Source organism: Arvicanthis niloticus, chromosome 3 (assembly GCF_011762505.2).
Source record: "Arvicanthis niloticus isolate mArvNil1 chromosome 3, mArvNil1.pat.X, whole genome shotgun sequence".
Lineage (NCBI taxonomy): Eukaryota > Metazoa > Chordata > Mammalia > Rodentia > Muridae > Arvicanthis > Arvicanthis niloticus.
In genome coordinates, this window is record NC_047660.1 from 73,850,774 (window position 1) to 75,004,206 (window position 1,153,433).

Consider the following 1,153,433-nt stretch of genomic DNA (forward strand, 5'->3'; position numbering starts at 1 on the left):
CGGCGCGGCCGGAAGTTCGGATCAGCTGATGGGGGAGGCGGCGCCGCAGCCGCCTAGAGGCCCTGGCCGCCCAGCGCTTCGTCCCGGCCTCGAGTCTCGCAGACTGGCCACAATCCCCACTCACACCTCGCTGTTGGGTGAGGCCCGGCCCAGTGTCCCTCCCAGGCCCGAGATCCTCGCCCGGCACGGCCGCCCTGAGCGCCCCGGCCACCCCCAGCCCCGGCTCGCCCCTCAGGCCCCGGGCCTCCCCTCAGTCCCCGGCCGGCGGCCCAGGCCCCGGATCCGCGGGGGGAGACCCGGCCCCGGGGGGTGCGGGCCCCATGGAGCTGATGTTCGCGGAGTGGGAGGACGGCGAGCGCTTCTCGTTTGAGGATTCCGACCGCTTTGAGGAGGATTCACTCTGTTCGTTCATTTCCGAGGCCGAGAGCCTTTGCCAGAACTGGCGAGGATGGCGCAAACAGTCAGCGGGGCCCAATTCCCCCACTGGAGGCGGTGGTGGAGGTGGCAGTGGAGGTACCAGAATGCGAGGTGAGGATGAGCCGGGAAGGCTGCGAGGGGGAGGGGAGCAGACTGGTCCCGCTTGGGCCTTTCTTGGGAGCTGTCCGGACCGGGAGCTGTCCCAAGCTTAGAGCACACTTCAGGACTTGCTTCTCTGGCCTTCCAGGGATGGAGTGGCATCTTAATAGCAGAGTTGGTGGGGTGGTGGAGAAAGATAGAGAGAGGAGAAGGGAGGGGGAAAGAGAGAGAGAAAGAGGAGAGAGAGAGAGAGAGAGAGAGAGAGAGAGAGAGAGAGAGAGAGAGAGAGAATGAGAATGAATCCGTTCACTCGCGCGCATTCACACAAGCTTGTGTTGTAGCAAAGAACATCTTGGCTTGGCCAGAAAGATCTTTTGTTATTCCTTTAAGCCTTAGAGACCAAATATGGGAGAATACCCCTTTTCTGTTTTAAGAATGCTTAACAGAATTTGGCCTTTAGTAAACCAAAAGTAGGCAGAAGAGAATGTCAGTTGTGGATTGTGAAAAAGTGACCACTTGAGGTGTGTTAGTCTATGGGATGGTGATTGGTTGCTTTGCTTCCAGGATGCTAATCTCTCCTCATAAGCTGCACCAACAAAGTATTTCACCAAGAGGAAAGTGGAAGTGAACTTGCCTGTGAGAGGAGATGCTGTATTCCATAGGGTTAAACCAGACTCCTGGCATCTAATAGAAGTAAAGGCTGGGAGCCTTGAACTTCCATATCTGAGGTCTGAGGTGGGAGAGCAGTTATCTTGGGGCTCTCCTCATGAAGCACCTTTCCTTTGTGTTTCCTTCATTCTTGGTCTTCCAATGAAGTCATGTATTAGTGCTGTGAAGAATTTTGCTTTTGGAGGGGGGTGGAGAAAGGAGAATAAAGACGAAAGAAGCCTTGCAAGCTTGGGAATCATCACATCTTTCTCCCACTCAGCCCAAGGCAGTTTTTGTCCTGGGCCTCAGTGGAAGCTGGCTTTCTTCAGTAGTTGAAAGGATTAATGTATGTGTTCTAGCTAGGCCATTCCAAAAGACCTGTTCTGCAAGCTGCAGAGATTTCTGGTGTCCCTTTAGGATACAGAGAAATTTGCCTATGCCACTTTCTAGGAGTGGTAGTAGTCAGCTTCTGTTGGAGACAGAGAACTTGTCTTTATGTGTATGCACACATATGTGTGCAGAACTCAAGCAGCTGTAGTGTGAATCTTGTGTGATCCCCTTTTATATGTGAGAATTGATTGTTTCATTTTAGGGGAAGTAACTAAAAGCATGGTGGGAAAGCTTTTCAGCATATTGATGCAGTCGGTCCTGCATAGGTTAAGATCTTTTCCCTCTTCCCTCCCTCCCTGCCTGCTGTCCTCATGAGAGAGGATCTGGCTGTACAGCCTGGAAAGGTCTTGACCCTTCCTCGACAACCTTCACATCTGGCCTGAATACACCATTTCTAGCCCCATGCCCTCCTCAGTCACCTTCAGTTGCTTGCTTGCAAAAAAGGTTGCTGCTGGTTTTAAAAGGTTCTTTTCTATTCTGTGATTTTTAAAATCAATCTTCGAATGTAGCTGTTTGCTATGAGATCTTCAGTCTGTTATATCATTACTGCTTTTTGTTAAAATAGTGTAGAAAAACCTCGAGTGCTAACTCCTTCCTATTCCAGGTGATTTCAGGAGCATCAGCCAGGTGCTCTGGGATAATTAGTTCCCCCTGGCTTCCAGTATGAGAAGTCAGACTGTGGGCCTTGTAGGCTCTTTTGCCTCATGAGGTCCCTAATTATTCTGAGTTCTGGCTCATCTTCTCTCCTTAGTGGGGGGTCCTGCAGTCATTTAGAGAAAAAGTGATAAGTAAAAAGGCAATCAGAGGTGAATGCCAAAGAGACAATGCAGGGTAATCGGAATCTAAATGGAGAATGTGGGAAATTTGGTTCTGAGGCCTGTGAGTAGATCGATCACCTACTTGAGTCCTAGAACACACCTATCTGGCCAGAAGTTTCCTAGAATCTCCCTGGTATCTTCTGTTCTGGGCCAAGGCTGGCTACCTGACTGTGTGTGGCTGGAGAATGCCATCTCCCCTTTCCCAAAAGGAGTTTTCCGGGTCATTACACCCTGAGAGAAGGGGCTAAGAGTGGTTGCAGCCTTTTCATCCAACCTTCATTCAGTTCCCAGCACCCATGTGGGATAACTGACAACCACCTGTAACTCCAGCTCCAGGGGATCTGATACTTTCTTCTGGTCTCCATGGGCTCCTATACTCACATGCACAAATCACACACAGACGCATAATAAAAAATATAAAATTTAAACTTAAAAATATAGCTGGGTGTTGTAGCACCCTAGTGTGTGCCTTTAGTCCTAGCACTTGGGAGGCAGAGGCAGGCTAATCTCTTGAGTTTGAGGCCAGCCTGGTCTACAGAGTGAGTTCTAGGACAACCAGGTATACATAGTTTTTTATGTCTTGAAAAACAAAATCAAAAAAGCAAGCAAACAAACAAAAATATATGATGTGTGTGTGTATTTCCAAGAAAGAGGGTGTGTGTTTGTTTGTGGCACTGGTTCCAAGGAATTATTGCAAAAATAATTCTGGCCCTTTCTCTTCCACCATCCCAATCTGTGTTTTGGAAGATGGATTGGTAATCCCATTGGTGGAGCTGTCAGCAAAGCAAGTGGCATTTCACATCCCATTTGAAGTGGTGGAGAAAGTTTATCCTCCAGTGCCAGAGCAACTCCAACTCCGAATTGCTTTTTGGAGCTTCCCTGAGAATGAAGAGGACATTCGGTGAGTCTAGAGTACTGATAATGGGGTAATGGAGTTCTAAGATCTCACACTGGCTGCGGGGCTTTCTGCAGAACAAAAGAGATACTGTAGTTGGAACTGCTAAGAGGAAGATAAGGAAAGCTGGGAAGTGCCTGGGCTTTCCCCTAAGGAGTACTAACAGAGAGAGTTGCCTAGAGCATGGTGGGCTCTCAGTGTCTGTGGAAGGTTATTTGCTGGGTTGTGGCCATGTCCTCTTCTTCCCCCCAGTCTATATTCATGCCTAGCCAATGGCAGTGCGGATGAGTTCCAGCGAGGGGATCAGCTGTTCCGAATGAGGGCTGTGAAAGATCCACTGCAGATAGGTAAGGGTTCTGGCATGCCTTGTAGTGACCTCTCCTCCCATCACTAGTGTGAAAGATTAAGAACCTTTGCTGCAGGGCATGGTTGTGCATGTCTTTAATCCTAGCACTCAGGAGGCAGAGGCAGGTGGATCTCTTGCTAGTTTGAGGCCAGTCTAGTCTTTACAGGCTGTTCTAAGACAGCCAGGGTTACAGAGACCTATCTTAAAAAAAACAAAACAAAACAAAAAACCATGTGGAGTGAGTTGTATAATTCAGTATGGGTCCAGGGAGGAGGGCAGAGACTGGTCTTAGCAGCTACTTCTGATCTTGCCCTTATTTCTTCCTAGGGTTCCATCTGAGTGCTACAGTGGTGCCACCGCAGATGGTCCCTCCCAAAGGAGCCTACAATGTGGCTGTGATGTTTGACCGCTGCCGGGTCACTTCCTGTAGCTGTACCTGTGGGGCTGGGGCCAAATGGTGCACCCACGTCGTGGCACTCTGTCTCTTCCGTATTCACAACGTGAGGCCCTCCCAATTTATCCTGGCCCTATCTCACGCTCCATTCCCCCCTTCTCTGCTGCATGCCTGGCCACAATGTGAGCCCCTTTACCTCCCCTCTGCCCATCTCTCCTCAGCTTCAGCCTCAAAACCTTTTCTCAGATGGGTCTTTGCTCCTTCAGGCATCTGCAGTCTGCCTGCGGGCTCCAGTCTCAGAGTCCCTGTCTCGGCTACAAAGGGACCAGCTTCAAAAATTTGCTCAGTACCTTATCAGTGAGCTCCCTCAGCAGGTGGGTGAGGTTGGGACATCTTCTCACTGCTGGCTTTCAGCCTTCACCTCAGCCTTTTTGTTACTCCCTGGCCTCTTTGGATTCACCTGTGCCTTGTTGTCTCTGCCTCTGTCCTTCCCTCAGATTCTCCCTACAGCCCAGCGTCTTCTAGATGAACTCCTGTCCTCCCAGTCAACAGCCATCAACACAGTGTGTGGGGCCCCGGGTGAGTGTGCGGAGAAGGAAAGCAAGCAAGCAAGCTGCTGTACAGGGCACCACTTCCTAAAGGCTCCATTTTGTTAGGAGAATCTGGGTCCTTATCAATAGGTGACTGATTGCCTGTCATTCCCAGACCCTACAGCAGGGCCCTCAGCTTCAGACCAGAGCACTTGGTATTTGGATGAGTCAACACTCACTGACAACATAAAGAAGACACTGCACAAGTTCTGTGGCCCCTCCCCTGTGGTCTTCAGGTAAATTGCATACTAAATCTGTGGTGAGTAGGTACCTTCCTTAGGCCACTGGTAATCTTTCCTTCTTTCTTTTTTTTTTTTTTTCAAGACAGGGTTTTTCTGTGTAGCTCTGGCTGTCCTGGAACTCACTCTGTAGACCAGGCTGGCCTCGAACTCAGAAATCCGCCTGCCTCTGCCTCCCAAGTGCTGGGATTAAAGGCGTGCGCCACCACTGCCCAGCCTTTCCTTCCTTCTCATCACTGCACTGGCGTGGTACCTACACCTGGGCATCACCGTGGTTGGCGATGACCTTGTACAGTCAGTGATTTCTATCTGGGTAGAGCCAGAGTTATTTTTCTTCTTTTGGCTGATCATACTGACACAGATGCAGGGAAAGGTGAACAATGGTGTCACAGCTGCCTTTCCTCTCTCCTCTGTATCAGGGTCAGGATCCCTTAGGTCAAAGCCCTGCTGTTTTCACCTCCTTCATTCGGCAGCCCCACCTTAGTTACCTTCTCTGTTCATTTTACAGTGATGTAAACTCTATGTACCTCTCTTCCACGGAACCCCCTGCTGCTGCTGAATGGGCATGTTTGCTGCGCCCTCTGAGGGGTCGCGAGCCGGAGGGTGTCTGGAACCTGCTTAGCATTGTTCGAGAGATGTTCAAGCGAAGGGACAGCAATGCTGCCCCCTTGCTAGAAATACTCACTGATCAGTGCCTCACCTATGAACAGGTAACACCTCAGGACTGGGGAGCTGTGTGGTAGTTCCTTCTTTCCATCCTTCATCTTATTCTCCTCTTTCTGACAGGAACATGGAGGCGGGTAAGGGCTTTTAGATTTTTCTGAGCTTTTGTGTACCTTACATCTCCCTTTGCCATCTCCAGATCACAGGCTGGTGGTATAGTGTGCGCACCTCAGCTTCACACAGCAGTGCCAGCGGCCACACAGGTCGGAGCAATGGGCAGTCAGAGGTAGCAGCTCATGCATGTGCAAGCATGTGTGATGAGATGGTCACCCTCTGGAGGCTGGCTGTGTTGGACCCTGCCCTCAGCCCTCAGCGGTGAGTCTTCCCCAAGGGTTACTATATTCTGACAAGGTCAGCACAGGACAGCCTACACACTGAACAATCTGCTTGAATGTAGGGATTTCTCTCATCTGGGGAAATGGGACGTGCTGAGCACTGGTGTTACTAGAGGTTTGTGAGTCCTGTTTCTAACAGGCTTTCTTCTTCCCTTTCCCTAAATAGGACTCACTTTTCAAAACCCATGACTGTTGGACTGATGATGTCTTATGGTGCTGGCTCAAAAAGAGCAGCCCCTCCCCACTGTGCCCTTTGTTTATGCCTTTCGTTGAGGGTGGATTCCCGTTTTATCTTCTCCTTTCCTCTCTCAGTGCAGACTGCTTGTCATCCCTCTAACAGCCTCCTGCCCTTTGTTTCCACAGCCGCCGGGAACTGTGTGCACAGCTGCGTCAGTGGCAACTGAAGGTGATTGAGAATGTCAAGCGGGGACAGCACAAGAAGACCCTAGAGAGGCTCTTCCCTGGCTTCCGGCCAGCTGTGGAGGCTTGCTACTTTAACTGGGAAGAGGCCTATCCGCTTCCTGGTGTTACCTACAGTGGCACCGACCGGAAGCTAGCCCTGTGCTGGGCCCGGGCCCTGCCCTCTAGGCCAGGAGCCTCTAGATCTGGGGGCCTGGAAGAGTCCCGGCCCCGACCTCTTCCCACTGAGCCAGCTGTGAGGCCCAAGGAACCTGGGGCCAAGCGCAAAGGATTGGGTGAGGGGGTCTCCTCACAGCGGGGTCCCCGCCGCCTCTCTGCTGAAGGAGGAGATAAGGCTCTGCATAAGATGGGTCCAAGTGGGGGCAAAGCCAAGGTACTGGGTGGGACTGGCAGTGGAGGCAAGAGCTCAGCAGGGAGTGGGAGCAAACGCCGGCTAAGCAGTGAAGACAGCTCCCTGGAACCAGATCTGGCAGAGATGAGCCTGGATGACAGCAGCCTGGCCCTGGGTGCAGAGGCCAGCACCTTTGGTGGATTCCCTGAGAGCCCTCCACCCTGCCCTCCCTCGGTTGGCTCCAGAGGACCTTCTACCTTTCTTCCCGAGCCCCCAGATACTTATGAGGAAGATGCTGGTGTATACTTCTCAGAAGGGCCTGAGCCTCCCACAGCCTCTGCAGGCCACCCCGGCCTGCTGTCTGGGGAGGTCTGTACCCGAGATGACCTCCCTTCCACAGACGACAGTGGCAGTGGGCTACACAAAACCAAAGAGGCAGCTCCTGCAGTTGGAGAGGACGATGATGACTACCAAGCATATTACCTGAATGCCCAGGACGGGGCTGGAGGCGAGGAGGAGAAGGCTGAGGGCGGGACTGGGGAGGAGCATGACCTGTTTGCTGGTTTGAAGCCACTGGAACAGGAGAGCCGAATGGAGGTGAGGGGACTGAAGAAGAGAGGGACTGTGGAGTACTCTTTTCAAATGACTAAGAGGGTCCCATGGTTCTGGCTGGAAGTGTCCAGATCATTAGCATGACTTTACGTTCTGCAGGGCATCCTAACCTCCTGGTCTGCAGTCTGCCCTCTGTACTGGTATTTCTCAGATATGTGTCAGTGCGCTACTTGAGAGTCTGCAGTGCTTGCTTGCTGCACATAGAGTAAAAGCGAAGGTCCTTGGCATGGCTGTGGAGCTCCCTCTGTCTGAGCTTTGCCGGCTTCTCCAGTGTGACCTTGTCTTCCATCCTCTGTGCAGTCCACGTACTCCTGGGCCTTGCCGTGCTCCCCCTTGCCTACATGCTTAGGCACAGACTGGCCTTTCTGCCTGGAATAATCTCACCAGGCTTGGTTAGCTCTTGTTCCTCCTTCAGGTTTTAGAGACCTTAAAGTTTGGGGGGGGGGGACGGGGGGGACGACCGCACAAGATTGTTGAACTTAGAATCCCTCCCTGCCGGGTGTGGTAGCAGATGCCTCTTATCCCAGCACTCTGGAGGTTGATGTAGGAGAATCTCAAGTTGGAGGCCAGCTTATGTAACATAGTGAGACCCTGGCTCAAATGAACCAGACCTTGTCTTCTTAGAGGTCTCTCTCTTAGCTCCCCATAGCCTCTGCTGGCTTCCCTAGCCTATTGTACCTGAGATGACCCCCACTTTCACAGATAAGAGTAGCAGTGTTCTTCTGTCCCAAGTCCCTGTGAGCCATCCTATCCATTTGCCCCCTCTTTTGGCCTTTTTCAGCAATACTTGTTATCACGTCATATTGAATGATAGTGTTGTCTGTAAACAGACTGAATTCCTAAGGTGTGCCGGGCTCAGCACGGCTACGTTACCAAGTATAATGTTCTCCAGGTGAAGGCCTTCAGTCTTTCGGTCCTATGTCCTATAGGTGTTATTTGCCTGCGCTGAGGCCCTGCATGCCCATGGCTACAGCAATGAGGCCTCCCGCCTCACTGTGGAGCTTGCCCAGGACCTGCTAGCCAACCCACCTGACCTCAAGGTAGAGCCGCCCCCTGCCAAGGTGAGAGAGACCTCCTTCCTCTACTTTCCAGGCCCCACTTATCCCTGCTCCTATTCCCCACCCCAAGTGAGAGCTTCCTTCTATCTCCACTGAGGTAAATCAGTCTCATATGTCCAACTCTTTGCACTTCCCATTTAGGGCAAGAAAAACAAGGTATCTACAAGCCGTCAGACCTGGGTGGCTACCAACACTCTGACCAAAGCAGCTTTCCTGTTGACAGTGCTTAGTGAGCGCCCCGAGCACCACAACCTGGCCTTCCGAGTCGGCATGTTTGCGTTGGAGCTACAGCGGCCTCCTGCTTCAACCAAGGCCTTGGAGGTCAGAAGTTCATTTGTCTTATCCTTAATCTTTTCAGAGTCCTATACCTTGAGCTCCATTGAGGTATAGGAGGTCTGAGTTCCTTCCTGTACTCTCAGGTAAAGTTGGCATATCAGGAATCTGAGGTAGCTGCTCTGCTTAAGAAGATCCCGCGGGGTCCCAGTGAAATGAGCACCATTCGGTGCCGGGCAGAAGAACTTCGGGAGGGCACGCTGTGTGATTATCGGCCTGTCTTGCCCCTCATGTTGGCCAGTTTCATCTTTGATGTTCTCTGTGCTCCAGGTATAATGCCCTACAGTAAGTGGAGAACTAGGGTGTGGGGGGAGGAGATGGGGTAGGGTAGTTTTGTTTTGTTTTTTTAAGAAAAACTAAAAGTTCTAAGACTCTGTCAGAGTCATCTTGAGGACCCACCAGGCAGCTTCCTGGGTAGGTCTTGAATGATGAGGGTCTTGGATTCCTTTGTATTTTTTTCCTGAGGTACTTTGGTTTGCTTGACATAACCCAATTTTCATCTAGTGGTTTCTCTCACGGGTTCCCGGCCTCCAAGTCGAAACTGGAATAACGAGATGCCTGGAGACGAGGAGCTAGGATTTGAAGCAGCAGTCGCTGCCTTGGGTACGTGTCTTGAGCATGTTCATGAGCGAAGCCTGGTTCAGGCCTGGAGGAGCTGTGATGGGAAAGTCAAGAGGACATGTGGGAATCGACTGGTCATCGCTTATTCCACAGTCAGTAATCTAGAGAGATGAGCAGTTCAAAGCTCTTACTGCTTTTCTAAAGGATTCTGGTTTACTTCCCAGTACCCACATGATGGATAACTATATGTAATTCCATTTTCTAAGAGATGCAATGCCTTCTTTGGCTTCCATGGGCACATCAAGCACATGGTACACACATGCATGTAAGCAAAATACATACATATATACATCATACATACATACATACATACATACATACATACATACATAAAAATAAATAAAACTTAAATGTGTATGTGTGTGTTATATGTGGTGGGTATTTAAAGGACAGCAAACCAAAAATCTAAAGAAAGCCTTCAGGGAGGTGACTGACTATGTAATGTCGGCTAAAAGATCATGGAGCTGTAGACATGAAAGTGTCAGAAATACACTCAGTTCTAAGACCATGTGATGGTTATGCTACAGTCCCAGTACTTGGGAGGTGGAGGCACGAGGGTCAGTTCATTTGCATACTTGGCTCCATAGCAAGTTTGAGGCCAGCCTGTGCTCATCAACAACAACAAAAGCAAGCCAGCAAACAAGAAGTTAGATATGCCTGGGTGTGTAAGACACACCTTTAATTCCAGTAGAGTAGAGCAAGTTACAAGGGTCTTGAAAGCAGATGGAACTAAGGTTGGATGTAAGCAGTGGGGACCTTTTTCTCCTGAACTGGTAGTTGGCCCTGGCTTGTATGGTTTTGGTGTCTTTGGAGCTATAAAAACTAATCCCCAAGAGGCCCTCCTCACAGGCATGAAGACAACAGTGAGTGAGGCAGAACATCCCCTTCTATGTGAAGGCACACGTCGGGAGAAGGGTGACCTGGCCTTAGCACTCATGATCACTTACAAGGACGACCAGGCCAAGCTCAAGAAGGTAAGGGACTGATATACTGGGTTTTTGCCAGGCAGCGAGTGAGCAAAATGTCACAATCTTTCTCAGAAGTTTCCAGTACAATGACCAAAGTACTGGTCTGCGTGTAGGAGGTAAGTAGAGAATTTTGGAGACTTCTCATAAAGAACAAGAGACCAATGGTTCTTATAGGTATGCTTGGGCATGAGGTGGAAGAAGAGAAGCAGAGAGCATAAAGTCAATCATTCATTTATTTCAATATTTATTGAATATCAGTATGTTCAGTCCTCAGGTAAGTGTTATGGAAGATTCCAAGACATGTAAGCTGGGAGGTTATCCTGTAGTTACAACTGGGGAAGACTTCCTGAGGAGGTAGCATTAGGCTGCTTCGAGAAGAAAGGTGGATAACAGGATTCAGGAAATAAAGGACGTCATGTTACTGCTTGTCTCTTCTCCAGATTCTAGACAAACTCTTGGACCGAGAAAGCCAGACACATAAGCCACAGACTCTGAGTTCTTTCTACTCATCTAGCCGTCCAGCCACAGCCAACCAGAGATCTCCTTCAAAGCATGGGGCCCCATCTGCCCCTGGGGCCCTGCAGCCACTGACTTCAAGCTCTGCTGGGCCTGCTCAGCCAGGGACTGTGGCAGGGGCTGGGCCAGGTCCCACTGAGGGCTTCACAGAGAAGAATGTGCCTGGTGAGGTGGAGGAACTGGGTAGGGCTGGTGGGTGGTACAGTCAGGTTGTGCCCTTTCCTAGGCTCATCCCAGTGCTCTTTTTTCTCCCTCAGAAAGCTCCCCACATTCCCCCTGTGAAGGTCTCCCACCTGAGGCAGCTTTGACTCCACGGCCAGAGGGGAAGGTTCCTAGCCGCCTAGCACTTGGCAGTCGTGGAGGCTATAATGGTCGAGGTTGGGGCTCCCCAGGGCGGCCCAAAAAGAAACACACAGGTACAGCAGCCTATGGGATGGCATGGAGGGAAGGCTGGCTCTGAAGGCTGGAGACTGACTTCATTTTGGGGGAACTAGGCATGGCCAGCATTGACAGCAGTGCTCCTGAGACCACATCGGACAGCTCTCCCACCTTAAGCCGAAGGCCACTTCGAGGGGGCTGGGCCCCTACTTCCTGGGGTCGAGGACAAGACAGTGACAGCATTAGCAGCTCTTCCTCAGACTCTCTGGGCTCCTCATCCTCCAGTGGAAGCCGTCGGGCGAGTGCCAGTGGAGGGGCCCGGGCAAAGACAGTTGAAGTTGGCAGGTCAGTAGGGGGAATACCCATCTAGCCCATCCTCAAAACTGTCTTCCTAGTGTGGCCCAACTGTTGTCCCCCAGCAGCCTTGCTGACTCTGGTCCCTCCTAACCTACTTGGACTCCATTCTGAAGAGACTCCAACCCTGTCCATACCCCATTGCTCCATCAGGTGTTATAAAGGCCGCCGCCCTGAGAGTCATGCCCCCCACGTACCCAATCAGCCGTCAGAGGCAGCTGCACACTTCTACTTTGAATTGGCGAAGACAGTTCTGATAAAGGCAGGGGGCAACAGCAGCACCTCCATTTTCACACATCCATCTTCCTCAGGAGGCCACCAGGGTCCTCACCGCAACCTGCACCTTTGCGCCTTTGAGATTGGGCTTTATGCCCTAGGCCTGCATAACTTTGTTTCTCCTAACTGGCTCTCTCGCACCTATTCTTCCCATGTGTCCTGGATTACAGGTAAATCCAATGTCACGATTTGCATACAGGATGGAGGTGACTAGGAAGGGTCTTGTCTTTGTGACATTGCTGATCTGATGAAAGATCTCATCCCCAGAGCTCCAGTGGTGCCCACTTTGCTCCTTGTTCTTCTCCCCAAAGGGCAGGCAATGGAGATTGGCAGTGCAGCCTTGACTATACTGGTAGAATGCTGGGATGGGCACCTGACACCCCCTGAGGTCGCATCGCTGGCTGACAGAGCGTCACGGGCACGAGACTCCAACATGGTGAGGGCAGCGGCAGAGCTGGCTCTAAGCTGCCTGCCTCATGCCCATGCACTGAACCCCAATGAAATTCAGCGAGCCTTGGTGCAGTGCAAGGAACAGGTATTTCCTGCTTTTGCCATCTGGGCATGGGGGAACTTAAGGGACCAACATTTTTCCTCTAAAAAAGTTATTTGTGTGTGTGTACATGATGGGGTGGGGTGTGTGCCACAGTGTGTGTGTAGGTCGGAGGACAGCTTGTCTGAGTTTGTTCTTATACCATGTGGGTTCTAGGAGTCAAACTCAAGATGTCATGCTTGGCAGCCTGCCCTCCTCCTCCTCTTCCTCTCTCCCTCCCAAGAGGTCTAAGTTGCCTATGCTGGGCTTGAACTTAGAATTCTGCTTCAGCTTTCTGAGTAGCTGGGACATGCTATTATTTGGGGTTTAGGGACCCTCTCTTGATTCCCCCATATTCAGAAGTTTATGACGAATCTAATTTTTTTTCTCATTAACATTTTTTCTCATTATAACATTTCACATATTACAGGTTGAGTGTCTGTTAGGTCCAAGATTAGAAGTGTTTTGGATTTTAGGTTTTCAGAGTATTTTCTTAAACCTGAGTAATCTTGGGGATGGGACCCAAAACTAGTTATGAAGTATGTATTTCATATGTTAATTATACATACAGCCTAGAGGTAATCTTGTGTCTCTTAGCCTCTTTCTTAGCCTCTCCTATGTCTGTCTGTCTGTCTGTCTGTCTGCATGCATGCATGCATGCATGCATGTGGAATTGGATTCAAGGACTCATGCAGTCTAGGCAACCAACTGACTTAGAGTCTCCAGCCCTGTTTGTATATAAAAGCATATTTCATGGTATTTTCCTCTTGAGGTATCAACAAGCCTTGTGGTTCAAAAAGTTTCTGATTTTAGTGTTTTCCATTTTCAAATTAGGGATACTCAGCCTAATAATATGAATTCACATTTTCACATTTGTCTTATTATACTTATGTACTATGTGTTATATTCTATTATATATATTTATTCTGTTCTAATCCTGAAGCTAGGATTATTCCCATCAAACACACAAGCAAATAGAGGCTAACTACTTAGGGCACAAGATGATTCCTGAGAGTGGACTCAGAGAAATAATGAGCTTTGGGTGGGTGGGAGGGAACAATTATTTGTTCAGTGACTGTGTCAAGTTCTCACTGCCCTTAAAAGTCAGTGAGTCCGTCAGTGACTCTGACCTCCGATGCCCCCTCAACCAGTCCTCATTCCTGGGTGGGGCCTCTTCCCCCTAACGCTCTGCACTCCTTTCCAGGACAACCTGATGTTGGAGAAGGCCTGCATGGCAGTGGAAGAGGCAGCCAAGGGTGGGGGCGTGTACCCTGAAGTGCTGTTTGAGGTTGCTCATCAGTGGTTCTGGCTTTATGAGGAGACAGCGGGCGGCTCGTCCACAGCCCGTGAAGGGGCTACAAGCTGTAGTGGCAGTGGGATGAGGGCTGCTGGAGAGGCTGGGCGGGGACTCTCTGAGGGTAGGGGTGCCCCAGGGACTGAGCCTGTTACGGTGGCTGCAGCAGCAGTGACAGCAGCAGCCACAGTGGTTCCAGTCATCTCAGTGGGGTCCAGTTTATATCCAGGTCCAGGACTGGGGCATGGTCATTCCCCTGGCCTGCACCCCTACACTGCTCTCCAGCCCCACCTGCCCTGCAGCCCTCAGTACCTCACCCACCCAGCTCACCCTACCCACCCTATGCCTCATATGCCCCGGCCTGCCGTCTTCCCTGTGCCCAGCTCTGCATACCCACAGGTGAGACTGGTGTTTTACTCATGGCGTGGGCATGTGGGAGAACACTAGTTCACAGGGGTTGGAGTAGAGTACTTTGGGTGTGTACTAGGGCTGTCCAGGAGCCTTGGGAAGGTGGTGGGAAATGGGAGACCAAGGCAACTGAGTAAGAAATGTAGGAATGCCCATCTGTTACCTAACAGGACTTGTTATCTGCTCTCCTTTCCCATCTGTCACAGGGTGTGCATCCTGCATTCCTGGGGGCTCAATACCCTTACTCAGTGACTCCTCCCTCGCTTGCTGCCACTGCTGTATCTTTCCCTGTCCCTTCCATGGCTCCCATCACAGTCCATCCTTACCACACAGAGCCAGGGCTCCCACTGCCCACCAGTGTGGCTTGTGAGTTTCGGGGACAGGGAGCAGGTGTCTGGAGGGGAGGTGCACTGGACATGGAGGTAGGGAGGGCATCTCCTCTGCACCTCTTCTCTCACATGGCTTCCAATCTACCCTCAGTGAGCAGTGTCCATCCAGCATCCACATTTCCAGCCATCCAGGGTGCCTCACTGCCTGCTCTGACCACACAGCCCAGCTCTCTGGTAAGCGGAGGTTTTCCACCACCCGAAGAGGAGACGCACAGTCAACCAGTCAATCCACACAGCCTGCACCACCTGCATGCTGCTTACCGTGTTGGTAAGGGGCTCTTCATTTGTTTACTATGGGTCAGGTACCAGGATGGGGGAGAAGGTGAAGGATATATCCGATTGTGTGTGTGCCCATCTGTGTTCCCTTAGGGATGCTGGCACTGGAGATGCTAGGTCGCCGGGCACACAACGATCACCCCAACAACTTCTCCCGATCCCCCCCATACACTGATGATGTCAAATGGTTGCTGGGGCTGGCAGCAAAGCTGGGTAACACCTCCCCTCCCCAGGACCATTGTCCCCCACCCCCCAACCTGCTTCCCTTCCCTTCCTATCCCAGACCTCCTTCCTAGCGCTTGCTCAGAGTTGAGGCCTTGGTCGGGTATGTGTGTGAGCGTGTGGGGTGGAGGGTTATCTCAGCTCCTGGGGTGGAGGGTGGCTCTCTGTCAGGCCAGAGCTGAGATATAGAAGTGGGTCCCTAGGGCAGCGGTGGCCACCCCCGTCTCATGCCCCTCCCCTGCCCCCCAGGAGTGAACTACGTGCACCAGTTCTGTGTGGGGGCAGCCAAGGGGGTGCTGAGCCCGTTTGTGCTGCAGGAGATCGTCATGGAGACGCTGCAGCGGCTGAACCCCATTCATGCCCACAACCATCTTCGAGCCCCGGCCTTCCACCAGCTGGTGCAGCGCTGTCAGCAGGCGTACATGCAGGTGATAACTCAGGAAGTATGAAGAGGGTGGAGCACCTCCTGGGCAGTTGGATCAGAGCCCTCAGCATGTAAGGGAGGTGGGGCCCCAGTTGTGTTGTGTGTGCTTTGTGCTGATTTTCCTCCAACCCTCCAGTACATCCATCACCGCTTAATCCACCTGACCCCTGCCGACTACGACGACTTTGTGAGTGCGATCCGCAGCGCCCGCAGCGCCTTCTGCCTGACACCCATGGGCATGATGCAGTTCAACGACATCCTGCAGAACCTCAAGCGCAGCAAGCAGACCAAGGAGCTGTGGCAGCGGGTCTCTCTGGAGATAACCACCTTCTCTCCCTGAGTCTGGCCCCTGTAGGGCCCTATATAGGGACACAGGCCTGTGGCTATGGGGGACCCTCACACAGAGGGTCACATGACTCTTGGCTGGACAGATCATCCCCACTCAATTCCCTTGTAGCCCAGACTGGCAGCTGCTCTTGGGCTGTAGCTTGGGGCCAAGATGTCTCAGACCTTAGAAGCCTAGGGTTGGGGGAGACAGCCTTGTCTGGGAGAGGGCGTTGGGTGGCCTCTGGTATTTATTTGGCATTTATAAATATATAAACTCCTTTTTTACTCTATTTTCTGGGTCTTTGCCTTCTTCCTTTGTAGAAGAGTTGTGGAAAGACAGCTGATACCTGCTGTAGTCTAGGGTTTTTTTCCCCCACTGCAATGAACCAGACAAAACAGAAAAATAAGGATGTTTATTAAGGACATTTCTAGCCCACATCTAGGGCTCATATATAGCTCTATGAGCAACTGTCTGACCTCATCCCCATTCAATGTGAATGACACTAGAGAGGCCAGGCCACAGGTAGATCCCAAAGTCCTGACTAAAGGGGCCATAGCAAAGGGCCCTCTCATGGATAGGCATTGACAGATAAACTGCTGGGGATGAGGAGGGAAACCACTGAATACATTTCTTCCACCCCTTCTCTGGACCTTCTTTTCCTCACCTCCCAGGTTCATAGGTCAAAGGTATCTATCTAGTACCTAGTACCATGGGGGTACCAAGGGAAGCCCCTTTATCAGGCCCCAAAACTATGGGAAAGCGATGGATGCCCCTCCCTTTTTAGCCATTCCAATACTGGGGGCCACTGAGGTAGAGGGGTAAGGGGCCAGGCCACGTTAATCCCCCTGTGGGTTCTGCTCTAAGACTTGCCCCTCAGTAAAGTTAGCAAGCTTTTTTGCTGGTATGGCAAGACGGGCATTAGCCCACACTGGAATGCTGCAATTCTTCCCGAAGCCACAAGGGGGCTGGCTGTCCAAGCCGACTCAGCAGCTTTGATAGCTCCAAATTATGGTTCCGGAAAAAATCCGTAAGGAAAAGGCGAGACTGATGGGAGAAAAAAGTGAGAGGAGAAACAAACAGTAAAGAGTTCAGCAAAGTCAGACCCTGGAGGTGGAGTGGCAGCTGTAACCCAGGTTCCACTTACCTCCATGTCCATGTCTGGGTACCTCCGGCCTTTGCTTCTCCCTAGACAGCGAGTCTTACCACCTTCAAGCCCCTGGCACCAAAATCCTTTATCTTCATCAAACCTACTCAAAGGGATAGGCCATTAGGTGTCAGGGGGAATGGAAATTCAAGCCCCACAAGTGTACCCTATCTCTCCTAGCCCACAGGGAGAGATGTCTCTTCCAAGCAGAGCCTCCTCCCTTTTCCCCATAAAACCTTCTTTCCCTTAGCTTATGATCTCCTACCTGAGGGTCCTCGTGTAGTTCAGAAAGGGGGTGATACCCAGGAACTTCTGGATGATCTCCATTGAGGCTGCTGGGTTGACACGAAGCTCCTGCCCATCCATAATCAGCAGCTGAAGGGACAGAGATGTGGTTCCCTCTCTATCCTTAAGAAGACTGGGCTGAAGGGGAATAAGGGCTTTTGCGAGACTTTACCTGTCCAGAGGGGTAGTAAGTCAGCCAGCGTTGAAGATGGGTAGAATAGTATCCAGGAACAAGACAACGGCTCTGCAAGGAGCGAAGCAGCAGAGGGGCCTGAGAGGAGGCTGAAATCACTTGGTAGAAGGTGTAGTTCAGAGCAATGGGGTCTCCATGTGCTCGCTGGTGCTGCAGGACAGAGAACAAAAAGGGAGAAGGTTGCTGGTTTGACAATGATTCTGGCCATATTCTTGTCTGGAGACAACAGCATTGCTACCCCTCCTTAAGGGACTAGTTTAGTCCCAACTCTTTCCTTTCTGTGTCTCTGGCAGGAACTACCTTCTCCACCTCTCCCTAAAGGCCTAACGTGTCTGTCGCTTGAAACAAACCTGGTACCAGGAGTAGGCCCTGTCAGCAGGGTTGATGAGCACAGTGATAATCTTGGCTCTTGGCAGAAGGGCAGCCCCCCGCCGTGGTACAACCTCTGAGTCAAAGTAGGTGGCGCTTTTTTCAAACAGGAAGTCAGTGCTGGCATTGGAAGGAACAGGGAAGAAGTCCATATACCTAGAGAGTAGCACAGAAAAGAGATCTCAGTGGCGAGCCCAGACTTTTGTGAGCTGACAGAGGCTGGGACAGCTTATCATATCATTTGGAGAAGGCAGTGCTGCTCTGAGGAACACGCAGGGAACCCATCTCACCAGTCGATACCCTTGTGGTAATTAGGGCCATTGAAGAACTGAATTTCCTCAAAGGTGCTGGGGCTAGGAAAGCTGCTTGTCACAGCTGGGTGCAGGCTCAGGAAGAAGTGAATAGCTGTGGTGCCTGTAGGGAAGGGAAAGACCACTGTTCCAGAAGACAGCCAGCTAAACAGCATGAGCTTGCAGGAAGTAAGAAAATACTCCCTTCAGCCAAAGCAAATCGAGAGAAAGAAAGCGTGAGAGAGGCCCAGGATGGAGTCAGACCGGCTTCATGCCCCACCTTATCAGCCTCCCCTCCCTAGCACTCAGAACGGAGACTAGGCCTTTAAACATGGTAGATGCTCCCATAGAGCTGTGGCCTCCGACCTCTTTGCTTTTCTTTTTTTGAGATTAGGTCTTACTAAATTGCCCAAGCTTTCCTAAATACTCTGTAACAAAGTAAACACTGAAGCTGATATACTCCTGTCTCTGCCTCCCAAACTGCTGGGATTACAAGCTTTTACAACCAAGTCTTGTTATCGAAATGATTTTTGAGACAGGATCTTATGTAGCCTATGCTGGCCTCACTTGCTACACAACCAAGGCTCTGTATAGCAAGTGAGGTCTTCTGCTCCTGCCCGCTCTACTGTATTGGCTTTATGACGAGGCTGGAATTCAGGGCTTTGTACATGATCAGCAAACATCCCAGCCCCTATTTATCTATTTTTTAAACTCTGCAGATGGAGGCAGGTATACAAATGTGGCTTACAAATGTAATTCCAACACTTAGAAAATTGAAGCAGCCGGGCGTTGGTGGCGCACACCTTTAATCCCAGCACTTGGGAGGCAGAGGCAGGCGGATTTCTGAGTTCGAGGCCAGCCTGGTCTACCTGGTCTACCGAGTGAGTTCCAGGACAGCCAGGGCTACACAGAGAAACCCTGTCTTGAAAAACCAAAAAAAAAAAGAAAATTGAAGCAAAGAGATCAGAGGATTTAAGGTTGGCCTGGGTGACAAGACCCTGTCTCAAAAACTAAAATAAAAAACACAAAATTAAAAAAATATTTTGTAATGCACACCTTTAATCCCAGCACTTGGGAGGCAGAGGCTCTGTGAGTTTGAAGACAGCCTGGTCTACAGAGCGAGTTCCAAGATAGCCAAAACTACACAGTAAAATCCAAGAAAACCAAAACCCAAACAAAACAAAACACAGTGAAAATAACTGATGTCCTCAAGCTGTCCTGAGCATGTGTATACACATGCATGCAAGCACACTAAATAAATATAATTAAAAAAAAAAAAACCGAATCCTTTCCTCAAGACACTTGGTTAGTGAGAAGTTAGGATTAGAAGGCAGCATAAGATAAATTGGCTGTGAATAATTTACCTGTCTTCTGTGGTCCCACAATGAGGAACTTGGGGAGTCGATCACAGGTTTTCTCCTTGGACCAGATATCTTTGTGTCTCTTGTCATCACAGGGATTCTGAAGGTTAGGCCACGAATCTGATAAGAACTAATCTTGTAAACCCTGACCCCCATCAGATCAGGTCAGCCTGAGCTCCGTCCTTACCTGCCATAGGGGGCTTCGTTCCTGAGGAAAAAGTTCAAAGTACTTTTGTGCAAGAGGGACAGGAGGAAGGGTCTGCAGACGCAGTCGTGTCCAGCACTGGAGGAAGCGCACCAGGCTCTCAAAGGTGTACAGGCCCAGCCGGTCATTTCCATAGTTTGACAGATGGGTCATAAAGACACTGATCTGCAGGAGGATGCCTGCCTGTGAGACTCAGACAGCCCCTACCCCAGAACCAGCTTTGGTGCACAAAGGCACTGGCTTGACAACAGTTTGGCTTTCTAGTGTTCTGGTTCCCTTTTGGCACCTTACCGGATTAAGCAGCACTGTCAGAAAGAGCTCTCCACCTCGGATGCTCCGATCTAGCTCACGAGAACCTCCAGGATACTCATTATAGAAGATCGTGTGAGTGAAGAGGCCACATGTTTGCCGGGGAAGCACCTGAGAGGAAAAGAAGATACAGGGATAGATGTGAATGGTAAGACGGAGAACAGATAAGAACCAACACCAGGGCGCACTGGAATTCCCTGGATTCAGAGAGAGGCCTGCTTTGAAGTTATAGGAAGAAAATTTACTATATGCAGGGCTGGAGAGATGGCTCAGCAGTTAAGAGCACTGGCTGCTTTTCCAGGGGTCCTGAGTTCAATTCCCAACAACCACATGGTGGCTCACAACCATCTGTAATGGGATCTGATGCCCTCTTCTAGCATGCAGGTGTACATGCAGATAGAGTGCGTGTGCGCGCGCGCGCGCACACGCACGCACGCACATGCACACACACACACACACACCTTTAAAAAATGTTTTACTGTATGTGTTATCACATTTGTAGTGGGAATCCCTCACCATGATGCCATTGTGAATGAAGCCACGGCGGTAGCGAGCAGGGCGCAGATGGGGATACTCCTCGGTGCTGGTCACCTGGATGCCCCATACAGATTTCCAGGCCTCATAGAGCTGTGTGTGGATGGGGTACACGCCAGAGTGGTGGGGGGCCACAGCATAGCCCAGATCCGTAGGAATCCCATGCTCCTGGGAATGGCATAGACTCTCACCAGGACCTGGTGAGGTTTGGGGAGCAGAGGGTAAAGAGGGTGGGGATGCCTCCGAAGAAAGCACACTGGGCAGGGTAGGAACAGGGTACCCATGGTGGGGGAAGGGTGTTAAAAAGAAAACATTATCTCTGGGAGGAAGTCTGGGAAAGAGATCTACGAGTCTCACCAAAGCAAACTGTTTGTTGAGCCTCATCTGGTCGGCGAGTACGGAGCGGTTGTGGAACAGGTGGGGCTGCATGTGGCTCCACATGTGCGGGAACCACCAGAACTCTCTGCGGTGCTTCAGCAACATGTCGTCCCCCGCATCCTCCTCTTCCGTCCCTATGGTCATACACTGACTGTTGGTCACAGCCGGCCAGCCCCTATGCCCTTCGTTTTGTAACAGCTCTGACCATTTTCCATCCTTTGGACATTACTGACTCCTGTCCAGGGCCCGAGGTTTTCTGTTTGCTCCACTGCCTGAGTGTTCTTCAGCCACATATGCCAATCCTGGTCCATCACCAGCTCATCACTGAACTATGTCCCTAAACTTTGTCCCTTTCTCCAACTTGTGTGTCCAGGGTCAATGCTTAAGACAGATCAAACTACAATGGATAAGAACAGGAGAATGCGCTCACCAGTATGATAGAACTTGCCCGAGAAGCCCAGGTTGAAGGTGAAGTTGGGGACTAAGGTCCTGAGTTTGTTCTGGGTGGTCAACAGAGCCTGGAAGAAACAGTAGAGAAGTGCCAACTCAGGAGAAAACAGACTGACTGAGAAATATATAGTAAGTAGCTTTGTTTCCAACTATAAAAAGTAGAGAATGACCATCTCAGAATCAAAGCGGGGAATCTGATAGCCAGAGGTGGTAAATTTTCTAGCAAAATAAAGAGAAGAGAAAAAGAAAAACTAACCTCAACATCAGCCACCTTCATTCGAGTACCTTCTTTGCCCACAAAGATGTCATCAATGTCCACTAAGATGTAGCGGTCGAGGTCCAGGCAGAGGCGCTTCCCAGTGAGGTACGCAACAGCATCGACAAAAACAAGCTTGTGAAGCCAAAAAGACAGGCCATGTCCAAACAGCACCCGCTGTATGCCATCATGAAGCCCCAAGTCCTGCACCACGGTGGGGAGCCGGGCCCGCCGAAGAACTGATCCTGGCACAGGGAGCTCGGCTGGCCGATGGCTGGCAATAAGCACGGGCTCATAGGTGCTGTGATTGGACTGGAAGATGGTCCAGTCATCACCAGGCAGTGGTCCTGGCTCCAAGCGGCTCGGGCGGGTGAGACGCAATAGAGGAGCAGAAGGATTCACTTGGTAGTCCCGGAGCCCCAAGTTTGAGTGTAGGAAAAGGGGAAAGCCCTTAAGTTGGGCACTCAGTAGGCTGTGCTCATGGGCTCGGAAAAAGCCAATGATGCCTACGCCATACTCCACACAGTACCGATCTAGCAGTTCTCGACTCCAGGCATCCAAGTTGACGTACTTTAGAAGGTTCTCGTAGATGACTAAGACATAGCGGCCATGGGTATGATCAGTCAGGGTGGGCATATCCCCTCGGCCAGGTGCTAGCTCAGTGCTATAACGAAAGCGACTAGACTCCAAGATGGCCACAATCTCCTGCCCCAGTTGTGAGTATGCACTCTCCACAAACACAAGGACCACAGGTTCTGTTCGAGTTGTTTCTGGAGGTCTTGGGGGTCGAGGTGGGACTGGTGGTCTTGCAGGGCCAGGGCCAGCTGCCCCACTGCTACTACAGTCTCCCAAGGGCAGAGGCAAGGGTTCCTTGGCTTTGGGGCTGGTGGACACATAGTAAGCCAGGAATCCCATGGAGACAAGACTGAAGCCAATCAGCAGCAGTATAAGGCGGTGCAGTTCCAGTTGCCGAGCAGGGCGTACCACCTTCCACAGCTGGAGCATGGCGAGGAGAAGGGAGGGAGGGATAGGGACCACCTCAGGAGATGGGAAGGATGAGTTCTGTGGGCTGGAACTATCTTGGCAGGGGAAGGAATTCTCTTAGGGTCAGTTCCCTGATGAGATGAACACAAACACTTTCAATACAGGATAGGGAAGGCAGAAGGAGCAACAGGGTGTACTGGACAGAATCCACAGGTCTCAGGTCACCATGGCCCCCTGGCCCATGCCTCAGGCTGAAACTTGAGTTCCCTCCGCCCTGGTGGAGGTTCTTACATCAGAAGTCAGTGAAGTCCACAAGATTGGCCCTTACAATCTGTAAAGCAGAGAAATTGGCAGGTCAACTGAGCGCGCGAGCGCACACGTGCACATACGGATAGAGCCAGAGGCCAATATCAGTGTCTTTCTTTACTGCTCTCATATTTTTGAGACAGTCTTTCGCTGAACCTGAAGCTCTCTGTCCCAGTTAGAATGGCTGGCTAGCAAAGCCCTGGTCTCACGTCTCCGTGCTGAGGATGTGTACCACCACACATCTGGGTTTTTGTGGGTATAAACCCAGATCTTTGTGCTTACACAGCAGGCACCATCCCTACTAAGTTCTCTCCCCAGCCCAGACACTTAGTTCTTTAGAAAAGAGTAAAGCTTATTAGAAGAATACACGTTGGATCCCATACCTTGGCTTCATAGCTTGTTTCTTAAGGAATGTTCAAATTCCCCTGTGTTCACGCTAGGGCAGCAACTCAAGTTATGAAAGAGCCTATCCACAGAGACCAAACAGCCAGGAGGCTGAACAGAGCTCTACTTGGAAAGAAATCCCCATCCTGTGTCCGAGAAGTCTGCCAATGAGCAGGAACTCTGGTGAGCTCTTGATAACAAGTGGATGGCACATCTTAGAAGTCTCATGATCCAACGAAACATCAGATAGGAGAAACCTCCTGAGTCTTAATCTTCTGCATCGATCACACCCATCACCACAGCCAGCAGGACTAACGAACTTGCAGTCATATGCACACTGTGGTGGGGGACTTGAGGAACTGAGGAGAGCTAATCATACTATTAGCTTCTGAGCCCAGAACTTGGAAGGCTTTCCTTTCCACTACTTGTAAAAAAAATTACCCCATACCTTCTGTCTCCACCCACAGCAGAATCAGCAGAGAAGAGAAAACACACACTCAGGGTAGGGCATGTCATCACTACCACTTAGGAAAGCCAGAAAGCTGAATCTAGATTCTTTCCCCTCCCCTTCTTCTTCTCCTTCCTAAGTTAACTGAGGTGTTACTATACCCTCATTCCAGAATAGCACAGGAGCTGCTGGGCAACAGACTGGAAGAATATGGGTGATGGGGTCCAGGGACAGAGAGTGACTTGAGGGTCAGATGACCAGAAAAGAGCTTTAAGGACATCTAACTTGACAGTTTCTTTTTCTCAAGTAAGACTGCTGCAAGTTTACAGTCCCTTTTTATTTTAGCCAATCGCAGAAAGGTTGGTAGCTGTCAAAACCGCTCTACCACCCACTCCAGGGACTGCACTCAGTGGCCTTAGGCAGAGATAACATCCTTCAGAATCCAGAGAGATGATTTATGGTAATTTATATAGACCTCAGCTCTGGCCTGGGTAAAACTAATTGAAACAAGGGAGCTGGGAGACAGAATAAACACTGATGGGGATGGAGAGATGACCCAGTGATTAAGAGCACTGGCTTCTCTTCCAGAGGACCTGTGTTCAATTCCCAGCACCAACATGACAGATCAGAGTTGTCTGTAACTCCAATTCCAGGGGGATCTGACACAGACATACATACAGGCAGAACATAATACACATGAAATAAAAATAAATAAAAAAAAAACCTGTGACGGGGATGGAGCCCCAGTTTAGAGCAAAGCCCACACTTATGACGTGTGAGGCTCTAAATGCAATGGCGGAGAGAGGGAGATGGGGGAGGCAAGAGTAGACAGAGGAGGAAGAGATGTACGTAGATCATGGGAAGAACTGAATTCTTTTGTTTGTTTTTATAGACAGGGTTTCTTTGTGTAACTCTGGCTACTATATAGACCAGGTTAGCCTCGAACTGTGCCTGCCTCTCTGTCTCCTAAGTTCCGGGATTAAAGGCATGCACCACTACTGCCTGGCAAGAACAGCTAAATTCTAACAGGGAAACAGTAGTGAGAATGCATGGAGAACTGGCTATACTTCACATGTATCACCAGTTTAATAACAGCAAATACTGAGTGAGTGCTCACTGTTTGTTGGACCTTCTTTGGAGAGCTTTGTATATACCGATAGACCTGACTTTGATTTATTACTATGTGCAAATGAAGCTGGGCAGTGATGCAAAGGCAGGACAATCTCTGAGTTCGAGGCCAGCCTGGTCTACAGAGCTAGTTCTAGGACAGCCAGGGCTACCCAGAGAAGCACTTTCTTAAAAAAAAAAAAAAAAAAAAAAAAAAAAAAAAAAAAAAAAAAAAGCCGGGCAGTGGTGCCGCACACCTTTAATCCCAGCACTTGGGAGGCAGAGGCAGGTGGATTTCTGAATTCAAGGCCAGCCTGGTCTACAGAGTGAGTTCCAGGACAGCCAGGGCTACACAGAGAAACCCTGTCTCGAAAAACCAAAAAAAAACCAACCAACCAACCAAACAAACAAACAACAACAAAAAAACAAAACCCAAAAACCAAACCACTACCACCACCAAAAATCAATGTGCAAATAATAAACACTTAATATTAAGCATACTTCAGATAGTTTTGGTTTTCAGTGCTGGTGATGGGATACATGGTCTTGTACATGCTAGGCAAATGCTCTACCAGGAGTTACAACCTCAGGCCAGAGAATTTTAATCCTTTCCTAAGGTAGTGGATTTATAGACACAATACTTTTATTTTTTTAGGTTTATTACTTATGTATTTTATGTATATAGGTACTTTGTCTGCATGTACATCTGCACACCAGAAGACAGTATCAGATTGTAAGCTACCATGTGGGTGTTGGGAATTGAACTCAGGACCTTTGGAAGAGCAGCGAGTGCTCTGAACCACTGAGCTACCTTTCTAGCCTCAACAATACATTTCTTGTAATGAGAGACACTAAGTACATACTCAGCCACACAATCAGAAGGTTAAGCAACTGGTGTCCCAGAACAGAGGGCACTGATAAACTCTTGGGGTCAGTAGGTTAGATGTACCATCTGCAATTTAATTTAGGATATCTTAAAAGGTTTATCAGTAAATCAAGACGCACCTGTATTTAATGCTAGCTCTAAGAGTTGTGAAAACACATAACTAATATTAGTTCCATTTTACACACGCATAATCTCAGGCCCAGAGAAGTTTAGTCACTTACCCAAGATTACAAAGCTCCGTTAGCGGATGAACTGGGACTCAAAGGTCAGGCCTGTCAAACTCTTGTGTTGTAGCCACTGCATTTTAGCTTCATATCTAGAGGAAGCCGGTGAGATTTAGAGAGGGGAATCATGTGAGAACTTTTGGTGGGGGAGCAGTAGGATGACTAACGTTGGAGGAAGAACATGTGTGTGGCAGTGGAAAGTTTCTGAGGAAGGAGAAACCCAAGGGTCGTCAGCCAAAGTGGGCAGGCAGCAAACACAGGGTCAGGGTGGGCTGGAGGTGTGGTCCCACCACTGGATAAACTAACAGATAACAGAGCCCATGCTGAGGGAGGAAGAACCTGACCTTGAGGATAGTGAGATCCTCCTGCGGAAACTACGGGCTCGCCAAAGAAATGGGAGCCCACAGGTGGGGGAGCTGGAGGAGAAGGGGCAGGGGTGCGGCCGTGAGTGGACATCTAGACAGGCACCGGCTGAAAGAACCCCATGTGACCTGGGCAGAGTGTTGGAATGAGGCAACTGAGAGGAGGCCAGCGGCTGGGACACGGGGTAGGGGCGTACAGGGCCGGATTGGTGGCCGCTCAGGACAACCCTGCGGGTGGCGACACTCGCGGGAAGTCTGATGGGGAAAACTGAGGGCGACCGTGGACGGGGGCTGCTCTCAAGGATGGCTCACCCGGTGGAGTGGGCGGCGTCCCCGCTGTCCCCGGGCCCCGCCGCGTCCCGGGGCCGCCCAGCTTCCTTGCTCGCGGGGCCTCGGGCCGCGTCGCGGCGGCTCCGCCATCTCCAAGCGAACGCTCCGCAGCAGTCGGGCCCAAGTACAGCTCCCACCAGGGGGAGGTGGCGCGCTGCGGCTCCTGGTGCCCGCTCGGGCCCGCGCGCTCCCCGAGCGTAGCCGCCGCGCGACCGAGATCTGGAATAAGCCAATGGCCCTCCGAGGTGCTCAGCCCAGACGCAGCCTCTTAGGCCTCTGGCCTCGCGTTCGGCCCACAGGAGCGGACCCCGTTCTCCACGCCGGGTGGCACAGTCTGCGGAGCGTCGGGGCGGGCCTAGGGCCCAGGCCTGTCCACTCAGCCCCGCGGAGGAGGAGGGAGCCCGCGTACCAAGGGCGGGGCCACCCCCAGCTGGGGCGGGGCAAAGGCACGGCCTACTGCTTAAGAGGCTACTTCCTCTCTGCCACCCCCAATTCTGCAGCCCAGGCTGAGTTTGAGAAGTTTTCTTCCTTGCTCCCCAAGGGAATGGGGAAAAGATGTTCATTTCCTTGTGAAGCCTTGTCACGCAGGCTGCTAAACTCCAAGTCCATGGCTACAAGCCTCCAACAGCAATAACACAATGGACTGTTTAAAGGTTATTTTATTAAATATCTTCAAGGTTTCATTGTAACAAAGCTATGAAGGGACTACCAACATTCAGAACAAACACTATTTTTTTTTAAATTATTTCTATGTCATCATGCAAAAGTTCTGCATCAAATGCCTTCCATTTCCTGTTTAAAAGGTGGTTCGTTTTTTAAATAGTCTATTAATAGTCTATAGATGCTGACATTAGCCCCAGAAGTGGAGTAAGAACGCTAAGATGTGGGGCTGGAGCAGCCATATGAAGCTATGGGTCTCAATGAGCTCTAAGACCATTTGTTGTCTTCAAGCCAGCAAAACCAAACCCTGTGGTGAAGGTATCTGTTGGCTGACACTGCAGGCTGCAGGGCAGGAAGGGACTAGGGTCCAGGGTCTGAGGCATGCACAAGGTGCTTGAGGAGCCTGGCTAAATTCAAGCACCAGCACCCATGAGTTTGTTCTCTTCTCAGCTGGTTCCAAAGTCTGTAGTTCTGTCTCTTTTCCCAGCTCCTGTGTCTCCTGAAGGTCATCCAAGGAGCTGAAATCTACCCTCCCTCCACCCCCCAGAATGCAGACAATGTGCAGTTGTTTGGTGGGAGGGAACCAAGACTATGACCAATTGCTCCTCCATTATCTTCTCTGTTATCTGCCTAAGGTACAGATCTTTTCTTCCTGGAATGGAACTCCTTGAGCACAGAGAGGGACAATGAATGCAGGAGCCTTGGCTCTGGACCCCTTTTTGGGTACATGCAGGTGAGGGGGTGATGCCCATGCAGATTGTCCAGCAGAAAAGTCTATACTTCAGTTGGTCAGTAAAGAGTCTCTTTAAAGAGAAAACTTCTCACCCAAGCAGTCAGTTCTATCTCAAACCCAGGGAAAGAGATGGACATGCAGCATGGGAAGAAGAAGGGAGGCAGCCCAGAGGGCAGCCAGAATGCATAGTAACAACCACCAACTCTTATCCCGCTGCCTCACTCCTCCCATCCCACTGGGGCACTTGGCAGAGGGCCCAGGCCCAGGTGAGGGTCAGCATGGGGACCACCAGCATAAAAATACAAGACAAGGATGGTCCAGATCAGCACACAAACAGAACTGCCAAAAATGGCAAAAGGAGCCCTGGCCAAAGACGTCTGGATTTCTCCTTGTTACGTTTAGGAAAACCAACAGGAAACAAAGTAGCAATCCCTCCCACTTCCCACCTGCAGAAATCAGGCCTCAGTCTCAGGCCCACGTGCATTGTGCATCCTATAGAAATGGATGAGTAAGTGCATGTCAGACTAACACAAGGTTTCTCATCGGCTTTGTGTCAGACACACTTCTGCAGCACCAATTCTCTTCCCGCCTATACTAACTGGAACGGTACAGCAAAGTCCAGGCCTTCAGTCCTGAGGCCACACCTCACAGCTGCCTCCACAGCAGGCTGGGACAGCAGGCTGGGAGCGCTGCATTCTCTCCCATGTAGGTCCAATAGCCACGGTGTTTGCTTCTTTCTCATACTAGGTGTCAATGCATGTTCTGAAGAAGTCCACTCCTAGAACTGGGGTGATCAGGCCACCTCTGGGGCTGCAACCACACCATGGTTCTGTCCATGACCAAAGCTCTGTCAAGAGTCCTTGCCTGGTCCCCCTGAGTCCATGGGGGCCTGAGGCCAAGCTCACCTCTTCAAAGCTGGCGGGCGAGCCCACTGTTCATGCCTGGATGAGCATCACACAAACTCCGGCCTTCTTGCAAGCCCAAGGGCTATCAGTTGTTTTAAAATGCATCATGGTACGAATTCCATTTTTTTTTAAACAATCTTATTTTCTTTTTTTTTTTTTCTTAAATGTAAAAAACACCTCGGTACAGCAGAGACAGACACGAAGGGCGGGCGGGAGGGCTGCATGCAGGGTCGTGCATTGGCTGCTGCCGCTTTGTAATTGAATTGTTTTAAACCTCAAACGAACAGGACCGCCGCTGTCACTCAGGCCCTCCAGAGTCACTGGCTGTGAAGGTTCAACCTCCAGCTGGAATCTCCTAATGCCCCTGTCAAACAGAACAGGAGGTGGCAACAGAACAGAGGAGGACATTGAGAACACAGGCAAATTCATGGGATTTTGGTACACTACACACTTGGCTAAATCCTTGCATGGGCTGGAACAGGAGAGGCTAATGTTTAAACACAGCACTGTCTCAGATTTGAGTGCCTACTCAATGCTCTCCATACAGTATCTTAATCCTTACAATCCATTCTGGAATGGAGGTAGGAACAATACTCCCTGTCTTTTGATAGCTAAAGAAACTAAGGCTTAGAAGGGGAATGCATGTACCACGTCTGGAGTCTGTCTGATTACCGAGCATAGCTTATCAAAACTAGGTTGCCCAGTCTGTGTCACCCCTCTGGGAGGGCCCATACCTCTTCCTAGAGAGCCACCTTCTGCCCTTCTCTTACTCCTCCCACCTCAGCTATCCAAACTATCCCATTCCCAGTCCCTTCTCCCCGACCAGGAGCACCTGTGGCTGAGCTCACTGCAGTGGTGCGGCAGGGGCCCCTGAGCAGTGATAGTGGACATTGAGCCACTTGCCGTCCCGGCGGTGCCACACCCGGGTCTCCTCTGACTGACTGGTACGAGGCCGACCCTGCCCGTCGATGTATTGAGTGAGCCGGATATAGGCGATGCAAGCTGCGTCCTCCCCAATCACGTGGACATGTGGGTTTAGGATGGTGGTGTGGATAGGCTTGCTGTTCTTGGACAGGACTGCAGGGGGCAGGGCAGGGAAGGGGAGGTAGCAGGCATTAGGCTTGGACACTCACATATTCCTGACAGGCTGCACCTTCTTGACTCTAGCCCCGGCAGCCATTTATAGAATCCCCAAGTATTCCAACATCGCCCCCCAGAGGCCATGATGCTCCATTACAATGGTTTCATCCAAAAGGAAGAGAAATGTGGGTAGCAAGACTAGCGTTAGGTATTATGCTGAGGTTTTACATGCAGAGAGATGGATTTCTTTACTGATATTTTCTTCACTATATGAAGAAAAAAAGGACTCAAATCAAATTAAATATTTAGACTCAAGACCATGTGGCTCTAATAAAAACCTGTTTTTTCTACTTGGTTAGGCTGGTGTTTAAAAGTCCCAAACTTATTTTGCCCCTAGCTAAGGCTAGAAGAGAAAAATCATAAAAGCAATACATTCAAAATCAATTTGTGACTTAAAAAGAAAAGGCACATCCAAGTTTGAAATCCCCAAAGCACACAGCTCAGGATCTCCTCCAAGTTCCCAGGGTTCTCTGGGCTTGGAAAAGTGAAGGGAGCTGGACTGCCACTCTCAGCATATGCCTTGCATATGGCAATGCTTGCATTCAGATCTCTTTTAGTTTAGTTTAGATCACTCCAATACTACAGAGGCTGCAAAAGACCTCCCTTAGAACTAAGATAAACACTGTTCTGGCTACTAGGATTACTTAGATATCTAAAGGATTACGAAGGCAGCATGGGAAGATCACATGCGCAGGGTCAGTGGGGGTCAACAGCTACAACATAAAAACCCAGGGCAGGACAGGAGACACCAAGGATAAAGTGGACAAGAGGAAGGAAAATTGAAGAATCAGGGTTTCAGAAAGAAGAGGTAGAGAAGGAGGTGTGATGATTCAGTTCTGGAACTTCCAGGAGCCTATAGACCTCTCCCCTATCCAGATGCTTGGCTCCCTCGCTGTCCGGGCATCCTCGCCACAGTTTCTGACCCCACAGCTCACCATCACTGCCCTGTTACTTGCTTACACATTCTTGTCCTGTTTGCAATTTTCTTTATTGTGAGCCCTGCAGACAAGACCTTCATTATTACTTGCTGAGATCATCTTGAATTAATCTTGAAGAGTTTATAGTCTGTCTTGGAGACAGGTGCTACTTAAAGGAATACAGTGACCCTAATGGTGATGATCAACAGCGCCTTCATACAGCTGCCAAGTGAATGGGCTCAGCCTTTGAGCAGTGCCAGTTAAAAGCCAGCAGGGCACAAGGAAGCGAGCGAACAGAACAGGATGCAGTGGGAAGGTCAGATAAGGCAGAGAGAGGTAACTAGGGTAAGGGGTGGGTAGGGACAGAGGCAGGGGTAGAGGGGCAAGCAGGAGTTTATCAGCAGCACGAACCCACTCACGATTCTCAAAGTAAAACTTATGGAAATCCATCCCCTCCACGAGGTTACCAAGGGCTTCTGGCTCAAAGGAAGTGAGGCCCGGGTCACAAATCTTCCTGCAGAAAAGAGGGCCAGGGTGGGGTGGAGGGTAAAAACACAGCCTGTCAGGCCTATAGGATTACAGGCCTTGTTCATCAGCTGTGTTTGGCCCACAGCAGGTTAGCTGTGGGCTACAGCTGACAAAACAACACTCCTCAGGGTTTTTCCTTGTACAGCCACTTAGTAGTCCTGCTCTTTCATCCCGAGTCAGGATGACAGGGCAGGCTCAGTTGTGGGGAGTCTACCTAGAAGGAATCCGAGCCTATGGGCTTAAGGTTTGATTCAGACAGGGCTTAAGGTCCAGACTGCACTTTCCACAGGATCAGAGACTTTTTGGGAAAGAGGTGGACTTGGGAGACAATCTGAGGGCAATGAGTCTTTACTCACGTGTAGGCCTCAAAGTCCCCACTGTTGATGGCTTCAATCAGTTGCTCTGTGATCTTAATGATTTCCTGTTTTCGCACTGTTGGGAGGAAAAATCCACCAACTTACCTGTTGGCCAACTTCCCTAGGGGCAAGAGAGCCTTCCTCAGTCCTTCAGGGATCCCTTGTGATCTTTGTCAAAGAAATCCTTCTCCTCTTCTGTCTTTTAGGCCCTGTGCGGGAGGAGTAAGCCCACCCTTCTTTCCACCCCCTTTTGGCATCTGCAGAATTAAGGACTACCTCCTTTCTAAGCCCATCCAGTAGTTACAGATCTGTGACCTTTGCCACCTTTCCATCAACAACCAGGCTGCAGAAAACATCTTTTAACAGCTGAGGAGCCTATAATGTCATTAACCTTCCCTCTAGTCAGAGTCTGTGTATTAGCAGGGTCAGCAACTCTAGATGTGGCTGTTCTGTGTCTCAAACTACTTCTTATACCAGAGAGGGCTCATTCAGGCTGCAGTAACTACTGCACCTGAAGCCCTTAGTCAGTGGTCCAGAGCTTAGTCTGCCTGAGAACAAAATCATACTAGAGACGAAGTTTCAAAAGGATGAACAGAAAGCTAGGTTTGATGCTTTCATCTTTTTACAACACTCATCTCTTCCATGAGGCCTTTCTGGGATAAAAGATCTTGGGACTTGAAAACTTTTAACAGCTTCCCTCATGAGTGATGGTTACACTGCCCTTGAATAAGCTTCAGAAAAACTAGAAACCTATACCAGTTCTCACATCAGGATGTCTTTTTATAGAAAATGAAGACAAGACTGAGAGGCTGGTAGGTTGATACCCTCCTTCCTTACCCAAAGGGCACATGGTGACATTCTGCTTTCAGGGTTAGCTCACTTACAGGTAGAGAGTCACTATTAGCAAGGGGTGTCTCTATAGTAAGGGCGAGCTTGGGCTGAGTTCAGGCTAACCCTAACTATAACTGGAGTCCCAGGCTGGTCCAGGCCACAAGCCTTTCCTCACAGATGCAAGAGGCTGCAAGACAGACAAATGTGAGCATTAGAACAGTACCAGCATGACACAGCTGGGCCTGCACAGCCAAGTATCTGGGCAAGGGTGGTGGTGGTCATTGGGCAGCATAGCTAAAGGTGAAGCCAGAAGGGACCTCCACAGAGAACAGTGACAGGTGGGCAGCCTGAGTGAACAAGCAGGGGCTTAGGGGGATATGCTCTGTCCTTTGTCCAGAGAAGCAAGTAGGTATTTCTTTACAACACTTCCCTACAAGTTCCATCAAATTTATCTGAAGGACCTGACTGGGGTCCTATGGGTGATGATGATTGGATTTAGGATAGACAGTGTGGGGCAAAGAAACTAAGAGAGAAACCAAAAGAAACCACAGACAGAACTATAGACAAAAACATGAATCTCAGGGACCTGGCCACTGTGCTTGAGGTGGGGACCCCCTCACCAGCCCCCACTTAACAGATAAGGAAACCAAAGCTCTTGGAAGCTAAGACACTTCACAGACTTTTGAAGGTAGCATAGCTGGAATTTATGTTTCCTTTTGAGACAGGTCCCATTGTGTAGCTAGACTCGCCTTGAATAAAGTGAAGATCAAGATCCTTCGGCTTCAGCCTCAGCCTCCTGAGTGCTGGGATTGTAATTGTGTATCACCACACTTAGCTAAGTTTCAAAATCAAGTCTGTCTCACTCAGAGCCCATGGTCTTAATATGGCTGACCCACAGAAAACCCTAAACCGCAACACAATTCCTAGGCTGTAACAATGTACCATTGCTCTACTCCCACCTCATGGAACCTGAATTCTCATTGTTCTTCCCGGCTGTTGTCAAAGCAAAGCCTGCTACACAGCCCAGTGCCTTTCTATGCTCCACTTCCACTCTGTGGTTTCCCGCCCACTCTTCTCTTCTCTGGTCTCCAAATTCAGGCCTGCCTGGGACTAGTGCCTCCAGCAGGCCCCCTCCCCTGGCAGACACCATGGCCTTAAAGCTGACTAACAGGCAGCTGGGCTAGGCTGACTGCTCTTGGGGGAATCCCTGAGGGGCTTCAGGAAGAGCCAGGGAGTTGGAAGCCAGAATGTGCCTCCCTCACACTTACTGGCTGAGGAGCAGAGAGAAGGCTGGGGCTGCATGCCTGCAGAGGGGGCTGTTCTGTCCCGGGGGCTCCGTCCTTCAGGCACCAAGCTGCCATTCCCAGTGCGGAGCGGGGCAGCTAGCCAGCCAGGGCAGGGCAGGGCAAGGCAGAGCAGCCAAAACAAACAGAATAAGGCAGGTGAGCGAGCAAGCCAGACAGGACCCAAGCCACTGGCACTGCAGAGCCGGGGCAAGGTGAGGCCTGGGGCTGCTGTGGACACCGGACCACATCCCACTCAGCTGCCTCTGCTAGAGAGGCCTCCCAGCTGGGAACATTACAAAGGTGAGCAGACCTAGGCTTGCAGCTTCCAGAGGAGCCTTAAAACAACTATACAAGGACCCCTGCTCCCAGATAAGACATTCAAGAAGGGCTAGGCCATCAGGCCACCAGTCAGTCCAGCAGTGGAGATGCCTCTTACTGTGTCAGCATCAGACTGATCTGACCTCACTCCCAGCAGCCCTGAAAGCGTGTTTACATATGTATGTGCTTTCTATGCTTTTGGCTCCCGAGGATATGTTGCTGTCCTACATCCTGTCATTTCTGATGGCCTGACAGAAGGTAACGTATTGAAAGCATAGGCAGAAGTTCCAAGGGGCCAACCCCAAGAACAGGAGAACAGACCCCCTGGTCTGGACTCCATGTTCCTCATAGCTCCTGGCATCCTGGGCGGCCCCATGTCTAGGCCAGTGGTCATCCTGGGCCTGCAAAGCCAGCTGAATGCAGCTTCAGACACCAGATCAGTTCTAATCCTAACAATCCTGGCCAGAACTAAATCTGGGGCTGTCCGTGGGTTTTTTTCTTTCCTTCCTTTTTTCTTCTTTTCTTTTTTCTGTCTTTGTCTGTCTTTCTTTCTTTTTTGAGAGGAGAGGTGCACAGCCAGTTAAGTGTTCTACCATTGACTTTACCACAGCCCTTTTTCTTCATTTTAAAACTCAAAAGTTCTACATCCTAAGAATTACCTTGGTCTTGAGAAAACCAGGACCTATTTCTGCAGATGCCTCTGCTCTGGGATGCCACATCATTAACAACAGGAACGGCTCTCTATACTCTGGCCCTGGAAACAGCTAATTCTAGACTTTGGTGAAGGAGGAAAGGCCCTTTTTTGCTTGCACCAGACAGGAATCTCATATCTCAGTGCATGGCAAGTAGCTGTTAGGTTAACCCCTCCTATAGTTTAAGGTACCAATCCCAGTTCCAGGGACAGAGAAGACAGATGCCCCATCAATGCTGAGGTACCCAGGTCAGGTAGGGGTCCCTTCCCCTCCAAGGGCCACACCTACCTTTGAGATCTTCGTCTTCTGTAGTGGTGTTGCAGCTCTCCGTGGAGCCCTGTAGGCAAAGAGAACATACATGTGATCACCCTTGGGAGCTCGCAGGAACAGGAACATGTGAGTTCCTACACGAGCCTCGAGCACTCAGAGCAGCTCCACTCCACCCTTGCTCCTTAGTTAGGAAACTCTTCATGTCCCATGTCCCTTCCCAGGCTTTCTCTCAGGAAATGGCATTGGCTAGGCACTCACGCCAAAGCGTTGGTCATCCCTCATCCTTCTCTTATATCTTCATCAGCCCCAAATTAAATTAAAATTAAATTCCAAATAGCTACAAATTTAAATCCAATTTCTAAAAATTAAAAAATACCTCCCCCAAATTCAGCATTGTGCCTTTAACATAACTCCGGATCTTACTTCTCTTCAGCCTTCAGCTACAGTCTAAGCCACTGACACCTCAGACTAGACTCACTGTATAGCTTCAGCTCTCTTCACCGCCACCCTCTAGAATGTGGTCACAGCGAACTTGTAAAATACAACTGGACTTTCTCTCTCGCTGGATAAAAACTAGCTGCTTTTTGTTGCAGAAATAAATGTAAACCATACTGCCAGGCACAAGCGACGCTCACCTTTAATCCCAACAATCAGGAGGCAGAGGCAGGCGGATCTCTGTCAACTCAAGGTTTAGCTTGGTCTACACAGTGAGTTCTAGGACAGCCAGAGAGCTACATGGGGAGACCCTGTCTTGAAGCAAACACACACCCCTAGACCCCACCCAGGCACAAAGTAAGCCATACTGAAAACCCTGCCTGCTTCTCCAGCTTCTTGCCTTTGGCCCTTGCTCCCTGAGCTCAGATCCACATGGTTCTTTCTGGCATTACCCAGGCCAAGTTTTTGCACTTGCAGTGAGTGTCACCTGCCTGGCAGCCTGCCTGTCTGCCTCCTCCCCACTGATGTTTCATTTCTAGCTCAGATGTTCTCTCCTAAGAGGCCATTCCCTGACCACTTAATTAAAGGCCCACTTCACTCTCTTCACTTTGCACCACTTCCTTTACTTATCACTACTAGATTTTATCTTATTTGATTATTGGTATGTTATTCACTGGGTCTTGCCCTCCAGCCAGTCCCCTCCCTGCCCCCCATGAAAATCTGTTTTGCCCTTTCTATAAGGTAGAGCCATGGTATTAAGTAATGCTTGTAAAAATTTAGGAGTGGGAAGTTATACTAAAGAGAATGCTGCAAGGTCTGGCTATATTCTTGCCTTTTGGGAGTGTGTATATGTGTGTTATGTGTGTGTATGTATGTATGTATGGGCGCGAGAGCACGTATGGTGTGTGGTGTATGTATATGTATGGGTGTGAGTGCATGTATGGTGTGTGGTGTGCATGTATGTATGGGTGTGAGTGCATGTATGGAGGCCAGAGACTGATGTTTGTTTTCTTCAATTGCTTTCCACTCTGGCTACTGAGGCAAGGTCTCTGGTTGAACCCAGAACTTGTTAATTTGGTTAGACTAACCAGCCAGATTATCTGGGAGATCATGTTTCTACCTCCTGTGTGCTAAGACTCTAAGTGGGCCACCATGTGGGTTCTGAGGCTACAAACTCCAGTCTTCATGCTTGCCCAGTAAGTACTTTATTCATCAAGTATCTCCAAGGCCTTTGCCTTCTTTTCCCCTCCTCACATTCCTCCTCACTAAACTTCTTAACTTGTGGAGGTAACTATTACTACCCATAACTTGCAAATAAGAAAGTTGAGGTAGGAAGTGGTTAAGTGACTTGTTCAGAGGTTTGCAGCCAAGGTTCACACCAGATCAATCCAACTGAAAAGCCTAGGTTCAGAGCCAGTAAGCTCTGCCATTCCTCAGAATGGAGTAACTGACAGGCCCTGGACTCCACAAACACCTCCGCCTTGGGGTGCAGCCTGCTTATAACATCCACAGACCTCTCAGACCCTAGAAACTCAGTCTAGTCATTCCTGCTGAGCAAGAAAGTAAAGCAGACTCGGCGGCCATACTCACCTTGATCCCATCTGTGGCATTATGGACCACGGTGGTCTGTGGTTCCTGTGAGAGAAGATAAAATTACCCTCCTGATTTGGGGACTTAAGCTCTCCCTAAGGGATCCCCACACCCTTACACAGTACCCTTACAGACCCTATGATGACCACTGAGGCCTGCCCACCAGCCATCCCTACAAGAAAAATATATCCTGGCTCAACTAGGGTCCTGGAGAGGTAGGAAACCCTGGATTTAGTTGACAGCACTGGCTGGTAAGGAGAAGCTTGGAAGAGGCAGGTTCTCAGGAAGCTGAGAGGACAGGGGCCTCTGTACTTGAAGCTTGTTGGGTCTGAGGGTTCTTCCTAGATTGGAGCCCCATGCGGCAAATATACAAGAAGAGCTGTGGGATTCAGAGCACAGGTCAGGCCCTGCCAACAGTGTTCATCAAGGGGTGCACAGAAGACGGGGACACAGGGAAAGCAGAAAAGATAAAGTCTCCCAGTAAGACCTAGGATGCCCCTTCGGCAAGCTGAGCTCAGGGAGGTGACCGTTTCACCCTCCTTCTGCCTTCCCTAGATGGCCCTATGGCACCACACCATAACAAGAGGGTCCACAGGAAGTAGAAGGCATGGGAAGCATGATCATTTGTCCCCTTCTTCCCTTCCTCATCAGCTAGCCAGCACTAACAGTGAGAGCTCTGTGATATGCAGTACCTGCTGAAGAACCCAGAGAGGACTGAACAGAGGGGCTCTCCAGGACCAGAGAGACATTGGGGAACCTAGTTCTCCCTCCTGTTCTTAACTATGCAAAGGAGAGGCTGAGGCAGGTTCTACAAGTAGGCTTCTAAGACCTAACGATCAGGTACCAAGAGAGCTCCTACCCTGTGCTTTTTAAAGCAACTCACCTCCCTGGACCCCATAGCAGACCCACTAGGGGTCAGGCTTGGGGGTGGGAGGCCTAACTGGCAGCCCTGATCACTCTTTCCCCCAGCAGCAAAAGGAGCAGGAGCGGTGGTTCTGCCATGCAGGATGAACATTGCCAAGCAGGAGAATGAAGGGCAAGGGGCCTGTGGGGCAACACACAGAGCAGTCTGCCCTATGGGAGGAAAATGACAAAAGCTGAGGAGCCCTAGGAAGGTAAAACAAGAGGAGGCAGGAAAGGGGCAGGAGGCAGCCAGGGTCAGAGGCGGAGAAGCCGTAGTCAGAGGTACCATGGCCGTCTGCAAGGGCGCAGGCTCTTGGGCTGGGCTTACGAGACTGTTTTTGTTGTTGCTCTGTGGCTGAGACAAGAAAACAGATGGTTTAGTTCTCCAGAGTCACCAAAATTGCTCAGGTTTGACTCCCAGACCTCCCTTGTCCCCAGTCTGGCGCAGAGGTGCCAGGCCTGAGGTGGCAACCGTAACACTATGTGGATGGGAGCAATAGTTAGAGAGATGGAGAATTTGGGGAGCCCCAGAGACCTAGCTCTGGAGGCATCCTCCCTGTAGGACTGGCCGAAGTCTTATTTTAAAGCATCTCCAGAAATTTCTGCTTACTCCAGGTGCCAAGTCACTACAGAGTCATACCAGATGCAAAGAAATTCAGGATTTTCCTCCCACATCACAGGTGGTTAAGATGGTGACTTAAAGCAGAATAAAAACTGGGAACTCTGGCTCCCGCGTTGCCCTTCCCCCGACACCTGCATTTCCTTCCCCTCTTGACATACCAGCCTGAGGCCTGATATGAAGGAGGAAGGAAATGAGCGAGAACACCTGGCCTTCGGGGTGGAATTCAACTTGGGGGTAAATGTAGCCACAGATCTCCCTGCTCTTCAGCTTCCACCTGGTAAGTCTTAGACTTGATCAGCTGGAAGTGACTTGATCAGCTGGAAGTGAGGGCAGGGCTCCAGGGAAGGGCGGGCAAACCTCAGCGGTGGTTGTGGCTGCAGTCCCAGCACTCAGCTCCCAGGAAAGAACAAGCCACCCAGCAAGTCAATATTCCTAATGGCAACTCGACCACCAGGGATATTCCTTGCCTTTTAAAACATTACAGTGACACAGCCAAGAAAGAGTGTGAGGGGCTGGAGAGAAAGGAAGAAGGCCAATCTCCAGTGCAGGGATCCACATCAGTGCTCTCTGCCTCTTCCGATTCCCTGAGCAGCTCAGCTCAGTCTCAATGGGTCCCAGCGCAGTCACAGCCATCAAAGAGTGGCTTGACAACCTGAGTTCTTCCACAGGCACAGAGACAAACGTAACTTGCCTCTATTCAGAGCGTAAGTGAAGATATGTTGATGGTTAGAATGCATGTCTTCTCTCCACAGAACACATCCAGACTCTTCTACAGCTTGCCTAGAGGCCTCATGGGCCAGATCTATACATATATAACCCCAGCTTGCTGTCAGTGGCTGAGAGCTCCTCAAAACCAGGGCTAGGCATGGAATCTTGAGTCAACATCAAGTACTATAAAGATGCTACTGAATTCTACAGGCTGGAAAGAAGTTCCATGTTAAAAAACAACAACAAAACCCCCATCACCAACAAAACACACCACAGCAATTATCTTCTGTTCCTATCCTGAGACAGAAGAGGGCAGAACTTGATTTCCTGGTTGGGGCTGACTGGAGAAGGGTACCCAGCCTACAAAGCCCGTGGCTGACCTTAAGACCTTTGCATGGGATGAACACTCCATGATGAGACAGGCCTTCTCTGCAGAGTTCACACCCCAGGGGCCACACCTCTGGTTATAATGGATGGCATAATGACTAGGCTGCTGCTTGTACCCTTGTTTTCTCATGGTGTCCTGTGTTCCATGAGAAAAGATACATTTACGGTAGTCTCTCAGTGTAGCTGTCCCCCCCTGAGGGCTGGGTAGGCAGGCTACAACCCTGGACCTAGCAGGAAAATGGGATTTTCACAGGAGAACAAGGTTTAGAGCCACAAGCCGACCATTAGCTCTTCTCATTACACAGCTGCCTACTGAATGTCAGGCCTGAGGAAGCAGCTGCTCATACCTGAAGAATAGGCCTCATCCCCTAAGTGATAGTCTCTCCCTGTGCCTGCTGCCTTTCCCCAAAATCCCTCTCAGCTCTACTCCCTACAGTGGACTGTGGGAGGCTATCCAACCTCCACAGCCAGGAGTGCCATACCACACCTTCCAGTGCCCATTGCTAAGGCCACTGGGCGATCTTGGGCAATGGCCCCACCTGGCAGGAGAGGCTACACCTGCCCACACAGTACAGACATGCAGTGAGGATGAGTGATGCACACGCACATGGCAGAATGGGTCTGCATGGCTGGCAGGCGGGCACAAGCAGCATGAAGTGGGGGGGTAGGGTGGGCAGGCAAGGCTCACCATTAGGTGCACGCTGGAACTCGACTTCCTTTTCTGGACACACCACAGCAAGAGGGAAAGAGAAGGGGAGAGAGGAGGTGAGAAGAGAAGCACAGAGACACTGCAGGTTAGTGCACCAGCTTGGGCTCTGCATCAAGGGAGAGGGAGGAGGAAGAGGAGGAAGAAGAGGATGAAGAAGAGGAGGAGGAGGAGGAATAACCCCAGAGTCCAGCATCAAAGGGGTTAAAACAGTACACAGACCACAGGCACATACATTCTTCCAGCCGCTGGAGAACTCTTCTGTCGGATTCACAAACACAGAAAATTTAGTGTACTCTGAGAAGTCCGTCTTGTTCAGTCACAAGCGTGCGTGTGTGTGTGTGTGTGTGTGTGTGTGTGTGTGTGTGTGTGTGTGTGTGTAATATTTGATTGCTGCAAAATTACAGGTTTGGATTGCTGAGACTGGCACACTAACAAGGGTGTTCTATGGCTAGGTCTGTCTGAAATGTGAGTGGGTAGCTACCAGAGATACAACAAAAGCTACTACAGGATGCTCAGCTTTAATAACTCTTGACTTCTGAACTCAGACCTCAATGAAGCTGTGAGTGCTGTTCAGATAAGTCTGTGGACTCTTCATCTTAAAGTTAAGATTTGACATTCTATTCCCTGTCAGCATGGCCATGCTGGTTTAAAAGATGTGCATGTTCTCTTGCTTTCTGTCATTATTAGAAATAGAAACATAGCAGTGTTTGTAATTAAGACTACAGTGATCAAAGAGATGCAGAGATGGAGAGCCAGGGGGGTGCTGAGCCTGAGCAAGTAACTTCAACCCCCACTAGATGCTCTGACCTCATGTTCCATGTGAGACTAGAGCATCAAAATCAAGACCAAACAGCACATTGAAAATATACCAGAGTAGACTAAGAGGCTAAGGGTAATTATGACTTTTATAATTAGCTCGCTGGGAGACAGAAGTCTCCTCGGAATATGTCTGTTGTTTGACTTTCGTACATTCACTTAACGACATCCAATACTACTTACTGAGGGTTGTTCTGGGCATAATAAACATATCTGAGAAATGGTTTTTGCCCACATGGGACCAACATTCTACTTTAAGAGATGTTTTCTGGAAGGGGGCTACTAATATTTAGAAGAATATTTTAGAGGATAATGGGGTATGTGGGAGTATGTGTACATGTATGAAAATGTCATAATGAAACCCATTACTATGCATAATTTATATGCAAAACATTAAAAAATAAATTTGTCCATAATTTGGATTTGAATGAAAGGAGAAGAAAAACACATTGTGGCTTCCTTTTGCATTAGTTCCTTGCTGTTTTGAGACAGGGTCTTGCTATATAGTCTAAGATGGGGGCCCTAGACTTGCAACCCCTCTGCCTGAGTCTCCTGGGCTGTTGTATCATAGGTGTGCCCCCACACTGGGCTTGTGTAAACCTTGTTTTAGAACAGGGCATCCAGTAGTTCATGCTGTCTTGATCAACTTACATAACCAAGAATTAATTTGAACTCCTGACCCTCCTGCCTTCACCTTCTAGTGTGTTGCCATGCCCAGCTTGCATCAGCTTTTTTTTTCTTCGAGACAGGGTCTTTCTTTCTTTCTTTCTTTCTTTCTTTCTTTTTCTTTTTTCTTTTTTCTTTTTTTTTTTTTTTGTTTGTTTTTTTTCAAGACAGGGTTTCTCTGTGTAGCCCTGGCTGTCCTGGAACTCACTCTGTAGACCAGGCTGGCCTCGAACTCAGAAATCCACCTGCCTCTGCCTCCCAAGTGCTGGGATTAAAGGCGTGCGCCACCACTGCCCGGCTGCAGCAGCCTTTTGAATAGCCTGCTCAAATATGAGATTTTATTTCCAAACTTATCCCTGAAAAGAAGGGCATCGCCTTACACATGTATTGGGCATATTCTCTGTCCAGATAGCTCCCTACTTCTCATCTTCCTACCTACCTAATCATCTCATCCTTTTCTCCAACAGTATTCATGCTTGTTCTTTTTCTCTTGCAATTTTTTTCCTTAGACAGGTACTCACTGTGGCCCACTCTGGCCTTGAACTTGTGGCATTCCTATAGCCTCTCAAGTACTGAGATTCCAGGTGCGAGGCACTGAACTCAGCCAGAGTGTTAAGATGCTGACCAGGTTTGCTGAAGATGGCTTTTCCCTAAGCTAAAACAACACATGTCTCCAGTGTAAACTCTGAGAAGCAGGTCAGGCACTCAGTCACTTAGTTCTGGGATTTTCAGTGGCTGGTTATCAAAAGCCATTGCAGTTGCTTTGTGCTTTGCATTCAAATGGAAACCTCTCTGTCAGCTGCTGCTTTATCTCATGGAAGTGTGTTCCTAGCTTTCTCCTGGCTGGCTCTCTTCTTCCTAAGCTGTCCTACAGGCAAACCAATCCTTCTCTGTTCTGAGGGTGTTTTTCCCAATGGCCATCTTTTAGTTTCTCTGTCCATCTTTTCAGGGCTCTGCCCTCAGCCACACACAGCTGGGCTCTTTCTCAACCAGAACACCACAGCATTGTTTAAATGCCAGATCACTTTCAAAGGACCAGGTCTGACTTCTATTTAAATACTGCACATAAATTTAAAATTTTACACAGTTAAAGGGTTCAGAGCTCGTGTTTTCATACTCAATTAAAACAAATGCTCCAGGAATACTTAACTATAACTTTTGCACTCTCTCTTTCTCTCTCTCTTTCTCTCTTCTTTTTATTAAACAAACAAACAAACTTGGATAGTCACTCTGGCCTGAAACCAGCAGAATGGCACGCTGTCCAGAGGTCTCACAGGATTTGAGCCTTTGTGGTGCTCTTCAGTCCTCTCCTTCACAAGTGGAGCTTGCTTTTCCACAGAGGTCGCAAGCATCAACCTTCTTAAAGACTGAATAGACCTCAAGTTCTCCAGTTCAAAGCCGTGGGACACAGTATCTACTTAAACCAATGTTAGCTGTTGGAAACATCTCACAGAAACATCTGAACAGAGGGAAGGGAACCTTTCTACGGACAGTTAGCTGAAGAAATCAGGAAAAAGCATTGGAAAAGGAAGAGAGATTCTAGAAAAATCCAAATGAGAAAGCTCGGACCTTCTGAGCAACTTCACGGCTTCCCTCATAACTCTGTCCATCAGCTCAAATGTCAAGGGCGCCCACAAAAGTCCAAAGTCCCACATTCTGTCTTCTTTTCTTCCAATCACAAAATAGACTATTTATATTACTGAGTAAGAAAGACTACAATCACATTATAAGCAATTTGAAAAACAAAGGGGAATTCTGGGTGATATTTTTTTTGCCCAAATTCCTGTTGTTTTTCTGTATTTTTTCACATGCAATTAAAAATCAGTATTTTGCCGGGCGGTGGTGGCACATGCCTTTAATCCCAGCACTTGGGAGGCAGAGGCAGGCAGATTTCTGAGTTCGAGGCCAGCCTGGTCTACAGAGTGAGTTCCAGGACAGCCAGGACTACACAGAGAAACCCTGTCTCGAAAAACCAAAAAAAAAAAAAAAAAAAAAAAAAAAAAAAAAAAAAAAACCCAACAACAAACAAACAAACCAAAAACAAAAAAAAAAAAAAAAAAAAAAAAAAAACAAAAAAACCAAAACCCACAGTATTTTGAGTTAAAATTGATTTAAGTTGGCCTTGAACCCACTCTGTTGCTAAGGATAACCTTGATAACTTCATAACCTTAGCAACAAGGGCATCTTAGTAATCTGGACCCTCCTGCCTGTACGTGCTATGACTACAGGCATGTGCCAACCTGTCCATTAGTTTCTTTTTATTTTTAGTAGAAAATAATTTGAATTGCTGATTAGTATTGACACACGGTCCAGGTGAAAAGTACGGAAAGTAGTGAATAAACACCGTAACATAACAATGTTTAGAAAGCTATGATCAAGTACTTCTGAGTTTTCTCTTTTTGTCTTCCTATTGTATGTTGAATAAAAATCTACAGTTATGTTGTATTTTAAAGAATACAATTTAGGGGCCAGAGAGATGACTCAGCAGATGATGCTCTTGCAGAGGATATGGGTTTTGATCCCAGTATCAATATATGGCAACTCACAACTGGCTACTCGGTTCCAGGTCTGCCTGAAAAGACCGAAAGAGGGTCTCAGCTGAGCTGCTGTAACCCCTTAGAGGCAGATGCTGGGGGCTAAACTACAGTATTCTGCAAGCGTTCCAAATTTCTGAACCAACTCAAGTTCAAATTTCTCTCCAACGCAAGATGACTAACTTCCTAATGATCTATTATTATTTAATCATTTATTTCTGGCTGGATTTTGAAACAGTTCAATCTTTTCACAGAATGTCATATAAAACATCTTTCTGCTTTCAGCTTTTCCTACTTTATATACTTTTTTGGAATTCTTAGGAGAAAATGCCCAGAAGAAAAGTTAGGAGCATTTGTATGGCTTTGACACTGATTCTACTACCATCACTAACTTATTAAAGTAATAATAATAAAAACGGCACATTGCCCGACAGAGTTTCTCTACACAGCCCTTGGTTGTCCTGGAACTCGCTCTGTTGACCAGGCTCATTGTTTCAATTGCATTTCATTGGTATTAATAAGGCTAAAAGTTGTTTTCCTGACCTATTTTTCTATCTTCAGGTAGTCAATGGATCTTCTTAGATAATTTTTCTACTTTAAAAAAAAAAGGGGTTGGTACTATATTTGTTCAACACTTTAATAAAAGGATTCCCATGCCACCATACCCGTGACTGTCTATGACCAACCCCCGCCCCACTAAGGGCTGGTCACACTAAGCAAGTGCTCTATGGCTGACTACGGCCCCAAGAGTCACAGCTGGGCTGTTCAGTGGCTAAGCTCCCACACATGCTCTGCCCACAGAGCCTCCTCACCCTACAGTGCTGACTAGCTTTGCTGTGCTTTGTTCTTCAGCATCTGTTCTTTTTCCATTTTCTCTGCTATCTCCTTTTTCAATCTCTTAATAACATATAACTCCTGTTTTTCCCTGTTATCCTTAAGTTTTCAGGTTTTAGACTTCTATAAGGAATGCATTAACATTCAATAGCTGATTGTGTCTCCCACTCAAGGCCTCTGGAGTCTAAATTCCAGGCTACACCTTAAAATCAAGTTTTAAAAGATTTATTTTTGTCTTGTGTGTACAGGCGTTTTGCTTTCATGTATGTCTGCATACCACGTGAATGCAGAAACCACAGGTGCCAGAAAAGGTCATTTGATCATCTGGAAACAGTTACAGACAGTTTTAAGTAGTCACATGAGAGCTGGGAACTGAACCCAGGTCCTCTACAAGAGCAAACTGTGAGCCGTCTCTCTAGTCCAAATCAATTGGTGTGTTTTTGCATGATGTAGGGAATCAAACCTAGAGCCCTGTATATGCTAAGGAAGTATTCTATCACTGAGACTCAACCCTGGCTCTGGAATCTATATAATTATCTTCTTAGAGTAATGTTACATGGTTATACTAGATAGTCATCTTTGAAACTATAATAGTTTTAAAAAGTTTTGAGTCTGTCAGAAACTTGGTTCATAAAGATGTGCATAACAGCATATATCAACACATGGGAGGGAGAGGCAGGAGAGTCAAGGGTTCAAGGCTAGGGATGGACTCTTCCTTGGGTCATAGCATGTGCTTCCCAGGGCCATTAAAAACATCTCAATTGGATATGCCACCTGTCCCTTAATCTCAATGCGATCAAAACATAACTTTCCCCACCTGAATAGACACTTTATTCATAATCACTTTAACAGTCAAGGCTGGAAACCTTGACACTGTCTGATGAATTAATTTATTTTCTTCCTTCCTTCTTTCCTACCTTCCTTTTTTGAGACAGGGTCTCTCTCTGTAGTCCTAGCTGTCGATGGAGACCAAGCCAGTCGCAGACTCACAGAGATCTACTTGCCTCTGCCTCTTTTTTGGGGTGGGTGGGTGTGGGTGTTGGTTTGAAGACAGGGTTTCTCTGTGTAGCTCTGGCTGTCCTGGAACTCTTGCCTTTGCCTCTTGAGTGCTTTAGTTAAAGGTGTTCACCACTATGCCCAGCTAATTATATTTATTTATTTATTTGTGCTATGTGGCTCAGGATAGACATGACCTTTTGTCATGCCTACCACTGGCTCCCCACCACAAAGTTTACAAGACTGTGCCCCAATGCCAACCGATGGATTCTTAAAAAATCACCCATACTCAGGTGTGAGCCTTTTCAGGCACACTTGTCATCACAGCAGGTAACCTCTATGCTGATTTAGTTACAATTTGTGCTGTCATACTGGTCAATAATTTTGAATATTTTCCTTTGATATTTCTGACCATTTTTTCTTCTGAGCTTTCCTTTCATCTCCAAACTGTAACATATTTGACACCTCTGTGCAGTTCTTGCCTTCTTCCAGTCTCCCATGTGCACTCAAACATCTCTTCATTTTCTTGTTTCAGGGATCGAACCCAGGGCCTCGTGCATATGAAGGACATCATTAGCCCTTCCAATCTTTCTTACTATCACTGTTACCATAGCTTCCTCAATCAGGCATGCAGTGTTTCTATAGTCTAACACTCAGACTTCCAAGTCTACTGCTCAGTCAGGTTATTGAGGCTGTTTTGTTTCCTGCACTGCCAAGGAATGCAACCCAGGGCCTAGCTGCTGTCTGCCCCTGAGCTCTAAGGCCCCGTCCTTACAGCCCTGTGCGTGGTTTTGACAACTTTTTCTTCCCTTCTCTGTTAAAAAGATATTTTTTTTTTTTGAGAGGCAGTTTTTCTCTGTCATCTTAAACTGGCTCACTCTCACTACCCTTCGACGACTGTCTCCCGAGTACTCCCATGCGCCGCCATGCCTGTTTATATCTTTCTACTGTATATCTCATACTTTAGTTAGATAGAGAACATCAATATCTTTGACAACTTGCACAAATGCATTTTGCTGTTTTTAGATTACAGGGGTAATGCTCTCTTGTTCTAAAGAAAATGCATTCAAGTGTAAAAGTGAAAAGAAAAAAAGAAGCTGTTTTCCTATCTTCCCTCACCTCCAACTACATACCTTAGAGACAACCACCAAATAGGTTCATCTTCCTATGCCCCTTAAGCTTCTTCCCAGAGCTTCTAGGCCTAGCCCACTTTGCTGACGGCCTCTTCCTGTTTGGCTTGGTCATCTTGCTCGTGTCTAGAACCAGGGGTCTTTCCTAAATGACAGCTGTGTGAGCAGGTGTGAGTGGGTTCTGAGTGCCCCTCCTTGTGGCAGAAGGACACAAAAGCAAACATGCAGTGAGAAAAAGAACAAGAAAGGAGCAGCAGAGGCATGTGTGTATAATAGAACTGTGCACACAAGCTCCTGGGGAAAGGCCCAATGTGTGCTTTTGTTAGAGATTATGGCTTAGATAATTCCTTGTTTGAAGTCCTCTGATGTGTCAGTTGATGGGTCTCAGGACAGGATGAATTCCTATTGAGCATCTTCATCTCGGGACACTTTCTGTCTGCAATATGTGTGTGTGCCCTTTACCCTGTGGGTACCCCCAGCTAACCAGTTTTCATCTGAGCCAGGTCACTACTCCAGGCCCTCTTACGCCCTAACTCACCCAGGAAAAACTCCTCTACCAGATGAACATGAACTGTGACACACCATGTCCCTTCACCTAGAGGCGCTTGAGACTCTAGGTGGCATCTGTCTGTGATCTGGAGGTGGTTTACAGAAAAACACCAGAAAGAGAGTAGTGGCTTCAGGGTCCCAGTATGGTACCCTGCCTGAGTTACTATGGCACACTGGCTTTGATTAAAGATGCTATGCAAAGAGGGACAAGATTAATCAAATGGCTCAAACCAACCAGAAACCTAGAGTCCAGCCCTGGAGATGAGGCTGGTGTACAGAGTCAGGCTCAGAACCAGCTCTAGGAAACTGTAACTAGGATCATTCTCCCAACATCTTTCCCATCTACCCAAGGAGAGGAGACACGTATCCTTTCTTCCCTCTCAGGCCAGTATAACTTGCTGTCCTGAGCAAAAGGCTTAAAACAAAGCAGCAAGGCCAAGGTGCCTATGAAGAATCCTTCAGCAGCTGCCAGGAGAGAAGCCAGTGTCTGGTCAGAGAGCTGGGGACACCTACCTTGACGCCGCCATCTGACTTCTTGTTCAGTAGGCTTTTGGCAGCTGTGAAAACAAAGAGGCAAGTCATGTCCTGCACCACATCCTCTCTGAGCTAGCAAGGGGCCAGGAGCCCCCACAGCTCCTGAGAGAGGGCCATTCATTCCGGTAGCTCCTCTGCAGGAGGCATCTCGAGGTTTCAGAGCCATGGCACACGAGGGCCTCTGCCACGGCTGAGGGCTCAGTAGAAGCAGACGCCCTGCGCTTAGGGAGAGAAACCACATTCGGTACACGAGCTTCCTGGGGCACTGGGAGTGCTGTCCTCAACAGCTTCTCTCCAGGCCTGGAAGCAGTGCCAAAGTGTAAGGGTGAGGGCTCCATTTCTAGACACACGGAAGTCCTCTTGATGGAAGGATGCAAGACATCTCCGGAGTTTTCTCAAGAAAATAGTGTCACAGTTCACAAAGGAGACCAGACGTGAGGACAGACAGTCACAGACACAGAAACTGGGACCACCTACAGGAGGGTTTTGCCAAGGGGCTGAAGCCTTTCGCTGGGCAGTACTTCACCAGTTTACTGGGCTCTAGCTATGGCCCTTTTCCATTCTCTGGATCCACGAGCAGGAAGGATTGGCTAGAATTATGAGCTGCCGAACAGATTCCAGCCAGCCATGGGGTAATACACAGGCTGATGACCTACAGCAGGCATTTGGTGACACCAGAAGGCCACAGAGGTCACTGGAAGGCAGCAGACAGAAGGTGAGAGAGTTCTGGAGGGCACAGGGAAATAGAACCAGCCCAACTCTCTGACCCACCTGACTGCCGTAGATTCCCATCTGGGTTCTACTACTTGCAAGCTGTGTTTGGTGACTGACCGTCATGAGTTATTTAACCACTTCTAGTCTCAGATTCTTTACTTATAGGATAGGATAGGATAGGATGAAACTGCACCTAGGTCACAGGACGGTGGTGGGGATCCAATGGGATGCCTAAAAAGCACTTGGCAGAGTGCTTGGCACATAAGGAGTGATGGCTACCACTTCTGTGACTCCCGACAGTCTCTGTTCTTCAGGCGGCCATTCCTGTCTAAGCCATGTTCTCTTTCGCCAGTGAGAGAAAGAACATAACTTCATCACAACATTTTGGTTCTCAAAAAATGGCCTTGATCTTTTTTCTCCAGCCATTCTGTATGTGGGCAAGTAAAGCTTTAATGTGTCTATAGCAGTAAGCCTGATTTGCCTACTGTTATACTTATCAGCTGCTTTTCAACTCAGGACGACCACTAGAATCACTTGGAAAACTTTTAAAAACACTTGTACTTGTCCCATCCGATAAAGATCCTGACTTTGTTTGGGGTGGGACCTTGGCATCAGTATTTTTTTTAAAAATGAGCTCCCAGGTGGCTGGTGGTCCTGTATAGGCAGAGCTGAGAACCTACAACATACATGTTCTTAGTATCTCTGTGTTCCTTGTAAAGACCATTACAGAGATGAGAGAATCAGGGACAGGAGAGCCGACATGATTTGCTCAGTGTGTGACAGGGCTAGAATTCAAACCAAGGGACCACTGACCCTATAGATTCTGTACTACACAGCCTTTTACACCTGGAGGTCTGTAAACTCCAGGCTCCAAAAATTTTGAGGCTTTCACTGAAGGGTCTTAAATGGTGCTGCAAAAGTCTAGTCTTAGCACCAGACAGCTTCAGGCCATGCCCAGGGTTGTTTGCAGGTCAAGCCCTTGGGCCATCTGGAGGAAAGGCTCCTACTGCCCAACTCCAAGTCCCCAGGCTACTGCCTCCTGAGAGTTGGCAAGCGCCCAGCATGCACGGCTGGTTAGGGGCCTTCATAACATCAATGTGCTTGCAGATGCCAAGTTAGGTGGTCCATATGGCATGCCCATCTCAGCCCGCAAGCATGGGACTCGCCTCCCTGGTGAGTGGGCCTGGCATGCTGGCCCTACTGTTGGGGTGGCAGGGAGCCAAGGCAGGCGGTCAGGGAGGACTCATGCCACGTACCTTGCCCGGCCAGGCCGGCGGCGCTCGCGGCAGGCGAGGCGGGGGCGGAGCTCTGCCTGCCAACTGAGGGGATACAATCTCTCAGTGCACAGAGCTGCCGCAAAGCCACGGGGGCCAGTCAGCAGCGAGCATGCCCCAGCATGAGGCGTAGGAACTGCTGGCTGCCCACGCACAGCAAGGCCCAGGTGGCATGGCCAAGCCAGCCGAGCTGGGGTAGAGGAGGCACCAGGGGACAGACTGAGGAGGCAGGAACAGTCAGCCCTATAGCAGTCTGGGGGCCTGTGAGGCTTGGACAGGCTGAAGAGACTACCATGCCTCTAATTAATGGCAATGGCTTCATTGCTTGTCCCCACAATCACTTTAAGAGCCTGACCTGGTGGAAGGCAGGTACTTTTTCTGAGGAAACCACGCTCAGTTTTAAATGAGCCTGTTATCAGAGTGCCTGGAGCACAGAGCATTTCCCTCATGACATTCCAAGTAAGAGTGGGACTGGGGCATGGTAAAGCTCCCATATGGCCCTTGGGCAGCTACCTTTATGGGTAAGCCCCAGCTCCTTCCTTAGATACAGGTCTCTCTCCCTGTAAGCAGTGAGCAAAGAGAGATTGCTTTCCTCAGTCATATTTCATTGTGCACTGAGGATGAAGATACCCAAGAAGGGCGCCCCAGAGACAAAAGAAAGGCTGTCCAAGTTAGTTAGATGTCAACATCTTTCCAACTACTCGTGTACCCCATGGATCCACTTGGGAAGCAGTCTAGTTTATGCCTAAAGAAACAGGTGACTCTATCCTTCATCACAGCTATAGAAGTTTCTTTCTGTAGCCCTGTCCTCACTCGTCCAAATTCAGGGCAGGAGAAGCCAACATGGAAAGCTTAGAACCCTCTTTCATTTGTGCTGTCCCTTCTGACCGAGGATAAAGTGAGCTCACAGGCCAGAGGCTCTCGAGTCAAAGCTCTTTCCTAATGAGCCTGACTGCCTAAAACCAGGACACTCATGTCCTGGAATGGACAGGGAGACAGACTTGCAGCCCAAGATCACAGGACAGGGCACTTGCTTCTGACTGGCCAGGCTACAGAAGCAGCAGCAGCAGCAGCAGCCTGTCTTCATGTTTCTTTGACTCAGAAGAGAGAGGAAAGATCACTGCACAGGCAGCTCAGAAATGCCTTGAGCATCCTCTCAGAAGGCTCTGAAATCAAGAAAACAAAGCTGCAAGTCCTTACAGGATAGGGAGTACTGTGGGGGGCTGCCACCCTATCTCTGTGGGAGGCAACAAACCACATGCTTTTGCTCTCCCTCTTGGAGGACAGCATGACCTTCTAGTGTGAACTCAACATAGGAGTACGCCTCCAAACCAGGGTTATCCTGGGCTCACTATCCAGTCCTGACATCCTGGAGCCCTGTGGTCCAAGGCTAGAGTCTGTAGAGCACTAGCTCTCCTGCCTGACGCCTCCTCCAACCCAAAACTCTCCAGTTACCCAGAACCAGGTTCCAGCAGGACCTGAGCTCAAAGATGCAAGCCCTGCCCAAAACAGCTACCTACTGTAGCTGCTAGGTGGCTGGCACTCCCTCACAAGCCCCTCTCATGGCGGTGCAGGAAATAAGCCAGGGAAGAGTCTTGTTAGAAGGATGAGAAAGGGGTGGGTCTTCAACCACAACAGCAAGGCTGGGGGTTAGAGGAAGGAAGGACCAAGGGGCAAAGCAAGCTGGGTAGAGACCTCTCTGCCTTCAGTTAAGTCTTGACATCAATCTTTTCCTCACAGAAAAGCCACTGTGCTCCCAACTGAGGGCGAACAGTGAAGGTAAGAACGGGGTAAGAGGACTGGAATGTCTTGCATCTTAAAAAGAAAGTGTGATTTGCAAATCACTGACCCAATTCTCTCAGTATGTCATGCAAATTTACCTGTCCACCACTGGTCTCTTTACTTTTATAGCTAATGTCAGAGAGTACCGTAAGCCTCAGTCAGTGCAAAAGGTTTCAGTACCTCTTCTTGGTACCGCAAGTGAAGTAAGAGATGATCTTAGGTGGGTGTAACTGAGAAGACACTATCTCATCTCTCTTTCCCCCAGCACACTCTCCAATACCCTAGACTGGCTCATATCTTAGAGTATGAAGAATCGTTAAAGAATCACACACAGATGTGATAAGCCGCATGGGAAGCTGGGCAGGCTACTCTTAGGTGGTCTGAAGAAACAGAATTCATAAATTGTGAGCCTCAGAAAAGCCCTTCCCTCCACATCTAAGACACTGGGTAACAGAAACCAGTAGCAGCTGCCCTCATAAGAGGATCCTTGTTCATCCTCAGGTGCTGCCTGCCTGAGACAGCTACGCAGCCTGGACTGACCAGATTCCATTCTTGGCCCACTCACCTCTGCAGAGTAAAAGTGCACAGCTGGGAACACATACCTGAAAAGTTCCTGGAGACAAGCATGGTTGTGAGGATGGCACCCTGTGGGAAAGAGAGTCTGTGAGTTCAGATGGACCTTAGGAAAGGGCAGCTTGGCCTCAGGCAAAGGCAGCTCTTGGCCAGAGCCTAAAGACATGAGTTTTCTGGTACCCCAATATGAACAACCTTCACAGCCCAGTCCCAGCAGGAGGGAGCTTCCCTGTGGGACCAGGCAGGAGCTATACTGTCCAAAGCCCCAGTTCTGAGAGGCCAGTGATTCGGAAGTAAGGCCCACCTTCAGTTTTCTCCGGGCATTGAATTTGCGTAAGCACTCCACTGTCTCTTGGCGATGCATCATGGATGCCACTGTGGACCGTTGCTGAAAGCCAAACAGATATGCCCATGAGATTCCCATCACAGATCCCCTCCCCCTACCTTTGTTCCCCATCTCCTGAGCACTGATGGCTGAGCCAGGATAGGGCCATACACTTTGCTATCCCAGTGCTGACCAGACGAGGCCACGGAAGAGAAAAAGCCTTTAGAACAGAAGTGCCACCACCAACTCAAGGTTATGTAAGGACAATTTGAGCAAGAGAATAACCAATAATTGATGTTACATATGGGTGCCAACAGAGCTTTTCAAAGGCAGCTGAGAAGGAGAGAGTATCTGGTGTGATGTGATCCTGGTCCAGTGACTGCTTTAGCAACTGTTTATGGAGTACTTGCTGTAGTGCAGACTGCACAGGGGAGACAGGCTCCTGCTCTGCAGAGTACCCATGAGGTCTTCAATCAAACTGTGTTCTGAAAAGCTGAGAATTACCTTGAAGCAGAAATTATCTTTGTTTTCTGTGTCATAGCCCCAGGTTGGCCTTGAACTCATGACCTTTGGCCTTAGCCTCTCAAGTCCAAGCATTACAGATGTGCACCACTATGCTCTCTCCTCTTTTCATCATCTTGGAAGGTTTTTTTTTTTTTTTTTTTTTTTTCCCAATGTATTATTTTTTTTCCCTTGCCTCCTTAAACTGAGTCCACTAGATGTGGTTGGCATACCCTTGACATCTCAGGGTCCTAATGTAAACATCATTTGCTATGCAATACTATGATGTAATGATGTCCCTGGGGGCTACAGAGAACTACAGGATTGTAAGTAGCGGGCCATAAAAATGACCTCCAACCATCAGCACTTCTGTGGTTCTTGCGTGCCTAGGTAGGCTGGTTATCACTCTACGACTGCTAACTCAGTCAGCCAGGTTGAAAGTAAATGCTAGGCTTAGGCTCTATGACCTAAAGTGCCCACCACCTTGCCTGGTTCCTAAACTAATTCTCTGCAGCTTCTTTATCTTTCCCCCACTCGTGTGTGTGTGTGTGTGTGTGTGTGTGTGTGTGTGTGTGTGTGTGTGTGTGTGTGTAAAATTCCCCACAGAGAAATAAGAGGCTATCGCACATGCCCTGTTTCTGCTTTAGTACCCACCTCCATACTGATTTTCCCTACCTGCATCCTAACCCAAGTCTCAGGTGTGACTACCTTGCGCCCAGGGTAGACCTCTGGCCTAGGCTCAGAAACCCTGCTCTCCCTTTGCTCTCTGAACTCGTCCTTCTTCAGTCAATCTCTTTCTGCATTAGATTCTCTTTTGTAATCTTTACATTATATTCAAACTTCCAACAAACAAAATCTCAAAAAACAAGAATAACAACAACAATAACAACACCCACTAGAATTGGAGGAAATTGTGTGAAATAAGCCAGATACACATACAGGCAGTACTTACTATTTGTTCCCTCATCTATATGGAAAAAAAAATGTTCATACAGAGGACCCAGTTCAGTTCCCAGAACCCACATGGTGGTTCACAACCATCTGCTAACTTCAGTTCCAAGGGGATCCAATGCCCTCTTATGGCCTCCAAGGCCACCAGGGCCTCATGTGGTGCATCTACATACATGTAGGCAAGACACTCATGCACATAAAAATTTTAAAGTAAAATTTAAAAGTAAAGACAAGTATTAGTGATTCCTGGAGGCTGGAAAGAAGGCGTGTGGGGTGGTGAATAGTGCATGTGCTAATTATCACAATTAACAGTGAACATTTATATGTATAAATATTTATGTGTACAAAGCTTCCTGACCCATGTTCTTCCTCTAAGGAATATCTGACACATGCTCCTTCACTGCCTGGCTTCCCAGCCTTCTCAGCCTCAGTTATCTGGAGACAAGTGAGTTTCTCTCCCCATCCTATTCCGCTATCTCTGTGAAACTATGAAACCATGGCCTCTTGTCGGTCAGAGCTGGAGAGGTTCCTTCCTATTTTAGTCGAGGACTCGTTCAGCATCTGGCTGCTGCTGTTCTCACTAAGGCCCACTTGTTCTTAGTTCCTGTGTCTTCTCTGATTATACAGTCTTCTTCTCAACCTCTGTGCATGGCTCATTTACTCTCCGTGTCCTTAGATGCTGGTATTTAGCAGGCATCTCCTCTCTTGCTGAAGCAACACAAGCTTACGATAGAAATCTGCTCAGCACAAGAACAACTTCATATATTTCCAAATCCTCACTATCACGTATGAAGAAATGACAGGCCACATTTCCAACTTCTCATCTCTACAGCTCCCTCTTTTCCATGTTCCATGCCCTCTTTTTGGTACTGGTATGGGAACCCAGGATTTCATGTATGCCAATAAAGCATTCTACCATTAAACCACATGCCCAGACCATACAGCCACACTTATTGCTCAGGTGCCTCAGGCGCTGGTTCTTTAATGCCACACTCAGTGCCCACAAAACACCATCTAGTTCTTCTGGGTCTGTGAACTGTCTGCCATCTGTTCCTGGCCAATGAAACCAACTGAAAGGCACCCATCGACTTGCCCTCTCCTTCACTCCTTAGGCTCAGACATTAAATCCTTCAGAGTCTCTTGGAATTTGCAGCACCACCTATTACTCCATCCTCCCCCTCAGCTAAGACCTCACCTGGCCTTCCTGAGACAGTTGTGACAGCTTCTTGCCTCTCTGCCTCCAGCCTCAGCAATTCCATTTTCTATAGAGCTTCCAACGTGATGTAAAACGCAAGCAGCATGCTCTCTTTAAAGCTCTACACTTTAGAATATAAACGTCAACTCTTCAGGCAGAAGCTGGTAGGACATACAATCTTTTGGGGTTGGTTTTTCAAGCAGGGTTTCTCTGTATAGCCCTGGCTGTCCTGGAACTTCCTCTGTAGATCAGGCTGGCCTCAAACTCAGAGATCCACCTGCCTCTGCCTCCAAAGTGCTGGGATTAAAAGCATGCACCCCACCCCATTCTTTTTTTTTTTTTTTCCTAATTTTTTTTTTTTGCAATCCCAGTCATGGTAAACCAAACTACTTAACATTCCTTACAGGTGACCATCTCCTGTGGCCTCTCATTTTCTCCATATTAACCTCTGTCTGCAGGGTAACACCTGGATAGATTGCCTTCTCCACAAAACCTTCTGTGACCCTAATGCCTATGAGGGGCAGGAGACACTCCTGAATGTGTCAGATTACAGGCATGGTTGCTTGTTTGAATGTCTGTTCCCTAAATCTTTGGGGCAAAGATCATGGCCCCACTCATCTCCAGGAACTGTCTGGTGACCAGCACAAAAGGACATTTAATAAACATGAGAAATGACAAACACATCATAGTTCAGGATGCTATACTATACCAGACCCTTTCCTTTGTCTGGAAGTAGCTGTTTCTGCTTGATAGAACCGTGAATGGAAGCAGTGTATCAGCCTACACCGATAGCCTAAGAGGCTATCCAAACTCAGCTGAGAGCCTCCCAGCTGCGCTTCAGGGGCGGCTTTAATACTTTAGAAGCCTCTTTTGTTCACTCACTGGGTCCTTGTCAGAGTTGAGGCCAACGTATATCCCAACCTTGGGACTTCACATTGGGGTATCAGCTGTTTTCCAACATCAACTACCTCTTCTAATTCAAGAACAGAGCCAAACAACAAGATGTAGGAGATAGGAGAGATAAGTAAAGACCCACGGGCACTTTTTAACTCCCAAGTCCCCCTGACGACATTTATTGACCTTGGACTCCACTCCCCACTCCCTCTGCCCCCCTCCTGAATCCTTCTGTGAGAAGTGCAAGGAGTACACCAGGGCTGCCACCCTCAATTTCCAAGACCAGGGCCAAGACACTTACACAGACCCATGGGTGCTTGAGAGCCTGGTCAGCCGTGATACGCTTTGCAGGGTTTATGGTCAGCATCTGATTGATCAAGTTCTTAGCTTCAGGAGTGACCGTGTCCCATTCTGGTGATGGGAACTAAGGAGTGGGAACAAGGGAAAGGGAGACAGGAAATTTGTGAGCCTTCTACCCTGAAACATAGTCTGACTTCATTCCAACTCTTATAACTGTGATGCTTTGTGGTACCCAAGAGTTGGATACGCTGTGTCAACTTAAAGACCCAGAAAGGAAGACAGAATAGTAAGTGTTAGCTTGCCAATGTATCCAATCAGTGAAGGAAGGGAACTCTGACATTTTCTGCTTCACCTTTCTTTTTCTACTAAGGAGCAAACAGGCTTTGTAATATGTCCAAGGAACCAAAGCAGTGGAGGAAGCCTCTAAAACCCTCCCTCTAAGCTGTAACACACAGTGTAGTTTCCCTATTCTTTGTGGAAATATACTAAAGGGCTTCACTGAGTTCCTTAATTTTATAACAGGAACATTTTTTTTTTTTTTTTTAAATCTGTTCCCTGTATATAAGGTGGCAAGAATTGAGTCCTGTATGCCCATCCTTGGGTCCTCAAAGTCCCCTGATGCCCTGTTATCAAATGATAATAACACTACTCCCTTGGACAGACCCTTAGGGGCAGGGAATCTGTCCTTCCAGGAGTAACTGCTCAGCTCTCAGAAAACCCATCCTTACATCGTAGGCTCCAGCTTTGATCTGCTGATACAGCTTGTGCTGATCCTCATCCCAGAAGGGAGGGTAGCCCACCAGGAGGATATACAGGATGACCCCTGCGAGACAGAACACACAGGTCACTGGGGTCAGTCACCTACCCCTGAGGAACCAAGAAAGGCCATGCAGGGCTCAGAACCACCCAGAAAGGCAAGGCCGGGCCAGAGTTAAAGGTGGGTGCCAGTCGATAACACTGTACCACTAGTTCCTCCTGCTGTGCCTCACTCCTTATGGCACCAAGCCGTGTCAGAGACTTCTTTAGTCTATCCTCTAAGGTGTGGACAAGTCCTTCTCCAAGGACACAACATAATCCAGGAAGTTACTTGGGAGGAGGGCATGACAGAAACAGTTCTCACAAGGGAAGGAAAGCAAGCACCATGATCTCACACACAGCAGGCACTCAGAAGGAATGAATGTAACGCCTCTTTTCTTGTCATCACAGGAAGCCAGGGGCCCATAACATCAAAGAGCTGAGGGTGTGGAATGGGCTTACCGCAGGCCCAGATATCCACAGGCTTTCCATAGGGATCTTTCCTCAAGACCTCAGGGGACAAGTAACCTGGGGTGCCAGCAAAACCTGTAGCAGAAGAGAGGGCAGAGCCGAACTAAACCCACTTTCTCTCCCAATAAGTCCACATCTGTAATTTCCTCCAAAGCCCTTCTAATGCTGGTTGCTTTTACTATATAAGCTCTCAGCACCCAGGCTGCAAAAGATGACAGGCTGGGCTGCGTGCAGTGCCTGGAATCTAAATCTGAGGACAAGTACTTGTGCCTACCAGGAACTCAAACACCTCCCCAGAGGCAATAAGAATGCAGTGCTGACAGCAGCCAGACACACTGTACTGAGTCATGAGGGCCAGGAGGGACCTCAGTGCCCGCCCCCCCCCCCTTTTCTGAAAGGCCAGGACCATTAAAGGCCTGACTTCTAGTTCTGAAAGAGGAAGGCAGACCAGGAAAAGGAGGAAGGGCGGAGGCTGCATTCTCGGAAGACAGGGTCACCCTTACCAAACCAAGCCTGCTGCTCTCCCTGTACTTCGATGGCCAGGCCAAAATCAGCTAGCTTGACCGCAGCACCCTTGCATTTACTCGCCAGCAGCAAGTTCTCAGGCTGCAGAAGGAACAAGGAGAACCTTATGAGGCATCCATCCTGGAGCCCAAAGGGAGCCTACTCTGGGCTCACGCAGTACCACTACCTAGCACCAGGTGGCGCCAACAAGTCACAAGCAGGAGGCAAAGGCAGTCAGTCTGGTTGAGTACCTTCAGGTCCCGGTGAACAATGTCGTGCTGGTGGATGTGGTTAACACTCTCCAGGATCTGATGTATACAGTGACTGAAAGAGCAGCAAAAGCAATATCAGTGCAGGGCTAAACCACCTCACCAATCACTGCCAGTACGGACCACACTCGCCAAAAAAGAAGCTAGAACCCTGGGCTTCGGATGTTATCCAGATCAACCTATTTTGTTTTTATTTTTTAAACTGAAAAATAGCTATTGACTTCTGATGAACAATGTGATATTCTGTTACAGGTATACCACCATATACCTCACCTCAAATGTTTATTCTTTCTAGTGAGAACATTTAAAATGCTTTTCTGTTCATTTAAAACACTGCCAGGTGTAGGTGGCACACACATTTAATCCTAGCACCCAGGAGACAAAGGCAGGTGGATCTCTGAGTTTAAGGCCAGTCTGATCTACAGAGTGAATTCCAGAACACCCAGGGCTAAATAAAAAAAAAAAATGCTGTCTTGAAAATGCTAAACCAAACCAAACCAACCCAACCAAAACATTACAAAGTATAATCACCTGCTGTGCTTAAGTAAGACGTGGGAGCCCATCCTTCCTATCTGACCACCAACTCTCCTGTCCTCACCCACACCCACCCATTCTGGCTTCTGCTAACCACCATTCCTCTTTACCTCATGAGATCATCCTTTTTTAGATTCCACATGTAAGTAAGACCATGTGGTATTTGTGTTCCTGTGCCTGGCTTGTCTCACTGAACATAACCTCATCTAGGCTCACCTATCCTTCATAAGGGACAGAATTTCTCAGCCTTTTAAGGGCTCAGTAGTATACACTACTCTTTTTTTTTTTTTTAATCCATTCATCTGCTAATGGACACTCAGGTTGTTTCCATATCTTGGTTATTGTGAATAATGCTGCCATGAACGTGGGTGTACAGACATTTCTTTAACATCCTGATTTTAATTTCATTGGGTATTTACCCAGTAGTGGGATTGCTGGATCATATGGTACTTCTATTTTTAATTTTTCTGAGAAACATCCATACTGTTTTCCAAAAATGGCTATACTAATTTACAATACCAACAGTATATAAAGGTTCCTTTTCCGTCCTTCCTTCCTCCCTTCCTCCCTTCCTTCCTTCTTTTCCTGTTTTGAAGGAGAATCTTCCTGCTATGTAGCATAAGCTGGCCTGCAACCTGCTATGTGACCCAGTCTGGCCTTGGATTCATGCTCTTCCTACCTCAGCTTCAGGACGGCTGGGATTACGGATGTGTGCCACAACATTCAAATCTAAGAGCGCTCTTCCCTCCTCAACACTCTCCACAGGGATGGAAAGTGAGGCCCAGGTAAAGTTATGTGGGTTTTCCAGAGTGACAGAGCCTTAGGGATTGAAAGATGCTAAATATCCCTAAGGAAGGTGAGACCCTCCAACCCCTTCCTTCTCTTTCCTCATAAGCAAACTTTTTCTTAGAGAAGCTTATGCTGTAACTTGGGAAGACAGCAGCAGTGGGCACAAGCCTTCACTTGTTCAAACATTGACTGAGTGACTCTTATGGTGTTTTCTTGTACTACCTAAGATATTAAATGCTCTAAAGTTTCTCATCTAGTAGGCAGATAAGAGAAGCACATAGATTCCTTCTAGAAATATATTTAAAAGGGCTCTGAATAGGATGTCTACATAGCATTTCTATGATTCTGCACAGAGAAAGCCAGCCTAGCTCAGAGCCCTATTTTGGTCCTGTTTATTAGAGCAGACTGCCCGCCTTGCTAGTCCTATAGTCTGATTCTGGGCAGCAGGTGTCTCCAGAGCAATAGTTTCCACTCACTTGGAGGGTGAGTGTGCCCTCCGAGAGACATCTGGCAATGTCTGGAAATAATTCTGGTTGGCACAACTTGGAATGGGGGACTCTCCTAGAGCTCTGCTGAGTGGTATGCTTCTAAGTTCTCTTCGTGCATAGGAGAGACCTTCATAACAAAAAAATTATCTGTGCTAAAGGCCAGTACCATTAAGGCTGAAGAATGCTGGTACGTGCCCAGTCAGCAGCCTCCAGCAGGTGTGCAGGGCAGACCTGCAGAAGATCCAGGTGTGCCAGCCTATGTAGCCTGCACTTACAGTTTGTTTCTCTGAAATCTGGTACTGAGGCTCCTATGAGAGTCAAAGGGTCAATGGGTGTCATCAGACCTGGACACTGGGGCTCAGGGCCTCCTACAGCACAGAGCCCAACAGTTTGCCAAAGGATCTTTAAGACTGAGCTTCAGAGGCGAGTCTCCACAGAAATATATAATTAGAACAGAGCCCAGCTAGCAGGGAGAGCCTTCTGGCCAAAAATGGCAAAAGTGCGAAGTGTCCCAGCAGAGCCAGGCCAAGTCCACTGGTACAGTCCTCCCACCCCCAAGCTCCCTGAGCTATCCTGCCTCCTCCCACCCACAGCCTGGTCCTCCCCTGCTGGCACTGGAATTCATCTCTCCACTTGAGAATTTTCCCCCAGGCTGAGGCATCTGAAGTTGATCAGCAAACATCGGCTGTTCAGGGTTGAGAAATTCGTGAGGAAGCGGCACTCCCCCTCTCTCTAGAGGCAGCCTGAGCCAGAGAAGCTGTAGGCAGGATAACAAAAACCAGGCTGTAAAGAGGAAGAGAGAAGGTGGGCAAAGCAGGCCACACTGGCACCTGAGCACCTTGATACAGGTGGACTGTGCTGTCATAGGAGAGCCACTGGCTTTGATAGAGACACGTCCTCATGCTGAGCTGGTCATGGTGGTAAAGTGACAAAGTGAGGGATCATTGGGCATGCTTGTGAGTACATAATAGTGGGGGAAATGGTATGGAGGTAGATAAAGGCAACCTAGAAGAGGCTTTGAAAGAAATTAATCTAGGCATGTTGAATATTTAACATCTGATAATATGCACAGAGTACAGCCCTACAGCATCTTTATAGGCTCTTGTTCAGACAAGAGTCCAAAGACTACTCAAATAACACACACACACACACACACACACACACACACACACACACACACGACAGAGCCAGGACTTATTTCAATCCTAATTCAAAGGGCTTCACTCAAATAACCAAGATTCCTCTTACCTGGCATCAGCTTCACTGTAGTATTCTCTGGCCACAATGTCTTCAAACAACTCCCCTCCGGTAACACTGTAACCAACAGAAGAAATGGTCAGAAGAAGTGGGGCCCATTGGCCAACTCCAGTATCCAGAAGGTAACAGTCATACAGTAAAACAGCTTTTAGAACCATCCCAACTCCCTATGTACTTTGGGAGCCCAGAACATGTTCATCCTTCAATGGCACAGGCGTTCTCCATGGGCTAACATGGGTTCTCCCCTCCTTCCTGACAGTTCTGGTTCCATAACCTAACAGAATCACTAACACTCAGAGAGTGATGAAGATATAAGGGATCCATGAAAAATATTCTAACTACAAAAGTCAGAGCTTTCCGTGAGACCATTCCGGACAGTATCTATGGCAGTGCAAAGGCAGACCTACTGCCAGAGCTGAAGAATAATGAGATCACAGACACAGAAGCTCAACCATGATGACACTCAACAGGGCTTTCCAGGAAGTAAAGAGCCACTCCTAAGACATTAAAGAACAACCAAAGTGGAAGAGAGACAAATGAAACGCAGTTCGTGACTCCTAAAAGCTACTTCCAACTTCCCAGAATTTAAGGACATACAAAGAGTCATTATTTTATTTCTCCAATAAGGGAGACACACCAAGAAACAAGAAACAAACATCGGTACAAGTTATGCACAGAACAGAAAGGAGGGAGTAAGGCCACCCTGGGGCTCAGGCTCTAGGAGACAGTGAGGAACAATGAGACGCTGAGGGGGCGTGGCTTTGGGCAGGCACACTCATCCCCAGAGAAACTTCACCAGTCCTTTCCCTCAAGCTATGGGAAGAAGCCCTTGGCAGAGGTCGAAGGCCTGGTTTAGCTTTTCCCAAGCTTTCATCCTCAGTCAGCTGGAGAGAAAGGTCCCCATACGCTCAGAAAGTGGCACTTACAGGTCAAACACGAGGTAGTGAAACCCTTCTTCAGAAATACTGTCATGGAGACGCACTGTAAGAGAGGAGATGGGAACAGAGATTAGCGGAAAAGAACTCAGAAATCCTATTCTCAGTAGCAACCCCACCCAGCCCCAATCTCGTCAGCCTCACAGGGCTTGCTTCTGAAGATGCTGCAGAGAAAAGTGGCAATGTGCCTAGTACCCCTTGGGCCACGGGTACACAGTCACAGCAAGAGACTAGTGCTTGGTTTCCACTGCAGACTGAGGCAAGGGACTGAAGCTTCGTGGCTCAGAAAATCAGTCAGATGGAGAAAAGCAAGAACCTGTCGTGGGGCTAGTCCCAAGGAAGGCGCACCTAAGACACGATGTGTGGCACAGGAATAGACACAGACAAGATGGGAGAGCCCAGGAGCTCTTCCAGAGGAGCAAGTGGGAGCGGGAGGATGAAAGGGTTTGGGAAAAGGTAGAGCCGTCAGAAAGGCATGTAGAGCAGGCCACACACATACTTAGGCAGCCGATACAGCAACTGCTTTGAGACAAGGTTTGTATATACAACCTCAAACTCAATACGCAGCTGTGGACAACCCTGAACTTGTGATCTTCCTGCCTCTCTCTCAAATGCTAGAATTACACACATATGTCATCACACCTAGTTAATGTGCTGCTGCGTGATCCAGGACTTCACGTATATAGGCAAACACTACCTACTGAGGCACACTTTCTGCTCTGCCATATACCCTATCCCTTTATTTTTGAGACAGAGTCCCACTATATAGCCCTGGCTGGCCTAGAACTCGTGATGAAGACTAGACTGGCCTCAAACTAACTGAGATCTGCCTGCTCCTGCCCTCTCCAGTTTGGGGATTAAAGGGGCAGTATGTCACTATGCCTAGCCCTTATTTTTGAGATAGAATATTGCTATGTAGCCTAGTTGGTCTAGAGCTTATGGCAATCCTTCTGCCTTATTATCTAGAATACTAGGACTATAGGCGTACACCAACATGCCCTGTCATAATAACCATTTATTCAAGGTATACTGTGTGCCAGCATTGGGGTAGATTTATGTCATACACTAGTGATTTTATATGCATATCTTGAACAATACAATGTGCCAGATCCTAGGCTAGGTGATGGCATTTCAGAAGGACAGAGTGTTCAGGAGTTTATTACACTGCCCTGAGATGACTGCTACTTCCATTGTATAGAACAGAACCATAGAGGCTTTGGTTTCTCAGCAAAGGTTAACTAGTTACTAACTGATGGGTCCCAGACTCCAAGAGCTACTCCGCTCGACTGCAGCTATGAGATATGTGGCCAGCCCACATAGGCAAACAGAGCCAATGAGCGAGTATTCACAAATGTGCCTACAACAGTACTATAGATGTGTCCAAGAGGGCAGTGGACAGAGAAGGCAGTTCAGTTCATCAAGTGCAAGGAAAGGCTGGCAAGCACAACCCTTTTCAATGCCTGCCTCTATGGCTCTTGGGCAAAAGACCAACCTGATGTCTTCTGACTCTGACTACAAAGCTAACCCTGGGTTAAATGCCAGCCCTGAGATCACTCTAATACAATCAGGATTTTCGCTGGCTACCTATGTGGGTGTTCTTGTCTCTGCCCTCACCCAAACTCTTCCTAAAGGGAACCTTTGGTTTCAAAGGACTCCCTTTGTGTCTTTGACCTCTGCTCCAGTCCTCACCAGTTACAGGAAAACCTTCCAGAGCATTTCAGGAATGGCCTGACACCAAAGCAACTGGTGAAGTACTTGGGCAGAAAAAAATCATGGTGCCACTTCCTTGGCAAGCCCACACTGCTGCCCGTTCCAGTGCCAAAGCATCCCTAAGGACTGGGGCACTTCCTGTGTCCCCTTCAACCAAGGAAGCAAGAGCAGCCAGAAAGCAAAATACCAACAAGGCTGCCACAAGGTACTGAACATCACCACAACTCCCTTTCTCACAGGAGGAATGAGGACTCAGAGGCCTGCCAGGCCAGATCCAGGGCTAACAACCACATTGCCCATCCTGTAGATCTTATCTGGCTCTGCAAGCCTTCTCACTTCTCTAGCAGGCAAATGACAGGGGAGGGCTCTTAGGATGAAGGAGCCACAGTTAGACCACCTGCTGCCCTTCCAACAGCAGGCTCGGAGCAAGCTCCCCAAAGCCTTCCTCCTTCCCCCTCAGTTCACTTCCCTGGTCTCAGTCAGTGCCTCATCCTGAGTCCTGCTGTGGCTGCTCCATTGCCTCCAAAAGGACTTTCCATTTAATTAAAAAAAATTGCTATTAAAAAGCATTAAAGTGTGTAATACAAATAATCCCCTGGAAATCAGCTGTCCCAGAAGCCAAAGACCAGTTTCATTAGGGAGATGACTAACAGTAACAAGGTGCGAGCTGACAGGACAGCAGGTAGGATGCTAACAACCACTCCCCAAGGGAGCCCAGGTGCCCTGCCCTGCTGGGCTTGGCCTAGAGCTTTGAGGTTGGCCTCACCTGGATAACCTCCTCCCAATGCTCCACCCCCAAGCCTCCCAGCACTGCAGGTCTAGGAGCAGGGCCAGAGGCACAGACACCCAGGCCTTTGCCCTTCTAGAGGAAGGCCACACACTGAGTGCAGGTTGGCGGGGGATTAGCAGAGGAGTGAAAGCTAATCCTTTCAGGCCATCCTGCCCCAAAGGTTCTGCATGCCAAGACAAGGGGGCTCTAAATGACGCTGATATCTTTTTTCTTTTTTAATTTGTAAAGAAAATTAATAGGAACTAAGGACAAGGAAGAGAAAATTAACTGTGCCATGTTAAGCACAGCCGATTCTTGATTAAATTAAAGTGACTACTATTTAATTAAGCTATTCCTATGTGCCAACCACCCTGTTACTTTTTTAAGACAGCATCTCATGTAACCAAGGCAGGCCTTGAACTCACTACGTAGCTGCGGATAACACTGAACTTTTATCCTTTTCTCCTCCTCCTGAGCACTGGGATTATGGGCACGCACAACTACAACTTGTTTATGTAGTGCTAGGGGATCGGACCCAGTGTCTTGTTCATGGGGTTCCCAGCCCACGTGAAGTATTTTATGAGAGGACTTGCTGACTCCCCACTTTTACTCTATCTGACAATTATGTATGACATCCCCACCAAAGGGAGAGGAAACAGGCTAAAAAAAATGTTCAAAGTCACACTACATAGCAGAACTTGAAGCCATGAACTTGGCAAAGTAACATCAAGATGCTTCCTATCACAGAGTGACATTTTGTCCATTTTCTTAGTTAAAGAAGTTCCATTCTGTCCCTGCAGGCTCTGGCCATTCTAATTGGTTCAACATATTCATAGGTTGGCTACCCTGAGGCAGACACTGTTGTATATACAGCTGTGAAGAGAAGAAGCCAGGGCCTGCCACTACGGAGCTCACCCCATGAAGAAGATAGGCTCTAACTAACAATTATACAAGTATGTAACTAGTTACATAAATGGTACCATGGACACATGGAATAATGTCATCAGACACCCAGCCCATTTCATGGTAATTACAAGGCATAAAGGCCAAGATGACCAAACCAAGTCTACAGACAGGAAGATCTTGGAGAAGTGTAAATCACAACTGCAGTTCAGCAATAAACCTAATTACTATACTCTAAATCAGTGAGAAAAGGGACCGACCTACAGAAGGTTTACTCAACATTTTACATTCTCATGGACCAAGAAATCTACAACCCAAATTCTGTGAGTGGCTATTTCCAATTCCTCAAAAATCACCAACAATCTGCCATATTTACTTTAAAAGTCTTTCTCAAAACAATAACAACAACAAACAATACTGAAAAAGCATCTGTTAAAAATGTTTATAACTGGGGCTAGACAGTTGGCTCAGCAGCTGGGAGTGCCAACCGCTCTTGCAGAGGACCCGAGTTTGGTTCTCACAGCCACCCTCGGCAACTTACAACTGCCTACAACTCCTGAAACTCCGTCTTTGGGGAATCCAATGCCTCAAGCCTAGGAGGACACCTGAATTCACACTGCCCTGTATGCACACAAATACAAATTTAAAATTAAAATAAAGTATGCTTTTCAAATGTCCTCAATAATAACCCAGCAGGAATGAGCTGTTACTACAGGGATCTCAGACAGAACTAAGTCTGTCCCCCTAAGGCAGCTGTGGCGGTCTCAGCCTTCCCAAAGCAGAGGAAAGGTGAGGGCGAGCTCAGTCACAAAGTTTCCTTTTTCTTTGCAATTGCTTTTGATACATTTACTATCAGCTGAATGTGTCCTGGGCCCGAGGTTTACTGTGGCCCGGCTAGAATAATTTAACAGCTGAGCTGGGGCAAGTGTGGGGAGCTGGGATTCAGAATCTCTGCCTGAGTGTGTATGCTCTCCATCTCTCAGTACTTCCCTTTTAGAACCTTCTGCTGACTTCACGAAGGGACACAAAGGACAAAGCAGGCAGACATGTAGGGTTAAATAATTTGCTCGAGTGACAGCTTCTAAATAGGAAGTCAGAATCCAAATCCAGTGAACCTGACTGCAAAGTCACAAACTGATGGAGAAGAGATCAAAGCATGAACATCACCTGGGGACCTTGAAGCTGGAAGAAATCTCAACTCCACTCCCTTGCCCCCACCCGCCAAGACCTACTGAATCAGGATCTGAATTCTGACAGGATCCCTGGCTGATTCATAAGCGCATAAAAGTTTGAGAAGTGCTGCTTTAAACCACAAACTGCTGGAACAGCTCAGCATGCAAGAAGACAGAGTCTATTCATTAGAAGAATTTAGAACAGAGAGCAAGCAGATCACAGGTAGCACGCACTCCATTCAGACTTCAGCTCCTCCGCTAACTCCCTATAACTAGCCACTCTCTCACTCAGCATTCTGAGTTCAACAGTGACCCTTACACCCAAACAGCCACTGTTTGCTTATTTTTAATTAATTCTATTTTTTAATATCAATGTTGGGTTCACAGCAAAACTGAACAGAAGGTTCATATACCCCTGACTCCCATGCACAGATTCTCCACTATGAACATCCCATACCAGAATTTGTTATCGCTGATGGACTTACAAGGATACATCATTACCCAGAACCCACAGTTTACATTAGGGTTCATTCTCCCAACAGGTTCTAACTCGGCACAGAATATGTACTGAAGGAAAACTCAGGTTGCCTGGCTTCTTGCACCAAATGCTTATGAATTTCAACACTACCAAGTCTGAGAACAGCCAAGAGACTGAAGATCTGATCTCTGCTGTCGACCTTTTTAATTGTGCAACTACAGGGTAGGATGCATGTCTCCTTTTGCATGGAATGTTAAAGGCCAGAACTAAATGGTCTGAGGACTGAGGACATAGCAGTGGAGAGAGGAACAGTGAATTAAAGGCACAGTCTCCTCTCAGCCACAAGCCAGGTTTGGATCCATGGCAACCCGTGCCTCCTGGACCAAGAGCTCAGCCACATCTCCAAGAGTCCTGGTTCTCACCAGGAGCCAGAGAGTTCAGCCAGACACCGCTCTCAGAACACAGTCCTGGCTCACCCTTCTTTCTGCCTACTCTTAACCCTGGAATCGGTCTTCAGACCAACACATGCCTCAGGACACATGCGCAGCCATAAAATGGAGGAACACTTTCTGGCACTCTAAAAAGTCACCAGAGTGACTTTACCATGCTTTTCCTGGGTGTTACAGCTCACCAATAGTTTAGACACAGGGAATGCATGGCTCCTCCATCTGCTTTTATTCTGAGCTAAAGTGCAGAGGGGAAAAAGTATTAAACCACACAAAGTGAGAGGTCATGGACTATATAAATGTATTTCTCTAAATAATACAAGGAAGGCTAGGCATGTTTTAGGCTAGACCCCTGTCACCCTTCTTGTTGGCTTTTCAGTTGTTATTCTTCTAGCCTCACCTTCTCATGTTCAACCCAGAATGCCCCAGATGAAGCAGAGGTCCTCTCACTCTGACCCCAGCCCCTCTGACCCCCACCACACAATTCATCATTGTTATCTGAGCTGATCCCAAGAAATATAAAGGGAAGTCACTGCCTGAGCTAGTAGGTAGCTTTATGTGGTTTTGGTTCTCTTTTGTTTTGAGACAAAGTCTTACTCTATAGCTCTGCAGGCCTTGGGCTCACTATCCTTTTGTTTTTGTTTTTTTAATTATTATTTTTAAGAGAAATATATTTATGACACCCTGGCCTCAAATTCATAGAGATTTGCTTGCCTCTGTCCCCTAAGTACTGGAATTAAAGGTATATGCTTCCTCTCCCAGTGGTGGGCAGTAGGTAGTTTTAGAGCCAAGCCTTTTCGTTCAACGTGTAAAATTTCATTTTTTAAATATTTGCAAGTAATAAAAATACCACTTTTATATCACTGAACTAGCTAAATTTTGTGACTGAACATGCCTCATTTCTTGACTGTTTTTCTAGTGTTTCTCTCTGGTTGCCTTCTATCCATGGCAGCATACTGATCCCTGCTGTGTTTTTCAAGTGAAAGTCTAACCTTGAAGGCTACCCAGGAGCCCCTGCAGCTCTCAGGCCATCAAACCTCCCTAAGGATGCTGGTGTCGTGAAATGCACCGAAGCAGGTGAAGCAGAGCATTGGTGATGCCAATCAGCTTCAGGTGTAATCCAAGTTACTGACTGTGATCTATAAAGCCTTGCATGGTTGAAGTTCTGGTTACCTCAGGGCTGCTCTTAGTGGGCTGGAGCTCGACCTCAGCTCCTTCGAATAAAGGCTCACACTGAGCCCTGAGAGGCTCTAGAGGCACCACCAAGCTTCTTCAGCTAGTACCCTCTCAGCCCTAGCCACCAAGAGCTAAGCAGGCAGCCTCCAGGGCACTATGGGAGCAGCCTTGATATTCAGGCCATGTCTGAGAACACATGTTGTCTTTTGTGATAATTCAGAGATTTCAGGAAAACCTAGGAGATGCTCCCTGCCTCAAGTCAACACTAGGGTTTCTCCTCAAACACTGCAGTCAGCCCAGATTCTGTCCCTTCTGTAAGGAGCAACAGATCAGGGCCAACACTTTTGGCAAAGACTATTTCAGCTGAACAATGTAAAACTGAGCCAGAGTGGGCTATGGTAGGCGAGTCTCTCAGGCTTCAGAACAACCAACAATGTGCTCTTGTACCCCAGCAGGGGTGGGAGCAGGGAGAGATCCTCTCAAGTTTTTCTCCTTCCTCATCTGAGCAGCCCTTGCCATTCCTTCTCCAGAGAAGCCAAGCAGGCGGGTACTGTGCTTCCCTGGCTCTGAGGAACACAAACAGGAGTGCCATGGAAACCCCCAGAGTGTGCAGGACACTTCGAAAGGGACAAAACTCTTTTAGGTTCAGGAACAAAATCCTGAGCCTTTCATGAAGGCTATGGATGACTCTGGTGGGGGATGCTGGCAGACTGGTAGCCCGGAACCTCACACACTGAGGACTTTGAATGTCAGCCCAAAGACAGAAGGAGAAAGAGTCTGAAACATTCAAAAACCTTACACCCCATCCCCGAGACGGCACCACAGCCAAGGAAGCACCCAGGTCTCTAAACAAAGCCTTAGAATTCTGACACACAGCCACTATCCTACCCAGGCGAAGTTCCATGACCAGAGGTAACTTCACAAACACAAAGCCAACCTCTGTCCTCCCTGCCTTCTATGAAATGCTCAGACTCTGCCAGCCACTCACCAATGTTTGGATGTTTCAGAAGTCGGCATATCCGGGCCTCCCGTTCTAGTTTCTGATGATCTAAACAAGACAAAAGTAAACAAAAGTCATCAACCATCTGTTCTAGCTCTGGCTACCTGGCTATTCATATTCCTTTATTTTTTAGGCACCATCTAAGCATTTCTGGCAACTTGTTAAATTAACACAGCAAGTCATAGGAAATCTGGACACAGTTGTGACTACCCGTTCCTGGTGAAGAAATGTGACTGGGGTCTCTGTGTGTGGAGGATGTTTAAACACCTTAAACCAGTGAATGGCACACTAGAATTTAAATCTAGGTCTTTAGCTAAACCTTGGGCTCCTTCCTCTAGAACAGATATTTCATTGAGTTAGGGTGTTAAGAATTTAGGGGGGAGTGTAGCGCATGCCTTTAATCTCAGCATTCAGGAGACAGAGGCAGGCAGATGTCTGAGTGTAAGGCCAGTCTGGTCTACAAAGTGAGTTGTTCTGAGTAGCAATCGACCTCCCTCATCCAAGAGGGGTATTTGAAGACTCTCAATTGATGTGCCTGAAATTCCAGACAGTACCAAACATTTCACAAAAGCACTGCAAAGGTAGGTATAGTGGCCACGTCTGTAATTCCTGTGATCAGGATCTAAAGACAGGAGGAGTACCAGTTCAAGGCCAGGCTAGGCTACATACTGAGACAGTGTCTCCAAACCCAAGGACTGGGGGGCGGGGGGGGGGGGGATGATACAGTTCATTGTTACAGAATTTGTCTAAGCATGTACAAGATCCTGGGTTCAATCCTTAATATTATAAAAATAAACAAACCCCACAACTGAACAATGTGCTCTTGTACCCCAGCCGGTGTTTGGCACACCTGTAATCCCAGCCCTTCAGAGGAAGAGGCAGAGGATGAAGTAGAAGGAACAGAGAGGGGGAGAAAGCATTGAGGTACCACAACAGCTGATCAATCTGATAACCAAGAAGGCCACTAAGTGACTAACGGGCAAGTAGCGTATGCTGTGTGGATATGCGGATGAGTCACGTCCTGAGTGGGATGGAGCAGGATGGCAAGAAATTTGATAGTGTTACTCAGACAACATGCAATTTAAAATTTATTAGTTGCTTATTTCTGGAATCTTCCAGAAATTTGTATCATAGTTGATCATAGGTAACTGCAACTGGAAAGCCAAACCAAGGCTACAGGGGCTGAGCTGAGGTGCACCGAGTCTGTTCCCCGGCAGTCACCATGCTAGCTTCACACGGGTTCTCTTATGTGGTCCTTGTAACAACCCTAAACACAGTGATGCTGACAGTGATGATGTGGGTGATCAAGGCACTGATGAATTAAAATAATACCAATTATAGGCTCAGCAAGTGGTTCTAAAATTCTTGCCACCAAGCTTGACGACCTGAGGGATCCCTGGACCCCACACGATAGAGGCGAGAACCAGCTCCCACAGTTATTCTCTTATCCACAACCACACACACACATGCTATGGCATAGGCACATATGCACACACAAATAAGTGTAATGAAAATATTTTAAAATAAAACAATAACAGCAGTAGGTATGATTGAAGAAAGGCTCACTGCACACGTGAGGTGTGTCTTCCTTCATCCTTAACTATACAACCACAGGAAACTGGCATGATTGGGACACCCGTTCACAGAAAGAGCAAGGGACACATATTTTGCTCCTCTTTGGGGTACTCTTAGATCTGAGTCTCAAAGCAATGTATAGCCAAGATTACTGTTTCAAGGAAATGGCCAGAATCTATTGAGTCCTCAGATCCAAGTGAGCTGATATCTTCCACAGGAAGCCAGAGCTCCAGGAAGCAAAGAGTAAAGCCCAGAGCAAGGAGGCTCCCCACTCGGCCTCCTATCTCTACCTGCTAGAACTTGGCCAAAGTCACATCTTTCATGAAGCCTTCCCCTATCTCCTTGACAGGATATGATTTCTTCTCTCATAATCATCTCCTCGTTCTCCCACTGCTGTCTCTCAGACTTCTCACATCCTACCTCACAACTGCTATCTTAAGTTCTTCAAAGAGGGTTCATGGTTCTAAGTTGTACTTGCCAGAGTCTTCATGTAAACAGGGCTCCGTAAGAGCTTGACCTTAAGAGCAGCAGTCACAACGCTCACTCGCTAAACTTTACTGAACGCCAGGCAGAGTCAGGGATGCACAACAGTTCATCCTAACAGACACTCTGGGAGGAAGGGATCTGTTTTGCTCCATTACATAAACAAGGAACCTGCCCAAAGTAACGCAGCCAGAAAGCTGATGAAGGTGATGAGGCTTGGATCACTCATTCTCCACTGCTATACCATGACAGGAAGGAGAAAGGTGATGACATCACCTGAAGACTCCCAGGAGTTGGGGAACAGAATCCAGCCTGATCCTGCTCTCCAGGATAAGCAAGTCCTCCCCTCTGCCTGTTTTAAAGGCAGAGCCTTATGTAGTCCAGGGCCGGCCCCAAACTCACTACGCAGCTGAAGATGATGACCTTGAACTCTATTTCATGCCTCTACCTCTTGAGTGCTAAGATTACAGTTTTACACTGTCATGTATGGTTTATGCAGTGCTAGGGATTGAACTCATGGCTCATACAAGCTAGAAAAATTCTACCAACTGAGCTACTGCCCATAGCCCTCTTGCCTTTCTTGATAGTATTTCCTCCTATCCTATCTCTACTCTCTACAGGAAAGTGTCTCCTTAAAGTGTCCTATAACCCACTCAATGGTCCAACCAGGCAGGGGGTATGATTATTCCTTATTTGTTTTTGGTTCTTCAAGACAGGGTTTCTCTGTGTAGCCCTGGTTATCCTGGAACTCTGACCGGGTCAGCCTGGAACTCAGAGGTCAGGTAGCCTCTGCCTCCTGAGTGCTGGAATCAAAGGTATGTATCGCCACACCCAGCTTGATTACTTAAATTTTGTAGATGATAAAACTAAGGCCCGGAGAAGTTAAGTCACTTGAGGTTCAACAGGAGGAGGAGCATCAGATGCCAGCCTGTCACCATGAGAGAATGCGAAGATGACAGAGTGGAAGGACCTCCCTCACAATGTTTTCCAGTCATCCTCAGTTTCATCCTAAACCTTCCTTCCAGCAATAGCTCTGCTTTGTAAAAGAGGTGGGACAGGCAGAGATTATAGGTCCTGCTACGCAGCAGCTAATCCATCCCAGCTGCCCAAGATCTGGGTCAGGCCTTTCTTCCCACCCTCAGGTTCAGCATGGCCAATGACCAGGATTTAGCCAGGAGAACCTTGGATAATTCCCAATTCCCAACATTTCTTGGTATCCCTTGGTGCCAGAGAGAAAGACTCTTTGGCCCCTGGTAGAACAACATGGCTGCAGACTTCCACCAACTCAAACATTCAAGGAAGCAGCAATAAACCTGCTTAATGGGGGTGTATGTGCTCCCCCAAATCAGGACATATGACAGGGCAAACCGCATTTCTCCCAGCCCCAGTCTTGAGACCAAGGCATCAAGCAAGCCAACTGTGCCAGCTGCAGACCCACTCATCCACCCTATCTCTGACCACTCAGCTCACCACCCTTGACCCACAGCTCTTGGGCAGGTGTGGGAGAACAGCATCTTGTAATGCGCGGAGGTGGCAGCTGAGGGAAGGCCCAGAAGATTAATGTTTATCTCTTCTCTTAAGTCTCTTACTGGCTAATGGTTACAGCCCTACAACAGCGGCAGCACTAAAAATAAGGACGGGTGCTATGGCTTTACTAGTGACTCAGAGTAGAGAGAAGACAAGAGGCTCCTGGAGGGGGCTTGCCCAAGGTCCAGAGAACGAATCTTCCCACTTAGTTTGAGCCTAATTCCCAAGGAGCCAAGCCTCACTTTCTTGGCAAGATTCATGGCTTCTTGGAACCCCAGAGCTATGCTTTGGTCTTTGCTCTGGGTCTACGCCACAAGGTAGAGCAATTAACACATTGGGTTTGGAAGGGCTGCCACTCCACCAACTTATTAAATGTGCCTGAGCCCATTCATGCCTTCAGAAAGTAATTACTGAGTCCTTTACCCTGACAGGCACTGCTCTGAAGGCTGGAGAACAATGATGAATAAAGTGGTCAAAAATCCCTACCCTCGTGGAGTCCACATTCTATGGGGCAAGAAATGGCAGTAGGGGATACAGACTCAAGAAACTTTAGACCTGAAGTTAGCGTTATGCAGTCAGAGCTGGGGGAAGAGGGGGAGAAAGGGCTAAGTTTGAGCAAGGTGAAGGGGAAGCCTCAGCAAGATAACATCTGACTAAAACCCAAAGGAGGTAAATGAGCCAGTCACTTACCTTTTGGACGGGATCCATCCATCCATCTGTCCATCCACCCATCCACCCATCTGTCCGTCCGTCCATCCATCCATCCATCATTTATGATGAGATGGTCTGTCCTTAAATTGGTATGTAACCAAAACTGTCCTTAAACTTCTGATTCCTCTGTTCCTGTTAGGTACTGGTGTTATAGGTATCACCACACCACATTTATGTGCCTAGGATCTAATCTACGACCTCATACTTGCTCCATATGCACCCTACCAACTGAGCCACAACCCCAGTCTGTAGTTTCATACTTCTAGAACAGAAACAGCAATTCCTGAAGTTCAGAAGAGGTAATATGGTAGAGTGCTTGGCATACTCTCTTCCAAGGATCTGGTGATAAAAGAGGACAAAGGTCTCTTGAACTGGCATGTGCCCACAGCTTTTATTTTCCCTTTGTCCATTGTGTGTGTGTACCCTAGTGTGTGCATACATGTGGGCATATTATACATTTTTGCATATGAATCATGCATATGAAGGCCTGAGGTTAAGTCACCACAAACACACACACACACAAGCACATGTGCATGAACATGCTGGCCTCCAACTCAGAATTCTGGGATTAAAGGCATGCGCCCCCCACTTCCCCACAGGTTACTCTTTCTTTTTATTTACACTAAGGTAGGATTGATTTCTCGATCAAATCTTCCAAAGCCTGTAGGTTTGGCTAGTGTTGCCAGCTAGCTAGCTTTTTCTGGGGATTCACTATCTCTGCTTCCAAGGCTAGAATTGCAGGTGGGCCACCATGCCAACTCAGCATTTACGTGAATTCCTGGAGATCCGAACTCTTGTCCTCACACATGCTTACATGGCAAAAACTCTATCTAGGGAGCCGTTTCTCCAGCTCATGTGCTCATCCATACTGCCAGTGATCACAAAAGAGTCAAACCTGCTCTCCCCTCCACTTGGGCAGACACTGCATCTGAACACACCAACTGAACCCTCTGACTTCTTAGGATTCCCATGAGATCCCCCATTGCCATCCTGAAGCCTGGGCATGTCTACAATCTGCAGATGAAGGCAAGCAAGAGGGGGGCAATCAGAGAGTGTGCCAGCCTAGGAGTGCTTGACCACAAAATGCCTCCTCTTCCTCAGTCTTGCTGGCTATGGCATCTTGCCATCCCCAAGCTCTCTGTTCAGTGAGCCATGTGGTTTCTGCCTACCACAGTCCTTACACCATGACAGCTTGACCTCTCTATTGGTCACATGTCATCTCTCATCTCTTTCTCCCCATACCTCCTGTTCTACAGTCTCCTCAGGACTGGTGAGAACACAAAGAGTTCTACACTAGCAGGAACAGAAGGTAATTTGTAGAGTACCTTTCCTGACCACAGTATCCTCAACATTAAAAGGGGTGAAGTCATTGAGCTTGCTTAGTCCATGGTGGTGGGACCAGGCCTAGGCTTGGCATATCAAGGTAAGGACAAACCAGCAGGTACTCTAGCCACAAAGCCAGCCTCCTTCCTTTCCTCAATGACTACTTCAGGGTAACTTGGACCTTCTGTAGCTGACCCTTGTCTCACCCACCTTTCTATAAGGCTCCTCCCACCCCACAGCCCAGCCCCCCCTTCCTGTTTGACAACAGCCACTTCCCCCGCTTTGCACAGGGCCACTTCCTGCCCGCCTGTGTGCTATTGCCATGGAGACCCACCCTGCAGGCCTTCAGCATAGCTACAACCACAGACAGCCCTCTTGCGAGGTTTTCCCCCTTAATTGCAGGGGTAGCATTAGGATCAGAAAGCAGAAGCAGCCTTTTTAGGAGCCTGTCCGAGCTTTCCTGGCCTTGCTTGGGCTTTTCCCCAGCAGTAAACCTAGGGCAGAGCCAGGTCCTGGGAAACAGGGATAACTGGAAACACTGCCTCTTCAGCCTTTGCCCATGTACGGCAGGACTTGGTCGACGACACCACAATTTCACAGGTAGGGCAGCAAGGAGTGACCGGATATAGCAAGGGGAGCAGAAATGGTTATCAGAGGTAAGGCAACAGCATGCAGCCAGTGGCATAGAGAACCCTACAACTGTCTCTTCTCTCCTGCCCAAGAGAAGGCCTACTCCAAATACACTGGCCTTCGTTTCTCAAGGATTAAAGGACCAAGAGCACTGGCCACTGATTCTCCATGGCCATGCCAAGGACCTCCACACTCATTTTGAAACATTTCTCTAAAACCACAGAAGCCAGCACTAGCTTCAGATAAGAGGTCTGTTATCACATAAACATACAACCTTCTGCAAGTAGGAAAGGACACATGGCCATATTATGGCTACAAGGACTCTTCTTGAGTTCCAATCTCAATGAGATCTTTCCCTTTCCCTCTGTAATCTGTGCTTGTGGCCTCAACATCAGCTGTGAGAAGCTCCCAGCAGCCCCACCGGTTTCTGATCCCAGGTGGAGGTGGTCTCACCTTGTTGCCCTCCTGAGTGCCCCCAACTTCCCTTCACACACAGCTGAAACCCTGCTCTGACCCCGAACAGAAACAAGGGCAGCACAGGGCTATTGTGTCATAATCCACCTTCCCCTGCTGCTTATCCACGGCATCGCCCTGTGGACACCAACAAGTGAGGATCTCCAGCCACAGGCCCACTGACCTCCCCCTGACACCATGATGTTATAGCCCTTCCTCTCTGAAGGTGCAAAGAATCTCCGATTAAAGCAAAGTCAGTCAACCAAGGAAGCACAGAATCTTCTAATGCCGTCAATGAACATATAACTAGAGCTAGCTGATGGTTATAAATACAGGGGGACAGTACCTGAAATATAACCTTGTTACCCCTCTGGCTCTGTCCCTTACATAGCACACATACAAACGAATACCTTGCCTTCAGCTTTAACTCAAACAGTTCCAATCAGAAAACAGAAAGTCCTGAGCCTCACCATGGCCTCTGGCTCTCAGACAAGAAAAGGCTAACCAAGGAGGGAAAGGCAAGAGGCGCCAAGATGCGCCCTAAAGTTCAAGCTCCAAGCCAGCTTCGCTGGACAAAGTCCCCATGGGGTCACTAGCAAGCCCCAAGAAGGCAAGGTTCTGCCTGTGGACACTCTGGCTACTTTTAAGGGTCAAAACGGGGTCAGCTCCATGCCCCTAGTGGGTGCCCCTAGCCTTTGCCCACTGTTTTGGTGACATTTCCTTCATGGTAACCAGCCCCAAGTAAAACATCCCAGGAAGCAGCCCCTAAAAATAGCTCCTCCCAGGGCAGCAGCAAGGAAGGGGGAGGGGAAAGAGAGGGAGGAGAAAAGAGGGAGCAGATGGGAGTCTGCTGTTGCTGATGGTGATAGGGCCCAGGAAGTAGAAATGATGTATGTGGGGGGGAGTGGCTAGAAATGTCCCCACCAGAGTCCAAAAACAAATGTGGGTACAGAAGACTGAGGCAATAAGGAGAGGCTTATTCTGCTGGGCTTAGAGTTATCTGCGGTGCTGGATGAAGAGCTTGGGGATGACCAAGACTCATCACAGAACAAAGGACTAGAACCTGTGTTTAAAAAGATAAACCCTAGCACCTGGGAGGTGGAGGCAGAAGACCAGGAGTTCAAGGTCATCCCTAAGGATACGTACGGAGTTTGAGACCAGCCTGGGCTCCAAGAGATCTGGAGGGGGTGGGGGGAGGGGTGGTGTGCACTAGCGGGGAGGTTTGAAACCGCTCAAGGGGATTCAAAGACCATATAGTCTAAAGACTCCTAGATCTGAGCATCAGGAAAACTACATATCTAAAGCTCGAAACAAACCCAGAACAAATCTTTCATGCCTCAGTTTCCACAAGGCCACATCTGTCTGGACATGTGCAGGTGACAAAGGGCCTCTACAGAGAGACTCAAGAAGTGCAAAAGTACCCATCTCTTTCTGTCAGCACCCTCTGGCACCCACCCATGGGGTCAGCCCCTGTCCCTGTCAGAAAGTAGCAAGCACAGGATGGGGAGTGGGAGGTGACCACACCAAGTCTCCCTCCCTGCTCCAGCCTCAGCAAAGAGCGGCCGTCACTCCCCTCTAAGGCTTCAGCACAGCTTCTGACAAGGATATGATGACAAGCGACAGGGAAAAAAAAATCAGGGTCCTCTTCTCCGAACAGGATACCTTTTAACCTGCATTCCCACCCAACACAGGACCCCAGTTCCTTCTATGAAGGTGGGTAGGAAGACTAGGTGACAGGTCAGTGTTCTATAACTAAGCTCCACACCTCTCAGCCTGACTGTATGACAGTAGCCAAGCAGAAGCCTTGGCACAGAGGTGGGACCTCCACCCTACTCCCCCATGCACGGCAGGGAAGCCTTCAGAGCTCCATCACTTACATGCAGGAAACCATTTCTTGGTGTCTAAAAATCAGCCTATTTTATCCTCAACTGAAAAGTTTGTTTTCACACAGAACCTCTGAAATCTCCCCTCGAGTCCCAGAGGTACAGGGCACCTTCTAACTGTTCTCTTTCCGTTCCTACCATCCTGGTCTTCTCCTCCCCTCCCCTCACCCAGCTCCTTAACAGGAAAATCTTACTTGGAGATACCACAGGGGACACAAATGTCATGGGGGCTACTCAGGCCAACACCAAGGGGGTGGGGACTTTCAGCTGGCACCATTCAAGGGGATCCCATTTCAGTCCCCAGGGCCAGCTGGACCCAGAAAGGGACAGCCTTTACCCTTCGGGTAGCCAACATGCCACACAACATCAGATACTCAGCCTGCCATGGCCTCAGACACAAAGTGACACCCCAAATGGGGACAGAGAGTGAGGCTCCTAATCACAGATCAGCTCATGTGCACAGATGGCCACATGACAGCTGGGACCACCTGAGATGCCAGTGAAGGCTGGGCAAAGGCATTTGTGGCAAATCCCAGAAGACGCCAAGAGTGACTGATGGTGCTGCTGCTGCTTTGTGATTTTACCTGTTTTGTTTGTTTTGAGGCAGGGTTTTGATATATATCCTAGGCTGGCCTTGAACTTGTGGCACTCATCCTGTCTCAGTCTCTAGAGTACTGGGAATAATAGCCTGTGCCACCACCTACTGATTTCTTAAAAAGTGGCTCATAGGTTACCTGAAGCATGTGTTAAAAATGCAGACACTGGGGACCCCAGACCTCTCAAAGCACAATTTCTGTGGATAGAAGCCAGGGAGCTGCTATTTTAACCAGTACTCAAAGTGAGCTTCATTGGCACTGAAAGTAAAAGTCAACTTAGAGGAGGTCCCAGAAGGGGTCCTAAAAGGCCATTAATGACAAGAAAAGAGGAATCATAAACTAAACTGCTTTATGCCCCAAGCACAAGTCTTTATCTTCTTCTGTTCTCTCCAAAGCAGCCTGGCCACTGAATCAAAATGGGGGAACTCAGGTTAGTCAGGGTCCAAGGTCTCCAGAAACTTGATTCTGAGTTCCCTAGGAGCCAAATCCCAAGACCAACCACAGCCGGTTATCTAGGCCTCTTAATTCATTCATTTTATACTTAATTCATTCATGCTCACTGTGTATCAAGTACTTTGCTAGGTCCTGCCTACACAAAAGCAAAGAAAAAAATAAGGTCTTTCCCCTCACCTCTCAAAGTTCTCATGGAGAGACAGACTTTTCTTATACCTAGTTTCAGCAGAAATTTCTTGACATGAAGTATACAGACAAATGAATAAGCAATACAGCAAGTGCTGTAGCAGATTTCATAACGCAGTTTCTGGTAGCATCCCTCCTAAGGCCAAGGGCGTTACTCCAGTATCAATGTCAGTCAACGGATCTGGAATCCAGATAAATAACCCAAATGCAGAGGTTTCTTATGGTGCCTCCAAGGATAAATCCTAAGCTACATAGAAATCAGAAAGGACCATTTGCTGCCCTTCAACTGGAGAAATATGGAGAAACGCTCTGGATATAAGCAAAGAGAGCAGGATATAAAATGTTATGCTCTACGAGGTGAAAATCTGTATGCATATGAATAAAGATAAGAAGGGAATATGAAGATTTAAAAATAAAAAAAAGACATAAGGGCTCAGGCTCTTTGAGGGGGGTGCTCTTAAATCTTAAAATAACGTCTTATCATTGCCGTCACCTGGCCCACTAGATCCTGCATCCAAGCCTATTTTAAATGCCTCCTTCAGCCTAGTAGAGCTAAGCTTAGAACCATGGGCTCTCCTGTACAAGTCCCAAGTCCCTACCCATCACTGCACTGAAGCAAAAACAATGGTGTTACATAGCGTTCGGTGCCTATGTGGACAGGCCTGCAGATAAAAACCAACACGATGCTCAATACACACTCGTATGAGCAGCCTACATGATAACTCAGCCACCAATGTTGGCCTCAGAGGCCACAATGACAAGAAAGTATAGCCCCCAAGAAAGCTTCCTATGCAGAGCTGACACCCAGAATACTGCGTGGCCTCTCGAGGGCCTCTTGGGCCATCTCATTAGGACAACAAGGAAAAGTAGTTCTCTACCATTTCTTGCCTTTCAGCTTGCAGTAAAGACAAATCTCAAAGAAAGCAAATCCTCAAGGAATCCCAGCGTACACAGCAAGCCTCTTCAGACCTTCACATGGGTGACCCTAGTGGGGCAATGACATTCCCAAACACAGAAACCCAACACCTGCAGAGCCCTAGACAGACAGACAGCAGCAAGTGAAACCCAGTCCCAGCTACAGCACCTTTATAAAATATACAGCGTAAACTGAGAGGCTGCAGAAGCCATGGTTTTCACTCCTGAACCCCATGGGTACCAGCCTGGTGTGGACCCTGACCCAACCCCTATGGTGACACCCCCAGACCAGCATACCATCTCCAATAGTACACCCTCCCTCTCTCCCACCTCCAAACAGCAATGGCACCTCTACATTCCTGACCCCTCTTTTTGGCATCTGAGCAGATCCACAAGCTGCCATGGGCCTCTGTCCCAAAGTTAACCTGGTACACAAGCCAAAGCCTCAGTCTTGGCATAGCCATCTCTCAAGTGGGGGAGTTGCTGCCTGACACACATGATCTTATTCTAGAATTCTCAAGCTGAAAAGAAAAGCAGAGAAATTAAATCTCATCCAGTTTAGGAGAGAAAGAATACCAAGATACCAGTTTGGAAAGGATAAGGCAGAAAGTCTATGAGGAAGAAAACAGGACACTATCCCAGAGGCTTAGGATAGAATATAAAAGCCCAAGGTTGGTAGTTCCAGTCACCATAACCAGCTACCTTCAGATCCCCAGATTTCATTTCTCAGCTTCCTATCCCTCTCTCACTCCTGGACCACAGGGCTCTGGAGAGAAGCAAAGCAGAGTGCTGCACCATCCGCTGGAGACACCTGCTATCAGCCACATTTCTGAGACACCAGGGCTAAGCTGTGTGGGAGATACACAGGGAGATACCCATCTTCACCTCATTCCTGCCTGCCCCTTCCACTCTTAGTCAGAGCATGTCTGCCAGAGAACCCAATTACTGCTGTCCCCCCATCCCAGAGGAGGAGGGCATCTGACCACCCACATATCTCTATGACAACCACTGCCTTGGACTCAAGGTACCCGATGGAAAGAAAACAAGTCAACTTTACAGCCAATGTACATGATCAGTGTGAGACAGAAGATGCAGCCGGTGGGAGGCAACAAAACAAGCCTTGGTAATAGGAACAGGGAGAGACACCCAGGCCAGGAGGCAGACACGGCTCCATGGAACAGGTCCCAGAACAACTGCCAACAGGACAGAAGCCCACTGTCATCTCTCTGGAATTCTAGAGCTTCTGGGTGCTTGGGACATCTATTATCTGGCCCTCGCGATGCCCACGTCACTACTGGCCAAAGACCACATCTTCCCCAGGGCATCTGTCCTGGCTCCTAATATATTTATGGGAGTCCTACTGCCCAGCCCTAATTCCTTTCTGAGTCGTATAACCTTTGTCGCTGTGCTGTACCCTGAAGCTCTCAGGACCTGACCTCTGTATTAACCAGACCAAGTCACCTCACACACTGTTGGGTCTACACCTATCAGATGAGGTAAGTTTGGCGAGCACCCAATACCAGTTTCAGAGATGTACATCTGAAGTGTTAAAGACAGGCCCTGGCTTCTCAGTCTTAGGTACTTAGACTCTCACAAGCAAGGCTCTAGGGCCTACACTGTAGATTCCTCGAACACTGAGGCACTGCAGCTCCTGCTCCATCCAGACCACCGAGATTTAGAGAACATGAGGCATCATCACACTCTGCCCAGGACAGACTGCATCTGCTGCTTCACCATCAAGTTTGTAATTTGATCAAAAAAAGGGATCAAGTTCATCTGGCAGGATTTGTTCCCCAGAAGCCCTCGCCAGTAGCAGCCTCCCCTGATGTTTACAGATTTCCTTCCCTTGGGAGTCTGTTCTGCCGCCTGGTGGGCAGGGGAGGCTAGATTCATCAAAACTGCTCATTTACTGCATTTCCACCCTAAGTTACCACCAGGGCACACGGGCTAGGACAAGCCTGCAGTAGCCAGCACTGGCCTAAAGAGAGGGGCTCTAAGTACCCTAAATTAAGAGCTATTTATTCCATACCAAATACAGCCTCTCGATTCTCCACTGAAAATCTGAACTTCCTCAACCCTTTGGGGACCACTCCAGTTACCCACATCCCTTACTTTTTTTTTTTTCCCTCCCTGAACACTTCTAATTCTCTCACACTCCTTATCTGGCTTCTAAGTCCACCCACCTTGAAATTCCAACTCATCTCCAAGTGCTAAAACACATACTCCCCCACCTCCCAGGAAATCTAATCTCTGGAAGAGATCCTCAAGGCGAGGCCCAGACAGGGCACACTCACCTCTGGCGGACAACTTCTTCGTATTGATGATTTTTGCAGCATATTCCTGTGTAGACGTTTTCTTCACACACCTTCGGACCACTGAGAAGGCACCCCTGGAGGGAGAAGGGAGAAGAACTGGGACATGGAGCCAAGCAAAGTGACACACACACTTCAGACGAGGACAGCCATGCTCCCACCACCAGACCTGTAGTGACAACCAACAGCTAACATAAGAATGGTAAGGCCCCATGGCCTAAACAGATGTGGGTGGAGCACCACCTGGCTCCCAACCTGTCATCTAGTTCCTGGGCAAAGCAACAGCCTCAACCTCAGACTGGTGGGCGACGCTTCAAATACACACCTGCTGCATCTCACTGATTGCCTTGTGGTCCCAGCAAAGGCAACCAGGAGTGAGAAGGAACAGGGAGACCTTGTTCCTTCTCTCAGCAGAAATAATTCAAAGTAGGGAAAGAGGAGATTAAACAGAATGTATGATTTCCTGAGAAATTTCCCTTAAGCCTGGGATAAAGTGAGGGTCAAGATCCGCTAAACTGGCTTAAACCCACAGCATCCCGGCTCAACTGACAGCAGGGAAACAGAGGAAAGATAGCTCTGATTCTGACAGCAGTAACTCCCCTTCCCCGTGCTATTTTCCTCTACGTGACCCGCCAAATGGGCTGCGATCTCGGGCTCTGGAAACATCTAGGGGGGCGGGCAGAGCGGGGGCTGCAGTGGCCAGGCTCTGCACCGCGGGTGGGGGTGGCGAGGACCCGGGCTGCGGCGGCCAGCTTAGTGCGGAGGGGAGGGGGATGCTGCGGCTGCGGCGCACGGCTCCTGGGACCACTGCAGGGATGGGGGGAGGGGCCGGGGGTGCCGCAGCACTGCCCAGCAGCGAGGCTGGGATCCTGGAAGCCGCACTAGCGGGGGGCGGGGCCCGGCACTAAACATCTCCCCACACCCGGGCACCGCAGCGGGGTTGGAACTGCAGAGCTGGGGAGGGTCCTGAGTGCCAGGCGCGTGGCAACTGGGGAGCGGGTGCTGAGTGGGCTCCGGAGCTGGGTGGGGAGGGGGCGGTGGGCAGGCGGGGTCGAGGGAGGGGAGCGTCTGAAGGGTGCAGGAGGGGCGGGGCTGGAAGGCGCCCTGGAGCAGTCCCGGGGCTGCAGTTCCCGCGGCAGCGCCGGGTGCAGCAGCCTGGCAGCTGCTGCAGGACGCGGAGGGGGCTGCGGGACCGGGAACCTAGAGCCACGGGGCCCCGAGGCAGCACGCGGGAAAAGCTGGGGGTGGGGCGGGTCGTGGGGGCGCTGCAGCGGCCGGTGCAGGGCCGGGGGGGCGGGGCGAGAAGCCGCATAGCGCCGGGACGCCTGGACTAGGGTGGGGGGCCGCCGCGCGTGGCGGGTGGGCCGTACTTGCCGAGCTCCTCGAAAAGCTGGTAGTCGTCGGTGAAGCGGGTGCAGGTGGCGGTGGTGGCCATACTGGCGGGCGGGCGGACGCGGCGGTGCAGCCCGCGCCGACGTCGGTGCACAGTCACCGCCGCCCGGCCGAGGGAGCAAGAGGAGGAGACGGGGCTGAGCCCGGCAGCACCGCGAGACTTTACCGGAGAGAGCGAGGGAGGGAGGGACACCCCCGCGCCCGCCCGCCGGCCCCGCCCCCAAGCCCCGCTGGCCCCCGCCCCGCCCCCGGGGAGGGGCCTCCCGCCGTCGGCCCCGCCCCACCCTGGGAGCCGCCCGAACTAGGCCCCCCCGGTGCCCGAGGGCTAGCGACGCGGGGTCCCCTCTCCCGGCCACCCACCGGGAGCGACCCCACTGAAAGACTCCTCCAGCGGGCTCCTCCAGGGCGGACCCTGCAAGAGCTCAGGAACGAATGTGTGAAAGTGGTTTTTGAGTAGTGTTGGGTCTGGACCACCGAGGTCTGGGGAGAGGCCCCACACGTGGGTCCCAAGCCTGCAGCCTGAACCAAGCCGGAAAATGCCAAGGTCAAAGAGCGTGTGTGAGACTGTACACTCGGGAGATGCTCCCCAGACTGCCGAGTTAGCTGCCAGCAGCCTTCCCTCAGGGTGCCGACACTCTAGACTAGTGCAAGAATCAAGGGCATCATTAAGAAAAAAACAAAACCAAAAAACCTTCAGCCGCGGTTTTATCAGGGAAACCAGGACATGGGGCAAGACGTTTGCTTGCTTTTTCTTTCTTTCCATTTATTTATTTCGTATGTGTATGCATGTGGCCCTGTGGTTGCCACAGCGCACGTGTGGAGGTCAGAGGACAACTTGGGGAGTTGGTTCTCTCTTTACACTGGGGGATGGTAGTCAGGCTTAGCGCAAGCACCTTTACTCACTGAGCTGTCTTGCGGGCCTGTGTGATGCTTTCCTGCATTCCAATCTTAGAGATAAATGTTCTCTCTTAGGTCAGTAATAAAAGATAAAAGTGAGAATGTCTTGAAAAGGCTTTGTGCATTGGTGGCTAAAAGCAAAAGATGAAAGCATACTCATTTTCTTGTGGGGCATTCTGTACTTGTATGGCACTTTATCACATTTTGTAATGATACATTCGCAGGTATGAGTGCTAGCACACGTTATTGAGAACTCTCGGATCATACTCCCTAGCTGGATGTCTGGACAACTCAGTGACCTTAGACATTAGGCAATCCATGAAATCTGGGCCTTATTTGAGAACTGGAAATAATAGTACAGTATACTTCATAGGGCTGTGAACATTTACTGGGTTAAATCACATGTAGTGCTTAGAATAATCCTCGGTACCTTATTAAAGCAGTGTTTGCAGCTAGTGTTTAGTATTTTTTCTTCCATTAAACTGTGCAATCAAATGGATACTCAGCTCTAGACTCAGTGTTTATGGAATAGCTCTGTCTCCACTATTACAAGTTCATGGGGGCACAGTCAAGTAAAATTGACTCTGGAGGAGAAACATGCTGGGCAAGTTCCCGACGTGCCCCGGCAGCTGTACCCCAAGTCAGGGGCCATTCCCAACTGTGCAGAGTGGAGTTCAGCCAACTGCTGCCTCTCAGTCTTGATTACAGCAGGATGCCCACTGGGAATCCAGCCTCCTCTGTCAGCAGGCTAGTGCTGCCAGGGGAGGCAGCTGAGAGGTATCCTGGCCTCCCAAGCTTCCCTCTGGAGGGGTGGGAAGAGCAAGATGCTAACAGAGCCCGGGGGGGGGGGTCGATTGGAGAATAGGGAAAAATGGGGACCAAGAAGAAAGCTTTAACTGATTGCCTGAGAGCAGAGAAGAACCAAGGAAGGAGTGGAGAAGACAAGAGCAGTGTGTACTCCACCCTTCCACATGGCAACAGGAAGTTAAGTGGAGGGGACACGGGCCACTTCCTACCTCAAAGCAGCAGGTCCCAAGTCTCAGCCCGGTAGGGTAAGGAGGTTGTAAAATCAGGGATGCCAGTAGGTCTTTAGTTTCTCTCCTCTACCCTTGCGGCAGAAGCAGCTGCTAGTTGTGCTCCAGAAATGGAGGCAGCATATCAGTTTTTCTTCAGTGTGCCCTTCCTGAGTGCTCGAGGCAACTTGGTTCCTGACCTCCAGACGCTGATACTTGAAACTCACACATTCATTAATGTAAGGTGGAATGAGGAGAGAGTCACAAGCACAGACTAGGGATAAAATGGGACCTCTTAGGGATACCCTGGGGGAAATGTCAAACCTGACTGGCCCAACGTGCTTGCGGTGAGCAGTTTGTCATCCCACCTACAGGATCTACACTGGATGCTTCAGGATTACCATCTGAAGCACTGTGAGTCTCTGGGTGAGATGGAAAATGATGTAGGAAAATATTGGGTGAAATCTTGGAAATGACTCATATCACCGTGTAAATGGAGCCACCTAGTTTTCAACAAATGTTCATCAATTACCTCCTGTCTGCTTGCCACAGACTTTCAGTGGAGTGCCCTAATAAAGTGGAGATTTATAATTTATACAGTTTGAAGCCTCCGTTTTTCTTTTACATCTCTACCTTGCTCCTTTCTCCCCTCCTTCATTTATTTCTCCTGATGGCGCAGACCTCTGCCGTGTCCACTCTGGCAGCTTGGAGCCTGGAGACACTTCTGTGTGCTCACACAAACACACCCTCGCATACACCCTTCTTGATCCCCACTGGCGCAGCACCCACACAACCCCCAGCTACCTCACAGCAATTAGAGGGACGATGCACACAAATAATAACCAGCTCGCTAGCTCCCTGCGCATCAGTATCTATGGCAACCTCGTGGGGTCCACAGGCTGCGCTGTTCTGGTTGTAGCCAGTCCCCTGGGCAGCACCAGCTCTCAGGCAGTGCTCAGAGCTCCCAGAACAGTAAACAACACAGGAAATTGATGCCTTGATAATCACCAGAGGTACCCCACTGGGTGGTACCCCTCCCTTGTTCTGATTTTCTTTCGTCTTGAAGCCACTGGAAATTACATATTGCCCCCCTGAATGACATATACTTCCCTCCCTAATTTCGGAATGTGATTTTAGAGCATGTGAGAACACTTACTCTTCCAATCTAAGAAAAACAGAGCAGTTGGAAGGGAGCTATTTAATTGAAAGGGGAGGCAGGTGCGCTGTCACGCACCTGTAATCACAAGATGGTGACTAGTTTGAGAAACAGCCTGGTCTATCTAGTGAGTTCTATGCCAGCCAGGGCTATACAGTAAGACATGCCTCAAAAAAAAAAAAAAAAAAAAAGCCAAATAAATAAACAAATGCAAATGCAAGGGAGATGATACCATTAAAATCAAAGCATAGTTGCTCACATATTGGGAGATGTTGTAAAATCAATGCTAGGAGAATTAAATCAGCCTTGCGTCCATAGGGTACATGGGACTCAGTCCATAGTACTCTAAATACCAAGGATTAGATGGTCATGTTCCCGTTATACACACATATATGTGCACATGTATGTAAATACATTTATAGAGTATGTTTCATCATCATCACCATCATCCCTATTATTACTTGGTTCTTCAAGACAGGGTTCCTCTCTGTAGTCCTGTCTGCCCTAGAACTCATTCTATGGATGAGGCTGGCCTCAGATTCAGAGACCTGGCCTGCCTTTGCGTCCTAAGTGCTGGGATTAAAAGTACCACTACCTGGCTATTATCGTTATTATTATTTTATTTAACGTGTATGGGGTTTTGCCTGCATGTCTATGTACTACATGCATGCCTAGTGTCTTCTGAGGCCAGAAGAGGGAGTCAGAACCTATGAGCCACCATATTGATGCTGGGAACTAAATCTAGTTCTCTGGAAGAGCAGTCAGTGCTCTTTAACAATCGAGCCGTCTCTCCAGTCCTTCTGTGTAACTCTTGGTCAAAAAGAAGTTTAAAATCTGCTGGACCAGTAGCTTCTCTGAGCCCTTCCAACTCTGTAAGAGTCTAGTACTATTTCAGAAGAGGCAATAAGATCATGCATGAATCCTCTTCAAAGAACTCTGAAAGAATTAAGTGGTGATGGAGCATTGGAAAACCGTGACCATGATGTGATATTTGGGATAGGAAAGCCTAAGTAAAAATGAAAACCCTTAAGACAACCCCCAACTCTGGAGTAAGGGGTGTCCTTGTTCCTGGAGGCCACACCAGGAGGGTGGGCTCAGCAGTGCATTCAGTGCCCATGCTCCCAGACAAGTCACTGTTTGGGGTCAGAGTATTTTCCCATCCCTCTATTGACAGCTGGAAAGGGGCTAAGAAATGCAAATGAAACCTACACGCACGTAGAATCTCTTTAAGGGGGAGCTGATATAATTGATGTAAGGGATTGAGTTCCAGAAGATTTGGGTAAAGGGGACTGAGATTTTTGAGAGTGAGAGGCTATTCGAGAGAGAGAGGGAGCCACAGTACGGATATGAGGAACTGACGTGTGAGGTAGAGTCTGAGGCACCAGGTTGAAAGGCTGAGCTCAGAAATTTGATGAGTTAGAAGAACATGTAACATGAGCAACCATGTTTTTGGGATTGCGGAGTCACCCAATGGGAAAGTACTTGGTCAGTGTGTGCAAAGCTCTGAGTTCATCTCCAGGGAGAAATAAGAAAGGATTCCCTTGTACTTTCTAGACAAAAAGATAAGGTAGTGTAGACCTGTTCTTCCCCTCCCCCCAGCTCCTCTGCTTCTTGTCCCCTCTGCCATCCCCTTTTAGACTAGGTATTCACTCAAGGCAGGAAGTATCTATCTTTCTCATTAAATGCTCAGCGCCTGGCATTGGGCAGGCACTCATTAAATATTTGTGAAATGAATAAAGGAAGGAGGTGGGGTGAGGATAAGAAACTTGGAGACGAAGGAGGAGCACAGCGGAGAGGTAATAGCGCCTCATTAGAGGCTAAAGAAAGGTGCTGAGCCACCAATCACTGCCTGCACTAGCCCTGCTGGACAGGAAGAATGGCATGTGCCGCCCCCTGGTGGCTGGATGTGAGGCACACAGGGAGTCACAAGAATAGCTACAGCTGTAAGGATGAGGAGCCATTTGTCTGGCTAAAACTTTCAGGGAGAAGCTGCTTCTTCTGAAGCACACTCACTATGCATTCTGCACATGTTATATTACTTATGCATATCTCACCACTCCCTTGTGAGTACAGAAGCTACCAAGCACTTCATCTTACAGAAGGGGAAGATGAAGCCTGCAAAAGGCTTCCCAACAGGTTGCCCCAGGGCAATAGCTACTGGAGGAACAACCAAGATAGACTGACAGCTGAAAGCCAGTCAATAGAAAGAATGTATGAAAGAGAGCCAGACTTTGGTGGCACACACTGTTAAACCCGGCATTTGAGAGGCAGAGGCAGGCAGAGCTTTGAGTTCCAGGCCAGCCTGGTCTGCAGAGCTAGAAATAGTTTCAGGACGGACAGGGCCACACAAAGAAAGCCAATGGGGATGAATTCATGGGATGTAAATTGAAACTTTAAACTCAATGTGAACTTAGCTTTAATAAAGGCATTGTATCCAGACTTTACTCAGAGGTCGAATCTATCCACCATCCACCCATCCATCCATCCATCCACCCAACTGAACACTTTCCTCTGCTCTTCTCACTTGGAACACAGGAAAGAACAATCGAGCAAAACTGCCCTTGCAGAGTTTACATTTTTATAGGAAGGCAATGAACCCCCCCCCCCCAAAAAAAATTCAAGCTCAGTTCTACTGCTGAGAAAATAAAATGAACTTATGGTGTTAAGGACCTGGGTTTGGTCAGGTACCCACATGGTGGCTCACAACTGCCTGTAACTCTAGTTCCAAGGAGTTCAATGGGCTCTGGCCTCCGAGGATACTGTGAGCACACATTGCACATAAACTCACACAGGCACGCCACGCACGCGTGTGTGTGCCTGCGCACACACACACATACACACTATTTAAAAAAAAAAAACTTTCAGAGTATTTGAGGGGTAGAAAAGAGATTGTGGTGTAGAGTGCAGAGAGGAGGTGGGGAAAGCATCTACAGGCCCTGGTTAAACTGCACTGCCTTTTCACAGCCAACCCTGTGTTCCTTCACAGCCTAAAACGCTGTAGCTCCCAGGGAGTCCACTCAGTAGACTGCTTCCATGCTCATCCACACATGAGAGCTGCATCTCCAGTACAAGGTGAGAAGATTCCTCCACCAAGGACAGACATAAATCTAGGCTGAAGCTGGACATTCTGCTGTTACTTGGCCAGCACAAAGGAGGGTGTTAGATGCTGGTACAGGATAATATTGCAGAGCTTCAGAGTCTCTGAGGGCGATATTCCTCCAGAATGGATAGGCGGTGTCCCCTTAAGTCCACTGTTAATCGCATCTCTGATTTGCCAAGCTTTAGTTCTAACTACCATAGAAGACGGAAAGGTGGCTCAGAAATAGACCCTCCCTTAAAGAAGATTTACTTACCACAAGCAAGAAGAAAGTAACAGACAGGGTACAAGAAAGTAGTTACCACCAGAACCTCTGGGGCTTCGAAAAATGCCTGTCTGAGACGGCTCTATCTACACCACATCCTTTGCTTGTCTTCCAGTTCTCTCTTTCAAGCATTGCTTTCTCCAAGTACTCCAGGGCCCTGACCCTTTGACGGGATCACAGCTCTGTAATTACAGCCCCCAAAGCACCAACCACCGCTTCTTCAAAACACTTGTCCCAAGTACAACTTTACACCTGTGTCTGCGATGCTAGAACTCATGGGGCCAGCATCTGTTTCTGTTCAACCCTATATATAAAAGCTAAGCACTCTGGGATTTTTAATAGCAAGTAATTTGGATGAACAGAAACACTTGAAGTAGGAAGAAATGGAAGAAGGATGTTAGCTGTTAAAGCCGGAGTAGAGGGAACATTGCCAGTAGAAAGGACAGTGTAGATCAGGTGCTGAAATAAACACCGAGGACTTGCAGGTGCTTGGGAAACTGGGTAATCAAGTCGAACCCAGAACCCCTGTGTATATCCCTACTTGGGTTTTTGTCTTTTTGTTGTTGTTGTTGAGATAGGACTTATGTTGCCTTGGCTGGCCTGAAACACACTCAGTAGCCCAGGAATGTCTTGAACTTGAGATCCTTGTGTTTTAGCCTCCTCAGTAGCTAGGATTGTAGACCTGTACCACCAGGCCTTAGCCATCATCTTGTATTGATTAATTTGGATTTAGAGCTGTTGAATTTGAATGGATACAGGACATTTAAGTATAAATGTCTGATAGGCAATACAGTAATCCAGGCCTAGGATCTTGGTGCCTTGGGACCTGTTTTGGAGTTCAGAAACTTGGACACTGCCTTTCTCCCTTGCCTATGAGACTACCAATAGCCTGATACTCTTTACTTTAATTCTTATATTTCTACCCATCACCTCATCATATATTTTTATCTCATATATATATATATATATATATATATTTTTTTTTCTTTATGGGGCTGGAGAAATGGCTTAGTGATGAAGAGCACTTGCTGCTCTTCCAGAGCACCTGGGTTTAATTCACACGCACGCACGCACGCACGCACGCACGCAGTTCACAGCTATCCATGTAGGCAAAATACCCATACACATTAAATAAATGAATAAATAAATAAATAAATAAATAAAGTTTTTAAATTAAAATATTGCTCTTTCTTTCTTTCTTTCTTTCTCTCTCTCTTTCTTTCTTTCTTTCATTTTTGTTTTTCTGTTTGTCCGAGGCAGGGTCTCACTTCAGACTGGCCTTGAACTTGAGGCAATTCTCCGTCTCAGCCTCCTAGAGTTAGGTTTACAGATGCGAGCCATCATGCCCAGTCAATTGTATTTTCAAGGAAGCATTTTAAATTTTATTTATTATTAGTGTGTGGAGGGCATGTGTGTGCCCATGGTGTGTTCATGGGAGTTCACAAGACAACGTCTGTGAAGTTGGTTCTCTCCTCCCCCTTTTACATGGGTTCCGGGGACTGAACTCAGGTCCTTAGAATTTTACAGCAAGCACTTTACCTACTGAGCCATCTCGCTGACCCACAGTGGAGGCTTCTTATTTTTGTTTGTGGAGTTTTTTGTTGTTGTTGTTGGCAGCTTTCAGTATGGAGTTGTTTTCTGTGTGTATATATTTACTTATTTCTCAAATATTACCCTAATCTTTATAGCAACTTGAGAAATTGAATTTTATTATCACCATTTTGAGGGAAGTGAAGCAGGAGGGCAGTGTTTGAGTCTAGCCTTGGCTACAAAGCAACCACAAGACTGAGTCCAGCCTGTGCTACAGAGGCCCTGTCACGAAAAACCAAACCCAACCAGACAAAAATAAAAATAAACAAAAATCCCACATCTTGAAGCACAGAAAGCACTCTTGGGTTTTCTAAACTCAGCCTTTGGAATAGTTGGCAGCTGACAACGAACTCAGTTTATAGTCGTTGGGACAAGGTTTTGATACACACCTGGGGTAGACCTTAAACTCATGATTCTGCTTCAGTTTCTCAAGTGCTAAGAATACAAAAGTGATCCACCATATCTGTTTTGTAAGCTTACTTAAAAACTCTTATAGTTCATTTTATTTTGAGGCCAAATGTGTAGCTCTATTTTTTTAATCCCAGCAGTTGGAAGACCGATTGCTGGAAGATTGCTGAGCGTTTCAGACCGACATTGAGCTACTTAGCAAGTCATCAGCTCAAAGAAATAAAAACTGGAAAAAAAATTTTTTAGCTCTCTCACTGATTATAAGTTCCTTAAGGGCAAGGCTCCCTCACTCCTGGTAGCTTTCAACAGAGCACAATGTACTGTACATGATGCGAGCCTTTGAATAATTGATTTGTTGAATGGATGGCCTATTATTCTGATATGGTTCGCTTATCTTACTGGTGGTATGATTTGACTGCTCTTTATCTCCCGTCCCCCACCCCCCGGGTCCCCCAAACCCCCAAGGACAGAGAGCATAGAGACCCTGCCTCCCTCGACAGAGGTGAAGAAGCTAGACTCCTTTATGAAAGCGCAGTGACTCTGTTGTCCACTAGAGGCCGCTTTATGCCTGATTTTAGAGAGCCAGCGGGACTGCAGACTTAGCTGACCTCCGCCTAAAGAGTCATTTATAAAGCTACTTTCTCCTAGATTCCATGGCCCAGTGATTGTTTATGGATGTCTCCAGCTTCGATTTCTTCCACTCAGATTCTGGAATGGGGTAAAGAACCAAAGTTGCCAATGGCAGCCAGAGTGTACCGGCAACTTCTAGCTGCTCCTCCATCATGCAAAAAAATTCACCAGTGTACAATGTAATGTGCTAGAATCTGAAACTAGCTTGTGAACTATTCAAACTCTCTCTGCACCCCCAAGCCCCGCCGCAGCTCACAGGCTCTAACCGGGAACGCAGGCAACCCTCTACTACATCGCGAGATAAGCGGCTGACACGGTTTCTATTCCACAGTTGGTTCTCACTGGGTCTCATTTCACTGTGAATTATTTTATGGGACATCAGGCTTTGGAGAAACAAAATAAAATCCAGAGGCAAAGAAAAGTATTTGCCCACACTTGAAAAAATCAGTGCAGGGGCATCTGCTGCTCTGGAGGTGGAGTCCCAGGGTCTCCAGGCAGGTCCGAGGATTAAAATGGACTCCGGGGATAAGAAGAGCCAGGCCATCCCAGCATAGCTTCTCTGTTCTCTTTTCTTCAAATGCTTTGGTTGATTTTCTTGGGAAAGGAAGGACATTTCCGAGATTTTGGGGTGTAGCCCAGCCTGACTGGTTTCTTTACTTTTTTTTTTTTTCCTTCCATTTTTTTTATTCACTATTATTTTTTTGTTGCAGTGCTGGCGTTTGAGCCTGGGGCCACATACAGGCAAAGCAAGCATCCTACCACTGAAATACATTCCTAGCTCTTGCTTCCCTCTGACCTTTAATGCTCTTTCCCTCAGATTATCTGTCAACCTATATATCTCTGAGGCATGGTCACCCAGAAGCTTGAGGTCAAGGAAGTCAGAGCAAAGCCAGGGAGATAAGACCGGGAGACACAAACTGCAAAAGTCATTTGCTACAGTTACTGCTAAGGACAGATGTCTGGGGGCTGAAAGGTCCTTCCTTCCTTCCTTCCTTCCTTCCTTCCTTCCTTCCTTCCTTCCTTCCTTCCTTCCTTCTTCCTTGTGGAAACTTCCAACATAAACCTTCAACTCACCCTGTGGTGTTTTCTCTAAGGGGTATTCTCAAGGAGATAAAAGAGGGTAAAAAATCTCTCCCTGCTTAGTGGCCATTCTCTTGAGCTTGAACAAGGGACTCTGAGGACCATGTGCTCAACATTCCTGAGAAGCGCTTCTGAGTCAGAGCCCCAGAAACAGCTGAGGCAGCTTTGGGCTGGAGTCTTGGCTCTCTTTCCTCTCTTTCTGTCCAAAAGCAACTCTCTCCCTAGCTGTTTGGATGTGACCAGAAACCCAAGCAAAGACCTGAGGCAGGAGTGTGGCTCAGCCAAAGTCTATACAATGGATTTGGTCGCTGCATTCCCTCTAGAGGTGCAGCTGTGTGGGGAAAGCATGTCTGTATCCAGGGACAGCTGTAGTAGGAAGTCCAAGAGGTAGGTGGAAACCAACCTAGTGCCCACAGGTCCTAACTCCCAAAGTAGCTATTGTTGGGCTGCCTCTGGGAAGGGGGTCATAATTAAGATTTGGCTTGAGTTAAGACGGCATCATTCCCTGGGAAATCTGCCAGCGCCTCCTCATTGCCTGGGCGTGGGGCCCGGGACATGCCAGGGCAATGCCAGAGAGCTGACTCAGGGGGGAGGCATGGAGGGGAACAGAAAACCTTCCTACCCATCAGCAAAGAGAGGAGACAAGGCATGCTGTGATAGCCCTGTAGTGCCAAACCAGACCACCAACGAACTCTGTGTTGTGTCCACTCTTAAGAACATGAAACTCCATATTGATTGGGGTCACCAGCAGACAGTAAGAGCCTGGCCCTATTCTCTAAATTCCCATCTTCCTGCAAAGACGCACAGTTCTAGGCTACTCATCGATTGATTCAGGCCTGTTCTTACCACTTTTAAAAGACTGTAACCTTGGGCAAGTCACTTACTCTGGTGAGACTAAGATTCTTCATTTTTCAGATGGATGAATAACTGCCTGCCTCATAGGGCTGCAGCAAGAATCCAATGAGGTGCTGTCTACAGAAGTGCCTTGTGTAGTTATAAAGCCCATTTCCAATAAGGTATCATTATTGACATGATTAATCCTGACACAGGGATTATACGCTCTGAACCCTGAATCATGGAGTCCTCTTCTTTGATTTTCTTTTTCAAGAGGCAAGTGTTGAAATCCCAATACAATCTTGGGTCCAGAAGCCCTGACCAAGGCAGCTTCCTGTTGCTGCCATGCACCAAGGGCCTCTCCGAGCTGCTACCCCCAACCCCAGCTCTGCTGAACCGGTTCTTTCCCTTTTAGTCAGACTCCTGCAGTCCAGTTTGCCTGCAGGGATGACAAAGGAACCTAAAATAGCACAGGCTCTGCAAACACTGCTGGAGATTGGGCTTGGGCAGAGCATGTGGCCTGTCACCCATAGGCCTGTCTGGGCATCCCAGCCAGGTGCAGCCCTGCACCCTCAGGGTCTTGTCTGCCTTGCTTTTTGCAGTTCTAGGATGACAATGTCTCCTGTCAGCACTATGGGTGGTGAGCTGGATGACTACCTGGAAAGCTGGCTTGACTAGAAGCGCCATGGAAGGGAGAGTACTGTTCCTTCTACCAGCATGGTCCCCTTGCTCCCTTGGACCCCCTCCTTGTGCCAAGAGGCCAGGTTAGCCTTGCTAAGTGCATGGAGGGCAGCAGTGGTTGTGGCCTTGTTGGAAGTGCTGGCATGAGCACCAGGAAAGTGTGATTCTGAAGATCCAGCAGCCAGCTGGCCCTGGCATGTCACAGTGGCTACAGAACCAGTTTGGCATGCAGCTATTTGGGTGCCTCCCTGTGGGACTTCATATAACTCACCCAGGGAGGAATGGTGTCTGCTGAGGCTAGACTGATAGGAAAAAGCCTGCAGCCAGGGCCACAGGAAGGAACCGCCATTCTGGCAGGCTCACTCTGAGCTCTGCTCTCAGACCCCTTATTCTAGCAGCCATTTCCAGGCAGCATGAGTCTTATCCTCAGGACATTCTCATCCAGAACTTACCCCAGTACACATGGTACACACAGTACACACAGTGCACATGGTGCATATGATACACATGGTGCATGATACACATGGTGCACATGGTGCATATGATACACATGGTGCACATGGTGCATATGATACACATGGTGCACATGGTACATATGATACACATGGTGCACATGGTGCATATGATACACATGGTGCACATGGTGCATATGATACACATGGTGCACATGGTGCATATGGTGCATATGATACACATGGTGCACATGGTGCATATGATACACATGGTGCACATGGTGCATATGGTGCATATGATACACATGGTGCACATGGTGCATATGATACACATGGTACACATGGTGCACATGGTGCATATGATACACATGGTGCACATGGTGCATATGATACACATGGTGCACATGGTGCATATGATACACATGGTGCACATGGTGCATATGATACACATGGTGCACATGGTGCATATGGTGCATATGATACACATGGTGCACATGGTGCATATGGTGCATATGATACACATGGTGCACATGGTGCATATGATACACATGGTGCACATGGTGCATATGGTGCATATGATACACATGGTGCACATGGTGCATATGATACACATGGTACACATGGTGCACATGGTGCATATGATACACATGGTGCACATGGTGCATATGATACACATGGTGCACATGGTGCATATGATACACATGGTGCATATGATACACATGGTGCACATGGTGCACATGGTGCATATGATACACATGGTGCACATGGTGCATATGATACATATGGTGCACATGGTACATATGATACACATGGTGCACATGGTGCACATGGTACACATGGTGCACATGGTGCATATGATACACATGGTGCACATGGTGCATATGATACATATGGTGCACATGGTGCATATGATACACATGGTGCACATGGTGCATATGATACACATGGTGCACATGGTGCATATGATACATATGGTGCACATGGTGCATATGATACACATGGTGCACATGGTGCACATGGTACACATGGTGCACATGGTGCATATGATACACATGGTGCACATGGTGCACATGGTGCATATGATACACATGGTGCACATGGTGCATATGATACACATGGTGCACATGGTGCATATGATACACATGGTGCACATGGTGCATATGATACACATGGTGCACATGGTGCATATGATACACATGGTGCACATGTTCTTTCATGGGAGTAGGGGCAGTGCTGTAAGAAAGACAATGATTTAGTTTAGATTAGAATCCCCAGTGATGGCCCATGGATTGTTTTACTGATGTGCAATTTTCTTTGTGTATAGAGGGTCTCACAATAGGCTAGGCTGTCACAGGACTCACTGTGTTGTCCAGGTAGGCTTGAACTCTGACAGTCCTCTTGTCTTAGCCTCCCTAGTGCTAGGATAATAGGCATGCGAAACATGTGAAGCCATGCCTGGCTGATATAAACTCTCCTTCCTTCTTTCCTCCCTCCCTCCCTCCCTCCCTCCCTCCCTCCCTCCCTTCCTTTCTCCCTCCCTCCCTCCCTCCCTCCCTCCCTTCCTTTCTCCCTCCCTCCCTCCCTCCCTCCCTTCCTTTCTCCCTCCCTCCCTCCCTCCCTCCCTTCCTTCCTTTCTCCCTCCCTCCCTCCCTCCCTCCCTCCCTTCTTTACTTCCTTCCTTCCTTCTTTTTTTGTTTTTGTTTTATTTTTGTTTCTGTTTTTCAAGATAGGGTTTCTCTGTGTAACATCCCTGCCTGTCCTGGAACTTGCTTTGCGGACCAGGCTGGCTTCAAACTCCAAAGTGCTGGGATTAAAGGCATGCACCACCATGCCTGGCAATAACATGAACACTTTTTTTATTGTTTAAAGAATTTGGATTTTTATTTTTAAGATTTATTTATTTATTTTATGTATATGAGTATACTGTAGCTGTCTTCAGACACATCAGAAGAGGGCATCAAATTACACTGTAGATGGTTGTGAGCTACCATGTGGTTGCTGGGAATTGAACTCAGGATCTTTGGAAGAGCAGTCGGTGCTCTTAACCACTGAGCCATCTCTCCAGCCCCATATGAACACTTTTTAACTAGGAAGTTTTAACTAAAAACAAACAAACAAACTCAGATTTCAGTGAGATTGCTTAGTGGGTTAAGACATTCCCACCAAACATCTAAGTTTGATTCCCAGGACCCACAGTGTAATTTTTTAAAATTCAGATTTCAATTTGTATGTTTGTGATGGGGATTGAATCCATGATAGTGAACTCAGTAGATAAGAACTCTATTATTGAGCTACATATAAATCCCTGAATATTTGTTAATGTTTTGCATTCTTAGGTATTTTCCAGAAGTGGACTCTGCACCAAGACTTCAGTGTCAACAAATTGTTTATCTGAGGTAAATCCTAGGAATCCACAGTAAGGGTGTGGGGATCAAGGCTAGGAGGGGAAGGAAGCAAATGATACAGGTTGTAAGAGTCACCAAGAAGTTGCTATCTTATAACTTAAATCTGGGAACTTTGGGATGTGTAGAATATGTTACTCAATGTTATTTCATCCAAAAGACAAAGGCACTTGAGTATTTACCCACCAAACTCATCAGTCATTGCTTGGTGGTTGATCCTGTATAAGAGAGGAAGGGCGACTATTCAACCTGTGATGCAGAAGTAAAGAGTGGTCTCTGGAGGCCAGAGGAAGCTGGTATTCATAGCATCTGGTACAATGTAGAAGACCCAAGCATGGTGGAGCATGTTTATGCCAGCACTTAGGAAGCTGAAGCAGGAGAATTGCATGATTAAGTCTAGCTTGGGCATCTTAGCAAACCTGATGACCAAACCAAACCGCCACCACCACTACTACCACCACTACTACCACCACTACTACCACCACTACTACCACCACTACCACCACCACTACCACCACCACTACTACCACCACCGGTATAAAAGGTCAGGGATATTAGAGGCTAAAGTTAGAGAATTTGCCTGGTATCTGTGAGACCCTGGGCTCAGTTCAACTTGTCAATAAATAGGAGTTGAGTAGAAGTTGCCTCATGAGACAAGTCACCCTCCATTTCCCTGTGCCCTCCCCCACTGCCCTCCCTACATTGTCTGCTTCAGCACTGTGGTGCTTGCAGGTGCAACTGCTGGCTCACATACGCCTGGGCACTTTATAAGACACATGAGTTCTACTTTCAAATATTTTGTTTTTCATTCTGTGTCTCACAGAATAACTAGTCCTATTATTCCAAATAGGATGGACTGATTCTTCCTACTTCTCTAGTCTGATACCCTGAATTCTCGGAGACTCAGATTGCTTTGCCATCATGCTGTTACATTAAATTCAGGTTGTGACATCTCCGGCTGCAGACTCATACTCAAAGTATAAAGAGAAATAAATTTTCCCCTTTGTTTCTGCAGGGACTCACATAACCCAGGTTTGCATGAAACTCTTTATCCTCCTGGCTCAGCCTCCCTACTGTAAGGTCATAGGGATGCATTACCATGTTCGGCGTCCTAGTATTTTAAAAGATTTAAAAATAATTTGGGAAAGGAAAAAAAAAAGGAATAGTTTTCTAATTTTTTGTTATTAGTTTTTGTTTTGCTTTTTGAGTCAAGGTTCCCTGTTTGAAATCTTTCTGTGGCCAAAGATAACCTTGAACCTGATTTTCCTGTTTCCATCTTTCCTGGGCAGGGACTATAGGCATGTGTCGCCATACATGGCTTAATTTCACAACTTTTATCTCAAGCTGATTTTAAAATTTACCATCACTCCCACAAATGCATATAAATACAGCTGGAAACCCGCCTTATTGTCTGTCTGCAGAAGGAAACTCCAAAAGGATAAACAACACTCTTTTTTCTTAGCTGGGGTGACACTATTTTGTAAAGCATGTCCATTCTGGTTGGACTGTGACAGTTACAGAAGCTAAAGCAGTTCCCCAAACCTAGCAAAGTATCAGACATAACAGAGTGCATAGTAATACTTAATGAATATTAAGTACTTGAATGGATAGGTGGATGGATGGTGATGGATGAAGGATGGTTGATGAATATAGCAGGGATGATCAAAGCTATAAGGACCAGATTTGTGCAAGATGCTGACAGCCATCCTAACTTAGTTATCTTCCGGTGTGGGAGGGCAAATGAAGGGGAGGAGGTAATAAAACTGTTCTTTGAAGGCCCTATTCTTTTGAAGATCTCTTAAAAAATGTTAAACTCCACGTTCTCCTTTTCTTCTAACCAAGATCACTGGATTGGCGCCTTCCCTGGAGAAGGGCAGCTGTTTCTGAGTCACTTCATGAAACTGCTCTTTTGCCTCTGGCCTCAGTGCTGCATCTCAGCTTGAGTTTCCACCCCAGAAAACAAAGCCTGACCCCAGCCCCTGCATGACTTTGTTGCTGATAGCCCTCTGTTGACCACCATTCCTGGGACTTGCTTAATAGACTTGGGCTGCCCTTGAACTCAGAGATTTGCCTGCCTCTGCCTCTTTTGTGATGGGAACCATGTCTGGCTTGGTTCCCATCTTGACGTAGCCCTGGCTTAGCTAACCCAGGTACATCCTTGTGTTTGATGCTGAGTATACTCTACTAAGTGTTAGCCAGGGTGACACCATTTTGTAAAGCACCTCCATTTTGGTTGGACAGTGAGAGTTCTGGAGGCTAAGGCAATTTGATTTCCAGAATTAAATTAACGTTTTTCTCTAGATGCTTTGAACCCCAGTGCTGGCCATCCAGGAGAGATGTTATCTATCATCTGGCAGTGTCTAATTTCCACTCCCTGTTAACCTAAAGAAATGACCAAATGAGGGCCAAACCAGAAAGATTTTAACCTCTTTCCCACCCCTCCTTTCCTGTGAAAGATGCAATAAGAGACTGCCTCTCTGTCATGTGTGTCTAGCCTCTCCTCAGGTAACTGCCATGCTACTGTCTGCCTGTCTGTCTGTGGTATCAATAACTCTTCTAATAGATCTCTTAACCCAAAGGAAAAATCTGCCTCAATGTCCGCTTTGAACAACTTGAAAACTTTCACTAATTTGTGTTTGTTTTCTTCTTTCATTTTTTTGGGTTTTTTTTGTGGTTTTTTTTGTTTTGTTTTTTGTTTTTCAAAAGGAGCTCTGGCAAAAAGTTTTATTAAAGGAAAACTTTCTTGTTTATTGCTCACCAGTCTTTTCTGCCATGCTTCTAATAATGTCAAAATCATCTGGGTCAATGATATCCAGTGTGCAGACTCTGTAGTATTTCCCACAAGCTGTGCCCAATTCAATATTATCGCCACTGTAGTGATGGACCACTTTTGGCCAGCATGGCATAGTATCTATTTCAGATTTCCTCAAAGCTGGGCAGTTGTTGGCGAGAATCACCAACCTCGCTTTGCCTTGTCTGATTATCTTCAGAGTCTGTTCGTACCTCAGCACATACTTTCCACTTTTCATAAGAAGCTGGAGCCTAGAGTTGATTGACTCCAGAGACTTTTTCGTCTTCTTTGTAGCTACCATCTTCCTGCCTTAGGTGCAGGACAACCCCCAAGCCGCCAAGATGGCTGGAGAGCAAGGAAGGCCCTTCTTTCATTTATTTAGAGACAGGGACACATGTACGTATTCCACGCTGGCCCCAAACTCACTTACAATGTAGTCAAGGATGCCCCTGAATTTCTAATCCTCCTGCCCTTACCTCCTAAGTGCTGGAATTATGGGCATACATCCTTGTGTTTATGTTGTGATGGCCATTGAACCAGAGGGATTCATGCATGCCAGCTGAGCTCTCTGCTAAAGTACAAAGCAAAGTAAAAAGTTTTATTAAAGGAAAACTTTCCTGTTGACTGCTCACCAGTCTGTTCTGGCATGCTTGTAATAATATCAGGATCATCATTTTCTGAAGTACACCCCCAGCCCAGCTACAGAGCATGTCCATGGGTAACCTCACCACTTAAAAACTATATAATCACCCCATTCTACAAGGGAGATAATAAAACCTATTGTAAAAAATGTCATGCAATTCCAGAGTCTTGGAACTCACCTGGTAGACTAGGCTGGTCTCGAACTCACAGAGATCTGCCTCTGCCTCCGCCTCTGCCTCCGCCTCCGCCTCCGCCTTTGCCTCAGAGTGCTGGGATTAAAGCCATGCATCATCACTGCCCAGCTCTCTTCAACTTTTGCAAGGAAACAGAATGAGGTGACAGGAAGCAGCTAAGGGTCTGGATCTTTTTCCAACTATGTTCCCAGCCAAGCATGTGGCACACACCTATAATTCAAGTACTCAGGTTACAAAGGCAAGGGGATTGCTGCAAGTTTGAGACTAATCCGGTAGCCTGGTTACATAGTGAGATCCTGTCTCCACTTCCCCCACCCTCACCCCATGTGTACATGTCAAACACACACACTGAAATAAGTAAATAAATATGTAAAAATATTAAGAGTGATAAGGCTGAGGACATATCTCAGTTGGCAGAGTTCATGCCCAGCAATCAGGAAATCCATGCTTCTCATATATGGGGTATTGTGACATGTACCTACAATCCAGCACTTGGGAAATGGAGGCAGAATGATCAGAAATGAAAGGTCTTCCTCAGCTACATATAGAGTTTGGGGCCAATTTGGTCAAAGGCACTGTTTTAAAAATAAAAAGGAAATACAGTGGAGTATAGAGAAAGGAAAAGAGGCAGGGCTTGCAGTCTGAGTTACAGGTGAGACTTAAGATAGATATTTTCTTCCAAAGGCATGTGAATTTCCATGCTTAGCCCTCAGAGGACATGTGACGGGACACTTGTAGGATCTTAAGCCACTGCACAGTGGTCAGCCTACAGTTGCCTTCTGAGGCTTCCTGTCTGTCTGTAAAGCTGACAGACACCGCAGTGAGTCAGTCCTACCAACACTTGACTCATTTTTGACCTAAATTTGGTGATCAAACACAATACTCCAGAATTTGGCATTGTGGCTTAAAAGTATGGTGGGAATATGGTTGACGGTTGCGCTCTCTCTCTCTCTCTCTCTCTCTCTCTCTCTCTCTCTCTCTCTCTGTGTGTGTGTGTGTGTGTGTGTGTGTGTGTGTGTGTGTATGTGTGCCTGTGTGTTTGACATGCACATATTTAAGTTAACAAGAGAACTGGGATGTAACTAGCTCAGAAGAGTGTTGCCCAACACCAACTATCCCAATATCTCGTAAACTGGGTGTTGGTTTGTAATCCCAGCACTTTGAAAGTAAAAACAAGAGGAGTTTCAGAACAGCCTCAGCTACACAGCAAGTTACAGGCTAACCTAGCATTCTTGAGATCCTGCCTCTAAATTAACCAACCAATCAACTAATTGTCAGAAAGACTTGGATTTAACTTGGAGTCACCACTTGCTGGCTGTGCAACCTTGGTCAAGTCCCCTGACCTCTACCAGTGCGTGGTTCTGAATCTATAAGTCAGTGCTACAGAATTCCCAAGAACTGTGTGGGATTTGGTAACACATGAAGAACTTAGCATTATAGATGCTCAAGAAAAAGCCTGAAAATTAAAGTTATTTTATTTCTTTTTGTGGTGCTTCCATCTGATCTTAGGGGCTCAAACTCATGAGGCAAGCACTCTGCCACTGGGAAGCACACCACAGCATCTGTTTGGAGGTCAAAGGACCACTTGCAATCTCCTTCTACTGTGTGGGCCATGGGATCAAATTCAGGTCATTATACTTGGTACCTTCACCACTGGCCATCTTGCCAGCCCCTCAGCCTTAGCCCTTCATGTTTGCAGATACTATACTGACTAAGCCATCTTCTCCTTCCCCAGCCCTTTCTTAGAAAATAATGGTCCTTCTAGGGCTAGAGATAGACCTCAGTTAGTGGAAGCTTAGCTACTGTGCACAGGCCCTGGTGTCATTCTTAGCACTGCATAAGCAGGGTGTGATCTCTGGAATAAGAATGGCCCCCATGAGATAAAACGGATTTTATGGATAGACTTGAGGCAGAGTGGGGGATGGGAATGAGAGGATCAGGTGGGGAGGGGACAGGGTTGAGAGAGGGAATGTGGAGACAGCTCGCATTAAGACGCATTTGGGCCGGGCGGTGGTGGCGCACGCCTTTAATCCCAGCACTTGGGAGGCAGAGGCAGGCGGATTTCTGAGTTCGATGCCAGCCTGGTCTACAGAGTGAGTTCCAGGACAGCCCGGGCTACACAGAGAAACCCTGTCTCGAAAAACCAAAAAAAAAAAAAAAAAAAAAAAAAAAAAAAAAAAAAAAAAAAAAAAAAAGACGCATTTGGTGTAGAAACCCAGTGCAGTAGAAACTTTCTAAAAGGCAATCTTCATGAAATCTCCAAATAATATGAAGATGGAGTCCCAACTGGCCATCTTTTGTCACCAAATGAAACTTCCAGTACTGGGGCTTGGTAATATCCAATTAAAGTTGTTGGACAAAGTGGATCCCATGGAAATCCCCAAGCAACCCAGGCTGTTGCCAAGACAATAGATTGCTCTCCAAAACCTGACAGCAAGAACTTACTGCTGAAGACAATATCGCACAGCTCATTGAACACGAAGAGGTCAAGCTGGCACCTACTTAGAACCTTCACCCCTACATTCTAGTATCTTTGGTATGGGAAGGTACTCTGTAGGCTACCAAAAAAAATGTAAACACCAAACTGGCCAAAAAACCTTTATCTATAGTGTTTCTTGGTGACCAAGAAACAGGGACCAGATAGCTTGGAGACCTAACCTAAAATCAAATACTACTGATCAGAAAAAAAAGTAACAATGAAATGTCTCAGCGATGATCTGCTGCACTTGCAGATCACTGCCTCATTGAGCCGCCATCAGAGAAGCTTCTTCCTGCATCAGATGGGAACAAATACAGAAACCCACAGCCACAGAGGCCTTGGAACACACAGCTCTAAATGAGATGTCTCCATCAAATCCCTCCTGTCAGAGCTCAGAAACCCCACAGAAGAAGAGGCAGAAAGACAGTAAGAGCCAGGGAGGGTGGAGAGCACCAGGAGAACAAGGCCCTCTAAATCAGCTGAGCAAGGCTCCTATGAACTCATGAGACTGAAGCAGCAAGCATGGGGACTATATGGGTCTGCACCAGGTCCTCTGTGTATAGCATTCAGTTTAGTATTTTTGCAGAACTCCAGAATGTGTGAATGAGTGGGTCTCTGATTCCTGTGCCTTCTCTTGGGGCTCTTTTCCTTCTGTTGATTTGCCTTGTCTAACTCTGATGTGATTTTTTCTTAACCTTATCATATTTTATTTTATTTTATTTTATTTTATTTTATTTTATTTTATGTTTTGTTGTTATCTCTTAGAAGCCTGTTCTTTTCTAAGGAGAGACAGAAAGGAATAGATTGGATGGGAAGGGAGGTGGGGAAGAACTGGGAGGAGTAAAGAGAGAAAATTGTAGTCAAGATATGTTGTATGAGAAAAGAATTTATTTTCAATAAAAGGGGAAAATGCAAAACTGGGGAAGAAGGGCTTCTATAGGCTCCTGCATTTGAATGCTTAGTCACCAGGGATAGCAGTATTCAAAAGGATTACAAGGATTAGGGGTTCAGCCTTGTTGGAGAAAGTGTGTCACTGGTGGTGGGCATTGAGGTTTCAAAAGCTCATGTCAAGCCCACTGTCTTTCTCTCTGCCTCAGATCAGGATGTAGATCTCAGCTACTTTTCCAGCACCATGTCTGCCTGCTAGGCCTGCAGCCAAGTTCCGAACCATGTTGATAATGGACTAAGCCTCTGAAACTGTAAGCAAACCCTCAATTAAAAGCTTTCTTTCATAAGACTTGCTGTAGTCATGTTGTCTCTTCACAGTAATAGAACAGTGACTAAGGTACAGGATATGGTGGTACAGGCATTCAATCCTTTCACTAGGGAGGTCTGAAGCAGGAAAGTTCAAGGTCTTCCTCAACTACATAGTGAGTTTGAACCAGGTACATCACACACACACACACACACACACACACACACACACACACACACACACACACCACTGCCTTTCTAATTCATGCATGAGCTTTTAAAACATAGTGCACCAGAAGTCTGAGTGTTCTATAGACTCTTCGTCTTCTAGAGACCCCACTGGGCTCCCCCAGCCTTGAGAACTCCCTGGGGCATTGAAACCGCCATAACACCCATGCAGCCAACATGCTCTTCTTCTTCATCTTTTGGTCTGTTTTCCAGGCTTTGAAGAGCAGCCTGTATTAGTTAGGGTTCCTTAGAGTAGCAGAACTTATCTAATCTAATCTAATCTAATCTAATCTAATCTAATCTAGTCTAATCTAATATACATATTATTACATTATATATTTATCTAATATATAATATAAGTAACATAAATATAAATATGTATATAGGAGATTTCTTAGAATGGCTTGCAGGCTGTGAACCAGCCTATGAACTTTCTATGAACAGAAAGTCCAAGAATCCAGAAGTCATTCAGTCCACGAGGTTGAATGTCTCAGCTTGTCTTCAGTAGATGTTGGAATTCCTGAAGAAGCAGGCTCTCATGCCAGTGAAGGCATGGACTTGCTAGCAGGGTGAGGGCAAGCAGGCAAAGAGCAAGAGCGTCCTTCTTCCATGTCCTTATATAGGTTGCAGAAAGTGTGGTCTGAGTAAAGGCATGTGTCTTCCCCTCATCGAGGTCCAGATTAGAAGTTGATCTTCCTACTTCAGATTAAGAAAAAATCCTTCACTGGTTTGCCCTCCAGTTTTTGGATTATGGTTAACTCCAGATGTAGGAGAGTGACAACCCAGAGCAGCCCTTTAGTTATATAGAGTAAAACTTTGGGAAGGATACAGTCAATTTATTTAGGCCAACAATTCTCTGAGCTTCTTTTTTCATGTATTTTTCCAGGCTAGAAGCAACTGTGCTAATTCCACGGGGACCTTCCTGGCTCTGACCTACCACTGACCTCAGAACTAGAATGGCATCCAGAGCCTTGGGCAACATTATTTCTGAGTCCCATCAGAACCCAAGGGAACATGTTCTGTTCCTTTGCTACTGCCCTTGAGCTATTTGAATCAGGCTTCTCTCTAGCCCCTTCCTTTGCTAAGACTCATGTTGGTGGCTTAGGTCTTCAGGATGGATGGACCCTGGGTGTGGTGACTCACCTCCTGCATGATCGTCATGACTCCTCAAGGGGAACTTGGAGACCTGGAATTTTGGTCAGAATTCTCCATTCATATTCCCAGAACCTAGACTCTCTGGAGCAATCTTTGTTTATGTTGTTTAATGCTTACATCTTCTCTGTGGGTTTCTGATGTCAAGAGTAGGGTATGTTAAACTGGTCTCTCATGTACACATGGAACCTGAGACCCCAGGGGCTTCATACATCCGGGGCATTGTACCTTGGGCCTTATTTCTTTGCTTACTGTAGCACACTGGTAGAGAATTTGCCTTATATCACCTGAGGCTCGCCTCCACCACTTCACAAAAAGAAAAGGAACATGGTATACACTACTCTTCCTTTAATCCATCTCTGTTTTCTGCAGAAGCAGGTGGAAAAAAGTTCTTTCTGCATTGCACAAAAAGGAAAATGAAGGGAAGTGACTCAGCTAGGTTCACAGATAGAATCATCTACCATAGAATGGGGTTCTCTTCCTCTCAAAGCACGGCTTTTACCAAGAGAGTCACCCTTCCTTAGAGAAAGCTTCCGCTTATACTCAGCCTCTAGTCTTGAGTGTAGTAGTCCAAGGCGATAGTGAGGGTCTTTACCCTGAGTGGCCTCATTCTAACCCACAGGATACAGACTTCATGATAAAGCCTTTCAAAGGAAACACTTTAAATCAAAACCGGACCTCCCAAGTCTGGAAGAAGCAAGAGCTCCTAACTGTAGGAAGAATGACAGCAACCCCCCTCTTCCCATACATCCCCTCGGATGCAGTATCACCTCAGTTCTCACTGCCAGTGCTAGACCCAGCCCTGCAGCTTCAGTGTCCCCCATTTCTTTCAGTTCCAGCCAACAATCAAGTCATTCTTTTTCTTCCCAACAGGTCAGCTGAGACAAGGAGGATCTTTAGGATTACTAAGATATGGAGACATCTTACTAAGATATGGAGACATCTTTGTGCAGAAACCTATATGCCTCCCTAGAAGTCCAGCTTTTACTCGGTTTTCCTTATACGGCTTCGTTTTCACGGAATAGAAAACAAGCCTTGGGTCTATATGCACTAGGTACATGCTCTACCAGAACTGTATGTCAATCATTATCTGTTTCTAATCACACCTCATCCCACCTACTAATATTTATTTCTCATTACTCCCCAGTGCAAACTGTCCTTAGTCAGGCTAGGCTTCTCAACTGGACACACACACAACATGCGCACGCGCGAGCACACACACACACACATCCAAACACATACCACACACACAGAGACACACACATACACACACACACACACACACATCCAAACACATACCACACACACAGAGACACACACACACACACATCCAAACACATACCACACACACAGAGACACACACACACACACACACACACACACACATCCAAACACATACCACACACACAGAGACACACACACACACACATCCAAACACATACCACACACACACACACACACACACACACACACACATCCAAACACATACCACACACACAGACACACACACACATCCAAACACATACCACACACACACACATCCAAACACATACCACACACACAGACACACACACACACACATCCAAACACATACCACACACACACACATCCAAACACATACCACACACACAGACACACACACACACACATCCAAACACATACCACACACACACACATCCAAACACATACCACACACACAGAGACATACACACACATCCAAACACATACCACACACACACACACACACACACACACACACACACACACACACATCCAAACACATACCACACACATACACACAGAGACACACCACACATACAGACACAGAAACACACACACCACACCCAAACACATACCCTCCCACACACAGACACACCACACGCAGACAGACACAGACACACACACACCATACATATCCAAACACACACACACACACACACACACACACACACACACACCACAGTAAAACACATCCAAGGTTTCTTCTCCATTACACATAATTGGTTTGACATCATTTGTCCAGTAGTCACCTGGGATTTCTTTTTCCCTGCCTACTACCAATTCCAACCCAATGTAGCTTTTTAATTAAAAAATTATTTATGTTTATTTTATGCAAATTGGTGTTCTGCCTGCATGTATGTCTGTATGAGGATATATCTGATCTTGGAGTTACAGACAGTTGTGACCTGCCATGTGAGTGCTAGGAATTGAACCCGGGACCTCTGGAAAAGCAGTCAGTGCTCTTAACCTCTAAGCCACCTCTTCATCCAACAGTGTAGCTTTTAAGATTTGTTCATGTCCAAGAAATCATTACCATTAGTGTCTTGGTTCTCTAAGTTTTACTACATTTAGTCAGACAACTTAATGATTAACAGCTTATAAACATTTTGGCTAAAAATTATACATAGTGCTAGGTATGGTGGGCCATACTCTAATTCCAACTCTCTAGAGGTAAGGGACAGGAAGACCATGAATTCAAGGTCAGCCTGAACCATACAAGGAGGCCTCTATTTCAAAACAAACAAACAAGCAAGCAAACACACATAGTATAAAATTTGCTATCAGCCATTTTTGTCATTCATTCATTAATTCATTATTCATTATTCATTCAGTCATAGGCAGGCAGGCTTGCTGTGTAGCCAAGCTGGTCTCATACTCACTTCCAGGCTGGCCTCTTACAATAATTCTGCCTCAACTTCACCATCATGCCTACATTTTTCTTCTCTTTTTTTCTGAGACAGGATTTCTCTGTGTAGTCCTGGCTGTCCTAGAGTTTGCCCTGTAGACCAGGCTGGCCTCAAACTCAGAGAGAGATCTACCTGCCTCTACCTCTCAAGTGCTGAGATTAAAGGCATATACCACCATGCCTGGTTCATGCCTAAATTTTTTAAAAAACAATTTATTTTTATGTGCATTGGTGTTATACCTGCATGTATGTCCGTGTATGTCTATGTGAGATCTTGGAGTTACAGACAGTTGTGAGCTGTCATGTGGGCACTGGGAATTGAACCAGGATCCTCTGGAAATATAGTCAGTCCCACCAACCTCTGCCATCTCTCCAGCCCCTCATGCCTAGATATATTAACTAATTTTAAATGTACAGCTTAGTAGTAGTGTTAAGTATATTCACATGTTTTGGGGAGCGGGACGGGTGTTATCTAAACCTTCTTCATTTTGCAGAACTGAAGCTTTCTACATGGTAATTCCCCTTTCCCACTTCCCTTAGCCGCTGGCAACCGTTTTGATCTTTTAGTCTCTGAACTTGACTATTCTAGGTATCATTTATAACTGGAATCTTAAGGTATTTGCCTTTTGGTGACTGGTTTGTTTCACTTATAAAATCTTCAATATTTTCCTACTTTGTAGCACGTGGGAAGGGATGACAGGATTTCTTTTCTTTTCTTTTTTTTGAGATGTAATAAAAGTCCTATTTTATTAGCCCTGATTGTGTGTGTGTGTGTGTGTGTGTGTGTGTGAAAGACATTTTATTTATTCATGCATATGTCGATGAATGTTCCATCAACAGTTGCTTCCACTCATGGTCATCATGACTATTGCTACCATGGACATTGGTGTAGTTATCTCCTCAAGACTCTGTTTTCAGTCTTTTTAAAATCAAGGTTTTTTGGATTATGTGCTTGCTCTAATTTTCTGAATCCTGATAATACTGCATGAGAGTTCCAAATTCTTCACCTCGTCAACAAACTTACCTTCTTTTCAAAATAGTCCTCATCTTCCTCAACTGTTTTTAACTATTTCCTGTGAGTTTGTTGTCTTAAATAGATTTCAGAATTTTTTTGTTACTTGAGATAGGCTTTTCATGTATCCCAGGCTGGCCACACACTTAGATATGACCTTGAACTTGATATTTGGTTTATGTTGTATTTTGGATAGAACTTAGGGCTTCACGTGTGTTAGGCAAGTCTTCTACCAAATGAGCCACCTCTATCCTCAGCTCCTGATTTCAACATTTTTCTGAAGAGTCATCTTGTCCTGCTCTTCTGTGGGCCCTCAGAGTGTAATCTGTGTTAGCATCCTCTATATACTTTAAAGTATCTTTGAGTTCAGTAAACAAAAATGGAAAATTTGAGTTGAGTTTTGTTACTTTATTTTTAGAAGTTGGGTGTAGACTTTTCTTTACAAACAGAACATGCTGCTGTGCAGACTTAGCAAACCTCCCGCATGCTGCATCACAGAGCAGAAGATCTGCATAAGGGTAATGTCACTGTTGCTTTCTGTTTGACTAAAGAGATAATATGCTCACCCCACAAGCTGTTAGGTTTATTTTTGCTGGGTGTAGCAAAGGTGCAATGCAATTCAGGTGAAATCAGAAGCCCCTAGACACTGGGCCTGGGGGTATAGCTAAGTTGGTAGAGGTTGATGCCCAGCACAAAACAAAAACAAACAAACAAACAAACAAACAAAACAAAACAAAAACAACCCCTCCTCAAAATGGAGCAGCTCCTGTATGGAGCTGGGCAGATGGCTCAATGGGCAGAGTGCTGATAACAAGCCTGAGTCTGGATCCCAGCCCTCATATAAAAAGGCTAGGTGTCATCCTGCTGGTGTGTAACAGAAGAGTGGGGAGAGCTGGTGGGAAGTCTGATGGAGCTAGCTGACCAGCTAGTCCAGCCAACTAATGAGCTCCAGGTTTGGTGAAGAGATACTGTTCTCAGAACAAGCAAGTAAGCAAGCAAACCAGTAACAGGGCTGAGTGGGATGGCTGGCTCGGTCTGTAACGTGTTTGCTGTAAGCCGGATGACCTGAGCTCACGTATTGGGAGCCACTCGGTAGAAGGAGAGAAGCAATCCTCCAAATTATCCTTTGACCTCCACATGTCCAGAGCGACATGCACACATTATAAATGATATTTCTAATGATTAAAACAATGTAAGTTATTTTAAAAGTTTTAAAAATCAGGAGAGATGGCTTAGTACTTAAGAGCGTGTGCTGCTCTTTAAGAGGAGCTGGGTCAGTTCCCAGCACTCACATCCAGACATTCAAAACCAGCTGTGACTCCAACTCCCTCTCTCTCTCTCTCTCTCTCTCTCTCTCTCTCTCTCTCTCTCACACACACACACACACACACACACACACACACTTAAAAATAATATTAAGGGTCAGGAGTGGTGGTGCATGTCTTTAGTCCCAGCACTTGGGAGGCAGAGGCAGGTGTATCTATGAGTTCAAGGCCAGTCTGGTATGCATAGCAAGGTCCAGGTCAGCTAGGGCTGCATAGAGAAACCCTGTCTCAGGAAAAAAAGAAAGAAAGAGAGAGAGAGAGAGAGAGAGAGAGAGAGAGAGAGAGAGAGAGAGAGAGAGAGGGGAAGAAGAGGAAGAGGAAGAAGAAGAAGAAAAGAAAGAAATGAAGGAAGGAAAAATGAAACAAAACTTGCCACTATGGCACAGCATATAATCCCAGAACTTGTCGGGTAATCTGCAGAGGAATCTGAAACTGAAGGTCTTCCTATACTAAATACTGAGTTTGTGGCTAGCCTGGGTCAGAGAGCCTATCTTAACCAACTAATCAACCAGTCAACAACAACATCAAATATCAATCCTAGAAGTTAAAATGAAATAAATAAGATCTGACCTTAAGAAGCAAAAAGAGATGCGGTATAGGACCGGGAGGACACTGGACATACAGAACAGAACGGGAGGACACTGGGCATACAGAACGGACCGGGAGGACACTGGGCATACAGAACGGAACGGGAGGACACTGGGCATACAGAACGGAACGGGAGGACACTGGACATACAGAATGGAACGGGAGGACACTGGCATACAGAACGGACTCGGGGGACACTGGGCATACAGAACGGAACGGGAGGACACTGGGCATACAGAACGGACCGGGAGGACACTGGGCATACAGAACGGAACGGGAGGACACTGGGCATACAGAACGGACCGGGAGGACACTGGGCATACAGAACGGAACTGGAGGACACTGGACATACAGAACGGAACGGGAGGACACTGGGCATACAGAACGGACTCGGGGGACACTGGGCATACAGAACAGACCGGGAGGACACAGGGCGTACAGAACGGACCGGGAGGACACTGGGCATACAGAACGGAACGGGAGGACACTGGGCATACAGAACGGACCGGGAGGACACTGGGCATACAGAACGGAACGGGAGGACACTGGGCATACAGAACGGAACTGGAGGACACTGGACATACAGAACGGAACGGGAGGACACTGGGCATACAGAACGGACTCGGGGGACACTGGGCATACAGAACGGACTCGGGGGACACTGGGCATACAGAACGGACTCGGGGGACACTGGGCATACAGAACGGACCGGGAGGACACTGGGCATACAGAACGGAACGGGAGGACACTGGGCATACAGAACGGACTCGGGGGACACTGGGCATACAGAACGGACCGGGAGGACACAGGGCGTACAGAACGGAACGGGAGGACACTGGACATACAGAACGGAACTGGAGGACACTGGACATACAGAACGAGCCTGAGAAGTAGACGACTTTCCAGCTCTGCTTTATCCTGACTTATATGTCATTTCTCCAGTTCTCTTGAGGCCACGGGGGAGTCAACGTCTCATCCATGTCTGTGCTTTTTTTCTTCATTTTAATTAATTAATTTAATGGTGAGAGGCACAGAAATGTCATGATCAGAAGACATGGGTCCTCGAAATTTGTCTAAGGTTGTTAGGACTGGCAGCACGGGCCTCTGCTTGCCTGCTCAATTGTGATGACTGATCCCTCAAGCATTTTTTTTTTCTTTTTTGGTCTGTCCATGGAAAAGTCCATTGAGCCATCCACTTGGCACGCTTGTAAAATGAAGTGATCACTGGGAGTCATTTAAAAGGCCTAAGTTCAAAAGTGCTGAAGCCATGAACTTCCTGAAAATAGACTTTTTAGAAAAGTTGCCTTAGGGTGGCTTGGTTACACAGGCTCTGGAGTGTACATCCCCTTCCTTGATTCATCGTATGGAAAGCACTGCTCACAGGTCTGCTGGGCAGCTCTGGCCTCCCCCCATTTATGTGGCCTTCAAACCAAAGGGTGTGGCTTGAATGGAAGTGGCGTTAGATACAAACTCCCGGAGGTGGGGCCGGGTGGGCAAACCCATACAAGTTAAATTCCCTAGATACACATTGGCATATTAAAAAAATACCATTTGTCCAGGGCTTGTTTGGTCCTGAGAATCCCCCCAGAAGCCTACAAAAAATGAAGATACATAGGCATCTATCTGATGAGTTCAAAATTTCAAGATTAAACTGAAAATCTATAGTTTTTAATATATATTTAAATATATATATATAATATATATAGTTTTTAATATATAGTTTCAAGCCAGGTCGTTTTCACGAACAGACCAGATGTATGAACATAGTATTGAGGGATATTCATTATTTTGGTTACCAAGCACTTATCCAACTAGCCTTTTTTTTTTTTGGTTTGGGAAGAGGGGCTAAGAAGTGAGACCATCATAGTAATTATCACGTCAGGCTGTGGGGCTAGAGCTGTATGCTCAGGGGTACATCTCTCTTGCCTAACATAATCAAGCCCCTGGGTTCCATCCTTAGCACTGTAAAAACAAAACACCAACAAACTCCCAGGCTTTCTGGCAAGAAACCTGGGTCTGACCTGCCAGGAACTGACTGCAGGATTTTGAGCAAGTTCTTTAGTCTCTCAGAGCCTCACTTTCATTAACCATGAGTGGAGAAGATACTGTATCTTCCTCACTGAGGATTGAGTCACGCATATAAAACTTAGTCCCTGCCTCATAAACAACAAGAAATGCCCTGTAAATAGGTGCTGTTGATATCCCCACACCGAAGTCCAACTATGTTTGTCCTCAGATATAAATATGGGTAAACAGAGCTTGTTAAAAAGAAAGACAGGGAGAGATGATTCCAGAAATCTACACATATATGTAAGAACAGCCACAAGATCAATGACTAGACACAGAAGACACATCTGTGGCTGGTTAGAGTAAACAAAAGGAAGAATATTTTCATCAAAGTCTGGCTCGAGCTGGATAGCAGGAACCAAAGCAGACAGGGCTCGGACAGCTGGGGCTTTCCTTCGTGCCATCATGGGTTTGAAGTCAAATATGCGTGGGCTAGGCATGCTGCTGAACACCTGTAAGCCTAGCATCTGTGGAGTACATGCAGAATCAGGAGCTCAGGATCGTTCTCAGCTACATAACAAGTTCAAGGCCACAACCCGGCTACATGAGCCGAACAAAAACAAGCAACAAGGAAAAGCGGGACGTTCCCCCATATACGGACAAGCACCTGCCCTTACTCGTCAGACTTACTACAGACTGACGAGGACACTGTCTTAGCGTTTCCCAAACCCTGTAATTAGCCAAGTCTGAATGGAGGCACCAGCTCTATTCTTTATCTGCAGTGTGGGAACTTGTTCTAACTTGTGTTTCTCATTTATATTAACTATAAGATGATCACATTGATAGTATTTTCTTTAAAGAACATTGCTAAGGATTTCTATTGTTGTTTTCTTGTTTTTCTTTCTCTCTCTCTTTTTTTTCAAGACTGGGTTTCTCTGTGTAACCCTGGCTTTCCTGGAACTTACTCTGTGAACCAAGCTGGCCTTGAACTCAGAGTTCTGCCCGCCTCTGCCTCCTGAGCACTTGGACTAAAGGTGTGCACCACCACAGTCCAGCTACACCATTTAAAAGCAGATACCATACAATTAACTTTAGTTATTAGCGATCTTTTACATTTTAATTTTTATGTAATGTTATCCAGGCTGGTGTTGAATTCTTGGGCCACTGCATCAGGCTTTGTTGTTCCTTTAACAGGGATGGATTATAAAATCCCCTTGAAGAACACAGGCCTCCTTTTTTTCTTGTCTCTGCCACACTCCCTCAATCATTGCCCCCAGAGTAAGGAAGGAACAGTCTGCCCATGCAATTATCCACTTCCTGTTCCTCTTAACTGTGCTGCTGTTTGCTATTTCTCCGGCTTCTCTCTCTCTCTCTCTCTCTCTCTCTCTCTCTCTCTCTCTCTGTGTGTGTGTGTGTCCACGTGTGTGCTCTTTCTGTTTGCACAGGTGTCCATGCATTCTTTCAAACCTTCCTCAGAGGCTCATCTGATTGACCTCTGTCATAGCTCGGAAAATAGGAGCATTTTCTGCAGGTGGACAGGACAGACGAAGGCGTTGAGGGTGGATGGGGAGGAAGGAAGGAAGGAGGTGAGGATCCAGAATAAGAGAGAGGGTGGAAATGTGTCATGAGGTTCCTCAAAATCTGTAAGTTATGAATCTCATTTTCAGTGACTGACCTCTGGTGATTCACTTCCTTTTATTAGCTGCTGCTCTCCTCTCTGTTCCATGAAGAGGAGATGCTTACATTTTCTTTAAGTAAATAAGCACATATGGAATCCAGTTTGAGAGTCATGAGAACATACATCATATGGGCTGTAGATGTTGTCTTGCTTCTCTTCAGAACAAGACTGCTTAGCAGTTCAGCTCATAGCTGAACACATTTCACTAAGTAAGACCGACTTCTTGGAATTTTAGCAAACCCAACAGTTTCTCATTTCCTCTCTGAGCCTTTTCTCTAGAGTATGACCTTAGCTTCCTCTTAAACATCCGTTGCTCCCAGTATGGTAACCTGAGTACTAAATAGTAGTTGTGGAACAGGAGACTGGAGAGTCCTTCCCTGGAGAGAGATGCAGCAGCCCAGGTGGTTTGGAAAGTTATAACCAATACCCTTTAAAAATCTTATTAGGGGGCTGGAGAGATGGCTCTTCCAGAGACCCAGGTTCAATTCCCAGCACCCACATGGCAGCTCACAACTGTCTGTAACTCCAGTTTCAGGGGCTCTGACACAAAGATATATGTAGCCAAGACACTAATGTACATAAAATAAAAATAAATTAAAAAGATCTTATTAGATTTATTAATTTTATTTTATGGTGAGTATTTCATCCAAATGTATGTATGTACATAGTGTGCTGGGTATTCTTGGAGGTCAAAAGAGGGCTTTGGATCCCCTGGAATTGGAGCTAGAGCTAGCTGTGAACCACCACGTGGATGCTGGGAAATTGAAGCCAGGTCCTCTTCAAAAGCAACAGTTGCTTTTAACTACTGAACCATCACTGTGGCCCCCCAGTATTCTTGTAGGGTAATAAATTTCTTCCTTACTGTGTTTGAATTAGGGACAAAAGAAATTTGGCCAGGGCTCAAGAATTTCACGCAGAAGTCTGAGATAATTGGTTCGAATATAACTACAAATCGAATCAGAGCCCTGAAAGAACAAAGAAGTTTAGGGAGTCACAGACTGAACATAAACGAGCCAAGTTGACCTGTGCGTTTCTGTGTTATTGACGACATCGTGTAACCTCAGGGTTCAGCCCTTGAGTACTTTGCTTTCCATGAGTAAGGACAAAAATATGTGGCTTCCCTCCACCCCTTTCCACGGGCAGTTAGGGACCCAGCAGCTCCACCACCTCCCCTATCACTACGGCCCAGTCATAGTCGGCTTCACTTTTACCACTAAACACACAGTGGGACAGGGGAGTGGGCCTCAGACTCAAGGATGCAATATAATCAATTTCATGGCTGAGGAGTCTGTTTGCCAACATGTTAGGAAGGAGGTTAAAAAAAGTTTCATGCTGCAAAAAGTCACCGCTGAGGGGGCTGAGTGGGAGTCAGGGGTGTGGGGGCGAGTCGCACATGCAGCTGTCTTTCCCAGCTGCCCAGTTGCTAGGAACTGTGGGCCAAGGACACAGCATCCCCACTTAACTGGAATCCTGAGATGGATTCCAGCATGACCTGGTCTTTTGGACCAAAATGGACAAGCAAAGGAGGGGAAGCACTCTAGATAGAAATTGCAATTTTCAAAATTCATTTTTTTTTTTTTGCACCTGGAACTATATTGGGACACAGTAGCACTTCTGCTACTTAATGTATGTAGCTAATGAATGAATGAATGAGTGAGTGAATGAATGAATGAATGAACACTTTTCACACAAAGGCATGACTTCATCAAATCTCCAAAATAGGCGCAGGTGGGACCAATGCTGTTTCATTTTGCAGATGGGAGAACCAAAGTCAAAAGAGTTAAGTGCCTTGTTTAAATCATTCCACTACAGTACCATACTGCATGTTCTTAGTATAGCAACCCAAGAATATATCCCATGACTCAACATGAGCTTCCTTCTGGACCAAGCTAGTCAGAAAATAGCCTTTAAGGGCTAGGCATGCTAGCACAGGCTTGTAATCCTAGCACTTGGGAAGTGCAGACTAGAGTGAGTTTAAGGCCAGCCTGGGCTATGTAAGGCTCTATCTCAAAATCCCAAACCAATGCTTAGCTGGTTTGGACATGGTGGCACATGCCTTTAATTGGATCTGTGAATCCAAGGCCAGCCTGATCTACATAGAGAGTTCTAGGACATCAAGGGCTACATAAAGAGACCCTGTCTCAAACAAAACAGCCAGCCAGCCATTCAGATGGACAGACCAAAAAAAAAAAAAAACAAAAAAAAAAACCAAAAAAAAAAAAACCCAAAATAAACAAACAAAAAACCTAAACCCAAACAAAAGCTTTCAGAACTTATATCCCTGGATAAAGAAGGCAGGCTAGGTTTAACACTGCTTAGTGTGCACCCGTAGTTCTGCATCTCCTGCCCTTTTATAAATAGAGCCTACAAAAGAGCCCACATTAGTCCACGTTGCCACATCTGATTCAGGAGGTCTGTGCTCCTGAGATACAAAAGCCAGTGTTGGTGACTTCCCGCTTAGAGTCAAGAAAATAATGAAATCATGCATTTGCTTCCTTATTTCTCACGACAGAAACTTCAGGCAGTTTAGACCACAAAGGAAGTTCCTGGAATTCAGGCAAGCAAGTAATATGCATAGCATGTAGCATGGGCATCCTAAAAAAACAAAAACAAAAACAAAAAAAGTGTTTCTGGAAGTAGGTCTCTAGAATAGACAGAACGGCTTGCGGCAAACACCTAGGCTGGAATATTTTATACCACCTACCTGAACATTTTAATTACCTAGCCTCTCTCTTTGCAGCACTCTGCTTTATGGAGACTGTGCGACCCAGAGCACAGGAGAGAGTACCTGGATGCAAGTGCTGCCATCGGCACGCATCAACCATGTGTCATCCTTTCGCTATGTTTTCCTTACGTGCTGCGGAATGACAATATAATTCCAGTGTACATCATAGGGCAGCTCTGAACTGGAAGATGAATTGGAGATATATCTAGAAATGTCTTTAAGTACAAAATAGAAATACCAGACAAAAAAGATATAAGCCTGCACTACCGAGAGAGACAGAGAGACAGACAGACAGACAGACAGAGAGACAGAGAGAGAGAGAGAGAGAGAGAGAGAGAGCTCGCAGTATAACAAACTTACTTGCCTTAGATTTCCCACGTAATCACCTTTTACAACCTAAGCTAATACAGAGCTTGATCTTAAGCTATGTACTCTTCCATGCCCTAACCCAGATAATGCATATCAATCACTTGTTGAAAACAGCAAATAGAAGTTAAATGTAACTTCATAAAATCTACCATAAAGGTTGAGAGAAATTATTTATGGATATTGATTGATAGGCAATAATACTTGTTATCTGGTAGTTGGGATCAGTTGGAACCAGTGACTTAATTCCTTGTAGATAGAACTCTGTTCAAGATTTTGTAAAGTATCCTTCCCCATGTGGTGCTTTCTGTGCTGCTCATATCAAAGCCCATTGTTAGGGACATGCAAACACCACTCACACACAGAGACATATACAACACACATAGACAAAACAGGACAGACACCATCATAATGCAGCTCACACAACAGACAGACACACACAGGGATAGACACAGGGACAAACAAATTCACAAGACAGCCTTCAGGCAGGCACACATGCAGATTCATGCAATAACAGACAGTAGTAAGACTTAGTGATCACAGTAAGAATTCAAATTTAGACTTGCTCGTGGTTAGAAGACTTCAAGGGGAAGTGCTTTTACATTTTTATATTCCTATCTTTCCTTAATGCAACACCAATTTATTATTGGTAACTTGGAGTTAGTAACTAATGTGTATAAAACACACACACACACACAGAAAGAGAGAGAGAGAGAGAGAGAGAGAGAGAGAGAGAGAGAGAGAGAGCCTCAAAGTTCTCTGTTCCTGTCCTCTGTTCTGCATTCACTGATTCACACACACTAAAGCTCCTCTGTGGTTAAGACATGCAGCAAATGATGAGGGAGGGGCGGATATCTAAGATCTATTCTTTGCCCCCAAAGAGTTGAAAGTCTAACACAGATTGCATTAAAAATAGAGATTTCAGAGAGTCTAAAGACAAGCCAGGAGAAAGGCAGTTCTGTGAGGAGTTGGAGGCACAAGGACTGTTCACCCAGGTGAAGGAAGTGACAGAGAGGAAGAGGGCTATCACACTGCATAGCGGTCTCTGTCCAGGAGGAAATGAAGTCATCCAGCTCTCAAAGAATCAGCATGACAGCCTCCAGCCAAGTAATTCGGAGTCATGAGAGCTGTTGGGGGAGCAATGTGAATCACGACAGCTTGCTGGGGATTTCCTAATAACTAAACTGGAGTTTCGGGGTAAATCTTCAGGCTGTAACATCTCTGTTTACATTTTGATCACGTTTGTTTACAATTAGTGGCTTCTTAAACCTAAACATAACAGGCCACAGTCTTCTAAAGGAAGTAGCAAGTTGCCTCTGAGATCTATGGAATCTCTGACTCAGTGGTCCTAAGGGTTGCTGGCAGCTCAGCTGTGCAGCAAAACAAACTAGAATGATGGTCATCTGCCTACCCAAAGCTGGGGAGTTAATGTGTGTTTTCCCTATCCAGAGGTTGGCATTCTGGGCCTCTGGCTGGGGTAAAGTCAGGCAGCCTCCTCCTTCCTACCTCCTGGCATTCTTGTCCAAGGTCCAGGTTGGCAGTAAAATGCTATAGGTGTAGGCTTACGGAATAAAGCAAAGGCACTAATGAATTCTTAGGACTCAGGCACCTCTTCTACGGAAGGAGTATCAAAAGGACCACCAGTCCTTGTCTGTGGGGCACATGTGAAGGTGACTGAACCTTGGAATCCTTCTTGTGCACTTCCTACTATGCCTGAGGAGTGTGTGCATGTGTGCATGTGTGCTCGTGAGAGTGCTTTGTCCTCACGATGTGCAGGGCTCATTTACACATAACTTGTCTTTATGTAAGCCTATTTATTAGATAAATAATTGTTTTCATCATAACATAATAACGTCCTGTGATGATGTAAAATGCTGAATACAAATGCATTTGCAGTGTGGAATTGGCAGCAGGAGAGGTACTCAGCTGTTAAAAGGCTAGACTCACAACCAAAAATAAAATGTGTAATTATTTTTTTTAGAATGGCGAATACGGGGACGTGTTTAAAGTCTTTAAAACAGTGTGAAACGACATTCAGCAAGAAATAAACATTCCTTTTATCTTGTCCTCCAGGCCCACAGACCCTCTACTACAAGGGGAGAGCACACACTCCCACTGAAACCGTGATAGCCCACATTAACGAGGTTTGACTATTCCCTTGCTTTTTCCCCCTATCCTGTTACAATTTACTGTTCACATTAAAAAGATCACTGACTGCTCTTCCAGAGGTCCTGAGTTCAATTTCCAACAACCACATAGTGGCTCACAACCATCTACAATGGGATCTGATACCCTATTGTGGTGTGTCTGAAGAGAGGACATAAAATAAATAAATGAATAAATAAATAAATAAATAAATAAATAAATAAATAAATAAATAAATAAAAAGACTCCTCATCTTGCTTGCTTATTTGTATTTGTGTGCAGCCATAATACTACTGAGATATGCCCTACTCCTGTTCTACGATCTGAGGGTGCTCCTCTGTGTTGGTTGTATTCATTCCCAGACAAATAAATGGATCGTTCATCACAGGCATTTTTCAAAAGGCCCATTGACACTTCAGCTAGCCAATGGCAGCTGGTGTCCCAAGACTTTGTTCCCACAACCCTATCATATAGTAACTTTTATTTTATTTTTTAGTCATAATTATTTTTGAGGATTTCACTAGGTAAATTAGGCTGGGCTTGAACTCACAGAGATCCACCTACCTCTTCCTCCCTAGTGTTTGGAATTAAAGGCATCTGCCATTATATCTGGCCCTTGCCATAAATCCTAAAACCATCTTTCAAAGACCAGCCTTAAACCAAGCAGCAAATCTGAATAAAATCTGACCTTGCCTTTCACTCACTGATGACACTATTACACTCCCTTACTACAAACTTCACTCTTATCTTCTGATTTACCGGTTGTGTTCATGACATTTGGGGACTCAGCATTTGATATGTGGGAACCTATGTTAGTAGGTATTTTTTGTCCTATAGGAACTGCGAATTATACTCCTCTATCAGACATCTGAATCAGTGTCGTAGGCAGGTGGACAGGTTGGAACTGATTAAACCACTAAGGAAGAGAGGCTTGAGATCAGCGAGCCAAAGGTTGGAGCGCCATCATCACGGTACACCCGAACCGCACTAGGTGGAAGAAAGAAGGGAAAAATGTACAAGCCGCCAGATCCCAGCCCAGACTGTGTTAGTTTGCTCTGCTGGAAATCCCGTGACTTCGTCAAAGTTGGGAAGCAAGTGCGGTCCAGTTGCGGTGGGATGCAGGAAAAGGAAAAGAAGAGAGAGAGAGAGAGAGCGCGCGCGAGCCGCCCTCCAGCAAATCTGGGCGGGGCCAGGGCTCGGGCGGGCCCTAATAAGGGCGAGCAGCTCAGTGCAGAGACTGGAGTCCTTGAGCACTGTTGGTCATCCATCAGGTCCCTGCGTGTCTGCCGGCGCCCTTCCGCTGCAGTTACCGGTGAGTGCTGTTGGTCTGAAGCAAGCCTGGCAGGATGAGGCAGTCTGGGCTCCCACATGTCTCCCTTCCCCCTGCCTTGGCTGGCGGAACTGTGGACAAGGTCACCACTCCAGCCTTTTGAGTCCCTCTACAGAGAGGTTCCATGCTGTTGTGCGTGTTCAGAGTCCGCAGAGGGGAGAGACTGTCCGGCGTGGGGAGCTGGGTCACTGTTGGCTTGCCCCGCAGGAGACCTGGAGTGTCTTCCATAGACCTGTAGTAACTCTGCCACTTTCAAGCTGCTCCGCTTCTTGCCCTGACTTCTCCTTCCTTTGCAGAACTGCTGTCCAGAGCCCAGCGGCACTACCATGAGAGTCTGGCTGGCGAGCCTGTTTTTCTGCGCCTTAGTGGTGAAAAACTCTGAAGTGAGTGATCTCATTGTTTGGTAGCATCAGGATGTGGCTTGCAGGACCTCTTAAGCACCATGGGGGTGGGGGTGGGGGTGGGGGTGGGGGAAGAGGGGCTGCACGGAGAGCTTAGGCATCAAAGGCAGGTCCAGGCTTTCCCAGGAAATAGGACAATGTGTCTGTGGAGGGAGGGCCTGGACACCCAAGAGGTTTGCACTATCTGGCAAGGGAAGAAGCCACAGGGAGTGCCTTAGCCCAAGGGTACTTGGTTTGTGTGAAGTTTGCTTGAATCAGTCCAAGTCTGGGTATTGGAAACCCATGGCCTTCGTTTGGAGAACTGGCTAGTAATAAACAGAAAGGGGAGAGACAGACAGTGGAGAGAGAGAGAGAGAGAGAGAGAGAGAGAGAGAGAGAGAGAGAGAGAGAATATGAATATTATGAGTATCAATGGAGGGGAGAATAGATTTTGAGGTCAGGGCCTGTTTATCCTGAACATGGATTCCCTAGAGCATGTCACCTCTGGTGACCCCCACCTTCATCTCTTGCAGGGTGGCAGTGAACTTGGAGCTTCTGATGAATGTGAGTATCTGCTTCTTTGCACAATAGTTGGCTGCACAGACAACCTGGAAAGCCTTAGGAGACACAGCCTCCTTGTCTCTGCTGAGAGGCTGACCCCCACCCATCCTTGCTTACCCCTACTTTGCATTTACTAGCAAACTGTGGCTGTCAGAACGGAGGTGTGTGTGTGTCCTACAAGTACTTCTCCAGCATTCGCCGATGCAGCTGCCCAGAGAAATTCCAAGGGGAGCACTGTGAAATAGGTATGGGAATGTGGACTCATAATGGGGATGTGGGGGAGGACCAGCGATCTCAGAACAGGGAAACATGGGTGGGATGCAGAAGCAGGCAGAAGCTGGGCTTGGTGGTGTAGGTCTGTGAGCCCAGCACTTAGGAGGAAACTGAAGCCTGGGCTACATAGTAAGTCCTTGTCTCAAAAGACGAGTGAGGCGCAGCTAGAGATACGGCTTAGTGATTAAGAACACTGGCTGCTCTTCTAGACGGCCTATAGTTTGATTTTTAGCACCCACAGAGGTAGGCTACAGCCATCTGTACCCCCAGTTCCAGGGGATCTGATGCCTTCTTCTGGCCACTTCCAGCCTCAGTCATGTACATGGCGCACAGACATACATGTAGGAAAAACACTCATACACATAAAATAAGCAAATAAATAAATAAATAAAACAGGCAGGGGAAATTGGGACACGGACACACACACACACGCACACACACAGAGTCTCATGAAACTGTGGCAATACAAGTGTGAAAAAAGGGTGGATCTTCCTAACGTTATTTGACAAGTCCAAAACTATGTCATGTCTGAAATGCCTGACAAACCTCCTCCTTTTTCTAATACGCTGTGCTCCTCAAATCATTTCTAGATGCATCAAAAACCTGCTATCATGGAAATGGCCAATCTTACCGAGGAAAGGCCAACACGGACACCAAAGGCCGACCCTGCCTGGCCTGGAATTCGCCTGCTGTCCTTCAGAAAATCTACAATGCCCACAGACCTGATGCTCTTAGCCTAGGTCTGGGCAAACACAATTACTGCAGGTAGGTGGTGACTGAGTATCAAGAATCCTTCCCAGGGGGGATAGGGAGATAGCTCATCAGTTCAAAGCATAGGCTGCTTTTCCAGAGCACCTAGGTTCGATTCCCAGCATCTACAGGGCAGCTCATGCCGGTCTTTAACACCAGTTCTAGAAGATCTGATGCCCTCTTCTGGCCTCATTGGGCAGGTATGCACTGGCATGAATACAGGAAAACATTTATACACATTAAAAACAACAACATCCCTCCCCCAATCATGGCCTCTTAGAATATGTTACCATCATCCCCTGGTATACTAGGATGGGAATACTGGCACAAGAATTTAGGTCTCTGGTTGAGCTGTTGCTGAAAGGGAGGATGCAGAGAAGACATTCTGGGTTGGGATGACATTCCCTATCTCTTTGTGTTACCAGGAACCCTGACAATCAGAGGCGGCCCTGGTGCTATGTGCAGATTGGCCTAAAGCAGTTTGTCCAAGAATGCATGGTGCATGACTGTAGTGAGTATCACTGACTGCTTATTACAATGGGGTAGAAAGAGACAAACTCATGTTGTCAATACAGGAGGAATGAGAAATGAGGTTTGCCATAGTGGGAGTCTTCATCTTTGCTCTCTCCCCCCAAATATGTATCTCTTTCTTTTCTAGGCAAAAAGCCTTCTTCTGTAGACCAACGAGGCTTCCAGTGTGGCCAGAAGGCTCTAAGGCCCCGCTTTAAGATTGTTGGGGGAGAATTCACTGTTGTGGAGAACCAGCCCTGGTTTGCAGCCATCTACATGAAGAACAAGGGAGGAGGCCCTCTCTCCTTTAAATGTGGTGGGAGCCTCATCAGTGCTTGCTGGGTGGCCAGCGCTACACACTGCTTCATGTACGTACATCCCTGTCCCTTCTCTCTGACTTTTCCACCCCACCCCAAGAATCTCTCTTTCTCCTTCTCTATGGAAGGTTACATTGTCATTCTCCTGCTAAGCTTGTATCCATGCAGCTTGTGGTCTTGGGTACAAGTGATACTTGGAGGCCCCTGGGGTGGGGAGGAGAGAGTGACAGGACTTTGTGAGACCAGGCTGACATGTGTCATTTCTTACAGTAATATCCCAAATAAGGAAGACTATGTTGTCTACCTGGGTCAGTCGAAGCGGAACTCCTATAACCCTGGAGAGATGAAGTTTGAGGTGGAGCAGCTCATCTTGCACGAAGACTATAGAGAAGACACCCTGGCCTACCATAACGATATTGGTGAGCAGAAAGCTTAGTTACCAGAAAGGTGATGACCAGCAAAAGGCTAAAGTCATGGTGGGAATTATTGGGGGACCTTGAAGTCCTGGATTTATATGATGAGATGGATAGGGAAGAGTTCAGAGTGAAATACGAAAAGCTGAGGGGTGTGGGGCTCCTGTGTGGAGAACTTGAGTTTCCCAAACAGATAGATTTTTTTAAGTGAAAAGAATGAATCCTATAGGCATGTGGATTAGCCTGGGAATGCCGTTTGTGCAAAGTAGGGTAGATGCTGCTTCTTTCTACACCAGAGAATAGACTTTGGGAAGCAAAGCCTTGGCTGGGTCCCAGCTCAGCTCCCTCAGCAGAAAACAACCTGCTCAGCTGTATATGGTGGAATTTGTTGCCTGAACATCTGTCATCTGCTGAAATAAGGCATTTGGAGAATGTGGCAGGGGAGGCTTCTGAGTAAGAAGACACCAGCAGATCTCCTTGGATGCTCTATGACTCCTGTGTCATGAGTAGAGATCAGTGCTTGGCATGTGCAGGGGAGAGATGATGACCATCTGACCTGGCGATAATCTTTTCCCTTTGACCTTTCCCTTTCCCAGCCTTGCTGAAGATACGTACCAGCACAGGCCAGTGTGCACAGCCATCCAGGTCCATACAGACCATCTGCCTGCCCCCAAGGTTTGTTGATGCTCCAGTTGGTTCAGACTGTGAGATCACTGGCTTTGGACAAGAGAGTCACAGTAAGTGATAGCTAAAGCTGACTGAGGGGGTCTGGGGGAGTTCTATGGTCCAGAGCAAACAGTGGACTATCAAAGGAAGACTGTGGAGACAGGATTGGGAACATTATGGAGGTCCAGAGATAGAGTAGGGGGAGACGGGCAACCAAGTCAAACAGGATGTGAACAATTATAGTGGAGTAAAAGGCTCAGAGTGGAGAAAAAAAAGAAGAGCTCATAGCTGGGCTATGTTTTTTATCTTCACCCTTGCAGAGAGTCTCATTTATAGACACATCTTAATGCAAACATCTGTTTCTTCCATCTAGCTGACTATCTCTATCCAAAGAACCTGAAAATGTCGGTTGTCAAGCTTATTTCTCACCAAGAGTGTAAGCAGCCTCACTACTATGGCTCTGAAATTAATTATAAAATGCTGTGTGCTGCTGACCCAGAGTGGAAAACAGATTCCTGCATGGTAAGACTTCCAAGCATCTTTATTACCCTCAAACTCCCCAGAGCTCTTGGATTTGATCTGACAGCCCTGGGGAGTCTCTTTCCAGCTGACAATCTAAGAATCAAGGACTTAGGTCTTTGGACACTTGTGCCAATAGGTTCAAACATTTGGCATGAGTCCCTGTGCTATGCACTTTAGACTAAAAGGGACCAAGACCATTAAAAATATAATCCAGACATGGTAGAACACACCTATAACCTTAGCACTCCTAGTACTTTGGAAGCTGAGACAGAAGGATCATGAGTTCAAGGCCGGCCCAAACTACATAGTGAGAATTCAAGGTCTGCGCTACATAGCAAGATTCTTTCTCAAATAGAACAAAATCAAATAAAACAAGGAAAACACAAACCATAAAAACCAAGATAACAACAACAACACAACAAAGGGATGGGTACCTAGCTCAGCGGTATAGTGCTTGCTTGCTATACTCAAAGTCCTGAGTTCAAGTCACAACTCACGGATTGGAGATCATAGGAAAAACTAAGAGTCTGGGGACATGGCTTAGTTGGTAGAGTGCTTACCCAGTATGAATGAAGCCCTGGATCCAATCCCCAGCACTTTGTGTAATGACCACACCTGTAATATCACCCCTTGAGGGGATCAGAATCAGTTTACAAATTCTTCAGCTACATAGTGAGTTCAAAGCCAGCCTGAAATACATGGAATTATGAGACTCTGTCCCAATCTCAAAAACACAACCAACCACCACCAACAAAATACAGATACTATTTACATCACTTCTAGGCCCTTAGCTAAGACAAGTGAAATCAATATAATTCTATAATTCATTCTTCAGGATCATTGTGAATTACAAAAGATCAGGTAGGAAAGGAAAGAGAAGTCTTAACGAGAAATTGGTAAATAAAGAGATGGAACGAAAAAGGAAGAATGTTTCAGTTGGAAAAACCAAAACTGAGACTGAGCATGTTGTGTTCCAAGGCGATGGATGCAGGGTCTGGGAAAGTGTGGAAGAGTGAGAGAGGAAAGCTAAGTAAGACTTTTACTCTTGATAGAAAACAACTCTTGATAGAAAACGGAGAGTTGCAAATGTCTCTGACTCTCGGAACCCCTCTCTCTGTTGTCTCAGACATGGCTGGGTGGTGGCCCTTTCCTCACTTCTTCCAGGGCTTCACCACTTTATCTTTGGCTTCCCAGGGAGATTCTGGAGGACCTCTTATCTGTAACATCAATGACCGCCCAACTCTGAGTGGGATTGTGAGCTGGGGCCGAGGATGTGCAGAGAAAAACAAGCCCGGTGTCTACACGAGGGTCTCATTCTTCCTGAGCTGGATTCATTCCCACATTGGAGAAGAGAATGGCCTAGCCTTCTGATGGCCCCCAGGTAGCTGATGGGTCACTCATTCCCATGCTGACCGTCCTCTCTGCAGCAGGGTCGTCTCCATCAAATGGAGGGAAGAAGCTGAAAAAAAGACGGGCTCTGCATTGATCCGTTGCTTGTGCTGCCCACCAGGGTGGGCACCAATATCATTACCCTCAGACAGAGGCCTGGGTGCTGGCCATCCAGACCGTCCCGACTAGTATGGAAAGTTGGTCCTGACTCAGGATGATATAGACCAGGAGTTGAGTTTTTATGGACTAAAGCCATCTGCAGTTTTAAAAAATCTCCTGTGCAAGTGTAGGAGGAGAGTTGGTTCCCCTAATGGGTCATTCATGAGGTCTGCTGTTGGGAAATAAATGATTTCCCAATTAGGAAGTGTAACAGCTGAGGTATTTTAAGGGTGCTTGTCCAATATGAGGACAGTAGTTTGAGGAGTAGAGACACTAATGGCTTGAGGAAACATCTCTAGCATCCCAGGAATGGATCAGGAAATATTATATATGTGTGCATGTTTGTTCACTGTGCACAGGCTGTGAGTATACACCTGAGCAAAGCTGGTGTATTCCTGTATCTAACTGCAAGTCTAGGTATTTCCCTAACTCCAGACTGTGATGTGGGGCCATTTGGTCTTCCATGTGATGCTCCATGTGAATGTGTCATTCCCGGGCATGACCCATGACTAGCACTAAATGTCTGTTTCACTTTTTACATAGATGTTCATCCACTTCTTGGCCAGTTATCTTTTTTTTTTTTTTTTAACTAATTAGCCTAGTTCATCCAATCCTCACTGGGTGGGGTAAGGACCACTCCTGTATACTTAATATTTAATAATTATATTCTGCTATTTTTATTTATATCTATTTTTATAATTCTGAGTAAAGGTGATCAATAAAATGTGATTTTTTTTTCTGAAGATTCTGGTTTCTCCATGGTTCTTTATGAGAGGGATGAGGGAGGGACATTAAAAAGAAGAAAATAATGAGGGTCACGTGCATCTTAGTATCATTTGGGGTTTGCTTGGACTCTTTTTGGACGACAATGCTTGGATGAGGAATGCTGATCCAAGCCAGGCATGGTAGTCCTGGTCCACCTAAAGCCGAAGTGGAGATCGGTGTAAATTCAAGGTCAGCCTGGACTACATGATGATTTCAAGGGCAGCTAGGTTTCATAGCAAGACATTGTCTTTTAAAAAATTCACAAAGAAAAAATCTGATTCAAACCAAACAGCAGCGTGGGTGCTGAAGACAGGGTCAGGCAATGAAGTACTTGTGTTTGCTGCTCCGGCCGAAGGCTGAGGTTTAGTCCCCTGCTCCTGCTTCAGGTGGCTGAAACTACTTGTAATTCGTCTGGCCTCTGCCACCCATGGACACATGCAGAGGATTAAAAAATAAATCCTACAAAAGAAAACATGAAAATATCAGTGTGAGTGGGAATCGTGTCTCATGCCTATCCCAGCAAGTAGGAGGCTGAGGCAGGAGGACTCCTATGAGTTTGAAACCAATTTTGCTACGGAGTTTTAGTCAAAAAAAAAAAAAAAAAAAAAAACGAACAAAGCAAACACAAAGTTGGGTGGTAGTGGCATACCTTTAATCCCAGCAGAGGCAGAGGTTCGAGGCCTGCCTCGTCTACAGAGTGAGTTCCAGGGGGCTACACAGAGAAACCTTGTCTCAAAGTAACAACAGCAACAATACCAAACCATTGTGAATCTGGAATTCCAGAAAGAGTAAATATAATTTTCCATCATCTCTGTGTAGACTGCTGCTGAGTTTTCTTTGTGTCAATGGAGCATATCTGTAATTACTGTGGCCTTGGGAAGGCACGGTAGGAGAGTCCCAGGGTTGGCCTTCATAACACCTAAGTTACAAAGCAGCTCGTAGACCTATGGCTTGGTACGCAGTGTGCAGGTTGGGCTACAGCTCACGGTTGTTTCCTCCGCTTGGTGCTATTGGGCCATGTGCCTCTTTTATTATTTATTTATTTTCGAGATGGTGGCTCACTGTATAGTCCTGGATGGCTTGGAACTCAATAAGACAAGGCTTAGCTCCACCGCCTGAGACCAGAAATTAAAGGCTGTGTGTCTCTTTTATAGCTGTATACAATGGTCTATTAATAATGATAATAATAATAATAATAATAATAATAATAATAATAATAATAATAATTTTGATACTGAGAATTGAATCTCATATTTTAGGCTACATTCACCATTTTCTTTTATTTTTTAATTTTGAAATAAGGTCTTACTAAATTACAAGCCAGCCCTTAAACTCACTCTGTAGCCCTGGCAGACTTTAACTTTGTGATTCTCCTGCTTCAGCCTCCTGAGTAGCAGCACTGAGAGCCAGGCCTCTTCTACGAGGCTCCACTCATAGTGAGTCTCCAGAGGCTTAGCTGTCCCACATTCTCTTTACTCTGCTCCCCCAAAGTCGTTGGGCTGACTTCAGCCAAGAACATTTGCAGCAGTGAAAACTGCTGATCCCCAACACCATCCTACATATGTGACATCCAGGGGACACAAAATATAATTTCCCCTGATCTGCATGTGGGACTAGTGCTGCATTCTCTTGTGTATTGATGCCACTCATTGCTGTCTGTAAGAGCAAGAACTCACAGTTAAAGCTGGATGATAGCCTAGTGGGGTAACCACATAATATGAATCAAACATCAGGTTCTAAAGAACCAAAGCATACATAGAAGGCAGACTGGAAGATAGAATTAGATGCTAAAATATTGGAATTTCCAAGTCTCATTTATGAGTTTTGGCAGTGTTTCTGAACAGTCACCTGAGAAACTTTAGAAGATATTTACACACCTATGCCCCACCTGTTAGATTATGATTCAGGTCAGGGCTAGTGCCAGGCTTGTGACTTTAGGAAAATGCTCACTAGGTGTTTTTGATACGCACCACTGACTGAGAACCTCAGGCAGCGATCAGAATCCCTGAAGGGCCCAGAAAATACAAGACCTGACCATCATGAGTTCTTTGCATAAACAGTCAGTTTTCTGAGTGGAGTTTTGAGCATATGAAGTCTCCTGGGTGTTCTGCAGATCCCTGAACTTTTAATCCCATGACCTAGCCCTTTTCCCCCCCACACAGTGCAGCTGTGTTTCAGTATGGGTTTTGCAATCAGGTGGCTTGAACTAGAATCCACACTAGCTATGTGGCTTGGAAAAGATCATTAGCCTCTGTGACACTTGCCCATGTCTCCTCCATCTTGAGAGACAGAGAGAGAAAGAGAGAGAGAGAGAGAGAAAGAGAGGCAGAGACAGAGACAGAGACAGAGACAGAGACAGAGACAGAGACAGAGACAGAGACAGAGAGTTCATTGGGCAAAGACGCTAGCTGCTAAGCCTGACAACCCAAGTTTGATCCCAGAACCCATATGGTAAAAAGAAAGAACTGATGCCTGAAGGTTGTCCACTTCAAGTCAGTGTTGTGGCACACGCTCACGCGCACGTGCACACGCGCACACACACACACACACACACACACACACACTGAGCAAGAAAAATGAGAGAAAGAGAGAGCTAGCGAGTGAGCTGTCACAAAGCTTAGTAAATATCTCAGGATTTAATAGAATCCCTTCCTCTCTCCCACCCCAGAATTACACGAGTGTTTGTGGGAGCAGAGATTTGTTGGGAAAGAAAGAACATGGTTAGAATTTAGGGGCCCAGCCCAGGTTGAGCTTTTATTCAGTGTCTTCATTTCTTCCCCAGGGGCCAAGGAAGATCTTGTTCAAACTTGAGCAGCTACAGCATCAGGACTCCCAGATACTGACAACAGGAAGTGATAGCCTCACTGGCTGGTTGAGCAATGAGGCTGCTTGCTAACAGTCTGCAGGTTCTTTCTCGGCTGCCACCTCTACCTTCTGCTATCTTGTCCTGAAGCTGTAGCTACCTCCCCAACAACTGTTTTAGGGCTCTTGATCCTGATTTAACCCTTTCCCTCATTCCAGGAAGAAGGTACTGCACTATCTGTAGCCTTACTTTACAGTAGAAAAAGTAGAGGCACAGAGACCCTGATGAGTCTGTGTGTGGCAAACACAACTCCAAGTACAGTCAGGCTCAAACTCAGGCTCCAGAGTCTGTGGGCCCAATGTAAGAAGGGCACACTCAGTCGCCGGCTTAAAGAACAACTTCACCCTGATAAAGCAACCTCAGCCTTTTCTGCCGAAACCTAGTTTCACTGAGGTGGTTTCCGTTTTCACCAGAATCCTTCCTTTTGAAATAATCTGTGGCCAATTCACTTATCAGAACTCAACTTGATTTCCATACATACCATGTCTTTCCCAAGCCGGCACCCTACAACAGCCACACCCCTGCACACCCATTCCCACTGAGTTCACCTTCCTATCAGGAAACACCTGACCTCTTCCTTGAAGACACAGTGTGAAGTGGTTGAGGAGTGTTTGAATGAACAGCTCTGCGGCGATGCAGTTCACACACTACACAATCCATCCATTTAAAGCACACAACTTGGTGATTTTTTTTTTTTTTTTGGCATATTTACAGAGTTGGGCAGCGTGACAACCAATGCAGCACATTTTCATCATTTCACAGAGAAAACCTAAACCAATGAGTCAACTGCTTCCTTTCCCTTGCTAGGTGCACAGCCCGAGGCAGCCTCTTACCTACTGTCTGTCCCTGTGGGTTTGCCAGTCCTGGCCACTTCACATAAACAGAGCTATACAAAACACAGCGTTGCCTCCTTCCGTGAGCACCATGCTTTTGAGCTTCATCCGTCCTGAAGCATGTGTCAACGTTGCTAAGTCTTAAACAACAAACTGGAAGAAAAGGTGGTTTAGAATCTTTTCTGATCTTGTGGTCACACTGAGAGTCAGCAAACATCTTTCTTCCCTTCCCTCTTCCTTCCTCCTTCTTTTCTTTTCTTCTCCTTCTTCCTTCTTCTCCCCTAGGTCCTGTTCTTCTTTGAGACACAGTCTGGCTATGTGGTTGAGCCTGACTAGAAACTCACGGTGTAGTTCAGGTTGGCTTTCAACTCAGGATCCTTTGCTACTAACTCCTAAGTACTGGGTTTTTCTATAAAATTGTTTTTTTTTTAACTTTTATTTTACATGTGTGAATCTTTTGCCTGCATGCACATAAGTGTACCTACCATGTGCATGATGTACTCATGGAGCCCAGAAAAGTGTCAGCCCCATGAAACTGAAACAGCTGTGAGCTGTCATGTGCATGCTGGAAAACCAAACCTGGGTCCCTTGCAAAAGCATCTCCTAAGTAAGGTACCTCTTCTCCAGTACCAGTGCCTTTCTTCTTCTCCTTCGCCTTCTTCTTTTTCCTCCTCCTTCTTTTTCTTGTTCCTTCCTTTCTCCTCCCTCCCTCCCCCCCTCTCTCTTTCAGTATATATATGTCATGCATTCTTAGATGCTGGGGCTATACGAGCAATCAAGCCAATCCTTGTGGTTAAGGAGCTAGCAACTTGAGAAAGAAAAGAGAGCCCTGATCACAATCTAATGAGATAATAATCACAACAAAAGTATGTTTAAAATGCAAAATACTCGACGATAAGATGACAGAGCTCTTCATTCTGTTTTGGGAGTCAAGAAAGATTTACAGAGCAGGTAATATTTCACTCAGTTCTTTAAAGATGTACAAAATTTGCCAAATAAAGAAGAAAAGAGCCTAGGGAAGACAGTGGAGGCACGAAAAGGCAAGGTGTTCTCAAGAAATGCAAATAGTCTGTAGTGGCAGATCCAAGAATCAGATTAGTGATAGGTAGAGGAAGCAGATGTACGTAAAGGAGCCGGTGGGATCCAGTGGGTGATGGTTTTTATGATGACTGGTGCTCTACAGTGGTGAAGGAGCTGGTGGGATCCAGCGGGTGATGGTTCTTATGATGACTGGTGCTCTACAGTGGTGAAGGAGCTGGTGGGATCCAGTGGGTGATGGTTCTTATGATGACTGGTGCTCTACAGTGGTGAAGGAGCTGGTGGGATCCAGCGGGTGACTGTTCTCTCCAGGACTAGTGCTCTACAGCACACATCATCCCCTCGAGCTTAAATGCAGTAGCTTCTGTCTTAAGGCGTAAGACACCTTCAGGTGGCCCCTCTTCATCTCCCCTCTACCTAATAAACCCACAGTCACAGGGTCATCACCTGTGAGAGCCCACCCTCCTCTAGGAATCTGCCAAAATGTTGGCACTGGGAAGTTCCTAGTTAAACATTTGAGCACCATATCTTGTTTTCAGATACTATTTTTTTCAAAGTCTCTAAAGCTAATTAAGGACCAGGTGCCATAACTTTCTTTTTGTGTTTGCACATGTGTGTGTGTGTGTGTGTGTGTGTGTGTGTGTGTGTGTGTGCTTGTCACAGCCTTCGTGGGAAGTCATAGGACAACTCGTGACAGTCAGTTCTCTTTTCTCCCAATGTGGATACCAGGAATTGAACCCAAGTCTTGGCAAGAGGGTTTTCTACCCACTGAGCCATCCTGCTGGCTCTTAATTTTTATTTACTAAGAATTCCTATTCAGTTGTAAAAAGAACAATACAAGTAATTCCATCAAGTTATACAGTATTCAGTCATGTTAACATCTCTGGCTTGGGGGTTTCCTTGTTAATTTAACCATCTCTACTTGACTTTGAATATTTCACTTCCCAAAGTCAGGCACTAAGTTATCCTTTCTTGTTCCTAACCTAAACTTTCTCTAGAGAATCTTACTCATGCTCAGACTAAAATCACCACCAACAGATGACTCACAATGCGTGCCAGACTTCCAGAGGACAATCCCTCATTCTCTGTTGTCTACTTGGCACCCTGGTTGATGGGCACACATAGCCACCTCAAAACCAGCGTTCATTGTTCTCAGTTCCAACTTAGACTTCTTCCACTAGTCTCCCACATGATAGTCCACAGCCACACAATTATGCAAGCCAGAAATCTTGCTGTCATCTCTCTGCTCCTATCTCCTAATCTTATCTATTACAAAATCCTAGGGATTTTCCCAATAGTTCTTGAAGTTTTCCATTCCTTTTTTGGGGGTGGGGTGGAGTGGGGTAGGGTGGGGCAGGGTCTTATAGTCCAGGCTAGTCTTGAATTCACTGTACAGCTGAACACTCTCTTGCTTCTGCTTCCCGGGTGCTGGGATTATAGACATGTGCCACCATGCCTGGCTTATGAGGTGCTGGGAATCAAAGTGATCTACTTCTCTCCACCTTCACTCCACCATTGGCTGAGGCCAAGCTGCCCTGGGCTCTTGTCTGCTGGATGTCACCGCCTCCCATCCACTTTCCTCCACTGCTCATTAAACAGCGGAAGCACCTGAATGTGCATTACCTTAATGACTACTTTTGCTCTTCATAGCTCCCTACTTCTGACTCAGTACCCTCCCTCCTTCTTAATCCCTGTCCCCTTTCCTTCCCTACTGTCTTATTATCAACCCCCTGCTACCATGGTCCTTGAAATTGAGGCTTCTTCTTTCTGGACATTCTCCCTGACATTCCAATGTTCTTCTTCATACTTCCAAGATTGTTTTTTCTTTCTTTCCCTCCCTTTTTTGGGGGGTGGGTGGGTGGAGTTCAAGACGAGGTTTCTCTGTGTAGCCCTCCTGGAACTTGATCTGTAGACCAGGCTGGCTTAAAACTCACAGAGATCCACCTGCCTCTTCCTCTTGAGCACTGGGACTAAAGGTGTGCACCACCACTGTCCTACATCCAAGATTATTTTTTCTAGGCTACCTATACCTACACAAAACCCTCTTTCTCTGTGTCCATAGTTTTACTGAGCCATGTCTCCTCTCTGATGCTCTAGTCAATGTTTTAATTTTTTATTTGCTATATCATTAGTTGATTAATATGTGTGCTTTTCTCCCACCAAATTATATGATTCATGAGGTCAAGTACACTGCTTCTGACCATCAATGAATATGGCAGACAGCTAATATTTATTGAATAAATGCATTTTGATGTAGATGTTACTTTAAAAAAATAATTGTATTCATTTTCTACACATAATTTTCTTTTTTAAAAAATTATTTTATCAATAGCTGTTTCCTTTAGCACAAGAAATCTCTCCAAGCCAGACTTAGTGGCACACATTTAATTCTAGCACTTGGAAAGCAGAAGCAGGCAGATATCTGTGAGCTTCAGGACAACCTGGTCTACATAGTGAATACCAAGACAGCCAGGGCTATGTAGAGAGACCTTGTCTCAAAACATAAAACAAACAAACAAAAAAAGAAAGATTTGTCCAAGCTGCATATGCACAGCACAGTTGATTATAACACTCATTCAATTTAGCTTTCAGTTTTGAGACACCATAGATAAAGCATGTGGCACTTCTTTGTAAATATCTATGTATGACACAGCATCATTTGCATTTCAAAGGAAATGTGGTTCATTTCTTTCTGGTGCCATCTCCACCCCGCCTTTCTCCTTGCTTTCCACCCTTTTTCCCCCCTTGTTCTGCTTGATGATCTGGTAAGGTCTAAAATAACTCAGTAACTTTAATGTCTTACTATCCAAGGATCTATCTCTCTCTCTCTCTCTCTCTCTCTCTCTCTCTCTCTCTCTCTCTCTCTCTCTCTCTCTCTCTCTCTCTCTCTCTCCCCTTGTGTGTATGTGTGTTGCTAAAAAAAAAGTTCAGATATGATGGCACACACAACTGTAATCTCAGCATTCTTGAAACAAAGCCAAGAAGAAAATCAATAGTTCTAGGCCGTCCCGGATTCTACAAGGCTCTACCTAAAACCAAAACAACCTCTTCTCTAAACAATGATAAAATTCTGCTAAAAGGCAGGCATCCTTAGCCCAAGTTATGATGTGATTATGTTTCTTTCTGGTGCCACCCCCACTTCTGCCTTTCTACTTACTTTCCTTGTTCTTGTTTTTGTTTGTGTTTCTTGTGCCCTTGTTATGCTTGATGATCCGGTAAGGCTTAAAAATTCATTAACTTTAAAGTCTTACTAATTAATCTCTCTCTCTCTCTCTCTCTCTCTCTCTCTCTCTCTCTCTCTTGCTCTCGCTCTCTGTGTGTGTTGCTGAAAAAAAAAAAAAAAGAGCCAAGCATGATGGTTTGGGATCTTAAAGGGGACTAAAAATTTTTGATTAATTGATTTCTCTTTTACCTACTCACTCAACATTTATGGGGGGTTGGTTAAGGGCCAGCACTCTGCTGCATACTGGGTATAGCAATGAACAACTTCACTGAGCTAAAGTTCAGACAAACCACTAAATGGAAGATGTTGAGCACTTCAGCATGAGGAAGACATGCAAGACGGGCACAGAGGGCTGAGAGAACAGATTGGAGGAAGCCACCTGGAATGGAGCACTGAAGGGCAAACACGGGAAGGAGAAATGGCATTCTGAGTCGAGGGAACATTGTGTAGAAAAGGGAAGAAGGAAGCATGGAAGATCCAGAGACTGCAGCTCAGGGGGCGAGGACAGGGAGGCATGGCAGAGGAGGTTGAAGTAAGGAGTAATTAGGATGCCCAGGGCCTAGAGGACTCTGCTACATGAAGGGAGTTGGATTTATTATGACAAGGAGTCCATCGAAGAGCCTGCCTGAAGCAGTCTGATTGTTGGGCCTAGATGAGTCTATGGGCAGGCAAAACCAGTTTGGGGACAATTTCAATTGGCTTCAAGGGAACTGCTGAATAGGTGAATCATCACTGTGGGGCATGGGGGGGGCGGGGCTGGTACAGTACAGAGAAAGGAGATTTGTGAAGATACAGCAGACTTGATACTGACAGGGTGGGAGGAGCTCTGTTAGTTTAGAATTCTGACTTTAGACAGATAAGAACATTATATTATTTTACAAGTGAGAGACTTAGGCTCCACTGTGGGTTGTCTCCTGGAAGTCATATCTAAGTAGGTGGTGGGCCAAAGTAGAGTTATGACTAGTGGAGTTGGGGGGCCAGTCTCTCAGGAAAGCCAACATGGTTAATGATTTCTGACCACCCACCTAATTGGGGAACTTCTCCAACACTATGAACACTAAGCCTGGTGCTACTCAAGCTTGCATGGTCTACGCTTGTCTCAGAAATATCTGGGGTCATTTCAGCCTTATGACTATGGTTCTGACTCTAGGAATTCTTCAGAACCTCCTGGCCTGAGGTTCATTGTCAGGAAATTAGTGGATGAGACTCTGGTATGTATATTGAGATCAGCAGATGTTGGCTCTAGTTGCCTTGTGATTTCCTAAAACTGAGAAGTTAAGCGTGTTTCAGCAGATCACATGTACTTATTAGATAAGCAGATTCTAGCCAGCAGGCTGCAGCAATGCAGCTTGGAGAACTGTAGCTACTGTCTTCTCATCCCATCCTCCAAATCCTTCCTTTGTGCAGTCTCCCAGTTGCCCAAATATCTATCTACCGTTATTCTTCTCTCATATGTTACATTCCAACCACAGTTTCCTGCCTTCCTCTCCTCCTAGTCTCCCATCCTTATCCCCCAATCCATTTCTCCTTTTTCCCTTCAGAAAAAGGCAGACCTCCCAGGGATATCAACCAAATATGAGTTATCAAGTTGCAATAAGACTAGGTACCTCCCTCATATTAAGGCTGGACAAGGCAATCCAGTATGAGGAAAAGGGTCCCCAAAACAGCAAAAGAGACAGCCCTGATTCCCACTTTTATGAGCCCCAAAAGATGACCAAGCTACAAAACCGTATCATATACGCAGAGGACCTAGCTCAGACCCCCACAGGCTTCCCAATTGTTGGTTCAGCCTCTGTGAGCCCCTGTGAAACTAGGTTAGTTAATTCTGTGGCTTTTCTTGAATGTCCTCGATCCCTTCGGCTCCTACAGTCCTTCCCCCCTCCTCTGCAGGACTCCCTGAGCTCTGCCTAATGTGTGGCTGTGGGCCTCTGCATCTGCTCCCATCAGTTGCTGGGTAATCTCCCTGGTCTCTTTGGTGACAGTTCTGCTAGGCTGTGGTCCCAGCACACTCAGCAGGCAGGACAAACCAGAGGTTGAAGCTTTTGTGGCTGAGCTGGTGTCCCAATCTCTCTGCTTGAGGTCTTGCCAGGTTACAGAAAATGGCTGGTTCGGGCCCCATATCCCACATTACTAGGAATCTTTGCTAGGGTTACTCTCAGAAATTCCTTGGAATCCATGCATTAGGATTCCACCTGCGCCCAGATTGCCTCCCAACTCCAGTTGATTCTCCCAGTATTTTTTCCTCTCTCCCCTCCACCTCATTCCTCCTGTTCCCAACATGGCCCCAGTCCACCTTCAAAATCTATTCTATTTCCCCTCCCTGGGAGATCTTTGTGTCCTCCCTTTAAGCCCTCCTTGTTACTTAGCCTCTCTGGGTCTGTGGACTTTAGCATGAAAGTCTTTTACTTTACAGCTAATAGTCACTTGTAAGTGAGTACATAGCATGTTTGTCTGGGTCTGGGTTACCTCACTCAGGATGATTTTTTTTTCTAGTTCCATCTGTTTGCCTGCAATTTTCAAGATGTCATTGGTTTGTTGTTTTTTGAGACAGGATTTCTCTGGATAGCCTTGGGCTGTCTTAGAACTCACTCTGTAGACCAGGCTGGCTTTAAACTCACAGAGATCCACTTGCCTCTGCCTTCCCAGTGCTGGAACTAAAGGTGTGCACCCCCAGTGATGTCATTGTTTTAACAGCTGGATAATTCTCCATTGTATAAATTTACCACATTTTCTTTATCTATTCTTTAGTTGAGGGATATCTAGGTTGTTTCCAGTTTCTGGCTATTATGAATAAAGCTGCTATGAACATATTTGAGCAAGTGTTCTTGTAATAGGATGGAGTGTCCTTTGGTTATACACCCAGGAGTGGTATAGCTGAGTCTTGAGGTAGATTGAGTTCCAATTTCCTGAGAAACTGCAATATTGATTTACAAAGTGGAAGCACAAGTTTATACTCCCACCAGCAGTGGAGGAGTGTTCCCCTTGTTCCACATCCTAGCCATCATGTGCTGTCACTTGTGTTTCTGACAGGTGTGAGATGGAATCTCAAAGTCATTTTGATTTTTATTTCTCTGCTGGCTAAGGATGTTGAATGATTCTTTAAGTGTTTCTTGGCCATTTGAGATTCTTCTGTGAAAATTCTGTGTTTAGATCCATTTTTAACTGGATTATTTCATTTGTTGATGTCAAGTTTCTTGAATTCCTTATTATTAGCCCCCTATCAGATGTAGAATTTGTGAAGATCTTTTTCCATTCTGTACTACAGAGCTGTAGTAATAAAAACCACATGGTATTGGCTTAAAAAACAGACAGGTTGATCAGTGGAAGTGAATGGAAAACCCAGACATAAGTCCACATACCTGTAGATGCCTGATTTTTTTTATGAAGAAGTCATATATATACAATGGAAAAAGAGAAAGCATCTTCAACAAATGGTGCTGCTCTAACTGGGTGCTGGCATGTAGAAGAATGCAAACAGACCCATATGTATAACCCTGCACAAAACTCAAGTCCAAGTGGATCAAAGACCTCAATATAAAACCAGAGACATGAAAATAATAGAAGAGAAAGTGGGAGTAGTTTGAATGCATCGTCACAGGAGACAACTTCTTGAACAAAGCATGCAAAGTACTAAGATCAACAATGAATTTGTGGGACCTCATAAAACTGAAAACCTCTGTAAAGCAAAGGCCAATGTCAACATGGCAAAATGATCACATCCTCACTCTCCATTGGAATGTGGCCACTCTTGCCATTCTGGCTATCCCCAGAAAACCATCAAGAGTGTCCCAGAATGTTCCACGGTAAAAGGCATCAAAAGTTCTCTCAAAGTCTCTTTACGTCGAGACCTTCTTATGTACCTCTCTGAGTCTGCTCTCTCTTTGACTGATGTCTTTCATGGCTGAGAAAACGAGGAGAAACAGCAGAATGGAGACATTTTGACTAGCAGTTATCTAAAGCAGTAGTTCTAGCCATGCATGGTGGTACTATGAGGTTCAGGAATCGCCTCACAAACCATACGAACATCCATTGAGTTTAAGCAATAATACTTTATTGAACGCACAATCCAAGACTGATTAACCAGGACTCAGGAACATAAATGTGGTACCAGTTGGTTCTCAGAGTAGGCTTTTTATATGAAAAATCAGATTCAGAAGTTCAGAAGGCAAGGGTGGAGGCAGTACTGCATTTTGCCTAACTAGACAAAGTGTTATCAGCTAACCTTTAAGCTGATTGGTCATAAGTGAGGTAAGAGGGGTGGTGTACAAGTGGTGAACTGGGGAGCTTCAGAGCACTGAGATCGTAGAGACAAAGTATTGCACCCAGACTGTTATGAACCTTTAGGAGAAATTTTCAGTGTCAGCTATAGATAATTACTTCTGGGAAGTAGAGCCTAAGAACCTGAATTTAATTTCATCTTATGAACAAAATGGAGACCGAATACAAAATGGCTACAGTTATGTTAAAAAGAGCCTCAACAGTGCATGCCTATCATCTCAGCATTTTCAAGGTAGAGGCAGGAGCTCAAGGTCATTGGTTGTATATTGAGTTCAAGGCCAGCTCAAGTTATATGGGATATTCTCAAAAAACAAAAATATCCATGTGTGATGGTGCATGCCTTTAATTCCAAGAATTAAAGTCTTTAATTCCAAGAATTAAAGTACTGAGTAAGACTCTTGGACTTGAATCCTAGGCATCCCTAGCCAGAGTATCCCAGATGTTATGTCATGTTAATGTCAGACACTCACAGAGCAACAGGTATTTATGTGTTTTCAATGTTGCCTGCACATCAGAATTACCAGAGGAGGGCTGTAGAAATGACTCAGTGGTTAAGAGCTCTTGCTGCTCTGGCAGAGGACCCAGGTTTGATTCCCAGCACCCACACGGGAGCTCACAAACAGCTACATAACTCCATTTCTAGGTGATCCAGTGCCCTCTTTTGACCTCCACAGGGTATGCATGTGGTATAGACAAAAATTCAAGTAAAATAATCATACACACAAAATAAACAAATCTGAAGCAGAGAAGAGGAGAGAGGAGGAAGAAGAGGAAGAGAAGGAAAAGGAGGAGGAGGAAGAGGAAGAAGAGGAAGAAGAGGAGGAGAAAGAGGAGGAAGAGGAGGAGGAGGAAAGTAATAATTACCAGAGGAAGAGGAAGCTGGGTATGAAGGTATACATCTTTGATTCCAGCATTCAGGTAGGCTAAGACCAGATTACCATGAGTTTGAAGCCAGTTTCAACTACATGGTAAAACTACATCTCATCAAAAAAACAAACAAATACAAAACAAAAGAATAATACCTTGGGGCTTTTAAACATTACCTAAAATAAGCTACATCTCAAGAAAGTCTAACTTAATAAGGTCTGAGCTGGAGAGTGAATAGTTTTTCAAAATTCCTCCCATGTGATTTTGATGCATAGAGTTTCAAATCATCAACTAAAGGGAGAGACAGGTCTTAGTAGGAATGGGAAGTAGGCAGTAGAAGAGGAAGCAATTAATGGAGGGTTATGGAAGAGGGTAGCCATAGATTTTCCTTTTGGAAGCCCAGGGAGACAGTAAGGTGGAGGGATCAGTGAGATGACTCAGTGGGTAACTGGGGTTTGTTTTGAAGCTCAGTTACCTGAGTGTAATCCCTACGACCCACATGGTGGAAGGAGAGAGCTGACTCCCACAAGGTGGCTTTAACCTCCACTCATGCATGCTACCTGCTCCTAGAACTACACAATAGCATTTACAAACCTAAACCCTGGGGCTGGAGAGACAGATCAGCAGGTAGGAGTTTGTCCTCACTCTTCCAGAAGTCCCAAGTTCAGTTCCCAGAACCCACATTGTGAGTCTTTCAACTACCTGTAACTCCCGTTCCTGAGGATCTGACATCTCTTCTGGATTCCACAGGCACCTGCACTCACATTCACACAAACCCACACACCGACATACATATCATTAAAAAATAAAAAGAAATATTAAATAAAAAACCCTAAACATTACATAAAAGAAAGGTGGAAAGGATCTCTGGTGTAAGCAGGCTGGCTCATGGTATGAGTTAAGGTACTGTAACTATAAACTTAGTGACTTCAAATAACACAAATGTCTTATTTTATAATTCTCAAGGTCAAAAAATTTAACTGGATAACAGTGTTGGGTTCTCTCACAGGAGCTCTTGGGGGAGGATCAATTTCATTCCTTTTTCCAGCTATAGAAACAGCTCTAATTTCTTGGCTCAAGACCCAACAGCACTAATCTTTCCTCTGTTGTTACATCTTTCTCTCACTTTGACATTTCATGCCTTTATTTTTTTTCCGTTTGAGACTATGTCTCAACTTGTAGCTCTGATGCAGCCAGAGTAGTGCAGAATTCTGTATCTTCCTTTCCCATCCCAAGGTTATGGACACTTGCCACCAGGCCTGCTCTTCATTCCCTCTTAAACTTATACATTGTGACTACCTTGGCTCTACTCAAGTAATCTAAAATACTATCTCTATCCTTAAGTCCTTGAGGAGATAGCTTTGTGGCTAAAGTGCTTGCCATTTAAGTGGGAGGATCAGAGTTCATAGTTCGTATTTCTAGAATCCACGTAAATACCAAGTGGGCACAGGAACCTGCTTATACATAATTCCAGAGTTCAGAAGGCTGAGACATGGATTCACCAGACCAAAATGGCTAGCCAGATTAGACATATAGGTGAGTTCTTAGTGTAACTGAGAGACCCTGTTATAATGAATAAGGAGGAAAGCAATTGAGCAAGACTTTTGGGGCCTCTGCATGGATACATGTGCATGCACACTCCCACGCACATTTACACCACACAAATATAAACTCTCTCTTTCCTCAAACACACACACACACACACACACACACACATACACACACACACACACACCACATATAAATATACATGAAAGAGGAAAAAAAAGGAAGAAAAAGCTTAATCACATCTTCAAATTCCTTTTAGTATATAAGCTGACATATTCACAGATTTCAGGGACTCAGAGTTGAGAGTGTGGAGCGGCTTCCCACACTTTGCCCTTTACCTTCCAAAGCTTCACATTTGTTTCTTAGAATGTTTACATCATTCCAGCATCCTCTAAAAGCTCACCCATTACATCAATTCAAGTCCAAAATTTTCACTTAAATCTCACAATTTTGTTTTGTTTTGGGGGTGGAGTGGGAGATGAATGTTTTTGAGACAGAGTTTCTCTGTGTAGCCCTTGGAGTTTGCTCTGTAGACCAGGCTGGCCTCCAACTCAGAGATCCATCTGCCTCTGCCTCCCAAGTACTGGGATTAAAGGCGTGTGGCTCCACTGCATGGCTTAAATCCCCTAATTTCATGATACAAATAATCTAAGTAAGATGTGGGTGAGATGTTTGGGCATCGCCTACTCTAAGGCACCCTTCCTTTCTACCTGTGAACCAGTGCAACTAAAGAAAAAATATCTTCTCTCAGGAACAGATATAGGATAATAGTACAGACATTCCCACTAAAAAGGGGGAAAAATGCAAAGTGAAAGGAAGCCACAGTCATAAGCAACTTACAAGTCCATCTGCGAAAGCTCCTTTGGTTCTCATAGCTGGGAATGAGACCAGCCTCAAGCTCTTGGGCTCAAGGTAAAGCTTTGGAGTATCCAGGACCACAGATGAACACCACTGCACCCATTGTGCAGAGTAAGTTTATCAGACTGTGTGGTGGCTTGAATATGTTTGGCCCAGGGAGTGGCACTATTAGGAGGAGTGGCCTTGTTGGGAGTAGGTGTGGCCTTGTTGGAGGAAGCATGTCATTGTGAGCATGGGCTTGAAGACCCTCATCCTAGCTGCCTGGAAGCCAGTCTTCTCCTGTTTGCCTTTAGAACAGGGTGTAGAACTCTCAGCTCCTCCTACACCATGCCTGCCTGGATGCTGCCATGTCCTCCCTGATGATAATGGACTGAACCTCTGAACCTGTAAGCCAGCCCCAATTAAATGTTGTCTTTATAGAGTTGCCTTAGTCATGGTGTCTGTTCACAGCAGTAAAACCCTAACTAAAATAGACTGTGTCTTGCTACCAACAGAAATGTGACAGCCTTGTTTTCTTTCTTTTCCTTCCTTTCTTTTTGAGATGGGCCTCACTATCTCTTCCAGGCTTGCCTCCAATGATCCTATCTCTTCTCAAATGCTAAAAAATACCCTTATTTTTGCTTCCTTCTGATTTTGTTCCTTTCAGTCCAAGCTGTTGGTGTTTATACTGACTTTAAACATATAGAAATGATTCTCAATATATGGTTCTGGTTGTTCTGGAACTTATTATGTACACATTAAATTCTTAAGACTCTCATGAGACTGGGTTTGGTTGGGCATGCTTGTAATCCATCACTTAGGGGTTTATATAGGAGGCTCCTGAATCTAAAGACTGTATAATAGATAAATGGAGACCATTTCAAACAAAGACTATGGATCATTCCTGCAACAAAAATTCATTCACTTCATTAGCCAAGAGACATCATTATGGGTTTAAAAAAATAATCCCATTGTTGAGATGGCTACGAAGATCCATTAGACATGGCCTCATCTTTTCAAAGATCTCTTTATGTGATTAAACACACTGACCTTATGATTCTTCTAAGGTACTAACAAAAAAAGGCTGTCTAACATACCCCAGCTTCCTGGTTTTGCCCCGCCATCTCTTCCTCATTGATTATAGTTTCTACTTTCCATATAACTGTAAGACACAATACAGCTATTTAGCTCTTTAACAGGACTCTCCATCCCTTTGTTATAGCTTCTGATAAAATATTTCTCACTTCCTTATAAGCCCTAGCCAGAACCATTTTCAATGACCCCATTTGTACCCACATTTTGTTTGTGATGATTTAAATAATGTCCACAGCAGTATAAGTTTCTCGGGATAAGGATGTATCTAAGTTGGCAGAGTGCTTGTCTAGTCGGAATGAAGTTTGATCCCAGCACTGCATAAACTGTTTCTGGAGGTACGTGCCTCTAATCCCAGTAGAGAGGAAAAGGCAGGAGGATCATAAATTCAAGGTCATCCTTGGCTGCATATCCAGTTTGAGGTCATCTTGGGTTATGTTGAGACTGTTTCAAATAACAACAAACTAAATGGGGTGGGGTGAGCTGGCTCAATGGTAAAAGTACTTGCCATAAAACTTGAGCAATCTGAATTTGATCCCTGGAACCCACATAAAAAGCTGGGTATGGTGGACTTCTGTAAATCTCAGTCCTCCTACAGTGAGGCTGAGATGGGTAGCTGAGATACAGTAATCTCATGGAAGCTAGTATAAGCAGCAACATAGCAGAAAAAAGAGAGATCCTGGCTCAAACAAGCTGGAAGGAAAGACTATGTTCCAAACGTTGTTCCCTCTCACCTCCACACAGCATGCTCCTCCTCTCATGCACAGAGACAACAACAGTTATACTAATAGTATTAATAACACTGAATGATACAGGGTTGTCTTCTCTAGTCATTTCTCCATCTCTCACCAGCAGATTGTTTTTTGTTTTGTTTTGTTTGAGACAGAGTTTCTCTGTGAGCCTTGGCTGTCCTGAAACTCTCTGTAGACAGGCTGGCCTTGAACTCAGAGACCCACCTGTCTCTGCATCCTGAGTGTTAGGATTAAAGCTGTACAGACACCATCACTGTCTGGCTCAGCAGTAGATTTTTTTAACATCTATAAGGTTTTTTTTATTTTACCCCTTAAAAACTTTCTATTTACTGTGTATACTGCTATTTCATTTTTAAAAGGAGATTAATTAATTGTGTGTGTGTGTTTGTGTGGAAGAGAGAGAGAGAGACAGAAAGAGAGAGAGAGAAAGAGAGACAGAGACAGAGACAGAGACAGAGAGAGACAGAGGGAGACAGAGACAGAGAGGCAGAGACTGACAGAGAGACAGATGGTCTGGTATGTATACCATGTACATGCAAGTGTCCTCAGAGGTTAGAAGGAGTGCATTGGATCCCCTAGAACCAGTGTTGTTTCTGTTTCGAGCTGCCCAGTGTGGTTCTTTGCAAGAGTAAGTTCTTTTACTAGCTAAGTTCTCTAACCCCACTATTTGCTTTTTTTTTTTTTCAAGACAGGGTTTTTCTGTGTAGCCTTGGCTGTCCTGAAACTCCTTCTGTAAACTAGGGTGGCCTTGAACTCAGGGATTCACTCTGCCTCCAGAGTGCTGGGATTAAAGGCATGTGCCACCACGGCCTGGGCTCCACTATTTGCTTTTAAAAAGATATCTGTTACACAAACACCCTATTCTTGATACCAACATCCACATTAATTTCACATTTTTGCTGTGGTAGGCTGAATGATCCTCAAAAAAATCCACACCCTAAACTCACTGCTTAAACACACACACACACACACACACACACACACACACACACACACACACACACACGTATTACTTTATATTTCTAAGGTCAAAAGTCCAAAATGTGTTAAAAAGGGTTAAAGAAAGACGTTAGGAAGAATCCGTTTCCTTGCTTTTGCTAGCTGTCTGTATTCCCTGGCTCACATTACTCTAATCTCTGATTTTATTATGACATCCCCTTCATTCTAGTCCTCTGTTTTCCTCTTAGAAGGATGCCGGTGACTGCATTGGGGTTACTTAAATAATATAAACTAATGTGCCCTTCCAGTACTCTTAATACTGAAAAATCTTGTTTGCTGTGCAAGGCAATGTGCTCATAGGTCTCAGGGCTTATGACAAAGACGTCTTTGAGGGGACATTATCCAGCCTACCACAGTTAGTGCAGAGCAGCAGAAGTGAACATAGATGCTAGAGGCACTGTGAAAACCCAGCAGACGGGGAGTCCCCAGCTTAAAGTCCAGCTCATCCAGGGTTGGGCTGTTCTGGCCAGCTCCAGGAAGCCCCTGGCATAGCTAAAAGATTTGGTCAGCAGTTGAGACTCCCCTGAGATTCTCTTCTCTTATTGGTGCTTCTTAGGCCCTAGACTTTACTATCAACTGAGAAGATGGGAAATAATAAAACTGTTGTTATTCATATACCTATTAGTCCAGAACTATTAGAGAGTTTACTCAAGTCCTCTTAGGATAATTGAGTAATTTAGTCCACTTTGGTAAAGGGAGACACAGACTGAGACATCTGGTTCTCTGGGAAGGGAAGGAAGGAAGAAGGAAGGAAGAGGCCTGGTCTCGTTTCTCTATTCTGAGGCCTGGGACACCAAAACCTACCTGGGATCAGAGGTTCTTGGCATGCCTTGGAATAGTCCCTGGAACCTCCAACATCTTACCCCTAGGGTGTAATCTCCTTCCTGGACAAGCAATGTGTCATTTTAAACAGCACCTCTCCCTCCTAGGCACCTGCACAGTGACTAAGACTCCCAGGTAGAACCCAACCCAGTGGGAAATGACTAAGCATTGAAGTTTCCTTCCTCTTAAACTTGGTCTGCCTTTCTCTTTGATTTCTCAAGGTAGTAAGGGATAGGGTGAGGACTTGCAGATCCCAGATTCCCTAGGGCATCAGTTCTCAACCTGGGGGCATGGGGGTCAAATGACCTTTTTGCAGGGGTCGCCCAAAACCATCCATTAACACAGATATTTACAATATGATTCATACCAGAAGCAAAATCACAGTTATGAAGTAGCAATGAAAACTATTTTTATGGTTGGGGTCACCACAACATGAAGAACTGTATTAAAGGACCTCAGCATTAGGAAGGTTGAGAACCCCTGCTCTGGGTACATCTCCACTTACTTTGTGCATACATATACTTAGACAGGCTAAGGATTTGAAGGTAACCATGCTGGGATCTACCCAACTCTTCCTTTGCTGTCTGTCATCCCTGTTTCTGCCATTTCCAACCTTTGAGGTATCCATTAAGGACGGTAAGAGTTTGTTTTAGGTTCCAATGAGTCTATGCTAATGACTAAGGAAGAGTTAATTTGGACAACAGGGAAGACTCTTGCTCACTGCCTGAACTGGAATTCTGATAGTAGGATGGCACTTAAGAAAGCCCAGAAACCCAATTACAAAATTCCTTTAAAATGCATAGCTCAGTTGGTAGAGTATTTACATAGCATGATGGAAGTCCAGGTTTGATCCTTAGCACTGCATACACCAGATGTGCTGGTGTACAGCCAGCACTTGGGGAGGTGGGGGCAGGAGGCTAAGTTCAAACACATCATGGGCTACATAGTGAGCTGGAGGTCAGCCTGGGATACATGAGAACTTGTCTCCAAAATAAATCAATATTAATAAAAGGCACAGTTGGCCAAGTATGATAGTGCCAAGAAATAAAATTTTAAAAAAAGTTTAAAAAATGGGCAGTGGACCACCTCTAGAAAATTATATGAGTGAGACCAGTTGCTTTCAGAAGGGAAACTAGGTACCTGGAAGAGTAGGGGGAAACCTATTTTTCTCTATATACTGTTTGATAATTTTGAAATATCATTGAATTTGCAAGTACTACCTATAAGAGAAAAAGTTTCTCTTCATATGAGTGCTAATACATTTGGAAATTCCATCATGGATCAGACAAATATTACGGAGTCTCTGTTGGATGTCCGACCCTGGGTTTAGTTATGGAGACTCAATATTGTGCAAGATTGCATCCTTTGCCTCACAGATCAAAATTCGCAGAGTGATTCAGACATACCGGGCAATGACCACGCTGTGTCAGATGCATGATGATGGGAAGTGTGGACACTGGGGAACTGCAGAAGTGATCCTTTGGTCCAGACCTGGGGAGGGAAAACCTTTCTGGACCTGATGATGCCCGATCTGAGTCCCAGAGGGTGTGGAGGAGTCACTCAAGGGACAGAAGAGAGTTCCCGATGAAGAGAACTACATAATATATTCAGAGACCGCAGGAGCCATAAAAAACTTGGCTGTTCCCCTGAAACTGCAAGCGGCCAACAGTACTGGAGTGTCAAGTTTGGAGTAGAGAAGTAAAGCTAGGGAGGCAAGGTCAGATCACTAAGTATTTTATAAGCTGGCTTAAGGGCAGTTAGTAGCCCCCTTCAAGGCAAGTGTAGAGACCTAGGGGCAAGGATTAAGAATGATCCACCTATTGGAAGGCTCAGGCTGTCATCTTTTCCCAGTGCTCAGAGACTCTTTTTCTCTATGAATGGGAAAACTGGGCCTTGGGGAAGTTAAAACATTCAGCAGGAAATAGTTCAGGGTTATATAAAAAAAGTAGTACAAACGTCTGAACAGAGTCAGCCTACGACATAGCCAGAGCTCTCACATGCTCGGTTTACTGTGTGGCCTCCTGTGGTGGTTTCCAATAGGGGTGGTGAGTTGGGGTTGTCAGAAGTGTGAGTAAGCTACTGGCATCTAGTGGGTAACTAGCACCCTATTATAACGCATCACATCACGGCACAGAGCAAAGGATGACTGATCTCAAAACTAAGGTGTCAAGGGTGAGAAAACATGAGACACAGTGAGTTACAAAGGGCAGACACTCAAGGTAGCCAAATACAGCAAAGTCTGGGATGGACTGCACCCATCCTTGCCAGTGTGCTCCATAAGGTCCTGAGTATCACGGGAGCTCAAAGAAAACAACAAAGAAGCCCGGAATTACCCAGAGCTAATTCTAAAGGGTCCCTTGCCATCTAAGAGTCCCATGGCTATGAAGTCAAGTAAGCCACCTACCTCTTCACACATATGTCCTGAAATCTGAGACATGGCACCCATCCTTGACATTTTTGATCAATGGAGAATTTCAAAGAATTGTAACCTCCAGTAGCACGGAGATCAGAGACATGATAGATATGTTTAAAAGCTCAATTCCTCAACCTGTTATTCTCACAAGTCTCTGTATTATATTGTAACATACTACCTTTGCCTAGGTCAAGCGAGAACATTAGGTCACCCCACACCTAGTTTGCTGGTTTGGCATGCTAGAAGCTTTGGAATGCCAAAACCTTATCTGTAACCCCTGGATGGCTGCAGGCCTTTATTGGAACCATAGGATGGGGCAAAGGGCTGCCTTCATCTCAGGAATTTTTTTGTTACTAAGCACTTGAATTCCTGAGAGATTCAAATCCTGCGGACCTTTGGTTTCAGGTCCTGGGGTCAATTTTTAACCGCTTCCTGTCTGGATCTCTGATTTAACTTCCAGTTGCTACTTTATTTTAATTGTATTTTCAACAGACTGTGGTCCTAGTCCCAGACCATGAAAGCTATGAACATCTTGACTCAGTCATCAGCATTGGAGTTTCCCATCTTGCTCACAGTCTTAACCTTGAGAACAGAGACAAACTGACCCTTGTACCTAACATCTTAGCACTCGTAGAAGCATCCACCCTTCTCCCTACATCTGAAAACACACTGTTAGAGAGCTAAAGTCTTCTAAATATCCTGTTTCTTAAGTGTCCACGGGAGAACTGTGATGGCTAATTTTCATTGCCAACTTTATTGAAATTGAAACGAGAAACACCTAAGAGTTGGTAAAGCCCGCCTCTGGGTTTCTCCAAGATGTATTTTCTGAAAGTATTAACTAAGGGAGGTGAGACTCACCCTGATACAAGGAGCACCATCCCATAGACTAGGGGCTTGAACACAAGGCAGGTGAGGAGAGAGAAACCCTGGAGCACAGGAATTCTCCATCTATTTCCTGGTTGTCTCAGGTGAATGGTCTACTCTGCTCTGCATACTATGGTGGAATGAAGGTGCAAGCCAAAATAAATATAGTCCTCCTTTTAAATTATTTCTCTCAGGCGATTTGCCACTGTAATAAAAAGTCTAACTAATATAAACAATTGGTACCAGAGAAGTAGGGTCAGTGCTGGGACTACCTAACCACACGGCTTCTAAGCCTCTGTGATGGTTAGCAGGAAGGATTTAAAAAGGTTTTGCGATGCAGGCTAAAGAAACCTTAGTATGCTGTATCAGGGCTCAGTGGACAATTCTATGTTTGTGTTGTCTTGGACTGTGTCTCACTCTGTAGCCCAAGCTGATGTTAAACTCACTTGTAGCCCAGCCAGCCCCATCCACAGTGACCATCTTCCCTCCACCTCCTGAGTATTTGGGTTGTGAGTAGGGGACACCAGCCTGGCTTTAATGGGTGATTCTATATGGAAACTCAGAGGATCAGGTTTCTCATATTGGATAGTAAAGACTCCTCAGGAAGTTTCAAATGGGATGTAGGACTTTATTGAAATTGGATTAGAGGTCATTTGTATTATATTGTGTACTACTCTATTATATGATACTATATTATGTGTGTATTATATTGTGTATATATAATATAAATATATATAATATATAATATATTTTATTTTAATTTTATCCATGACTTAAGACTTTGAGTGAGGTTGAATTAAAAAGCAATGGGCTAATTCATCTGAGGAAGAAAATTTCAAAGCAGCACAGCATCAGCCTGGATCATGGACACTGCAGGACACTGTTCAGCCAAGCTTACAGCAATACATTGTGAGCAAGAAACAGAGCAGAATTTTTAAACTATGTAATCTGACCAGCAGTTCTTTGAAAGTAGTGAACAAGGAGAGTGTGTTGCTGAAGACATTAGTACCATAAAAAAGACCCTAGTGTTTTGCATTGAGATAATAGAAAAGAAGCCTTATAGGTATTTCTGGAATCTAGACTTCACCCATTCCTGGTTTAAGGGTATATCTTGTGTAGCCCAAGCTGACCTTGAACTCACTCTATACTCAAGTTGACCCTAAACTTCTGATCTTTTGGCTGGTGCCTACCAAGTGCTGAAACTCATGTATATGCCACACCCTGTTTCTTGGCAGTCCTGAAGATCATATCTAGGGCTTTCTGACGGCTAGATAGGTATTTTATCAAGTGAGTTATACTCTGAGCCCAAGACTGTAAAAGGTTTTGCTTTTATTAAGAACAAGCTCTGGAGACTCCTGCTTACAAAAGACTATCTAGAGAAATCTCCCTCATGTTCAACCATCCTGGCATTCAAGATGTCAAGAGACCTATCGTCCACATGTATAACAACACAAAGAATGGAAGAGTGACAGAGTCATCCAGGAGTCCACCCTGTTTTTAAGCTACAAGCAGAGAGAAGAACCGGCTCAAGAGAGAAGCTATGCAGCTCGCAACCAAGAAGACCAGAGGGGTAGGTAGGGTTGTTCAAGTCCTTGTGAGCTCCAATCACATTGCCAAGGCTCTGGTGGTTGGACATGGAGCTGTGGCATGTAATGCTTGCCCTGTCTCATTCTTATTTTCACCCCATCCTTCCTTCCATTTTTGAAAAAGCAATGCTTATTCTGTGCCACTGTACCTTGGGAGTGGATGGTTCTTTCTGTTTTACTTAAACTCACAGCTAAGAGTTTGCCTTGTCTCAGAGAAAATTTGGACTGGAAATTTGAGCAATGTTGGAACTGTTGAGACTATGTGGGAATCTTAAAAAGACACTAAATACATTTTTCTTGTGAGGTAAAGGTAAGGCTTTAGGGGGCAGGAGGTAGAATGCTGTGGTTTAGGGAGACATGTTTGCATGTTAGGCTGACAATGAGTGGACTTGTGGTGGTCAGTTTGATCGTCAGTTTGATCGTCAGTATTGAAAAGCTACTAGGAAATAGTAAAGTTCGTCTCTGTGAAGGTGTTCCCAGAGGATTCACTAAACAGGGAAGATCTGCTCTGTATATGCTGGCACCATATATAACTATACGTTGGAGACCTAATGGAACAGAAGGGGGTGACAAGGAAGATCTCTGTATGCTGACTCTGATTATCATGAAGTGAGACTCTGCGTCCAACTGTGCTCCTCCTGTGATGGGCTGGAAACTCTGAGGCCAGGGAAACATCCTCTGCTCTCAAGTTGTTTTGCTGAGATTCCTGCTCACATAAAAACCTACCCAGGGCTTCTGTTATACATTAACAAATAGCATGTGGAACAAAGGGGTTTGTGCCAGTTACTCCGGGGGATGTTGTGTGAGGTTGATTTCTTGACTACCACAAAGAATTCTCAGAGTGCTATGGATAGGTTAAATGTCCAGAAGAGGAATTTATATAGCTCACAACTCAGTACTAAAAGTCTCTGCGGCCAGGTGTATTTGGAATTTAGGTTTTCCCAGATCATAAAAGGTAATAGTGAGAATGTACCATGTATTCCATAGCAGTCAGCAGAAGGGAAGGCCCTGTAATCAAACACGTTCTTCTCCAGCAAATACATGGATATTCACCTAAGAAGGTTAACTCAAGAGTCTGAATACACTAGACAGAGATATCAACTTTATTCTGAGCTATAATTACTTTCATTTTTAGACCTGTCTGAAGCTCGACACTGGATACAAGATGGTGAGCTTGCATTGGGTGTTTCTCCAGAAGCATCTAGCAAGACTAATGGACAATTTGCTTTGTTCTTTTGGGGTGCCAGGGGTCTATGCATGCTAGACAAGTGATCTACCATGGAGTTATGTCTAGCCCAAATTTCACAGACCTTTGAGTGTATCTACATCTGCACAGTTAATCCCTCAGTCAAACACTACCCTTTGCCCTCTCCCATCTTGATTAGATGAGGTGAATATACTGGTGGTTGAAGAAATAGGGAAAGGCTGAGTACCTAGATTGTTGAATGGAGTTGCAGATCTGTAGGAGTTACAGAAAAGGCAGCCACCAGGTGAAAAGAAGGGATATAAAGAACAATGTTTTGGAAATGAATACATGTTATTGTTGTTTTCTTATAAATGTTTAAAAAATTTAGACTTATTTATTTTATAGGTATGGGTGTTTAGCCTGCCTGAATATATGTGGAATATGTGTGTGCCTGGTACTCATGGAATTCAGAAGAGGGTATCAGATTGCCTGAAACTGAAGTTAGAGATGATTGTGTTACCATGTGGGTGATGGCAAGAAACCCAGGTCTTCTACAGTAACAGCAAGTGCTCTTAGCCACTGGCCCATCTCTTGCTCCTTATGGCTGATTTCCTCTTTGTACTTGCTCAGTTTTTCAGATACCCTTTAAAAACTACAAACGCCGGGCAGTGGTGGCGCACACTTTTAATCCCAGCACTTAGGAGACAGAGGCAGGCAGATTTCTGAGTTCGAGGCTAGCCTGGTCTACAGAGTGAGTTCCAGGACAGCCAGGGCTACACAGAGAAACCCTGTCTCGAAAAGCAAACAAACAAAAACCAAAACCAAATAAAAACTACAAACTTTGCTGGGCCAGGGTGGCATGTGCCTTTAATACCAGCACTTGGGAGGTGGAGGGAGAGGGAGCTGAGTTCCAGGCCATCTACAGCTATGTAGTTGAGGCCATCTTTAAAAAACAACCAAGAAAAAAAACCCCTCTATTTGTTTTTTACTGTTGTTTTCAACTCTAAGAAGTGGTTGCTCTTCAGGGGAGGCAGGACCAGGGCTGATGGTCATCCTAAGGGCAAGACTTTGGGCTCCTGGGAAAATAACTTCCTGTTGTTTTGGTCCAGAACTGAGGTAGGGTGGGTGGAGTGCTGGCTTAAGGCCAGTGTCTCCCTGGAGGATTTCCAGGAAGACTTTCTGATTTAACAAAAATAATACAAACACAGGGAAAAGCTCTGGAGCCTAAGAGGGGAGATACCTCTGTGATGGAGGCTTGTACAGAGAGTAGCCCCAGGGCAGGGCATTCTCCCTCTCTCTGTCCTGGTGCTTAAAGGAAAAAAAATTGTTATTGCTATTATTTATTAGTTATTTATTTTGAACTTTTCAAGATAGGGTTTTCCTGTGTATCTTTGCCTGTCCTGGAACTCCCTCTGTAGATCAGGCTACCCTTGAACTCAGAGATCCACCTGCCTCTGCCTCTGCCTCCCAAGTGCTGCTATTGAAGACTCAAGGCACCACCACCTATTTTTATTGTTATTTTTAAGTGTATTGGGGGATATGTGCATGTCAGTGCAAGAAATCAGGAGCCTCTCGAGATGGAGCTACAGGGTGTTGTGGGCGGCTTGGACCTTAAGTAGGGTCCTCCAGAAGAACAGCAAGTACTAGTAATTGCTGATCCATCTTTCCAGTCCTTAATCTGTTCTTTTAAGCAGCTTAGATCATTTTCCAAGTCCGTCATAATTGATGCCTATAGTCCCAGATACCCTGGAGAGTAGCTGAGAGAATCACTGAAGTCTAGGAGTGTGAGACCAACCTGTAGAATATAAGAAGAGTCTTAAGAAGCAAAATCCAACCCAAGCAAACAAAAGAGTTACTTTCTTATGATGACAGCTAACTTTTGAATCCTCTTCTTTCCTCTTCCTCATTCTGCAGCTGATATACCATCTCACAGTGGCCTAGGCCATGAGATCCACGTGGTAGTGAAGAATGAGAAATTCACTAGGAAGGCCATTTAACAATCAGCCTTTAAACGGGATAATTCGACCATATATGTGTGAGGTCAAGCCTGGATCACAGAGCTCCACTAAGCTGTACTCAGAGGGATCCACAGAAGATACATATCCTAAACCTAGTCCCATTATCAGCACTATATCGTGTTACAATTTTATATTATTTTCATACAGTTTATAAGTTGCCCTACTATGTTATAAAACAACATATGTGGAGAGACACCCAAGTATATATGTAACTATGTAGGTGTAGTGTGTGTTTGTGTTACAACTTTAATTTGCTAATAATAACAATTAAAATATACTACAACTTTAATAATTTTTGTATGTATGTTTGTCTGTATGTATGGGGAGGCTGTTACAGGACAATTTGCAAGAATCAGTTCTCTCTACTGTGTGGGTACCTGGGGATCAATCTCAGGCCATCAGGTTTCGTGGAAAGATGACACCCCTCCACCCCCCCCCAGTCAACTTCACTCACCTAATTTTAGGATTCTTTTTTGGTACTTAAATGTATCCAGAGCCTTGAATATTAAGATATATATTATATAATATATATTATGTGCTACATATTACAATACTATATATTATAAACAATACATTATATAATGTATAATTTATATAAATTATAACATAATTTATATTAATATCTATTAATAATGCAATACAACTAGTCTGGCCTTGTTTTCTTCTCTGATAAGGGTAAGGGGAGCTTCAAGGAGGAGACCAGAGTGCCTGGCCTAGCTGGACACTTGGACTAAGAACATCTGAAGTTTTGCATGTTCTGCCTGCTCCTGGGTCCTGCTTTTCACAGCTTCTCCCAACGCTGGCTTCATCTGTGTCACGCTAGTGCCCTCTGCTGGGCTGCTGGTGAAATGTGACAATGGATAGGAAGGTGCCTACACCACTAGCTGAAAAAGGAGAGATTGAGTGGAATGGCCTGTGGGCACTGTGAGGGGACCCTAGGAAGAAAGAGACTTGGAGAAGAGATCTGTTTAACTCAAAGCTATGTATGCCACGCTCGGAGTTTAAGAAGTTGTTCTGAGATTGGCACTGAGGGGCAAGACTATTGAGAGAAATGCTTTACTGTTAGAAATCAAGGATTCATTTCTTTCCCTTCTGCTTCCTGACTCCTTACAATGGCTGTGAACTACCTGGCCTCCAGGAGCAGGACAGCCATTGTCCTCCATGAAGTGAGGTAGGTTGTGAATTCTCAGAAGGAGGGGAGGAGGAATTCTAGCTGAGGCCACCTGGCCAAGGTTGAGTTCTCTGGGTCAGCTTTTAGTAAAGAACATTGTTTTGAGGATGTAGGAGTCTTCCTCAGCCATTTAATAAAAACACATCTTCACTGCGAATGTGGGAGTTATCTCTGTGGGGTACACAATAGGATTTAGGCTTCCCAATCCTTCCCTCAACACACAGCTGAGCAAGTGAGTCCCAGTGAACTTCTGAGATAAAAATAACACGTGGGAGCCCATGGCTTAGAGCAGCTGCTGCTGTGGCTAGTGCCTTGACCGAAGCTGGTATCAAGTTATTGAGGAAATAGATCCTTTTAGGTCTTTGAAGGCTCAGATCACCAAGGCAGAAGTTTTAGTCATTACAAGCAAAACAGTTTAAACTGGCACTGCGTTGCCCCTTCACCCAATGTCCTCCAATATTGCAATTTCTTTCATTATTGCAAACGGAATCTCTAAACTGCACATCAAGCAGTTATTTTTCTAGTCTAGAGCTTGCTGAGTCTTAAGCACACTTTAGTTTTATACAGTAAAGAGTACTAGTGTATGAAGCTCTGGGACCCTAAGGTTACTCAGTTTGGGAATAACATGGATAGCTACTTGCTAGTCTTTTTTTTTTTTTTTTATTGGATATTATATTTACATTTCAGATCTTATCCCCCTTACCCCATTCCCACCACCACCCAGGAACCCCCATCCCATCCCCCTCCTCCTGCTTCTATGAGGATGTGCCCTCACCTACCCCCACTCCCACCTCCCCACCCTCGAATTCCCCCTACGCTACTTGCTAGTCTTATCTACCCTCCCCCCTCTCTCTCCCTCCTTTTGTCCTTCCCCTCTTCCCTCCTTCCTTCCTCTCTCCCTCTCTTCCTCCATTCCTTCTTCCTTAGTATTGCTCTGAACCTGTCAGCAATGGTGGCAGAGCTAACATCTTGGGTCCATGAAACAGATTCCAAAGCCCCTGAAATTGTGCCTAAATTAGCCCTAGAAGGTTGACACCACAGGCCCTTGGATGGTTTTGGATCCAATAGGAGTGTGGCTACTTTTATTGATGGATAAGAAAGAGAAAAGGCAGAGTGGAAATAAATAAATAAATAAATAAATAAATAAATAAATAAATGAATGAAAATATCTTTAGAAAGCAGTTTATGTCTAGGAATTAAGTTTGCTTTGGCTGAGGAACAAAGTGGATTTATTTGAAAAATGAATTAGGATCTCGTCATCAGATAAGTAGTAGAAAATTGTCTCTGAGGTACTAGGGAACAAATTTAAGACCTCATGCATGCTGGGCAAGCATTCTATCAATATAGGGTGCATTGGTTAATACATGCTGTAGATCCTGACTACTGTTTTGTGTGTGCATGTGTGTGTGCAGAGGCCACAGCCCAACTTCAGGTATCACTCCTCAGCATCACCCCTGAGAGTCTCCCATTAGAGCATGAGACCTACTGACCAGTAAGTCTGGCCACCAGTGAGTTTCAGGGATCTTCCTGTCTCTGCCTACTCAGCACTGGTATTCAAATTGAACATCACCATTCCTGGCTTTTTCATGCAACTAGAGAGCAGGTCCTTGTGCTTGTACAAAGGCATGTCAATGACTAAACTATCTCCTCAATCTATGTATTTTTATTAAAAAATAAAACAGAAGAGAAAATAAATTAAAAAAAAAACCGATAGCTTAATTTATTATTAGGACAAAAATCACAAAGATTAAAAAATAAATAAATCTTGGCATCATCTCCAGAAAACCCATCAGATATCTTGTGCCACATCATGCCATTGCTCCTCCCACAAAGTACTTGTCTCTTTTGTTTTGTTTTGTTTTGTTTGAGACAGGGTTTCCCTTTGTATCTCTGGCTATCCAGAAACTTGCTTTGTAGACCAGGATGGTCTTGAACTCACATAGATCACTTACCTCTGCTTCCTGAGTGCTGGGACTAAAGGTGTGTGCCACCACACACAGCTATTCTCTGGAGTTTTGTAACAATCAAGATTAATATCTTGAATGTACAAGGAACTCATCCTATACACTGAAAAAAAAAAAAAAGGCCAGAAATCTGATTAAAATTGAGCAACGAATATAGTAGTAAATCACAGAAATCAAAATGGCTGACAAAGCATGCACAAAGCTCTGAGTATGACTCCCAGCCCTGCATAAGCTGGACTTGGTGACATGCCTCTGTAATCCCAGAACTGGGGAAGTAGAAGCAAAAGGATTAGAAATTCAAGATCATCTTCATCTATGTAGTAAACTGAGCCCACCTTAGGATATAAGAGACTCCGCCTCAAAAAAGAAAAGAACGATTAAAAACCAGAGTAATAAGAATAGCTGACAAACATATAGAGAGAGGGACTGGACTGGACATTTCTGGCTGCTTTAACAGCTCAGTTGTGGCACGTTCATGCCCTCTCACAAGACAGCTTCCAGAAGGACAGCACATGGCACAACTGATTTCCACTTCAATGGATGCTCAATCTTAGAGCACTTTAAGCAATGTAAATTAAGTTATGGGGTATCACTCAATAGTAGAATGCATTCTTTTTTTGTTTTGTTTTGTTTTTTTTTTTGTTTTTTGTTTTTTGTTTTTTTTTTTTTTGTTTGTTTGTTTTTCGAGACAGGGTTTCTCTGTTAGCCTTGGCTGTCCTGGAACTCACTCTATAGACCAGGCTGGCCTAGAACTCAGAAATCCGCCTGCCTCTGCTTCCCAAGTGCTGGGATTAAAGGCGTGTGCCACCACCGCCCAGCAGTAGAATGCATTCTTACTATGTGTGAGTCCATGGGTTTAATCTCCAGCACAAAACAATGACAGTAATAACAAAAACAAATTCTTATCACTTGTACCCATAAGGCCAGCAAAAGTAAGACATGTGAGATGGTACCTACCAAGTTTGGAAAGGATGTGAGGGAAAAGCAACTACTAATGGTAGTATAAGCTTGTAAAGCCATTTTGGATGCCATCTGACTACATTTTATGAATTTAAACATATATATATGCCTAACGAGTCAGCAGTTCTCATACACAGCACATAAGCAAGTGTATTCATCAGAGGAGTGGATATGGGAACAAGTTGGTGTTCACCAGAGAAGTAGAAAAGTATCTGAATACATACACATAGCAGTTTCATATAGCACCCAGTCATGAGATAGACTTTGAGCCACATAAACAATCTTTACAAGTATGTGTCATATAAGGAAGAGAGACTTAGGATTTATGGTATAACACCAGTTACAGAGGCTAAAGTCATATCTATTCATTAAACTGCAGTATGTATTTTTTTTGGAGTGCCTATATACCTGAAGAACTTATACATTATATATGTACATATCTTATGGTTGGGGAGAAGGATAAGCAAGCAAGGGCACAAATAGAGGGAAAACCAGAGTGTACCTACTAATGACGTTCATGATGTTACCACAAGCTAAAGAAATTTGTCTCTGTGCTTCAATCCCAGTACTTGAGAGGCAGAGACAGGTGAATCTCTGTCTTCTGGGCCAGCCTGGTCTACATAGGGAGACTCTGTTTTAAGAAACAAGACAAAACAAAACAAAAGGTAAGAAAGAAAGGAAAGGAAGAAGGAAGGAAACTGTGTCTCTGTAGCACAGGAGAAAAACTGTCCTCAAAAATTTCACAGGAGGTGGGCATGGTGGTGTATACCTTTGATCCCAGCACGGGGCGGGGGCGGGGCGGGGGCGGGGGCAGAGGCAGTGTATCTCTGTAAATTCAAGGACAACTTGATCTACATCGTAAGGTTCAGGACAGCCAGGGCTACATAAAGAGCCTCAACACCCCCACCACTGCAAAAAGAACCAAAAAACAAAACAAGAAACAAAACAAACACACAAAAGTTTCACACTCAAGATGGCAAATGGCTCAGTGGGTAAAGGTTCTTGCTGCCAAGCCTGATGACCTGACTTGGATCCCCAGGACACACATGGTGCAAGAAAAGAAACAATTCCTCTAAGATTTTCTCTGGCCTCCAAACATGTTCTATGGCATGCCTCCTCTTAAATAAATAAAACTATAAAAAGTTTCAAACAGACAGTTAATGGCAGGGTCTTCTGAGGTGTCCCTTAGCAATTAGAGTAAGTAGTGGCTATGTAACATTTGGATCCATATTTCTTTTTCTTTTTTTAAAGATTTATTTATTTATTTAATCTATATGAGTGCTCTCTCTGCATGTACACATGCATGCCAGAAGAGGGATTCAGATTTCCCTATAGTTGGTTGTGAGCCACCACATGGGTGCTGGGAATTGAACTCAGGACCTCTGGAAGAACAGCCAGTACTCTGAACCACTGAGCCATCTTTCCACGGATCCGTATTTCAAAGCACCACAAACACCGTCACAACTGCTTCATGCCTCTTTAGGGCATTTTAAGGAAGCACAAAACTGTGTGGGTGAAAAAGTCAGCTTCCAAGTGTTCAGGGGAGGCATGTGCAGTGTTCCTGTTGGCCGGCGAGCTATGAGCAGGTTGCATATTAGCCTGTGTCTATGTATATATTTGAATACACAGAATGGACTGTAAAAATAATGTCTTGGCTTTTCTCCTCCTCCTCTTCTTTTTCCCTTCCTCTTCCTCCTCCCCCTCTTCTTCCTCCCCATCTTCCTCCTCCCCCTCTTCCTCCTCCCCTCTTCTTCATCATCATTACCATCATCATCCTTTTCTTTATCTACAGGGTCTCACTCTGTATCCCTGGCTATCTTACAATAATGTTGACCAGCCTGGCCTTAAACTTACAGATAATTGCCTATCTGCTTCTACCTCTCAAGAGCTGGGCTAAAGGTATGTAGCAGCATGCCTGGTTTTTTCCTTTTTTCTTGATCTTTAGTATTTTTTGTTTGTTTTGTTTTTTTATTTATTTGTTCTGGAGGTTTGGGAGAGGAGGTATTTGAGTCAGGTTCTTTTGTGTATCTCAGGCTGCCCTTGAACTCACAATCCTCCTGCCATGGCCTTTCAAGTACTGGGGTAATAGGCATGTGCCACTGTGATGGTTAATCTCAACTGTCAACTTGATGAGACCGAGAATCACCTGGGAGAGGGACTTATGGCCACACTGGTGTGGAATCATCAGAACTGAGGTAGGAAGACCTACCCAAGGCAGGCGGGGCTTTTTTCTGGGCTGGAATCCCAGACTGTGTAAAGGGGAGAAAGTGAACTGAACATATCCATTTATTATTCTCTGCTCCCTGACATGGATGCAATATGAACAGCTCCAACAAGCTCCTGGTCTGTGACTCCCCCACCATGATAAACTGTATCCTGGGACTTTGAGCTGAACTGAATCAAACCATTTCCTTAAGTTCCTATTGTCAGGGTATTTTATCATATTAACCGAAAGGTAACTAAGACAGCCACCATGTCCGGTACCCCTTTTCTTTCTGCCTTGGTCCTGAAGATTGAACCCAGGGTATCATGCATGTTTGACAGCATGTACTACCCCTGAGAAATAACACCAGTTCCTTTAGTGCTTTTTAATTATAAAAGTAACATGTACTGTAGGCAATTCAGAAAGCACATCAATGTAAAATAAATAATTAGAACCCTGCATATGGCTTGTAGGCTTTTTAGAAATAGACTTCAAATTTTAAAGCCTCTTTAAGTTCAGAATAAAACTAAGTTGCAAGTACAAGAGTCTCAGACCATGCCTGATGGTGCAAGCCTGTAATTCCTCGTACCTGGGAGGCTGAAACAGGAGGATTATACATCAAAGAAAGTCTGGGCAGCTTAGTGAGACACTTTTTCAAAACAAAACAGACAAAATAGACTGTTCATAACAAAATGACTATTGCGATGGCTCAGTGGGATCCCATGTCAAAATGGAGAGAGAAAACCAACTCCACAAAGATGTCCTCTGGCCTGCACATGTGTGTTGTAGCATTCACAGGGGCTTTCCAGGTGTACAGCCTCTCATTTATAAGAAATACTTTTCTTTTGTTTTTTTTTTTTTTTTCAGACAGGGTTTCTCTGTGTAGCCTTGGCTGTTCTGAAACTCACTCTGTAGACCAAATTGACCTCAAACTCAGAGACCTACCTGCCTCTACCTCCCAAGTGCTAAATAAATATTTTCCTCAGTAAAACCAAGGTTGAGTCTATAACTCTTTAGTAAAGCAGTTGCCTAGCATTGCCAGACTCTCAATTTTTCTGTGCTTCAAACCTGTTTTTCCCCTCATGTACGTCCATAGTTATGGCTTCCTTCATTATCAATGTCCCTAACTAAACTGATATATTTATTATAATTGATGAACCTTCATTAACACAGCATTATCACCTCAAACACATAATCTGCATCAGGAGTCACTGTTGGTGACCTTGAATTCTTGATCTTTGAAGCCTCAGCCTCCTGAGTGCTGGGATTACCAGCCTAAGCCACCATATCAAGCATGACATAAGTTTGCTATTATAATCTACAGTCTTTTCACTGGTCTAAAAATTCCTTCAAGCTCTGTCTTAATCTCTCCTTCCACATTTTTATGCCACCATACTATATCATTATTTTTGATGGTTACATAGTATTCCATTGACGAATGTACCATACTGTAGACTTATTCAAAGCTTCTGCTAATAGAGGTACTACATTAACCAACATACATACATGCCCTGACATCTTAGACTAATGTGTACTTTTCTACAGGACAGATTGTTTAATTTGGATGATTGAGCCACACCATAATGCATTTGCAATTTTGACAAAGATCACTCTTTAAAAACATGCACTTACTGAATGTTTAATGGATATCTATTTCATGTCAGACCTTTATAAGGCTTTAGGAATTCAGCCATGATTAAATACACACACTTCCTAGTGGGGGGGTATCATCACTTCAATCAGTAATCACAAAAATCAATGTGTTATTGTAATTATGGTAACTGCTCTAAAGACAAAAAAAAATCACAAACAAACAAACAAGACAGGTTGTCACAGAATATAGATAGAGGAAACTTACACTGAATATTTGGGGACATCTTCCATTATGCTGAGGATGAAAGTATGGAAGGAATAGTTGAATCGTAGAAACCTGGGAGATTAGGGAGGGGGAAAGCATCTTCCAGACAAAGGCGGTATGTGTGCAAGCTCTGAGTGTAACCAAATCAGCTAGGCAGGAAACCTTCAGGGCCATGTGGGCAGAAACCAGAAAGCCAGCTGGAAGAGGAGGTCAGGCCATGCCTGCTATATTCTCCCTCAGCATGCAAAGGGACCTGTTCCCTGCATCTTTGAGAACAGTCATATTTACAAGTATTTTCTTCCCTGGTCTATTACTGTGTGAGCATTCTTGATTCTCACTAAAAGGCTTTCTGGGAAGTGCATAATTGTCAGATTCAAAATGCACATAAAAGTTACTTCACAGCGCTAGCCAAATTCCCCAAATCCCTCTGCATCCAGCATATTTCTTCTATTTTCAGACTTAAAATACGAGAGAAATTTCCTGTTTCTGCAAAACCAATTTGTTCATGTAAAGCAAATTGCTTCCTATATTCAGTTTATGTTCCTGGATACTTCTTTTGGGGATCCAGGATCCCTCTGTGTTCCAGCCAATGAAATGTGAACCTTGGTGGGAGGAAGAGTGATGGCATTCTCTAGAGGGCATTTATGCCTTCCAATTTTGTCCCTGGGGGTACATGGGCTATCAAAAAGTTTTTTAGTTTGTATTTTTCTAGGATCCACAGCATCTTTCCTGTGATGAACATGTCATCTCAAGTCCCAAACTGTCACTTAACTTTTCTTATGGGGGCTCTGTGTTTATTAAAGAATATGCTATATTAGCACAGGCTTAGGAAGCATCTAACTTATAGTGCACTATTCAGTGCAATACCATGTGGCCATTAAAAAGAAGGGGACACACACACATATATATTATATATAATACATATTATATATAAATATTATTTTATAAAAAGATGTTCATGAGCTAAATAAAAAAGGAGTGTACAGAACACAATCACATAGCACAGTATTGTCTTTTAAATAGTTATATATATCTATATACTCATAAGAAATATTTATCTTTATATTTATGTGTTTCTGTACTGTCTGAATTGGTTACAGTGTACATGTATTAAACTTTCATAATTAAAATGAATGAATGTTGTTTAGGAGTCTGAAGTAGGTGATTCCTTGATGAGCTTCAGGCCTATCTGGGCTACTTCCAGGCCAGTTTGAGCTATAGTGTAACAGCTATATTTCTCTCCTTTGACTTACATATGAATGCTAATATACAGAAAACATATGTACTACCAGCCCTCAGACTGGAGCAGGGGCATAGCTGTGAGTTAAAGGCTACATAATGAAACACTGTTTCAAGAAATAAACAAACAAAAAAAGGAAAGTAAAACACTACTTGACTATCTCATAGAATGTATACCTGCATATATTTTTACTTTGAGGGATGATAGTGTTTTAATTTTTATGTTTTTAATGTTCCATTGTTTCATTTTCATTTAAGATTATTTCCTTTATTCATTCAATCATAAATTTACTCACTCAGTCAATAGGTGTTTACTGAGAACCTGCTATGCACCTAACACACACTCTGTAATTCAGTCTGGTGCACCTAACACACACTCTGTAAATTCAGTCTGGTGAGAAAACAGTGTAGAGTCCGGAGGTGTATAATACAATGTATAAGTTCATCCATCTTTTAGCAGAACAAAGGAATAACTAGAGAAAGTTTCACAGCAAATGTATTGCTTGAGTTGAGTTTTGAGGGATGAGGAGTCTGCCAGATTAACTGGCAAAGAGGACATCCACTGGGGAGCATATTTTCCATGGGGACACTTTTTATAACATGAGAAGTTATCCTGCTCATGAAAACTGAGTAGGTCAGCATGGTGGAAATGAAGCATGGGGAGAAAGTTTACTGGGGCAGCAGGCACCCTAGAAACAGTATTGAGCCTGGAGAGACCTATGTGGCATTTAATACAGGCAGACATTTTGCACCAATTCAATAGTAAGAAATGAGAGTTGTCCAGTGACTTAGGGAGAGGGCCAGACTGGAGTAGAGTCAGAAGGTTTTTACACTTTGCACCACAGTGCCTCCTGGGACAGGCCCATCCTTGATGGTCCTTTGATGTTCTGGCCTGAACCACTTCAAGCTCTTAGGAATGAACAGGGCTGACTTTACAGTAGGTTCTAACCACACTGGCCACACACTTGGCATGCCTTTGTACCAGAAGCCACAAGAGAGCTTTCTCCAGCAGTGATGTTCCTAGAAAATGGCACGTTGCACCCAATCGAGTAATGATAGAGGAGGCACCCGCTGCCTTAAGTAGCCCCTTTCCGTTCCTTCCGCCAGGAGTGCATCTCTCTGTTCTCTCATTCCCCTCCACAACAGAGAGCCATGGATACAGCAGGAGCCCACCCCAGTATTTTATAATGCTACATAGGTTCTGGGATCAGAATGATCAAATTCTCACACTTACTATAATGGCGGAGATGAACAGAACAATAATTTTATGTTGTCAAGAGTGTGAAAGAACTAGAACTCTGGTCTGGGAGTATGGAATGGCCCCCCTTTCTCTGACAATAATACTTAAAGTTAATAAAACTTTAAATATCCCTAAGAAGAATGTTCATGGCAATGCTACTCAAAATAACCTAAAACTTGGGGGAGGGGATCCAAACCCACCAACCAGACCCTAGATAAATAAATTGAGTTGTAAATTCACAAAATGAAATGCTTCTTGCTAGTAAAACTGGAGCAATATGTTGGTACATACAGTATGCATACATCTCAGATAGACTTTGCGAAGAAAATTAAGCTGGATACAAGAATACTGGTCTGAAGTTCAAGAATGGGTAAAAACCAACATTGGAGGACAGAAACTAAAGACTTTGGTTATTATTTTCCACCAGGTGGTAGTGGCACACACACGGCACTTGGGAGGCAGGGGGCAGTCAGATCTCTGAGTTTGAAGCCAGCCTGCTTTACTGATGAGTTCGAGGATAACCAGGACTACACAGAGAAACTCTGTCTCGTTAAAAAAAAAAAAAAGTGCATCTGGGGATCAGAGCAACAACTATTTTCTGGAAAGGGGTATGAATGACAGAACACCGAGAAATGATAGAAATATGTGTAAATTAGAAAGAGGGGGGAAAGGAGAGAGAGGTTGAGGAAGAAGAAAGGATGGAAGAAGGAAGGAAGAAAAGGAGGGACAGAGGAGGGAGGGAATAGAAAAGTCCCATTCTGGTTCCCAGTTGTAGCACTGTGACGACTGGACATTACTTTCTCATAAGGTGGTTTTGAGAATCAACCAGGGTAATACACAGAAATCTCTTAGCTCAAGAGCCTGACAAATGCTGTAAACTTAGTAAACTTAACCCTTGCTATTGGTCCCTTATCCACCATCCTCTCTTTTAAGAATGAGATCCCAGGGCTTGGGGTGTGGCTCAGCTGATAGGGTGTTTGCCTAACTTGTAGGAAGTCCTTATTCTATCCTTAGCACAGCATATACTGGCCATGGTGGTGCACACCTGTAATTCTAGCACTCAAGAGGTGGATATAGGAGGAACAGAAGTTCAAGGCCATCCTTGGCGCATATCGAGTCTGAATCCAGCTTGACCTACATAAGACCATGCCTCAAAAACAAAGCAAAACAAACAGAAAACAAATGAGGACTGACTCGGGAAGCTTTATCCACCCTCCACCCACAAAAGACCCAATTCCCACCTCTGGGCTACGCCAGATCCCCAGGCAGAACTCTGAAACCCTACAGCACTCACGCTCACAGTATCCACAAGGCTCAGTGACTAGAAAGTTTCATCGAATTCTGAACAGGAAGCAGCAGTGCAGCTGATAATCTGTGACCTGAATATAGCTATCCATTATCTCACTGTGGTTTCTTGTTTCCCTGACAGAGGAAACGCCCACGACTTTCTTGAAGTTATTCTAAACACTCAGTTCCTTGTTCAGCTCTGGCAGGATAATGTTACCCCTGGGTGCCCCGGTGTTTTGAGTTGCTGCCTCCCTGCCAGCCCGAGGCTCAAGCTCAACGGTCAACCTGTGGGGCCAACTGTCCCCTCCATGGAGGAGACAGTGACAGAAGTGGATCAAAAATAGACCATGAGTATCTGCAGCCATTGGAAGAAAAAAGAAAACAAAGCAAAAAACCAAAAACCTCCTCAGACATGTAATATCTACTTTTTGTTTCTCTTCAGGAAGGCAGAACTGACACACAAGGAGGGTGTGTACCACCAGCTTCTCATCACAGCTAGCGTCTAAGTTACACTCCACCCTCAGTTACTCCTCTATGATTCTCTTCTCTTGAAAGAGGTAAATCTGCTCTCCGAGGGTATGTCCACTCTCCAAATGAGGAGCAGAGTCAAGCTCAAGACTAATCAGAATTGTCCTGTTACCTCATGTTCTTACAAAACCCAATAGTCGAACATGAGCATGGTGGTACAAACCTTTAACCCTAGGACTTGAGAGACAGAGGCACATGGATCTCTAAGAGTTTGAGGCCAGTCTGATCTACACAGTGAGTTTGAGGCTAGTCAGAGCTATACAGTGAGACTCTGTTTCAAAATAAATATATAAACAAAGAACTAACCTACCCCTCAGTGTCCAGGAGACTCAACTAAGTTACAAAGTAGGTAAAGTTTGTCTCTGGCTTCTCTTTTCCTGGGCCATACTTTCTGCCTCATCCTCTATCAAAGCTTTTAGTTTTTGTTTCAAGATAGGGTCTTGCTATGAAGCTCAGACTGGCTTTAAACTTATGTTCTTCTCCCTGAGCCTCCCATGCGCTGGTATTACTGATGAGATCACCATGTCTAGTTCTATCCAAGCATTTATGACAGCATATACCTTACCACTGTATCTGGGAGGTCAGTCGTTCTGTGGAACACATCTCTACTTTTGACAAAGAAGCCTGGAGATAGTAATCCTGGACTCCAGTTCTAACTCACATCTGGGAAACTGCTCCCTGAACAGAGAGGGCCCTTGGGCTCGCTCTGGCCCCCTGGTGGTTACCACTTTTGCAGTTAGTGCTCTAAGAATAGACATAGCATGAGTCTGGTTTAAAAGCGTTTTTTGTTTGTTTGTTTGTTTTGTTTTTTTCCTGAATATGTGTAATCTGTAAATTAGTGTAGCTCAAACTAGGGAAGTTGTAAAAGTAGTTGGCTTGAAGGGCCAGGAAAATACATATTGAGCTGTTTTGAGCTGGCTGTGGTGCACACACCTGCAATCTTAGCACTTGGGAAAGCATCCTTTGCTATATGGAAGTCTGAGACCAGCCCAGGACACATAAGATCCCATATTAAAAAAATGAAAGAAAGAACAGGAGGGAAAAAAAGCAAAGCAGAACAAAAAAACCCCACAAAACAAAACACCAAATCAGAAAAGTGGTTTTTACATGCTGCAGAGCTGAAAGCAAGAAAGTCCTCTAGGAAGGTCAGAGCAGTGATGGATCATTCAGGGATTCTGAAGCTAAGAGTAATTCCCAGCTGGCAGACTAGCCTTCAGTAGTCGCTTAGCCTGCTTGGGCTTGTCAGAAAGAATACATGCTAAGCAGGAGATTGCTTAGGAGTTAAGAGCACTGGCTTAACTGGGTTTGATTCCCAGCACCCACATAGTGGCTCACAATTGTCTTGAATTTCAGTTCCAGGTAATCCAATGCCCTCTTCTGGCCTCCACAGGCACTGGGCACAAATGTAGTGCACAGGCAAAATACCCATACACATAAAATAAAATAATAATAATCTTAAAAAGTTTTTAAAACGAATACATGCCAAGAGATTGACAATGGTCCTTGCTAGAGGTTATTTCTAAAAAGCATTATTTTGTCTTCTTTTCTTTCTTTTTCTCCCATCCTTCCTCCTTTCTTTAAAAAACATTTATTTTGTTATTTTAAATTATGTGAATATATATAAATCTGTGTGTGAATATATGCACATGGGTGTATGTGCCCATAGAAGCTAGAAACATCAGAACCCATGAAGCTTGAATTATAGTCAATTATAACTCACTTAAAATGGGTGCTGGGAACTAAACTCTGGTCTCTGAAAGAGCAGTGTACACTTCTAGCCACTGAGCCATCTTCCAGCCCTGTCTTTCTTTCTTTCAAGACAAGTTGTCATTTTGTAGGCCAGATAGTCTAGTATTTACATGTGACCCAGTCTGGCCTCCAGCTCTTGGCAACCTCCTGTCTCAGTCTCCCCAGTGCTGGGTTTACTGGGATCAGTCTCCATACCCATCCAGTTTTCCTCTTAGTGCTTGACACTAGTTGCGTTTAATCAGGAAAGCAGAACTATTGGGAACAGCACAGTTAGAGGTTCATCTAAGGGTTTGATCTTAGGCAACTGGGGGAATAGGTTCAACAGTCTGCATAAATCTATTGCCTCTACTTCTACTGCTGGTCCAAGTCAAGAGAAAAAATAACTGTGTGGCAGATCAGAGATAAGTGAGAACTTGAACAAGAATGAGCCACACCTATCTCCTAATGTCTCTAAACCCTACCTCAGTAATGCAGTGGCTTGTAGACATTTCTGAGTTCTTTATGGAGCTAGACACACACCTGGCTCAGGAGCTGGAGGAGCTGGAGGAGCTGGGGGAGCTGGGGAAGCTGAGGAGCTGGGGGAAGCTGGGGGAGCTGAGGAGCTGGGGGAAGCTGGGGGAGCTGGGGGAGCTGGGGGAGCTGAGGAGCTGGGGGAGCTGGGGGAGCTGGAGGAGCTGGGGAGCTGGGGGAGCTGGGGGAGCTGGAGGAGCTGGGGGAGCTGAGGAGCTGGGGGAAGCTGGGGGAGCTGGGGGAGCTGGGGGAGCTGGGGGAGCTGGGGGAGCTGGGGGAGCTGGGGGAGCTGGGGGAGCTGGGGGAGCTGGGGGAGCCATGGGCCCCATTACTATTTTATGGTAACAAAATGAGTCAGTGGCTCTGAGACACAGAGCCATAACAATATGGGATCTATCAACCTCCTGACCACAACTGTAGCTGCTTCACTCACATGTACCTTCCTAATCTTGTACAGATTTGCTAGTGGCTAACCTTAGCTCACTGTACACAGTAAGGAATGCTGAAAAAAACAAACAGATAAACAACAAACATAATTCAAGTTTAGCTACCTCAGCATAGTACAAAGTTGCTATGATTTGTTTCTTTTTGTCAAATCTTTAGTATGCACAATATATCTCTGTCCCTGTGCACCCTCTGCCCTTGAGACCTCCCCCCAAAAAGAAAATAAAAGACAAGAATTCAAACCAAAACAAAGCACAGGGAACATCTCATTGTGGAAGCTGCAGTGTGTCACAGTGTACTGTTTGTCCACACATCTTTACCTGCAAATGTTCACTGCAATGAGTTATTGGTCTAATTTGAGTCGTCTGTCTTCTGTTACACCATTAATATTGGAGCCTCACCAGGACTCCTCCCGGATATCCTGTTGTTGTCCTGTGTGGAGATCCTGCAGCTTTGGATCTGCAGGACCGGCCCCTTCACACACTCCAGCAGTTCAAAGATGAATTAGATTTTGGGGTGGGTCAATTTAAAGCTCTGCATCTGGGCCTGGTTGGTAGCTGAACCAGTCAGCCCACCAGCTCTCCGGGACTGCACCACAAGGGCAAGCTCTCCAGCACCACCCTGCTAGCTCGCCCAGTGCCACAGTGGGCAGGGGACAGAGTTAGCTCTCTGCTTCTTGTACCTTTGGGGTTGGCTCACCCACAACACAGGAGCCAGCTCTACTATACTGCCCGATCAAGGTGCAGGGGCCCACACTCCCAAGTGCTGCAGCCAGTAAAGAACTGGGTTAGCTCTCCTCGCTCTCACACCCTTAGGGCATGCTCACCTGTGTCTTCACCCTTAGGGTCAACTCCACTGTGTTGCCCGGGTAAGGGACAGGGCCTGCTCTCCCAAATGCTGAAGCAGGTGAAGGACAGAACCAGCAAATGTAATGAAGTATGAGTTCCCTTTAAATCTCAGCTTTGCTATGCTCTCCCTATGTGACTCTGGGCAACGACTGCACCTTTTTATGGTCTTTGCTTTTCTCACCTATAAATGACCTTGTGTGGTAACATACCTACTTCATCATAGGAACATTGTAAAGTCTGAACAAGTGGATGTGTATTAAGTACTTTAGAGCAGTGTCATATGCAAAGAAACACTTCAAAAGATGGCTGTTGTTACAGTCCTATATATATTGTTTGTTTTTTCAATGAACATATATGTTAAAAATAAATATTCTTAAGTAAGCTCTTGAAAGGTAGAGGCCTGTGAGCAGGAAAGTGATTCAGCACTAGGGGGTGGGGTTCAAGTGGACTATGAGCCTTCAGCTGAGAGGATATCCTTCAGCACTGGGATCCAGGGCCGTTACCTCAGGACAGCTCATCCTTCCAGAGAATGCTAAGGCATAAAGGGTTTCTTACATGACCTGGGATAAGGGTGACCCAAAGAGCCCAGGACAAGGCTCATATCATCCCATCTCTGGTTCCAATATGCTATGTCTATGAGCATTGCTGGATGAATGTTTTAAAGGTTGGTCCCTCTGTAGTTTCTGATGCTGATACTATGCTTCACTTTCAGTACAATCACTTCCATGACATCATCCGGATAGCTCTAGAAAAATGATATGGTCATTTGGAGTGTCAGCCTCCCTCCCTTTTCTTGTGGTCGTTTCTTCTCCTTTAAGTGGCTGATGGCTCTGCCCCTCCTTGCTTGGCACTCTACACACTGTGGATTTTGCCTTTTGTCATACTGAGCATGCCTCCTGCAACTGTAGCTGGGGCACACATTCTCCCATATTTGGGAGTAAGCTGGGGACTCAACAGCATGTGGGTTTCTGTTTAAAATTCCAAAGCCAGCGGGGCGTACATTATCCATTTCCTCAAATCCAACATGCAATAAAGCATGAGTCAGAGTCGGATAAGCTTCTTCCCAGGGGAAGTTGTGTCAGATGGTTAGTGAATGTAATTAAACAAGGAGAATGTTCACTGGCATTAGCTGCAGATTAATGCAGAAGAAAACAAAACTCCATCTTGAGTTTACACTATTCTGGCCAAGATAATGCAGCTTCTCCAGATCAGAGACAGCAGTCTGACCTTTATATAGGCTGGGGGACATGGAAAACCTGTCCATCAACACTATCCTCCTAAATTTGTATTAGGACCTTTAAAGGGGAAGCATGTGTTCTGATTATTTTTAAGTACTTTTGAGAATCAGGTATACTCAGACTTAAGTGTTTTTGTAGCCCAGTTGATAAAGTACTTGTCTAGCATGCACATAGCTCTGGGCTCCATCCCGATCACTGGGCATGATGATGCACACCCATAACCACAACATTCAAAAAGTGCAGGTAGGAGCATCAGAAATTTAAGGTTATTCTTGGGTACACAGAGAATTTGAAGGCAGCAGAGGACTGTCTTCAGGAGACAGACCCTGACTCAAAAGCAAACAAAAAGGCATTCTGTGAGGATGTTTACGTGACTGAGATTCAAAGTTTCCTGCTAATGAGAACATCCTCTGTAGTTAAAGGGAATGGAGATTCATGAATGTCCTCTTACTCTCTGATGAAGCATTCTTTTCCCTTACCACCTTCCTCCTGAAGCAAAGTAGTTAGAAAGAGACTTTAAAAAAAAAAAAATGTTTCTCTGTTTTGGTGATTGCAAGTGCCCTTTCTGATGTAGGTCAAGACATTTTGTTTCTCTTTAATGAGAGATTATAGACTTCCTGCCCAAATATGACAGGGAAAATTTTCCAAATAAGGAAGTTTTGATGCAGTGTGTGGCCCTGCCAGCAGCAGTTGCTGGAGTCCTAACTTAGTCAAGTATAGAAGCCCTTTTGCTAAGCCAGTTGCACTAGGGAGGCAGCCACACTCTGCACAGATGATCACTAGGTGCTGGCTAGCCAAGCGCTTATGACAACTGATCCTGTGAAAATCTACTCTGGGGAAGATGTTTGGTCTTGACATGTAGCCAGTTCCCTCCATTCCCTCCCATACTCCCAGAGTTGTGGTACTGTTTCTTTTCTTGGTAAGTTCCAGGCAAGTGAAAGACCATGTCTCTAAAGAAAAAAAGTGGACTGAGAAAAGACATTCAGTTAAATTTGGGTTAAAATATCAACTCTCCACACATAATCTGTTAAGTAACCTTTTGTAAGCTAATGGACTTTTAAACACCTTTTTCTTCTCCTTCTTAAGGTGAAGAAATTGTGTCTATCTCACAGATCTGCTACAAAAGCAAATGACCTAATGAGTGCATTGCATGTCATGTGTTCTACATCATCTTGCTAAGACTCTAAAATCACTCATTTTCCATCCTTTTTTTTTAGATTCCCCCAATACTATCAGAACACCTTAGTTTGAGCCAACCATCTTTATACCAAGGGTTAGAAAGAAAGCATGACTGTAAAACTAGTTTGTGCTAAGGTGTGAATAACTTAAAGAAAAAAAAAAGATTAGCCTACATGAACTTCTAACTGTGCGATGACGGGATGCCTGTGTGTATGTAAGTGCAATGAAAATTCCCTTTTTGGTATGGAGATGATCTATACTAAACACTGTATCCTAGGGAGCAGCAGCCCTTAAGATAATATTTTGAGTTATGGGTGGTGATGTGATTGTGATGAGATCATAAAGGCAGGGCTCTCCAGATGAGGTTTGTGCCAGAGGAGGAGGAAGAGAGAGTGAGGATGAGGGCAGAACAGGAGGCAGAGGAGGGATGGATCTCTGTCAGTAAAGGGTTTGGTTTGCAAGCACAGGACCTGAGTTTAAGTCCCCAGAATACATGTAGGGAAAAACAAAACCACAAAATTAAAAAAAAAAAAAAAAAAAAAAAAGAAAAGAAAAGAAAAAGAAAGACAAGGTGGTGCACACAAGTATATCTCAGTCCAGTTCTGGGAAAGCATAGGTAGAGTCCATATAAGATGTTAGGGAAAAGAGAGACATATGCAAGCTGGAAAGAAAGCCCAGGAGCAAAACTTACCAGCACCTTTCCATTGGAGTTCCAAGATTAAAAAAAATTGAAAAGTAATTTCTATTTCTTAATTTTTTACATTTATTTATTTTATGTGTATGAATGCTTCATGTGTATATATATGTGCCTGATGTTTAACGAGGTCAAAGAGGATATTGGATTCCCCAGAAGCTGGAGTTATAGTTATGAGCTACCATGTGGGTGATGAAGATCAAATCTTTTTTTTTTTTTTTTTTTTTTTTTTGGTTTTTCGAGACAGGGTTTCTCTGTGTAGCCCTGGCTGTCCTGGAACTCACTCTGTAGACCAGGCTGGCCTCGAACTCAGAAATCTGCCTGCCTCTGCCTCCCAAGTGCTGGGATTAAAGGCGTGCGCCACCACCGCCCGGCGAAGATCAAATCTTGATCCTCTGGAAGAGCAGTAAGCGCCTTAAACCACTGAGCTATCTCTTCAGCTACAATTCCTACTATTTAAGATGCCCAATATATGGTGTTTTGGCATGGCAGCTGGATGGATGAAATCCCCTTTAATTGATAACACTGTCTTGCTCCATCTACTTCTGTTCAGTCTGTTAGGGTGAGAGGGTACATGCTCCCTAAGAGGCTGTATCATTTAGAACTTGGGTAAGCAGAACCCTTTTTTTCTCAAGAAAGAAGAACATTAACTATCTTACTTTAAAACTGTGTTGAAAAACACAGACTCTTTGAAAGTGCCCAATTCAGATCATTATGCAAACAGAATGTTTAACAGAGGTTTCTTACCTGAACAACAAAAGTCTATTTCCAAGACTATGACTAAATTAAATATCAGTGAAGTCTGGATAAAGCAGATCTTACGAATAGCCTTAATGTAAAGTGGTATAGCCACTTTAGAAAATAGTCTGGAAGTTCTTCTAAAGGTTAAATATACCAGGTAGAGTATTTGTCTAATTTGTCTAGAAGGACAAGGTCCTGGAATCAACCCCCAGCACCACCGAAAGGAAAAAACAAACAAACATAAACTCAAGGTTACTGTAACTCAGTTATTTATTTATTTGAGACAGGGTTTCTCTGTATAGCCCTAGCTGTCCTGGAACTTGCTCTGTAGAGCAAGAACTTGATCTCAGAAATCAACCTGTCTGTGACTCCCAGGATTAAAGGCTTGTGCCACTACCATCTGGCTATAATGCAGCAATTCTACTCCTATTTATATACCCAAGAGAAATTAAAACACGTCCTTAAAAAACACACATAAGAATGCTCCTTCCAGAATTATTCACAATAGACAGAAAATGTAAACAACCAAATGCCTAGTACAGTGGTTCTCACCTGTGGGTCCTGACTCCCTTGAAACGACAAGGGTCACATATCAGATATCCAGCATATCAGATATTTACATTATGATTCATAACAGTAGCAAAATTACAGTTATAAAGTAGCGACAAAATAATTTTATGATTGGGGGATCACCACAACATGAGGAACTGTATTAAAGGGTCGCAGCATTAGGAAGGTTGACAACCACCATTGATGAATAGCTATCGAATACTCAAACAATACCCATATATAGGCTATTATATAGACATATAAAGAAATGAAGTATTGGTTATATGCTATAAGATGAATAGATGATGATAATATTATACTAAGGGAAAGAAACATGACACAAAATACCATGTATTATATGATGTCTTTTAAATAGGAAATGTCCAGAATAAACACATTCATAGAGATAGAAGTAGATTAGTGGTTGTCAAAGGTTGGTGACCAAAAAAGGATTAACTGTTAATAAGAATAGGGGCAGAGGCAGGTCAATCTCTGAGCTTGAGGCTAGCCTGGTCTACACAGTGAGTTCTAGGACATCCAGGGCTACACAGAGAAACCCTGTTTTGAAAAACCATTAAAAAAAAAAAGAGTTTTCATTTGGGAAGATCTTTATGAGTTTGAGACCACCCAAGTCTATAAAGCAAGTTTCAAGATAGCTAGGGCTGTTACACAAAGAAACTGTCTTAAAGGCCACCCCACCAAATCATAATGCCCCTCCCCCAAATAGGACTTCTATTTGAAGTGATGAAAATCATTTTAAATTTTTATTAACAGTGCACTAAATGTAAATGCCCTAAAAATCAGTGAGTTGTATGTTTGTATAAAAAAGTTTATACTCACAGTTTGGGAAGTTGAAAGTTCCAAATCAGGAAAATCGGGTAGTGCAATGACATTGCTTGAGCTATGGCTAAGGCCTCATGGCAGATGGCACCACAATGGTAGGAACCTATATAGAACATAGGTAAGACAGAAAACATGTGTGAAGTGGGTAAATTGTGTATGGTATTAATCACACAGTTTCACACACACACACACACACACACACACGCACTCACGCACGCACGCACGCACGCACGCACGCACTGGGGGGGAGGAGGATAGGGGAAGGGTGCAACAGAGAAAGAGAGAGAGAGAGGTAGGTTTGTATTTTCTTCAATACTCAAGATTGAACTTAGGGCCATTAGCATGCAAGGCAAGTGGTACTACTGAGCTGTATATCTAGACACAAAGATACTCTGAAACTCAATATGTGTTACCTTGTAGGTGTTTACAAGCTGATTGGATAAGAGGCTATAGATTTCTTGAGGTCTGGCAAATTGCCCCAGTGTCCTAGTAAGTGGCTACCTGATAAACATGAGGATAAGTAGAAGAGCTGCTGTGAAAAACAAACAAATAAACAACAACAACAACAACAACAACAAAAGAATATATGGGAAAAGCCTGAGCAAGGGCCTCACAAGCTCATCATTCTTTACCCCTTCTCATCTGACCAAAAAATGTATATACCAAGAAAAGAACAGGCCAGAAAATGCTTAGAGTGCACTTTAACAGTTAATTCCAGCATTTCTGCTGTTTTTTCTTAAAAATCAAATTTCTCTTGAAGGCTTATAAATAGAACAAGCCTTAGTAGACAAATGTTATTATTTAAGATAAGAGTCATCAGATAAGACATATAATAATGAATTACATAGACAAGGAAATAAAATGCATTGCCAAATAGGGAGAAAGAAGACAAAATCTTTGATAAAATGTGAGATTAACAGTTTGTTTTTTGCACTAGAATAAGGAGAAGTAAAGGTAAAAAAAGCAACAAAGAATTGATTTGCTTCAAATACCAGTGGAAAAGTACAAGCAATTCTTTGGGCTGCTGGGCATAGCTCAGTGGTAGAATATTTGCCTAGCATGAATAATGCCTTGAATTGGGGCCCCTATGTGGGAGAGATCACAGTTTCTAAATTGTAAATTTCAATATTACTTCAGATTCTCTTTTCACAATGGTTAAATTTACATCTTGATAAAGATCATAAATTGAGAATTTAAAAAAAGCCAAGGATACATTTAGTACACTTAACTGAACAAACACCATCGATAAACAACATGGTTCACTACAGATGGCTCTTTCATGGGGTGTGACTTATTAATATCTGTGGCTTTGTTTTAGGCCACAGGCCTAACAACACAGAATGATATCATATCTTATATCCTTACTCCAGGAAAAGATCCAAATGCAAAGGATGGTTTTTACTAAGCACTTACTACTGTCATACCAGTCTAAAGTAAAACCAAAACAAAACATCAATCAAATGATTATAAATCAGGAACAGTATACTCCAGGATCAAATTCAATAAGAATAGTAGCACTATTTAATGATTTGTGTGTGTATGTATGTGTGTGTGTGTATGCATGTGTGCACACATAGGGAGGTCAAAGGCTGACCTATCTCAATCATCAATTTATTTATTTAGTGTGTAGGTGAATGTGTCGTGGTGTGAGTTTGCACCATGGTGCACCTGTGGAGGTCAGAGGACAACTTGCAGGAGTCTACTCTTTCCTTCTACCATGTAGCTCCTGGGGATAGAATTCAGGTCAGCAGGCTTGGTGGTGGCAAGCACCTTTGCCTGCTCAGCCATCCCACTGGACCTCCATCTTTTTGTTTGTTGTTTTGCTTTCCAAGATATGGTTTCCCTGTGCAACAAAGCCCTGGCTGTTCTGGTCTTACTTTGTAGACCAGTCTGGCCTTGAAGTTAGAGATCCACCTGCCTCAGCCTCTCAAGTGCTGGGATTAAAGGTATTTGCCACTACACCCCGCTCTCCATCTTCTTTGCTGAGAAAGCATCCCTCATTGAATGTAGAGCTCCTATTTTTGTCTAGACTGAATGAGCAGTATGAGTCCCAGCAACTTGCTGTCTTTGCCTCCCCAGTGTGGTTACAGGCACATCAGACTTTTATTTGGATGCTTAGGATCCGAACTCAGGTCTTTACGATTGTGCAGCAGGTACATTACCCATGTGTTATCTGCACACCTGCTATCGTGAATCTGTATGCTCAATAAATTTTCCCTCTTGATTTGTAAAGTTGAAAAATACTACCAAAGCACAATGCAAGACTTCAGTGAGCAATCTCTATGTCCTCAGCTAATCTAAAGAAGATAGCCAGGAAGCAAGTTCAAATGGCATCTTTCAGTCTAAGGCAACATTGGTAACAGAAGAATGCATTCAGCTGAACTTGGGGTCCAAGCCTAAAATTCTAACCCTTATAAAGCTGAAGTAGTAGGATTTGGAAAAGCAATGCATGTTTATTATAAAAGCACAACAGCATAGAAGTTATTTAAAATAATTACTACTAATAATGGACATTTACAATGTAGTTGACACTGAGCTTACAGCTATTTGTTTAATCCTTACAACAACTTTATATTTTTATATATTTTTTCATTATATAGTTGAGGAAACAGAAACTCAAAATTAAATTAATTGCCTTAGGCAAACCCAGCTTGAAGTATAGAAACCATGTAGGCTCTTAAATCCCTGTGTTTACATTTGAGTGTAACCTTCACTTCTTTAATTCTCATCCCCATTTAATAGTTATTTATAATTTTCTATATATCAGACAGATAAAATTTACCTCTTAGAAAATAATCAGTGACTTTTCATCCATTCATAGACCCATGAATTGAAAACACACATTTATATAAAAAATGTACATGAGTGTTCATCACAAAATTATTCATAAGACCCTAGAGCCTACTACCTGGGGATTGATAGAGAAAATGTGATGCAGTCACATAATAGGATATTATTTGCCATAAAACAAATACAGTACAGATATGCCTACAACATGGATAAACCTTGAAAACATCTGCTAAGTAAAAAAAAGCACAAATATGTGATTTTATTTATAAAGATTATCCAGAATAGGCAAGTATATAAAGGCAAAAACTATAGGGCTGGGGATATAGCTCACTAATAGAATGCTGGCCTAGTATGCACAGAGCCGTGTATCAGAAAGAAGACAGAAACTAAAGGAGAAAAATCTATGAGGAAGGGAAGAGTTGGCGGTGTCTAGGATGGGGTGTGGAGGGGATGGGATAGGAAGCATGGCAGATGTGGGGGAGTTTTCTCTTTTGGGTTATGGAATATTCTAAACATGAATGTGGTAATAGTCACAAGAGTCCTGTAAACATAAGTCACCGACTGTAAAATAAAGGAAGTGTGCATACTTCAGGCATGTGATTTTATAGAATGTAAATTATATATGGATGAGTTGCTAAGATTTTATAGTTCATGACAGTGAAGGTGCATATTCAAAGTTCATTTGATTATTTTTGCCAATTCTTTAAATCTAAGAACTTAAAAACATCATCAAGAACACTTTCATAAATGAGGGTAGGTAATCAGATGTGACAAGGTTAGAATGAAGAAACAGATTTTTTAAAACCTTGGCAACTCAGGTGCAGTGGTGTGTGTCTAGAGTTAAGGCCCCTTTTGCTCAGGCCAGGAATGGCTAGAGCCCAAGAATTAGATTACAATCTGGAAACCAAGAGCAAGATTCTATTTTAAAAAGAAGTAAAGAAACACCTACCCTCCACCAAGACACAACTTCAAAGTTATGTATTGGCCTAATAAAAAAGAAAAATAATAGTCAGTCTCTCTCTCTCTCTCTCTCTCTCTCTCTCTCTCTCTCTCTCTCCCTCCCTCCCTCCCTCCCTCCTTCCCTCCCTCCCTCCATCCAGCCGTCCCTCTTGTCCTCTCTTGATTCACCATATAGCCCTGGCTGATCTGAAGTCACTATGTAGACCAGGCTGGCTTTGAACTCTCAAAGATCTACTTGCCTCTGCCTCTGGGATTAAAGACACATTTCTCTCTTTTGTTTTGAGGCAGAGTCTCATGTAGCCCAGGCTGGAATGGAACTTACTATGTAGCTAAGCTCTTTTTAAACTTTTGATCTTTCTTCTTACATGTGGAAAGTGCTGGGATTTACAGCTGTGTGCTACAATGTCTGGTTGTAAGCACATCTCTAAAAACACTTTTAGGCTGGGTGAGATGGTTCACACTGGAATCCTAGCACTTGAGAGGCAGAGGTAAGAGGATTATTGAAAGTTTAATGGTCCACAGCCATTTCTAGGACAACCAGGGCAACAGAATAAGACCCTGTTTTAGGGCTGGGTGGTGGTAGCACATGCCTTTACAGATGCAGGCGTATCTTTGTGAGTAGAGACCAGCCTGGTCTACAGAGTTCCAGAATAGCCAGGGATACACACAGAGAAACACTGTCACAGTGGCAGAGAGGAGTATTAGGAAGCAAAGAACTCCAGGGTCTAGGGGAGAGTATAGGGTTCAAGAAAGGGAGTGCTAAGGGTTAGCTTAGACCCTGTCTTAAACATCAACATGTAAAATAAAAACAAAAAATTAAAACAAAATGTAAAAGCTTTGGATTATCTTGTTCAGTGCATATTTAGCCTTTAAAGACTATTTTCTGGGTTTGGTGCTATAGTTGATAGAGTACTTGCCTGGCATGAACAAGACCTTAGGGTCAATCCCTAGTACTGAAATAATATGAACGGATGGGGAAAGAATGAATAAACATGTCATTTAACACATATTTCTGGCAAGAGACAGGTAACTAAGTTGTAAAATGTGGTAGTTGATGTCCAAAAATGGCTTCCATCACTGATATTTCTTGCATTATTCATGCTTTTGTGTAATTCTCTCCCACACAGACTCTGATCCTGTGACTCATTCTTAAAATGACTGATCATTGTTCTTTCTATTTTCTTGAAGTGTCTGGTAGCAAGTCAGGGCCCTGAGCATGTCACTGACTTATAACCAGTTAAGAAAGGCCCCACAAATTTCTGAAGCTGGATGACTGGGTACATGAGCTCTTATACATTTTCACGTGCTTAAGAATCTCCACGTACTTGCTCTGTTGTATTTTACTAAGAGAGAGAAAGGATGCTGTGCCATTCCTATAACTCTATAACTAAGCTTTCCCTGACGATTTTGGCTTTTGCACTTTTGAACACTTCAGAAACTGCCAGTTAAGACATTTGGCCACTATGCTGAGATTATACAGAGAATTGATGTGGAGAAGCCAAGTAGAATGGAGATGTCCTGTGACTGCATGGAGAAAAAAGTTCAGCCACAACAGTATCCCTGCTGAGTGAGCAAGGCCTTCAGCCATCCTCACCCAGAATGAGACATGTCCTTCCTACATCATCACTAAAATCTAAGCAAACCAGTAGAATTTCTGAGAGTGTTGGAAAGATGCGAGGTTGTGAGCTAATTTTATTTTTAAACATAGTGTAGTGATGTCGGATAAATTTCCTAATTCTCTGAAATGTAGTTTTCTACTTAGGAATGTATGAATTAATAAATGGCATTATTGTTCTCAGGGTTGAAACAATGTCTGAGCAATGAATTGTTGGGATCTTGAGACAGTTAAAGTAGAATAAATTGTCATTAAAAAGTTACAAGTTGTTCCTGCCTGCTAAAAAGCAAATTTTGGGGGAAGGAAGAGATAGCTCAGAGGTTAAGACGTGCTGCTCTTGCAGAGGACCTGAGTTCTTTCCCCAGCACTCAGGTTGGCTCACAACTGTAACTCCATTCCAGGAGTTACAGGGTCTACAATTGCCTAGCCTCTGGGGTACTGCACTCTTATGCATATACCCCCAAACTCACACACACACACACACACACACACACACACACACACACACACACACACACAGAGAGAGAGAGAGAGAGAGAGAGAGAGAGAGAGAGAGAGAGAGAGAGAGAGAGACACTTTAGTTAGGGTTTTACTTATGTGAACAGACACTATGACCACAGTAGCTCATATAATGACAACATTTAACTGGGGCTGGCTTACAGGTTCAGAGGTTCAGTCCATTATCATCAAGGCGGGAGCATGGCAGCATCCAGGCAGGAATGGTGTAGGAGGAGCTAAGAGTTCTATATCTTGTTCCAAAGGCAAACAGAAGACTGACTTCCAGGCAATTAGGATGAGGGTCTTGAAGCCCATGCCCACAGTGGCACACCTATTCCAACAAGGCCACAGGTACTCCAACAAGGGCACACCTCCAAATAGTGCCACTCCCTGGGCCAAACACATTCAAACCACCACAGTATGCAATTAAAATTTTAAAAATCAAACAAATTTTTTTTTAAAGTGAAGTTTTGGATACATGTTGAAGGTGGAGTGTTCTCTATAGTGGGAAAACAATCAGTTTTAAATTATGCAAATATATGCTTAAGTACTGGCCCTGTGTTCTTGGGGAAAAAATGAACACAGTAAACAAAATCAAATATAGTTGTTTTGTATTTTAAAATGTGTTAATATAAGTTGGGTATAATTTTTAGCCATCTTGGAAGGAAACCTGCTTTTTTCCTCTGTATTTAGGCTATGTAACGTGAATAAATTATGTCTGCCGTTGTAGAGGTGAATTTTGTTCTATTTATATTCGTCATTTATAAAAGAACTCTGAAGCCTATAAGAAGAGTTACAGGTGTGAGCTTCATTTTATTTTGGGGGAGACTACACAGTCATCACTTTGGGCTGTTTCCCTTTAAATATGTTTTTTTTTTTTTTTTTTTCTTTTTAGAGAAATGGTCTCTGGCCAGGCAGTGGTGGCGCACACTTTTAATCCCAGCACTTGGGAGGCAGAGGCAAGCAGATTTCTGAGTTCGAGGCCAGCCTGGTCTACAGAGTGAGTTCCAGGACAGCCAGGGCTACACAGAGAAACCCTGTCTTGAAAAACAAACAAACAAACAAACAAACAAACTAAACTAAAAAAAAATGGTCTCTGTAGCTCAGGCTGAGCTTTTTTTTAACACACTTTGTAAAGTCCAGACTGGCCTTAATTCACAGCAATCCTACCTAAACTTCTCAGCTCCTGGCATTGTAAGCATAAACAACCATGTTTACATCTGGTTCAACTTTTTTGTTTTTGTTTTGAGACATGTCTCTTTATGCAGCCTTGGCCCTTAATTCTAAGGGATCCACCTGCTCCTACCTGTGAGCGCTTGGATTGAAGGTATGTGCCACCACATCTGGTCCCTCCATTTTTTAAGACTAAGTAATTTAGAATCTACTGATGCTAGATATGTTAGTCTGGGTTCTCTGAAATCAGAAGCCAATTTATGTGGCAGATAAACTACACTTCTAACTCCAGCACTTGGGAAATGGGAGCAGAAGTACCAGGCGTCCAAGGACAGTCTCAGCTATATAGTTAGTGGGAGACTAGTCTTGTCTGTAAAAGAGACCCTTTATCAAAAACAACAAAACAAAAAAAAGGATAGTTTCATGCTTGTTATGATATGTGCCTGTAATTCTAGTTCGAAAGGAGGCTAAGGCAGGAGGATTTCAAGTTTGATATTAACTTGGGCTGCATAGTGAGATAGATCCTTTCTTTTTTAAAAAAAAAAAAAAAAGGAGAGGAAAAAGAAAGTACAAAATGAATAAGAAATGCATTAGTCAACACAACTAATAAGATGAGGAAGACACCTTGTTAACTGGGAGTGTCATGTTTAAGCTGAAGATTGATAGTTCTCAACCTTCCTAATGCTCTGACACTTTATCCTCATATTGTGGCGACCTCCAACCATAAAATTACTTCACTGCTACTTTATAACTATAATTTTGCTACTGTTATGAATTGTAGTGTAAACATATGGTATGTAGGAGATCTGATATGTGGCCCCAAAATGGGTCTCAATCCACAGAACTACTGCTGTGGATGAAAAGGTAAAGAAAACCAAATCACTGAAGAAGAATGGAACAGGTGTCCACAAGGCCAAGAACCTTCAGAAGAAAATGCCAACACAGAATTTATTTATCTCCGTGTTTGACCATTCCTAATTATTTTTGGTTCATTTATTTTATGTGTATGAGTGTTTTGTGTATATATGTATGTTTGTACACCATGTGAAAGCCTGGTGCCACAGAAGGTCAGAAGAAGGTATCAGATCTCCTGTAATTGGAGCTACAGATGGCAGTGAGCCTACATGTGGGTGATGGGTCTCAAACCTGGGTTCTCAGTCCTCTGGAAAAGCAGCAAGTGCTCCTAACTGCTGAGTCCTCTCTCTAGACCCTTGTTCTGTTTCCTATAAAACTAAGTTGCAATCCCTGTCCTTGTAATCTGAGATAATCTTCTTTGTGCCATACTTGGCATTTTGTTACAAGTTGACTTCACTCAAACCACAGCATGTAGGGCAGAGAATCTAAGGGGGAAAAGAACATGTTTCTTGCTATTAGAGCATTGAATCGAACTGGGAAGAACTAGGGTAAGACCCTGGTGTCCTCTGCACTGGGAAGATCTCTGAGGAGGCTAGAACAGTAGTATTACATACTTGTTTCATGGAAAGACAGCCTTCCCATCAGGTTGCACTGAGAGATGATTTTTGGCAATTAAAGGACCTAGTGTGTTTTATTTAAAAAGAGAGCCAGGATATGTTTGATAGAGCCAAGTATGGTGAGGTGGGGGAAGTGCCTTGGCAGGCCCATGCTAAGCACCCCTTCCCCATGAAGTACCAGTCACACAACAGGTATAGTATAGAATATTTAGGGACATGGGAAGGAGAGTTGAGAAGGGAGTAGAGACAGAGAAGGACAGAGAGAGAGAGAGAGAGAAGGAGAGAAAGAGAAGAGACCAATCAGGAACACGTGGAGAGAGAGGAGGAAGGGGAAAGGGGAGAGAAAATAGGCAGAGGCAGAGAGAGTAAGAGGGTCAAACAGCCCCTTTTATAGGAAGTCAGGCCTACCTGGATATTGCCAGGTAACTGCTGGGCAGAGTGTAGAAGGAATGCCAACGACTAGCATTGAGAATTTGTTTTAGTATTCGTGGGAATGTGGCCAAAATTTGTAGTTCTAGGTTAGTAAGGTTTAGGCATTTGTGTTACTTGGGTGAAATTTTAATTTCACAACAGGCCTGAAGTTGATATAATCTTTTACCCATTTTTCAGGGTTGCTTCACTTTTGAGCACATATATAGCATGCAAAAGGAGTTTCAGAGGCTGGAGAGATGGCCTAGTGGTTAAGAGCTCTTGCTGGTCTGTTAGGAGGACTATCATTCAGGTCCCAGCACCCATGTCAGATAGCTTACCATCCTGTAACTCCAGCTCCAGAGGATCCTGTCCCTTCTTCTGACCTCCAGGGGCACATGTATTCATGTGCATGTACCAACACAGACACACAATTAAAAGTAAAAATTAGGCAGATGGTGGTGTTGCATACCTTTAATTCTAGGACTTGGGAGGCAGACTCAGGTAAATCTCTCAGTCTGAGGCCAGCCCAGTCTACACAGTGAGTTCCAGGACAGTCAGGCTACACAGAGAAACCCTGTCTTGAAAAACAAAACAAACCATACAAGCAAACAAACAAACAAAAAAACAATACCCAAAGTTGCATTTTAGAATTTTGCTACATGTTTTATATTCTTTAATCAACTTTCATTGGAAACTACTGGATTGGAGACTCTAAAATCCTCTAATTATAGATGCTTTTAGAGTAATATAAAATAAAAATAAAATCTCTTTTTGTAAGGCAAGGTAGATCATATACTGGGAGGGAGATGAGAACTCTCTTAGAGCTGGTTCTGGTGGTGCAGGCTGGTAGGATTTGCTGAAGGAGGCAGAGGCAGGAGGATCTGAAGAACTCTCTTAGAAAATACAATAAGTACTCCAAATGATAATACTGTTTCACTTTCAAAACTAGATCTCTCTCTGTGTCTGTCTCTCTCTCTCTCTCTCTCTCTCTCTCTCTCTCTCTCTGTCTCTCTCTGTCTCTCTCTGTCTCTCTGTCTCTCTCTCTCTCTCTCTCTCTCTCTCTCTCTCTCTCTCTCTCTCTCTCTGTGTGTGTGTGTGTGTGTGTGTGTCTGTGAGTGTCTGTGTGTGTGTGCCCTGCTTTTCTCAGTGGTTTGACTTTATTTTTATTTTTTTCTTACCCCAGACAAACCTCTGGAGAAAATGGCTCTAATTCCAATTTCATATCTTTCAAGCTTACCACTTCCAACAGAAAATTCATCTGTTAGTACTCGTACTTGAATTTCAGAAAAGGATTCTGATTGGCTCTGTTAGTGTTACACATTGAATGTCCTCTTGAATGGCTGTTTCCAAGGAGGTAGGATATGATGATTGGCTAGTTCTGATTGGTTAGTTCTGGGTCATATTCCTTGCTATTTGGTAATGAAGGGGAAAGACAGTTACAGAGAATAGATTGCTGTAATTAAGAGACTCCCAGGGAGATGAATTCCCTCAAATACATCCCCAAATGGGTATATGTGTTGACAGAAGCAATAGAGGAGACATAGAAACATGGTGAGAATTGATTGCTAATGAGGTAATGCAGAGCTCGACATAGAATTTTCTACCTTTGGTTTTTCTCCCTTAGTTTCTTAGCCTAATAACTACAATTTGTTTAAGCTAATGAGACTTTTTTGTGAGCCTCAAATCACATAATAGTATATTTCTTTCTCCTTTTGATGGCATTCAAATGTATCATTCTCTCTCTAAACCATTTGCTCAGTAGTAATTACACAAATATTATATTTATGCATGGCCCTTGCTGGTACAGGAATAGAAATGTTTAAAGATAAGGTTTATATCTTAGTCCATTTTCTGTTGCCAGAACAAATTCTCAAGACTGGGTAGTTTAATAAGGGAGGTGTATTCAGCTCACAGTTTTGAAGGCTAAATATCCAAGTTGGGTGGCCCTATCACCAAGGGTATCTATCACAAGGGTACTCTTGTAAAGGCCTTGTGGCTCCTCTTAACAGGGCAGATAGCAATTATAGTAAGATCACATAAGACAGACAAAACAGCAGAGGAAGTTACTCTTTATAACAACCTCATTCACATGGACACAAATCTACTCCTAAGAGAGCAAACATATTCCTTACGATTAGCATTAACAAGGGAAGCCAGGACCAACCCCCTTCACTACGTCCTACTTCTCAAAGGCTCTGAGATCTCTTCATACCACTACAAACTTCAATATTAGTTTTTTCTGGAGACAAATCACATAAAACAAAGTAACCCCTTTCCTTTCCTTATTTATTTATTTATTTATTTATTTATTTATTTATTTATTTTTTGAGACAGGTTTCTCTATGTAGCCCTGGTTGTCCTGAAACTCTCTGTGTAGACTAGGTTGGTCTTGAACTGATAGAGATCCTTGGGCCTTTGCCTCATGTGAGGACTAAAGTTGTATCCCACTATGCCAGACTTCATAGTAGGCTCTTTGAAGCAACAAATACAAGGACAAAGCTCCTACTGGGCAGGGTAAAAACTAGAACCTTTGATGACTGAGCAACTGGGTTAAGGTCATCCACTGCTCACCTCCAACTTTTTTGTAATATAATGAAACTGCATTTTTATTAGCTTACACTACTCCACAGTTACTATTTATAGTATTCTTTAATTGTTTATTAATTATTTCTCTGTCTCTGTGTATATATGCAGTATGATAAAGTGTATGTGTGGAGGTCAGAGGTCAGCCTTTGGGAGTTAGCTCTTTCCTTCCACTATGTAAGTTGTAGGGACAAACTCAGGTCATCATGCTTAGCTGTTCTTTCCCACTTAGCCATTGCACCCTGTTCTCAGTATTTATTTTACTTGATGGCATTTTTGTGTACGAGTGTTCCACATACATGCAACTCCCATGGAGGTCAGAAAAGTGTTCAGATACCCTGCAGCTGGAGTTACACGTGGTTCTGAGCCACCATATGGGTACTGGGGACCAAACTCAGGTCATTTGGAAAAGCAACAAGTGCTCCAGTCCCATTTTACAGTGTTTACTTTTTATTTTAAAATTTGGTCTGCACGTGCACCACATGTGTGCCTGCAGAGATCAGAAAAAGGCACCTGATCTCATGGATGGAACTGGAGTTATAGAGTGTTGTAAACTGCCATACAGGTTCTGAGAATCAAACCCAGGTCCTCGGAACAGCAGGCAACACTGTTCATTGCTGAGTGATCTCTCCAGTCTGTTTGTAGTATTTTTTATTCCTTTGTGTAGATATAATTTTCCTTCTTTCTGAAGAACTTAACTTTTCTTATGATATATCTCTATTACTGACAAAATTTTTTACCTTTCTATGTTTTAAAGTTTTAATTTTGCCTTTCTTTTTAAAGACAGGATTTTGATATTAGGCTTTACTGTCTTGTAACACATTTGTAGGTCAGGTTGGTCTTGAATTAGCAGAGATGCTATTGCCTCTGGCTCCTGAGTGCTGGGATTAATGACGTATGCCTCCATACTGGCTTCTTCTTTTCTAAAAATAAATAATTAAATAATATTATGACTATTATTTGGTTATTTTGAAACAGGGTTTCTCTGTGTAGCCCTGGCTGTTCTGTAATTTGTTCTCTAGACCATGTGGGTCTATGAACTCAGAGATCTGCCTGCCTCTGTCTCCTGAGTGCTGGGATTTGAGGTGTATGCTGCCACCATCCAACCAAGCTTTTTTTTTTTTTTTAAGGTGGTTCTTTATCCCCCTGAGAGCTTTGGATAGCTGATCTAAAAACCTCAAGTCAATCCCCTGATAATCTTCAGAGTTTTCTTCCTATGACGCTTTGTCCTTTCTGAGACTCTTTACTTTGAAGTTTGTCTTCCCAGCCTCCAGCTACTGCCAGGAACATCTCACATCAAAGACTTGGACTCTGGGTTCTTCCTCCTTGAACTGTCCTTAAAGCTTACTTCACTTATCCTCTTCCCTGAGGTATCACTGTCATGTACTACTATTGCTGCTAATGTTTAAAAATGATTGTTTCAAATCTTTGTTTGAATTTTTACATATAAAAATATTCAGTGTCTCACACAACCTACTTAAGCTCTCTACCACCAGAATAGTCCCCTACTATATTTCTGTGTAACAGTTTCCTAGGAGACTGACCTTTCTACCCTGCAGTGAAGCTCCTTGAGAAGTCAACAAATAAGACAGCTTCAGGAAGTTCCACAAACTGACCAGACTTGCCAGGCTCTTCCCCGCCAGAGTGAACAATAAAAGCTGAGTCCCTCTCAGAAGTTAAAAGGCTGAGTGCAAAGAAGACCTAGACAAGTTGAACTAGAAGAAACAGAAACCAGTCGAGCTTCCTGGAAGAAGTTTATACCAGTTGAAGCACTTAGAAAGGACACTCTCCAACCTGTTGCACTGTATGCAGGCTGTGCAATGTGCTCCAGGTTCCCAGCTTTGTGAGCTGTCACTCATGCTGAGGTAGGCCTTGGTAGAGCAACTGTCTTTGCATCATTTCTGCCTGTAAGTAACCCCTTATCTATATTTCTGTAAGTAACCCCACTGGTTCACTAAGTAACACTTTGGTGGTATCTGTACTTTGGTCTGTTGTGTGTTCCCTATCTAGGGTAAGAAGATGTGTGTTGCATCTCCACAGGAAAAGTTTTGTTACACAACATATGTGACTATCTAGGTAACTCCATGAATTTAATCTGTTATTCTTACCTGTTTTGTCAACACTGGAAGTAAAATTACTATTTTGTGTTGTTTACAGCTAAAAGTACTGCTATTTTTTTTTTAAAAAAAATATCTATTTGTGTGTATATGCCTGTGCATCTATGGTATACATGATAAACATGTGGACACTCTAAGTTTTACAACTCTAAGGGGAAAAGTTTCTCCAAAGCAAGTGTTGCAGATCCGAAGGGAAAGCTATCCTATCAGTCTGGAGCCAAGGAACACCACAAAGTTCCACTGCACAAAAACCTCACACAGGATTTATTGGAAAAGACACAAGAGGGTGGCTGCCTCTACTCAGGGGAGATGCAGGAGAAAACTAAGTGGGAGACAGCATAATATAGGGTTTCCTAGAGGAAGAGTTTTTCAGGGTGGAGATTTCCAAGGCGGGGATTGGTGGAATTTCAAGTCCGGAGCTTGGGATGATCCCAGGGATTGGTATTCTAGGTCAGCAATTGGTGAGGTTTCAAAATCTGGAAGTGAGTGCTGACGTTTTTACATTTCTCCCTTTTCTGTTTATTATTAGTAATCAGGGGGTCAGTCAGCAAAGGTGGCAATGTAACCATTAAGCTACTTCCTGCTGCATGGGGGCACGGAATTCTATGAGGCAAGCTTGATTTTCACTGTCAGAACATAATTAGGAGTCATAATCCTGTAATAGCAACTAATGAAAAGTCTAGTTAGAAATCTTTTGGATCTGCTGTTGAAGAAATTTAGACAAGAAGTTCATTAGTAGGGTGCAATTAGTAGGATTAGGAAAAGCAGCATTCATCTAGTCCTGCAGATGTGCTGGAGGTGTGTGATACCCAAGGAAGCTTCCCCTTCTCAGAAGAGAAGGGGACGGGAGAATTGGGGGAGGATTTGTGTGAGTAAGTATGAAGAGGAGGAGGTGGGCTCTGATATTGGTATGTAAAGTGAATAAAGGTTCAAGCTTCAACCTAAAAGTAGAATGCATTTCTGAATATGCATCATGTCTCCTACAGGACCAACAAGGGCAGCCTCTAAAAGTCTCTGGCCAACATTGAAGGTAATCTCTAGTTTGATCACGGAGAAAGCAAGCATAGAGACCAGGTGTTTAGAAGTCAATTTAGGTTTTATAGGTATAAGTGTTTCCTTTTGCAGCCTGCTAGTGAGCAGTCTCCAGACCCCACCATGTGAGTGGTCTGGTTGGACCACTGAGTCTTGATTTCCTGAACCTTTGACCTTTTAATATAACAATAGTATAGAGGGGTAAGAAATCTGAAACTTTTTCATTACCTTAAACCACTTTCTTAGACCTTCAGAGCTTTCTTAAGCTTTCAGATCTTCAGAACTTTATACATTTTCTTAGACTCATTGCAACTGGGCTGTTTTCACTGGGCTCTCTTTAGGAATTTGAGATCTGCCACACAGTGCCAAATCCCAGCTGTTCTCCATGACCCAGCCCTTCATGTCTTTCTTAAAAAGTCAAAAATAAAAAAAAACCAAAAAACTAATACCATTTAGCTAAGTCTTATAGTACAAAGTTTGTCTACCACCACAAGTTACATTCTTGTATATGAGGACATAAAGGTGGAGCTTTAATACCTTATTAAACAAGCACTGTTTCTTAAATCCTATCTTTCATAAACCATGTTTTTATGATTTTTGTTTTCAGGACATGAATTATCATGCAAACTGGACAAAACAGGCATGGGGGCGAAGTAAGCTCCAGTGAAGGACAGATGGATGAAAGAGTTACAGGGAACTGAATTGGCCTTTGATGGCCTGATACAGAGCAATTTCCCTATCATATTAGGACAGGCTATAGGTTAAAGGGGAGGATCTCTCAGATAATAAACATCTATATGTAAGAGCTACTCCAGATAGGTATAGATAGGAGGAAAAGAGGAGGAGAGAACACATTTAGATCTAAATTTTTTAGAATTGTTTGTGCAGTGGCAGAAGTTGCCATCATTGAAAATTGAGCATGCCAGTTTAGGGAATTGAACTGTACTGAAGCCAAGCTGTTTTTAGTAATAGAACAAGGCTTTAATAAAATCTGAGTCTGTGGAGGAAGGGTCGCAAAATGAACTCCACCAAAGGAAGTTTTATAAGTTCCAAGTGGGAGCTGAGAGACAAGAAAGCAGCCCAGAAGAGCATAAGGAAGTTGTGAGACTTGTAAGAGGGAGCTGAAGGGCAGGAGAGATAGGTCACAGAGCCAAATAAATGTGGCTGTCCTAGAACCCCTGGGATAGGGTAGTCCACATGGGTTGGGTAGAAAGGTTGGTGACTTGGTCAGTCCAAGTAAAGACATTTTCTTTTTTTGACTGGGTTCGAGAGGAATTGAAAGAAGGCATACTTGAGGTCTAAGAGAAAAATGATAGGTTTTTGAGGGGATGGTAGAGAGGAGAGTATAGGGGTTGGGTACTATTGGGTGGTTTAAGAACTCAGAGATCCTGAACAAAGTGGTAGGTTCCATAAGGTTTTTAAAACCATGAGTATGGGCATATAGGGAGAAGAAGTGAGGCACAAACGATTCTTTATAAAGAGGTCAAATGTCAGAGGCTTATATCCCCTGAGGCTTTTTAGAGAGGGTGGATATTGAGTGGTGATGCAAGGCTGATTTGCGTGGCCTATTACTGAGGAGAGAGAAAGAAAGACCCAAGAAGCCAGAAAGGAGGAGAAAAGGAGAAGGGGAGAAGAGGAGACAGGATAGTGGGTTGAAGTTGATAAGGGGGATGCTCATAACAGTGGAGGAATCATCTGGTTTGAGCTTCATAGCTAGGAGGAGTTGCTTTTTTCTTGGTTGGGTTATAACACATGGCCACATTTAATCCTGATAGGAATGAAGTCACATGGCAAAATCCATTATTTCCAACCCTAACAAAGATGGCTGTCAGCCATGTAGCTGCCTCCATCCTGACAGTAGCTAAGATGGCATCAAGCCACATGTTTAAGATTACCTATGTATAGAATTTTAATTATCAACCCTGGTGTTATGAATTTTACTTATTTTAATAACACAAGAGTAAATTTTACAGTTTGTAGGCATAACATTATGCCTACATCCCCCTTTTTGTCTAATAAAAAAGGCTCTTTTTATTACAATAATAAACAACATACAGTAGGAACAATTATGAAAAGTATTAGTTAAGAGTTACTCTCATAATGTTCAGTCTATTTGTTTTTGGCAACTTAGATAGTATTCTAAAGTCTATCCCACCTTGATGAATTCAGAGTTTTGTATCTAAATTACTTTATGTTAACTTATACCATCCTAAAAAACATCTCTTTAGACCCAGAACATCTTAAATCCTAAACAACTTAAGCTTATAGTAAAACTATGACTATATACTCTTCAACCTCATCAGAACCTGAGTAGAAATAAATATTACCTGAGTATGCAGGAAGTGCAGGGATGTAGCTTTCAAAATTATAGAATTGACAGAGACAGCTGACTGCCTGGAGGTCTTTGATCCACTTGGGCTTGAATATTGGGCCAAGTGATAGATTTGGATCTATTTGCATTTCTACATGCAGACATCCAGTTAGACCAGCACCATTTTTTGAAGGTGCTTTCTTCTTTTTCCATTGTATAATTTTGTCTTGTCAGGTATCTATAGCTGCTTTCTTCCCCCCCCCCCCCCATTGTATGGTTTTGCCTTGTCAAGTGTCCATAGGTATGTGGGTTTATTTCAGGTCTTTAATTCCATTGATCAACCTGTCTGTTCCTATACCAATACCATGCAGTTTTTATTACTATTGCGCTGTAGTTCAGCTTGAGGTCAGGACTAGCTGTAGAATTAATATTTACTAATAAATCCTGGCGCAGGGTTGTTACCTGCCTCAATGGTTAATGTTCCTGAATGAAAGACAAACACACATACATACACACACACACACACACACACACACACACACACACTTTATATTTTAATATGTCCTAAGCAGCACAATAGCTGGGTTACTGCCTAACCTCCATGCTGCTAGAACCTACCTCCCACCGATAATTCCGAGTTACTACTTACTGATTTCTATGTTCCATCTTGGCTCTTAACTCTAACTAGTCATCTGTCTGGTCCACATTTTCTTGGCCCAGAGCCTGGGGCACTCTTCTTGCTTCTCTACCCCATGGCAGCCTCTGTGTTTCTTCTCTCTCTACACTTTCCTAAAGCATGGTGGATCTCTTTTCTCTTCCTCCTGGTTCCAAGCCTAGGAAATCCTAAAATCCTACCTTTGTCTGTCTTTCCCAGCCATTGGCTGCTGGCATCTTTATTTACCAATCAGAACCAACTGGGGGCAGGGGACCCAGAAGCCAAGTGGAAACCCTCTCAAGCAAACAGCTTTGTGGTGAATATAATTAGCATTCTTAATACAAACAGCTACAGAAGGGAATACTTCCAGAAATTCTTTTATTGTTCAGAATTGTTTTTAGCTATTCTTGGTTTTTTTTTGTTTTTCCATATGATAACATGTCTTTTTACATATTCATTTATTAGATCCTTTGAAAGTTATAAATTCATCCTATATTAGCATAACTAACATAGACAATTAGAACTTGACAATTGCTCTGTCAAGTTCTGTAAAGAATTGTATTTGAATTTTGATGGGAATTGCATTGAATCAGTAAATTGCTTTAGGTGAGATGGACATTTTCACTATGTTAATCCATGAGCATTAGAGATTTTTCCATCTACTGATATCTTCCTCAATTTCTTTCTTCAGCAACTTGAAGTTCTTGTCATATAGGTCTAACTTGCTTGGTTAGAGTCATGCCAAGATATTTTATATTATTCATGGCTATTGTAAAGGGTGTTGTTTCCCTAATTTAGTTCTTGGCCTGTTTATTATTTGTATAAAGGAGAGCTACTGATTTCTTTGAGTTAATTTTGTATCCAGCCACTTTGCTGAAGGTGTTTATCAGCAGTAGGAGTTCTCTCACAGAATTTTTGGTGTCACTTAGGTGTCCATAATATCTTACACAGATAGCCATACTTTGACTTCTTCCTTTCTAATTTGTATCCCCATGGTCTCCTTTAGTTGTCTCATTGTTCTAGCTAGAACTTCAAGTAACATGTTGAATAGAAGGGGGAAAGCCTTGTCTTGTCCTTGATTTTAGTGGAATTGCTTTAAATTTCTCTCCATTTAATTTGATGGGGGTTATTGGCTTGTATATTGCTTTTATTATGTTTAGGTATGTGTCTTGTATTCCCAACCTCTCTAAGACTTTTAACATGAAGGGGTATTGGATTTTATCAAAGGTTTTTCCAAAATCTAATGAGATAATCATGTGATTTTTTCTTTCAGTTTGTCATGGAAAAAGAACCAAATCAAATAGACTGAAACCATGGAAAGGCTGTATTTGCTTGGTGAACTGGTTAATTTTGTGTCAGTTAGGCTGGGCTATGGGGTACCCCAGACATTTGGTCAAACATTCTGGTTATTTCTGTGAAGGTGATCTTGGATTAGATTAACATATAAATTGATAGGTTCTGTAAAGATTGTCCTCCCTAATTTTCAGTGAGCTTCTGCCAATCGGAGACCTGACTGTAACAAAAAGGGTGGTCCTCCCCTGAGTAATGAAGTATTTCCTCTGGCCAGCTTTCAGAGTAGTCTTTTTTCCCCTGGCTTCAGACTTGAATAGAAATATCAATTGTTCCTTGCCTTTGGCCCACTGACCTTGAGGTTGGAATTAACTAGTGATTTTCTGGGTCACCAGCTTGCCAATTTACCCTTCAGATGTTGAGACTAAGCTGTCTCCATAATTATATGCGCAAATATTTTTACGAGTATTTTTATCTATAGGGGATCTTTTCAGAGCCACAGTGGAAGCGTCATACCACTCAATCTTACACATAATGTGTTCTTTTCTATAAACTGTATACATAACCTGTAAAGTAGGTACAGTTAAGAGATGAATAATTGCGGGGCGGTGGTGGCGCACGCCTTTAATCCCAGCACTTGGGAGGCAGAGGCAGGAGGATTTCTGAGTTCGAGGCCAGCCTAGTCTACAGAGTGAGTTCCAGGACAGCCAGAACTACACAGAGAAACCCTGTCTTGAAAAACAAAAAAAAAAAAAAAAAAAAAGAAAGAGAGAGAGAGATGAATAATTACTACTAATCAAATGGGATGATCAATATACTGTAATTAAAGCCATGTGAACACATTCTCTCTGGTGTAATTTTGGCTTGTCTGTATTTGAGTGTGTTGGTTCCTTATTTGCACACATTACTCTGCATTTAATCATTTGTGATGCAGTACTGCCACAAAGTACCAGAAATTATCTGCCTTTCCATGTTTTGAGACCAGGTGCCTCCTTTGCAACTAAATGTAGGCACCATTGGGCATCTTCTATTGGAGCCATCTTACCTCAGCAGAAGTCATGTTAGGGTGTTATCCCTTCTTTTAACCAACTTCTTCAACTTCTAGAAATGTGGCAGCAGTTTAATAATTGGCTAGGATAAATTTATTTTTCTTCATAATTTCACTGGTCAAAGATTAGTTCTTACTGCATACAGTAATTTAGCAACCTCAGTATATCATTTTTTCCCTTCTCTTATTAAGTCAGCACTTTTTACTTTTCCACAGGTGGTACATTACAGTTGTCTTTGGCATATCTGAATTACCAGAATGACTTCTTTTGTGTGTTAAATAAAATAGAGGTTATCTGAACACATGCAATGTGGGTTGATTTGATAACTGAGATGAATAAGTGAATAACAGATGGATATCATTTATAGTGTGGATCCAGTGGACAAAGGGATGCAGGCAGAGCAGGAGGATACAAGATTTTATCATAATACTCAGAAGAACACACAGCTTCAAACTTGTAAATCATTTCTGGAATTTTCTACTTAATACCTGTGGACTATAATTGGCTTTGAATAACTAAAACAGCTGACAGCATAACCACAGGTAGGAGTAGACTCATGTGCCTCCCCATCTCTTATCTCTAATGTATATGTCCAGGACTTGGTAACTTTTTTCTCTTCATTCAGAACACAGGTATATTAAAATATGTATACAGATACAAACAGTTACTGATAATAAATACACATATTTTTAAGATATCTCAGTTGGAGCTTCTATGCTGTGATAAAACCATGACCATTAGAACTTGGGGAGGAAAGGGTTTATTTTGCTTATACTTCCACATCACAGCAGCCCATCATTGAAGGAAATCAGGACAGGAACTCAAGGCAGGAACTGAAGCAGAAGATATGGTGGAACACTGACTTACTGGCTTGCTCCTCATGGCTTGCTCAGCCTACTTTCTTATAGCATCCAGGACCACCAGCCCAGAGGTGGCAGCCAATCATCAGTCAAGAAAATGCTCCACAGGCTTGTTTACAGGTCATTTTGGTGGGGATATTTTTTTCAGTTGAGGTTTCCTTTCCCAAATGACTAGTTTGTGTCAAGTTTACATAACACTGGCCATCACAAAGACAATGCTCTAATATACATAAAATTTGACTATTTATTAAAGTTGAAAGCAAATCTGTATGTTAATGATATATATTAATTAACAAATATATATATTTGTTAATATATAATATATTATTATATATAATATATTATTATATATAACATATATATAATTATATATAATATATTATTATATATAATATATTATTATATATATAAACATATATAATACATATGTTAATATATATAATAACAAATATACATATTTGTTAATTTTTCATAAAAAACAAATATTGGCCAAAATATTTGATACTACAAAACATGAAGGATCAGTTTTTGTCAGAGTTGGCTGACATTTTGATTTTGTTTACTAATTTATTTGTCAGTGTTTATGTGACTATATTTTGTTGTCATTTACTCCCTTTCCACTGTCTGCCCCCATTCCTCCTGCCCCAGCATTTGAAAAATCTCTCCTTACCTTTCTCCCTGCCCTCAAGTGTAAGTTCCTTATGGTGTTTCACTAAACTCTAGGCATTCCATCACAAATACTAAATGGAGATGCTCTCAAACTTTTTTTTCTTCTCTGACAGTGTTTCTCTATAGTCCTGGCTGTCCTGGAAGTCTCTCTGTAGACCAAGCTGGCATTGAAGTCAAAGATCTAGGTTCTGTCCATTCTAACACCTTACACTGAAGAGAAAGAAAACACGTCAAGTTCTGTTCTGAGAATCAGCAAGTACCTATACTAGGAAAGCTAAAGCTTTGCTTAGCTTTGGTCTTAGCTTATTTGGGTAGAATTTGTCACTTGGCCACCTTGCTTGCAGAGGAACCTGAGTACTTTAGTATACTTTGCCAGGTTTTAAAAAAGAAGAACGAAAACTGTTGAGGGCATATCTAGTAGTGTGCTTAGATGCATTAATTCATTCATTAGAGTGGGGCTGGGGTCTGCTCTTCCACTTTTTAAAGTATATTTGCTTCCTGCTACATGTTGTCCTTTCAAAATACTTTTCTTATGATGTGGAATTAATACTTTCTCATCAAGAGTGGGGGTATATGTTTCCTCTTCTGGAATTTGGAACGGACATATGACTCAGCCTTGCAACATTTTTCTAGAAAAGGTGATGTAGCATTTGTCTAGCTCTTGATCTATATGGAGATATGGTTTTGGAGATTTGAGCCCCATATTAGAAACCTGACTTGCTATGAGTCCCTGTGCTTCTGGCTATGTAGAGGGACCACATAGAAATAGAGAAAGCATGGACTGAAGAGGTGGATCAATGGTTAAGAGCACATACTGCCCCTTCAGAGGACCTGAGTTCAGTTCCCAGCTACTGTATCAGATGGCTCACAACTGCTTGTGTCTCTATGTCCAGGCCAGAGCTTCTGTGGGTACCCCTACTCATATGCACATATACACATAATTAAGAATAATAAATAAATATTAAAAACATTAGAGAAAGTTTCCATTTGTTCAGGCTTTCAGCTCTTCTAGTTTTCCCAGGCCAGGTATAAGAAATATAAGTGGAAAAGCATTGGAGATTACTCTGAGGCAGGGTAGAAAGAGAGGGAATTATGGCAGTAAGATGAGAAAAGGCTGGAGGAGGGTCTTGATCAACTTTACTGTTGAGAAAGGCAGAACACTTCAGACTCCACTGATAAGGACCTACTAGCCCACAGAATCAAGGCATATTTTTCAAAAGACATCTTGTCCAAGGCAATAAACAAATTGTGCTTACATAGGGCCATACGATGTATTCCCAAAGACAGCTTTAATTAAGGACACCAAGGACAGTAATTAGGCTGTGCTTTCTTAGAGTAAGATGATGTATAACTTTATGCTCCTAGCACTCATTTTTCCAAGATTTATGAGAGATGTTCCTCATAAATCCACCTTATAACTTTGTTTACTAAGAAAAATTCTCTGCTCACTAAGAAAAAGTCTTAAAATATTTATGAATTATACCCCTTGGCAATGTTCAGAAGAGAAGCTAGAGAGATGGGTTAGGTGCTTGCTGCTTTTGCAGAGGATATGGGTTCAGTTCCCAGCACTTACATGGCAGCTCACAACCATCATTCACTTCAGTTCCAGGGGAGCCTTCTGGCCTCTAAAGGCACCAGGCATACACATGCTGCACATACATAAAGTCAGAGAAATACATATATATGTAGGATATGAATAAATATTTTGGCACAGGTGTAGTGATGCATGCCTTTAATCGAAGCAGTTATGAGGCAGAAGAAATAAGATCTCTCTGTTTTTTAAGGCCAGCCTGCTCTACACAGCAAGTTCCAGGGCAACTAGGATATAGTGATACTTTGCCTCAAAAGTAAAGGTGGTGGTGGGGATCCTGGTGAAATGGCTCAATAGGTTGTTACTCTTGCAGAGGGGCTGGGTTCAGTTGCCAATACCCACCTACACCAGGAGGCTCGCAACTACCTATAACTTCAGTTACAGGGGATCTGAAACTTTCCAGCCTCCAAGAACATGTGCATACATGTGATACACATATCCTCATAGAGACAAACACATATACACATGATTTTAAAATTTTTTTTAAAGTTTTAAAAGTAAAAGAGTAGTTTATTAAAAAAGAATTGTTAGAGATATAACTTGAGGGTCTCCTAAAATCACATATATATCCACTGTACGGAAACCTTATTGGTAGACTCTCATAGAGAAGTCTGCATTGTTCTATTAGGTGTGCTTTGTGATCTCTTGAAGTGGCTTCATATCCACTTTTAGTAAACTCAACTTTGCTTTGTATCTGCCTTGCTCTGAAATTAGTTTCTCAGTCAAAGCCACAAATCTCACTTTTGCCTAGGTGGTGGTCTCTGAAAAGAATTCAGGCAGCTCTGGTGTGGTATGGAGCTGTGCTCCTGTCATTGGTGATAGACAGATACCATTTAAGTGCAATATCATGACAGGTTCTAAGGACTACCCAGTCAATCCATTTGCAAATTCATTAAGTACAGGAATTATTAAAAAATTCCTGTTTGGGACTGATTTTTATACACAAAACAAACAACTAATACACTTCTAAACAATACTGGATACTATAAAGCAAAGATCAAACAGAGAATTTCTACTGAGAAGACAGCCAACACAGTTTGTCCCTCTCACAATAGCAATAAATATGTTAACTAACACTTCTAAACCTTTAAAAATAAAAATTTACATTTAAGAATGTATAAGGGTGTTTCGCCTGCATATATATCTATGTACCAGATGTGTGCCTGATTCCTGTGGATGCCAGAGAAAGGCATCAGATTCTAGAAACAGAGTTATAGGAGGTTGTGAGTCACCATTAGGTGCTGGGAATTGAACCTGGGCTTTCTGTAAGAGCAGCAGCCAATGCTCTTAACTATTGATCCATCTCTCCAGGCCAAACTTTAAATATTTTTAAGAATATTATTTAGGGGGGCTGGAGAGATGGCTCAGTGGTTAAAAGCACTGATTGCTCTTTCAGAGGTCCTGAGTTCAATCCCAGCAATCATTGGTGGCTCACAACCATCTGTAATGGGATCTGATACCTTCTTCTGGATATGTCTGAAGACAGCTACAGTGTACTCATATACATTAAATAAGTAAATAAATAAATCTAAAAAAAATAAAAATAAAAATAAAAAAATAAAAAAGAATATTATTTAGAATAGTAGAAGGCTAGAGCCAATCAAAATGTCCAGCGGTAGGTAAATAGTTAAATAATTTTATATACTTTGAATGTTATATGGTTATAAAAGTATCAAGTTTTTAAATTAAATGTGTTAGTGCTTTCCTGTAATTTCAGCACTCAATAGGTAGATGTAGAAATTAAGAAATTCAAGGTCATCCCCAACTGTATATTGATGATGTGGCCAACCTGCTTTACATGAATCCCTGTCTCAAAAAAATGTATGGGGATATGTGGCAGGGAATCAGCTGTAGGGAGAGAAGGGGAAAGAGAATGGAAATCAGTGGTGGGCAGGTGGGGGCATCTTTAGGACATCCCAGAGACCTGGGACAGGGGAAAGCCCCAGGCAGTCTGTGAGGGTGACTTTAGCTGAGATTCCTAGTAGTGGGGGATATGGATCTGGAGGTGGCCACTGCCTGTAGCCAGACAGGATTCCCTGTGGAGGGATGAGGACAACCTATCAAAAAACCTTTGACACAAAATGTGTCCTACCTACAAGATGTACAGGGAGAAAATGAAGCGAAGACTGGAGGAATGGCAACCAATGACTGGCCCAACTGGAGACCCATCCCATGGGCAAGAACCAATCCATGACACTATTAATGATACTCTGCTATGCTTGCAGACAGGATGCTAGCATATCTGTCCTCTGAGAGGCTCTACCCAATGGCCGACCAAAACATATGCAGAGATCCACAGCCAAACATTAGATGGAACTTGGGGAGTCTTATGGAAGAGTTGGGGGAAGGATTGAGGGATCTGAAGAGGGCAGGGACTCCATAAGAAGACCAATAGACTCATCTAAACTGAACCGTTGGGGGCTCCCAGGGACTGAATCACCAACTAAGTAGCAAGCATGAGCTGGACCTTCACCCTCCCACATATGTAGCAGATGTGAATCTTCATGTGGGTCCCTCAACAACTGGAGTGAGGGCTGTCTCTGAACCTGTTGCCTGCCTGTGGATCTCATTCCCCTAACTAGGCCACTTTGAATGGCATCAGTGGGAGAGAATGTGTCTAGTCCTGCGATGACTTCATGTACCAGGGTGGGGCGATACTCAGGGGGTCCTCACCCTTCTCAGAGGAGAAGGGGAGGAGTAAATCAGGGGAGAAGCTGTGGGGGAGGGACTGGCAGGAGGGAGTGGATATTGGGATGTAAAGTAAATACATAAACGAAATAAAACATGATTATATGGTGATCTGAAAACTATTCAATATTATGGATTGTTCTTGATACCACAATGTTAAGACGAAGACAGCAGGAATGAAAATTGAACATTATACATTTAAGGACTAGATTTTATGGTATATAGATCATTTCAGTGAAAAAATATATAAGATAAAAATTTGAGCATAGAAGAATAAACAGAAGAATGACTGAAGAGGATATACTAAAATGTCAATAGCAGTTGGTTCTAGGAACTGGATTTTTACATTATATGAATTGACTTCTTTATAGTTTTCTCATGCAATATATATCATTGACGTATAGAAGTTGGGGAGATGACTCAGAGGTTAAGAGCATGTACTGATCTTTCAGAAGATAACAATTTGGTTTCCAACACCCAAATCTGCCAGCTTATAACCACCTGTAACTTCAGCTCGAGGGGAATCTAATCACCTCTTCTGAATGATATGGTCACTTACACTCATGCGTATAACCATATACAGGTACAGGTATATGCACACACACAATAATAAAAATGAGTCTTAAAAAATAAAACTGAAGTACAATTAAAAGGTGTGAAAATTGTAAAACATAAAATTGAAAATGATTTAAATGCACATCTAATTTTAAAAAAAAATGGTCAAGAAAAGAAAAAGCCACATTGTTTTCAAAGCAATGGGGGAAGTTTGTGGTTTGGGTGGGGATGGAGGGCGGGCATACTGTATGAGTCAACATTTAGGAAGGGAAAGAAAAGCTACTAACCAAGCCACTAGTGGTTTGGTGTAGGGACATGTGGGGAAAGGGTTTGGTAAGATGGGGTGGTCTAGATGGAGAAAGGAGGTTCATCTGAGGTAAGGTGGGAATTACAGTCAGTATATATATGCATGTTTATGTGTTAAATTTTACACTGACTTATTTGTGTGCAAACTATATTATTCTATTGAAAGCATCTAAGTATAAGCCTTAGACATATAGTTGACATAGAACAGTCCAAAATCTAATCTCGAGCTAAGTACAAAAAACTTAAAAACTGAATGTCTTGACTAAATATAGAATCTAGCCTTGACCAAAATTTCCACAAACTGTGTTCACAACTGATACTTGCTATGTCTCAACTTCTCAACCTTAATAAGAAAGAGAGTTACACTTCCTGTTTTCTACCTTCCTCACAATTGTTATGGACTTCAAAGGACAGAATGTTTCTAACGCCACAGAGAGGTATATAATAAATAATTGCTGCCGTCAAAAATTTTCCTAATTATCTATAACTTAAAATTGATAAAATTTAGCATATCTGACACTGTTCCCCATCATTAGTGGTCTTCAGATTAATCATATAGTAGAAAGTCAGTTGAGCTAGCCACAATTAAGAGCAGATGCCGCACAGTCTTTAATGTCTGAAGGTTATAATCTTGTGGAAATTTACTTCTGCATCTTTATCTTTGAATTGCATGAACACTTACTTCAGTCTGACTAACTTTAAGCACTAGCCTGAAATATGGCCCTCCTTCAGATTTGCTCATTCTGGAATGTCTGCTCTTCAGCCTGCCTAAGCAAACATTATTCATTCCACTGTCCCACAGATTCTTTCTTATCCATAGGTTGATGGTGATCTCCTACCTGGAATTTGAGCAGCATACATCTTTTGGACCAGCTAGGGAAAACTGCTTTATTCTTGGGGATGGGACGTATTTTCAAATTTTGTTTACTATAATTCACAAGATTTCTATCAAAATAGAAAGCTCTAGGTGAAAATGTTGGGACAAAACTCTCAACGAAAGACACTACCAGGAAGTTTTGGAGTCTGTGGATATTATGCATATTTGTCATTGCTCCAGTAATAATAGTAGCTTTCTTTTTATGGACTTTTTGATGTTTATTTTTAGACAGTATCTTATGTTCTCAGGCTGGCCTTGAACTCACTATATTGTAGAAGATGACCCTGAATTTCTGATCCTCCTACTGCCATCTCCAGCATTCTGGGATTACAGGTATGGACTACCATACGTGGTTCATGTGGTATTCTAGGTCAAACTCAGGATCTCATGTATGCTAGGCAAGCACTCTGCCAACGGAGACACATCTCTGCCCTCCCGGGTTCTTTACATACATTCTTTCACTGATTCTTACATAAAGTCTATAAAGGTTACGGCATTATCTTATTTATACTTCAGAGAGAAGAAAAGTCATTTATGAGATCTGTATCTTGGTCAAACTGTAAAGCTAGGATTACTTTGAGTAGCAACGATTCTAAGTTTTTGTTCTTTGTGCTATTTAACCTATCTGTATGTATGTGTAATTTAGGAGGTAGAAAGTAGTTATGCTGGTCTGGGTCCAGACTCTGGAAGGCATCAATGTTAACATGTATTAACAAGTATCAAGAAAGATGCTAGAGGATGCATGTGAAGGTAGAGAGATATCTCAGATGAGGATGGCAGGAGTTGGCTACCTCCCTGCTTCTAACCTGATGTCATAAAGTTGCCTCTCCCACCATCAACTCTAGTAAGAACTTATTACCTTGACAGTTATCAGACTTTACTCCTTGTTTGACCTTAAAAGGTCTCCTCATTCTGTACCTTGTAGATAAAGCATCTTCCAACACCCCTGTTCTGGCCATACATATGTTGCCCCAGAGACTCTGGCCACCTCCCCAGAGGCATAAATACCTCCTTCTCCCCCAATAAATGAATCAGTTCTTTGAAGCTGTGTTTATTAACCTCAACTTATCACTGACCAAGATCCTGCACAGTACCCATCTGTGCCTGGTTAAGCACCCCTCCTTCCAGCCCAGTGGACAATGGGCTTGGCTACCTGGAGGGAGAAGCAGACAGGGCTTGGGGACTGAGAAAACACTAACTGGGAGTGGCAAAGACTTTTGAAACCTTAAAGCCAGTGACACACCTTTTCCAACAAGGCCATATCTGCTAATCCTTCCCAAACAGTTCCATCAACTGGGGACTCATTATTCAAATATAGGAGCTTACAAGGTGGTCTTCTCATTCAAACCACTACAGTATGTTATAGAACTGGACAAAGTTTTTTACATTTGTGTTTTTTAAATTTATTTTTTACTTTATTGTTTTATGTATATGAGTGTTTTGACATATACCATTTGCATGCAGTATACATACTACTTGCATGCAATGCCTACAGAAACCGAAGTGGACATTGGAGCCCCTGGAACTGGAGTTATGTATGACAATGAGCTGCTAGGTGGGTGCTGGGTCCTTGGGAAGAACAGTTAGTGCCTTTAATCATTTAGCTATCTGTCTAGCCCCTTTATATTAGTTTTGATGAATTTCTATAAGGAGGGAGTGTTTCTTGGGAGCTATTGACTTTTATTTATTTATTTATTTATTTTGAGACAGAGTTTCTCTGTGTAGCCTTAGCTGTCATGGAACTTGATCTGTAGACTAGGCTGGCCTTGAACTCACAGAGTTCTACCTGCTTCTGCCTCCGAAGTGCTGAGATCAAAGGTGTGCACCATCACTACCAGGCTCACTATTGTCTTATTAAAGAGCCAGTAATGGTCAGACTATTACCACGTATGCAACCCAGCTTGACAATTTGGTATGCAAACAGTGAAGATGCACAAGTTCCTGTATTCAGAAGCATGAATGGTGGTGCTTGCTGTTTTTATTTTAAGTATTTTCTTCTAGTCTGTCATAGAGAAAAAGAATTCAATGAGACAATTGAGCTTTCTGTCATGAGTGTTGGTAGGTTTTCAGTTGCTGTTTTTTTTGTTTGTTTTTTGTTTTTTTTGTTTTTTTTTTTTTTCCTGCTGAGTCTCCTTTTCCCTGCTTTGGCCCAGTCATTATTGCCATCTTTCCTATCTTGGTCTAAGTTCAGGGTGTATTTCCTCTAGTGTCTGGGGATGTCACAGCATGTTTGAGGATGAAGTCAATGGGGGTAAGTTTTTGAAGATCACTTGTTTGCTATGGGCTTAAGGAAGGAGGCCTATGGGAAATGGGAAATGCCTGCCTTGGATTCTTTCTTCCTAGTAGCTAAGAATTATGGTTAGTGGAGTGGAGGGGTTCCCAGGCTCTGGGAAGATTTGTAGTTAACCCAAAGATCCCTCTGTCCAGGAGATAGGTCATTAAGTAATAAGTAAAACACAAAGATGAACTGAGAGACTCCAGAGAAAGAAGCCTGATGTTGAATGGCCCAGGAAGTTCTTATCAAACGGCAGATAGAAATGAGCTCCCTCGTGTACAGAGTGTACTCGGTTCAGTAGGAGGCAGAGCCTTTTCAAGTGTGGATGAACCGCTGTGCAGTCTTATATATTAAGGTGATTTTGTTTGTTTTGTTTTTGAGCCAGGGTCTTAAGCAGCCCAGACTGTCATCAAACTTGCTAGGTAGCTGAGGAATACCTTGAACTTCTTCTAATCTTCTTGCCTCAGTCTCCTGGGTGACACCAACACCATGTCCTTGTTTATGTGATGCTAGGGAATGACCCAAAGCTCTGTGATGGTAGGCAAGTACTCTCTCCCAACTGAGATCACCCTCAACTCAAGAGAACATTCAAGACTTAGCAACACACAGCAGAAACAGGGTATGTACTGCTAGACAAACATAACTTTAAAAGCTGGGTAAGACAACCTGTGGCTTGGCCTTCTGCAAAATGTGAGATCCTGAGAAATATTTTTTCTTTGACTTGAGGATCTTTCATTTGAAGGCATTAGTGGACCTGTTTCCTCTCAGAATGAGGAAGCTTGTGCAAGAGAATTTGAGGTTAGGAGACATGCAGATGTCTTAAATGTGGTGAGGGGATTGGGCAATTTGGCCCTACTTACCGACTTGTTAAAAAGCATACACTTTTGAATTTTCATTTCACTTTTTTTTTTTTTTTTTTTTTTGAGGTCGGGGTCTTGTCATGTTGCTCAGACTGGCTTGGGATTCCTTCCTCAAATGATCCTCCTAACCTTGTCTCAGGAGTGCTGATTAACTACAGATAGATAGATGCTCATCATAATCCACAAAAGGACTGACACCCCCCCCTCCTCCAGGCTGGCCTCAAACGTTTTCTGTAGCCTTGAACCCCTGATCCACTTCCCTAGTGCCGGTGGTATACTGGCCACTCTATCAAGTCTGATTTTGTGTAGTGCTGGGAATCAAACCTAGGGTTTCTTATCTGCTAGGCAAACACTTTAGCAACAGAACCAAATCTAAGTTGATTTGCAAGTATGGGATACCAGTCACTTAAAACAGAACGTGGCAGACTTCTATTTACAAAAAACGAAAGACTATCAGGTAAGTTTCATTAAATCTCTAGTTCTACGGAAAAGTTCCTACGTATTTAGAAAACACGTATTTGCAAGTGAACGTGTACATAGAGGTCTAGAAAGTGCTACACCAAACTTAACTGTGACTATCAGAGGGCACACAGTGTAAATCAATGGGCACTCACGTTTCTTAGTGTGTTTTTGTTGTCGGGGTCTTTTTACCTTCTTGTGAGTTACTGGGAGGAGACGGAACAGTGTTTTGACTACGTCCGCTGACAGGAAAAGGGGAGCACCCCGCGGGGAGAACGGGGGAAGCCCGGGTGTCTTCTCTCCTTCACCGCCAGAGGTGAGGATATCCCGCCCTACTGAGGTGATCCTGCGGAGGGGCGGAGCTCCGCCACTCTGAAGCCGGAGGCGGCCGCTGGGGGCGGGGCCAGTCCAGTGCAGTCGCACGCTCCTCTCCCACTATGCCCTTATAAGGAGCGCCCCGCGAGAGGGTTCGGGAATCCAGTCGCAATCCCTGCGGCGCAGCCCCAATCCCAGGCCCCTCCCTTGGGAATGGGGGCGGAGCGAGACCTTGGCGGTGCGGCTTTGGGGGCGGAGCTTCTTGAAGGAGGACCAATAGGAGTCACAGTCCGGTTCTGAGCTGCGTTTTCATTGGGCGCGGCGACGTGAGAGGGCGGGGCGCCCGTGGGGCTGGTTACGCCGAGGGAAGCCCGGACTCTAGTCGCCGCTCCGAGTCAGTCTCTCGCCGCCAGCTCCCGGCCCTTCCGATCCCAGTTTTCAGTTGCCCGCGGTTCGCCGCCCCGCTAGCCGCCGCGATGCCGGTGTTTCACACGCGCACGATCGAGAGCATCCTGGAGCCGGTGGCGCAGCAGATCTCGCACCTGGTGATTATGCACGAGGAGGGCGAGGTGGACGGCAAAGCCATTCCTGACCTCACCGCGCCCGTGGCCGCCGTGCAGGCGGCCGTCAGCAACCTCGTCCGGGTGAGCGCGCGGGGCCTGGGACTGGAGCGCGGGCGGGAGACGTCCCCAGGGTCCCGGTCAGCCTCTCTGCTTGCATTCGCAGGCGCTTGGAGCGCCGGGTGGGCTTCTGGGCAGGTGCCGTGGTTTCGGATGCTGATTTCTCTGGGCTGTGACCTTGAGCAAGCCACTGAGTCTTTCGGGGACCTCAGTTTCCTCATCTATAAAATGGGGGCACTCGTGAGAAATACTGCCTTGGGGCTGTGGTGTGAAGAGTCAGTGAGGTTTTAGTTGTAAAGTGCCTAGCGTGTGTGTGCCCATAGCAGGCGCCCAAGAAATGATAGTTGTTAGGTTGTCTCACGGTCCCTCCCCTGGGCAGGCTCAAGTCCCTTGCGTTGACTACCTTGCGCTTAGCTCCTTTTTAGGCCTCTCCTGTCCAGCCTGTGGGTGGGTTCTCTTACGAGCTCCCTGCCTTTACTTCAAGGATTCTTACTTGCATCCAGCTGCTCGCCTTTCTAATACTTCTGTCTCCTGAGACCCACCTACCCAGCCCTCCCCAGGGATCCTTGTGTCTGTCGCTTTTACCCAACTACTTGGCTTCCTCCTCTCTCGGTCGCCGCCTCCTTTCCTTCGGGGCGTTTTGTTCACACCTCCAGGACTCTTAACACCTTTATTCAGTAATTCATAACCAGGAGCCCTGCTTTTCTTCTGCCTGACCCCATAGTCATTCATTTTATTCCTTCCGTGAAGCTTTCCACCCAGCTTTACCTGCTGTCAAACGGTTTTCTTTCACTGGGGCCTTTCCAGATTCGGGGGACCTCCTCTTCTGCCCCTCCTTCTGGCAGGAAGCAAGATGGAGCTGCTGTGAGAGGCCTGTGGAATCTGGAATCTGCAGCCCCTGCCTGAGGGGAAGGCCGGGCCGTTCCTTCCCGTCCACACTTTCCTGCCTGCCCCTGACTCTCCACTGATCTTTGTAGCCCACTTCTGAAATGGGAAGAGATATAGAGACTAGTCCCCTAACTGTAACCTGGCTAATGTCACACTTGCTCGAGGCTGGGTGTGACTCAGACTGCTGTTGCCTGTGAAGAACAACTCAGGAAAAAGTTCATACTGCTTTCAAACCAAGCTGTGTAAATGGTGTGCCAGGGTAGTTGATAGATAACTGTTAGTCGGGTGGGGCTTAGTGTTATTTATCTGATTATAGGACTTTAGTGCACGCAATGTCTTCCTGGGTCTTCAGGGGCCCTGGACTGTCTCAAGCATTTTAGGAGACTGTGTGTGGGGGGGGAGGGGTAGGTGGGAAGGAGGGCAGGACTAGGGACGGAAATTTCTGTTCTTCGATACTGATTAAGTAAGAAACTATTGAGTAGGAGCAGTGTACTCATTCAGACTATCTAGTTCTTGTTCTCTTTGTAGCTAATTTTAATCTCAGACTCCAGAGTACATTCTTATGTAGTGTTGTCTGACATGGCTGCATTCCAGGCCTCTGGTTTTTCAACAAATGGGAAACAATGTAAAGAGACAAGGTAGTGGTGTCCCTCCATGTAGTACTTGAGGAAATGAAATCTTAAAACCACATGTTGCACTTGGAACACAGCTGGTGTAGTCAAGGGGTTGGTTGATATCTGGTTAGGCTATTTAGAGACAAGTTATTTATGAGCTTCCATGCCATGAATTAACAAGCACTGACTGTGTGTTGTGTAAAGAGCATTGTAATAAATCAGTGGCCCTCAGCGTGTGCATGAGAATCACTAGTGGGGCTTTGTAGATACGACTGTTTCCGGTTCCCATCCCAGACTTACTGAGGGCTCTCCAGGAGTAAAGGTTTTCTGTTTTTTAAAGTAGCTGCATAGGTGGTTATAATGGTCATAATTAGGAGACATACAAAAGAAACAAGGGTGGATAAAAGATGAAAAAAAAATACATGTAGTCATGTACTTCCTAACACCTATACAAGGTATTTGAAGTTGAGTCAGTAGACAGGATTGGGCTGATAAATAGTCATAAACAAAGGTGCTACCAGGTTTCACTAAGTAGATTGTCTCAATTGCAGGCTGGGAAGCCAGTTAAAGAGAAATCGAACTGGAAGCCAGTGAATGGCACATGGGTAGTTTAGCAGAAGGTCTTAATCAACAAGATGCACAAATTGGGTGGGAGAGTGAGGGGGAGAGTGGTGTGTGAGGAAGAACATACTGGCTCTAGGAAGACCAGAGGATCCATCAACTGTTTTTCATAAGTGTGTGGATCCTGTACACATCTCAAGTTCCTAACTCCTGTCAGGAAAACACAATGTAAGTGGAACCTTTTTTCCCCTCTTCCCCAGTTCCAGTCTTCAGCGTTGACACAGATAGTTCAATGAATAGTGGGTTAAAGAAGAGGAACCATGTGAAGAGTTAGGCTAGGAGGCTCATAAGGCTTGAAGAAATTGAGGCCTAAGCTTCAGATTCTGCATGAAGAATAGAAAGGAATTAACTTTAAAATCAGTAGAGAAATAATAGTAACTGGATAATAAAACTCTAGAGTTGCAAAACTCAATTTGTTTCTATAAAACAATGAAACTAAGTTTTGAGTAAATATTTCAGAATCCATATAATCAGAATGTTTCTTGCAGATTCCTTTGGGAGGTTGTATCCTTGTTCCAGTGCTTCTTTTCTGGAATTTCTCTCAAATGATTTATATATGTATGCCAAATTAGTCTTACTTTGGTCAAGAAAATGTATATTTTGAATGAAATTAAACCCATCTACTTGGCATAGCATCTGTGGTCTAAGACATAGCTTCTTAAGCTATTTCTACTTGTGACTCCTTTTGGCTTGAGAAATTTTTACTCAACCTTAGTTATATAGATACATAGAATAGGCATATATAACAGTCATTGATAAATAATAAGTTTATTTTAAAACATTTCTTTGGTATAGATAGAATTTTACCATTAATAAAAGATGCAAGTAAATTTGCCTAGTATAATATAGATGTGCTTGTTTACTTTGTTTATTTATTATTATTCAACTCGGCTGACTATTTGGTACTTCAGTGATACAGACCATCTTTAGTGCTTTTCAGAGTTGATGTGTATTTTGATTTTATAATCTGCAATTCTGAGAACTTAGCTTCATATAAATATGTAGCACAAAGTGGCAGAACTGTATATAAGGGCCATTTCAGAAATTGTTGGAAATCCTGTCCTTCTCCCAAACCAAAATACCATGTAATGATTTTTTTATGCAACTTGTCAGCAACTTAGACACCATCTTAAAAAAAATCAATCATCTAAATATAATACAACCTAAGGACATTCTAATTTGATACTTACATGTTCGGGAATGATGGTAAGAAAATAATAGATGTCTTTGCTTTTCTGTAATTAAACTTTTATACTTCTAGAAGTGTGGACACAGTAAAAACACTGCAGTTTTTTTCTGAATCTGAGTGGAGGTGTTTCAGGTAGGGCCATCCACAGTGAACATATGTCGTATGTTCAGGCCCAAAGTTATGATGAAGGTGTTCCATGCAGCATGGACGAAGGTAGCCAGAAACAGTTTCGATTTATGATATGGTTCAGGAGCCTTTTACTGGTGGCCACATATTTTATCCTTCCCACATTTCAGGTTGTGACCCTATGAGATCATCACCCACCATTTAAGAAGCTGGTGTCTAAATGACTTCTGGGTATTTCCAAAGTTACATTTATTGGAGGAAGATGAAACTCACTTGCTGAACATGGTCATTCACTTATAAGCAGAAATTCATTGAGATCCTTCTTGAATGCTAACGCAGTAAAAGTGATACTGAACAGAGTAATCGTTCTATCAGCTTGAAAGTTAGAGGTGGCATTCGGGAAGCAACACTGCAAGTTCAGAGGAAGGAGAGATGGTTTGAGAGAATTGGAGAAGGCTTCATGGAAGGTATAACGTGTGAGCTGATCATTTGAGACAAAGGGTTGGAACATTTAAAGTTGTGAGAATAAATGCCTTACAAATGGAAGGAACTACTCAGGCAAAGGTGCAGAATTTTTAAGCATCCAAAAAGCAAGTTCCAATTTGAACTGCTTTGGGGGAGCAGGACTCATTTGGATTTGGAGTTTCTGTATCTTATTTTTGGACAGGGTCTTACTATGCAGCCCTACCTGGCCTGGAAGCTGGCTCCTCTAGCCAGCTTGCTTCTTAGAGGAGCACCTGTTTCCTGCTTTCCAGTGCTGGAATTACAGGCAGGCTGCCACACGCCACACCCATCTAGCATTTATATGGGTTCAGTGGGTCTGAATTACTGAGCCTCCTATGGTCCACTTAAAACTTTTTTTTTTTTTTTTTTTTTTGGTGAGTCAGAGATTCACCGTAGAGCTCTAGATGACTTAGAAGTTTCTCTGTATCTCTGGTTAGACTTGAATTTACACTCTTCTTGCCTTTGCCTCCCAAGTGCTGTGATTACTGGTATATACTACTGTTCCTGGCTATGTCTTGTCTCTGACTAGGATCCTGAATAAGACCATGTTTTTGAATAGTTTTATTGAGATATAATTTCCACATGATACAGTTCATTCATTTAATGTATATAGTTGTTTTTTGTAATATTATTGTTGTACAGCTATTACTACAACCTAATTTTAGAACAATTTATTTAAGATTTCTATTATATTCTACATAATAATGGGCTTTATTATACTTTATATGGGTATATATTTTGATCATATTCACCTCTGTTATAATCTTTTTTGTCCCCTACACTCCCATTTATCCCCTTTTAGAACAGTTTTGACTACTCAGAAAGAACTCAGATGCCCATTTGCATTGGTTTCGCATTGATTCCTGTATCTTTTACCTCCATGACCCCTTTCCTATCCTTTGCTAGCTCCTGGGTTTGCCTCTTCTGGACATTTCATATAAATGGAGTACAGTATGTGGCTTCTGTGTCTGGCTTCTTTTCACTTTGCATGTTATTTTCAGGGTTCATCCATAGTGTAGCATGTCTCAGAACTTTATTCCCTCCCTCCTTCCCTCCCTCCCTCCCTCCCTCCCTCCCTCCCTCCCTCCCTCCCTCCATCCCTCCCTTATTGTTGTTGCTAAGCCATCTCTCCAGCCCCTGAGTTGTATGGAAACCATTTAAAATACAAAAAGCAAGTTCAGTGCATTAGTAAAGCAAAGGAGAGGAGGTAGAACAGGGAAGGGTGGGAAATAGGAACAAAGAGGAGGGACACAAGTTCTCAGAAGGGTGTGATTTAGTAAGCAGTGTGGAAAGTCAGACGCCTAGGCTGCCCATCTCACAGCATCATATGCAAATTTTTCTTTTTCTTTTCTCACTGAAGTTACCTATAGTGAGTTGTCAGTCTTTGATGTGACCTTTATAGCCATGTTGGTTTTATTAATGGTTTTATTATTATTTATTATTATTCATATACTTCATCTCTCCTTGCGTCTGAGGTCATGTGTTGAAACTATTACTTTGATTCATGAAATATTTATTTATTTATTTATTTATTTATTTATTTATTTTTTGTGGCCTTGACTTTTATGTGTCTCACTCATATATCATATATCACTCATATATCATAGACAGTAGCATTGTCTTCTCTTTAGGTGGATAGATGGGAAAATCTGCTTTGCTCTTTAAAAGAAACCAGTAATTAATTTTGTCACTTGTAGTTCTCTGTATTAACATCTGAACTTAGTTTTGCCGTAGTTTGTTTTGGTTTGTGTTAGGTTTATCTCAGTTTAGGCAGCAACAACATCTGAGTGACAGGCCTGTGGATGATTTCTTTTTTAAAATGTTTTTGTATTTCCTAATTTTAAAAACAAACCAGAACTGTTAATAAAGAAAATAAGGATATTTGTATAGCTGTTTATACCTCATACAATATTTGTTTTTTTTTTCTGTATGTGTGTGGTGTATGTGTGTGTGCATTTGCATAAGCCTGTGTTTGTACATGTATGTGTTCTTTACCTGTGTGTATTTTTTTGGAGGCCAGAGGTTGAGGCTGGCATGCCCTTCTCAGCTGCTTTTCCACTTTCATTTTTGACAGAGTTTCTCATTGACCCGGAGCTTACAGGTTCATCCTAGGGTTACTGATGGACAGTTCCAGGTACAACTTTGTACATGAATAGTGGAGATCTGAGATCAGTTCTTCATGCTTGCTCAGACAACACTACCCACTGGGCCATGTCTCTAGTGCCTATGAAATACTTTCATGTTTGGGATTCCTCAACAATCCTGTAGATGTTGTGAGGCCCTTATTTTGTAGATAAGGAAAGTATGGTTTAGAGAAATTAAATTGCTTCCCTATAGCTAGTTAGCTGGACTCAGACCCTTGCTCTCTTATTCCCGATCCTCTGGACTGACCCTTCCACTGTTCTTCATCTGCTTAGCTCAGGGTTGTTAGGTATCAGTGGAAAAGTTCCACCTGGAACTAGAAGCAACAAGAATGGTGTTAATCACACGTTTCCATTTGTCCTGGGCCTGGCGGCAGTGGCTGCAGAGTCTGGCTTTGGTGTGGCCATGATGGCAGTTCTACATAGAGAGTGACTTGATATGGGTTGCAGTTTCACCCTCAGTCTCCCCCTTCCTTCTTCCCTTTCTTTTCTTTCTCAGGAAATAAAGAGTAGGTGCAGATCAGCCTCTCAATACCTTTTAAAGTAAATATATAAAGTATTTATACAAATATTTTATTAAAGTATTTAAAATAGATAAAGACTTTAGAAAAGTCATATGTGTGATTGCTTAGCTTGAACCCTGTTAAAACTAAGTAATATTTGAAATGAATTTGTACATATTCTTTGGGAGATCATGAAATTTCCTTTAAACTTTGTCCCAGATCAAAAGGTATTTAATGGGACTGATGTGAACCTTATTCTGATAATATTAGCACTCCGGTATCTGAGAGAACAGAAGGTTTCTGGAAATTGTGTATATTTCTGCAACTATGTTTGTAATTTTAATGGAGCCCAACTTACATGTTTGTTTATATCTACAAAGCAGGACGTTGGCTGTTACATAAATAGCATTGATCTGATTCTAAACAGGCCCAGCAAGAGTCAACAGTAGTAGCTTGGGTTTGACCCCTCCCCACCCTCATTATTGTTATGAAGAGAGGTGACATTAGGGAAAACACCTTTATGGAGATAGGGCTCACTTGGGTGTTAATACAGTATTTCTTCTCTGTTCGCTTAAAGATAAAGAAGCACAGGACCTGGAGGGATGGCTCAGTGGCTCCAGCTACTTGTTGTACTCAGAGAAGACTTGGGTTTGGTTTCCAGCACCCATGTGGTGGTCATTCATAACTCCAGTTCCAGGGATCTGACACCTTCTTCTTACCTCCATGAATATTCGGTCCATGACCTCCAGGCACACATTTGGTACATGTACATACATGTAGTCAAAACACTCATATAAAATAAATAAAAATAGAGCAGCCTGTTTATTTTATGTATTTAAGCCATTGCTTATCCATGTATGTGTGTGTGTGTGTGTGTGTGTGTATGTATGTATGTATGTATGTATGTATGTATGTATGTATGAATGAGGGGCAATCACTTAAAAGCCAAGGGCCAGCAAGATGGCTTAGCAAGTAAAGGTACTTATTGCCAAACCTGACAAGTTTGATCCTTGGAATGTACATTGTGGAAGGAGAGAACTGACTCCTACGAGCTGTTTTCTGGCTGCCACATGCACTACCCCACTGTACGAAAAATAAAAAAGGAAAGTGCAGATGTTAAACAAAAGCCTTTTGACAGGTTCTTAGTAATGTACACCTTTTGGGAAGGGTAAGTGGGAATAGCCACATTATCTACGTACTGCAATGGATCATGTGTATGCTCTGGTGAAATACTCATCTTAGTTAAGGTGTTTCTTTTCTCTGGTAGCTTATAGGGCTGTCTGTTCTGGTCATAGACTTACAGTACACATTTTAAAGTTTAAATGAGTCTGCATAGCATTCATTTTAATGTATACAACATTAGGAACCAATGTACAGTTGGTACTTCTAGTCTCTAACTTTCAAACATCCTGTATAGCCAAGTTTAAAGCCTCACCAAATTTATAATGGTCTTTGGCTAATACAGGTCAAATATGTACTAAGGGAGGAGTGGATGGCTAAATGCCCATTGTTGGAGATAACAAAAGTGTTCAGGCTATTTTGAGTTGTGGTTTCTCTGTTTAGGAGTCATTTCAGCTATGCAGGCCACTTACTAAATTCATAGCTCAAGACTCTGCCTCCTATCTGGAAGAGGCATGGGATTTTGCATTCTCTTTTTGGGAGTGCCTTTAAAAAATTTAACAATTTAGACCAGGTGTTCCTTTATTATTTGGATCCCTGCTGGTTACAGTGCAGCCTCATACTATGAGTCATGAATTCCACATTAAAGAGCTGTATTTCTTTGAACCATATGGCAGGAGACAAAGATTTCAAGTTGATCTGCTGTTTTGCTTTCTGGCTGATTCAAATCCAACCTCTTTTATTAAGGTCATCATGAGTCTACCCCCCCCCCCCCCCCCCCCCAGTCTATACACACACACTTTATCTCAGCTTACTCAGCTTTGTATTTTGTACTTCAAGATTTCAACAAGCCTGCCAGACAGGAAGTAGAAAGACAAATGAAAGCTTTTAAAGAGAAGTCCTTCCCTTAACACACCAATTTCTTGTGTGTTTCAGGAACTAGAACTAGCACTTGGTGCTACCAAAAGAAGTAAGAATCTTTAAATAGGAAGTGTCAGAGAGAAGCTGATCTTATAGGTGTCTTTGGACTGAAGCTGTGTGTTGAGGACTTCAGATGAGAAGAGTATTCTGTCAGATAATCGTTCCTCTCAGATAACTCCAACCTTTTTCTAACTTTAAGCCTTCCTATAGGTGTTAAATATAGGACTAGAAGAAGAAAACAATGTTTCCTTGACCTCTATATTCCCCAACACTGTTCTTTTAAACATTGTTTTTTTTTTGTTTGTTTGTTTGTTTTGTTTTTTTGTGACTTAGGCTTTCTTGAACTGGAACTGGCTGTGTAGCTCAGGCTGGCCTTGAACTTAAGATCTTTTCTCTTGTCTCAGGCTCATATAGCTTGGCCTAGTTTCAAACTTGACCTTGAACTGAGTCAAGTTACCACCCATAAGTTGTGGGAGAATATTTGTATGCGAGGACACTTAGCTAAAACTTTTCTTGTTGTAAATTATATGTATGTGTATGCGTATGTCTATGTGTATGTCTGTGTATATATATTTGGAGACAGGGTTTTACTACGTAGCCCAGGCTGTCGGGGACTCAAAATCCTCTCGACTCTGTCACCTTAAATGCTGGAATTACAGGAATATACCACCATGCCTGGTATAAATTGTATTTTCATTATTAAAAGTTAGCAGATTTTATATTTCTCGATGTTTCACACACACACACACACACACACACACACACTCCCCATTTTTGTCATTTTTTACCATTAATAAAAAATGCGAACAAAACCAAGAACCACCCCTAATGCACTATCCTGTTTATAAATTTGCAATGAAAGCCGACTGTATGATATAGACCTTTAATTCTAGCACATAGCAGGCAAAGGCTGGCCTGATCAACATAGAGGGTTCCAAGTCAGCCAGAGCTATGTAGTGAGACTATGTGTTTAAAATAAAAATTACAAAGAAAAGGGAGGAGACTCAATCACTTTAATATGCTGTCTAGGAAGCTAGGCTGTAGTTACCTTACCTTGGCTTCATTTCCAGCAAGTGCAGAAGGAAAAGACTTCAGAGTTAGCAGCTGGATCCTCAGAGACCTTGTATACTGACATGTTTTTCAAGACATACTGTCAAAGACTCATTGATTAAATTTGTTTAAATGTGTGTATTACATGCAGAGATGATATGTCGGTGACAGGTTCCTGAGTGAAAGGGAACTTTCACAACTAGACATAGGAAATGGAGGGTACATTGGCTTCTTTCCCTTGGTAAGACTTCGTAAATTTTGTACTTCATATGCTAGGCCATCAGTCCTGGATGCTTGATTTGACTGAAGTTTTTCTTCTGCTTCCCCACTTCTCCAGGGTGTGTCTCCCTTTAGATTTTTGGTTTCTTGAAGACAGGGACTTTGTAGTCCCTCCTTAAGTGTGTTGTTCTCTGATACTTGGTATTTCTGGTGTCCTGTTAGGCTATTTCATGAGGAGGAGGATAGCTTTCTATTGGAAGGCTTGGTGGTTCTCTTGTCCTGTCCCCACATATCACTCTATTCTACGTGCCTGTACTAACACAAAGAGAGGGATTAATAAAGAACTATATTATACTGGATACATGTTTTGGATTTGAAAAAAATTTGTTTTTTTTTTCTATAAGAAGTCAGGCTTTCCTTGGGTTGGCGTGAGCGTGGGCTGTGTATATGTGTGCATATAGAGAGCTGAAAATTAGAACTAATAGTATTTGGAGACTCATCGGGGTGCAGAAAATAGAGTCATTGGCCCTTAGAGAACTTCCCACTGATAAAATTTCCAGCTGAGTGACTTCTAAGAGGAAAGTGGCTGTGTTTGCGGCAGTTCTTAGCACAGCTGGCCACCATCCAGGTTAAAGTCATGCCTTCTTTTGAATGCAGCTTAAATTATTCCCACAAGTAAGCTTTCTGTAAAGAAAGAAAAATGGCATGCCTGTTCTTAGAGTTGAAAGTTGATGGCTCTCTGTTATCTACCTTCCCAACGTTTTTAGCCTTCTTTGAGTTCCCACCCTAGAATACTCATTGTTTACCAGGTGGAAAGTACAGTTTTATTCATATAGTTAAGATAAGGGGTTGGGAGAAGCTGGGCATGGTGGTACACATCTTTCATTCCAGTTCTCTGGAGGCAGAGACACAATTATCTCTCAGGTAAGGCTAGCCTAGTCTATATAGAGAGTTCCAGGCCAGCCAGGGCTATGTATTAAGACCCTATCTCAATAAAATGATTAAGATAAGTTGGATAAGTGGGTGAATGGATTTTGCAGAAAAGAAAATCTATACTAACAATGCTTAAACTTCACATTATATAATTTTTTTTTCAAATATTAACACTATATACTAAACTGTAACTGTGTGCATTATTGGGTATTGTGATCAATGCTAGGATATTTAATATATAGAAATCATGGCATGCAATGCAGCCATCTAATTCATGTTGAATAAACCAGGCACAATCCCAGTGTGCATATGGGGACAATCTTGTGACTGTCTTCTGGATTCTGCAGGCACCTGTACTGCTGTGCACCTCCCTTCACCTATATACATAATGAAAAGTAAAATAAGCCTTAATCCTCCCTACCATTGGCTATTTGGTGATAGGTACCATTGGAGAAATTATTTAGTTCCTAGTTCCTCTTCTGTAAAACAGATAAAGATAAGGTGTGCCTTTCAGTGTTGTTTGTATTAAATGAGTCCACAAATAATATTTAAAACTATTATTGACAAATAGTTAAGAGCTCAGTATGTATTAGATTTTATCACTAATATTCTTTCCCACGATTTTTAGTCACATTTTAAATGTTAATCTATTGAAGAGACTGATGATTTAAAAGAAATGCCTAAGCATAGCTCTTTTTATTCAACAAGGCGAAATGCCAATGAAAGCTTTCAGTAGAATTCCATATGTTGTGGAATATACAGTTCTACCAACTGTGGGAAAAATATCACAGCTTTAGGTAGTTGAACCTTTGATTTCCAGTTTCCCATGATTAAAGACAATCTCTGTCTTTTCCTTTTGGTTTTGGAGGTTGGGTGGGTGATTAAATTGATTAAACCCAAGGCTGTATACCTGCTAGGCAAAAGCTGTACCACTGAACTACACCCATTTATACTAACCATTTATTCCCCCCACCCAACTCCCTTCCTTCTTCTTTCCTTCTGTGTCTGAGATAGGGTTTTGCTATGTTGCCCAAGCTGGTCTTAAATTCCTAAATTCAAACAATCCTTTTAGCTTTCCAAGTAGCAAGATTACAAAAATGGACCTGGCTTAATTTTTCTCATCAGTGGGGAGAGTGGGCGGTTCAAGACAGTATTTCTCTGTGTAGCCCTGGCTATCCTGGAACTCACTCTGTAGACCAGGCTGGCCTCAAAGTCCAAGATCTGCCTGTTTTTGCCTCCCAAGTGTTGGGATTAAAGGCATGTGCCACCACTGCCTGGCTCCTGGCTTAAATATTTATTTGTTTGTTTATATATTTTGGTTTTTCCAGACAGGGTTTCTCAATGTAACAGAGCCCTAGCTGTCCTGGACTTTTGTAGACCAGGCTGGTCTCAAACTCACAGAGATACACCTATCTCTGCCTCCTGAGTGCTGGAATAAAAGGCGTGCGCCTTGCTCTGGTTCTGCTTTTTAATTGCTGTCTTTTGATTGGAATAATAGCAAGGAAAAAGTTTGTTTCTACTCCTGATTTAAAGCAAGAGTTGAGGTTTAGGATTTGAGCAGTTAGCTTAAGTATTATCTTACCTGTCTTCCTTCCCTCCTTTCCCTCATTTAAAAATGATTTATTTACTTATGTGTATGTATGTGTGTGTGAATTAGGTGCACTTGAATGCTGGTGCCCTGGGGCTGGTTGTATGTTACTAGATATGAGGGCTAGGAATCAAACTTTGGTCCTCTGTCAGAATAATATATGTTTTTAGCCTCTAAGGCATCTGCCCAGCACCTTTTTTATTCATTTATTTTGAGGCAGGGTCTCTTGTGCTTCAAGTTGATTTTGAACTTATGTAGCCTAGGGTGGCTTTGTACTCCAGGACCTCTTGCCCCTGTGTCTCAAGTACTAGGATTACAGGTGGGTGCCACCATATTTGGGGTTATTGTCTTATTTTATTAACAAAGAAGCAAACAAACTGTCTGGAGAAGTAGTTTAGCATTTAAGAGCACTTCATGCATTTCCAGAGGACCCAAGTTCAGTCCCCAGCACCTTCTTCAGACAGCTCACAATTAACTGCCTTTGACTCCAGCTCCAGGGAACCTACTGCTCCTTCTGGCCTCAGAGGGTACCTGCACACAGTGCATACATTTACACAGACACATATACCTAAGTAAGAATAAAAAAATAAATCTTATTAACAAATAACAACTGAAGAGTAGCCAGGCTACCCAGTGAAATAATATGACATCAGCCCTCCAGGCAGAGCTAAATATGTTGCATTTATGAAAAGTAGAATTCATCAGTTTAGTACTGTGCTACATATTGAATGAATATATATATATATTTTTAAAGGGACAATCCCCATCAAAGGCCCTATCAATTGGAAGAGTAACAGACTTCAAATGTGATTCTGGAGATAGCAACTGCCACATGTGAGACTGGTGCCTGTGAGGCCAGAAGAGGGTGTGGAATCCACTGGAACTGTTGTTACACATGGTTGTGAGCTGCCCTGTGGGTTCTGGGAACCAAACCTAGGACCTTTGCAAGAGTAATTAAATGCTTCAGTTTTGACTCTTGTTCTTTAATCATATTTTAAATACTAATAATGATAATGTTGTTTTAATCAGAAGCATCTCGAAGTACAGAAACCTCTAGGACTTACTACTATATTTGTAAAATCCGCAATGTCAGGATAATAGTTTGTCTTGAGAGTGTAGAAATCTTTGTTCTCTCCACGGCCTGCCTTTCTTTGTGTGTGTGTGTGTGTGTGTGTGTGTGTGTGTGTGTGTGTGTGTTAGGTGATTTCTTTAACCATCCTCCACTTTACTTTTGAAGACATGATCTTTCAGTGGACATGGAGCTTTTGGATTCAGTTAAAATGGCTGGCCAGCAACTTCTAGGGATCCTCCAGTATGCACTTCCCCAACTCTGGGGTTTCAGGTGAGGGTTGCCACACCTAGCTTTTTTATGTGGGTCCTGGGATCCAAACTCAGGTTTTCATGCTTCTGTGACAACTGCTTTACTGAGTGAGCTTTCTGAGCTATCTCCTCAGCCTCATCTTTGGTTTTAAAAATGTTTATTCTGTTGTGGTAAAATATGCTTAATATTTTACCATTGTACATACATAGTTTTGTGGTATTAAATACATTCACCTTGTGTACACCTGTTACCATAGCATGCCTCTCTCAACTGAGACCACACACCTCTTTCCCAGCTACTTGCATATGCCAGTACTTTTTGTTTTAGTGAATTTGACTATTTTTGGTACCTTTGGAATTATACAGTATTGTCTTTTTAATTTTTCAGCGCTGTGGATTGAATCTAGAGCTTTGTATGTATCCTAGGCAAGCATTCTACCGACAGAACTATATCCTGAGCCCCACAATATTTATGCTTTAGTGTCTGGTGTCTCCAGGGCTCTTTTTAGCAATTGTTAGAATTTTGTTTATTTTGAAGACTGAATTATATCTTGTTTTGAATACTTATATTTAAATATTTTAAGCTACATTGTGTGGGTGTGTGTGCACATGAGCATGTATGCCTTCATGCATGTAGAGATCAGAAGACATCTTTGTAGTGTTAAATCTCTCTCTACCATGTGATTCTCAGGTCATCAAGCTTGGTGGCAAGCACCTTTACCCCACTGAACCATCTTTTGGGGCCTTAGTTTAATACATTCTGCCACATTTAGCTTCGTTGCTCATCTCTTGATAGACTTTTGGATTGTGTGTGTCTATGGATATTAAACATAATGCTGCTATTTCATCATAGTTTTAATGCCTTGAGAAATTTGGACTCTGTTCCTGATGGGTATAAAGTTCTGGTGGACTTGGGCCGGGACTGTGACCTAGCCTCAGAGGCCGGAGAGTACACATGCAATCAAAAGTAGGCCAAAGGCTGTTTTGGGGAATGTGATGGGAAGACAAGAAGGGAAGTTTGTTTTATTTTACAGAGGCTATTTTTGAAATATGAGGGCATTAGCCTGAGAAGATGGGAAAATCTATTGTAAGTGAGCATAGAGAAGCCTGTGAATGTGTAGTTAGGCGTGGGGAAGGGTTAACAATGAGACCACTTAGGCAAATCAGGTCTGCTAGGGAAGGAACTTTTTTTTTTTTTGCCATATACACTAGTCACAAAGAAAGAAAAGAAAAGCTGATTTATGAATACGTAAAATAGCCTTCTAATTTAAAACTTAAAATTGAATTCCAGCTACCTGGGTTCTCTTAGGAAAGTAAGACTATAAGGAAACAGTGTCTTTGGCGTGCTTGGAGTTTAGGTACATGTCAGATATGTAGTCCCCTTTTATACAGTTGTGACTTGTCATACTGTCTTAGTCCAATTTTTCAATAGTCATATTTTGTAGAATATTTATTAGTACTTAGAACTCTATGAGTTTGAGGCCAGCCTGGTCTTATGTCAAGTTCCAGGTCAGGGAGGGCCGTGTAAAAAGATACTTGTCTTGAAAAAAGAAAGATAGGCCAGTATTTTCCCCACCTTTTAGTACTCTCATGGCCTGGATTACTCTTCCTGTCTTGTTAGGATGAGCCCAGCATCCATACTGCTCTATGAAGTTTGTCAATTACTCTGTTGAAGTTAATCTCTCTCAGTGTTTCTGTAAGACTTGGCTCTGGTTCTTATCAAACCATCTTACAAATTAGAACTCCTGTGTTCACGTGTTTCTGTCCCTTCTTCTGACCCCTGGCATCCAGCTTTGAGTTCTAGAAGGGGTCTAGTACTCTTCATTGAGTGGGATATTAATACTTTGATTCAGCTGATTGTATTTTCGGCACTACTGAATTAGTTTGTTTTCCCTCCCTCCTTCCTTCCTTCGTTCTTCTTTCCCCCTCTTATCATCAGAGCAAGAAGATATATATGTGTGTATATATATATACATATATATATACACATATACATATACATACACATACACACACATATATATATTACAAGATCTATCTATCTTGTATACTGTATGGGTGTGTGTATATTCTGAGCCATACTAGCAGGATGATTTAATAATGCTGAAGGCAATGATGTGTCATTATATGTGTGCTAAATGTTATTTCCTAATTTGAGATGTCTCCTGTGTGAAGAAGCTATAAGTCAGTGAACATTATCTCTGCTGAATCTCCAAAACCAACATTTTAATGTTACATTTTACTTGACACGTACAGAAGACTGAATGGAAGCTCCAGCCTGGCTGTCTACAGCTTCTGTCACAAGGCACATTCCTTCATTTCCTGAGTCATGCTACTCCAGGAAGGAAAAAGAGAAACGGCTCTTTTCTCACATTTCTTGCCTGGAAACGGACCCTTTAAACTTATGCTTAACAATGAAATAAATAAACTTTTCATTTTTTTTCAATGACATTTGGCCAATCCTTTTTTCTGATTTTCTTTTCTATCCTCAAAGCTATTAGTCTGTATTAGGCTAATTGGCTCTTTGTCTCTCCCTCAAGTAAATCCTTTTACGTGTAATCCTGATCTCAATATCGTCCTGCTGAGAAATCTGCTAAGCTTCTTCCACAGTGCCTTCTAGCTTAATATAAAATAATTTTTTTTTAGTTTCTTAAATTTTATTTTATGTTTATGAGTATTTTGTGTGATGAATGTACAATACATGTGTGTCTAGTACCCAGACAAGTCAGAAGATGGTGTCCAGACCTCTGGAACTGGAGTTACAGACTGAGCCACTGTGTTGGTACTGGGAATTGAACCCCAGTCCTCTGTAAGAACAAGGGCTGCTAACCACTGAGCCATCTCTCAGGCCCTCCTCTAGCTGTTGAGGAGGGTTACTACAATCCCTTTCTGCTCTTATGTCTTGTTGAGAACAAGGTTCAGCAAACTATAACCTTTGCCAAATTTTTGTTGTCTAGGGGCTAGCAATATTTACATTTCTGGCTAACCTTGAACTCTAGGTTGTCCACCTGCCTCAGCTTTCTGGGTACTTATTCCATGCATCCTGAGTTGCATGTTACAGATGTGCAACTCCAGCTCAGTATTTATAATTTTAATCTTTTGGAAAAATAAAAAGAATATTTTATATCATGTGAAATGATAAAAGAAATTTAAAGTTTAGTGTTCATAAGGAAAAAAACAAAATTGGAATATAGCCATGCCTGTTAATTTACAGATTTTGTATGGCTGCTTTCACACTTAAAAATGACAGTTGAAAAATTGTGACAGAGATCATATGGCTCACAAAGTCTAAAATATTTACTGTATGTCCTCTTTAAAACAAACAAACAAACAAACAAACAAACAACCTCAAAGTAGATTTAGAGACTTGTAAATAGACTCAGAGAGGTTCTAATGCAATGGTCTTGATTTAAGAGCAAGAAAATGTATTCTTTGTTTCAGTTTGTATGAAATGTTCAGTGTATATAAATAAAGCTCTGGCCGAGGAGAAGCCAACATCAGACTCTAGTGCTGCTCTACCCTGTGCCTCCTCTGTGAAATCTAGACTGTAAATCCATGAAATCTAGGCTGCAATGAGACTTTGCATGTTTACCTGTGAACTATATGCGTGCATTGTGCCCAGCGTGCATTGGGCCCCGAGGAGGCCAGAGGAGGTGTCACATCCCCTGGATCTGCATGGGGTTATAGATAGTTGTGAGTCTCCTTGTGGGTGCTGGGTATTTGAACCTGAGTCCTCTGAAAGAGCAGCCAGAGCTCTTAATGGCTGAGTTATCTCTCCAGCCCTGTGATAGCTTTTTTTTTTTTTTTTTTTAAAACAACAAAGTAATGGACTGTTTATTCTCTCAGTTCTTCCTAATTCAGTCTTCACTTTGCCCTCAGGGAACAGTCATTTGAGATAGTGGAGTTAGAGCATCCTAATGGTTCAGTTACCTCTGACAAATGTTCAATATCTAGATTGCGGTATTGATATTTTGTACTGTAAGCAAAGGAAACAAGCTTAATATTCCTACAAGTCTTTCTCTTGGCTAGCCCAGTGCTCTGTTAATGTCATATGAGAAGCAAGGATGAGATATTCATCCGTAGAAGGCACAAACTCAAGCAGCATTGCTGGGGATGGCTGTAGCTTTCTTCTGTCAGTACATCTTGGCTAGTTTGGTCCTGAGGTACAGTGCTGTTCTCCTATTTCACTTTTCAGTGTGTTTACAACTGAGGCTGTGCTCAGCCTGTACGGATTCACACTGGATTGTGTTTGCATTTGTTGAAAAGATAAAAATATCTAAGAAGAGGGTGGGCAAGAGAGCTTAGTGGGTAAAAGTACTTGTAAAGTCTGATGATCTGAGTTCAATTCCCAGAACCCACATTAAGGTGGAAGGAGAGAAGCAAGTCTATCCTGTAAGTTGTCTTCTGATCCCCTTCCTTCTAGTTAAACAACACAGAAGAAGAAAGGCTTTTGAAGGTACAAGGTTGGCCAATTATCTAGTGTAGTTATCCTGAGAGTCTCTCTTTTTCTGGCATTTTAATTGGTAGCCTTGTCATTTGATTCCTGTACTTTACAGACAAGAGTTTTGAGCTCTGGCTGTTTATGAGAAATTGAGGCTTGAGTACTGCTTGTCCACTAACAAAGAAATAGTGAAATGTTGCTTTTGGCCCTCATTTAATGGGTCAGAGTGTTTATTATGGCCTGGAGCCAAACTCAATTATTGTATTGTAAAAGGACTCTGAATAATCTCCAATTAGCAAGCATAATGGCTCTTAGCATTAATAAAAACATTTAAACACTTTTGCCACTGGGTTACTATTTCAGATTTTGGCACCAGTAATCAATTAAAAGGAAAAAAAGGCCTACGTTGTAGGTTAGTCCTGGTTCAACTCTAACAGCTAGTTTTAGCCAGGTTAACTGTGTTTGTACACGCACACGTGCACACTCGCACATGCGTATTCTGGTGCTATACACCTGGGCTGCAGGTGGAAGCCAGAGGTTGATGTTGGATATTTTCCTTAGTACTTGACACCTTACTTTTTGGTGCAGGATCTTTTTGCTAAATTTGGAGCTCACTGATTGCCTAGATGGTTGACCAGGGTACCCTGGGATACCTTCTGTCTTTGTAAGACATGTGCTGCTGCTATCAGCTTTAATGTGAATGCCAGGGACCCTTAGCCTTCTACTGAATTGGTATTTCCTAAGTGAATAACAGTTAAGGAGACCAAACCCAAATGAACCTGACTGACATTGCCAAAGGAAAGAAACCAGGACAGTTGTCTATCAGTTAGACTGCGTCCTGAGATCCTATATTCTATTAACTCATTGTTAACCTCAAGTTTTCCTGTTCTTGCCATGCCATAGATTTTTATAGACTTATAGGGTCATGAGAGATACCTTCAGGAAGTGTCAGACATTATTGGAACCCACTTTGTCATGTAGCGAGACAGTAATAGAGAGCAGCTTCTATTCTTTCTGCTGGGATTCTTCCAGTTAGGATTAGAGCATGTAAATGAATGCCACAATCTGAGGGACTTTTGGCAAATCAATTAACCCCTTGAAAAATGAGAAAGTATGTTGTATCTACCTTCTCTAGCTGTTACAAAGATTTAAACTTAAAGCATATGCTATATTAAAGTTTTATGTATTCATTCATTCATTCATTCATTCATTCATTCATTCATTCATATTTTCTTTCCTTTTTTTTCCCCATGAGACGCGGGAGAAGACAAACGGGATTCGAACGCGGGGGTAGAGAGAGAGCGCGCTAAGAGGGCCCTACGCCCTCTGCAGGCCGGCGCCTTACGCACTGCGCCACCGCCGGTTCCATTCAGATTTTCAAGACAAGTTTCTCTGTGTGGTCCTGGCTGTTCTTGAACTCAGTCAGGCTGGCCTTGAATTTAGGTATCCGCCTGCTTCTGCCTCCCAAGTGCTGGGATTAAAGAAATGTACCACCACTGCCTGGCAAAATTTATTTATTTATATTTTTGTGCGTGCCTTGTAACCCTAGGAGTAAAGAGGTTGAGGCAGAAAAATATCCACAAATGTGATGGCCAACATAGCCAGTTTTTGGTCAGCTAGGGCTTCATTGCAAGACCCTGTCTCAAAACAAACATCCCCCCTCCAAAAAAAAAAGCGCACGCACACACACACACACACACACACACACACACACACACACACACACTCATACACACATGTTTTAAAGGAAAAAGCCCTGAAATCACCAATGAGTAGTGTAAGGATAGAAAGAAAAACACAGGGACTAAACAGTGGTGTCTGTTACCCACCAGGCCTAGTCAGCCTCTTGGCACTGGGTTACTATTTCAGATTTTGGCACCAGTAATTATTAAAGGAAAAAAAAAGCCTACATTGTAGGTAGTCCTGGTTCAACTTTAAAAGCTAGTTGAAACCAGGTTAACTCTGTGTGTGTATGTGTGTGTGTGTGTGTGTGTGTGTGTGTGTGTATACTTGCACACTCAGACATGTACACACACATATGTATATTTCTGTGTTGTTTACCCTAGGCAAAGAGAGAGCTTATTTTTCCCATTTATTGAGATGGAGACTGAGACTTAAAGACAAGCCTAGGACACAGAATTAGAAAACACAGTGAAGTAAGGTTTGACTCTGTCACTCCAAAGCCAGAGTTGTCTTCTACTCCACAGTACCTTCCAGGATGGGTGTAGAACGTAGTCTTTCTAATGTGGAAATAGATTGTTTCAAAATTCTCTTACAAATGGCTGTTTGGAGTTATTTTTCTACACAGAAAAAAATGTTTTGGTGGTAGTTACAGGTCTAGGCTCATTTATGAAGGCTACAATGTTATTTAAATTCTGCATATTTGTGAACTTAAAACTGTTAAGGAAAAATGTGTTTGTAATTCTAGCTAATAAAACAGAAAAAACCCCACACATTTTAAGTTTTGTGGAAGACTTTTGAGAAAAGTAGGTTTGATTAGAAGTCGGCAGTGAGGAAAGTAGAGATTGGATTTTGGTGTGGTCTCTGGGCAGTTTAAAGGCCTTAGGCATGAATGGCATGTTCACACCTATTACTTCCCTCTCCTTGATCATGCTTACGACATGACAGATGATGATGTCACCCTAACTTCTTCCAGCAATGTTTAACTTTTCTACTTTCATATTCTTATTGTTTTTTAGTGGCATGTGGGACCCTAACTGGTCATCTTAATACAGTTGTAGACTGTTAGAGTTTCTAGGTCTATTGAAGAAGAAATGAAAATAAAAGAAAGTTTTTCTTGTACAGAAATCAGGAGTAGTGAAGGAATTAGAGAGTAAGTGTGGGCAGATAAGACGTTAGTAGAGTTAAATACTAACAGGCTCAGCTCCTGGCTTTAATTTTGTTCCTGTTTCAGTGAGCAGTTTTTTTTTTTTTTTTCTGAGTTCTTATTCTATGCCAGTCACTGTGTCATGGCTATGAAGGAAAAACCATTCTTAGACCTGAACTCACAGTTTTTCTAAGGAATTTGCACCATACTTGATACATTTATTAAAAAATAGCATTCAGGTCATCCAAAGATCTTTCCTTCCTCATCAGTATTTATGAGTATGCAATAATCACTTAATTATATGGGGATGCTTCTGAGTTCGCCTTATTTAAGTAGTCTTTTTAATACCAAAAACCAAACCAAACCAACCCCCTGACCCCCCAAAAAAACTTTTTTAAATTTTCCTATAGATAGTGCTTGATTTATTATCATTAGAGGTAGGACTAAGCTTGGGACTTGGGGATCTAAAATTCACCTAGGTATGTGTGTTTGAAATCAGCATGAAAACCACTTTAGTATTTGGTTGGCCTCTAACTTTCTTAAGAGAAATTATCATTGCAAATCTCATTGCTCTTCCTTTCTTCCCTTCCTTTCTCCCTTTCTCCCTTTCTCCCTCCCTCCCTCTCTCCCTCCCTTTCTCTCTTCCTCCCTCCCTTCCTCTCTCTTTCCCTCCCTCTCCCTCTTTTTCTTCTGGGAATTGAATGCATGGTCTTGCACATGCTAGGCAGGTACTCCACCACCAAGCTATATCTCCAGATCCAGAGCTTCATTTCTAAAATGAGATATCTGGAATAGACTGCTGTATTCTTCCTCATCCTACAATTCCCAATTCATGAAGTGGAAGGGGGCCTAGTTTGTATTTCTTTGAGGGATTTGGGAAGAAAGTGGGTGGTGAGGAAGATACAGGCATGTACTTATGGTCTATTTTCCTGTTAAGTTGGTGGCTGTCTAGAAGACAGCTGTAAGTGGTTGTAAAGCCTATGGAAGAATTTTGAGTTGAGAGGGAGGATGAAGTACTTGCACATGGAAGGAAGCCTTTGCACTTTGGAAGCCTATTCAGTGTCTTCTTAAATAGGGTCTAGTGAACCAGGCTCCTCTGCTAACATTTATCCAGCCTTAATCAACGCATGCAATCTCAGTTGTTGGCTAGAACAAACAGCTGCTGCCCAGCTACAGGAAGCTATGGTGCTGGATGAGCTTGCTTGATGTTAGAAGTTGCTATTAACATGGTTCACCTGCCATTTGGCTCACATGAGTGTGTTCTTATTTGTGCACATATACATTAGTTTATTGAAATTTGTTACAAGTGGAAACTTTGAGCACTAACAGTTTCTTACAATTTTTAAGTTGTTATGTGCCAAAGTATGGTATTCCAGCCTGGATTTAGACCTACAATCCTCTTGTCTTAACTTCCCTTGTACTAAGATTATAGGCATGTACCATCATGCCTGGCTAGCACTTTGGAATTTCCTAATTATGAAGGCAATACATATTCTTGATCCCTTCCCCCTATCGGAATGTACCAAAAAGAATTAATAAGGAAATAAGTCATCTGAAATTCTGTTTTTCATGATCTGTCTTTGTCTAACCAGTTTTCTTTTTTTCTGTTTAGATACATAATTGGGGGACAATAGAAGGTTTCATCATTGGGGAAATAGGCATTTTGAATAAAGTCCATGCTATTAGGGAACTAGTCTAATTCACTGTACTAATTAACATTTAATCATTAGAAAACACAACTGCTGCCTGCTGCAGCCGTGTGGTCAGTGAGTGAATCACGACAGCTATAGGACACTAAGGAGTTAAGAGGCCTGGGGTAAGTAATGTAGGCCTAACAAGTTACTGCGATCTCCAGTTTATTGTCATGTGGAAATATGACTTAACATAATCAGATTTTCACAGTTTTCAAGGAAGCCTGCAGGTCTGAATTACTTGTTAATGTGAAAAATTTCCCATTGTTTAGAGGCTATTTCAGCCCATAGTATTGTGTACAGGACTTTTTATGACGTGGCTTTTTGGTGGTTTTGTAATTTCCTAACCTTTTCACATTTCTTCTCTGCTCAGTACCCCATGTTTCTACCATGTAGATCTGTGCTTTCTATACTGGCTATGGTTTCATGTATGATACCCCGGTGACTGGAAAACCCTCTTTTCTGTTTTCCTGGAGAATGGTCAGTTGGCCTGAACTCCTTTTCTCTCTGCTGTTTTAATAAGTCATGGAAACCTGCATGTAACCCTAGTGGAGCACAGTTTTTGCTTAAGCATTTGTGTTGTCTAAGAAGGTCATGGGTAGATTCACTTAACTTGTATCCCATGGCGACGGACACAGTGCTTATCTTATAGGAAGTGCTTAGTAAGTGCTTGATTCAATGAATGACTAAGTTGGAGAGCATAGTGAATTACAGTCCTAGTTTTTCTGGATGTATGACTTTTAAACACCTGATGGGCTTACCAGTTAGGAATGATTGTCAAAGGTTATCAGTGAAGGCTTTGGGTGAAAAGCAAATCTATCTTCATTATAACAGTGCTGATGGTAGGTCACAAATGTTATTATCAAAAGGCCTGAGCCTGGCCTTGGGTACATTAATGTTACGATGACTTTTCTGTATAGTGGGTTGCTCAGGCTAACAATGCCGTTAAAGTCTGATCTTAATTGGTTAATCATAAATGGTTACCCTTGTAGACTGTGGCAGTGTAAAGGCATAGATTCAGATCCTATTGTCTAGCTGAGTGTGATGGTGCACACCCTTAATCCTAGCACTCCAAAGGTAGAGGGCGGGGCATCCCTGTGATATCAAGATCATGCTGGTCTCAAGGCTACTCAAATCTATTTAGAGATGTCTAGGCCAGCCAGAACTACTTAGTGAGACCTTGTATTTAAAAGAAAGGAAGGAAGGAAGGAAGGAAGGAAGGAAGGAAGGAAGAAAAGAAAAAGAAAGAAAACTTATTGTTTAAACATGGTCTCACTTTACAGCCTGGCCTGGATTTTACCTCACAGTCCTCCTGCCTCGTTAAAGACAATGAGCGTTACAGCATGCACCACCATGTCTGCCACCTTGCCACCTTTTGTAAAGCCCTGTTGCCACCACTTATACTATACAAACGTGATACAAATCCTCTCTGCTGTGTTTTGTCTTAACCATTTTCTTACATTTAGTGTGGCTAAGGGAGACATCTATTAACATATTTTTTAGTCTAGGTAGTAACTTGGCTAGCGCCTCCCCCACTCCCCTTTTCCCCTGGAAAGAAAACAATCATTCTACATTTTTGAACTTGAGTAGTTGTGATGAAAAGATTAATAATAGCAATAGCAGAAGACAAAAGCCTTCTTATATAGAATTTTTGATTTGAAAGTCACTGTATTGAACAAAAGATATTTAAATTAACTACAGAGCAAAGAGCCTTCAGAAGAAACAAGGCTTCCTGCCAAGTCCCCTGAAGCCGCCCCAAGGGCTGTTTCTCATTCACTGCCACTATTTCAGTTTATATGACCAAGGATGTGTTCTTTCTTTTTCTCTTCCTACCACCTAGGTGACACATAGTTGGCAGGGAGCACTTGATTATTGGATTGAATATAAATCAGGTCTTAAGAGCAATGGCTAGTAGTGAACAAATCTGAATACTACAGAGCAATTGAATTGAAATTTAGCAATGATAAATGATTTAAAACAGTGACCAGACAACTTGCTCAGAACCTCATGTAATTAAGGACCATTTGTTAATATTTTCTTTGTTTTTAAATTTTAAAAATTATTTTTAATTGTAGGTATGTGTCTGTATGTGGATAAGTGCACACAAGTGCAGGTGTGCATAGAGGCCAGATGTGTCGGAAGCTCCTGGAGCTGGAGTTAGAAATGGTTGTGAGCCACTGGATACGGCTACTGAGAATTGAACTCAGGTCTTCTGAAAGAACAGCAATTTTATACTTAACTGCTGTGCCATCTTTCAAGATCCTGAATTTGTTTTTCAATAGAAAATTTCTGTTTATTTGCTTTCATGTATAAGAATTACAGTAGTATTGCTATAATTTATTGTAATATATTTGGTTAATTACATTGCAGTCCAAAAATAATTCATTCACTTTAATATTTTTTGTTTGTTATTAATGTTATTAGAGTTCATCAAAAGTTTACCGACTTTATTGCAACATTTTAACACTTTAATTAAAGTCTTTTTATTATTATTGTGTGTGTGTGTGTATGTGAGCTAGAGGCCAGAAGAGGGAATTGGAGCCTCTGAACTGGAATCATAGGTAGCTGTGAAACTGTTGATAAACATACTGGAATGTGGACTTGGGTCCTTTGGATGAGCAGACGGCACTCTTAATCACTGAGCCATCACCTCATCCCTCATCACTCTTCTAAAGTAGTTAGATAACGTATCGCATCTGAGGTCACAGCTGTTTATTAGCTAACCTGGAACAACAAATGCAGTACCAGATTCTATCATGTATCAGCCGTCAGCTTTACAGGCCAGGTGTTTTGGTGATGTGGTGCTGCACAGGTGTAAGACACATTACTGACCTATTGGGAATAGTAAACCTTCTAACACTGAACTTATAACACTGAACATTAATCTTCTAAAACAGCTTATCTCCCGACCCTTTCTATTAACTCATTCTTCGGCTACTCATCAACCTTTTTTTTTTTTTTTTTTTTTTAAATGTCTTTACTAAATGACTTCTTCACAAGAGAAAGAGCTAGACCTGGAACTTAGTGTTGTAGGTGGAGAAGCAAAGGATTACATAGCTCAGTCAGAAAAAGTGAGCACAGGAAAGGGCTCAGGCTGATGGGTTTGAGTATATGCTTTGCTGAATCAGAAGCACAGGCTGCAGTGGCTTCAGCTAAGGAAATGGTCTAGAAAGGACAGTTAGGCTACCTTGACCTGCAGGTCTGCTGAAGGGCTGTCATCCTCTGTTGTACTTATGGACAGTTCAGTGTTTATTGCTTAAGTGTCATAGCATCCAGAGTGTCCACAGAAGCCAGTTTCTAAGGGTATAAAGGACCAGAGTGATTTCTACTGGTTTGTAAACAACTGATAAAGTGCAGGCAAACCAGAGACAAAACTTTAGGTTTTGAAGCCACCAAGCAAGAGATGACAAGAAATACATTTCCTCAAGTCTCCCCATGACCATAGAGAGTAGAGAGTGTCTATAGTACTTATGTTTTATAAATGAAAATACAACAAAACAAACAAGGAGACTAGTTCATTAGATCCTGTGTTAACTGATAGGAGTCTGCAGTAGTTTATAGGTAGAATAGGTTTATGTTTTTGACCCAGGATCTCACTGTGTTATTCAGGGTGGCCTAGAACTTGCAATCTGGTCTCCTGAGTAGCATGGTCACTAGGCTTGGATCTTCAGGGCTAGAGTTTTCTCCTTGGCTTCAAAGTCTTGGCTCTAGTATTATTTCTTTAGAACAAAGTGTTTTGTCTGCTTTTATTTATTTATTTTTAAAATTTCACCTTATGTTTATGAGTGTTTTGCCTGTGTGTGTACACCTGTGTGCCATGCCTCTGCCTCCTGAGTGTTCCACCACTCCTGGGTTATGCCATGCTGAGGATCAAACCTGGGGCTTCCCACATGCTTGGCCAGCGCTCTGCCTTCCTGCATGCTAAGCAAGCACTCTACCAACTGAGCCTCAGCTTCAGCTCTTTCTGTGCAACCTTACTAGAATATAGTTTCCATAGTGGCAGGAAACTTACTATTTGCTTCATCTTTAGTACCTAGAGGAGTGTCTGACATGTGGGTCAAAACACTGAACAACCAACCATCCCTTTCTAAAGGAGATTTGAGAGGAACTTATTTCTTCCTCCTTTGTTTCTTGTTTCTCCATCCCCCTGCTCCCTATGTATACTTTAAAGGACTCTTCCTGTTTCTTAATTGTGAATATTCTTTTAAGTCCATTGTTCTTAGTATGAACTGGTGACTTCATGCCTGAACTTCGTCCTTTACTTCATGAAATCATGGCCCACATCTTTTTGAATGGTTGGTTTCAGCCAGCAAACATAGTGAACAATACATCTGGAAATATTCTGTCATATTTTATCTGAGAAACTCTTAAAGCAGCTGCTGATTTGAAAGGCTTTTATTATGCTACAGACAGTCTATTGTCTGTGGAAGTGCTGGCTCTTACACAGCGCTGTGTGTTGCTCTTTCTGAGCTATTAACTTGATAAAAAAAAACTTGTCTTCAGTAATTTATGCGTGGCTTGCATTGCCTAAGAATATTGTAGCTTTTTCTTTAGCTGATTTATTGTGCATTTAGGGATTTTTCTTGCTCACCTTTTTCTTTAAACCCAAATCAAAAGTTAAATGGCTAAGTAGGATTAAGATGCTACCTAACCTGAGCTTAAGAACTTTTACATTTCTGCTTCGTAAAGTGGTTTAACCCCATGACTGAGCTAACCTAAGTAGATTTATACTGATAAAGTGGGTGAATTTCACTGCTTACAGTGTTGCCTCTTGAAGTCGTTTCTCAGCTTTTGGTAATATCAGGTGTATAGTTCATCTCTTTGGCATATTAGATAGTTAGGATACAAGGGGATAATAATGGACATCTAACCCTTGCCCAGGAATGATTTTTGAAAAGAATGAGGAAGATTATAATTTGTGGTATAATAAATATACAAGTACTTATACCATCCAGTTAGTATGACTTAATATTTTTCCGTTTATTTATTTATTCACTTTACTTCTTGATCACAGCCCCCCTCTCCTCCCAATATCTTTCTCACCCAGCCCCTTTCCTCCTCCCTACCCCCCTTCTCTTCTGAGAAGGGGAAGCCCCCCTGGTTAACAACCCACCCTGGCATATCAACTCACTGCAGGGCTGGGGACATCTCTCACTAAAGCCAGACAAGGCAGCCCAGTTAGAAGAACAAGATCCACAGGTAGGCAACAGAATCAGGTATAGTTATCCCCCTGTCCCCTGACTGCCCCAGTTGGCGGACCTACATGAACATCAAGCTGCACATCTGCTACACGTGTGTGTGTGTGTGTGTGTGTGTGTGTGTGTGTGTGTGTGTAGGGGGTGGGTGACTAGGTCCAGACCATATTTTGACAATTTTAGGGATGCTGGGGATGATAAGTTTTATTTACTTATTCGAGTCTTATGTATTATTAGTTACTATTTGTGATGTGTGTGCGTGTGCATGCACATATGCATGTGCATGCATGTGGAGGCCAGAGGTCATGTCTGGTGGTGTTCTCAAGGAGCTGTCTACCTTATTTTTTGATCCATGGTCTCTCATTGGGATTGGAAGTTTCCCAGTTATTCTAGACTAGCGGCCTGTCTCCACATTCCCAGCACTGGGATCATAAGCATGTGCTACCACACCTGGCTTTTTCACATGGGTCCTAGAACTCAAAGTCTGGTTCTCGTGTGTTCAGGTCAAGTACCAACTAAGCTAGCTCTCCAGTCATAGTTTTGTTTTTCTGCATGATGTGTTTTTTGTTTTTTAGATAAAGTTTCACTCTGTAGCTCTCTCCAGTCAGTTTTGTTTTTATGTATCATGTGTTTTGTCTTTTTAGATAGTTTTACTCTGTAGCTCTGGCTTTCCTAGAGTTCAGTGTATAGCCCAGGATGGCTTCAAATCCATGGTGATTTTCTCTCAGCCTCCTAAATGCCAAAATCATATGTGTGAGCCAGCACACTTGGCTTAGTGTTAACAACCTAAATTTATACTTTATAAATTTATATTTTATTTTAAATATTTTTGGGGAGAGCTGGGAATTGAACCCAAGGCCTTGTGTGCACCAGGCCAGTGGAACAGTGAGCTTATAGCTCCAGATCTGTTTTGTGATTTTTAAACTGGTCTGGAGCTCACTCTGTAGCCTGGGTTTTGTATTCCTGTCATCTTCCTGCCTTTGCTTCCTGGTGCTGAGATTGTAGATATGAGCTATCACATCTAGCTATCATTCTTCTAAGTGAAATAATAAGGTCAGAAGACAGCATTGAGTCTTTATAATCATATTGGCCTTCCATTGAATTAAGATGTGCCTTAATTTGCTTAACTGTTTCTGTTAGGTATTTTAAAAGTACTTTGGTTGTTATGAATAACATGGTAGGGAACACTTTTGTGAATATTGTAATTATCACATTTGGTGATACTGCTTGTAAGATCTGGAAAAGTAGGTTATTTTCACATTTACATATATATATACACGTATATACACACACATACATACATGTATATATAAATGTCATACTAAGGCTTCATGTTTTATTGTTTGATTTCTAGTATCAGAGTCAGAATTTCATTAGATATTTTCTTTATCTTTCTACTTCCCCCTGTCCCCACATATATATTTGTGTGCATAATATTTTATATATTCATTTTACTCTAATTAAGTTGTTGAGAGATTTTTTTTTCAGTGTAGCATATGCACATGTATTTTCAATAGGTTTCTCTATTTTTTCACTTTTCTCAGTGACGCCTCCAAGTTCCTTTGAAGAATGTTAACAGCACTGTGTTTTGACTTCATGTTGTTTTCTAATTATTTTGTGAAAACATGATATGGGAACAATTCTTTTTTTTTTTCTTTTTCCTTTTGAGACAAGTTCTCAGGCCTCCTCTGCTGGCTTTGACGTCACTCTGTAAATAAGGAGGACTGCTTCCTTCTCCTAAGGATTGAGGTTACAGCTGTGTGCCGCCATGCCTGGTTTGAGTGATCTTAATAATTGAAATATCCCTCACTTTTCTTTCTAAACTAGATTGTGGAGGGGTTTTGTTTGTTGTTGTTTTGACCAGTACTATATGGGTAATCTATGCTGACTTCAAACTGGTAACAGTCTTGGCTCAGCCTCTTGAGTGATGGGATTGTGGGTATATGCTACCATGCCTGGATTCATTATGTCTTAAACTATGTTTCAGACATGCTTAAATAAAGGTTAGTAACAGTCTGAGAATTTATGTTTGACTCATGCCTTCCTGTTGTAGGTTGGAAAAGAGACCGTTCAGACCACTGAGGATCAGATTTTGAAGAGAGATATGCCACCAGCATTTATTAAGTGAGTAACTAACGGTTTATTACAAAATAGAATGGTATTCTTTATAAAAAGAAAAAGTAAGTAATCCCAAGAGTTACTTCTCTGTGTGTGTGTGTCTTCATATGTATGTGGAGGTCGAAAATAAAATAAATCCTAAAACAAAGAGGACTCCCCCCCCCCCGCCCCCAAACACACACACACACACACACACTTAGATGACTCTTGGTGGTAACTAGGGTAGCAATCCTTTACTCTGGAAACTGGAAATGAAAAAATAATTAAGCTTTTTCTTGCTATTCTTGTAAAAAGTTTATTTCAGAGTAATTTTGTAGCCCTATTTGATGAGGAGAATGTGAACCTGTAAATATGGAAGGAATGATCGAATTAGAAAGTCATCATTGTATATATTTCACTGGAATATTACTCATGGGACAAAAAACTTGGTCTCCATGAGAACATGGGAAAACCAGTGTGTTATGATGAACTGAAAAATACTGAACATTTTATTTAAAAAGTGTATAACTTATTATAATTAACTCCATCGAAATCTTACTGTAGCTTAAAGCCCAAACTAGATGAATGTGGCTGTCAGCTCTGGAGGCAAGGAAATTCTCTACAATTTGAAACACAATGGTTATGTTTTTCTTTCTTTTCTTTAGGTTGTAAGGAAGCAGAAAATAGATGTCTTGGCTGTGAAGGGGAAGGGACTGAGGGAACAGATGGAAGCAATTAATTACATCCTTGGAATTGTTGAGTAGGACATTCTTTGGGGCTATTTGGTTGATGTTTGGATGTTTCCAGGGCATTACTGACCTTCGCTTCCTCTGAAGTCTGTGTTACATGGCTCTGAATAGTGACTGCTTCTTAGGCGGCACAAGAAGGAAATAAGTTTTAGAAACTTACTGTTAGGTTTGCTGACTGTGAGAATGACAAGGCTACAGAAAACAGAAGACTTTTGGCCCATGGGTAGGTTCATATTAAAATCATCTTGTATATATTTAAAGAGCTTTCAGGGAAGGATATGCTATTTCAGGGTATGGAGTAGTCTCAAAGTCAAATTACAGGCTTACTTGTATGACTGGCAATTCAGGGACTATTGAAAAGTGGGTTTAATATTAGTTAAAAGTGACACACAGGTTGAACATTCTTGAACCCCTGGTCCCCCCCCAAAACACTTCAAATCAGAACTATTTCTGATATTAAGCATTTTAGATATGAAATATTCAAACTGAGTTTATATTGTAATTGCCACTGAAGGACTTGCAGTACTCAGGATGTTCCTTCTTAAAGGCTGGGCCCACGACAGGCATCTCTAATCTCAGCATTCAGGAGGCAGAGACAGGCAGGCAGATATCTGTGAGTTCCAGGCTGGCTTGGCCTACAGAGTGAGTTCTTAAACAGCCAGGGTTACATAGTGAGACTCTTGATTCAAAACAAAAAACAAACAAACAAAAACCCAAAACAAAACCAGAGCAAACTCAAAACAATGACATTTTAATACAGAACAAGATTTCCAGGACACAGCAAGGCTTTCTTTTTGTGGGTGGAACAAGTTATCTGGTCTCTGACTGCACTGGAAAATGAGTTCACAATTCACTAAGTTTACCCCAAGATTTGAATCATAGCCACACTGCTTGACAGTTGCCATAGAAACTGATCCTCATAAACTTTAGGAGAGCAGTCGCCATGATGGGCTATTAAAATATTAGACTTACTTCCAGAGAAGTGATTTGTCCTTTAGAAATTGTTAGCAGGTATGGCGGCTCTGTCATTCCGTGTTTACATTTTTATTTTCATCAATCATCATCAGTTAGCTGAGCATTAACTAATATTTATATGTAATTGATTGATGAATGGCCTAGACACACTCAGTGGTTAATTATTTATTGCTCTATTTGTCTAGCATGCTCATTGCTACATAGCAGTTAACAGTATATAGTGAAAAATAGGCTGTGAAAGGTATTATACATAGTTTATTAATAGTAATAAACTACAAAATTTACTAATACTTTACTTTTAAAGAAACTGAGGGCTGAGGAGATGGCTTAGAGCATGGCTGCTCTCCTAAAGGACCTGAATTTGGTTCCCAGAACCCACACTGTAGCACACAGCCATCTATACATCCACTTCAGGGCATTAGAGCCTCTTCTGGCCCCCACAGGTACCAGGCAGCGTATGCATACACTGCACAGACTACATGCTGACAAAACACCCACACATGTAAGATTAAGGGAAAAAAATTAAAGTAAATGCACTAAAACTGACCAAGAGGTAGGAGCGGGTGTTGTTGGAAAGATAAAAATGGAGACTATTCTGTCACACATCCCTCATCACTGCTTACTGTTGTTGTTTTTCTTATCCTTCACTGTAGTGTAGTAGAGTATTTTGCTTTTTATTATATTTGTTTTTGTTTTTACTAGAAGAGGAATGAGTGGAATTATAGCTATTATGCCTGGGAATTGCACATAGTTCCAGACACACACACGGGGCGTGTTGGGGTATGTCATATATAGGAACTGTCTTTGTCTTTCTTTTCAAACAGCAGCCTCACACTCAGTCAGCTCATCTGACTTCAAACTCAAGACCCTTTGCCTGCGCTTCCTGCGCTTGTTGGATTACAGGTTTCTTTTCCTATGTATCCCAGAGAAACAAAAGGTGGAGATATTTTGAGAAGTGTCAAGTTCAGGAGCTGTGATACAAATGGACTTTATAAGAGCTGTCAGAGTAGGCGTGAAGCGTAGAAGGGGGTGTCATGTTCAGTGTGCAACTTGGGAGAATAGAGGAGAGAAGGCTACACTGGATGTAATAAGAGGTGGATATAAGTCATGGAGGTGCATGAGGAGAGGGCTGGTAATGGAGGAGGTGGCAGGAAAGTAAGCCTAGTGCGGTAGGGTAGTTTGGGCCCAGGGATGAAAGTCCTTGAAAGCCTGGCTGGGGAATTTTGAGCTGGCAGGAAAGAAGTTTTATAGTTTTTGAGCCACGGGATGACAGCATGAAAGTGCTTTTTCAGCAAGGCTCATAACCAGATTCAGAATGGATAATATGTGTCAATGCTAAAATGAAGAGTAAGTTGTGTGTCAAACTGGCCAGCTTCATTTTCTGTCAGTGTAGACTTTGATTCCTTTGATTCATATTGATTCTTTTCAGGGGAGAAATGTTTTTGATGAATTGTTTGAATTTTTCTTGGGAAAAAATTGCCTTTGTAGTATACTGTGGAACCTCATTCTTTTTTTTTTTAGTTGCTGCTGCCTCCTCCTCCCCTCCCTCCCTCCCTCCCTCCCTCCCTCCCTCCATCCCTCCCTCCCTCCCTTCTTTCCTTCCTTCCTTCCTTCTTCTCCTTCCTCCTTCTTCTTCTTTCTTCTTCTTTTTAGACAGGGTTTCCCTTTGTAGCCTTGGCTGTCCTGAACTCCTTTTGTAGATCACGCTGGCCTCACACAGAGATCCACCTGCCTCTGCCTCTGGAGTGGGAAGTGCATTCTTATTTCTTGGCCCCATCTAAGGCTGTTTAGTGCCCCCCAGGGTTCTCAGGCTATTGCTTGTCCTGTGCATGAATTCCCAGTAAGGAGCAGAATGCGTGTTTTCAGCTGGCAGGCAAATGCTGTTGCACAAGGACTGGAACGCGTTACCTTTTGCCTCATTGCTGCTCTCAACAGCTTGCTGGGAGCTGTCAAAGCTCTGGTTGATTTGCCAGCTTGGATTGTTTCTGAAGCATGTTGGGCTATCTAGGCCTGCTGAATAAAACAATGTTCTGAGAGTGCCGTGTGAGAGAGAGCTCTGTGTTCCACCCATTCATTGTTTCCCTGGGGAAGCACCTTGTTCTCACCCTTGTTAAATGCTCTCAGTTAAGCATCATTTTGGCACATACCTGTACGATTTTAACATAGTTTATATTAATGTATAACAAAAACATTTTAAAGGTATTAAAAATACTTAGATCTAATTTAGGTCTTTTTGGCCTAAGGTAAATAGTGTTTTATTTTATATTATCAGCACTTATAATTAGCTTTTGTATTCTTTTGATCTTAAGCACACAAACAATTGTCTTGTGATTTGTATTTTGTTTGTTTGTTTGTTTGTTTTTTGTTTTTTTGAGACAGGGTTTCTCTGTATAGTCCTGGCTGTCCTGGAACTCACTCTGTAGACCAGGCTGGCCTCAAACTCAGAAATCTGCCTGCCTCTGCCTCCCAAGTGCTGGGATTAAAGGCATGTGCCACCACTGTCCGGCGTGATTTGTATTTTTAAACCTACTTGTTGCTTAACGTGCATAGAATTTTTGATTTTTAGAATTTTTTTTAAAAAATTATATCATAAAATGCCATTTGTTTGCCTGGGGCTAAATGTATGTTTTTGATGTTTCAGGGTGGCTTGTTTTATTTTTTGTTGTTGTTTTGTTTGGTTTTTAACTTGAGATTTTTGTGATTTTTGTGATCTTTTCCATTGCTATTTTAAGAAGACTTTTGTCTCTTCAGCGGATGGCCAAGTTTTGTGAGATAATGCTGCCTCACTGCATTTTTGACCCAGAGCAAGCACTCTTGATTTTAAATAGCTCCCCTTTGGACTTGTCCCCTTTGGACAGTATATGGTATGGCTGTATACTGCTGTTTTGGATTGACATCTTTTAAAATGAGTTGAGTCTTCTCAGTAATTAGTGGAGTCAGCTTATTAATTTGCAGATGGGGTCTAAATAGACTGACGGGTTAAATCTGGCTTACTTTATGTACCCTACATAATTGAGAAATGAACAAATAAAACACTAGACTTGTGTCACTTGTGTTCCATTGTCTACAGAATAATTACAAGATTGAGAAGAACTCAGAGGGCCCAGGGAGATCACATATATGTTACTGGGATGTATATACATATATTATTACCATGTATGCTGGCTAGTCTTATATCAACTTGACACATAAACTATAGTTTCTGAAAGAAGGAAACTTATTGAGAATGCTTTCATAATATCTGGCTGTAAGGCATTTTCTTAATTAGTAATTGATGGGAGAGGGCCCAGCCCATTGTTGATAGTGTCTCCTTGGGCTGGTGGTCCTGGGTTCTATAAGAAAGCAGGCTGAGCAAGCCATGAGAGCAAGCCAAAAAGGATGCACCCTCTATAGCTTCTTCAACTTTTGCCTGTTCCTGTCCTGATTTCCTTCAGCAATGAGCAACAATGTGGATTTGTCCTCCACAACTTGCTATTTAGTCATGGTTTTTGTAGCAGCAATAAAACCCTGACTAAGACACCATGTAATTCTGAGAATGTCAATGTTAAGATTCTGCCCATTTAAAATAAACCCTTGCTTTTGAGGCAGAGTCTCACGTGGCCTAAGTTAACTTTGAGCTGCATATGTAGCCAAAGCTGGCCTAAAATTCTGATCCCAAGATTGCAGGTGTGTACCACCAGTAATAAACTCATTGTATAGATAAAAAGACTATTCCTTGACTCACTCAAGATCACCCTGTTACTTTCTTATTGTGGATTTCATGGTTTCTAAAGGCATATCTTATTTTATAGTCTGATTTTCCAGAAAGAAGTGTGACCCACCATTTACTTTTGGACTGTAATAACTTGTTTTGCTTTGAGAGACGGTCTCACTATGTAGACCAGGCTGCCTTTAAATTTAAATTCACCTGCCTCTGGCTCCTGAAATGAGGGATTAAAGTTATGTACTGCTTTTAGAAGATAACAGTTTAGTGTCAAGTCTTGGGGCCTCCCCTGGGCCTGTTGTTGGACCTTCTTTTCCTTAGGCTTCTCTACATTTCTATCCCTGTAGTTTTTTTCAGACAGGAACAATTATGGGTCAGAGTTTTGACTGTGGGCTGTCAACCCCATCCCTCACTTGATGCCCTGTCTTCCTGCTGGAGATGGGCTCTACAAGTTCCCTCTCCCCAATGTAGGGCATTTCATTTAAGGTCTTTCCCTTTGAGTCCTGAGAGTCTTTCACCTCTCAGGTCTCTGGTACAGTCTGGAGGGTTCCCCCAGCCTCTTATCTCCCTAGGTTACCTGTTTCCATTCTTTCTGCTGGCCCTTAGGAATTTCAGTCCTTTTCTCCCACCCAATACCAGATCATGTTCCCCTCTCTGCCCCCCACCCCTTTTCCTTGGCTTCCCCCCACCCCACCCCACCCCCCCGCACGCCTTGTGGTTTTCTGAGGCTTCTGAAGTGCTCACAAAAAGGGACCTATCTTGACTGCCCTCCAAAAGACTCAACGAGCAGCTGAAAGAGTCAGAAGCAGATACTTGCACCCAATCAATGGACAGAAGCTGCTGATCCCATGGTTGAATTAGGGGAAAGCTGGAAGAAGCTGAGGAGGATGGCAACCCTGTAGGAGGACCAGCATTCTCAATTAATCCAGACCCCCAAGATCTCTCAGACACTGGAACACCAACCAGGCAGCATACTACACCAGATGATAATGAGGCCCCCAATACACATACAGCAGAGGACTGCCAGGTCTGGGTTTAGTCAGAGAAGATGCACCTAACCCTCAGGAGACTGGAGGCACCAGGGAATTTAGAGATCTGGTGGGGTGGGGACATTCTCGTGGAGACAGGGGTGCTGGGGAGGAGGTATGGAATGTGGAACAGTCCAAGGGTGGGCTGGGAGGGTAATGAAATCTGGAGTTTAAAATAAATAAATAGGTAAATAAGATTTTTTTTAAAAAAAAGGTAACAGTTTATTCTTTCCCTAAGTGTTTCAAAAAAAAAAAAAAAAAAAAAAAACAGAAAAGTACAGATATAATTTGTGATGTATTTCACTGTCTTAATAATTCTTGTTTATTTATTATGTGTCTGTGTATGTGGTTGAGGTATATGTGAGGGTACAGGCATGTGCTTGCTGTGATGTGGGTGTGAAGTCAGAGGATAACTTCCAGGACTTGGTTTTCTCTGCTATTCAGGCAGGGTCTCCTTTTGTTTCTGTCCTGCTGCTGCTCTTGTGAGCTTTGGGTGATTCTTCTGATGCAAGCTGCACCTCATCTAGCTCTTGCAGGTTCCAAGGCTATAGCTCAGGCTGCTAGGCTTGCATAGCAAGTACTGTACTGCACTAAGCCACCCCCTTGGCTCCTTTGTCCTCAAACTCTCAAACTGTAAAGAGTGAAAGTACTAAGCTTTTAAGGATTGAGGATCACATATACTATTGACTAAGTGACTCATCTCATAGATATATAGAGACTGTGACTGCCTCAGCTTTTTCCTGGAGAAACAGGCCTGGAGAGATGACTCACTGGAGGAAGAGCCTGTTGTGTAAGCATGGGGACCTGAGTTTGGATCCCTAGCACTTACATAGAAGGCTGAGTATAGTGTTATGTACTTGGAATCCCAACATTGGGGGTGTGTGTAAAGTGGAGTCTGGAGAGTCCTGGTGGCTTACTAGCTGGGTAGCCAGTCTAGTTGAATTTGACTGAGGAGGATACTCAGACAGTGAGCTATGGCTTTCCTGTGTACACATGTAGAGTGAAAAATTATAAAGGCCATTTTATGAAATGTATAGATTTTTCCGCCTTACAGAACTCGGAACTGAAAATAAGATTTCAGGCCTTCACATTCCAGGTGAAGGACACTTGCTGGATTACATTCCCCAAGCCTCGCCCAAGGCAGGAAGGCATTCCTGACTACAGATAAAGATGCTATCACCTAGGTGGGGCCATAGCCCTATAGCCGGAAAAAGTAAAGATAGTAATCTGAAATGGCAGAATAGGACACAATAGCATGGTGAAAACCACATTTTTGAGAAGAATGAGTGTGCAGAGTGATCTCACATGACTCTAGATCATTTGGGCTAGATTCTCTGAAATGTTCCACTGTTCTTGGTTACCCCTCCCTTGGTCTTCCCAGTGCTATGTTCAAAATTTGTAAAACAACCAATCATGTGTAAGCGCGCGAAAATGCCTTCCTCCCCCCACCCCATGCTATAAAAGACCCTTTATCCCACCACACGTGGCCAAAAACCCTGCTCTTGGAGCTAAAGAGCTTGTCGTTTTTGACCGCCGGCTCCTCCCCTAATAAACCTCTGCTGATTGCATCCAGGTATGGTTTCTTGTGATTTTTGGGTGGTCGCGATTCCGGAGGCTTGAGGAAGGGTCTCCCGAGTATGGGGGTCTTCACACATGAATACACATGTTCTCTCTCTCTCTCTCTCTCTCTCTCTCTCTCTCTCTCTCTCTCTCTGTCTCTCTGTCTCTCATCACCCCCACCCTCAAACATACACTTACACACACATACAGAGATGCACACATGTATGAATAAGTTAAACAAAACAGGCAAATAGAAACACTAAAACCAGTCAGGTATATGTATTCCTTTATTTTACCCTGACTTTTCCAATATAGGTCTAGTCTCAGATGAAGAAATGCATTATTAAAGTGTAAAGTTTATATGTTATTTTCCCTTAAATTGTTTAAAATCTTTATTGTTCTTCCCATAGTAGAGCCAAAGGAACGCCATGAAACAGCTTTATTTCTTAAATTCCACGTGTGGACTGGTTGTTATTTAATCCACTTCATTTTGTTCACGAGGCAGCAGAGGCTCAGAAGCTCAGTAACTTATTGAAAGTAACTGAGCCCGGGGTGGCAGAAGATCCTAACCCAGGGCTGTCTGACTGTTAGGCTTGTGCTAAGACACACCCTCCCTGTGCTTTGTGAGAATGCTGTCTAGACTAGTTTCTGTGAGGCACCCATGAATGATAATAGAGGTAGAACTATCCGGAGGTGAGGAGCGGTTGGGTGATGGTCCGCCCTGCCTCGCAAGCTTTTTTTTTGAATTGTTTTCTTAAATAAACCCAACTGCTTTAAAAACTTTATGATAGCTATTTTTTCATTCAATCTATGTTTTCTGTTCATAGTAAGATTTACTTTGTTGTGCTGGGGATCATACACAGGGTCTTATGATGTTAGACAATCATCCTGCTTTATTAAATCCTTTAGTCTTTATTACTTGAAAACACACACACACACACACACACACACACACACACACACACACACACACAGAGGTAGCTTATATTTGTTTGTTTTTTTCAGTATTCATTCCGACAATCATACAGTTTTTTCCTTTACTGTATTATGATAGCCAGTAGTCTACTACATGAATGTAAAATTTCTGACAGTGAACCATACTTGCATTTTTTGGGGTGGATAAATTGTATTTGCTTGTGATTTTAAAAAGCATCAACAGAGAGTTGGGGTATACTTAGAGGGCTTGAAGCTGGACACTTGCTAGTTTGAGGCCACCCTTAGTTACATGAGCTACATAGTGAGATCTTCTCACTAAACCAAACAGCAGTGCTGAGTTGAATTAGAGTGGTGCTCTCCACCCCATTTTAAGACAGAATCTCACCATATGGTCCTGGCTGACCTCAGATTCCCTCTACTGTTCCTCCTGCTTCAGTTGTCTGAGTGCTGGGGTTACAGCTGTAAGCCATCATACCAGATTTAATTGTCTGACATTTAATTTTTGTACATGTATTTCATTGTGTGTGTATGTGTATGGATGTCAGAAGCTAGATAGACCCTGCAAGAATCAGTTCTTCCCTTTCTACCAAGTGGGTTCTAGGCTTGGTGACAAGCACCTATCAGCTGAGCCATCTCTGGCCCTAAGTAGCTGAAACATTACAAGGTCTTTGCTTCTTTGTTCATGAAGAACCTTGTACAATTTTCTTGTTCTGTTCTTGAACAGCTTTATATCAATGTTATTTTATTTCCATAAAATAAGTTCTTTTCCTGGTCTTTTAAATGGTTTACATAAGGTAAAGATTTTTTGCTGTTGAAAGTTTGACAGAATGTGTCTAAAGCTCTCCGTGTCCACTGGCCTGGGGACAAGTATTGGTCACTTATTTTTACTACTACTCATACTTTTTCTTTTTGTGGTGCTGGGGTCCAACTCAGAGCTGTATTTATTGCTTGTCTGTTGGAACTGTTGGTTTATGACTGAAATATGTTAAGATCTCCAATGCTAATTTTCTACTTAGTTTTAGGTGTAAGCTTTCTATATTTCGAAATGATACTGTTAAGCTGGTTTTAAAGTTTGTGGTTCTCCTAGATTCTAAATTATATTGGTGATGTGTTGTTTATTACATGCTTTTGAATTAGTGCTGTGATGTTAGCCATGCAGTTCCAGACTTTGTTCTTTTTTAAAGTCCAGATGACAGTTACATGTGGCTGTTTTTTTTTTTTTTTTTTAAAGTGAAAGTATTCCCTCATTGTTTTTGCCCCATTTTATTTTGTGTTTAGGCAATTTAAGGTTCTATATCATTGATTACATTATGTTGTAGAATAGTGACTATCAAATTTTTCCATAGGTCCTTCAGATAATAATAATAATAATAATAATAATAATAATAATAATAATAATAGTAGTGAGACTTTACTATTAGTTAATTAAAAGAATGTATTGGAACAAGAAACCAAAAAGAATTTAGTAATGTTTAAAAATTATTTTTCATCACATAGCACTAGCATACATGTGAAATCTCTGGGTGCTTGTAAAATACATTTGTTTATATGTTCATTCTGTCTCTACTCTAACCCTGACTTGAGAGAGAAAAGGACAGTAGAGTCCATGACTTGTGTGTCACAGTTTTTCATAGAACCTTGCAAGGTTTAGAATCTCTTCTCTGTGTACTAGTGCCAGATTTGAAAAGGGGTGGAGGAAGGGGAGAGAGGGACTGGGAGAGAGAATATGACATGCTGAGGAGTCAAAGGTATGACTTACATGATTTCAAGTTAGCTGTTTACCAGCTCTTGGACACACAGCCTGGATGGCTGGGAGGTTTATAATAGTCCCATTCTCAGCATACCACTTCCTTTTGTGTTATCTCCTTGGGGAAGCCAAAACTGTCTGCAGGGTTAGCTGATCTCATCGGAAATAAAAGAAATTAAGGAGCTGAGCTGTGTGTGTTTGTGTGTGTGTGTGTGTGTGTGTGTGTGTGTGTGTGTTGGTGGGGAATTGATTTAGCTTTGTTTACACATACTCTATTAGAGAAGGGTTCATTTGCTATTGCTTTTAAAAACATTTTTGATAGTTTTTAATATTCTTACTACTCTTCCAGAGGACCCAAATTGAGTTCTCAGTCCCAATGTTAGGTGGCTGTCTTATAACTCTGGATCTAAAGGCTATGACACCTGCTCTGATCTTCACAAGTTCCATATACATGTGGTATTTAGTAATCACATAGATGCAGACACATACTCACAAATGAACTAAAACTAAGGTAAACCCACGTCATCCCTTAGCTTTATTGTGGTCTAAGTGACAAAAGTTTTCATTTTGGGTGTGCACATGAGTTTTGGTCTTGCTGAGAATGATAAGGGGCTTAGAGGTTAGGAGTATGCACTGCTCTAGTTGGTTTTCAGTACCATGTCAGGCAGCTCACAATCACCTGCAGCTCCAGTTCCAGTGGATTTTACTCCATCCCCCCTTCCCCATATATACATACTTAAATCTTTAAAGAATGAGAAAGCTCATTGTGTTGTGTTGTACTTGAGAAATTGGTACAGGGAAAGGAGGAGTTTATGGGTTTCATGGATGAAGACTGTAAAAGCTTGCAATTAAAGCACAGGGTTGGAACAACATTGCCATGCAGCATGTGATAGGGTGGGTTAGGGCTGTGCACTTGCTACTCAAACCAGATTTAAAGTGTGTCTCTTTTTGTACTCTGTGTTCCCTACTCCTTTCTAAAAACTGCTACTGTGCCTGTGGCCTTCACTCAGGTTTCTAGATGACTAATGGCTGAGGAGCCTTGACCTTTTAGAATGGCAGCCCCAGGATGCAGTGCATATTAGCTATTATCGGGAGGCTACACAAGAATCAGTCTATTCCTGTTGTTTTAAAATAAAGTTGGAAGTCAAGCCTGTGCCACACACCTGTAATCCCAGCCCTCTGGAGGCTAAGGAAGAAGGGCGTTCAAGAGAGAGCTACTCGAAAAGGAACTCAAAGAGACACTGGAGAGACTGGCCCTTGTGACTCGTGCTGAGTGGAGGAGTGAGTGATAAGATGAATGTCTGATACCTAGCATGCATTATCGAAAAAAAGTGAAGCTCCAAACAGCTTGATTAGAGATAATTAAAATCACTGAGAACTGAGGAACTTAGAACCCTTCTTTTATATTATTTTACATGGGAAGGGAGGATTGTTCAGAATTACATGAAACTGTCATTGGTCTGTTTGATCTAAATCGCAAGCACTGGTCCTTGAGGTTGAAGACTTAAAGGCAGAGAAGTCTCAGTTTGCACTAGTTGAGTGGTTTAAGTTTTCGAAATGAATATTATTAGGACATAGTCAAGTTATAAGATTATTTAGGTCTTATTCTTAGTCATTCTGTAGAATTTAGGTTTCTATTTTAAAATGGAAGATCACTTTAAGAGGCAGGCAGACAGAATGTTTAAATAAAAATAACATTTTCTCCTGACATGATGGGCTCCTCCTGTTTCTGATTTCTGGTTAATCACAGTGGGATTTGTTTGGCTTTTATGAATGTGGTTAAATTTTAATGTACTGACCAGATAATCTTACTGTAGTAAAAAAAAAAAAAATGGCACAGTGTCTATTCTGCCTATCATTTTATCACACAAGAGAACCATTAGTGGGGAATCAATTTGATTCTTGGCAAGCCTTTTCTGTTTTATTTTCCTGTCCTGCTAGGTTTTCTCTCCGTAAGTTATTCCTGGCATTTAAACGTCTTTTTTCAAGTTTAAAAACCTGTATACAGTAACTGGATCTTTGAGTAGATGTCGCTCAGGAATTGCATTTTATGGTGCTTGTTTATTTTCTATAATTTCATCCAGGATCAAGTTCCTTTGAGGTAAAATCAAGTTTGGGCCTTTTTAATGATTTTCTGCTAGACATGGTCATACATGCCTGCAGTCCCATCACAGAGGAGACTGAGACCAAAGAATCATGAATTTCAGGCCAACCTACACTACAAGTCCAAGGCTAGCTTGGACTACATGGGAAAACTCTGTTTCAAAAAATGCAAAACAAATAAGTATAATGATTTTCTCTGCTCAGATGATTTTCGTTTCCTTCATGTAGTAAAATGTATTCATCAAAGAGTTACTGAGCATTTTTTATTTGTTGGGTGTTATGTTCTGTGAGTACATTAATTTTTAAGGTGAATGAGATGTTTACGTTGCCATGCTGAATTTATAGTGCTATGAGAGAAAGCTGAGAAAGGATGGAACACAAGACCCCTATAGATTGTGGAGACTAGTATGATTCCCTGAAGGAAGAGACATTTAAAACAGCATGAGAAGGGAAGGCCAATCTAGTAAAGGAAGGTGGGAAACAGCACCTGAGGTATCAGAAAGGGACATGTAAGCAGTCTTTGACTCGTGGTCTTCAATGAACAGTTGACTATTCTTACAGTGCTTTTGAAATCATTCTTTTTAGTGTATTTGAGTTTTCTTTTAAATACTTTATTTCAAACAGTTTACTCATTTTTGTGGGTGGGAATGTGGAGATCAGAGGACAGCTTTGGAGAGTTGTTTTTTCACTTCCACCAAATGGGTCCTAGTTTGGTATCAAGGGCCTTATTAAGCCATCTCACCAGCCCATGACCTTAACCAACTAATTAATTAATTACTTAACTTTGAGACAGGGTCTTAGTATATAGCTTTGGCTGGTCTGAGGTTTGCCAAGTAGACCGGGCTGGGATTAAAGGTGTGTGCTACTACATCCAGCAAGTGTTTGTTTGTTTGTTTGTTTGTTTTTGGGAAGGATCTCTTTCTCAGCCTGGAGTTGACTGATTTTATTAGGTTGGTTGGCCAGTGGGATCCAGAGGCCCTATGTCTGCTTCCCTAGTGCTGGGTTTAGAGATCTACACCATTGTGCCTGGCCCTTATATGGTCTATAGGCATCTGAACTCAGGTCCTTGTGCTTGCTTGAATGGCAAGCTCTCTACCGAGTCATCTCTCCAGTCCTTCAGTGATGGTATATGCCTTTAATACCAGAGGCAGGAGGATCACTATTTGTTTGAGGCCAGCTTGGTCTATAGAATGATTACCAGGACAGCCAAGGCTACACACTCTCCCTCTTCTGTCTTGGAACAAACAAAGTGTTATTATGGGTTTTAAGTAACTTTACTGTGATTTCTTTAGTGTAGTTTTATGCTTCTTTAAGTTTTAATTTATTTTTAATTTTATCTTTTACATGTTTGTTTATTGTTCACAATGTAAATACTGTTCTGTCCTCTTATCCATTGTGGTGAAAATGAGTTCATATGACTTTTACAGGTGGCACTATGGCTACATATTAAAATTACAGCACCCACCCCTTTGACTGAGCATCTAGTGGATACACTTATAATGAGCTTTCAAGGCAGTTTATTGTAGTAGGCTAATAAATGGGAATTATTATATAGCTGTATAAAAGAATGAAGTAGTTCTTTATGTATCTTTAAAATTATTTTTAGATGGTATGTTTTACCTGCATGTATGTGTGTTCCTGGTGCTCTTGGAGATCAGAAGAGGGTGTGTAATTCCTTGGAAAGAAATTATAGCCAGTTGTGAACTACCTGATGTGGGTGCTGGGAACTGAACCTCTGTCTTCTTCAGTAGTAACAAGTGCTCTTAACTGCTGAGCCATCTCTCCAGGTCCAGGCCTGAAGTTATTAAGACTTATCAACAGCCACATCAAATCATTTTTGGTGGTGTGTGCCTATAATCCTAACATTGCTTGGAAGTTGGAGGCTGAGGAACACAAGTTCAAAACCAACCAGGGCTATAGTGAGTTCAAGACTAGCCTGAAGTACATAGTGAGATCCTGTCTTAAAAGATGGCTCAGCAGTTAAGAGCACTGACTGCTCTTCCAGAGGTCCTGAGTCCAATTCCCAGCAACCACATGGTAGCTCACAAGCATTTGTAATGGGATCCAATGCCCTCTTCTGGTGTGTCTGAAGACAGCTGGCTACAGTGAACTCATATACATAAAATACAAAATAAAACAAACCTCTTTCCTTCCCCCAGAAGGAAAGATAGAAAAGAGTAGAAAGCTGGGGTGGGGTGGTGGATGGGTGGGTAGAGGGGTTAAGGTAGGGCAGGCATGCATAGTAAGTAGGTCTTTGTTTCTCACTAGAATTATTAGGTAATGCTTTGTGGTACCAGTGTTTATGTCTTAGTTTAGTAAAGTATGTTTTTGGAATTATAATATTTTTTGCATCTTTCATAGCCTAGTTCTTTTATATGTTGAAATTTTTATATTGGTTTAATTCTTCCTGTTAGCAGTAACACTTCTTTATACTTGTGGGAATTTTGCATTGTTTCATTTGATCCACAAAAGAATGCTATGAATAGGGCTTTTTTTCAAATGAGAATGTGTAATGTTGGCAAATTATTTTATTTTTAAGTAATTTGTTTCTTATCTCTTTAAGTCACTCAGTGAAAACAGTGGGTCTGTTGAAATGAGGTTAGAGGAGATAATGCATTCCCTCTTTTTATGAATGAGTAATTGAGTGAATGACTATGTTTTAGTAAGTAGGGTCAATGAATATACTTGCTTTATGCATCCGCCCCACCTCCACCACCAAATCTGTGGCTGACTTGGTGGTCTACATTAAACTGTATTGGTAGTAAACTGCTAATTATTGATTCACTTATTAATGCCATTGATCTTTTAACTAACAACATCGTTTTATAGAACTGCTTAACCCAAATCCACTTAGCAAGATGAGTATAAAATAAGCATATTATTTATCCTTTCTCCTTTTACCCCTATTTCTTTGTATTGTCTGATTATATAAAGCCTAGCACTTGAAGGCAGAGGCAGCTGGAGCTTTGATTTCCAAGTGAATCTTGTCTGCATAGTGATCTCCACGCTGCCACCTGGGGTCATAGAATGAGACTCAAAAAATAAAAATAAAAAGTAAAAAATAAAAAAAAAAATCACTACATAATACTTTGGGGCTTATTTCCAGATGTTAAATCTGAAGGTACTATAGGTGTTTTTCAGTTCTTTATGTGATGTCAGTTGTGGAATGGAGAGGAGTAAGGAAACAAAAGAATTCCAAAAGAGTTACAGAGATGCAGCCACATAAAGTAAAGGTGCCAAATGTGCTCTTGTTTTATTGCCAATAAATAACAAAGAGCAAGTTGCTACCATTAGCTGCAAATTTTGAGATTTCAAAGATCAAGTCCTGTTATAAATTGGCCTTGGCCATCTACCGTACAGAAAAATAAACTCAAATGTATATATTCTTTTGTATTTGCATACCATGGTCTTCTATTTGCTTTTATTAAGGAGTTAACCCATATTCTTCCCCCTAGGGTTGAAAATGCTTGCACCAAGCTTGTTCAGGCAGCCCAGATGCTTCAGTCAGACCCATACTCGGTTCCTGCACGGGATTACCTCATTGACGGCTCTAGGGGAATCCTCTCTGGCACATCTGACCTTCTGCTTACCTTTGATGAGGCTGAGGTAGGCAATCGAGGCCCACAAAGACATCCCATAGACAAAAGCCTAGTTTTAGATTTATTTGTGTGTGTGTATATGTGTGTATGTGTGTGTGTATGTGAGTTGTGAGCCACCTGACATGGGTGCCAAGAACCAAACTGGGGTCCTCTGGAAGTACATCGTGAGTTCTTGACCTCTGAGTTATCTCCCCAGCCCCTAAAGTGTCATTTTAAAGGTTATAATAGGAGCTAGACATGGTAGCACACACCTTTAATCCCAGCACTCAGGAGGTGGAGGGAGGGTCTCTGAGAGTTCGAGGCCAGCCTGGTCTACAGAGTGAGTTCCAGGACAGCCAGGGCTACACAGAGAAACCCCATATCCAAAAACCAAAATAAGAAAGAAAGAAAAAAAGAAAGGAAGGAAGAAAGTAAATAAAAAAGTAAACAAATAAACAAAAAACCCTTTAAAAAAAGGCCATGCAATGCAATACTGGATGGTTGTTTTAGAATGCTAATATATTAAAAAGCTTCATATCTCTAGTGCCATTTTCTATGTATTACTCACTATTTTGATTGAGTCCTTAAATATATTTTTCAGGTTCGTAAAATTATTAGAGTTTGCAAAGGAATTTTGGAATATCTTACAGTGGCAGAGGTAGTAGAGACTATGGAAGACTTGGTCACTTACACAAAGAATCTTGGGCCAGGTGAGCAAAATCCAAATTTTATATTAAAAGTTCTATGAATTGTTCGTGTTGATTGATAGGAAAGGTTACTCTTTCCTTATTTGCAGAAAACAGGGGTTGGAGTTGACGATGGGTTACTGCTGAGGATATGTTAGTGTCTCTGAAGTCTATTATCAACTTTCTACAAGTCCCAGCCCTGTCAAAAACATTAAACCAGATTTGTGAATGTCGATGAGGGAGATGAAGGAAATACTTTTCTACTACTGTAATGCTGAAGGCCACCCTCAGTCCTGACCTCCCATCCCACAGTACACAACATTCCTTCACTGTCTGCCAGCTGGCTGCTACCTCTTTATGACTTCTTAGCTTGCTAATTAGCTGCCTACTATTATGGACTTATGCCATAGCCCAAGGCTGCAGAGATATGATCAGGCCTCAAAGGAGAGAGGAGTGATTGTAGTTAATCATTTTGAAATGATTATTTAGGTATCTGAGTATTGAGCATTCAAAATACACAGATGCCAGCATTTGATCTTATAACATGTCCTCAAGAGTCCATAAAGTATGAATAAGGTTAATGAAAAGGCTTAATAGGTGTTTAGCTTGATGTTTATTGCCCTGTGGATTATATTTTAATTGAAATTTTGATGTTTATTTAACAATGTCTTTCCGAGGGTCCAGTGTAGTTGTTCCTTGAACTTACCCATTTTCTGAGTTGAGGGTCACCTGGAAATGGCCTTTTCTCATGGCTGTGGAGAAGTGCTAGGGGTTGGCCAGGGGATGTGTAGAGGTGTGCTGGGATATGTTTGGGAGTGTTGGAGAATTACCCAGGCTTAGTGCATGGTAGGCAAGTGGTATACCCCTGGCCAAGACCAGTATTCTCGTAACACTGAAAAAAAGGTCTATGTTTTCTTCATGTACCTTTATGCAAAATCTAACAAAACTAAAGATACTCTGGGTGAAGTAGAAGCAGCCCACTTTTCTGCCTCTCCTTGGATTTGATGGTCTATAAAACTACTTATGAAATCCTAGGGGTAATTTGAAAATCAAAGCTTAAAACAAAAATTATATAGCTAGCCAATGAGATGATAAAAGCACTTGAATCCAAGTCTACTGACCTGAGTTCTATCCCAGGAGCCACATGGTAGGAGAGAACTGACCCTTAAGTTGTCCACTGACCTCTACATGTACACTGTGGCACACATGTATGTCCTCACATTACACATAAGCTGTCAATAAATGAGTGCAATTCAAAAGTTACTTAGCACTTCTGAATAATAACCAAAGTAGACAAAGTGCTAACAGATTGATTCCAAAACAGCAGATGCCTAAAAAGCTGTACTTTTTTTTAATATTTCTATTTTGATTCTAATTTTAATATTATTTTGGATCAACTTGAAAATTCAAAAACGTATCACCAAGGTAAAGGCTCACTAGGTAAAGATTCTTGCTGAGTTCCATTCCCAGGACCAACATGGTAGAAGGAGAGAAGCAACTCCTGCAGCTATCCTCCTTGGATATCCAACCTTATCCAGAGCTGCACCTTGTCACATGTGTATTTTCCCAGTTTACAAAATAAATGAATGTCAAACAAACAACAAACAAACAAACAACCCCCCCCAAAAATCCAACCCAACCCAACCCACTGTTGTTCTTAGAATGCTTTCCCTGAGATTCTTGTGTAACACAGCACAACAGTCAGATATACAATATGAGTCTGTATGTATGCAATATGAAAATGATTATATTTAGGATTTTCCCTTAATAAATTACTGTCACTGAAAACTATAATATTGCATAAATGCTAGTTTGTTAACAATGTTTGTCTTTAGATAGACAGTCGGTTAGGATATTTGTAGTAATTCACAATGGATTTAGGCTGAAAAGCCCAGATTTGGGTTTGTTTCACACTCATCCTGCATAATTGCTTCTTTGTTCCCCAGGAATGACTAAGATGGCCAAAATGATTGATGAAAGACAGCAGGAGTTGACTCACCAGGAACACCGAGTGATGCTGGTGAACGCAATGAACACTGTCAAAGAGCTGCTTCCTGTTCTCATTTCAGGTACTTCCTGCTTTATTTATAGGAAGGGGGAGTTAGGAGTCCTGGTTCAGAAGACCGTTCACCTTTGCTGCTCTGGTGATGAGGTTTAGTTGAATGTTAAATGTTACCCTATAGTCACCATCTTGAATGTTCCTTCTTTCTGCTTTAACAGACAAAAGGAATTTGTGCTTACTGAATGTCAGTATGTGCCTCATTGTTTATGCATATATCTTAGTCAGGTTGTGTGTTATTTAGTTTAAGTCTCAGAAGATGACTCTATTTAAATGTCCATGAAGTATGTTATTGTCATACTCCAGTACCTTCAGATCCAGGGCCCCAATACCCTCTTCTGGTCTCTAGGGGCATCTGTACATACTTGGCACACAGTCACACATACATACACATAAATAAGAAAATTATTTTTTAATTAAAAACCCTTTTTCTTATTTATTTATTTATTTATTTATTTATTTATTTATTTATTTATTTATTGTGAGTAGTGGGGAGGATTGTTTTTTGATACATGGTCTCTTTTATGTAGCTCTAGATGTTCTGGAACTCACTATGTAGACCAGGATGGCCTCAAACTCACAGAAATCTGTCTCCTGAATGTTGAGATTAAAGGTGTGTGCCACAGTTCCCTGCTTTAAAAAACCTAAAAACCTTTAAAAAATCCTAAAAACAAGAAAGAGAGAGAGAGGGAGAGAGAGAAAGAGAGAGAGAGAGAGAGAGAGAGAGAGAGAGAGAGAGAGAGAGAGAGAGAGAGAGAAAGGGAGAAAGGGAGAAAGGGAGAAAGGGAGAAAGGGAGAAAGGGAGAAAGGGAGGAAGAAAGAAAGAGAAGTCACTGAAGTCACTGGTGTCTACTGAGAATTCCTGGAAGACATACTGATGACTTTGGGGCCTTGGACCACGGTGTTGGGGAAGCGGGCTACTCCCACTTTTATCGGTGTTTTAATTCGGTCCTGTTAGGTTTGCCATGGCTAGAGGCTATGCTGTACTCATGCTGCTGATTAAGAAGGATGCTAAGCACTTTGTGATTGTAGATCATCTGTATGTGTTAAACTAGTTCCCTACTGACATGTGGTGCTCTCTTTGTATTTTCAATTTGCTTTACAATGAAAGTTGCTGATACTGGAACTTGATCATCAGATTTGCTAGGATTGTTTTATATATTCTTTTTAAGACATTAGAAGACCAAAATATATGTTGAAAGTATAGAACATCATCTGTGAATAGTATTAAGCAACAAGATTAAATGGCCCATTCTGCTTTGGGGCCTACCCAGATGGTCAGTGAAGAGAAATGACCCCTACCTCCTGCCTCTGACTTCCACATCAATTTTCAAAAGATCAAATTATGATCATTTGTTTATTTTTATAGCTATGAAGATTTTTGTTACAACCAAAAATTCAAAAAACCAAGGAATAGAAGAAGCTTTGAAAAATCGAAATTTTACTGTAGAAAAGATGAGTGCTGAAATTAACGAGATCATTCGTGTATTACAACTCACTTCCTGGGATGAAGACGCCTGGGCCAGCAAGGTAAGTCTTACTAGAGGAGAAATCATTAAAAATATCAAATTCTGATCTCCTGGGAGATTTTGATTATTATCTGTCTTGAGTATTATTTTGTAAAAATTCATAGATATTATGGACGTAATTTCTTGCTCACTTATTTGATCAATTGCCTGTCACCATTATACATTTCCTTTGTTCCAAGGGGGACTGAATAGGCACTAGGATGAATACTGGTAGAAGGCTGAGGTGTCTAGCCTCCCTTCAGGCTTAATTCTCATTGGTTGGGCTGGTAGAGGATTTGGTATATTTCCCTGGGTGGGCTCCTTGCTTTTTACATGGGTGATTGCTGCCAGGTAACTTAAGAAAGACAGCAAACATGCCTATAACCATGTACTTTATGCAAGGCTTACCCTAAGCCAACCTTTGATTAAGAGGAGTAAACAGAAGAAACTCTAGAATTTTTAGATGTGTTACTTGATTTCTGTTTTTTTTTTTCTTAAGGAAAGTATAATTAAAATATTGGTCTTCGTATTTGTTGGTTACTTTGCCACCCTTTGCCTTCTCTAGAAACTTAGATTGCAAAGGAAGTCCATTAATGTGGATTCCTTTTAGAGTCTCTTGGTAGTGGTTTGGAGTTGTTGCCGCTCTGGTCTACTTATTCCTATGCAATGGCAAAGCTTCCAGGTCTGGGGAAGCCAAGACATTTTGGTTTATACTTGCCTTAGAGAAGTGCAGGATATAAGCAGTCATGGGAAATGCCCTGACTCCAGGGTTAAATGCTGTCATCAAGGTCACCCAGCTGGTTGTGAAACAATGACTTTATAATTTGACTTCGTTTGGGTGCTCATTAGGGCTGCTTTTTCTTTACTTGAGGACCTCAGAGAAGGTAAGGTCAAACCTGGGGCTTAATATCACTAGTTCTCCTGCTGTTCAGAAAGCTAATTTAACTGGATATAATTAGTCTACTTTTAAGTATAGTATAGATTCATTTACAGAGGTATTTCCTCATTAGTAGTATGTTATCCAATGGGTTGTAAAATTATATTTGAAGTTTTTATGATAAAATCATCTTAAGTTCTTGATACTTGATTTTGCTTTTGTGTGGTAACTTTACTTCCCAATGACTTCTTTGTGCATCTTCTTTTTGTTGTTGTTCTCTTGTTTGTTTTATTCTTTTTCTCGAGCTTAGAAGGTAAGCTTTCTCTTGCCCTTTAGTTCCTTTTTTGCTTAAAAAGAGAAAAAGCATGTCTGTGAGGCTTTCTTGTGCCGTGTGCCATGCCTTATTTCGTGTGCCGGTGTGTAACACTGTGCTCGGATATGTGTCAGAATCTGACTGAATGTGGAAATCTGGGCTGTGTTGGGCAGACTGACTTTGTGTCTTACTGAGTTGGTGTTTTTGGGTGGGTGGGACAAGAAAGGAAAGATTGCTATGGCATATCAGACTTTCTATATTAGGTCAGTGCTTTTGTCTCTTTGAGCAGGGCCCCGAAGAATATTTTTTTTTCTCCCATTCATCCCCAGTGGCCTCATTAGAAGGGCACATTTTCCTAGGTAGCTGGGCCAGTTACTTGTGGACCCAGCTCTCGGCAAAGAAGAATTGAGGTGATGTGTCTCTGTGCCTCTCCTAACAGCCATCTCTGTGGGACTTGACATTTTTCTTTTGGAGATGTATTGTTGAAGATTTTGCTGGCAACAAAAATGGGTGGGCTAAAGAGCTATCCTGCTTCTACTACCAAAGCCCAAGAGGACAGGAAGTAAAGAATAGTGGGTTTTTTTTTTTTCCCCCTACCTTGAGTTGGTGGCTTTCTGCATGTTCTGTTGCCTAAGCTGTGAGTAGCCATAATTCAGTGATTTCATGTTCCCCTAACCAAATCTCTTTCCTTTGCTTCTAGTGGATGAGAAACTAGTAAGGAAGAACAGGCATTTAATTGTAACCTTTCTCTGATTTGGGGGAAAAAGTAATCTCTCAGTTTAAAGTGAATACACATTCCTGAGTTTATTTTGTGCAACTGCCATCAAGAAATGCTTCTTAAAGAACAAGCAAGCAAAAACCAGATGAGTTTAGTTGCTTTTCAGTAATAGGATCATGGACTGGGCAGGATGGACAAGGGAAATAGACCTGGTCCTTACCAGCTATCTTGTAGCTGTCCCATATTCATTTGCCCTGGAAGAAGCTGGCTAATTAGGATAAAACAAAACTAACTTCCTCAAGAGTGAGAATAAATGAAGTGTGCTCAGCCAAAAGAAGCTCAAATACATAGCGTTTGAATGAACAAGAGGAACTTATTAACCTGCCTGTTTTTGTTATACACTTACTTGATTCAAAAATCAAAATAGTATAAAAAGATACACATGACGAGCCACTCCAAGCCCTGCTGACTTCCCAGTTTACCTCTATTTAACCTTATGTGCAAACTCTTTAGTAGTTATAAGAATATTAGAAAAAGAAGTTTTACCCTGAAAATGGACAGTAGTAGCTAGGGTATTGCCCTTTTTTTTTTTAAATTAAAAAAACTTATTTTATTTTTTAAGTAGGATTCCAAATCTTTCTTTTCTGAACTGTAAACAGTAAAGTAGTCCGATCTGGGGTCTGTCTGTTTTTATCAGGTTCCCATTCTGTTCTTCATCTTCAGTCTTTCACCACCTCCTGTCCCTACCAATAAGTAATTAACGTTGTCTTCCCATACTTGTTTCATGCTTCCCCATTGGTGCAGTATTCTTCTGGAAAGTGAAGGTTCCTCTAGAAAAGTGGGGAAGAAAGTAAGTGGAACAAATTCTTGGTAAAAATACGTCTTCTGAATAAGTTCAGATTTTGACGAGGCAATGCATAGCTGAATAGTGTACCTACATCCAATTTGCAGATTCACACATTTAATAGTAACTTTATGTACTTCATTTCTATTGAAAGTTAAAAACTATCCCTTAAATCAAGAGTCAGTTACAGTGATCATTAAAGAGAAGCCAGCATTTTTTTCCTGGGACAACATCATGAACCAAAAGAACTTGAGTTAAATACAACTCTTACTTTACTCTGCAAATCTATACTTAAGTCTTTTAAAAATTATTTGTATTACTTGTATCTTATACATGTTGGGAGACGAGAGACAAATAAAAGCATTTTATTGCTCAGGTTGTTTTGACCCTTTCAGAGGTAGCTTTTCATGTTGAGCCAGCAGACACTGTGACTCACAGTTGGTTATTGTGATGGGTCTCCTGCTGGGGTCTAGGCTGTTGATGGACAGTAGTGACTGACTAGTATGCCTCCCCTACGAGATTATTGTTCAGAAGGAAATACTGTTAGGTTGTGCTGTCCTGTGACATCCTTACTGATTTAAGGGATAACCATTGGGATTTAAGGGTTGAATTTAATTTTGATTACTTTTAAAAAGATCAGGTTATATATAAGCTTATGTTTTTGTTCGTAAGTTTTGTTTTAGCTGTCAATAAATAAGACATTTATCTATAGGAATTTGGCTAAGTAGTTAACTCAGGCATCTGTGATGTTTAACTCTCAAGGAGGAAATCCTCAATTGCTAAAGGAATTTGTGTTTCCCATCTGGTCTAGGTCATCCATCTGTGAATGTGCTCATAACTTGCGGAGGTATTTAGAACTGTGAAGCTTTCATCAGAGAGGAGAAACCAAGGGTAGAGAAGGCAACTAACTTTCTAAAATCATAGGACTAGGCAACTTTCTCATTGGTCAGTTCTCTCCTGAAACATCTTTGTTCAAAACATTGGAGTGGTGCTTGTAGAAATGGAATCAAAAATGAGGAGGAATGGGGAGATAAGTGTTAGTTGAAGAAAGAGAGAGGGCTGGGCAAGAGGTTCCATATTTAAAATTCTTAACTTAAAAGTACTAGCATTGTAGGACTCTGCTTTTCTTTCTAAATTTATCATTGTTATTACTATTATTATTATTGACAGGGTCCTGGCTGGTTGTCCTGGAACTTTCTATATAGACCAGGTGGGCTGAGAACTTACAGAAATCCTCCTGCTTCTGCCTCTAGAGTATTAAACTCTACTTTTCTAACTGTGGTTACTCTTGATTGCCTTCAGGGAGAATCTCAGTAATCTCACAGGTATTCTTGAGGCCTGAATGTGTATTAAATTTTAAGAGTCTGTGAGTTCTTTGTTTGCCAAAATGTTCTTTGTTTTTGTTTTGGATGTTCTTCCACCTTTAGTATATGGTAGAGACTGCTAGGACACTGAAGTTTTGATCTTGAGCAACACACACACTCTCTGTCTCTCTCTGTCTCTCTCTCTGTCTCTCTCTCTGTCTCTCTGTCTCTCTCTCTCTCTCTCTGTCTCTCTCTCTCTCTCTCTCTCTCACACACACACACACACACACACACACACACACACACACACACACACAAATTAAAAACAATTTGGGGCCTGGCATGGTGGCAAATAATTGTAACTCCAAGCATTCAGGAGACAAAGGTAGGAGGATCTTAAGTTTGAGGTCAGCCTGGTCTGCATAGTGAGTTCTAGTCCAGCCTGGGCTACTTGATAGACATTATCTCAGTAAAATAGAAACAAAATAAATAAATAACCCCAAAGTACAACAATAAAAACCACAGTGGAAATTAATGTTGACTTTTTTCTTTTCCCAAATTTGAATTTTTATGAAGAAGAATAAAGGTACAGTATTTTCTTTCCTTTTCCAAATACTTATATGACAGGGCTTAACAAAATGCTTTGTGGGACACAGTATGGCTGACTACAGATTGTAATTATTTTTAACATACACACACACACACACACACACACACACGTATTTCTTCAAACTGACTTTTAGTCTTAGTGCCTGTGGAATCTGTTTATATTGTGTCTGCTGCTAATACATTTTCATTGCTCGAGACAGATTGCCCTTTAAAAATATATGTGAGATTCTTTGGAGACAAAAAGTATGTGTCTATAAATGCATTTGTTTTTAATAGCAATGACTAAACTGTAATGTGTTTAAGTAATTATTAGCAGCTCTGCCCAAAAAAGAATTTAAGGTCTTTTAAGTAACTGTTTTAAATTTTTATAACTGTGTAAATCACATGCTTTAAAAATCAGAGGGATAGAAAGATGACTCAGAGGGTGAATGCATGTGTCTGCTGGTCTGATGATCTAAGTTTGATCCCTGGAACCCACATTGTCAGAGAGCATTGACTCCAGTGAACTGTCCTCCGACCTTCATAGGTATGCTGTGATACATTGTCACACACTCACATACACAAGTAATAATATGGAAGAATATAACAGCAGCAGCAGCAACAAACAAAACCAACCTAGAAACTAACTGAAATTCCCAGGTTTTTAAATGCAGCTTCAGGACTGGAGAGATGGCCCAGTGGTTCAGAACATTGTCTACTCTTCCTGAAGACCCTTGTTCAATTCCCAGCATCCACATGGCAGCTCAGCACTGTTTGTAACTCCAGTACCAGGAGATCTGATGCCCTCTTCTGGTCTCCATAGGCACCAGACACGCACACAGTGCATAAACATATGTGCAGGGAAAACATCCAAATACATTAAAAAAAATTGCAGTTTCCTTCCATATTTGCCCCTGGTTCAGTGTAGGGGAAACAAGCATCTGCTAATTTTAATTTCCTGGTGTTGTCAGAGCTACTCAGAAGAAAATTACCCTCTTCCTGAGAATCACAGTCTTTCTTCATCGTGAAGTGGCTGTTGAGTTTACTAGAAAAAAAAGAAATGATTTTTGAGGATGCTGATTAGAGCAAAGCTTGTTTTTGCATTGTGTTTCAAACCATTTAGGGACGTTGGAGAATAAAAGCAGTCATTTATGTCAGTGCAGATTGTAAGTTTGAGTTCTAGAGCTTCTCTTTACAGAAGTGTTAGCCAGAGCTCATAATACTAACAAGGTGGAGATCTGCTGACTGGTGTTCAAAGTTTGGCAACTTTCTTTGGAAAAAAAGAAAAAGAAATTGAGTTTCATGTGATATAAAATAAAAGGCTGGATTCAGCAAGCCTAAGGTCAAATGGTCCTAAGTCCTTGTTTCTTAATTTGTAAGACAAAATTACATTTCAGCTTGAGATTCAATAAAGTAATTGAAGGGGAAAGTGGGTAAGGCATTATGTACCATGTAGGGAATTGACTGCCTTCCTAACTAGTAGTCATTACTGCTAGATTAGTGCTGAAATATGTCTGATTTTCTGAGAATATGTTCTGTTCTTTGGAATTTAGATTTTGAAATATTAGTATCTATTAGCTTTCTCACCAGAAATAAAAGTATTACAGAGATGTTTATTAACCGAGTTTTAAATTTTACACTGACACAATTTCTCCTTTCCAAGGTAGGCACATATTTCTCAAGAAAAAGCTTATGTTATTATAAACAAACACACTTTTAGACAAATTGTAAAATCTTATAACTTATGGTAGGTAAATACTGAAAGCTATCCAGTTTTTTGATGTTAGGAGTTACCTGAGAGTCTTAAGATATCCATTTAGGCCTTTCTCATTTGGAATTGAGCTCTGGGGGCAATTTTTTTTTTTTTTTTTTTGTATAAATTATTGTACAACAAAGTAACATAGTAGAGGAAAGAAACAGATTTAAGCAATATTATCAAGTGTAGTTATGAGTGGACTTTGGACTAGGTTTTCCTGATGCTGCCTAACAGTGGTAGCTATCATAATTCATATAACTTGGTAACTTTTCACCCCATCCCGCCACTCAGTAACATCGTTCATTTTTTTGTTGCTGTGGGTGAGAATAAAGTTAGGATGAGAGCACACTCTCTATCTTTTTAGACGAGAGAATGGGGAGTCCTAAAGCAGAGAGTTCATCATTCAAGTGGATATTTCGGAAGCATTAGGGTTCAGCTGCTGCTGAGTCTTCAGCCTGGGAATGCTGCCTGTTCTTTTTGTGTTATGGTGATGACTCTGACTTGGAAGTAGGGAGGTGCTCGGTGCCCCCTTGTGGAAGCTTGCTGGCACAACCCCTGTAGGACTGGTAATTGAAGAAAGTTTAGGGATAAGGGCATATGTAGAATTTTAGAGGTTAACATTATGTTTTGATGGGTTGACTCTCTCAGAGTTAGTCCTCCGGTGCAAAAAAGAAGATAGACTGTTTTTTAAGATGCTAAATAGAGATGGCCAGTCTAGGGCCAGATGTAGCACATACCCTTTATCCCAGAAGTTGTGTGAGGCAGAAGCAGAGGCAGGTAGATCACTGGAAAGCCAGCCTGGTCTATGTGATGAGTTCCAGGGAACTAGGGCTACACAGTTATACCCTTGTGGGTGGGAGAATGAGAAGAACTGGGTGGGAGAAAGGGGGGAGTGAGGAAACAGTGACACAGACAGACAGACAGACAGACACACACACACACACACACAGAGACAGAGAGAGAGACAGAGAGAGAGAGAGAGACAGAGAGAAAAACTGTACAATCTACCAATCTACCACTTCTAAAGATTGGCACATGGATATTTGTTTTATTATTATTATTTTTTTTATATATTATAAATTAAGCTGGGAGTCATGGCACGGACTTTTAATCAGACAATTTTTATGTCAACAAGGCCAGCCTACGTAAAGAGACCCTGTCTCAATTTTTTTTTCTTTTAATTGATTGTTATCTAGTGACATCCTAGTAGATTCTATTTTATGCTTATCACCATGAGTCCTGGTTATAAGCAATACATTGAGATCAATTTATTAGGGTGTCGAGGATGAGAAGTGAGCAGGGAAGGCCAGCAGTATGCTTTCTTCTTGTAAAACTTTTAGTGGTTTATTTTGAGAACTAAAACAAAATGGTTACATTAATACAGTTCATTTTTTCCAATGAGTAACTCCAAGTTTCTTGATTTATTAAATATAATGAAATACCATCCAGTGCTTGTGTGTGCATTTCAAAATACGAGATAAAAGAACTGTGCTTTGTGGCCCCACACTCTAGTAAGGCTTGCCTAAAGCAGGGAGGGCTCTGGCAAGGCTTCCACTTGATGTTGAGGCTCTACAAGGTTTTTCACTAGATGTTGACCAGCGGGAAGGCTGATAATGAATAATGAGGCAGCAGGACTTTTCTTGCTGAAGACATTAGACTTGGTTTTTTTTTTTTTTTTGGCTTGAGCAGTTTTTTAAAGCTTTTGCAGTTTTAGCAATGGAGAAACCAGGAGGCAGAATAGAATTAACTGAAGATTTGCATGCAAGATGTTGCATTTTTGACAGACACAAGACTTGTGGTGTGATGAGATTATTCAAAGCTGTTGCAGAACTACCTGAGCTGTTGTGTGTTAGTGATGTAACTACTTCTCTGTAAAGATCGAGAGTCCATGATACAAAACAAACAAGAACTGTGGCATTTCTCTTCCAAAGGACACTGAAGCCATGAAGAGAGCGCTGGCGTCCATAGATTCCAAATTGAACCAGGCCAAAGGTTGGCTCCGTGACCCCAATGCCTCCCCAGGTAACTTTGCAGTTATTTTCTGAACAATAAACAGTAAAAATACAAGCAAATGAAGGAATGGAGGGAATCCCTCCATAATCTCACCATTCTGAGGTAACTGTAGCATCCTACCATAGTTCTGAGAAATTGAAACATCCCTGGTCTTAAAGGATGAAGGCACAGAACTTATCTCTCATCTCTCACTGTGAATAAATAAACTGAGCTAAGCTGATGTTCTTTGAAAAGTTACTGCTTCACCCATTCTCTGAATCAGAAAGGTTATTATTCTGAATAAACACTCTTTTGCTAGTTCCAGTTGGGCATACTACCATTTATGTCAGCAAAGTATTTAATTAAATAGATTGTATAGTGATATTAAGAATGTAAGATGTAGGGCTGGAGAGAGGGCTCAGTGGTTAAGAGCACTGTTTGCTCTTCCAGAGGTCCTGAGTTCAATTCCCAGCAACCACATGGTGGCTCACAACCATCTGTAATGAGATCTGATGCCCTCTTCTGGTGTGTCTGAAGACAGCGTCAGGGTACTCACATACATAAAATAAATAAAATCTTTAAAAAAAAAAAAAAAAAGAATGTAAGATGTAGCCAGGCAATGGTGGTACACGCCTTTAATCCCAGCACTTGGGAGTCAGAGGCAGGCCGATTTCTGAGTTTGAGGCCAGCCTGGTCTACAGAGTGAGTTCCAGGATAGCCAGGGATATACAGAGAAATCCTGTCTCGGGGGGGGGGGGGGGGGAGAGAGAAAAGAAAAAAAAATGTAAGATGGAAAGTTGAATATATAAAGGTAAGACCCAACAAGGTCTTTGGCATATGGCTTTTCTAATTTAATATTTATTTCACTTTAGATTGTTTGAACAAATGTGAAAAGCCTAGTGGAAGTTGGAGGTCCTAAGTCCTGTTGAATTATGAGGCTATTTTTCATTGTCCACGTACATATGACAAAGCCACTTCATATCTCCAAGCAGATATGGTGTAACATACCTTCCTTCTCTGGGTCTGTGGTTAAACCTCACCTTATGGTTGTGAGGCATTGTGTGGCTGTAGCTGTCAGGTCATGTATTCCTTCATGAATGGAATGACTTGTGAAGGGATCTCTCTGGATAACTGATATGCTCACAGTGTAGATAATGACTCTCTCACTATTTTAGGGGATGCTGGTGAGCAGGCCATCAGGCAGATCTTAGATGAAGCTGGAAAAGTTGGTGAACTTTGTGCAGGCAAGGAACGCAGGGAGATCCTAGGAACCTGCAAAATGCTAGGGCAGATGACTGACCAAGTGGCTGACCTCCGAGCCAGGTAAGGTTCCTCTACTTTTTTCAAACCAGTCCCGAACAGCTGACTCCCGATGAGGCGATTCAGGACGCAGGTCCACGCAGATTTTATTGAACTGTCTTTTGCTGATAATAGAGCTTTAAAATATTTGAAGTCTAATAAAGTTAGAGATTATTATATAATTATTTTTTGTTTTTTTGTATGATGACTATGGGGCAGAGTTGAACTCTGACAAAATTAGTTATCTTTTATAAAAGAAGGATGGGTAGATAGAAAACTCCAGTAGGGCTGGAGATGTAGCCCAGTTGAGAGAATTCTTGCTTCATATATATGCAGCTCTGGGCTTAGTTCCTGGAACCCATTAACCAGCGAGGAGAGGGTGCCTTGAATTCCTAGAACTCAGGAGGTGGAGGTGGGAGGACCAGATTTTAGTGTCATCCTTAGATGTCTGTTAAATTGAAGGCCTGAGGTATATGTGTAGCAATATTTTTTTATATATAAATCCTGGTGGCACGTTCCTGCCACCTGCCCCAATGTTTTATGTTCCTAAATGAAAGTCACACACTCAGCCTTTATATTTTGATATTTTGTTGCCTTAAACAGGGCAACAGCTGGGCCACTTCCTAACCCCCATGTGGTTAATTTACCACTGGCCAATAAGCCTGAGTTATTACTTTTTAAATTCTATATTCCACGTTGGCTGCGCTGGACCCGGAGGGCTGCCCAACTGTGCTGCGCTCTCCCAGCTCCTTCACATGCTGTCTATGCCTCCCTGTCCTCCACTCTTCACAGGCATGGCGGCTCTCCTCGCCTTCTTAACCCAGCATGGTGGATCTCATTCCTCCTTCCTCTCTGTCCCAAGCCTGGGAATCCTAAAAGTCCCACCCCTTTCTGCTATGCCTAGCCATTGGTCACTGGCATCTTTATTTACCAATCAGAAACAACTGGGGGCAGGGTCCCTCAGTGTCTTCTATGAAGACACTCCTGTAACCAGTTTTGGGGACCAAAATTAACATTATAATACAAGCAGCATTAGGCCCAACCCACTACCACATGAGATACTGTTTTTTTATTTTGTGTTAACATTTTTAAAATTGTTAATATTTTATTATTAACGATTATTATTGTGTGTACATCTGTACTCTGAGCCATCTCACAGGCCCTTATAATTTGTTTTAACCTTCCTTTTACCCTTCTCAAATCTTTGTTTCCAGAACACCTACCCCTAAATAAGTACACTTAGTTTGCTGTTGAAAAAACACAGTATAATGTAAATTAAAAAATACTCATCTGTGGAGTTAATGAATATATTTATAGACATTGAGAGGACTGAATTGTGCTGAAGTGCCTACAATAGATGAGATTTGCTTTTGCTCTCCTTGATCATCGGGGTACACAGCATACCATATAGTTCAGGGTACAGAAACAAACCTCAGCATGTTACGTGATCTGAAGAGTGTATGGATTATAAAAGTACTTTTTTTTTGGCTCACATGAAATTTTTATTCTTATGAAACCATTCGTCTCTACCTAAAACAATGCAGGTACCTTTATAATATTAGGGATTCTTTTGTGGAGTTATAGATGTGTTGAACCCATAGAAGTTCCATGGCCTTCCTTCCAAGCGTGTGTCTCACTGGGAGAGGGAACAGCTTCATGCAGTCTCATGGGGCTCACTGAGCCTGTTTCCTACTGGAGAGCAGCCTTCCTTGTCGGAAGCATGGCAAGAACTTTGTAGAAGGGACAAAAAAAGTTTTGTTCCCATCTGGAAAAATGCCAATGCAGTTTGACAAGATTCTTGGCTCTTCTAATTTTTCATTGTTGGCTCTTTGGTTCTGCATCCCTTTCACAGTGTGGCAGGCAATTTTCACTTGGAATTCTCAAAAACACAGCTGTGAATATAAGCAAAAGAATGAGGTAGTTGTATGGGAGAGACCATTAATCTGTTAAGAGTAAAGGCTGGAACAGGGATGAGTAACTGGTCCTGCCTCACATGGGAGCCTGCATTATCCTTTCATGATAAAAGATTAGAAAGCTGTCTTCCCACTGTTTGTTTCTTTTAAATGTGCTCAGCTAGTTGTTTTATCATTTTGATGGCTAAAGCACAGTAATGCTTCTTCATTGGTATTCAAGCTTCTAGATTTCATGAATACATTTTTAATCTTGTAAGACTCAATACAATTTTTTTGTTCTATTTTTTTTTTTTTTTTTTGTTATTGTTGTTTAGTTTGGTTTTTTGAGACAGGGTTTCTCTGTGTAGTCTTGGATGTCCTGGAACTCACTTTGTAGACCAGACTGACCTCAAACCCATAGAGATCCACCTGCCTCTGCCTCCTGAGTGGCAGGATCAAAGTCATGCACCAACACTGCCTCGCTGGCCTCAATAAACTTTTTGGTTTGAATTTAGCTCATATATATTTTTACCTTTTCACAGTTAGATTCTTATATCAGAAATATTCCTCATGATTAATTTAAAGAAACCATGGACAATGTTTCCTCAGTCTTCATTCCATTTTCTTGTTAGGTTGTTGGAAGACTTCAAGTATGAGACAACTGGCAGTATGTTTATGGATCTTATTACCTAGTGTTGGCATGGATGGATTTATAAAAGAGGGCAAAAGGGTTAGGTACATTGTTCAACCGGTAAAGTACTTGCCAAATAAGTGTGGAGATCTTTAGAATCTGTTAAGAAATCAGACCTCATGACATTCTGGGGTCTGTAATTCCAGTCCAAGGAGGTAGAGACAGTCATATTCCTGGGATTCACTGTCCAGCCAGCCTTAGTCTAATCAGCAAGTTCTAGACTGCCAAGAGACCCAGTCTCATTAAACAAGGTGGATGACAGCTGAGAAACAACACCCAGACACTGGCATATACACATGGACACAAACATGCACGTGTACACATACACACAGAAAAAAAAATACACATGGGGCTCAGTTGGGTAAGAGCACTGGCTGCTCTTCCAGAGGACCTGGGTTCAGTTCCTTAGCACCCATATGGTAGCTTCCAACTATTGGTAGCTCTAGTTCCAGAAGATTTGATGCCCTCTGCAGACACTGCATGTATATAGTGCACAGACATACATATGGGCAAAATACCTATACACATCAAGTAAGAATAAATGCCATCTGAAAAAAAAATTTAAGATAGGTAATAATAGACTCATTTTACTATTATGGGGAGCAAGGATGTTTTGGAGTTATCCTAAACTTACACACTCATTCAATCATGCCATTCTGTAAAAGGATGAAATTGTCACACCTGTAATTAAACTTATTAATCTAGGTGGCTAAAAATAATCCAAGTTTGTAAAAAGATGCCAAGTCTTACTTTCTGGCCTGGAAAGTCTGTTCAGGGAATCAAGTGTCTACTAAGTCCTACCATTTTTTGCAGTAGCAGGATACTGTTTCTGAGTGAGGGCAATGTATGAGTCTTTGAAGACTTCATGGGAACCAGTGTGCTCTTTTAATCCCCCAAACTAACCTGCATTGCCGTTTGCAGGTAATGGATGATACATGTCAAGATTATCATTAGGTTCATCATAGCAGTGATGATAGTTTAGTTATATTAGTAGTTTATAAACTTGTATTCTCAACATATTTTCAGGTATATTTTCTCTTTTTTTTCTTTCCTATATTTTCCTTTCCTTTCTGTTCCCCACTCCCAACCCCTTTGTGCTGAGGATTGAACTTTGGACCTCACAAATTCAGGCAAGCTGTCTACAACTGAGAACCATACTTCAGCCCTGTCTTCCCAGTGCTGGCCATCAAACTCTTATGCAGTCTAGGCAAACAGTCTAATACTGAACTAAGAGCATATGTCCAAGTATATTTTCTTGATACTTTTAATCACTCTGTTAAATAATAAATAACTAATACAGGGCAAATGCTGTATTGCTATTAACCTTTCACTTTATATCACCTTAATCTTATAAATAAGAAAGAGAAGCTGTGAGGTGTGGTGGCACACTCCTTGAACTTCTGTACTTGGGAGGCACAGACAGGTGGATATTTTAGAGTTTGAAACCAGACTGGCCCAAATAATGAATTCTAGGCCAGCCAGTTCTACATAGGCAGATTTTTGTCTCCAACACACACACACACAGACACACACAGACACACACAGACACACACACACACACACACACACACACACACACACACCCCAACCAAATCCCCTAAACCAAACAAACTCTGAAGCCCAAGAATGTTAAACATTAGAACAAACATTCCAAAGGGGCCAAAAGTCAAGAGTTATAAAAATAGATCTAATTGGTTTCAATGTGGTATATACTCTCTCATACTATATACACTATGTTCTCAAGTAATTTCAGTGTATGATTCCCCATAAATATGACAAGGTAACAGGCTACTCATTTCTAAAAAACACATTACTATAGTAGCAAAGTCCTCTATTATAGTAAGATCTCTATAAAAATTTCCCACTGAAGTTTATGTTTGGTTATATAATCAAGAATAATTATCATCAAAATTTGCTGGCCTGGCTTCCAAGTGGTTAAATAGTTCTTGAAGCTAATGTGAGTTGGACACAGTGGTGCAGGTTTATAATTCTAGCACTTGAGAAAAGAAGCTGGAAGATGTGGCATTCAGAGCCAGCTACAGTTAGATAAGACCTGGTCTTTATAAAACAAAATAAAATAAAACTGTGTTTTTTTTTTTTCAAAGCAAAAGAAAAAGTATGTGGTTTGGATGTTTTCCTTTTTTCTGTTTTCTTGTGCTGTCTGAGCTTATTGGGGAAATAAGACACACATGTTAATAAAAATGACACGTAAATGAATATTTTTAGTAAGTATTTAAGAGGATGTAATAACTATATCTGTTGTTCGGAGTAGAGGACAAGGAGCCTCACCAGTGGCTATGCAGAAGGCCCAGCAAGTGTCTCAGGGGCTCGACGTGCTTACTGCGAAAGTGGAAAATGCAGCTCGGAAGCTGGAAGCCATGACGAACTCAAAGCAGAGTATTGCAAAGAAGATTGATGCTGCCCAGGTAAGGGGGGGGGGGTTCTTATATATCCTCAATCTCTTCTGCACTGACTTTGTCATCCTCGACTGTGGGCAGATAATGGGTGCTCCTCTTCTTATAGTGACCCAGCAGTGTCCTGTGCTATTCCTCCCATACCATCATAGGTGTAGACTCACGTTTGTCTGTATTTTGAACTAAAGATCTTAATTTTCTGTACTTCTAGTAGTTAAAAGATCTGAGTATGACAGAATCCTAGATTTTGAAACAGGTCCCTGTCATAGAATTCACTACTATATGTAGTAAGAAATATTAAAAATCCTAGCCCAGGGCTTCAACCACGCCTTTGGTTATTGAGTTACTGGGTAAAAAACACACAGAGTCGTTATATTTTTAATAAGCCTGATGCAGCAGCACATTAGCTGGGCAGCTGCCAAGTCTCCATGCTGTTAGACTCTACTTTTCTATTGATAACCCGAGTTATTACTTATGATTTACTCTGTTCCATCTGGGCTATTCGTAACTCTAATTGGGAAGCCCTAGAGTCACACTCTCTTGAGTGTGACTTATCACATAGTGGCTTTCTTTCTCCTCTCCTGTACATTTTTCTTCTACTTCATAGCAGCTCCTTTCTCCTTCTCCTAGTGGTCCTCCTTCCCCAAGCCCACAAAACCTCAACCTATGTCTCTTCTGCCCAGCTATTGGCTGTTGTCATCTTAATTTACCAATCATAGTTAACTAGGGGCAGGATCACTAGCATCTATGTGCAGACTCCAGGTCTTGGGGGTCTGCACTTAGCATTATAATAGACAGTAAAAGACAGAACCTCAACAACTATATTAGGTCATAGTGGCATTCAAATTTCAGATTCTTTCTATACTAAACATCTTTTAAGCATTTAACAAATACAAATACTTGAAAAACTTGGGAAAAAATGTCTCATTAATTCAAAGATGGGATAAAACTTCGAAGATATTTTATTCCTTTTTGTTGTTATTTACCTTTTCTCTTTCAGTTTGGGTATCAAATTCAGGGCCTTGTGCATGTTGGTCAAGCACTGTACTATTAAGATAAAACCCCAGCCTGGGAACTTTATTTTAATGGAAATCAACATGGCTGGAAGTATAGATCAGTGGTAAGAGTATATGGCTAGGTTTGATCCTTAGTATTTGGGGTGCTGGGGGAATATGACGTGATGGTACCTAGGAAAAAAAAGAGTTACTTGATCTTACCTGAGCTAAGAACCTTCATAAAATGATTAGAATAGCACTCTTAAAAAACCAAATGCCAGTATGCAGTGTGACTACTTTAGAGACATTTCTGATGGCTAGGTTTACATGTGGTTCCTGGGTAGATTACATTGTCTATTTTGATGTATAGAATTGGCTGGCAGATCCAAATGGTGGACCTGAAGGAGAAGAACAGATTCGAGGGGCTTTGGCTGAAGCTCGGAAGATTGCAGAATTATGTGATGATCCTAAGGAGAGAGATGACATCCTCCGCTCCCTTGGAGAGATAGCTGCTCTGACCTCTAAATTAGGAGACTTGCGAAGACAGTACGTATCTGATGTCTTAGTCTCATGCTAGTGTCTTCATTTCATGGCCCACTCCCTCTCCCTCTCTTATTTTACTCTAGGAGCATGGAGAGTTAACTCCCCATAGGTTAAATGCATGCATATCTAATCCCCAACATGTACACCTTTAGACCTTACCTCAGACATAATGCATATTAAATGCATAGCTACATACATAGGTTTGTGACATGGCTAGGTCACATGTTGCCTCTGTAATATCTGATGTACACATGTACAGTGTATAGTAATGTAATTGAATTTTACTGATTTGTTGCTGATCAAATGGTTTTAAATGAATATATTTAGCCTTCTGAGAACTTATGTTTAAACTCTATTTTTATAATTTTTAATGTACGATTTTCCTTGCTATATTCTGTTTGTTACATGTCTGTCCTCGACACAAGGAAAATGATTTTTTAGTTAGCTGTAAAAAGACTTCTCTGTGTGTGAGACAGGAATTGTAAGAAGGCACTTTCTCCCTTCCCAGCAGTGTTATTTCTTGAGTAGCAATTACATAAAGGATTCTTAAATCACATTTCCTGGATGATTGTTTTTATAATAACATCCTTGCCACAGCTTCCTCTCTTAAAGACTTTCATCACACCTACTTTGATTATATAGAAAAGAGTTATTCCTTTGTTCTGACAAATATATTGCTCTCTTTAAAATAACAGAAACAACAGCACCATGGGCTGGGGATATAGCTTAATCCGTAGAGTTCTTGTGTAGGGGATGAGTTTGGTCACCAGCATTTCATAAAACAAGATGTGGTGGAAGATATCTATATATAATCCCAGAAATTGGGAGGTAGAGAGAAGATCAGAAATTCAAGTTCTCCTGTGGGTCCATCATGAATTTTATGTGAGACCATAAATTCAAATTTTATTTGAACAAACCAAACCAAACCAAACCAAACCAAACCAAACCAAACCAAACCAAACCAAAGCAAAGCAGCACCATTTCCTAAAACGTTCTACAGTAGGATGTGAGGAGGGTGGTCTGGCCAGCCCATCTGATGTCTGACTGAGGTGGGTGCCCTTGTCTTCCTTCACTGCTCCGTGTGTATCTCTCCAGAATGATTACTTTGTCCATGAGGAAGGCCTTCTGAGAGCTAGAGGAGGACTGATCTTGGTCAGGGGAGTAGTAGAATGGCTGCACTTGCCTTGCCAGACCCTCTCAACCTGCCCTCACCAAAGTTCCAGAGGGAATGATGGGAAAGAAATGGCTCTTTTCTACCCAAGTCCTGCAGCACCGTTTTCCAAGGATAACCAAAGTCACACATCTGGGAATATTCCATTTCTTCCACTTAACTTAGATGTTCTATTTCTGTTCTTCTGTGAGAAAAATGCCTATTTTTATCCTCCCAAAGTAAGAGATTCATTAGAATCCTGACAACGAGGACATTTCTGGCTAAGAAAGCAAAAAGGCAGAGACTGTGAATTCCTATGATCTAACACAGTGTATTACATAGATACTTGGAATGTTTTTTAGATGACCAAGAGATAACTACTGGTAATGGTGGTAACAGTAGACCTTCATGTGTGGCCTCATGCTTACCATTGTAACATAAACTGCTGGGTGGGCAGCAGCCCTAGTCTTTTGAAAACCGCAGTAAACATGGTGTGTCTAACTTTGTAAGAAGGAGGTTAGAGAAATTTAAAATAATAAGGACATTTTTAAAATGAGTCATTTTACTAGATGGGTTAATTTTTTTTTCTCTCTCCTCTGAGATAAAGTTTCTCTGTGTAACAAACAGTCCTGGTTGTCCTGGAACTCTCCGCAGACCCGGGTGACCTCAGACTCAGAGATCTGCTGCCTCTGCCTCCCAAGTGCTAGGATTAAAGGTGTGCGCCACTACCATCCAGCACTGTATTTTCATCTTTATAGATAAGCCAGATGAAGGTACTTTTCTGTGACTGAGTGATCTCAAGGTTTACATTTGACCGCATTTTTGTATTTTCTTTTTCTTTCTTAAATTGTTACTTACTTTATGTTGTATGGGTGTTTGGTCATCACATGCATGTCTGGTGCTTACAGAAGTCAGTAGAAGGCATAGAATCCCCTGGAATTGGGTTACAGACAGTTGGGAGCCACCATGTAGATGCTAGGAATCGATCCTGAGCCCTCTGAAAGAGCAGCCAGTGCTCGTAACTGCTGAGCCATCTCAGCCCCATCTTTTTCCTTTTCTTAATGGTCACAGTCACATTTCTGGAATTAGTTCTTTTGGGACAGTTTCTATTCTTGAGACTAATATGGTTTTTGTTTTTGTTGTTTTGTTTTGTTTTTATTTCTGTGTCAGTACACTTGTTCAGGATCTTAGGCTGCAAGGAACTGGATCAAGTACTAAGTAACAAGTTATTGAAAATATATAGAGGCAACTAATGGAAGGCCAGCCTGAACTGTGGCCAAGTCTAGAAGTCACTAGTCACTCTCATGTCTTTTCAGTGTCTTAGTTGACAAATGGGTCCTGTATGTCTGTTCACTCTTTTTGTTTACTTTGCTTGGGGGTGCTTCCTTTGGTTTGACCTACCAGGTCCCAGGTCTAACATGATTTTCCAGTCCTGGATCCTCTGCTAGTTGACTGAAAATTGTTCTGAAGTATATATGGACCAAAGATTATCTGCAAATTTTGTTTAAAATGTGGACTGTTACCTCATCCTAGACATAATTTATCAGGGTCTCTTTTGATGATTTAACTAACTATCTGAATCTAAAAATAAAGTCCCAGGTACCTTTTATTCACACTGTACTTTAGGAAACACTAGACTCTAATTAAGTGTAATTTGTGACTGCAGGTGTGTTGTTTTTTAATAGAAAACCACCCAGTTCAATCAGTTATGGCAGAGAAGGGGGGTTATATGATACTTCCATATGGTAATATAGGTGGTAGTCTGAAAGTGAGCATTCTAAGCTGGGTGGCCATATACACCTTTAATCTCAGCTCTTGGGAAGCAGAGATAGGTAGGACTCTGTGAGTTGGGGGTCAGCTTGGTTTACAGAGCAAGTTCCAGGATGGCCAGGACTATACAGAGAAACCCTGTCTCAATCAAAATCAAATAGAAAAGTGAGCTTTCTAAACTAAGAGGGCCGGATTTGAACCCTGACTCCATTGAATTAAATAATGGGATCTTATTCACCTTTGTGCGTCGGTTTCATGTTTTGGTTAATACTGTTCTTTACCTCATAGGGTTGATGTGAGGATTAAATGATGAAAAGGGAGAGCTTGTAGCATACCTGGAAAAATTAGGACGCAAATACAGCATCATTACTAGTTGTGTTATTACTGATACTGCTTCTACTGCTAACATGGTTGTCTAGGCACACCTAGTTCCACAGGGTGTTTGTGAGTTTACAAATGGCAGGGTGAGAGTGCAGGCAATCTAGTGGTGAGTGAGTGAGCTCAGCTAACGTAACCTGGTATAATTGTAAAGACTGACTCAAGCTAGGAGAAAATAATGTGAATTTAAACTGTTTTCATATTTATGGACTAAATAAAACATTCATTTCAAATTAATTTGGTAATCATTAGCAATTTTCATTCTTATTAACTTGTTATTAACAGTTAAATTATTTCAATGTAAATCGTGTCTACAATGTAAATTATAGCTGGGTGGTCATCTTTACTTTTTTAGGGGGAAAGGAGACTCCCCAGAGGCTCGAGCCTTGGCTAAACAAGTGGCAACGGCGTTACAGAACCTGCAGACCAAAACCAACAGGGCCGTGGCTAACAGCAGACCTGCCAAGGCAGCTGTCCATCTCGAGGGCAAGATTGAACAGGCACAGCGATGGATTGACAATCCTACAGTAGATGACCGTGGAGTTGGTAAGGCCTGGTCTCAGTGCAGATGTTCAGTCGCCACAGTTAGTTACTGATTGGCAACAAGGTGCTGAAAGGGTTCTCCAGCCACCAGGAAGTCACTTTTCAGTATGGTTCCATTTCCAGATGTGGCCTGTAAGAACTCTATGATTTAATTGAGAAGTATTAGAGAGTAAATAACGTTGCTATGGATAAACAGAAAGAGCTTCATAATTGAACTAATTATTATCAATCCTATATATATTTTCATTCTGTAGTATTTCTGTTTTTATAGTCCTTACCAAGTACCCAATTAAGCATGAATATATATATATATATATATATATATATATATATATTTTTTTTAAATGACAGTAAAAGGTATAGAATGTCCTCACAGCATCCTGTAAAAGTTTAAATATTTTTGATGTTGTTGTTTTGTTTGTTTTTTTTTGAGACATGGTCTCTGTGTAGCTCTGGGTATCCTAGAACTCACTATCTAGGCCAGGTTAGCCCTGAACTCACAGAGTTCATCTGCCTCTGCCTCCTGAGTACTGGGATTAAAGGAGTGCACCACAGTGTCTAGCTGAAAGTTGAAAATTGTATAACCTAAAAGTCTGATTTTAAGAAGACCGACAAAAATGTATATAATTTGTTGTATGATTGCCTAGCACATTTGCCAAGGCTGAAAGATAATGCTCTCCTTTCCTACGTTCACTGGGTAAGATGAGCGTTTAAATTAGTGATGTCTGGTGTCAGTGAGGGACTAGAGAACTGGGCAGATGCATAACTGGGTAGAGGAAGGAAATGACACAAACACTGAATCTCGTGTTCTGTGCACAGTGCTGTTAAAATCTTTATACCTATTGGGTCTACAGTTTGGTTTTTAGGAGTGTTTTTTTTTTCTGTTAATTCATTTCTAAGTTACTATCAGAATGTATGTAAACAATATGAATATTCAATAATACTTAGCAAGCAGTCACATAGTCATGGTTAATGTAATAAAATGTAACTGGCTAGAGAGATGGCTCGGCGGTTAAGAGAGCTGGGCTGCTCTTCCAGAGGATCCAGGTTCAGTGTGCAGCACCTACATGGCAGCTCACAGCTGTCTATTAACTCCAGTTCCAGGGGATCTGTCATCCTCACACGGATATACATGCAGGCAAAATACTAATGTACATAAAATAAAATAAAGATAAAATAAAGTAAAAAATATATAACCTATATTTTTAGGCTATATTTTTGTTTTTGTTGCTTTTATAGTGCTAGGCAAGTAGTTTGCCATTATGTTACACTTCCTATCCCTAGGCCGTGCTTTAAAAAGATATTTAGTAAATGGATACTGCTCATTGAAAAGAATAGGAGTCAAGGAATAAAAATTAGGCTTGGGTGTAGGTCAGTATTAGATTTATGTGAGGCTCTGGGTCCAATCCCAGAGGTTCCCCCCAACCCCCCAAAAAATTTAATGCATAGTGTGTTCTCTTTAAACTTTTCTGTATTTCCAACGAGTTATATTTTGTCAGGGAACCCTGTACCCCTATTAAATGCTATCTAAAATCATCTGGAGTGGCGACACTGTTGTCTCCCTGGGTCTGTGCAAAACTTCAGTGTTTTTCTTTTTGGTTTAGGTCAGGCTGCCATCCGTGGCCTTGTGGCTGAAGGGCATCGGCTGGCCAATGTCATGATGGGACCTTATCGCCAAGATCTTCTTGCCAAGTGTGACCGTGTAGACCAGCTGACAGCTCAGCTGGCTGACCTGGCTGCCCGAGGGGAGGGGGAGAGTCCCCAGGCAAGAGCACTTGCATCTCAGCTTCAGGACTCCCTAAAGGTAGACCCTCCCTTGGTATACTTTCTGATTTCTTAGTGTTGAAAAACAACAGACAAAAGAGACTTTTGTGCAGTGTGTGTGCATGCATGCCGAGGTCAGGATAACTCAGGTATCAGGCACCATCAACCCTTATGTTTTGAGACAGGGCATCTCATTGTTCTGGGACTTGCAGAATAGGGTAGCCTCGGCAGCCAGTGAGCCCCAGGGATCTGCCTGTCAGCACCTCTCCAGTGCCAGCATTGTTAATGGGAGTTTTGGAGTTCACATACAGGTTCTCATGTGGCAAGGCAAGCACTTTACTGACTGAGCTGCCTCTCCTTGGCCTGAGACTTGAGATTCTTGTGTTTAGGGAAAATTAAAACGAGACAAGTATAATAGAAAATCAGAGTTGATTAGGAGAAAGCCAAGTGGCAACAATTAATGTTTTTCTAACTCACATTTAATTAAGAGATCTGTCATGATTTTGCTCTATGCAGATATTATTTTACTGTTATTTAGTCAGTGTTTGTTTAGATAGGGTATCTCACTCTGTAGCCCAGGCTGGCCTTGAACTCTTGTCAATCTTCATGGCACAACTTTCTCACTGCAGCAATTATACACATGTAGCTGGAGGGTATTGAATTTCTCTATAAATGTTACTCCCATTTTTTATTTTTTTAAGATAATAAACTACTTAGAAATTTGGTAATGAGCTTTCTAAGTCGTTAACACAGTCATCACCTGGCTAAAACTGGGAATGGTGAGGAACTCTGTTTCACCTTAGAGCCTGCTCTGTGCTCAGCCCTGAGGTCCTGTTGTTTCATAGTGTCCATTGAGAAAGGAGTCAGATCTGTGCTTTGTACACATTTGATATTTAAGAAATAGTTATGAAGTGAATGAGTGAAAGAATGAATTAATGGGTCAGTGGAATAGGGTATGATAGCAGGTGTCCCTTGTGGGTGTTGCTATACATTTTCATTTGTAAACAATATTTTTAAGGATCTTAAAGCCCAGATGCAGGAAGCTATGACTCAAGAGGTGTCTGATGTTTTCAGTGATACTACAACTCCCATCAAGCTGTTGGCAGTGGCGGCCACTGCTCCTCCTGATGCGCCCAATAGGGAAGAGGTAGGTATCTGAAGTACAGAGGATGCTTGTGGACAAAAGATGGAAGTGCAAAACAGGGGAGCTGTCTTTAAGTGAATGTTGTAGTCTGTGTGGCCATTAGATTAAAGCAAGTGGAGCTGCTTTTCGGTACATAGCAAGAAGCACGACATGGAAGTGTCTTTGGTGTTTGTTCAAAAAACTGGCCTCTCAGTGCTTTTCTTGGTTGTTGTTCTCTTGGGAAGGCATCACTGTAGTCAGGAAGAAATGAGGGGTGAGGGTTACTCCAGCCACAGCTTTCTGAACCGTACTGTAGACTCAACACAAGTCAGGACAATTCTTTAAACTCATTTGATGTAATAATTCTGTGTAAACTCTTTTGGTGACTCTTCCTTGTCCCTGAGTGAAGCCAGAATCATTTCAGTGAATAGCAGGCCAGTGATGTGCTGGTAAGCTAACTCTTCAGGATAGAACCCAAAAGGCCTGATTTGTAAATAAATGTTGCTTGGATTTTTATTATGTAGATACTCTCAATGTGTTATATTGTATTTTTTTGTTGTTGTTGTTTTTCTGAGACAAGGTCTTATTTATGTATCCCAGGCTGGCCTTGAACTTGTTATACTCCTCCCGTCTCCATCTCCCAATATTGTGATTATAGATGTTCACCACTATACCAAGCTACTATAGCTGTTTTAATGTAAAGCTGTTGAAAGCAAAACTGCAAAGAGATGGGACGTATTTGACTCCTGTAAATTAGTATAGATCTATACAAGTGGCTTTACTTCTGAAGTCTGGTCCCTATCTGCCTCCTCGACCTCATAATGACACTATTCATCCTCTTCATATCCCCTATTCACATTGATCTTAAATACCAGTGGTGTTCCTTGAATGTGTGTATGTTCTACTCTCAAGCCCTTGACACTTGTTTTTCTTTTCACAAATTATATTTATTCCCTTTTTTTACCTTTCTATTGAAATCTCACTCTTGTGTGACTATACATAAAAACTCCCACTCCTCATCCCTGGGAGTTCTTAACATCCTTATTCTACTTTTCTTCTTAGAAGTTGTTGATGTTTGATGGGCTGGGGCTATAGCTCACTTTGTCAAGTACTTGCTTATCATGCACAAAGACTCCAGCCCTGCAAAACCTGGTGTCTGGGAATCCCATCGCTCAGGAGGTGGGGACAGAAGATTAGAAATTCAAGGTCATGCTTGACTACACAGCTAGCCTAGGCTGTGTGAGGTCTTATTCCAAACAGAACACACACACACACACACACACACACACACACACACACACACACACAGCATTGGTTCTGTTGGTCTGTCTGGCTCATGTTATCATGAAAGTTCCATGTGGGCAGGGCTTTGCTTTGTCAGTAATTGAGGCCCAGTTCCCTAAGTAGTGTCAGTCACAATTGGGGCTGAGTGGAGCTCTTGGAGAGAATGTCACAGTGTTTTGATGTCTAGACTCTTGTCACACAGCATCTGAAAGAACCTAGGACAGGAAGTGTGTGCTTTTGTAGCCTTTAATTAGTAGCAGAGGAGAAAAGTTTGAAGGGCCACCCAGGGTGTAAAATTTTGGGTAAATGTTGTTTTCTTGCTTCTTAGTGACTCTCCTTTCTCTTTCTGGCAGAGGTTTGGAGGTGGTTCAGTTCAGAGTCTCCTTACACTAGCATGATTTGCTACTCTTTCATCCCAGGCTTCTGACTTTCAGACTCCTAAATTTCCGCTATCTGCTTGTCCTGTCCATTTAGAATCCAGATTGTAGGTGCTTTATATGTTCCTAAGCATATGATGAGTTTCTCTTTGAAATTATTTCCAATGTCTTTTCCCAGCCCTTTACATCAACAGATAATTGAGGCATAGTAACTTTATATCATAAATCACTTTGAATTTTATCATATCGCCAGTTTAAAATCCTATTCTTGTTCTCTACTCCCTAAATGGTTGCTTAGCTCTGCTGTCTTTGAATCATTCAATAAACCACCAACTGTGGAAGAGGGGAAGTTCATCCGACCCTGATCCTATCAGTGGGCATCAGAATAAAGCTGGAGCTTTGTGATAGGCTTTTTTGTAAAGTTTGTTTGTTGTCATGTACCCCAGGCTAACCTTGGAGTCTGAGGATAGCCTTGAGCTCCTGATCAGACTCAGGGCTGGACTAATAGATTGTGCCATAACAGCTGGCTTGTGGGATTTGGGGATCAGATCCAGGACTTCATGCCTGCTAGGCAAGCACTCTGCCAATGAGATCTGTCCCCAGCCCTGTGGTCTGGCTTTTATTATTCTTTGTATGTTGGTTTTATATAGGTTGCTGTCTCTTAGTCCATGCTTCTGCAGTAGCTGGTTGTGTATAATGTCTTGAATACTTGGCCCTTCTGTGTCCTTGCTTCCTCCCTCTTTCTAGTTACTTTTAGCTTCTTTTCTGCCTGGTTCCTCTTCCTTCTTTATTGTGTTCTTTGCTTTCTAGTTAGGTGCCTCTCCTTTTACAACATAAGATTGCTGTGCACCTCTGCTGTTTCACATACTGACACCCTTATTACTAAAACCTGTTTCTGGGTTTCCCAGAAAGGGAATCTCTTTAGATACTATTTATATTCTCCATTTTTTGTCTTTCATTTCCTCTTCTGTCTTTTTCCTTCGTTTTTGTTTTTATCAAAACACAATTTCTCTGTGTAACAGCCCTGGCTGTTCTAGAACTCACTTTGTAGACTAGTCTGACCTCAAACTCAGAGATCTGCGTGCTTCTGTCTCCCAAGTGCTGGGATTAATGGCATTTGTCAACACTGCCTGGCTAGGAAGCTGAGTCAAAACAAAAGGTCAGGATGGATCAAGGGACCTCAGATGGTGGATGTAGAACATTGGAACAAGAATGGAGCTTGCTGTCCAACTATAAAATCTGAGTCAGAGTTGGATACCAAGTATGGAAGTGGTACTCTCAAATGTTATCAATAGGAATTAAAAAAAAAAAAAAAAAAAAAAGGGAAATATTCTGCCAGGCTCCTGGCAGGCTCTGTATGTAGCATAAACCTGATCCAGTGCTGTCTGGTATGGCTTGTTTTCCAGATATCAATCCTAATGTCACCCAAACAAATAGAAATCTTTTTGTCATTTTAAGTTAGTTTTTTTTTTTTTTTTTTGGGGGGGGGGGCGCTAATGTACAGTTTCTCATCCATGAGGGAAGGAAAAGTTAACTTTTAAAATGATTCAGAGAACCAACTAAACAGTTAAGTAGATGGTTTTGCATTTAGAACTAATAAAGTCACCCATTCTTTCCTCTATGTTCTGTCTGGTATGAGTACGAGCTATCGTTTTTCCCATTGAGGTCAAGGGCAGAGTTTTTACAACATTAATGGTAACAGAATACATGAGAGGAGGCTGAAGCCAGGTAAGGACTCTGTGGATACTCAGGAATTGTAATGCACCCACTTGTCTGTCCTCTGCAAAGTAAGACCACCTTTGGGGAATGAAATTATTTAGTCTTCACATTTGGTGAACTTGTTGCAAAGTATATAGTCCTGTGTGTATTCTTGATAAGTAGGTTTAAATGAAGATTCGGGGAGGTGCCTCTTTGTGTGTGTGTGATGCTTAAAGCTGGACCCCTGAGGAAATACATAAAGGTCAAGTTTGCCATTTGACTATTGTTTTATTAATAAGATCTTTGAGCAGTTGCAGAATCAGATTAAAAAGACCTTTCCTCAGGTTTCTCAATGTATTATATGAAGATATATTTCCTTGATGTCTTTATTTATTTATTTTTCTCTAGGTATTTGACGAGAGGGCAGCCAACTTTGAGAACCATTCAGGAAGGCTTGGAGCCACAGCAGAGAAGGCAGCTGCTGTTGGTACTGCCAATAAATCAACAGTGGAAGGCATTCAGGCATCTGTGAAGACAGCCCGAGAACTCACTCCCCAGGTTAACTTTTGCTCACTCTTACTTTCAGTATTGTAAATGAAATCAATTATAGATGCTTTTTTAAGATCATATATAAAAAAGAAAGAAGATCAAAGAAAGAAAGAAAGAAAGAAAGAGAGAAAGAAAGAGAGAAAGGAAGGGTAGGCCGAGGGATGGGATGTAGGACGGCTCCTAACTGCTGAGCCCTTAAAGGCTCTTCCAGAGGACTGCACTTTGGTTTCTAGCACTCATGTCATTTGGATCATAAGTGTCTATAATTCTGTCTCCAGGGGATCTGATGCCTCTGATCTTCATGGGCACCTGCACTCATGTGTACATACCCACATACAACACACATAATTACAAAAAATAAAAATAGATCTTAAAAAATGCATGTGGAGCTAGGTAAATAGCTCAGCAGAGAAAGCACTTGCCACATAATTATGTGGACTTGAGCTTGAATCCCCAGATTCCATGTGAAAGCCAGTCATAGTAGGATATGTCTGTCATACAGTGCTCCTCGGGGGAGAGGGTGGGTAGAGACAGGAGAATCTCTGGGATTCTCAGGCCAGTGAGGCTAGCATATGGAGTCATAAATAACAAAGGGTCCCTTGTCTCCACTGGGTTGAAGCAAGGACCAACACTAAGGTTGTCCTTTGACTTCCACATACATTTGTGGCACAAATGTACCCAATCACACATACAAATGTTTGTATGTGCACCTACATCATATATGCACACTACACACACACACACACACAAGTGCGTATGCATGGATATTTACATATTCATTGGGTCAAACCTGGTGACTGCTAAGCTTTTAGAGGAGTTTGAACTTTATACCTTTTTGCCTTGTTTGAATTTTTAAATAATGGCCAGAATTATTTCAAAAGCAAAAGACAAGCAGTAAAGCAGCTTTCTTTCCTATCACACATGTTTAGTTAAGAAAATATTTGGATAATATTAAGAGAAAGTTTATTTAATTTCTGTCTTTCCACAGCATCTCTTTGCAGAGATTGAAAAAAAAAAAATAGCTGTTTCCGTTGCTTCTTTCTTTCTTCTATCTAATTGCATAACTGAGGTATCTAATTATGGAGCCAAAGTATAGCCAGGAAGTTAGGGAACAAAAGACTGGAAATGAGAGAAAACAAATTGGAAAGAAAGTTCTGATAAATCAGCCAGCCTCCCCTTCCCACCCTAACCCTTGTTTTTTGAGGTAGGCTTTTGATTTGTAGCCTAAGCTGGACTAAAACTATCTAGTGCTAGGACTATAGGTACACAAAACCACACCTAGCTAGCTTTCTTAGATTAGCTCAGCATTTAGTGTGAGGTTTTACAGGCTTACATTCCCTTTCTATTAATACAGAGAAATCATATTGGGAGTTCTGCTTGGCTGTATAAGTCTGCGATTCTAGCTTTTGTTGAACTTGTCTAGGGAGGGGAGGGAAATGGTCTATGTGTGTGCCCATGTTGCCTGCTTCTGTTTTTTTTTTTCCCTTTCTCTTTCCCATCATTAGGAATGGAGCCCAGGGCTGGATACATACAAGGCAGATACCTCCCACCATGCTGGGGCATGTAGCTCCATGTAGAAAAGTCACATTCATTTAATTAAAAAAAAAAAAAAAGTGTTTTAAAAACTGGATCTTGTTATGAAGCCCAGGCTGGCCTTGAACTCACACCAGTTCCTCAAATGGTGGGATAGAAGCTTGTACCTCTATGCTGGCTTTATCCAGCCTTTTCAGAAAATTTTATAAAATTTGAACTTTCTTTTTCTGTTTTCAGCATCTGTTAGCATAAAATACATGCAAACACATATGCAGTACCCTCTGGCTGAGGGGCACAGGAGAGAACATAACTTTACAGTTCGGCATCAGTTTAAGGTTGTAAAAGCTGATTACCTGGAAAATCCAAAGCAAGTAAAGTATTTATTACATTGTTCAAACGTTCTTTTTTTCTATTAAAGAGATTTTTAAAAAACAATATTTATTTATTTATTTAATGTATATGAGTACACTGTAGCTGTCTTCAGACATACCAGAAGAGGGCATTGAATCCTATTACAGATGGTTATGAGCCACCATGTGGTTGCTGGGAATTGAACTCAGACCTCTGGAAGAACAGTCAGTGCTCTTAACCGCTGAGCTCCAAACCAGAAAAACAAACAATAACAACAACAAAAACACAACAACAACAACAACAAAACAACGAAACCCCAGAAAAGCAGAAGCTTATGGGCTACAGCCATTAGAGGCATAGTAAGTCTCCTGCTTTTCTGAATTATTCAGAAAACCCAACTTTTTCTTTACCTCTATTTAAGTTTTTTTTTTAACACTTTGGGCTTTCCCCCCAATATTTTGGTTTTGCTTTTTTTCTAAAGCATCTCTCCTTCCCATGTGGCTGCTTGTCTTCCATGTGTCTGACCTTTTATGCCAGCTTAAATGGCTTTTGTCTTCTTTGTTCAACTCCCCCAGGCAGGCTTGCCTGTGCTGTGGTTTTTCTTTTAAACTATATCACAATTGTCCATGTGCTTCCAAAAACAAAAAACAATGCAGAAAACTAGACTTAAAACTCCAGTCTTGGAAAGAATGAGGACTTTAGACACAGATCTGGGCTCAAATGTTTCCTAGCTTTCTCATTCACTGAAGCTTATTCCTTCACAGTGCACTGTTTTGAGGAATAAACACATACATGCATGCACTGTGCACTACCAGGCACTTAGTACTTCTTCCCCAAACACCAACACTGCCTGCCTGGGAACGTCTTGGGTGTCTTGATTTTTGCAGCTTGGAAGTGAAGGCGTTACCTACTCAGCCTCTCATGGGATTGTTGTAAAGATTCAGTGTGTAATAGATGTTGAGAGCAGTTTGTTGATTGAACAGGAATTTTAGTTAATATTATTCTAAAAGAATTTTGAGTAATTGGTTAATTGTGAACATGTATTTTAAGCACTATTATTCATTAATCAAATTTGAATAGTGTTTTGTCACTCTCAAATATTCTACTTTCTAGACAGGGTTTACTATGAAGCCTCGATGGCCTGGACCTCAGTGTGTAGGATGGATTGCTCTTAACTCAGAGTTCTGCCTGTCTGCCCAGTGCTAGGATTAAAAACATGTCTACATCAATCAATCAATCAATCAGTCAATCAATCAATCTCTCTCTCTCTCTCTCTGTCTTTCTCTCTTTTCCTCCCTCCCTCCCTCCTTCCCTTTCTTTGTCTCTCTCCTTCTCTCTCTGTCTCTCCCTCCTTCCTTCCCTCCCTCTCTCCTTCTCCCCCTCTCTCCATCTCTCTCTTAGCATGGGTCTTGGTATGTAGATCGTCCAGGCTTGCATGTCAGTGTGGAGTGGAGTCCTGCCTGCTTCATCTCTGAGTGCTAACATTTAGGGAATTATACCACCACATTCGGTTGTTGTTTTTAACACAATATTTTGCCTAGGCTGATTTTGAACTTGTAAATCTCCTGCCTCAGAATTGAATTACTTTGCCTAACTACATTTTTAGTTTTCTTTTGGTTCTTTTTAAGATGAAAAGTTGATACCAAGATATCGACTATTAAATATATGTCCGTTTTATTGTTCTTCTGAGATAGTAAATGAATGCTCACTTACTTTGATACCTTAATTTTTTCTTAAAACTAGGCTGTGACTCTATCTAAGCCTTTGTGTGAAGGGCCCACTCTGGGGTATGTTTATGGCATCAAACTTAATTCATTTAGCCTGAAGAGGCTTGCCAATTGTGGTTTTCTGGTGCCATCTATAGGTAGAATGGAGAAAAGCTTCACTCTGCATTTGTATTTGGAATGTGCTGGTGCCCTGGTATTTGAAAATTGCTTTGTTATCGACAGGTCATCTCAGCTGCTCGAATCTTACTGAGGAACCCTGGTAATCAAGCTGCTTATGAACATTTTGAGACCATGAAGAACCAGTGGATTGATAATGTTGAAAAAATGACAGGTAGAGTTTTGTAGAATGCCTTTGGTCAGATGCATGAGTTCTGAGGACCTCAAGCAGGACCGGTTATATCAGCTGTAATTGGATAGAGGGACAGTCAGGGGCTCAGCAGCATGCTGGGCCCTGATTAGGCTGCTGAGCAGAGGCGGCTTCTCATTCAAGCTTTGCTACTTTGTCGGACGAGAGGCTGTTTGAGCTTCTTTTATTTTAGACCCGCCCTCCGTGTGATGGTCATCGTTATAGCTGCTATCTTCTCTTTGAATAGTGGCTTTGCTCCCTCCCAGCTAGAGTTTGGTTTCAGAGGCTGGAAGGCAGTGTTTGCGGATACAGTAAGTGTCCCTGTCATTTTCAGAGGGTTCACATTTCAAGGAACCACAATAGCTACCATTTAACCCAGCTTGTCTCAGACTTTCCTCCAACTTATCAACTACATGGTTCTGGAAAAAAAAAAAAAAGAGAGAGAGAGACACTTGCAGAAGCGCCTCTGAGTTCTCTGTAAAGGGGCAGGACAGAAAGGCAGAAATGAGGAGTGTAGGCTCTTTGCTGCTGTCGGGTCTATAGCAGCCAGAGATGAAAGCGGAGCTCCCAAAGTGTCTAAAGCGAGGTAACAGAAATAAGAAACAGGCTGTTAGGGTTACTGGAGTCCTCCGTGTGGCTCACCTTAGGCACTTCAAGCTGCCAACAATCAACAGGTGGTGGAGAGTGAGCCGGGAAGGGAGAGAATGTTATTAGCAGATACTGTGGTGGCAATACGGTGAAGGTTTCAGACTCAGTCCGGTTCTTCCTGATGTCTTTGCGTGTCTGGTTGTCTGTGGTGGATTTAAGAGGACCAGTGACCACGGTCAGTATAAATCCTGGGGCCAAATGACCTTCTGGGCTGTGCTGCTTACATTTCAGTTTTTTTTTAAGCTATTTTGTTCACTTGAAAGCTTTCAATTTTGTAGGAAGAGCTTTGAACCGAGAAGAGAATTCTGAGTGTTGTACTTTCTCATGAGATTCAAACAGACAACAGTGTTTTCGAATCTTTGTTCTCCTAAAAGCAAATTCAGTTCCATTTCTGTTCTGACAGGGCTGGTGGACGAGGCTATTGATACCAAATCTCTCTTGGATGCTTCTGAAGAAGCAATTAAAAAAGACCTGGACAAGTGTAAGGTAGCCATGGCCAATATTCAGCCTCAGATGCTGGTCGCTGGAGCAACCAGTATTGCCCGCCGGGCCAACCGGATTCTGCTGGTTGCTAAGAGGGAGGTAGAGAACTCTGAGGATCCAAAGTTCCGAGAGGCTGTGAAAGCTGCCTCTGATGAACTGAGCAAAACAATCTCCCCCATGGTGATGGATGCCAAGGCTGTGGCTGGAAACATCTCTGACCCTGGTAAGCAAGAGTGCACTGTGTCTTTCATTCTAATTGCTAGGCTAACTTGGTAGAGATGGGAAAAGAGTAGTTATTCACAACCACCGCATATAAAATCTGGGAGGCAATGTATGGACACTGACTGGTTTGGTGCTCTCTCCTGTAATTTCCACACCCAGGAGGCTGAGGCAGAAGGATAACTGTCAGTTTGAGGTCAGTCAGGGCAGAGTTACAAAATAAGTTACAGACTGTCTCAGAAAACCCAAGTGGGGACAGTAGACATTTAGCTTTCCTTCTGTTCATTTTTTTTGCAGTATTGTCAGGCCTGTCAGTTTTTGGATCAGGTTCTTTACCCTTTCCTAATGTTATCTGGCTTGCTCTCCCTGTTGATAGTCATAATTTTGGAAACTTTAAAATAAATGCTAATTATCTGCCACCCATTTAGTTCATGAAGGTGGTGTGTCTTTTCTTTTACTCTTCTTGCATACAACGACCTTTCTCTGTAGAGAATTTTGTTTTTGTCAAATCTGGAGGGTTCAAGTAACTTTGGTCTCTTAGGCCCTACATGAGAGAATTTGAATTTTCTCCAGCTACATTTTGATCAGTATTTCAGTACCACCAAAGGAGCTAATAACTTCAGCCACTTGATGGGTTGCAAATCATGTATATTCTTTTCTCTTTGGAAACTAACTTTTCCCATCTCTTCAGTGAGAATCTAGGCTGCTGACTCATTTCTGGCCTCTGCAGCCTCTTTCTCAAATTCCCAGTTCTCCATCTCTGTGGATTTAGTTGGTCTCCTAAGTGGAGTTTCTCATAGTTTAGCACTTCAAGATAAGGGTTAACACGATGAACGCCAACTAGAGCACAGACTCAGAGAGAAATTTGAGATGGACACTGGGGAGTGAGGAAGCTAATCTGAAACTGCCATCTCCCACTCCGCAGACCTATCTCTTGACCGCTTCATCATAAGAGAAGTGATGGGAGCTGCCCAACCCTAGTATTCACACCCAGCATTCTCCAAGAACTTGTTACTTGTATAGTGGGAAGGCATCCTCACCACTGTAGGAGCAGCTGACCTCTGACACTTCCTCAGGGCCTCTGACTTGTCCTCCTTCCCTTCCCCGTGCCCATGATTCCCCTGGCAGCCTTGTTAATGGGAACCAGTTCTTCTGCTGGACAGGCAGTGCTCTGGGCACCGACCTACCCATCTGAAAATGAGTGTCTTGTGTTTAGGCCTGCAAAAGAGCTTCCTGGACTCAGGATATCGGATCCTGGGAGCTGTGGCCAAGGTCAGAGAAGCCTTCCAACCTCAGGAGCCTGACTTCCCGCCTCCTCCACCAGACCTTGAACAGCTCCGAGTAAGTCAATGCAGAGAGATGGGAAGAATTGAGCAGCAAGGGGCAGCCTGTGTGGGAGGCAGGTCTGCTTTACAGTCCTCATTTTCAGGTGGCTTCTGTAGCTTTTATGTGACTAAATTAGAGGCAGGTCTTGATTTTCATTCCTGAGTTGAGTGGAATCATAAGCCAGCACTTGTGCGCGTACTTACATGGAATTAGCCTGTGTGACAGACAGGCTGAGAATGGAGGAGAGGTAAGTGCAGTTGGGATGATGAAATGATGAGATGTGACTTGTAGTAAAATAGTTTGTACACGCGTGGTGAGACTTGCTAAGGAGAAAATTGCGGAATTAGAACCTGGCTAGGTTCTTGCCTTTCTCTCTGTTAGTAACAAAAGTAGTATTTTCTCTTAAAAATTATTAAAATGTGTGTGTGTGCATGAGTGCACAGGTACTTTTTTTTTTTTTTTTTTTTTTTTTTTTTGTGGAAGACAGAGGTCAACTTTGTCCCTCAGGAGTCATCCACATTAGTTTTGGAGCCAAGATGTCTCACTGGGATGCAGGGCTTACTGTTTTGGCTAGGTTAGCTGGCCAGTGAGGCCAGGAGATTCTCTTGTCTCTGCCTTCCCAGGGCTGAGATTATAAGCACATACTGCCATGCTGAGCTGCTGTTCTATTTTCTTTTGTTTTTTGAGTCAGGGTTTCTCTACATAGTCCTGGTTGTCCTGGAACTTAAGTATGTAGATCAGGCTGGCCTTGAACTCACAGAGATCCACCTGCCTCTACCTCCTGAGTGCTGGGATTAAAGGTGTTCAACACCATTGCTGGCCCATGGTGAATGTTTTACTTGAGTACTAGGGACCAAACTAGGGTCTTCATGCTTGCATGGCAAGTACTCTACCATCATCTCCTCAGACCACAGGATGTTTGTTTTTAAATTAGATTCTAATTTCAAATCTTTAAAATAGTTTTTTATGTGTATGGGTGTTCTACACTGCTTGCATGCCTAGTGCCCTCAGAACCCAGAAGAGGGTGTTAGATCCTCTGGAACCTGAGTTCTAGATGGTCGTGAGCAGCCATGTGGGTCCTGGGAATTTGAGCCCATATTTTCTGGTGGAGCAACAAGTGCTCTTAACTGCTGAGCCATCTCCCGAGCCCTCAAATCTTTTTGTCATTCTTTTCCATCAAGTACCATGAGTATATTTTCCCATGAGTAAAGAATAAGCTAGCCTGGGGAGTATCTTTCAGTTACAAATCCTAGACACAAAAATAGTAATGTCCTATATATGGATATGTACTCCAAGTGGTAGTTTAGAAATATGTTGATTTGAAGAATAGCATATCAAGACAATAATTATATTTACTTCCTTTGGTATGTTTTCTTATTTAATGTCAGTAAAAGAAGTCAGGTTGGCTAATGACCCAACTGGGTCACTATACATAAGTAGGACTGGTGGTTGCCCAGTTTTCAACATTTGTTTATACTTTCCATTGGGGCTCTTGATGATGAGATTCCTGTTAAGTGGCTTCTTTGAGTCATGACATTTAGAATTAGGGACATTGAGATCACATGGCAGATGTAGAACCTGAGGCTCTAGTGGGAGGTTACTGACTCTCATCAGCCCTTTGACAACCAGAACCGGAACCAGAACCAGAACCAGGTCTAACATCTTCTATGGGGATGGCTTTGGGAATTGTTGCTCTGGTAATGCAATGTATGCCTCCCATGGGATAATGACCAACACATAGCTGCTGGTTTCCTATAGAAAGAGAAGGAAAATGTTTTTATTGATACTGCACAGATGCCCTCATGGTTTAGTGTGGGTGGTCTTACATGGTGTCAATGTGGGCAGATTTTTTAGATTGTTTTCTGGTGGTAGCTCCCAAGGTTTACTTATAGTCTGGTTTATTTACAACTGTAGCTAACTGATGAGCTGGCTCCTCCTAAACCACCTCTGCCTGAGGGTGAAGTCCCTCCACCCAGGCCCCCACCACCAGAAGAGAAGGATGAAGAGTTCCCTGAGCAGAAAGCTGGGGAGGTGATTAACCAGCCAATGATGATGGCCGCCAGGCAGCTCCATGATGAAGCTCGGAAATGGTCTAGCAAGGTAAGCCTAGACTTTCCTTGTTGGGGATGTGTGCCTTTTCAGAAAGGATGGTGAACATCTCAGGAAGAAGTCTGTGTGACCACCTTCCCGCTTGCTCAGTTCTCTCGTTTCAGGTAGTATGCTCTTTTTACCAGTGACTAGTGAGAAGTCTCTAGTGTTTGATGGCTTGCCTTTCCTGGGCGAAAGTAAAAGCTGGGATGTCTGTGGCTAAAGAAGAGAGTTTCTTCCCTCTGTCTAGTAGAGTGTCAGCTGTACTGACTCCTGACATCTGGGGTCTTTTTAGAAACTGTTTATCTTTATTGGATAAACTTCAATTGTGAAAATATCTTTTGTGGGTTTTGCAAGATGAAATGTGTGCAGTTCCTTTACTGCTTGCATTTAAGAAGCAGGTAGATTGGTGCTCAGAAGCACTGTGCTTTGTGCTTTCTCAGAATCATGGTGTGCTCCTTCTCTACATAGGACAGTTCCAGGTTATGTTCATCTCTACTAGTTTAAAAGTCTCAATATTCCTGTGGCTGAGATCTGGGTGTAATCCAGTCCTACTTCATGTCTATATCCCACCTGTTTCCCAGCACTGGAAACAGGTAGTTGCTTTTCTTGCTTAGTGCAAACTCCTCTTGCTAATCTGCCAGTGAGGATGTGCTTCTTAGCTCTAGACTGCTTGTAAGTCGTCAGAACTCTAGCTCTTCATTCCCATTCTATTCCTTCATTTTATATCCTCAACTGAATATACTTCCGGGAGGAACTGCCTGCAGTTAATCTTGTGTTGTTGTTGGTTTTTGTCTTCAGGCTGAGAAACTGACCTTGGTTTGTTCTTTGTTTTTCCTTTGTTTGTTTCTTGTTTTTTTTTTTTTTTTTTTTTTTTTCCCAAGACATGGTTTCTCTGTGTAGCTCTGGCTGTCCTAGAACTCAATCTGTACATTAGGCTGGCCTGGAACTCAAGAGATCTGCCTGCCTCTTTTTCTGAGTGCTGGGATTAAAGGCAAGTGCCACCATTGCCAGTGTTTACAACTGTTACCTGGGAGCCTGGGTTTCTAGGAGTGGCAACCTTGTTGGTGCTGGATCTGACCAGTGGAATTCTTTATAATGGTTTCTCTCCAACACTCCCAGGATCATGTAGCACAATCCTACTGTGAATGGAGAATGGGTGACAATAGAGTTGATTTCCCCCAAAGAAAATGTAAAGGTAATTGTAATAAGCCTGCACATATTATGAAAATATATGTGTAATAGAGTGTCAGACAGGACTGGCCCATATATTCGCCCCACTATGCTCAGTGTGTTCACAAGTCCTGGCCAGAAGTTCTGATTTCATGAGTTCACTGACTTTTGAGTTGTACAAAGCTAGGAACTATATGAACTATATATGGGTTGGGAAGCTATGTATATGTATATGTATATGCATATGTACATTTGTCTCTGTTGCTCTGATTTTGTACAGCTTGTTACTCTGAACCTTAGCAGCAGTCAGCTGGTCTTTCCTGTAAGGAATGGGGAGGAGCCTTGGTTGAGACAGTTTAGGTGAAAGGATAGGTGGTTATCTCACCCCTTGTTGGCCCTGTGTCTTCCAACTTCATTGGCACTTTTTTGAGTGCCAATGGGCTTTTTTTTGAGGTAGGCTTTGTGTTTAGGGTAAAAAACTTTTGTTGTTGAGATTTATTTTTATTTTGCTTTTTGAGGTTTTACTTTATGAGTGTTTTGCCTGCATGTATGTCTGTGTACCACATGTGTGCAATGCCCATGGAAGCCAGAAGGTGTCAGATCCCCTGGAATTGGAGTTAGAGATGGTTGTGAACCACCATGGGGGTGCTGGGAACTGAATCCAGGTCCTGGGGAAGAGTAGTCCATGCTCTTAACCACTGCACGATCTTTCTAGATCCCAGAGTTTCTGTTGTTAAGTTTTCCTGTTTCTTGAGACAGTCTCATGACTCACTGCTCTGCCCCTGGAGTACTGTTAGGATAAGACTTTTAGGAACCTTAAATAAAATTCCATATAAACACTCATTTCCTCCTGGTCACAGATTCTTGGTGTAAACAACCTTTCTTCACCAGTCTTTTATAAATGGCTCAGCTTCATTAGAGCAATTCCTTTTTTTTTTTTCCACTCCAGCTTGTTTTTAGCATCTGTTCTATTTTCTTAACCCCTTAGAACTCCTGTCTTTGGTATTAAACTCTTTCCTTCTTGGTTCCTGTTCTTTTATAAGCAACCACTTGGGTTCATATGAGGCTCTTCTGAGCTTAGCCTCATTTAGTTGCCAAGTCCATGTGTTACCTGATCTGTGTGCTAGTAAGCTGAGTTTGGGGTGAGAAGCTGTTTTCAACAATGGAGAGACTTAGGCTGAACTCACAAGGTGGCGCTTTCAGTTGCTGCAGTAAGATTCTCTGGAAGCTTTGTCCCTGAAGACATTTTTAAGGAGGAAGACTGTCTGATATGCAGGGTTTTCACTGCTATAGGAACTAGATGAGTGTCTTCCTGGGGCCTGTTAGAGCTAGCTGAGTGGTTATAGGGTATTTGGTAAACTCTTCATTTCTGTCTCTTGGTTTGCTACCTGTTACCTTTGACATACCATTTCTAATCTGGAACTTCTAATCCCTGAAGGAAATAATGAGTCTGCTAGCTGCAGAGCTGTGTGTTCCTGGGTGATGGAATAGTATCTGATCTAGGAGAATGCTCAGTTTTTCCCTTCAAACAGCTTACATGACTGTGTTTACTTTTCTCCTCTAGATTCTTTTTAAAGGTAATGGCTACTGGGTTGTTTGGCTCTCCAAGCATGTGATTCTGGTCAGGGTTAACTTCAGCAGCAAGTGTATAGCACCTGCCCTCTGTGGAAACCTTTTGCTGGAGCAAATTTCTCCACTTATCTCAAGGAGACTTCTGAGTTCCTGTCTTTGAATCTTGGTTCCCATGGCTCCTGGAGACAGTGCCATTTTCTTTCCCATCCCAGGCAAGCTTTGGTAACTAAACCAGCTGAAGCTCCATTTCCTGAGTCCTGTTGTTCTTACTAACACTATCCCTGTTTCTCACCCTTCCCACCATCGACAAAGCCGGGGATCCCAGCCGCTCAGGTGGGTATAGGAGTTGTAGCTGAGGCAGATGCGGCTGATGCTGTTGGGTTCCCTTTCCCCTCTGACATGGAAGACGATTACGAACCTGAGCTGCTGTTAATGCCATCTAATCAGCCGGTCAACCAGCCCATTCTGGCCGCGGCTCAGTCCTTGCACCGTGAAGCTACCAAGTGGTCTAGTAAGGTACTGATTGGTACCCCCAGTTGGGGACTGCTCCAAATGCATCCGGCCATGTGCAGCCTTGACACCTTGCATCACTCATTATCTGTGCGGGTCCTGTGAGTCTGAGCCGGGCGGGCAACTGTCTGTCTGCACCTTGTTGTTAGGACTGGCTTCACAAGTTTGATAGGTTTGCTAATGCCCGACTGACTTGCATTTATATTTGTGGAATAGAGAGAAATGGGGTCACTTTCCAAAGAAATCATTTTCTTCCCTTTTTTTTTTTTTTTTTTTTTTTTTTTTTTTTTTTTGTGGCCATTATTGGGGCTATAAACTCCTTGGGAAGCTGTAGCTGCATCTCTTGGTGACTTCTAGGTCAGGAGCCATTGGGACCACTAAAAGTTCCCCTAGCTTGACCACTGAGCTTTGCTTGGCTCCCACTGACCTCTTACTGATGGCTCAGCAGAGTTGATCAGGATAAGCAGCAGCTTTATGTGGCAGCGTCAGGAGGACTGCTTGCTGCCCTGCACCTGGCTGTGTGACAGATGCTGACTCTCATGGGAGCCCACAGGGAAGGGGTTTCACTGACTGCTTTTTCAGGTGTCTCAGAGGCATTGGAAGTGGTCACAGGGAAAGCTCAAGGCCATCAGCTAGGTGACAGAGCTTTGGCTTCATTTAGAGAGTTAAAATATAGAAGTGATCACTTTTTCTTTCCTCTTTGAAGATGGCATGTTGCAAGAAAAAGCCTGAAGATGGTGGGTAATAACTAACTCTGGCACTGTGCTGTCTTCTAACCAATGTCATGGAATCCTAAATTACCTCAGGTCTACACTGGAAGTTTGTCCAGAGGGCTTCATCTAACACATGCCTCTCTCCCAAACCTGTGTTCTCTGGCCTCAGTTTATTTCCTGAGACATTATGTACCTTCAAAGCACTAATGATGAGCCAGTTCATGGAGCCCATGGAGCTCTTGCAAGAGTACCCGAGTGGCATGGTTTGTGTGTGCCTCACTGCACTGTATAAAAGTTGAAAAGCATGAGGGGAAAAATGAGTGGGGCCTGGCCATTCAGGTAGTTTTAAATACTGTAGTCGCTACAATTTTAGGTTGTTTTAGGATATAAATTGCTTAAATATTTCCTTATTCATAATCCATAAGAGTTTTAAGTGAACCAAATGCCAGATCTCAGAAAAACTGCCATAATTGAGAGAGGAGGTTCCATTTACAGCCTAACTCAGGCTTATTTGATTCTTTCCTCAGCATCCTCCTAGGTGAACATTCCTTAATTGGAGGCTTCATGTAGCTGATGGGACAGAACAATTGATTTGTAACCTTTTAAAATGTGGAATGATTAAAATAGTATGCTCTTTCAGGCTGACCAGGTCAAGAGGCAGTAGAGGGCAGAGTAGTCTAGGTGAGAAAATATCCAGTTCTCTTGTGTTTCTCACTTAGGTTGAGAATCATTACCTGGGGTTTAAGTTCCAGTGAAGTTGCACAAGTACTTGACTGCTGTTTATATGAGCAAAGATGAAGAGGATGCTTTCAGCATCTGGAAAGCCTCCTCTCTGTTCTCCCTCTCTGGCTGCCTCCCCTGCTTTCTCCCGTTAGAGATGTGAAAATGCCTTGTGTGAGCGGCTCCTTGGCTCTGGCCCTATGTTATTGACACAATTAACCTGGAGATGCTCAAGTGCTTGTCCAGTGCTGCACCTGGGGCACCCACGTCGCCCTTCCAGACTAATATCTGGGTCTTGTTTTCATTCAGGATATTCTCTCACTGAGTGCTGGGGCAAGTGTCCTGTCTCTCTTCTGTTTCCCTAGTGCTATTACTCCAAACAGCACTCTCCCCCTTTCCTAGCCTTCCAGAGGGCTGCTAGAGCAGCAGGCTTCCTCCTGTTTTTCTACTTTCCTTAACTTGGCTGGTGTGTGGGCAGAGCTCATGCTGTATCTTTGCTTCTCTCTAGGGCAATGACATCATTGCAGCAGCCAAGCGCATGGCTCTGCTGATGGCAGAGATGTCTCGGTTGGTAAGAGGGGGCAGTGGTACCAAGCGGGCACTTATTCAATGTGCCAAGGATATTGCCAAGGCCTCTGATGAGGTGACGAGGTTGGCCAAGGAGGTTGCCAAGCAGTGCACAGATAAGCGGATTAGAACCAATCTCTTACAGGTACTTGGGAAAATATGCTGTGTGTGAGTGTGTGTATATGGGGGGTGGGGTGGGGAAGGGATGAGGAGAGAATGAGAGTGGGGAGGGAATGAACAAGAGAGATAGCACCTAAGTGGGAAACACGAATGGTAAAATGTGAGAGAAGCAGCAGAGGAAAGTGGGTTAATAGAAGAGGCACTCAAGAAGAAAAAGCAACAGCAGCAAGAGCAGTCTGTGAATACAAAGTTTTATTTCCTAATCCAGTAGAATTTGAACCAATTGGTCAGGACTGATGCTGGGATAAAATCGAGTACTTTCTGCATGCCATCAACTAGAAATGGAGTTGGGTATGTCTGCCTCCAAGGAACTGTGGGCAAGAGAGCCAACAAACATCAAATGGAACTTTCTCTTTAGGTCTGTGAGCGAATCCCAACTATAAGCACCCAGCTCAAAATCCTGTCTACAGTGAAGGCTACCATGCTGGGCCGGACCAACATCAGTGATGAGGAGTCTGAGCAGGTATGTGCCACTGTCCTGGGTTCTTTGCTGTTTAATTTCAGCTTTAGGACAAACTTACCTCTGAATTGAGAATTCAGCAGCCCTTTCTTTCCTTATTTTCTCTCAGATGGGCCCTACTGAGTCACACTCCTGATCATATGGTAGAGAGCACATCGTGGTAGCACTGCCTTCAGAGGACCCATCATTATTTTAAAAGTTAAAATGAGGGAGACAATCAGTCCCTACTAGGTAGACCAACTGCTCTGCCCTACAGAGGCTATGGGTACCACTGAGGAAACAGGGAAGATAAGCTTCGTGCTCCAGACACTGCTGCTTACACTACCATTGCTTTAATCCAGTAGCTCCCATCTTCACGGCCACGAGAGCTTCATCAAAATCCCTAACTTCCATATACTGCAAGCAGAGTTGGGTACTGGGTTGCTTTCCTTTGTGGGCTGTCTTGTGCCTAGATAGAAGTTGGGAAATGAAGGGCAAGACTGAGATTCATGCTAAATCACATCAGGTTGATTATTTAACAAAATGTGTGTTGGGACTCTGTGTCCATTAAATTTAAAGTAGAAACAGTGGTAGACTCGAACAGACACAGGATACAAGTGAAGTCTTAAGCTGGACCCTGACTCTGTTGCGTGAGTTTGGCTGGCAAGGATATAAGCCATTCCAGGCCGGAGACCCTTCCTAAGAAGGAAGAGGACCAATATTTGGAATTTAGATTGTAGGTACTTCACAGAGCCCTCTGAACTTTATGCATACATTTCACTCATGTGACACCCCCCACCCCCAGGAAACCCTATAGCCTTCTTAAATCCTCAAAAGATATGACTTTTAGCTAGTTCTCTCAGAGCCCTCTGAACTTTATGCATACATTTCACTCATGTGACACCTCCCCTCACCCCCCCGCCCCCCGGGGAAACCCTATGGTCTTCTTAAATCCTCAAAAGATCTATGACTTACAGCTAGTTTGCTGCCCTAAAGGATGATGTAGTTGGGCTGGAGAGATGGCTCAATGGTTAAGAGCAGTGGTTGTTCTTCCATAGGTCCTGAGTTCAATTCCCAGCAACCACATGGTGGCTCAAAAAGCATCCATAATTAGATCTTGTGCCCCCTTCTGGCCTGTAGGCATACTCTATAATAAATTAATCTTTTTTAAAAAAATGATTGAATTGTCTGAGTGTGAGTAGACAGCCAACTAGATCCCCATCCTCTAGTTGGTGTTTTAAAAAATAATGTACTTACATTTTTAAGGGTTGATTAGTTTGCTTGTTTTCATTCACTGCTTATGAAATGCCTCCTGTACTAAATACTGGAGAGCAATGAAAAAAAAAACCAACAAAAATCTCTGCCCTATGGAACTTAATACAGATAAATGAAACCAAACTAATCCTCCCAAAAACACCAAACCCAAATGCCAACTAAGAAAACAAAACTTACCCTTAAGCAACCTAGGTATAATATATAGCATAAAATTAATAATGGATTTTATGAAGAAAAATACTATCTTCAAGTAAAGAATGCTAGGAGTTTTAAGTGGTATGTTATTTAATGTATGGTTCCCTAGGATCTGAAAGACACTGGAGGGGGAGCCTGCATACTTGGAAGAAAAGTTGCAGGTAGAGGACATAGCACGAGTCTTGAAAGAACACTGCCTTTGAAAACCACATATGAGTGCATGCTGTCAGCCATGCAAAGACACAGTGCAGTCATTGATATACAAGTCAAATTATATAAACACTGTCCTGTTTATATAGTTAACCAACAGTGATGCAGGGAGTCCAGTGCAGGGGGTTAACTGTAGCCCACCCTTGGCAGTGAGCGCTGCGTTAGGGACTATAGTAACAGGGCTCTTCTATTGCAGGCCACAGAGATGCTGGTTCACAATGCCCAGAACCTCATGCAGTCTGTGAAGGAGACTGTTCGAGAAGCAGAAGCTGCTTCAATCAAAATTCGAACAGATGCTGGATTTACCCTGCGCTGGGTCAGAAAGACTCCCTGGTACCAGTAGGCGCCTTGTCAAACCTGGCTGGTACATAAACCTCTGCTAAAGAGAAGATATCCATCTTGAGTTCCAGAAGCCATTGAGAGTTACCAGGAGTGGAAAAATCAATCCCTGGTTTCACACAGCAGAAAGGAATGGGGCCTCTTCACATAGAAAACATTTATACTCTTGTCATTGACACTTTGAAATGTGTCTCTCTATAAACCCTGTACTTTCACAGTTACTATGTGCACACTCTCCCATGGATTTTACATAAGCTCAGAATAAGTGTGAACACTAGCAGGAAGCCCTGCTCTGCCCGGGGGACATTTCTCTCTGTTTACAGCTCACCCGACTCCCTTTTCCCCCTTTAGGCTCTCAAGACCTAGAGCAAGTCTGTAAATCATTGCTGAAGGAAAAGGTGGTCTCTGGGGAGTTCCAGCTCGTATGGCCTGGATTCATTTCCTGCTTTCTCCCCATGTAATCCTAGTTCCTCACAATGGAAAACCAACTTTCACTTTTGGGAGGAAATCACTATTCTGTCTTTATCATGCCCCTGACTAATATGTGTTATGGAAACTTCCTGTCTCACATCCTGCCTTGCTTGGTTGCTAAGGTAACCATCCTGTAAACACACTGGTGCTCTCTGCCACTAGAGGGGCAGAGTAGCTGGGGTGTGATCCTGCCCATCCTCCCAGTGGGGCCACTCCCAGGTTTTTTATGCTTTGTCACTGCCAGTAGAGGTCTGTGCTGAGGCCTTAGCATTCATTCTTGGCTCATTTTCTTTTTTAATTTCTGAGCTGAAATGCATTTACTTTTAACCAAATCATCCTAGGCTTTGGCGGTCTTCCTCTATATGCTTCTTAAACAAGAATTTAAAGATACATAGGTATGTGTTTGTCTGTAATCCCTCCATTCCCCACTTTTTCTTTTTTTAAATTTCGAGACTGTGTCTCTTTATGTTGTCCAGGCTAGTCTTGAGCTTCTGGATTCAAGTGTGTCAGCCTGTTAGCTCCTACCACCACACTTGACTTTGCTTGTAACTTTGAGAAGTCCATTCAAAATTAAGTCCTAAGAATTTGGGCTTGCTCCTTAAGAGACTTGAATGGAAAGGCAATCTTGTCTGAAAGGTATTTCTTGTGTAAGGGAGAATAGCATTTGCAGATTATACTTCTGGTGCTGCTAGGAAAAAAATCAGTAGAACAATTATAGTTCCCAGTTGCTTTTAACCAATTACAACCAAGCCTTTTTCATCCTTGCATAAATACAAAGTATTCAAGAATAATAAGTATGGTATCTACTATCAGAAAGGCATGTTTCCTATTGGGCACAGCTAGTGAAAAAGTGACTTTCCTTTTTTGCGTTTATCCTGGCAATAAAAGCATTTCCCAGCACACGAATGCTTCTTTCAGAAGTCAAGAACCAGATGAATACAGGAGTGAGACCACCTTGCTGGATGTTCTTCCCACATCTAGTATGTTCTATCCCAACACTGAACTTGTAAATCTTAAGTTGACCCTGAATACTCAGGCTTCCCCTATTTCCTTTCAGCTGATAAAAGATTCTTTTCAAAGCTCTCAGCAGATCTGTATAGTTGCTTACCTGATATAAATGCGTATCAATGCCTTTAAAGTATGAATCTATGCCAAAGATCATCTTTTGTTTTACTAAAGATTACTTAGAGGAACTAAGAAAAATCATGTTTGCTCTCCAAGTTCTTCCAATTCTGGAGACACATGTCCACCGGATGTGCTTTTCTTGAGTGTCAGTGCTTACAGTACAAGGAGGCAAAAGGAAACAGTCCCTGAATGATGTGTTAGAGATGCCACCGCTAAAAACTACATTTATAAGCTAGGACTTATATGCAAATGTTTTCTGCCTCTTCTTTTGTTCTGTTTAAAATAATAAAGTACATTTATATGAATAATGCTCTAAATGAGGTTATTTTACTAACAACTTTAGGTCAGACTTTTGTTTTGAAGCTAATCTCAAGGCCTGAAAACTAACGACTTTATTGAATCCATAAAGCATAAAGGAGTTATATAATAGTGTAGTTACATAAGAGAGTATGTGTGATAAAGGACAATCTTGGCAACAATTCTAGCTAATGTATTCTAATACATCTGAAGGAGAAGAAATCACAAGTTACCAGTGGGCAAAGCAGCCACATGCAGGTCACCTCTGGCTAGAGTGGCCCTCATTTTAGAAGATTTTTACTAGAGACCACCACTGTCCCTTAACATGCTGAAGTGTGAAATGTGAGGGACACTTTTGTTTGTTCCCAACCCCAGTACATAGCTAGCTATGGCTGTGAGGCAGAACTAGCTCTGAGGACACAGTCCTTCTACTATTTGAGGAAACACTGACTAAAACAAAAAACATGCTTATTGCCTAATTTTCTAGAACTGAAGAAGAAAAGGTTAAATAATACTGCAGGGTAAACTTATCATTGCATTTACTTACAGAACGGACAGCAGCCTGTATCCACAGCTGCTGAGTGGACTCAGAAGCCTCTGACTCCTCCTCCATTTGCTGCTTACTTTGTTTACCAACACCACAATTGTTGTTTTTTTTAACCAACTGCTTTTAAGGACAACACCCTTAGGAAATGAAGCTGCCAGTTGAATTCCAATGGGGGGCGTGGTGGTGGTGGTAAATGGGTGGTGCTACCACACACAGAAAATAAGTATCTGTTTTATTTACTCTTGGATTATGGTTTCTTAAGAACAACAACAAAAAAAGGAGAATATGCTGGATTAACCAGAACTCCATGTTTGAAAAATCTTACTACTAGGTATTTTGGGGTCTATACTGAAGTGGAAAGGAATGTAGCTTTGATCATTTTTATCACATGGTCTGTGACCAGAAGATGAATGACTGTGAATATACTCTATTCAGGAAGAGGCCTCCTGAATGTTCGTCAAGCAAGAAGCTGATCCAGTGCAGCCAGCATTAATAGAGCCTGAATATAAGATCATTCCATCAACAATCAAACTTAAAAATCAGTTGGTTGCTCTCATACATTTATTGACATTATAGCCAGAACTAGAGAAAGGGCTTATTGGGTTCTGTCAAATTAATAAATACAACAATTTAACAGTAAAAGAATGCAGTCTGCTTAGCTATTTTAGCAGAAATTCTTGGAGAGAAGAGACTTGGTATATGCTCTACTTTGATAGCCAAGAAGACTGCACAGGAGGGAAGCTGTGCGGTCTAGGTATGGTTGTGAGATAAAGGACTGTGAAGAACTAAAACTGGTGTGATTCCTTTTGAGGTAAAAGAACAAGATATTAAAACTAGAACTAGATAACCAATCTTAGTCAAAGGGACTAGATATTTTGTGTTTTGACCTAAATAAAATTGCCAATCTGAGATTGGTTATTCAAGAAATGTATACTTGAAGTTTTGCAAGTTGGCCTTCTTATTAGATGGGGGCTGCAGCCGCATTGCTACCGCATCGTCAGCCTACCAACACGGAGTGAGCCTAGGACATGACCTAGCATGGTAAGGAAGGACAAAGGAGGACAAGGGGGCTAGGAAGGGCAAGCACTTTTGTCTTCCTCCATTTTCTTTTGTCACTGCACAAGGATTTCTAAGCGAAGGATGCAGAATGGACTGAGTCACAGACTGGCTTTCCAAGCGTAAATATCAATTAGGATAAATCATAACTGAGGACTTTGTCCTTCAGTGTAAAGTTCTTCCATGTACACAGCACAGCAAAGACACTCGAGTGCTTCATTTGCATTTGACAGTAGTTTGGAGAAGGTGTCTATCACACAATGGCCTTGAGATGTACATAGTATGAAAAGGTGCTCCCCCAAATACAGGGCACACAGACAATTTCAACTACTTAAGCACAAAAAGATCAAAGATTGAAAAGAATAACATAGTGAAATGCATGTTTTCCTCCTTTTGCTAAACTAGGATTTCAAGCTAACTAGGTTGGTGGCATTAAATAAAACTTTAATAAAACATGAGGATGGCAAATGTTTTTGCTTGATTTTTCTTTTTTACTACTTTAATTTGTTTAAAAGCACAAATACTTGTGCCTGCAATAACTCCCTAACAGCAGAAGTAGTGTTCCCTTTCATTTTCTTAATAAAGTATTTGCCCTTTTGATGCAAATGATTTGACTGTGCTATCTGACAGCTGAACTGGTGGCACAAGATTGATGGAATATTTACTGCAGCAAGGTCTTTGTAAATCAAAATCTGAGCTTTACATAAAAATCTTATTTATAAAAAATATAATACCAAGTACAGTGAGAATGGAGCACGGAGCTGCGGTGCTCCCTGCCAGGGCCATGTGCAAGTGGCTTTTGCTACAGTGCTTGCTTAATGGCACAAGTGAAAAGCTGAGTAAGGCAAACACTTGAAGAGGCAGTTTTCTGTAAACTTCTTGGGGTGGGGCAATTTCCTCTCTTGAGATAGACACTGATTGAGATGGCTAAGATCAGAAGGTGTGACACTTGGCTGCACCTGACACATCACAGACTGAGACAGTTCCTGCTGGTAGATGAGACCAGTTCGCTTGCTTTAGGAGAGAGGTTATCACTGTAGCCTTCTGCCTTGACTGTTACAATGTGCAGCATTCAGCTGGTAGCCCCCATTGAAGAAATCCTCTAAACCTTTTCCTAAGTGAAAAGATACAAAATAAGCTAAGTCTTTAGAAAACTTTCCTTAGCTTGAAGCTCCTTAAGAACCCTACATCAATTACTAAGCAACTTTGTTAGCAGGGTAGCTTGACACAAATGCTGTATATTATTCCCACCCACTTGGTACCTAATAGTAATAAATTGCAATGACACTTGAAAAACAAACTGTTCTTGAGTAAGTCTGGCCTCTTCTCATGTCCTCACTTGGAACTTCCCAGCCTTTGTGACGTATTTGACTCCTTTAAATGGCTTATACTTCTCGCCATACATGTCCAAGCGGTTTACTTTTAAGCCTGTGTCAAAAAGAATGAAACGAATCATTATTACCCAAGTAATAATGCAATACTTGTTTAGCAATGAACACTGTGCCCTAGATGTGCCACGGCACAGTGTTCCATTCATCACTTTGGAAACAACATCCCTTCTCTATCACCCACTCCAGGGAGCATGGCCTTAGTTAAAATGCCCCTCTGGCCAGAAACATGCTCATGAACCTAGCTAATTCTATTTTCTGTGGCCACAAATGACAGCTTCTCTGGCTCTTAAATGAAGGTGAGGTAAGATGTGTGATGGAAGAGCATGAGATAAGCTGCGCTCTCAAATGGCTGCTGCCTGGAGGCCAGCTACACAGGAGACAATCCGGAGCTGCTGCTCCCAGGGTAGAGCTGTTAGTATTCTTCCAAACTCCTAGCCCCTATTTCCCCTAAATGCACAGCAAATATACCGTTACCTGAAATAGCAAGCTGCTGGATCTTAAACTGTATGTTGAGGTTTGGATTCTCTTCTGGCTTGGGTGCTCCTGACTGTAAATTTACTAGTCCTTTAAGACCTGGGAGTTTTTGTGGAGTAATTTTCCCTACATCCCATGCTAGTACCTGAACAATGCAAGAGAAAAAATTTGAACTATGTTAAAGACAGGCTCAGAGGTCAACAGATGCTGTAAACTACACAAAATAAAGCAGTGTCTTAGAAAACAGGAGAAGCCTGGAATAGACAATTGGCTTATGTTCTAATCACTAAATGTTCAGTTATAGAATCCATTTTTCAAGCAAAATTGCCTATGTGGGACTGAGTAATAGATGTAAGGATGGCTGCAGTTCAGATGGAGGGCTGAGGAAGTGGACTCACCTGCTCACACTTAGAGGGTCCCTGGGAAAGGCTCTTTGAATTCTTAAGATGTTACATGTTCTTTTTTAGAAATTATTTTTATTTATATGTATGTGTGTGTCTATATGAGTTTGTATGGGTGAGTACAGACCTCACAGAGGCCAGTAGAGGGTGTCAGATTCCCTGCAGCTGGAGTTAATGGCAGTTGTATACCTCCAACGTGGTTGTTGGGAACCAAACTTGAGTGTTCTACAATAGTAGTGTGTATGTTCTTAGACACTGAGCTATCTTTCTAACCCCAAGGTTAGAGGATCTTTTAAGGCTCTATGTGTAGGCCTATGCCTTTATCTTAGGCACCCTGAAAGTAGAGGCAGTAGTATCTGTGAGTTCCAGGCCAGCCTGGTCTACAGAGCAAATTCCAGGGCAGCCAGTACTACATCAAGAAACTGTCTCACAAAAACAAAATAAAACCCAAAAAACAACCACCTTAAAAAAAAAAAAATCACGCCTTCTCAGCTAAGAGCTGGGGGCACATGCTTTTAACTAAGCATAAAGCAAAGGCAAGTGGCTCTGAGCCAGCCTGGGCTACAGGTAAGATCTCCCATTTCAAACAAACAAACAAACAAACACAAAAACCAAACTGCACCTTCTCATTTATCAAGTACTCTATTCTGCTAAAAAACTTACATTTCCTGCATAAGGAAGCAAGAGAGCTGAAAGAAAATGATCTTTTCTAGGTCTCTGAAAACCTTTAGTTAGAGTCTTGGGTAAGCAAGGCAAGGACCCTGCTTCCTAAACTACCATGATTTCTATCCACAACCATAAAACAGACTGCAGAACACTTGCTCATTCTTGATTCGAAGTGCCTGTACCTTGGTGACTGGATCAAATGTATAGCTGCCTTGCGTTGGTGTCAGGTTCATATTCAGCACAACTTTTGGCATGTGAACAGTCACTGTTATTCCTTCAATCGTTTTTCCCATATTCTGTTTTGGTCCAATTGTGATATCAAATCTGCCACAGGAGCTGTTTTCCTTAAAGCTGATACTGTGTTTTACATACACTGGTATTGCCACTAGACTAAGAAAGACAGAGAGAAAGATCCAAAGTACATTATGAAAGGTATGGGGCAACTCCAGATGTAGTGTTTGTCCCATGATGTCTGTAATTGTGCAACAGGGCCGTATACCTAGCAAAGGAGGCCTATGCACTAGGGTTGTTGAGGACAGCAAAGTTCTGGTACCATGTGCTAGAACTGTATGGGTTGGTGACAAATACATAAACCCAAACAGAAATCTCCTTTAAATACTATATAAACAACTGGGATAAAGAGATATAGTTTAAAAAAGATAAAGAGCCCATTGAAAAAATTTAAAGCACTAAGAAATATTTTCTCAGAAAAGTTTCAGTTTTGTCTTATTACCCAAATGTTTTCTGAAATTTTAAGGGACAAGTTAGCTACAGCTGACAATGTTAAACTGTTTAAGACTCAATGCAAGTTGAATGTAGTGGCACATATTAATAATTCTAGCACCTAGGAAGCTGAGGCAGGAGGATCCAGAGTTTGCGGCTAGCCTGGGTAACAAATAAGACACCTTTAAAAAGAAAAACCACTTCAACCCCCCAAACTCAATGTAGAGAACAGTGACTTGAAGCAGGTAGTTTAGGGGATGTCTTAGGGTATCCTGTCTTGTTAGTTTATAGACTATAGCAGACTAAAGCATTGAGTTCATGGTTTGCCCAGGTCACGCACAGTCCAAAGGTTTGGTCTTAGTGAAAGATTTTTAATTTACTCTCTCACTACTTTTCTACACTTCCAGGTTCAGAAACACTAATTGTTTTGGGTACATATCCATTACCAGTTTTCACTTGGTCTCCAGGTGAGCCAGAGCTAAAGAAAGCATTGATAAACTCAAGAACTAACTATAAAGATGAAACAAGAATTGGGAGTTCTATTCAGATTGTCTGTTTGCAAATTCTGGCTGATATATCAATTTACTTTTGTGAGCTGACACGATACGATATGAGTCGGAAATTTCCATCTGGAGGAATGAATGACAAAACTCTTTCAGACTCCCAGCGTTTGAACCGGATGCATGGGTGGAAGCTGACATCATCTAGGAGCCTTGGGTTCTGTCAGGAAAAGAAAAAGCCGTATGCACAGAGTATAAGGAGTCTGACAACAGTAGTTACATATTATGAATTAATATACTACCTAAGCCATTATAAAAGCTGTGCAATTTATTATGACAACATCAAAATCACCTTATAGCTCTGTAAACGTTTACAGTTTGCAAACGTTTTATACACATTACTTGAGGTTATAAACTATGGGGAGGAAAGTCAGCGGCACTCTCTGTGTCTTAAAGATGGGCCTGGCAGTGGTGGCGCAGGCCTTTAATCCCAGCGCTTGGGAGGCAGAGGCAGGCAGATTTCTGAGTTCGAGGCCAGCCTGGTCATAAAGATGAAAACTGAGCCTCAAGAGAGTCAAGAGATACTGGGAACAGAGACGGAACCAGGACACATTTCTCTTTGCTGTTTGTAGTAGTGTGTCATGTTGAATCTGAAATGATGCAAACTATCAATGGCCCTTTACACAAGCAAAGCAAATAGTGAAAAAAAGCAAAAAAAGCAAAAAAAAAAAAAAAAAAAAAAGCAGACAGTGAATCTTAAGCTACTTCTAGCACATTTTAGGTAAAGATTTCTCTTTGACTTTTCCATCAAGGCCATGTTCAACATGTCAGCTACTGTCTGGTAAGCTGTGCTTGGACTATTTCTGAGATAATCCTTTGTAACCTAATATATACACTCCAGGGCTGGAGAGATGACTTAGTGGGTAGAGTGTGCTTGCTACCAAGCTGGAGGACCTGAGTTTGATCTCGAGAATCCACATGGTGGAAGGAGACCATCAATTCCTGGAAGTTGTCCTCTGATCTCCACATGTCTACCCTGGCATATGCATGCCAAGTCAAACATATACAAATACAACATAAGTAAAAATTTATATACCAATTTTATTTCTGCAATCATATCATTTAGCATTTCAAATGCATACAAGGGACTATAGAACAGATCAAAACTTACCATGAAAGAGAGAGAGAGATCAGGCATTCCAGATAGCTTAATGCAAGCATCAATGACCCCTTGAATTTCTGCAAAGACTGTAGAGCCTAAGGAAAGAAATAAAAAGCTGATAGCCTTAGTGGAATCTGGGTCTTCTCTAGAGCTATCATTAGATGCTGAGTAATGGAAACATACTCTGGTTGTCAGAATCACAGGCTTTGCACCTTGCTGACAGGTGAGAGGACAAAGGATCTCTTGGATCAATTATACTAGTTTCAACAGCGTTTCTCACTGGCTATACCTAACTAACTAAAGTATAATTCTAAGAAAGATCAAATCTTCAGCGAGTCAATCTTGTAAGGATTATTTGGACAGAAGTTTAAAATATTTTAATAGAATTTAAAGATGAAGCAGATTTCACATAATATGGACTAAGCTGCAGGCTTAGGTTATAGTGGAAAGAAGACAAGATAATACCTGTTATACATAGTGTCACCTGTCCCCATATACCAACTATCTGTATGATGCTAAGCGGTTACACAGTTCTGAATCTCAGCTGCTTTATGTATAAATCGTGAGGATGCAATGAAATGTTTTCAAAAATAAAAATTTATGAGTCTAATATTACCACCAATGTTTTCTCTGGTTAAAACCAACCAGAAGAGGCCTTTAGCAGAAGCACTGTACAGAGTGGAGAAGCACGGGTACTGCAGATATGTGTGTAATATCTGTCAGATGAGTAATTGCGAGAGGGGCTTACAAACATCTGGAAATATCTCAACTAGTGGTTGTGACAATTATATGTAACCTTTGGTCAGAACAAAAAGATTTATACATCATTAGAAAATGAATGTTTCTCTGCTGAAAACCCCCTGACAAGGGATTTCAGTTTTCATTTCAACTTGTATTGACTGAAGTTTTTTTCCCCATAAGACCACATACATGTACATAATTACCTGATTTATCTATAATTGCATCTATCTCTTCAACTACATCAAAATAGGCTTCATTGTTTGTGTACTTTACTCCTGCTCGACGCCATGGGATGTTGGACAGCTGCCCAGTGGGGAGTGTATCCCCAACATTACTACTGCCTAGAAATTAGAGAAGAAGGCAAAGTGGGTGTGTGCAATGGTTATTAGAAAAGTTATTATGAAAAGGAAAAAAGAATGCTTTAGCTTCTGCTGTAATGTTTGGATTTCCCTTCACAGCAGTTGTGATGAGCTCTAGAATTGCTGGAGACATATACTCCACACAAGAGGCCGGAGATAGGCCATAGCCTCTCTGTCAACCTGTTAGACCAAGATAACCGCATTCACTTATCTTTTATTTTCTGTTTATTAGTAGTAACCTAATCTAATTCCAGTGGCTCAACAAGAGACCTGTCCTGTTGCCAGCAATGAAAAGGAGGCTGGTTACTTCACAGTCCTGCTGGCAAGAAGACTCCAGAACCTGGCTCTTGGGTACTCAAGGGAATTCTACATGAGGGACTGCCATTCTCTGTGAAGTTCCTAGTCAAAGAAGATATTTTTGTTTATTCCCACTTTAACATTGTAGACTATTGAGAATGCAGTTCTATAGCACAGCATTTGCTTAGCACGGGCAAGGTTCTATTCAATTTCCAGCATAGCAAAAACAAAGCAAAGCAAAACCAATCAACCAACCAACCAACCAACGAACCAACCAACCAACCCCCAAAACCCTAACACCTTTCTTAAGGTAAGTATAAAATTTTTTGCTGAATTATTACTAATGTTCAATATCTGACTAGTTTCTTGGCAAACTATGTATGCATGATTATCCAAACAGAAACCCTTCCACTGTGATTTACTAAACAGTTTGTTTAGTTTACATTTTAATTCAAAAGTATCACATGTTGAACAACAGTAAAAGGCAGTTAATTTATAAAACAACAACAACAAAAATCTGTTTACTATTACTAACATCAACTACCACTAGCATTTAAGCAAGTTTAAATATTTCTCCATAAGTAGCATTTACCAATGTTTCTATTTTGGTAATTCTGTTTTCTTTAGTTGTAAAGCTGGGCATAGGACTTGAAATTGTAATCCCAGCATTTCAGAGACAGAGTAAGAGGACAAGAACAAGTCTAAGGCCAGCCTGATCTATACAGTGAGCTCCAGGCTGGTCAGGGCTACACAGTAAGACCCTGTCTTCATAAAGCAGTAAATAAAAAATTTAAACAGGATGCAAGACAGGTATCACATTCCTATAATTCCAATATTCAGGAGCTTAAAGTAGGAAGACTGCTAGTTTAAAGCCAGCCTGAACTGCTTAGGAGGGCTGTCTCCAAAAACAAAACACAATACATACAAAAGCACCCCAAATATAAAATACGGTTTCAGGGCTGGGGACATAACAGGCAGAGTACTTGTCTACTATGCATAAAGCCTTTTGTTCAATGTCCAGCACTGAATGGTAGAGCCTGTACTTTAACCCCAGCAGTTGTGAGGAAGTGGAGGCAGGAGGATTGCAAATTTAGTCATTCTTGGCTGCACAGCAACACAATGCATTGCAATCTAGATTAGTTTTTAAAGACAAGGAATGTGTGCAGTCCAGGATGGCTTAGAACTGGGGATGCTCCGTTATTAGCTTCCCAAATGCTAGGATCATGGGTGTGTCACTCAATGTAGCTAACAAAGCTAACATTAATTTTATAGACTATTTATTGCTGGTGTTCCTGTCTCCAACCTGTTACTTTTCAAGTGTTTTAGAACTGCTTTAATCATGATTTCCCTGATAGAAACCTTGAGTGCTCCCCTCTTGCTTTCTGATAAAAGTTAATTGTTTTGCTCAGCTCTAGCACAAGTGTTCTCCCATCTCAGCTCCCTGTCCTGCTGGACTAGAGGCTCGGCCATCACATCAGCCCAATCTCACCTTTTTCATGTGTTCCTCAGTGTTCAATTATGAATAGCTCTACTCAGCTAAAGGGGCTAACACAGCTCTGTCTCCCATTTTACGAGTATTTTTCTCATAAATGTTCTTATTTCTCTATCTTATTCCACAATTTCCTGATTCTTCTGGGTCCTGTGCTAGGGCCACTTGGTAGTTCAAGAAAGATTGCTTCAACTTTTGAACCATTCTTTGGTAATGTGTACATAGGTGTGGTACAAGGAAACAGAATGAGGGCCTTAGCTTAATAAGCAAGACTCCTCTGTACCTGTGAACTCAAAAGTGTTCTCCTTTAGCTGCTCTAGCAGCTGGGATTACAGGTGTGCACCACCACATCCAGCCTCAACCTTTCTCTTCTATGTCATCAACCCATGCTATAGTTTTACATTACACATTACTATGTTTTTCCTATCAAATACATTTTTTTTTCTTAAAAGTTAAAAAGTATGAAATGGGCTGGAGAGACGGCTCAGCGGATAAAAGTGCTTGCTATGCAAACATGAGGACCTGCCAGATCCCAGCACCCACATAAAAAGATGGGTGTGGCCATGTACACATCTGTGATCCTAGCACTGTGGGGGTTGAGACAGGATGAATGGCTAGGGCTTGCTGGCCGCTGACCTAGCTCCAGGTTCAGAGGGACCTTGTCTCAAAAAAGGACTCGCGTGGGAGCAACAGAGCATGACACCTAATGTTCTCCGTGTTCATGCACACACATTCATAATACATAATTTAAAATGTATAAGGCAAAAATAAGAATGGCTTCTTAGGTAAAGATAGTCAATGCAAACATTTTAGCATGTTTCTCCTTGCAAATATATATATATATAAAATTAAACTATTGAGTCTGTGCTGTTTGCCCCACCAAACACTTAGTATTGTGAGAGATTGACAGTGCCTCATGACAATGTCTGTGAAATATCAAAGTGCTCTTTAAAATGTTTAGATATTTCAACTATTTTTCCCAGTGTGTAATTCCCTGATGTTAAAAGGACAACTAGAGATGTGGCTGGAGTGGTATACAGCGTTCCATAAGAATTCCTTTAGAAGACTTTTTTCTTTTGGATGGAGTCTCATTAGGTAGCTGTGGCTGGCCTAGAACTCAGTCTGTAGAGCAAGCTGGCCTCAAATTCAGAAACTCATCTGCCTTTATCTCCTGAATGCTGGGATTGTGCCACCAAGCCCACTTTTTGTAGACTTTTAATTAAAGAATGATATGAATATGCTGAATTTCTAGGTATGGCCTAGAATCAAACCTAATTGAAAGCTTATTTTTAAAAAAGCATAAAGCCCAATATGCATGAGGTCTACTAATGAACTATTTTTCTACTTATTTTATTCGTTTTTCTTTCTTTGAAGTATTGTGCATTGAACCTAGTAATAGGAAAGTAAGCTATACCCTAACCCTAAAAGTCTTTTGTCCTTCAAGACTGAGCTTCTTTCAATAACCAAACCAAACCAAACCAAACCAAAGCAAAATATATTTCTCAGTCTATATACCAAATTGTCCTTGAACTTAGCAATTCCCTGGTTAGCTTCCTAAGTGATATGATTACACATGTGAGCTATACCTGACCTCATATTTTGTTATTGTTCTCCACCCCTCCAAAAGCAAAGGGGTCCTGGCCAGATGGGTCAGTAGGTAAAGGCATTTGCTGCCATGCCGGAGGAACTGATTCAATCTCTAGATTCCACATGGTAGGAGAGAACCAACTCTCACAAACTGTCTTCTGGCTTCTATGCCTGTCATGCTATGGTATGTGTGCAGGCATGCATTCATGTGCACACACATACACATATCGAGAGAAAGAGAGATAGGGAAAAAGAAAAAAAATATATCCATTTAAACATTGTTGATAACTTTAATTTTGGCCAAATTGGACTACCCTAATAGTCTGTCATATGAGCAAATGAGCTATTCATATAGTTTCAATGGATCAGTTCCTAGCAGTGTTTTCATTTTTCATACCTGTAATAGAATTGACGACAGAACGTAGAATTGTTGGTGGTTTAATCAGTTCTTTCAAAATGTTAGATTCAGTAGCCAGTGGGAATCCATTGTCTAACATTTCTTCCAAGAGCTCATACACTATGACCACATTATCCTTAATTGCAGCCTCTGAACACTCACCAAAGTAGTCCTAACAAAATATTCATGATATTGAACAAGAGAAAGCAGGAAGGAAGGCTTGCTTTTATATTAATACCCTTTGTTCTAAAGAGTAAACTAATAGTAGCTTAACTCATGGTTTAAGATGCTAGAAATATATAGACATAAAAAAATTCTCTATGGAAGTCCTAACATTTCTCTTCAATATTTCTTATTGTATTTATATTGAGCTGATTCCTATTATATATCATGCCAGAAAGTACTGAGACATTAATCTGGAAAGTGAACTATAAACTTCATTTGCCCTGATTAACCCACACCCAAACACATACAAAGCTTTAAGCTATTTGGTTTATTTATCAAAACAATAGAAAATAGAAAACAGAACTATAAAGGAGCTCATGATCAATAACAACCTTGCAATGATCCAGAGAATGCTTAGTGGAGGGCACTCCTGTTTCTTCATGATGGAATTTGCCATACATAAAAAACAATGAGCAGAGGAGCAATGGACGCTACACTCTCTGCAAGTGTTTATGAGATTATGTTTAGTTACAAAGAGAAGTCAGAAAGTACACATCAGAAACTCAAGTAACGAGAGAGAGAGAGAGAGAGAGAGAGAGAGAGAGAGAGAGAGAGAATGAGTGAGTGACAGAGTGTTTGTCTGTCTCCTTGAACTATCTTTGGTGATTTAGTTACAACAGTTTGATGGATCCAAACCTGAAAAGTGTCAGCAACTCGATGCAGAAACTCAATTACAAAGAGAGGCGGCACTTCAGTCTGTATCACAGACACAAAGAAGAGCTTATCCCGGTAGATACTAATGAGGTAGTGGTGAGGTGTTGAAATGACAGGTGGTACATTTTCAACATCAGCAGCTTTCTCCTGCGCTTCAAAGAAATAGTCACACACAGACTGGCTTACAACGCTCTTCCAGTGTTTTTCTAGAAATATGTCGCCAGAGCAGTTGATGAGAAATAGACTGTGGATCATTTTCTGTGGAGAAAAAAAAAGGGGAGGGTGTTATACTTACTGTATAATGAAAATGCACAGTTGCAACAGATGGTAATTAATGCAGAGATTCACAACTGGACAATGTATACTGAGTAAAAGACTTTGTAGCACTCAGCCTTAAATGGGAGGTCTTTATCATATCCCTCCCCTCAAGACTCAGGGAACTATGTAGAAGAGATAGAAAGAGTCCAAGAACCAGAAGTGGTGGACAACTCCAAGGAAAGAACCAGCATCTTCCAGGCACGACAGAGATGATATGCATATGAACTTGTAGAGACTCTTGACACTACACAAAGACCTCCACAAGTTCAAACCAGACGGAATCCCAGGGTAGAGAAAGGGACACAGACGCCAATTCCTATCCTGAACCAAGAAGCTGTTTGCAACTGATACATGCTAGGAAAGGGAACATTTCTTTTCTCCAATAGAAGAGAAACACTGGGTAGGGCAGGCATCATCCATGGTAGTTGGCCAACATGAGGATGACTCTGTGTCTATGTGTGTACACACATATTTTGTCTTACTGTGTTTTTTATTTGTTTGATTTTCTTTCTTCTTTTTCTTTTCTTTTTGGAAGGAGAGAACATAAAGTTGGGTAGGTAGGGAGGAGGGAAGAACCTGGATAGGGGGAGGAGAAAAAATATAATCAAAATATATTGTATGAAAAAAAGTCCTTGTCATATTGCCCTGACATAAAAATCAGACAAAGGCAATGTAAATAGCAGATTAATATCACTTAAGAACACAGATGGAAAGTTCTTAATTCTAGAAAACTAAATTCAGCAACAAATTTTTAAAAATATGATTTATTCCAAGAATGCAAGTTCATTTAACATAGGCTAGTTAGTCAGTGTAATACACAATATATGCTGGTTAGTTCTGTTAAATCGACACAACTTAGGTAAATCTGGAGGAAAAAAGTCTAATTGAGGAATTGCCTTCATTAGACTGTTCTGTGGGCATATGTGTTGGCCATTTTCTTGATTAATGATTAATGTAGGACCCAGCCCACCAAGGGTAATGCAACCCTTAGGCTCCTGAGTGATGCGAGAAACTAAGCAACGCACTAAGCGGTGTTCCTCTGTTCCTCCATGGTTCTTGCCTCTGTACTTCCTTCATTTCTTGACCTGACTTCCCTCGATGAGCAACTGTGACCAGGATGTGTAAGCCAAATAAATCCTTTCTTCCACAAGTTGCTTTTGGCCATGGTATTTATGTCCTGACATCTGGTGATGATGTCACTGTAGATAGATACTATAGTCAATGTGCTGCTCTGGCCTGACTTATGAGGAAGAGTTGAAGGATATGCTCCATATAGAAACCATGCTCTTGTTTTCATGAGGAGAAAGTTTAACTGATCAGAGTGGAAACAAAGGAAGTGACATAGGTTATGTCAAACCACTAGCCTCCTGGAACACAGTGGTACTCCATTATCACAACACTCTCTAAGACAGTTGCTTATTTTGACTGGTTTCTGTATTTTACGGCTAGATTTCCACTCACTTTCTTAATCTGGTAAAAAATTCTTTCCAGGAAAGTTTCCACCAAAGTTGTTTTTATTGGCAGCTGTTCAGGTTTCAGAATACCATGTAGTCAAGCCGGCCGCTGGATTTACTGTTGTTATCCTTTGTGCTGAGATGAGGGCATAACACTTCCAGCACTCAACAGCATTTGGCTTTAAAACCTACCTTAACCTCCTATAAGAAGCAAAGAGACCTTAATTTTTTTTTTCCATATTATGACCAATTGCCTAATGTATATAAAGAGCAACACACAACTCATAAAGCAGAAAAAAAAATCAGCCTATTTCTTCAGGCACTTTAGCTTTTAGTAGCTGCAGTTATGTTGTTCCTTACTTTATTGAATTCTCTTAGAAAACTACACAGGGACCACCACTACAAACTGTATGTGGTATGTGTGTGTGACTTCTGAATTGCAAAACACCCATCAGTTTTGACTGTAGTGTAAGTGCGTCATGAATCCTCTTTATGTGTGCATTCCTCCTGACAATTATAATAGTCAAAATATCCTTGGAAGGCAAGTGTGTCTTTTTCTTTTTGGATAGTCTTATGTTGACAAATTCATGGCCTTAAGCTACCCCTTGCCACAGCACCTTAAGCAACAGGCACTACAGTCATTTACCACACCGGAGGTTACTTCTGCACAGAGCATAAAGGAGGCACAGAAAGGCCTATATACACAGTGAGAGAATGGGGGATGGGAAGATGGTCAGGTCAGTAAAGAGCCTGCCATGTAAGCATGAGAACCTGAATCCCCAGCACCATCTCAAAACAGGAGGTGGTGGTTCCTTTAAGGGGTAGGAGACTGGGGAGCGGAGACAGGCTTTCTGGCTAGCTATTCTAGCCAGTCAGTGAGGCCAAGGTTCAATGAGGCTACCTCAGGAAACAAGGTAGAGACCCACAGAGAAAGACACCCAACTTTCACACACAAATGGGGACCACTGCAGTTGCATGCACTTACACAAACACATAGACACACACGCACACACAAATATGAAACAATACCCAAGAGGAATTTAGCTTCTCTGATTCCCAAACAGAATCTGGACCATTTTTCCCCATTCAACAAACTGTCCTATATTTTATATATTAAGCACTTGGGGATATGATGATGAACTAAAAATTTCTATACTTTTATTCAGTTGCAAAAATAAATACAGTAAGAAGCAATTCCTATGATAGGAGAAATACAGTGAACTATTGGAATCTTCAAGGTTTACACGTACAAAGAGAATACATGAAAGAAATCCAGAACAAATTTTGCAACTTTTAAGGTTGAAGAAATGCTGGGAAGAAAGGTAAGGATACAAAATAGGCACTGGTCATGGGGCATGGCTTGCCTTGTTTATTGTTCTCAGTGTAATGTAAAGTAATTTCCCACATTTTATTTACTTTTTTATTTTGAGGGCAAATACGCAAATCTGATTTACATTTCTAGAAAGATTATACTAATTACAATATGGAAATTGGGTAAGAAAGCACCAAATTATGTGACATTAGTTAAGAGATGAGTGATAGATCAGAGCTGGAGAGATGGCTCAGCAGGTTAGAGGACAAGGCTTGACATCCAGTGCCCTTAAAACTGTCTGTAACTCTAGTCCCAGGGGGGCCAGTGCCCTCTTCTGGACTTTTCAAGCACTGCCCTATTTGGAGCCTGGGCTCCAAGGTTAACAAGAGAATGAACAATGAGATTTGGACAGGCTTTGAGAAAAAATGTATTTAAGTCTGGGTATGTTATGCAGAAATAAGATGAAAGCTGAAATAGTCCTGGCTATACATAATTTGACCCAATTCCTAATACATTTGACTCAACTGAGTACATTCAATCACTGTATTCAGGTCTAGTGCGTCAAAGAGACTGATATGTTAATGGGTATTATAAAGAGTTATCTCCAAAGAAATTCTGAACATAGCAAGAAACATATATGAAAGAAAAAACAGTATTTTTTAGCAAGGAAATGGAACTTAAAAAAAAAGCCTAAGATGGAGATGAAACAGAATTTTAAAAATGGGGAAGACTTGTGGGAGAGTCTTAGTATCTAAAGTTTGTTAACGTATATCTAGGAGAATGCCACAAAGAAGTCAGGCTGTGAGGATTTAAAAGATGAATAGAAGTGTTGTTCTTCAGACTGGAGATGGTTCAGTGGTTAAGAGCATGTACAACACCTTCCTACAGAATGCCCAGATTATGCTGGGCTTGGTGTTGAATACCTTGTACTTCAAGGGAAGAGACAGGGAGATATCTGTGAGTTTGAGCTTAGCCTGGTCTACAAAGCGAATTCTGGGACAGCCAGGGTGGTTACACAGAGAAACCTTGTCTTGAAAAACCAAATAACAACAACAACAACAACAACAAAACACCAAACAAAATACTCCGCAAACAAAACAAAAAAACCCACAACCCTCCAACCCAACAAACAAACAAACTCAGATTCAATCCTAGCACCTATGTCAGGCAGATCATCAATTCAGTTCCAGGGAATCTATATTGCCCTGTTTCCATGGGCACGGCACTTATGTGCACACACCCACATACAAACACACACAATAATACAAATAATACAAATAAATCCCAAATAATACATAAAATAATAAAAATAAATCTCAAAAAATGTTTTACAATTTCCCTTTATTTTTTCTTCTTAAAATAGGGTTTTTCTGTGTAATCTTGGCTGTCCTGGAATTCATTCAAGACCAGGCTAGCCTCCAACTCAAGAGTCTACTTGCCTCTGCCATCCAAGTGCTGGGAATAAAGGCATATGCCATGACTGCTGGCTACCAATGATCTTTTCAAGTCTTTTATTTCTCAGCCAGTCATACCATTCCCTACAGATTGTTTGATAAGACTTTTCCCAATACTTTAAATTTCTATTATGTGTATTTGATGTGGTTTGTGCATGTAAATGCAGACCCATGAAGGCCAGGAGCAGGCAGTGGATCTCCTGAAACTGGAGATACAGGGGTGGGATTAAAAGCATTGTGCACTGCTTAAGCAGAGGACCAGAGTTTCCTCCCCAGCACTCATCTCAGGTGGCTCACAACCCAATTTTTTTTTAAGCTTTAATTTTGTATGTATTTCTGTGAGTATATGCCATGTGAGTACAGGTACTTGCAGAGGCCAGAAGAGTGTATCGGATTCCCTGGGGTTACAGGTTGTTAAGTGACACCCAGTGTGGGTGCTGGGACCTGAACCTGGGTTCTCTGCAAGAGCAGCAAGTGCTCTTGACTATTAAGCATTATCTCCCACCCACTGCCACACAAACTAGAAAAAAAAAAAAAAAGAATACCATATGCCTATTTAAAGTATATCTATTTTGGAAGGCATTCTTTTCAGAACCACCTAAGGCAGGCTCAGTCTTGTTTATGAAATAAAAAAAAAAAAAGAAAAGGGAGAAGCAGAGAGCTTTTGGGGCTGCTTGGCAAAAATCTGACATGGGCTAAGGACAAGGAAGTGGGCTTCAGGCAGGAATCTGACTTTAGGCTAGAACAAAGAAGTAATTTCAGGCAGGAATCTAAATCTTATGCTAGAACAAGGAAGTAGGCTTCAGACATGAAAATGACTTTGGGCTAGAGCAGGGAAGTAGGCGCAGATATTCTGGTCATTCTGATGAGCCCTTAGAAATAGTGATCACAGGAGCGATCATGGGAGTGTTCATGGAACTTTGTTTATTACCCTGCTTGTTCTTTGACTATTTAAGTCAAATATTTAAGTCTTGCTTGTTCCTTGACTATTTGCATCTATTTATTGTACTGCTAGTTCCTCAACATAGAACTGACCTTAATACTGGCATATAATTAAAATGGTATAAAAGCAAAAAGGAGGATGAGGGGTGGGATAGGGGTTTTATAGGGGAAATGGGGAAAAGGGATGGCATCTAAAATGTAAATAAATAAAATATCCAAAAAAAAAGGTTTATCTATTTCTTATGCATTTAAAAAGGATTTAACTTTTGTTGCCTCACAAGTAGTTTTTTCTTTACGTTTCTATTTTATTTGTATGGGTGCTCTGTCTGCATGTATACCTGCATTGTGTGTGCAGAGCCTAAGAAGGCCAGAAGGAGTAAGATCCCCATGGGACTGGAGTAACAGACAGTTATTAGCCACTGCGTGAGGGCTAGAATTGAACCTGTGTCCTCCAAAGTACACCTAGTGCTCTTAACTGACAAGTCATCTCTCCAGCTCAATAACATTTTTAAAAAACCCATACTGAGAATATATGATTAACATATTTGATGTCAAGTGGCCATCTGCAATCTTGGTTAAAGTAATTTTAGTAATTACTCAGTAGAATGTTGGAAACGACATTGCATTGTGGTTCTTAGCTAGAAGCAGCAAGTAGGTAAAACAAAGATAAGGAGACTGAGGTGGCTCATCAAAAAAAAAGTGTCTGCTACCAAGCCCAAGGACCTGAGTTTGATTGCTAAGATCCTCATGGTGAGAGAATTGTGGCCCATAACTTGTCCTCTGACTTCTATATGTGTATTGTAGTATGCAATACATATACAATAACAAGTAAATGCAAAAAAAAAGTTTAAAAAACAGAAGACAGTGAGAAAAAAAAAAGCAGTGGGAAGGTAGATAAAAGGTCCTGTCCTCTCTAAAAAAGGGGGCACATTTTCTTCTTTCAATACAAAGGTAGAAGATTTACATATTTGCCTGCAAAAAATTCCAAGTTTCCAAGTCAAAACCCCAAATGCCACACACACACAAAATCTTTTCCTGTGCGAATGCGGGATTTTTACAGTGACCCAACTTCTCAACCAGGAGTTAAAGCTTCAGTATCAAACAAATCCATGAAATCCAATCAGCCCATCCCTCATCACGTTTTCATACTCCAGGCCATCTTTTCCGTTTACAGCCCGGTCATCTGTCTGGTGAGAAGCTACAACACCCTCCTCACTGTTTCCCTATTCCAGGCTAGCTCATCCAGGCACCACCCTATAAAGAGAGCGCTCTCTTAGCTTCATCAGGTGATTTGCCCTCCAAGGCCAAACCTGGGGGCTGACAAATTCAAGCCGTCGGTACTCCACCTCACTGTAGAAGACATTTCCCGCGCCTAGGGTCCAGGGTCCGGGAACACTACGTGGCAGGTGCACCGCTCCCTTCCGGCCCAGCTAGCTAGAAAGCCGGGGCGTGCGGGGGAGGTGCGGCCCTGGTGCACAGCAGCAGGGACGCTCCTGGAGGCCAGGCTAGAGTTCCGAGCCGGAGCTATGCGGTCTATTCCCTGGGTTTTGAGACGTCTCCAGCCCGGAGACTCCCCGCCCTCACACTCACCCCGACACCTGGGCGAGTCAGTGATTCGGTGCCGGGTCCTCTCTGAACCGAAGCTGAAGCAGCAGAGAAAGCTGTGAGGACCCCGCGCTTGGAGTGCCCAATAGATTGCCTGACTAGCAGCCTCAGAGGCGCCAAGGAGGTCAGCAGGACTAGAAAGACACAACCAGCGAAAAGGCATTCAGGGAGAGACACCGTGTCTACAGAGGTTGAGGATCTGAATCTTCCACATTACTTAGGGTCTGGAGGAACAGGGAAATTGGCATTCTCTGAACGCAGGCGCTCACCCGCAGCCTAACTCCATTTGGGGTCCCTTACCGTAGTAATCGAGGTCCTAGAGAGACCCGCGTAGAGCCAATGGTTATGGACTAGAGTCACGATTGGGCGGAGTTCGGAGAGGCGGGGCTTAGTGGAAAGGGGGCGGTGACGAGATGAGGGGCGGGGCCACCGGGCTGAGGGGCGGGACGCGCGGCAGAGCCAAACTACGCTGAGAGTGTGAAGATGGCAGCTGCCGACGAGCCGAAGCCGAAAAAGCTCAAGGTGGAAGCGCCACAAGCGCTGAGGTGAGAGCTGCCCTATGTGAGGGAGGAGGGAGACGTCACTTGCAGCGAGCCAAGGCCCACGTGGGCTGGCGCAGCTGGATGGTGTCTGCATTCGTGGGGTCTACGCGCAAGAGCTGCAGCTCGGGGAGTTGCCCGCGTGGCTGCTGTTTCCCTCAGTGTCCTCTTGTTCTGGACTCTGCTCAGGTGCATTCTCGGCCCTGGCAGCCATTGGCCAATGAGAGCTGCTGGCCCGGGGGCCGAGCCTTCCTCTGGCGCCACGTGCTAGTCCTCGCGGGCCATGCTAGCGCGACCCCAAAGGACCTATCTGGAGCTGCATCCTTTCCTAGGGTATTTAGCGGGAAGGCGCCCAGCGCCTCCTGGACCTTAGTAAAAGATAACATTCTTGGAATTTTTCAGAAGGCGTTGCAGAGCGTTTTGACTTTTTCCGTCAGTTCCCTGAAATCGTCTTTGGAGACACCCTACCAGGGACCCCAAGTCACTCAGGCTTTTGCATTTGGCTAATTGGTTAGGAAAGTTCTTTTTTTTCTCTGCGTATTTGGCAGGAGCTCGCTCCCCCAACACCTGACGCACAAGTAACTAATGTTGCAGCTTTCACTTATAAGAAGCCGTTTGTGAAAATTTTTTTCCTAAGTATAAAGTTCAGCGCACTAAGTGTCTGATGACTTTGAAGTGCTCATTGGAAGTCAGTGATTTTTGCTACCTAAAAATAGACGCATCAAACTGATTTAAAACCGTGGGGCTATTACTAATTATATAAGACAAATTCCATTTATTTCAACATATCTTTTCCATGTTCATAAGGAGAATTAATTCACAGCGGAAAAGGAAATGTTAGTTGGGGGCCCCAAATCATGTTCTTGATGGAATGGGTGATGACCAAATCCCTTCCAGTGGCTTTAGTGTATGGCTATTCTTAAAAGGTTATTGTGCATGTCTAATACTACAAATGTAGAACATTTTAAAAAAAACAACTGAGGATGTTTTATTTTAAATTTTAGATTATCTGGGCCGGTGGGATGGCTCAGCAGATAAAGGCATTTGCTGCCAAGTCGGATGACCTGAGTTCAGTCAGACTCCAGGACCCACGTGGTGGACGGAGTGGAACCAATTCTTCTGTTATCCTGTGGCCCCCGTCCCACTAAATAAACAGATACTGTTTCCTTAGATTTTCTTTTAATAAAAACAATATATATGAATGATCCATTTTAACAGTGCTTACCATCTGAAGTAATGGTATAAAGAAGTCTATGAAAGAAAGGCAGGGATTAATCATATTTTACAGGTGAGGATATTGAAAGTCAAATAAAACATTTAAGGAAGGAAAATTCAAACCCAGGGCATCATGATTCAAGTTTATTATTTGGTTCTAGTGTCTTTACTCATCTAAAACATGCTTCTGTTTGCTTATGTATCTTTAGAAATGATTCATGCTAATGTTTAACTCTTAGATATGTATATGCCAGGTGCTGCCCAGGAAGTGATTTTCTGCATTCTATATATTTTAATTCAATACATAACAATCCGATAAGACCATTTCTATAATTATCTCAATTTTACCAAAAATGAAACAGCCGCATATCTATTTAGAATTGTAAATAATTTAGACGAATAAAACTCACTTCCCAGAGCTAGAGAGATGGCTCAGCGGTTAAGAGCACTGACTGCTCTTCCAGAGGTCCTGAGTTCAATTCCCAGCAACCACATGGTGGTTTACAGCTATCTGTCATGATATCCAATGCCCTCTTCTGGCTTGTCTGAAGACAGTTATAACGTACTCAAATAAATAAATAAATAAATTGTACTCATATAAATAAATAAATAAATCTTAAAAAAAATTGGGGCCTACTGTTTAAAAAGAAAACAACCACTTCCCATAATGCTAACCTACTGCTTTCTGCAGAGGTGAAGTTAAAAGATTAGTTATTTTTGACTATGGGGATAAAGTTCTTTAATTTTATGCAGAGACCTTTGAATTGACTGTTTCTCCTTTTGTTAGTTTACCTTTCAATATCATTGAATGATAATGCATTTAGACTGAATTACTCTATGATTTTCCTGTCAGTTAAAAGATTCCTACCAACTTTGTTTAACTGTTAATGAAAACAGCATAAATTGTAAGCACAGTTTAATGTGTAGAATCAGTCAGTGGGGAACAAGTAAATTAATAAAAAGCATTTATAGATGTTAGGAAAAGAATTTAGGAATTTGTGAGAAGCTGTCAGTTATCTTTAGGGAAATAGTTCTTATTTTTAATTTATGTATATATGTGTGTGTTTGTGTGATTGTGTGTCACTTTTTGCCAGAAGAGGGCTTTGGATGCCCTGGATCTACAGTTAAAAGATAGTTGTGAGCTATCTGATGTGGGTGCTAGGAACCAAATTCAGCTCTTCTAGAAGAGCAGTTTGCTCTTAACAATTGAGCCATCCTTCCTGCCCAGGAAGTGATTTTTTAACTAGGGGGAATTTTATCTTAGAAGAAACATTTGGCAGAACTTGGTGATCATTTTGGTGGAGTAGGGCAGTAAGGTTAAAGGATGCTGCTAGGGAGCTGCTGAGACGGCTCCTAGAGTGACCGTGCTTGCTGCCAAGCCTAGTGACCTGTGTTAATCCAGGGCCTGTGGTGTTTGAATAGGAATGGCCCACATAGACTTGTGTGTTTGAATGCTTGGCCCATAGTGAGTGGTGCTATTATGAGGTATGGCCTTGTTGGAGTAGGTGTGGCTTTGTTGGAGGAAGTTTGTCACTGTGGGGGTGGGTTTTCAGGTCTCATATATGCCCTAGCTAGGCGTAGTGCAGTAGTATTCTTTTGTCACCTATTGATCAAGAATAGAACTCTTAGCTTCTTCAGCACCATGCCTGCCTGTACACCAACATGCTTTCCACCATGATGATAATGGACTAAACCTCTGAAAGCCAGCCCCAATGAAATGTTTTTCTTTATAAGAGTTGCCATAGTCATGGTGTCTCTTCACAGCAATCAAACCCTTACTAAGACAGCCCATTTGGTATGCATTCATGCACGTACACAGACAATAAACAAACAACTAAATGTAATTTAAAACAAGCAAAACACTGGCATGGTGGCCCAGGTCTTTAATCCCTGCAGTCTGGAGGCAGAGATAGGTTCAGGTCAACCAAGGTTATGTAGTGAGTCCCTTTGTAAACAAACCACAACATCTGACAGCTGTAGAAATCTCCTTGTTTTGTCCCCCATCATGAAGCTCCCATTAATGTATAATGGTGTTTCTAGGCATCTTAACAGTACAAAAGACATCCCCCTGTGAGAGAGACTGTCAAGCTAAAATTATCAGTATTGTTGAGAGTGAGAAACTGCTTTGGGGGGCCCATCTGACAAGAGTTTCCTCCTTTCTTATTCTTTACCTTTTGTTAGGTTGATTGCTTTTCAGGACCTGGAAGTTACTAAGATTTCAAAGAATCAGACTGTAACATATTTTCAGGTGGATTTGAGGAGAAAGAAACTGAGTATCAGACATTAACACAAAGACTACTCAATTTTCTTTTCTCTCCGTTGGAAATCTTATCCAAGCTCACTGCCTCAGCGGTCACCTCTAAGAAGACACAGCACCTTCCAAGTAGTGTTGAACACATGCCCAGTCTGTTCTTTCCGTCTGTCTTTCAAGTATGTGCTATTTTAGGCATGGTGCTAGGAACTGGGTATGGAGAAAAAGGTAAGATCCAGGTGATATTCTCCTCCTTCAAAGTAAGTCGAACTTGTGAAAAATGAAACCTGAGCATTAGTAAGCTGACTAGGAGTTAACCAGGTGGGAAGTAAGGAATCTGCCTTTACAGGGAAAGCATTCTGAAGGCAAGTCCTCTGTTGGTGATGGGAGATGAGATGACCCGGCCTGACTGGAGTAGAAGGTAGTAAGTGTCTAGGCTTCATTTGGGGTATTTTCAGTGTGAGACTTCTGTCTGTATTCTCAGGTCTCACAATCTCATGTATCCCAGGCTGGCCTTGACCTTGATTTGGAACCAAGGATGACTTTTGGTCTTCCTGCTTTCACCTCACCAGTGCTGGGATTTACAGGCTGCCATCACATGCAGTCTTCAGAAGCTAGTTTTAACTGTTGAGTATCTTCTCTAAGTGACTTGCTGATCTTTAAGATCACATATATGTAAGCAAATCCAACTCTTGTCCTAAATCGTGGCCTTCTCCTGTGGTCCCCCCATCAGTTAGTAGCACTACTAACCTCCTTTTGTCTGAAATTTAGACTTTACCTTGGCTTAGATTTCTTCTTAGTATTCTAAGTAGATTCTATGTCTCCAATTTCAAGTTCTGCTTTACCTACTGTAGCACAGCTCTACTTAATCATTAGAGTAAATATTTGTAAGCTATGAACTTGGTATTAGGAAAGATTGAATCCTAAAAGCCAGTTATCATAATTCCTTCTGACGTAAAGGATATGGGGAAGGATGGATCAGTTGGTAAAACATTTACCTTGTAAGCGGGGGCATCTGGGTTTGATGCCCAGAACACATAAAAAAAAATGCCAAGGGTAGTGATGTACTTCTACTCGAAAGCAGCACTGGGAAGACACAGATTCTATAGGCTGATTGGCAAGCTGTAGGCTAATGAGAGACAGTGTGTCAAAGGAGGTTTACTACATTCCCAAGGATGAAACCTAAGGTTGTCTTCTGGCCTCTATAGGTACAGTGAACTCTCTCTCTCTCTCTCTCTCTCTCTCTCTCTCTCTCTCTCTCTCAAAAAGATTAAGGGCCATATCTTTTAGTATTACTTAAAAGGAAATAAACCAAAATTTCTAAACAGCAAATAAATACTGACTTTTCCCAAATACTGGTTCCTAAGCATTTCACTCATACACTCCCATTTTTCTTTTCCTCAGTCTCCCATATCACAGTACATCCTGGGTCTTAAAATTGCATTGTAACCCAAAACAAGTCACAGGTAATCAGAGAAGAAATTTAGTGATATCTTATAAAATACATTTCTCTGGGAAACTCTCTAAAAGAATACAAGAGCACATGGTTCCTATAGTGGTCTGTAAAGAGGATTAAATGAAGAAAATACATCCAGAACAAAAAAGTCTCTAGTGTATTGCGCAATGTCTGGTCATTATAGCCAGTCAATTAAAGTCTTGTTGCACGGAGTAGGACTGGTAGGTACCCTTTACCCTTTTAAACCCTTCCAAACCCTATACCTTTATCAATGTGGCCTAAAGTCAAGCTTGTCAATTCTAGCTATAAACTTTTCTTTTATATTTATAGTTTAATCCTTTAGGCTCTGAAGGAATAGAAAACAAATTCTTCCAGAGACAGTTTGCATAAGGTCCTTTTCTGGGCTTTATGTACTAGGGTGCAGTAAATGTAGGAGTGAGGGAAGGATTGAGAGAGGGAGAGACAGACTAGTTGTGTGACTAGTCCTAGGTATCCAGGGATAGGCCTGGAAATTCTTGAGCTCAAGGAACATGGAAAGGGCTCTAGCAAAAGACTGGCATTAAAGCTGGTAAGCTTGAACTATCCTGGAACAAGGCTCCATTTTTCTTTTTTTATTAAAATCCTGTCTGTGTGCAGAATGCTCACAATCGGTGTGTGTGTGTGTGTGTGTGTGAAGGAAACAGTTACAAAGAGTGTTCTTCTAGTCAGGGTGGAAGGCAATGGTGGGTAAGGTTGTGGTTTCTGGAATCCAGACATTTGGTGAGATTCCTGCTCCTAATAGATGATCATCTTGGGAAGATTGTTTACTTGCTTTGTGCATCTCTTTCCTCATTTCTAAATGGATTTAGTAAGAGTATCCACTTCATAAGATTATTAGGTATTAATAAATATAAAACAGAGTAAATGTTGAGTAAGTCTATAACAAATGTTGAACAGCTGCTAGTATCATGGTGATGATATCATGATTATCTTGAGATGATGTCCTACTCAACTCCAAATTCTTCACCAGTAGATTTGAAAAAGAAACAGAAATAGCAAGAGGTAGGCTTGGTGGTATATACAAGTCATAACAGCATGAGAGAGTCTGAGGCAGGAGGATTATAAGTCTGGGCCAGCCTAGGCAATTTAGTAAATTTGGTCAGAGGAACCCTTAAATGACAAACAGGCCCCCTAAATTAAGAAAGGTAAACATCTCCCATGAATAACGACAGGAATGAAATGTAGAATTATACTGTGGGTGTAGGAACTGGTGGAAGTAATGTGGTCGGGGAGCTGGAGCCAGATACCCCTGGTGAAACAAGGACCTGGGTTGTGGTTGTCTGAGAGAAGGCTGAGCTCATCTGCTCTCCACTGTTACTTTAAAAAGCTGTAGGTCTGAAGTGAAGACAGAAGTGGCCCCACTGCCAGATGGCTCAGCATCAGGAACTGTAAATTCCCTACTGTCACCTAGTATAAGAGCACTGAGCTTGGAGGTCATAGGCTCTGTAACTATGGTCAGAGCCTATGTAACTCTGCCTTAAAATTACTAGGTAAAGAAGGAGAAAGTCTGAAATAGTGTAAAGAAGGAAGGCCCTTAGAAGACAGGTACAGCCATCGGGAGATAAATTCACTGAAAATCTAATGAGAATATAAGAGTCACTTCAAAATGACTATCTTAAAGATCCATCAAGACAGAAGTGGTCATCAAAAACCAAGCAAGATGTTACGAATAAGAAATGTGTAAACATGAAATAGATGGGTTTAGAGATGAAGTTCTTAGAATTAAAAAACACATGAAAAACAGATTCAGAAGGGATGGTTTTGAAAGGAACATGAATGAACTGGAGCACAGTATTATAGTTGTTATATTTTAAAGTTGCATGTCTTAGTTAGGCTTATCATTGCTGTAATAGAACATCTGGATAAGGAAAGAGTTTATTTGGGTTATGCTTCTACATCACTGTTCATTATTGAAGGAAGTCAGGTCAGGAACTCAAACCTGGCGGGGACCTGGAGACTGGAGCTGATAACAGAGGCCATGGGGGAGTGATATTTACTGACTTGTTCTCATGGCTTGCTCAGCCTGCTTTCTTTACAGGACCCAGGACCACCAGCTCAGGGGTGGCACCACCCACAATGGTTCAGACCCTACCCTCTCAGTTGATAATTAAGAAAATGCCCACAGACTTGTCCACGGCTTGATGTTATGGAGGCATTTTCCTAAGTGAGCTTCTCCTTCCTGATGACTTCAGCTTGTGTTAAGTTGACGTTAAAGTAGCCAGCACATTAGAAAGGAAACATTTTAGCAGCGAAACAAACTAACACAAAGCTTTCTGTAGTAGCTGTCTGAGGCAATTGTGTACTTTTTGTTTTGTAACTGTCAAAAGTATCTGTTAAATGGCACACTACATGAATCCCTCTAGGGCATTTTATAAAATTTGTTAGTGTCAGCCTTCCTAAGATCTGTAACATTCTGAATTCTAAACACACATGGTTTTCTGGATTTAAGAAAGGAAGAGTGAGTAGTCAGTTGTGGAGTGTTTGAATTTCTGCAGATTCAATGATTTTCTAATAAGTTAGTTGCTATTTTGTTTCCTGTAGCCAAAGCTGGCTTTGAACTTACTATGTAGCCAAGGATGAGATCTTTAAAATTTGATTCATGTCATGGCAAGATGGCTTCCTCCACCTGAATACATAGAAGTGTACACTTCATGAAAGGAAACTAGACCTGAGAAAATCTCCAAAGTAGTTTGGGAGGAACAAAAAGAAATACCACTGATTAGCAAACCAGAACACCATTAACAATTTATAGGAAATAGCAAACACCCTTTCTGTAATCATTTTAAATATAATGGAAACAGCCTCATCTTACCATTAAAAAGATGTAGATTAATGGATTGGATTAAAAAGAAGGAACCAAATATGTGTTGTCTTCCAGAGAAAAGAAAGCTAGCAAAGATCTCAAAATACTAAATATCAAAGAATGGAAAAAAAAAACCCAACAAGCAAATGGAAGCTGTAAAGAAGCAGACATAGCTGCCCTGACATTTGCTGAAGTAATCTTTAAGCCAAACTAGTTAGATAAAGGGGGGCACTGCATATTAACAAAGGCAATGCTTTATCAAGAAGATATAACACTTGTAAATATTTGGTGATCCTTGGATACACTCTTACTTCCTCCCACAGACCATCTGGGTGGATGTGGGAATTAGTGGTGCTAGTGTATGTGGGGAGCCAGTCAGTGGAGGTGGTGTTCATAGATGCAGAGGAAGCAGGGGTTAGTCTTGAGGGAGCCAGTATAGTCACTGCTACCAGGTCCTTGAAGAGAATAGAGTGAGGTGGTGTGATCCTCATAGCAAGAGAAAAACTTCATGTAGTATAGCACATAAAGAAAATACTTAAGCTGCAGGTCAATCAATCCAACAAAAAAGCGCCTCATTTTTCAAGGTCCAGTATCTATAACTTTCCTACTCAGCTTGCACAGGGCTCCTCTGGTATTTACATTTGTACCATGCTTTATTGCTGTGTGTTCTGTGTGTTTTATTTCACCCAGTGTGGATTGAAGTCCGCAAACTAGATGGGCAGCCTTTAGCCCTCCTAATTGCTCTTTTCGCTGCAGTTTAACTAGATGTGGTTTTTGTTGAATTAATGAATTCTTAAAACATTTTTAATCCCCCCCCCCCTTCCAGGCTGTAGATGTCAGAGGACAAGTTTTAGGAATTGATTCTATTATGTTGATTGCAGTTACTGAGTTCAGGGTTAGCCAGGGCTACGTACTGATAACCTATAAACAAATAGATAATTAAATAAAAACAGTATTTAAGCTTTTGTTTGTAGCATTTGGAGACAGAGAATGGATTTTTGTATTAGTTTCAAATTCTTACCTCTTTGGCAGTAGATAGAACCTGAAAATACTTCATGGTTCCATGACCTTTTACCTCCTTTGCTACATGGAATAAACTAATGTACAAAATCAATCTGATACTAGAAGGCATTGTGGCTAAGAAATTCATTTCTAGATTGAATTCCTGGTTTGTTTTGAGACCAATGAGCTGTTGATTGCATTTGTCTATAGAGAAAGTTCCCTCCACACATACCTAGGTCTCCTATATAGACAGTAACTTTATTAAAGCCTAATGGTTAGTGTTTTCTTTTTTTAATACACTAGAGTTGCTTGTTTGGTAGAGGAGTGGACTTTCTGATAGAGGGACTTTACATACAATGTTTTAGTTATCTATTGAAATGGTGAATCTTTTCCCCTGGGTTAGCAGGTCCTTAGTTAGTGAGGCTGTTTGCAGACTCTCATTAGAGTTTGAAAGCTGCGAAGTTCAGTGACACAGCCCTAGATTTCCAGGGTGCTGTGTAATGCAGTATGCCGTGCAACCAGGGAGCAATGCCATGGTTGGCCTTAAGCATTTTAATTAAAAAAAAAAAAATGTTTGAGTCTAATAACTCACCCAGAAGGCGTCACTTGTAAATAGAATATTGTAGTGGGATTAATACAGATGTCTAAAGTTTTCTCAAAATTTTTTAAGCTTGATAAATATAGCAAAATAAACATTCCTTGAGCTCCAGAGTTGGGCTAAACAACCATTGCATTGAAATACAAGAAAATTATCTCTTTGACAAATAAACAGTGCTCATGTGCTGTCTTTGAAGTTAACCACATTAGAGATTTGAACACATTCTTGGCTTAGAGCCATGATTAAAGAAGTCTTAAGTCCTTTTAAAACAGTTTTCAAGATTGTTTTTCCTCAGCACAGCTGAGATCTTATCAATTTTAGTTCTTAGTATGGTTGAAGTTTAAGCTGTTATGCCATAAAGGTAAGGCAGCCTTCTACTTGTGACTAAGTCTCTATTTTGACACACTCACAATGAACTGGTTAGTGTATAGTTTGGGATAGCATGTGAAGGCCCATTAAAGCATACATTAATAAATTCCACTTGGACTTGTCTGCTGCTTAACCCTCATGTAAATGTATATAATTGGACTGTTTAGATTTGAGCTGCTATCATAAAGCACAAGTTTATTATTACATCCAGTAAGTACTAAATGTTTAGAATCAAATAGTACTTTAAATAGCACAAAGGAAATGATTTGTCTTTTTTTAATGGGTGGATAGGGGAATAGGTTTTGTAGATGATACAATGAATGAATTTGGATGAGTTCATTCCTATGTCCTAAGGATTTCCTTTCTCTTTCTAATTAAGTTTTAGAGAGAGAGAGAGAGAGAGAGAGAGAGAGAGAGAGAGAGAGACAGACAGACAGACACACACACACACACACACACACACACACACACACAGGCAGGCAGGCAGTGGTGGCGCATGCCTTTAATCCCAGCACTTGGGAGGCAGAGGCAGGCAAATTTCTGAGTTCGAGGCTAGCCTGGTCTACAGAGTAAGTTCCAGGACAGCCAGGGCTATACAGAGACACTCTGTCTTGAATAACCAAAAAAAAAAAAGTGTGTGTATAAGGTCGCTTGTAGGCACATGTGTAGTGTAGGAATCAGTTCTCTCCTATTGTATGAGTCCTGGGATTGGGCTCCACCTGCTTTTTGATTTTGTTTTTTGAGACAGGGTCTTCCCAGGTAGCCCAGGGTAGTCTTGAGCTCCCAGTGTGGCCCAGGAATTTGCAGGGATACTCCTTCCTCAGCCTCCCAGGTGCTGGATGTCAGGGGTATACCACCACCCTAGCTGAAGGATGCTTTGTAGAGAAGTAGATTTCTGTACTTACGGACAAGGATCTGTGTGCCCGCATTCCCTTTCCTGACTGCAGCATCCCTTCACACACACCTGACCCCTTTGACTATAGTTCTTGTGAAGCTTGCCTGCATTATGGAGAAGACTTGGTGGCATCTTGTAAATAGCAAGTCAGATGCAGAGGTATTTAACTGTTTCCCTGTTGGCCATTATCTTGTCTTTTTAAAAATTCTCATTCAGACAAGAGTCCTTAAGTTCTTAGGAGACCAGTCTGGTCTTGAATTTACAGAGTTCCTCTAATACTGCCTCCCACGTGCTGGGAAGAAATGACATGCCTTTCTTTGGGCATGAGGTTGCTTCTTTAAATTAGATTAATACAGATTCTCTCCGCCTTATTCCCCAAGGGCTGATTGGAAAGGCTGGAGGGAATGGGATTTAGGAGAAGGGTAGGGAGAGGTCTGAGTGCAAATCCTATGGCGGTCGTAAGTGTTCTCTCCTACAGCTGGTATTTCCTGCAGATCTTGGCTGTGGTTGTGAAAGCAATCACAGACCTCAGGATGAGCCAGATAAGTTTGGAAATGGTGATTCAGAATTGCATATAGTTTTATTGGAAACTCACCAGACATGGTTTAGACTCCAGATTGTTAGTGCTTGGTGAAGAAGATAGAGTGTAGTATTTTTTTCACACTGTTGTGAGAATTGAAGTCCAAAAAGGTTAATTTATTTCTTTAGGGAAAAACAGCTAGTTTACTAGTTATTAAATATCAGAGGTGAGATTTGATCCCACAACTTTAACTTATAATTATACTCTAAAGCATTATAATATACTCTGAAACAAATGAAGCATTGATTTTTTCCTTTGGATTTTGTTTTATATGAAAATAACATGTTTAAAGAAAATGATAATGACTTTCTTTTTACATTTTCTCATTGATACTTCTGACATCATCTAAACTGCCCTTAGCTGAGGAATAAATCCAAAGGTCAAGTGTCCCTCCATGCAAGCGTGGTCTCCAGATTGAGTTCCAGGACAGTGAAGGCTACACAGAGAAACTATCTGGAATCCCTCCAAAACAAGCAAACACAACCCAAACAAACAGACAAACAAAAAAGAGTTCATAGTGGGGGCTCATGTCACACTCAGGGTCTCTGACCCATCCTTCTTTGCTGTTTATATTACAGTACAAAACTATAAATTGGAAGCTCTTAAAGTGAATTCTGTACACAGTAGGTACACACTATTTAAAGATGTGATTTGTAATCAGGTTCAAACTTTTGACTTTCCAGTTTTCTCTTACACATGAAGCTTAAATTTTACTGATTTGTTTTTGTTTTACATTTAAATATGTGTACCCCTCTGTGCCACATTTCATTTTTTGCTGAGGTCAAAGGACAACTTGATGGAAATTGGTTATCCTACCTTCTGGGTCCTGGGGATTGAATCCAGTTAGGATGCTTGGCACATGCCTTCATCTGCTGAGCCATCTCAGCTCCGCAGATGTAGTGTTTCCACCCAGGAATAAATATTCTCTGTGGCATACACTTAGTGGTGTGTTTTACCGATGCCTTAGTTCACTGAGTTTGAATTTTGAGCATCTTGTATTTTCTAATTAATAACTTGGAAAAGCCCATGTTGCTTGTGCTTTCTAGTTAAAACGTCCCAGTAAGAGAGTACTTTTTGATGAGTTTACCTTTGTTTCAGAGATTTTGTTCTTTTTTCTTGATTCTAATAATTTGAGTATTATCTTTTTAGTATTATTAGTTATTAAAGTAAGGTAGAATGGAGGCTGGAGAGATGGCTCAGCAGTCACGAAAGCTTACTCTTCTTTCAGAGGACCCTAGTTTGGTTGCCAGCACCTGCACCAGGTGCCTCTTGTAGCCTCCCTGGGCATCAGCAAATACATATCTATACATGTTGTATGCTTGTGCAAACGCACACATAAAACATAAAAAGAAAGTCTTTACAGGATAAAAATGCAGAAACTCCGGTTCAAAGAGTTTAAACCTTGTGCCTATACTCATACATTAAGTTTCAGGACTAGAACTTAATTAACCTGCACTATGTCTTTATTCTAATATTTTTTATCAATTATCCACAATTTTTAGATCTAAAACAACAATCAACAGTGATGTATAGGATTAAAACATTAAATAGGCTTTTGCTTTAGCCAGTATTCCTGTCTTACACAAGGAACAATTACTAGTAATCTTCTAAGATGTTGATAATCTGTTAATACTGTTAATAATTTAAAATCCTATCAAAACAGCAGAGAGGAAAAATCTTTTTGCTTTAGAAATGACCCACTGTAACAAATAGCCTTGAGCCATGAGCAATTAAAAGAAAAAAAGCCCAAACTTTCAGCTTCAGTATTGGTGAATCCCTAGCACTAAGCAAGCTGAGGCAGGAGAATTAAATTTTTAAATCAACATGGGCTACCCAGCAACACCTGTCTTAAAAACAAATGAACAGGACTAGTGACATGGCTTAGCAGGTAAAGGTGCTTGTCACTAAGCTTGATGACCTGAGTTCATTCTCTAGGACCCACATGGTGTACAGAGAACACCTGTGAATTCATACACATGATACATGCAAAAAAAAAAAAAATGAAAATAACAACAACCAAAAAATAGTGCCAGCAGTCAGGGCACAGAGGCAAGTAGATCTTTATGACCTGAAACCATCCTGAATAGTGAGTGCGAGGCTAGTTAAGGCTACATAGTGAGACACTGTTTCAAATATCATAAAACAACAAAAAAACAAATAAAAAGTAACCTCTATAAAGAATTGTTAAAATTTCAGGTAGCTTATTTAAAACTTTTTTTTTATGTATGAGTGTTTTGCCTGTATGCATTTCTGCATGCTTCTTGTGGGTATTAGTGCTCACAGAGGCCAGAAGAAAGCATTGGGTACCCCAGAACTGGAGTTTCAGATGTGAGCCACAGTGTGGGTGTGGGAATTGGACCTAGGTCCTCTGGAAGAACAGCTAGTGCTCTTAAATGCTGAGCCATCTCTTCAGCTTTTCCTCAGGTAGCTTATTTTTTAAGTATGCTTGTAAAATTTCTTTAAATAGTATTTAAAATATCCTAAAATTTCATTTTTATCCTTCTTCATAAACATAGGAAAAAACAAATAGAAGGGGGAAATAGATTTGTGAATGAGGAAGGGAAAAAGAAAACAAGATACAGTTGAAAAAGAGAAACATTCTTAGTTCTTTCAGCTGTTCCTGATTCCTCTATGACCTCCTTATAGCTTTTCAGTTTTTCACATATTCTGAGATATGTGAGTTCTGGATATAAATTGTAATACATTTGGGCTGTTAGTATGGTACAAGGAAAAGAACTTTGGGTTAGGAATCAGGATATCAAGGTCTTAAAGGGTTTTGTTCTGGGTTTGTGTGTCCACCTGTGAAGAGAGTACAGACTGAAATATTTTTCAGACCAAATTGTGACTCAGTAGTTTATAAAAGAGAAGCAGAAACCTATTTGGTGGCAAATTCTTATAATTTTTAGCACTAAGGAAGCTGAGCGGGGGCACACTGGGTTTGAGGCCAGACTGATATAACCTAATGAGGAGTCCTTTCCCTGGAGGAGGGGCAGAAGGGGAAGAAGAAGAGGGTAGAAAGTGACTACAATGTGAAATGTAGTCTTTGCAGAGAATGTGCTTTCCTATTTCAAAGTTAGGGGCTTTTGTTAAACTACAAGAGTTGGTGGGTCAGAAATTCAGAGTGGGACTGAAGTATGTATCCAATATTTTTTTTTAATCTAAGATTTTAATTCTGTTATTCTTTGAGTTATGTCAAATATTCTATGACAGGCATGGTAGCACATGCCTTTAGTCTCAGCACAGAGCCAGTGGATCTCTGAGTCTGAGGCCAGCCTGCAGTACAAAGTGAGTTCCAGGATAGCCAGGAGTACACTGAGATATGGTGTCTGGAAAAGCAAAAGCAAAAGCAGATTCTGAGACAGAATCTTAATATATGTCCTAAGCTTACAACCTTCCTGCTCCAGTCTCCCAAGTGCTAGGATCCCTGGAATGGGCTGCCACTCTAAGGTAACTTTTAATTAATCAATCAACTTTGTGTTTTGAGACAGTGTGTGTCTCCATAGCCCAGGCTTGCTTTGATCTCAGTCCTGCCTCTGCTGCCCATGTGCTGAGGAATCCTTTTTATTCATTTATTTTTATTTATCTTGAAATTTTACCTTATTTTAATTTATTTGTAAAGTGTGTGGGTTTTTACACATGTGGGTGCACGTGTCCTCAGTCCAGAAGAGGGCATCAGATTCTCTGGAGCTGGAGTTTCAGGCCTTTGAGAATTATCTAACATAGGTGTGTATTTAACCACTGAACCATTTCTCTTGAGAAAGATTTTTAAATTAAAATTATGATGATGATGATGTATGGGCATTTATGCTTGCATGCATGCCTGGAGACCTTGGAGGCCAGAAGAAATTGTTGGATCCTATGGGACTGGAATTACAAATAGTTGTAAGCCTCCATGTGGGCACTGGCCCTTGAACATAGGTCCTCAGGAAGAGTAGCCAGTGCACTTAACTACTGAGCTATCTCTCTAGCTCCATCATTTCAGAACCAACAAGGTACATGTGGTTGTTTTTCAGAACATTTTTCATCAATGCATTTCATCAGAGCCCACACTCAACTTTCCTCTCCTGTGGAAAATTGTAAGCAGCAGGAGTTAGCAAAGGACACACCTGGCTGGTATTTTAAGAAATTGTAACAGTGGAACCCTTGTGAACATTTATAGTCACTTCTGAGGCTCCTAAACTCTTAGTATGAAATGATTTTACTGATGTTTAAATTGATTTGTACAACAAGCTAAATGTCTGGAATAAGTTATTTAGCTTAATAGTAAATTGGCTATTCTTCCCTCACCCCTCCTTTTTTGAAGCAGTCTTTTTCTGTGTACTCCAGGCTGGCCTCAAACTTTGTGTGCTTTGCCTCCGTTTCCCCATGGCTGGGATTATATATGAATGCTGTCACACTCTGTTGACTCCTAAATTTTTGGAGGGTGGGAAAGAAAAGTTTGTTTTGTTTTGATTTAAAAAAAAAAGTCATTCTGACAGAAATGAGACTGGTCGAAAATTCAAAACCTGAGATCTAAGAAAAGCAATAAACATAGTTTGTACGAAGCTGTAGCTACTTAGAAAGCTGTGTGTGACTGGATTTCTGCATCATGGGTAAAATTGTGTGAGACTTGGGTATTTATAAAAGTCTCAGACTTGTCAGAACACCTTGAGTTTACACCAGTAAGAACACTGTTTTCCATCCTGTATGTAATTAGCCCCAGTTCAGAAGTCAGTCTGCCATGGCTTGCATTTCTGGTCTATGAAGTATGACAAGAGGTAAATAAATAATTTGACCACTTTGAGCTTCTGATTTTTTCCTCTATAAAATGTAAAATATGATAGTAAGGTATTTCCTGCCAGGGCTGCTGTAATTCCACTGGGAAAGAACTTGCAACAAACACAGCATTGTGTGTAGTATAAATTAAGACAGCAAGTTTTACACACCTGAGGCTGCGAGAAGATGCTCAAGTAGACTTGTTCCCCTTTAGGCTGGTGTTTCAGGGAAGCTGCAGACAGAAGCCAAAGAACATATTTTTATTTAACTGGTAGAGAACAGAAAATAGGGCTGGAGAGATGGCTCAATAGTTAAGAGCACTTGCTGACCTAGTAGAGCACCTGACTTTAAGCCACCTACAGGGTGGCTTATGATAGGCTGTAGCTACAGTTCCAGGGATTCTCAGGCCCTCTTCTGGCCTCCACAGGCACTGCATACACGTAGTACGGTTACATACCTGTGGGCAAAATACTTAAAATCTTTAAAATACTTTAAAAATCTTAAAACAGCAACAACAACAGAAGGCATTATGGTTCAAGACAGACTAGAAAATAAATTGTGTTTTCTCGATCTCTGTCCCTGGCTTTGACTCTAGTCTCCCAAGTTCCCAGTGTCTTTATCATTGAGTTATAGCTCCATCCTCCATGTCCTCCAAATGACTCCAGATCCATCTGCTTCACATCCCTTCCTGTCTTTGTGCTTCAGAGCACTTGCATGCATCCCCTGGTTTGCTGAACCCAGTTCCTGCTCTTGCTTTCCTGCTTCTCTTCTCCACTCGACACATATAAAGTTCAGGCAACTGTTGTAAGATCAGTTTTCCATTGTTTAAATGACAGTGGCTTCCTGTCATGTTTCTAGGCTCATTGTATCTCATAGATCTGTGGCCAGATGATGTCCTTTTTATTTGTTTTTCTTTACAGTGGTGGTTGAGATCTTTTAGGTTTGCCCTGTGTGGAATGGGCTTCCCCACCTAGCTCTTGTCACTGAGTTCTCCCTTGGAAGAGAAAGAACTTCCTTGAGGATCCAATGCAGAGACATTCCCTGCATTGATGTCTTGGTTGTAATTCTCTGAATACCACCAGGGCCAGCAGAGTGACAGTCTGTGAGAGGTAGGAAGGCAGTTCAGTTCAGCACAACTAAGTAGCCTGTGCTGGTTCAAATTCAGGAGTCTGACTTGGAGTGGCTTATTTTAGGCATATTTAAGCATAGCATAATTTGGTGAAAACTTGTAGATTGACTGTATGTGACACTCTCCATAAAGATGGTTTATATAGATTGACTACATGTGACACCTTCCATAGAGATAGGTCCTATATATTGACAAGCTCATGATAAGTGTCTGGGGGCGAGTCCAATGTGGTCTTGGCCACACAGATAGTGCAGGGGTCACCAGGCCGTTAACCAGATCCACTTTCAGTCTCTAGATGGATAACAAGTTATACATCTCTTCCTTTGAAGGAACAGCCTCATGCGTTTAACATGTCTAGTTCCCCTAATGCTTATCTGTGGCACAAGACCCTATGTACCTCCCATATAGCAATTTTGATCATTTGTGGTTCTTGTTTATTACTTGGTTATTCATCTGTAACACTTTAGACTGAATGTAAATTCCGCAAAAGGAGAATTGCTTATCTTTGCTGGATATCTAGTGTCTGGCACAGAGGAGGAAATGATACATACACTATATATGTATGTATGTATGTATGTATGTATGTATATACATATATAGTGTATGTATGTATGTATGTATGTATGTATTATGTGTGTATGTGTATTAAGGTACATATGTAGAGTGTATACTTGTATTAGACAAGATTTCACTGTGTAGTCCTGACTGGCCTGAAACTTGCTACATAGACAAGGCTGGTCTTGAACTCGGAGATCTACCTGCCTCTGCCTCCCTGGTGCTGGGATTAAAGGTGTGTACCATACTCAGTAAATATTTGATGAATTAATGAATGCTTGGGAAGCAGTGTTGTGTACTTTTAAATAGTTTTCATTGAGCACTAGTTCACTGAAAATTAAACACTTGTGTGGATATGCCTGAGAGAATTTTGCTAAAAATTTTTACTAAAGTTCAGTCACTCAAGTGTTATTGTACACTTCAAAATCTCCAATGAATTGTCAGGCTCCATTTAAAGATTGTTTGAAAATGGAACATTAAATTGAAATATAACCTAAGAATATGCAGATAATCTAATAGTCAACTTCTTGTAACATGTCTTGAGATAGCTATATATTCCAGTATTTATTTGAATGAGCCTTTCTAACTAAAACTAATGTTAATTGGTTCTTTAAAAAGACAACTCAGGAGCCGGATGTGGTGGTGCATGCTTTTAGTCTTATCACTCAGGAGGCAGAGGCAAGTGGATATCTGTGAGTTTGAGATCTGTCCTGGTCTACAGGACAGCCAGGACTGTTACAGACAACTCAGTTTGTATTGGGATGGAAGTTCACAGTTCTTTCTTTAGTAAGAACTGGAGTGAATCTGATATGTCACATAGAGTGAACTCCTTTGCATTTCAGATAAGGAAGCTGATGATCAAACATGTTGAAGGTTAGAAAGTGTTTGGCAGGCCCACAATTAACATCTCCTTGGTGCTGAAAGGGTGGCTCAGTGGTTAAGACTGTATTCTGATATAGGTAGGTAGTAGAGCACCTATTGGTCCTCAGCTCCAAGTCAGGTTATTCACAACTGCCTGTAACTCCAACTCCAGAACAGTCTTTGTCTTCTGGCCTCCTCTGCACTCAACATGCACATACCCCTACCCCAACACACATAGACCTCATTAAAAAAACAATACAAATAAATCATTAAAAAAAAAAGAATTCCCACTCCCACATTTCTATCTGCCCTCTCCCCCCCTTATTTTTGGTACCTTTTACTATGGTATGCCTTCGTTTGTTTTGAGACAGGGTCTCACTGTAACTCTGGATGGACTGTAATTCACTATAGAGACCAGGTCGCCTCTGCCTCCTGTGGTAAATCATTTTATTCAGGGACACAAGTTGTAAGATGTTTTCCCTTGTGAGTAAGATAAAAATTGCTTTAAAAATACAATCTTTTTAATATTTACTAAGGGGATGTATAGGGGCTGTCTGCTGCATTTTTAAGTATCATGTGGGCAATAGTCCATGTCCACATGAGGACAACTGGGCTATTCAAGAAAAGCTCCAAAGGAGTGTTTTTACTTTTAATTATTGTGGAATTGTGATAAAACAATTAACCAAGAAAATCATAGATATTTTATTATTAATCCTGTCTTTAAAAGTTCATGTATAGGCTAGAGAGATGGCTCAGAGGTTAAGAGCACTCACTGCTCTTCCAGAGGTCTTGAGTTCAATTCCCAGCAACCACATGGTGGCTCATGGTTAACAATCTGTAATGGGATCCGATGCCCCCTTCTGGTGTGTCTGAAGCCAGTGGCAGTGTACTCACATCAAATAAATAAATAATCTTAGTAAAAAGTTCATGTATATGAGAAATGAGACATTTACAAAAAAATCCAGATCCTCTAAAAATACGGATAGTTTTGTTATTTGTATTCTTAAGATTATAGAATTTTTTTAAAGAGCAGGGATGTTTTACCTTTTTAAGCCATTTTAAGATGACAAAATACTGGGGATCTAGGTAGGTAGTAGAATATTAGTTTAGCATCACAGATTATATTCTGTATTTTTGCTTTTTTAATTTTATACTATGTCTTTGAGCATTTTCCCATTTCTTTGAAAAAATATGGAAACATTTCATAATTGCCCTATAATTTTTTATTATTGAAATATTACATTGCTACTGGTTTACAGTATATAATACATTTTTGGTATTGTTAATGATCAAGTTCGTAACTGGATATAGAATATTTGTTCATCTTGGTCGACTTTTTAATAAATAGTTGCTTCAAAAAATGAAATTTCCGTTATGCATTGGCAAAGGCTTTCCCAAAATGTGCTCATTCATCTTCCCACTGAAAATGTTCTGGAGTGCTTTTTCATTTTATTGTACTCTTAAAAACAGAGCATTACTGTTATTTCTGGGCCTGGAGTGTCTGTTGAAAAGATTAGTAGGTGGGTCCACTCCTTTGTTCTGCTATCTAAAGTCAGTTAGCTACTTGGGGCTTGCTGTCTGTCTGCTTTATAGCAGCCTCCCAACCAAGATTAGATAAAGTGGACAGAAGAGCAGTTGAGAGGATCAGTGCAGGGGGCTTTGCCCTCTGCTCACCCCTCAGCCTCTTCAGTCTGTCTTACTCGACTGACTCTGAAGGGCCAATCACATCTAAGTCCAGTTTGTTGACATAATATTTTTGTGTTTAAGTTTCTCAAGTGACTGGCATCTAAATATATTTTTCTGAGCTTCAAGAAAAATCACATTGCTTCACTTTTAACATTAAAGTTAGGTCCATTATATTTACTTGGTGCCTTCAAAATTTTTGTTTATTTGTGTGTGTGAATGTGTGCCACATGTTCCAGGGAGTCCGGATTCCCTGGAGGTGGAGTTATAGGGTGTTGTGAGCCACCTAATGTGGGTGCTGGGACCTGGACGTAGGTCTGGGAAGAGCAGCAAGTGCCCTTTTCACTGAGATATTCCTTCAGCTCCCAAGTACACAGTATGACACTCTACCCATCCTCCCTTTTTGAAGCTCAAGGACAGTTTATTAGTGTTCAAGAGGAAAACCTTAAGGTAGACAAGCTGTAAATCTTTAAACTGTCTGGAAGGGAGGAGGAGACTTGTAACAGAAAGCCATGCTGCTTAAGATAAGGGGATGTGAAGGTCAGTCACCTAACAGCAGGCACCCATTTAAAAATGAAAAAAAAAAGTTTGTTGGGGTGGAGACGTTCTTCATGGTTTATATGTATCTGGATGTCAGGGGATGGGCAACAATACATGCCTCCGTCAAGTGGGTTCTGGGACTAGAACAGAGGTCCTAGCCTTGGTAGTAGTCTTTAACTACTGAACTATCTTCCTCCCTTCCCCTCCTCTTCTTAGCGACCCTGAGGATTGAACTGAGGTCCTCATACTCACAAGACAAGCACTTTTACTGCTGAGCCATGCCTTCAGTCCCTCTCTCCCATCTATTCCTTGATAGTGTTGGACTTGTTTCTGATATATGCCAGACCAAGGAAATTGATCACCATTGTATGTGCTCAGTAAATGAGTGCCGCTGGATGTTGTCCTCAGCTAACATAAATATTATTACACAGAGAATAAAGAAGGAATAAACAAAAGCTATTTGGGGCATAAAGCATTTACTGATTCCACCCCCTGTGTTTTCCCGCTCACTGTAGCTCACTATAAACTTTAATATCAATCTTTGCGGTAGCTTTAAATGCTTGTTTCACAGCTCAGGTATTTGGGAAAGTGAGGCAATCTAACATGCATGGCATTTGCATTGGGTAATTTGGTATAAACTTTAGTGCATACGTTGATCACCTGGGTACACACTAAAAATACCGGTTGTCCGGACCTCACCTCACTTAGATTCTGATTCACCGTTTAATGAACCCTAAATACATTTATATTAGATAACTGTTAGTGTTTCTGAAGTTCAAGAACGTTTGGGATCATCATCTGCAACTGATTCCCCGAGGCTGCAGCTTGGAATTCAGCGCGCCTTGCAGCTGTTGCCACGCTTTTAGTTTTCTCCAGCCTGAGGTTTCCCAGGTGGCTGCAGATGATGTTTTGCTGTTAAACCACGTCCATGATTTGTCCTGACAGCGTCTCTTTCCCCAGACTGTTAAAGGGACCTGAGCTCTTCGAGGTAGAGCATGCCCATGTGACTGCGAACCCGGTTGCCAGCGGCGCGGCCATTTTTGAGGCGGGCACTCAACCTTGTTGCCCTGTGGGGCCGGGAGGGCAACAGGGGAGGTGGTTACCCGGAGTCAAGATGGCCACCGTGCCCGCTAGCCAGCCCTCTGGCTGGTCAGCTAGCCCGCGTGGCAGCGAGCCTGACCGAGCCCCGCGGGCAACGAGCCTTGGCGCTCAACCCTGGGGGCGGGGCTGCAGCGGACCGACGGGGGCGGAGAGTCCGCCCTCCTCTGGCCGCAGCCAATCAGCGCGTGGGGCCAGCTCGCCCCGGGCCGCCCGCGCGCGGGGTGTGTGAGGACGCGCTCTCCGTCGCTGAGTGCCAGAGCTGGGGAGCAGTTGCTGTGGTACCTACTGCTACCCGGGTAGACGCTGAGCATCGGACATCGGACGCGGGGTGCTGCGGTGCGGGACGGGTAGGTGAAGTCATGACGTCCACCAGGTAAGCAGAGGGCGGCCGCTTCAGCTATGTCCCGGCTGGGCGTGAGCTTGCAGATTCAGGGACAACTATTTCCCCTTCCCTAGGTCTAGAGCCTCGCTTTACTGCTGGCCCCTCTTCTGTCCGATGTTCCCCTCACACTTCTCACTGATACATTTCTGGTTTCTTCTGAAGTTTTTTGGATCTGTAGCACAAGGCGCTGCCCTATTTGTCACTTACTTGATGTGACCCTTGCTCAGATTTCAGGGTCTGTGGCTTACTTGTGTGTGTAATGAATTTCTTATGAAAAACTGCCTACTGCCCCCATCGACCCACTGTGTGGTGACCCCGGCCCCAAGGGAATGTGCTGTGTACAGTGTGTGCCCATTCCTCTGTGTCATGCCTTCTGACAGAACTTCATGGTTAGCCATGAGCAGATCTGTAAAGTTGGCACCTCTCACGTAGATTGTTCCCAAGTTGTGAAATTGTGTGTCTCTAAAATATTTGCCTATGACTGGAATTAGTACTTTAGTTCTCGAAGGTACCATATGTTTGTCTACTTTTATATTAGTGTCACAAGTGAAATAGATATTGATAAATGAAAGCAGACTCACCCAATCACAAGTCCAGGGTTTTGAATACTCCTCTTTTTTTGGTTGTGGTGGTGGTGGGGAGCAAATGGTTATACCTGAGTGGGCTTGCCCACTTTATTTAGCTTATACTGAATGCTTATGTAAATGTGACTGTTTATAAAAAAAAAAAAAAAAAGTAAGTTTCCTCATTCACCCAGTGTTTTGGAATGCTTTTTAAAAGTAAATCTTGGCCTTTATTTTCCAAAAGAAAGGGAGGCCCCAGCACAAATTTGAAGAGAAGTAATTTGGGGCCATGAGCTTTAAAAGGGCCTAAGTCCTAGTAATTTAATGGCTTTTTGGTGGTAATTTTGTTACTTCTTTAGAACCTTTTCCTCAGGCATGATAGGATACAGTGGTGCTGATCTAGGATGCTGCCTTTTATCTTAAATTTATAATTATGTAGTAAGGTGGACAAAGAGTACTGGTCATTCATTATGCAGGAGAAAGCCACGTGTGGAGACCCATGTGGCCTCCTTGGTAAATGGCGATGCAACATATAAGTCTCTTAAAGTTAGGGCATTTTACTGTAAATTAGGATAGTGCTGTATGGCAGCGGCTAATTTCCCTTCTTCTCATCCCTATGTCCCTTCCCATCCCTACAGGCTTAGGTGTGCTGGCCAAAAATGCTTTCTAAAGACTCTCTCTCTCTCTTTTTTTAATGTCTTGGGAATTAAACTCAGGGCCTTGTTCCCAATAAGCACATCCTCCCTGTGGTTTTAATTGCCCATTTTACTCCAGGACACTCCTCACTGGCGAAATGTCCAAATGGGTAGGACGGAGATGTGTTTGTAGTGTAGGATGTAGTAGTTGTTTTCAAGTCTGAGTTAACACCAGCCTTGGACATATTTTGAAAAGGCAGATAAGTGACTTTTTTTTTTTTTTTTTTGTCTGCTTCTTCAGGGTCCAGCTAAAGTCCTGTCCTGAGTTACTATGACATGGCTTGGAAAAAAAAAAAAAAATCACACTTTGCTGTAGGAACTAAGCTGGAAAAAAGTTGAGTGCCTAGCACACAATCTGTAAGTTCACAAAGTTAGGAAGTGAATCTAGATCTTGATACCTTTGTAGAAACAGTACACTACATTTTCTGAAAAAAATTACAAAGTATACAGAGCTGAGACGTCTGTAGGAACCCTTTTGCTTTCCTTTCTGGTAGCTTGGTTCCTACCGAGCATCTGCAGGGAGGATGATGAAGGCGGAGTGGCACTATATATGAAGGGTTTGAAAGTACCCAGTGAAGACTGCAGCCACTGCAGTTATATCAGTCAGTATGTCAGGCGTGTTCCCCTTCACCGCCCAGCCTAACAGTAATGCAAAAGCTAAGTCTTAATACCCTCTTCTGGTGATCCCAAATTATCAAGATCTGACCTCATGTCCTGTGTTCTTGCTTTTACCCCACACTTAAAATAATTGTTGCTAAATATAGCAGCGTGTGACTTTGCAATGGCTATCAAAGAATATAGGATTAGAAACCAGACATACTTAGAATCTAAGTGAGGCTCTTTTCTAATTCTTTCTACTGTGGGCATTTGTTTAATCAGATACCTCAATGTTGTGATACCAATCTGTATCCTACAGTGTTACAGGGAATTGTACTTTAAAACTTTGTTTTGATTTTGATATTTTGAGACAGGGTCTCACCATTATACTGGGCTAGCTTAGAACTTGCTACAGTAGCTCTCCATAGCTGTCCTCAAAATTGGTATCTTTTGCTTTGATCTCTTGAGTGCTGAGATGATAGGTGTGCCCCACTATCTGTACAATGCTTTTAAATTTCAGGACATTTTATGAGTGTAATATAGTTTTTAATCTTAAAAGCCTTTCCCCTCTAGGAAATGATGTCACTTGAAAAGGCATGTTTAAAGCTTCACTTTATAAACAGGAAACAAACTTACCTATGTAATTGCCTCATTTTACAGTTGAAGACAGTAAAGATCAGAGATAGTATAATTCATTCAGGTTCATGTAAATTGTTACATATTTTTAACCAGATCCTAGATTTCGAGATTTATCACTTAAGCCCTGCTATGCCATTTGTATTGCACCAGTCAGTTCTTAGGAATTTCTAATTATTTTATTTTTTCAAGCTTAAGGTCTTGAGTGATTTGGCTAGAGGTAGTTGGACATTCATAATTTGTATTTTATTCTACTCGTTGTTAGTGATGAAGAAGCTAAATTTTTGGCTTACAAAATTGCTTATCCTTGGAGAACAACTTTTATCCTTTGTTATGTGTACCAGTTTCTAAGTGGTCTTCATTTGGGCCATGTGAGAGCATAGTTGGTAAACTAATGCTTTGGTCACTCTTAATTGTTCCAGTAAGAGAGTTAAGTAAGTGAAGTTTAGGAGACTTAGACAGTATTTGAATTTTTTTTCTTTCTTTCTGTTGGGATTGTTTTTCAATTTGAAGTGATATATTCTTATTAGTCATGAGTAGAGTCTGAGACTATGTAGATCATTCACTGCTACTTTGTGTACTTTTTATTGAATAACACTTTAAAAATTTCTCTGTTAAAACATTGCCTTGTCTTCATAACTTTGTGTGGTCTGGTTTGGGGTTGTTTACAACTCCCATGTTGTGCCAGTGACTACTGGGAACCCCCCTGGGAACCCCGCTGGGAGTCGTGAGGGTATTTGCTGTGCAGTCTGTATGGCCAGGCTTGGCTGAGACTATTTTGGGACTCTTGTCTGACTGTCTTCACCATCGTCATGCTGGAGTTGCTAGTGTGGGTTAAGCCCACACTGGAAACTTGTTGTGGGCTGTGGGTGGGCTCCTGAGGTATTTTTCTTTTTAAGACTCAGGACTTTTGAGGTGCATCCAATAGAAGCCTCCAAACCACTCAGACAGAAAACATTATATGGAGACAAAAGTAGGGTTAAGATGGAATTTTGTTGAGCTGGGTTCTTTGAAGCATTTAAGCAGAATTTTCAAACTCATTTTAGGACCTGTGAGCTTTGCTTTGCTTTGCTTTGCTTTGCTTTGCTTTGCTCTTTTCTTTTCTTTTCTTTTCTTTTCTTTTCTTTTCTTTTCTTTTCTTTTCTTCCTTCCCTTCCCCCTTCCTCCTCTTCTTCCTCTTCTTCCTCCTCCTCCTTCTAGAATTTAATAATTTAACTTGCTACATAAACTTTTATGTTGTGAGATTTCTTGGTGGGCTAGATAAGATTTTAAGACACACTGAAACTATTTGATCTATGAACTGCCTTGGAAAACTGAAATAGGAACCTTTTTCTTTGTGCAGTGTTGTCAGCTGTTAATGCTCATATTTATAAATAGGTCATCTTTGTTTGAGAAAACACACAAGGTTTTCTAACTCCAAATCATGCCAGCCAGAGAATTGCTACATTAAGCAGAACTGTCAACGATAAAACTGGAACCAAATGATGGTCGACTCTCCAGATGCTAACCCTTTCCTGCTGCATTTGTCTGACAGCCATGTCTGTCTTTATTTCTGGTTGTTGCTTTTTTTAAAAACACTGCAGTAAAACATAAATAAAGCTGTCTTATAAACTAGGTGACCACATACCCCAGTTTGCCCAGAGCAAGTGTTGGATGGTGCCTATTAGCTTGACATAATTATCCATATATTTGTTTTATTATTTATCAGCTTTTTTTTTTAACTTATCCATTTAGATAGTGAATTATTTGGTCACCTCTTGTACACAGTGTAATCATATTGTCATAGGAGTTTCAGTTGTTGAAATGTTATTTGAAATAAGGCCATGGATAATGGCTATACCCCTATTTCATCTATATCTGGATGCTTCTCTGTGACCAAACATTTTTATATTAAAAGAGTATCTCAGTGTATTATATTGAAAAAAAAAGCATATTATATGAAGTTTAGAATCATTTATTTGCTGACTGATTTTTGGGAGATTATGTAATCTTGCTGAATTTTTTTCCCTAGGAATTCTTTCCTAGTCTGTTAAACAAAGATAATAATAATAACGCCTCCCCTATTATTGTTACTTTGTGAAGATTTAAAGAGGAGCTCACATGGTGGAAGGAGAGAGCCTATTTCTGTGTGTTGTCCTCTGACACCCACACAAGTAGCACGTACGCATGCACACACGCACACACAGAATAAATAATAAATGTACAAAACAGTTTTATACAGTTCAGAGGAACTGGCTGTTTAGTGGAGCATTTACTTCTTTTTAGATCTGTTTTATTGTGAGGAGAGCAGGGAAAAATAGAGAAGTCAGGAATACATGCTGGAATGAAGATTTTGGGAGCCAGGAGTTGAAATTTCAACCAGTTAGTATGTTGAAAAGAATTTCCTAATAGGAAATTTAAAAAAGCAGATAATGCTGGTCAGAGATAATTCTAGAATATGCAACCAGAGATAGGAATTAGTATACAAATGGAAAGTTTATATAGCCAAAGTTTGTATTTTTTATGCCAAATGTATATATACTGTAAAACCATAGATTCTTCATTTAACATTTTTTTTCAATGTTAGAGACTGAACCTCTTATCACATATGCTACACCAGTGAGCTACCTTCCTTTGTAGCTGAGTGTTGACAGTATAGTTACTTGCTCAACAATACTCAGCTTTAGATATAGGACAATTTTTGGGAAGTTCCCTTTCACCTCCTTTCAATTAATCCTGTTTCCCGCACCACCCAGACAGCTACTTTCATTCTTCTATTAACAGTAATTAATTTGCCTATTTTGTAACTTCATATGAAGAGTCTTGTACACTAAGTTCTACTTGGGTTTTGTTTATCATGATGATTTTGAGGTTCACCCATTTTGTTTCTGAGTGATATTCTATCATTTGTAGGTAGCAAATGATACTGTTGCTAGTCTTTGTGCTGTTTCCAGTTTTTGGCTATGATGAATAAAATTACCATGAACATTCTGTCTTGCTTCTGTCTTCCTTTCTGTCCTGCTAAGGAGAGTACCCAGGATTTGCACATTTAGGCAGTGGGTCTACCACCTTTCTCTAGTCTTAGTTCAGAACACTGTTTTATGTCTTTGTGTGAATTTGGCAATGTATTAGTCAGGCCTTTCTAGAGGAATAAAACTGATGTTGAAAATTGAAGGGGATTTATTATGACTGGCTTGCAGGTTGTGGTCTGTGTGGATAGTCAACAACAGCTATCTCCCCGTGGAAAGCCCCAAGATCTGCTAGTTGAGTTATACAAGGCTGGGTGTCTCAGCTGGTCTTGGGTCTCTGTTAGACTCTTGAAGTGGGTACAAATACCAGTGAAGTAATGCCTCAGGATAGAATGGATGAACTTGCCAGGGAAAGTGAGGGCAAACAGGCAAAAAGTCCTGTATTCATGTCCTGAAGGTGTGGCCCAGATTTATAGCCAATTAAGAAAATCTCTCATAGGAGTGCTCAGATACTTAGGTTTTAGGTGACTCCAGATATAGTTGACAACCAAGTGTACGCCTTGTCAACTTGATATACAATCACATCTCCTTATGTAATGCTTCATTTTCAAATGAAAACAGTAGGCTGGTCATAGTTCACCTAACATGATATAACAGTTCCACGTACAACTGAAAATGCACTATATATTTTAGAACTGGTGGCACTATCCTTTAAGGAATGCTTAGTCTTGTAGTGTTTCACAAATGTGATAACCACTAATATTTCAATTGGTGTTACATTATAAAGAAATAAAGCAATGTAAATATTGCATAATATGTGTATACATACATATGCAGACACATTCTTAATGAAATAGGACAGACATATTCATGACATTTACATTCCACATTTCTGTAACTGGTCACATGACCTCAACTGGTATTTATAACTTCCTTTCTTTACTACCCATTCTATATTTCTCCACCCTCAGAAAGCACTCAGCAGGTCTTGGTTCTTTTCCTGGAGGAGTGACCCATACCTTCATTCCTGAAGGGTCTGTGCACTTTGTCATCCTGCCTGGACAGGCATGCTAGTACCAAGAGATATACTCCCTAAAGGATCTCCTGCTCTCCACTTCTTATCTGATTGTGGAGAAGCAATCCTGTTTTTCCTTGGTAATCTGGATCAATCACCCCCTCCTGACACTGTTTTTCCTTTTTTAGCCTTTTGGCTGAAGGGTATCAGAAGCCCAAAGTGGCCAGGAAAAGTCTGAGCTTTCACTGATGGAATGTTTTTTTTTTTTTTTTTTTTTTTTTTTTTTTTTTTTTTTTAAATGTCTTTAGGGAGAATAAATCCCCATTCTGGAACCAAAATTTCTCAGCCTCCAGAATTTAAGGTTGCAGGACTGGAAGCAAACAATTTCCTAGTGAGTCATTAGGGCTCACAGTTAGTGGAATCATTCCCTTCTCACCCCTTGATTACTGAACCTGTGTTAGTCACATTGATTCAAAGTATATACTGCCTTCTGGAGAACACTGCACCATCATTCCAGGGTATTGTTACTCAATTGCACTGTAACTGTGTCTTCAACCATTCCACCGTTCTGTCTGGTCAGATGCTTCAGGATGGAAGCAATGTGGCCAGACCAATGGATTCCATGAGTATGGGTACACTGTCACACTTCTTTGGCTAAAAAGTGAATTCCTAAGTCAGAAGCAATCTGTGTGAAATACTATGACTGCAGAAAAGGCATTCTGTAAGCCCATGGATGGTAGGTTTTGGAGAAGCATTACATTGCAAGAAGGCAAATCCTTAGACAGAATAAATATCTATTTAAATAAGGACAAATTGTGTCTTTTTCATGAAGGAAGTGGTCCAAGTGGCTAGTCACCCTGGGGAAGTGGAAGTGTGTAAAGTAGGGACCTCAGTGTTGGTCTCTGTTGCTGGCAGATCTGGCACTCGGCAGCTAACTTCCTCTATTGATATACTGTATTTGTTCAAATAACTGTACAGTTTATACTGATTTTTCTGCTCATGATAAGGTTATCAGTTAGTTTCTTTTTCTTTCTTCTTTTTTTTTTTTTTTTGCAGTGATGGGCATTGAACTTTGAGCAGTGTGCATGGTAGACCAGTGCTTTATCACGGAACTTTATCCCAATCTCTTTTATTTTGAGATAAAGTGTCACTTAGTTTCCCATGTTGGCCACAAACTCACTCTGTAGCTCATACAAGCCTTGAACTTGCTATTCTAATGCTTAGTTTCCTGAGTAAGTGAGATTATGGGCCTGTGTTGCCACATCTGACATGATATAACCCCCACCCTCCACCCCCTTATTTTTCTTTATGGTATGAGGAATCAAACCTGGGGCCTTCAAAAGTTATCTTTCACTAAACTGTGTCTCCAGTGCCAACTTTCATGTATAGTTTCTCAGGTAGTCTCAGTACATAATCCCTACTGGCCTAATAAAGCTTGCTATGTAGAGTAGTTTTAAACTTGGAGTTATCTTCCTGCCTCTGCCTTTTAATTAAGTCTTAATATTTAAGAATATTTTTATTTTCTGTTATTTCAACAGAATTTAAAGAATTTATTTTCTGTTAAATTTTTATTTTATTTTTTTTCTGCATGGGTGTTTTGCTTGCATGTATGTCTGTGCACAGAATGTGTGCTTAAGGCCAGAAAAGGGTGTCAGATCCCTTTGAAGTGGAATTACAAATAGTTATAAGCTGCCATGTGGGTGCTGGGAACCAAACTTAGGTCCTCTGGACATAGGTGCTCCTAACTGCTGACCCATCTCCAGGCCCCTCATTATTTTCAATCTCTCTTCCTCTGTCCCTGCCCTTCTGTCTCTGTCTCACTGTCTCTCTCTCTCTTTCTCTCTCTGTCTCATTCGTTTGAGACTGTGCATGTGTGTATTTTTGTATATAGCACCAACTAGTCTGAGACTTGCTATGGTAGTCCAAGTCTGGCTCACAATTTGAGAACCTCTTGTCTCACAGCCCTTTTGAGTGCTGGAACTATAGTTGTGCGACACAATATTGTATTTATTTGTGTGTGTGTGTGTTTGATTGTGTAGGTGTATGGTGTGTGTATCCCACATTGTGGGTGGAAGTTAGAGGACAATTTGCAAGATTTGCTTCTCTCCTTCACCATGTGGGTCTCTGGGATGAAATTTAGGTCGGCAGGCTTAACTGCAAAGTCTTTACCTGCTGAGCCATCTCCCCAGTCCTTCACGTTTTTGGTGGTGTGTGTATGATTACTTTGATTCATGATTTTACTGTGTGACCTCGGCTAGAATTACAATTTTGTCTCATTATATTATCATTTCAGTCCTTTGAGTCCTTTGGTGTCTACAAAGACTAGCTTTATGGCCTGGACTGTGATCTGTTTTGATGAAGAAGAATACATTTGATTTGGAACTCTTTTCTTTTTGTTTGTTTGTTTGTTTTTATTTGTTTTTCCAGACAGGGTTTCTCTGTGTAGTCCTGGCTGTCCTGGAACTCACTCTGTAGACCAGGCTGGCCTTGAACTCAGAAATCTGCCCGCCTCCGCCTCCGCCTCCGCCTCCGCCTCCGCCTCCGCCTCCGCCTCCGCCTCCGCCTCCGCCTCCGCCTCCGCCTCCGCCTCCGCCTCCGCCTCCGCCTCCGCCTCCGCCTCCCAAGTGCTGGTATTAAAGGCATTCACCACCGCTGCCAGGCTAAATGTCATTTTCTATCTCTCTCCATCTAATCCTTTTGAAACAGGGTCCCTCACTGAACCTGCAGCTTATTTTGAGTAGATCATGTCTCTGTCTCCCAGCATTGAGAATCCATAGGTGGGCCACAACAACCCAGCTTTTATGTGGTTTCCCTCCTCGGCTTAAACCTTTATGTACTAATGTGTGTGTCTCTCTCTCTTTATGTAAACACATGTACCATGGTTAGAATATAGAGTTGGTTCAGTCCTTTTACCATCGGAATTCTGGATGTTGAACTTAGGTTGTCAGGCTTAGAAGTGAGGGCCTTAACCAACTGAACCATTGTGCCAGCCCTTTTGGTTCTGAGAATTCAGGTCCTCATACTTGTGTAGCATGCATACACTTAACCAACCAACTCATCTCCCTTGCTCATTCAATAATATTATGAGTGGGAGCCTCATGCTGCAGTTTTTGAATTTAGCATTTGGTAAACACCAATTATGTCCATTTGTTTAAATTGTATTAAAGATTTGAGTCATATAGTATAAACTAATTCTAAAGCAGTCAGATCAGTTTACACTCACAGGTTGAACAGATACCACTGCAGAATAATTTTAAAACATTTTTTTATCAATTTAAAAATGAAACATTGTAGCTATTAGCAGTCACTCACTTTCTACATATTGTACATCACCAACCATCCTTTGGAAACTAGGAAATCTACTTTTTTGCCTCTGAATTCTTTTTTTAAATTTGTTTTGTTTTCAGGACAGAGCTCTGTGTAGCACTTGCTGTCCTTATACTAGCTCTGTAGACCAGGCTGTCCTCGACTCAGAGATCACTCTGCCTCTGCCTCCTGAGTGCTGGGATTAAATGTTTGTGCTGCCACAGCCTGGCACCTCTGTGAATTTTTATTCTGTTGTGTCATGGGCACAATCATGTAATTTTAGTCCTTTGCGAACCTTAATTCTTTCAGAGTAAAATGTTTTTCCGTGTCATATCAATTTATCAGTATTTTATTCCTTCTTATGGTTGGATACATTTTGGTGTGTAGATATATTTTGTTTGCCCAGTTATATGGACTATTTTCAGTCTGGCTGTTGTGAATAATAGTACTGTGAGCATCCCTGTGTAAGTTTTTGTGTTGCCATATGTTTGTTTCTCTTAGGAAAGGATACAGCTTCATAGGATAATTTTATGTTACTTTGTGAACAAAAATTCCTGGAAAGAAGCTGACAAAGGCTGACTGACTCAATTAGAACTTTAATGATGTGGAAATGATGGAATGTTGCCAAGCCAAATTATCTTGGGCTATCTTTACCACACTTAATAAGCATTTATTACCTTCCTCTCCATGTGACCTAATATTTTTGTGACCGTTAAGTAAATCTTTTGGAATGTACAAACAGACCCCTTCAGATAATATCTGAGGCCTGTAGTTTGATTTCTCAGCTTTTCTGATGTTTCTAATGATGTATTCAGAAAGGGTCTTGATTTATGATTTTCTTCCGTTACTATAAAATTTCATTAAACTGTTACAGCATTGGAACATGGCATTTGGGGAAACTATTTCTGGGTATAATCACTCACATTTGGCCTCAGAAAAAATCATTTCTTTTTTGTTCCTTTGAGGTAAAAGCCCCCATTTTTCTGTCTTCTTCTTTCTCTGTCTCTTCTTTCTTCTTTAGAAAGTACAACCTGTTGACTAATGTGGCTGCATCATTTTACATTTCCAACAGTGTCTGAGGATTCCAGTTTCTTCACATTCCTGTTAATACTTGCTATTGTTTCCCAGTCTGCTTAGAGAAACTGGGTGCCTGTTGAGGCCCATCCTAAACACTCAGCCAAGCTTACAGCTGTAAAGTGTAGTCTGTGCTTGTTCGGTCTTCTACCCAGGCAGATGTGAGTGCTTTAGACCTTCCTTCCCTTGTCTTCCTTGAGCATGCCCACTGCAATTTCAGGAACATTCTGGATGTTCCTTCTGTGGACAGTTTTTTCTTACACTTTCCCTTTTATGTTTTTGGTTAACTTGTTTGTTCCAACTGCTTCAAGCAGCTGGAATGTTAAACAATTGCAGCTGGTTGTTTTTGACAGATACTCTTTGGGGAAACTTTTAGTACAAGGGCAAGCTCAGGATCTGGTCAGACAATGGGAAAGCTTGAGCTTTTGAAGGAACTGTCAATAAGCTGGAATGATTGCAGTTCTCTGAAATAGAGGTTTGATAGTGCGCCAACACATTTCTCACCTCTTCAGGGGCTGCCTAGCATCTGGGTTCAGTGTGTGAGGTTTGTTTCTTTTCAGAATTACTCTGAGACTGGGGAGAGGCAGAGAGGAATCTCTATTGCTGTGATAAAACTGTAAAAGCAACTCAGAGAGGATAGGGTTTATTTCTGTGTACAATCCCAGATCCCCGTCCATCATCAAAGGAAGACAGCACAAGAACTCAAGCAGGGCAGGCCTCTGGGGAACCTAAGCATGGCTATGAAGCAATACTGCTTAGTGGCCCTCTCCTTTTGCCTTGTTTAATTTGCTTTCTTATACAACCTAGGACTGCCTGCTCAGGGTGCACTTCAACCCCCATGGGCCTTTCACATCAATCATTAATCAAGAAAATGGCCTGCCAACTTGCCTGCAGGTGTTTTCTCAATTGAGTTTCTTTTTTCAAGATAACTCTAACTAGTGTCAGGTTGATAAAAATCTAACCAGGAGCATTAAGTAAAAAACCACTAGTAAGCTAGCTGCCCTTCATGCATTTCAGCCACTCTTCCATAGCTGTTTATGTATTTTCTTCACATTTGGAGATTTATGATTTAATTGTATAAAGATGAGTCAGTTTTGCAGTTTGAAGATTATTTATTTATTAAGACATTAAGCTGGGTGGGGTGGCCCATGTCTGTAATCCTTGTTCTCCAGAGGACTGACCATGAATCACAGAGCAGCTTAGGCTACGTAGCAAGAGCCTATCTCAAGCATACAAATGTGACAAACATGTCAGTATTTCAGTATTAGGTATAAAAAAGATATTGAGACAAACGTTCATTTGTGGAGTTGCTTTGTCAGTCAGGCCAGACCCTGTAAGGAAATTCCTAGCATGGCCCCCCATTCATTTGTGAGGAAATAGTGCAATGCTTTAGATACACACGTCACTTTTCTTCTATCCAGCATCTTCAGCCTTCTACTTTTTTGGTAATTTCTTTCTGCAATAAATGTGTATGTTTAGGGGTTGGAGAGATGATGGTGCAAGGGTTAAGAGCTCTTACTGATCCCCAGATGAGTTCAGTTCCTAGACCCACGCTAGCCCTGTAACTCCAGCTCCAGGAGATCTGGAGCCCTATCCTGGCTTTGGAGGGCACTTGAACATATGTGGGTGTGCACACACCCTCTCTCACTGTGAATAAGAAGAAAATAAAATTATATATATATGTGTTTAGATTTCAGCTTCTTGGGGCCAACTTTTACCTTCCTCACACACCAGATGTTGTAGAATTACTCAGGCCATCTAGGTGATTGGATTGACTTTGCCCTTCTGTGGGAGGGTTTCCTGATATCCTGATAGCTATCTTCCACCATCGGATCTAGAATGGAGATGAGCTTCCATATGTTCTCCTACATTTGGATGAAACAGTTTGATACATAAAACCACAAACTTTGCTATTTATTCCCCAGAAGAGTCTGTTGTCCAAGACAATCTTGGAGGGGACTGACTGGTCTGGCCACTCATTCTCAGAGACAATTAAAATAGCCAGACCTAAAATGGAAAGCAGGAAGAGGAGATTTATTCAGTGTGGCTGCTTGGAAAGAGGGACAGAGAGATCCAGCCCTGCCCCCAGTCTTCAGGATCCTTGAGTGAGATTAAAGTTTAAATAGAAGGCCAGGGATTTGCACATGTGTGTGGTAACAATCAAGGTATCTGCTCTTCACTCCTGTCCTGTTAGATGATCTGACAAGCTGTTGGAGCTGTGTGAAATCTTTCTTGGAGACAAATTCTTTCTTTATCTAGCACCTTTCCTTCTCACAGCGTGAGATTCCTGGAGAAATTCCCATCTCTTTGGATTTCATTGTTTCAATAGTTTTGAGAGTCAGATTGAGAGATGCCAGTGTCCCTTTAGAATATCTTTATTTTGCCAGTCCTGTGCAGCTAAAGACGGCCTATCACTCCTTAAACTCTTGCCTCTTATCTCTCAAGTGTAGTGGTAGGATAATAGGTGTGGGTAGTCATGCCTGCTCTTACCCATTTTTAAAAATAATTATCGTTGCTAAGCATGGTGGTATACACCTTTAATCCAGCACTCCAGAGGCAGAGGCAGAGAGAGAACTTCTCTGTGTTTGAGCTCTGCCTGGTTTAAAGAGTGAGTTGTAGGACAGTTAGGGTTACACAGAGAAACACTGTCTTTATCTTCTTCCCTATCCACAGCCTCCCCTCCCCAAAAAAGTGACTTGATTTGTGGCCTTTGTTTCATTACTATCAAACCTTCCAGAAGCTTGCTTCCATGTTGCACATGGAACTTGGCGTAGCCTAAATCAATGTTCCTGATTTGCTCTCTCCTATTTGGCTCCAGAATAAACCTTTGAAGAACCTGTCTACTTCCATTTTAGGCTTAAAAACCATCTTGTAGTAAAGACAAGCTAGGTTCATTTCTGTTTATGATTAAACCTGTGTTTCTCAAGGACTGGGTTATGTCCTATCTGTAGCCTTAACTACAAAATGTTCTGTACTGCCTGTTCAGGAATTGCAGTCATATCTTTATTTTAAAAAGTTGTTTACACATCTTGCTTTTGCAACTAACTTTGTTTCACAGGCCACCAATGACTATCTTGTTATGCTCACCTTGCAACCAGGTCTTTGTTTCAGGAAGAACTAACTTATGTTTTGCTCCTGTAACTCTGCCTATTTTGCCCACCAAATCCCCTATTTGGAACCCCCCTACCTCTGAGCTATATAAAAGCCTTGTCTTCTTCACATCCTATGCTGATATTTTGAACCCTACCTTAGGGGGAGGCAGCTCATGTACACAAATAAAAAAAACTTTGTAATTAATTTGGCCCTGACGATTTGGGTCAGTGGTCTTTCTCATCCCATCTTTGGGATTAACACCATCTCTTCTCCTTCTTGAGCTGAGAGTTGGTTTTTATGAAAAATGGCATCTCCCTACATATTTTGTTTTTGTTGGTGATTACATTAGTTACTTTTCTGTTGCTCATATAAAGCATCATGACCGCAAACAACTTATGAGACAAAGTTTACTTCAGCTTACAATTCCAGAGGCAGAGTACATTCTGTTGGGGGAGGCATTGTTGCAGGCTGCCAGAGCAGGAAACTGAGAGATCACATGATGAAGCCTAGGGGGGAACTGAAGTCGGGTGAGGCTATAAATTCTCTCTGCCTGCTCCCAGTGAACTTCTTCCCTCAAGGTTCTGCCTCCTAAAGATTCCATAGCTTTCTCGAACAGCACTACCAACTAGGAACTGCAGCTTCAAATACTGGAGCCTATGTGGGACATTTCTCATTCAAACCACCACAATTTTCCTCTACCCGACCCCTCCCTGCCTCCTGCTGGCTACCCACCTCTATCTAGGAGTCTTTTTGTTTTCATGTCTCAAGAATCCAGTTCTCTTCATTTCCCCTTACACTCCCCTTTCAACCTCTTTCCTCTTTTATGGTCCCTGTTTTAGTTTTATGATTTATGCCACCCCCAATACATACACATATGAAAATTAAAATCTACAGTCTCTATATGAGGGGGAAACATGCAGTATTTTTTTTTTTCTGATTCTCAGTTACTTTGCATAATATAGTTTCCAGCTATATCCTTTCTGTAAATATTATGATGTACATAATAGAACTTTAAAAATGTTTATTTATTTTATGTGTATTGGTGTTTAGCTTGCATGTATATCTGTGCAGCATATTATGAGTAGCCTTGGTTGTGAGCCACCATGTGGGGCTGGGAACCCAGGTCCTCTGGAAGAACAGTCAGTACTCTGCTAAGCTATCTCTCCAGCCCCTATGCAGTGGAATTTTATTGTTTTAAATGTTTTATGGCTTTTAAGAAATTGCAAAAGAAAAGAGTGGCCAGAACATGAGTCATTTATCTGTTGCCAACGATGCATTTTTGCATAACCATGCTAATTTGCAAATCTAGGAAATCAATGTTAGTATAGTACTCCAAATTTGACTGTGGGATTTCTACCAGATTTTGTCCATGCTTTCTTTCTTTTAAATTTAGCTTGTAGTGATGTATACTAGCATAGAGTTTTATCATGTCCAAGTTTGTCTGTTACCACAATTGGTACTAAACTTGGTTCACTACAAGGAAGCATTATTGTGCTCACCCTTTTTGGTCATGCTGTACCCTAAACTCAACCGTGGCACTTAACAATCTGTTTTGTAACTACAAGGTTTTTTGTTTTGTTTTGTTTTTGCTTCGGAGTCAGTTAAGTGGAATCATTAGATATCCCGTAAATAAAACTTTGTGTTGCTAAGTTAGTTACCTGTGTTTTTGTTCTTTGCTATTACACATAAGTCTGTTATTGTCAGTGGTCAGAAGACCTCTGAGGAGTTCCCATAATCGGGCAACTTCAACTCAGGCAAACTGAGATTTCAAGCTTCATCATGGAAAAGAACTGGCTAGTTGGAGCTTAATAAAAGATAATTTAATATAAACTTAAACATGAGGATGAAGGGAAAGAGAGGCCCTCAGAAGAAAGCAAGACATATCCAAGTGTGGATATGTGCTCCCTAAAGGGTAGCAGGGGCAAGTAAGATACCCACGTGTAGGTACGGCTTCTCAACAGAGAGGCAAAATTAATCGTCTCAACGTTAGCTGTGTCTACGGATTTCACGGCTGTTATGTTATCTCTCAAGAGACTGTTTGGAAACCTTCCCTCTCAGCCATCTTCTGATAAGTGAGATAAGGGAGAATCCAGAGATGCCTTGGATGGAATTATAGTCTGATAAGGTTACCCAGGAGCCACTAGGGTTGCACAGTGGAGTGTTGTAATTTCCCCCCTGTGAATACAGTTTCCAATGAGATTCCTGAGAAATTTCAGCCTTGCGGCAGGGATGGGAGAAGAATCGTGAGTGGTTGGTTGTGCTGTGTGAAAATCTTGTTTCTCAGCTGGCAGGAGGCTTTACCTGGATTCCAGGGTGAGAGGCTCCCTTTCCTCTCAAGTTCTTCTTGCCTTTCTATCCTGCTTCATTATGAACAGAAACATTTATGTGTAGGTTTATGTGTAAAGATTTCATTTCTCTAGGGTGAGTATTCAGTTGTGCAATTCTTCTGTTTGTACCTGCCTGTTTTTGTCAACTGCGGAAAGAGAGGTGTTAAAATCAAATAGGATTGTGTGTTTAGGGTCGGGATATAGTTCAGTGATAGGCTCCGTACTTAGTATATGCAAAGTCTTGAGCTCCTTGGTGCTATAGGGGTTGGAGAAACTGTGCTATTTACACCCCCCAAGTGTTTTGAGCTATTTTATTTGGTGCATATATACTTGGTATTGTTAAGTTTCTTGATGAAATGACGTATTAGGTTTTATATCTGGTATCTCTTATCTGTAGATCTCTATATTTTAAAGTGAACTTTGTCTACTATTAAGCACTGCAAGTCACATTTCTAATGACTAGTGATTTGATGGCATATCTTTCTTTCCCCCAACCATGTCACACTTTCTATGTTCTTATATAAAATATATCTTAACTACACTTATATTTAAAGTGTATTTCTAAAGTGAATATATAGTTTAAATTTATATATTAAAGTATATCTCTACATTTGAATAGTTAATATAATACTTAATATAACCATCTTTGCCTTTTTTTCAGAAAGGGTGTCACTGTGTAGCTCTGGCCACATAGAGAACTCTCTATGTAGACCAGGCTGACCTTGAACTCACAGAGACCCTCCTGTTTGACTGTGGGTATTATCATGTTTTGCTGATCAGGATTGCTTTTCTTAAGTGGATATAGATAACTTTTAAAGGTTTAGACATACAGGATTCGTTATATCTGATAGAACAAGATGAGAATAAATGCTTTCTTCTATAGCATTTTTATTATTTAAGATGTTATCTGAATTAGTGTTTGTCTTGGGGGTTTCTGTTTCTGTGGTAAAATACCACAACCACAAACAACTTGGGGAGGAAAGGGTTTATTTCATCTTACGTGTCCCGGTCACAGTCACTGAAGTAACTTGGTGCAGGAACTAATGAGAAGCTGTGGAGGGGTGCAGCTTACTGGCTTGCTCCTTTTGACTACCAGCGCAGGGGGTGGCACAGCCCACAGTGAACTGGGCCCCTCCCACATCAATCATCACTCAGAACATTTTAGTTAAGAGTGCTTCCCAAATGACTCTAGCTTCTATCAATTTCACATAAAAATTTTGGTAATTTATGTTATGACAATAATAACAATATCATTTCCCTCTTTTGTTATGCTTCAATTTTATTTCATCTATTTTAAGAATCTCTTTTACTGTGTGCTTGATGTTTGGCTGCATGGATACACCATGTGCATGCAGTACCTATAGGCGGCAGTAGAGGATGTTGGATTCCCAGGAACTGGAGTTTCAGGTGGTTGGGATCCACTGTGTGGATGCTGGAAACAAAACCCAGGTCCTTTGCAGGAACAACATGTGCTTTTAACCACTGAGCCATCTCACCAGCCCAGTAATAGCTTTGTATTATCTCTAAAATACTGACTTATGTACAGTTGGCAAATCAGAGGTTTAATCAAACTAGCATGGTAGGCTTATGTTCAAATAAAGATATATTTATTTTCATATTTGCATTTTCTAACTAACTTTTTTTTCTTTTTCTTTTTTTTAGTGAAAATGTACTGTTTGGAATGGGAAATCCTCTTCTTGACATCTCTGCTGTTGTAGACAAAGATTTCCTTGATAAGTAAGTATTAAATGTTTTATATATACAACATTGGACATCCCTGAAGAGAGAGGTGATTAAACTATGGGATTGCGCTGGTAGGATGGCTCAGTGGGTAAGGACACTCCCCACCTAGGCTGATAATCCAAGTTTAATCTTTGAGATCTACATGGTGGAAGGAGAAAAGTAATCTCTGCAAGTTGTCCTCTGACTTTCACACACACACAAGTATGACATGTGTACATGCACATGCACATACTCGTATACACACACAATAAACGAGTAGATAATGCAAAAACACCCTATCAATAACAAAACATCTCTGACAGTAAAATTCACCATATATCACCCTCAGTAGGAGGGAAACTCAGGAAATTGGATTTTTTTTTAGTTAACTATTATTATTGAGTAATAAATTACCACATTATCCTTTTGAAAATATATTTTTGTTTATTCCTAATACTTTTGTCAGTTAATATTTATTATATAATAGGTACAGAGTATGTGCCTGTAATCCAGGCACTCAGAAGACAGGGTCAGGAGGATCATTGCAAGTCTGAGGCTACAAAATAGGTTTGAGTTACATGAGAAAATGTCCAGAAACAGACAAACAAGAAGAAGTAACACAAAACAAAATAGTGCTCAGATAAGTGCATTTCACACGTAAGAGCGTGATGCTGAGCTCTTACTTCATACTGCATAGAAAAATTAACTCAAAATGGAGCAAAACCCCAAACTTAAGTGCTAAAACTGTAAAAACCTTAGAAAAATACCAGGTGTAAATCATTGTCTAGGTGTTATGATTATTAAATTCAGTATTAGTAAAAGCACAAGTAATAAGAGAAAAAAAATAAGATGGGCCTTATGAAAATAGGAAACTTTTTTGCATCAGAGGACACTGTGTAGAATTGAGGTCTGGGGACATAGCTTTGTAGAAGGATGCTTGCCTAGCATGTATAAGTGTCTGGGTTCAGTGCCAGCACACATAAATCTGTGTGTGCATGTGCGCACGTGCACGGGTGGACACAGACACACACACACACACACACACACACACACACACACACACACACAAAATCAAGCCAACCCTCAGGATGGGAGCAAGTCATATAACAGTTTGACATCTAGTATTTGGGACAGTGGTTCTCAACCTTCCTAATGTCGTGATCCTTTAATACAGTTCCTCATGTTATGGGGACTCCCAGCCATAAGTTTGACACTGTCATGAATTACAATGTAAATGTCTGATATATGCATGATATTTGATAGGTAGCTCCGAAGGGGTTGAGACCTACAGGTTGAGTACCGCTGATTTTGAAGCTTTAAAAAGTTTTTTAAATAGTTTAAAATAGTTTTTTAAAAAGTTTTTTAAAAAGTTTTTTTATAGTTAAAAAGCAAAACCAGTGTCAGTGAGATGGATCGTCACCCATTTGTCATCAAGCTTGACATTGTGAGTTCAGTCCCTGGACTCTACATGATAAAGGGAGAAAACGCACTCTTCCACTTTGTCTTCTCGTCTCCCTGTCTCTGTCTCTGGCTTGTCCCTGGTGGAGGCAATTTCTCAGTAGAGGGTTCCTCTTTCCAGGCAACTCCAGTTTGTATCAAGCTGACAAAAACTAACCAGCACATTGCTCTATTCCTTTTCATCCAAGTATAAACAGAATATAGGTTAGAAAAATACATGTATTTGCTTCAAAACTTGTTCATTTTCAAATTACTGTATTGTATTGATAGATTTTTAAAAAGAAAATTTTCTTCTTGATTAGGTTTTCAAATTTTCAGGTGTCAAAAAACTATTTTGTGTGTATGTATGTGATGGCCAAGGTTCACAGTGGGCATCTTTCTATTGCTCTCCATTGACTCTGCTCAGTTTCACTGAATCGGGCACTTCCATTTTAGGTAGCTGTGTCAGCTAGCAAGTCCCTAGAAGCCACCTCTCCCTTCCTCCCTGTGGTGTTCTTATAGATGTGCACCTCTGTGCTTGGCTTTTATGTGGGTGTTGGGATCTGAACTTAGGTTCTCAAAGCAAGTGCTTACCCACTGAGCATCTTCTCAGCTCTTGAACTGGAAAGTTGCTAGTTTGCCTAAAATTAACATGGTTTCGGAGTACAGCAAACATTGTTGTAGTTTAAAAATATAATTAAAAAGATAAATGGAATAGTTACCTACTTTCATTAAAGTTTTTTGAAATATCCTCATTGTTTATTATTATAAAGGTAGTTTTTCTCTGAAGTAAGAACAAAATAAGGATCTTTAACTGGAAATAAGAACAGAATTAAGTTAATCAGCTCTGATACATCCAATTTGGCAAAATATCAGAGCTGAAAGTTTGTGATTTAAAAAGAAAAAAAATAGGCTCCTGGAAAGATCTTCTGTGCCATACAGAAGAGACAGCATGCTCATGCGGGGAACCGTGGAATACGTGCATACCTTGGGATGAGCACTGGTCTCATGGAGGGTAAAGGAGAGGATGTATTGATGCATGGGAAGGGGAAGGATTACATAAGGTATATATAGTAGGTAAAAGTCACAGAAGAGGAAGGAGGGAACTATTGGAATGGGCATTGGGAAAAAGCGACATAATTAATTAGAAGTGAAAATACTCTGTTTTAGTTAGACTAGTTGAAGAATTATATATTTTTTCACAGATGTAAATCTTTTGACTGGGAAGTTGGTTGGTAGAGAAAGTATGCATGAGATTTGTTTTTTAGTGTTCATTTAAAGTTGATTATAAATTTCACTACAAAATCAATATAAATTATTCATAAATGAATCATTTGTATGAATAAAAAATACATTATAAATGAGTATATGGTAAGTTTGAGGGTGAATAAAAATTTGAATGTCAAGTGAGATTTTTGCTTTTAAAACTGCCAATCTAAGGTCTCATACTAGCCAAATGCTTCACCATTAAGTTCTATCTCCAGTCAGGCAGTGGAGGCACACATCTTTAATCCCAGCACTAGAGAGGTAGAGGCAGGTAGATATCTGTGAGTTCGAGGACGGACAGCCTGGTCTACAGAGCTAGTACCAGGACAGCCAGGGATACACAAAGAAACCCTGTTTTGAAAAACCAAATTAAAAAAAAAAAAAAAAAAAAAAGGGAAAGAAAGAAAGAAAAGATTAACATTTTCAGACCTTTCTCTGTCTTGTCTTGTATCGTCTTTTCTGGTCGTCTGTCTGTCTGTCTCTTTCTGATAAATCTTGATATATATTCTTGGCTGACCTAAAAGTTGGTTGGCCTTGGGCTTTTGAGAATATAACTTCTGTAGGGCTTGGATTTTTATTGTAACTATGCCACTCTCCTTGGCTTAGTTAATTATTTTCTTTTCCAAGGCAGGGTCTTATCTCTGCCCTAGGCAGAACTGGAAATTGCTCTGTAGCTCAGGCTCACCTCCAAACTCTTGGCCATCTCCCTACATCAGCCTTCTGAGTGCTGGGGTTGCAGACACACTACTGTGCTTGGTTTGTTTAGGACTTTGGATAAAATTGAGGTATTCGTTCATGTTATTAACCAAGCCACACCCCAGATGACAGCTTAGATGCTATTACAAAATTGTATGCTTTCCTTCATGGGTGTATACTTTCTGTAAGATTTATTTTGTGGTACTGATTGTAGTCACAAAGGACAACTCTGAAATCCTAAAAGATCAAATTTTTTTAAATTTTGTTTTTGTTTTTTGAGACATAGCCTCTCTATAAGGCTGCCCTCAAACTCATAGAGACCTATTTACCTGCCTTTGCCTCTTGAATGCTGGGATTAAAGGCATGTGACACCTTGTCTAGTGATCAAAGTTCTCAGTCTAAAAAATTCCTGAAGTCTAAAAATTCCCCAGAGGACAGTTCTAAAAGATTAAAATCTCAAAGTTTTAAATCTGCAGAGATGGAATCTCGGAAGTGTGATTTTCACTGGGAGGTTGGTCTGGGGGTCTGACAAGCTGTGTGAGCAGCAGAAGTAGTTTTTCAGTTTGTTGTACACTAATTGAATCTGGATAGGTGAAACAAACTGAATATCCAGAAAAACTTCATTTGACGTGTTTCCAGAGATTATTGTGTAAGTCTGAATGGACTGGATAAGTAAGATCTGTCTGTCATTGTGGCCCATCACCCCAGATCAGCCTGAGTTTGCAGTATTCTTCTGGTTTCTTATATATCAGAACTCCAAGTTTCCAGGCCTTTGGATTCCAGAATTTACTTTAACACCCTTTGCCCCCTCCCTGGGTCCTTTGTTTTTGACACAGTTATCTTCACTGCATCATAGTGTCTACCTGGCAGGTAACCTCTTGTAGAACTAAACTATTCCTGCAGGAAATCCTCTCTCATCTATCTGTATATGAATATACATATATGCTTTGTTGGTTCAAATTTTTTGGGAATCCATTACTTGTATACATTAGGTTTTAGGAGAGCCAAATATAATGCCTTCTTACTGTGTTACTTAAGAATATAATGGGAGATACTTATTGTTATCTTGTGAATTGTTCTCTTGCAAAAAAAGCTGTGATAATGTAATGGTGTGCACCTTTAATTACAGCCCTCCATGGGGCTAAGTGAATCCTTGAAGCGTAGTGACAAACTGTTATCAAGGCAGAAGGACCCTGAGTTCAAGGTTAGCCTGGGACATAGTGCGAAAGTCCTCTCTCAAAACCAGAAAAAAAGTCTGTGATAGGTTATGAAGATATTTAATGGTAGGGAGGGGAAAGCTAGTTATTACTAGCACTTGAAAAATAAAATCTCAACTGTAATGGCAAGCTGATAGCCATCCTTTCAAGTATATGAGATACTTATAAAATTTGCAGAGCATAGCCAGTCCTCAAACACAAGTGCTGGGATTTAAAGATCCCAAAAATGGAAACATGTGAAAAATACAAGAAGGTATGGTGGGATATGCTTATAATTTCAGTACTTTGGTCAGGAATACTAAAAGGAGTCCTAATTTAAGGCCAGCCTCATCTACATTGGGAGAAACTAGAACAAGTCAGCTAAACAAACAAACCCCCCCAATAAAACCCAATAAATCTCTCCTTACAAATTACTTATTCATGTCCTACATCTATGCCTTAACTCATAGTGTGATGCAAACATCCATTACAAAATAAGACTTGAACAAGACCAGCATTCTGAAGAACCAGTGAAAGGTACTTGCTAATACAGAGATGCCTTCAAGGTTACAAAACATCAATGGAAAAATTATTAGAGATTGGAGTATTAGAGATGATAGCCTTAATTTTGTACTAGTCAGTGTTGAACCCAGAGCCTTCACATGGCAGGCAAGTGCTCTACTGCTGAGACACACACACACAAAGCTCTGGAGGCAGAGGCATCTCTGAGTTCAAGGCTAGCCAGGTCTACAAAACAAGTTCCAGGACAGTCAGGGCTACACAGCGACACCTTGTCTAAAAAAAAAAAAAAGGCATTTTATTTATTTGTTATTTATTTACTGTGTGTGTGTCTCTGTTTGCTTGTGTACGTGTTATAGAGTGCACACGGAGATCAGAGGACAACTTGTGGAATGGGTTCCTTTTACCTGTGAGTCTTTTGGATCGAGTTCATGTCATCTGGCTTGTTGACACATGACCTGATCACAGAGCCATGTGCTACCTTCTCCTCATAGACTCTTATATACCTTCTGCTTATGTCAGAAAAACTAGATGATTCACTTTGTCTGTTGGTTGTCAACTTCAAAACCGTTCTCTGCTGTTTGTTTTTTAAAATGTGGACAGTCTTGCTCTAGGTAGATCTGAAAATTGTAGGAAGTTTTTGCATGTTTATCTGTTCATGACTTTCTGGAAAAGTCAGGGCATTTGGTAAAGTTTCATTTGAAGATTTAGTACACTTAAGAAGTTTGAAATAGACTCCAGTATGGGAAAAGAATCCATTTTCAATGAAAGGAAAAATACGGGGGTGGGGGGTGGGGGGGTTGGTCATTTCCGTCCCTGCTGGACAGCTCATCTTTCCATTTTTCTCCGCCTCCTAATGAGCTGCTTTCCTTCCTTGGCATTTTGTTCTGATTTAGCTTTTCGAGTGGCAGGTGGTGTTTTAGTCCCCGTGCTGTCCACCCACTCCCTCAGGAAGTGCCTTTCCGTGGTGTGCACAATGCACGGGAGGATCTTAGACATGCTTTGCTGATGGTCTAGAGCTTATTCACTTCTAGGGAATGTAGGAATACGGGTTTGGTCCATTATCCAGAGATGGAGATAAGGCTGAGCAGGACCAGGCAGGCACTGACTCAGCGTGGCTACAGAGAACTGTTGCCCACTAGTTTAAATTGTTGGCTTTACTTTTCTTAAATTCAGTGTGCAGTACATTCATCTTCATATCATTTCCAGCACTAGAATCAAGTTACAAAAGAGCTTTAGAGATTTATAATTTGTTATTTGCAGTTTTTGCAAATTCTACTCTAGAAGTGTCATGTCACAGCATTCACTTTACATGTAAGCATGTGCAGGTGTGTAAAACTACCAAGACTTTCTCAGTGAAGGAGGAGATAGATGTCTTGTTTGTACATCTGCATTTGTAAGAGATAACATTTCTCCAGATCTCAGTTCTTTGGGTTCTTGTATATGAAGTGATAACACATCAAGACGATAATGTTGTGGTTGAGACTAGGTCTCATTAAATTGTTCAGGCTGGCCTCGATGAGTGATCTTCCTGCCTCAGCTTTCTGAGTGTTGAGATGACAGGTATGTGCCACCATGCTAGCTCATGAATTTCGTGTGTGTGTGTGTGTGTGTGTGTGTGTGTGTGTGTGTGTGTGAGAGAGAGAGAGAGAGAGAGAGAGAGAGAGAGAGAGAGAGAGAGAGAGAGAGAGAGAGACACACGGGGGAAGGAGAAGGCTGTGCACAATTTTCAGGAGTTGATTCTTTCCCTTTGCCATGTGGGCTCCCAGCCTTGAACTCAGGTCTTCAGGCTGGTGGCAAGTGACTTAACCTGCTGAGCCATCTTGTGTCTACCCTTCTATCCCATAGAGATTTTGATATATACCATCAGAGTCTTAGATTGTCTTTCATAATATTTCAATTTACTTAAGTTACAATAAGCCCAGTCTATACAATTATTAACCTTACTGGTAGGTGCTCTTGACCTATTTACTTATGAATGTGGTTTATTGCTCACTGTTCTGACTTTACTGTCATTGTTGGTATACTTAGGATGCTTTTGCTGCAGACACCCATGCCATTATTGCTATTTTACTTATAAGTTAGCCTGTGAAGTGTTCTTTCATGGTTTTGTTTCTCAAATCCACCTTCAAAAATTTAAATAAATGTCTTCTAAAAAACAAGACTCACCAAAATCAGTTATAGAAGGAGTCTAAATAAGGAGAAATACTGAGCTTATTAGCAGGAGATGGGAATGCAGTCCCAAGAGATGTATGAATTTATGACAAGAGCTTGTTATTTATACCAGACGCATTAGAAACGTAGTGAAATAAGCCTAACAGAGTTCATTTTATTTGATAGTAGAATGCCACTGGTGACCCCAGCTAGGTAATCACAGTGGAGTGGTGGGGAGAGGAGCCAGAACAAACCACTGTTAGAAAAGAGATGGGAAGCATAAAGGGCCAGTTTGTAGATGTGGCCAAGAGCCCAGCAGGGACACATTCTTAAATTTCCTGTCATAATAGAAAGGGTTAAGATCATGAAGAATATAGTTCTGTTTTATATATTCAGGCTTAAAATCTAGTTGAACTCTGTTCTTCAGATTATCTAATTCTATTTCATATCTGCTTTGCTGGTGAGAAGCTAAAACACTGTTTTCACAAATCCTTTTGGCTGTTGTTTTCATCTTAACTATGTGATTTTTCTCTTATTCTGTTCCTTTATAAGCCTCCTGAATGTCGGCTGAGCAGCAGTCTGCAGATTGTTGTGATGGTTAACACTTTTGCCCTCCCTCCGTTCTAATCTCTCCCTCCCTTCCTCCCTTGCCCTCTCCTCCACCTCCACATGTACATGCGTACATATATGTACGGAATGTGTGCTCAGGTAAACTTGTTACAGTTTAGGATTATGCCATACCCATATACCTATACTGTCTACATGATTGTCTGCAGGTACATGGGCCTTGTTGGAAATACATGCATTAGTTCTTCCCCTCCCCTCCCCTCCCCTCCCCTCCCCTCCCCTCCCCTCCCCTCCCCTCCCCTCCCCTCCCCTCCCCTCTCCTCTCTCTTCCTTTCCCTTCCTCCCTCCCTCCCCTTCTTCCTTCCTTCCTTCCTTCCTTCCTTCCTTTCTTTCTTTCTTTGTTTGTTTCTTTCTTTCTTTCTTTCTTTCTTTCTTTCTTTTGAAATTTCACTTGCTCAGTCCTTTGTAGTCTTCCTGTCTGTAGATGTGTTTAAACTGTCCTGTTATACACAGTTATATTCTGTCATTATCAGCATGAGGGCCTGGCACCTCCTGTGGGCTCTTTCTACGTCATCCACAGTCTCTTAAGGAACTTGCGGGTTTTAATTTCTATGTCATTGTAGTCATCTGAGAAAGAGCATAAGTAAATAAAAAGTTTGTTTCAGTCTTTACTCATAAAAGTTATATGTGTTTTAAATTGCCTCACCCTGAGCTAGCTGAAACTTTGCAGAGATAGAAGCCTTCCAAAAAGTGGGGAGGGGTATGTATTACATAGGATGGGCTTGGATATTCTTACCCTATGGCATGGATAGTTTTGTCCTTATCAGAGAAATTAAGTGTTTCTGCTCAGTTTAAAAGTTAACTGCTGTAAGAAATAAGCCTGATTTGGATCTTTGACTTTAATCTCATTTGGAAGGGTTTTTGTGTGGGTTAGAGGCAAGCTAACCCCTCACTTTCCCATCTTTTGCTTACTGCTCTACATCCTGTTTTCTTTTGCTAAGTTGAAGGAGGAAAAAATGTTGAAATCCTCATCTACCATTTTGCTGTCTGTAGTTTTAGAGAGTTATACTTGTGTTTCAATTTCAGAAATGGTTATAGACTTTTTTTTTAAAATTTTTGAAACAGGTTCTTCCTATGTAGACCAGGCTGACCTCAAACCTAACAGATCTGCCTGCCTCTGCCTTCCTAGTGCAGGAATCAAAGGTGTGCACTACCACACCCCATGTGATACTTTTCTAGATCATGTCTTTGGCATGATACAGAGAACAAGTTGTTCTTTGCTTCATTCTCAGAAGAATGCAGTTGGAAGTTGAGTTGGGACTTTACTAAGTTGGAGTTTTTTTCTCGTAGGTTTGTTAATGTGAAACACTGAGGGTCATGCAGGGGGATGGCTCACACTGAGAAGGTGCTTGCTCTGTACACCTGATAGCCTGAGTTTGGTCCCTGAAAACCACCCTAGAAAGAGAACTGACTCTCAGAATTATCCTCTGATTCCAGCTCTTGTGCTTTACATAACATTTTATCCCTATATTAACACACACACACATACACACACACACACACACACACACACACACACACACACACACACTCCCCTGTAGATATACACACATAAGTGAATAAGAAAAAAAAACTGAGGAAAACCAGGTGTGGCACATGGCCTATAATTCCAGTACTCGGGAGACAAAGGTAAACGGGTGAACATTTAAGGCTAGCTACCCTGAGCTGAGTAATGAGTAATAGGTCAACTTGAACCACATAGCAAGTTTCAGGGCAGCCTAAGTGACACAGCAAAACTGCTAAAACAACTACCTTTTCCAGAAAACAAAGTAAAGCAAAGCAAAACCAAACAAAACACAAAACCCTAAGGGTTCCTGGGTATGGTTCAGTGGCAGAGCACACATTTATTAACATGGGTTCTAACACCAGTTTTAGGGGCTAAATCCCAACAAGCAACAACAAAATGGAATATTCAGAGACTAAATACAGTCTATAGTGTTGATGACATCATTCCCTTTGGTTCATATTTATAATTTATAGTTTACCGATTTTGAAAATGAATTAAAAATGATGATTTTAACTTGTAAAATAAACCTTAGTTACAGGTATATATTGATTTTTTTTGTGTGTGTTTTTAAAAGGTATTTTGTGAAATAATGTGAAAAAATTTTCCTCATTGTAAATGGTTATAAAGAGTTTAACTTTGCGCTTTGAAATGTGTTTAAATTGCCTAGGCAAGCAAGTCACTACTCTTAATGACTTCCTCTTTGATTTGCAAACAAAAGAGTACTATAGCCTTAAAAGTTACAATATTCTTTTAAGCAACAAGTATAATAATTTGTGGGCACAGGCTATTTTGATCTTATGTGTAATAGTTAGTTATCTAACTACAACTAGATAAAGTTGATATTTATGATAGATACTTCAGTGAAAAAACATAGCTCACATATACAGATACATAAGCATCTGTGTATTGCTACACATACATAAACAAATAAACATGTAAAAAGTCATAGGAAGAAAAAGTGTTTGGTGTGACCCAATCAGAGATCTAACTTCTTCCCTCTGGGTAGTCATTTACATCATCATACTTGACAGACGTGTATTCACCTTCTTGTTTAGTGAACGGACTGTCCCCACACAGGTGTTAGAGAGTAGGACTAGTAGGAAAGACAGACATGTCATGGAGTGTGGGAGCTTGTGGGGGCGTAGGGCCTTCTGCTTGTAGTCCAGGTGACTTCAGTTCAATTGTGTGAGCAGCGCATCATGGCTGTGTAAAGTCACCTCAATAAAACCTCTGCCTGCTGAAACTCTGAAGATCTCTCATGTCACATTGTGACATATGGATATTGAGAGTGTAAAATGGCCCAGCTCCTTGGGGAGGGAACATTGAGAGCCTCAGGTTTGGAACTCCTCAGACACTACCCTATATATTTTTTTCTTGTGGCTTATTTTAACCCATAACCTTTTATTTTATGTCAGAATTTGAATATAGTAGTTTACAGTGAATCTCATGAGTGCTTGTTGTAAATTATTTAATCTAAATATGGCTTCCAAGTTTGGAGTTGGTGTCAGAATTGAGGGTGTGTGTGTCTTATGTTTTACGTAAACTACAGACAGAATACATTACCAGACAGTCTCCTAGGAAGCAGCATGAAGTGTCATGTTATAGAAGAAAGATAAAATTAAGCAAAATCAGGCAAGATGAGGAAGGAAAAAGTTTTCAGATCTGTTAGAAACATTACCTGGTTTGGAACAGGTAGGAACCAGGCCAGAGAAGGGAACACAGTGGAGAGATTGCTGTAAAGCACAGTCACGTGGTGTTTCCCACTCAGTGGTGAGGACCTGTGCGTCTCAGCACTTAGCAGATCAAAATCAGACAACTTTCTGCCTGCTGCTTGTCCAGTGCGGGTCCGTTTTTCTGACCCCCTTTGGTTCCTTTCATGCTCGCTCTTTGACAGTTTAGAAGAGAATGTTGTTTTGAGGAAAGAGCCAAGAGGTGAGATGAGAAGGGGGGACAAGGCAGTAGAGGAACAGATAAAAACTGCTTTTTTCCCAGTCATATAAGGAAGAAACAGTATTTACTTTCATGCCACTGCCAATGTTATATATCATACAACTTAACTTTTCTTTTTGTTTGCTGAATTGTGAGACCTAAAAGACAAGAAACTTTCTCTCTTAGCCGGGTACAGAAGCAAAGAGGCATTACCTAATACCTCTTGTATAATGTATCATCTATTCTGTGAATGTCCCACGTAGCTACTTCAAACTTTTAGATGTTTATATTTCATAAACATGAATTGATAAACATACGCTTTCATGTACATTAATATTTATGATTTTTGTAACTGAATTAAACTGATGAATCACTTTTTATGTGAATTCTAATTACCATGGTGAATCCATATAACAAGCTTTACAAAAATACGCAAGCTCCTTTTCCTTCCTAAAGCTTTGTATTCCTTTTGCTTTTAAATCATGTTGTACTTTTATCTTTGTGTAATTCATTCTGTATTTTAACATATTTCATGAATATTGATCACCCTATGTTTCTGCAGTAAAAATATATATGTAAATTTAATTCTATGCTTCTCATAGTCATTAGATTATGTTCCCCACATGGTAAAGCACACCAGTGCATTAAAGTGTGAATAATTAAACAAAGAAATATGATGATCAGGAATACATCCTTTAAATGAGATGGTGAAACTATTTCTAAGCTTCTGTTCAGTTGCTTTACTCTTGTGTGGATAAATAATATTCATTGCCTCAGTGAGGCGGTATTCTGGTTTGCCATGTGTATATGTGGTACTAGGGGTTGAGTTCAGGATTTTGCCAACTCTAGGGAAGTGTTCAAGCCTAACCTTTCTCCTCAAAAATTTTTAAGACGGCATCTTGTTAACCTTGCACACTTAGCCTTGCTTCTGCCTTATTGCTAAGATTGCAAGTGTTCACAAGACGTTACCTTTTCCCTACAGTTGTGCTAGCTGAGCAGCGTGTCCACATTGCTTGTTGGATTGTAACAGAATTTTAGCAGTGCCAGTTATTTGAACACTATCATCAAAAGTTACATGTTAGCAAATTATTTGATTAAGCTCTTTGGTATTATTAGAAGTAAAACTTAGAACGCATCAGGCTAGCTGATTACAGTCGGCAGAGACATGGAATTCTGGGAGGTATACTGTGAAAAGCTACTTAAGGCTCTTGCCTTCCACCTTCCTTAACTTTCAATGCTGGGCATCAAACCTAGGGCTTCCTGCAAGTTAGGTGTGATCCCTTATATTAATCTGGGTTATGAGGGAGTTGAGTGAGATGTCCCAACCTGAATGTGGTGGTAGCATCCCATGGTTTGAGGACCTGTACTACATAAAAAGGAGGGAGCTAGCTGAACATAAGCATTCATCACTCTCTGCTTCCTGTCTGGATGCAGTGTCACCAGCAGCCTCTCACTCCTGGGCCGTGTTGTCCTCAGCTTGGTGAACTTCCTCACATTGTGAACCAGGACGAACTTTTCCTTAGGTTGCTCTGGACAAGTATTTTTGCCACAGCAAAGAGGAAAGTAACATGCTGAAAAGGGTTTATTAAGTAGCTAGTTTATACTCACTATTGTTTTCTTTTCTCAGAGACATCATGTTTACATGAGTAGTAACAATTGACACTGTTAGTTTCAGCAAGGCTGTGTCAAACAGTTCTTCTTGATAAATTTTTATAAGCAGTTATGAATAAATATTCCAAAATACTCATTTTAAGGATGTTGTTTGGTTTCCACCCTTTCTGGCAAAGCTGGTGGTGTTTGGTCAATTAAGTCATAGACATGTAATAGTATTGTTGTGCTCATTTGAAAGAACTCAACAGGCTGTACACTTCAGTTTGACTGGAGTACCTACAATCAAATGTCTAATTGAGGCAAGGATGTTTGCATGCTTATCTCACCAGTGCATTGCTTATGTGTTACAGGTATTCTCTGAAACCAAATGACCAGATCTTGGCTGAAGACAAGCACAAGGAATTGTAAGTTCATTAGACCCCACTTGTATACACTTCACTATATGAAGCAGATGTTATTCAAGCAACTTGAAGTAAAAATTTTATATTTTTTATATATAATTAATATATATGCAACACTATGGCTGTAATTATAGCAGGATTAGGATAATTTGCACTATATAGTTTGTGCTGTATCAAATGAACCCCAGGGGTAATTTTCTGTGATACCCACTGAAACATGTCCCATTTGATTTTCGAGATTACATGTATGTTTGTAAACACATTCTTTCCTTCCTTCCTTCCTTCCTTCCTTCCTTCCTTCCTTCCTTCCTTCCTTCCTTCCTTCCTTTCTTTTTGCCTCTGGAAAAAACAAGAGATTCATGATTAATTTTGTAGTTTTATTCAGGTGCTTTTTCTAGCACTTGCTAAAGATGAAGAAACATGGTTTCCTGTCTTTTATAGCTTTATACAAAAGCAAGCACCTACCTTTTGTTTAGTATAAAATAAAATACTTCAAACATGAAGCTTAAAATGTGAATGCTTTTGAATTTTTTAATGTACTTCTTTTAGAGATCTATTTTTTACCTTTGTGAAGTACTTACGGGATACTGGAACATCTTTGACATTTTTCTCTTGGAAGGTAGTAATTGAAAGATTGCCATCTGACAAGGACTGTCAGTGTTTTAGTTACAAATGATAGGCTTGGGAAGTTTGAAACTTGTAAGTATTTTAGGATTATCTAAAGAGGGAAACTTTAAAATTTTTATGCTTCTATTTTTTTTAAACTGGTTCACTTATTCCTCATTTTTCAGTAAGGAAATTGCTAGTAATGTTGAATATTATATAAACAGCCAACATCAAAACTATAAAAGGAAGAATTGGAGGACTTTAATTCTAATTATATCCATAGGTTTCAACACGCTACTTTGCATATTAATTAGGTTTCTATCACCTTTATAAGTATACTGATTTTCCAAAGTTCCTTGTACTAGATACACTTTAATAATAAAGACACTTTATTTAATTATTTTGGGAAAAAATTTTTACTTTGTTGATCAGGCTGGCAAAGTATAACTATGTGCCCAGGCTGGTTTAGAGATCAAAGTAATCCTCTGCTTGCAAGTGCTGGGATTATGGGTTATAGAAGAGAGCCACAACACTCTGTAGCCATTTTATTTTTTATATCTAACTCAGATATTTCTTGATTTACTCAATTTGGTTTTTATTTGCACATGCAAGCACATGTGCACTATGTACTGTTTGCTATGTAACAGTTTAATCATTTGCCATTTCAGTTTGTTTTAATGTTTATTTAAAAGTCTGTTAGCTGTCCAAGACACAGTCACCTCTGTGTTTAGAGCTTGACTAATGATTTTTTTTCCTTGTAATTTATTATGGAAAAATGTTTCTAACAACTAATCTTACCTAACACATAAAAATATAACTATGGAAAAATTAAACATACTATACATTCACCCACATCCATCATCTGGATTTTATATTTTACTGTACTTACCTATCACTTTCAGATTTTGTCTCCAATCCATTCATTAATTTGTTTGTTTGTTTGTTTGTTTGTTTGTTTTTGGATTCATTTCAAAGTAAGTTTCAGATGTTAGAATACTTTCCCCTAAATTACTAGGGTTTAGTTGGGTTTTTGTTGTTTTAATCTGCTTATGCTAGAATTTTGACTAAGTCAAATCATATGTGTGATTTAGTTTTTTTTTAGATAAGACCTCTTTTATTTTTTCTTCCTCTTCTTCCTTCTTCCTCCTGCTCTTCTTCCTCCTATTCCTCTCCTCTTCTTTTTCTTCTTCTTCCTGTTCTTCATTTCTTCTTCTTCTCCCCGACCTCCTATTTTGGCATACACTTTCACTATGTGATCCTGGCTAGCTTGGAACTCCCTTTGCATACCATACTGGCCTAGAACTCACAGAGGTCTGCTTCTGCCTCTTGAGTGCTGGGACTATAGCCATGTGCTACTATGCTTGGCTATTTGGTTTGTTTTGACATGATCAATAGTTTTGACTATTGTTGCATGTATCATTTAATTTCTTTTTTATTGCTGATTAGTATGGTATTTTGTTTGTTTGTTTGGTTGGTTGGTTTGGGTTTTTTTTTTTGTTTTGTTTTGTTTTGTTTTTGAGACAGGGTTTCTTTGTGTAACATTCCTGGCTGACTAAGAACTGGCTTTGTAGACCTGACCAGCCCCAAACTGACAAGAGATCCACCTGCCTCTACCTCCCAAGTTCTGGAATCAAAGGTGTGCACCACCATGTCCAGTCTTGGTATGGCATTTTTATCTGAATAACTTATCTGTTCTTTATTGGTGAGTATTGGCAGTTAGGTCACTTTACTTTGCCTGGTTTCTGCCATGTACTTTTTTTTTTTTTTTTTTTTTTTTTACCTCTACACTAGTGAAAACTCCCAATTAAGTATGAATAGAATCTTAAATTAAAAATTCATCAACAGCTCTTCATGAAATATGATTATAAATAATGTCATTTTTGTCTCTGACATTTAAATAGCTAAAATTCTCACAGAGAAAGTAGAAACGCTATTCACCTTCGTTTGATTGGTACACATTGTATGCATGTATTGAGGTGTTAAATCTTACTATGCCCTATAAATACAAACAAATATTTTATGTCTACTAAAAAGAGTAACCAAAACAAAAAGCCCTAAAATGTAATTATCTAATTAATAAGGCATGCATTATTCTCATAAAACACTATTATTGATTCTTATATTCAAAATAACCTTGACACATCATGATATTATAAAAAAAAGTCTGGATACTATCACATTAGCTAACTTATCTATAATTTTTTTGATTCAGTGAGTACAAGAACATCTAGTATAGTGATGGTTGATATTGCTTTATGTGGAATAATTATGTTTTTATTAAAGATAGTCTTAGTTTCTAAAATCTGATGAGTCAGATTCCATAAACAGTTACTCATGCTTCATGGACATTCTCCCCAACCACTCCCTGGAAAACCCACTTGGCACACAGGGAAAAATTTGGTCAGCAGTGACATTTGTTTCTCTAAGCAGGATTTTGCTTGTTTCTATACACTGAATACTCTGCTCTAGGGGATGATTTTTAGGTTAGTCTAGTGGAACATTTACAGTTTTGATGTGATTAATTCAAAACTGTGGGGCTCATGCTTGGCTCTGTGAGTAATCCCATAATGAAACTGGTTATTAGTTTTCTGTGGATTTGTTTTTACCCCATTGCAATCATAGTTTTATAAATGGAATAGCTTAAAATAAGAAAAATGCCACTTTGATTCACTGATTTTTTTTTTCCCTTGTGGTAGTTTCTGTGTTTGAACATAACACATCTGTGAAAAAAGTGTCCTGAGAGCCAATTTAAAGGGTTTATTTTGGCTCAGAGACCCAGAGACTTCGGTCAGTCTGGGGTGGCTGACATCATCACTGTGGGACTGTGGCAAGACTGTGTGATGGCAGGGTGTTGTTCTGGGAAGCCAACAAGCACAGACACACAGAGAAAGATTTAGAGGGAGAGAGATGAAAGAGAGGGAATGAGAAAGATGAGAGAGTTATGAGCTAATTCCTTTTAAGATCACACCACCTCCAGGAAGGCCTCACATCTTTCTACTTTGTGTTCCTCTCAATTTAACACGGTTAAATTCTCAATCCATTAGCAGGGTATAGTACAGATTAAGACAGAGATTCCAGGATTCTTTCATTATCCAAAAGTCTCCCTTTTGAACATTGCATTAAGGGCGAAGCCTTTAACAAGTGCCGGGACCAGGAACTTGCATTTTATATCCAAGCTATATTATCATCAAAGATTCTTTATAGTTTTATGTATCATATCTCAATAAAGTTATCAAAAAAGTGAAAGATATTAACTTCATTTGTTTTGTTTTGTTTTTTTGTTTTTTTTTTTTTTTTTTTTTTTTTTTTTTTGTTTTGTTTTGTTTTGTTTTGTTTTGTTTTTTGAGACAGGGTTTCTCTGTGTAGTCCCGGCTGTCTTGGAACTCACTCTGTAGACCAGGCTAGCCTCGAAGTCAGAAATCCGCCTGCCTCTGCCTCCCGAGTGCTGGGATTAAAGGCGTGCGCCACCACTGCCCGGCTAACTTCATTTGTAAATAGAGACTTAAGAATAAGTTTCTTATCCTTGGACATACCTGCAATGGTAAAAGATAGAACCATTTTATACACATATTCAATTATAAACATATACATTTTGCATTACTTAGAATATGAATAGTGTATTGAGATATGATCAGGAAGATTCATGTAAGAAAAGTTAATAGTACCTAAAGTTATTAACGAAAAGTTTTCCATACTACTGCACAGAGATAGCCTAAACTGGATAGTTGATTTTCTTCCCACTCAGCTAAACTCTACAAAGCAGGAGGAGAAAAATAATCTGTTTTCAAGGGACTTAGGTTTATTTGCTTGACTTAGAAAGACTAAGGATACTAAGGCAAAGCCCAATACCTATTTTGTCATGCATAGGGTGAGAGACATAGGAATAAAGTGACCTGTTACAGGTTAACACCCATTTATCACAGTGCTGGACCAGAAACTGGTCTTCTGGTTCCCACTTACCCCCCCCCCCCCCCCTTATTTCTTTGGTTCTACCAAAAAGTTCCATAAGCATACAGTAGTTTTATTGTATTTATTTATGCTTAAAGATGATTTTACTTTGTGTTTTGCTGGCATGTACATGTGTGCATGGTCCCGGTGGACCTGCACTTACAGATGGTTAGGAGATGCCACGTGGGTGCTGGGAACAAATCCCCTATCCTCTGCAAGAGCCTCAAGTGTCCTTATGTGCTGAGTCAACTCTCCATGCCCTTAGCACAGTCATTTTAAAAGAAGGTTAATGTTTGGTTTAGTAACTGAGAAAAATGAACACAGTATCTTGCTGCCTAAATTAATATCACAGGGCCAATTTGTGATTCTAGAAATCACCTTAGACATACAAATGAATGGGTTGCTGAAAACTGATTAGGTATTGTGTATATCTGACTTTCCTTTAAAATTCTTCCAAGGTCGAGATAAAAATTCAAAGGTTTATGTCAGATTAATACAGAAAGCTTTTATGCTTAGGAAATGTCAGACTTATAATTTAATTGAGTTATAGTCTGAATGTTGTATATTATATCATATAATATTGAGCCTATTTTGTATTTTTCATTTCCTTGAGCGTTTTACTTAGAATCCTCATCATTGGTATCCTTGTTTGCCTTGGGTCTCCTCTGGAACATACCCAACTTCTTCCATCTTAGTTTTTTGATTCTATGGATATAACTTCCATTGGGAAATTTAAGCTAAGGTACCAGTCTCCCTCATGTAGGAAACATTTATTTATACATTGTGTTTGTTTTATATGTTTGCTTGCAGTGGTGGGAACCGATCCTGGCCTGATCCAGGCAAGCACACTTATCACTGAACTATATCCCAGCAGGCCCCAGAATCATTATTTAAAACTGTTTTCCTATGTAGTCTTAATCTTTACAAGGTAACTTCACTATATAACTTAAGGAAAAATTCCTTAAGGATGTCCACTAGTTGTTTCTTACGGAGCTGCTACTCTGGGAATAAGTATTTAACCTGTGGTTGATTCCTTTGGTCCTTTCTTTCTGATTTCATCAGATGCCCTCCTTAGGAACCCAGACTAACATCCAGTGAGGTCATTCCAGTCTTAACCATATCCCATGAATGATATGTTCAAACTTTAAATGTTAGTTTAGTGGTAGAATCTAAAAAGCTATACCCAAAGGGATTACTAAATATATGAAGATAGGGGTAAGAATAGCAAATTATTAATTAAAGCCAAAGTGATATTTTAGAGACAGCTTTTTAAAGAGTAGAAGTCTGTGTAAAAGGTTGTTATCAGTGTTTTGGGATCCAAGGCAGGGGGATTGTGTGTCCCAGGTCATCCTAGGTTTCATAAACTTATAAACCAAGGAAGATGTTATGAACATTACCATGCACACAAACCTACAAGTATACTTTTATGCATTTGTATATATTTGAATTTTTCATGTGCACAGTTTATTCTTGGCTTCACTAAAATCCTTTAAAAGAAGATTTACTTGTGTTTTTATATGTCTGAGTTTTTCCTCCATTTGTATGTATACCACGTGCATGCAATACTTGCAGAGGCCAGTAGAAGGTGTCAGATTCCCCCTGGAACTCAAGTTAAAGGTTGTGAGCTATTTGGATAAACTGGGAACAGAACCCATGTCTTCTTGTAAGAACAACCAGTACTCTTATCTGTGGAGCCTTCTCTCCACCCCACCCCTAACAGATAAAGCATAATTATTAGTATTTTATAAAGAATAAACTAAGCGCAGAAGGCAAAACAGTTAACTCAAGTTCTCAACTGTCAAGCACAGGTGTGTCATCAGTACCTCACAAGCCTCAGAGGAGGAAGGTTCAAATCCCTAACAACACACTGACTGTATTTACTGGTTAGGTCAGCTGCTAGGCATGCCTATTCACTTCTTTCAAAGATCTGACTCATTAACTTACACAGGACTGCTTAGTCCTCTTCTCTATACCTTGGACCTTTATCTTCCTTAGTTTCTCAAATTTCAAGAAGCTGATGCAGGAGGATTCTTAGTTTATGATCATTCTGATAGCATGATCTCCTCAAAAAGCAAAACAAAAGTTAATCTCCATCAAGAAGCCTAACCAACTTACCTAATTTTTTCCCTGACAATAGAATAGGTTTAAACAGTGGTGTTGGGTCCTGATGGATCAGAGTTAAATTTTATGGCAGAATTGATTCATACATAAACTGTATGTGTGATTATGCCCTCTATGCAGAATGCAATAAATGCATACAAAGTCTTCTATTTTATCCCAAGTAGAAGGAACACATGTTAGTACCAGTAGCATAAAATCATTCTTTTAGTTAAAAAAAAATTAGGTATTTATTTTGTGTATTGCTGTTTTGCCTCCATATATGTCTGTATACCACATATATGCCTGGTGCTTGTGGAGGCCAGAAGAGGGCATCAGACCCCCTGGAAACTGGTGTTACTGATGGTTGTGTACCACCATGTGAGTGCTGGGAACTGAACCCAGATCTATTGGAAGAGCAGTCAGTCCTCTTAACTGCTAAACCATTTCTGCAATCATACAATTAACTTTGTATGAGAAATTTTCAATTACTGTAACTGATTTTTCTTCAAGTAGCATGCTATCTATCTAGGGTAAGAAACCAAGTGCATTTCTTTTCTCAGGGAATATTGTGGCTGAACTAATGATCATATAGTCTTTATTTACACAAAAATTATCATTAATATAACAAACTAAGCTTCTGATGAAATTCAAAATATCTATGTGCTAGAAATCTTACCCGACATTCCCTTGAGATCAGTGGGCACTTGTTCCATATTAAGACATAAATTACTCCTCATCCTTTTCCTAGGGACCTTTGAGTATACTGTTGCTTGGATGTCTTATTTTTGAGACTGAAGCTAGGTTATGTGGATTTGTTCTCCAAAAAAATCAAGAGATGATGTCTTCTAAAGGGGCATCTTTTTAAGTAATTGAGAAACAAAACTGAACAAAACCACTACTAGTTGTAAACGTAGCTAGTGAATTTGTAGTTTGTATCTTCTTGGAAATGGAGTGTTACCACATGCATCCTGTCTGCGTTATTTTGCTTCAGTTGATCTTTGAGGTGTACCATCATAGGATAATCTGAGCTCATACCATGGTCTGGAAACCCATAACTTGCAGCAGACTGTGACTGGAAGTTTGCTTTCTCATCACTTTATTCTTTGCTGCTGGCTCCCTCTGCGGAACTCCATTAAGACTGCAGCATGATTTTCCAGTAATGTAACAAAGGAATCAAGATTTTATGTAGAAGGGGTTAGGACCTTCCTTTGAAGTTTTAGTTTACACCCAATCACTTCCCTGTGACATTTTGGACCATGGAACCACCTCTCTTAATTCCTTTTTAAAAAAATGTTTGAATATGTGAAAACATTCCTCACAGAAAAGTTCCCCCCAGTACAGCATGTAATAATGTATGAATTTGTATTATTCATGAAATTGTTTTGTGTTAGAAATTCTTTTAATAAGAAGTGTAAAATATTGCGTAAGTGAATGAAATGCTTGCTGCACTTAGGTCTACCTAAATGTGCTCCTTTATACTTTCTTAGCAGAGTGCAAAAGATGTGACTTTCCCCAATATTTGAATCTAATTTGTTTCTAAGTGCTCCTAATTTTAGCAAGTATTTCATGTTGGTAATCAAGTTTACACAGTTACTGTAACTGCTCTTTTGGTTTCAGCTTTTTAAAAACAGTTTTAGTTTTCAATAATCAGGTGTTTGTCTGTTGTTTTCTGTTTTGTACATTGCTCTGGGCTTTGAATATGGCTCAGTGATTGAGTGCTTGCCGTGTGTGTGTGTGTGTGTGTGTGTGTGTGTGTGTGTGTGTGTGTGTGTGTGTGTGTAGTAGATGAGAACATTAACTTTTAGATACTTATTTTCTTAAAAGTGATGACATTTGCTCAACTCCTGTCAGCGAACTTCCTCCTGCATTAAATGGGCGTTAACACGGAGATCCATAGACAGACAGTAATAAAGAGGGAGAGACTGCAGCACTCAGTGATAAATGGGATGTCTTCACCAAACCCTCCCCTCAAGGATCAGGAATCTGTGCTGAGGAGGAGGCAGAAAGACACCAGAGTCATTGCCCAGGAGTAGTTGTTCAACACAAAATAAACTAAAAATATAAATATAAAAATAGACTTTTGTTTCACTTTGTTTTATTTTGGTACTTTTTTTTGGTCCTATTATTCTTTTGCTTTTTGTTTTTGTGTTGGGTGGGAGGTCAAGGTGGGGAGGAGCTAAGAGAAGTTGGGGGAAGGGAAACCATCATGAAAATATATTGAGTGAAAAAATATTTTTCAGTTTAAAAAAGTTTTAAAAAGTTATATATACTCTTATGAAGCTTTTGCTTGCAAGTAACTTACAGTCTTAGGTGTAGATAGTTTTGAGTTTATCATCTCTGGTGTTCTGGTAGGCTGAGAACCCTTCATGGTGACGAATAGCTATTGCAATTCTAGAGTTAAGTTAGAGTTGAGAATTTATTGACAATAAGCAAATATTTCTTTTAAAAAGTTACTCAGACAGACTTTCTAATGCGATTGGCCTCTGTCTCACAGGTCCTGTCTAAGTCAGTTGCTTGCAGGGACGACAAATGGGTGGGGCTTTGTCTCAGTGGGTAGAGGGCTTGTGTAGCATGTTTGAGCCCCAATGCCCGATCCCAGAACCTTATACACCAGGGCATGGTAAATGTTGGAGTTGCAGATGGGTCACCACACCCACGTGACATTTACACGCGTTGAGGACATCTACACATGTCCTCATGCTTCAGCAGCACGTGCTGTGTCTCCTGAACCTTCTCCCTGGCCTTGATATACTTAATGGTGTAAAAACTAGTAATTAAATTATGCATCAGGTACTGTTTAATGCCTAATTTAAACCTCCCCATTTTCATTATTGTAGTGAAGATAGGCCTCACATTTCTGCCTATTTTCAAGTAAAAACAGTGTTAAGTACCATACTTTGATTTTACTGATGACTCTCCTGAGGCATAACAATCATAATTAAGAGGACGGTTCTGCCTTGGTGCCAGGGGTCCCACCCAGTGCCTCAGTCCAGTGCCTTGCGCGTGCTAGACGTGTGCCTTCCTACTTCCTACCTGCCTTTCTCACTGTGCTCACTGCCTTTGCCATTTTACCTAACGTTAGTCATTGCTCAGTATGTGTACTGTGAAAACATTTGAACCTTAAGTTTGCCCTTTTGGTGAAGGAACATTGTTCTTTATTTTCTGATGATAAGCTTTCAGTTTGAATCCAGGTTTACAAAGCACTTGTGAGGTAGACTACCCAGTGCTTTAGCAGTATGATCCTTTCTGTGGTGACCACTTCCCAGTGGTGTTTCCTCCTTCCATGCAAGCCCCCCAGGCATGGGTTCTCATGGGCATTGTGAGTCATTCCTGCATTGAGGGCAGTTGCGGATCTCCTGCTTAGCTCTTTCATCATCTTTGCTTTGTACTCTCATCTTAAAGAAATGTGTCAGTTGTTAACTGGTTCTCATATTCATTACTGGTATTTGGCCTGTTAGAGTATCATAGTGATTCCTTTAGGGTTTTTAATTTCTGTTTTTAGTTTTAAGATTCTTTAGCTGGATGGTAGTGGCCCACCCCATTGATCCCAGTGCTCAGGAGACAGAGAGGCAGGTGAGTGAGTTCCAGGACAGCCAGAATACACAGGATCTACACAGTGAGATCCTGTCTTCAAGACAAAACAAACAGAAAGATTCAGAGATGTTCCTGCAAATTTTGTTTTTTGAAATAGGGTCTCACTGTGTATCCTTCGCTGACCTGGAACCCACAAAGGTATGCCCATCTCTCAACCTCCACAGTCTAGAATTTAAGGTAAAGGCATGCTGCACCACACCCATCCCAGAAGGTTTCTTCATTACCCCCCGCCCCCCAATCTGGTTTCTGACCAGATTTTACATTAGAAGAGCTAGGTTGTCTTGTAATTCTGTCTTCTTCCATCTGTAGTTCAGAAGCCAGCCGAAGGTAAAATTACTTTTGTCTTTGTACCTTTAGGGCTTGGCAATTTGCTTATTTTTATGCCTCTTACTTATGTATTGGTGATCGGGTCTCAGGGTATGTCCTTCTAGCAGGCCTGGGACTTGGAAAATAGGCAAAATTGTCAACCACCTTCCCCGAGCTGAGATTAAAGCTGTTCACTAGCATGTCTGGCTCAGTATGTATTTTAGTGAATAAATATTTTACCAGAATGTCTTTGACTCCAACTCTACCCATTTTTCATTCTTTGATGATTCCCCCTGAGATGTTACAGTAGGACTAGGGTTTCCTCCAGTCCCACATCTCTGTTATTCTGCTTACTAAGTAACCTTTTGTGCACTTTGTCCTTTTCCCCTTTTAATTGTTCACATCTATAAAATATGAATTTGTCCCACAGTTGACTATAATATAAGATACTTGAAGAGATGGGTTTGGCTCATCATGCCTAGCTCATTTGTGAGGCCAAGGCAGGAGGATTGTCTTGAGTTTGACGAAAGCCTAAGACAAACAGACACTACTAAATAAAAGTACTCTAGTGGTTCTGTATTGTCCAATGTCAAGCATGGTCTAACTGGGACCTTGCCTTCTCCTTCAGTTATAGCCTGTGGAGTCAGCTTTCTTCTGTCCTTCCCCAACCCCCTCCTCCCCCCCCCTTTTTTTTTAAACTGAAAAATTTAGCCACTTCTATCTGAAAGCTCACCAATTCAGCCCTAATCAATTTGTTTCTACAGTACTGTAATTTTTCTGGGAGTCTCTAATATTAGACTGAGTTTCTTAATGACTTGTGACTAATTACATCCTGCTATGCTGGCTACCCTGCGTAGTTTTGTGCATTGCATTTTGTTGGTTAAATTCTTCAATTCCCATGGATTGTGGAATAAATATTACTTGAAATGAAAGTTCAGTTTTAAGAAAACTATGTCCTATCATTTATGGGAATTTTAGAATTTTTTTTTAAAATCTTAAAGTATAATCTATATAAAAGGATACTATACACACATATACATATATTTCTACTATCTATATAAATATGTATAAATATATCTGTCTGCATTTATAAGTAGATTTGTTCAGACAATATAATTCTAATCTTTTTATAGTAAAGAATGTAAAAAATAGTGATTTTGATGCACAATCTAATCATCTAAAACTAGTCATTAAGAGCTGGGGTGTTGCTCAGCAGTGTAACACTTGGTGGTGGTGAGGCTGAGAAGAGGAGTAAATGGTACATCTTTACAGCATAATTTTATTTTTTACATAATCATATACACACATATGTACGCATGTGTGTACATGTGCATGTATTTATTTGTAGCTCTAGGGTATACTGATAACAGATTAAGAAATGAAAATAAAGAAACTTTCTGTTGGTCCAGTTTGACAAAGAGCAAGCACAAATTTGTTTTCTCTGCTGATGTTTTCCATCTGACCCTGAAGAAGGACTTTGTTCTGTATTTATTGAACAGCACAGAAAACATGAGGTGGGTGGGAAAGAGATGGGGAAAGGATTGACTTTTCACAGAAACTTTTAAGGGAGTTTCACCAGGGAAGAATTCACTGATCCCAGTAGATCCAGAACAGCATTTAGAACCACACACATGTTATCAGCATTCTGCCTCCAACAGTTATGGGACATTTGTCATTTAAGGTTGTTTTCAACCTTAATGGTCTCAACCTTAAAGGTGGCTGCTTTCTGTAGCTGATTACCAAGACATATTTACATATACACATAATTCTGGGAGTGTGGAACAGTATGTAATTCAAGATTAAAGGATAGGTTGTAAATGTTGTTTAGGTGGGAAATTTAAGGCATTGTAAGGTTGGTAACACTGCTTTTCTTAAAAGCAGGTTAAACTGCAGAAAGCAGGTTAAGTAGTCTCAAGTCTTAAGTAATCTCAAGGCATTTTATTAGCTTGGCTGCAAGTTTGGGGTCAAGAGATAAACTTTCAGAAAAATATATCACCATACTAGGGAGTACTGTACCCCTGGGCTGTCACAGGGTCCAGGTTAGTTGTCTCTGTTGGTCTTCCTGAGGAGTTCATATCCCTTTTGGGGCCTGAAATCCTTACCCCTATTCTTCCATAAAAGTCCCCAAGCTCCATCTACAGTTTGGCTGTGGGTGTCTGTATCTGTCTGAATCAACTGCTGGTTGGAGTGTCTCAGAGGACAGCCATGCTAAACTCCTGTCTGCAAGCACAACAGAGTATTATTAATAGTGTCAGGGACTGGTGTTTGCCCATGGGATGGGTCTCAAGTTGGGCTTGTTATTGGTTGGCTATTCTTTCAGTCTCAGCTCCATTCCCTGTCCTGCATTTCTCGAAGACAGGATAAATTTTGGGTTAAAGTTTTGTGGGCGGGTTGGTATCCCTGTTGCTCCACTGGGGTTTCTGCCTGGCTACAGGAGGTAGTCTCTTCAGGATCTATATCCCCAATGCTATGAATCACAGCTAAGGTCACCCCCTATTCTGGAGGTTACTTATTTATCTTTTCCCTTCCTGTTTCCCCTTATCCTTCTATTTTGAAAGCTACTGTATAAAATCATGGTTCTTTGTAACATCCCAACTGTTTGATTTATGTCTTTCTTACTGGTATGTGATGCCGAGGAGACCAGAGCTGGACATTGGTTAAACCAGAAAAACTGGGGCTAGAGAGGTGCCTTAGTGGTTAAGAGCGTTTGCTCCTCTTACAGAGAACCCAGGTTCAGTTTCCAGAATCTGCCTGGTGACTTGAGAATGTCTGTAATTACCATTCCAGGGGATGCTGAACCCTCTTCTGGCATCAGGTGCACATGCTTACATGTAAACAAAATGTACATATAAAATAAAAATAAATATTTTTTTTAAAAAAAAAAAAAAACTGACATTATTCTGGGGTCATTCTATATTTTGCATAACTGAATATTTACAAAAGACTAGATACTGGATTAAAGATGGAAACTACATTTTAGACTGTGTAGTCTGCTACTGGCATCTAAAGGATTTGTAATTATATTATTGGTGATAAATTGAGTCTGGTGGTTACTGGGATACTGAGGGTCACCCTGCCAGATATGACAGTGCATGGGCTAGAAGAATCTAGATCTCTTTTCATAGGCTGGCGTGTTCTTTCTGCTAGTGGTTGCACTTGATCTTATTATCATCTTGTTAGTCTCAGAAAGTCTCATTTGGCCAGAACATAAAAGAGGCTGTATGAAAGACATAAAAAAAATCTTCTCTAAAATGCTTATTTTCATTCAGAATTGACTTTTGAAAAGGTATAGAGAATAAAATCCAATTCTCTCCATCAGTCTTCAAAAAGAAACTATAACTCTCTAAATAGTGTGGAGTATTGCTTTGTAACCTTTTGTTGGTGCTGATTTTTGAACAGGTCTCACTGTTTATCTCTGGCTGCTTAAAACTTGCTATGTGGACCAGGCTAGTTTCACATGCAGAGAGCTGGGATTAAAGGTGTGTTCTACCAGGTCCAGCCTTAAAAATAGTATAAATGGCATCCTATCCATGAGTTTCTACAGCATTGTTTATTTGTTTGTTTTTAACACTTGTGCCATCTCCATGTGTATGTACTTGTGTAGGGTTTCCTATGATTGTGCCATGGTGTACTCAGTCTGCAGGTCTAACTCATTTCTAATTCCCCATTGCCTTCTTTTAATTTTGCTGAAAACAAACTTTCCTCATGTTCTTTTCTTGGTTCTTGTCCATCTGAGTTCATATATGTCTTTATGTATGTATGCACGTGTGCTGTAGTTTCTGGAGATTCATTCAGATCCTGCAGTAAGACACAGAGAAACCGACTGATTCAGTCACTTGTGTACGGGCCAAGCGTACCACTGGAAAGCCTCTGGAGAATGACTGCTGTAGCCCCAGAAGGCAGCATCTATGGGTTTTTGTTTTCTCAGGTAGGATTTTCCAGTAGTATACCAGCAGAGGCTAAGACTTGGCTATCAGCATGCCAAGGGTTAAGTTAGCTTCAGGAGGAAATGCTAATGAGATAGGATTTTACTTACATTTTTTTAAAATTAGAAGTAAGAGTTCCCTGTTTTTTCTTCCCTGGCCCCCCTTTGAATCTTCCAATAAATCAGATTTATTGCTTTTTACTGTGTCTTCTCTCAGGTTCATATTTCTCTCAGGTTCTTTATTTTCTTTCCCTGTAAGCTTTGGTTTTTAGATTTGCTCTAATGTGCTTGTTTAATTATCATTGTTTATTTTGCTTTAAAGTTTTGATTTACTGGCTGGGTGGTGGTGGCGCACGCCTTTAATCCCAGCACTTGGGAGGCAGAGGCAGGCGGATTTCTGAGTTCGAGGCCAGCCTGGTCTACAGACTGATTTCCAGGACAGCCAGGATTACACAGAGAAACCCTATCTCGAACCCCCCCCCCCAAAAAAAAAGTTTTTAATGACAATTTCTATTTATTTATTTATTTTGCAAAAAATATTCTCTCAAATTTATTCACATTTTAGTACAAGGAAGAGAGATCATTTATTTTAATCTTTTGTGTTAAGGTAAAAGTCAGTGATCAGAATTTTAAAAATTTATAAAATACAAATTGAGATGTTTATTTCTTTCACATTAGGAGAAAGGGAAAATTAAAAAGAAAATTGCACTGTCTGGAAGGCTCTCAGTAAAAAATAAAACAACTATAATATATCTTATTAAACCAATATTTATTAAACCAATAGTTGTTGGAAATGTTTAATTTTACATAATTAAAAGTCTAATTACTGAGCCATGGCTCAGTGGTATGGTGCAAGCATGCAGCCCTCAGAATGAGTCCCTAACACCTATGTGAAAGCCAGGGGCATGCATGGCTAACCCCAGCACTGGTGCAAGTCGGGTGGAGACAGGAGGATGTTGACACTTATGCACACCCACATAGAACATTCACAGAGTTATACAGGAAAATAAAGTAAGGCTAGGGAATGCTTTGGGGTTTGATCCTGCTTTCTTATTACCCTTAAAAAGCATATAACATTACCAAATTAAGTAAATGGTTTTTCTTTTGTTTCTAATTCCCTCATATTCCTTTCTGTAGGCTGTTCATGTCTATTTTAGTTCATGACCTGATTTGTGTTCTGGCCATTACCCAGCACACTGTTAGTATTCAGAAAGCTTTTCCTGTTAGTGAAGCTTCAGATCAGCCTTAAAACATTCAGTGACTTATTTAGTCATACTATTTTATATATGTGTGTATATATAAAAACAATTTATACATATATTTATAAATATAATTGCTATATAATATATAAATATACATATGAAACTTAAGCAAGTAATCTGTATTGCTGTCTTTTGTGAAAAGGATTGCTCATATTTCATTCTCTTCATTAAATTGTATAAATTTAATTTTTATATTAAAGTTGGTACTTGAAAACTATTGAAGACCACAGGCTAAGTTCTAAGATGATTTTTTAGTCCTAATGGCATCCTAATAGTGCCATTTAACTTTTCAGCAGTTAAAACAATGCCACAATCTTGATTCAATTTTCAAGTGTCGTTTTGCTTGCTAACTTGATTACATTTCATTATTCTTTTGTAGTAATATTTTATTATTTCCTACTGTTGCACAGTTTTAAGAAATATTTATTAGGTTAAATGTGGAAGGTTATGTTAAAACAAAAGTGATAGCCACCAGATGGCGTTGTTTCACCTCTTTTCTCTATGACATGATTAGTAAGTATATAGTTTTAAAGTGTAGAAGATCTAGAATCATTTGGACATACTATTTGAGGCTATAGATGAATTGTTTAGAAGGAAGTATTCAAATATCATACACTTGAGTTCATTTCTATGTTAAACAGTAATGCTATAGTTAACCTGTTAGAGAATCTCCTTGTTTAAAACACAGTTTCTGATACTTTGTTTTGACTGTACAAACAAAACTTAAGCTCTCTCTCTCGCTCTCTCTCTCTCTCGCTCTCTCTCTCTCTCTCTCTGTGTGTGTGTGTGTGTGTGTGTGTGTGTGTGTGTGTGTGTGTGAGTGAGTATGCATGAACAGAGATATACAGGGTCTCAGTGTTGGCTTTAAACTCTCTTCTCTTCTTACTTCATGTTCTTCAGTGCTTACATCATGAACGTTGCTGTCCAGAGACACTTTTGTTTTGAGGAGCTGGAGGTTAAATCTCAGGTTGCCAAACTCTGAGCTCTACCTCTAGTCCTGAAAAACAACTTCCCCCTTTTCTCTTTTTCTAAAATAAATTTTGATTTTTTTTTTTTTATGGGTGTTTTGCATGCATGTATGTCTGCACCACATATGAGTCTGGTGTCTGAGGAGACTAGAAAAACAGTTCTCCTTCTTTATTCCAAGTGTGGGCCATTATGTCTGATTAGGAAATTACACTTGGTTGCCAGTGAGTTCTTTAGTTTTATAAAGTCAAAAGACAATGTTTGTGAATGTTCATATATGTTAGGAACAAAATAACTATGTGGTATAATAATTATGGAGATAGAATAGTTGAATGACCATCATAGTCACAATGGCTACCTGATGAAATATACTTCTCCTTGAACATAGATAGTCTGGCCATAGGATATGGTTTAAGGATTTAAACTATGTATGGTAGTACATGTCTGTAAGCCTTGTGTAAAGCAGGTGGTTTGTTTCCAGTGAAAAGATGGGGAAAGTGAGGAGGGAGTAACAATGAAAATATGAAAATTGTTTTTAACATTTTATAACTATTGTGTGTGTGCATGCATCACAGTGTTTGCCCACATGTGCAGAGCACCAAAGAGAACATTTAATGTTTTCTGTCACTCTTCATCCTATTCCCACAATGCATTACTTTTCATTGAACCTGGAGCTAGGCTGGCAGCCAGAAAGCCTCAGTGATCCTCTGTTTCTCTCTTCCCGTCCCTCAATCTCTAGGATTACAGGCCTAGGCAGTCACACTTGACTGTTTACGCTGAGGATTCAAACTCAGCTTTCTCGCACTTGTGCAGAGAGCACACTTACTCACTGAACCGCCTTCCTAGCCCTGATTTAAACATTCTCATGCCCCCATCAATATATATTTGTTTCTGGCCATGGGAATGAAACATAAATGTGGGTACCATTGGAAGTATTTACCAATATCACTGTTGTGTGGAATCAAACTTTCTTACATTCCAGTTGAAGTCAGTAATTTTTTTTTTCTTTTTTTGTATTCTTTAACTTTGTCTTTGAATACCAATGGTATGACTGAATCTTTGTCTCTACCAATGAGGTGAAGTACTACTGTAATGTTTGATTTGGACTTTTTTTTTTTTTTAAACCTTTTGGTCTCTCCTAGAAGAATATAAATTTCATGCTTTCTTTCCTTGTCAACACTGTACTGCACATTCAGTAGAAGACTTGCATATATTTCTCATTGTAATAACTGAATAGTTATGTTAAGTGTAATGGTAAAAGGGAAATTGATGAACTTTTCCCTTTGGTTGATGTGATGGTCTGAAATTGGTTGGTCCAGGGAGTGGCATTATTCGATGTGGCCTTGTTGGAATAGGTGTGGCCTTGTTGGAGGAAGTGCATCACTGTGGCAATGGGTTTTGAGATCCTCCTCCTAACCACGTGAGAGCCAGTCTTCTAGTGTGCTGCTATAATATTTTAAAATATTTTCTTGGGCTGACTATCTAAGCAGCAGAGGCTCTGCTTAGCTCTGTCGCCATGTTCCGAGGCCAGTGGCCACATGCTCAGCTAGAAACGTCCAGCCAGAAACACCGGCCCTTCCACCCACAAGATGCCAGCATGGGAGATGACTCTGCCAATCTTCCATGCTGTCTCCACAAGGCTGGGCTGAGCCCAGAGCATCCTGCCATCCATGCGGTACCCGGTAGAAAATGAGACTCTATTATTTAATGATTATCCAAAGGCTCTATATGTTTGGTAATGCTTCTCAATAAACAAGATGCTCACATAATTAGAGGTGTTCCCAATTAACTAACCTAGATATAACGTGTTTTCCAGGACTGCTCCTGATACAAGCATGGTTCTCCATCCTCCTCCATCTCTGTCTCTCCCTCCTCCTCTTCCCCTTCCTCCTCTTCATCCTCTTCCTCTTCTTCCTCCTCCTCCTCCTCCTCCTTCTTTTCTTCTTCTTCCTCCTTCTCCTTACTCCTCCCACCTTAGCTCCTTCCAACTTTTGGGGAAAATTTCCCTGCTACATAGTGTCCTTCAGATGAAGATGTAGAACTCTCAGCTTCTCCTGTACCATGTCTGCCTAGACACTGCCATGCTCTCACCATGATGATAATGGGCTGAACCTCTGAACCTGTAAGCCAGCCTCAATTAAATGTTGGCCTTATAAGAGCTGCCTTGGTCATGGTGTTTGTTCACAACAGTAAAGCCCTAAGACAGTTGAGATTTATATAGTGACATGTAGCCTGTACTTTTAAATCTGCTTTTTTGAAATTTATTAATATTATTATGTGTAGTGCTTGGGGTGGAAGCTGGGCCTTTTTTGTGCCAGACAAGTACTCTACCACAGAGATGCATTCCCTGCTTCCAAAAGTACATCATATAGATAACTTTGAAGGATTATGTTACTGGAATTTTTGAAATCAAAGTAATGCTAATAAATTCACTTTCTCAGGTTTTAAGTGTCAACCAGACTATTGATTCTTATTAGAAGTGTTGGTAAATGGATAAATCAAGGAGTTGTGACTAGTTGGCTGTATGCCCTTCAAAATTCTCTTGATATATGTTTGGCTAAATTGTTGAAAATAAATTTTTACTGTGATTTTTTAAAAGGTAATTTGGTTTAGCTCATTGCTAAACCAAATTACCTTTTAAATTTTTTCTGTTTTCTTGTTTTAATTATCCTGGAAAGAGATCACTTTTTGTTCCTGCTATTACTGGATTTCTTTTGTTGTTTGTTTGGTTTTGGTTTTTTTGAGACAGAGTTTCTCTGTGTAGCCCTGGCTGCCTTATAACTTAGTCTGTAGACCAGGGTGGCCTTGAACTCAGACCCACCTACTGCCTCCCAAATGTTGATTAAAGACATGTGCCACCATGACCTGGTTGCTATTACTGGCCATTTAAAGAGATAAAGATTGGTAGATAATTGGGAGAGATGGATAAACATGATCACACATATTTTGTGCCTTTTAAAGATTTATTTATTTTATGTTATATATATTATAAGTGTTTTGCTTGCATTATATCTGTGTACCACTTGTGTGCCTGGTACAGTAGAGGACATCAGATCCCCTGGAATTGGAGTTCATGGATACTTGTGAGCCATCATATCGTGATGGAAATGGAACCCAGGCCCTCTGCAAGAGCAGCCAATTAGAGAAGAACCATTTCTTCAGTCCTAAATTTGTGTTTCTTGTTACTGTTCCGCGCGCCTCTCGTGTCCCCTTCCCCCGCGAAAAAGGACACAGAGGCAGTGATCGGGTATTACTACAGATGAGGTTTTACTTCTAACAGCAGAAGCGGAAAGACGAAAAGACAGGAAGAGGCACAGCTTAAATACACCCTAGAGTGACGTGTTCACTTCTGATTGGCTGTTCACTCATCACCCCATATTACGCCCCAGGATGGGCAGTGACTTTGGCGTGCTTTCTGCCTTTGCACCTGCGCAGTTAATTGTTTACTAGTAGGGAGGACATGATGTCCGCGCCATCTTGGAATGGCGGATATATCACCGCTGACCAAGGCTTCCTACATGTTACTACTCTTTTCCTGTCTACTTATTTTCCATGTCTTCCAATAAAGCAAACTATGCCATAGGCAATATTTGTATGACTTATCCTTCCTTTTTGTTATCTTTATTAGTAGAAGCATTCTTTGCCATATAATAGGTAAAACGATAACGCATTAAAACATTTACATCTTAATTTGTGGAGGCAAGGTAATGATTTGGATTTTCTTACTATCTTTAACTTATTTTAGCATGCTAGCAGAAAAGGCATGGACTTACTATTAATTTACTCATTTTAATAAAGACTATACAGTGGGTATGCCCAAACACTAGACATGCATGGATTTTAACAGCATGAGCCTTAATTTCATCTGAGCATTAGTGTGTCAGTGTTTGTTCATGTATCTTCTTCTCTCTTGCTCTTCCTCATTCCTTGTTTTCATCACATATGCCTCTGAATTCTATTGTGCCACTGTCTATTTATTTCATTATGTAATGGTTACACCTGAAGTGCAAATGTACACCCAAATACAAAAAAAAAAAAAAAAAAAAAAAAAAAAGATAACTGGACATCTTCAGCCCATCTGTTTTTGTAGATGAGCAGTAATTTAATTAGCCGTCATGGAATTTAGTAACTACTGTAATAGAATTATATATAATATTCTAAGAGCAGTACATTTTCCTTCATCTGTGAAGGATACAAGGAGGTAGATTTTGAGGGACAATTAATAATCACTGATTGTAAGAGGACCAATATGAACCATAGAGTTATTCTGGTAGTCTATGTAGAAGGATATTTGTGAATATGGAGGCTCCTGTATGTCAAGGTCTTGGAGAAGACTGAGCATGTATAGTTGGATAAAATACATTGTATGCTGTGATGTGAGGAATGAGAAACTAAAGAAATAAGTTTGGGGGTCTTAGTGCGGCAGAGTTTTACACACAAGCTAAAAGTGTTGTGTTTTTATGATAGGTAGTTGGGACATGTGGAACATTTTTAAGCTGCAAACATACATAGTTTGTATTTTATGTACTCAGTCAATAGGATACAGTGAAGCAGAATTGAGGGTAGAGGCCAGTGAACTAGTTTGAAAGATTTCATAAGACACATAACTATACTAATAATAGGGCATATCATAAGGTAGTAGCAGTAGGAACTCCAGACCAGGATTGAAAATACATTCAGTTTAGTGGGGTAGTGCACACGTGTAATTCTAGTGAGGGAGGTTTGTCAAAAGTTTGAGGCTAATGTGGACTAAGAATAATTCTAGGCCATTTTAGGCTACAAAGTGAAAGTTGTCTCTAAAAAGAACCAACCATCCAAACAAACACAGCAAAACCAACTAGGAACTACACCACAGCTAAGTTCAGCAGCAGAATTGACAGGATATAATTACAAATGAAGCGAGCATATAAAGGGAGATCTTGACATTTCTATGGAGAGAAACTGAAGCTTCAAAAGGAAAAGCAACAGTATTTGAGGGAAAGCATTTGGGTTTGCAGTGTTTGGTTTGCAGTTACAAAGCTAATGGAGTATTGGATACATTAAGTTGTACATGGAAGAAAATTACCTGTGAAAGAAAAGAAAAGCTGGAAGGGTATAGTTAATCATTTTTTCTTTTTTCATTTGAAAACCTAAATGTTATAAGTATCACAATGTTTCAATCCTTAGAATTTAAGTATTCTTAGAGGCTAATACTAGTATTTATTTACAACTTGCTACAAAAGTTAGGTTAAATGCCAGACATTTACTTTTATTATTTCACTTATTTCTCAAAGTAGCATGAGTTAAAAAAATATTCCTATCTGGAGTTTAAGGAGAGGATATATTAACCAAGATCATATAAGTAAGTGATGGATATTTATTTAAACTTCAGTCAAACTAAGTTTAAAACCTAGGCTTTTAGCCATTATGCTATTTGCTTGTCTTGTGGAATGCAAGGGCTGTAATGGATCTAAATACCACATCTAGCCTTGCTCTATAATCAAATATATGCCATAGCTAAAAATATATAATTAATGTCAAGATTAGCTATCTAATTTCCTTAATAAAAAGCTTAACCAAAAGAACCATTTATTACTGTGTCCTTGTGGTAGAGTCTTTTTAAAAATGTGTATACGTGTATGTGTGTGTATATGTGTGTAAATACTTACCTCACCATCACATGACTTTAGTAAATTCTCATTAGTCTAGACCAATCATAATTACTCATTTTCCTTTCTAGTCATATTATAGTATATATATGACTATATTATATAGTGTATATATATATCATATTATAGTATATATATGATATATATATGTATATATATATATATATATATATATATACACATTATATATATATATCTCATTTCCTTTCTAGTCCAGTTATACCAATAACTGTTACATGGCTGGTTTGATAAAGGATGAACTTTGATGAACGGTCCTGGAAATTTCCACTCCCAGTTTAGGTATACCCAGTTTGAGGAGTGTTTATAGTTAGGGGTCCTGTTTTGTAAGGTTTTTGTGAATTGTTCCAGATAAAAGGAGCTGTTGATAGCAGTGTAAATGAGAGGATGGAGAGGTCTTACATCCCTAAGTGATCTGCTGTCCTGGCTAATTATCATATCTGAAAGCTCTTCTGCCTCAGGACCACCTGGATCTTACATGACATTAAAGGATTTAGCTCAGTGGAATAGGGCTTGCCTAGCATCTACATGGTCCTTGGAAAGATACTTTCATCATTTTTTTTTTTTTTTTTTTGTGGATTACATGTATCATTTATACCCTAATTCTGATAGTGATAACAGTAAACTAATTTCAGATGAATATAATTTGAGTACTAAATTAAATCTTTGATAAAATGTTAGCAAAAGACTGAAGTCACATTAAGAAAATAATATGCTGTGGTCATGTAGATATATATAATAACAAGAGTTTAAAAATGTCTTAGTAATGAAAATATTTTAACCAATTTACTTTCTTAATAGACCCAAGGTGGGAGATCAAATAGACATCTTAGCTGATGAGGGTGGTTCTGACAGACCTATTCTAACCACAGCAACTTTTTAAAGAATAGCTAGAAGCCACAGGATACTTCTTAATGCGATAACATGCATTTAACTTGTGCTGAGGAGATTACTCAGTGGGCGAGCACTTGCTTTGCAAGACTGAGGACCTGAGAGAGAACTCCCAGCACCCACATAAGCCAAACATGGCTCCATGTATCTGTAACCCCAGCACTGGGCGATGGGCTGGTTGTGAGAGTTCACTGGCCAACTCAACTGGCCCAAACTGCAAGCTTTCCTGTTCAGTGAGAGACTGTCTCAAGACAACAGAACAAAATGTAGAAGAAAACCCCTCATGTTCTGTCCTGGCTGCACACTTCGCTCTAGTCTCCACATGTTCCATCAAGGTGCATACACCAGACACCACATGTATTTATTCACTCATTTGTTTACCTGCTTCAGCCCTAAAGCCAGCAGCTCACTTATGAGGAACCACTGATACAGTCTCCTAAGGTCAATAATACAGATGTATAGTTTACACAGTATATAATATTGCTACAGGTTAGACGCAATGGGATTTGGTGAAATAAGTAAAAACAAAACTGCAGATGACATAATCATGTATTCGTAAACTTGACAGAATCAAAACTACCATTAACATAAGAATTCAGCAAAAATACATATACAATGTAAGTATTTGTGTATTTGAACTCTTGGAAACCATATTTACAAAGTGAGAAAGAGTAGATAAAATGCTTAATACCAGCGATTATTTAAAGGCTAATAGAAGAAAAAAAAACCATAAAAATAGGCATAAAAGACAGATTTGAACAAAAGAATAGATGTGGTTACAGTCTCTGATCATAATATTTTAAAAGTTATGATAGAATCTTCTTTCACTTAATTACAGATTTTATTACTTTTTATCAGGAGGTTTTTTAGAATTGGCCATTTAGGCTTTATTGTAAAATGCAGTGATTCTAAGCTGTTCTTTGTTTGGGTAATATTCTAATTTTGAAATGTTAATCCGCAAATGTTTCCTGGCTTTTTAGAATTCCGTGTTTCACCATGACATTTGCATAAGTGCATTTTCTTTTTTTCCTCTCCTTTCCAAGTGTTTTCTTCCTCTTCTTTATTAATTAATAAATGTATGCATTTATATATTTAGTAGTATTGGGGAAGGAAACTAGGGCCTTAGACAGGGTAAGTAAGTACTTAACTACTAATCCATATCCCCACCCCTCTTTTTGCATCTTGTTTGAGACAGTGTCTCACTAAGTTACCAAGACTAATAAACTCTCTATAGCTTAGGCAGGTAGTAAATATGCACTCTTCCTGCCTCAGTTTCTTATGATGATGACAGGCTTGTGCCACAGGCCCAGATTTACTAGTTTCCCTTTCTATTTACATTTCACAAATTACACATGCTTTCTTTTTTTTAAAAAAAAATCTAAATTCTATGTATAAGAGAAAATGTAGTACTTGTCTTTCTAAATCTGGCTTACTTCACTTAGCTTGATCATCTCCAGTTCTATCCATTTTCCTGTAAATGATAAGACTTCTTTTTCATGGCTGAGTGACACTCCAGTGAGTGCATATGCTCTCTTTTATCTTTGAGCACTCACTTGCTGATAACCATCAAGGCTGATTCCCTGCATTGTCTCACCATGCATAGTCTTGCAGTAAACAGTGATGCCTTGCTATCTCTAGGATATGCTGACTTAGATTCTTCTTAGCATCTACCAAGTAGAATAGCGAGATTCTATGGAGTTTTTTGGGGGAACCTCCATACTGATTTTATCAATGACTATACTAATTATATTGTTATGCATACCAACAGTGCATAAGCCTCACCCTCTCCTTAACTGGTTGATGATAGCTGAAATGGGTCAGAATCTTATGTAGTTTTGATTTGTATTTCCCTGGTGTCTAAGGATAGTGAACATTTTTTTGCACTCATTGGCTTTTTTTACTTCTTGTGAAAATTCTGTTCAACATAATTTGTTGGACCATTTACTACCTCTATGATTTGGGGTTTTGGGTGTTTAGGTTTTTGAATTCTTAATTTTTTAAAGATGAATTGCCTATCCACTGAATGCCATGGCATTTTATTACTAGTACAGATCATCTGGGACATTCTTTCCGTCTGCTGAGAGGACTGACAGAATTTGAGATGGTGGTTGCTCCATCACCTTGGGTCCTGAAGTGAGAAGACGGGAGTTGAGTCCTCAGCTGACCCGTTATTGGAAGCTGCTGACAAATTGAGGATCTGATTAGATAAATGTTACAAGAAGCCATTATGACTCCTCTTTATTGACACAACTTTTCTGTCAGGGCAGTTTTTTTTTTTTTTTTTTTTTTTTTTTTTTTTTTTTTTTTTTCTTAACTGTCAAATGCTTTTATTTATTTATTTATTTATATTGGTTATTTTATTTACATTTCAGATGCCATCCCCTTTCCCCATTTCCCCTCCCTCCCCAGTAAACCCCTATCCCATCCCCCCTCCTCCTTTTTGCTTTTATACAATTTGTTTTTAATGTTGATCAAAGGCTTTATAAATTTGGTAATGCTCAATAACAAGATGCCCATACAATCAGAAATGTAGACCAATACCCAACCTAGATATACCAACTATCTTTGACTGGTGGAGACACACAAACATCTGCCTCCATGTTCCTCTCTCTCTCTCTCTCTCTCTCTCTCTCTCTCTCTCTCTCTCTCTCTCTCTCTCTGTCGATCTCTCTTTCTCCTCCTAGCTCCTCCTCTCCTCCTCTTCTCCTTACTCCTCCTTCCTCTCCTTACTCCTCCCACATTAGCTCCTCCTACATATAACTCTTCCCGTTAAAGAAGACTTTTCTTTCAAAATACAATTAGAGCACAACTATATCAATTTGTGTCAGTGAGGTACAGGATAGACCTAATACCTAGTCCATCATTTTGTTGACTAACCACAACCTCTGTCATCTCTCCTAACTAAAAGACTTAGTTCTGAACCTGGCTTTTTTTCTTGGCTTTAGAATGAATGTCAGCTGAAAATCATCCTCTCAAATCTTTCCTCTAAAAGTAAATAGCTGGGATTGGCTATGAGACTACAACTCTTCAACCCCATCAGAAATCCAGAATGACTGAGTTAACTGAAATTATAGGAAGCACAAAGCATAGCTTCTAAAACCCAGCCAATTTATAGAGACCTCTGAACACCTGCACAGTCTCTATACTACAAAATGTTGGAGCATCCGATCTTCAGCCTTCTGGCCCAGGATCATCTGACAGACCTAGTGATGCAGAATTATTAAGGACTGATTACTCTGTCTTGACAGTTATAATCAGTCGACTATTCCGCAAGTGTGTCCTTTTCTGGACAGTGATTTGTCTGTAGATGAAAAGAGGCAATTCTTGCCTAGTGGTTGTCTCACCACAACTGGAGTAACTCCAAAGATGCTCAATTTCTTCTTAGAATCCACGACAGGAAGCTGTCAGGAGCAGACAGGTCTCTAATCAAAATGAACATTAATACAGAAATGTTTGTAACATCAATTCTGTGGATTTCTGATGTTTTGAAAACCAACTAATCGTGTAAGGCTATCTGGACTATTGTCTGTTAACTCCTCTCAGCTACTTCTAAATAAAATATAGAAAATACCCTAGCAATAAACTCAGAGCCATGAATTTGCTATAGGCCCTTAACTCACAGGCTGACCATCTCAAATCAGTTAAAAAAGTTAAAGAAGGACTGGGTCTAAGCCTTGTATTCCTAAATGTGTTATATAGGCACAATGCCTATGAGAGTAACAACATTCATCTCACTTTTATATCAATAAGAAACTTGTACCAATGAAAACCTTAAAATCAAAGTAAGTTTTGTACCATTTAAGAGATTATAACGTCATCTTAATAACAATTATACAGATTTCTAATAGGTTATGACTATACAATAAATCCTAGCTATTCCTCCCTGTTCCAACAAAACCATTACTTTTCCCTAGAAAGACAGCCCAATATTAACCACCTCAGTCCCCAAGCCCAGGGAATAGGGTGCCAACTCTTTATTAACTTCTTCAAGCTGATTATGGGTGTTGAGGTATTAGAAGAGGGGCGGGGGTGGGGGGGGAGAGTAAATTGATAAGCCTCTGATGCTGTGTCTTCACTGCATCCAGCTGGAATTCCAGGACATCAGAGGTTCGAGCAGGTCTGCTCAGCTTGCTTGATGAGTAGGTACACCAAGGCTGTGTATTCTAAGATACTGCCCAGGTTAGAGTTCCTGGGAGGCCTGCTTCCTCTGGGTTCTGTGAGATTGGTGGCAGAGTGGCCGCCCGGGATCTGCTTGCCTGAGATTTGCCCAGAGCAGTTTTAATTTGTAAACAAAATTAATTCAGCAGAGATCTCTGTGAGAGTACCAAAGATATTACAACCTTTTTTTGCTATTTGATTTAGAGAAATTAACGTCAGCCCAATTCAGGAAAACATTAACTTAAGAATTTTCATAATTTATGTAAACTCTAAAATGCGTTTTTGCAACTCTTAAACTCATTTTCAAAGACATTAAAACAACCATGTCTTTTGTTTGTTAATGTAACTGCAGCAACTCTGACATTTAAATCCATTATAAAACTGGGTAAAATTTTTAATTTAATAATCATATGAGGAATCTTAGAGATTCCTTTGTATTTTAATATTCCAAAATTCCAAGTTGTCCTTATGTAAATTTCAAAATTAGCACAATGCTGTTACTTAAAAAAAAAAAAAATCAGCTGCGCAGTTGTGGCGCACGCCTTTAATCCCAGCACTTGGGAGGCAGAGGCAGGCAGATTTTTGAGTTCGAGGCCAGCCTGGTCTACAGAGTGCGTTCCAGGACAGCCAGGCCTACACAAAGAAACCCTGTCTCAAAAAAACAAAAAACAAACAAAGAAAATCAGTTACTAAAGCATCTTTTACTTTGACATTAATCCAGTGTATATTTTTAAATTTAATTCGGAAACCTTTATTTTTCTACAGGCTTTTGTATGATAGTTTGATATCATAACTGAAAATGAGCAAAATTTATTACATAAATATACAGACCAATATATTATTAAGGTTATTGCTTACTGATAGTAAATTAGATTTCCACACTAAATGATTCCTGTTTATCTAGGCGATAAAATTAAACTATTAAATTCAGTGCAACTTGTACTGTAAATAAACTATTAGCAACGAGCATAAGTGTGAGAGCTGGTTATATGAATTATTCACTGCAAACTTCTTATCTGTGTCATTAGCATGTAAGATAATGAACCTAATTACCATGGCTTTAAACTCAGGGGAGTTAGCAATTTATGTGTAGAACTTTCAGGGTTGTGGCTACACCCACAAGAATATTTAGAGAAGTGCAGACCGATCTTCTGTTTCTCACTTGATTTTTTTTTTTTTTTGGATTAGAGTTATAGCATTTTTCTCTGTCCTTTTAAATAATAATGTTTGTGTGTATGTGTGTATGCGCACGTGTTCGTGCTAGGGGCATGTGTGCACAGGGTAGAGGTGACTTTGATGAGATCTTTCTTCCTTCTTCAATTATAATTTATATGCAGCATAAGTTGCACTGATTTTAATAGTTCCCAGGATTGAACTCAAGTTGAGAGGCTTCTATTTTAACTGTCTTTACCTTCTGAGCCATCCCTCTCTCCCACTGGTGAATACCTTCTTAAAGGTGTTATGAAAAATATTAAAGTAAATTGCTCATGTCTTTTGGGCTCATTTAGTGTGGTAGGTAAACAAGGGATTAAGGTATATATACCTTCTTTCACACAAGTTAGCATTACCTGTATTTCCATAAATAGTGTAATTACTTGAAACCTCTAGGCTAAAAGGTTAATAATCAATTTTCTCCTCTAAAAGGATTTAGATTAAAATGATTTACTTTCATAGAACTTGGTATTAGCATATAGTTCTTTCTAAGCTTTAAATTTATATTTCTGATCTTAATTTGAGGTTTTGATGAACTCTGTGTGTCTATTTTCTCTTATATTATAGTATAAATTATCTGTAATAAGCTCTCCTAATTAAAGTTGATAAATCTACAACTGCCTCAATTATACACTAATCAATTATACACTAATTTAATTCTACTTAGCAGGATACAGTACATCATTAATCGGTTTCAGACTTAATACAACAGATTTAGAAGTAATCAAAATTTGAAGTATGCTATTAGCAGGGAAAAATGAAGCATTGTAAGCTCTAGTAATTCACATGTTGGTCCTTATAAACTAAGATTACTCATTTAAAAGGTGAAAGTATATTGCTGCTGTTTATCTAACTGTTCAGTGCCAAGGATAAAAGTGGTGATTATTCAATCTAAGCACTAATAATGTATTACAAGTTTTTTGGGTAAACGAGTTTTTGGCTTTTTTTTTTTTTCTTTTTAAAGCTTTTGTCTTTTTTAAAAAAACCATTATTTTATTATTTTATCTGTATGAGTACTTTGCCTGCATATATGTGTATGTACCACTGTGGTCTGAAGAGGGTATCAGTTACATCACCTGGCACTAGAGTTATGAATGGTTGTGAGCCACCATGTCGGTACTGGGAATTCAACCAGGGTCTTCTGTAAGAAGCATCAAGTAACTTCACCCCCAGCTCTCCAGCCCCAGCATTTGGATCTATTTTTAGTCAGGTGCATGTGTGTCCGGATGTGCACATGGGCTAAGGTGACCTCCTAAGAACATCAAATTCTTCTTGAGCTCGAGTGATAGGCAGGTGTGAGCTGCATGCTGTAGATGCAGCTGCCCTCTTGGCATTTTAAAGAATGAGTCTGTATATAGTCCAGGCTGGGCTTCACTATGTAGCTCAGGTTGGCCTCAAATTCATTATTATTCTGCTTCACCTTCAGAAAGCTTGTGTCACCATTCCCAAACACCTGAGGAGTATAGTCTACATCTTTTCCTTGCTCCATTGTTTCTCTTCTTTCTCATCTTCCTCCTCTTCCTCCTCTTCCTCTTCCTTATCTTCCTTATCTTCCTCCTCTTCCTTCTTCCTCATCTTCCTCCTCTTCTTCATGTTCTCTTTCTAGAGTTCTATCTCTTCTTCCTCTTCCTCATCTTCCTTCCTCTTTTTTTCCTCTTCTTCCTTCTCCTCTGCTCCTCCTCCTCTTCTTCTTTTGTTAAATCTTTAAAAGAAAAAATTGGACTGGCTGGAGAGATGGCTTGGTATTAAAGAATAGTTATTGCTCTTACAGAGGACCGGGTTTGGTTCCCAGCAACCAGATTACATGGCTCACAACCACCTGCAACTTGAGTTCCAGGCGATGCCCTCTAGTTTCCTATGGCTATAGTACTCTGGTGATACATATAAACTCATGCAGGCATATATACATTCATATAAATAAAAATACACAAATCTTAGCTGTTTTGGATGGTGCATACTTTAATCCTCACATGCAGAGGCAGGCATGGGAGAGTATCTTTTGAGGCTGAGTTGCAGACCAGCTACTGTTATGTAGTGAGACCCCATCTTTTTTGTTTTTGTTTTGTTTTTTTGAGACCCTTTTACATAAGTAAATGAAAGTTTGAGACAATGTTTCATACAGTTGCTGTTGGCCTCAAATTCACTATGTAGGATCATGAACTTGATCCTTCTGCTTCTACCTGCACCACCATTTCCAGTTCCTCCCACATACCTACTCTACTGAGTCGTATCTCTAACCCATCCCATTTGCTTACATTTTCATCTTTAATTTCTTTTCTTTTCCTTTTCTTTCCTCTTCTTTCTTTCCATTCCTTTTCTTTCCTGTTTTTCTTTCTTTTTCGAGACAGGGTTTTTCTGTGTAATAGCCATAGCTCTCCTGGCGTGCTTTGTGGATCAGATAAGACTGGCCACAAACTCAGAGAGCTCCATCTACCTGCCTCTGCCTCCCAAGTGCGGGGATTAAAGGGCTGCACCACACACGCAGCCTCATCATTAAGTTCTCCCGTTATTAAATGATTTTCTATTAAGTGGTTGTTTATTATGCATACTATCACCTATGTATCTGAAATTATTTTTATAGCAGTTATAAAGGTTTTCAACACATAATTTATTGTTTTAAAAACTTTTTTTTAATCATAGCATGTTTGGAACTGAGTTCAGAATCTTTTGCATTTGAATATTACACATTTTGAACATCTGTATTGATTTATTTTATTTAAGACTTGGATTGAAGAAGTGGTGACCGTCTTTATTTTACTGATCCTAGCTCTTTTCCTTTTTTCCCCGGTATGCAGGGACGTAAGTTACTTGAGCACACTTAGTTACACACTTGCTGTAGTACTTTTATTATTCTCCTCATTGAACTCATTTCTTCAACTGGAGTTTCTTTCCTCATTCTTTGTAAACACTCATATTGTTAGTAATTCTCTTAACTAGTCTTGTTTCTAATACATTAGTGTTTCTCAGTTCCCCTAGTTTGTATGTTTTTGCAAGAATGTTCGAAGGGGGAATGTTTTGGTTTTGGAGACTACTTGGTTTATTATTCATTTTTGAGGAAATTAGTTTTGGTACCAGTTTTCTGGGAAACCTGTGAGTGCTTGATCCATTATAGCTCAGGGCAACCCTTCAAATTGTGATGGGAATGTTTGCTTATAGTTAAAACCTAAGGACCAGAGACGACTTTCCCCTGAAAACGAGCAATCCTGCCCATAGCCACCGGCTCCCACAGAGCAGCCACTCATAAGCAATTCTGTCCTGAGTACTTACGACTGTCTCATCTGTGAAACTATGTGTTACTTCTTGCTACTCCTGCCTTCCTATGGTCTGTGGGTAAACAAGCCGGACTCACAGCACTCTCTCACCTCTCCACTTACCTATACCTTCCCTGGCTTTAATCACTGTTTGTGTTCCTAAATTCTTTGCTGTTTGATTTCAAGTAATACAAAGAAACGTATTTCATGCTTTATTAGTTGTGTTCCTTGCCTCATGTTTCTCATTTTCTATTAATTTCAGTATCATGAAGCTCCATAATGTTAAGAGCTGTTTTTACGTGAAGCGTTTTTTACAACTGAATAAAAGTTAGTTCATAGCACAAAAGGTTTACAATGCGTTTTTCAGCTATCCTGAGTTTCAGAACCTTAGTAATGATTTTTTTCTATACATCTCTTACTTTTATTTTTGTTCTGCTTTAACAAAACTTTGTTTATGGTTGATTTTTAAGACTCCTCTTTGTTTTCTGTTGAATAATTTGCTTACTTTTCTTATTTATTCATACTTTTTAGTTAATTCTAACATCAGAGGTAGAAGTGGGAGGATCTAGAATTCAGGATTACCTTTGGCTAACTACAGTCAAGACTATCCTGGGCTACACAAGATCCTGTTTCAGCCTTTCTCCCTGAAAAAAGACTTTATATTGCCTTCACAGTAGCTTAGTATTTCATTTGGGTATGGAATTTGAGGATGAGATAGTTTTCTCAGCAATCTCAAGGCTGTCTTATTTTATGGGATGCCATAATGATTTCTTTTATTGAGAATTATTTTTGTTTGAACTCTTAAAAATCTTCTCTTTCTGTCGACTATTCTGTAATTTCTTTTAAATTAAATTTTATTATATTTATATATAATATATATATATTATGTATATATTATATATGAATATTTTTTCTTCATGTATGCCTATGTTACCACATGCATGCCTAGTGAGTCACATCTCTTGGACCTGGAGTTACAAATGGTTCTCAGCTGCCACCTGGGTGCTGTGAGACAAACCTGGGTCCTCTAGAATAGCCAGTGTTCGTAACCTCTGAGTCCTCTCTCCAGCCTCAAGCATTCTGTATTTCTTGATGTGATTTTTTTTTTTATCCCACCACAAATTTCTTTTCATTGTGCTGAGCATGTAATAGGGCCATTATGACAGGCTTAAAATGTCCTTTCTGACATTTTTTTGTTATACAGTTTTTGGTAATTTCTTTCTATCATGTTCTCTAGAGCTCTGAATTACTTTGTAGTTTTCTGGTACTTAGAGGTTTTCTGAGTCTTCTACTATAAAAATACATTTCTAATATTTGATTGTGTATATTTTTACAAAAATTTGCCATCTTTTCAATAACATGAAGCTCAGTGACCTAGCATTTAAATTTCAGTTGTAAGCTGTCTTGTGAAAGTTGTATTAACTACTTGTTATAGATAGCTATAGTAATTTTGTGTGTGTGCGCACACATGTACACATGCACACATGCACTGACTCATATTTGCCTATATATGTACATCTGGAGGCCAGAAGCTGATATTTTTAAAGCTTTGTTTTTATTGTTTTTAATTATATGCAAATGTGTGTATACATATGGGTCTGTGTACTTGAAAGCAGTGACTGTGGAGGTTACTGGCATCTGACCTGTTCTGCCTCATTTGATGAGGGACCTCAGTACTGATCTGCCTTCCTCTCAAGAACAGCAAGAGCTTATGATGGCTGAAACATCTTTCTAGCCCCCAAAGATACATATTTTAAAGTTTCATTTATCCCGTGTGACTCTGCCTGAGTCTCATGGGGAAAAAGAAAAAAAAAAAAAAAAAAAAAGTAAAGTTTCATTTAGTGTAGGAGTGCCCAGATTACAGACGTATACTATGGCATCCAGCTTTGCATGGAGTTCCAGGGACTCATGTCAGACTCCCCTGTCTAGCATTTTTACCCACTCAGCCATCTTCCTGGCCCTCCACCTTACATCTGTAGACAGCCTCCCTCACAGAAATAGCTCACTGTTTTATGTAGATTGACTGACCAGCAAGCATGTAGGATCCAGCTACCTCCTCACCCCATCACTACTGGACACCTGAGGTTTTTGAGTACTGACCAGATCTCACTGATTTGGGTAACCGCTCTCTCCTGTGTTCTTACACAGGCACTGGGCATCTGAATTCAGGTCATTGTGCTTGCATAGCACCTACTTTACCAGCTGAGCCATTTCTGATCCTCTGAGTGCCAGACCTGTTTTAAAAGATTGATCTTATTTTTCCTTAGACTGTTTTCACTGGATATATGTACATGTTTGTACTACCTGTGTTTAATCCCCTGCACCCAAGTCAGGCAACTCACAACTCACAACTGTCTGTAACTGTTGCACCTGGAGATTCACACCCTCTCTGACTTCTCAAGAAACCCATGAAGACAGACATAACACATAGAAAAATAAATAAATAAATCTCAACAATAATTTTAATGGAGAAAACTTCTAAACTCACGAAGCAATTGTTAATAAAAGCATGAATGAAAGAGACCTGGGATGCCACTCACCAGTAGATCTGAAATAGAATCAAATGCCTTTTGGAAAAATTACTGAAGACAAAGCAACAATGGGAGGAGACTAGCCTGTATTCTTCATCAGCAAAAGGAATTTGAAAATGGTATAGTAGTGGTTAGTGCAGGTCACTAGGTGGCGCCATTAGCTTGCACTCTTGCTTTGAAGGCTGCTGAATAGAGAATCTTAAGTGAATCATCCTTTTTTGAGTGTATTTTAAGATAATATTGTAGTTCTTGTTTTTTCTCCTTCAGTGATGATTTTGAACGTTTTTGCTGATATTTTTGTTTTAAAGCAGTTTGTCTCACAAATGAAATATATTGTAAGAGTCACAATCAGTTCTTTTGTAGTTTTTAAATGAAAGACTATGTGAACTGTGTTTCTGGTTAGAATCATTTCAAGCAGATTTTGAAGTGATTTAGTCATGTGGAACAAACTACTCTGCAGACATACTGGCACATGCTTGTAATCCCAGCACTAGGTTATCCCATCTCACCTTATTCTAAGTAGTGTAGAATTACATTTTTTCTAATCCCAGGTAAGTATATAATTTCATTTATCTTTTTTGAAATACAATAGATATTTCCCTGGCTCTGTCTTCTATTTTAAAATTCCAGATTTGGAATGATTAAATGTTTTAATTTCTGAAGTTGATTTGTACTATTAAATTTTTATTGATGGTGTATTATGCAAGTGACAAAAACCATAGCTCAAAGTTGTTAAACCAGTGGAAATGTAGCAAAATGATCCTGGTATGGCTTTAGGGAAAATGTGACTTAGTGGGGCAAATAGTATTTAGAGTCATTTCAACTATTTGTTTTCCTTGGTGTTGGTTCTTTTTGCAAAAGAGGATGACTGCCATCAGCTGATGGGTTTATATTCTTGTTTTTCTGCATCTGTCCTAGTGGCTCCAAACTCAATGTGGTTGTTATGTCATAGTGTGTCTGCTTTTACTGGCTTAGGTCCCAGACCTATTCCCACAGTCAAAGATGGAGTTTGTGTCAGAAAGTTACTGATGAAGAATGTTTAGGTGAACTCTGCAGGCACAGTGCTACATGATTGTAATGTAATCCCAGCACCAGTTTATTTGGGGCAGAGGATCAAGAGTCCATGTTCAACCTGGCCTACAGAGCAAAACTTTATAAATAATAATAAAATAGAATGTTAGAGTGATGGAATGTGCCAGGCAAACTTGGATATTGTTAGGAGAATAAAGACTGTTTAGAGAGTTGGAGAGATGGCTCAGCAGTTAAGAGCAACTGGCTATTCTTCCATAGCACCTAGGTGCATTCTCAGCACTCAAATGGTGGCCCACAACAACCTGCAACTCTAGTTCAAGGATATCTGACATCCACTTCTGACCTTAGAGGAAAGCAGGCAAGCAAGTGGTACCCAGGCATACATGCATGTAAAATACCAAACACATCAGTGGGGGTGGGGTGGGGAGAATGTTTGGAATATTTACACTTGTTTCTTAAAAGAGCAACCTTAAAGCTGTCTTCATTTCATCAGTTCTCCTTCTCTAGAATTACTTATCTAAACCTCGTCTCTGTTACACCTAGTTATGACATCTTTCAGACCAGGTTTTCATTGAAAGAAAGAGGGCTGTAACACTGTTGATACAGTTACTGTAAAGATAAAATAATGCAGAAAACCAGGTGACCCAAGCCTAGTATTTCAGATATTTTATAAGTAAGGTTATGAGTCATGTGCATTAGGATTTTGTCAGCCCTTGTAATACATTTCAGATTAGTTTATGTGTCTTGAATATTATAAATGTAAATTTATAATGGATAGTCTTAATTGGATTTAACTTACTGATAACTGTGTTCACTGTCTAAGAAGACAGTTGATACATCCTGTCCTTTTCATGGCTTGCCTTCATTTGTATGCTGAGATGCATAAGTTTCTGCAAGGGTTTTGTAATTAATTTACGTTGGAAAATATAAATTATCTTTAAAGACTAGCAATAAATATAGTGAAATGATGATAAATGATTTTATTGTTTGGGGAAATAATATAAACTGCTTTATGTGTTTGAAGAATACAAGTTGGCAGCAAGGGAGGGAAATGAGTGATTAAATATTGCTTAAAGTTGTTTTTTAATTAAAGTTTCATTGCTCTGTACAGTATTCAGAAATGCATTTTAAATGTAACATTAATTTTTCACTTACCATTCATCTTTATTATAATATATTGCTTATATTTATCATAATTTTTTCCCCACTGAATGTAAGGCATTTGTGATTCATTTGGGTTAACTGCTGTGTAGTATTAAGAGCTTCCACGATGGCTTTTAAAGCGTTTCAACATTATAGATTTAGTAATACACAATTTCAATATCTAACAATATAGTGAAACTCTCGACAGTGATGGAGAATGTTTTCTTTAAAACCATATATTGGAACCTCATTTTTCACCTTACAGCATAGTTTAGTTATTTATAAGTTATGTTATACTTGTATCATTCATTCAGAACCCAAACATGTCAGTTCAAAACATTATTTCACTAATTTTTGCCATATAACATTTTTTAGACACAAATAGGTCCACATAAGTCCAAATGTTATAAACAGACATGGCTGCACATTTTTATTGTTTATTATTCAGTGTGGTATATATTCTAGTTGTAATTCATTTTTGATTGTTTTGTTACATAGGTAAGGAACTGTACTATATGAAATACCAATAAGGAGATATATCATTCCCTAGTAATTAAAAGTAGAGAAGATGCTTTAATTATTAAAAGTGAAAATTGATTTTGTATTTTTAATACAAAAATGTTTAAACACATGAAAATCAGTATTCCCGGTTTTAAATAAGGCATTACTTAGTGAGTTATAGCTATTGACACTTATATCAGAAATTAAAAGAAGGTGGTCATTATAGCACGTACACTTGAAAATAGCTGTAATAAACTCACTTTATGCAAGTATAAGAATGTACTTGTGAAAACTTTTTAAAAAGTAATATTGCTGTAATATCAGTGCAAATGTCTTCAATGTCTGACAATAGAGGTCAGCTAGATTCTCATCTGCTTATGAATTCAATCTGTGACTTATTGTTTCTTTTGAAGTGTATGAATGAAATAGAGCTTCAGTAAGTTATGTCTCAATCAACGCTAACAAGAGCATGTAGAGTAGATGTACTGAGAACAACCTGAATGAAATGCTGGTCTGGATCTGGGTGTCATTGACAGGTTTTTACTGGGTGTAATGATGCATGTCTGAAATCCTAGGGAGACTGAGGAGGATTGTGACTGCAAAGCTCCCTGGGCCAGAGAGTAAGACCCTAAACTTAAAAGAAGGGGTTGGGAGGTAACACAGAAGCATGCATGGGTCTGAGTGTTAAAGGCTACATCAACATGGAGAATCCGATGATCAAGCTTGTCAAGGAGGAAGGTAGAACTTGAGGCTTAAGTCCCTTTAAATGAGGTCATGTCCATAATAGTGGGCATGAAACAGCTATATAGACTATAACTTCCCAATTAACATTTTCTAAAGGCACCGGTGCAGAGATCTGCTACAAGGCAGTTATTTCTTTTTAAGCGTAGAAAAACTGGAGTATTTTAGGAGACAAGGCCCATGGCATATGTGAGGCAGGAGCAGGGATAACAGCATAGTCTTCTGTTTTGCAGTGATATACAGAGGAACAGGGACTGAACTTTCTTAGGAGCAGAGGCTTTTACATACTGAGATTTTCCATTTGTGTGTCATTTACTTATCTTAGTATCAACTTGTAGGGGTTTTGATATCTCCAAATTGGCAGGTTTTTTTTTTTTTTTTTAAGGAGGCCTGGAAGCAGAACAGAACTTGGATAGTATTTGGCAGTAATTCAGTGTTAGAAATTTTATTTCTAACACTATTGATTAAGCACTTAATCCATTTATGTTTTCATGCTTTGAAATTCAAAGCATATCTATTCCACATTTTTATTTCTAGATATTATAAGACGAGTTTTGTTTTTAAATACATAATTTTCTCTAGTAGTGTTTATCAAAATTACAATTATTTAGTATGAGAAAGCACTCTTTGTTTTTATATTAGCTTGAACTTCCCTTTGATAACAAGCAAATAAATACTTGTTTTCTGAATGAAAACCAACTGCATTCTAAATTCATTGATTCTGAATCATTTGCAGGGATTTAACATGTTGAGAAACCTTAATTATTCTGAATGTACTTATGTTATGATGTGAAGATGATTTGTTTACTGTCTTTAATGTGACTAAGTCAAAATATAAGTAGTTATTTGCATAAAGGGGAAATGTTGCTAATATTTTTTGCTTTGCTGAGTGTTACATATAAAATTAATTTTCCTACTAGGAGATATGAGGATGTTTTCACTCATTTCTATAGCATTATAAAGGTTTAATTTTATGGTCTCTCTAGTGGTGATATTTTACTGCTCCTTTTGTGATAGTTAAAGTCTTATGTATTTGTTTTCTGTTCGTTTGATGTAAAGTCTTCTTACTTCATTTGCTGTTTGATTTTCTTGCCAGTTGTCATGCACACACTTGCTTACTTCACGTACAGTCTGGTTCTCAGTTTACAAAAACCTTTGGTCAGTTCACTTGGTCTTTGGAGAAAAGAAATGTTACTGTGAAAAGTATAGCACAGACCTTTACAGTCCTGAACAATGACTTCAAAGTCAGGAAATAGACTCAAGTATTGGGAAATGTTCACTATAGAGAGGGTGCTCTGGTTCACTGTCTATAACCAAGTGTGAAGGAAAGCGAGCGAGCTCCCTGGACGTACTCTCAGGAGCGTTAGTCAGACTGCGTAGCAGACTCAGAAGTGTGCTTTGTCACCACAAGAAAGTAAAGCCCTTGGAATGCTGCACATTTTGTCCCATGTACAAGTCAGTGGTTTTCGTAATCTTGACTCTACTGACCTTGGCTGACATGACACATGTTTGTTACAACCATTTTTTAAAATAGGAGCAGGGGAGGCAGAGACCTTGAATTTTTGGTCCTCCTGCCTCAGCTTTATGAATGGTGGCTTTATGGGCACACACTTCTGTATCTGGTTTATGCTGTTCTCAGATCAACTCCAGGGTCTTGAGAAAGCACCCTGCAAACTGTTCTTCACCCCTATATCACAAGAAATTTAAAATAGGAAAATGCTTATGAAATAAGGTCAGAAGGAAATAAAACATTTTATATACAGCAGTACGGTACATTTTGTGTCTTAAGTTATTACAAAGGAGAAAATTAAGTATAAAGTTGATAGTAATCTAAATGCAATTAAAAGAATAAATTAGACTGGGAAGGTGGCTCATCAGGAGGTAAGGCATTGCCACAAAGCCTGATGACCTGAGTTCAATTACAGGGGCTCACATAGCAGAAGCAGAGAGCCATATTCCACAGGCTGCCTTCTGATTGCCATCCTTGTGTTGTGATATTTGCATGCCCACACATGGGCAAACATGTATACACAATTAAAAACAAAAGAATGGCTTTTGTAACATAGTGGACTGTGTTTAGCAGTTCTAAAACACAGTTATTTCTCACACCACTGTCTCTCCCAGAGTAACTTCCAGTGTTACATGTTCCATTGGTGGGGAGGGCACCATTTTTTGTATTGCATTTTTATTGTACCTTTTCTACAAATACCTACAGTTGTGTTATAGTTGCCCACAGTATTCAATAGTATAAGATGTTACACATGATTATAGCCTGGGAGCAGATAGCCATTTCATGCACCTAGATTTGTAGCAGGCCGTTTCTTCTGGTTTGTATAAGCACACTCTAATGTTGCACAATGACAAAATCTCCTTATATGTTTTTCTGAATACATCCCCATCATTAAGCGGCACATGAGTCCTCTGAACCTCTAATTTTTGGTTAACATCAAAGCCAAAGCTTTGTTAACATGGGAACATTCTTCAGTACCACAGCAATTAACACCCTGGCAAAAGCTCTCAAGCTGCTTCAAATCTACCACTGCACTGGCTCTTGGAGACTTGGGCAAAATTGTTGCCCATTTTAACTATAGAGATGGCAGCTGCATGGCGTTTAATGGAGCAAGAGATCAAAGGATTAGAGAAGAGGAGTATCCTGAATCACAGAGAAGCTCTGTGATGTCTTGTCCTGTAGGTTGGATTTGATGGCATAGGATCTGTATCAATCTGTATCAATCTGGTCTCCTTAGTGTAGCATTGGCTTGAAATGTAAATGCTAGGGGGCAGCACTTCACTAAGCTAGCAAGGGAGACTGTATTAGTTTCCTGTTGCAGCCATGACAAGTCCCCATGATTGAAAGCTCTATTTTATGAACCCTTTAAAGCTCTGTCTTCTCATGAACCCACAGTTCCTTCGTTCAGAAGTTTAATACAGTTTCTCTCTGAGCTGGTTTCTGCACTAGGTTGCTTCTTTTCCTCCCAGCCCCACTCTGGCAAAGGAGACTCATTTGCTCACAATTGCCTCGAACTTGCCATTCTCCCAGCTGTGTTGGGAGGTGCATGCTACTGCTCCACGTTTCATTGGCTGCAATCAAGATGTTAGAACTATGGCCCTGTCTTGGCACTCCAGGGACTAGTGCTTCCAGGCTTCTTCAAGATGATGACTGACTTCATTTACTTTGAATTAATCTTCTCTTACTTTTTTCCCCCCCAACATTCTTTATTATTCATATTCAAAGTATGTGGCTTGGCAAATGTCTCAGCAAGTAAAGTTTCATGCTTTCAAGCTTGAAGTTCTGAGTTGATCCTTCAGATCTCACACAGTGGAAGGAAAGAATTTACTTCCACCTCTATAAGGTACATGCATGCACACAAGCATGCATGCAATAATTGAATAATAGGATTTTAAAAGATTTAGAGAGTGAGGAAGATTTTTTTAAAAAAAAAAAAACAACAACTTTATTTTCCCCCTTAATTTTAAACTAGAATTGGTTCTTGTCCCACGAATGCAGTACTTATCTGCATTTCTCTGAGAATGCTTTTTTTCTCATTTGTTCTATAGTATATGTTATTTTTCTCCAATTTTCCATTATTTTTATTTTTAAATTTAATTTTCTCTTTCTCAACAGTTTTATTCAAATATATGGTGATCTTGACCTTGTTTGTTTAATTGAGAGACATTAAATGACATTGATTGCATGGGTTAGGTCTTGTCAACTCGGTCACTATTAAATGTTTTGTAGTGGTGTTTCTTCATGTTGATGTTTGATTGTTTCTTTGATCACATTGGATCTAGGAAGATATTGTTCCTTGCCATCTAGGATCCTAGAAGGAGAATAAAATTAGAAGTTCTAGTTTAGTTTCCCAAGTCTGTGTTAGCCTTTCTGCTATTGAAACATTTTTCTATTGTCAATTTATCTTCTGTAGATAACAGCACTACAGTTGGCAGGATGGGAAAGATGGAGAGCCACTGTACTGCACACAAATGTTAGAAGGGAGTCTCAGAGTTTAGCTGCTTTTTAAATGTTGATAGTCTGTCCGCCTTCACTCTCTTCTGTTCGTTTGTTTTGATTTTGATTCGATCTCTTTATGTAGCGTTGGTTGTCCTGGAACTCATACATGCTGTGCTTGCCTTTGCCTCCTGAGCACTGGGACTCAAGGTGCTCCCCTGTGTCTGACATTACTCTGTTGTTAAAGATCCCAATGCCACCTACCTGTGTGAGTTTATTTGCATTCTGGATTTCTTCTGGGTTTCTCTAGTCAGATGTAGAGCTCAGGGTTCTAGAATCTAATGAATTAAGAACTGCTGTTCTGTTTTCCACTGTCCAGTGTCGCCATTACGTTCTTGCTGTTAAGTTTAACCTCGAGAGTAGTTCTAGTGATGATTTAGGAGCAATCAAAGAACTGAATATGAATTGAATTCTTTGCTTTAACTGCCCATGTCCAAACAGTTTTCATTTTTCTTGAACACTTGCAAATTGGGTTTTTATAGAGTCAGGTAATCTCATTGACATACTAAGGGTTGTGAAAAGCATGTGTAGATTTCATTTGTAGCAGGTAAAGAAAATAATAGCTGGTGAATGGTTGTTTAGTGTGCGAGGACAGTGTTGATTGGCAGCTCTAGCTTTCCTGTGTCAGATATGCTCATCCTTTATGAACTGCTGTGCAGCTCTTTTCCTTCAGGTACTAAATTTGAATTAATATCAGTCGTGACTATTTTATTCTCTTTATAAGGTATTTGAATGATGACTTGTCAATAAGCTGTATGAAATTCATTGAGAACATTTTGAGAGTGTATTGGGGTAAAAAAAGCACAAGAAAGTAAAAGACATTTTTTTCCTCTAATCTTTGGACAGTAAGTAAAGACATACTTTTAACTAGTGTAGCTGTTCTGAAACTGTTAGACCAAAGGCATCACAGAAAGGAAGAAACTTAGGTTTGTGAGGATAGCACTGAGCATCAGGTTAGCCATGGAGCCCCTCTACCTTCTAGCACTGAGCTTTTAGAACATGAAAGAATTCCTCTGATTGACTTAGGACAACGATCAAAATAATTATTGATACTATTATCCAAAAGAAGTCTCAAATAAACAATCATTGTAAGGCTCAATTTATATATCTGTAAAAATCAAAAATACAAGTTTTGAAACATTAGTAACTATTGTTTTTACTGAAGTTAGCTAACTTGGAAATTTATATCATATCATTCTATTATTTATGGTTTTGTCCATAACTGTTTTGGACCTGATTTTTTGTTTGTTTATTTGTTTGTTTGGTAAAGTTGGTCATTTTTTTTTTGTTTTAATTTGTTTTGACCTGACATTTTGACAAATCTGGCTCCTTGCACTGATTAAAAAAGCATTTTACTTGGTGAACTATATGTATTTTCTTCACAAAGTTGCTTTTCTTTTTTATTCATGACTTATGTTGCCAAATCCTCTAAAGCACATGTTTTTGATCCTGGCGTCAACATTTTTAATTAATATTTTAGATGCTAAAGGTGACAGTGTGAAAGATTGCTTTGTTAGTGAATGATCCTTAAAAGTAAGTGGCATTTGGTTTTATTTTACAATAGAATTTAATCTTATATGTTTTTTGTTAAAGTAATGTTACCCAAAAATTTCTTATTGAACTATTTGTGGTGAGCTTTTTAAGGATGTTTAAGATTTCACATGCAGTTTAACTGATCACAGATGAAGTTGTAAATTAATACCTCCTGAGCATGTTTGACTGCAGGGCATTGCCTGTGAATCAGACCTGCTTTGTTCCTATAAACTGTGAAAGGGTCTTAAGCATATGGATTAAAATTGCACGGTGATACCAGAGTGCTTATGAAAAGACACTGTAGTTGGATCATTTAGAATGTACTAAAATATTATGAATAGCCGTAAAATGTAATAATTCCCTTAAGCTTTTAAGAGTTATAAGAGTTTTTATTCCTTTGTTGAATTTAACCACCTTAATAAAGAAGTTGTTTTGCTGCTTTAAAGCTAGGCTGGTATTAAGAAGAACTGACCCAGCATGATAAGTACAGATGACATTGCCCAGGAAATGTGCATGGATCTTTGCACAAATGTTGTATTTCATTTCATTTCATCCATTCTTTTTATAGAACCTTTATGGTAAAAATTGTTTATTGTTGTCTGTGTGGTTATATGTGTATGTGTCCACAGTGTTCTTAGAGTCAAGAAGAGTGTTTCAGATCCTCTGGAGCTGGAATCACAGGAGGTTATGAGCTGTCTAACATAGATCCTGGGAACTGAACTCATGTCCTCTCCAAAAGCAGCAGGCACAGTGTACCCACAGTGGGGCATAAGCAATTCTCATTTGGAGATAGGAAAAGATGAAATGTATGACATCATAATATACCTGAAAATCCATATCTCCCTTTAACCATCTGGAAAGTCACTTCATTCTTTCTTATCATAATATTTTGCATGCGTTTAGGATTCATAGTTTGAAGAGACAGGAAGTGTAACTAGAGTAATCTTGTCTACAAATGGAATTCAGTAATGTTTCCAAACTGGACTCACATAGAATAGGAGCTTGATTGGGCCTTAGGGGGTCCTAAACTCAAGGACTAGGGTTGTCAGAAGTTGTTTGTTCTCTCCCTGTTTCTCAGCTTCACCATGTCAGTCTCTAATTGAAGGCAGTTCCTGTCCTACTCAGGAGTCACCTGTCTGTAGTGGGCTCATGCTGGCTTTTCTTACTGCTCACTTGAAACACTATCAGTACTTCTGACTGTCAGTTTTGGATGCTACATTTTATATTTAAGATATGCATCTAGAAAAAAATAACACTTTTGTAAGATTTACTAAGTATTTTACTATTCTTTTGAAGGGTAACTTCTAGTGATGTTGTTGTGACTGTATTTCACTTGTGTAATGGCCAAAAACTTCAAGTTTACACTTTGGATGGCTTTGTAAATTTTGGTATTTTTGACAAGTTTACGTATGGCATTAGCAATTTGTCTAATGAGGAGAAAATGCCAACTTTTTTGTTTGTTTTTATGACTTGTGAAGATTTTGCATTTTTTTCTGAATTTTTTAAAAAGAAACCTTCATAAAGGCTCAGTTTTTTTTCTTCTTCTTCTTATTGTTGGTGATCACCTCAGGAGCTTCCTGTGCTTTGTGAGGGTGACCCTTCACGATCGCTTTTAGACTAAAGAGACCAAGTTTTCTAATGTTGTGTAGAAGGTTATATTTAACTGTTGGTATTTCAAGTTGGAACACTTCATTCGGCTGTGCCTTTAGTCAATGAGTCATCTGGAGAAAATGGGCTGCTCTTGCTTTTAGGAAGAGTCTGTAGCAAATAATAATAAGTTAAGCTCTGTGGGAGATTTTATGCCAAATAACAAGCTTAAAATGGAAAATGTTTTGTAATACATTTTATTGCCCATATGCAAAATATATACTAAAGGATATAGAAGCATTTGCCTCATTTTTGTCTTCCCCTGGTTTAAAAATATAGTTGTCCTGATGTCATGGATTTTCTACAAAGCATTGTGTGGATTTTCTTTTTTTTTTTTAAGTTGTAGACAAGTCGAAAGCCAGCATAAGCTCTATGGAATTATTTTATTTATACAGTAAACAGCACTGGCTAAAGCTTGATGGTAATTGTCCATATTGTGGTTGCTGAAATGTTTTCAAATCACATTTGTTAAAAGAAATGCCCTTATCACTTCATATTTCCTTTAGTTTGGGAAGTTTTTATTAGTCAGGATTCTTTAAGGTGATGTGGGAGATGCAGGTTCTAATTTTGTATACCTTTATATTACATCTATCACACTGTTTGCATACTTCAGTGTTCCCATCTGCACAAGGTCTGGTCCTAATGACTTTTCTTGCAGCAGGTAGCATGGAACAAAGTGACATATGTAATACTAGAGATTCGGAAATCTTAAGGTCCTACGATCTAGATTTTTAAATCTGAACTATCTTTTCTGGAGTCAACTTTGCAGACTCTGTGAGCTACAGGATGACTGCAGCACCAGAGCCATGAATTGTGACCGCACTCTTCTCTCTTCCCCTAAGAATTACTAATTTAACATAGGACTGTCCATACATTATTGCCATACCACGACTGCCTCTCTATCCAGTGTTTCTTCATGGATGATGAAATATTCTGTAGTGGAAACTGGACTTTTGGGGTTGCCTTAGAAGAGGTTACACTTTGTTTCTCTATATTTGTTGCTCTCTGTGTATAGCCAGTTTTCTGCCAGAACACATTATGGTTTTTTGCATGAAAACCTTTGCAGCAGAGTGAGTGCTATGGGAGGATTCGGGGTCCTTAATCATAGCAATAGAAAGTCAGTCATGTTTGAGATGCCAGCTGGCCTGTTCCTTTAACAGTCAATGACAGTGGCTGTGTTTCATACCCTAAATCTACAGTCTCCAAAGCTTAAGTACCTGCCCTCCAGCCAGCCCTACCTGCAGTCTTCTTTATCTACTGTCAATCAATAGTTCTGTCTAGCTGTAGGGCAAACATCTTAAAAATCATTCTTGAACTGATGAGGTGATCCAGAAGACGTGAATGCTTCCAGTTTCAGCATGAAGATCTGAGTTTGAATCCACAGTATCTGAGTCAATAGCTATGTGTGAGTTGTATGTGCCTGTAATCCTAGCATTGGGGAATGGATACAGGTAGCTAGATCCCAGGAAGTTGCTAACCAGCTAGCTTACTAAGACTGAAAGGGTAAGCTTCCAGTGAGAGGCTTTGTCTCAAGGCAATAGGGTGGAGACCAATGGAGGAAATGATCCCAAGTTTCTGCATGCATGTACATGGCCATGTGCTTCTGTACACTCACGTACATAGACCACAGACATATAGACAGACAGGAAGACACAAACACACATGAACAAGCACTCTCACACATTTCTCTCATTCATGTTTTGTCTTTCAGGAAATCTTACTGACACCGCTGATAAATATAGCCTAAAATCTAGTCACTTCTACCATCTGTACCAATAAAGTCACCTGACCTACCCTAGCTCCTCTTTAGCACCTCCTTCATCATTTACTTCAATCATGGCAGAAGCCTCATAATCAGTTGCTCACTTTCCACCATTACTGCTTTTATATTCTCAGCTAGTGAACAGTTTGGCTATTTAGAGACCTCTAGGTTAGACTCAGATAAAAAATGACTGAGATTGGGAAATGCTAATGAAAGGAAATATTATTTACAGTGTTGTTAAACTGACTACAGTTTCATAAAACCAATATCAACCTGAGAGGTCAGGGAGATTTCTCAGCAGAGAGAGGCAGGTGAAGGTTGCTAAGTAAACCTAGTGACCAGAGTTTACTCCCTAGAACCCATGAAATTGTACGAGAAAAAACTATCTCCACAAAGCTTTCATCTGCCCTCAGTATGTTGGCCAGGAATGTACATCACAAGTCATGCACAAACACCAAGAATCAACTGAAAAATGATTGAAAACAAATATATTAGTGGCTGATGATTGTGTAGTTAATAACCCAAATGTTTTAATACTTTTCTGTATACCAAGCCATAATTTATAGATATCCACAATAAACATATATTGAGGCTATAATAGATTTATTTCAGAATGAAAAATTTTTAAATTATGATATCTGCTAATGTAACTTATTTGTTTGTTTTGTTTTGAGATAGGGTTTCTCTGTGTAGCCTTGACTGTCTTGGAACTAGCTCTGTAGACTAGGCTGGCCTCAAACTTTGATCTGCCTGCCTCTGCTCTCAAATGCTTGGACTAAAAGTGTGGGCCACCACCTGACTTTCTTACATGTTTCCTAAGGGCAGCTATTTGCTCAGGAAGTCTAAATAGGTGAACCAGTGCTTCTCTGCTGCCTTCAGGAGTGGAGCTTCTCCAGTGAAATCGGATCTTTTATTCCAATGTGGACTCCTGTCATCTCTAGGATACCATATGGAGCTTACTTATAGATCATGGTTAATCTCATAAAGCAGTTATTGATGCTTTAGGTTAAATTCCTCTTTATTTTGTAGGTTGTTTTTTTTTTTTTTTTTTTTTTTTTTTTTTTGTCCTAGACTGATGCCCTGTATTAACAGACTACTGGGGAATTTTTAAGATTGTTTTCATAGGTAATAGAAAAGCACTTGGCACAATTCAATATACACTCTTCTTGTTAACTTTTTATGAACTACAGTACAACGCATAGAAGAGTATACAAATGACAAGTTTTTAACTGAATGAATTACCTCAAATAAACATACCTGTTCACAGCCATCCAGTCCTAGAAATAGAACTTGGCAAGCAGATCAGAAGCACCTGGTCCCCCTTTTTTCCCCAAAGATGTCTTTTAATACCAGAGATGAGCTTTGCTGTTTAGTGTTTTATAAATAGAATCATGTAATGTATACTTTTGGATCTCTGGCTTCTTTGTCTTGTCACTGTGACAGTGGCTAAGCACTAATGCACGGAACAATTCTGTCTTCATTTTCTTTTTGGTCCATGCTCATTGAGTCCATCTCAGATTGGTTTCAGTTTTCCTGATGGATATCCAGGTGGTTTCTAGTTTGGCTATATTAGCAATATTGTTGACATATGAACTTTCTATATGGCTCATCTCTATATATATATCTCATATTTCTATATGGCTTATCTCTCTTGGGATTAGGATTGGATACACTGTCTCAATCTTAAATTTTAAAGATGCTTACAATTTTAGTTTTCCAAAATGTTAAATTCCCAGGAGCTTTCCACTCTTTCCACTGTTTTCAAAATGCAAGCCAGGGCTGTAGCTGTGGATCCTAGGTAGATAAAACACCTCGCATACACAAGACCCTAAGGTCCACACCCATTATCACAAAACACATAAGAAGGATCCAAGTCATACTGGTGGATAAAGGGTTATCTTATTGTAGTTTGATTAGGTTTCATTGTTCTTTGTTTTAATTTTTTAATTTTTATTTTATGTTTGGGTATGTTGCTTGTGTGTAAGTTTATGTCTTTGGAGACATTGGATCTTCTGTAACTGGAGTTACAAATGGTTGTGAACTGCTACATAGGTAATGGAATCAAGCTCTGATACTTGCAAAATCAGCAAGAACACTCAACTGCCTAGCCATCTCTTCAGACCCTAGTTTATTTTTTGAGATAGCCAAGGATGGACTTGAACTCACTATATAGCCTATAGTGACCTTTCTCTTTGACCTCCTGAGTGCTGGGACTGCTGCCCTACACCACCATCTTCACTTTATATGGTGATGCAGATTGAACATACATATGACACATAGGTGAATAAATGATGGGTAGAAAAGTTAATATTGATAACATTAAGGTGTATGAGTGGATATAAGATTGTTTATCCTTGCCTAAGACGTTTTATTGACAGGTTCCTTAAATTTCAGTAATACATAAAATTAGGAAGGACACAGAAAATGGGTATCTTCATATACCATAATGAGATTATAAATTACCTTTGAGGATGTAAAGAGGATATGTAAACTTCTTTGAAGTTCGAGTTTATATTATAAAAAATGTAAGTCCCTTTTGGATTACAAATTGTTTTTATGGATAAAGAAGTTTGTTGTGATAAGAGAAACACAGTGTAGATTGATCCTACTCCAAATCAATCCTTGCTAAAGTATAAACATGTCTTATTAAAGATTAGTTTGTAGCTATGTATTGGAAAATTAAGAATCCACTTTAAAAGAATGGGACTAGGTAAATCAAACCTGTGTTTGTTAGAGTGAAATGTCCCTGGCAGTTGCATGGCCACTAGAATGGGATCGCTGGGAAGGATTAAGAGGCATGGCCTTGTTCGAAGTGTTGTGTCAGCTGGCTCAGAGTTTAACCAGCCTTTACTGCCTATAGAACACTCTGTGCCTCCTACTTGTGATCTGAGACATTAGCTCTCAACTGTTCCTGCTGCCCAACAAAACACATTTTTTGTAAGTCCTTTGGTCACATGGTGTTTTATCACATCATTTAAAAAGTAGCTGATACATAACCTCAGGAATTGTTGCTTGCAGAAATATAAATTTTATTATATTTGTGGGGGACGTGTTTGAGTTAACCATGCATAGTAAATTTCTGAAGTGCTTCATTTTGTTAAAGTTTGATCCTTTTTGTATTATGTTTGTGTAACTCAACTGCTACTATCCAAGGTTACTAATTCAGAAGAAAGTATTCAGAATTACTTTATTTTTATTATATGACTTTTAAGCTAGTAAAGGGTATATACTATGTTTTATGTTTTATTATCTGCTGCACACTGCCTAGGATAGTACATTGCATGAATAGAATCATTTCCTGAATGCAAAACAGAACTTCTTAAATCTTTGTTTACTTTTTAATTTTATTTTATGTATACATTTTGCCAGAATGTATGTTTATGCACCACAAATGCTCCTGGTGCCTTGAGTATGTCAGGACAGGGCATTTGATCCCCTAGAACTGGAGTTGTGAACCACCATGTGGACGCTGGAAACAGAACCAGAACAGCAGTTGCTTCTTACTGCTGATGCAACTCTCTAATCCTAAAATGAAATCAGTTTTCTTTGAGAGTTTTTTTTTTTGTTGTTGTTGTTTCATTTTTGTTTTTTTGAGGGAGAAAGTTTGGTTGCCTGCCTGTCTATCTGACCGTCTGTCTCTCCCTGCGATTGAACTGAAGTCATCATTCTTGGCTATAAGCACCCTTATATTGTGAACCTTTTCCCAGCCCAAAGCAGAAATGTTCACAGGAACAAATAAGATTGATTTTAAAACAAATAATTTCTTTCAATGTGTTCAGTTATTGTCCTCTTTATCAAATTGGTAAAGCAAACATTTTACTTGTTCACTGCAGAAGAATGATCTGTATTAAAATCAAAAAGCTATTTACATGAAGTAGAGGTTGTCAAACTAAGACATGGGACCAAATCACTCCACTTGACCATTATGACCTTGGAAGTAAAGAAAAGTTTTTCTGTTTTTAATAGTTTTTAATAGTGTCATGTGCCTAGCAATGGTGCCGCATGCCTTTAATCCCAGCACTTGGGAGGCAGAGGCAGGTGGATTTCTGAGTTCGAGGCCAGCCTGGTCTACAGAGTGAGTTCCAGGACAGCCAGGGCTATACAGAGAAACCCTGTCTTGAAAAACCAAAGGGGGAAGAAAACAACAACAACAACAACAAAAAAAAATAGTGTCATGTGAATGATATTTGAAAGTAAAACTTCAGCACTTGGAGAGACAGACCAGCCTCTTCAAACTTCATGACTATTTTACCATCACTGTTGCAGAGTTGAGTAGGTACAGCACACATTTTACGAAAGATCCTTGTTACCTCACACTGCAGCTTGGCACAATGTAGATTTCAGTGATGCAGTTCTAATTCCACAGTGTTTATGCTCCACATGTGTGGTTGTGCTGTTACTGTTTCTATTTAAAATTATTTGGGTGTATGCGTATTTTACTTGGGTGAATGTCTTGGCACCACATGTGTGCAGTGTCCCTAGAAGCCAGAGATGGTGTTGGATCTCCTAGGACTGGAGTTACAGCCAATTGTGACCTACCCATGGGTGCTGGCCATCCAGCCCATCACCTCTGGAAGAGCAGCTGGTGCTCTTTACTCCTGAGGTACCACTCCAGCTAAACCTTACTTCTGTATGACTTGCATGTCAAAACAAGAAAGGATACTCATGGTTTTAAGGGACAGTGGACCATAGATGGGTTTTCTTCATTCTACTAAAGGATTAGTATACATACTGCCGTGACCAGATTAAGAACCTGAAGTATACCAAATTCACAGGAGGGCATCGCTTTTTCAATTGTTTTTAAACACATTGTCTCTAAATTCACGATTACAGGCATACAAGCTTGCACATAGACCCACAAAGTGAAAATAAGACCACACACAAAGCATGTTTATAAATGGCTCATTAGCCAAGCAACAGCCACTTACTAATGACAAATTAATCAAATTCTACTTTATTGTCTCAACCAAGAAATTCATTTAGAAAACTAAATTTGTTCAAGGATCCTAGCTTTTGATGACAATAATTCCTTTAAGAATTGAGGCTCAACTCAAGATTCAACCAAAGAAGGTAATTTCATGTGGTTTTCTTTGGCTTACTTTTGTTTAATTCTTTCTCCTCTCTCTCTCTCCCTCCCTCTCCCACTTCTTCCTTGCCCTCTCTTTTTCTTCTCCCCTCCCCTCCCTTCTCTTTCCCCTTCTGTGCTTATTTGAACTCTCTTAATTGCCCAGGGCATTCTTAAACTTGGAATCCTTCTGACTGTGCTTCCTGGTGCTTCCTCCACAGGGCATGTGCCACCACATTTAACTTTCTAAAGGTCTTTATGAACCAAGAGAGATTGGTCACTTATTCAAGGAACATTACTGAATTTGACATGACTGAAGAATTCAGTAGTTTCCACTAAAAGTCTGTGTGGAGCATCTGTAGACAGCGCTATTTTTAAAAAGATTTGAGAAAAACATTAATTATATTCTGAGATGAAGTTTATTAAGGTACAGCTGGTAGGGGTAAAAAAAAAAAATCTAGGAGTGTAAAAAGCTCAGTGCAGTGTCTTGAACACCCATAGCTTCAGGGCTGTAAGAGGGGCAGGGATGAGACAGCCTAGTTCCTGGTTCAGTGGGAGACTCAGTCTCAAGGGAATAAAATAGAGACCTATAGAATGAGCACTCCATGTCCTCCTGGACTCCCTGAGTGCTTTGCACAAAGTCACCTCATTTGTTGTGCATGAGTGCGGGTAGAGAAATGGTCCAACTGAAGGAATTTTAGAAGAATATAAAAATAAATTTTTTAAAAGTCTATTTGTATTCTCTGTGTTATTAGATATCTGTTTACCCTCATGAAGAAACAATCCTACAGTTGTTTTGTTAACTTGTTCTTGTGGTATGAGACATTTATTTTATTTCACATTATACTAGTTTGTTCACTCAAATATTTTGATCTCCTGGACAGAGCTCAGTTTTTTCTAAAAACTACAGGTTTCTTCAGCTCCTGTTATTGAACATTAGATGACTTGAAAATTAACTTTTGCTGCAGATTTTTATATCGTTTCTTAAAATATTTAAGGATTTATTTATTTTATTATTTTATGTGTTTTAGTGCTTTATTTGTGTGTATGTTTGTGCACCATGCTGGTGCTTGGTGCCCATGATCAGATATGGGATTCAGATCCGCTGAGACTGCAGTTTCAGTGTCAAGCCGCCACATGGGTTCTAGGAATCAAACCCATGTCTTCTGCAGGAGCAAGTGGTCCTAACCACCACCTATCTCTCAATCCCATCTGTTAATCTGATGTTTGTTCTAAATAGCAAGCAAATAGTGCTGTGTGCAAAGCTTATGACAAAGTCATTTGCCAGCAACTATTATAACTTGACTCAGTAGTAAACGCCTCAGTACACATTTCACTTCTTTTTCAAAAGTTCAAAGTAGAAATGGTATTCTCATCCTCTCGTGCACTCTGAAATTTGTAGCAGATAGTTTGTGTTAAGATTGTAGTTTTTTAAAGACCTTCATACAGTGACACAGGTACCCTTCTTATTTCAAAGTCCACTCTGTGCTATAGTGACTTTCTGTCTGGTGTTGGATTGGAAGTGCTGCTTAAACTGTAGTAACATGCTAAAATACAAATATCAAAGTCTCATTCTAATGGAATCATGTAAGTATGTTCTTATAAATATTATGCTTTTTTTATTTATGCCAGTATTTGGTAATAGTTATTTGAAAAGACATTTTGAAAGCTGAAATAGAGTTTATTATAGATTGTGTTGATAAACCAAAATTTGCCATCTGTTTTGTTTATATCTGCCCACCCTGTTTGTGTGTCTGTGTGTGTGTATCTGTGTCTGTGTGTATATGTTTCTGTGTCTGTCTGTCTTTCTGTGTCTGTGTGTTTCTGTTTGTGGGTCAGAGGACAACCTCCAAGCAGGAGCCCCATTTCCTCCTTCCATAACCACATGGGTTCTAGGAAATAGACTCAGTTGTTCAGTTTGGTGGCAAGCACCTTTACCTGATGAACCATTTTCCTAGTCTTTGTCATTAGTCTTGATGAACATAATTAACCTCTTTATCTCTGATAGCAACCTCTGAGAGTATATTATTATCAATTGAAGTTTATAGCTGTAAACATGTTTCACACATGAAGCACAGGAATCAAAGTGGGCACTTGGGGGGTACTCTCCACCAGCGTGTCCCAGTAGTTACTAAAGAACCTTTGACTGTTCACTTTCTGGTTCCGGATATTGCTGTAAAGATGGTGCATTCTCATTCTTACCTCATACTGAGCTTTAGGCTTTATTTTTAAAGTTTCCTTTCATGGAATACTTTCTTCTAAGGCATTTTGTGTCTTAATTATAGTACCCTCTCCTTTAAGGGGGAGAAAAACCTGTTTATATTCAGTGGGATTCAAAACACACTTCCCGTTTTAGTGCAGATTTATCATCACCCTTCAGGCTGTTCTTTAATATAGAGCTCTTTAGAAAGAATATCTTAAGCTGCTCCCCAGATGTTTTAACTTCAGCAAACTTGTGGTTTTCTTTATTGGCATCTTTGTTTGTAGTATTTGGAAGATGAAAGAAACTATCGTCTGAGCATCTAAACACGTTTCATATTGGGTTTTGAATGTCTTTTGCTGCCAGGGCTTGACTGGGATAATACTTAACTGATAAATTTTCATAATCTTTGCTTTTAAAAAGTAATATCAGAACTGTAATTCTGTTAACCGTAATGTAAAAATGGTGTCTTTTGTATGTGGTTTTGAGTTTCCATTGCTATGCTATTCATGTCTGTTAACATTTAGTTAATTGTTTAATAGCTTTTACTCTCCATGATTCAGACAGTAAGGATTGAGAATGCTTTGTGACCAGTATCTTTTCAAACAAGCAGAAGTTTGAACTTAAAACATTAAAGATGACAATTGGCCCTTCTTTAGATTTTTCTGTGATTGAAAATTCTCTGTGAAATCACCAACTCAGTTTCCCCTCCACAATTATAAAGATAGTTGATAAAATCTATTTCGTGTTTAACATGTTAAAGGTAATGAAATGGAAGAGTGAAGTCATGTGTCTGAACACACAGTGCTGTCCCTGGCACTGTTCGCTGAGTGGGAGGAGGCTGAAGAACTTCATTTGATCTCTGTTGCTTTAAAGCATTTGGTTTGTCTTCGTAGTGGTTGCCATGGTCCTTTCCTGCTCCCTTCTTCTTCTGTCTTCCTCTTAGTGCTAGACCAGATACTCTTCAGTAGTGTTTTCTACTCCCGACTTATTCTCTTCACCTGACATTCAGAGGACATGAGTCTAGTACTTTTATTATAATCTCATTAGGTTTGTTAAATTATTCTGCATATGCTTCTCCAATTCCTTTCTAATTTCCTCTTGTCATAACTTGCGGTTGAGGGTTAGATGCTATTTGAATAGTCTTCCATCTTTAGCTTCTATCAGATGTCTTTTCTGTGACTCTAATGTGGAGCAGGAAGGCAGTCTGAACACAGTAATAAAATCCAGGATGAGGCTCAGGTCTCACTAATGTTCAGTTGTCCTCGTTCAGTCTACCTTGTTTGCCTCCTTTCCTCAGGCCTGAGCTTTCAAACGAGTTCAGTGAATTTTTGCCTCATGAACTGTGGAATAGTGTACTGAACAAGGGGGCCAAATTGTTCTAAGAGTCTCAGTTGAACAACTTATCCTGCTGCCCCCACACCCTGGAAATTTGGCACATCTCAAAATGCAAAACTGGCTTTTTGTTGTAGGTCCTCACTTTAGTCTAGTGTAATTGTTAGTGCCTATCCCTTGCCTGCCATCCCATCCTTCTACTAAGTCTCATAGGTATTTTCATTGTCTAGACATAACCCATGTTGCTATGCACTTCCCCAGAAAGAAATGGTGACCTAGTTTAATCTTTGATTTATTAAGATGGTCGAATCTTCAAACCCTCTTCTTCCACCAACCTCCTAGAGAAAAGGAAGAACAATATGGCAGGAGGTGCAGTCTGCAAGATCTACAGTTACTTATCATTTTATTGTCCACTCTTGCTGCTTTCCTCTTCTTGCCCAATATGGTTTACTTCCCCTTTTCCTGTGTGGTTTTTTTTGTTTTTGTTTTTGTTTTTGGTGTTTGTTTGTTTGTAAAGTACCACCCAAGAGAACTATTTTTTTTTTGAGTTGATTTTTTTTAGCCTCCTTAGCTTGCCACTCAGTTTGGGAATTCAGCAGATGTGTGACTGGGCACAGCTATGTGAGGATGGGTAGATGTCAGGCAGCTTCTTTCTAGCTTCCTGTTACCAGCTACAGGTGAGTGTGGATGTGCGAGAGTGCTGCTGGGTAGAGCCTGTTTTTGCAGTAGTTCTCCTTTCTATAGAACCGAGCCAACATTCCTCTTTAGTGCCTTTATTTATACGACTTCATATTTATATGGCTTTTCTAGTTGTTGTCAGCAGGAATGTTGGCTGTGACACATTATTATTTACTTGGAATCGGAAGTTCAGTATGATATATTTTGATGGGTTTTTAAATGTCTGCCTGAGTGTTTCTGATGAGTGATTTGTTTTTAAAGTTTGACAGAGAAAAGTGATTAGCTGTTGCTCAACCGTTTTCCATTTCTATTGCATAGATTTCTAGAACTTGTCTGTGATCGGGGAAACCCTGTCCCACTTAAACCGTGGGCTTTAATAAAAGCAAGAGCAGAAAGGAAACCAATAAAGAAAGACGAGAAGAGCGTGTAATTTGTGTTTTGGAGTTACCCGTGGATAGGATGTCATTTGTGCTTACCCTGAGACTCCACATGTCATTTCAAGGATCACTTTCCTACAGTATTTTTTTCTTTTTCTTGCATGGCTTAAAAGTAAATGTCAAACAATTTACTATTTAATGAAAATTGTAAATGGGTTTAGTGGAATTTAGTTATATGTTTTTATGATAGGTTGAAACCTAATGCACATGTCATTTATGTAAATTGAGGAGCAATCATTTTAATCATCTATACTTAGAAAGTACTTTTCAACAGTATATTTGATTATCTCACATGCTAAAAAAAAAACCCTCCATCTCCAGAGTTTTAAATGGGAATAATTAAACCTTAAAAAATTTTAGACTTTAGTAGAGTAACGGCTTATCTAAGCAGCACGTGCTTAAAACCAACTTTTTATCAAAGAGAATAACATTAGAAGGTAGAGAAATGCCTCTAATTACAATCCTCATGAACTAATAGCTTAACTTTAACTTTGAACGACTGTTACTTTTTCCATCCTTTTCAAATACCCTTAAATATAAGCACATGTGGGAACACTCTTTGGCTTTTATCAGTCTGACATTGGAGTGATTTTTTTTTTTTAACCTCACTTGAACATTTGTGGTAAAAGATTTCAAAGCTTTGAATCTTACAGTTTGCTTATTAATCCCTCCCCTGCGTTATTCTATTAACATTTGGTCTTAATAAGTATAACCTGTTTGGAATTACTGATGTTTTACATTTATTATTTGTTTAGATGAGAAGTTTAGGAAAGAAAATTGAAAATCCCACTTGGCATTTATGAATGCTTTCTCAAGGAAGCTAACTTCTTTGAGTTTTCCCATGTAGATTTTAATTAAGTGTCTTATCCGTCCTCATATGTCTTACCTTCCTGAATTGTTTTAAATTATCGATGTTTGCTTCTGTGCTGTGGTAGTTAATACAAGGTGAAATCTTCTCTCTTCAGCTGTATGTTGAGTGTGCATGCATCTCCCTTTCTCTGCACACCAGAATCTTTCTTTCCCTACTTCTGTATAGCACCGTGACTTTAGTTTCATTGAAAATGGAATGGCCTGGCTCTTCGTGTGCTTTCCTGTTCATAACTCTTATTTTCCCCCATAGAGAATAATTGGTGATATAGCTTCCATTATCATCACAGTATCCTGAATTTCAAGTAGAAGTTGCTTGATGTCACACCGATTAGGAAATTTGCTAATTAAGAATTAATTAAAGCCAGGCATTGTGGCATATACCTTATTCCCAGCATTCAGGAAGCAGAGGCAGGCGGATCTCTGTGAGTTCCATGCCAACCGGAACTATATAAGGAGACCCTGTCTCGAAAAAAAAAAAAAAAAAAAAAGTTAACTTTTTTTTTTTTACTGAATTTAAATTAAAATTTACTGGAAAACTCTAAATGTTAGCTTCCTTGAGCAACTATACTGGAGTGCCAATTTTCTCTGCATCTTTCTTCTGTTTTGTGACTTCAATCAACAGGAACTCTGTTTCATTTGCTGTTTTAGTTGATAATGAAGGTAATAAAAAGTTTCTGTCAAGAATAGGCATGTTCACCTGTTAAATGAATAACTCTGCTCCTGGCAGCAGACCTTCGTTTTGGATCAGGGCTTGTAGGGCAGTGTAGGGCAGGTCCCCTTTCCAGTGCTCCATCACTGATCCATCCTGTTTAGGAAATTGTCAAATATGGGAAATGGCATTTTGTCCTGGACCACAGAATTAGGCTTCTTACTGATGGATTTCTCCTTCCACTCCGTCAATGCACTGGATTGGAGTTGGACATAACCCTTTGAACCAAAGCATTTAAGTGATCTAGAGACACACACTTCATCTTCTTAGGAAGTTTCCACTCTTCTGTATTATAAATGATAGAAGTCCAAAATATCTGCAGCCTAGGGTTCAGAAAAGCTACACATTTAATTCTCTGTTGAGAGACGGTAAGATGAAAAATGCCAAGCACTGGTGAGTTTCTGACTGTTGGTTTTAAGGTTTTCCATTCTTTTCTACACACACAGAAATGATTTTAGAAGTCCACATAAAAGACAAACCAAGAAAACTTTGGTTTATTAGTGGAAAATAGGAAAAAAAGTGGATAGTGATAAGGATTTTATGTATCTTCTAAAGTTCAGTAACATACACTCAAGTATACTGTTATGTAACAAATTAACTCCTCATTTATAACATTTTAAATTCTGTTATCTGTACTATGCAACCATCATCAAAAATGTTGATGGCAACTGATCTTAACCCCTTTGTCGTATCCAGAAAGCCAGAAACAAGAATAGTTTTGTATGCTCGTTATTGCGTCTGGCTTCTTTGGAAAACACATAGCTTACAGTGTTTTCTGAGAGTAACCCATAACATTAGTTGTTCATTTTTCTTATTATATTAACAGTTTCCTTCCTATGGACATATCAATTAGTTTAGTTACAGATTCGTTTTTGAAATAATAAGGGTTCAGTCACTTCTGAGATGTCTGAATTATAATAGTAATCATGTGTTTAAATTTTTCCAAGGAATCACCAAACACCTTTTTTTTTTCTGAGTTCTACCAGCAGGTGTCCCTTTACATGCATTGCATCTTGTCAGTTGTTGGTATTTTCATTGCTTATTGTTTTCATAATTTTCAAGTCTTTACTGAAAAAAAAAAGCATCATATTGTAGTTTCAATGTGAATTTTCCTGTAAGTAATAATGTTGATAGTTACACTCACTACTGATTGGCTGACCAGGGTTTCACTGCCAGCACAGAAAGTTATGGCGGAAGTGGGAGAGGGGAGGGAGGGTGTTTCTCAGGAATTAATTTTGTGTAATGTGAAGTATACTATCATAGTCAGTTATGGCTTTGTTATTGTAGTTACTCAGGAATACCAGAAAAGAATGTGTTCCTAAAGTTTCTTATTAACCTTCCCATGTGACTTGCTAGTTTACAAATTTATTTTGGAAGCCATACCTTAAAAGCAAGTAAAACACATCTTTAATCCCCGGACTTGCCAGGCAGTGGTGGTGCACACCTTTAATCCCAGCACTTGGGAGGCAGAGGCAGGTGGATTTCTGAGTTCTAGGCCAGCCTGGTCTACAGAGTGAGTTCCAGGACAGCCAGGGCTACACAGAGAAACCCTGTCTCAAAAAAAAAAAAAAAAAAAAAAAAAAAAAAAAAAAAAATCCCTGGACTTGGGAGGCAGAGGCAGATTAACCTCTTGAGTTTTTAAGGACAGTTTGTCTGGTTTACAGAGTGAGTTTCAGGACAGCAAGGGCTTCACAGAAAAACCTTGCCTTGAAAGACAAAACAAAAAAGGAGAGAGAGAAAGAAAAGAATAGAAACAAATGATATCACAGCATGTTCACTTTCAGATTATTAGGAGCAGAATTTATTTTCTGTTACTATCAAAACCTATAGACTTAAAAGAGTCTCCTGATGGGTTTTCTAAGTTATAGAGAATATTTATAGGAGACTCCCCTCAAATATTTTTCTTTTTAGATTTAATTTTATTACTTTTGTTTGTGTGCACATGCACACAAAAATGTAGAATTCAAATAATGACTTTTAGGAGTTAGTCCTCTCCTTCCATGTTAGGTTCCAGGGATGAGACTCAAATAGTCAGCCTTTCTGGCCAGTGCTCACAGCTGCTGAGCCCAAAGGTGTTACCCAGACTGGCATTGGACTATCCCTACCTCTCTAGAGTATCTTAATGGTATGGGCAATTACAAGTAGCTGTTGTTCTTTCTTTTTTAATTTTGTGTGTAGGACTGTTTTGTTTGAACGCATGTAAGAATGCGGTGCACCTGTCTCCTCTAAAGCCTATAAATAGTCTGTCAGACTCTAGAACTGGGGTTATAGATGGTTATGAGCAGGCTATGCAAGTATTGGAAGCCAAACCTGGGTCATCTGGAAGCCCAGAGAGTGCTCTTAGTCACAAAGCCAACTCTCTAGGCCCATTCTTTAATCTTGAGTGCTAACTTTTCTGACTTAAGTTGGTATATCACAAAGCATGTATTATTTAATTCTGCAGATTTCTATTGTCAATTAAAACTTATTGAAAATTGTTTACTATTCTTCACGCTACGTCTATAAATTGGAAACTGGGAATCTTATGAAATGACCAGTTTGATTTTATTTTTTTGTTTTTTAATGCGAGCAAGCAAAAGCTAGTTACTGTGCCTTGCTATTACATCATTCTCATCTGTTAAATTGTTGTATCGCTGACCTTCACATAACCTGCCTTGAATAATAACAATAAATATAATGCTTTCCAAGAGGTGAATTTTTCTGTAGTATACTTTCCTGCATTTATTTCCCTTAGTACTTGTGCCTCGATTTCAATGGCAAAGGACTTTTATTCTGAATGATGTTGTTAGTCTGTATTTACTGGGTCATTTAGTAGCTGCCAAGCAGTCCCACAGTTAGCCCATTGCTGATTATGGCTGGATGCTGGGGATCCATCAGTTTTAGTCTTGTTTTTTTCACCAGAAGTCAGTGCTATCATTGTTGTAGAATGTACTGTTTCTGCATTTGAACATTGTACTTGATAACCTTACGTGTTTTTATGTGTAACACAATCTCAGGATATTTATTAGCAAGCAGCCAGTGTATTGATTGCTGCTTCACATATTACTCATTGGTTTTCGATCCTCTCTTCTCCCTTGTACTGCACTTGCTTTCCTCAAAAGCGAAGCAGATGTAAAACAATGACGTTAAATGTCCAGGAATTGTTTTTCATGAAGGAGCTTGTGATGTGACAGTTGAAAGCTTTACTTAGAACGTCTCTCCTACATACAAGGATTTTATAGAAGCCAGGCTTTGGGTCTCACTGACCTTTAATCTCAGTGCTTGGAAGACAGAGTCAAGTGAATTTCTATGAGTTCTAGGCCAGCCTGGTCTACAAAGTGAGTTCCAGGCTAGCTGGGGTTATAAAGTGAGACTGTATCTCAAATATCAACAAACAACTTTAGAAAGATAAGATGTCCTTTCTTTTTCATATAATGTAAATTTTCTGAAATTCTACCCTGAATTTCAGTGGCATGAATCAAAGCATTCTCATATAAAAATAATTAAATGTATCCATGATGGAACACAGAAAAGGTTGGTATAAAAGATGCACTATGAGAGTTAATATTTTTCTTCCTGGTTATTTTCTACTAATTATAAATAAGAAACTCTAATGTTGAGTGGAACATTCTGATAATTATATTGAAAGATAAATATAAACTATCCCAAATTATATTAGTGTTTTATAACAAAAAATTTTCATGCTTTACATTTTTTCTTCTTTTGACTTTATGTTTATTGTCTTCATACTTTTGACACATCTCACTGTATCTTTGACTGGCCTGGGTTTCAGAGATCTCCCTGACACCGTCAAGAGATCAATGTAGGGATCAAATGATGAGTCACATACCACACCTACTTTTAATGCCATTGTTGCATACTTGTCTATTATAGTTGGCTGTTAGCTGTAAGTCGTAACTACACACAGTACTATAATTCTGTCCTGTAATGCAGCCTGTGGATAATTATAGTTGCACAGAATCTCTTCCACTATTCTGACTCATTTAGCGGATTTGGGGTATTCATGTTGTTTATATTTTTACTGACTATCATGGTAGAATAAGCAGCCTTGTACATGGAGCTTTTTATGTTTCGCAGTTTTCTCTGGGAAAGTGCTCCTGAGAGAGAATTTTATAATAGCTAGATTGGGGAGGGAGGTAGAATGAGAAGGATAAACTGATTGATTAATTGATCAATTGGTTGATTGGTTGGTTGGTTCGGGGTATATATTGTCAAATTACTTTTTGAAAGGTTTCTGTCACTGATACTGTCATTTGTTAACATTTTCAGATTTCTGTTAATGCTGAGTATAGGTTATACAGTTAATTACGTGTTAAGTTGAGAAAACTCTATATAAGTATTTTATACTTATATACTTATATACATAGTAATCTTAATACTTAAGATTACTATGGAGGGATGCATTGATTACTAGCAAGGGACTCATTGCTTTTCAGCATTTATCATTTTTTTTCTATTCATTGTATGCTTGTTGGATCTTCATGTTTTTGTGAGGTAGAATTGATGAATATTAAGGTTTTATTTTTATTAATGTTAGACTTTTTGTTTTATGTAGGAAAACTTCACTTTTATATAATAAAAATTATTTATTTTTCTATGTTGTGTCAGTTTTCTGGAAGCTAATAAATACTTACCTGGATAGATAATGAAATTTCCCCACCTTCTCCATTGTCTTCTAACATCCTTTATTTTATAAGAAATTGGTGTTACTTTAATTCTTTTTCCTTTCTAGATCATCATTTTTTTTTAAGCTCTTGCATTTTTATTCTATATATGTTTAGAGAAGGCTTAGGGAAGTCTAGGTTGTGTTTTTCTTCTTAGCTGAAAACTTCGGTTTATCTTTTTATTTTATGGTAAGATGAATTGCTTTTTACAGGGAACTTTTTTTTCTTTTTGCAGTTTTCTGTGGGAAAGTACTCCTGAAATAGAATTTTATAATAATTAAGTGGGAGAGGGAGGTAGAAGCAAATAAAGGAACCCTTTAGTATTACTCTTTTCTTTTCTGATATTGTTTGTAATTATTTGTAGTCACCTAAGTAGATCTTTTTATTTGCCTTTCATATTTTATGCCATATTTGTGATCTGCTTTTTTTATAGTTTCCTTCTTAATGATATCCCTTTACTGCTTGTCCAACTAGTTGTCTTCTTAGAAAAGTACTGTTCTGTTTTGGCTCTTTGCACATAGTTAGACAATCAAGGTTTCCTAAGTAGGTAATTCCTCAGAAAATAAAACATACAGAAAATCCTTCAAATCAAGAGGATTACACATACAAAATAACAATGAAGGTGTGTCTAGAATACATGTGCATGCATTCATAGTAGGAAAATAAAGAAGCAATTTAAGTATTCATTGACAGATACAATCATCCATAAATGTGGTATAATAAATACTACTACAGATATAAGTCTTCTCTTAGGCAGTGTTCTGTTGCTGTGAAGAGACAGCTAACCACTGCAACTCTTATAAAGGAAAGCATTTAATTGGGGGTGTGCTTGTAGTTTCAGAGATTTAATCTATAACTGTCATGGTGGGGAACATGGCGTTTATGCATGGCAATTATGGTGTTGGAGGAATTGAGAGTTCTACATGTAGATACTCAGGCAGCAGAGAGTGAGGGAGAGCCACTGGGCCTGGCTTGAGCTTTTGCAACCCCAAATTACACTTCCTCCAACAAGTCCACATTTACTAATCCTTTCAAGAGTTCCATTTCCCAGGCATTGAAGTTCATGAGCCTTGGGGCCATTCACGTTCCAACTACCACAAGCCTGGAAAGTATTCTTAATACCCATTCTACCAAAAGCAATCTACAGATTAAATGAAATCCCCATCAAAACTCCCAACACAGTTCTTCACAGACACAGAAAGAGCCATTTTCAACTTCATATGGAAAAACAAAAAATTCAGGATACACGAACATGAAAAGTTGTGGTGTATTTCAAGTGAGTGAATGGTTGTGTGTAGTACACTCTGTATTAGTGCGTGCATGTGTGCCTGCGTGTGTGTGTGTGTGTGTGTGTGTGTGTGTTGTTTGCTTTGTTTGCAGTGTTGGCTATTGACATTAGGGTCTCACATGTGCTCTCTGCTTAACACATTATAACTTAAAACTGTTAGGAGAAAAGGAAGGCGGGAAGGAAGGAAATACGAAAAATAGGAAGACTGAGGAAACGAAAGAAGTAGAACAAACTAATTCTTATTTTTATGTAGTCTGTGAATCTTTACATTGTTTTTATAAGAGCGTTCATATGGCAGATCAAACTAAATTTAATTCTGAGCTTAAGGTGGAAATAGTTTTACAAATACATTGCTTAAAAACCATATTTTACTGTGTTTTCTGTTACTAGCTGTTTCTTATATTTGATTTTTGTTTGAAAATGTTATTTTGTTGTACCTTTGAAATTCTGTTCTAATTTTCAAAAATTTTAATGAATTTTTGAAACTCAGCAAGATGTGGAATTAGAAATAAAGACATCCTTCCTCATCAATTTTGAAATATAAAGGTACAATTTTTAGGTCTTTCATAATGACTGCAAGGGCATTTCTTTTTCCTGTAAAAAAAAACTTCTGTGTGCATAAGAAAAGTATACTCATTTTTAAATTTCATAGAATTCTCAGATGAAGCTTTTTTCTCTTGTTTTGTTTTGCTTTTGAGACAGGGTGTCCTGCAGCCCAGGCTGCCCTTGATCTTGGCATGTCACCTGAATGACCTTTGGTTTCTGACCTCATGTCTTTATTCCCTGGGATCGCAGGCCTACACCATCCCATCCACAGGATTCTGGCTTTGAATAGCCAATATGACATATGCAACCTTCATTTGACAAATTTACTGTCCATTTAGTATAATGGCTAAGTTCAGACAATATATATTCTAGATTCTTAAATTTATGTATTTACAGAAGAAATTAATTTCTTGAATAAAAATATATGATTTTAAGATCTCACTAATTACATTTATTTAGAAGAATTTGCAGGTTGTGAAAACTGACATGCTAACTTACCGTCTACTGTGATTTTATTGTAGGTTTGATGAACTTGTAAAAAAATTCAAAGTTGAATATCATGCTGGTGGCTCTACGCAGAATTCAATGAAAGTGGCTCAGGTTAGTTAATTATTTTAAAATTTAAAATGAAAATTATCAAAATAATTCTAAATTTTTGGTTATTTTACATAATCTTTTCCAATTTTATTGGTACAAATGTGTTTTGTTTGTTTTTATTTAAGTCTTTAACAGAACATCTAATAAGAATTATTTTAACTTGCCTTTATTGATAAGCTTGGAAATAATTCATATGTTTATTTATTACTATTATTTTTTGTGTTATTGTTTAGTAGAACTTCTTATTTTGTGGATAACCCTAATTTCTATATTATAAGTGAAATGTCTTTTTTGTTTACTTATAATGTCAATTACTTTGCCAGATTCATTCCTTCATCCTTCAGTGGCTCGATGCCCCCTTCTGTTATCTGAAAGCAGAGTCTTGCTCTGTAGACTTAGATGGTCTAGAACTCACTATGTGAACTAGTTGGGCCTCAGATTTCTGCCAGTCTTACTACTTTTGCCTCTGGAGCAATAGAATGACAAACACTAAGTTAGTTAATATAATAAAATGTTTTCATTTTATAGAAGTGATTACATCCACTGTAATTTGAGGCATTTTCATGACTTATACATGTTAAGAGCATCATGGATGTGAGGCTAGTCTGGAAACCACAATGTGACCCCATTTCTCAACATGACAGAGCTCTATGAATTTTGTATTCTATATGATATAGAGAAACGATATTGCCACAACATATTAGCATTCTTCATTATGTAAATACATGGATTAAATATGTATCTCTTGTTTGTTTTGTTTTGTTTTTATATTAGATAGGGTCTCACTATGTAGCTCTGACTGAAATTTGCCATGTAAACTAGGCTGGCTTCAAATTCAGTGATCTTCCTGCTTCAACCTCTTGAGGGTTGAAATTAAAAGCATGAACCATCAAAACTAGCCAATCTGTTTATATGTCAACATCTAAGTTTGTTTTATGTATTAATAAATATGTATATATGTTTATTTGCATATGAATCTACATATTTTTAAAATATCCAAGGCATTCAGTAAATATTAAAATAAACACATTTTAAAAATATAATCTGAATCAACAGCTAATTCAATGTTAAGAGTTAATGTTAGTTTTCAAGCTCCAAGGGTATGAAAAGGCTAATTGCTATGCTACAATTTGAAAGTTAACTTAGTATCTTACTCTTTGTAGTCATAGTTCAATTTTCATGGACGAAGGACATTCTTGTTTGTTTGTTGACTAATGCTTTCTCTTTGAATTCTAATTAGCTTCAAGGACCGGAGAAACGTAAAACAGAGAAATAAAATTCAGAGCGTTGTCTTTCTCCTTTCCTTCTTTCTTTCATTTTTATTAACTCTTAGTTGATTTAAATGTATATTTTAATTACTCTGCCAACAAAGCTGTAAATATTAACTTTAAATATGGTTTCTATTATGAAATGGCTTAAGACTGTCTTTGTCAATTTATTTCTATTGTGAGCTCAGATTAATTGGAGATAAAACAACAAAAAGAGCAAAAGGAGTAAAATCCAGTGTAAGTGGCTCAGGCTAGCAATACAAGCTGCTTAGACAAGCCAGAAGAAACAAGCTGAATGCATGCCTGGGGTACATGGTGAATTTGAGGCTAGCTCAAGAAACTTGGCAAAAATCTTATCTTAAAATTAAGATTCTAAAAACACTGTTGCAAGTTGTAAGGTGGGTAGCTCATTCTTTCAATGTCAGCACCCAGGAATCAGAAACATGCAAAGCTGAAGTTCAGAGTCAGCTATGGCCATAATGGGAGATTCTCCTTACCGTTTCTTTAATGGTTGATGAGATACTTAAGAGGATGAAGGCACTCTTTCCCGCCTGACAACCTGAGTTCTGTCCCTTGAATTCACATGGTGGAATGGGACAATCTGTTCCTGAAAGTTCCTATTGGATTCTGCACCTATACAATACACACAACACAGAAAATAAAGTGTTATTTGTTCTTAAAAATCAAATACATAGAAAAATGCCTTGGGCTCAGGGATAGTATGCTTGCTTAGCATGCACAAGGCCCTGAGTTCTGTCCCAAGAACCATATACATAAAAGAATGACTTACATTTTTGATTTTGGATATTATATTAATTTGTTGTGGCGACCATGTCAGAATATACAGACTGAAAGAATTAAATAACAGAAGTTTATTTCTCAGATGTCTGGAGGCTAGAAGTTCATGGTCAGAGCACTGTCAGGGCTGTCTTTATGTAAACACTTTCTTCCTCTCATACATCACTGCCCTCTTTTGATGTATGCTAATTGTCTCTTTCTCTGGTATTTTTTTTTGATAGAACTTAGATTCTTTATGCCCACACCCTCATGACTTCCTTTCATTGATTGCTTTATAAAGTCTAAGGATTAGAGCTTCACCATGAATTGAAGCAGAGAGTACAAAGGGATGGTGTCCTTCCTTACCTCTCTGCTCCTCTTCACTTTTTGCTCTTACTAGATATTAGAAGCTCTTAACAGTGACTGACAAATTCTCTTATTTCTTGGGACTCTTTAATATTTCATGTTAAACTATTAGTATAGTTTTGTTGTTATTGTTTTTTTAACATTTATATTGCCTACTCTACCTATTAAGAAGTCTACTATCGAAACAGACAAATGAAGTATGGAAAATTAAAAGTCATCAGCAAAGATGTGGGCAGTTGGAGACCTTATGACCTGAGGATGAGAGTATTTATAGTATCACTGCAGTTGAAAATGGGATGCTGGTTCTTCAGTGAATTAAAGCTGGTATTAACCTCATGACCCAGGAGTTTCACATATATTGATTTGTTTATGTCATCTTAATATGCATAGTTTGAAGCACAAATTCTCCTATGTAATTCTCCTATGTGGAAATGCACCCTTTGATGTAGTAACTGTAGATAATGTCCTGTAGGTTAACCCTGAAGAGTGGGTCGGTGTTCTTATAAAAGGTCCCTAGGGTGTTTCTATTGCATTAAGTGAAGTCACACTGTTACATACTTTATGTCTCTACTTATATGTGGTATCTGTTGTGGTATGACTCATACAGAATGTTAAGTGGTCATTTTCAAAGACCAGGAGGAGGACAATTAGGGAGTTGTTGGTTACTCCGTACAGAGTTTCTTTTTTGCAAGATGAAAAGTATTCTGGAGCTGGATGGCAGTGTCATTTGCACAAAAACCCATGAATGTGCTTAATGCTGGTGACCTTATATGCTGTCATGTGCTTCATAGCAGTGTTTAGGGGTCTCATGTACCTCAGTGATTAGATTGTATAGACATAGCCTGTGATATTCTTGTCCCAGTGAAATGCCTCATAATGAGTCTCAAAAGACAACCATTGCTAAGTAAAAGCACAGCTTTAATGTGATTAAAAGAGTAAATTTTATTTTCTAGATAATTTATTGTAATTGATTATTTATAAAAGGTCTTACTCATATATTTAATAATGAAATAACATTCGCAAGTCAAGAATATGGACTTGGGTGGTAGTGTCACATGCCTTTAATTTTAGGGCTCAGGAGGCAAAGCTAGGTGGATCTCTGAGTTGAAGGCTAGTCTGGTGTATATAGTGAGTTCCAAGATAGTCAGGACAAAACAGAGAAATCCTGTCTTGAAAACCATGGAGTCAGAGAAGGCACTTGTTCTTGGGAACTTGGGAATATATTAGAAATAGGGTTAAGTTGAAGTTTTTCATTTTGTTTTGTTTATTATTTGGATGTCTTTTTCAGCTAGAGGAATTTATTCATTTTGGGGGGTGTGTAGACATCTTTATCTGAAGGTGAGAGTAAGTCCTACTTTGGATAGAAATTGTAAGAGTTAAACTAGATACTGAATTTTAGAATTGTACTACTTTTAAATGATAACTTAAAAGGTACTAGGGCTAAACACATTAACTTACTTCTTTAAGAATTTTCTTAATCTAATGGTTGGGGAAATGGCTTAGCATTTAAAAGCATTGGCTACTCTTAGAGAGGATCTGAGCTCAGTTTCCAGCATCCAAAAAGTGGCTCACAACCATTTCCTGGGCATCTGAACCCCTTTCCCGGCCTCTGTGCTCAGTGCATGCATGCAGACAGCTTTTTAATATTCATAAAAAGATAAAAACAAAGGACTTTCTTGATTTTTGCTATTTAATTTTGTTTAGTTATTCATGAAGAGTGCTACCAGATTAGAACTGCCATCTCCTTCCGTGATTCTAACTTTCAGTAAAGTTGAATATCTTCTTTGGATTTTTACTTTTCTAGTATTTCTGGATATTTTTTTTTCTTTCTGATTGGTGAGCTAAGTACATTTTCAAAGTGTAATTTGTAACGAGGATGGGATAAGCATATAGCTTCAAAAATTGTATTCCCATGAACTTTGTTATAAGAAGTTGGTCATGCTTTCCTGCAGGTATTGATAGCAGGAACTGTTTTCACTGTCAGTAGCTGTTGGTAGACTGTCATCATCTGTGTCAGTCATCATCTTAGGGAGGAAACAGTCACCTAAGATACCTGTCTCCTCATAAAATATGGTCTGGAAAAATATATTTAGAGTCTTGGAGTCTTCAATCTTGATGTAGTATTGGTATAACCCTTGACTTGAATAAATGAGAAAACTGAAGTTCGTCTTAAATCTTTCTGGAAGTCAAGGCATGTAGTGTTTGTCATTAATTTATGGACTTTGTATTGATAGTTGATTGTCTTTTAACATTTTTAATACTGTTATCATTTTGTGTATAAGTTTAAGTTATAAAAATAAGCATAACAGTCTCAACATAACCAACATCCAAGTGTTAACAAAAAATGCAGCTTACATGACTATAAGTGTTGTAATGGTAGCACACAAATAACTGGAATAACAGAAACCAGTGAAACAGGGTTACAGTATAACAGAAAGAATTGCGGGTTGGACATGGTACCAAAAAGATTGTAAAAGTAGACATGTAGAATAAATGACAGCTGTTTCTCAGTCAGCAGTGTGTTGAAAATGAACTGATACTTACTTAACTTAGTAATTAGCTTAGTCATTGCATAGGCATTAGCAACAGAAACCACATTCAGGAACCAGAAGGTTTTACACTAATGGCTCTGAGACAACCAAGGGAACATTTTGTCAGGCAAGCTCTTCTTCTGTAAAGCTTCACATTTGTGATTCTTCTCAATCAGACTCCAGAGGGTTGGGAACGTTTTTGATAATGAATGTCTTGACTTGTTTACAATGTAGATTTCATTCTGTCTGATATTACCAGTAATCATATTTTTTTTATATTTTAAGTGATTTAACAGATTATGTCAAAAGAATGTTCCCAAAGCCCCTATGTATTTTGATTTACTTAACTACCCTGAAGATGTTAATGAAGCCACAACTATATATAAACATATATTTGTCAATGTTTGATCTGTTCAAATATAAATCTAGTCTCATGTATATTTGACAGGCAGTAAAAGTACTGGCAGTAAAAACACTTCTTTGTTACTATACTTTTGTGTGTTTTTGGAGACAGGGTCTCACTTTGCAGCTCTTTGTGTAACTGTGAACTCAGAGAGTTCTGCCCACAAGCTTCTACTTCCTGAGTACTGCCTTAAAGATGTATTCCACTAACTGTCACTGAGATTTATTTCTTTGCATAGGTTTCTATGCGTGAGCCTGCCCTCTTCCCTCACACACTCCCAACCCCCAGTTTGGGTTCTGGGAACCAAACCCAGAGCTCTTAAGAGTAGCTAATGCTCATATCTGCTGAGCCATCTTTCCAGCCCCTCTTCACAGTCCTTATTTGTCAAAAAGCAACATTCTGTGTCTGTCCTACATAGAACATGTGAAAAGGAAATGTGATTTTGCTTACCTGTGATATTAATGGTTTCCTAAAACATATTTTCACATACCAAAATTAACAGATGCAACTTCACCAGGCCTTCCAATTTCAGTGTGTGGTTTTCCTTATTTGCTAGGTTTTTTTTTCTTAATAAAATGAGGTTCATTTAAACATTTCTATTCACCTTTCAACTCTTTCAAGTGATATCTATTATAATTTTCAACATGAAAGACACAAAAGAAGGCCGTCATGCATGTGAACCTAAAAGATGCCTTTGGTCTTAGTTTATGGCTCAGTGGCTTAATGGAAGGGTATTTGTCCAGCATGTGCAAGGCCCTAGGTCATTGTCTACAAACAGACAGAAACACAGAAATACCAGTTGTTAAATACAACAAAAACTTGGAGGCTAAGGCAGAAGGAGTACAAGTTTAATGTCAGCCAGCATGGACTACACAGCAAGACCCCCATTTCTAAAGAGTTAATTATATGGGACAAAAAAAAAGTGTGCATTGACAATATACTAAGCAGTAGAAAGAAAAGAATTATGTAGTAGCAGAAATTCAGATGCAGTTTTTTCCAGAAGTGTTTGATGATATTTGAGCATGCTATAAAGAAGCTGGCAGAAGCTCATACAGTAAAATATTGGCTTCATTTTTATGTGATAAAAGTGCTTCAAACCTATAGATTAAAATTTTTTTCCAGAAAAGTACACTGAAATTCAATAGAATTTTATTAGCCCCTTTACTAGAACTTTATTTCAATTCTGGTTTTAACATCACCAATTTGGATTAACTTTGCTTTAAAATATTCTTAATCTTTTAGAATGAAAATTTTACACAACAGCCACTTGACTTCAAAGTGTTCTAATTGATAGACATTTTAGTCATAGGTAATTCATTTCAAAGGTTTCTCACTGGTTTATAATGTAATAAAGATTTTTATACATGCATATAATGTAAGTTGATCATAGACACTTTGCCTGCCCTCACTGATTTCTCTTCCGTACTAATTCCTTTTTAATTCTTATTTTTTTTTTCCCTCCTGGAAGGACCGCCCATCTTGAGCCTTTTCCTTTATCATGGAATTTTGGCAGACTAGGATCATGTCTATTGGGGTAGTCAGAGCTGTTGTGAGCCTATGAGTAGATCAGCTGTGTCATGCCTGGAAGATAGCATTCCACTTCTTCCTCCTACAGTGTCTTCTGAAGAGATCTTTTGGGGAGCTGGGCAGAGTAGATCCCCAGTGTGTGCGCATTCATCTGCCATTTATGCTCAGCACTATATGCAGATATGAGTCTCTACAGTGACTGCCACATGTAGGTGGAAATAACTCTATATGATCTGTAACTGTGAAGAACATGGTTGGGAAACACTAGGATTAATAAAACAAGCATTTAGACTCAAAATATATGTGCTGTGCCCTGAGTTCAAATTGTATACCATCACCTAATAGGATTTATTTTCTAGCAAGTAGTTTTCCTATAGAAATGCAAACTAATCTCTCTAGTATGTCTGCTCATTAGTAAATCTTTAATAATCCACCATCACCCTTTTTTGTTTATTATCATAATAGAGCGATACTAAAATATCTTCAGTTGTACTTACACTCTTAAAACATTTTTTTTTTTTTTTTTACCCCATAAGACTCGGGCAGAGTCACATGGGAACACGGGATTCGAACTGGGGGAGTCATGCGCAGGGGCACAGTCCGCCCTCTGGCACCGAAGCCGTGCGCCACCACACGCTGGCTAAACATTTTCAATTATATATTTTAAGTATATATAATATGGTATATAAAATTTAATTATCAATAGTTAAATGTATGTATTTTAACAAAAGAAGCCTAAGGTTATTTTATCATAGTCTCATATGCTAGTTCAGGACTCGTCTTGTCCCACAGGTTCCTACTATGTTGCTGCTCGATGACCCGGCTGTCACTGTGCATGCTTATGTCCTGGGTTTCTTTAGGTACTAATGTCAGATTGGATTATGACCCACCATAATAGCCTCATTAATGTAACTACCTTGTTAAAGGCTTGTCTTCATATACAGCCAGTTTCTGTATTGTTGGAAATTAGTGCTTCAGTACACTTCCAGTCCCAGCATATGACAGACAACCAGACACATGGCGCTTTGGAAGGAAAGAAAGATGGACATGTTAGAAGCAGAGTGCTGTCAGGCTATTGAGGGGACCTATTTACAGATCTGTGAGTTAAGTTAAAGGAAGGTGGCTTATGTAGCAAGCAGGGCAAAATCTACTTCATCTGAGTGGGAAAGTATCTGGTTTATATCAAGATAATTTCAAAGATATCAGCACATTCTTGGCTTTGATGGGACCAGGCTTCAGCCATAAAACTCCACATACCATTCAAATTGTTTGGTTTATTTATACTGTACTGGGGAAACATACCAGAGTTGCTTACTGAGTAGGATTTGAGTAGTCACTTCTCAAAATGGCTACAGTCATGGCAAGCTGGATGACTATTTGTAATACATGTAAATTCACAGGGGTAGAGGAGATACCAAAACTTAGTCATTAACAAGTACCACTTTTTAACAGTCCTTATGTGTAATGGAATAGTGTTAGTATATTATTTGGGCTCCCTTCTTCCTTTTTTTTTCCTGTGTCATTTAATTAGAATTAACCTTTTAAACTTATAACAACCTAATCTGAATATCTAGGAATATGTAGTATACAAACACTTTTTCTTTTACATCTCTAGCTTATCCTCTTAGATACTGCTGCTGATTATATCTTTATATATTGTGTTCACATTAATATAGCTTTGTAATGATTATCTCCTACATTTCCCTTTAAGCCATTTATAAATATAAAAGTAATAATAGTGAAAGGAAGTTGTACTAGGAAGAACTTTACACTCTTGTATTTATCACAACACAATAGCCAGAATGTTGAATAAACCCAAATATCCTTCAGGGGATGACTGGATATATTTTCACAATGGAGTACTATTCATTTCTAAAAAGGAATGAAACCCTGTCATTTTGAAGCAGCATTATGTTAAGTGAAACAAGCCAGACACAAAGACAAATATACCACATGTCCTCATTCATTTGTGGAAACCAAGATATCAGCTTTATAGAAGAATGGACAGGAATAAAATGATCCCCAGAGCCTGAGAGGGGCAGTGGACAGGAAGGACTGAAGTTCATTAAGGGATGCTGAAAACAATGGAGTAATTGTTTCAGGATTTTCTTTAGACAGTAGGCTTTAAACAGTTTTTATGTATCTTGAAATGTAACATCAGCACTGAGGAGGTTGAGGCAGGTGGATCATGGGTTCAAGGTCAGCCTGGGCTTTATATATATTAAGACTCTACCTCAGCACTCTTCTCCCACTACGTGTAAATATATCTGTGAGCAATTGCATTCCAAAAATTCAATAATACTGGAATTCATATTTACTTATGTAACTGCCTGTACCAATCCCTACATTTTGCTTCTGTAGTATGTAGACCAACTAGGACCCTAGACTTGACCCATGCTCTCCCAATAAGTCAATGATACTTCCACTCCTCGCACCTTCCTTTTTCCTTTTGAGACAGGCTCTTAACCTGGTATCTTGACTGGCTTGGAACTCAGTATATAGTCAAAGTTGACCTTGAACTTGGATTGATACCTAGCCTCTGCCTCTGAAATGCTGGGATCCCAAACCTGAATTATTCTTCCATCTAGGTTATTTTCTATGCTTTAAGGAAAAATGATTTTCCTTTATGCTTTGGTTCCTTTTGCCTGCTTGTTGATGGTAAGGTATCTGGGTTTTCACATAAGTTCACATCTTTTTAACTTTCCTTGAGTTGATTTGTGACTTTTTTTTTTTTTATCTTAAGTGTTGTTTCTGTGTGCAGTTTGGGTATTTCATTAAGTATTTTAACTGCCTTCTTATTCTTTGTAAAGTACACTATAATCTGTGTATAATCATTGAAATTAATCTTCTCTCTAAACTTTCAATGTTGAGGCTATATGGATTTTTATGAGTATTTAGTATTAAAGAATAAGAATTTTCATGTAATTTCAGTGACTACCACCTTTCTTAATGTAGTAAAAAAAATTTCTCAAGCATAGGTCTTTAGGTAAAATTATATTTCTATCTTTCCTATGATGCAAATCATTTCATCTGAACTACTAACTAAATGTGTGTGAGTTGCTGTCAGGTGGCCCCCACATCACAACTTTTCTTTGGTACTAGAAATGAACAGTATGTCCCTAAGTACAGCTTACATTTCATAAGCACATATTTACAACTGCCAGTGGTGGATCTGAATTTTCTTCACATAAGATTAAACACTTAGATCAGTCTCTCAAGCCTGTCTTATGATTTCAGATTTAATCTTCTCTACCTTAGCCAAGAGGTGAAGGAATGATGAGACTTGCTTTTATAGTTACAAACTTTTTGAACTTCCACTTTCTTATCTCTCAGATAAGCCTCCATATTTATATTTAATCTATAATAAATTTCTATTACTTTTTTGTTTTGTCTTTAATTAAATTTTGAGAGAAATGCCTGTTGTTGAATACAGAATATCATCTAACATTCCAGTTTCAGAATTTTAATTATTTAAGCCATATATGCACTAGTTTTCTAAAACATTACATTTTCAAGATTATATTTGAATACAATGGAAACATTGACCTAAAATTCATAGGATTATCATGTTATTTAGCCTTTCCCTTTGAGTAACTGCATTTAGAAGCTAAAATATGTCTGATTGTCTACCTTTTTTTTCCCCCCTATTTCACCTAGTAAAACTGTTTAGAGTCTAAGAGGGTTTTTATGCTACATCTCTGGGAATTTCGATCAGTCTAGACTACTCACATTTTAGAAGAAGAAATGGCTCTGGAGTGATCAAAGAGAATTCTCTGTTCTAATGCCTTACACCTGGAGCAATTGTTAGCATCAGCAGCATGGCTGTATTTATAAATATCAGAGCAGGATGTGGCAGATGGTGATGCAACAGAGACTCTTGTTAGAGGAGTCTCTTGTCAGGGAGGAGGAGGTGCCTGTCAATGCCAAATCAAGGAGTAATGAGTTTTAAGTAGCATGAATCCTACTAAGTATATAACTGACTGTTCCAATTGTGAATTCTCCTTGTAGTCATAAATTTCTCAGAATGAACTAACACTTCGTTCTTCAATGACCCTTTCCTTGTTGAAGTGGATTATTAAATTTTAGTAGTTAAAATCATAAAAACAGTTGTTCTTTCTCAGATTTTCGTTTAGAAAAATGCATTTTCCTCTGTGTCAGATTTAATCTATAATAACTCTAGTATTTCATCTCCTTTCTCCACTTGGCCCCTGATGTAACCCCTAGACCTGATTTTGAGAAACCATCACTGAATACATATCTTGGAACCTGTCATCTCACAGCAGTGTTTCTACTATAAAGTTTTCTGGTGTAGAACTGCATGTCACAGTCAGTCGACACAGAAAGGCACGCATCTACCTTTAATGGGCTTTAAGGTCATAGTACCCCAACATGTGACATATATGAATACCATTTCAGTGTGTATCCCTGCTACCTCAGTTTAAAGCCGACAGCTTTAGAAAGGAGTAATAGAAGTGACATAATGTGTGTCACCAGTGAATCTTACATTTTGTCATTCTGTTTTGCAATTTTAATTCAGATGCTTTAAAGGAAAAAACAAGAAAACAGAACTTTGGATTATATGTCCATTTATTTAAAAAGAAAATTAAACTCATTTTATTCCCTGACAAGTTTCATTTGTCAGTTGGTCAAGCAAGAATAGTCTTTGCCAATTCAGTCTTGAAGTATAGTTGTTACCTGCACTGTTTATAATGAAGAACTTTTCTTTATAAAAACAAATAAATAAAAGGTCTCACTTAAGTCAGGGAAGCAGGCAAGCTAACTAAAGATCTTCACCTACTGTTTCTTTTCTCCAAATCCATTCCCCAGTCTCATCCCTAGCTCTGCAGCAGACTCCCTCCTGCATCTTCTTCCCCCTCAACCCCTCACTCTGATCTCCTCCTAACTTTCCTTCATTCCAACTCCTAGACCCCAACTCCAGCTGGCAGTTCCTGAGAATTCACAGGCTACTGCAGCCAGCAAATCAGGTAGGCTAACTGCAGATCTTCACTTCTTCTGACACAAAGAATCAAGAATCCAGGAAATCTGGGACACTATGAAAAGATCAAAAAGAAGAGTAATAGGAAAAGAGGGAGGAGAAGAAACTCAGCTCAAGCACAGAATATATTTTCAACAAAATCACAGCAGAAAATTTTCTTAAGCTTAAAGAAGAAGATGGCTATTAAAGTGCAAGAAGTATATAGAACGCTGAATAGACTGGGCAAGAAAGAAAGTTCCCTTGACACATAGTAATCAAGACACTGAATGTAAAGAATGAAGAAAATACTAAAGCTGCAAGGGGGAAAACAAAGTAATATGTAAAGGCAGACTGATTGGAATAATACTTGACTTCTCAATGGATACTCTAAAGGCCGGGAAGAGCCTGAGCAGATGTTTACCAGCATAAACTCCTATACCCAGCAGACCTATCAATCACAATAGATGGAGAAAATAAGACATTCAATGAAAAAATAAAATTTAAGCATTATCCGTCTACAAATCCAATCCTACAGCTAGAAGGAAAACTCCAACCTAAAGAGGTTAACCACACCCAAGAAAACATAGTGAATAAATTACGCGTGCGCACACACACACACACACACACACACACACACAAACATGAACACCTATAACAAAATAACAGAAATCAACACATACTCCTCACTCATCTCTCAATAACCGTGGTCTCATTTCCTCAATAAAAAGAATGGATTCAAAAAGAGTATACCATTTCTCTGTCACATCTAAGAATCACCTCTTATCATCAAAGATACACATCACCTGTGAAAAGATGGAAGAAGATATTACAAACAAATGGACCTAAACAAGCAAGCTGCTATAACCATTTCAGTATCTTACAAAATAGACTTAAAACTAGTCAAAAGAGACAGGGAAGGATATCATAGTCATCCGAGAAAAGAATACCCAATAAGAATACATTGTAATTCTTAACAACTATGTATCTAAAAAATCCATGAAAATCCAGAAAAGAAGCATTATCACAGCTTAAATCCCATATTAACTCTCACACACTGATAGTGGGAGACTAAAATAGACTGGTCATCTAGTCAAGAACTAAACAGAGAATTGTTGGAGCTAACTAATGATAGAAACCAAACAGACCTTACAGATATTTGCAGAACATTTGGCTCAAACAGAAAACATTATATCTTCTCCTCAGCATCTCATGGGACTTTTTCCAAAACTGCTCACATACTCAGACACAATGTATCTTTTTAACAGATACAAGAAATAGCACCTTAAGTCTGACAACCACAATTTAAAACTAGATATCAACAACAGAAAAGACTTTGTAAGAATTAAATGAAATGAAATAGATAACACACCAAACCTTGGGAGGTAGTATTGAAACCTAATGCAATAGAAGCTTCCTGTACTGTATACATACCTGAGATCTAAATGAAATCTCCAGATAATGGCAAAACAGTCCCAAATAGCAATCTCTTATCACCAAATGAAGCTTGCAGTACCATGGTTAGGTTACATCTAATTGAGTTGCAGGCCAAAGGGGTGCCATGGCAATCCCCAAATACCCCAAGCTCTTCTCAAGACACTACATTGCTTTCCACAATCCGATGGTAGGGCCCTGTTGCTGAAGGTAACACCTACATAACTCATTTAGTATGGAGAAGTTGAGCTGGTGCCCACATAGAGCCTTCACGCCTATGTTTGGTACAGGAAATACTGTGAATGCCACCAGAAGAGAAACAAACACCAGGCCCAATACAATCCTTTGGATCTACAGTAATTTCCTGTCTGCAAGATACACTAGGGCAATATTGGCACAAAGACTGTGGGAGTAACCACCAATGTCTGGTTGGTTGATTTGACTTAAGGACCCTGCATGAGATGGGATCCATAACCTGTATTGCTTGAGTATCCAAGAACCTAGACAGCCCAAGGACCTAGGGTAAAACCAAATACTACTATTTAATAATAATGTTTAATTTAAAAAGAAGAATAAAACCCAGCAATAAATGACTCCTATTGACATTCTGCTATACTTATAGATCAATATCATGCTCAGCCATCATCAGAACAGCTTTCTCCTGTAGCAGATGGAACAAATACAGAAACCCAGTTGGACATTATACAGAAAATGAGATAACTTGGAACACTTAGATCTAAGGAGGATAGCTCTATCAAATCCCTTTCTCTCTATAAAGACCCTAGGAACCCTGCAAAAAAGGAGACAGAAAGCATTAAGAGCTAGAGAGGATGAAGGACAGCAAGAAAACAAGGCCATCTAAATTCAAGTAATCGAAGCACACATGAACTCACAGAGACTGGGGAAACACGTACAGTGTCTGCATTGGTCCGCACCAGGTCATCTGTGTACATATTATGCCATCCTTAGTGTGGAACAAGTGGGTTTCTGATACCGTGCCTTTTCTTAGGCTCTTTTCCTTCAAATTGATTGTTTTGTCCAATTACTATATTTTATTTCACTATTTTCCCTTAGAAGCCTTTTTTTCTATGGGAGCCATAAAGGGAATGGTTTCAAATGTTCTTTCTGTTTATCAAAATTTAAATGCTCATCTGGAGACTAAATGATGTTATTAGTACTGAGAAGCACACGGATTGTAATGTAGCTCAACAATAGCCAAAGCTGTGAGCCTCATAGAATCAGACCACCTAGAGAAGACCATTCTAAACAGTGACTGTGTGTTCTTAGTTGTCACCACCACAGCTTGTTGTTTGTTGTTGTTAATTTCAAAATCTTTCCATTGTTTTACATTGTTCTTAAACAATGTCTTAACTTTATATGGTGTGTTCTTAGAATTAAATGACATAATTATGAACGGTACACCTAGTCCAGTGCTCAAACATAAGAGTTCAGCAAACTGTAGGTGTTATCATTACATAGAAAAAGGTATCTGACACTTGCTCAACCTTAATTGAATGTTAAATCTGGCAATTTGTGATGATGTGTATATTCAAGTGGTAAGAACAGACATGACACTACGTTTGATCTTAGTCAAAAGGTTTAATGCAGTGATGGTGTTTACTCCAGACTTTAAAAAAAAAATTTAAACAACTATTTATCTCAAAAAAAATCTTTCAAAATGTAAAAATGGGAAACTCATCCCGTAAAGTGTTGTATTATAATTATTTGAGCATTAAAAGTTAAATAATTATAATTCTGAACTCTGGAATATTTAATTCTTTTAAGTTATAATCATGTTGTAGACAGTGGCGTGGAAATATGCTGCTGTCTGTTACTGCTGGAATAGTTATTGATTAGTCACCAAGAGTTGGTCCCTGATAGAAACTACTTAAAGGCAAAAAAACACCAAAACAAAAAAAACTTGATTCTAGGTGTGTTGGGTATTTTTCATGCAAAGCTGTAGGTTATTCATGTTACATAGTACTTGTAGTGCTTATGTACAAATTGTTTTCAAATCCAGTATCCTTAAAAATTAGTTTTGATTTATGGAACATTATATTTCCTTTTGAAAACAAAACCAATAATTTTGTAAGGAGGTAATGCCATATCCCTAGTAATTATGTGGAAAGCAGTTTAGTGTTCATCTTCTGTAATACAGTTTTAATTCCAGAGTATGTGTTCAGTAGTTTTTGTTACATTTCTTATATTTTCTAATCAGCAATTAAGCTAAGCAAGCATCATAGAAAGCCCTGGGCATGTTGTCAAAAACGGGAAGCTTGCCTTTCAAGGATAGCCTTACTGTACAGCAAAAGACTTTCTCAGATTTCAAATTCCAAGAATAACAAACACTGCATGATCAAGAGAAAGGATTTCAATAAATTTAGCTTAACGATTTTGGTTGTCTTGTCTGTTTATACACAGTCTTGCCAGGTGTCCTGGCATCCTAGTTACTTTTTGAAGGCAATGATAGAACACCCTGACCAAGAACACTTACAGAAGAAAGCATTGAATTTGCTCTTCCAAGTCCAGTGGGACAGAATCCATCACTATCATGGCAGGAAGCATAGCAGCCTCTCATATCCTGACCCAGACAAGTAACAGAGAGCCTCTAAGGATGATGGGAGGTTGTTAAAGCTTCAAAGGTGCCTGGTGAAACACCTCCAATTAGGTCGTACTTCCTAATTATTCCCAAACAGTTTCACCCTTGGGGACCAAATGTACATACATGCCCTTGGTGACCATACTGATTCAGAGAATAACTGGCTGTCTTAAAACAATGATTTATCTCCCAAGTAGTTAACACATATCTTGGTAAGCTATTATGCTGACTAGTTTTATGTTAACCTGATATAAGCTATAGTCAGCGTTAGGTTAAGGTGGTTTTTTTTTTTTTTTTTTTTTTTTTTTTTTTTTTTGATGAAATGCCTTCACAAGATCAGGCTGTGAGGGCAAACCGTAGAGCTTTTTCTTAATTAGTGGTTGATGTGGGAAGGTCCAGTCCTTTGTGGGTGATGCTATCCCTTGGCTGACAATGCTGGATTCTATGAGAAACCAGGTTGAACAAGTCAGTAAGCAGCCCTCATCTGTGGCCTCTGTATCAGCTCCTGGATACAGGTTCCTCACTAATCTGAGTTCCTGTTGTTATTGTGATAGTGCTTCACTATGTTGCCTTGGCTGGTCATTCACTATACAGTCCAGGATGGCCTCATACAAAGACACTTCTGCTTTTGAAAGAGCAGCCAGCCCTCTAGATAAATAAGCTGTTTTTGCTGTTGGGCTCCTCTACAGTTTATTCACCATGACACCTAAGAAGTTGAAGATGGCATAAACTTCAGTCCCACATACCAGTATTTGTGGTATTCCTTAAAAATTTTTAGACAATTTTAATAGTTATAGCAAATCTGCTATAAAATCATAAATAAAATTACAATTATCTATTGTTTGAGTTTCTGTTGTATTTGAGTTTGTGATTGCATAGATCCTTGTATTTTAAATATGTTTTAAAGGAAGATATTTTTGCATTGTTTTATAATAAGTCTGTGTCATGTAGTTTATTAAATCCAACCTCTGGAAAATAATGAGGAATTTTTCAAATCATGGAACATGAAGGGAGAACAGTCATCTTGCTGGATTTTGTACCATATTCTGAAACCATCTCTTTAGAGGTGTTAGGAAAGATCTTACTCCCTTCACATGTGTCATTTGCTTGCTTTTCTTGCATGTTAGTTATGTGTGTGTTTTTTTTATTGTAAAGTGACGTGAAGATATTCATTCTGTGTAATTGTACCTTAAGTATGTCCTATGGACATATTGTTAGGAAAGATGTTGGATTTCATCACTACCTTCACAATTTGTTTGTAGTCAAAGCTGTGTGTGTGTGTGTGTGTGTGTGTGTGTGTCTGTCTGTCTGTCTGTCTGTCTGTCTACACATGTATATATATAGTTCTACATGTAGATGTATATCTACATGTAGATATATTTTATATTTTTATATTTTAAGTTTATATAATGTATATAATAAATATATAATGTAATAAATATATTTAACTTACTTAGTATATTGGTGATACACTTTGAATTGATCAGGAGAGAGCTAGTTTTAAAGTAGCTCTACATTGATAAGTCCAGGTCTTCCCAGACTTATTTTATCCAGGAATGGTAGCTCACTCATGTAATCTCAGTATGTCAGGAAAATCACTTTGTGTTTTAGACTGGCCTCAACTATACAGTGAATCCCAGACCTTCCTGGTCTAAGATTGAGACTCTGTTTTAAAAAACCCAAACTGTTAACAAATAATTTAATAACAAATACCCAAGATAAAATTCAAAGACATCATGAAGCTCAAGAAGAAGAAAGACCAAAGTGTGGGTGTTTCTGTCCTTCTTAGAATGGGGAACAAAATGAAATTTTACTCACAGGATGAAATACATAGACAAAGTGTGGAGTATAGACTGAAGGATAGGCCATCGAAAGACTGTCCTACCTGGGGATCCATCCCATATACAGTCACTAAACTACCCTTTAATAAGTTTCTTATTTTTCCTTCCGAAATGGATTATCTATTATTTGGGTATTTATTAGCATTCTTTATTTACAGTTTGTTCACTTTTTTTCCCTAGCTAAATAATGTGTTTTGGATATTGTTTCATATCAAAACAGATCTGATTCTTTGCAGTGATTTAAGAACCTGTTCTGTGACGAGATGATAATTTGTTTTTTATTTGTCCTAATGTCTTGCACTTAAATGGTTTATATAGATAAAGTGTCTTAATATCTATGCCATTTTTCATCTGTGAAAGTCTGTCTTTATAATCCTGTAGTTTCATTTCTTTAGAATTAACTAATCATTTTGTTCTAGTGAGTACTTAGCAATTCAAAGAATATTCAGTGTGCTCTTTATCAGTGTGATCCATAAAATGTAATATCCTATTAAACATTTATATTTGCATTTTTCTGTGTGAAATGAAATGATTACTTAGAGCAGGCTATTTTGTAGGAGCAATAAATTACCAAGCATCACTCTAATAACAGATTGGAGTTTTAATGGCGTGATGCCTCTATGAGAGTTCCACCCGGTTATAAAAGTGTGTCCTCTCTACTACAGGACTGTTAGTGCTAACTTTGCTCTGGGAAAACAGGCCAGATTTTTAAATGTGTAATTCCAAAGTATGTCCAAACTATTATGTAAACCACATTGGAAGTTTAGTACAAAGCATCTAGGTTTTTTGTTTGATTGCTTGTTTACTTATTTTCCTGCATGTGTGTGTGTGAAGCTGTTCTCACATTGATACCATGACCTACAAAGAACATAAAGTATGAAGTTGAAAGAAAACTGTAGAATAATAGTTATTTTTGTCATTAATTCTCGACAGTAACTTAGTTGAATTCATTGTGAAAGTGCAAAGATGGTTTGGTATAGGGTTTTCAAATATAAAGAAAATATGTTTTTGGGGTCTGGGATACAGGTCAAAGATGGCGTACTAGCTTATCAAGTGTGAATCTGTACATTTGATTCCTCACTTCTAAAGGAGAAATGTTTATTCATAATAGTAGCTGTATACTTGCTTTACCTACAAGAATTCCCCAGATGCTGTTGTCTTGCTTTAGACATAGTGTATTAGAACGTTCTAATTGAAATTAAAACTTAGGCAAATGTTTTCTTTACTTTTACTAGTAGTAAGCATTGGTTAAGAGATGCATGCAGCTATGAGGATGCTAACATTGTTTGTCTTTTAGTTTAGGCTTCACTCAGTTTCTTTCCCCAGTATTTTAATGGCACAGTACAGAGTACTGCATTGTGATGGGTAGGCTCTAAACAGGTAAATTTATGAGCAGTTTTCTGACCTGCTCAGGAATTTATTGCTACCAGGTCCCTTCTGAGGCTATTATAATTATTAATGGAAGTATTTTAAACTTTTTTTTTTAAAAGCAAAGTTTATGTATGGTAGAAACAAAAAGATACCAGTAGCTGAACCATATGTGGTTTTCTTGGAGTCAGACAATGGAAAGAAACAAGACCATATTGAAGAGATTCCTGAGTAGTGATGTGATTTGTCTCTCTCTCGTCAGGGTCCATTCATATTGAGTAGAATATTGCTTAGCTATGAAAGCTGAAGATAGAGAAGATTCACTGTCTTCATGGGATATACTGTTTGTCTTCATAGCAGTAGGGTATACAGTGGTATCAGATACATTTAGGAATAAATCTCAGAAACAAAATAAAGAATATGTGTCATATTTTGAAGACTTAAAAGTGAGGATAGACCTGTTAAAGAAATTGTAGAGTCAGATGTTCGCGTAATGTAAATCAGTCATTTTAAATAATTTTAAGTGCAAGGTGGACTCTCTTAAAAAGTTGAAGTAGTTTGTAATGTTTCTCAAGCTCAGACTGTTTTTATAGTAAGAATATTACAAAGCAAGTTTTTAGTCCCAGCTTTACATTCTAAGTTATTTGAAAAAGAGTCTATTAAAAATGAGATGACAATTAGAAAAAAATGAGGTCTTCCATTTTATTCAGCTGTTCTAAAAGAAAAATGCCTAGTGAACTGGGAATATAAAGGAAATTTAAATTTGTGATTGAGAGTAAGAAATGTTTTGTGGTTTTAAAAAAGAAATACCAGCATGTCACATTAAAATTATGGTATCTACAGTTCTGTACAGTTAACAGAAAAACGTATTACATCAGGGGATATGATGTACTTCAGAGAGCTCGTGTAGGGCCACGAGAGAAAAGCAAATACCATCAGAGGCTTGCACATTAATAATCAAGTCAGCAGAAGAATTTTCCTGTCTCCCATGTAACATAAACCAGATGTTCCATTCTATTAAAACCTTCTTACTAACGTGAACATTTAGATCACTGGTCACTAGGAGAAAAATGAACAATAGCAATCTAATACTTTTGTGGGTTTATCCTGTTTATGAGTTAATGTTGGTAGTTAGGAGTGTGGAAGGTTTCCTGCCAAATGGTACTAAATCTTATCATTCTGTCTTTATCTGTTGTGTTTTGTAAATTTGATCTATTTTCTTTAAAAAAGAAAAACTGTTGTCTAAGACCAAAGATTTAGTGATTGGGGGTCTGATTTTCTGTTTGAATACTACATGAAAAATATATTTGACAGTCAAGTGTAAAAGCTGGTGTGAAGCTCGCAGCTTCACATTGCCTATTTTACTGTAGATGAGATGTCTAGACTTGAGTCTGGTTAGTTTTGAGGTGTGGTTTTATTGTGGTGGTGTTGTTTTGTTTGTTATCTTAAACAATATCTTTCTGTGTGTAGTCCTGGCTGTCCTGAAACTTGTTCTGTAGACCAGGTTGGCTTGGAATTCACAGAGATCCACCTGCCTCTTTGCCTCCTGAGTGCAGGAATTAAAGGTGTGCTCCACCACCACCTGGCTGGTACATCATGTTTTTAATTTCCAAGTTTTTAAATGTTATTTAATTATAAAATTGTTTTGGTACTTAGGTTTGTGCTGGGTTTGTACTTCATACAACCACTATGACAATTAGATATAAAATAATCGCATCATTGTAGAAATTTTTCTACATTGTCTCATACTCATCTCTGGCTTTGATAGTTCTTGCTTGGGTTGCCAGCAGTATATGTCTCTCCCTAACAATATCTCTCCCTAGAAAAGGAGAAAGCCTGTTGCTATAAAATGGGCGAATCTACTAAGCTCTGTGTTCCTCACCTGCCAACAAGACCCACACTGCATACCATGCATCTGAGACATTTTATGTCACCATGTAGGGGTTGTGAACTGGTGTAAATATATTGATGTTTTTGTACTTTTCCCTCATTTATCATTTTTTTGTTTGACACAGGGACCTCTTCTATAGGCCTTCTAGAATTAGTAGTAGACCTTCTTTTTGTTACCCTCTGGGTGAAATGAAGTCTATTCCCTCCTAATTTTTTATTCATATGATTTTGTCATTTCTAGTGTTTCATAGTATGTGTGTATGTGTGTGTTTCTGTGTTTGTCTACATGATCATGTGTACAATGTATACAGAGGCCAGAGGACAACCTTGAGTATCATTCATTAAGAGCCGGTACCCTTGTTTTCTCAAACTGCCAGTACCCTTGTTTTCTCAAACTGGATATCTTATTGATTTGGGCTTCTTAATTCAGCTAGAATGAATTAGCTGGATGGAAGGCTCCAGGCATCTGCTCATTTCTGCCTTCCCAGTGTTGACATTACAAACCCATACCACCATGTCCAACATTTTTAGGAAAGTTCAGGTCCCGGCACTTACACAGTCTTCTAGTTGTTGGTTTTATGTTTGTATGTCAACATGGCAAAAGCTGGAGTTATCTGAGAAGAAGGAACCAAATTAAAAAAAAAAAAAAAAAAAAAAAAGGCCTCAGTAAGATTTGCATGTAGACATTTTCTTAATTAGTGGTTGATGTCAGTGGAACCAGCCCACTGTGGATGGTGCAGTCCATGGGGTATACAAGAAAGCCGCCTGAGCAAGGGCAGGGACTGCAAGCTAATAAGCACTGTCCTAACTTTGTTTGTTCCTGCCAGGTTTCTGCCCTGACCTTTTGTTGTAATAGAGTTTTAAGCTGTAATAAACCCCTTTATTTAGGATTTTAGATTTAGTTTTTGTCATGGTGTTTTATTACCACAATAGAAACCCTAATCAAGACACACAGCAAACACTTTGCCAACTGAGCCATCACCATACCCTGTGCATGTTTTTTTTTTTTTTCTTTAATCTCCATCATACACAGTTAAATTTCACCTGGGAGGGTTCAAGGATACATAGTCCTATCTGTGTCACATTTGGTGCACATGTGTTTCCTAACAGTTGCTAAAGAAGTAGGTGATAGTCGAGGACTCAGACATGCTTTTACACATAGCACAGTTCCAGGCACTGGCAAGTTCAGCTGAACACCTGTTTATCCTGGAGCTTTTGGCAATACCTTCCTCACATACCTCTCTCATGGCTTTACCCATGGACAGAAGGAAAGGAAGCTGGGAGACACTTTTCTTCATTTTTGACTTTGATTTTTTTCTTCTCAAAATTCTCATCTTTTCAGTCTTTACCTGACTGGTAGGTCCCGAAAGCAACAGGAGTCCTGTTGCACACCTGCACCAGTAGACCTCACCCCCTCCCTGTTTGTAGGTGCACTTGAGCCTTGAGCAGGGTGCCATTCTACGAAGGGTTGGCACGAGATGGAACGGAGAGCAATCAGGAACTTTACTATGACACTGAGCAATGAAAGACTTAACTCTTCCTCTCATTTTGGATTTCTGTCATTATTTCCTCCTCTAAAACATGCCAGCTCGGTTCTCTCCAGCCTGAGTTCCCAGCACACACTAACTTCGAATCATGCATTCATGGTCTTTGAATATGGCTTCCTGCCTGTGACAGAAATGTACCTCACATTCATGCATTTTGTCGTATGTAAGTAGACAAAGCTGTGCTTTGTTTGGTTTTACAGCTGAGTGGTTTTCCATTATCGTGATGTATAGTATACTGTGTCTCCATCTACTCTAGAGGAGTATTTGGATTGTTTCCAATTTAGAACAATTATGGAAAAAGCTGCTATAAACATTTGTTTATGCATCTTTGTGTTAACATAAAATTCCATTTCACTTGGAGTGTGATTTCTGAATCAACTGTAGAATATATGGTTAATTTCATTAAAATCAAACCACCTTATTTTTTCAAAAGTTGTTTTAGATTTGTTTCAGTCAGGTTTTGATTGCCATGCTTATATATACCTGAGATAATCATCTCAAAAGGAGGAAGATTTATCGCAGTTCATCATTTCAGAGCAGTCATTGTTCTCATAGTTTTATTCTTTCAGTGAAGCTGACTTTCATGTTCCCTGAGCCTTATTGGGAATGGTATGAATTTTTTATTTTTAACTGAACTCCCAGACATCTTTTATTATCAACACTCACTTTGAAAAGTTTAAGCTTCTGTCTTCTCTGCTATTCTCTGATTAGGTCTTTGGCTGTAAACAGGCATTTAGAAAGTAGCTGGACACTATGTCAGTTTAGCTAAGCAATCAGTAATTTACCTCTTAGGGCCTATGACTTCCTAGCTAAATGTTTCCCCAATTTGGTGTGTGTGTGTGTGTGTGTGTGTGTGTGTGTGTGTGTGTGTGTGTTACTCTGTGTTTGTGTGTGCATGTGTGTGACTGTGTGTGTATGTATGTGACTCCGTATGTGCATGTGGGTGGGTGTGTCTTTTTGTATACACGTGCACACATGTGACCATGAGTGCCATTGAATACATGTGGAGGTCAGAGGACAACATTGGAGTGTTGCTATTTCTGGATAGTCTTGTGATGAATCTAGAAGTTCACTGAAGTTCAGGCAATCTCCTGTCTCCCTCCTCCTCCTAAATGTTAGCATATTACTGCCACATCTGCATGAGTACAGGGAATCCCCACTCAGGTCCTCAGGTTTGTCTATCAGGTATGGTTTCAAGATAACTTTGCTTCAAATGTGAGAGAGTTCAGTTTATTTTCTCCTTTTATTTTTTTTTTTCTCAAGTGTCCTGTTTGTTCACCTGGTGTTATGATGCATATAGTAGCTATAGCAGCTTAGAGAGGGTAGTTCCTCTAAGGGCAGATCCATAGGTCCTCAGGATATGGAAGAGATCTTGACAATGTTATTTGTGCCTACAAATTTTTTACCTGTCAAGTCCTCATAATAAATTGCTTTACTCAAATCATCCCATTAATGGCATCTTCTTCGTAAATTAAAGTTTCTGTACTTAACACTTGTCTTTACTTTTTTACTTCCTTAGCTTCTTACTTTGTTTTGTTTGTTTGTTTTGTTTTTTCAAGACAGGGTTTCTCTGTGTAGCCTTGGCTGTCCTGGAACTCACTCTGTAGACCAGGCTGGCCTAGAACTCAGAAATCCGCCTGCCTCTGCCTCCCAAGTGCTGGGATTAAAGGCGTGCACCACCACTGCCCAGCAGCTTCTTACATATTTACTCCTACTGTTATACTATGTAATTATCGGAAAAAGAAAAACTTACCGTGTTTTTGGGGATAGGACCCCAGGGCTGTGGGATTCAGCTGAAGGGAATCACTAAATTGGGTGTATAGGAGATGGAGCAGGTAAGCTCTGTCCATACTCCAGCCTAGGGATTTTTCAGGGTGCATACCCTATCTTCCAAGGCTTGATTTCTTCATTCCTTTTTCTATATATTCCATTTTCAGATAATAGTCTTAAGACTGATTGATTGGTTGATTGATTGATTTTACATATAAGAGTACAATGTGTCTATCTTCAGACATAACAGAAGATGGCTTCAAACCCCATTACAGATAGTTGTGAGCCACCATCTGTTGGGAATTGAACTCAGGACCTCTGGAAGAGTAGTTGGTGCTCTTAACTGCTGAGCCGCCTTTCCAGCTCAGATAATGGATTTAAAAGTGTTCATTGATAAGAGATATATAAGATGACTTATAACACTGAAGACATTTCTTCTGTTAATAGTTACAAATGTACAAATTAAAACTGTAATCAGGCCGGGCAGTGGTGGCACACGCCTATAATCCCAGCACTTGGGAGGCAGAGGCAGGTGGATTTCTGAGTTCAAGGCCAGCCTGGTCTACAGAGTGAGTTCCAGGACAGCCAGGACTACACAGAGAAACCCTGTCTCGGAAAACAAACAAACAAACAAACAAACAAACAAACAAACCCAAAAAACTGTAGTCAGATATTACTAAATGAATATTAAATATCTCTAAAATAAAACTTCCCACCAGATTTCTCTGGGGTTGGTCGTGTCTATAATTCTAGTACTCAGACATCTGAGGCAAAAGATTGCTATGGATTTGAGTTTACTTAGATTATACAGTAAGTTCCAGGCCAGCCTGGGCTACAGTGTGACATCTTGTCTGAAAAAAATAAATCAAACATAAAAATCTTTATTAATTATTACAGTAAATGCTAGAGAGGATGTAGACCATTTCTCATAAATTGATGGTGGGAATGTAAAATGACAGAACCCCTCTGCAAAACAGTTTGTTTATTATAAAACTAAACATTTTCAATGTGATTTAGCAATTATGTCCCTGGATATTCGTTTACCATAGAAATGGAAATTTATGTTCATGTAAAAAACCTGTTATACAAATATTTATGACATTTTTATTTTTATTCTCCACACACTGGAAACAATCCAGAAAAACTTGAGCAGGTGAATAACCAGACTTTGCTAGCTCTATACAGTGCGATACTGCAGAGGTTTATAGAGTCGGAAGCCCGGTACAGACCACACTTCCCAGGAATCTCCCAGCAGAGTATGGAATAGAAGAGTTCTAGAGTGGCTTTTAAAAATAGTGTCTTTCAAATACACCAGAGCTGGGGAAAATTGGCGCATGGAATGGCTGAGTCTACAGAGGTTAAAATATCATGGGACTTTACTCATACACAAATAAGAATGTACATGAAATGTAGTGAGTTTTGTATAGCTCTGTAGTTAGTACTGAGATGATTCTGACATCCTAGAATTTTATAGTGTACTGTAGACATTGTATATATAATCACCAGCTTAAGTTGAATAAAGGCACTTCTGGAACCTCTGCACTGTGTTTGGAACTTGTGTGGATATGAAAATATTATTTGATAATTAAGCCATATCTATTTATATATTTTGTGTCATTTAATTCTTTATTTTTGGTAGGATAACTCCACAGTACATAGTTTTAAGAGTTTTTTTTAAATAAGACCTTTTAAAACAACAAAATTAATTGGATGAAAATACATTCTGTGAATTCTTTTCTTTTTTTTCTACATTTTTCAACCTCTTCATAGACAACTGTGTTCATACCCAACAAATTCAGTGGTCATTTGGATTCTATTCTGGACCCTGTATCTACTTGGGAAACATTTTACCACTGAATTAATCCCTAGCCTGCATTCTAGAATTGCAAATAGAAGTAAAATTGATTTTGTTCCCACAGTAACTCATTTATGTGATAAATTGCAGGTACTAATTTCTTCAGCATTCTTCACTGCTAATTGAAATCTTTGTTATCACCAAATTCATTAGCAAACTTTAGTCTTGCCAGCCTGTGCTTTTCTCTCTCTTCCCTAACTGAGTTCTATGAATTTTCCTCATCTCATTTTGAGCATTGCCTTCTCACTGAGGTGTCAACAATCTTGGGTGCTGCTTGTATAATGACCCCACAACAAGCTGGACTCACTTAATAGATAGACAAGATGACTAAATAAAGGACAAGTCAACTGCCCACTGAAATTATAGCCCTCAGTGTGAAATTTAAAGGTAAACCTAAATCCTAAATGTACAAATAAATTACTCAGCTTGTGAGACCACCCAGCCTATTCCACGATATTCCACAATGATGTATTTGTAACTAGTGGAAGAAACACTCCCTGGGCTCAAGATCAATGGCCGTTCATTTTATTCACCTAGAGATAAATCGCTTTCATGGATTTTTGCAGGCAACTTCTTTTCCTGAAAAAGTGATTTATTAAAGAAGGGCTTCTTTACTGTCTCTCTTCCCTCTGTAATACTTCTGCACTGAAGGAGGCCACAAGATAGGAGTCTTGTCTGTGCGGCCCTTTTATTTCACTGTTATTTTTAAACCAGTTGATAAAATTCCCTTCCATTTTGAAGGGCCATTTCTCACCTAGATATTAAACAACTTTAAGTATTTGAGTTAATAGTAATGTGTTGAAATTATAAATTGTTTTTATCTTGATTTAAAATGAGACTATGTTCATTTAATATAATTATAGTTTTCAGCTCTGTTGATAAGAAAAATAGCCTTTTGTGTGGTTGTGTGAAGTGAAGAGAGGAAAAGGTGGGAAGTACCAGCTAAACAAATCACTGAGCATGGTGGCACATGCCTGATATCCTAGCACTTGGGTGGTGGGAGCAGGGGATCAGAAGTTGAAGGCCATCCTCAGCTACGGAGGGATTCAGAGTCAGCCTTATCTGAAAAGAACAACAGCAATCTAAAAGTCTAAGGAGTCATGTCCCTGTGTCTGTATTTTCCATTGTTTCTGTATTTTTAAATAACCTTGGATAGATTAAGTGCTATGACACTGGTTTCTGTGTATTGTTACTTTTCATTTTTAAAAAGTGTTTCCTGTTGCTGACAATGAAGCTCATTTGGGAAATGATTTAATCCCTAGCATCAAATAAACATGGTTTCATCACACATACTTGTAACCCCAACACTAGAGAAGTGGAGACAAGGAGATAAGAATTTCAAGATTTGGTTGAGCCATTTGCTCAGCGTCTAAAACTGTTTGTTGCCAAGCCTGGTGTCCTGAGTATGACTCCCCAGGACCCACATCGCTGGAGACTTTTGCAAATTGTCCTTTGATTTTGCACATGATGCATTCTGACATACTCATGAACACACACATACACCAAACTAGGTTTGATTTGAGAAATCCTATTTTTTTATTTGGTAACTTTGAATGTCACTAATTTTAAACTGTTAGAAAATAATCATAAGGCACATGTAGTATTTATTTACTTTGATAAAGAGAATGCAAATAATTCTGTAAAGTCTAAGGTACATGCCTCTCAAGGTGTATCTATTATCTGTGTATAAAAATTGACCGATTAGGCAATCAGGATGCAGTCAAGAAAGCCATAAAAATAGAAATGGAAATTCAGTAGGCACACATGTGAAACTGTCAGGCTGTGCAGACCAGCCAAGGAGTCTCTGCTGCTTGTCAGAGACTTGCTTACAGTCTACTACTGTCATAAAAATCTATACAACATGTTCATTGCTAATCTAACATCTAAATACTTAAAATGGCTGTCAGATTCATGCAGAGCATGCTTACTTAACCAATGCTGTTGCCTCTTTCCCTAGATATTGAGTAGTACAATTATGCACAACATTTGAATGTTGACTCAGAAATACTTCTTTAAAAAAAAAAAATTGAGGAATTCAAATTGAGTTTCAACCAGAGCTACATTATCTCAAACAAACAAGCATGCAAAATAAACCATCAATTTCAGGAAGCACTTCCATAAATAAATTTCTTAGTGACTGTAATATTAATTCAGTTCATCAAAAATAAAGATATCTAATTATCTTTATTTTTGTATTGGTTAGGAGTTCTACTGCTGTGATACAGACCACAACCACAAACAACTCAGGGAGGAAATGGTTTATTGCCGCTTACAACTCAGATCACAGTCCTTCATTGAAGGAAATCAGGGAAGGAACACAGGGTGGGAACTGAAGCAGAGGCTTCTGCTCACTGTCTTCTTTTCCTGACTTGCTTAGGCTGCTTCCTTATAGCACCAGGGCCACCATTCCCAGAGGTGGCAGGGCCTACAGCCTGCTGGGTCCTCCTCCATCAATTGCCAGTCAAGAAAATGCACCACAGGCTTGCCTACAGGCTGAGGGTAGGGGATGCATTTTCTCAACTGAGATTTCCTCTTCCCAAATGCCTCTAACCTGTATCATGCTGACATAGCAATCAGCCAATACAATGTCACATATTCTGAGTGAATATGTAACTACAATATGACTCACACTTATCCTGTTTCACTATGGTATCGTACAGAATTAAAGTTATTTTTTTCGATGCGGTGTGTTGATTATATAGGTAACATAATGACTTAGGTTTCCTACACGTTTAGATTGTAGTTTTACAGTTCTTATCCCAATGCTGGTGTACTTGGTGTATTGCATTGTATACACTAAGATGACTTTTAGTTTTTATTTTTTTACTGCCATTTTTAAATGTGTTCTTTTGCTGTTCACATTGGATTTTACAAGTTTTCTATTATGTCTGGATATCCCATTCATTGTACATTGTCCTTCTAGGCTCCTCCTCATGTAAGGAACAGTTCTGTGCTTTTATGTGTATTTGCTTGGCTGCATTTTCTTAAAAATTGCTTTGAGAATTGTTAGGTTATTTCATCCCGTCATTCAAAGATATGTAATTTATGACTGGCACACTTGACTCAATTGCTGCTGTATATATATTTTCAAATTTAAACAAGAAGAATAACAAAACATAGGCTTAGCATGAAGTGACATTACTCTCTGGTATATTTTGGTGAGTCTTCCTCACCTAAATGAAAGGAAATGGTCTTTAATTTTGTTTACATTCTAAATTTTAAGAAATTGACCCAATATAGAAATAGCAGACACCCCATATTCCATTCAAAAGTTGTAATTCCATACCATTTGCTATTATACATGTGAACAAACATCACCATTGTAAACTTGTAGAAGTTTTATCACCTCCAAAAGAAATCCCAAGGCTTAAAAGATGGGTTAGTCAGGAAACTCCTTACTGTGGAAGCATGGGGAACTGAGTTCAATGGCCAGCACTGACATAAAAGCATAAGAGCCAGGTGCTGTTATGTCAGCTATGATGAGGATTAGACAGGATGGACCCCTTGGGCTTTCTAAGTAGTCAGTCCATTGACTCACCCAGCTCCAGATTCTATGGCTACTATGTCTCCAAAGATAGCATGAAGGGTAGTTAATACTGATTTGAGGCTTTTACAGATGTGCCCAGGACTTGCATACAGGTGTAAATTCGTAGGAATCTACTAATTTACATATACTTTACCTCCCATACACTTTAGCTGTTGCTCACTGCCTGCCTTGTTCTTTCTTCTTCATGAATCTTTTGAGATTATACATGTGATTTAGAGTCCCGTTGCCAACTTATCCAAAGACTATATCTGAGCTTTTGTAGGAATTGTGCTGGGTCTATAGATGACCAGACCCTGTGAAAGGGTAATTTGACCCATAAACTGGTTGCGACCCACAGATGGATAACCACTTTCTTGAGGGCTGAAGAGTTACTCAGGTTGCTCTGAGGGTTTTTTTGTTTGTTTGTTTGTTTGTTTGTTTGTTTTTGTTCATGTTAATTGACAGTCTAAATACAGTCTAAGGACTGCTATCTTTTTTTATTGTTGCCATATGTTTGGGGTTTGTTGTTTGTTTTGTGAGAGGGAATCTCTTTATCTTAGGCTAAAAATCTACATCCTAGGGGTTCTGTGTCTGTAATCCCATGGATTCAAGTAAATACACCATAACTCCCAGTTTCAAATTAGGTTATTTAACAGCCTTCCTAACTGTGTATGTGAGGTATTTTTCCATTTTTAGACAAGCTTGAATTTATATCAACAATATTTCATGATTTATAGAGTTTAACTGTTATAGGAGAATTTACTTCTAAATATTATTGTATTGGAGCTGTGGTAAATAGAATGTTTTCTTTACTCTTTTATTTGGTTATTTCTTTTTTATTTTCATTCTTTTGGTGTTTTTTTTTTTTCTTATTTTTACACACAAGCCCTGCCCCTGTATGTGTTGTTGTTGCTGCTGCTGCTTATGTTTAGGCAGCTTGCTCTCTCGCTCTGTCTCTGTTCATTCTCATTCGCTGTGTCTCTCTGTCTCTCGCTCTGTCTGGCTCTCTCTCTCTCTCTCTCTCTCTCTTTTATAGCCTAGGTTGGCCTTTAATTGACTATATAACCAAGACTGAACTTGAACTCCATATCCTACCTCAACTCCCAAGTTCTGGTATTTCTGTAATACCTAGCTGTTGGTCTTAACTTAATGTTCCCAGTGTTCATCTTATTGAGATATGGTTGTATTTTTAAAATGATTGGCCTGTATTTTGCAGCTTTTTTGAATTTCCTTTTGTGTACTCCTTATGTGTCCCTATATACAGATCCATGTCACCTGTTACTCAACATTCTTTTTCTCTTTACAGTGTAGAAATTTTTTAATGCGTTTTTTTTTTCTTAATTGCTCTGGCATTCACATTTAGTATAATGCTGACTAAAAGTGGGATGAACAGTTACTCTTGTTCTTCATAAAAGCATTTAGCTCACTATTACGAATGGCGATGATTCTGGTTTTTAGAAATGTATTAGATTAAAGAAATCCCCTTCTGTTCCTAGGATTTTGAGTGGTTTTATTCTGAATTAGTTTTGTATTTTACTAGAGGCTTTTTTAAATACCTGATTTTGTGCATGTGTGCATGTCTGTATCTCTCTCTCTCTCTCTCTCTCTCTCTCTCTCTCTCTCTCTCTGTGTGTGTGTGTGTGTGTGTGTGTGTGTGTGTATCTTATTGATGTGGCTTATTGCATAATTGATTTTCAGTTCTTTTATTTATTATTTTATGTGAATGGATATTTTTAATGCATGTATGTCTGTGCACCACCTGTGTTCCTGGTCCATGAGGAAGCCAAAAGAGGAGCTCAGGTCTCCTCACACTATAATTCCAGAAGATTGTGAACCACCATATGGGAGCTTAGGATTTAAGTGAGGTCTTCTGAAAGACCAACTAAAACAGGTCTCCAGCCCTTGATGTTCAGATCTTAAGCCAACCTTGCATTCCTCGAATACATCTCATTTCAGCATGCCTTAATTATTTTCATATATTGCTGAATTTGTTTTGTTAATATTTTGTTGATAATTTTTCTATGTTGTATATAGGTTAAATTGTTCTATTGTTTCTTCTTTTCCTTAATGACTTTTTTTGGGGTCTGATTCTGATAGCACAGTGATACTGGCTTCATAAAATGAGTTGATATATTCCCATTTCTGATATTTGGAGCTCCTTCTGGGAATTTTTAAATTTTTCTTAAAGTATTTTTTGAAATGTAATAATGAAGTTATTTGGTCTGGATTTTCTTTGTTTATAATTTTTTTATTATAGATTTAAGTCTCTTCTCTAACGTGATAGATTACCTATTTTTTCCTGATTTACTTTCAGTAGTTTCTACCTAAGAATTTTTCTATTTCATTTAATATCTAGCTTATTTCAATATTTTTATAGTATTTATTAAGCTTTCTCATCTTTCTTCTGTTCTTTCCATAATGTGTCCTTTTCTCCCTCTTTATTTAAATCTTCTTAAAGCTTTAAATCTCAAATGCATCTTAGTATTTCTTTGTTGTTTTATTGCCATTTAAATGTCTGCCCTGCTTGTAATCTTGTATTTTTCAATTTTAAGAAATTACAGCACAGATACATTTCAATTTATAATCAATTTGAAAGTATTTCATAAAACATATTATGGCACTGGGTATCACAATCTTAACCAAATTAGACAAAATATGTCTTGAGGAAAAGAAGGAATTACAGGTCAATTTATCCTAAAAACAGAATAAAACACTTTTCAATAAAATACTAACAAAACAAAATCATCAATATATGAAAACAGTTGCTGGCATGCTGAAGTTGTTTTTTGCAGGAATGGATGGTTGGTTTAAGTCCCGAAAACTGGTGAAATGAATGCATTCTGTTCAAAATTTTCCTCATCAGTTTCTAATCTATTTTGAATAAAATTCTTACATTTTGTTATGTTTCTATGAAATAAATTTTTTTAAAGCTAGAAAGATAACACTAAAACTATTTAAATGCAATGTTTTAAGGTTTTGCTAATGTAAAGAGAAAACAATCTTCATTTTAAAATGTTCAGATTATGTGATAATATGCAAAGTTCCTTGTTGATGATGTGATTTTTCTTCTTGAGCTATAAAAAAAATCCCAAAGTAGAAATTAGGTTTAAATTTTTCAAAATTCTTAATTAATTAAAAAAATATAAATTATCGTTCTGGATGTGGTGGCAAAAGGCAGGTGAATCTCTGTGAGTTTAAGGGCAGCCTGGTATTTATTGCAAGTTCCAGGCCACCCAGTGCTACATAGTGAGACCCTGTCAAACAACAACTAAGCAAAAACAAAGAAACAACCCCCCACCCCCCCCCAAAAAAAGATGATTGCAGGTGTTGAATAGAAGCTGCATATGAGAAGAGGTGAGAAGAGGTGAAAGCTTGGCATCTGGAAGAAGTTCTTTTTTTTTTTTTTCTTATTTTATTTTATTTACATTTAAGATGCCATCCACTTTCCCCATTTCCCCTCCCTAGAAAACCCCTGTCCCATGCCCCCCCTTCCCTTTTTGCTTTTATACAATTTTTTTAAAATGTTAATCAAAGGATTTATAAGTTTGGTAATGCTCAATCAGAAGCGTAAACCAATACCCAACCTAGATATAAAAACTATCTTTGACTGGTGGAGACCTGTGAATATCTGCCTCCATGCCCCCCCCCCATCACCTAGCTTCTCCTCTCCTTCATCTTCTCTCCTTACTCCATCTCTTCCTCTCAATACTCCTTCCCACTTAGCTCCTCCTACATATCACTCTTCCTGTTAAAGTAAAACTTTTCTCTCAAAATACAGTTAGAGCATACTTATTCCTAATTGTACCAGTGAGGTACAAGATAGTCCTAATACCCAGTCCATCATTCTGTTGACTAACCAGAACCTCTGTCATCTCTTCTAACTAAAACACTTACTTTTGATCCTGGCTTTTTTTTTTTTTTTTTTTTTTTTTTTTTTGGCTTTAGAATGAATGTCAGCTGAAAACTATCTACTCAGATCTTTTCTCTCAAAGTAAATAGCCAGGATTAGCTATGAGACTATGGGTCTTCAACCCCGTCAGAAATCCGGAATGGCTGAGTTAACTGAAGTTATGGGAAGCACTAAACGTAGCTTCTAAAACTTAGCCAATTTATAGAGACTGTTGAACACCTGAAAAGCCCCTATACTACCGAACATTCGAGCATCAAATCTTCAGCCTTCTGGCCCAGAGTCATCTGACAGACCTTAGTGATGCAGGATTATTAAGGGCTGATTACTCTGTCTAGGCAGATATAATCAGTCGACTATTCTGCATGTGTGTCCTCTTCTGGACAGTAATTTGTCTGTAGATGGAAAGAGGCAATTCTTGCCTAGTGGCTGTCACCACACAACTGGCATAACTCCAAGGATGCTCAATTTCTTCTTAGAATCCACAATAGGAAGCTGTCAGGAGCAGACAGGTCTCTAATCAGAATGGACATTAATATATAAATTTTTGTAGCATCAATTCTATGGACTTCTGACGTTTTGAAAACCAACTATCCATGTAAGGTCACCTGGACTGTTGTCTGTACACTCCTCTCAGCTATTTCTAAATAAAATATGGGAAACCTCCTAACAATAAACTCAAAGCCATAAATTTGCTATAGTCCCTTAACTCATAGGTTAACCAGCCCAAATCAGTTAAAAAAGTTAAGGAAGGACTGGGTCTAGGCCTTTTATTCCTAAATGTGTTATACAGGCACATTGCCCATGAGAGTGTCAATATTCATCTCACTTTTATATTAATAAGAAGCTCGTACCAATGAAAATCTTAAATTTGAAATAAAAGTAAATTTTGTACCATTTAAGAAATTATAACTTCATCTTGATAATAATTATACAGATTTCTACCAATAGGATATGGCTATGCAATAAGTCCTAGCTAATTCTCCCTGTTCCAATAAAACCACTACTTTTCCCTAGAAAGACAGACCATTATTAACCACATTAGTCCCCAAGCCCAGGGAATAGGGGCGCTGACTCTTCTTTAACTTCTTCAAGCTGATTACGGGCGTTGAGATATTAGAAGAGGGGTGGGGGGAAGAGTAAGTTGATAAGCCTCTGATGCTATGTCTTCACTGAATCCAGATGGAATTCCAGGACATCGGAGGTTTGGGCAGGTCTGCTCAGTATGCTTGATGAGTAGATACACCAAGGCTGTGCATTCTGCAATATACAATTCTCAGAACAAGTTTTAGTATCAAGAAAGAAAAAAAAAATCCCCCCCCCCAGGGGGCTGACTTTTTTTTTTTAAGATGTTTGTTCTAACAACTTTTCTTTTTCCCCCCTTTTTAAAATTGGTTGTAATATTTACATTTCAGATTTTATCCCCTAACCCCATTTCCTCCCACCACCCAGAAACCTCCCATCCCCCTCCTCATGTTTCTATGAGGCAGTGACCGCACCTACCCCCTCCCCACTATCCCCTCTCCACCCTCACGTTCCCCCCCACTCTGTGTTTATTTTTTTATGGGACCAAGAAACTCCTCTTCCACCTATGCCCCACAAGGCCATCCTCCCCTACATATACCGCTGGAGTCTTGGCTCCCTCCCTATGTGTTCCCAGGCTGGTGGTTTAGACCCTGGGGGGCTCTGGTTGTTTGGTATTTTTGCTTTCCTCCTGGGGTCGCAAACCGTTTCTGCTCCTTCAGTCCTCTCTCTAAGTTATCTATTGGGAAACCCCTGATCATATCAGTGATTAACTGTGAGCATCGTCCTCTGAGTGTGTTAGTCTTTGGCAGACCTCTAAGGAGACAGCTATATCATGTTCCTCAGATTATGCACTGGAAGAAGTTCTTGCCAGATGCATGACAATAATTTCTTAGCAGCACAGGAGTCCTTTGTTGCCCTGATAAGACTCATCTGCATGGCCTCACTGACTATTCCAGATATATTCCAGGGTGTCTTTAAATGTGTTTGCCATAAACATTGGATGTTATCTCTGTTGATTTCATCATAAATGATAGAAACTTAGATGGGGCTTTGGTTCAGTAGACCAGTATTTTCCTAACATACTACTCCTGAAAACTAAGACTAATTCTACATGTTTGTAATCGTACCACCTGGGAGGCAGTAGCATCGGGAGAATTAAGACTTCGATGCCAAACTCAGCAGCATAGGCAGAACCAGTCTGAAACCCAGATTTAGCCTGAGTATTGTGTGGGTGAATGTGATCTAGTATTGTGGACATGGAAGTAGCAGGGTCAGTGTTCGCCTTAAAGTATAGCTAGCCTGAGACACAAAACCCTATATCCAGAAAGACAGATACATAGTTGGAGGGAGTGGTGCATAGTTAGGTGTAGAAATATCAGACATGTCTACCATCCTTATATTCTTTCATAATTGTGTATGAACTTATAGAATAGATGCTAAAAGGGTGGCTGTGTGAATGTATTCTCTGAGGCAGTAGTCAGGGAAAAGTGTGGCAACTTCAACCCGTTCAGGCTTACTTCAATGAATATGTATATTGTTACATCTCATTAAAAACTTTTTTAACATCATGGAAGACAGAAACAGTCATAGCATGTGGCTGCCCGGCATCACAAGAGCTCATGAATATGATCCAGAAAAATTGACGAAAATTCTCCTCAGAACAACTAAACGATCTACAGCAAGTGATTTAACATTTGTACCTGTTTCATGACTGTTTTTGTTTGGTTCCTAAAGGTTTTTATAGTTCTAAAGTCTCATTGCATCTCCATTGTAATTGCCTTTTTTTATTATTCACGTTAAGAAACCATTGACTCTTAAATGCAGTTACACTGGATAGATATCTCGATGTACTTTGTACTTGTTCTCAGAACCATATGCATTATGTGTTATGTCCAAGTAATGGATTTGGTTGGTTGATCTAGTGTTTTGACTTTATCTACCTGTTACCATTCTGTCTAAACTCCACCCATACAGTTACCTGGCAATAGCCAGGTATGCTCCTCCCCACAGTTACCTGGCAAAAGCCAGGTAGGCCTGGCCCACTATAAAAGGGGCTACTTGCCCCCTCCTCTCTCTCTTGATCTTCTGCTTTCCTGTCTTTTTTCTCCCCCTCTGTCCCCTCGCCCTTTCCCTTCCCACTCTCTCCATGTGCTCATGGGCCAGCCTCTACTTCTCTACTTCACTTCTCTTCTCTTCTCTCCTCCTCATCCTCTTCCTCCTCTACCTCCTCTTCTTCTTCATCTTCTTGTCTCTCTCTCTCTGTCTCTCTCTCTGTCTCTCTCTCTGTCTCTCTCTCTCTCTGCCTCTACTACCTTCTTAACGCCCCTCGCCATGCCCTGAATAAAAAACTCTATTCTATACTATACTGTCCTGTGGCTGGTCCATGGGCCTGCTGAGACATCCCCTTCCCCCATACTTGACTATACCCACACAGAATGTGCTTCCTATCTCTATCATTTTATAAACAAGTCATTTGGAGTGGGTCCTCAATTGTATATATCCTTAATTTTAATTGATAAAATAATTATTAGTGTAAAAGCATTCACTTAGTTGTCTTAGTTGCATTTCCTATTGTTGTAGTAAAATACTCTGACAACAACATCTTAAGGGGAAATGTTTAACTCACAGTTCAGGGTTTGTTCATCATGGCAGAGAAGAAAAGCAAGAGCGTGAAGCTGGTGCTCACATCACATCCACATCAGCAAACAGTAGTGATGAATGTCTGCTCCTGCTCTGCTTCCTTTCTTGACTATAAGGACCAGGGAGTGGTGCTGGCCATGCTGAGTGGCATTTCCACAGCATTTGATGAAATCAAGATGATCCACCACAGGCACACACACACAGACCTCTTTCTAATGTTATTCTAGGTTTGGTCAAGTTGACTGTTCAATACCCATCATAGTAACATGTAATATTTCCTATAAGTGATATATAGTAATGTTCAAGAGAAATTATTGTTGGACATTTTTCCCAATATTTAACATTGTAATGCAAGATAAAATATTGGGCTTAATTCACAATGTATTTATAATCAAAATTTCAAAAACAAATTTTATATACCATAATGGATATAAAATTAGAGCATCTCTTTATTATTGCTATGTAATTGCTTTATATCCATAAGTTCTTTTTTGAAGTGACTCCTTATGCGATTGTTGAACATTTATGAGAAAGTCCTTATCTGTTCATTAATATAGACTTTTAATGCTGCAATTTAAAAACAGTTTATTTCAAGTTATCTGAACCTAGTTCAAAAGTACAGTTTATTCATTTCAAGGACTGTTGTCAAACATATAGAGATTATATGAAGAGGTTTGTGCTCAGAAAAGTGTAGTTGAATGTTTTGAAAATATAGATATACTTTATGCAAAACCATGGATTTCTTTGTCAGGGATATACTTGTGTGGTAGAAACTTTCCATATACACATAGCAAATATCCTCTTGTGATAGTAGATGGGAAACTGTTCGGTTCCTCTGTCTGCTTTGCATACTGTCATATTCTTCATTACAGGAGCAAACTGTCTTCTATTCTGAAACTTTCATTCTGAAACAGCCCTCAATCATCCGTTCAGGAGAAAAAATGACTGAGATAATCAAAAGAAGAAAAAATTGGTGTCCTAGGTTTACAAGATTTCTGTCTGTGGCATGGTCACACAGTATCTCATGGCTTGAACTTGGTTGGGAAGAGAAAGCAGAGAGGAAAGGCCGGAAAGTATAGAGAGTGGTGTGGGCCAGACCCTTTAATTACCTTACCTTTTACAGCTCCAGCCACCTCACAATAGTGCCACAAGCTGGCGACCAAGTCTTTGACAAATGTGCCTGTCCTTGTCCATAAAAACCTTGTCCTCAACCTCCATATTTTCTTCAGAATTTACTATCGTAATTTATTCCTGCTTAGATTTCTATTTCTCTCATGGGAGACAACTTTTTTTTCCTTTTTAAAATTTTTTTATTGGATATTTTATTTACATTTCAGATGTAATCCCCTCCCCCCCCCCACCCAGCAGTCGCCTATTCCATCCCCCCTCCTCCTGCTTCTATGAGGATGTGCCCTTCCACTCCCGACTCCCCACCCATGATTTCCCCCACATTGGGGCATTCAGCCTTCACTGGACCAAGGACTTCTTCACCCACCTATGCCAGACAAGGCCATCCTCCCCTACATATACTGCCAGTATATACTACATATACATATACTACATATACATGGGTCCCTCCCTATGTGCTCCCAGGCTGGTGGTTTAGACCCTGGGAGCTCTGGTTGGTTGATATTGTTGCTTTCCTCATGAGACCCTAAGCCCTTTCACCTCTTTCAGTCTTCTCTCTCACTCCTCCATTGGGAACCCCATAATCACCTCAATGGTTAGCTGTATGCATCCGCTTCTGTATATTTCAGGCTCTGGCAGAACTCTAAGGAGACAGCTATATCAGGCTCTTGTCAGCATGCACTTTCTGGCATCCATGTCAGTGTCTGCCTTTGGTGACTGCACAAGGGATGGATACCCAGGTGGAGCAGTCTCTGAACAACGGCCCCTCCTTCAGTTTCTGTCCCACACTTTGGGGAGACAACTTTTTTGATTTCTCTTTGTAAGCATTGAGTTGAGACAAATGATGTATAATAAGTAGTCACACTTAGTCCTGTTCACACTTGGATTTTGTTGCTCCTGTCCGGGATTTCTGGGATAGACAGCTTCCTTAGTATGTGAACCGTCATCTGCAATTTCTCATGATATAACTCCTCTCAGCTTTGTTCTCTCCCTTACAGTCACTATCTTACTATAAATATGTTTTCAAATCACTGTAAACCAAGAAGGCACCTCTCTTGCATCTCCTCATCCTTCTTTCCCTTCCTGATGAACTTCTTGAAAATGTGAATCCACCCTTCCTGTATACCCCACTGCTCTTACCCCTTGTCTGAAACCCACCTTGACTCCTGATCTGTCTCCAGTCTTGCCCCGTCTGGCTTATCTGCAAAATCAGTGAGTGTGGACCTTACTGCCATCTTAAAGCCTCTTCTCTTGATCTCCTCTGTGCTACCTCTCCCTCTGGGGTTTTCTCCTTTCCTGGCTCATCTTTGTCCTTTTCCATGGCTGGCTGTCCCTGCGGTTCCAGCTCTGGCAGCATTTCACTTCCTCCTCCTTACATCGTCATTGCATCTGAGATCTTACTAAAAGATATCCAACTTTTTCTGCTAAATTCTGTTATATAGCTGGAATGCCACAGGCGGGATTTGTGATAATCTTCTGCTTCTCCAACAGTCATGTAAAAATCTACCCTGGGATCACCATTTCTAACAACCCTTCTTGACATCCTTTTCTCCCTTGCTGCAATTTATCCACTTATGTTGTTACTGGACACTTTTCCTTTGTATTTCCAACAGCTACTCTAACTGTCCTACAGTCAGTGCTGAGATTCTCACACAAATTTTGTTATATTACTCTTTGAACTCTTCTAGATAGTATGGAATGCATGCTAGACTAAAAGCAACCTTGGCTTTCTTTTATATATTGTTTAATTTATATAAAACTCATTACACATGAAATACATCATTGTGATGGACACTATATTCCCAGTCCTGCTTAGATGGTAATCCTGTGTCACTCTACCACACTCTGGACTTTCCAATGGAAATCCACATGCCTGTGTAGACATTCTTTCGCCATTTCTCTTCTCCCTTCAGACTTGACATCCAGTAGTCAGTTTTCTGTTTCTGGATAACTGGTTATTACAGATGGAGGTAAATGAATTCAGAGCTTCAAATGTGTTAACTACCTCTCATGCCACTGAGGTATACTCCCAGCACAAACTCGCAAAGTTAAACTCTGTAATTCATGGACTTGATTGGAAAGGACTTTAGGATATCCATAAATGCACTCAAAGAATAGGGTTGTTACTTGTTCCTCCAATGAAATGCCTTTGAACCTTTACATGGGTTTTTGTCAAAGGCCGTGTTTGTATGTATGTGTGTGTGTATTCTCACTTTGTAAGTTGACTTACTCATTAACATTGTTGTAAATCTAGTACTCAAGAGTGGTTTTTGCAATGATTTACAAACCTTCATCGCAACAGAAAATTTTAGTTGTTTTACTTCTATGCACTCTGCCTGCCTGTTTGAGCTACCATAAGAAATGGTTAACCTTGAGTTCTATGGATTATATCATAGGTATTCTATACTTCTTTGGCTAATATCCATTTATTAACAAAAATAGTTAACAAATGGTTAACAAAAATAGTTGTCTTAACTCCCTGTGTCAATGCTATTGCAGAAGCAGTGGTGCTAGCAATTACTGGAATTAAAGCTGTTATACCAGCAGTAATCAGGCCCACTACCCTCTTGCTTCTGCTTAAAGCCTAACTCACTTCTTCCAGCACTTTCAAGCTTTTTTCAGTGAATCAAGATTTTCTAATACTCAGGGCAGTAAGAGGAAAGCTGGTTGATAGATCCCCATAACAGACATGCCAGGTTTCAACACACCAACACCATTAGAAATTATGCAGTTAATGCAACTTACAGTAAATACTGTAGAAGAGACAAATACCAATTTTAGCTTGACAATTAAAAGAGCCTAAAAACATGTACTAACCCTTGTTTGAAATCCAGATCCTGTCCCAACATTATCTCTTGCTATTATAACATCATAGTGAGCTATAGCTAACTTCCAAATATATCTCTGACAATGTCCGGATCCAGTCTTCCAAAAGTAGACTGTTATTTCCCATATTGGATTGATTTCTAGACTAGTACATGATTGAGTCTTAATAGCTGGTCATCTTTAAGAAGAATACAAGAGACATAATTTCTCTTTCCAATTCTCTAACCCACAAGGTCTAAAAAATTGAAGCAAGGCAGCTTATCCCATCTGGGATATAGTTGAACAAAGGTGGGTCAGGAACATATGTCTAATACAGCTCCCCAGTTACCCTTGTCAGGGAACTCAGCAAGCTCACAGGTCAGCATCATTCTTTTCTCAGCAACAGTATGTCTCACCAATCTTTTTAAAGTTCCATGGGCCTCTTCCACAATGCCTTGTCCTTGAGGATTATACGAAATCCCCACAATAAATCGTTGGCAAAAAGTTTCAACTGCTAGACTACAATTGCCAGAACCATTATCTGTTTATTTTTATTGGATACTTTATTTATTTACCTTTCAATGTTTTCTCCTCTCCCATTTCCCCGAAAGCCCCTTATTCCATTTCCCCTCCTACTTCTATGAGGCTGTACCCCCACCATCCACTCATTCTCACCTCCCTGTTCTCGAATTCTCCAACACTAGGGAATCCAAACTTTGAGGAACCAAGGCCCTCCTCTTCCACTGATGCCTGTCAAGGCCATCTTCAACTACCTATACAGGTGGAGCCATGAGTCACACACTTTGTGTTCCCAGGCTGGAGGTTTAGATTTTGGAAGCTCTAGTTGAGTATTTTGATACTCCTTCTAAGAAAGACCAAAGCTCCTTTGTCAAAGATCAACTGACCATAGGTGTGAGGGTTCACTTCTGGGTGTTCTATTTTATTCCACTGATCTTCCTGCCTGTCTCTGTACCAATACTATGCAGTTTTTATCACTATTGCTTTGTAGTATAGCTTGAAGTCAGGGTTGGTAATTCCCCAGAAGTTCTTTTATTGTTGAGAATAGTTTTCTCTATCCTGTTTTTTTTTTTTTTTTCTCCAAATGAATTTGAGAATTGCTCTTTCTATCTCTGTGAAGAAGTGAGTGGGAATTTTGATGGGGATTGCATTAAATCTGTAGATTGCTTTCAGCAAGATAACCATTTTTACTATATTAATCCTTCCAATCCATGAGCATGAGAGATCTTTCTAACTTCTGAGATCTACTTCGATTTCTTTCTTCGGGGACTCGTAGTTCTTGTCATACAGATGTTTCACTTCCTTGGTTAGATTTACAGCAAGGTATTTTATATTATTTGTGACTATTGTGAAAGGTGTCGTTTCCCTAATTTCTTTCTCAGCCTGTTATCCTTCGAGTAGAGGAAGGCTGCTGATTTGTTTGAGTTAATTTTATATCCAGCCACTTTGCTAAAGTTGTTTATCAGGTTTAGTTCTCTGGTGGAAGTTTTGGGATCATTTAAGTATACTATCATATCATCTGCAAATAGTGAAATTTTGACTTCTTCCTTTCCAATTTGTATCCCTTTGACCTCCTTTTATTGCCTAATTGCTCTGGCTAGGACTTCCACTACTATATTGAATAGGTAGGGAGAGAGTGGGCAGCCTTGTCTAGTCCCTGATTTTAGTGGAACTGCTTCAAGTTTCTGTCTTAGTTTGATGTTTGCCACTGGCTTGCTGTATATTGCTTTTACTATGTTTAGGTATGGTCCTTGGATTCCTGATCTTTCCAAACTTTTATCATGAAGGGGTGTTGAATTTTGTCAAATGCTTTCTCAGCATCTAGTGAGATGATCTTGTGGTTTGTTTATTTAGTGGATTACATTGATGGATTTCCATATATTGAACCATCCTTGCATTCTTGGGATAAAGCCTACTTGATCATGATAGATAATTGTTTTGATGTGTTCTTGGATTCAGTATGAAAGAATTTTGAGTATTTTTGCATCAATATTTATAAGGAAGATTGGTCTGAAATTCTCTTTCTTTGTTGGGTCTTTGTGTAGTTTAGGTATGAGTGTAATTGTGGCGTCATAGAATGAATTGGGTAGTGTTTCTTCTGTTTTTATTTTGTGAAACAGTTTATAGAGAATTGGTATTAAGTCTTCTTTGAAGGTCTGATAAAACTCTGCACCAAAACCGTCTGGTCTTGGACTTTCTTTGGTGGGGAGACTTTTAAGGACTACTGCTATTTCTTTAGGGGTTGTGGGACTGTTTAGATGGTTTATCTGTGCCTGATTTAACTTTGGTAACTGGTATTTGTCTAGAAAATTATCCATTTCATCCAGATTTTTAAATTTTGTTGAGTATACGCTTTTGTAGTAGGATGTGATGATTTTTTGAATTTTCTAGGTTTCTGTTCTTATGTCACCCTTTTCAGTTCTGATTTTAGTAATTTAGATACTGTCTCTCTGCCCTCTGGTTAGTCTGGCTAAGGGTTTATCTATCTTGTTGATTCTCTCAAAGAACCAGCTCCTGGTTTTATTGATTCTTTGTATAGTTCTTTTTGTTTCTACTTGGTTGGTTTCAGCCCTGAGTTTGATTATTTTCTTCCTTCTACTCCTCTTTGGTGTATTTGCTTCTTTTTGTTCTAGAGCTTTCAGGTGTGTTGTAAAGCTGCTAGTGTATGCTTTCTCCAGTTTCTTTTTGTAAGCACTTAGAGCTATGAGTTTTCCTCTTAGCACTGCTTTCATTGTGTCCCATAATTTTGGTATAATGTGTCTCATTTTCATTAAATTCTAAAAAATCTTTGATTTCTCTCTTTATTTCTTTTCTGACCACATTATCATTGAGTAGAGTGTTGTTCAGTTTCCACGTGACTGTGGGCTTTCTTTTGTTTTTGTCATTATTGAAGACCATCCTTAGTCCATGGTGATCTGATAGGATGCATGAAATTATTTCAGTTTTTTTGTGTCTGTTGAGGCCTGTTTAGTGACCAGTTATATGGTCTATTTTAGAGAAGGTACCATTTGGTGCTGAGAAAAAGGTATATTCTTTTGTTCCTTTGTTTTGTAGGATGAAATGTTCTATAGATTAGAAATCTGTTAAATCCATTTGTTTCATAACTTCTGTTAGTTTCACTGTATCTCTGTATAGTTTCTGATTCCATGATCTGTCCATTGCTGAGAGTTGGGTGTTGAAGTCTTCCACTATTATTGTGTAAGGTGCAGTGTGTGCTTTGAGCTTTAGTAAATTTTCTTTAATGAGAGTGGCTGCTCTTGCATTTGGTGCATATATGTTCAGAATTGAGAGTTCATGTTCTTTAACTTTTTCTTTGACGAGTATGAAGTGTCCTTCCTTAACTTTTTTGATAGCTTTAAGTTGAAAGTCGATTTTATTCGCTATTAGAATGGCTATTCCAGTTTGTTTCTTAGGACCATTTGCTTGAAAAATTGTTTTCCAGCCTTTCACTCTAAGGTAGAGTCTGTCTTTGTCACTGAGGTGGGTTTCCTATATGCAACAAAATGCTGGGTCCTGCTTACATATCCAGTTTGTTAGCCTATGCCTTTTTATTGAGGAATTGAGTTCATTGGTGTTAAGAGATATTAAGGAGAGGAGATTTTTGCTTCTTGTTATTTTTGTTATTAGCGGTGGCACTGTTTGTGTGGCTATCTTCTTTTGGATTTGTTGGAAGAAGATTACTTTCTTGCTCTTTCTAGGGTATAATTTCCCTTCTCCTATTGGAGCTTTTCCTCTATTATCCTTTTTCGTGCTGGTTTTGTGGAAAGATATTGAGTAATTTGGTTTTGTCATGGAAAATCTTGGTTTTTCCATCTATAGTGATTGGGAGTTTTGCTGGGTATAGTAGTCTGAGCTGAATTGATGTTTTGATTATTATGTGATGGGAGGTATTTTCTTTTCTGGTCTAGTCTATTTGGCATTATGTAGGCTTCTTGTATGTTTATGGGCATCTCGTTCTTTAGGTTAGGGAAGTTTTCTATAATTTTGTTGAAGATATTTATTGGCCCTTTAAGTTGGGAATCTTCACTCTCTTCTATACCTATTATTTTTTAGGTTTGGTCTTCTCATTGTGTCCTGGATGTTTTGGGTTTGCATTTTGCGTTTTCTTTGACAGTTGTGTCAATATTTTCTATGGTGTCTTCTGCACATGAGATTCTCTTTTCTATTTCTTGTATTCTGTTGGTGATGCTTGTGTCTATGACTCCTGATTTCTTTCCTAGTTTTTCTATCTTCAGGGTAGTCTCCCTTCATGATTTCTTTATTGTTTCTACTTCCATTTTTATGTCCTGGATGGTTTTGTTCAATTCCTTCACCTGTTTGGTTGTGTTTTCTTATAATTCTTTAAGGGATTTTTGTGTTTCCTCTTTAAGGGCTGCTACCTGTTTACCTGTGTTCTCCTCAATTTCTTTGAGAGTGTTATTTATGTCCTTCTTAAAGTCCTCTATCATCATCATCATTAGAAGCGATTTTAAATCTGACTCTTGCTTTCCTGGTGAAATGGGGAATTCAGGACTTTCTATTGTGGGAAAACTAGATTCTAATGACACCAAGTACCCTCGGTTGCTGATGCTTATGTTCTTGCGCTTGCCTTTCACCATCTGGATCTCCTTAGTGCTACCTGTGTTGTCTCTGTCTGGAGCCTGTCTTTCCTATTATCTTGGTTGTGTCTGAACTGTTTGGGGTGGGTGTCGCTGCTGGGGTTAGATCTGAGGCCCAAGATCTGCTCAGTACTTGGGCGCATACCGGAAGGACGATGAATTTTTTAAAAGTACATGCAAATGACATGTTATAAATGTGTATTATTAAGACTTTGAAGATAAACATATATTATGTGTTACATATACGTGTTGTCAACATCTGTGTGGCATCAGGAGTGATGGGGATACTGGGGAGAAACTGAAACTGCTCGTGGGCTTTCCTCTTAGAGTGCTGATGGTTGGACAATTATGAGTCTACCTAAAGTCTTCTAACTGTATGCTTTAACTGAATAAACAAAAATATCTAGATTGGGGAAACATGTGCTTCAAAAGCTTATGCTGTTAAAAGTTACTAGAATGAATAAGTAAATTGACCTAATTTTCAGGTTTAACTCCAAGAATAGAAAAATCTATTGAACTATGGTAGAGTCAGTTAAAAGGAAAAATATGAAATTATGAGTGAACTCCTTTAAAATAGTCTTAAAAGGAAGAAAGTACTAATAAGTTTACCAAAAGAACTGTAAATTTTATGTGTTGTGAAACTGAACATTACTGAGAGAAAATAGATCAACTTAAATGGAAAGACATCGCTTGTTCGTGTTTTAAAAGATTAAATTTTTTTTATGAAGACTATTCTCTCATCATCTTTCTGTCAAAAATCTCAACTAATTTCTTAGAAGAGTTTGACATACTGCTCCTAAAATTCATATAGATACCAAGAGTTGTGATACAGCCAAAAAAAAAAAAAAAAAAAAAAAAAAAAAAAAAAAAAAAAAAAAAAAAAAAAAAAAAACCATTTGAAAAAGACTCCCACTTCCTGATTTATCAACCAATACTAATAAATACATTATGGTATTGGCATCATGATATAAACTCTGACAAGTTGTTTAATTTGGAAGACCAGAAATAAGTTGTCCTACTTATGGCAAACTGACTTTTGACAAAAGGTCCATATTATTTACTGGTCTTTTTGCTTTGACAAAGTACTAAGAACTTGTGTGACTTTCCAGTGGAAATCATATATCATGGCTGAACAAGCATTATGAAGCAGCTTCTTCTAGGGTAGTAGGAACTTGTCACTAGTACTTCCCAGATTTGGGTGAGCATGCAGCTGTGTCAGGGTAGCTCCTCCCTCAAAGACTCTGTGTAGCCTACATTTTTTATTCCAATTCTATGTAACAAAGGCTCCAGTCTCCTAAAACAGTTCCACTAGCTGAAGATATAGTTAGTATTCAAGTTTGAGTCCCTGGGAGACATGTTAAACCATTACAGGCACTATGGGAGAGGAAAATAGTCTTTTCAACTAAAGGTCCTGGGACACCGGTCTGTGAAGCTGGATCCTTAAGTCATGTGTGCAATTAACTCAAAATAGATGAAATACTTACTTCTCTGAAGATATTTAGAATAGCTTGAGTTTAGCAAAAAGATACTTAATATAATGTTAAAGAAAATAAAAGAAAAAACAGCACAGAAAAGTTTTGTGCTTGAAAGGATTGTCACCTTCTTGTACTCTGATTATAGCTGTGTATTAGATAATTTGCCTAATAGGCAGGAAGCTCTGAGTTCAATCTCCAGGAGCCTCCCCACCCACACACCCACATAAAAAGATAACTTAAATTTTAAATGTTTTCTCCTATCTGATTTAATTGAATATATAACTATTAGAATTCATTGAAAAGACCACTCAATTTGAAAACAGGCAAAGATTCTGAATAGGTTTGTCTACTTAAGAAGTTATAGCAGTAAGCTCATAGAAGGATTGGTAACATCACAGGCTATCAGGGGATCTGAAATCAGTGGTGATAAGATAGCTTTGTGTATCTGTTTAGAAAGCCTGCTATCAGAATGACAGCAATTTGGAATAGCTTGTGCCTAAATGGATGCACCAATAGACACTGCTCACGAGAATGTTTATTACAAGGTATAGCTTCTTTGGAAACAACTTTGGTAGTGCTTAAACACAGAGTTGCCAACTTATCTAGCATAAATACACTTAAAAATAAAAAGTTAAAAAAATGTGCAGAACTTAATTTTTTTTAAATTTTCACATAGTATATTTTGACCATAATTCCTCTACCAGGTGAAAATTTTCCTCTCTTTCCCTAATCCCCTCAATTACTAGTCTCTGTCTCTCTCAAAACAAAACAAAAACCTACCAAACCTAAATAACAACATCACACACACACACATAATGTGTAGAACATTTTACATTGGCAGACTACTGAGCATGAGGCCAGCTTTGCAGTGTGGTTAATATAACCCACTGATACTTCATTGGAGAAAGCTTATTTTGCCTTCTTCTCATGTATTTTTTGTATAGAGCTTCTTGGGTAGGAGTGGGACTTTGTGCCTATTTCTCCTTCTCTGCCTGTACACATTTTTATAGCAGCACTATTTGTAATAGGTCAATGACAGAACCAACTCATGTATCCCTCAGCTATTTAATGAATACAAAACTCATGGTATTCATACAAAGGAAGGACTGATACATGCTGTGTCCGTGAGTTTTGAAATTATACTAAAGCAAAGAAGCCAGTTACAAGGTATATGTTCTATATGTTGATTTTTTTTTTTTTTATTTAGAAGAATCATGTTTTTAGGGACAGAAAATAGGTGTTTTACTACGTCTTGTAAATTGTTTGGACTGTGGTCATTAAGACCTGAGGGTTTTGGGTTCTTTTTGGTCTTTATTTTAGTGTTTTCTCTCATTTTTTTAACAACATTTTATAATATCTAAATTTTATTTGATTTTTGCACAACTCTGGCTAATTGAAACACTATTGAATTGTTCACTTTCAATGAGTATGTAAATTATCTCAGAAAAGCTGTATATGGTCTAATGCATATAATTTGATTTTATATTTTTGTGATTTTTTTTTACCATAATACATTGTTCCTTTGTAAATTTTTTATTTATTTCATTATGTATATCTTGATGATATTCCAAAATATTCCCTTTGTCAATACCACTACCAATCCCAAGTAAACAGTCTTTAAGTAGTGAGATTCTCATTGTGGTTGTTGTGGCTTTTACATGGCTATCATTTTTAAATGAAAGCTTCAGTTTTATTATTAGCAATAAACCTTGACAGCATTTTTTTAAGTAAAAGGCGTACTTTTTCCTTTTCCAAGAAAATGTCTGCCAAATGTCTGAGTCTGAATAACGATCATTTGCCTGCCAGTCATAATTTCAAATAGAAATAGTTTTCTCCGGGAGGGCAGCTCCCCATCTAGAAACTCAGCCCAGAGAGTGTTTTTCCTTAGGAGGCTATTGTCCTTCATCCCCAGTTCCTGTTTTCTACTCTGAATGTGTATTTGAGGATCAATATTTAGTAAACCTCCATGATTTTTACTGCCTCTTCCAAAATTAATGACTTAATGTGCGTACATGGTTGTAAAGAATCTCATGAGTTTTAGTACGTCTCCATCCTGTCGCCCTCATTTTTTCTAAGCACCAACATCAATTTTTGCTATGAAAACCAGTGCATCTGTATTGACAAAGTCCACAACATCTTAGTATTGTGCAAACTGAGTTTTCCTTGGATTCTCCTGACAAGTTGTCCACCTGAACTACAGAGCCCCCTTTGAGATTTACTATTACCCTGTGGGTTGTTTTGTTCCCTCTGACTTTTGTCTGGCTCTACGAACTCCAGTTCTCTTGCAGCTATATCTGCATAAGTACCCTTATAATTCTATTCATTTGAACACATCTCACCTTTCTCTGGATTTTCACAGTGTCCTGCTCCTCTGTTCTTACAGTATCTTTCCTTACACGTGCAGACCTGTATTAGAGACATTAAAGTTGCACTCAGACTTTCCCTACCTCAATGACTCCACCCCAGAACTTGTCAGTTCTGCCTCCATAAACAGTTTTCTTTCCTGTTTCCTGCTTTCATGGGTTCCATGGCAGTTGGAATCCTTTTTCCTTCTATAATACCAACTAGCCTGAAATTGTTCTTTCTCTTCTGACCTTTACCAGTACTGTATGCCTATGATGCACACATACACATAAATTTTAAAAATCATATTTTTTTTAAAAAATAGACAATTTCATTGGAGTCCTTATGGTGATTGAGTTATTTTTTGTATTGTTCATATTGTTTATATCTTTAGTATTCCTTTGTCTCTCAGTGACTGTGACATTCTGCATTTACTCTTTTAATAGTTTAATACCTTCCCTTGCCTTAGACTTGCATAGGTCTCAATGCTGTTAGACAGTGGGAGTGACACCATGGAATGTCCAGTAATGTAAACATTAATATTTAGCATAATATTTCATTTTTGTGTAATAAAATCCCATTTTAGCCACAGTGATAGATATTATCAAATTAAGTTTGTGTTTTCTGTTTAAACATTTATAATTCCTCATTTTTAGTGTTTCAAGCAGTATTGTTCCTCACATAATAACAATTTTCCGTGGGATGAAAGCTAAAACACATTAGTAAATAAAAACAAGTTGTTAATTTCATGAACCTCCTCGAAAAACCAAAAAAAAAAAAAAATTCATGAACCTCAGATTTTTGATAGGGGAGAAATGATATAATGGTTATAAACATAAATAAATTAGAAGGTTGATACTGAGGGCCAGTGAGATGGAAGGACTCAACAGATAGAAACCATGGGAATATTGAGTTTAAAGGCACATTTTACAGCATAAATATTCAGATGGTGTGATCTGATAAAGAGTTTAGAGAAGCCTAAGTCAGGCACAGTACTCAGTGATTCTATCCAGTCAAGAGTCAGCGCTTGCTACGGAAGAGCTTACTTGCCCAGCTTTAAAATCCTTGCAGGTCTATGCAGTCGGAGCTGAATATCATCATCATCATCACCATCAGGAGGAGGAAGAGAAGGAGGGGCTGAGGCGGAGACACAGTCCTGGTGGCTTAGAACTCTGGAAGAGGGTCCTTGGCTCCTGTGGTTCTTGCCTCTGGCTGAATGGCAACACTGCAGAGCTTTTTAAAGGGTAGGGATATCAGGATGTACCTAGTTGACAGCAAGGGGGAGTGGAAACTGTTATAAAAGTGTTGACAAGATAGGGTAGCATGGATGGATAGTAACAATGGAGTTAAGATAAAGCAGTCAAGATCTAGAGACAATTTAAGGATAAAGCTCAGATGCTTTTCTATTGGACTGGATGTGAAATGTGACTAACACCCTCCCTTCCTCTGTAATCCTATTACATGGAATAGCAAAACAACTTATGTTTGATAAGTTGGTGTTGTATAAAATCATTCACTGGCAGCCTATTACAGTCCAAATAAATTTTACCATACCATCAAGGCCCACATACCTAGGACCTTCTGGGTTTGGGTTTTTTGTTTTTTTTTTTTTTTCTAGTTTATTTTTGTATTTTATTAGCTCTGCTGGTTTTCAGTTATTTTAATGGAAAATTGTTGTTTAACTTTGAAGAAAAAAAGAACACTGTCCCTTCTTTTGGTTCAGGAAGTTCCTTAAACTTATTCTTTGCATGATTCTCTTTTTTACATATTTCCATATTTTATGACTACCTTACTTTTCTTGGCCTGCCTCCTGCATAAGCCTTAGCAATGTTTTCATATTGGTATTCTTACACATTCTTGGGATTGGATTGATAATGTTTGGTTTGGTTTTGTTTGTTTTTTTGAGTGTGTGTGTGTGTGTGTGTGTGTGTGTGTGTTTACTTTCATGTCACACTACATGTGGAAGTTAGATGGCAACTTGCAGGAATGAGTTTTCTACATTCATTTGGGTCTCAATTCCTCAAGTTTAGCTGACTGCTGCTTTATCTGCTCAGACATTTCTCATGCCCTTTGGTCATACTGTGAGATAAGGTAAGGCTATGTTAGCCAAGCTGGCCTTGAATTGGCAGCAGTCATAGTGCCTCAGCCTCCTAATTGGTTTGGCTATCAGAGACGCATCACCATGCCTGGCTCTTGTTTCTTTGTTTATTTGTATCTTTGCTTTGTCTAGTATTTAGAATGTCCATGACATAAGGAAGCGCCTTCATAGTGTATGTTCCTATGACAACACTGTGCCTAACCTAGAACACATTCTATAAACGTCGACAGATTGAATTGGCTGACTAAGTTAATGATCAAATGAACAAACAAAATATTTACATTACATGCTGAATTGCAGTCCAGAACTCTCTAACTTGGATGTCAGTTAAACCTTGACATTTTGATATTTTCTTTCCTCAACTAGTCATTTCATATTAGTATTGTCAGATGGTCATGAGTGACACTCACCATGAGAGTATTTATTCATTCAAATCCCCTCCATTGTTAATGGCTAGAGAGACAAATCCCTAAGTTTTAGAAAATAACTGCCCTTACACAGTCGTGCTGCAAAGAAACATGTCAAGGAAATGTGACGCAGAAGCTTTGGATGTGCCCCATCCCCAGCACAGTTCTCTCTTGAAGCTGTAATCCCAGAGGAAGGGAAGAAAAGAGAGAAATCTACAGTGCGAGTTCAGGTTTGCTACTAGAAGTGTTCAAGAAAGGACTCTGTTACCATGGCAACAAATGCATGAATTTCAAGTGGAAAATTTTCAGCATATGTGACTGATAAAATTGTAGCATCCTGATTCTTTTGAGTATAGGATTGTTCCTTATCAGCTGAAAATATTCTAAATACCCCTAATGAAATTATAACTAAAAAAATTTTTTTTTCACATTTCTGTGTTTTGTCACCTTTGTGCCATTTATGTAAGGATGTCAGAGGATATCTTGCAGCACATTGATCCTCCATGATGTGAATTCAGGTATCAAACTCAGATCATCAGGCTTGATGCTAAGGTACTTTGCAGTCTGAGCCATGCATTGTCCCTAAAATAAATGTAAATTTATATGGTACTGGTTTTTATGTTATTTTTTATACTCAAAAATTATATTCAAGAATACCCTCATAAATATACTCTGCCCAAAGTCAAATATTTGGATTGATTTCTATTGCTGGGGAGATGGCTCAGTGGTGACGTGATTTTTGTGGAAGCCCAGGACTGCCATAAAAGCAGGCAGCATGCATCTCCAACCCTGTGGAGACTGAGGGACTTGGAACAAGTGACACCCAATGGCTCACATCTCATTTTAGCTGAATGTCAAGCTCCAGGACCAGTGAGAGACTCTGTCTCAAAAAAGGAAGGTGACAACCAATAAATAGAGCAGGATACTCTGTCAAGTTCTAGCCTCCAAACGTGCACACATGCATGGACAACCCATCCACATACACATGTTCTCACATGCATACTGCACAGACACAATTTAAAAAATACACAAAATTTACTAATCTATACTAGATGCTTGCTAAATAAGATGATAAATGCTTTAATGTCTCTGGTCTTCTTGGTCATAGAAAACGACTTGGCACTCTATAGATTCTCTTGTCGTAAATGCTTTCTCACCCCAGTTCAGGAAAGCTGTTAAGCTTTAAGTGCTCTGTCATATTTACAGCCTTTTATAGTGGAAGAGAACAGCAGTCGGCAATGATGAGGGAAAACGATGGCAGGTAGACTTAAAACACCATAAAGCACAGGCGATTGTGTGCAATGCCTTGAATTGAATCCTTTCTGAATGAAATGATCAGCCATATGTGCCACTCTTGTGGACCCTGTAAGAAGAGGAGAAATGTGCCCTAATGCTAACTGTGCATGAAATTGCAGTGTTAGGAGATATTGACCAGATGTTTCAATCTCGACAAATAGCTTGTTATGTGACTGAGTGAAAATATCTTTTGCTGCTTTGATCACATACACCTTTAAGGAAGGGGTAATTTAATAGAGACTGTCATAGTTCATCATCGTCAATAAACTTTGACTTGACCTTTGCCTTATGTTTTTGATGTTGTTGCTGATAGGTGTTGATGAGCAGATGTTTACTGCTTTGGGGTTTTTGCTTTTTATATCGTGTGTGCTAGAAATAGTAAAGGAGAAGGATGTCTTGGTTCTTTTTTTCCTCTCTCCTTGGTTGCTAGTTACCTGCTTCCTTGTATATTGCAGGATTCTAGGCAGATCCTCTTAGAGACATATCCACTAATTTTTCTCTAACCATTTCTTCATGTCCTGTCCTAGCTGACATAGTTTCCGTTTGCCGTCATCGATTTTTATGGCTATTTATCTTACATAAAGGATACCTTTCTGCATTTGGTATAGCTGTAAGTGATAGATCCCTAGAACAGCATTGTGATTTCCTAGGGCATATGGTTAAGGCCTGTGATTTCTAGAGAGTGAGTTACCTGCACAATGTCATCTGGTGACTCCCTCCCAAACCTGTTGGACACTCCAGGACCTACACCACTCCTTACAGGGTGCTTTTTTTCCCCTTAAATGTGTTAAACTTCTATTTTTAATAGTGAAAAGAGGTCTGTGCACAGGAGTGCAGGTGCCTCTAGAGGCGAGTAGTGCCAGATCCCCTGCACCAGGAGTTACAGGTGGTTGTAAGCTGAGGTGGGTGCTGGACACCTAACATGTGTGCTCTGCAGTAGCAGTATGTGCTCCTAACTGCCCCACGATGTTTTTACTCACACTCACTCAACTCTTTATGAAGGGTGAGGAGTATCTGGACACTTTCTAAAGTCAGTCATGCCTGCTCACTATCTTCCCCTTTCTAAGTATTTACTTATTAACACAGTATAATACTGGGGACCTTATGTTTAGTGTTCAGGTTCAGTTACCTAAGAGAATGCTTGAAACACCATCATGACACACAGCACATACTAAGTATTTAAACTTCGAATTTTGTGATTCTGGCCATTGACCTGCAGGCCTGATGCAGATTAAGAAATGGTTTCCCACAAACATACAGCCCCTTCCAAATACTCAGTAATTTGACTCACAATTATTGTTGTTGCATGCAATTTTTGGCAAAACATAGTATTCTTAGGAAAGCCTTTAATATTTCATTTACCCCAATTTTTCTTAAGTTATCTGAAAAAATATTTAAATATTTAAATATTTATTAAAATATCATTTTAGGGCTGGATTGTACGACACATAAGGGATACCCTATAAAACGAACAAAAAAGCCAAATTTTCTCTATAGTACAAGATTTAACTATGTGAAGGGACTTAGCAATTTTAGGTAGCTTGTGGAAAATATTGTTCTGAATTCTGATTCTAAAGAAAACAATACATGCCTTAGGCAATCTCTATTTAATTCATCTTAACAAAAGCAAACTTCATTATGTACAAGCAAGAAACTAATGTCAAAAAATAGTGGTAGGGATCATTTTTTAAATCTTGTTGGGATAGATGTATTGCCCACTTGGTAGAAATCTTGACGCTTCAAGGATTCTGGTGAAAGTGGGATTTAATAAAACTTGCAGCTGATAGGTCCTCCCCACCACTTCAGGGGATGACGGCTACTAGCCCATGAACACAAAGGAAACGTAGTTGAAAAACATGGATGGTTTGGAGGGCCCATAAGTATGACAGAAATGATAGACTTCCAGGATCAGCGTCAGAGAGGCAGATAGACTTTATTTAGGGTGAATCAAAGGCTGTATCATTTTTGGGAAGGAGGTAGGGATTTCCAGAGTGGGCTTCTATCATTGGCTTAGGGTAACAAAGAATGCCTCCTTTACATGGAGAGGCTTTCTGGAAATTCTAAGTGCTTGCTGAACAGGTTATTTAGAGAAAGAAAGTTAAATCTGTAATCTCGCCAAGGCTAACTGACATTCCCTAGGTATAGGGTGTGGTCAGTTCAGGCTCTCCAGACAATGTCAGCAAATAGGAAGCCCTGCTGGTAAAGGGAGTCCTCCATTTTGTGCCAAGCTCAGAGGAGCTATCTAGACATGGTAGATTGGGACTTTGATTAGCAGGGTTTTCCTGCACAGCTATACCAGATGGTGTACTTTTGTTGTTACAGGTTTGGTTTGGGTTTGTTTTGTTTTGTTTTTTGGCTTTTTTCAACATTATATGTTGGGGATAAATCCTGGCTGCCTATTTCTGTTTATCTGTCTTTTAATAATTCAGTGAAAGTTTTAGATGATATAAGCTGTTGTTGACAGTCATAATTTAGGGTCTTGGGAGATGGCTCATTAGTTAAAAGTGCTTACTGCTCTTGCAGAATTGAGTTCCCAGCACACAGATGGGCTGTTCACAAACACAGGTAACTCCTGCTCCAGGTGACCAGATGCCCTCACTGGACCTAAAGAGCAATCTGCACTCACTTTCACATAACCTTGCACAGACACACTAGTATATACATATTTAAAAATAGATCATTTACACAGTATTTTTAAATGAGATTAAACTTCTTTCGGTTAAAAAAAATATTTTCCTTGTTAATTTTTGCAGTCCTGTGACCTTGTTTGTTTTGTTTGAACAGAAGTCATCCTTCCTGGTGTTTCTGTATTCTTTCTATATTCCCTCTGTCCATGCTCCTCCTGTCAATAGCTGTTCCCTGTAGTAATTTCATGGATTTTCTAAACCCTCTCCTGAGAAACACACCGAAGTTAGATGCCAAGTGTCTGGGTAAGACGTAATCGAGTGGGTAACGGTGTTTACCATACAAATCTATTGACATGAGTTCAGAACCTGCTTAATGATCAGAGATAAGCTAATGCCTAAAGTTGTACTCTGACCTCCACATGTGTGCATGTACAAACACACAAGCTCACCATGCATCTCCAAAATAGTAACCTTTAAAGTAAAAAAGAAATAGTGGTGATGTTAGTGATACAGATAGTGTAATTGAAACAGTAGTAATTATAATAATTAAAATGTCTTCTGTCACTTTTATTGACAGATTCTATACTGAACCTGAATCCACATAAGTAGTTATATTATCAATCACTTCTCTATAAATAGAGCATTCAGTATACTTTGTGTTCTGTAGCAAACTAAAAAAGTAAGCCAAAACTGGTCTTTAAAAAGACAGAGAAATACTGTGTGTGTGTGTGTGTGTGTGTGTGTGTGTGTGTGTGTGTGTGTGTGTGTGTTGCTTGTGTTAGAGGCCTGCTCTATTGAGGAGAAAACATTTAGGAAGCTCTCTCAATATAAAGTAGATTGAGGGATATCAAAGCTGAAGGCAGGGGAATACCTAAAACATACTTGGTTGTGTTTCCTCTAGAAGATGAGAGTTGAAGAACTGTTAATGGGTACATTGACAGGACATGTTTTTGAGAAGCTGGAAATGTCCTGGAGTTTGACAGTCGAGATGATCATATATCTTCTCATACACAGGGGAAATGTTATGGTATATATGAATATGTTTCCAGTCTACGTGAAAGAAGCCTGTGTTCTGTTGGATGGAGCACATCTACCCACTGAGCTGCCCTGCCCACCTTGCTCTCAGCCTTAGCTGCTGTCCATCATGTGATGGATGCTTACTGCTCTTTGCCAGTTTTGACATTTCATTCTTTTCAGCTTTGCTTTTCGGCTTTCCTGAAGTGACTCCTGGTTTTTCTGTCATAAAATTTCTTGTGTCTGGCTTATCACTCAACTATTTTAGTGTCTGTGTGTCATTCTTCATCATTTCATTATGAATTAAATTAAAGCGTATGGCATTATCTTAAAAGTGACTGGCTTTCAGGCGTCGTCGGCAGTTATAGTTCCCTAAATATTGCAGTTAGGTGAAGATAGAATTCATCTGAAAGATGAAGTTAATATTAATAGAAATCTTTGAATGTGTTGTTAAAGACTCTTAATGTGAAGCTCAGTGTGTCATTTATTCAGCACCTACTTAAGGTTGGTGGTAAATTTACTCTGTCTGGTTCCTTGTGTTAATAAGGGATGGACTTTTATACTCCCATTCATTTGCTGAGAAACCTCCATGTGCTTTATTACACCTACAAGATGATGCCTACTCTTTGTATTAGTGATATTTAATTATCTGGCCTAGGCCGATATTTCTCGCTATATTTTTCCTTCCTAAACAGTAGCTCCATTGTTACACCTCATATTCCTTTATTTATGTTTTTTATTAATTTTTGTTAACACACATCCTCGCTTTCCAAGCTGTGCTCCTGTAGACCCAGTACGATCCTGTAGCAAACTTAAACAAAATCCCCTGAATGTTTTGTGAGACTGACATGCAACCTGCTAAACTAACAAGGCTTATTCCTCCACAGGATAGTTCAGTTTTTCAAGGGCAGCACAATGACATCTGCGTGACACAGAAGAACCACTCCTTCAGAACTTTCCCATTTAATATTAAACCAGTACATTGCTTTCAGTGTCTTCATAAGTACTTTACAGAACCGCATGTGTTTGTTTCTGTGATTAAAAGGCCATACTTAAAGGTCAAGGTGATGTGCTGAGCGAACATGCAGATGAACAGTCTAGGCATCAGGCTGTGGGGTTTGCAGTGCCCATGAGATAACTGTTAGAAAAATTGAATTTTTTTGTTGGAACTAGGAACACCATAATAAGTTTCATAAAATACACGGTATGCCATGCTATATGCCTCTCTTTGAAGTTTAGCACCCATTCCAAAGACTCAGGCAGGACTTTTAAAGACAATTGATGATATCACATGTTTGGATACTTTTTGTTATCCCTTCATTGCAATTAATATCCTTCCTGGTTCTTTTGTAGTACTATCTTGGTGTTTCTATTTAAGTTCCATTAAACTAATTCATGTATTTATACCAATAACAACTACATTTTCTGTTAGGCCATTCTGATTCTTAAAGTATTCACAAGATTATATATTTTATAATTTAATAATTTAGGCTTTAGCAGCATTGATATCTGTCAGAATGATACACATCCTAGCTTTTGCACATCTAACTCCTATTTTGCATTTCATCAATTATGGAATCAGCTTCTTCATTCCTTTAGGTATCCTATAGAGGCATTGGTTAGAAGTGCATTGAAACTACATATCATTATTGTGCTACCTTCCTTTGGAGTTATAAACAAACATCTATTCTTGCCAGATAGGATACCTGCGGACAACAACAGATCAAAATGATGATTCCATCAGAGTACCACTAGACAAACCAAGAGTTCATAGGGCTTACTTATAGGAGCATGGGACAGAGTTACTTCTGGAAGTGTCACTGAAATGCCCCATTCACGGTAGATGACAGACTCCCAAAAGCTATGTATTTGGAGAAATTAATCTTCCACATTCTCTATCCTCTACAACAGTGATTCTCAACCCTTCAATATAGTTCTTCATGATGTGGTGACGTTCCCCCATAATAAAATTATTTTTGTCACTACATCATAACTGTAATTTCACTACTATTATGAACCATAATGTAAGTATTTGATATAAAGGATATCTGATGTGTGACCCCAGTGAATAGGTCATTTGACCTCCAAAGGGGTCACGACCCACATGTTGATAAATGCTGCTTTAGCACCTCTAGAAACTATATTTTGCCAAAGATCACTATGCAGCCCAAGAAGATCCTAAGCTCCAGATGTTCCTCCATTTCAAGTGCTGGGATTACAAACATGTACCACCATGCTTACTATTATGTTTTTTAATTCAAGAGTATTCATGTAGATTCCTTAGTATTCCTTGAATTGCTAAAGTGTACATAGGTAGTAGGTTCTATGTAACCAGAATTTTAAGAGTTACTATAATTTTAACTTACTGTTCTCTGAAGTAAGTTTTCACAATTTATTCTCCTGTGTTTCTTTCAGTGCATATTGATCTGTACTAATTTCGCTGAGGAAGCAGTTAGACATTTGCCTCCTGGTAGTACATATGATGTCAAGGTCCCATCAGGGTCCCCTCTGTCAGAGGCCCTGTTTATTATCTAGTATCCATGACTCTTGTGTGTATATCTTTATGGTTTTGTTTTTTAGCTGTCCACAGCACACAGGTACTTTCTCCACATCCTCACCAACACTTATTATTTTCTCCTCTTTTCATAGTGTCATGATTACTGTTAAATGACATCTAATTAGGCTTTTGATTTATTTGTTTGTTTGTTTGTTTGTTTTCCAGATGGTTTTTTAGTACTGTTGAGCATCTTCATGTGCTCATTCGCCATTTGGGTAATTAGAAACACACCTATTCAACATTTGGGTAATTAGAAACACACCTATTCAACATTTGGCCATATTTCATTTGAGTTATTTGTTTCATTGTGGTGTTGTAGAAGTTTGTTAGTATTCTGGATATTAACCTCTCATCAGATACATAACTTCCCTTTTGCTTTATTGATCATTCCTTTTGCTGTTCAATAGGTCTCATTTGTTGTTATAGTTATTTACTTTTGCTTTATTTGACTTCCTTTTTTTTCCTTGAGTTTTTTTAGAAAATATTGACAAATTCCATGTCTGGAAGCTTTCCTGTGATGTTTTTATTCTTGAGTTTCCTCTTTTATAACTTTTCTATCTTCACGAGATGTGCTAGAGAATTGTCTACACACATGGATCTTTTTTGTTTTGTTGTTGCTATTGTTTTAGGGCTTGTTGCTGAGGTGGAGTTTGAAACCTTTGTCCAAATACATGCCTAAGCTTTATCTATATCCCTTGGTTTTGAAGACTGGTTTTCTTGTGGAATTTAGGCTGATCTTGAACTCATCCCATTGCCCCAGACAGACTCCAACTCTCCACTCTCTTGCCTTTTCATCCAAGGCTAGAGTTACTTAGATGGATTGTCTCTTCACCTTTTCCTTGGTTTGTGTGTTAATGTGGGTTCCTATCAAACAAGTTCATCCAGTTTAGTGGGCAAGTCTTCTGTACACAGACTTTGTTGATTGTAGCATTATTTCATGTAAAATAGAAATAAATAATTGCATCTGTATTGCTGTATGTGCATTTTGAGGACATACCTCTAGAAAAAGTACTCCTTGTCATCGGGCGGTCACTTCTGCAGGTTCTGTTACCACTTTGCTTATCTCTATTCCTTTATCTCTAAATGTATTCCTGTACATTATACATGTATGTTTGTATAGATAGATACATAGATACATACTCAGTAGTTGTATACCTATTTGTATATGTAACTAATATACTCAGTATTTGAATATATTTGTTGTTTTTTATTTATTGACATTTTATATGTATGAGTGTTTTACCTTCATATGTATTTGTACACTACAAGCATGTAATACCCATGGAGGTCAGAAGAAGGCATTGGATACATTGGTACTAAAATTATAGACAGTTGTGAACTGCAATATAGGTGTTGAGAATTGAACCTGGGTCCACAGCAATTGATCTTAACCACTAAGCTATCTCCCCAGCCTCCTGTGTTGGTACTTTTTTTAGTTCATATACAGAGAATTTTTAACAACTTTATTTGAAACAAAAAGAGATGTCCTCTTTAGAATCACTAATAAAGAATGAGAGGCCTCAGGGACATGAGCTACTTTAAAGAGTTCAAATCAATGAAAACCATGCATATTATAAGAAATCCATCCTTCCAGTCTGGGCCCCAGCACTGAGTAGATCCTGGGTGACAGCTCTGCACCCAATCTCACAGAACCCAGAGGAACCGCACCTCCCAGGAGCTCTAACCTGGGCAGTATCTTAGAATTGTATATTGCACAATACACAGCCTTGGTGTATCTACTCATCAAGCAAGCTGAGCAGACCTGCTCGAACCTCTGATGTCCTGGAATTCCAGCTGGATGCAGTGAAGACACAGCTCAGAGGCTTATCAATTTACTCTCCCCCCCCCGCCCCCTGCCCCTCTTCTAATATCTCAATGCCCATAATCAACTTGAAGAAGTTAATAAAGAGTTGGCACCCTATTCCCTGGGCTTAGGGACTGAGGTGGTTAATATTGGGCTGTCTTTCTAGGGGAAAGTAGTGGTTTTGTTGGAACAGGGAGGAATAGCTAGGATTTATTGCATAGTCATAACCTATTAGTAGAAATCTGTATAATTATTATTAAGATGAAGTTATAATTTCTTAAATGGTACGAAATTTACTTTGATTTAAAATTTAAGGTTTTCATTGGTACGAGTTTCTTATTGATATAAAAGTGAGATGAATATTGTTACTCTCATAGGCATTGTGCCTATATAACACATTTAGGAATACAAGGCTTAGACCCAGTCCTTCTTTAACTTTTTTAATTGATTTGAGATGGTTAGCCTGGTGAGTTAATGGCCTATAGCAAATTCATGGCTCTGAGTTTATTGCTAGGGTATTTTCTATATTTTATTTAGAAATAGCTGAGCGGAGTTAACCGACACAAGTCCAGATTGCCTTACATGGATAGTTGGTTTTCAAAACATCAGAAGTCCACAGAATTGACGTTACAAACATTTCTGTATTAATGTTCATTTTGATTAGAGACCTGTCTGCTCCTGACAGCTTCCTGTCGTGGATTCTAAGAAGAAATTGAGCATCTTTGGAGTTACCCCAGTTGTGGTGAGACAGCCACTAGGCAAGAATTGCCTCTTTTCATCTACAGACAAATTACTGTCCAGAAAAGGACACACTTGCAGAATAGTCGACTGATTATATCTGCCAAGACAGAGTAATCAGCCCTCAATAATTCTGCATCACTAGGTCTGTCAGATGATCCTGGGCCAGAAGGCTGAAGATTGGATCCGCCAAGATTTTATAGTATAGGGACTGTGCAGGTGTTCAGAGGTCTCTATAAATTGACTAAGTTTTAGAAGCTATGCTTTGTGCTTCCCATAATTTCAGTTAACTCAGTCATTCTGGATTTCTGGTGGGGTTGAAGACTTATAGTTTCATAGCCATCTCGGCTATTTACTTTGAGAGAAAAGATTTGAGAGGATGATTATCAGCTGACATTCATTCTAAAGCCAAGAAAAAAAAGCCAGGTTCAGAACTAAGTGTTTTAGTTAGGAGAGATGACAGAGGTTCTGGTTAGTCAACAAAATGACGGACTAGGTATTAGGTCTATCTTGTACCTTACTGATACAAATAGGCATAATTATGCTCTAATTGTATTTTGGGAGAAAAGTTTTATTTTAACAGGAAGGGTGATGTGTAGGAGGAGCTAAGGTGGGGGAGTAAGGAGAGGAAGACAAGGGGTAATGAGAGAATGAGGAGAAGGAGAGGAGGAGCTAGGAGAGAGAGAGAGAGAGAGAGAGAGAGAGAGAGAGAGAGAGAGAGAGAGAGAGAGAGAGAGAAAGAAAAATGGAGGCAGATGTTTGCGTGTCTCTGCCAGTCAAAGATATTTGGTATATCTAGGTTTGGTTATTGGGTTACACTTCTGATTGCATGGGCATCTTGTTATTGAGCATTACCAAACTTATAAAACCTTTGATTAACATTTTTTTAAAGTTACTATTAAAAAAAAAAAAACAGAACCTATTAGAGATACTAGAAAAAGAAGGGAGAGAAGCCAAATTAAGTGTTTTTCATAGGCAATTTAGAACTTACAAAACTACTTTACTGAATATAGAACAGCAATATACAAGAAATAATGATAAAATTAATGCACAAAAGGTGATTGTTATTTTATTGTGCTAAAATAATTTATCTAATTGCTTATTAAATCAAAATAAATTATTTTTAAAAATTAAAAAAAGAAATCATAATGAATCATTTACAAGAAAAATATTAATGTTTATAAAAATCACATTAATGACATGAGATATTTGTAGTTAGAATTTTAACACATATATGTTTACAAAATTTTAATATTCATATATGTATATAATGTTTTGCAGCAAATATTCCCCAGTTCTTTCCTTACCTCCCCCTACCACTTTTTGTTCTTCATGTGCCTTCTTTCTCTTTTGTCTGTACATGTGTAGGTGTAGGACCATCTATCTACTAGAGCATAGGTAGCCTCTCAGAGAGCATCCCCAAAGAAAGCTAACTTTTCCACCCCAGCAGTAATTAATTGCCAGTGGTTCTTCAGATAGTGGAGCTGCTTAAGCCCCTCACCAGTACTGTGATTCTGGCAGTAGTGAGCTCCTGGGGGTCGTCCTCACTCAGCAATAGCCATAGTGAATGTGTGCAACAGCCTGCCATATGTAAATACTGCTGGTTCACTGCCTGCTCTTTGTGGATGATTCCTGAGTTGTGGGATAGGGTGTCTCCTTTTTGAGATATGCATTCCACAGTATCTTATTCTCTGTCCTGTGCCTTAGCTAACTGCCATCTACTTCCTGTGATCGGGCTTAGAAATCCACCTTCTGTCCAGTTCTGAACACTTCTCTTTCTTTTTTGGAGTTGAGAGAGAGGGTTTCTTTTTAAGATAGTCTCATTTAGAACCAAGGCAGTTTGGAAGTTTGAACATTTAACTCCTAGCTCTCCTGCCTCCATCTTCCAGGTGTTAGAATTTCAGGTGTGCAGGACCATGCTCAGGTACCATTTTGGATTTTAATTAAGCATTATCATGTTTTAGCATAATTTATGTATGAATTATTTCATGAAGTATAAAAATATTTATTACCACAGCTTTTAAGTGTTGCTTATTTTAATGCCGGGCGGTGGTGGCATACGCCTTTAATCCCAGCACTTGGGAGGCAGAGGTAGGCAGATTTCTGAGTTCGCGGCCAGCCTGGTCTACAGAGTGAGTTCCAGGACAGCCAGAGGTATACAGAGAAACCCTGTCTCGAAAAACCAAAAAAAAAAAAAAAAAAAAGAAAAAGAAAAAAAGGTGTTGCTTATTTTATCTTGGATACTATGCTTAGCTTTTCATATGCACTTATTATATTATTTCAGTAAATCTTCACCTACCCTATAAAGCATGTTTTTGTCATTTCCCCATTTTACATATTAGAATAATAAGCTGTAGAAAAGTTAAGTGATGCCAAGATGGTGGTTCATCTGTAATCCCAGAATATAGGAGCCTGAGACAGGAGCACAGCTGTGAGATTTAGCCTGTGTCCTAAAGTACATTGGCACTTAACTTTGATATCCCTATAAATAGCCAGCATTTGATTTAACTTCTGAGTTCTAAAGACCTGTTCTCTATGTCTATCCACTGAAGTGGTCCACTCTGTGTCTATCCCTCGTGTAGTAGAGTAAGACATGTACGGCTGTTTTGTCAAGTTTGGTACTCTAAGCGGTAGTATGCATATTGAAGTTCCATTCATCATCATTACAAAGCATGCCTTTCATGTCAGCACCCATGACAGAGTCCTGAGTTATCCATTCGGTTTCTGACCCATTCAGTCATTTATGTTCCTGTTTTTCAGTGGATGATCCAGGAGCCACACAAAGCAGCAACATTCTTCGGATGCATTGGGATAGATAAGTTTGGGGAGATCCTGAAGCGTAAAGCTGCTGACGCTCATGTGGATGCTCATTACTATGAGCAGAACGAGCAGCCAACGGGAACGTGTGCTGCGTGCATCACTGGTGGCAACAGGTCAGTCATTACCAACCTGGAGCACCCTCCCACAGCTGTGTAGACACCGACGAAACAGTTTGAACCTCACATTACTTTAATAACCATTTTTAATGTTCAGTAAACCCTTCTTCCTTTCATCTTTCTTACCTTGTATTTAATTAACTTTTGTACTATTTAAGAATTTCATGCATGTATGTAATGTGTTCTCTACAGGCCACTCCCCTATTCTTCTCCAGCCCCTCCCTTCCCCTGCTGCCTTGTGCAGTTTCAGAAATTTAGATTTTTGGAAAGTATGTGTATGAGAGTTTTGCGTATTTGTGTATATGTGCACCATATATGTACTTGGTACCCATATTGGTCAGAAGAGAGTGTCAGATTTCTTGGAACTGGAATTATAATTGGTTGAGAAGTATTTTGTGTGTGATAGGAACTGACTCCTAGGTCCCCTCTGTAAGTGCAACAAGTTTTCTTACCTGTTGAGCCGTCTTTTCAGCCCACTAGTTCTTCTGTATACCCGTGAAAACCACTCAGTGCCACCTGTATGTGCACAGAATGGGAGTAGCTACTTCGAGACAAATTATCAGGGACTACATCCCTGAAGAACACTGACTCTTCCTACCCCAACTGCCATCAGTTGCCAGAGGCTTCTCAGCCAAGACTGAAACTTTATGAACCTCTCCCCAGCCCATTCTTGAACTGTGGCTGAGTTGATCTTGTGCAGGTCACATGCGTACAGTTATAACCACTGTGAGTTCAAATGTGTAACAACTTCGTCATGTCCAGCAGATAGTATTTTTCTATAGACATCTGTTGCCTCTGGCTTTTAAGATCTTTCCACCTCCTTTCTTGATGATTCCTGAGCCTTTGGCAAGGTGAGATAAATCTATTTAAACTCGTTTATATATGTACACATATTTTTGGGAACTTCTGTACTAGTAGGTTTCCACATGGCTTTTCCAAAGGTATTTAATATTAGTTATCCATCCCTGTACTCCCTCCTCTACTAAGCTCTCCCATGCTCCACCCTAACCCTTTCTGTTCCATTTATTTCACTCAGAATGATTATTTCCAACTTTGTCCTTTTACCCATGAATTTCATTTTTTTCCTCTTTCTTTACATCTAAAAAATATAGCACATTTTCATTTTCCACTTACCAAAGGATGGATACTAAGCGATTTCTACTTACAGGGTCTTGTGACTAGATCAGTAATGAACATGGATGAGCAAGTATCTGTGTAGTAGGATATGGAGTCCTTTACGAGTGTGTGTGTGGTATAGGGAGATCGTGTGGTGGATCTGCTTCTAGCTCTTTGAAGAACCTCCCCACTGATTTCCATAGTAGCCATACCAACAGTAAATTAGTATTCCCTTTTCTCCACATCCACACCAGCATTTCTTGCCTGGTTTTGTTGTTGTTATTTTGTTTGTTTTGGGTATTGTTGTTTTGTTTTAATCTTAGCTTTGTCACTGGAGTGGGATGTGATTATTTTATCTATTTTTAGTTTCGGTTTATGTGAGACAGTATCTTACACTACATGCCAGGCTATCCTGACTCTGTCAGTCTTTCCACCATCACCATCCAGGGATTGGTGTTACAGGAGGGAGCCTTCAGGACAGCTTCCTTTTTTGTTGCTTTTGTTTTATAGCAAGATTTTGTTTATGTATCATAATGATGTGTTTGTATGGTATGTGTACATGCTGTCACACAAGTATGGAGCCAGTGGACAGCTTTGTAAAGCTGACTTTTCTACTGCCTTTATTTGGCTGACTAGCATTGAAGTCAAGTGATCAGGTTTCCATCATCAGGCAGGCTCCTTTTAACTGCTGGGAACCTCACAGGTCCACCTTTTGTGTTTTTGTTTTTTAGTTAGACCTGCTTTTGAATTCATGAGTTATATTGCGGCAAAAGCTTGAGATTATTTAATCTAGTCTCTACCTTGAATAATTAGGCTTAGGAAAAGAAAATGTTGTGTTTGGGATTTTACATCATGTAATTTGCTGAACTCGAATCAGAAAAGAAAGAATGATCTTGTTAGCATAACCTGATAACAGAATATGAGAATCTGGTATAGAAGCGTGTGTGCCACAAGACTTCCACTGCTGTTCAGCAACACCAGTCTTGTAATGCACCACTCAGTCAGCAACCATGCCAAGTGCCTCAGAATGCTCACACCTGTGCAATTACAGCATTTAAGAGGCAGAGACAGGAGAATCACATGCTTTATATCCAGGATGAGCTACAAAATCAAAGCCTGCGTGTGGGGCTGAGAACAGAGGAAGAAACACCCACACACAAACACCTTTTTTATTACATTTCAGAAGTCCTTTTATTGTTCAGATGGCAAAGTGGCATCACTCTACAGTAATAGTACCTCCCAGGGTTATGGTAGAATAGGGGGTCATCGGTGCTACTCTTCTTGTAATCAAGAGAAAACAAAAGACACTCAGAAAAAAGAGACAGGGTCAAACAACAAGAGTAGGTGCCAGAGATTCAGAGTGACTATGACATTTTCACCGTCAAATATGCTATATTAAAATGAATCAGATTTCCTGATGCTACATGCCAGGTGGGGGACTTTCCAGGCAAACAAAGAACTGAAATGACTAGATCTTCACCTTGCAGTGAGCTTCTTTCTGACCCTTTCCATTGCCTAAATCCAAACACGCCCCAAACACTGGAGCATGGACCCTAGTGGGAAAGTGACCCAGTATGGGCCACAAAGCAGGAAAATCTATAGTGGTGGCAGCTGGTATTGTTAGTCCCAGTCCTTCTGTCTACAAATTTTACTTAGTAGTTCTTCATATCAGTCTCCATTTCTCTCAGGGCTTTCCACGCATTGTTTTTCCTTTCTGCTTCTAGCTGTGCAGTAATCCTGCATTTCTCACATTATTAGCACCATACTCTGGAGCCTTCCTTCATCTTTGCATGGGAAAAAGAAAATCGCCATTTTTCTTACTGTTTTATTAAAATCCTGAGAAATTACCTACTTTAAATTTTAATCCACTCCAATATTTGCCTTCTTTGTACTTGCCTTGGTTTGTTTGATTTTTGAGACAGGGTCTGCAGATGCAGTCCTGGCTAGCCTGGAATTTGCTACATAAATCAAACCAACATCAAACTTGTATCTATCCTTATACTTCTACCTCCCACAGTGTCAAGATTATAGGTGTACCATGCCTGGCTGGGTCCTCTATACTTATAAGTATGTCATTAATCCTTCATTCTTTGTGCTGTTTTTCTATCCTGACCCATCCCTCTTTTGGTAAGATTGTTCAGTTTAACATAATATTGAGTCAGTTGGTAAGAAGAGAACCTCAGCTGAGAAACTGCCTCCTTCAGATTACCCTATAGGCCTGACCATGGGTCATTTTCTTGATTAACCATTGATGTGAGAGGACCCAGCCCACAGTGAGTAGTGCCACCCTGGGCAAGTGGTCCTGAGTTATATAGAAATATAGCTTTCAGAAGTAAACCAGGAAGCAGTGTTCCTCCATGGTCTCTGCTTCAGTTCCTGCTTCCAGGTTCCTGTTTGTGTTCCTGCCCTGACTTCTCTCAGTGATGGATGGTGACCTGGAAGTGTAAGCCACATAAACCCTTTCCTCTTAAAATAGAAAGTTAGGACAGTTCCCTTTCTCACCTTCTTTAATTTGGCTTCCAGCTTGCTCACAGTAGAATCATAGTAGGAAGACCAATGTGGGCAATAGTTACATAATAACATAGAACTTTTGAGAATAATTAGGGGACCAATGTAATTTTCATATCTTTCTTTTAATGTGGTTTCTTGGTGGTGGTGGTGGTGGTGGTGGTAGTGATGGGTCTGTGTGTGTGTGTGTAAAGAGAGTTCAAGCCAAGGTCTCTATATATTCACTATCCACTACTCAAATGTTCATGTTTAGAGTTTTGCCTCTTGCAGCTTTCATAAAAGAAATTTTATTCTTCAAATGTGATTTTTTCCCATTAATAATAATTGGCTCAAGTTGTCCTTCTGATATCACAAAGGCTAGAATAAAATTGTTAAATTGTCATTATATGCTAAATTGCTATTTGAACAATTATTAGGTCTTAAAGATGTCAAAATCTTAATTTGCCCACCAGTATTATGGCTTTGGTAACCTGTGTTGTTCAGATGGGATTGGGGACTGGGGATTTAGGAAAATCGGTAGAGCACCAACCTGGTATACACAATCCCAGGCTTCTATTCCTAGTACCACATAAACATGATGTGGTACCCCTATCTGTAATCCTAGCAGCCTACCCAGGAGGTAGAAGCAGAAGGATGAGAAGTTCACTGCCATCCTTTACTATGTTGTGCATGCAAGCTCAGCCTGGGATATATGAGACCTAGTCTGGATTATAAGAAAAAAAGATGTAAGAACTCTTGGTGGGGGATGGGTATGGGCAGGGCATTTTATATTATAAATGCTGGAATGTGACAGAATTAGTAAATTTGTCCTTCTGCCAGCTTCTGATGATTAAAACTTAGAACTCAAATATTGTTTTGCAATTAAAAGGAAAGTTAGCAAGAATGTGTTTTTAATGAAAAATTCCTACATTACTATTAGGTTGTTTATTTATAAATTAGGAGTGGATTTGATCCCTGACACCAAATGAAAGGAATAGTACTGATTTTATATATATATATATATTTGGGTTCAAATGATTCATATTTGAGTGTGTTATTGAGGTTTCTCATAGTTTCTTATTTTTATTTCAATATAAACAGATTCTATATTCAGGAATAAGGATGATTGGAAAATTGTTTGGAAGAGAAACATTTCTTTTAGACAGAGGAACTAAGTTTCCTAGGTCTCACATGATGAGGTCTTTTTTCTGTAGAGCATAATTCTTACTGTTTTAATTTTTAGTAATAGTGAAAAATGCTAAATAATTTTATAAATCAGATCTGAAAGAAGAAGGATTTTTATGTATGTGAAATGTAAATGATTCTACCTCGTTAAGTTGAAATGTTGGGTTAAAATTAAGCAGTTTCAGTGGCACTTACTAGCCAGATTTTAAATCTAGTTTGCTGGTTAAAATTTCCAGGTATAAAATAACCCTGCCTAAGAGTTTTTAGCTATAGAAAATTGTTCTAATTGATTCCTGTCCTTAAAATGTAATAGTTGCAAATTTATTCCTCACAGTAATATGATCTATATTTATACTTTTATTTTATGAAATTAATCCCATATTGGGCTCTTAAAAGCATTTAATTAGTCAATTATAGTTTATCATATTTTTATAAAGATTTCTCTAACATAAAAAATGAAAGTTTGGTTTATATAGATTTTCTATTATAGAATGACCTAGTCTATTTATTAACTGCATTTGAACTGTATTAATATATTAAAAGTAGACCTTATTTTGGAGTTAAGAAATTCATATGCCAGCCTTATAATTTGAGGTAATGCTGGTTACCATGTCTCTTGTCTTCAGGGCAAACACATCTCAGTCTTCACCATTAGCAATATCAGCGTTTGAAGAATTTGTTCCTTTCTGTATAAAAACACCTGAAGGTTTTTCATCTTTTATGAGTAACATGCATTTTCTTTTTCTTGGGTTTTTAGGTCCCTTGTTGCTAACCTTGCTGCCGCCAATTGTTATAAGAAAGAAAAGCACCTTGATCTGGAGAGGAACTGGATGCTGGTAGAAAAAGCCAGAGTTTACTACATAGCTGTAAGTGCCAGCTCACCTGTGAAGTCTGTTAGCATGCTAGACTGTAGCTCTTGCTGATACATGTTCATTTTTAAGGCCCTTTACATAACACTAGCATACCTTTCTCAAGCATATGCTTGATTTATTATTATAATTATGCAATATAAATATATTCATTCTGGATATGAATTTGTGTTACCACCTTCAAGTCTACTGCTTTAGAAATATTATAAATAACTGCTCAGTCGCACAGAATTTTGTGCTGTTAAATCCCTTTCATAAGATCTTTTGAAGTAGTTCTACAAACATATTTTTGGCAATTTAGTATAAATGATATGAGCATTGTGGAAAACAGTAGTAATAGAAGTATGCACTGCTAACAGTTTGAGCTTATTTGCTTAAAAAGAATCATAATTGCTATTTATTCCATAGTAATTAGCATGACACCTTTTAGTTTAATATTTCAGAAACATTGATTGTGACAAATCTCTTAAATCTGGAATAGGGCAGCATATAATTTGAGTTAAATTCTCTGACATAAAAATAATTGGTTAAGAATTAATTTTCTGATGTTGGAAGTACACTAAAATTTCTCTTGAATTAATCAGCCTACGATTATCTAGTTGTAATATGAGTTAAACTTGGCTGCTCACACAGGAGTATAAGTTGTTACTTGGTAGTAGGACCTCATGTCATACACAGCTTGGAAGAATAGCTGCTAACATTCTGCTATCTGAGTTGTCTGAAACAGCTGGGAAGGCATGTTTGAAATCAGTTGTCTTGTATAAATATGTGTTTATTGAAGATATGATTATTTATTTCAGTCTAGTGTCAGTGTCCCTGACAGCATGTTTATGTGCATTGCTGAAGATTTTACATTATGGTATTTAAATGCTTACATGGGATTATGCAATAGAAATCAATTATTGGTGTCATGGTATACCTGTTCTTTTCTTTCACTCTTGACTTACATACACTTAGAGTGCCTATCTTGTGGAAAACAGATAGTTGGGTCTTATTTTGGCCCAACCTGACATTGTCTTCCTTTGAATTGGAACCTATATACTATTTCTATTCAATGTGAACATTGACATAATTGAGTTTAAGTTTGTCTTTGAATTTATTCTTGTTATTCTTTATTATTTTTTACTTTCCTATCCTTTTATGATAATTGAATATTTTTATCTCTGATGTATTCTTTCTCTTCTGTCTCTGTCTTACTATTTCTTTCTTCCTGTTATTTTAGAGTTTATTAGCACACATCATTCACACACCTAACTGATATGATATGACTCTTACATTGTGAGGACCCTGAAATACTGTATCTCCCTCTTGTCTCATCTAGTCTTATGTAGCCACAGTTAGATTCTAACTTTCTGGTAATTTTAATTGTTTTGTTTTTATATAGATTTTTAAGTATGTAATCTACAAAACATACAATACACGTTTTACTTATATAGTTACAAACACTTTAATATTTTATATAATTATAATAATATATAATAGTTATATTATTTTAAAATAATCAAATAATGTGAAATAAACCATACTATGTATATGTATGCCATTCCCAATGTTCTTTGTTTCCTTTCCTTAGTTTCAGGTTTCCATCCAGCATCATTCCCCCTTCCTGAGAATGCGTTCTTGAACCGTTCTTGTATTTAGATTTGTTAGTCATAAATGCTTTTAGCTTTCAGTTTGAAGACATGTTTGTTTTATATTTAGATGTGAGTAGTATTTTTGCTACACTTGTTTTGCCCTGCCAACTTCATTTTTCTTTCATTCTGTGAATGCCACTGCCCACTCTCTTCTTCTTTGAATTATTCTGGATAAGACACCTGTCATCCTTACTTTGGTTGCTCCCTATGAAACATCTCCCACCTCCCCTCTACCTCTTTCTCTTGATGTTTTTTTCACTTGTTACTGGTTTGGCTGGCTTTATGATGACATCTTAGTATATCCTTCATGTGTCTTGACTTGGAGTTTGCTTAAGGTCCTTGAACTGCAGCATTAGAATTGTATCATCTGGGTTGTTTTCAGCCCTTGGTTCTTTAGATTTTCTTTTCTGCCTTCACACCATTAGATAGTGTTTCACATAGTTCACTCCTGTTCCTTGCTTCTTTGAATTTTTTTCTCTTTGTCTTTTACTTTAGCTACTTTGTTGTGTGGCACTTCCATGTTCACTAGAATTTTTTTTTTTTTTTTTGAGAATCTAAATGCTCGTTAGTTTATCAAATATATTTTAAATATCAGTGTTGAATTCATATCTGAAAACTGAGTTGAGACATAATTATTGCTTGTCTCTGTCTAACTTTTAGAATATGTACAGCAGTAGGTCAGGAACCTTTTGGGGGTTGCTTATCAGATATTTACTATTCATAACAGTAGCTAAATTAGAGTTACAAAGTAGGAACAAAGATAATTTTATAGTTGGGTTCAAAACAACATGAGAAACTATTTTAAAGGGACACAGCAATATCAAGGTTGAAAACCACTGATATTAAAATATATTTTATTTTATATTATATAATATATTAATATTATATGATATGATATTTTATATTAACTTAAGCCCATAAATCATTTCTAGGGCAGTTTCAATGCTTTATCCCTCCTTCTGAGTAGTTGTATTTGTCTGTGTCACATTTGTGTACTAACTGTTACCTAGCTGTAGTGTTATTGTAAATCTCAAGATTTAATCTGTGATACAGTTATTTGTAACAGGTATTGTGCTTTGGAATCTTGTTCTTGTGATTTTTTTCTTTCTTTTTTAGATCTATAAGAATAGTACCTATTTATGACATCGGTTCTTGACCAGTGGAAAATTTTCTCCCTTGGGGACATTCTATAACATCTGAAGACAGCCTTTTTTTTTTTATGATGACCTGGTAGTTCCTACAGGACAGGGCAGTTACTTACCGTCTTATAATCATGAAACAACATGCTGCAGTATGTTCCATTTTTAAATATCAGTGAATCCATTGTTAAGAAAACTTGTGGGGCTGGAGAGATGGCTTGGCAGTTAAGATCACTGGCTTCTCTTCCAGAAGACCCGAGTTCAATTCCTAGCTGCCACATTGCTCACAACGATCTATATTTATAGTCCCAAGGTATCAGGTACCGTATTATATGCATACATACATGGAGATGAAACACCCAAATATATAAGTAATTTTTAAAAGAAAACTTGTAGCAGTAGGGATATAGCTGATTGTTAGAGCACATTGCTATTTATACGTAAGATATTCGGTCAGTCCAGAACATGTAAAGGACTGTCTACAAAGCTACTCTAGATTTTTCTGTGGAACTTCTGATGCCTCTCCGATTCTGTGCTTTGTAACCTATAATTTCTGGGTTCTCAGACTGCCAGCCGTTTTTTCTCTGGTTTTGTTGATAGATATTGGGGTTGAAGGTGTTTAGTTCCCTGTTTTTTGCTTTGTTTTGATAGTGCTGATAGGGATAGCAATGGTGGTGGTGGTGATATTGTTTTGTTTTTTGAGACACAGAGTCTCTACATAACTGAGATGGGCTTTGAACTTCAAGTTATTAAAGTTATTTACATGCCTTGTCTACTTATTCTGCTGTCTCAATGTTTTGTTATTCTTAACATGTAGATTCCTACATTGATTCTGGTTTTTTCTCTTTTTACGATTTACTTTTCCTACAAGATTACCTAGATGTTGTTTTTCCTGAATTTGCCCTGTTACTAACTGAACCGTGCATCATCTCCATGTGCATTCTGTACTGACTTTTTCTGGAATGTGGTATTCCTCTTCAGCTGCAGATTTATATTCTGTTGCTTCTTTTCTTTTCATTATCTCTAGACTATTTTTCTTTTACCTGTGAGAGTGTCAGAAAAGGATAAAACCACCATTGGTAAATAAATGAGACAAAGTCTTCTGTTGGAAACAGAACTGAAAATATGTGATAAGAAAATAGCCTTTGAATTATGCTGAAGTTGCTTCAGTCTCTGCAATCTTGCCAAAATAGTCTAGATTCTAGAAAACCCCTTTATAATTTTAAAATAAATCTGAAATCTTTTTGCTAAGATTATTGTGCATATATACATAATTACTAATGTCATGCTTTTGTCAATGTCAGTACAGTATGATTTCATTGAGAAATCTATGCATTATTTGTAATAAACTGTTTTTTCTGGAGAAGTTTGCATGTTTAAAATATACTGTAAAGAACTAATCAGAGGACTGGAGAGGTGACTCACTCTTAAAGACTCTTGCTTATGTGTAGGACTCAAGTTTAGTTCCCAGCTGCTACATGGCTGCTCATGACTCTCTTCCACTCTAGTTCCTTGGCATCTGGTGTATCCAAAAGCATTGCATCCCTGGGGTGCCCATTTGTACATTCAGACAAAACACTCATAGATTCACATAAAATCAAATAATCTTTAACAAAAAGCTGATTATCAAATCTCAAGCTTAACTTTTTTGGGGGGGGGGAGAGTTTTATACTTTTAGGGACAACCAGGTGCAGTGGTGGATGTTTAAAAGTCAACCACTCAAAGGCTGAGGCAGGAGATTCACAAGTTAAATACTAGACTGGGCAATGTGGTAACGTCCTGTAAATAAGTAGGCTGATTTCTGTTTGGCTCATATTTAAAGAAAATCTTAGATATTAAAAGATACTAACAGTAGGTGGAGATCAAGCAATTGGTAGAATGTTTGTCTGCTAGCACAAATGTAGTTATGCTCACTTACAGGAACATCAGAAGTTCAAAGTCATTTGTAACTATGGAGTGAGTTCGAGGCCATCCTGGAATATAGAAGACAGGGTCCATAATTTGGCCTGCCAACATTGGATAAAGCGTTAGAATGTATATGTAATGAAGTGGACAGTTGCTATTTTTTAGGACTTATCTTTTTGCAATGTGTTCTGGTATGTATTTAAACAGAAGCATGGTTATAAATGCAACCATCCTCTTGATTATGTTCCAGTCTAAAGTGTACTACCTGGTGCTCTCTCTGTTAAGGAGGAGCAGCTGCTGTGAAAACAAATGGATCTGTCCTGTCTTGAGTAAGAGAAACTGAGAAATGTAAAGAGATACATTTAACATAAATAGTGCTTACTGTATATTGAGATTTGCTTCCCTTCTCTTCAAAATCCAGCAAAGCTTTACTAATTTAGAGACTCTTATTTCAATTTATTGCTTTAACCTTGTTAGACAGTAAAAAAAGTTTTTTAATACCATCTTTTGAAAACTATACTCATCATAATATACTTTGGCAGAAAAGGTGAACTAATGGATCTTTTTTAAAACTTTAAGATATCCTGTGAAAGATAATTGATTAAATAATAGGTCATACTTCTCTATAAAACACTTAAATAGAATTTAAAGTGCTTCTTGAAATTTAGTAATGAATCTTTGCAATATTCTTCTGAGATTATTAAAGAGGTGGGACAGTTGAACTACACTTGACCTTTTATCTGAAATGTCAGGTTTTGAACTTTTATCTGTTGAAGTTTCCATTGTATTGGTCAAGTAGGTATTTACTATATAAATTCATTCCTGGTTTGGTTTGGTTTTGTTTTTTAACTCTCTTCTTTTTTCCAAGTGTCCTGTTCTAGATTGCTTTTTTGCCTTCTTAGGGCTTAACTGATTGTATTGGGCCTTTATCTGAAAATGGCCTTGCGTGTAACCTTAAGGTGCATTACATTTAAACAATTAGAATAGTAAGTCAGGCATAAAGGTGTATGCCTATACTCTGTGGCCTCTGGAGTCTGAGATGTACTGTTTTTTTTTTTTTTTTTTTTTTTTTTTTTTTTTTTTTTTGTCAACTTGACACAGCTAGAATAATCTAGTAAGAGGGAATTTCCTCTAGTAGATTTGCCTGAGGGCAGGTCTGTAGAACAGTTTTGATTAATGATTGATTTACAAGGGTCTAGCCTACTGTGGGCAGCCTTGAGCAGGGGTCCTGAATAGTATTTAAAAAAAAAAAAAAAAAAAACAGTACGCAGCATTCCCCATTAGCATTAGTCTTTGCTCTAGGCTTCTACTTGGGTTCCTGCTCTGCCTTCCCTCTGTAATTTATTGTGAAGGGGAGGTGTAAGTCAAATACACCTTTTCCTCCTACCCACGCTGCTTATGCTCATGTTTTTTATCACAGACATAGAAACCAAACTAAGACAAAAGATCACATTAACTCAAGGTGTCAAGAGGTCAACCTGGGCAACACAGTATTCTCTTATTCCAAATAAAATGTGAGTAAATAAAAAAGGAGTAAAACACTGAAATTAAAAAGATGGGTTGTTTGTTTGACTGGAGCTTTTCATGTTAGTGTACACCCATCAGTACAAATGCATCTCTGTACAAAAATGTAAGTACAGGAATCTCTTTAAGTAATGGCCCAAACAGTGGAGTGTAAAATGAATGTAACAGTAGATAATGTGAAAAAGTTAATGATTTCTCTTCTCAGTCACACACACACACACACACACACACACACACACACACACACACATTTTGAGACAAGGTCTTACTTGTAGCCCAGGCTCACCTCAAATTTGCAGCCATTCTCCTGTCTCAGCCTCTCCAATGCTGGGATTACAGGCATGTACCACCAGATTCAGCTATCATTTTTTTAATTGTCATAGTTTCTTGAGAATATTTTCAGCAAGTTAAATTCTCCCCCTCCCCAAGTATGGCCTCTACCTCCCATTGGCTTTGTTTGTAAGCTTATACCACCATGACCAGTTTTTGAACGGGAACCAAACAAAAGGCTCCATGGATACAATACAAGTCTCTCCACAACTTTTTAGCCATCTAAATCCCATTCATATAATTTTCTTAGAGAAATACCTGGTGATCTCTTTAATAGATACAGATTTTCAAGTTAGATAAAAAAATTTTATGCTACCACAAAGGAAAAGAAATTTGTGCTAATATCAATGTCAATATTCAGTTAACAGAATAATCTTTTTACCTATTTAAAAGAAGTAAGTTAGTCTTGATTGTAAAAGCATAGACTCTAAAGATAGGTTGGAAGCTTTGGATTTATGGGCTTACTGTAATATAACGAGAGTTTAGAATTTCATGTGAGATTGGAAATCATGCCGTATCCTGGTCTCATTTATACAAAAATAAGCACATGTGTACACGTAGCGCCCCAAATTAATTAGTAAATCATTGACTCAAGTATTTTTGCTTTTATTTACTTTCAGTATTACAGAGCAGCAAGCAATAGCTTGAGAAAATTAACTTTACTGAATATAATAAATATGAACAAGAGAAAATATATAAACATTATAACAATAGCATATTTTATGGTGGTGTTTGTTTGTCTTTGAAAACGTATAGAAATTGGAAAAAAAAAAACATAGCCCTGAATATTGACAGGCTGTATCCTACCATATTTACTGAACATATTATAAAATTTTTATAGTTCGGTTTGATTTAATCAATAACTTGTGTTGTCTCTGTCCATCAGACAAATGGGATTGAATCAATTTTTACAGCTTTATTGCGGTATCTCTGTACCATTGTGTCCACCACTTAATATACACAGTTCAGTGGATATTCATGTATTTATAGAATTCTGCCTCCATCACCATAATCTAATTGTAGAACATTTATATCATCACTAACAGACATCTCGTGTCCATTAGCAATGCCCCTAATGGAGTTTGTCTTCTGCTCACTCGCTTCTCATTATAGCACCCGAGTGTCATACTATAAAAACTTCCATTGTTTCTAGTCAGACAACTAGAATGCTTTCCTTTGTTGGCAAGTATAATGGGAGTGATATGTCCTTTGTTTTTGCCTATTTTTCTACTGCAGGTCTTCAAGAGAAGATCCTTTGGCTTTTATTTCTTCAGTGTATGCCTGTTTTAGAGTTGGTTCTTAAAATGCCAATTGTTTTTCTGATTTGTGTAAAGATTTGATAAATGGAGTTTTGTGTGGGTTTTGTTTGTTTTTATTTTGTTTTGGGCGGGAGAAATAGGATGGAACAAAGTGAACAGCCCTCTTCCTTCCAGTCCTTACTCTGGAAGACATTTTTACATGTATTCATATAATCCATCGGTCATTCTCAGAACAACATGGGTTTCACATCTGTGTAGATGGGTATCTTCTGAGTCCAGGCTCTTAAGTGCACTATGGTCTTTCGTTGTTTGCCCTCCTTGCTTACAGATCCTTAAATCTCTAGACTTCTAAAACTTTCTCATAATCTCTTTTTCACTAATATTTCTTTGCTGTCACTAAAGATCAGAAAATTCTAATTCATTGAAGATTTCTGAAAGACAGAAAGCTTCTCTTCAAACTTGTGCCCCTCTTGTCTTATACAAGTGCTTCTGACAGTGTAGTCCACCCTTGATCGCTTTTCTCTGTAACTCCACTTCTCCTGGACCACTTGATTCCCACATTACACTCCACCCAGCCTCCCTAGCAGCCTTTAAGTGACCTCATCTTTTAAAGTATTAACTTCTGCTTTAATTAACTCTGTGATAAATCCAGCCCATTTTAAAAATGGTATGTCTGAATTAGCAATTAAATATCAAGAACAATAACCCACCAATGTTTTTAGTTATCTTTTTCAGAGTGACATACATATTATGAAGTTAACAAACAACCTTCATTTAAGCCCTCAAATATGCTTTTCCCATTTTGTGTGGCTTCTAGGTTTAATGTATCTTTAATTTGAAATTGGTAATAAACTGAATATAGACTCTAAAATATTTTCCCTATAAACATCAACTAGCATATATTCCTATATATGCTAGTATATATATATATATATAACTATATATAACTATATTCCTCATTTTGATATGGTTGTGTAGTAATTATCAAAATTTTCTAAATTTGGAGTTCTGTTTCTAAAACTGGTGTGTGTGTGTGTGTGTGTGTGTGTGTGTGTGTTTCCTTTGTTGAGTCAACCAAGAATTAGTTTTTGTAAAAATATACTAAGTTAATTGGGTCAGACTTAATTGAAACAATGTTGGTTATTATCAACAATAAGCAGATACTTTAAAATCAGATGTCTGATTTATTTACTTTTTTAAAGCATGCACATATTTTACTCTCTAGATAATATCAGTGGCTTTTTTTTAATAATTATTGCTCTGCTGTAGAGCCTCTGTAATTTCATTTTATTTAATCTGTCAAGGGTAGTGATTGTGATGTTTTTAAGGTACCCTCTAGCCTTTTCACTTCCTCAGATGAGCTGAATTGCGACTACTTTGTAGTAAGTTTGTTACACAGTATGTAGACACTGGTGAGAATCAGTATGTCCACTGGCTTATTAGTTTCACAGATGCTTCCATAATACTTAGTGCACTCTTGGGTATATTAAATTATCATATCCTGACAGCAGTCCTGAAACATGCCAGTCTTATAAAGCCGTATTTCTGAGAGTTAAAGCCAGGCTTCAGTGAACCATAGCTGACATGCCATGTTAATTTCCATAACTATCATTACTGGGGGTGGCAGTATTTCTAATACATGGAAAATCTTAATAAATCTACCCAGTAAAAAACAAAAAATTACATTATGATATCTTCTCACAGGGTTTTTAATCACAAGGCCTGATTTTCTTCAGTCCCAATTGAATCATTTCACAAATAATGATAGGCATCTTTACTCTTATCATGGGTTATTAAATATTTACTTAAGTGTATGATATACCAAAACATGATATTTTGAATGTTCTGTTTTCTCAGTATGTACTGTTCATGCTGTGAATGAAAACCTCTTACCATCTTATATAGCATGTTTACATATACAAATGATTTTGCCTTAAGTAGGAAAGACACAGCTGACAGATACATAGGTTAATTTGCTTTCTTAAATTGCAGCAAACTGTTCTGTGATTCTTTTGTGTGTTTGGGGCTATGTTGTAGAGAAAGAAATCATCAAGCAACATTTAAAGGACATTGGCCTTTTGTATCTGATCCTTAATAAACTTATATACCTCAAAATAGAATATTTCTTTGTAAATTTTTACTTTCAAATTATTAATAATGGAAGGAATGCATTTTTAATCCTGTAGCCCCCTCCCCCCAGCACAGCTTTTAGATTGTAGATAAACTTCCCAGCTCAGTAATTAACTGAGCTCAGTCATCGCACCCTGTATCATGTGATTTTTTTTTCCAGTGGAATACATTATTAGAGCACTTACACAGCCAGTCTAGCTGCAGCAGCCCAGGCGGCAACAGCAGTGCCATTTTTCACAAAGAAAATGTTGAACAGGAGCCAAATGTTTGGTGGCAGTCTGTTGCTAGGAAATCAAGGTCCTGAGGCGATTAATGACAAAGCAAGCAATAACAAGAAGGCAGAATTACAGATTTAAAAGAGAAAAAAGTGGTTGGTGTTATAATTACCCAAAGAAATCCGCACTCATTAAATTGGCTGTTTTTATGATTGACTTTAATTGGAGGTTAGCTCAGATATTTAGCTCCTTTCCCACCCCTTTAAACACACACAGGCACATAATCTGTAGAACTGCAGACTTGTTTTTCTAAGCATTGAGAGGAGCTTGCCCTGTAATTTGATCCCCACTGACAGATGCATTTTCTATGCTGCCATTTTGAATTAACCTATTGTAGAACAATTTTCTTCAGCCCTGTTGAATAAAACATCCAGTCTGATTACCTCCGATGGATTTGATAGAGTAAAAGAATGTACTTCGCATTGAAGTAGATTGTTTGCGTGGACTCTACTGATTTTGAACTCTGCCAATAAGCACAATCATTTGTAATAAATTTTCAAAGAAATTTCTGGTGAAAAGGTAATGAGAGTCACCCTTTTATAATTTAATGTTTTGTACCCTGCAGCAAAATAATATTATTCTTGTATGGCAGTGTTTTATTTCTAGTATGCTTCATGTGAGTTCAGGAAAGAAAATATTTTATATTTAATATTTTAGGAATGTAGTATTATTTTTGTATACTCTAAAATGATCGTTCTTCCTCCTCCACAAACAATATTTTAATATTTAAGTTCAACATAATTCAAAGCACTTCATTTCAAGAAATAATTTTTATACATCGTATGCTTAACCATAGTGATTTTTAAATTGGCATATTTCATTCTTTGTAATACCGTACTTGAAAGCCTTTATTTAAATTGTCTAGCATTTGATAATGCACATTACTAAGAAAGCACCTAATCAATTTTCAAGGTGTAGGTACAGAGGAAGATTCAGAACTTATTTACTTATGAGAAGCCTGAAGAATAAAGTTCCAGTGCTCTCCAGGCTTCTAATCCAACCCTGGAACAGAAGAGCCAAGCACATTCTGTCTGACAATGCACACGCTGCTAATCAGACGCCAGTGCCAAGCTGTCTGCTTTGTTAAATACTCAGCTTCCTAGAGGCAGGAAGACAGCTGCTATAAGGATGATGAAATTTGGTAGTTCAATCTATTTTTGCTACCCTTAGGCTACTAAGATATTGTTAATTTAGACCACCCCAATTGGTACACTTTAGGGAGTTTTTTTAAAGAGTTTGTAATTAAAATGATAAAACATCATTATTACATTGAAGACCTTCTGTAAGTTTTACATTTGGCAGATACCTACTGAGATAACCCCAGCATGTAATTTACAATGATGTAATGGGTGTAATTGCATTGTGGGAAAAAAAAAAAAGAAAGAAAGAGAGATGGGGGGGGGAGCTATAGGAGGTGAGTGCTTCCATTAGAAGAGTTTTGAGATTTGCTTCTATTTCATTTAAATCTACTTTATCCCAAAATTGCCTACCAATAATTGAATGTAGTGGCTGTAAACCTTAAGATACTATGCTGGGGGATGGGCGTGGAGGGGGGTGTTGTTTTTGTTCTTTAAATAGATAACAACCTAGATACTACCACCAGGGGGAGAAGCTAAAAACTTCAAAGTCCTCAGCTGATTATGATACTGGCAGCAAGATTATACCTCTTAGATGCACATAATTAATCACATCACCCAAATGATTCTGCCTCTGGGACATGATTCTGAAATTTTCTGTGAAGCTCATAAACCTAACATACTACTAAATGTAACTAAAACTGCAACTGTGTGCTCTGGTGATTTATGGAAAGGGTCTGGGAGGAAGGACAAGCGGCAGCGTGACTGCTAGCTAGCTATTACTTCTATCTGTTGGTCTAGTTGAGGAAATGTCCTTCCGACACTGAGAGCTAGATGTGTGAAACTGAGCTGCTGCTAGCAGAATTTATCTGAATAACTAGAACCAAGTCGAGTGGTATCTAAAGTAGTCATCTATTATTTTGTCAACATAGTATGGTTTCATTTTTAATATTCCCTCTAGAAAATAATCTAATCCCAGATTTTTTTTAAGCAAACTTATCATTTTTTTGCCTTGGAAAAAGTAGCTGCAAAAACTGGTTGCTTGTCATGCTGCATGGAATGGAAGATCACTGAAAAACAGCAGCTAACTAAGGGACTTCGATGCCTCTCCTTCTGCCTGAGGCTACACATTTATATATTATAAACCCAAAATGCTAATTAGTTTTTTAAACAGTAATTTTCCTCAGTTTAGCATATAAGGAATCTCTCTCTTATAGCTTTAAGTTTAACTCAGCAGAGAGTCTTTTTTTTTTTTTTTTTTTGTATTTTTGTATTTATTTCAGATTTTACAATGACAAATAATGGAAATTGTTTGACAATGGCAGGCAGCTGTTGAAGTGAACATAGTGTTCTGTATGATGCTGCATAAGTGGGCACATGATTTTCTGAAGTTCCTAGAGCGGCAGAACTTCAGCATCACAGAGACCTGAAATCTGATGTGTGCACCTCAGGGTAGCCTACAGATGGTGTTGAACATACCTAATTATGTTGCAAATGTTCTCATTCAAGAGTAGTACAAAAGGAACTGCCCTAAGTAACTTTAAAAAAAAAAAAAATGTGTGTGGGGGGGGTTGTGGACTAGAAAAAAGCTAAATGAGAAAAAACAATGTATAAACAGTGTATTATAGTTAGTAAATTTGTTTCTCATTGAGTTGGGATTTAGTAATTCCTAACTGCTCTGGTTATGTGCTGGGCTGAAGTATAAGGATGATGGAGGGTGAAAGCTAAGTTTCATGCTATCAAAAAAAGACTATAAATCACAGGTAAGTATGTACTTGGGATAGCTGGGATGATCCATAGGCTATTAACCCATGTTTCCTTTAATGTGTGAAGATGGGTAAACAAAAAAACTCAGAAATGTGCCTGCACATGGATTAATGTGCATTCATGTTTCCTAGTTATGCCCTTTTGAGAGGCCCTGGGAACAGTGGTTCTCCGTGGCAACAAACAATCCAATACTCAGTTCTAGTTTTATCAACCTCAGTATCCAGTGAAGGGATCTAGAGCTACTTGAAAAAAATAACTGGCTTTGGGTTCTGCTAAGGAAAATACAAGAGGGTCGTAAAGTTACCCAACATAGGGAATGATTGGTAAAAGTGGAAGAAGCCAGCCAGCCTTCCAAAAGTGAGGTCAAACTCGCCAGTGTGGAGTTTTGATGTGAGGAGGAGGCTGAAACCTGGCTTCTTTGATGTTCTTCTTCCAGCCTTGTATTTGAGCAAAATCTCAGACAAATCCAAACTGGTGGCTATTCTGGACATGTAAATTCTTGACATTAGATAATAGTAATTCAGTAACACTGTGCCTTAAACAGAAGACATGTAAGGTGATAGTAGAAAGTGCAGAGGCTGGCACGGAAAATTTGAGATTCTGTACCATTCTGAATCACACGGCACCATCACTCAAATGAAGTATTAATCAGTATCTTTTCATCTTTCTGTATCCTTCATTATCCCGTGTATCCCTCCACCCCAAAGGTAACCATTATCCGGAATGTCATGGTTATTACCCTATGCTTTATAATACACATATTGTTCACTTGCTTATGTCCCTAATTGTTCTACCACACTTCTTGGCATGCCTTTTCCATTTTTGTTATGTTCTGAATAATTTCTTTTTATCTGCTTCTATTGTTGCAATTTTGTCTTCAATAATTTCTATTCTTAAACTATCCATTGAGTTATTTTGTCTGTTGCTTTCATTTTCTCCTATCAAAATGGTTTCTTTGTTCTTTTTGCTATACTCCCATTTATTTTAAAATCCTTTTTTTTTGCTTCCTTAAATTAATTAAACTTATTTCCTAATTGCAACTAGTTTGATATTTAGAGCCTTCATTTTTTATTAACAGTTTTTCTGCTTCTGTTTGTCCAAGCTGCCTTATTTTCCAATGTTTTGTTTGACGTGTATTCATCATTTCTGGTAACTTCTTAGGCTTTGATGAAGATATATTTCCGAAGAGAAGGTGTTTGTATTTACAATTTACAAAAAGCCTGGGGTACCATCAACTTGGAGACATAGGCTAATAAATTCTGGGCATAAAGTTTTGTAGGTTTTATGTGTAACATAAGTTCCAGATTCATAAACTTCCATAAGAGTTATAGTTAAGGTTTCAGAGAAAATATACCTTTACCCAACATGGAGGTTAAAACTCTTTGCTCGCTCTTTCTATGGGGTGGGGTTAATTCTGTTTTAGTTGCACTAAGCATGTAACCTGTTCTTGTCCTGTTTTTATGTGGGACATAAAGTGGAGATGTCTTCAGTGGAGGAATCCTCATCTTCAGGACACCTGGAGTTTATCTCCTTCGCCTTGGGCTCAGTGGTATGGTGGTAAATACTTTCAAATGGCCAGTGGGTGTCAAGCCTTCATTTAACAAGGGTTTAGCTTCCCATTGTGGCTGATTTCAGACTATGTGAAGTCACTGAATTTCAAGATAGAAGAGATGAGTGAGGACAGTTCTCTTTGCCATCCTGTCTCTGGCTCTCAGCTGACGATTTGTGCGTGTCTGTGAAAACTGCAGTTCAGCCGACAGGGTTGGCTTCCCCCAGTGAGAGGTGCTTGCGTGTGTTTCCTCACTGCATGCGTTTCTATTTTTACTTTGTTCACCTTCCGAATATAATCTATTACCCAGCAATATATTCTGAAGAAAGATTCTGTCTTCCTATTGCTGTACATCTTCTTTTCTTGTTTTGAGCAACAAGGCTATGTCAGAGCACCGAGTCAGCTATATTACCAGAAATAGAAGTCCTTCTTGTTCACTAATACATTGGTGTTTTGTTTTAGTTTTGACAAACAGAAAATGCATGGAATGTTAAAGTTAACCAGACTCCTTATCACACATCTTTATTTTATAATAGGTATTATTATGTAATTGATCTCATTCTACCTAGTATTCCATATGGTGGTTTTTTTTTTTTACTGTTTAATGAATGTTTACTCATGTCCTTGTATAATATCTCTGCCCAACTACTTATGAGTATAAATGTAAAAATCTCTCAACATGGGTAATAACACATAGCCAAAAAGAAAGAAAGAAAGAAACGTTCCTATCCTCATGACATTTGGAAGTAATCCTACCTCATTTATTCATTGTAGCATTAGCAGCAACTGCAAAACATTGGGAACTTTTTTGTAAATAAAGTACTTTTTAAATTTTATTTATTTATTTTACACTCCAGATTTTATTCTCCTCCCAGTCCACCCTCTGACTGTTTCACATCTCATACCTCCTCCCTGCCCCCTGTCTCCAAGAAGATGCCCCCACCCCACCAGACCTCTAAACTCCCTGGGGCCTCCAGTCTCTTGAGGGTTAGGTGCATCTCTGACTGAACCCAGAACCACAGTGCTCTGCTGTATATGTGTTGGGGACCTCATATCAGCTGGTGTATGCTGCCTGGTTGGTGATCCAGTTGGTGATTTGAGAGATCTCTGGGTCCAGGTTAATTGAGAATGCTGGTTCTCCTACAGGATCGCCCTCCTCCTCAGCTTCTTTCAGCTTTTCCCTAATTCAACCACACGGGTCAGCAACTTCCGTCCGTTGGTTGAGTATAAATATCCACATCTGACTCTTTCAACTGCTTGTTGGATCTTTCATAGGGCAGTCATGATAGGTCCCTTTTTTTGTGAGTACTCCATAGCCTTCGTAATAGTGTCAGGCCTTGGGGCCTCCCCTTGTGCTGCATCCCACTTTGTGTCTGTCGCTGGACCTTCTTTTCCTCAGGCTCTTCTCCCTTTGCATCCCTGCAGTTCTTTCAGACAGGAACAATTATGAGTCAGAGTTTTGACTGTAAGATGGCAACCCCATCCCTCACTTGATGCCCTGTCTTTCTGTTGGAAGTGGGCTCTACAAGTTCCCTCTCCCCACTGTAGGGCATTTCATCTAGGGTCCCTCCCTTTGAGTCCTGAAAGTCTCTCACCTCCCAGGTCTCTGGTATATTCTAGAATGTCTCCCCAACCTCCTACCTCCCGAGGTTGCCTGTTTCATTCTTTCTGCTGTCCATTAGGGCTTTAATTCTTTTCTCCCACCCAATACCAGACCATGTTCCCTTCTCCCCACTTCCTCATCTCCCTTCCCTCCCTCCCCCGCTTGTGGTTGCTTTCTTTCACTCCCAAGTGGGACTGAGGTGTCCTCATTTGGGCCCTTCAGCTTGTTGACCTTTTTGAGTTCTGTAGGCTGTATCTTGGGTATTCTATACTTTTTTTTTTTTTTGTCAAATATCCACTAATTAGTGAGTATGTATCATGCATGTTTTGGGTCTGAGTTACCTCACTCAGGATGAAATTTTTTAATTCCAATAAACTAAAGTAGGTAGAAGGGAGGGTGGGAGGCCATGGGCTGTTAATAACATGGGAGTGTAGCATTTCAATTTTGAACACCTCGTGTCTTCAAGAGATTAAGTGGACAGATTAGGTCTGAATTATCTGTATAAATATTTGCACTTTTTTATGCTTTGTTTTTGCTTTGTTCTTTGAATTACTATAACCCAGGCAAGGCTTGAATTTCAGCTGGCATCAAATTCGGTCTTCCTGCTTCCACTTCCCTGATGTTGTGATTATGGATATAGGCTACCAGGCCTAGCAGAAATAAGGAATTTATGAGTTCATTACCATCTGTGGATCGATGGAAAAGAAAGATGTTTTGCTTACCGTAGATATCTGAAGTTGTCTGGCAAACATGGAGAGTGTACTAGGGTTGGGGCATGAGCCCTCGTGATGATAGAGTCACCATGATAAAATTCAGGAGAAATCATCAATAGTTATAGCATCTAAGCAAACACAGTCCTATAGAACAGGACATTTGCATAATCTTACAATCAGTACACCATGACAGTTCTATGCAGTGATCTTATAACTTTCAACAAACGACCCCATTTTTCTAATTCTGAGCATCTCTACATGTGAAAAAGATTATTAAAATTCTCTTCAGACATATACAACATTTTCTGCCACTTTACTGAAGTTTTCTTTTCACCATCTTTCATGTGTGTAATTGGTGTAGTAAAGTAGGAAAGTAAAATTTATTTATTTATTGGGTCTTTCAATTAAGTTGGGATAATTAATAAATTTTGAGCCAAAAAGAGTTAACAAAAATCAAGAACTATTTAAGAATAGTTCGTAGACAATGAGAGATTTTGGAGTATATGGCCCTAAATAGCATGTTTTTGCCATACCCCTCCTCTCAAGGCTTGGGAATCTATGCAAAAGAATAAGAAATGTTCTAAAATCCAGAGATGGTCGAACAACGTTTTTCAGATTCAACAAGCGTAATGCACACATGAACTCACAGAGACTGTGCCCCCCATGTACAAAACCTGTGCAAAATCCCAGCATGGAGAAGGGAAGGTGGACAGAGTGTCCTACCCCTAGCTAAGAAGCTACTGGGAGAGAGAAAATCTGTTTCCCTCAATGGCATGACACTGGATATACCCACCATACTCTAGGACAAGCCCCATACTCAGGAGGAGTTTGCCAACCCGATTAGACTCTGGATTGCTCTGTTTGCACTTTGTTTGGTTTGGTTTTATAAGAAAGAACATGAAGTTGAGTGAGTAGGGTTGGCAACATTGTAAAATGGTTACAGACTTTTCCCCTTTAGATAACATTAGCACTGCTGTTACTGTTACTGAAACTCGGGTTATTGATTTACCATTTTCTCAAAGGGGACAGAAGTAGACCCCTTAAATTTTAATCCATAAATTAGAGTTTTAGCTCTACGGGAGTATTTTAAAATCATGATCTGTTTTCATGAATTCTTTAAAAGTGTTATAATTCTGTTTTCATAACTTGGGGTTGTGTACAGTGTTTGTAATTAATTGGATTTTTCTATGGGCCTCTTCGTGTTTTTGCATGTATTTAAGTTATTTCAAAGTAATGTGTATTTGTGTGATTGTATACTTTCTTATGTGCTGTGAGTAGAACCTCTGGTCTTCAAATGCTTCAAAACAGCTTTGCCACTTTCTGGAGCTGGTATAATATCATACTTCAGCACCTTTCTCCAGAAAAATATCAAAGGTTGAACCCAAGCTTTCATGTATTATAGGCCAGCCCTCTACTACTAAGCCTAATTTTCAGCCTTGATCTCTGCCTGTCTGGTTACTCTCAATTTCATAGGATGTGAAAGGAAAAGATGGTTCACAAGGTAAATACACTGGGGATTCAGTATTTGAACACATGACTGCTCTGGAACATTTTTGTTCCCTTTATTTCTCTTTTGCATTTGCATTTGTGGGGGTCTCCTGTCACTACATACAGTGCATTACTTCACAAGGTAGCTCAGCAGTAGCTCTGGGTATCTTTTAGTTAGAAATTCTTTTGGCTATATGCAAGCAAACACTGCCCATTAATTAGCAACCCAGCATAGAATCATCTGTTGATGATAAAATTACCAAAATGGATCATCCATAAGTGTTTATACTGCAAACAGTGCATCAGAATGTCATAATCTCATTTCATTAAGGAATTTACATACACACCAGATTTTAGAGTGCTCGTTCATGATGAACATCTACTTCCACACTGTTTGTGTTTGGAAACACTCAATAGCCAATCTTGAATTTAAAAATTTAATTGAATGCTTAAAGAATTACAAGTGTTCCTTTCCCTAGCTCTAATGCTAACCAAGTGCTTTTCTAAACTGCTAAGAATGGACTGAAGATTCTGCTGAGGGCCTTAGATACTTATCTGCCTAATTGAGCCATCGTTTGTTGACATGTGGAAAACCATGTGACCTGCTTTAATGCCTTTCTCAATAACAGCAGGGGGTCTAGAATGTGGCTCTTCCAAGAGTAAAACCAGCCACATCCATGTCATCAGGCATGGGAAAGTAGCATTGGTTGTAAAGTAGTGTAAGGATAAGACTGTGAGTGTAATCATGATTGAGACATTAGAGACATTCTTCTTCAATTTGTAATTGTGATGTTTTAATCACTTAAGTATTCACTTAATAAGTATTTATTGGTGCTTACTGTTGCTAGGTACTTTAAGGGAATTGTTGACTTGTGAAATTGATTGATGCAAGAGTACCAGATGGTGGTAAAATTAAAATTAGTATCGATCACTAAAGTAATGAAGAAATCCGGAAGGTTTTTGAGTAGATGGGGAGTGTGCTGAAACCTGTGCTGTATACATTAATCTGGCCTGGGTGTCTTAAACTAAAGATAAGACAGATTATTAACTATATAGGGTCATTGATCTAGAATTAGTTCTTAATTTAATCTTTACTAAGATAAACATGAGAGTAGAAAAGGTATATTTGTGTGTAGCTGCATAAAACAAATTGAATGTTACTAACTTGGAGATCATAGCTCCTGTTGTCAGCTCAGAGGCAGAAATAATCATCTGTGTATATGAGTTTGACTGCAGGAAGATGAACGCTAACCACACAGCATCTATGTTGTGTTTTAAATGGTGAAAGAAGAAATTGAAAACAACTGAAGAGATTGAGAGGCATCATTCTGAACGATGGTTCCTCACTGATTAAAATGACTAATGCACTTTGATGTGGCCCATACAGTACCACAGCCAGCAAGGGGGCACAACCAGGTAGAGATAGATCCTGGGTTCAATCCACAGCACCAGAGACAAAATAAAGGAAGGAAAAGGGAAGAGGAGGGAGGATATACCACATGATATACCACATGATAGCCTAAATGCATTAAGAAGAAATGAAAAAAGCTATACTAATAAATCAAATGTTTATGTAGCAATCTATATACATACAGATTATGTATATAGATTATATATATATATATAGATTATAATATATACATGCCTGTTTATGTAATAATGTAATATCTATGTAATAATAAGTATATTGCTGATGTTATAACATGTATATATAATTCTGTATGTATATCACACAGAGGGCCAGAAATCAGATGTATTAAGGAATAATTCTATATCATTGGAATTAAGTTTGCATTACTCTGAAGTAGATATAAGTTATATATCATAAAGCTTAAGGACACAACAGTCAATAAAAAATTACAGTTTCAAGTGAAGGATATTTTTCAATTTTTTTCTGTAATAGTTCTCTATCAGTAGATTAAAAAAAAGAAAAATGAACCTTGTCCTAAACTTCATACCTGAAAGTCACATGAATCATTCCTTAAATGTAAAACTATAAAGAAGAAAACTGTCAAGAAAAAAAAACATGGAGGAAATTGTCTGGAACTGACTGGAGCTTATCAAATCTTTATTTAAAATTACGTCAGCTAAATATTCAACAAAACTAAGGGCACACTAGTTAGAAAAGAATCAGAAAGACTACTATTTTGCACATAATGTAATTTTCACTAAGGAACCATTAAATTGTTTTAAAAGAGAGGGATGTGGTAAGTTTTTTAAAAATGTGCAAAATGAAAAGCAAGTGCCAAGATCTAAAGCCTGATGAATAAGCCTGGCACAGTACAGGTGAGGTTAGCAAAGTAACAAATGACAGGCCAAACAGCCAACCATACGGTAGGCTGCAGACAGTCTGGTAAGTATTCTAGGAAGATGTTGGTCTAATAAATTTAAATTTCAACGTAATTTGAATTTTTTCTGATTTATTCATGTGTTCATTTTGCATTTACACATTGTTCTCATGGCCCAATTGTCCCAGCCATGATCTGTGGCTGTAGGTATCAATCCTACGATGACAGACACATAGCTCTGTACTATGTGCGTCTTTTCTTGTCTGTGAAACTAATAGTGATAACTGGATTCTTTGCAGATAGAACCCTTGCTCTAGAGGGTCTACCCTTTTCCATCCATGCATCTCCAGTAGTATGTCTCTGTGAAACCACCACAGCTTTTAGCTGACACTCTCTGGCTGAACTGTCTTTTTCTTTCAGGAAGACTGTATTTTAAAAGTATGTTCTGTTATCTTATTTGTTCTTCCTTTGTCAGCAATGACTCTGTTATATTCATCTGTTTCCTCACTACTAACTATTCTCCTTATTTTTACTTTTTAACCTCCTTCCACCATTTTCTATGGAACAGGTAGAATCATCGTTTTGGTTGGTTCCTTTGTTTCATGGTGCTTGGAATCATACCCATATTTATCGTTGGCTTAGGCACTTGTTTTATCACTGAGCTGTCCCCTCAGTCCTAGTCCTAGAGTGACCTTTACAAACATAATTTATCAAAATACACTTTTATATTTAAATCTCCATGATTGCCACTGCATACACTTCAAATTCTTGTGGAATACAAACTTTTTTTTAATTATGGATGTGAGAGTGTTCTGGCTGTGATATATGTCACCCTAGTGATCGCCAAGGTTGATTCATCTGATCTGGCAGATGTCGCCTTCCTTCCTCACCACTCCATATGCATCCCTCCCTAAGCTGTGCGCTCAGTTGAAGAAGATGACCTTCCCCAAATAGAGGAGGACCAGTCTTCAGTCAAGAGTAGCTACTCTCCCCTGCTAGAACCTCCAAACAAGCTCTCAAGAAATACAAAGTTCTTAATGCTTTCCGTGGCTTTCTCCTACCACTCTAGTATCTTCTTACTGTTTCTTCTCTCAGCCTTCCTAAATCCCCTGAACAGGTTTTCTAAGAACTACCTCATTCATAACTATCAGCTTTCTACTTATTTATCCTCTTGATGATCTTTTTCTAACCAGATATCTAAACCTTCCTGTCCTGCTTCTCCATGAGCTATTGTCTCTTCCCTTCCATGCCTAAGCCCTGTAAGTGTATACACTGCACTAGCCTCAGATTCTCTCCTAGAATGCTAACTAGGAGGCGGGAGTAAACACTTTGCCTATATTAAACACATTATGGCTGGCAGTTAGCATAGTATCTATTGTTCAGTGTCTACTCAATGTGCAAATACTGAATCTGTTATTTCCAGCCTATACTGATGAACACATTACAAGCACACAGGTATTAAAACTGTTGTGTTTCCCCATGTTTTTTTTTTCATTCTCTGTTTTCATAGTGAGCCCCTTTCTGATGGTATCCTGTTTGGAGTGTTTTTTATTGTATTTGTTTTCAGTTGAATATGATCATGTTCAAATGCATACATATAACTAGTATTATTCTCCATGTAAGTGTTTCTCTTACATACTATCTTTAGTATTGTATCATGACCACTGTTTTTAAAACTTTTAATATATTTTGGGTAATTCCTCATTTCTTCATGTTAGATTACACTGATCAGCTTAATAAGGTATTGACTGGATTTGCTTCCTTTGATTCACATTTTGAACCAAGTTTTAATTCTAGTGTGTATGATCAAAATCTTTCTAAATGTTATAATGTGTTATAAAATGTTATATATAAAATAATGGCAACTTTGTATGTACTGAGAAAACTGAGAAAGTTATTACTTGAGCTTTCACCAAGAAGAGTTAAAGAAAGTTTATCAAAAGGGATTTTAGAAAGAACGGATTTATAGCAACTGTCTGATACATGCCCAGAATCCCCATGTTCAGCTAAAACAGACTTGCCCTGGGCTTTCTAGAGCATAATGCCCTCAGCAAGTAGCTTTCAGCAGCATTTTCAGAAAGCAATATTTTCCTTCAGTAAAGGGGTCACCATACTGTTTTTCTTTTTTCTTCTCCTGTCTTATCTTTTGAGTTCAGGAAGTACTTTAAATTTACAGGCAGCTTTGAAGGCATGAAGCAAGTTCAGCCCCAGAAATATTTCCTGTTAAAGCATTAATCTAATTCCATGAAAGTAGAACTGATTTTTCATCTGTAAAGTAGATAAAGTGGCTGGAGCAGGCAACCATTATTTCGGGTTATCATGATAAAGAAGCTTAGTTTTGACACGAAAGAGTTTATCAGCCCAACCAGTAGAAGATTTCATCTTTTTTGTTGAAAGATATATTAATGGATTATAATCTGTCTTGTCTTTCAAAAAAAAGTTCACCTTCATATTGAAAATGCCTTCCTTAATCGGCAAGTCTGTGTTCATATTTATAGAGTATGTACGGTAAGCCAAACAATACTGAGGTAGCACATGAAATTAAATATGTAACATACACCATTCCATGTTTGTTTTAATGTTCAAATAATTGTCCCAATCTGAAATAATAACAGATTTGCTCCACTAACCAGTCTGATGTAATTCTAAAATAGATATGAGTAGTTTCCTGTGAGCATGTGTGTTTGATATCAAGAGTTCATGTTAATAGGTCATAGAATTTCTATTAACTCATAGAACTCATTTCCTTATAACAACATCTTAATAATCAGTGAGGAAACTTGTTGGGGCCTATTTTGTTGCTTTATTGTAAAAATATATATTGCAGATTTACAAATCTTTTTTCTAGTCTTCCACTTTGTCTTCCTTCTCTTAGTTCCCTACCCAACCAAAATGTTTACATAAACTCCAGTGGCTTACCGTTATTTTATTTGAAAGTTGAATCTACATTGGGCATATTTACAGTGCTTCCCTGAACAATAGTAGCAGTTTTACATATATGCCTACTTGCCTGTTGCGTATTTAGTCTTCTCAGTACACTTCTGAGGGTTTCTATTCATTTGAAAAAGCAGGAAACCAAACCTCAGAAAGGCTAAATCAGTAGTTCAACTTCACCTAACTTATAAAATGAGCTATTTGAACTAGACCTCGGCTCGTCAGGTACCAGAGCTCCTACGTGTGGCCTACACTGTATGTTCATAGTAATAAGGCTATATCCCATTTCTGCCTCTTATTCTTTGCAGCAACATAGACTTCACCATCATTAAACCTTGTTTTAGCATTAATCAGTTGTTTTGGTTTTAATAAATCTAATTATTTGTATTATTTAAAGTATGCAAAAACCATGCATAGTCATAGATGATTTTTATTATGGATATTTACCTTGAAAAACTTAGGTCATTTAGTCACTTGTCAGGACCTATAACACAGTACTCAAGAGGCAGAGATAGGAGTTCAAGAACTTTTCCAGGTACATAGCAAGTTCAAGACCAGACTGAAAACCCTTTTCTCTACAGACACGCGCATGCACGCGCGCGCACACACACACACCCTTTTTTTTTTTTTTTTTTTTTTTTTTTATAAAAATTGAATTAGCTAGACATGAAAAAAGACTCTGAAAAGTAAACATACATTTAGGGAATAGTAAGTTTTTTAATGGCCCCACTGATTCAGTTTTCAAAAGAGGATTGTGTTTGGTGTGGTAGTGCAAACCTTTAATACCAGTACTCCAGAGACAGAGGCTGATAGATTCCTCTGAGTTTGATACCAGCCTCTACCTAAAGAGTTCCAAACTGACCAAGGATACATGCATAATGACACCTTGTCTTTAAAAAAATAAAACAGAATTTAATACAATCAGTACACTATTACTGTGTATTGGGAAGATATGGGTCTGGATGTTATATATATTCAACCATCATTCATTGAATCTCTTTACCATGTGTATCTTGTGAAGCACTCTTATATACACAGAGATGTAGAAAGCGTTCTTTTTATTGAACTAATTTTCTAGGAAGAGTAAGATTTACACTATGTAAATCTTATTACACTGTAAGTTAACAAGATGAGAACTTAGTACATGTGTGTCCCCTCAGCTGTATATTCATAACTAATAGATTAACTGTAATAATTTTGGCTTTGAAACTCAAGATTTCACCTCCACCTCATGAAAAATACACACAACGATTTAAGAAGGGATACATATGTAAAGGACTGTGTAAGATACTAGGTTCCATCTCCAGCAGCCTTCAACATAAACACATGGAAAGATGCTAAACATTTGCATAAAAGTCATACAGATTAAAGCCTGTAAGGTTCAACATTATACCCACTAGATACTTGAATGGCTATAAATAAGACATGGATAGTGTCAAGGGTTAGTGAGGACATGAGCAAACTGAAACCCTGTTTACTGTTGGTAGGATATTGGCAGTGCCTTATTTGGCTGACCACACATCTTTAATTTTTGACCCAGTTATTCTACTTCTAGGCAGATACCAAAGAAAAATAAAAAACTATGTTTACACAAAATTTTATACCTGAATATTTGTAACAGCATTATTGAGAATAGCTCAAAAGTCTAAATAATCAACTATTGGTTGATGAATTCATAATTAAGTTATATTGTATCCAAACCGGATGTTACCATGCAGAGGAGAAAAAATGGAAGACGAGAAGTTCTTCCTTTAGATATTGAGTATGTATCTTTACACACACACACACACTATTCCCTCTAAATATCATGTGTCCTCCCCAGGCTCAGTCTTAGCAAAAGTCCACATGAGGCTGTATCAGCTGACATCACTCTGCTAGTCAGCCTGAGTATGTGGAAGCAGCAAGAAGCTGACAAAACACCACCATGAGTTTTTTGATGTGTTTCTTTCTATGGAGTAATGACAAACGGAGCTCAGCTACACAATTTAAAGTGAACCGATACATATGTGTTCTTAGCAAAGAATCCTTCATTGCAAGTCCTTTCTCATGCTTACTTTAGCAAAGCATTTTTTCACCTGTATCTGCTTCAGGAAAACACTCCTTCACATGTTTACCCCCAGCAAAACACCATTGGACACAGCTAACTTTCCAAAGCAACAATAAGTTTCCACTTCACAGGACATCCAATGAAACCTGTTGTCATCTAAACGAAACAGCTAAATGCAGAGTCATCCAAAGATGGGAGCATACATTTATGAAATGATAAGTAGGTAAGTATCAACATTTGCAATGAACTCAATACAATAATCAATTTAAGAGTGATCCAAAGCCTAAATAGACATTTTTCTAAAGAAGATATCTTAGCTGACCAAGAATATGCAACTGTTATTGTATGCACATATGTATTGTATATTCATACATATTTTTAATATGTATGAATGTTTATATATAAGATACATACATGTAACTGGTATAGTTACCATGGTGAACTGAGTGTGTACCAGTCAGAAAACATGCAAATCACAACCAGAGTAAGTCTAGCTTCTGCTTGTATAGGCAGCTGTTACTAAAATGTTGAGGCTGAGGAAATGCCATCATCCCTAAAGTGCTTGAGTGAATCCCTGGAGCTAACTGGCCAGCCAGTTTAGCCAAATTAGTACACTCCAGGTTCAGTGAGGGACCCTAACTCTCAAAGCCCATGAAGTTTCAACTCTGCAAAGATAACTACAGGCAACTGAGTAAAGCTAGAAGAGAGATGGCCCTCCCCCTTTTGGTTTCTAGTACCAGATGGTCTACCCTGAAAACATACAAGCAACATTGTATGGACTCAACAGTAATATTTGGGATATATGAATATACAAATACACATATACATGCAATAACAATTGATGAAAAAAGAGACCACAAATTTGAAGGAGTCTGGGGAGGGCTATATGACAGGGTTTGGAGGTGAGGAATAGAAGACAGAAATGTAATTAAAATACAACCTTAAAAATATTATATGTGATAGCATAGAATATGTTGTAGTAAGTATATTAAACAACATTGTATTTTTCGAATTTATTATAGCATGTTATATTTTAATTGTTACACTAATATGATATGTTATAGTACAGTGAAAATAAAAGGGTACTGACAAAAAAAATAATAAAAAATTCAGGTAGGAAACAACTGAGATTGATAAGCTATGGCATATACACACCCATCACAACAACTTATGTACACTTGACATAAACATGTACTCACACACACAAACAGAAACTCGCATAGAGAGATGGAAAAGCTGTATACTGTTGGTATAATTACCATGATAAACCAGAAGTTTCTCAAAAACAGATGACCCAGCAATTCCATATTTGAATTTGCTTGGAGAAAAAAATGACATCAGTATATCTAAGGAATATCTGTGTTCATTTCATTTTAGCATCATTCTTAGTAGAAAAATATGCAAGAACAACTTAAAGTTTATATCAACAAATGAACAGAGAAAAGATCTGCTATATGTTATATACACACAATACAATGTTATTTAATATTTTAAAATGAACAATGCTATGCTAGCCAGGTATGCTGGTTGCATATGCTTGTTTGTAATCCTAGGACTCAGTAGGTAAGAGAATCACAAGCTTGGAGGCAACTTGTACTTTAGTAACTACATTAAGCCGTTGTTTAAAAAATTTAATGAAACAAGGAAATCCTGCCATTTACAGTAACTCTTGAAGAAATAAGCTAGGCACAGAAAGGTGGATGCTCTACTGTACCCTAGAAACAGAGGTGGTGATTGCCAGAGGAAAGCTGGGAAGAAGAGAAGATGCTGGTCTAAAGGTGCAAACTTTCCATTACATGATGAGTACATTCTTGAGGCCTAACTTAAGCCATAGTAATTATCTTTACAGTTATACATTGTAAACTTGAAATTTGCTGAGAAACTCAACTATTGTTACTATACAAATAGCTTATGAGACCATGGCTATGTTAATTATTTTGGTTATGGTAATCATTTCACATGGTACATATCTCAAGAAACTTCATTTTGTCCTTAGAATATGTATAATTTCTGTCTATTATCCTTCAAAACAAAATGTGGAAAATAAACATGAGATTAGAATATATAATCATTAAATGGTAAATATTTACATTTTTAAGAATATTTTGAAAGAAAAAATAATTACAAAGTAAAATATAGGAAAGAAAGAAAAATATATCTACACTGGAATATTGTTTAGTATTGAAAATGGTAACAGTAAATACTCATGCATGCTTTGACATGTAGAAATCCTGAAACTATTTTGCTAAGTGAAAGAAGCCATTGATAAGGTTCATGTGTATATTGATGGTTACAGTCATGGGGAAAGTCCAGGATCGGTCAATCAATAATGATAGGAGGTACATTTGGTGATTGTCTTAGGCTAAGAAGCTTTGTAAGGAAATGGTTAGAGAGTATTCACTGATAAATGTTTTCTCCGGGGATTAGAAAGATATTTGTTATTGGATATTTTATTTATTTGCAATACAGATGTCATCCCCTTTCCCCATTTCTCCTCCCTAGAACCCTCTATCCTATACTCCCTCTTCCTTTATGCTTTTATACCATTTTGATTACATGCATGTATTAAGGTCAGTTCTACGTTGAGGGACTAGCAATATAATAGTTGCAAACAGTCAAGGAACAAGTAATACAATAAACACAAATAGTCAAAGAAAAAGCAAGGCATTAAACACAGTTCCGTGAGCACTCCTGTGTCCCGTGAGCACTGTTTCTAAAGACCTATCAGGATGACCAAAGTATCTGAGCCTACTTCCCTATCCTAGCCCAAGGTCATTTTCATGTCTGAAGCCCACTTCCTTGTTCTAGCCTAAAATTTAGACTTCCGTCTGAAATTACTTCTTTATTCTGGCCTAATATTTAGATTCCTCCCTGAGATTACTTCTTTGTTATAGGCTAAGATTTAGATTCCTACCTGGAATTACTTCTTTGTTCTAGTCTAATGTCAGGTTCCTACTTCCTTGTCCTGGCCAATGTCATATTCCTGCCAAGCAGCCCATTTTCTTGTCCTTGGCCCATGGCAGCTTCTTGCTAAGCAGCCCCAAAGGCTCTCCACCTCTCCCCCTTTTTTTATTTTCTTAACAAGACTAAGCCTGTCTTAGGTCATTCTGATGAGAATGCCTTTATTACCCGTCATGGAATATGCATTATCAAAAGCAATGCACTTCTGTCTTAGGTTGGTAAGTTGATGTGCAGAATCTTACCTGTCCTTGGCTTGCCATCCTGTTAATTTAATAACTCTGTCTGGGAGTCCATTTTCAGGTTCAAGCCATGTACTTTGGCTGCCAACATGTTGATGTTGTTAAAGATAAACTTTAACAGGATGGGCAGGAATAAAAGTATTCTTAGGACAAGAAGGGCTAGCCTGATCAAGCTATATATGCCATTCCTGAGGTTTGACCAAAATGGAAATACTGACCTCAGACCATGGATAATTTTATCAGCATTATCTGTGGCATCAAAGCTCAACAGAGCAGCATTCTTTAAATTCATAATCTCACTATGCAAAGTTAACACACCCAGAGAGGTGTTAGGATTATGTCAAATATCCTACAGATTTCTTTAAACATTTTTCTAATTATAATGAGCATAATTGTGAATTTCAAAAGTAACAATACTCCAATAATATTTGTCATGACACTTGGAATGGCTCCTAACTCTTGACCCCTGAACCTCCTTTGGATAATTTGAATGGGTTATAGAGCATCGTTCTTTGTTCCAGATACCTATATAAATACTTCTGAATACTCAATACATTAGTAACATTTTTTTGCTAGATGGTTAACAAAAATAGTTGTCTCAACTCCTTGTGTCAATGCTATTGCAGAAGCAGTGGTGCTAGCAATTAATTTAATTAAAGCTGTTATACCAGCAATAATCAGGCCCACTACCCTCTTGCTTCTGCTTAAAGCCTAACTCACTTCTTCCAGCACTTTCAAGCTTTTTTCAGCGAATCAAGATTTTCTAATACTTAGGGCAGTAAGACGAAAGGTGTTTGATAGACCCCTGTAACAGACATGCCAGGTTTCAACACACTAACATAATTGGAAATTATACAGTCAATGCAGCTTACAATAAATACTGTAGAAGAGACAAAACCAATTTTAGCTTGACAATTAAAAGAGCCTTGAAACATGTACTAACCCTAGTTTGAAATCGAGATCCTGTCCCAACTTTATCTCTTGCTATTGTAACATAGCAAGCTACAGCTAGCTTCCATCAGGGAAATGCAATTAAAACAACCCTCAGATTCCACCTCACACCAGTCAGAATGGCTAAGATCAAAAACTCAGGTAACAGCAGATGCTGGAAAGGATGTGGAGAAAGAGGAACACTCCTCCATTGTTAGTGGGATTGTAAGCTCATACAACCACTATGGGAAGCCGTCTGGCAGTTTCTCAGAAAATTCAACATAGTATTATCTGATGACCCAGCTATACCACTCCTGGGCATATACCCAAAAGATGTTTCAACATACAACAGGGACACATGCTCCACTATGTTCATAGCAGCCTTAGTTATAATAGCCAGAAGTTGGAAAGAACCCAGATGTCCTTCAACAGAGGAATGGATACAGAAAATGTGGTACATCTATACAATGGAGTACTACTCAGCTATTAAAAACAATGAGTTCATGAAATTCTTAAGCAAATGGATGGAACTAGAAAATGTCATCCTGAGTGAGGTAACCCAATCACAAAAGAACACACATGGCATGCACTCACTGATAAGTGGATATTAGCCAAAAAGCTCACAATATCTAAGATACAACACTTAGACCACATGAAGGTCAAGAAGAAGAAGAAGAAGGAAGACCAAAGTGTGGGTGTTTTGGTCCTTCTTAGAAGGAGTATCAAAATACTTAACCAGAGCTCCCAGGGTTTAAACCTCCAGCCTGAGAACACAAAGGGAAGGACTCATGGCTCCACCTATATAGGTAGTTGAGTGTGGCCTTGTCAGGCATCAGTGGAAGTGGAGGGCCTTATTCCCTGAAATTTTGGGTTCCCTAGTATTGGGGTATTCGAGAGCAGGGAGGCGGGAATGGGAGGGTGGTGGAAGCACACCCTCATAGAAATAGGAGGAGGGGGATGGTGTAAGGGGTTTTGGGGGGGAATGGGAGAGGAGATAACATTGAAACATAAATAAATAAAATACCCAATTTTAAAAAAAAAGCAGATAATGGTTCTGGCAATTGTAGTCTAGCAGTCAAGACTTTTTGTCAACAATTTATTATGGGGATTTCATATAATCCTCAAGGACAAGGTATTGTGGAAGAAGCTGATGGAACTTTAAAAAGATTGGTGAGACATACTGTTGCTGAGACAAAGAATGATGCTGACCTGTGAGCTTGCTGAGTGCCCTAACAAGGGTGACTAGGGAGCTGTATTGGACATATGTTCCTGACCCACCTTTGCTTGACTATATCCCAGATGGGACAAGCTGCCTTGCCTCAAGTTTTTAGACCTTGTGGGATAGAGAATCAAAAAAAGAAATTATGTCTCTTGTATTCTTCTTAAAGATGACCAGCTATTAGGACTCAATCATGTACTGGTCTAGAAATCAATCCAATATGGGAAATAACAGTCTATTTTTGGAAGACTGGATCTAGAAAGATATTCTAAAATGATAAAGATGGCTTCATGTTTCTGTTAGCATACTGAAATTGACTGAATGTGGAAGGCAGAAGCAAGCTGATTGTATGGTTTCCTAGGCAGCCAGGGCTATGCAATCAGACCCTGTCTGAAATTTTTTTTTATTAAATTGTATTTTATAAACATATTGTTGTACATGTGTGTTGTATAATATGAGCATCTGATAGTGTTGGTGGAACTTTTTTTCTACCCTGTACATAGAGATGTGCTAGGCAGACACTTCTCTACTAAGGTACATGCCTAATCCAAAAGATATTTGGTTTTCTTTTAATTATGTGTTTATCTTTCATTTTTATCTGAGCTAGCTTTCAAACTCAGAGAGTTATTTGTGCTGGGTAAGCACTGTCTATGTAAGCTAGGCCCCTAGCCGTTTAGGACTCTTGCATTACTTAGAACAGTTGGTATGTCTAAGAACAAACCATGCAAAGAGATTAGTGTTTTAGGCATATTTATAGTATTAAAGACATAAATGTAGAGGATGTGAGGAGTCTTAACACACTGAAGCATATCATGTAAAAATGGTGTCCTTGATATTTTATTTCTTCTATTTATTTTTTTCATTACCAGCTTGCTCCAAAGATCCCCCCTCTAAAAACACCGCTTCCCAAGGGTTCGAATTACAGCCAGGCCCTCACACTATTTCTGTTGCACTGGGTAATCAGATTCTGGTCCACACATATGTTTGGCATGGGCTTTAACCACTGAGCCATCTACTCAGCTTTTTTTTTTTTTTTTTTCTATTTTCATCCAACCAACACTGTGTTAGAATTAGATTACTCACTGAATTGTCCCTGTTGGGTAAGCACATTATACTATTTGTAATGAAGCTTACATGCTGATAAGCCAGTGAGGAAGAATCAATACCAGAACTTTATAGGTCACCAATTCTGTGACCTGCCTCTTCATTTCACGGATACACAGCTGACCTGCTTGTAAGATGATTAACTCTATGGGACTTCATGAGCCCTTTACCTTGTATGCAATGTGTCCCTAAATGAACAAAATGCTCCGTTTATTTGTAATTTAGTCATTTGGCTGAAAATGCATTTTGTCACTTAAATTAATTCCTTGTATAGATACTACTTAATTTCCCATGTTATTCCACAAATGCTCAACACTTAATGAAGCTAAGTGGAAGCAGTCGTTAGGTAAAAAGTTCAATGCCAACAGTGAATGTGAAAGCTGTTGTCTCATTTCCTAAGGGTCCTAGGTTTTGTGGTTTGAATGGGGCAGCATTGTCTGTTTTGAGATGAGTCTATGCTTTGGACTCTGGGGACTCACGTGTCCCCTGCACAACCCCAGTTTGGTCCTGCTCCTTTGACTAATTTAAACTCCATTTAAGAGTAGATGTCTTTAAATTGTTTCCTAGACTTTTCTTTGGTAGGTGAAGTGTTTCTTATTTTCTTGAGTATTTTGAAGTGTTCATTCAAAGAACTGAGAAGGATAGCCACTACTCTGTAGCACTGTTAGGGAGTGTGCTCTAAGGCAGCCTTTCCTTTTGCTTACATCGCTTTCCGTTGACTAGATAAATACATAATTTATGTTATGGAAACATGGTTTTGGCCTTTTAAAGAAGCCATTCCTTTTTATTCCAGTGATAAGGGATTTAAATTCTTCTTCTTCAGCATCCAGCAGTGAGTTCAGAGGTGATGATCATTAATATCTTGATCCATTGCTTTTCAGAAAAGATAAGGCTTTTTTCCCATAATGGTTCATTTGTCTGCTTGCTTTATTTCCCACCAGGAGTCACAAAATCCATTTCCTGTGACAATATAATAATTTTCTCAACATCTGATTATAGTGGCACATACACGTGGGTTAGAAAAGAGGAGGAAGACGCTAAGAATAAACACAGTGATGGAAACTATTTTTATATTTGTATTGACTAAGTTAGAAGAACAAATATAAATACTGGATTGCAAAATGCTCTTCAGTATTTTTCTTAAAAATGCCTCCCAGGGACTTCAGCAATAGCTTGGGTTGTAGCAGTACCTGTAACCTCAGCCGTGGGGGGGATAGAGAAAGTCAAGGCTTGTTGGCCAGTAAATATAGCCAGAACAGTATAGCTCCAGTGTGGTAAGAGACCCTATGTCAGTAAGGAAGAGAGCAAGAGGAGACACCCTTAACCTGCTCTGACCTCTGCATGCCTGTCCATGGCTCACATTTACATACTCATGTTCTTGCAAAACATATGGTTACAGTTTGATTACATAGACTCTTTACCTATTTGCCTATACCCTCTTTTTCTCTTCTGGTTCAGAAATAACATGGGTGGGTGTTACATGTATTCTATGCTAAACAAAAACAGAGCAAACAAATTTCTAAAATCAGCTGCTCCTAACCTGGCACATTTTGAGGTTTTAGTAAATGACTTGTTGATAACAATTTAAATGCCATTCATGTATTTTAAATCGGGAGCCCACTTGCTGGCTCAGCAGGTAAGGCTGTGTGCTAAAACTAGGCCACCTGAGTTTGCTCTCCCAACCTATGTAAAGGTGAACAGAGAAAGCTGATTCCCACAAGTCGCCCTGTGACCTCCACATGCGCTCTCTTGCACTCACACCCACAGAAATACACACACTATATTAAAAAAAATAAATATTTTATGATATATATAAATTTGAATATCAGGACTTGTGTTTCTTATTTGTTTCTAAACTGATTCTCTAGTATAAGCTACATAGCTATTCTTATTATGCTGAAAGTGGCTGCAGTGGAGAAGAAGCAACTTGTAGAGTTTGTTCGCACCTGTTCAGAGGAAAGGTGAATTAGTTCCTGAGAGCCCCACCGCTACATAGCCAGTTCCATCTCTGCTCTGCTCTGAGCCATGTAACCTCTCTTAACCTGGGTTTCCTTATTTAGAGGAAGTGCCTGTTGAGCCTTACCTAAATCATAAAGTGAGTGCCAGTAATTGTTTACTGAGAATTCTAGGAAAGGCTAATGGAAGCCGTCAAGTATAAATGAAAGAGTTATAACTGCTTTCCCCTCTCAAGAATTCCAGTTCACACACTGAACCTCTGTTATGAATCTGCCTTTCAAAAAGGGGCTATTTAAATACAGGCACTCAGATTAATCTATAAGATTTTTGATAAGGCTAATTTCAATAGTGAATTAGATTAAGTGATTAGAAGTAAGTTCATAGCCTAAACATTTTTATTGCATCTAAATAGTTAGAAACAAACAGCCTGTTAATCAAAATATAATACACAAATTCTTAATAAATTCAGCCAGGTGACTGCAGAAATGAATGATGTGTACTTTAAAGGGCCTTACCTTTTTTTTTTTTTTTTTTTTTATTACTGATTTAGGACCAACCATTTGTCTAGTCCTCATTCAAACTACTAGGCCTTCTTTACAGCAGAGGGAGAACCATCCTGCAGCTCTTTCTCAGGAGCCCTTCCAGGCAGTCTCACTCTTAAATACTCGTTTTAAATTTCCAAGAGGGAGATATAAGGTACAGCTTTGAACACTCTATTGTAAGTCAATCCATTTTTCAAAGAGAACTTACTAAGCTTGCCAGTAGATCAAATTGTGATATACTAAGGGTGGCTGCATGCGGGAAAATGCCGGGAGATGAGGGTGGTAAAGTCTATAGGGGTCAGAAGGACTTTATATCCCATGCCTCAGAATATAAACTCTATATTCCAAATAGTTGGGAGCCATAAAAATCCTTTTAAGAAGTAGTGAGATCTAAGGCTGTGTTTGGGAGTTCTTATTCCTTTATGGTGATGAATCCAGGTCCATACTGTAAGGATAATTATTAGACAAATATCTCCAGCTAGTCTTTAGTTTCTTACTACATTTAGTTTGGAAATATATTGAAAGACATGTAAATTAGTGACTTTCTCATTTCTATTCTGTGCAATTCAGATTTTCTTGGTGACTTTATTTTGTTTTTATTTATTGTGTATTTTAGTTATATTCTTCTCAGGCAGAAAGGCTGGCCTCAAACTTGCTACCATTTGCCACAGCCTCCCAAGGAACTAGGATAGCTAGGCATATGTAGTTAGTATTTATAGCTTTATGTATTCCTTATTGCTTTTCACAGAAGCAGCTTTGGAGTTCTCCCTTCCCACCCAGCCCACCCCAACCCTGTGCCAAACAACAACTCAAATTTGCTCTCGCTTTACACTTCGCTAATAATTCCTGCCAAAGTCTGAGTTGTTGTTCAGTATTGAAGCAGATGAATTTTGAGCATGCGTTAGGTTGCTTGCACCAAAAAATAACAATTATTTCTATAAAGCATATATTACTGATTGTGTGACTCACTAATAGTGTGTGTTTAGCATGTGCAAATCCCTAGGTTCAATCCCCATTGTCTCACACACACACACACACACACACACACACACACACACACACACACATTATACATGCTCCATATATGCTGGGTTTTGTTTTGTTTGTTGAAACAGGGTTTCTCTGTGTAGCCTTGGCTGTCCTGGAACTCACTCCCATAGACCAGGCTGGCCTCGAACACAGAGCTCCACCTGCCTCTGCTGGGAGTAAAGGTGTGTGCCACCACTGCCCACCCATGCTGATGGTTAAATTTGTAACGGTGCTGTTTGCCATAGTTACTTGAATATCCCATCATAACCGCATGTGTTGTAGAAGCGATAAAGCTGCTATCATAAAGGAAGAAAACCTTCTTCATAGACTTTCTTAAGTTCATTAATTGGGATTTGAATAAGTTGTTAGTTTTTGAGAAGAGACTATCAATAGATAAATATTGGGGAAAGACTGGACAAAAAATATTGGGGCTTTTGGCAAGAGGGATAAATAATAGGACTGTGAGTGGTTTACCAGGAAATGCCTGGGGATGTAAGACTAATTGAAAAGGTTTAACCCCAGATTTAAGCAGAAAAGTTCTCTTCCTGGTACTGAAAGTGAGGACCATTCTCTACTTTGCTGAGGCTGGGATGCAGAGTCTTGAGCCTCAAGGATGCTATCTATGTTTTACCACAAGTTAAGTCACTAGCCCAAGAGCCTTCCTTGTAAGTAGAGAAGTTCCATTCTGAAAGAGTTTATGCCCTGCTTTTTGACAGAAGAAAAATGGGAAATTCTTCTATTTGTTGTTCCTTCATTCTCTTCAACTCAAAAATAATCCAATGTCAAAATGACATGCTCTAGTTTTCTTGGTTATGGATTTTTCCCTTGATAACCATAGTGATAAATTGAAATGATTTTGAAATTGTGGTTGATACTCTATTGTTGTGTTTCTCACCTTAGATTTTACCTCTGTAAAGTAGAAATCATGAAAGCACTTACTTCAAAAGACAATTAACAAATCAATAAAAAATATACAATAGTTCTTAATTAATTGATCTGGCACACAGTAAATGTTTAATGAATAATTTATGCACTCTTAGAGAATCATTTCCCCTAAGAGTATATGTTATAGGGTAGACAGATAGCTTAGTAAAGTACTTAAGGACTTCAATCTGATCCTTGAAATCCACATAAAAAAGCCAGGCATGATAGTGCACACTTGTAATCCCAGAGCTGGGGAGGCAGAGACGGGATCCCTGGGGTTCATTTGCCAGACTAGCCTTAAGAAGGATGGGAAAGGCTGGAGGAAAGATGGATTCATTTCAAGGAACTGACCTGTATCCCTATGGAGACTGGCTAAGCCATCCAAGAACAGTAGGTACCCCAGAGAGGTAAGGGCTGGAGTACTGGCAGACTGTAGGTCTAGGTAGAAGCTGTCTTCCAGACATTGGATTTCTTTTTCTCAAGGAAAGAGTGCTTCCAGATTATCCAGATTACTCGCTTACTAGACATCACCTGATTAGGTGCAGTAATTACATCTGAAAAACGCCTACATGCTTTTGCTAGTGGTAAAAACTGAGATCTTAGCCATAGAGAGAACTGAGTGGATTTTGTTGTTTTGACATGAAGTCTTGTGTATCCTGGGCTAACCTCCTGTGAAGGTGAGGCCATGTCCTGGTCTCATACCACTATGTTGCTGAGGCAGAATAAAAGTGACCTTCCAGACCAGCCTGGAAACAGAGTGCTCTGCTACAGGTGATCAAACAAGGGTGTCATCAAGAGTGCATGTGGTGACTGAAAGTTGTTGGCAGTGACAGCACCATATGGCTTCTGAACACCTGTTTCCCATGACCTCACACAGTACCTCAAAGTGTCTGACAATTGTTAAATAATGATCAAAAGCACAACCGGAAATCAATCCCTTGTATTCATTTGGCATGGTAGTACTTGCAGTCTGAAGCACCATGTCTAACATTCAATACAGTCTGCTCTCCTTAGTGGGCCCTTCTTCCTTTGTAGGAAACTCTTTGAGAGTGAGAGTTTTGCCCTTTTTGATGCTTCGGGGCTTCATAGTGTTGCATTGATTAAACAGTTAATAAATATTGCTTGGTCTAATCATTTAAAGGAATACAAAAGCCATAGAGAAAACTGAGAAAAAAAATCCATCCAAATTTTATCTAATAATCCATGTGTGCTTAGAGGAGCAACCAATGTATTTGAAATGTGTTATATAATTGGATAAAGTGAACTACTTTCTCAGTGCCCTTGATTTTGTGTATTGAAGTTAAAGTTAGTTTTCTGTTGAAACTTTGTAAAGTTTCTCTGCATGGGTATCCATCAACCAACAAGACTTGTTAATGTCTTTTCTGTGGAACATGGCAAAAACTGTTAAGTGAAAAGGAACAGATGCAGTTTTATTCCACCAAGCAATTAAAGTGCATTAGATATTTGTGCTGCTTTTTTATTAATTAATTTATTCACTTTACATTCCCCAACTGTAGCCCCTCATCTTCTCCAAAAATGGGGCACCCCCCCCCGGGTACCAACTCACCCTGGTAAATCAAGTCACTGCAGAACTAGGCATATCCTCTCTCACTGTGGCCATACAAGGCAGCCCACCTAGGGAACAGGATCCACAGGTAAGCAACAGAGTCAGGGACAGCTCCTGCTCCAGTTGTTGGGGGACTCACATGAAGAGCAAGCTACAGATCTGCTACATATGTGTGAGGGACCTAGGTACAGCTTGTGCTTCCTCTTTGGTTGGTGGTTCAGTCTCTGAGAGCCCCAAGGGTCCAGGTTAGTTGACTCTGTTGGTCTTCCTGTGGAGTTCCTATCTGCTCAGCGTCCCTCAGTCTTTCTTCCTAATCTTCCATAAGAGTCCCCAAGCTTTGTCCACTGTTTGGCTGTGGGTGTCTGAATCTGTTTTGATCAGCTGCTGGGTGGAGCCTCTCAGAGGACAGTTATGTTATACTCCTGTCTGCAGATATAACAGAGTATCATTAACAGTGTCAGGGATTGGTTCTTGCCCATGTCAAGTTGGGCTGGTCACTGGTTGGATACTCCCTCAGTCTTTGCCCCATCTTTGTCCCTGCACTTCTTGAGGCAGGACAAATTTGGGTGGAAGGTTTTGTGGGTGTTTTGGTGGTCTTATCCCTTCACTGTGACTCTAGCTCAGACTCCTAGCAGTTAGGGATATGGAGCTTGAAGTGGCCACCTCCCACTTGTTCTGGTTTATGGTATATGTGTGTGTGTATATATGTGTGTGTACATACATACACATATAACATTTTGACATATCTGTTAGGTCAGTGCTCTCCAATATATAGAAATTGCCTTATTTTTTATTCTCTTTCACTTCTAATTAAATGTTAGAAAAATGTCAAAGGAATAACAACAGGATTTGATGTTATACCTCTAAAATTTGTAACAATTGTGACTCTACTTTTTATCTTTTACAGGGTTAAATGAATTTTTACTTGCATTTCTTTAAAAAAAGTCAATTGATAACTTTCTAATGTTTTTTTTCTTTAGTGTATCCTGATTGTGTAACACTTAACCAGTCAGTGATGAGCACATATTTTTTTGTTTAAAGAAAGAGCAAAACCTACCACCCTGAGTAGTCATAGACCTTGTAAATAGGCAGCCTTTGCGGATAGTGCCAAATTAGATAAGGACAAGTGAATCATAGGCAGAGTCATAGTGACATGACCCCTGAACCTTCACCCAGCTGATAACCTGTTCTGAAAGATATCTGTACTCCCCCTGAATACCTATGCTCCTGTGTCATCCCCTTCCCCACATCCTGCATTTTCGTGCTTATAACCCCTGTGTTAAAAAGTAAAAATTATGATTTGATAATAATAAGAATAAAAAAAGAAAAAAGAAAGAAATAACACACAGTGTCCCCCTGGCTCTACTGACTTAGCTTCTAACACTCCATTTTCTTCTTCTCAGAAATACTTTGAATTATAAAACGTTATTGTGGTTTTTGTTAGTATGCTGGGTAAAATAATTTTTTATTGATTTCATTTTAAACTTCAAAGTTTGTAGTGAATTAAAGTGTCCTTCAACATAATTATAGGTCATATTTATTTTCATATTGTAAAATGCTAGTTAATCTGTTGAACATTTTAAAATACTGAATTCCTTTTTTCTGAATTTCATATATGAAAACTGTATTTACATAATTTTTCCCTTTCTCTCCTTCCTCCCACTCTTCCCAACCCCCCATACTTTTTCAATTACATCTTATTATTTAATTATTGTTCATATATGTATGTATATATGTATACTTGTATAAGTATGTATGTATATACAAATACTGATAAATAAAGTATTTTGAGAGAAAAAAAAGAGCAAAACATATTCCATCCCAGTACCTTTATAGTGATTTCATTCCTAGAAAGCTAAACACTAACTTATTGTTTATTTTAGCCAGCAAAATTATCTACAAACCCGATAACTGCATGCAAAGTAGTTTGCTTGCTTTCTGCTATTCCCCATGGAGACTAAAAAGCAGAGCGCCAGTGTGTGGTTTGCTAACTGTTCTTTCCTGGGGAGCACTGACAGCCTCTATTGAATGGTTGTAGGTAAAATGACAATTGCTAACAATGAAAGATGAGTCGTTTCTGTTCTCTGAAATATGAGTAAGAAATTATAAATGAAGCCCTTTCCTGAGGTGACATCCAGCTTTGACATTAATTTTTATCCAATGACCTGATCCATTTTGGTCAACAAATCAGGAAGAGAGGTGGGCGGAGAGATGAGTATGTAGCCAGCCTACTAGAATGACTGACTACATAGGTATTTTATTCCATTTGTCAGAAATTAAAATTTAGTAGTACTGGGCATAAATTAATGCTCCTAAATTAGATAGGAACAGGATTCATATAAGTGGATATAATTAATTCTTTGTAAAGAAGTAAATGTCAGAATAGTTAACTTAGCATCAAAAATAGTGATTACAATAATGACCTTTTTTTTACATTTCTAATTTTTTTGTTGTAATTATTTGAGGGGCATATGCATATGCTGTGGAACAGTTTCAGAAGTCATAAGATAGTTTGTAGGATGTGATTCTCTCTTTCTACGCTGTGTACCCCAAGGATGGGGCTCAGATCATCATACTTAGTTATAGATATCTTTACCTAATGAGCCATCTTGCCCCTACACCACCTTTTTCTTCCTTCCTTCCTTCCTTCCTTCCTTCCTTCCTCCCTCCCTCCCTCCCTCCCTCCCTTCCTTCCTTTCTTCCTTCCTTTCCTATTGATTGATTGATTGATTGATGATTTTGCTATAGACAGTTTAAAATTCAGGGGACTGGAGATATAGCTCAAAGTTTAAGGGCCTTTGGTGCTCTTGTAGAAGATGCAAGTTTGGTTCCCAGAGTATATATTAGCTCACATCTGCTTACTGTTGTTACTGTTAATCTGGCTCCAGGAAAGACAAGGCCTCTATGACCCACTCACACAGACATACATTTACATAAATAAAAATAAATCTATTTTTTAAAACTTTATAGAAGGAGAATTCAAAAGAACAAGATCCATTACATTGATTAAACATTTCACTTTCCTATTTTAGTTGCCCATATTGGACAACAGTATACATGTGATGTGTTAAAAAATTAAGAAAATACCAGCTACCAACTCTGACAAAGTGAGTTTGGTCCGTGGGTCCTACATGATTGAAGCAGTTGTTCTTGGATCCTCACACATGCTCTGAAGTTCACACACACACACACACACACTCACTCACTCACTCACACTCACAGACACACACAAACACATTCACAATTCACACACACATTCACATACACTCACACACACTCACACAAGACAAAGAAAATAAGAATACAAGGTTATGAGCTCACCCCTTTCATTTGGTTCAGTCTAAACTGTTTGTAGATGTATATTTTGGTTTTATGTTCAGAATAACATCCCACTGTGTAGCTCAAGCTGGTTCAAACTGAAGAACTTGTGGTCTTAGCCAGTTCTGGGATTGTAGGAGCAGGTAAAAAACAATTAAGAAAAATAATATAGTTTACCTTGAGAAAATATAGTTTCAGTAAATTTGCAGTAAAAGAAATAGACTGTTAGCAAGAAACCAAGAATGGTCTATTTTAGATGACACGAATGCAGGTACTTACTCTTTCTGTAGATCCACTGCTTCTGTTGGCCGTGTTGGTGCTGGTCACAAGCTTCGCTGCCTTCGGAGTTCTCAATGATTTCCTCTTTGTCACGGAACTTTGAAGTCAGTGGCTAATCAACACATGGGAATATAATGGGAAGAAGTGAAACTAGCTATGCAAGCCTTCTTTTTTATTTTGGCAGTATAAAATCATGAATTTGTAAACATAAAAACAATCCTTGAGATGTATGTCAGGAACTTCATAAATGAGAAACCTCATTTAGTTACAGAAGTAGTAAAAATAAAAATTAATTTGTTTTGAGAAATAATTATGAATAGAAAGTTGTAGGTGAATGAATGCTTACATATTCTGCTCCTGGGAATTTAGTGTTATAAATGAAATACTGTGATTTATTGTGACATGATTGAACCCGACTTCAATCCCAAACCTACATATAGGTAGGTAGAGGGAAATTGACACCACAGAGTTGTCCTCTGACCTCCATTTGTGCACTGTAGCACATTGGTCTATCTAATCCAATTACCAATAATAATAAATAAAACAATATTTTTAAAGCTGATTATAAGTGATCTATAGACAAATTTTTGATTTGTTTCTTGTCTTAGACCACTAAAATTTTTTGGCTTTAGTGTTACTTTAATCTCTAAAATTATAAACTATTATTAGTAGTAATAATAATGAAAAATGAAATGAAAGGCTTTGGTTATAAAAAGAATAGAATAATTTCTGGAAACCTCAGACCTTATAGTCACTCAGTGAGATGTTTTAAATTGCTCCTATTCAGTAGTAACCTTATGTTCTGCTTATTTAAGCAAACCATCATTTAATATATAGGTTTACAATAAAGCGTCATTTCTTAAAGATCCAAGGAACAACTGCTTATGTCCAGATATTTTATTGAAATCTTTTAGAGGAAATCCAGCTAACAAATGTCCAATTTGCTCACATTTATGACAAAAGTTGACACTTGAGAAAGGCCAAGACCTCATGTCCCACCTTCTGACAATGTCTGCAATTACTTCAGCTTGGACTGATCAATATTTGATCTTTTTCCCTGTCATGCAAACATGCTACCTTGACTCTACCTCTCTCCCTTCCTTTTGGATAATTTACAACCATGTGAGAATGGTTCAATTTGTTTGTTCTCTTTGGCCTGAAGCCAGGGGTCTCTTATTAGTATAATGAAGTTCATTGATGTGAATTTGTTGATCTCCTGGGTAGCTTTTCACAAATTTAAGGCAATTAAATCTTTATATGACATTTCACTTGGCGTGATTAGTAGTCTTTGAGTGAGTTTGGCTTTTATAAATTACTTCATCATTTTAGGATTATTTCCTTCCCTGTTTTCTTGCTTCTTCTAACCTTTAAAGTTTCATTTAAAAAAAATAAAAGTTGGATATGACCATTTCATTAGTCATTTTTATAAAATATAACAATTCATAAACTTGTAATTCACTAGCTAGTCATATTTTAATTAACACGGTTTTAAAGAACTAATTAATTTTTTGATTTTATGTGTTAAGAGTTGTTTGTCTTAAGGTTGTCTTCTTCCAGATAGAAGCCCTACTGAATTTAGGAAGTAATGACAATGTGGAGACTTGAATTTAAACATTATTAATTTTTTTTAAGTAAACCTTTAAAAGATAGATTTTATTTTGTTGCATAGAATCATAGTAATCTCAATATCTTCTCACTGCTAACATGTTCTATTTGGGGTCCTGTCACAGTTCTCTAGCACATTAGAAGAAAAATTGTCTAAGAAATGTCACCCCTGTCTAAAATGCAGTACTTCCAAATTAATAAGATAAAGACCTTTACTCAACTTGGGTGTGTTTATTGGAAATCATTGCTACCATTTATTTTATTCTACTTTTCGTATGTTACAAACATGATTACAAGTACACCACATGAACATAGACCTTCAAGAGCTCCCTGGGACTAGAGTAACAGGAGGAGAGTGAGCCTCCAAGTGGATGCTGGGAATTGAACCCAGGTCCTCTGGATGAGCAGTCAATAAAACACACAGGGTCACTTCTTACGTAAATATTATCTCTCTAAGGTCTTTCTGAACAAGGAATAAACAGACAGAATTTACTCAATTCAACTTAACTATAAGTATTCAAGTATACTTGTGGAGGAAAAAAAACAAAGAAACCTGAATCAAGCAATATAACTGAATCTATGGCACTGACAAACTAAGAACAACTGAAACAACATTTAAGGGGGAATAAAGAAATGGTATTGAGGCTGGAGAGATGGCTCAGCAGTTAAGAGTGTTTTTTAAGAGTGTTGGAAGGTGCCAGGCTTTTTGTGGAAAAAGTCTGTAAAGAAGAGCTTATGCCAAAGAGAAACTGAGGCAAGAAATCAGATATATGTCTTAGGTTCTGAAATGTAGGATCATCCTTAACTACATAGTAGGCTCTGGTCTGTCCTGTGATAAATGAGACTGTGTCTCAGAACAAACAGAAAATAATAATCAAAAAATTTTTGTTGGAATACTCACTTTTCCTTTCCCTCCTTAGCATATGGTGAGATGTGATTCCCCCCACCCCCCCAAGTTATATTACATGACAAAAAGTTTTGTTTCCAGACAGTTTGGAAATACAAGGATAGATCAAATTGAACAGGTCTCTTTTCTTCACTCTGAAACAAAACCATTATTTATGAGCCATTTTTTTTTTCATTCCAGGAGACATGAGTTGAAGTAGACACAGTTTGGAAACTATTAGTACTGAAAATAAAAATCAATTCTCTGCAGTGAGGGACAAACATTTTTGGTAAACCTGGGCCCTTTCCCTCCTTGCTTCATTGCCCTCCCAACCTCTGCTGTTACGTTGCCTCTGGTGACTTGAAGAGAAAAGGTCATTTCACACCTACCTTCTCACTTCTGCTCTTGTACCATCACCTTTTTAATCTTCCACCAGGAATATTTTTGACATGTTAAACCCCTTTCTTAAATAGATGCCACTCTATTTTATTTTCAAATTTCAAATAAAAGAGGGACTTGAATTTGCAGGTTTGTTTCTGTCTCTGACTGTTCCTCTGCTCCAAAGAGAAACCTACAAGGGCATCTGTCATAGAGCACGTTTCAACCTGCATCTTTAAGTTTCCTATAAAAACAAAAAAACAAAAACTCCTTGTTGTATACCTTTATATACTAAAAGATCCTCTGGGCAAACTATGTGCACTAACCACACAGAGACACGCAGACCCTCCCCTGTACACACGTGAACTAGGTGGAACTTGGGGAGATTGTGATTGAGGACACTGAGTTCTGAAAATGTAGTTAGTTTTAAGTTCAGGACAAGTAGTTTAATGTGTCTGCCAGATTTTACCTTGCTGCTTACTGTGTACCATTTAGACACTGTGCAGGGACAAAGGAGAACTGCCCCTAACAAATATGGAATCTCCGAAGTTCTTATTTCTGCTTTTCCTTTTTGATACTCTGAGATGACAGGACCTGATGTGGACATGCTAATAAGATGTTCCTTTCCATGAATTACAAACAGCTTGAGAAAATATTTAAAGGAGAACTGTAGTGATTCGTCCTGGTAATCTTCTTTTTACTGAGAATGTCTTTGTCAGAAATTATGTCATCACAATGGCCTGTTAGCCAGGAAGTTCTGTCTAGCAGATGAATGGATGTGAAGTACTGGGTTTCTAATAAAAGACACTATTGTAATGCTGAAATACTATTTCCAAGGCTTGCCAATTTTCTGTCTTTAAATTTATAGGACAGTTCTGTGTTTAAGGCATACTTAAGAGTAACTCCTTAGAGTAAAACAACTAGAAACTTGAGAAACCAGAAATAGAAAATGACATTTCCTTTCATGGTGCCATTTAAATTCCCAATTTCTCCAGGTTCAGCTGCTATATACTTGTTCCTTTGTCTCAAAAATAGTAGCAGTTTTTTTAATATGAGCATATTTCTTTCTGTACCATTTAGCATCTGTTTTTATCTACTCATAGATGCTGTTTTAACATTCTTACCTTCCTGGTTGTACAGCTTCCATAACCCATGGATGAATGGTCAGAACAAAAGATTTGATCATTCTTGTGAGGAGAAAGCTCTGACAGTATTAATTACATTTCAGTTAATTCATTCACTGTGGCTCAAATGTGGCATATTTTAGCTATCTGACCTTTTCCTTCTGTGACACTAGGTCTGGTTTTATTTCCAATGAATAGCTTACATATATTCCCTTACGATAGCTTTACACATAGTAGGTATTCCGTATAACTGATCATGGGCTAAGGATATCTCTCCTGCTGTTCCATCTGCTTCCTGAAGTAGATTTGTTTTAATGGACACCAGACTATACAATTAATAGTGACCTCAGCGTGCATATGCAATATATAAAAACACTGAAAACTTTGAAAGACCATTTTGCAATGCTACTCCCCAAATCTAACAAATAATAAAATATCTTATCTGTACTAGGGTTTTATTATACAATGACAGCTTTTTCATGTGCTGTATTATAGCCTGTTAACTAAAAATAAATGGGTATTTAAAATGGAAAATGAAATTACACTGTTGCCTGAAATATCTTAACTCAGGTTTTATTACAGGTTACATATGGTATCTGTTAGATCTTTGAGTCTGTGTTGGTTGTTGAATTATTATGTGGATTAACTGTTGCATTTGAAAGTTCTTGACTTTAAAAGCATATGTCTGTTTTAAATCTTACACAAATTCCTTGCAGGTTTTGTGAATGGTCTAATCCCTTTTTTGTATTTCCTTTTTTGTTTGTTGATTTGTTTTTTATACCAGAGCACAAAGTCCTCAGCAACAGCAAATACAGTGCACTACTTTGGATAAATATCATTAGTAGAGTGTTTTAATTACAAGAGCCTCTAAGCTGTTGACCTAGTATAGAATATAGAAACAGTTATATGGAGAGATTAAGAAATAGTTTATAGACTATCAGGAAAAAATATTTTCTCCCCATCCTCCTAGGAGAGCTAAAACTGGCCTTGAGAGTGTTTCCTAACCACTTCTCTAAACTCCTAAAATCAGTCTATAGAGGAAGAGGGAAAGAAAGAAAAACAGTTTGATCCATAATCAGATTTTCTTATAAAACTTACTACTGAAGTTTCTGGAAATGATTGAATAAGTAGTTAACATTTTCTATTTGATTTTTTTTTAATCTAGATATTTTTGCATGAGAGTCTTAACAGTTTAGTCACAGTGAACTCACTCAACTTCAGAAAGAGCTGAATGAGCCAGCCTGTGGCAATCACACAATCAGCATTCACATTTCAACTCAGCCTTGCTCTGGTCTTGGGTTGTAGATTTAGTCAGCTGTCTGGGATTAAAAGTGATGTGGTTTTGTAGGGCTCCGTAGCTTGTCGCACATTGAGCTCTCCCTGCAGACATGAATTTCTGTGAATGAGGGGAATAAGCTACAGGAAGGACAGAATATTGATTGTTACATATACACGTAGGAGAAAGGTGACTCTTGAATAATATTTAGAATAAAGCAGAAGTTTAACTTCTCTATGAGTCAGAGATTTGTGGATTTGTACAGATCTCAATATCCTCTTCTAGAATTCTGAAATAGTGATGCCAAGTTTATTTAATTAGCACAGAAAAGTAAAAGTCTTGAGAAATTTCTAAGCGATTATTTTATCTTTGAATGTTTTGGTTTTGTTATTTTAATATTGAACTCTACCTGCCATTTTCCAGACTCACTAACGGTCTGTTAGGGGTAAGTGGCCTCTACTGCTGCTTCTGCTTCCTAGTAGCTGTTGAGGACCAAACACAAATCTGTGTGGTGTTTGTTGGCAAGCATACAGCTTGCTTTGTTTTCTTCCTTACAGTAGGGCCAGACTCGGGGCTCTATGTGATTTATTAAGAGTCTATAATTAATGTTAGGTAAGAAGACAGTGAATTAGCTTACTGTATGCTTGTTGTTCTTGTGCCATGAAAGAACATTGCCCAAAGGTTTAGTCATATTTTCACTAACTATACACATAAGGTGTTATCTGTCTCCTTACATTTAAAGTGTGCATGAAGTTAAATATTTCATATGGGTAATTCAGTTACTATATATTGTAACTTCATTAGCTACTAAAAATATTCTCTTAACTAAAACAAATGGAAACTATCACCTTCAAGGTTTTTTTTTTTTTTTCAGAAATACTGCCTTAAAAATACATACTATACTAGATAGTTATAGGATCTATAGAGACAAATTAAACAGAAAAGCAGAGTTAAAACATTCTCAGGCCTAGAGAACAAATGATTCAGTTTCAGATAGAAAAATATGTTACAAGAAGGTGGTGCCTAAATTGAAATTTCAAGAAAGAAGTCATGCACATATTAGAGAGAACAACTATCTGGACATGAATAAATAGCACGCAGCCACTGTGCCAGGAGCTTGGGAACATGTTCAAAAACAACATGGAGGTTAATATGGCGAGGGCAGAATGAGCAGTGAGAAGGTATAATTGTAATCAGAGACACCAAAGGTTAAGGGAAATGTTAAATAATACTTTATAGACCATTGAAAAGCTGTGTGTGTGTGTGTGTGTGTGTGTGTGTGTGTGTTTCATTCCCAATGACATTAAAAATCATTAAGAGGGGTTTTCACATTCTATGTAGACAGACAACTGAGTAGGGCACAGGTTAATAGTAGGAATGAACTTGGAGGTTATGGCAGCAGCCCAGGAAAGGGTCTGATGGACTGAGAAATGGCAGTGGTTGCAAGGAAGAGCAACCAGATTCTGGGAACCTCTTACAAATACATGCAATAAGCTGACTACTAGATTGGATGTGGCTCGTGAGAGGAAGGAGCGGAGTGAAGGATGAAACTTCCATTAACTTAGAAGGGGCAAATGGGAATAATTTGGTTTGGTTTTACATAAATTGTGGGAAGATTTATTCTTATATCCTAGTGTCCCCTAGCTAGTATTTTTCCCATTTTCCCTGTAATACATAAGATATGGGTATTATTGACTAATTTAAAGATGTGTTTTTGTCCCAGACTTAATTTAGATTTAAAATTAAGCCACACCTATAATAAATGAGTTTCAAGTTCACTCATTTTCTTATTCATCTACTTAATAATGAATTATGGAGCACACCAGTGGAAACAAGGTTCTTTTCTTAACTTTTTACAAAAACATCTATAATGTTTTCTGTCCTGCTAACATATTTGTGTCCCCTCCCCCCTACTTGGCAAGCCTGTTTGAAAGTGTAGTGTTACGTGTTATGTCATGGGTATACTGGAGCACATGTGTTCAATACAGTTCATAAATGGAAGCAGCTGGTTTCCTGTGCTGTTAGGAGAAGGTATGCACACAGCTGAGACCCTCAAACTTTAAAACTCTCTGGGTTCCTTTTCTACCTTATATAAACTCATGCTGTGGTTTCAATTAGTTCAAACGTGTAACCAACTACCTTAATGGCTTAAAAAATTATTTTGTTTCAATTCTTAAACAGCCAAGTGCAGTTCATTTTCTTTCTCCTGCCCACAGTCCCTAACTCCCCAGCATACCTCTACCAAAAGAACATGACACCTTTGGTCTTAGTTTTCTAGTCGGATCTGAAAAGGCCCTGGCAATGAGGGGAAAAGTTAGCATCTCAGAGGGGAAAGCTGAATTCATACACAGGAACTGCAGGATTACTTTGGCGTTTTACTAGTCCCCTGTAACACTAGCAAGTCCCATAAATACCTAATGGAAAAACAGCAGAAAATGAGATCTGCAGCAGCCTTTGGAGATCGAATTTATGTTGCTGAACATTTTTTTGAGGTTGAGTGTAAAGGTCAGAAGAAAGTGGATAGATTAAAGTTGCTGATTTTTGCAAACTTAAGGCCACTTTTAAAGGTTTCTCTTTCTGTAGCATGAATGTTTCAAGATAAATGGCTTTGCTTCATTAGCTGAAATGTCATGTCTTCATTTAATGTCTGTTACCTGGGACATTTGATGATTTCATAGTATTTATATACAGTAAGTAAAATCCTCAATTCATTTTAACAAATGTAGACATATTTATGAAATAATTAATCTTCCCAATAACATAAATTTGATGAATGAATAAACATACATATTTGTATTGATATAATCTATGAATTTGAAATTACTCATTTTAGAATTTAGAACTTATATAGAATGAAATAAAGCTAAAAATGTCTCTTTTACAAGCATAGGTTCTTGGTTTGGCAATGTGATTGTAACCTTTTCCCCAATTATCTTGTCTATTACACTTTGACACCAAAGGTGAGTAACCATAAAAAAGAATAGTGGCATCCTGTGTCATTGAAACATGGCTCATGAATGCTTTTACTGGCTTCTTTGCCTTCTGAACAATTTTTGAACACACTATAATTATCCTGAGGCTTGTATGGAAGCTGTGAGTTACCACACTACTTGATAGTGGTAGGAAACAATAACTCACATTTCTAAGCATCTATCATGAAATGATAGTAACAGTGAACCAAAAATGTATTCATCCAAGTCTGTGTTACATGTGTATCTTCAGAACATTTTTCCTTACTTTGATTTCATAGTACAGACTGGAACGTGAACTTAAGACCTAGAATACACAAAACATTAGATGCAACTGTGACTTCCATGTTTGCTGCTATACAATATTTTCTTGGAAATTAAACGTGATTTTATAGTAAAGTGAGGATGTGTAGAATAGTGTCCTTTTATGATGGTTAATAATTATCATTAAATCTGTTTTTCTCTCTAGAAAATGATGTTACTAGTAACTCATCTGTAATTCCTGTTTTTCTTTCTAAATTCTTTTAGAAAAAGATTTATGAATAAAGTATTAATTTTCAATTTCTTTTGTACTTAAAATGATACATTAAGCTGAGCATGATAGCACACATCTTTAAACCAGCACTCAGGAGGCAAGGCCAGCCTGTTCGACAAAGCATGTTCTAGGACAGTGAAGACTGTGACACAGAAAAACTCTGTCTTGAAAAAACAGTGTGTGTGTGTGTGTGTGTGTGTGTGTGTGTTTAATGTTTAATATATATTAAATGTTTAACATATATCAAATGACCATTGACCTTTGAATTGTATAATCACAATAAATTTATTAATTTTCTATTGTAGTTGATACTTTAGGTCCATCTCTGTTAATTCTGCCAACCATAATGTTTGCAAAAATCTGCAGAGTTGTGGGGATAGAGAGCTTGCCTAACATGTAGGCTATGGGTTCAATCCCCAGCACATATACACTTATCCATCATGTAAGCACACAACACATGTGCACACATGGTAAAGAAATCTTATTTCTCTTTAGTGCCAGCTTTTGAGCATACCAGGTTATTTTGAATTTCACCCATATTCTGCAATTCCTTATTCTCACTACAATTTATTGCAGTGATTCTCAACCTTCATGATACTGTGACCCTTTAATACAGTTCCTCATGCTGTGGTGGCCACTAACCATAGAAGTATTTTGTTGCTACTTCTTAGCTGTAATTTTTTGTACTGTTATGAATCATATTGTAAATACAGGATATAGAAATATACAGGCTATCTGATATGTGATCCCCATAGGGGTCACGAATCCCAGATTGAGAACCCTGATTTATCGGTAGTTTCCTCCTTTTGGCATATTGTCTTTTATTACACTGTTAAATACAACTATACTTTTCCTTTAAAGTGCCCTTTCCAATTCAGTCCTGTTTCTAATCAAGGGTCTCTTGTGGGCAGTGATCCTGATTGGGAAAGAGGGAGAAGATGTATTGTAGTTAGTACTATTAAAAGGCCCATAGGAAGGGACAGGGATGAGAACCTTAGGTCTCCTGGAGGGTCTTCCTCCTGCCTCCCTCACAAAAAGATCTTTGCTCATTTTATGGGCTACTTTTACTTTTGTCTCAAGGTTTGGATTTGGGAGGTTTTGTTTTTTGAGATTGGCACACATTTTGTAGCCCAGGGTAGCCTCCAGCTCATGAAGGAGTAGCCCCAAAACTCCTTTATAGTTTTAACAGGTTTGCAACCTCCAAACATTTAATTGTTAATGAGTTATTGTGAAATATTTAGATAGCTGTTAAAATGTATTATTTATCTTCTTTGTCCATTGATTGGAGGCTATTTACCTTGGTTTTGATATAGCTTCAAGTGTATGTATATACATACACATTTACATGTTTACATTTGTGATGGTACACCAGCATATTATGTATTCATACACGCACAGGTCAGATGTTGGTGTCAGATATCTTCCTCAACTGCTGTCCACAATGTTTTTTAAGATCACCAATTTGGCCAGACTAACTGGCTAGCATGTACAAAAAAAAAAAAACTTTTGTTTCTTCTGACTCCCACAACATTGGGATTACAGGTCTGAACTGCCACACCCAGCTTTTTTACATGGATGCTGGGGATTGATGTCAGGTCTTCGTGCTCATGCAACAAGCACTTTGTGGACTGAGCCATTTTTCTTGAGTAGATTGGGTATTTTCATTTATTTTTGTATTTTTTTAATTTCCTTTTTGAGATAGGGTCTCATTTTACAGTCAATCTAGGGTGGTCTTTAACTTATACTGTAGTACAGGCTGACCTCTGCCTCACAGGGATCCTACTGCTTCAGCCTCTCATGGGATTATATGTATGAAGTACTATGCCCAGCTCAGTAAAAATAGTTTTAGAATGAATGCTTTTGTTATGTTTTGGTGCTGGAACAAGGGTTACATGACAAATAGTTTTCCTCTTATAAAAATGAAAGGTAAGAAGCTGGAGAGATGGCTCAGCGGTTAAGAGCATGGCAGTTCTTCTAGAAGACCTGAGTTCAGTTCCCAGTACCCACACTGAACAGTGCACAGATATCTGTGGACTCTGTGGGATCTGACACCCTCCCCCTCCATGGGCATATACATGGCATATGCACAGAGACATAAATAAGAAGACATTAATAAGATTGTCACTAATGTCCACTGTAGCTCTGAAATTGTATGTCTATGATTTTTAATATTTTAATATGGAAATATTTTAATAATACATAAAAATTCAATATGATTGCAGAGTAAACTCATGAGCCTATTACCTCTCTTAACATATTATCAATGTTAATATTGTAATCACTTATCATTTTATAATTTAGACTAGGTATAGCAGCATATACATGTAATATATTTTTGTTCTAAAAGATAGTAAGAAATGCATAATCAGATTACTATCCTGGTCATTTAAAATAGAAAATTGAGTATGACAAATCTCTTGCAATTCAAAGATCTTTCAATTATTCTGTATCTGTTTTTAATATTTCCCTATTGGCCCCCATCCTCTCATGGGTGAGGAGAAGGAGAAGAAAGGACTCTGAGGGGGATCTAGAGGAGGGCAGTGTTTGGGACATTACTTAATTAATTAATTAACTGATTCAATATCTCCCTCTTGGTTCCATCACACAGCTCCCTGCATCCACTATTCTTCCTAGTCTTTCATTCTATGAATTTGATTATTTTAGATATCTCATGTGGAGAGAGTCAAATTTATCCTTTAAGATATGGCTTATTTCACTTATAATGTCATCAGGATTGTCTGTGTTGTGATGTACGATGAGACTTCTTTTGTTCCCCACTTTAAGGTATTGAGGAATGGGTCTACTGCTTTGCACACACCAGACAAGTACACTGCTGCTGCATGATGTTCCCAGTCTGTTTTTCACTATGAAAAAGAGTCTCACTAAGTTGCTGCCCTTGAAGTCACTCTATAACCCATGGCAGCCTTTGCATGTGGGCTCCTTCTGCTGCTTCAACCTCAAGAACAAGACATGGCCTGGAACCTCCTACTTTTCCTTATGAACATTATTTCACTGTTTCTACATAGTTCACTTTCTTTATCCCTTTGTTGGTACAACATTTAGATTTCTATTCCCCATCTTAGCCATTTTGAATAATCTTGCAGTGAGTACCCACATGCAGATAGCTCTTTAACATCTTACTTTGTTTTGAATATATGAGATTGCCAGACCACATGGGAGAATGTTTAAGCAAATCTTTGTGCCCCCCCCAATCTTATTATTTGTTTGAGTGTTATTGTTCTTAGATTTGAGCTGCCTTGTTTTTGTATGAAGTATTAGTTCTAGTTTATGAGTTACCTTTTCCCTCAGTTGGTCATGTCTAGTGTCAAACCGAAGCTTGATGCACTTCCATTTGACTTATGTTTGCTTCTCATCTACTTCTAGTTGCTTTCAACACTATTTTTTGGTATACATTTTATTCTGCTCCTGGGTTACCACATTTATCCCAAGTATGTTCTTCATTTTTATGACTATGCATTTGGTTTTTGATTTTGTACACATACTCCTGTGGAGGTCAGAAGGAGAGTGTTTCATCACTTGTAGCTGGAAACCATCAGCTAGATGGGAGCCAAACTCAGGTCTTCTACAAGGGTAATGTATATTCTCTGAGCCATCTCTTCAGCCCTTATTCCATTCCTTTCGATGCTATTATGAATACAGTTTTCCCCCTTATTTTTCCTTTGTTTCTTTTTCCTGTTCTTTCTCTGGTGTTTTAAAAGTCCCACTATCTTGCTCAGGCTGGCAAATGGTCCTCCTATCTCAGCCTCCTCTGCAGCTAGGACAACAAGCATACAACATTATGCATCTTTGAATGTTTTTAGGGTCAGTTTATATACTATAATTTTACTGAATTCATATATTTGTTCCAACAAGCTTTTATGTGTGTATTCAGTTGAATTTTCCACAAGATGATGCCATCACTTCTCAACCTTTTTATTTGGATACTTTCCTTCCCTCCTCCCATTTTTTTTTTTTGTTTGTTTGTTTGTTTCTTCTCTTCTTTTCTCTTGTTTGGCCAATTCCTTTTGGCATTGTCTTCTAGGCTGTGGTGAATACCAGTGGGAATCCTTGCCTTCCTTTTTCCAGATCTTAGAGGGAAAGGCTTTCAGCTTTCTTTGAGTGTGCTACCTGGGCTTTTGTGATGATGAGAAAGTTTGCTTTGATGTCAACATTTTTAAGGAATGCATTTTTATGGGCTTGAAATATTTCTTTATATAGCCCAGGTTGTACTTCACATTTCATTCCCCAAGCTCTAGGATTACAATTGTGCACCATTTTGTCTATGTATCTTAAAATAATTCATTTAAAAATTAAATTATTCCTCCATAGTAGCTATATACCAAGTGTTCAGTACACATTTATGGCTAATAGCTACGACCCTGGACAATAACAGGAGCATTTCTATCGTTGTCAAAAGTACTCTGATGTCAGAAGAACAACACCTGACAGTCTTTTTCTGTATCCTGTTTTGTCATCAGTATCCTGACTCAGTCAATACCACTTGTAGAGATATTACAAAGAAGTCATCTGGGTTCTTCAGCCAGCTTTTCCTGCTGTTCACGTCTTCCATAACTGTGGAGCCTCTTCCAAACTACAGTGACATTGATCATTAGTGTTTAAATAATGTCCCTTTTCTGTTCCAGTATCCATTCAAGGATGCCACTTGGCATTTAGTTGACATGTTGCTATGGCTTTTCTCTTTAACAACCTTGACATGTATGGAAAATAGTTTGTAGACCATCCATCAGTTTGAGTTTGTTGTCTCTTGTGATTAGACTGACCACGTGGACCTGATGATGAAGTTCCATGGAGTGATGTTTCCTACTGGGAATACAGACTCCAGGCTTGTCATTATTGATGTTAATCTTGATCATCTCTTGAAGATGGGATCTGTCGGTTTACAGGGAACACTATAAAATTCCCTTTTTAGTACAGTATTCATTAGAAACATCTGTTAGGGAAACGGGGCCTAAGATCCTTTCATTTACAGCCTTCCATTTGCCAAAGGAACTGCCATAATCCCTTCAGTTGTTCAAATACCTAATAGCTTTCCCCTAGGCTTGCCTCACCCCTAAAATATATACATCGCCTCCCAAGGTCACCAAGTTAAGCTCCCAACTCCAAACATGTAAATCTTAGGGGAACAAACGGTCCACAAATTATAGCACACTATACATACAAACGTCACTTTTAAGAAGATCATAGGACTAATTGAAAATGAGATTAATAGGGGTTCTAAATTATAACTTTGGGGTTTCTTCTCAACCTTTTGACTAAGATTAAATGCATGTAACTTTGGATAATATTTCTCGAGCTGGATACAAAAAAAGTGTAATGGCAGAGACTAATTAATTGTAAGACAGACAATGCCCTTCGAAGATCAGAAGCCATGCCACTGAGTAGAAGATGAGTGTAACAGGACTAACCAGGAAAGAATTAGTGTACATAAGATGCAAAGAAGTTCCAGAAGTCAGTATGAAAAAGAGAACACAGAATATAATTAGTCCCAGGACAGCACCAGAAATTATACATTAGAAGCTAATATCTATTAAACTAATGAGCTGTTCTGCTCTATCAGAGAAATGCAAATGAAATCAGCAGTGAGGTGCCATTTATAACAATTAGTTGATAAAAATTGTAAATGTTGTCCAATATTAGAAGTAATAACCCTTACATACTTTGGAAAACACGTTGATAATTGTTTATTAAAACTAGATTTTTTATTTCCCACTGTCTAGAAAATTTTGTTGCCTTTGGGATTTATATTTAATATCTAGAACTTAATCTAATAAACTATGAACAAGGCTTCTGCACAGGAAATCATAAACATAATTGAGATAAGTGGGAACTGAAATAGAGATGAATTTTTAAGATGGCTCTTGATTAGAAGCCTCAATATTATAATGACTCAAATTTGTCAGCTTTCAAATTAATCTGTAGACTCAGTGCAATTCTAATTAAAAACCTAATAAGTGGTATGTTGAGAAACTAATTCTTAGATGCTCTTGGAAACTCAGAGGCTTGACAGTAGCCAAGACCGTCTTAAAGAAATACATGATATAAGGAATTCCTTTACTATACATTGACTGTTCCTAAAATTGTAATAATGACATTGTAACATCAAGACCATAAAAATAGTGGAACCAAATAAAGAACTTAGAAACAACAGACAGCTTCAGTTTTGAATAATATATTAAATGTGCAACCTCAATAAATGTTTAAACTATGAATGATATTCTAGAATTAAGAATTCTATTCAAGAATGTGTTATATGCTTTCATTCAAATCTTACTTTCTTAGAAGCCAGAGCATTACCATTTGTAAGGTCAGTTGTCAGTTCAGAGTCCTCAAATGTTTGTCTCACAGGGTTCTTCAACCATGAAGGCTCTTGGGTATCTATAAAACTACTTCCCAAGGTCATGGTGAAGGCTAGAAATACTAGGTGTAATCCTGCATGTACATGCTGTTCCTTTGACAGTGGGAATCTCTTATATGTTTCTTGGAAACACAAAATGGAATTTGATTCTTGGACATTTTGTGATTCAGATCTGTGTGCACTCTGTATTATGCTTATCATTTAAGCATTTATTAGCATAGTTGCCATTGAGTTTTTAGGTTCATCTCCTTATTCCAAGAACCTCCTCAATGATGATTTTTTTGGTGTGGGTTTTGTAAAGTCCCTGTGTTCATAAGTGTTCTTCTGAACACTAATTATCATAGCATTATAAAAACTAAAGCCTTTGAGTCATTGATATTCTAACAAGACCTGTTATAATTAATTACAGAAAGTGATTAGAAGATTCTGCTCTTGTGCTGATTGATTTTTCACTTCAGGATGAATGCTTGACAAAAATAGTCAAATACAAATAACGATAGCTGTCTCCATCCAAGGATTCAACCATCTGAGGATCAAAAGTAATTTTTTAACTTTGTCTGTACTAAGCAAGAACAGTATATCATTTTGTATCATTCTCTAAACATAGTGTAACTACTTTTTATATAGCATTTGTTTGAGTTTTTTTTTTAATGTGATGTGTAATCTGTGTATCACATACATACTAATATCACCAGGGGCTTGAAGGGGGTATCTTATCTCCTAGTACTGGATACAGGTAATGGCCAGGTTCAGTTCCCAGCACCCACATGCACAGCTCACAACCACATGTAACACAGGCTCTGGGGGTCCAGCATCCTCTTCTGGCATCTCTGGACACTGGAAAATATGTCCACATACCAACAAACAAGCATACACACATACATATGATTAAAATAAGATAAATATTTTGTTCAAAAATCATTTCAGCTAAGCAGTGCTTATAATGACTAACTACATTTTTCTTTTACAAAGGGAATGTGATTGATCAACAGTCACTGACTCAATATAGTGTTCTAATAAAGACAATATGACTCCAGATTACATACAAGGAGAAGTAACAAGTGTTGCCCATTCGCATTCTTTCCCAAAATCCTTAGCATGGATTTGATCATAAGGAAAGCTTCAGACGATCTGCACTTAGGAGTATTTCTACAAGAAAGTGGCCACCTTGGACATGCTGCTCTGCAGAAGATGTTGTCAATAGAAGGCATACAGGCAAGGAGGATACTCGGTCTTTGATTTGAACTACATCCAAAGATTTCAAACAGAAGAGACTATCTGCAGAGGACATTTTTTAAATGATTGGAAAGAATTTCAATAAAACTGTACTGTATAATTATAGCACTACTGTAGTGATTTGTATTTATTTAGGGAAATTAATGTAGTATTTGGAGAAATGCATCAACTAGATGTCTGCAACTAATTTTCTAATGTCTTGAGGGTAAAATGTCCACATACGCAGGTGCATGCTGTTGCATAAAATGTGTGACAGTTAATTGGCCAAGTAAATTGCCAAGGTAAATTGCCAAGTGTTCAAATATTTTATTTTCTATAGGCTTGGTGTTTTTCAAAATACAAAATTACAGAGAGAAACACATTTTTAAATATAGCCGTAGTGGATTAATAACATTAAATTTGTTTTTCATTCCTTCTGTGGGTTTTCATAGACAGCAGGCATTTTTTTTCCTGCCCTTAAAATTAATTTTCTAAATTTCAAATGCAGGAAAAAGAGGTATCTAAGTAGGATTTTTCTTCTTTTTTTCTTTCTATATATGTATGTATGTATGTATGTATGTATTTTTGGGTTTTTTTTTTTTTTTTTTTTTTTTTTTTTTATTTGAGACTACATTTCTCTGTGTAATAGTGTTGGCTGTCCTGTACTCACTTTGTTGACCAGGCTGGCCTTGAACTCGCAGAGATCTACCTGCCTCTGCCTCTGGAGTACTGGTATTAAAGGTGTGCACCACCATAGCCAGCCTCATTTTATTTCTCAATGCCTGCAAATCTCAACTTTCAATACATGAAAGACAGTTGATGGAGCCAGGCATAGTGGGTCTTCCCTGTATTCTCAGCATTCTGGAGACTGATGTAGGAAAATTGCTGCAAGTTTGAGGTCAATGTGTTCAACAGAGTCAGACCATGCTTTAAGCAAATAAAAGCCAGGAAGGAAGAAGAGGAAACAGAGTGGGATGGTATTCAATCCATCTGCCAGGGATTCTGTTTGTAGCTTTGCTCATCATCCAGCACAGGAGCTGATCGAAAACAACCCTTTTTAAAGGTTGTCTAATGAGAGTGTCCAGGCTGAAACCCTGGTGCCATCTTTTCCTAGCCTGTGATCTTTAAGAAGCCATTTGTCTTACGTGTCATGTGTCAGTGTCCTTAGTATCTAATGGGATTAAAATGGTGCCTTTCCCACAAGGTTTTAGTTTTAGTTAAGTGGATAAATATACTTGGAAGACTTAGGAAAGAGCCAAGCACACGATGATAACTGTCAAGATTATAGCTGAGGGGACTGGAGAGATGGCTCAGTGGTTAAGAGCACTGGATGCTCTTCCAGAGGTCCTGAGTTCAATTCCCAGCAACCACATGGTGGCTCACAACCATCTGTAATGGGATCTGATGCCCTCTTCTGGTGTGTCTGAAGACAGTTACAGTGCACTCATATACATAAAATAAATAAAATTTTAAAAAAAGATTATAGCTGATAGTGTGATACCATTATTAATATATTACTTGGGCAGCCATTGAGCAGTTCATAGTGTAACAGTATGACACACAGGCATGGTATCCAGTACATTTTTTACTGAAAGAAATTTCATATACATTACTTCTCATCAATTCAAGATAGAAATGAATGTATTTAGCAGAGAATTTATGTGAAAAGTATGAAGAAAATCCTGCTCAGAGAAAATCATCAGATTTGGTTTAATAAAAGAGCAATGTGTTCTGGTTAGAATATAGAAAAATAAGAATGAGAGACTCATCTCCAATTGAGATAATGGCTTCATTATTTGAGCAGGACTTCAGATATGCATTTATATGTGTATTTGTATATATGAAAATTTTTGACACATTTACATTTAGCTTAAATTTTGATTTTTTTAAGAATTCATCATGGTAAGTATGCTGAATTTTTACCAAAACAGAATTCAGTTCCCAGCAGCCACTGTGGTTCATACCTGTAAATGCTTTGAAAACATTAAGCGTTTTACCCACTTTTATGAAACTGAATCCAAACAATGATCTAAATCTGTTTTCTTTAAAATTTCTTCTCTTGATGGGGAGGGAACAGGTTGGGTAGTGTTACTTAAGGAATTGTCAAGGAATAAATAAAAGATTTTAAAAATTCTTCTCTTCATTATTTCCAAATGGGTAACATCCTAATTTCAATATGGGAACCTAGAACTTTTTAAAATATAGATTTTTCAAATTACATTTTTTAAAAATGCCAAAGAAATAAGAACTTTAAGCTTTTGCTACAATATTGATTTTATCAATATCATGCTGTTAATGTACCTATGTTACTACTAACCAGGATAGGTTTAACATATGGCATGTGTTATGTAATTAAAGATAGTGTAGAACTATGTGAACCCGCAAAATTTTGCCAGGAATTTACCAACAACCACAAGCTTAATTATACAGGAGAAAGACGTAGTTTTAAATGCAGTGACTTTTGTCCTTTTGAGTTCTCTCTATATATCTAGCGAGTATCGGGTATGCTGTGTTTCTTATGCAGTTTGTGTTCCCCTGAAATCCATTGCCACAATTATCTCAGCATTTTGGACTATAGCATAAGCTTTACTTGTTATTCCCATAGTTAGAGTAAATGGGGGTTTTGTTGTTATTTTTCTTTGTTTTGGTTTTAGTCCATGGACCAGTCATGTGGTCTTTGTCTTGTAGTTCTCCTGGTAGAACTGAACAAGAGAATGAAGATGTTCCCATGTAGTCCTTTAGTGTCACTTAATCCAAGCTTCTTTGTCCTTATAACATTATCTTAGAGAATACAGGGATTTATTTTGTTCTTTGAGTTGGTCTTATGTTTCTGCATGATTAAATTACATTACACACCTTGTATGGAACACCAGTGGTGGTCCTTCATGTCTCTTGGAAGCAGTCTATATCTGATTCTGCCCTTATTTTGACTTTGATTATCTTTTTGTCTGGGCATGGTGACACATACCTAGAAGCCCAGCCCTCTAGGAACAGAGGCAGGAAGAACAGGGTGTCTCCTTATCTGGAGAGAAATAAAAGGAAACAAAAAAACCATTGGGCTGGGAAGACGCCCCTTGTCAGTCCCTGGAACCCAAGTAAAAAGCTAGTGTCCTAGCAAACGTCTGTGAGCCCAGCATTCTCATGGAGATATGTAGAGTGGAGAAAGAAGGGTCATCCAGAAGCACATGGGTGAGCCAGCCTGGAGTGGGAAGTGCAACAACCAAAATGAGACACTGTGCCTCCACAGCTGAAAGAGAAGAATCCACTTTCTAAAGTTGTTCTCTGACCTCCACACTTACACCATGGCCCGTGCACCTGCATGTCTACAAACAAAACCGAAAAGCAAAAATAAACCCAGTGGTGTTGGCTCACACCTTGAATCGAAGCTCTTGGAGGCAGAGACAGGGAATGTCTGTCAAGACCCACCTGGTCTACGGTGTGAGTTCCAGGATGGCCAGACCTACACAGGTCAACTTTATCATAGGTCCATACTTTTTTCTTCATAATGAAATGTAGTTTAGATGATGTAAACATACTGTTTCTTATATATTCATTCTTGTATTAACTTCAGAATCCTTTTGGTGAGAGAAAGATGGAGTCTCTCTATGTAGTCATGGATGTCCTGGAACTCACTCTGTAGAAACAGGCTCTTCTCAAACTCATAAAGACCTGTGTGCCTCCCAACTGCTGGGATTAAAGAAGAGTGCCATCATGCCTGGCTGCTATTGATTATTTTTGGAAAATTTTTAGTATCAATATTGCCAAATAGTGAATTTTTTATTCCCTAATTTTTTCTTGTTTCAGTATATATTTGTAAGATGAATCTAATTAATGTAAAATTGTTATAATATCTTACTAATATATGTAAAATATGATACTGACTTAATGAAATTCTCAAAAATATTTGATAATTTTTATGGCCAAAGTATTTATATGACAGGTCAAAAAGTAGATAGTTTTCAAGATCTTGGAAAGGTCATAAGGAATCTTAAAAAAATCATTTTATGTATCCACCATGTTTTATTTCATTTATATTGAAGTCAGAATCGAGATGATCTAATAAATGCCACATGTTTATTATTTTATTTACTGAGACAATCTTTGGTTAGTTAATTTGAAAAAATATTCACAGTGTAGTTCATATGATATTCAGTACTTAAAATTCTTGTTATAATGTGTTCATTAAATAAGAGAGAGATGTAGCACATTAAGTTTTCATTCACTGCATTGAATTATGAAATAGAATTATTTATGGTTATTTTAGTTCTTTAAAATTTATTAAGTTAAAATTTAAATTACATATGTACACAGTTAACTCATTTTGTGCTTAAGGGTTTACAGTGGAAAGGGGAATATGTCTCAATCCATTTTGTATTAAGAAATTTGCTGTCTTTTCACTTAATTGCCACTGTAGTTTTAAACACGTCCTAGCCCGTCCATTTCCACTCCTTACTGCTTACTTAGTGCTGGACATTTGGCTCTCCTATACACATACATCCTGGACTCTGCCCCTCACTAATTCTACAGCTCTTGGTTAAGTCCAGTTTATTCAACTTCATTGTACCTGGATGGATGGATGGATGGATGGATGGATGGATGGATGGATGGGTAGATACATACATACATAGGTCAACAGAGATTGATCGATTTGTACTTTAGGAGTTATACTTGTTTTATACTCTCATGATTTTATTCCAGTGTTTTGAAATCCTTCATCTTCCTGCTTCCTTCGCTACTCTGTGTTTGTGGTGACTTATATACATGTGTCTTCTCACAACTCTAATTACTTTGTACAGTGTAAATGGTCAGCCACCCATCAAACCTTTTACTAGCATTTTGTACTGTTTGTCTCGAAGACCTTGCTTTTGAGGCTCTATATTCTTCTGCCCTAAGAAGTGACTAAGGACTTGTCCTCCTCAAAGTTCTAAATCCCATTCGTGTCATATCTGTGCTAAATGTTCCATTGCAGGACTCCCACATATTCTCCTCATTTAAATGTGTTGGTTTTTGGTTTTCGTAGCTTGCATCCTCCCTCCCTTTTCCCCCTTTCCTTCTGAGAAAGAATACTGGGAGAAAGAGTCTGAAACCTAGTGTGTCTTAACATTTCTCTTCCTCATTTATGTGGTGGTCTAGGAAAAGATACATCTCCTTTGGAGTCTTGAGATCATTGCTCTATCGTATTCTAACAATGACTACGTTTGGGAAATCTAATTTCTTTCTCCCTCTTTCTTAGTCTTTGTAGTTACTCTGCCTTTCCCCTAGAATCTGTGTGGTTTTCTAAGGAATTCATAACTGACAATGATGTAGGAGTCGTTTTCCTCGTTATGTTTTTTGTTTATCAGTCCCTATAAATTTATTGTTATTCTGAAATTTTCTTTTCATGAAATTTAAGTTTCTTCGGTTAATCTTTGTCCCATTTTTCTCTTGTACTTTTATTATCCTCTCCACACCCCTCTCAAGACAAGAAGGTCATTGAGGATGGTGCTTTTACTCTCTCCACTCTTGTGGTTAGTATTCTTTAACTTTCATCTGTTGCTTGAAGGGTGGGTGATTGGATGGACAGACAGATGGATAGATGGGTGGATAAATGTGGATGTACGGACATATGAACACTGCCCACTCAGATAGTGAATGAATTAGAAGGTAGCCATTGTGCTAATTATCTGGATTCCCTCAACCTAACCTTACTTTTTTTTTTTTTTTTAATAACTTTAAGCACTGTTTTACCCCATTTTACTCTGAAAAGACTTATTTTTAAAAAGTATTCAGTGATTACTGGGCATGGTGGCACATGCCTTTATTCCCAGCATTCAAAAGGCAGAGGCAGGCAGTTCAAGGCCACCCTGGTCTACATATAGAGTTCTAGTTCAGCTATAGCTACACTGAGAGAGATCCTACCTTTAAAAAATAAAAAGTAGGGTAGAAGCAATGGTCCAGAGGTTAAGATCACTGGCTGCTTTTCTAGAAGGCCCAGGTTTGGGTCCCAACATCCACATGGCAGCTCACAGACTTTAGTTCCAGGGGCTCTGACACCACACAGACAAATGTGCAGGCAAAACATCATTGCACATGAAATAGAAATAAATGGAAAAAGAAGAGGGAGAGGAGAAATAGGAAGAGGAGGAGAAAACGTGTCCGGTGAGTACCCTGCTGGACTTAGAGGAAACTGCACTCACATGCACAGGAACACATATGCAAATAAATGAGAATTGTAAATGAGGTAAAGTCAGATAAAAATAAAGTTGGGCAATTTTTAGTGTTGCCCACAATTCTTTAAGGAGTTTTATTTGAGCAAATTTCTTATAGTACAGTAATATATAACTCCTTATATTAGAATTATAAATTATAAAAGTTTATGACTAATCAAGAATTCATGAGAAATGTATTGATTCATTTTAAAACCTAAGTCCAGTGGAATCCATGGCGAATCGTCCTCAGATTATCTACTGTTAATATGTGTTGAAACAAGGTCATTTGAGTTCTGTTATAAATACTATATTTAATGAATCGTGAGGCACTACCTATGTCATCTTACCGTGCTGCATTGCTTTCAGAGTTGCTGGTTTATGTCTTCCATGATCATTTTTTCCCTAGCTATCTCATTGATTGTAGAATAATGGCAGAGGTCTTTGTGAACAATCGGACAGTCAGTGGATTGGTACTCAGTCCCTCCTTAAACCATTAGTTATGTGACCTTACACAAGTTGAGTAACTTTTTCTGAGTTCTAATTTGACTTGCAAATGACAAGGTCAATATACCACAGTGTTTTTAGCTATGGATCACTGTTTCAAAGGGAAGTAATTTGGAAACCGAAGGCATGCCCCCAAATAACAGTAGAACTGCTACGGTTGGACTGAGGCCACTGGTGCAAGAAAATGTAGTCTCATATTTGATCCAGAAAATCTGATATATAGGATTTTCTTTTAGAGCAAGCAGCACCGTGGACTCCTAGGCAGCCACTGTAACCCCACCCATGTCCACTGCTGCCGCCAGGTTGATATATCCCAGGAGGATTGTTCTGCCATCTTTATGAAGATTATTATGTCTTGGCAATGGAGAATGGACAGATTTGTTTGAACCTTTTTTTTAACCATTTGTTTTCTGTAAAAAAAAAAAAAACCACCTAGTGGAAATGCAGGCTTCTGTGTGCTGCCATACAAGTTTAAATTTCATTTGGCCACATAGCTCATTTTTAAAATGACATCAAATCTTATAATTTAGCAGTGTCTATATCTAGGTAATACATTTTCTGAAAAATATTTAATTGGCCTACAAAACTTTCAGTGTCGTGAAGTGGAAAGCTGGTTTGGTAGGTTTCCTGTCAAATGTCAAGAGCTGAGTGTGCTGGCTTTCTGTGCTACTGTCGTGAGTGGGCTGAGACTAATGCAGCCACAGTCAGCAGTAGAAAGAGTACTCACGTCCAAGAACACCTTCTCTTTATGACATTCTGGCAGTACCTAAGAGGAAAATGTCAGGGTCAAAGTAAGTACATTTACTGACAGTCTTGTTCTTTCCTATGTTCCTGAAAGTGATATAAAATCTGCCTTTTACCAAAAGTAAAAACTCTGGTCACTCACAATGGTAAAACAATAGCTTTTGGGTTAGTCATTTTCCATTTATAACGTGATACTTTCATTGAAAAAAAAAAAGAAAGAAAGAAAAGACAAACTTCAAAGAGCCAAGGCAGTTATCCAGAATTTTTGCCATTTTTAAGCTTAGATTCTAAACAACCATGGGGCCAGCAAGCAAGACCACTCACTGATAAAGGGCATTTGCCACTGAGCCTGGCAACCTGAGCTCAGCCTGACCCCATAGTAGAAGCTGAGGCCTAACTACCACAGGTTGTCCTCTGACCTCCATAAGCCCACTGTGACAGATGTGAGCTCACGCATATGCATACTGTCTTAGTCAGGGTTTCTATTGCTGCAGCAAAAACACCATGACCCAAAGTAAGTTGAGGAGGAAACGGCTTACACTTCCTGATCATAGTCTATCGTTGGAAAAAGTCAGGGCAGGAGCTCAAGCAGAGCTTTGACAGGAGCCGATGCAGAGGCCATGGAGGGTGCTGTTTAGCTGCTCACTGGCTTGCTCAACATGGCTTGCTCAGCCTGCTTTCTTATAGAACGCAGGACTACTAGACCAGAGATGACAACGTGTGTCAGTCAAGTGGGCATGCACACACTAAATATTTTTTAAAACCTGTAGAGTCATAACTCGGGATAAGTCATTATTTTATGTTTTAGGAAGTAAAACTACTTATCACCTCAATGAAATAGTCATTTCTCTGCGGTTAAGGACATTGTGTTCTCTGTTCACGTCTTCTTTTGCTTTCTAAGACTGGGTCTTACCCTAGAGCCCAGGCTAGCTTCAAATTTGTCCTAATCCTCCTGTCTCAGCCTCCTGAGTATTTGGATTACAGCTATAAGTGACCTTGACAGCCTCCGTTACTTAAAGAGTTTCTTATACTTTCTCATCACATGTAGAATTTCCTAATTTTGTATTTTCTACTAAAATTTCAAATTTTCAATTTCAATATTCTATGAACCAAACTTAAAACTAGTTTCACTTCTGGCTCATTGAGATTTGTACCTTTATGGATTCCCTCTTCAGAATCCCTAACCTTTCTCAATATTTGCTTTTTTTTTTTTTTTTTTTTTTTTTTTTTTTTTTTTTTTTTTTTTTGTGTTTTTTGCAACAGAGACCAGGCTGGCCTCAGACTCAGAAATCTGCCTGTCTCTGCCTCCTAAGTGCTGGGATTAAAGACGTGCGCCACTACTGCCTGGCCCTAAGCTTTCTCAAAAAGCGCAACTTGTATATTATTTATTGGTTCTAAAAATGAGATTTTTTTAAAAAATCAGCTGTGGAAACAGTGTAAATGTTCATAAGCAGAAACACATTATGATATAGTCATACAATAGCACAGTGTTTGTATGGGGGGAGGGCAAAGAAAGTCCTGATATATGTTATATTGTGAATGAACCTCTGACTCATTGTTTAAGTAAAAGAAGCCAGACCCAGAGCATCTTATTTCGGGCCATTTATTGAAACATCCAGAATAACTACATCCATTGAAGCAGAAAGGAGAAAAGAGTGGTTGTTGAAGTGAGGATGTTTGTTCTTGTTTTATTATGGTTTTGTTTGTTTGTTTTTACGGTGCTAAGTTGTATATGCTAGGCAAGTGCTCCACCAGAGCACGCTCAGTTGTGCATGTTAGGCAAGTGCTCCACCAATGAGCACTCTCAGTTGTGCATATTAGGCAAGTGCTCCACCAATGAGCACTCTCAGCCCCTTAGGAATAGCATTTTAAGAATGGGGAAATGAATGATGATTATATAGCATTGTGGAAATGAGGTTATATTGCATGAATTACTTACACAACATTTACCTGCATCTCATAAAGACCTAATTGCATTTAAAACTGAACTAAACTTAAGAAAATTTGAAATGGAAGTTTCGGGGGTTCTCTAGTCCAGTCTCCTGCCTTTAAAAAAAAAAAAAAAAAAAAAAAAAAACTGATGTTTATGAAGATTGAATATATTTCTTGTGTAAAGTAGCTAGCAGACCAGAATTTGAGTATTAATATCTCTAGCCTGTAGGCTTTGAGGGATAGGAACTAGGTCACTTTCTGTTTTATTATGTGTTGGGTCTTTTTTATTTGCTTGTTTTGTTTGAGACAGGGTATTGCTATAGAACTCAGCTGGCCTACAAGCTGCTATTTAGACCAGAATTGAATTTGCATTAGTTCACTGTCTCTGCCTCCAGAGTGCTAGAATTACAGACTTGAACCACCTTGACCAAATATTATATATTTTTAAAAACTAAAGACAAAATTTAGGGGACTATATTGCTGCAAGTTTTACTTTTAAATAAAGACAAGGATATGGAGACCGCTTCATTGGTAAGTTCTTACTGTCCAAGCCTGAGAGCCTGAGTGTAAGCCCCAGAACCCACATAAAAGAGTTGAATGTGGTGACAACAACCTCATTAGGCCAGCCCTGGGGAGGGAGAGACAGAAGGTTCCCTGGGGTTCTGTGGCTGGTCACCAGCACAGCCTACTTGGCAAGCATAAAAGGTGTTTAGTGCAGTAATTTGCCATAAAATAAGCCAGAGCTGGAACTAAAAGTGTAACACCTTGGCAACCAAAGGCTGTGGGGAAGGAGTACTGGAGGTGCAGATTAAAGCTAGGGCCTTATATGTGTTAGCAGTCGCTCTACAGGTGTGTTATCCCTCAAGCATTGGCACTCTATATTTAAATCTAGTCCACATGGACCAGGTTTGTGAAACCTAAGTTTATACCTCAGGGTTGATTCTTTCATTTGGCGTAGCATCACACAGTTCAGCCTACATCACTCTTAGGCCTATGGTTTTCTTCTCCATCCTCCTGAATGCTGGGGTTACAAAAGCTTTGTCCACTATGTCTGGCTCTTGGTATTTTGTTTTTCTTTTTTAACTAAATGTCTCTTTTTGTTTTCCTCACACAGGGTGTTATCCTATAACCCAGACTAGCTTCAAATTTGCCCTGATCTTTCTGTCTTAGCTTCCTGAATATTTGGATTACAGGCATAAGTGACTATACCGGCCTCTGTTTGTTTCTTGACAGTTTTTCTGACCCAAGTATGGAAAAGCCCACTCTGAGTGGATAAGTAGAGAGTAAAGGGCCCTGCCCTCTGTGTGAAGCTCTGGAGGGTCTACTTTAAAGTTGTTTTGGTTTTGCTTTTGTTTGAGACCAAGTCTAATTCTGGCTACGCTACCCTCAGACTTCCTGTGTAAGCTGAGGAGGGCCTTGAACTTCTGATCTTCCTTCCACCTCCCATATGCCTGGATTATAAACTTGCATTATCATATTCATTCAAAAGGTCTGTTTTAAATAAAGTTAAGCATTGAATCAAGTAGAAGACTGAGGTGGCAGATAGCAACAACACAATCAGATTAAGTACAGGAGATGTCACTCAGTAGGCAAAGTGTCCATTGTCTAGCTAGCACCACAGACTGAAGAGAGGAAAAAAAGACAAGTTACCCTTTGGAAATAAAACACTCAATTGTAAGGAACTGTGTACAGCAGATGTCACTCAGTAGGCAAAGTGTCCATTGTCTAGCTAGCACCACAGACTGAAGAGAGGAAAAAAAGACAAGTTACCCTTTGGAGTAAAGTGTTACACTCAATTGTAAGGAACTGTGTAGATTTAGTGCTAGCTTATTGTTCTCACTTCAAAATAAGATGTTGGAAAATGTAAAATTCTCTCTCTGCCTCCCTCTCAGTTTATTTCAGGTGGTTCAGTGGTTAAGAGCACTGGCTGCTCTTTCAGAGGACCTGGGTTCAATTCCCACCACCTACATGGTAGCTCACACCTGTCTGTAACTCCAGTTTCAGCATTTCTGACACCCTCACACACACACATATATGCATGCAGACAAAATACCAGTGAAAATGAAATGAAATAAGTCATTCAAAAATATATGAGTTTTTAAAATTGTCTATTTTTATTTTATATGTGAGCATTTTTCCTGTGTGTATGTCTTTGTACCACATACATGCAGTGACTACAGAGGCCAGAAACATGTTTCATGTCCTGTGGAACTGAGTTACAGATGATTGTTTGCTGCAGTGTGAGTGCTAGGAAGTGAACCCTTGTGAGCTCTCTGTGAGGGAAACAAGGACTCTTATCACCTGAGCCGTCTCTACAGCCCTTAATTTTCAATTTTTTAATGTTCTTTACTATAAAGAGAAAGGTGTGCCCTTTTTGTCCTGGGAATACTTTTATTCCTGCCCATCTTTAACAACATCAGTATGTTGGCAGCCAAAGTACATGGCTTGAACCTGAAAATGGACCCCAGACAGAGTTATTAAGTTAATAGGCTGGCAAGCCAAGCATGGGTAAGATTTTGCACAGAGCCTTACCAACCTAAGATGGAAGTGCATTGCTTTTGATAATGCATATTCCATGACGGGTAAAGAAGGCATTCCTTGGCAGAACGACCTAAAAAGCTTGTTTATGAAATAAAAAAGGGGGAGAGGCGGAGAGCCTTTGGGGCTGCTTGGCAAGAAGCTGCCATGGGCCAAGGACAAGGAAATGGGCTGCTTGGCAGGAATGTGACATTGGCCAAAGACAAGGAAGTAGGCTTCAGACATGAAAATGACTTTGGGCTAGGACAGGGAATTTGGCTCAGATATTTTGGTCATCCTGATAAGCCCTTAGAAACAGTGATCATGGAAGTGTTAATGGAATTTTGTTTATTGCCTTGCTTGTTTTTTGACTGTTTGTATTTATTGTCTTGCTTGTTCCTTGACTATTTGCATCTATTGTATTCCTAGTTCCTCAGCCTAGAACTGACCTTAATACTTGCATATAATTAAAATTGTATAAAAGCAAAAGGAGGAGGTAGGATGAGATAGGAGGTTTCTAGGGAGGGGAAATGAGGAAAGGGGATGGCATCTGAAATGTAAATAAATAAAATATCCAATTTAAAAAAAAAAAGAAGTTTCTCAACATAATTGTAATCTAAGTTGTCTTCAACAAGAGTGACTCTGTTATTGTGAATAAACTTTTATTCTGTCTCAAGCATACTGGTTATTTTAAGTATTGTAGATTGTTACCTTTTACTAACAGGCAAATAGTTTTAACAGGAATCATAAAGCTTGCAAAGCTAAATATTTATTGAGCCCTTTGCAAGAACAGACTGTAGTATGTATAAATACAGTATCGCCAACACATGAGAGGGTGTTAGCAGCCCAGGTTTTGTTCATGGGTTAGCTAGGAGCCCATAGTGCTGATTCTGAGTTAATCAGTATGGATGAATGTAGATTATATTGGAAAGTAGAAGGATGCCTAATGTTTGGTTATCAATTTTGCATTTCAGGTAAGTAGTAAAAAGTTTGTGTGGAACATTTTAGTTAGTAGAGAAAAATTGCAGTAATCTATAAGGTAAATAATTAAGACTGTTGTCAAGTGTCCACTTTGCTGAAGGCTTCCGTCAGCACAAGCAGGTGTTGGCACATGCCTGCTGTCTGCTTCTCAGGGCCATCTCTTCATAGAATGCCCTCATGCTGCTCTGCAGAATGCCACCAAATGTACCAGTTTACTTGTGTGGCTTCATACATTGAAAATTATTTCTTTTTCCTAAATGCTCTGAACTATGGCCATGAATGGCTTCAGCTTTCTCAAGTAAAAATAGTTTACATTAATTTTCTTCGAGTAACTTTTAAGTGCCCAAACTATGCACAAGGCATCCCAAAGAAAACTCCCAAGATTGCTCCAGGATTTTTTTTTTTTCCATCAGTTTCAACATCAGATTGACCTAAATTCCTCTGGGATGATGTCATAATTAGGGAATGATTAATGTGATTCCTTTAGAAGGTACTACTTTCTGAAAGTCACTTCAGAAAGGAGAAAAGCAGTGTTTGGTTGGAATGAGAGGCTGGAAGGGTTATGCAAGGCTCTGCAAGTTTACATTTCCAAGTAGTGGTGACTTCAGTGATTTTCCTTCAATTTATATGTAATTTTTTTTCTCAAACATGCATCAAATTGTTAAGATGGTACTCGTTAAGTTGTTTGGACCTACTTGCTACAAAACAGAACTGTCAGGCGTTTGCTAGGATACCATGAAAAAATAACAAACTGTAAAGGTTCTGTGAACTGAGGAAATTTCAGATCCTACGAACTAGAAGGAATTGCCTAACTCTAAAATGGATACACTCTTCCATAAGTATGTAAAAATACAGCAGTCTTTAATTTTCATTGTTTTCAAAATAGCACTTCAGTGACAAAGGAATTCATTTAAAGTCTCACAAAAAAAAAAAAAAAAAAAAAAAAAAAAAAAAAAAAAAAAAAAAAAAAAAAAAAAAAAACCTAAACCTCACTTGCACTGTGCTCTGTGCTCCAGGAAGCAAAATGGATGTGCTCCCCCTTTAAAGATGGTGAGACAGATGTTTAGACCCATATGTTATTAAGTACGTATAGTCATATTCAGCTCATATTGCCCATTTGGGAAGTTCAAAGGACAATAAGTAGATCTCTTTGTGGGGTGAAGGAAAGCTGAAGACCTGGAGGTAGCAGTCCAATTCTAGGAGGTCAAGTAATGGACATTTCAAATGGAGCAGTATAAAGACGCTGAAGATTTATTTTTGGGGGAGACAGATCATTTTGTGTGATTGAAGTATGGACATATGCTGTGGAAACATGGAGGTTGCAGCTGGTTGGCTAAGTAAGTTGGAGGGAGCGCTGTTGTGGAGAGTTTGAGTGCTGGGGTGTGAGGCATTTGGATCTAATTTACTAGGAAAAGAAGAATGATTAGGGTGATTAATCTGTCAGCAGGACATGGGATGATTAAATCAAGGAGAGAGAAGAGGCATGGCAAGCTTTTGGAACGGGAATGATGGGGTTTGTTTTATGTATTTATATTTCAAAGGGGCTCAGCTAAAGAGCACATTTTTGTTTAGCATTTTAACTGACGGCTGTAAAAAGAACTTGTCATTCCTAAGGGAGGGGCAGTTTTTAATACTTGGTATTTCTATGGTAAGATATTAATACAGTGTAAATATGCTTAAATTCGTCGTCTGATGTATTGCACTGTATTGTGTTCTGATTTAATTCTTTGAAGTCTTATTATTCCCAGCCCAAAGATGAGAACAATAAGGTCTTGAGATGTTAAACTGCCCAAAGCCCACGGTTAGTAAGGGACAGATTGGCAAAACTTAAAAGTAAGCATACTAGGAGTTCTAGGAGTTACTTCCACCCACAAATTCAAGACCAGTGAAAGAGAAGGAAGGGAGGGAGGGAAGGAAAGCTGGAGTCCTTAGTTTCAATCACAGGAAATGGAGTTAATCTATCTCCTGCAGTCTCACTGGGCTGCAGTCACTTGACCTGGTTACAGCTCCATTTATATTATTTCTCCATACCATTCCTGATCCCTAACACTAACTTTTGAAAGCTGTTGGATTATTGTTGATTTTCTTATATAAAAAATTTTAAGAGTATTTGTATGTTTGATGTGTGCACATAAGTTCAGGCACCTGTGGAGGCGAGTCATTCGATCCCATGGAGCTAACCTTACAGACAAGTGGATGCAAGCTCAGTGTTGGTGCTGGGAACTGAGCTCGTGTCCACTGCGAGTGCTCTTAGGTGCTGAGCCATCTTCCCAGACTGTGTGGCCTGTTTTTAGTGTGTTTACATTATACATAGTGTTCCAAGGTGTGTTTCAGTTTGGTGTATAGTTTCCTTATATTTCCCCCTCAAACAGACTTCTAAGATCCTCTGTATTCCCTCTGCCAGCAAAATGAACTTAAATATTCACATATGTTGCCCTCCTAAAATCCATATTCCTTTGACAACACCTTTCTGCCTCTTGCTTTATGCCTTTGTTTTGGTTATTTGAGTGTTTATGTGTTTATATTTGAGGAACTTAAACATGTGATCAAAGAAAACTGGCTTCTTCATTGGTGGTAAGTATGGTCCACTTAAAGTTGCCGGTATTTTAATCCTTGTAAAGATTTAGATATTTGAGAAATGGGTAGTTGTGTTCATGCTGTTTATGGTCTGCAGAGGCAGAAATAAGGAGGGGAATGGTTCCCTTCTGTTCCTGTGACCATCACATTCCGACTGCTGTGGCAAACCTTGCAGCCTTCACTGGTGTGTTTCTCGTAGTTACTTCTTTTAGCAGTTCAGCTGCTGCCATTCATATGAAGTACTGCATATCACAGTGTTGTAACTGCAAATGGTTTATGCATTATCTTAATGGTTGTCAAAGCCAGTGTTGCCCTTACAGCAGCAATGAACTATAGGTTGTCATAATTTATATTTGATCTCTCCCACTCCTAAAAGGAAATGTATTTTACTCTCTGGGAGATTCACAAAACATGTCGAAGCCACTAAGAGGAGAAAAACATGTTATCTGAGTGTTGGGTTGGTTATTTTTGACTTTAATTTATTCACTCTCACAACCCTGTTCTCCAACTGATGTTACTATGGCACCTTAGTTACAGCATTGAAAACAGGCTAATTATATTCTTTAAAACAGACAACAGTGGTACATCTTGAGACAGGCATCTGGCACTCCGCCTTCTTCCCTCCATAGCGCTAGTCTAGGCTTCCTGGGACTCTGTTGTTCTTTTTTCTTTTCTTTTTTTAAGTATACATTTTTTTCTCGTTCCCTTCTGTTTCTGTAAATAGTGATTTATATTTACTAAAGTCACTAATTGCACATTTAGCTTGTTCCTTTTTAAGCCTTATGCAAGAAGAAATATACAGTTAATCCTCAGACATTTATCTGTACTTACTCTTGCTTATTGAATTAATATTCTCAGTACTTATAAATATCTTCTGATTGTGTAGATATTCGTTTTAGTAGAACAAACTAATTCTATTTTTAACTATCTTTATCTCAAGCATGGTTAACCATGTCACTAATTTTTAAAATAAATTAGTTGCAACATATAAATTGGCATACCCAGGCTTTATCATTTCTTCTCTTTCTCCCCTCTCATCTTTTGTTTTGTTTTGTTTTGTTTTTTAATACAGGGTTTTATTTTACTGTATAGCACTGCTTGCCCTGGAACTTACTCTGTAGACCAAGCTGGCCTCGAATGCACAGAGATCTTCCTACCTCTGCCTCCCAACTGCTGAAATTAATGGCATGAGCCACGATTGCCAGCTTTTTTTTTTTTATGTTACCATTGATCTAATACAGTTTCTATCACACTAACAGTACTTATACTGCTTTTGTCCTGTGTTTTATTAAACAAGTATAAACCATAACAATGTTCCCTTTCCTACTTAGTTTTCATCTTCTGTAATGTCTACAAATTATTCCCTATAACAGCCCTTTTCTCTAGAGATGTTATAAACTATATATGTAATTTAAATATAAATAGCAACAGTCAAACAGTTTTAAAAGGCAGGATAATAATTTATTTTATTTTACCTTAAAATTACCCAGTTAAAGGTGGTCTGTTTTTTAGGTTTTTGCTTTGGGTTTGCTTTGGGTTTGTTTTTGGTTTCTTAGGTTTGTTTTTGTTTGGGGGGGTTGTTTGTTTGTTTGGTTGGTTGGTTTTGGCCTGGTTTGTTTTGACTACTCAGAAACCCACAAGATGAAAGCACGGGCCAGAATATAGTAGGTGTACCTTTCAAATGCCTGTCCTTGCTGACCTCTCTGCCAGGCAGGCCTATGTCTAACATGTAATAGCACCTCCAGGAGGAAATGACATGTCCAAAGTCATGAGTCTATGGGGAGGTATTTCAAATCCAACACATAAGCAAGTTGTCAGAAGAATAATTGAATCAAGAGTATGTGTTTGTTGAGTATTTCCTGTGTGTGTTTTTCCGGATTATTCCTAAGACTGTCAGTTGCTCTCTTCAGTAGTTTTGTTTGTGTTTGCTTCAGGCTAGGACTGCTGCTCACTGATAGAACGCTGGTCTAGATGTGTTAGGCCTTGAGCTTGATCTCAGCTCCATCTTTCACCATCTTAAACATTTCTTTGATTGTTAGAAAAGAGCCTTTGGTGCTCGCTTTGGCAGCACATATACTAAAACTGGAAAGATACAGAGAAGATTAGCATGGCCCCTACGCAAGGATAACACGCAAATTCATGAAGCATTTCATATTTTTGTTACACTTCTGATTGAGCATTACCAAACTTATAAAGCCTTTGATTAACATTTTTTAAAAATTGTATAAAAGCAAAAAGGAAAAGGGGGCATGGGATAGGGGTTTTCTAGGGAGGGGAATTGGGGAAAGGGGATGGCATCTGAAATGTAAATAAAATATCCAATAAAAAAAAAAGGAAAAGAAAAGAGCCTTTGTCTGCATAGGACTTTACTAGGAATTTCTTTTACTTGAGATGAGTCAGACTGGCCTGGATATAGCCTAGGATGACCTCAGACTCACACTAGAATATCCTGTTCAGCTATTTTTCTGGTTCTTTACAGAGTTTGATGTATTGATTTACCCTTTGTCACTTTTCCCAGTTTTCTGTTTGAGTGAACAAGGATTTTAATATTTTTTAATCACATTTTTGTCCTGGCCTTAGAAATAATTTCATACTTCACAAGTATGATATTTAGTTTTCTTTTGTTATAAAGTCTTTATATATTTTAAAAAAAAAAAAAAAACTTCTAATCAAACTAGAATTCATAATGTGTCTGGTGGTGGGGATAAACTACAAGTTCTTAAAATTCAGCAAAACTGAGTGTTTACTTGATCTTTATATGTGAACTGCAGAAGGATGCTGAGCCACTCAACTACCACTGCATGATTTTTAATGCCTGTATGTATTTGCTTTAGGACTAGGTAGACACAAACAAGTCTCAGTATTATAAATGATATGACATCGTTTGCTTCTGCCCTCTTAGGATACCCTGATCAGAGTATCTTATGATAACACAGGCAAAGGTCTCCCTTCCCACCCCAGTTTGTCTTAGTGTGTCTATTTAGTTAGTCATTGTTACTTCTATGTTTTGTTTCTAGCAAGGTCTTGTTTAGCCCAGGCTGACCTTGAAGCTTCTGTGAACACAATAGCAGATTTGTGTGGAGGCCCCTGCTTGAGCCTATTGAATGCTGGTATTGCAGGGATGCACCAATACTCCCACTGTTCTATTTTCTTTTGAATCAATAAAAACTTATACTTACATAGGTGTCTGTGCAGACACACATATAAGTTTCATACCTCAAATAACTGTTAATAGATGTCATTCCAGAGCTTACATTCTTAGATAAAGACACTTAAAAAGAATACTAAATAATGACTCTGAATTGAATGAAGTAAATATTGAGGAAGGAAAAAAACATCGCTTTCCTTTGTCTTTGTATATTTCTTTAAAAACAAAAACAAACAAACAAACAAAAAAAACTATGTTTAAAACACCCTGAGAAATCCTTTAGAATAGTTAAGATTTCCAGGCAGTAAGTCAAGCTTTGCTGAAGTGGTCTTTTATACTGATCTTCCTCGTTTTTTGTTTGTAATGAATGAAGATATCCCCCTGTGTTTTTAATTCTGATAAGCATTTTTCCATCTGTAAATAAATAAACTATCTTTTGAGTTGTTTACAAGGAGAGACATACAAAGCTAACTGTGTAAACTAACATCCCTAACTACAAAATCCCAAGACTTTGCTGGATATATAGAGTGTTTTTTTAAAGCACACACATATAGACTTCTGACTTACTTTTATTACAAACCTGATATGAAGAGAATGATTCTTTTTTGTAGCAGTAATGTTTGACTCTGGGTCATGAGGTAGGCTGGAGTATGTGCCTTAGCAAAGGTTATAAATCTGGGAAGAAAAGTTATGGTTGGCATACATTTTAACAATCTTTGCCATCTTACAGCACAGATCTCAACTTGTTTAAATTGTGAATATTTACTTTACAAAGTAAGAGATTATTTTAAAATATAATTAGGTTGTACGTGTACTACTTATGTAGAAGCTAATGTTCTTTGCCTATTTATAAGATTCACAAAAATCAAATATATACTATCCATATTACAATACTATTATGTTATATTTTAAAGTAAAGCACATATAACACACATAAATTTGGAATCAGGCCAAATTTAGGCTCTAGAGGCATACTGTTCTGTGACTTAAATTACAATCATATGTATTTGAGCACAGATCAAATTTTCAGTCTGAAGTTGCTGAGAAGCCTAATTATTTGACCAGGTTACTATTTATGTAGACCATTCTATGGCTGTCTGTACTTGATCCACGGCTGGCAGAATTCTAGCTCTGGGGGGTTTCTATTTCATGCTGTAACAGTTTGGAGAAAAATGAGAGGGAAGCTTTAAAACTCTTCTCATTAAATGAAAGACTGAAAAAGCAAGTATATATATACTACTACAGAGACAGATACTTATAAAGTGCTTCATTTAATTTGCTTAGCAACTGAAAGAGCAAGGACCGAAGCTGGGGTGCTGGTGCTTCTCAAGTGGCATGTGTGTAAAGAAAAACGCTGGTAATAGTTTTAAGCAGTGTTTCAAACATTACCTTTTAGAATAATTGAATCATGGTTAAGAATCGTGGTTAGTGGCATGGAGTTTCTAAATGAAAAAACATTTTATTATAGTAGGAAACATCATCTGTGCTGGCCATTGCAAGGATCATGGCTAACACTCATATGACACAAGATAACAGCACTACATATCTATTTGGCAGACTTTCAAGGGGACATAGGAGTGTTTAGAATTATGTCTCACAGCGTTGGGAAAACTATTTTGTGTAAAATTCTGAAGAAATAATCTTTTACAGAATCAAGATTAGGCAAAGAAGATAGGATGTAATATCTAATGGTAACAAATGACAGGTGAGGAAATAGCATTGAGTAGACCTTTTCTTTCCAGCTTCTTCCTGATCTCCAGGACGGGACAGATCTCTAGAATAAGGCTCTTGAAGCCTCCTTCCATGTGAAATGGTAACTCTCACACAGAAGTACTTTTCTCCTATTTCCAGGGTACCATATCTTGGTGTACAGTGTCCTGAGCCCCAACACAGTTGCAGCTTAAAAAGTCTCTCTTAATTTTTCTGAATGCATAAGGGTGGCATATATAGATCCTAATAACACAAATAGATCCTAATACAAGTGACTGCTACCACAAAATTTATCCTTTTAGAATGTTGTGATCAACCTGACTTATGAAATTAATTGGGGAAAGGTTCTATTTTTCTTTCTTTCTTTCTTTCTTCAAAGTTCTTTATCCTATAATGTAAGTGACTAGCCTTTCAATTACAAGTTGATACTTCATAACACTTTGTAACTTTAGTTTGTTTGTTGGGACAGGTAATTAGTTTGTTTCTTGAGGTAAACAGGGTCTCCCTTATATTGCCTAGGCTGGCTTTGAACTCTGCAATCTTCCAGGATTGGTCTACCAAGTGCTGGAAGTACAGGTGTGCAAGAGCGTGCCTGGGATTTGCACAGTCCTTTAAAGGCATTTCGTACATGTTGTCATTATTTTCTTTTCTTTCTGCCTAGTTTAAAACAAGCACCTTCCCTGGTTCTTCGCTCTGATTGTCCTCCATTGGTTCTTTCCTTCTGTTTCTTCACTGGCTTTCTTTGTAAAGAAGGAATGGTCAAAATATATGCTTAATATCTGTCCTCTAAAGCTAGACCTGGGTGCTTTGTGCCTGTTACCCAGCACTTGGGGGAGAAGAGTATAGGATCTGGACTCCAAAACCAGCCTGACCTGCATGACAGACCCTGTGTCAAACAGACCAATCCCTGGAAAAGAATCGTCCTCTCATTCCCTCTTTCATCAAAATCAAGTTCCTCTGTTTTGATTTCAGAATTATTTACAAAATGAGAGTGATGAAAATATGCATGACATGCGTTTCATAATAGTCACAAAATTGAAAGGTGTTAGTCCAGTGCCTGCTACACCAGAACTAATCAGTAGATTTCAGATGGTTGTATCAACAGTCATTTATTATCTCTGGGTTTGATTGATATTTGTTACCCTCATTCTTTCCCCAGTTCTTCAACCCCTCTATAGTTTACTCTCACAGCAAGTGCCTTTATCTAGTCATCACATCGTGTGTCTGTGCTGTGCCTCCATTTCTCCCTCACCATAACCGTGAACACATTAGCATCTTCTTTGAATCCCCTGTCAGATTTCTCTGCCATATTTCTCCTTGCTTGCCTTCCACCTTTCTCTCCTTTTCTGTCTTGCTTTCATCTGTTCTCTTATTGGTCCATATTCCTTCCCTTAATAATCAGAGCCACAACCTTCTTCTAACATACTTCTCATGATTCAAACGTTTTCATGGAAATGTTGAATAGATGCTCTATTTACAATGTGACTCTAGTCTTATTCTGGACTTTTCTATTCAACAATAAAACCATATTTTTAAAAAACTATTTAAACATTACCTTTGAAGTCTACTCTTTGGCTTCTACATCTTAAACAGTCTCTAGGTTTCATACTTAGAACTCCCGTGTGGCTTTCTCTTACACAGCCAAAGACAGGGTGTTGTTAGTTGTTGATAGACTGTTGCTGTCCAGTGTGGCTTTCTTGCCTTTGTCTCTAATCAGATGCCTTCTCCCCACTCTGCAGTAACACAGCCTCACAGTCTGTGCCTAGACTTGTCTCCTCTGTTCCTTCCTAACCACCTTCCTTCACATCTGCCTATATGTCCCGATGTCTCCATCTAGAAAGCATTAATATATGCTAAGAAGAAATGTTTATCATAAGAAATGTAAATAAATAGTATTTTCAAATATGGCTTTCCTGGCATGAAACTAATTTTAGGTTATATCCCTGGATTATTTTCTTATTATTTAAAAATTCTAACTAAAAATATGTATTAAAAAATTCAGACACTGTGACACACACCTGTAATCTCCAGAATTCTAAAACTCGCCAGGCCATCATTGGTTATAAGGGACACTTTCTCAAGACAAGAAAATAAAATCAAATAATTTAGTTAAGATATTTTTAAGGTAATAAATAAACTATTCATTTTATAAATATTATGTCTAAATCACTGAAAAGATGATGATGATTATAAGAAACTAGAATTCCATTTACCTCCATTTGTATTTCTCAAATTTGAATGTACTTTCTTTTGAGTATTTTTGTTTTATAGGTTCCAAGTGTTCTTGGTAGTGCATATATAAAATCTAATATGAAATATGTTTCTTTGCAGTAATAGAATTATCAAATATATATTGTTCATATGAAAAATGTTTTTCTAGTTAAATACAGCCATTTCTGGCATGGATTTTAAAATTAAATTTGTACAGGCATTGGTATTTGAGTGAATCTTGTGCAATTATCAAGCATACTTACCCCAAATTTAACGTTTTATTTAGGCATTCCTAAACATACACACAGTTCCTCTTATTCTCACTAAAACTAACTCTGCAGAAGTGACCCTACTAATTTCATCTTCTTTTTTCTTTGTCCAGGGCTTCTTTCTCACGGTCTCCCCAGAGTCGGTATTGAAAGTGGCTCGCTACGCTGCTGAGAACAACAGGATCTTCACTTTGAACCTGTCCGCACCGTTCATTAGCCAGTTCTTCAAGGATGCCTTGATGGATGTCATGCCCTATGTTGACATCCTCTTTGGAAATGAGACGGTGAGTTGCCTTAGAAAATCAAAACAAAATAATCTAAGGTGTAGTAGTTCACTACATTAATCCTAGTATCCAGGAGGCAAAGGCAGGCAGTCCTCTATGAGCTGAGATCCTATCTCCAAAAAACAAAACTAAACTAAATATAGTTTGTCTGTTCTGGGACTCTGTTTGTTTAGGAATGCATAAATACAATTTTAGGGATAATATAAATACAAAATAAATAAATTTTGCTAAGCATCCTTAATAATTGTTCAAAATTCACTCAATGTAAATTTCTCTAGCACTGTATTTTTCATATTTCCTAAAGAATAACTTCTTAGTAAAAAATATTTTTTAAAGATTCAATCATTGGGATTAAATTATATATAGTAAAATTCACCCATCTTGCTCTACATTTTTTCACCTCTGCAAATGCATATATGACTTACAACTATGACCACCCAAAACTTAAACAAAAACAAAAAAAAATCTTTTCTGACTTTTAAAATCTTCTGTCTGAATCTATTTAAGGTTCATAAATTATGAGTAAATATTGATATTAAAAATCTGCATTTTATTTACTACTGAGATCATTTTGGAACTGTTTGTATATCATAGTTGAAAATGTTACAATAGAATTTTACTTGAAGTATTACAGCTTCTTATTTAAACAGCAATGTATTTTTCTCCCATTAAAAATCAAGGGAAACTTTAAAAATCTATGAAATAGAATAGACGAAGTTTTGACTGAGCCTTCATGTGATATTAGCCATATCAGGGAACTTTTATGAATGTTGGAAGTTTTCTGTTACATTGATTACCCTGAAAATCCTTTCTGAGTCTAATTTTCTGGTCCTAATATTTAAATATATTAATTGATTTCATATGTCAGTAAGAAATATACAGTCTGCTTAAAGAAACTTACAAACTGACCTGGAAGTGATTTGAGATTTCACCTGAGTGAAGACTAACAGGATTTATCCTGTAGAAAAAATATGAACCATGGAAATATATAAAGGCTATTGCCATCGACAGGAAACACCACCTTCTTCACACATTAATTACATTTGTTACTTTTCTTATTCTGCAAGCAGGTACCAGACAACAAACAGCTTAAGACGGGGAAGATAGATTTTAGCTGCCAGTAGATCAAGTCTGTCATGGCAGGGAGGCAGAGCTCAAGGCAATGAGGGTAGGTGAGCAAGATGCCATCTCACCAAATTAGGAAACAGAATGGGAAGTGGCATGACATTACAAACCTCAGGGTCCAGCTCTTCCAGTTCAGTCTTACCTCCTACAGGCTCAGGAAATTCCCAAAACAACTCAACCAAAGGGACCAAACATCAGAGCAAATGAGCCTGTGGGGGACATTAAGACAATGGCAAGAAGTAGTGTGAAAAGCTTGAAGATGTATACGTAGCTGCTAGACTCTTCTTGAATAAAATCTGCCTTTTCCTTACATGGCTGGGGATTTTGTTTTGTTTTTAATACAATTGTTTTTTTAATTTATTATTCATCTTTTATTTTTATGTGTATGAGTATTTTGCGTGCATTTGCATCATATGTGCCTGTGGAGACCAGAAGAGGAAGTTGGATCCCCTGGGACTGGAGTTACAGAAAGTTGTGAGGTGCCGTGTGGGTGCTGGGAACTGAATTTAGGTCTTCTAGAAAAGTACAAGTGCTCTTAACCACTGAACCAAGCCTTTGGCCCTCATGTTGTTTCCTAAAAGGTCAATGACATGAGTAGGAGATGTGCTATTTTAGCCCTCTAGATAAGGGGAATGTGTCACCAGGATAGCATTCTAAGAATTACTATTGGGAAATTGACATTCACCCTGTATGGCTGAAGAAGATTAGGTAGCACATAAGTAAGTACTCTAGACTCGGAAGACAACTAGAGAAATGCTTAAAAGATAGGTGAGATTCCAGAGTGGGACTTTAGGAGAGAAAAGTGAATGCTACCAAATTTGAAAGTGGAACTTGATAGACACAGATAACCTTAGTTAGGAAGGCAATGAGAGTGTAGCCTTTGAAAAAAATTGCAGATGACACAAACAACTCTTTAGTAGACATCCAAATTGTAAATACATGAGTTGGGGTAGGGGAGAAAAGAGCTAGAAAAATGGTTCCATAGGCACCAAAGCTGGTTACCTGAGTGTAATACCCAAACTCAACAAAGCAGAAGGAAAGAACTGACTACTGCCAAGAGTTGTCCTCTGATCTCCACATGTGAAGCCTGGTGTATACATGCAATGGATAGTCAAATAAATAATGCAAATTTTAAAGGACTAAATTTATATGTAAAGGCATTAATCGTTTAATGCTAAAAACTTGGCAGAGAAGAGATTTAGGGAAACAGAAAAGAATAGTCCCCCAAAGTAACATTTATGTTTCCACATAATGTTGATAATTTCAAAATCATCTTCACTTTAAAAAAAAAAAAATGTGTAAAGCAAAGCAACAGTCAAAAATGAAGAGTTAATTAGAAGTAATCAAAAATTAAATACTTTTATGGCCAAGAAGAACCGAACACACCTGTAACAAATCACTATGCAGGAGGATAGCATGTCTAAGGCTAGGTTAGACTACAAAGAGAGACTTTAAATGACCCCCCCCAAAAAAAAAATGGATGTTTGCTTCAAAGAATAAGCTCCAGAATGCAGAACAGCACCCACACAATAGAAAAGAATAGTTATTAATGTCCAGATATATAACTCGATGACAACAAGAAAACTGACAAGCAAATTTAAACTATGGTCATGGGGATGCATCCTGTCACTCTGGAAGTTGAAGCAGAGGATCAAAAACTGAGGCCAGCATGGGCTGTGTACAGGGAGACTGTCTTAAAACACATTTATACATTTGCACACACACAGTGGTCAAAGAACTTAAGTAAATGATTCTCAGAAAAAATATCCACTTTACAGATGGTCAGTAAACACATGAAAAGATAGTCAACATCTCTGATCATTAGAGAAACACAGAGGGACCTAAAATGAGACACGACTTCACACCTATAAGCTTGGTAGAGAAACTGAGTCCCTGTGTATTGCTGGCTGGAATGTGAAATTATAAAACTAGTATTGGAAAATCGTTTAGTTAATTGATAAAAAAAAATTAAACATATAGAATTATTAACATAACTCAGCAATTCCACTTCTTAGTCTGTCCAATAACTAAAAGCAAAGACTCAAGGGCTTACACACTAGTGCATTTCACTGTTACTCACAATAGCCAGTGGTCTAGGCAAAGCGATTATGTTGATGTTGTTGATTGTTTGGTTGGCTTGGTTTGGTTTTTTAAACAATTTCTTTGTATCCTTGCTGATCTGGAACTCACTCTTTAAACCAGGCTGGCTTTGAACTCACAGAGATCTGCCTGCCTCTGCCTCCTGAGTGCTGGGGTTAAAGGTATGGGCCACTACTCTCAGCTGCAAATCAAATTTTTAATGAGAAAACTTTCTAATATATATAGAGAGAGATAGAATGTTATTAAATATCAAAGAAAAGGCACTTCCATACATATGCTTTATGAACATTTTTAAAACATTCTGTAAAGCTTAAAAAGCCAGATGTAGCAAACAACCATTGGATTTCTCTATAGGCATGGAAGTGCAGCTAAGAGTAGAATGACTGTTTACTACCAGAAGTTCCATACATTCAAACCCAACACCATGGTGGGGGTTTAAGTAAATTCACAGACAATAGAACAGTGGATTCCAGTGGCACAGGGCAGGCATGAACAGTGGTGATGGCTACACACAACTGTGAATGTGCTTAACACTGAACTGAGCACTTAAAATGGTAAGGTTTATCTTACACATAGTTAACAATTTTATAAAGATTGATTCTAATTGGGTTAGGTCTTAGCATAGATGATTAAATAATATTTTCATACCTAGAAGACAAAACTGTAAGCTGCTACGTGGCTACATGTCATGTTGAACAACTTCTCTTTTGTTTGTGAATCCTGTTCTTTTACATTTATTTCAACAAATATTCATGTAGTAAAGCCTGTTACAGTTAAATCAATATCTAATAGAAGCCAAGTACCCTTGTAAGATCTGTCATGATATGGACTATAGGATAAGATGCCTTCAGGGTAATCCGATGTGTTTGGTATTTTACTGAAGCAGTCCTTAAAGGACTTCTGATAAATAAGTAGCTACCTGGTGCAATACTCAATGTTTGCTCTGCGCTTTAATGTGAGGTTGGATGGAACTACATTTGCATAAAAGACAAAGTCAAATATTTCAACACCTTAATGATACCAAGTAAGTTGGAAGTCAAAATCGGATGTTTTAAAGATTAATAGGCTAGAAACATCAGCTAAGGTGATGCAGTTTAATAGAGATAATAAAGATGATATTGTAGTTGATTACAATGTGCAAGTAGATTAATGTTTTAGCTTTTGAACATACTACCATTGTTCTCCTTGAATTCTTTAGTAATAAGGATAAATTATCTTCAGTTCTTAAAGAAAGAAAACATTTTTGTTGTAAAAATACACTGCAATGTAAAATGTAGTTAACAAGAAATATATTATGTGTGGGTGTGTTTACATGATTATTTTCTATTTCCTCTTTTCCCTTCCTAGCCTCCCCAATCTACTTAATATTTGATTTTCAAGAATGATGATAATCAGCTTCTATCAAACACACTTAGCTTTTATTTGTACCTGGTTGTCCCTTTACTTTTCTGTAAAGGTTTGGACACTATCATTGATGACTTTCTAGTAGTCTTAGTTAAAAATGAAATGCTTTAGCAAGTCAGGCCTAGCAGTGCCTGACTACAGACTGAAGCACTTCTGAGGCAGAAGCAAGATGACTATATGATCTATGCTAGCCTGGAATGCTTGCACCATTGTCTCAATGTACCACTTTCAGTGGTTCTCTGCCTTCCTAATGCAGTGACCCTTTAATACAGCTCCTAATGTTGTAACCCCAACCATAAATTATTTTTGTTGATACTTAATCACTGTAATTTTGCTGTTGTTATGCAATGTAATGTAAATATCTGTGTTTTCCAATGGTCTTAGGTGACCCTTGTGAAAAGAGTCTTCTGACCTCCCAAAGGGGTCACGACCCATAGATTGAGAACCACTGAGGCTGTAGCCTTAAGAATTAAGCCAAGTATCCATACAGTATATCTGAACCCAGGGAACTGAGTTGGAACTTTGGGGGTTCTGAAAAGCTAATGTTTGCGAGCGAAAAGTGGCAGAAAGGAAGCTGTGTGTGATGTCACATGCCTGCAACCCAGTACTTGTATGGAAAAAGGCAGATTTGTTTCAGATAAGCCAGGGCTTCACAGAAAGTTCAAACCAGCCTGGGTTACTTATTGCAACTCTTGTCTCAAAAAAAAAAAATTTATAAACTAGGTAAACCGATGATAGGGAACAAGTTCCTGCATTTGAAAGAGTTTCGAATCTTGTAGTTACTCTTCTCTTCAGACTGAAAGTAGAATTCATAAGCTAATGAAGGAAGGGGGTGAGCTTGTGTGTCTAGGAATTGGAAGGCAGAAGCAGGAGGATCAAAAGTTTGAAGCCAACCCAGTCAGCATGAGTTCCTGTTTCAAAGGCAAGAATAATGAGTGTTTGAAAATAATTAGATACATCTAAGAAAAATAGGACCATCGTTGATCCAGTATTCTGATGTAGACAAAGTGTGTTATGAAGTGTCTTACTTACTCTCTTTGTATTGTAGTAAGAAATACTTGATAGAAACTCCAAACACAACTCAGCTAGTGGAATGCTGGCCTGGCTACAGCCCCATAAGCCTGTACTCCGGGTATTTGGCAGGTAGAAGCAAAATCAGCAGTTCCTGGTCAGCCTGGGCTATACATTCCTGTCTAGAAAGACAGACAGCATAAAAGGCAGGAAGGAGAAAAGCTGAGCATTCCAACAATTTTCCAGCATGCAGTTCACTATTAGTGTATCCGCAGTGCTGCACACCCCTTCCCACGGTCCATTTGCAGAATTTTTCCTTCATCCCAAGCAGAAGCTCTGTGCATATTACATAATAGCTCCACCCATATTCTATCTTCCCAGCCTTGGTTGTCGCTTTTTGCATATCATCACACGTTTCCGAATCCTAAGTACCTCATACAGTTAGCTTCATTTGATAATTATCTGACATCCTCGGCTTATTTCACAGTTTGTCCATGTTATAGCATATCTTAGAAGTATATTGTCTTCTAAAGTTGAATAATCTTTCTCTTTCTCCCCTAAGACACTTCCAACCCACTTTTTCTAGGGTTCAGACACAGTCATTAGTGTTCTAAGCAAGTAGTCCACCACTTGTCTGTCCCACAGCCTTCCCTGAAATTCAGAAATGCACTGAAATATGTTCTTTTCTCAGATATGATTGTTTAGTAAGACAGCCTCATGGCTGATAAGGCTGAAGCAGAAGGATTGCCAAGAGTTCAAGGCCAGCTTAGACTATAGATTCAGACCCTGCCTTGAACAAAAGCAAGAAAATAAATAAATGAATGATTAAATAAAGAAACAAAATCTTTGGTTAACCCTATTACATTGTATTTTCGACTTTTAAATGAAATGCCTGAATTCATAGGTCATGTTGACTCAGTAGCTTTGCTTCCTCTCTAGTATATAAACTCTTTAAATATTATATTTTTAATTAATTTTTTAACATCTTCAAATTTTAAACATTTTCTTTTACCAACATCATTTTTCAACTGAACTCACATGCAGTCAGCTTAATAAAGGCCATTCTACATGCAGGTAATTATAAATTATATCTATTGATGCCAGCTCATGCTAGCTGCTTTATATAGTCATTGTCTACCTGTACATGATTAAAGAATTGGATTGTTCTTGTTTTTCATTATTATTAAATTAAGAAGTTTTTGAATAGAGTCATTTTGAAAATGGTTCTTAAGAGTAATACCTTTTAAGGTTCCCTAATGACTAGATAATTAACCTGCCAGGATTAAGTACACTCAACTTTGCCTCAGGATGCTCCGCTCTCCAGTAAGGTCAATTATCTCCTGATAATGACTACTTTGTCAAGAGTCACCACTTAATTCCACAGCGACACGTCACATCACCCATACAGTGCACTTTAAGATATTTAAGGTAGTAAGATACAGCTTGAAATTGGCCAGAAGAGCTCTGTTGAATTATTTCATATGTACTGAGAATAACATATTGCTTATTAGCCTCCCCCTTTTGTGCATAGTATTTTGACTCTGACAAATGACTTAATCTTATAAAGATATTCCATAGCTGTGCTTCATCAAATACTTCTCAGGTGATTTTACTGCATTCCCATTTCTTTACAGGGAGTCTTGGGTTAAAGCTTTTGACTTCACAGAGTATAGAGCAGGAAAGCTGAGATTACTTTCTCGCCTATGTAGTCATTTAACATGTGCTGCTTCTGTTGTTAGGACAGGGTTTCACTCCATAGGACAGGTTTCACTAGTTGGCCTTGAAATGGAGATATTCCAGCCTCAGCATCCACAGTGCTCGTATTACAGGTACCACTGTGCCTAACTGTTCGTTCCCCTTGCTCCCTTTTCCTTTTCTCTCTCCCTCTCTCCCTTCCTTTCCCACCCTGCTTTCCTCCCTCTGTTTCTCTCATATATCTCATATATCCCTTTCTCTTGTTGCTCTCTGAGTGGTTTAGTAATAAATGAATTAGAAATCAGTGGAGAAAAGTCTGCTGCTTGCTGGTGTGGTTGTTCAGTGACTGAGAGGTTGTGAGTAGTTTTGGGTAGTAATGAAGCTGAATGACCAAACACACAAGTATTACCTGAGACATCAGAACATATTGAAAAAAGTAAAATTGGATTTAGGTATTTGATCTCCTGAACCTAAATGATAGCTTTAAGACAGGGCATCATGATAGCCCAGGCTAGCCTTGGGCTTATATCAGTCATTCTGCCTCAGCCTTCAGTCATCCTTTTATGAAAACAAGTAGGAATGTGTGAGCCTCTCCTCCATTTTGTATTATGTGATGCTGGGAGTGGGCAAAGACTTCATTGATTTTTGCTTGTTTGTTTTACACTGCTGAACTTTTAAATTTTTAAACAGTTTCTTAAATCATCACTAATTTGTTTAAGTAGAATGGGAAGGGAACTCAGTCAGTAAGGCCTTGTAAGCACACGGACTGAGTTTGATCCCCAGGACCTTGCCTAACTGGCCAGTTCTGAGTTGAATGAGATAGCCTGTCTCAAAAAGAAAAGGTGAGCAGCGTTCCTAAAGAGCGTCAGGCAGGTCATCCCCAGCTCTGCAGCAGATGTGTATGTAGTCACACACACACATCTTCAGTCACAGACGGTCTTTTGTAAAGATATAATTAATAAGTTTTAGAAACTCCATCAAACCATATATATTTTATACTTAGGGGTATTTTATTCATATGTCTTTTTGTTGAGTGTAATTCTTTAAGGTATATGGTATCCAAGAATTTGCAGGCACTCAAATACTATTACCTAGATGCATATTCTAACTGTAGAACAAACTTTTTTCCTTTTACCAAACCACTTTCAACCTGAATATGAGGAATGGAGCTATATCTAATGATGGACCGAAGTTGTCTTTCCAAGCCTGTTCATAGAAAGCTCTGCACTCCTGTGGGGAGCCTATGATGCAGACAAATCTGAGGTTGCTATAAGTGAGTGTAGCCAAGAAAATAGGAACCCCTTAGTGTTTGAAACTTAGAGTGATTTATAGAATTTTGGCACATTTAGCTTTTCTGAATGAAAATGAAATTTTGATTAGCACAGAACATAGTATCTCGTATGACTGCCACTTAGCTCCTAATTCTTTCCTCCAAGTCTTTCTAATATGTTCTACCTGTTCACTCCCTCTCACTGTTTCTCCTGGGGGCCTTGCTCTGAGTGGTTCTATGGAGAGACCCATAGGACAAAGGATTAATGTCTTCAATTTGTAGATGAGGACTTGAGGTCCATGTCAGCCTCATGAGTGCTCCCTCAAGTGTGAGGTGACCACCAGACTGGTGCATGTACTTTTGTGGCAGCCTTGCAAGAAACCTTGAGTCAGAGGCACCCCACTTGGTTTTAGTTGGTTGTTTTTGTTGTCATTGTTTACATTAGTCTTAGGATATATTGTCAAAATAATGTTTTGGTTACATAAATTGTTTCTTTCTTATTCCTGACTACTTTAGTTTTCAGTGCACAAACCATTTCTGTGGTTCCTATGGATGCAGAAGGTCTAATCAGAAGCATCACACCATCATCCCTCACTTCCCTTTTCTACATTTTCTCAAAGTTCAAACCTGCTTTGTGTTGATTGATTGGTTCTCCCATAATCCAGCTGGTCTCAAATTCACCCTGTAACTGAAGACAACCTTGATCCTTCTGCCTATACCCACCACTTTATATAGTGCTGGGCATTGACCCCACAGCTTCATACGATTGGGCAGGCCCTCTGTCAACTAGGCCCCAGCTCTAAACATATTTCTAAATCTCAGTTATTTCTGGCTTGTATTCATGTGTTTCTTTAAACAGAGCTCTTTGTTTCATAGAATATAGGCCTGCTTTGTACATGGCTGTTTTTTCAACAAGTATGTCTTGATCCTTCCACAACATCTCTTGTTTTTTAGAGCCAAATGGTTCTATGAACACACTATGTGAGCTCTTAAGGCAGCCCCAGAATTTCACAGTAAAAACAAGCCTTTCACTAAATAACTGTTGGTCTGTATTTCTGTATTATTAGAGGTACTTCTTCAGGGTGAATTCCTAGAAGTGGGAATAATGACTCAAAGGAACAGTACTTACACAGTTTTGTAGATAGTTCCAAATTCCTCTCCTAATGAATTGTATATATTTTCAGACTTCAACAGCAATGTCTGTTTCTGATTCTTTTGTTTTTTGGTTTTGCAATGCTGGAGATCAAAGGCAAACCCTTTCGAATGCTAGGCAAGCGCTCTGTCAAAGCTACGCTCTTAGCTCCTCTTATGATGTTGTTTGAATTGTTTTATTATAAACTGCTTATAAAACATTGCCATCAAATAGAATTCATTAGAATAGTAAAAATATCACTTTATTTCCAAAATATTGGTTGCTTTTGTGAAAATTAAACTGAATTAAAATGAATTTTCTGTTCTTCCCAACTAATTCATTTCTATAATATGATGAAAATAATGCCAGATGCCAGACAGTAGTGGCACACACCTTTAATCACACCACTCAGGAAGCAGAGGCTGGCAGATCTCTGAGTTTGAGGCCAGACTGGTCTACAGAGCAAGTTCCAAAGCGAAACCTTGTCTTGAAGAACCAATTATAATAATTATTATTTATTTTATAGTAATATTATATATTACTTATAAGATGACATGTTATAATCAACATATTAAATGTATTAGTTACATTTTATATGTGAATTAAATAATTAAAATAATATAACTATGTTAATATCATATAATATATATGATATGTATAATATAAATATTATTGTTGTTGTTATTATTATACCAGAGATTAAAAATGATCATTCTTTACAGCATATGACTCATTCATCTCATATTTGCTTATTTTACTAAAACATTGCATGAATATGAAAAGAGGCACTACTGTATACTTGTTTAACATTCTGGCCCCATAGTTCATGTGCAGTCATTATCCCTATCCTGAACCCTCTCAGCTTTACCTGGCAGAAGCTTTCCTTCCTCTGCTGTTAGGTCAGTTTTGAATGTAATTGCTTTATGTGTCGTTATAATGCTTATACTGTTCTATACTTACTTTTACAATGGTAATTGCCTGGTCATCTGCTTTCTATTATACTGGACTGTGTTCATCCATAACACTGAGTTTCATACTTCACTGTACTCCCACTGTTTAAAAAGTAATAATGATTACTGAACATTTGAAGAATGAAGGAATTTGCTTTTCCTTTTTCAGAAGATTTTAAACCTTTGCAAATTTTAGAAAACATTTGTTTTTTACAAATATAATTTCATTTAGTTACTACTTTGTTTGTTTGTTTTTGAGACTTGTTTCTTTTTATAGCCCTGGCTATCCTGAAACTATCTCTGTAGACCAGGTTAGCTGAAAACTCAGAGATCCACCTGCCTCTACCTAATCTTAAAAGTATTTATGATCTTAGGATTACTTTTTTTTATACCAATGATTTTATGTTTTGTTTTGTATTTTGCTTTTAAATGTTTTTAAAGTGTGTATGTGTGCGTGTGTATGTGTGTACACCAAAGTATGCATGTGAAAGTTAAAGTACAATTTTTGGGAATTGGTTCTTTTTTTTCCCCCATTGATTTCAAAGGTGGAACTCAGTTTCTCTAAATGTATTGCTGCTTTAGACTGAAAAAAAAAAAAAAAAAAAAAAAAGACCTGAAAATAATTTAGATACTAAAATACCAATTCTTATTTTGACTGCTTTATACATTCTATGTAACAAAATTAAGTTACATAGGCTTTGGATATTTATTCACTATAAATTTACGCCTCCTTTTTCCTTTCATAAAATAGATATACATTAGATAGGTGTTTGGGTGGCTTCTTGAATTTGAGACAACCCAAAATTAACTTCAGAATAGTGGGGCCTTCTATAGGTAAAATCAAATAGGAAAATATGCATCTCTGTCATTTTTGAAGATTAAAAAAATAAAAATGAACACACTACTCTTCAGACCTCTATACTGTATTATTAGATAATAATATGTACAAAGTAGACTTGTGGGCTTTTGTGGGGGCAGGGGGACCTTGCTTTTACGTGCTAGACAAGTGCTCTGTGACTAAGATATATCTCATCCCCTTGCTTTTTCTTGTTCATTACTTATCGCTGTTTTTGAGTTGTTTCCATCTAGCTGTGTAGACTATAGTTTATTTCTGACAATCACTAGTAGAGGTGACATAAAACGCTAAGGTGTGGGTGGATTGAATGAGAAGGGGCCCCATAGGATCATCATATATTTGAATACTTGGTCCCAAGTTGGTGGAACTATTTGGGAAGGCTTAGTTAGGATCTGTGACCTTGCTGAAGGAGGTGTGTCACACCAAGTGGGGAGTGAAGTTTCAAACAGTGCGCACCATTCCCAGTTATCCCTGACTTTTTGTCTGGTGTTTGTGGAACCATCTACAGCCCTCCGCTACTGCTCCAGAGCCATGCCTCCCTGCCACCATGCTCCTTCCCAGTGATACTCAGTGGACTCTAATCTTCTGGGACTGTGAGGCATCAAAATAAATGCTTCCTTTTATAAGTTGCCTTGGTCATGGTGTTTTATCCTGGCAATAGATAACAGGTTTAAAAACTCAATCCTCCATAGGTCTGCCCCTACTTAAGAGTCCAGGCAAACTTTGGAAAGCCCCAGTCCACCTACATTTCTAACTAAATACAAGTCTAAGGACTCCCAAGATCCTCTGCTTCCAGTAATTTGCTAGAATGTCTCACAGAGTCAGGAAGGCACTTCCTTAGAATTACAGCTTTATTGTGATGGACCCAACTTGGGAATAGCTAAGTGAAGAGATGAGTAAGACTAGAGCATATGGTTTGTGTGTCTTCTCTTTGTGGAATAGAGCACATCACCTTCCCAGGAAAACAATGTAATCCCCAGCCAAGGGAGTCCCACCAAGATGCAGTGCTCAGGGTTCTTACAGGATGGGATTTCATCACCTAGGCATAACTGTGAATAAACAGCACCGTAATCATGTATAATTATTATCGTTAGAGAAACCTGTTTTGCCACTACATTCCAACATTATACATTTGGCTACAGTGTCACTATACAATAGGGATTTTCGGACCCATTATTATCTTTTGTTTTATTTCATCTTTGTTAAGGATTAGCTATGACCCTAAGGCCTTCATGGTGTGCAGCATATTCTCCACTGCTGAGCTACACCCAGAGCTCTCTGTTTGCTTTTTTAATTAGTCTCTCACTAGATTGCCTGTGCTGACCACCACTCACTCTATAGTCCAAGAAGGCCTTGAAATCCTCCTGCCTCAGACTGCCAAAAAGCTAGGGTTCCAGGTTCCCACCAGCCATCAAGCCTGATGTCAGTACTGTTCTGATGTTCATTTTGTTTTATTTGACTTTGACTTTCTAAAGCAATGTGCTTCCCTCGGGGAAAGGATCTTGAGATCAATATTTTTTGAGGTCTCCCAGGTTGGTTACAATTTGTAATTTTAACATTTGAAGCTCAGTTTTGCTGAATATGAAAAGCTTGCCTCCTGTTTTTTCTCCCCCTTGGATATTTTTAAACTATTGCTTCCATTTCTTTGCTCTCAAAATTTAATCAAAGTCCAATTCTTTTTCTTATGCATCATTTGTAGAGATCAGATCAGGAGTGTCTTTGTTTTAGTTTTTGTGAGTTTTCTTTTTTTTTTTTTTTTTTTTTGGTTTTTCGAGACAGGGTTTCTCTGTGTGATCCTGGCAGTCCTGGAACTCACTCTGTAGACCAGGCTGGCCTCAGATTTATTTTTAATTACAAATATGTATACATAACTATGAATTTATATGTACTTGTGTGTTTACAGAGGGCCTCACGCTTTATCCCAGGTTGTCATGGAGCTCAGTACATCTACTTAGTTTCTTCTCTGTTGCTGTGATAAAACAATAGACCCAGTGTAACTTAGAGAAGGAGTTCATTTATTTGGGGCTTACAGTTCTTGAGAGTCAGAATCCAGGATGGATTCCTATTGAAATTACAAGTATGAGCCACTAGTTATCTTGTACAGGTGTGGGTGTGTGCATGTGTGTGCTTATGTATGTTACATTTATTTACTTAATGTGCCTAATTATTTTGACCACAGTTTATTAATTTCATAGTCTGTGCTATGTACAAGGCACTCAGATGTCCTTGACAATACTAACATTGCTGAGAATGCAGACATGCCTGAGCAGTTAGGTGCTTACTGCGCTTTCTAAGGATCTAGAACTCACAAACTTTCTGTGACTCACACTCCAAGAAATCTGATGCCCTCTAGAAGACAATCACTTATTTATCGCAATACTTTTTAAATAGAAGTCTTCCCTATAATCCACAATGCAGAACTCAACTCAGGCTCAGTGGGGCCAAGAAATGTTAATTTTAAGAACCTCATTTCACAGCACCCTAAACTAAACCTAGGGATTCTGGTTTTTACCAAAAAGCATTTAATCAACTCTATCCATCTCTGCTTTCAATAACTAGCATACTCTATCCCTACAGCACAAATATAAGAATCAGAAGATTTATAAATTTACCAGTTGTTCCTATATTCAGTGGTCAGTTGTCTCTTGTTTTATTTGTTTTGCAATGCTGAGTATTAGCTCAGGGGCTCTGGCACAATGGATTCTTCTCTTGTGTTTCCTTAGAAGGATGTTTAAATTTTCATTCGGAAATGCAACTTCCTTTGGGGTTTTTATTGTCTGCTTTCAAGGCCACATAGATACCGTCTTTCTATTGTCATTGTTTGGGTATTAAAATGCTACCTTTTTTATTATTAGTAGTAGTATTTTGAGTAAGGCTCCTGCTAAGTAGTCCAGGCTGGTCTAGAGTGCACGATCCTCCTCCTGAAGTCTCCCGAGTAGCACCGCTGTTCTTCCACTGTTACCTTCAATGAGGAATTCATTTTGAGAAGGAATATTCGGTTTCAGTCATTAACCTGAATAAAAATTAATATTAAATTTTCAGTGGCTTATTTGTAGGTATAAGTAAGAGAGGTATTCTTAATTTAATTAATAAATCTAACTTAGAGTGATAGTTTACAGAAAAAGAATTTCCTACATGAGGTAAAACAGGCTTGCTTTCTCTTGAGTATGCCATTAATAGAAAAAATGACCCCTCTGTTTCCTGCCACCTTCCAGGAGTGAAATGCTGTCAGGAGTGAATTGAATTTACTCCTTGGTAATCAGAGTTCACATCTGGCAAGCTGGAGTCAGAGTTTATCCCTCATGTTATGTGGAACTTAGAGCTGGGCTACAAGGAGTACTGCAGAATAAACTAGAGTAATGTGTGCTTGTTGCAGAGAAGATCCAGGTGACTGTGAATAGGAAAAAAAAAAAGATACAGTTACTAAACAACGTTATCCCAGCTAAGCGGCAGTTAGTATTATTTTTTAAACAACAAATGGAAAAAGCAAGGTTTATAAGACCTGGTCGACTTCTAAAATGTGATGTTGATGTTAATAGTTAGAGGCAAACCCTGGCTAGAAATTGTCTCATCTCTTTTTCTGTAGTTGCTCTCAGACTTGTATTAACTCGGTTTTCATTTTTCTCCTTAAATATGTGTAAGTGTTTTGCCTGTGTGTCGTTTATCTGTGTGCCACTTGTGTTCCTGGTGCTCATGCAGGCTAGGGAAGGGTTTTAAAACCCTTAAAACAGGAGTTGCAGGTGTTCTGTGAGCTGCCATGTGGGTGCTGGAGATCTAATCCAGGTCCTCTGGAAAAGCAGTCAGTGCACTTAACCCCTAAACTATGTCTCAAGCATAGTTACATTAAACTTTAAGATGCCCATATGCAGCTCTGGGTGGTTGGCTATGCTTCTAGAATCACGCATGATTTTTTTTTTCTTATTGACTGGAACAATTAGAGAAGTGTAGGTTACCAACAAGGTATGCTTGTTACAATTGCACTCTTACTGTGCCACACTGGCGATTGTTGTGGTCCATAGGTATCATAGCTGGGTAGGACTGTTTGTTGCTTCCTTCCCTTGGAGCTTTCATAGCATCTTCTGGCACCATGAAAGCCAATCCTCAGGGAGGAGCCAACATATTTTTGGACTTGTGGCCTTGCACTGAAGCATGGTAGACTTGCTAGAGAGCACACCCTTAGAGAAAACTGGCTCCCCTCTTCCAGCAGCTACCAATCACCAATAAGTCATGGGCTAGAGGTGGGACTTTGTGTCCACCTCTCTTGCCCATTGTGGAATTTAATCTGGCTTGAGCTCACACAAGTCTTGTTCATGCTACCATAACTGCTCTGAGTTTATATGGGCAGTTGCTCTGCTGTGTCCAGAAAGTACTATTTCCCTGTAGTCATCCACTGCCTCTGGTTCTTATGATTTTTCCACAGCCTGTTCTGCGCTGATACCTGAGCCTTAGGAGGAGGGAATGTGATATGGATGTCTCACTTAAGGCTGAGCATTCCAGTCTCTTATTCTCTGTACCTTGGCCCATTGTGGGTCTCTGCTGGTCCTCATCTACTGCAAATAAAAACTTCTGGAATAAAGTAAAGAGATACATTAATATATGAATGTAATGGTATATCATTAGGAGTAGGTTTAGTGTATATAGCAGAATAGTAGTAGTATGTTCTCCCTAGACCTATGGTTTGTCTCACTATATATCCATTACTGGGTATGGGTTTCTTCTTGTGAAGCAGGACTTAAATCCAAATTGGTAGGGTACTTTATGGAGTGGGTTACTCTATCTTCCCAGGCCAGTCATTATGGTGGTTTGCAGGTACCCAGATGGGTAAGACGGATGATTTTCCTCCTGTAGTAGCATGCATAGCACCTTTCAGCACTTTGAAACCTGCTCAGTAGGGATGAAGCTTCCAGATCAGTTCCAGCCAAATTTTTCCATGTTCCGTGACTCAAATACATGGTGTCTTCAGCAATAGGGCCTTGCCATCAGTTTCTGTAGGATAGCCAATAACACTGACAATAACCTGTAGTAATGTGTGTGGCCAACAACTCCCAACGAGGTAACCCATTTCTGGCACTGTGCTTTTTATTTCTTAGCTTTAGTGTGTTGCAGGGTACTGTCACTCCACCATCGCCCAACTCCATTTTAGCTCTTTTTTAGGTATATGTGTGTACAGATGTGTATTCAGGAGGCTTCTATAGCAGTAGAATGTAGCTTTCCATTTGACTTATTTTGAAAAGTCTTCCTGTTATTAATCACTCTCTGTATTCCTTCCTCTACTCTGCCCTCCCCCTCCCCAACTCCTCCAATTCCATTTTCCCTCCTTTAACCCCTTATACTACTGTTTTGTCTCCCCTCCCTTGGAAGTCCATTTTCCCTGAAGCTTCATCACTTCACAACATCCCTTCATTAATTGCTGGTCTTAATGCTAGCTCTATAAGGGTCCTAGTCAAAAAGTTCTTTCCTGTGCCAGCGAGTTAGTTCAAGCATATTCCTCTCTATCAGCTTATGGGCATCATAACTTAAGTGGAAGCCCATCATTCTTCTACGTGCAGATCTCTAGTTTAACCAGCCAGTGCGTGATGTTGGCTGTAGGTGTGTGGGCACCTGTGTGGATCCTAGTTCAGATGCATCAAGCAGTGAGTCCATGGTTATGTTTGGCAATGTCTTTAATGTTTTGGTCTTTTCAAGTCTTTTATTGCTGAACATTTTACTGTTTCTGCTTTATAGTTTTACACATACAGCTGGGTAAGAAAATCTTTGTAAATAGATCTTCATTGTAATTCTAATATTTGAATCCATCTACCAAGTATTTAAATGCTTAAAACAGAGCAACAAAACAAAAACCATACAGAAGAAGATAATTAAATGTTAATCTCTATGATTCTAAATATAATTAAAATGGAAATCTGGAAAAGTAGGAAATCGCTGGATAATGAGGTTACCAGACTTAGTAAACAGAAGTACAGGGGTCCATTTAAATTTGAATTAAATTTGAAGATAGGACACAAAATATTTGATATATACTTGTACAAAAACATTGTTTCATATCTGAAATTCAGATTTAACTTCACCTCTTATGTGATGAATGGGTGTGCTGGAAATGGTGTGGGAGAGCCGATGACAAGTGTAAAGAAGGCACCGTGCACAGACCGAATGGCTGGAGCATGCCGTGGATGCTGATGTGAAACACACACTGAAGAATAAGACTATCTCAGGCTTTCAGAGAAAAACCATTTACTGTGGAAGCCTTACAACCTGAAGGAATCCAGGAATCCAGAGTTGGCCTCTTACCTACACCCTTAAGATCTCTTCCTCCTGTCTGCCTCCCATAGTCTTCCTCCCTTTGGTAACACCAATGAGATGGAATCTCAAGGCAGATTTAATTCTCACTTCCCTGATAGCTAAGGATGTTGGATCATTTTTTTTTTTTTGAAATTTTTATTGGCTGTTTGTATTTTTTGTTGTTGTTCTGACACAGGGTACCCCAGATTGGCTTCAAACTTTCTCTGTAGGAAGAATGACTTTGAACTCCTGATTTTCCTGCTGCCTCCCAAGCACTAAGGTTACAAGCACATGCTACCACACCTTTTTTTTTTTTCAGTTCTTTATATTTTCTAGTATCTAGATATAAATTCCTTGATGTATTATTGAAACTTTTGTTGTTGTTGTTGTTGTTGTTGTTGTTGTTGTTGTTGTTGTTTTTGTTTTTCTGTTCTATCGGCTGTCTCTTCCTTACTTTTGTAATTATTTATTTTGCTATGTCAAACATTTTACAAGTTTTTTATCACATTTATTTAGTGGGGGAGGGGTGTACAGCATGCCATGTGTTCGAGGCCAGAGGACAACTTGTTGGACTCAGTTCTTTCCTTCTACCATGAGGGTCCCAGGGTCTGAGTTTAGGTCATCAGGCTTGGAATCAAGTGCCTTTACCCGCTGATCCATCTCACTTTCCCTGAAGTGTTTTAATTTTATGTAATCCCATTTGTCAGTTTTTGAAATTACCTTCTATGCTATTGGAATCTTTTTCAGATAGTCCCTGCCTATACCTATATCTTCAAGTATTTTGCCTATGTTTTCCTGTACCCGTTTCAGAGTTTCAGATCTTGAGTTAAGGTCTTTGATCCATTTTTAATACTGTGCTGCGGGAGTCTTTGAGCATCTTAAAGTTTATGATGCCTCGCCACATTTCCAGATGTATGGCAATTTTATTGTGAAGATAGACATACAGCATTCTGCAGCCAGGTGACTCTGATAATCATTGCCTTAGAGTAACTGAAATCAGAACAATCCCTTCTGACTCTCCCACAATGTCATTGCTTTACCTGGGAAATGTGCAGAGAGACACTTACCACAAATAGGGTACTAACAGACCAAAGAAGTGATTGCATACAAGTCAGGTTGGTGAGCCAATGTGGGTATTGGGATTGCTCAGCAGAGGCTGGGTAACTGAAGCAACTGCATTGTGAAAAACTCCACCTCAGCATGGGTGCATTTCTGAGTACCCATGCTAGTCAACCTTCCACTCCAGTGTACTCTAGCACCTGTGGCATTACCCTGCAGCTGAATGAAGCAGAAGAGAGTGAAGGCCGGTATCTCCGTGGAGCCTCTAATGACCCTTCTCCCTCCTGCTTCAAGTCGATGTTAATAGACACAGTCTCCTAGGTGGGGTCTCCTATGGGTGATCACAGCTGCTCTGATTTAAAACAGCAATTGTCCTGCTGTTCCCAGAGGATATTTCTGTTATAAATAGGCAGGCACTGCTTACCTACGTTTTGTTCAGTAGTAGTCCTCTGGACTAGAGGGAAAGTGACAATCGTCATCTGGTGACTGCCCAGCCATCGTAGTGTAGTGAAACATATTGTTCACTTGTTTATGAAGATGCTCATGCAAATAAGCCTACTAGGCATTAAGAAGTATGGCGGTTTTCTTGTGTCTAGTCCATATCTTGATGATTATGTCACCGTCTTGTGTATTTGCTGTACTGTACTTTAGTAATGACTTTAGAACTGGGCATATACTTATTTAAAAGTTTATTACAATACGTGAATGTGTTACTCAGCAGAAGTTTTATGTATCTTATATTTACTGCGTCTCTCTTTTTTTTTTTTTTCTTTTGTGGTGCTGGGGATTAAACCCAGGGCCTTTTGCATGCTAGCCAAGCACTTTACCTCTGAGCTGCGTCCTCAGCTTCTTACTCTGTCTGTTGATTGCATCGGGTGATTGGCCTGTACCTTCAGGTTTGTGTAAGTACACGCTGTGATGCCCACACCATGCCAGAATCACCTCAGGATGCATTTCTCAGGCCATACCCCATCACTGAGCTATGCATGATGCAATTCTAACAGTTCCATCCACACCATCCGGACTGTTCCACTGTAGTTGTCATACCATTGTCCCCTGCCTGTTTTAATGTAGTAGCTTCTTAATGTCTTGCCTTTTTCATGGTCTTGGGGAGTGGGGAGGTTTCAGACAGGGTTTCTCTATATGTACCTCTGGCTGTCCTAGAACTCACTCTGCAGACCAGGCTGGCCTCAAACTCAGAATGCTGGGATTAAAGCTGTACAACACTACCACTATTTATTTATTTATTTAATGTGTATGAGTATACTTCTTCATGCACACAAGAAGAGTGCATTGGATCTCATTACAGATGGTTGTGAGCCACCATGTGGATGCTGGGAATTGAACTCAGAACCTCTGGAAGAGCAGTCAGTGGTCTTAGCCCCTGAGCCATCTCTCCTGCCCCCTTTTTATTTTTTATGTAGATTTCCTTGTATAGGAACAGTTTGGTGTATTTATGTAGAAATGTGATTGGATATAAAGGATAGACTTTGATGGTAATGAACGAAGTGGAGGAGTTCCACAAGGCCTGTCTGCTCAGATTTTCCTGGTGTCTATGTGCAGAGATCAGGAACTCTATGAATCTGGTGTTCTGTAATCTGTCAAATTTTTTATGGCTAAGTCTGACAGAAGCAGACAATATTAGCCTACCTTGAGGAAAGAGTTCTGAGCCACAGATCAAAGAGCAAAGTGTATATAGCATCTCACATAGACCCACACATGGGATCACTTTATACCAGGTGGAGCATTATAAAGAGGATACTGCCCATGTCAATTGGACATTCATATGGGAAAACTTCACCCTTACCTCATACAGTATACAAAAATTGATTCTGTATGAATTGTGCATCACTATGAAGCAATAAATTCTTGCAAAATCATGGGAAAATATCAATATTGTTATTATGAGCCAAAAAAAAAGCCTATTAACAGAAAATATTAACAAAAAATTAAGTCCTTAGTTTTAGTTTTCTTGTTAACAATCAAGAAAACTTGTTTTTTTTTTTAAATTTTGTTGTTATTATGTATTTGTATGCATGCACAAACACACATGCACATCCTGGCATGTATGTAGAGGTCAGAGGACAACTAGTGGGAGTCAGTTCTCTCTACCATGTGAGCTCCAGGGATGAAACGCAGGTCACCAGGCTTACATAGCAAGCACCATCTCATCAGCCACTAAAATTAAAGCCTTCTTTCCATCAACAGACATTGTTATGGAAGTAAAACAGATAAGGGGGAAAAAAGGAATTAAGGGTTATGTGACATTCTAGGCTGTATAAAGAAATATGGTTATACATAATTTTTCTCCTACACCATAACCAATACTAAACAGAGATTCCTACATTTAAACTACAGGCAGAAACATTTTCAGATCATATTCGTTCTGATTTAATGCCATTTGCTCTGTAAAGGTACATACTTCAGAGTAACTGATCCATGCATAAAACATACACATATTTCCACGTTCACTTACTGGATAGGAGGCTTTGTTTTTCCTCAGCTGATCCTGTTAAATCCCACTTAGCTGTAAAATATGTCACATATCTGTTAAATAAATCACGAACAGGTACTCTCACTTGTACCTGGGGGGGTCCATGTGCCTTCACTCCCCAGTACTGAAGTTACAATCATGGCCACAGCCAACTCTTTACATGGGTACTGGAAATGGAACTGAGGTCATAAGGTCATAGCAAGCACTTCACCACCTATATCCTCAGAGAAGTAAAGATTTGAAAGTTAAGTAACAGTGGCGGACAAACCTAACCAAAATTGTTTTCTTGGCCCCCATAATCACTGTTTAGTTGAGATTTGAAAATGTCTTGTTTCTTTGATTTTTATGTTGTAATTTTGCTTTTTGAAAGGAGTCCATTGAATCCCAAGACTTCACATACTTGTCACAGTTGGAATAGTACAGTAGGAGCAAAAGGGACTTGACTGTCAGCAGGTATCGGGTACCTTTAGGGGGTCATGGAAGTCTTTTCTAAGATTGTGGTGAGGTTTAGACAGTACTTACACATAAACTCCACTGGAAGGTGAAACTTTTATATGAAAGTACAGTTGTTTTGTTTCATAAAGACACTATAAAGAGAATGGTCAGGATAGCCACAAAACAATAAAAACATGGCTAGGCAGTGGTGGCCCAAGTCTTTAATCCCAGCACATGGAAGGCAGATGAATCTTTGTAAGTTCGAGACCAGCCTAGTCTACAGAGTGAGTCCCAGGACTGTGTAGACCAGAGCTACACAGAGAAATTCTGTCATATATATATATATATATATATATATATATATATATATATATATATGTAATATATAAAATATATATATTATATTATATATATACATATATATTATATACACACATATGTATATAAACAAAAACATGCATTCACTCCAACTAGATTTACAACTAGAAATGGTATCTATCACCAAGATAATTTTTCTGCATATTATGGGGTGTACATTCAGTATTACTAGGCATATATGCCTGTGGTCTAAGCATTGGGAAAACTGAATCAGGGTATTGTGAATTTGAAGTTATCCTGCGCTACATAATGAGGCCCAGGCAGGACTGCATAACAAGACTTTGTATCCAAGACAAAAAGTCCACTACTAAACAATAAAAGATCAGCTCCTGGGACTGGGAGATGGCTTGACCATTAAGAGTGTGTCTGTTAGAGAGGACCAGGCCAGGATTACAGCCACCTATATAACTCCAGCTCCAGGAGGCTCATCACCCTCTTCTGGCCTCTATAGGCACCTGTACTCACGTGTACACACCTACACACAGAGACACATATACTCATAATTTTAAAATACAATTTTTCCACATACTTTAAAAGAACTCCTACTACCCCAGCTAAATAAGTTAAACTCTGGAGTCCTGGCTTGAACAAGAAGAGTCAGTAGTAAGCAACTGTTTGTATGCCACTTTGGGGGAGGGCCAGTGAGACAGTTTCACTCCACAGAGCAAACTACTCACAGCAGTTTTCCCCCATTAGTCTCTCTGGAGCTGGGATTACAGGTGTGAGCACCATGCCTGCCTTAACTATACCATTTAAAAAGACAAAAACAGTCTGCAAACAGAAAGCAGGAAATAAGATCTCTTCTTTCTGAGTGTAAGAATTGATTGGTAAAAAGAAAATGTGAGAACTTTTGGGAGATGTTAGATATAATTTTTAAAAATACAAAATGCCATCAATTCCAAGCCAACTGAGCATTCCTGATTGTCATTTTTTTTCTTTTTTCTTAAATTTAGTTTGATTGACTTAGAGTTATTTGTTTGTCACAGGTCTCACTGTATAGGGCAGGCTAGACCCCAACTCATGATCACCCATGCCTCCTCAGTGCCAGCTAGACAGGCAAGTACTGTCAAGTCCAACCTCACCCGGTTTTTGTTTTGTTTTGTTTTGTTTTGCTTTCTCTAGAAACAAGTTCTTAACATGTGACTCTGGCTGGCCTAGAACTCACAGACATCCCCCTGCCTCTGGCCTCACCATTTTTTTCTTTTTCTTTTTTCTTTTTTTTTCTTTTTTGCAAAACAAATCCTGCTTTTGTTTCTAGAATAAGTTGTTAGAATTACAGCTAATACTATTTAACATGTGCATATATACAGCATACAAGCTAAAAAGGTTATCTACACAAATTGTCTAGAGAGCCTCAGGGAGAAAATAGTGGGTATTTTGATTTCTTCTGTATGGTTTTTCTTGTCTTTTCTTTGTTGTTTGAGAATAGGTCTCATGTTTTCTGGCTGATCTCAAAATGACTATGTAGCCAAAGATGACCTTGAACACTGGGGTGTGCCATCTGTCCTGGCTTATACATTGATAGAGGTGGAACCCAGGGCTTCATGCATGCTAGCTGAGCTACCTCCAAGTCCTGCATAAGCTTTTGTATCGAAAACAAAGGAGACTTCCTGTGATAGCTGCTTGTACTGTGTTCTTTATTGTTTCTCATGGTAAAATGGGGTCTGTGATGTTCTGCCCTTGAAAGGGTAATTATGCATTGTTGTCCTCTGTTCTTTTTTCTCTTGTCATTTTTCTTTTATTATGAAATATTTAATATCTTTCAAAGAATATGTGTAACATATGTACCTTACAAAGCACATGTTTCTGCCTCTGTTATATAAAGCTCTTGCCAGCCCTCTCCTGAATTGATGCCTATTCTGACTTCTGTGTTTTCGTTTTCTAGAGATACACACACATACACACAGACACACAGACTCTCTCTCACTCACACAAACACACACACACACACACACACACACAAACACTTCCCTAAGATACAGGTACGTATATATACGTGAGTATATGTATACGTATACATCCTTATATATTGCTAATTTTTGTTTTTTTTTTAAACTTTACTGACATGCTGAAGTACAGTAGAGAGTCTCTTAAATCTTGCCTTCTTCATTACTGCATTTCCTTGATTAATCCATATTGTTTATTTATCAGAAGTCCCTATCACTGTGTGAAGTTCTATCTTTAACACCTGCCCATGCAGGTTTGGTTTTGTTTTTCCCTTGTCCTCTTTTCGGTCCTCTCCTTAACCCTACAGGAGTTAGATTTGAGAAAGAGATTAGCAGGCTGGGAGTGGTGATGCACACGTTACCCCAGCCCTTGGGAAGCAAAGACAAGTGAACCCCTGAATTGGAGACCAGTCTAGGCTATGTGATGAGACCTTGGAAAGAGAACAGGGGCTTCCCTTGTGTGGGATGCTTCTAACAAAGAGTTGAAATGACTCAGAAATATGGATACCATTAAATTTTGCTTCTGTTTCTATAAGCAGTGTAAGCTATATGATTTGCATTTTTATAGTAGGGCATGAGTTATATAGTTATAATGACAGCTGCAGGATAGAAAGTTTTAACACACTAAAATGAAATGTATCTTGGAGACATTCTTGGTTTCTGAAGATCAGCAGGCTCCATATGGTGCCACTGAACCAGTAAGTTTGAAGAAAATATTCCTGTTGCTGAAACACCCAAGAGTATAAGTTTCTTTTTAAATATACCAATTTACAGTCTTTTCATCTTACTTCTCCATGAACAGTTACATGTTTAAGGTATGCTGATTTTCAGTATAGCCTCCATTGGTTGATACATAGTTTCAAAATGATAGGAAAATTTCTAAACTAGGAAGTTACTATATTGAGAGACTTTTCATATCAGTTAATAATACCCACTACAGAGCAATAGTGATAAAAGCTGCATGGTATTGGTACAGAGACATGCAGGAAGATCAATGGAATAGAATTGAAGACCCAAAAATGAACCAACACACCTATGGTCACTTAATCTTTGACAAAGGAGCAAAAGCTGTCCAGTGGAAAAAGGACAGCATTTTCAACAAATGGTGCTAGATCAACTAGAGGTCAGCATGTAGAAGAATGCAAATTGATCCATTCTTATCTCCTTGTACAAAGCTCAAGTCCAAGTGGATCAAGGACCTCTACATAAAACTAGATACAGTGAAACTAATGGAGGAGAAAGTGGGGAAGAGCCTCGAATACTTGGGCATAGGGGGAAAATTCCTGAACAGAACACCAATGGCTTATGTTCTAATATCAAATATTGACAAATGGGACCTCATAAAATTGCAAAGCTTCTGTAAAGCAAAGGACACTGTTAAGAGGACAAAATGGCAACCAACAGATTGGGAAAAGATCTTTACCAATCCTACATCCGATAGAGAGCTAATATCCAATATATACAAAGAACTCAAGAAATTAGACTCCAGACAACCAAATAACTCTATTTTAAAAACAAAGAATTCTCAACTGAGGAAACTCAAATGGCCGAGAAGCACCTAAAGAAGTGTTCAAAACCCTTAGTCATCAGGGAAATACAAATCAAAACAGCCCTGGGATTCTACCACAGACCAGTCAGAATGGCTAAGATCAAAAACTCAGGTGATAGCAGATGCTGGCGAGGATGTGGAGAAAGAGGAACCCTCCACCATTGTTGGTGGGATTGCAAGCTGGTACAACCACTCTGGAAATCAGTCTGACAGTTCCTCAGAAAATTGGACATTGTATTACCTGAGGACCCAGCTATACCACTCCTGGGTATATACTCAGAAGATGGTCCAACATATAACAAGGACACATGCTCCACTATGCTCATAGCAACCTTATTTGTAATAGCCAGAAGCTAGAAAGAACCCAGATATCCTTCAGCAGAGGAATGGATATAGAAAATGTGGTACATTTACACAATGGAATATTACTCAGCTATTAAAAACAATGAATTCATGAAATTCTTAGGCAAATGGATGGAACTAGAAAATATCCTGAGTGAGGTAACCCAGTCACAAAAGAACACTCATGGTATGTACTCACTGATAAGTGGATATTAGCCCAAAAGCTCACAGTACCCAACATACAACTCACAGACCACATGAAGCTCAAGAAGAAGGAAGACCAAAATGTGGGTGCTTTGGTCCTTCTTAGAAGGAGTAACAAAATACTCATGGGAGCAAATATAGAGACAAAGTATGGAACAGAAACTGAAGGAGGGGCCGTCTGGAGACTGCTCCACATGGGTATCCATCCCATGTGCAGTCACCAAAGGCAGACACTGTTGTGGATGTCAGGAAGTATATGCAAACAGGAGCCTGATATAGCTGTCTCCTTTGAGGCTCTGCCAGAGCCTGACATATACAGAGGCAGATGGTTGGATGCCCTAAGCTAACCATTGAACTGATCATGGGGTTCCCAATGAAGGAGTTAGAGAGAAGACTGAAGGAGCTGAAGGGGTTTGCAGCCCCATGGGGAGAGCAACAATACCAACCAACCAGAGCTCCCAGGGTCTAAATCACCAGCCTGAGACCACACAGGGAGGGACCCATGGCTCCAGCTGTATGTGTAAAGGAGGATGGCCTTGTTGGGCATAGGTGGGAGAGGAGGTCCTTGGTCTTGTGAAGGCTGCATGCCCCAGTGTGGGGAAATTTAAGGGTGAGGAGGTGGTAGAGGGTGGGTGGGAGCATATTCTCATAGAAACAGGAGGAAGGAAGATGGAATAGAGGGGTATCTGGGGAGATGGGGAAAGAGGATAACATCTGAAATGTTAATAAATAAAATATCCAATTAAAAAGAAAAAAAGAATAGTAGATTCCCCCAGTAATCCTCTGGTACTAATATTTAGTTTACTCGAACAGTATTTGTCTCCTACAGAACATAATCTTAGAAAAGAACCTTGGAGTACCAGACATGGTGGGGCATGCCTTTTGTAACAGCAGATGTGTGATTTTGAAGCCAACATGGTCTGGAAAGTTCCAGAATAGCCAAGGCTACACAGAAATCCTACTCATTCATTCATTCATACATACATACATAATACAAAACATGGTGTCTATATACTGATTTAATTTATTTTAAATATATCCACTGTTTAATTATATGTGACCATGGGTTTAAGACAGTATGAGGTTTTATATAAATTTTAAATTTTTTTTACAATTTAACTTTTATTACTTTTACCTATATATGTGTCTGAAAGTGCACAGGAGTGTTGGTGCCCTTGGAGGACACCTCACGTGGGTGCTGGAGACCAAACTCGGGTCTCCTTGAAGATCATTATGTGCTCCAAACCACTGAGCCATCTCTCCAGCCCCTGAGTTTTAATTCATAAGAAATAATTTAACTTAGCCACTGAATATGATGCACACATGTAATGCCAGCATTTAGAACACTGTCATGGATCATCTCAAGGGCAGTCGGAACTTCAAAAGGTGAGTTCCAGGCTAGCCTGGGCTGTGTGGCATGATCCTATAGCGAAAGGCAGGAGGGTGAAAGTTCATCATTCCCTGTGTGATTCCTTTTGATATCAGATGTAGATAACCATCCATAGGCCAGAACTGGGAATCAAAAGGGAGAGAGAATGCAAGAATTTTCAGAAATTTGTTAAGGTTTCTGTCATAGGCAGAAAGTTAAGCCATGATTGGTAGAGATATGTCAGTAAGACAGTGGATAGCCAGAGCTTAATAATGAAAAGGGAATTCAGCACAATCAAGTCTTAGTAGGACCTTGTTCGTTTGCTTTGTTCCTCTAACCTGGCTATTAAGGTCATTGTAATATGGAATCACAGATCTCCCTTCTGTAACAATCTCTAAGTTAGACTCAGGTAAGTCTCAAGCCCTTACAGAAGAGTACACAGGACATATTTTCTACTAACCAAGGCTGAGGCCCTGTTCATCCTTATGATGTACAGTATGGCACAGCTTGTCTGTGGGGCAGTCATGGTCTTTGTAGGAAGCCACTGAAGTAGTGGGAATTAAAAACTAATCATTTGGGTTTTTGAATGGGGAAAGCATTAAAGAAAGTGGAGGCTTATTAACATCATTGAAAAAATAATAGGTAGATTTTTATTCTGAGAAGTCATGCATCAGTGAAACTTAAGTTACTGCAGCTCCAGGGCAGCAATTACTTACATATTGACAACTTATACATGTTTTACATGCCTGTTTGCTCTCTGCTCCCTACTGAAATGTAGTTACCATAGCAATGAACACATCACGTGGTTCCCGTGCCAGTTCTAAAATAGAGAACAGCAATACACCATATGAGCTCCACTTACTTTTTACAAGGACTGCATATACAACTTGAGGCCATTCCATACCCTTCAGATAGCTTATCATTGATTTGAAAGTTTTTAAAGCATTAAAAAAAAAATAAAAGACAGTTGGCAGGAGTGTATTCCAGCCTCTCTTGCACTAGATTATGGTTAGCTCCTTGACACTGAGCTGAAAGAATAACTCCAATAGAGCTGGCTGGCCAGGACTCTGTTGTTGTATATTTAACTAAATATTTTCTGTGAAAAATCAGTGCTACTTCAAGATTTGGGGGGGGGGAGCACATTAATTTATGGAAACATTTTCTCAGTCTTACTGTTTAATTCTTAACCAGTTTTAGTTTGAGGTTGTTTTGTTTTGTTTATTTTTCTCTAAAGAAAGAGCTCATTAATATAATCCTACCTCTAAAGATAAAGTGATCCTAAAATACACAAGAGTTTGGTTTAGAATTCTGGGAGAGAAAGGTGCTAAGCTCAGCTGAAAGCATGCTACTAGTTTCCCTGTAGGGCCATTATTTCTCTACACAATGCAAGCATAGGTTGCACACTCTATCTATCAAAAGGGACCTCAGTTCTCTATGCTCAGTGCTGTCAGGTTCCCATTCAGGTCCCACTCTTGAATTCTCTGAGCATGTAGCTGGGTAGGATATCAGAGCTCAAGGATGCAAAGCAGCACACCCCATACTGAGGCGTCTCTTGGCTCTTGTCTGGAGCAGTGCAAGCGCCATAGCATATTACAGGATGTGTTACTATGTGACTTTTCTGACTATGTATAAACCAAAGTCTATTTGAATTCAAGCTGCTGGCCATACTACTCTGCTGTCTCTATAACTACTAATTAAAATTCTTAATGTCATTTTTTTTGGTAGGGACTGGCCTTGAATTTCTTCTGTTCAGGCTTCTGCCTCAGCCCGCTGGGTTTATAGGTACATTCTACAACATTTAACACCCTTTCCCCCGAAAGATGTTGGTTTTTTAAAATTTTTTATTAAAAGTACTAAGAAAAAATATGCCATTCTTTATTTTTATTTTATTACACCCTTGACTGAAACTTGGAATAGGAAACTTGGGTCCTAGCACACAGATTAGTAAATTTATGAAGCTAAATGGGTTTTCTCTTTGGCTACGACTGACAGGACATAGGTTGATTGTATAATACTTGTGGCTTTCCTCTCGTTTCAGTTGTAATTGAAAACCACATGCCTGTATTATGTAAACAATGTGGATAGTTCTATATCCACACAGCACTAAAATAGAACAAACTATTGATTTTATTGTAATCTTGTACTAGAGAAAAATTTATGAGAGCTGTATTATTAGTGAAATGCATCAACAAGCATCTGTAATCTCAGTACTAAAGTATTATATGAATCCACTATGGTTTGTTCTGCTTAGGGCTTTGGGGTGGTTTTCCTTATCGTGAATAGCACGATATGTATGTCCTATGTACTTTTTAATAAATATTTCCATATGCTCTCAATCTCTAGACCTGAACTGCTGGTTTTTTCACTTGTAGAGAATTATAAAAGTACCTTCTGGAAACTTTTAAAGAAAATACCCCCCTGGGGCCTTGGAGATTGCTCTTTTAGGAAAATCCTTTGACACAGTAGAAAGATCTGCATTTGGATCCCCAGCACAAATATAAAAAGATGCACATAATGACACGGCAGCCTCAACCCAGAACTGGGGGCCAGAGACAGGAAGAGCTCTTGTGCTTGCTGGCTCACTAGCCAAGTCAGTGTGCTCTAAGTTCAGTGCTCAAACAGAAAAGGTGGTAGTGTCTTCAGCTGGGAGATAGACACACTTGGCTCCAAAACTGATGACCTCACTTTGAATTGAGATCCTTGAGGACCTACCTGGTGGCTAGAAGAACCAATTCATATAAGTTATTCTCAGTTCTCCACAGTTATACCATGGCTTACACACGTAAGCATTCACACGCCCACACATAAATCAACAAATGTAAAGGGGTAGAGAGCAATGAAGAAGGCACCCAGGAATGATCTTTGGCATCTGCAACCATCTGTACACACAAACATGTGTACATGTACCATGCACACAATCATGTTCCCAGCTAAGCAAATTTTAAAAGAACATTTTGTTTTTAAATTTTGCATTTCTAGGTTTAAATTTGAATTTCTTCAAGATTTTTTTGTTGCTGTTTTTTGGGTGTTTTGCTTTTGATATTTTAGAGCATTTATGTTTTTCTCTTCTGTCAATGTCTTGTTTGCCCATACTTCTTTTTGTTTTAACTTGTTCAGATTTATTTTTCTATTTCATTATTGGCTTTTTGTTTTACTTCATTTAAAAGATTGAGCCCAAGTTGATTTGTAAACATTTATCTCCCTGTTTGTCTTTTGACTTAATTTAGTATTCTGTTCTCAAGATAAAGTACAGTGACCAAGGAAACTTAGAAGGTGAAAGGTTTCTTCAGACTTATGGTTTCAGAGGAATAAGAGTCTATCAACATCACTACAGGGAAATACTGCAGGTAGAACAGCCGGAAGCTCACATCTAGAACCAAAAGCAGGGAGCAGAGAACAAAAAGACAAGGGTCTGTGGCTTTGGAACCTGCAAGCCTGAGCCCATTAGCAAAACTACATTGGCATCCCAAATGTATGGGAACCAGTATGCCAACACTGGGGCTTACATAGGCATTTATATGTATAACTGTTAGCATTGTAGCTAGTATATATCTGTCTTTCCAAGTCAGGGCATTAGCCCAAAAGGAATAGCAACAAGTATTTCACACCTAGTGGAAAACTTCTTTTAGATAAAGCCACACTGTTCTCCATACTGTTCTGCAAAACTACCAAATTCAAAAAGTATCCATGTATTTAGTAGCAGTACTGTTTGTTAAGGGAAAGTATTACCATTTGGAAAGCCTCAGCTGAAGTCATTTCTAGAATGTAAAATGAAAAAAAAAAAAACATCAAGAATTCTGAACATGCCCAGAATCATAAGTAGAATAAGTAGTTATCTGTAAGTTTGCCAATTCAGGTCTACCAGAAGATGCTTCTTTTCTTAATACTCCTAGGATACGTAGGATATAAAGCTAAAAATATGAACATTGAATTAACTTTTAGAGATGGCTTTAGAAACTAAGTTTGACTCTCTTTACAAGATTCAAAATATGTTGGAAGGCATTCAATAATAACTAATTGAGGGGCTGGAAAGATGGTGCAGTGGTTAGGAGCCCTGCCTTTTCTCCAGAGGATTCAGATTCAATAACCAGCACCCACACCATTGGTTACAACCACCTGTAATGTTAGTCCCAGGGCATCATCGGCACCCTCTTCTGCCCTCCACAGGCACTGCACACGTGTGGTTTATGGCATACAAACAGGTAAAATACACATGAAATACATACATAGAACATTTAAAACAGAAATAAATTGTGACAGATTTGGTGCCTCTGGCCTATCATCCCAGTACCTGGGAGGCTAAAGCAGGATTGCCACACCATGAATTTGAGGTTGACTTGAACTGTGTAAGTTCCAGTTCAGGGCTGGGGAAATGGGTCAGCAGTTACGAGTACTGGCTATTCTGCCAGTTTACCCAGATCCAATTCCCAGCACCTATGTGGCAGCTCTAGCTCCATGTAACTTTAGTTCCAGGAGATCTGATACCCTCAACAGACATACGTGCAGGGAAAACCCAAATGCACATAATGTAAGAGTAAGTAAATTGTTAACAAGTGTTTTCTTTGTTTTTTGTTTTTGTTTTTGTTTTTCCAAGTTCCAGGTCAGGATGAGATGAGTGTGAAAAGGAGTTGGGGTGGGAAATGACTTTGATTCAGGTAGTGGAGCAATTCCTGATTATCAGCATCCTCAGATCATTCGTAATGTTTTTGAGTTGGTGAATAGTCACAGTGTGCAGGAAAGCCTGACATACTGTACTATCTCGGTTACCTAGAATGGAGAATGTGTGCACTAGGACCTATGACATGTCCCATTGATTTTCTTGTAAACTGATGACCTTGCTCTGCTGTTTGCCTTTTGTGTTTTTGTTTCCGGTAATCCACATAATTTTTTTAAATCTAAATTTAAAAAACGAGGTTATCTGTGGATGAGTGGCACATTGTCACCACTTCCTCTTGCCTGGCTCCCCTGAATCTGTCTTGTGGTTGTTCTTGATGAATTCTCTTGGAACTTTACCTTTGATGGTGTTATAGTCTAAGAGGAACTTACATATGAGGTTGTAGTGTGCTTGCCTATTTCTGTCTGATGCTTTTGAGACCATTACAATACCTCCACCTTCCTTAGGTTCTCCCAAAACATGTCTTAGTTAAATGAATATTTAAATCCTGCAGTGAGCCTGTCACATCTCTATGCAGTGATGAGCAATCTAGTGTTTTGTTTTTTTTAAATAGTGAGCTAGGGGAGCAGCAGTCCTGGTGGTCTGCAGTACTGTTCCAGGGAAGCCTAAGCAGTCCTGGTGTCTGCAGTACCGTTCCAGGGATGTCTAAGGGAGTGCTGCAGGTCCTTTACTTAATGGTAAATTCACTGCCTGATACAGTGATGTTTAGTGAGTGGTTTTCAAATAAATAAGGCCCAGGACATGTTAAAGGGACTAAGAGCCTCCTTTTATCCCCTTTTCTAATATTTACATAGAGCACTTAATACAGAAGTAGGACATTAATGCCAGCTAGTAGAAAACATTGGTGGTTCTGGCTCAGGAATGGGTTCAAAAGCTTGAATACAACACAGTACTTGCAAACACACTCTCACTGATTAGCAGTTTGTCTGGTTTCCCTTAGTTGCCCTTGCCCTTGACCTCTAACTTCTTCATTTTACATTAGTGGCCCAGCTTGAGCTAATCGGGATTATTAATATCCATGTAGATGTGACATACTATTAAAGAACAGGGGAAAATCAAGTTCTTATTGTGTTGCTGCATCACAAATCTCAGCTTCCAGCTAAATGCCAGAATATAAATTAGATCTCTTATCAAATCTGGTGCATAAAACTTTAGGATCCTTTTTAATATAGTGCATATGCTTTCAATAAATGTCTGTTTTGGCAAGAAATCGAATGGATGTCTTTTGTGTCAAGTACACTTGCATTATATTTTCTACTCCATAACATTAAAATGGCCCTTGTAAACTAGGTCAAGGGCAAAGTAAATGTGGTTTCTGTATTTACTTTACATTCATTGAATATTTTTTCTTTTCTTCTGTTGCATTACGGGTATTTATTTTAGTTTCGTCTTTCTGATTTTTGTCTTATTTTTCATGTGGAATAAAATTCAGTGTCTATAATACACCAGCTACTCTCCAGCCACTGTGCCTTTTTCTCCTCTCTCCAAGGGCCCTTTGTACATGCTCTCACTTCTGCTCTGACTCTTTTTCCTGTCAATTCAGTACTACTAACCTAACTAATGTATTCTTTAGGTTTCCATCATTGTCAGATATTCCTTGTTCCTCTGCATCACTAAACCTGCACAATCCTCCTTAATGTCTACCAGATCACTCTCCTCACAGTCCCCTCCTCATATATGGTCAATGCTTGATGGGTGAAAGGATGGAGTACCAGAGCAAGTCTGCCGTGAGGTCAGTGCAAGGTGTCATCAAACAGCTTTCTTGAGTCTGAGTTCCAAATTGCAGTTTTGTAAATAGTCTTAGTTTTATTTCAGAAGATAAGGTATTTTTGATGAAAATAAGAAATATGCACGCACGTACACACACACAGGCGTGCGTGCATACATGGAACAAAGTGACCCTTTACTGTGGTTGCTGTTGGGATCCTTGAAGCATACCACACTACTTTGCTGAGTACTGTTGTATAATCGTTTCTTGAGAATCGTCTAGAAATTAGCTGTTGTGCTTACCAGTTTTCCCGATCTCTGCCTGCATCCATGCCTTCTCACAGTTTTTCTTAGAATCATACCCAAAATCTCAGAAATCTCCCAAAAGAATATTATCTAAAAAAGATAGCATGGCACTGTGTTCTGCCCATGTCTTCAGATCTGAAAACCTCCTCAAGCCAAGGAAAACCAACAGTGCTTCATGTATTCTCCTTGATGATTCATGAGCCCTGGTCCAGGATTCTCTTTTACATCCTCAGACACATTTTGCTTTGCGCTTTTATTCTTTTTCTTCCCAATGGGGAAATCTTTGTTTTTCAACAAGCTATTTCCAACTAACTTTCTTTTTTTTTTTTTCTCATAATGTTGGTATCATCTCCCAATATCCATACAATGTGCTAAACTCTTGGTCATATGTGTATCATTTTGAATTGTACAGAACCCTTTCTGTTTGTTTTGTCCTTAATTTCACATATGTCTTTAAAAATTTATTTTAACCTTATTTTCTTTGAATGAAACATTTTCATTCCTGCTAAGTTAATTAAGAAAGCACCGTATTTAGGGTTTTATTTCAGAAGATAAGGTATTTTTGATGAAAATAAGCAATATGCACACGCGCGCGCGCACACACACACACACACACACACACACACACACACACACACACGGAGCAAAGTGACCATTCCACTGAAGATCTCACACAAAGCATTGAATGAATTACTACCCACTCTTCCCTGTGCTCTACCCATACTGGCTGTACTAAGGTTTCCATTGTTAAACCATGTCAGCTCTTAACATCAGGGCTCAGCTACTTCCTAAGACAAGAGCCATCTTGGCCTCAGTTGGACACTTGAGTGGCTTCCTATTCTAGATATTTTCTGTCAACCCCTCCTAATGAGCTTCTTACTCTTTTGTTCTTCCCTGTCTGTACCTAGGAGCCCTGAAAAAAAATAAATGCTAAGTATTAGTAACATGGAGAAAAAAATGGACATTGATCTGTGGGACTCTAAATTATTTAAAGGATAGTTCTAAAAAGCCCCAGGTACTAGGATGTTGGGTGAAAGTAAAACACATTCAGAAAAGGTAAGACATGGGGAGTCAAATCACCTTCTTAGAGTACAGCCTGCTGGGTACCACAGCATGTCTACATTCTCCTGGAGTAGTATATTCTTAGCATCTGCCTTTAGCATTTGCCTGCAAACGGCATTTGCATAACTGTTCCTTAACAGCTAAGTAAGCAACACACAGATTCCAATGGTTTGAGATTGCTGCCTGTGGTCCTGGTGACTTTTAAAGAGTTCCTATCTGCAAAAGCGCATGAGCCTGGCTCTCAGGATGTATAGCAATGCATGTAATGAGACCCCACTTGCGGTTCTGTTTCTCAGATTAATGGATATGATTAAAATTAAGATGGAATAAAACTTTTAAACGACAGTTAAATAAAATCCAAATTGATTTTAGAATAAAGGGCAAATTGTAACTTGCAGTCATGTAGCGCCAAGTTCCATATGTTTTAAAATTCCTCGAGAACTGGCACAAAGTTCTCCTGTAATAATTTCTGCCTCTTAAATGACAGGTGCCTCATCTTTTATTGTAGCACTGAGAGTCCCATCAAATAAGAAATGCACAATGTAGAATTTATGAACACTTGCCTCCTGACTTGAGCCATGGAAACACTGCCACAGTGTACCCCCTCAGCCTTTTCCTGTGTCCCTCCCCACCCCCATTGTCCTCTGCCCTCCTGGGTCTTTATTTGACCTCCATTTCTTGTCACCTAAGTCATCCCTCCAGCACATGGCTCTCCTTTTTACTTCTGACTACATCTAAATGCCATCTGTGAAGTTAAAGATTCTTACGGAGCTTGTGTTTAAACCTCATGGGAGTCAGCACATCGTTTCAAACTGCAACCTAATTATTAAACATAAGTTTGAAGACCAGTGATGATTCATATTTCCCAACATCTATACTTTGCAGTTTGTTTTTCTTGGCAAGAGTTTGTTTCAAGTATTCGTGAATGAAGAGGAAGGTTTCTTATGTTTTGATTGCTAGAAGTAATGAGCCATTTCCTGCCATCTTTTAAAAATATTATTTTACCTTTTACAGATACCAGTGTTTAAATCTGTTCATTAATATTATATGCCAGTTATTTCTTAATCTTATAGGCCAGTTATTTCTTAATCTATAGACTTTTCCTTAGGGTACTCTTGTGGGAGGAGATAAGGTGGGAGGAGTAAGGAGAGGAAGAGGAAAAGGAAGAGGAGGAGCTAAGGAGAAAGAGAGGTAGGAGGATGAAGAGCCATGCAGGTATGGAGAGCAGTCCCAGGTAACAACTTATATTTAGGTTTGCTAATTGGGAAACACCTTTATTGTATGGGCATATTGTTATTGAGCATTACCAAACATATAAAGCTTTTGATTAATCTTTAAGCATTAGAGTTTCAGTCTTACTGGGCCCACCTGGATAGCGGGTGGTCTGGGCCCAGCCCAGCTTTGTGGAGACATAGTGGAAGATTAGCAGAGCCATTTTCCATGCTGGCATCTCATGGGTGGCAGGGCCAGTGTCTTTGGCCACCTGAGCCTGTGGACTGAGCTGAGCAGCAATGATATGCCGCCTCTGCTCGTGGCTGCAGGCCTAGGCTAGTTGGGAACATGGCAGCTGATTAAGAAAAGCCAGATTGAATGCCACCGATTTAAATATGTCCTGAAACAGACCCTCCTTAATTATCTATGACTGTTAAAGCCCTCCCCCCCCAAATCTATTTTATGGTCACTGAATTTTAGAATTAGAAAAGATTTTCACCTGAATGCGATTATTTATATCATGAAAATTGGTGGTTTTATGTTTCATTGTTTAAAATGGTTTGTGTTTGTTATGTTCTCTGGTCTTTTGTTGAAGAATTTTCACTCTTCCCTCCACGTAGACCCTACCTATCATGTTTACCTTACTTAGATTTGAGTCCTACAGTGCATGTGTACCCTCACATCACTTACATCAAATTCAACTTCTTCCTCTGTTGTTTTCCTTTAAATTACAAAGTTCAATACCCCTACTTTTACTTTTTATATTTATTTTCTTTGTCTTATTTAATCGAAGAAACCCATAAGTTTTATAACTAGAAATAAATGATATCTTATATGTTTGTCCATTGCTAAAATTCATAAAGAACATGAAAGATAATTACTGCTATGCTCCTTTATTCTTACCACAGATACTGCAAGAAAATAAACCACCTGATCATCATAGCCAAGAGAGTCTATGTAATACCTAACCCACACCTGTGGAGCGCCACATAAGGGCTAGACTGTCTCAGTGATGGCATAGATTAGGCTACTCAGCAAAAGTCCAACGCTAGCTTTAAGTATAACACATTCAGTAAATAGTATGAGTGTGATGTATTTTATTTTGTGGATATTAATGAGAGTTTATACTGCATTCCACAACTTCTCAGAAAGTTTTCTTTAGTAACACTCAGTAATTTGGAATGCTTTTGAAAATCCTAGATAGAACAGATCTTGAGGCTTAGTGTTCACTACCTAAACTGATTATCATTTTCTAGACTAGTGTGTTACTGCTAAGCTGCATTACCAACTTTAGTTTATCATTTTCATTTCAATAATATATTTTTGCTTTGTTGTGACTTCTTTCTTTGCCATCTTTTCAAAATAAATGTAGGTCACTATCATCTGTTAGCAGTGGGTGATGTGAGGTCATCACTGAGAAAGAGAATTTATTGGTAACTCAGTCTCCACAGTAGTGGTGAGAAGATGCCTCTATCTGTAAAGGGCTTCCTGTATAAGCCTGAGGAACTGAGTTCAGATCTCTATTTTAAAAGCCAAGCATATCAGCAAGTTCTTATTAAATAGGAAGATCCCTGGAGCTTTCTGGCCAGCCAGTCAAGCTGAATCTAAGGGTCCAGTCCACTGAAAGACTATCTCAAACATAAGGTGTAGGGCAAAAGAAAAAGAAATAATGTTACCCTCTGGCCTCCACACATGCACATACACATACACACACAAAGTAAAATGCTTTTACAAAGCCATCTTGTCTTAGTCACTATTCTGTTGCTCTGAACAGACACCATGACCTAGGCAGATTAAACAGGAAAGCATTTAAATATGTGCTTGCTTAAAGTTTCTGAGGGTGAGTCCCTGATCTTTATGGCAGGGAGTGTGGTGGCAGGCATGACACTGGAGCAGTAGGTGAGAGTTTCTATCTTATCCACAAGCAAGAGGCAGGATGAATGAGATTGGGTGGCCTGGCTTGAGTTTTTCAAGCCTCCAAACCCACCCTCAGTGACACACCCCCTCCAACAAAGTCATTGATTCTTCCAAAACAGTTCTACCAAGTATGGACTAAGCATTCAAATATGTGAGCCTATGGGGCCATTCTTGTTCAAACCAACACACCAAGCTCAGTAAGTCGTTACATTTTGCTACTTCTGTTAACAAACCTTTATCCTTATTCTTCTGTGCTGTTCTCTTTGGTGTTCACGGCCTGCCCAAAATTTCTAGCCTGCATTATAACCTTGAAAATGTAATTCTTATAATGCAGATTCAGAGTTTAACATTCTTATGGGAAAATCTATTCCTCTGATTTTATACTTGGAAGTAAAACATACCTTAATTCCTCAGGATGGCTTTCAAGAGCAGGACACCTGTAGGTATGGCAGGAAATATGGGTTATAGAAATACCCTCACAAAACACAGCAACCCAGCAATTGCACAAGTTTCTAAGACATGGTTATAAAAGTCAAATGACCATTTACTTTTTTAGCAAAGACATTAGATTTGCCAGCTAAACTCATTCTAATGCACATTTTTCTGGTTTGCACTGTGCGTTCTCAACAAACTTACCTGTTTATTCATTTAGAAAAAATAAAACTGTAAGCCTATGACTTGAAAAGCAAAGACAGGATTGTGATCAAGTCTAGGCTAGCCCAAGCTACATAGTGAAACCCTGTCCTTTAAAAAAGACAAAAAAAAAAAAAAAAGAAGAAGAAGAATCATGAAATAAAAAGGCATTAAAAAAAACACAAGAAATCATGGCAATATAATGTGGCAGTTTAGAGACTTGTCTTTGCTTTCCTTATCATTTGGGAAGTCAACAGGGGTTCATTATCTATTTTATGCAAATGGGAAAAAGAGTTTCTGCACTAAGGACTTATAGTCCAGTAAGAAAGATAAGCTATCTATACAAATAACTATGCTTGCATGGTTGCCAGTCTGAGAAGCTTTTACAACTTAAGCAGAATCCTTATTCACTGCAAGAAGCCACTCATGAAGAATTCAGGAAGGCTTTCCATTTAGAGAAAGATGGCTGAACTTAACCCTGGGGGGATGGGTAGGAGTTTGACAAGAATGGTTGAAGGTATTCTAATTCATTTAGTGCCTACACATGCAAGGTAGCATGGAAGAGGAAAAAGCCTAGGGCATGGTAGAGACTAACAAGCATTCTAGTTTGACTGGCACAAGGTACATATGTAAGGGAATAGTGGAAAATCTGACTGGAAAATCTGTATGCAAAGACAAACTTTACAGTTGTGTACAAGGATACATTCTGACCTGTTAAGATTCATACTAGTACCTCTATAGTAGACTATAGCACTCACTGCTTGTAAGAATAAGTACAGGCATGACCTAGTCATGAGGCAGAAGGATTGGAAACATGAGTCTTGCAAGTTTAGATTGGATGTGGCAAATTTGGGACTTGTCAATGGGACTCAGAAAGTACAGCAGGATATCTGGTAATGGTATCATACAAACAGGGTATGAGAAATCTACCTCCTACCTGTGCCCATCCCTCTGGATGGAAAGGGGGAACTGATTAAAAGGTTGAGAGCTAAGTTACTTTTCTTTAGGCCACTAAGCAAATGCAGACAAGCAGAAGAAACAGAATAGAGGAAGTGAAGGAAGATGTAAAGTGAAGTCCAAGTCCAAGAAGGTTTCCTAGGGAAGGGTGAATTCAGTACAAAACTCTCAGACATCAGCAAAGTCTCACTTTCACCTATTATCCCAGAAGCTACCTCTGACATATGCCATGGCATGCCCCACCCCTCACACCCCATATGCATGCACACGTGTCCTCCTGCATGCAGACCAATAATGCATCTTGTCAGCCACAAATCTAGATGCCATCCTTCATACTTACTTCCTCTGTAGTCTCAGGCATACTCTAATCTCTTCAAATCTTTACATTCCTGTGTGTAAAATGAAAGCAACTTGTTATTAGAACTTGAGACAAAGAAAAAGGTTGGCATTTATTGAGTAAACAGATTACTCAAGCCTTTGCAATGAGGCCCACACTGTCCTTTAAATAAGATGAAATACCTTATACTTCCATGAGGCTTTTCTTTGGCTGTCCTCTCCTCATTCTCTTTAAAGATTTGTTTATTTTTATTTTATATGTATGAATATTTATCTGCATGTATGTGTATGTGCCATGTCTGAGCCTGACTCCTGAAGAGGCCAGAAAAGAGGATCAAAACCCCCAGGACTAGAGTTGCAAGTGCTTGTGAGCCACACTGTAGGTGCTGGAAACTGAACCCAAGTCCTCTAGACAGCCATCTTAGTCAAACTGATGAGTTCAGTGAGAGTCTGCCTATGTCTTAAAAAGTTGGTGGGGAGAGTCTTCAAGGAAAGACACCCAACATCAAACTATGGCTCCTATACCCGTACATGCACATGTAAACATACCCACACTCACAAGCACATTTACCATACATAGCCAAACACTTACATTGAGTAAAAGCTTACATTGTTCTAAAAGTTACTGTTGGTAGACAATCAGGCTTAAATTGTGGTGAAATTCTTATTAACTTCACTTGCCACCATTAAATGTGTTTAAAGGTAAAAATGAACTATTCTTTCTTCTAAAAGAGTGGAATCAGCTAACTAATAAACCACTTTGTGAAAGGGTTAAGGCTCATGAACTAAGGCCCATTTTTTGGCTTGTGTTTTGTCTCTTAAAATGTTTTTTTTTTAGTTTCATTAATAGAGGCATAATTTATATACTGACTATCTAGTTTTTATTATATACTATTGGACAGAGGCCATGTCTGTCTTTATAGTTACACATTGGCCCACAGAATTTTTGGCACTCAATAAATGTTAAATAATATTTCAATTCAGCATTCTGCAGACAGGAAGCATATGGTAATAAATGTCAGAGCACAGGTTGGAAATCTCCAAAAAGTTATACATTATATTCCTTGAAAAAGCCAGTTCAGACATTTTTGTGAATGAAATTTCTTTTTAAGAGTAGTTCCCAGGCTCAAATGCTACTTAGTAGTTTTCCAGCCTTTACTTCTTATATATTAAAACTTTTCTTCATTGTTAATAATAAAATTTTTTGAAGTATTAGCACTAATGCAATTGCATGTGAAAACATAAGTGATTTTTATAGATAGCATGAAGAAAATGTAGTTCATCATCAGAAGAACAGCATAAGAAAACATTCAGAAGCTAAAACAGTATGTCTTTATATTCTGCCACATGTGATATGTAAGAGAAACAACAGGTATTTATCATTAAATTTAGTATGAGTTGGAGGTGCATCTCTGCCAAAGCTGTTAAAGACCTCACAGTGATATTAGACTTTAACTCAATATTTTTCTCACCTGAGTATTCCAGCACTACTTAAAATCTTACTGCAGTCTCAGTGAGCGTGCCATTGCCTAGAATAACATATGACATGGAAATTGAAAAACCTGATGCCGAGAGAGAGAGAGAGAGAGAGAGAGAGAGAGAGAGAGAGAGAGAGAGAGAGAGAGAGAGAGAATATTCTTTGTACAGGGCATTTCCCAGTTAGAAAGAAATAGTTAATCTTACTGAGCTATCCAGAGTGTTCTAAAAACATGTATCTAAAGTTTCTTTCCATAATTTGCTTACTCTGTAAATGATCTTCAGACCACATTGTGATATTGCTTGAAGTTTTGGTACCTGTGATTAAGGGTCTGTCACAGGACTAATTAGAATGTAACCCAAGATTTTGGCCACCTTGCTTTCCTGTCTGTTCTAAAAACTCTGATACTCACTGGGTGATGGCCATTTTCCTCTACACGAGGGTCCTTAGAGTCTGGAATTTCGTAGATAGAGTAAGATAAACAGAAAAGAAATGAGCTAAAGAGGATGAACAAAACACTCCATCTCTTTGGTCATTTGTTAGAAGCAAGTTTCTAGCTGTAGCCCATATTCTAGGAAAGATTGTCTAAGGATCTGGGTACCAGAGTCAGAGATCCCTGAAGCCCTCTGCTGCAACACATGACTTTCAGATAAGTTAGGCTGTTGAATGTATTCTAGTCTTCTAATTTTTAAGAACTATCCAAGAACTTGCATTCAGTAGGCAAAATGTCCTTGCAGTATTCTGTGAAATGTTTCCATTTTATTAGTATAATCCAATAAGTATTAGCCCAAAGTGAGCAAAATTTAATCAATCAGTAGATGAACCGATATACCAAGTGACTTGCTCCACAGCAAAGTGGCTGTAAAACTGGATTGTGGTGTCTTTTCCTTCAAGCCCTATACTCTTCCCATGCTGCCTGTTCCTGCAGAGAAAGCTGTTCAGAAAGAGCATCATGCCTCCGAATAAAGAGAGGTCTGAATCTTCTGTTTGTATATTTAAAAAAAAAAATGTTATAAGTAGGTTCTAGTTAGAAAAATAGACAAGTGGTGTTATCATACCTTAGACTCATCCATTTTACCCTAGTTAGGACTTAGAGTGGTATTTTTTCATCTCTTATCATTTTAAGATCTGCAACAGCTGGAGCCCTTTGTCTTAACAGATGCTCTTAGTCTAAATCCATGCTTAGGAGTAAATATTTCTCTGATAAAGGTGAACAATGTAAAAAAGAAGCATTGGTCTAGTGCCCTGTTCTCCCTGGGTATCTTTCTCTCAACTCCCAGGACTGGGGTAAGGATAGTGGAGGTTCCAGTGAGAGCCACACTGCCAAACCCTTGAGTCCTCTGCTGTCCGTGACAATAAAGCAGTGTTATTAGTGATATTAGACTAGTGTTTTAGATGAGTGGGCTGCTATCTGAGGGTCTAACCTGAACCTTCCTTCCACTTTCTGTTTCAGCCTATACCCAGGACCCCTCATGCCTAAAATGCAGGTACAGGACTGTAACAAACAGATGATAGCTCTGACTTGAGCCCATTGTCTTGAAGTGCAGCACTGGATGTAGGAGGGTCAAGGTCATAAGCTATGATAGTAATACAGGGTAATAGTCATACCAATCTATGGAGGAAACCCTAGGTAACCACACAAAAAAAAAAAAAAAAAAAAGGAAAACCTTCCCTATAATAACTGGGTTTGGAAAAATTCTAATGATTTCAGGCCAATATGCAGAAATTGTATTTCTATAATAACTGTTTTAAAATGACTGAAATGAGCATGAACAAATTGCAGTTTTAGAGAGATATCAATTTCATTAATTCTGCTTTATTTAAGTAAGAACTTGTGTACAATAGACAAAATAAAAGGAGTTTTCTCATCAGTTGATGATAAAAGAAATCATTGTCTTTTGTGCACACCAACATCTTGCTTCTCTCTCAGATAATCTGAGGATTGTCCTTGGGGGGGGGGTTAGGTTAGGGGTTTTGGCTTGGTTTGTTTTGGTTGGGTTTTTGAAACAAGGTTTCTTCTTGAAGCCAGGTTGCCCTGGCTGTTCTTGAACTCACTTTGTAGACCAGACTGGCTTCAAACTCACAGAGCTCTGCCTGCTTCTGCTTCTGCCTCTGCCTCTGCCTCTGCCTCTGCCTCTGCCTCTGCCTCTGCCTCTGCCTCTGCCTCTGCCTCTGCCTCTGCCTCTGCCTCTGCCTCTGCCTCTGCCTCTGCCTCTGCCTCTGCCTCTGCCTCTGCCTCTGCCTCTGCCTCTGCCTCTGCCTCTGCCTCTGCCTCTGCCTCTGCCTCTGCCTCTGCCTCTGCCTCTGCCTCTGCCTCTGCCTCTGCCTCTGCCTCTGCCTCTGCCTCTGCCTCTGCCTCTGCCTCTGCCTCTGCCTCCTGAGTGCTGGGATTAAAGGTGTGTGTGTCACCACACCTGGCCTAGGATGGTACTTCTTTAATAACTTGATAGTGTTTTTTAAACTTCACTTCAAAATCTATATCTGGTGCTTTTTGATCATTATGCTTCAAGCCTGGGTGGTGAACCCATGAGCCTCTGGCAGCTCCTAAGCGGCTTGGTGTGGACAACAGGAAGATGCTAATTATGTATCATTTCATTGACAACACTCATTCCCAGAAGGAAAAAAAAAATGACTCTGTTACTGCAAAAGACACATTATATGAATTTCCTTCATTGTAAAGGACAAATGATGCTGTGTTATAGCACATCCAACAATGGGATTCTGAAAACATGACCTGTCTCAGAAATAGCACAATGGTGGAAGTGATCAAGACAGAAGCAAGTGTCAACGTGAAGTGCAGGCTGATCAGAAAGTCTTCTCAGACCTGGGTAGTTTTGCTTGTGTTGCTCACCATGCCTGAATGGAAATGCTGTACTGGGAGGAGCAGGAAAACCTCTGTATCGGTATTCTATCTCCTTAATCCCTCATCCTTTGTGATTTTTTTAATGTCAGATCTAAAATGGAAAGCCTGTAAATACAATAATTATCACATGGATAATCACCTGCATCAGGAACCACCCTGCCTCTCTAGTCTAGCCCTAGCTGCCCCCACATGTCACAGCCACTTGGTGGCTGGATTTTTAACCTGACTGCTTCATTAGATTTGTGAAACTCAGTAGAGGCGCCCTGGGGCAGCACAGATGGGGACTTGCTTGTTTTCTTTTCTCACTTTCATGGCAATGGCACACTAACAAGTCCTTTTCAATTTAGTGTGATCAGTTCACTTGGAATCACTACTGATATTTGGAACCCACCTTACTTTTCTGCCCACCATTCATGCTCACTCCTTCTTCCCTGTTTTCTGACCTAATACCTTTTCTCTCTGCTCCTTCATGCGGTGAATCTGAGAGCAAAAATTCTGCTTAAAATTCTTCCTGGGTCAAACTGTTCCCCTCTGTTGTTTTGTTTGTTTTACTTAGAGGGAAAAAAATAAATGCCTTTCCATCATTGTATCTACCAACACCTTCAGATCGGAGGTTAGCGCAACAGAGTCCACAGCAATGTGAGACAGCTGCCAGCTCTAATGGTGTGACTTGGGGCTCCAGTCCAAGATCAAATGAAGGTGAGGAGCACCAGAAGATAAGATCATTTTAAGGCACAAACAAGGGCTTCGCTGTTCTGATAATAGGGCACAGCTTGGCAAGCCTGTGTGAAGAGGCACAAAGATAGAAAATTGAGTTGGCTTTTCCTAAGTATGTCCATCCTTAGTCAGAAATGTGCGGGTGCTTAGAACTGTTTACATCTGTGGAAATGTCCTGAGGCATGCTTTCCTTACAAGTTGATGATTTAAAGCCAAGCACAGTGGCACAGCCTAAAATCCCAGTACTTGAGAGATGGAGTAAGGAACAGAGATAGGTCAAAACCAGCTCAGAAGACATACCAAGATTCAGACCAACTTAGGTTATATAGTGAGCTGCTGTCTAAAAGAAAATATATAGATAAGTATGTTTTATATATTCTTGCCATTCTGTAATTTACCCAGTTATAGTTATTAGTATATGAGCAAAAAAAGCTGGCATTAAAAAAAATAAAACAATATAGCCAGGCATGGTGACACACTTCTATGATCCCGCACTCATAGGCAGGAGGATTAAAGAGTTCAAATCCATCCTGTGCTACCTAAGAACCTTTTCCATACAAATAGTTTTCCAGATATGGGATTTAACTTGGTAATGTGGCATTTCTAGCACCTTGAGGCCCTGAGTTCAGTCCCCGGTACTGCTCCTTGCCTCAGTTTAACTACTACATGGACTTTTACTCTCTCTGTCATGGTACAATTTTAATTCTACAGATTCCTTTTCTTTTAATGACCCTGAAGCCCCCTCACTTTCACCCTATGTCCTGCAACTCACTGTAGCCCAGGCTGGACATGAAAAGTAGTTCTTAGGGGCTGGGGAGATGGATTACTTGTTCAGAGTACTTGTTGCTCTTATAAAGGATCCAGGTTTGGTTCCCAGGACCCACACAGTAGCTCACAACCATTGGTAACTCCAGTTCCAGGGGATCTGATGCCCTCTCCTGGCCTCTGCAGGTACCAGCTATGCACATGGTACACAAATATACATGGAGACCGAACACTCATACACAAAACCAATAAATCCAAAATAATAGTAAGTATAGTAGTAGTTCTCACCAGAAGTATTCAGTTGCATTATTCGTTTCAGAATTCATGTACTTAATTATGATGGTTTAGAAAGCAATACATTGATATCTTTTCAACCTTATTATTTGCCTTGATATCTCAGCCAGCAAATATTATTAACTTTGTGAACTACAAACATTGTTTTATAAGGAAATTGAAAAGAGAGTAACCTTGCTTGTTTGAACCATTCGTCAAGGGTGTGTGTATGTGTGTGTTTGTCAACTGTGGCTCACTAGTCAGCCTGCTATTTCTCTAGTGAGTGAGATTCTACACTCAGCTTAAGATGTCCTGTTAACTCCACTGTTCAAGTATAGTCATGTATTTTGACCTCTCCACACCTCAAAAGTGTAGGTTCTCTAAATCTTTGTAATTAATATAGTGGACCATAAGTACATGCATGCATTTCTTAATGAGTATTTCCCTCAACATGGAGGAACCATCCATATTTATTTTAAAGGCACTGACTGTACTTTCTGCCTTACATGGTTTGGTGCAGCATTCGTTCTAGTTGAGTTGGATCTGCTTCCCACTTGGGCTCAGATCCCATCCTTCTATTAATATCTCTTGGCACAGATAATTTTGGAGGAATGTAAGTTAAGATGTAGAGACTCTTGACAGTTGTCTGCAATTTTTTTTCACTTTCAAGAGGGAAGTAGAAATGAAAAGTAACATTGCCTCCATGTTCTATCATTCCTAAAATTAAAGTGTATGCACAAGCTGAACAGTAAAAGCGTAAAGATTTAGTTACATAGATATGGGTATTTTTGTGGTTGGGGGTGGTTTGTTTGCTCTGTCTTTCAGTAGCCTGTTAGAGAAGCATTAGAGTATGTCACAATGTTCATTAAATTGTGCTCATATATATATAAAGGCTAGAAGAACTTTGTGTATTAAAATTTTTAAACATTCTTTTAAGTGTTAAGTTTTGTAACCTTTTCCTCTTAGACAAAAGCCAGGCATGGTGACCCAAACCTTTAATCTCAGCACTTGGGAGCCAGAAGCAGATGGATCTAGAAGTTTGTGGCTAGTCTTGCCTGAATAACATTTCCTGGCCACCCAGGGCTATATAGCAAGACCCCACGACAGTCGGGGTGAGGTGTATATAGAGTATAAGTTTTCAACCCATATATCATGTACCTGGGTTTCATAGTGTTGTCAAATTTTCTTTCTTTTGTTCCCCCAAAGTATTCCAAGTTACAAATTTTGTGTGTAACATTTTACCCTTAAATACTTCTGGACACAGCTCTAAAAGTTAACTACATTTTCTTTCTTTGTCACACTGATCATTCCTAATATGAAACTGATGATTCCTTATGTCTTCTGATTTTCAAATTACCTCTGTTCAAATGCTTTTCATGGCTGGTTTGTTTAAAATAAGATGCAGTTATATCCTGGTTTTGTTCATTTCTCCTCCCAGTCTATCTTTGAGGTTACCATTAGTTAAAGAAACAGTACTAGTTGCCTTATAAATATACCCATCTTACAGATTTGTTCACTGTCTCCTTTAATTTGTTCCTCTCTTTTTCTCATAAATACAAGTTACTGGACTAAAGTTTTGGTTAATTGGTGTGAAGATATTTTGGCCAAAATACTTCCTGGTTGATACCATGAACTCCATTCCCCATCGTAATGGGCACAGAACATTTGGTGATCCCACTATAAGGGATGCTAACCGGTAGGATTGATCACAGGGTTACAATGATGACAGCTTGATCCCTTCCATTATAAAGTTGCACTTGCTCCCTGGGACCAGCATATCATCTGTGCTGCTTTGATTCCATGAGAAGTACCGGTTCTCTGCCATCCTCACCCAATGACTCTAACAACCACTGGTGATCCCTCTCTCTATAAATCTCATCATGGGATTTTGAGATAATTGTTTTCAGCATCTATACATCTATTAGCAGGCATTCACGTCTCCAGAAGAGCTTTCTGAGAGACACTGTTTTAATTACAAATGTCATCACCAGCATGATCCTTGGGTTTCAAGTGAATGTCTTTCCTTTCCGAGTGAGGTCAGAACACCTGAACTCACTGGCAGCCACTGTAAAAACGCATGCCGCATCTCCCCTGCTCTGGCTTATGAAGTGTGTTGACACCAGGTGGCCCATTGTTTTTCATGCCAAGACAAAAAGGAAATATTTCTAGGGTAAATATAAAAATTAATCTATGTGAGTATATTGAGATAATTGTGTAAAAAGAAGACTGAATGAGTTTTAAAATAAATTATTTCTTCATTATCTAGCACTTTATAATTAACTGTCCTTTTTTTTTTTTTTTTAATTCTAGGAAGCTGCCACTTTTGCTAGAGAGCAAGGCTTTGAGGTGAGTTAACCCACAATTGCACACTAAACAGATCCTAAAGGTTTTTTCTAGCTGATAATGAAGTTCTTTTGGACAGTGATTGATGTGCTATTATACTCTCAGAGCCTCGCTGCAGTTGCCATGGAAACTTGGCAGTCGTCATGGTTTCTTTGTTCTGCCAGCACAGTGTTATGACGCACTCTGCTAGGTCTGCACCCAACATCGCCTACAGATGTTATTTATTGAATTTTGAAAAGCCTCTTGGGAAGCCAAGAGGTTGGGCACAGTTTCAAGCTGCCTCTGCAGATATGGGCCCTGTCAGTTTGTTCAGTTAAAAAGCTACCTCATTAGCTGCATTACATTTCATAAGAATTCAGTGCTGAAGTAGTGGTGGGGCAAGACAGAATAGTGAGCTAGAATGTCACTTAAATAAGTTCAGCCCTATCACACGTAAATTACCGTTATGCAAATTAATTTCCAAAGGTTGTACTTACCAGTTGTTAGGGGCTGATTAATTTCAATCCTGATTATGAGCTTCTTATTTGAGTCTTGTCTCCCTTTCATTTTTTAAAAAATAGCATAGGATAATTTTTTATAAGGAAAATATTGATAATTAGCCTTAATTTTCTAGTCTCAATTCTGTTTACCTAATAGAAGGATGATCTTGTCAAGATTCAAAACTCCATGCGGTCGTTGTTGGCAAAATCAAGATACAGTCAAGACCATGTTTCTGTCTGCAGAATATCCATCTTCTAATTGACTATTAGAAAACACTAACTTCAGTATGAACCCAGGTTAATTGACAGATAATTAGCTGAGTTTATGAATCTTTGATGGCTATGATAGTGAGCCAGAACAATGTCAAATGCTCTGTTTTATACATCAACTTGTAATATTATATGACTAGAGTAACTATTTAAAATTACGTTATTTATTTGGTAGGAGGGCACTTGCCTGCCACGGCATGTGTGTGGAGCTCTGAGGAGAACTTCCTGGAATTAGGTCTATCCTTCCACCATGTGGGTGTGGGTATTGAACTCAGGTCATCTGGTTTGGCAGCAAGAACCCTTATCAGCTGAGCCATCCCACTCATGTAACTTATAAATGTATGTAATTGAGATTTAGGAACTCTGCCCTCATTTGCATACTCAGTAATGTCTACCACATACAGAAACTGTTGATTGAACAATACTGAGTAAGCTTTAAACTCCTTAAAGAAATGTGAATTTGCTATACAGCTATTAATAAAATGCATTAAAAGCAGATTCATCATTAAGAAACAAATAATATACATGTATGGTGACTGTATAAACCAGACATAGTTCCTCTTCATCATAGAGGAAGACAGTGAGCATGCCTCTAAGAATTCTCTCAGTCGTTTGAAACAAAGGAAAATGACATAATCGTTGCCTTCTTAGAAGTTTGCTTTCATTGTTTCAACACATTTGAGTCATTGTAGAAGTAGTGTAGGAAAAGATTTCCAAAGTTGCTTGTCTTTTTATTTAATTTCCCAAACTGACAACTGCTGTATAAGACCAGATGGAGCCATGAGAGTGTTCACAAATACAATGTGGGGCCACCAAGTGCCTCAGTGGATAAAGGTGCCATAACCTCTGACCTCCACACTAGAGCTTTGAGACATGTGTGAACACATACACTAAACTAATATAATTTTTTTAATGTGAGGCTAGGGAGTTAGCACTCATGTATACACACACAGACATCTAAAACAAGGGTTTTGATTGTGAGAATATATGTAAATGCTTTCAGTCATTTTTAAAGTTTTACCCCCAGGCATGGTTGTGTACATCCCTGTAATTCCTATACTCTAGAGACAGAGGCAAGCAGATCTCTCTGAGTTCAAAGCCAGCCAGGGATACATGGTGAGACCCTGTCTCAAATCATAAAGTTTTAACTCTGCTAAGTTTTTATACTAAAATCTAATATTCTCAAATATTGCAAATCCAAATGCTTCATAGATAAGAGGTTTTAGGATATAAATTTGTACCTGTCAGTTAACTGTGTTATCATTTAAACAAAAGTATTTTGAGTTCCATGACTGTTTTTGCAGAAAGGCATATAACATGCATACAGGAAAAATCTCAGTTTTGTAGTGCTCCTGTGGTTTTTGGGGGGAGTTAGTAAGCCTAGTACAGGCAGACCTTATTTCTTCTTGAGTTCTTTGCTCTAAGTATACCTGGTTTACATTCAGTCTTAGCAACAAATTGTATTCTCTATTTCCTGCTAACCAGCACTATATATTAACCTTTCATTAGTTCCTATTTACTGATTTAAAAATTGTTTCCCTTTGTCGTAGTCTGCCATAATGGATTAGAGCGTGTAAGCAATGTGATGATTATCATAATCACCTACCCCATTACCTTCTGACATACAAACAGCTCCACCAGTGATGTTGCCAGTGATGTGTTAGATTCACTAAAGCACACAGTGTCTTGATATGTCCCTCTGTGGATCCCCAAAAGCATTAGAAGTATTGCAGAATATATACAAGCCATGAATAGAGTAGCCTCAAATCAGCATTGTTAATAAAAATACAACCCATGTGTGGAATGCTGTCTGAGAAATCCAGTGATTTTTTTATAATGTTATTAAAGGTTTCTTACTTCATTAGAGAAAAATACGAAAGCATAGGTGTAGAGTGAACTACTCTTGTATAAAGCAAGACTAAATCACTTTATCTTAGCAATTTTCTGACTATGGAAGTGTTCTGATGTTTCCAAGTCTAATGTAACAAACCAGACCAAAAAAAAAAAAATTGTATTTTCTCTTTCCTGCCTTAATATTGGCTCTGAATTTGGGGCACCTTTTAAAAGAAAAAGAAAGAAAAAAAAACAAGTGAAGTGATGGAAAGAACAGAATAGCAAGCATCCTTCCTTCCTACAGCACCCCTTCCCTCCATTATTTTCTGTTATTAATCCCAATCCTTTTCCAAAACCACAGAGTGTTGGCCATCAGTGATCTGACTGGCAGCCTGACACCTCTAAAAGTAACCTGTGTTTATTCATCAGGAAGGCCCTCAGCAGCATTGATTATGATGCCCTGGTGGGCTTCTCTGCAAATTCTAGATAATCTTTTATTGTTTTTTTAAACATCTTTAATCTTTAAAATGAATTGGGCATTTTTTAAGTGAAAAGCAGCAGTTTAGGAGAGCACTGGAGAAGGAGATAAAGGCTGGAGGTAGGCAGAGCAAAAGGCAGGAGAGTGGGTTTCTCTATGTAGGTGATGGAAAATTGCATAGCGCCTGATTTAAATGACAGACCTGCTAAGAATTTAAAAATGACAATTCTTGGTAAAGAGTTTTGTGGGATCTTTTATTATTCTGGAAAAACAGCCCAGACTGCAGTGTGCTGTTAAGTCTTCCTTTTCTTGGGCTGAACTGATTAAAGGTTTACATTGTTACAATCTAAATAAAAACAAGGTACTTAAAAGCAGCCTTCATTATAAAGCCTTTTTAAAACTGTTATAAACTGATATGAATTAAATAAAATGAAGAAAATACCTCCAAAACCTAAATTTAGTTATCCTCCATATTTTCATTGTGTCTGAAACAGAAATCTGTGCCAATTTTTTTTAAAGGAATTCAAACCATTGAGTCATTTATTCTGCATGACTCCAAGCAAAGATTGTTCTTCTCTTGTAGGTGTCTAAGGCATAATGCTCTCTCCACATGGAGAACAAAGTGATCTTATTCCCCTTCTCTTCTTCCTCTGCCTCTGACTACCCAGAACATCCAAGCACCACAGCCTTTCTCTGACCAGGGAGATTCAATCACCTTGTAACACTGAATGACAAATTACAGAATTGCACGGTCCAATGATCACACTTGGCTGCTCAAGTTAAGATTATTTAACATTACATCAAATTTAAAATTCAAGGCCAAGTGTACCTGCAGCTCTGTAGTACCAACTACCCTGAATGCTAAGGCACGAGGATGGCTGGAGCCCATGGGTTTGAGACCAGTCTAAAACACGGTGAAACTATCTTTAAAAACAAAACAAAATGCACTTACCCTGTCTCTCCTGTACACACTTCTCATATCCCACAGCCTGTGGGCATGATGGCTATTTTATTAGTGCAGACAGCATCATCTCAAAAGGTTCCATTGATCAGCAGTATAGAGAATCTACACAGCATAATCAGGAAGCAATGGTTCCCTGGGATCTCTCTCAAGTGACACTTAAGTTCTTGGGCACAAGTTTTAGGATTGCAGAGAACTGTCACAGTCTCTGAAAATAAGACCTAAGTCAGGTCCTGCTGGAGAAAGGGGTACACTGGTGCTTTCCAGGGTGTCTGGGTCCCAAAGGAGCACAATTTTTTAAATGGACTAGGAGACACAGATCAGATAGTTTTCTAATACTGTTCCCAGAACCCAGAAAAAAAGATAGAAGGAAAGAACCAATTCTGCGAAGCCACTGCACATGTGTTATGGAAGACATGTGTCCCCAACCCCCACAGTATTAATTTTTTAAAGAATGAGAAGAAAGTTAAAATCTGACAAATAGAACTATCTAACAATGACAGAAGAAGAAAAAAAAAGCCAGTTGAGCAGTCAGCCAAGAAGACACACTTGGAACAGGAAACAAGGCCTCCAAACAAGAAAGAACACAGTGGTAACACAATGTACTTACTGTATATTCCACAAGGCCAGCATCTCTGGGTTGAGTCAAGTGAGGAAGGTAGCTTGAGACTTGACTGGAGATCAGCAGGTCACAGAAGATGGTATAGCTGAGTGAGCAGTGCATGGGAATGCTGGGACAGACAGGGACAGTGTTCAAACATTTGTATCACCTGCTTGGTGAAAATGAAATGAAAACAAGAGAGTGGAAGGAAGAAAATGTGTTCTTTTTAAAAAGAAACTGTTGACTTATTTATTGAGTGGCATGTACCACAGTGCAGGTATGAAGGTTGGAGGGCATGTGGAAATCAGTCCTCTCCTTTCACTGTTTAGGTCCCAGGGATCAAACCCTGGTCATCGCACTTGACACTGAGTCTTTACCCACCAAAACATTTTGCTGATGGAAGAAAATATAGTCTTTAAAATAAAAGAAGATGATACTATACTAAACCAGAGTTGATAAAAGCACAACTGTACGTGTTATAAAATGCTACTGTTTAAAAGTCTTTCCAGTGTGTCACCAGTACATTTAATACTTCCAGAAACCTTGAGAGAAAGATAGTCAGGTCAACAGATGAAACCCAGGCTATATGACCTGTTGCAGACTGCACAGCTCACGGATATTGCCAGGATAAGCAGAGTTCAACTCTCCAAGTCTGGTCCCCTTCCTTACAGACGTCATGTTTTCCTCCACCACATTCTAGCATACTTGAAGAGGAAGTTGGGCTTCAGGATGGGCTTGACGAATGTCAAGTATCTAAACACCTAAACATTGGAATTTATGATATAAACACAACTAGGAAAAAGCACCTTTAAATAAAGATATAAAGATCAGGACTAACTTGTGAATGTGCAGAAAAGATGACTGGGGAAGGGCAGTCTATACTTTTGTGATAATAACAAAAGGCACATCACAGAGTTCATAGAGCAGCAGACTCTGGAACACGTCTCAGTGTTCGGTTCCAGAGAACACTGAGAATCCTAAGGGCAGACTTGGGGTTGGCAATCTTGGCTGCACTGCTTCTGTTTATAACCTTAACCTTAAGTCTTCGAGTCAGTCTCTTCATCTGCAGGATGAGATGTACTAAGAGACCTACTGCCTAGGGTAGGAAAGGCCCAGTGAATATTTTCGAGTAAGTTAGAGGAAATTGTAGTGTCTACTCTATAGAGAAATTAACATTAGGGACCCCTTTAAGCCCTGTAATGGTTTATAGCTCAACTCTGAAAGTTCATCTCTTGCCCCTACCCCCTGGGAATCTTTTTCCTCCTTATTAGATATATAGTTGACTTTTAAGTACTCAGTAACTTTTAGGCCCTTTCTAGGGATTAGAGGAACATCTTACAGAATTGAAAGTTTTAGGGAGAATTAAAATGAGAATCTTTAAGAGGTACAAAATTAGGACTGTATTAGCAGACAGTAAGAGCTTACATTAAGCTCTTTCAACTGACCTGCTTTCATCTCCACAACTTCTCCTTCTTTGGTTTTGTTTATTTTCATTTTATGTGTGTGACAAGTTGCCCCTGTGTATCTATGTGCACCACATGTGTGCTACCACTGGCAGAGGCCGGATCCCCCTAGAACTGGAGGTACAGGCAGTTGTGAGCAGCCCCATGCTGCCGCTAGGAATCAAACCTGAGTCCTCTGCAAGACCAGCAAGTGGTCTTCACCCCTGAGTCACCTCTCCAACCCTGCCTTCTTTCTTTTTTGAAACAAGATCTCATTCCCCATAGCCCAGGCTAGGCTTAAATTCACTATGGATCCCCGTGACCTAAAACTCCTGTTGATCCTCATTGCTCACCCTCCTATATCCTGAGATTATAGGAGTGGCCATGGAACAGGAATTTTTCTTTTTAAGATAAGGTCTCCCTATGTGGCCCTGATTGTCCTCAAACTCAGGATTCTTCTGCATTGCTTTTCTCTAATGCTAGTTTTACAGACATGTATGCCATGCCTAGCTTCACCTTTTTACAGTAAAAATAACTTTAGTTTTCGAAAATTACATAAACACTTACATTTCACCTACCTTTCCCTACTGTTAACATCTTAAATAACAGAAGTTTAATACCAAAATCAGAAAATTAACATACATCCTATGCAAACTGTAAACAAGGTATATTCCATTCTCACTAGTGATTCTGCTTGTTCCATTTTCTGTGGGGGTATTCACACATGCATATGGAGGTCAGAGTCATTTCTTTCCTTCCACCCATGTATGTTCTGAGGATAGAACTCGTTAGTTTGGCATCAAGTGCCCTTACCCACTGAACACTCTCTCCTGCAGTTTTCCTTTTTCTGTTGGAGAGTCTAACATAGAATCTCCCATATGACATTTGTGTCATGAGTTGTTAGCAGCTTCCAGTCCTTGGCAGTTTTTTGGTCTTTCCTCATTGTCTGTGACCTTGAGGAAGTCATAGTTATTCATTTTGTAAAATGGCTCTCTTTATTTGAGTATGTCTGGTGTTTTCTTATGAGTGGATTGAAGTTGTACATTTTGAACAGAAAAACCACAGAGTGATGTGCCCTTCTGAAAGCATCATATCAGGGAGGTTAAATGATGTCACAAAGTCTTATTGCTGGTGATGTTAACCTTAATCACTGGGCTAAGGTGTTATAGATTAGTTTATTCTCTGTAGCTTACTCCTTTCTATTGGAGTGGATAAATAGTTTGGAGGAGATTGGGACTATATAAATATGCTCTTTTGTTCAGAAAATTTAATATAAGTTGCTTATTGAAGTAATATTTATCAATTTTCTTCACTTTACAATTACTTCTTTTTCCTTTTACAGTAACTATCTTAGGGAGATTTGGTCTCAGAAATTGAAATGAAGGACTTTGCACATGCCAAACATGCACTCCACCACCGAGTTACACCCCAGCCCCATGATCTGCACTCCACCACTGAGTTACACCGCAGCCCCAAGGTCTTTTAGCTGAGAATTTTCTTAATTTTATCAGTAAATGGAGCCTCGGGGACGTTTACTAACATATTCAAGGTCATACCAGTGAGTCTAGGTTTACAGTGTGGTAAAGCTCTTCCGTGTGAGGGAGAAAGACGGAAGGAGATGAAGAGGGAGATACTGTGGACTTAGAAATCTATAGTGTGAAGATAAAAATTGAGGTTTTGTGAAAGGATTTACACTACATGAAGTCATCTCTTGTAAGCAGTTGATCCTAAATACACAGTGAGATCTGGGATTAGGTGTGTACTCACAGGGGTCCCAGAGCGAGCAATGAAAAGATTTCACTTAAACTGTGTCTTTGGATGCAACAAGAAAAGGTGTTGGGTGCATTTAGAACAGTTTCTGGTTTGTATATGAAAAGTTTATATCAGTCTTAAATGACCACTTTTATGACATTAAATTTGAGACAAGTTTCTTTTATTAAATTACAAAACTCTGACAGTAAGCTGTGACTTTCCAAAGAGTTAGCAAAAAGAAATCATGGAATCTTACCATTAACTTATTCTTTACACCATTTTAAAACTTCACTTTTTTTTTTTTTTTTTTTACTTGTGTCCAGTGGCATGTACCTGGAGTCTCAGGTTCTCCGAAGGCTGAAACAAGATGACGAATTGAGACCTGCTTAATCAGCATTGCAAGAATTGCAATTCATAAACTGAAAACTGAGGCAAGGCGAGTCAGTAGGCATTCCTGCCAGGCCTGACAGCCTAAGCTTGATGCCCAGAATCCACACGGTAGAACTGAACCAATTCCTTCAAGTTGTCCTCTGACCCCCACATGCATGCCACAGGACATACCTCCACACGTGCACACAAATAAAAATATTATTTTATTTTTTATGTATATGGGTGTTCTACCTGCATGTATGCCTGCCTGACAGAAGAGGGCATCAGATCCCATTACAGATGGTTGTGAGCCAACATGTGGTTGCTAGGAACTGAACTCAGGACCTCTGGAAGAGCAACCAGTGCTCTTAACTTCTGAGCCATCTCTCCAGCCCCCACACACAAATAAAACTTTAAAATATTTTTTAAAAAAGCACATATACTACATAAAACTATGCTCTCAAGATAGTAGAGTAAACCTCTGCCTTTTATTAACTATGAGCCATATGTAATCATACAAATCTTTTAGTAGTAAAATATATTCGTACTAAAGTTGTTTCTAATAGCCTAGCTCCAATTTTTAATGAATTATTAACTTATGTATTCATTCATATTTTCTTATCAAAGATCACACTTGTTCTCCTTTAAGATGAGCACAGAAAAGTGAGCTAGTCCAGGCTAGTTTCACACTCACCATCCTCCTGCCTTCACTTCTAACCCACGTGCTAAGATCATAGGCATGTGCCAGTATGCCTGACTGTCCATACTTCCTGAAATATCAAAGTTTTTGTGTTCTCTGTAATGGTTGTACACTATTATGACTCCTGCTTTGCTGACCTAAATTTTTCCCTTTGTAAAGGTTTTCTCCCTGTATTTCCCTCATTTAGAGAGTTGAACATTTCTCTAGTCTATGTCTCTTTCTCTATAAACATGTGAAACTTTGCACAGTGATAAAGTGAACTGCTAAAAAAGCCCAGTCTGCGGAGAGCATTAGAAGTGCTTGGAACAAAGTCCTGAGTTTTCTCTAAAACACTAGAGAAGATGTTCAGGGATCTAGCGCAGTCAGTAGAGAGCACACTTAGAATGTGTGAGGCCCTGGGTTCCATTCCAGAGCTACATATACTGGGCAGAGTAGTACATGCATCACAGCTGTCACCTGTAAACCCAGTGCTTGAGAAGTGGGGATGGGAGAGTAGGAGTTCAGAACCCACTATAGCTATAGAGAGAGTTTGAGGACACCCTAGGTATGTGAGACCTTGTCTCAAAAATACATAATTATTAATGAAATTGTTGAAAACATGACTTTTAAAACTAGTGCCTCTTTTTTAATTTCTTCTTTGTCTTTCTTTCCTCCTCCCCCATTTACCCCTCTGTCATAGTCCAAGCTGGCCTTGAACTTGCTGTTCTCCTGCCTCAACCTCCAGAGTACTAGAATTGCAGGTGTGGGGCTCTACACATAGCCCTATAATTTGTCTTTCAAGTTAAAATATTCATCATATAAAGCAGTGGTTTTCAACCTTCCTAATGCTATGACTTTTTACTGTAACTACCATGTTGTGGTGACCCCCCCAACCATAAAATCATTTTATTGCCACTTCATAACTGTGATTTTGCTAGTTAAGAATTGTGTTATAATTATCTGATATGTAGGACATCTAATCTGTGACCCCTGTGAAAGAGCCATTTGACTCCCCCTGAGGGGATGGCAACCCATAGGTCAAGAAACACTGATCTAAAACTTCATAGTCTGTATGATATGGAAAACAGGATGGAGCTGAGCATGGTGGCACACACCTTTAATCCCAGCACTTTGGAGGCAGAGTCAGGTGGATCCCTTGTGAGTTGAAGAACAGCCAGGGCTACATGGAGGGACCCTGTCTGTCTTTGAGAGACAGGGATGGGGAGAAGGAGACAGGGGGAGAGAGAGAGAATATCAAGAAAATAGTATCAAGGTTTTGAGAAATAACTTTTAATTTTTAAAAACTATTTCTTTTTTTTTTTTCTTGTTCCTTTGGTTGGTTGGTTGGTTGGTTGGTTGGTTGGTTGGTTGGTTGGTTGGTTCGTTGGTTCGTTGGTTCGTTGGTTCGTTGGTTCGTTGGTTCGTTGGTTCGTTGGTTCGTTGGTTCGTTGGTCGGTCTGGTCTGATTGGTTTCTGTTATCCAGGCCAACCAATTTATAATCAGAAATCTGATTATAAATGTTGACAGTGATACAGAGGCAAAAAAAAACATTAGTCACTGCCAGAGGGGGTGCAAATTAGCCCATCAATTATGCATATCAATTTGGAGGTTTCTCAAAAAATAAAAAATTAGAATAGAGCTACCATATAACATGGCTATTTTACTTCTGCTATGTACTCAGAGAACTCCATACCTTACCATAGAGATATTTCCACCTCCATATTGATTGCTGCTTGAACTGCAAGGAAATGCAACAGGTCTCATGCCTATCACCAGATTGATGGATAATGAAAATCTGGTATATATTTAAAGTATTTTTCAGCTCTAAATGAAAATAAAGTCATAAACTTTGCAGGAAAAAAATGGATAGACTCGGAGGGTATAATATTAAATGTCACCCAATCTAGAAAGAAAAACATGAATATCTTAATGTTAAGTGCATATACATGTAAACAAATGTATATGTGATTATAGTAGAGCCTTTAGAAGAATGAACACAAAAGAGCTGTATTAGGTGATGGAAGATGATGAAGTCCAGATTACTGATACTACATCATGAATGTTAGGCTCATTTTTTAATTTTTTTTCCCTTTAACTGTCATGTTTTTTTTAATGCCCTTTCCTATGAGAAATTAAGTCTTTACAGAATAAAGTAAGGTTATCATTTCTTTTTCTCTGCCAGATTTTTGAAAAATTGGCATTGTCTTCATTTTATTATTTCCAAGCCAGTATAATCATATTCTGTAAACATCTAAAATAATAATTAAAACATTTTAAAAAAAAAGAAAAGCTCTTTTTATTTGGATAGAAGGGCACACAGTTGTAGTTCAGCCTGTGGAGGCAGATACAGGAGAATCACAAACTCCAGGCCAGCCTAGACTACACAGGAAGATTCCATCTCAACAACAGATGAGGAATTCTTCTTTAAAACTCTATTTTAATTTGAAATTTGACTCGATACTTATTTTCTGATGGTAAGGACTTTTTTCTGGTAGTGGGGGCTAGTGCTGGGGCTTTGTACTGGCCAGGCAGTCACTCTACCAGTGGACATGGTCTCCACCCAAAAACGCTCTGCTGAGCTACTGGCCAGGCAGTCACTCTGCCGATGGACACAGTCTCCACCCAAAAACGCTCTGCTGAGCAGCAGGAGGTTTAAGGTAATTTGGATTTGTTTTTGTACTGGGAACTGAACCTGGGTCTTTTCATAAGACAGGCAAAATGTTTTCATGTATATCCTGATTATGTGCTGTTTTAGTCGTTACCTTTCAGAGATAATATGTTAACACGTTTGTAGATTAAATTATAAAGTGCCTGAGGTTTGCTTTGAAATAAAATGAATAGCAGGTATCGAAGGTGAAGATGAAATAAGACCCTGTCATAAATGTCAAGTTTGGGCAGACTAATCCCCAGAAGCTCTTGGGGATAAATAAATAAAGCTGTTCTCTTTATTTTGTATGGTTAAAAATCTCTTTTCAAATGTGCCATAGTAAATACTAAGGTCCTATCAGAAGCTGAATTGTTAGCAAACTAATAAAATTTTCCCTTACCCTACTGATCATAAATTTTTCCCTCTTATTAATAGACTAAAGACATTAAAGAAATAGCCAAAAAGGCTCAGGCTCTTCCAAAGGTGAACTCGAAGAGGCAGAGGACCGTGATCTTCACACAAGGGAGAGATGACACCATCGTGGCTGCAGGTACTGTGCGAGCTGTGTGATAAATCCAGTGTTAGAGAGATGAATTGCAACAAAGTTGTATGTCCCTTCTACAGTGAGCTTTCCTCAGTCATGTGCCTTCTACAGTGTGACTTCCATATTCCTCCCCTCTACCCCTGCGGACATGATTTTCCTTTCAAGGTTATAATTTATGAATAGTCAATTGATGAAACTTGTTTCCTTTTGCAATTTGGGAGAATTTTCTCAGTCCAGAAATCTCTTTCTTTTCAAAAACAATAACTTTTGCATATAAACACTTCCATTAGTATAAAATACATTTATTCGATTATGAATAAGTCAAATCCAGAACTGTTTCTTCTGAATCTTTTCTGTCACTGTTGATTTGTTTTTGCAATACTGGGAATTTTATTTTTGACCGTCTGTGTATTCCTGGCTATCCTGGAACTCACCTGCCTCTGACTCATGGCCAACCCAATACTAGAAATCTTATTTAGGGCTTTTGCATGCTAAACAAGTGCTCTATCATTGGGCTCTATCCCTGGCCCATGTTTTATACTTTATTTTATATAACAGTATATTTTAAGAGAATGTCCCACTGAATACCCTATACTAGCCTTGAATTCCTTGTGTAACCCAGACTGACCTTGACCAATCTTGAATTTGTGATCCCCCTGCCTCAGCTTCCCAAAGAGATTGGTTGCTCGTTACAACCTTGGATTTTCTTTCAAGAAGACAAATCACATGTATGTTTCTATACCATCCATAGCAATTCAATAGAAATTTCATCTAGCAATCAAATATATTATGTTAATTAATATTTTCAATATGAGGCTACTTTATATTTTAGCTATTCAGTAGCTAAAATATAAGCTAAATATAAGTCTGTTAATTCTTTCTGAATGGTTCATCTTTAATCCAATCAGTTAGTTAATGATTTTTATAAATGTTAATATAATTAAGCCAATGTATTTGTTCAGCTGAACACTGAATATAACATAATATTTAAGGATCTGCACAATAAAATCAATTTATATAAAGTATTGAATATAGTCTAAATATTTTTTTTAAATTTTTGATATAGGTTCTCATTCTGTAGACCAGGCTCACCTTGTAATCTCTGTGTACCCAGGCTGGCCTCAAAACTTAGAGCAATTCTCTTGGCTCAGCCTTCCAAGTGCTGACTGGGATAACAAGTGTCCACCACCACGCCTACTGAAGTAACTTTTTTAACAAAATGGGTTGCAGAGAGACACAAGAAATAATTTACTCAAATTCCTTGTTTGTAGACTTACCAAAAGACAAAAATCAAAATTTGATTCAAACGGAGTCAGTGAATAGCAGAGTTAAATGAAATCCATGAACTGAAACTTGTCAGGAGTTGATTGTCAAGGTTGAGTATTGGATACAAGGGGAATTATGGTGCTGTTATACCTACTTATGTATATATACTTGAAAGCTGTTGAAAAACTAAAACAAATTTTCAAACACATTCTAGCTACATTAAATGACTTTCCCCAAAAAACAAATAGCCTTGCTAAGCCTTGAATTCTAACAGGGATATAAGGGGCAGTCCAGTTAAGGAGGCTCATATGAGCAGAGGCACCAGGTTCTGTACAGTCCTTCACTGATGTGGCAGGAAAGGGCATGCTGTTAATTTTTGTAGAGAAAACAAATAACCAAGGAAAGGGTATCTGTACATGACACAGACAAGATCACTATCTTGTTAGTGTGTGGACCAGTTCTGACTCAAATCATGTAGGCTTCTTATAGAAAATGTAATCCTACCTCCAGGTTCATAAGACGCTACTGGGATGCTCTTTGTGGAGATGTACGTTTTAAGTCTCTCTATATCCTGGATCATGTCTCATATAAGCCTCTTCCTCATTCTCAATTTGCATAATTTTCACCAGACTGATATTTGGTCTCCCTATCTTATAACTGGATTTTTTTTGTGAACTTACTGTATGCTTATTAAATTTATTAAACTACTCTTAAGAATGCTTCTAATCAGAAATTTATTTGATGCAAGACATAGCTAATCTTGCTGTTCCTACCATATGAAAATGAACTTAGAGGATGCAGTATATTGCAATGCATGATAAATACAAGATGGATAGAGAATCTGTTCAGTGGTGTCAGCTACAAAAGCAAACATGATAAATGTTAATGCAGTTTTGAGCCCTGGGATAAGCTATTCAGTGCACAAGCGTAGCTGAATCTCTTTGCTGTGTTGTTATTCATGGCAGCCAAATAAATGTCAATAATAAAAGAGAATTAAAGATTTTCATTTCCCAGAGGCAGTCCTCTAATACAGCTTGATCTTTCATTTCATTTGTAATTCTTTCTCATGTCAGGATGCAATCATTCGCCAGGCTCTGGGTGTCATGTTAAGTCATTTAATAATGATTAAGAACATAAAAATGCTTGGCCTGTGGGGCAATTCACAGAAGAGATGCCAATTTGTTATTGTTTTCCCTCCTTTTCTACTGAATATGGATCAGCCTTTTCCCACCTCCTAGCATTAAAATACTAATGGAAGATAGGGAGGGAAAGTGTCCCTTAATTTACCATAAGTGACATTCCAAAATGGTACAAGGCAGTGTTAACACACTTATTAAAGCACTAATTAGGACTCATTGTGCCTTAAACCTCACACTGTGGAGTATTTTCATATGATCACACTGTTAAGGCATTTAGTAATAATGTTAACAAAAATCAATTCCCTTGCCATTGTTTTCTAGAGACCCATCTCCTTTTGACATATGATCTTTATAAACCATTTTTTCCTCATAGAGGCTCATAACTGAAAGGCTGGTGCTGTCATATGCAAATAAATCATCTAGTGAATTTTGAAAAACTGTAGAGCTCCCCTTTTAAAGTATTGTCCAGGCTCTGACAATCCCACTGACAAGCAACATTAGGCCGGGCATCCTCGGCAAGTGTGCGAGGATGTCAGTGGACGGATCTGGAGGAGAGCTGTGTATTTCTAAGAAGTTTTCCCTCAGGTGATAGAGCTGTTCTGCCTGTTCTTATCTCTTACTTTGAGAATCATTCAATTAAGTAGTTTGACTCAAGGGCCACGTTTTATGAGTCTGTGGAATGATGGAAGCAGAATAGCCAAACATCCTCAACAAGTCGACCGTAATAGATGCTTCTTTCTCTTTGTTCCAAACAAAAATACCAAGGACTAGGGGCTAAAGAAATGGCTCAGTGCTTAAGAGTATGTGCTGCTCTTCCGGAGGGCCCTAGTCCAATTCCTAGCATCCGTGTTTTGGATAGTCACCTGAAACTCCAGCTCCAAGGAACCCAATGTTCTTAAACCTCTGATCATCTCTCCAGCCCCACTGGTGAAAATTGGTGGTGAAGGTAAGGTAGGGGCATAGTAATGCATGCCTGCCATGGCATAAGTGTAGAAATAGGAGGACAGCTTACAGGAGTTGGATCATTCCTTCCACCATTTAGGTCCCTGGGATTGAACTCAGGTCAACAGGTTTGGTAACAAATGCCTTTACCCTCTAAGCCACCTTGCTAGACCCTCCCCCTTCATCTGGTGAGATTTTAATAAATAGTCCTTACCTTGTGAACAAGTGAGTTGTTCCTGAAGAGGTTTGTTATTAACCAAGAAGTCAAAAGTATTTTGGAACCAGGAATGGTAGCTCATGCCTATAATGCTAGCATTCAGGCTGCTGAGGCAAGAACTCCTCTCATTCACATCAGTCTGGGCTGCAGGGTGTTTTAAGGTCAGCCTGTGCTACAAAGTGAGACCCTGTCTTTTAAAAAGCAAAATAAAGCAAAAGTAATTTAGAATATCATGTGGGATACTTAGAATGTCCTGACAAAATTATATGTTTGTGCATGGTTTATATAGTTTATTGATCTCAGTCCTGAAAAAAATACAACTTCCCCCAGCTGCCATGTTTCTATCAAACAGGACCCTGCTGCAATGTGAAAGAGCCCATACTGAGCAAGTAGTGTTGATTTCTACAAGGATGTGTTAAGGCAGATTAGTGCAGTACAAACTACATATATTAAAACTTACACATACTTTCCTTTAAAATGTAATGAATACCACAAAGTGTATTGAACTCTAATATGCAGACTTGGTACAACATTTTATTATTAACTCACATTAATGTAACTGCAACCACATAAAGAAACACAGCCCCATGACTGTAACAGGAGGATTGTGAGTTAGTTTGATGATAGGATCACTTGGGGTGGGGGTGAGGAGAAAGGCACAGTACTATTGCCCTTCAGAAATCCCTCTCATGCCCCCCATCAAGTCTGCCCCACTACTAGAAACCATTGTCTTACCTTCTCTTGGTAGGTGTTAGTTCCGGTTTTGAAATGTAATCACTAGTATGCAGAATTTTGTCTGACTCTGCTTCTATCCTTATTTGCGCACTTCCTGGTTTTTTTTTTTTTTTTTTAAACAATAAAGACTACCCCCCAGGAATGAGATGCATTTTCTCTGTTGCTTCCTGGATGTTTTCCAAGGAACTCAGTTTGCCTTCACCAGATAAGGGTATTCAGAAACCCGAATCTGAACTCCCTGAGCCTCTAGGCCTTTGGAGCAGAGCATGGCAACAGATGATGCGTTGTAATAAGCTGTGCATGTGTGTGAGGCTCGTTCCAGCCTTTGCCCTTTCCTTATTTATAACTTTCCCTCTCGCCTTAGATTCTAAAATGCATTGCTTGCTTATCCCATCATGAAGTTGTTTTGGATTATTTACTGATACCCTTGTGAGCACCTGTTGTACTTACAGTAGGTGTCTGTCATCTGGAGCCACTTGAGCTGCTTCTTCCACATTCACAAGGTTACAGTATACATTTGTAATACAGGTACTGTCTTTGGCTGGTATGTATATTCTATCTTGGTTTTCTTTTGTATCCTGATTAATTTTTTCAATAAATAAAATTCATCCTTTGTAATGTGTAATTCTACAGGTAGTAAAGATTTTCATCTTTCAGTCCCACATTTCCAAAGGATTTTACCAGCCTCTACTCTCACCAGTATATGGCAGTCTTAATGGTTACAGTGCTCTGCTACCATTTGTCTTTTGAATCTTAGCCATTCTAGTGAGGGCATAATGGTATCTCAATATGATTTGGCTGGAATTTTCCTGGTATATAGTAAGTGTGCCTGTTTGCAACTAGGTAACTTGTAGGATATTTCTTTTGAAGTCTGCCTTCCAAACTGGGTTGTCTTTTCAATTTGTAATTCTTTATTTGTAGCTTGCATTTGCTATCATTTATGTGAGATAAGACCTTATTATGTAGCCCAGGCTGGCCTCAAACTTGTAATCCTCCTGCTTCACCCACAACCAAGTACTAAGAGTATAGTCATTAATGCTTCCTTATTTGGATATGTTGGCCCTATTCCCCCTCCCTCACTTAGAAATTTTTCCACATTTCATTGAATAGTTTTCTGTGCCTTTATTCTGTATCTTAGTTATCTCTAATAATAACTAATACTTTATTTCTTTTCTTTTTTGTGATAAAACAACCAAAAGCAACTTAAGGAAGGAAAGAGTTTATTTTCCACCTACAGGTCATAGTCTATCACTGAACATAGGCAGGGCAAGAACCTGAAGCAGTTGCCTGGTGGCTTGTCATAAAGTTCATGCTTAGCTAACCTCCTTATATAGCCCAGGACCATCTGCCCAGGCGGGTTGGGCTGGGCCCTATGACATTAAGTAATAATTGAGAAAATTCCCCACAGACATGCCCATAAGCTAGTTCATTTGGGTAACACCTCAATTGAGACTCCCTTCTCAGATAACACTAGGCTGTGTCAGGTTGACAGTAAAGCTGACCAGGGCACTCTTCCAGATCATAGCTTTGATCTCTTTCTCTTAACCATGTTCCCAAAGGATTTTATTCGGAATTTATTTCTTTTTGGATGATTGCATGTCAACCATCCCATCTTCCCATTTTTTCTCTTGACCCTTGGGAACCTTTGGAGATGTTGCTGTGCCTTGCTCTCTCACACCGGTGTCACTAAGAGTGGGCAAGGAAAGTGAAGCATGATGAAATACAGAGAAGAGAATATGAGCAAGGGGAAAAGATAGAACAAGTCCAATTATTAAATAGATTTGACGATGTGTAAATAACATTAGGTAAATGAGAATAGAAATGAAAAGCATAAAGGTTTTTAAAGTAAAGATCAAACAGTAATTTTTTTAATGTAAAGAAGGAATAGAGAAAGTTCATTTTGTAAAATAAGGCAAAGAAAGAGCGTGAGAAGGGCACTGGATAAGGGCACTTGCAGTCACACCCGACAACCTGAGTTCCATCCAAAAAGTCTACTGGTGGGCTTTGTGTTTTGTTTTGTTCTTAAGAAGACAAAAAATTAAAGAGGCCTCTTTCTGAGTCTCCCAGTCTCGGAATCAGTCTGGGGTGGGGCTGGCTTGCTGGATTGTACTGGTAGCTCCTTTGTGTTGCAGTGGTTTCTGCTGCTGTCCTGTGCCAGCTGAGAACTGGTCTAGCCACAGGTAGATATAATGTCAGTGTTAAAGTCTGTGTTCACGTTACAAACTTCCCTTCTTTCTTTGTGTGCCTGGAGACTGTGCTAGCCCACAAACCTTGTATTCTGTAGATCAAGAAGGTTACTACTCTTTCCAGAGCAGACCACCCCCACCCCATTCTGCCTTGAACATACAGGGGCATCAGAGTTCCTGGGCAAGAAGTGATAGATAGCTCTCAGTACATGAAGACTTAAAATTGGAAAAGACCTGGATGGGGAAGAAAGGGCAATGGGCACCCTTCCTCTCACCGAGAATTTTCAGGCCCTGCATGTCAGTAAACTATGGGGAAGAGGAATGTGATTGCCACTCTGGTCATCCACTCAGCCAGGGTTGGAGATGAAGGCTGTTTCCTACTTCCCTCTTCACTGGCTTTATTTTTCTCCCTGCTTTTAACTCTCCTGTCACCAACTTGATCACCCATGCACTTCCTGTTTCTGTCCTCACCAACTTGATCACCCATGCACTTCCTGTTTCTGTCCTCAGAAGTAGTCTCTATTACCCTGACTCTTCTCACTCACAGTTACGTGAAGAAAATGTCCAACTCACCCTGGGCCTCCCACCCTTGATCTACATAGATGGATCAACATCAGAGAAACCGTTCCACTTCCCAGCGTAAATCCTCTCCATTGAATTCTCTATGCAATTCGTTCCTTCTGTGTTTTCATGAAGGGATTATTTCACGGTGTTATTTCCTCTGGATATGGTTTAAACATGTAGCGCTTAGGAAGATAGCAGAAGGATCAGTGGGTGGAGAACTGGAGAACAAAGGCCCTGGAAGTTTTGTGGACCCTTCACAGGGTTCCTTTATCTGCCTGTGCTGCTGTTGTATCTCAGTGCCCAGTAACTTCTGAAACAAACCATGACCTTGACTTTCTGTGCTAGGAGATTGGATTTGCCATTTTATTTCTGCCATAAATTAGAGAGCATTACAAGGTTGCTGTGAAGGATCAACTTTGCAATTTGTTATGATCAAATCAACACTGTGTTTACAGTTAGCTAGTCTGGGATCTGTTAAGCATTTAAACCTTAAGCCTTCAAAACAAATCTGTAAATATTAACGATATTCAGCCTTAACTCTAGGAACTTTTGGAACTTGGATCATGGAGAAGTCAGGATAGGTTTGGAAATGGACTCATGTTTCTTGGTTTCTATCATAACATTACTTTGTATATTCAAATTTATCTTGTTAGATTTTTTTCAAGTACAAAGATCTGTTGGGAGGAAAGGAGAATATCATGTGTTTTAATTTAATTTCCTTTTGAGATCTTACTTTTATTCTGTGTGCAGGAACGTTTGTCTGAATGCATATCTGTACAACATGTGCTTGCAATGCCTGCAGAGGACAAAAGATAAAGTCAGATCCCCTGGGGCTGGAGTTGCAGATACCGTAAGCCTCCACGTGGGTGCTGTGAATCAAACTTGGGTCCTCTGGAAGAGCCACCAGGGCTCTTAATAGCTAGCCACCTCTCCAGCCCTAAATCATATTTTTTAAGAACAGTTGGCTAGAGTTAGCCTTTAGCTGTCTCCTTGTGGGTATTTGAGCATATGAAGCAGATCGTAATCGGGGAATCATTAGATTTCTTTAACTGCTGGCAATAAGAGTCCAACTCAGCTGCTACTTGTTAATCTATCTACAAAGCATGGTCACATTTGTCACTGTTGACATTGACAATTGTTGACATGACAATTGGTCTGGGTTCTGTGTGCCACTTATGTGTAGTACTGTGTATTAAGAAATCTCAACTCAGCTTCAAACATTGCCAGCTTTTCCCCATCGTTAGTCTGTGTTTACTTAATAGCAAAATAGAAATACCTGTTTACTGTTGGGGTGGTGGGTTTTCTTTAGGTAAATTGTACTAATTGTGGTTTTTGAGGTTTTACCTCTTAATTTAGTGGTTAAAAAATTAAAAGTTAAGATAGATTAGAGATACAAGAAGAAGATGTAGTGGTTCAGTTAAATAGAAGAGAAAAGTAATAATATACATACAAAACTATGTATCTTTTTCTCAAGGAGCATTTATTTATATATGGCTGATAAAATATACAGTGGTATTTTTTTTTAAATATCATGTGTATTTTACCCAAAGCTGTGCTATAGAAATAATGCAAGTGTGAGTCTTGTCACACTAATAATCAAAAAAACAAATGGGCCTGGTAGATAGTGTTACAGTGAGATTTAAGTACTTAGCTAGAGAGCTAGATCTTAGGTGAAAAGAGTTCAGAGCAGAAGATGTTCAGAATGGAACGTTCGGAGATTGGAGTCCATGCTAGTGTCTAGATCAGATTGGAGCAGCCCAAAGATGTAACCAGGATACTGATTTGAAAATAGAAATACAGACTCTGACTCTCCCATTTCTGCACTGTGGCAGGCACACACACACACACACACACACACACACATTGCTTACATATACATTATACACACACATAACAGTAGTAGATATAAGTCTTAAAAGAAGAAAATCACCTGAGTGTTCTTTTCTATCTCAGAAGAAACGCCTTCAACTACACATAGCATTACAAAAAAGAAACTAAATGGTTATAAGTATTACAAAGGCTTGGATCTAAATAATTGAATTAATTCCTCTTTCATTTGTTTTAAAATACTGCTGTTTAAGGAACGACCAGCCGTTGAGAAGTGCATGAAGTCTATAATTCTGCATTCATATAAGATGGACCTATCAGCCTTCCCAGAGGACTGGTACTAACCAGAATGCTTAAAGCTGCTGTTGTCTGCCCAGTGATTCTGCAGCTCAGAAAGTACCCTACAAAGCAGTCTCTGTCAAGTTAATGTCTGTTTCTGGGGGAAAAGCCAGCATATAGCAGTTTTGCCCACATCATTGGAGGATGAGTGATTACAGAACCAAGACAAATGTTGATGCTGCAAGTCTGACTACAGACTTGCCCTGGAGAAAACCCTGCTTAGTACTAAGAAACTTAACTTAGTAAGACGTACATGTATAGTAGACCCACTTGTAATCTCCATACTTTGGAGGCAGGGACTGTGGGATCATGAGTTCAAGGTTATCCTGGGGTACATACTGAGGCCGGTTTATGCTACATGAGACCTTGACTCAAAAATAAAGAAGCACACAAAAGCTTCTAGAACTGATGACTTCATGAATGTATACATATTCAAATTTGCCACACTACACACTTTAGTTATGTACAGCTTAATTTAAGTCAGTCATGCCTTGGTATAAATATTAATAAAAAAATAAATTTTATCTTAAAATAGTCAGAATCTTTTGTATCTTATACCATTATCCACAAAAAAGAAAGAGTTGGCTGCCAGGTCTGGTGACACACCTACAGACTCAGCTATTGAGGAGGCTAAGGAGGGAACGTCACTTGAGCCCAGGGAGTTTGTGGCCATAATAGGCAGCATATCAGCACTTTGCCTCAAAAAAAGGAGAGGTGCAGGTGGACCTATCTTTAAATATATGTTTACGACTTGAGGCAGTCTAGGCAGCCTGAGCTCTGAGGAATTGAGTGCCATAATTTTTAACTAGAGCACTGAAGCATCCTTTGTTAAGGTAAAAGGTGTATGTATGTGTGTTTGTAAGATTGTGCTAATTCGACATAATTATTTTTCTTGTTGATTACTATGGGCTAGATATCAAACTCAATGTTAGGCAGGCTTTGTAATGTATCAATAACAATAATTAGATGTTTGGGGGCTGGATATTAAACTATATGTTAGGCAGGCTTTGATATATCAATAACAATAGTTAGATGTTTTTATTTCTGAGAGATGCAGAAAGATCAATGTCTCAGGTGCCCAGTATCATAATAGATACCTTTAATAAAACATTCTTAGTCTTTGTACAGTTTTACTTTTATTAATGAGCTTCCTGTTAGAGACTACTAATGACTTTCTGGTAATGTCATCCTGGTTGTGACTGAGACCAATGTGAACTCTTGTTATTGAAGATTCATTCTGTAGGCTGAACATAAATATATTAGAAAATGTAGGTGCCTGAGGAAAATGAAACTGGAATGTGTGTGATAAGACTTTCTTAAATGAATCACTATTTGATACTCCAAGTGCGATCGGTCAGTTGTTCCTATAATATTGCTAGGGTCTGAAGCAGTCAAAAGATGTTTATGTCCTAGTACTATTGAGCAGTGTAAGAACATCTACATATGGAGGCATTTATGTCATTTTTGTGTAATGGGAAAAATGACTATAAGTAAAATGTGGGGTGTGTGTGGGTGTGTAGGTTTGTGTGTGTGTGGTACCTCATTGAAGTCAGGATGCTACAGCACCTAGAGACGGAGCTCATTAATAGAACTTTTGCTAGCATGCTGAGGGTCCTAGGTTCCATTGTAGGGGCTAGAGGTTGATGCAGCAACTTGATACTCCTTTATGTAGTATTTTAAATGACAAGCTTAACCAACATAGTGAGTTTGTTTGCTTTGTGAAACTGCTTCACTTAAGATTTGAGGACTTTTCAGTAAGCATAAACAAATCAAAACAGAAAAATTGCCTGCCATTACAATCAAAGTAACAAGAATGATTGTGGGGATGGGGGAGTAAGGTGATAAATGTGATGTATTTTTTTATATCTTATTTTCTTTGTCTTAAAATACATGTCAGTTGCTTCTAAGAGAACCGTCTTTTAATGCAAATGTACAAATGTAGCTTCCACAAAGTCACATGAACTGGTACTGGCTGAAGCTCTGGGGTTTCATTATACAGTGATGACTCAATTAACAAATCCTCTATGAACAAAACCTTTTTACCCAAGGCTGGCCTTGGTGCAGCAGGCATGGGGGAAGGATCAATTTTCTCTGAGCTAGATTGGTGGCAGCAGGGACTAATGAGGCAGGGCCTTGAAAGTGGCTCTTTCTCAGATCTAACTCCTCAGGGGTTGGCTAGAGCTGATGCTGAGGGCACTGCTGCCCTCCTGGGACTGCCACAGCCTGGTTACCCAGGTGTTGAAAAAACAATTTCTGTGCCAAGACCATATGTGACTTTTAAGAGACTCGGCAGGACTCTTGCTTTAGGCAGAGTGTTCCTTGTCTGTGATGAGAGTGTACAGAAGCAGCAGAGGGAGTCCCATGTGCTCCAAGGCTTGCTCTTGTCCTCCCTGCACTCCATGTATTGCTTTTTCAATTTTGTGAGTCGTTTTACTCAACTATAAAATGAACAAACTGCCAAGAAATGCTCTAATGCATCTTTCGAGTCTCCTAGATATTATGTCTGTGTTAAGAAGGCAAACTCTCTGTAAAGGGCCAAGTAGTAAATATTTTCTGTTTTGTAGGACACCTGATCTCTATCACAAAGGTTTTATCTATGCCTCTGTGGTGTAGAAATAACCATATTTAACAATGTGTAAACAAATAGATGTGTCTATGTTCCAGTAAAACTTCACAAAATTGGCAGCTAGTCAGGTTTGGCCCACAGACTATAACTTACCAACCCCCATTGTATTAGTTTAATGAGACCATCGTATTAAAAGTATTTGAGTGCAGGGTATAAAGGTCTCTAGAATGCTAAGCATATCAGTGTGTGACACAATGCCTGGTTCTCTTCAACACTATGTTCTGTTAAGTCTTCATTTTTTCTGCCTAGTTTCTGCCTAACTTCAAGGTTATGTTCATTATCTTTCTGGTTAAATTATGCCTTTCATAGGATAGTGTGGGTTCTGAATCTTTGTCCTTTTTTGATGGTTTGGGGGGTCTTTAGAAAGGACAACTGCCAAGCTTAGCACAAGAATTCTCAAGTCTCCATGTATCTGCATTTTCATGTGGAGATCAGTTTGTCTTCTCTTTCAAGGCCTTTGGTAGTTTCTCCAGCAAGATGTGCTTGTCTCCTTTGTCAAGTCCCTTTATAGCAACAACTTTACTACTATTTCCAAGTGAAAAAGCAGTTAGTGATTGGAATAATTAACCCAGGCCTGTTCTTCTTACAACAATCAGTCCAATGATTACTTTATCTGCCTGGAGTAAGTGAGAAACAGGTGGTGTATGGTGGTTCATGCCTGTAACCCTAGCACTCAGCAGGCAGAGACAAAGGGATTGCTGGACTTAGTTGAAAGAACCTTTTTTTTTTTTTTCCTTTTTAAGGTTTTATGTTTTATTACTGGACAAACCGTACCCCCAATTTAAACATGACCATGACCACAAAAATGTTGAACTCCATCTAATAGGATCTATTACTGTGATTCTGTATATATATACAAAACCTCGGTTTCACCATTGTGTGAATCCTTAAAGACTCAGTGTCATTCTCCTCCAGTGTCTTCTCTCGGAGTTGTATCTGATTTTGTTACCAGTTGTGATGTTTTGTATATGCTTGGCTCAGGAAGTGTCCCTATTAGGAGGTATGGCCTTTTTGGAAGAATTGTGTCATTGTGGGCTTGACACTCTTCCTAGCTGCCTTCACAACAAGAGGTGGAACTCTCAGCTCCTTCAGCCCCACATCTGCCTGGATGCTGCTATGCTCCCACCTTGATGATAATGGACTGAACCTCTGAACCTGTAAGCCAGCCTCAATTAAATGTCATCCATATAAGAGTTGCCTTGGTCATGGTTTCTCTTCATAGCAGCAAAACCCTCACCAAGACCACAGTTTTCGTCTGACTCTTGAGGAATAGGACTATTTTGCTTTTGTTTCTTGGCTGGGAATCTCTTTATTCTAGATGTCTTGTAAGAGAGAAGCTGAGTCAGGAGTATGGAAGGGGCAGGGGAACTCTATTTAAAAAAAAAAAAAAAAAAAAACTGAGCTTGTAACACAAACTTATACCACCATTTTGAGAAGATGAAACAGAAGGTTCACAAGTTCAGTCCAACTTGGGTAATTTGGAACTGGAGTTCAGATCCCCAGAATCAGCATAAAAACCTGGCACATCAGGCCTGTGATCCCAACGCTCAGGAGATAGGCAGGGGTCTCTAAAACAAGCTGGCTAGCTAGACTAACTGGGATTGGAGCACTCTGTATTTAGAAAGAGACCCTGCCTCAATAAATAGAGTGGGGATCTGCCAAGGAAGATACCCAATATCAGCCTCTGACTTGAACACACACACACACACACACACACACACACACACACACACACACGTTCTTCATAGCTGCATTGTTTTCATCTCAGCACTCTTTGGGATCTTCCTTTTCTAAGTTATAGGAACATGAGTTTCCTCCTGGCTGATGGCACTAGCAGCAGCTATAAGCACATCAGATCAGTGTCCTAGGAATCACAGCTTGTCCGCATAAGCAGGATCACCATTCTAGCATGTGAGTATAGGCTCCACCACACCTCTCAAAGAGTCTCTTCTGTGAAGTCAAAACTATAGCACCATACATCCTCCTGAGAACCTGAAACAGAAGGATTACAAGTTTGATGCAAACCTAGATAGCATAACAAAACCCCATCTCAAATGAGCAACAGCAAGTCTATCATAGTGTTGCATGCCTGTTATCCCAGAGAGACCACTCATGCCTGGCTACATAGTAAGTAGGCCAGCCTGGGCTATAAAAGACCTTATCTTTTTAAAAAATATAAATGAACAAAGGTGTGTCTGTGTGTACTTCACAATAATTAAAATATATATATTATTAGAGCTGGGTATAGTAGCACACACTTTTAATATCAGCACTTAGAAGGCAAAGACAGTTGGATCTCTGAATTTGAGGCCAGTCTGGTCTGCAGAGTAAGTTCCAGAACAACCAGGGCTACACAGATAAATTCTTTCTTGGAAAAAATTATAATAATAAAATAAATAAATAAAAATATTATTTGCCTTTTGTAACTCTGAATTGCAGTAGTGTTTTCCAGAGCATATGTGATATGGCAACAAACTATATAATAAAGATAAGAGAATCTAGCTGTTTTCTCTTAAACCAGACATTTAAGAAATTAGCAAAAATATAAATCCCGGGCCAGGAGATAACTCAGTAAACCCTTTTCCATGAAAGTATGAAGATCCAAGTTAGATGCTCAGCACCCATATTAAAGGGTAGACATAGCAGTAACTCTGTAACCTTAGCAGTACAAATGGACTTGAGAGGATCCCTGGGCTTGCTGGCCAGCTAGTCTAGCCAAATCAGCAAGGTTTAGTAAGGGACCCAGCCTTAAAATAATAAAGTGGGAAGCCATTGAGGAAAACACTGGATGTTCATCTTTCACCTCTGTACGCACATGTGTACACATACACCCCCACAAATGAACACACATGGATGTATATACACAAAATGTAAATTATGAATAATATTTTGTTGGAAAAATATTTTCTTTTAGAAAAGCATCAAAATAGGTATAGTAATAGTTTTAAGTTACCATTTGCATTTCTGATACAATATTTTATAGGGTTGGTTTATTTGGTGGTAGTAGTGGTAGTGGTGGTATTTTGGTGTTTGAGACAAGGTCTTCCCTATAGTTCAGACTGACCTTCAATTCCCTGAACTTCTCTCTTTGACCTCTCAAATGTTGGAGTTACAGTCACAAGCCACCACACCCAGCTAAGTTAAAGTATTACAGGAACTGAAGCCAAAAAGTTTGAGCAGCCCTACCCTAATGCAATAGCAGGGCAGTGATCTCATGCTTACTGATTTCCCCAGCACAGTTCCTTACGTAAAATAGCTCACATCCCTCCAGAGAGAACAAATGTTAACAATTTAGTGGTTATCCTTCCAGACATCTTTCTTACATGCATACATACTGCATAATTTCATAAATCTAGGATCACTCTGTGTTCTTCGAAACTTTTTCTCCTGAGACATTTCTGCTTAATTTTTCTCCCTGTTCACTCTCTGAATCCATATAAAATCCTCACACTTTAACATTTGAAAGGGTTTAGGGACCATTTCTCTCTCCCTAACTCAATTCAGAAATCGTCTCTAAAACACTCAGAACCTAGTGATCTGTTTGCCTCCGGTTTTAAACCCTAGTTAGAAGCCCTTTCTGTTGGGCAGAAATTGTCCCTCATAAGATGTATCAAGTAGCTGATCTCAGCTTCTGAGAGCCTTGCAGAATCTGTCAGCCATCTGTGGTAAGACGTACTTCCCTGCGCTTGACCTGATCCTGCCTGTTTCTTCTAATCTGTTGAATCAGAGTGTCTGTTAACCCCATCTGATGTGTTGCCTACATCAGTTTTCATTCCTATAGTTTCCAGCACCCTCTCGAAGTTCTGTGTTTAAAAATATTTTTTATTATATGTGTATATGTATCTCTGCATGTATGTCTGTGCATCATGTGAACACAATGCCCACTAAGGCCAGAAGAGGGCATTAGATCCCTTGGAACTGAAGACAGGTATGTGTCTCCTTGTTGGTGCTGGGAACCATCCCTGAGTCCTCTGCATGGAGTGTCCTGTGCTCTTGCCCACAGAGCTATCTCTCTGGCTGTTGTTGCTTTGTTTATGACTCTTGGCCAGTAAGTGTGTTCTTTCAAAGTTTGTTTGGTGGACTCATCATCTGCAACAGCTTTAAGCTAATTTCTCTTGTGTAATCTAACTATGATGCTTTATTTGCACAATTGTTTGGAGAAATGACTTAAAACCTAGGGCAATACATGTATGCATGGAAGCATGGGAGCACTGGCCCACTGGAGACATCTTAATTTGAAATTAGGAATTTCATTGGTTGGAACGTCTATAACAGTCTCTTGCCATGGTCTTCCTGTGTCTTGCTCACCACCCTTAATTCTAAACTCTTCTCCAAGCGTGAAACACCAAGCTCACCTCCCTAGTTACTGCCTAAAGTCTGGCAATTCTTCATTCTTTGATTAAACATTCAAACAGATTTGTTTGTCTATCTGTCTGCCTGCCTGCCTGCCTGTCTGTCTGTCTCTCTGTCTATTATGTGATGCTGGGGATAGCACCTGGGGCCTTGCACATGCCAGGGAAGTGCTCTACTACTGAGCTGCATCCCTAGCCTAAATTTTTAGTGTATGTATATTTTGGGAGGATGGCAGGATCCTGTGTAACCCAGCCTGCCTTAGACTTGCTCTGTAGAAGACGACTGTAAGCTCCTGGCCCTTTTGCCTTTGCCTCCCATGTGATAGGATTATAACTGTATACTACCACATCCAGTTTTATGACTGCTAGGATTGAACTGAGAGCTTCATGCATGGCAGGCAAAGGCTCTACCAACTGAAGAACATCCTCAGTCCTAAAAAGTATATTGTGTCTAAGTATTGTTGATAAGACAGTTGTTCTGAATCCTACACACTACTACTGTTGTTACAAGTTTCTGAAGCCTACTGAAATTTATATCAGTATTTTTTTGTTCTCCTGGGTTGGTTTATGATATGTAGCCAAGAATAAACTTTGAACTCCTACTCCTTTGGCATCCATCTCACACGTGCTGCAGACATGAGTGTGCCACCTCACTTCATCCTAATATTCAAAGGTTTCTCTTGGATATTTACTATGATATCCTTGTTTAGATCAGATAAGTTAAAGGCATCTTCAAGTGCACAGTCATTCTATGCCTTATGCTCAGAATTATTATGTTATTTTAGGATTAAAAAAATTTTTTTCAGGCCAGAGATTCCTAGGCAGGTAAAGGCACTTGTCGTGCAAACCTGCCGTCCTACTTCCTTTTCTAACGCTGTGAGAAAACACCTGACCAAGGCAGCTTATAAAGAACACATTTAATCTGAGGCGTATAGCTTCAGAGAGTTAGAATCCATGCTGGTGGAGCAAAGGCACAGCAGCAGGAACAGTGAGAGCTCACATTTCGATCCACAAATCGGAAGCAGAAAGACTAAAAGGGCTGGAGTCTTCTAAAACCTCAAGACCACCCCCAGTGACCTCCTCTGATAAAGCTGCACCTCCTAATCCTTCCCAAACAGTTCCACTAACTGTAGTCTAAGTATTCAAATATTAGACCATTATTCAAACCACCACACCTGCTGACAGCAGTTTGATCTCTGGAGCCCACATAAAGGTAAAAAGTAGAGAACCAACTCTATAAAGTTCCCCTATAGACTGTGTATGTAAGCTATGGCACATTTCCCCAACACACACACATATGCACACATATACTCAATTATAATAAAATAAAGTTTTATTCAGTGCTACCTTTATTAATCAAAATAGGTTAAAGTTGCCAGCATCCCTGATATGTTTTTTCTCAGCCACTGAAATGAGCCAGTTCAAGCCAAATTAGGTTATATTAAAGGCAGATTTATTGGGAAGCTGTTCTCCAGCAAGTTCACTGGTCCCAAGGACTGAAGCTAAGGGAGTCACCATGGTGGGGACAGAGGAGAAAGGATGTGTGCAGAGAGAGAAAAAAAGGAGGTGAGAGAAAGAGAGAGAGCACAAAATGTCTGGATTATATGGGGAAAAGCCTCTGGGGTAAAAGCAGCCCAGCTCCTGGGCTGGAAAATTTAGGGTTGGGGGCAGGGTATGCCTGGTAGGGACTGAAGGATGCTGGGAGAACTTGGAGGCCAGGTCTGCTTTGATATGTAAAATATGCACCTCAGACCCTTATCCCAGGGTCCAGAAACAAAACATCTCAGTCTTTTATTGATTTTAAATGAGTAAGAGGTGCCCTAATCATCCATAACTACTTCCTGCTGACATTAGGGTAAGGGCAAAAACTGGACATTAGGGTAAGGGCAAAAACTGGACCATTGGCCAAATCCAGGAACAGCTGGTTGTTTCATTGTTGTCCAGGTTATGGGACCATCTGGGGGTAGGAGTGTGTAGGCTCAGTTGCAGCAGTCTGGTGCTGGGCCAGAGCACCTGTTGGTAACTGTTTTGGAGCTGTCGTGGATGCAGATTCAGAGAGAACACCTGGATGTTAGGGGCAGAAGATAAAAGTTTAGGGAGAAAACCTTTTTCTTGGGTATGCATTTGAAATTCTTAGGCCCATGGTTTTAGTAGTTGGAGAAGGGATTGGGGAGCCCCAGGGAAAGGGAACTAGAACCCATCCTGAGGAATGGGCAGGTGGGGGTGAAAACAGTCTGTTAATTAGCAGTCCTTCTCTGGAATCCATTTGACCTGTGAGAGGTGGGTTCAAGTGGACTTCCTGAAACTTACAGGGATCTCTTTACATTTACAAAAAGATAAATTCTTCATAACTTGCATTTACCCACCTCGGAACATCTTCCTTGACATTTAAACACTTTCTTAGACCCTTACTTTTTTGGAAGCTTTCACATCCTCAGACTTTGCAATCCTGAAAGCTTTCACAGTAGACGCCCTTCTCTTCCATGCTTGCCTACCACAGGTTAGCTAAGGCACTGACTGCATCATTGTCTCTTCCTTCTGAGAATGACATGGCAGGGCAGCTCCTATTAGGAATTCGCTAGATGTATCTTAGTTAAACAGCCCTTCGTGAAGTTCCTGTTTCCCTGCCATTCACATTTCATTAGTGGAAGGAAGTCGTGAGGCCCAGCTGAGAGTAATTGGGTAGAAAATACAGTCCTTATGAGCAGATTGCAGCTCTCCCACAGGGACAGGCCCAGTGGAGAGGGACAATGGATGCAACACACAATGGCCCCATTTCCCTTCAGATTTTGGCTCTACTCTTCCTATAATAAAACTGATCTTTAACACGAAAGGTCTTAATTTAATATGCTATTTAAACAACTAAAACCAAAAAGGCCAAGGAGCTGAAAAGAAATGTCATTTTAAAAACCAATCATAAATCTGACATAACAGCTCATACCTTTAATCCCAGTATAAGGGAGGCAGAGGCTGGTGAGTCTATGTGAGTTTGAGGCCAGCCTGGTCTACATAGCAAGCTCCAGGCCAGCTACATAGAGATAGCCTATCAAAACAGCAAAAAGACTGTGGTGCCTTTGAACTCATTAATCCCATGTTTGCACCATTTCTTTTACTTGACACTTTGCTGAATTATTTTATATTCTCATTCTCATATCACAATTTATAGCTCAGGCTAGCCTCTAAGTCTCTTTAGCCCAGACTAACTATGAACTCACAGCAATCTTCCTGCCTTAAATTCCTGAGTATTGGGATTATAGAATGCACTACCACAACCACCATATCCTATTTCTTAACCAACTTGTCATATGGAACTCTACTCTTCACAGAGTTAAGTATTTACGTATTGGTCTCCAGGTGGGTAATACAGGGCATCTCACTTGTGTTTCCTGTTTTGTATTGTATCTTCATTAGGATGAAAGTTTCTCTATTAGCTCTTCTAGGATTTTTTATTCAGATTTGTTAATCTCTTTTCATTGTTCTTCTTAACATTTTAATTATCCATTCCCCTCTGCGTCCATGTACCTCCTCTTCCTTTTCTATTCATCACCCATGCCTCCAAGATTTCTAGTTCTCATCTATATCTAATGTATCTTTTTAGTTGTTCTCATATTTCTGTTAAGGGAACTTTTACAGTTTTCTTCAGTGTTAGTCGTACCCCATTTTGACATGCATCATCGCAACTCCCACCATTCTTATATGAGCTTTGATTATTTTATTTATTTTTATTATGGATTTTGCGTGGAGGTGGGGGTGAAGGTGTGCTATATGTACATGGTAAGGGGATAAAGAAAACACAGAAGTTGAATGACTTCTTGGATCAACTTCTATTTTATCCTTTGAGACAGGGTCTCTCGATAGACCTAGAACTCACCAGTTGTCTGGCCTAGCTGGCCAGAGAGCTCTGGCAATCTGCCCATCTCTCTTTCCCAGCACCAGTGCTGGGGCTTTAGCCAGGTCCAGCATTGTACATGGGTTCTGGGGATCAAACTCAGGTCCTCATGCTTACACAGCAGGCATTTACTTCCTGAGCCAGCTGCCCAGCCCTCTGTTGTGTCTCTCAGATACCTTCTGTTTTTCCACCTATGGATAAAATGCCATATTGAATAGCATTGGCAACTTTAGTATTTCTTAACCTAAAATAGGAAAGTGTTTACTAGAGATGGGAATGTGGGTGTTTTGAAGGAAAGCGGTGTTGTCTCTTGGATGCAGGTCAAAGCTGCCAGTGCTGTATCTCTGTAACTTCTGAACAACTGCTGCTGTCTCTATACTTGCTCTAACCGCAATTGAACCCCAAAGAAATCACCAAATTCCCGATTGTTAGCTTTATAAATGTACTGATGAGTACCTTGTTTGGTAGGATAAAAGCTTCGGTAAGTGATGTTCCCACCTGTGTGGTTCATTTCAAAATATTGTTTGTCTAACGCATTGTTGTTGTTGACAACCGAACAAGAACTTTTAGGAGCACTTGGCTATCCAATAATGGCAAATTTCAAGGCTATGCAAATTGTGCCAGTTCAGCACCCCCCTCCCCTCCTTTCTCTATTATCATATCAATTGAGTCAGTTCATAGTAGACAAAGCAAGGTTATGGGAACCACCTAGAGTATCATGCACCATTTAACATCAATGCAACATACACGAACATCTGCAACTCCAGTCTTATTAAGAGGATGGAATAGAAGGCAATAAACAGCTTTCTTCACCATTTAATTGCAAAATAGTATTTCCTAATGTTTGCATTGTTTATCAACAGGAACTTCATCAATAATTGTATAATTACAGTTGTCTGGATTACAGTGCTCTCGTGCATCTTGTCATTTATTACAGAGTAGTCTGAGTTTAATCTGAATTTGAGCACATTATTCAAGGCTAATAATATAAACCCCTTCAAATGTGAATTGCACAATGCAGATATCTTGTGTAGTGGGAGAATGGTGTTTTATAATTCTTCAGCTGCTGTGAGGATTAAGCTAACACGGGGGAAAAGGAAGGCTGAAAGGCAGGGAAGCTGAGGAAAGCCACTAGTTAGATCAAACCTAGATCCTTTAAACAGGAGCATAGGTTATGTTCTTTAGAATTAATCACAAGTAATTAGATGTTTGCTTTAAGCCAAAATTGGGCTGAATTAAAACAGGTTTATTATTCTGTAGTCTTCCCTTTAGGCAGTATTTAAAGGGAGAAAATGGTGAAAATTACAAATATACACAGAGAAAAAAGGTACCGTGGTCAGTTTAAAATGCCAAATGCAGAAGAAAGTCTTCAAGTATGGAAATCTCATTCAAAGGCTGGAGAAAAGGCTCTGAGGAAGTGCTCTGGCTCTTCTTCCAGAAGACCTGGGTTCAGCTCCTAGCACCCATGTCAGCTCACAAGTGTCTCTATGGGTCTCCAACACCCTTGCATAGACACACATGCAGACAAAACACCAGTGCACATAAAATTAAATTATAAGAAAAGAAAATCATTTTTTCTTTTTTTTAAAATCATTTTTTTCTTAAATCTAGTTTATACCTAAGGAACAAGTCTGAGGCTTGCTCATAAAGTTGTATTTTAAATGTTTTAATTTGTGCTTATAGTTCCTCTCTCTCCCTCCTCCAAATTAAAATATATTAACTTATATATTGGATGAGCCTTGTTTGTTATTAGCTATTCTCAATTAATCAATAGTCTTGATTTTTATTTTCATTTATTTATTTTGAAACAGGATCTCATGAATCCTAAGCTGGCTGTGAACTCACTACGTAGCTGAAGATGCCCTTGAACTTTTGCTCTTCCTGCCTTTCCCTCCTGAGTGCTGGGGTTGAGTACAAGTGTGTACTACCACAGACACAACAGAGTGCTGGAGATTAAAGCACACGCAAGGCAAACATAACAACTTAGCTACACTGACAACTCAAGGTTTCCTTTCTTCCTTTGTTTCCTGTCTTTATTTCCGGTTTTAAATGGCGGGACAGAATTATCATAGTAAAGTATCCACAAAATAAAACTCCTATTTTCTTGGCTATAGTAAACATAGCACATTTTCCTGGTGTGCTAATCTATCATTTCATCCTTCCAAATGAAGCTAAGAATGAGCTTGGTAGAATAGTCTGACCTGTAGTTACTTAACATTAAAGAATCTTTTTAAGATACTGAATCAGCTTCTACTGTGATGCCTCTAACTGAATACCTTAGCAAGAACATTTTCTGTACTGGACTTTGCAATAAGTGGATGTACTCAATCAATTGAGACCCAAGTATATACCTTTCCTTTGAAGAACTTCTATACAGACATTATTTAGGGATGGTTTTTGGAGATGTGTATCAAAACTGCTATAATAATAGCTTTGTCCTAATGAGCCCCAGGCTCTGTTTAGGGAATAATCGATAAAGTTCAAATTAATGTTCCATAATTCACATTACAATGTGCATGTAATTATTCTGAGATGAGGCAAACCCTATGCATTTAATTTACAGCTGTAATTAAGTAAACTCGTTTAATACTAATTAGGTGAGCCTAAAAGGATCATAGGTTTGTGTATTTAATTACCAAAGTACAATTAGCAACTGATTTCTGCAAAGCTCTCTTATCTTGAGCTCAACACTTATCTCTACATTACTGTTTTATCCTCATGGACCATCACTAAAGCATCACACACTGTAGAGAACCTACCTTTAGTTTGCTGTCTGCCAGAATGGCCTTAAGAATAGAGAAATTAGCCAGTCATGGTGGCACATCCCTATAATCTTAGCATTGGAGAAGCAGAGACAGGCTGATCGCTGCATGTGAGGCCAGCCAGGGCTGTGAAGTGATACTTTGCTCTACACACACTTCCCTGCTGCCAAAAAGAAAAAAAGGAAGGGAAGGAAGGAAGGAAGGAAGGAAGGAAGGAAGGAAGGAAGGAAGGAGAGAGAAAGAGAGAGAGAGAGAGAGAGAGAGAGAGAGAGAGAGAGAGACTGAATATGTAGAATTGGGTCTGAAGTGATGCCTCCGCAGTTATGAGCACACATGACTTTGCAGAGGACTCTGGTTTAGCTCCAAGCACCCATGGTGGGCAGCTCACAACCATTTGTAGCTCCAGCTCCAAGACATAGTATGTCCTCTTCTCTCTACCCCTACATCCAAACTTTTTAAGGATGTGAATATTAAGTTATCAAGAAAATAAATTTGATTCTTATTTTTAAAATCTCTTAGATTCTGTCAATCAACATTTATTAGGTACCTAGACTACTGGGCTTCTTGCTGTGTTTAAACTATTATTCTTATTTTTTTCTGCTATCATATATATATATATATATATATATATATATATATATATATATATATACTGTCATTCTCTTTAGACACACCAGAGGAGGGCATCAGATCTCATTACAGATGGTTGTGAAGCCACCATGTGGTTGCTGGGAATTGAAGTCAGGACCTCTGTAAAAGTAGTCAGTGCTCTTAACCACTGAGCCATCTCTCCAGCCCCTGTTCTGCTATCCTTTATGTATATAAACATGGAAGAGTTATCTGTTACCTATGAGGACTTCTTTAATAATCTTGGAATGTGCTAGATTAAATTACATGTGCTCCACTTTCTGAATCCAATATAAGCTTTAAAAGGTGTGAAGGCTTGTGCCTATAATTATCCTGAAGTTCTCACTGTGTCTTTGTCTTACCTTTGAGGAGTAGAAACCACCTAATGTACAGTGTGTGCCCTCTATTTCCCACAGTATGCAGGGGTGGCATTGTTGTCAGGAAATGTGGGCCTCCCCCTAACAACACTCAGATTGAACTATCCAACCTCCTGTTCAGCAGCCACTGTAGGTAAGTGGATAGTAATGGCTGACATTTATATCATGACTTACAGCTCACATAACACTTACTCATACTGTGTACAAGTAGACAAACAGAAGCACAAAGCAGGCCAGGTAATGGAGGCCTATACGTTCATATTCAGGAGGCCAAAGCAAGAGAGGTCTCATGTTCAAGGCCAGCATGGGCTGAGTAGTAAAGCCTGTCCCCAAAAAGAAGAGAGAGAAAATAGAGAACAAACTAACACCCATACTGGGAAGCTGTCCCTTTGTTACTTGGGCTTACCCCTGGCTTAGGTCATTAGTAAACTGAATTTTTTTATTGTTTGTTTGTTTGTTTGTTTGTGTCTAGATATAGGAATGACAAAAATTACCACACAATTGTGAACAACAGCCTTACAGTACTGACTGTGATAGCCAGCCAGTTTGCACATGCTTTCTGGGTCATCTAAAGAAAGTGTTAGGGTTTATCAACAGGCCACATCTATCAGTGCCATTTGCATAGACGAGAGTATAAATAGTGTTCTCTGGTACTAGATGACAGTGTTCCTAAAATGGATTATCTCCCATCTTCCTCCAGCCTCAGAAACAAAGATACTGATTTTTTTTATCACTTGATGAAAAATTAATAGTTTGGTATAACTAGCAAACTAAAGGATTGGTACCTAAAAAGCTCCTGTTTTCTTGATGAAATAATTGTGGTTTAAGAAGAGCAGTGGTGACAAGTGCCTTTAAGCCCAGCACTTGAGAGGCAGAGGCAAACTCTGTGAGTTCGAGGCCTGCTTGATCTACAGAGCAAGCTCCTGAACAGCCAGAGCTGCCTAGAGAAAGCCCATCTCAAAAAACAAACAAACAAAACAGTAGGAATTAAATTAAATCTTTTCATTGGTTTTTTGTTTTTGTTTTTGTTTTTGTTTTGTTTTGAGGCTGGGGAGCATGCTGTAGTATGCATCTGAATGAGTTTGCAGGAGTCAGTTCTCTCCTTCCTGGGGATTTAGGTCTTCAAGTCTTCCTTTACCCACTGAGCCATCACACTGGCCTAAAAGTGGTAGATGTTGAGAATGATATGTGAGGAAGGAGATAGAGGCACTAAGCTAGAAGAATCTGGTTCTTGGAGGAAATGCCAGCAACTGGATTTCAAATACCAGCTTACTTCTATGCAGAGTCATCATCTTCTTTCACATTCTGTTGTTCTTCCTAACCTCATGGGAGACACTAGTAAGCCAGAATTATGGAGGGACATCATTTTCTTTTGCTCTTGTTTTTCAGTTTGTGAGACAAGTCTCAGTCTATAGCCTGGACTGGCATTGGAGTGACCAGAAAGCCCAAGTTGTCCTCAAACTCACCGGAGTCCTCCTGCCTCAGACTCCAGGTATTGGGATGACAGGCGTGCATCTCCACACCTGGCTTATTGGAGGGTCTGCTGTCTGGGGTACCCATGCTCTCCTGGAGGAGGAGGTCCCTCTTCTTTAACATTTATTGATGACATCTTGAAGGAGGTGAAGACATAACACATGAGAAATTCCAGGAAGGAGATCTTACACTGGCTTTGAAAACTGCCTCTTTCAGTCAGGTGTTGTGCCGAGAGGAAACATAAATGGGCGTTACTACATGGCTAGATTTTTTTTCTAGTGAATAATAACTAGATCTTCCTGCCATTTCTTACAAATGAATTCTAGTGCTACAAACCTCCTATCTCTCTGCTTCTATCATTGTGGATGAAGGCATTTCTTTGACAGGATCAGTAGTATTTTGGTAAATGTCTCATGACGCACAGCCAGAAAGAGATTGTAGATCTTTCGCAGCTGCCATTGGTATAAATACTCTCTCCATGCTGCCCAGGGCGGCAACACGTACCTCTGCGAAGTCAGGAGTGTCTGTTTATTTTTAACAAAGGGTCTTTTTCAATAACCTAGGCTGGCCTCAAACTCAGTCCATATTTCGGTCTTTTCTACACCAAACAATCCTCCTGCCCTTGAGTTCAGTGTGTCAGTGCATGCCTATAATCCTAACTTTTAGGAGGCTGAGGCAAAAGAATTTTTGTGAATTCAAGGCCAGCCTGAGGTATATAGTGAATTTCAGACCAACAGAGGTATGTAGTAAGATACTACCTAAAAAAGAAAAAAAAAAGGTGGGAGACTTTAGTTGTAACCACCTAAAACAATAGCAAGAAGCAAACATTGTGGGCTACATGTGTACTCATAGCACTCAGGAGGCTGAGGCAGGAGGCTCACATATTTGAGGCAGTGTGTACTACATAGCAAGACTCTGTCCAAGAGAAAAAAAAATTTTTTTCAAAATTGGGGCTGGAGAGATGGCCAGTGCTTAGGAATACTTACTGCTCTTGTAGAGGACCCAAGTCACAAATTTGTCCCAGCACTTCCAACTCCATAAGGATTCTGATTCCTCTGATTTCCATAGCTACATGCACATGAACACATGTGTACACAGAGAGAGAGAGAGAGTTTAAAAATAAAAATTGAGGGCTGGGGAGATAGCTCAGCAGTTAAGAGCACTGACTGTTCTTCCAGGGTCCTCAGTTCAATTCCCAGCAACCACATGGTGGCTCACAACCATCTGTAATGGGTATCTGCTGCCCTCTTCTGGTGTGTCTGAAAACAGTTACAGTATACTCCCATACAATAAAATAGATAAATCTTTAAAAATAAAATAGAATTTGAAAAGTAGTTGATAATGGGGTAATCTCAGAACTTCATAGGTATAGGAAGGAGAATCAGAAACTTGGGTCATCCTTGACTTCATAGCAAGTTCAAGACTCTTCAGGACCATCAGAGATCCTATCTCACAAAGAAATTGTTTTAATAAAATGAAAAATGAAGTTGAACACATGCTTGTAATCCCAGCATGTAAGAGGTAGAGGCAGGAGGATCAGCAGTTGAAGGTCACTCTCGGCTGTGTACCAAGCTCCATACTAACCTGAGTTCCATAAGACCATGCCTCAAAAAACAAACAAGAAAAATGTTAAGAAAAGATGAGCAGCACCTTCAGTAATAGGAACAAAGAAGCGGTTTCTATAGCCCTTGTTTCCATAAACTCCAGCCCCGTTTGCCAAAGCTCATAAATAGAAATGAGAGAGTGTGGTATAGCATCTAACAGGGACAAGCCTAGTGTCTCAGAGCAATGGCCTTCTCTCTGGGTGGTGGGGGAGCTGATTCAAGAGCATCTAGACTGGCTCTCTTTATATCACAGAGCCTTCTGTTTCAAAATTCCCAAATCAAGTATAGTTCATTTGTGAGAACTGGACAATAAGGGAAGGTGAGCAGATTTCCTTTTGAGCCGACATTGCAAAGCAGTCGTGATTGTTTTGGGGGACAGAAATATTGAGGCAGCATCATTATAACACATTTTTTTAGTCATTCCTCGGGACAAATAAGAAATACCAATTTAAAGGCTTGAGATGTAGCTCAGTGTGGATGCTTGCCCAGCATGCACATAGTCCTAGGTTTGATTCCCAGCACTGCATACATTCAGACCTAGTGGTGCACATCTATAAGCTCCTCACGTGGGAGGTGGAGAACCAGGAGTTTAGTCATCCTTGGTTTCCTGAGACCCTGTCTCCAAAAATAAAATAAGTAAAAATAAAAATAATTAAGCTAGTCGAATAGTAAGTTCTTAATGTACTATACTACTGTACCTCATTGTTGAGATCATTCAGAAAACTTTTTGCAGTGTACTATATTATAAGAGATAATCAAACGTGAAACACAACCCACCCCAGGCTCTAGGAGTTTAAATTCTAGCACAAACAAATATTCTAATAAATGTAAACTGAGTATCATAGGAGATATAGAAATAAGGGCCAGGAGTAAGATTAATTCTTGATTCCTAACCACAGGAGCTTAGATTTTACTCAGAAAAAAAAAATACTTAGAATAAATAACTCTGGATACACTTCATGCTTTCATAGATGAATATGAAGGTTACAAATGACCACATAAATAGGAAGGAATTGATTCTGCTTGAAGATCAGAGACTTAGAATGAAGAGACTATCTAAACAATAGATTCGATATGTATACATGACATATTTGGGGAAATCACAAGTATGACCAAGGAGCAGCCACAGCACAGAGAAACAGCAAGAGATGAAGTTTCAACAGTAGGCTGAATTCATATGCTGGAGAGGCATTCAAGACAAGCTGCCTGTCATCTTCCCAGCACTGAGGCCTATACGGAAGATTGTGAGTTTGAAGCCAGCAGGGCCTTATAACAAGACTTATCCCAAAACAGAGACAAGCAGCAACAAAAACAGGAAGCCTGTAGAGAACCATTAAAGGGCTTTTCAAAGGGGAATAAAGCAGTCAGATTTGTATTCAAGAAAAGCTCCTGTGTTTGTTCAGCAAACATCTACTAAGCATCTGCAGTCTTACAGTGTATATGCTAAGCAGACTTCTGGATGCTAGGAACCACCAGAGAGTCTCTTGCCTTTTCTCTTTCTTAGGCAGCCAGATTTTGTGCCATAGGGCAGCCTGGTCTCTTGGCTGAATAAGTGAGGGTTGGGTACCTCACCAAACTTGAACAACTTATAGAGGGCCAGTGACCCATATGGGCTAAGCTAATAGAGAAGACAAGTCCTATGGATAAGACAGTGGAGTGGAATATATATAAAAAAGGAATACATTTTTTTTAAATCAAGTTGAATTGAGCTGGTACATAGTGAGATTAAAGTCATGTGGTTTGTTTAATAAACCTTAAAATTAAAAGTATCAAAAACTTCCTTAAAAGGAAAAAAATGGTACCCGGGTCTGAGAGATGGTTCAGCAGATAAGAGGACCCAAGTTTGGTTTGGGCAGCCATATCAAGAGGCTCACAACATCCTTCACTCCAGTCCCAGGATCCACATCTTCTGCATTCTGTGGACACTTACATGCATGTGCTATCCATAAACTCACAAGTATACATGGATGCATACATGCATGCATATATATACACATATATGTACATGCATACATACATATATATATACACATATATGTACATGCATACATACATATATACATACATCTTTTTAAAAATACACACCAAGCACAGAGTCAAATAAGATTTGAGAGCACTGATTCCAACTCTTGCTATGTTGTTTTTATCATTTTTACTGCAAACTTCTTTTTTAGGCAGTAGTGAGTAGCAATGAGACCCAGGGCCTCCCACATGCCTAACCACTGAACTATATCCCTTGCCCTTGCAAAACTATCTCATATTCAAAGTAACCCATTTATTCTCTTACCTACCTACATCCAGCACTGAAAATTCACATTAACTAGAAGGAAATGTGAATAGAGAATTTGCTGCAAACAGTAATATATAGTTAGTTGTTCTGGAAGTAAAGCCCATACCATTGGAAACAGTAATTTGCTTTGTTCACTCCTTGAGAAAGAGCCTTGAAAAGTTACCTTCAGTTTGAAATCCTCTCACTGTCGTCTCCTGAGTGCTGGAATTACAGCTGTGCACCTCTATGTCTAAGTGAGAAACAGCCATGTTAACTGAGACCTGGATCCCCTATGTCTCTGTCTCAATTTAAAATAAGTAATGCCTTTTTTCGTGCATTCAAAGAGACTGTGACTGTTTGCTGTGTGCCAGCCTTTCCTCTTGCTACTTTATACATTCTGATTAATGCACAGATGCACACATACAAATACTTGAAATGGAAGTATTATTGTCTCTCTTTTAAAAAAATAAAAACATTTGCATTTACTATTTTTTCCTGTGCACACAGTATCTGTGGTGGTCAGAGGGCCAATGAAGACAGCCATGAGCATCTGTTCTCTGCTGTAAAGGTTTAGGGACTGGAACTCAGGACATCAGGCTTGACAGCAAGCCCCTCTATCCATCAAGCCATCTCATCGGCCTCAGTTGCCTTGTTTTTAAACCTCAAGAAATCAGAGAGAATTTAGTTTGATTTACCAGAAAGCACAGACAAAGCTGTATGGATTATAATCCTACAGAGCCTGGCTCGTCCTCATGATAATAATGTTATACTACCTTTCTTATCTATGGGGTTTTATCAGTCAATTCAGTCAAACTTAGTTATCAGTACCAGGCTTAAGGGAATTTCAGTTTCCGTTAACTGCTTTATACGCTTAATCAAGCCCTGTTTGCCGTGATCACACAAACAGCGCATTAGTGCATAAGCAGCTACCTACTTCTCTCTTGCTCATTTTGTCCCAAAGACCTGCTGTTCCCATGAGCCCCTAGGCACTTGATACCCTGTGAGCCTCAGTGTATCTGTTTATAAAATCAGTTGACAGTACCCAAAGTGTGGGACTGGGAATGGCCTGAAGTGGCATGTACAGCCCTTAGTGCAGTGGGATTCCACCAAGAGACCATCGCTGCCTCCCATCTTCTGATACATCAAACCCAAACCTCTGACTTTCAGAGTCTCTAGAAATTGCTAGACTATCTTACAGACAGAAACTCTGTTCTCTATATATTCCTCTCAGGCATCTGCATTTTTCTCTTCCACATCCTCAGAACTAGCTTAAGTCTCTTCTGAAGCCATCTGAGCTGGCTAAGTTCATCTTGTTCCTCCCTCCCTCCAGCTCCCACTGTGGTACAATGGGTGTTATGCCATCTGATAGTTTAGAGATTCCACACAGGCCAGGTACATGCTTTTAAGCACTCTGAAAAGACAGATTGTTTTTGAGTATTTCTCCTGTGTCTCATCTTCTCCAAAGAACTTAGCAGAGTGTAAAAAGCTTATAGCTGTTGTCCAGTATTTGTTGCCTGGAGAAAGTAGCTCTGACCTTATAAAATCATATATTAGATTTTTTTTCTCTTTAGTACAGTGTTTCATAAAACAAATGTTTTATTTGTATGTATGTACATATATAAATATATATGATAAATATATAATGACTATAGAAAATAAGTGTCTTCTTTCAAACTTGTACCATTTTAAGCTGGGTATGGTAGCTAGACCCTGCAAGTTTAAGGCAACCTGGGCTACATAGCAAGAACCTGGCTCAAGAGGGGAAAATGGCAGTGGCTTCCATCCATAGTCACATACTTTCATAAGTCTGCTCACTTTCAGTATTAAGAAAAATTTTAATTTATTATTGTCTAAGCATAATCTCCCTAACAGTTTGGGTTTCCCTAAGATTTTCTGTGTAGTTGTAGCTGTCCTGAAACTCATTCTGTAGACCAGGCTGGCCTTGAACTCGGAGATCCTCCTGCTTCTATTGGCCAAGTGCTGGGATTAAAAGCTTGCACCACCACACCTAGCTGGCGTTCCCAGGGTTTGGGACTTGGGTGTTCTTTCTACTTGCCATGGGCTGATTGTTAACCATGTACCTGACCCCATGCCAGCATCAACTGGCATCATTCTTTCTCCCCTCTCTGTTCTCCAGGCAGATTTAAGTCCTACAGATTGCCTGACATGGGGTTTTTCAAATTCTAGTAAAATTGTCCTTGAGCTTCAAAAACAAACCAAAAAAAAAAAAAAAATACCAATAAAACCAGACACTTGTACTCTGTACTCCAGTTATACTTTACATTTAACTCAGCTAGCCCATCAAGCTTGTTTCTGGCCTGCAGCCTCCACACTTACATGTTTTAGCCTGGGATTGTCACATGGCTTGCTCCTCCTTGTCACTCAGATATCATCTCCTCAGCTAGACTCAAGCATCATGTCCTAAACTAGCTCTTCACTCTGTTCTGCTGGTCCTGGAGTACTGTTTCACTTTCTCTGTGTCGTCTACTGATAACTTGGTCTGTTCATTCCTTTGTTCCTTGAATAGCTTCTGGAACAGGCCCCATAAAAGCCAGAGTTTTGTCTGCCCCATTGACATGGCCATGTTCAGTCTCTAATGCAGTCCCTAACATGAGACAAGGTTTTAATAATCATGTATTAAATGAAGAAGCTGAGCCCTAACCAAACCTAAACCATGGTTGGTTTTAGATTTTAATGCAAACATTCTCACCATTCCATTGAGCATGCTTCTGAAAGACATACCTTGAGAACTACAGTAACAATTAATGCTCAAGATAATGATATTCAGATGTGCTGTAAGATTCTCTATTCTCAGAAAAAAATTCATTGAGTTCCATAAATTAATTAAAGCAGGGATGTCATGGTATATTAATATATTATGTTAATACATTTAGAAAAATTTCCAACTAAAAAGACTTTCTGCTTTTTCTTTAGTTAACCAGAAAATTAAATTAACTCAGAGCTCCTCATTCCCTAAAGTCCTTGTTAATTAGGATTGTTCTATAAATCTCTATTATTAGGAGAGTTTGTCATCTGTTTCATTAGCCTGTTTATTAGGGCAGTCTGAGCAGGGTGTCTTTGCTCATCTCCTGATGCTTGTGTCCTAGTGAAAAGAAACGTTTCCTGCGTTCTCATTTCTCCCTATCCGTTAAGATGCATTTCATGCTATTAGTCTAACAACATGGTTTATTTGTGTCGGTTCCCTGTGTCAAGTAGGAATGATATCGCTGATTTGGCTATTAAATATAATAATTAGATTCAAATGGTATAAAAGATAAAAGCTTGAATGCTTTGCAGCACTGTGTGTGATAAGGGAGATTGGAGGTAGCCTGCATGTCCATCAGTGGTGATCTGGGAAGTAAATGAGAGCACTTCCTTGCAGTGGACTGTAGGACAACAGCAAAGCACAGGGGCATTCTGTTGAGCAGTTCAGGAAGAGTGTCATGTGCGCAGAGCAGCCTGATATTTTTATGTTTTCTTTAATACCCTCAATGTGATAAGTCATACCCTACAACTCACTTGTTTCAAGTATACATTCCAAGAGTTGCTCTTACATTGTCTCAAAAAGAGACACTCCATGAACAGTCATTCCCAACTTTCCAGCCTCATATCACACACTACTTATCCTCTCACCCCAGTCCTAATAATCTCTGCTTGCTTGCTTGCTTGCTTGCTTGCTTGCTTGCTTGCTTGCTTGCTTGCTTGCAACAGTCTCAGTGTAACCATGCCTGGTTAGCTGTGTACACTAGCCTAGCTTTGAACACACAGATATCCACCTGCCTCTGCCTTCCAAGTGCTGTGGTTAAAAACATGTGCTACCATGCCTGGCCTTGTAAGCTCTTAAGTATAAGTATTTGATCAGAACATAGAACATGGCTCATGTTCGGAAGTCAGAGAGCAACTTGCATGAGTCAGCCTTCTTCTATCCTGCAAGCCACAGGGGATTCAGGTCACCGGGCTTGGCAGCTAGCTCTTTCACCATCTGAAACATCTTGTTGGCCCAGTCTTTGGGTGTGTGTGTGTGTGTGTGTGTGTGTGTGTGTGTGTGTACGTGCATATGTGTATATGTATGTACATGTTTATGTATATGGAGCCCAGGAGTCCACCTTAGGCCGTATTCTTCAGGAACTATCTACTGTGTGTGTGTGTGTGTGTGTGTGTGTGTGTGTGTGTGTGTGTGTGTACATGTGTGTGCTTATAGAACCTAGGAGTCCCCCTTAGGCTGTATTCTTTAGGAACCATCTACTTTTTGTGTGTATGTCAGATATTTATTTTGGTCTTGACCACTTAAAAGTAACTTTATTTCAGCCTGGTGCCAGCCTATGTCAAAATATCAAAAAGTATTTCTTACCTCCTATTCTGCTGCACGCCTTTAATCTTGGGACTTAGGAAGCAGAGACAGGAGGATCACTGAGTTCAAGACCAGCCAAGTCAACAAGGGCTACCCAGAGAGATTCTGTCTCACATACATACATACATACATACATACATACATACATACATACATATGTTCATACATGTACACATGCATACATATATGCTTTTTGGTTCTATTGTGCATTTTTGTTGTGTTTTATTTCTGGCCGAATTTAATTAGGATTCCTTGCATGAGCATAAGTATAGAGTTATTCACTAGAGTATGGGTAACATATCAGCAACTATCCCACAGAAGAAAATGAATCTCTCCCCACAGTAACTAGTAATACCAGTAGCTCTTCAGAGAGGAGGGTGGAACCTCTAATCCCTTCTCCCCTTCCCTACTTTGTTTTTGTGGGAGTTTGTTTGTTTGTTTGTTTGTTTGTATGGAGAGGGTTTGAGGCTGGATCTTACCACATAGCCTTGTTTGGGCTGGAACTCAAAGACATTCTCCTGCCTCTGCCTCCCAAATGCTGAGATTCAAGGCATGCTTTGTATTGGGTTTTTTTTTTTTTTTTTTTTTTTTTTTTTTTTTTCATTTTTGTGGATTTTGTCTGTCTCTCAGGGATGGGTATGTGGTTGTTGGTATGTGCATGCGTGCTCATGCACAGGTACACATGCAGAAGTCAGACAGTGTGTCTCTTATTTTTGCCCCCTGGCCCATAAGCTTCTGCCTTCCATTTCCCAGTAGAAGTGCTGGCTTTTCATGGGTTTCCGAGATCAAATGCAGGCTTCATGTTTGCTAGACAAGCACTTTAGCAACTGAGCCATCTCCCTAGCCCCCAATTCTACAATTTATTGTTACCTAAACTATTTTATGGGCATGTCCAATTATTATATAATGTAATCCCATTGTTAACAGTAACTCGTTAACTTCACTCATACTCTTCGGACCCATTTGTTCTAGGTTCATTCCCTATATAGTGTGACTTATACTTGAAAGTAATAAAACTAGATTCCTCTATAAATATTTATGGTGTAGACCTTTCCCTAAATCAGACTGCAGCTCTTTCCCAGTTCTTTATAATAAAGTCTGCCTGCATCTCTTTTTTTTCTGCTTGTATACATATGTACCTCATGTTCCTTAGAAACACTAATCCTCTAGATTTGTACATAACATCCAATTAATTACAATCCTTTACTTCCATGTAGGCTCTAGAGTCACAAAGTGTGGAAAGTTTAATTGCTTCAAAACTTTTGTTTTCTGAAACAAGGTTTTATTGTGTCCCCAGACTGGTCTTAAACTCACTGCACAGCCCACGCTGGCCTCTGTGATCCTCCTGATTCAGCATTCAAAGTGTTGAGATTACATTCATGAGTCATCTAACCATTGTTAATTAGAATTGAATAGATGATTCTGGGTTTTTAACATCCAGAGTTAGCCAACCTTTTGACACTGCCATTCAACTTTGTCATCTGCAAATCTGCTAGGCCACCTAGCTGCCCTGAGACATATGAAATATGACACACATGCGGCCACAGGCTAGTCCTGCTTGACAATGTGCTCACTGGCTTGCTAAGTAGACCATTTGTCTTCCTGAATACCAGCGATGCTGAGAAGATTGATTTTGTTGGGTTTTTGTTTGGTTTTATGAGATAAAAGTCTCACTTTGTAGCCTAGGCCAGCCTCCAACCCAAGATCCTCCTGCCTTTAATCACTGCAGTGCTGTGATTACTGGTAAGTGTCACAACACAGCACTGCAGGGTCATTTTCTCTTTAGCATGTCTGTGTCTGTTGTTGAGTATCCCTTCAAGCTGGGAATGGTGCTGAGCACCTGTATCCCAGACCCTAGAGGAAGGGATGCCCAGAAACGAAAAACGACCCCTTGTCATTGGCCAGCCTACAGAAAATGGATAAGCCTGGGGTATAGAGCACACCCTTGGCCTGGTAAAACTAAAGTTTCTTCTCCCCGCAACCTCCCTGTGCATATGTGTGTTTCTAGAAACAGTCCCATCATAGGAAAGGCTGGCCCCAAATTACTAATACTAACTTCTGCTCCCCACCCCCACCCCCGAGTCCCCGAGTGCCAGGATTGCAGTCATATGCTGCACACATTCATGCACCAAAGTTCTTCAGACTTTTACTCGGTAAGATCTGCCTTAAGGTTCCTAAGATCTTCTACTTCCTCTTTGCTCTGAGGTAAGATTGAAGTTTGCAAGTCATAGCCAAGTCTGTCTTTATAGGATGCAAATTTGTCACTTCAGAGGTCCAGCTCCCAGTCAGAAAATGCTATGCAATCATTCACACATGTCTCCTGGGCCAGATTTCATCAAGGTATCCAGAGCTGTCATGTGACGAGCTTGGAGTATTGTCCGAAATTACTCTGTAGGGAGAAAGGCAAACCCTCCTCCAGATAGACCACACTGCCCCTGCTGCATTCTGTGGTAGCTGTGCCTTTTGTTAGTTGATGGCCAGTTGGCCAAGGGTAACCAAATCAGCTTATCTATAATAAACCAACTAAAGTCAATAATCCTTGACATGGACCTTAAGTATTGTTGCAGAATAATAGTAAAATTTCTATTTTGCCATTGTGATTTTTTTTTCTGTAGAAAGGCACTCAACACTATTATTTACATTTAAATTTTGTAGCTCTTTTAGTAGATCCAAAATTTCACCCCAGCAGGCTTGAAGATTTGTTAGGACTCATGATCCAGTCCACAGAAGTAGTTTCTGTTCAGTTGCATGAACTGTCCAAAAAAAGAGCAATTTATAGTCACTCCCCAGAAACAGAAACATGAGCTACCTGGGTATGGTTCTCATAAGACACACACACACACACACACACAATCTTAATGTTGAAAATTAGAAGTGTTGCTTTGCACCTTGGTTCCCAACCCCCTCTGGTACAGAATGCAAGGCTAATTCCTCCGAGCAACAGGTAAGGACAGCAACAGGTAAACAAGAAGTGTCGTATTTTGCTGGGTGGTCTTAAGAATTAAGCATTACAAAGAGAAGTTAGTCTGCCTTTCTTTGCTTTCATTACAGAAAATGATGTCACTGCTTTTCCTGTCTTGGATCAAAACCAGGAAGAGATCATTGACACCAATGGAGCTGGAGACGCATTTGTTGGAGGTACAGGCTCACTTACTTCATGTTTGCTTCTAAGTCAAACATTTCAGCCCTGGGCTCCACCCAGTAGCCAAGACTTTCTAATTTAACAACCTTTTGTTCTTTTTTTTTCCCCATAATTAACCCCCAGTGCTCTCTCCTTCTGCTCCTATCATTGTATCTTGAGATTTTACTACAGGAATGATATGTGTTTGGCAAAGATCGTCTGCTGCTATGTTCTGCCTCTGTTGTTTTTACAAAAGTAATTGTGTCAGAATATTGCATAAACAGGCCATAGCAAGTATAGTAGACAGTCGAGTCAAGCCTAAGTGTCACAGAGTTTGTGCATGAGAGTGGACAGACGGGACACTTAGAGGGGGTTAAAGTTTTTACTAATGTAGGCTTAATTCAGTCGGAAGGAACAAAATTGATTAGGATAACATAACCTGGGGAGTGAATATTCAATAATGATACAGGGACAATTAGGTTTTAAAGTCTAAATTACTCAAAGTTCAGTATACTTAAACCAGGCTATGTCTCCAGAAAACTTTAGACAAGACAAGGCTAAGAAGCTTTAAGCCCCAGTGCAGATGACTGTGACCACCTTCTCCTGAAGGGCGACATGACTCACGGGAAACGCTTTCATGTGTACAATGATTGCAATGTAGTATTTCTTTGAAAGTATTATTTCATTTTAGGCATCTTTTCACCAACAAAATTGTTTCATTTTTTTTCTCTGAATTTATTAGACCCAGGCTCAAGGGCATAAAACAGGAACCCCACACACACACCTCATTTCCTCTTTCTTTTTTCCAGTGAGTCTTTTGTTCTTTGTTATTACATTTGTTTATTTATTATATGTGTACATGTGTTGTACTCACACAAACACGCATGCCACTGTTTGCATGTGAAGGTCAGAGGACAACCTTTGGGAGCCAGTTCTGTTTCCCAGGTTCAGGTAGCAGTGATCCAGCTAGTATTCTCAGGTGTGGCAGGAAGCCCCATCTCACTGGCTCTGTATTCTTTAGAAAAGCCTGTACAATAGACAGTATCCATTCCATGCTTGGTTTTGGTGTCCTTGCACAGAAAGGCCTCATCAGTGATGATATTAGAGTAATCTAGAGCTAATTTTCCTATTCCATCCTCTTCGGAGCTATAAATCTTTGTAAGCTAAAAATATTTTATTCAGAAATAAGCCATACTGCATAATGCATTATGGAAACAGTAGTGATTTTCTGATTGGAAATTAAACCAGGAATCTTAGTCCAGGAGCCTGTATATTTGTATCCTATGAGCAGATTATTCAAGTAGTTTGACTCTTCAGAGCAATATGTGTTCCATTTATCTGACATTTAGTAGGAAGTATAATGAAGCTATCATGGGTACGAGGGTGACCTAATTACTACAGCTGGCCCTGCACCAACAGATTACACGACAGATAGCTTGCTGCCTGCAGGGCTACCGATACTTGTGAGAATGGAGAGACTGTGATGGGAAGGAGCTGTTCTTAGGAACCAAGCTAGAACTAGCTGTTCAGACTGTGGTGAGTGTGATGTATTAACTATACCAGAAAGGTTAGCACCTCTGTTAGAAGATGCAAAGCCTGGCATTGTTGCTGTTGTTCTAAACGTTTGTCATAGGAAATGGGCATACTTGTGCCACAGATCATGTGCAGAAATCAGAAAAATACTCATTGGAACTGGTTCTATCAAACTCAGACCCTCAGGCTTAGATGCAAGCACCTTTACCCACGGAGCTGCCTCAGTAGACCTTAAGCCTCTTTTCATAGCCTTGGACATATTTATTCTGGGGCTCTTGTCAGGTAAATATAAAGGAAAGAGGTCTTTAGGGGCTCTGGTTTGTTTCTTTTGTCTTATTTTGAGACAGTATCAAGTATCCCATACTGGCCTTGAACTCATTATGTAGTTTGAAGTACTGATACCCCTGTGTCTCCCTCCTGAGTACTGAGATTACAGGCTTATGCCACCATGCCTGCTTTATGGGTTGCCCAGAGTCAAGCATAGAGCTCTCTGCAAGCCGGGCAAGCAGTATGCCAACTGAGCCTGCACACAGAGACTCTTTAATGATAGGCCAGAGAGTGGATAGGTTAAATCTTATAAATTATATACTGGCTATACATTAAAAAAAAAAAAAAAAAAAAGAGTAACAACACTCACTCTAAAACTGTAAAATAATAATAGTAATAATAACTGTTCTGTAGCTCTCCAGATGAAAAGAGATGCCCTGCCCAATTCACCTCGGAGGCTACATTCTGCTCACCCCTGTGTGCAAGAATGGCTTTCTCACCTTATTTCTGGCTCCTAGTGCTGGCTTTCACAATACAGTGCTAAAATAAAAGCAGAGAAAGTAAGGTAGGTGCAGAGCCACACACCTGTAAGCTCAGCACTCAGGACACTGAGGCCGGAGTTTTGCGAGTCCAGGGCCAACCTAGGCTACATAGTAAAGTCCTATATAAAAGAAACCAAAGTAAGGGATTGAAGAGATGGCCAAACAATGAATACTACTTGCTGCTCCTCCAGAGCATCTGGGTTCAGTTCCCAGTGCCCATGCTGTTCCGCTTACTGCCTGATCTGGAACTCCCAACTCTAGGGGACCCAACTTCTTCTCACCTCCAAGCTTGTCTTCACACATCTTCACGGTACACATCCATCCAAATAAAATAAAGTGCAGGAGGACTAGAAAGCAGGCTGAAGTTAACTATATGTCATTGGTGATCCCTGAATTAGTAACTGTTTTTTCATACTATAAACCTACTCTGGGGCTTGGGATATAGCCCAGTTGGTAGAGCACTCACCTTGCATGCATGAAGCCCCTTGGCATAAAATGGTGACTATGTATGCCCAGAGCACCAACACATGGGGGCAGGAAGGAGTCCAGCAGCTCAGGGCCCCATCAGGGCAGCTTGATACAATGTGCTTTAAAAAAAAAAAAAAAAAAAAACAAAATAAACAAAATAAAAAAACTATTCTGATGAGTTCCCAGGACAATCATATGTTGAAACACAAGGTCATAAAATAACAACCTAATGTCATCTATCAGTGGAATATGTATGTTGGCATAATCAGCTCATTCTATAACAGTAATAGTAGATAACCTTTATATTCTACCTTAACTAACTGGGGGGTAGAGGGTAGTGGTTGTAGTGTTTTGTGAAGGGCCTTGTGAAAACTAAATAGTACTCTACAGCTGAGCTACATCGGGAGACCTTATTTTTGTTTTGATTTTTTACATTCACTTAGTTTCTGTTTCTATGTTTGTGTATGGGCAACAACATATCATGGCACACTGTGGAAATCAGAGGGCAGCTCACAGGAGCTGGGGTTTATTTCCACCGTGTGGGCTCCAGGCAAACTCATGTTATTGAGCTTGGCACCAAGCTCTTTTACCCGCTGGTCCATCTCACTAGCCCCCAGACCTTTGTGATTTTGAAACAGTCTTGATCTGTAAATCAGACTGGGCTTGAACTCACTGTGCAGCTCAAGCTGGATTCAATCTTGCAGTTCTCCAAGACTGGTTATTTTTATTTAGCCTGTTTTATTAATGAGAAAAGTAAGGCAGAGAGAATGTAGGGAACATGCCTATAGCCTGGTGGCTGTTCAGGTTCCAACCCCCTGCAGCCTGTGTTTAGAGTCAACGCTCTGACAATGCAGTCATTTCACTGTATACTTCCGGAAACAGCATTTGAGAGGGGAAAGGGAGGGGGGAGGGGGAGAGAGAGAGAGAGAGAGAGAGAGAGAGAGAGAGAGAGAGAGAGCGCGAGCCAGCCACAGGCCAGCCTTTCTAACAAGCACTGGTTTGCTAAAGAGAATCTGAATGAAATGACTGAAGAGGGACTTTTGTTACCTCATAGGGTGGATGCGGAGGGCTCCAGGTAAGTTTGTTGCACCAAAGGAAACAAACAGAAAGTGTAGAATGGAAGGGCTGCATGGTGAGGCTGAGCCAAGAGCTTCTTTCAGTAGTCAACAGCAGCAGGAGATAGGCAAAGCCAGCTCATAAACCTACTTGGTAATTATGAAGTCCAAATAGGAGCTGTATGAAGAAGCTGTTTAATTGCACCAAGATAAGCTACCTGACAAATCTGCCTTAAAACAGAAATGGTTTTACATCTTGAAAATAAATAAATAAACCCATTGGCTGAAACCCCAGGTTCCCATCTCTCTATCAGCAAGAGCCTTCCTCCTGGGATTAGAAATAACCAGCTGCTAAGCTCCTATCTTTGACATAAATGGAGACAGTGGCAACTTTTACATTACTAAGTAGATTCCTTTTCTTTGCCTCATTGCCTGATTAACATATCTCCTTTCTGATTGACATATTCTATCTTTAGACAGATAAAATATTCATCCTGTTACTTTCAAGTTTTGCTGGCCTAAGAGTATTTCTGTCTTGTGTGACTTTGCATATCTCTATTCCGGTCTACAGTGTTATGGTGATTTAACTCTCTGAAGCACAATCATTTTCTTCTCATAAATTTCAAGGTTTTTTGCTAAAGCATCACTCTAGCTACCTTGTGCTAATTAGATAACTCAATATGGCTATGTGTTCCATTTAGCCAGCTAAAAGATACAAGCTTATGTCATGGGCTCTTATCTGTAATTTGTAAACGAGTACCCCTGATTGTACATGAATTAAATTCCTATTTCCATCTCAAGGGCTTAGTGTGTGTGTGTCAGATCCCTCTGGCCTTGACAAGCATAGCTCCTTGTTCTATGTGGAGATCTTAAATGCTCTGTAACCTTTGCTCTTTTATTTCTTCATGATGAAACTACTGCTTTCACATTCTTCCTTAGAAGCACTGGTGTCAGGATGGTACCTTTTGAAACAGAGAAAGTCTATAGTCTCTAACTATGATTTCCTAATTTCCCAGGTCAGGAGAAAATTTCTTGTTGTCCTGCTGTGCTTTGTCACAGCAGGTCTGCCTTTTCATTTGGAACCCTCTTTGTCACTGCCATAGTAACAAATGGAAACATTGAGAACATTTTGTGACAGGCACTGTCATTGTTCCCAGTGAAAGTCTCTTCCCAGTAAATGAAGCTGAGAAGAAAAATCATAAGAAATGATTATGAAAGGGGAGCTAACCGACATGCTCCCACTGGGCATCAGTGCCAGCCTGTATTAATATAATAGGATTTAGTCACATGGTTTGTAGGAACTGTGTGTGGACCAAACCTACACATCATCTTTAGACTGAAAGGGACACACCCGTGACAGATGATCTTCAGGCACCCCTCTGATAAAAGACTAGGGGCCTCTCTCAAGGACCAGCACTCTTAGGTTGACACAAGGAATGGTCAAGAGCCATTTATAGTTTAGAACATTGTATTTTGAGAGCTAAAAACCTGTGCTGCCTCTGAATACTTTTGATGCTTAAAATTCTCATCATAGCTTTGACTGAGGAAATGTATTGCCTAACAGGGTGCCTGTTTAATATATAAAAGACTCTCACAGCCATTTAGTGGCCACAGTATAAATATAGTAAACTATTATGTTTTTCATCTAATAAAATTCCACTGTCTAATTTGTACTTAGAAAATAATTTTGTTTCGTTTTGTTTTGTTTATTATTTCCAGTCCCGGGTTTAGTGCAGGCAGTCACTTGACCTGGGCACTGTACTCAGGTCATAGGCTTAGATGCCAAGTACCTTTACTGTAGCACCATCTTCATGCTCTGTCCTTAATTACTGCTTTATAGTGTTATACAGAGAAATGATGCACAGTTCTTGTGGTTTGTGGTTTTTTTGTTGGATTTGGTTCTGTTTTGGTTTGGTTATGTAGCCACCGCTACCTTGTTCCTGCTCTGAATCTACATTGACCCTTACTCATGTACTCATCCGTAGTTAAACTTTGTGGGCCTCCCACCCCCCACCTAAGAGAAAGTAAAAGAAACTATGGATGCACAAGGGAGGCTGGTTGGGAAGAGGCAGGGGATCAGCAAGAGTGCGAAGGGATATGAGTGGGTGGAGAGCAAATATGATCAGAATACATTATGTACGTGTATGGAATTGTCAAAAAACAATTTATAAGAGGGGAAAATTAAATTCCTACAGTTATTTTTTGTGTGCCACCACATTCCTTTGCTTTTCTATTTAGACAACTAGAAAGCAACATGATGGACATTCAGTATAGTGTTTTCTCTAAACCTGTAAGCAAGCCCCAATTAAATGCTTTCCTTTATGAGAGTTACCATGGTCATAGTGTCTCTACACAGCAATAGAACACTGAGTCTGACAGTGTATGCCACCCTTGTATGATAATGGCTCATACCATTTTAAACAAATTCCCAGATCATTATCATCATGGCGGGGAGCATGGTGGCATGCAGACAGACATGGTGCTGTAGAAGTAGCTGAGAGTTCTACCTCCAATTCTCCAGGCAGCACAAAGACAGAGATGCTGGGTCTGTCTTGAGCTTTTGAAACCCCAAAGCCCACTCCCAGTAACACACTTCCTCCAACCAGGCCATACCACCTAATCCCTCTCAAGTATTGTCACTCTCTGATGAGCAAACATTCAAAGCTATGAGCCTGCCAGGCAGTGGTGGCACATGCCTTTAATCCCAGGACTCAGGAGGCAAAAGCAGGCAGATCTCTGTGAGTTCAAAGCCAGCCTGGTCTACAGAGCCAGTTCCCGGACAGCCAGGGCTACACAGAGAAACCTTGCTTCAAAAAACAACAAAACAAATCAAAAATCTGTGAACCTATGGGAACTATTCTCATTCAAACCACCAAATACACGAAAGCTCAAATTTTATGAGGCTTAGTTCTCCTAGATTTGAAGACAGTCAAGAGAGTTTATTCCAAGAAAAGTAATGGTGTTATAAATAGGCTTTATTTAGTGGTAGATGACCAGAGGTAACTTCCTAATTAAAATGACTAAGGTTCATTGTCTTTACAGTTACGACATAACATAATGTTCATCTGTTATTGTAGTATCAGTGGACTAGAACTGGATTGAATCTTAAAATGAACACTTCAGCTGCTATCACATGAATCTAGTCAAATTTGTTATAATCTACCTGATCCATACATCTATAATAGTTAGGTTCTGATGCATGTCTATCTCTACAACTTAGTGAACTGAAACAAAAAATCCACTTATTTAGATAAAGCTGGAAACTGGGCCTAACCTCTGCTAGACAGTTTCTCCAGCCTTAGAGTCTGGTGAGATTAAGTAATATATCCAGTCAAAGCCAGTATTTAAACTCAAAACGTGGCCTACAAGTCGCTGTGCTACTTCCTATTACTAGATCATGTCACGTCTTCCTTCTTAGTAAGGAGAAATAGCCAGAGTGGTTTCGTGAGAACTGGCCTAAAGACTACTACCAGCCTTAAATGTAACAGAGTGGTTGGTTTGTTGGTTGGTTGGGTGGTTGGGTGGTTGGTTGATTGGTGGTTTTGTTTTTCTCTTTTTAAAAATAAGTCCTCATTTAGCACAAGCTCTCCAAGGATTCCCTGTGTAACTGAGGATGACTTTGAACTCCTGATCTTCCTTTGACCACCCAGAGGCTAAGATTACAGGCCTGTGCCAGCACACCCACTTCATGTTGCTCGGGATCAAGCCCAGGGCTTTCCAAATCTCCAGCCCACAACGAAGGGGATTTATTGCTGTCATTGTTTTGGTTGGTTTGAGGTTTTGTCTTTCCTTCCTTCCTTCCTTCCTTCCTTCCTTCCTTCCTTCCTTCCTTCCTTTGTTCCATCCTTCCTTACTTCCTTACTTCCATCCGTTAAAACCAGAACTTGCTGATGAGGCACGTATTGCTAGCCACATTGCTCCGGGGTCCTCTCATCCATGCCTCATGTGGCTGGAGTTACAGGTGGGCTGCATGCACACCCAGAATTTGGGGGGGTTCTGGGATATGAACCCTTGCTTGTACAGCAAGCACTTTAACCACTAAGCCTTTTTCCCAGCTTTGTGACAGAGCACTTAACTCAGTAGCTATCCATATAGATAGGGACAAATTAATAAGTTTATAAAGATAAATGTATTCAGTTTTAATTGGGAAAAGTTACCATGTGGTCCTCTTCTCCAGCTCCCTGTCAGGCATAAGTCTCGTCCTTTCTGCTGTGGAGGAGTTAAACTACCTTTTGCTCGTTTGGGTGTGTTAGTAATTATATGAGCCTAATAAGTGTTTTAGCAGTAAGAGCATGTCCTACTTTCAAAGAGAACTAGAGTTTGAGTCCCAGCATCCATATCAGGATGCTCACAACTGCCTATAATTCCAACTCCAAGGACTCTGATGCCCTCTTCTGGTCTCTTCAGAAACCTATATGAATGTGTGTGTGTGAGAGAGAGAGAGACAGAGACAGAGACAGAGATATCAGCAGAGGTCTGAATCAACCTTATCCCCAAAATAGCATATAAGAAGCTTCTCTTACTTCAGATATATAAGATGTATAAATACCCCGACTTGGGGTATGAACACAGGCTCTCTATGTTTAAGTTAATTAGGCAGTTAACTTTTTTTTTTTTTGAGACAGTCTTATTATATATACATCCTGTCTGCCTGAAACTCACAAATATCTAGTTGCCTCTGCTTCCCAAATACTGGGGTTTAAGGTGAGTTCTAGCAGGTCCCACTAACATTAAGATTTTATAAAGTTCAGAACTATGTGTTTTTATTTCTGGCTCACTACTTGGCAAAATAAAAAATTGTCATTTACTACTTTTAAGTATTTTGGATCACCTTGCTAGGAGAAATCATCAGGCATAAGTACTACAAGGTATAAAGTGTTATAATGAGCTACTGTGCAGCCAAGTAGTAGCTTGAACTCCTGGTCTTCCTGCCTCAACTTCTCCAGTGCTTGGATTACAGGTGCGCCACCATAGTTTATGGAATACAGGGGATCCAACCCTGGGCCCTGTTCATTCTGACAATCTCTCACATCCCCAGGGCCAGGGATTTGTTTTTATTTCAGATACCCCACACAACAGGTGAGAGAACTAAACTGGTGTCCACTTACAGTCACAATGAAGAGGAGATAAGCCTCATGGAGACACTGATATCCAGTGTAGACACTGAATCGTAAAGCTTCATAGCTAATGTAAACACCATGTGTATAGCATACCCTTACCTCTCACTGTACACCTTGTGATGAGCACGTGCGTTATGCTGGGCTATCATAACAGGACATCTACTCTCAGTCCACTTCCCGCACAGGTTAGCCCTTGCACCAATACTCACCAGTTAAAGACTTCAGTTTTCAGTGTATAAGTACCTGCTATGCCAGACCGAACCTTGGCAGACTCCATAGCTTTTTGTGTTAATTGAACACTCAGTGTTTGTTGATTTCTTTTCCCTGAAAAGTTTGTCTTATAATATGCAGACAGGTTACACAAATTCATACCTAGTTGGTAGTTGAGTTGTAGAACAAAATTTTACTGACTAGACTGCAAAGGAACTGGATGAGGAAGGTTTCCATGTGAGTGAGTACTCCTCACACCAAGGAAACCATTATTTTCACATCTGGATAGTCTGAGCTAGCCAAATGGAAGTAGGAATTTCCTGCCAGATGTTAGTTCCTTGAACAACCTGTAGCCGTGGCAGTGAGGGGATCTGAGTCCTGGTTTGCTAAAGCCATACTCATGATGCAAGCTCGCTCCTAATGGGTAGCAGACGGTGCATCTATGCTGCCGCTGAAGCCAAGCATGTTTGCTAGTATGAAGCGCAGGAACATCCAAGGCCTAATTTTCAAGGCACAACATCAGTCTCATGGAAACTATTTCAAAAGTGAACATTCTATTGAAATTGCAAAATGTAAATGATGACAGTTTCATTAATAAGAAGGTGAGACTGTATTGCCACAAGTATTCCAAATGACTTGAATAAGGTCATTTAATAATATTAATAAAAGATAGAAATATTTCTTTAAAGAAGCAAACTGAAATGTTACTTTTAAAAAGTATATTTATGTCAATTTCCTATTCCAAGTTAACAGGAGAATTAGGAAGTAAAATATCATTCAGAGAAGCTGTGCACAAAAAGTAGAGACACTTTATCCAGTTGAAACAAGAAGCATTGTTGGGAGGAAGAAGACTGCACATGATCTCCTGCTCTGTCCGCCTCCGTAAGGGGAAATATTGACATTTACCAGGCTGTTTGCTCCAGCTTTCTGATCTCCTGCAGTTTATTTTATAACAACCTTATCGATGGGCCTCTTACCCAGCTCTCTAGGTTTAGCTGAGTTGAGTCGATTTGTTACCACGGCTTCAAGTAGCTGTTACAGAACAAGCAAGACATCCTAATAAAGCTGTAAACGTGTTTACTCAAACAGAGTATTGATTTTGCTTGGAGAGGGAGAAGCTGACGCTGAGCACAGTGTCAGGGTGGGTGGATTTTACTGCAGTTTTTCCTTGTCATCTGTCATGGTTCTGAGACACCAAGGAAAGCCATCAGAGGACAATTATAAGGAGCAGAAATTTAACCCCTAAAAATCAGTTAACCACCGGTGGCGGGTCTGTAGCTAATTAGCTTCTATTGAAAGTTTCCTCTATAATAATAACTTGGAACTTTGAATGATATTTTCAGGTAGAACAGCATCCCAAGGTTGTGACTTGTTAAATGCATGAATGTAATGGTGACCAGTACCTTTGACTCTTCTCATTATGGTAATTAGACCCATCAGAGCCAAAGCCTGGGTGAGGACAGAAAGCTGTATGTTGATTTCCCTGAAAAGTCAGCATTAAGGAATTGGTAAGACATTCAGATATAATTAAGACATGGCTCTGAGGAAGATAGACTACATACACCAACTTCTGGAGGGCTCTCACGTGTTTTGTCCTGTACCATGACCATGCGTATGAAAACACCCATACCATGTTCTGTTTCTGAACACATTTTCTTTTTTGTTTGGAACTAGGGGGACTTGTTTTTTGTTTCTGTGTGGGGTTTTTGGTTGTTTTAGATGGTCTCATTTTATGTCCTAGGCTAATCTGGAACTACCACACTTAACTAAATAATTTAATTAAAATAGATTCTAAGATAATTCTGTTTCTTTTTCATGTGTGTGGGGGTGTGTACATGTGTACCACAGTGTTCATGTAGAGGTCATAAGACAGCCTTGTACAGTCATTTCCTCCTTCCACTTTTATGTGGGGTCCCCATGTTGAACTCGGGTCAGCAGGTTTTAGTGGCAAGTGCTTTTACCCTACAAGCCATCTCTGGGGCCTTTTTTTTCTAATCTTAATGGTTAATGCACCTCAAACCAAAGCTGAGCCATAGTAAAGGAACTGCATAGCTTCAGACATCATGAAAGGCTTCTGTGTAAACATACCACCTGCCATCTTGCAAACAGCTAGAAATCATTACAGTTGGGAAGGGGCACAAGCACACACGTAGAACAATGAACATAAAATGAAAATGTATTAAAAATAAGCTTGATCGTTCAGTGTGTCTGTCTTCCCACAGCTCCACTAATTTGTTCAGTGTTTTACAGTAAACTTCTCGTGCCTCCTTGCATTGCTCCTGCCTACGTGACTGGCGTAGATTAGGAGATCTAGTGGATGGAGTTCTAAGGTCTGGAGTAACAGACTATCAAAGGGCAGTGAGAAGATGTGTGGGTTCTTTGAACTGGTGCTGTGTGTTTATTTGTGCATGTAGTGTTCCGTACCAGATACTGCCCTAAGTTAAACCTTTAAGCCACCGAGTAGCATGTTGTTAGTTTTTGTTATATTAAAGGAGACCATGAGGGCTCACACTGTTTATACGTCAGAAGGTAGAGAAGGAGATTGGCTTTTGACACTTATGTTTAGCTCTCTTCCTCTAAGTTAAAGTGTTTGATGACAGAGGGAAAAGGAAGATGAGGATTTATGACTAAGAAGATGTTATTTTATATGTGCATTTCAGAATCCCTGTACCACCAAAGCTTACTCTGCCTTCTAGAAAATGAGCACAGTGTAAGGAAGCCGTGAGCCTTGTGAGCATGCAGAGGGGCTCACAAATGAGGGGCAAGGTGCAGCGGGGCTGGCACATGTTAGCTTCAGGGACCTTTACTCTTTCTGTCCAGCTTTGTCAAAATAACAGCAGTCCATTTCAAGTCAAGAAATTCTGAGGAAGATAAGGAAGCTAGCTCATGGCATAAAGACTCTATAATTTAGAGATTAAAACAGTAGCTAGAGGCTGGAGAGTTAGCTCAGTGGTTAGGAGCATTTGCCATTCTTCCAGAGAAGCCAGATTCACTTCCCAGCACCTATTCATAACTTTCTGTAACCCCAGCTTCAGAAGGTACTATGACCTCTTTTGGCTCCAAGGGCACCAGGTATGTATGTGGTACAGACATGCATGCAGGCAAAACACCCATTAATGTTTAAAAAAATCAAATGAATTAATATAGTTTTTAAAAGCAATAACTAAACAAATGTTTGATTTTTTTTTTCAGCCCCACCAATAACTCTTTGAGAAACGTTCCCATTTGAAATTTTCCCTCCAAAATACAAATGTCGCCAGTACAATGATATTAAGAGGTTGGGGCTTATTGGCTGAATAGATAGATCATTGATGGGGTTAAGGAGGGTGAGGGGCTGTAGGTGTAGCTTATACAGTGTCTTCCAAGCATGTGGAAGGTTCTGAGTTCAGTCTCCAAGGCATCATCATCATCATAATCATCATAATCGTAATGGATTTTAAAAAGGCTTTAGCAAAGCTGTCATACTCTCTTCTCCCCTCTACCTTCCTCCTGTGAAATAGGAGAAGACCTGTACCCAACCAACTGGCAGGAGCCTGATCTGGGATCCCCATTTCTACTAGTAAACAAAGTGGCTATTCTGCATCAATAATCTCATCTCAGGCATTCATGTTTCATAATACAAACAGGCAAAACCAAGAGTCTATGGGTAATTTAACATCACTAAGCCCCACATTCTCAACTATAGAGAGAAAGATGAATATCTACCTGTTTGTGTTTTCTGAAAGTCAAATGAAGTGATGTTTACAAAGCATGATGCCTGACCCACAGGGAGCATTATCTGTTAGAACTGTTAACCTGTTACAAGAGGAATCTCAAACAAGAGCCCAAACTGGAGGTCTTCACTGACTGGAACCAGGTGGTAACTGCAGACCTGGCCCAGCATCAGCCTGCCATGAGCACATCTCCCTTAGATAAAGCTACTGGGTGGGCTGTTTGCATATCTGCTTCCAGTCTCGTAGCCAGCCTCCTGGACGACTCTGCATCCATCCTGGGTTCTAGAAGAGCACTGTGTTATCCACCTGGTTCTTAGGCACTGCTGGCATAAGATCTGTGTGGACCATAAGTGCTTGGTCTAATAGGTAATTTAAGTTGACTGGCCTGCAGAGAATGTCTCAGCTGACCTCCCATGGTGGTGCTAGGAAGGGAGGCTCTGTAAACACATGCATTTGCAGACTTCATCTTGCCCTCTCATCTGTGTGGTTTTCAAGCACTCTCTAGAATATGATGCATGTTTTCCCTGTGTGCCACTTCCTGACTGATCCATGTTCACTCTGTCCTATACTCCACTCCATTTTCTTATACCCAAACTAATAATTTTAGGAAGAAGTTCAGTTGTTTCTCTCTTATGGTTCTATTGACAGTGGCTCCGTGTTGGATTGACACAATGGTCTAATAGAACTCTGTGACCTTCTGTCCCTCTCTCTTTCCCTCATCTTAGCTGCAAGCTCTGTGTATGCTGCTCTTCTTTCTGGCCTTAAATACTTTGTACAATTGAACTATAAACTGGAACTCAGAATAAGTCTGCAGTGGGCTTGTGTGATAGAGAAGCCACTGTTCCACAGCACTCTGAGAAGCATCCTAGGATGTTCCAGGGGTCTCTGCTGAGTCTCACTGATAACATTCTCTCTACTTCTGCCAGAATTACCTGACTGGAGGTGCTGACATCAAAGCTCAGTTGTATGAGTCCCACCTTCTCTCACAGACCTTCAGATGCTCTCCATGTTGCTTCCCTCACCATGCCGTCAATACCACTGATCTTTTCTTGTTCTCCAACATGGATTGTGCTCTAAGGCATCCTTATTTTCTTCTGTATACATGTCCATCTCTCACAGCACCCAGCAAGACTCTGTTCATGACACCTTCTCCAGGAAGCATTTTTTGATTTCTTTAAATACACATTTTTTTTTTCTCCCAAAGCAGAAAAATCTAAGACACTCTATATTATCTATCTTTGAATTCTTTGGTATGAAGCCCAATACCTATTTAGACATACAACCTTTACAAAAACAGAGCCTTTGAGTTACAGCCTCACCTGCTGTGTGGCATCTTGGATCTGGTGTCTACTGGTGCAGGAGAGGAGAAGGTTAAGCAGGTGGATTAAGAAAGCACCAAAGTTGACAATAAATGGCAGGCAGCTTTGATTTTTGGTTCATTTGGTTTGGTTTAGTTGTTTGTATTGTTTATTTGTTTTAAGACAAATTCCCCAGGCATGTTAATTCTAACACCAAAACTGGGTGGTTCTCTGAGATCAGGACTACCACTACTATATAGGGTAGACAGACAGACAGACAGACAGACAGATAGATAGATAGATAGATAGATAGGAAGGAAAGACAGACTGGAACTCATTATGTAATACTTAGCTACCACACGCAGCTTCTAAAGGGCAGATGTCTTTTTTTTAAAGCAAAATAAAGAACTGGAAAACTAAATTGATCCAGAAATGACAGAAAGCAGTGTGTGTGCGCACACATGTAGACAGGCTATTGCTTGCTAAAATATCATATTGGGTTTGCTTTAATTGCATGGTAAAGCCTTTAAGAACAAAGGTAATTACATGATAACTTGTGTTAGTGCTCCCACATTATCTCTTAATAACTATGTAATTAACTTGTCACTACTGTACAGTGTGAAGTTTGATATTACTTACATTTAAAGAGAAAGCATGGATAACTTCGGTGAACAAGCTAGAGTAAGGCCAGGGACAAAGGCAGTGTGGAAATCACCACAGCAGAGCAGTCAGGAAAGCAAATGATTAATTAGATCGGTGTGCCTGTCCAGAGGACTGAAACCAAAGCCACAGCCAACAGCTGCAGAGCTGGGGTTGAGTCATGTGACTGTCTGAAGATAAAGAGCATGCAGTAGAGGATGCTGAGAAAGTTGAGGAACTGCTGGGGTAAGGTATAACACAGAGTCTCTGCTGTTTAGAAGAGTTTCTTTTGAAGTAAACATGGATGGAGCTTGTTTGGTTGTTGAGGCAGGATCTTACTATGTCTTCTAAGCTAGATTGGAACTGACTTCTCCCTGCCTCATTCTCCTGGTGCCTAGGATCACAAGCAGACACCACTATGCCTGGGTCACCATTGAAAACATTAAAAACAGTTATAATGGAAAAACCAGCTCAATGAGGAGGCAGGCACCTGTAAGCCCCTGAGAAGACTATCGATCCAAAGCTGTCTCAGAGAGGGGGAGGAGGGAGGGAGAAAGGGAGGAAGGGAGAGACAAGGGGGGGGGGGAGGAGACAGGAGAGAGAGACAGCACTTAGGGCCAGGAAGACATTTTTCATCTTGTTTCACCAACATCTTGAGTTTGTATGTTTGGCGTGTGTGGCAAAGATGTGCATCACCAGCAACTCTGATTCACTGCTGGTAAAAATGAAAACTAGGATGGCCACTTGGGAATACAGTCTGGCAGCTCCTTACACACCACACATATGCTTACCTTATGATCCAGCAATTGTGTTCCTTGGCTGCCCAAATGAGTTGAAAACTTATGTCTGCACAAAAACCTGTACACAGATGTATATAGCAGTTTTACCAATAGATGACAAGACTAAGAAGCAACCAGCATGCTCTTCAGCCTGTAGGCAAATGAGTACACAAGCCATGGCATGTGCTACTAAATACAAGTAAGCCAATAAGAGGTGAGCTGGGGCTGCGGTGATGGCTCACTGGTTAAGAGCACTGGACACTCCTGCAGAGGACCCAGGTTGGATGGCAGTTCACAACCCTCCATGATTCCAGCCTCCAAGGGCACCAGGCACATGGCACACAAGTATACACACAGACAACAACACTCATACACATAAAAATAAAGTTTAAAGAAAGAAGAAATGAATGAACAGGGTTGACAGAATGGCTCACTGTGTACAGGGGCCTGCTGTGGAACCTAAGGACCTGAGTTCAATACCCAGATCCCACGTTGTCCACAGAGAAAACTGACTCCAGCCAATCGTGCTCTAACCTCCACATGCGTGTCATTGCACATCACACTGACCCTGCATTCACACTTACTGAATAAATGTAAGAAGTCAGTGATGGTAAAGTCGTCACATTACGTAATTTCACATTACACATATTTTTCAAGGTACAGAGCATCTTAGCTCGGTATGGTGGCATATGCCTTCAGACCCAGCACTGGGACGTAGAAATAGGTGGATCACTTTGAGTTGGAGGCCTGCTCTACATAGATTGTTCAAACCAGCCAGAGCTGCACAGTAAGACCCTATCTGAAGGGGGAGGGGGGACGGGGACGGCGAAGGGGAGGGTTAGGCTGTTTATTCATTCACATAAAGGAATTCCCTCTCATTTTAAAAATATAAACATGCACATTAAGTAAATTTTTACACTCTTTATGATTAATAAAGACTACTTTTTGAAGGCCCCACTTATAATTGATTATGTACTATCTGTAGTTCATCTTTGCTGGTTTTTAAAAATAGATTATTGAAAAGCTGATACTTTCCAGGGGCCAAAGGTCTTCACTTTTGTCAGCATCCAGGTTTTCCTTGTCAGAGTAAATGAACCTTCCAAGCACTGCAGCGCACTCATCAGCCAGGTCCGCTCTCAAGAGGAGGGTGCCGGCACTCAGCCTCACAGAATGTTCCACAACATAAGCTTTTCTCACAAAGATCATGGCAGGGAGAATGAGGAAACAGATGTTGCTCGTAAGGGTTCTAATAGACGTGTTTCCATTGTAAGCTGATCCCACTCGGAACCTGGCGTCTGTCCTGTTCGCTGTGTGGGCCAAACATTTCAGTCTGAGTTTGGCAGAAAGTTTATACTGACCTTTGCCTGTTACCTGAAAACCATGATAAAAAATACTCTTGAGAGAATGAGTTCACATTCTTCCAAAGACATCATTCTATTAGCCAAATTAATTCTCTTCTGTAATTGGGCAAACATTTTATCAAATGCGGACCATTTCCCAGGCCTGGCCTGAAAAAGAGGAAGGACATAAATCTGCTGTGATCTCTACAGGTCATTGTAGCGCAGCTTCAGATTAACCTCCAGCTCCACCCAGCTCCCTGGGCTGCCGGGGCCTCTGGGAAGGCCCGGAAGTCGGCTTGCAGAACAGTTTCTCATTATCCTGTCCTGAGCATTTGAGCCCAGACACAGCTCAGGTTGCCCAGGGGCAGTAGCACAGGTTTTTCTGGTTTTGATCCTATTAGTAACTACACCTTTTTTTCCTTTCTTCCTTCCTTCCTTCCTTCCTTCCTTCCTTCCTTCCTTCCTTCCCTTCCTTTCCCTCCCCTCTCCTCCCTCCCTTCCTTCTTCTCTTTCCTCTCCTTCCTTTCTTCTATGTTAAAGTGCAGTTTTATAAACTTTGATATGCAGTGTGCCCTTTGCTGTGCGCATAACCTCCATTCCCATTCCCATGCCTGTCCATAATCCTTCCCTGCCCGTCACATCCACTTGGAAGCTGTCACAGTAGAGCTGCTGTGAGCGTCAGTTCACTTCCAAGTCCACACTGTCTCATTCGTTTACCTTGAGCAAACAGCTAGAAATAAAATGACTGCATCATATAGTACGTAAATTTAACTTTTCAAACAATATTTGGTTTTATTTTATGTGTATGAGTGCATGCCTTCATGTATGGCTGTGCACCACATATGTGCCTGGTGCCCTAGAAGAGGGCATTGGATTCCCTGGAACTAGAGTTAACAAACAGTTGCAAGTTCCATGTGGGTGCTGGGAATGGAACCATGGTTTTCTAGAAGAACAACTTGGGTTTTAACCACCAAACCATCTCTCCAGCCCCAAAGTTAACTTTTTCAAGCACTGATAAATTGTTTTCCAAAATGATCTTATCACTTTACATTCCCAGGGCTGGTAAGACGGCGGCTCACTGGGTAAAAGTACTTGCTGAACAAGCCTGGCAACCTGAGCTCAGTCCCTGAACTCACGTAAAGATGGAAGAGAAGAAGACTTCACAAGTTGTCCTCTGAGGCACATGTGCCCACACATGTCATATACTCAGGCAATAATAATGAATGAAGTTTCCTTTACACTCCCTAAGCTGGTGTGCTTAGGGTGGATGTGCACAGGCTTCATGCAGACAGTCTTGCTGATTTGTCGTTTTAGTAAGTCTGCAGTGACATTACTGCAAGTCTGAGCTACATACCTTTCACGGATAATGGTGCTACATTATCCATGAATTTGGCATCTGTTTCTCTTTGTGGGTTTTGTTTGTTTTTATTTTGTTTTTTATTGAGTTGTCTTGCACAAAGTGATTTTGATGAAATTCAAATTATTCTGTCTTCTGTAAAAGACTTGCACTTGGGGGGTTGGGGGGGTCGTCACAGTGGCAGAGAACTTCTGAAGTTAATGTTTCTCAGATGCCATAGTCTTATTTTTTGTTTTGTTTTGGGGTTGATTGGTTAGTTGGTTTTTGTGTTTGCAGTGCTGGAGAATTGAACATAGGCCTCTCACAGGCTAGCCACACTCTGCCACTGGGCTGTATACCCAGTCCTCCACCCCGGTTCATTTTCTTTTCTTTTTTTCTTTTCTTTTGGTTTTTGAGGAAGAGTCTTCCAATAATGCCCAGACAGACCTTGGGTGTAAGTAGCTGGACTTACATCCGAGTTTTAAAGGCGTCTTGTCAGCTCTTGGTTGAGTCAGTAAGCAGTCTCAACCGGCTAGCACTTGCTCTCCTGTGTATCCAGGTTTCTCTTCTTGTCCTTGCTGCCTTGGCATTTCCAGTGGCTGGTCCTACGCAGCTTTCTCAGATATGTTCCTGGGTATTTCACTATGAGTATTTACTATGAGTAAACAGCATCTTGAATATGACTTTTCACCTGCTCACTAGGAGACATAACTGCTCCGTGTGTGTGCTAGTGTCGTCCTTCAATCCTCCAGCTTTACTAAGTTGTACTAGTGACAGCTTCCTAATTCCATAGGTCTCTTAGACTCATTTGCATATGTACAGGGTTTTTGTTAGTGTTATTGTTTCAGTTTTTGAGGCAGTCTTCTGTCCCCTAAGCAGGCCTCAAACTTCACTCAGTGGCTGAGGATGACCTTGAACTCTGTACCTTCTTACCTCCAGCTCCGAAGTGCTAGGATTAAAAGATGTGCTGCCCTGCTGTGCCAAAATAGGCTAGGAATTCTGGCTGTTGGCAGTATTGATACTGTAGAGTGCTTATCTGCATCCCTGCTCAACCCACCAGATGAACATGACACTTTCCAACTCTTTCTCAGGGGCGTGGTGAGATAGGTTCTCACTGTGTAGCCCTAGTTGTCTAGAACTCCCTATGTAGACCAGGCTGGCCTCAAACTCACAGAGGACCACCTGCCTCTGCTTCCTGGCTGCTGGTCTTAACAGTGCGCACCACCACTCTTGGCCTGGCCTGTTTTGAGTCACATGGACAGTCTTGCCTCCTTCGGATACTGACAGGGACTCCTCCTCAGCAGCTCACTCTGCTCCAGTAAAGTCTCCATGAGCGTGCTAAGAGCACATGGGCTGGGCAGGTGGTGCTAACCTTGGATTCTAGCATCTAGAAGGATGAGGCAGGAAGAGGCAGAGTTGGTGAGCGAGGTCACCCTGAGCTACATCAGAAGCCTGCCAGAAAGGGGCTGCAGACAAACATTCTTGCTTCATGTTTAGTCTTAAAGAAAAAGTGAAATATTCATCATTGACCTTACAATATTAGCAGTAAAGTTTTATAAATGTCTTTCTCAGGTGGAAAAATTCCCTTCTCTTCCTATTAAGATTAGGAATAGATATGAAATGCTGCCAAATGTTTTTTCTGTATGTATTAGAATGGTCTCAGGTCTTCATACTTGGTTTAACACAGTATGTCAATATCCAAAAATAGTAATCCAACCTTGAGAGCTTGAGATAACACTACTTTATCATCGGGGTGTGTGTGTGTGTGTGTGTGTGTGTGTGCGTGCGCGCATGCGAGTGCGCACGCCTGTATGCCATGGCACTTGTATGAATGTTATAGAACAACTTTCTGGAGTTAGTTCTACTTTTCCATAATGGGGTCAGAGAATTGAACTCGGATTATCCAGTATGCATGGCAAGCACTTTTATTTGAGAAGCCATCTGATTGGCTCGTATTATCTTGTTAGGAGTTAGGACAGATTCTCACTATGAAGCCATTTGTTAGCCTGGAGCTCACTATGCAGACCAGGCTGTCCTCAAACTCAAAAATTCCATCTGCTCCTCATTCCTGAGTGCTGGGATAAGGTGTACCCCACCACACCAAGCTTCTACTTTTTATTTTTATTGTTTTTTGTTTGTTTGTTTGTTTGTTTGTTTCGTTTTGTTTTGTTTTTATGCATTTGAATGTTTTGCCTACCTGTATGCAAGTGCATCACACAGTGGCCAGAAGAGGGTGCCAAATTCTCTGGAACTGGAGTTGCAAGGTTTGTGTAGGTGCTGGGAACTGAACTCAAGGACTTTGCAAGACCATCAAGTACGCTAAAACCTCAAAGCTACCTCTCCCTCTGGCCCCCTGTTGTGTTTTTTAATATGCTGTTTGATTTGATTTTCTCAGATTTCCTTCAGAACGTTTTCATCTTTTCTGAATACTGTCCCTGTATGAAGGAGCATTATTTGTCAGAGTAAGGCTGGTGTGAGGATTAATGTACAAAGTTTTTCCTTCTTTTGGTTTTCTGGAGAATCTCTCCAGCATTGGTATTGTTCTTCTTAACCATTCAGTGGAGTTCACCAGAGACACCATCTGACCATGGCCTTTGGTAAGAAGCAGTGCACATCTGAACACTGACAGTAAGAACTGAAGGAAGTTTGGGGCTGAGGCACACCTAAGGAGAGCCTGGGCTCATCCACAGGAAGAATGCTCTGAGATCCTCTCTGTAAGAAGCTCTTTCCAAGACAGGGTCTTGTTATATAGTTCTGCTGCCCTGGACATCATAGACCTGCCTACCTCTGCCTGGGGTCACAGGTGCCCCACCCCAGCCATGGCTTTTACTTACAGTGGCCACCATCTGGCCAAGTGAGCTCTGGCAACCTGTGTACTCAGAAAAGTGCCTGGTTCATCTGATGTGGCAGGCCTGAGGTCTGAGGCTTGCATTGTTCATAGTGCTTTTGAATTATGCCCTCACATATACAACATCCATGGCTACATGGCCACTCTTCCCTGATTTATACTGTCCTCCTCTGTCTCCATCTAGCTTGTCAGTCTATCTAGAAGTGTATTTGTTTCAACTCTCTCATACTCATACCCGCTATCTTCTCAGCTCTGTGACGGCAGACAGGCCTGGGCTGTCCACCTTGTGTGTGACTTGATAACCACGCATAGCCAAGTGGAGTCATTTCTATTTCTCCTCATTTGTTCCTCCCCTTGTGGCTGATGTATAATATTTGAAGAGTTTGGTTTCATATCATTTGTCTTCATTTCAACTGTTTCTAGAAGGAGAACAAACCTGACTCCTTTTATTCTATTCTAGAGAGAAGCTGTCTGCAGTAGTTTCTGCATTTAGCTTTATGTTAGTATCAGACTGATCTGCAGCGCCCAGTGTGAAGTTAATGCAACTCAGAACTACCTCTGGAAAGAACGCCTTCTGTATGTGTCTGTCTCTGTCTATATCTGTCTGTCTCTCCCCCACCCTCACCCCCACCCCACGATTTTGTTGGTTTTTTAAACAGACTCTCCCATAACTCAGGCAGGCCTGGATTCTCTGTGGTGCCTAGGATGCCTGAAATCCTGACTCTCCTGTCTCTGCCTCCAAATTCTGAGATTGCTGGTGTCCACTGGCTCACCAGCAACATGCTGCATCTCTCTGAGGAGATGGTAGGGTTCTCTTTGAATAACATTGTACTGGGAATAACAACATAGAAGCAATCCACAAGGAAGGGGAGAGTTAAACCATAACTTTATCAACAAGCACTCCACCTCCACGTGTTACGTTTCAGTGGTGCTTGCTTTAGGATCTCCCTGTGAGTGTGTGAGATGTGTGTCTCAGACTTCATTACTTGGACACTGTGCCTGACACAGAGCTTCAGTGAGGATGGGTTTGTTTCTCACACTTACATAGGTAGCAGGAGACCAGAGCAGCTCACAGACGGCAGCTGGGAAGCAGAGAGGATGTCAGCACTGCCCAGTTCTCTTCCATGTATCATTCACTCAGGCCCAGCTGCCTCCTAGGTGGTGCCGCCCACAGGCAGGGCAAGTGTTGCTCCCATGGTTACCAACACACTTATGGCCAACCCAAAGACAAACTGCTGGTGCCCCAGGAGAATCTCTGTCCGTCAGGTTGACAGTCAAGATTAACCATTGTGGTGACACTTAGATCAGAGTCACTGGCGGCAGCTGAGCCATGGACATTGCTAAGCTTTTCTACAGCGCTCATGCTCGTTCTTTGTCTGTTCCAGGGTTTCTGTCTCAACTGGTCTCTGACAAGCCTCTGACTGAATGCATCCGCGCCGGCCACTATGCAGCAAGCGTCATAATTAGACGAACTGGCTGTACTTTTCCCGAGAAGCCAGACTTCCACTAATGGAAGAAAGAAAACTCAGGCTATGGAGTGGAGACTGCAGTGCTCGTGTCCTGAGCGTTCCTGCCATAAGAAAGAATAAAATTATCTTCTGTCTTTGCCCACCATGATTCTCATTATTAACTTAGAGGGTTCAGTGCTACTCCAAGAACCTTTAGTCTGTCTGAAATCTGGGAGAAAATGTTTATTTCCATAGTCTGTTAGTGCCTCTTAAATGTCAAACAGGAATAACATTTCAGTAGAACCTTTAATTTCATTTTCAATTGTTTGTAAATTCATCAGTATTTAGTAAATTGATCATTTTTTTTATATTTCTGCTTCCAATGCAGGTGCAATTTAATATAATAGACTTTTTAAAGAAATTAATGCTGACATCATTCTTGAGCTTTTTATATAAATATATTTAATTTGGAAGCGTGTATACATACACGTCATATATATATATATATACCTGATAATTGTCAAATAAGGTACAGAAATGTTTATCACACCAAATTACTCCTCCTAAGCTCTTTGTGTGCTTCAGACATCTGATGGACTTGAGACAACCGGTTAATCAACAACGTTTGCATCATGTTCAGACTGTATCCTGCTTATTGATGTCACTCTGTAATTTGATACAAATAAATAAAATTGCCATATAGGGATTGTTTTTCCTGTCTCGCTTGTGCTCAATAAAACAAGGAAGAAAGCGTGTTATTTAGTACTGGACCCTATGTGATCTTATTGATGGAATGAAGTAAAAATATAGAGCATTATATATAAATGTATATAATATATACATACACATACAGTAACATAAGGGACCAGTAAGCACTTTTTGTGTGTATGTTTTCATTTCTCTCAGGTAGACAAGTAGGAATAGAATTACTAGATCATATGTAAACTTTTTTGTTTGTCTGAGATAAGATCTCACTGTGTAGGTCAGGGTAGCCTCCCACTTGCAAAGATCCACCTGCCTCTGCCCCATTACCCCTGATCATTTGTAATCTTTACAAGGAACTAAAAAGAAATTCCAAAACAGCTCCATCCCTCTGGCTGTGGTATAATCCGAGCACTTAGAAAACTGAGGCAGGTGATGACCAGGACAGCCTGGGCTACTTCACAAAACAAAAGCATATTTGTGCACTGCCTTCAGAGTGTGTTACAGTTCCAGCTTCACAGCCTTAATTCAGCACTCATCACTGCCTGTCTCCATGGTCACAGACAGACTACTGAACGGACATCTTTGGGGGTCCGTGGGTTTGCCTGTGTGTGGGTGTGGGTGTCAGTGTGAGTGTGCATGTGTTGGTGCAAATATGCATGTAAATTCAGGTGCAAGTATATGTCTGTGGAGGCCAGCAGTCAACCTCAGATGCCCTTCATGTAGTGTCCACCTTGTTTGGTGAAGCAGGGTTTCTTCTCAGCCTGGAACTTGATTAGACCAAGCTAGGCAATAAGTCCCAAGATCTACCTGTCCCTCCTCTGCCTCCTCTGCCTCCTCTGCCTCCTCTGCCTCCTCTGCCTCCTCTGCCTCCTCTGCCTCCTCTGCCTCCTCTGCCTCCTCTGCCTCCTCTGCCTCCTCTGCCTCCTCTGCCTCCTCTGCCTCCTCTGCCTCCTCTGCCTCCTCTGCCTCCTCTGCCTCCTCTGCCTCTGCCTCTGCCTCTGCCTCTGCCTCTGCCTCTGCAGCACTGGGGTTAAAAGCATACACCACTGTCCCTGGCTTTTATAAGACACTCCATATCTCTGCTGCCTTTCTGAGGACCAAACCTCCAGCAGGTGAACAAGACAGAGAGACCATGGTATGGTTGCAGGGCATCGGTAATTCTGACTTCTTGAGGCGCCCGAACTGTTTTCTGTAATAAAACAGTTTATTTTATTACACCCCCTGAGGTTCCTACTAGCAGCACACACGGTTTGCAGTGTCCCCACATCCTCATCTGCTGACACTTGTTACTCTACATTGTTTGCGCCTGCTCTAGTGGGTCTACTGGTTCTGACTTACCTCCCTGATTGTCCATCGGTGGTGGCCTCTTCATACGCTGCCGGCTCTGGGTGTTACTCATCTGGTTTGTTGTGTTTTCAGATCCTTTCTGATATGTAAGTGGACAATTTATCTCAAGAAGTTGTATTTTCGATATATTCCTGTATGAAATTCTACCATATGAAGTACTAATACTTTCTCCCATCACATAGATTGTCTTTTCTGTTTCTAGAGGCGTTCTGTCCAGTTTTGGGGGTGTTTTGTTTTGTTGTTGCTTGTGGCATTGGTATCCTGTCTAAGAAGCCAGTGCTGAACCTAAGTGAGAACGTTTACTTCTGCATTTTATCCTAAGGGTTAAGAGCACTGGCTGCTCTTCCAGAGGACTCAGTTTCAATTCCCAGCACACACATGGTGTCTCACAGCTGTCTGTAACTGCAGTCCCAGAGAGCCAATGTCCTTCTCCAGCCTCCATGGATTGATACTGCCCACATAGACTGCACAGACACATGTGCAGACAAAACACACATACACATAAAATGAAACAATATATTTTTAAAAGAACAGTTTGGGGGAGCTTAAGTATTTGGTTATGGTTATCATTTCTCTTCAGAGATCCTGGCTTGGTGCAAAAACAAGCCTGGTCTACATAATGAGTTCTAGGCCAGCCAGGAGTATATAATGAGATCCTGTCTTATCTATAGATATTATGTAGATATGGCTATTATATATGTGTGAGGGTAAATATATTATTAAATGTAAATACATACATATATTTACCTTTGCTAGGTAACACTGAAATTCTATAAAGTTGCTCCCATATCCCAAGGACTTCCAAGCCTCAGTGGCTTCTCCTTGAGGACCTTCCTGTGACTACCAGGCTCCTGCTTCCTGCTCTGTCCATGTGCATCTCGGATTCCATTCTGTCTGATCGAGAGCATACACACAAAGCCAGCTTCCTAAGTAAGTGCCACTTACTGGTGTAACCCGTCTCAAGTCCTAAATCTGGCAGATGACTGTAACTGACTCTGATACTAGCATCACAGTTTATGGTTGTCCATCTAAGTTTGGACTGTAATGGTGTCTGCAATTTATTTTCTTCAAAAAGATAAGACTGTCTCTCAGTCTCCACTACAGGAAAGAGTGATGTGGGACGGTCCTGTAGTTTTGAAAGGCTTATTAGTTCCACAGGGATGCCTGGGCCCCAATCCCTGTAGCCTTTGAGTGTGACATAGCTACAAGCACACTACAGATGCACTGAAGGTTCAGCCTTAAGATAAGATTCTGTTGGGATATCTAGGAAGCCCTGGTCTAGTCACAGGAGCCTATGAAAGCAGAGAGCTTTCTGTAGCTGGAAGCAATGGAGGAGGGCAGGAGAGGTCCCAGGAATCTGAAGCTCAAGAAGAACCCAAGGTCCCACTGATGAGAGGGTCAGGCCAACAGTCAAAAAGGAAAGGGACCTCCAGTCCTCCCACTGCAAGAAACTGTGACTCTTACTGTGAAACAGTTTGTTAGGAAGTCTTTCCCCCAGAGCCTCTTAATGAGCAGACCCTCACTGAGGGCTGGGGACAGCTTTCTGAAATCCCCATACACTATACTGGTGGCCATCTGCCACCAACAACAGAAAAGCCACAGGTGATCTCTTAGAAAGTAAAGACCAGAAACCCCATGTGGTGGCACAGACCTGTGATCCCAGCAGGAGGCTCTCAAATTCAAGGTTAGTTTGGGTTACACATACAGACTATGGAGGGAGGGAGGGATGGAGGGGGGGATGGGGAAGAGGACAGAGGAAGGGAGAGAGAGAGTTTTATATTTATTCTGTCTCACCTGGCTAGCCTGGAACTCAGTGTACACCAGGGTAGTTTAGAACTCAGAGATCTGCCTGTCTCCCCAGTGCTGGAATTAAGGGCATATGCCACCAAGTCTGGTGTATTTTAATTTTATGTGTGTGTATGTGGGGTGCGAGTTTGACACAGCATGCACATGGAGATCAGAGGACAACTTGTGGGATGCCTCTTCTGCTTTCTGCGTGTACCAGTCATGAATGTGGTACATAGACATTCACACACATAAAATAATGTGGAGAGGGCTGAGGAGACGGCTCAACAGTCTAAGAGAGTGTTCTGAGTTAAGGTCCTAGGAAGTGTTTTAAGTTTCTACAGCATCTCTCCTGTCCTAATTAATAAAACAGAATAAAATAAAGTGAAAATGAAGCCAAGTGTGCTAGTGCACATCTTTAATCCCCGCCCTCAAGAGGCAGAGGTAGGTAGAGCTCAGTGAGTTCTAGGCCAGCCAGGAATACACAGTGAGATCACATCTCAAAAACAAAACAAAAATATAAAGCTATCCCCATTTGCTTGTTTAAAACAAGGTCACATGTAGCCTAGGCTGGCCTTGAACTCCTGATCAGTCTCTACCTCTCTCCGAGTGCTGAGATTAAGATGTGTAGCACCACATCCAGTCTCACTGATGCTGGCAGTTGAACCCAGGGCTCTGTGCATGCTAGGCAAGCATGCTAGAAGCATAGCCATATCCTGAGCCCACCGTGTGTGTGTGTGTGTGTGTGTGTGTGTGTGTGTGTGTGTGTGTGTGTGTGTGTTATGAGGCTCACTTTGTAGCCCAGGTTGGCGTGGAAGTTACAAGCAATCCTCCTGCTTCAGTCACCTAGTGCTAGGATTGATTACAGGCAGGAGCCACCATGTCCAAAATATTCATTGTTTTCTATACCATAACTTCATAGCCACCCCCTGTATGATCCACATCCTCAAGGCAGTCCCTCCAATCAACACATACTTTCTGAGTAGCTCACATGCTCAGCAGCACCATGGCCTCTCAGGCTTTGTCTTCATGGAGCCAATGTCATAGACATGGGTAGTGTTTGGGTGACAGTCTCACTTCCCTGTGAGAACCTAAAGAAACATACCTATACTTTACAAAGAATGGCTTTCAGACACAATACACCTTGGTCATTTTTCTATTATTATGAAGGGGCACCAGGACCACAGCAACTCTTTTATTATAAAAGAAAGCATTTAATTGGGGCTTGCTTATATTCAGAGGTTTATTCCCTCATCATGGTGGGGAGCATGGCAGGATGCAGGCAGACATGGTAGTGAAGAAGACACTGAGAGTTCTGCATGTGTATCCATAGACAGCAGGAGAGACAAACTCTGGGACTGGATTTGGCTTTTGAAAGCCCAGAGACTACCCCAGTGACATGGTTCCTCTAACAAGACCACACATACCCCAACCTAGCCACACCTCCTAATCCTTTCAAATAGTGCCACCTTCTAAGCAATCAAATATATGAGCCTATGGGGCCATTCTTATTCAAGCCACCACACTCTGGAAAAACATGGGCTTATCCTAGGAGAGTAAGACGGTTGTGGGTACTGTCTCCCACCTACTCAACTGCATCATTTGGGCCTCACACTGAGTATCTTTGCTTTTTGAGAAAGGCTATTATACAGCCCAAGTTGGTCTCATACTCATTGTGTAATAAAGAAAGACCGTGGCATCTAATCCTCCTGCCTCCACCTCCTAAGCACTGAGATCACGCGCGTGTCACTATGCCCAGTCTATGAAATAGGCCATCATGTACGTGCACACTAGGCAAGCACCTGACCAGCTGTACTACCCCCAGCCCAGTTCCATTTTCTGCCTCTATTAAGAGTGTATAAACTAGATTTTTGGATTTTTATTTTCTTCATGACTAGAAGGAAAACAGTTGTGACCTAGTTCACAGAGAGGGGTAGACATACTCACCCCTTAGTGAATTTTCTAACAGAAAAGTCCCAGCATACAGCGGAAGTACTGGTTGTTGGTGACTTAGCCTTCCTGAGTGGCCAGCAAACAACTTCATTTTCCAGCCTCTGTTAAAAGAAGCTCCTGGCTTCAAGGAATATTGGTGTTCCTCTGTCTCTGGAATTTTGGTTTGTGACCAGTCAATTCCATTCAATAATTTTATGGTTTGAATATAAAATGTCCCACACAGGCTCATGTGTCCTCACCTAATGTTACCATTTTGGAAGTTTCTGGAAATTTTAGGAGGTAAAGCCTACATGGAGAAGGTAGGCAACAGTGAGGCCATGTTCTTATATTCTCACCCCTGAACTTCCCTTCTGCTGCTAGCTGAACAGCCTGCCCTCCACAGGCCTCTCCCACCATCATATTCAGGCTTGCTGTGGCCCTGGATTCACTGGAGCCAAAGACCATGGACTGACACCTCAAAAAAAAAAAAAAAATTACCATCAAAACAACCCCTTCCACTTCTAAGGAGCAACTGATACCTAATCAACCACACACTAATCTATGGTCAGGCACTTTCTGGCTGAAGGTGTGTAAGGACCTACCGTCTCTGTGCCAGCCAGTAAGAAGACAGCATGTGTGTGCCTGTGTGAAGATCCTCAGTGAACAGCCATGTCCTCTGACCATTGATCTGGGCCTTCACCAGTTTTCTAACCCGGTAAATGGATGATGAACAGGTCACCCAATACAGAATCACCACATTTTTTGTCCTGAGGGAGTTGGGTTGCTCCAGAGAGAGGGCATCTTGCTATAAGAACAAAAGCTGCATGTTATGAAAGACAAATGCAGAAACAAAGTCTAACCAGTTGCCAAGTTCCTCACGTGACTAAGAGCTAAATACTGTTGTCTCCCAGGCCTTGTTTATCCACTGTGTGAATTTTTTGCTTTCATTGGTGAAGAGCCGGCTAAGTCAATGTCATGCAAAGTCTAATGCTATCAAACTGCTGCCTTGTCTACCTGATCGCCTGTCATAAGATGTTGTTGGGGGCAGAGGTCCTGGAGAGGTTCTGTGGGAAAGAGCAAATGACATACAAACAGAAGACCTGAGTTCAAACCCCGACCATCCATGGTAGAGAACTGAGAGCTGCCTCAGCAGTCAAGAGTGTAGATTGCTCTTATAGGGTTCTAGTCTCAGTACTCACATCAGGGGGTGTTGATAACCCTGTCTTATGCAGACACCTGCACTTAAATGCACACACCCCAACACACATATACATAATTAAAAGTAGAAATAAATTTTAAAATGAAAATGTTGGTCCACTACACATATCTATGACCTCCTCACTGGGGCATGGATAGAGACAGGTGACTGTCAGTGCTTTCTGCCATCAGCCTAGGTCCAGATGCCGTGAGAGACCCTGCATCAAGCCATAAAGTGGAGAGTGATGGAACAGGATGCCCACTGTCCTCCTCTGCCTCAGCACACAGGCACACACACACACACACACACAAATGATGTTGTTAATGTTCCCAGCTCAAAAGCTCCCCTGCCCACCGAGGCCAAGTCAATACCAGTGCAGACAAGCCCTCCAGTCTGGTGGGTTTGTTCCTAATGCCAAGCACAGGTTTGCAGTGCAGGTTTCGCCAGCATGCAAACTGCTGGTAAGTAACTGCTCCAATAGGACCAGGCCTTAAGGGCCAAAGGAATAAACACGATCGTATGAACAGAACACAAGGGCTATGTACAGTTGAGACATTAAGAGTTTCCTGTGGGCAGCACAGGCTGGAGACTTTCCCCCTGAGTGTGAACACTGTGAAAGCCCATCTGAACAACAGTGCTCACAGCTATGCAGGGCCAGACAATTGCACCATTGAAAAGACAAGGCTGTGAGTGCTGCAGCTTCCCGGGATTGTTGTGCGTCTTAGAAGTAGGGTGTTTTGTCCGGCTCCCCTTTATGTAAGTAAATACCTTTTCTTCCAGGAGCCCCTGCTCCTGCCCTAGGCCTCTCACTGCTTAACCCTATCAGCAGCTGGGAAACCAAGGCAGAGAGACTACCTACATACAGATGGGCATCATCCAGGAGGGTATGTCTTCTCTCTAGAACGTGCTATTTGGTCCCAAGACCCTCCCTCACTCAGTAAACTCAGGATAGTTGAGCCTACAGTTTCTCTGTAAAGCAATAAATCCATCTAAAACACAACTCTAGGGCTGGGGATATAATTCAGTTGGTAGTGTTTGCCCAGCCACACAAAGCTCCACTTTTGGTTTGACCTTCAGCACCACACAAGGCTGGCACATTGTGTGTACCTGTTAATTGCAGTCCTTGCAGAAGATGGAAGCAGAGGGTCAGAAATTCAAAATTATCCTTGGATACACAATGAGTTCTAGACCAGCCTAAAACTCATGTGACCTTTCCTCGGGGGAAAAAGGATTTGGAAAGAAATGACGTTTGGTAGATTTCTGTTGATCACTATCAGTCTTCTTCCCTTTCTGGTTGCTGTGACGGAATACCCTGACCAGGCAGCTTGTGGAAGAAGCAGGTTACTTTTAGTTTATACTTGTGGGTCAAAGTCCGTTATGGTGAGGAAGGAAAGGCAGCAAGAACTTAAAGCAGCAATAACATGATATCCACAGTCAAGCAGAGAGAAACGAGTGCACACAGGCCTGTGCTCAGCTCTCTCTGCTCTTACACAAAGCCAGGGAATTGTGCCCCCCATGGTGGGCAGGGTTTTCCCTTCAATTAATATCATCAAGAAAGTCCCAGAAAGACTGGTCAACCTGATCTAAGACTCTTTCTAGGTGAGTCTAGATGGTCAAGTTGAGAATGAACGCCATCACCATCCCCTCACACTTCATAAACACTCTCTTCTACAGTGAGCTTGTCCTCGATTGACACAGCATCAAGTGAGCTCCAGGAACATTAAGCAAATCCATTAAGCAAATCGCTTTAGTCTACACAGTTCCGGGAAGCCAGGAAATAGAGTCCTGTCTTTCCTTGTCTACTGGGGAATGTCACCTCCTGTGTAACTTGATTACAGACTCCAAGACTGGGGAAGCCTTGCTAACCCAGCAGTGACAGATCCCTGCAGGGCACAGAATTCCAGGCCTGCTGTGAGTCCCTGTAGCTGATAGACTGTTTGTATACGCTGATTGTCGGGCATATCCTCAAAACCCATGGTGCAAGGTCAACCACACCATGACCTTGGAGTCTAAACAGAATGTCATTTCAGACTGCGGATCATAGTGGCCCCCTGATGAGAGAGATCCTCTGCATTCCTTTAGACAGTGCTCACCTTTAGACAGTGCTTTCTCTAAGGCTTCTAGAACTGGAGTCAGGGGGTGGAAGGGTCCAAAGAGCCCTGAAATCCCTTCTATGCTCACGAGTTCTCTGCCTCTTTGCCAAGTCATCCTGTCCAGGCTTGTTCATCCCAAAGTCCCGGATTCCTCCTTTACCTCCCTGGAAGATGTTCCTTTAGGGACAATTCTGGGCAACTTCCTCCCACTGTTGCAATCTTTCCTCTCAGTCTCTTGCCTGCGGGATTAAGCACTCTGCTTCCGGGAAGGCTACACAGTACACCTGCAATCCTCAACATGGGGGCCATTGAGACTTCTACTAGTGTAGCCTACAGCCAGAGCAGATTGGTTTGGATTTTGTCCGTTGGTTTGTTTTGTGAATCCTACTAAGTAGCTCAGGCTGGACTTGAACTCACTGTGTAATCCAGATTAGCCTCAAATTCAGCGTAATCCCCCTACCTCAGCCTCCTCGGTGCTGGGATGACAGGCAAGTCCCATCATGCACCGTGTTTTGGCTGGTTCTTTTCCAGTGCTAGAAAACCAGCACACAGGGCCTCGGGTAGTCAGGCAAGCTTACTACCACTGAGCTCCAGCCTCAGCCTGACACAGGTTTGTTGTTATGGTTTTTCTTTGTTTGGACGTTTATATATTATTGGAGTCAAGCACAGTGGTGTACACCTACCAGCATGCAGGAGGCTGAGTCAGGGGGATTGCTACTAGTTTGTGGGAAAACAAGACTCTACCTCAAAAAAAAAAAAAAAAAAAAAAAAAACTATACATAAACTCATACCTATCACACTATAGATACATATCAAGGTTTTATTGGTTGAAATGTCAGTGTTGATTTTTGATTTTTGAGATGTCATCGTCCCACATATGAGGTTGAGTTCACACTCATTATGTCTTCCTTTTCTCCTCCTTTCCCTTCCCTCCTTCGCCCCTTGTTTCCTCTCTACTCACTGCTGTCATGTCATGTCTGTGTGCATTAGTGAGCAGCTACAAAACCTTCTAGTAAGGTGGTCAGTTCAAAAGCCCCACTGCCCACTGAGGCCGAATGAATGCCATGCAGAGAAACCCTCCATTCTGGGAGGGTTCTTTCCTAATGCCAGGCACAGCTTTGCAGCATGCAAACTGCTGGCAAGTAATTGTTTCATCAGGACCAGGCCAAAGGAGTAAACACAATCGTCCATGTGAACAAAACACAAGGGCTGTGTACAGACCAGACATTAAGAGCTTCCTGCTGGATGCTCACCAGATGTCCGTCTGTGACTCCAGCTTTCAGGATGCTGTTGATCCATCTTCTGGCCACCCTTTCACATTTCCCACACCTGTGATTGTTCAGGAAGGCAGCTATTAAGCAAGGCCTCAAAAGCAAATACTGATAGAAGCCAAGGAGGAAACAGAAACAGAAGGACAGGACGTCCCACAGCTGGGAACAAGGCACAGGGACCATCAGCCAAGGGGGCCAGTGCTTCTCCTATGTGGTTCTTACAGGAATAACACAGTTACAGCCAAATCACCAAATGGCCTGTCTCTCTGAGGAGATCTGCAATTTCTTATATTTTCTTACTTGTGGGGCTGTTGGGGCTGACAAGATGACCTAGTCACATGCTAACCATAGGGAGCATTATCCCTAGCAGCCACAGAAAACATCTGGCATGTGCAGGGCATGGTGGCATGTACTTTGTACTTTTAATCCCAGCACTTTAATCCTAGGCAGAGGCAGGCAGATTTCTGTGAGTTCAAGACCAGCCCTGTCTACAGAATGAGTACCAGAACAGCCAGGGCTACACAGAGAAGCCCTATCTCAAAAAGCAAACATACAAACAAACAAAAGTCTGGTATGGTGGGGCAGGCTCTTGGGATCCTAGCAATGTGGAGAAAGGCCTGGAATTTCTACTACTCACTAACCAGACAGCCTAGCTTAACAGGTGATTGATTCCCCAGGCCAGTGAGAGACAAAACAAGTTGGAGGGCCAGAGGTGGGAGGGGAGAGACAGCCACACATTAGGTCTCAACCCCTCCCCCAAAAAAGGCCAAGATGCCTATTAACATATCAGAGTGAACCTGGCCACCAGGTTCTCCCAGCACCTTTCAGTTCCTTCCAGTTACAGGGCATGGCTGGCACACCCTGCCACCTGCTCTCAACTCTCCAGCCCAGAGGCAGCCCTGCCCTGCAGCTCTTCCCTATGTGACCCAGACATTTTGGCTATACTGGTCCTTTTATCTTTTTTTTTTTTTTTTTTTTTTTTTTCCCTTTTCCCCTTTTGGCTTCTTGGTCTCCGGTCTTCCTCCCCATTCTTAAACATGGCCCAGCTTAGTGTGCTGGTCGTGTGCACTCAAAACCTCCCAGATCCCACTGTCTCTGCCAATGGCTACGCTCTCCCTTTTATCTACAATAAACTTTCTCCTCCACCAGAAGCAGTCACATCCTTCTGTTTTATATCTCTCTTTTATTGATCTGGTGCTAAAACCTCAAGATCAGCACAGGTGAGTTCCCTTCCAAGGGACTGGGCTTCTCTGAATCACGCTGCTGAGCCGACTCTCCACAGGTATGCACAGAGCTTTGGTTTCTCTGGCTCCTTGACTCTGTCCTCTCAGCTCCTTACCCTCTCCACGTGCTTTAACCATTCTTCTTCCTGTCTGTACCGTGTCTCTTTGGCTTCTAGAGCCTTCTACACCCTCCCAAGGCACCCATCTCCTGGCCCTGGCATGTTACACCCACCTGGGTATCTCCATAAAGACACTAACCATCTCCCTTTTCCCTGCTCCTCCCCTCATCTCTACGTATTACCCCAGCTTTTCCTACTGTTACTACAAAACCACACTGGTGTGTCAGGAAGCTCCTCATACCCCAACTAGGCCCCGGTCACACGAACAAGGCATGTCTCTCCTCTGTGATTTGGAACATATTTCTGTTTGACAAGTTTCCCATTCCACTGGGGATACCCCAGATGAAAATTCTTGTCACAATGACGCTTTATCCACCTCAGCTACTGTCTCGATAAGAACCTGCAGCCCCACAACTATTATCTCTCCGGCTCCTGCCCACAGGCCCTCCTAAAGTTTCCTTGGTCCCTGTTTGCCCTCGGGCACAGCTCCTCCTGAAGTTTCTCTAAGTCCACTTAGGCCACTGTGTGTTCTCTTCTCTCTTCTCACTCTCTCCTCCCTCCTCTCTCCTCCTCTCTCCTCCTCTCTCCTCCTCTCTCTTCTCTCTCTCCTCCCTCTCTCCTCCTCTCTCCTCCTCTCCCATCCTCTCCCCTCCTCTCCCATCCTCTCTCCTCTCCCCTCCCCTCCCCTCCCCTCCCCTCTCCCCTCCTCTCCCCTCCTCTCTCCTCTCTCTCTCTCTCTCTCTCTCTCTCTCTCTCTCTCTCTCTCTCTCTCTTCCTCTCTCTCTTCCTCTCCCACTACCCCTCTCCCTCTCTCTTTCTCTCAGAGCTTATAGGAATCCCCTCTCTCTCCTCCTCAGACTACAGACCACTTGGCCTCAGTATGACCCATGGCTGCAGACTGGCTTGCTGGCTTTTCAGATTCTTTCCCATGGTAGCAGCTCCTGATGCTGCAAGAACGATCCCCAAATCCTTCTGTCTAAACTGGCTCTGCTCTATGCTTCCAAGTCTCTCATCTCCAAGGATTCTCTACTTTCCTCTCTTAAAAATCTTCTATGATTTCTCTGTGCTCCACTCTCAAAATACTCTCATAAGACTATGCTATAAACTTTATCTCATGACTTCTAAGTTCATTGGTTATGGTTTTAAAAAAAAAAATTGCCGGGCGGTGGTGGCACACGCCTTTAATCCCAGCACTTGGGAGGCAGAGGCAGGTGGATTTCTGAGTTTGAGGCCAGCCTGGTCTATGGTCTACAGAGTGAGTTCCAGGACAGCCAGGGCTACACAGAGAAACCCTGTCTCGGTAAAAAAAAAAAAAAAAAAAAAAAAGACAAACAAACAAAAAAAACAAACAAACAAAAAAACCTATAAAATCTGTAACAAAGGGCTGGAGAAATGGCTCAGTGGTTAAGAGCACAGATTGTTCTTCCAAAGGTCCTGAGTTCAATTCCCAGCAACCACATGGTGGCTCATAATTCTAAAAAAAAAAAAAAAAAATCTGTAACAAAATTTAACAAAATTTTTAACAAAAGGTTGATACTAAAAAATCTCTATGTGGATAATCTCGGTTTTGTTTTCTGTTTGTTTGTTTGTTTGTTTGTTTCTCTGTGTAGATCCTGGCTGTCCTGAAACTCCCTCTGTAGACCAGGCTGGCCTCAAACTCAGAGATACCCCCCTGCCTCTGCCTCCCCAGCACTGGATTGCAGGGGTGCACCACCACTGTTGGCATCAGGAACTGGCTTTAAAGTCAGGAACTGGCTTTACACTCACAGGTCACCTCGGAATCCAGTCATGATGGTGATCACAGGGTGATAGGGACCCATGTATCTGTTGTCATGGCAACCGCCATACATTCCCAGTGTTCACCAGTGCCCATGGTAAGCACAGTTATATCACAGCCCAAATAAAAGGCAGACCCCTCCTGACCTTCTCCCTCTTTCCCTCTTCATCTTCTTCATCCCCTTTTGTCCTTCTCCCACAGTAAACCACTCTCCTGCGGAACTGTGCTGGCTGGGTGTGATCTGTCCAGACAAGCCATGATTCTAACACAACTACCACTACCTGGCTTTGGATTTATTGGTTTTATGAACAGCTTCTTGCATGTATGCCTGTTCACCCTGTGTGTGGAGAGCCACACCGACACCGCGCGCCCTAAAGATGGCGCCTGTCGGATGCGCGCCAGAGCTGTACAACTCCTGGCTGGGCGGAGAGATGGGAGGACTTAGCAATCGCCTGACCTGACGTTTCTGGGCCCGAGCCTATGGCTTGCAGTGGCGTGATGTGGCGTGCTGGGACATCATTTCAGGGATATAAGGCTCACCCTAGGAGGAGGAGGGAGCCATCAGATCGCCCCGGGGCTCACCCATTTCTTTCAAGGCCTGAGTAAATTGCTGTTGGAAGGAACTGTTGTGCGTGTCTTTCTTCCCGCTGGTCGGGAGCTCGGCACGTCACACCTGTGTATTCCTGGCTCCCACAGAAGCTGGAAGAGGGCACTGGACCCTTTGGAACTGCAGTTACAAATGGTTGTGTGCCATCATGTGGGTGCTGAGAATTGAACCAGTGTCCTCTGGAAGACACTTTGGACTCTTCCAGATGGTTCTGCCTCTGTATCTAGCTCTGCTCTCTCTCTTATCTACAATAAACTTTCACCATCACCAGACCTAGGAGCATCAAGTCATTCTTTTTATTTATTTATTTTTATTTACCAAGGTTGTCTTCTGGCTTTCACACACATTTACACACATATATATGAACCCCCAACTACACACAGGGCCAGACAGACAGACAGATATATTCTCTCTCTCTCTCTCTCTCTCTCTCTCTCTCTCTCTCTCTCTCTGACAGGATCTTGCTATGTATGTACTAGCCTCAAACTCATGACAATTCTCCTGCCTCAGCCTCTCAAGAGCTGGGATGTGAGGCATCCACCACTAAGTCGGCTAATTTTGAATTTTAAATAAAATTGCTCAATTTTTAACATTGATTCTGTTTTTTTGTTAAAATAATTATTTGGGGGGCATTTGAAACAGGGTGTCATGGAGCCCAAGCTGGTCTCAAGGGTCTCAAGTTCACTCTCCTAGCCAAGGCTAACTTCCTTCCTCTACCTCTGAGAGCTGGGTTATAAGTGTGCTCCACCACACCTGGATTGTATCTACTATCCAGTGGTTCCCACATTGTTCTTCCTCCCATTGCTTGGCTGGCAAACTATAGAGGAACCAGGCCTGGGTCTTCTCTTTTGCTTCTCTCTTCTAAACACACACATGCGCAGACACAACCCAGCACCAGCTCCTAGCACAAGGCTGAAAACACTGAAAATACCCAATAAAGAAGCATTTTAGCATAGACAGAGAGTCTAAAGGGCTGTTCCTTTAAACAGTTATGGCCCAATAAATTATACTGGCCTTGCCTCCTGGAGGGATAGGCCACACCAAGGCCCCCACAGATGGGGATTGCTGCAGTGCAGATACAGGGCAACCTTGGCCCTCTTTGGCTGTCTACCTGGATCTGGGTTTAACAACTTGGCCTGCGGTTTTATAGCCTGAATCACCAGGTTCAGCACAACAGTGTGAGTTCTTTGTGCACACACCACTGCCAGGTGTTGAGAGAATTGGCTGTGAGGGTTACACAGCTCTGGGAGCCTTACAAACAGGGAGGGGTGTCTGCACCCCAGACTGTGAGCCCAGGGAACTTGTCTGCAAAAGGAGTCCTGTCTAGACCCTGAACAAAGAGATAGAAGTGGCCAGGTCTGGTGGTGCATGCCTGTATAGTTTCAGCTACCTGGAAGGCTGAGGCAGGGATTCACTTGAACCTAGAGCTGGAGGCCAGGATGGGGACTCAGCAAGACTATATCTTACAGTACACATATGAAATATAAATAAAGATTTCATATGTATGCATATACATATGAAATAAAACATAGAAAGAGATGGGTGTGTGGCTCAGTTGGTAGAGTGTTTGCCTGGCATGCATGAAGCCCTGAGCGGGATCCCCAGTGCAATGTAAACTATGCATGGTTTCGCACACATGGAATCTGACACTTGGGAAAGGAGGCAGGAAAATCACAGGTTCAAGGTCATCTTTGGCTACAGAGTGAATTCCTGGAACTGTAGAAAAAGGAAGTTAGTCAGTTAGTTAGTTAGTTTAGTTAGTTGTGTAAAGCCCCACTGCTAGATGTAACAGGAAGATGTGCTAGAATAGAGATTGAAGTGGGAAATGAGATCATAGAGTGACCCCTATGGTTGTGTCTGAGCTGTACAAAGCTGGGAGGAAGGACCTAGATTTGATTTCCACAGCTCTAAGTGCTGTGTGGTCCTAGGAAGCATGCAAGAATCCATCAAATTTAAGGCTTGAGTTGGGGGCTACATAACTTCAAAGCCTAAGAAATGTAGTATCCAAACAAGTAACAGACGGTCGGAGGCTTCTGCATGGGGTTAGAAGGGTCCCTGGCTTTCTGAGTGTTCATTCCCTTTTTGGGTTATGAAGTCATTGGTGCAGCAACTACAAACTCATGGCAGGGGTATTGGCTATGGCTTTCAGGACCATTCTAGTGGGGGTTCACTGCTAACCGTATCTGTAGACTTCTGTGTTGTAAATATACCAGTAATCACTGATTCCAAACTACCCAGAATGTAGGCCCTGAGTGCAAGTCTGGGAGACCACTGTCCAACAGCCAGTGTGAGTCAATCCAGTCTCTGCACTCTGGGTTTTCTGGACTTGTTTTTGTAGCTGGTGATGGAGCCCAAGCTTACACGTGAGCACTGTACCAAATGAACTACATGGCTAGGCCCTAAGGCTTCCATCTCTTGTTACATTGTTTAGGGTGATGTTTGCTTATGTGTTGTCTACATGTATGTACATGTACATGACATGTACATGTCACATGTATGTACATGTGACCAGAAGTCAACACCAGGTGTCTTCTGCACTCTCCATGTATTTTTATGTTTTTTACATTTTTCTTTTTGGTTTACTAATTTTGTGTGTCTGTCTTTATCCCCTTGTGCTCACTTGAATGCCATAACACACAGTGGACATCAGAAGACACCTTCCATGTTCTCCCACTCTACCATACAGGACCTGGGGACCCTTAGTTAGGGCTTCACAGCAAGCACTTTTACTCACTGAGCCATTTCACAATATGACCAAGGCAACTTGAAGAACAAAGAGTTTATCAGGGCTTGCAGTTTCAGAGGGTGAGCTCATGACCATGATGGTAGGTGGCTGCACCCTGGAGCAGTAACTGAGAGCTGTCATCTGATCCTCAAGTAGGAGACAGAGAGTTAACTGTGAATGATTGTGTGGGCTTTTGAAACCCCAAATCCCACACCCCCTGTTAGTTGTTAGAAGTCCGACCGCAGTTCAGAACAGACCATGCCAGACCACATGGTTCCAAGGGGGGGAGAGGTTTATTCAGGAGATAGGGCAAAGGTGAGAGAAGAAGGTGGAAGGATAAGAGAGCGAGTCAGGGGGTCCTGCCTGTTTTATATGGGCGGTGACATAGTATCTTCCAGGTAAAGGTGAGGTAGCCAGGTGGATTCTGGGAGCGTACGGCTGTTGCCTTGGCAACAATGTGGGGGTCACCTAGATGTGATGTCACTGGGTTTGGAGCCTGATACCAACACCCCCAGTGACACACCTCCTCCAACAAGGCCACATCTCCTTAATCCTTCCCAAATAGTTCCACCAATTGGGAACCAAGTATTCAAACATATGAGCCTATGGCAGCCATCTTTATTCCAACTACCACATTCTACTTCCTGGCTCCCATAGACTAGTGACCATATCATAATGCAAAATTCACTTAGTTCAACTTCAAAAATCCCTATAGTCTTTCACAGTCTCAAAACAGTTTCAAAGTCCAACACTCTTCTGAGTCTTGAAAATCAAATTACATACTTCCAATAATGGCCCAGAATAGATATTACCATTCCAAAAGGAAGCAATGGGGAATTGTGAGGAAATATGGGACCAAAAGCAAGACTGAAACCCAGCAGGGAAACTGCTAAACTCTGTAGCTCTGTTCCAAAGTCAAAGAGCTTACATGGCTCTGCCCTTCCAGCTGTGCTGACTGCAGCAAGTTTCTCTCTGCCTCTGTCTCTGTCTCTGTCTCTGTCTCTGTCTCTGTCTCTGTCTATCTCTTGAACAGCTCCACTCTCTATTCAGTCTCCCTGGCAAGTGTCTCAATATTTTGGGGGTCTCCAATGCAATTCAGACCTCACTTTCACAGCTGCATGCAATGGCCTCTCTGGGGCCTCCAGGCAAGAGCTCCCCTGCCACAAGCCTGGCCTCAGTGGCTTCCCTTCACCTTCACCTTCACCATAGAGGAAGATTTCACAACCCCTTTTATGCCTGTATCTTTCAGAACTTTAAAACCAGAATCATGTGGCTAATGCTTTCAAGTCCTGCTGCCTGTTTGGTATGGATTCTAGAATTCTCCTTAAATTACATATACATAAGTTTTACTTTGTTGCTACTCTTTATGGACAGATAATTCCTTAGGCCTTTTCTTTTCAGTCACAGTATTTGCTGGGTGAGGTCTGACCTCAGGGCAGCAGCCCCTTTCCTGTTTCTCCTCATCTCTTTCAGCCCAGGCCTTGGTACCAACATTACATTTTCCAGTCCCCTTTGGCTCTCCAACTATTGTTTGCTTTTCTTTTTGTCCCACTTGCTTTTTTTTCTCTGTAGACCAGCCTGAGTGGTTACTAATTACACATGACACAGTCAACCTGAGACTGTCTTCAAATCTCCTCTGCCAACAGATTTTGGTCCAAAACTTAGCCTCAGACAGATTCTTAGGACAAGGGCAAAAAGCAGCCACATTATTTGCCAAAATGTTACAAGAATGGCCTGTATCCGAGTTGCTAGTGTTGTTCCCTCTTGAGCTGGGCCTCCATGGTCCACATTGCTCTCCGTGCTTCTGTCTTCCAAGCTTCTGACACAATGGTCCATTAAGCCCCACTTACAGCATTCAACTACTTTCCTAGTCCATAGTCCCAAAGTCTTCCACATTCCTCCAAAAAACCAGCATGGCCAGCCTTATCACAATGACCTGGTGCCTGGTACCAACTTCTGTCTCAGTTACTTTTTCTATTGCTTTGACAAAACATCATGACCAAGGCAACTTACAGAAGGAAGTATTTGATGGAGACTTGCAGTTTCAGGGGATGAGTCCAAGTCCACTATGGCAGGGAGCATAGCAGCAGGCAGAGATAGATGACCCTTCTGATCCACAAGCATGAGTCAGAAGGAGGTAGAGATAGTGTCTTAGTTAGGGTTTCTATTGCTGTGAAGAGACTCCATGACCATGGCAACTCTTATTTATAAAGGAAAACATTTAATTGGGGCTGGCTTACAGTTCAGAGGTTTAGTCCATCATCATCATGGCAGAAAGCATGGCAGTGTGCGGGCAGAGACGGTGCTGGAGAGGTACCTGAGAATTTTACAGTTGGGTTGTAAGGCAACAGAAAGAGACACTAGGCCTGGCTTGAGCTTCTGAAACCCCAAAGCTCATCTCCCAGTAACATGCTTCCTCCAATGAGGCCACACCTCCAATAATGTCATTCCTTATGGTTCTATGGAGGCTATTTTCATTCAAACTACCACAGATAGAAGACTAACTGGGAATAGCATGGACTTTTGAAACCTCAAATCATGCCCATTCACATCTTCTCCAACAAGGCCACACTACCCAATCCTTCACAAACAGTTTCACCAAATGAGATCCAAGCATTCAAATCTATGTGCCCATGGAGGCCATTCTTGTTCACACCACTACAACCATTATGCTTGAGTTTCATTTCTTCTTCGAGCCCCACTCATGTTAGCCCAGTGCTCTACCAGTGAAATACATCTCTAGCCAGCCCAGTATGCTTAACACTGAGTGTACCAACTTGAAACACTCAGAGCTGCAGTGTAGCTTGCCAGCACAAGACTCTCGGTTTAATTCTTTGCTTTGATGAAATACCCTGACAAAAGCAATTTAAGAGACCAAGGGGTTTTCAGGTGGTGGTGGCTCATGCCTTTATTCTCAGCACTTGAGTGGCAGAGGCAGGCAGATCTAAGTTCAAGGCCAGCCTGGTCCACTGAGTGAGTTACAGGACAGCCAGGGCTACACAGAGAAACCCTGTCTCAGAACAAAAGAAAAGTAAAAGAGGGCAAGGATTTATTCCAGGCTATAATCCATTATTGTGTGAAAGCAGGATCCTGAGACAGCTGGTCACATTACATCACAATCAAGAAGAAGAAAGCAATGAACATCTCTGCTCAGCTCACTGTCTCCATTTATCAAGTAGGAACAGAATCTAGGGGATGGTGCTGCTCACTGTGGACGTTAGCGTTAGCATCTCAGTTAACCTACTCAAGATAATCCCTCACAGGTGTGTCTGGAGGTTTGTCTCCAAGGTCATTCCAGATCCTGTCAAGTTAACAAAAATAATCACTACAATTCCCAACACCATACACACACCAAAAACCCAAACCAAAACAAACAAAACAGAACACAAAACACTTAATGTTTAAGGTTTAGTGTGTGTGTGTGCGCGCGTGTACACCTATGGAGGCCAGAGAGAGTATCACACTTGCTGGAGCTATAGTTATTATGTACAATTGTGAGCTGCCTGACAAGAACAGAACGTGGGTCCTCTGAAAGAGCAGCAATTACTCTTAACCGCTGAGCCATCTCTCTAGCACAGAAATAACTTAAAAGAAGGTCCAAGTTGGGCTTGGTGACACAACCTTGGATCCCAGCAATTGGAAGGCATTGGCAGGAGGATGTCTGTGAGTTAAAGCCAGCCTGAACTACATAAAGAGACCTTGTCTCCAAAGGAAGAAATAAAAAGGAGGAAGGAAGGAAGCCCAAAGCATTGATGTTTTTTCATTGTTGTTGTTGAGTTATTGGAACATTAAATATGTATGATACTTCAAAGAATCTGCCTGTTGTACAGCATCTCAGCCCTGTGGCATCTACCAAATATGCAGTGACACTTGCCCTCCAGCTCTCCCTTTCTCTTTCCTTGTCGGTCATCCTGAAAGTTATAAGGCAACTGCTGTGGTTCAGGAGTGTCCTCCAAAGGCCCGTGTGTGGAAGACTCAGTGCTCATGAGAGGCAGTGCACACTTTTCAGGGGTGGGCCTAGTGGAAGGAAGTTCTATCTCTGGTGGGTATGCCTTTAAAGAAGATACTATGTTCCTGCCTGATTTTTGCCTCTCTGATTCCCAGCTGGCTGTGCAGTGAATTTGCATTCTCCATCTTGTGCTCCAGCCATGATGTGCTGGGCGACCACAGGCCCAAAGCAGACCAAGTGACCATAGACTAAAACCAAGATACAAAAAACACCTTTCCTCTTTAGGTTGTTTCATCCCCAGCTCTACCAAGGGGAGAAAAATCAAAACAAAACCAAGAGCATGAGAAGGAGAAATGACAGCACCAATTCTATAATCTGCCAAGGTGCATTACTTGAGTCTAATCATAAAGGAATATGTTCCAAAATAATAGGCTGTAAAATATTAATTACTTTAGTTAATATTTTACAAATATCAAGGCTGAAGAACTATTCCACATAGAGAATAAAAGAGACTCGGCAATGGAGGCAGTCAGCAATTCTGAACTGGACCTGTGTGTTGTAGGGAACACAGGTAAGACCATGGCAGGGTGTGGGCGGGGCTTGGGAACCTGATGGTACTACCACATCAGTGTGTCTCCTGGTCTGAGAGGCTGTTCTGTGGTTGTGCACGTAATGTCCCTGTATGTAGGAAAAGACAAGGGGAACACCCAGAGGCGAGTGAGCATCAGTCAGCAACCTACTGTCAGATAAAAACAGCTTTCTATTATATTTTTTTTTCTTTTTTGGAGACAGGATCTCATATAGGCTAAGCTAGCCTCAAATACTCTATGTATCCAAGGATAACCTTTAAATTGTGATCCTCCTACGTCTATATCTCACCGGGATTAAGGGCATACTACACTGTGTCCAGTTTATTTGTGCTGGGAACCAAACCCAAGGCTTCCCACATGCTAGGCAAACAGTGGACCATGATCAGCCCATGTGTAATACCAATTTTTCTGTAAATTTATGCATCAAAATCCAGAGTTCCCCCTACACATATGTAGTAGATATACAGCTTGGTCTTCATGTGGATCCCCATAATTGGATGAGGACCATCTATGACTTTGTTGCCTGCCTTTGAGTCCCTTTCCCCAAGCTGGACTGCCTTGTTTGGCCTCAGTGGGAGAGGATGTGTTTAGTCCTGGTGAGACTTGATGTGACAGAGAGGGTTGTACCCAGAGATGCGGTGCCTCCCCTTCTCTGAGAGGAGGGGCAAATGGGAGAAGGGGGATAGGAGGGTGGGACTGGAAGGAGAGGAGGGAGGGTGCTTCAGCTGGAATGTAAAGTGAATCAATAAATGAATTGATGAAAAAAAAAAAACAGCCAAGCAATCTATTTAGATTTGTGATCTTTCCATTAAAATCTTTCTAAGTTTATAAATACTTGAAACATGTAAGGATAATTAGGTTTCCCATGTTTACATGTTTAATTTGTTAGATTTACAAAAGGTGCTTAGATGCTGGGAGAGTCTGATGCACGACTGGAGTTGTCTTAAAGGCAACAGACTCTGGCAGTTATGAATCAGACTGCCAGGTTGGAAGTGTTTAGCTAACTATAAATGAAACTAAATTATTTTTTTTTAACTTACAAGTAATTGCAAAAATTATTTAGACTTAGAAATGGCATCATTTTCTGTCTAATTTAAAACTATACTGACTGTTGACTTTTTTTTTGACTGCTGACTTTTTAATACCAGAGGAAAATTGTTTTCTTTTGCTATGTAACAGATTCCACAAGTGACTAGCATTGCTGGAGCATGATTTTTGAACTTAGAGAGAAGAAAAATTGAAGTATAAAACACAATCTCTGACTAGGTTATCAATGACAGAACATAACATACAGGAAGCAACATCAAAACAGGGCCGATGCCCAGCATGGAGACCGCTCAGCACAGGAGGAAACATAGGAGGCACAGTAATATTTGGCTTTAATGGGACAAGGCAGTCAACTGACCAGGCAGCTCAGTGGTAGAATGTTAACTTGTCATGCATAAGGCCCAAGCCCATAACATCTGTGCACAGGCCAGCAATGTGCCTCAGCAGGAAACAGTGCTAGCAGGCAAGCCTGAAGACCTAAGGACAACCCTCAGGAACCAAAAGGTAACAAGAGAGGACTAACAGGAGAGAAGTGTCCACTGGAGGCACTTCTCACTTGACACACAGGTGACAGGTTGGCATAGAGATGAAAACCAAAGACCAATCAGAGCGGGTAACTTCAACAAATCACCAACCACAAAGACAAAGAACTCGAGCAGCCACCAAGTCTAGAGGTGGCTGAAGCATGTCCAGGTGCAGACACACGCAGCTGGCAGGGAAAGCAAACGGACAGGAACTATGGCTTCTTTTTTTTTTTTTTTTTTTTTTTGGTTTTGTTTTTTTTCGAGACAGGGTTTCTCTGTGTAGCCCTGGCTGTCCTGGAACTCACTCTGTAGACCAGGCTGGCCTCGAACTCAGAAATCTGCCTGCCTCTGCCTCCCAAGTGCTGGGATTAAAGGCGTGCACCACCACTGCCCGGCGAATTATGGCTTCTTAAGGAAGCCTAGCTTCCCGACTCAGTAAGTATGGACCACACAGGCTAGGTCTGTGCTAAGCAGGCAAGGGAAGAAGCGAGAGCAAGCATCTATTTTCAACCATTGTTAAAAGAGAAGTCCACTGCTTTTAGGCACTTTGTTTCCAAAATCCTGGAAACAGCCATGTAGTACACTTTCCCCACGGGAACTTGAAATGTAAACTGCTCTGAGGTGAGCTTCAGGCTGAGCTGTGGTTGGTTTCTCACTGTGTGTCAGAGTTGGCTGGGGTTGCTGTGACACTGCTCATTATTACGGGGCCCAGGCTGGGGAGGTAGCTGTCATTGAAAACACAGCCAGTCCCCATGACAAAGGGAAGGAGACCTTGGAAGCTTCTTGCTAGCACATGGAAATGCTTCAGCATGGACACAGACACTACAGCTGTCCTCAAGTGACAGTGGAGATCTGACTCCAGGACTCCCATGGGTGCTCACTACATGGAACTCTTGAGCCTCCTCCCTACACTTCAGAGCATTCAAAGCATTTCATTACCTTTGTGTTTACTTATGTGCACACGTGTGGAAGCCAGAGGACAACTTGCAAGAGTCAGTTCTCTCTTTTTACTATGTGGGTCCCAGGGATCAAACTCAGGTTGTTGGCTTGGGGACCAGGCATCTCTCCAGCCCTGGTCACCTTTTAGATCACCTCAGTGTCAGTAGTTGTACTTCATTGTCTAGGGATAAACAGAAAGATAAATCCAAACACAGTTAATAGAGACACATTTGGGTTTCAATTTTTTTTTCTCCTCTCAAGCTAGTTGAATCTTGACTGTAGAAGTCTGTGGGTACAAAGGGCCACCTTACTACTCTGAACTCCCTGGCCAGCATGAGTGACACGCACAAGAAGACCAAACCTGGGTTTTCTAACACTGACCAGGAAGGCAGAGAGTGAAGGAAAAACCACTTCTGACAATACCCTTAGCTTCGGGAGCTCACTGCCTGAAGACAACGGCAAACAAACCAGCCAAAACCAGCCAATCAGAACTCAGCACACAGCATGCCCATACTATTGTCACGCTGTCCCTGAGAAGTAATGGACTTTCTGGTACAGCATGGTAGACACAGCTACCTACAAATGGGGAGACACAATAAAGCAGTATGCTCGAGCCTGCTACAAAGATGCCTCTAAGTGGGAGAGACATGACAAAGGCAGATGGTCCAGTTGTAAAGAGACAAAAGCGTAGCAGCTGCCTTCTAGTGTACTCAGGAGAAACTCTCTGGCACACAACCTGAGACTTCCCCACTGCCAGGATGGGCAAGAGGGCAGGAATCCTGAAAGCTGGGAGGTAATAGCTCTAAGAGAGGGCACAGGCCTGGAGGGTACACAGTAGATTTGTCTGTCCATGCAGAGGGTGCACCCAGCACTCAAAGCTAAGACTCACCTGCCTTAAAAGCCCCCCCCCCTTAAAAAGCAACAGTAGGCCCTGAGTTAGTCTGGACACAGCCAACCCATCTCAATCACTAAGAACTATGGCCATCTTGGCATCTCAGACTGTGTTTTGTCCATCAGGCACCCCTTGGTGCCCAGTCCAGTACCTAAAACTTGAGAAGTACTCCATAATTGTTCACTGATTCAAAGGAGAGAGGTTAGAAATGCAGCCCAGTTAGGGGAATTTGTGCTTAGCAAGCATGAGGTCCTGGGTTCCATCCTTAGCACTGGACAACCTGGACAGGGCAGGTGGAGGAGGGGCAGAAATCAAGAGGGTCAGAAGTTCAAGGTCAGCCTCATCTATATAGTAAATTCCAGGCAAAGATAGTTGGGTGTGGTGGCACATGATTTACTTTCCATCTCTAGGAAGGCATAGGCAGGAGGATTTCTGTGAGTTAGAGGCCACATTGGTCTACATAAAGAGTTCCAGGCTGTCTACATAAAGAAAAGCTGTCAAGAAGAAAAAGAAGAAAAAAGGAAAGAAGGAGAAGGAGGAAGAGGAAGAGATGAAGGAGGAGAAAAAGAGGGAGAGAGAGAAAAAAAAAGCCAAGCAAAGATGAATAAAATTTCTCCAAAACCAAAAACACACTTAGTACTCTAGAGGCACAGAGGGTAGAAGATGACACAAGTCCTTTTATTCAAGGTTCCTGAAGCCTAGGAAGAGATGTGCTAAGCCACCCAAGCTCCTTCTGTCACCAAATCAGGGTTATTCTCAGAGAAAGGCACAAAAAGTGCCGTAGATATTTAAAGCTCAGAACGAAGGCAAGGTAGCATAGGGTACCTGCCCTAGGAAACAGGAATGCCATCTGGGTGGTGAATAAGAATAAGGAGAGGGTCCGCCCCCCACAGGAATTTGCAACCATCTAGCACCTAGAACTTGAAATCTGGGGTGTGAGGAAGGCAGAGATAGCCCTGTGTGGACAGCAGCGTGATCCTTCCTTCTCCTTTAGAATCTGTTTTGTTTTGTTTTGTTTTGTTTTGTTTTGTTTGTTTTTCGAGACAGGATTTCTCTGTGTAGCTCTGGCTGTCCTGGAACTCACTCTGTAGACCAGGCTGGCCTCGAACTCAGTAATCCACCTGCCTCTGCCTCCCATGGGCTGGGATTAAAGGTATGCACCACCACTGCCCGGCCATCAGAATCTTAACTGTGTGAACTTGTGGAAATGACTCAGACACAGGGCAGAACCACTGCCACCCCTGGCACAGTCATGGAGCTGCTGTCACCAAGCAACAGAAATGTTCAAAAGGATAAATGCAAGCAAAAGACGTAAAGGGGTGGGGGCAGAAAACCACCTTATCCCTGACTTCTCTGGACCTAGAGAGAAACTTCTAATATTCTTTCAGAGTCTGGAGGAATTTTCAATATCTAGCCTTCAAAATAGTGACTGGCAAGCCGGGCTCTGGTGATACGTGCCTTTAATCCCAGTACTGGAGAAGTAGAGGCAAGAGGCTCTCTGTGAACTGGAGGCCAGCCTGTTCTATATAGTGAGTTCCAGGACAGCCAGGGCTACATAGTGAGACCCTGTCTCAAACAAAAACCAAAACCAAAGTAACAATATCAACTGGAGAGTTGGAGATGCAGCTCAGTGGTTAAGAACATTTACTGCTCTTGCAGAGGATCTAGGTTTGGTTTCAAACACCCTCATCAGGTGGCTCAAAGGCACCTCTAATTCCAATTCCAGGGAGTCCAACACCCTCTTTTGGCCTCCAAGAGCAGTGCACATAAGTGGCTTATATACAGACAAGCAGACACACATAAATATGAATAAAACTAAATGAAAATTTAAAATCATAGAGACTGGAAAGATTTTCTTAACAGGGTCTTTAATATCCCAGGATGATCTGGAACTCACTATGTAGCCAAGCATGACTTTGAATTTCTGTTTTTTAGCCCTTCAACTTCAGAGTGATGAGGTTGCAGATACGTACCACCACATCTGGTTTATATAGTCCTGGGAATTGAATCCAGGACTTCACGCATGTTAGGCAATCATTCTAACAACTAGGTCATAATTCCAAGCTCTCTCTCATCTCTCTCTCTCTCTCTCTCTCTCTCTCTCTCTCTCTCTCTCTCTCTCTCTCTCTGTGTGTGTGTGTTATTAGAATTCACATGCAAAGCCAGAAGGTAGTAGTGCACGCCTTTAATCCCAATACTCAGAAGGCAGTGGCAGATGGATCTCTGTCAGTTCAGGGCCAGCCTGATCTACAGAATGAGTTCCAGGGCAGCCCAGGCTACACAGAGAAACCCTGTTTCTAGAAAGAAAAAAAAAAAATCCACACACAGGTTCTTGAGACTGTATGTTCTTCAAAATGATTTATTTATGTATTCATTAATTTTATGTGTATGGGTGATGTTTCAATTACTTTTTTGCCATAACAAGACACCACGGTCAAGGCAACTTATGAAAGAAAATATTTAGTTGGGAGCTCCAGACAGTTAAAGTAGTCCAAGGTCATTATGGCAGGGAACTTGGCAGCAGGTAGGCAGGCATGGCGTTGGAGGAGCAGCTAAGAGCTTACATTCTGACCCAAAAGTTGGAAGTAGAAAGAGCTAACTGGCAATGATGTAGGCTTTTGAAATTTCAAAGCCCATCACAGTGACAATCTCCTCCACAAAAAAAAAAAAAAAAAAAAAAAAGGCCATACCTCCAAACCAAGTAGTTTTACCAACTGAGGATCAAGCATTCAAATATATGACCCTATGGGGACCATTCTCATTTAAATCACCACAGGCGTTTTGCCTGAATGAATGTCTGTGCACCACTGCACGCAGTACCTAGACAGTCGAGAAGAGTGCTGGGTACTCTGGAACTGAAGTTACAGATGGTTGTGAGCTGCCATGTGGGTTCTGGGAACTGAACTTGGGTCCTCCAGAAGAGCAGTCAGTGGCATTACCATTAATTCATCTCCCCAGACTCCCAAGGCTATCTTATTTGCTCACTTATCAACTTGAGGGACACAGGTAAAATTAACAGCAACTCAGATTGGCCAGACAGTCTGATTGCAGACAAAGGTCTAGAATATTTATCTATTCAAATCTTACAGAACAACAGATATGAGCATCTGGAGGGTGTTTGGCCCTGATATCCAGGTCTACTGGCACTATGGCCGACTCATTGGAAAGCTGAACTATTGTGAGAGGTCAGGGAGCTATGAGGAAATAGAGCAGGCCTTGACTTCTCAGGCTATTGAAGGTTAACAGGCTGCTGGCCGCTGTGGCCTGGCCTTTCTGACCTTAGTGTGCAGAAGCAGCTTCCAGTTTTCACCAGTGCTCATCTACAGGATGGAAGGTCCAATTCCTAGGCTCCTCCCAGATCAGCCATCTATAACTGTGGGAAGTCGCTGGACCTGAAAGTATGTGTACCCTCTCAAAAACCCAGACCCCAAGTCCATCTAAATAAAGTGACTTAACAAGCTCCCCTTCTTTTATAAAGGTTTCTCGTCCAACTCAGCTGCTTACCTGCCCAAAGCATGCTTGATGGCAGCTAAGCAGTTATGATGCTCTCTGCAACCTTGTGTATAATGAAAATTACACACCAGCTACAGTGATGTAATTATGAAGTGTATTTTATAGGGAAAAATACACTGCCTGCCAGTGCTTGTTTGTTTGTGGTTTTCAAGACAGGGTTTCTCTGTGTAGCCCTGGCTGTCCTGGAATTCACTCTATAAACCAGGCTGGCCTCCAATTCAGAGATCTGTCCGCCTCTGCATCCCAAGTGGTAGGATTGAAGAGTTGTGCCACCACCACCTGGCCATCTGCTAGCATATTTAGACAAACTTCAGATTCCATGGCATAAAACGCCAATCCTGGGCTACATGGAAACAGTTATATTGCATAGAATAATGCCATATTTCCCATTCACTGGGCCCTTGTCCTCGTCTCTCTGGGTAATTAGATTCATCAAAGTCATAATTCCTAATGTCTTAAGTTCACAAGTAAGTGGCCTCCACCTGGGGTGGGCACCAAAGGAATTCAATGACGTAGGAGCAACCTCAGGCCAGGCCCTGAGGAGCAGGGGGCAAGCCTGGACACCAGAGCTTGAGCTGGCCATCTTGTGTTGGCTCCAGAGAAATTCCCACTAAGTGAAAACCCTAGATTCAATTTTCCAAGGGATTCATTTTAACCCTTAGGAAGAGAGGGACACCAGAAATTAGAGATTCCAGCGTGCTGACAAGAAGAGTGCTGAGTGGGAAACACTTAGGGAGTCGCTTGCCATGAAGCTGTTTGGTGTTTACACAGAACAGTGATGCTTCTATTTAGATACTGAGGCAGAGTTCCACAGGGTCCCACCCAAGCTGGCTGGGAACTCACTGTGTAGCCAAAGCTGGCCCCACACTCACGGTGATCTTCCTGCACCAGCTTCTTCGGTGCCAGGATTAAAAGCATAACACAGATAGTTACTACACCAACCTCTAAGAATGAAGAGCAGCCTTCCCAGTTGGGGTAGTGACATAAAGTTTACTCCTTAGTGCACTGAAGTAAAATAGTAAGGCCATCTCAGTAAACTTTCCCTAGCTTTACTCAACTCATGTTATCCTCTTAAATTCTCTCTCTCTCTCTCTCTCTCTCTCTCTCTCTCTCTCTCTCTGTGTGTGTGTTTGTGTGTGTTGCTCACTCACTCTCTCTCAATCTCAATCTCTCAATCTCTCTCTCATTTTTGGGTGTTTTATTTTTAAGATGAAATTATTTTTAATTTTTATTTTATGTGTCTAGGTGGTTTTTGTCTGTATGCATGTGTGTGTATCACCTTGTGCCCAAGGAAGCCAGAGAGCTGCCATGTGGGGCTGGGAACAGAACCCAGGTACTCTGGAAGAGTGCTCTTAACGTGGGAGCCATGTCTCCAGCCCTTTTGTGTCATTTGTGAGATATCTTGCTTTGTAATTCTGGCTGGCTCAGAACTCACTATGTAGCCCAGGCTGACCTGGAACCCACAGCAGTACTTCTGCCTCAGTTTCCTAAACTCTAGAATTATATGCATGAACCTCCATTTTGTTTTGTTTTTGGTTTTGCTTTATTTTTTCTTAAATTTTTCATTCATTCAATATTTATTTTATATGTATGAATGTTTTGCCTGTATATGTGTATGTGTAACATATGTGTGCCTGCAAATATCAGAAAAGGAGGTTCAGATCCCCGAAACTGGAGTTATGGAGAGTGTGAGCCACTTTGTGGGTGCTGGGAACTGAACTCAGGTCATCTACAAGAGCAGCCATTGCTCTTAAGCTCTGAGCCATTTCTGTATCCCTATCCCTACTATCTGGTGCCAAGATTACAGTTATGAACTGTCATATCTGGCTTACGTGATGCTTGAGGTCAATCAAGCCCAGGGCTTCCTGCATTCCAGGCAGACCCACTACTAGCTGAGCTGTATCTCCAACCTTGCTTTATTTTGTTTGAGGCAGGTCTGATTTTATAACCCAAACTGGCCTCAAACATGCAGTGATCCTCCTGCCCCAGCTTACAGAGTTCTGTGATTAGGTGTGTGATACCACACACAGTTGAAGACTTACCTTTGATGTGCTGTTGACAGGTGTGGGACGAGTGGGAGGTGGGGACAAGCAGAGCCCGAGACCAAGATTATTCTTAGCCACACAAGCTTGTGACCAGCCTGGGCTACATGAGACTCCCATCTCAAAACAATTATCTATTTTACAGATAAACAAGCTGCCATTTGAGATTTAAACTCAGGTGTTCTTAGTGCCAAAACCTTAGCCTTTGCCTATCCGCTAGGTCATGTTACCTATGAGAGCAGATGTTGGAAGAGAGAGGAAGAGGGGAGATGAGGAAAATTAAGGGGATAGAGAGAAAGAATGGGGGAGTAGACAGCAGGTGTGAAGAGGCCAGTGTTTCTGAGATGGGTCCTGCTGAAAGATAACCTACCCTGTTTAAGTGCATGTGGGCTGGCACACACCCACACACTGGAAACATGGAATTGTTCATCGTAGGAAAATATAAAGAGAAAAAGAATTGTGGGCTTTTGCTGCTACAGAATTTTCGTAACTAGAGAGTGACTGCCAGATTATTAGTGTGGGTTTATTTTTCAACAATGAAGGTATTGTAGAGTTGGACATGGAGATGCATGCCTATAATTCCAGCACATGGGATGCTGAAGCAGAAGAATGAGGTGTATAAGTCCAGCATTAGGTACACAGGAGTTCAAGGCCAGCCTGAGAGTCTGTCTTACCACCCACATAAACAAACAATACACATATGCATATAAACAATATAATAAGTAAATAAATGGAACTATATGATATCTATCCAAGAACCAAAGACACAAATAGGCAAAAAGAGATGAAACGACAGGCCATATACCAGGTAGTACTAACACACACCTTTAACCCCAGCACTTTAACCCAGGCAGAGGCAGGCAGAACTCTATGAATTTGAGGTTAGCATGGACTAGAGAGTGAGTCCAGAACAGCCAGGGCTACACAGAGAAATCCTGTCTCAAAAAAACAAAAACAAAAACCCACCCCACCACCCCCCAAAGAAAAAGAAAAAAAGGAAAAAATACCATATAAACAGTAACCAAAAGAGAACAGAAATGCCTACCTAAGTACCAGGCATAGCAGTAATGATGATTTCATAGCTGTAAATATCTGAGGAAATTTTCCTCGGTACTGAACAAATGCAGACTTTTAAAAGTCATTATTTCTAGGGTATGGAGAGATGTCAGTGGCTAAGATGTGCACTCTGAGGTGTGGGGAGATGTCAGTGGTTAAGATGTGCTCTGTTCTGGAGCCTGAACTCTGTTCTAGCACTCAAATCAGATAACTCCCAACTGGCTGTAACTCCAGATCCAAGAGATCCAATACCTTCCTGGCCTCCATAGACACCTAGACATGTGCAGTTACCTAGACATAACATAGCGTTTAAACCATTACTCCCTAGGTAATGCAATAGTTACAGTCAGCATGGAGCTTCACTTTTGCTGTGTGTTAGAAGTGATGTCCAAGTACCTATGGGATGCAGGAGAGCCCAGGAATGACAGCTCATGCTGAGTACTAGGCTGAGGTAGGAAAATGGCCACAAGTGTGAGATTAGCCTGGGATAGAGTGGAACCACATTCAAAAGAAACAAAGATAATCCACTCCACTCTGCTGCCCTCTGACTAGTTGCCTGCTGCCCCTTGGCTGTCCAGCCTGTAGTTGAACAACACGGCTTCCCTTCTTTCTTCTATTCTCCTCCTCCAGGCAGATGCTCAGACCTACAGCTTGCTTGCCCTGTGTTTTTGTTTCCTTTTTCTTCTAAACTCTAATAAAATTGTCCTAGAGTTTCTGAATAGAAAGTAAAGCAAATAAAGAAAGAGGCTGAGGTGCAGCTTAGTTGATATGACTGCAAACATGAAGCCCTGGGCTCATCCCCCATAGTGCCTGTAATCCCAGCACTCAGAAGGTAGAGGCAGAGGATCAGAAGTTCGAGGTCATCCTAGATTTTATAATGATTTTAAGAACAGTCTGGGCTGCATGAGACTATCTCAAGAAAAGATATAAAGAGGCAAGGAGGTGGTGTGGAGACAAAAGCTGGGTGGGATAGCACCTTTGATCCCAGCACTCATGAGGTAGGTGGATCCCTGTGAGTTTGAAACCAACTAGAGCTACATAGTGAGACACTATTTTGAAAAAGAAAGAGAGAAAAAAATAAGAAAGAAAGGGAGGGAGAAAAGGAAGAATGCACACAGGAGGATGTGCATGCTTTATATATACATGATACCATTTTATATAAGGGACTTGGGTATCTCATGTGTGAGAGTGAGAAGGGTACCGACCAATACATGAAATGGAACAGAGTGAAAGGAGAACTAGAGAATCCATCCTCCCAGCCACAGAGGTCCAGGTCCTCTCCCTTTTGATGGCAAGAATGATGGTGTAGGAGATCCAATCCATAATGGCTAGAATGCAGCAGCACTACAGACACCTGGGCACACAGGACACTGAGGCAGGAGGATTGGGAAATTGGGCTGGTGAGTCCTTCTGTCTCTTTCCATCTCTCAACTCTCTCAAAAAACAACACCATTATAAAGCAACGAATAAGCATCTAGTGGGTACTCTCACAAAAGCAGGATGCCCTCACCTCTCCAGTGTAGGTGGGACGCGATGCAGGATACATCCTACACTTGCCATAAAAAGGGTTTTCAATACATTTATAAGGACTGAAATCATACAATCTGCCTCTGATCACAATAAAATGAATGTTGTGTTCTATAGCAGAAGGAAATCAGAAATATGTGGAAATTATACAGCCAGAGGGTCAAAGACATCACCAGAGAAATTGGAAAACACTTTCAGATGAATAAAGTGAAAAATCCAACAAGCCATGCCTCCTCCCTCGGAACAGAGTAAGAGTGGTGCCCTGGGGAGAATGTGCCCTCTAAGAGCCTGCATGAAAAAGAGTTCAAACTAGTAACCTGACTTTTCACCTTAAGAAACCAGTAAAGGGCAGGAGAGATAGCTCAGGGGTTAAGAGCATTCACTGCTCTGGCAAAGCACTTGAACTTGGCTCAGGAAAGCAGAGGACTGAGATTCAGTTTCCAGCACCCACACCATGGTTCACTTTCAATCATCTGCTTAACTCCAGGTCTAGGGCATCTGGTGCCCTCTTCTGGCTTCTGTGGGTGCCAGGCACATATATAATACAAAACACTAGGACACATGAAAGTAAATACACAGATCTTTAGGGAAAGGAGTGGGAAAGGCAGCTCAGTAGTTCAGAGCACATGCTCCTTCCTGAGGATTCAAGGTCAGTCCCCAGTGTCAGTATGGCACAGTTTACTACCGCCTCTAACTGGAACTCCAGGGATATAACACTGGCTCTGGCCTGTGAGGGCCCGTCACTCACAAGCACACTCAGACACAAATGCACATGCAAAAATAATTCTTAAAAACAAAAGACAGAGTCCAGTAAAAACCAAAGGATGGCAACTTCTTCTATTTGTAAACCTGGTCCTTGAGAGGTAGAGTATCAGGAGGTCAAGGTCACTGTCAGCTTCTCGGGGAATCTGAGGCAAGCCCAGTCTCTCTTAACAGAACCAATCAAACCAAAAGAACTACAAGAATCTAAGCAAATCTGTAACCAGAGAGGGACTCAGCCCTCAGGCCCTTCCCAAGAGCAACTCAGCAGTTAGGGGCACTTGCTGCACTTCCCGGAGACTCAGATTTGGCTCCTGGCAGCCTGTAACTCCAGCTCCGGGTGATCCAATGTCTTCTTCCACCTCTGAGGGCAATGTGTGTATGTGGCACACATTTGTTCACAGAAAATAAGTGCACAAAGAAATATCAAAAACAGAAAAAGAAGCTCCCCAAAACCTGGTATGATAGTTCATACCTGTAATCCCTCAGAACTAGAGGAATTGAGGCTGGAGAAGGATTGTATCAGGCTAGACTAAGCTATGAAAACCTTATCTAAAAAAAAAAAAAAAAGACTGGGACTTAGCTTAGTGGGCGAGTATTTGCCTAGCTTGTGTGAGGCCCTAAGTTCAATTCTCAAAGGTACTAGAAAACTAAATCAACCAAACAAACCTGAAAGGGTTGTAGATCTACATCAATGGTAGTTGCCTTGCCCCCCCGCCCCCCAAATCAGTTTAAAACTGTACCAAAAGACTGTGTAAAGCAGAAAATAGGCAAATGGATAAACCAAAAAACTGGGCAAGATAATTTCAGTACTGAAAAGGCTTGGCAGGAGGATCATGTGTTCAAGGTTAGCCCCAGTGGCTAGGTGAGGCAACAAGGGAGAGGAAGCTGGAGGAGGAACGGAAGGACAGAGAGGGAGAGGCAGAGAACAAAGAACTACAAAAGATCTTTAAGAGATGAGTAACCTGAGCTGGCAAGATGGCTGTGCTAGTTTGAATAAAACCTCTCCCATAAGCCTGTAGGTAAAGGAGGTGTGGCTTTGTTGGAGTAGGTATGGTCTCCTTGGAGGAAGTGAGTCATTTCATTTCCGGGTACTTTCGGATCCAGATATAGCTCCTTCTCCTGCACCTTGTCTGCCTGCACACCGACACGCTTCCCACCAAGATGGTAATGGACTAAACCTCTGAAACTGTAAGCTAGCCCCAATTAAATGTTTTCTTTGTAAGAGTTGCTGTGGTCACGGTGTCTCTTCACAGCAGAAGAAACCCAAACTAAGGCAGAAATTGGTACCAGGGACTGGGGTATTGCTGTAATAGGCCTGGCCATGCTTTTGTTTGGAAGAATGTGGACTTTGGAATTGTCTTAGGCATGCTCCATAACGCCCAGGTTTTTTTTTTTTTGGTTTGTTTGTTTGCTTGTTTGTTTTAATACAGGTAAACAAGAATAGAGTCAGAAATAAGAGTCATTCTGACCAGCCTTGGATACTTAATGAGTTACAGGCCAATCTGGGCTACAGTGTGAGACCTCTTTCAAAAACTAAACAAAATCAACAAAAATAAAAGGGACTGGAGATACAGCGCATAGCTCAGTGATAGAGCCCTGCCTGCTTCCCTAGTATGCCCAAGGCTCCAGGCTTAAGCCCTAGTATTGAAAATTAAACTTCTACGCCATTGAGATCTGGTGTGACTAAATCATAAAACATGTACTTAGCATGTGTAAAGTCCTTGGTCCACCCCAATTCTAAATTAACAGAGCACAGCCAGGAGGTGGTGATGCACACCTCTCAGCACTCAAGAGTAAATAGTAGATTTTTGTTGACCTGAAAAGTCCCAGGCTCCCTAGGCTAAATTTTTCTCTGATCATTTTCCCCATCATGCACTGGCCATGGAATTCCCTAGAGTCTCAATAGTATCCCCTGAAAATTGGTATTAATGCCAAGTTTTATATAGCCTTAGATTTATGCCTCTGTTTGGAAGGGTGGAAAACAGCATAGGAATGCCCAGTGCTCAGCAGGTGGGGTAGCTGCAGGGCCTGTATCAGAGAAGCTGCCATACTTCCTCAATTCTGAAGAAGGAAACTTGACATTCAAGTTTTCCCTAGAAAACCATAGCTCCAGGGGCAGCTGGGGCCACTTCCTATGTCTCCTTCCTAAAGTGAGCCTGAACTGCAGGCTTTCAGTGAAGCTTCTATAAACTGGTTCTCGTGTTCTGTGAATGCGCTCAACAAACTCACTGTGGGCAAACCTTCCCTCCTCTGCCTCCCCTTCTCTTCTTATTGGTGACACACATGCCAGAGTGAACACGTAGAGGTCAGAGGACAGTTTTATGGAGTTGGCTCTCTTCTTCCACCTTTAAGTAAGTGGGGAATTGAGCATGGGTCAGCAGTCTTTTGTGGCAAACACCTTTTCTTGTTCTAAGTAATTCATGCTGTGGGGGATGAGAAGAGAGCTTAGTCTGTAAAGTGCTTGTTTTGCAAGCATACAGGCCTGAGTTGATGCGGAGAACACAATCTGACTTTGTGATTTAATCTTGTAACAAGAGTGTGCCCAGGAGATGGGAGGATCCCAGCAGAACCAATTGGGTGCACTCCATTGAGAGGCCTTGTCTCAAACAAAATCCAGGTGGGTGGCACCTGAGGAAGGACACTGGGGGTTGACCTGGATTCCACAAGCACTCCCCACACATAAACATGTATACCCTCATCCCACACAATTAACACTGTAAGGGTAGGGATGTAACTAAGCTGGTAAAATTCTTGCCCTGGCATGCAGGAAGCTATGGCTTCAATCTCCAACACTAAATCTCACTGGGATGGTGGGGCATGCTTGTAATCGTAAGCACTTGAAAGAAGAAGAGTTTAAGGCTATCCTCGACTGCATATCCTTTGAACCCAGCCTAAGCTTCCTGAGACCTTGTTTCAAAACACTCTCTCTCTCTCTGTTTCTCTTTCTCTCTCTCTCTCTCTTTCCTCCCCTCTCTCTCTGCCCCCCCCACACACACACTCACTCTGAAGAGGATGGTATTTGATTTAAGGGTCCTCTGGATCTGTGTAGTGGGACTAGTTTTCCAGTGTCCTGTCTCTTAATACTGACACATTCCCACTTTTAAACTAGAAAATCATATATTCTTAAGCAATATCAGTTGTAAATAAAAGAATGTTATATTTAAAAACCCACTCAGGCCAGGTATGGTGGTGCACACCTTTCATCCAGCACTTGGGAGGCAGAGGTTGGAGGATCTCTGTAAGATAAGATGGTTCTAGTCTACACAGTGAGTTCCAGACAGTCAGAGTGATGTAATGAGACCCTTTCTTGAAACAAAAAAGGAAAATGGTAAATTTTATGGAACATGTGGTTTTTTTTCTTAATTAAAATCAACAAAAGTGCGGGGCACACTAAAGATTTAAATCCCACATTTAAATCCCAGTACTCAGGAGGCAGAGGGCAGACAGATTTCTGAGTTTGAGGCCAGCCTGGTCTACAGGTTGAGTTCTAGGTCGGGGTACACAACGAAACCCTGTCTGTTATACCCAAATCAACTCCATCCAAACCAACCCAAAAAGCCAACAAAAGTAATTTATTAAAAGGAGACAGAACAAAAGCAAGTGAGGACAGCTAGAGCTGAGCAGTCGTGAGGGGTGGGGTGCAGTGCCGTGGGTTGAGGGAGCAGAAGTCTGGTTTTCCTGAGGTCACAGAAACAAAACCTAAACACCCTGAACCTTATCTGAGGCAACACTGGTCAAATCCAAAGAAAGCAGGTCTCTAAAATCCTTACAAAAATAAGGGAAAGGCTGAGGCGCTGGTCTGCACTGGAGAGACAATTAAATCAGATCTAGGCTTGGCTTCTGGTCTAAGGAAGAAACAGCTATAAAAGCCTTTATTGGGACACTTAGTGATATTTGAATATGAATTCCAGGTTAGATAACAGCAATTTAACAATGTTAAATTTTCTGAATTTGATAATTATATGATCATTTAAGAGGATGTCCTTGATGTTAGTGAAAGCCAGACCTATTTAAGGGGTAAGTCTTCAATCTCGTCTCAATTACAGAGCATTACAGAGATATTAGTATATGCAGTAGGGGGTAATACCAAGAATGGGGTGTGGGAGTGTTGTTGAGAAGCATAGGAGTTTGTTTAAGTGAATTTGCAGCTGCCCTTTGTCCTTTATATCACAAGAGTTCTGATGAAAAATTGAAAGGCCTTGTGTTTTATGATGTTTTTGAATCAGGGTCTCATGCAGTCTAAAACTCATGATAAGCTGAAGGTGTGCTTGACGGAGTGACTGCCTCAGGCTCTGAGGATAAGGTTAGTCATGCAAGTAAAGCAAGTACAGCCCTCCTTGCCACATACCGAGTCCCCTTGCTCTTGGAAGTCCTGATGTTCTGATGTTCTTAGCTTATAGAATGTGTCTCTTACATCATGGTACCTATGGCTAAGAGCCAAAATGAACTCAGTCTGAGGTAACAAAGTTCACTTTGTACTTCTGCCCATGGACAATGAGCAATATATATACCCCAGGCAGCATGTGCAGGAGTGTGGGGATAGGCACTGTACAGCGGGTGGGATAGGGGTAAGGTCCACAGCATAGGAGGTGGAACCAGGCCACATGGGGTAGGAGCAGCATAGGAGTTCAGCTGGCCTGCTCCAGTGTTGCATTCCTCTCCACCTTCTCATTACTCGATTCTTCCAGGTACAGACAGGGACGCTTCCAAGGGTCCTTGGATTAGAGTTAATGACTTTTATAACACAGTCTACGTCACCCATTTCTTATTGTCCTCCCTAGTCTCTTGGAAGACTAGAGGCTTCTGGAGCTGCTCTGATCCAGGGGATGTTGGAAGTCAGTGAGTGTGTGACTCTGAAGACACCCTGGGGTGGCAAGTGGGTTTATGGGCAGAGGCTGGGATGCACCTGTTTGTATTTATTTGTTCCTGACTGCAGATACTGCTGCCTGAGCTGGGGTAATGTCTTGGAAATCTCATTTTGTCACAGTTGAACAAGGCTGGTAGAGCTCCAGCGAGCTTTCTCCTTTTGGACCCCTTAGAAGGAGTCACCTGTCTATTTGCCACTTAAGTAGAGCCGTAGCCCTGAAAGTTATCTCTTGGCTACCTATATGGGATTCAGATGGTGAACTGGACAGTCATAGTCCTGGCCTTCTAGGAGCCTAGGAAAATATGATTTAATGGATTTTAACAGTACAGTGTGTCATATCAACAGAAAGCAATTGCAGAGCACCCAGGCAGTATGTATTTTTAATTTTTTGGGGGGGGAGGTGGGGGGGGAAACAAAGCCTTGTGTTGCCCAGGCTAGTTTCAAACATGCTAGCGAACCTTGATCTGACCTTGAATTTAGTTTTATTTTAAAATTAATTATGTGTGTGTGTGTATGAGTATATACACAAGTGTGTATAGCTACCCAAGAAGGTCAGCAGTGTTAGCTAGCCTGGAGTTGGAGTTCCAGGTGGTTTTTGAGGTCCCTGGGATGGGTGCTGGGAACTCAACTCCTCTATGGGAGTTGATCTTAACTGCTGAGCCATCTGTCTGGCCCCTGACCTTTTCCTCTTGACTTTTCTACTTCTTCCTAAGTGCTGTTATAGACATGAGCCACTTTACCTGACCTAACATTTTCTTTAATTAAAAAACTCTAATGGCAGCCAGGTACCCTTAATCCCAACATAGACATGTGGATCTCTGTGATCAACATAGAGAGTTCTAGGCCAGCCAGTACTGTCTCAAACTAGTGGAGGCTCAAGCCTTTAATCCTAGAATTTGGGAGGTAGAAGAAAGCAGGTGGATCTCTGTGAGTTTGAGGCCAGCCTGGTCTACAGAGTGAGTTTCAGGACAACCAGAGCTACATAGAGAAACTCTGTCTCAAAACAAAACAAAATATAATAATAATATACAAAAAGAAAAATGAAGTCAGAAGACCAGAGGAAAACATCTGCCTATTTGTTCACTGAAAGACTCAGTTGGAGTAAAAACAAAACAGAAACTTTGAGAATGAAGGCCGAGGGTACTGTTGTACAGGGTTCAAAGGAAAGGAAATGCCTTTTTAACATATGAAAAGGAACACCCAAGTCAAAGAAATGCAAATTGAATTTTGATGGGATATCTCCTGTTAGGTAGCTAAGAACCTATGGCTGATAGCTGGGGCAACCCTGGAAACTTCCTCTCTGAAGGAAGTCTAGAACCATGAGGTGACCCTAATTTTAAAATTCAAAACAGTAAAGCCAGTTGGGTGCTACAAGTTTCTGGTATTAGCCCTCTGCAGTTTGAGGCAGATGGGATGAGAGAGTTCAAGTACAGCATGGACTTTAATAGCTGGCCCATACAGCAAAATACGTTTTTAAAAATATGTAATTTATTTTATTCTCATTGGTGTTTTGCCTGCAAGTGTGCCTATGTGAGGGTGTCAGAAGCCCTGGAAATGGAGTTGCAGAAAGCTGTGAACTGCCATGTGGGTGCTGGGAATTGAACTCAGGTCCTCTCAACTGCTCAACCATCAATCTAGTCATCCAACTACATTTTCAGAAGACACACTGATAGCAGAGTGATTGTAATTCAACGATACTCATTGCTGAAGATAAATGTATTTTTTAAAAAAGCATTGACAATATTTTTAATGTTTACTAATTTAGAAAGGAAAAAGTCTCATGATTACCGTTAACTTAATACCTAGTCATTCCAAACACTATGTAGGTATATTAGCTATTACTACTTTTGTGAATTGCTCATGTTGAACTGTGTGTTCAGCTGGATTTAAATATTTATTTTGAGAGGGGGGAGGGTCTCACTATATATGTTACCCAGGCTGGGCTTGAACTTGGGTACCCAAGTGATCTTCCTCTTCAGCCTCCCAGCTGCTGGGACTACAAAGGTGCTTTGATCCCTGTTGAATCCTTGGGACTCACATGGTAGCCAGAAATCAAGCCCTGCATTGTCCTGACCTACACTTGCCACTATGGTATCCATGACCAAGTATTCTCGAGCTCCTGCATACAGACAAATATCACATAAGACACAAATATATATTTTAAAGTGGCATATGCCTGTAATCTGATTGAGGCAGGAAGATCAGAGGTTTAGGGTTACTCTAAGGAGCATGCCAAGTTCAAGGCTTACCTGGGCTATATGAAACCTTGTTTCAAAAACAAATAAACAAAAAATGTCAGTTCTTCCATTCATAGTTTGTCTCACAAAGATATAGACTGCTGTGAATAAAGGCATTGGTGAAGCACTGAAAGGTGCTGGAGCTCCCAGGGCCTCCCTCAGCTTCCCCCAGCACACTGCAGTTGAGAGCCCTGGGTGCCTTGTGCACAGCATCAAGGAGGGCCGAAAGTGATGCTCAGAGAAAAGCAGCACTTCTGCAGTTTCTGCAAGAGTACTGATGGTCTAGGGTCACCATCCTTGGAGTGATTCTTGAGCTCCACAGCCTATTCATTCTCAAGCTGGTATGGTAATAATGCTGGCCTGCCAGCTAGGATTCTTGTCAGAAGCAAGTCTATCAGTTTGTAGAAACCTTCGCCTTGTCTGCCTCTTCCTGCAGGTCTTTGCTCTGGGGTCTGCCTGGCCAGGAGGCAGGCTTGGTGAGGGATCCTGGGAAGGCAGGCTGATTACTGCCTGGGAGGGTGAGCAAGAGGCTGGAGCAAAGCCTGTTTCACTTGAGTTTTGTGTGCCTGACAGCCACCCTTTAGCTAGGTGAATTCTTTCAGTAAGGCTCTCATTCATATGCTGCCAAGACATCCGCCACTTATTCTTGAGTTCACACAAAAAATTAAAAGAAAAACAACAGTACTGCTAATTTAGCAACTTGGGAGATGCAGCTGGTACTCTCTGGGCACCAGAAAGGCTGACCTTCAGCCTTCCGGCCTCAGCCTGACGGAGGTCTCCCAGGAGTTATTTTGTATCCTGCAGCTCAAGGCCTCATTGTGACAACTGAGTGACTTAGCTGGCACTGTGAGATAGAGGATGATAAAGGTACAGAGAACAGGCAGCTTGGTAGTTCGGGATGGCACTGGATGGTGGGGGAGGGTACATGGTTGGCTTTGCCTAGGCCTCCTGTGAGCCCCTACTTAAGCAGCTGCTGCTACTCAGGGCACAGCATTTCTGGCCTTGCTCACTCCACCTCAATGTGAAACAATCCTCATATTAATTAAGTGCAAGGCTTTTGTTGTCCAAAGAAAGTGGTAATTCCCATGTGTGCATGCACCTGCCTGTCGTCTATATCTCTAGACATATCCATGCCTGGCATATGACAGTTGTCTTGGTGACTATCAATAACACCTTTTTCATGCATTATGTTTCAGGACTCCTTCTTTCTATCCCTAGTGTCACCTCATCCTCCCTGGGCTCTGATCTCTGATTTCCTGGTGCCAGCTTCCTCTCCCACTGATGGCCTGTGGTATGGTGATGTCACGGGCTCATCAGATCTGTATCTGTCAATAATGCTGCTCTCAAAAGTGCAGTCCTGAGTTCCTGAATACCCAGACAAGGCCACTCTTATGGAGGAATGGCTTCAGCAAGCCTGGTCTTGTAGTTCAGCCTCCTAGAGGGGCAAGCAGAAAGTAATGGTAAAAAAACCTGGCTGGGAATACTGACCTCCCACCAAGTACTCAGCACCTCAGGGTCACAGTTTCCTTGTCTGTAGAACAGGGGATAACAGCAGTATTTAAACTAGATTGTTGTGAGGATCAAATGAGCCAATTCAGGGAAATCACTTAGCTTTGTAAGTGCTCCATGAGTGTTAGCTATTATTAACAACATTGTTACAACAGACACTTTAAAGCCATGTTCAGCAAATGTGCTCCTGGAGTCCACTTCAGCAGCCTAAGTTCTTACACTGTTTATCCGCCGAGGTTTTGAGTGGAGCCACAGAATTGCACAACACCATGCCAACGTCATTCCCCCAACTCCTTTAATTGACAAGAATAAATTGTGCTTCTCTTAGCTGTCATGTAAATCAGCTCCTAGGTCATTAGCCATTTCTTAGCGCTCCAAGACTAGACCTAGAAGCTGCCAAGAGAGTTTTGAACAGATTCAAGGCAGAATTTACTTCTCTCTCCCTTGAGATGCAGACCTATTCCCAAGCTACATCCATATTTCCAAAAGCTCCACTCACAGCGATGAGAAAATGAGTTATTTTGAAGTCAGGAAGCCAGTTTCTATGATAGTTCATTTTACACTGCTATGGCAGATATCTGGGACTAAGCTGAGTGGAGTGGCATACCCGAGAGTCGGAGGCTGGTTTGAGACTAGCCTGGAATACATAACAAGAACATGTGTCAAAACAAAAATAAAAACTGGTACCGTGATCTGTAAGGAATAAACATTTAGGTATGGAAGGGCAAAAAGGTGTCTTTAAAAATGGTTTGGAAACCTCAAGTTGGTGACACCTTTAATCTCAACATTTGGGAGGCAGAGGCAGGCAAATCTCTGAGTTTGAGGCCAGCTTGGTCTGTAGAGCCAGTTCCAGGACAGTCATGGCTATACAGAGAAACTTTATCTCAAGAAAAAAACCAAACCAGCCAACCAACCAAACAAAACATATTTGTATTGCTTCTCATTGTTTTAGCTAAGGTCAGAGATAGAGATGTGCTTGTGAAGGATTACATTCAGGAGTATGTGTGAACACCACCACCTGCTTGCTATATTAGATAAACTTCATTTTCTATTTAGCTTAATGCAGCAAAGTTTATTCTTCTTATAGCAAGTCAGAGCTGTAGAAGGAAGCACCTGTATTCAGTTACTCGGGAGTCCAATCAAAACAGAGTTAGTCTAACTCGTTGCTCATCCTGTGGAGCCCATGGCTTCTGAGATGCTACTGAAGATAAGAGAAGAGATGGAGAATGGGTCACTCTAATTCTTTCTTTTCTGTGTGAACCTCTGTGATCGATCTATGTGTAGTGTATGTATGTGCAGTGTGTACCCTTGGAGGCCAGGGGAAGACACTGAGTGTCTTGCTCTATCACTACTCTCTACCTTCATCCTTGGAAACAAGGTCTCTCACTGGACTGGGAGCTAGGCTGGTGGCCAGCAAGCCCCAGGGATGCCCCTGCCTCCTCCCCAGCAGTGCTGTGGCTCAGGTGCCTACTGTCATGCCATGCTTACTTATTTTCACAGGGGTGTTGGATTCTCTTGTTTGCACAGTAAGCACTTTTATCCACTGAGCCATCTCCCCAGTCCCACATTTTCTCACTATGTAACCAGCCTGGCCTCCAATTTACAACCCTCCTGTTTCAGCCTTAAGTGCTGGGATTATAGGTATGTGTTACCATACCTTCGTTTTAAAACTCTTGACTCCAAAAATAAGATGCATTGCTTCATGAGAAGCATGAAAATGATTTCATCACCAGTAGGGATTGGTCCCATGTCCTGACCTAGTGAAAAGGAAAGCATTGATTCACGAGGGAACACAGAGAATAACTGGGGAACAGTAGTCTTCCTGTCACAAAGATGGCTATACTGTGGACTACAGGTAATCTGGATTTGGTGTTGTTGGTCCAAGTCACCAGTGCTGATTCAGGAAGCAAACTCTAGGGATTATTATAGACTCTTTACTAAGAGCAATCACTGGATATGTAGCAGAAGAATGGGAAGGAACAAGAGCTCAGTCCCAATGACTAGGTTTACCAAATTCTATCAACCACCAAGGCAGGCACATGAAGCAGATTAATAGGCAGCAAACTCCAGAAGTGGCAACTGGAATGACTGTAGTAGATAGATAGGAGCTACTCAAGATGTGTGACTTTGGCTCTCTCAAAGGGAAAAGCTGAGATGGCTGCTGGATACATTCATGCCATAGAAGAAAAGTAGCAATAATCATATATACTATATGTAATGTTTAGATATTAGTGTCCTTTTAGTTATGAGCCTTAGCCATCAGTTGGCTGAGCCACATTTCTCCAGGCTCTGGAGGACCAGGAACTCAATATGTACATCGGACTAGTCTCAGATTTACAGAGATCTGTGGCCTACCAAATGCCGAGATGACAGGCATGAGTCTCAGCTAAGCCTGGTGGGACAAGACTGTAATCTCAGTTACGTTGGGGTGCTGAGGCAGAAGGACCACAATTCCAAGACCTACCTAGGCCTTGTCTCAAAAAGAATGACACTGATAATAAAACCAAAGAGCTTGGAAGAGTTTGATAGTAAGACACCCATTTGCTAGCATAGATGAGGGCCTGCTTTCAATTTCCAGTACCACTAAAAGTGAAAACAAAAACACACGCATGGGTTGGAGAAATGGCTCTGTGGTTAAGCATGTGTTGTGTATTGCTCTTATGGAAGACCAGAATTCCCAGCACCAAAGTGGGTGGCTCACAACCACCTGTCATCCAACTCCAGAGGATCAGATTCCTTCTGGCCTCCAAGCACCTGTACTCTCATGCACAGACTCAATTCCCACATACACATAATTAAAAATAAAATACATGTTTAAAAAACAATAACAATAATTGAGGGCTAGAAAGACAAACCTTGGTTAAATGCACTTGCCGCTTTTGCAGAGGTCTGAGTTTAGTTCCTGGCACCCATGTGGTGGCTTACAACCATCTGTAGCTACAGTTTCAGGGAATTCAGTGCCTCATCTGGTCTCTCAGGCACCATGCATGAATTCAGCACATAACATAAATTTAGACAAAACACCCTTACTTATAAAATAAAAATAAATCTTAAAAATCAAACAGCCAACCCTCATTTTCTGTGAGGCAGTAAGTCCTATGTGAACAGGAATATACCCAGAGATTGGCGCAGTTCCTAGTGTACGGCAGAAGATGCTTGATAAGTATTTACTAAATAAATGAGTAAATTCAAGAAAGTGTTTTTAAATAGGTGTTGGTAACTCATGTTTATAATTCCTAAATTGGGACCCTTAAGGCAAGAAGATTGCCTTGTGTTAGAGACCAGTCTGGGCTATAGTATAAATACCAATCTAAAAAAGCAAGAAACAAAACAACTGATTTTTATAAGTTCTTTACACATAAAATCTAGATACTAATAGTCTGTTGTCTACATAATTGTTGAGTTAGAGGCCAGCCTTCTCAGACAGTGTGCATGTGTCCTAATCACTCTATATCTGGAAATGTCCCATTTTCTCAACAGAGTTGACACAGGCTTTAAGTTTTCCTTCTCAGTCATATAATACCTGTACAGCCAACTATCACTTTGATATCAGCAACTTCTACACTGAACCTCATGTTGCAAGTTCACCTTTCAAGTTCCATCCCAAGGAAAGCCAATGAGACAACTCTGTTGAGTCATCCTGCTAACTCAAAAACTCTTGTAGAAAGACATACTTGAGCTTTCATATATCAGGCTCAGAGACAGAATTCCACAGGGAGTGGAGCTATGGCTCAGCTGATAGAGTATTCACCTAGCATACAAAAGGTCTTAGCTTCAATCCCCAGGACCACACCAAAAGATAAGAATAAAAAAATTACAAATGCCTTCAAGGATCTTTTCCTTTAGTACAAGCTGGCCTGGATTCACCCAGACTGCCTAGAACTGCCCTCAGTTTTGCCTGATATAATAATCTCAGCCTTGTGAGTGCTGGAATTATAGGAGAGCCATTACAACTGGCCAGCTTGGTTGGTTAAATAAAGATCTGTTAATTTAAAAGCTATCTTTTGAATACATATTAGACAGCAAACTTCATAAGCCTGAAGATTTCCTATACAGAGTGTTATGTAAGTATGTAAGTTTGTACATGATGTTTCGAAAAGACGCTGATGAGGACTGGAGACTTAGTATGATATGGTAAAGTACTTGCCTAGCAAGTCTGAAACCTGGGTCCCTTCTCCCAGCACTAAATAAACAAACTTGGGGTGGAGATGCACACTTTTCCTCAGCACTTAGAAGGTGAGAGTAGAAGGCTCAGAAATTAAACTGAAGGGCAGCAAGCTTTTGGCCAGCCTGGGTTATGTAAGGCCCAGTCTTATTTACATAAAAATTAGGTTTTAGTGTGAATGTATGTATATGTAAGTATATCACATGCACACAGGTACCCACAAAGGCCAGAAAAGAGAGTTGGATTATCTGGGACTGGAGTTAAAGGTGCCTAATGTGGATGCTAGGAACTGAACCTGAGTTTTCTGCAAGAACAAATTCTTTTAACTACTGAACCATCTTTCCAGCTCCAATCCTCCCTTATTAAAAACAAGAGAAAATGAGGAAAAACCCAAACAAATAAGTAACAGACCCTGCCTCCAGGTTTAATTAGCCTCAAGTGAGACCTAGGGCAAATGTTGGGCTAACACCCCTCAGATGATTCTAAATATGGCGTGAACAAGAATTCCGTATGAATTGCTTCAGGACAGCTCCGGATGAGGGCAGTTATTCGGATGAGCAGGCTGGTGGTCTGTACAGTAGAAAGATTAATTAGGAAAAACTGTTATCACAGGATTGGGTAAATGCTTTTATTTATTTGGTCCTTCAACAAATACTAAGCTTTATCCAGACCAGGGCTACAGTAGGGATCAGAGCCCTGTGGGCTCCTGCATTGGGCAGGAAAACTTGACAGAGGAAGCAGCAGCTTGGTCTAGAAAGAAGTCAAGAGTCCTTCAAGGTCTCTGTCAGGTAAAGTAGGGAGTGAGGGCACTGCCCAGAGAGAACAAGGGAGCTGGCCACCAGTCAGAGAGGAGTAGTGTTGGGTGTAGTCCTCCATTGGCTCACTGGTTTCAGACTTGATCCAGAATGAATTTAAAGTATTCGAAAACTTTTTAAGGTAAGGAGATGAAGCTCACATCTCAGCTCCTCGAGGCTGAGGCAGGGAGATTTTGGAATTGGAGGTCAGCCAGAGAGAGATGCAGTGAGTTCCACACTAGCCCATTTCAACAAAACAAAAGCAACCAACCAATCAATCACAAAGCAGGAAGGCACTTATGAGGTGTGGGGTGATATCATCTGAGGTTAACTTAGGTTGTTCCTTTACAGAGCTTGAGTTTATTAAATCATTTAACGATTGACTGATGACCTCTTCTGTCCATGACTATTGAAATCAGATGTTGGAACTCTGTGGGTACCCATTCCTAATTAGCCTTGGCAGTTTGAAGGGGTCCATAGGATAATGCTTTTTTTTTTTATATTTATTTTATTTCATGCATGTTGATCATTTGCTTGCATGTGAGGGTGTTGAATCCCCTGGACCTGTTGTTAAAGATAGTTGTAAGCTGCTATGTGTGCTAGGAATTGGACTTGGGTCCTCTAAAGAGCAGACAGTACTCTCTTAACAATTAAGCTGTTTCTGTAGTCCTAGGCTAACTTTCTAAGCCCCTAACTAAAGGTACGCAGAATTCATCATGGGCTAGGTCCTGGATAAGTTAGTTCAAGGTCTTTCTGTCTGCTGCTTCCTAACCCACTTTCCCCCAATTCAGAGTGTGTGTGTATGTGGTACTTCTTATGTAGCTGTCTGACTTGTCTCAGAGCAAGTAAACAAGCCCCAAAGATCAAAACCCCTGTGGTTCCCTGAGACTCCTTCCCCACCTACTCTGCACTTTTTTTTTCTTTTTTGTTAAAGCTCAAGGACACATGGGTCACACACCCTGGAATCACTGCAGTCCTAATTCTGGCTAAGAAAGTCATGGAATCATTTCTGTTGACTGGGAAGAATTCAGCCTAGGCTAGCAGTTCTCAAATTCAAAAACTGGGAATTTCAATACAAGTCTTGAGCTAACAGTGTAGATCTGGGAACCCATTCCAGAGCCACTGAATCAGAACGTGGGCTGGGCCAAGGATGGTATCTGGGAAGCATCCCAGATGATTCTGATTTCAGTGGACTGCACTAACAGCACAAATAGCTGTCAATAGTTCTGGCAGAGGATAGCTGTTTTCCAGTGGTGGGGGATAGGTGAGATAAGATGCTAGTTTATATGGTGCAGAATGTGTGTTATGCTTGGTTTTCAATTCTAGCCGTTCCTAGGTTAACTTAATTGAGCTATTTCACTCAGCAGAAACTTGAGATACCACAGATAAGAAAGAGGTTTAAGAGTGAGCAGTGAGTATCTTTGGCTGCGTCTCTGTTATCCTCTCAGTCCTACTTATCTGAAGAGGCAGATTTATCAAAGAACAAGTAACCCTCCCGGGGAATAGCAGTGGGAAAACTGTGTTCCCTTTTCTTGCCACACCCGTTGGATAATTTTGTTAGGAAAAGAAAGTACACTATATTTCTATTTTCTGAGTTTGCTAGCTCCTGGAGCTACAGCAGCAGGGACTTAGGCAAACATCGACCTATTTTTTTGTTGTCTCTCTTGCTCTCAGAGTGGCTGGGGCTTGAACCATAAGCATTAAGCAAGTTCTTTAAACAATCTGTTTACTGTGATGCTCTGGAAATCCTTGTGCACAATGAGCCCAAGGGCCTGGGTTTCATCCTTAGCACTATGACAGCTTTAAGTGTTAGGGCTTCCTTTTGGGTGGCAATGGGAACCAGTGAAGGCTGGCAAATGTAGACTTGGGTTTTTGCTGGTTTTAGTTGCATCTTTAACATACTTGGTTCGAATATAGAGATGTAGAGTTTTAAACCTTGTTTTTAAGACATGGTTTATTTTATTGCTTCAGATAAAATGCAGTCAGAGGGTTTGGTGTGGTGGTTTGCTATCTGTAATTCTATCATTTGGGAGACTGGGTAGGAGGACTGCTGTGAGCTTGAGGCCAACTGGTCTACAGAGCAAGACCTTGTCTTGTCTTGAGAAAATAAATGTCATCCCAAGGGACAAAGATGTAACTTAAAAAAATAAAGTGCATCTGGGCAGAGTATCAGAAATGCAACACATCAAAACAGAAGGGCTAATGAGTCAGCCAGTATCTTTAAATTTACTTTGTAACTTCTTGGAGAATAAAATTCCTAGCACTTGTATTATAGGAAAAAAGCACACCTTATAAATGCCCTCTCTTTGAAACCATCTAAATGAACAGGACTGGGTTATGGACTAATGGCTTGTAACAACTCTCCTTGAGTAAGTTATTGAAGATCCTAAATGAAACAGACAGAAGATACATAGAAAATCCAACCCCTGGTTTGCTTCATCAGAAATGTAACTCAGAAGTTGCCAAGCCAGTTAGTGGCTGAGTTTACCTTGTGTTTTGTTTCTCTGAGCTCAGCCTGCGAGTGCCCAGATTTAATCTAAAGAGGTTTGTGTTTTAAAAACTAACAACCGAGCAATAAAACACCTATAAAAGAGGTTTATAATGGAACTGGTGACAGTTCTGAGTGTAGTGTTACAACTCTTCTGCCCCCCCCCCCTTTTAAAAAAAATCTTTCATTCACCTCTGCCCTTTGTCTTGGCTTCTTCCTCACCTTGCTGCCAAGCTCAGAAGCAGGGGAAGCTCGGCACACCAGAGTAGCCTTTGTGTATTTCTGTCTGCTTGTGACAGGGATGCTGCTGCTGTGTCTGAGATAAGAGATTATTGGTTCTAACAACGTACCTACATAGTTGAACAGTAGTTGCTAATGGGGAGTTGAACACTGCTGCAGTAGTGTCAGTGTCAAGAAGATGTGAGTCATTCAGGGCAGGGAGACTGAAATTCCTACTCCTTGACATCTCCTCACCAAGAACATCCTGATTCAAGGACAGAGCTTAAGGCAACAGGTGGTTTTTCCACCCCGGCCACCACACGGGGAAACTTGGCTTTCCTAGGGACATAGGTTTGCTTCCCACTGGTCTGGGAAGACAAACTGTTCAAACTGTAGAAGGAGCCTTTTCTCAAGTCTACCTTTCTCATACTCTCAAGTATCTCTTACTAGCATCCCACCCAACTCTGGGAAGAGCAGGGATGTTTTCTCCAGAGTCCGGAGGGTGCTGCAAGGCATGTGGGCAGCTTTTAGAGTAGCCTTGCCTGGGCGGCCCAGAGGATCCCCTTAGCCTCCCTCGTACGGGCCTCAGGAACTCCGGGGGCCCAGGGGAAGCCTGGAAAACCGAACTTCGCCATCAGCTTTCCTTACAGCCCTGGTTGGAGACTAGGGAAGGGCCCCCCAGCGGTCGCCCCCCGCCCAACCCCCTGCCCCTCTGCCATCCAGCTGCATAGTTCAGGAAGCACCCTGAACGCAGCTCCGAGCTCGCCGGCCTCCCACAGGCCGGGAGAGGGCATCCTGAGGGGCAGCTTCCCTCTCCAGCCTGCGTCTGACATCCCCACTCCCACCCGAGGATGCCTGTCCGCAGTCGCTGAATGTCACTGCTCCCTCTTCCTCCTGATCAGGGTAGAGACAGCTCCTGAGGCATCCCCCACCCCAAAACTGCCGCGGTCGCTCGAGGGTACAAGGCCTGGGAGAAGGACGAAGTTTGGGGCCCACGGCAGCGGGAGGGGGGGCGCGTTTAAGAAGACGGCACCTCAGTCCCAGACCTGGCGGACACACTCTCCGCCCCAAAACAGCCCAGGCGTCCCCATCCTCTCGGACACCGGCATCCCCGCCCTCCCCTGAGGGCGGTGAGCGGAGCCCCCCGGGGCGGAGGCAGGTACCCCCGGGGCGGAGACTGGGGCGGGCGGGGTCCGGGCTGCGCCCCCGGCCGGGCCAGGCGGGCTAGCGGGCGGCGCGGGGGGAGCGGGGCTGGGCGGCGCTGCCTCGGGCTCTGTGCGCTGCAGCCCGGAGCCGAGGAGGAGGAGGCGGAGGAGGAGAAGGAGGCGGCGGCGGTGGGTCCCGGGCGGGGGGAGCGCGGCGCTGCGGACCCGGGCGCCTGGCAAAGGACGAGGCGGAGGCTGAGGAAGGCAGCGGGGAGACCCAGTCTGCAGCAACAAAGGGCAGCAAGCTATTGGCCGGGCTGCAGGCGAGGTTAGCCGGGAACCGGGGTGGCCGGAGGCAGCGGCAAATGGTGCACGTGCTTGCAGACACGGGCGAGTGCGGAGTCGGGGGTGCACGCCCGGCGGCAAGGGGGCTTGCTCCCCCTCCGTATGGGATGGCGAAGAGGCTGCAGCGAGATCGTTCCTCCTGCACCCGGCCAGAGGCTGGCAGGGTAGGGGGTATGTGAAGGGGGTAGGATGCGAGCCAGGGGGCGGGCGAGTAGTCGCCCGGGACGGGACAGGAGAGCGGGTGGAGGAGGGGGCTGGATGGAACGCTCCGGGCGGCGCGCCCGTCCGCGCGTTCCTCGGCGGGAGCAGGCGACTGAGAACCTCGAATTTTAACTTCGCGTGCCCGCCCGCGCGCGCCCGCCTGCGCCCACCCCTAAATCCTGCGGCCGCCGCCAGCGATCAGCTCTCACACAAACTTTAGCTGCGGGCTAGGGGCTTTGGGGTTGAGTGGGGGAGGGGAGAGGAAAAAAGGCTTCTGATTGGCGTTGTGTACAGCCAATAAGGCCAAGCGCCTCTGCTGTGCCTAGATCCAATCCATTTCTAGAGGTAGAGGGGGCGGGTAGGTGGAAGTAGAGGTGGCGCGGTGTCTGTGAGAGAGAAAAAGGGCTGGACCAATAGGTGCCCGGAAAAGGCGGGCCCCGCGGTCTCTTGATTGGTACTGGCAGTCGACCCTCCCTCGGGGTGGTGCCGGAGGTGGGGGGGAAAATGATGGGTCGAGAGGTGTGTCTATGTGGAGGCGAGATGACCGGCAGGAACTTGCCCCAATGGGGGGCAGAGTGTTTAGTGAGCGGGTGACGGACAGACCCGCAGGCCAACGGTTGGCCTCAAGTGTTCGTGGTCTCCTCCAATGGAACGGCGCCGGGGCGGAGCCGCGGCTCGGGTTTAATGAGACTCCATTGGGCTGTAATCAGTGTCATGTCGGATTCATGTCAACGACAACAACAGGGGGACACAAAATGGCGGCGGCTTAGCTCCTACCCCTGGCGGCGGCGGCAGCGGTGGCGGGCGCTACGGCACCTCCTCCAGGCGGCAGCCGTGGCTTCTTTCTCAGGCAGCTTCAGCGCCCCCGGCAGGCGCGGTGGTGGTGGCGCGCGGCCAGGTCTGTCACCCACCCCGCGCGTTCCCAGGGGGAGGAGACTAGGCGGGCGGGGGACCGACGGGGGGTTGCCAGGGACCCTCGACGCCCCTCCCACAGGCCTCTGCGCGAGGGTCACGGTGGGGCCGCTCGGGGTCAGGCTGCCCCTGAGCGTGACGGTAGGGGGCGGGGGAGAGGAGGGAGGAAGAACAAGCTCCGCCCCTGGCCGAGCCTACGGGGCAGGGGGCGGGGCTCAGGAGTGGGAGGGCGGGGCAAAGCCAGGCTGGGCGGGGCAGAGGGATCCTAAGGCATGGGCTGGGAGGGGATTTCTGTACAAGAGTGAACTGGTAGGATGGATGGAGGGGTCGGACGAGGGCTTGGGCAAGATTAAAGAACGGAAGATGAGATGGGAAACGGGAGATGTAGAAACAGGTGTAGGAGGGGTTGTGGGGAGGGGCGAGGTTTTGGTGGAGTGACAAGGGGACCTAGGGCTATGTGAGGGTTGGTGAAGCGCTGCAGACCGGCGAGATTGCAGTTAACTGGGGACACACTAAGGATGAATTTGGGTGTGGTGGATGAGTTGAGAGAGCATTGCTGATTGGGTATTGATTTGTCTTAGGGATGGATTCATGAGGCAGGTACAATTTCTTTGATGGGATAGAAGAATCAGGTTGAATCTTAATGTTGGCTGAGATTTCCAGCGGTTTGCTGGCTCCATGGTAAATGAAACTAACAAAAACAGGAGGAACGACGGGTTAGTTAAGTTTGGGAGACTTTCTAAGGTAGCAGAAAAGACTTTTATGGGGAGGGAATAGGTGAGAGGCTGTAATTTGCAAAAGTATATTAGAACATCTCATGGGGACAGGTGATTCAGAGTTAGGCGAAGGCTGCGGCTCTGAAAGTGGGCAGCACTGGGCAATTAGTTCTGGGTGCTATAATTTGATGGACTGTGCCCTCAGTCTTCATTAAGCCAAGAAAGATGTTTTTGGAGACTTTAATTTTGATAGGCTGGGGTTGTTTCGAATAAACTTGAGCCAAGTCTTGAAGGTGTGGCAGGAACAGGGAGAGCACAGAGTGTCCCTAGGAAGAGACATGGAGACAAGGACATTGTTGTTTTTTTTTTTTTTTTTTTTTTTTTTTTTTTAATTTGTTGCACTTTGTTTTGGGCACGGTTCAGGGAGTGATGGGAACTGGCAGGGTAAAGCCAGAAGAAGGGCACATTCATGACCATGGAGGAGTTTGGACACTTGCAATTGGGAGGGAACGTTTGTGTGAGAGTAGTGTAAGTTTTGAAGGGGCAGTAATAAAGAATTACAGTTGTCAGAAATAGCTAAAGAGACCCAGTGAACCAAGTACACTTGGGGTGGAGATACCAGGAAATTCAAGGTAAAGAGTATGCGCAGAATTGTATGTCTAGGAGGTAGGAGTAGCAAATGGGACTTAGTTGTGTTAATTCTTTGTATTCCAGTAGTGTGTGTGTGTATGTGTGCGTACACACACACACACACACACACACACACACGTGCGCGCAAATGTATGCAAACACATTTTGTGCATGGGATGCATACAAGTGTGCACACATCCAGAGACCATGGCAGGACAGAATGTCTTCCTCTATCCCTCACTGCTTTATTACCTTGACATAAAGTCTCTTAGGAAGTGGAAGCTGGCCATTTTTGCTAGGCTGGCCGGTCTGCCATCGAGCTCCTGGAGGCTGCTTGTCTTCACCTGCCATTGCTGGGATTACAGGTGATCTAAACCACACTCAGCTCTTTACATGGGTACTGGGGATATGAACTCAGGTCCTCATGCTTTCCGTGCTGTGCACACTAAACCATCTTCCCAGCTCCAATAAAGTGTATTTTTAGGAAGTACATCCTTCCTCATACTAGTATACCCTTAATTTTCTGATGTAACTCTAAAATAAAACATTTGATTGCTTGCTTATTAGAAATTAATTATACACGTAGCAAAATGAATGTGAGCTGTTTTGTTCTTAAGAAGTAATGGATAAGGAGCCTGTAATCTTTGGTCATCTTTGCTTTTGAGGTCAGCATAGGTAGTAGGTAAAACCCTGTGTTTACGCAAATCAATAAAAAAGGAAGGAAAGTTTTAACTTAAGGAATTTAGGTGACAGGATCAGCTGAACTTTTTTACCTTTTGGCTGCACCTGGGCCTCTGGGTGGCTGTTCAATGATTGTGTTTTGCCTTAAGGACTACTGAACTACTTGTGAAAACAGGTGGAAGCCATCAGTGGTAAGACATTATGTGAATGGAAAGTAAGCAAGGCAGGTAGAGCAAATTTGACACTTTATTTATTTATTTAACATATTTATTTAGAGACAGGGCTTCTCTGTGTAACCTTACTATCCTGAACAGCCTGACTAATTCACAGAGATTGATTGCCTCTGCTTCCTAAATGCTAGGATTAAAGGTGTGTGCCACCCCCGCTGGACACTGACAAATGATTTTAATGTGCTTTACAACCTTATTTTTTTTTTTAACAGTTATTGAGTATATGTGTGTGTATGTGTATACTCTTGTGTATATGCTCATGTGCGTGCTTGGGTTTACCAGTAAACGCCTTTTCCTACGTGAGCCCTGTCACTGACCCTGTTTTGGACACTTTATTTCCCTGTTAGAACAGTTTTAACCAAGTGTCTGGCTTGTAGTTTCTAAGCTAGTTTTGTGAGTAATAGGCCTTGGGTTTCCACACGCATAGGGATAGCTGCATTTGTATCTAAGAAGACAATTGTTTGGGGAAGGTAGGAACGTGAATTGTAGTGATGTTGTTTCTTATAGAATAGTGGTAAACTTTCGATAGGAGATTTAGGGCAGAGGGACATAATTTTCATCTTCTCTATTCTGTTGTTGCTGACTATTTTAGTTGTTGTTGGTTTGCTTGAAGCATCTTAGCATACATCTCGTGGTGCACATGTGTGCACGTCTCTTGAAGGTAGAGTTCCAAGAGTTGCATTGTTGTAATATAGGCAGGGCAGCCTCATACCCTGCTTAGTATCTGTTGTCTCAGCACAGTCCACCGTTTTGGCCTTGGATGAAGAGCTGTGTGGCTGCCCTGGCTAGAACATGCATTTGTCTTACTGCTTACTGGTTAAACTGTGTCCCAAGAACGCTCGCTCCTATTGCTTCTCTCTCCTTTCCAACTCTCAGACTTGGTAACTTAAAATTTTAGCCAGTCTAAATTTTGAGTAGTAAGCAGGTGGAACAACTTTTCACTTATTAGTCATTTGGCTTTCCTCATTTGTAAAGTTCCCCCTCTGTCCCATCTTTTAATTTGGAACTGAGTCTTTTATTACTATTTAGAAGTTCTTTTCTTAAATTGTTGTTCTTTAACTATTTACATTTATTTGTGTGTGTGTGTGCGCGCGCGTGCGCGCGCATGTGGGTCCACAACGTGTGTGAAGCTCAAAGGACAGCTTGAGAGTCAGTTCTTTCCTTCCCCAGTATAGGTCTCTGGGATGGAACTCAAGTCAAGTGTAGCAGATTTGATGGCAAGTACCTTTATGCTTTGCAATCGTGTTGACCTGGAAGTTCTTTATTTGCTGTGAATACAAGTCCTCTGTCCTGTGTGTGTGTTGCAAGTATATTTTCTACCTTCTGGCTTTCCTTTTTTTCATTCTCTTTATGATGTCTTTCAATGAACTGAAGTTCTTAATTTTAATGGAGTCAGATTCATTGGTCTTTTCTTTATGGGCAGTGCCTTTTGTGTCTTATTTTAAAGACTATTTCTCCACCCTCAGGTCAAAAAGTTGGATCCTCTATGGAAAGATCCTGAAAGCTTTCTTGACTTTGTAAGATGTGTAACTGAGTGTCCCACACTCTTCCTGACCCCAGCCTTGCCACTAACAACTGTGCTTGCTTTTCTTCATGTTTTTCTGTTCTCTGTCTTGGATTTTTCCTTGTCTACAGCTACAGCTAAGGGCCAGGTGCTGCCTTCCCTGGTCTCTTAGAAGTGGTCATACAGACAGAAGCTCAGCCAGATTAGATTTTACAGGCCTCCAGCTGACTGTATTACCCTTTTCCTTTTACGAGCTAGCATTTTTATTGTGTGCCTGCCCTGGCTCTGCCACCATCCTTGCTTCCTTCATATCTCTTATCTCAGTGATTCCTCTTAATAGTTCTGTAAAACAGGCTTGTATTCTCATTTTTACGAAAGAGAACTTGAGACTTAAATTGATTTACTAACTAACATGCCCAGTGTCCCACAGTTTAGGTAGTTAGCAAAGTGGAAACTGGACCACAAACTTTCTATTATACTCCTTTTTTTAAAAAAAAAAAAAACTTTTTGTTTTATATTTTTTGTTTTGTTTTGAGACAGGGTTTCTCTGTGTAGCCCTGGCTGTCCTGGAACTCACTCTGTAGACCAGGCTGGCCTGGAACTCAGAAATCCACCTGCCTCTGCCTCCCAAGTGCTGGGATTAAAGGTGTGTGCCACCACCACCCGGCAAGGCCAGGCTGGTTTTGAGGTCATACATCCGCCTGTCTTTGCTCCCAAGTATTTAATTTTGTTTTTGATGGTGGTGAGTCCTTCAGAGCCTCTTACATGCCAGGTAAATATTCGATTACTGAGTTACATCCTCATTCCTAACCAACTTACAGGAGTGCACCATCATGCCTGACTCCCAGCTTCTGTACTCTTAGTGTAATATGTCCTAGCTAAGGTTCACAGAAATGTACATTGTGAACCTGTATAAATTGCATCTTTATATGTCAAAGTAGGCAGCAGGCCTTTTGTGGCTCATGGATGAGTTAGACACTGGCATACTGATTCCACCTTGAGAGGCTGAGGCAGGAGGATCCAGGTATGTTTCAGCTGTGTCTGTAATAGGGTACTCCCTCGTGCCTGCCTCCCCCCCCCCCCCCCCATCTCTACTTTTCCATCTCCTTTTTGAGAATATGGTCTAACTGTGTACCCTTGACTGGCCTGGAATTCAGAGAGATCTACCTGTGTTTGCTCCCTAAGTGCTGCGTCAGAGAGTGTACATGTATTACCATGGCCAGCTATTTATTTGTAGAAATTGATTGATTGATTGATTGTGTGTGTGTGTGTGTGTGTGTGTGTGTGTGTGAGAGAGAGAGAGAGAGAGAGAGAGAGAGAGAGAGAGAGAGAGAGAGAGAGATTGAGAGAGATTTATTTTTGACATGCTTGTGGGATTTTCTTCTCTACACTGTGTGGGTTCTAGGGATCGAATTAAGGTGGCAAGCACCCTCACCTCCTAAACTGTCTTGCAGGCCCAATTTTCTTAAGGGGGACCCTTTTGTCTAGGTATCCCAGGTGTCCGTGCTGAGGGAAGTAGCACAGTGTCTTGAAGTAACCTGCCCTTTCAGAATAACTTTTTTTTTTTTGAGAGAGAGGGTTTCGCTATGTAGCCCTCACTGTCCTGAAACTCACTCCATAGACCAGGCTGGTCTTGAACTTAGATCCACCTGCCTCTGCCTCCAAGTGCATCACCACTACCTGGCTGATGAGAATAACCTCTTTCTCTTGGAGTGTGTCTGCATGTGTGTGGATACACATGTGTTTATCATTGGGAGAGGCCTGGTATTGACAGCGTGGTGGTTTCCTGGGTCATTCTCTACCTTATATATTGAGGTAGGGTCTCTTAACTCAGAGCTCACTGGTAAGGCTATGGGCCACTATTCTTACCTGCCTTTTGTGTGGACTCTGAGGCATGGGACAAGTGCTTTACCTGATCTCCTCAGCCTTCAGAATCATCTTTAAAATTCAGATGACTTCATTTTTAGAGACAGGCTCTCATGTATCTCAGCTGGCCTTGAACTGATGCTTGTGCCTTCCACCTCCCAAGTGCTGGGATCACAGGCTTGCAAAACACCCAGCAAATTATTTCTTAATACATTGTTCTCTGTCATTAAAAACCATATAAAGCTGACTTGCAATTAGAGAGAAACTTGGGTTTGAATAGAAAAATGTTAATGCTAAAAACACTCTAAATGTAGTTGATTATTTTTTAAGTAGGAATGCTTAGTTATTGTAATTACTAATCAGCGCTGGCTTCAAAGGCCCACCCGACTTGAGCTGACTTCTCATCTTGCCTCAAATCCTCCCTTTTGCAAGGGATCAGATTTCCTGTGATGTTCCTCACAGTGCGATTAAATTTTAGAGACTGAAACTATTGAACACTTAGATGCAGGAATGACTGTGCAAACCTAATTCACGGCCTCAACCCGGAGGTTTGGGACCCGTCCCTACTAATTTATGATGATGATGTTGAAACTAATCTTTGCTAGGGATTATGGAAGCCGTAATAGTTTATTGATGGTTCAGTTATTGTTTGTTGAAGCAGATTTACACAATTATAGTTTAATGACATAACAAGGGTATTGTCAACTAGGAGAGCATGACATGAAAACTTAAACTTACAATTCATATAATATGTATTAGTTGAAATGATCATTTTCATGGTGATTTAGCCTCTTAGAAATCCTTAGAAAACATTATTAGCTTATGAATTGAAAATTCTATGTTAATGAGTAGTGGGAAAGAACTTAGTATTCCTCTAAAAAGATTGGGAATTAGAAATTCAGTCCAGCTAGCGTCCATTGACTGCATTAGACTCATAAATTTAATCTAAACTAGATTGATGTTTGGAAGGATGAAATATTGCTTGCTCTGATTCCTTTGTCACTCACTCCTCCATTGTAGTGGCTAGACATTGCCAAACATTTAACAGGATTGTGTGAGTGTGTGTGTACACACTACAGCACAGTATATGTGCACTTTGGTTTTGGTGTCATGTGTTCCTGTCTTACCTATTTGATACATCACATTTAGATGCCACTGTCAAACTTAGTCACAGCTAACTTTTTCTCTTCTCTCTCTCTTTGTCTTTCACACCCCCCCACCCCCCACCCCCGGGTTGTTTTGTCTTTGCTGTGTAGCTCAACTGGACTCAACCTGAGATACCCTGTCTCTGCCTCCTAGTTCCTTGTGTCGTCTAGGCCTGCCTTGAAGCTGAGATGCTCTTCTTGTCTTAGCCTCCAAATGCTGGGATTATAGGTGTCAGCCACCACACCATGAGTTCAAGACCAGCCTATATAGTAGGCTGAATAGTGAGTTCCTCTACATCCTAGGCTGTAGTGGTGTCAGACACTGTCAAAAAAAAAAAAAAACAAAAAACAAAAAACAAAAAACAAATAAAGAAACCCCAAGTAGGCATCGTATCCCTCTTTTGATCCAGAAAGTGGAACACAAGGAAACGAATCAAACGTGAGTTATGGTTCTGTGGCAGTTTGAATGAGAATGGCCCTCATAGGCCCATATGTTTAAGTGTGTGGTCCCCCATTGGCAGAACAGGTTGGGAAGGATTAGGAGGTGTGGTCTTGTTGGAGGAGGTGTGTCACTGGGAGCAGGCTTCAGAAACCCACCTTATTATCAGGCAGTTCTCTCTGCCACTTGCTTGCTGATAAGGATGTAAGCTCTTAGCTACTGCCTCAGTGCCATACTCCTTTACAAGATGAACCATGAGCCCCACATGAAATGTGTTCTTTTTTTCTTTTTGTTCCTATTTTCTTTCTTTCCTTTTTTAGGGGGTGGGTTTCCAGACAGAGTTTCTCTGTGTAGCACTGGTTGTACTGGTACTCACTCTGTAGACCAGGCTGGCCCCATACTCAGAAATCCGCCTGCCTCTGCCTCCTGAGTGTTGTAGTTAAAGGCATGCTCTTCCACCATCCAGCTATCTTCCTTTCTTCCTTTCTTTCTTTCTTTCTTTCTTTCTTTTTTCTTTTTCATTCATTCATTCATTCATTCATAGATAGGTTTTTACTGTGTATTTCTGGCTGTCTTGGAAGTTTCCATGGTCTGGGCTGATAGAGATCTGACTGCTTCTGTCTCTCATATGCTGTGATCAAAGGTGTGTACCACAGCACCAACATAGATGTCTTCTTTTATAAGTTGCTTAGGGCATGGTGTTTTAGTCACAACAATTAAATAAAAGTAATTAAGACAGTTCCTAAGAATTATATAATTGGTCAGTGCCAAATGAGCATAATATAAAAAGGACATGAATTTCAAAATGGTTAGAAAGCAGTATGAAAGCTAGAAGTGTCCAGCTAGACAGAGGTGTGTAGCATTTGTCAGAGGGGTGGGTGTTGGCTGCACTGATCCATTAAAAATTTGACTTGGCAGCTATCTAGGTTCTGTATTGTTTTCTATTTACTTATTTTCCATTCAAGACAGACTCTTGCTATGTAGCTCATGCTGGCTTAGAACTTTCAATCTTTCTGGTTCCCTGGGCTCTAGGCTTGATTATAAGCATGTCAGAAGATCAACACTGTCTTTTAACCTAACATGTCTGTGCACCCTGCACAGAGGGTGTCCCACCTTGGGTTCCAGCAAGGCTCAGTTGCTGTAGACTGGTCTCTAATCAGAGGAACATGTTGCTTGCAGAAGCTTTTGTGGAGAAGCCCGATGGGCAGGTTGCTGGAGTGGAAGCACTGACATTATCAAGGCATGTGCTGTCATGCCTGGTTTGTGTGATCTGAGGCAAGATTGCATGGAACCGAGGTTGACCTTAAGCTTCTGTGTAGCCAAGGATGACCTTAAACTTTTGGTTGTTCTGTCTCTTGAGTGCTAGGATTACAGGTTTGTGTTAGCAAGCCTGGCTTTATGTAGTGCTGGGAATTGAACTCAGGGCTTTGTGCATGCCAGGGAAATGCTCTACCAATGATGCTACGTTTACTAGTCTCTAGTTCTTTTTAGTTTTGGGGGTGGTAGTGTTTTGTTTTGTTGTATTTAGTGACAGGGTCTCACTATATAGCTCTGGCTGTCCTGGAACTCACTATGTAGATCAGGCTGGCCTCAAACTCACAGATCTTCCTGCCTCTGCCTCCCAAGTATTGGGAGTAAAGGCGTGTGTCACTATACCTGGTTTTGTTTTAGTTTCTAAAAATATTGTTAATAATTTATGAATTTAAAATTCATGTAATTCATGTCGTTTTTGAGGTAAGGTCTCTCTGTAGCTCAGGCTGCCCTGAAACTCATTGTACAGTCCAGGCTGGTCTTGAACTCTTGACCAAATGCTAGGGTTTTGGGTGTGAATCACCATCTTGATGATGAATTATTTTAAAGTGACTAACTCAGTTGTAGTTAGTACATTCACATTGTTGTTTGACCTCACCTCTTTCTATATTGAAGACATTCTCACTGATTCAAAATAAAGTCTCTTATAAAACATTCTCTACACCTAGGTCCTAGCAGTGCATGCTGTGTTTATGAATTATATACGGATGTTTTGTATAAATGCAGTTATGGGATATCTGACCTTTTGTGTCTAGTTTTTTTCTACAGTGTTTCAGTATTCATTCATACTGTAGTGTGTATATATCAGTCCTTAATATTCTCTCTCTCTCTCTCTCTCTCTCTCTCTCTCTCTCTCTCTGTGTGTGTGTGTGTGTGTGTGTGTGTGTGTGTGTGAGATCTGTTTTACCTCATTTTATCTGTTTTACTGCAAGTGGATATTTGGGCTGTTTGCACCTTTGGTTATTGTGAACAGTGCTGTTATGAACATGTTTTGTCTGTATCTGTTGGAGAAGCTATTCCCAGTTTTTTCAGGGGTATAACATGAAGTAGACCTGTGGGATCATGGTAATTTTATATTTAGCTTTTTGAGGCCTCACCAAGCAGTACTTGATTACTTCTTAGTTGATTCTTGCATGTTCTGGTTCTTGCTCTGCTTTGCCTTTCCTATGGCATGTGCCATAAGACTGGGTATAGGGCAGGGACTTTGTATCACTAAGTAGTTATTCATTTTCTTTGACTATTATTTCTAACCTCAACTCCCAGTGTACACATATTGGACGCATGTTTTTCAAGGAAATAGATGCATTAAGGTCTTGTAAGATACCAAGCATCACCATGTAAATGATATTTGATGTCAGACAGTATATGGTTGTAAATCAAGGATGCTATTTTAAGCCATTGTGCCATTTGGGTGTGGTGGGTGGTAATGGAGGAAAGAAGTCATGGTTTCTTCCAGTGTGTGTTGTATTGTGGAAGATATTGTTAGCATTTGTTGATGCTCACTCAGTTTATACAATGATCTTTGGAAAAAAAAAGTCCTGGAGCTTATAAAAGTAAGGGAGCTAAAAATAGCAAGTCAAACCCAGGATGATAAGCGAAAACACTCTATTATTAACCTTTTTTTTTTTTTTTTAAACCAGTGTTTTTGGCACATCTGTAATCTCATGGCTCGAATGTTGTGACACTAGTTTTGAGAGGACACAGATTTTACTGCAAGCTTAAGGAGGCCTCTCATGATAATTCTGAGTGGAATATTTAGACTCTCCTTATGCTGCCCTGAATATTTCTGATAAATGTTGATATTTATGTAATGCCAGTGAAGCTTAAAGTTCAGTGTTAGACCAAGGGTTCCCCTAGATGTGTGTAGAATAGCTTGTAAGGAGTGCTGCAAATGGGGTTCTAAGGCTGCAAGATACACCTGTGTAATTTGCCTTGTTTTTTTAAGCCAAAGATAAAATGTTTCACAACCATAGGCAACAGAATGGTTTAGTTTGATACAGTATGAATCTTCTGAATTAATTTGAGGTGACTTACTCCTTTTGGTAGCCTTTAACTGTTAAGTTTTTAATATGAAAAAATGGCAAGAGAATAATGATTTTAGAGTTTAGTCTTGACTGGATACCCTGTCCACATATCCAGCAAGTGGACTCTGCAAAAGAGAAGTGGTGTGGGTGGGGACCGGGGAATCCTTTTTTATGTGGCTTTTGAATGAATTATGTATTTTTTCCCTGTAGATCTGTCTCGATACTGCTTGGGGCAAAATGAAACTGGTTCTCTTAGCTTGTACCAATTTAAGGTGGGGCCATGGGATGTCAGACAAATCAGCCCCAGATTAAAAAAAATTGCAGTGGATAATGTACAAAGTAGATATTGTGCATGTATTTATCTGAGAATTTGCTACAGGTAAGAGACTTCTGATTTCCCTCCTTTCCTAGCTGTATATATTTTTTAAACATTTGATTCAGCTTGTAGCAGAGAACTGCTAAATTACATCAGCTTCTGCCTAATTAACTCTGTTGGATGGTGTCGGATGGGAGCTCATTTTGAGATTAAATTGAGGAGAGATTTGTGCTGTTGGCTTCGGGAGGGGAGAAGAATCTAAGGTTGTCTGGTCATTTTGTGTAAGATTAAGATACAGATATTTATGACTTTTCTTTTTTCCTTTTGGTCTTTGAAGTGAAAATGACCAGTGTGCCCTAAATTGAGGCTTGTGTTGATATTGTGCAGAACTACTGTGCCTTTCTCTTACGCAAAGCTGGTAGCCCAGGAACTGCAATAACTTACCTGTATGTCAGTGCTAGAAGGCCTTTGGGACAAACAGTGATTGCGCCCAGGAAAGTTAGTACTCAGGACTAGTCAGTTGTTGAGTCATGAGAGTATTCTTTTTAAGAGGCTGTCACAAACCTAGTTTTAAATTTGGAGACTGCGCTTTCTTGGACAGCACATATACCAGAGCCAGAGAGACTTGGAGATAAGCGTGGCTTCTGAGCCGTCCTTGTGCATTCACATACTTAAAGTTTTCTTCCTTTACTAAAATTATTGGTGTGGATGTGTGCTACAGACCACATTCTGGGGTCTAAGGACAACTTTGAAGGGTAGTTCTCTCCTTCCACTTCATTGTGGCCTTCACATTGCTAGGCTTGGTGGCAAGAGCCTTTATCTGCTGAGCCTGCTCACCAGCTCACAATGCAGACAGGGTTTCTCTGTGTAGTCCTGGCTGTCCTGGAACTCACTCTGTAGACCAGGCTGGCCTCAAATTCACAGAGATCCACTTGCCTCTGCCACCCGAGTGCTGGAATCAAAGGTGTGTGCCATCATTGCCCAGCCTGCAGAGATTTTTTTAAAAAAGGATTATTTATTTATTGTATATATGTGAGTACACTGTAGCGGTCTTCAGACACCAGAAGAGGGCATTGGATCCCATTGCAGATGGTTGTGGTCGCTGGGAATTGAACTCAGGACCACTGAAAGAGCAGTCAATGCTCTTAACTGTTGAGCCATTTCTCCAGCCCTGTGCAGATAATCTGTGGAAAAAATTAGAAAGAGTCGTTGTTTAAAAGAAAGTGAAATGTACTTTATCCACTTTCCTGAGATGGTTGCTGATTTTTGGGTCTTTATGCCCAAATAAACATAATGGGGGGGGGGGACATATTTGCCCGGAGACCTGGACAGTCTTCATTTTCTGTCATGGATTGTTAAACATTTGAAGTTTGAATTTTGATATTTCCTCTTATTACCAGTCTTGCTGAGCTATGTCAGTCTTGCTGAGCTATGTTGGTAATGGCTATAGATGGTTATTTTGGTGGTGGATACTGATTGTGGTAAAAGCTTGTTAGGAATGTATATTTTGGGTGTGTATTACTTGAGAAATATATTTTGCTTTACTGGTGCTCTTTTGCTTATGTATCTGAAATACCTAAAAGCGACTTTGCGTTACTGGGCACTTTGCCTGGCCGTGACATCTCATCAGCTTCCCTTAGGTGTGTTTCGTACAGTCAGATCAAGGTAGTCGTGGTTTCTCTTGAATAAGTGACAAAAGATGAGATAATTACTTGGATACAGTGAAATATCTTCTGATGAAGTTTTGCTGTAAATGATTTTACTTTAAAAAGATGTGTCACCTGTTGTACATGTCTGCAGGGGGGGATGCTTCAGCGGTTTATCCCAAGCACAGTGCTCCAGCTCTAAGGTCTGTCAGTGATTTATGTGATGGCACAAGACAGAGAACTTAGTAGATTTGCAGATGACAGTCAAGATTCAGACAGTCTTTGGCAGGTTAGAAGATACTTCAAATTAGCTTTGAATACCATTATTTAAAAAGCTAAGGATGGTGGTGCTTGCCTGTGAACTCAGCATTTGGGAAGCTGATGCAGAAGGTTTGCTGTGAGTTCAAGGTTAGCTTGAGCTACCTAATGAGTATCCAGCTAGAAAGACCTTGTGTTAAAAAAACAAACAGCAAAAGGAAATCAGCAACAAGAATAACAATAAAAATCCAGCATTTTAGTTTTTTAAGGAAGGGCTTGAAAGGTTTAGTTGGACAACATTTTTTGAAGAAAGATCTGGGCATTATTTGGTTGGGCTACATGCTCAGCATGGCTAGCTAGTATGAGCATGACGTGGCTATTGAGGTGGTTCCTGTGACTTTGAGTTACCCTTTGAACTGAGTGACCCCTGGACTGGGGACTTTGAAGGTGGACGTTAGCAGGAGTGAGCAGCCGGTAGATGGCTGTGCTTACGGACTAGAATGTGTAAAAGTTGAAGGAGCTAGGGTGGAAGGGAGGTGTAGAGAGGTGGGGGTGGCTGATAGTAGCTTTTAAAAGATACTTATTTTCAAGTATCTGAGGGCCCATCATATTAAAGAAATAGTAAAATGCCTTGGGATTGTTCCTGGGGAACTCAACTTGAGTGTCAGAATCATAGGGAGGTGGAGAATTGCTTCTGTGAGTAAGAAATGTATGATGGCTCCAGCTTCCTCTCAGGGCATTGAGCTACCTCCAAAGATTTGGTGGGCTGTTAGAGTGATTGGACAAAGATCGTGTGCTGGGCAGCTGCGAAGTGGACTGGATGACCCGTAAGTCTCATCAGCTCCCCATTTCTGAATCTCAGGGAAACATGGGGAGCTGACTGTGCTGATTTGCAGAGAAGTCCCTTTCAGGCTGTTGGGTCAGGAGCTGAGTGGGTCACTCTCACAGGAACTCCAGACTCTGAGTACAAATGTTGTATTCTTTAGTATCTATCTAAAGAATTTGAAATTTCTCTCTTTAGGTAAATATAAGTAAATCAACAACCATAAAACTTTGGTTTTGTGCTTTGTGAGACCCCCTTCAAGGTCTGTAGACATTGAACTTAGTAGACATATATAATAATAGATGGATCTGTGTTCCCAATGGTAAGTGCCATTCTTAACTAGGTTTCAGTTACCAGCAGTTAACCCCACAAAACATGAAAAATGAACAGTATTTTTTCCTTTGTAACTTTTAAATTACCTTTATTATGGTGTATTGTCAGGATTTTTTATTGCTGTTCATTTCTATTGTACCTGATTTGTAAATTAAAGTCTATTGTTATTGTGTATGTACAGGAAAAAACTAAAGCAAGGCAGTACAGTCAGGTACAGTAGCTCTGTCCTAGGGCTCCAATGGGGACTTGGAAAGTGTCCCCATTGGTAAGTGGGAATACTGTATGTGTGCTGCCTGAAGGGAAAGCGACCCAGGCTTAGGTCTCTTTAATTTTGTACTTCTCCACAAGGCAGTACTAAGCTGGGGGCCAGAGCCATATCTGTCTCTGCCGAGGCAGGTGGCTGTGGCCCAGGTGAGAACTGAATTGGGCTCAGATTCTGAAACTGCCCCTTGAGCTGCAGTGTGCTGTTCACTGTTGCATCCTGAGGCCATTCACATTTACGATTACGCTGGCGATTACACGATCGCTGTGATTTTGGCTGATTGTTGTTTATTTGGATAAAAAGACAGTTTTATGTAGCTGAGACTGGTCTCAAACTCTCAGCCTTATTGCAACCTCTTAAATGCTAAGATCCCAGGCTTGTGCCATCATATCACACCTAGCAAAATGATGCTATGTGTGAACACGCTGTCATCTGGATAGAGTGGGCTGGGATGTAGCCGTTACTGGAGAGCAGTAGGTCTGGCCCAGTTCCTGGGCCAGGGTTGTACTCAGTACCAGATTGGAGAGCAGAAGTCTGAGTGCACTGCTGCTCTGGCCAGCTGGAGTCAGATTGTAGGGATTGTCTTTCGTTGAGGTGTGGGATGAGCTGGGACAGGTGTTAAGATAAGTAGAATACTGCATTATTAAAGGGTGAAGGGGTGTTACTGTATTCGTTTTAGTTTGCCAGCCTGGGCCATAGATGCTCTCACACACAGATGCTGGCAGAGCAGAGCACCAGAATGTCCTGATTCCATACAGATGGCTAGGTTGTGTATGACCTAGCTCAGCTCAGCTTTACTCTGTCTTAAGTTTTTGTTTCTTTGGAGACAGTTTCACTATGTAGCTCTTGGCTGGCTTGAGACTCTCTTGTAGACCAGGCAGTCTTCTTCAAAGATCTGCCTGTCTCAGTCTTCTGGGTGCTGGAATTAAAGGCGTGTACTAACTATCATTCCTTTTTGGTATTTATTTTATATCTGTGGTAGACATGTACCTTAGACCGCTTTCACAAGGTTATTAATTTTGATAACATGAGTCAAATTTTCCACATGTTAAATTGATTTATTTTGTACTTGAGGGATTTGGGGCAGCATATACTACAAGCGTGTGCGTAGAGGTCAGAGGACAAGTTTGGGGAGGGAGGCCTTGTTCTCACCTTGTGGGTCCTAGGGACTGAACTCAGGTCGTCAGTGCTAAGGCAGTACCTTTACCTGCTGAGCCATCTCAAGGGTGTTACTTAAGTTATTTGCACCTGATAAAGAATAATACTGAGAAATCTTTATTTTTAAAAGTTCTATTATTAAGAGCCTTTTCTCTCCTTTTTTATCCTTTAAGGTCTTGATTTCCTAAAGATGTCTTTCACTTGAAGAGTACAGACTTTCCCATTGGCGAAATAAGACGACCGTCAACATTGCCTCTTTCGACTCTCCTAAGGATGGTTGTCCCTTAGCTGTTGCCTGACATGGGCTGGGATCCTCTGCTCGTGTATTGAATTGTGACTTTCGAATGTGCAGGTTGTGTTAAGTACAAGGTGAACCTCTATGGGTAACGTCTGTGTTGGAGAAGCCATTTGTCAACCATGGTAAAACTTGCAAACCCACTTTACACAGAGTGGATTCTTGAAGCAGTGCAGAAAATCAAGAAGCAGAAGCAGCGGCCCTCTGAAGAGAGAATCTGCCATGCAGTCAGCACGTCCCATGGGTTGGATAAGAAAACAGTCTCGGAACAGCTGGAACTCAGTGTTCAGGATGGCTCCGTTCTCAAAGTCACCAACAAAGGCCTTGCTTCATATAAGGACCCGGACAATCCTGGGCGTTTTTCATCAGTTAAACCAGGCACTTTCCCCAAGCCAACCAAGGGGTCTAAAGGACCACCATGTAATGATCTACGCAATGTAGATTGGAATAAACTTTTAAAGAGAGCAATCGAAGGCCTTGAGGAGCCAAATGGCTCCTCCTTGAAGAACATCGAGAAGTATCTGAGAAGCCAGAGTGATCTTACAGGCACCACTAACCACCCAGCCTTTCAGCAGAGGTTGCGACTAGGGGCCAAGCGGGCTGTGAACAATGGGAGGTTACTGAAGGAAGGACCACAGTACAGGGTCAATAATGGGAGCTCAGATGGCAAAGGGGCGCCCCAGTACTCCAGTGCTTTTCCGTCCTCACTCCCTCCAGTCAGTCTTCTACCCCATGAGAAAGACCAGGTGAGTGAGCCCTGCGGTACTGATGCACAGGAGATACTACTGTCTTAGCTTCTGATTCCACTTAGGCCCTTCTCAGTCTATGGCCTGACCCTTTCAGCAAACATCTGTTTCCCAAAATATTTACATTACGGTTCATAACAGTAGCAAAATTATAGTTACGAAGTAGCAACAAAAATAATTTTATAGTTGCCTATATTAAAGGGTCACAGCATCAGGAAGGCTGAGAACCACCAATGTGGACGGAAGGTCTGAGTGGAGTTTGAAAAGATCAGTTGTTTCTGACTTGAAGCTGGCTTTTATATTTTTATATTAGGGTGTTTCTTAGCATGATTGTTTAAACATCATTTTATCATGTATTGAGGGTTTCTTCAGTGGCTAAGAGTTAACATAATATGCACATGACTTGTTTTATGTTGTAACTGCCTGGTAAGCTTGAATCTACCTTCTTCAAGCCCAAGAAAGGAGAGTGTGGGGTTTTCCTTCCCTTAATTGTAGAGAGAAAAACCTCCATACTTATTTTAATACTGATAATCGTTGCATATTGTGTAACCTAAATCCCTTCTGTTTAAAGCCATTTATTGTCAGTGGTCAGTGGGTGTGTAGGTGAATGTTTATTTTGCCTTGTTTGGTGTTTTTGTATATTTTTGTGTATGTGTGCACACATGCCTGCAAGCCACAGTGTACACGTGGAGATCTGGGGACAATTGCAGGTGTTTTTCCTTCCACTAGGTAGGTCCTGGAGATCAAACTCAGGTTGATAGGCTGGCAGCAAGCAACCACTGAGCTGGTTTGCTGGCCCAAGGCTTTATGTTATTTTTATAGCATTGAATGTATACAACAGAGTTTTGTTTTTTGCTGAGATTTTTAAGTCTTCAGTTGGGTATGATTTTCTTGGTTTTATTTTAAGCTTACTGAATTAATTCCCCAAAGTCATGCTGCAGTAGGACAGCAGATTGCAAATCAAGCCCTCCGGGTTCTGCATTCTTTCCCCATCTTCTGGTTAAGTGCACTCATTGGTAGCAGTTAACTTTACGTTATTGAACAGTGACATTGACCATTGTTAATAGTAAGCAATTGTACCTGTAAATTGCGTATTGAGAAGTATTGAGAGCCAGGTATTAGGCTCTGTGGGAAAGTGTCTGCCTGCTCCCACGACGAGGCCTGGATTTTGTCTCAGCTCCTATGAGAACCAAGTATTAGCAAAGCTGGTTTGCTTAGTGTTCTTCTGGTACAACAAGCTCATGAAATGGGCCCTGGTTTCCTTTTTGCTTTATTCCTCTGAAGCTGAGGAAGACCAGGTCTTCACACAGGTATTTGAAGTCTAGAATGGATTTCTTAACTGTGTTCATATCTTTTTGGTCTTCCACAACATTTATTTATTCATTGATTGTGGATGTATCAAAAATGAAGTAAACTATGAAATTTTCTTCATGACTCTCTTTAAAAAATTACAGAAAATGACTTATTTGAATTCCTGAACACAGCCATTTAGACACCTGTTTCTCCTTGAAAATTTTTTATTTTTTTAAATTAAAAAAAGTTTAAATTTTATTTAGAGACAGAGCTTCACTGTGAAGTTCTGGCTGTTCTGGGGCTCTATGTTTAGCGCAGACTGGTCTCAAACAGAGACTTGCCTGGTTTTGCTTGTGAGTGCTGAGGTGGAATTCTTGAAGGGAATCCAGAGCCATTTCTTCATAAGTTTGGTTATCTTTGTTTTTTATCCTCAGCCATGACAGAGTTGCATAATTATTAGGCGCATGGTCTCCTTTCAGGCACTGTGGCCAGTTTCATATCTTCATGAATAATTGTGTCCTCTGCAGGGAGGCATTTTCCGAGTCTGGAGAGGGCAAGACAGGTTCTCCAAAGCTCCTCTCCTTCTCTGCAACCTTGCTCATCATTTCTTGCTAGCCTTTTTTCTTCAGGCAGCATCTGTACAGAACTATTTTTAGTCTAAAGGAAAAATTCATGTTTAAAAGTGTCTAGGATCGAGAACTGAGACATTTATTGCTTAGCATGCAATTGCTGTTGCTTTTTCTAGGATGTAGATCTTTCAGCTTAGCACCATTATTTAGCAAGGAAAGCTGAGAAAACATGCTCCAGAATATTTAGTTGATAAAATTTGGGGATTAATTGTATCAAGTAATCATAAAAAGATTTTGCTGGTATTTTATCAGTGAGCAATCTAGCCTCAACCTAATATTAATATGTGCAACACACATATACATACAAACAAACGTTATTATTATTATTATTATTATTATTATTTTTTTTTTAGATAAAAATCTCAATATGTATGTAGCCCAGACTGTCTTGGAACTCACTAGCTAGCAGAGAGGCTTTTTTTTTTTTTTTTTTTTTTTTTTTTTGAGACAGGGTCTTACCCTATAGCAGCAGTGGCTGGCCTAGAACACTATTTATGTAGCTCAGGATGGCCTCAAACTTGCAGAAATCTGGGATTAAAGGTGTGATCACCATACCTGGCTTTCTTTTTAAATATTGGATGTCTTCCTCTATTGCTCGCAATAAAGTAATTTTTGAGACAGATCTTTTTCACTGGACTTGGAGCTCACTGATTTATTTGGCTATCTGGACTGCCCAGAGCTCCAGGGATCCTCCTTTCTCTCTGCCTTCTCAGAGCTAGGATTGCAAATGTGCATCCACTGTAGCCAGCCTTGTTTTACTAGAGTGCTGGGGATCTGAACTCAGATCCTTGTGCCTGTGAGGTGAGTACTTTACCCACTACACCATCTCTCCATTCCTAATTTCTTAAAAAAATATTAGGACAAGGTTTCACTTAGCTTCCCAGGCTGGCTTTGAATTTTGTCCCTTCTACCTTAGCCTCTGTAGTAGCTGGAATTTCAGGTATGTCTCCATGCTTGGCAGAATTTAGGATATGAATGGAGACTATTCCAGGATGATGCAGTCTTAACAACTATAGTTTGGTGGAATAGTCTTTTAAAGAAGCTGTTATTGTAATTACTTTTAAGAAGTTGAATGTCATTGTAAAAGAGAAAATAAAAATAGCAGCTAATGTATTGTAAGCGTAAATGCTGGCCTTTTCCAAGTAGTTCACACTTAGCTCCTGACTCATAGTTACTGGAAGGGAGGTAGATTAGTGTCCTACTTTTTGCAGATGGAAAACTGAGGAACAAAGCTTAAGCTTTTTGTTCAAGTTCAGTAGAACTGGTGAACAGTCAGGCTGAGAGTCCACTCCGATAGTTTTGAGTCCAGGGCTTGTTTGTTCTGGGCAGTGTCCTAGTCAGTCCCGGGGCTACTTTCTTCTTGTAGTTCCTCAGTCAGTCAGAAACAGTTTTCCCCCAGCAAATAGACTTCCAGCATTGGAAATTTGGTAGTCAGGATGAGCTTCTTACTTTTTTTTTTTCAAGCCAGTGCAATTTACAATATCATCAGACTTGAAATGCAGCGGGGAAGTGTGTGCCTCATTAGATTTACCGTCATCATCACTCCTGTGCGTGCTGTAGCGGGGAGCACAATGAAGGTTAGCACAGGAGGCCTCCTGCTTCCTGGAATGTAATTGCAGCACTTGTGAAACTCTGGAATTCAAATTGGGGATCACCATTCTCCCTTCTTAACACGTAATACTTGGTATTTATTTAAGAAAGCTTTCTCTGCTGAGATGATAGGGAAATGAATTAAACCACTGAAGATAAAACTTTATCTTTGACTCAGTGTGGGAACTCCTAAAGGATAGTATTAATGCTTCTCATTAAATCTGTAAAGCTCAATTAGGTCAGATTATGAGGACTTTGGAAAGTCAAATATTCTGAGAGACTTCAGTTATCACACTTTGTAGCAGTAAGATTCCATTTGCACATATGGGCTTTAGTATTTTTATACAATCAGTTTAGTCCAATTTTAAGCAGATTCCTTAGTATTTCACTTTATTGAGAGTATCATCCTAAATTATTGAATGTCAAATCTCGGTGTAAAGTAGGGGAACTCCAAATACATTATGTAGCCCAGGCTGGCCGAATTCTTCTGCCTCAGCCTCCCAAGTGCTAAGATCATGTGGTACTGCCATACCTGCCCCTCACTCTCCTTTTTGAAAGGTATGTGTTTGGGGCCGCTCTGGGCAGGGTTGTGTGTCAGTGTGAAGGATTCCCATGCATAGACACATTCCCATTCTATGTCAGATTCATTCACCAGACCACAAATGAGGACATTTTATTTTTAAATTGTCTTTACTGTTTTCTCTTCTCTAACCCCCTTATCCCTGTCATAACAGGACACCCTCCTCATCTTGTCTCTGGGAAGTTTTTAGTTGTTGGTACTTTGTGAAGGATTTCAATTAGAGTCCTGATATCTTATGTTGACTTCAGTCGATATCCTTTGTATTAAAGATTTCTTGTTTTCAAAGAATATTTAGCTATATGTATTCAACTGGAAGTTGGATAAACTTAAATATTATGAAATATGCTTTCCAAAATTCTCTGAATTTTGGCATTGACATGGAGAAAAGTCAGTTTTAGAATGGTGAAATCTGTTACAGCGTGAAAGATCAGGTGGATCAATGCTCACGTTTCCAAGGTCAGGGAAGCAAGCTTGTGGATCCTGTTGTTCCTGTAATTAAGCTCCAGAAGCTCTTCAGAAGGTTGCAGTGCTCCGGGGCAGCCTTTGCTGTTGGGCAGTACCAGTCCAGCCACCAACTCTGCACCAGAGCCCTCAGACTGCTCCAACTAGGCAGCCAGGTCAAGCAGAAGATGAAGTGAGTGACTGGGTCTTTCTATTGCACTTGAAGCATGACAGCTTGTTCTGCTTTTGAACTGTTATCAAGATAGAACTTGTCTAGGCTTCTCATGGTAGAGGAACAGCATCATGTCAGAAGGTTTGATTGTAAAGGGTGCGGTGAACATTCCTTGTAACTCTTTAGATCTTAGGTGTGTGTGATGCTTTTGATACCTTTCCCACAACACTAATTCTATCCTGAATGAGCACCAACTTTGAAGAATTTATACTTATATTCCCTATACTATACCTACATGACTTTTTAATGTCACACGCGCGCATGCACGCGCACACACACACACACACTCACATGTGTGTGCGTGTGCCTGTGTGTGTGTTGCTGTAATAGAAGACTAGAATAGAAGACCTTATGTTCATTAGGCAAATAATTCCTACTGAGCCATTTTCCTACTCTGTGATACTTTTAGTACCAAGAAAGTCAGTATTTTTAGCATTGAGGTTATTTTAACAGTTATGTGTTGTTTGCTGATTTATTCTGATTTTATCCTGAATGGCAAAGATTTTATTTTTTCTCCAGACTTCAGCAGATGATACACTTTAGATGTTCTCAAAATGGAAGTCTGAGTTGTTGTGTGGTTGTTTTTAAATCTATTTTATCTTTGTTATCGCCAACACATAGGAGATGTAATTGTTTTATCATTGAAGTGACAATTTTGCTTGTAAAAATCCATGATTTTGTTGTGTTTTTATACTTCATTTTTTAAAGTCTTGAACATTAAACTAGAGGAGATTTGGTAAAATTGTTTTCCAGTCACACAAAGATTTAAAATGTGAATCTGAAATCTTCTCAGGCCTTTCATCTCTCCTATCCATTAATATTTCACATAAACAGCAATTAGCTTACCAAATTAGAGTTAGCAAATGAGTCAGCCATGTAATTTGCTGATGACATTTTGTTAGCAGGGCCATGAGGAAAGTGTGTGTTTGTTTGCATGTGGGTGCTCTTGCTGCTTTCAGGTGGTGACAGGAAGTTAGTACATGGGCCTCAGAGAGAGAAGGATGGCCACACGGTGCACTGGTGCTTCTGCTCGGATGTGAGCCACTTTGCTGAGAAGTTGCCAGGGGTGGAAAACCGCCTGTTATTGTTGATCTTTATAGAAGTAAACATCATAGTTATTAGGCTATAGTGTAGTGCACAGTGTACATTTTTATTTTGTTTATGAAAGGTTGTGTTTTTGAGAGTGTGGAACGAGACAGACGAAAGTACTAGATGAAACGATGTTGAATTAAACCGAAGCTGGTCTCTACAAAGGTGCAGGGTAAACCCTAATCAGTGCTCCAAGGGAATCCGGGAAGGATCTGTGTTAATTTGACAAGTGGGTTTAAAATTCTTGAGCCGCTATTCTTCAGAAACCATCTTTGTTCATACATCCCTTTGCTAATTTGCTCCACTTTTGATCTTTGATAAACCAGCTGCAGTATTGTTTCATTAACAGACTTGACTGGTTAACAGATGTTTGATCTGGCTTGATTGTGTCCTCCCTATTAAAAACAGCATAGGCACTCACAGAAACCATGCTGGGCCTTTTTCTGTCCAGCTAGACTGGCAGTTCAAAAGAGCAACCTAATTTCATTTACAAGTTCAGTTTTTATTCCTTGGTGTTATTCTGGAAGGCATGTGACATTTAGCTCGTGTTCTCCCTCATCAGGAAGGCCTGCTGGTAGTCCTCCTTGGTGCTGCATCTCTTCTGTGCAGCCCTCACTTGGGGTTCTGTTGCTAAGCATCGTGCAGTCTTAGCATGCAGGGAAAGAGGGGTTGCGGAAGAGCTGATTGAGACATCATGGACTCTTGCACATTTCAAGGGAAGGAGTGGGAACAGTCTGGAGAATGTAGAGAATCTCTCCCACCTTCTTTGATGTCAGACAGCTGCCATATGGAGTGCAGGGAGAAGGAGGAGAGCCTGGGTCCAGGCTGCCTGTGATCTTCCCAGTGACTTGGGCTGGGAGCCAAAGGCTGTGGTTTCTGTAGTAGTTCCTGATGCGACCAGTCTTGTTTTTTTGTTCAGTTTCCTGCCGTGCTTGTGGCCTCTCCAGGCATAAATAGGAAGGATGAAGTTCAAAATAAGAGTGTTAAGCTTCTGGGGAACAAGAGAGACAGCAGAACAGAAGAAGGCACAAACTAAACCCAGTAACAAGGTTATCAAAGATGGCTCTGTCCTCATGGTTGACCTGTTTCTATGGAATTTTACTGTCATGTGTTTCTCTCTTATAACAAAACCAAACTTAGCTATTGAGCTTGAATTGTGAGTAAAACTGCAGCAAATATTACATGCTCGTGGAAGTGTGGAGGCTATCTGACGAACACCAGCTGGTCATCACATCCCAGGCAGTATGTGAGGGACCTGGGAAAGGGGGGCAGTGGAGGGGGAGCCAGGGCAGACCTTCTCCCTTACCTTTTTAAAATTAAAAAATTTTAATAATACAAATTTTAATAGCACAAATTTAAAAAATTGTGCTATCCGAATAATAAATGCCACATTCTTTCAACAACTGTTAGTACTGTACCTGTTTATTCTTTCTCTTCTACAGAGAAAGAGAAAATGAGTAAATGAATGTGCATGTGTATAATTTTTGAGCTTGCTGTGGTAGCTCAAGCCATTAATTCCGGCACTTGAGAGGCAGCGGAGGGTGGATCTGCATTCAAGTCCAGCCTGGTCTACAGAAGTGAGTTCAGGACTGCCTGGGCTTTATAGAGAATGACCCTGTTTCAAAACAAAACAAACCACAATAAAGAAACCAAACAAGCCGGGGGGGGGGGGGGGGGGGTGGTGGTGGTGGTGGCGCACGCCTTTAATCCCAGCACTTGGGAGGCAGAGGCAGGCGGATTTCTGAGTTCGAGGCCAGCCTGGTCTACAGAGTGAGTTCCAGGACAGCCAGGGCTACACAGAGAAACCCTGTCTCGAAAAACCAAAGAAAGAAAGAAAGAAAGAAAGAAAGAAAGAAAGAAAGAAAGAAAGGAAGAAAGAAAGGAAGGAAGGGGGAGGAGAGAGAAAGAGAGAGAGAGAGAGAGAGAGAGAGAGAGAGAGAGAGAGAGAGACCAAACAGAAAATAAGTTTCAATGAATTATTGGAACATAAATGGCAGACGGCATTATGTTACCTCCTTACACATTTAGTGAGGAGTGAAAACGGCCTCCTGTGTATGTAGATCAGTGCTGTCACTCACAAAAACACTTCAGAGGTGAAGCAGAGAGTTCGCCCGTAGTTGTATTTTCTCAAACGAGTCTTAATGTTATTTATTACTTGATTTAGGACTCGGCAAAGTTCACAAGTGGCATTTGGTCATCATGGCTCTTAGCAGAGAACAGCTTTTTTGCCAGTTTTCAAGGGTTGTCTTGTAGGATGTCTTGAGCTGATACTTTCACTGGAGATTTGAACACAGGGCCTCCCGAATGCTACACAAGCCCTGCACCACAGAGGCACATTTTCAGCTTCCAGATCTTCCGTTGTAGCAGCCCGCCTCCCCTTTTGCGATTAGTTAAGTGCTCAGTGCAGGCTTGAGGCCATGTGCCTAACCTTTCGCTCAGTGTGTTTGAATTTTCCATTGCTGCTTTGCTCACATAAACTTAGAGTTTGAAGCTTTGCAGCCTGTCATTCTTTTGTTGTGTGGTTGGGAAGTCTAACATGGTCAGATGGTTAAAGGATGACAGCAGCATAGCCTTCTAGCAGAGTCTTGTTTCCTCACTTTTGTTCCCAGCTCCTAGGCTGTTTATTTGGTTTGACTCATGGTTTCTGTCCTGTCTTTAATATCAGCAATGTGGTATCTCTGACCATTCCTCTATAGGTGCCTGGCTTTAAAGGATGCATGGGATTACGTTGGATGTAGCTGGTCAATACTGGCTAATTTTTCACACCAGCCTCCTTAGCTGGGAATGGTGGGGCATGACCATAATCCCAGCTGTCAAGAGGCCAAAGCCTGATTTATTCAAATCCAGGGCCAGCTTGGGCACTGTACTGAGACCCTGTCTCAAGCAAAGCAAAACAATAAATAGATAAAACCCACTCCTTTTAAAATTAAAAACCGAAGTGAAGTACTTAAGTCCTTTTTCCTATCTTCCAGGTCACCACGTAGACAAAGATGAAAGAGGCCCTGGGCCTTAAGTATGAGTGCGGTGGTGTGGCCATTGTGTGTCACCTGGTGCACAGTGCTTTACCTAACAGAATTTATAGCATGTCAGAGTATGCTTACATCAGGTCTGGAACTCCCAGAGATCCACCTGCCTCTCTCTCCAGAGTGCTGGGATCAGAGGTTCGGTGCTTTACGAGACTAAGCAATTTCAGAAGCATTTTATGTGTGTTTCAACCTCAAGCCCTCAGTTGAGGACCCTGAACAACTGTGTCTATGTTTCTTTTTGTTGTTGTTCTTGAGAAAAATTCAGAGATGTAAACAGCAAATAAAGGTGGATGTTGGGGAGGGGGCTCTAGACTTTGTGAAGGCTTTTCCTTCACAATGTAGCTGCATCTCCCCATTGTTGCCCTTAGCTGAAGTGCTTTGGAAATACCAAATGTTGCCAGTTGGCGAGGAATAACAACTATTTACTTATCAGCCTATCAGTGTGTGCTTTCCAGAGTTGATAAAAGCTGCGATCTTTCCATCTGATGAGGCCTGACCTTCTGAAACCTTCCAGTTTATCTCATTTTCCACAGCTACTGAGTAGAACACGATACCAACAATTACATCCACCTACCCCAAAGCGTTTATGCCAACTTATAAAATCACCTCGGTATTGGAAAATTGTATAGTATCTTGATTTCAATTTAGCATGGTATGTTGGTTAGCAATAAATCTTGCTAATGTATGAACACAAGCCTGCAGGCAGCTTGGAAAACACTGATCAGGTGCAAATTGTATGTATTTTGCAAGCATTTCAGAAATTCAGAGCAAAATGAAATAAATAGTTATAACTGAGAGCACCACTTTTTTTTCCTACTCTCGTGTATATCCTGTGAGAAAATTCTCAGTTCTCCCAAAGCTCATGGTTTGTGTGGGAAACCATTTTTAATTTTCCTATCTAGTCTGTGGCATTCAATGAAAGCAAACAGGCATGATTGAAAACAATGTGCAAATAATGCATACATGCTTGGTAGTTTACGTTGTGTTTGAAGATCATAGAAAACCATACAAGAAGATACTCATTTAAACACATTGTAATGTTCTTATGATTGAAAATAGATCTGGGTATAATAGCACACGTCTTTAATGCCGGTACTGGAGAGGCAGAGGCAGGCAGATCTCTTAAGTTTCAGCCCAGTCTGGCCTCCATAGCAAGTTCCAGGACAGCAAGGGCTACAAGGAAAAACAAACAAACAAGAAAGAAAGCTTACAAAGTAATTTTACCTTAACCCCAGTGGCTGTGAGAGCTGCTAAGTGGGTACATCTTACAGAAAAACAAACAGGCCAAAGAAGCCGGCCGACCTACCCCTGGGCATTGCTGGAGCAGGCACACTCTGGGTACTCAGACTGCCTGTGGTGCCTTTCCCACATTTTGCCTTAACCTCTTCATTTAGGTAAAATCAACAGAGGTCTGTCATCATAATGTGCACAGCACTGTGCCATGCCCTGTGGGAATTACAAAGAGAAGCCATTTTGGAATGGTAATTTAAACAGCTAGTTGAAACCTGTCAAGATGCACAGCAGGGACCCCTTCTCACGTGACTAATATGTTATGCTTCATTTTCAGAGTGATTGAAATTTTTTTATTTTCAATTTTTATCCATTAGTGTTCTGTATGTAGGTGATGTATGTGCCAGTACATGCATGCTACAGTACATTCATAGAGGTCAGAGTACAACTTTTAGGGGTTTAGTCCTCTCCACTGTAGGTTCTGGGCCTCAAACTCAGGCCATTTAGGTTTGCATGGCAAGTACTCTTTATCTGCTGAGCCATCTTGTTAGCTTTATTTTTAAATTTACTTTATTTTGATTTTAAGTCTATGAATGTTTTGTTTGTATATGTAAGTGTTCCACGCGCTTGCCCATAGAGGCTGAAAGAGAGAAGCATCAGATCCATGGAACTGGAATTACAGATGTTTGTGATCTGCCTTGTGGTGTTAGGAACTGATTCCAGGACCTCTACAAGAGTAGTGTGTGTTCTGAACTGCTGAATCATCTTCCCCCTGGATCCCTTGAGCTGGAATTACAAGCAGTTGTGAGCCTCCTGATACCAGGGTGCTGGGAACTGAATTTGGGTTTTCTGAAAGAGCAGCAAGCATTCTTAAGTGCTGAGTCTTCTCTCCAGTCCATGCTTAGAATTATTATTAATTAGGGATAGGTGTTGTTTAAAACCAATATAGACTTCCTGCAACGGCATCTGTGGATTGGTGGGTACACTGTAAACAGAAGAAGAGAGCTGAGGCCCAGGTTCATGGAGGCTAAGTGTCACTTTCATTGTATCTTAAGGAGGTGATGGATAAGACTGTCTATCTGCTGGCTCTAAATTTTTGTGGTTGTAATACCATGTAGAGGGAGGTAGAGGCAGGATGATAAGGCCAGTATCTCTTTTACAGAGGGCTTAAGGCTAGCCTGGGCTAAATGAAACCTTGTTAAAATAAAAATAAGAGACCCAGTAAGCTTGGCCTTATTGGCTTCAGAATCCTGTTTTAAGGATCTGAGTTACAATGAGCTGGAGTGGGGACTCAGTACTTGTTGCTCTTGTGGAAGACTTGGATTTGGTTTTCTAGCACCTGTTTGGTGGCTGACACCTGTAATTCCAGTTCCAGGGGATCTGACGCTCTCTTCCAACCTCTGAAGGCACCAGGTAAACATGTGGCATACAAACATATATACAGGCAAAACATTTATATACAAAAAATAAATTTATTAAAAAAAAATGAGTTACAGTTGTGTCATGTGGTATAGGCCTGATGTTTCAGCTACTTACGGGCCAGAGGCAGGGGATGTAAAGTTCAAATCTTATTGAGATCCCTCCCCCAAAAAGGTTAATTATAATGTGTGTGTGTGTGTAGATACCCACAGGATTATCCTCATGAGGTGTTGGATCCTCATGGAGGTGTATAATGGAGGTGATTACGAACCACACACTATGGATGCCTGGGAACTGAACTTTGAAAGGTCAGGAAGTGCTCTTAAACAGTAAACCATTTCTCTAGCCTGAGATTTTGTTAAGAGCTGTGTGTGTGTGTGTGTGTGTGTGTGTGTGTGTGTGTATAAAATCAATCATGGGGTACTATCACTCTCTACCCCCTAAAAACAGGAAAGAAATAGGGATTTAGAAAGTTTATAATTCAGTGCTTATAATTCAAAACAATGTTAGAATTGGAATGTTTAGCAAAGTTTAACACTTTCATTGTTTTTTTTTTTCCTATTATTATTTGTAGTATTATTTTGTTTTTTTGAGACAGGCTCTAATGCTGCCCAGGCTAACTTCATATAGCTGAGACTGACCTTGAATTCCTGGTTCTGTCTACCTCCTAAGTTCTGGGGACACGGGTGTACAACATCACACCCAACTCGTTTTTTTTTCATTCTTTAAAACTAGTTGATGCTTCCATTTTTTCTTCTGAGGGACTGAGTATAAATAGCTTGGTTACGGTAGAAAGCATCCTTAGCATGCACGGAACCTTCGGTGGGTTTTTTTGTGGGGGGGGGGTATTTTTTGTTTGTTTGTTTTTGAGACAGAGTTTCTCTGTGTAGCCTGGCTGTCCTGGAACTCATTCTGTAGTCCAGGCTGGCCTCGAACTCAGAAATCCACCTGCCTCTGCCTTCCAAGTGCTGGGATCAAAGGCGTGTGCCACCACTGCCCGGCAAAACCTTGGGTTTTACTTCTTCCCTTCATGACATACACCTTCCCACCAACCAATGCATTTTAAGAACTACCAATGGAAGCCAGATGGTGGTGACTTTAATCCCAGCAGTCAGGAAGCAGAGGCAGGTAAATCTCTGAGTTTGAGGCCAGCCTGGTCTACAGAACAAGTTTCAGGACAGGCAGGATTACTCAGAGAGTCTCTGGTAAAAACGAAAATCTCCACTAACTGTTAGTGACTGATGAATAAATGAATACTAAGAAGTAAGCACCTTAGTCTCATAGACGGCCAGTCATTTTCCCCAGAGGCAACAAATATTAACAATCCCTTATTTGATATTTTCTAAAGATACTCTGTACACATGTGGTTTTCCTTAAAAAAAAAAAAAAGACAGCTTTTCATGCATGTTTAATGGAGCAGGTGCTACTAGAGGTCAGAATAGAACCATATAAAGCAATGTGTGTTCTTTTTAATCAATAATATGCTCCTAGTGGATTGATGCCTCCCTCTGTCATTTTGTGAATGTTGGTGAATCCTTCATACACCCTGATGTGTAGGATGCATCCCTGAATTTAGTGGCCAGGTTAGAGGGCGTACAGTTTAAATTTAATTTTGTCTTTCTGCTGAGAAACAATCCCAACTCTTTTATGGCCTCCAAAGTTCATTTTGTACATAGTCCTGTTTTTCTGCAAGATAACGAGAAAAACAAATTCCACGTATTTTCCTCCAATGTTTTTCTGTTTTCACTTTTTATTATTGAGCTTTTGATCCATCTGGAGTTTATTTTACTCTAAGGAATGAGGTAGGAATCCAATTTTACTTTATTATCTTTTCAGATGGCAGCCCAGCTGTCCCATTACCATTCGTTGAATAATCTCTTTATTCTTCTGTATATGAAATTCCATCTTTATCCTAAACATGTGTGTTTGAGTGTTTTTAGACTCTGGGTTTAGTTCTTTGAATTGTCAGTGCATGTACCTGTACCACAGGGTTTTAGATACTGTAGCTTCATAATATGTTTTATTACCTGATAAGTAAGCCAGGCTTCTTTATTATTTTTTTTTCACAGTCTTCATGAATAATTACTTGTTTATTTTTCCCTGCCACTCCAAAAGGTCTTACTGATAATGTTAGTGTTTGACTGGTGAGCAAGTGCAATGTTGAAAGAGGGGGTATCTTTCCACTTTCTCTTTTCAATTATGGTATTCTTCCTGTAAGAAAGACCTTTTATTCTTGAGTCAGCATCAGGCGAGGTGTTGACCCTTGTCAAGGGTAAAGAGCAGCTCCTGAGTACCATGGCTTCAGTTCCTACTCTTACTGCATTATTTTGGAGCAAAACCCACACAGTGTTGTCATCTTGCCCATGTATTTAAGCGATAACCATTGTCATCATCCTTGTGGTCTTGAGTCTGAGAATGGAGCTATGTGGGTGGTATGTACTGACACGGACTTAACAAGTGCTGCTAAACAAATTCCTAGGTTTGAGTGTTTTCTTAGATAAGTCAGATCTTCCATTTCCTTTTCTTCCCCTCACCCCCATTCTTCTAATGGCTTTAAATTTTTATTTTTTTCAATTATTTAAGTTTTTGAGATAAGGTCTTACTATGTATCCCTGGATGACCTGGAACCATGCTCATAGAGATCCTTCTGCTTGCCTTCCAAATGCTGGGAATAAAGGCATGTGTAGCCTTTATTTGGTTTTAATTAAGTATGTTTGTGTGTGTATAGGCTATGTGTATTTTGAGTAATAGTGCCTGCAAAGACCAGAGGCATAGGATCCCATAGAGCTAGGGTTATAGGCACTGTTCCATGGGCACTGGTGACTGAGCTGGGGTAGCTTACACATGCACCCTTAACAACTGAGCCATGGATATAAAAAGCATAAACAACATTTAGGTAATAAATGTGTACAGGGGAACTTGGGCCAGAAACTAAGTTGATGGCATCAATGATAGTGTTCTTCAGTGTGGTGATGACATTTGTCATGTGGGTCTTTATCCCTGTGAGTTAGAAGAGGCCTCAAAGGGTTTCATACTGAAGTGCTAGGGTGTCTGAAGACTGTCAGGTGGTTCAGCAAACATCACAACATGAATAAATAATGGGTGTGAGCATAAGAAGTAAAGGTTTAACGATAAGAGGCAGAAATGTGAATAACTGATCCTAGTGAAGGTATATAGTGTCTCCTATGTATACTGCAACTAGGTTCTATAGCATTGGCAGTTTTTCTGCGCACTGGAAAGCAGGCGTAACTAGAATATGTGGCAGCTGATATGGCTCAGCAGGTAAAGAGGCACTCACTACCAAGCTTGGAGAAGAGTTTAGTACCTGGGATTCATATGATAAGAGAAGGGCAGAACTGACTCCTGTGAGTTAGCTTCCAACCTCTACACATGTTGAGGGTGCATGTGCGTGCACACATGCGCGTGTGCACACACACATACACACACACACACACACACACACACACACACACACACACACACTGAAAGAATTAAATTGTCTCACTGTCTTTACCTACAGAAAGATAAGTCTATATTGCTTTTATAATTACAATTCTTTATCCTAAATTGAAGGTAATTATATATGTTATTATTTAAGATATAGTATTGAATTACAATTGAGTATTGTTTGCCAAGGCTCTGAGCCTAAGGCCTACTCTCACAGATTATCAAGCAGCAAAGAGATGTTGAAGACACACTAACACCAGATTGAGGCTTTCACTGGGCAGTTGAGATTAGCTCACTTCATCTCGAGTTTCAGAGTATGTGGGACTCCACCAGGGATAAAGTCCCATACTTGGGGACACACTGCACGTCTAAGTCAGTAATGTTAGGAAAGGAAACTTCTATACCAAATGCAGTTTGTAGTGCCACTTTATCGCTTTGGTCTACATTGGATTGTTGTCATTGTTTGGAAATTTTGGTAACTATGGATAGATTATGTTTAGCTGAGTGCTGTCTTGATATGGAGATGTCATGTTGCAGCCTAAATTGATACTGGTCTCTTGCTTTGAAGTTGCTCTTGTGATTAGGTCTTTGATTATCTATCTTTCTAACACACACACACACTCGCAGACACACATACAAACTCCTATGCACACACTAAGTTCCTGCTGTTACTTGGAAGGCTCTTAAACAAAGACAAGATCCAGATCATGTCTGCCTTGAGCTTTGTTATCCTCATACAAGATGTAATTGAATAAAACATATTACCCATCTGGCCAGTAAACCTCAGTGGCAGTCAGAATAAATTACAAGTTTTTGGATCATGATAGCTTGAAATTTCTCGTCTGTCTGCCTGTCCGTCTGTCTTTCTTTCTTTCTCTCTCTCTCTCTCTCTCTCTCTCTCTCTCTCTCTCTCTCTCTCTCTGGTTCAGTTTCTTTTTAGCTGTTGCTAAGAGAAGTTTCATTGACACGAGGGACATGAGGACATGTCTGCATGCTGCCAGTTGTTTTATAGGCATTTGGCTCTGCCGCCTTGCAGATGGTAAGACTCTGGGTGGTGGGGAAATGTGTGCTGATTATCTTATTGAATTAAGGTAACCTTTTGTTGTCCACTGAATTCTACAGGCCAATTGGTCAGTGAGCAGCTGCTCGGGGTGGCTTGGTTTGGGGATTTGAGGAACACAAAGACCGTCTTAAAGGGTGGCCTTTCTAATCCAGGTATCCAACAAAGCAATGCTGAAAGCTTTCTTCTTCTGACACTGTTGATGTTCCCATGGAAGGGAGTGAGCAGCAACAATTTATTTTTTTAACTTTTGCTCAATTATACCGAATGATTAAAACTGACTTATTATTTTGACAAGTTCTAGAAAACTACTTTTTACCTAATGCAAGACAATGTGCTTTCATAATATTTGATGCCAGAAGCATCCTAATTTTGTGGCAGTCTGTGTCTGAAGATCATGGTGAAATAATGGGATTGTTTTTATTTTGAGTTTATTATCAACTATTCTAGAAACTCAAAGCTTGCTTTACTGTTGCCATCTGTCTCCAAATCCTAGCTGTATAACTTTGGGCTTGCGTTGTTTTGGTTTCAGTCTGTCACTTCTATATGGAGTCTGCTCAATCTGAAAACCATTGCAGGAGGCAGTGGCTGCTGCTGCTGCTGCTGCTGCTGCTGCTGCTGCTGCTGCTGCTGCTGCTGCTGCTCCTGCTCCTCCTCCTCCTCCTCCTCCTCCTCCTCCTCCTCCTCCTCCTCCGCCTCCTGCTTCTCCTCCGCCTCCTCCTCTTCTTTCTTCCTTTTTGAAACAAGGTCTTGCTTTATGGACCACACTGGCCTCAAACTGGAGATTCTCCTGTTTCAGCCTCCTAATGTTTGGGAAACCTCACTTTTTATGTAAAGGGATGTTGGTGTTACGGAATTGTATGGCTTACTTTCCTTCTAGGAGAATGTTTTTCAGATGGATCCTTTTGGTTCTTTAGAGCTCAGCATAGGTGACCGCACAGGAAATGAGATGGCCTGGTTGTTATCAGAGAGAAATCATTCTGTGGTGTTTGAGGACGAACATCCATCTATCACAGTTTGACCATTTCTTGTGCCTTAGGATGGTCCTCTGAATTGGAAGTCCACTTCATCCTTCAGATGTATCTGCTACTAGTGATCCTGTCTGCACATAGTTATTAAGCACACACTTTTCTGGGCTATGGATTTGGCCTCTTTTGTATATGCTTTTTTATTTTATTCTCATAACTTTGAGATAGGTCTTATTAGCTCTGTGTTAAAGACAAGAAAACATCTCCCTAGGGTGGTTCAGAAGCTGCCCGATATCACATGCTAATTAGGGCTGGGCATCTGGAGTCCAGGGCGTGCTCTCAGTGCAAGGCTTGTATGTCACACTGCCCTGCTGCTGGGTTAACATCAGCCTCGTTACCAGACCACATTGTTGGACTCAAACTAAGCTCTCCTTTAGAACTTCAGAATCTGCATCCATGCTAATCTTATTGATGGTGAAAACAATATCACATATAAGTGTGTGCGCACGCATGTGTGTGCATGCATGCAAGGTGGGCATACAGAGGTCAGAGGCAGTCTCAGGTGTTGGTCTTCGCCTTCCGATTTTTTTAAGACAATCTTTTGTGTTAATTGCTTTGTATGCCAGGCTCCCTAGCCAACAGGCCCTGGGTAGTCTTGAATCTCTTCCTTCCATCTCACCTCACTGTAGGAGCCTGGAGGTGACAGCCATGTGCTAAGCACTACCATACCTGCTCTACATGGGGTTTGGAGGACCCAAATGCTTGGACTACAAATCTTTTACCCAGTGAGCCATTTCCAAAGCCCTGAAGAATTCTTTTTTATCCCAAATATTTTTATTTTTGTCTATTCTTTTACATATTTTCCTATACACATGTTCTTTGCATAACTACTTACAGCCAGAGAATACATGAGCTAATGAGCATGATGTGTTTTGTGCAAAAATTACCATGGTGGGCTGGAGAGATGGCTTAATGGTTGAGAGCATTGACTGCTCTGTCAGAGGTCCTGAGTTCAATTCCCAGCAACCACATGGTGGCTCACAACCATCTGTGACAGGATCTGATGCCCTCTTCTGGTGTGTCTGAAGACAGCTAGAGTATACTCATATAAATAAAAGAAAAGAAAAAATAAATTTCCATGGCCTTTTATAACCATTTTCTATTTTCTTTTTCTTTTTTCTTTCTTTCTTTCTTTCTTTCTTTCTTTCTTTCTTTCTTTCTTTTTTCTTTTCTTTTTTTTTTTTTTTTTTTTGTGGTTTTTCGAGACAGGGTTTTGCTGTGTAGCCCTGGCTGTCCTGGAACTCACTCTGTAGACCAGGCTGGCCTCGAACTCAGAAATCCACCTGCTTCTGCCTCCCAAGTGCTGGGATTAAAGTCGTGTGCCACCACCGCCCGGCCCATTTTCTATTCTCAATGTCACTTTTGGGGGGTGGAGAAATGGCTCAGTGGTTGAGAGAACTGGATGCTCTTCCAGAGGCCCTGGGTTGGATTCCTAGCACCCATGTGGAGGTTCACAAGTATCTTGTAACTACAGTTCCAGGGTCTCTGATGCTCTCTTCTAGCTGCCACTGCCACCAGACACACATATGGTGAACAGATACACATGCTGGCAAACAATCTACTGACATAAAATAAACATTTTTTTAAAAAGTCATTTTTCTTGTTTTCGGATGTAGCTTCTCATGTAGCCCATTCTAACCTTGAATTCTTGAAACTCCTGGTTCTTTTAGCCACATCTGAGAATACAGAGGAGTTCTCTAAAGGGCATCAGGTTCTGTTAATAAGGCCAGTAACATACTATATAGTCTGCCCTTACATACCCATGTGTCTGATTATTTTGCCATTTAAACCTCTTCTTCCATGAAGAAAAGAACTTGGCCACCTCTCTTGCACGAATGCAAGTTGTTGTGTTACTTGCTGGCTTATTTAGAAACAGCTTGACACATTTTTGTCAAACTTGAATGGTTTTTGGAGGTTGTATTTAGGGTGATCAGAAGACGTATGTCATGTTTTCTGATATGCTGTCAGAGTTAATGTACAGAGATTTTAAACATGAGGCCTGAAATTGAAATTACCAAGGGCTGACTTTGGTTTGCATGTTAGAATTGGTAATGTTTCAATTTGTCTCCTCTATGTCTTAATTAGGATGAGTGGCAGAGTCTTCAGAGCTCAGTGGTGCCTCTCCATCTGATAACAGCCACTTGTAAATTGATCCATTTAATAGTTTTCATTTTGTTTAAGATCAATTGTTTGTTGAAAGTGATACTTTCAGTTGCTGTTGTCTTTTCTCTTTTGCTGGGAATGGAACCATACACGCTAGGTAGCCGTTCTATTCTGAGTCCTCATTCCCCAGCCCTCAAAGTGGTTGTTTTGAACTTGAGAGGAAAGTTGAGCTTTTGAGCTCACAAACAAGTGGATGTCAGGGGTGATTGTCTTTCAGTCCTGCTCCTGTTCACCTGTGCAGGCTTGCTCTGTGCGCAGTCCTCCCGTGCTCCTTCTGAGGGCCTCACCTTTCCCTTCACTCAGAGCCTCTCATCCTTCCCCTGCGTGTACTATTCCTGTAATGCTCCATACAGCAGAGTAAACGTTTGCAAGGAACTCCATGTTCTGGAACCTGTGCTGTACGGAAGTAATTAAGCCATGCTGCAGGTGCCAATAAATGGCCCTCACCAAACACACTGTTGTAGAGAAGCTGACACTAAAGTTAGCTAGGGCCGCAGTCCTCAGGCAGCCACACAGCACATGGCCTTTGTGTCCTAGCAAAACTTTGGATGCCATCTTTGGAAGTCTCCAAGCCTCCAGTAATTTCAGCTTCTCTGAGCAGCTGTAGCATCATGTTCTTTATGGTGTATATTGCTCATTGGTCCAGTTTAGTGGGCCTTGACTTTCTAGGCTGGTTGTGAACTCCATGGCACTAGAAACTCTGTGACTGATCTTTTTTTTTTTTTTTTTAAATCTGTTATCCACATTGCTTACCAGTATGCTTTGTGGGTACATAAGACATATTTAATTAGATTTTTTTTTTTTTTAAAAAAGTTTCATTTTATCTTGTGTATGAGTGTTTTGCCCACATACATATATTCATATACATATAAATATATCCACACATGCATACACACACACACACACACACACACATATATATATATATATATATATATATATATATATATATATTTTTATACACATATACATACACCACATATGTACCTGGTGCCCAATGATGTCAGAAGAAGGTATCTAAGGTATCTGATCTCTTGAAGCTGGTGTTATAGGCCATCTTTAGCCTTTAAGGTGGGTGTTGGCAACTGGAACTCTGGCCTTTTTAAATAAAGAACAACAAGTGCTCCTAACTGCTGAGTCATCTCTCCAGCTCCTGTTTCATTTAGTGTTTAAAAGTAACTTGCAGAGTTGAAAAGGCCTACTAGGTCGGGTGTTAAGTCTGTGTTTTGTGAGGAATTCCCACAACTGGCCTTGTAGCCTGTGTTCCTAACTCTAGGGTGGAGCTCCTGTGCCCCCAAAGCAGCACATGTTGTCTTTAGAGACAACTAGGGTGTTGATTTGAGTCTACAGTAGCTGATAGAGAATGGGAAGGGGGCCCAATCTGGACTTGTCACTTGGTTGGTGTTACAGAAGACTATTTCCTGATGCTTATCTGAGCACCTGGTTCACTTCCTCCTTACATCCACATAGATTCAAGAGCCCGTTGTCCTTTCTTGCTAAAAGAACTGCCACCCACTGACTGTTAGGACATCCTGTCCTCTCAAATGAGCCAAGGTGGGGGGTGGATTGGCATTATCCCCACTGGCCTAAAAGGAAATTGAGTCCTGGAGGCAGTCAAGGCCACACACACACACACACACACATGTGGGTCAGAGTCAGATTGTGTTTCTGACACCAGATCTAGCCTTTCTGTTTAACTCTAGGCTTTCTCTTTAGGGTTGAGGCTCTCTCTCTTTTCCCAGCATTTTGAAGTTCTTTATTATAGCATGCTAAGAAACCGATTCTTATTAATCTTGGCATCTCCCATAGCATTTACTTGAGGGTGAGCGTTAGACTTGATGTATGACCATACTGTCTTGTCCTGTGGAAAAGGGAGTTCACCGACTCCACCTGCCAGTGTTGAATCTGTAACATGAAGTCATTTCAGTGGCCATCCCCACTCCCTGCCCCTTCATTTTATTCTTCCTCATTTAGGCATGATGAGCTTCTATTCTGAACCATGTGGATTTCATAGAATTGACATTCAGGATGTGACTGATGACATGAAGGAAATCAGTGGGGTGAGAAATGCTTCAAAATCTCAAACTGAACTGGTAGGATATATACAAATATTCCAACCCCCTCTCCAAACAAACAAACAAACAAACAAACAAAAACTATTAAGTTTGAAAACTCCTGGGCCCATGCATTTTCTCTGCAGCAGCAAGTACTCACTCTGTAATGGGGAAATTGCAAAATTTTGGAATATTAGATAATGTATTTCATTTATGGAATGGATATTTGATGCCCAGAGCTTGATGATCCATTTTTTTAACTTTCGTTTTTATTTTTTTTGAGATTATATTTTAATTACAACATTTATTCCTTTCCTTCCTCTGAATCTTCCCACACAACTTTACCTCTCTCCTTTAAATTTATGGCCTCTTTTCATTGGTTGATAGTGTGCATCGGTATATGTATTTATATATACATATATCCCCAAATATAACCTGTTAAATCCATATAATGTTACTTGTATGTATATTTCTAGGGTTGTTTGGTACTAGACAACTAATTGGTATCTGACCATCTTTTTAAGAGGGATTAATTAAGACATTAGTCTTTGCAACTTAATCTCAAATGGAAGGCAGGACAGAGGATGGGAGAAAGGTAGAAGGGAAAAGCCAGAAGCATAGATGATTGTCATGGTAGACTTGCAACTTTTTACATTTCAACTTTTTCCTAAATAAAGCTTTTTGCTATTTTTGAGCTAGGCTTTGACTGCAAACTTAGAGTCCTCTTGTTTTGCTCTTTCTTAACTTCCATAATCATGGAATTACAGCCATGTACTACCAAACCTTGTTTGTGGGGTACTTTGTATCAAACAAACCCAAGATGTCATGTATGCTAGGTGAACACTCTCCCGAGTGAGTTGCATCCTCTTTAAGTTGCCTTCTAAAATTGGAAAGCCACATACAGGTTTATCATAGAAGAAATCTCTATTGTCATATCCTGCAGTCCTGGAAGTAAATGACAAGCTAGATGGGGTGGGTGACTGCTGTTGACTGTAATGTGTTGTCTTTCTTCAGTGATTTTTCTCAATTGTGTTCCAGTCCATGTTGGTTTTATTATCAGCAAGTACAGAATAGCAGATGGGGAGAGTTACTGAAGTTATCTTGAGAGGTTACTTCTCTGTGCAAAACATATATTGTTTGTGCATGATTTTATTTTAAGTCAATCTTGTTTGTATAGAGTAGTATTCAGGTTTATTAAAATTTATTAGAAGGGACAGAGATTTCCCATACCCATCAAATGTACTGCCTCCCTTAATTGGTTTGTTACTGGTAAGCCAAAATGGAGACCTCATTACTGCCTGAAGTCCATAGTTGCCATTAGTCTTCGGTTTGGTGCTGTATGTTCTGTAGGTAGGAGTTAACATTTTTGTAGTTATTTAAAACTTTGTATGTTAAATTGTAAATAGCAGTATTTATTTCACAGAGATACATGTTGGATAAACAAATATAACACAAGCTGCATTTGCTGACACACATCTGTAATCTGATCTCTCAAGAGGCTGAGGTAGTAAGATAGAGTTTGAGGTCATCATGGCCAAACAATGTGACCTTGTGTCACCATCAAGGAGACCTCTGCTTTGTGAACCTCCCTGGTGTACAGCAAGAGTTTGGTGGTACTGTAACAAGGAATCAGTCAGACCCAGGCTGTAGATTCCCAGTCAGTACAGAAGTAGCTAGCACAGCCCGTTGGCCATCAACTTTGTTTAGCTAGTTCCAGGATGGCATATCAAAACAGCCCGGAGCAGTGAGAGGACCTTTACTTAAGTAAATTACCATGGTGGTGCAAAGTGACTCTAAACTAAATCTCCTTGGCCATTTGACTTGCTGTTTCTTGCTCGGTATTCTCTTTCCTTTTGGGGTGGGAACATGGTACTGTACTGCTGCATCTTCACACAGATGCTTCCCTGAAAGGCTACATCTAACAAATGAAATCCTTTTATTCCCAAGAGGAACTTGTCAGACCAAAGCAACCAAGTTCAGATCTCTAATTCCTATTCTTTTCTAGTGTGCACCGTTTTATTCATGTAGAATAAACACACAGCCTCAAACATCTTACAAGGCAAATAGACTCGTTTTTTAATTAGCAGTTCTATATACAGAATTTTATCATCATGAAATTTATAAGCCAAAAAAGGAACAAATATTTACCCTGGTAGTTTCATGTCAACATTACCCACTATTAGAAATGCTCAGAAAATGTCAATGAGCCTGCTTCCAGCCTTAAATCTGGTGGTAGGAAATTAGGCTCCAGCCTCACACTATCCTGGGCCTGTAAGTGTGCCTATAACCTCAGAGGTGGGGATCTTGCTGACTGCTAACCTAGCAGGGGAAATGTCATCCAGGAGAGACCCTGCCTCAAAGAAATGAGGCAGAGAGTGATAGAAGAGGGCATCTCACATCCATCGCTGGCTTCTGTATATATGAAAAAGTGTGCACACTCACATGGACACAGTGTGTAGGGATACTCTGTGTGTGTGTGTGTGAAGAGGTGTGTACACTCACATGAACACAGTATACATCGTGTTTTCATGCACACAGACACATAAAAGTATCTCTGTGAGTTTCTATGGCTATACAAAGCTAGACCCTGTCCCAGCAAAACAAAACAAAAATCTGGGCGTGATGATTCATGAATGTTGTCTTGAGACTTGGAAGATTAGAGTCAAAAAGGCGTTGACAGCTTCATGTCATCTATGTGAAGAGCTTGAGGCCAGCCTGGCTTGTGTGAAACCCTGTCTTCATACCCCTCCTTACCTACCAAGGGGGGAAATGGTGAGCGAAAAGTCCCAGCTGGTTCCAGAAAAAGTTTGCTTAAATCTATTGGGATGATTGAAGCGAGGGTGGGCGTAGGGGTGGGGAAGGAGACTTGTGTTTCCCAAATCCCGAAGCTGTGTGATTGTGCAGGCTTCCTGTACATTCTGCTGCCGCAGGAGGCACCTCTGCTTATTTTCATTCGCTGTAGATGGTGATGGTGCTGTGCATGCAGCTCCAAAATGACTTTAGGTTGCTTGGGTTATTAAAATATGTTTAATAAGCTAATCTTTCTCAAAGCCTCAAAAATAATTAAGATGCAAGAACAGATAAGCCCTATGTGTAGAATGAATAATTAATTTGTAAACATTCTAGATGCTGAGGAGGAAGGAAGATGGTGGCTTGTACAATTTCTGTTGTTTGGTCAGGATGCAGAGAAGGTGAAGCTGAGAGAATTGTTTCCTTTTTCTTTTTTATCTGAATTTAGGGCCTGTTTTGGATTCTGATCCTGTATAGTTAGCACTGGGTGGTGCCATTATAGCCTTTCCTCCCACGCTGCTCTTTGCTTCCAATTAAAGGGACATACCAATTATATATAATATATATATTATATATATATAATAAAACATGGTGGTACTACTGTAAAAGGAACATTGTAAACAAGTTAGAAAAGCGAGTACTGAAATCAAGTCTTGAATGCTAATAGAACCCCTGAGTAGATGCCTCTCATGCTTTATCCCTTTGAAATCACAGCCCCATAGAAACATTTCTGTAAGGAGCTATGGTGATACTGAGTTTAGCAAGCATTGGGCACCTCAGATTTGTCTGTAGTAGGTATATAACAGGCATTCTTGTTTAAGAACCTCAGAGAATAATGGGGTTATCTGATTCACTCAGTGCCTCTTCAAGAAGTGCATATGTTTTCAGTTCGGATTAGGATGAAGGCATAGCTCAGTGGAGTGGTCGAATGTTTGCCTCACGTATGACGCTCAGGGCTTGATTACATGTAACAATTCACTGATTGGCATGCTATAGTACATAGTGGTCAACCAGTAAGACTCATATGTACACAGCTGATGTTAGTGCTATACAGAACACCTTGGAGTGCAAAGGAAGGAGGAGAATTTGTTTTTTATGGAAAGCTTTACAGAGAAAGGTAACTTATGGGTAAGGTTCCAGGTAGAGGAAATAGGAAGATCAGAGACCAGGAGGCCCGCCCGGGATGCATGTTTGGGTGATGATAAGTAGTACTTGACTAGAGTGCGGATGACTTTGTGCAGGGGAGGTCTGATAGTAAACGAAGCTGCCGAGCCATATTCTGTGGTGACCCAGGTATGGTACATGCCTATAGTCTCAGTCCTCAGGAGACTGAGGCAGGAGGATGGAGAATTTGAGATTAGTCTGTGTTGTACAGAGCTATGTGTTTCAAAAATAAAGTGTGAGTTTGTGCAGGCTTTAGCCAGGAGAGAGAAGATGTGTTGCGTTTCACCACTGGAATGTTGGCCTTAGGGAAGAGACAGAAGGCAGTCTGCTGATTGAGGGAATCGCCTGGGCCTCTGGTACTGAATAGTGTGGATAAGTTGATGATATACTAAAGTAACCCACTAAGTGATGTGGGTTGAGGGATGATGGCAGCAAAGGAGAGGAGATTCTTAGCAGATAAAACTTAAAAATGTCTTTTTACATACAAACTTATACTACTTACTATCTAAAACAAAAAAAATTCTTTGTCTTTTTGTTGGTTGGTTGGTTTGGCTTAATTTTCTTCACACTTATTTATCATCGTGTACATATATGTGTGCACACTGAGTAACACAGTGCAAGTGTGGAATCAAACAGCAGCCCGCAGGAGTTCGATCTGGTCTCTGAACTCTGATCATTGGTCTGGGCGGCAGGTAGCTTTACCTGGGTGCTGGATCTGCATGTGTGCCATTACGCCTGGCTTTTGTTTCTAAGTTATATGTGTGCGCCATCGTGTGAGCCTTCCCTTGCCCTTTACCTAGTTATGGAGAGGGCCACATCTGTTGAGCTGCTTGTTGCTTCTCCACATCCCTGAGGTAGAGGCAGAATGTGCCAATGGGCTTCACCTTGGTTTGGATACTGGCTCCTTCTTTCTAACTCTGAACATCTAGTTCTTCCACATCATCTCTGGGCCTCAGTCTTCTCAAATCTGTTGTGCAGTCTGATGTTTGTGGAAACCTTGAGGAAAAACATTTTGTTGGTTCAAAATATGATATCTGAGAAAATGAACCATACTGAACCTGCTGTTCTTAAAAGTACAAGACTAATGTACCATTTGAACTGTTTTTCATAACTACTTTCAATCTTGAGTGACTGAAGGCTCTTTCTTAGGAAGCTTCTCAGATGCTTTAGTTAGACATGTTTTCAACTCCGCTTTTTCAATGGGCTATTAGATAAGTAGGTGTTGAGGCCCACACTCTGCCTCAACACTTTTCCTCAACACTTTTGGGGCTAAGTGCTCTGGTCAAGAGAGAGTGTGGCTCTTGGGGCAAGAGATGCGAAGAATGGAGACAAGACAGGGTGTGATCAAGTCTCTTCTATTTTCTCAAGTCTCCCTTATTGAAGATAATTCTGAGGTATTTATATACACAAGCAGGAGAACACAGGTGAAAACACTTTACCACATGCACCATACAGCTGAGGTCACTAAACAGCAAAACAAGCTATGTGGGATAAACAATATATTTATCAGAGTGTGCTTCAGCTGTTATAGGCTTTTGACAACCAAGTCTTTCATCAGGGTATATGGTTCCAGATGGCTGCAAAGTTGATCTAGCCGCTTTCTACTATAGTCGGCTCCCAACAAGTAGGGATTCTTTGTCCCTCAGAGGCAGCAGTTGCAGACAGGAGCCTACTGCTGTTACACCCAGCTGTCCACAGTGGTTTCATCCCTTTGAGAGCCAGCATCTCTGCAGCTTATTGCTTCACTGTCTTTTGCAGAGACATTTCCCTCATACCACTTCTCACAGAGTAGCATCTTCATGCACAGGCTCTGCCTTTCTGTTCCCATAGAAAAAAGGTGAGACGGTCCAAGGGTAACAGAGTGAGTTGTGTTCTCAAGAAATGATGCTCTCCCCAGGGGCTGCTGCTTTTGTGTTTCATTGGCTTGAGCTGGATCGTGTGGCATCCCTGGCATGAGGTGGGGCTTGGCCAGTGTCTCTGTGTCAGGAATCTGGCTTCTCAGTCTCTGGTTAAGAAACAAAGGGTGCTGGGGATGGGTGTGTGTCATTCAAAATGCACCTCAGTTGAAACTACAGCATTATCATGGTGCAGTTACCAAGTTCCTAGTCTTATCTAGGGGGACACTTTTTGCCTAGGGCTGTGGTGTTTCTGTAGCTGAACAATTCTAAGAAAACCAGCATGGTTTGGCATTCAGTCTGTTCCCTGATATCCTCCATGTCCTTAAAATATAGAAAGATGTTATCTTTTAAGGCAGGAACAACCCTGATTTTAAACAAACAAACAAACAAACAAAAAGACTGAAGAGTAGATAAATCATTTGCTATGAGAATTAAGTGGACAGGGAGAAAGCCTGAGGCAGGACTCTGTAGGAATTTCTTCGTGCACAGGAGATTCTGATAAGAGATCTGAGGGCTACCTTGTCCCCAAATTCAGGGACTCTTTCTGTCAGCAGTCTGAGTTGCAGGCCACTCACAGGAACCCTTCTAATGGGATGAAACTGTGTTCCTCTATGAAGGAGTGGAGTCCACTGGACATTCTCTGCCGTGCCCCTCTCCCGGCTCTCCCTGCCATGTTCTCTACACTCCTATGGATTTGCAGCGTATATTTTCATTGTTGTTGCTGAGGTATAATTCACATCATGAATTTATGCTTTCAGTGTTCAATTCAGTGGTTTCGTATACCCACAGAATCATGTAACCATCACCATTTTCTAATTCCAGAACACTGATTACCCCAGAGTGAAACCCCATACTCATTAGCAGTCACTGCCCATTCCCTGCTTCCCTCAGCCCCTGGCAACCACTAATCTACTTTGTGTCTCTATGGATTTGCTTATTATAGACATTTAACATAAAGAGTCATGTAGTAACTGGCCTTTTGTGGCTGGCATCTTTCACTAAGCATACTGTTTTCAAGTTCATCTGGATCATAGCACGGATCAGTACTTCATCCCTCTTTACTGTACAGTGATCCCACATTTTGTTTATCCATTCACTGCTTGAAAGGTTTTTAGCTATTTATGAACAGTGCTGCTGTGAATATTCTTTACAACTAGGGTAGCCCAGTGAGTGTCTCAAACTTGTGACCCTTCCAGCTCAGCCTCCTGAGCGTTAGGATTGCAGATGTGTCCCGCTGTTCCTTATACTCTGCAATCTTCTCTGTGAACATACACTTTCCTTTCTCCTTCATGTGAACCAAGAGTAGAATTGTTGGATCTTCGGGCACATCACACTGTGCCTCCCATTTCTAGGTTAGGGAGTCTAGGGATATCCCTAACCCAGAGGAATAGCTTTGATATTCCTTATTAGTTTTATAGTTTGAATCTTACTTGAGTAAATCATTTCTCCAAGATCTGAGGCTTAGAGACATCAGAGTTGTCCCTAGTTGATTCTCTCCACCTCTGCTGCTGGGATACTGTGTGCCCAACTGAGATGATTATGTAGCGAGCTGATGCTGTGGCTCCAAGCCTCTTGCTTTTGGCTGCTGTCAACATCCAGTACCTTCTCTGCACCACCATTTAATCCTCACCCTGTCAAAATACAAGGGTCTAATCTCTTACTCACAGATACTTTCACGTTTGTTTGGACTTTTAAAAGGTGGTTTAGCTACATAGTCCACTGGCTTCAGATCAGATCTTCCCGTTCTTGCTTCTGAGTGCTAGAGCCACTGCCATGGGCTCATTTCACTGAAGTTTTCATCACACTGAAAACAGTTGTGTATCATCTATCCATTGTAAAATGACATGTTAAACCCTGTTCCAAGGGTACAACCAGGACATACACACATGCGATTGTGGCATTTCAGACTCCAGGGTTTTTCTTTCATACCCAGCTGGCTTGTGATTGAGCTTGAGACCAGCTCATACATCATACATCAGTCTCTGGTGGATGACACAGGCTGGGGAGATAGGGTCTCAAAGGATATGACTCCCTCTGCTTCTCTACCTGAAGCTGAGGCCTGTAGGGGCCGTGTCTGCCCAGGCTGCAGGGATTCCATCTTTTCAACCCCTTTGGCCTTCTTCAGGATGGCCTCTGTTTCCCATCCTCCTGCTCAAATTCCTCTTTATTTTATTTTTTTCTCTTTTTGCTGTTTTTAGTCTGTCTTACTACCTCTTCCTTAACATCATCCTAAGTGTCTGATACATATTTGCCTTTTTGGCTAATGTTTGACATTAATTTCATTCTTCTCTTATCTGATAATTCTGGAACTCAGGTCTGTGCTTCTCAATTCTAGCCTCTTGTAATTAAGTTTTGTGAAAAAGAAGTGTGACATTCAGATATATTCTCTTATTAGCAAAGGTATTACTCGGCATGCGACTAGAACTGTGCATCTGTAATGAGTTGGTCCACTCAGAATACTAATGCAACTTAGAAGAAGCCTTTCTTTGTTAAGGACTTTTCCTGCGCGGGCCACATATTTCCAGGCCTATTTCATGGTTAGTCATTTGTGGTTTTTGAGGTATGTCAGTGGAGATGTTCCAGCCAGCACACCCAGATCCTGTTAGATATACATGTGAGATTGCTTACTTTTAAAAAATTATCTTTGTTTAAAAGTTAATTTTAGTCTCTAATGCCAGAGTAAAGACATTCTTTAGTATGTAAGAGACCTGAAAATACTAGCTAAAACATTTTGTTTTGCCTCCTAGGCATCTTTTCTAATGCTTGCTTGGCTCACATACTTTTTCTGAATTTTAAGAAATTCACATCAGATTTAGTAATGTGCCTGTTGTACACTCTTGGTGACCATATGGGTTTTCTTTATTAAGACCAGCTAAAGGAAGTGTATGTGAATGATGCACACACGTGAGCATGTACTTTTCATATTGTGTTCTGGGTTTTTTGGGAGTGTGAGTCATGTAGTGTTTTTCTCTTGCGCTCCCGAGAGTTTACAAAGAAATTGCAGTGGGGTAAGCAGTGCATGTGTGAGATGGAAGGTGGCGCTTCTCCTCCATCTGTTCTCCTTAGACCAAGGTCAACACTGAACTCCCTGGACAGTTCTGTGCTATGTCCTCAGGAGTTCAGTCTTCTTAGGACCCCAGGCCCCTGAGGTTGAGGGACAAAGCAGCCAGCCCTAAGATCCCTTATATTATTTCTTGTTTTGTCACAGAGCATAGATCCTCCCAAAGGCAAAAGTACTTTTCAGGATGCTCAAAGACAAATAGTGTCAAGTACAAAGCATTATCAGTTTTCGGACTAAGAGATTTGAAAGAGGGGGAAAGGGCAACCTGATTCCAGCCTTGACTCCCCAGGATCTCCCTGCCCTCCTGGTAGTATTTTAGGGATATATTTCCTTTGACTGCTTCTTAACAGAAGTCAGCAGTCTCCAGATCTTGCAGAAGGACTGTATAGGCCCTCATGAATAGTTCAGATAGAGCACACCCCATTAAGAAGCTGTGCATGATCTCAGATTTCAACTCTGCTATGGTGTAATGCTATGACCAACCCAATGGGACCATCACAAAACACCTCAGTGAACTGCAAAATGAGACTGGGTTGGTATTTTTTATCTTGAGACTAGTCAATCATTTATTGTTTCTTCTAATACTCATATGCCTATCATCCAATTCTGTTCTGTAAAAATTGTCTTGATGTTGAGGATTGTTTCTAATGTTTTGTCTTATTTGGTTCCGAAAAAGCCATACTTCCAGTCCTGAGGGTCCCTGCCCTAACCTGGCTTCGATTGCTAAGAAAGAATTGCCATACAGACAGTGTCTGGGCAGAAGGGCAGAGGCGAGACTTAGATTTTGAGGGCAAGGGCCCCGGTAGAATCGCCATGACAGGGAAGGAGAAAGGTGAAACTTATAGGCCCACTGGCATATAAGAATACAGGAGAGTAGGGGCCACTTTCTCTGTTGAGACTGGGGTAGCAAAGATGAAATACAGATTTTAAAAGATGTCAACACAGGAATACCAGAGGTGGGTGTTTGAAATTTAGAAGTGCCCTGTCATTGAGCTAGTCAAAGCATATCAAAATTAGCTCTCTCTCTCTCTCTCTCTCTCTCTCTCTCTCTCTGTGTGTGTGTGTGTGTGTGTGTGTGTGTGTGTGTGATTCAAGAATCCAGAGAGCTCTTGGGCTGATGCACACTTAAGGCCTGCCAGGAGCCAAAGGCTTGACTAATTCATTGCTACAGTTTACTACCTCTCTCATTGCTTCACTATAAATAGGAAAGTTCTTATATTGAGGTGTCACCACCTGGAAATTTTTTGCCCTTGTTGAATGAGTCATTGTGTTTCTATGTCTATGTACAGAGTACATGGTTTCTTTTGTGTGTTTGGTTTGAAAAGGGAAAGGTAAAGTAATAAAGTTGACATCACTGAGATCCCAGATTTTGGCTCTAGCCCTGGCTGTCCTGGAATGAAGACACAGACACACACAGACACACAGACACACACAGACACAGACAGACACACACACACACACACACACACACACACACACACACACACACACACAGGGGTGGCCTCCAACTCACAGACATCCTCTTGCCTCTGTCTCCCAAGTGCAGGGATTAAAGGCATGTACCACCATAACCATCCCATCTTTTTTCTTTTGGCAAATGTTTTTATTATATGTGTTTATTTTGTGTGTATGTGTGTGTGTGTGTGGGGGGGGGTGGGTAGACATAGGTTGGAGAATCACTTGGGGAGTAGTTCTTTCCTTCTACCATGTTAGTTCAGGTATGGAACTCAGATGGTAGTCAGGCTTGGCAGGCACCTTTACCTGCCGAGCCATCTTGCTAGCACCTACTCTCTCTAAGTTTCTTATTTATGTATTTTATCTGTTAAAGAATGTTAGTAGTAAATGGATAGAAGAGACAGCATCCTACAGAGATTTTGGTTTTGTTCTGTTCTACTTTACATTTCTTTCTCTTTTTAAAAATTATTATATTTTTACCCGTGGGCGTTTTACCTACATGTATGTCTGTGTACCACGTGCATGCTTGCTGTCATATCCTTAAGGTGAAGTCAGAAGAAGGCACCAGATCCCATACAGCTAGAGTTAACAGATAGTTGTGAACCACTGTTTGGGCACTGGGAATCAAATGCAGGCCCTCTGGAAAAGAAAGCAATATGCACTCCTAACCACTGAGCCATCTTTCTTTCCAGCCCCTGCATTTTTACATAACATATTCTTGGCTACTTTTTGCTTAGCATCAAATTCTCTAATCTTAGAAGAGCTGCATATTTTGGCTTATATGTACACTAAAACCCGGAGATAGACATTTTTTCTAGGAGTTTGCATATTATGCTTAATCCAAGATATTAAGAATTATATAGATTAGTTTTTTTAAATGACCATTAACTAGACATTTTATCTGTCAGGAGAGAGGATTCATGCAACTCCAAGAATGCATTGCCCTCTGCATACCATATTACTTTTGGCAGCTCAGAGATAAATGAACTTGAGCTGTGCTCCACTTTTTCATTGTGAGGAGACATATATTATCATAAAAGCTCTTCTCACCAGGAAGAGTGTTTCTTTCTGTTCTTTTAATTAAACGAACGGTTTAAAAATTAATTATGACACTTTGATGATCTGATACTGGCTGCAAGTAAGGATTCTTTCTCAAGATTTATGATGCATCTAGAACAATTGTTCAAAGGAACTCTGACAATGCAATTGTTCTCTCTGTGTTTCTGCATCCCTCAATTTAGTAGCCACCAAGTGTAATGACTTGTGAAACCAAGAGACTAATGTTTAGTTTTTGTTAAAATATCTGTTAGTCTCATGGTCAATAGACAGGACAAATATAGAATAATGATGTACTGAGGCTCTCAGTTTTATTTATTTTTTATTTTATTTTTGAGGGGGTATATTGAAAGTTTAGGTTGGTTAAGAATGAATAGTATTGGTTAAACAATGAATAGTATTGTTGTGAGATACAAGAACTTTTTAAAAAGATGATGCAGGTAGAGCTGGAGAGATAGTTCAGTTGGTAAAGTGTTTGCCTGGCAAGCATGAGAACCTTAGTTAAGAGTTCCATAATGTTAAGTTGAACTACAGTTAAGAGACCGTATTTCAACAAAATATGGCATCGAGCCATCGATGAGGCTGACACCGAGCATGCATGCACACGCCACACCCCCCCATACCCATGTCAGGGATGCAGTTCTGAAGGACATATATGACATCTGAATATGAGAAAGTAGCACACTTCCAATAGCGGATCATAGTGATGCTGGTTTGGAAATTTAGCCATGGCTGGTAAAGTTCCATCTTTTAGTTTTTGGTATGAACCTAGTGTTTGTTAGGCTGACCAGGTTGACACATGTAAGTAACTTGCTTCTGCCCAAGACATTTAGAAGGGAACTGAATCTGGCCATACCTTCCTGAAACAGTGCCGTCCAGTACTAGTTCTTTTCAGAGATAGGTTCAGGGTAGCTGTGTACAAGGTATTGGCTGGCCAGAAATCAGAAGAATTTGTAAAGAATAGGCTTTATATGAGAAGAGTATTTCTACCTCTATGGAAACAATCTTGGTATAGATAATATGAATAAATTTTCTTGAAGGTTTGAAATGTCTGTCACCAAGGACATCACCATATAAAGACAATAACCTAGAAGCCACTGGTTATTCATAGAAGACATGGTAAATATGAAAAATGTAAAGAACCTTTTGCAAATAGGATTTAAATGGGTAAATACTATTTAGATGGATAAAACTGCAAATAGCAGTAACTATTTAAATGGGTAAAACTGATAAAAATGCATTTTGTGGAAAAAATTCGACCAGCCAGTAATTACCAAGAGATGTTTATCTTATTAGTGGTGGGGATCATACATTAAAGCAATCAGATGTTTTCTTTGCCATGAGATTGACAGAAATGAAAAGGAATAATAATTCTCTATTGGCATCAGTGATTGAGAAATGAAGACATTGTATAGTGTGGGCATGTAAATTGCTCAGACCTTTCAGGCAGTGCAGGAGTAGCTGTGTAAGTAACACCACATACCTTGATTTTTATTTATTTTTTGTTCATTTTAGTATAACATAATGGCTGATAATTATACTGGGATGATGACTATACAGTGGTACAGCTAGCACATGGAATGTTATGTAGCTCCTAAAAAGTGTGAGAGAACTTTATGTGGAAACTCATAAATTTTTAGTGGGGCAAAATTATAAAAGGGTCATATTTATGCAAAGTAAATTTCATAAAATTAGATCTAGTTATAAATGTATCTTATTTTATAGATGCCATTGTAAATGTATACTTCATTCAGATTCTGTTATACCATGTTAGAAAAGAATCTTCTCAGTGTAGCACAGAGAAGCGCATAAAGTGAAAATACCTCAGCAAAGCAATTTTCTTTTGCAGAGGGAGCAGGAGGAGTCTGCTGAGCAAGCACAGTGGGGCCGGAAGTGCAGGTGGAGACTGGGCCTCACCTCATTGGTGAGAGCTCTCCAGTCATGTGACAGAAGTCTCAGGAATGTCTGGTAGGGAAGCCAGAGAGAGTTAGGCATACACCAGATGCTAGAGTTTTACAAGGAGGAAGAGATTTATGGAATGCCAGCCCTTGGCCATCTAGTCATCTCTGAAAGGAAAGACTGTTTCTCATGATCAGATTTCATGGATTCTAATACAAGCTTTTTAGAATTAGTGAAGTCCCAGCACCTAACAATTGCTGGTACATAGTCGAAGCTCTCTGTTGGTTTGGGTGAAGCATAATGTACATGAGAAGTGACGAGCTTGATTTGATGAAAGGTAAAATGTAAATACACTGATAACAGGCGAAGGAAGGGACAAGGTGAGTCTGAGGAGGTGTCCACAGAGGCTTGGCTTCATCTGCATTATCTGTATTTAAATTCTTACAGTGCAAATATATTCAATAATTACATAATGAAAAATGTGAAGTACATTTCTGTTAGAAGATAACTCTTGCCTGGATGCCTGTGTCTCCTGAGCCATTTGTGCTTTGGCAGCTAGACCTGATACTTAGTTTCCCTCAGAGAACTTTTCAGGCCCAGATGCTGCTCTCAGCCAAGAGAATTTTCAGCTCCATTAAGTTAAGTAACTGAAGATTCAGGTAGAGAACCGAACACTGACTTCCAAGACTAGGGAGAAGTAGACTCTAGAGCCAGGGCTAATGGCTGCATGGAACCTTCTTTATCCAAGGCATAACTAATCAGGTGGGTTTCCACTGTTGGGCTAGGGAATTATATGGTGAGGCAGTAACCTTAGTTACTTGGTGCCATTTTTCTGGCTAGAGCTAAGTCCTAATGGGAAAGAACCGACTGACTCAATGGTGTTTTAACTCTGAGAAGGTCATTCAAGTATAGGCTTGACCACAACCAGGGTCTCAGTGGTCTATACAGGAGATGAGTCTAGAGTCAAAGATGACTAGAAAGGCTCTGGTGAGCCACCCAGGGCTGTGGGAGACAGAGGAAGGACTGAGTCTGCCAGGGAAATCAGGGGAAGCCTGACCAAGAGGTTATTTGTGTTGTTACTGGCAGAAAGGCAGAGACTGATTTCCAAGGAAGGACTCAGAATGGAAGGTGGACTCAGTGCTGCTCATAGGCACAAAGGAGGTGATGGGGAGCTGTGAGGAGGACGGCTACTGTAGAGAAGTGTACAGGCGAGGCAGCAGGGCAGGCAGCTGACAGAGGGAGGTTAGGCAGGCAGTACCAGATGGTGAAGAGCTGAGGACGCAGGCGCTGACTCATTCGTTCTGTTTAATCTTTAGGCTATCATATATTTTTGTACCACCATTTAAAAATGTCACTCCCCACTTACTTTATAAGAGCTTTTTAAGCCCAATGTTAAAAGTGCAGGCATGGATGCCTGCTTGATTTGTACATCCGCATATAAATGGTTGGATTTCAAAGTTAGTTTATGACACAAACTTTGTTTTCACTCTCTGCCTCACAGCCCCTGCAAACAGCCACCTTGCTTTCAGAGGTCATCCTTGTGTTATTCCATTCTCTAAAAAGCACAGAATCGAACGTTTTATGAAGAAGTGAAATTGAATGTGAAGGTTTCCAGCACGGCTAGTTGAGAAGAACATAGGTGAGCTCCCAGTGGGAGCTCTGAGCCATCCCCCACTATAGTGCAGTTTGGAACTACTGTGCTTTCCCTGGCCCTCTTGTCCCTGGTTCTTGCTGGTCTTACTGTTCAGCGCTGCCCTGCCCATGGTAAGAAGCCTCTAACTTCCTGCATTCTGGTTTGGGCTCTGCTGGTGCCTTGCTGAGCTGAGCTGACCTTAGGAATCTGAACCTTGAGGAGTCAGAGGGAAATGTGGCAGCTCTTTCGATTGTTTTTGCCATTACTGTAAATGATGAGATCTTGGTTTGTTCCCCCCGCCCCCCAAGTAGTACAAGGGGTTACTCATTTATGTCTGTGATGCTTTAAAAATAGCAATTTCATAAGTGTCACAGCATGTATTTGTCACTTTAGTAAATGGTTATTTTAATAGGCAGTAATTTGCAAATTCAAACATAGACAACATGGTTTGACATTAAAAAATTAGAGAATTTCCTGCCATCTTTGCCATCAACCTTGCATGAATGATTCTAGCCCTCTGGAGCTTTCATTTCTGCTGACTGTGACTGATAGTCCCACACTATTATTGGCATATACTGTGAACTGACAGAAACAGCCTTGTTTATCATCACCAGTGGTATTTGGTGTATGTATGTGTTTCGAGTTCTTTAAGGAAGAAGCTAAGGACTGCCTATGGATAGTTACTGTTCATCTTTAGTGCTCACTGGTGAGCTATGGTAGCATTTGCTGTTCTCGCCTCCTGGGTGCTGTTGAGAGTTATACTGGAGTTTGAACCTATATAGTATCAGGACAGCATCAGTAGGATTACTTACTGAAATAGTCAAGATTTGTTTTCTTATAGCATACACAAGTATGACTGCAGGTAAAGTTGGCTTTCATTTATGTGCTTGTGTATACTGATACCTTGAACTACCATGTGTGCTTCTAATGAAAACCCTGAGCACTGTTCAAACTCAACTGTCCTCCAGGAGCCTGAGTCAACAGGATTGATACTGTTCCTGTGCAGCAGTGCTGGATTGTATGGTGACTTGGACATTTAATGGCATTGGCTTTCATTCAGACTGAACCTCTGTGGAGTCTTAGACTTGGTGGAGGTTCCTTTAGTTAGTTCCTTTAGTGTCTGCTAGCCCAGTATCTCAGTTTGGGCATTAGCAGGATACTGTCTAGTTATTTTATTTGTCTGCCTTGTCACCATAGAAACACATGTGACAGGATGCTAGACCTCTAAAGTGCATTTTTCTCAAATTTTGGTCTCAAATTTTGGACCCAGGTCCTAAAGCTACAGATAGTAGGAGCTAAATAGCCACACTATTTAAAAAGACATTCTAGAAGCACTTGTTGTAGGACTTCTCAAGTGGCCAGATGCACACTGAAGCTATACCTCAGCTCATCCATAACCCAGTCCTTGTAAGAGAATCCTAGAGGTGGAGTCTGTGCATGTAACTCTAGGAGTAGAGAATTATTATTCTTTGGGACTTTCCCCTTTCTCTATCGTCTCTCCATTCAGAGGGCCTTAAGAGTGTGACGGTAGAATTTGTCTTACCAGCTGTGGGGTTAATTACCAGGTAGTTGACACTCGGAGATTAGAATGGAATTTCCAGAAAGTTTTTAGGAGAGCGAGGTTGGCCTGGGGATGTGAATTCCAAGGCTGGTGTCTTCCTCCTGTCTGAAAGTGGCAGTGTGACTGGGGCCATGTGTAAAGAGGGTAGTGCTAATGCCTGACAGACCAGGTGGTCTGTACAGAGGGCAGTTGGCTGTCTGTCAGGTGTATCGCCCCCACCAGGAAGGAGGCTATGAGTATAGAAGCAGAATGGAGGCAGAGAATACAGTTGCCTGTACCAGACGCCTGGAAGTCCTGCCAAGGTGCTCTCATTAGATAGGACTAGCACGTAGGTTTATTTAACAAGACCTTTATGGGGCAGTGCCATAACGTAGTGGATTGATGTTCTTTTCCTCACTGCTAGTTTCAGAGAAGGAACTCAACATTGGATTACATCACAATTAATTCCACTACAGACTAGATTGGACATTTTAATACCCAAAGTTTGGCTTTGTTTACATAGGAGACTATTTTCTTTTTAAAAGGATGACTAGAAGTTGGTAGTTGTGATAAGTTACTGAACCCTGAAATGCTGGCAAAGCCAGTCTCAGCACTGCACACGGGAGCTGGCTTTTGTAAGTTACTGCACTTTCACCTGCTTTTATGCCCTGTGGATTTTAAGCTTATAGCGTACTAGCAGTTTCTGTGATAGCAGTGAAATTTTGAATTTCACAATAACCTGAGCACTGTAAATTTACTAACTTAGTAGACAGATAATATTAAAGTTTGTAACCTCATGTAGGCATTAGGGACCCCTTAGAAATTAGTTGGAAACTCGCCATCTTTAATTGTATTTCTTTTGAGATTGTTAGTTTTGGGTTCATTTGTTTGTTTATCATGATAGAACTGTAAAACAAAGTCTACTGTGCTGGGAATGTAACCTATTGGTAGAATGTTTGCAAGTCCTGGGTTTAGTCTCCAGCCCTGCATTATACTTCACAGTGGCCACATTTTAATCCATCAGTACTGCACAGGCTCTGCAATTTCTGCTCATAGTTGTCACCTTGTACTACTCTCTGATGACATGTGCACACAAGTGTGTAGAGATAGGACTTTAGTGCAGGCTGGCCTTGAACTCTTACCCCTCTTGCCTCAGCTTCTCTAATGCTTGGATTTCAGGTGTGCATCATTGTGTCCAGTTGTGTGTATTGTATTTATTCTTATTTTATGTGTGTGAGTTTTTTGCCTGTATGTAAGTATAACCGCACACATTCAGTGCCTGTGGAGGCTAGAAGAGGACGTAGGAACCATGGAGTTAACAGGCAGATGTGAGCTGCCACACAGGTGCTGGGAACTCAATCCAAGACCCCTTCTAAGAACAGCAGCCATCTCTCCATTTCCCATCTCCCTCTATTTGTTTTTTACATCGAAATTGGGTTGTTTTGACATTACATTGTAGTTCTTTCTGTATCCTGGATAGTAATTTCCTCTTCTTAGCTGTCCACTGTGTGTGTGTGTGTTTGTGTGTGTGTGTGTGCGCGCACGCGCGCACGCTTGCACAGATTCTGTCTGTGTAGCTTAGATAGTTCAAGCTCACTGTTTTCTTGCTTCTTCCTCCCCACCACCGGGATTACAGGTTAGTGTCACCACATGTAGCTTCATAGGTTACCTTTTTGCTCTAATTATATTTTTGTAGTTGAAATATTAATTCAGTTCTGAATGCTGAAAAGTTCACTAGACCATAGCTGTCCTCCCAGTATCTGCAGAAAGCAGAAAACTCGTAACAGTGGAGCTATTCTTCCAAGCCTGTTTTCTTCCATAGACTTGGATCTCACCAACCTTCCAGCTTTGATGTCCCCCAACATCATTTCCCTCGTGGTCCTCCCTCTCCTGTTGAAGGCTTTGTGAAAGTGTACATGCTGAGCTTTTGGTCCCTTTCATGAGGCTGTGCTTGCAAGATGGAATGGTATCCTTTCCCTCTTGCCTTTTTTTTTTTTTTTTTTTTTTTTTTTTTTAAATACTTCTCTTTCTCCAAAGACAGTGCAGACATGAAGACTTTCCAGTCAGCCAGCCAGCTGCTTTCTTCTACAGTGTCATATGTACAGCCCTGGCTAGAACCCTTGTCTGGAAGTATTGCAAGGCGTTTTATAACCTTCCCTCACCACACCCCAGCACTGTGAGCTCCTGGAGTACCCAGCTTAGTTTCTCTTTCTTTTCTCAGCTCACTGCCCTGCCCTAAGGTCTAGCCCATATTATCTGACATTTCCAGTGACTGTATGTAGAGACAGAGCGGTGCCCTTTAGGGAGAGGTAGAAGTAACAGGACTTTTTACCAGCTGTGCTTCCAAAAATGTGTCTCATCTAATCTTATCTGGCAAGACTTTGGCAGCTAACTGTATATTTTCTGGACTTAACGTTGGGCTGTCTTCGTCTTGTGTTACAAAAGCAATAATTAGAGGAAACGATCCTTTTGAGAGGTTGTTTAATGAATTCCACTCTTGCTTCAAGTAAGCTGATACACGCACTGTCTCACTGTAGCTCAGTACTGAACCAGAGCATCACGATTAATTTCCTTCTGTTATGTTCCTTTTAGTCTTTTCATTGGTGTGTCTGTGGGTCAACAATCTAAAAAGGATTTATTGACTTTACATTTAGCATGGTTTACTCTACTTGATTATATCATTCAACTGTGCGTATGTGTGTGCAGTAGGAGACTGCTATATTGGAATTCTGTTTTCTGTTAAACACACTGCTGTTTTATTAACTACTGATGTTTAGATGTAATGCTTAAAAATTTTGAAATGTCTCATTTTTAAGTGTATTTAAAAGCATTTTTTATAATTTCTTATAATCTTGAGCCTAAATTAGCTTCCCCAAATCCTTTTCTGCCCAGACAAGCAAAAGCAGAATCCCAGGAAGTGTTGTTTTCTGACTGGGGAAGGCTCACCCATGCATCCAGGACAGTGGTCCAGGTCCTAGCCCCTCTCTTTGCAGCCCTGCCCTGGGCTCCAGTCCCACTCTGCTTAGGTGATTACCTGCAGCATCTCTTTCCCACCCTCCCTCATTCCTTCCACTGCCTCCTAGAAACACACATGTTCTTTGTGTTCTACAGACCATGAAAAAATGGGGTCAGCATCTATGTTGTGTCTTAGGTAAGCAGTGGACTTCATCCAAGCTGGACATGATTTCAGTTTTCAGCTTGTATTATGCCTTAAAATTCTAGTTAGTAAAAGTGTAATCATCAGAACATAAGTCCTGGGGACCTGTTGCTCTTTTGCTCTGGCAATTGAAAGTATAGAGACAGTTATGTTTCTGAGAATTTAAAAACCCCACCAGGAAATTACAGTTTTACCTGTTTTTGCCATATAAATTTAGAGATTTTCAAAACCATAGCAGAGATAGCAGACAACAAAACTCTATAGGCTATACCTTTTCTTTGTGGGCACTGAGTCTTTATGTTTAGTAAAAAAGGAACAACAAAGTACTTATGCAACTTTTATGTGTGTGATGGGGTATAGGGAGGAGTGGGATTAGATTGTCAGCCGTGGTTTTATCCTCCACTTTAAAAAATATGTTTGGAAGACAGTATTCAGGCTTAGGTTCTCTCCTGCCAACACGTGGGGATTGGAGATTACTCTTGCCATCAGGCCTGGTAACCAGTGCCACTATCCCCTGAGCCATCTTGCCAACACTCCACTTTCATTTAGAGAATGGTCTTCTCCCTGAACCTGGGTGGCTAGCATGCTCTTTGTGCTGCTCTTCTTCCCTCCCCTCTTCCTGTAAGTGCTAGGATCACAGACAAGGAACTGCTGCCCAGCTTTTTATCTGTGCTGGGGACTGGAGGACAGGCACTTTACTAGCTAAGTTATCTCCCTAACCCCTAAAATTCTGTCTTTTTAACAAGTCAGAAATGACTGACCTGGCTCTCCGGGCTGATTTTGTGCAAGTTAGATCTGACCTCTTGGAGCATTTGTGTTTTTGTGTATGGGTATGTGCATGTGTAAGTGCAGGTGCCCACAGAGTTCTGTAGGAGGCTCTCGGGTCTTCTGGAGCCTGAAATACAGGTAGCTATGTCCCACCTAACATGGGTGCTCCGGCACAAACTCAGGTTCTCCGCAAGAGAAATGCAGCTCTCATCTGCTGAGCTATCTCTCCAGGCTTTCCTACTCCTATTAATTTTTGGAGATAGGTCCTTACTGTGTAGCCTTGGCTGGCCTGGAGCTCTCTATGTAAAACAGACTAGTCTGGAACTCAGAAATTTGCCTGCCTCAGCCAAGGTTAAAGTCATGAGTCACCATACCTGTTTTTTTTTTTTTTTTTGGGGGGGGGTTGTTTTTTTGTTTTTGTTTTGTTATTTGTTTTTTGGCTTTTTGTTGTTGTTGTTTGTTTTTTTTGTTTTTTGGTAAGCATGGCCTCTCCCCCTTTAAGTTACCTCAGTGACTCTTCCAGCCTTCTTCTGTGGTGTAGTGACATGCAATGTTCCAGTGGACACCTGAGAAAGCAGGTGTTTTGTCTCTCTTGTCATCACAAGGTCAGATAGTGTAAGAATGCCAGCCTGGCTCTCCTGGATCTATGTCCCCACAAGAATGCCGTTGAGCGCTGTGCTATGACAGGAAAAAAAAAAAAAATACAGCAGTTCTCTGCTCCTAGTCAGCATTTTCAAATATAGTTGTATCTTAAAGTTTGAAACAAGTTGAATCTTTGATTTTTCACCTCCCAAATCCTATATGTAGTTGGTAAATCCTAAGGAAGAATGGAAGAATTGCTCTTTCTATAAAAAAATAAATTTGCAATCCTAGATGAGTTTTTAGAAGTTCATTACCCAACAATTGGTTCTTTTGTTTTTGATACATGGTCTTATATAATCTAGGCTGACCTTAAAACTTGCTAAGTAGCTAGGCATGACCTTGAACATCTGGACCTCCTGCCTCTACCTGGCTGGATAGCAGGCATGTGCTACGATGACAGCAAATGATTCTTGGATGTTTTTTCATTAGTCTGTGAGTGCTTAAGTTGAAGTGTGAAGGTTTTACCACTTTGGGTTTGGGGAGTATAATTACCCTTTTTTGGGTGGAGAGCTTGACCTATAATCCTAAATAAGTGACCATCTCTTCTCTTAAAAAGCAGCAATGCATAACCTGGAGAGGTGGCTCGGTAGTTGAGAACACGTACTGCTCTTCCAGAGAACCCCAGTTCAGTTCTCAGCTCCCATGGCAGGCTGCTTACAACTGCCTGTGACTCCAGCTTCAGGGGATTTAGTATACATTCGCACAGGTACACACACACATACACACACACACACACACACACACACACATGCACTCACGCACGCATGCACACGTGCATGCACACAAAAAATTTTTTTTAAGATAAAAAAAATATCTAGTCAAGGTGGCCACAAATTTCTTTAATCCTAGCACTTGAGAGGCAGAGGCAGGCAAATCTTTGTGAGTTTGAAGCCAGCCTGGTCAACATGAAGAGTTCAAGGCTAGCCACAGCTACATAGTGAACCCCTAAAAAACAAATAATAAAAAAGCAGTATTACAGAGAAGCACATTCTGCAAGTATCAGTATTGGCATTATTGTCTTCAGTTACATGCTAGAGCTAAGATTTGTCATCTTAGTGGATATTGAAGTAATTAAAATGTTTTACCCTTAGGTAGCTTGTTTAAGGTACATTCCTTTAATATATAGCAAACAGATTATGAAATTAAGGCATATGAAACAGTAACAGTGCAAGATGTAAATCTCTGAGTAGTGGTATGTAGGGTCCAAAGTTTTGAAGAACTTAAGAAAAGAGAGAGACCGGTGGGATTCTTTGGTTTTTCAAGACAGGGTTTCTCCATGTAGCCCTGGCTGTCCTGGAACTCACTCTGTAGATGGCCTGGAACTCAAGAGATCCATCTGCCTCTGCCTCCCCAAGTGCTAGGATTAAAGGCGTGCGCCACCACTGCATAGTAACCAAGGGGATTCTTTAAAGAAAATGTGGACAATGTTCTACTTCGATAGAGTAGGTGTTCTTTTAATTGCTTTATGGCTAATATTTAACATAGACAATTTGCACAGACCTAATGGCAGACATCTAAAGACAGCCAGTATTCCTAACACTGCAGAGCTTTAGCCCTGGCTGCTCAGGGATGTGTATGCAGGCTGCATCTCTGCCTCTTGGGCTTTGCTTCCTCTGCGTAGCAGCACCTTTTGCATTTTAGTTCTGCCTCTGAGAACAGGAAAATGACTGCCATTTGTCTTGCCAAGAGATCAGTCACAAAGACTCTCTTCTCCCAACTAGAGAACAGCTTGCTCAGGCAGGTCCTGCCCTGGCGCTATCCACCATCAACAGAGGCACAGGGACTGTGGTTTGGAGGATGCATCCACCCAAGTGGCTAGGGTGCGAAGGCTGAACAGCTGTCAACAACCAGTCGGTTCCCCGGCTGAAAGTGGGCTCCATGTACCAGAAGAGGGAAGGGATAGGAGACAGGCACAGGAGCCCTGACTGGCAGTTATCATAGTCACCAGCACGCCATCACCCCTGCAGTGGAAGGGTGGGTGTCAGGTGTTGAACATGAAATAGGATGAGTCTCTGAGATGTTTGTTAGGTATAGTTCTGACATGAAGTCTATAAGACAGCAGATCTTGACCTGTTTTTACCTAGTCCTATTGCAGGGTATATGTTCAGGGTTACTCTTGCTTCAAATGCTTTGAAATGTTTATATGGACCTCTTGTATTTCATATTTATACTTTTCTCATTGTTTAGCCTTTTTTTTTTTTTTTTTTTAAAAAAAAACAGTGTTTCTTTTTGTTACAGCTCTAGAACTCACTCTGTGTGGACTAGGCTGGTCTTGAACTCACAGAGTTCTGCTTATCTGCCCCCTGGGTGCCAGATTAAAGGCATGTATTCCCTACTCGCCATCATGCCTAATTTGCTCTTTTCCAAGTTGAAGAATGAGATTTCTGTGGCTGACTATGAATGCAACAACCCTCCATTTTATAAAGTAATTACTGTTGAATCAAAATGTTTGCTCGGTGTGAGCTATCAAGTTACGTATCTAAGCCAGCCGAGTGAGTGATTAGAAGGTTCAGATCAAAAGCAACTGGCTTATCTTCGTGGTGTTTTTCATCCTTTAATTTAAAATGTGTCTGTCTAACTGATTATCTCACATTTTATAAAGAAATATTGACGTCCAATAAAGTATTGAGTGACCTCACTCTGGCTGTGTGGGCAGTCTCACGGCAGGCCTCTGAAGTGTTGATATTCTTGTAACCTTTGAGCAAGATGTGTGTGTGTGTGGTGTATTAATGAGCTGGTTGAAGTGATGTACAGTAATTTCATCCTTGGGTAAAAACAGATGTGAAAGATTCTGTTTTAATATTTAATCAGGCTCAAAGCCTCTGTTGGCTTGTTTAAGTTGACCTGACAGCATTATACCTGGAAACACTTTGAATTAAACTCTGAGGGCTTGACCTTGTTCAAACAGTTGTAATTTAATAAGGCTGCTGTCTTGGTGGAGATAGTGTAGCTAATGGGCAAATCCTTTCTGCCTGGGATTGTTCTGTGTGGGCGCTGGGGTGGGGAAGCTTGCAGCTTTGGCTGGGTCCTGGGGTTTGAAGAAGTTGTGTGTGTGTGTATGTGGGGGGTGGGGGTGGGCTATAGTAAGACTTTGTGTTTTAAAAGATCTTTTAAAAACTTGTTTTTATTTTGTTGGAAGTATTTAATGTTTTAAGCTTTAAATGAAACCTCAGTTGGCCTCATTTTGGTTGAAAAGAGTGGAAAATTACTGGTTTTTAAAAGGAAAATGGAATGTTCTTGGATATCAAAATACCAGAGGAAGAGGTGGAGGGTCAGATGTTTTGGTTATCATGTCCTTCTGTCTGTCCTTCCACCTGTCTGCCCACCACCTCCCCTCTGGTCTCTGCTTTTGCCTTTTCTATGCACAGCCTGCCCTGGTCTCTCCCTCCCATATGCCTTTATTAGTTTGAATTCTGGTATCTTCCAGCTATAGTCATTGCTATTAGCAAGTTTGCCTGTTCAGATTCTTCAAAAGGGGCGTGTTCTCTCTCTCTCTCTCTCTCTCTCTCTCTCTCTCTCTCTCTCTCCCCCCTCCCTCCTTCCCTCTGTCTCTCTCTCACCCTCCCTCCCTTCTTTCCCTCTCCCTCTGTTCTCCCTCCCCCCCATCATATCCAAATCCTCTGTGCTTTAAAATAGTTTGTGTTTTCTAGATAATGAAACCTAACAGGAAGTTTGAATTTAAAAGAAAAATTAATTGGGTCAGGTATCCTGAGTTGCCCAAGTATATTTGGGAAAAATGATGTACTGGTTATTGTTGTTTGTTTGTTTTTGTTGTTGTTGTTTGTCAGCTTGACACAAATGAAAATCTGTTTGGTAAGAGGGAAGCTTAGTTGAAAGAAGGCCTCCACGAAATAAGCCTCAGGCTGGCTAGTCTGTAGGGCACTGTCTTGATTAACATGGATGGGAGGGCCTAGCTGATTATGGATAATACCTTCCTGGGGTTGTCATTCTTGGGTTGTATAAAGAAAGCAGGCTGAGCAAAACCATTAAGCAGTGTTCCTCCATGGCCTGGTCCTGCCTCCAGGTTCCTGCCCTGACTTCCCTCAGAGATGTTTTCTAGAAGTGTAAGATGAAATAAACCCTTTCAAGTTACCTGTGGTATTAGTGTTTTATCTTAGCAATAGAAACTCTAATTAAGACAAAATGATTGATTAATCAATTAAAAATAATTTTACAAAAATATCTAATTATAAACACTGTTGAACATTTCCTGTAATACCACTCTTGAGACAGACAGGTAACCACCTTGGTGTTTTTCTTGTAACACATGTTTTTCCTGTTAATTCATTAGAATCATGTTGGGTGGTGGCGATACATGCCTTTAATCCCAGCACTAAGTATCTGGCTTTACCAAGCATAGTATGTGGATAAAATATCCCAAGATAAAATGCAACTTTTAAACAGCCTGCCAGAGTTCTGATTTATGGTTTCTGTATCAGTGTCTCTACACCCTAGCCACTTTAAAGCTGTCTCTAAAATTGACAGATCAAATTTTTTAACTTATCAGAAATTGTGATACTTTCAGAGTTAAGAAATAGCAAACACTGCCAGCAGTGATGCCACACACCTTTAATTCTTGGGAGGCAGAGGCAGGAGGATCTCTTGAGTTTGGGGCCAGCCTGATCTATAGAGTGAGTTCCAGGACAGCCAGAGCTACACAGTGAAACTTTGCCTTGAAAAACTAACCAAACCCCCAAAACTCTGTATGGTTAAATATGAGTGTTGTATTAATTATTTGCTTTTAAAACTAATACTGTTTAGCACTAATGATAATTGTATATTATCTTTGTTTTGTCTTACACTACTTACCAGTCCTTTTGAAAGGAGCTAAGTATTTCTGTCTTTCAAGGTACTTAACACTGACTCATGGATAATTAGTTAACTTTTTAAATGTATTTTTACTAGTTTTGAAGAAACTCAGTTTCTGGGACTGTGTGTAATGCATTGAGTAGGTTCAAGTTCAGAGGAAGTAAAATGGCAAAACTATAGCACCTAGGACACTGGGGAGGGCTAAGAAACTACCTTGATTGCTGCAAAGTAGCTGCAGTGATGCACAGGTGGTGTGTGAGGGCTTCCGGGGTTTTCCAGTCATCCCCTTGCTGAATTTCTCATGGTTCAGTGTGCTTGGCAGAATTCTGACGCAGCCCCAAAGCTCTTTGTTTGTATAATGCCTCCTCCTTGAGTTTAGGTAGAAGCTGCAGATGTGTTACCACCCCATGATTTTATTACCCTGTTTGGCAAAGGAGAGGTTTTTCTAGGGGATTAAGGTAAACACACAGGTACACTGTAGTCCTAACTCCAGCCCACTTTGTTTTTATGACAAGGTCTGGATCCCAGACCGGCTTTGAACTTGCAGCAGTAGACTTGCATGCATAGATTGCAGCTCAATAAATTGTTACTGTCTGAAGATGGAGCAGGAGCAGCTTCTAAAAACTGCATGTGGCCTCCAGCTGACAGCCAGTGAAGAAGTGAAGTTCCCAATCCTGTAACTGCTAGAAACTGAAACTGCCAACAACCTAAATGAACCCAAAAGTGTGCGTTCTTCCCAGGAGCTTCCAGCTAGCAGAATAGCCTGACATTCACCTTGACTGTGGCTGAGACATCAGGCAGAGAGACAGAAGAAGCTGCCTAGATTTCTGACGTGTGGAACCACAGGCTGATAAGTGGGGTTTTTGATTTGTTTTATTTTTTAACTTCCTATTTTATGTGTACAAGTGTGTTGCTTGCATGTATGTGAATCAAATGTGTCATACGTGCAGTGCTTACAGGGGTCAGAAGAGGGTATCAGAATCCCTGGAAATGGAGTTACAGATGGTTGATAGTCACCATGCGGGTGCTGGGAGTTGAACCTGGGTCCTCTTGAAGAGCTCTAGTGTTCTTAACAACCAAATCATCTCTCCAGCCCTGAGTAGATTTTTGTCATTTGTTTGTTTGTTTGTTTGATCCACTGCCCGTGTCAGTAGAAAAGCAATGCAGCATTAGGATTGGCTAATTCTTAGCTTTGTTCAGTTTCAGTCTAATTTTGTCTGAATATGCAGGGCAGAGTTCTTGCTAAGGCACAGGCTTTTGCTGGCCTCGCTAGAGAATCTGGCATCTGGGTCAGGAGTTAAGTGCATTTTGGTTTTAGTACTGGGGAAGTTTTTGTTCCAGGCACTCGGATACTTAGTTAGCATGGATGGTTAGCATGTATCCAGACATGGCAGAACTGTGTGGAAGTCAGGCCTATTAGTGATCTTGGCATCCAAAAAGAGTGAGAAGAACAGCTTTTATTTTTCACTGTGTACTTGTCTTAGTTAGGGTTTCCATTGCTGTGAAGAGACACCATGACCAAGACAGTTGTTATAAAGGACATTTAATTGGTGCTGGCTTACAGTTTTAGAGGTTCAGTCCTTTATCATCCTGATGGGGAGTATGGCAGCATGCAGGCTGACATGGTGCTATAGGAGCCAAGAGTCCTATGTCTTGATCCACAGGCAGCCAGAAGACTGTTTCTGTTGAAATCAGAATATAAGCTAGAACTGTAGTCTCATTGGAAGTTCAAGGTCCAAGCTCATTGACAATTGACAATTGACACAATTCAGTGGTGTATTACTATAGAACTGTGGGCCTCTGCTCCTAGGGGACCTCTTTACAACTAGGCATTTTGCCTTCTCAAGAACTGCAACTTTCTGCCTTTAATTCCAGCACTTGGGAGGCAGAGGCAGGCGGATTTCTGAGTTTGAGGCCAGCCTGGTCTACAGAATGAGTTCCAGGACAGCCAAGGCTACTCAGAGTAACCCTGTCTTGAAAAACCAAAAAAAAAAAAAAAAAAAAAAAAAAAAGAAAGAAAGAAAGAAAAGAAAAAAGAACTGCAACTTTCAAGAACTTACAACCTTTATGAGTTGTAATAAATGAGTCAATCTCTAACCACCCTCCCCTTAAAATATTTTTGAAATTGCATTTCATTATTTTGTATGTGAAAATTGATAGGTCAGAGAACAACTTGTCAAAGTTCTCTCACCTTCTCTTTAAAGACAGTCTTACTATGTAGCTGAGGCTGGCCTGGTACTCACAGAGATCCACCTTCCTTTGTCTCCCTCCATCCACTACTGTTTAAGCCTTACACCACCACACCTGCTCAGGTTCTCTCTGTCTGCTGTGTGGATTCCTGAGGTCTCAGGTCATTCAGGTTTGTTGGCAGTTACCTTTACCCACTGAGCCACAGTCTTCTGACTCTGAAAGCCTGAGCCTGCTCATGCTGGGGAGAGGGGTTGACCAAGGTCAGTATACCAGGTTCAAGACTTCTGGCTTCCCTGCCTTACTCTGGGCGTCCCTTGCTTACTGCCTGCCTTGCTGTGTGACTCTTCAGTTTTGCCAGCATGTCTGCCAGGATATCCAGTCTTGGAAAGCCCAGGCCTAGACAAGTTTTCCATCTCAAAGGAAACAGAGCTGTGCACCTCTGTCCCTGTCCTCCTCCCCCCCAGTGTGTTAACTTTGTGGGCTTAATTTTATTCTGTTAATCTTTTCTCTTTTCAGAGGTGGGGATTTGATCAAAGGAAATGACTTCGCTCTAGTCCCCAAGTACCTCATAACCAGGCTTTCTGTTTAGACGTTTGCAGTCTGAGAGTTGTATATTATTAGAGGAATGCTGCCCTCACCAGAGTTTGAAGGTTGTGACTTAAAATTTTACTTACTACATGGAGACACTGGGGAGAGGAAATAAGATTTGCACAGTTAAAATATTAGCAAATGAAGCAATGTATTCTTTCTTCGTTACATTCTGCATTTTCTCAGTATGGTGGCTTCCAGTAAAAAGCTTTGCTAACCTAAAATTAAAGCAATTAAGAAAAATAAAATGTTCCATCATGGAAATTTTGACAGTACATAAAGACAAAGATGTCCTTGCCCATTAAAATGAACACCAAGACTCCAAACTGTTTTCATGAGCTGCATTTTCACAGTTCCCATCCGCTGTGAGAGATGATCGCCTCAGGCCACAGTGACTGTCTGTGTGACAGAGTTAACCTGCCTGCACTCTAGGGAAACTGTCAAGAAATAGGCCTTAAATTAGTAATGTAAAAGAATGTTCTTAGAGCTATAGTCAGTCAGGTGTTGATTGACTGATGGAGAATGTAAGAAAGTAGGCTAATGGAAGATGACATCCCAGCTCAGCTGGTGACTTTCAGCTCGGAGTCCCAGGGCCGCTCCTGCCTTCTGCTTACTTTCCTTGAGAAGGTGTGACTTGTAGGATAAACATATAGACTTGGGAATCAGATACCAAGAATAGACCACCATTTCTCCATTCAACTCAATCTCTCCAAGCCTCTGTCTGCTTCCTGTTGTAGTGAGTGTTATAAGCACTGAGCAATAGTGGTGGGCCATGGACACCCCATCTTATATTCCAGCTGTCAGCCCCAGAAGCAGGAGTCATAATGGTTGAGAACTGCAGGTGTAGGATAGTTATAAAAAGCAGATACTTCGTTGTTACTATTTTAAAATCCCCTTCAGACAATCCTCCTGAATCGCCTGCATCCTGGGTAGATCACTTCTCCCCACACCTCAGTCTTTTTTACATACACTCCGCTGTTGCCCTTCTCACATTGGAGCAGAGGGGTTTTCTTTATAGAGAGAATGCCACGTTGATGTTATCTAACAGTGTTGTGGTAGAGGACCACGGTGAAAGCTTAGTTTTAAAGAAACTAATGAAACATTTTTTAGTGTGGGTTATAATCCATTAGAGAAATTGTAACAAGACCTGGTCTAAGAAGTAGAAAAGATGAAGTAACAACAGACTAAACTCAGAATATATGTATATGTTTTCCAGGGGGTCTGGGTATGATATTTCAGACATGTCCCCAATGTTCCCATTTGGTCTAAGCTAAATGGTAGTTCTGGTTGGTACTGCCTCTAGTGTATAAGTGGAGAGTGGAGAAGACAGGCTAGTGAGGTAGGAAGAAGGAAGAGAGGAGAAATTGAGAGTTAGGAGAGTGACCGCCCTGCCTCCTGCCGCCCCTCACCTACTTTGCCATTCCCAGTGTCCTTCACCTTACCTCTATCCTTTAGCTTTCCTGTGAACACTCCCAGGTGAGCTGAGCTCAGTGGTCACAGTGCTTCCTCCTTCACAGCCCCCCTTTCCTCACTCACTGTGGCCCAGCCTCTGGAGTTTCTATGCATTGCTACCCCAACTTGCCTACTCTTAGCCACTGGTACAGCCTGGTGCAGCCTGTGTTAGCTGCTTCTCTGAAGGCTTCCCCTGCAGTTTGTCAGAGGTGCAGTTAATGCTTCAGCCCTGCTGCAGCACATGGAACCGGGCAGTTGCTTGCAGGGCTCCATATTCCTGTTGTTGCCTTCCTGAATTTGTCTAACCCTGTCCTCTTTCAGAACAGACTCCATTCACATCTGCCCTGTCTTCTCTATTATGACAGACAAAACCAGTCCTCAGAACATGCTTTGACTCAGTGGACAAGAACTTATAGAACATTTTGGAAAGGAATCTCTTTGAAGGGGCATCTGTACAGCTCCACCCCCACTGCGACTGTCCTGTTTGGCACAGTATATCCTTGGGTTGACACTGAACAACCTTGTTTCTTCTGGTACTTTCCAGTGCAGTCGCACAGAGTCATCTGCTTCAGGATGGCTTTCTTAATATGAAATATGCTACCTTAGTTACTTATTTGCACTTTGTAAACTTACTGATATTTGACTTATTTTATTTTGACCATAAAAATGGCAGCTTCAGTGCAGACTTCGTATATCTTTCCTGATCCTCTCCTTTTCTAGCCTAGATATTCTTGTGGTTTATCACTTAAATCTATCTAATGTAAGTTCTGAGTTTTCTTTGTCCTATACATAAATATATATGCACTATGAATCATCCTCAACTCCAAAGTGTGTTGTTGTTTCCTCTCCCCATTCCCCCCAAGCAAGACAGGTTTCTTTGCATAGCCCTGGCTATGATAGAACTCATTAAGTAAACCAGACTGGCCTTGAACACAAAGATCCACCTGCCTCTGCTTCTCAAGAGCGGGTTTAAAGGTGTACGCCACAGTTGCCAGGCTCACAGTTTCTTAATTACAAGAGTCTTTAGGTCAAGAGTCTGGGAGGAAAGTAAGCAATGGGGACAGAGGACATCTGAGAAGCAGGGTCAGGAGATGGCACCCTGGCCTTATTAGCATGTACATAGGACCAGGCCCATTTTCTGCCACCTTTTCCCAGTCTATGTAAAACCTACAACTCTCATCTCAAAGGGAAGAAGAGATAGATTTTTCTGGAACAGTTTTTAGTGACATAGCCTGGAAACATGAGGTTAGGTGCCCCAGATTCCATATTTCAACATGGAAGCAGTTTCCTGGAGTTCCATAGGTTTACAGAACAAAGAAGTCATAAATCAAGACAAGTTTAAAATAAATTGGTGGGTACATCAGAGAGGCAGGGTGGGGGATGCTTTCCCTTAGGCCCAGGAGGCTATCTGATGGCACTCCTAGCTTTTGCATTGGTGGAAGCTAGTAGTCTATTAATTTAATAGATTCTAAAAGGCTTTTATATCTTTTATATATTAGTCACAAGATGTTATTCCAGACCCAGGGGTGGCCAAGGAGTGGCTGGCTGTTCACCTCTCCACAGTCCTGCAGTTCTTATTAGTCAGTTTTTGTAGATACAACTCCTTCCCAGGACTTCAATCCACACTCCTCAGTTACACAGAACTGCTCCCTGCCCAGCTTCTCACAGATATAGTAGGTGGGAGGACTCAGCTTTGAGTAGCGCTGTGATAACTAGGCTCTTGGATCGTCTTCCTGGTCGGTGCTCCCTACCCATCTCCTCTAGCCCTGTCTGTGCAGGGCTTTCCCTTCACTCTTGGTTCTGCCTGGATGTTGGCTTTCTGGATTAGAGTCCGCTGCTCTACTGACTGATTCTTTCTACAGCAAGCCTCAGTTTTTTGCTCTAGGCTTTTTGTGACTAAACAGCACACTCTGATCTTTGCAGGACATTTCGTAGAGAGTTGTAGTGTTTCTAGGGCCTTCAGTGCCCAGCTTCTGAGCCCCCCCCCCTTTTTTTTTTTTTTTTTTTTTAGCTCCTAGAGCTCTTGAAGGGCTCTTTTCCAAGCATTTGAAGTCTTTTCTGCATTGAGGCCAAGCACACACTGAATAGGCTGTGGCACAGGAAGGACCTCTTGCTGCCGTTGCTGTTACCAGTCTGCTCTGATAGGCTGTACCCAGCTGTCTTTAAGCTAATTTATTTGTTTATGTAATTATAGCACGAAAAGAGGTAAATCAATCAATCAACCCTGGTTGTCCATCATCCATCAGACCATCCGTCTGTCCCTATCATTAGTCTTCATTGGTGTTTTGAGACAGGTTCTCCCTGTGTCGGTCTGGCTGGCCTTTAACCTGTGGTCCTGTTGTGTGCCTGCTGAGTGCTGAGATTACAAGGGTATGGCACTACACGGGGGCTTTGTTATCTCTGTCTCCTCCAGCTTGTCCGTGTGGATGATTTTATCAGAAGAAATGATCATAACTTTGGAGGTGTAGTAACAGCATTCTGCCTTTTGAAGCTTGCTTACCACTTCTGAGTCCTCAAGCAATGGGAGCTATTAAAGGTCTGATCAAACAAGCATAGTATTTTTATATTAATTTTTAAGATTTTTTTTTTGTTTTGCTTTTCTACTTCCTTTTTTAAATCCACTGAGCCATCTAGCTAGCCCTCTGCCTCCTGTTTGTTTTGTTTTGTTTTGTTTTGTTTTAATGGAGGGTTTTACCTATATTCACTCCCCTGGCCTCTCTTTCTTTCTCTCTATCCTCCCTTGAGTTTGAGAGGAAGTCTGTCTAGGCTTGTAAACTTGATCGTCCACAGAACTGGAGTCACTGTCCTGTGAGGTGACGTGGGGTGCACATTCAGGAGCTGTGTGCTCCCAAGGTTCCTTTTTGATCCCGAACTGGACATGCTTGTCTGGTCATTGCCACTTTCAAGATCCCTTTCATTAACTCATGGGGATGCCACATGGGATTTTCCTTCTAGAAACTGTGTGTGTGTGTTTATTTACTGCTGCTGTGCTGGGGATCAAACTCCAGGTTTTGTGTGTGTGTAAGGTAACCATACCACCATTGAGCTGACACCTCCAACAAACATTATTTTTTGTTGTGTATTGAGACAGGGTCTCACTCTGTAGCAGAAGCAGACCTAGAACTTGTGGCCTCCTGCATCAGCCTCCTGAGTGCTGAGAGTATAGGCATGCACTACCATGCCCAACTTTTAAATCAACTGACTTACTAATTTATCATTTCTTGTGACTGTGGACATTAAACCCAGGGCTTTGGTGGGCTCCATCTATCATTGAATCATATGGCCAACATAATTCTAACTCTGCACTGGCTCTTGGTTTTATCACAGATGCTATTTTTCTAGCATGATGCTAATTATTACTTGAAAATGTTGTAGTACTTCAACTCATCTCTGTTTCTGCTTACTTCTTCTTCTTTTGTTTTTTGAGACAGGATTTCTCTGTGTAGCCCTGGCTGTCCTGGAACTCACTCGTAGACCAGGCTGGCCTTGAACTCAGAAATCTGCCTGCCTCTGCCTCCCAAGTGCTAGGATTAAAGGCACCACCACTGCCCTGCTCTGCTTACCTCTTTTAAAAGAGTATTTTGGTACATTTTTCTAGAATGACTAAGCGTTGCTCATATTCTGGATCAGAGAGAATGCAGTGACTGTGGCTGTGTTATAAAACAGACTCTGTGGTTTAGTGCTGTTTCTTTAGTTTGTGTCACAAGAGTTATTTATTATGTGAGAATTTTGCTTCTTGTCTCCCCTTTCCCTTTAACATCACTTAGAACAGCTGAGAATGCAGTCAGGACTAGAAGCACCACATCTGATTTGAGATGGTGCATGGACCTGTGTTCTGTACAAGTACTGCGCACATTTCTCCATTTCTTACTTTGTGGAACTATTTCATTACAATCAAGTTCAGCTAATGGCCCATGTAGACTTTGTTTTGTAGTCACTGTCCCTGTGATGGAGGGGACTGATTGCGCTGGCCTGGTAAGCACTCTCTGACCTGGTTCTCCCAACATCAGCCCCAGGGGAGCCAGCAGCTTAGAGCATTTGTTGATATCTGAAAGTAGAGTGTCCTTGCTGCTATAGATGAGATTGTTCAGTCAGTTGTGGACAAAAAGTGAATCTAACTTTAATGATAGTTATGAAAATCTTAGAGACAAACAAGTGTCAAATGAAGTATTGAATTTGGGGGTTGAAAAGTAGGAGAGGTTTAGTGTAACCAGCTCTTCAGGATAGCTAATGTATAGTTAGGTAGCTGTGCATGTCTTTCCTTAGAGGTGTTTGAAGTTACACATTTTCCTGGTAAAGTTTGGACTTAAAATCCAACCTGTGTTAACTGCTTTTTATAAGCATTGAGTTAGACTTGGATCTTGTGGTATCCAAGTTCTTGATCCAGTTCTCCAGCAGCAACTGTTGCTGCCTTCTATGGAGCGTGCACATGACTTGAAGAAAGCTTATATGCTCGAGGCCCATGTATCAGCATGTTTCTGTTAGAATAATAAAATGCTATAACTTAGAAACTCGTGAAGATAAGTTGGCTTGCAGTTTGGGTTAAGCAGTGATGTGTTTAACCTCTGGTAAGAGTCTCTAATAGTGGATGGTATCACAACTGGAGCTTTTTAAAGAGGGAGCTGCCACATGGTGAGACAGAGGGGGTTGGAGAAAAACTAGGGTATGATAGACCAACACAACTCTTCCCCAAAGTCAGCACCTCCGGGATGGCCTACCTCTTAAAGGCTGTGAGTTTGTAACATCACCAAGGGGGGGGGGGATCTTATAACACAGGAGTCCCTGCAGGACATTCTTAAAAACCACATCCAAATCACACTGGGCTTCTAGAGATAGGAAGCAAGTTGAATGGGAAAGTAGTGCCTAGCGATAGATAGCTCTCTCTGTAGTGTCGGATCAACCGTGTTTCCCATTCGTAACAGGGCACTGCACTTGTCTGTGCTCAAGTCTAGAACCAGGGTTATTTGTCCACACAGTGTGATAGTGTTTTATTGCTGTTTCAAAATGTAATTAGTTAATCCAGAAATTAAAAGTCCTGTGACAGAAGCAGATGCTATTCTTATGGAATGTAAAATAAAGTTTAACTTTATTTATTATTTAAATGAATTATTTTTAAATTGAAAATTTATGTGGGTAGCTTTCAACATAATTTTTCAATATGAGCTGCTTAGAACTAATTTAGGTTTAGTTAGCTCAGTATTTATCACATTAGATTATTTATTGTAGGGGTTAAAAGCCATTATTTTTCTTGGAAAATCTTAGGGACTTATGGATTGGGGACTTGAGCCAAAATTGATGACTTTCTGAGCAGCTAGTTCAAGAATTTAGGGGCTTTTGTATTAATGAGCATCTTCACTTCCCTCTTAATTTAACAGTTTAAAAAGCCTGTGTGGTTAGAATATGATTCTAGTATACAAACTATACAGACGGGGTGTTTTGTTTTGGCACACTCTGCTTTGTTTTATTTATTTATTTATTCATTTATTTATTATTTTTGTTTCTTATTTTTATTTCTTTTTATTTTTATTTTATGGGTTATTATATTTATTTACATTTCAAATGTTACCCACCTCCCAGTTAACCCCCTATTTCTTCCCCTGTTCCCTCTGCTTCTATGAGGATGCTCCCCCACCCACCCATGCCTTTCTACCTCAACACCCTAGCATTCCCCTACACTGGGTCATTGAGGCTCCATAGGACCAAGGGGCTCCCCTGTCATTGATGCTCTGCTACATATGCAGCTGAAGCCATGGGTCCCTCTGTGTATGATCTTTGTTTTGGTGGTTTAGTCCTAGGAGCTCTGGGGATTCTCGTTGGTTGATATTGTTGTTCTTTCTGTGGGGTTGATAACCCCTTTGACTCCTTCAGTCCTTCCCCTAACTCCTCCATTGGGGTCCTCTTGCATGCAGCCAATCATTGGATGTTTCTTATTTTTAAATCTTTGTGGTTTTATAAAATGTTGCTAATGTGCTCCCCAGAGTCTGGTTCTTACATATGCTTGTCTGATTCAGTCTTAAGTCAGCTTGAATCTCTTATCATCTCTAGACTTAGTATTTACTGGCTAGTCTAATATTTTCAATCTTCAGTATTATCTTTTCAATATTAATATACAACTAGGGGAACTTTTGTGTCCCTGTGTTCATTCAACCCATTATTTATCCTCAACACTGGCCTGGTTTGTAGTACTGGCTGAATGTTTTTTATTTATTTATTTTTTTTGAAAGGTAAGTATCTATTTTATTAGATATTTTATTTACACTTCAGATGGCATCCCCTATCCCCATTCCCCCCACCCCCCTTAGGAAACCCCTATCCCATGCCCCCTTTTCCTTTTTGCATTTATATATTTTTTTAAAATAATGTTAATCATAGGCTTTATAAGTTTGGAATTGTTCAATCAGAGGTGTAACCCACTGACCAACCTAGATATAACAACTATCTTTGACTGGTGGAGATACATGAATATCTGCCTCCCTGTCACCCCCCTCTTTCTCTCTTTCATCACCTAGCTTCTCCTCTCCTTCTTCTTCTCTTCTTACTCCTTTTCTTCCTCTCAGTACTCCTCCTACCTTAGCTCCTCCTACACATCACCCTTCCTGTTAAAATGGAACTTTTCTCTCAAAATACAATTAGAGCATAATTATGCCAATTTGTACCAGTGAGGTACAAGATAGTCCTAATACCCAGTCCATCCTTTTGTTGACTAACCAGCTCCTCTGTCATCTATTCTAACTAAAACATTTAGTTCTGAACCTGGTTTTAGAATGAATGTCAGCTGACGACCATCCACTCAAATCTTTTCTTTTAAGGTCAATAGCTATATGTTTTCAACCCCATCAGAAATCCAGAATGACTGAGTTAACTATAATTGTGGGAAGCACAAATCATAGTTTCTAAAACTTAGCCAATTTATAGAGACCTCTGAACACCTGGACACTCGCTCTACTTCAAAACATTGGAGCATCTGTTCTTCTGCCTTCTGGCCCAGGATCATCTGACAGACCTTAGTGCTGCAGAATTATTAATGGCTGATTACTCTGTCTAGGCAGATATAATCAGTCGACTATTCTGCAAGTGTGTCCTTTTCTGGACAGTAATTTGTCTGTAGAAGGGAAGTGGCAATTCTTGCTTAGTGGCTGTCTCACCACAACTGGAGTAACTCCAAGGATGCTCAATTTCTTCTTAGAATTCAATATAGGAAGCTGTCCGGAGCAGACAGGTCACTAATGAAAATAAACATTAATACTGAAATGTTTGTCATGTCAATTCTAAGGATTTCTGATGTTTTGAAAACCAGCTATCCATGTAAGGTAATCTGGGCTGTTGCCTGTTAACTCCACTCAGCTATTTCTAAATAAAACATAGAGAACACCCTTATAATAAACTCCAAGTCATGAATTTGCTATAGTCCCTTAACTCACAGGCTGACCATCTCAAATCAGTTAAAAAAGTTAAAGAAGGACTGGGTCTAAGCTTTGTATTCCTAAATGTGTTATACTGGTACAATGCCTATGAGAGTAACAATATTCATCTCACTCTTATATCACTAAGAAGCTCATGCCAATGAAAACCTTAAAATTTGTAAACAAAGTAAATTGGTGCCATTTAAGAATTTATATCTTCATCTTGATATTAATTATACAGATTTCTACTAATAGGTTATGGCTATGCAATAAACCCTAGCTAATCCTCTCTATTCCGACAAAACCACTACTTTTCCCTAGAGAGACAGCCCAACATTTACCACCTTAGTCCCCATGCCCAGGGAATAGGGGCAATTACTCATCATTAGCTTCTTCAAGCTGATTATGGGCGTTGAGATATTAGAAGAGGAGTGGGGGGGGGGAGAGCAAATTGACAATCCTCTGATGCTGTGTCTTCGCTGCCTCCAGATGGAATTCCTGGACGTCAGAGGTTTGAGCAGGTCTGCCCAGCTTGCTTGTTGAGTAGATACACCAAGGCTGATCATTCTGCAATATACAATTCTCAAAACAAATTTTAGTATCAAGATAGTTTTTTTTTTTAAAGAGGGCTGACATTTTATTAAGAATGTTGGTTCTAACCACTTTTCTATTTTTCCCCCTCTTTTATTGGATATAATATTTACATTTCAAATTTTATCCCCTTATCATATTTCCCCCACAACCCAGGAACCCCTTATCCCATCCCCCCTCCTCCTGCCTCTATGAAGGTGTTTACCCACCTACTCCCAGCCCCCCTCACCACCCTCAGATTCCCCCCCTCAGTGCTCAGCCTTCAGGGTACCAATGATCTTGTCTCCCACCTATGCCCAACAAGGCCATTATCCGCTACATATACAGCTGGAGTCATGTGTCTCTCCCTATGTGCTCCTAGGCTGGTGATTTAGACCCTGGGGAGCTCTAGCTGGTTGGTATTGTTGCCCTCCTCACGGGGCCACCAGCCCTTACTGTTCACGGTTCCTTCAATTTACTCTCTAACTCCTCCATTGGGAACCTTTGATCAGATTAATGGATAGCTGTGGGTATCTGTCTCTGGGTATGTCTGAATCTGGGGGACCTCTAAGGAGACAGCCTTATCAGGCTACTGTCAGCTTTCCCGTCCTGACATCCCTATCATCGTCTATTTTTGGTGACTGCCCATGGAATGGATACCCAGATGGAATGGTCTCCCTACAACCACCCCTTCAGTTTCTGTCCCCCACTTTGTCTCCATATTTGCTCCCTTGGGTATTTAGTTACTCCTTCTAAGAAAGACCTAGGCATCCTCACTTGTTCTTTCTTCTTCATGAGCTTCATGTCGTCTGGTAGTTGAATCTTTGTTGTTTCAGATTTTTGGGCTAATCTCTGCTTATCAGTGAGTAAATACCATGTGTGTTCTTTTGTGATTGGGTTACCTCACTCAGGATGATATTTTCTAGTTCCATCCATTTACCTAAGAATTTTCCAAATTCATTATTTTTAATAGCTGAGTAATATTCCATTGTGTAAATGTACCACATTTTTTGTATCCATTCCTCTGTTGAAGGGCATCTGGGTTCTTTCCAGCTTCTGGCTATTATAAATAAGGCTGCTATGAACATAGTGGAGCATATGTCTTTGTTATTTGTTGGGGCATTTTCTGGGTATATGCCCAGGAGTGGTAGAGCTGGGTCCTCCGGTAGTGCTGTGTCCAATTTTCTGAGGAACCGCCAGACTGACTTCCAAAGTGGTTGTACCAGTTTGCAACCCCACCAACAATGCAGGAGTGCTCCTTTTTCTTCACATCCTCCCCAGCATCTACTATCACCTGAGTTTTTGATCTTAGCCATTCTGACTGGTGTGAGGTGGTATCTCAGTGTTGTTTTGATTTGCATTTCCCTGATGACTAAGGATGTTGAGCATTTCTTAAGGTGCTTCTCTGCCATTCGAGTTTCCTCAGTTGAGAATTCTTTGTTTAGCTCTGTACCCCATTTTTAATGGGGTTATTTTGTTGTTTGGCGTCTAATTTCTTGAGTTCTTTATAAATATTCGATATTAGCCACCTATCGGATGTAGGATTGGTAATGATCTTTTCCCAATCTGTTGGTTGCTGTTTTGTCATGTTGACAGTGTCCTTTGCCTTACAGAAGCTTTGCAATTTGATGAGGTCCCATTTGTCGATTCTTGATCTTAGAGCATAAGCCATTGGTGTTCTGTTCAGGAACTTTTCCCCTGTGCCTAGGTATTCGAGGGTCTTCCCCAACTTCTCTTCTAATAGCTTCAGTGTATCTGGCTTTATGTGAAGATCCTTTATCCACTTGGAGTTGAGCTTTGGGCAAGGGGATAAGAATGGATTAATTTGCATTCTTCTACATGTTGACCTCCAGTTGAGCCAGCACCACTTGTTGAAAATGCTGTCCTTTTTCCACTGGATGGATTTAGCTCCCTTGTCAAAGACCAAGTGACCATAGGTGTACGGGTTCATTTCTGGGTCTTCAATTCTATTTCATTGATCATCCTGTCTGTCTCTGTACCAATACCATGCAGTTTTTATCACTACTGCTCTGTAGTACAGTTTGAGGTCCGGAATGGTGATTCCCCCAGAGGTTCCTTTATTGTTGGGAATAGTTCTAGCTATCCTATGTTTTTTGTTATTCCAAATGAATTTGTAAATTGCTCTTTCTAACTCTATGAAGAATTGATTTGGAATTTTGATGGGTATTGCACTGAATCTGTAGATTGCTTTTGGCAGGATAGCCATTTTTACTAAGTTAATCCTGCCAATCCAGGAGCATGGGAGATCTTTCCATCTTCTGAGATCTTCTTCAATTTCTTTCTTCAGAGACTTGAAGTTCTTGTCATACGGATCTTTCACTTGCTTGGTTAGATTCACTCCAAGATAGTTTATTTTATTTGTGGCTATTGTGAAGGGTGTCATTTCCCTAATTTCTTTCTCTGCCTGTTTATCCTTTGAATAGAGGAAGGCTACTGATTTGTTTGAGTTGATTTTATATCCAGCCACATTGCTAAAGTTGTTTATCAGGTTTAGGAGTTCTCTGGTGGAAGTTTTAGGTTCACTTAAGTATACTATCATATCATCTGCAAATAGTGAAATTTTGACTTCTTCCTTTCCTATCTGTATCCCTTTGACTTCCTTTTGTTGTCTAATTGCTCTAGCTAAGACTTCCAGTACTATATTGAATAGGTAAGGTGAGAGTGGGCAGCCTTGCCTAGTCCCTGTTCTTGGTGGTATTGCTTCAAGTTTCTCTCCATTTAGTTTGATGTTGGCTACTGGCTTGCTGTATATTGCTTTTACTATGTTTAGATATGGGCCTTGAATTCCTGATCTTTCCAAGACTTTTAACATGAAGGGATGTTGAATTTTGTCAAATGCTTTCTCAGCGTCTAGTGAGATGACCATGTGGTTTTTCTCTTTGAGTTTATTTATGTAGTGGATTACATTGATGGATTTCCGAATATTGAACCATCCCTGCATTCCTGGGATAAAGCCTACTTGATCTTGATGGATAATTGTTTTGATGTGTTGTTGGATTCGGTTTGCGAGAATTTTATTGAGTATTTTTGCATCAATATTCATAAGAGAGATTGGTCTGTAGTTCTCTTTCTTTGTTGGGTCTTTCTGTGGTTTAGGTATGAGTGTAATGGTAGCTTCATAGAATGAATTGGGTAGTGTTCCTTCTGTTTCTATTCGATGGAATAGCTTGAAGAGGATTGTTATTAGGTCTTCCTTGAAGGTCTGAAAGAATTCTGCACTGAAACCATCTGGCCCTGGACATTTTTTGGTGGGAAGATTTTTAATGACTGTGTCTATTTCTTTAGGCGTTATGGGACTGTTTAGATGGTTTATCTGCTCCTCGTTTAACTTTGGTACCTGGTATCTATCTAGAAAATTGTCCATTTCCTCCAGATTTTGCTTTCTTTTAAAAAATGACTTTTACATTGTTTCTCTGTGTAGCCCCCGGCTGTTCTGGAACTCTCTTTGAAGACCAGGCTTACCCTGAAATCCTAGGGATCCTCCTGAGCACTGAGATTAAAAGTGTATGGCACCACTGCTTGTCTCAAAGACGACTTTTTACAAAGTATCAATCTGCGTAGCTCAGGAGAACTAGTGGTTCCGAGCGTCCATGTGCGTGTGTTTCCCCGCCATGCTGGTGTCTGAGGAGTGCTTAGAGTCAATGTGCTTCCTCCTCCACTGCACACTCGGGTGCTGAGTTTTCTTTACTGTCTTGCATGTGTCCTAGCCCAGGTTCTTGGAGGTGTTACATTGAGAAGATTCCTCCCCCAGCCATACCCAGCAAAGGCACCCTAGCTTCAGAGTCTCTGTTGGCTTCTCATTGTAATCCCCAGCAAGACAGGAATAGATAAGTTGTCTGCTTTGTTTTAAATTGAAACATTTTCAAAAGGTTACCTATACTTGTGGATCTATTTGGATTATTGATCTAATATTGCTGCCACTGTTCAGGTGTCCTGAAAATGCTGTAAAATTCACCCTACCTGTGACATAATTAAAACCTATATTTTTCCATGCATGTTACCTTCGATGTGACCCTGAGGTACTATGATGCCTTACTTACTAATAACATCATGCATGCAGCCTTGGTGCTTTTGGCTATATCCATAGTCCTAAATGTTTGGAGTGATGTCTTGTGATGATTCACGTTCTGTTTGTATTTTGTGTATGTGAATATTTTGCCTGTAAGTACATTTATGTTTCATGTGTATACCTAGTGCCAGCAGAGGCCACCTGAGGGCTTTGGACCCTTGCCTGGATTACAGACAGTTGTGATCTGACTTGTGAGTGCTGGGAATGGCACCCAGGTCCTGTGCAAGAGCAGCAAATGATCTTAACTGCTGAACCATTTTTCCTGCCACAGTATTCACATTTGAAGCTGACTCCCCACATTTGTTTTTTTGGTCCGTGGTATTCTGCTATACTTTATAGAGTTTGGTTTCACTGAGTCGGTGTTACCCAGAGAATACTTTACAGTGCTGGCCAGAAGTCAGCTCTTTTTGATTGCACCAGCTACAGAACTGTTTGCAGGTTTATTACATTGGCTTTGTATTTCTTACATTTATTTACTCGGCTTTTTCTTAATTATACTTGACATGTGTGCATGTGAATTCATTCCTGGTCAAATCTCAAAGATGTGGCAATGAATCATTTCACCTCTTCCTAGCTGATTTGTCATATTACCTGGAAACTTAGTATGGAAAACGAACATTTGTTGTGATGTTTCTGTAATTTGGCACAAGGATTTAAGCCTTCAAATAAATATTTTAAAAGAAAACATTTTGAAATATTTTTAAATTATTGGAAAGTTACAAAAATAGCATTGTGCTTATGTTTTTTTTTTTTTTTTGACACAGGCTGACCTGAACTCTATATCTAAGGATGGTTTTGAACCTTCTGATCTGCCTCCACATTGAACGTAGTGGTTGTGTATGGCCTTTTAGAACTTTCCTCTGATGTTAACTCATGTATAAACTGCAGTACAAGTTCCAAAACATTACTGGGAATGTTTTTGGTACAATACTATTAACTAAACTACAACTGTTGGGGGATTTTGTTTGTTTTATTTATCGATTTTAATTTGTGTATTGTTCAGGGTACAACTTGTAGGAGCTGTGGGAATTAGTTCCCCTTTTCTCATGTTGGTTCCAGAGAGTGATCTAGACATCAGACAGCAAACCCCTTTACTCCTGAGCGATGTCCCAAGTCCCTCCTGTTTGTCTTTTCATCTGCTGCTTCAAGGTCCAATCCAGGGTCCTGTCTCTTTAGTCAGCTTTCTTTTTGCTCTCTCCCTATTTGGGATAGTTCCTTTTTATTTATTTTTCTCAGTCTTAGCAAACAGTTTGGATCCTCACTATGAATAGTCATTAAGAGAGTTTTTAAGGGTAGGGAGATCAAAGAATACATAAAATAAGACCATCATTTGACCATTACCTAGTGAAATTAGACCCACTGTGCATAGGCAAGGTGTGTGAACACACCAATGCCTTCTATGGAAGGCTTTTGCACTCTCTGAGTAGAGAAGAATGTAAGTAACTAGGTAATAATAGTGTTGAGATAGCCTTTTCAGAAGAGATAGCATTGGAAAGATGAGAAGGGCTTTTTTTTTTTTTAATAGACTTATTTATTTTTATGTGCAGTGATGTTTTGCCTGCATGTACATCTGCACAAGGGTGTTGGATTTTCTTGAATTGGAGTTAACAGGCAGTTCTGAGCTGGGAATCGAACCTGGGACCCCTGAAGAGCAACAGGTAGTGCTCTCAACCACTGACCCATCTCTCCAACCTGGAAGAGAAGAGCATTATGGTTAGAAGTGACAGTATGCTATGACCATGAAGATTGGTGTAAACTGGCAGTGCTTCCTGGCTGGGAGCAGAGCAGAGTGTGTGGGGATCTTCCAGAGATATAAAGATGCCAGCTACCCTCTTTACCCCCATTGCTATAACAATAAATGTGGCTCCATACCTGTGGAGTATATTTTAGAAAAGTTTTCATATCCCAGTTATGCTGTACTTATAAGCATTTATTTGTAGTTACTGCCTCTAGTTTTAGAATGTACAACATTTAGATCTTTATTGTCCTCTTGGAGAAACAAAGGGAACAAATAACTATGTTCATCTATTACAGCTGGGATAGCATCTAGTATTTTGAAAACTGTTGATCATATGAATTCATTTCATGTTCTCTCTTAGGCCTCCACATAAGACAGCACTGTTTAAGTGCAGGAGATTGAAAGCAAAACAGCACAAAATTCTGCTCTTGCTCCAATGTTTTCTAAGTAAAATATATTTGATCTACCATTGTAGTGGCCTGCCAGCATTTGTTAACTGCTTAGTACAGGCACTTTGTAGTATCAGTCAAGGTGGTTTAGGATACGTAAAGGAAGAGGAGAATTTTATTGTAGAAGATAACTAAGCTGTAGAGAGGTTTAGTAAACAACAAAGAAGAACTTCTTCTACAGACAGTTTGGAGAAGAATAGGTAAGAGGCAAACAGAGTTTGGAACTCCACCACTGTTTGTTTGCTTGTCTGTTTGTTTTGTTTGTTTGTTTGTTTGTTTTGGACAGGGTTTCTTTGTGCAACAGCCCTGGTTTTCCTGACTTGCTTTGTAGACCAGGCTGGCCTTGAACTCACAGAGATCAGTCTGTCTCTGCCTCCTGGGTGCTGGGATTACTGACATTTGCACAGCACCCCTGACATTCTCTCCTTGATTTTTAAAGGTTACTTTGCTAGGTTCTGAACTCTTGGTGGTTATTTTCTTTGAACACATTAAAGATACTACTTCATTATCTGTGACTTCAGTTGTCAGTCTAATGTAACTGCCTGTTTTCTAAATACTTTGATACTCCTCCCCCGCTTTTGAAAATTATCTATCATATGCCCTCAATATAGATTTTAGCTTATTCTGCTACTGTTCTGGGGGAAAACTGATTTATTTCTTCAGTTATTTTTTCCTTTATTACTCTTTGTGTAACTGTTTTTTGGGGGGAGGGGTGTCTAGTTAAAATGTGGTAGAGAGCCAGGTATGGTGGTGCATGTCTTTAATCCCAGCCCTCAGGAGGAAAAGGCAGGCAGATCTCTTTGAGTTCAAGTTCAGCCTGGTCTATACAGCAAGGCCAGGCTGGTCTATAAGCCAGTCCAGGACAATCAGGGCTGTACAAAGACACCTTGTCTCAAATAAATAAATAAAATCTGGTAGAGTTTAACACTCTGTACTCTATGCCTCATACTGGCTCTTCTCCAAACTGTCCTTAAACTAAGTTTTCAGTTGTAGTTTATTAAACCTCTCTGCAGCTTTGTTATCTTCCATTAAACTAAGTAAGAGGCTCCTAACTTAAGCTGTTGTGTAATTTGATTAAAGAGTTTGGAATTTTCAGATTTGTCACAGTTTGCTGCTTCTTTGTTTCCTTTGGTGGTACTTGGCATCAAACCCATGCTTGCTCACCAATACCACTGAGCTGCATCCTCAGCCCAGAGCATGTGTTCACACTTGGTTTTATATTTTTGAATATAATATATCTCTTTGGTCTGCTACAGTACCCTGTTAATTCTAACTCTTTGTGAGTGTGATGGTTTGTATATACTTGAGCCAGGTAGTGGGCACTATTAGAAGGCGTGGCTTTGTTGGAGTAGGCGTGTTACTGAGTGTGGCTTTAATACACAATTCTAGCTGCCTGGAAGTGAGTATTCTGCTATCAGCCTTCAGGTGAAGATATAGAACTCTCACCTCCTCCTGCACCATGCCTGCTTGGACACTGCCATGATGGACTAAACCTCTGAACCTGTAAGCCAGCCCCAATTAAATGCTGTTCTTATAGGAATTACCTTGGTCATGGTGTCTGTTCACAGCAGTAAAACCCGAACTAAGGCAGTAAGTTCATAACTTATCTCTTCCTGTCCTTTATTGTATGCAGGGTGCTGTGTTTAAGTGTTTGTGGAATTAGTCTAAATTGTGTTTTTGTGTTCTGCTTAAACCTAGCTTCTGAAAGCCAGCCCAGTATTAAGGTACAAGTTGAGCTGTAGATTCTCATGTAGCAGAACGGTCGCTTTGTATCTCATATCCCCGGGTATAGTGCAACTTCCTCAGGAATGGGCTTATAAGGGATCCCATTTTCTTGGACCCCAGAGAGCCAGTGTAATTTTACTGAACTTTTTCCTCCTGGGTCAAAATAGCTTTCAGTCAAAGTACCCAAGTATTAGGCTCATTATCCTTGACATTCTGTCTTTGACTGGGGATTCAGCCTGTCTCACTGGCCCTTTGGTACAGTTATGGACATATGCTTAAATGCATTTTTAACTTCCAAAATGGGTAGCAGCAGGAGGAAATAGTCTAGTGTTTCTTCCACAATCTGGGGGCGGGGGAGTACCATGGTTGGATGGGATGACGATGACGATGACGATGATGATTGTCATCATCGTCATCATTGACACATCACTATGTTCTCCACAGTGACTTGAAATTAATTCACTATGTGTCCCAAGCTGCTATCAAACTTGATCTCCCCCTACTTCTACAGACATGCCCTACTAAGCCCATAATTAAACATTTGCTGATTGTGTATTTTAAATGCTTAAAACATTGCATGTTAGGTCGTATAGTTCTTATCCATAGGAAAATGTATTCTCTACAGCCTTTGGTCAGTTGATCAGACTGTATAGCCTTTGGTCAGTTGATCAGACTGTGCTTTCTCCTCTCTGTTGGCAAGACTGCTTTTGTCCCTCAAAGAGTGATTTGATGTCATTTGAAACATGGCATGGCAGTTTTTCTCCTTTTTTCTTTTCTGTTCTACACCAGGCTGGGCCAATCCAAATTAACTTTCAATTCCTGGGCATGAAAGGATATTTAAGGGGCTGGAGAGGTGGTCAGCACTGGCTTCTCCTCGGGATCCAGATTTGGTTCCCAGCACCCACGTGACAGCTTACAGTAATCTATTCCAGTCCTGGAGATCTCGTGGCCCCTCCTGGCCTCCCGGGCACCAGGCATGCACATGGTACATAGACATACATGCACATGCATGCACATGGTACATAGACATACATGCACATACATGGTACATAGACATACATGCACATACATGGTACATAGACATACATGCACATGCATGCACATGGTACATAGACATACATGCACATAAAACTCCTCTATACATTTTAGTTTTATAAAGGAATATTTAGGGCGCTTTGCTCATTGCTGTGTATTCCAAAATGGAAGATGATTTGGATTGTTGTATCAGACAGATACGGTGTGTGTGCCTCTAATTCTAACACTTAGACAGTAGATTCAAAAGGCCTGATTAGTAGTCCGAGGCCATCCTCAGTCACACGGTGACTCCAAGGTTATCATGATGTACATGAAATGTTTAAAAAGAAGATTGATATAAAAATTTGGGGTCTAATTTACCTTAGATTTTTAATTCCCTTTATTATGCCTTGGTGCCAAATGGATTCTTAATATACATGGATTGCTGGAATAAATATTTTTGGAGTATAAGGTTTTTTACTTGCAATTTCTAAGAAAAATTGTCCCTCATTTTTATGCATTTTTGGAGGTAGATCTAATCCTGGAGTAACAGTGTTGTCACTCGAGTGGCAGTCTGTGTGCCCCTTTAACTTTTGTGTTTGCCTTCAGTGAACATGCATTAAATACCTGATGTGCTAGAGGTAGGTGTGTCTCCTGCATTCTCATCTCTGAGATATAGAGCACACTGAACTCTGCTTTGTTTGAGTGGACACCCCAGAAACCTGTCCAGCAGGTTCCTCAGAACTCTTGTACACTATTGGCTCTCGGGTGCTTTTGGCAATCCTCTAGGAGTGCTTTGAACAGTTGGTTGTCCAACTGACTGGATTCATTTCACTCATAAACAAAATGCTTAAGCCAGTATTGTTTTTTGTGGCTGCTCTGTTGCTTAGAGTGAGGTGCTAATGAGGTCATAGGTCGGACCTCTGCTTATGCTTTCCCCTGGCCCATGGCCACAGAGCCAGATTTCCCTTGCCAGCTGTCCTGCACATTTGTGCTGTGGCTCATTATGGGGACTGAGCAGGAGGATGAAGATAAGAACAGCAAAGATTGCTCCTACTGGTGGGTCAGTAACCTCTTCATTGGAAGAGCAGCACGGAAGTGTTATTGTCTATAGCTGTGTGGGAGTGAGGGCTCCTTAACTTGTGATTGCATGGGTTGTCTGAGGGAAGTTTAGAATGCAGCTCATATCTTATAGCACGTGTCAATGTAAAGATGGCTTTTAGTTTGTAGTAAAACATTGTTTCTATCAGTCCATATTTTTATATCAGTTTCTTTTCCTTCCTTCCTTCCTTCCTTCCTTCCTTCCTTCCTTCCTTTCCTTCCCTTCCTTCCCTTCCCTTCCTTCCTTCCTTCCTTCCTTCCTTCCTTCCTTCCTTCCTTTTCTCTCTCTTCCTTTCTTTCCTTTCTTTTTCCTTTCTTTCTTCCTTCCTTTCTTTCTTCCTTTCTTCCTTTCTTTCTTTCTTTGTTTCTTTCTTTCTTTCTTTCTTTCTCTTTCTCTTCCTTTCTCTCTCTCTCTCTCTCTCTCTCTCTCTCTTTCTTTCTTTCTTTCTCTTTCCTTCTCTTTCTTTCCTTCCTTCCCTCTCTCTCTTTCTCTCTTTCTCTTTCCCTCTTTCTCTCTTTCCCTCTTTCCCTCTCTCTCTCTTTCTTTTCTTTTCTTTCTCTCTTTCTTTCTCTCTCTCTTTTCTTTTCTTTTTTTTCTTTGCCAGACATCAGACCTCTTGGAGCTGGACTGAAAATTATGTGCTTCCCCATATGGGTGCTGAGAACTAAACTCATGTCCTCTGGAAGAGAAGTACCCGATCTGATCCTAACCACTCACCAGTCTGTCTCCCAGCTCTTAGAAGTTAGAACTGAGAAAGCCTAAGTGGAGGGTGGGCCACCTGCAGAGCGTGGACTATGAAGAAGCCCAGCCAAGTTTGGGAAATAACTTCCAGTCCCCCCCTTTCCCAACCAGTCCCAGCCAACCGACTTTTAAGAAGAGTGTGTGTTTGTGTGATTTTTTTTTTTTTTTTTTTTTAGAAAACCATACAAGCATTTTATTTATGAAAGCATCTTTTGTAATAATTTAGAAAGCATCATTTGCAATAATTTACAAAGGACTCAACAGATCTGATCAAATGTATTTCTTCATTTCAATTTTGATCACCTAAATCTGACCAGAAACTGAGCCATCTCTTCATGATGTCTTTCAAGCTGGTAAATATTCTGATTCTTTTGTGACTTGGCGTGGGGGGAGAGGGTATGAGTCTTCGTCTTTACCCAGACATTCCAGATAGAACTCACAGCAGTCCTCCTGCCTCTCAAGTGCTAAAATTACAGGTATGAGTTACCATGTCTGATATGACTTGCATTGTTAATTTTTTCATGGCTAGAAAAGGGGGGGGGGAGAGAGAGAGAGAGAGAGAGAGAGAGATATCTTAAAGATATGTCATGCCCCCTGCAATCTCTCTGGACTAACAGTGAACCTCAGGATGTTGTGTATGCCACACTGGGGTTGGCCCCTTTTGTGCATAGTTACGCTATGTTGGTGTATACTAGGAGAGAAGTATTACTGTCTTAACCTTTTGATTTCAACCATAATAGTTTTCTTTAATATTTACTTTTTAAAAAAGATTTATTTCATTTTATATGTGTGAGTGTTTTGTCTGTGTGCATTTTTTTTTTTTTTTGCACTACATGTGTGAAGTGCCCATGGAGGCCAGAAAAGGGTGCCATCCTCTTAAAACAGGAGTTACAGATGGTTCTTGTGAGCTACCAGGTGGGTTGTAGGAAGCCAACTCAGGTCTGTAGGAAGAAGTGCTGAGCCATCCCCCAGTTGAGGCCATGTTCCTTTTTTTTTTTTTTGGAGGGGAGAGGTTGGAGACAAGGTCTCTGTTTCCAGTGTCAGGCAGTTTTAGACATTGGGGGATTGATCAAAGAGCAGAATACACAAATCTGTGCCCTCCTGAAATTCATTTACATCCAAATGAGACGAGACAGATAATAACAAGTAATTATATCATATATCAGCTGGCAATAACTGCTGTGGAAAAAAGCAGTGGAAGAGAGGTATGGAGTGGCAGGGGCGGCGGGAAGGCAGCTTTTCTATTTTAAGTAGTTTGATTAAATGCCATTTACTCCAACTTGTAAAGGACGTGAGTGTGTCATTCTGGATGCTGGGAATAGCGCATGCAAGGGCCCTTACGTAGAGTGTGCTGTGAGTCTTATAAATATAGGAGGCTAGGCATCTGGCTGGGAGTGAGAGCAGGAAGGAAGATATGACTGCAGAGACCTGGGCACAAGCATTCTGATCTCGAGCCATCATAAGGCCCTTGCTGACACTGTGTGGAGAACCTTCTGAGCAGAGGGAAAATGAGATTTGGCTGATTCTTACACCCCACACCTGAACCCTATTCTGGGTGCCTCATTCATCTTAGGGAGAAAGACTTAGACATTGTAATAACATAACATGTTTCAGCTGCCATGCTACAAGCTACAAGGTGGCACTTAGGAGGCAGCCAGGGAACTATTGCTGTAAATAAAGCAGGTGATACAAAGACAAAGAGTTTTGGGTGGTGAGTAGAGACCGTATTGTTTATCTCTTCCAGAAGCTCAGATGAGCAGTATTTGGACAGACTTGATGAAAGTGTTAGGAAAACTAAAGGTTTCAAGGTTGTTGGCTTGAATAACTAGGAGAGTGCAGTTGTTTATTGAAAGGAACAAAAACTAGTATGTGAAGAGGATGGAGCACTTCCTAAAACTGCAAACTTGTTACTAGGAATAAATGCTACTTGGGCTCTATGCACCCAAGACCTGATACTTGATCTTACTTTGAATTTTTTACTGTAGATATATGTTTTATAGAATACTTCTGTTGTAACTATAAATAAAATGGTCATAATATATTAAGCTCATTTGGTTCAGGGTTTTTGTTTGTTTATTTTGCTTTGTTTTTAACTTCCTTCATGAGCCATTGGCTTCCAGATAGCAGTATAGGCTGCCAGTTTGACTAGTTGGGTTAGAAGTTTATATTTGGGTTATAAGCCACACAGACTTTTAAACAGCCATGGGAGTGGTGTACCCAGATGAGAGCTATGTCAGGCAAAGATTCAAAGAATGAGATGACTAAATGCCACGATATTAAAAGCCATGTGAATACTAAAGAGCTTGACATGGGAGGAGGGAACATCATATGCTAGCTGAATGCTCTACCACTGAGCTACTGCTTTAAGTTTCTACTTTCAAACAGGGTCTACTAAACTGCCCAGGCTGGCCTTACTCTGCAGTCTGGCCTCAGCCTCATAAATGTTTGCATTTTAGGGCTTCATCATTAGGCACAGCTCAAAAACATTATTCATTATTATTTTATTTCTCTTCATAGTGAATTACTTGATAAGTGTTTTTATTCTCGGAGAATTATTTTACTGTTTTTGCACTTACATATGGGGGTAGAATGTGGGAGTGGTTGCACTTTGAGGTTGTATACACCAATGAAAGTTGGTTCTTTCCTATAGTGTGGGTTAAACTCAGCTTGTCCAGCTTGGTGCCAAATACCTTTACCTAGTGAACAAGTTTTCTAATCCCATGTATGGTTTTTTGGACAGAGTTTTTAGGTAGCCCAGACTGGCCTCATGTGTGCTGTATATCCAAAGATGACCTTTAACTTAACTTCTGAATCTCTCCTATGTTCTGACTGATGGACTGTGCAGTGTTGGGGTGCCTTGTGCATGCTAGGCAAGCCCTCTGCCAATGAGATGTATCTCAGCTCCTAAAGCATCATGTTTAAAATGTGAAGCTTTTAAGACTTGAAAGTTTTGTGGCTTGCTTCTAACATGTTGACCGGGCATTCTTCTGTTCATCAAACGAGGAAAGCTTGGTTTTGTAACTTCTAGCCAAGAAAAGCCCTTTTATCCCCCTATGGGCCACTTAAAGACTACTTGGTGCTCTGTGATGAGCTCAGATGGTGGAACCAGCCAGTTTGCTCTATTGAATTTTTCTTTTTAAAAACTTTATTCTAATTGCCCTTTAGAGAATTAACTATTTCTTAACATTTGAAAGCTCAAATATTGGAATTTATGGAATGGTTGGAGAGATTCCATGGCCAGACTAAAATAAAGACTGTTTTTACTGTGGGAGTAGCTACCAGATAGATCCCCCTCCCTCTGCTGTACCTCCCCAGTCTCTACCCAGCTTAATTAAAGAAGCGTGGTCTCCTAACCTTTCTTCATAGTAACATTTCCTTCCATAGTCCCCAAAGGACAGACAATAAAACATTTTGTGAAAGGTACCTGGAAATGGAGTCACTTCTGTTAAGGTTTTCCTCACAAACACAGGTTCTGTTGGAGCAATGTTTGTTTTAAAAGCAAGTTAATAAGAGGTAGAAACTGTCCACCAAAGGCTGATGTGCTAGAAGATATGTGAACAAGATTATTTCCTTTTCCTGCATTTTCTAAGCCTTGTATAGAAATCAATACAACATTCGTTACAAGGTACCAGTGTTAACTTTAGGGACCATTCTGCTGGGCACAGTGCCTTCAAAGAATGAATCAGAGGCTCTATATCTGGCATATAGAGTGGGCAGGAGCCAGAGCAGTAGGCAGAACAGGTTCCATTTGTGTGGCTGTACTTATAGCCCTTGCTACTGGAGGGTAAGGAAACCGGGAAGCAAATATAAGCAAATAATCACAATCACGCTTCAGACAGGTAGAGGGCATTCTAAATGCATCCTGTGTTGACATAGATAAGGATCTACACTGTTTGTATTAATGTGTATGTTAGAATAGTCAGTAAATAATTATTGAATTGAGCTTTGAAACCAGATAGACATTAGCTTTAGACTAGTAAAAACCAGCTATTGTACCTACATTGCTTTCAGCAGAAAATGCAAGATGCTTATTTTAATTACCCTATCCTGTCAGTGTAGGGAGCAGACCTGCAGTCTTACACGTGCCAAGAAAGCAATCCTTCTTCTATCTATTAAGTGCTGGAATTACTGGCTTGTGTAAACATACCGGATGGACTGACTGGCTTTTAAAGATTTATTTATTTTCATTTTATGAGTATCACTTTTGCCTGTGTGTGTAAACATGCATGTGTGCATGCAGTGTCCATAGAGGCCAGAAGAGGGCGTCAGAGTCCCTGGAACTAGAGTTTCACATTGTCATTACCCACTATATTGGTAAGGGGAACTGAACCCAGGTCCTCTCCAAGAGCAACAAATGTTTTTAACTGCTGAGTTTTCTCTCCAGCCCATAGCTGATATTTAATAACTTAACGTAGATTCTTTCTTAGTTCAGTCTCACTGCTCATGAGCTTTCTGAGTAATGCATGCCCAACTTTTAGGACCAGCCCAAAGTGCCATCGCATTATTGCTGTTATGATCTCAGTGGGGTACAGAACATGCTATATACATAGAACTTGTGGAATGGGACAGTGTGTCTTTACTGAATGAATGCATCGGTTAGTTTCTTGCTCAGTAGATGCCAGAGGCGTTCCCAGGAACCAGTGACTTTTAGTCAAGTTAGTTCTGTATCCAGTTCCTCCATTTTGCATTACTTATCTTGGGATCAGCTGAGGTAAGACTGAAGTATATTCAGTAAGTGCAAGGCAGTGGAGTCAAGGCAGGCAGCACTATGCTACTGTTGCTGTGCTGCTGAGAATACCTTCTCCCAAATCGAAGTGCAGACTCTGAGACTGCCAGAGTTCTAGGTTGACCTTCATGTTGATGTAATGAAAGGTTCTCTGGTAATTCACATGTTGACCCAAGAACAGGTGCTTGACAAACTTACTCTCCCCACTCCATAGTAAAGGCTGCCAATAAATTAGGACTCTTAGCAGTCAACTGGTGAAGGACCAGCTCAGGCAGATCCCTGTGGAGTGAGACTTGCCTTTTGTGTGGCTGTAGGAAACCTTTCCTGGAAGGAATAATCCAGACAACCTAACTACGGACAGCCACAGCTCAGCCGGAAGCCTCTCTATAAAACCCACCACTCACATACTGGGAAAATTAGAAATCTAAGAAAGAAGGGGGCAGGGAGAAAAACCCAGATAATTTATAAATTCTTTTCCGACCCAGTCTCAGTGAGTAGCAGAGCAGCAGTGGGTGGGCTGTTGATGGGGCAGGGAGAGAAGCCTCCCCTATTGGCAAAGCACTTTATCCTGGCCTTACCCCTTCTCTCTCTTTTTTAATTGGATATTTTATTTATTTACATTTCATATGTCTTCCCCATTTCCCTTCCCTAGAACCCCCCATCCCATCCCCCCTCCTCCTTTTTACTTTTATACCATTTTAATTTCCTGCAAGTATTAAGGTCGGTTCTAGTTTGAGCAACTTGCAAGTAGTCAAGGAACAAGCAAGGCAATAAACACAGTCCTGTGATTACTGTGATTAGCTGTCCCATCACTCCAGAGCATGGAGTCAGCCACCTGAGTTACCAGCAGAAAAGGAGCCTATCTCTTGGCACAAGGAATGGGGCAGGGTTTCCTTGACTCTTAATTTCATAAATTCCTCTGCTTTATCAAGAACAACAGTAATTAGTAAATAATATAAAATTCAATAAAATATAGCATTTTGTATAGATGAGTTCAGTTTTTTTTAACCTTGCTCTTAATGTTCTAGATTGATAATCGACCTATAAATGTCTCAGTAAGACAGCGTAGGACAAATAGAAAAAGAGTTTATAGTTTCTTTACCCAGGTAAATGGTCACGTACAGAAAATTAATTAAAAAAAAATGTTCTAACTAGGTGCTCCATTAGACTCGCTATACACGAGAGTATAAATGTGTATGACAACAAAGGCCCTTCTCTTAAATACTGAGCCCTGTGATTGGAGATTTCATATAAAACAATGCTGGATATTGTGAGTGAGTGAGTGTGTGTGTGTGTGTGTGTGTGTGTGCACTCATCCTGAATGTGAAGTCTAGAGCAGAACTTCGTAGTGTGTTTTTCTTCTAACATATGGGTCCCAGGGATCAAACTCCAGTAATCATGCATGGTAGTTAAGTGCCATCTTGATGCCCAGTAGGTATTTTAGATAGTAGTCAAAGACAATATAATTTAAGGGGCTTTGGTCTATTGGTCTCAAGATGTGTGCTCTCTCTGTAGTTCGTTGAGGCTGTCCTAGAACATAACATGGAGCCCAGACTGCCCTCGAACCCATGACAATCTTGCTGTAGTTCCAGCCATACCTGGCTCTGATTGTTTGTTTGGTTGTTGTTTTGTCCCTAAAGATTAATTTTTTTATAGCTGTTTTGGTTTGGTTTAGCTTGGTTTTTAGAGACAGTCTATATATCCCTGGCTGTCCTGGAGCTCACTAGATCACTAGATGTAGATCAGGCTGGTCTGGAACTCACATATATCCTACTGCCTCTGCCTCCCAACTGGCAGGATCAAAGGTGTGCGCTATGTACTCAGTTCTGTACCTTAAAATTCTTTGCTTGTTTATATCATTTACTGTGTGACTGTAACTTTTTGAGAAAAGGGATTTTGTTTTACATGCCCATTAAAACATTAAAAGTTTTACAACCCTTTCCTGAAAAATTAAAATATCAAGCCAGTAAATATTTATGACATGTACATTCTTTAGCCTTTAGACAATAGTAAAATGACCCTGGATTAATGTCTGTGTGGATGGCTTTGATAAGTACAAGATGGTGAGCAAGCTTGTAGCCAAGAACTTTTATTTTCCTGAATTGAGTATTTCTCACTGTTGTAAGAGGTAGAACTTAGAGCTGATACTCAGACTGTTTCTTGTCTGGAGTTGTTTGGTGGATCATTAATCACATAAAGATTTGCAGAGCTTTCTGGGCTCTAGCCTGGGAAATGTTGCAAATACTCAGAGGGAGTGGCTTGGGCCTTAGTACTTACATATTTTTCATGCCAGTATGCCTCGATTTACCAGAGATTATTTTCTTCTTCATAAGTAAGAAAGTAGCCATTTATCTTGAGTGAAATTAAGTTTCTTCTACTTATGCTTGGGCTTTAGTTTTCTAACCAAAATGTCTGATCCCCTTTATGTATCTGCCAAGAACATATTTATATATATGATCTGCCTGTGTTCTGGCTAATGTTTCCAGACACACTGTTTTGAAAACATTCCGTTTCCACACTGGGTTGCATATGCTTTTCTATACAGTAACATGCTCTGATAAACATTTTCAGTTGATAGAAAGTATTTAAAAATATGAGTGGCAGTATTATTGTCATACATTGACTGAATGCTGCCAGGGTATGTATCATCATATATAGGATATACTCTAACACAGTCCTGATGCTGCCAGGGAATGTATCCTCATGTGTAGGACACACTCTAGCATGGTCCTGATGCTGCCAGGGAATGTATCATCATGTGTAGGATACACTTTAGCATGGTCCTGATGCTGCCAGGGAATGTATCATCATGTGTAGGATACATTCTAGCATGGTCCTAATGCTGCCAGGGAATGTATTATCATGTATGGGATACATTCTAACACAGTCCAGGCCGGTTCCACTGTCTAATTATCTATGATTTGGTCATGTCAAAACAAAACCAGGGGATTCTCAGTAGAGGAAATTGTTTGCAATTGTGATTAATAACCCGCTGTGGAGACTGGGCATAGTGACCCATGCCTTCATCCCTACCCTAGGTAGACAAGTGAAAATTTTTTTTTTTTAATTCAGTTAATGTTTTTAAGAGAGAGAGGGCTTGTATGTTAGGTGTGGCCCAGGCTATCATTGAACTTACTATGGAGTGGAGACTAGCCTTAAACTGCTAAGCATCTTGCTTGTCTCTTTATTTTTTTTTTTGAGAAAAGATCTCAGTTATCCCAGGTTGATCTCACTCTCACTGAATAACCAAGCATGACCTCAAACCTCTGGTCCTTTAGTCTCTGTCTCCCAACATGGATGATACGGATGTGCTACCTTGCCCAATTTTGTGGGATGCTGTGACTATGAGAGGACAGAACTCAGGACTTGGTGTGTGCATGCTAGGCAAGCATTCCAGCAGCTGACCATATCCCATGTAACTTGGCAACTTTTCACAGACTGTTGTGTTTTAAAACAAGGAATATGATATGGGGATTATATTAAGTTCTTTAATTGTGTGTCTGGTCTCTCTGTGTCATTTGTGAATTCTGCAAAGCATAGGTCGCATGTTCTTACTCTTTGACTCTTTCATACCATACCAGATAGAAAGGCCATACTCTTTTTCCTACTGTGCATATTTGAGTAGTTACCAAAGGCTATGTATGACTTAAATATACATGTAGCATATAGGGTTGTGTTTAGGTGCATGATTTGTGGGACACATGCGTGCCTGCGCACACATAACACACACATTTCTGATCCCTGTGATTGTTACATTTTACAGATGTAGAAACAAAAAGTTAAAAGTAGTCAAATCCTTGAATACAGCCAGTGTCTTTTCATTCCTTTACCAGGCTGTGGGCCAGTGATCTTTTAGAGTCTTTCAATAAGTCTTTCAATCTGCACTTTCCTTTAGCCAACACAAGTGTATTTTCAACATAGTCTTTCAATAGAGTGGATGGGGGCCTCGGGCAGGCCTCATTGGAAAGTGAGAGAGAATGAGAGCATAGAGTGTCTTTTCACATACGTGCTGCCTGAGGGTGGTGCATTCTTTGAGCCCTCACATCTCATTGCTGGGTGACATCAGGGAACTCCCTTTTTAGAATGGCTGTCCATCTGTTCTCTCCCAAGAACCGGTGGATCCATGCCACTGCCACTTGGCTGCTGGCTTCATGGCCTGAATCAGTGAGTTGCTCACACCAGGGAGAACAAGGAGGCTCTTCTCAAAGTGTCTATAATCACCATCAAGTGACCATAACTAGAACCACCACCTTCTTGTACAGTCTGCAGCTCTCGTGGATAGATTTCTGCTTACCCACCATTTTTTCCTGAGGAAGTGTGAGTGGTCAGCGGACCCAGTTGTTGACTGTTGACTAGAGGTTGGAAAGGCACAGTATCCTCACACTCCACGTTTGCTGTAATTCCTGGTTTATGGCATTAGAGGATACAGCTGGATCCAGCCACACAAGACATGTCATTTGGGAAGACCCTAGTGCTAGCTTATGGTCCTTTCCAGAAAGAGATAGCATAGACATAAAAAACTCATGTGTCGAGACAGACATAAAAAACTCATGTGTCGAGACTTCCAGTTACTTTCAGTTTTAGCCCTTGAGGGCAAGTTGGACTTTCTTGTTGTTACAGGTGATAACATTGTTTCACAGTGTTCAGAGATGTAGGTCAATGTAAGATTTTGCCTGATGGTTTTGAGTTTGAGCAGATGTTGATTAATTCATGAACCCCAACTGCAAGGTAGATGTTCTGTATTGATTAGGCACATGCCCTGGTTGTATGCAGTTAAAAAGGACTCTGTTGTGAAATACTCCTAAAGCTAAATCAATAAACTGCTAAAGTTGGCTTTACCTATAAATCTTGGTATTTTATTCCTTTTTCAAAATGAGAAAGGCTGTTAAGAATTTCTATGATCTGCACTGTTAAGAAAACTAGCTATGTCTTTAGGACAATTCATGTGTTAACCATCTAGGTAACTATAAATTATTTATATGTACGGAAGAAAACTGTGGCTTAGTGGAGATGATGACAGGATTTCTTTGGAAAATTATCATCATTATTCTGATGACATAGGTAGAGAACTTTGCTTAAAACCTATCTAAATACTAATAAAAATTTCAAGAGATAGATCCCCCCAGTAAAAATGTAAAATGTCTACAGTCTCTGTGGTGATCATGGCCAGCAATTACTGAGCTATTCTCTGCACTGAAGTCACAAGCAAGCTTCCTATCAGGTTACTTTATCTCTCTAAGTGACTGTCCTCCTCAACAATACAGACTTCCCCTGGATAATATCACTCTCTAGGAATCCTAGACGTTCCCAGGCTCTGTAGCTTCTGGGACCAGGCCTCCCAGCTTTGCCTGTTGCCTGCCTTCTTTAAGCTCCTACAAGAACTCTCCTTAGGCCCTACCTCAACCCTTCCAAGTAGCTTCTGTTCCTCTCTTCACCTCATCTCCCTGTCTTCCTGTGCGAGAGGTTGTTACCAGCCACCCCTGGCTCCTCTCATTTCCATCACCTGTACAGACTCTGCCTTCTCTCTCTACAGTTATATTCTGAGTTTTCCCAACACACCATCCTTTTCTTAAGCCCTGTCTACTATATTAAGCAGAGAATTGATGGCCTCCTCCAAATCTTCTGCCGGTCAAGATTCCATGCCTTTAGTTTCTTCCCCTGATAAGCTGCTTTCCACTTCCAGAATGTTTGTTGTTGATCAACTAGATGCATCACATCCCCTAAACCTCTTCTGGCTCCTACCCTTGTTACTTGCAGCCATGCTTGAGGGCCCACTGCTTAACCCTCCTGTGCCCCAAGGCTCTCTTCAGAAAGACTAAGGCTATAGCAACATCTACCACAGTTGTATTTTTTAAATAGTTTAACCTCCTAATGCCACAGCATGAACATGCAATAAACATTAGATATTATTGTTGGGGGAGAGAACAAAGTATGGCCCCCCACATTATGGTTAATATATATGCATATGAGTTACATATATATGCATTTACAATTCTCTGTGGTTATCATCCAGAATTTATAATATACCTTTTTTTTTAGAAAATGAGAAAAATACATATATTCAAATATGAAACACAAAATAAATGTGAGCAAAGCACTTGCCTTCAAGGCTAGGGTTTGCCCAAAAGTAGTGAAGCAGTTGTTTCTTTCTGCCTACTACTCCTGTCTAGTGTCCATGGTCTGATCTTTTAAAAAACACAAGAATGCCATCTGCAAGTGCATGGGCACTTGCATGCTTTGGAATGGTGGTGGTAATATATTTAACTTGGAAATTTCAAAAGCAGCCATTCATACAGCCAGTTTCAAGTAAGTTGAAGAGAAATTTATTTTTAAAAGAAGTATACCCTAAAAATGACTGTGGAGTGGGTCTACAAACAAGAGTGCTAGGAGTTTATACATACCCCTTTGGAATCTCATAGCTTCAGCTTTTCTTGAAATGGCTTATTACATTTGTTTTCTTATTTTTATTGCTTATAAGTATCCTGTTGCATGTTTTTACTGAAGGCAATCTAAACCTATTCATTATTAAAATATTATAACAGGCTGGTGTTTGTTACTTGTATTTGAAAATGTTAAATGTAGATATTGTTGAATTAATTTTAAATAAATTACTTCTCTTTTACCAGGATTATATCAGCTAAGTGTTTTGTGTAAAACAAAATTTAAGATTTATTTTTGTTTATTTACATATATAATGTGTGTATGTGTACATGCCCATGTGTGTTTCTCTGTACCCACAGTGGCCAGAGGAGGGCAGCAGATCCCCTTGGAGCTGCAGTTGTAAGGCAACAAATCTGAATGCTGGGAACCAGACGCAGGTCTCTTAACTGTCAAGTCATCTTTTGGCCACAACAAACAAGTTTTAGATTAGGAGACTCTTTTAAAAACAGTAATAAATGCCGGGCGGTGGTGGCGCACGCCTTTAATCCCAGCACTTGGGAGGCAGAGACAGGCGGATTTCTGAGTTCGAGGCCAGCCTGGTCTACAGAGTGAGTTCCAGGACAGCCAGGACTACACAGAGAAACCCTGTCTCGAAAAACAAAAAACAAAAAACAAAAAAAAAAAAAACAAAAACAAAAAACAAAACAAAACAAAAATGTAATAAATAAACTGCAGATGAAGGCACATACCCTGATTCTAGCCCTTGTGGGGCAGAGGAAGGAGGAGATGGAGGGAGGCAGGAGGATCTAGACTTAAAAAACAGTTTTGGCTGTATAGCAAGTTTGAGGCCCCAAGTTAAAAAGATACTTTAAAAAATAGGAGTATGGTTTAGAAAGTACATCAGTGCTGAGATAGAGAGGGATTAAGTATGACTTGGTCATGTCTCAGAGGCTGCCACCCTTCTTGTGGGCATAAACATTTGGATTTACCTCATTTTCTCTTGGCTCATATGATTCTACAGCTCATGTCATTCTAGGCTGTGGCACTAATGTTGCTTTTTAAAAAATAAATTTATTAACAGCATACAGGAGGTTGGCATGAAAGAGATGGCCAAGTTTTGCTGTCTCATGTTTGTAACTTTCATCTCTCATCAAGTGTAGATTTATTCCTAGTGATGCAAATAGCTGTTTTCTTTGGCAGGCACCAGAAGCAAGTCTATGTGAAATTATGTAATGTCTGAAAAGTTATATTCATGAGTAATTGGCCTAGCCTAGGATGTGTGTGGAAAAAGGCAATCATGCTTTTTATTTGGCTGTGGGTTAAAGTACCCCTGCTCAGATCGGATTACTCACAGGGCCTTTTGACTGAGAAATGTATGTTTAGCTTGGTCTCTTAAAAAACAGAAAACGTTGCTTCCAAGCCAAGTGTGCTGGAATTCATATTGTAACCAAGGTCAGCCTTAGCCTAACTTCAAAAGCAATCAGTTCCAGTCTGTCACACCTTAGTTAACAAATAAAGCCAAGAGCTCCAAACATCCTGATCATCATCCTGATAGCTTCCGAGAGCACTGCCCATCTAGATTGTGCAAGGGTAGGTTGTCAGAACTGTCTGTCAAGTGCTAGTCCTGACCTTGACCTTAACTGAACGGTTACACCGCTCTATTTGTTTGCTTAACTGGACTTTACAAGAGCTAGCAAAGAAGGGCGTCACCCTGAGAAACACATTCACTTCTAACAGTGCAGTTGGTTTTTTTTGTATCTGTGGATTCCACATTTCCAATCGACCACCTACATTGCGTCTGAACTGAGTTTGCAGAGAGCTCATGCCCCTGTCATTATTCCTAACCACGTGGCATGTATGCTCCTGGGTACTGTAAGTACTGGAGATAACATACTGTGCATCCTACTATGCAGTATCTCCTCCCAGTATGTATTGGCCATTTCCCCCTTTCTAGTCACTCATGTGAGTCATTTCTGGTATGTTTAAACCTTTATCTACCCTATAACCTAGCAGTTCCAGATTTTGCAGATTAAATAATATGTAAAAATGAAAATACATTTTTATATGATGTATAAAAGTGCACATGCACATGAATCCCAGCATTCAAGAGACCAAGGCAGGAGGATTATGGCTTCTAGGCCAGTCTCAGCTACATAGTGATACCTTGTCTGCTGATAATAAAAAAAATAACCTTAGAAGGATGACAAGGCTGTGGCAGCACACACCTTTCCCAGCACTTAGGAGGCAGAGGCCTGTGAAACTCGATCAGTTTGCCTAGTCTACAAAGTGAGTTCCAGGACAGCCAGGTTTACACACAGAGGGACCCTGTCTCAAAAAAACAACAACAAAACGGAAGAGGAGGAAGAGGAATTGTTAACTAAAAAGAAATGCCAATCAACTTTGGAGTGAATAAGTCACCTCTGTGAGACTGACACACTGCCTTTACCCTAAGGAAGATTCAGTAACCCTCACCAATAAATGCTACTCAGTGGTGGAATAATTACTGCAGTCTGTGAGAATCTCAAAAACAGAAGCAGAAAGGAACCCTATACACAGCAGTCCTCACTGCCAGGCTCCATTATGCAAAATGTACCAAATTAATAGATGCTGAGGAGTAAGACCATGGGGTGGGAAGCAGGAAGCCTCAGTGTTCTGCATTTCAAGGGGAAATGGGTAATGAACCTTCATTGATGCAAATTTTGTGTGTGCAGCAGTATGAGCATCACAAGTGCCAGGCACATGTGAGCTTAAAGTACTTATGTGCCTTGGAGGGCATAGCAGTCCCCTGCTATAATCCTGGGGGACATAGAGTGTACTAAGCATTGATCTTATTACAGAATGTCAGAAATTTTACTTATTTTTTCCTGTTGTTTTGGTGGCCTTGTATACTCTGCAGGAAATTGAGCTTGGAAAATCCCTGACCTAGCAGGGAAGCTTGTCCTGTGTGGTCTGTCACTTCCTCGGCCAGTCTAGCCTAACTGGTGAGTGCCAAACCAATGAATGTCTGTTTCAAGGGAAGTGGACAGCATTTCTGAGGATGACAGCTAGCCCTGCTGTGGCTTCGTAGAGGAGGGTGAGGGGCTTGTGTGGCTCCCCCGACTCCTGGCAGTGATGCTTTGGTCCCATAACTGTGTGTAGCCCAAAGCATTAGTGGATTTAGAACTTGCCACCACAACAGTGACCTAGGGTCTGAAGCTGCTGCACACACGAACAAGGTCCGAGCTCTTGACATTTGGGTAGTAATTATCCGAGCAACTGTGGTCTCCCAGCTTATGAATACTGGAATTGAAAGGGCAAAGGAAACAAGGAAAATAACCACAGAATAGGCAGGGTCTTAGAAACACCGTTTGCTGGATGGTTTGTATGCACAGAGGGCGATTGAGATCTAAGTATGGTGATAGAATTATGCTATTCTTAGTTCTCCCGGGAGGACAAACCCTTAAAGCACCAGCTCTACTCTGCCAGGTGGATCAGTAGTAATACTCAAGTAGTGTACACTATCTCCCTGATTCCAGGTCTCTGAATGTGAAGAACTGTTGAGGATGACATTGTTATAAGAGAATGTCTAATGCGTGGCTTTTCTAGATTGTTATTGGCCTACCTGCCTCACCTCTGTATTCTGTTTCCAGCTTTGGGTATTATTTATTGGGTACAAGTAATATTGCCTATGCCAACCTCTAGCAGTTGGTTCACGTTTTTTCTTTGCAAAAGAGCACACTTTGCAAGGTTGAGGACCATACTTCCATTGAAGTGGATGCCTCAGGGCAGTTTAGAGCAAGCGCAGAAGCCGTTCGTTTCTCTGGCAGATAGGCAACCCCACAAAGTAGTAACCATGGCGTACTTTTCTGATGCACAGTTACATCTGTCCTTTATTTCCTCCATTACTACCATGTGAGGGCCTTGCTTAGGAATAGTTTTCAAAAGTTAGTACGCCATCTTTTTAGTGAGTGGGGTGAGAGAGAGAGGAGAGGAGAGGAGAGGAGAGAGAGAGAGAGAGAGAGAGAGAAAGAGAGAGAGAGAAAGTATATGTGTGTGAGAGAGTATGTGTGTGCGTGCGCATGTGCATATGCACTAGGGGATAACCTTAGGTGTTATCCTCAGAAGTGTTATCCACTTCCTTCGAAACAGTCTTTCACTGGCGCTAGTGAATTAGGCTAGACTGGCTGACCAGCCACTCCAGGATTGTCTCCACTTCCCCAGCCCTGGGATTATAAGCTAAGGCAACCATAACCCTCTTCATTTTTATGAGGTTGCTGTGAATTAAATTTGTTCTTGCACTGTGCTTTACTGATAATCCCCCCCCCCCCCCCAATTCTCTCATGCCATCTTTAAGATAGGATTTCTTTTCATTTTTTTGGATGTTTTTGTTTGATTTGAGATTGGCTCTCACTCTTAGCCCAGTCTGGACGCAGACTCTTGGAGGTACTCCTAATGCTGGGGTGGCAGGTGGGAGTCACCAGGCCCCACCTCCTCTCAGTTCTTTCTATTTTTAAAGAAACAATGGTTTTAAAGTCTGGACTTTGCTTTTGCCAGTCTCCTTAACCACTGGGAGGCTGGGAATCACTTGGGTGACACAAGCTTAATTTTTTTTTTCTTAGCAAAAACTAAAGATTTGTGATACTTGATTGTAAGTTTATTTGAACTTTCTATTTTTATAAATCTCAAATCATAGTACTAATATGATATAAATGTGGAGTTTATAGTTCTAATATTGTGACGTGCCAGCCAACGAGAACCATTTGTAAGTCCTCAACAGTCTTCATGTAACCATGTGTCGAATTTCCAGCTGTGTTGAATCAGACTTTGATCCCTCTTAGGAAGATAAATGCAATATCTGCAGTTTCTAATGGCAGGGGTGGAAGAGAGCTGTTCAGATGCAATCTTAAAAGCCAAGGCCCTGTCCAGATAAGAAATTGAAGGCCCTGAGGAAACTAATTATTTCCTTGTCATTTTTTCAAAATGTGTCGGCTTCATCTTAGCAGTGAAAGGGTTTTGTTAAGCTCAGTGTGCAGGATTAGATTTGTTTTCTTCCAGTAGAGTCACTCTCCTTAATCAGCATGCTTATAAATGGTGCACCTGCCTAATTAGAACAAGTTCTAGACTCCAGGATACAGTGCGAGCATTTCAATTAGCACCACACAATTGGTAAGTGGGCTGATGTTCTTAGAATGTCCCCTTCTCACTTGTTTGTGGCTGAGCTTTTATTGTTTCTTGCTTCTGAAGCCTCTCTTCATCCACGGTATTTCTCAGTAGTATGTGGCCACTGATACGGGTTTACTTTTAAATGAAGGGGAAGGGGTAATATTTTATGCATATTTGCAGAAATACTTCAAATATTTGTTTTATTAGGCTTAGGCCTTTTTTTTTAAATTGTTACTTTTTTTAAATACTGAGAATGCTCATCACTGTGGCAAGGGGCTAAAATACAGCCATCACATTCAAGATCTCCATGCATTACCAACAATAAATCCTTGTGTTTAGGGTGATGAAGAAACCCAATCCACAGAGCTGGTGGGGATGATACACTGCTCCCTCACAGAACCAATTACCCACCGAGAAGCATAATGAGCAAGAGAGATGAGACAGTGGAAATCCATAGAGCGAGAGTAAAATTAAGATAAAGCTGTTGCCCGTGGAACATCTTGTAGTAAGTGTATCTCCAATTACCTCCCGGGAAAAATTACTTAGCATCTACTCAGGTCCAAATTCATGAATCTTGAGGAAAGACTTGCACTTTAACAAAGGGTATATGAACACAGAGAAAATGGCGATACATATGCTATGAGCAGAGTTCTGTTCTGCCCAGAGGGTTTGAAGTAGACCGTGCTGCCTTAATGGGTACTGAGCTCCAGACCTGTTGCTGAGCGGGGGCTGCACTAACCACAGTGCTGACCCATGGCAGCATGAACAGCCCAGAAGAAAGAAGATGCTTTAGTTCATCACAGGAAGTCCTGACTTGTAGAGTTTGCATGTTCCCAGAGACCATGTTAGACATATTACTTCAAAGGGAAGTCCCAAGTGTGCATAATCTGTGTCCTAATCAAGACTGGGCTCAATCTATTATAACAGACATAGAGGTTGAGTGAGTGGTTAAGTGACAAGAAATGAAGTTTAGTTCTTTATTAGATAAATGTCACATTGGGTACTGAAGTGGCAGAAAAAGATGTCAGTAAGTTACTTTAAACAAGAGGAGCATTGTCAACCTGTGTTGTCACTGTGCTGTCAGGTATACAGTTTTGACAGTAACACATTATCAATCACAAAGCACTGATGTACATAAAGTGCTTTGAAAATATGTATATAAAGTACTTTTAAAATAGATTGAGCCAGTGGCTACATCTTTAATCCCAGTGCTTGGGAGGCAGAGGCAGACCTATCTCTGAGTTCCAGGCCAGCCTGGTCTACACAGTGAGACCCTGTCTCACTAAATAAATAAATTGATTGATTGATTGATTGATTGATATAATTCTAGCAGTCAGAGGATAAGAAGATGAAGGCCAGCCTAAGATATAACGTGTGACCTCAAAAACAGAAGACGACGGAGGGATTGCACTCTAGAGTCCGCTGCTGACACTGTGTGCTTCTGTCTCACTCAGTCTCTGCTTTTCTCCTTACTTGTCCTCATGTTGGAGGAGGAAAGGGAGTGTGGAGAGGGCTGCTTCACCACTGTATGGTTTTCATTGCATGTACGCAATGTATCGTGATCATATTCACCCCATTCCCTCTGGGTCTCCCCAATACTCCCCATGTCCAAATTGACATAATATAAAAATGGTGCCAGGTTATAATTGGATAAGCCCTAAAAGTTAGTATTTATGATAGTAAGAGAGCATTTTCTTCAGGTGGCTTTACAACCTTAGGCCTTGTCTTGTCTTGTCTTGGGAAATATATGGCAAACATAAGTATCATTTATTACATGTACGGTGATACATAAACACCCTCAAGAAATGATGAACCCACCTCACCACTGCTGCTTGCCTTACTCTCAAAGTGTTTGTAGTCATTAAAGATATCTATATATATCTATATACATCTACACACACACACACACACACACACTAGTGGTCAGTATCCTGAGAAAAAGGAACAGTTCCCAATCTTGCATATGTGTTCACTCATTGATTCACCAAACACACCCTGTGGCCAGGGTAGCCCCTCTCATGAAGAAGCTTAAGCTTTAGGAATAGAAGCAGAATAGATGTGTCACTGCCTGGAGACGAGTGCTCAGCAGTAGAGTAAAGCAAGGTGAGGAAGGTTCTAGACCAGGCCAGTGAGCAGTGTTAGAGACAGCAGGCAATGCAGGCAGTCTGACACTGTGACACCAAATCAAACTCCAAATGCTACATAGGACAGACCCTGTCAGGGAGGGCTTGGAGCTGTCTGGCCAGAATCCTTGGGCAATAATTTCCATGTGACAGGGGCCTGGGAAAGAGGCCTTGAATTTCCCCGGGAAACAGACTGAGCATGGGTTGAGTACCAGAGATGCACTTGAGCAGAGCTTTATGGTAAGCAGTAAAACAGGACCCAAGCTCCAGATTTCAGGGCAGTCGGAGCAAAGGGTACAGATAAAGCATTATGGAAGTGCCTTCCATGAACAGGGCACAATTTAGAGAACCAATTGAATCATCTGGGCTTAAGTACAGACACTCATCCAATTATAAATTGTTCTCCCATTTAGTGGCCATGAAAAGGTGCTTGGGTTAAGTGGTTTTCATTTAAGATTGTAAGTTGGTTCATATATTCCTTGTATTTGTTTCCTTCTGCTAGTATTTTTTTTCTTTTGAGTTTTCCTTTATTAGTTTTTAGAATGTCCTTGTGTTTTGGTTGAGGTGCCTTCTACCTTGTTCCTATGGTTACTGGTTAGTTGATTCTTTTAAAAGAAGTCCTGTAAAATTAATATTCATCACAGGGACTGAGAGAATCAAATTCTTTCCTAGAATAATTTAAAATTTTATAGCAATTGATTTGTGCTAATACTGATAAAGGTCTTGAAGTTGTTAAGTCTTTATAGCCAGAGTGAATTGGGCAATAATTAAGACAATATTTGAGTCAGACTCAGTACTTTCCATATGAAGTTACCTTTGAGCCATCCTAGAACTGACAACATGGACACATTGTATACTTTTACAGGGGAGGAAACTCAGAGGCTCAAGGAACATGAACCTCAAGTCTTTCCAGTCATGCAAGTCTCAGTAAATACACACAGAGTGTGGGACTGTTCATTTGTAAGATGGATCACCAAGATTGTTTTCTAGTAGTTTAAAGGACATTAGAGAAGGCTCAGATTTATACGGCTTACAGAAAGAGATCCCCTAACATATATCCCTGATTGTGTACAGAGGCTATCGAAATAGCTTGTAACACAAACACACACAAACACACACACACACACACACACACACACACACACAGCCTTGTTTGTCATTGTCAGGAAGAGGATGTGAGCCTGGGGTGGCTCTGCTCTAGTGTACAGTCTTGGATTTATTTTTGTCCAGTACCTTAAACTAACAAGAGTAATAAACATGTAGTTTCCGTCAGGGCAGGAACAAAAGCAATCATGAATGAAAATAAAGCATCTTACATGCGTGATCCTGTATTTAAAGAGTGTTTCCTCAGAAAAGAGCGATTTTATTTTTAGCTCAGAGGGCCCAAAAATGTTCAAATGCCTTGAGTATGATAGTCTGAAAAAAATAAAAATAAAAAATTGCAGAGGAGAAAGGCTCAGTGGTCATCCGTAGGGGCTCGAAGGGGATAGGAATTTCACAGGAAGACCAACAGAGTCAACTAACCTGGACACTTGGGGCTGGCAGCTCAGTTGTTTCCCCACAACTGAAGCAAGGACTGTCCCTAAAACTGTTGCCTGTCTGTGAAATCTGTTCCTCTAACAGTCTGGGCCTCAATGAGAAAGGATGTGCCTAGACCCACAGACTTGATAATCTAGGGAGGGGAGACCCCAGGAGTGGGGGAACTGTGTGTGGGGAGGGGAGTTAGGAAGGGGGCAGAGAGTTTGATATAATGTGAATAAATAAATAAATGGGAATAAAGATGAAAGAAGAAAAAATGTAGGAAAATTGGGTAAAGCATATTAATAAAGTTAGAAATAAATAAAAAAATATAGTAGTGGAAAAAAAGGAATATAACAGTTTCTTTGAGTGTGTAGAGTATCAGTTTGGTAAGATGGAAAATATTATACAAATAGATGTGATGATGTTTCTACAAATTATGACTATTGCCAATGAGGGCAGCTTAAAATTGGTTAAACTGATAAATTTTATGTTATGCATATAGTTGAGTATGTATTTATCTTTGTGTGTATATATATACATGTGCATGCAGTGAGCACAAGCCACAGGCTGCATGTGCCAGAGGATAGTCTTGGATGTTAGTCATACATTATCACTCTGTGGGGGCTGTGTGTGTGTGTGTGTGTGTGTGTGTGTGTGCGGCTGTCTGTCTGTCTGTTTCTGTGTATGTCTGTGTGTATGTGTACAGCTGTGTGCCATGATGGGTGTATAGAAGTCAGAGAACAACTTGTAGCAGTCAGTTCTATCTACCATGTGGCTTTCTAGGACTGCATGGAGTGCTTTTACCTGTTGGGCTAGCTCACTGACTAGAAAGGTTCTCTCTGATGTGTAAGCTGTGAATGTCAGGCCAAGTGGTCTGTAAGCTTTTAAGGATTCTCCTCTTTTTTTTTTTTTTTTTTTTTTTTTTTTTAAGGATTCTCCTCATACCAAGGACTGACAACATCTTGGTTTTACATGGACTCTAGGGATTTAGACTGGGATGTGCACAAGTGCACAGCAAGCAGTTTACCCACTGAGCTGTTTCCTCAGCCCTTATGTTACTTTTTCTGTACCATAATCTGAAGAAGTGTGTTAACGATGGGGGTAGCAATTCTAGGTCTTTTTTGCTAGAGAACACATTTTTTTTATTCTGCTTCTATTGGTCTGTGCTTTGTGCCCGGGAGCCCCTGAGCCTAGTCTTCCATATGCATGAAAATACCCAGCTTGCCACCTCCCAAAGGTAGAGTATACACCTCAGTTCCTTCCCTGGTTGTCCTGAAACTTCATATGTAGAACAGGCTGGCCTTGAACTCACAGAGATCCAACCTTGTCTATGCTTCCTTAATGCTGGGATTAAATCATTACACACCACCATACCCTGCTAATTTTTGCAAACATTCTTACAGTTAAGGTCATGATCAAGAGAAAGGCATAAGGTCAGATATAAGTGGTACATATATGTAGCACTCAGGAGGGCAAGGCAGGAGAATAGTTTGGTGCCAGCTATATACAGAGTTTAAAGACAGTCTGACATATGGAGCTTACACAGTACAGTTGCCTGGTTTTCCTTTCAGTCTTCTAAGCTCCACATCTTGCTCACCTGCTCTGTCTGCCTCCCTATTAATTTAATTTTGAAGAAAGTGGATCATTTGTCCACTGTGATTTTGTTACCAACATCTTCTTTCTCTGTAGATGAGTGTGTTTGCCTGTCCTCAACATTTCCTGTGAACCGGTGATTGGATAGATGTAGTACTCTATTCTCTGATGCTTATAACCCATCTGTTTAATACTTTGCAATGGACTTATTTTGAGAGTGGAGTGCCTCCACCCCTATACTTAGACTGGAAGATGTTGGAAATGGCAGGAAATGGGCAGAATGATGTGAATGTGTGTGCCTTTCATGTTGGTGGCCAGCTGAGCACTCTGATGCATAGCTACCTTACTGAATTTAGGTGTGGTGGTGTTTTCAGAGACATTTGAGAGTTGGACATGCCATGACACTTTAAGGATTTGCTCATATCTCTGAAACTGTGCTTGTTGGCCATGGCCCAGCATAATCATAGTATGTTCACTTAAGTTGATATCTGGTTTATGTATTACTTGTTATTTAGTGGACATTCCCTAATTACCCCAGAAAAATCCTTTATTCTGACTCAAGAAATAAGGTGCTAGATAAATGCCTCACAGCTAGGAGCACTTATAGAGGGCTCAGGTTTGGTAGTCAGTAGTAATGTGCTGGCTCACAACTTTCTGTAACTCTGGTTGTAGGGCACACACATGTTGCACATACATACATTCAGGCAAACACTTTTATACATAAATCAATCAATCATTTAAAAAAAACCCACTAATCCAACCAAGGATCATGGATTATATTTAGTTTCCATGTATTCTCCATCACATATGACTGACATTCTTTGAAGAGACCAGGGAAGTTGTTTAATAAAGAATTTTTCAATTTAATTTTGCCTAATTGTTTCTCTTACTTGTAGATTCACCAAGAATGACATGGCAGTGCCATGCGCTTCATGGAGACACTTGGAGGCACTTGGTCTTAGTCCCATATTGATTACAGAAGTATCTGCCAGATTATCCTTTGTACCTTTTCCCTTTGTGACTAGTAACAGTGTAGCATTATAGTGGTATTCTTTTAAGTACTTTCAAAACATCCTATTGGTGGAAGAGTGCTGAACGCATCACTAAATGTGTTGCTCTTGATGGAAAGATAGTTTTGAATCATCTGTTTTTCTGAGAGAGGAGTGGAAGGAGATGTGAATTTGAGTACTGGGCTCTAGAGACACAGATGTGTAGTAATCCAAATCTCTACTTGAACATGTGCAAGTTTAGAGAATTTTCCTTAATACGCAGACCCTCAGGTTCCTCAGTAAAGTAGGGATAATGCCACATACCTTGCCTAGTGAAGGTGAGTAACTGAGGTAGTGTGGGAGGAGCGGTTTCCCTGCTGCCTGGGTACCATTGCTTGGCCAAGGCAGGAGAGGGGCTTACAGAACAGAGTCAGCTAATTACTTATCGTCACCCCTCCCTGAGTGTTGTTCTTAGGTTTAACATTACTTTAACAGAACCAGACATTATAGAAAATTTGACCAACAGGTTAGATGCCTTTATGAGATTTCTTTTGCTTTTTCCTTTCAGATATTTATTTATTATTGTATTGTTCACGCACACTAGAGGTCAAAAGACTTCTTTTTGAGTCAGTTTCCCTTTCAGTCTATTTGTGAATGTTTCCAGGACTGAACTCAGGTCATTTTGCTGTGTAGCCACTTTCCCCTCCAAGGTGGCTATGCTGCTTCCACACACACACACACACACCCCAGGTATCAAAGAAAGGAATTAGGAATTTCCAAATAAGGTTGGGGATTTTAGATTTGGATTTGATTTTCTTTTAAGGGGACTATTGAGTGTATTTTACTGTGTAGCCTTGAAACCCATACTAGCTTTGAAGTCGTTTCAGTCTTTCTACCTCTGATTACTAAGTGGTAGGATTACAGGTGTATGCCGCCATGATCACCTTGGGCTTCTGTTTTCCAAGTTCTTAAATACCACTTGTCTTTAATAGATTTGTGTGGAATCAAATTGCTATTTAACCAGACCTCATTCTGACTGGAATCCATTTTACTTTAAGGGATTATTTAAAAAAAAAAAAAAAAACAGTTTATATGTCATCTGAACATAGTGAATCAAAATAATTCTGTGACCCATTTACATGCATTACTGTACAAGTTTCATTTCATACAAGTGACAATTTTTTAAAGTTAATTAGACTCGGCTACACTGAGGTTAGCAAAAAGTGCTTTGAATTATCAATAATTCAGCAGGGCAGACATTTCTGTATAATGCAGTGGTTTTATAGAGTATTGTGAGATAGTTATCCTTAAAATAAATGGTTGTGAGCATACATCAGCATGGTGGGGTTCACTTGAATGTGGCATGAAGTGATAGCATCTCTGCTTCTATTATTGGGCAGAGTGGGGGACATCAGTCTTTCTGGCCATGAACTACTAGCAACCTTTGTCCTTTGTGTTACCTTTGGTTAAAAAACGGAAAAGGAGCTTGAATGCTGGCTGATGGCCATGTCTCCTTTCAGCTAAAAAACCATCTGGGAAGGAAAAATGGAGCTGCAGATTTGGATTTATTTCATTGCGTGAATGATATGTGACATTTTGTAAATTATTTATCACTGAAAGGGCGGCGGCAGAGGCTTGAACATTGTTCTATCAAATGAAAGCATGGATCCCATTAGTACAAAGACTGTGCTTTAGCCAGAATCTATCAGGGGAACGTTGTCGCTTTAAAACCAGATTGTTCTTTTAATTGCTATTTAAAGGAACAAAAGTGTTCCCAAGGTACCGCAGCCAAGCAGTCGCAAGTAATAACTGTGGATCCATAATTACGCATCGCTGATGATCTGGCGTTTCAGACACTGTGGCTGGAGTCACTGACCAGTTTGTTGTAGCTTGTCCTCTTTTCTTTTCTTGGTTTTTCTGGTACAGAATTTCATACTGAGCTTTTTTTTTAAACAGAGCTACAAGAATACATTTGTAAAGCTACCTCAGAAAGTAAAGCGTGTACATATTAATAGAACAAGTTAAGCTGAAAATAAGGGCAGGATAATGAACACTCACATTGTGAGATAAAAGTCTCAGTCATATTAACAAGTTTGTGAATGCTAGGTCATAAGATGAATTCTTGACTCTCGAGGCATGTTGTTAGAGGGAACCGGGACATTTGTTGAATCATTGTAACCATCCAAAATATTATCTTACAGAAGTGGTTGATTTTTCTTTTTAACTGGCAGTTGCTTCTATATTTATTCAACCAGTAAACATATTTTGAGAGCCTAACTGTGAACCAGGCTATGTATTAGGCATTTGGGATTGAATAGTTGCCCAAATGAGGTTTATTCTGTGCTGCTGTAGACTTAGAGAATTAGATCTAACACAATCTTGTTTGTGATTTACATATAAAAACATTTGTGATTGCGTTGAGTTTTCTTGCCCTGAATTTTTGATTCATGACATTCCATATAAAGGCTTCAGAGAACTAGCAGACAACATGTGTGAAGGCTTGGAATGTGCAATAAAATTTTAGTTTTTATACAGTTTTGGCTGTTGAAAATAATGTAGATCTGTAGGCACAGTGAACTGCATTCATATGGATGGAAATGTCTGCCCTGCTGGCAGTAGTAATCAGCAAAGGAGACACAGAATGTATGTAGATTTACACATTGTTAAAAGCAATTGCCATAGAGAGTTAAAGGGTGCCAGGGGGTAGACAAATGTTTTGTTGTTTCTTTTATAAAGTGTGAATGTCAGAGATGGAGGGTTTATCTCCACTGTGTGCCCTGGTTTCCCTTTGAAGCCCTTGGTGCCAGAGAGGCCTTGTTAATAGTCTTTTGATCTTCTCAAGTCCGACAGAATTTTAGTTCCTGCTTGTTCTCTGTTCATGGGCCATCTGAAGCATACATTTCATGTCCGGTATTTAATAGGTGAATAATCACAACACTTGATAAAGCTGAGTTAAATAATCTCACTAATTAACAAGATGGTATCCATGGTCTTTATTGCTGAGTAGACGAATCAGTTTATTGTACATACAGATTATGGGAACACTTGGGATCACAGATGAATCCTTAATGTTCCTTCTGAAGGCCCTGTGATATTTAAAGATCTTAGGTTTCACTGAATTCATAAAAGTTACTTCTGGATCTAATGATTGCATTTAAATGTATTCAGATACTGCTTTGCTACCACATAATTTATGATGATTTTTATTAGAAAATGTTGATTTTTCTGAATGCTTAATTCATCAGGATTTTCTTAAGAAATATGTAAGAAGCTTTGAATTTAATAATTTGTTTTAGATTTTGAAAGGAAGGGTAACGATATGTTTTTATTTTTTTATTTTTCTCTTTCTCATAGCCCCGTGCTGATCCCATTCCAATATGTAGCTTCTGTTTGGGGACTAAAGAGTCAAATCGTGAAAAGAAACCAGAAGAACTCCTATCTTGTGCAGATTGTGGCAGTAGTGGTGAGTTCTGTTTGTGTGTTTTCTACATTGGCTTCCACTGTCTGAGCGTCATGCTCTCGATCTCTAGTAGAACCTCACAGGATGTGTTGTTTAAAGAAATCATTTGGTGATAGAATAGGTTTGAAATGTAAGAACATGATACAGGTCAAGGGTGAAATATGAGTGTATCATGTACCAACCTATGTTTATATAATTCTGTTTAGTAGTATTGAAGAGCCCCATACTCGGGAGACCCTTCCTCAAGCCTCCGGAATCGCGACCCCCCCAAAATCACAAGAAACCATACCTGGATGCAATCAGCAGAGGTTTATTAGGGGAGGAGCCGGCGGTCAAAAACGACATGCTCTTTAGCTCCAAGAGCAGGGTTTTTGGCCACGTGTGGTGGGTTAAAGGGTCTTTTATAGCATGGGGTGGGGGGAGGAAGGCATTTTCGCGCGCTTACACATGATTGGATATTTCAAACATCAGCAACTTGCAGAACTGGCAGAACTTGTAGAAACTCGGACCTCCCAGAAAAGGGAGGGAGAGAGAAGTAAACACCAGATAGCCCATTACTCAGTTGGGCTTGTTTGGACTTGTCTGGGCACGCCCTTGCATGCCTTTATTTTTTTGTCACCCTGCCCCTGCAGGAGCTTAATATTTTTATTATGACTATATTTAACAAATTGTTGGTGGTCTTTGCTGACCATGAATTTTTGTTATTGTTACAATGCTGCTTTCAAATTTTGTTCTCACATTCCCTACTCCTTTAGTTTGGAATAACTTTAATCTTAAAGTTAACGATCAGTATCTTCTATCTTGTCTCTTATAATCTCATCTCTTTGTCTTAACATCATTAATTGAACAGTATCTATTTTAGTTTTAACAAAAGCTAGCAATCTATTTATGACACATGGGCCTAAACCTAAAAGTAAAAAAATAATTATTATCAAGAGACCGGCCACAACAGAGAGTAGGGTCATCAACCTCAAGGGCACTTATTGAACTAACTTTGTTGTGTCTCTCTATCTGTCTCTGGTCTAATCTTTCTCTAAGTCTCTGCATTGAGTCTTAGACTACCCCAGTGTGATCAGCATAAAAACAACAATCTTCTTTGAGGGCTGCATATAGTCCTCTATCTTTAAGAAACAGCAAGTCTAATCTTTTTCTGTTCTGCAGAACAATATCTGAAAGGGAAGTACTGATTGTTCTAAGGCTCTCAAATCTATATCAATGGCAGCTCTTAGCTATTGGAAATAACAGGGTGTCTGTATTAGTGTAGTAGTACCTGTTTTTATTTCTGCGGCCACTCCAAGTCTCAGTATGATAGCTAGGGTCAAAGAAATAGGCTCTCTGCAGAAGTGTCTAGGGCGTATCTCAAACTCACATTTAAAAATGTCTTCAGGGTGGTAATAAACCTAGGAGACTAGCTAGACAAGTACACAATAATCTTTGACCTCATCAAAGACAGAAGTAGATATATAAAGGGTTAATCTTGGACTGTAAACTCACCATTTATCATTTTTAGGCACTAAGTATCTGTTATCAGGACTCCTTGGGCTCTATTTTACTGACTAGGGGTCTCAAAACACCTTTTTTTTTCTTTGTAACACACTTTTAAAGTTGTCTTCTGACTTTTCCACATTTTGTGGCACATAGCTGTCTATATATATATAAAATCACATATATAATAAAGAGAAATTGCAAAAGGAATAAATCTATATAACTCTAGATTCACATTTCAACTTCAATCTTGTAATCACAAGCTGTCATTTAACCTTGGGTGTACACACACTAAGTCCCACCCTCCAAGGCAGGATTTTCCCTGTGCCTCTGGGGTGGTCTCAGGAGTCAAGGCCTGCTGCTTCTTTAGCCTTGTAGAATAGCAGAAGACCTGGAGCTAAAGAGTAGGGGGTTGTTCAGGCATCTGGATCTTCTCCAGTTGGCATCAGTCACAGGTGGTGATGGTGAACTTTAAGGAGGTCGGATGGTCCACAGCACCAGGAACAGTCTTTTAGTACCCTGAAAAATCATTTCTCACACAAATGGGCATTCTGGGTATGGAGCAAGGACAAGGGACACTCTAGCCAGCGCCAGTTCCCAAGGGTAGTTTAATTTTAGGGTCCTGTATATTCTCTCTACCTGTCCTGAGCTTTGGAGACAATATAAACAGTGGATCTATAATTCCTGTCTTATCTTAAAACTGCTCTCTGATGAAGAGCCCCATACTCGGGAGACCCTTCCTCAAGCCTCCGGAATCGCGACCCCCCCAAAATCACAAGAAACCATACCTGGATGCAATCAGCAGAGGTTTATTAGGGGAGGAGCCGGCGGTCAAAAACGACATGCTCTTTAGCTCCAAGAGCAGGGTTTTTGGCCACGTGTGGTGGGTTAAAGGGTCTTTTATAGCATGGGGTGGGGGGAGGAAGGCATTTTCGCGCGCTTACACATGATTGGATATTTCAAACATCAGCAACTTGCAGAACTGGCAGAACTTGTAGAAACTCGGACCTCCCAGAAAAGGGAGGGAGAGAGAAGTAAACACCAGATAGCCCATTACTCAGTTGGGCTTGTTTGGACTTGTCTGGGCACGCCCTTGCATGCCTTTATTTTTTTGTCACCCTGCCCCTGCAGGAGCTTAATATTTTTATTATGACTATATTTAACAAATTGTTGGTGGTCTTTGCTGACCATGAATTTTTGTTATTGTTACAATGCTGCTTTCAAATTTTGTTCTCACAGTATTTGTAACCAAGCTCCATTTCCTATCTATGTGGCTAATTCAGTGTGGAGACTGCAGTTCAGTAAGTAAATTCACAGTAGAGATTTTGTTTGTTTGACTGCTTCTTGAGCTCCCTCTCCTTGTAGCCCAGGCTGACCTCAAACTCCTTTTACTTGTCTCATGCCTAGCCTTTTGAAATGCTCAGTATGTTGCCTGGACCAAACTCTTAAATCCTGATCTCAGTCAGTCTCCTGCCTCACCTTCACAAATCCAACCATTGCCACGCTTAGCACACAGCAAAACAGTGTCCCTTCTGTTCTCCCCAGTCTCAGAGAGACTCCTGTGAAGTCTGTGTTGTTTCAGATTATGACACCTACTGGTGAAATGTAGTAATTCCGTCCAGCTCTATGTTCACTCAAGGAAAGAGACAGACCATAAGAACCAGTTACAGTGCCCCAAATGCTCCCAAGGAGCATTTAAGATTATGCCTCCAGTTTTATTCAGAAATATAAAGTCAAATTGTGTTTATGTTTTTAAAGGTTTTTTTTGTTTTTTGTTTTTACTGGTTATTCTTTTTGATTCATAAAATTTTTGTACATAAAATTCATCCAGGTTATATGTACATACACACACTTTCCTGCACATGAAATGGTAATACTAGGTCTCCCCTATGCATACTTTTTTTTGTTGATTTTTTATTTTTTTATTTTTTTCTGGAGATCAAACTGAAGGCCTGATCCATGCTAAGCAAACACTGCTGCTGAGTTACCCCCAAGCCCGAGGTTTTAAAAAGTTAATCTTTCTGTGTTGGTCTTCTGGTTTTCTCCCAGTTACTGAAGTATTTTTTCCCTCAAAACGTTAGTTTAAAGCAGCTGGAGTTGTAGCTCTTGCCTAAGACCCTAGGTTTAATCCCAGCACCGCGAGCAAACAGAAGGAAGGAAGAAAAACATCCCTGCAGAACCTGTAGCACGCTCTTGTACAGAGGCAGCAACAGCCCAGACCCTTGACTTCCAGTTAGTCACCTGATCATTCTACAAGGCACTGTCATTAGTAATGGTAGCGCTTACCTCTAGACTTCAAGGAACTAAACAGCCCAGTTCATTGACTGCATGGGCTACCCCGATAGTGCCGGAAGTGGTGCCTGTTCTTACAGGTCCCCACACCTCATGCAGTCGCCCTTGGTTGCTGTGAGTAATTTAAAATTTTGTCACCACATAGGACAGCTGCTTGATGGTTGGATAGAGGAAACATTCCATACTGAGGAATTTACTGTGTTGTGAAATAATTCTTAGTCAGTTATTCAGAGATTCAACTTGATAGGCCATTTGTGGGTCTGCAGCCTCCAGGACCTAACTCGGTGGAAAGAGCCTTCAAAATAGATTTCAAGCACTACCTGAAAAATACATTCTGACTATCTTTTTTATTGGGCTGTATGGGTTCATTAGCATTCTCTGACTTGGTCATGGTATCCTGGCTAGCTACAGAAGAGCACAGAAACATTGTCTGTGTGTTCAGGTTAATATATTTCATTCAACCTACGGTCCCCTGCTCCACTGGGTAGGCAGTGCCTCACTCATCGTTCTGACTCTACTTACCTTGTAGGTCTTCTCACAAGGCTCATTTCAAATGAATTATTTTTGTGTGTGTCACTGCCTGATCAGTTCTGTGGTGACCACATATCTGGTGTTTATCTTTAAATTTTAAGCTGTATGTTAAAAATGCCCTCTGCCATCTCATTTTAGTATCTGCTCATCTGAGCACCTAAATAGTACTGAATTGCAGGAAGAAAAATTCTCTCCATGTATTTCTCACTGCTGATGACACACTCCGCCCTGCCCAGTTGCTAAGAATCTAGGATTTTATTATAACTTCAAGGCCGCCCTTACAGGGCATCAAGGTGTAATTCTACCAAGGTAGACTTTCTGATACCATCAAGCTCCCCTAGTATTCCCAGGTTGAAGACCCAGCAGAGGGAGGTCTGACTCCCTCTGCACAAAAGGGGCTGCAATGTCTCTTCTCTGAAGCTTCCTACTTCTCCATCCTTAGTTCCCAGGGCTGGGCTGATAGGTGCGCTGGGTCCTTCTACCCTCAAAGGACCCTTTCTTTTCTGGCAAGCAGAGAGGGGTGAGGTTCTCTGTCCCTGGATCAGGTCTACCTCTGTTACTGGCAGAAACCCAAGCCATGGGGCATAATGTGTCTCTAGAACACAGAGGATGCCTGAAGGTCCCTCTCTGGGCTCAAAAGTAGAGCAGTGCTGTGGCCGTTCCTTAACCGAGAGTCTATCAGCTTGCATTTGACTACTTCAGGGGCTGGGAGAAGATACCAACTGTGGAATACTATGTAGACAAGCACACCCTTTGGTCAATTAGAAAAAAGCTATGTTCTTTTTTCTCTTAAAAATGAAGCATCAAGGAGCTGAAGAGGTTAAGAATACTGACCGCTCTTCCAGAGGACCTGGGTTCAATTCCTAGGACCAGTATGGCAGCTCACAGCTCACAGCTCACAAGTGTTACTCCAGTTTCAGGGGATCTGACACCTTTAGTCACTTCAGGCAAAACACCAGTGCACACAAAATAAAAATAAATTATTATATTTTTAAAAAATGAAGCATCAAAGTAAAATGTGGTTAATCTTAGGAGGCATTGGGGTACATATGGCTTCAGCTTTTTTTTTTTTTTTTTTTTTTTAACACCTTGGTATTTATGAGGAAGACCATGATGGACCACATGCTTCTGCAATGGCCAGTCAGGGTGGGAGCTATGCTGGCACCGTTCAGTCCTGCAGCTCCAATGGGACTAAAGGTCGGTCCTCCAGGTGACCTTGTAGAGACTACTGCCTTCCCATACGCAGAAGGACCCATAGGTTCCAGGATGGAATTGAGACTGTTTGTAAGGATCAAAGGGATTCTGAACATAAGATATTTTTGTTAAAAAAGAAAAATGTCCATGAGTAATATATAACCAGAAGAAGGAAGTCCAGATGCAGCCATAAGGAAGAAGATGATTATTCAATGTGCTTCCCATATGTGCTCAACACTCTTAGTCACCTCTCTGTGAAGCCCCATTTCTGTGATGACAATTGTACAACACTGAGCTTTCACAGACATGAGTGTAACTGTTTCCTTCTACTTCCACCGTGAAGTGAGATCATTGACTGGGCTCTCCTCTCCTTTTAAGATGACTGTATAACAAATGGTCAGAAAAAAACCTGCTCAAGGCCATGTGCAGTAAAGATATGAAGTGAAGTACATAGAGCTGCCCCAAATGTAGTGTCCCCAATCCTGTGTCCCAGGTCCCTTCCTGCTGGCTGCAACTGAAGTTTTCTTATTCTGTACAATGTAAAGAATAGTAACTCTGTCCCCTGAACCCACAGGGCTGGCATGAGGGTAGTAAAACAGTCCTGTGAAAATAGCTGACCACATGAAATACATCCAGAGATTGTCCTAGCCACTCATAAATCTGGGAACTGTGAGACAGTCCTCAGGTCTAAGGAAATGCCGAGACTGGGGAGTGATTTTACTTGACTTTCATGGATCAGCCTACTTTGAAATTAACACTGTTATATTCTCCTTGCCTCATTAAGGCCAAATTATCTTTAATTAGCTTCACATAAGTATTAGATATTATACCAAATGAAATTTTGTGTCTGCTGCTCAGATTGCCGGGTGGTTAAATCTTACTTACAGATGAGTTGTGTGCATGTGTGTTTTCAAATTAGCAAATCTAAGCTAAGTGTACAGTTCAAAATTACAGCATCGTACTAAGTGGAAGCTCATTGACACAGGAGGCAAAAGAGAGGCTGCTGTGGAGCAGCTGGGAGACGGAGACCCCTCTGTAGAACATGAGCAGGATCTGTGGGCAGAATGCCACCCTCCGTCGGGAGCCCTGGCACCCACCCTCGGCTCATCTCTACCCCAGTGTCAGTTGTCAGTCATGAGAAACATGTGCTGAGGAAGTTGGGAAGGAAAGGTGCAGCCTTTGGCTGTATGGTTTTTAGGTTTGGGGTTTTTTGGTTTTGGGTTTTTTTTTTTTTTTTTTTTTTTTTTTTTTTTTTTTTTTTTTTTTTTGCTTTTTTAGCACTGGTTTCTTAGGGTTGTTGTATATAAATGCCTCAGGGAGCAGTTGGTTAGTCATCTAGTTTCACAGTGACTAGACACAGATTAGATCATTGGGTTGGAAAGCAGAGTCCTTGACTAGAAGGAATTCCAAGAGGAATACATAGAAGGACAAGGGATGAGAGCCCCACCTCAAAGGAGGAGTAAATAGGAAGGAAGGGGAGCCCCGCACCCCAAGAAGCCACAGTATCACTGAGTCATCACAGTGAAAGGCAAGTCTATTTTGGACCATAGTCTGAAAGGTTTTAGTCTGTGGTCAGCTAGCTCCAGGCCTGAGGTGAGGCTGAACAACATCAGAAGCCTGTTTACCTGGTGATGGTATCAAGAACAAGAACAGTGCATGCTGTGGCCCCTGAGCTTGGAAAGTAGAAAGGGTCTCCATTTATGTGTTTGTTTGCTTGCTTATTTTTTTTTTTTCCCAAGACAGGTTCTCTCTGTAACCCAGGCTGTCCTGGAACTCGATCTGTCTGTAGACCAGGTTGGCCTTGAACTCAGAGATCCTCTTGTCTCTGCCTCTTGAGTGCTGGGATTAAAGGCTCATGCCACCACTGCCTAGTTGAGAAGGGCCTTCTTAACCAAAGTGGGAGTCCATGGGATAGATCCAGGAGGGCAGGCTGAGGAAGGTGGAGTACACAGAGGTGGAGATGAACTAACTCCATGGACTTAGGGAGAACCAGTCCGAATCAGTGCAGAGCACAGAGGATTGTGATTTGGGATGGAGTCAACTGGGGTCCAATTTGGATGGGTTTTGCAACCTGTATGAGAGAATTTACATTTTTCCCCTAAGTCAGTTTGGTAGCCACAGAAAAATTACATGATCAGATTTAGAACTTACAAAGGTAGCTTAGGCTGCCATAGGTAAATTGATGAGAAGTTAGGTCAAGATGAGCTTTAGGTTATTATAATAGCAAATTGTGTGTGGAATGGAGATGCGTGGATCAGCTTAGTATGCAGGCTTTGGGTTAGCCATGCTGTGAGACTCGACACTGGATGCCTTCTCTTTCTGTAACCCATTGAGTGCCGTGGTATAGCACTTGCTCCAAGAGCAGGAAAGTATTCCTGTGTTGAGATGTATTGCTGGTGTCTTTGATAGCCCTTTAATTTGTGGTGCTGAGGATTGAACTCAAGGCATGATTGACAAGCATTGTCGCAAGTAAGGTTTTGCAATGTAGCCCAGGCTGGTCTTGAACGTTCAGTTCTTCTGTCTCTGCTTCTGGAGTACATTAATACTTGTCTTTCTGCTACATCACATGACCTGAAAGGGTACGAACCATGTCTCTTTCTACTATTTCTAATGCTAATTAAATGTCATTTGAAGAAAGAGTATTTACACATACCAATAGCTAAATAATCAGCCTGAGGGACCTAACTCCTGATTTCTCTGCTTTCTTCCGCCTTCATTTGATTCCAGAGCCCCATGCATGCTAGGTAGGAACTCCACTATGATGCTACACCCCTGGCCCTTTGTTATCTTTCTATTGATGCCACAAATTTAGTAGTTTAAGACAGAAGTTGTTTTTTATTTTTTTAACAGCTGTAGGACAGAAGTCCAATTGTAGGACTCAGCAGATTACAGTCAAGGTGTCAGCAGGTTTGGGGTGCTGTCTGGGAAGCACAAGGGAGAGAAGATCCACCTCCTTGTTTATTGGTTATAATAGGATTTGCTTACTTATTTGCTAAGCCCTTGCCTTGCTGTCAGGTGAATCCCCTTCCCAGAGGGAACCCTAGTGTTTGGCTTCCTGCTTTCCTTCCTCCATCTTCGGAATCTGCTGTAACAAGTAGAGACTCTTGCAAGCTCCCAGCATCTCCTCCTTTCTCCTCATGAAGTCCGTCCCTCAGTCAGACCCATGCCTGTAGAGTTGCTTTGTCTACGTGGAGTGAGAATTGGGGTATAGACATCTTTTAGGACCATTATTGTATTTACTGTACATGGATTTTCTTCCCAGGGACTTCCGAGTTTGAGGCTTCTTTGGTGCTTACCTAATTTTAAGCCATTTTTCTTCAGTTTTACTAGATAAGACTATTGTAAACTATGAATACTTCTGTGCTTGACTAACAATGAATGAGTGAATGAAGACTTAATGGGGCTCTCAAAATCCGATACATTGCAAACCAGAGTAATAAAACCACTTCCAGAAAAACAAATCCTCTTGAATTCTCTCAGCATAGAGACTGAGAACTTTAAAGAAATGCCTGAGTTTATGGAGTGGCTCAGTAGGAGGTAAGGGATTATATTATCAATACCATCAATTCCTAGTATCTCATTACTATAGAGTGTACAGCAATACATCAAGACGCAGTTACAATCTTTTGTTTTATTTTTTTGTAAAGTTAATATGAGGAAGGAAAATGGAAATGTCTTTCCATTGCTCAGCATCTTTTACAGAACCAGATAAATGTCAAGCTGGAGGGACCTATAACCATTTCTTTAAAGCTAAGTAAAAGGAAGATTGCTTCCTTTAAAAAAAAAAAATGGGCTGAAGATTTTGGAATTTGGTAGGGCAGCTTAAATAGTAGTAGTCAGAGATACTGTTGCTTAAAGTGGAAGAAAGCATTAAGAGGGAAAATGTTCCTTGCTTTTGATTGAAAATGGCCAGAGTCTATTACTTTTAAAAAATGCAAAATTATTAAAAAGTCTCTATTGTGGGATATCTGCAGGAATAAATAGTAAGCTCTAATACGATATGAATTACCTTAGTTACTGAAGACTAAGCTACAAAGCACAAAAGGAGAGTCTAAGGTAGAGAAATATTCAGTGCATGAAATTGAGGTTCTCTGTGTTGGTGATGTATGACTTACAGGAAGTAATAAAGGAGGAAGGAGTAAATGGTATATTTTTAAGCTTATAGGATCCATTTTAAAGGTGGAATTTAAATTGTTCTTCTTTAAAAGTTGAGTCTTTAGTCCTCTCAACACGGGAGAGGGCGAGCTGATCAAAGTAGCCTCCAGCCTCTCCCTCGCAAGCATAGTCTTCCAGCTAACAAGTGAGCTGTGCTTGTTTGCTGGTTCTGAGGTGGCTGATTGGTGCCCTTTTTATATGCTGAACCTTCTTTTCTTCTCCCTTTCATTTATATGAGAAGCCCTTAGAAGAGACCGGGAGTCAGAGGTTAGCTGCGTCTGCCTGGGTCTCCAAGCCTGAGGCTCTAACCATTTGGCAGCATTTGATTTTTTTTTTCCAACATCTTAAATACAGATGTTTTGATTTTTTTTTTTTAAGAGTAGGGAATTGTGTACTTTTATTAATGGTATTGATGATTGATATTGAATGTTCTTACTTCAAAAACCAAATCTCCTGGTGAGTAGAATTTTATGAAGCACCTGTTAAGCTTTAGGGAGGAGAACCTTTTTGGCAGGAACCCAAAATACATATTTAAACAATGAAGCTGCCAAAGTCAGGAAATTATAAAACAGTTTTGAAATTACAGAATCTGCTTTTTTTTATTACCCCTCAGGCTTCCCTTTGCAGCTTGGTTATAAGTTCTCTCACATGGGATTTTCTAATGTTCTTGCTATTTAAAGACCAGATTTTAAAAAAAGAAATAATAATCAAGTTTTGAGATCTCCTTGGGGTTGTTTGAGAAAGGGCCATTAGTTTTGAAATGGAGCTGCTTTCCAGAGCCTCGGCTCACACTGTTCCCTCACGCATGGAATCCTGGTCTTGTTCCTCTGGGGCTTTCTGCAGGCTGGACATGTAGAATGTTGCTGGGTAAAAAAAAGTGCCCAGGGGTGTGTGGAGCCACACAGTGCTCAAGAAAGCAGAGGAAACCTGCTGAGGGTGGCTTCTTAACTTCCTCTGTCTGAGTCTGTCTTCTTCAGCTCCCAGATTCCATGCTTGTTCCCCTACTTTTAGAGTTGAATCTCAGTGAACCAGGAACTGGGTGGCAGTAGGATGTTCTTGGTCTGTCCTAGCAGTAGATGTTCTTTGTGTACTATGTAATGAGTGAATGCATCAAGCCACTTGGAGTTGTAGCATTCCAAACAGACAGGATCTTGCTTTGTACTGGCGAGACCCTGAATCATGTTATTACAGGTGTGTATCACCACCATACTAAACTTGACCATGTTTAGCCATCTTTTTTTATTTTATATGATTTCACCACAAAGAGATCAGTTGTTTGAACCTGAGTACCAATATTCAGCACAGCATCCTCAAGAGCTATGGGCATGTGGAGGTTGGTGACAGCAAAAGGGCGAGCTACTAACACACACACACACACACACACACACACACTGCCTTCAAGTCCTGTAAGACTGATAGTTGGAACTGGGATAAGCTTCAGGTTTATCTCAGGGAAAGTATCATTCAGTCATTTCATACATGCAGGGAAAGAAGGCAGAGACAAAGAAGAGAAAGATAGTCTGTATAGCTAAAGTCTCTGGCCTGTTTTGTTTTCAAATTCCTGAGGCTCACTGGTCAGCATCAGTGGCCATCCACTGAATGAAGAGAATGAGAGTTTTACAAACTCTCATTTATTTAAGGTACTATTTACTGACATACAGCAATCACTTTTTATTGCAGGACACCCATCCTGTTTGAAATTTTGTCCTGAATTAACCGAAAATGTGAAGGCCTTGAGGTGGCAGTGTATCGAGTGCAAGACGTGCAGCGCTTGCCGAGTCCAGGGCAAAAATGCAGTGAGTACGCCAGGTCCCAGCGCACTTCCTTCGACACAGTGTTGCAATGTGTAAACATTGGTAATGGTGCACCACACTGGGAAACTGTGGCTCCTTTATTACATCTTAAGGTTAACCTGGTAACTTCGGTGTCGATATTCTGCAATTGATCTCAGTCTCAACTAGTCTCTAATCTGTTGTATTACAGGATAATATGCTTTTTTGTGATTCCTGTGATAGAGGATTCCATATGGAGTGCTGTGACCCACCACTTTCCAGAATGCCAAAAGGTGAACTTTCCAACCATATTAAAAATGGGCTGGGACTACAGGTGCATGGTGGAGCACTTGCCTAGCGTGTGTGAGGTCTGATGGAATTCCCAACTCTGAAACAAACAAACAAGCAAAGTAGTTCAGTACTTACCTGCTAACCTGATTCTGATATCTGGATTCCCTCTCCCCACCCAATGTTGTTGCAGGTTTCCATAGAAGAGTATTATAAAGTCATTTGGTTTGGGGTAACAGATACAACACAGTAATTCAGACTTAGGGATGAAGAAGACTCTCTTGTCAAGAGTTTATAACCCTGTCTGTATTATCCAATAAAGGAAGTGAATTTTGTATTTATAAAATTTATGATGATAGTGATGACTTCAGAGTACTGAAACAGGAAGCCATCACCAGGGTTTGGCTGTTGGCTGATGTTTAAGTGCATGAACATCTGAATTCTCTGTATCTGGTATATTAGGAGTTTTCTTCTCTGTTCATTTGCGTAAGTCAGCCATGTCCCTGCCCTCATGTTTGCAATGTTTTAAACATTTAAAAATGAGCTTGCCCTTTTATTAATAGTATGCATATGTTGACATCGCAGAAGGTATAGAGAATACAAACATGAGAGAAACACAAAGGGGGAAAAAACCAATTACCAATATGTTCCCTGCTTCTTCATGCCATTTTCAAGGGAGCGTTCTGCACATGTGTGTGTAACTTTGAGTTTCCCCTTCTCAGTAGTACATGGTAAGCAGCCTCATACCATTGCTCGCTCTCCCAAACATGATTTTATTAGGGTCATGTTGAGCACCATAACATGGAGCAGGGGTTCCAGACCTGCTTGTGGGCCATAAATAAGCTTTGTTGGCACTATACTTTTCAATCTTACCTTGAGTTGTCTCAATGGGGCATGCATGCTTTGATTTGCCACCCTGTCACTGCTCCCTATTGTCACGTGTTCTAATTTGCTTTAGTCATATGCAGTCAAGGTGCTTCCTGAAGGTATTTGATTTGGCAGCCTCATGTATAAATGAACCATAATTGATTTAATTAACCAATTCTCTATGGTAGATACTTCAAATGCTGCAAGTGTTTCCCTCACTCCTGAAGATAAATTCGTAGAGAGGAATTCTCTAATTAGAGGCCACTTACTTGAAAGGCTGTCAGTTTTTGTGCTGACCACCAGTGTGTGAGGAGTTACCCTCGTGGCAATGCCAATAGAACCACTGAGCCAAAGACATACTTCCTTTTTTACCTTTTAACATCTTTAAAATAATTTTTATGTTATGAGTAGTAATCTCTTAGATTTGATTAAACTATAGTCTTAACATTTTAAATCAGTTTGATAGTAAGGAAAAAAATCATGACTTTTCCCCCTTTTCTTTGAGGAGACCCTGAACTCTGTATTTGATTATTGACTGTCATCATTGTAAAGTACCTGTTTTATGCTTTAATCATTTTCCCATTGAGGTTCAAGTACTTACAGCTTCAGTTTTACATAAATATTAATCAGATTTAGCTTCCTGGTATTTGCCACATCTTATTTTTCACATAGGATTGTTTGCCTCAGTTTATGTGATTTCTATCCCCACCCCATGGAAATTATGTTTCAGTAGAGAGATGTTTGTGCACTGAATTATTTTTTTAATTTCTTTTCTACTTAGTGTGTAAATGTTTGTAACAGGTTGTAATAGCTCACACCTGTGATCCCAGCACTTGGGAGACTGAGGCAGGAGGATCTGGAGTTTAAGCCCAGCCTGGGCTACTTGAGACCTTATCTAATGAAGAGGGAAAGGGAGAGGGCTGAACCATTCTTGTGAAGAATAGGAAGTAGCTCTTCTCCTTCCAGAGAGTTCAGCGAATTGTTTCCTCCTCTCCTCACTGATTTGAATTGGGGCTTCTTGATATACTAAACTTGTCTATAATATTCACATCTCCTGTTTTTTTTTTAATATGCTAGACATGTAATTTCATTATTATAATGCCAGAGTACTTAAAATAGTTAAGTTTTAATTTTAAAATACTTAAACTCAACCATTTTAGTATTGGAAATTTCCAAAAGCGATTGATAAACAAACAAATCTTTTTTCCCTATGTGAGTTCAAAAGACTGATTGATTTAAAAACTTTCTCCCAAGTGATAAGAAAGAAATAAAAGATAAATAACTTAAGACTTTGGCTGAAGGGATGGCTTCGTGGTTAGGAACATTTGCTGCTTTCCCAGAGGACCAGGCAGTCCACAAGTGCCTATAACTAGTTCCAGGGGATCCAGTGCCTTCTCTGACCTTCTTGGGCATGTATACATGGCATACATTCACACACAGGCAGACAGACAGACAGACGTTCACACACACACACACTTCCCTGGGTGAGTATGGGGTGGTGGGTGGCTTAATGGGGAACAGCTTTAGGGAAGAGAGGTTAAAGCAGGGCTAGCCTCCCTCTGCTCTCACCACCTTGACCTGGGTGGGTCTTTGACCTTCAGCAGTGTCTTTTCGAGAGAGCAACAAGGAGTGACCCACTTTTCTAGACAGAGATCTGCATACAGGCGTCCTTGGTCAGATTACGACTACAGGTTTATATTTAATATCTTCAACTTAAGTGAAACATTAAATTTTTTTTTCATATATATATTAATTCAGGGATGTGGATTTGCCAAGTCTGCAGACCAAAGAAAAAGGGAAGAAAACTACTTCATGAGAAAGCTGCACAAATAAAACGGCGATATGCAAAACCCATTGGACGACCGAAAAATAAATTAAAGCAACGATTGTTGTAGGTTGAGATCTTATTAAAAGAAATCTTTTATGTTGTGCTTTTAAAGATGTAGGTAATTGTAATCCCCTCGAATTTTGTCAGATTTTTTAGCATAATTTTTCTAAACTCAATAAGGAGTATTTTCCTTTTGCATAAGCTGTGGGATTTTCCCCTCAAAAATAGCATTTGTGACTACACTTGGTATTTTGGGGTCTTCTTCTCTTGGCAGTAGCTATGATACCGAGTGACATATTTCAAGCAGCAAGATGGAAGTGTTGTAAGAACTGCAAACTTCCTCAGCGTTTTTTATTGGCTGAGCATTAAAACAGCTTAATTTTCTAAGTATTTTCACAAAAATTTTTTTAACAAAAAGTATTTTATGTCTTTAGAGAGTTTTGTTATCGTTCCAGATGACATTAAAAAGATAAATAACTCTCCCTTCTGATGCTAATGTAATATTACCACTTTTCAGATTTCTTCTCCAAAATAGTAGCTTCTGAGAAACCTATAACTGACTGTCCTGTAAAAACGTTAGATCGATCCATCGGCAGGTACAGGTGTGTACAGAAATACAGATAACATTTTTTGCAGTCAACCCCAAGTCTACTATGATAGCCCCATTTCCAACTTCTTTTTGTTGCCTAATTGGCATTAAAGGCTAGCTTTAAAAAAAAATTTAAAAAAAGATGCAGAGAATGCATTTTTAACCTCTATAGAATATAGATTCAACTGTCAGTGTTAAGAAACACATACACAGGGCTGAGTGTGGTAGCACATGCCTTTAATCCCAGCACCTGAGAAGCAAAGAGTTTGAGGCCAGCCTGGTCTACAGAGTGAGTTCCTGGACAGCTCAGGCTGTCTTGGGGGCTTAAGGACAGAGGCCTGTGCTTTATATATGGAAAGGTATTCTACCCGCCTTGAGAAAACACTGAATCTTACTTGCATATTCTTTTTCCCCTTTATTTCACCTGAAGAAGTTCACTGTATTGATGCTCATCTGCACTTTGCCTTCCAAAGGAGAAGTAGAAAGTGCAAGCTCCTTCCTAGAGGCTTTTTGGGTTTTTGATTTTGTTGTTGTTGTTGTTATTGTTTTGTTTAGTGAAAATTAATAAAAGCCCTTTAACTGGAATGGTAGACATTTTTAAATGGATTTTTAGTTGTTAATTTCTAAAAACAAGTTTAAAACATTTATGAATAAAATCTTTCATTTTAGTGTTATTTGAAGTAGAAATTATGGTTTCTTTTTTCATTTTTTTCTCTGTAGGCATTGTTCTTGAAATGGGACCATATCCTCAAGGTCCATTTATAAAATCCAAATTAGAATATAAACTTTCTAAACAAAGGACACAGCTGAAAATTGCACCTGGCACCAATCCTAACTTCTTGTTTGTCCAAAATTGTCCTTTGAGCTCAGGAATTTTTAAGACAGTCTGGGGAGATTTTCTTTTACATGCTTTATAAGCCTATTATCCTTTCTGGCCAATCTACTCCAGATCCAGTCCAGATGCAGCATTATAATGCAGACATTTTAGCCTGGATGAGTTGTCACTAACCCTCACTGTGTCTTCTAGTGACACCAGAGATCTCCAGTGTTCACCTGATTTGGCTGAAATAGTGGTACCAGGCAAACTTCCTGGCAGTTGAGCCACCTCAGATGAACCTTACAGAAATTGGTTCATTAAATCTTTGTGTACAAGATAGGCACTAAAACATGTTCTATTTGTAATTATTTAAGGTGTTCTGGTAATTTGTTCATACCATTCTCAGGCTTCCATTTCTCCATTAGCTTTCAGCTAAATGAATAACTCTGAGCCTCAGCATTGTCATGATCATATGCAAATGGTTCTGTTGCATAAATTTCTCCTGCAACATGAATAGCTTCCCAAGTCCTGCCCAAGGGAGGTGCGGTCAGCTGCCATTCATGTCGGCAGCTGTGTTTGTAGAGTGACCTCCTACAGCAATACGGCCAGAACCCAACATCACACGAAGTGAAATGTCAGTCAGAGTAGGAGGCAGCGGTCCTTGCGCCCAGTGTCTGGTACTGACCATGGTCAATGTGCTGCTTCTCCACCAGACTGCCCGTGCCATGTTCCACCTGCCGCAGCTTCTCTTTAATCATTTCTGCAGTTTTTTGTTTTTGTTTTTGTTTTTTTGCAATTGTCCTTTTTTCAGCGATATTTTATGCTGTAGTTGTCTTTTCTCCTAGTATTATTGGCTGTTTATCATGCATAGCATAAACTAGAGGAGTCTACCTTTATTCTTATTTTTTAGTACAAATTTATAGACATACCCAAAGTGTCCCTATATAGTTTTTCAAACTAAGTGAGAAATCACTTCTACCTAGAATTGAGGGTACTCTTCTACTCTGGATCACACGTGTGACCTACTTCCCCTACGACTTCTTAAAGGACACTTCAGGAAATCATAATTACTTGTAACGACACTGGGGATGACTTATTTTTTGTCTAATTATACCGAAAGCATTGGGTGTTTTTAGGATCTGCAAAATTCTTCTTCCTTGTACTGTACTTGGGTCCACATGGATTCTCCTGGTACCTGTCAGACAGGCCCTTGGAGAACCCTGACACACAAGTAGGATCTATTATCTTTTCCAGCCAAGCAACACATAGGTGGTGGCACCCACAAAACCCATTCTTAAGGTTGCAGTGAATCTTCTCAAGTTCAAGTACATTGACTATGACCTAGTTTCTATAGGTTTGTTATTAGATGCCTTTATAGTTCTGTTATTTAATGCTGATACTATTCTCTAAATTCTTGCCTAGGTCTGTAACCAGTGATGAAGGATCCATGAATGCATTCACAGGAAGGGGGTCACCTGGTAGGGGTCAAAAGACTAAAGTCTGTACCACACCTTCATCTGGTCATGCTGCGTCTGGGAAGGACTCAAGCAGCAGATTGGCTGTTACAGACCCCACCCGGCCTGGTGCCACCACCAAAACCACCACCTCCTCCACCTACATTTCTGCCTCTACACTTAAAGTTAACAAGAAAACCAAAGGGCTCATTGATGGCCTTACTAAGTTTTTTACACCATCACCTGATGGTCGCAGATCCCGAGGTGAAATAATAGACTTTTCAAAGCACTATCGTCCAAGGAAAAAGGTCTCTCAGAAACAGTCATGCACTTCTCATGTGTTGGCTACAGGTACCACACAAAAGCTAAAACCTCCACCTTCTGCACTTCCGCCCCCCGCCCCCATCTCTGGTCAGAGCCCCAGTTCACAAAAGTCCAGCACTTCCACCTCCTCTACCTCTACCCAGAGCTCTTCCAGCCAGTCCAGTGAGCCCTCCTTTAGCAGTCTTACTAACAACAGCCAGCTGAAGGCACTCTTTGATGGACTTTCTCATATCTATACCACTCAGGGACAGTCTCGCAAAAAGGGACACCCAAGTTATGCACCACCCAAACGCATGCGTCGTAAAACTGAATTCTCTTCCACGGCAAAAGCTAAAGCCCGTTTCTTTGGAAAAAGAGATTTTAGGAGCAGGTTTCTCTCTCGCTCCTCCTGTAGCTGGGGGATGACTAGAGGACATATTTTTAAAGCCATTGCTCACTTCAAGCGAACAACTTTTCTTAAAAAGCACAGGATGCTAGGCAGATTAAAATATAAAGTGACCCCTCAGATGGGGACCCCGTCACCAGGGAAGGGGAGCTTGGCAGACGGAAGGATTAACCCTGATCAGGATAATGGTAAGCAAAAGGTGAAAGCTCCAGCCCAACCTGCGCCCGCCCTCCCCCAACCCCAGAGAGCTGAGAAACCAACTCCTGTCCATGACCTAGGCTCTAGCTCTTCTCTGTCCTCCTCACTTTGACACACATGCAGTAAGACTTTGACCTTTTCCTAATGCTGACTAAACCTCCAAAAGTGTTCTTCCAACTAATAACTCTCTGGCCTTCTGTTAGTTATTTCCATTCCTAGTGGCACTAGGCACTCCCCCTCCAGATACCTTCATAGCGTTGCTCCTGGCTTTGTAGTCCGCATGAATAGCCACTGCCATGCTTCTGCCGTTCTCTCTCCCATGCTGCCTCTCATAGCCAGTGTCGCCTTGGTGTGTCCTGGCGATGCTTCCAGCCAGGTGTCAGCTCTGCCTCTCCCTCTCTGCTCCATTGCTTTCTCATGACAAAGTTCATCCTGCTTCCGTCTCAACAGAGCCTGATCCGTGATTCTGTGGAGTGTGCATTGGATTTGAGTGTGATTGCATGTGTACCCATCCACCTTAGGGAGGAAACCGATTTCAAACGTTCAGTGAACAAATTGGCCCATTACATTTGTTACCCTTTATCCAAGAAAAAGCCAAAATATGTCATTTGGAAATTGGTAGATTTTATGAGCTCAAAACTAATGATGGTAATGTTATAACTAGTCATCACTTCTTATCTTGGTTGGAAAAAATGTTTTGTTTTGTATTGTTCTTACTTTCCCTCATTTGTTATAGAAAGGCAACAGTGATATATATACATATACATGTATATGTATGTATATATATATATATATATATATATATATATGTATGTATATGTATATATATGGGAACGAGCTACTGCTGGGTCTGTGAGCAAGGCTTAGCTATATAAGCTTATACTGCTCAATGCAAAAAGAGATCCCATTGCCCACTGTGCTAATTCAGTACCATTTTTGGTAATATGCACTGGTCACCCATGCTTCAAATCAGTGAACACAGTTTCTGCTGGTTTTAAATGACAGATACTGAAATTAAAATAAGCATCAAACAAGAAAGTACAGATGTAAATGTGATGGGAAACAAGGATATCGTGACTGAAGAAGATCTGGACGTTTTTAAGCAGGCCCAGGAACTGTCTTGGGAGGTAAGGCCCAGATCCCACATAGCAGTAATGAGAGTCGGTTCCTAACCTTTGCAGTGAGGCTATAGGGTCCTTTGTGTCTGTAATGTCCTTTTCGACTTGTTAATGCTTATGCCCCTCCCCCCTTTTTTTTAGCTATAGCAATAAATGTAGAATTAGCTCTTCTTTTCAAAATAGGAGAAGACTCAACTGAGCTCACAAAACAGACCAAAGCAGTACTAGTTATACAGATAGAATAATAATTAACTGACCATGGTGGCACACGCCTTTAATCCCAGCATTTCAGAGGCAGAGGCAGGCATATCTCTGAATTCAAGGCCAGCCTGGTCTACAGATTGAGTTTTAGGGCAGCTGGGGCTACATAGAGGAAAAAAAAAAAAAAACAATAATAGTGGCAGCCAGATGGCTTGGTGGGTAAAGGCATTTGCTGTGCAAACTTGACAGCCAAGCTCAATCCCAGAAACTCGTGTTGGGAAGAGAGAGCCAGCTTCCAAAAGTTGTTCTCTGACCCACACAGAAGCACATCGCAGTGTTTGGGTGCACACATGCATGCATGCTCAAACACAGAATAAAGGATAAGACAGAGGTTTAAAAAAGGTTTCTAGTAATTTCTGTCCACATTTGGAAAATAACAATTTCAAATTATAACCAAAAAGCACATCCCTTCTCAGTTTACCATAGTCCTAACGCAGACGGCCAGCCATATGAAAATGTGTCCATTTTTAACTTTCTGGCATTGATGAGCGAAGTGTTGTCTTTTATAATCAATTGAAGTCATCTTCATTTTTACTGTCTACTAATTTCTCTAAATGGTTCCACTTAACATGTCAGCTCGACTTGGTTACTGCCAGCAGACAGTAAGAAGTAAGGTTCTAGACTTCTCAAAGACATACAAGTAATTACAGTGTTTTACTGTCAGTAGGCAGTAGTGTGTGGCCAGCCATCCCCTATTCCCTTTAGGTCATGCTATCTGCTGTGGGCTTCTAGCTTTGTTTTTAAGCAGCATCCATTCATGCTGAAGACTGGTGCCTTTGAGCTGAAGAACTCATGGATTGTCATTCCTTATGCTGCTCCTGACAGAACACTTCATGTTTGTTCTCCTTCAGTTAAAGCAAATGCCAGATTTCTCTCTTTCTAAATTTTCTTTGTGTATGGAGTGAGGATATTCCTACACAAAAGTAAGGGACAGTAGTCACAGTCTGAAACATAATGCAACTCTAAAGCCCTTTATAACATGACAAAGCTTATTTTTTTTAATTGAATTAATCTCTTTGACAGGGGAGAGGGGGCCCACATACCAGTGCCATGGTACAGGCATGGAGGTCAGAGGACAGTTTACAGGAATTAATTCTCTCTCTTTCATGTGGGTTCTAGAGATCAGATCATCAGTCTTGGCAGCAAATACCTCACCTAAGCATCTTGCCAGCCCCAAAGCTAGGGGTTTTGTTCAAGAAATATGTTCTTTTATATGTCAGACAGCATAGAAGACACTGAGGCCACTGCAGTGACTGTGCAGGCTCATGTAGCTTGCTTCCTGGGAGAAGGGGAAGAAACAGGACTTCTCCACTTCACACAGCACAAGTGATAACTCACAGCAGCTGACATACAACTTCCTGTAGGAGCAGGGACCTGCAAGGGTATGGAGCAGCAGCTGTGCCATCTCCTAATTGCAGTTCAGATGCATTGCAGTATGTTGTATAGACTTTGGGATTTACTTGCATCACACTTATTACCCATTTGGCATATTTGTTAGGATATTATTTTGCATGCATATGAATTATTTACAAAGATGCTTAATGTTTTCTGTTTTAACAACATGAAGATTCATAATTAAGATCAATGGCATGTTTGGGTAGCTTCAGATGAAAAAGGAGAAACAATGTAAATGAAATAACTCTCTCTTCTTGGAACTTGTATTTTATCATAATTTGTTGCTGTTGTTGTTTATCAGAAAATAGAGTGTGAAAGTGGAGTGGAAGACTGTGGTCGGTACCCTTCAGTAATAGAGTTCGGAAAATACGAAATCCAAACCTGGTACTCCTCGCCTTACCCACAGGAATATGCAAGGTACGGACTGAGCCTGGCAGGCTGTGTGGGGAAGGAAAGCTCGGTTCTACAGCAGGAATGGAGTCCACTTGGGTTCCAAGGATGCCTCTCAGCTGGGAGAGGCCTGCTGAGTATGCTGAGGCCCGGGTTTCATCACCTAGTACCACATGAAACAGGTCATGGTGTGCACACCTTGCACTTGAGCACCTCAGAATGGAGGCAGGCAGATCAGAGGTTGAAGGCCATCTTTGTCAGTACATATTCTATTGATAGCCATGAACTTGTCTCCAAAAAAATAATGAATGAATGAATAAACAAACATAAATTTTGGTAGTCAGTCAGAAGTGTTTGCCATCAGCTTACATTTGTAGTGTGTTTTTGTACTGTTAGAACCACATGTATTATAAATTTTTCTTTGAGCCAGGAAGTAGTGGCACACACCTTTAATCCCAGTATTCAGGGAGGCAGAGGTAGACAGATCTCTGAGTTCAAGGACAGCCTGGTCTACAGAGCTAGTTCCAGGACAGCCGAGACTACACAGAAAAACCCTGTCTTAAAAAACAAACAAACAAGATAAATAAACTTTTTTTGACTCTCAAGGCCATCTTATTTTGTTTGGTTAATAGGACAGTTGCTAGATTGATATAGAACCAAATCAGAAAAAAACAATAGTCATTTAGAGGTGCTTGATAGATTTCCTATACTGGCTTTCTTTTACTTAAAGGATATAGATTTTTTTGTCGATAATTTCTCATACCTCAGTTTTTCATGGTTCGACCAGAAATTTAGCAAAATAGAAAAATAGGAGGAAGGGCTGGAGACATAGGTCAGTGGTTAAGAGCATTGACTGCTCTTCTAGAGGTCCTGAGAGTTCAATTCCCAGCAACCACATGAGGGCTCACAACCATCTGTAATGGGATCTGATGCCCTCTTCTGGTGTGTCTGAAGACAGCAATAGTGTACTTACATACATAAAATAAATAAATAATTCTTTAAAAAAAAATCTAATATTAAAAATCAAAAAAGAAAAAAATAAGAGGAAGTAGTAGGCAGCAAGAACTTTTAGACTCTTCCCAAATCACTTAAAGCCATTTGCAGCCAACATTTTAAAAAGAAGAGAAAATGTTGAGCTAAGATTAACTCTAAAAGTGTCTTTCTAACCGATCGTATCACCCAACATTTCTTCTCTTCTGGTGCTCACATCAAGTCATGTGGTGTTAGTAGAATCTTGGGTTTTTTACCCGCCCAGACAAGACTACAAAGTGAGGTCACATCTCAAAAAATGGTTATGTTTAAAAAAAAAAAAAAAAAGAAGAAGAAGAAGATTCTAAGGTTCAGTGGAGCTGAGCTGAGATTTCATGAATAATGATGAGGTCAATAGGAGACAGAGTGAGGTCTGTGTCTGCCTAACTCATGTACATATTGCATAGCACTTGATACCACGTATTTACATGAACATGTGTGTGCATAATTTGTGTAATATGTGCATATAGCTTAAAGTGTCTGGAAAGACTTAATGGCCGGATCACTGAAGTAGATGTCTATAGCATTACCTCAGTCCTTTGTTGGTGCTATGTACCGTTACTTTCAGAAAATTAAAGAATGTGCGAGCGAACCAGCGGTGGTGCAGTGGCTAAGGCAGCTGCCTGCAGAGGGCATGGGCCCTCTGCTCTCTCGCTGCCTCCGCATGTTCGAATCCTGTATGTGTCCCGTGCAGCTCTGCCCAAGTCTCATGGGGGGAAAAAAAAAGAATGTGTGATTAGTAATTCTGCATCACTGCGTGCAAATAACTAAGTTAAGAATATAAAACTGCAGACAGAAACCCAAATCACTTTTTAATTTAAAGATTAGACCAGCAGTAGAATTGGTAGAAAACAAATGTGATCTTTTGACTGTTGGCCTTACATCAACTACTTTAGACTATTACATTTTACACACACACACACACACACACACACACACACACACACACTGTGCCCTTTTAGAGACAGATTCTTACTATGTAGCTCTGACTGATGATCTGGAATTAGAAATTAGATGTGTAGACCAGGTTAACCTAAAGCTCATAGAGACCCTCTCCCTCCCGCCTCTGACACCCACTGTTGGGGTTAAGAGTGTATGCCACTATACCTGGCTTCTTTTTCCTTTTTAAAAATGTTATCAAAAGATTTTATAGCCATTTTATGTCTTAGAGAACACTGAACAATGTTTAGCTTTTCTCTCTTGAACAATACAGTCACTCTGATAGCCTCTCTGATTTTTAAACTTTGACAGATTACCAAAGCTTTACCTGTGTGAATTCTGTCTTAAATATATGAAGAGTAAAAACATTTTGCTAAGACACTCAAAAAAGTGTGGATGGTTTCATCCTCCAGCAAATGAAATTTACCGAAGGAAAGACCTTTCAGTATTTGAGGTAAGCATGTATAAACAAAAACATCATCTTTTTGAACCCTAATATTCCTAACTGTTGACTGTGTACTTAGATGGTTTGTGTATAGATAGTACAGTGTGTGTTCAGTCTTGGCATTAGAATCCACACTGTTCTTTAAAATAGCTCCATGGTTTGGAATATCTATCTAATCACATTAAGCAACCATTTAGACTGATGAAGAATTCTTACTCCATCACATCAACTTTTTTGGCTTTTTCTAGTCCCTTTCTACGGCACAATATTCACCAGTGACTTAGTGATCTCCTTGGCTCTTTGTAAATTCCACATTCTTTGGCAGGAGAAATTAGCTTTGTTTAGCAGCTCCAGCCAGCGTCTGGCAGGTACTCCCTCTTCCAGGGAATTGAGCAGCTGTACATATCTGCTTAGCACACAAACACCTGTGCTTCCATCCAGTTCTTGCCAGGGTGGATAAATCCTCAGGGCGAGATCCCAGCAGATGTAGGGACTCTTCCCCCATCTCTGTGGACAGCTACCCCAGAGAACCCTCCTATTCACAGGAAGCCCTTGTGTTCACGTAGATGTCATTGTGGGTTTCTTGAAGACATTTTGTATTCTCAGAATTGATGTAGTAGCAGTAAGACTTTGCTTTATTTTTATTGTTCAGCCAGGCTTCTGCCAGGCTTGGGGATCCAGTATAGCTGATCAGTTGTATACTGAGGGCTCCAAGCTTTCCTCTCTTGGTCCCGTCTGTTCATAGGATTACTTTCTGTTCTCACCGTTATCCTCCTTCCTCACTGTAGCTGCATTGTGCCTGGCTGTATTGTCGTCTTTTTTACCATCTTGGTGTGTTGTTTACACTTCAGGGTCTTGGATCAAGCCTTCCTTCTACAGCAGACATGATATCTTCTTTTTCTGAGACCCAGTGTCCTTTGGTATCTCTCTCAGAATGCCCATGTTCCAATGTGTCTGCTTTCTTCTCTGAACTGCAGTGTCTCTCCATTGTAACAAAGGGAAGGTCATCAGTTTCTCATGTGACTAAGAGCCTTCTCAGACAGTTTTTTTTCCCCCTCTCAAGACTGGTCAGGTAACTACGGCTATGGTATTTTTTAAAAGCACCTTTCTGCTCTTTCTAGTGAAAAATGGAATTGTTTGTGAGGCTGCACTGTTACTTCTTATTAAAGGCCAAACGCAGGCTTCTCAGCCCAAGTACTAGTGACATTTCAAGCTGAATAATATATTGTGTAGAGACTGTAGTATACATTTTAAGGTGTTTAGCACCATCCTGCCATCTACCTCCGGGTTGCTGGTGGTGCTGCCACTCCATTTGTGACAACCAAAAATGCCTCTCTCTAGTCACAGCCACATATCCATGAGCAGAAAGAGGGTGGGAAGTGGGGACCGGTTCCTAGTGAGTATTCCTGGTGTGAAGAATAGCCAAGTGTAGGTTACCCGGCTTGATATACCGTTAGGATGCCACTCCAGTGGCCCCGAGGAGGCAAGGTGGCAAGGTACAGAGTTGTTCTCAGGGAACCTTTGTGTTGTGTCAGCTTTACCATTTGCTCCTTTCCTGAAGCCTTGGCTGCCTTCCCTCTAACCAAAAGAAAATTGAAATGACTGTTCATCTTTTCCCAGACAGCAAAACACACTGTTTGCCTTAAGTAATTATTGAATAAATCATCATGAGGAAGCCAGTGTGTGGACGCTCTAATCTATCAGGAAGTCATCTGGGCAGGGTAATCAGTCTTGTCAGCCATGTGTTTGGAAAGCACAGAGATGAAAGTGCCCCACAAGTAGTTCAATCCTGCACTGAGGGTGAGGAGGATGCCTCAGGGCCCTAGTCTAGCTTCTTGATGGAAGGTACCAGTTATGGAAGGGAAACTTGTAGATCTTTCCTGTGACTTAAAAACAAGTAAACAGAGTAAACAGTAATCACAGAATACAGGTTTCGTGAGTTTCTTCTGTATCTGTCCTTTTCTTAGACTTTTCTGAATTGATGAGAGATTGTTTCAGCATTTTCATTTCTGTTTCTGATGCACAGATGCACATTGATGTTATTTCGTATGTACAACACTGTTTCCAAAAGGACCATACTCCCAAATACATCAAAACCTCCTTTAATTAAAGAGAGAATTGTATCCTCAGCGCCAGTTGCCTATATTTGATTATGTTGCTATGTGTGGGACTAAGGTTCTGTCCAAGGGAAATAGTTATATGAAATCTAAAAATAATTTGTGCAGTATAAGAACCAGTATGGTCCACAGGAGACCCAGGAATGGTCAAGTTCATTGTTAAAGAGCTCGGGTTAGCAAAACTTGTCTCCCCTAAGAAGAGCGCAGGGTCTGCTTGGCTCTGTTTCAGCAAGTCACTACATTTGATCAAAGACATTGGTGTCTGTGCTTTAGCTCCTGTGGAGGCCTCAATGTCCCAGCTTGAGTCTTTTATTTTGAAGAGAAGTAGACTGTAATCATGATACTTACTATAGGTTTAAATTCACCTGACTCTCTCTGCAAGTATTCCCAACACAGAGATTGTATCTTCTCCAGTTATATTAAAATGATACTTGGGATAAAACCAAAATGGATGCCTCTGCTATTAATCCACACTTGTGAAGAATCAGAATAACGCAGGCAGTTCATTTTTTTATTCTTATTTGAAGTCCTTTTGAAAATAACAGAAATTTAACATGCATGATGAAATTTTTATTTGTTTATTTAATTTTCAGATTTACTTGGCTCCAATTTAAAAGTAAGAGGGCATGCCTGATAAATTTTAACTCATAATAAATTGCAAGCGAAAGTGACTTTGCTAGCGTTGCTGTTTCCTGAAGGAGCTTAAGGAGACGTTAGCTGTCTTGAATTTACCTTAACAAGAGGAAAGATGGAATTCTGACTCTGCAAGTAACAGCTGTTCCCTGGTTAACACTGTCTTTGTTTAATGGAGTATTTTAATCTTAAAGTGTAGGATTTAGAAATAAAATTACATACTTTTTAAAATGATATACAGAAGAAGAAAGTTTATGTTCTAATGATACTTTTATGTTAAATAATGTTGTCTGTTTCTCTTTTGCTAGGTTGATGGGAATATGAGCAAAATTTATTGCCAAAACCTTTGCTTGTTAGCCAAGCTCTTCCTGGACCACAAAACATTGTATTATGATGTCGAGCCATTCCTTTTTTATGTCCTTACAAAAAATGATGAAAAAGGCTGTCATCTGGTTGGATACTTCTCTAAGGTAAACCGAGAGCCAGCATGACCTTCATTCTCTCTTGCAAATGTTTTTATTGGAGCTCAGTTCTTTGAACAGGGTTGGTTTGTTGTTGTTGTTTTGGTTTGGGTTTTTTTTTTTTTTTTTTATGACAATAATTTGAGTAAGTGGTTCATGCTTCTGATAAACTCAGCTTTTTGTTTAAAGCCAGTTTGAAGAGAAAAAAAAAAAAAAAAAACCAAAACAAACAACAACAAAATGGTGCCTAAGAAGTATGTAAAGGACCCTAGCACCATATGCTAACATCGACCATGTGACATTTAATTACCCCCTTCTGACTGCTTAGCAGCTTTGATTTCCAAATGTTAAGCTTCTTTCTCCTTTTAAATGAGGCTTTCTGTGATGTAGCACTTTTGACTTCAGACTCTCTGGCTCATTCCTACTCTCAGAGGTCAGCGGTATCCAGTATGTTAGAGCATTGGTGGGGCTGGGGGCTGCTGAAGATGGCTAGTGAGAAAGAGCCAGGACCAGCTTGGTAGGAAAGAACTGACTCCCAGAAGTTGTCCACATGCACCGTGGCATGCATGCATCCCCACCCTGCCTCCCACTCACACCCCATGGAATAAATGTAATTTAAAAAAAAATGAAAATACCACCGGCAATTGATAGCCAAGCTGATAAATGACTGGTTTTCCACTGTTGCATCTCATGATCTGTGCTGTACTTTTTATGTTCTAAGGGAGTCTTGCCTATAGGAAACCTGCCTGTCTCTAGCTGTCAACATGGGGAGGGTCTTGCATACTAAGGTGCAGTGGCTCATCTCTCACTGGTTCAGAGCTCTTCCTTCACCTTCTGCTCAGAAACTGCTATTGATAACTCATGCAAGTTGAAAGAGAGCTGTTTTTGAACATGTTTGCTAGGTGTTAAACTTTTCCTAGGGTGTGCACTGAAGAATGGTTACATAAACAGAGACAGTAATTATCCAGATACCCCGCAGATGAGTGACTTTTATTGAATCTGCTTTTTTTTTTTTCCTTTTTCTTTTTTTTTTTTTTTTTTTTTTTTTTTTTTGGTTTTTCAAAACAGGGTTTCTCTGTATATATAGCCCTGGCTATCCTGGAACTCACTCTGTAGACCAGGCTGACCTAGAACTCAGAAATCTGCCTGTCTCTGCCTCCCAAGTGCTGGGATTAGTGGCGTGCGCCACCACTGCCCAGCTGGATCTGCTTTTCTTTAATGTTCATGAAACACTCCATACAAGTGCTGTTTTCACAGGAGATAAGAAGCTAGACTATCTGCCCGGTGTGGTGGCATATGCCTCTAATCTAAATGCTCAGAAGGCTAAGACAAGGGGATCAGAAGTCTGTGGTCAGCCTAGACTGCATGGCAAGACTGTCCCATTATATATCCCTCAATGCCCCCCTGCACCCAGATGCATACACCATCCAAAGGTCCTCCTGTCTCATCCCTGGGAGTATAATTATGCAGCTATTTTCCCTGCCTGCCCACCTGCCTTCCTTCCTTTCTTGTTTGGTTCATTGATTTTTGTTTGTTTTTGTTTTTTTGAGACAAGATCTTACTCTTTAGCTCTAGCTATGCTAGAATTCACAGAGATCCACTTGTCTCTGCCTCCTGAGTGCTGAGATTAAAGGCTGCACCACCACATCCTCTCCCCACCCACTCCAGACAGTTTCTCTGTGCAGCAGCCCTGGCTTTACTGGAACTCTCTTTGTAGACCAGGCTAGCCTGGAACTTACCAAGAAACGCCTTCCTCTGCCTCCTGAGTGCTGGGATCCCACCGCCTGACTCACCTTCTTTTGAATGTGGTTCTAAGCCTCACACTCTCGCAGGCCCACACTGGCACAGCAGGCACTTATCTACTGGGCTAGCTCCCCAGCCCAGGAACATCTATTAAGAAAGGGAAGCAGATTGCTGTTGGATTATATTTCAGTGAACTCTCAGGGGTGAGAGCAGTTCTGGACAGAGAAAAGACTGTCATCAAGGATATAAATTCTCTTTGCCCAGAGTACATCTCTTTTTATATCGAGTGACCCATTTATCTTACTTTGCACAGTAAAATTAATTATTTGAGCCTTTACTATTGGTGTGCACGTTCAGTGATGGGCAATTTATCTTCCAGAGACAACGCACTCTGGTTACTTCCTCGAGTTTTAGAGATGCCACAGACAAGTACACAAAAGTGGGGCTCATCTTCTTTCATCCTGCCCTTTAGACTTTTTTCCACAGTTGTTTCCTGTGGTCTTTGAAACCAGTTCATTAAAGATCTGAGTGTTCTGAAGTGAGCCTCTGATGTGGTTCTATTTGTGAGCAGCCTCATTTGTGGTTTATATTTGGCCACTCATGGCCTTAGAAGCCTTTTCCAGATCTTTGCTGTGTAGGTTTTGGTAGTATCTGTATACTGTGACTACAATATTGCAATTGTGAACTCTTTAGCTCTCAGAGCTATCCCTCTACCTAGACTCCCTCCTGGTTTTAGGCTGTTGGTAGGATTCCCATCGCACTATTGTTCAGAGGCTTTGAGGTTTGTTGGTGTCTTTTTTGTTGTTTGATTTTCTCGGTTTGAGATGCAGACTAATTATTTCTCTAGCTTTTTACTTGGCCTTCTGATTCCCAGGAGACACATTTGTGTGTATATCCACTTACACGTCCCCTATTCTGGTGCCACTGGGGCATTTGCTCAGAGGCAGAGGACAACTTACCATTGTGGAATTGTAGGTTATCATTTAGCAGGGCTGCCCACCAAAGCCTAGCTTACTCCACTGGATGGACTGGGTGGAGTGTGTGGTGTTTTCTCCCTCTCTCCAGTTGTGTGAGTAAAGAGAGCAGTCGTTTTCTACTGTGGGTGTTCTTTCACCCTGCACACATTTCCTAGATTTCCTATTTGCAGTTTATGTTCCTAACTTTGTAGAATAAAGGATACAGTTGAGAAGCATAGCCAGAGTGGATGGTTCGTTGTTACTTGATAATCTGATTTAGCATGGTAGGATTACTCTGGTTGGTCCTGACCCAAGCCACTGTCTGACCTCAGTGGATAGTTTTACAAGGACAGCGGCAGGTGCTTGGAATCGCCCACTGCAGCAGAGCTATGACATGCTTGCTCTGCTTCTTTTTCCCATAGGAAAAGCTCTGCCAGCAGAAGTATAATGTGTCCTGCATAATGATCATGCCCCAGCACCAAAGGCAAGGATTCGGACGCTTTCTCATTGATTTCAGTAAGTACTTGGCTTTTTTGATAGTAGCTGATAGCTGTTACAGGAAACTGTACCACATAAAGTCTTATTTAACCCGCTGTGTTGTTGCTTTGTAATCAGTACATAATGGGTCTTCTATGTATATTCACATGAGTTAGAAGATCTTCCTCACGTGACAGTTTTCCTGCCACTTACACTCTGAGAAAATGAGACTAGATCTCGCCACAGTGCCCTTGGCTCAGAAAGCCGTTACCTGGAATGAGCTGGTAGAGTTCTGTGGCGCTGTGCTCATTAGTGCGTTAGGTAGTTATTGGTGATTAAAGCACAAGCAATTGTTAGTTACAAATTGTTTTAGCTTTCTCGAATTTTGTCAAATAATCTTTGTGGAGCAAAAGAGACCAGGGATAAACAGAGCCTGTTCACCTAAAGGAAGGAAGCGCTGTTACTTTCCCTTTTGATGTTACAGAAGTTGTTTGTAACAAGAAGTTTCTCAGGAAATGCTTGATTTATATGCACTTGTATCTTCTGAGCCTCTTGGGTTAAAGCTAGATGCTTGCAATACGCAGTGACTGTGCTTCTTAATCAGTTACCTTTTTCATCTTGCTTTGTTATATTGAGTAAGTAAATGTCAAGCACCCTGTGATGATAGTAGTTTCTAGCATTATGACAGTCTGTCACTTAGAATCCTGTGCACATGGATTTGTAGATTATTAGCTGGATAAAGGAAATTTGAGTATATGTACAGGAAATACAAGACCTTCCATGTAAATATGCTGTGAGGGTCCATAAGGAAGTATGTTGGTTCTGAATCTGCATCATTAGAGTCTGAAGTGTTGAAGTCTGCAGATAAAATAATAAAAATTTAGACTGATTTTGTATAATTTACTGACATAGAAATATAAAATTAAAAAAATATTTTGGGTTGTTTATTTTTATACCTTCAGATAGTATTTCCAATTATTAGTTTATTTTCCTAGTCTTACTGTTCTGGCCTTGTTATCCAGGAGACTAATTATATCAAGAAGGATGGTGTACTGGCTCACTATTTTCCCTTTACAGACTCCTAGCTATAATCAACTTCTTTTTCCTTTTTATTTTTCCATGTTTTAAATCATCGTTCTTTGGTGCCTTCATACTTGTACATAATACACTGATTGCTCCTCTCCTGCCCTCTCTCATCTCTCCCTCTCCCTTGTCCAGCCCCCTTGCCTGCTACTTAATCTCTTTCCTGCATTCATGTCTTTTTACCTGTGTTCCTCTGGGTTTGAACAGGGCCATCTGTGTGGCTTTAGTGCTTGGTGGTATACAAGTGGGTATACATCCAAAGACCGTCATTACATAAGTTTTAAAGCATAGCTTTTTTTTTTTCCTCCTTGCTTATATTGGATAAATAAATGTAAGGTTGAGGATACATTTGGAGAGTTAATTCCAGTTATCTAGAGATAGTAACATGCAAGTTAAATACCTGCTACAGCTATTTGGAAAGGCAGAATTACCTGTCTTGTTATAGAGTATTTTACAGTCACTATCCATGAGACAGAAGCTCATCTATAACTACACTTTCTGGGAAGCATCACAGTCATACAGGCCTAAGACTGGTGACAGTGTTCTTGTGTCTCTAGACTAAAGGGATTTTGCAGCATACAATTCCGGGCCACCTTTCAAGCTTTTTGACTCAGTAGTTTGCTTCTCTTTCTTATTTTTCTGTGCATGGCCTTTCCTGTCATGGCCCCTTCTTCTTGCCTGTTCCAAATCATGCCCATTTGGTAACAACGCCAGAACCTCTTCTCTGTGATGCTGTCTTTGTAAGTTCTATCTTATACTGTCTCAGCCATGTTCTATACAAGCATGAGTAGACCATGTTTGTCCTTTTGTATACATTAGTATACCATGCTTCTGACTTACCATGACCTCCTTGGATACTTTTTTGGGTCAGCATAGTTCCCATGACAATCTGTATTAAATGTGGTTTTGCTAATATGAACTGATTTGACGATATCTAAAGTGATGCCTAAATTATAAAGGAACTGGTAACACCAGGTAAAAAAGACAAGCTCTAAATACAGTAATATAATTACAGGGGACATAATCTGGCCTCCTGGCCTTGTACATGTATGAATAACCCAGGTAAAAAGCATTCCCTTTAAGTGCCAAAACTATCTTAAAAGTTCAGTGTAAGATATGAAAAAAACAAGGTGGACTTGAACTTTTCTTTCCTTTGAGACTGGGTCTCACTTTATACTTCTGGCTGGCTTGGAATTCACTATGCAGACGAGGCTGGTCTTCATCTCTCAGAGATCTGCCTGCCTCTGCCTCCCATGTGCTAAGATTCGAGGTGTGCACGACCATTCCAAATCACTACCCTGTTATTTCAAACATGAAATATAGAACACAATAGAATATTTTCTGGGATATTTGAGGCCATTGTTATGAGTGCCACATACTAGATGTGACTAGGCTTAGTGTTCTAGAACCCTTGGCCTTGTCTCTCCACTGGAGTGCTTAAGCATTGTGATGAAAGATTTTTAGTATAGTTGAAAGGGAGGCTGGGGATGTGGCTCAGTGGTAGAGCTCTTGCCTAACAAGCATTAGGCTCTGGAATCAATCCCTATTGGCACTGAAAGGGATAGGGGTGGGGAGTAGTTCAAAGGGAATTGGTATTGTTCCCTCAGAGTTTTACAGTACTCACAAGAAAACAAGGGAACGGGTGTAAGCCCAATAAAAATTCACTTTAAAACCAGAATTATTCCTTGGCTGACCATTGTAAAGACAGGATATGCTGTTGAAAAATTAATAGCTTCTCCTTGGGAGTCACTTAAAATAATGGTAGATAAATATCTTTCCAGAACCATTGGATCCAGGCTTTCCAGAGGGAGGGGAAGGAACACATGACCTCTCATCAATTTTGCCTCATAGTTCAGTACTTTGGGCAAGAAAGATAAGCAGGGGTTGGAAGGTTTCTAAAATATGTTCTGTTCCATTAAAGGGACCTCTTAATGGTTTGGGCTCAGTTGTTTAACACTGGGACCTTTTGATCAACGTTGTATTTTCAGTGAGTCAGATCAACTGTAAAGTAGGGAAGTCCTGATGATTGTAATTTAGCAAACGGAAACAACATATGGGAGAGGAAGCTATGACTGCTCACCTGCACCTGGACTTTAGATATGGTCCGTGTGCGTGTGCATGTGTGTCTGTCTGTGTCTGTCTGTGTCTGTCTGTGTCTGTGTCTGTGTCTGTGTCTGTGTCTGTGTCTGTGTCTGTGTCTGTGTCTGTGTCTGTGTCTGTGTGTCTGTGAGTCTGAAGAATGCAGGCACAATACTTTGGTGCCAGTACAGTAAGAGAACTAATGAGGTTGTCTACAGGCCCAAATGCTACCCTTCCAAGAAGTTGTCTCTTATTTCTGGGATAGCTTGTCTGGGGTTTGTCAGTGTGTAAAAGGTACCAGTACCCAGCCTGCTCATAGACTAACTCAGGGTTCGTGAAGGCCCAAGAGTGATAGACACCGGCTAGAGGTGATATCACATCCTTTTTTTTTCCTCCTGGATTCTGAGATTTCCTCTCCCTTAGTCAAAAACTTTAAAGCCCTCCTACACACACGCAGACAAACTCTCCACCCTCACCAGACATGTCAAGACTTCAAAGAAGCCCACTTCCCACAAAACTTCTGCTACTTTTTGCCTCCCACAGACAAGAAAAATAGCTGTTCTTCCCACGGGAACAACTAGGCACTGGGATCGAGAATGTTCCTTCCTGAGCCGTGGCCTGCTCCTGCTGTTGGAACTGCCCAGCAATGCCTTATATATTTCACTGTTTCCCTCTTTATTTTGAAAGAAAATTCAGACTTGAGAGAAAAGTTACAAAATTGTGTCTAGAATTTCCATGAATTCTTTACCTGGATCCCCTGAGTACTGGCATTTGTCGTGTCTGTTCTCTTATTCTCAGTCTTCTCTCTCGTATGTTTGTTTCCTGACTTGTGATGAGGATGAACCACATGTTAGTCCATTTTTAAAGGTGCTCTATTCCGAGCCCCACACACTGTCAAAACCAAAACATCCCTGTTGGCTCGGCACTCTGCATCAGTGAGCCTGCTTGGTTTTGATTTTGTCTTGCCAGTGTTTCCTGCTGTCCTTTCTGAGGGAAACACCTCAGTGTGGGTTCCCATGTTACATATGAGAACATCTCTCACCATAATCATTCACTGGGTGTCTTAAATTTCCCAAGATCTGCAGCTATCAATGGTTTTGTTTTGGTTTTGTTCCTTGGACATTGTAAAGTGTAAGGGACATGCTCTGTATAGCACTTTCCTTTCTGTTGGGACTTCTCTGACATTTCATCGTTATTAGATTTGGATGATAAGCTTTGGGGAGAAGTACCATGGTAAGCTAAGGTGCTTACCACGTTCCAGAGTAGTACCTGCCAAGTCATTGTAATTAGTGTCTGGTAAGAAGATGCCTTGAGATTTTGCAAATACCATTTCTCCCATTTTTTCCTCCTAATTTCATTCATGTAATTTTTTTTTTAATTCAGTGTTTGGAGACAGGGCCTCATATAACCTTGACTGTCCTTTGATTCACTGTGACCCTCCTTTCCCTACTTCCTGAGTTTAGAATAACAGGTGTGTACTTTCCCAATTCCATTCATAATTCTTACCTAAAAATTGAATTTCACAGGGGCTGGAGAGATGAGCTAGCAGTGAAGAGCACTGACTGCTGCTGACAAAAGATTCCAGAACCCACACACTGTCTCACAACTGTGTGACTCCAGTTCCACAGGGATCTGGGCCCTCTTCTGGCTTCTGTGGGCACCAAGTACTTCCATGATACACAGACAGATACACATGCAGGCATAACAGCCATCCACATAAAAATGATAGATAGATAGATAGATAGATAGATAGATAGATAGATAGATAGACAGACAGACAGACAGACAGCAGAGTGGTGTCCTCCCTTCCCCATAGGTCACTGGCTACACTCATCTCTAGGTTCTCCCTACTCTCTTTTTTGTACTAATGAGCATGTAGGTGTGCGCTTTCTTACCTATTTTTTGCATAAAACATATAACATTATAGCTTTTTGGATTCTGTTCTTTTGCATTTTTTAGTCTGTATCAGGAATCACTTGATGTACAGAAAGACTCTCTTGATACACATCCTGTGGATATACACGGTTGATTCCCTGTGTACATAATGAATTGTCTCTAGTATTCTGCTCTCCTCACACACGAGTGTGTGTACACATAGATGCATAAATATCACATACCTAGCACATGTGGAGGCCAGAGACCTTAAGATTTATTTTCTTTTTATTACATGTATGTGTGTACATGTAAATATGGGATCCCTCAGAGGTACCCCCCAGAGCTGGTATGACAGGCAGTTGTGAGCCTGCCACATGGGTCCTGGAAACTGAATTTGGGTCCTTTGGAAGTAAACTAAAGTAAGCATTCTTAAAACCCTGAGCTATGCTTGGCCCACTCACCATTTCAAGCCTTAATGATGGGGGGTGCCTGAGGTACACTCCACTGAATACCTAAATACTGGTGACTTATGTTAAAAACTCTGGCTGGTGTCCATGTTGACTTGTCAGCCAACAGTGGCTGTATACAGCATATCTGTGTAGCCTGTATTCAGAGTTCATAAGAAAGTCACATGCTAACAAGCCAGGCTGAACATTGAACTCCAAGCTTAGGGAACTGACATGCCCCAGAGCATGACTACATGAGCATGCATGTTAGATGTTGTGGCCACTGCAGACAGATTAAAGACTCGTGGAGTCCTGTGCTCAGCGCGGGGTCTGCATTACAAAAAAGCTAGTAGAAGTTACTGGGCATGCAGTGCTACTCGCTAAAGAACAGCTGGAGTAAGGGCAGCCAAGGGGTGCTGTGTAGGGAAATGAGGCTGGGACCAGGGACTTTGAGGCTACAGAAGACAAAAGAGACAAGTGTTTTCAGCGCTTATCCTAGCACAGCTGAGATTTGTGAAACACTTCCTGTGTGTCACCTGAATTGCACATATGAGCTCAATTCTCACAGGAAACTATGAGGAAAGTGACACACAGAGACACCAAAAAACTGTCATAGATCCTCACTGTCCCAAAGGAAAAGATATAAGAAGTATACCTGGAGGACTGTAACTTAAATGGAATTAAAAAAAAGAACAAAATGAGTCCAGGGCTAGGAGTAAAAGTGATTGTTGTACAAACCTGACAGCCTGAGTCTGATTCCGTGAATGGAGGGAGTCATGGTGGAAAGGGAGATCTGAGTCCAGAAAGGGTCCCCTAACTTTCCTCTACACACACACACACACACAGAGAGAGAGAGAGAGAGAGAGAGAGAGAGAGAGAGAGAGAGAGAGAGAGAGAGAACACAAAGGAAATTTTAAAAAGTAGTGAATTTACCCAAGAATGCTGGCCCGTGTCTGTTATTCTAGGCTGAGACAGAGGATTGCCATGGGCTCTGGGCCTGCTTGCATTACAGAATGAGACCTTGTCTCAAAAAAACACAGAGCAGGGAGAAGGGTGGTTCAGAAAGCTTGCCTTTCCATCCAATCTGGGGGGCAACATGACTGTGGGGTTGTTTTTTAAACTGTAAAGACTAGGACACTCTGTGTGTGTGTGTGTGTGTGTGTGTGTGTGTGTGTGTGTGTGTGTGTGTGTGTGTGTGTGTGTGCATACATATGTGTTAGGGAACACTGATGAGAAAGATTGAAGTGAAAACAAAAAATACCCAGGTGCAGTTTTTATTACAAAGTCATAAAAGACATTTAGTGAAATCAGTTACACTTTCCTAGCTAAAAGACTAAAAGCCCACTAACTAGAATTATAGATTCTAGAGTCAGCAAGATAACTAGCTCAGTTGGTTTGAGTGCTTGCTGTGTGACCCTGATGACCTGAGCTCACTCCCAGGAACCCAGAGGGTCAAGGAGGGAACCAGACCCTGAAAGTTACCTTCTGACCTACATATATACTCGAGCACCTGCATGAAGATAGTGGTAACGAACAGTTTTAATTAGAAGTATTTTGTTTATAAATGGCCTGCTTCAAGGCTGCTGAGATCAATCAGTGGTTATTAGCACATTTTCTCTTTCAGAAGACCAGGTTCAGTTCTCAGCATCCACATGGCCTCTTAACAACCTTCTATAACTCCAGTTCCAAGACACCAACACCCTCTTTGGCCTCTGTGGATACTGGGCATCTACATGGTGAATAGACATACATGCAAGCCAAACACTCACACACACACACAATAATGCAGGAGGCAAAAAAAAAAGTTGCTTGCTGAGTCTGGTACCTGTCTTTACTTTAATCCAATACTCAGAAGGGAGAAGCAGTAAGATCATTGAGGATCTGAGGCCAGCCTGGTTTATATGTCAAGTTCCTGGAAAGCTAGGCTACACAATAAGACCCTGTCTCAGACAAAAAAGCAAAATAGAATAGGCTGCTGTTCTTAAAAGAGCTTCCACATAGTTATAGTAGAACTTAAATGCTTAACCAGAAATTGCACATGATTTCAATCTGCAAGAAACTGATTTTTTTTTTTTTCAAATAATGTTTGATGTTGGCTTGTCTCTTGTAAGAAGTAGCTTGGATTCCATTGGCAAGCATCTGTCTGTTGCAGCAGAGCTGTGCGGAGCCACCAGCCTGTCTCATAGGACAAGTGAGTGCAGCATTGTGACACACCGAGTTTCGCTCAGAACTGTCCTTGCCATACTGGGCCATGCTGAGAGATCACATTTCTCCAGCGAGGGGCTCTGGGCATCTTTGCTTATGTGGGTGACTCAGGGTGGTACTCATAGGTAACCCAAGAATGGGTCCAGGTGGATAGAAGTAGTTGCTTATCTTTCCCTTACTCTTATCAGATAGTTCATTTCTTGGCACATTTATTTTAGAAGGAGTATTCCAGTGTTAGTAGTCAGAAACTATCAAGTCAGCGCTATCTGCTCCTCTTCTCTGCCACTCTTCCCCCAGTCAGTGCAATAAAACAATCCTTAAAGAGAATTCACCTTGTGAAGTGGTGTTGGGGTCCTTCCAGATTCGGATAGGGACCTCTCCCTTGACACTTGGAAGATCGTGGGCCAGCCACTGTCATTGGAAGACTTGTTTTAATCTGTGCAATTAAATGTAATGATGACATTTTAATAGAGTCTAGTCTGTAATATAATAAGGAAGGTGAGCATCTTTCCTTATTTTCTCATTGTAATAAGTTTCTCTAAAAGCCTTTGCCAGGACTGTTTTAGTACATAGAGCTGATCTGTGATACACTTTAATATGCTAAAGATAATATCGAAGTTGAAAATTGAGTTTGTGGTGATTTATTCAGAGGTTGACTGTTACTGATGTATTGAAATGTGTTGCATGAGGTGGTGTACCCAGTGGATTATGTATCTTTTTTCAAAGAAACTAAGCTTATCATAAATAAGAACAAATAAATAGTTTGTATAGAATGAAAACATTGTGAAAATGAAACATATGGTCTGCCATCTCATTTTTTTCTGAACACCACTGCTTTGCATTACATAGCTCAGACTTTTTCAGGTTTTGGCATGCAGGTGGATGTTGTTGCTGTGTGATCTTTGTTCAGATTGCTAACTAGTGGGCATTTGCAGTGAGTCATGTTGGAACTCACTACTGGGCTAATTCCATTCAGATCATCAGTAAGCATCAGTTGGCAGTGGCATCCTGAAGAGAGGGACTTTTGCAGGGTTGAATGCTCAGCCATAAGCATGGTGCTTGTCACATAATGGGCATGTAATAAAGATCTGTTAAGGGAATAAATGAGTGTCTGATTCTGCTCTTTGTACCGCTGGGAGCACCTCCAAGTATACCCAGACAACTTCTGACAGAATTAGCTCTTGATCTGAGATTTTCTCGTAGCCTTCTGTCTTGTCATATATATACCTTTATCCTTCCTTCTGCAAACATGTTTTGGCCAGACTTTGCCCAGGGTGGCCTCAGATGCAGCCAGGAGCGTACATGATCCAGTCCTTGCCGTGGCGTGTCAGGCACAGGGTTCATGACTCAGCTCTGCAGTGCTAGGTGTGAGGGGTATCCTGAGGCTTCACAGTGGGAAGTGCTTCCAACTCCCTACACTGGCCCAGTTAAGATATTTATAAGGCAAAACAAGATCACACAAGCTTTGTTCTTAGTGGTTAAAATTAGTGCTCTCCTGATTTTGGTTCCAAGGTAACTGCTACCCTTAAATGTTTTCAAGCTAATAAAAGAACCAATGGGCTTAATGGTTTTTTTTTTTTTTAAATATTAAAAAAAAAACAATCTACTATAAAAGTTTGCTTACCTCTTCAGGATAATTTTAGTAATGCAGATGACTTGGTCAGAATGTGGTCAGAATGTGGTCAGAAGGTGGTTTTATTTTCTTACTTGCTCCTTTAAAAAAAAATACATGTGTGTTTTGGGAGAAAGTTTTTCTTTATTTGCTTAGAGTTATGTTAGAGAAATAGAAATACAGTTTAACATAGTTTTATACTACATCATATTACACTGTTGTGTTTAACAACATAAAAACTTAAGGTTGTTAATTATTTATGTTGCATCTTTATATTAACATTAAAGAATACCCTTTCTTCAACAAAATTGTGTTAAATTAATATTCTCAAAGTATATAAGTTATTGAGTAGATTAAATACCTTAATTATTTATGTAACAATATGTTGTCTATATTTAAACAAGTGTGCAACACAGTTATACTGTAGCAGGAACTAAAGATAATGTTGCTAAAACTGGGAGAAAATGTAATATGGCATACCTGGGAACTAGGTAGGGTTCTTTATATAAAAAAAAAGAGTGTTCTGGAATAGGGGGGTGGACCAGTTGATTAAAGTACTGATTAACAAGCATGAGGACCTGAGTTTACATTTCTAGCATTCCCATAAAAGCTCAGTGCAGTGGTACACACCTATAACCTCAGTGCTAGGGGAAGTGAGGAGCAAGGAGAGACAGATAGACGCCTGGAGCTCTCTGGCTGGCCAGTCAGATTCAGCAAGTCCCTGTCTCCAAAAATAAGGTAGAAAATAGATCTAGGAAGACCATCCAGAGTTGACCTGTGACTGATGCCTAACACACACACACAGACACACACACACACACACATTCTTGTCATTCTGGGAAGTAAGGAAGTAAAAAATTAATAGGAGCATATGAGAAGAACCCAAGAATTACCTTAAAGGCCTCACTGGCAGTTTGTTAATAAAGATAATTATAACTGATTGAAACTTGTCAGATGTTTAAATTCAGAAGTTTATAATGATACTGAGAACTAATCTAAACAATGAAAAGAGCCAGTTCATTGTCTTGAAGCTGGTAAATGAAGTGTTTATCCTGTCTCCCCTCTAAGAGCTATACCACTAGGTGACCAAGTGGTGCTTGAAGAAAGCAATCTCTTCCCATGAGTTAATGGATCCATACATTGAACACCATAGTTGTAGATTGCACAAAGAGGAGCAAACAGAGCATGATCAAGCTTCCACCCTGTTTTGCTGGAAATGACATAGAAGAACATGCTGAACAATAATAAAATGCCACAGGAAAGCCCCAAGATCAAGAACAGATAGGAAAGAAATGGGGTAGAGGGAGGAATCCACATATTAAAAGAAAATTAAGGTTTTTTTTTTTTAATGGACATAACTACATTAGCACCTGGATATTTTGGTAGTAAAGGTATAACAACAATGATAATAATACAGACCAGAAAGATATGTCAGTCAGTGGTTAATAGTGCTGGCTACTCTTCCAGAGGACACAGGTTCAATTCCCAGCATCCATGTTGCAAGAACTATTAAAAAAGTGAGCCAGCACATTCCCACGCTTGAGCCAGCTAATGTCTAACAATGGACTGACAGGCTTCCTGCACTAGTGCCGAAACTCTCTGCTCTGGCCGTGGCCACCTCTTTCTCTAGCTAGCCCCCGCAGCAACCACTCAACATATCCCAGCTCCCAGATCCAGTTCGCTTGTCTCTGGAGCCACTAGTTCCTTCTCAGCTGTAACCCCCTTAGTTGGCAGTCCCACATTCCAGTAACCCTCTAGTGGGGTGTTCTCATTTTGGCAGCCTTTCTGGCCTGCACACCCCCCAGATGTCTCCACCCAACTTGCTTATTTCCCTTGGTGGGGTCGCTGCCATGCCAGCCCCATGCAATGACTACCTACCTTGTGGATTGATATGGTATTGGCCCAGTAACCCGGTAAAATCAAAACTCTTGAAGCTTATAATTAACCAGTCAGATTTATATAACAATAAATTCTCAACTCGATGCCCACACAATAATTTCAGGGCCAATTGATAATGATACAAGCTGCCCACCTAGATTAGACAAGTTAACCCAATTATTCTGTCCGATTCATAACTACCTGTAGCTGTTTAAAACCACATGGGATCAGGATCTTCCTGTCCATCCTCTGTCTTGCTCCTTCCCTCTCTCCAGACACTCTCCCTCTCTTCAACTCTTAGCTCCTCCTCCCTTTTCCCTGTCCAATCACAGGCCTCCTGCTGTACTAATATTTTAATGTAATTAGACAAGAAAAATCCTGCCATACATCCATATGATAGCTTACAACTCTTTGTGACTCCAGTTCCAAAGGATCTAGTGCCCTCTTTAGCCTCTGTGAGCACCAGGCATGCACATAGTAACACGGACACATGCAATAAATAAATCTAAACCAGGTGGTGGTGGCACACACCTTTAATACCAGCACTTGGGAGGCAGAGGCAGGCAGGTCTCTGAATTTGGGGCCCACCTGGTCTGCAGATAGTACCAGGACAGCCAGAGCTACACAGAGAAAACAAAAATAATAAATCTAAAAATAGTAAGAATGATAACAACCTATCAGGGACCGCTAGTAAAGGGCCTGATAATGGTTATTTATGAGGGAGGGGAGTGGGGATTGCCAAGGACAGACAGCAGATTCCTTGGTGGTGATCAGCAAATTCTGTGTCACTGCCCTAAGTGACAGTCACAAGGACAGTTACTGGCTTTTGGTGTCTACTGAGCTATGCATTGTATGTGGTTGTCTGTATTTGTTGGAGCCATGTTTTGTTTTAAGCCATTCTTTTAAAGTGGGAGGTCACATACCCTATGGCATTTGTTTTATGGCTGTAACTCTTAAAACTGGACAGCCTTTTCTATTTATTGGTGGCATTATATCAGTGGTGTTGTAAAGAGAGATAGTTCTTCACCTTTACTCTCTACATGAGAAACGTTAAGTACATAAGTGCTTGGTGCTTGGTACCAGCTTCCTGTCAGCGTTTGCAAAGCTGTTTTTATGTGAAGCAATTGCACCAAACATCACCTAGACTCAGATCCTCAAGAGTTGAATCTCTTAGAGAATGGCCTTCTTGTAACTTCTGCCTCCACCCTTAAGCATGATTGAAGACTGAAGGGTGATGAAGTGAGAAATTCAGAGAAGAAATACTTCTGGGGCTTGGGAGGTGGATCCGAAGTTAAAAGTACTGGCTCCTCCCACAGGACCTGGGTTCAATTCCCAGAACCCACATACATCTCACAACCCTCTGTGACTCTAGTTTCAGGGGATCCAGTGCCCTCTTTGGCCTCCATAGACACCAGGTACTCACAAGGTACACAGACATTGCATTTGGGTAAAATAGTCATACCCACAAGAAATATGAAATAGCTTTACAATTTTTAAATAATAAGAAAGAAATGTGTTTACCATGAAGTGGAAGGCCAGAGAGATGAAGCCGAGACCTTCCACCTCGGTGTTCATGCTTTGCTCTCTGTTCGGACACTCCAAGTGTGAGTGGGCACACCCTCTTCCCCTCTAGAGCGCATTTGTCAAATTTGGACGAAACAGTGCTGACCGACGTGAAAATGGGGAAGAAAGGGCAAGGATGCCAAAATGAAGCTGTGCTGGGTGAGATCAAGGAGAAAGACACCCAGAGTTGACCTATGGCTCCTCTTTCCCCCCTATATACATACGCATACAAACACACAGAGTAGGGGGCATGCTGACAACAAGATGGCTTTCTGTTCTTCCTACCCTGTGCTTTGCCCAATGCAGGACCTTTCCCCACGAATTCAAGGAAGTTAATTGTATTTTTCTGTGCCATAGTAGGAGGTGCATCAGAGGACTCTGTGCCAGCCTGCCTTCCACCCTGAAGCTTTTCATTTGCCTTCAGTTAAAAACTTACAGACCATAGCAAGTACTTTTAGAGAAGAGATAAAATGAATGGTGCTTGTGAATTTGGTTTAAACACCATTTAGAATACAAACAGTTTAGAAAACTCTTCTCTGAAAAGAAGTCACCAGCTTTCGTCACTACTGGGAGCTTTTCAGAGAATTTTCTTTGAAATACCTTCTTGCCAAGTTTTCATAAATGAACCTTCTTTGACCTCATCACACATAATTAAATGGCTGCTAAAGGGTTAAAACCAAGGAAAAGGTAATTGTGTTTCTCAGTCTCTGTTTCTCTGCAAATTGCACGGGAGGGTTGTTTCTGTTCTGCAGCAGGGTAATTACAAGAGACAGTTACAGAATTTACAGTTCAGTGTACTTGTCCATAATCACACACCTCCACCTTGGCGTATATACCCTCCGGAGTGTGTGCCCTGTCCTTTGATTTGTAAATGATTACCATATGATCTCTTATAGTGTAGCATTGAATTAAGTTATCATAATGAACTTCAGCTATTACCGTGTATGTGTGAGTTCCTTTTATTTATGTGATTCGTGGCTCTTAGATTTAACAATTGCCTAGTAATGAACAAATTAAACTCCCTGAGATTTGTCTCTAGCTAAATATGGAAAGCAGAGTCTTGGGCACCCTAACCAGAACAGTATCTAGGGTGCACACAGTACAAACTCAACCACTGTACCTTCCCTATACGTTCCAGAACTTTGAAAGTTGGGGATTTGATGATTAACAATGTCCACACAATATAAAGACTCATGGGAATGATAATTGTGATTATGGCTAATTCTGTGCTCATATTAATATATTGTTACTGATGCCTCAACTCTAGCTGCATCCACCCTGCTAGTATGGTACAGTATATATCCTTGTTTCTCTCACGGAAATATCTAACATAGCCAGGCTAAATGTTTAAGTCCCTCTATGACTAAAGCCACTGTCGATTGAGCCAACCACTGAAGTACATGTCCCACCCGACCCTGGTTCCCACACCCAGCACTTGCTGTCCTGTTGGCAGTGTGCTGAGCCACTACCCTGGCATAGTCTTTATTGACTGCAGCTCTGTACCTCAGATTGTGTTCAAAAGCATTTAGCATGTGAATGAGGGAAGGGTGGAAGCATTTGTCTTGATAACCTGGGGACACTAAAGATGCTTCTGAGCCTTCCATTTTAAACAGCCTGTCAGCAGATCAGAGACCAGGCTGGGCTTTGATTTTCAGAAAGTTGTCTCAAAGACTGACAACTCCCTTTTGAGATGTACTTTGTTTGAAAACAAAGGGAAAATGGAAAGAGATTTGTTCTTCCACTTTTCCTGAAGCCATGCTATACACAGTCTATGTTTGCCAGGTGAAAGCTCTCTCTCTCTCTCTCTCTCTCTCTCTCTCTCACACACACACACACACACACACACACACACACACACACACAGAGAGAGATGGAGTATTTAGAGAGTCATGAGAGAACGGACTGGGGAAGGGAAGGGAAAAGGAAATGGACTTACACTTGTTACTTGCAACCACCCTGTCTTGTAGAGTCTGAGTTTTGTTTTTGTATTATTGGGTATTGAACCTAGCCTCACACATTCTAGGTGAGTGCTCTACCACTGAACTACACCCCCACCCCACCACATTCTCTTTTAACTGTTGATATCAGTGAGTTGCCCAGGCTGGCCTCGAACGATTTAATCTCCCATAACTTCCTGAATAGCTGGGATATGTAGACTGTACCACCGGGGTGGCTTCTGGGCCTGATTTAGAAGCAGTGGCAGCATCCACAGTAGTATAAACAACCACCACCACCCCACACACACACACATACATACAGCTCTGTTGGGCTAGCTGAGATGTGCATATATTGGACTTAACTAACTCAGCTGCCCCTACAGAGCTTTAAGCCTATAAAAGTGGCCAAAAGTCAGGCCAGCTTTGCTTTAGTGGTGTGGTACTTACAGTTTAGTTCAGCTGTGGTATCTCAGCACCAGGGCAGTCTCATGGGTGTTGCACTGTAGGTACACACAGCCAATTGATGAAAGTGCACTCAACTCCAAGCGTGTATGAGTTTAGTGAGAATTTGAAATCATGTAGCTTTTCAGAAGGAAATTCTTGTCAGGATTTTCTACTTGTATGTGAGAATTTTATTCAAGGTTTCAACTTGGAAAGCAATTTAGGGTGCTTTTTTGCTGATATGCGTTATTTTTTAGAATATTTTTTCCAAGCAGTCTTTAGTGTGAAGAAATTTTTTTCTAAAAGAAGTTGGTTTTAAATACCAGATTACTTCTTAACTTTTATTTTTTGTAAACCTTTGCTCTTCCTAAAATATCCTAGAATTTAAAATAATGTTATTGCATTTAATGTGTGTGGGCGACACAGTGCACATGTGGAGATGAGAGGATAACTTGTGGAAGTGAGTTCTCCTACCGTGTGGTGCTCAGGGATTCAACTCATCAGCAACAACCTTTCCCTGCTAAGCATCTACCAGAATTTAAAGGCAGCCTTTCCCCATTCCTGTCTCGTCAGAAGCAGTGGCTCCTAGTACTCCACCATTGCCCAATAAAATTGCCTCTGTACAAATCGGAGATGGAACGATATTTGGGAACAGTCGGTTCCTTCCAAATATGTTTTGTAAACATTTTAAAATTTGTTTAATTTTAAAATTTTCAAAATTATTTTAGTTTGGTCATAAGAGTTATTGGCAGAGTATTCATCTCTCATTCTACAACATCTTTCCCTGTATCTATCCCAGGACCTTATTTCCCTAATAAGGAAGTTATGGATTGAATTCAACAGTTGGTCATCTTCTCAAGAAAATAATCCAGCACTCAGGAGGCAGAGGCAGGCAGATCTCTGTGAGTTCAAGGCCAGCCAGGGCTATTACACAGAGAAACACTGTCTTGAAGAACCAAAACAAAAAGTTCTTCCGTCACCCTGAAGCAGGATGTAGCATGCAGTGACATACCTTGCCCTAGCAGACTGTGCTGGTTGGCTTCAGCCGTCAACTTGACACAGGTAAAGCCATCCAAGGACGGCTCCATTGAAGGATTCCCCAGATCCGATTGGCCTGTGCTGTCTGTGAGAGCTTGTCTTAATTAATGATCCTTATGGGAGAGCCTAGCCCCAGTGTGGGCAGGGCTACCCCTTTGCAGGCTTTATAAGAAGGCTAAATTAGCAGCCAGGCGTGGTGGCACATACCTTTAATCCCAGCACTGGAGAGACAGGCAGAAGGATCTCTGAGAGTTCAGAACCAGTCTAGTCTGTGTAGTGACCTCTAGGACAGGCAGGACTACACTGAGAGACTACATAGAAAGAGAAGGCTAGCCGATCAGGAGCCAGCACTTTGCCTCAGGTCCTGTCTTGACTTACCTCAAATGAACCACCTCTTCCTAGACTGCAAACCAAATAAACTCCTTCCCCAAATGGCTTTTGGTCAGAGTGGTTTCTTCCCAGCCACAGAAAAGGAAACTGGGACACACTCAGTCCTCAGTTCTGTTTGACTGAGAGAAGCCTCCTCGAAGTGCATCCCACACCCTCGTTACTAACATTTTACCTTCTGCCTAAGGCTCTTACCAGACAACATGCCCACCTTTGGCATGGAGTTGATGTCATGCTCCTTTAAAATTCTGGCTTAAAGGCAGTCCTCAGGACTTTTGCTTAATACTGTATATCTGAAACCAAACTATCCTGGGAATTGTAAGAGTTGAGATTTAATGAGACAGACATGAAGGTCTGGAAGTGATTCTAATGTGCAGCTATGGATGAGAACTGTCGCTAGACCAAAGGACAGGGAAGGGAGCTGGGGAGAGCTCCCGCTAAAGCTGGTGATCAGTTATAAAGACACCACTGAAGCATCTTAGCAGGGTGGTTTTGTCTCGGGGATTTGTCTCTGGCCCTCAGACTGCTCCCATGCAGCAGATGCTGCCTGGGTCATCAAGCTCTGCTGCATATCACAGATGGCCAGCACTCTCTGTGACAGGCATGGCAGGAGGAGGAAAGTCACTTGTCCTGCCATCTGCCCTAACTGTGAGTTTATATCTAAACACCACATCTGCCCTTAGTAACTGATGCAGATTGACCACTGCCTTCTAGAGTGTCCACAGCCAGCAGGGAACCATCAAAACTTTTTTACAAACCCCAATGTGGTCTGTAAGCTTGGACATATGTACAACATGGCACCAGGGGATGTCTCTGGTATAGGCCTCCATCTAGGGGGACCATGAAGACCGTTTCTTTCTGGAGTAGTTGTTGGGCAGTGGGGGATATTCAGTAAGGAAAAGTAGTGGCTTTGTTCCACATGACTGAGGAAGAGTGCCACGGTGGAGTGCTCTTCCAGGAAGCTAGTGCATCTTCAAGAAGTCTACGCCTGAGATGTGACTCAGCCAACAGACCGTTCCCAAAGACATGTTGTCTCCACTCCCTCCGTTCTGGTTCAGGCCATTTTCCCAGGACACACTTGAGTCTTCTAGAATATACGAGTCTTTGTTATATTTGTCTAGGGAGCTTTGGTTGTGCTGAAGCCTCAGGCAGTCACTGTGTTTGTGGTTTAATGGACTAGTTGTCATTGAAGGGTAGTCATTGAAGTTAAATATGTGACAGCCAAAAGGAGTTTGGGAGCAAATTATGTTTGCTGGGAATTTTCAGTAGTTAATTTCTTGACTATTCTTGAGGCCAAAGGGAGAGGGCTTTTTCCTTCAATTAAATTTATATTTGGGTGGTAGGAAACTTCTGAGACAGTAGGATGGTCTTGAGATATCTCAAGCAAATGTAGGAACAGGAAGGAGGCTCATCTCAGTCCAACGCCAAAGAGCAATTTGACTTTTCTGTCCACATTTTCTTTATTTTGCCTACATTAGGGGTTTGAAGTCATCTAAATGATCACCTGTAGATTGCATTCTTTCATTATGGTGAATAACCCTTAAGAGCTAGTCTTTAAGCCAAGCATTATTCTGTGTGTTTTTGTTAACCCATGTAATGCTTCCAGTAACTTGAAGAGATAAGTGTGATTATTAACGGCGTAGTCTGAATGAGGATTCAGACATATACAGAGATGAAATGAGTGCCTTGAGTCACATAGCTGTTATATGGTGGGTCCTGAATTCCATCACTTGGCTCGTGGCTCCATAGCCTGTGCTCCTGGCCTCTTGTGAGCTGTCACAGTATATTCTGTAGATGACAGTTCTAAAGTTCTTATGGTCTCGTTGCTCTGCTTCTCAAAGTTATATTATTCATGTATACAGAGAGTCTCATAGTACAGTCCAGGCAGTCCACAGTGCCCTAAGTATTCCAAAGAAATGCTACTTTTCCTCTTTTAACTCTTCTTCATTCGTGACTGTAAAATGGAATTTTCCAGAAATTTCATGACCTGTGGTAAACACAACAGATGAAGGACCAAAGTAGACATTGACTGGAGTGTAACAAGTAAAGCAAGCCTTCTCCGCACTAGTTTGTTTATATTTTTAAAATGCAGGGAAGGCTTTCTAATTATCTAAAATCATAGTAACATTAGGTTTATTATTGTTTTAAAATTAATAAATGTCACTTTTTGGTAAAATCAACAGATATAGTCTTTATAAACAAAAGGCCTTTGGAGTCTTAAGTATTTAAAATACAAAGTTCTGAAGCCAAAATGTCTTGCAACCCCATCAGTGTATCTCAACAGGTACAGTAGTGTGAGGCCTGGCTGGAGGTGCGGGCCCTTAGGCCCCACTCTACCTTCTAAGTTGAGATTGATGTTGTAGCCAAAGTTCTTTGGTTTGTAGTGACACCCAGGCATAGAACAGACCAATCAGCCACTCACTGACTCTAGCTAACCAGCAAGGCCTGATAAGGCTTTATGAAATCCATTCTGTCCTTTTCTCTCCCAGCAAGGAACTGATGGGTCCCATTGTGCATTCAGTGCCTCTCCCACTTGTTTACCTAGCAGCTCCAGAGCAGGTCCTCAAGGGCGTTGACCTTCAGGGTCTTGTGAGGGCGCAGGTTGCTGCTGCTCTAGTCGTTGCTGGGCATTGTATCCAGTTGTTACATAATTGCGCTGGGCCCAAAGAATTATGGTGAAGAGTGTCTTAAACTTCCAGTTTCAAATCCAATCTGTTTCAAAATGTCTACTTTTAAGAGGCCTTCTCCATCTTTTGGAAAGGTCATCTTTCAGACATGTCACAGGTCATTTGGAACAGGGCTCTCTTAAAGATACTAACCTCAGGATCAACACTGAATTTAAACAAAAGACAGCTCCTCACATCTACCCTGGTAATGAAACTGCTGTCTACATGGTCACAGTGCTGCTAGCCCAGTAAAGGAATGACAGACAGCATGGCCCAGTGAGCTGCCACCTCCATGGAGCTACGTGGCTAACGGCATCGGCTTTCCTGCTCTGTCAGTCGACATAAGCTCATGGCCTGGTGTCAGTCCCCAGGCCTGCAAAGCCCAGGCTGTCTTCTGATGTGAGCCTTCCTTTGGAGTCTGCTGAGCTAAACAGGTGTTGGTGAAAGGTGTGTAATCCTTGGAGATTATCTTCCCCTAAAAGCAGCTGGAGACTGAATTCACATAATCCAGACAGATGGGAGTTGGAACTAAGTACCAAGCCAAAGTTTATACTTTGTGTCTGAGGAAGTTCTGATGGTTTGGAATCAGACAGTGACAGATGGAAATATACACGGATGAGGGGGGAAACTTCTGAAGAGAAAGCCTGGTCTGTCACACCCTTGCCGAGAACATTTCTTTTCACTCTTGCTCCACTAGATCATCCTTCATAGAACTTGTTCAAAAAGAGGGAATTTCCAGATAAGTGAGGGTTGGGGGTCAAATTGATTTTGATTTATTCATGACTGCAAAAACAAACTTTGACCTCATCCAACTAGTTACCTCCATAAAGTGGGTCTGTCTTGCTTTCCTAGAGGCAGTTAACCATTTCAATCAGTGGTCAGGGCCAGGATACGAGAATTGACTTTTAGGCCATCCTCAATAGAGATAAGGTGCCCTGTGTGCTGTGCTTGGAAATGCTTGTGTTTCCCTGCAAGAGCACCATCTCCAAGTTAAGCATGTAAGACCTTCACTGCCCCTCAGACTTCACCTTTCCCGTTTCACAGTTCCAGTGAAGCAGAGGAGGAAGCAGGTCGTGCTAGTGAAATACACTAGATAGGGTAGTCAGTGCAGGTGATGGTGTGTGGGCCACTCTGTTTCCATTATGAAGTTCTCACTTATGACTGAGGGCTGTTTGCCCGCATCTTTGGCTCACAGGAAAGTTCAAGGGAATATTCTCACCAGCAGTTAATTATCCTGAAGCTCCTGGACTTGATTTCCACAGGTCACTTTTTCCATCTGAAATAGTAGGTTTCTCCAGGGATAGTTGAAGCTTTCTGATTGAAAGTGTCCTGCATTAAGGAGAGGTGTGAGCCCGCATGAGGATCTATTCACCAGGGGTGTATTGTACTTGTTTCAGATGCTTCAGGACAATACACCGGCTTCCAAGATAAGTGCTTTTTATTTCCCTGCATCTTAGATCAATTATTTGGAATCTTTTTGGTAAGTTAAACTTAAGAGCTTAAACCATCACATCTCTGTAATTAATAAGTCAAATGTTCTTACCAAAAATTACTGTGTCTGCTTTATATTCTAACTGTGCTTTAAAGAGCTGAGAGGACGTAGGAAGGAACAGACGGTGGCAAGAAGCCCCTCACTTAACGCCCGTGTTGTGAAGGACAGCGTAGGTCAGTGCCAGCAGCTCAGCTCCTTCCAGGCAAGTGCCTGCTGCAGACGACATTTATAGCCTGTCTTCTGTCGTCAGTGCACAACTGGTAGGCACAGCACCTTTCTAAACGGCACAGATTGTCATTCTGCATGTGATTTCACTCAACTAGTAAGAAGTAAGAAATGTATTCATGGTCATTTTTATTGTTCCTGGTGGATTCTGTTTAACATCAGCACATCCTCCATCATGTTAAGATTCCAAATAGTTTTTGGCAAAAGTGTCATTCTCTTCCCACTGCTGTAACTTCTTTGAGGGTCTCTGGATCCCTAGAGAAGGAGAAGACACTCTACAGGCAGTGCCAGGTACCTCGGGGCATTGGCTTTGGGTGGTGTTTGGTGCTCGTACATGTCATCCCTGAAAATCCCTGAATTGCGTGCCGTGGGTTCTGACTGAACATTGGATTTCCAGGCATATCCTCAGCACCCTGAAAAGTATCCTTCCCAACAAGTGCTTGCAGAGTCCCTGCCTCCTCTTCGCCTCTGAGTACACAAAAGAAGGGTGTTTTGCTGGGAAGGACCAGTGGGCTCAATGTCCATGACACAAAGAGCGTGTTACCTTCGACCTATGGGGCAACAGTCATAGGCTACAGTCAAAGGTCCAAGGAATTGTCAGGAGCCGGCTTTTTGAAATGGCAGGAGTGGTGGGTACTGAAAGGCTTGTATTCCAGTGCTCCCCAGGGACTCAATTTGCTGGTTTTGCTGACCTTATGTTTTTTAGACTCAGGGTACAAGAGCAGGAACAGCTAGAGTAAAATGGAGGGCAGTGGGTGGGAATGCTTCCCTCTTAGTTCAGAGTGTGGGAACATAGAGACAGAATAAAAACTGTGCCTCCTGGGTAAGGTGTCCTGTGCAGTGGCGAGCATAGGGAGGAGGAGGAGGAGGAACCGTGTCACCAACCTTCTGCTTGTGCAGGAACCTTCCTTGTAAGCCAAACTTCTGCCTTTAATGGTGGGATTCACGTGACCCAGTGAGGGCTTGGGGACTTCCATAGTCACTGCAGGGAACTTTTAGTTGTGGGATCTCGTGGACAAGGGGAGCAATTCTCATCCATGGTTCTGTACCTGCACCTCATCCCCCACCCCAGCTGACTAAGAAAATTTCTCAGAATGTGCCAAGCACTTAGAGAGCAGGTGATGGGTTGTGCCCATTTCTGTTCTGAGGTTTGGGCTTTCTTCACTACTCTGGCAACAAAGCACTCCCCATGTTGACAGGACACAATGTGGGCTGGCTTCAACACAGCAGCTGTCCATGTTAGCATTCCTGACACCGCTATTGAAAACCTCAGAATGGCAGAGCCACACGCCGACAGTGGTTTGGCTGTAAAAGTCTGGTGCTTGTTTGCATTCAGTCAGATACTTAAACATGATGAGATGAGTTAAACCAAAAATCATAGGCAAAACCCGATGTTTATTTTATTTCTATTCTGTATGATGACATTCAAATGAAAGCCATCAAGATGCAGGATGCTGTTGAGGTAGAGTATCGTGTTCTAGATTTCTGCATTATTTGCAAGTGGTTTTGAGAAAAATGGATCCGAGGCATTGATTTCTCTTTGTAACAACAACAAAAAACTAAAACAGACAATTCTTGCAAGTGCAGCCATTTTGGAAATGTAGATAAAGAGGAGAAATGCTGAGGGTCTGGGTGGTTACAGAGTAGCCTGGTTTGGTAATTGCTGCCACCTACTGTATGTGTGGCTGATGTTTGTTTAAACTCAGGAAGTTCATGAAGGTGAGGCTGTTGAAATAGTTAGAGCAAAGAAGACATTACTACTTGACGGAAACCGTTTCTTCTCTACTCCATTAGTAGCTCTTAATTACCCAGACAGCCGCCAGCTTTCCTTCCTTTTCTCTAAGTGGACTTAAATAAAGTCTCGTTTCAGAGTTTCTTTGCCAGAGAGCCTGTACAGTTCAGTCTTCATGTGCTCAGGGGTTTTCAGTATGCACATGGACTAGTCTGTGTTTTGTTTTGCCATGTATTTTATTTGTAATTATGGGAGCAACATTCTCAGGTTGGTTTAAAAGTTAATATTTAAGAAAAGGGTAAAAATAGAGCTAGCAACGTAGATTTGTGTTCGCCGCCATAGGCTTGAAAGCCAGTGTTTTATTAGTCCTTAAACAGCTTCAGATCAGCCGGTGGTTAAACGGAACAGGCAATACAGACTGTGCCAGTCAAAGCCCCTTTATTAAGCCCCAGCTGTCAAAGGGTCATGGGGTCCCCTTGTGGAAAACAACCTGCCCATTAATGTCCGGGTGGTCCCTCCCCAGGATCCGAGAGTTACTGACATTGAGTATCTGAAAGAATTTCAGGCTTCCAGGGGATTTATGTGTCGAAACTCCCCAGAAGTAGTCTTTAGTCTTAGCTTTCAGTCTCTGTGACATATACCACCACCACATATGTTTGTTGCCACCAGCTGTGTGAATTGGCTTACACTGTCACCACAAAAGATTGACAAGCAGAAATTTGATGAGGTGACATCACTGTAATTGAAAGAGGTGACATGCTTGACAGGATGCACTTCACCTGTGTGATGCTTTCACCTTGCCACTGATGACATTATTTCTAGTGGCTCCTGGGCATAGCTCTGAACCAACCAAGCTGAGCGGAGTTTTGCTCTTCCTGCCCTAGGCTATTTGCTTTCTCGAAGAGAAGGCCAAGCAGGGTCTCCCGAAAAGCCACTCTCTGATCTGGGCCGGCTCTCCTACCTGGCCTACTGGAAAAGTGTCATCTTGGAATACCTCTACCACCACCATGAGAGGCACATCAGCATCAAGGCCATTAGCAGAGCAACAGGCATGTGCCCACATGACATTGCCACCACTCTGCAACACCTCCACATGATTGACAGGAGAGATGGCAGGTGAGTGCCGTGGTCCCTGGACAGGAGAGGCCTCCCCACAGCAGGATCAAGCCTGTTGTTTGTGCTTTTGCTGTGCTTTCCATTTTCACAACCTGGGCCAAAGGAATCTGGATTGGCCAGGGACTTTGTTGTTGTAAGACAGATTCTTATAGCCAGGCAACCTTCAAACTCTCGGTGACCCTTCTGCCTAGATGCTGGGATTATAGATATGCACTAGCATGTCCACCCAATCTTGAGTTGGTTTGGTTTGGTTTTTTAGTCAGGGCCACACTGTGTAGCCCTGGCTGCCCTCCATCTTGGTTTGTTAGACCAGGCTGTCCTTGGACTCAGAGAGCTTCCTGCCTCTACCTCCCCCAAGTGCTAAGGTTAATAGTGTGTGCAACCACACCCAGATAGTTCTGTTTTTTATCTCACTTTGTCTTGTTTCCCTATATTACAGGTTTGTCATCATTAGAAGAGAAAAGTTGATATTGGGCCACATGGAAAAGCTGAAAAACTGTTCCCGACCCAATGAACTTGATCCAGAGAGTCTAAGATGGACCCCAATTTTAATTTCTAATGCTGTAGTTTCTGAGGAAGAGCGGGAAGCTGAAAAGGAGGTGATGATGAGCTCCCTCACTCAGTTGTGACTTTGTCTGGTAGCTTGCTTACGCTAAGAGACACTAGCATCGCTGTAAAAGCTCGGTTATGTGGCTAATGAAACGATAAAGCACTAATTTATCCTAACTGAGTAAGATGTGATAATTTTATTGAATTGAGTATGAAAAATGAGACATTTATCATTGATCACAAGGCAGCACTCTCACCGCTGACCGTGTGTAATCAGATCAGACTTGGTGCTGGACTGCAGTGCTGCCGTGTCAATCGATTCCCCATGTTCATAAACTTGCTTGGGGAGCTCCATGCCAGTGAGCATGTGATGTAGTGAGAAAGGGCTCGAGTCAATTCACTACGTCATTAATACCACTAAATAGCCCACGAAACCCAGCCATCTTAGGTTTGTTATCCTAACTGATGCTGAGCGTCCTGAGATGATGCAGCTGGAATTTGCTTGGCCAGCTGACCGTCCTGATCAGAGGTCACTTAGAGACCCTTTTCCATTGATCCTGGAGGCTCCAACTATGTAACTGACCTCACCAATCACCATTTTGCCCCCCACCCCAGGCTGAACGACTAATGGAACAAGCCAGCTGCTGGGAGAAGGAGGAGCAAGAGATACTGTCGTCTAGAGTTACCAGTAGGCAATCATCTGCAAAAGTACAATCAAAAAATAAATACCTGCATTCTCCAGAGAGGCGGCCAGTGGCCGGGGAGCGAGGACAGCTGTTGGAGCTGTCCAAGGAGAGCAGTGAGGAAGAGGAAGAGGAGGAAGAAGATGATGAGGAAGAAGAAGAAGATGAGGAAGAAGAAAGCATTCAGACATCTCCCCCACGGTTGACTAAGCCACAGTCAGTTTCCATTAAGAGAAAGGTGTGTGCATAGTCAGCTGTTTTCAGTCTGTCTGGCTTCTCTTTGCAGTTTTTGTTTCACTCTCGGTAGATGTAGTTTACCTGTAGTTTATGTCTCACTGATCCAGTGTCAGAATCATTTATCTTAGTTGTGGTTGTGTTTACTGTTGTTAGCATGCTAACCACCCTAGTCTGGTGGTCATTGCCACCTGCTGGTCTACAGGACAAGAGTAAATCCACTCATAATGAGCACATAAGCACCCCAGAGGCTTGGGAGGTCAGATTTGACAAGGTCACATGACTCACTAGTGAGCCAGCCACACCTCAGAGCTCCAAGCCCAGTGTTCCTGCACTAATGTCCCTTATTCTCACATAGGGTTCTTAGGTATCCCAAACCCTTGGTTTTGCTGCTGGTGTTCTGCTTGTGTGGCCAGCTACACAAAAATGAAAGTCTTCATATCCTGGTTACCAAGTGGTCTCTCCAGATGACACCAGTTCATGCCCAGTGGAATAGAAAGTGCAGCATTGGGTTTTGTGTGTGGGTGATTGTTCTCCCACGTCTGCTGTCTGTCTGCAGTTTCTGTCTGTGACATACAGCAGGGCAGATACTGTTAATCCAGCCTTGACAAGGAGGGGTAACATGGTAGAAATGAAAGCTCTTCCCAGCTGGCCAGGGCCGACCTCACGCTTGGAGGGAGCAGGGGCAGCATCCCATGAGACGCACTGTGACTGCCGAGCACTTTAACCTCTTATACAGAGAAGACAGTCTTGTGTTATGGGCAGAAGGAGAGGAGTGTGATCTGTAAACGTGAAAGGCCAGAATCTTTCCAGTCGTGGTGTGGGCCACAGCTTTCCATACGGATTCAACCTGAAGGAAACGCTCTTTCTATTGGCTGCACTTGTGTTTGGGGGAGGATGTAGTGGCTTAGGGAAGGTAAGCAACAACAGCAAGTGTTAAATTACTAATATGGTTAAGTTTTAGAATTATTAGTAGGCCTATATGTGTTCTTTAAGAACACTGAAAACAATAAAAATGTAAGATACAGGAATTCTTCAGTACTGTTTATCTGGAGGTAGTGCCCCCCCACCCCCGCCATGCCGGAAGTGGAGGCCAGTGCCTTGTCCATGAGAGGTAAGTGCTCTGCCAGTGAGCTACACCCTGACCCTAGAGCCTGGCATTCATGTAAACACACTGAACCTGCACAGAGCAGCAGTCTATCAATTTCATGGTTCATTGACACATATCTTAGCATTGAATCTACCTGTTCCTTTATTTAAATTTTGTATATCAGATTTTTTTTCCTTGGGAAAACAGATTATTGTTGCAACCACGGGAAATCATTTGCGCCATTATCTTATTCAGAGACTGCATCACTTTTTAAGGTATCTTTCATATCAAAATAGTCTGTAAAATTATTAACTGCCCAGCAGCCAAGACTCTCTAACTCTGTGGTTTCTGACCAGTAGAGTAATTATCCAAGCACCCTTTCATTTCTGGAACTAAGAGGTTTACCTTAAAACCCCACCGTGTTTCTCGTAGTGCCTGTCATGCATTGGGCATCCCATGAGATGGTAATGAATGACTGACCTGACAGCTGATTATTGCAACATTTATAAAAGCACATTATAAAAACGGGTCTAGAAACGTCTGTGATGTGCCAGATACTGAAGCTGGTGAGTGCCTGCCACTTAGAAAATACTGGAAAAGCAACACTCGGCTTTTAAAATCTGCAGTCGAGTTGCTAGGATGTTCTCTCTCAAAGCATCTGCTTGAGTAAACAAGTGTTTTATTTGGAAAACACTTGCCTGTGTTCTTGGCGCCCAAGAGGGATGTTCAGCATCAAATGGAAGGTTAAGTACAAAGGCATTGCAGAAGTCCTGACATGTAAGAGTCTCTGGCGCACGTTCAGTACATGTTTGCTGCATATTGGCCCAACTGTTTAATTTCTCAGGAGCACTTATGTATTGTGTTTGGAATTAATTTCAGAGGCCTTTTGTAGTAAAGAAGAAAAGGGGTCGTAAACGCAGGAGGATCAACAGCAGTGTAACAACTGAGACTATTTCCGAGACGACGGAAGTGCTGAATGAGCCCTTTGACAACTCAGATGAAGAGAGGCCAATGCCGCAGCTGGAGCCTACCTGTGAGATCCAAGTGGAGGACAGGGGTAGGAAGCCAGCTCTGAGAAAAGCATTCCAACACCAGCCAGGGAAGAAAAGGCAGACAGAGGAAGAGGAAGGAAAAGACAATCATTTCTTCAAGAACGCTGCCCTTTGTAGAAGTAAGTGGATGTTTAAACAAGCTATAACCACAGGGTGTGCCGGCGCACCTGAAATACGTGCCAGCCCATCCTTTCTCATTCCCAGCGTCTCACTCCTTTTTCCTTGGAATGGGGTACTTTGTTTCTAAATCAAAATAATCCTCTAGGTGGGTTCATCTTACTCTGTAGAAATTGCCTCACTCTCAAAAACTTTGAAGACTAGTAAGAAGCACAGTGCACATTCCTTGATACTGCTGTGTGGTCTCCACCTAGTTAGCATTTTTGAACATCAGGGTATATGTTGCCAGTGTGCAGTGAGTGTGCATTTCTGTTTTCCTTGAAAACAACTTCTCAGTACATCAGGGTGCATCCTAATATTCTAAATCCCAAACACAGACTTTCTTTCGAAGTTGGCAGGGACACCCTCTTCTACAGACATACCAGACTCTAGTGAATTGTCTTCGATGTCCTATTGAAGTATGAACGGTGAGGATCTGTAGGGCAGCGTCTCTGTAGCTGGAAGGCTGAATTGACTCTGTCCAAAACGTGCTGCAGCCCAGGGAGCAACTCACCTCCTTTCTCTGGGAACTACAGGAGTTGCTCTCTGCAAGGCTGTTCTTTAGAACATAAGCCAGCACCTCCTTGACTCCTTAGTGAATATCTGCTGTTTCTTGTTTCTTATTTTTGTCCTTTTTAAAAGATAGGCTCTCACTATGTAGCCCCAGCTGGCCTGGAACTCACTATATAAACACACTGGCCTTAAACTCAGAGGTCAGGCTTTCTCTGCCTTTCAGGTTCTGGGATTGAAGTCTCTCTCTCTCTCTCTCTCTCTGTCTCTCTCTCTCTCTCTCTCTCTCTCTCTCTCTCTTTCTCTCTCTCTCCAGTTTTTCTCAGAACTCAACCTGTTTCAGCTAGCCATGTGCCTAGTGAGCCCCCAAGACCTGTCAGTCTTCCTCTGCCTCTCAGTACCGAGAAGTTCCAGGCACAGAGACTCCCCTGGGCCCTTGTGTGGGTGTGAGCATCTGACTTCAGGTCTTAGGACTGTGTGGGAGGCCCTAGACTGAGCATCGCCCCGGCCTCTTGTCCATGGGAGGCGCTGGTAGAGCCCGCTTTCCAGGTGTGGAAATCGAGCCTTATTTCCACATGTAGGTGTTTGCTCAGAAGCTGCAGATGAGCTATGACTGCCTCTCACCTCAGCGTTGTTCTCCTAATCTTTTATGGTCACACTCTACCATATTTCTTTCAGGATCCTCTCCTTTCTTAAAGGAGATTATCAGAAAACTCATCTTCTCATCTAGGGATGTATTCCTATAGAAACTGTATGTTTAGTGGCTCATAGAATACAAACATGGGTAGAGGCACTTGCTACCAAGCCTGACACCCTGATTTTGATCCCCAAACTCACATGGTAGCAGTGGGAGGAAACCGATTCCTTCAGGTTGTCCTTAGACATGCTCACATCTATGTCCAAACTTAAGATTTAGAGTCTAACTAGGGTGGTGGGGGCACACGCCTTTAATCCCAACACTCAGGCAGAGGCAGGTGGATCTCTGAGTTCTAGGACAGCCAGGGCTACACAAAGAAACTCTGTCACCAGAGGGTTGGGAGGATCTAGAGACATGGACATGGCTGATTCCCGCCATTGTGAATGGAAAGGAAATGGTGTGGAGCTTGGCATGTGTGCAGACTCCTCCTCTGGCAGTAAGCACACGTTCTCAGCTAGTCGGTGGGTGTGTGGTAGGTGTGCCACCGGCGGGGGAGCTTATGTGCAATCACTTCATTATGTGAATGAGCTTACCTTGCTGGACTCACTCTGTTCTGGCATCAACTTTGTGACTGTTTTTATTGTTCTCTAAAATACTGTTTGTTTGTTTGTTTGTTTGTTTGTGGACAGAAGCTGTCCTAGATCTTACTGTGTAGACCAGGCACCACCACCCAGTGAAAATAGTGTTTTAATAAGAAATCTCTTGAGACTTGGGTATTCTATGTCTGCATAGTCATTCATGAATATATTTGTTTGCTGTATTTGTATAAACAAACATTCTTATTTCTGTGTACATATAGGTACAGAAGAATAGGTTTTGTAATTACAAGAAAATGTTCAATTACATCTGATTTCTAATTGTCTTCTAAATCAGACTTTATATTTGAACAGCAAACTGATCCCTAATATACTGTGAACAGAATCACTGACTTAAAACAACAACAAAGCCCTGTGTTTTAAATATTCAGTAATATTATGGTAATTGTATTTTAGCTTGTGTCATTAATAAATTGTGATGCTAAAGATGATGTTTACAGCGGTTCTGTGCAGTCACTCATTCAGTTCATAGGTGCACAATAAGTAATGCCCGTGCAGGAGAGGTGCCTTGGTGATAAGAACACTGGCTGCTCTTCCAGAGGACCCAAGTTCCATCCCCAGCATCCACATAGCAGTACACAGCCATCCATAACTCCAGTTCCAGGGGATCTGATGCCCTCTTCTGGCCTCCTCTAGTACCAGGCATGTGTATGGTGTATAGACATGCATACATGCAAGCAGAACACCCTCACACATAAAACAAAATGAACATTAAATAATAGGAACAAAGTAATGTCAGCTGGGATCATCTAAATCTAGCAAATGCCCACAAAAAGAAGGTCTTTTCCTCAGGAAGGTAGTGAATCAACCCTTTATTAACCCTTGAGTACAGTGATGGTTTGGGTATAACTTAGCATTAATCCTGTCCTGCAGTATTTTCAGACTTGTTGATGTGGAAATTGGTTTTTTTGTTTTACTTTTTTAGTATTGTGGAGCTCCCAGTTTTTACATCTTAGAATGTCGTTGACTTCCTAGGCCTAAGTTACTCCTCGGGTTGGCTCATTCCATAATATCTCTGGTTACCTTTCTCATCAACTCTTAAAGTGCTAAAATGAAAACAGTGCTTGCCCATATATTTAGAGAGGTGTGTTAAGTTGTTTCTGGTTTTTCCCTCCTAAAATGTGTGCTTTTCTGTCTTTTTGTCTCCTCATTAAGACGATGTAGATGATTGTGCAGAACACTTGAAAGAAGGCAGCAAAGACAATCCTGAGCCTCTGAAGTGCAGACAAGTGTGGCCGAAAGGGTCCAAGCGGGGGCTCTCCAAGTGGAAGCAAAGCAAGGAGAGGAAGACGGGGTTTAAGCTGAATCTGTACACCCCACCAGAGACACCCATGGAGCCAGAGGACCAGGTGGCAATCGAAGAGCAGAAGGAGGTTTCAGAGGACAAGGGCAGCCCCGTGGGGACAGAACGGGAGGTGACAGAGACTGTGGAAGCCCTGCTGCCTCAGGATGGGAACAGAAGGGAAGAGGCAGGCACACCTGTGAGTCCACACAAATCACCAGGTGAAAAGGTAGATGAGGAGGACCTCATCAAAGGTGAGGAGGAGGAGGAAGAGGAGGAGGAAGAGCGGGAAGAACAGGAAGAGGAAGAAGAAGAAGGAACTTCAGAAAAAGACCAAGATGGTGCTAAAAGTAAAGAAAAAACAGAGCCAGAGATCTCCATGGAAAAGGAAGACCCTGTGCATTTGGATGACCATGAAGAGGACGAGGACGAGGAGGAAGAGCCGTCTCACAATGAGGACCATGATGCAGATGATGAAGATGATGGCCACATGGAGTCTGCCAACATGGAGAGAGGAGACCTCCCAAAAGAAGCCTTCAAAGATGCACTGGAGGGCCAGGAGGCTTTTTTAGACCTTAGCGTTCAGCCGAGTCACTCTAACCCTGAGGTCTTGATGAACTGTGGTGTTGATCTTGCAGTGCCGTGTAGCACTGAGCCAAAGGAGCTTGCTGGGGACACTGGAACTGCACCTGAGTCCGACGTGGAGCTCCCAGAAGAACAGACACAGAAACAGGACCAGAAGAACAGCGGTGGTGCCGATGCTGAGCTCAAAGAGGGAGGCACAGCCACGGTGGAAATCGACTCTGAGACTGCCCAGGCTGTTCAGTCCTTGACCCAAGAAAACAGGGAGCAGGATGACGCCTTTCAAGATTGTGCTGAGACTCAAGAGGCCTGTAGAAGCCTGCAGAACTATACACATACAGACCAAAGTCCTCAAATTGCCACCACGCTGGACGAGTGCCAACAGTCGGACCACAGTAGCCCAGTTTCATCTGTCCATTCCCATCCTGGCCAGTCAGTTCGTTCTGTCAATAGCCCCAGTGTCCCTGCCCTAGAGAATAGCTATGCCCAAATCAGCCCCGATCAGACTGCCATCACAGTGCCACCTCTGCAGAACATGGAGACCAGTCCAATGATGGACGTCCCATCCGTGTCAGATCACTCACAGCAGGTCGTTGACAGTGGGTTCAGTGACCTGGGCAGTATTGAGAGCACAACAGAGAACTATGAGAACCCAAGCAGCTACGACTCAACCATGGGAGGCAGCATCTGTGGAAATGGCTCTTCCCAGAACAGCTGCTCCTACAGCAGTCTCACCTCTAGCAATCTGACACAGAGCAGCTGTGCTGTCACCCAGCAGATGTCCAACATCAGCGGGAGCTGCAGCATGCTGCAGCAGACCAGCATCAGCTCCCCTCCAACCTGCAGCGTCAAGTCTCCCCAAGGCTGTGTGGTGGAGAGGCCTCCCAGTAGCAGCCAGCAGCTAGCTCAGTGCAGCATGGCCGCCAACTTCACCCCACCCATGCAGCTGGCTGACATCCCCGAGACCAGCAATGCCAACATCGGCTTATATGAGCGAATGGGTCAGAGTGATTTTGGGGCTGGGCACTACCCACAGCCATCTGCCACCTTCAGCCTTGCCAAACTGCAGCAGTTAACTAATACACTTATTGATCATTCATTGCCTTACAGCCATTCCGCTGCTGTGACCTCCTATGCAAACAGTGCCTCTTTGTCCACACCATTAAGTAACACAGGGCTTGTTCAGCTTTCACAGTCTCCACACTCCGTCCCTGGAGGACCCCAAGCACAAGCTACCATGACCCCACCCCCTAACCTGACTCCTCCTCCCATGAATCTGCCACCACCTCTCCTGCAGCGGAACATGGCTGCATCCAATATTGGCATCTCCCACAGCCAAAGACTGCAAACTCAGATTGCCAGCAAGGGCCACGTCTCCATGAGAACCAAGTCTGCATCTCTGTCACCAGCTGCTGCCACCCATCAGTCACAAATCTATGGGCGGTCCCAGACTGTAGCCATGCAAGGTCCTGCTCGGACTTTAACGATGCAAAGGGGCATGAACATGAGTGTGAACTTGATGCCAGCGCCAGCCTACAATGTCAACTCTGTGAACATGAACATGAACACTCTGAATGCCATGAATGGGTATAGCATGTCCCAGCCGATGATGAACAGTGGCTACCACAGCAACCATGGCTACATGAATCAAACACCCCAGTACCCTATGCAGATGCAGATGGGCATGATGGGAACCCAGCCATACGCCCAGCAGCCAATGCAGACCCCACCCCACAGTAACATGATGTACACAGCCCCCGGACACCACGGCTACATGAACACGGGCATGTCCAAACAGTCTCTCAATGGGTCCTACATGAGAAGGTAGACAGCCTGGCAGCCCACCGAGCCCACTGGGCCCCACTAGTGGATTGATCTGCACAAATACCTTTGAAGAGTACGATTTCAAAACCAGCATTGGTGTGAATGCAAAAACATTTGTTGGCACCATTTATTTAAAAAAAAAAAAAAAAAAAAAAAAAAAAAAAAAGCTGTAAGCAGCAGAAAGCCTTATACAAGTTGTTTTCCTTTTTTCTTTTTTGGTACCTTTATTTCTGTTACTTTTATATAAAAATCTCTGCAAAGGAAGGCCTCTCTTAGGACTCCAGTTGGCAGCAGCCACACGTTGTGCCTGCTTCCATTAAACAGTGTGGATACAAGCCCCCTCCCCAAATCACCTGTTTTAATATTGAACCTCGAGCTTTTTTCCTTCCTTGTCCACTCCATGTAAATGCCTTTAGCATTTCAATTACTGTATATTTTGTTTAAGGTGACCCTTCAGCATGCCGCTAATGTCTTTGTTAGTGACAGTGCATTTTGTAGTACTGTACAAGTGTTGTGTTAACGGTAAGCCATTTCTTAAGTTTTTGCCTTGATTAGGGTACCCTAATTTGAGGGTTTAAAAAAAAAACTCTATTTTTGTTAATTATAAAACTGTAAAGAGCTATCAGAGCTGTCCCCGCTGGTTAGTCATGGGGGTTTATTGCTAAATGTTTGGTGTAAAGTTGAGAAGACCCTTTTCCATTTTGGTGGCAGGCTCCTTTGGGGAGAGGCAGCTTTCTGTTTTATAAATGCACACTTCTGTTTATTGAATGAAGCATATCTCAGTGTTTATCTGTCAGGTTTTGAAGCATTTCATATATGTCCAAATACTTGGCAGGATTTAAAAAAAAAAAAAGTGAATTTGGTGTAAAGTTGCTATTTTATGGAAATGCCTCTAACTTTACATTTTCATTCCATCTGTAGATTTTTCTATCTTTATAAAATATTGGAGTTATTTTTTAAGGAAAAATAGAAAAGTAGCTTGTGAATAGCTCAAACTAAGCTTACAGATCGCATGTAAAAAAGCAGAAAAGTTATTTGTGTCTGTTTATATTGCTTCCTTTTGTAGCCTTTGTACCTGTACAGGTGACAGTAAGGGCCAAGCAGGAGAGGCGCAACCTTGTATAAAATAGGAGCCAGCAGCACTCTTGTATTTATCTGTTCTTTTTAGTCAGTTACTTCAAAAAAAAAAAAAAAAGAAAGAAAGAAAAAAAAACAAAAAAGCTGTACATTTTAACATAAAATAAATTATGATGAGCCATTTTTAGCCTCTTGTGTCCTGTCATATTATGATTGATGGAGAATGACCAGCTGAGCTGTATCATGTGTCACATCTCAGAACACATACACGTTTGGGGAAATAAATTATTTAGTGTAAGTTGAAGTTACGAGATTTTTTTTTTCTGATTTGTTTTGACTTTGGGGGAGGGGTTGGCAATAAATATGAGTAATATCTAATAAAACCATCACATATACCAAATACCTATTTAATAAATTAATTTATAATGGATTTTAATGCTTTTCATGAAAGTTTACTTTATGCTGGTGCATACCTTCTGTATGCCAATCATTGTCTTTAAAATAAAGTGAGTTTGTTTTTTCTTTTTGACTTTGATCTTCATTTTGCCCAGAGCTCCCACACAGATAATCCAATTGCTTCCTTTGTGCCATGTGTAGAAACCCCCAAAAGGCCTGGTACCACAGTAGCAAGCTTTTTTTTTTTTTTTTCTTAAATACTACTGTCACAAGCATCTGATTTGTGGTGGTATGTCTCAAGATTCGTGTCTTGTAAAAGGTGCGAAAGTTTTACTCTGTCATAAATGATTGTATGTTTTCTTTAGTGTTTATAGTAGCACACATACACAACATGAATGTGTATACACATTTCATGGCATTCAGAGAAAGTTTTGACTGTGAGTTAAAATATTTGATTGCTTGATAACAAATTTAGAAGTAAATTCCTGGCTTGGTACCTGTATGTGTTTGGCCCACTAAGTTTGCAAGGCATCTAAACACAGGTGCTCTGCAACTCTGCAGATCATAGACACAGACCATAACTTGGCCTCAGGCAGGCAGGATAGTGCATGCGCACCAGAACAAAAGGCCACCCCACTGTTCTCACCAGTGCTTGCTTTCTGTGTGTGTGCAGTGGGGTTAGCATCCACGTCTTACCTTTGAGTCTGCCGCTCCCAACAAGCTGGTGGAGTAATACCTGAAGTGGATGAGAGAGGCTTCGAAGAAGGGAGAGCAGAATGTAATTTTTGGAGAAACGTGTCTTCTGAGTGGCAGGTGATGGTGTGCAGTTTGTCGGAACCAGTTGCTAGAGCAGGTTGGGAGTGGCTGAGGTGCCCAGTGCTGCACATCTGGTGGGAAGCTGTTGTATGTCAAGGAACCCCATAGAAATCCCCTCCTCCACCCTGGCCTCCTTGAAACTTTACGAGCTAATTTACTATCTTATGTTAATAGTCTTTGGGGGTCTAGGCACTCCATTTTCCTTTGACAGAGGCCTGTTAATCATACCTTTGGCTTGTGGGAAGTCGACCCAGTGCCCCACCCCTTGCTTGTTTCACAGTCCAAGGGAGCTTATGGATCAAGTTCTAGTCACTGCTCCACACCTGTTAGAACAACACAGTGGTTCCTTGTGACCCTGGGCTGGCTGTAGAGCACCAGGGTCTCACTGGTAGATGGCTTAAATCTATCATAGCTGGATACAACTGATGTTAGACTGGAATCTGCTCACAGCCCTCATAAAACCAACAGCATGTTTTCTCCTTTTGTAAAGAGTGATCATCTGATGCCAACTGCACTTAAATAGCTCACATGGTGCCTGCCCAGGTATGCAAGTCTTGCTTGCCAACACTGTTCGAAATAATGACTCGGACTGCTTTCGTCAACGCTCCTCCCCATAAACTACACCCACTGCCCAGGAGTGGAAGGAACACGACAAAGTTAATTGCTTCCAACTCACCCAGCTACAAATTGTAAGCTGCAATCTATCCAGATAATGGAATCAACTCTCCTAAACACTAGTCTGAAAACACCCAAACTTGTCACCTGATTTGAAGGCTCAGCTAATGAATCTGTGATGCCATAAAGTCTGCACTGCTCTGTGAATGCAGGGTCCTTTATTAGAGGACTCCAGGACAGGAGCAAGCTTCTGCCATTGCTTTCTGGCAATCTTCCTCCTCTACCCAGGCCTAGTCTGCAACCCCTGGGCCAAGCTGTATCTTTTCTTCCTCTCTTATCCAGTAGGTGACACCCAGAATTTTATTTCCTTCCAGTCATGAGCATTTCTTCGGCCTCTAAATTCCAAGTCAAATTTCTAGAATCTTCTTCCCCCATGGACCACATGTACCAAGTACAAGCTCCCCTTGTGTCCCCAGATTCCCCCTTTCCTGCTGGGGAAGAGGGCTATGGAACCTTTTTTAAAGATTTTATTTTCATATTAAATACAGGGTTGTTTTGCCTGCACTATGTGTGTGCATCCCTGGTACCCATGGAAGCCAGAAGAGACTTTGGATCCCCTGGAACTGGAGTTGCAGGCAGTCGTGAGCCACCATATATGTGCTGGGAATCAAACCCGAGTGCTGTTAACAGCTCTAGCATAGGTCATAAATTCAAAACCAGCCTCTGTTACATAGACAGTGAGATGCTTTCTCAGACCCTCCCAGCAATAAAGGTTTCACTGTGAGAAGTGAGCTGTTTTATTTTTTTCTATCGAAGGTGGCTAACCCACCAAGAGCCAATATTCCCTAAGTCACCCCCACCTTGTAAAACTTTTATTCAAATCTTTCCATCTCCCCCACACTGTAAAACTCTGAAGTGAAGGCCTTGGCTCCTGACCATGTCCTCTCCTTCATTTCCTTCTCGATGCTCTCCAAAATAGCCTGTCTAGGGCAGACTGTGAGGTTGAACCTCGGCCAGTGGGGGAACCAAGCTACTCCTTGCCTTAAGGATAAAAGACAAAGGCTGTCTTGGGCCTCTGTGCTGCTTACCTCCCCATTTGGCTTGAGCACACCTTGTTTTGCTATAAGAAGTGGCCTTACTCGGTTACTTTGTTTCAGAACACAAGAGGAAGCAGATTCTTCCCCAACACCCCTCTAACTTGTCTAAGGCAGCCTCTCCCCACTTTTTCCCCTCATCTCCTATATCCCACACTGCATTTTATTACATTCTGCATTTTGTAATTTCTTAACTTGGTTTTAGAATGTGCTATAAATGTCAATAATGCTTTTTAACCAAGCAAAAACTTAAGAGACCAGACACCCAACACTAGGTACTCTGCTTCAAAAGGACTCCACTCCAGGGAGAGGTGGGGTGTGGTATGAGGTACAGGGACAGCAGCCCAAGAAATTCTAAGTGGGACTATATATATTCTATCTCTCCTACATGTGCATTCACTTAAATCGAGTACATCATGAAAATAGAAATGCTGGGTACTGAGTGGATGAGACTAATAGTGAGCTGAGGTCAGAAGGGACCATCAGGATGCTGTGATGAAAAGTCTAAGTAAAAACAACTTTAACCCCGGGTTAAACCCCCAGGATTACTCAGCTCATAGACACCAAGTCTAAGTCATCAGGGAGTCCTCTACAGGCCTTCTACCACTCCAGTGTTCTCTCCCTCAGAACCATGAGAGCCCTGCTTTGTCCAACCAAGCACCTGGCCAACCTAGCACTGTCTCCACTTGTCTCGCTGCTGCCTGACAAGACCAGGTGACTCCGTGTGTTGGCGGTACAGCTTTGCCTATTGCCTTTGCAACTTTGTGGCAATGTTTTGGCTTTTTAAATAATTACAAAACCAATATTGTAACTGTTAAGTGAGTCTCTGGTAATCCCCCTTGCGAATGTTAGGATGAGGACCCAGCCTCCTCCTGAGCATCCTCAGAATTCCTGGAAAACAACCTGACACAAGGTCCCAAGCTATAAGTGGCGTGAAAGTAAAACATCTAGTAAGAACATCTCTTGGATTCTGTAGTTCACGCTGGAGACATGGGCCCATCCCATCATTCTCCAGCAGGCATTAGACGCCCCTCTGCTTTCTCCAGGACGCTGTCGTTAGTGGTCCTCCATGGCTGGTCTCCTCCCTCAGCAGCCTCTCTCTAGGTTGCATCTCTAGGCTCCTGGTTCTAGAAGCCCACATGTGGGGTTGTGCTGCTGCTGCTGCTTTCTCAAGAGTGAAGAATGACCATCATGTGCCGACTTAACTCTCAAGAGTGACCAGCTCACACCCGAGCTCAGCTGGATGCTTTGCCTTCCAGTTCCACGCAAACCACAGGTCTGCAAATACTTGAGGGTGTAAGTAAAAACAAACCTCCCTGTTACCTTACTGGAGCCAAAGGGAAAGGAGCGTTCTGGTCCCCTAAAAATAAGTGTCCGGCCTCTCCTTTTCTCCCAGATTGTAAAGTTACACTCTTCCTTGTCCAAATTTACCACAACTCACTTGGGTGATGGCAGCTCTGGTTGTGATGCAAGGAAAGGCCATTTCTGTACAGGGGCTCAGGACGCCACGCCCACCCCTGCCAGGCACATGCGCACTGGCCGCCACTGAAAAAGAACCGTGGGTCCTCCTTAGGCTTTCTCTTAAGTTTTAAGGCTGGTCCTGTAACACAGCTTACCAGGCAATTTTCTGTGATTAAAAAAAAGAAGAAGAAGACGAAGCTCTATTTTTTTAAAGTTATGTTTTTATAAGAACGTGATTTTTTCTTTTCTGAGCCAAACATTTAATCGCAACACAGTGCCCACACAGTTAAAAAAACAAAACAAAACAGCCCAAACAAACAACCCTTTTTTGCTTCCAACTTAAAGGACAGGAGACTGAAGAGCGGTACCTTTTCCTTACCCAGTTCCCCCTGCAGCTGACTTGACCCACCATGAGGCAAAGAACTAGACTCGGAGAAGACAGCGGCCATCCTCCCTGCTGCGCCCAGCCTTTGGTTTCACTGTCTCATCTCCATGACCAACAAAGCCTCAGTGCAGACGGTGCAGACTGGCTTTCCGCTCTGAGTGCCAGGGTCTCTGATCCTACCTGAGGAGGCTTCCTACAGCCCTAGCTCACTGTCCCCGGTCCCGGCCTGTCGCCGCTGCTTCACTAGCTGCTTGTCCAGCTCTCGGAGCTGCTTCAGGAAGCCCCGGTTGGGCAGGACACAGCGGTTCTTAGCCACTTGTTGAATGGCGTCCACCAAAGTCATGTTCTTGTGGATCATCAGGTAGGCCAGGACCAGAGTTGCTGACCGGCTTCGGCCCATGGCACAGTGAACCAGGATCTTACCTGCAGGTGGAGGGGACAGGAAAGCCAGCGCTGAACGGGACGGAGTTCCTCAACCCACATTTATTCTGTTGCCCTCAGTTTGGCTTGGACCACAGCCCCCCTCCCCCATCAGCAAAATGGGGACACAGTCACTTGGCTCTTTCATAGGGGTGTTGGGAATGCAGTTTCTGTATACCACACTTGTTTGCTGATCGGCACATGATAGGATTGGTAAAAGGCAGATGTTACAACTCTTGCTAAAAGAAGGCGCCAAAGTTTCTTCGAGATGGCCCATCTCCATGCCTCAGAGAGTAGCCTCCTGGAAGCGTTCATCTGTTTTAATATTTATTCAGTCATGTTTAGCATGGTTCAAATATCAAAACATACCCCAAGAGACTGAGTGGGAGACCTCTCTCTCTCTCTCTCTCTCTCTCTCTCTCTCTCTCTCTCTCTCTCTCTCTCTCACACACACACACACACACACACACACACACACACACACACTGGGTTCCTTGACTCTCCAGAGCAACAGGTGCTCCTACCCTTTAATCTCCTCTTCCAGAAAAGAATCTGCCAGAAGAGTGTCCCCTTTACTGTACTTCACGCTCGCCTCCTCCACTCCCCTCCCTTTTGCTTCTACTGTGGATGGAAACCAGGGTCTTACCCCTGCCAGACAGGCATTGAACTACTAGCAGCCTTTCAAAACCCTTTCCTATATCTTGCTTATTTCGTTAACAGTTTACATTTGAGATCGCTACACATCAGTATATAAATAGCTCTCTTTTCTTTCTTTCTTAAGCACCCTCCCACCCCATGCTGGGAATAAAACCCAAGACCTTACACATGCAAGACAAACATCCTCCGGTGACATCCCCAGCAAAAAAAAAAAAAAAAAAAAAAAAAAAAAAAAAAAAAAAAAAAAGCTATCTTCAAAGCATAAACCTTCCTTTCTTCTCTTTTCCGATGCTAGGGATCAGATCCAGGACCGTATATGTGTGCAATACCTGTCATTCCACTGAGCTAGTCTCCTGGCCTTTGCAAGTAAATATTTTGAAACTACTGGTTTGTTTGTTTGTTTGTTTGGACAGAGTTTCCTGTGTAACCCAGAATGTTCTCAAACTCAACATCCTCCTACCTCAGTCTCTCAAGTGCCAGGATTAAACAGTTTAAGCAGAATGCAGGGCGGATCCCAGAGATGAGCTGCAATGACCAGCCCATCTTTGCACTGACAGTGAAGGTAAAAGCATGTGTACCCTTTTTCCCTATGTAACATCGCTGGCTTTGACGCTGAATCTGCCAGAGCTCCCACCGCCCCCAAAGGCCTTCGTGAAGTCTGGGCTCAGGACACATGAGAGTCGGCTGACTTGCAGACATGAGACCTAGACTCCCTTCTGCTGCTGACTGCCAACTGGGTGACAAATGAAAAAGCTACTCAGCCAGCCTCGCAAGCCTCAGTTTCCTTAGCTGACAAGTGGAGGGGCAGAATCAGATCAGATCAGTAGTGTAAAACCAATTTAGAAAAATATCCTGTGGTCATGGGTCAGGCTTTCAAATAGTGAAAGCACTTTTACTGTGATCTGTGCCAGAGGCATGGCATGAACATCCCACCAACTGAAACCAACTGTCCCACACTAGTTCTGGAGGAGTTTTGGTGGTGTGGATTGGTTTGGTTTTGTTTTAGATGGGGTCCTATGTGTAACAGGGTGGCCTTGAATCCACCATGTACCTCAGAATATTTTCAACCTCCTGGTCCTTCTGCCTCCACCTGCAGGGTTCTGGGATTCTGGGTATGCATCACCTTACCCTAATAGAACCTGGATACAATGGACTCTTTTGGCAGTGTTTGCATACATGCTGACTCAGTCCTTGTCACATTCACAAAGACAATGATGCTTTAGTACGAACAATGTCACAGGCACCAAATATGCAAATAATCATTGCTATGTCACCACACACTGGGGAGGGTGTAGGCGATTCCCTTAAGAATGTCTTCAAGTGAGACAGTAAAAATGATGTACAAACACCCAGGTACCTCAGTTCTCCACTTGGTGGCGCTCTAGAGCCCACCCAGTACACCCACTGGCCGGGTCTCATTTCAGCTTTGACTTAACCCTTGATATTGTTGTCCCTGCTTTGAGATGGAGAGACAGGTTCAGTGGGTCCAGCGTCTTGCCAGAGGTCACTCACAATGCAGACGCCAGAGGAAGAAGGCCCGCACAGTGTGCCACTGTGCTCTGAAGTTTGGCTCTCTGCTTGCTCCCCGTGGTGGCCGTTTCTTACGGCTGTGGGACTCTGATGTTCAGCTGGCTAAGGTGTCTGTTGCTGTGTGACCGAAGTGCTGCCTGTCTTTCTGCCTCTCAGCCCGAGAGATAAACAGGAAGTTGTCTGTGGATAGTTTCTGCATGGTCATAGATCTTGGTCCTTTTTAGCTCTCCCTTCTTCATGGGACCAAGCCCAGGCAAGATCAAGAAGCCAAGACAACATTAAAAAAAAATGAAAGAATCCCCACGCAGTAAGCATGTTAGTTCTATTCTCACTCCAAGTGGGGTGGGAAGGCCTGTGCCCCATGACCGGTGGCAAGGACAACTAAGGGGTTGGGAGGTGGCTAGCACAGAGGTGCCCTCCAACTCCTCACAAGTAATGCCTTTCTCTGTCTACCCCAGCCAGCAAGGAGGGCAGGAAGCAACCCCCAGTGTTATTAAAGGGGGCACTGGTCCACACTTTCATCCAGCAGGACCATCCAAGCAGATGAACATCTACCTCTGGTGTTCTAATCCCAATGGAGTATTCCAGAGAGAAGTTAGCTGCCTGGCCTCTGGCCAGCTCTGCTGATAACTGATGTGTTTCTTCCTCTCCTGTCAAAACTAAACACTTGTAACAGATGAATGCTGTAACCCATTAAGCTTTTGGGGAGCCTGAAGCCTGTGGAGAGAAGGTAGAGGGGAAGAAGACAGGGAAGGAAGATGGAGAGGAGGGAGTAAAAAGAAAAAACAAGGGGGGTGGGAAGGAGAGAAGGGGGCTCTCAACTCTGCTGGAGCTCTTGGAGCCAAATGTGGTTCTCATTAATGCTGTCAGACTGGAGAAAGAGGCCCACTTCCCTAGGGCAAGAGCTAGTTGTTCTCTGGAGGGCTCAGGTGCCCCTGGGCCCCACCAATTTCCTTTCACCAGAACCTCAAGGTCCTGTTCCCTCTTGGCTCTGGGGCTCTGTCAAGTCCCACTGTGAAGGCCACGTTGGTAATGGAGAACAGGGGCAGTGAGGGAGGCCTGTTCCCAGTCCTTGCCTGAACTTCAAGAAACCAGGAGGGTCTATGGCCTTGACACCAGCCCCTGCAGGGTCCTGAGGTAAGGGAGATCTGTCAGGACCGTTTCCTGGTTCAATTCATAGCTGACTCCTAGGTAACTTCAATTACCCTGGACATTCTTCTGGGTGCTTTATGGATTGTTTGTTTATGTGCTTTTGAGACAGGGTCCTGCAGCATCTCTGAGGCCTGGCCTTGCACTCTCAGTCTTCCTGCTTCAGCCTCCCTGGATGGCTAGAGTCACAGGTGTGCACACGATGCTTAGTGCCTGTGCACTTCACATAGTTTATTGTCAGTTCTCACAACTACCCGGTGCCTTCAGTCAAACCATCATTGCCATTCCACAGATGAGGTCACTGAAGGATATGCAGGGAAATGGCTTGTCCCAGTCACATGGCCAGTAAATGGCAGACCATGCTCCAAGCACAGGCAGTGTGACATTGAAACCCAGAACTGCTCTGTACCCACTGCCAGTGTGAGCCAGATAAAGGTTTTACAAATAATATGTCCCTTTGCTGCATGCAATTTGCGCAATTATTTTCTATTCTTTCTAATCTATTCAATTAAAAAAGCAGAAAAGACACAGTGGGCGTATCCACCGTTTTGATTTTATGACCCACTGATAGGTTGCAAATTATGTCTGAAAAATGCTGGCTTCAGTAAAATATTTGCCAGAAGGAGAGATGCCACCATTGTATGGAGAAAGTCTAAATTCAGGATTTCTAATGAATCTACCTGGGCATGGTGCTCTCACCTATAAGGCCGAGGCATCAGGGTTATCATGAATTCGAGGTTGGAGGCCAGCTTGGAGTAAAATCTTATCTCAAAATTAACTTTCGAAGACTCTACCGCATCCAACTACTTGTTTTTAGTGGTGACCAAATGGTGAGCTTCTGTTACTCAAATCAGATGTATCAGGAGCCCGTGGGATGGCTCTCTGGGTGAAACTGCTTCCTGGGCAAGCTGGTGACCTGAGCCCATTTCTAGAACCCACTTGGAAGACAGAAAGAATCAATGCCTGCAAATTGTCCTCTGAGTTCTATAGGTGTGTGGTGTGCACACAAACACATCCTCCTCCTCCTCTTCTTCTTCCTCCTCCTCCTCTTCCTCCTCTTCTTCACAATTATCATCATCATCATCATCATCATCATCATCATCATCATCAAGACAGACCTGTCAAGCCTGTGACCCACAGACCTACCTCCTGTCCAGGCTTAATGTGTACCTTCATCAGTGCCACCTTCCTTCCCTGGTTCTAGGGACTGCCCTTGCATTCACTGCCTTGGAAGTGGCTTTTCTCAGCAGTGCATACAGGGAGGGAGAGTTCCTGTTCCATCCTGGACAGATATGGGGATGTAGAGGTCCTCAGAGAATGAGGACAAGGTGTGAATCCAACAGAAAGGAAGGGGACCTTAAAACACTTGGGGATAATCTGGCCTGGCTGAAACTTAGATGCCCCAGAGAACCAAATTCCTGCCGGAAAGATGATTTTATCTATATAATCATACCCACTTGGTCTGGTGTGTGTGTGTGTGTATGTATGAGTGTGTCTGTGTATGTCTCTGTGTGTGTGTGTGTCTGTGTGTGTATATATAAGTGTGTGTGTCTGTGTGTGTGTGTATGTGTGTGTATGTATGAGTGTATGTGTATGTATGTGTATGTATCTGTGTGTGTGTGTGTGTGTGTGTGTGTGTCTGTGTAGGCCAGAGGATAACCTCAGATGTCGTTCCTCAGGCACTGTTTACTTTGTTTTTTGTAACAAGGTCTCTCACTGGCATGGACCCTGCTAGTAGACTAGGCTGGTTACAAACCCCAGGGATCAGCCTCCCTTGTCTGGCTTTTGTTTGCTTGTTCATGTGGGGTCTCCCATGATCTGAGATCCTTGTGCTTCTGCTGCAAGCACTATTCCAACTGAGCTGATCTCACAGCCTAGATTTTATTTTCTAAAACTATTTATTTATTTATCCTGAGATGGGGTCTCACTATGTAGCTGTGGCTGGCCTGGACCTTGCTGTGTAGACTTAGGCTGGCCTCAAACTCACAGAGATCCATCTGCCTCTGCCTCTTGAGTGCTGGGATTTCCTTCTTTGTTGCTGAGAGTGCTGGACACGCAAACCAAGGCTAAGGAAATGTTACACCATTGAGCAGCATTTTCGGGCTCTGGAATAGATTTTATAATGGCCTCAAAAGTAGGCTGGATCCTGTTTAAGACAAAGAACGGAGTCGGGTGGTGATGGCACATGCCTTTAATCCCGGTACTTGGAAGGCAAAGACAGACAGATCTCTGAGTTAGAGGCCAGCCTGGTCTATAGACCCAATTCCAGGATAGCCAGGGCTGTGACACAGAGAAATCCTTTCTCCAAAAACTGGGGGGGGGGGGGGGGGGAGGGGGGGGAGGGGGGAGATAAGAAAAAGACAAAGAATGACTGACAGGCAAGCTGTGATACTGAAACTCGACCTTCCCAGCTCCTGATGGCTGGCGTTTCCTAGGAGATTTCATTAAACTAGATGTTCCCAAGCTCCCATGAGCATCCATGCTCCGCTCTGGGGCAGCATTTTGTCAGTTCTTTCCCCAGTGAAGAAGGATGAGTTCACTTGTGTCAGATCCTATAGCCAGCTGGCTTTGTCTCCCCTTCCATGATATTTGGTGACCTCTTAAATAGCACAGTCACCAAAGAGATATTCACATTAAGGACAAAAGACTCTCTCCTGGGGGGGGGGGGGAGGAAGGGGCTCCTCCTTGGCTTGTGAGTGTTGCCCCTGGTTAGTTCTGTGACCCTGGGCACACCACCTGGCTTTGCAGAGTCTGTTTTCTCAGCTACCAGGCAAGATAACAGACTGAGTTATGGACCCAATCTTTCCACCATGATGAAGGTTTCCTAGTTCTTTATAAAGGTCAAATTGGCACAAAGTGGGGGAAGGAGTCGACCCCAGAGGCTGATGACAGGCTGCGAGTTTAACTCCACAGCACACTACAGCAGGGGTTTCTTCAACAAGAAACTGAGTGCAGTGGTATAAACCTGTAACCCCAGCACCCAGGATGAGGCAGGGGGATCCTGAACTCTAGGATAGCCGGGGCTACTTAACAAGACCCTGTGTCAAACAAACAAAATAACAAATGAAAAAGGGAAAAAATTAAAATAAAAAAAAAAACCCAGGAGATGTAGGGACCCAAGTTCATTCCCAGTGTTAAGAAGAAGAAGGAGAAGAAGAGAAAGAAAACAAAAAAGAAAAAAAACTAATTCAAAAAGAGCTGGCAGTGAGGGGCAGGGGACAGGTGGTTATTTTAGGTTAGCACTTGCCAACAAAGGGCAAGAAAGGCAAGAGGGAGGGAAGAAGGAAAGGCCTGCCTTTGCGCCAGACTGTCTATCAACACCTCTTATGTCAGGAGTATAATAGGAAACATGCGACCAGGTCTGGCTCAGAAATCCCACAGCAGTGTCCCTTGGTTCCCCAGTGCATGACTAGACAAGGATCAGGCCATCTCCTGCATGTGGCCGGCGGGCCAAACACCTGTCACCCGCATCTCCTGGAGTCTGTGGCAATGCTGGAGCTGAGCTAACTAGCCTTCTCTTTTGTTCCTCTGCCCACTCAGGACACAGATGACAAGCAGATGACCCTGCTACTCTTGTTTGCCCTCTGACAGCACTTTAAAACGTGAGCAATCTGACAGAACAATCCAGACTGGAGGTTTTTCCTGAAAAGTCAGACACTCTGCCATACTGGCACGGATTCTCCTCAGAAACACTGCCGTGGGGGGGAGGGGGTGGCAGAGGGGGTGAACAAGCAGCCGCAGCCTTCAAAGGAGACACGGGACTGTCTTCACCCCAAACCTCCATCCCGCTGCCTCACAAGCACAAGCTGCCGGCAACATTCATTCGTGGGGATGCTGGGTTCTGAAGGGCTGACATTTCAGGCCCTGGCTTGGGGAAGTCTTTAGACATTCCAAATTCAAAAGTCACTGAGAATGGAGCCCGATCCCCCCACGATGGCCAGTGTGGAGCTCAGTTTTCTAATACCAGCCAGCTTAATCGACACACTTGACCCATCTGTTCTGTTTCCTGTGCACTCTCTGACGTCAGTATATGCTCTTCCCTCTTGACCCATCCTTTACCGTGAGCTTTCACGAACCGCTCACGCACCAGCCTGATACTTTCTTACTGATGTGATCCTGCCGAACAGGCCTTGAACACCCGACTCCTGAGCCCGAATCTTTGCCGATTTGGCAGTGAGGCGGCTTCTTAAACAGTGTGCCAGGGTCCTGAGACAAGCTTTCATGTGAGTATATCAGACAAGTTCAAAGTCGGAATGCCTTTTTCTCTCCCTCTTTTTTTCTTTTAGGATTGGAGACTTTATGATGATGAGGTGCACATGCTGGCATAGTTACATGCTTCGCCGTGCACAGCCTCTCTCTACCAAGTGCATTCGTGGGTCTCCTGCACCCCAGGTTCCATGCCAAGAGCTTTATGTATTCTGCTGCTGCTCCTCATTATAGCTGCTCAAGGTAAATATTTTCATCACTGGAGGAATCACATCATTACTGAGTTTTGTGATGAAAAGCTAAACCCAGCCTTGTCTTCCTCAAGGCCTGCCAGGCCCCTTCCATTAAGAGGGAGTTCTAAGACATAAAAATGGCAACCGAGCACATGAAACAGATACCAAAGGGCTGGATTGCTGCACAACATCACACACACACACACACACACACACACACACACACACACACACACAAAAACAATATGTTTTCAGTTAACTTCAAATACAGTGAGGTGAATTTTACTTCATGGAGATGAATCAGAGTCTGGTTGCTCTTTTTTGATCCTGTGTGGAAACTCAGAATGTACGGAATACAAGAGATGGTCCATAAATAGACTCATTAAAGGACAGGTCAAAAATGATACATCCTCTGATTCAAGCACACCGACTCTGCGCGTGGTTTCCAGTGGCAAAGTGTCCTCTGAGCCAGAATGGTGACAAATTTTGTGGGTGGCTATGGCTGGTCAAGGAGCCAAGAGCCACCATAGCCATCAAGGTCTACATCTGGCAGACTTGGCGCAGGCCTAGCCCTAGGTTGCAAGTTCCTGAAGCAGGTCAGTCGGTCAGCGAGCCTTGTAATCCCAACCTCTTGTGGCAAGAAAGGCCTCTGGTAACCCGATCCCGAGTTAAGTGGTGATTCAGAAAGGGGCATGACAAGAGGCTGAAGTCAGAGCACAGATTAGGGAGGCCATGTCCCTTGCACCTCGGCGGAATGTGCTGAAGTGTACCCAGTCTTACTCATGGTGCATACCCAAGCTGTGCCCTTCCCTCCAAAATAGCCTTGTAGCTACCTTGGCGTGAGAGCAGTCAAAACTGGATTTAGTGGGCAAGGACTAGGACTTTGACTCAACAGATGGACCAGTGGCATCAGGATACTGGGACTCTGGGTGCAAAACCCACATTCTTATTATATTGGGCCCTCCACTTTTAAAAGGTAGGTATCTTAGAGAGTAGTTTGTGGGTGTGCTTGGTAAGTCTGTACATAGATTCTCAAGCAAGCCACTTCCTTAAACGTTTTCTGGCATTGAAGCCTTAGGTTCTAGTCAAGTTTGGGTCCAAGTGTGATTAGTGTTTTGGCTACAGTTCACAGTTTTGAGGGGTTCCAGACCACCCTGGCCTTTCTTTAAATTTTTTTGGTTTTCCAAGATATGGTTTCTCTGTGTATCCCTGATTGTTCTGAACTCACTCTGTAGACCAGGCTGGCCTCGAACGCACAGAGATCTGCCTGCCTCTGCCTCCTGAGTGTTAGGATTAAAGGCATGCACCGCTCTCCCCATGCTCTGCCCAGGCTCACCCTGGCCTTTTTAAGGGTGCTTGTTCCCAACACCGGATATCAAGCCTGACCCCCACCAGCAACACATATGGCTAAACAGTTTGTTCAGCCAATCCCTGCCGACAATCCTCAGCCCCAGTGCACCAGGTTTGAGAATCACTTTCTTGTAGATCCTGCTTCGGACCCATTGGGACAGGGACCGGTTGACAGAAGCCAGGCTTCTCCCTGGGACGGGGACTATGTATGGGGGCAGGACTTCTCAGAAGGGAATGGATAGCATGCCTTGAGGCGTGACCTGGCAGGGCGTAGGAAAAGCGTGGGCGGGAGGGGGTGGAGCCTCGGCTTAGGGGGTTGTACTCTGTCTGGGGGCGGGGCCTGGTGGGTGGGGTTTCAGTCTGGGGGTGGGGCCTTGGCAGGACCCGGTAGGAGAGAGTCTCTTACTGTGGTCGTCTCGAAGCGCGGAGTCGATGAAGGCCGCAGCTGAGTAGAAAAAGATGCTGAGGTCGAAGGTGGGCACGTCGTCGGCCTCGACGCCGTGGTACTCGATGGCCATGTCTCGGTAGTAGTCCGGCCCGGTGTCCACATTCCAGCGGCCGTGCGCGGCGTTCAGCACGTGCGTGAAACCCGCCTTCTGCAGCCCATAGCGGTCCAGCGCCGTGGCCCTGGGCGCAGGGAGAAGGATCGGTCGGTGGACGCCGCGCGCTTCGGGTGGTGCACGGCTTTCTACGCGGGACCCTATAATCGCAGGGCGATTACAAGCAAAGACCCAAAGCAGCGCTCTTCCTGAGCCCCAGGCCTCTGGATACCGTTTCGTTCTCTGACTATGAGAAATCTAACCCCCTCTGGGTAGGCGCAGCCTGGGCATTTGCTCTTTCCCTTTGGATCATTCACCTAATTCCACACCTGCCAGATCTCCCCAGACGCAACTGAAACAATCTGTTCATCTGAGCTTGCTTCACAGAGCCCCCGGGAGAACCTTTAAAAGAGGCCTCTATTTTTGAAGCTTCCAAACATTTATGGGTTTGGAGGTCTTAGCTGGGAAAAATGGCTTCAAACCGGTGGTTCAGAGGATTTCCTTGGGATTGGATAGAATTTTTGAATTAATGCTGACAGGGTTGGAGGACACAATATGGATGGGGACTAATTGCTTTGTGGAGCCCTTTGCCTAGCTGAGCCTTCGTTGTTCTTAGAAGCTACTTCTAACCCAGGTGAGAGTCTAGGCTTTCAGCAGAATTTCTAGGAACAACAACAACAACAACAAGTTGCTGTGGCTGGAGAGATGGCTCAGCGGTTAAGAGCACTGACTGTTCTACCAGAGGTCCTGAGTTCAATTCCCAGCCACCACATGGTGGCTCACATCTGTAATGGGATCTGATGCCTTCTCCTGGTGTGTCTGAAGACAACTACAGTATATTCACATATATGAAATAAATAAATTTTTTTTTAAAGTTGCTTTGAGGTAGTTAGCTTGGAACAGCTAAACACAAAGGCTGTTGGCTAGAGTATCAGAGGAAGCAGTTATTCCCAGAGGGAGTGTTGGGGGTTCCTGGTGGAGAGACACCTTTAAATCTACCCTGCTACAAGGGTGAGCATGTGTTCACTATAAGGGTCAACATTTAATGAGGAGAGGACGGTGAGTGAGGCAGGCCATGTCAAGGAAACGCCACAAACTAAGGTGTGAAGGCTGGGGGTGACAGAGGAAACCTCACAGTCTGTAGTTGATCATTTATCCCCATAATGATATAGAGTCTATGATGTGCTGATGGGAACAGAAGGGAACAGGTTGATCAAGCCAAGACCTGGGGGACTTGGGGATAAGGGAGGAGGGTGGACTTCAGTTCTAATGGGAGCAAACAGCAAATGAACAAATAGGAGCTGTGGAGAAACTAAGGCCACATGGCACAACACAGGGAAGCCACGGGCTATATTTGGAAAGATGTGTAGCAGAGGCCTCTCTGGGGAGGCGGCATCGGAGTAAGGTGGGAAGCAAACTGGGGTGAGAGTGTCATCCAGGCTAAAGGAACGGGCAAGTGGTAAGAATGGGAAGGCTACCAATGCAGCTGAAGGGATGAGGGGGTAGGGTGGGCCACCAAGAAGAGGAGTCTGGAAAGATAGTTTAAGATATGGGTAAGCATTTCATTTGTTTAAAAGATCAGTTTGGTTGACCTATAGAGAAGGATGCCAGGGGAATGAAAAGCAGAAGCAAGAAAAGTCTGTTGGAGGGTAGTGGTGTTGTATAAGCAAGAGAGGGAGGCTTGGACTGGGATGATGTCTCAGCAGACTGACTGGGAGAGGAGGAGGGGACCAGACTGTATGATGAGGAGAAGAGAAGAGGGGAGGAGAGAAGAGAAGAGGGGAGGAGAAAAGAAAAGAGGGGAGGAGAGAAGAGGAGAGGAGAGGAAAAGAGAGGAGAGAGGAGAGGAAGATTTGAAGGGGATATAGTTTTTTGTCTTAGAAAAACTTGGATGTCAGGATCAGTATTTGGGGGGAGGTGTCAAAGAGAACTATCGTCAGTGTTTTAAGAGTGTATAGGGTTTGGCATGAATAAGCCATCTTTGGGCTGGAGAGATGGCTCAGTGGTTAAGAGCACTGACTGCTCTTCTAGAGGTCCTGAGTTCAGTTCCCAGCAACCACATGGTGGCTCACAACCATCTGTAATGGGATCTGATACCCTCTTCTGGTGTGTCTAACAGCTATAGTGTACTCTTATACATAAAATAAATAAATCTTTAAAAGAAAAGAAAAGAAAAGATGTCTTTCAGTAGCACAAAGACCAGCCTACTGCTCAAGGAAGGGTAACAAGGTGTCAGACCTTTAAATTAGAGTGCCAAAGGAGCATTATGCTTCCTTTGAAGATCCACACTATTCTAAGTTGATCTGTGGCAGTGATAAATACAATTATCAAAAGCAACTTGGTGAGGAAAGGGTTGAATTGCATTTACAGGTTAGAATCCATCATCAAGGGAAGCCAGAGCAAGAGCTTAAGACAGGAATCTGAGGCAGGAACTAAAGCAGAGACCATGGAGGAATCCCAGGCTCACAAGTCCGCTACTTTCCTTGTATCAGCCTAGGGATGGTACCAACCACAGTGGCCCTCCTACCCCTGTCAGTTAGCCATCAGGAAAATGCTACCACAGATACCCCCACAGGACAGGCTAGTGGAGGCAAAGCCTTGATAGAGAGTCCCTTTTTCCTAGGTGTGTCAAGCTCACAACCAAGATTAGCCATCACACATAGTAAGGCTACGGGTAAAACGATGTGGACAGACACAACTATATTGGACAGGAGTAAGGACCAGCACCCTGGGGCAAGAGGAGCCTGACATCAGCAACACATGCCAACTCCTCTGCCAACAAGCCTCCGTCCCTCCTTAGTGTCCTTGTTCCCTGGAGAGGAACAGCAATGGAGTCTAGAGCTTGGGAAAGAGTTAAGCACAGGCACTGGACCTGTACAAAGATTTTTTCACAGAGCCTATAGGAGCTGTCTGTGTGTACAACCAGAGGCAGTGGATTATGCCTGTAATACCAACCCTTGGGAGACTGAGGCAGGGGGATTGTTACAAGTTCTAGGCCAGCCTGGACCAGAGTGAGGCCCTGTCTGAAACAAACCAATAGATAGATAGATAGATAGATAGATAGATAGATAGATAGATAGATAAATGGAGGTCCCGTTTGGTGTCATACATTTTTAATGCCAGCGTTTAGGAAGTAGATGTAGGTGGGTCTTTGTGATTTTGAGGCCAGCCAGCCTGGTCTAAAATAGTGAGTTCCATATTACCTAGGGCTGCATAGTGAGATCTTGTCCCCCCAAATAGAAGGCTTCATGGGGAGTTGAGGTCCCACAATCCCTCTCCCCAAGCTGCCCCTTGGTGCTGGCTTTCTGGCTGTAGAGCACATTCAACTTCCATCACTTTCCTTCAAAAGGCCTGTTTTTTTCGTCTTTCTTCTTGTCCCCAAATATATATACAACAAAGGTTACGCTTTGGGGACACAGATCTGCACTCAATTAAAGCCTCCAATAACTCGGCCTGTCTTGCTGGGTAGCAATCAGCTTCACTTTGAGGTTGAGCTCGGTGGAAAAATTAAAATTAACTGTCCTTGACAGGAAGCTCTAAACCCACCAGAAAAATGCTGCTCCTTCTGTGGTTGGCAACAGTCTCCACAGAATCCCATGGCGGTCTGAATGAATTGCAGTTTGCACTTTGATGCTTTGCGGGGGGATCAAGGATCAAGGGTAGATAGCATACTAGCTTAGGCTGGGTGACACCACTCCACTCACCCCGCCCAGCTGCCTTTGTGTGTAGGAAGAAGGGGCCCATCGGAGCTTCAGAGATAATAGTGTATCTAAGATCCGTTAGTTCTCAGGGCTCTAGGCCCCTGAGCTGGGCAGGGGATGGGGTGTATGGAGTGTGTGTGTGTGTGTGTGTGTGTGTGTGTGTGTGTTGTCCTCATACACCACTATGGGGGTTTCCCTCAGCTGGGAGTCAAGTTGAGACTTTGAAAGAGCACCTACAGTAGAATGGGAAATTTTACAAATACAAACTAGTACTTCCTAGACTGCAGACACCCTGTGTCCAGGTTCCAGTTGGGCAGGATGCCCAGCTCAGCAGTTACTGAAATTGGAGTGTGGGTGGAGGGTTACGTCTGGCACTGTGTTGTGTTTTGTTGTTGTTTTTAATTTGAGGGTCAGATGCATAATTGACTCAGATAAGTTACATAGGAAAGGAACCGAGAAATTCAAGGATGTTTTGAAGTGATGGGAACAAATCAAAGACCGAGTTTCTCTCTTCTGGGCCTCCTCTGATCATGGGGAAAGACTTCAGGGAACCAACTACAAACAGATTCAGGAATTTCTGTCTGGAGACTGGATGAGGAGGGACTGAGGAAGGGTCACAGTCAGTAAAGTGCTTGCCCAGAAAACAGGAGGATTGAGTCCAATTGATCGATTGATCGGCAGTGCCCGTGTGAAAGCTCAGCTCAGTGGCGTGCCTGTGCACCCAGCACTGGGACAGTAAAAGCAGAAGGAGAACCATTGGGTCCTGCTGGCCAGCTAGTCCAGCAGAACTGATGAGCTCCAGGGTCAGGGAGAGATCAGTCTCAAAACCCAAAGTGGACAAGGTAGAGCAGGACACGTGATATCTGTCTGTGGCATCCACATGTGCACATAAGAGCACCGCGTTCACCCTCCCACATGTGCACACATACATATAACATACAGGTGGACAGGCATGAAGATGTTCATACACAAAATAACTTAGATGATAAATCAGCCTTACTGTCTGGGTATTTTCTGAAAATCCTAGTTCTAAGCAATGTGTGTGTGATTTTTTTTTTAAATCACATGCCATCTGTTTCCAGAAATAGCATGCCCAACAAGAATATGAAAAATAAAACCCATATAAAAATTCACTAATCTTTCTGCCCCACTAAAGATAAAGATTATATTATTAGTCTTTTAATGTAGGATCTTCCAACTGTTTTTCTATGCATAGGTTTTTTTTTATAGAGGCATGTTTTTGATATAATGCCATACAGGCATACTTTTTATTTTCAATATTATAAATGAAACCTAACATCTCATATATGCTGCATGTGTGCTTTACCTCTGAGGAATCTCCTTGGCCCTCTTTTTAGTTTTTATTTTGAGACAGGGTCTCATTAAGTTGCCCAAGCTGACATTAAAGTCTCTCTGTAGCCCAGGCAGTTCTTGAACTTGTGATCCTTCTGCCTCCGCCTCCTGAGGATTACAGACCTGCTCCATCAGGCCTGATCTACACTTTGTTTTATTGTGCGTTGTCTTATTGTCCTTCAAAGATTATATATGTGTATGCCTGTTTGTGTGCATGCATGTGTCTGTGTGTCTATGTGTGAGCCTATGCATATGTGTGTATGCCTGCACATTCCATTCTTGTGTGTGTATGTATGTACATACATATGTATGTATGTATGTGTGTGTGCTTATGCCTATGTGTGTGTGTGTACTTGTGCATGTTATACATGTATGTGTGTGCTTGTGCATGTGTGCATGTATATGTGTGTGGATTGAACCCAAGGCCTCCAGCAAGAAGCCAAGCATATGTCCTATATACCTCTGAGCTATTCTCCCATGCTACATTATTTTATTTTATAGTTTGAGACACATGGCCACCCCACAGTAAGCTAAATCCATCACCCCATTTTTCCAACAGCTCAAATGACAGGAAGCATTGTTTAAGCAAAAATTAACTGAAAGATATACATTGTCCTATATAATGCTAGTGCTTAATAAACTAGTGGGTGTGCCCAACCTATAGCTTCATATGACCAAGGACAGCTATGAATATCCAACACAATAGCATAGATTTACTTAAACCATGAGTTTGTTTGTTTATAACTTGATTGCACAGTTCTCAAGATGACACTGTTGAGTGTCAAAAGGCTGACCCACTGGAGGGATGGCTCAGTGGTTAAGAGCATTAGCCACCCCTCCAGAGGACCCGGGTTTGGTTGCCAGTACCCACGTGGCAGTTCACACCTGTCTGTAAGTTCAGTTCCAGATTATCTGACTCCTTCTTCTGGCCTATGAGGGCACTACACACATGCAACACACCGATATACCTGCAGGCAAAACACCATACACAATAAATAAAAATAAAGTTAAAGTGTTCTCAAAAGGGGGGACTCTTTTGAGAACTTTTGGGCACACCGGATATGGGAGAGTGTAAAAGTGCTGGAGACCAAAGAATTAAAATAAATTGTTTTATTTTGATATTTACTGTGGTAGTTGGAGCCAGAGGTGTCTCCAAAAGACATCTGTACACACCGTTCAAAAACCTTGACATGGCAGTGCACTGTAAGCAGCTGATGTCACCTCATGGCCTTCAGTGGCTACCCGCATCCCACTGCCACTTCAGCCTGAACTTATGGGCACATCTGGTTATATCATTATGAGAGAGGCTTCTATTCTTTTATCATTTATTTGGTTTTGTTTGTTTGTTTGTTTGTTTGTTTGTTTTTTGTTTTTGTTTTTTTGTTTTTGTTTTTTTAGACAAGGTTTCTCTGTGTAGTCCCAGCTGACCTGGAACTCTCTCAATAGACCAGGCCTTGAACTCAGAGATCCACTTCCCTTTGCTTCCCAAGTGCTAGGATCAAAGGCGTGTGCCACCAAGTGTTCAGCACAAGAGCCTTTTAAAAGCAGAATTATCGGGCCCAGGGGAACAGGCAGTTTAAAATCTAAGAGTTGGTGAGGTGGCTCAGTGGGTGAAGGCACTTGCTGTGTAAACTTGGCAGGCTGACTTGAGTCACTGGAACCCACATTGATATAGAAGAAGAGAACTGACTCCACAGGGTTGTTCTCTGTACACTGGGCCGTACATGGACCTCAATGCCCCCCCCCAGCATACACATGAATAATAATTAGGTAAGCTATATCTGATATTCATTCCTAAGTGGCCCTTAAGAAAACTTGGCTCAGATTTACATTCCAATTAAGAGAAGACTGTTTTAAACTTTTTGTGTTTGTGTATGGGTGTTTTGCATGTGTGTATGTCAGTGTACCAAATAAATGAAGTTAAGAATGGTTGTGAGATACTGAGTGGGTGCTGGGACTCAAACCTGGATCCTCTGAAAGAGCAACAAGTGCTCTGAACCACTGAGCCACCTCCTCTGTCCCCCACAATACAATTTTTATTTATTTATCTTTTTAATAATCTATTTTCATTTTATCTGCATTGGTGTTTTGCCTGCCTGCATGTCTGTGTGAAGGTGTCAGATCTTGGAGTTACAGACAGTTGTGAGCTGCCATGTGGTTGCTGGGATTTGAACCCACGTCCCCTGGAAGAGCAGTCAGCACTCTTAACCGCTGAGCCATCTATCCAGCCCCTCCGTCAAAGAAAGAGGGTCTTGCTTGGACCTGTGTTCTTCCTGCCTTAGCCTCCCAAGAGGCTCCCAGGGATCACTGGCAAGTGCCACTATCCCTGGCCCATGCAGATTATTCTGAGAACATCATGGATCCCTGGTTTGATTGAAGTCTCTTTCCTTTCCTCCCTGAAAACCCCTGGCCAAGCTCTGGGTTCTAACTGCAGCAAAATCCTTCTCACGTGGCCAGGTTTCCTCAGTCAGTCAGAGCCCTTCCTTCCTTTCCTCCTTCTCATCCTTGTCCCAACATCCTGCCAGTTTCTCTCAAGTTGCCCCCTGAAAGCTTGTTTCAAACTCCATAGGTCATAGTTAGCTTCATCGGTCCACTTGACACAAACCTAGCATCACCTGGGATGAGGGAACTTCAAATGAAGACCTACTCATATCAGACTGGCCTATGACCACGTTTGTGAGACATTTTCTTAACTGAGGTAGGAGGGCTTGGCCCAGTGTGGGCGGTGCCATCTCTAATCTGGTGGGTGTGGGCTGTATAAGAAAAGTAATTGAGCAACAGTAAGTACTGTCCCCCTGTGGTCTCTGTTTCACTTCCATGGTCCTACCCTAAGTTCCTGCCTTGGATTCCTCTGATGAGTGACTGTAATCTATAAACCAGGTTAACCCTTCCCTCTCTAAACTGCTTTGGGTCACATTGTATATTCACAGCAACAGAAAGCATACTAGGCTGGGTGTTGTGGTGTACACCTTCAATGGTAGCGATCAAGAGGTAGGCCAGCCTGGCATACATAGCTAGTTCCAAGACAGCCAGAGCTACAAAGATAGAGAGAGACCTTGCTTCAGAAACAAAACAAAATAAAGCAAAACAGAAACAGAAGAAAGAAAGAAAGAAGGAAAGAAAGAAAGAAAGAAAGAAAGAAAGAAAGAAAGAAAGGGCAAGAAAGAAAGAGGGAGGAAGAAAGAAAGAACGAAAGAAAGAAAGAAAGAAAGAAAGAAAAAGAAAGGAAGGAAGGAGAGAGAGAAGGAGGGAAGGAAGGAAGAAAGAAAGAATGAAAGAGAGAGAGAGAGAGAGAGAAGAGAGAAGAAAGGGAGGAAGAAAGAAAGAAAGAAAGAAAGAAAGAAAGAAAGAAAGAAAGAAAGAAAGAAAACTAGAATATCTTCTTGGGCCACACACTGAGACCTTTGTTGTCCTGATCCCAGCCCAAGTCCCTCAGCCTCTGCAGCCAAGACCATTTCCCTATGTGCCCTTGTGGAGAGCCAAGGAGAGAGGCATATGTGGCCTGAATACATAGATTCTTGCAGAGCGTCTGCCACCTTCCTTCAGCTAGAAAAAAATTGGCCACTCCCAAGTTACTGGATTCTGTACTGGGCAGTGAAAACAATCCCCTCGGGCAAGGTTACTTCCCATTCTGGTGTCAGCAGAGGTCAGCCTGCGTCTGGACTGGTCATCTGGTTACAAGTGCCTGTTTGCTTATGGTCTATGTCATTCATCCTTTTTAAATCTACTGTCTGTAACACTGTAATGATTGTGCGTCATTTCCTGGGTGTGGCCTTGATGTCACTGTCCTACCCTGGAGTCTAGGCTGAGTGCATTCTTTGCAGGTGGATTTTGGAGCAGTAGGTATTCCTAGCCTCTGATCTCATCAAGTCAATGGCTGTGAAAGTGAAGCTCGCTGGTTCACTGGCTCACTGGCTCGCTGGCCTGCTGGTCTTGGACACATTGAGGCCATGCAGGGCAACAGCTTAAACTGTTGCGTGAACTAAAACCTCTAAACCAAAGCCTCCAGGGCCTCCCATTTCTTTGCTGGCCAAATAGACCCGATTACACAGATGGTGCTTTCTTTACGGGGCTTGTGAAGTTGAGCTGTGCTCTGCTCAAGCTTCTTTGTCAGATTAAAGAAATTCCATGGGGGAGCAGTGGGAAATTTTACATCAGAATGTTTATCTTTGTAGAATGGGATTATAGGGAATTCTGATTTTTTTCTCTTAGTCTATGTTTTTTTTTAAATTCAGTAATGAGCACCCTATATTCATTTACTATATAACTGTGTTCTATAATTTTATTGATATTATTTCCTTAGTACTCAGGAGAGACAAGTTATTATAGAGACATGGAGTGGATTTTTAATTCCTGTTAGAAATCTCTTCCTGCTGGCCATGGTGAGGCTGGCCTGTCATTCCCTAGCCCTGAGGATGCTGGCAGGGGGAAGAGGGGATGGTTCCACAGCCATCCCCCTTAGAAAACAGAAACCGTAGCCAGGTGTGGTGGTGTACACCTTTAATCCCATCACTCAGGATGCAGAGGTAGATCTCTAAGTACCAGGCCAGCCTGGTCTACAGTCACTGTCCTACCAGTTCTAGTTCCTACTGTTCCTGAGTTCCAGGACAGCCAGGGCTACACAGGGAAACCTTGTCTCAAAAAAAACCAAACAAAACAAAAACTAGAAACCTTTTCTCATGCTGCTTCACTCCCCACAATTTGTCTCCCAAGATGGAGTCCATGAAAGGAATGAGAGTAAATGCTGGAAGCCCATATTTGAAACTTAATGTGTTGATGATTAAACTAGGCCGTTGGCTCACTGTACAATGAAAGTCTTTCACATTGTTCAAACCTTGCCTGAGAAAGCTTAATCTAGCATGGAAGGCCTGGCCAGGGCTTCAGGCCTCTTTCTCTGGCTATCTGTGACGAGTGTCCACTTGCAATAGTTGGAAGGTTCAAAGTTCAGGTTTCTGGTTCTTCTGGGAACTATGCAGCCTGATTGTTAACACCGGCATATTTTGTTACATCCTACCCTGGCCACACCTCTCCTTGGAGAAGCAGGTCAAGGGTCAGCTTTGCTTGGTACTTTGAGGCCATAATAATTTTGTGTCTGTGTTGTGGGAAGAGAGTAACAGCCATCTAGACACATCTAAGGGAGGCCCCCCCCTCCCTTTCCAGTTTTCTTAGCTGCAGGCCCAGGGATAGGACTTTCGAGATTACTAGCTGGCTGGGAGCAAAGGAATCAGACCTGGGCACAGGCATTTGCCTGTGAGGAACCTGCCTCTTTGAGAAGGGTTTTGGGTTGTTGATGACCCCTGAAACTAGGCTTCAGTGGGAGTTCCTGTGGGCCCCAGCTATCTTACAGGAAGCACAGTTTAAGAGCAAAGGGACAGCACTGTGGAGAGAGAAATTTCTCCATTACTCTGTGTCAACTCATCGTTATGAGCTGCCTGCCTAGGATTGTGCAGTTCCTTCACGGTGATAAGACAGTGCCCTTCTTGCTGACTATGTGGAGAGAAAAAGGAAAGAAAGAAAGAAAGGTTTTGCTAAGCAAATGAAAGATGTGAAGGAGATTAAAGTGAGAATATTTAAATTGCAGAAGTGCAGTGCTTTTCAAGCATGCTCAAGCGGTTCTTGAAGCACCCATTTAGGGGCTGCTGATTGATAAGAGGCTATGAATTATTCTTATCTCCTAGTCCCTGGCTCTCTGGAGGGCAACACTTGGTTAACCTAATTTGAATCTAATTTAAATGACTTAAGAGTAATAACACAAGTATGTGCTTGAACCTAATAAAGCCTAATTTATTAAATAGGACGATTTTTAAAAGAACTGTATGTTACAGCCAGACAGGGACTTTTGAAATCATCCTTTATTTAATAAATAAAGAAACTGAGTCCTAGAACAATAAAATGTTTTGCCAAAGGCCAGACAGTGGCCACACACACTGGGAACTTGAACTCTGTACTCGGCATATGGAGGGGGTGCTTTTCTCTGCTCTCTGGGAGCCTGTGCTTACCACTGGGGCAGATTTAGTCCCCTGCCAAGTTATGGGAAGTGAGTAATAAATGAGGAAGAGCCCCATGGGGACATCTACAAGGCGGCTTGCTGGCCCATGCTCCAGTTCTCTACAGATCCAGCAGACCTTCTGTGGGGCTGATGCATCATGGGGACTTGAGGTTTTTAGGCATTCCAATGGGGCTGAACCCCTTAAGACAACCTGGATCTGAGCACATGCTTAGAAATCTTGAAACCCACAGGTTTCCTTGGAAGACAAGCCTTAGGCTGGGAGGCTAGGATCATGTCTGGGGAGGTGCTGAGGGGCCTTCTTCCCAAGTTCTGCTGGGCTCCACATAGGATGTCACCGGAGGTAGTTGATGTGTGTTGATTTCTGTCTTCAGGCTGTCCTCGGGCTAAAAGAACTCTCTCCTTGCAACAAAATCTAGTACTTAACCTGTACTTTCTTCATATTCTGTCAAATTTCTAGACCCCATCTTGTCAGTAATGGTTCATACTTGAGTGTGCTAGGCATTGCAATAAGCTCTGGTATATCTTAACATATTAAATCCTAAATCTAAGAGATGCGGAAGACGTCATGTCCAGGCCAAAGCCCTACAGAACCTGATACTGTGGCCTGAGAGCTCAGCCATCCACAGGGCTCCATAAAGAGGGCCTGAGAAAGAAAGAATGAACATATTCTTGGGGATAACCCTGACTACTGGCAAGTTCCAAAAGTCACTGGCCTAGACTCCAGCAATAGATGGTGGATAGCCTTGGTGTCCAAGAAAATTCATCTATTCTTACTCCTGAATCTGGCTTGCCTTCTAAACTGTCCTCCAGAGTCTGGCATCTGGCTTTCAAAATCTTAGGTGCTTTATGGGTGGGTGGGTGGGGACTCATATTAACTGAAAACTGAGGCTTTATGCCTGTGGAGCCAGCTTTGGGTTTTGGGCAATACCTCCAGGGAGACCAAGAAACTTAGACTTTCTTGTCATCCTGTAGCTGGGGTGAGAGCCTCACCTGGCTGCTCGGCCAGGAAATCCATGGCCCTTTGAAGTCTGTGAAGCTTGATGCCTGGGCATCATACAGAGTCCAGGATCAGGGGCAAGCCTGAGGCTGAGCTGACTTCTGTTCTCTGCTATGGTCAGATCACACACAACTGACTTGGAGCTGCCTGGTCATTGAGTGGCTATAGTGCATGTGTATGCATATGTGTATATGTGTATGCATGTATGTGTCTGTGTTTGTGTGCATGTGTGTATATCTAGACTGTGTATATGTGGGTATGTGTGTACATGTATGTATATGTGTCTATATGTGTGTATGTGTGTGTGCATGTGTGTATATTTATGGTGTGTGTGTGTGTGTGTGTGTGTGTGTGTTGGGGCTTGATTAAACATAGTTGTATTGTACTGAAAAGATGGTGACATTGTCTTGGTTGAAAGCAGCAAGGTTATATTCAGAGGTCAAGGGAACAAGCATCTGCCATTGTTTGGCACCCCCTTGAGTGTCTGTTCTCTCAGTCACTCACAGTGTTTTCCTGAAGGCAGCCCTTCTTTTCCTGGCAGTCAGCCTCCTACGGGCTGGCCTGCACCTACATTTCTGGATGTTTCACTAACAACAGTAGCAGTGACATTTGAATTCGTCTGTCGCTTTATTGTTTCCAAAATACTTTCTTCTAGGCTTTGAAGCTTCTCAGCAACTATTTTAGAAGTGAAGACATAGGTCCAGAAAGGTAAAAGACCCTGTCCAAAAGCCACTACGTCATTCCAGGGGGGCAGTGTTAGGTTTTAGAATGTTTGTTCTTCCTCCCCAGGGTGACTTCTGCTTTCCTGATCCTGTCAACAGTATGTTTTGATGTGGACTTTTTTGGCCCAATGAAATATGTATAAAGATTGGCACGTGTCAGCTAGAAACTAGGACACATGCTTATGACCTCAGCACTTGGGAGACAGGCAGGAAGACTGAGAGTTGGGAAGCCAGACTGAGCTATGTGAGAGAGTTCCTTATAAACAAAAACAAAACAAAATGTGACATGCACCACGTCCAGGTGAGGTCATGGTTTAACCATGCCTTTCTTTTCTCTCTGCTGCAAGAGAAAAATATCCCAGCAGTACCCCAGTGACCATAAAATATGAAATACAGAGTCCAAGGAAAGTCCATCGTGGACTGTAACATGGAGAAATCAGTTGCTGTGTTGAAGGCAGCTGAGATACTGGAATTGCCCATTTCATTAAATCTAAACTCACTGCATAGCGGTGGAATTTGAATTAATCCTAGACCTTCTGAAGGTGTGCTTTCTACCACCTAGGTTCCCAGGTCCCATTGTTTTCTGTCACTCTAACATATAAACAATATTGAGCTCATATCCGTATGTATTGGTACCTGTACCTGTGAGTTACCTTTCCTAAAGTGATATTTGAGGTCAAAGTGTATGCACTCCTCCTTGATGACAACTAAATTTGACTTATGAAAAATTTACAAATATAACACAGAGGTTGTTTGGCAATAAAAGTGAATAGAGCATTGATACACAGTACAGTGTAGCTGAACCGTGAAGTGTATGCAGAGAGAAAACAAGCCAGTTCCAAAGCCCAGCGGACCGTGTGTTTCTATTGGTGTGCAATGTCCAGGTTAGGCAAATGAATAAGAACAGAAGGTAGCCTCGTGGATGCAGGGGGACTGAGGAAGATGGGAGTAGGAAGTGGCTGCTTAGTGGATCCTGGTTTCTTCTTGAGGTAATAAAATGTTCTGCAGTTAGATGTGCAGGCAGTGGTTGCACAACTCAGCGAGTATCATAAAATCATTGAATTGTACAATTTAAGAGGATGGGGTTTATGGTCCATAAATTACATCCCAGTAGAGCTGGAGTCTAAGAGAAAGCAGTACACCGAGTTCTGTGTACCCCTCGCCTAAGTTTCCCTAATGTTCTCGACGGAGAATGACTGGACAAATTGTACCAGAGTTGTACTGTGGAATATTAAAATGCAGAGCAGCATACATGGTAGAAATTGTTTTTTAAAGAAGAAACCGTTTAAGCCTGATCTACTGAGACCCTGTCTCAACAAACACAACAAAACACCCATTTGTGTTTTGAGCTAAGGAGATGGCTCAGCAGTTAAGAGTTCATACTGCTCTTGTAGAGGACCCCAGTGGTTCACAGCACCCACGTTGGACAGCTTACAACTGCCTATAACTGCAGCTCCAGGGAATCTGAGACCTCTGACACCCTGGCCCAACAGAGGCCAACAGAGCACCTGCGCTCATATGCATCCGTCCCAAAGACATACATGTGTCTACATAACGAAAATAAATTCTTTAGAAAAATAAATCTGTTTAAAAGAAATGAAAGTACCTTATATGAGTGTGTATGCATGGATGATGTTTTTTTTTAACCTTTGAAATAGCACACAGAAAGTAAACATAGCACATGAACTTAATATAGGTGGGCTAGCAAGATGGTTCAGTGGGTAAAGGTGGTTGCTGCAAAGACAGATGAGCTGAGTTCAGAATCTCTGGTTCCCACATGGTGGAGAGAGAACCAACTCCAGCTCATTGTTCTCTGACCTCCATGCATATGTTGTGGTTTACACATGTATGCACATGTATGCACACATGCACACACGCATACACAATAAAAATGCTTTTTTAAAAAAAAGACCAAACTTAATACTTGTTGGCAGAATTAAGAGTGGGAAAAGAGATACTGTATGTTTCACTTGTTTGAGACAGTGTCCCATAAGCCCAGGCTAGCCTTGAATTCACTATATAGCCAAGATTGACCTTGAACGCCTCATCTTCCTGTCTCTACCTCTGATGTGCTAGGATTATAGGCATGCAGCACCGTGTTTGGCTTGCAGTTTGTTTTTATGACCCTCTATTCAGTTTACTTTAGTAGGAAATGGCACACAAGTTTTCTAACTTCCTATACCTTAAGAAAAAGATTAAGGGGGAAAAAATAAGGCAAGGGCTATGGCTCATGCTGAATAGTTTACCTTGTTTATCTGAGCATCCATCTGGGTATTAACATCACATGCACAGGGCACCTGCCCATCTGCTCCAAGGACAGGCAGAGCTTAAGTTGCAGTTCAGAAGGATGGGGGAGTATGAAGTAGAGACCAGAAACCTCAGCTCTCTCTCTCACCAAGGTCTAGGATCTAGGATGGGTTATTTAGGAAAATAACTCTGTGAGTCAGTTTCCTTACCTTGAGATATTCTCTTTCATTGGGTTGTCATGAAAGCCAAAACTGAGGTCCTGTTTGCAGGGTACTTCACATAGCACTCAGCATACAGTGGTCCGTAAATGGTGGCCATAATCATCATCACCTACCACAAACATTTCTCACTTGTGTTTGAAGTGAGGAAATAGACTAAGTCCTATAAAAGGGGCAGTGAGCTGAGTTTTTGACTTACTGTTTTATAAACACATATTCTGGGGTACTTTTTTATAAAAAAAGGGGGTACATTTCCAGTTCTCTTGCAGCTAGGTGAAGGGGAGTCTTAGGCTAGGCTTCCCCTTGGAAAGCTGCCCTTTTTTACTTTCTTTCCCCTAACTCCCTATTGTCTGGGTCCTATGTGTCATAGCAGAGCCCTGTGTACATTCTGGGTCCTGAGCAACCTTGAAGATGCTAGACCCTCATGATGAAAAAAACACTGCACAGAAGCCCTTGTCTGGGTACCCCTGCAGTCACCATGCTAGCCTCAGCTAGCCCTCCTCTGGACTTATGCACAAAAGAAAAATAAGCCTGCCTTGCTTAAGGCTCTTTTCTGGGTTTTCTATAAAGTGGAGATGGGCACTAATTAATATACTTCTCATAGAACAGCTGACAGGGCCTGTCATTAGGCATTGGTAGCGAGTGATGGAGGAGACAATGCATTCCCCAGGGCAACAGCAACGTAAGGCTGAGCCTGGAACTTACTCATCACCAATGTGGAGCCGAGGCCAGACCTCATTGACGTGTGTGTACTGGGGGCTGCCCTTCCAGAAGAGACGCTCCAGCTCGAAGGCTCCAGGAGTACAGTAGTTCTCAGCATCTCCCTCCTTGTCCTGCGGGGACAACCTCTCGGCACAGGGGTGGGCATGCTTGATGCTTGTCTTTGTATCTCCTGATGCCATTTCAGAGCCAAGGCAGGTTCCTTCCTTTCTGCATGAAAGAGGGTTGGAATGGGGTTAACAGGGAATGGTAGGCATTGTAGAGGAGGCAGTAAGCAGAGCTTAACTTAGTGGTCGTGTCCTTGCCTGCTATGCCCCACTTCTTGCTCACCCCAAGCCACGCAGGTAAGTGAGAAAGGCCATGATGACAGTTAAACGACACTCCCCAACATTCCAGTGTTCACACAGCAAAAACCTCAGGAAGCATAAGCAGATTTATAGCAGACCCAAGAACAGCTTGAATTTAGGCAGCCAGCACCCCCACCACACACACACACCTCCTTGTTTTTTATTTTTATTAGGTCCGATTTCTCTGGTGCCTGCTTTTTTCTTTATCTGACAGGAACTTGCTATCTTGGGACATTTTGAGCTTGAATAGGGTTCTGGTGCTCTCGAAATCTGTAGGAAGTAGCTGTCCAGCAGAAAGGGTGTGGCTGAGTCTCGAGTAGATGTGGTTTGGTTCTGACACCACACACAGAGGCAGGACTTCTGAAGCCTTGGTGTGGAGGGAAGTTGTCTGTATGAGGGTCAGCCATTTTCTTAGGCTCCTTGGGATCATATTCCTGGTTCTCGTGCTTGAAGTCTGGCTATTGCTGCCTTATCCTCTCGGGGGTCAAAAGAGATGTCCCCATTTGACAGCTGTGTCTGCAGCTTGAAAACTTTCTGGACACTGCTGGTGGGATGTGGAAGAAATGTTTCCAATGTCCCCAGGGAATCTTGTCGATTTGACAAGTAAATCAGACCTTTGTGGCTGCTCGACCGCACAGCTCTAAGTCAAGAATCAACCAACCAAGGATCAAAATACTCAAATGAGTAAAGGGTGCCTGTTCTGAACCTGTACAGATTTTTTTCTCTTGACATTACTTCCTAATTAACTACTGTTCACACACTACAAATACTGTATCAGGTATTACAAGTAACCCAGAGATGATGTAAAGTCCCCAGGAGGATTGTGGAGTTCATATGCAAATATTGTGCCCCACCCCGCTTTGAGATAGGGTTTCTTGTAGCCCAGACTGACCTCAGAGTTGCTGTGTATAGAATGATGATCCTGAGTTTCTTATCTTTTGCCTCTATCTCCATGGTGCAGACACTAAAGGCCTGTACTACCATGCCCGGTTTATAGGGTTCTGGGATCAAACCCAGGACTCTGTGCATGGCAGACAAGCTCTCAGCCAACCTAGCTGCTTCTCCACCCCAACTGTGCCATTTGATAGGAGAGACTTGAACATCCATGGACTTTGGTACCCTGAGAGCCTGGAACCACTCCTCTATGGGTACTGAAGGAGTACTGATCATGCTTACGTAGCGCTTGTTTTGAGACAGGTGCCCTTGTTCTAATTTCTTTAAAGTCACTAACTCAGCCTTAACTTTGTGAAAGCTGCCATTGTCCCCACGCTACATATGAGAGAAATGATAAAGACGGTCAGCACATGCAGCGCCCGTCTGGCTGAGAGGGAGGGTGGTGGAGACGGCAGGGTGATGGAAGAAATGAAAGACTGTTAGAAAGGCTGGGAGCCTCAGAGAAACCGGGGATCAAGCACTGCTCAGCATACAATTTGGAAGGCGCGAGCTTCTCAGAAAAGGACATTCTGGACATACATGCTAAAAATAACTCCAGTGGATTAGAACATATTAAACACTTACATGGTGATGATACTTAAAACAAGTTCACAGTCTAGAGAGATGGCTCAGCAGTTCAGAGTCTGTGCTGCTCCTTCAGAGAAACTAAATTCAGTTCCTGGTACCCCAATGACTGCTGGCACTCAGTGGCCATGACTTAAGCTCCAAAGGTGTCTATTACTTTCGTCTAGATATTGTTAGCACCTGCTCTTGTGTGCATTCTACACACACACACATACAACACACACACACAGATGCACACACATGCGCGACTAAAAATAAATCTTTAAACTGGATATAATGACAGTTAATCCCAGGTCTTGAGAGTCAGAGGTAGGCAGGTCTCTGAGTACATGCCTATGGTCCAAAACATTCAGGGAGGATGTTTCAGACCAGGAATCTAAGAGTTGAGAATGAGACCTCAATCTCTTAAGAAAATGTTTAAAATTTAAGAGCAGTGAAAAGACTAAAACCATTGTGTCAGGGATTCAATTCTTCCAAGTTCACAATAGGTACATGAAAAGATCAGTAGCTAACAGTGTCTGTCCGTGGGGATGGGGAGGCTCTAGAATCTCTTCCTTATGACAGACTGATTCCTGGAGTGAGAACCACGTGGGACAGAGGGACCCTGCTTTGGAGCCTGCCAGTATGTTTGTAAAGGCCAGCTCTACTGGAGTCATTTGTACCAGCTGAAAATACAGACTCTGGGATTATACACTGGGCCAAGGCAGGGGCCTGAGAGCTAGTACTTTAACAAGAGCCCTCATTCCTTCTATGTTCACTGACAATCATAATTGAATGACATGTGGCTGATGAGTGGAGAGAAGGGTGGCAAGGATACCCCAAACGCCTTCCATCTTCTCTGTGATATAGGAACAGGGTATTGGTTCCCGATGCAGACCCAGGCCTGGGAGAGGAAGGACTTGGACCACCTGGATGCAGGTTTCCTTAGGTCTCCTTGATCTCTAAAGTAAATGGATGGATTGAGGGGTGAATGGATGAATGAGTGGATGAGAGGGATGAATGGTAAAGGCCTGTACAGCCCGCCTGGGACCTCAACCAGGCTTTGGAAGCAGGCCTGAGGCTCTGCTGGCCTGACTGGGTGCAGGGTAGGAAAGTGCAGAGAGAACACAAGGTGGACCGCGCCTCCTCCTCAGGATGGTTGGTGAGACCTGCACTTGACTCTTGAGCCTGCCTGCTGAGGTTTTGGGGAGGTGGAATGGCCATATTGCAGGGCCTGGCTGAAACTTCCCTTTTAGGAACCAGCTCAGACTCCTCGGTCTCCTAAGACCATAGTTAAAACTTTTCTTTAGACCCACGGCAGCCTTAATTACACAGACGTGCTGCTCAGTGCACCCCCATGGCACCCACTCATCTTGTTTCTAAGTCTGGCACCATACTCCTAAGTGCTGTGGCTTAAGTCCCTATGAGTCCTGCCTGTCACTAAGGGGACTTGGAAAGATGGGATTTTAAGGAGATGCTGGAGTCTGTTCCATTGTGGATCCTCCTGTCAGCATCCTCTGACCACTGAAGCTGACTAAACCCTTGGTGAGGCCTCTTTCCCCTCATTAGGCTGTGGAGGGAACCATCCCTGGCCCGGCCCTGCATTACAGCTTTGGCTGCGTTTCCAGACAGAAGAGGAAGTGGCGTTGTGTACCCAGAGCGGCTTGGCACTTAGAAGGAGCTCTGGGATCTATTATCTTCCAGCGCGATGCAGGAAAGAGAACAAAGCACGGGGCTGTCCAGAAACCACAGACCTGTAATCTTTCCAAATCCCAAAGACGGCCTGTGCACCCCAAGCCCCGCCCTCACAGCTCCCAAATCTCTCGTTCTTCTAGAGGAAGGGAGAGCCTGTTTCCCAGATCACAGCCAAAAGGGGAAGACAGATCTGCTCTGTTTGGTTTCCATAGATTCGACCCAGAGATTAACTGCCAAAGACTCCATGACACACCATATCAATCACAGGCTAAATGTCATAATGAGAGCTGGGCAGGCTGTCAAGACAGGCTTCCAGATTCCTGTTACAGCTTCATCCTTAAAGATTTGGACCTGAGGAATCAAACGCCAGCTCAGAAGGCTTCTTGGCCTGTGAGAGCGTCTTTCTCAGAGAAACAGAAGTCAACTCCAGCTCCTTCACAAAGGGGACAGGTTGATGACATAATTAGCATAGTGGAAGGAAGTAGTTGGACACTAAAGAACAAACGATAACTTGACTATTAGTGGTAAGGAAGAGACGTTAGGGAGTAGTGAGGACTGTGGCACACTAAAGAGCCAGTGCCCTCTCTGATATGGGACAGCAAACTGTCATTCCATGAGGAAGTGCAACCCAGATTTTTTATATTGTTTATAGATATACATGTTTTCACATTTTATTTACTTGGGGGAGGGGTACATGTCATAGTATACATACTATGTATACATGTCATAGTACATGTGTAAAGGTCAGAGGAGACAAATAGTGGAAGTTGTTTCCCTTCCTGCACCATTTGGGTTCTGGTGACTGAACTCAGGCTTGGCAGCAAGTATTTTTGCCTACTGTGCCACCTTGCTGGTTCTTAATATATTAAAAAATGTTTTTATTACATGTGTGAGTGCATGTGTTGGTATATGGATGTTTATACCTGCATGGATGTGTACATGTGTGCACACATGTGTGTGCATGTGTATGTGTGGGTCTGTGTATGTGTGTGCATGGATGTGTATGTGCGTGTGTGCACACATATGTGTGTTTGTGCACGAGTGTTTATATGTGCAGGATTGCCTAGGTATGTGCTTGTGTTGTCAGAGGACAGTATGTGGGGATTTGTTCTTTCCACAGCGTAGGTCCTGGAGAATGAGGTGTGGGTCGGTAGGTTTGCCAGTAAGTGTTTTACCTGCTAAGTCATCTAGCCAGTCCCTTTTTTAAAAAAGCCGGAAAGCAGAACATGCTTGGAAACTATTGGCTTTGCTTTGTTCTTGAGACAGGACATCAATACATAGGCCTGGTTGGCCTAGAAATCACTATATAGATGAGAAAGGCTTTGAACTTTGAGCAATCCCCCTGCCTCAGCTTCTCAAGTGCTGGGATTGCAGGTATAAGACATTATGACAGGGTTAAAAGTACAGTTTTGAAATCAGATCAACATAGTTTTCTCCTGCAGCAAAAAAAAAAAAAAAAAAAAAAAAAAAATGCAGGTAGGTACCCTGCCCCCAAAATGGTGCAGAGCAACAAGAGCCAGTGTGCAGAGTTGTGGCCCACTGGTGGGTAGGTAGGAAAGGTTTGGGACCTCAAATACCATGTAAAGTTTTTCCAAGCTAGAGATGTCCAAGTACCTACTGAAACTGGGGGTCCCAATGTCACCTGGAAGAACCCTATAGCTATGTCAGCCCTCTCATGACCCAACCCTACAGACATGTTTATGGTGGCTTGAGGAAATTAAAGAAAAAAGGGATTAGCCACACATCATGGTTCACTTAATCCCAGCATATGGGAGGCAGAGGCAGGAGGATCTCTGTGAGTTTGAAGAAACAGCCTGGTCTGCATAGCAAGTTCAGGACACCTCGGGATCTAGAGTGAGACCTTGTCTCAAGAGGAAGGGAGAGGAGGTCATGGTAGTGGGTGTTGGGTGATTGACACTGGCTGTGTGCTTGTTGTTGTAAATGAAATTGTGTCTGATTTTGTTTTCTTTGTCAGTAACCATCTTCTCAGTGTCTCTGATATGTGTGCATGACATCAGCATATGGGGGGGAGGAATCACCCCAAATCCCACACAAGTTCTGCTTTAGGGTTATCATGTATGTAGGAGGTACTTGCCCTGAAACCGAGGGCTGCCTTCCTAGGGGACCTAAAGCAGTTGTGTTATCTATCCTACAGACCTCCAGGGCAGTAGTCAGGCCTAGGATCATTCTCGTTCCTATGCTTGATGGGAAGCCATGGGGGTTCCAGTCTGTAGGGGCCCCAAAGCTGCAGTATCTTTAGGAAAAAGAAAGCCTGGTGAGCAAGCACAGGCCTTGAAAGAGGCTGTGCAGGGATGTAACCGCTGATGCTTGAGGTTAAAGCATCCTGAGGGAAATTCTTCCTTCTCTACCTACAGAGGCAGAGGGCACCCCCTCCCAGTCCCACCTCTAGTGGCAGAGCAAGGACCCTGCACTCCCCTTCAGCCTGGACTTGGCTCAGGCTGAGCTAGTGATCTCAAGGACACTCTGGGGTCATCAGTGAGCTGGGAAGCAGCACCATTGTCTTTGTGACTTGACCTTCCAAGTTACATATGTGTCATGTATCAAACACAGACAAGGCCCACCAGGTCACTGTGAGAGAGGATTGGGCATGAGCTGGATATAGGCTGGGCCACAAAGATCTCTGGCATCTTAGAAATATTTGACCTAATTTGGCTTATGATTTTTTTAATCTGCTCTTGGGGCTGGAGAGAATTAGTTCTGCTGAAAATACATGAGTTTTTTTCAGGCCCCATGTACAAAGCTGAGCATGACCATATGAGCTTGTCACCCCAGCGCTGTGGGATGGTAGAGACAGGAGGATTGCTGGAGCTGGCTGGCTACAGGCCCAGCTCCAGGTCAATAAGAGACCATGTCTCAGAGGATTTAAGGGAAGAGTAATAGAGTGGGAGAGCCAGCATCAACTCTGGCCATGTGTACGCGCACACACAGACACACACGCACACACATACACATTCACACACACATACACACACATAACATACACATACACACACACATTTATACACATACATACACATACACACATACATACACATACATACACGCACATATACATACACACATACACGCATGCGCACACATGTACACATACATACACACATACATATACACACATACACGCACACATACATAAACATACACACACAAACATATACAAACGCACACACATGCATACACATACATACACACACACACACACATGCACAGGCACACGCACATAATTTTTTGAAAAACTTCTGCCCTCTTTTCAGAGAAACCTGTGGATATTTGTGTTCCTGGGGGAATGTTAGTTCCAATTTAAATGCAATGCACACCACATTTCTTCCTCAACCCTACCCGAGTTGGGTCTGGAATGTTCTCTGAGAGGAGGGAGTGAGAACACTGTTGCGTAATGACTCTGTTAGCTGAACAATACCTACTGCTGGATTTGGGATTTGGCACAAGTGTCCGTATATAAGTATATACATATTTTCAATTTGCCTTAAGTCATTACTTGTCTTTATGCATGTTAAATCTACCAAAATGAGCCCAACCACAACATAAAATCTGTAGATTTTTTTTTTCAAATTAAAACTTGGACAAGAAAACTCAGGAATTTTTGTTGTTGCTGCTGCCTGCAATTTACTTCTTAATGTACCAGATGTAATCCAAGTTTAACAGATTTTTTTCCTTTCGGATTCTGGCAAGTATGTCAACAGGAGGCAATTATGTGAAATAATATAAAAATCCTTTTGTTTAAAAAACCCAGAGAAACCTTCATTTAAGAGGAAATTTAATATTACTTCTCCGACGGTGTCAATGTCATGAACTCATTTGATTAACTCTTCAGATGGTTCCAAGTGCTCTGGGTGGTAATTTATGAGCTCCTAATTGACTTTTCCAGTCTTGGTTTGGCAGAGGTGGACCTCCTGGAGTTGTGAGGAGGCTGAAGGCCCACACTCAGCTTCTCTCTCAGACAAGAGAGACAGCCTGGAAGGACATTGCCCAATGACAGAGGAGGAGCTCTGTCAAGGGAGACAAGGTCCATGACGCCCACGGACACCTCACCAGACCAGTTGTGGTTCCTAACTCCCGAGTAGCTGGGCCTCTGCCTCCTCTTGAGATGTGTGGGAATGCTGCGGGCAGTTTCCTGGCATGGCAAACTCTTTCAAGAATCATTTCCCACAGAGTGTCACCTCAGAACAAGCCTTATGTGGAAAAGGGTAAAAGAGGGTTTATGCTGGGGTTGGGGGTTGCTTGTAGCCCACAGCATGAGCTTCCTCTATTTCCCACCCTGACCATTTTCTTCACTAGGCTGCTTTTCACATGCTACACTGGGAAGGCTAAGGACCTTGGCAAGGCTCAGGGCCAAGGCTGCTGTCTCCTAAAACCACCACTTAAGTCCTCAGAGAAATAACAGCCCTGGCCAGACTCCAGGGAATGAATATGCTTGTGGTTTCATTTGTTGTATTCCCAGGGAATGTCTGTTCTCTAAACCTCCTACATGGGACACAAGTGCACCACATTACACATGAAGAAAAATGAGGGACAGCAAGGTTAGGACAAATGACACTAGCCAGGCATGGTGACACACGCTTTCAATCCCAACTCTGGGGAGGCAGAGGCAGGCAGATCTCTGTGAGGACATCCAGGGCTACACAGAGAAACCGTATCTCCAAAAATGAAAAGAAAAGAAAAAAAGATGGAAGAAAAAGAGAGAATGAAAGAAAGATGCTGCCAGGTTAGTAAGTGGGGTACAGTGGAGACTCAGTTCGGCAAGCAGTCTTGCATCCTTGTTATGTCAACAGAGAGTATGCCTTGTTCCTAGTTGGAGTACGAGCCCATGTGGATAAGCCTGGGCTTCTTGACTTTTTTTAAACATATGTATGCATGTGTGTGTGTGTATGAGCACACATATGTTCAGATACATGTACATGTGCAACTGTATGGCAGCTCAAAGTTGACACTGGCTGTCTGATCACTTTCCATTTTATTTTCTGAGTTAGGGTCTCTTGCTGAATCCAGAGCTTATGGATCCCAGCTAGTCTAGCCAGCCAGGCTGCTCTCAGGATCCCCTGTCTCTGCCTCCCTAGTGCTGGGATCAAAGGCAGTTGGGATCTGAATGCTGGTACTCATGCTTGTGCAGCAAGACCTTTATCCACTGAGTCATCTCCCCACCCCTGCTTTCGATTCTGTGTGCTCCCCTCCTGGTGTTGTAAAAAGTTTGCCACATACTCTTTTGGGCCTGGGATTCTTATGCACCTAGTATCCAGCATCCTCACGTGTAAATGGGGATAATATACAGGGCTGAGGAATTAAATTAGATCATCTTAGCCCCTCCATATCAGCTCGAAGAACATTCCACAGAGCAGGGACTTGGATGAAGAAGGGAGGTGGGTGGTGTTCTAAGCCAAGGGAAGAGAGTATCGAGGTGTGGCCCGGGCAGAAGGTGATGGCAGGGCAGTTACAGAAGAAGATACAGGCACCAACAGGCCTCAGTGTCTGCCTTTGGGTGGCAAGATTCATCGGTTCCTGTGTGAAGTGCAAGTGAGGCTTTTCTGAGATAGTTCATTCCTGCTGGACTTACCAAGCTTCCAGAAGCCTCCCCAACCTCTTTACTGTGAAAACCAAAGGCACAGTGCCATCAACAGTCACTCGAACTGAAATTAAACGTCATATGCTCTGGAGTCAAGTTGGGAAGAAATGTGGTAACATCCCCTAAGCGTAGCCCCTGGTCCTGCTCTTCCCAGGCCCACACATCCCTGGGTAGGGCTCAGAGCAGAGCAGCCAAGCGAAAGGCCCTTGTTGCTGCCTAAGCATTAAGGGCACCAGGCCCCAAGGTCGTATACCACCAGGCTCTGAGGCACACTGGGCTCCAGTCTCTACCACTGCCTGAGGCCTGTGACCTAATTCACCTTTGCCTCAGTTTCCCCTTCTGAAAAAGGGGAGAACGTGGAATAAAGGACGTACATTAGTACTTAAAAGGAAAGCTCGCAAAGCTGTTCTGGGAAGTGGGTATGTGTGGTGTCTGCTTATAATCCCAGTACTAGGGAGGCTGAGGCAAGACGACTCTGATGAGTTTAAGGCCAGCCTGGACTACATAGTGAGTTCCAGGTTAGCTTGAGCTACAGTGTGAGAGACACTCTCTCTAAAACCCCAAATCAAAAGCAGACAACAGCAGTGATAGGGCCCGGGCAGGAGGAACTTCTTGTGAAAGTCCTGTGGCTGCTGAAAGGAGCTTGTCCCCTCCCCAAGTGCAAACTGCTAAGTCTCCGTAGTTCAGAAGAGAGCAAATAAATAGAAGCCCAAAGTCCAGCCTTCAGGTTTCGCACACCCCTCTACTCTTTATCTGCCATGGGATAGAAAGTAGTCACACAAAGTCTACTCTCCCACGGGCCCCATTGCCACTCCAGCTCAGCTGTTACCCCAGGGCTGAAACACCCTCAGCCATGGCATCTGGCTCACTGATGGTGAGAGACCATTGCCTCTCCTCTCTTCCTTAGCACAAGCCTGCCTTAGCCCCTGAGGTGGTTTTAGAGCTGCCTGGCCTTCCCTAAGTCTTCTCTGACCTCCTACCCCCTCCATGTCCAGAGAACGCCCTCAGAAGCCCCTCCAGTCCTGCTGCTGCTGCTGCTAAGTAAATGTCAGAGTCTTCCAACTCGTCCATAGGACCTATAGAGTGAGAACGAGGAGGGGCCACATGAGACATGTCAAAGCAGCAGAAAGAGCGTGACATGTGAGGTCACCTCTTCACACGTGACCCTCATTTCCCCTTCTTGGGGTAATTTCAGCTTCTGAACCATCAGTGTCTAGTAGTCCCAACAGCTATTGAATTCCAAGCCTACCAGTGACTACTGGGGCCACTGGACAAGAGCACTGGGATCTAATGGGAAAGCCTGGTCTGAGATATGGTATATCCTCTCTCTTCTTACTTCACATGGTGCTGTCAGAGTTGAATAGCTCCATCTCTCCATCATCCAGCCTCTTCATCTCTATTGGGGCCCTTCCATCCCCAACCCCGTGTTCCCCTCAAGACTGGAAAAATCTTTGAAGAGTATCTTACTTTGAATGAGGCTTAAGATCACCAGGACGCTGGAGGCTTGAGTACCGTTTGTTATTTGCACTGCCCAGCACATGATCCGAGGGAATCTGGTGCCCCTGTTTCCTCTGTTCCATGATACGAAATACAATACAGAGCATCCCAAGGCTCAGACAGGGCCCAAGAACTTTAACCCGTTTGGTTATCCCTTAGAAATCATCACAGAAATTCAGATTTAGAGGTAAGAGAAAACAATTCAGTGTTGCTTCTACTGAATGCTAGGTTAGCAAGAAGCCTTTCATACTAAAAGGATGTTCTCTCTACATCTCCAGAAATTGTGGAAACGAGATTTCCAATCCCCTCAGCCATTTTCTCAAAGAACACTTGGCTAAGCCCCAGAGGTAACAGTCTTCCCATTCAAGGGCCTTACCTGTGTGCCCCAAGTGCCTGGCTGGGCTAAGAGGTACCGGTCCGAAGGGTATGTGGCAGCCTTACACTAAACCTCTAGACCAGCTCAGAGGCCTATTTTTAGGGTCAGATCTGCTGACACTGACCTTGTGTGCTGTCCAGTCTGAGAGGAGACCTGTGGCATTTGTTTGCAAAATGATTCCTCAGTGTGACTTGAAACCCTTGACTTAAGCAGTCCTGTACCTGGAGGCCACATGTTTGTCTCTGGCTCAGCCACAGATACAGGACATGTGGCCGCCAGGGTGGCGGCAGAGGGGGAATTCCCCAGCTCTCAGCTTTGTTGTCTTACACTGGATAAAGCCAGGTGTCTGCAGGCCCTCTGTGGGCTCTGTCTCAGAGTGATGACTGGGCTGGGGGAGGTTTGCCTGCTGACCAGAGCCAGTAGGAGGCCTCGGGGTTCACAGCATGAAGAACTCTACCCTCTACCTCAGCTCTGAGAGTTTGGAGAGCTCTCTCTTGGGGATGGATGAAATGGATCTCGCATCATGAAGAACCATTAATGAAACCATGGGAAAGAGTCCCTGAGGGCAAACACTGTGTGGTAGCATTTTCTGCAAAAGTCCCCCCAAGTCCCCAGTTTTTCTGGAGTTCAGTGAGGACAGTGCTCACAATCCTACCCTCTTATGTAATTATGATACACACACACACACACACAGAGTTGTTTAAGATAGCCAGATAATATGTAGATGGATTAACGATAGACTAATGAGAGAAATATTTCTAACCATCTAAGATGAAAGTAAAGTGAAATAAGGCCAAGAGAAGGATTTGAGGGATGTTATGATTTGAGTCTGAAATGTTCTTCAACAAGTTGGTAGAACTGTTTTTGAGCGACTGTGGAATCTTTAAGAGGAATCTTTAAGAGGGTCACTGAGCAGGGAGGGGTAGGGTGTGGTGGTGTTCTGAAGGGTATGCCATATCTATCTCAGTTTTCCGTCTATGACAAGCTGCCAGCAAGCCATCCCTTCCCCACCTTGACAGACTGTATCCTCCCATCTGTGAGCAAAACAAACCCTTTAGGTTGTCAGGATAAGAAAAGCATCGGATACAGAGGGACTGTTGATTATCACCTCCGTGAGCAAGACCCTAAGTGATGACCTAGTGAAGTGGTGGGCTTCTCCACTTTCTCTCAGCCCTTCATACATTATACTATGCTCTGCTCTTGACATAGTAGATCACACCTTTAATACCAGCACTCAGGAGGTAGAGGCTGGAGGATCTCTGTGGGTCTGAGGCCAATCTGTTTAGTGAGAACAAGAACAGCCAGAACCATAGAGACCTGATTCAAAAACAAACAAAAAACCCCCAAAACAAACAAAATACCCAAAACAAAACAAAACAAAAAAAAGCCCCTATGTTTATGCTCTGAGTTCAATGACAGGATAGGGAAGGGTGCTATCATTTTTCCATCAAGGACCCCAGGAATCCGTGGGGAGACTGTGTTAGAGAAGAATGGTAGCACTTACAAGGGACACCTGGTCTGTCTTCTAGAAGCCCTGCCCACCCCCCAAAAAGGCTAGTCTGTGAGGCACACACCCTTCTCTGCATAACTCTGACACAGAACTAGAGCCATGGGGGGACACCCCTTACCTCCTCATGTGAGACACCATGTTGTCTGGAGGGAGCAGGCCAGGCAACCCATCAGCCTGACTTAGAAGTGTCCAGCTAATCCCAACTCCTAGAAGATTCCCTCAGGATATGAGGATGTGCAGCAGAGTTTGCTTCTGCAAGCATTCTGTTGGGCTCGTGTAGCTTCTTGAGAACTTGTAGTGCTGTGGTCATTTTTGACGTGGGTACCAACACTTCTCCAACCCATATAATTTTCATTAGCAAACTCTTTCCCCCTGGATCCTCCCCCCACCCCCATTAAAAAAAAAAAACAGTTTCTTCCTCCAAATGCAGAGACTGGTTGACACTACCCTCTCCTACTTTCTCTCAATTTAGCTCAAATTGAAGTGTGAGGGGGCAGAATATTCTGCCCTAGTGATATCCACTTCCTAATCCCCAAGACCCAGGAGTAGTGCATTGTAACATGGCAAAAAATGAATTAAGAGCATTCATATCTGATCTTAAAGTAGGGTTGATCAGCCTCATCATCCACAAGCTTCTTAAAGTAGGGGCAGGAGGAAGAGGAAGAAGAGCGAGTGAGACAAAGGGAGGAACTACCTACTGCTGGCTTTGAAGACTAGAGGGGTCCCAAGCTGGGAGGCAGCCTCTGGAAGCTAAATAAGACAGGAAGTGGATTCTCTCCTAGGACAGCTGAGAAATAGCCTCCTGCTGACATCTTGGTTTTCCCCTCAGTGAATAGACAGTCAACTCTAGCTGCTATTAACAAAACTCATAACCCGGGAGGCTTAAACAACAGCAATTGGTTTCTCACACAGCTGAGCCTGGAAAGCCCAAGCCCCAGAGTTGGCATTGAATTTTGCTGCCTGTCAGCGTGTGAACCTCTGGGACTTGTTGGCACTGTGGTTGCTTGGGATCGGGCTGTCAGTGCTGGCCAAGCATGACCTGTAACTCTAGTTTTGTGACATACACCTTCCAGGCCAGGGAAGCTTCGGCTCTTCTCTTGTTCAGTGTCCTTAGAACAAAGATGGTGGGGGTGGGGGGAGACAGAGTCTGAATTCTGGGGAGTGGGATAGGCTGTCTTGCCACTGACTTTGGAAGCAGACATGGCTCTGGAGTATGGGAGTATAGCAGTATGTGGAAGTGCCTCAGTGGAAGACAATTGAGTCTACCTGTCATGCCTGGATGCCAAGATGGTTTGATAAACATAACAGCACTGGGTGACAGTTTTATTGGTTCTTCCTAACAGTTCTGGGGTCCTCTAGAACGTGCCTAGAATTCCAGCAAATAAGATTATATTTATGTGTGTACATACATGCATATATACACATACATTGTTTTGAGATAAAACTTCATGATGTATCCCAGCCTAAACTTGAACTTCTGACCGTCTTACCTCAGCTTCCTAAATGCTGCTGTTAAATGCAGTGTCTGGCCTTATAATCTCAATCTCTCTCTCTCTCTCTCTCTCTCTCTCTCTCTCTCTCTCTCTCTCTCTCTCTGGTGTGGTTTTATTTATTTTTATTTTGTGTGAATATGTGTGTTCCTCTCTCTGTGTGTATATATACCACATGTGTATGGGTGCCTGCAGAGGACAGAAGATGGTGTCAGATGCACCAGAGCTGGAGTTACAGGTGATGGTTAGCCAAACTCTGGTCCTCTGGGAAGTACATGCACTAACCCCTGAGCAACCAGTCCTCCACCATTCTTTTGAGACAGTTTTGCTGTATGCCCCAGAGTAGCCTTGAACTCTTAGTCATCCTGCCTTGCCTCCCAAGTGCTGGGATTATAGGTGCACACCAGGACACCCAGTCTCAATTTTTAAATGAATTTGTGTGGTGTGTGTGTGTATGCACAGACACTCGTGTGCATATTTATGTGTATTAGTGCACACATGTGTGCATGCATACAAAGGGCACAGGATAGCCCCCAGCAGCATCCTCGAGAGCTCCATGTTTCCTTTGCATCCAGGTCTGTTATTGGCCTGGAGCTCAGAAATTAGGATAGACCACCTGTCTGGTGAGCCCCAGGGATCCTCCTGTCTCCACCAGCTCCGTGCTGGGCTATAAATGTGTTGCACAATGCTTAGCATTTTTATGTAGATATTCGTGGATGAAACTCAGGTCCTCATTATTTTGAAGCAGGAACTTTATTGACTGAGTTATCTGCACTGGCCCATCTTCATATTTTTTTAAACACACAAACGTAGGTCTGTGTTTAATAAGTATAATCCAGTCATGACCTTTCTTTGCATTGGCTACTAAACTTGTAAACTATTTACTTATTTGGTTGGTTGGTTGGTTGGTTTTTTGAGTCAGTATCTCTCTACACAGTCCCAACTGTCCTGGATCTCACTTCTTAGACGAGGCTGGCCTCACACTCACAGTACTGGGATTAAAGGCATGTACCACCATGGCCTGTTAAATCATTTAATTTTTATGACAATATCTTATGCATTGACATTTCATTTAAAAATATGAGTTAGAGATTTCAGGTTAATTTAAGTCAAGCTTATTTTCCAATCATTATTTTGTTCATGGTAACTATTTTAAAAAGAAAGAGTTCTCTTGAGGGCCAGTGAAAGGGTTCAGTGGGCAAAGGTACTCACCAAGTGCTGGCCTGGTGACCTGAGTTTGATCCCCAAAACCTACGTAAAGATGAAAAGAGAGAACAGATGCCGAAAAGTTGTCCTCTGACCTCCACACCTGCATCTGGCATCCAATGCTCCCCATCCATATGCCATGCACACACACAATAATAAAATACATGATTTTTAAAAGAACCCTTTCGAAAATACATAGCAAGCCTGGTGTGGTGGACCACATCTCTAATCCTAACACTCAGGAGGCAGAGGCAGGCAGATATCTGAGTTTCCAGCCAGCCTGGTCTACAGAGTGAGTTCCTGAATAGGGGTATAAAAAAAAAAAAATCTAAAAAAAAAAAAAAAAGAGAGAAGAAAAGAAAAAAGAGGAAGAGAAAGAAGGGGAGAAGAAAAAAAAGGAAGAAAAGAAAATACATGGTGAAAGAAACCTACCCTTTGTTGTTTTTATTCATTTGTGTTTTGATTGTTTTTCCACCTGGACCTAGTGGATCATTTTACTTTGGATCCATCAGAGCAGCACTGTCCAACAGAAACATAATGCAAGCCATGCTTTTCATTTTTCATTTTAATTTTTAGCAGCCACATTAAAAACTAGTAAAAAGAAACAGGTGGAATTAATGGGGGTATTTTATTTAACAAAATACATCCTAGATATAACCATTTCAACATGTAATCAGAAGGAAAATTTATTAGAGCAGTTATTTGGCACCACTGGTTTTTTTTTTCCACAGTAAGCCTTTGAAGTATATTATAAAAGTCTGAGTATTACAGCCCATCTCAATTTAGAACAGTATGTTTCTAGAGCTCAATAGCCCTGTGGGGCTGATCTAGATTTCTGAGAACAGGACAGACACATCAGCATGGTGACCGGAACACAGGCTTGGAGCTTCTATTTGTTCCTCTGCTCAAGTCCCTCACCCTACATCCCCCTCTCTGAGGACACTTCTCACACAACAGCCCTTCCCTTCTCCCCAACGCCTGTAGATCCCAATTCCTAAAGCCTACTGTGGGAGCGCCTCTGGAGGTTTCTGTGGCCTGCCTGGAAGTTGGCTGGCAGCTGGCCAGCGCTCATCTGCCCAAGAGCTGTCACTTTTGACTTTGATGGCTGAGCTATGTGAGGACATGTGTTTGGAAAGAAGGCCCACAGACCCGGGATGTTTCTCTGAAATCGATACTTCTGTTTATCACCTGGCTGTCAAAACACTGGGACTGCCTGTTGGGAGCTGTCTGTGGAGGGAAGGTCTGAGCCAGCTCCTGGGGTCTGGGTCCTGGGCTATGCACAGAAGCCCTTCCAAACTACCCCATCTCCCAGTGGACCGATGCTTTTTGAGCCCCCTCTCCAGCCTGTCAGTGCAAGCAAATCGGTCACTTGTGTCTCCATTAGCACCTCCATCCTCGTGTCGGGGCTTGTTTATTTTACACATAGATGGCTGTTTGTCTTCACAGCCGGTTAGTTCACCACAGTGACATTGATGAGGTTTGACAGGGCAGCTTGTTTGTGTATCGCAGACTAGCGAGTACGAGAGTAAAGGGCACATGCTCTCCAAACACGAGGAAATGGGTTCAGTTCTTGCCCTTGCCACTTACTTAGCTCTGAGCTGGTTCTGGTGCCCTGACTTCAAGCCAACCTCTTATCTGTAGATGGGACATAGTAGTGGGAGGCGCTTGTCGTGGCTTAAATGAGATAACACATCCAGAGCTCTTGGCTTGAAGACATAGTACCCACTGCTATTCTTTCCTAGTCCTCTTTAGAGTTCAGTTAATTGCCTCAGCTTATTGGACAGATTAAGAAATCCCTATTGAAAACTAACAGTCTATTGGGGCTGGACTCTGCCTGGGAACACAGCCCGCGTTCCCACACATGAGACCTGTGTCCAGTCCCTGCTCAGGCATGTGGTAAGATAGGATGTCTCTGGTGAGCTCACTGTCCAGTGGAGAAATGGCCCCTCTATGAGAGAGGGCTGTCTAGAAGAGCCAAATAGACTCAAAGAGTCCAACGATGAGACCACAGGAGGACTAACTAAAACTGTCATATGATATGGTGATTGCCCTTGAGCCCTGTAGGACAAAGCAAACACTTGTCACACAGGCAGTGGTACTATTCCAAATTGCCATGGATATTTTGGTTCTGGGATAAGAATTGGCCAACCCACATTAGTTGGGTTGTTCCCAGGGCCTTGAGTCAATCCCAGTCAAATCAGGGGCTTTGGCCTGGAAATGCAGCTCAGCAGTAGAGCCTTTGTCTGGCATGTTTTAAGGCCTGAGTTCTATCTGCAATGCCACATAAAAAAAATAAATAAATAACAAATAAATTTAAATATTCTGCCTGGGGTTGGGGGGGAGGGAATGATAACAGGATGTCCTGAGCCTGGTTTTTAGGAAGGAATGTACATTTATACAGTATGCAAGGAAACTTGTTTTGGTCAGAAATTCACCAGGGAAGGTTTGAACTGAACCAACAAGTGGGATGCTGATGCTGGAATGCAGCAGGGTAACCATCTTACAGGGACAAACAAGACGCTGACATGCCTAGGAAACAGCATCCACAAAAAGTCATGTAATACAAACGAGGCTGTTGTCCCAACAAATGAAGACTGCCTACTCAGGCATGGCAGAGTGAAAATGTGGAAGGAGCCTGGGTCCCTGAATGAGCTCAGGGAACCTTGTCTCCTCACTTGTCTGGACTTCCCGTCTGCTTCTGTTTCATAATGATGAAGTGGAGGAGGAAGAGAGAGGAGGGGGAGGGGGAAGGGAGAGGGAGAGGTCAGAAACTGCTTAGACTGTATTCTAGAGTTTCTGTGGCGGAAGCCTATCATACCCTAATGTATTCCCAGGCCAACTCAACTGACAGAATAAAGCAGTTGATAGGCAAAGTGATCTCAGGGGAGGGTTGAAACTCATAGGGCTTTGTAGGTCATGAGAAGGAGGTGGGATTTTATTCTAGGGAGATTGGTTGCATGACCTGTATTGTATTGTATTGTATTGTATTGTATTGTATTGTATTGTATTGTATTGTATTGTTTGTCTGTGAGAGGCTCTCACTACATAGCTCTGGCTGGTCTAGGACTCACTATGTGGACTAACCTGGCCTCTGAGATCCACCCGCCTTATCTCATGATCATGCCCCCACCCATGGCTGATTTGCATTCTTAAAAGAACAGCTTATGGGTAGAGAGTGGAATTTAGCAAAATTATAGTTCGGGTCTGGGAGACCAGTGAGGAGGATGCTTTTACAAATATCCAGGTGAGAGGCACTGGTCACCTTTTTAAGGGAGGGCTGGCACCATCACACAGACAGCAAATTCTCAGCACCAAGATTTACCCGGGGGGGGGGGGGTGGGGGTGCGCAAAGGCAGACAGAAGCAACAGCAGGCAGCAGGCAGCAGGCAGCAGGCAGCAGGCAGCAGGCAGCAGGCAGCAGGCAGCAGGCAGCAGGCAGCAGGCAGCAGGCAGCAGGCAGCAGGCAGCAGGCAGCAGGCAGCAGGCAGCAGGCAGCAGGCAGCAGGCAGCAGGCAGCAGGCAGCAGGCAGCAGGCAGCAGGCAGGTACTTTTTGCAGGAGTGAGTTTTTAAGGTGAAAAAGGAGAGCCTGTGCTAGTGTGAGAGAATTGGTAAATCCCGATTGGACATATTAGCCAAATAATGAATTTTGATTTTTGGACCTTGGTGTTTTGTCTCAGGAATGAATGCGCCAGTAGTTTCTAAATTAGTGAATGGGCCTTGGGGGCTAGCTTTAGAAATGTAACCTGTCGGTGCCATGTTCTCAACATGCTCAGGCCTATTAGACCCCTTCAACCTTAGTCAAGGGTGGCAGCAGCAAGGATCAGAGAGGAGAGACGGGTCAAAGTCTAGACATCATTTTGATGGTGGTTTATAAAGGATGGCTTGATTAATTTGGCTCTTCGGGGTTCTGGAATAAATGAAAAACACAAAGCATTCAATAGGCCCAAGGGTATCAGTCTTATGTACCAAAGGGTCCCTGATTCTGATGCTGTGTCTAATCTGCCAGAAAATGCCTGTGAATAGGATTAGAGAAACAGCTCACTACTCTGGTGGCTTTTAACATGCTTCTCAAACTGTCCCTGAGGCTGGTCTCAGGACGGAGGGATGGCAGCAAGCCTGGCCCAGGACCTGGAGAGCCCCTCACTGCTGCCATCCAACAGGTGAGTGTGTTCTGCCTGTCTCCACACAGCAAATAATGGCAGAGTGCCTCTTACAAGTTACCGAGTAGTGTAGAAATGGAGGGGGTAAAAGAAACAAAGATGGTGGCACTGAGCATGTGTTCTGCTGTTCTCCGCACTGAGATGTGACAAAAAGCTAGTCGTTGATTTTTATCTCTTAGCCTTTCTCAAAGGCCCTGCATCAATCACCCTCCTGGAATTGAGGATGCTTAATTAATAAATGGTAATCCTGCAGCCCCTTCTCGGTTAAAACATCAAGCTCCCAGAATCCCCTGTTCTTAACTAGGATAGATTGTTGGATATACCTCAGTGCTAATTGTAATTGGTAAGATGGGGAAGGACCTTGACACTGTGGGACCCTTGAACCTGGATGCCGTTCACTTGTATTGGCTGCAAAATTGCCTTCTCCAGAAACCTAACCAGCTAAAGAAAAAGTCCTTCCTACCTATATCTGGAGCACTGTCGTAGGGAAAAGTAGGCACTACCAATGATCCTCTTTGCTGGCTGCCCTGTCTCCTAGTCCAGTCTTCTTCAACCATTGACTGATAAAGATGAGAACTAAATGTCTACCAAAGAACCATGTGTTAAAATCTCGGTCTCCTGCCTATGGTCCTGTTGGCAGGCACAGTCTGTGGTACTTTTGATGGGCACAGTCTATGGTACTATTTGTGGGCACAGCTTGTGGTACTGTTGGCAGGTGATAGAACCTTTAAGAAGGGGAGGAAGTTAGGTTATTGAGAGGCTGTCTTTAGGGAAGAAATGGCACTCTGGTCCCTTCCTTTTTCTCTTCCAGGCTACCATGAGGAGAATCGTTCCTCGGCTCTGTGCTGCTAGCAGGATGTGCTACCCAGATTCCAAAGCAACACACCAATGGACTGTAGAAACCTCCAAATTTGTGAACCACATAAAGCTTTCCTCTTTCAAAGCTGATTCTTTTTCTCTCTTGCCCAGTTTCTTGGTATGTCCTTCTCTCCCCTTTCTTCTAGGACCAATGACAAAGCAACTTCCAGGTAGGAGTGACCACTTGATAAATACAGGGAGTTTTTTTGGTTATTTTATTTTGTTTTGTTTGGGGGAGGGGTCTCATGTAGCCCAGGCTGACCTCAAACTCATGTAGCTGAGGCTGACCTCAAATTCCTAATATCCCTGCTTTTACCTCACAAGTCTCAAGATTACAGGTATATGCCACCACACCTGGATGTTAAATGCAGTTTTCATATATAACTTATGTTCCATGTGGCATTCGGAGCAATTTTTACATTTTAAAATAGTTGTTTCTGAAATTGAAATGTAACTGAATGTCCTGAATATTTTATTTCCAGTCATAACCCCCCACCCCAAGAAATGTGCTTATGGTAGAAGGTAATAAAAAAGCCTTAGGAATCTCCAAATACTGTGCCGAGTACAGGACCTCCCTGTTGACTGAAGAGGCTCGGGCTTCAGAATACAGGGGCTCCCTATGCTTGCTCCCTACCGTAAACTGTTCCCAGGTCCTCCAAGGAGCCCATTGTGTGTGAAGGGAGAGGGTGGCAGGGAGGTGGGGTGAGGATGCAGAAGGAACTGACTTTGGCCTCTGCCAGTCTACCTGAATCACACATGTGGGCTTTCTCAGAGTGTGGGGAACCTCATCTAGCCAGCAAAGAGAGCACTCACCAGGACTTTACGAGCATTTTTTTATTGAGTTGTAATTGACAAGAAGAAAAAAAAAAGAACAGAAACAAACAACTCTTAGACATCCCAGAGTTTACTCGTGAGCATGATGTAAGAGAGAGTGAGAGAGAAAGAGAGAGAGAGAGAGAGAGAGAGAGAGAGAGAGAGAGAGACTGTGTGTCTATGTTTCTCTGTGTGTGTGTGTCTGTTTCTGTGTGTCTCTATGTGTCCATGTGTTTATCTGTGCATGTGTATATCTGTCTATGTATGTGTCTGTGTATCTGTGTTTGTGTATGAATATCCATAAACTACTGCCAGACCATGCCAAAGTTAAGGAGAATGTCAGGAGATTCTTGTATAGGACATTAACTCTTCTCTTCTCTAAATTAAAGACCAGAGTAAGGTTCAGCCAGGTCTGCAGTGCCCATAAAACACTTTCCATTAAATCAAATGTTCTTCAGTCTTTGGAGAAATAATGGAAGGTTTGCAGAACAGGCTGCATTTGGCATTACAGACCTCTAATGTCAGTTTATAACCCTACTTAAGAAAACTCGAAGAGAATGCAGTCAGCTTTGTACGCAAAACTTCTTGGCAAAAGTTATACATCATATAAAATAATTAAGGGAATATGAAAAATAAATCCAGGGTGCTGGAGGGATGACTCAGGGGTTAAGAGGGTGTGTTGTGCTCTCAGAGGGTGGGAGTTCTGGTCCCAAAGCCCATGGCTCACAAACTCCAGCTCCAGGGGATCAACAACCATTTGGGTCTCGTTGGGCACCACAGATATGTTCATAGACCCACTGACAGACACACACAAATATATAACTTAAAATAAAAAAGAGTTGGGGCTAGAGGGCTAGCTTGGCGGTTGAGAACACTGCCTGTTCTTCCAGAGAACTGGGGTTCGATTCCCAGTACCCACATGGCAGCTCACAACTGCAACTCCAGTCCTGGGTAGTCTGACTGCTTGTTCTGGCATTGGTGGGCACCTGCATGCACGTAGTGCACAGACAGAGTTGCAGGCAAGATATCTATACACATACTTTAAAATCTTTTTAAAACTTTGTAAAACTATTTTTTAATTAAAAGAAAAACATTAAGACAGATAGTGATGGTGGTGGTGGCAGGCATGCCTTAATCCCAGCAGAGACAAGCAGATCTCAGTGGTTGAGGCAGGGTTTTTCTGTGTAGCCCTGGCTGTCCTGGAGCTCCCTCTGTAGACCAGGCTAGCCTCAAACACTAAACAGAACTCCACCTGTTTAGTGTTTAAACATCTAAATCTCTCCCAAACAGCACCAACTGGGGACCAAGTGTTCAAATAACAGACCCTATGGGGGACAGCTCTTATTCAAGCCACCCATAGGCTCATGTATTTGAACACTTGATCTCTATTTTGTGGTACTGTTTGGGAAGGCCATGGAACCTTTAGGAGGTGAGGCATCATAGAAGAAGTACATCATCAGAGACAGGCCTTGAGGTTTAATGCCCTGCTCCACTCCCCGCCCTCCCACTGTGTTTCCCATGTGTGGATGAAAATGTGACTGGTCTGCCTCCTGATTCCCAGGCTGGCCTCACACCCCTACTCCTAAGCCTTCCCACTGGGATGGACTGTAGCCCCTCTGGATATATAAACCAAAATACAGCCTTCCTTCCTAAACCTGCTTCTTGTCAGAGTGCTTTATCACAGCAATGCAAACATGATTATCACCTCAGGCAGCAACTTAGCTCAGTCGGGGAGGTGGTGGTCACTGTGGCATGCACACAAATAACAAACAATGAAACAACGACAAAAGCATAAGAGGGGAGCTGGGGATAGTGGGTCATGCCTGCGATTCCACCACTCAGGGTTCTACAGAGCTTGAATAAAAGAGCTTGAGCTTAAGGGCAGCCAGGGCTACTTAGTAAGATCCTATCTCAGAAAAGAGAAGGAAGGAGACTTGGCTCCAGTCTGAATGTGCTGACCCACTGTCTCTCAAAGGTACTTAATCAGCCTTGTGTGCCATCTGACTGAAGTTTGTAAATGGATGAGGTGCATTCAGGTGACCACAGGGATGCTTTGTGAGAATCTCTTTGGGAAATCCAACACTCTAGCAGAGGGGGTAGAATGCTTGCCTGGCATTCTGGAAGCCCTGCATTTGATCCCCAGAACCCTGTAAACCAGGCATACAGGCCTCAAATACCTATAATCCCAGCAGTTGGGAGATAGAGGCAGGAAGAGCAGAAGTTCAAGGTCGTCCTGGGCTACATAAGCGATGTCAGAGCCAGCCTCAGGTACATGAAATCCCATTTCAAAGTAAGCCAACAAAAATAAGCCGAAAAGGAAAGCCAAGATTGTTGTGGAAAATAGGACTGTCTCCTAGGAAGCATCCATGACTTAAATGACAGTTCTGATGGTGACAATCCTTGGAGCATCTTCCAGAGCTCTGGCTGAACCGGGACTCAACTCTCTCGTGCTTTGCCTGTGATGATGTCACTGTCACCAGCTGACCCTCTGGCTTCTCCTGTCCTGACTCCTGCTGCCTCATGGTTCTGCTTCCCACTTCTCTCCAGGTGTCATCTGTGCCCTGTGATCTTTGACTCTAGTTCATTCCCACAACCCCTACCCAGAAAGAGTCTAACAAGCCGGCATTCCCCACTCAGCAACGAGCCCCCACCAATGACATCGCTTGTATCAGAGTGACTCCAACCCGCCCCAGGCACCTTGTGGGTCAGAACCTACAGTAGATAAGGCCAAAGATGATGAGAAGTAGCAAAGACTTCAAAAATGGTGGTGTAAACAAGAGAGATTTCCGGGGCTGGGGAGATTGGTTCAGTGTTGCCCAGTAGTTGGTGATCTTGCAGAGGACCCATGGAATCACATGACAACTAATGAGTCTGTAACTCCAGTTCCAGAGGATCTGATGCCGCTTCTGATGTCTGCAGGTTTGCACACAAGTGTTGGCCAGATATACATGTGTACTGAGTGGTTTTGTGTCAACTTGACACAGCTGGAGTTATCACAGAGAAAGGAGCCTCCCTTGAGGAAATGCCTCCATGAGATCCAGCTGTGAGGCATTTTCTCAATTAGTGATCAAGGGGGGAGGGCCCAGCTCATTGTGGGTGATGCCATCCCTGGGCTGGTAGTCCTGGGTTCTATAAGAAAGCAAGCTGAGCAAGCCAGGGGAAGCAAGCCAGTAAGTAACATCCTTCCATGGCTTCTGCATCAGCTCCTGCATCCAGGTTCCTACCCTGTGTGAGTTCCTGTCCTAATTCCTTTGGTGGTCTTTTCCCTTTGCTCTCCAACTCAGTGTCTCTCTCTGAACCCGGAGCTCACTGTTTTAGATCGGCTGGGTGGTCAGTGAGTTCCCAGGACCTGCCTGTCTCTGGCCTCCAATGATGTGTATGCAGATGCCTTCCCTAGACCTGGCTTTTCTGTGGGTGCTGGGGATATGAGCTCAAGTCTTCATGTTACAGCAAATACTTTACCCACTGGGCCATCTTCCCCAGTCCCATACCATTCTTTTTTAGACAGGGTCTTGCTATATGTGCTTGGCTGGACTGGAGCTCACTCTGTAGACCAGTCTTAAAATCACAGAAATCTGCCTACCTCTGCCTGCCATGTGTTGGGATTAGAGGCAAGTGTAGCTGTATCTGGCTAGCACACCATTTCCTTTGAAGGGGACTTCTGTGAAGTTTTTGCAACAACTCCACTTACATCTGACTGGCTGAGGTGCAGTATATTACACCTAATTGTGGTTATACTACAGCCAACTTGCTCTACCGTTCCCAGGCCAGCCTGTTTCTTTGTGGGCTCAGGAAACGTCTGGTTTCTCTACCACCTGGGTCCTTAGAGCTTCTCTACCTTTTCCCACTGCAGCCCCAGATTCTGAACTCCATCTATGGAGTCCCAGGAATGTGACCTGCTGAAACCTGAGCTCCAGGCCAAGGGGAAGGTTCTGTCCCAGCCCAGGCGACGGGGCAGGCTGCCTACACGCACAGGCTAGGATGATGACTTAGAAGCTGGCCTCTGGGGGCCACTATTTTGGGTGCTGCTGACAGTGGATGAGCAGGAAATAGCAACCAGTTCTGAGTTGTCAGGAGGAGAACCCCTGGGGATTGGGGGGGAAGTAGGTTGGGTTGTTTGCTAGGACTGTATCTGATCTGGAAAATTCCAGTCCCCACCAACTCCCTGTTGAACTGGAAAAAGCTATCTCTCCCTAGAGTGGGAGCAGCTGTACATGGCAGGGCCTAGATTCTGAGATGCAGCAATAGCCTTCAGAGGTGTGCCACAGAGATGTGACAGAGCCAGCTGGCAGCACTTGTCCGAGAGCCTGAACCTACACTCTGTTCCAGTTTCTTCCTCAGAGCCTCAGTTGGCTTGTATATAAAATGGGGGTGTGAACCTACTAAGCCAGAATACTTTCAAGTAGATTATTGTGAATAGAATAAGTGGAAGCTAAGATCCAGCCCAGTTGTCAACTTTACCCTGCCAGGTACTCTGAGTCGAAACCCTGTCCACTTGGGAGGAAGGGACACATGCAGGTTGTTGCTCAGGCGTCTTTCTGCCCATAAATGTGGTTCACAGGGATGGGATAACCTTTTCCAATTTGCACCAAGGAGAAGCATCACCCTCCAGGAATAGAATAGAGAAAGAAATGTTCTTTAAGCCCCCCAGAGATGCCAGAGCTGACTCTATAGTCTTGGTGGGGACTCTGGAGAGTTTAAGGGGCTTATGGGTGTTATATGTGAGAAGAGGGTATCAGGTGAGCTAGATGAGAGATGTTGCATGCAGTGCAGCAGGAACAGAGAGGCCTCCCAGTCCCAGGACATGCCAGGATCTGGGCTCCTTCATGGCCTTTGTAACAGGGCCGAGTAGTAGTGGCATGAACCCATGGCTGATGGCTCATAGTCCCACAGAGTCATACCTGAAGGGGTTGCTGGGGGATATTTCAAGGTTGACAGCTCTTCTGGTTTGAGTCTGAAATGTTCCCTTCAGGCTCATCTGTTTGAATGTTTGGTCCCCAGCTGGTGGTACTGCCTGGGAGGTTTTGGAGCCTTTGGAGATGTGAAAATAGATTACAGTGATAGGCATTCTGAAAGCTCTACCTTTTTCTGATCCCAGACTGAGATCTCTGCATCAGGTCTGATGTCTTAGTCACTGCTCTGTTGCTGTGGAGAGACACCATGGCCAAGGCAGCTCTTATAAAAGAGAGTATTTAACTGGGGACTTGCTTGCAGTTTTAGAGGGTTAGTTCATAATCATCATGGCGGGAAGCAGACAGGCATGGTGCTGAGCAGTAGCCGAGAGCTTTACATCCTGATCCACAGGCAGCAGGCAGAGACAGAGACAGAGACAGAGATAGACAGAGACAGGCAGACATACAGAGAGTGGGCCTAGTGTGGGCTTTTGAAAACCTCAAAGCCCACCTCCAGTGACACACCTCCTCCAAACAAGGCCACAACTCCTAATCCTTCCCAAACAGTTCCACTAAATGGAAATTAAGCATTCAGACATAGGAGCCTATGTGGGCCATTCTCATTCAATCAGCCACACTGAGGTCTCTAATTCCTGGTCAGCTACAATGTGAGCAGCCTTACACTCCTGCTGCCACATATGGAGCAACTTTGAATTTCCTCAGAAACTGAGAGCAAAAATAGTGATGTCTTCCTTTAAGTGGCTTCTGTCAGATATTCTGTAACAGTGGTTGTTGGGAGCCGACTCCTAGCGGAAAGCTGCTATCAGCTTTGCAGCCATCTCGAGCCATATACCCTGACAAGAGACTTGTTTTTCAACAGCCTACAACAGCTGAGCACACTCTGATAAACATCTTGTTTTTCTCACATATCTTGTTTTGCTGTTTAGTGCCCCCAGCTGCAAGGCGCACGTGGTAAAGTGTCTTCAGTTGTGTTCCCCTGCTTGTCCACAGCTGCAAGGCACACGGTGAAGTGTATATATACCCAGGATTTTCCTTTTAGTAAATGAGACTTGACCACACACCCTGTCTTGTCTCCATTCTTTGCATCTCTTGCCTCTCCATCCCCACTCTCTCTTTCTCTTGCTAGACCCTGACCCACAGACCAGAGTAGCAACTCAGGACAGGACATAGTGGCCCCCCAAGCGTGGGGCATTGTGGACAGCAACAAGTGGTAAGAAAAACATCAATAAAAATACCTATCATTGGCATAGGAACAGTGGCTGGGAAACTCTGCTGTAAAGCAAGGAACAAGCTAGAAGAGAGGGTCTAGGGGTGGGGGTTCAGGATTGTGAAAAGTTCAGCTGAGGCTGAAGGCCTAACACACTAATGAAAGTGGCTAGTGGGATGCCAGGTTTGGAGCACAAGAGGGAGAACTAGGCCATGTTCCCTGAGGCTGTGAGAACCAAAGCTCACCCAGAAAAGTAGGAGTATCAGGGAGATAGATGCAAGAAGACAGAACCCAGAGAAACCTTCATATTCTAGGGTCAGTCAGAGAAGCAAAAGATAAATGGGACTATCCAAAGAAGAAGGGAGAAATCAAATCATTTCACCCTAAAAGCCATGACTGTGTTGTGCTGTTTGCCAGTGAGAAACCCGAGGGGAACTTTATGTATTGTTTTCTTCTTCCTTTTTTCCTGTAGCCCAGGCTAGCGTCAAACTCACTATGTCCCGGGGAAGACTTCAAATTTCTAATGTTTATGCCTCTACCTTGCAAGGGTGTGACACATGGGCACACAGGTTTATATCATGCTAGATGAGGTGATTTGAATGAAAATGACCCCCATAGGCTCATAGGGAGTGGCATTATTAGGTGTGACCTTGTTGGAGTGGGTGTGGCTTTGTTGGAGGAAGTATCTCACTGTGGAGGTGGGCTTTGAGATTTCAGATGCTCAAGCCAGGCCCTGTGTCACTCTCTCTCCCTGCTGCCTGGTGATCTAGTTATAGAACACTCGGTTTCTTCTCCAGCATCATGTCTGCCTGCATGCCACCATGCTTCCCACCATGACGATAATGGACTAAACTGTTTAAACTGTAAGCCAGCCCCAAATGAATGTTTTTCTGTGTAAGAGTGGCCATGGTCATGGTATCTCTTCATGACAATAGAAACCCTAAGACACTGGGGACCAAACCTAGAGCCCCATGTGTACTAGGGAAACATCCTACCAACTGAGGACATCCCCAGTCCCTGGCCTGGAATTTGCTATGTAGTCTAGGCTAGCCCTGAAGTCACATAGTCCTCCAGCTTCAATGCTAGGTCTATAGGTATAAGCTACTGTGCCTTGCTCCTTTGTTGTTTATGGTGCTGTGGACCACACCCAGCAGGTGACAAACGCTATGCCATTGCTTCATCCCTGCACTCCACCACCAGCTCCAACAGTCAGTTTTTAAATTACTTTTTAAGACTGTTCTTTTTTTATTACACATATTTATTCTTTTTTTTTTTGAGGGGGTGCATTTATGTCACAGTAAGCATATGGAGGTGAGAGGATAATTTGTGGGATTTGGTTCTTTCTTTCTACCACATGGGTCCCAGGGATTGAACTCAGGTCATTGGGTTTGGCAGCAAATACCTGTTACCTGTCCAGCTGTCTCTCACATGACATTAATTTACTTTTAAAAATAAGCTTGATTTTATTTATTATTACTGTGTATAGGCATGATGTGTTAGGGTGTGTATATGTGCCCTGGCATGAGTGTGGAGGTCAGAGGATACCTTCCTGGCCTCCATTCTTTCTCTTCATCTTTATACGGAAGATGGAGCTCAGATTGCCAGGCCTGTGTGCTTTAATGGCTCCCAACAGTGAGTTTTGATTGTGGCTCAGAGAGGATGTGACACTTGGAACTGTTGTTGTTGTTTTGGCTTTTGTTTTTTTAACAGACAACCTCGGCCGTGGGTGAGGGTGTGAAAGATACAAGATGAAGAATTAGTCGCCTGGTCCACAGTACTGCACCAAACCTTCTTTTGAACCCAGAACATTATTTCTAACCAATCTCCACCTGCTCACTGTCCTCAGTTGGCCTTGCTATGTCAGCAGGCGCCTTCATCCTCCAGGCTACTGAGTCAGAGCTGGCAAGCCATCCTGAGGCTTGTGGCCTTTGTGAGAATAAAGTCATTGTCATACAAACCATCTTTATTATGATGAACCTTTTATTATAGAGACAGTCTGAAATTTCTTCTGCATAAAGAATTTCTGTACTGTGTCAGGGGACTCCACTTGCTGAGGGGTGCCACCCAGCCCACCCTGCCTCTGCCTCAGCAGAGCCCTGACTTGCTGGTGCCATCTCAGGATCTCTGGAAACAGCAGAGGCTACCATTCCCAGGGCCAGGTAGGTCAGGTTAGGCCACGCTGGATGGAGGGGTCAGGGCTTCAGGTGCTCCCTAATTCAGAGTCTCCCTGTTTCCCGCCTCAGCCTGTTGTCCAGAACCTGGAGCTGTCGGAGGAAGCCTGAGTTGGGACAGATATCTCGGTGGGCCTGCACCGTCTGGATGGCATCTACCAGTGTCAAGTTCTCGAAGATCATGAGGAAGGCCAAGACAATTGTGGCAGAGCGGCTTACCCCCATGGCACAGTGGACCAGCACTCGGCCTGTAGGAAGACCCAAGCTAGCATTGACCACCTGTGTCCATCTCACCTTTGGGAAGAAGGGACATCTCTGGCTATCCCTTCCATTCCCCTATCTCAACACCTGGAAAACTGACACTGTCCTCATTGTCAGATGGGCCAACGGAAGCTCAAGATCATACTACAGTTTAGTATAAGGCTAAAGTGAGCAGCTGGGCCCCTTCTCTGGTCCAGAGGGGCTTTCTCTGGTAGCTATTGCAACTCTAGGTAAGGGTCACCAAACTTCTGCAACCCCTTAGATTTACATCACAGGGACTACCCTCTTTCTTTCTCCTCAGTCCTGCCTGCCCCCTCTTGCCCATGAAGCCTTGCACTTATGTCTCCTCTCTGGGGTGCTTGCCCAAGAGTCTGCAAGGTCTTGTGATTTCTGCCTTGTGTCTGGGTTCTTTCTAAAGGGTGTGGTTATCCTGGTAATCACAGTGAATGGTGTGAGTGTGTGTGTGTGTGTGTGTTGTAGTGGTGGTGTACATGAGAGTATAGGTGTGCATGCTTGTGTGTACATGCATATATGAAGGCTCTGGATGTTGTTCTATGGCACTATCCACTTTCATTTTTTGAGATGGGGGTCTCTCACTGGCCTGGACTCACAGTCCAGGCTGTCCTGACAGTGAGCCTTAAATTCTGTATTTTCATCTACCTAATAATGCTGGAATTACGAGCACACATTGCTATGCCTGCCTTTTCCATGTGGGTTCCAGAGAGTAGATCCTCATGCTTGCATAGCAAGCATTACTGAGCCTTCTTTCCAACCGCCATGCTGAATCTTAGTTCTACCTGAAATCACTGGTTTCCATGATGTGCTCATTAAGTGGTAATAGCCATCTGATCCTTAGCATGGGTGCTGTGGGCTCCCTACCCATCAACACTACTGGAGAAATAGCTCCTCATCCCACCCTGACCCCAACCCAAACCCTTCCCGGCAGCAGCTTACTTCGGGGAGTATTGAGGGCATCTCTGATGTAACGAGCGACAGGCAGAAAGTAGACACTAAGGTCAAAGAAAGGGTTATCATCTGCCTCAATGCCATAGTACTCCAGAGGTGTTCCACGGTAAAACTTGGCACCTGTGTCCACTTGAAACTTGCCCGCAGCAACATTCACAACATGGGTAATGCCCAGCTGGATTAGACGACTCTTGTCTCTGGCAGCATACCTGAGGGAAGGGTACATGGGAAGTTAGGGTGATGGGGGCGGCTCTCACTGGATCAGAACTTACCCCCCATCCTCTGTTCTCCTGCAAGTGTCGAGACTGAACGGTGAACTGCCCTGGTGAAGGCAGTCCTCCAAAGCGGCGTTTCTCAGCCTTCCATGTGCCACAATCCTTTAACACAGTTCCTCATGTTATGGCGACCCCCAACCATATAATTATTTTCATTGTGACTTCATAACTGTAATTTTTCTACTGCTGTGAATTACAGTGTAAATATTTTTTGGAGATTGAGATTTGTCAAAGGGGTCGTGACCCACAGTTTGAGAACTGCTGCTCTGAACCTTTCACCCAGGGAAACTTCCTGGATAGATTTAGCTACATGCCTCAAAAACCTTAAAAATGTGTCCAAGCTTTGTGAAAACACTTTCTTCTAGGAACAGATTAAAAGGAAGAATTCTAAATGTGCTGACAGACATTATATAAGCCGAATTTAATACTATTTAAAACCAATATTAGGGAAGGAAACATTTTTGACAGAAAAAAAAAGTATGGTACAGTAATCCTTTTTATCCATGGTTTTACTTTTTATAGTTTCATTTATCCTCAGCCAACTATGGCTTCAAAATATTTTTTTTAATTCTATAGGTAAACAAGTAATAGATTTTAAATTTTGTACTGTCCTGCTGTGTTGTGCCCAAGACTGTAATAGTTAGCAGTAATGGTCAACTTTACAGGTCTACGTTGTGGAAACCTTTATTGAGAAATTGCCACCACTGGACTGGCTATGGACATGTTTCTGGGGCATTTTTTAGTTGCAAATTGACGTAGGAGGATGCAGCCCACTGTGGATAGTGTCATCCCTAGCAGGTGGGCCTGGGATGTATAAGAACAGTAGCTAAGCAAGCCAGAGGAAGCAAATCGGGAGGTAGCATTCCTTCATGGTTTCTGCTTCAAGCTCCTGCCTTGGTTCTCTTGATGATCAACCATAACTGTAATCCAAACAACCCTTCCCCCCAAGTTGGTTTTGGTCAATGTTTTATCATAGTGACAGAAAGCACACTAGAACAAGGACAAGCATTACCCTCTTGGCCAGTGTATACGCACAGCATATGCTACTTTGCCTGTTAATTACTGGCTATCTCAGTTATGAGATTGACTAACATGGTATCACGGGCAGGCCTGTGTTCAATTAGCCCTTACTTAATATAGTAATTACTCCATTTTGTTATTATATTTGTTTTGTGTTACTTAATCTAACTTACAAATTGAACTTTTCAAAGGTATGCATTAGTAGGGAAAACTGCAGCATATTTTATGAGCTCTTGGCACTGTTTTTAGTTTAGATATCCACAGGGGAACATGGAACAAACCCCTCAGGCAAAACAAGTTCCTGTGCATCTAAATTATGAAATACCATGAATCACTAAAAATCACTAGTAAATGCAGGTAAACAGGGGAGAGTGTTTATGTTTTATCAAGAACCTGTGAAGATACAGGATATAAAACAGAATGTTATAAGAATTTTAAAATATGTAGTGTGATTAATTTTAAAAGCTTTCTTTCTATATAAAGCACATCTCAAAACAGTTTTACAAAGTGATGGCAGTTTTACCAAAAATAGCACTGTGAAAAAGCACACATGCGTTTTTTAAAAGTCTACAAGGATTTTTCTCTGTGAAAAGAGGACTATTGTTAGCTAGATATTAATCTGTGCTTTAATTCTAAAGTTCATTTATGTATATAGATGGATGTTTTGTCTGCATGGATATCTGCACACCAGAAGATGGCTTTGGATCCCATGGGACTACAGTTATAGGTGGTTGTGAACAGCCACGTGGGTGCTGGGGCTTGAACTTCCAACCTCTGGAGGAGCAGCCAGGGCTCTCAACTATTGAGCCATCTCTCTCAACCAATGAATTGTAAATACAAAGGGAAAATTATATTATTTCCTGTATATTTAGTCTATATTTTCTTTTTTTTTAAAATGATGCCTTTATGTTCAGTGGTGTTTTGTCTGCATTTGTGCATGGGTATTGGATCCTCTAGAACTGGAATTACAAACAGTTGTGAGCTGCCATATGGGTGCTTGGAATGGAATCCAGGTCCCCTGAAAGAACAGCCAGTGTTCTCTAAACCTCTGAGCCATCTCTTCAGCCCCCTATATTTTTAAAATTTAAGAAAACTCTTAGGAAAAAATAAATGGTACTATTATACTCTTATCTTCTATCTTTGTCATAGAAATCTTGGAATACTCATATTTTCCCAGCATACCTGTACTAAACACTCCTAGGATCACTAAATAGTTAAAAATGGAATCGGTACAAATGGAGACTTCATGACGTAGTCACACAGTAGAATGTTATATAATAATGAAATTGAGCCACAGCTACCCAGAATACATTGTGTGGCACAATTTTAAGCAACTGATGCTGTCCATGAAGTACACACAAGATGGCCTGTTTGCCACACAAGTGTGGGAACCTGAGTTCAAATTCTTAGCACCCACATAAGTGCCAGATGTCGTATGAGCACCTATAATCTACCACTGCTGCTGCGATGAGATGGGTGGCGGAGACAGGAACGTTTCCTGGAAGCTCATGGGCCAGCTTAGTCTGGCATGTACAGCAGTGGACAGTGAGGCAGCGAACATGTTCTCTGACATCCACATATGCACTGGAACATGTATGCACGTGTGTGTTCACAGACACAAAGACATATGAGTGCATACACAAAGAAAAGGTTTTGGCTTGGTTTTGAGGCAGGCTCTCATGAAGCCCATGCTGGCCTTGAACTCACTATACAGCTGTGGACACCATGCACAGGTCTTCCTTTTACAGATGTGTACCATCATCCTCAGGTTTTACGCCCTGCTGGGGACTGAGCCATAGCTTTGTGCTTGCTTGGCAGATGCTTTATAAACGTAACCACATCCCCAGCCCCTAAAAGATTTTTTTTTTTTAAACTTATGTGTATATGTGTGCTCCTGTGTGAGTTTATGGACACCATGTGCATTCAGAAGCCCGTGGAAGCCAGAAGAGGGCACCGGATTTCCTGGAACTGAAGTTACAGGGTGTTGTGAGCTGTCATGCAGGTGCTGGGACCCAAACCTTTGAGAGAAAAGTGCGTGCTCTCTTAACTGCTGAGCTATTTCTTTAGCCACATTAGATAAAGATTTAAATATTTCGCTCTAACTTTAGAAGGCTGACAATAGGCATATCTGTAGTAGTTAAGGTAAAACTTGAAAGAAAAATAAAGGCTGCTTTTGAATTGGGTGCAAATGGCGGTCATATGAAATGAAATACAGACCCACAGAACACAGCAGGTATTCGCTCATCTGTGGCTCCTAGGTTCTATATGGCTACATAAAATCACATATGTATTACATATGACACTAAAGCAGAAGCAAGGTTCTGGTGGAAGGAACCAGACTAGTGGGAGGGAGAGAAAGGAGGACATGGAGGCGGGGCACAGTGGTACACAACTTGAATTCCAGCACTGCAGGCAGAGGCAGGTGTATCTCTGTAAGGTCAAGGCTAACCTAGTCTTCCTAGACAATTGCAAATTAGCTACAGTGAGACCCAGTCTCAAAAAAAAAAAAAAAAAAAAAAAAAAAAAAAAAGGCAGAGAGAATAGGGAGGTGAATAAGGTCAGATACACAGTCACTTGAAAAATCTGCCAAACCCATCCCTATATACAATGAGTATACACCTATTAAAAATGAGGCAGGCACAGTAGCACACACCTTTAGTCCCAGCACTTAGAAGGCAGAAGCAGGAGGATCTTTATGAGTTTGAAGCCAGCCTATTCTACCTAGTGAGTTCCAGGACATCCAGTGAGACTGAATCAATAATGAGGAGGACAGTGATGCTTTCAGGTAGACTAGGCACACAGCTCAATTTGCAGAGTGCCTGCCTAGCACACACAAAGCCCTGGGTTTGATCACCAGCATAAAACAGGCATGGTAGCTATGCACGCTTGTAAAGCCAGCTCTTTGGAGGTGGAGGTTGGAGGTTCGGAAACTCCAGGTATCTTCAGCTACATGGGGAGTTCGAGCCAACCTGGAGTACTTGACATCTTGTGTCAAGAAAAGAAAAAAGATTTGACTCTTAAAGTGTGGTTATCCACTGAAAAGGACCACTTCTAGGGCACAAGGGATGCTCTGTTTCATGGCCTGAAAGCTGGAACTGTGTGTATTTTGTGTGTTTTTCTTACCTGTGTTCTGTTTCCATACTTAAACATAAGGAGAAAGGCAAATGCAGGCAATCGTGAGGAGCACCGGGTGCCATCTGGAGGAGGCTTGTCCTGTTACTCATATCCGTCAGCCATCCCTAGCCCCTACATGGGTCTTACTTACGCGTCTCCCAAGAAAAGGTTGGGCCAGACCTCATTGATGTGGGTCAGTGTGGGAGTCCGACGGACCCACAGCAATCGCTGCAGTGAGGCCAGTGTGGGTGGCTGGTAGGGGGACACCTGGACTGCCCCATGAATCTTTGGCCTCCGAAGTTCCTGCTTCTGCAGCGAGTCCATCCTGGGGACAGAGTGAATATGACAGTAGCTGGAGCAGGCTCCCCTAGGGCGGGTCCAGTGGACAGGAAGGCCTGTGTTGCAGCACCGAGAGCCAGCCTCAGCTACGCTGAATGAGGCTATTAACTGGCTCAGCTGGGCTGGAATCTAGAACCTTTTCCCTGGGAACAAGGAGAACTAGAACTCTCTTGTCAACGCCATGGCGCTAAGCACACCTTTCCTGTGGCCATGGGTGTTAGAAATGTTGGTCTTAGGGACCTTGGGGATCCCCGCAGGGCTAACCAGTGCAGATTGCACCCCTTAAGTCACTGGAAACCCCAGCTGGCTGAGGCTCTTGGAGAGGACCCAGGATGTCCCACCAAACCCAGGCAGCTCATCTGTAGCTCCCACCCCGGCTGTTTCTAAGGCTGATGCTTGAGGTCAGAGAACTCTCCAGGGTCACAGCCAAGCTACAAGTTGGCGTTAGTCAGCTTGTTCACACCAAGTGAGCTGGTGCCTCTCGTATGCAAAATGTATCCCTTGTGGTGTAGTCCATGCTTCACAGGGAGGGACACTGAAGCTTGGGTATTGTTTCAACAACACCCAAAGACAGATGGCTGGAGACTACCCTGGGCTTGATATCCAGTGAGTGACTTCAGTTCATTCCCCCAAGCCTTTCAGTTGCCAAGGGGTGGACACTAACTGGTATCCTTTAGGAAGCTGTCAGGGCTGAGCTACACATCCGCTTACAGGTCCCGGGCTTTTCCCTCCTTACCCTTGTGGTTCAGGCCAGTGCACCTGTGCAGGCCTCACCCAGATGGAGTGGGTTGTATCTGGAGTCAGCTGGCTCAGGCCATCCGGGACCTTGTAGAGCTGAGGTGTCAGAGGCACCAGAACCCGGGCCTGGTGCCTTAGAGGGAAGGGGTACCTACCTTGGCCAACTGCCCCTGGTCCCCTCAAGGAGTAACTAGAGAAGGTATAGACTGGGTAGAGCATCTTTCCCCTCTGGCAGGCACTGCCAAGACCAGAAAAAGAAATGGGCACCCAGGAGGCCACTGGCTTGGCCACACTCACCCAGCGAGTGGATGGTGAGCTGAGTGGAAGAGAGGACCGGCCTTTCTCCCTCATCCCCCTCTGTGACCTATCTGGCAGGCTAAGTGGCCTGCCACCTACCTAGGGCATGGTCTGGGGCCAGGAGAGGGGGACTGGGTGTTGGGCAGGCTGAGTGGAACCAACCTAAGGCAGGTTCCGTCCAGAACACAAATGCTGTGAAGCGCCCAGAATTCCAGGTCCATGCATTTGAGCCAATGGGGGTGGGGTGGAGGATGAAGACAGACCTAAGCTGCTTGGACTGAAGCAGTGGCCTGTTATCTCTCCCTAGTGTCTCTGCTATTGAAAACACTTGTCCTATAGCCATCCTGAAGATGGGGACCACTTGAAGAGGTGCCTAGGGAACAGACTCCCCTTAAAACTCGGCAAGGATATATCTTGGGACCTAAGAAAGTTTTCATTGCTGTCTGGGCCTTAGTTCCTTATGGTAAAGACCGCTGGGGCTACCTGACTTTTCTATGCTCTCTGGTGTTCTGCTGGCTGCAAGTGAAAGAAACGACTCTGTGTGAAGTAATGCCAGGACAAGGGACATTAGGGTGGAGAGGACCCCTGAATCCACAGGAGTCTAATAGCCACTCTGTCCTGAAGCCACCAGGTAGACTCCTCCAGCTATGAGTGGAAGAAGACAGGGATTTGGGGAAACCATAGGCCTCTCACAGGCCTGCTAAATTTGGCATGGGGTAAGTCTGCCCTCTAGTGGCCAGTGGCTGCCAGGCAGCACAACTGTGTTCCAGGAGCTGGGTGGTGGGACTTAGGGGATGCCCTTCTAACTCAGATCCATAGGAAAGATTTTTCTTAGACTTAGGGTCTCCTGGTCAGGTCCTACTTAGGGCCTTGCTCCTGATGCTCAGGCTAAATGTATCCCAGCTATCTGCTCCGGTCCACTGAGGGTTCCTTTCACCTATCAGTCAGAGCCAGGCCCAGCAGCTTACTCAGTGAATCTGTCTTTAAGCTTTAGGTACGGCCCTGCCAAAAAGAAGCCCAGGGACCCAGTACCCTTGATTCCCGTTATGCCCTGGTCTATGGAGAGCCTTACTTGACACTAACTTGTACATCTCAGCTATGTCAGAAGGAGACATGACTGAATGTCCTGAAGGAACAGGCCACTGTTCACACTCATGACAGTCCTCACGTGACTACCTGGCTTATACTTCCCTGTGACTTCAGTAGTTGCTTCTGCGGACAGTAGTTTTCTTGCCCACACTGCCACTGTTTACGGGACTGTGATACTTACCTTCTCATGGCATCCTTTGGTAGCGTGTCTACCTTGCTCTCTGTTGCCTGTCTCTCACTTTGTCCCAGGAAAAATAGTCTTCTAGAATACTACCCTGCATACCTCAGGCCTTGCTCAGCCACCCTGGAACATGGTAGCTGTTTGACACCTACCTCTTTAGCTGTAACCTCAGAACACATTTCTCATGGTCTCCTCTGCTGTTCCCTCTCCGTCTCCCTTCTCCTCCAGGAGAGCATAGACCAAGTGGGGCTAGTGTTCTCACAGCAGGACATCGAGATGTCTGGGAAAGAGACTTTGGCAGGCAAATGCCAAGGGTAGGCTGCAGTGGTCTCTGCCCAGTGTACATCCCTGTAGCCCTGGAGGGAGACAGGCCTGTGTGGGAGTCTGTGAGCCTGAATCTTCACTAGGGGCTACTGGGAGACTCCCATGACATCATAAGTGAGATGCACCTCCCAGAGGCCCTGCATCAGGGGAGATGCCACATAAATGAGCTGTCACATTATTTACATTGCTCCAATCAGTCTCACCCTTTTGGGGCTCAGCCAAGACCTGTAAGAGGGTAGACTGCTGTGGTCTGTGGAGGTTTCACCTGGATCTGTGTTTCTTGATTATATCCCCAACTTAAGGAAGCACATTACAGACCAGACAGAGCCCAGGACTCATGTCTTCATGCTGAGTCCACCCAGTGCTCTCCGGAAGCAGACAGTATCAACGTCCCCACTTTTCAGATGAGAAAAATCAAGGCTCAGAGAGATAAAAGTAGTTTGCCCAAGGTCACACGGTGGTAAGAGGCAGTGTTTTTTTGCCTTTACCTCTGACCCATTTGAATTCCCCCAACCCAATTCTCACAGTTGCCCCTACACACAGACATAGGAGCCCTGAGCCCTAGTATCTAGTCTCAGGGGCCACTGCTTAGGGCCATTCACCCACCTGTAGGGAGATCCTGCCCAGGCTGTAGTCTTCTCGGACACGCAGTTTGTGCTGCCGGCTTCCAGCCGTCTGTCTCTGCACACTTGATGCTGTTTCTATTTTTTGATTTGAGTTTAATTATAAAGCATGCTGTCGTCTCCCTTTCTGCCTCCCCTTGCCACTCCCAGCTTGTCCATTGGTCCCATGGCCTGGTCAACCCCAGGCTCAGCCAGGTACTTTCTCCTTAGACCCAGGCCTCAGTCTTAGTGGTAAGCATGTCTAGCTCAAAGAGTTGCCTGTGGTGTGTGGTATGAGTGTATATGGGTAGCTGGATGGGAATAAGAAAAAGCAAGCAAACCATCTTAAAACTTCCCCTTGGATCCTGAATGTACACTTCTAATCCCAGGACTCAGGAGGCAGAGGCAGAGGCAGGCAGAGCTCTGTGAGTTCAAGGATAGCCTGGTCTACAGAGTGAGTTCTAGGCCAGGCTGGTGTTTTAAACAGTTACTGTGAGACCCTGTCTAAAACACAATATAACACACATATAAAACAAAGAAGAAAACCACTTCCCTTTAGGACTGGGAGGTATTACTCAATGGTAGAGCACTTATCTAGTATGTTTGAGACCCTGAGTTCCATTCCAGCACTGCCCAAAACAAATACCTCCCATCCTTAATCCCTTGGCTTTCAAAGGTTACCCAGAACTAGGGCAGAGATAAAGAGCTGAAGGGATCGATGCTGGAGACTGTCTCAAAGCACATACATCAGTAGAACATCAGCACACAGGCCTAGAAGCCTCTATTTCAGGGTGTCTAGTTCAAGATTACAATCTGGCAGGTTCAGAGGAGGTAGCACAGGCAAAGTCGAAAAAGGGCAATGGAGCAGGTCTGTGCACTCAACGGCTCTAGCTAGGAACAGCTCTCCCTCCACTGTCCTTTGTCTCTCCCTCAAAGACAGCTGCCCCAGGGTCTGCCTAATGAGGGCCCCCTGGATTTGAGATTTAAAAATTATCCTTTTAATCCAGATGCTCTAACCATATAACCATACCATAATATTCTCCAGCCCTATCAGACACACACACACACACACACACACACACACACACACACACACACGCCACACCCTCAGCCTTATTTCCACTGAACTCCCAGGGGCTAAGACTCAGCCACTGCTGAGATCCTTGAGCTGGGGAGAACATTGAGAATCATTTTCCCTGGCCCTATTTGAGAACTTGAGGACCCTGTCACAAGAGCCTCAAAGACTGGTTGACAGACAGCGCACTCCCACCTGTGGAGACTGAAGACAGCGGCTGAGAGGGCATGTGGAACGATGGAGGAAGCTGATGGAACGGTGGGTTCGACGGTGAGCGCCACACTGGGCCCCTTTCATCTTCTGAGCATCCACTTGAACTAAGGCTGCCATTAGGGCCAGGGCAAGAGTAGCAACCTGGTAGAGCCTGGTGGCCGAGGGTAAGGACTGGCTCTGGAGAAGAAAGAACCTTCATGTTACAGGCAGTTAAACGAAGGCCTAGGCTGGCTGGGACTTTAGGACAGGAGCAAGAGCTGTTACCTCACCCTGCTTCATCTCTGAGGTCTCTGTGCCAGGGTGAGTGGGTCCAAGAACAAGGAGAAATAGTGAGGACAAGTTTGATACTTATGGCTTATGGAGAGAGGTAGCCCCTCTTTACAGCCCCCTCACTTCAGGGCCTCAGCTGTAGGGTTGCTGGGTACAGTTGCACAGCCTGTGTACTATAAATCTCTGAGGGTTCTCATGACACAGACGATTCTGTGGTTGTCGTTTCGACAAATTGTGCAATGTTGCAGCCCTACTCAACCAGCTTCCCCCAAACCAGCTGTCTGATGGGCAAGCCGCTGAGGTCAGAAGTCAGGGTGTCTGATATCCCAGGCTAAGGGAGCAGACCCCTGTCCAGGCCCCCAACTGACTTCATGCTGCCAACCACACTCAGCTTTGCCTCCTTGACCTGCCTTACCTGGCTCCTTAGCTCTGACCTGCACCCCGAAGTTGCTGGTCCAGCTGACAGAGCTGGCGGAGGAAGCCACGATTGGGGAAGATCCATCGGCGCTCCCTCACAGTGATTATGGCCTGCTGCAAGGACAGCTGCTGGTGGAGCATGAGGTAAGCCAGGACCAGCGTGGCAGATCGGCTCACACCCACCACACAGTGCACCAGCACCTTAGCTGAAGAAAACATGCATGTGAAAGACTCCTTCCCACCAGCCAGCCCACCCAAGGGATGGGGCCAAAACCCACAGTCCATTCTTGAACCTGTCTTGTGTGTATTATGGGACCTGGCGCAAGTCCTCTCATGGGCCTCAGTGTCCTGATCTTTCCAATGAGTAGACTCACATCTGCTTTGCTAGAGTCTTGAACTTCAGTCCAAGCCTTCAACATGACTTACAAAAGCCTTTGAGACCTACACCTTGTCTGCACCTACATCCTGCACCTCGCCTCAGCCAGAACCCACCTCAAACCTCAGCTCTAGGAACACGGGCTGACTTGCAGTTCCTTGGCATTGGCACGACCTCTGACCTTTCCTCCTGATCTTGGTCTGACTAGCCTTCACTCATCCATCTAGTCTCATCTCAGGCATGGCTTCCTCTACCAGGTCTCCCCACTGCTGAGGGTGTCACTGGAGTCACAAAGCCATCAACCCTTCCTGCACGTGACCCAAGGAACCTGCTGTGGAGGGAAATCCCCAATATCACAGTCCTCTGGATTGAGTATTTGTGGAACTCCTCACATGTGCTCTCTCATACCAGTAACATTCAGAATGCATCACTGATTAGCAAGTTCTACAATAGCTGATGCCCTGGCTTACTTAAGTCTGGCTTCCTAGAATTTGGTTCTTTCCTTGACACAGGGTGAATAATGACCAGATGATGGATGAATGGATGAAGAAAAAAAAAAGTCAAAGTGCTTTGGCTATTACAAAGCAACATGAACCTTATTAAATTCCTCATCGCAAAAAAAATATGAGGAAACAGAAACCCAGAGAAGGACACACTGGCTTGTCCAGGGTCACAGAGCAAAGGGGCATAGCTGTTTCCCAAGATGAACATACAGTATGGGCTCCAGCTTCTCCAGACCTATTGCATCTAGGGTATATTGTTTCTTTCACTTGGAAGTACTTTGGGTCAGACCTCTGGCTACCACGTGGTACTTCTCCAGGGCTGCCTGATGCAGAGTAAGAATTATTCTGATGATTGTGAGACCTGGCTTCCAGTCTCGCGGCTGCTTCTATTTCTTTATGGCCTTGCTATTTGGCCCCACTTTCTCCATCTGTGAAGCAATGCCATTAGATAAAATGCTGAGGCATAGAGGGTAAGATTTTAAAACAAAACAAAACAGGGATTGGAGGATGCTGAGGATTGAGAGGAAATTGAATATTCTTCCCACAAGTGAGCAGAGTGGAATAGGGGCTCTGCCTCAAGTCCTACCTCCAGGTATGGTGAGGGCTCGGTGGATGAATTCAGCTGCCGAGGAGAAGTAGGTGCTGATATTGAAATCAGGAAGGTCGTGGGCTGGGATCCCCAGGTAGCTCACACTGCTGCCGTAGAAGTCAGGACCCCCCTGACAATAGAGTCCCCCGTGGGCAGCGTTCAGCACATGGGTGATCCCCAACTTCCACAGCTCAAATCGGTTGTTTGCCGTAGCCCTGGCAAGGGCAGAAAGGGGGCTGGATTTGGGCTGAGCCCCTGGGTCGAGAAGGAGGCTTATTTGACCCCTGCTTTGGGAAGTGTGAAGCCACAGGGGTACAATGGGAGCTAGAATTCTCCATACTGAGCTGAGTCTGCAGCTCTCCGCCCCAGCCCCAGAGATTTCTGTTGGTAAAGTTGGTGCTGCAAGGGGTATTTTTTGACCCCTTTTGTTGTCTCGGGCAGCCTGCCCCCAGCAAAGGCAGGAAGAGATTGCTTCAGCCCTGAGAACTAGCTGCCCCTCCCTTCTTGCCACATGTCCTACTACTCATAAACATCTAGAGTCACTTAGTCACCACGTCATACCTGCTACTAAGCTACAAATATTTAGAAATGACACCTTTCCTGATTCATCCTAAGTCAGGTTTCTCCACGCACTCAATGTCCACAGGACGCAAGCTGGGAACAGAAAGTACGATCTATGTCTACGCCATTGTATATTCCAAAAGTTGTTGCTTGAATGTCAGGTTACCTTAAGACTACGCCTGAAGACCCCAGGGATCTTCCCCTGAAAAAACAAAAACAAAACGCTCCGGCTCCCCCTAGTGTTAGAAACTGGTCACCGAATCGCTCCTGGCACTTAGGAGTCGGAGAAAATTCCTGGCCTGGGGCGGGTTAGAAGTAACCTGTTGCCTCTACCCACCTCCTCAGGTAAAGAAAGAGTTCAAGGATTGCTACTTCTTGCCCGACTCCTAACAACCCTGTCAGCAGCCACTCACGCATCTCCGATGAAAAGGTTGGGCCAGACTTCATCCACTCTGCTGCAAGAGGCTCTTCCAGCCCTCAGGAGCTCTTCCAGCTGTGGGATATTGGGACAAGGTGTGTCTTCCTTTTCTTGCCCAAGTTTTGGGATAGAGGCATCAGCCATGGGCCAGCCTGCCTACCCCTCTGCCTTTTCGGTCAGATCTCTCTTCTCTGCTTTCCTGTGTTATTTCTCCTTGCCAGAGATTGGCATTGACAGGTGGGACAAAGTGACTCAGCAAGTCCCCGGGGCCTCCAAATAGAGCAAGACCTATTTCCCTTGAGCCGTCTCGCACCCATAAAGTCTCCGAGAACATGGAATTGGACTCTTACAGTCACTATCTCTCTCCACCAGTCAGTTCCTTCTGTAAAGTTAAGGATATACCTGCCCTAGAGAATTGTTTCGAGGGTTAAACAAAAGGTTCACTATGTCTAACACAGGGCAGGTGCTTTAAAATAGGTTCATTCATAGGCTTAGAGCCCACATAGACTGTTTGATTCCAACGACAAGAGTTAAAGCAGAGAAAAGCACTGAGGAACGAAAATTTAAAAAGACCTTTACGGGACTAAGTGGGCCATAAACGGGGTGGTCCGCCGATGTCTGCCGCATTGGAGCCTTTGGATTGTGGAGTCCGTGGGACGTTGTCTGAGTTGTGGAGTCACAGAAACTTAGGCACACATGGAGGAAAGCATCTCATGCGTTCCTGTAAGATATCGGATTTTTTTTTTTTTTTTTTTTTTAAGAAAAAGCTGATGGGTCCTTTAATGTCAAAGGGTGATCTTTGCCTGAGGCTCCATTTATTAACAGACATTATATCATTAAAAATATTTTATTGGTACTGGAGAAATGGCTCAGCGGTTAAGACCACAGATAATACATGCAGGCAAACATTTATACATATAAAATAAGTTTTAAATTTATTTTATGTGTGGGCTGCATGCATCTCATGCCTGCTGTGTCCAGAAGGGGGCAGGTGTTGGATCCCCTGGAATTAGAGTTCTAGATGGTTGTGAGGTGGCACGTGGCATTGAACTTGAGGCATTTGAGGTGGCAGGGAATTAAACCTGAGTCTCCAGCAAGAGCAGCAAGTGCTCTAACCACTGAACAACCTCTCTACCCCCATCAGGAACACAGGCATGGGAGAGTCCTCTGCCTACGAGGGCTGCAGATGAGATGAGACATTTTGCGGTGTCATGGAGCCCCTGAAGGTTATGAGCACACTGGGCAGATTCCTGGCTGCCCCTGCTCTCCTCCTGTCCATCTTAGAACCTGTCCCCATCTCCTTCGGAACTATCAAAGCTGGTCCTGCATTGTTCAGGAAAGTAGAGCCAAAGAGAGCCTAGATTTCAAACTGCAGATGGCTTCGGACATGGATTCTGCCAATGTTAGGCTTGGTTTAGAAGTGGGTGTTCCGTTAGGGTGGGGTATAGTAGTAGCAGGAAAGAACACAGGTTCTGAGAACAGTTTGGGGTTGGATACCAGCTTGGATACATATTAATTGTGCTACGACAGGCTACAATGTTTCTTGGCCTTTCTGTGTGTGAGATCTACTTGGCAGAGTTGAAACAACGATTTAGAGTACAGTCTTTAGCGCAGACAGAAAATATAGGGGCAATAAATGGGACTGGGCAGTGGTGGCACTCGCGTTTAATCCCGGCACTCGGGAGACTGAAGCAGGAGAATCTCTGTGAGTTTGAGGTCAGCCTGGTCTACAGAGAGAGCTAAAGCTACACACAGAAGAACCTTGTCTCGAAAAACACCAACGGGAAAAAAAATCAATAAATGATGCTATTTGAGGACTGACTGAGAAGGGCTAGTCCCTTCAAAGGACTCAGAAACGCCTCTTCCTAGGCTGCAACCCCAGTTAACAATCCGTAGGCCCTCTCTTATCTTCATTAAAACCCTTTATGCTTCGGCATGACGCATGCGCTCTCGCCCTCCCCTTACTTTTTTTTTTCCTCCCCTCTCTTCCGGTTTTGAACACGCCCCCTCCCCGTAGCGCCCCGCCTCCCGAAGCAGTTCCGGTTCGGCTGGCCGCTGCTGGCGGCACGGCTCCGACGGGGCCGGAGCGATGCCCGCTCGTAGCCGAGCCGGCTCCCGCCTGCGCTCCGGCTCCCTGCCCCGGCCTTCGCGTCTGCCTCTCCAGACGCTGTGCTCCGCCTACGCGCCGAGGACCCCCGACTCCGACGGCGCCTTAGACACCGGCTCCGAGCTGGGTCCCGGCAGCCAGGCTCCCACCGCGGAGGTGAGCGGGCGCCGAGGCTGATGAGAGGGGAGATTGGGGGGCGCCTGCATCCAAGGGTGAGTGCAGAGCCGGGGGTGCTAAGGGTCGCGGGGAGACGGTTGGGGGAGGCAGGGGAGGCCGCTTTGGAATGGAATCTGGAGGAAACCAGGGGGTTGAGCTGACCCGCGGGCAACGAGGGACGAGGCGCAGGGGCTGGGCCCTTGCTACCCAGCTAGTGAAGAAGGGACGTGCAAGAGGGGTCTCCGGAATCCGGACCCGGAGGAGGAGGAGGTGCCCTGGGTTGTGGCCATAGAGAAGAGGGATAGGAAGAGCTGGCCCCGGGCCGCCTGTAACCCGCATGAGGGCTAGGCAGCCAGGTGGGGACTGACAGCCACCTGACTCGGTGGGAAGGGTGGCTGCCTTGGCAGTGCCGGAGTTAGGGTTGGCTGGAACGAGGGAGGTGCTGTGGGGTGGGGAGTCGCTTGGCCTAAAGGTTAGAGAGGAAAAGTCCAGGGACAAAAAAGGAGCCCTTGGGGGATCTAATTTAGGGCCTTGGCTTTTTTACAGGTAAGTGTCTTTCAAGGTGTCCAAGATCTCTGGGTAGTGGATGAGGGCTTTGGGGCTTGCCCGTTTGTGATCCTTTTAAGAAGCTAGATTGCGAGGGCCGGGTATACATCGCTGCTTCTCGCACAGGGACTGGGGGAGGCGATTAGAGAGAGGAAGTGATGTTCGAAGAGGGTAGTGATTTGTGAAAATAAAGATGTCACTCAGATTTCTTCTGACGCGAATGGTTTCTTCTTTGTGCTTCGTTCTTAAGGTTCAGATGTCAGGCAAGTTTAAGTCTTTAATACATTACCTTTAAAATTTAAAAAATTAAACTTGCAAGGGGAATTTGGACGCTTGGATTTTACAGATAATTCAGTGCTAATTGTTAATACTTGAATACAGCTTGGGTTGACCCGCATATTGGCCACAGGGTGGAAATAGGGTCCTTGGAAATTCTTGGGTTAAGAGGGCATTTAAGACAAGAAGTGAAACCACCCATAGTCCAGAAACCTACAAGATCTTAACTCGAGGATTGGGGGGTTGGGATTACCTCGTAAAAAATTTGAGGGGTAATTTTAACAGCTTTTTCAGGATCGGTATCTTGCTATTTAGCAGGTTTTTCTCATGAATGGATTTTTTTCCTATAGTGCTTTAGAAACATAAAGGTAGTAAGGGGCGGTTATGGTTGGCAGCTGACAAAAGGAACGGGTAAGCACACAGGTGCTTTTTCTAGAAGATGTAGTACCAAAGCTGTAACTCTGCTGTAACTCTCAGGAAAGTATTGATCTCAAAACTTTGTGTTGATATAAATGAGACATGGTAACATGACAAAGGCCCAGTGAGACAACAGCAGCTTATCAGATAGGCTTGCCTACCTTGTTGGGCATTTCAGAACCAACCTCTAATTACTTTCTACTTTAAACAAGCCTCTACTGCTTAATCCTCACAAGACATCATTTACTGATTGCAACAAGCTTTTGCCTTCGTTCCTGTGAATGGACCTTAATATCAGACCAGCAAATGCTCAGTGGATGATAGCTCCCTCCAAGAACAGGAAATTCTTTTGCTCTTCTGAGGCTGTCAGAAGGTAGAGTTCTCTAGTAAAGATGAATTTTAGATGAAGGATTTTATGTAGCATTACTGTTTATGTTTCTGCTTTCCCTGACCGGCTGGGAACCTTCTAAAGAACTTGTTTTTGTATTATCTCTGATCTTTTTCTTTTTTTGGAAGCAATCTCGGTGTGTAACACAGGCTAACCTTTAACTCAGGATTCACCTGGGTTAGCCTCCTGAGTATTTGGGTTACAGACATGCCCCACCTCACCCAGCCAAATTTATCTGAGTAAAAAAAAAAAAAAAAAATTTTTTTTTTTTTGTTTTTTCGAGACAGAACCCTGTGTAGCCCTGGCTGTCCTGGAACTCACTTTGTAGACCAGGCTGGCCTCGAACTCAGAAATCCACCTGCCTCTGCCTCTGCCTCCCAAGTGCTGGGATTAAAGGCGTGGGCCACCACTGCCCGGTGAGTAAAAATTTTGACATAGGAAAATTTACTGAAGTGGAATACAAGAATTATGCAAGGGTACCAGCCTAACATCATGAAACTAAAGAGAGGGACTGTTGGATGGAGTTATAAAATTAATGGGTAATGGTAATAAAATTAATGCCTAATGATGGCTGTTTTAATTTCCGCTTGTCAGTTCTCACAGCTGACTAATTGTAAAGAAAATGAATTTTACCGTAAAGCAGATACTGTAAGGCAGACAGCGCCTTCACAACTGCAGAGGCAGAATTGGCAGGGGCGGTTAGAGAAATGACTTCAGTAGCATTCTCCCCATTCTGCAGCGCTGCTGTTCATGCTGCACTGTTGCCTGTGAACACCTTGATTTTGATGTCAAGTCTTCAGTACTTTAAACTTGTGCTAACTGACATTGTCATTACTTTTCTCAGAGTTAGGGTTGAACAATTTTTGAGAAACTTGTTAAATCCAGATGTTCTAATGGATGCTGCTGTTATTTTGTCTTTGAAAAATGCTGTATTAGGCTGTAACTAAGTGTAGGCCATCTACATAGCACTCAGAAGGCTCTGGGTTCAATCCCAAGTAGTTAGAGGAGGAGAGCCCTATTAATTAGCTCGTTAAAAATCTTCTTAAGATTTTTGCTTAGAAGCCTGATGTAGTATATGCCATTTATTACTAGTTGTAACTAGCATGGCTATTAACATAAAAGATGTCTTTTCTGTCTTCTAATTTAATTTTAAAGGTTAACTAGTACATTTTCATGGTATGTACTAGATTATGAAGTTTTGGTCCAGATTATTCTGTTACATTGACTATATTTGGGGATATATTGTACAAAAACAAAGATTTTAATCTGGGCACGATGGTTTATACATGTAATCCTGGCACTCAGGACAAACTAAGAGGATCAGGAGTCAAGGCCATCCAAGCTCGTCCCTGTCTCAAAAGGGGGAGGGAAGTCAGACAAACTGTAGTTCAGTTGAGAGTTTTTTCCTAGTGTGCTCGAACTCTGAGTTCAATTGCCAGTAAAAAATAAAAATAAAAGACTTTACTTGTCAATATGTCAAACTGGCAGCCTGACTCAGAATCAAAGTTTTGTAGCTTCTGCTTACTTACTAGTGAACTGTGGCGTGTGTGGTTTTAGGTCAGGAATCTTGCACTAAGTTTCCCATTAAATTTTGCTTGCTATGTAAACACTTTTGGTGTAGCCAAGGCTATAAATTAGCCACTGTTGTCTGTCACATTTTTACTTTCTCTATGTGGATAGAACTAGGTACAACTCAATAGCAGTAGCTCTGATTTAAAGATCTGATGAAGTCAGACAAGATTTATGTTCCTTTAATATGCACAAGAACTCTTGAGTATGCTAGTCATGCTTGTCTCAGAATTGAGGTTCAGCCAAGAGGATGCTGATGAGACCCAGGGAGCAGGTGCGCGTCCCCGCTTTCAGCTGGTCAGAGGCGGTATTCAGGCACTGTAAGGCCACTACCAAGAAACTGAATTCCCGCTTTCAGCTGGTCAGAGGCGGTATTCAGGCACTGTAAGATCACCAAGAGACTGAAGTACTGAGGGGAGGAATTGCTTCTGCATCTCTGCAACTGCTTTGCAATGTTGAGTTCCTATGAAGTGTTTTAGAAACAAATGTCCTGAGCTTGCTAAGAAAAGTAAAATGTCTTTGGATAAATTTAGAGAAAAAGTTTTTATTTGCTCACTGAAAATGCTGCTATTTAGAATTTTACATATTTCAGATGGAGTGGGGAAAAGCTGGAGAGTCGAATGACTGTTACAGAGTCATTGGTCACGAAATTTAGACAGAAATGCCCGAAGTGTGCTGTAGCTTATAGGTTTTGCTTTTGCTTATGAATCTGAAAATTGGTGTAATTTGTGTTTGTTGTATGCATATTACATAGACTATATTAGATTAAATTGGAATCGGGCTTACTTTGTCTTGAGTGTGGTTTTTAAAAAATAATATTTATTTAATTACATTTACTGAATTATTGATTTATTATGAGAGGGAGTGTCAGGTGAACCATGGCACATGTGTAGAGGTCAAAAGGCAACTTGAATGATTAGTTCTCTCCATCCATCATGTGGTCCTAAGGATGGAATCTAGTTGTCAGATCTAGCAGCTGGCACCTTTGCCCACTGAACCACCTCACCAGTTCACATTGGTTTTGTTTGTTTGCTTTGGTTAATAAATATTATGAATTTTTCTTGAATAATTTGCAACAGAAATAAAACTAAATTTTCTAACAGGCATTTCCTGTTTTAGCACTCTCAGATTGTGTTTATAGTAGCTGGAGAATTATCACCTTACAAGTGGCATCGCAATCCCTATAAGAACCCAATCTCTGTAAGAGAACCCAGCCATACAAAAGAATAGTACTCTCGTTAGTTTGTTGTTCCAAAGAAAGCTAGCCATGTCAATGACCAACTCCAGCTTTCTCTCTTTTCGATGTGTCTCTGCCATATATGTATACAGTCAAGAACAGTGTAAAGAATGAGTCACATGTAAGAGGGCAGCAGTAAGACTGTAAATTATTCGTGTTTTCCCAAGTAATGTATGTGGAGCCAAAGCAGCAGCCTACCAATGTATGGATTGAAAAGGTGTGTGTATAGCACCTGGTGTGTTGGCCCACGCCTTTAGTCCCATCACTCAGGTGGCAGGAGTAGTTGGATCTCTGTGAATTTGAGGCCTGCTTTAGAAATTGAGTTCCCGAATCTCTAGGGCTGATACACAGATAAACCTTGTCTTAAACAACCAAAAGAAGAAAGAAAGAAAGAAAGAAAGAAAGAAAGAAAGAAAGAAAGAAAGAAAGAAAGAAAGCAAACAAACAAGTAAAGTATGTGGCCATTCTCTTTTTTTAAATGTTCGTTGTTCCTATTTCCCTAAGGAGAGTTTTCTTCAGGGCTAGGGATCCAGTTCAGGCCTTCTGCAAGTCAGTCAAGCATCCTGCCAGGAAAGTGGGACTTTTAAAGCCCTAGAATGTATTTGCCTTGTTTATTATTTCCTCAGTCTCTTCTCCCTAAGTGCCCTCCTTTGAAACAAGGTCTCCTCACACAGATGAGAATCTCTCTGGTACTAGAATTAAAGGCAGGCTCTGCCACACCCAGTCCTGGTCATAGTTTTTAGGACTCTTTGTTGGCCTGCCTTGAGATACGGTTTTCACTTTTTGAGCCTTTTTTCTTTTCTTTTTGTTTTGTTTGTTTTGAGACAGGGTTTCATTTCTCTGTGTAGACCTGGCTGTCCTGGAACTTGCTTTGTAGACCAGGCTGGCTTCAGAGATCCATCCGCCTCTGCTTCCCTAGCGCTGAGACTAAGGGCCTGTGCCAGGACTGATGTTTTTTATTCAACACCAGTTAGAAACAATAAAAAATTAAAAAAAAAACTTGTATTGGTTATCAAAACAGTAATTTTCCAAACACCATATTCTGTGTTTATAAATCAAATTTCTTCAGTTGTAAAATCGTTTATGGAAGTATTTCTCAGCCTTCCGAATGCTGTGACTCTAATAGTTCTCATGCTGTAGTGACCTCCAACCATAAAATTATTTCTGTTGCTACTTTGGAACTGTAATTTTGCTACTGTTATGAATCATAATGTAAATATCTGATATGCAGATGGTCTTGGCTGACCCCTGTGAAAAGTTCATTCGACACCCCTCCAGGTGTCAAAACCCACACCCCAGCAGTTGAGAACCCTGATTTAGGGTCATTTGATTGTATGGCTGTCACAGAATCTAAAGGTAAAGGCAGAATGCTTCATGTAGCTCCAGTTCAGTGTTTTAGAGGATTTTGTACACACAAAAAAATGTGTGCACATTTCCACAGACACACTTGAGAATCTTACAAGAAAAATTCATCAGGGTGAAGTTACATAGCTCAGTGGCAGAGCTCTTGGCTAGGGTGCTTGAGGTCCTAGATTTAGTCCCCAGGACTACAAACCAAGAAAAGAGCAAGCATATTTAGATAGCTGTAGTCACCATCTGAACATAGAAATTGATTTTTGTAAAACTGAGCAGATCAAGAGTAAGAGTTTGATTTTATTGATGTGTCTTCTCTATTCTAAAGATTGTCTAATGACAAATTAGAACCCATGTGGTCTCTTGTGTATTGATATAATTAAGCCTGATAGAGTTTTGTATGTTTTTCCTTAGGAGTGCCTGTCATTTTTTAGAAATTCCTGTTTCTTCCCAAGTGTACTTTAAGATGTCCACAACAACTAATTGTATAAATTCGTATTTTTATTTCAATTAAAAATGTTTCAGTAGTATGTATTTGTGAGGTATAGAGTGGTGATACAATGTATATTTACAGTTTATAATACTCAAATCAGCAAGTTAGCACTTGTATTTAAACTGTATTTGTGTGTGAGAGAGGTGGGGGAGAAGGCTGAGGCTGGTGCTGGATGTCTGCAGCCACTTCTTCGAGTTATAGTTTGAGATTGGATGGCTCACTAAGCACAGAGACAGGCTGGCTAGTGAGCTTAAAGAATTGTGCTGTCTCTGCCAGCCCACGCTGGGCTTACAGGCAAACACTGGGGTCTGTGTGTGGCTGTCTTCTGTGGGTGATCGGCAGCTCAACTTCCCCCATGCTCACGTGTCAAGTGTTGACTGCCTGAGCCGTCTTCCCAGTCCCTGTGGCTTTTAATATTAAAGATGTATTTAACTCAAAATGCACATTTTTAAGAGAGAGAGAGAGAGAGAGAGAGAGAGAGAGAGAGAGAGAGAGAGAGAGCGCTGTTTTGGGGGTGTGTTTGTAGGCTCCTGCATTTGTGATGTGTGCTCATGAAGCCACAGGATGAGTCTTACGCCCTGTTTTATCACTCTGCTGTTCTGCTGTGCTGGGCTTTTTTTTTTTTTTTTTCCCCTCCTTGGGTGAGTGTTTCAAGACAGGGTTTCTTTGTGTGCCCATCTTGGCTGTCCTGGAACTCACTCTGTAGACTAGGCTGGCATCAGACTCAGAGATCTACCTGTCTCTGCTTCCTGAGTGCTGGGTTAAAGGTGTGCGCTGCCACAGCCACTTGGTTCAGTATTGGGCTTTTTAGGGGGAGTGTTGAACTCAGGTCCTGATGTTTGCACAACAAGCATTCTTAACCCACTGAACCAGCTCCCAGTGTGATTTGTTTTAAAAATCAGATAAAGGTAATTAACATTTCTGTTTTCTTACTATTACAAGTATTATTTGGTGGCATGGAGCACCTCTCTTCTGATTGTTAATAAAATACATAATAGGTTAATATGAACTGTACTAATCCCATTCTGCTACCAAACACTTCCCCTTCCTCTTCACCTTCTTCTCTTCCTTATTTCTATTTTATTTTTTATATAATTATGTTTCTCCCTTTTCTGTCTTCCAAGCCATCCCATATACCTCTTTTTGAACTTGATGGCCTCTGCTTTCCTTGGTTGATCCTGCATGCATGTGTCTGTGTGTATATACACATTTCTAAATGTAACCCGCTCGGTCTGTATAATGCTGCTTGTATCTTCTTCCCTTTTGTTGCTGTGCTGGAGACTGAACTCAGGCCCTCCAGCAAGAAGCACCCTCCCTTTGAGCAACATTCCCAGCCCCAGAACTGTTACTTCTATCGGTCTATCTGTGTGGTTTTGGTGTACATATTAGCCAGCCTCCCTTCATCTCCTCTCCTCCCTTTTCTACAGCCATTGTGCTACATCAGTGTGGCTTCTTTTTGATTGTGAGAGAGAGAGAGAGAGAGAGAGAGAGAGAGAGACAGACAGAGACACGGAGAGAGACAGAGAGGAGAGAGAACAGACTGACTTTATGCCTGACTTACTGTACTTAATGTAATATCCTTTTGTCTATTTTAGTGAAAATGATTGAAATGTTTTATTTTTAAAAATATACCATTTTCATTCTTTGGAAATTTAATGTATGCATACAGTGTATTTTGGTGATATTCACCCCTCATTTCTCTCCATGACCCCTCCCAGACCTATTCCCACCATCCCAACCTCCTACCAATTTTGTACTTTTTTTTTTAAGTAGCAAGTCTTGGGCTGGAGGGATGGCTCAGTGGTTAAGAGCACTGATTGCTCTTCCATAGGTCCTGAGTTCAGTTCCCAGCAACCACATGGTGGCTCACGGTTAACAATCTGTAATGGGATCCGATGCCCTCTTCTGGTATGTCGCATATAAATAAAAATAAATAAATCTTTAAAAAAAAAAAAAAAGTAGCCAGTTTTCTAGTCCAATCTGTGCTGCCAGTATACTCCTGGGTGCTTTGGCCTATGGGGCCACACCCTTAAAAGACAGGCATCTCTTCCTTCCCTAGAAGCCATCATCTGTCAGTAACTTCTGTTTGGGATGCCACTTTCAAGCCTCTCCCTGCTTCATGCTGGAATATTCTGGCTTGATCTTGTGCAGGTTCTGTGAAGGGAACCACAGCTCTGTGAGTTCTTAAGTCTAGCAGTCCTGTGATAGCCAAAGGCAGTTGTGCTTTTGTCCTTCCAGACCTCTACCTCTTAATCCTTCCACCTCTTTCAAGATGGTCCCTGGGCCTTCTGGGGAGCAGGTTTGATATGTGGCTAAGCACGCCACAGTTTCTCTGCACTTTGACTAATTGTGAGGTGGTTGGTTGGTTTGTTTTAACTGCCATCCACTGCACAAAGAAAGATCTCTGATGAAGTCGGAGAGCTATGTATTTTATTTGAGAATCCCTCTTATGTCATCTAGACTAACCAGAGACTCCTGAGCTCTTGTAACCTCAACTTCACTGTAATTGGTTTTTGTTTGTTGTTTGGCTGAATTACATGTCTTTGTGATTCTCTTCATCTGTTGATGTGTTTGATGGTCATCTAAGTTGATTTTGTGTTTAAGCTTTCATAGTAAACTAAAGCGTGAGGGTCTGTCTTTGATATATTGATATCATTTCCACTGGCCATAGTGTTAATAAGATTTCTGTTACTTTAAGATTTCTGTAACTTTATTTGACTTGTGGTATCAGATAGTTTATGAATAGTTGGGCCTGTTGCTTTTTAATGTTTATAGAGGAAGTATATCATTGGTACTGCATGCCTGGAAAGAATGGAGCCTAGTAAGGAGGAGGTGGGTTCCACAGGCCACTCCTCCACCAGCCTAAAGTCTCCCCCCTGGGGCTTTTGGGAAGTGTTGCAGATAGGAAGTATAACAGATAACTTTTTTTTTCCAGTTTTGGAAAAAAAAAAAAAACATGTTTGACTTTTGCAGTTTACCTGTGCTGCTGGATAATAAATTCAGGGCACTGTACTTCTAAGCACATGCTTTATTTATAAGCCACACTCTCCACCTTTTACTACATTATTTATATACCTAAAAATATTTGGGAAAGGGGCATTTTTTTTAACATGAATGTTGGTTTTGGAAGACAAAGGTAGGCTTATTTCTGTACTCAGCTGTTCTCCAGCATGTCTCTTGGTTGGTTCCACATGCTTCTCTTTACTCCCTCAGTCTTTTTTTTTTTTAATTGGATTATTTATTTATTTATTTATTTATTTATTTATTTCAAGACAGGGTTTCTCTGTATAGCCCTGGCTGTCCTGGAACTCACTCTGTAGACCAGGCTGGCCTCAAACTCAGAAATCCGCCTGCCTCTGCCTCCCAAGTGCTGGGATTAAAGGCATGCGCCACCACGCCTGGCAACAGATAACTTCTTAAAAGTGGAGTTTTTAGAGATTTTGTTTTTTGAGACAAGGTGTTAGATAACCTGAGCTGCCTAGAACTCATCCTGTGACTGAAGATAACCTTGAACTCCTTGTCCTTCTGCATCTGCCTCCCGAGTGCTGAGATTATGCCACAACACATGGCTTACTTTTGGATTTTTGAGGCACCCTCATAGACTTTTTTTTGGTCCTGGAACTCAAGAGACCCACCTGCCTCTGCCTCCCAAGTGCTGAGATTAAAGGCGTTCACCTTCACCACCTTTATATAGTTCTTGATACTATGTAATTTATGTGCCCATCCTCACCGGTGTTTGTTAGTTTGGGGTTTTTGATAATAAATCATTACAGATGGAGTAGATTTCCAGTGATAGAGTTTGAGCCTAGGTCCTCTTACACATGACTAGTACAGTGCTATAGCCCTTGCCCAGTTCAACTTTGAGACAGAGTCATGATTTGCCCAAGCTGTTTTTGAAGTCACTCTGAAGCCCTAGGCACTTGAAACTCAAGGCAGATGTTGAGCTTTCCACCCTCCCATTTCAGTCTCCAAGTACTTGGGTTACAGTCAGCTGACTTCCTAATCATGCACTTTGTTGCTCACGTGACAAGGTAACAAACTGATTATTTTGGGTTTGTTACTAAGTTTTTTGAGGCATTTATAATATTCTGGATGTGACAACTTTGTTGGATAATAACTGTACAGGATTCCCCTGTTGTGTAAATTGTCTCAGCACTGTGTTGGTGGTTTCCTTTGCTATGGAAAGCATCTTCTTAGCTGCTACCGTCTCACTGTCTTTTGCTTTTGCTACCTGCATATACCTTTAAAAATGTTGGTAACATATACCTGTAATTACAGCACTCTGGAGGCAAAGACATGCAGAACTCTGAATTGGAGGCCAGCCTAGTTTTCCCACTAAGTTCCAGGACAGCCAGCGTTAAGAGATGCCCCCTAACCCCCACCCCCACCACCACACACTGTTGGTAAATGCTAGGGGTGTAGCTTGGAGGTACCAGTATATCTGAGGCCCTGGGTTTAAGCTGTAGCACTGAAAAGAATTTGTTTGTAAGTAATAATACTACTGTTGAACTACTTAACCTACATGTTATATTAAATGTTGTGTAGAATTTATTGGTTTACTTATTTGTATGTGTACCTACATGCCCCACACTATGGCATATGCCACAGCCTTCGTTTGCAGATCAGACGACAGCTTTCAGTTGTTGGTTCTCTCCTGGCATGTGGTTCTGGGGTGTCAAACTCAGATTTGTGACATCTGGCCAGCTCAGATGCAGCACTCTTAGTTTTTTGAAAAAGTTTCTCTATGTAGCCCTGGCTGTCTTGGACCTCACTCTGTAGTCCAGGCTGGTCTCAAACTCAGAGATGCACCTGCCTCTGCTTCACAAGTGCTGGGATTAAAGACCTGTACTGCCACTGCCACCACCACCACTACCTGGCTCAGAGGTACCACTCTTAACCATTGTTCTTTCTGACTTTTATATCAGATTCTGTTGGTGGCATGGTCTCTCAAATTTAGCTCCCTACCCTTAGTTCCTTCAACTGAGTGCATGCGAGTTTAGGTGCCTGTGGAGGCCAGAACGTCAGCTTTCCTGAAGCTGGAGTTACAGATGGTTAGAAGCCACCTGACTGGGTAATGGGAGCAGAATTCAGGTCCTGGAAGAACAGTGTATGCTGTGACACCAGCTCCTCTTACTTTTTTTTAAACTAAAAAAGGCATGCCATTTTCAGCTTTTAGGATAGTTTCCTTAAAGAAAAAAAGAACTTTTAAGCTTCTTCCTTTGAAATATTGATTTACAGGGAGTAGCAAACCCCTGTTTTGTTTTCAAAAAGTACAGACAGCCCATGTACTTGTGTCCACTTTCCTGCTGCAGTCGTATATTACAGAACTGTAGAACAGTATCAAACAGGAACCTGCCATTTTATCAAGAATAGATTCTTATAACCATTGTCCCAATCCCAGTAATGGACTGACTGTTCCTTCTCTGCCATATCTCTAATCCTTGGCAACAACTAATCAATTCCATTTATGTAATCTTGTCAGGTTGAAAGTGTTCCATCAGTTGAACCACACATTATGTGACATTTTGAGTCTGGCTTTCTTTCAAGTCTAATGCCCTTGAAATTCACCCAGGGTATTGAATATACAATAACTCATTCATTTTTATTACTGGGTTGTTGACATGGAACCTTTTAGTTTCTTGGACATTTCAGCTACTACAAAGAGTGCTGCTGTCATTTGTATGTAGGAGTTTGTGTCAGCACATGCTTTCATTTCCTTGGAGGAGATACTCAGGAGTCTAATTGCTGGGTTATATGGTTATATGGTAGGTATAGGTATAACTAGTCTTCACTGTGGCTTAAACTTTCTGATGTATTCTATACTGACCTATGTGAGATCCTGCCTCAAAAAGAAAGAAAAAGGCAGATGTTGTTAAGATGTGTTTTATTATTTTCAGTTGTGTATGTGACTGCATGCATCCGCACAAGTGTGTGTGGTGATTCTGGAGCCAGAGGCTTCAGATCACCTGGAGCTGGAATTTCTGAGCTTCCCAGTGTGGGTGCTGGGAACAGGACTTGGGTCTTTTGGAAGAAAAAGTGCTCTAAACTACTGAGCTGTATCTCCAGTCCCAAAGCCAAATGTTTTAATAAACACTTCATCTGGGTAGTTATACTAATCACCTTATCTATCGTCCAGGGTTTGTGTTTGTAACCAACCAGTGATCACCACAGCACAGTTGAGAACTACGCAAATCCAGAATGTAGGTGATGCCATAGAATTGTGCCAAACTGAACCCTATCTGTCCCCTGCCCATCCAAATAAGAGATGAATTATTCTGTATGGAAATGTGATAACTCAATGTACTTCATAGCTCTAGCCTCTAGCCTGAGATGAGAACAGATAGGGAAGACAATTGGGGGTATAAAACGGCTAGTTTTCTTAAGTGCTGTGATGGATAGTGTACATCTGTAAGCGATTGTCTTCCCTTCCTCTAACCCCATTTGGAATAAGGGCCTTGCTGAGACACAAACTTGTCTCAAACTCACAGTCTCTGACTTCTACATCCCAGGTACTGACCTGTAGGCATATGCCAGCCACCTTGGCCAGAGGAAGTTGTCATTATTGTAATATGTGTGCTAAAATGGTTTTATTTATTAAATGGTTTACCCTTATTTCACTCACTGAATAAATCTATAAATACATGTAAAAATACATGTGGAAAAAATGTTTGACTCTTGAATTTGAATTGTTGCATGCTAACTTCAAGTAGAACCTATTGTTTGAATTATATTTTTCTGCTCCTTGTTGTCTAATCTATAAAATGAAGTTAACTGCACTCCTTTGTCACTATTTTTATATTTATTTTGTAACTGTCATTTGGGGGATGCAAGAGTGCAAACTGTAAAGCAGAGAGCCCTCTGAATAAGTAGGCAGACAGGAAGAGGGCGTCAGTGTTGCTGTGAGATGAGGCCTCCTGTGCACACTGTCTAATCTGCAGGGTTGTTGTGTTCAGTTACTCTTGTTCCTTCCCTTCCCCGTCTAACACGAAGGTGTTGAGTGCCCAGATATTCGATGGTTTTGTCATCTGTGTATTGAAGTTAAGCTCCCAAGAACAAACACAAGGAATCTGGTACTCCTTGTCAGACATCATGTTTCTCTCCCTGCCATAGAGGACAGGCTGAAAATTACTAAAGCTACTAAAAGAAAGCTACTAAATAGTAACAAGGATTTACAGATTTTCAGAGAGTATTATAGCAGTGTTTCTCAACCTGTGGGTTGCCATGTGACCCCTTTGGGGATCTCATATTAGATATCTTGCATATCAGATGTTTACAATATGACTGATAACTGTAGAAAAATTATAATTATGAAATAGCAACAAATAATTTTATGGGGGGGTCACCCCCTCATGAGGAACTGTTGTAGCATTAAGAAGATTGATAACCACTACTTTACACTGATTCTAAGTCCTGGGTTAGAAAAGTTGTTTACACATACTGAAAAAAAACATGCTATACTTTCAAAGAATGCAGAAATGCAGGCAGGCATTTGATGAGAAGGGAGTAAAGACATCTTCTAAGTCTCTCCAGGAATTGCAGGGACACAGCATAAACTTTGCTTTACTTAGTTATGAACCAGCATCTCAGTGTAAGAATTCAGAGGTTCAAAGGGCTTATGTAGAATCAGTGAGGTGGCTCAGTGGGTAAAGGTGCTTGCCTCTTTGACATGAGCTTCATCCCAGGACTTCTAAGTTGTCATGTGTCCTCTACATAAATGCTCTGACACTTGTGTGCAGGGGTGTGGAGGGGTGCTCGCTGTCTTTCTCTCACTCTCCTGCACTTATGCTCTCTCTCTCTCTCTCTCTCTCTCTCTCTCTGTCTCTCTCTCTCTCACACACACACACATAAATAAATAAATAAATAAATAACAAAAAATGTAAAGGGCTCTTCATATTCTCTCACAGTACAGTTGCATATGACAGATATTACTTTAAATGTTGAGCTAGGCTGCTAGGAATGACTTGTAGTATGTGATTTGGGCTGGCCTGCAGAGAAATGCTCTCTGTCACAGAAAGTTGTATTAGAACAGCGTGAAACTATTGAGTTTAAAATAAAAATAAAAAAACAAACAAAAAACATTATCCCAACAGTGGAAAAACAGTTCAGTTAGAGAATGGGAAAAAGTCTTAGTTACTTTTTTATTGCTGTAATAAGACCCATGACCAAAGCAACTTGTAGAAGAAAGGGTTTATTGACAGCTTACAGCTTCAGAGTGAGTCCATGACCATCATTGCTGGGAGCATGACAGCAGGTAGACAGGCCTAGTGCTGGAAATTCACATTCTTATCCTCAAGTAGGAAACAAAGATAGCTAACTAGGAATGGTGTGGGCTTTTAGAGCCTCAAAGCCCACCCCAGGTGACATTCCTCCTATAAGGCCATACCTCTTCCCAGATGGGGAGCCAAGTATTTAAATATACAAGCCTATGGAGGCCATTCTCATCAAACCACCACAGTCCCACTCTGTATAGTGTTTCTCCGTGTAGCTCTGGCTGTCCTGGAACTTTTTCTGTAGACCAGGTTGTCCTGGAACTTAGAGATCACCTGCCTCTGCCTCCTGAGTGCTGGGATTAAAGGCGTGCGCCACCACCGCCCGGCCCACCACAGCTCTTAAATAGACATTTCTCCAATGAAGAAAGAAAAAGATACACTAAAGATTCAGTGATTAAAAGGTTGCTCTGCTGATATAAGAACAGCAGACTTAAAGTTGATCTTTATTCTAAGCTGTTCTCATTTTATCAAGGAGGTATGTAAGAATTATCACAGAAAATAAGTTGAACTCAAGCCCAGTGTAGTGGCTTGTCTGTACTAGCACAGTTAGGCAGGAGGATCACAGATCAGGGGCCACCTTGGACTATACACTGTGACCTTGTCTCAACAACAGTTACGAAAAGTTTTAAAAAGAATATCTGTTTAGTTGTGTAAAGGGGTGAATACCTATGATTCTAGCATTTGGGTGGCTAAGAATCAGGTATCAAGGCTATCCTTGGCTATATAGTGGGTTAAAGGAGATCCTGTCTCAAAAACAAATTATATCTGTTTTGAGTTGTGTGAATAATTTAGATAACAATGATGTTCACAAAACCCTACCCTCAGTTTAGAATTAAGTTAAATTATCTTTAAAAAAAAAAAAAACAGATTTCAAGTTAGATTTATTTTAACCTTTTTTTTTCATTTCACAAAGATAGACAGACAGACAGACAGACAGACATAGAGATGTATCATCCCATAGGATGGAAAAACGACTCTTGCAGGTAAGGGTTTGTGTTGTACAAGTCTGGAGGACCTGAGTTCAGATCCTCATCATCTATGTCAAAAGCCACACCTGGTGGAGGGCACCTGTAGCCTCAGCATTACACTGTCAGAAGTAGGGTCAGGGTGGCTTACTGGGGCTTACTGGCCACCATCTTACACCATGTTTAGTGAGAGACTCTGTCTTAGAGAAGCAGGATGGAAAGTGATCTCTGCACACACAGGTGCGTGTACCCACCAAACAACAAATACATGCATTATAGAAAATATACTGGACTCAAGCTGAACATGGAGGTGCTCACTAGTGACCCTCAACTTGGAGACCATCTTGGGCTACCTAGTGAGGCCTGATTCAAACAACCGTGGGTGGTAGGGATTGAACTCCTGTTAGGCCACTGAATTCTTTAGTTGGTAGAATTTAATCTGATCAAAAGAGAAATTTAAGATAGCCACTGTGCTCGGTATGTCTTAATTGTATAACCAGAATACATACAGAAGATAAAGTGTTATTTCTTACATGCTCTATAGAACAGTCAGCTGCTTTCATTTTATCTATATCTATAACTTAGAATGAACGAAGACCGATTGATAGTCAAAGGCTGAAAGCAGAAGTGGACTTTGTGTCTTGATAAGACAGGGCTAACCTTTGCTGCAGGGATTTCTTAGTTGCTCATGACTTCAGAATGTGCTTTTAGTTTTTATCTCAAATTGAAATGCTTCATTTATACATGCCAGTTAACACTTCAGCCCTGGGGAATATTAGGGATAGAGCCCTTGGAAAGAATACATGAGGCTTGGGTTCAGACCCCAGCAAAACAAAATACCTTTGGGAAAGGAACAAGTACTATGCTTTACACGCAGTGCTTCTAAATGTGGGCCAAGCTGGGCATGGTGTGTATTCGTGTGATCCCAGCACTGTGGGGAGTGAAGGTCGATGGATTACAGTAAGTTTGCATAGGAAGTGCCACGCTTGTCAGGGCCACATAGCAAGTGAGGCTCACTAGCAAAACCAAACCAAAGTGACTCAGGTTTAATGATGTAATTGAGTTAGTGTTTAGATACCATCTTTGGTCTTTGACACGTGTATTCTGTTTATAGAAATGCAACCTATGGTGATGTGGTAATAGCGATAATTTTGTGAACAACTGTTAACAGTGAGGAATTGGACATACCAGTGTGATGACCAGTGCACCATAGTGTCACCACGTTTCATTACACTCATCAGCACTTGTGCTAGGCTAAGGTCTTCTTTAGAGAAATATAACTATTAGTTTTATAGGTTGTAACTTTTATAGTTTTAAAATGCTCTTTGAACATGTATCACTTATGTATATGCAAATACATACATACATATGCATATCTGCTTTTGAGATGAGCTCGCTCACTAAATGTGGGAACTTGGAGACTATTAATTTGAGTAAGCTGACTGGCCACTGCACTCTAGGGATCCCCCTGTCTCTGCCTCCCCAGTGCTGGGATTATAAACATGTTACTATGTCCCCATTTCCACCCTCCTACCTCACTCTTTGTAAATGGTTCTTACATGGGTGCTGGGAATCCAGTGAGTGTTCAAGCAGTGTACCAAGTGAGCCAGGCCTGTAATTGATTTGTATATATTGCACTTATATGTAATGGTCTTGCTAACCTTGTTATTAATTCTTTAGAAACTTTTGTGGTTGTAGTAGTAGTTGTTGATATTTGATTGTTTTTTTTTTTTTTTTTTTTTTGTTGTTGTTGTTGTTGTTGTTGTTTTGTTTTGTTTTGAGACAGATTCTCACTATGTAGCCTTGGCTGGCCTGGAAGTTGTTATGTAGGTTAGACTAGCCTGAAAGTCTCAGAGATTTCCCTGCCTCTGCCTCTCAGGTGCTAGGATTATAGGCGTGTGCCACCATGCCTGGCCAATATGTATGTATGTATGTATGTATGTGATGTATGTGATGTATGTGTGTGTATGTATGTACATACATATGTACATATATGCTGGGGATGGGTCTTTAGTAGGCCCTCGTCCATATGAGCTTGTACTCCACCACTGAGCTATATGCATCTTCGGTCCCCTACAGTGTGGAAACACTGACTGTGTGTCATCCTTGCTTTCCGGTTTTAGTGTATCTCCTACAACAGCACCTTTGGAGCTTCTGTGTGAGTGGTCAGGTTACCTACATACCTTTTGCTTCTCTTGGCCTTGTTGCACTTGTTAGAGCCTTTAATGTTTCCTAGTGGCATCAAGAATCATCTTTACCCCAGGTATTAGGAGGAAGGCTTTCCTCATGAAATCCAATACTAGTAGGTTCTTCAAAGACGCCTTTTATCAAGTTGTGACATTTCTTTGTATTTTTAGTTTGGTGGGTTTTTTCAATCAGAAATGATGGATGGATTTTGTCAAATGCTTTTCTTCATAGCTTGACAATTTGTGGTTTTGCTCTTTTACCTTGTTAATATGGGGAGTTGGCTATTTTTATTTTCAGATACTAAATCAACTTGGCATTGTTGAGATAAATGGCACTTATTTTTAATTTTATGTCATTAAATTTGTTTTTGTTGCAGCTCTGTGCATAAGGGCTAACAGTTCATGGTATTGTTTTCTTGTTATCTCTTGATTTTGTTTTCAAGACCGAATTCAGAAATAGCCTTTCCTTGAAGGGCTTGTAGAAAATTGTATTTATTTGGTTGGTTAGTTTTTCAAGACAGTTTCTCTATGTAGCCCTAGTTGTCCTGGAACTCACTCTGGAGGGCTTTGAACTTAGAGACCCCCCTTACCTCTACCTCTGGGAGTGCTGGGATTAAGGCTTGAGCCAGCACACCAACACCACCTGGCTATGGTATTATGTCTTAAAGCTCCAATTGACCAGTGAAGCCCTCTGGGCCTGGAATTTTCTTGGTAAGAGTGTATTACATACTCAATTTCTTTAAAGATTTGGGTGTTTGCGTTTATTTTTGCAGGAAGTCGGGATTAGGTCAGCAGACAACTTGACAGAGCCTGTTCTCTCTTTCCACAAGTGTGTTCCAGGCATCAAACTCAGGTTGTCTGGCTTGGCAGCCAGTATCTTCACCCACAGAGCCATCGTGCGAACCCCCGCACCCCATCCCCTGGTTAATGATGTCTGTTCTCATCTCTTTTACTACCTTTTACTGTGGGCTTAATATTCTCTCCCCACCTCACCCCTACCCCTCTTGCCCTTCTTAAAGCAGAGTTGGGATTTTGTTAGCTATTAATGAGGTTTATAGATGTTAAGCTGGGTTGGGAGGAGCTGCTCAGGAAGAAAGTGGTGTATCCTCTCTGAGAGCCACTTCAACACTTGCAACACTCGGGGATGCAATTTTGGTGAATTTGAAGCAGTTATCAAAGGGGGTTGCAAAAAACTAAAGGAGATGACAGTATGGTTCCTGAAGGGCACTGGACAGGATTCTAATTGAAATGGTAAAAGTAGAGTGTGGGGTGCCTTTGCTGTAAACAGAGTTAACAGTCTTGTTTGAGATTTTCAGAAAATATCTACGGAAAGGAATGGGGTTCAGACACCAGGCTTTGTGCCTGGTCATTTATAACTTTAACATAAAACATCTATATGTGAAAGGAATATCTATCTCTATTGTTGGTAGCTTTTACAGCAGATGTTCATTGTGCTGAATTCATGTTTCTAGCAGGAGGCTTCAATCAGACTTCAGAGTGAGGGATTTCTCTTCCTCATTTAATTTTCCCTGTGTTTCTTTCTGTTCTGCCTCATCTCACACACCCACACCCCACACCCCACACCCCACACCCCTTTAGACATGGTTGCATTATGTAGCTCTACCTGTCCTGGAACTCACTGATCTACTGATCTACAGATCAGACCAAACTTGATGTCACAGAAATCTCCCTGCACCTGTCTCCTGAGCTGTGGGATTAAAGTCATGCCCAGATGATCCTTTCGAGGCTTTCTGTAATTTCTTCCATGCTAAATAGGAGCATGGACCCTACTTACCAAGTTTTAACCTGTCTGCTCTTGGGGAGGAACAAGAAGGACATAGATTGGAGGGAGTTGTCATTTGAAGGGAATCAGCCGCGCTTCAGGGGGAACATGGATAGAAAGTCATGTCAAGAGGGTCAGAGGAGGTGGTTCAGTTCCACCCTGTCACTTATAGCAACCCAAGGAGTTTCCCAAATCTTTTATGAACCTCAACTCAGACCAAACTGGGATTAGTGGTGTTTATGCAGAAAAGGATCTCAGGGTGAGCCCCTTTGAAGCGGAGCTGGGTCTTTTACAGTTTATTTCAGTTTATGTGTGCACACGTGTGTATCTGTCTGGGGGTATGTGCACATGATTTTAAGTGAGCACCAGATTTTTAAGAGAGCACCAGAGAGAGCTACAGGTAGCTGTGAGCCACCTGACTTGGAATCTCAGGTCCTTTATAAGAGCATTATGTACCGTTAACTACAGAGCCCTCCCCCCAGCCTCCACAGTTGGAAGTTAAATTTTTAAAATTATTTTATGTGTATGGGTGTTGTGCCTGCATGATGCATGTCTATGCACCATGTGTGTGCTTGTTGCCCATGGAAGCCAGAGAGAATGCTAGATTCCCCTGCACCATCTGAATGCTAACCTGAGTCCTCTGGAGGAGCTGCAATTGTTCTTAACTGTAGAGCCATCTCTCTAGTCTCAAGAGTTGGAGATTTCTATTAAAAGATATTTTCTTTTTCTTTCTTTTTCTTTTTTTTCTTTTTTTTTTTTCTTTTCTTTTCTTTTTTTTTTTTTTTTTTTTGGATTTTCAAGACAGGGTTTTTCTCTGTGTAGCCCTGGCTGTCCTGGACTCACTCTGTAGACCAGGCTGGCCTCAAAGTCAGAAATCCGCCTGCCTCTGCCTCCCAAGTGCTGGGATCAAAGGTGTGCGCCACCACTGTCCGGCTAAAAGATATTTTCAACATAGCAATATGGTTAAGAGAAAGAAGGGGGGGGGGGGGCTCAGAAAGAAAGTAGGACATACCTGAGAACATAGGTTCTTGCTTCTCTCAGAGAGTTGCCTAATTTTTCTCTTTTTCTAGTTTCTGAGGAGGAAAGATATGGCCTCACTTACAGCTGGGCTATGTAGCCCAGCCTAGCCCCAAATTCTAGATGTTACTGACTTATCCTCTTTAGTGCTTGATGATAGGCATGTTCCAGCATGCCTGCTTTTTATTTAACATAGCTAAATGTATAATACAGTTGTCATAATTATATACATTTTCTGTGTTAAAAAAAACCCTAGTTCTGTTATCTGTCTATTCTGGTCAATTTCTTTTTCTTTTTTTTTTTTTTTTTTAAGATTTATTTATTTATTTTATGTATGTGAGTACACTGTCACTCTCTTCAGACACACCAGAAGAGGGCATCAGATCTCATTATAGATGGTTGTGAGCCACCATGTGGTTGCTGGGAATTGAACTTAGGACCTCTGGAAAAGCAGTAAGTGTTCTTAACTGCTGAGCCATCTCTCCAGCCCCTGTTCTGGTCAATTTCTATTAAATGTTCATGGATTTTAATGTCTTGCTTTTGGATTCTAGATGTCCTTATATTCTTATATGTCTTATAAATATTACTGAAGTCACAAGATGCAGAGAAAGTCTACCCTAGGGTAATTTTTCTCATTAGCAGCAAAATAACATTTAGGAGCCAAACAGTTGTTTGTTTGCAGAGAGATGATTCTAGTACCCATAGTTTTATGCTGTTTTTTGTTTTGAGACAGGATCTCTCTATGTAGCTCTGGCTGGTCTGGAACTGGCTATATACTTGAACTCGTAGGGATCTACTTGCCTCTGTCTCCTGAATGCTAGGATTAAAAACATGTGCCACCATCATTTTTGGCAGATTTTTTTTTTAAAGGAGGCTGCCTTAGGATTATCATTGCTGTGATGAAACACCATGACCAAAGCATCGTGGGGAGGAAAGGGTTTATTTGGCTTATACTTCTACATTATTGTTCATCAGTGAAGGTTAGAACAGGAACTCAAACAGGATAAGAACCTAGAGGCAAGAGCTGATTCAGTGGCCAGGGAGTTGTGCTGCTTACTGGCTTGCTCTAATAGCTTGGTCTGCCTGCTTTCTTATAGAACCCAGAACCACCAGCCCAGGGATGGCCCCATCCACAGTGTGCTGGGCCCTCCTCCATCAATCACCAATTAAGAAAATGCTCTATAGGCTTGCCTACAGCCCAGTCGTTTGTGGAGGCATTTCTCAGCTGGAGTTCCCTCCTCTCAAATTACTCTACTCTCCATCAAATTAGATAAAATTAGGCAGCACAGAGGCTCTCACGATGTAGTCCCTCCTAAATTCTCTCTCTCTGTGTGGTTCACTCTGGCCTTGAAAACTGTCATCTTGATGTGGCCTCCAGAGTGCTATGGTTATGGTATGTACCACCACAGCTGGCAGCATTATAAGATTTTACCAAAATCTCTAGTGTGATGGTGCCCACCCAAGTGGTGACCATAAAGAATATATCCACATGCTGACAAATATCCCTGGAAAGTGGGGAGAATTAACCGTAGTTGAGAACTATGGTTTAGATTTTATTTCGTCCCACTGGTTTTGTTGTGTGTTCTTCCTAAAGCCCCACGTGTTGTGAATTGTTGTTCAGCCTGATTGGGATAGGCTTTTTCTTGTCCATGTGTGAAATTAGGAAACATTTTGGATGGTTTGTTTTCCATCTTGACACATGCATGTTTGATGAGTATTCAAGGGAGATCCTCTGGATCTCTGCATGTCTCTATCTGAGTGTCTCTGTAGTATTCAGCCCACAAATACAGCCACACTGATCATCAGTTCAGCTCAGCTCAACATGTCTGCTAGGCCTTTGCCCTCCTGTGTTTCTCATCTTATGACTCTGCTGGCTTAAATGCTTTCGAGGCATTAAGCTGAGGTAATATTAGCCACCTCATTTGTTTACTGTCAGTGGTGAGGGTGGCTGATGGTCCAGCATTTTGAATCGGTTTTTTTTTTTTTCACATATTTTATTTATTGTTTGATTATTTCAAATCAGAGAGTAAAATTTGTTCTGCTTTTATATCTTGGCCAGAAGCAGCGGCTCTGCTGATAATTGATATGAATCAATTATTAGTTAAAATGGAAAGCATCCCTCAACATTTATTGACTAAAATTCATTTATTGGTTTGTATAGAACCTATAATCTGACATATTCTTTGTTCAAAGTCTTCTGTTCCCTGCAATTCGTGTGGTTCAACATGACTATTAAATGGACCCTAAAGCTTACTATTACTATTTGGGGGGGGGGGGGGGGGTTGAGACAGGGTTTCTCTGTATAGCCCTGGCTGTCCTGGAACTCACTCTGTAGACCAGGCTGGCCTCCAACTCAGAAATCCACCTGCCTCTGCCTCCCAAGTGCTGGGATTAAAGGTGTGCGCCACCATTGCCTGGCTCCTTTTTTTTTTTTTTTTTTGGACTATTACTATTTTTAATATTCCTCTTTAATACATGTTCTCACAGTTGGAGCTAAATATTGGTTACTGTGGCCCTGTAACTATTAGGTAGCAGCTCACAATTAAAGGACATGCACTAACCTGATGAGGCAGAGCAGTGAAATGTGTCATGCTTTTAGGGCATTCCCACAGCAGGCTCAAAGGCTTGCTTCTGTGTTACAACTCAAATTATCTAGTAGCTAAATCATGGGCATCAAAGCCAGTTAACTTGATTGAAGTTGAAAGGACTGGTGAGTTAGTATGGGGGAGAAACGTGAAAGAAGAGAAAATTATTTTGCTCAGAGTATGAGATAAAACTGACCTGAAGAACAATGCTCCAAGGATGGGAGTGACTTGGAACCCACTAGTGGTAAGCCGTTGGAGAAGGGGACCGAGCAGAAGGGAGATGAAGTGGGGAATGTTTGTTGTCGCGGAGCTTTGCTACTTAGTAACTGCTGCTGGTTTGTAACACATCTTGTTAGGTATCCAAGTAGGATTATTTAGTCAGCATTTTGGGGGGAAAGGAAGATACAGATGTAGCAGGAAGGATGAAACCATCTAGCAATGGATGTAACCTCAAACATTGCAAAACCATAGTTTAATGGAATTTTACATATGCTTTATGTAACTCAGCAGCAGAACACTCCTTGTAGATGGGTGATAGGATGTTCATTTTCTAAGATTGGGAAAGAAAAATGTGAGTTGATAACGAAATAACATTTTAAGGTTTCTAAAAACAAGGATTACTTTTTTCAGTATCAAGACAAAATTCTTAATGATGGACATTTTCATCTTTGGGTAAATTTTATCATGTCTGTTATTTCCTGAATATTTTTGATGGCATGAGTGAGCTTACTAGTTAAAATGTCTGCTTTTGTTCGGTGATGACAAGTCTTTAGACAAGTGTTCCTGTGGGTAGGGAAGACTGTAACATCACCTGCTTTTTACTTTCCTTGACCTAAAGAAGCCAGGAAGGTTTTCTCGCTCCAGAATGTATGCTATAGTAAAAGTTAAGTCAAGAGATCAGGGGGACATCTGGTTGGGAGGAGAGGTGTGATGCTGGCCTGGGTGTTGTAAAGAACCTTTGTCCTGAGGGATACTCTTTTGTACTAATGTTTTGTTTCACTTTTTAAAACAAGCCCTTTTTCAAACACCATAGTTTAATGAACTTTCACACACAAACACACACACACACACACAATGTGTAACTCATATCTATCCAGAACATTTTACTAAAACTGTTTTCTTTTTAAAGCTAGATAATCACTGTATCATTGTGGATTAAAAAAACAAAAAACAAAAAACAAACAAACAAAAAACCTATCCTGTTTTTAAACAACCTAAAGTAAACCGAGTTATTTTAAGTCCAGAAAATCCACTAGCTTTAATACTTAAGCAATAGACACGTGAGAAGTAGTTTTTTGTTATCCTTTTCTTTCTCATATAGGTCTTTGTTTCCCAGGTATCTGATACATTTTAAAAATTGAAATAGGCTCAGGTTTTACAAAATAAAAGGAATATAAATAGCTAAGACCAAAGCAGCTAAAATCATCAGTATTTAAAAAAAAAAAAAAAAAACTGTATTAAGTAGTCTTTTATAACTATAATCTGAATTTTGCTTCATAAGTATGTTGACTGGCAGTTTTCTTTTAAAACTTTGACCACTAATTCTAAGAAAGGCCTTTTCAGTTCTGCAGTGGGACTTACGAGTAAGATCCAGCAGTGGCGGTACACGATTTAATCTCAACACTCAAGAGTCAGAGAGGCAGGTGGATCTCTGAGGCAATCCTGATCGACTAGAGCTAGCTCCAGGACAGCATGGGCTACACAGAGAAACCCTGTCTGAAAAACAACAAATCTATTAGGAACTGAGCTCACAGCTATTTTTAAACCTTTCATTTGTTGGATAAATCATTTCATAACTAGTAATAGTTCAAATGTTCAAATCTAAAGTTTCCTGGGATTATACTATCTATAATTTGCGTTCTTTTCCTCCTCAAGTGGAGAATTTTTTTCCATGACAGTTTCAGAAATTAATTTTGTCTCATATATATCTTTTATAGATCGCATTTTATGAAAAGTATTAAAGTGCCCCGCCCCCATTATATCCAGTGCATCATTGTTCTCAGTAGTAATCTTTTGAAGTGATCATGGCTGACATGCTGGGGAAATGACGTTTGTAAAATACCCTTCTGTAAAGTGTCAAAGCTGTGGTTGTAGCTCAGGGTAGATCACTGGCCTTATCTGTGTGAGTCTTGCTTGGGTTCAACAACAGCCCTCCATAACACCAGAACCGTTGTCATCGGCCTCATAAAAGTTTTAGAGTGCTAATCTATTGGAATCACTTGTTGCTGGGTAACTTGTGTTTCTTTGACTAGAGAGTCCAGTGGGGGCAGTATAGATACTTTATTGGGTTTTGGTGTGTGTACTTGCATTTGGTCTTCAAGATGTTGAACTACAGTCAAGGTTTGGTTTTTGTTTTTCCTTGAAGGAAGTGGAGGCAGAAATGGCAGGCCCTAGTCAACTCTGCATTCGCCGCTGGACTACCAAGCATGTAGCTGTGTGGCTGAAGGACGAAGGGTTTTTTGAGTATGTGGACATTTTATGCAACAAGCACCGTCTTGATGGAATCACATTGCTCACGCTGACTGAATATGATCTCCGCTCTCCTCCTCTGGAAATCAAAGTCCTAGGAGACATTAAACGGTTAATGCTTTCAGTCCGAAAATTGCAGAAAATACATATTGATGTTTTGGAGGAGATGGGCTACAACAGTGACAGTCCTATGAGTCCCATGACACCATTCATCAGTGCTCTTCAGAGTGCAGACTGGCTCTGTAATGGAGAGCCCACACACAGCTGTGATGGACCCATCCCTGACTTGAGTTCTGATCAGTACCAGTACATGAATGGCAAAAACAAACATTCTGCTCGAAGACTGGACCCAGAGTACTGGAAGACCATCCTGAGTTGTATATATGTTTTTATAGTATTTGGGTTTACGTCTTTCATTATGGTTATTGTTCATGAGCGAGTGCCTGACATGCAGACCTACCCACCACTCCCAGATATATTCCTAGACAGGTAAGTTTTGTCTCTAGATGCCGAGTTTATAGGAGGTTTCTAGAGTCACACACAGGTAGTGAGTGGGGTAATTGCATTGTGATTATAGCTGACGTGCGTGTTCCATTTGCCTTGTCTGGTGCCATCAAAGGATATGCTTTGCCAAGCATAGTGGCCCATACCTGTACTCTGGAAACTGAGGTAGGTAGACCACAGATTCAAATTCTGGGCAGTGTGTAAGAGATACTATGTTAGAATGATGTTTATAATAGGCTTAGCTGCCTTTCTTTTTAAAAAAAATTTTTATTTTATATGAATTAAATTTATTTGCAATAGTACAAATTAATTCAGGGATTGATTCTGTTCTTATGTACTGAATAAAACTAAATATACATTAAATAAAAAAAGTTTATGGTTATGAAAAACAAAAAGAACAGTAAGGTTTTTATATCAGTGTTCTTAAAATAAGTAGCCCCACCTTGCTTTCCATTGCTGTTGATTGAGCCCAGGGCTGAGTGCGCACTGAGCTACATCTGAAGCATCTGTAGAAACGTCAAAAAGAGTAATGAGACACCTGATACAGGGAATAGTATTCTAGTTAGTACTCAGCCTGCTCACCTCTTACTGTGTACTCAATAAACTAGTCTTTCTGTTTAAAAAACAAAAAAGATAGTAATGGATTTTAAAGAAAAGTAATCTATGACTGTAGTAAACAGACAGGAGATATTGAATGAGAAATGAGACTATCTGCATCCTTGAGCGTGCAGTTGATTCCGGCAAGCTATTAGTGGATGCTAAGATCCATCTGATGGGAAACCACAGAGCAGCAGCCTATAAACATGATTGAAGGGTCAATTTCCACATTTCGTAATTGCAGAGGAAACAGTGCTGGGACCTGACAAAGATCATCTATAACCAGGTGGTCAGATCTGCCCTCACAGAGGAGCAAACTTAACGTATGCACTGGGTATAATGTTCAGAGCATCACCTAGATGATATTCTGATAATCTTGCCCCTCAGAAAATTTTAACCTAAAGCTGATTGTGAGGAAATAGGTAGACACACAAAAAGAAGCATTGTGTATGATAGCTGATCTAGATTCCCCAGAAATGCCATAATAAACAAAACCCAGGGGTAATCAAGAGAGAAACTGAAGGAACATGTTAATTGGATCCTAATCAAGAAAATGTAGTTGCAAAGGACATGTTGAGGATAATTGAAAAGTGTGACCATGGGTTGTATATTAGCTAATGACGCAGAGTCGGTGCTGCAGGTCTCAGAGCAGCTGCCTGAAGATCTATCCCTATTCTCAGAGATGCGTGTAGTCTGAGGGAGTGTGTCTGTAACTTACTCTGGAGGAATCTAAATGTGTGAAATGAAGCAATGTGGCAAAATATTAAATATAAATAATTGGATGACTTAAGTGAAGAGTAGTAAGTACTTATTCTTGTAAGTTTTTCAGAAGGACCAGGATTTTTTTTTTCATATAAATTGGTGATAGTAAGAAGAAACAGAAATTGGAAACTATGAGATCATTGTTGTAAGATCAGTGAAGGATTACAAAGAAGTGGTCTTGAAGCTTGATCATAGGGCTCTAGTTTGTTCAGATGAGCCTGTATTGTAAGATGGCTTGCTGGTTGTAGGGATGAGCTGGGGTTTGTTTTGTTTTTATCTATTTTTATATATTATGCTTAAATATATTTATATTTTATATTTATAAATACTTATAAATCATGGCATAAATACATATATGGCATAATTATATATTATACTTGAAATTGAAGTTGTGAGAAGAAATACTAGTAATGTCAAGATTTGGTTTATGACCATTAGTGTAGGTCACTATGGTAGGGCAAAGGGCAAGACCATAGGAAGAGAAATAGAAGGGAGGGAGAATGCCATTATATACCATTGTCCCAGGAGGACTAGTGGGAGAGGGAGGAAGAGGCAGGGGGAGCAGGGAGAGAGCATCAGTACAACAGGGAAATCTGTTTAAATAGAGGTTTTCTTTAGATCTAGAAAGTTATAAGAAGTTTTACAGGAAGGAGTTTCAATTAGTTTTTTTGTGTGAATATAAGCTTATATTGAGTAAAAGCTAAAACAGCTGTTCCTAAGCAAAATTATTAGTGAATGAGAGACACAAAGGAAGAAGGGTGTAGTGTGTGTGTGTGTTAGATGAGTGTGGGTATTACTGGAAGATTTAATGTGGGATGAAATAGAAGCAACCACCTCTGGGAGCAGTAGTTAGTTAGGTTTAGTTTTGAGAAGGAAGATTTACTTTTATTGTAAGTTTGTAAAATTATTTAAATGTGTGTGTGTGTTTGTGTAGTTTTTGTGGAGGCAGAGTCTCACTATGTAGCCCTGGTTGTCCTTGAACTCTTTGTGTGTGTGTGTGTGTTTTGCCTGCATGTATGTCTGTGTGAAGGTTCCAGATCTCCAGGAATTGGAATTACAGTCAGTTGTGAGCTGCCCTGTGAGTGCTGGGGGTTGAACTCAGGTTCTTTGGAAGAGCAGCCAGTGCTCTTAACCTCTGAGCCATTTCTCTAAGCCATTTCCTCAGCCCCCTGTCCTTGAACTCTTCATGTAGACCAGGCTGACCTTGAACTCAGAGATCTCTGCCTCTTAAGTGCTGAGAACAAAGGTATTTGCTACCATGCCTGGCTTACGTATATAATTTTGAAAGTATTTATTTTTAGGGTATCATGGCACGTGTCCTTGGTTCTAGCAAATCAAACATTTGCTGATAATATATCATAAATTTGTCTCTAGATAATTCTTTTGGCATACATATAAATTTTGCTTTTAAGATGAGGACAGAGGGCATCTTCTGGTTTTCAGAGTTAATCATTTTTTTTTTTTATTAGTCTTCAACTCTGACACTACCCCACATAAATTCATAGTACAAAATGGCAAGTTCAGGATCATTTAGAAATTGTTAGAAATCTATTCTAACCCAGAGTCAAATTTGTGGAACAATTCTTTGTTGTTTTTTCGAGACTAAGTTTCTCTGTGTATCCCTAGCTGCCCAGGAACTCATTTTGTAGTCCTTGTTGCCTTGAACTCAAGAGATTCTTGCCTCTGCCTCCTGAGTTCTAGATTTAAGTATGTGCCACCACCTTTTTATAAAATGACACTCAACAATGGGGTTTTTTTTTTTTTTTTTTTCATTTGTTTGCTTTTTATTTTTCAAGGCAGGGTTTCTCTGTGTAGCCCTGGTTGTTCTGGAACATTCTGTAGAGCAGGCTGGCTTTGAACTCAGATTCACCTACCTGTGCCTCCCAAGTGCTGAGATGAAAGGCATGTGCCACGCAAAGTGCAATCCAAGAGTGTTTTACATGCTAAGGAGTAGCAAATAAAAAAAATGGATGATTATATGTCTGGTTTTTATCCAAGCAGAAGACTTCGTAAAGACTCTGATTTATAACATACAGCAGTCTTTGAATCTGGAAGAACATGTTTGTGTTCAGAACCAAGACTGAAGTAAAGTTATGTAGTGCACTGTTGGTTATGTGGGCGCTACTAGAAACATCTCAGACTCATCACATGATAGATGATGAGTTGTTTTTTGGTTGTTCTCAGTTCAGAAACTATTTACTGTAAGCTGTTTTTTCCTTATTTGTTTTTTCTTGTTTGTTCATTTACAGGCTCCCTTACTCATTCAGTCCTATAACCTGAAGTTTCAGAAGTTGAGTGCTGGGCTGGAGAGGTGGCTCAGAGGGTTCAGAGTGTGTAATGTGTACCACTCTTGCAGAGGACCTGTGCCCACTCTGGGCAGCTTGCTGTTGCTATAACCCAAACTCCAAGGGATCTGAGGCTCTCTTCTAGTTTCCTCAATCTCCTGTATTCACATGCACACAATTAAAAACTAAGTCTGTTTTTTAAAAAAGCAATTGAATGTAATAGAGTAGGAAGAAAGGGTTGTTTTTTTGTTTTTTGTTTTGTCTTTTAGAGAACTACTCTAAGAAGTCTGCGACAGAGAGTAGGTTCTCATGATTGGAATACCTTTTGAAACAGATTTTCTATCCCCTAGGTTTTCCAGATATCATCTCCTAAGAGAAGTAACGTTCTACAGAGCAGTTCTGGGGTTGGTGTTAGAAAAGTGTTGTGTTAGAAAGGGTGCATCTGCTCGTGTTCAGTTCCAGAAAGAACTGTTTTTCTGTTGCAGTGTTCCTAGGATCCCATGGGCCTTCTCCATGACTGAAGTGTGTGGCATGATTCTGTGTTACATTTGGATCCTGGTTCTTCTTCTTCACAAGCACAGGTATTCACTGATTCCTAAAGACTGAAAATGTCTTGACTCTCTCTGTAGGATTGTCAAGCCTGATCCCTTGCTCTGCATTTCCCTGGAAGATTTCCTTCTGTTCAGTGACAAACGAAAATTGGGTTTAGTTAAGAAAGGTTGTAAGACCAATATATATTTAATAATATCATAAATGTATTTTATAAGGAAAAGGATAGTCACCCTTGGTCAATCAGTTCTTGCTAGTCGACCCTCCGCCTCTTGCTCCTTGTCCTCCTTTCTTCAGAAGTAAGCTCGGAATGCCACTTCTGTAGAAAGAGATAGAAAAACTTCTGAGGACAGTGTTTGGTTAAGTGTTTGAACGGAGGAGGGAAAGCCCATTAAACAAGGTTGTCTTCTGTGCTCTGCACATTGAGATGGTATAGAAGTTGCTAAATGGAGAGGGTGTTTCTTCGAACCAAATTTCACCAAGAAGTAACCAAGGGAAGGCTTTTTTTTTTTTTTTTTTTTTTAATTATAAAGACAGCAAGGAAGGCATAAGGCTAAGAAGGCCCCTTTTATACATTAATGAGGATTTAAAAAAGCAAAGACAATGCGGCTTATTAATGAAGAAACATTAAAAACTGCTTGTGGTTAGCCGCTGCCCATTGTTTTTAGAACCCTAAAAAGGAGTGAGGTGTTGTCTTGCAACTTGGGGCCTTTCTTCTTACCAGGAAGTTCTGTGATAGCCACATACATCCTGAGCCACAGTTATTTCAGTATGCTGAAGGTGAAAAGAAAGGTTGATGACTGCTATTTTTATCCCATTTTGAGGCCATAATGAACCCGTTTCTCACTGTTCATTGTGTCCTGTGGGCACTCATATTTTAAAATGAAATGGTTTTAAAGTGTGCATATCACTGTTTTCTGGTTAACTTTGCTTTACAAGACCCCATGGACTTGAATCTATCCACTCCTGAAAATAAAAACAAATTGAACCTTGTAAGAAGTGCAGGAAAGGCGAGGGCAGATACTAGACAAAAATCCAGGTAAAAAACTTTCAGGCAAAATCCATGGGCATAAAAGTTGTGACCAAAGGCTAGATGAAAATGCCAGGCTCAAAAACTTGATAAAAAAAATAAATTTAACCTATCTAAGAAATTTTAGTAGATTTAGTGAAGCATAGCAGTGACCAGGTAAATCCAAGTAGTGGTGTTTACTTAAAGAAGATAAACCCAGGAAATTTGTAATCTGTCTCTCTCTCTCTCTCTCTCTCTCTCTCTCTCTCTCTCTCTCTCTCTCTCTCTCTCTCTATGTTTTGCTTGCATGTCTGTTTGAGGGTATCAGTTTTCCCTAGAACTCAAGAAGCAGGCAGTTGTGGGGTGCCATGTGGGTGCTGGGAATTGAACCAGGGTCCTCTGGAAGAGCAGCGAGTGCTCTCAACCTCTGAACCATTTCTCCACCCTCGGAAATATTTATTTCTCAAATGACATCTTTGTATCACTTTGATTGTGATCCTCTGAAAGGTTGTTGAAATAAATGTAGTTTCCTAAACTCCATCCAGATGTGTACACTGAAGGTTGAACATCCCTTGTCTATGTTCAGTGCTACTTTTGAAGGAGAGTCCCCTAAATGCTTAGTCTGTTTAGATTTAGGGTATTTAAAGAAATAGTGGCATGAATGATGTCACATTTTGTGACTACTCAAAAGTTTCCATTTTAAATATACTTAACATAAAACTTAGTATTTCATAGCTTAAGTTTAAGTTAGGAACAACTTAGAATGACTGCCATATAACCACTCTTGTAGTAGATCTGACTAACTTTACCCTACTACAAACAATTTAAGGGTCTAGCAAGATGACTCACTAGTAAAAAGTACTTGATACTCTTCCTAGCAGCAGAGTTGAATTCCCAGTGCCCATGCACATTCGCTCAGATCCAGTACCTCTGGCCCCCAAGGGCAAGCACCTGCACTCCCATGCATGTACCCACAGGCGAACACAAACCTACACATTGTAATTAAAAACAACAAAAGTAAATCTTAAAAAAAAAAAATTGTTTTTGTTTTTTTGTTTGTTTGTTTGTTTGTGTTGAGTAAAGCCGGTGGTGGTGGTGGTGGTGGTGGTGGTGGTGCATACCTTTAATCTCTGAGTTTGAAGCCAGCCTGGTTCACAGAGTGAGTTCCAGGACAGCCAGAGTTACACAGAGAAACTGTTTTTTGTTTTAATTCAAACCAAGACCCAGAAGCCCTGGGTGGCTACATTGGGCCATCTTTGTATCTCATAGCAAGTACTGAGTAATTTTTCTTTTTTTTTTTTTTTAAGTAAATTATAATAGTTCTGATACTAAGCTTCCCAGTATTACTTCTGTCTTGAAAAACTCCACTTTCATATGGCCATATTTTACCACTGAAAAGAAGCGCTTTCAGATCTGCACTACCTGCACATGGCTATTCTAATTTTAATTGGTTAATATTAAATCCAGATCTTAGTTACATGAGGCTCATTTCAGGTGCTCAAGAGCCACATTGTATCTATCTGGCTACATGGTACATAGACCATCCCCATCACTATAGAATTCTATTGGATGATGACATTTTACATGGTTTTCTAAGAGTCCTTTCCTCTGAATTAGAATAAAATACAATACATTTATAACTAAACCCATTACTTTGAGTACAAGCTTAATAATAAAACCACATACACATCCCAAATGCTTTATAGAGGTGTAATTTAAATGTAATGACTTTTTCTCCCTTTAAGGTAACAAGTCTACATTTAGTAAACAAATTTCAAGCAAACAGCTACACAGTCTAGATTTTAGAATACCATCTGAATATTCCCTCTCGTCCTTTCATTACTAACTCCAATCATAGCCCTGGCCTGAGGCAAACACTGTCACATTTGTCTTTATGGTTTCCCCTTTAATACAGAACATATAACTGGGGGAAAAGATTTCTGTCTTAAAGACTAGTGGTTTCTCTTGCTTTCTCTCTGGAAAAGCGTTTGACGTCTCAGTGTTTGGAGTGTCTGATTTCTGCTTTGGTCACTCTGTTCACAGGTCAATCCTTCTGCGGAGGCTCTGTAGTCTGATGGGCACTGTGTTCTTGCTTCGCTGCTTTACCATGTTTGTGACCTCCCTCTCCGTACCAGGACAGCACCTGCAGTGTACTGGAAAGGTAGTGCTACCTTCTCTCTGTTCTCTCTTGTTCTTGTTGGATTAATGACTCAATATATGCAGGACGGTAAAGATCTTGCTTTTTGTGTTAAAATGTGCTTTTTTTGTTTTGCAATGTCAGTAGTAAACTCCTAGAAATGCCTGTGTTAAGTAGCCTTAAGCTAGCCTCCTCTCCCTGTGATTTCATCCGTGGATATTAGTCCCATGCTGTGGGACTATGGAAACTATTGTTCTGACTGTCCTTTCTGCTACATTTCCCTTTCTCACCACACTCAGTGTCTTTCACAGTGTTTTTAGCATGTGTTACATACGGTACTGGGTTTCATCATCACCTCACGTGTGACCACATCTTTCTCCATACACTCAGCATCTTTAGCGTCGTATGTGATGCTGTGGCCTGGTCGTGGCTCCCATTCTTCCTTTTCCTCAGACATTTCCCAGTTCAGATAAGTTCAGTATTCTGTAGACCTTTCCTTTGGTTTTGGTGTGTGCTTTGTACATTTTGTTTTGTTGTATTGTAGATACATCCTTTCTTCTGGTTAGACAGGGCAAACTATGCAGATAGGGAACAGAAGAGAGGGTTGTAAATTTTATTGTGCTGACTTTAAGATCTGGGGGAAGATCTGCTTTTTAAATTTAAGCTCAGTGGTAGAGTGCTTGCCTGATGTGCAGGGGGTGCTAAGGTTCAGTCCCCAGCACCCACCCCCACCCCACTACTTAATCAAGAACAAATCTATGAAATAATTTTAGGAGTTGAGGCTCTCAGCTGGATGTAGTACCACACCTTTAATCCCCTGCACTTGGGAAGGCAGAGGCAGGTGAATCTCTGTGAATTTGAGGCCAACCTGATCTGCATACTGAGTTCCAGGACAACCAGACTATGTAGAAAGACCCAGTCTAAAAGAAACAAAAGTTAAAGATCTCTCCAGTCCTTGGTATACAAAATTGTTGCAAATGGTTAAATTTGGGCAAAAAAATATTAACCTACTTAAGCAGGCAGAAGACTTGGTGGCTACTTTAAGACCTTTATTGTTATTTTAATGTTTGTAAAACAAAATTAGGTGTTATTGCCTTTGCTACGTAGTAGAAATAGCTGACATGCCAGTTGGGAAGGAAGATCAAGCACCCAGAGGAGCTGAAGAGCTAAAAATACTGCCCTTGAGACAAGGGGAGCCCAGCTCTCCAGGTCCTCATTTAGGCCCAGGAGACTGAGCACTGAGAAGAGGCCCTTGCAAGTTCAGACTACTGAAAGCAGATCTTTTAAGGTTAGAAACTATTGGGATATTTTGTGTTTTTCAATATAGAAAAGCTGGTTTTTGTTTGTTTTTTCAAGATAGGGTTTCTCTGTGTACTCCTGGCTGCCCTGGAACTCACTCTGTAGACCATGCTGGCCTTGAACTCAGAAATCCACCTGCCTCTGTTTTTCAAATGCTGGGAATAAAGGCATGCTCCACCACCACTTGGCAGAAAAATATTCTTTTATTATGGAGTTGTACAAGTTTCTTGTAAGAACTCAAATTAGATATAAATGTATGCCCAGAAGTAAAACTAACAGTTGTGTCTAGTTGTGTGGTCTGGTTTGAAGTGTCATCTTTCTCTCCTTCCTGCCTCCGGCCCTTTCCTTTCTTGGAGGCAGACTCTATGCAGCTGTAGATGGCATAGAAGTCACTATGTAGATCAGGCTGGCCTGGAACTCACAGAAATCCTCCTGCCTCTGCCTCACAGCTGCTAGGATTAAAATGCTAGGTACCACACTCAGCAACACAAACCATATTTAAGTAGTTTTTATTTACTTCATAAGTTAATATTGATGGACACCTTTTGAATGATGGGTGAATTGCAGAAGTCATTCTGTAGCTGACATTTAAGGTATAGGCATGTTACTTACTTTTTTCTCTTTTGTATATGTGTAAAACCTGATAGAGATTGTGTGTGTGTGTGTGTGTGTGTGTGTGTGTGTGTGTGTGTTGAGGCAGGGTCTCTGGCTGAACCTGGAACTACTAGTTCTGCTAGCTGCTCTGGGGATTTCCAATGGGCCATTATACCCAGCCAGCCTTTTTCATTTTTCTTGGCATGGGTTCTAGGGCTCTGAATTTAAGGCATGTTTGCTTGGAAGCACTGTACTCATCTCCCTAGACTTATTAGCTACTTTTTTGAAATGAGTACACAATTATTGTCATCTGTTTAAAAGTTAATCATTTTAATAGCTATGGGATATTCCATTGTAAGCTCCCCACCCCAGCTTGCAGATGATGTAAAATTTGGTTGTTTCCAAGGTATTTTAAACAATGCCATAGTAAATACCCTTAGACAGTAGAGCTTTTCTGCTTATATCTTGTGGAGGGACCTTGACCCCAAGGCTTTGCACATGCTAGACAAGCACTGTTTACCTGTAATATTTTGGAAATAGAATTATATTATTAAGGATAGGCACATTGGAAATTGTGATTCATAGTCCTAAAATCCTTACTTGGAAAAAAAATCGTTTCCAGGTATTTTGGACAGAGGTGCACGCTGTAGCCTTGTACTTGTTAAGTAGCTTATTCTTCTTGAAGAATAGTAATGGGCATCATCTACATTTGTTTTCCACGGTCTCCAGACATCACTCAAAAACGTCTGTCAACATTTTAACTTTAGGAAGTGTGTATGTGTGCAGTCACATGCAAGTGTGGCGCACATATGCCAAAGCAAGAATGAGTGGTTCAGAGCACAGCTCTTGAGAGCCACTTCTCTCTCCTCTCATTTTGTGAAACCAGGGGTTGAACTCCAGTCATCAGGCCTTCTCACAAGTGTCTTTGCCCACTGAGCCATTTTGCCAGATCTACTCATGCATTTCCTTAACAAAACAACAATGAAAAACAGTCACCAGGCACTGGGCATGGCAACTCATTCCTGTAATCCCAGCACGCAGGCGCCATAGCTCCAAGAGACTGGCAGTTTGAGGACAGCCAGAGCACAGAGTGAGGCCCAGCCCAGCCTGAGATGTAAGATCCTGTCTGAAAACGTTATCAGAGTGGCTTTCCTTCCCTAGATTGCTTTGCTTTGTATGCGGACAGATCTTAAGCTTCTACAGACATTCCTGGTTACTGCTCTCTGTAATTTCCTTTTAAGCAATTGAGAAAATCGACTTTGTTTTAGAAATTACATTAACAAAAAAAGAAATGACTAGAATATAATTTAGTTGTATTAATAACTTATATAAATAAGTGTACATTAAGTAGACTGTAGGGCACCAACATGAGGGTGTCCAGCATATTACTGACCCAGTTTTTTAGCTGTGTTCTTAGCTATTTTTGACTTCAAAACAATTTTTCTTTGATTTCTAGCCTTAAAAGATTACCAAAGGTTGGTTTTTGTTGGTGTTTTATTTCATTTTGTGTTTGTTTTTTCAAGACAGAGTTTCTCTGTCAATCCTTGACTTTTCTGAAACTTTGATTTTTAGATTAGACTGGCCTTGAGAGAGTCTCCTGCCTCTGCCTCCTGAGTGCTGAGATTGAAACGGTACCCTGCTATGCATGGTTTAAGTTTCAAAGATTAATTTTTAACATTGTGTGTATGTGTCTTTGTCTGGATATGCACATGTGTGTATGTGCCCACAATGACCAGAGGGTGTTGGAGTCCTTGGAGCTATAGTCAGACACAGTTGTGAGCCATTCTTCATGAGTGCTAGGAACTGACTAGGGTCCTTGGAAAGAACAGTATGTATTCTTAACCTCAGAGCCACCTCTCCAGCCCAGTACCAACCCCCCAGTCCCAGCAGGCTAAGCTGAGCCACCCACCCAGTGTAGCAGTTAAAGGGACGGAAGTGCTGCAAGACAGAGTTGGTCATTGTGGCCACTTTGGGAAAAACAGACATGGGGATCCAGTGACACTCCCGCCCAACAGCAGTCTTAGTGTACCAGTATGAATTTTAGGTTTAAATGGAGGAAAAATTGAGGTAATTGTGAGAAGTACGCAGAGTAAGGCTGTCTTGGTCTTAGTGTGGTCTGGTTGATGATTACCTCAGTCCTTGTTATTGCTTGAGGAGATAAGCCAGTTTCCATGACGTGAATGCTCTTGCTTGAGGGTGATCTCACGATGGGGTAACCTGCCCGAGAGGCTCCAGCATGACTGCAGATTTAGGACAATAGGTTTGGAAGGGATACACGGACAGCTGACAATAGGCACCTCAGTTTTCATCCTTACCTTTCCTTGTATCTTCATTTCAGCCTTGAAGAGAGATGAATTAAGTTGAGTAGAAGCTGTGAGTAATGTGCCTTTGAGCAGTTAGGCATGTGACTCCCCCGCAGTAAATAAAATAGATGTGCAGAGAAGGCGGAGATGCCAGGCTTTTATTCTGCTTTGGGCCTCCTTGTGGCACCTAAGGAGTCCTTGACTCTCACCAGGAATGCTCGGGCTGTTTTAGAACAACTGCATGATCCAGAGTTGGGTGTGGACTGTGTCACAGCACTTGTGAACATCCTTTGGCAGTGGTGACAGTGCTGCATTTGATTGAAGGTGGAGATGTCTGAAGATGGAGGGCTACACTTCCTCCTTAGCAGCAGCTACTTGGCTCACTTTCTCGCCCACACTGCTTAGTATCAGTCTTAGTCATTGACAGCTAGTTAATGAAAGACAATAGCTAATGTTTTATGGTCTTCTTGAAATTGTTTCTGTACATGTTTGAAGTGAGCGTAAAAACATTTTCCCCCCAATAGTATGCTAACTGATTAGGAAATTCAAACTAAACTATAAACAATCTTTAGCAAAGTTGTGTTTTCCCTCGGAAAGTTTGACAATTTTAGTATCAGTGATTAACAAAAGGAAGGGCATATAAATTTAATAATACGACAGAACTATGTACAAACTTAGGAGACTGCCAACATGTTGACATAAACTTCATGTCTTTCCTTATGTAAAGGAACAAGTGACATGGGGCTTTTGGAGGCGTGGAGTGGTAATACAAACTTTGGCAAGCTCAGGAAAGGAACTGCTTGGTCATTAACGACAGTCTTATTGTCCTGACAAGATTTCCCAGGTAGCAGCATGTGGACACCTGTGCCATCTCTGTCTGGGCTAGAAAATGTCAGACCCGCAATCTCTGCTTCCTGCAAAAGGTCTTTCCTAGGCAGATCTGGAGATCTCCACACTTTGTGTTTGCATCTGTTGCTTAATTGACTAATATAGATACTTCTTTTTATTCAAGGAGAGATTTTTAAATCTATTACTTAGTGTAGTTTTATGAATAACCAGATCCAAAGATCTGAAAGGAATATATTTGAAGTGGAACATTTTGCTTTCTTGTGAAGCTTGTTATATGGATAAGAATTTCCTGATAAACCCAAGGAAGTTTATCAGAACAGCCACTTAAGAGAAGGCTGGATCTTTGTGCAAAGAACCTTCTCTTGTGCTACTAGAACAAATTAGATGTCACTCTCCGGTATGGACAGCTCTCTTTCTGTCTCCAATGACTTTTTTTTTAATTAATTAGTTAATGTATGGATATTTCCATCCAAATCTGCCCTAAATGTTGCTAATTGTTTTAAAATATAATGTAGGCTGCCTACTGACCTACATTATCTATAGCAATCATAAAAAGTAGAGCATTATGGGGTAGCAGCCAGATGTCAAATACCTTACAGTGAGACCAACCAGAGGCATTTCATTGTGATAAATTAATGGCTTAAAATCATGGAACCAAGACAGAGCCAAGAACATGCCTATTTTTAAAACTTAGCAACACAAAGCTAATTTGCATATTGTATCTAGACAGTTTCCTATTCATTCTTTTCTATTTCAGTTCTGTTTTTAGAAGGATGTATGAGAAATACATAAATGGGAAAAGATGAAAAGACTTGAATTACTGAGTGGTAATTATTTGGGACTAGCATTATTTATTTGTCCCCTATCCATAATTAAGATATTTTCCAGCCTGGTATTGGTGGCACACAGCTTTACAATGATTTCATTTAATTAGCATTTTCTAAGTAAAGTCAAGTCTCTCGACCCACTTTGAATTAGCTGAGTTAGATTGTTTGCCTTTACCTGGATGCTCTTATTTCTTAGTTATTACTCATGAATTGCCTGAAATGGATTTGGGGAAGCTCTGAACCTCACTAAGCATTTGAAGAACTAACTCACAGCTTTCTTTACAGATATATGGAAGTGTGTGGGAGAAACTACACCGGGCATTTGCCATCTGGAGCGGCTTTGGTATGACTCTGACTGGCGTCCACACTTGTGGAGATTACATGTTCAGTGGCCACACAGTTGTTCTAACCATGCTGAATTTCTTTGTCACAGAATGTAAGTAGGTCTTTAATGCTTCTATGCATATTAGCTTGTTGCAGAGGAGGAACTGGGGAGAATGTAAAGTCCTAGAAAGACTAGGCATCTGGGGTGGGATGCAGCTCAGGCGCTGGAGTGCTTGCTTGCCACTTGGGAAGCCCCACGTTTGATCCCCACACACATAAAGCCAGGTGTGATGGCAGATACCTATAGTTCCTAGTTCAGGTTCATCCTCAGCTACATAGCCAGGTCAAAGCAGCCTGGGCTACACGAGGCAGAGTTGAAATAAAGCAGACAGGGCAGAGGTTAGGGGAGCAGACACTTATAGCTTACCCTGAGAACCATGTGGCTAAGAAACATGGGAGGAAGTGTGTTTAATGGTCCTTCTGTCCTTTTCCTAGATACACCAAGAAGCTGGAATTTCTTGCACACTCTATCCTGGGTTCTCAACCTCTTTGGAATCTTCTTCATCCTGGCTGCTCATGAACATTATTCCATTGATGTGTTTATTGCCTTTTATATCACAACAAGACTCTTTTTGTACTACCATACTCTGGCTAACACCAGAGCGTATCACCAGAGTAGGAGAGCGAGAATTTGGTTTCCTATGTTTTCTTTCTTTGAATGCAATGTTAATGGCACAGTACCTAATGAATATTGTTGGCCATTTTCTAAACCAGCAATAATGAAAAGACTAATTGGATGAAGACTCTCTCTGTGTAATGAGTTTGTTGTTAAATATACAGTAGTTATGGAATGAAAATGAATACCGTTGCTTTGTCCCAGGCTCCTGGATACGTTGCATTTTTGGCTTCTGTGTTGACAGGTTTCCCGTTCTGAGCAAGGCCATGACTATAAAACTCAAGAAAGAGCACACAAGTCTCCTTATCTAGCTGTTTGAATGGAGAGGTCAAGGAGAGAGTTTCCGCCCCTCACTGTAGGAAGACCCCGTGTGTGGGTGACGTCAGGCCGTTATCTGTGCATGTTGAGTGTCTGCGTACTGAACTCAAGCACATCAGCTTGGGCTGACTGAAGAATTCTCACTGATTTCCAGTAGGACTCAAGGCAAGAAATATTTTTTGAAGCTGGCTTTCCTTACCTAGTGAGCCGTTCTAATGTGTTCATTGAACTAATCTGTGTCTGTCTGCAAAGTGAGTGTCTTTCTGGTAAATATGTTTTACCTTTTGAGCCATTTTAAAGAAAAACACATTGAACACAGCAGCTTTTGTGAAACAAGAGAATGCTAGGGCAACATCTGAGGTGACATGCTGGTCAGGGGTCACTGGCCTGCCCACTAATGCAGGCCCAGGGTCAGCATTTCAGAACAGGTGCAGTGTCAGCTGCCAGTGCTGATCTGTTGGGAAGTATCAGTGTGAAGAGCAGAAAGGATTCATGAGGGGAATGGCTGTGTTCCTAATAGTAAAGTGTTATCATTATAGTGCTGTAAGTATCTGGAATAAATACTTGTTGTAAGTGTTAGGCAAATGACCGCCCAATATAATGCTTTTTAAATAATGTGACTTAAGTAAGACACAGGAGTGTTACCAGATGTTAAAGTTCTTATGTCAGTGAGTGAGTAAATGTGCATGCAAAGAATTCTTTTCTTCTGGAAAAAAAAAAAAAAACAAAGAAAACAAAACAAAAAATAACAAGTTATAGGCATAGTGTTAACTCTCTGGGGGTTTCCTTTTTTTGTTTTTCCTGAAAGTTCTCATTCCTGACCATTGAAAGGAAACAGTCTGAGACACACTTGGACAGAAAAAAAAAAAGCTTTTACTTTTTATTTTAAAAAATAATTGTATAAATACATTCTTTCTATAGTCTTAATTTGGCAGTTAAGAACTAAATACTTTAGCTACTGTTTACATTAGAAAATTACCTTCAGTAATTGTCACCTCTCTGATACCATTTGTCACTTTATTTTTTATTGGTTGTACATAACAGTTTTAACCTTAGCCTGGTTGTAGAATTGGAATACTAATTGTATAGTTTTAACCTTCCATTTTAAAACAAGGACTCTCAAGAGCTGCAGGCATGCTGCGATCACAAGTATACCACAGCAGGCTGTGTCTGTTCCTTCTCGGTCTGGGTGAAATGTTCATTGTTGCAGTTGGAGTCATAGTCCCACCCTCTGAGAAGCCACCTGAGTGAATTAGGCAGGAAGGGGGATATTAGACAAACAGGTCTCAGCCTGTGCTGAGCAACCCTGCTTTGAGTGTGCTAGAGGCATCACTCACTCTCACCTGAGAGGTGATGTGAAGCAACTCAAGGTCAGTTATGGTTTTAACTCTTGTACTTCAATATACTTGCAGTATTTTATATTATTGATTCTGTTACAAGCCAGGATCAAAAATGCCAATATCTCATCTAAAGCAACTGCATAATCATGAAGAGAAGGCTGACCATGCTTGTTTGAGTAGTTTGGCTTAGAGTCAAGGGATTTTACTGCCACCCCCTCTCATTACCCGCCCCCACCACATCACACACACACACACACACACACACACACACACACACACACACACACACACACAGCAGAATCCAGTTTACCTGGGGGGAGGGAAGAGACAGTGTTAACTTTTGGGAAAATGTTCTAAAAACATGTGTCTAAATTAATTTTAAAATGCTAACTGTATTAATGGTAAATACCTTAACATCAGGCTTCTCTCCTCCATGTGGATTTTATCATAGAACAAAACAGGAAAATAGGTGCAGCTACAGTGCAGCTGCAGAGAGATCGGTAGTGAGAGTGAGTGACAGCAGCCTGCAGCACGGAGTGAGTGGCCTTGTAGTCACTCCTGTTTGTGTTGAGGAAACAGGTAAGCTAGATATATAACCTAGTAGCTATTACAAGACAGTGTTTACATGAGCTAATCCTCTTCAAGTCTCAAAACTGAGACAAAATTATTTCTCAGATTTTTGTCTTCACACCTTTTTTGTTATTAAAACCTAACTATAATGACGATAGAATTTATGTTTACATTTTGGGCATGGTGGGGCTACGTGCAGAGGCTCCATGCCTTTGAACCCTGTGTTTGATTCTGCAGTCATGTAGGCTTTTATCCTTGACAGCTTAGTACAGAAGCAAGAAAAGGTTTTGTGTTCTTGGGGCTGCAAAGGATGGATTGCCTACATTGTAAAAACCGTGTCGCTACGGTATCTTACTGAAAGGTAGAAGTGCCGGTAGGAGAGGAACCAGGTTTTGTGGAACACAAGCTTATTCTTGTCACCACATACTTCTGGCAGAAACCTTTTGTTGCAGTTCCCAATGAGGCTGTCCTCCAGTTCTCTCTGCCCAGAATTGCTGTGGCAAAAATATCTTTATAAAGCAATGGACTTCATCCTAGTACCAGTCAATTTAATAAACGTGGGCTGTAACCAAGAAAAACTACTTCCAAGAGTATAACATTGACACTGTAAGTGGTGATCAGCCCCATTCTACCTGCCTGTTATGACTGAGAATTCCAAAAATTTGTTATTTGTAAGTGGGGAACAGAGGCACTGAATCTTTCTATAGCAGAGAGGAAGTAGTCTTTTAGGAACCTTTGTGCAAAAGTGTTTTTTTTTGGGGGGGGTGGTAGGAGTAGGGGAGGAGGTTCTTTTTTTGTTTTTGGAGGTGGGGTTTCTCAAACTCAGAGATCCACCTGTCTTTACCAACCCCCTGTGCTGGGATTAAAGGTGTGTACCACCACACCCAGCTTTTTTTGTAAAACTTAATTCATATAAATTCAGATTCATGGCAAAAATCTATTTTCTTTATATGCAGCAAAAAGCAGTTTTATCATTGAAAGATTCTAGATCCAAAATGTTTAACAATGTTTACAATATTCTTGACTTAAACTCTCTGATTTAGTACACTTAATTATTTGATAATATTTGTGGATAGAAATCCCATAATGAAAGCAGATAGTATGGTCAGCTGCCAGCCCTCTCAGGTTGTCAGATTTGGGAGACAAGAAAGCTCTTAGTTCATTTGCTTCCCTGCATATGGTGTGAGAGCCACCAGAGCATGTCAGGGGGTCTGCTTGGTTGGCTTAGGGGTTTGTTTGTTTGGTTTGGTTTGGTTTGGGGGTTGTTGTTGTGATTGTGGTTGGTTGGTTGGTTTTGGTGGTTTTTTTGTTTATTTTGAGACAGGGTTTGTCTGTCTAGCCTCAGCTATCCTGGGACTCTATTCTCCTGCCTTTGCCTCTGCCTCTGCCTTCCAAATTGCTGGAATTAAAGGGGAGTGTCACCACCACTGCCCAGCAAACATGTCATGTTTTGTTGTTGGTGGGTTTTGTTTGTTTGGGTTTTTTTTGACATAGGGTTTGTGTATAGCCCTGGAATTCACAAGCATGTCGGTTTTAATGGCAACTTTACATGGCAGTTTGTGTTTATTAAAAGTGAGCTCAGCCCCAGTCACCCCTGTACCTCTGCAGCTGAGGATTAAAGATCAAAGATGCTTCAGGTGACCTGATGGGAAGAGAAAGGGTTTTGTTTGTTTCTTCTCCTTATGAATAGCTTAAAATGACTAAAATTATTGTAAAAGTAGGTGTTGGTTTGCCTGTAAATTCAGAGGCACTAATTTCACATAACTAATGTGATGAATTACTGTATCAAGTTCAGTACAAATGTCTATGAACTCTAAGCTATTTCTCCAGCTACACTAAGTTGTTTTTGAGGATACATTCTACTCTGTGTTAATCAAAGGACTCTTTATTCTTTGTATTTCCCATCTAGGCATAAGAAAGCTTTGTGCTTTGACGGGAAAAAGACTGTTTTATTGTTTGTTTTTTTCCATTGTTACTTCACATCTCTTTTAATCTGAACTACTGGATTGTCTGAAGAACAAAACCAAGCCTGTTGTTATTAACATTCTTAAAATGTTTAATTTTAATAATTTTTCATTGAATTCATGGATTATTAGGATAATGAAATGTTTCTGATATGGAACAACAGAAATGAAACTGATACTCAATGGGGAAGCAGGTTGCTTGGACTAAACCAGGCATGTTCAGTTGTGAAAGTTCTACCTAAATGTCTCCCTGTCCACAGAGAAACGAGTGTTACTTGAAGATATGAAAGTTTCTATGGTAGCCATACCTTGAAGCACAGTGTTGTACATAAGTAAATAACTGATTCTAAATTAAATCCAGATTTAACTAATATATATTATTTTATAACTTTGTTGTATTAAAATGTTTTAAACACTAAAAAAATAAAACATTTGAAAGTTGATATGCAGTTTCTTATTTAAATATCCTTGCACTATTAACATAGTGTGTCTTTATTGTTTCAGACAGAGTCTTGCTATGTAGTGTGGTCTGGTCTCAAACTTGTCTGTGCCTCCTGGCTTTGACTTGCTGTCTCCTGCATCAGCCTCCTAAGTGTTAGACTGTCAGGTTCAATGCATTTGGGGTTTTTGGTGTTTTTCCAAGTGGTTAAACACTGCAACTTAGGAAGGAAAGAAGGAAGGAAGGAAGGGAGGGAGGGAGGGAGGGAGGGAGGGAAGAAGGGAGGGAAGGAAGGAAGGAAAAAAATTAAATTGCATTTCACAGTACACACATGGAGGTCAGTAGACAACTCAGAGAAGCTGGTCACTATTGTGTCTCAGGGATTGAACTTGGGTTGTCTGGTCTAGTGGCAGCCTATGCATCTACCTATTCTGTGTTTACCTACAAATACCTACTATGCATTTACTGCTGCGTAGCAACTTTAAAGCTGTAGAGTGTAGTGTGTGGCGTTTACTAACTCTCAGGTAATTGTCTGTTACACGATAGGAAGCTGAACAGAGGAAATGCTGGCAGAGCACTTGTCTAGCATGTGTGAGGCCTTGGTTTGATCATCAGCACAAAAAGAGAAACAGACACTTGAAAAATGGAGGTAAGAAGATTAGAATTCAAGGCCTGCTTCTGCTACATAGCTGCATAGCAAGTTGGAGGTCGCCAGAGCTTTATGAGACCCCAGATCTTAAATACAAGGAGCACACTTATAATCCCAGTACTTCAGGGGTGGTGGTAGAAGGACCAGGGTCATCCTCAGCTAGGTATCAGTGTCAAGGCCGGCCTGGGATACTTGAGAGCCTTTCTTCTCCCTGCACCCCACCTCAAAAGGGTCTTGCTGTGTAGTCTGCTTAGTTGGCCTAGAACTAGAGAGATCCATCTACCTGTCTCCCGGTGCTGGGATCAAAGGCTGCACCACCACACCCTCTAAGACCCTTTCTCAAATCAGAACTTTACTGACTCCTGAACACATCAGGGCTCTGCTACAAACTAAATCCCCAGTCCCTAAAGTTTTTGTTTGATGTTGTGGTTTAATTGTAGATTACATGAGAAGATGGTCAGGCTGTTAGATGGGCTTTGGAAAATAATGGACAAGAAAAAGAAGGTAAAGAGTTGTTCAGGGCCTGGCAGCTTCTAACCATGACTTAGTTGAGATGCTGAGAATTGTTGTAAGCATATGACTGAATACTCTTAACCCATGGCTGAACTTGTCCACTTGATCTCTACCTCCACAGTACTGGCTTTGTCTTGTCTTTTGGACACTTAGGGAGAGAACATTCCAGAAGAGACCTAGCGAGAACTTGATGAAATGGGAAATGTATTGACTTTAGACAGACCCCACCTAACTATATGTTGAATGGGGTTGAGGTTGGGCTTGCCTGTCCCTCAAGTTGTATGGAGGGCCAGATTATGATAGTGCTGGGGCCTTGGTGGCTCAATACCCATATAGAAAGACTAGAGAATTTATTGAATTTAGGAGGGTAAGATAGGGCCTGTGTTTTAGATAATCCATCTGGAAGATGACACTAAATTTTAGTAGACAGGGAAGGTGAGAAGGAACTGCAGAGTAGAAAAAGCTCCAGGGGAAGAATACCTCCCATTAGTGTATGAGTGTTACTTCCCCACTCGCTGTAGATGTGAAGGAAGGAGGATGAGCTTGTGGGATTGGTAGTCTCCTCCTACCTTCACATTGGCCTCCAAGGATGAAACTCAGGCCTTGGTTTTTTGTTTTGTTTTGGGTTTTGTTTTTTTTGGTTTTTTTTTTTTTTTTTTTTTTTTTTTTTTTTTTTTTTTTGGCAAGGGCTTTTACCCATGAGCCATTCTGTAGGCCCAGGACAACATTCTTTAGATGAGTAAATCAATTGATTTCAATCTTCTCTTAGATACCCTGAAGCCATTTTCATTCAAAGGTGGTAGCATTATCTTATTTCTCCTCATTAGGACTTCTCATTTTAAAAAGCTTCATAGAGTGGAAGGAAAATGTTTGGGAATCACTGAAGCAGCAGACAAACTCCCTACCTAGAGGTAGTTTGAAGAGAATAAGGGCTTATATACTAAGGGAGGTTCAAGAAAAGTTAAGTATATATACAGAACTTAAATCCTAGAAGAACAAGTCAAAGATTTAGAGCAACAGTTTTCAACCTGTGGATTGTGACTGCCCCCTTCCCGCCTTTGGTCACACATCAGATGTCCACATTACGATTCTTTTTTTTTTTTTTTAATTTATTTTATTTATATGAGTACACTGTAGCTGTCTTCAGACACACCAGAAGAGGGCATCAGATCCTATTACAGATGGTTGTGAGCCACCATGTGGTTGCTGGGAATTGAACTCAGGACCTCTGGAAGAGCAGTCAGTGTGAGTCAGTGAGTGCTCTTAACCGCTGAGCCATCTCTCCAGCCCCACATTCATAACAGCAGCAAACTACAGTTATGAAGTAGCAACAAGATAATTTTATGGTTGGGGGTCACCACAATACGAGGAACTGTATTAAAGGGTCATGTTAGGAAGGTTGCAAACCACTGGTTTAGAGGGTGAAAGAAAGAAGGAACAAGTCCAGCAAGGTGGCTTGATGGGTAAAGGTGCTTGCCAACAAGGCTGACAACCTGAGTTCTATCTGAAGGACCCATAAGGTGGAAGGGGAGAACCTGCAAGTTGTCCTGTGCCCTCCACATGTATGCCTTGGCATGTGTGCTCCTCTGGTAACACATGTGATTTTTAAAAAGGCGCCACAAAATGAGATTACTTGTAGATAGCAGGGAGCACTTACAGAATTTGTGTATTGACTACCAGTGGAAGCAGCAGGAAGCCTCACTGCTAACAGGGAAACCAGGCACTGCTGTGAGTAGTTCTGGAACAGCATCTCCACCTGTCTTTATTTCTTTTAGTGGAGAGATGTTGTGAAAAGTCCTCAGCCTCTATGCTGGGAATGATGTGGCATTGAACCAGAACCCAACTGGCAGTTCTTGTTATGCTACTTCTCTGCTGTTTTAAAAATTGGACGAGGCAGGCAGGGTGCAGGAATGTAAAACAGCATAAACCAGAGAGCTAATGAGGGCTGGGAGCCAGGAAGACAAGAGATTGTTGAACCAACTTAAGTGCTCTGTGGATTGAAATCTCGAGAGCATGTCTGAACAGAATTTTTTTGAGGGTATTAACATTGGTCTCAACATTTGAATTACTTGCACAGACATAATTTTAAGTTTTGAGTGGGCTGTATCATCTTAACCATGCCATCTCAAAGTGTAGCAGTGAAACTCTGCCTACCGATAGGTCTCTTAGCTCCTTCCTGGCTAGCACACACAATCTTTCCTAAGGATTCAGCTTGGCAGTGTGCATCTGGCTGGGCCAACAGTCTGGTAGGTCCTTTCCATTTAGACGTCTGGCCTGACCCACCCCACCGCTGCTGGCTGCCAGCATGTCTGTGCCACCAGTTGTGCATTACTCACTGGCCATGGCCCTGACAGATGGCAGCAGGAGGGGTGGAAAGAGATAAGTTGCCTGCCTCAGAGTATGGAGGCTTAGGCCTTTGGGCTGATGCCAAAGGGTGGGGTATGGCCACTAGGGTTGGAGGTTCTCGACTTTCCCCCTTGTCTCAAACCAGAGGTCCTGTTGGCCTCACATTGGGCACCAGCTGTGGTATACATGTGCTTCCTCCAGCTGTGACCTGTGTGCTTCCTCAGGGTGTCCAGACACTATACTCCATGCTTGACCTTACCAGATCGGGTAGGGTCTTCAAGATCCCCTTCTGGCTGGGAGTGAGTGTGGGGGTTGGAGGTAGGGCTTCTCCAAGGATTTTAATAAAACAGCTCTCTTAGACAATATTTAGTGAAACAACTGATTTCACACACACTTTGTTTGGGGTGAACAAAGGCTATATATGAACTTTGGAGGGTAGGAAGGAGTTTTTTCAGGGTAAGTGAAAATCACTGGCTAGAGTTTAAAATACTGCAAATGCCTCATTTGTATGGAGAGGCATCCCAGGAGTCCCAGGTTCTTGCTGGGCAGGTTCTTATCACAGAAGAGCAGTTGGACTTGTAGGTTTGCCGAAGACTATGTGACATTCCTCAGGTAGAAGATTGGGAGGTTGGGCTCCCCAGGTCAGGCAGAGAAGAGGAAGCTCCCGCTAAGAAAGGGAGTCCTCCGTTTTGTGTAGCTCCTCAGAGGAGCTATCAGGACATGGTCGACTACAGCCTTAGTAGCCAAGTGCAACAAACAGGAGGATTAAGTCAAATGAAAGTTAAAGGTCTGAGTGTACCTCAGTAATAAGAGTGCTTGGCTGGTGTGTACAAGGCCCTAAGTTTAACCCCTAGCATCACCAAAAGAGAAACAGAATTATGCAAGTATACCAGAGACCAAGTGAGATGAGAGGAAGGCTCAAGAGGCCCTACTATTTATTTGATAGTGAAAGATCTGGGACTGTGCACAGCTTTTAGGAAGCTTTTGACCCAGCAAGAAAGACTGAGGAACCAAACAGTTAGCTGTTGACTGATACTGGCTGATGTAATGTGAATCTAGGGTGTTCTGGATCCCAGCCACTTCCAGGAGGCCTATGCCCCCAAGCATGAAGTAGAATTACCATTGCCCTCTCAGAAATAGTAGAAAAGATGGTGACTTGGATCTGTTAGGTGACACAGCTGTCACTTTGGACAGGACCAAATGACACCTTTAAGGGTTCTGGTACAGTAGCATGATTGAAATTTCATTAAAATTTAAAAGTAAATTAAAATTTTAAAGTTAAATTAAATTTAAATGCGATGTTTCCAGCTCAGGGTGCTCACTACAGAAACCAGCATAAAGAACCACCTTGATCATTTATATTCTGGCCTTAGGAGCTATGGATGAAACTTTGCAAACAATGTCTGAACTTAATGGCTGGGAGATGCAGATTTCATTAAGAAAAGAGCAAACTGCATGAACCTTGAGCCTGTTGTTTGTGGAGCATGAGTAGCAAAGACGCAGCTAGAGGGCATTGTGGTAGCAGTAACACAACACAATGTGAAGCATTCTAATACACATATCTGGTGAAGACACTGGATGAGCACAGCTGTGCCAGGCAAGAGTCTAAATGGTTTTTATTGATTCCACAATGGTTCCTGTGATTCTTACTATAGTTTTTGGAAATTGGTCATTTTAAATAAATCATGGGAAGCTGAAGAAGTGGCTCAGCAGTTAAGAGCACTGACTGGGCTCTTTCTGCTGGGGTAGACCCCTTGCTGGTCTGCTCCTCTGAAGACATATCCTGACCCATCCTAGAGGAACCACTGTACTCAGAGCAGCAGGTAAGAACCCTTCACCACAACCCTATGCCCCAGAGCTGCAGCTGGGAACCTGGGGCACTCAGGACTCATCACCCACCCAAACCCTGCCCTCCGGAATACCACTCCCCTTCTGCACCTCACTTGGTCCTTTCTGCTGGGGCAGACTCCTAGCTGGTCTGCTCTCATGAAGACACTATATCCTGACCCATTCCGGAGGAACCACTGTACTCAGAGTAATGGAGAAACTACTGCAATCAGAGAAGTGAAGAATTCACTGCACAGGGTCATAGGATTTCAGGATCCCAGAGGCAGACTGAGTCCCAAGAGCTCTCTCACCCAGGATCACAGGATCACAAAGATAGCTGGACTCTGAGGAGTTCTGACACAAGCAAGATAACAGGACAGACAGGCTCCAGTCAGAGACAGTGAGTGCAAGTAGCACTAGAGATAACCAGATGGTGAAAGGCAAGTGCAAGAACATAAGCAACAGAAACTAAGGTTATCTGACATCATCAGAGTCCAGTTCTCCCAACATAGCAAATCCTGGACATCCCATTATACCAGAAAAGCAGAATTTAGATTTAAAATCACTTCTCATAATGATGATAGAAGACTTTAAGGAGGACATAAATAACTCCCTTAAAGAAATACAGGAGAACACAGGTAAACAGGTAGAAGCCCTTAAAGAGGAAACACAAAAATCTCTTAACTGCAAGAAAACACAACCAAACAGGTGAAGGAATTAAACAAAACCATCCAGGATCTAAAAATGGACGTTGAAACAATAAAGAAATCTCAAAGGGAGACTACCCTGGAGATAGAAAACCTAGAAAAGAGACCAGGAGTGATAGATGCAAGCAAGCATCAGCAACAGATTACAAGAGATAGAAGAGAGAATCTCATGTGCAGAAGATACCATAGAAAACATTGACACAACTGTCAAAGAAAATGCAAAATGCAAAAGGCTCCTAACCCAAAACATCCAGGAAATCCAGGACACAATGAGAAGACCAAACCTAAGGATAATAGGTATAGATGAGAGTGAAGATTTCCAACTTAAAGGGCCAGTAAATATCTTCAACAAAATTATAGAAGAAAACTTCCCTAACCTAAAGAAAGAGATGCCCATGAACATACAAGAAGCCTACAGAACGCCAAATAGACTAGACCAGAAAAGAAATTTCCTCCCATCACTTAATAATCAAAACATCAAATGCACAAAACAAAAAAATATTAAAAGCAGTAAGAGAAAAAGGTCAAGTAACATATAAAGGCAGACCTGTAAGAATTACACCAGACTTCTCACCAGAGACTATAAAAGCCAGAAGATCCTGGACAAATGTCATAGAGACCCTAAGAGAACACAAATGCCAGCCCAGACTACTATACCCAGCAAAAGTCTCAATTACCATACATAGAGAAACCAAGATATTCCATGACAAAACCAAGTTTACACAATATCTTCCCACAAATCCAGCTCTACAAAGTATAATAGATGGAAAGCTCCAATGCAAGGAGGGAAACTACAACCTAGAAAAAGCAAGAAACCCAACAAACATTATTTCCAACAAACCCAAAAGAAAATAGCTACACAAACATAACTCCACCTATAATAACAAAAATAACAGGAAGCAACAATCATTTTTCCTTAATATCTCTTAATATCAATGGACTCAATTTCCCAATAAAAAGATGTAGACTAACAGACTGGATATGTAAACAGGACCCAGAATTTTGCTACATACAGGAAATGGACCTCAGTAACAAAAACAGACACTACCTCAGAGTAAAAGGCTGTAAACCAATTTTCCAAGCAAATGGTCCCAAGAAACAAGTTGGAGTCGCCATTGTAAGAGCGAATAAAATTGACTTTCAACTAAAAGTTATCAAAAAATATAAGGAAGGACACTTCATACTTGGCAAAGGAAAAATCTTCCAACATGAACTTTCAATTATGAACATCTATGCTCCAAATGCAAGGGCACCCAAATTCATAAAAGAAACTTTACTAAAGCTCAAAGCACACATTGCACCGCACACAATAATAGTGGTGGACTTCAACACCCCACTCTCAGGAATGAGAGTATCTCAGGATACTCTCAGATCATGGAAACAGAAACTAAACAGAGACACAGTGAAACTAACAGAAGATATGAACCAAATGGATTTAACATATATCTACAGAACATTTCATCTTTTTTTTTTTTTTTTTTTTTTTTTTTTTTTTTTTTTTTTTTTTTTATGGTTTTCGAGACAGGGTTTCTCTGTGTAGCCCTGGCTGTCCTGGAACTTACTCTGAAGACCAGGCTGGCCTCAAATTCAGAAATCTGCCTGCCTCTGCCTCCCAAGTGCTAGGATTAAAGGCGTGCGCCACCACTGCCCGGCAGAACATTTCATCTTAAAACAAAAGAATATACCTTTTTCTCAGCACCTCATGGTACCTTCTCCAAAATAGACCATATAGTTGGTCACAAAACAGGCCTCAACAAATACAAAAAGATTGAAATAATCCCTTGCAACCTATCAGATCACCATAGACTAAGGCTGGTCTTTAATAATGACAAAAACAATGGAAAGTCCACATATCCGTGAAAGTGAACAATGCTCTACTCAATGACAACTTGGTCAAGGAAGAAATAAAGAAATTAAAGACTTTTTAGAATTTAATGAAAATGAAATTTAATGAAAGTTTTCATACCAAAACTTATGGGGCACAATGAAAGCAGTGCTAAGAAGAAAGCTCATAGCTCTAAGTGTCTACAAAAACAAACTGGAGAGAGCACACACTAGCCACTTGACAGCACGCCTGAAAATGCTAGAACAAAAAGAAGCAAATACAGCCAAGAGGAGCAGACGGCAGGAAATAATCCAACTCAGGGCCGAAATCAACCAAGTAGAAACAGAAAGAACTATACAAAGTATCAACAAAACCAGGAGCTGGTTCTTTGAGAAAATCAACAAGATAGATAAACCCTTATCCAGACTAACCAGAGGGCACAGAGACAGTATCCAAATTAATAAAATCAGAACTAAATAGGGAGTCATAACAGAAACCGAGGAATTTTTTTAAAATCATCAGATCCTACTAAAGTGTAGAAGTAACATTTTAAATCTGCAGCACCCAATCAGGCTTGTGTTACAGAGCCGCCATGTTCCCGACCAGGCTAGGCAGCGTATTCTCTGCTGCTTCCTTGCTCAGGCCGCCGGCTCAGGTGGCCAGAGACAACAGCCCTGCCACCCTGCCACCCACAAGATGCCCGCGGAGCCATCTTCACATTGTCTCCACAAGGCTGGGCTGAGCCCAGACCATCCCACCATCCACGAAGGCCCAGTAGAAAATGAGACTCTAATGCTTAGATTAACCAAAGGCTTTATATGTTTTGGTAATGCTCAATAACAAGATGCCCACACAATCAGAGGTGTAACCCAATACCCAACCTACATATACCAACTGTCTTTGACTGCTAGAAACACGGGCACATCTGCCTCCACGTTCCCCTCTCTCTCTGATCCTCTCTCCCCTAGCTCTCCTCTTCTCTTTCCTTACTCCTCTTCCTCTCCTTACTCCTCCCATTTTAGCTCCTCCCAACTTACAGGGAAAATATGCTGCTACACAAAAGCCTATTCTCAACAAAACTGGAAAATCTGGATGAAATGGACAATTTTCTAGACAGATACCAGGTACAAAGTTAAATCAAGAGCAGATAAACCAACTAAACAGTCCCATAACCCCTAAAGAAATAGCAGTAGTCATTAACAGTATCCCCACCAAAAAAAAGCCCAGGACCAGATGGTTTTAGTGCAGAATTCTATCAGACCTTCAAGGAAGACCTAATACCAATTCTCTTCAAATTATTCCACAAAATAGAAACAGAAGGAACACTACCCATTTTGTTCTATGAAGCCACAATTATGCTCATACCTAAACCACACAAAGACACAACAAAGAAAAAACCTTCAGACCAATCTCCTTTATGAATATTGATGCAAAAATAATTCTCGAAAACCAAATCTAAGAACACATCAAAACAACCATCTATTATGATCAAGTAGGCTTTATCCCAGGAATGCAGGGATGGTTCAATATTTGGAAATCCATTAACGTAATCCACTATACAAACAAACTCAAAGAAAAAAAAACACATGATCATCTCACTAGATGCTGAGAAAGCATTTGACAAAATTCAACATCCCTTCATGGTAAAAGTCCTGGAAAGATCAGGAATTCAAGGCCCATACCTAAACATAGTAAAAGCAATATATAGCAAGCCAGTAGCCAACATCAAACTAAATGGAGAGAAACTTGAAGCAATCCCACTAAGATCAGGGACTAGACAAGGCTGTCCACTCTCTCCCTACCTATTCAGTATAGTACTGGAAGTCCTAGCCAGAGCAATTAGACATTAAAAGGAAGTCAAAGGGATGCAAATAGGAAAGGAAGAAGTCAAAATACCACTATTTGCAGATGATATGATAGTATACTTAAGTGACCCCAAAGCGTCCACCTGAGAACTAAACCTGATAAACAACTTCAGCAAAGTGGCTGGATATAAAATTAATTCAAACAAATCAGTAGCCTTCCTCTACTCAAAGGATAAACAGGCTGAGAAATTAGGGAAATGACACCCTTCACAATAGTCACAAATAATATAAAATACCTTGGTGTGAATCTAACCAAGCAAGTAAAAGAGCTGTATGACAAGAACTTCAAGTCTCTGAAGAAAGAAAACGAAGATCTCAGAAGATGGAAAGATCTCCCATGCTCATGGATTGGCAGGATTAATATAGTAAAAATGGCCATATTGCCAAAAGCAATCTACAGATTCAATGCAATCCCCATCAAAATTCCAACTCAATTCTTCATAGAGCTAGAAAAAGCAATTTGCAAATTCATTTGGAATAACAAAAAAAAAAAAAAAAACAGAATATTGAAAACTATTCTCAGCAACAAAAGAATTTCTGAAGGAAACACCATCCCTGACTTCAAGCAATAGTGATAAAAACTGCATGGTATTGGTACAGAGACAGGCAGGAAGATCAATGGAATAGAATTGAAGACCCAGAAATGAACCCACACACCTATGGTTGAAAAAGGACAGCATTTTCAACGAATGGTGCTGGTTCTACTGGAAGTCAGCACGTAGAAGAATGCAAATTGATCCATTCTTATCTCCTTGTACAAAGCTCAAGTCCAAATGGATAAAGGACCTTCACATAAAACCAGATACACAGAAACTAATAGAAGAGAAGATGGGGAAGAAACTTGAATACTTGGGCACAGGGGGAAAGTTCCTGGACAGAACACCAATGGCTTATGCTCTAAGATCAAGAATTGACAAATGGGACCAGATTAGCTGCATCAGGCATTTCTGATTATCTTTGTAAATCTTAGAAGAATGAGTTGAGACCAACCTGTAATAAATATTCAATTAGTGTTAGTATTTAAAAGCATTTAAAACCCAGCCCCCCCCCCAAAAAAAACAGCTAGTGTCGAGTGTTATGTTCCTTCACATGTATAAGGCTTATCTGAAGCCTATCTCGCTATATAACCTTGGCTGCCCTGAATTCTGTAGACCAGGCTGGCCCCAAACTCACAGAACTTTGCCTGCATCTGCCTCCTGAGTGCTGAGATCAAGAGATGTGGCTACCATGCCCAGCTTGGCTTTGTGAATTTTCAATTTAAAATTTAAAAAATTCAAAATTTCAAGTCATCTTTAAAAGAGGTTGTACCATCAAACATACTGGCTTAAACCTGTAATCCTAGCATTTGAGAGGCAGAGGCAAGAAAATCAAGATCCTGTTCAGGGTCATCCTTGGCAATATAGGGAATTCCATGCCAACCTGGACTACATGAAACCCTGTCTCAAAAAAAAGGGGGGGGGGGAGTATAACTTATAATAAAATAAAATTGGTTATACCAATTAATTCTTTCTCTAGCAATATATGTTTGCCTGTTAATCCATACCATTGCCAAAGTAATACCTTCTTTTTCAGTTTCGCCCATCTGATGGGCCACAGGATGTGTGTCTGCTTTGAAGTTTGTTTTATTTTGTTTTGAAGTCCTGGGGATACTTTGTGTGTTCTGGGAAGTACTCAGCCAGTAAGTCATATTCCAAGCCCACGAGTGAGGTGTTATTACCAATGTATAAAGGCAAGTTGCATGTTTTGATTTTAACTTTAGGGTTTCTCTGTGTAGCCCTGGCTGTCCTAGAACTTGCAGACCAAGCTGGCCATGAACTCAGAGATCAACCTTCCACTGCCTTCTGAGTGCTGGGATTAAAAGGGTGCGCCACCCCTGCCACCCAGGTGCGAGTTTTTAAAACAGTAAAATAAGAAGCAAATGTGGAATGGTTACAACTTGATTATTATGAAAATTTTCTGAATACATTTCTGACTATCCTGTTTTCATAAATGCTTTATTGTTGTTGGAATCAGGCTTTTGCTATAGAGCCGAGTTCAGACCTTCCTGTCCTGACTTCCTATGGCTGGAATTAAAGACGCATACCTCTACAGGCAGATGCCCGGGAAGGTTTTAACTGACTTTTTCCCTCTGAAGTTTCAGTACTGTGAAACGAGTCAGCAATATGCAGGCCAACGGTTACAATGTAGCCATACGCATAAGATGGGAGCCACAAACACAGTGTGGGAGTCGGGCAAGACAGACGACCCGATTGTGGAGTTAAACACATGGTGGTGGCTTGCGCTTCTGGGGTGTGAGTGCCAGCCCTTGCTTACGGAGTCAGTATTACCTGGTTGTGGTCAGTGGGAATGTCATCTATTGGCCATGGGTGGTTGGAGGGGGTCACAACAAGACTAAGGCTATGACAAGCTTATTGCAAGCAAGCAGAATACAATTGTAGTTGCCAAGATACAATGGTGTTTGCAAGCTATACAGGGTAAACCAAGATTAATATCTAAGATTAATTGTCCTATCAAACTTCTACGTGCTTTGTTGACTTCTAGGGAACACAGAGAAACACAGGCAACCTGAATGCTTCCCTGCTTGAGGAAGTGCCCTGGTTTCTCAGGAATTGAAAGGTACATAGTGCTCCAGGAGCCAGGAGCTCTCAACTGGAAAGCTTATGACACTGCCTATCAAGGCAGGTAGGCCAGGCCTCCATGACTCTGCACTGGAGAAAGAGAGGCAACCCTGGGAGACTGGGTGCAGAAGTATTCAGGAAGCAAGCTTATTTCCTTATGCAGTGAAGGCTTCTGGGCTACGTGTCTGGCCTCCAGTTTCCTAGAAAAGAAATAGGACTGAGGAGATAGCTTCCTTAGTGAAGTGCTTGTCTTACAAGCATGAGGACCCAAGTTCAATCCCCAGGGCCCACGTTAAAAATGTTGGATGTGGTGGTCTGTACTTAGAATCCCAGCAGTGGAGACTGGAGTGTGGTACTTTGAGGGAGAAATGCCCCCCATAGACTCAGGCATTTGAGTGCTTGGTCCCCAACTGGTGGTAATTTGGGGGAAGGCTTAGGAGGTGTGGCCTTGTTGAAGGAAGTGTTTCATTGGAGGCGGGCCTTGAGGGTTTGAAGAGTTGGTACCTTTTTGAGTTTGTTCTCTGTTTCCTGCTTGTGGTTCCAGATGTGAGCTCTCAGCTTGCTGTCCCAGCCATCACCTGCTTCCTCTCTTCAGCCACTTCAGACTCTAGCCTTCTGAAATAAACTCTTCTATAAGTTGCCTTGATCATGGTGTTTTATCACAGCAATGGAAACAATACAAAGAGGCCTGGAGCTTACTGGCCAGCCAGTCTAGCCTAACTGGGTAGGAAGTCCCAGGCTAATGAGAGACACTGACTTCAAGAAAGTGGACAGTGTTTCCTTAGTATGACACCTGAGGTGGACTCCTGACCCTCACAGGTGTGTGTGTATACACATCCCACACACACAATGGAAAGGGACTGTCAGAAAAGGGCATCAGAAAAGCCTTTGGGGCTAGAAAGATACGTCAGTGGCTCTTCAGAGAATTCAATTCCCATAATCCATGTGGCAGCTCACAACAGACTGTCTGTAACCCTGATACCCTCTTCTGATTCCCATGGGCACCAGACATGTACATGATGTACAGACATGCATACAAAACAACAAGAAACAAAAAATCCATCTGTAAAGATTAAAAAGAAAAACCAGGAAAAGCCTCTGCCCGCATTGGCTAGCTCTCTCTTCACTTCTTAGCAACACAGAGTTATTCTTCTTTCTGGAAAGGCCTATAGTTTCTTGAGAGAACCAACTCAGATTTCATCCTGGGTGGAATAGCATTAAGATAATGCTATTGTAAATGAGGGAAAGAAAGACCCTTTGATTGAACAGAAACTGTTTCCCCAACTTTACTTACAGCATAATCTTTAACTTAGCCATTCACCGTCATTGAAAATATCTTTCCCAATTGTTTTCCCTGACCAGCTGGAAAAGGCCAGGCCCTATCTAGTCCTAGGGAGAGTTCAAAAGATACGATTGCTTAGTATGTTTAAAAAGTTTTATGAGAAACTACCTTCCAGCATCGTTTACTGTCCCTACCATCTTCTGTAAGATTCCAAGGATATCTGTCCTGGATGGAGGACTGACACCACTGTAGCTGTGTAAGATCAAAGATGGGAGATGTTTGAAAGTCAGGTACCGGGTGATAACTGGTGCTTTCGGGGATTAAGGAACGACATGCTTGTCTTCAACAATCTTACTGTTGCTGTGTGAGAGGGACAAAAAGCTTCGCTAGTACTGTCAATAGTCACTGCCCTCAGTCCAGCGGGGCTGTCCTGGACAGGAGTGAGTCATCAGTCAAGGCCTGGGTGTGACTGCTGACTCACCCCTGCTTGTCACCTGCCTCAGAGTCAGGAAAAGCATAAGTAATGGCACTTTGCTGCTTCATAAAAATCAAGTAGTTGCCCCTTCTTTCTAGAAGCATCCAATCAAAAATAGTACCCTGTGCTTCCTTGTTTTCTAGAATTCTCTCTAAGATCACATCGCACATGCCTGAATCCTGTACAGTGAGCTCCTCCTGTACACCAGTATGTAGTCTCACTTCAGGAAGCTTATGAAAACCTGCCCTGTTTAGCTAAGGTGTTCTCTGGTAATCTTTGTTTGGCACGTATTGACATTTCAGGTAGCCAGAGTGCTAGAACCAAAGAACAAATACTAAGGAGAAGCCAGGTGTGTTGTGGCGCACACGTGACATCCCAATACTTGGGAGGCACAGGCAGAGGGGTCACAAGTTTGAGATCACCCTGAGCTCCATAATAACTGTTTCCAAGATTCCAGAAAGCAGAGTCAAAAACAAGACAAGACTAAACAAACCCAAGCTTCCAGAGGCTGGGGAGCTGACGCAGCAGCGTGCCTACGAGCCTGCGCTGAGGAGAGACAGGAAGAAGATTCATGCAGCTTATTGACCAGCCAGCCTGGTTCAGTGGCCTCTACATTCAGTGAGAGACCCATCTTTAAAAAAAATAAAGTAAAACGGGCTGGAGAGATGGCTCAGTGGTTAAGAGTACTGACTGTTCTTCCAGAGGTCCAGAGTTCAATTCCCAGAAACACATAGACAGCCATCTGTCATGGGTCTCTGATGCCCTCTTCTGGTGTGTCTGAAGACAGCAACAGTGGACTCATAGACATAAATAAATCTAAAAAAAAAAAAAAAAAAAGCAAAGAACAGTTGAAGACACCCAATAGCCTCTGGAGCGCTCTCTCTCTCTCTCTCTCTCTCTCTCTCTCTCACACACACACACACACACACACACACACACACACACACTCACACTCACACAAAAATCAGCATGGACACATCAGTAGGACATTCCACACGTAATTTTAAACAGAAAACTGGCAAAAGGGTAGAAAGTTGGAAGAAGCTCCTGTTACTTGAAGTGGCAGAAAGGGAAGTGACATTTAGACAGAGGCTTGAAATGGCAACAGGTGCACCGGTCTCTGTCGTAACTAGAACCAGCTCTGTGGGATAGTTTTATGTCAACTTGACACCAAAGTCATTTGAGAGAAGGGAGCCTCACTTGAGAAAATGCCTCTATAAGATCAGGCTGTGGGCAAGCCTGTGGGGCATTTTCTTAATTGGTGATTGATGGAGAAGGTTGCAGCCCATTATAGATGTGGCCATCCCTGGGCTGGTGGTCCTGAGTTCTATAAGAAAGCAGATTGAGCAAGCCATGTTGAGCAAGCCAGTGAGTAGCACCCTTCCATGGCCTCTGCATCAGCTCCTGTCTCCAGGCTCCTGCCCTGCTTGAGTTCCTGTCCTGACTTCCTTTGATGATGTAACTGTGCTGTGGAAACATAAGCTGAATAAACCCTTTCCCCCCCAGATTGCTTTTGGTCATAGTGTTTCATCACAGCAGTAGAAACCCTGAGACACCAGCCAAGACTTGGGCATAAATTTCCTAAGTTATTAAGTTATTATACTAGGAAGTACCTCCAGAATACCCTCAAAGATGGTGGCTTTTCAAAACTGGGCATTCACAGAGGAAGCCTCTGGTCCATGATCTTTTAATATTACAAACTTACAATCTTACACACCACCACAAAAAAAGTCTCTACAACAGAAAGGTGTGGCCTGTGAGGAAAGATGATGGCCCCTGTATCTCAGCAAAAGCACTAATTTATCCTCCTTCCTCCCGTCTAACCAATAGGCACACCTCCTCTCTGCACCCATAACTTCTTACCACCAGCTGCTGTGAGGTGGGGACAGATTAGAGTTTTTGTTCTCCCATGCTGGTAGATCTTAAAATGACACAATGATAACATCCCTCCCACCGAAAATGCCAAGGTACTAGACATGATGTAATCCTAGCACTTGGGAGGCTGAAGCTGATGTATCTCTGAGTTCAAGACCAAGCAGGGCTATGTAGTGAAAAACTATTTAAAACCAAACCAAAAACCCCACGACCAAACAAGGGCCATGGTCCTGGCTCCCTCGAATGCTCTGTGGCAAGCCAAGCTGTTCATTATAAGGTAGCGTCTGTAAACAGAGTAAATAGGGTAACTCCAGCATGTGGGCCATGATGGCTCTGGTCAAGATTAGATTTGGAAGGTCTTAGAGCACGTGATACATCTTACATCTCCACCCCATGTCCCTGTTGTAGCCACAGTGACACTGCATACTTGGGCCAGGCAGGGGAGGCCTCCACCCAGCTCAAGGGGCAACTCAACTAGCCAGGCCTTGGATCCTGTTGTCTCTGAAGATCTCACCAAGCTCCTGTTCATCCTCTATTAGCAAGAAGAGAGGAAGGGCACACAGGGAAAGGAAGCATGAACTCAGAAAAGCTGCTCTGGGCTCTGCAAGGTGGTACACACCTGTAATCCCAGCACCAGGATGCTGAAACAGGAGGATCACTGCCAACTCAAGGTCAGACTGACTGGTCTACAGAGACAGACCCTGTCCCCTCCCCCCCAAAAATAATGGGGTTGGGGAGCTGAAGAGATGGTTCAGCAGTACTGTTCTTGCAGATGACCAGAGCTGGTTCCCAGCACTCACATGGCAGCTAAAATCCACCTGTAACTGCAGTTCTAGGGAATCCATTCCTGCATGTAAAAACACTCACACAGAGAAATAAAAATAAATAATTAAATGGAGGCTCTAGTGAGACCTCAGTAAGTGTTTGCCACACCAGTGGTGAGATCTAAATTCATCCCGGGACCACCAGTCTTGTGGAAAGACCAGCATGATGCATGCCTACAATCTCAGTACTCGGAAGGCAGTGACAGGATTCTGTGGCTTCCTGGCAGCTAGACTACCTGAATTCATGAGCTCCGTCTACAATGGAAGATTCCCATCTCACAAAGGAAGGGTGGGCAGCTGGGCGTGGTGATATATATATATAGTTTTAGTCCCAGCACTTTAGGAGGCAGAGATGGGTGGGTCTTTGTGAGTTCTGAGCCTGTCTAATCCAATCTCAAAAAATAAGTTGGGAATTGGTGACATGGCTCAGCAGTTAAAAGCACTTGTTAAGAAGCATGGTCACCCGAGTTTGATTGTTGAACCCACATAAAGATGGAAGGAAAGAACCGATTTCACAAGGTTGTCCTCTGACCTCCACACATATACTGTGGCACAGGCATTGGTACTCTTGAGTGTGCGCATGAGGGCGTGCGTTTGCACACACACACACACACACACACACACACATTTAAGTGAAGAGAAACTAAAGAAGATATGACATTGACCTATGGCCTTTGGTCGGTCACACACACACACACACACACACACACACACACACACACACACACACACACACACACACACGAAGAAATACTGTGAATACTGAAAGCAGCTTTTTACCTTAGCTCAAATTTTAAAAAATCTACAAGAGTTTTCAGTACCAAGTTCATCGTTCGTAGGTAGAAACCAGCAGAGGGCGCTCCAGACTTCTCCATGAGTGTCCTGTTGTCACTCAGACGCAGCTGCCTTTTGTTGCAGTATGGTGTGTACACCAGTGTCTCCTGGTGCCTGTACCGCAGGCAGGCTGGACTCCGCCCCTTGACTCTGTAAGTGGGAGGAGCTTTCATTTCCTCCAGGCTCCTGCCTGATGCTGAGCCTCCAGGTGTCTCTCCACTGGGAGGCATTAATTGGTAGATGCACACTCCAAAATAGGCATATCTTTAAAATATTTTTTATCACATTTGACTTTACATGGTCAAAAGGAGGTCAGAGAACATCTGGGAGTTGGTTCTCTCTTTCCACCATATGTGTCCTGGAGATTAAACTCATGCCAATCAGGCTTGGTGTCCGTACCCTCGGCAGCCAGGCATCTCACAGGCTCATCCGCATCTAGAGGCACCTAAGGCATCTCAGCAAGGCTTAGGTATTTCCAAGGCATCTCATTTCCTGCTTCCTCTTTCGTGTGATGTTGACGACACTCTAAACTGCAAGGCTCTGCACACACAGTCACTGCAGATTTCTCCCTGGCCACTTTAGTCCTGTGTTTTATTTTTTTAAGGTTCACTTGTATAATTTTAGTAACTACAAGTCCACTTCATTTGGGGATGCTGACCATTTATTCTGTGATAATGGCAAGCTGTAAGTGTGGGGATCCTTGGAGTCCACCCAAGACACCCCAAGACCAAGTTCTAGCACAAAGAAGATTTATTTGCCCCACACCGACACAGGACAGGGATAAAGGACAAAGACAGGAGATGGAAGCAGAGAAGGGAAAAGGAAAAAAAGGGGGAGGGGCAAGAAAGTGGAGTAAAGGTATTTGTCCCTGTGTGAGGGACAAATTTAACCTCTGGATAAAGAGGAGACAGACATGGCCCATAGGAAAATGGCTGTTTCTAAAGGTAACTGGGGAAACCCCATGTTAGGATGAGTGTTTCATTTTAATTGGGCATGTTAATTAGGTGAGCCAAAGGCAGATTTTGGTTGCTGGACTCAATACTTTGATAGCTGGACCTTGGTAGCTAGCCTCAACAGGAGGAAGTGACCAAATAAGGAAATGGACCCTGGTGGTTAGCTTTCAGAATGTAATCTAACCATTTTTAGCAAGGCAGAGGCAGAGGGGGAAGGGCAAGGGCTGCCAGACCCATGTTGGTAATGCTCAGGCTGGCTAAAGTTCTTTCAGTAAGAGTTCTTTTGTAGATCGTTAGCGTGTGTGTGTGTGTGTGTGTGTGTGTGTGTGTGTGTGTGTGTGTTCCTGTGTGCATAGATGTGACTGTGTGTGAAGGCTGGAGGACAGCTCTGGGTGTCATACCTTAGAAATGTCATGTACCTTATTTTTCTGACAAGGTCTTTCTTGAAATTGCTCCGGAGGCTAGGCTGCCTGTCTCCACTTCTCTGGCACTAGAATTATAGCCATACATCATGTCTGGCTTTTTTATATGGCTTCTAGGGTTCAAGTTCAAACCTTTGTGCTAGTGTGGCAAACACTTTACTGAGTCATCTTCCCAGCCCTGTTTTGAAAGTTCTTTATAATTTAATATGTAATATAGACAGCCACATCATCTGTGAATAGGGACAGCTTTATCCTCACATCCTGTCGTGAGCCCCTGTCTTTCTGGTGTTCAGAACTGGAGTTGTTGACCTCATTCTGTCATGATACTCAGAAACATTACACTTCACAAGGCCCTTTGACAATATTTGGGATCTACCAAAGGCCATTCAGGTCGTTTGAAAGAAGTCATTAGAAATGGTAGTAACCCTCATTTTTCTGAGCAGAGACCTTAGTAGCCAGAGCTAGGGAGTAAGAGCCTTGTCTTCCACAGCGGGTGGGGTGTTAGTCTCTAGATTCAGTTCATCATTGATTCCCATGCTGCAGTATGAGCCAGGAGCTTCTGACTGATTTAGGTCTCTGACTTGTGGCACAAGAAACCTTGGATAGGACAGGATTCAGCAGAGGTGGAGGTAGTCCTGAGCCCATTTGGCAAGCGGTGGGAATCTGTATATGCATCCTTTCAAACATTCCAAAAGGGAAGCAGCTGGTAGGGTTCTGCAAACAGTTTTCCCTTTTGCCTGGGTGTTAGTGAATAGGGTAAATGTATTATCCCCTACCCACCGATAGGACATTCATAGACATCTCGGCCATGACCTGTCAGTATTCTGGGGACAGTGAAAGAAAGAGAGACTTACAGGATGATTTGGGGGGGGGGGGTCAGTTCTGGTGAAGTGAACACTAGCAGCTTCACAGAAGTGCTTTTTATTGATTGTTACAGAGAAGGCCATCTAGCAAGTCAATTCTCAAATACCAAAATCTCTTATCAGATCTAGGAGTTATCTTGGGGAACCATTACCTAAGCAAACACAGTCATTACAAGAATTCCAGATTTGCAGGAATGTCCTAGGACTGAGGTTATGCAAAGAGTCTGAAATTCCCAAGGAAGAGCAACCCCAGAAATCTCAGATAATAATCACTATTTACAAAACGATTACTTCAAGGCTACGTGGCCATCACTCCAGAGTAAATGTCAGGTGCAATGCTTTCTCAAATTCTGCTACAGTGACCTTCCTGGGCTCCCTCACACAAAAGTCTGTTCCTGGAGACTAGCCTGTGGGTCCAGTTCATTAAGCAGTTCTCACTTGCATAGCTTCGTCCTTCTGGTACATCTGAATTTAAAGGTTGTGTGATGGTTAATCTTAATTATCAGCTTGACACAATCTCCAAACACTTGGGAAAAGAGTCTCAGTGAAGGACTATCTCAATCAGGTTAGCCTGTGGGCACACCTGTGAGGGGTTATCTTGATTAGTAGGAAGCCCACTATGGGTGGCACCATTCCCTGGGCAGAGACCTTTGATTGAAATCAAGGTGAGAGCTGGCATGCATGCATTGATTACTCTCTGCTCTTGACTGTGGAGGGAATGTGACTAGCTGTAACAGGTTCCTTCCATGGTGACTGCCCCACGATAATGGACTATAACTGTGAGCCAAATGAACCCTTTCTCTCTTCAGTTGCTTTTGTCACTGTATTTATCACAACGACAGAAAAGGAAACTAAAACAAGCAGCTGTTGTCGTCTTGGGGAAAGTATGGGAATGACTGAAAGGCATCACATTTTCAATCCCCAGCTTTTGGTGGGTGAGGAGGCATGTTTTGAGTGGATTAAAATTTTATATTGCATTTGGCCTCCTACCCACACTGAACTCAACCGTTGTGTCCTCACCCCACAATCCTTCCTGTTACTACATTTTGAGTAAGAATGGCTAACAGTCTCACCCACTACACTGTAGTAAGGTGTGGCTCATGGCAGGAAGACCTGGCTTCTGTTTAGGTCCTGAGTAAGTAACAGAACTGTGTGAGTTCATTCGAGCCACCAAACCACCCCTTTTCTGTGTCCTCACTTGCATGTGGACGGTAGTCTCAGGAAAGCTGCACAACACTGTGACCTAAGACAAATACTGAAGCCAAATGCCTAGACTGAAATGCTGGCTCCTGTGCTTGCTACCCAGGTGATCTTGGGAGTTACTTAACCTTTCTCCACTCCATTTTGAGATGATAATAGTTCTTTCCTTTTTAAAAACAAAAAGATCCAAACTTGTAAAACAGTGGTTCTCAACCTGTGGGTCACCTCACAAGGGCCACTTTTACAGGGGTAACCTAGGGCCATCAGAAAACAGATATTTACATTACAATTCATAATAGTAGCAAAGTTACGGTTATGAGGTAGCAACAAACATAATTTTATGGTTAGGGGTCACCTCAACATGAGGAGCTGTATTACAAGGTCACAGCTAGCAAGGCCTAGAAGCACTGTTCTAAAAGGATTGACTTATTGCTTCAAATTGTATGTATGTATGTATGCATGCATGCATGTATGTATTTATGTGCTTTTGAGTGCCCATACTTCGTAAGACCAGAGGCTTCCATTCTCTTTGGAACTTCTGTGACAGGCAGTTGTGAGTGTCAGATCCAAAGGCAACTCCAACTCCTCAGACTCCAAAGGCAGGCAGTCCTTATATCCAGAAATGAGCCCAACCTGGAGGTTTTCTGGTGATTAGATAAAAGCGGGGTTTCCTCAGAAACTTGTAAAGCCTGTTTTTGTCTTTGGAAAAGAGTCACTTCCTTGACCTGTGGCAAAGGGACCTGTGGCACCTATCAACATAATAAAGTGCATGCAGGCCTCTAGGCTCCTTCGAATTCCAGGAGCCTGTTATACATTTCAAAACCTTCATCCTAGCATGGTGATGGTAGCTTCTCTCCTCCCAGAAACCTGTTGGTATTCTATGCAGGCACAGAGAATACCCCCTCCCCCTCCCCCAGCTAACCTCACCTTGCTCTCTCTATTCTCTCTCTGGTTATTTCCCCCTCTCTCACAGCTAGCCCTGGCTGTGTCTGGTTGGCTGGCCATAGTCAGTTTCTCCCTCTGTGTTAGACTCTTCCAGAGGCCTCTGTCTGTTTTCTCTCTCATATCTACAAATAAAAACCTTCCCCTTAACCGCACCATGGAGCCGCCATGTCCACAGTCTATACCTCCCGACACACATCTGATATGCCGAGACTTGAACACCTGTCCTTTGTAAGAACAGATCACGTCCTTAACTGCTGAGTCATCTGTCATAATTGCCTTGGGTGGCTATTATGATTATTAATGAGCTAAAATATTAATGGATGAATATCAACTCTTGCCCAAAATACTTGGGGCCAGAAAGAAAGGTTTTTAGATTTCAAAGTATTTGTTTAGACTTTGTGAGCAAAGCTCCACATCTCAGATACTCCAAAATTCCAAGCTCGTAGTCATGAACTGAGGAACGTGGGAAGCTATGAAATAGTCCCTAGCATGTGAGAAGTGTTGGGTCTCATCTCCATCACTTTATAAGGGGCCACTGAACTCATTGTAAGAGGTCCGTGAAATGCACCTTGTGACTGGCCCTTCACTCCCAAGGGTATTTAAAAATGAAGCTTGTTACACTAAGCCACAGATTAAGGAAGGTATTTGGGGGTGGGGAAGATCACCTTCCCAAAGGCTTCATAATCTGCCATGGCCTACAATGTGCTCTTCACATGCTTACCCAGAGCTGGCGGGCTGTTGATGTAAGGGTTGCAGATACCTCCTTGTAGGCAGTGATGTGGCCACCTCTGTGGGAAGGAACAAAGCTTCAAGAGGCAAGGGGATGAGGTCAGTCCCTGGCATGGGGCAGAGAGCTAGACGGGAATTCTGACAAGCCTGGCTCTTGTGCCAGTCTTCTGTGGAAATGAACAATGGTTTCTGTAGGCTCTAATTTCCTTATCTCTGAAGGAAGAGCATCAGTCCTTGCTCTGTTCACCACACGAGGGCTTGAAGGAAGGAAGTGAGCTGTTACAGTCAGATCTACAAAAGGTGTCAGTATGTGGGGTTATGCCACCACTTGGTGAGTTACCATATCTGAGATCTTCAGAGGGGCTTCCATTGGAGAATCCTCCTCTTTTGATGGAGGGCTCTCTTATTAGCTCTTCTGTTTACTGATCTAGCCTTCTCCCATAGGTTACCTTTAAACAATCTTTTAAAATAGGGTGTCCATAGCCCAGCACTTGTGACTATAGCCTTTCATTCTAGCATGAGGAGGCAGAGGCAGGCAGATCTCTGAGTTGGAGGCCAACCTGGTCTACAAAAAGAGGTCCAGGATAGCCAAGGCTACAAAGAGAAACCTTGAGTTAGGGTTTTACTGCTGTGAACAGACACCATGACCAAGTCAGATCTTACAAAGGACAACATTTAATTGGGGCTGGCTTATAGGTTCAGAAGTTCAGTCCATTATTACCAAGGCAGGAACATGGCAGCATCCAGGCAGGCATGGTGCAGGAGGAGCTGAGAGTTCTACATCTTCATCTGAAGGCTGCTAGGATGAGGATCTTAAAGCACACACCCACAGTGACACACCTACTCCAACAAGGCCACACCTTCTAATAGTGCCACTCCCTGGACTGAGCATAAACAAACCTTCACACCCTGTCTTGAAAAACCAAACTAAACAAAACAAAACAAAAACAAAAAAACCCCAAAACAAAACAACAACAAAAAAAAAACCAACGGGGTTGGTAGCCAAGGCTGGCCTTAAAATCATTACATAGTTGAACATGACATTCTGCCTCCACCTCCAGATTGCTGGGATTACATGCTTGTGCTACCACATCTAGTTTGCAGTGCAGGGCACCTTATCCCAGATCCATGCGTACTTGGCAGATGCTCTACCAACTGCCTCATCCCCAGACTCAGTAAATTACCTTCTGAGTTTCATGCATAAGGACTTAGGTCAGTCCCACAGAAGTGTTGCCCTTCATTTAATCTGTGCTGAGCATGGTCAGGAGGCTGGGGAAGACATTCTGCTGATCAGGCTCGTGTGTGCACCTCATGCCGCACAGGTATTTTCACAGAAGGCATCAAGTTGTACATGGTAGGTCTCATGCTCTTTGATGTGACTTTGTGGGGAGACAGACCATCTCCCTTGATGGCCCTGCCCTCAAGGTTTACTCTGGAGAAATTTGTTGTTAATGAACCCATATACCTCCTGGTTTCAAGAGGCCCTGCAGCTTCCACTTTCACTTTTGGGGAGTCCGGCTGAACGACCCTATCAGGAGAGAAGGGCTTAGGGGAACCCGGGTCCCACAGCTACAGGAATGAGCCTGGTCGGAAGCAGCTACCCCATTCCTGTTTTCACCATCACAGGCAGTGTACAGCATTCACAGCTCTCTGTCTGGTGTGGTCTGTTAGTGGCAATGGAGAGCAGATCTACTGTCTCCTAGCTTTTGGCTCCCCTGCATCTTGAAGTGCCAGCCTCGGCTCCCTTAAAAGCTCAGGGCATTTCTCAGCTTTGGGGCTGGCATCTGGGCCCTCCAGGTATCGGCTGTTGTTATTTTGTTATCCTCTTCCATTCACACTTGCTATTTACTTGGTTTCCTTCTAAGTGTCTGTTTCAAATCAAACATCAGCTTTCTTTCAGCTTGCAAAATAATTTTGTTATGATGAGACAAATCACCAAGACCCAGTTAGTTGCTGCTTTCTTTCTGGAGAAGACAAGCTACGCCCTGCACATGGGTGCATGTGTCTTATTTCATGCTTAGAAGCTCATGAGAGGCAGAACAAAATTAGCTACATTCTTTAGTAGCTTCAGGTCTCGCCTTAGCTGATGTCATCAACCTTCGATGATGCCACCAGCCTAATTTTTCCAGGTACCCTGTCTTCCTGCTACTTCTTGGCCTGACACCTATGCGTTATAAGTCCTTCCTTTGTTTTGTTAGGACTCTCTGGTGGAGCAGAACCAATAGAGTGAATATATATTCTAAAAGTGGGGTGTGCCGAGCATGCACTGTAGTATAAAAGTGGGGTTCAACAAGCATGGTGGTGCTTACCTTTAATCTCAGCACTGGGGAGGCAGAGGCAGAAGGATCTTTGTGAGTTCAAGGCCAGCAAGCTCCAGGACATGAAGATCTGAGTCTAGGTCCCCAAAACCAATAGAAAAGCTTGGTACAGTGGTGCACTTCTGTACTCCTCTAGTGCTAAGAGGCAGAGACAGGATCCTAACCTAGCTGAAACAGTGAACTGGAGGTTTGGTGAGAGATTCTCTCTCAAAAAAATATAGTAAAGACCATGAGGTGGTCCAGTAAATTAAGGCCTGACAGCCTGAGTTTAATCCTCTGGACTGATTCTCATTCTCACCCCCTTAAATAAATAGATTTTTATTGTCTTTTAAGAGATTGATATTTTATTTATAGTGAACACATTGTTGCTGTCTTCAGACACACTAGAAAAGGGCATCAGATCCCATTACAAATGGTTGTGAGCGATCATGTGGTTGCTGGGAATTGAACTCAGGACCTCTGGAATAGCAGTTCTTAATTGCTGAGCCATCTCTCTATCCCCTAAATGTGGGTTTTAGAAGTGGTGGAGAGTGACAGAGGAAGCCACCTAATGTTAACCTCTGGCCTCCATATGCACAGACACTGGTGAACACACCCATGTGTGCACCCGTGTGCCTCTGTGTGTGTGTGTGTGATGAACACAATATATGCACAAACAAAGGTGGAGGGCCAGCCTGGATATGTTGTCATGTTTTTAACCCCAGTATTCCAGAGGCAGAGAGAGATAGATCTCTGAGTTTGAGGCCAGCATGGTCTACATAGCAAGTACCAGGCCAGCCAAGGCTACACAGTAAGACCCCTTCTCAACCATACAAAAGACAAGGAGATTTGTCAGATTGGCTTATTACATAGCTGTGGCTGCATAGTCCATCAACAGCAGTGTACAGACATGCTGGAGAGGCTGAGAACCTGCTCAGTCTGTGAAGCTGCATGTGTCAGGAGTCCTAAATCGCTTCCAGAAGATTCCTGGACAGCTGCTGGTCTTCAATCCATGCTGGAACCCAAAGAAGCTGGCTGGTGCCATCAGCAGCAGCAATGAGGCAGATGCACTCACCAGCACAGAGCAAAGGCAGGCAGGCCAGCAGCACTGCTTTTCCATCAGCCTCTCTGATCTGGACCAAAGCCAGAAGGAGCCACACACTCCGGAAAAGGGTCCTCTCCTGGATAATACCCAGAAAGGACCTCACAGATTTACCCAGTGATGCCTCCAGGAAGATTCCAGACTAATCAGGTTGACAAGTGCTAACCATTCCACTTGCCATGAATACTTGCATCACCAAACCTAAGCAGCTTACTTCCACATGCTACCCTCTGCCTCCCCTTCTGCCAGACAAATGTATCCTCCATCTTTTTTCTTTCTTTCTTTTTCATTTCTTTTTTCTTTTTTCTTTCTTCTTCTTTTTTTTTTTTTTCGAGACAGGGTTTCTCTGTATAGCCCTGGCCGTCCAGGAACTCACTCTGTAGACCAGGCTGGCCTCCAACTCAGAAATCCACCTGCCTCTGCCTCCCAAGTGCTGGGATTAAAAGGTGTGCGCCACCGCAGCCCAGCATATATCCTCCATCTATTTAACTCTGAGGCCTACATCATGCCCCAGGGCAAGCTTTCTCCTTTATACGCCCACTCTGTCTCCCTTCCTCCCTCCTGTCCTTCCTGCCTCCCTTCCTTCTCTTTCTTTTTTCACTCTTTACTCTTGGTGAGTTTCACATCATGCACTCATTTCCTTGTCCCCTCATATCCACCCTTTGCCCTTGCAACCTCCCCCCAAAATAAAACACACATACCCAGAAACAAACAACATTGAAAATAAAGACTAGAAATCTCATCATGGAAGCTGCACTGTGTCACAGTGTCACACAGTGTACCCCTCTGTCCACACATCCTCACTTGCAAATGCTCATTGCAATGAAATCACTGGTCTGGTTCGAGGCCTCTGGCTTCTCTGACACCATCAATATCAGGTCCTCACTGGGACTCCTCTCAGATGTCCTAGTGTTGCTGTCATAGAGATCCTGCAGGATCAACCCTTTCACACATCCCAGCCATTCTCAGATGATACAGATTTGGGGGTGGGCCAACTCAGAGCCCTGGATCTGGGCCTGGGTGGCAGCTGAGCTGGTCAAGCCTCCAGCTCTACCAGCATCATTAGGGTGAGGTCTCCTGCGCTGCTCCAGCTAACCCACCCAGTGCTGCCCAGAGACAGGGTCAGCTCTCCTGCCCTCATGCCCTCAAGCTGGCTCACAGCACCCACCCTCCAGAGCCAGCTCCACTGTGCTGCCAGTCAAGGTTTGGGGGGCTACTCTCTCCAACACTGCACTGAGTGAGAGACAGGGCAGCTCACCCGTTCTCATGCCCTCAGGGCCAGGTCTCTCGACCACCATGGTGGTGAGGATCAAGGGGGGGGGGGGGTGGCAGTGAGCTACCACTCTCCTTTCTTAAGGGCTTTGACAATACTTGTTCATAGTTCTGTCCCTTCTAGGTTGTTAGCAACTAGTTTCAGTGCCTGATATATACCTGTTGCTTGATAAATGCTTGGGGAGAGAAAATGTGTTGCAATCTGAAAGACTAGGGATGGTCCTTGTGATCACAAGAGCCTGTGTAAAAGCCTTGTAGAGAAAATATAATTTTTTTTGGTGTGTGGAGGAATGCTGGTGCAGGCACTCTCACACTGTGCTGTGCCCCCAGACCCATATGATCCTTGATAGCATCCTAAGAGACCCCTGAAACACACTGTCTGAGAACTCACTAATTTACAGATGACAAACTGGATGCCTTATACCATTTACAAACAGGGTTAAGCTGAAATACCATGATGAAAACAAGCACAGCCATTTCCTTGACAAGCAGCCTGTTTCATACCAACAATGGACGCGTTGACTTAGAGTATATCCTTACCTTCTGAAGTAGATTCTCCTTAAGACCTGCACAGCGGAGCAGCTTATTAGCACAGCTTGACGACATCCAAAAGGTAATAAAGCAAATTTCTTTCTAATGTGCCTAACTCGGTCAAACTCACCTCATCGGCTGGCCCTCATTATTCTGAATTAACTGAACCTGCAGTTCTGGCCACTGCAGAAAGCCCTGGTTAATTCTGATAGTGTATGCCTTTTGTAGCTTGTCTCAGACACTTTCTGGCAACTCAGAGAAAATCCTTGCTGTTTGGAAGGGGTGAGGGCGATATCTCTAGTACACTCTGACCACTCTGGAGCCTCATGACTCTCATGTACTTTTAAATTATTTTTAAAATGAAAATCCACTGACACACTCTGTGGTCCTACACTAAGGTGGGCTTCTTTAAACCCTACATCTTGCAGGCTACATTAGCGCCGAGAGCTTTAGCTCAGGGTTCATGGACACAGAAGACTGTCCCCTCTGACTCCTCAGTACCCACACCCAGCCTTCTCTGCAGCAAACAAAAACCCTGCTACCAAAACAAAAGCTCACAACTGTACAAGCACATAGACTTCTTCTGAAATGAAGGCCGCAGAGCGTCATCCTGACAGAACAGAAGGAGGCTCTAGGGCAGGAGACCTCACTATCACATCACCATACTTGTCTGCTAAGCAAAGAGGGCTGGGTTCCTAGAGGTTTTTTTTAGTTGTTTTCTCTCTCTCTCTCTCTCTCTCTCTCTCTCTCTCTCTCTCTGCCTTTTTTGGGGAGTCATAGGGAGCTAGAGATTGAACTCAGGTCTCTGAGCTGCGCCCCCACCCAGCCTTAGTTCTCTTTTACCATTTTCTCGGAAATGTGGCTTCAACCAATACCCTTGGGGAATAGCTTACCCTTCCGGCAGAACCTTAGGCCCCGGAACAGGTTGAAATCCTTCTTTCAGTCTCTCTAGGCTGAGCTACAGTTGGGCACACAGGTAGAAAACAGAGTCCTGGTAGCGTCCCCTTACCAAGACTTATATTGGGTCACTTTGAGAGCTATCATGGTTGGGGCTACCAAGACAGATTCCTTAAGAAAACTAAACCAAGGTAGGTGGTTTGGCATCCTGAATGAAACAGGAAGTGACAGAGCAAGAAAGGCCATGTTCTCAATGTCTTAATTGTATTTCCTTTGTTGACAGATTGTATTAATCCTTCCCAATTTCCTTCCTTTGGTTTTCTGGCCCCTCCCCTCTTTTCTTTCTTTTTTTTTTCCTAGTTGCACTGAACTTAGGCTTTCTTTGTTTAAATAGTCTTTGCAGGGTGTAGGGTTTAAAGAAACCCACCTCAGTGTAAGAGGGCTGAGTCTATCTGTGGATTTCCTTTTTTAAAGTAATTTAAAGGTACATGTATTTATGTGTATGTTGATACTGTGGCTTGCATGTGGAGGACAGAGGACACTATACACTATGTGGGTGGGTCCCCTTAGATTGTAGCCTTGGCAACAAGTGCCCTTCCCTGCTGGGCACTTTTTATGGTAATTTTAATGTACAGTTGGTTCCATGGATGTGGAACTGGTGGCCTATGAAGGGCCAGCCCTGCTTATGTTTCCCTAAACTACTGGAACACAGCCTGCTTCAACACAGCCCTACCCACCACAATTCATCTGTTTACCCACTGTGGGTGAAGCCTCTACCTCAGGCCCTTCAGGGGAGTTATAGAAGAGGAAGCTCGCACTCACCACACTCGAGTTCATAGTCTGACAAGGGACGTGGAAAAAAAAAACCCACAGCGACTGTAAATAACCCTGGTGATTCTATTCTTTGGGTACCTACGGGACACCCAAGTGCTTACATTTTATTCACACCTCACAGGTGTTATAAGAGATGGTCATAACCCTTCACTGTACAACCGAGGAGCTTCCTAAAGTCTTAGAATTCAGGCTTAGACTTACACCACTGTCTCCCGGAGTCTGTGAGCTTCTTTCTCTTCAGTACTGGGAGGCCTCCAGGAGGAGCTGCATCTGGTAAGAATCTGCTACTTTCTTTTCTTTTTCTTTCTCTCGTCCTCTTTCTTTCCTTCTTTCTTCCTTTCTTTCTTTTTTTATTTATATGAGTACACTGCAGCTGTCTTCAGATACAAACTAGAAGAAGGCATCGGATCCCATTACAGATGGTTATGAGCCACCATGTGGTTACTGGGAATTGAACTCAGGATCTTTGGCAGAGCAGTCAGTGCTCTTAACCGCTGAGCAATCTCTCCAGCCTGGTCTGCTACTTTGTAAGTACACCTAAGACAGGTGGGCTAGAACAGGTCCTTTGGGCAGCAGGTGCCAATGTGGGATCAGACAGATGTGTGAGAGATGTGTTGAAGGTCAGTGAGATGGCTCAGCAGCGGTTCAAGGTGCTTGCAGTGCAAGACCAACAATCTGAGTTTGAACCCTGGGACCCACATTAAGGTAGAAGGAGAGAACAGACTCCACAGACCTGTCATCTGACCTCTAATAAGGTAAAATTAACAAGAGATGTTTTGAAGGAATGTGCTTGAGGACAAAGGAGAAAGGGAAGAGGCTTCGGATTGTGGTCAAAAAGTTACAGTCCTAAGAGGAACCAGCTAGGACAAAGCATCTTCAAGCCAAGGTGCCTTGTTTGACAAGTTTTGTGCTTTGCAAGGATAGACAATTCTTTTTTCTTGTCAACATTTATTTGTTTTATATATGTGAGTACACTGTCACTGCCTTCAGACATACCAGAAGAGGGCATTGGATCCATCATGCGGTTGCTGGGAATTGAACTCAGGATCTCTGGAAGAGCATCAGTGCTCTTAACCACGGATCTATCTCTCCAGCCCCAGGACAGACTATTCTAAGAGCTCTGGTCATACTGGGTACTGAGCTGGGAGCAGCTGTGTTGACTTTCAGTGGGTTCTGATGGGCAGTAGCTGGAACACTGGTCCTGCCTCTCACCACAGCAGATCTAAGCAGTGTTCTTTATGGTTGCCATGATAGACCCAGAACTGGTTACATTTTGGGGTGGCTGTGTGGGCTACTATTTAAGATTGGCATACTTTCTGTGGAACTCTGGCTCTCAAGATCCTTGCTGAGAATCTGTGTTTCTGCTGTATTGTCTTCGATTTATCATTCAGAGTAGTGGGGCCCTGAGAAGTTCTACTTAGAGAAGTGGGTTCATGTTGGTTTAACACAGCAACTTTTAAATCCATTCTATCTCAGTTCTTGTGTGTGTGTGTGTGAATTCTGTTAAATCCTTGTGGAACTACCATTCAAGAAGGCCGTGCTGGCTTAGGCCATCAGGTTTGGGTCATGTAGTGGAGGTCCATAGCCTGTGCTCAGCCTGGTGCATGGCTTTCTTCGTGGTAAAGTTCTGAAGCAGCGTCATGTGCTTAGTTGTGTTTATTCAGTGGCCATATGTAGTGCAGACTCAAGAAGAGGGAGGCCCTCTAAGTCACCCCGTCAGTCTTTATAGCCAGAACCCAGCTGGATTTGCCCTCTAAAACTTGCTCCAGACATAGGTCTGAATCATTTAAAATCCAGTTGCTCTCAATGGCAACGAAAGCTCAATGCAGGCTGGTGGGAGGGATGTCGGGTCATCCTGTGCCAAACTGACCAGTCTCCCACAGCTAGAAATAATGGCTCATTGTCCCTCTGCTTCCTCCTCAGTTTTGCTCTGTATGGAGTGTCCAGGCAGCCTGCCAAATTGCCCTTGTGACTTCCTGGGGCCCAGAATTCTCCCTCATCTTCCTTCCACTGCCTCCCACGCCAACTGGAGAGACACAGGACAGCCACACAGCAGATACCGAAAGGGTTAGGGTGTATGTCCTAAGACAGACTCAGCGGTGACCCATGAAGCTCTTGCTCTCCTGCTTAGCTTCTGTGGAGGCTCAGGTCCTCACTCCAAACTTAGAAGGGAAAATTTAGGAAGGCAGCGATCTGTCAGGGGGCAAAAGCCACAGCTGGCCTAAAGCAGTTGACTTCTTGTTTGTTTTGTATCAGTCTTCCCCAGTGGGTTAGGCTTTGCCTGTAGTTAACAGAGTGACTGGCACTTAACATAGTCTGCCTCTAACAGAGCTGGGCTTAACACTGTGCCTCCCTGACTTAAAGAACCAGCTATATGCACTCAGACCCAGGAACTTACTCATGTTCTCTGAGGGTTGCTGTAAGAATTTAATAAAGCATATGAATCTTTCAGAGCAAAGGAAGTACCTGGCATGTGTTAATCATGATTGTCTTAATTATGTTCGTGATTGATGTCTATGTCAGCATTATTACATGTTGGTTGGGTGGATACAGCTGAGGAAGAAATAACTCTTACAGCTAAAGAGCGGAATCTTTAAAAAGTGAAATAGGTAAACTTTAATTGAAAAACCTTATATGTTAATATCAAACCTTTTAAAAAATTTATTTATTTATTTTTGTATGTGAGTACACTGTCGATTCTCTCTTCAAACACACCAGAAGAGAGCATCGGATCCCATTACACATGGTTGTGAGCCATCATGTGGCTGCTGGGAATTGAACTCAGGGCTTCTGGAAGAGCAGTCAGCACTCTTAATCACTGATCCATCTCTCCAGTCCCTAATGCCAAACTCTTAATAATAGGTAGGCTGAAGATTTTAAAGTGTTAAAATGTACCATCTGCACTGGGGGCGTAAATGCACTAAAAAAAAGTTAAGCTTGGAGCGCTGGAGAGAGTGCTCAGTGGTTAAGAATACTTGCTGTTCTTGCAGAGAGAAGACTGGGGTTGAGTTCCCAGCACCCACACAGCGGCTCACTTTCTGTAACTCTAGTTCTAGGGGATCTGATGACCTCTTCTGGCCTCTGTGGGCACCAGAGAGTCACATGGTACAGATTCAGGCAAAATGCTCATACGTATTAAAAATACAAAATAAAATCTGTTAAAAATAGCAAATTAAAACAACAGCCATGCTTTGCCAGTGCTGCAGGTTGCTGAGTAGATGTGAATGACAAGGTCCTTTCACACCAGTCTCTGTACCAACCCTGGCCACCAGCTGGAAGCAGCTATGTGAAGCTTGCACCTACTTTGTATCCTCGTAAGCTGACAGTCCACATCTACTCAATCATCATAAACTGACACTAAGCTAGGTCGGTAGTTTGAATGTAATTGGCCCCCAGAGGCCCATAAGGTATTATTAGGAGGCATGACCTTGGTAGAGTAGGTGTGGCCTTACTGGAAGAAGTGTGTCACTCTGGGAATGGGCTTTCAGGTCTCATTTACTCAAGCTATGCCCAGTGTGGCACACGGTCTCCTGTTGGACCCTGCTATTAAGGTTGTAGTCTACCACATCTTGACAGCTTTCCTGAGCTTGGCACAAAATGGGGCTTTCTTAGTGGGGCTTCTTCTCTGCCTGATCTGGAGAGCCTGATCCCCACACCTTCTATGCGAAGCATTTCATACAGGCCTTGGCAAAATTACAAGCTCAACCTCCTCTCTTCAGATAAGAGCCTGCTCAGCAAGCATCTGGGATTCCTGGAATGCCTCTCGATGCACATGAGGCATTCTCAGTAAGTTAAGGTCCAGCCAGTGACTTACATTCACCCTGAAAACCCCTTCCCACTCTCCAAGGTTCACAGTGTTGTTGTTCATCCTGAATTATGAGCACACGCTGTTTCATGAATATGGTCTAAGAGATCTGTTTTACTAAACACTATCTGAAAGAGATGTAACACTAAAATCCTTGGAGAAGGCCTTCTTTCCCTAGAACTCACTGATGGAACAAGACCCTGCTGGCCGTCCCCAGTGTGCATGGTGTCTGAACACTCCAGGGAGGAAGCTGAACACAGAACTGTGCAGTTTCTTCCTGCAACCTGTGGATCAAGGTGTGGAGCTCTCAGCTCCTTCTCCAGCACCGTGTCTGCCTGCACACCACCATATCCTCCTGCCATGATGACAATGTGCTAAAACTCTGAAGCTGTACGCCCCAATTAAATGTTTGCCTTGTATGAGTTTCTGTGGTCATGGTGTCTCTTCACAGCAATAGAAACCCTAAGACAGATAGAGAGGGCCCAGCTCTGTTCTGATCTGGAAAGCTGAAGAACGATTGTCTTTCCCTAATTTGCTTTTGGAATGTGACTGTCTCAATTAGTGTTTTTCATGCTGTACTGTGCTTAAAAAAATGGCATCCTGAGATTGTAGACCTCAAACAAACCCATGCACATTGTTCTACATCCACAATAATAGGAATGGTTATCACATGTACTGACTGAACTTTGGAGACCAGTTATTTCCAGGATATCCTGCACAGCTGACTGTGGGCCCTAATGCCCTCAAATACAAGTCCTTGTGTGCATTCCTGCCCTTCCCAGCTGTGCTGGTTAGTCTTCTGTCAACTAGACACACAAACTAAAGTCATCTGAAAGGAGGGAACTTCAATTGAGAAGATGCCTCCATAAAATCCAGCTGTAAGTTATTTTCTTAATTAGTGATTGATGTGGGGGGAGGATCCAGCCCATTGTGGGTGGTGCCATCCCTGGGCTGGTGGTCCTGGGTTCTATAAGAAAGCATGCTTAGCAAGCCATGAGAAGCAAGACAGTAAGCAGCACCCCTCCGTGGCCTCTGCATCAGCTCCTGCCTCCAGGTTCTTTCCTTGCTTGAGTTCCTGTCCTTCTTTCAGTGATGAACAGTGATGTGGAAGTGTAAGCCAAAAAAACCCTTTCCTCCTGTTGTAGTTAGGGTTTTTATTGCTGTGATAACCGTAACAATATCTTATAGTGGAAAACATTTCATTGGGGCCGGCTTACAATTTCAGGTTTAGTTCATTATCATACGGCAGCATGCAGCCTGACACGGTGCTGGAGAAGGAGCTGAGAGTTCTACCTCTCGATCTGAAGACAGCAGAAGGAGACTGTGTGCCACACTGAATGTAGCTTGAGCATAGGAGACCTCAAAGCCCACCCCTAGAGTGACACACTTCCTCCAACAAGGTCACCCTTACTCCAACAAGGCCACATTTTCTAATAGTGCCACTCTCTATGGGCCAAGCAATCAAAGACATGAGTCTATGGGGGCCATTCCTATTCAAACCGCCACACCTCCCCAACTTGCTTTTTTGGTCATGATGTTTTGTCTCAGCTTCCCACCCTGTCTGTGCTTCCTCCTATTTGGTTTGAACTCCTACTCTGGCCTCCCTGCCATAGCATGCTCTGTGTTCTCTGTGCTCTCTAAAACCTACGCTGTGGCTGGAAACAAACCACCCAAGTCTCAGGCGCTCCACTGAATACTTTTCTCCTCTCTCCCAGTCTCTACACAGTCTCTCATCGTGCCGCCCCCAGCCTGGCCTGCAGACAGAAGGGTGCTGATGGTTTCCTCACACACAGTCCTACAGGATTGGGTTTATGCTGTCAGCTATACCACCTTCAACTTGTCGATCTGGGAGTAGGAGGGGATGTACCCCAGGTCTTGCACATACCAGGCAATACCCTACAGCTGGACCATACCCTGAATTCTATCTTCCTCTATGACCCATTTGCCGATCTCTCCTTTTTAGTCACTGAGGACTTTGGCACCTGACTCAGGGCTGTCCTTGCCACTGTATATCTTATAACTCCCAGCTTACTCCAGTGTCTCTGCCAACAGCATGTGCCAGTCCCACTATTGAGTGAGATGTGGTGGTGCAGCTCACACCAAAGTCCTAGCCTTTCTCAACGAGTGAACTTCATTTCTGCTCCATAGGTCAGACTCTCCTCAGCAACCAAAGGACTATAAAAAAAAAAAAAGTGAGCAACTATAGCTCACTGTAATCTCACTAGCCCTCTGTCTCTCTCTTCCTCTCCTTTCTCTTTCTTACTCCCTCTCTCTAACTCTCAACTTCTATATTTCCCCCCACACCCATCCCACTTTGAAAACTACTGATCAGTCCTTCTCGGATCGTGCCCATCCCTAGGAGGGTTGGCGTCTCAGGCTACAGTCTCCAAATCTAGACCCTCCTCTTCATACAGGAGCTTCCAGGATCCTGCTGAGCCTTCCTGAGCCTGCTGCCAGGGCCTGCCTTCGTGGACTCTAGTCTCAGTTAGTTTGTCCTGAGGATGGATTGCATTGCCAGTGACACATCCCTAAGCCCACGAAATAGCCCAGGGTCATGTAAATGTAAGAGGATGGAGCTGGGGTGCGGGCTGGGGTGGCCTTCTCCACCCCAGGAAGAGAAAGAATGTGTGTAGGGGGCCAGCCTTTCTGATAGGACCTTTCTGAGCCCATGCAGGAGTAAGACTGAGTTTACAAGGCTGGATTTCAGAATTGCTGTGGACCAATGACTCTTGTTCTCCATCTTTTTGAGCAAAAATGTCCTTAAAACACTCCTGTGCTTATTTCACTATTAGGTGCCAGATGTGGGGAAGGGCAGAGAGCTAGTATCTGATTCACAGGAACTGTAGTCAGAGAACTAACAGACTCAGTAGCCCTTCTCTGGTACAAAGGTTAGATGGTTGGGGCGGCTGCCTTTGAAGGGAGTAAATGCACTTGCATACAAGAATATAAATGAGTCTATGACCAAACCATGGACTGTGGAGATTTAAAATATACGCATAGTTACTGACACTTCTTTAAAAAGATGTAACCTAATGCCCCCCCACTCCCTGCACCTTGGTATAATTTAGTCTAAGTAATTAATTAGCTTTTTTGTTTTTTAAAGTCTTAAAGCCAGGTGGTGGTGGCACATTCTTTAATCTCAGCACTTAGGAGGCAAAGACAAGTGGGATCTCTGTAGAGTCAAAGCCAGCCTGGTCTACAGAGCTAGTTCCAGGACAACCAGGGCTACACAGAGAAACCCTGTGTCAAAAAATAAATAAATAAATAAAAATAATTAGATAAATAAATAAATAAAAAGACAGAGTCTAAGTAACCTAGGTTGCTCTTCAGATTTTGGTCCACCTGCTTCCACCTCCCAAATTCTAGGATTATAGGTGTGTGCTGCCTTAGACAGGTTAGTAACTCAGGTCTAGCAGAATAAGGCACACACACTACAAGGTTTGTTTTAAGGCTGAATAACTAGCTGCAGCTCCAGTCTGTTTTGTCAGACATTTTGATGTTGTTGTTTTCAATGTTATGGATTTTCTTAGTTTTGCTTGTTGAAACAGGTTCTTCTGTAGCCCAAGCTGGTATCGAACCCCCTATGTAGCCAAGGATAACACGGAAATGATTCTCCTGCCTTCACCTTTTAAGTGTCGAAATTCGGGAATGCGACATCACACACGCCTTGGTCTTCTACAGGAGTTTGAATGTGGATGCTCAGGTGTGTTCACTGAATCCTGTTCAAAATGAAGGCCTTGACACAGTCTCTCTTTGAACTGATCCTGTCCTGTCTTTGTTCTCCACCCAAGGAAAGCCAAGAAATTAGATTTTCTTTCTTTCTTTCTTTTTTAATCAGAAGCAAGTCATAGAAAAGTAAAATCTACTCCTCATGCCCCCAAAGCCTCAAAGCTTAAAAACACTCACTTTGCCCTGCCATAAATACATTCTCTGACGTACCTTGATTAACAGATCATCAGACTTCTATTTTATTAATTAATTTATTTTGTGTGTGTGTGTGTATGTGTGTAAGTGTGTGCATTTGTGGTACATGTTGGGGGATAAAGGAAACCCTGAAAGAATGTGTTATTTTGACATGAGTATGTCAAGAATCCCAAGGCCTGCCCGGGCAGTGGTGGCGCATGCCTTTAATCCCAGCACTTGGGAGGCAGAGGCAGGTGGATTTCTGAGTTCGAGGCCAGCCTGGTCTTCAGAGTTCCAGGACAGCTAGGGCTACACAGAGAAACCTTGTCTCAAAAAACCAAAAAACCAAAAAAAAAAAAAAAAAAAAAAAAAAAAAAAAAGAATCCCAAGGCCTCCAACCCATGGGACAATTTGACAAAGCTGTTACCAAAGCTGTTGTGGACCAGGCCCAAGAGCAATGGCGAAGCTTCTCTCAGGAAGTATGAATTAGAAGATTGCTCGGTGCAAAAACTAGCAACTGCAGCTTCCTCCTCCCAGATGTCCACAGTCTGAGACAAACACCTACAAACACTTCCTACCAAGGCTAGCAACCCCCTACCCCTCTGCTGCACCTAATAAACACACTGAGATTCTGGGTTGTCATTGTGGCAATTAGAGAACCCTACCTGATCTCACTTCTCTGTACAGGGGTGACTGTCTTTTCTTCCTTCCTTCACTGTCCCTAGCCAGGGTTCCTGGATCACAGCTATGCTGGACAGGGAATTATGTTTTTGCACGTGGGCACATGTGCAAATGCGCGCGTATGCATGTGTCTTTATCGAGGGCTCTCCCATTCACTGAGGCTGAGTCTCTCACTGAATCCAGAGCTTGCCAATTTCATCTAATTAAGCTAGCCATCTTGCCCCAGGGATCCCACCCATGTCTGTCTCCTGAGTGCGGGGATGCCCAAGTCCTGAACTGCCATGCCTTGCCCAGCTTTTATGTGGGTTCTGGAGATCCGAGCTCCTGATTTACACAGCAAGGACTTTTTTGAGCCATCTTCCCAATTCAAGACCTCCATGTTAGTGGGGCTTGGTGGTGCAGGCCTATAATCTCAGCTACTTGGGGCAGGGTGGTGGTGGTGGCAGCTGAAAGAGGAAGATGGCAAGTTCAAGGCTTTCCTTGGCAACTTAGTGAGAGGGCTTGGTTTTGTAGTGTTAAAAAGGGGGAGGGAGTTATAGCTCAGTGGTATAATTCTGGTCTAACATTAGTTCAATTCCCAGCAATACACCAAGAAAACTACCCCCTTCCTTTTTAGGAGTCCTTATCCGCAGCTGGGGGGATGGGTTGCCTGGACAGAACTTGTGAGAGTCTTACTCATTCTGTTATACTAGGTTATATCCTTTTTGTTCATTTATATTCCTATATGGTTGTCCATGCTTCATTCAACCTAAGCACAAAAAGCAATAATTCAAAACAAGACAAAACAAAACCAATAACTCACCTGAGATGTTTGGGCTCTTCAGTTTGGTGGCTTGTGTATCATATAAAATCGTGATCAAATAAATGAATTGCAAATTTCTCTTGCTTTTTACATTGCTTTTTCCCCGCCTTTTACATAGGAGTGTCAGCTGTGTCTTTATGACAGGAAGGAGTCACCATCTTTTTTATCCCTGTAATTCTTTGCTTAGGCAGGACTTTGTCCCCAGTGGCCATTTAAGCACTGCCTACATACTTTATAGAGTAAAGCTTCAGACTTGTGTCAGAGAAAGTGATGCCTCTGGAGATCAAAAATGATAACGGGCAATACATAATACGAATAAGTCCTGTTTGAGGCAATTGATGTAACTAGTTTAGCAGACTGAGTTTTCCCGGCAGTCAGTGTTGTGTGACAATGGGATGGGGAGGCCAATCTCTACCAGCAAAACTCCACCCAAAGCATCAAACAGCCGGGGCAGACTGTCTCCCGGGGGCCAGGTCCATCCTCCAATGAAGGGGAGTCAGGAGCTGGAGCCTGATCTCCTACACACAAAGACTCTTCCCATTGAACTTTTACAACACAATCCCAGGTGTGAGCAGGCAGTTGCTGGATAGCGTTGCTCATGGGAGAGAAACATACTAGTGTGTAACTTTAAGCTTGGGTTTTGGACTGTGGGAGCCCATCTAGCCATCTTTCCCCTGGTTTAGGAGGAGAGTGAAGTCTTAACAGTACTTGAGTAGAGGAAGAGTTCCAAGACAATTGAGTTGAGTGTGTATGTATGGGTGTCTTTGCTCTCTGTCCAATTGTACGGCTATTGAAGATTATTAAACCACATCTTAGAGATGAAGGAATTGAGGTCCACGGGCTACATTATTTGAGTTTATTGAGCCATCTTCTGTATGGCTGACGTGTGTCTGTGTATTTCGAATAGTGTCTACTGCTGCTCTTCACCTTACTTCGTTGAGACAGAATCTGTTACAGAATTTAGAAAACACGGTTTGCGGGCCAGGTTGACAAAGAGCCCCAGTGACCCTCTTGTTTCTATTTCTGGAACTACTCTTGGCTTTTAATATGGATGCTGGGAATCCGAGCTTAGATCCTCTTGCTAGCACAGCAAGAGTTCTTACCCACTGAGCCTCCTCCCAAGGCCCAATTTCTATCTTTATTAGCTTGTAAATTTCTTCTTTTTAATCTGTTTGCCTCCCTCTGTAGTTTAGCCTCAATCTAATTGTAATCGTAATCTTTCTGCCTCCCAAGATCTGGGACTCCTGGTATAGGCCCCAGGACTGGCTGCTCCCTCACTCTTCTTGCACATCTAGAGAATCTGAGAGCAGCAGTCTGATGACTGGTCAACATGTACAGTTCTTCCCACTTCTCTCCGGGCCTCTCAACCAGGGGACGCCTATCTTCCTACTGCAGTATATGCTTCTGTGCGTGTGTGAGTCCATACCATATATGGGTGGAAAGGAGCCTTCAAACCACAACCCTGAGGCTCTGAGAGAAATGCCCAGAGATTGGCTCAAGTTTGTTCCCTTGGATCCCAGCCTAGCCCCAGCAGGGGGAAGACATTGCGGTGGGTGGTGAACCAAGACAGGAAGAGCACCGGGACTGCACTCAGGGAGAGCGCCTCACCCGCTTCAACCCAGACCTTAAGTCCAGCTCTCCAGGCTGAGAGGATGCACGTGACCCTGCAGAGCACATCACCCCGCCCCGTCGCGACTCGCGTGGCTACTCCCATCCTGACCGCGCGGGTGCCGTTGCGCCTCCTCCGCCGTTCCCCGGTCCTCGCCTCTGGGGCTGCCCTGGACATTGCCTGACCCGAGGCCCGGCAGCTCCTGCTCGCCCCGTCCCTGCCGGACGGTCTGAGACAGCTCACCCAAGGAGACCGCCCTGCTCTCGACCCACGTGGTCACTCCGGAGCAGGTGGGAGTGGGCAGCGGGCGGCGCGGCAAGGACAGGCGCGGTAGACAGCCCGGGCGGCCGCGGCGGGGACCTGGCTGGGGGAGGCCAGGCTTGCGGCGGGGCGCAACGGTGTCTCCTTCACTTCGCCCTCCAGCCGCGGTGGCTGCAGCGGAACTTCCAGATAGCGGAGTGGCCTCAGCTGCGAGCCGAGCGGTGGCGGCAGCGCCCCTCAGGACACCCGCAGGTACTATGGCGCCCGCCTCTTGCCGAGTCTGGGACCCTGGGGCGGGCCGGCCTCCTGAGTGAACTCTGGGCGGCCATAGTCCCCTAAGATGGCCGCAGCGGCCCCGGCCCCTTACTCTAATGTCCGAGATCCCTAGTGGACCCTTTGACCGTCCCCTGACCTCACTTCTTGTCCCTTCTACAGATCACCTTTTCCCCGCGACTTTGCCATGGCTGAGTGTTGTGTACCGGTATGCCCACGGCGTAAGTAGCACAAGAGGTGTTTGCGCGATGGGGCGATGGGGCTGCGGGGCGATGGGGCTGCGGGGCGATGGGGCTGCGTTGTTCCTCTTTAGAAAACCATAGTTGGTCCCGTACATGCCTGTAAGGACTTGGGGAGTTTGCTTCTTTGCGTGGTCCCTAAGTCTTACTGCCGCCTCTGTTGAGGGACTTGGTGTTGGGCTGTTGGGTTGCAGATAGGGGGCTCGCGCCTGGGGCGTTGGTCCTTGGCCGCACCCACCCTTGGCTTTTGGATGTGTCATTTACTAATGGGAAAGCAAAACTAACAGCTAGTTGTTGAATTCCATCTTGGGGCGGGGGGAGTTAGATCAGTCACTTTGCAAGAGGAAGTAGTTCTCACTGTTTGCCTGCATGGATCCGAGTGCACTACAAGGTCATTACACGTGTTTCTAAGGGCGTGGATGTGCTCCGTAGAATGAATGAGCTGCTGCTGGGGCTCAGATTCCTTGCCCTTAAGCCTCACTTTGGCGGAGGATTTGGGAACTAGTATTAATGTGTTTAAAGTGCCATTTGATATTTAGTTGCTGTAGACACTTGACTGGAACATAGATGGTTGTTGTTGGTTTTTTTGTTTTTCTTTCCTTGTGTCTCAATAAGTCAGTTCCCAGAGTGTTGGTTTTGTTTTTGGAAGTCCTTCCAAGAGACTTGCTAAGGGAGAATGCCTAATCTTAAATTTTAGTTTTTATCTCACTTAAATCAGTCAATCACCTTAAGTTTTGGCAACTGTGTGTACATTTGTACTAGACCTCTGAGGTTGGAGATGTTTAGAAAGGCTTCCCCCTACTCTTTAATATTGGTAGAAATGTTCCAGGTTTGTATTACCACATAGCTATTTAGAAATAAGTTTTTGTTATAGATGACTATACAGTAACATTTACTGTAGTTCTAGTGGCATGAAAAACAACTCCTGTTGGACTGCTTGAATGTGAATATTAGCAGTAGATCACAGGCGGGTCACATTAACTGTACAATGTTTCTTTTTATTAGCAGTAGATCACAGGCGGTCACATTAACTGTACAATGTTTCTTTTATTAGCAATGTGTATCCCTCCACCCTATGCCGACCTTGGCAAAGCTGCCAGAGATATTTTCAACAAAGGATTTGGTAAGGACTTTTTTTTTCTTATAATTTTAACATAAAAGAGAAAATGTATGCTTGGACATCTTCAGAAAAATGAATTGCTTTGCTTTTCTAGACTGAATATCCTGCTGCCTTCATGCTTCTGCCAGGTGCATGTGTTGTACCTCAGTTTCTTAGCCTTTCTTCAGGTCACAGTTGAAAAGCTTATTCTTTTTATTTTGTTTTTTTTTTTTCAAGACCAGGTCTCTCTCTGTAGCCATAGCTGTCCTGGAACTCAACTCTGTAGACCAGGTTGGCCTTGAACTCCCAGATCTACCTGCTACTTGCCTCTACCTCCCAAATGATGGGAGGCATGTACCACCCCTTACTCCCCACCCCCTGGGGGTGAGGGGGAAGCTTATACTTTATTCTCTTGGATGACAGTTGAGGCCATGGCTGCCTGCAATTACTGTTTTAATTTTGTGGTTGTGACTCTTGGTAGATTGAAACCTTAAGAATTTGGGCTTTTTAGAAAGTGAATTTTTGTGTTTTCTTGAATTGTATTGCATATAGCACTACCTCTTGCCTTTCGGTGATACTTTGGGATAAATATCCTAGTGTGTTGCCATAAACAATAGGCTAGTCTGAGGAAGTGATTTTCTCATCTAACATTTAAAAATGGTTTGAAGCCGGGCGGTGGTGGCGCACGCCCTTAATCCCAGCACTTGGGAGGCAGAGGCAGCGGATTTCTGAGTTTGAGGCCAGCCTGGTCTACAGAGTGAGTTCCAGGACAGCCAGGGCTACACAGAGAAACCCTGTCTTGAAAAACCAAAATAAAATAAAATAAAATAAAAAATAAATAAAAAAAAAATAAAAATGGTTTGAAAGGGGTGTGTCAGGAAGTGGAGCCAGTTACTCTCACCTCAGTAGAACTGACTGCTTGTAAAGTGTTCATTCATTTGCTGGGCATTTGTACATTTTTGTCCCCTGGACATTGGAATTATGTTAACTGTGAGTAGTGGGTATACATCTTTTCTGCAGAAGAATCATATTTTTACTCTCTGTTTTTGAAGGCTTTGGGTTGGTGAAGCTGGATGTGAAAACGAAGTCATGCAGTGGTGTGGTAAGTGATTGATACGTTTTCATGAATCTCTTAATTCTGTAGCCAGCTGTTTTCCCTTAAAGAGGCAGAAGTCAATTTGTTTTGAATGATTTATGTGTAATCTGATTTATTGGCTTTGTATATGATTTCTGATTTTCACGTGGTTTTGTTATATGCCTGTATTATGTATATGTTACTATTATTGCATAGAGAAGTTGGGAAAGCCATTGGTTATTTGGGACTATTTACTCAGGTGGATAACAAGCTTGAAGGACACAGCCCGTTAGACTCCTGTAACCCTTTGTTTTAACACCTGTCAGCGTTCTGGGCTTAACAGTAACTTGTTTGTTTGACCACAGTGAACATTTAGTATAATGGCTACATTCTCACAGTCATCCATGGAGATGTCTGCATGTTTATCTTGACTGGAATATCTCTACAGAATCTACCATTTTGATAAGCACTGATCCTTCCCAACTATGGTTAAAAAAGGGATAAAGTAAAATAATTGTATACTTTTTTTTTTTCTCTGAAACTTGAAGATTGGAGATGGCTGTGTAATGTATATGCTAAACTATGATTGCTCAGTACTGTATGCATGCTGCTCTGCACATAACTGGTATTAAAGTTGTTTGTGATGGTGTTTCTTAATGCTTAGACTAACTGTTACATTTATGGGTTTTATATTTGTCTTGTCCTGTGGTTTCTTTGGTCTTTGTGCAAAGAAGTCTAGTTATTTGGTTGTGGTTGAATGACTGACTTGGTTGGATTAATAGATTAGAGTATTAGGTGACTGTATTTTTTTCTCTGTCGTTGCTGGAGGTTGAACCCAGGGCCTCCCATCTCTACTGCTAATGTTTATTTTCAGTCTACTGAGTTTTAAATGTGTTTGTGCATGCATGTTGTTCTAAACTAAAACACACCATGTTTGCTTTAAAAAGTTTAAGACTGGGAGTGTAACTTAGTGGTAGAGTGTTTACCCAGCTATGTATGAGGTCCAGTGCTACAAAACAAACAAAAACACTCTTTCTATTGGAAAGACAACCTTAAGTTAAAGGTAATCAGAGAATTGGGTCAAACACTGGATTTGTAAATGAAAAATTCTTGTTGGAAAGGAAAGCCTGATGGTAAAACAGAATTAGGGAAAGTTATGGAAGTAAGTTTAAGTTCTTGAAGGATATATAGGAATTGGATTAAAGAGGAGATGTTTTGTTTATACTTTTGAGTAAAATTGAATAGTCATAGGACTGATGCTGTACTATGCAAACCTATCCAGAATTAAGTTCTTCTAAGGTCCTTTGATTTCTCAAGCTGCAGAGATGTTCAGGCTACCCAGAATGTGAAAGATAAGTCCCTAGTGATGGAGGAAATTGCTTTATTGTTGGTGTCAATTCAACCCACAGGCCAGTGTTGGCCTTGTGTCTTGAGCATTCCTTGGCATACGTTAGGCTGGTTCTTGATCTCAGGGACTGATGGATGGTAGTAGGTAGTGCTTGAGTAATTAATTAATCATTGTCATGCAGGATTAAAAACTGCTGCCCATACACATTTCCCGTGTAAACTGTTGGAAGAGCATGGTTCATATGTATTTAATGTTATCTTGTTGATGTGCTTGTAGAGCTACAAAGCTTTCACGTTGTTAGTTCAATTGGGTTGTGCCATAATAGGCTATGCTGTACCTTTGAGAAAACAAACCTACCTCCAAAATATTATTTTGTTAGCTTTTCAAGACAGGGTTTTTCTGTGTAGCCCTTGCTGTACTGGAACTGACTCTGTAGACCAGGCTGGCTTTGAACTTAGAGATCCACCTGCCTCTGCCTCCCAAGTGCTGGGATTAAAGGCGTGTGCCACCACTGCCTGGCAGTGTTTGATATTGCTTAACTGTACAAGTATGGCAATTTCTGATAAACTTAAAAAAAAAAGACAGAAACAAAAAACAATTTTAGATATAACTTTAAAGTGGTTAGAGTGTAGAGACATTGATACAGAAACCATAAATCAGAACTCTGACAGGCTGTTGTAAGAATTACATTTTATCTTAGGATATTTTATCTACATGCTGTGCTTGGTAAAGAAAGATACTTTGTTCCTCTAGAAAATTCTAAGATATAGTCTCCTGGTGTTCCCGCTTCACCTGGTATGCTACAGGGGATTGGCAGATCTTTTTGGTACAAAAAGATTCATTTATTTTTAAATAAAAATGTTTTTATTTTAGGTGTACGAGTGTTTGCTGCATGTATATGAGTGTGTGCCTTGTGCCAGCACTGTCAGATTCCCTGGATCTGGAGTTACAGATGGTTGTGGGTGCGGGGACTGGAATTTGGGTTCTCTGTAAGAGCAGCAAGTGTGTTTACTCACTGGCCATTTTCCCAGTTCCAAGCCTAAAAGCTTTTTATGGTACTTCATATTAATCCCTGTTTTAATTATTTTCTCTGCTAACATGTGATGTATGATACAAATCAAGTGTAAAGGAATCAGTAAAGGTCCTACACTTCACTTTTAAAAGAACTTAATGTTATTCCTGTATGGTTTTTGCCTCCATGTGTATTTGTGCACCGTGTTTGTGTTGGGCCCACAGAGACCAGAAGAGGGAGGGCAGTGGATACTGGAGTTACAGACTTGTTAATCATCTTGTGGGGTGCTAGGAACCAAACATAGGTCTGTACAAGAGCAACAGTGTTTTAACTACTTAGCCAGTTCTCTATCCCCTCCCACTGCTTTAAAAAAATGAAAATATGGTGAGTTGGGTGAGGTATGTTGGCAGGCAGGCACCTTTAATCCCAGCACTAGGGAGGCAGGCAGGTCAGGCCAGCTTTTCCTCCTCAAAGAGAGGTCTAGGCCCCCCAGCTCCACATAAGTGAGACAAAAACAAAAAAAAAAAAAAAAAAAAAAAAAAAAACAGCAAAAAGACAAGATAAATTGTTTGGAAAGGCAAGAAACCTAGTGAAGATGCATCTAAACAAAGCAGAGGGACTGGAGAGGTGGCTCAGCAGTTAAGAGTGGGTGCTGCTCTGGTTCATGTCTCAGGACCCACATGGCCAAAAATTGCCAGTATCTCCAGTTTCGGGGAAATGAGACCACTCAGGTCTTTCATAGGCCCCTGTACTTACATACACAAATTAAAGATAAATCTTTAAAAAGGAAAAAAAGAAAAACAGAATATGGACTATTAAAGAATTTGCATTTTACTTATTTAATGTTTTCACAGTATTTTGTGTGTGGATTATGTGTATGCAGGCACATGTGTCACAGTGCACATGTGCAGGTTAGAGGACAACTTGCTGGACTCAGATCTCTCTTTCCACTAGGTGGGTTTTAAAGATGGAGGTAAGGATCAGACTTGGCAGCAAGCCTTTACCCACTGAGCCACCTCACCAGTCCTGTATACTTAGTCTTTATTGACTCATTTAGCATGTAAGGGACATTGTGGTGGCAGTAAGTTTGTCGGGGCTGGCTTGTCACTGTTCTGTTTGCTTAGGAACTAGCACAGTGAAGGGCTGTGTGTCAGTGGGGCAGTGGATTCTTCTGTGCTTAGGAGAAGGTTCATGAAGCTGTTTATTGTCTTGTTAGGAATTTTCAACATCTGGCTCATCTAATACAGACACTGGTAAAGTTAGTGGGACTTTGGAGACCAAATACAAATGGTGTGAGTATGGTCTGACTTTCACAGAGAAATGGAACACCGATAACACTCTGGGGACAGAGATTGCAATTGAAGACCAGGTAGTGTTTCCAGACTTGCTTTTGTGTTACTCTTTATTTTCATATACCAAAAAGGAAATATCTCTGAACATGAATTCTTTTTCCTCTGAAATAGATATGTCAAGGTTTGAAACTGACCTTTGACACCACCTTTTCACCGAACACAGGGTAAGTGCTGGTGTTTCGTGTGTGTTGAGCTTACATGCCTGTCTGCTCAGGAAAGGAGCAGCTGTTTCAGTGCCTCCCTCGCTTGCATCGTCATTGATTTTGCCTTTGAACGCTGCTCACCACTGCCAGGGGCTTGCTTTCAGAAATGGCCTCTTCATTGTGGCCGTGCTTGTTACTGTTTCTGAGGCTGTTTGTGACTGCGGGTTGTACCCAGCACTTCTGTGGTGGGGCAGTCCTGTCATCCCGTGTGGGTTGTTTAATTTATTTGGCTGTTTTTAGCCCTATAATTGTCACACTGCAGTTTGTTTAAATCTGTTTCATGCCCACCATGCAGTTATATGTATAAGTCTTTGTCATTGGCATCCATTTCAAATCAATCTCTTCTTTTTCCAGAAAGAAAAGTGGTAAAATCAAGTCTGCTTACAAGAGGGAATGTATAAACCTTGGCTGTGATGTTGATTTTGATTTTGCTGGACCTGCCATCCATGGGTCAGCTGTCTTTGGTTACGAGGGCTGGCTTGCTGGGTACCAAATGACCTTTGACAGTGCCAAGTCAAAGCTGACAAGGAGTAACTTTGCAGTCGGCTACAGGACTGGGGACTTCCAGCTACACACAAATGTGTAAGTTCCTTTACAGGCTATTGAGGTGCAGGTTCTCAGAAGATGGTGTGTGATGTCATTTCTTTTGATCTATTTTTAGTTTGAAGGATTTCTGTTGCCATGGGTGGTCCTCAGAAGCATGTGGTATGGATACTGAGTGCATGCCCATGTCGCCAGGTTTGGGGTGTTTTATGCCTTTAAAAGAGGCATAAACTTGGGAGGCAGAGGCAGGCGGATTTCTGAGTTTGAGGCCAGCCTGGTCTACAGAGTGAGTTCCAGGACAGCCAGGGCTACACAGAGAAACCCTGTCTCAAAACAAAACAAAACAAAACGAAGAGGCATAAAGCCTTGGCAGGCTTCTATCAGTGCCTTCTCTGACAAAATGACCTGAGTTGGCGGGGTGTGGGGTCCTGGGTTGATAGGATTGTCTTAACATCGTTACTCGTGGTGCTTGGCGACACCTTTAATCCTAATTTGGAAGGCAGAGGCAGCTGTATCTTTCTGAGATTGAGGTCAGTCATGTTAGTCTATATAGTGAGTTTAGGCTGGCTAGAATGATGTAAGTTCCTTTCTCAAAAAAGGGGAGCAGGGTATGACATTTTACCCAACTCAAGTTAGATAATATAGAAAGGACTTAACTGTTTTTTCTTTGACAAAACTATATTTCTAAGAGATTTATTTTATGTATATGAGTGCTCTATCTACATATATACCCGAATACCAGAAGAGGGGGGCATCAGATCACATAGATGGTTGTGAGCCACCAATGTGGTTGCTGGGAATTGAACTCAGGACCTCTGGAAGAACAGCCAGTGTTCTTAACTGCTGAGCCATCTCTCCAGCCCTGAAAATAGTATACTAGTAAATAACAGGAGCACAAAAGAAAACTTTCTCATAATCCTACCAGCTAGACACACAGTCTTAAAATTTTTTGCATGTGTTTATCTGTTTGTTATAGCACATTCTTGGAGGTTAGGGGAAATTGAGTGTCCCGGGGATTGAACTCAGGTCCTTTGGCTGGGTCCATAGGCAAGGACCTTAAGACCCAATAAAACATCTCTCTGCTCCTAGATAACAGTTTTTAAAAAACGTCTCTTGTGCTGCCCTTCCTGACACTCACTATGTAGATGTATATGATCTTTATTTATAGTTTGCTGCTCACTTATGTGTATGTGCACGTGTGTGTGCACGTGTGTGTGTGTGTGTGTGTGTGTGTGTGTGTGTGTGTGTGTGGTGCTGCTGGGAGTTGAATGCAGGGATTCATCTGGGATCGGCAGCAGTCAGTCATTGAACCACAACCCCCACGTGTATGTGAGTGTGCATGTTTGAGGGAGGGAGTGAGTAAGCGAGTGTTCTATACCTTTAATCCCAGCACTCCTGAGACAGAGGCGGAAGGATCTCTGAGTTTGAGGTCAGCCTGGTCTACATAGTGAGTTCCAGGACAGCAAGACCATATAAAGAGACTCTGTCTTTAAAAAAAAAAATAGGTGGGGGTAGAAGGATTGTGGGGAAGGAGTGTAGCCTGGGCTACAGAGTAAGACTCACCCTGTCTCAACCACACCAGAAAAGACTTTGCAGTTTTCAGTAGAGCTTTATAGACCAGCATGAGCGATGTCATCCTTCCCCACCCCTCAGCTCTAGGGAATGAACCTAGGGTTTCTGGCATAGGAGGCAAGCATTTTACTGTGTTACCTGCTCAGTTCTAGTGGTAGCTTATACCTACTACAGCATTACCCAGTGCCTTAGAAGTGGTTACATTGTCTATTCTAGATTCTAATTCAAAATATCTTATAGAAATAATGGGACAGAATTTGGAGGATCAATTTATCAGAAAGTATGTGAAGATTTTGACACTTCAGTAAACCTTGCTTGGACATCAGGTACCAACTGCACTCGTTTTGGCATTGCAGCTAAATACCAGTTGGATCCCACTGCTTCTATTTCTGTGAGTACATCTTGGGCTTAGGGTGGGGTTTTCTGGTTGTGGGAATTACTCTGGGTATATTGGATGGTGTGGAAAGCTTGCCTGGGTCACTCAGTCCACATTTACACATGTACTGGGGTTGGAATTAGAGTGTTCCTTTTCTTACGGAAATTGTGATAGAGGTTTGACTTTCAGGTTAGATCACTGTGGTGATTTGGATGAGAAAATACTCCCCTCCCCAATAGGCTAATGTATTTGAGTGGGTGGTCTCCACTTGCTGAGAATGTATTAGGGTTATTGGAGGAGATGGGGGCAGATTTTGAGGTTTCAAAAGCCAACCATTCGTAGTGCCTCATGTTTGTGGATCAGATGTAAGCTGAGCTGCCTCTCCAGCACCTGCCTGCCTGCTCCCATGCTTTCCACCGTGATGGTCATGGACTCATCCTCTTGAATCAGGAGCCCCGAATTAAGTGCTTTCTTTATAAGTTACCTTGGCCATGGTGTCTGATCACAGCAATAGAAAAATATAACTAATAATCATAGAATAGTAATTGATAAAAGAAAAATAACAACAATCACAGAAGTTCACCTTACTTTGAGAGCTGCTGAATTAGTTTGGCTAATATCCCTGAGCCCCCAAGCCTGCCTAAGCTCCAGGTAACCAGCATGTGGAGCCTTAGGTGGCTTGTATTTTTGTTGGGGAATAATAGTACTGTCTTTGTCTTTTTATAGTTTATGAAGTACCTTCAGATTTTATCTGAGAGGTCACTGGTCTAACACCATTTTTACAGGTGAAGAGACTGGACTTTGGCTGGGAGAGAGGACTAAATATTACTGTTGGAGGTGGGGCAGGGTGGGTAAAGCCAGGACTAGACCCAGTGTTTTGACCTTAATCCTGTCTAGGGTAAGTAGAATATCTTACTCGGACTGTTGAGCCTAAAAACCTGCACCTCCAGGACTTCCTCCCCTCTGCTAAAGGCAAAGTTAGATGGCCACTCTGGTCTGACTCTTGGCCCTTTCTCCGGTTTCTGTCTTCAGTCATAGTGCTTGAGATAGAAGAGAGTGTGCTGTGAGGGGCAGGGAACTGGCTTCCACTTCTGGCAGATCAGCAGCAGTTACTGTGTGTCAGGGACTGTCTGTACTATGTACTAGGGAGGAATGGAAGTTAAACAGGAGAGTTCCTTCTGTTACATAAAGTACTCTTGATCCCCAAGGACAGTATGTTTTGATACCTTTAAAAAAATTATTTTATGCATGAGTACTCTTACCTGCATGTACACCTACATGCCAGAAGAGGGCATCAGATCTCATTACAGATGGTTATGAGCCACCATGTGGTTACTGGGAATTGAACTCAGGACCTTTGGAAGAGTAGCCAGTGCTCTTCGCCACTGAGCCATCTTTCCAGCCCTGGGTTTTGAAGTCTTAAGCTGTTAATGTTTTAGCCCTATCTTTTGCTTTATGTTTAAAGATTTATAATCAGAGATGGTGTAAAAAGTACCCAGAATGCTTTTCTCTTTGACCAGCCAGTGGCGCATCTGTGTCTGGCTGCACTAGATGAAGTACTCTTGCCAGCATACTGGTCTCTTTTACATTGTGTTCTTGACAGATGTTTGCTTGTGGCACCATGACAGATGGTATGTCACCCAGCAGAAACACCTTTCAGCTCACAGTCATTGTGGAAACAAATACAGTATTCCTACCCAAGTAGAGCTGCTGATGCCCCAGTAGAGTAGCACCTAGAAGCATTGGTTTATCTTGTGTTACCTTACATATAACAAGAATAGAGTCCTGAATCATTGCATATCTGTTCTCACAGCATACTGTTCTATTTATACATGTAGCCCCAGGATGCCAAAGAACCCTGGAATCTGTAATTGAGGGGAATGTGGCGCCCCCCCCCCCCCAGGCATATTTATCCATCCTGTGGCTTGCAGGCTATATTGTGTCTTGTACAGCTATGAAAGGCCTAGCACATTTGTAGGTAAAAATGTCAGGGTACAATGTAAACTGTGGGTACCTCTGTTAGCTTAGTGAAGATGGTAGCCGAGGTAATGGAGAACTGGTGCTGGAAGGTATGCAGGTTGTGCACGCCTGTTGCACCTGCCCACTGCACCCGCCCAGCAGCCCTTTGGATCCAAGAGTGAAAGACATACCAACAAACTTTGATATGCTTTAACTAGCTCAATGACTGGGCATATCTAAACCTTTCTGCGGCTAGCACACATTTCCCTCTGTTATTCCTGGCATAACACCTTCTGAATCTATGTTGTATCTTTGCTGTCCTGTTAGCTCTGGGCAGCCCTCTGCCAACCCCCATAGGGCTGCTTTCTCTTTCTGCTTAAGTTGCTGGAGGATTTTTCTTCTGCAGCTCTTAAATCTCATCCCTTTCCCTCTGAGTCATGGTGATTCTCTTCTCTTCCCCTTGGTCCCTTGCTCTCGAAGTCTAAAACGTCCTGCCCATCTCCTTGCCCAGCCATTGGCTGTATGGCAGTTCTCTATTATCAATTGAAGGCAGCTGGGAGCAGGAACTCTCTGGTCTGGAAGCCAGAGTAAGACAAAGCGTTAGAACCAATTCCCCATATGCTGCTTAACATACTTGCTCTCCAGCATTCCTCTCAGCTCTTGAAGGTCTGTGACCTAAATCCTAGGTTGTCAAAGTACATAAGGAATCGATAAACCATGCTCCTTATCAGGCCCCAACTAGTTACAGCAGCTTAGAGGGAAGAGCGAGGAAGTAGTCTCATGTGTGGATCTAAGCCGTGAGCTTATAAACTCCTCACGGTGCATTTCAAAGGTGGCTCTCACCTCTAGTGAGTCTGATAGGTGCCATCAGCTACATATTTACTTGTTTTTGTGAATTTCACAAGGGTGAGCTTTTTTTGAGTGTGTGTGTGTGTGTGTGTGCATGTGTGTGTGTGTGTGTGTGCTGTATGGATCATGTGGGGGTCTGTATACACATTAAGGTGTGTAAAGTCTGTTGTTGAGCTCTGCTGGCAGTTTGATTTTGAGTTCATGTTTAACATTTAAGTGGCACTTGGTGTTTACTTAATACATGATACTAAACTTTAGTATCTCACTGACTTAAAGGCACAGGCTTCATAGCTCCATGATGGGGCTACCCAAGAACTTTGTCTCCCTTCAGAAATGTTTTTCTCTCTTTCTAGGCAAAGGTCAACAACTCTAGTTTAATTGGAGTGGGCTATACTCAGACTCTCAGGCCTGGTAAGTATCTTTGATAAAGAAGGATTGTTTTACAGTCTCCCCTCCCCTTAAAAAGATTCATTTATTCAAGTGTATGTATGTTTTGTCTGCTTGTATGTCTGCACACTGGAAGAGGTCATCTGATCCCATGGGATTACAGATACAGATGGGTGGGTGCTGGGAATTGAACTCAGGACCTCTGGAAGAGCACCCAATGCTCTTAACTGCAGAGCCATCTCTCCATTTGTACATTATTTTCAAGATTACAGTCTTAGTTTATTATTTTGTGACCCTTTCAAGCCTCACAGCTTCTCACACCCACCCCTCCTCCTTCCTCCTTATAGGGAGTGGCCTGCTCTGAAACAGCATGGCTGCCCTCACGTTAAAAACCCCACTCATCACCATTTAACCATTATGTAGTTCCTCACTGGTGTCTGAATATTGTCTCAGGTCAAAGGTCTCTAATAATGGATACCAGAGCAGTTCCAGACTTGGGAGTGGTCTGGGTCACATGCAGATAGATTCCCACCCACTAGGTCTGAGATGGAGAATTTGTATTTCTAATGGGCTCTGGAGCTCACAGCTGCTTAGAGCAGTTGATCAACAAGGTCCGAAAGCCCTGGCAGCCCAGCTTTCCTAATGGGTCGCCTGCTTCTCCCACCTAAGTTTTATTTAGACTTCTAAAACCTAAAGAAGAGTGACTGAGCACTGAAGGGGTCAGTTCCTGATACACTAATCTCAGATGAGGACTGACTGTGTGGTTTCCCACTGGTCCCCAGGTGCCGCCTCTATGGTTCAGTTGTGATCTGGTCTTCAGGATTATTTAGTCTGGGCAGTCCAGTGGACATGATTTTTAGGACATTTTTAACTTGTCATTTATTACCAACCTTTCTGTGCCCTCAGATTACATTTACCATCAGAGTTTTTAGCATCACTGTTCATCCTGATGCTCTCTGCTGGCTTGAGTCAGTATGGAGACTGCATGCTGAGGAAGGGCCTGGCAGGGCTGAGTGCTTTCAGGGCCGTCATGGTGGTTTGCTTTGTTTACAGGTGTGAAGCTGACACTATCTGCTCTGGTAGACGGGAAGAGCTTTAACGCTGGAGGCCACAAACTTGGGCTTGCCTTGGAACTGGAAGCTTAATCCAGTTAAAAGAAACCTCTGGGAATGGATATCAGAAGATTTGGCCTTAATATATTTCCATGCAACCAGCAGGCTCCCCCTTCCCCCCCAGAAGGTGATCACATCAAAGGATGATTAAGCAAGAGCTGTATTTTAAATATTTAGACAGTCACCCGTTGGCTGGTTCCTAGTTGGATGGTTATCTAGTTATCAGTGCTGCCGTCGTGCGGCCTCCTATACATTATTTAAATGTATTTAACTGTTAAATGTGCTACCCACCAATGATGAAATAGACGTTTATGAAAACCGTGCCATGGTGTGCATGTTTGTTTTATGTTCCTTTTAACAGTGACTATTGTACTGAATGAGATGGATCAGTGGATGTTTTAAGATGAGGTAAAAGATTTTTTTTTTGTTATATTCACCCATCAGTAGAATTACTTTGGTAACCCCAAACATGACAAATTATGAATAAAACAAGTGTACATAAATAATGGCTCACGTATGTGCAGTTACAGATTGCCAGCCTAGGGTCTAATCTTCTTGGTAAATACTTTTTTCTGGTGAGCATTTTGCTCTTTACCTAAACCTGTGCAACCAAATTCCCTGTGTCCCTAGCATAATCCACGAGGTCTTTGAGACTACAATAAAATACAAGGATACACACTTTAATACTCTGCAGTTTCTAAGTTTGTGCAAAGTTACAGTGAATCACTGCTAACCCATGGATGGTGAAGGGAAATGCAGCGGTGGTGCTGAGGGGTTAAATAGGCAAGCATGCCCTGCCTTCTGAGCCACGCCACCTTCTGTGGCGGCAGCAGGCTGAGAGGAGGAAATGGGCACCAGTTCTCTTCTACAGACAGCGGCTGAAAACTTGTGCTCCTTTAGCCATCACGTGGGTGATCTGCATTACCTAGTGATTCTGGTTGGAAAAGTAGGACAGTGCAAGCTTCCGGGGGAGGAGGTGTGTCACAGGTAGAGGGTAGTCAAAGATGAGTGGTGAGCCTCACTTCTGAGGTTTAGCTGTAAACTTGTGCGGACGGCTAAGAAAATGGATACTTTGAGAATTAACCCAATAGAAATGGCAGATGTCACTGCCCTGTGGCCCTCTGTGGCCTAGTACCGCTCAGCTGACAAGTGCACTGGATGCTGGCTCTGTCCTGGGCTAGTGTACACATGTGGGTTACCAGTGTATCAAAGGTACTTCTCAAAATGGATTGGACCAGGTCCCCTGTGTGCACTTGGGTATGCACTGACTTGTGGAGAAGGGTTAGGGCACAGCTAGTTCCCGAGGGTTAGTAGTGTGTGGCAGGGCCAGGGGGCTTGGACCAACTCAGTTGTGGGTTCATGCAGCTGTACTCGGAGCAGCTGCTAGGTGTGCTTCGCTTGGGTTTTACCTCAGAGGTGGCAAACCTGTGGTGTCCCAGAAACAACTGTCCTTTCTGCCTCAGTACAAAGAACTCTACCCTTCTTCCAGAGCAGCAAAGCACCAGGCCCCAGGTCAATAAAGGCTGGCTCCTTATAGTGTCCCCCAAAAGGACAGTGCTGGAAAAGCGTCAAGGTCTTGAGGTTTCCTGAGTGAGGTTGGCTACCCACTCTGTCTGCCTTACACCCTGGACACCATTTAAGCTTCCAGTTCCAAGGCAAGCCCGTTTGTGGCCTCCAGCGTTAAAGCTCTTCCGTCTACCAGAGCAGATAGTGTCAGCTTCACACCTGTTCTTAGGACTTAATGGGCTGAGGGGGCAGATAGAAATACCAGCCAAACTTAGGTCCTCGGGTCTGGGCCAAGAGGGTTGTTTCTTGGGTAATGGCCACTGTCAGGGCTTCTACTGCACACAGGTGAAGCTGGGGAGGCAACATCTCTGAAAATTCGGGTAGACTGCCAGCTGACCTGACTTAGCTATAGAAGTACCGGTGACTAGGTTGATCTCTTACGAACCCCTATCTCGACAACGTGTGGTCTCTGGCATGTGGCTGGGAGGCTATGAGCCTGTTAGAACTCTACTCAGTCTGTACAGCTGGGATAATTTATTAAAACTACCCAGTCAGATAGGGCCACAAGCCTTGTGCCAGGGAGACCACTTTACTGGAAAAGCTGCCTGTGTTCTTTCAGGGAGGGAACTCTCCAACCAAATGAACGCTGGAAATGAATGCTCAGAAGATCATGTGTTCCAGTACCTTTATTGTCAGGTTTAAAAGTCGAGTCACTGGCTGGGGTTTTTAGGTTCTCACACCGAAGCCCTAAGTTTGGTGTCAACCCTAGATCTTAAAGGCCAAGGAGAGTCCGTCATCCAGGGGCAGGAGGCTGATGTAGACCCTGGCGTCCCTCAGGATGCGCTCGTTTAGGTTCCGCACACATTCAACAGTCTTGTTCCTGGGTTGGGGCTGCAGCACCTCTCCGCCCCACAGGACCTACAGATGGAAGGGTGGGGCCATCGGAAGTGGGGGGTAGACGACCCAGGGCTTTAGCTGGGAAGGGCGGGGCTTACGATACTGAGGGGGTTGGGGGTGGGAAGAGCTGGGACCAGCCTGGACCCAGCCACGTGAAGAAGTTTTGCCTTAGTCCTTACTCTGGGCACGGCGAGCACACCTCCCGGGCGTAGGAGTTGCAGACAGCGCTCGTAGTAGGCGGTACAGTTCTCTTTGTCCGCGTCCACCACCGCTATGTCGAAGGTTCCCGCCTCGCCCGCCGCCAAGAGCTCATCTTACCGGGACAGAGGGCAGTGCAGCTGAGCTACGGTGTCAGCGGGCCAGAAGTCCCTGCCCATGGCGGGCCGCTCAGGGTCGCCAGTTTTGTTTCCCGGGGTTGGACAGTACTGGCTGGGCCCCTCCCGCGCCGATGCTCACCCAAAGTCTGCATGGCGGGCTGCAGCCGAAGGTCGATCTTCTGCTCCACTTCTGCCTGCGGAAGGAGGCCGGTCAGGCCGGCACGCCCCCAAGCCGGAGCCCGAACGGCCGCAGGTGTGGGGCTCTCACCTGCTTCCACAGGGGCCGTCCCAGCTTCGGAGGCTCTGCGTCCACCTCGCAGGTCACCACGCGGCCAGCCTCGGGAAGCGCCAAAGCTAGGGCCAGGGCCGAGTAGCCCGTGAAAGTACCTGTGGACCGGGACACCTGTAAGCTCAGTTCAGGCTGCGGGACGGCCCAGTGTCCCCGGTTTCCAGAGACCATGGCTGCGCGTTCCTACCCAGATCCAGAGCTTTCTTGGCCTTGATGAGCCGCGCCAGGTTGGCTAGAAGCTGGGCCTGTTCACAGGTCATCATGGAATCCCCCTGCGGCTGCTCCAGGGTCAGCTGTGTGTAGGGAGAGGGTGGTGCCATTCACGCCAGTCATTCCCCCTCCCCCAAGCCTCCCCCTTCCGGCACAGGTTTTGAAAAATTCAGGGGCTGGGTGGCGGGTGTGGTCTGGAGGGGACAGGTCGCAGGGAACCCGGAAGCCCAGAGAGGGTTTCTGACTAGCTCAAGGTCACACAGCCACGTGAGATCCACCACCCTGGAAGTAGGGAACCGGTTCTCGGACCCAGTCCTACTGACCAGTCGCAGGCTCCGCAGCGTCGGGTGCTCCCTCATGGAGCGGCTCAGCAGATACTGCCACAGGGGATTGTCCTCAGGTGGCAGCAGGCGCTGTTGCCGCCTGGACCCCCACGGAGGCCACCGTTTTCCTGCCGGGGAGAGGGTGCCGGGTCAGGGCCTGCAGTTCTGAACGGGCTCTGCTCCGCGCCCTCCCACTCCCGGGGCTGCTGCAGCCCAGCCCAGCTCACCCAGCAAGAGACCAGTAGCGAAGGCGGCGCCCAGCGCGGCCGAGCCCAGGGCCAGCGCTGCGGGGATAGATAGCCGAGGCACCGGCTGGGCCATGGTGCGGGGTAGCGGCGGCGGAGGTCACGTGTGCTGGAGTAGAGGGGATGGGACTGGGATCAGTAAGCCGACTGGGCTCCACCTTGTCTGGGCCCTGCCCTCAGAGCCGCGGCCTCGGGCACCATCTGGTGACACATGGCCGTATTGCAAGGTCAGGCTGAGAACATCTCGCCGCCCGGTGGCTGCATGCGGAACTGCGTCAGCCGTTGGAGTCATCCCTGCACCGAGGCTCTTGTGAGCATGGGGAAAGGGGATAAAATGAGTGAGGCGAGGGGAGGAATCCTAAGAGACTCGGGGATGCTTCCTGGAGAGGTGCCCAAGTTAAAGGAACCAAGAACCCGATTTGGAGTCATCTGGGTTCCAAGACACTAAGGATCCTCAGTGGTTGGTATGCTGGGCCAGTAGCTTGTTTGGGATTACAGTCTTACCACGAAAGGCAGAGGTTCCTCGCACATAGTAGGTTCCCAATAGTGCTACCTGCTGTTATGGCTAGAGAGGGTACTTTGGAAGCGGTGACATCTTGGCAGGCAGCTGCTGAGTTCCCCCTTGCAAGGCAATCTGCTAGACTGGTGCTCTCTAGACAGTTCTTGAATACCTACTATATGCTGAATTCTGGTGGAAGCAAAAGACGGTGGTAGTTTATGACTTGGAAACAACTGGACAGGTACAACTGGTATGCAGCTCAAGTGTTACCATCCCTCTTTCTTTACAGCGAAATCCTTACTAGACCTTGCTAACATGCGACTCAGCTGACCTGCCCCCAGGGACCTAGCAATCCTGTAAGGCATCACTGGCCCCGCCCTCCAGGTGTGACAGGTGTGTGCTGCAGATAAAAAGGACCCCCTGCCATTCTAGCTCTCTCTCTCTCTCTCCCCTTCTCCCTCTGTCTCCTTCTCTCTCTCTCCCCTCCCCTCTCCTCTTCCCTCTCTCTCCCTCCTTTCCCCTCCACTCTCTCCTTAGCATCCCCTCTCTCTCCCCCTCTGCCCTCCTGGCCTGGCTCTCCCCCTTCCCCAGGTCTTCCCTCCTTTCCCCCTTCCCCAGGTCTTCCCTCCTTTCCCCCTTCCCCAGGTCCTCCCTCCTTTCCCCCTTCCCCAGGTCTTCCCTTCTTTCCCCCTTCCCCAGGTCTTCCCTTCTTTCCCCCTTCCCCAGGTCTTCCCTCCTTTCCCCCTTCCCCAGGTCTTCCCTCCTTCCCCCTTCCCCAGGTCTTCCCTCCTTTCCCCCTTCCCCAGGTCCTCCCTCCTTTCCCCCTTCCCCAGGTCCTCCCTCCTCTCCCCCTTTCCCAATAACCCCTCTTTATACCAGATCTGTTGCATAGCGTAACTTCTCAGGGGCGCACATTGCCTTGGGCCACCAAGAATGCAGTGTTATACTTCATAACACTCACTGCACATGACACCTGGTGGAGTTCCAGCTGAGAACACCCACACAGTGTGCCTTACACAGGCCTGGTAGGCTATTGGTGCTGTCTTTAAGAGCTGGAATTCACAGGGCCCCAGAGGTGGCTGTCCTGAGTCTGTTTCTTAACAACACTGGCTAGGCCTGGAGACCCTCTGAAGGCAGGCAGACTGGTGCAGGATCAGTGAGAGACCCTAGGCCTGGCCAACTGGAGCCAATGCTGGTAGAATCCTGGGGCTTGGAGGTAAGGGTAGGTCTTCAATTACAATCAAGGTAGATTGGCTTCTTGTCCTATCAGAGTTTGTCCCCAGGAATAGCCAAACAGGAGAGGAACCTGCTTTCTCTAGGTGCGTGGTGGGATCTCAGTTGCTTCTCCTAGCTGTTCCTGGAACAGGCCCTTTAGACAAGCTCTTTCTTCTCATTGATTCTCAATATCTGTCAGTCTTGAAAATGTCTCTGGATTTGAGTCATGTTCTCCAGGTAAGGCCCGAAGAAAACTAAGTTACTTAGGGTTGAGCACACAGCCGGCACTAAATGTGTGCTTGTGGGGTCACACAGTGGCCAGTGGTTAAAACATAACAATTGGAAGCCTTACTTAGCACCTACTGGGTCCTGGGTGCTGTACACCCAGTGTCCCTTGAAGCAGCGGGGTTGTTCCCATTTTCAAGAGAAGGAAAGTCCTGAACTGCTCATCTCTCCAAGCTCACTGCCTAGCGGCCTTGCCCTCCTAAATTTCCACCATCTTTATCTTGGGAACAGGCAGCCTTGTTCCCTCTAGCCCCGCCCCCCAGCAGGCGAGTGACACAGGGTCCTTGTCCTTAGCTGGAGCCCTCTGTCCTATATCTGGGGATCCGGGTGGTCTGCAAGTTATCAGTGCACACGACAGCCTTCCTCCCCCAACCTGGCTCCAGGCAGGAGCAGTGGAGGTGGGGGAAGTAGGAGAGGAGGGAGCCATGTCACCATATATCCCAGTCAGATTAAAAAACTAATTTGAAAAGATTAATGCCTTCCATTCCTGTTACTCTGGCTCTGATACCTCTGGGCCTGTGGCCGCTCTGCCTCCTGATTATTGAATTTTTATGGCCTGGTAATTAATTGCAGATTCCCTGTTTTGTTCTATTTCTTTTTCTCTGACATTTTAATTTCAACAGAAAGCACTGGTCTCTATGCAGATTCTCTCTGGAGACCCTAATGGTCTATAAAACAGAATGACTTATACATGTGGCACCCACTTCAGCTGGCAAGCGATTGTTTGAAACCTTGCTGATCACGCAAAATTTAATTTTCCCACCTCCCTCTCCTTTTGCTCCTCATCTCTTGTCTCTTCAGATGCAGGGCCAGTGCCTCCCGGTTTGTTGTAGGAGGCTGGGTCTGATGTGAAGGCAGGGTTTGATCCCTTTCTTTGGCACTCGGTTAGGAACTGGGTGCATGCAGATAAATGGGCATTCTTAGCCAAATTGGGTCACAGCTGTTCACAGACATCGGGCTGGGACAGACCCTCGTGTTTCTGCCTGATGTCTTTCAAATTCTACTTCTTCCAGCCCTGCTAACATCACATGGACTTGTCATCTCCTTCAGAGCCAGCGCCCAACCCCCGTCCCTCCCCCCTTCCCCCCAGTAGCCTGGCTAGGACAGGGCACCAAGTGAAGGCAGAAGATTCACTTGAACTGAAGGACTGGAAACTTGTGTCTCCGGGAGCCAGGCAGGTGAGGCAAGTCAGGGGAGGGTGATAGAGCTCCATGGGGTCTGTGTTGCTACAGTGCTCACATTCTGTTCCACCAGAGGACACTGTAGCCACTCAGTACTCACTGGGAGATAGAAGATGGCTCAGCGTGGCTGGTGCTTCTGGCTATTGGTTTGAATTCTTACAAATATCTGGGTTTGGTGTTTTAAACATTGTCATCAACCTGTGCACAGCTTTGAACTGTGTCTGATCAAGCTCACAGGGGCTCCCACTCAGTCAGGACACGAAGTAGACTCCCTCAGGGCTGCCAGCTCCCTGTCCCTCTGTGGGAGGGAACTGTTTTCTTCCCTTTGGGCCCTCCTTTCTGTATTTGATTAGCTTCCCTTTATCCTGGGCTGTGAAGATCTTTTTGGGTGGATTCCCAGGGCGTTCCTGCCCCTGTTCCCAGTGAAACTTGCAGCTTGGCTTCACCATGTCTGGGCAGGGACTGCCAGACTCAGAAGGGAAGGTAACTTCCCCTCTTAACTTGAGGCTTTGGGAGGTCAGGCTGAGACTCTGGGGACCCTAAGAGCAATTTAAGATAGTAGACTGAGGAGGTAGACCATAAAACAGATTTCTGGGGTTCCTCAAACTGGGGAGGAACCCAGTGACTGGGTCACCTTCTGAGCTCGGATACTGTGCAGTTGTCACTGCCAACACCCAAAATGCCTCAGTTTCCTCCTCATCTGAGAGGCCAAATCCAGAAGGAGTATCATGGGCTCCAGAGTTAGATAGACCTGGGTTCAAATGTGGGACCCATCAGTGACCCCAGCCTGCCTGAGCTCAGAACCTCTCAGTTGGATAAAATGGGATTGTCATGGTTTCGATCTTTGAGGAGCCAGTGTGTGGGGATATTGGAAGTGGAGCCTAGTAAAGGAAAGCTGGGTCATTGTAGGTGTGGCCACGAAGGGTATTGGGACTCCATCTTTCCTTCTGTTTCTGCTTCCCATTTTTCATGAAATAAACAGCCCTTGGCAACTTCCCCTGCCACCAGGAGGTACTGGGCCAGCATGTTCACACATCGAAACTTGCTGGATGACTGTGAACCCAGAACTCTGAAATCATGAGCCAAAATAAACCATCTTTCTGACTCCCCCTTTCAAAATGGCCTCTTCCTGTATAGCCCAGGTTAGCCTCGATCTTCTGTTCTTCCCACTAAGACTCTCAAGTGTCAGAATTACAGGGGCCACCACTATGCTGCTTTCTCTAAGTTGGTGTTTTACGTGTATTGTCACTGACTGCCATGGATATGGTGCTTCTTAGTTTTCTATTGCTGTATCATGAATGTCCACAAACCCAGTAGCTTAAAAATACCAGTGCACGGACCTGAATCTGTGAGGGAAGGAAGCCTTGTGAGGTCAGTACTGTATACTTAGGACCTCTGGAGGATGGCAGTTCTCTGGGTGAGGGGAGCCTCTCCCAAGCACCAGAGTTGTCTGCCCAATCCACGTCCTTCTTTTGAGAGTCATCCACTTTAAAGGCCAGTCATGGCACCCGGCATCTTCTGGTGCCTCTGATTTCCCTGCCTTTCCCTTTGCTTTCAGGGGTTCACGTGGAGTCTTCATTATCTCCCTGTTTTCAGATGAGCTGGCTAGGAACGTTAGCATCTTTTGCCGATTAAGATAATGATCCAAAGAGTAACATCGATGGTAGAAACCTTGGGTCCAAAATTTTGCCTGGCACAAACCCCAGGCTTCCCCGAATGGTTATTAGGAGGCTGACTTCCCTCCCCTTGCCTCTTTCCTCCAATAAGCAGATTCGGAATGGACAGTGTGCCAGGCAGTGTCTTCTGATGGCAAGCCACAGCGCCACCTTGTGGCAAACATCAGGTTCGACTGTACTACAAACAACCGAAGTCTCTCCAAAAAGCACGTTGGAAGAGGCCCCTAGCACCTACCACAGCCCCCATGTCTCCGTGAGATTCCACCGCAACCACCGCCAAATAGTCACATTGCCCTTCTCCTGGATCAACACTTGACAGGTTTTCCACGTTTGCTGGTACAGTGCATCTGATTGGCTGAAGCCAGCTCCTGTGCTTGTAGTTTCCTGAGTTTCTGAGAAAAGTGTCTGTCGCCTTTGCTAGGAAAGAAGATGCAAGACTGAGGCCAGCATCAGCTCAACGAGGAAAGAGGAGGTGTCGGGAGACTTCATTGCTACTGCTCTAAGCGCCCAGGAAGTCTTGCCCACTCAAAGTGCCCACCCAAACTAGCCATGTTAGGGGTGGCTCCAACACAGCAGCCGGGATGAGCTAGACTAGAGAGAGGAGCATGCACGCCCCCTGCTGGCAACTGCTCCGGCTACGTAGACGGTTACGTTTTCTTTTTCCCTTTTCCTCTCTGGTCCTGATCCTACCCGTCCACCCTTTCTCCACTTCTCATCTGAGATAGGGTCTTACTGTGTAATCCAGATTGGCCTCGAATTCACAGAGTTGTGCCTGCTTCTGCTTCCTGAATACTAGGCTTAAAGTATGTGCCACCACGCCCGGCAAGGACCCTTGATTTTTCTTTTTCCCTTGTAGAGAAAGCTGCTTCTGCCCTAGCCAGACCTCACAATATCCCTGACAAGGCTTCCAAGAGCACGGTCTTCTGAAGTGGAATTTCACAGCCGTACAGGGAACCCTACCAGGTGTGTACACAGGATAAAGCAGCTAATACTTAGTCTTACCTGTCCCAGCCATTCCTTAGGATTTCCTTTTGGCCCTTTTAATTCTCATACCGTTAATCTACAGTGACGGCTCCATTTTAGCCCCATCTCATAGATGTGAAAGCTGAAGCACAGAGGGGTAAAGCAACTTGCCCCACATTGCACAGCTTGTAAGTGGTGGAGTAAGGATTTGAACCCAGATTTTCTGGTTTCAGGACTGAACAGTTTTTAAGGACCACCACACTATCCTGCAGGAAATGCCATCCTCATCACGTGGCTTCTCTTTGGAGCAAGATAGCTGCTTGAGCTCCAACCGTTACACCCTTCCTCAGATAATCAGGAAATAGGAAGGGACAAAACAGGACTCACTTCCTTCTTTTCATGAAACAGAACAATGTCCTGAAGGGTCCCTATAGACATCTACCAGTCCTCTTGACCACAGCCACATGGTCTTCTTTGTGCCAACAAATTGTTTTTATGTTCGTAATTATGACAAATCAGTTGTAAAATTGAAGGAAAGAATGGGTACTGGGAACACCTAGCACATTGCCTCATTTTATATACAAAGATACTGAAGACTCAGAGAGGCCAATAATGGTCTGGAGGTCACACAGCTGGGAAAGTGTAGAGCTTAGATGTGCTGTTCCTGGGCGAAGCAGGTAGAGCCCTAGAGACATGCTCAGTGGAGTCCTCAGAGGGGAAGACCTCTCAGTAGACTTCCCAGCTTCTAGGACCACCCAGGACCACTGGTCAGATCTCCAGTGTCTTCCAGTCCCAGCCACCTCTCTGGCCCAGAACCAGCATCGTGGTACCAGCCATGGCTGGCACTGACTCCATCCATCCCACTAATGCCCACATCAGCTGTGCTCCCTGCATTTCTGCAGCTGATTCCTGAGCACTGAATAATTCAAGCCTGTGTAATGGGATAATGAATTTACTGACAAGCCAGTGTGGTTACAGTACTTGCAGTCTAGAAATACTGAGTCCCCAGGCCCACTAGGCAGGCAGACAGGCAGGCAGGCAGTCTTGTTCTAACATGAAGCTTGCCCCAGCCCTCCCTAGGGAACACGGCCTGATGGAGTAGAAAGCCCACTTGGGTCTGTCTGTTCTTCCTCCTTCTGAGGAGCATGGTCAGGGGAAGAGGGCTGGTGGGATTTTTAATGGGGAGTAGAACCTGATAGAACAGCAGACATGGGTAGGGAACACCCTCCTCCCCCCCCCCCCCCCCCCCCCCCCCGCCGAAGTGCCATGATTCTTTATGAGGTAAATAAGGAATAAGGTTGAGGCACTGTAGCCCTGTTGTTATTCTGTACTGGGAATTTTGGGGTGACTGTGAGCCCCTGGGGAGACCAGCTTCCTTCCTCCTAACTTGTTCACCTGTTCCCAGTTGTGGAAAGTTCCTGTGGATGGCTTGCATGCATCCCTCCCTGGAGATAACCATCTGCACCTGGTAGGCAGGCAGGCAGGCAGGCATACAGGAAGGAGTCTCCCCTCTCAACCCTGGTAGAATGTGACTGGAGAGGGGTTGGAACGGCTGAGGGGAGTGGTCTCTAGCCTGGAGGATGAAGAGTTCTGTGAAGCACTTCAGCTGTGAGTCCTCCCTCTGAAGATGGTGTTCAGGCTCACCCTTCCCTCTCTGCCTCCTGCCTGAGGCTCTGTTTGTGGGGAACTGCATTGCACAAAGACACTTTTCCTGGCCTGAGCTCAGAGACGGCTATCCTCGGCCCTGGTTCCAGGCAGGCAGGCAGGCTTTGCTGTCTTAGAATGTTCCATGTTTCAAGACCATCATGATAGCTAGATTGGAACCTCCGGCTTAAGAGCTAGAAGATCTAAGATAGCCTTGTTTATGGCCAACCATAACCATAGGACAGTGGTCGTGAATAGAACACAGGGCAGTGATGCTGAGAGGCCTCAGGGTATGTTAGAAAAGGCCTCCATGCGCACAGATACACGGGCTAAGAGATGCACGGACAGCCCTAGCTGCTTGTTAGACACGTACATCGGGAGCCTCTGCGGTACCTCCTCTCTCCATCAAATGCCTGCAGTGCATGTTGGAGCCAGAGATGGGGATGCCTATGAGTCCAGCAGATTCCAGGTTGAACAAAACATGGTGTATCCTAGGTAACTCATGATGGGGGAGACAGAAACTTAGTGGCTCAGAGTTGCTGGGACCAGTGCTCAAATCATAGTCTTGGAAAGGTGTCCTGGGGGGACAGTCAGCTACTGGCTTCTCCCTCAGCTTAGATGTTTTGGGCAATGCTTGGCACCTCTGACTTGTAGTGTTCTTTCCATGCAATGCCCTTTACACCGGCTTTCTTGTGTCCAAATTTCCCTTCTCTCATCTGAACACCAGTCATCCAACCTGGATTTTGGGGGTGAGGGGTGTCCTCTTCTGGCCTGCCTTCTTTTAACTAATGACATTTACAATGACTTTATTTTGACATAAGGTCACATTTTGAAGTTACTGTGCAGGACTTCAAGCTATCTCATTGTAGGACACGGTTCAAGCCATACAACTCGTCATTTGGAGCCACTTGCTATGTGGGGATGATTGTTTAGAGTGCTAGAATTATGGGATGGCTGGAGCTGCAACTAAAACACCATTGAAAATGTAATGAGATGGAAAATATTTTTCAGAACATCCCTCCAGGAGACTACTGCATGTGGTTGGAATTACTGATTTATTAGGAAGCTTGGGGTTGTGATGGGGTCTAGACCTTCTCCCGGAGTATGAATGTCCCAGTAACAAAATAAACTCGAATAAAAACAGGCTGCCTCCATGATGCCTCCTGAGGTAGGAAATCAACTTGGGTTTTCCTTTGCGGGACATTCCTTCCCTTCAAATAAATGTTGGCAACTTAAAGACAATCCGAGCTTTAGATTGTTCTGGCTTCAAGTGCTTCTGTATGACATTGTTTACCCCATTGGACAGAACAAGACTGACTTTGAGGTGCTGTGTCCTGGTTGGGTGTCTGGCTTCTTTGGAGACTTTACACAACTTTGGGGGCAAAAACAGACTCTATCTTATTTTCTATCAAATTTTCAGCACAGTTCTTAGCACTCAGTAGGTGCCTCATAGCTATCATCTCAAAGAATGAACCCTGGAAAAAGAACAAAGGGATTTTAAACATCTATATAATGACTATGGATTTAAAAATCTATTAGCTTCAGAGCATGAAACAATGTTAGGGAAAATGTTTTTGAAATCCCTTTTTGTTGATGGGAAGAGTCTGTAAAAGACAGAATTACTAGAGGCCAGGAACAGATTAAAATTATTGTTACCAGGAAATCAGTAATTCTCTGGGCAGCATAGCACCTCCACAGCTTGAGTTTCTGTGCATAAGAAAGAGGTAAAGATTACAAAAATCACCAGAAAGATCTGGTAAAACAGATTTAAATTAATTTCATATGAAAAACTCAAACAGTAAACAGATTAGACACAGCTGGAGATGGAATTTAAAAAGTGAAAGGTTTGGAAAATTATAGCAAACACAGATGAAACTCTACAAGAGTTAGGAGATACTAAAGTTGGAATTCAAAGCTTAAAGATATATCTAATCAAGTTATTTTAAAGGAATTATAGAAATACTGGGAAAAGGATGATATTTAAAATGACAGTAGCTCACAATTCTCCAGATTATTTAAACAATGTAAGCCTGGTCTGGGGAGATGCCTTATTGGGTTTGCCACACTAACCTAATCCCAAATTTGGGTTCCTTAGAAGCTATGTAAGAGCCAGATGTTGTAGCATACACATATATAATTCCAGGGCCTCTATGAGAAAATGGGTTCTGCAGATGGGAGAATTCACTATAGTTTGATGGCTCCTGTGCAGAGCTCAGTGAAGAAACACCCAGTTTCACACAAGGTAAAAAAATGAAAGCTGACATCCAAACTTGTCCTCTGACCTCTACACATACACCATGGCATGTGTATTCCTGCACTCACACATATGAACATACATGTACATACACATATACACATACACAACTAAACACAAAACAAGAAACACCATGAAAACCCCCATAAGTCTTAACCTTGTGTGATGGTACATACTTGTAATCCCAACACTTGGGAGGTAGAGGCAGAAGGATTGGGAGTTCAAGCCAGTTTCAGTGATATGTTTTGTCCAAGGCCACTCTATACCACATATGACTGACTTAAGAAAGGTCCTCATCCACGGGAATTCCAGTGATTTCAGGGAAGCTGAATGAAAATAAATTCATATACAGACATATAGAAGAATACCAGAAAATAGAAGATCTTAAAGGCATGAGAAAAAAGTGTTTACAACTTTTATGATTAGAAGAGATTAGACTAAGAGCTGATTAATAATAATATCTATTGTAACAATGAGAGAAAGATATTAACTTTGAAACAAACAAATTTATATCTATTCTGTGTATATGAGTATTTGTTTGTGTGGATATGCACAGTATATGTGTACAGTGTCTCCAGAGACCAGAAGAGGGTGTTGGTTTTCTGTTACTGGAGTTACAGAGTAGTAAACTGCCATGTGGGTTCTGGGAACTGAACCCAGGCCCTCTGCAAGAACAGCAAGTGCTCTCAACCATTGAGCCATCACTCCAACCTCAGAATATTAACTTTGAAACAAGATTTTCTTTTAAGTGATGTTAAGCCAGGCAGAGTGGTACAGGTCTTTGATCCCAGCTCTTGGGAGGCAGAGACAAGAGGAACTGTGTGAGTTTGAGATCAGCCTAGTCTACACATTGAGTTCTAGGCTAGTCGGAGTAAACACCGAGACCCTGTATCAACAGGTCAAAACAAAACAAAAGCACAACAAAAGAGTGAAGTTAAATCAACAGACAAATGCATAGAAAATATGTTATCTATGCACAATGAAATACTACTTATCCATAAAAGTGTGAAATTCTGTCATCTGTGGCACCATGAATGGAACAAGACACTCTGTTAAACGAAATAAGCCAGGAACAGAAAGAGCAGCATTCCCACTCACTTACGGGGGTTAAAAATGTTGATTACAGCATATCAACAAACATATATCAAATAATCTGATTTCAAAACTGGGTAGATGAGAGTTGGGAACACAGTGCTTGCTTAGCATGCAAGAGGTCATTGGTTTAACCCCCAGTAACACTAAACAAATAAACAAATTGAAAATAAAGGGGGGGGGTCAAATGATCTGAATAGACATACCCCAGAAGATACACAAATCATGAACAAATGCAGGAAATGTTCCCTGTCACCGAGCACAAAGGAAATGGGAGTTAAACTCATGAACGATCACCTCACCCGTTTCTGATTGAAAATGTTAGAAGTAAAGGAGGCTGGCAGGATGCTGAGGAAGGGACACACTTCCACACTGTTGGCAAGAATGTGCATTCGTTAAGCCATCCTGGGAACACTATGGAGGTTCTTCACAAACATAAAGCTAGCTGGGTGTGGTGGTACAGGTTTGTAATCCCAGTACTCAAGAGGATGAGGCAGGAGGATTGGGCATTTGAATTTAGCTTGGGTTAAATAACAGGATGGTCTCAAAGAAACAAAAACTCAAAATAGAATTCCCATTTGATTTACCAACTGCATTTCATGGCATATACACAAAGGAAATTAATCATTATATTAAGGAGATACTCACATGCATGTACTTTTGTTTTTGCAGTGCTATTTACTATAATTAAGACACAGACTCAACCAAGACACCAATGGATGAATGGATTAGAAATGAAGTATGTATGTACAATGGGAATTTTATTCCTCTATAAAAAGATAGTGAAAATTTGTCATTTGTGTAAAATAAATAGAACAAGACACTATGTTAAGTGAAATAAGTCAGGCATAGAGATTTAAATAATATATGTCTGTCCTAATTTATAGAGCCAAAACCATTGATCCAACAGAACCAGAGATATGTACAAACACAGAGAAAGGAGTTTCCAATGCTACCATAGCATAATGGGGCAGTTACAGTTTATAATAGTTACATACTTTAAAACTACCAAAGACCTAGAAAGGTCTCAGCTCACATAAATGATGGTAATTAAGTTGGGAAGCATTTTTACTTGGAATTTATTAATAAATAACAATGCCATTTTAAAAAAAAAAAACTATGCAATTTGAGGTTTTAACCATAATAAAACTAACTTTTAGGAGTAAATATACAGTTCAAGAGAATTGAAAACATTTCTCCACATGAAAGCATACATGAATATTAACATTATTTACAATGGTTGAGAACTGGAAATGATTCAAATGGCCTTTAGTTGTGTGAGATCCTGGGTTTGATCATCAGCAATGACAACAAAAGCCCATCTTCCAAGCCAGGGGGTGGAGGAAGCAGATTGAGAGGGAACCCAACCAACCAACCAACCAACCAACCAACCAAAGAACCCACCCCAACTCCAACTAGTTCAAAAGGATGCAAGAAGAAAAGAAATCCTCAGAAAACAGAACACCCTCCCCACCAAACACCAAGATCAAATCATGGAAATAAAGGCAAATAGACTTGTGACCTGTAGAAATAAAAACAGACTGGCTCTTCCAGATAAAAAGCACTGAGGTTTAAATATGTACATATAAAAGCAGAATGGGGTTGTCTGTGAGGAGGAAGGCCAACCAGTGAGGACAGGAGAGGATGGAGGAGGGGCCAGAACATGTGACTACAGGATAAGGACAATAATAATGCGAGTTTGCAAATGCCACAAGGAAACCCATCAGTGTGTTCACTAAAAAATTAATAAATGGGCTGGAGAGATGGCTCAGTGGTTAAGAGCATTGACTGCTCTTTCAGAGGTCCTGAGTTCAGTTCTCAGCAAACACATGGTGGCTCACAACCATCTGTAATGGAATCCGATATCCTCTTCTGGTGTGTTTGAAGACAGCAATAGTGTACTTATATAAAACAAACAAATAAATCTTAAAAATTAATAAATCTAAAAAGCTGAAACCACAAGACTGGATGTAAAAAGATTCTGTGGTTCATCAGTTGAGTACCGATCCCACAGAGGACCCAAGCTCAGTTCCCAGCACCCACATTAGGCAGCTCACAACTATCTGTACCTCCAGCTTCAGGGGACCTGTTTTCCTCTTCTGGCCTCTGTATGCACCTGCATTCATATGTATACATAAATACACACACAGATTAGCCTTCTACTCATGAGAGTAAAGTGGAAGACTGATGTAAGACGTAAAACAGTGAAAAAAAATCAAGAAATCACTAACTGAAAGAAAACTGATCTGTGTTAATGTTGGGCAAAATAGATGCTAAGACAAAATGCGTTATTAGAGACTGTGAATATAATGAAATTAACAAGAAAATTACAGTTGTAAGGCTGTGGGCTTTTGAAACCTGAAAGCCCACCTCTGGTGACACACTTTTCCCAATAAGGCCACACCTCCTAATCCTTCCCAAATAGTGCCAACCCTGATGACTAGACATTCAAATATATATGGGCCCATGGAGGTCATTCTCATTCAAACCACCACACTGTGGCGAAATACCTGAGAGAAACAATTCGAGTTATAAAAATATCTTCATTCTGACTTTTGTTGCAGGGTCTCATTATAAACTTGACCAAAAGCAGCCAGAATTAACAATGCAACAGCTTGAACGTTGGATTGCATTGAAATTTCTTCTGCCAGATTAATTAGGCCATTGCACAGTGGAGTAGACAGGATGAATGCCTATCTCCATGGCTTTCTCCTTTCCCCTGTTTATTCTCCCTGGGCCTCCAACCTTTCAGATGTACCAGGGACATTCAGAGAGGGTTTCCTCCACTACAGGAGTTAATCCTGTCTGGAAACCTTCACAGCCAGACCCAGAGGCTTGCTGTCCTCAGCTGATAAAGTTACTAGATCAAGGTTTACCTCTTCAGATACGCATTGCAAATATTTTCCCCTATTCTGTAGTTTGTCTTTTATCATATTCATCTTATCTATTTTTATTTTGATTATTTGTTACTTATTATGTGTCTGTGTGGGTATGTACAAGTGAATGTGGGTGCCTATGCAGGCCAGAGCCTGCCAACTGCTGCAAAGAATCCATGTTCTGATGGTACCACACTGGATTTTACTCCAGTCTGTGGAGTGAGTACACCTTCAGCCAGCTGATCACCATGGATACTCATAATGGTTTGGTGTGGCTGTCACTGGGACTGAACGTCTGGTAAGAGTCTAGATGGCTGAAATGGAAGCCCAAGGATTCCAGGCATGCTTAGTGGGTCTCCCGTGGGCTTCACAAGAATGCAGAAAGCCCAGGATAGCTACATATGTGGTTCAACACAAAGTTGTAAGCTTAGATAAAACATGGGGGTGGATTTTTTATTTTTATTTTTGTATCTCAATTGCCTAACTCTCAAACATGAACTCTGTAGAGGAGATCGTGTTGCCATGTTAACAGGGTGGATATGCTTCTAAGACATTTCTAAGGATTCAGTGTGACCCTTTGTAATGGGTGATCTTAGGTTGGCTGGCCCATGAAGCAGATGTGAGACCAGGATTGCGTGAAAGCAGTTATATGGTGGCAACGCAGAGTGATGTTGGCTGGGGCGCTGGGTCTTGAGCCAGGAAGGGTGGAGCAGTAGGAAGAGTGTGATGAATGGATGAGCTGTCACATGCTCTAGGGCTCTACCCTTTGGGGACCCCTGGGAGAGGATGTGTCACCACTTCTCTTCATTTCACTACTGACAACTCATCTCTTGGTTGTCAGGGAGGCTATCCTCAGCACTGCTGGGTATTAGCATCATCCTGTCCTCTACCTCAGATGCCAACAAAAAGGTCTCTACTGTGCTCAGTCTGATGGTTGGCTGTGGGCATCTGCATCTTTATTGGTCAGGCTCTGGAAGAGCCTCTCAGGGCACAGCTATACCAGGCTCCTGTCAGCAAGCACTTCTTGGCATCAGCAATAGTGTCTGGGTTTGATGTCTGCAGATGGGATGGATCCCCAGGTGGTGCAGTCTCTGGATGGCCTTTCCTTCAGTCTCTGTTCCCTGTATTTCCTTTAGACAGGAGCAATTCTGGGTTAAGATTTTTGAAATGGGTGACTGACCAATACAGATGCAGATGAGCACGGGGACCCCAGTGGAGGAATTAGAGAAAGGACTGAAGGAGCTGAAGGGGTTTTCAACCCCATAGAAAGAGCAACAATATCAGCAAACCAGAGACTAAACCACCAACCAAAGAGTACACATGGAGGGACCCATGGCTCCAGATGCATATGTAGCAGAGGATGGCCTTGTTGGGCATCAATAGGAGGAGAGGCCCTTGGTCCTGGGAAGGCTAGATGCTCCAGTGTAGGGGAATGCTGGGGCAGTGAGGTGGGAGTTGGGGATGGGAGTGGGGGAGCACCCTCATAGAAGCCAGGGTGAGGGAGGAGGATGGGATAGGGGGTTTGTGGAGGGGAAACTGGGAAGAACGATAACATTTAAAATGTAAATAAAATAACAAACAAACAAACAAACAAAGGTCTTTACCAAGTGTTTCCCATGGGAGCAGAACTATCCCTGTGTAACCCTGGCTGGTCTAGAACTCACTCTGTAGATCAGGTTGGCCTCGAATGCAGAGATCCGCCTGCTTCTGCCTCCCAAGTGATGGGATTAAAGGTGTGTGCCACTAGTTCCTGTGTTAAATAAGACAGTTCCTGTGTTAAATAACAAATAATGTTAAAATAAGAAGGCTCTCCCTTCTTATTTTAGGGTTGCTGTTGAGGACGTTCAAGGCACTATGCTCCTGGGCTATCCTGAGAGTCAACTAAACATGGTCTTCATCAGGAGAAAGTATCTAAACAGTACCGCAGGTGCAAAGGGAGAGAAGATTGCAGCTCAGTGGCAGTTGGATGTGTTGAGGGGATGGGACCATCTACCCTGAGGGTCAGTGGACTCTACCAGTCTGGAAGCCTGTGATCCTGGGACCTTGTAAAAATACTTCAAAGGCCAGGGAGGCTACACTGAGAGCAGGCCATCCAGAGCCAGGATGTGGCCCTCAGCTCTGTTCTGAGTTCCTTACTGTGTCACCGTCCTGGCCCAACATCCACAGGAGAAGGGAAAATGACAGGAGATTGAAAACACAGTGGAAGACATGGTTTTCTCTGGTAGCTGCTGAGCAGAAGGTTGTGCCCACAGTTCAGCTCTGGACCTGGTATCTACCTGCAGCCTTTTGGGATGTTCTTTTTTTCCAGTGTGCTGTGTGACTTTGACCAAGGTACATGTCCTCCCTGGTTGTCAGTTTGTTTTCTGTGAATCCAAAGTGACTTTGAAAAGTCCTTACAAGCCCAGAGGCTGCTGGGAGCCCAGGGAGGTAGTGAGAGCCTCCAGGTAGCAAGAAGGAGAAGCCCAGCCAGAAAGCACCATTTCTGACAGCCTGGCCCCTCATGGTGCTGCTGGCCTCTGATCTCTGAGCGTTTCCACTGCACGGCTGACACTGGGCCTGGTCACAGGCCTGCTCGGCCCCTTGTTCACTCACGAACATCTGTTACAGCATTTTTACCACGTTAATAGATTCTCTCTGAGAACCAGGCAGGTGTTCACCACCCAAGCCAGAAAACATCAAAATCACATGCTTTCCAAGCCTTTCTGTGGCGGGCAATCGAGTTTAGAATGACTCATGCAGTCTAGCAGATAATAAAACACACATAACATTTGCTTTAGGGGACAGGTGAGGGCATTTTGTCCCGTGCATAGGAGAAACAAAAACTCGGTCTATTTGGGAGTCAGGTAATTGAATACAGATGGGCGGAGGTAAATGAAAGAATTTAGCAAATATCTCTGTGGAATAGCTAATGGGAATGAGACAGAATAGGAAATTAAAAATTATTCGAAGCAGATGGACCATTCTTTTGAGTTTTTAAAAATTTATTAGGGCCGAGGAAAAATGTGTCTGTTTATTTTCTACGGCCATGAAATTAATGGCTTGGTGAGTTTTGCTTGGGCAACTTTATGACTGCTGTGTCATCTGTCATAATTTGGGGGTCGTTTGATATGGATTTATGAATGTCTCCACCCTCCCACCCTCTCTGATTGATAGGCGTGGCTCACATGTGAGTGAGGGCTGTCTTATTTGGAGAGTTCCCTGCCAGTGGCAGCTTAGCCTGGCAGAGCCTGGGTGGGCAGGGTCTTCAGGGGTCTCTCTACCCCGAGGTGAGTGGAAAGGTGACAGGGGATCAGGCTGAGACTGTGGGAAGTGGAACCGGCCCGGACAAACTTCTGCTATGGCGTGACCCCACTCTGCCAGAGCTGGAGAGGGGTTGTGGGGCCAGAAAGGGCAGCCCACACTGCTGGTGTGCCATGAGATCTCAAGTTTAGGGGAGGAGGAAAACATTTCTTATGACTTAGGGATCTTTGTGTGTCTGGCCTGGAGTTGGGGGTGCCAATGTAGGGAGGTAAAAACTAGGTTTTACAACTGGCAGACTTGGGTACATTTTTATCCCAGCCCTCCTTTGCTGTGTGTCTTTGGACTGGCTACTACCCTCTCTGACCACTTACTTTCCTCCTCTTTGAAGTCGGAATAGAGACCTCTCCTGTTAGAATGGTTTTGGGGAACAAATAAGGAAAGGTAACATCCCCACCCTTACCATCAACTCAGCAGGGAGCTGGGAAGTGGTAAGAAACAACCACCTGTCAGCCTTAGGAAGTGGACTTTAGTATCTTACCCTGACACATGGAGAAACTGAGGCACAGAGCTGTTAAGGGACTTTCTGAAGTCATATGCATAGAGTTAAGGGATTGAAGTTAGCTTTTGTTGTTGTTTTGAGACAGGGTTTCTCTGTGTAGTCCTGGAACTCCCTCTGTAGACCAGGCTGGCCTTGAACTCAGAAATCCTCCTGCTTCTGCCTCCTGATTGCTGGAATTAAAGGCATGCACCACCACTACCCAGTTTGAATTAGCTTTTATCTATGACTCTGACTTCTTAAATTGTGATGTGCCAGGCTCCTGGTGGGATGGCCTAAGGGTACATACTTGTGACTGTGTCTCCTCTACCCTCTGTCTAGGGTCTTGTTTTATTGCCTACCTGGTCTGCAGGTTAGGGGACAGTTAGTTTATTAAACCCCTGGCAGGGAGGGGCTAGCTGAATGTGGCAGCTGCCTCGACCTATCCCCATCCAGTCTATGGGACCTTGGGGGGAGCTGGGCTGTTGGGGCAGGACTCAGAGTGCTCTAAGGCAGGGAATTCTCTGAGGGCCAAGGGGTGCTCTTGACCTCTGTCACAGCCTGGGGTATTTGCCTTTAGAACAGGCTATATGCACCTCTAAGTCCCATCCATTACATTCTGTATTTTCTAGGAAATTTCCATAGAGAAAATTTAATCCAGTATTATGGCTACTCTGGCAAGGGATTACATCCAAAGATATGATCTGGCTGGAATGCAGACATATGGGTGACTTGTATGATTTGGCTGAAATACAGACATGCCCTCAGTATATACCTTTAATCATTAACAATAAAGGTAAGTTTAGTTTGTAGAAGGAAGTAGTCATGTTTAAAAATGATGTCTAGTGTGATTCCCAGCAAACACACAATGGTTTACAACCATCTATAGTGAGTTCTGATGTCCTCTTGTGGCATGTAGGTGTACATGCAGATAGAGTACTCAGATACAATCAATCAATCAATCAATCAATCAATCTTTAAAAAAAAAAAAACACTCTTGTTGGGCTGGAGAGATGGCTCAGTGGTTAAGAGCACTGACTGCTTTTCCAGAGGTCCTGAGTTCAATTCTCAGCAACTACATGGTGGCTCACAACCATCTGTAATGGGATCCGATGCCCTCTTCTGGTGTGTCTGAAGACAGATATGGTGTATTCATATACATAAAAAATATATCTTTTAAAAAAAGAAAGAAAATGATGTCTAATTGAGGGGCAGACAAAGTGACAAATCAGAGAAAGATTGGACAGAGATAGGATAGCCCAGCTCACACAAGAACAGCAGAGAAAGAGAGACTACTTAAGAGCAGCAAGAGAGAGAAAAGGTGGTGTGGTGGATGGTGTATGTTGTGTATGACAGTTTTACAGAGAGAACAAACTAGACATAGGTAAGGACAGAACTAGCGAGAGAATGAGAAGGAACCACAAGATTATAACAGATTGCCAAAGTTAGAATGAGGCCAAGCAGAGCAATTCAATCAGAAGTTGAGAAAAGTTGGATTGAAACTGTCAGCTTGGAAGATTAGATTGTACAGAGGCTAGAAGCTTCTAGGCCTAGGCCTAGGGATAATTAGGGCAGAGAAGGAAACACTCTGGGCTCAGCCCAAGGCATGTATTCCCACAGCTTGGATATGGCTCTCATCTCAATAGGACACCAGCCCCATTCCTTTCTGGTCCTTTTGACTGTAAGGCAGAAACATCAGCATCTGCTCTTCCTGAGCTCCAGGGAAGGCAAAGTGACTAGGTCATACCAGCAGCTGGTGCTTTTTCAGTCACACACTTATGGAATGCTATATGCCAGGTGCTGTCCTAGGACCAGGGACACAACAGGCATAGTCTCTGCCCCACCAAAATGCCATTTCTATCACTTCAGTGGCAGGTAGCCCACAAACTCGTTACCCTCTACTATGGTAGGTAGTTTTAGGGTTTTGGAAAAATAAGAGTGGGATGAAAGGCAGAGAGGGATGGGGAGGTAGGTGGTAAAGGAAGGCCTGTCTGTGAGGGCAGCAGCATCAAGCTGTAGATGTTTGGGGGTAGTTTTCAGAGATAGGCCCACGGAACAGTAAGTGCAAAGACCCCAGGGTAGGAGCAAAGCTGGAACAAACAAGGTTGGCCAGAGCCCAGAAAACAAGGAGAAAAATAATTTTGAAGGCCATTATTTTATTTATTCTTTACTTCTGTTTATTAACTCTGGTTTTATTGATTTGGACACTAAGGCTCAGAGAGATCAAATCACTTGGCCCAGGGTTCCTGTGGGCCTCACTCTTCATACCCAGGGACTTTGCTCATGCTCGGCCTGGTATTGAAGATCACTGTCTCAGTCTTCTATTGCTGTGAAGAGACACCATGAACACTGCAAAACTCTTCTAAAGGAAAGCATCTAATTGGTGCCAGCTTACAGTTTCATTATCTTCATGGTGGGCAGCATGGCGGCACACAGGCAGACACGGTAGCTGACAGTTCTACATCTGGACCCACAGGCAGAAGAAAGAGAGAAGACACAGTGGGCCTGTCTTGAAACCCCAAAGCCCACCCTCAGTGGCACCCTTCTTTCAACAAGACCTCACCTTCTAATCCCTCAAATACTGCCACTCCATGATGACCGAGCTTTCAAATCTGTGAGCCTATGGAAGTCTTTTTTTTTTTTCTTTTTTCTGCTTGTAATGTTTCTTGTGTTTCCATTTCACCAATTTCTGTCCTATCGCTCCCAACCCCTGTCTCCTGAGACAGGGTTTCTCTGTGTAGCCCTGGCTGCTCTGGTACTCGCTGTGTAGACCAGTGTAGCCTCAAACTCCGAGATTCACCTGCTTCTGCCTCCATAGTGCTAGGGTTAAAGGAGTGCACACCACCACCTGGCAAATGGAGGTCATTCTTACTCAAACCATCGCAAACACCCTCCATTATTTCAGCCCTGAAATATTCTTACCCTAGCATACCACGTCTCTAGATGTTATGTCTGGGCTCTAACTTCAGTAGAGCAAGAACAAGTCTCCTAGCTGGGATGAGGGCAGGAGAAGGTAGCAAGGAGTCTTCCTGTTCCTGCCGCTATCTGCAGAGAAGATTGACTTTGCAGTCAAATCATTACCATAGAGCTCTGATCTTAGGTAGTGTAGGGTGGGGCTCTGACCAGACGAGGTAGAGGTGAATTCTAGGTGGACTCTACCCTAGACACATTTACTATTGGTTTGCACTCATGTTGTTCCTAGGAAGCTAAGATTTACAATCTGTTTTCCCTGCATAGAGAGGGAGGGAGACAGGATCCTGGGTGGCCAGCAGTGGAAATGGTTTGTTTCCAAGTACAGAAAACTAGTGTTCTGTAGGCTCTGGGCTGAGCTGGGCCTAAAGGGAGGGCAAGAGACATAGGATGGGCATAGGCTTGCTGGCAGTGGCCCTTGAAATTTGGGGCCTAGCTGGAAGTTTTCATCTCTGTTGCCTCTATACCCACTATTGAGTGAGAAAGGGTTCCTCTGGGTCCCAGACCCACAGCTTCATTTCCTAGGGCCTTTGTTATTCTGGTTTGTTCTGGAAGATTGTCATCCATTATTCCACAGTGCAAGGATTAGTGAGGAAATGGTCCATGAGTTTTTCCTCCTTAAAGAAGGCATCAAAGATGCAGGATCTCCCAGGAGAGAAAGAACAAAGATGCCACCTCCCTTAGTATAAGATCTGTTGATATGAAGACAGTGGATTTTTGTGTCAGACAGAGACACAGTGGTACCTTGAGTATATTGATACATTTCTGTAATCTCAGCAATTCAGAAGCTGAGGCAGGAGGATCATGAGTTTGAGGCTAATCAGTGTTACATAGCAAGACCCTATCTACTGCTAACCAACCAACTACATGAGTCCGCACGCACGTGCGCGCGTTTGTGTGTACACACACACACACACACACACATACACACACACACACACACACACGCATTCAGGCATGGTGGCACACAGTTGAGATTGTAACATCCAAGAGTTTGAGGCAGGAGAATTTATAATTCAAAGATAGCCTGGTCTACAAATTGAGAATTTGCTGAATATTGGGTGTCTTACTCTACCATTCTTCACTATATTTCTTTGAGACAGGGTCTTTCTTTAAATCTGGTGACCAGGAAACCATTGATCTTCCTCTCTCTGCTGGGATTATAAGTGTGTGGATCTGCCTGGCCTTTTATGTGGGAGCTGGGGATTTGAACTCAGGTCTTCATGCTTGAGTAGCAAGTGCCATAACTCACTGAATCACCTCTCTAGCCTGCTTTAATTTTTTGAGGCAGCATCTCACCATGGTAGATTACAAGTCTGAGTCACCACACACAGCTGCAATGTGTATTTTAAACTGGTAAGTTGTTGCTTTGTTCACTCTCACACTACCCTGCAAGGCACCCCAGTTTGTCCAAGCAGTCTTTTGCCTGGGTCACCTACTTCCTGTCCTCTAGAAAAAAGAGTCCACTGGCTTTGTAGAGGACCCCAGTTTGATTTCCTAGCACCCATATTAGGTGGCTTACAACCACCTCAGGTCCAGGGGATGCAATGATTTATTCTGATCTACATGGGCTCTAGACTCACATGCCCAAATCTCTGTTATCATACACATATATACATAATTCATTTTTTTAAGTTTTAAAGACTATTTTGTAAAGATAGTAAAATAAAACACATTGTGTAAAATGCAACCCACGGTGTAGCGTTTTCTTCATGTCATTTCTAATGTATATACATTAGAAATACTCTAATTAGAAATTTCTAATTAATTAATTAGAAATTTCTAATTAATTAATTAGAAATTTCTAATGTATATACATTAGAAATACTCCATTCAATATATATACTGTATTTTGCTTACACATTTTTCTGTCAATGAATGCTTGGGTGGTTTCCAGCTTTTGGCTTTTGTGACTATTGTTCCTGTAAACTAGGCATGTGGATATCTCTTGGGTGAATTGCCCTTTTAGAACATGTGTTTATCCTTGCATCTGCTGATGGAGGTTTGGGGTACTTCATGTCTATCACAGCTATCTACATAGCTATGTAAAGATATGTGCCATCACTTCCCTTGAGCATGTACTTATGGGTGGACAGATCATGTGCCACATGAATGCTTCATCTTCTAAGGAGGCTAGTAAACTATTTTACATTCCTGACAGCAGTAGATTTAGATTCATTTCTAGATCCATTTCTGAAAAAAAAAAGGCTTAGGCTCAGTCCCCTTCTTGGGGGTGGGGCAGGGTGGGAAGCTATCTACCCATTAATTGAAGAAGTGGCAGCCTAGCAGCCTGGTCTATAAACTAACAGTTACTCTCCATTTCTGTAGATATTTATCTTCTTTTTTTAATTGGTTGGGAATCTCATAGATGCATATAATAGAGTTTTATTGTTGTTGATTTTTTTTTTTTTTTTTTTTTTTTTTTTTTTTTTTTTTTGGTTTTTCGAGACAGGGTTACTCTGTGTAGTCCTGGCTGTCCTGGAACTCACTCTGTAGACCAGGCTGGCCTCGAACTCAGAAATCCGCCTGCCTCTGCCTCCCAAGTGCTGGGATTAAAGGCGTGCGCCACCACCGCCCGGCTGTTGTTGATTTTTTGAGACAAGGTCTTACTATGTAACCTTGACTAGAATTCACAATGTAGATCAGGCTGGCTTCAAATTCACAGAGATTCATCTGCTTCTGCCTCCTGAGTGCTTGGATTAAAAGATCCTGCTATCTGACATGTGTTCACTAAATCTATCCCCTCTTCTTTCTTCTCTAATTCCTCCCCTATCCCACAATACGTTTCCTTCCAACTTCATGTACTTGAACAAATACACAAACAAAACATGGACCACTCAGTTATACATACATATCTATATCTATATCTATATCTATACCTATACCTATACCTATACCTATACCTATACCTATACCTATACCTATACCTATATCTATATATGTAGTTCCATCTACTAGAGCATGGGTAACCTCTCAGGGCCATTAGCTCTGAAGAGTAGTCATCAAGATCTCCTAGCCAGAAACAGGACTTCATAAAGCAACCCCCCAACCCCATCCATGTTGGGATTTAGATGGGCTTCATCTTGTGTGGGTCTTGTGCACACAGTCACAGCTGCTGTGAGTTCATGTGTACAATGACATTATTATGACCAGCAAATAATGTTTCACTGTTGAGGTCTGCTCTCTCTTCTGTGATTATTCCTGGGCTTTGTCAAGAGGAGATTATGACAGATATAGATATAGCACTCCATTGTCTCTTATTCTTTGCCTGTTGACCAGTTGTGGGTCTCTGTATTAATTACCATCTTCTCTGATAAGAGTCGGGAGATAAACTGATCTAGGGATATAAAGACCAGAACTGGGGTGGGGGACAGTTTATTACTATGTCTATTTAGCAGAATAATAGTATGATGTTCTCCCCTAAGGCCTATTACTTAAGTATCCACAGGGTCTTTGTATCAGTTAACAGGATCATGTATGAGTTCTGTCTTTTGGGGAAGGATTTAAATCCCATCAGAAAGTAGGTCATTTCTATATCATTCATGCTACTATTGCAACCAAAGGGCATAGCCTGCCATGCCAATTGCTATTGTAGCTTGCAGAGTTCACAGCTAGGTAAAGCTCTTGATTATTTTTATCTTCAGTGGCATGCATAGAACCTTCCAGTAGTATGAAAGGTAGTTGCTAGGGACTGTACATACGAGATGTCTTCAGTGATTGGGTATTATCATCAAGTTCTGGAGGGTAACCAAGAATGGCAATAACCTGTAATTGTGTGTGTGTGTGTGTGTGTGTGTGTGTGTGTGTGTGTGTGTGTACGAGTGTGCAATGGGAGGCAGATAGGGGGTGCACCTATGCAATCCCAATGACTAGCAATTCCAAAAGAGGTAACCTGTACCTGGTACTGAGTTTTTTATTTGATAGCCTATGGTGTCTGAAAGAGGCTTTGTTCCCTCATTATGAAGTAACTCTATTTAAACTCTTTATGTATGTATATTGTATTAGTCAGAGTTTTCTAGGGTTTCAGAACTTACAAAATGAATCTCTATATATAGAAAGGGGATTTGTTAGAGTGATGTACAAACTGTAGTCCAGATAATCCAACAATGGCCACCTATGAACAGAAGGCCCAAGAATACAATAATTGCTCAGTCTGGGAGGCTGGATGCCTCAGCTGGTCTTCAGTATATACTGGAACCCCAAAGAAGTAGGCTCTAATGCCAGTGAAGGAATGTTCACTGGTGTGGTGAGAGCAAGCAGGTGAAGAGCAAAAGCTTCCTTATTCCATGTCCTTAGATGGGCTTCCAGTAAAAGGCGTGGCCCAGATTAGAGGTGAGGTTTCTCAGTGCAAAAGATCTGAGTTAAAGGTATGTGTTGCACCCTCAAGATTCAGATTAGAAGTAGGTCTTTCCATTTCAAATTATACAAAAATTCCTCATAGATGGGCCCCTCCATTTTTTAAGTTTTAGTTAATTCTAGATATAGTTAAGTTGACAACCAAGAATAGCCATTACATACATGTGTATATTTTAGGAAGCTTATGCAATAACAGACTTCAATATGGCTTTTCAAAGGCCTTCAGAGTTATCATCCTTCTACAGACTCTCTCCTATCATGTCCCTGTATCTCTCACTTCACTAGTTTCTCGACTTCTGTTGATCATCCAATTTAGAGACATAAATCTATAGATTCATATCTGGCATCTACAGATGAGTGAGAACTTGTGCCATTTGTCGATCTAGTCTTTCTAGTCTCAGCTAGAATATGGTTATTTCTAGCTCTCTCCATTTTCCTATGAATTTCATAATTATATTTTTTCTTTATAGCTGAATAATATTCCATTTTATACTATATGTCCATTTCCCACTCATCAGTTAACGGACATGTAGGCCAGCTCCATGTCCTGGCCGTTGTGAATAGAGCAGCAGTGAGTATGGATGGGCAAGTATTGCAGTGGGAGGATTATGCCTAGGAGTGAGATAGCTGGATTATATGGTAGATCTATTTCTAACCCTGTGAGGAACCTCCATGCTGGTTTCCATAGTGGCTTCACCAGGTTACACTGCAATCAACAGGGAATAAGTGTTTCCCTTTTGCTCATATCTATACCAGAATTTGTTGTCATTAAAAAAAAAAGGTGCATGTTCTTCAATGACTAAGGATGTTGAACATTGAAAAATTACTTCTTTATTTTTTTTTCCATTTGAGAATTCTCTGTTCAGTTCCATGTCCCAGTTTGAGTTTGTTTTATTGATGTTTAGTATTTTGAATTCTTTGTATATTGTGGACACTAACCCTTTCTCACATATTATCCTGCCAGTTGTTCCTTTGCTTGAGTGATGGTATCCTTTGCTGTAATAAGCTTTTTAGTTCCATGTGGTCCCATTGTTCAGTTGTTGATTTTAATGCCTGGACTGCTGGGGTCCTATTCAGAAAGTCCCTTCCCATGCCTGTAAGCTGATGAATATTCCCTGGTTTCTCCTCTTACACATCCAGGATATCAGGCCTTATATTTCAGTCCTTGGTCTTTTGGAGTTGAGTGTTATGCAGATTGAGAGATAAGGATTGTGTCATTCATGTAGCTAGCTATCAGCTTGATCAGTACCATTTGTTGAAGATGCTGTCTTTCCTCCAATATGTACTTTCAGCCTCTCTGAAAAAAATCAAGCAACTGTAGGACACAGAACTTAATTCCATTCAATTGATCAATATGTTGATTTTATCCCTGTATCATGCTGTTTTTAGAAATATAACTGTAGTATAACTTGAAATTTGAGGTGATGACTCCTTCAGCAGTGTTTTTATTGTTCAGGATTGTTTTGGCTATCTAGGGTCTTTTGTGTTTCTGTATGAATTTTGAGATTACTTTTCAATTTCTGTGAAGAAATAGGTTGACATTTTGATGGCAGTTGTATTGAATCTGTAGATAGCTTTTGATAGGAAGGCCATTTTTTCAATGTTAATCCTACTGATCCCTGAGCATGGGAGATCTTTCTTTTGGTAACCCTACCTTGAATTTGTTTCTTCAGTGTCTTAAATTTCTCATTGTTTAAGTCTTTTACTTCCTTTGTTATATTTATTCCAAGAGGTTTTTTTTTTTTTTTGAAGCTATTGAGAATAAGACTGTTTCCCTAATTTCTTTCTCAGTGTGTGTTAGTAGCGTACAGGAATACTTGATTTTTTTTTGTGTGTTAATTTTGTATCCTGTTATTTTGCTAAATGTGTTTATTAGCTGTAGGGTTTTTAATTTTTGTGGAGTCTTTAATGTTTAGATAATATCATCTACAAATAATGATACTTGGATTTTGTTCTGTTCTTATTTGTATTACCTTTGTCTCCTCCTCTTGTCTTACTGCTAAGACTTCCAGTGCTATACTGAACAGTAGAGGGTATGAGCATCTTTGTCTTGTT

The 1,153,433-nt window shown here is 41.7% G+C and overlaps 14 protein-coding genes, 1 non-coding gene and 1 pseudogene across 47 annotated transcripts; 8 read left to right on the forward strand and 8 right to left on the reverse strand.

The window, feature by feature from the left end:
* Positions 1-9: 9 nt before the first annotated feature.
* On the forward strand, positions 10-15,920 carry Zswim8 (zinc finger SWIM-type containing 8). 4 transcript variants are annotated; one of them, XM_034498158.2, is made up of 26 exons: positions 10-528; positions 3,120-3,273; positions 3,520-3,614; positions 3,941-4,113; positions 4,274-4,381; positions 4,505-4,586; positions 4,713-4,833; positions 5,345-5,546; positions 5,699-5,874; positions 6,258-7,242; positions 8,187-8,318; positions 8,457-8,636; positions 8,735-8,918; positions 9,153-9,251; positions 10,119-10,243; positions 10,678-10,918; positions 11,011-11,169; positions 11,248-11,476; positions 11,639-11,931; positions 12,073-12,296; positions 13,495-13,983; positions 14,199-14,358; positions 14,473-14,649; positions 14,751-14,870; positions 15,197-15,307; positions 15,440-15,920. In XM_034498158.2, the coding sequence occupies exons 1-26, from the start codon at positions 321-323 to the stop codon at positions 15,901-15,903; spliced, it is 5,691 nt and encodes a 1,896-aa protein (XP_034354049.1). In that variant the 5' UTR covers positions 10-320; the 3' UTR covers positions 15,904-15,920. The 4 variants fall into 4 exon arrangements, with proteins under 4 accessions (XP_034354049.1, XP_076787341.1, XP_034354047.1 ...); XM_076931226.1 differs by having other exon boundaries at positions 8,187-8,297; XM_034498156.2 differs by having other exon boundaries at positions 11-528; positions 15,129-15,307; positions 15,440-15,791.
* A 108-nt stretch (positions 15,921-16,028) lies between these two features.
* Positions 16,029-26,779, reverse strand: Ndst2 (N-deacetylase and N-sulfotransferase 2). Its single transcript, XM_034498159.2, has 15 exons — positions 26,419-26,779; positions 25,742-25,836; positions 21,406-22,720; positions 21,130-21,217; positions 20,679-20,833; positions 20,304-20,489; positions 19,770-19,898; positions 19,461-19,643; positions 19,277-19,373; positions 17,913-18,036; positions 17,604-17,778; positions 17,233-17,403; positions 17,041-17,150; positions 16,776-16,878; positions 16,029-16,675 (listed from the first exon to the last, which is right to left on the reverse strand). Exons 3-15 carry the CDS (start codon positions 22,408-22,410, stop codon positions 16,550-16,552), a joined length of 2,652 nt encoding a protein of 883 aa, XP_034354050.1. The 5' UTR covers positions 22,411-22,720; positions 25,742-25,836; positions 26,419-26,779; the 3' UTR covers positions 16,029-16,549.
* Positions 26,780-28,895: 2,116 nt separating this feature from the next.
* Positions 28,896-85,339, reverse strand: Camk2g (calcium/calmodulin dependent protein kinase II gamma). 17 transcript variants are annotated; one of them, XM_034497810.2, is made up of 23 exons: positions 85,108-85,285; positions 83,720-83,814; positions 70,679-70,738; positions 63,028-63,082; positions 62,093-62,158; positions 59,016-59,088; positions 58,764-58,866; positions 58,252-58,335; positions 57,723-57,817; positions 56,996-57,118; positions 53,133-53,216; positions 52,858-52,900; positions 50,456-50,518; positions 48,465-48,508; positions 40,406-40,438; positions 38,287-38,355; positions 37,098-37,142; positions 35,091-35,139; positions 33,775-33,888; positions 31,676-31,751; positions 31,211-31,305; positions 29,567-29,811; positions 28,957-29,098 (listed from the first exon to the last, which is right to left on the reverse strand). In XM_034497810.2, the coding sequence occupies exons 1-22, from the start codon at positions 85,170-85,172 to the stop codon at positions 29,579-29,581; spliced, it is 1,767 nt and encodes a 588-aa protein (XP_034353701.1). In that variant the 5' UTR covers positions 85,173-85,285; the 3' UTR covers positions 28,957-29,098; positions 29,567-29,578. The 17 variants fall into 17 exon arrangements, with proteins under 17 accessions (XP_034353703.1, XP_034353713.1, XP_034353719.1 ...); XM_034497812.2 differs by lacking the exon at positions 50,456-50,518 and having other exon boundaries at positions 28,896-29,098; positions 85,108-85,283; XM_034497813.2 differs by lacking the exon at positions 38,287-38,355 and having other exon boundaries at positions 28,897-29,098; positions 85,108-85,284.
* Positions 85,340-102,357: 17,018 nt separating this feature from the next.
* On the reverse strand, positions 102,358-102,726 carry LOC117706088 (large ribosomal subunit protein eL30 pseudogene; annotated as a pseudogene).
* Positions 102,727-124,036: 21,310 nt separating this feature from the next.
* On the forward strand, positions 124,037-130,859 carry Plau (plasminogen activator, urokinase). Its single transcript, XM_034497018.2, has 11 exons — positions 124,037-124,158; positions 124,473-124,559; positions 125,090-125,120; positions 125,255-125,362; positions 125,981-126,155; positions 126,566-126,651; positions 126,799-127,018; positions 127,238-127,386; positions 127,977-128,117; positions 128,420-128,568; positions 129,763-130,859. Exons 2-11 carry the CDS (start codon positions 124,503-124,505, stop codon positions 129,937-129,939), a joined length of 1,293 nt encoding a protein of 430 aa, XP_034352909.1. The 5' UTR covers positions 124,037-124,158; positions 124,473-124,502; the 3' UTR covers positions 129,940-130,859.
* An 80,238-nt stretch (positions 130,860-211,097) lies between these two features.
* Positions 211,098-307,375, forward strand: Vcl (vinculin). 2 transcript variants are annotated; one of them, XM_034497479.2, is made up of 22 exons: positions 211,109-211,400; positions 241,320-241,390; positions 257,620-257,770; positions 258,344-258,452; positions 260,375-260,497; positions 261,857-262,017; positions 270,327-270,417; positions 271,563-271,710; positions 276,542-276,695; positions 278,049-278,224; positions 281,875-282,065; positions 283,667-283,866; positions 284,845-284,973; positions 288,717-288,866; positions 292,691-292,799; positions 293,866-294,168; positions 295,381-295,505; positions 297,405-297,590; positions 300,636-300,839; positions 302,775-302,978; positions 303,372-303,476; positions 305,329-307,375. In XM_034497479.2, the coding sequence occupies exons 1-22, from the start codon at positions 211,233-211,235 to the stop codon at positions 305,473-305,475; spliced, it is 3,405 nt and encodes a 1,134-aa protein (XP_034353370.1). In that variant the 5' UTR covers positions 211,109-211,232; the 3' UTR covers positions 305,476-307,375. The 2 variants fall into 2 exon arrangements, with proteins under 2 accessions (XP_034353369.1, XP_034353370.1); XM_034497478.2 differs by lacking the exon at positions 300,636-300,839 and having other exon boundaries at positions 211,098-211,400.
* A 1,079-nt stretch (positions 307,376-308,454) lies between these two features.
* Ap3m1 (adaptor related protein complex 3 subunit mu 1) lies at positions 308,455-327,542 on the reverse strand. 3 transcript variants are annotated; one of them, XM_034497480.2, is made up of 9 exons: positions 327,104-327,243; positions 320,016-320,291; positions 319,155-319,326; positions 315,229-315,366; positions 314,294-314,379; positions 313,209-313,342; positions 312,082-312,289; positions 310,833-310,977; positions 308,455-310,395 (listed from the first exon to the last, which is right to left on the reverse strand). In XM_034497480.2, exons 2-9 carry the CDS (start codon positions 320,286-320,288, stop codon positions 310,295-310,297), a joined length of 1,257 nt encoding a protein of 418 aa, XP_034353371.1. In that variant the 5' UTR covers positions 320,289-320,291; positions 327,104-327,243; the 3' UTR covers positions 308,455-310,294. The 3 variants fall into 3 exon arrangements, with proteins under 3 accessions (XP_034353371.1, XP_034353372.1, XP_034353373.1); XM_034497481.2 differs by having other exon boundaries at positions 326,860-327,144; XM_034497482.2 differs by lacking the exon at positions 327,104-327,243 and adding an exon at positions 327,419-327,542 and having other exon boundaries at positions 310,145-310,395.
* Adk (adenosine kinase) lies at positions 327,542-719,136 on the forward strand. Of its 2 annotated transcripts, none has more exons than XM_034497484.2 (11): positions 327,542-327,663; positions 367,788-367,862; positions 381,140-381,193; positions 446,285-446,363; positions 511,276-511,448; positions 516,997-517,105; positions 598,096-598,266; positions 647,075-647,110; positions 659,055-659,169; positions 695,760-695,846; positions 718,363-719,136. In XM_034497484.2, the coding sequence occupies exons 1-11, from the start codon at positions 327,602-327,604 to the stop codon at positions 718,485-718,487; spliced, it is 1,086 nt and encodes a 361-aa protein (XP_034353375.1). In that variant the 5' UTR covers positions 327,542-327,601; the 3' UTR covers positions 718,488-719,136. The 2 variants fall into 2 exon arrangements, with proteins under 2 accessions (XP_034353375.1, XP_034353376.1); XM_034497485.2 differs by lacking the exon at positions 327,542-327,663 and adding an exon at positions 349,440-349,862.
* LOC117706483 (U6 spliceosomal RNA) lies at positions 592,697-592,803 on the forward strand. Its single transcript, XR_004606567.1, has one exon. It is a non-coding gene; the product is annotated as a U6 spliceosomal RNA (small nuclear RNA).
* A 50,525-nt stretch (positions 719,137-769,661) lies between the features above and the next one.
* Kat6b (lysine acetyltransferase 6B) lies at positions 769,662-948,235 on the forward strand. 6 transcript variants are annotated; one of them, XM_034497409.2, is made up of 17 exons: positions 769,662-769,800; positions 786,446-787,313; positions 883,358-883,466; positions 894,801-894,916; positions 895,104-895,185; positions 897,806-897,938; positions 900,704-901,632; positions 902,648-902,769; positions 904,718-904,833; positions 907,087-907,228; positions 910,278-910,439; positions 913,552-913,645; positions 937,150-937,381; positions 937,821-937,980; positions 938,546-938,851; positions 940,817-941,108; positions 944,104-948,235. In XM_034497409.2, exons 2-17 carry the CDS (start codon positions 786,690-786,692, stop codon positions 946,638-946,640), a joined length of 6,156 nt encoding a protein of 2,051 aa, XP_034353300.1. In that variant the 5' UTR covers positions 769,662-769,800; positions 786,446-786,689; the 3' UTR covers positions 946,641-948,235. The 6 variants fall into 6 exon arrangements, with proteins under 6 accessions (XP_034353300.1, XP_034353299.1, XP_034353301.1 ...); XM_034497408.2 differs by lacking the exon at positions 769,662-769,800 and adding an exon at positions 770,676-770,916; XM_034497410.2 differs by lacking the exon at positions 769,662-769,800 and adding an exon at positions 770,684-770,916 and having other exon boundaries at positions 900,704-901,086.
* Positions 948,236-952,307: 4,072 nt separating this feature from the next.
* On the reverse strand, positions 952,308-989,619 carry Dusp29 (dual specificity phosphatase 29). 2 transcript variants are annotated; one of them, XM_076931232.1, is made up of 5 exons: positions 989,541-989,599; positions 980,398-980,467; positions 978,518-978,742; positions 962,432-962,652; positions 952,308-952,903 (listed from the first exon to the last, which is right to left on the reverse strand). In XM_076931232.1, the coding sequence occupies exons 3-5, from the start codon at positions 978,712-978,714 to the stop codon at positions 952,674-952,676; spliced, it is 648 nt and encodes a 215-aa protein (XP_076787347.1). In that variant the 5' UTR covers positions 978,715-978,742; positions 980,398-980,467; positions 989,541-989,599; the 3' UTR covers positions 952,308-952,673. The 2 variants fall into 2 exon arrangements, with proteins under 2 accessions (XP_076787347.1, XP_034353303.1); XM_034497412.2 differs by lacking the exon at positions 980,398-980,467 and having other exon boundaries at positions 989,541-989,619.
* An 18,026-nt stretch (positions 989,620-1,007,645) lies between these two features.
* On the reverse strand, positions 1,007,646-1,018,483 carry Dusp13b (dual specificity phosphatase 13B). Of its 3 annotated transcripts, XM_034498079.2 has the most exons (6): positions 1,018,346-1,018,483; positions 1,017,080-1,017,174; positions 1,016,302-1,016,505; positions 1,013,657-1,013,830; positions 1,009,085-1,009,305; positions 1,007,660-1,008,117 (listed from the first exon to the last, which is right to left on the reverse strand). In XM_034498079.2, the coding sequence occupies exons 1-6, from the start codon at positions 1,018,478-1,018,480 to the stop codon at positions 1,007,915-1,007,917; spliced, it is 1,032 nt and encodes a 343-aa protein (XP_034353970.2). In that variant the 5' UTR covers positions 1,018,481-1,018,483; the 3' UTR covers positions 1,007,660-1,007,914. The 3 variants fall into 3 exon arrangements, with proteins under 3 accessions (XP_034353968.1, XP_034353970.2, XP_034353967.2); XM_034498076.2 differs by lacking the exon at positions 1,016,302-1,016,505; XM_034498077.3 differs by lacking the exons at positions 1,016,302-1,016,505; positions 1,017,080-1,017,174; positions 1,018,346-1,018,483 and adding an exon at positions 1,014,581-1,015,642 and having other exon boundaries at positions 1,007,646-1,008,117.
* On the reverse strand, positions 1,018,400-1,021,672 carry Dusp13a (dual specificity phosphatase 13A). The gene is made up of 4 exons (XM_076931233.1): positions 1,021,493-1,021,672; positions 1,020,516-1,020,733; positions 1,019,049-1,019,256; positions 1,018,400-1,018,540 (listed from the first exon to the last, which is right to left on the reverse strand). The coding sequence occupies exons 1-3, from the start codon at positions 1,021,639-1,021,641 to the stop codon at positions 1,019,057-1,019,059; spliced, it is 567 nt and encodes a 188-aa protein (XP_076787348.1). The 5' UTR covers positions 1,021,642-1,021,672; the 3' UTR covers positions 1,018,400-1,018,540; positions 1,019,049-1,019,056.
* A 1,815-nt stretch (positions 1,021,673-1,023,487) lies between these two features.
* Samd8 (sterile alpha motif domain containing 8) lies at positions 1,023,488-1,065,182 on the forward strand. 2 transcript variants are annotated; one of them, XM_034497736.2, is made up of 6 exons: positions 1,023,488-1,023,816; positions 1,049,211-1,049,803; positions 1,053,948-1,054,043; positions 1,057,064-1,057,181; positions 1,063,315-1,063,465; positions 1,063,849-1,065,182. In XM_034497736.2, exons 1-6 carry the CDS (start codon positions 1,023,781-1,023,783, stop codon positions 1,064,151-1,064,153), a joined length of 1,299 nt encoding a protein of 432 aa, XP_034353627.1. In that variant the 5' UTR covers positions 1,023,488-1,023,780; the 3' UTR covers positions 1,064,154-1,065,182. The 2 variants fall into 2 exon arrangements, with proteins under 2 accessions (XP_034353627.1, XP_034353626.1); XM_034497735.2 differs by having other exon boundaries at positions 1,023,515-1,023,760; positions 1,063,849-1,065,112.
* A 44,045-nt stretch (positions 1,065,183-1,109,227) lies between these two features.
* Vdac2 (voltage dependent anion channel 2) lies at positions 1,109,228-1,123,128 on the forward strand. The gene is made up of 10 exons (XM_034498054.2): positions 1,109,228-1,109,658; positions 1,109,842-1,109,900; positions 1,110,973-1,111,041; positions 1,112,070-1,112,119; positions 1,115,669-1,115,821; positions 1,115,916-1,115,968; positions 1,116,362-1,116,589; positions 1,118,363-1,118,513; positions 1,121,660-1,121,717; positions 1,122,747-1,123,128. Exons 2-10 carry the CDS (start codon positions 1,109,867-1,109,869, stop codon positions 1,122,836-1,122,838), a joined length of 888 nt encoding a protein of 295 aa, XP_034353945.1. The 5' UTR covers positions 1,109,228-1,109,658; positions 1,109,842-1,109,866; the 3' UTR covers positions 1,122,839-1,123,128.
* Positions 1,123,129-1,124,979: 1,851 nt separating this feature from the next.
* On the reverse strand, positions 1,124,980-1,126,733 carry Comtd1 (catechol-O-methyltransferase domain containing 1). The gene is made up of 7 exons (XM_034497147.2): positions 1,126,575-1,126,733; positions 1,126,348-1,126,475; positions 1,126,002-1,126,107; positions 1,125,794-1,125,912; positions 1,125,665-1,125,719; positions 1,125,388-1,125,521; positions 1,124,980-1,125,229 (listed from the first exon to the last, which is right to left on the reverse strand). The coding sequence occupies exons 1-7, from the start codon at positions 1,126,666-1,126,668 to the stop codon at positions 1,125,077-1,125,079; spliced, it is 789 nt and encodes a 262-aa protein (XP_034353038.1). The 5' UTR covers positions 1,126,669-1,126,733; the 3' UTR covers positions 1,124,980-1,125,076.
* Between the last annotated feature and the right edge of the window lie 26,700 nt (positions 1,126,734-1,153,433).

Coding starts and splice junctions, on each gene's coding strand:
- Ndst2 (XM_034498159.2), bottom strand. CDS start 22,410: ATGCTCCAGCTGTGGAAGGTGGTACGCCCTGCTCGGCAACTGGAACTG. Junction 19,374..19,460: donor AACGAAGCCCCCTATGGCAG/GTAAGGACGGAG, acceptor CCTAACCTTCAG/AATCCCTGTGATGACAAGAG. Junction 17,779..17,912: donor TACCACAAGGGTATCGACTG/GTGAGATGGGTT, acceptor GCTACTCTCTAG/GTATATGGACTTCTTCCCTG.
- Dusp29 (XM_034497412.2), bottom strand. CDS start 978,714: ATGGCATCAGGAGATACAAAGACAAGCATCAAGCATGCCCACCCCTGT. Junction 962,653..978,517: donor CGGCTCCACATTGGTGATGA/GTAAGTTCCAGG, acceptor CCCTGCGCCCAG/GGCCACGGCGCTGGACCGCT. Junction 952,904..962,431: donor CGCGCTTCGAGACGACCACA/GTAAGAGACTCT, acceptor CTCCACCTGCAG/GTAAGATCCTGGTTCACTGT.
- Dusp13b (XM_034498079.2), bottom strand. CDS start 1,018,480: ATGGCAGCCTTAGTTCAAGTGGATGCTCAGAAGATGAAAGGGGCCCAG. Junction 1,016,506..1,017,079: donor TGGGCAGGATCTCCCTACAG/GTGGGTGAATGG, acceptor GTCTCCCTCCAG/GGCTACAGGGATGTACACTG. Junction 1,013,831..1,016,301: donor CTGAGGTTACAGCTAAAGAG/GTAGGTGTCAAA, acceptor CTCTGTCCCCAG/GATGGACTCGCTGCAGAAGC.
- Samd8 (XM_034497735.2), top strand. CDS start 1,023,587: ATGCCCGCTCGTAGCCGAGCCGGCTCCCGCCTGCGCTCCGGCTCCCTG. Junction 1,049,804..1,053,947: donor CCAGATATATTCCTAGACAG/GTAAGTTTTGTC, acceptor TTTCTGTTGCAG/TGTTCCTAGGATCCCATGGG. Junction 1,063,466..1,063,848: donor GAATTTCTTTGTCACAGAAT/GTAAGTAGGTCT, acceptor TCCTTTTCCTAG/ATACACCAAGAAGCTGGAAT.
- Adk (XM_034497484.2), top strand. CDS start 327,602: ATGGCAGCTGCCGACGAGCCGAAGCCGAAAAAGCTCAAGGTGGAAGCG. Junction 327,664..367,787: donor GAAGCGCCACAAGCGCTGAG/GTGAGAGCTGCC, acceptor TCTTTTTTTTAG/TGAAAATGTACTGTTTGGAA. Junction 695,847..718,362: donor TGGAGACGCATTTGTTGGAG/GTACAGGCTCAC, acceptor TGTCTGTTCCAG/GGTTTCTGTCTCAACTGGTC.
- Camk2g (XM_034497810.2), bottom strand. CDS start 85,172: ATGGCCACCACCGCCACCTGCACCCGCTTCACCGACGACTACCAGCTT. Junction 83,815..85,107: donor CTTTTCGAGGAGCTCGGCAA/GTACGGCCCACC, acceptor TTCTCCCTCCAG/GGGTGCCTTCTCAGTGGTCC. Junction 70,739..83,719: donor GAAGAAGTTGTCCGCCAGAG/GTGAGTGTGCCC, acceptor TGTCTTGTTTAG/ATCATCAGAAACTAGAACGG.
- Vcl (XM_034497479.2), top strand. CDS start 211,233: ATGCCGGTGTTTCACACGCGCACGATCGAGAGCATCCTGGAGCCGGTG. Junction 241,391..257,619: donor ATGCCACCAGCATTTATTAA/GTGAGTAACTAA, acceptor TCTTCCCCCTAG/GGTTGAAAATGCTTGCACCA. Junction 282,066..283,666: donor AGTAGATGACCGTGGAGTTG/GTAAGGCCTGGT, acceptor TTTTTGGTTTAG/GTCAGGCTGCCATCCGTGGC.
- Vdac2 (XM_034498054.2), top strand. CDS start 1,109,867: ATGGCTGAGTGTTGTGTACCGGTATGCCCACGGC. Junction 1,111,042..1,112,069: donor TATTTTCAACAAAGGATTTG/GTAAGGACTTTT, acceptor CTGTTTTTGAAG/GCTTTGGGTTGGTGAAGCTG. Junction 1,118,514..1,121,659: donor ATCCCACTGCTTCTATTTCT/GTGAGTACATCT, acceptor CTCTCTTTCTAG/GCAAAGGTCAACAACTCTAG.
- Comtd1 (XM_034497147.2), bottom strand. CDS start 1,126,668: ATGGCCCAGCCGGTGCCTCGGCTATCTATCCCCGCAGCGCTGGCCCTG. Junction 1,126,108..1,126,347: donor CGCTGCGGAGCCTGCGACTG/GTCAGTAGGACT, acceptor CCCTACACACAG/CTGACCCTGGAGCAGCCGCA. Junction 1,125,522..1,125,664: donor GCCCGCCATGCAGACTTTGG/GTGAGCATCGGC, acceptor TGTCCCGGTAAG/ATGAGCTCTTGGCGGCGGGC.
- Ap3m1 (XM_034497480.2), bottom strand. CDS start 320,288: ATGATCCACAGTCTATTTCTCATCAACTGCTCTGGCGACATATTTCTA. Junction 315,367..319,154: donor TGTCGTCAATTCTATTACAG/GTATGAAAAATG, acceptor TCTAATTTCTAG/GCAGTAGTAATGTTGGGGAT. Junction 310,978..312,081: donor CATTTGATCCAGTCACCAAG/GTACAGGCACTT, acceptor TGCATTGTTCAG/GTACTAGCATGGGATGTAGG.
- Kat6b (XM_034497409.2), top strand. CDS start 786,690: ATGGTAAAACTTGCAAACCCACTTTACACAGAGTGGATTCTTGAAGCA. Junction 902,770..904,717: donor CCCAGGAACTGTCTTGGGAG/GTAAGGCCCAGA, acceptor GTTGTTTATCAG/AAAATAGAGTGTGAAAGTGG. Junction 937,981..938,545: donor AGCGGGAAGCTGAAAAGGAG/GTGATGATGAGC, acceptor CCCCCACCCCAG/GCTGAACGACTAATGGAACA.
- Zswim8 (XM_034498158.2), top strand. CDS start 321: ATGGAGCTGATGTTCGCGGAGTGGGAGGACGGCGAGCGCTTCTCGTTT. Junction 3,274..3,519: donor GAGAATGAAGAGGACATTCG/GTGAGTCTAGAG, acceptor TCTTCCCCCCAG/TCTATATTCATGCCTAGCCA. Junction 11,477..11,638: donor AAGACAGTTGAAGTTGGCAG/GTCAGTAGGGGG, acceptor TTGCTCCATCAG/GTGTTATAAAGGCCGCCGCC.
- Plau (XM_034497018.2), top strand. CDS start 124,503: ATGAGAGTCTGGCTGGCGAGCCTGTTTTTCTGCGCCTTAGTGGTGAAA. Junction 127,387..127,976: donor GGCCTACCATAACGATATTG/GTGAGCAGAAAG, acceptor TCCCTTTCCCAG/CCTTGCTGAAGATACGTACC. Junction 128,118..128,419: donor CTTTGGACAAGAGAGTCACA/GTAAGTGATAGC, acceptor TCTTCCATCTAG/CTGACTATCTCTATCCAAAG.
- Dusp13a (XM_076931233.1), bottom strand. CDS start 1,021,641: ATGGCTGATGCCTCTATCCCAAAACTTGGGCAAGAAAAGGAAGACACA. Junction 1,020,734..1,021,492: donor AACCTTTTCATCGGAGATGC/GTGAGTGGCTGC, acceptor TGCCCTTGCCAG/GGCTACGGCAAACAACCGAT. Junction 1,019,257..1,020,515: donor AGCCCTCACCATACCTGGAG/GTAGGACTTGAG, acceptor TGTTTTCTTCAG/CTAAGGTGCTGGTGCACTGT.